This window comes from Thamnophis sirtalis, unplaced genomic scaffold, assembly GCF_051295495.1.
Source record: "Thamnophis sirtalis isolate CommonGarterSnake01/CBP01778 unplaced genomic scaffold, rThaSir2_p1.2 scaffold_1, whole genome shotgun sequence".
Classification (NCBI taxonomy): Eukaryota; Metazoa; Chordata; class Lepidosauria; order Squamata; family Natricidae; genus Thamnophis; species Thamnophis sirtalis.
This window is the reverse complement of record NW_028261381.1, coordinates 19,529,240-20,682,672: the sequence shown is the minus strand read 5'-3', so window position 1 is coordinate 20,682,672 and position 1,153,433 is coordinate 19,529,240. Positions and strand designations below refer to the sequence as shown.

The 1,153,433-nt window shown below is 38.8% G+C and overlaps 14 protein-coding genes across 30 annotated transcripts in view; 5 read left to right on the top strand and 9 right to left on the bottom strand.

The window, feature by feature from the left end:
- Positions 1 to 1,165, top strand: part of HNRNPA3 (heterogeneous nuclear ribonucleoprotein A3) — a 17,814-nt gene extending 16,649 nt beyond the window's left edge. Inside the window, exons 12-14 of one of the 2 annotated variants that reach the window (XR_001312657.2) lie at positions 242 to 303; positions 636 to 744; positions 1,000 to 1,165. The gene's annotated coding sequence lies outside the window, so the exon portion shown is untranslated. The remainder of the gene's footprint in view (positions 1 to 241; positions 304 to 635; positions 745 to 999) is intronic. The other variant, XR_001312658.2, reaches the window with a different exon arrangement.
- Positions 1,166 to 3,540: 2,375 nt separating this feature from the next.
- NFE2L2 (NFE2 like bZIP transcription factor 2) lies at positions 3,541 to 35,091 on the bottom strand. 2 transcript variants are annotated; one of them, XM_087708600.1, is made up of 5 exons: positions 34,879 to 35,091; positions 8,211 to 8,480; positions 7,980 to 8,072; positions 7,288 to 7,485; positions 3,541 to 5,550 (listed from the first exon to the last, which is right to left on the bottom strand). In XM_087708600.1, the coding sequence occupies exons 1-5, from the start codon at positions 34,897 to 34,899 to the stop codon at positions 4,366 to 4,368; spliced, it is 1,767 nt and encodes a 588-aa protein (XP_087564726.1). In that variant the 5' UTR covers positions 34,900 to 35,091; the 3' UTR covers positions 3,541 to 4,365. The 2 variants fall into 2 exon arrangements, with proteins under 2 accessions (XP_087564726.1, XP_087564733.1); XM_087708607.1 differs by lacking the exon at positions 34,879 to 35,091 and adding an exon at positions 22,118 to 22,398.
- Positions 35,092 to 84,527: 49,436 nt separating this feature from the next.
- Positions 84,528 to 144,907, top strand: AGPS (alkylglycerone phosphate synthase). The gene is made up of 20 exons (XM_087708589.1): positions 84,528 to 84,750; positions 97,479 to 97,568; positions 105,282 to 105,372; positions 106,026 to 106,146; positions 107,505 to 107,579; positions 109,737 to 109,808; positions 110,149 to 110,228; positions 114,156 to 114,236; positions 116,035 to 116,160; positions 116,576 to 116,684; positions 118,579 to 118,706; positions 120,520 to 120,571; positions 122,123 to 122,199; positions 123,791 to 123,903; positions 126,654 to 126,723; positions 128,008 to 128,069; positions 129,194 to 129,283; positions 130,091 to 130,190; positions 131,131 to 131,188; positions 140,997 to 144,907. Exons 1-20 carry the CDS (start codon positions 84,566 to 84,568, stop codon positions 141,116 to 141,118), a joined length of 1,902 nt encoding a protein of 633 aa, XP_087564715.1. The 5' UTR covers positions 84,528 to 84,565; the 3' UTR covers positions 141,119 to 144,907.
- A 52,781-nt stretch (positions 144,908 to 197,688) lies between these two features.
- On the bottom strand, positions 197,689 to 200,800 carry IFT70B (intraflagellar transport 70B). The gene has a single exon (XM_087708578.1). The coding sequence runs from the start codon at positions 200,763 to 200,765 to the stop codon at positions 198,759 to 198,761; it is 2,007 nt and encodes a 668-aa protein (XP_087564704.1). The 5' UTR covers positions 200,766 to 200,800; the 3' UTR covers positions 197,689 to 198,758.
- A 5,302-nt stretch (positions 200,801 to 206,102) lies between these two features.
- On the bottom strand, positions 206,103 to 368,702 carry PDE11A (phosphodiesterase 11A). Its single transcript, XM_087708566.1, has 20 exons — positions 367,427 to 368,702; positions 328,508 to 328,666; positions 299,810 to 299,899; positions 294,763 to 294,903; positions 291,363 to 291,427; positions 287,312 to 287,450; positions 284,758 to 284,833; positions 283,907 to 283,974; positions 277,781 to 277,873; positions 276,250 to 276,300; positions 254,845 to 254,991; positions 254,632 to 254,739; positions 239,671 to 239,780; positions 233,587 to 233,677; positions 231,789 to 231,889; positions 228,250 to 228,327; positions 224,580 to 224,643; positions 222,403 to 222,477; positions 221,596 to 221,679; positions 206,103 to 207,698 (listed from the first exon to the last, which is right to left on the bottom strand). The coding sequence occupies exons 1-20, from the start codon at positions 368,258 to 368,260 to the stop codon at positions 207,555 to 207,557; spliced, it is 2,718 nt and encodes a 905-aa protein (XP_087564692.1). The 5' UTR covers positions 368,261 to 368,702; the 3' UTR covers positions 206,103 to 207,554.
- A 10,583-nt stretch (positions 368,703 to 379,285) lies between these two features.
- Positions 379,286 to 397,610, bottom strand: LOC148049349 (cytochrome c iso-1/iso-2). Of its 2 annotated transcripts, none has more exons than XM_087708551.1 (3): positions 397,517 to 397,610; positions 384,849 to 385,023; positions 379,286 to 379,534 (listed from the first exon to the last, which is right to left on the bottom strand). In XM_087708551.1, exons 2-3 carry the CDS (start codon positions 385,015 to 385,017, stop codon positions 379,386 to 379,388), a joined length of 318 nt encoding a protein of 105 aa, XP_087564677.1. In that variant the 5' UTR covers positions 385,018 to 385,023; positions 397,517 to 397,610; the 3' UTR covers positions 379,286 to 379,385. The 2 variants fall into 2 exon arrangements, with proteins under 2 accessions (XP_087564677.1, XP_087564685.1); XM_087708559.1 differs by lacking the exon at positions 397,517 to 397,610 and adding an exon at positions 389,541 to 389,649.
- A 6,307-nt stretch (positions 397,611 to 403,917) lies between these two features.
- On the top strand, positions 403,918 to 490,853 carry OSBPL6 (oxysterol binding protein like 6). Of its 9 annotated transcripts, XM_087708501.1 has the most exons (27): positions 403,918 to 404,217; positions 406,060 to 406,137; positions 429,817 to 430,078; positions 433,184 to 433,279; positions 437,298 to 437,420; positions 439,489 to 439,542; positions 441,467 to 441,580; positions 441,681 to 441,851; positions 442,405 to 442,537; positions 444,219 to 444,322; positions 444,863 to 444,949; positions 450,062 to 450,136; positions 457,534 to 457,699; positions 459,358 to 459,488; positions 464,420 to 464,527; positions 466,925 to 467,062; positions 467,642 to 467,729; positions 471,606 to 471,859; positions 473,588 to 473,725; positions 474,026 to 474,089; positions 474,387 to 474,465; positions 475,288 to 475,432; positions 476,845 to 476,989; positions 478,916 to 479,042; positions 479,931 to 480,053; positions 483,137 to 483,241; positions 488,646 to 490,853. In XM_087708501.1, coding segments are annotated over exons 3-27 (2,871 nt in total). In that variant the 5' UTR covers positions 403,918 to 404,217; positions 406,060 to 406,137; positions 429,817 to 429,976; the 3' UTR covers positions 488,647 to 490,853. The 9 variants fall into 9 exon arrangements, with proteins under 9 accessions (XP_087564627.1, XP_087564606.1, XP_087564614.1 ...); XM_087708480.1 differs by lacking the exon at positions 488,646 to 490,853 and having other exon boundaries at positions 483,137 to 483,245; XM_087708517.1 differs by lacking the exons at positions 483,137 to 483,241; positions 488,646 to 490,853 and adding an exon at positions 480,604 to 482,813 and having other exon boundaries at positions 403,919 to 404,217.
- Positions 490,854 to 495,391: 4,538 nt separating this feature from the next.
- PRKRA (protein activator of interferon induced protein kinase EIF2AK2) lies at positions 495,392 to 514,580 on the bottom strand. Of its 2 annotated transcripts, none has more exons than XM_087708470.1 (8): positions 514,559 to 514,580; positions 510,461 to 510,630; positions 508,711 to 508,792; positions 507,631 to 507,709; positions 504,098 to 504,215; positions 500,324 to 500,421; positions 496,756 to 496,930; positions 495,392 to 495,716 (listed from the first exon to the last, which is right to left on the bottom strand). In XM_087708470.1, exons 2-8 carry the CDS (start codon positions 510,507 to 510,509, stop codon positions 495,559 to 495,561), a joined length of 759 nt encoding a protein of 252 aa, XP_087564596.1. In that variant the 5' UTR covers positions 510,510 to 510,630; positions 514,559 to 514,580; the 3' UTR covers positions 495,392 to 495,558. The 2 variants fall into 2 exon arrangements, with proteins under 2 accessions (XP_087564596.1, XP_087564592.1); XM_087708466.1 differs by lacking the exon at positions 514,559 to 514,580 and adding an exon at positions 514,353 to 514,541.
- A 3,762-nt stretch (positions 514,581 to 518,342) lies between these two features.
- PJVK (pejvakin) lies at positions 518,343 to 527,290 on the top strand. The gene is made up of 6 exons (XM_014060924.2): positions 518,343 to 519,865; positions 521,712 to 521,907; positions 522,529 to 522,670; positions 523,779 to 523,896; positions 525,634 to 525,729; positions 526,672 to 527,290. The coding sequence occupies exons 1-6, from the start codon at positions 519,640 to 519,642 to the stop codon at positions 526,971 to 526,973; spliced, it is 1,080 nt and encodes a 359-aa protein (XP_013916399.2). The 5' UTR covers positions 518,343 to 519,639; the 3' UTR covers positions 526,974 to 527,290.
- A 216-nt stretch (positions 527,291 to 527,506) lies between these two features.
- On the bottom strand, positions 527,507 to 533,879 carry FKBP7 (FKBP prolyl isomerase 7). Its single transcript, XM_087708456.1, has 4 exons — positions 533,580 to 533,879; positions 532,432 to 532,583; positions 529,704 to 529,837; positions 527,507 to 528,053 (listed from the first exon to the last, which is right to left on the bottom strand). The coding sequence occupies exons 1-4, from the start codon at positions 533,795 to 533,797 to the stop codon at positions 527,892 to 527,894; spliced, it is 666 nt and encodes a 221-aa protein (XP_087564582.1). The 5' UTR covers positions 533,798 to 533,879; the 3' UTR covers positions 527,507 to 527,891.
- An 876-nt stretch (positions 533,880 to 534,755) lies between these two features.
- Positions 534,756 to 553,914, top strand: PLEKHA3 (pleckstrin homology domain containing A3). Its single transcript, XM_087708436.1, has 8 exons — positions 534,756 to 535,225; positions 541,243 to 541,359; positions 542,067 to 542,222; positions 544,602 to 544,738; positions 547,002 to 547,166; positions 547,880 to 547,923; positions 550,569 to 550,684; positions 551,917 to 553,914. Exons 1-8 carry the CDS (start codon positions 535,186 to 535,188, stop codon positions 552,045 to 552,047), a joined length of 906 nt encoding a protein of 301 aa, XP_087564562.1. The 5' UTR covers positions 534,756 to 535,185; the 3' UTR covers positions 552,048 to 553,914.
- A 4,086-nt stretch (positions 553,915 to 558,000) lies between these two features.
- On the bottom strand, positions 558,001 to 868,344 carry TTN (titin). Its single transcript, XM_087705592.1, has 329 exons — positions 868,147 to 868,344; positions 865,756 to 865,859; positions 860,563 to 860,766; positions 858,464 to 858,751; positions 856,772 to 856,863; positions 856,435 to 856,679; positions 855,125 to 855,440; positions 854,377 to 854,520; positions 853,677 to 853,802; positions 852,996 to 853,133; positions 851,334 to 851,459; positions 849,713 to 849,862; positions 848,792 to 848,899; positions 847,444 to 847,725; positions 847,191 to 847,316; positions 845,464 to 845,748; positions 845,122 to 845,187; positions 843,767 to 844,025; positions 842,459 to 842,519; positions 842,145 to 842,354; positions 841,089 to 841,231; positions 840,000 to 840,205; positions 838,073 to 838,303; positions 836,782 to 837,026; positions 835,354 to 835,577; positions 835,077 to 835,241; positions 834,518 to 834,686; positions 831,272 to 832,962; positions 830,236 to 830,517; positions 829,280 to 829,546; positions 828,903 to 829,175; positions 827,297 to 827,560; positions 826,939 to 827,199; positions 824,316 to 824,576; positions 822,468 to 822,731; positions 821,910 to 822,170; positions 821,536 to 821,796; positions 820,883 to 821,143; positions 818,586 to 818,727; positions 817,162 to 817,327; positions 814,137 to 814,368; positions 813,097 to 813,381; positions 812,859 to 812,984; positions 811,243 to 811,431; positions 805,606 to 805,662; positions 787,353 to 791,174; positions 786,194 to 786,472; positions 784,641 to 785,204; positions 783,925 to 784,206; positions 783,540 to 783,818; positions 782,366 to 782,644; positions 781,994 to 782,272; positions 781,587 to 781,874; positions 781,201 to 781,479; positions 780,800 to 781,081; positions 780,382 to 780,660; positions 780,019 to 780,297; positions 779,652 to 779,930; positions 779,266 to 779,553; positions 778,865 to 779,143; positions 778,412 to 778,693; positions 778,037 to 778,315; positions 777,356 to 777,634; positions 776,965 to 777,243; positions 776,559 to 776,846; positions 776,046 to 776,324; positions 775,522 to 775,803; positions 774,400 to 774,678; positions 774,025 to 774,306; positions 772,531 to 772,809; positions 772,140 to 772,427; positions 771,720 to 771,998; positions 771,340 to 771,618; positions 770,963 to 771,241; positions 770,567 to 770,854; positions 770,164 to 770,451; positions 768,972 to 769,253; positions 767,616 to 767,894; positions 767,210 to 767,491; positions 766,819 to 767,097; positions 766,441 to 766,728; positions 766,024 to 766,302; positions 765,100 to 765,378; positions 764,716 to 764,994; positions 763,757 to 764,044; positions 763,322 to 763,609; positions 762,440 to 762,721; positions 761,635 to 761,913; positions 761,259 to 761,540; positions 760,888 to 761,166; positions 759,675 to 759,962; positions 759,274 to 759,552; positions 758,900 to 759,178; positions 758,528 to 758,806; positions 757,321 to 757,608; positions 756,879 to 757,166; positions 755,883 to 756,173; positions 754,163 to 754,450; positions 753,035 to 753,127; positions 752,648 to 752,930; positions 751,297 to 751,480; positions 749,470 to 749,559; positions 749,080 to 749,347; positions 748,711 to 748,971; positions 747,157 to 747,366; positions 746,969 to 747,046; positions 746,835 to 746,861; positions 745,577 to 745,624; positions 745,409 to 745,468; positions 745,237 to 745,302; positions 744,600 to 744,683; positions 743,399 to 743,761; positions 742,526 to 742,618; positions 741,377 to 741,457; positions 740,299 to 740,364; positions 738,946 to 739,026; positions 738,491 to 738,541; positions 738,053 to 738,115; positions 737,382 to 737,459; positions 737,081 to 737,161; positions 735,412 to 735,495; positions 734,949 to 735,026; positions 734,086 to 734,163; positions 733,449 to 733,526; positions 733,181 to 733,264; positions 732,758 to 732,862; positions 731,464 to 731,604; positions 730,558 to 730,623; positions 729,741 to 729,824; positions 729,393 to 729,464; positions 728,634 to 728,714; positions 728,066 to 728,146; positions 726,771 to 726,857; positions 726,446 to 726,520; positions 725,282 to 725,365; positions 724,806 to 725,129; positions 723,541 to 723,624; positions 722,636 to 722,713; positions 722,333 to 722,407; positions 721,767 to 721,823; positions 720,486 to 720,578; positions 720,084 to 720,158; positions 719,549 to 719,614; positions 718,925 to 718,990; positions 718,687 to 718,761; positions 718,425 to 718,499; positions 718,180 to 718,257; positions 717,708 to 717,782; positions 717,261 to 717,326; positions 716,998 to 717,078; positions 716,756 to 716,821; positions 716,218 to 716,340; positions 715,755 to 715,829; positions 714,773 to 714,847; positions 714,518 to 714,592; positions 714,276 to 714,341; positions 713,953 to 714,027; positions 713,677 to 713,742; positions 712,869 to 712,934; positions 712,606 to 712,671; positions 711,943 to 712,014; positions 710,738 to 711,100; positions 709,137 to 709,217; positions 708,846 to 708,929; positions 707,689 to 707,772; positions 707,482 to 707,574; positions 706,426 to 706,512; positions 705,779 to 705,871; positions 704,920 to 705,635; positions 702,171 to 703,515; positions 701,084 to 701,170; positions 700,770 to 700,844; positions 699,349 to 699,423; positions 698,803 to 698,886; positions 698,492 to 698,575; positions 697,980 to 698,063; positions 697,250 to 697,324; positions 696,924 to 696,992; positions 696,648 to 696,731; positions 696,102 to 696,266; positions 695,487 to 695,561; positions 694,946 to 695,014; positions 694,407 to 694,475; positions 693,161 to 693,259; positions 690,781 to 692,754; positions 686,793 to 686,888; positions 685,348 to 685,425; positions 683,168 to 683,263; positions 682,614 to 682,700; positions 682,185 to 682,232; positions 681,980 to 682,060; positions 680,486 to 680,539; positions 679,818 to 680,213; positions 678,312 to 678,587; positions 676,823 to 677,098; positions 676,562 to 676,701; positions 676,132 to 676,258; positions 675,724 to 675,987; positions 675,337 to 675,603; positions 674,923 to 675,186; positions 674,681 to 674,820; positions 674,416 to 674,542; positions 673,900 to 674,166; positions 673,526 to 673,792; positions 671,699 to 671,965; positions 671,376 to 671,515; positions 670,607 to 670,733; positions 669,378 to 669,520; positions 666,442 to 666,565; positions 665,758 to 666,024; positions 664,753 to 664,850; positions 663,046 to 663,214; positions 662,690 to 662,956; positions 661,833 to 662,099; positions 661,460 to 661,738; positions 660,952 to 661,360; positions 660,731 to 660,855; positions 660,362 to 660,628; positions 659,496 to 659,765; positions 658,677 to 658,979; positions 658,277 to 658,579; positions 657,783 to 657,970; positions 657,580 to 657,694; positions 656,589 to 656,873; positions 655,687 to 655,838; positions 655,436 to 655,583; positions 654,514 to 654,691; positions 654,299 to 654,420; positions 653,861 to 654,148; positions 653,476 to 653,772; positions 652,977 to 653,163; positions 650,798 to 650,913; positions 650,410 to 650,709; positions 649,403 to 649,702; positions 649,197 to 649,302; positions 647,776 to 647,972; positions 647,365 to 647,670; positions 646,992 to 647,270; positions 646,094 to 646,393; positions 645,688 to 645,990; positions 644,699 to 645,073; positions 644,303 to 644,605; positions 643,436 to 643,735; positions 643,045 to 643,341; positions 642,663 to 642,947; positions 642,288 to 642,581; positions 640,350 to 640,649; positions 639,541 to 639,849; positions 639,251 to 639,441; positions 638,402 to 638,831; positions 637,320 to 637,628; positions 636,834 to 636,982; positions 636,716 to 636,745; positions 636,436 to 636,565; positions 636,044 to 636,343; positions 635,633 to 635,950; positions 634,414 to 634,710; positions 634,021 to 634,320; positions 632,969 to 633,283; positions 632,061 to 632,209; positions 631,081 to 631,231; positions 629,740 to 630,021; positions 629,326 to 629,628; positions 628,934 to 629,236; positions 628,542 to 628,823; positions 626,535 to 626,834; positions 626,116 to 626,418; positions 625,706 to 626,014; positions 625,343 to 625,624; positions 624,298 to 624,597; positions 622,983 to 623,276; positions 619,913 to 622,873; positions 619,500 to 619,820; positions 619,120 to 619,404; positions 618,714 to 619,013; positions 617,655 to 617,957; positions 616,249 to 616,524; positions 615,838 to 616,137; positions 615,437 to 615,739; positions 614,835 to 615,134; positions 614,442 to 614,729; positions 614,059 to 614,355; positions 613,669 to 613,971; positions 613,249 to 613,554; positions 611,647 to 611,934; positions 611,209 to 611,499; positions 610,811 to 611,098; positions 609,759 to 610,349; positions 609,560 to 609,664; positions 608,925 to 609,122; positions 608,410 to 608,706; positions 607,730 to 608,317; positions 607,329 to 607,631; positions 590,120 to 607,219; positions 589,233 to 589,529; positions 588,544 to 589,131; positions 588,153 to 588,455; positions 587,731 to 588,027; positions 587,183 to 587,470; positions 586,790 to 587,089; positions 586,387 to 586,689; positions 585,279 to 585,584; positions 583,412 to 585,178; positions 583,022 to 583,318; positions 581,740 to 582,027; positions 581,319 to 581,618; positions 579,163 to 581,229; positions 578,759 to 579,061; positions 578,356 to 578,661; positions 577,960 to 578,250; positions 577,555 to 577,854; positions 577,151 to 577,456; positions 575,886 to 576,191; positions 575,505 to 575,786; positions 574,672 to 575,265; positions 574,282 to 574,569; positions 573,860 to 574,159; positions 573,071 to 573,373; positions 572,630 to 572,932; positions 571,938 to 572,522; positions 571,147 to 571,452; positions 570,751 to 571,050; positions 569,158 to 569,733; positions 568,433 to 568,738; positions 567,742 to 568,335; positions 561,089 to 567,045; positions 560,845 to 560,998; positions 559,420 to 559,701; positions 558,001 to 559,289 (listed from the first exon to the last, which is right to left on the bottom strand). Exons 2-329 carry the CDS (start codon positions 865,844 to 865,846, stop codon positions 558,997 to 558,999), a joined length of 108,369 nt encoding a protein of 36,122 aa, XP_087561718.1. The 5' UTR covers positions 865,847 to 865,859; positions 868,147 to 868,344; the 3' UTR covers positions 558,001 to 558,996.
- Positions 868,345 to 880,245: 11,901 nt separating this feature from the next.
- On the bottom strand, positions 880,246 to 1,016,165 carry CCDC141 (coiled-coil domain containing 141). 3 transcript variants are annotated; one of them, XM_087708414.1, is made up of 27 exons: positions 1,015,921 to 1,016,165; positions 1,014,494 to 1,014,616; positions 983,142 to 983,333; positions 978,292 to 978,400; positions 967,467 to 967,720; positions 957,701 to 957,820; positions 950,013 to 950,207; positions 941,840 to 942,012; positions 938,335 to 938,476; positions 934,303 to 934,422; positions 933,035 to 933,226; positions 931,606 to 931,779; positions 930,043 to 930,222; positions 928,626 to 928,751; positions 927,835 to 928,023; positions 927,056 to 927,235; positions 924,724 to 924,873; positions 915,700 to 915,840; positions 914,923 to 915,117; positions 907,941 to 908,124; positions 906,363 to 906,475; positions 904,716 to 904,847; positions 899,464 to 900,347; positions 893,664 to 893,836; positions 880,796 to 880,950; positions 880,578 to 880,707; positions 880,246 to 880,495 (listed from the first exon to the last, which is right to left on the bottom strand). In XM_087708414.1, the coding sequence occupies exons 1-27, from the start codon at positions 1,016,020 to 1,016,022 to the stop codon at positions 880,458 to 880,460; spliced, it is 4,866 nt and encodes a 1,621-aa protein (XP_087564540.1). In that variant the 5' UTR covers positions 1,016,023 to 1,016,165; the 3' UTR covers positions 880,246 to 880,457. The 3 variants fall into 3 exon arrangements, with proteins under 3 accessions (XP_087564540.1, XP_087564548.1, XP_087564554.1); XM_087708422.1 differs by having other exon boundaries at positions 957,707 to 957,820; XM_087708428.1 differs by lacking the exon at positions 957,701 to 957,820.
- Positions 1,016,166 to 1,046,690: 30,525 nt separating this feature from the next.
- Positions 1,046,691 to 1,106,027, bottom strand: SESTD1 (SEC14 and spectrin domain containing 1). Of its 3 annotated transcripts, none has more exons than XM_087708392.1 (20): positions 1,105,875 to 1,106,027; positions 1,098,790 to 1,098,867; positions 1,098,015 to 1,098,119; positions 1,087,541 to 1,087,621; positions 1,078,847 to 1,078,955; positions 1,076,454 to 1,076,544; positions 1,071,764 to 1,071,877; positions 1,067,765 to 1,067,878; positions 1,065,912 to 1,066,009; positions 1,064,475 to 1,064,530; positions 1,063,194 to 1,063,405; positions 1,059,910 to 1,060,032; positions 1,057,778 to 1,057,972; positions 1,056,657 to 1,056,771; positions 1,055,362 to 1,055,521; positions 1,052,086 to 1,052,167; positions 1,051,782 to 1,051,904; positions 1,050,595 to 1,050,786; positions 1,049,018 to 1,049,139; positions 1,046,691 to 1,047,953 (listed from the first exon to the last, which is right to left on the bottom strand). In XM_087708392.1, exons 4-20 carry the CDS (start codon positions 1,087,593 to 1,087,595, stop codon positions 1,047,824 to 1,047,826), a joined length of 2,091 nt encoding a protein of 696 aa, XP_087564518.1. In that variant the 5' UTR covers positions 1,087,596 to 1,087,621; positions 1,098,015 to 1,098,119; positions 1,098,790 to 1,098,867; positions 1,105,875 to 1,106,027; the 3' UTR covers positions 1,046,691 to 1,047,823. The 3 variants fall into 3 exon arrangements, with proteins under 3 accessions (XP_087564518.1, XP_087564525.1, XP_087564532.1); XM_087708399.1 differs by lacking the exon at positions 1,105,875 to 1,106,027 and adding an exon at positions 1,105,693 to 1,105,830; XM_087708406.1 differs by lacking the exon at positions 1,098,015 to 1,098,119.
- Between the last annotated feature and the right edge of the window lie 47,406 nt (positions 1,106,028 to 1,153,433).

The following is a 1,153,433-nucleotide window of genomic DNA, read 5'->3' as shown; positions in this document are numbered from 1 at the left end:
GTATTGTAGAGAGATAATTTCCTAGTGATTTTGGAAACACAGGTGTATGATGCCTTACAGATCGTTAAATATACCTAATTATATACATCAGGCAAATAAGAAAAAAAAGCACATAACCTTTCATACAACCTGAAAATCCTGATTTTATTACTTGTATGATTTTTCAGTTAGAAAAGTAGCCAATAATAAAGTTAGCATTGCTGGATTCTTATTGGTAATGTTTCTAATTGCCAAATTGCAGGCAAGAAAATCAGTAACATTCTCACCTGGAGTACTTGATGTGCCCTCTAAATTAATTTTCAGGTAACAAATCTTTAAAATGAGTTATTGGGGGTTTTTAAGTTTTTAAAAACTCATTCTGTAAACCTTAATTGTAATCTAATACTGAAATTCATTTGCCTTTCTCTGTTATTACATATAAAAGAGTAGAATTGTGATTCCAGATAATCTGCATTTTTTGGCTTGTCAGCATCTCAGTTTAACTCATAAATTATGAATTTATGAGCATTTATAATTTCTGTACATATCTAGAATAGCATCAAATGTACAAATTGTTATGTTATAGTAAATAGGAACTGTGGCTAATTGCAACTGAATATTAGAGAATATTTATGGATTGTGTCTTGCTATTCTAGGACTATGAGTGGCAAAGAGCACCTATGCTCCCTTTTTGTCTTATGAAAACAGGGTTGAGGCTAAAATGGGTACAGTAATCTCAACAATCCCCAGCAAGATGGAAATGGGGTGAGTGCATGTGTTTCTCTGCCTCACATTTTACTAAGAGAGTATCTGAATCTTGTATGCGCTCAGCGAAGTATTTTCCCAAACAAGATGGAGATCAACTGTGTTGGTGTTGGGCTTTAGGTACATTATGGTATTAGAACAGTGCCAGCATTAGGGATCTTGTGGCCCTCAATCAACTAATAGCAAAGTTAAGATATTCATTAGGTTACCATTCTTAATGTGCTAAATTGTTTGCTTTTATCTTCTGCTCTGCAGGATGACTAATCCTGAAGAAACAATCGTCTGTTTCCATAAATTGAAATTTTTGATTCTTCAATGGAACATGCATACAACTGATAGCTATGAGAGCAAAAATTGAAGCATGTAATAATCAAATGCTTATAATAAAACACAGTTAATCATGATAGTTGATGAATCTCAATTCTAGTACTGGACCATCATTTATTTCTGCATTAAGCAACCAAATTGCATGATTTCTTCTAAATTGTTATGACACAAATTTGAAATATTTGAAGCCACTTAGAGATGTTGGATTCACATTGCTCATTTAGTTCCACATGAAACAACTGGTTCTGTGCAAATGTTTGGCTCTAGCTTAAGGGATATTTCTCAGAGCTTAAGGACACCTGCTAGAACAATACTTCAGGGCATGCTTACATGAACAAGTACACACACAAGTAATTTCTGGCTGACATTGATTAGTAATTTGTGTTTATATATGAGTGTCCCATGAATGAACTGAGAATGAAAAATACTAAGATTTGTATCATTACTGTTTTCCAATGTTCCTGTTTAATTCTGAAGAGTAATTTTACAATGGCATATTTGCAATTTCACTGTAAAACAGTAATCAGATGCTTTGTAGGCAAGGGAACAAAAACAGTACTTTTCCTTCCCTAAGTCTAAAAAGAATTAAGCATGAGATATAAAAAGCTGAAGACCCTGAACCACATCACTGAGTTCCTTAAAACTACAGTGAAAACCCATGAGGATTATAACCATTGAAGTGCTATTTCAAATAAGGTAATCTGTTTCTTTTACCACATAAGAGTGGTATCTTGTTCAATAAACTCTTCACAAAAATACTGCTAATTTTTCTTAATGGTAGAAATATAAAGCAGTACTAGTTTTAAGATGTAAAAAAAAATTAAATCAACAAAAAAATGGGAAAACGGGAACGCTCATGAATGGGTTGATTTGAAGATACTGTATAACAATATGAGGGAGGCCTTCAATGCTGTGGATCTCATTCTAAAGCCCTGTTCGGTTCCAGTTCAGTTGCAGAAGTCTGGAGCCTAAACCAGCAACATTGAACTTCGCTATGGAGCAACTTTCATCTTGATGCCATCTCCAATGCTAAAAATCAGAGTAATGTGGTCTCTCCAGTATTGATTAGAGATGAAATCCAAGTTCAAATCTTTCAAGCACAAAACCTGTTGGATGACCAATGATACCTATCCCCTTTACACTGGACTGAATTACAGAAAAACAATGGGGTGAGATCTATTTTCAGTACATCTGGCAAAGGGATTTGAGGTGGTTGTTTTTTAACCTGATGCAATTCTAAACAGACTCTTGAAATAAGAGTTGTTTTGGCTGCAATCCTAGAAGCTGATTATTCCCACTAAACCCTTTGTGGTCCTGCCTATCTCCAACACCTGCTCATCTGAAAGGGGATGTTTCAAGTTCCCACACAAAAGGATGTACAAGGAGGAAGGGTCTAGAAACAAACTGCTTAGCTTCCCCACAATCGGCCCCTCAAAAGTCAGAATGGCTTCAATCCTTATTAATATTTGGGGGGGGGGGATTAAAATGCTTGGAAAGAAAAGGGAAAGAAATTACCAGCAGCATGGATGAAGGAAAGTCACCATCAGAAGACCTGAAAAACTCAGCTAGGGGCAGATTGTCATGGAAAGTATGTGGTCACTGAATCGACACCAACTTGATGGCACATACTAATTTAAGATACTTTTATGTAGACACATTGGGGATAAATGTTATATATTACACTAAAGTATTGTCCAATGCACTTTTCAAGAGACAACTGATCATTTCTTTAAAGGGGGGGGGGCATTCCCTGAAAACTACTTCCTCCTATTTTCTTCTGAAATATAGAATAAATGGCTGCACTATTAAACTTTAAATTGCAAACATGCTTAAAGGAATAGAACTGAATAACAACCCTATTAGTTATATAAAGTCCAACTTTGCATGAGTACTGGACTTAAATCTAATTCTGCAATTATTTGTCTAGTGCATCCAAGCTACAAAATTATGAATATGACCAAGGAGTTATTTAACAGAACAATGAAAGGGACATTGGAAGTCTCAGTCTAACCCTCTGCTCAAGCAGGAGACCCTATACCAGAGGTGTGAAACTCAAGGCCCGTGGGGGTGCTTAGATCTGGCCCACGGGGCCACCCTGGAAACAACAAAGGATTGCCCTGTGGTGACTCTGCCAGCAAAAATGGAGATTAGGAAGGCTGCGCATGGCCCTACCAGGCTCTGTTTTCAGCCATGGAGGCTCCCCGAGATCTGTTTTAGCTGGCAGAGGACTGAGGAGGCTGTTGCAGCCGAAAATGGAACCTCGAGGGATATCGAGATGGCCACACCTCTGGCCCCACACACCTTGCACTCCAAGGTCAAACAACCCTAATACAATCCTCAATCAAGTCAAGTTGGCACCTTTGCCCTATACCATATCAGACAAGTGGCTGTCTAATCTCTTCTTAAAAACCTAAAATTTAGGATGCCAAAGATCCCCCCCTCACCAATAAAGCTTGTTCAACTACCCAATCTGGCTTAAGAAACTTTTAATACATTTCAAGTCAAACATATGAAAATATAAGAGCTAGAAAAAAAGTGAGGATAATAAAAGCTTCAATTCACAAGCTGTGTTCTGCATCCAGTGAATCACTCCCCCTTTCAACCACATTCAGTCACATAGTTGTGCAGCTTTGGCTGACAAAATCATAATACTTTATGTAACAATTTACTGTATTTACATAATTTAACCACTTTAAAAGTACAAAACTCTTTTATCATCTAAACAATCTTCCAATGATCAGGTTCCTAAGGCGCCATTAATTTTAATGAATGTTAAGCATGTGCTTAATGTTCCTACTCTAAGCTATTCTTCAAAGTGCTTGTCTTTGGTTGGGTTGTGTCCTGTTGCTGCATTTTGCATATCAGTTTACACTATATTCAAGCTGCTATATTAAAGTAAATACACCTGTAAACTAAAAAAATCATTTGTATTTATAAAATGATGTACCTTAAGTCATAAAATAATTTTGTAAATATGTAGGATTAGCAGTTAAACCAAGTTTGGATGAAGCCATCTATAGAAATTATATATAAATAAGACATCTGGAAATATTTACAAAAAAACACAAAAACTACTGAAGTGGCTGTTATATAACAGGAAGAACTAGTGTATTGTGGAAGTATTACCCATGTGCATACATTTTCTCTTACGCTAATGATTTAGTGCATTCGTACATTTGACTCTAAATAAACGTGTAGTCACTTGAGAAAGGACAACGTTGGGTTACATGATACTTATCAATAGAAAATAGCAATGTAAAAATATTCATAGAAAAAAAATTGTCTCCCTAATCCTCAGAACTTAGTCTCTAGCTTCTTGCTCTTAGGCACAAGGAAAATGCTCCCATCTCTGGTTTGCTGCAGTGAGTAATCATTCGGGGAGTATGGCTTGCCATCTTCATCCCGAAGCATGCTAAAGACTTCAAGATACAGGGTGCTCATCTCCTTTTTCAGCAGCTGCAGGCTTTTGTCATTCTCCACCTTCTCTTTCAGGAGCTTCTCTTTCTCCTCCTTCAGGTAATCCAAATCATGCTCCAACTCAGTAATGTTTTCCAGTTTCCTTTTACGGCAGTTCTGAGCAGCTACTTTGTTCTTGCCTCGCCTTCGTATGTCACGAATCAGACTGAGCTGAGCCTCGTTGAACTGCTGCTTGGACATCATTTCATTGAAGTCATCCACAGGGAGGTTGATGATTTTCTCAACAGGAAAAGGGATCTTCAGAGCTTTTGCTCTCAGCTCATCTCTAGTGAGATAAGCTTCTTGTTGGTTGAAGGGCTTATCTTTCATAAATGGAGCTTCAACGTGGCCAGGATTGGCAGGCAATTCTCTTTGAGGTGTACTAGAAAGTGACAAATCAGGCTTTGAAGTGCCTTGCTCCAGAGATGGAGAGGCAGGCGCCTGCGGGTGAAATGAATGAATCTTGGCATTGCTGAGTAACACAATTCCAGGGGCGCAATCAATCTCCTCCATTTCTGAATCACTGCATCCAAAGCCTGTATCCTGACAGACCGACGATGACTCAACAGAATGAGCTGGGGAGGTTATATTGGAACTTGCATTCAGTGAAATACCAGAGTCAGAATCATTATACTCTGAGGCATTTCCTACAAGGTCCTGGTTAAAAGCTTTGCACTGAGCAAAATCCGAAAGATCAATTGGTTCACTTAAAAAGCCAGCAATGGCCTGATCCACAAAATGAGATGGCGGGGTAGCCACTCTGGGGTCCATCTTCACATCGATTAAGGAATAGAAATCCTCACAGAAATCAGTGCTACGTTGACCAGAATCTTCTGGCATCCCCATGCTGGAATAGGAATTTTCCAAAGGTTTCAGGAAGTCTTCACTGCAGTTAAGAACTTCTTTCTCCATGGCAGATAATGAATTGTAGAGGGTAAAGTTATCAGCTACTTCTGAAGTGGTATTTATGGCAAATGGGTTTGATGTTACATCGGCAAGGCTGTCATTTTGTATATTAAGACACTGTAGAAAGAAAGGTTCAAAAAAATGTTCAGCAATAAAACTTACATGACAATCTTACGTATTTCCATTTAAGAGTTGTACTGGTCTGAAACCCACACTAGCATTTTTAGTAGCATGCTTGCATGCAGCATAGCAATTAAGCTTTGGTTTAATTCAATTTAAATATAATTCACAAGATTCCTTTCCATCCATTTTAACATATCTTCCCTTCTGTCACGTGAAAACTGACAACTAGGAGAGGCCTTCTGAGCAGCAGGATCTTCCTAACTCTGTTTTATCTATTAGCAGTTTCTGAGCAGGTAAAGCAGGTGAAGCATCTCTGGAGCTAAAGAGGCAGTATTTATGGGTGCCACACACATACATGGACACTGTGGTTTTTACTGTCACCTTTTTACATACAGTACTATGAGACTAGATCAGTGTTTCTCAACCTTGACAACTTGAAGATGTCCGGACTTCAACTCTCAGAATTCCCCAGCCAGCATTCGCTGGCTGGGGAGTTCTGGGAGTTGAAGTCCGGACATCTTCAAGTTGTCAAGGTTGAGAAACACTGGACTAGATAAGCTGATGAAACAAACATCATGCAGGAAAAATAAGGAGGGGGGAGAGAGATGCAAGTAATTAGTACCCCCCCTTTCACCACTGAGAATTTCAAAAAGGAAATGTGAATACTGAGAAGGGGAGGATGAAATGCATCCGAATCGTGAAACTACAACTATCGACTCTTCAGTCATTCAACTCATATTTGAACCAGTTGCCTAACTCAACGAATTTACTTAAATGTAAGAGTTTATTCACTGTAAACTCACTGGAGAAGAACCTAATGGTGGGAAAGATTGAGGGCAAAAGAAGAAGGGGACGGCAGAGAATGAGGTAGCTGGATGGAGTCACTGAAGCAGTCAGCATGAGCTTAAATGGATTCCTGAGGATGGTGAAGGACAGGAAGGCCTGGAGGAACATTGTCCATGGGGTTGCGATGGGTCAGACATGGCTTCGCAACTAACAACAACAAGAAGAAGAGTTTACGGAAGTATATGTTCTTCCTCATAACTGGAACCAAACCATTCCCTTTGTGGGGCTGAAAAGTGATGTGACTTTTCAGTGCAAATAACTGTAGACCTAACTGATTTCTTTCTTCAAGAATGAACTTCTCTTTGAGAAATTTCTGTTTTCCCCGCACTTGGGATAAAATAATTAGTCTTTTGCTTATAAATTCTTGCTCCTACGAGGACCTAGATTGTGGGGGGCAATATGCTGACTCTGTAAACCGTTTAGAGATGGCTGTAAAAGCACTATGAAGCGGTAAAGAAGTCTAAGTGCTATTGCTATTACTATACTGTAAGTGGTATACCAAAATGAATAACCAAATAGCCTTTCAATACATTTTCAAGCAAAGTAGCTATAGGATTATAATACACGCTAGAGCTTGATTCTACTTGCAAATTGCAAATGCAATTACTGTACAGTTTACAGTACAAATTCTCTCTAGAAAATAAATGCTATTTCATTCGCATTGCAATTAAATCTCCTTGGTTGTAAATTAAGTATTTCACAGCTATTAAATCAGTGCCAAGTTACTTGGTGAAGTTTCTAACTTTTTTTCTTCCACTGAATTATCCTACGCAGAGCAATGTGGGAGAGAATTGATCGGAGAGGACAAAAATGCTAACATTGATTTTTCCTTTTACTAAAATATCTGTCCAAAATATATAGTCAAAGACTGACAGCAATTATTACCTGCAGTTCTGGAATAGACAGGAGTTCTTCCCACACTTGTTCTATATCTTGTGTGTTCTCCACTTTTGTATCTAATAACTCTGGAATCGTAGACTGAAGTACAGATGAGTCAAGCCGCTGCAAGTGGTTAGATTCAACAAAGACCTGGTTGGCAGCCATTTCCAAAGGCGCCCCTTGTTGAAATTCAGCTGGGGAAATCTAGAATATATGAAATAGATCTTTGATATACCTGTGCTTGAAACCTTAAACATTAGCATGAAAAGATGTATTTCATAAAATCTGTGGCTTATAATATTAAGAGGAATGTGGAAAATAACAAGAGGTAGGTAGGTAAGGTATAGGTATAAGTTTATTTATAGGCCGCCCTTTTCCCTGAGGGGACTCAGGGTGGCTTACAACTTATGTGGGAGGGGATACATACAATGACGTATAGAACATACATAATTAAAAAATAGAGCAACATTCATCATTCGGGTGGGGACGGATTATAATCTTTAACCCCAGGCCTGACGGGATAGCCAGATCTTGAGGGCTGTGCGGAAGGTCTGAAGGGTGGTGAGGGTACGAATCTCCACGGGGAGATCGTTCCAAAGGGTCGGAGCTACTACTGAAAAGGCTCTCCTCCGCGTAGTTGCCAGTCGACAAGAGATGCAGTTAAGTCCATAAAGATTGTCAAAGTGGTGAATATTTACCTCACGCTCGTCTGAAAATGAAAATGTTTCTGCTAAAATCTGCATGTAGTCATCGAACAGATCATCCTCATCTTGTTTGGAAATATGTACACTCTGCGTAAAAAAGACAGGAGGTTACGATTGTGTTAAATGCAGATTCATTGAAGATACCAGCAGCAACTACAGTGAAAGGAACAAGAGAGAGAGAATACAAGGTTCCAAACAAAAGGGATTATATGTTTACAGCTATACCTGTGAATAATTGTTGGATATGGCAGAATTTCCAGATTCAACAGTTTGAGCTGATTGGATAGGAATAAATTCCCCCGTTTCCTCATCCAGCTGCAACTGGGCAAGAAAGGCCTTTTCTTGCTCTTTCTGAAGTTGCTCTTGTCTCTCACTTTCAAGCTTTTTCTGCTTCTCAAGTTCATATTCTTTCTTTCTTTGGCTGAAATCAAAAACTTCACGCCTTGCTCCAAGATCTACGTCTTGTCTCCAGAGAATGTCAATCAGAGTCACATCCTATATGCAAGAGAGACAGAAAATAAAGGACATCAGGGCTGTCTGCATTTCAAACATACTATTCAAACAGAGTGGCCATTATACCTAAACGGTTGCAAATAGAACCAAAGGCCAAAGTTTATGAATTGATATTAACATCGATGTTAGTCCCATAAAAAAAAAAATCAGTAGGTATTTGATTACAAAACATGGAAATATACCAATAAGAATAGTTAAAAGAAAATGTTACTGGCACTGTAATTCTGAGCACTATTTGAAGTTAAAGTAAAATATATGTACTGTAAACACTTAGCTGAAAACAATTCTATCAATTATCTGTGAATAAACATGCAGTGGATTTGACTGCATGCCTGTAGTCTTAAATGTGTTTATTGTTTATTAGTTAATGTGAATAACACAGAATTGTCTATGTCAGGGGAGTCAAACTCAAAGCCTTTGGGCAGGATTCGGCCCGCAGGGTGCTTAGATCTAGCCCACAGGGCAACCCTAGAAACAGCAAAGGACTAGTCCACAGTGCCTCTGCCAGAGAGGGTTGCAGAAGACTGTTGCAGCCAAAAACAGAGCTCAGAAACCCATTTTTACTGCCAGAGCGCTCGGGCCACCACAGACGCCCCCGACACAAGTGACACCAAGTTGATCATCCTCACCTTGGCCACGCCCACCCCACCCCCGAGGACAAACACAACCCTGATGCAGCCCTCAATGAAATCGAGTTTTGACACCCCTGGTCTATGTCATAAATAAATATATCAGATTCCAAAAAATATTCAAAGACATGCACCACCAAGCATTAATAAGTAGTTCAACACAGAATTACATAATGTTATATATCAGGAGTCCCCAACCTCCGGTCTGTGAACTGCACCAGGCTGCAACATGCCACAAACCGAACCGCACAAACAAGCAAAGTCCCATCCGCGGAATGCAGACAGCACACAAAACCACACCCACGTAACCGGTCCCTAGTGTCCAAAAGGCTGGGTGCTGCCGTTATATATAATGTTCTAGAAACTTTTAATAAAATGGCAATGCTAGTAATCTTGCCATATTTTTCTAAATGTCAGCGATTTTTCAAGATTGCCAAAACACAGCTAATTAATAGATTCTTGATATTGCTCATTATTATTGATATTGATCGGAATTACTGTATGTCATGTCTACTAATATTCACCATGTTACATGAATAGATGACAGGTATTCTTTCATTTTTAAAAAAATTATTCAATGTTTAGAAGTCAGTTTGATTAAGTTAACTTAATCCAAGTTAGAGCCAAGGTGGCGCAGTGGTTAGAGTGTTGTACTGCAGGCCACTTCAGCTGACTGTTATCTGCAGTTCGGCGGTTCAAATCTCACCGGCTCAGGGTTGACTCAGCCTTCCATCCTTCCGAGGTGGGTAAAATGAGGACCCAGACTGTGGGGGCAATAATGCTGACTCTGTAAACCGCTTAGAGAGGGCTGAAAGCCCTATGAAGCGGTATATAAGTCTAACTGCTATTGCTATTGCTAACTCCAGTTCCTTCATTACTATTTTGTCTTAATAAAGGAATTTAGATTTAGATTTATTAACATTTGTATGCCGCCCACTCCCATTGGGATTCTGGGCAGCTCATAGACAAGACGAAAAGAAACGTATATTAAAAAATTTAAAAATAAGGATACAAGTATTAAAATTTCACACCATGCATACTGTTAGAGTAGGGCTGGATACTAATCAACAGTCCCAGGCCTGCCGGAACAGCCAGGTCTTAGTGGCTTTACGGAATTGGCCTGCTAAACATGTTGACTACTTATAGATTAAGGCAAATCTCCCTTTAAGGGTACTTCAAAAAGTTACAAAAGTAAATGATACCAGATATTGCAAGCTTAGTTATTTTATACAAAAATAATTTAGGGGAAAATCCAGGAGAAAAATTATTCTGCTAGGTGACAACAACAATATTTTATTGTTCAGCCATAAATTCATACTGTAATTTAAAATATTTGAATACAGCCTTCATTGCAAAATAACGAAAAACAAACTTAGCTCATATGTTCTTATCATCCCTTACAATTTACCTCAATAAGACATACCATACATATGCAGCTCCAATTGCACTGCTTTATTCAACAAGGAGGTTGTTTTATATGTAATATTTGTATTCCGACCACTTATAAATATATTGCTCTGAGATATGGATCCCTAAAAACTGTTTGTCTTATATAGGGTTCAACTGGGGTTGGAATCGAAGACTTCTAAGGTCCCTTCCAACTTTATTTTTCAATGTTCTGTGTTCTAAGATAATTATCTCCTTTTGGGCAATACAACTGGTACTCAGATAATACATGTAGCATATCCTCTATCTCTGGTAAACCACAAAGAGGTATAGGTGACAGTGAACTCAATTAAACCTTTCAGATTAACCACTGTATCTAACTGTTGCAATCTTGCATGGATAAGCATCCATCTAAGATACTTGGGGTTTTTGTAATTGAATATTTTTCGGTCTGAAAATTATATTTGTAGTTGGTCATCCATTTAAGCATTTCATCCTTGCTGAGAGTAGTATCTCTCTTTGAGTTTGTACGCCAGAGATTCCTTATACAATAATTTTCTTAATTTATTAGCCAGCTGCTGCTATACAAGAAGCAGGAAGCCCACAGTTCCTAATGTAATGTGTAATTTACACTATACAGGAGGATTCTAATCAGAGGTGGTATTCAGCAGGTTCTGACCAGTTCTGGAAAACTGGTAGGAGAAATTTTCCGTAGTTTGAAGAACCAGTAAATACCACCACTGACTGGCCACGCCCCCATCTCTGCCTCCCGAGTCCCAGCTGATTGGGAGGGAATGGATATTTTACAGTATCCTTCCCCTGCCACACCCACCAAGCCATACCCACCAAGCCAAGCCCACAGAACCGGTAGTAAAAAAATTTGAATTCCACCACTGATTCTAATTGAAGTTTAGTCTGTGCTGTCAACCACAATTTTGGGACTCTTTCCATTTTCTTGTACCAATAAAAGTGACCCTCCCCCAAATTTCGGTTCCACCACAAAACCGCGGACGACAAAATCGCGCTTGACGAAAGCGCGTACGTGACGTCATCACAGCGCGATGAAAACATTGCGCTGTGATCGATAAATGTAAAAATAAAGCGAAAACCTTACCCTAACCCCCCCAAACCTAACCCTAAACCTAAACCTAAACCTAACCCTTAACCTAACCCTAAATCTAACCCTAAACCTAACCCTTAACCTAATGCTAAACCTAACGCTAACCCTTAACCTAACGCTAAACGTAACCCTAACGCTCTAAACCTAACCCTAACCCTTAACCTAACCCTAAACCTAACCCTTACCTTTATATGAATCGGCTTGCTTTAATTTTATTTTTATTTCAATTTTTAATTTTTTTCGTCGCGCTGTGATGACGTCAAATGCGCGCTTTCGTCAAGCGCGCTTTTGTGGACCGCGGTTTTGACGGGTCACGCAAATTTCTTATTCATACAATCCCAAAGGCCAATTCCATTTCTCAAATTTCTAAATGTTATGCAAACATCATAATCTACGGTCTTGAAAATAAAAATGAACAAATGACCAAATACTTAATAACTGCATTTTTTGTATTTCAAAATTTAATCAAAACTGAATATCCCATACTCTAGTAATTAAATGTCTCAATGTGTTTTTTAAAAAATTAACTTTATATACTGTAAATTTATGGAATTGATGAACATCACTGATGAATTATGCAAATGCCAGAACTTCAACCTTATATTCTCACATGAAGCATTCCATAATACAAACCTACTCACTTTATCACATGTTTTCTCTAAATTAAAGGACATACATAATTAAGTTTTCTCACACATAGACATTTCTCAGTAACCAACTAAAGGGCAAAAATCTAGCGTGCACATTTCCTGCTCAGAATAGACACTGCACAGTCATGGATCGAAAGAGATATTTTTCATCAGAATTCTGGCAAACACAATTAATCTAATTCTCCTGTTCCTGTAGGCTTGCTACCTTTCCAAGTAGGAGAATAATTGCATTTTTTGAAACAACAGACAGAAATACATACTTCACACACATATGTAATCTAGTTGCACAGTCATTTTTCAAGGAAGCCACATCCATATTTTAATATTTCTCCAGATATATTATTTGTATCTCATATTATTTTTCAGCATTTTCACAATATACATCTCTTTCATTTCATCCATTTCTTTTCTGGACATTTATGGCATTTGTATCAATTCTACTTTGCATATCAATATAATTCCCATATAAAATCCCATACAAATCTCTAAAATATTCATTCTTAAGTAATTTTCATCATTTTTTATTTTAATTCCATTCATTCTGATGACTCCTGATTTTATCTACCGTACTTCATCCACTTCTCTCATATTTAAAAATTTCCATCTTAATTGCCAAGCAGTGTCTTGGCATATTTTTAGTCTTAATTATTCCTTGCTTTCTCCGACTACAATCCTTGCAATTCTATTTCTCCTATACTCATTACAAATTCCCACAACCTTTCATCATAAGAAGTGAAATCAATCATGCTTTTAAATGTATATTCATTCTTTGCTATGTCAATATATGAATAGACTTATGCTTATATCATCCAACTTTTTAAAAAAGAGACATTTTCTAAGCGGATACTGACCACTTGACATAACCTCATAATTTTCATCCATTCTTGCTCATCAAGATGTCCAATCACTTTTCCAGCTATCTGTCATTACATTCTCATCCATCTGTTCATGTTCACATAACAAAATAATTTATTTTCTGGGATCAAGCTCAATCATAATGTTGCCTTTTTTCCCCCCAGGATTATCTCTGATTTTCCATTAGCACGATTACTGGCGAACAAGATATAACTAACAATTTATATATTCCTGCTTTCATACACCCCAACAATCTAGATAATATCTATTCATACTACTCTTTTATGCCCCATACAATACTTTCATGTACATCAATCTCATAAGTTGAAATCACCTTTGAATCTTTTACCAGCATTCTTCGTCTTAGTTTCAGACATATAAAATATTTTTTTTATTTTTTTCAGGCTCTTTATTTTTTATTTTTCCTGCATGTTACAATCCTAATTATGCAATGGTCACAACATAGAGCCCTGAATATCCACTTTCTTTGCCCATCAGGACTTGGGCACTTCAATATTTCACACAATGCTTTTATAAGAAAGGGCAAGGGTTAACTAGGTTACCAGCCTTAGACCCACATGCAGAATTCCGTGATAATTATAAGGACAATGGCTGGTGTAGCACCTTTGGGTCAGTATATCAATCACTTCTATAAAGTTGTTTTCCCTTTCAAAATAATTAATGTGTCATTCTAAATATATTATTTACTACAAATATAACTTCATTAAATGATTTTAAAAACCTAAACACATTAGCTGCAAGTTGATATTAATGCTAAAATAAAGAGCAAAGTGTTCATGATAATGGTACATACACCGAGTCACGTGTCTTCCCGCCCTCCGCCAGATGATGATTTATTGCATCCTTAAAACAATTCAATGGGCTACCATGTGATTTGTTCTTCAATAAGTCTTTTATTCTGTTTTTAGTTTTTCAAGTTCTCATATTGCATCAGAGCATATAACTGCTTGGGCAAATCTAAGAAAAGGAAATATCCAAAGAAACGGCTTAAAAAAGGATTCAAAATCTATGAAACATAGTGCTTTAGCTAAGGGTGCCCTAAACAATTTTTTTTCTGTTAACTCAGGTGCACTGTAGTTATTCCAATCATCTGACCAGTACAATCACATTGTATTAATACTGACAAGAACCCCTAATTTTTCTGTTAAACAACTATAAAGTTATGTGTTGTGAACTGAATCCAGAGCCAGAAATCATCCTTACAATCTGAGTACAAGTGGCACTGGACTCACGGATAATACCTTTTCTATGATTTTACTCTTTTCCAAAAACAAGTCAACATAATATACAATACCTCAGTTTACATATTAACAATAGCTTTGTGAGGATACTTTGAAGAAAAAAACGATTGGATCTGAATTTTACTGTCTTCCAAACTATAATCTAATTTTAACCAGAAATCTATAGAGGAGGAGGAGGAGGAGGAGGAGGAGGAGGAGGAGGAGGAGGAGGAGGAGGAGGAGGAGGAGGAGGAGGAGGAGGAGGAGGAGGAGGAGGAGGATAGAAAAATGAAGCCATTTTTTATGACATCAGTGCTTTATGTATCTTGGCATTAAGCACTACATCACGTCCTTAACTTCAGGACTAAGTCTTGAATCAACAAGGATCATGTCTAGGCTTGTCCTATTGCAAACCAAAAAAAAAAAAAACCTCCTTCAATTTCTAAAGAGATTTGAATCTATTGGACAGCAATGCTGTAGGTAACAATAAGGTTTTTTTTTTAAAAAAATGTTCTCTCCTTCCCTCCTTTTTCAGAAGATTGCCTAATCTTCCACAGCACTTTTAATGGCACAGCAGGCTGCAAGGAAAAGGAAGAATTATAAGGAATGCTGCATTCTTTTTTCATTGTGAATAATCTCTACTCACAGCTAGCTAGTATTCAACTCAAATAAGATTATTGACATAATTCTTGATATAAAATGCCTTTGCTCCAGCGTGAAATAATCACTGCTTCTTCATTTCCATGGAGATTTTTAATCATCCAGGTGTATTGTGTTCCCCCCAAAATAAGACAGGGTCTTATTTTCTTTTGACCCTCCCAAAATAAGCGCTTGGCCTTATTTTTGGGGAGGTTTTATTATTTTTGAGATGCAGGAGGCAGCACCTCATGGCTGCTGTTGTGTTGCAATATTTTCGGGGTGGGTTTATTTTCAGGGGAGGGCTTATTTTAGCTCATGAGCTCAAAAGCCAGGTTGGTCTTATTATCCAGGTAGGTCTTATTTTCGGGAAAACAGGGTAGTTGTCTCAAAGCGCTTTTTCAAAGTTATTTTCCTTGTCACAACTGAAGAAGCTTCTTGGATAAGAAGTGAAAAGTCTGCTTCTTTCTCAAGGAAAAAAATCAGTCCAGTTGCCTTTTGAAAATGCACCTTTGAGATAGCAAGGAGACGCCTTCCCCAACAGGCTCAGTTGTAAACAGCTCTCTTTTTAGAAATTAAATACTGACTGGCATTTGTCATTAAATCAATTCTTACATACTTTATCTGATTCTGTTCCAAGCCACATGAATAGCTTGGTTTGAATTTATAAAAGGCAATTTTAATAAGATAAATGTAATGGTTAAACAGTTCACATTAAGTTATCATCTGGACCCCAATAGAATTATAGCAATAGCAGTAGCAGTTAGACTTATATACCACTTCATAGGGCTTTCAGCCCTCTCTAAGCGGTTTACAGAGTCAGCACATTGCCCCCACAGTCTGGGTCCTCATTTCACCCACCTCGGAAGGATGGAAGGCTGAGTTAACCTTGAGCCGGTGAAATTAGAACCGCTGAACTGCAGATAACAGTCAGCTGAAGTGGCTTGCAGTACTGCACCCTATTTGCCTTTTAGGTTTATGTATTAACATGTTACACTGAGATAGACAATTACTTGTTTTATGTGAAAGTTTTGTGGTTGTATTGAAAAGTCTGACTATAGCTTTTTACCAAACATATTTGTATTAGATAAACAACCCCACATTTAGCATTGTATAACATTGTATTGTACAACGATACTCAGTTGTATCTGTCCGCCCCATGCCAACTCAATGAAGCGGTGGACGTGATGAACCAGGGACTAGAAGCCATTAGGGACTGGATGAGGGTCAACAAACTCATGCTCAACCCAGATAAGACCGAGTGGCTGTTGTGTTTCCCTCCCGCCAATTTGGCAAGTATTCCATCTCTCAGGCTGGGGGGGTCAAACATTACACCCCTCAGACAGGGTCCGCAACTTGGGAGTCCTCCTGGACCCACAGCTGACTTTTGAACACCATTTATCAGCTGTGACCAGGGGGGCATTTGCCCAGGTTCGCCTGGTGCACCAGTTGCGCCCCTACCTGAACTGGGAGGCTCTCACAACAGTCACTCGTGCCCTTGTGACCTCTAGACTGGAATACTGCAACGTGCTCTACATGGGGCTGCCCTTGAGGAGTATTCGGCGACTTCAGCTAGTCCAGAATGCAGCCGCGCGAGCGATTGTGGGTGCACCTCGTTTCACCCACATAACACCTATCCTCCGCGAGCTGCACTGGCTACCTGTCAATCTCCGGATACGCTTCAAGGTGCTACTTGTCACTCATAAAGCCCTCCATGGTAGTGGATCTGGGTACTTGAGAGACCGCCTACTGCCAATTACCTCCACACGACCTATTAGAGCTCACCGATTGGGCCTCCTCCGGGTTCCATCTGCGGGTCAATGCCGACTGGCGACCACGTGGAGGAGGGCCTTCTCGGTGGCAGCCCCGACCCTATGGAACGATCTCCCCATGGAGATTCGTACCCTCACCACTCTCCAGACCTTCCGCACAGCCATTAGAACCTGGCTATCCCGCCAGGCCTGGGGCTAGGATTGTACCCTCCTGAATGGTATGAATGTTGTGTTTTCTTTTAATTATGTGTTGTCGTATATGTAAAAGTCTGTTTCCCCTTTCCCTTTCGGATGTGAGCCGCCCTGAGTCCCCCCAGGGAAAAGGGCGGCATACAAATAAACTTCTGAATCTGAATCTGAATCTGAATTGTGTAATAGCTATGTGAGAAATACTTCTTGCCATTACATATTTGCAACAGGCTTTAAAAATAAATTAACTATAGGTTAGGCAATCTGTACAAAATAATATGTAGTGAAATTTGTGAATGGGAAGAAAAGACTTTTCAGTGCCCTGCCATTGATCCTAACTGATACACTTACTGTCAAACGAGAAAAATTATATACATGGAGGATTAGAAATTTTTGGTATTAAATATTATGGATGTTTAGCTAAAACAGGATATGAGGACTTAATGTTAATGGAGGATTTTATAAATAAGTAAATGAAATGCCAACATGTGGTCATGAATCGAATCTTGGTATATTTAAGGATGAAGGATGTTTAAATAACTGTAGTCAAATAAAAGTGGAGGTATGATGATGTTAATATAGTAAATATTTGAGTTAAGACATTTGAATTAATATGAATTATACTTGATGATGGTGGAAGAGATGCACAAAAGCTTTTTGTAACCAGCTGATATACTTTTTTACAACATGTTTGTTGTGGTTTTTTTTTTATTGTTGTGTGTATCAAATATATAAGTATATATACAACAGAGAGATACAAAGTGTGTCTGTGGGGGGAAATACAGTTAGGATAGATTAGCAAAGGTAAGGGAATAAGAAATGATACTAAATTATGTCTGGGTTGGCGGAAATACCATCCCAAGAAAACATAAACTGAGATTTAAAATAGACACACCAACAACAATAGAAAAAGAAAGGGAGAGAGGAGGAAAGAATGAAAGGAAGACGGGGGAAAGAAGAAAGAGGTAAGGAGAGGAGGATGGAAAAGAGAGAAAGAGGAGGAGAGACGATAGAAAGGGGAAGAGGAAGAGCAGGAGTAGGAGAAAGGTACGGGAAGAAGGAAGGGGAAGGAGAGGAAGGAGGAAAGTAGAGAAGGGAGGGAGGGAGAAAGGAAAGGGAAAGGAAAGGAAGATGGAAGGGAGAGAAAAGGAAGGAGAGAGGTAGGAAGGGAAAGAGGAAGAGCAGGAGCAAAGGAGAGGTAAGGGAAGAAGGAAGGGGAAGGAGAGGAGGAAGGAAGAAAGTAGAGAAGGGAGAGAGGGTGAAAAGACAGAGGTAAGGAGAGGAGGATGGAAGGGAGAGAAAGAGGAGGAGAGAGGGTAGGAAGGGGAAGAGGAAAAACAGGAGTAGGAGAAAGGTACAGGAAGAAGGAAGGGAAAGGAGAGGAGGAAGGAAGAAAATAGAGAAGGGAGGGAGGGAGAAAAGAAAGGGAAAATAAGGTGGTGTTACAACAGGACGAAGAGATGGTAAACAAAGCAACCCAAACTGTATATTATAACCTATTAAATGAAATAATAAATGTATAAGAATGATAAATGTTAAAACACTTGTAACCAAACGACATGCTGTATGTGATGATGGGGCTGTTGGTTTTTTTTGTTTTTTTTATTTTTTCCCCCCTGTTTTTTTAATTGTTGTGTGTATGTGTTGTCTATGTAATAAAAATAAAATTAAAAAAGAGAAAAATCCTCTGAATTGTGACTCTTAAAAACTACCCAGTCAGCTTCAGAAATTAATTTTAGAAGAAAAATTAAAAGAAGGCAAGCCTACTTCTCCCAAATCTACAAAGGACATTGCAGGAATCAGGTACATCTAGTTTAATGAAAAGAAGGACTAAGGGAGACATGATAGCAGTGTTCCAATATCTCAAGAGCTGCCACAAAGAGGAGGGAGCAAAGCTATTCTCCAAAACGTCTGAATGCAGGACAAGAAGCAATGGGTAGGAACTAATCAGGGAGAGAAGCAACCTAGAACTAAGAAGAAATTTCCTGACAGTTGGAACAATTAATCAATGGAACAACTTGCCTCCAGAGGTTGTGGTTAATAGCAATAGCAACAGCAACAGCATTTAGACATATACCTCTTTATAGTGATTTTCCAGCCCTCTAAGCGGTTTTACAGAGTCAGCATATTCCTCCCAACAATCTGGGTCCTCATTTTACCCACCTCGGAAGGATGGAAGACTGAGTCAACCTTGAGCCTGGTGAGATTGATCTGCCAAACCGCAGCTAGCAGTCAGCTGAAGTAGCCTGCAATACTGCACTCTAACCATTGCGCCACCTCATCTCTAGTTAATCCAACATTGGAGGTTTTTAAGAAGAGATTGGAAAATAATTTGTTTGAAATGGTATAGTGTTTCCTCCTTGAGCAGGGGGTGGACTAGAAGACCTCTAAGGTCCCTTCCAACTCTGTCATTCTGTTAAATCTAAAAGAAACTATTATGGAACTAAGTTTGAGTTATGACTCCTCCTAGATGATAAGCAGGATAGGTTTTTACCTCACTACTGTGGAGGAAGTCAAATCTGAAAGCTATGCATGTACTATTTTTGGTCATTAGACTGGGAGCTTTTTTTTTTCTTTCTTGCTATTGTTGCCCAACACTGATACAACCTGAAACATGCGACTAGGACATCTTAAAATGACACAGGCAAAAAAACTTTAGGAAATTGGATTACAAATACTACAATCCTATCCCTACCAACAAAACAGAAATTCCTTCTGAACATAAATATATTAGGATGGTGTCAAAAGCCTTCCAGAACTGAGGTGGCACGGTGGTTGGAGTGCAATACTGCAGGCTACTTCCGTTGACTGCTAGCTGCAGTTTGGCAGTTCAAATCTCACCGGCTCAAGGTGGACTCAGCCTCCATCCTTCCAAGGTGGATAAAATGAGGACTGTGATGTTCCCGTGGTTCGTCCATGAGGCCAATGTGGAGAAAAGACAGGACACGACCTGTCTCGGGATGGAGCGACCCCGATTGGGGGTCTGGAAGCCCCTTTTATTGAGATAGGACAAAGGCAGGAGGAGCAATAGCATGTAGTTAAAAACAACCTGTAAAAGTACAATTTCTAATCTATTGCTCAGGGAAGTTCTGTCTATATATGGTCAAATCCTGGGCGTCATTGGTAGGGCACATCTCAGGATGTTATGTTATGAACTATCAGGATGTTATGGAGTTTGTTTTCTCCTGTGTGGTTCAGCGTGGCTCCACATGCCCTGGTATGAACTGGGCCATGGGTGACCGCTACGCCTACACAAGGAACTATATTACAACAGAGGACCAATATGCTGACTCTGTAAACCACTTAGAGGGGGGCTGTAAAGCACTGTGAAGCGGTATATGAGTCTAAATCCTATTGCTATAAAGGAAACTAGCTTTTGGCCAAATTTATCTCTCCTGAATTCCACGGGATCTGCTTTTCTAGTTACTCAAGGTAATCCAACTTTTCTTTTTATCATTACATCGGCTGAAAAACAGTATTTAATTTTATAGAAACCATTGAGACAGCTTCAAGTCCAAATATTATAGCTTTCAGGATTATTGTGGCAGCTGTTACATTATTATTTCTATTACTACTCAGCAGATTCAAGTCATGAAGAAAAAATTATCTTTCCTAATTTCTCAACCAATAAAGGACACTGCCAATTAAATTATCTCTGTTTAAAAACTGCATTTTACTCTGTCCATATTTTAAAAAATCATTTTGCACATAGCAGCCATTATATGTAGAAAATACATCTGCTGCCAGACAAATGATTCAAGTTACTATTTTATCATGCTTATGTATGTTTAGGAATCTAATTTACACTAAGAAAACTATCTGATTAGACTGATTTATGTATAAGAATTGTGAATGATAGTCAAAATCTTGTGACATCCATTACGTTTAAGTGCCAGATCCATAAATGCCTCGGCCAGGACAACACAAAATGAATGGTTTGGTTAGAATAGCCAGAACATCATATTCCTACGGTGTGTTATTGAAGTACACCTTAGAGCTGAATTCATGTATCCATGCATCCTTGAAAGTAGACACAAATTTGGGTACTATATGCTTCATATTCCATTTGCTTGTCAAAACGGAAGCAAAATACACCCATATTCATATGATGTAAACATATGGAAAGTCCCTTCCTTGTACACCCACACAAAATCCCTAAACCAGTAATACCTTCTTCTCTTCTGTTTATTTTTCATCCCCTCAAACTGAAATATCTATACCATTTATCTTTCATAGCACACTGCCCATGGACCTCTCGGAGCACATCTTTGGATTAAAAACAGCTACCTTCAAAGAAGCAGGTACTGCACAAATAAGCTACCTTATTCAATTATGCAAATGTATTTACAACAAAGTTCTTTTCCACCGTTTTCATTCTTTTCTTTTTAAATTGTCAATCAAGTTGTAATTTGAGGGAAGGTGGGATGCCATGTACAACTATTATGTATCTCATATATCTCCACTAGAAAAAAAATTACTTAAGTGCTACTTCGGTGTTCATTTAAGTACATGCTAAGAGAATAAACACTAATGTTTTGATAAGATCTTCAGGAGGCAAAGTAGGTGCAGTGGTGATACTGGGAGACTCAATTACATTCAGTACTGTGGGATAGCAATAGCACTTAGACTTATATACCGATGTACAGTGCTTTACAGTCCTCTCTAAGTGGTTTAGAGTCAGCATATTGCCCCCAACAATCTGGGTCCTCATTTTACCCACCTCGGAAGGATGGAAGGCTGAGTAAATCTTGAGCCTGGTGAGATTCGATCTGCCAAATTGCAGGCAGTCGGCAGGCAGCAAAAGTAGCCTGCAATACTGCACTCTAATCACTGTGCCACCGTGGCTCATATCGTTGGTGCTCTCTGAGCATGGTAGTCTTCTTGCAGATGTTTCATTACCAAACTAGTAACACCATTAGTGCATATATTCAGTATTGTCACCTTTATTAAGATCTTCATTATTTAATGCTCCAAATAGAAAAATAAATCATCTATAACCCTCCCTATGCAGCGGTGCACGGGGTATGCATCACAGTTCAAAACTACAAGCTAATTTTGGTTGGTTAAAATGTTTAACTACCCTTAATTATTTATAATTTATACAAAATATTAGATATTTAAACAAATCCATAGAGTCTTACCAACATCAGAAGCAAAAGGGCCACCAAGAATATTATTAGTGGTGGATCCAATTTAGCCCTTTCTCCATATTTATATCTAGCTTTCCATGTCCTTGTTCAGCTCTTCAAAAACCTGCAGAACTAGAATGACCAGAGACAACGGTTGGACAAAGTTATGATCTACATCTCCTGACAACTCTTATCTCTCTGTGACTACATGCAGTGACAAGTTTTACAAGGCACTTCCCCTCAATTCTTGTGGTTGTCTACTAACAAGTAGGACCTCAGGGAGGAAGCACTGGATTGCACAATCCACAGACATTCTTGGAAAAGGTTGCTACCCACACTCAACCCTGCTCAACTCTAGCTTCTCACAAGGGTTAACAGCAATCACCCACAAGGATTGGGTAACTTGCCAACGTCAGATGGTTTAATCTGGGGGAAACCCTGTTACAACTAACAAAGAAAAACCAGAGGAACTTGAGAAAGTGAACTTCCTCTTATTTAAATTAACAGGGAGAAACGATCCCAAGTCAGGCAAATCAGCTTCTCACCTCCAAAAGGCAGAAGAGATAGAGCAAAAATGTCATACTTCAACTAGCATTAAAAAAAAAATCCATTAATTTGTAATAAACTTTCTTTTCCATGAACTTTGTTTCCAACAGGCTGGGAAGCACAAATGAATGCTGTCTTGACTATTCTTTCTGGTTAAACTGATCAACTGCATACACAATATAGGCATTATTTCCAGAAATAATTAAGTCTGATTTTAATGCTCCTAACCAACATTTATATGAAATCCTTTCCCAATCAGGTACATTCTGATCACTATGTGTGCAAATGTTTGTGCACATGTGTAAAGTTATTCCAAGCTTCAAATTGTTCTAAAGGTTTTTTTTAAAACACACGTACACACCACACACACACACCCACACACACACAGAAAGAGATTCCTTTGGAATGGAATGTGGCAGTTGGGGCCAAAATAAAGTTTAACTAGGATATTAATCTATATCTACTTTTCACTTGGACTGCACTGTTCTAACCCAACCTATAAAGTTAATAATTGTCGCAACCAATTTCTGCTTAGAACTGTGCAACACTAAGGCCTTATCTGCACACTACCCAACATGAAAGCAATCCTGAATGTAACACAATCTCTCACAAAACGTCAGAAAAAAAGGCTATGCAGCTTATACCACGACAACTGAGCCCAAATTTTTTGTTGCTAAGCGAAACATTTGCTAAGTGTACTTTCTCCCATTTTATGACCTTTCTTGTTACAGTTGTTAAGTGAATCACTGCAGCTGTTAAGCTAGAAACACGGTTGTTAAGTGAATCTGGATTCCCCACTAACGTTGCTTGTCAGAAGGTTGACAAAGATGATCATGCAGTTGCGGGACACTGCAACCGTCATAAATATGAGCCAGTTGCCAAACGCCTAAATTTTGATCATGTGGGGATGATGCACTTAAATGTGAAAAGCGGTCAGAAGTCACTTTTTTCAGTGCTGTTGTAACTCCGAACGGTCACTAAATGAACTGACGTACGTCAAGGATTACGTATAAAGGAACATACAAAAACGTGTCCAAGCTTCTCTACTTTGTCATTTGGCAACCTTGCTCTTCAAGAACCAGTCTCACAAATGTATCCCCTTTCTCAACAAATGAGTGCATGTGACGGTTCACCGACAAATGCGCGCACGACAAAACCGCGGCGAGAAAGCCGTGACGTCGAAATCGCGCCGACAAAAGCGCGCCGACAAAAGTGTGCCATCAACAAACAACGCGAAAACAAGGTAATAACCCTAAACCTAACCTTAACCCTAATCGTGCTTTTGTGGGCGCGGTTTTGACGTTGTGGCTTTCTCGCCACAGTTTTGTTGGCGCGCTTTTGTCATGCGCGCATGTCAGGTCACGCATGTGACAACTTCGTCTGTTTCCTTACATCTGCATTGGTCTACATACACTTGATCCAGCCAAAGAAAACTGTCTTAATGTCTATGGATTAAAAATAATTACCTGTGAGGGGTCATTTTTTGCTTGTTTTTGCCATCCCCAGCCCCCAGGAGCACTACAAGCCTCCTAAACTCTCTGCATGCCTCGTTTTTCACAAAAAAACAGGGTATGCAGAGGGTTTGGGAGGCTTGCAGAATGCTCCTGGTGGCCAGGGTGGGCAAAAACTTTTTTTTAAAAAAATTTACCTCTTCAAAATCCTATTGCATCTAATACTCCGGTGTGTCTTATAGTCCAAAAATTATGGTAGGTTTGTTAGATCTTCTAGTCCTATTCTCACTGTCCTCTCATTCCCATCCAGGTCTAGAGCAGAGTTCCCCAACCTTTCTGGGTTAGTGGCCTGGAGTGGGGAAAGGGGGGGGGGGAAATAGGGGATGGTTTTGTGGCAGGGGCAGGCGCGTGCAGATGCATGAATACCCATGGCTCACTCAAGCGGGGGCCCAAACGCCCACACTAATGGGCTGGGAGTGCTCGCATGAGTGGGGTTGCAAGTGCCTGTGCAACAGAGTACCACATACATGTACACCAGCCAGCTACTCACACGGCCCAGTGGCCAATAGGCCACGGCCCAGTAGTGGGCCGCGGGCCGCATGTTGGGGGCAAGCATTTTTTAATGAAGTACCTCCACGTCTCCACAAGTAAAGCAGATCTCTATTTCTCATCCCCTCCAAGTAGAGACTGGCAAACAAAAAACAAAAAACGGAAGGACCAGCCCATCCAACCTCTTTCCCTTCTGTAACTACAATAGCAGCATCTCTGCTTTCTTTCCACACACTTGTTTACATGATTGGACCGCCTGACCACTCCCTAACTTTCAACACCAACTTCCCTGCCTTGGTGGGTAATTACTTGATTAGAAACCTTCTTCCTTCTGGGTAAATATTAAACCTTCTGCATTCACACATGCTACCTAGCCATGGTTTTTGACATAGCTTAACCCACCTTGGGAGCTTATGGACTAATGTGCCCTGTGAACCAAGCAAGGCAGCAGACTTAAACAAGCAAGCCATAGTCCAATGTGCAAACGGAAGACGGGAGGGAAGGTTGTATAATAGGAAATGGCCAAAGGAAAATTTTTCCACTCTCTCCTCTCCAGCGGCTTCTTCCACTCTTGCAAGCCTGTATCTGAAAGCCGGTGGTTGGAAAGCAAAGTGGGCTGCGAATCTGTGGGGTGGAAAAGCATTAAGAAGTCTCTTATACTGATGCTGCCTCATTCCAAATCACCCACTCCTCACAATGGTTGAGGGTTTACTTGCAAAAGTTTATTCCGGGGCACTTCTTTGTGTAGGTTTATAATTCAGCATTTTTTAAAATCTCCAATCTCATCCATGTTACCTTCATTTTCATCATTCCCCACAGTAGGACTAGCCCACATTGGCCTTCAAGCAGATAAATTCAAAATGCCAAGAACTGCACAGGCTCACCCATTGGAAACCACAGAAAATAAACCACACTGAATACGCAACCATTCGGTTATCTTCCTTTTGCAACAGAATGGGACATTATCTGCAATCACCGGCACTGTACAGGCAGGCAGGCCTGCTTCTTTTAAACAACTACGATTGGGACCAGCAACACAGTTATTAAGTGAAACAGTTGCCAAGTGAAACCACAAGTGCTTTTATAATCTTTCTTCAGCTTTCCTTCGATTTGCAGTTTTATGCGGAGATCATATATGCAAGGATTGGTCACAAGGTTACTTTTTGACACTGTTGAAAGTGCGAACTGTTTCCTTACGAGGTAGTCACTATATGAGGATTGCCTGTACAGTTCAAGGAAGTTGCAATTGAGACCTTTCTGATGAAAAAGAGAATCATTTTCTCCAATAATTTGACATGTGAATAAATAGGATATATATGTTCCCTGTCTTTCTTTCTTCTTTCTTTCTTTCTTTCTTTTTCTTTTTCTTTCTTTCTTTCTTTTCTTTCTTTCCTTTTCTTTCTTTCTGTTTTCCCTCCCTATTCCTTCTGTATTTTGTCTATGAATAAGAGAGCGACCATTAAGAGCAAGAGGGGTGCTCTCAATATTTTGAGAACATGAAAACGTTCTGTTTCTGCCCTCCAACAATAATTATTTTGTGATTGGACCCATTGTATCATGTTATGTTACCTAAATTTTACCCAATCATCTCTTGCTAAGTAAAAAGCAAATCTAAGTGATTGATCTTAGAAGTGATTGATAATTGAATATTTTGTGCGATGTATTTTTATATTGAAAAATATTTTAATTATACAAGTATAATCTTTATTGTCATTGTACTTAAATACAACGAAATTGGTTCAGAAACTCATTTTTTTTAAAAAAAAAACCTATTCCTTTAATTAACAAGAAAAAAATTTATTTCCTCTATTCTGTTTGATTTCTGATAACAAAAGTTGCTGTATTAGAAGCAAGCTAATATCTTCAATGCAAAAGTCAGTTCAAAATATAGGTTACAACTGCAATCTTTTATCTTGGCATACCTCTCTTCTAGAATCCGTATTTGAAAAGGCACATTCCAAAAACAAAGCTGCCTTTGGGAAAAAGAAATGATTGCACAACTCTCGATATTGTTCTGCTACTCAGAACACAAAGTTTGCACGCTAAAGAACAAAAAAGGGCCATTTTAGGGAAGCTACGACTAACAACATTTTTAAAATCCAGACTTGTGCTATTATAAAAACTTCTGTGCCATTAATTAAAGCAAACACACAAAATCAAGGGATGTATGAGTGGGAATAAATTTATAGGTCACCGGTCAAGCTGCTAATCAGGGGATGAACACGCTACAGAGAGAACTCACTTACAGACCACAATTGGGACCAGCAACTTGGTCACTAAGTGACACAATGGTGAATTTGAAATCTAAGATGCCCATGCTTACGTTCACTGGTGGGTTTCCATTTTGTTTACTACCGGTTTGTTCGTGTGCACATGCACACTCGCACAAGCGCAGAAGGTTCTGCGCATGCACAGAAGCATCCAGGCAGGTGGGTGGAGCTTCCCAACGCCGCTACCGGTTCATCCGATCCGGCCAAACTGGGAGAAACCCACCTCTGTTTGAGTTCTGTATGGTCATAACCCTATTTTTCAGCACTGTCCTTACTTCAAATGGTCACTGAATGGACAATCTGCAAGTGGGGATATTTACATTTCCTCAAGAGAGGTAGACATCCCAATCAACTTTGGAAACCTCTAGCTTTTTCTCATCTTTCTAATTTGTTATATAGCCACCCAAAATTACTTCTTGTGAGATGGGAAGCTTTATAATTTTTAAAAATAAAATAAAGCAAAATAAAACTGTTCCACAGCTTACCATTCTTATCATTAAGAAATTCCTCGTAATATTCAACTGGACTCTTCTTTCTCCTTAAATTTAATCTGTTAATCCATATTTTGCTCTTACTTTCAACAAAGAACAGATTCATCTCTTCTTGCATCTAGCAGCTTTTTAGTTAGAATATACAACCACAGCGTTGGAATGGACCTTGGATGTCTTCTATTCCAAACCCCTGCTCAGGCAGGAAACCCTACTATACATGTGAATACCCGTGTTAATTGTACACTACTCTATGCCTTATTTTATGTGAGATCCTTTGGCTATTTCCCATAGAGTTGGTTTCCAAACCACTTTCGAACCTCTCTCTTTCTTTCAAAGTGCAATGCCCTGAATCACAGTATTTCAAGAGTGATTTAACCTCAGAGTTCTTTGCAATACTTACATTCTGCAATGTGGGCACAATGCTTCTTTTACTAAAGCTCAATTTTGTAGCTGCTATAACCAACTGCTTGATCAAATTCAGCTAATTTGTAAGATCCTTCTCATACATATGACCCACTAAGCCACAATTCCGAAACTATGCATTTATCATCTTGCCTTTTTCAGAGTTAACATCTTCCATTGGCTTTTCGCCCAAAGTTCAAATTTCTGAGGTAATTTCAAATTGTGATTTTTGTCCTCTATTAGTCAATACCTAGTTTATCCTCGACGGTATTAGCTAATAACTAGTTTAGTGTAATCAGTCCATTTTATAAGCTTCATTTCTATTCCATCATCTGGATCATTTCTAAATATGTCAACTCACAATTTAATATTTTAGCTCTGGATAATGCACACCTATTTATAAAGTCTCTTTGGAGCAGTTATCCAATCAGATGAAGATTCACCAGATCAAAACATGGTTTACTCCACATTTATCCATTATAGCCACAAAGGTTATCAGGAAAAAAATCTGTCACATGTTTTACTCTGTTCAGGTTATACTACCTCCATTGCATTCCCTTTGTCTACCAAATTAGCCACTCCATCTTAAGAAGAGATTAGTCTAACAGTATTGGTGACATTTTCTCCCTTAAGTGTTCACAGACATGCTGTTTGACCATCTGTTCTAGCCCCATGCTCAGTATAGATTTTAAATAATTTGTAGTTCTGGATTCCACCCACCCCTTTCCTTTTTTGGTATTGGGATTGTGTTTACTGTTCTCCATTCTTCTGACATCTCACTAGTTCTCCAGGTCTGTTCCCACAGTTGGTGGGAAAAGCGAAACAAGGGACAATGCAAGTTGGGAGAACATTTTGCATCCCTTTTTTTCAAAGTGTAGTGCTCTACCTTAGCCATAATTTTATTTCAGGTTTGGATATTATGTTGGGCCTAAGCCCAACATAATTTTGCTGTTTGAAAATGTAATTAGTCTATTGTCAAAGGTTAATGGGCAACTTCCTCCTTCAACAAACCATGGTTGATATAATTTAGTATAATGTACTTGATAAATTCTAACCTTCTCAGTGGACATGTTCAGCCAAAACCAAACAAATCTTTTTTGATTCAGTCTAATGTGTGAACGTAGCTACTATAGTTTAAAGTCACAGTAGTAATATTCTGTTCACCCAGTACATAGTCCTGTTTTCAGGGCCAAAATTCATGCCATTTCTTTTCTGTATACAGGAAATTTTCCACAATTTTATTTACCCTACCAGCCAATGTAACACTGTGATGCAATCAAATAGTTTTACAGTCTTAAGTTCATTTCTGTCCTGCACAAAGCATCTACACTACCCTATACAAACTGGGCATAACTTATTTTTGTATGCCTTCAAGTCAATGTTGACTCCTGGCAACTGCCTAACTTCCATAAGAGTCCAAAAATGAGCATATAAACCCAAGTGTTTCAGCTTGTCTTGGCCTAGAGCAGTGATGGGCAACCTTTTTGGCGTGGTGTGTCAAAAATCGACAAAAAATCGAGCATAACTCGCGTTGTGTGTCACTTCGACAAAAACATAATTTTGCGCAATTTATAGTTTAAACTACAAAAATGTATAATTGCAATATATAATTGTATTTAATAAACCAAAAACAAATTATTTAACATACCTGCTTAGTAACTTCTTTGTTCATCAGTCGATTTCGTATGTACATAGAACATAGAACGCAAAATGATCTGCCATTTTTTTCTATAATGCCATACATCTCGCTCCATGTCTCTTGAAAGGGTCGGCCACTGCCACTACCACTCCCTTTACTTAACCTTTGTTTTTTATTTTTTGGGTGCTCCATCAGTGGGCCAGTGACAGCAGATAGAATTATAGATAGCCAATTAGGGGTTAACTAGCCTAACAAGCTAACACAACCTCCCCCTCACTTATCTCAGTTATTGTGGGCAATTACAAGTCCATGGCACCCCAATAGTTGCTGCTAATGGCGCTCACAGTTCCCGTTGGCACTCCGCTGTTCCCTGCTGTGGTGCGGTCGTAACCGACAGTCCCAGGAGTAGACTCTCTGTGCCGGCCTGACTGGAGAGAGGCGCGCACTGTTCCCGCGCTCCTCTCCTGCGGGTCCTCCCTCGCCGCGCTGATGACGTGTGTGCGCACGGCACGCACGCCTTACCAGCAGCCCCTGCGCTCAGAAAGGGGCGGCGGCGATACAGTGAGTGTGGGCTGGGGAGATCACACGTCCCGCCCCCCCTCCCCCCCGTTCCTCCAGCACAGATTCTTTCATCCTCGGCGGCCGTGCAGGAGCCGAGGATGAATCGCATGAAATCCTGTGTGTGTCACCCCAAATGGCTACGCGTGTCAGCACTGACACGCGTGTCATAGGTTCGCCATCACTGGCCTAGAGGATCAACTTCATGTGGGAATCTTCTGTTTTCTAAAATTGCCACACAAAGAAAAGCCTCTCCTTTTGTATTTGTTACTTTTCTGAATGTCGCAACAAATATCCAGAGCTTGGATAAAATAATGACTCTCAAAACTCCCAGGGCCCTATCACAAATTAATCAGGCAAGTTATTTGCCTTGTGCAGTTACAACAAGTGCAAGCTTAAGAAGATGTGTTATTTCCCACAAAGTTGATTTTTGGTGACTTCATGGACACACATCTAAGTTGGGATTGGTAGCAATGCAGAAGTGGTTTTCAGTTTTTCCAATTTCCCCATCCAACATGCAAAGTTGTGGTGTAGGTTCTAATTTCTAGCAAGAGCAAAATTTTGAGCCACAAAAGTTTGCTCAAGAGTTGCTGGTACAAAAAGGACAACCTGTAAACAGCACTGGGTACTATTCCTGAATTGAGGCAGGAGGGAACAACTACTGAGATCTTAAATTTCATTGAAAACTTTGACATGCCTCAGAAAAGGTGACCACTCTTGCTACACGTCAATCCAATATTGTAAACCATAACTATTCAGTAGCCAGGAACCATATTCACCTAAATACGTCATGGCTATTCTTTTACCCAGTTTTATCTCTGTGCATAAAATTAATACATTTAGTATTCTTGTGAAACAGCAAAGCTATGTTACAAATGTCTTATAAAATTGTAACTTATCTCTCCTTATTTACCACCATACTTGGCTTCCCATGGAACAATTGAGAGTGACAATCTTTGTACTTAGAGGTAAGTAGATAATTAACACCACCATAGAACTGAAGGTCCAAGGCCAAGTCTTAAGAGACCAAATGCACAATGGGGTGGTGAGGGAGAAACACCAAGGTAATTTATTTACAAGTCTGTGTTTCCGTGTGTTTCTATGCTGGATGGAGAATTCTGGGAGTTGAAAGTCTACAAGTCTTAAAGTTGCCAAGTTCGGGGACCCCTGCTTTAAATTGTAAATTAGTGATAGACCAAATTCTCTTTTATAGATTGTAAAAGTATAGAATAACAGAGTTGAAAGGGACTTTGGAGGTCTTCTAGTCCAACCCCCTTGCTACATGTACATCAGCCTTGTATTCAAGCTTTTTCCTATTTCATGATAATTTCACACACATGGTGTTCTGGATCCTCCAAATTAAATTCATTATAATTTAATAAAGCATAATCATTCATATGGAAACCTCCTTTAATCATGCACATACATAACTCAGGACAAAAAAAAGTCACCAGGATTTGGGCCACGAAAGGCCTTTTTTCCCCTGCTCTTTGAAGGACTTTGAAATTGCAAATTGTCTAAAGATATTTAGCCCAACCTGTGGGCTAAAATTTACTATATCATTGCTTGTTCCCATACTTGAGAATACAGAAGATAGAAAACACTACCCTATTCTTTTAAAAAGACCTCAATCTAGGGAAATAAGAATGATGTAAAAAAAAATCCTTCTGTTCTTTCCTGAGCATCGTATACCTATTTGCAGTCAGTCTGATTTTGGAAACATGGGATATATTCAGTTTTAGGCTTAATACTATAGTATTCTTTAAGCACAGGTTTAGCAGTTGCATATTCCACATTGTATGCAAACGTTTAAGAAACTTTTAAAAGAATCTCAGAATTTAAGGCAAAATATCTCAAGGCTTATGGGGAGGGTTTTTTTTAATGATGATTTCACTTATTTGTATGTTTGATGCTTGACAACTGGCATGAAATACACACAGACCCTTTAAGGGTTCAGAGGTTAGATTTGTTGTGATTTAAGGAAAGTTAATTTTTATTGGGTCACCTGTGTTTATAAAATATCTTTCCCAGGCAAGCAAGTAAGCAACACTTTCATCGCTTTGATGAGAAAGTACGTACAGGTAGTCCTCGACTTATAAAGTTCATTTAGTGACTGTTCAAAGTTACAACAGCACTGAAAAAAAGTGACTTATGACCTTTTTTCAGTTACAACCTATGTAGCATCCCCTGATCATGTGATAAAAATTCAGATGCTCAGCCAAGGTGGTGCAGTGGTTAAATGCAGCACTGCAGGCTACTGCTAGATCAGCAGGTCAGCGGTTCAAATCTCGCCGGCTCAGGGTTGACTCAGCCTTCCATCCTTCCGAGGTGGGTAAAATGAGGACCCAGATTGTTGGGGGCAATATGCTGACTCTCTGTAAACCGCTTAGAGAGGCCTGAAAGGCCTATGAAGCGGTATATAAGTCTACTGCTATATAACTAGTTCATACTTATCACTGTTGTTCCATTCCAAAGTCACACAATCACTTTTTACGACCTTATGACAATCAAAATCAATGGGGAAAACCAGTCACTTAACAAGCGAGTTACTAACTTATCAACTGCAGTGATTCACTTAACTATGGCAAGAAAGGTCATACAATGGGGAAAAACTCACTTAAATGTCTCAAAACAAAAAAAAAATGGGGTCAATTGTGGTCGTTAAGTCAAGAACGACCTATAATGCCATTTACTTCTCCAAGATTTAGTATCTGATGTTGCAGCATTTCTATGGCTGACTTCAGATTCTGTGGCTAGAAAAAAAGGGCGCAGATGACTTTTGCCAATTCCTCATCATTCTTCTTGGAAGTTTCCAAAATATTGAAAACAGCCTGCAGTGGAAAGTGGTAACATAAAGAATTTGGTGGCAACAGCAACAACAAACTTTTCTTCTGAGCTTCCTCTGATGAAGAAACTCTCATGGATCTCAATGAACGGAAGACACCGGGTGGAACCTGTGAATTTTTAAACTAAAATTTTAGAATATTTTGATTGAATTTTGAAGTATGTTTTTGCTTTTTTATAAGGCTCATCTATACTGATTTTATTTTAGATTAGTTTATCAGAAATCATTTGGATAAACCTTTACTTCTCCTTATTTCTGACATTAGTGTTCCTCTTTGGGGAGACAACAGTTACATAACAGGACTTATGTCTGAGTAAACATGCAACGGGTTATAACAATTTAAAACTTATTTTACTGGGGGGGTGGGGAAAGCAGAGAATACTTTTTATTATGTTAAAATCATGTCAGTATTTGAAATAAATGTTTTGGATGTTTGTACATATACGGCAAAGCAGCACATCTATATTTCAAGTAAATTCTGACGTGAGAAAATACAACTTTAAATCCTTTTCTAGCCTTTGGGGTCTACAGACAATATATATATCTGATTCCTGGCCCATTTCACAATGGCAAAAAAACCTTCCATGTAGTATTTACAAAATGCTTACTTTTTCTTGTTTTATGGTAATTTCATGGATAGGATCCTCCAAATTAAATTTATTATAATTTAGTACACCACAATCATTCATATGGAAAAACAAAACAAAAAAGTTACCAGAATTTGGGCCACAACAAACCTTTTTTTATTTCTTTCTTTCCTTCTTTTTTCTTTCTTTCTCTTTCCCTGTTACTCTCTCTCTCCCTCTCCCTTCCTCTCTCCCCCCTCCCTTTCTGTTCTTTGAAACACTTTGACATTGCAAATTGCCTAAAGATATTTAGCCCAAACCCTGTTTTTATCATCTTTTACCAGAAAGTTCCAGATTTTTTTTTGGGGGGGGGGGGAAACAAAAAATCCCAGAGCTGAAAGTAGGAAGAGCTCCGCTAGATCTAGGCTAAGTTCCCCCAGCACATTGTCACAAGTTGGCTATCAGAAGCAACGTTCATTATGTAACACGGAAGAGGCGTTTACAATAAGACTTTCCCCGCTGTATTAACCCAGGAGTTAGAAAGGGCCAGCGATGGAGGAGAAGGGTAGCCATCGGTAGCCCAGCCTTCCACGAGCGCGCCTACAGTCACCACACAAGGCGAGAATTGGTGTCCATCATCACAATACGGAAGACGCCGCATTTCTATAAGTTGTGTAAACACTCAAAACGAACTCTTGCTTTGCGTCAAGCTTCCTGGAACCGCAGCCAACCTTGTCCTCAACCTTCACCTCTGCAGTTCTTTGGAAGCGGGGCGAGTGGGTGTCTTGCAAGCGGCACACTACACCTTAAGCATCCCAATTGCAGGTATCGCTACAAATGAAGGACTGGAGATGGGGCAAACACGTATCAAAATAACTTCCCGTCGGGGATCCGCAGAAGCTGTGTGGGTGCTTCATCCCCTGCAGGTTTTTTAAGAAGAGACCCGACGGCCCCTTGTACTTATACACAGGGTCTCCTGCTTTGAGCAGGGGGCTGGACTAGAAGACCTCTAAGGTCCCTTCCAGCTCTATTCTATTCTACAGTCACCATCCCCCTCTACGCAGTCCCAAGCCTTTCCCACTCCTTCAACTCCCTCCCCCACCTCCCTATCTCGCCGACCAGACCGGCAGAGGCGCCGATGAGTCAGCGCGGTGCAACGTGATTGTTACATCACGAGAGGAGGGCGGGTCCTAGGCTGAAGCCAGAGAGTCCGGCGTTAGTTGCCTGAGGGCGGCCGGCGGGGGGGGGGGGGGAGAAAGAGTGGGCGGAACCTCTTCTGCTTAACGCGACCCAGTCTAGGTCCAATTTACTTCAGAGAAATACATTCTCTTCTTAAACCGTATCGCTCTCCCCCCCCAAAACAATCCCGCTCTTTGGAATGCTCCGCTGGGGGGGAATGCCCGCCTCTCCTTTGCCGCCAGACAGTCCCCTGCCCGCGGGGGAGCTGGAATCTCACCTGCGGCATCTCGACTTCCATGGGGAACCGGGCGCCGGCCACGGCAGCAGCAGCAGCGCAGCGTCTTTAAAACTCCCCGTTCCCAGACGCCTTGAGCTAGCTGCGGAGCGCGGCGATAGGAAGGCTCCGGATCGTCGGCCACCGCCCACTGAACTTCTCCGCACCCAGCCAGCCGCTTTCTCGGCCCTCCGTTCTTCCTACGTCCCAGAACTGCCGGGAAACCGCCGGCTGCCCCGCCCCGCTCCTCCCGAGCCACTGGCTGGCCTCGAGTGGGGGAAGGCAGCTTAGGAAGGAGGAGCCCCTCCTCTTTGGCGGAGCCGAGGTCGCCGGAGCTGCCTGGCGGAGAGCAGGGAAGCCCCGCCGATTCCCCCTGTCTCGCCCGCTGGAAGGTCGCTTGGGTGACAGCTAGAGCCCCTCAGGTCCTTGGGGCCAGCCTGGACACCCCCCCCTCCCGAGGAGATCGGAGAGCCGCGAGAAAGCGGCAGGACGCTGAGCTTGTCAATCAGAAAGGGAACAGAGGGTCGGACTAGACGACCTCTAAGGTTCCTTCCAACTCTCTTACTGTCTCAAGAAACGGACTGGAAAAGTGTGATGGGTGGGATTGAGACCGTCCAGACTCCAGAATGTTCAGGGATAAGTCAGCGGTTGCTTTTCCTGGTTCCTCTCCTAAACGGGCGGGGGGGGGGGGGGGGGCTCTGACCCGTTTTTTAAGCTTCCAGACAGCAGTGAAAGGCGGCAGCCAGGTCTTGCCCACATGTCTTGCTTCTCTGCTCAGGCAGATTGTCACTGCGCCGCCGCCCCCCCCCCCTGCCCCACTGAGATGAAGAAAGCCAGTTATGAAGAGAAATGAGTTTTTCTCTGATCCAACATTAAATTGGCTGCTTCACACTGAAGGGCATGGAGGCCTGAAAGATGCACCACTGCAAGGGCAAGTGAGTTGTCCACAAGAAATGGTGAAAAAAGTAAGGTTCTACATTTAGGCAAGAAAAGCAGAATGCACAGGTACAGTATATGTTGTACCAAGAAGCAATGGGTGGAAACTAATCAAGGAGAGAAGCAACTTAGAACTAAGGAGAGATTTCCTGACAGAACAATTAATCAGTGGAACAACTTGTCTCCAGAAGCTGTGAAAGCTCCAACACTGGACATTTTTAAGATGTTGGATATCCATTTGTCTGAAGTGGTATAGGGTTTCCTGCCTAAGCAGAGGGTTGGACTAGAAGACCTCCACAGTCCCTTTCAACTCTGTTATTCTATTCTAAAAGGCCACTCCAGGACCTGCTGGTGGCCTCTCCGACGGCTGATAGGACTTTGCCTGGATGAACCACTTGAGCTTCTGAAAGAGCCAGTGGATGCAGATATTTGCTTCTCAAGCAGGTGCTGGTATCTCCTCTCATATAAATTGTACCTCCCTGTTCCTTAAAGCTGAAAGAAGGTGTTTTTTTTTTAAAGCACAACCTTTTGAAATGATGAGTTTCAAAATTAAACTGAACTGAACCAATGGTGTTCAATTTCCAGCCCTTCATATGGCTCGTTCTTTTTAAAGAGTTAGATGGGGTGAATGAGAGCCAGTTTGGTGCAAGTACCAGCCTAGAAACTAGAGAATTATAGTTCCACCTTAAGTATGAAGCCTGGGACCACTCAATCACTCTCAGCCCTAGAAAGTAAGCAATGGAAACCACTTCTGAAATCTTACCAAGCAAATTGCAGGGATTGGCCAGGCAGTTACAAGGGATCCACATTAGAAGGTACCCAAAAAAGGGCCAGGGGGTGGGGATAAACCTATGCTCAAGGAGATATCAATAAATCTGTCTGGTCTTCTCATATTGTTTTAATGTGCCCAGAGTCAGTTGAAAGATGGGCAGTTATATAAATGTTATAAATAATTAACACAAATATTGTTTTAAATGCTTTTATGGTTTTTAGATTGTGCTTTTATTATTATTTATTGAATTTATATTGCTGCCTCTTCACCCATTTGACTTTATGATGGTATAAGCCAGTGGTGGGATTCAAATTTTTTTACTTCTTGTTCTGTAGGTGTGGTGTGGGTGTGGCATGGCTTGATGGGCATGGCAGGGAAAGGATGCAGTAAAATCTCCATTCCCACACCAATCCAGTGGGAGGATACTGTAGAATCTCCATTCCCTCCCCACTCCAGGGGAAGGTTACTGCAAAATCCCCATTCCCTCCCGATCAGCTGGGACTCGGGAGGCAGAGAATAGATGGGGGCAGGGCCAGTCAGAGGTGGCATTTACTAGTTCTCTGAACTATTCAAAATTTCTGCTACTGCTCCTCCAGAACTGATCAGAACCTGCTGAATACCAGCTCTGGTGTAAGCTGCCCAGAACTGCATGATAGCGAGATAAATGACATACAAATTTAATACATAGATATTCCATATTAAGACATAACCAGTCTGCACATTAACAAGTTTCCCTCAACATAGTAAACCTAAACCAAACAAGCCATTTATACAAGCTATGAGAGAGCCCCAGTCTTAGTCCATCTCATTGAGACATGAACTGGCATAATATAGCAATTCAGAATGCTAGTCTAGGATGCTGGAGACTGAAGTTCAAAACTGAGATCAGTCCTGAAGCTCAATGATTAATTCCAGCAGAGTTCTTATATTTCAACACTATAATGCACAGTTCCAGTGCTGGTGGTGAGCCGAAGAGGAAAGGGATTGGGTTAATGTACCCTATCTTCCTCGGTGGAAAGTAGGAACCAAATGTTATAAATAGATAAAATAATTTCCTGGTTTTCATAAGATCTTACCACAACTTGTAGAAACAGAAAATGTGAGGAATATTGCAGTAGGCAAACAAGCTTTGTAATCTTTATTGCCATGGCAGTGGTGTGTATAAAAGATGAATCACTTGCAGTGGGGAAAAATGGAGAACATTTGTGGGATTGTTTAATGTAATGTCAAACCATTCTGAGGCCTCCAGACTGCCTGCCAGCTACAGTATACAAATATTAGTAAATTGGTATGCAATACAAGGTGTACTAAAAGTCAGGCCCCACAGACCGTTTATTACATAAATCACATCAAATGGTCAAGTTGCTTGTCATTCTCTCCTAAACACTTCCTTACTTGTTTGGCCCATGTCTCTTGAACATTCTCAAGGATCGGAATATTTTCTCCAATGTTTACAAATTCTAATGTGATGGTATCCTTTAGGTCTAAATGTCTATGGAGACTCTTAGTCATCCAGTTCATGGTTGTCTTGAAGGTCCTTTTTCAAGAGGCAACTGGATTTTCTGGTTTTTCTTTGAAGACCTTTTGCTTCTCATCCAAGAAGCTTCTTCAGCTCTGACCGGATCGTGGGGAATGGAGGGATTTATATTCCTTGCAGAAAGCTGGTCATTTGCATTCTCTTTAGAGAGTAATTGAGGCCACTTGGAGGATTGTCTGTGTCCTCAGTGTCATCTGAGTAGTGCAAATAGGTGTGGAGCCTTCTTGGAACTGCTGAAAGGACTGTGTTGTAGAGATGTGCTTTCTGCAGGATGTTTTCTACCCTATGTCCCTTCAGTGTTGAACGCAGGTGGGGGCTCTTGGAGATGAATCTGTGGTCTCCTTTAGATCATCTGTTGACAGATTAAGCTTTCCTTTCTATAGTTGTATGTTATAAGATGTATATTATATGACAATGCTACTTAAACAGTAAACATCTTGGTATGAAATAATGTTTAGGACACTTCACAAATTAAATAGATTATAATGGGGCAAAAGACAACAATAGAAACTTAAAAGCCAATCTACTTTTTTAGGATTTAGGATTTTATTAGTATTTATAGGCCGCCCTTTTCCCTGAGGGGACTCAGGGCGGCTTACATAAAATAAGGAAGGGAGGGTACAGACAATAGACACAAACAATACATAGAGGTAAAATAGTAAGCAACATTCATTCATCATTCGGGTGGGGACAAATTATCTTTATCCCCAGGCCTGACGGGCTAGCCAGGTCTTAAGGGCTGTGCGGAAGGTCTGGACGGTGGTGAGGGTACGAATCTCCACGGGGAGATCGTTCCAAAGGGTTGGAGCTACTACTGAAAAGGCTCTCCTCCGTGTACTTGGCATTTTAGGCCACTCAGTTGGCATTATATCAAAGCTTTAGGTACGTAGCATGTTGGTGATATGTTATCACTCCCTAATCATTCACATGTTTACGTAATAATATGGCTTTATGCAGTGGTGGGATCCTGCTGGTTTAACAACCAGTTTGATGATTGCATGTGTGCACAGTTTTAAAAAAAACTTACTGTTTTCTTAAAACTGTTACTGCTGGCGAGTAACAGAGTTGAGCGTGGCAATCTGCTCTACTGCGTGAATCACCTGAGAAGATATAAGTCAGTCAAGTGCAGGGGCAGGCGGGCCCATCTGATCGTTGGAACGAACTGGTTTGCTCCCAGCTGATCATCGGAGCTACCTGTTCACACGAACCGGTAGGAACCGATAGAATCCCACCTCTGGCTTTATGTGAGAGGAAACGCTGCATTGGAATCCATGGGAACAAGGAGAAATTAGTTTGGTAACAGCAGTTGGTAGTGGGATAAATTGTGGATGGGAACACATCAGAGGTGCGTTCCTACCGGTTCGCACCGGTTCGGTAGAACCAGTTGGTCAAATCTACTGAACCGGTAAGAAGAGGTTCCACCGGTGGACCCAGAATTAAGTTCCGGAACGCCTGCCCCGGCCTTGTCGCTCACTCGCCCCCACCCTTCCGGAAGCTGCTCCATTGCTTGCTCCCCCCCGCCCATCTGCACTATCCTAGCCCCGCCCACTGCTCACTGATTGGCTACCTCACCAATCTCCCCGCCCGCCTCTTAAGAACCCTATCTAAACCCACTTACCTTTTTTCCTGTTTGGGTCTCTATTGCTGCCTGCCAACTCTGAGGAGATAAGTAAGCTGCAACTAAGCGTGGGGTGGGGGAGCTGCCACGGCCCTGCGCTATAAGCAAGTCCGGTGACCTTTTGTGGCCTTGCAAGGATCGCGGGCTCGCTTATAGAGCAGGGCCACAGAAAGCACGGAGGTGGGGATGGCGGCGGGAGCTTACACGGGGCAACTGGTGTCTTTGACAAGTTTGGGGACCTCGCAAGGCATTTGCAAGGTCCCCGGACTTTTCTAAGATGCCTGGCTGCCAGAAAGCATGGGCGTGGGGGTGGGGACAGCAGCGGAAGCTTACATGGCACAGCTGGCGTCTTTGACAAGTTCGGGGACCTTGCAAGGCCTTGGTGTTTTTTGAATCGGGGCGTGCTGCAAGAGGCAGGGAGTAAAGTCCTTTTCCGGATTGTTGGTGGTAGAGGTGCGGGCCCGTGCTAACTAAAGCAAGTCTGGGGAAGTCCTTTGCACCAGCCAGAAAAGGTCTTCACTCCCCCCCCCCTCTTGAAGCGCGCCCCGATGCGAAAATGGCAATATTGGCGCACTTGGGGCTGCTGCTGCAATGTCCAGGCAGGCTAAACCAAGCCACGTGCCTCTCCCAACTGCTTTCGCGGCTTCCTGGAGTGCCTAGAACCTTCGCACTCTTCTCCGCGCTCTCCTTGGCTCCTCGCGCCGAGTAGTATAGACATCCAGAAGCGGCAAGGGCTGGAAACCCAAGCCCCCATTAGCCCTAAAAGCCGATTCTGGACATCTATTGCCGTCGTGAGGAGCCAAGGAGAGCGCAGATAAGAGCGCGAAGGTTAGGGTTACTGGACAACGTATGTGTGGGGCGGAGGCTGGAGCAGTTCCGCTCTGAATGGAGGGAGAGGAAAAAAGTTGGGATTCTCTCTGCTGCAGTCTTTAAATGGCAAAGAGAAGCCGAACTCCACCGCCCCCATTCACAGAGGAGCTGCGGCTCCCTTCATGCCCCCCCGGCCCCCTCCCTCCTGGGCTGCCAGAATATAATAGGCTTGTATAAATCATTTGGTGGGATTTCAAAGCATTGGAAAGTTGTGGGAGTACTTTGGAACATCTGCTTCATTGACCAGATCTGGAGGAGTGCTCAGAGCCCTGTAAAATAACTTGCCTAGCTTTAGTACAAATGCTAGCACTGCATGGTACTTTGGATTCTGTTCCAAACAAAGTACTGAAGAGAATACAAGACTGTAAATATAGTACCCCACCCACAACTCTTGAAAGTAGATATGTCATGAATCCAGGAAAAAGATGCCGCTGCTTTAAAAAGTACCAAGTAGATGCTGTGGGCTTTACATTCCTACATATTCAAAAACGGTGCATAGCCCTAACCTTATTATTTAATGAATTTAAGTTGTTGCCACTGCTTTGAAGTTAAATTCAGGTGTATGGGTGCCTCTTTCTTTTCTGTGTAATTTATAACTCTTATCTTGACTGGGAATGCTGACATCATCTTGGCCACTCTCAACTGGTCACATGGCCGGCAAGCCACTCCCACCCGGTCACATGGCCGGCAAGCCACTCCCACAAAGCAGTCCACACCCACAGAGTAGGTTCCAAATTTTTTTGAAACCCACCACTGGAACACATGCATTATTTTTCTAGTCTCCTATGTTGCAGCTTTTTCAAAACCAATATTTACTTACAGTAAGAGAGACCGCCTAATGCAGACTTTTTAATTTTGTTTGCTTTTTTGATTAAATGTCCTGAAAATTTAGACTTGAGTGTACCCAGAGAGGTCTGCACATGGTGAAATATCACGTAACAATTCACCTAACTGGATTGTTGACAATAGCTTTGCAATGCTGCCAGAGGTTGGTGGAGTAACAGCACAATAAATGTGGATTGAATTGCAAACTGGTTACTATACACAATGACCATAACCAACAGCCACCTGCCCAAATAAAATCCAGATCCTCTCAAGAGGCAATATCAGCTTGCTAATGGAGATTAAATAAGCCCAGCGGCTCAGAAAGAGGAAGTATGGAGCAACGCCTTTTTGATAAACAGTTTAGGAAAAACATGGAAACTTTCAGCGTATCAAGGCCTTCTTTTGTCTGTGGATACCGTGTTTTAACCAAATATAGGCTTACTAACATTCCCTAAAGGTTAAGAATTGATCAAATCACCTATCAGGGATGGAGAATCTGTGTGTGTCCGTCCATCCGTCCGTCCGTCCCCCCCCCCCGTGTGTGTCCGTCCCCAGCATACGTCTGGGACACCTTGAGCAATTTCAATCAAATTTGGTACACAGATGACTTAATCTCTGGAAAAAAATACTGTGGAGGTAAGACACCCCTAATACCCTTCGGGGTGTGTATTCTATTAAGATACAGCCTGTTTTGCAGTACTGCCATAGTGCTTCTACTGTACAGCACAGTGGAATTGCCATGGTAATTGCTTCACAGTATTCCACAAGGGGGCTCCCTCTGGTAAGGGGGATAACATTAGAAATTACATTTGGTCCGGACATTTCCACTCCTATAAATAAATACCTGGGCAACGCCCGAGTATCGGCTAGTTACTAAATACAATTCCTACCAGTCCCAGGCAGTGTGACCCAAGCTAACAGGTGCTCAGAAATCTAGTTCAGCAATATTTGGAGGGTCATGGGGGTCCTATTATAATTAGCATAATGCTAATCACTATGCATAATCGGCACAAAGCTAATGCCCAAGAAACAATTTTGTTTGGTTTTCATTTAAGACATTTGATAACTTGCATTATCCGTTTAGTCTGTAACTGGAGGAAGTGACTGGTCTAGGATTCATTGCTCCATAGTTCTATTCTCATATAGAGGCAAGAAAAGAAACAGCTGTTTGTCTGTTGTTCAGGTAGCCTCTGGAAGCCTCCTAAGCTTATCCAACTTATTTTAATAAGCAGTTACCGTAGATCCTGGTTAGATTGGCAATGGCAACTCTCCTTTGCCTTTTACAGGGAAACTGAAGTCGAATAATTTGGAGTCTCACACTCCAGGAATTCCATATGTAGGGTGTAAGCCAGGGGTGGGTTTCTTGCCCCGTTCCAACCGGTTCGGTTGGAACGGGGCCGGTGGTGTCCTCGTGCACGTGTGCGGCGCGCGTGTGCATGTGCGCGGCACACGCATGCGTACTAGTGTCTGTGCGATGCTCCAGCTGCTCCTGGAGGATCGCGCAGGTGCTGTATGCGTCCTGCGCATGCATGGAAGTGCAGAACTCGTCAAAACCGGGTAAGGAGCGCGGGCGCGCGGGTGGGCCCTTCGCCGTTCCCGGAAGTTACTTACTTCCGGGTTCGCCGACCAACCGGTTCGCAGAGACCGCCGCAAACCGGTTGAAACCCACCCCTGGTGTAAGCCTGTTTTACCTGTTCAGTAGCTTCTCCAAACTCTGTGACAATACGTTGATTTTAGATATAGAGTTGTTTGTCTTCAGGTTATGCTATTGAATATTTAAAAACAAATCCTAGATTCAGTAGAAGGTTGGACAAACAGGAATGGCCTATATCAGGGGTGTCAATCTCAAGGCCCGCGGGCTGGATCTGGCCCATAGGTTGTTTAGTTCTGGCCCGTGGGGTCGCCCTGGAAACAGCAAAGGACCAGCCCAGGGTGCCTCTACCAGCAAAAATGGAGCTCAGGTGGGCAGTGTGCGGCCCACCCATGCTTTATTTTTGCTGGCAGAGGGTTGCAGGAAGCCAGTGCAGCTGAAAATGGAGCTTGTTGTTTCCAGCCCTCCTGAGCTACATTTTCACTGGCAGAAGGTTGCAGGAGGCTGTCACAGCTGAAAACTGACCTCAGGAGTCTGTTTTCACTGGCAGAGCGCTCCACAGCGCTGGCAGAGCCACCACAGGCGTCCCTAACACGAGTGATGTCGAGGTGGCCATGCCAACCCTGGCCCCCCGAGGTCAAACACAACCCTGGTGCAGCCCTAGATGAAACTGAGTTTGACACTCCTGGCCTAGATGAATTCGCTGCTACTAGGTGGAAATTGAGACTTCCAGGAAGCAGGATTCAAGAGCCAACCTTTTCTCCAGGACATTATAATGATTCTCCTGAAGTGTGTAGTTAACAGTTGGGTCCATAGGATCCTTATAATAATTCTTCATTTATCTATTCAGATACTAAAACCATATTTATGTTCACTCTCTTTTCTTATCAACAAGCATTTTTTGTTATCAGGTTTCCAGTAGAAACATCATCTGCCTAATTCAATATACAGTACCAGAATCTGGTCTAGATGCAGATGCACTGAGGTCCAAATAGACTTTTGCATAATGACTTCTGAGCAAGCAGTTTTCTGCTTACATGGTTGCCTTCAATACTTACCATAAGTGCCTTAATATTACTAGGAATATGCAATACTCACTGTTCCAGGGATGGGACATTCCAGAATATTCCATTTTTTCCCCACAGATTCTGCTGGTCCAGATTTTCCATGAATAAATAACTAAAAACTACCAGATCACTAATGGAGCAGCCCAGGGGTGGGTTCCAGCTGCTGCTACCGCCGGTTCGCTCAGGGATGTGCTCCGTACCCACACGCGCATTGCAACAAAAAATGCTCTGCACATGCGCAGAATGCAAAAACAAAATGGCGGCAAAAGAACTGGTTTGGGAGCGCCACAATACTATCATTTCAGCCGAACCAGTAGGAACCCACCTCTGGAGCAGCCAAATCACTACGGTTCAGAAGAAAATTGAATGATGTAGTTTTCTCCCAAATTAGAATCATGAGTAGTTCAAAGAAATATTTGACAAAGGGGGACCAATATAATCCTATGATCTATCATGTCCTCCCATATGTAGTTATCTGTTAGCATATCAATGATTCAGAGTCATGTGGATATTGTATAAAACTATAATGTATCACTCAAACTGGCCATTCCCATCATGGTTGCCCAAGGGTATTATTTTCCAGGACTCCTCCAACAATTATTCTGGCATTAGGTTTCCTTCCCTCACCCTTGACTTTAGTGCATAAAGTGATGCAAAGAGTAGCTGGTCCCACTACCAGTTTTACAAATAACTCTGAACTTATACTAATCTAGTAATATACTAATGTAGTCAGGAGAGTCAGCCTGGGGTAGTGGTGAAGGTTTCAGGCTTCAAACCAGAAGATTATAACTCCCACTGAAGGCACAAAAGTCGGAAGCGAAATTTCGTTGGCCCATTTTTCATCTTCCACAGGCTTTGGAGACTTTCCTGAAGCATGGGGAGGGCAAAAATGGCCTCCCCCTGCCCTCTGGAACGCCGAAAATCAGCTGGGCAGAGCATGCATGCGCGCTGGAGCTGACATAGGGTAACGCCTCACGTGTCCTCATGCCATAGATTCACCATCACGGAGCTATAGTGGCCTTTCTCCAGCTGCCCATCACATGCAGCCTTCACTTTGCAAGATGATGAAGCAACTGAAAAGATACCTAGATCAACCATCGTATAAAACCAAAAGTGGACCACTGATACAACTCAGGTATGAGCCTATTTGGCAATATGAATGGCAAGGCTTTAACACTCCCCCGTATCTGTACTCTCCTATTGGAGGCTCTTTCTTGGGTGGCTGAGAGATGAGGCAAAATGCCCATGGTTTCTTGTAGGTAAAATAGCTTGTATTTCTGTTGCTTTGGAATGTCTACCTGAGGTAAGTGGGACAGCATCTTTACATTATGATCTGGGAGTTTTTGAGCTTGTGGAATCTGAGAAAGCAAAAAAGGGTTTGTTACACTTTTATCCCAAGCATTCATATGGCCACCTCTTCTTTTTTTTTTTTTAGGTTTAGTATATTTTATTTTCATTTTCATACACTCACATGTATACACCATACAGTATTAAACAATAATTGCATCAATTCCTCTTGTCAACAATGCCCCAGAAAATAAAAGCCCAATATACCTCTTCCATTCTTCATACACCTCTTTCTTTCCCCACCCTCCAACTTTCTATCTTCCCTCCATCATCCCCCTCTACCCTACTTCCCCTCGCCCTCTACCACTCCTCTCTCCAGATCCGCTCCCCCCCTTCCTTTTCGCCTTCCCCCCCACCCTCTCTCCCATCCCTCTCTACCCATCTTTCTTCTTCCCTACTCCTCCTTCCCTTGGTGTATTTCCACTATATATTGATGTATTTGGCTTATCCTATTTTTTTAAAAAAAATAAAGAAAAACAGTATACATGTGAAGTCACATTGCATTGAGATCTAACACATTGTGTCTAGCCTAAGATATATCCCTCCCTCCCCACACCCTCCCCCCAAACCCCCCCACCTTCCCCCCCCCGACTTCCCAGAACCCGTACACGGTATAGATTTTTAACAAACACAGTCTAAAATCTAATGAGAAAAAAGAAATAAAGAAATTAATAACATCTCTACATTGGTCTTAGCTTCTTGCTAAGCTAACTTTAAACAATTTAAATCATTCCTGATCTTAAGCATAGGCTAACTGGAATTTCTTGGTCCCGTATTTATTTTGCATATAGTCAATCCATTTTTTCCAGTCTCGTTTATATCTCTCATTTGAGTGATCTTTAAGATATGCCAATATTTTAGCCATCTCGGCTAAATTTGTAACTTTCAATGTCCATTCTTGAGTTGTAGGCAGGTCTTCCTTCTTCCAGTATTGCGCCACCAACAGTCTTGCTGCCGTTATTAAGTGCAGGATCAAGTTAGTCTCTACCGCTGTAAAGTCAGTACTTATACCTAGCAAAAATAACTGAGGAGTAAACTTTATCCTTCTTTTGAAGATATTTTGCATAATCCACCATATTTTTATCCAAAATGCCTTAACCTTTTGGCAAGTCCACCATATATGGAAATAGGTAGCATCGAGAGAACCACATCTCCAACGTTGTTGGAGATATGGCCACCTGTTCTGACCCCCTCCTCCGTCCAGTAACGAAATTTGCTGGCTGGGGAATTCTGGGAGTTGAACTCCGGACATCTTCAAGTTGCCAAGGTTGAGAAACATTGGCCTACAATAGTGATGGCGAACCTATGACACGCGTGTCAGTGCTGACACGCGTAGCCATTTGGGGTGACACGCACAGGATTTCATGCAATTCATCCTCGGCTCCTTCACGGCCGCCGAGGATGAAAGAATCTGTGCTGGAGGAACGGGGGGGGGTGGGACGTGTGATCTCCCCCGCCCACACTCACTTACTGTATCGCCGCCGCCCCTTTCTGAGCGCAGGGGCTGCTGGTAAGGCGTGTGTGCCGTGCGCACACACGTCATCAGCGCGGCGAGGGAGGACCCGCAGGAGAGGAGCGCGGGAACAGTGCGCGCCTCTCTCCAGTCAGGCCGGCAGAGAGAGTCTACTCCTGGGACTGTCGGTTACGACCGCACCACAGCAGGGAAGTAGTTTAAACTATAAATTGCGCAAAATTATGTTTTTGTCGAAGTGACACACAACGCGAGTTATGCTCGATTTTTTGCCGATTTTTGACACACCACGCCAAAAAGGTTGCCCATCACTGGCCTACAACATGATTGTTGGGAGACCACTATTTCTACATACAATATACAATATTGTATGTTCTTTTGTGTTTCAGTATTTCTTTTTCTGCTTTTGCTTTGGACCACCAAAATCCCGGGAATTGGAACAACATATTCAAAATAAATAAATAAATACAAGTAGGCCTTTGACTTACAACAGTTCATTTATGACCATTCAAAGTTATAACAGTCCTGAAAAAAGTGACAAGACCATTTTTCACACTTAATGGTCGTCTCCCCCTGGTCACTTGATCAAAATTCAGACACTTGACAACTGACTCATATTTATGACAGTCACAGCATCCTAAGTATTCCCCTTTCGTAACTTCCAGCAAGCCAAGTCAATGAGGAAGCCAGATTCATGGTTAGTAACTCTGATTCACTTAACAACTGTGGCAAGAAAAGTTGTAAAATGGGGCAAAACTCATCTAACTAATGTTTCACTTAACAACTGAAATTTTGGGCTCAATGGTGGTCGTAAGTTGAGGTCTACCTGTACTGCTAGGGGAAGCAATTATAATTATATCCCTGCTTCATGTGCAGACTGCTGTGTGAAGCATCCTCTACCTTGAATTCACTTTGGAAATCATTTTAGAGTTGTGTGTTCCCTGATCAGAGATGGTTTTCAGCCGGTTCGGACTGGTTCAGGCGAACCGGTAGCTCAGTTGGTCCTACCACCCGCCACATCCTGTCCGTTATTTCCTGCTTTCTAGCTCATCTCAATGATGAGGCACAGCTGATTTCTCCCCCCTCACTGTTCTACTTACCGTTACTGGTTTGGAAGGTAAGCAGCTGACTTCTAAATGCTCACTTTTCAGTGCTGTGCACACACTCTCTCACCAAACAAGTAGTTAAACCAGCAGCATCCCACCACTGTCTCTGATGCTCAAATCCATTAACCCTCCAGATCAACACTTGATTGTAGCTCCCACTTGGCAGCAGAGCCCATGGACAGTGGCAATAAACATCATAGTTCAAGGACATCCACAGAGTGAGATGTTTTAAAATATATCTAATACTTGTTTTTCAAGTTGTTGAACCGCCAGAAATGTAACATTTCTTCATTTTTTCCTGCTTAGGAGAAACAGGCACAAAAAAGTTAACATTGAAAACAGAAGAAATGAATTTCCGCATTGTACTAAAGCAAAGTTAGATATTCCGGACCTACAACAAAAAAAAAATTTCAAGGGGAAAACCAGGAGGAACCAAGACTCAGAATCCACATTTTGACACTTGAAATGATGTTTAAGTAGTTTCAGTTTCTGATGTTAAAAGTATTATCCCTATCAATACTGCCATAGGCATCTTTGCACATAGCGGGGGACTGAGGAGATATCACTATGCAAACTCTGTACTATGCACTCTACATGTGCAAATACAAAAAGGCAGAGCTTGCATTGTGATGTCACAGCACACATATTGCCATTTTGCAATAGAGATTAGGAATGGGTGCCCATGCTTCTGATCTGGTTAGTGTGTGTGTGTGTGTGTGTGTGTGTGTGTGTGTGTGTGTGTGTGTGTATGTATGTATGTATGTATGTATGTATGTATGTATATAACAGACGTGCAGTCACTAGAGGCAGGGGAGGCGTGGCCTCACCATTCATGAAGAAAAGGAAAGAATTTTAAAGAATTTTTTAAAAATAATTTAAAATAATTAAAGCCAAGGTAGTTGCTACCAGATTCTAAGTCACAGTGACTTGGAACAGTGCTTAGTGTTAACTGTAGGAGGAGGCCAGAGAACTAGGGACCTCTTTTGCATAAGAAATTTTTCGCCTTTTAAGAGTTAACCAAGGGTTAAAAAGCAAAGAATTCCTTATGCAAATGAGGCACGTGTTCTCTCGCCTCCTGTAGAGGGCATTTTTAGAGGCTTTTTAGAGTTCTCTGGGAGCAACTAGCTCAGTCTCAGAGCTCTGGCCTTCCATGAGGGCAGAGTTGAAATCCTCTCTGAAACAGCTGGAAAAGGTGCGTGTGTGGGGAGGGGGGAGGAATTCAAAAAGTTTGATTGCATGCAGAACCCACATTGCCTTTTCAAACACACACACACACACAGCTGGAGTATATAAGCCCAGCTTCACTGAAAAGGCAACGTGATTCACCTGCAATCAAAGGCTCCGATGGGAAGGCAGCATGGGAAGGGGGGGGGTATGGCAGAGGAGCTGCTTTCAAGCCTTTGGAAAATATATCCAATCCAACTTCTGTGTTTGTGTTTGAGAGTGAGTGAGTGAGAGAGGGATCCAAGTTCTCTGTGTGCGTGTGTGTGTTTGAGAGAGGGGGGAGGGAGGGAGAGAGGGAAGAAGGAGGGGGAGGGAGAAGAAAAAGAATGGGAAAACCTATTTTGCAAGGGGGGGAAATGCTGTCGCTTTAAATTGGAACTGAGCATGCCTGGCTGTGGAATTCTGGGAGTTGAAGTCCACAAGTCTAAAAAGGTGCCTCACCAGCCATAAAACTCACCGCACGTCACTGGTATATACATACACCCAACAAACAAACACACATACACACACTTCTATGAATAAATGTGTATATAAATATATAACATAAATGAGTGGCATGGTGGCCTTGAGTGGAACTCTTGCCTCATAATCAGGAGGCTGTGAGTTTGATCCCAGGTACTGGCAGATATTTCTCTCTCTGGGCATAAAGAGAAAATAGCTACTGGGAGCTTTGTGTAGGCGTCAGGAAGGGCATCCAGCCATTAAAAACTCGGTTCCATTCAGTCAACCTGATACCACCCTGATGCAAGGGATTACAGGGTCATTAATATATGCATACGTACATCAGAGGTGGGTTGCTCCCAGTTCAGCCGAACCGGTGATGGAATTCAGGCCTGGGTTGCAGTACTGGCAGCGATCCTGGCATGCCATGTCCCTGAACTGGTTCCTTTGCTGCCCCGGGGGACCGCGATTTTGGTTTTTAGTGACTCCATATGTGCGGTTCACTATAAATTGTTCTGCGCATGCACGAAAAACAATTTACATTGAACAGCGCACGCTAGCTAGCGGGTTGCGGACCAGTAGTAAAAACGGCGTACATACATACACACACACACACACACACACACAAACACTATATATGTCTGCATGTATTTTGTTTGCTTTTTTCTAAGCAGGTTGACCTGAGATGAAATAAACTAATACATATTTCTTCAATAAATATTCAAATAAATTTGAATATCATTTTGAATCGATTTCATGGATTACAGAAAGCAAAATATATTCCTCTACTGAGGCAAACATGTCTAATGTTCATTTCCAAACATAAACCGGTTTACTTCACAGTATGGCTGATTGGGGTACCAGCTACTGAAAAAGGCTGTTTTTACCATTTCCACGTCTCTCCCCCCTAAATTTTCATCTTCTTGGCCCGCTTCTCTTTTACCTCTTGGGTACAAACTAAGCTCTAGCTCAGGGGAGTAAGGCCCTTAGACGGCCTCTGTGTTCAGCCAATGCCAACTGCAGCTGTTTTTCAAGATAAGAAAAAGGGGCCTATGAAGCTCCAGTCAAAGCAGGAACCAGTTGGATACAACAAACAAAATAGTCAATCCCATTTGCATAGCGAAAAAAACTTCTATTGATTAACTGAGGCCATAAATGTTTGATGTTTGAAAGTCTCTCTAAAGACCTTCTGTTTAAAATGGAGGCGGCAGTGTCTGAAGGAAACAGGAAGGGCACAGGAAACTATTCCATCCTCAAGGGGCTGTGAATTGGGACTATCACAGTGATGGCAAACGTTTTAGTGCCCAAACCGTGCGTGTGCACATGGCCAAACTTAAATGTGCGCGTGCAGAAATGCCGGTAGTGGTAATCTGTCCTGGCTCGCAGAACCACAGTGACCCAGGTTGGCTACGCCCCCAAACCGGTTCCCCGGTCTCCATTGCCATCGATGGCATCTTGTTTATTAGCTTTTCATGGTCTTCGCCATTAACAGTGAACTGCGCATGCGCAAACAATGTGTGGTCAGCGCGAGAGAGTGAAGTGAGCAGTGCACAGACAAGGTTCACCGACAAAACCGCGCTTGACTAAACCGCGCCCGACTAAACCACGTCGCTGATGTCATCAACAGGGCGACAACAGCGCGGAGACAGAAGCACGCTGTAAACCCTAAACCTAAAATTAACCCCTAAACCTAATCCTAAACCTAACCCTAAACCTAATCCTAAACCTAAACCTAAACCTAACCCTTAACCTAACCCTAAACCTAATCCTAAACCTAAACCTAAACCTAACCCTTACCTTAAGTTGAATCGGCTTGCTTTCAAAGAGCTATTTAAAGCGCCCTTCTTTCTCCACGCTAGCTGTTTTTGCCCTGTTGATGACATCAGCGACGCGGTTTAGTCGGGCACGGTTTAGTTGAGCGCGGTTTTTACGGGTCACACACGAACAAACCAGTACCGGAACCCACCCAATTCACATGTATGTGCAGGCATGCACTTGTGCAAACGTGTGAACATCTGCATGTGTGGACATGCGCTGACATGCGCACATATGCAGCAGAGGCCCGAAGAACTGCCGGCCGAGGGGAGGCAGGACATCCCGACACCAGCAGCGCAGCAAGAGGTAAAATCTTTTTCTTTCGTGAGCTTCTGTTTTGTCATTGGCAGGGAAACAGAAGCTCGGGAAAGAAACGCCACAGGGATCTGACCTGGGACGACGGCATGCGTGCCAGCAGAAAGGGCTCTGTATGCCACCTCTGATACACAGGCCATAGGCTCGCCATCACAGGACTATCAGATCTAGAATGCAAATATCTGGATGACGGCTAGATGGTCGTTAACATTTTAAGGTTTTCTGTATTTATGTCGCTATTTGGAGATGATCCAGCTAGAATCAGGTAGCCTTGCATAAATGCATCCGCTGCATTTACAACCCTGTCGGAAAAGTATCCTGAGGTTACCTGTACTTTAGCAAGATTTGAGAATCTTGTTTCCAGAGTCCCCATTTTTCGATTTCTACTAAACAGTGCCACCCAGTGGCTCATAAGGGCAATAATCCCTGAGTCTTTATCTTATAGCAATAGCAATAGTAGTTAGACTTATATACCACTTCGTAGGGCTTTCAACCCTCTCTAAGTGGTTTACAGAGTCAGCATATTGCCCCCAACAATCTGGGTCCTCATTTTACCCACCTTGGAAGGATGGAAGGTTGAGTCAACCTTGAGCCCGTGAGATTTGAACAGCCGAACTGCAGTCAGCTGAAGTAGCCTGCAGTGCTGCACTCTAACCACTGTGCCACCTCGGCTCTCTTCAATACATAACCACTCAAGAACAGAGATTACATTAATGGCTTTAAGTCTACATGGAGAGAAGCAAGCTGTGGGGAACCGCAAGGTTCCGTCTTAGGCCCATTACTCTTCAATATCTTCATAAACAACTTAGATGGGGGAATAGAAGGGGAACTTGCTAAATTTGCAGATGATGCTAAGCTGACAGGAATAGCTAACGCCCTAGAAAATAGGCTCAAGATCCAGAAGGATCTTGACAGACTTGAACACTGGGCCCTATCTACCAAAATGAAATACAATGTAGAGAAAAGTAAAGTCCTACCCGTAGGTAAGAAAAACCAAAAGTGCAGATATAAATTGAGTGAAACCAGGCTTAATAGCAGTGACTGTGAGAGGGATTTTGGAGTCTTAGTGGACAACCCGCTAAATATGAGCCAGCAATGTGCAGTGGCAGCCAAAAGAGCCAATCCTAAATTGCATTAACAGAGGGATACAATCAAGATCAAGTGAGGTAGTAATACTACTCTCTCAGTGGTGGGATTCAAATTTTTTTACTACCAGTTCTGTGGTGGGTGTGGTATGGCTTCGTGGGCATGGTTTGGTGAGCATGGCAGGGAAAGGATACTGTAAAATCTCAATTTCCTCCCCACATACAAAGAACAATGACAGGAACTGGGCATGGCTAGTCTAGCAATAGCAATAGCAATAGCAATAGCAGTTAGACTTATATACCGCTTCATAGGGCTTTCAGCCCTCTCTAAGCGGTTTACAGAGTCAGCATATTGCCCCCAACAACAATCCGGGTCCTCGTTTTACCTACCTCGGAAGGATGGAAGGCTGAGTCAACCCTGAGCCAGTGAGATTTGAACAGCTGAACTGCAGATCTGAAGTCAGCTGAAGTAGCCTGCAGTGCTGCATTTAACCACTGCGCCACCTCGGCTCTAGTGAAGAGAAGGACCAGGGGAGACATGATAACAGTGGGTAGGCATGATTGTCCTGGTTCTGCAAACCAGTAGTAAAAAAAAAAAAAAAAAAAAAAGCTTCCGAGAATCACACATGCAATCATGGGAAGCTTTTTTTTTTTTTTTTTTGCTTTTTAAAGCATTTTTTTTCCTGCCAGTTTGGGCGAATAGGCAGGAAAAAAATGAGACCTCTTGTTGATCACAATTTTGAACCCTTATCATAAGTACACATTAGGGATGCATTTATAACTTCAAACAGTCGTTAAACAGCCATTTAGGAGCTGTGGTGGTGCAGTGGTTAAAATGCTGCATTGCAGGCTAACACTGCCCACTGCCAGCAGTGCGACCCTGACTAGCTCAAGGTTGATTCAGCCTTCCATCCTTCCGAAGTGAGTAAAATGAGGACCCAGATTGTTGCGGGCAATAGGCTGGCTCTGTAAACCACTTAGAGAGGGCTTTAAAAGCACTGTGAAGTGATATATAAGTCTAAGTGCTATTGCTATTCATATCTTGAGGATTACCTGTAAAGTGGCAGATGGAGCATTGCAATGCAAGCCTTAGTCCTTCTGAATGTACATGTACATGATACGTACCAAAGGGGGCAAGGTTTGTGTTAGGAATATAGTCTAACAGTTGGGTTGGCAATATATAAATCATGTAACAATATGTTTCTTTAAATCATACTGTAAAATGTGATTGGTTGCTGTTTTCTTCAATCGGCCATAAGAGGGAGCCAGAATGACTGTTAGTTCTCTCTGTTCGTTAGATGCTGGGCTGATCTGAACTGAGTGCCGTGAGCTATTGTAAGTTTTGCAACTACTAGCAAACTTTGCGTTCTGGACTGATTATATGATACTGGACTATGTTATTTGGATTATCCCTTTACTGAGAGACGTTGATGACTGACTGACTTATCCGTGTATGACTCGGACTGTTTGATGGACTCTGATACCTCTATTTCCATGAAAGTAAAAGCCTATTTAGTGTCTCTGTATGCTGGTTTGTGTGTTCTCCAACACAACTCTCACAACGCTTCACTGAACATACTCACTCTCCCAATGGGGAGCTTACCTAACAGTTTGCATTACAATATTCCTCTTGTCATATTGCCAAGGTTTAGCCTGATACCACAGAAGCCACTAGGACTCATGAGTTAGTAATTTACTTTTCAACTGCACTGGACCAACAGATGGTTGTTATACAAATCCCATGCCAGATGCAAATGCCGTAACTATGAAGTATCAGATTAGAATTTCTCTGAGCAGATGCTCCATTCAGGACCCTTACTAACCCTGCCATCTGCAAAGCCATACTGTCTTCTTAGAAGCCTAAATCGAGAAGGATACTTTTACATTGGGTGTTACTATAAATCAGGTATAGTATCCTAATCTGAGGCTAATGTTGTGGCCTGCCAGCAGAGCTGGCAGCAGATTCAGACAGCGAGGAGGTTGGGGAGGAACATGGGCCAGTCCTGGAGTCTGAGGAAGGCTCTGATGAGGGCTTTGTGTCGGAGGCAGAGATGGGGCCAGAGCCAAATGCCAGTTATCAGCTGCCTTCAGAGTCGGACATCAGTGAGGAAAAGGAACAGCTGGGGCCTATTCCCAGTGTGCGCATGCGCAGAGTTGCCAGATGAACAGAAAAGCTAAAGAACAGGGGTCGACTTGGGAGAAAGGCCACAGGTGGACAATGAATGCCCCCTTCCAGAGGAAATAAAAGAGGAGCAAAAAGGGAGTGGAGTTTGCAGTGACTCTCCGAGGCTACTTGCCAAGTTTTGCAGATATTGGCCTGGCAGCTCTCCAAGCCAGATAAGGTCTGTGACTGTAAATCCTCCCTTGAAAGACTTTGCTGCATGTGAATGAGCAGAATTCACAGTAAATTAATAAAAGGTGTTTTCGTCGAGACAAGGAGTTGCTTCATGCTCTTGGGAAGCCTATGTCAGAACAGCTGATGGGTACATTTAGAATTTAAAAAATTCTAAATAGGTTCTTTGTGGAACATAACCAAATACAAAGTGAAATTTACCAGAATGTTCTGTGTATTCCCATCTTGTAGGACTACCAGACCTAGACTAAAAACATCAGCTAGCACTGGAAGACGGCACAGAACTTCAGTAAAGTCTAGCTTTTTGCGTGTGTGTTTGTATCCCCGAGCCTCTGCGTGGGCCCTGCACTTACCTCGCATCCAAAATGGGCTGCATGGAGACTCCTGGGAGGGGAGGGTTGGGTAGGGCCAGCCAGGGGTGGGATTTGGAGGTTCTCAGAACCAGCCATAACATTAGCTACAGGTTCTCCTGAACCCGGGCGAACCCGTAGCAGCCCACCCCTGGTATTCAGCCCATTGCCTCAATAATCTTATATTGTAAGTGTATATAAAAGAGTTTCATCGCCACACCTTTTAGGCTTATCTTTCACCTCCGGTACCAAAATAAATAAATCAAATAAATCTGTACTTCGTGGAATGGTGTGATGGTCTCCAGTCCAAAATAATTTCTAAAAATTCTGCTACACAGTAGATGAGAAATTCAAAAATCAGAATCTATCCAGATGAATTCATCCTCAAGAATGGAAACGAACCATAGAGATGCTGATCTCTGAGGGGAAATCCCTTCACATTGCATGGAATAAAGAAACTTGCTATGGGTGTTTAAAGGGAAGCAAGTTATGCTGTTCATCTATTTTCTTTGCTAAAAATAGGTCCACAGGAGGTGAATGTGGTCCAGAGGTGGGTTCCTACCAGTTCGCACCTATTCGGTAGAACTGGTTCGTCAAATCTACCGAACCGGTTAGAAGAGGTTCCACCAGAGGACCCGGAAAGCAGGCCACATCTACAGAAGAGGTTCCAAAATTTTTTGAAACCCACCACTTGTCCTTGGATATGATTATTCTACGCTATCATGCTCATATTTATAAAACTCAGTGCCTCTGTGAAAGGTAAGGATGACTACTGCGTTTGTGGTGCAATCAGAACATTGCGTGTGTTGAAGTTGTTTTAATGCAAACCAAACATGCCTTTTAAAAAACAAGTTTACATCATATTCTTATGCATGCCAGTGCTGTGTGTGAGGTAATTTAAGGTGGTTCTGACAAGTGTCATCGGCATCTTCATATCCGGTCACATGGGCGGCAAGCCACTCCCACAAAGGAGGCCACACTCACAGAGTAGGTTCAAACAATTTTTGAAACCCACCACTGATGTGGTCATAAAAAACACAAAACTATTCTGGGTGATTCACACAAATGCCTCCATTTTGTTTTATGGCTGTTCTAGGACTGAGAAACACTCAAGTGTATCACCCAAGCCAACAACTCCGCTTAATGAAGACCTGAATTTAAAACCCCGATTAACTTGCCCAAGTCCAAAATAATTAATGTCCCAATTGTTCAAATGTGCCTTTCAATTTTATCATCAAGAATCGGTTAACAGGTAGTGTGCTACAGAGCCTACTCTTCAACTGAACCCCCTATTTTTATATTAAATAGTATTAAGTATTTAAGACAAAGTATTTAAAATTAAGCAATATGAAATGATTGTATAAGCATGAACTATTAAAGATGGTGTGACAAAATGCAGTCAATACGGTATCCTAAGATAACTCCCACAAATATTTGTATAATCCTTTATATACAGGTATATACAGGTAAGGTACAGGTAATCCTTGTTTTACAACCATTCATTTAGGGAGAATTTGAAGTTACTCAAGACACTAAAAAAAGTGACCTATGACTTTTCACACAACCATTGAAGCATCCCCATGATCATGCGATCAAATTTTGTGTGCTTGGCAACTGGATCATATTTATGACAGTTGCAGTGTCCAGGGGTCATGTGATCAACTTGTACGAACGTCTGACAATCAGAGTCAATGGGGGAAGCCAGATTCACTTAACAACCATGTTACTAACTTAACAACTGCAGTGATTTCCTTAACAGCTTGGCAAGAAATGTCGTAAAATGGGGAAAAGCAACTGTCTCACTCAGCAACAGAGATTTTTGGTTCAGTTATATACATATACACTGTGTTTCCCTGAAAATAAGACCCAGTCTTATATTTTGGGGGGTTCCAAAATAAGCACTAGGGCTTATTTTTAGGGAAAGGATTTCAGGATGATCAGCCCGGTTGGGAGCCCCACCACCCCCAGCATGCACACAAAAAACTGGTTTTCTCACTAACTTTGCCTATCAGAAGGTTGAAAAAGGTGATCACTGGAACATTGCAACTGTCATAAATGGAAGTCAGTTGTCAAGTCTTTGAATGTAAATCATGTGGCCATGGGGGATGCCAAAAGTGACCCAAACTGTATTATATGCATGTGTGTAAAAATGAATATGGGGATGCTGGAACAGTCATAAGTGGGAAAAATGATCAAAAGTCACTATTTTAATATCACTGTAACTTCAAACTAAGTGAACGGTTGTAAGTTGAGGAGTGTGTGTGTGTGTGTGTGTATGTAATAACTGTGGCAAAAAGTTCAAAATGTATGCAGCCATTTTAATGTATGAATCTTGATGCTCCAGATTTCTTGTTTTTGGGTTCTTCAGAAATGTAATAATTGATGCTCCAAATGATAACAAAATAAAGTGTCATGTCCACGTCCCCCCCACACCCCAATATCTCTTGAGGTTGCAGAAAGGGATACCTTAGTTCCAGGATGGCGAACCTATGGTACGCGTGCCACAGGTGACACATGGAGCCATTTGTCAGGGCACGTGAGGCGTTGCCCTGTCAGCTGGCCAGCACGCATGCGCGCGCTGGCCAGCTGAGTTCAGCCTTTTTTAAAGCCATTTTTTGCCCTCCCCAGGCTCCAGGGGCTTTATAAGAGCCTGGGAAGGATGAAAAGAGCCCCCGCCCCCCCTAGAAGCCCTCCAGAAGCTTCAGGAGCTTCCCTGAAGCCTCCGGAGCGCAAAAACCCGCCCCTATGGGCAAACCGGAAGTTCAGTCACTTCTGGTTTGCTCGTAGGGTCTTTTTTTGCCCTCCGGAGGCTTCAGGGAAGCCTCCTGAAGGTCCCTGAAGCATCCGGAGGGCCTCGGGGGGGCTGTTTTCCCCCTCCCCAGGCTCCTATAAAGCCTCTGAAGCCTGGGGAAGGCGAAAAAAGCATCCAAAAAATAGGGGGAAGTGCCTGTCATGCGCGCATGCACACTGGGGGAGTGTCGCACATTGTATTATGGTTGCGGCACACCTGCGCACTCCCCTCTGTGCTCCCCCCACTTATGGCACGCAAGCCAAAAAAAGGTTTGCCATCACTGCCTTAGTTCTTGGAGACACAAATTTATTTTCCTCTCAATATAAAATAATTATTCACAAATGGGGAAAAGATCAAACTGCATTTTTTAAAAATTGCACTTTCTCCTGCTTGATCTTTCTGCCATGTCTGCTGATGCTTGAGGTACGGTATTCTCTCAGCAGTTAATCTTTGGACGCCATCTTACTGATGTGATTCCTGGATGCTCAGGGTTTTCTACAGGACAGTGGCTTTGATACTCCCCAAATCCCGCCCACTCTTTTTCCCACTGGTGCAGTTTCTGGGTATTGGACTTGGGATAGAAACCTCAATTAGTTGTGAGGAGTTTCCAGGTGTCGTAAAAATATCCCAATAAAAAACAAAATGAAACCACAAGAAACCACAAGAAATAAAACTTACTTTAAGATCAGCGGTTGCTTATTTCGTGAGCAGTTTGGAACATGAATAGCCAACATAGCATTACTTACATTAACAACTTATTGCAATAAGGTCCACTGACATAGCTGAATCCACCTACGATTAGCTATGACCAGTGGCCTTGAACTCTTCCCAAGACTAAGGTGACCAGATTTTCAGATTGGTAAAGAGCAAAGGTGGGTTCCTACCAGTTCGCACCTGTTCAGTAGAACCGGTTCGTCAAATCTACCGAACCGGTTAGAAGAGGTTCCACCAGTGGACCCGGAAAGCAGGCCACACCTACAGAAGAGGTTCCAAAACTTTTTGAAACCCACCACTGGTCCTTGGATATGATTATTCTACACTATCATGCTCATATTTATAAAACTCAGTGCCTCTGTGAAAGGTAAGGATGACTACTGCGTTTGTGGTGCAATCAGAACATTGCGTGTGTTGAAGTTGTTTTAACGCAAACCAAAGATGCGTTTTAAAAAACAAGTTTACATCATATTCTTATGCATACCAGTGCTGTGTGTGAGATAATTTAAGGTGGTTCTGGCAAGTGTCGTCAGCATTTTCATATCTGGTCACATGGACGGCAAGCCATTCCCATCCGGTCACATGGGTGGTGGTTTAGTGGTTTAGTGGTTTATTCGACTTGTATGCCGTTCTATTCCCAAAGGGACTCAGGGCGGCTGACAAACCAGGAGGGAAGGGAACAAATACAAAAAAGTGAAACAAAACAGAACAATGATACAAACAATTTAAAAGTCACAACAAGAACAACCAATTCAAGTAGGGGTGGAACTCAGCAACCCCAGGCCTGCTGGAACAGCCAGGTCTTAACGGCTTTACGGAAAGCCTGAAGGGTGGCGAGGGTCCGAATCTCCACGGGGAGATCGTTCCAGAGGGCCGGAGCAGCCATAGAGAAGGCCCTCCTCCGAGTGGTCGCCAGCCGGCATTGGCCGGCAGATGGAATTTGGAGAAGGCCTAATCTGTGGGATCTAATGGGTCTATGGGTCTATGGGCAGCAAGCCACTTCCACAAAGGAGGCCACACCCACAGAGTAGGTTCGAACAATTTTTGAAACCCACCACTGGTAAAGAAGGACACCTTTGACCAGGGAGGAGGGGGGCTTGATTAAAAATTTTATACGGAGCAACAAAAATTTTCATATAACGCAAAAATAGTATTGTAATTTTTTTTTATTTCAACATAACTACAATTTACACATATAAATTGTAACTGTTGCCAAAAATCAAAATTTTGATCACGTGACCATGAGGATGCTGCAACGGTCGCTAAGTGTGAAAATGGTCGCTAAGTGTGAAAAATGGTAATCAGTCACTTTTTACAATGCCATTGCAACTTTGGTCACTAAGCCCATTATACCACCTTTCTTGCCACAGTTCTTAAGTGAATAACTGCACCTGGTATTGTGTATTTTGGATAGAATCTTTTTTTAAATAGCCTAAGACAATTTAAAAAAAGAATCCACACAGAATAAATTGAAGTAAAACATTTCAAACTATTCTTTCTATGCACAATATATTTCAAAGTATTGTGCATAGAATTTTTAAACATGGTTTCACTTCAATTTATTTTGGATAGAATCTTTTTTTAAATAGTCTAAGACAATTTAAAAAAAGAATCCACACAGAATTTTAAAAAATCCTATGCACAATAAATAAAATATTATTTTAAAATACATTAAAAAAATAAAAGAAAAAACCCAGCTCACTTACCAGCAGGCTTGCACCTCCAAGTCAAGCCAGAATGATGTAGATGTTAATACAAAGAACTGAGCAAATTGAAATGGTGAAATTAGTCAGGGAAATATTTTTCAAAGAAACTTTGCCACCATTTTTTCCACGCGAGCAGCCCTCCAACCTCCGTGCCCCTCCCCTCCGGAAAATCCAGGAAGTAACACTTGCGACCTCTCTAGCCACGTATTTCCTGGAGCTCTATGGTACTAGGTCATTTTTTCTTATAAAATGAGGTAAAAGGGGCGCGGGGGCTTTCAACATGAAGCCAGAAAATCGGGACTTTTTAAAAATGCCCCGGGACCCAGGACAAATTGTTATAAAGCGTGACCGTCCTGCTGAAATCGGGACGTCTAGTCACCTTACCCAAGACATCCTTTTTATACTTTTTTGCACGCATTTCACAACTTACTTCCTTGTTCTGTCTTACTGACAGACAGTTTTCCACATACACCCGTGTACATTTGAAGCTCTTAGACACTTGTTACTTTTAGTTCCTCATTTCCCACCATCTCATTCTTCCTCCTCTCAATATATATCCATACAAGGACAAACTTTGCAGAAAAAGCAGCACAAAAGTCAGACACCAATCAGCACATTTGAAATATATCTGGTACATTTTACAATTATGTTAGTTTAAAACTTTGGTTCAATGAGGCCTGCAAGCTCATTCCTAGGCCTATTACCTGCAACTTTCCCATGGATTTTTTCTCCCCTTACACAGGTCATCACATTGGCAGCCTCTGAGTCCTCTTTTGGCCAGTTCATTATACTGAGAGGGTATTTGATTGCAAGCAGGGCATAAGTGTTGATGGTACGGATCTTGTTCTTCCCATGGAGTTGCTCTTCAAAGCCTGTCTTATCCTTTAGTGGTACTTGGATGTTGCTGTCTTCTCTCGCCCTCTCATGTGATTGTGGGATAGCCAGGTACTTGTGGTTGTTTTGTATGTCTGTATGTGGCCCACTCGTAGATCAACCCTATCAATCTTAACTACCGTATTTTCGAAGTATAAGACGTGCCGGAGTATAAGACGCACGAGACAGTTTTGAAGCAGCATTTTTTTTTAAAAAAATGGGCCTCTCTTTAAAAAAAAAGGCATGAATAGCCTTGGGGGGGGGCTTGCAGAGTGCTCCTGGGGGGGAGGGGGCCAAAAATGAGCAAAAAATGACCCATCTTTCATGAAAACAATAAAAAAAAATCACATGCATTGCCTTATGGAGGCTTATAGTGCTGCTAGGGGCTAGGGGGCAAAAACGGCCCGTTGTTTGCTCATTTCTGCCCTCCCCAGCCCCCAGAAGCTCTCTAAAAGCCTCCATAAGGGTATGCACGGCCATTTTGGTAAAGGGGGTGTGGCTTCGGGAGGCAAAAAATGCTGTATTCGATGTATAAGATGCACCCAGATTTTCAGCCTCTTTTTTGAGGAAAAAAGATGCCTCTTATACTCTGAAAAATATGGTACCTTCTACATGGACAAAAAAAGAAACAAGGGAGAGGCGAGAGAAAGGGTGGGTTAAGAGGGCAAGGGAAGGAGAGAATGTCAGAGTTTGTTGCATAAATTCAAATCCAGAAAGCACAGATAACTGATTCAGCTGGCTTCATTAACCTCTTTATATACATAAGAATAGATGAATAAATTGTACAATACCAACAGGTGGTTCTTCCAAGTAAACACAAGGCAGGAGAATTAGAGGCAAACACAAGCATAGTTAGTTTCAACAGACAAGCACAGACAGACTGCTTTCTTACTTCTCAGAACAGTAAACTGTTTAGTTTCAATTCTCTGCACAGACTCAGATCTGTTTAAGCTCCCATTGACTGATTTAGTTGCTATGCCTATTCATTGCCTGCCTTTGTTCCTATGCTTCTCCCAGTCATGAATGTTTCCACCACATCCACACACAATTCACTCTTCACTGTTTTCTTCTTTATTTATCTCTTTTTCAGGATGTCATAAACTCCATGGAACTATAATTTTCTTGGTCTTTCCCTTTGTCTTAATCCACTTACTTAATCCACTCATAGTATATATTTGTTTACCCATTCTACATATTTATTTAGCAATTCAGTCTTTATTTTAATATGTCCTTATAATCCAAGTACCTCATCATATTTCTTTGTATCTCATCACTCATTTTTGTAAACTGTAGGAAGTTAAAAGCCATCCCTCTCCTAGAAAAATGAAATATCCTGGGAAATATTGAAAAGGCAGAATATTATATTTCCCTAGATCAGAAATGGAGAAACATGTTTTAGGCAGGAAGCAGACTCACTCTTAATAGCCCCTACCTTTGTCAACGGGCCATTAAAAAGCCTGGGCCAGTCTATTCTACATAACAAATCTCCCCTTTCACTTCTAGGGTGATGGGATTAAAGCATGATAGTATTAGCCCTTTACCCATTTCACCACAGGACACCTGGCAAGAAGCAATGCTCAACCAAATGTGGGCTCACAGCTTACAGAGTTGCCCCTGCATGGTCCCATGACAGTCTGACAACCAATCAGAATACAAGATCAAGATCAAAGGCCAGATAAAACTCGGGACTTTAAGTATCTCGGCCCTTTTTCTTCTTCACACAACATCTTGAAGCATGTGATCCCTCTTTTCTGTTCAGGAGCTCAAGCCATGTGATCCTGTTTACCATTAAAACCATCTTTCAAAGCAGCCTCCATGTTTCCAGTGTCTTTTCCCCCGCACTTGAAAGTGAACCCAGAAGGACGTTTCTTCCAACAAAACACTGTTTTAGCAGAGTACATAAATCAGCCTACTTGTAGTAGTATTATGATGTAATACACAACTTACAAACTTCCATTCAATTTTCCTTGTTAAATATAATCATCTTGGTCTACATCAGAGTTGGGCATTCTATGGCCTACAGACCACATCCAGCTCTTTGACTGTACCTCTCTGGCTATAGCAGTAGAGGCGGGGTGGCAGTAGGGGTGAGGGTAGCAGAAAGAGTAAGCAGTGGAGAGAGTGTGAGTGAGGGCAGCCCTATTGGTTTGGTCCTACACAACAGTCCTAGTTTCACATGTGGCCCCTTGGGAAAATTAATTGCTCACCCCAGACTACATGTTAATTATTAGACATATACTTGTCATTGCATCATACAGTCTTTGTTCAATTCATTGCAAAGTATGCATTCAGTTTTCAGCTAACAACTCAGCATTACCATTGTACAAAGACATCTGCACATGCATATTCCCAACAACACGCCTAATATCACCAGAGGCTTTCAGGCACCTTCTTCTCCTTGTTCTTTTTAAAAAAGGAATATTTGGAATATCAAAAGCATTTCATAAGTGGAACAATTTCCTTGAAGGCATAGACACTATTCCACAGAAACTCAAACCATAAAATCTTCCTGACTTATAAACTTATAAAGCCCTTCATGGTATTGGATCTGGGTACTTGAGAGACCGCCTGCTGCCAATTACCTCCCACAGACCCATTAGATCTCACAGGGTTGGCCTCCTCCGGGTGCCATCTACCAGCCAATGCCATCTGGCTATTACCTGGGGGAGGGCCTTCTCTGTGGCAGCTCTGGCACTCTGGAATGAACTCCCCGCAGGGATTCGGACCCTCACCTCTTTCCAGGCCTTCCGAAAAGCCGTCAAAACCTGGCTTTGCCGGCAGGCCTGGGGGTGATGAGTTCCCTCCCCTCTCGACATGTATGGTTGTGCGACTGTTGCCTATTTTTATTATTTGTATTTCGTTTTTATGTTCCCCTTTTCCCCCTTTTGAATTGTTCGCTGCCCTGAGTCCTCCCAGAGAAGGGCGGCATACAAATAATAAAATTCTATTCTATTCTATTCTATTCTGATACATTTGTTGAAAAATGCATCCAACAAGCAGTGGACAATACATATCCTTGGTGCAGCTGGAATGACAGGATAATTCTGATACTAAGGTAAACATCCTATTTATTTTTACACAACATTTTATTTATTTCTTGTAGAATCCTTAATTCCTTCAGGAAACTTCAAATCCATATTTGTGAATAACATTTCATAATGGAAGCCTATTAATTTCATATATCCTTTCCTAAAATCAACCAAGGCACAATAAACTTTTTTCATGCACATCCATTTCTCAGTGACAAAAAAAAAATCTGGCTTGCACATGCCAAGCCATATGGTGTCCAGGGTGAAGCCACTGAGCACTTCCAACTTTCATTCATTGTTACATCTGGTATCTTTTAATCAAATTCTTGCAAAATACTTTCAGGCACAGTTAACAATATAAGATCCCTGTGGTTTTTGTGCTTACTCTTGTTACCTTTTATTTTATATACGTAAACAATGAGGTGGAAAAATAAAAATTACCGTCTCCCTCCTCTGCTTGGGAACTTGGCTAAGGTTTCGTTTCCTTGGCAAACAACCCTGTAACAGCATTTTTTCCAGTCCTCAGACATAGATGCAATCTTCACACACAAGTTGGACACAGGCCCATAAGCAAACCACACCCATAGTTTAACATGTATTCATTTGTATCTATTTATTCATTTGTTCTATCTGTGTGATAGGCGTGACACAAAGGCAACACAGCCAGAGAACTGGTATAAGTCCCTTTATTATCACCAACTGTAGATTTGTAGATAGATTTGTAGATAAATTTATTTATAGGCCGCCCTTTTCCCTGAGGGGACTCAGGGCAGCTTACAACGTATAGGGAAGGGAGTACACACAATGACATATAAAGACAGTACGTAATTAAAAATAGAAGCAACATTCATTCATCATTCGGGAGGGGACGGATTATAATCTTTAACCCCAGGCCTGACGGGATAGCCAGGTCTTGAGGGCTGTGCGGAAGGTCTGGAGGGTGGTGAGGGTACGAATCTCTACGGGGAGATCGTTCCAAAGGGTCGGAGCTACTACTGAAAAGGCTCTCCTCTGCTTAGTTGCCAGTCGGCACTGACTGGCGGATGGGACTCGGAGGAGGCCTAATCTGTGTACCCACAATATCCCTTTCAACTCTTCGGCTTGGAGAGAGCTCTTTCACCAACCTGCAATAGTATTTGGCTGACAATACTTCAGTCCCGATGTCATAAACAGAAAAGTTCCAACTATAAATCCAACAAGGCAAGATAAGGTAAATTAATCCAGGAGGGGGTGGGGGGTGGGGTGGCAGTAAATCAAACCAGTTGGGAGGAACTCAGATAAGCAGTGAACACAAGATAAACTCGGGGTTTGTTCCCAACAACCGCTCCTCCCATTTGCCTCTCCTTTAAACGCCATCCCCAGGTGTGCCTTGTGAAGGGAGTCGGGGGCCCTTTCCTCCCTTGTAAGCCACTCAACCCACGTTGCACTCTTCTGCGTTCTTCCCTGCGTGCCCTAGGATGAAAAGGGGGTGGGTCTTGGTTTTCATCAGAACCCCTTCTATCTTGTTCTCCCTCTCTTCTGCTCTGCCTAACCTGAATTGCCCTTCCCCAGTTTCTTCCACCGCCAATGGAACCGCTCTCTCTCTCTCTCTCTCTGTGTCAGCTGTTCGTCTTCCCCTCCGGATTCAGATTCCGACAGGGGCATGATAATCTGTTTATCTTTTTTTATCTATACTTTTCTCTATTCACTTTGTAGTAATCAGTCTCCTAGCTTGTTTGTTTCTGATCCTTAACCTATTTCATATTTCCCTTTATTTAACGCCACATATTTCCATATGTGACATTTCACAATTTCCAATCTAAATCATAAGTAAAATTGAACCTGGTTTTGTAACAATTTTAATGGCAGTGCTAAACAGATCAGTCATTAAGAGAATCAAGTGTTTGATGTGCGAATCGTGCAATCATTAAGCGAACCCAGTTTCCCCAATGGGTATCTTATGGTGGAAGTCAGAAAAAAGGAAAGCAAATCACAACCATGTAACCTCAGGGTGTTGCAACCAGTTTTAAATGCAAACCAGTTGCCAAAAGCCCCAGTTGCGATCATGTGACCATAGAGTGGCATGATAGTCTTAACCGCAGGTACAAATCATAATTATGTTTGCATCCATAAGAGATAATTTTTATAAAGGCCACGTAAGATTTCAGTTTATATGCCTGCGTATGTATTACATTGCAAAATATCAATGAGAATATGCAAAGGTTGAGACATAATGTGATGATGCAAATTGTACCAGCTTGTTCCACCTATGAAATTGTGTAAAATTGCATACTATTTAGACAGGTTGTCTAGATAATCTAATCAGATTGTCTCTTATTCCTAAAAGCTGTTTGGAACATGATCCATAGAAAAACTCCAAGTGGCGGACAAGTCCTATGAACACACCTTCACATATTCACAAAGCAGGCTTAATTTTTTTGGAATTAAATCTGAAGTACGACACAGCCCTATTACATATATAATTAAAGCATCACTTGAAAGTTATTAAGGTCAAACTATAACTATGAGATTAAGTCCTCAATGTTTTAACTAGCCTGTTGTTTCAAACATGGCAGAAGCTATATTAAACCATTTATTGTGAGGGTACTATTCATTCTTATACCTGTTATTGCAGTTATACCTGTGGTTGCTGCTTCCTGTTTTCTCACATTTCAAAAGATTCTTTTATCTGAACTTCATGCTTTTGAAGCTGAATATTTATTGATTGTTGGCATCAGCATGACTGCATTACAAGCTGTTGTGGCACAGTCAGGGTGGGTTCCGGCAGAGACTACTGCTGGTTCGATCAGTGATGTGCCACCGCGCGCGCTTGATGCACACTGTGCACACATGTGCAGTACAGCTAAAATTGCTCTGTGCATGCACAGAAGCAAAAAACAAGATGGCGGCTGCCAGTTCCAGGGACCCAGGCTGTCAAGCGACTACCAGTTTGGCCAAACCAATAGGAATCCATCACTGGGCACAGTGATTAGATTGCAGTATGTAGGCTAACTGCTGACTGCCAGGAGTTTGATCTGACCTGCTCAAGGTTGACTCAGCCTTCCATCCTTCCAAGGTCAATAAAATGAGAATCCAGATTGTTGGGAGCAATATGTTGACATTTGTAAACTGCTTAGAGAGGACTATAAAGCACTATGAAGTGGTATATAACCTGTGACACAGTTCACCCCTCACAGCAATTCTGGCCTCCATCCTCACATTCTATATGTTGGGAAAGACCAAAAATAATACCTTTTTTTCTCCTTGTCTCAAAGCAGCAAAAAGGGAAGTATTTCAACTCTTCACTCGATCGCCATGGATATTGAAATCCCTTCTGACACTTCCCTATGCTCGTTGCCATTAGTTTTTCTTTAGGAGCTAACAAAACCTACACAATTTCAGAGCCGCCTCACCTACTCTGGCAGTGCCTTCTAGTGCAGGGGTGAAGGGACAAGATTATTTTATATCTTTTATTTCTTTGCCTCTATCATGATGATGCCATTTTTCATGCCTCCACCTCTATCACACTGCAGAATCTGTGTTCTATGGGAGAACAGAATTGGGCAATTAATATGGATTTCTGGATTGACTGGTTTTCTCAGAATATAGCAAATGAAAACTGCAAAGGGGGAGGTGTAGGTGTATATGTGTATATCATCTGCCTCCTCTCAGGAGCATTAATTATCCATAATGACTTTTCAATGAACCACATACTGAAATATGCCCCTCTTGTGCCAGGAAGACACTCCACCAGTATTCCTCATCCTCAAGATAAAAGGGGGTGGTAGGACTAAGTGGCACCAGGGCAAGGAAGCTGTTAATATACCAGGAGGAACAGTTCTTAAAAGAACAGGCAAAATATCTCAGTGGCAGATGGAGGCATTAATGAGGAATTAAATGAGACATTGAAAAAAAGATCAGCTACTGTCCAAATAGCAACAAGACCCTTAATACATTGGTACCTCTATTGCAAAGTCCAAGGAAATTGTATCCCACAGTTTTTGTGAGAGTGGGAGGTGATTGCACTTCCCATTTTGAGACTGAGTACAGTAGCAGATGGCCATAAAGAAATACCACGACTGCATTGCAAAACCTCCCCCTTCAAAAAAAAAAAAAAAGGAAGAATATAGAGCCAGCCATTTTGGTGCAATTCTCCATCTCTCAGGAAAAGGAGAAGGAAGGAGGTAAAGTGGTTTTCTGAGTGTGATCCATATGGATCACACTCAGTCCTCCTCCAAAGAAGGTATCAGAAGAAGATCGTCAAGGTTTCTGGGCCAAGAACTGAAGTTGAGGAGTATTGTAAGGCTAGAAATATGCTCACTCATATGATAAAGCATTGGGCAGGTGGTGAATAAAAGAGATTGAAAAATCAACATGGGAAAAAATGTCTGCCTATTTTCAAGTAAAGTTATGACAAGTCTGTAGATGTTCTAGGCTAAGTTTTATGTTTCACTATAACCCCTGTGATGTAAGGTGTTCCTTCCAGAAGATGGCACCAATTCTGAATGGCTTCTTTGATGGCCAAAACCAGAATGTACAGGGAGAGGACATTGCTTGAAAAATCTGTCGTGCTGTCAGAGATGCGTCAAGGACATGAATGTGCACATAATTTTGAATACAAATTATGCTTACAAATCCTTTTTGTATGTAAATTTGTTGCCCTAGCAACAGTATTTGCAATAACAACAGATACTTTAAATTTTAAAAGAAGGTCTATGGATCTGACAATTTAGATATGAAGGATCAAAGGAAAATGGAGATGATTATTACAAGTATACATAAATGGCAAAAAATAAAGTAAATACTATATATTGTGATATTGCGTACTAAAGATGGGAAAGCACATGGAGATATTTTAGGTTCTGATGTGACTGACCACATCGGTCTGTGGACTGACATCCAGGCCGCAGCATGCTAGAAACCGGGCCATACAAATAAGCGAAGCGCCACCCGCGGGATGCAGGCAGGTGCAGTTGCTGGTGACACACTAAGTCAACACCAAGTTTAAAAGTCGTATCCTATATCAAGAAATATCTGCAAAGAATTACTGTAGGCAGAAATTAGCAAACTGAATTGAATTTATGGTTGGTAAGTAAAGATATGTGGGGCAGGATTCTTGCCTCATTATGATGGGATTATACTCCTCCCAAAAATCAAATATGATGGATCCATTTATTTAAGCTTGCTTTATTGCATGTCCTGGATAAACTGCTTATTATTAGCTTTAAAAAATGGACTGACTCCACCCTTAGCTTAGACAATTATCCCAATTCCAATAGCAATAGCAATCTCTTATTTAAACTGTTGCAAAATATTTCATATTTAGATTTGTGGATACTTTGTCCAATGTAATATTTTTCCTATATATGCTGACTACATTGTATACATACCAGTGGTAGGTTCCGGATCTCATTGCAATCGGTATGGTTGCAACAGAGACCGGCGTCCTCCACAAGAATACACACAGTATGCGCATGTGTCGTACCTTCCAGCGACGCCTCCGCAAGCCTCCATGGCGCTCCAGCTGCTCGGCGGAGTGTTGTGCAGGTGCTTTATGTGCCATGCACATGCACGGAAGCACCAAAGGCTTTAAAGGACAGGTAACGAGCTTGGGCGGGTGGGTGGGCCCGTACAGTTCACGCATGCGTCTTAGCACCTGCGCGATGCTCCAGCTGCTTGCAGAGACTCGCGCAGGCACTGTATGTGCCATCCAGCTGCTCGCGGAGAATCGCGCAGGCGCTGTATGTGCCATGCGCCTGCGTGGAAGCGCAGAAGCCTTCAAAGACCGGTTAGGAGCGCGGGTGGGCGGGTTACTTACTTCCGGGTTCGCTGACCAACCGGTTCGCAGGGACCGCCGCGAACTGGTTGAAACCCACCCCTGGTGTGTGTATTAAAAATATGAGTTCCAGGTGTAGTTATAGAAGAAGAGATAGACATTGCGATCAGAGCTAATTACAGTTGGGAGGCAGGTGGATGGCCAGATTGATTAGTGATGCATAAAGGCAGATATCTCTTCAATGGTAGTTTTTACACTCTGAGGATGTTAGCAGAGGCTAACAAAAGCTAAGTGGGTAATATATTTTAAGTTCCAGAGATCGCGTAAAACAGAATATTCCTATTTATGGAATATTATGAGCATTTCCACAAAATGTCTGACCTGGAGCTGACATCTATTCAAAAACTAATTATTCATCAAAAGGCTGTCTGATGATGAGATTGGTTCCACTTGTCAACTCTCAGCTGAATTCTATTAGTTATCTTATCTCTCAATTTTCTCTATAAGTAGGCAAATATTTTTATGAAATTTATTTTCAGAAAATGTTTCTCAGGTATATGTAGGATCCAGAAACAATACAGGAATCAGAGTTGAAGTTTGAAGTGGGCAATTTGTTTTACAGCCTGCTAACTTCCTTGTTTTAATTAAGACTTAATGTACAAAAAAACAAAAACACAAATCAAGAAGCCTCATGTGCACCAAAAAAAGTATTACAATATTGGAAATCCAGGCTCTGAACTGAAGTAGTATTAAGGAAGTTAAACAAATGAATAATATTTGCATAGGTTAGCTTTGATACACATATAGTTATAATTTGTTAGGGTCCCATATGAAGAGGGAATATAAATTGATTGAATACAATGTATCAAGGGAGATATGATTTTCATGTCACAATGAATTCAATTATTTCCTTTGATAACTTCAAGGGCACCATGGAAGATCCTTGAGGAGATAGTACTTTTACACTTACAAACAACACCTATGCTGAGAATGCAGAAGAACTGAAGGGCGGAGTTAAATACATAATCAGTTTAAGAGCCATTGCATTCTCACAAGAACGCCTAGTTTAATCTCTGGATAATTCTGTTCACCTCTTATCTGGGGACAATTTAGTGTTGGACTTTAATTTACCAGATTCTTGAATACCGTATTTTCGACATGTAAGATGCACCGGAGTATAAGACGCACCAAGGTTTTGAAGAGGCAAATTTTAACAAAAAGTTTTTGCACTCTGCAAACCTCCCAAAAATGGCCAATTTTTTTGCGAAAACGGGCTGTTTTTTTTTCAAAAAAAAAAAAAAAAGGCCATGAATAGCCCTTAGGAAGGTTATAGAGTGTTCCTGGAGAGGTGGGGAGGCCAAAAATGAGAAAAAAATGGCCTGTTTTTTTTTGAAAAAGCGGGGCCTTTTGTCAACAAAAGGGCATTAGGAAGCTTATAGAGTGCTCCTGGGGGTTGCGGGGGCAAAATTGAGCAAAAAAACCGGCCCATTTTTTGCTCATTTCTGCCTTCCCCAGCCTCCAGGAGCTTTCTGAAAGTCTCCTACAAGCTATGCACAGCCATTTTGGTGAAGGGGTGGGGTTTCAGAAGACAAAAAAATGCTGTATTCAGTATATAAGACACACCCAGATTTTCAGCCTCTTTTTGAGGGAAAAAGATGCATCTTATACTCTGAAAAATATGGTAAATTTATGCTGCAACCTAACCTAAATCATCTATGCAGCAACCTTCAGTTATGCTTGAGAGAAAGGGCTATTTAGCCAGCTGAGCAATTTCTATGTAATTGAGCAAGATTTTTTTTTAAATTGCTCACCTGTGCAAAACCAATTTAGCAAACTTTGTGGGGTTGCATCATTGTATGGTTCATTATTTTCGCTTGTCTTTTATGTGTCTTCTTAGTTGTAGCAATTAAGATAAGCAGCATAACACCAGTTCACAATCTAGCACTTGCTAAGGGAAGGAGAACAATTGCTAAGTACTAGAAAGAATGTTCTCATAACATACTCTTAGCAAAAGGTTACTTATTTGGATCCCCAAGGCACTGACCACAAAATATCATCATACTTTCTCCAATGCTGCCTGCTAGAACTTGTCCTCCAAAAAAGTATATTTGGCAGATATTCCACTGACAAAAATTACAACCAAGTCCATGATAAGATTTACTACAAAACCATGCCCAGATGTTATTGCTTGTACTCTCTTCCTCTTCTTAATATAATAGAAGACAATCTAAAGTTCATTGTTAACAGCATTGATAAAAATGCACTACAAGTTGTAAATTTAATTCTGCAAAGTTTTTTTTTTCTGGAAATATTGTATTGCTCAGTAGAGCTTACAAAATCTACATACTGTTCAACTGTCTGGAATCCTTACCACATATCGGACATTAGTACAATCAAGCAAGTTTAGAAGTACTTTACAAGAAAAGTCTCACATTCTTCTGTCCATAATAGAATACCTTATAGCAGTTAGACTTATATACCGCTTTCAGCCCTCTCTAAGCGGTTTACAGAGTCAGCATATTGCCCCCAACAACAATCTGGGTCCTCATTTTACCCACCTCAGAAGGATGGAAGGCTGAGTCAACCCTGAGCCGGTGAGATTTGAACAGCCGAACTGCAGTCAGCTGAAGTAGCCTGCAGTGCTGCATTTAACCACTGCGCCACCTCGGCTCTATGCTACTAGTCTGAAATTCTTGGTTTGAATAGTTTAGAACTGTGATGCTTATGGGCAGGCTTAGATATTGCATACAAAATTGTACACAGTAACACTTTACCTGTGACTTTGTTTTGAGCCTTTCAACTTCAAATCGTAAACAATTATATTGACTCTTTTCTGGCCACTGTCTGTGAGTAAAAGCTGAAAAGAAACCATCATTTGGCCCAGGCATAGGGTACGAGAAAGTGCACCGCATCACAGTGATGTGCGGTGAGGTTTATGGCTGGTGAGGCAGCAATTTTTTTAGACTTGTGAACTTCAACTCCCAGAATTTCACAGCCAGGCATGCTCAGTTCTGATTTAAAGCGACAGCATTTGTTTTTCTCCTTTGCTAAATAAGTTTCCTTCTTACTTTTTCTTTTTCTTCTCCCTTCCCCTCCTTCCTCCCTCTCTTCCTCCCTCCCCCCTCTCTCAAACACACACACATACAAAGTTGCACCAGGATTCAGAAAATTTAGGTTTTCGTCCTCAGCCCGTGTTAGCAATACCATTAGCAGCATTTTGGCTGGCAGGTATAAGTAGAAGTGGAATTTCATTCTACTGAAAACATTGTTTTTGCTTATGATTGGATAATTAAAATTTCAGAAGACCCAAAGGCATAGTAATAGAGTGTTACATAGTGCATAAACTAAAGAACTGTCTCAATATACTCCCTCCTCCCCTCTCTCAAAAACACACACACACACACACACACACACACACACACAAAGTTGCACCAGGAGGATGAAGTTTGAATTCCTCCCCCTCCCTCCGACCCACACGTACATATTCCAGATGTTTCAGAGAGGATTTCAACTCTGCTCTTGCCTGCCATCATGAAAAGAAAAAAAATGTAAAAGAAAAAAGGCAAGAGCTGAGGTCAGGCTGAGCTAGTTGCTGCCAGAGTTATAGTGGATGACTCTGCTTAGTGCTTAACTGTTTAAAAAAGCCTCTAAAAAAGTGCCCTCTACAAGAGGAGGCAAGAGAACGACGTGCCTCATCTACATCAGGAATTTTTCGGCTTTAACTTGCTTAACTCTGCTCGAGTGATCATAAAACGCCAGACTAGATGAGGCATGTCGTTCTCTCACTTTTTTAGAGGCTTTTTTAAACAATTAAGCACTAAGCAGAGCCATCCACGGTGACTCTGGCAGCAACTAGCTCAGCCTGACCTCAGCTCTTGCCTTTTTCCTTTTACATTTTTTTTTCTTTTCATGATGACAGTGGTGAGGCTCGGCCGCCCCTGCCTCCCCTGACTGCACGTCCCTGCTGCATCACCTGGCTGCCTTTTTACCTTCTTTGCTACCCTCAGCATCCACTCTTAACTACAATGCTGCCAAAATGATAAAACATGCAATGGACGCCAATGCAAAATCTCCAGCACCTGGAGATTATTTATCCCTAAGGACAATAATCATCAGAGGTGACTAACCCCCCATCCTTCCATGTCTTATGTCAGATCTTCAAAAGGCATGCATGTTCACAAAACTGGATTTGAAAACCATGTATAATTTAGCCAGAATTAAAAGGGGGCACAAATATCTTTGATTTCAGATACTGTATGCCAAATCTGAATACACAAATTTGGTTCGGTTAATTGCGGTGTGGTCTTTTCCAGATTCACGAATAAAATATTTTCTAATAGTCTGGGTAAAAACATGCTGATGTATTTAGATGTCGTATGGATATTTTCATAAAACCCATCTGTGCAAATGTGTTATAAATATCTGAGAATGATGCTGAAAACATAACCATTTTGCTAAATTGGAAAAATATGTGTTTGACTTTCCCCAATTGAATTATTAGGGGTTACAGATTATTTTTATTGAAAGAATGCAACAAATTCTGCAAAAATACATTAATACCAGAAATAGATATTCTCATACCCGATGTCTGGAAGCCAGCGGGCATAGGGTAAGGGGTATAAGCAGGGTGGTATAAGGAGAACTTGGAGCACAATATTGAATATTGTGATGGTGATGGGAAGATGAGGTGGGACACTGAGTCAGGTCACATATTGAGCCCTGTGTCATACTAGTTCCACATTCTGCCTCCTGGCACTCAACTCCGGAAATTTCCTGGTCAGGTCTTCAGAGGCCCTTGCTTTTGGCTATTGTTGCTGATAAGTCCCAAGTCAGTTGTAATAAGACTCCTCTCATCTATGATTTAACTGATGAGAGACTGATGTGGCATACATTACCAAGACCTGGCTGGTTCTGGAGGTGGGTTTTCGCCTCTCAGAAATGTATCCAGCTAGGTTTCAGGTGTGGCATGACGTGAGATTCCAGGGTAAAGATGAGGATACAATGGTCATCATTCAGGTATCTCTTACAGTTTTTAGTTGTCAGACATGAGACCCTGTTGCTAAAGTTGAGATTGCGTCCTGGTTGCGTCCGGTTCGGTTGAACCGGTAGTGGAATTCAGGACTGGGTCGCAGAACTTGCAGTGGCCCAGGCCTGCCATGCCCCCGAACCGGTTTCCTCACTGCTGCTGGGCTGCCACCATTTTGGTTTTTAGTGACTGCGTGCACACAGTTCACTGTAAATTGTTCTGCGCATGCATCTGGCGCGCACGCAAAGGCTGCGAACTAGTAGTACAACCGGCAGCAACCCACCGCTGATTCTAGGGATCAGCTGGGACTATTTCTATTGTAACAGCCTCTGTGCTGTGTAGCAATGTCCCCGCCTGAAGTTTCTTGACTCTGTCTTAGGGTTGGCAATGGAGTTCTCTATGATTACGGTCTTGAGGGATTTTAATCTGCCTTTTATGGAGTGGGATACGAGAGGGTTCAGTTCAGAGTCATCATAATAGCTATGGGTCTATCCCAGGTCATCCAGCACTCAAAACAGGACAGTGGTTGGACACCGGGTTTGGTTTTCTTGTTAGCTATGTGATCTGGAATTGGAGGGACTGTCTGTGGCCTTCCTGTCACAATCAAATCATGCCTTTATCGCTTGAGATTCTATGGAGCTGCCTCCTACCATAGGAAGGTGGCACCTAATAAATTAATCAGGAGATCTGTTCATGATCATTCATGCCCCAGTCACCATCTGGATGGACTACTGTAATGCACTCTACATGGGCTTGCCCTTGAAGGGGATTGTGGATTGGTGGCATGGGTTATTGAGACTCCTATAATAGTACACATTATATCTCTGCCTAGCGAGCTGCATTGGTTACTAATTTGCTTCTGAGTCAGAGGTGGTATTCAGCAGGTTCTGACGAACCAGTAACAGAAATTTTGATTAGTTCGGAGAACTGGCAAATACCACCTCTGTCTGGCCCCACCCCCATCTGTTCTCTGCTTCCCAAGCCCCAGCTGATCGGAAGGAAATGGAGATTTTACAGTATCCTTCCGCTGTCATGCCCACCAAGCCACTCACCAAGCCACGCCCACAGAACCGGTAGTAAAAAAAATTGAATCCCTCCACTGTTCTGGTCCAAGTCAAGCTGCTGGTTTTGACCTTCAAAGGCCTTTTGAAGGACTACCTCTTCCCAATTATATCAGCCGAGCTCATCAGCTCCACCAGAAATGATATGTTGTGGGTTCCATATGCAAGGAACATTATGGGAGCCAGGAGACAAGCCTTTTCTGCCATGGCACCCACCCTGTACAACATCATTCCCACCCTGTCTTGAAGTACTCCCATCTTTGCCAACCTTCCAGAAGTCCCACAAAAATGTAGTTGTGTCAACAGGCCTGGGGCTCTTAAGGGAATGGTGATCTGACATGGGAATCCATTGTTAATAATATTCAATGCTGTCTTCTAGCAAGTAATATTCATGTTTTTAATTGTGGAATTAATTTTAGTATTGTAAATTTGGCATTTTTATTTTGTATACCACCCAGAGTCACATTTTTTTATGAAGGGAGGACATATAAATATGATAAATAAACAGGAATGCCCTCGAAGCCTCATAAACAAATGGGGCTGCATCTGAAAGCTTCAGCTGGCGTGGAATGTGGTAGGGCAAATAGTTATGTGTGTCCTTAGAACAAAACAGATTAAACTTCTGCTCCACAAGTTGCACTGGGCTACCAGTTAGTTTCTGGGTTCAATTCAGTATTAAAACAAACACAAAGACAAAAAGCATCAAACTCCATTTTAACTCTCTGAGTGGTTTACAGAGTCAGCCTATTGCTCCCAACAATCTGTGTCCTCATTTTACCCACTTCGGAAGGATGGAAGGCTGAGTCAAACCGGAGCCTGGTGAGATTTCAACTGCCAAATTGCAGGCAGCAGAAGTAGCCTTAGGTACTGCACTCTAACCACTGCGCCACCTCGGCTCTTTATATTCAATTTATAATTACCTATCAGAGTTTCACAAGCTAAGTCAGATACCTCACATCTCATATCATATCTGTACATTGGTATTTTTTTAAATTCCTGAATGAAGAACTTTACATTTGTCTCACTGAAATGTTACTGTAGTATTTTCAGCCCCATCAAGACTGTATTGCACTTTATATCTGCATTCTACAGGTACAGGTGGAACTCGAAAATTAGACTATCGTGCAAAAGTTCATTTATTTCAGTAATGCAACTTAAAAGGTGAAACTAATATGAAAACCCCAAATCCACCATCTCAGAAAATTAGAATATTACATGAAATCAATAAAACAAGGATTGTATATAGAATAATATCAGACCTCTGAAAAGTATAAGCAACTTTTGCCAAAAGCACCAAAACCTGGTTCAATGACCATGGGATTACTGTGCTTGATTGGCCTCTCCATTCTTCCTCCATACTCTTGGGTCCTTGGTTTCCAAATGAGATGCAAAAGTTGCTCTCATCAGAAAAGAGGACTTTGAACCACTGAGCAACAGGACTTTGAACCACTGTGCCTCATTAAGACCAGGGTCAACGCAGCCGTCTACCAGGAGATTTTGGAGCACTTCATGCTTCCTTCTGCAGATGAGATTTATGGGGATGCTGACTTCATTTTCCAGCTGCCCACGCTGCCAAAAGCACCAAATCTGGGTTCAATGACTGTTGGATTACTGTGCTTGATTGGCCAGCAAACTCGCCTGACATGAACTCCATTGAGAATCTATGGGGCATTGCAAAGAGAAAGATGAGAGACATGAGACCAAACAATGCAGAAGAGCTGAAGGCCGCTATTGAAGCATCCTGGTCTTCCATAATACCTCAGCAGTGCCACAGGCTGATAGCTTCTATGCCATGCCACATTGAGGCAGAAATTGCTGCAAAAGGGGCCCAAACCAAGTACTGAGTACATATGCATTCTTATACTTTTCAGAGGTCCGATATTGTTCTATGTACAATCCTTGTTTTATTGATTCCATGTAATATTCTAATTTTCTGAGATGGTGGATTTGGGGTTTTCATGAGTTGTACGGCATAATCATCATAATTATGACAGATCATGGCTTGAACTATCTTGCTTTGCATGTAATGAGTCTATCTCATATATTAGTTTCACCTTTTAAGTTGCATTACTGAAATAAATGAACTTTTGCACGATATTCTGATTTTTCGAGTTTCACCAGAGTGACTTGCCCCATATGATTTTGTGTCATATATAAATTTCGTAAGTATTGCGTCTACCTGTTTATTCATGTCCTTAATAAAAATGTTGGAGTAAGGCTACAACTGAAGTTTGAGGCACTTCTTTGGTATCTTTTTTCATTGGATGAAAAATCACTGATGATCCTTTGTGGATACACTAGTCTACAAATTTTGGGAAATTATCGACCTCTGAGATAAAAAGAACATTGGTCCTTACCTGAACGTCTCTTCTCTGTAGTGTAGGTGGGAGGGGCTACAGCAGGCTTTGGACCTGATTGGTCCAGAGACGGAGGGATTTTTCTTTAACACCTCCTCCTTTCCCTCTTGACTCCCAGTTTCACGAGGTCGAATGGAACAGCTGATAGCATTATGTAAGGAAAACAACATTCCAATGAAGGACAACAAGAACAGAAACACAACCAAAAACATTTCGACCACCCCGCCCAAGAGCAGGAACGTAGCCCCTCCCACCTACACTACAGAGAAGAGACATTCAGGTAAGGCCCAACCTTCTTTCTCCTGTAATTCCGATGGGAGGGGCTACAGCAGGGACATACCCAAGCTAAGTCCCAGGATGGAATGATGACCCCGGGGGAGGGGGGGTCGCCACTTGTTGGAGCACCCTACAACCAAAGGCTGCATCCACTGAAGCAAAGCGGTCGAGACGATAGTGCCGAATAAAGGGAGAGGGGGAGGCCCAGGTGGCCGCCTGACAAATAACCTCCAGTGGGGCCCTAGTAGCCCAGGGAGCTGTGGTGGCTGCACTCCTGGTGGAGTGGGCGGTGATGCCCTGTGGAGGCACCTGGTGGACGGCTTGGTAAGCCTCCATGATGGCCTGCCTCACCCACCTGCCAATGGTAGCAGAGGACACCCTGGCCCCCAATGACCTATCTTGAAAGGACAGGAACAAGGCCTCTGACCGCCTAAAAGTGGATGTACGTTTGAGGTAGATGCGTAGGGCGTGGCGTACATCCAAGCGGTCCCAGAGAACCTCCCTCTCATGAGAAGGAGAGGGACAGAAGTTGGAAAGGATAACCTCCTGTGATCTATGGAAAAGGGAATTCACCTTCGGGAGAAAGGTTGGGTCAAGCCTCAGGACAACCCTGTCTTGATGAAACTGATACAAATCCTCCTTAGATGACAGAGTGCCCAACTCGGAAATGCATCTGGCTAAGGTGACAGCCACTAGAAAAATGACCTTTAGAGTTAGGAACCTGAGGTGAACCATCCTCAGAGCCTTGAAGGGAGCCCCTGTAAGAGCCCTAAGCACCAGGGGAAGGTCCCACATGGGGAACCTGCGCACCAGAGGGGGACATAGGTTCGCCGCCCCCTTCAGAAAGTGTTTAAGCAAGGGCGAGGATGCTGCCGCGGCCGCCTTAATGGCCCAGGCAGAAGCGTTGAAGTTTTTACGTAAGGTAAGCTCCGCATGCTTGTCCTCTGGTTTCAACTTATCCGCCACATCCCCAGAGACTACAGTGGAGGCATTGGCTAAAAGGCCATCCCCCGGCCTCCTTAAGCTGCTGTCGCTTTAAATAAGAGTGGCACGTGTTCCTCATGCCGCCCACACTCTTCCGATCTGCTGGGATGCTTGGCGGCGGCAGGTGGCATACCCGAGTGCAAATGGCTGTTTAACCTCTGTGGACAGCCGCTGGGCGCTGTGCTCGAGCCGCTGGGGTCTGAAAAAGCCGGGGAACGGCCTCCGCTGAGTGTGGAGGGAAATGACCTCCCTCCAGAGGCTATGGAGCTGCGAGGCAAGCTTCGGTTTCTTGGGAGACCCACCTCCCGCTCTAGCCAAGCGTCAAGCCAATGAGTCAAACTTTAGAATTTTACAGTATCCAATTCAATCCAGTCAATTCAAATTAATTTCAATTTCAATTTCAATCTAAATTGTCTAAATACTAAATCTCACTGGAGCCAAGTGATTGGACCAAAAGACTGAGGGAAACTGGGAGCCAAGAGGGAAAGGAGGAGATGTTAAAGAAAAATCCCTCAGTCTCTGGACCAATCAGGCTGTAACAAACCCTGCTGTAGACCCTCCCACTGGAACTACAGGAGAATGTGTTAAATTTACATATTTTGATTAAATGAATTAGAAAACAGGTGATACAGGTGCTGGTTGGCTAAAGTTTTCAAGATATTTCACAATAAAGATGTATGCACAGACGAGTATATTTGCCTACAATGGAGGGAGGTGATTAATGATCATGATGCCTCATAACCTTTCGATAAAGTACAGTAGAACAATGAAAATAGTACCATATGGAAGTGTATAAATTTATCTTCACTTTCAGAACAGCAAGGCAGATGACTATGAAAAACACGTGAAAAATTTGCTTAGGACCTATAAAGCACTTGGTGCAAACATGTCACTGAAAATTCACTTCTTACACACACTCACGTTTAGACTATTTCCCTTTGAACTGTGGGGCAATGAGCGATGAACATGGGGAGAGATTCCACCAGCCTATCATAGGCATGGAAAAAAGATACCAAGGGAAATGGAGTCCGTCCATGCTTGCCGATTACTGCTGGAATCTCTCCAGGGATGATCCTACTACAGTTCAGAAGAGAAAAGCCAAAAAGCACAGTTTAGATACCGAATAAAATGGAGTCGTTTAATCATGTTAGAACTTGTCAGTTTTACATGCCAAAAGCATGATAATGCTACATGAAAAGCCAATAAATGAATGGAAAGTTATGTTATTAGTATCAATAAAAAGTTATATTTATAATGATTGGTAGGGCACCATTCTCATTGCTGTATCACATTTTGCAGAAATGTTATGGAGCATAATTGTACACATCCCTTGTAATTTTGAATTATTTTGATGCAATTTTGACCTGAAGCTGTATCTTGGAAACTGGAGCCAATTAATACTCAGGACCTAATTTTCTTTTATTAGTGACCCAATTCTGATAAAATTAAGCTAGTTTCATTTCCAAGGCTTTCTCCTTTTAACTAGTGATATTTGATTACCCAGAAAGTCAGTTGAGGATGCTTCAAGATATAGGGATTTCTTGTTTTTAAGTTTTGGGGGTGTGTGTGTGTGCATGCTGTGTGGAACATTTGAGTCCTATGTGTGATGTAAAGATGATCTTATTAAATTGGGAAATATTTTTGAAAATTAATTTATTTTTAAAAAATTAAGTCCTACTTTCTATGAAATGGGTGGGCCTCGTCACTATTTTATATTCAGGTTTTGTTAGACTAATTATATTTAGTCTTCTGAGAACTAATCATTTTGTGGATTGGTCATGATTATCTCTTTCTTTCTAAATGGGCACCTTACTATGGCAACTATTTAAAGCTATTTGTATGAAATTTTCTAAAATATTCAAAATACACCCAAATTCCAAAATTAGAAGACTACATTCTCAAATACGTTTTTTAAAAATTGTCCTTAATTTAATAATCAGAGAGTATTTTCCCAAAACTATGAAAAGTGTGTGGGTGTTCTTGTTAAAGCTATGTTCTCTTGAGTAACACTTGAATATCACTCAAAAGACAAGTGTTTTGGCATCGCCCAGTTACACAATCTCTTCGGTTAATTTTTTTTAAGAAATTGGGAAGGTTACTTCCCAATTTACAACGAGGCCTGTTGTATTTTTTATTTACTTGCTTGATGATCATAGATCAGGAAAAAAAAATAAACTTCATAAATCAACATGTTTATCAAAATCTATTCTCTGTGCATCGGTTAGATTCAAAATCATCTAACAGTGGCTGTCATAAGATGAAATTTAGCAACTTTCTCAGACATTTTGCTAGACTGTAATAAAAACATACAAGACTATTGTTAGTTTATGTTTATTTTTCCTAAGGAAAATGTAAACTGATGCTGTTTCACATATTTCTTTAATTGCTATTGTTAGTCTAAAAACACCGAAGAAATACAATGCAAATTTTACTGGACCAGTTATATTTAAAAACGTAAGCAGTTGATCTGGTTTAAAAAATTAACACAGAACAGAAAGCTTTAAAAGTGTCACTGTGACATAAGACTATATTTCTCCACAGGTTGACCTATATATTTGTATATTTACATATATGTATGCTCCAAATACTTATTTTATTTGAATTTCTGAGAGGGGGGGGAAGGGTAAGAGAGAGAGATGTGTCTGCTTTTAACTTGGAAGTAACAAAGTTCATAAGGAGAGCAAGAATAAACAAGAAACATATGGAAGATCAGACCAGAGACATACAGGATCCAATTCAGATTACTTTGGGAATTACAAATATGTATTCCTATATTGCGGGGACGCGGTGGCTCAGTGGCTAAAATGCTGAGCTTGTCGATCAAAAGGTCGGCAGTTCGGCAGTTTGAATCCCTAGTGCTACATATTGAGGTGAGCTCCCGTTAATTGTCCCAGCTTCAGCCAACCTAGCAGTTCGAAAGCACGTAAAATATGAAAGTAGAAAAATAGGGACCACCTTTGTTGGGAACGTAACAGCGTTCAGTGAGCCTTTGGCATTTAGTCATGCCGGTCACATGACCATGGAGACATCTTTAGCTTTGAAACAGAGATGAGCACCGCCCCCTAGAGTCGGGAACAACTAGCACATATGTACGAGGGCAACTTTTACCTTTACCTTATTCCTATATTGCTATGTTAATATACACATTGACCACATTTTTGCGTTGAAAAATAAACATATTGATAATTCAGTAATTATAATATAATTATAGAGTAAATTTGGTTTAGTAATTAATGCTTCAGGATAGAAACCAGGAGACTTCCAGAACTATCATAGCCATGAAAGCCAGATGGGAAATTTTCGGCCCAGTCCCATTTTGTCCAACCCGTCACTTTGTTATTTATTTTTAAAAAATACATAAAAGTGAGATATAGATTGAATTAAAATGCCAAATTAACATAGACAGAACTGCAAAAGATCTGTTTTCTTGATGGATTCTGAATGAAAAATGCATGAAGAAACTGACAATAATAGTCTTATCAATGTCACTTTTGCTTTCTTGATCAGAAAACATTTATCTTTATGAGGCATTAAATTTTAAAAGTGTGCTGCTTATAAGCGTTTGGCAAGTTTCCTTGACATTCTTTGCAGTCAGGGAGCCTTCCCTAACCCACCAGAGAAGAAGAAAAAAGGGGGCCATAAAACTGAGTTTAGCAACTTGGGTAAATCCTTATGTTAGCATCAAGCCTTTTTGCAGCTCCTGGAAACAATGCAATGAGCAAACCCAATAAATTCTTCCCATGGAAATGGGTTCAAGACTTCACCCAATTTTTGTATGTCAAAAGACGATTGAAGTATCATCATTCTGGCAACTTTTGCAAAACAAACAAACAAACCCCCAACTCCCAACATTAGGCTAAAACTGGTTAATTAATTGGTGGCTGTGGGTGGTGAAAACCCAGACAGAGGAATAAGAAGACAATCAGTGCATTGTACGTATCTGAACAATTGAGTGAACAATTGTACAATTAAACACAGGGTACCATTGTTGCAAAACTCTGCTTAAACGCAGAGCTCCCACAGCTCCAGCTAAGGTGACCTGTGGACGTTTAAATCCGATATCCCAGAAGCAAAATCAAATACCCTGAGGAAGGCAAAGTTCTAAGGGACACTTAAGCCCCTTTGAAGGTTTCAAAACTCATTAAACTCGAGGCGGGAGGAGCCATTCAGAAGGCGCGAGCTCCTCTCGCCCTGCCAATAGGGATGGAGGATCCCTCTCTCGCTCTCTCTCTCTCTCTTTTGTTGCCGCGTGCTTATAAATGGACAGAGGAGAGAGAGTGAGAGACACACAGACACGCAGGCGCGGTGCACGACGGGACCCCCTATAACTGCTATTGGACGCCGCGCGCACCTTTTTAACCCCAGCGGCGCCTGACGGCGCAACACGGAAGTGAAATGGCGGCGGCAGCGCCCGGAGACGGGGGAGGTGGCGGGTCCCAGTCCGCCGCTCACCGGAGGCTGCGAATCCTTTCGGGCCATCTGCGCGGCGCTTCGGAGGCCGACCTGTCCGCTAGCCAGTGCCGAGGGCGAGCAGCCGCGACGCCACCAGGATCTCAGTCGGGCACCTTCCCCAAGAGACGGTAAGCGAGGGAAAACTGGTCGAGGGCGGCGGTTGCGGATTCTCGCCGGTGGCTGCGGGATTCCCGAGAGGCCTGCCCGCCCGTCCGCGCCCTGGCACCTTTCATTGAGCGGTGCTGGAGAGAGGAGAGCAGCGCCCTGCCCTGCCTGTCAGCTTGAAATGTGCCGCCGGTCAATTCCTCGCGTGTTAATCGCTGCCTGACATCCAAGCAGGTGATAGACGGTCCGCTTGAAATACCGTTGAAGCATTCTAAGGAAATAATAATAGTAGTAATATAAAACTCCTCTTCTTTGTGGGGCTGGAAGGCGGGCAAATGTTTATTAAGTCCCAGTGAATCCTAGCGGGCAAACCTGTTGGTGTCTGTCGAAGAGTTGATCAGTGGAGAAGGTTGATAAATTTGCTTAGCTTTTGAAAGTGCTGCCTCTTGAATTTAGTCGTAAAGTTTGTTAGTTCCCCATACTTAAGTCTTTCTTAAAGTACTTATACTTGCATACTTAATTCAGCAGTGAATATGCGGACCTAAGTTTGCGCCTCACTACAGTTCTTGATCATGGCATATTAATTTGGATGGTGTAAAGTCATGTGAATTTGGGACATTGGAGGATGAGACAGTTGTTGCACTTGAGATAGCTACATTCTACTCTCCTACTTGGTCATGAGCAAGATTTTGTTAGAAGCACAGTGGAAGTCACCTGGTTAGTACTCCTAAAATAAGTTACAACTCTAGTTTCATCATGCTTGTGGCTTGTAACTTTGTGTGTGTGATGAAGACTTCTGGGCAATTTGGACCTTGTTGTATGTAAAGTTTATATATGTATGTGTATGTATGTATATAACCTGTTTCCCTGAAAATAAGATCTCCCCAGATAATAAGCCCTCCTAGAAAATAATGCAACATAGCAGCAGCCATGAGGTGACTACGCTTACCGCCTCCTGAACCTCAAAAATAATAAAACCTCCCTGAAAATAAGGCCAAGCACTTATTTCAGGGGTCAAAAGAAATAAGACCGTGTCTTATTTTCAGGGAAATGTGTGTTTGTTTGTTTGTTTGTGTGTGTGTGTGTGTACACACAAAGAAAGATAGAATACTGCATTTTCTTTATAATGGTTTGCAATAAAGGTTAAAATGCTAGATGTGTACAATTGTAGGTATAAAACGTTATACAGTTCATAAACATTTGCTTTTATTTCTTTAACTGACTTCTGCCTGTGATAGGTTTGTATGTCTCAGTTACTTAGAACTTTTCTATGCAGGACAGCTAATCCTAGACTTAATATTTCCTTTTTAAAATGTATTGAGATTTTATGAATAATTGTAAAAAGATCTTGAAATGTTCTGAAAGGAGGACTATAAGTTAACCAGTTCAGGTTGAGCAAAATTTAGCAGGTTTATAAAGAGCAGTATAATTCTAAACCCCAGTGTTTTTATTGAATTTATAGCTCACCTTTAATTAAGGAGTTCAAAGCTCAGTCTAATAATCTTAATGTTTAGTTTTCAAATTAGTTTGCAACACACAAAAGCTTTGGATGAACAACAGACAGAATTGGAAGCATCCAAATAGTCCTTTGGATTTTCCTTATGTTTGCCTTTTGCTAACATTTGAAGAGATAGATCTCTAACTCGTTTTCTTCTTTGGCCCTGAGAAATTTGTTATATTTAGCCAGGATGGCTTAGAGTTCAGCTTGCTAAAATAAGGCTAAGGATACAGGTAGGCCTTGACTTATAACCACAATTAAGCCCAGACAACTTTTCTTGCCACACTAAGTGAATGACTGCAGTTGTTAAATTAGTCACACGGTTGTTAAGTAAATCTTGATTTTGCTTGTCAGAAGATTGCAAAATATGATCACATGACTCCAGGACCCTACAACCATCATAAATATGAACTAGTTGTCAAGCATCTGAATGTAAATCACACGACCATGGGAACTGCAATGGTCATAAGCAACTTTTCAGTGCCTTTGTAACTTTGAATGGTTACTAAATGAACTATTGTAAGTCAAGGACTACCTGTACTTTTGTGGTGAGGGGTGGTAGAGGAAACAAAGATGTCATTTTGAAATGAATGTACGTAAATAAAGGGCTGTTCTTGACAGAACATATTGGAAAAAATAATCATCTGTGGCCCTTTAGAGTTCAGCCAGTGTATGACAAAAGAATAATAAGGGAACATTTTGAAAAGGTGTGCAAAAAATGGTGCATCATAAATGACTGTATGCCCAAAATAGAATATTTATGAACCATATTCTACTATATATTCAGGAGCTTACTAATGAGCTTACCTGAAATAAAATATTCTTTGAGTCAAGTAAAACTCAGATGATTTCATGGACATGTCTGCATAGTGTTCTGGGTGCCAGCATGAGATAATTTACCATAACTTTCTGGGATGTTATTTTGCCTTCATAATCTAGTCCAGGGATGTCAAATTGAATTTCATTGAGGACCACATCAGGGTTGTGTTTGACCTCGAGGGGGGGAACCGAGGGACATGGTTATGGTGGGCACAGACAGCTTGACATTGTTTGTGTCAGGGATGCCTGTGGTGGCCCGATTGCTCTGCCAGCGAAAACGGAGCTCAGGAGGGCCACGCATGTCCCTACTCAGCTCCATTTTTCCTGGCAGAGGTACTGCGGGCTGGTTCTTTGCTGTTTCCAGGGCAGCCCTGCGGGACAGATCTAAGCACTCCATGGGCTGGATCCAGCCCACAAGCCTTGAGTTTGACACCTCTGATCTAGTGTAAATGCCCGAGATTCCATGGAGATATTCCATCCAAGTATTAAAGAGGGCCAACTTTGCTTAACTTCTGTGCCTAGATTGGTGCTGCCATTAGCTGATTTTCTTGATGTAAATTTTTAAATACCAGTGGCAAAAGAATTCCAAGTTCATTTTGAAATAGTTAACTACATTCCACCAACAAGAAATGCATATTCTACAATACTTGTCAAGTAAGTTGTCCTTATGCATATTGTCAACCCTCCCAGGTGAACCAGACAGGAAATGTGATTAGATAAACTAATTCTACTTTATGGTAAAGCTACATTAATAGACTCTTACAAATCCAGAAGAACGAACTTCCCACCACCACTTTAACTGATTGACCCAGTAGGGTGGGTCTCTTCTTGGTTTCTTTCTTTGCCAATTAAGCTACTGGGGGATCCTGCTTTTCTTGTCTGATTTTTTTTCCAAGGCAGCAACTCTTCCCTTTGTTCCACAAGGTCATCCACACATTCCATCACACATAGCAGTTAAAAGTGCAGTTTTCCTTTTTTTTTAAAATGCATACTTGTTGTGATAGAAGAGTTGCAAGCAACTATATAAATAACTTGAAAAGTTTTATTAAGTATTAGATTCATCAAAATAATTTATTATACCGTTAGTCCTCGATTTATAACCATTTGTTAAGCGGCCATTTGAAGTTACAAAGGGATTTATGCCGGTCCGCAAAATTATGCCTGTTGCAGTGCCCCCAACAGTCGCATGATCAAAATTTGGGCACTAGGCAGCCCACATGCGCTTATGACCCCAAGAGCACTTCCAACTTCTTTACTTTGCCTATCTCCCTCACATCTATGACCTTTTCACCCTCTACACTCTGTGGCCTGTGATACTCTAGCTGACATCCATCTTCTTATTCCTACTGTTGACCAAGTTTGCCTGCTCTGGCTCTTCACAAAGCAGCTACGGTTGCACAAGACTTTTCTCCCCCAGATCACATATGGTGGTTTCTTTCTGAGACCTGAGGAAGATGAATTCACAGCAGAGCCAGGGCAAGCACACCTCAGCAGCAACAAGGATCAAAAAGCTGAAGGAGACTTTCAAGAAGAAAGAAGCTGGGGTGTAGGGCAGTGAGGAAGTCTGGGCTGGGGTACCTGAGGCTTGCTGGGGGGGGGGTTGTTTTGTGCTGCACCTCTGAGGCTTCCAGAGGCAGCTACTTAACACTGCCCTGATTGATGAGCCGAGATTGGGTTTCCCTCTATAAAGGACTTCATGCTATACTGTGACTTTAGCTTCTTGCAGTTTCAGAGCTACAACATGGCAATTGGCCCCAAAGCCATATTCTGGAGCTGCTTGCTGCCCTGCAAGGCCAGACAGACAGCACTAGCAATAGCACTTAGACTTATATACTGCTTCACAATGCTTTACAGACCTCTCTTAAGAGAGTTACAGAATCAGCATATTGTCCCCAACAAACTGGGTCCTCATTTTATCCACCACGGAAGGATGGAAGGCAGAGTCAACCTTCAGCTGGCGAGGATCAGAGGAATTGAACTCTGCAATACTGCATTTAACCATTGTGCCACTCTGGCTCTTTGGTCAGATATAAGGTGGCCAAAAGGATAGAGCTGATTGGGGGTAGGGGGTGGTGGTGGAGGTAGGCTGATGGGTGGAGTTAAAAACAAGGCAGTTTCTTTCTTTAACAAGATCCCTCCCTGGGTGGGTGGGACCAAGCTTGAAATGGTCCCAAGCCTTGGATTGAAATCCCAAGCCTTGGATTGGGATGATTATTCACTTAACAGCTAACAACAGCAACAGTAACAGGAAGTGCTGAGATTGTTATCGCTAAGTGATGCAATCATATGTTATCATGCTTTATGACCACATTACTTAGTAACAGAAATTCCACTTCCAAATGTGGTTGTAAGCTGAGGACAACCTATATGTTGGGTAATACCATAATATACAAAAGGCTTTAACGATAATAGAAAATGTCACTACTGCATATCTTTCACACTCCAAGGTCTTAAAATTTTCTCAAGATCTCTAGTATCCTCACTGTTGTTTTCCCATCAGGCACAGATCTTTCCAGAGGACAAGTGGAATTCCCTAGAGCTGACCAATAGGAGAGAGAAAAAATGCAGATAGCCAGTCTCTCTCCTTGCCTTATCACATTTTTTTATGATGAGAAAAAGAAAAGTTCAATTTATGAGTGGTGAAATGGTCATTATATACCTTGGCACTTTAGCTTCTTATTCAGCAATGAACTGGCAGTGTCTCATTGATTTCTAATGCAGGAGAGGCAAGGTAAGGCAGATATTCCTGCCAAAGAGACATTAACCTACTTCTGATTCAGGAGTTAATATTGCTGAGCTATTCTTGAAATGTGTTTCCTTCTGAATGGAAATTTAATTCACTTAGGTACACAATTAAAGTAAAACCATATGATGTCATGAGGATAAATGACATAAACAACTGATGCATATAATTGAGAGAACCTTTCTAATCTTTTTGTGTACATGTTGACTCCTGACAACTGCTTAGACAAGTCCATGCAATTTACTCGGCTGCATTTTCAGAAGTGGTTTGCCATTGTCTTCTTCCTAGGATTGAGAGAATATTTCTGGCCCAAAGTTACAAATTAAAGTGGGAGTAGATCTGATGCTTTTCTGGTTTCTAACCCATTGCCTTTAACCACTTTAAAGTGTTTCTTAATCCCAAATTGGAGGAAAGGAAACAAATGAAAGTAGGTTAAAATTTGGGAAGAATGTTCAACAACAACATGAACCAAAGGTACACCTTCTAGATTGTTTTTATTTCTTATGTATTACTTATTTTATGCTGCTTCATTGCTGGAGATTCTGACAACTATATTGTTAATATTAGAAGATTAAAAACAAAACAAAAAAAAAGCAATACAACTAAAACCAATCAGTGTAATGAGCCAGTTTTTAGCACAGTGTGATCTTACTTGTCCTCTTATGCCTTTCTGATGAGCCATGCTTTTCCAGCTCTCTGAAAACATAAGGAAAAAGTAGCTTAAATAGTCACTCAGTAAATTGACCCAAAAGCGGACTATATTACTAAAAGAGCCCAGAGTCTTAAAAATGACATTCCCTCAGTAGTGAGTCTTTGAGAAAGTCCTCCCTAGTTTTTACTGGACAGGCAGTTCAACTCTGAGAAAGGTCTCAGAGATATCCAGTGTCTGAGTAGTTAGGATTTTAAAGATGAGCGCTATAAATTGCACCTGGAAAATAATTGACAGCCAGTGCATCTCTTATGGAAAATCACAGTACGCTGATAATTACAATAGGCTGCTGCACATGACACTACCTAAAGCATCACTGTGTTGAACTTTCCCTGTGTTCGTGTTTGCTTTTATTGTTCTTATTGTGATTCTATTTTTGCAGCTTCAGATATTCTTTACCTATAATGGCAACATTTGCAATCAATGTCCTGAAGGCTCTTCCTCAGGTCATCCTCAGTAGTTTGTTGAGCACTGTCGAATCTGAAGGGCTCATCATCCGACACTATATTGTTTATCATTTTATATTTTTTATCTTTGCGATAAAAACAGGAATAGTTTATTATTGCCTTCTCTAGCAAAACATGATTTGATGTCTTTGCCATTATCACTAAAATGATTGTCTGCTTTCAGTATCGAGGGGCCTATTTGCTTTAGCTACAGCTGAGATTACCTTTATGCCTGGGTGACCCTTCTGGGAATATATACTCTTGGCATATACTCCTGAACACCCCCACCCCACTATGATGAGACAGCACAGCAGGATATGTGGGAGAATCTGTATATACGGGTTAATGGTTAATCTTGATTAATGATCACTCATTCAACAACCATTCAAAGTTACGACAGCACTGAACAAACACGTAACCACCAGTGATGGTTACGACCAGTCCTCAAAGTTCCAGCCATTCCTGCACCCCTGTGGTCATGTGATTTTGATCAGGGCTCTTGAAAACGGGGCTGCGCTTATAATGGTTACATTGTCCCAAGGTACATGATCCCAATTTGTAACCATCCTTGGCAGTTTCCCAAAAGCAAATGCAATGGAGAAGCCTACAGGAAAAGTTTTAAGTTGCTTGAGTAAGTCTTGCCCATTCACACACCCTCCCTGAACTTTGTTGCATCACACTGTGTGTGCCTCACCCTCCAGTCACACTGTTCCAGGCCATTCCCACTCACTCACCATTTGTGCACCCTCATTCTCCCTTTCCCATTCAGCAGCAACTATCCCAAGCCCCCCTATGCTTGCCCTGTGCCTCCCCAACCACCCACATCCCATTGCTCTCTTTCTCATCCAGCAGCAACTATTTACTTGCCTGTCAGCCTATGGTCTGCTTGGGACTTGCAACTTCCTGCCAGCTTCCCCACTGCCTTTGGATGTTGGAAGCTGGCAGGAAGTTGCAAGGAGGAGGCTTAAAGACCCACGATCTTGGCTTAATAATGGTGGGGGGGGAATGCAAGGATTTCCATTGCTAAGCAGCATGGTCAATTGAAATTGTGCTTCGTGGCCGCATCATTTAGCGACAGAAATTCATTCTCAATTGCCATCATAACTCAAGGACTATCTGTATTTGTATTAAATGTAAAGGATATTGTTTTACCAATTGTATAGTTATTATCCTGTCAGGAATCTAGTCAAAAATAATAAAGCTATTAGTATTTATTGATTTCTTTTTATATTCAGGATTTCAAGTAAAGCGTTTGGATAGTATGAGATTTTTTTCTCTCTTCTTGAGATTAATTGCAAATGGACTCATTGCTTTGTGTGCTTTGGAAACAAAAGAAAATCATTCCTATATTCCCATTGGTCAGATTTCACATTATCCATGGCAGTATCCTTACATACCAGAAACAACACTGCACATTGTAACAAAACAACAGTAGCTTCAGAAACTGCGTAGCTAGACATTAAAATATGGGAATCAAATTTCCTAGTCAGCACTAGGGTTTGCATATTCCTTCTGTTACCCTGAGTTAATGAATATTTATTCCATGTTTATATAATAATTAGACCTGTCCTGAGATCCATTTGTTTATGCTTTACCAGCTTCAGCCCTTACAACACTGTCTTGGGTTACTGCAGGGGTTGGTACCTCTGTGTGTGTGTGTGTGTGTGTGTGTGTGTGTGTGTGTGTGTGTGTACTGCGACAGTGTTTCTTAAAATATGACTCTTGGTGGTCCACAAAAACAAAATTATTTTCCAAATATTAAAGACACTCACAAAAGTTTGAAATAGTGTCACTCTTTTCATTATTTTTTCACCAACGCACCTCTGCAGTCTGGAGTGCTTGGCCAGCTCAGAGTCAGAGGTTGCTGCCTAGCCGCCCGTCCCTCTCATCCGCTGCTCCTGCTGCTTTGAGGGGTGAGGGGGTGGTTGTCATGCTGCAGTGCTCATCTCCGTTTCCTAGCTGAGGAAGCTAGCATTGTCCAAAGACACTTACCTGGCCATGTGGCCAGCATGACTACACATCAAGACATACGAAACGCTATTACCTTCCCACCGAGGTGGCATCTATTTATCTGCTTGCACTTGCACGCTTTTGAACTGCTAGGTGAGCAGGGGCTGGGGCAAGAACAGGAGCTCACCCTGTCACGTAATACTTGAGTCTTGAACTGCCAGCCTTCCGGTTGGCAAGCCCAGCGTCTTAATCCCTAAACCACTGCATCCCTAGATGGCATATATCCCTTTATTTTACTGCTTATTAGAATTCTATTACCACCCTTCAAAAACAATACATTTAGGAATGCTAGACAGATGCAAACATAGCAGCCACTACAATGGGGCACGGTAACATGATCATAAGACTTGAATAAATTGAGTAAATTATGCTACCTTTTTAGCCTCCCACTACAGTGCTTTAGCTTGATGTTTTTCACAAAAATAAATTCCTCTGAACTAAGAAAATACTAGAGTTATCGATCTGGGCCAGAAAAACTTTCCTAGTGGACAGTGAAGCTTTGGGTAGCAAACTGAAATCTTTATTTGGATCATTAGCTTTAAAATATATACAAGGGTTTTACTTAACGTTTGGAGTGACAAGCATATTAGTTCTAAAACAAACTTAGTTAATAGTGACATGTTGTACAACTAGTAGCACAAAACTGGGCAACTTGGGAGGATGTAATTCTTGTGTGAAAGAAGTAACAGTAAGTACAATTTACATTCCTTGCCTGGGAATTTCTTTAAAATTGAAGGTCTGTCTGGAGTCCTAAACTTCTTGTTCCTATGTTGTTTTAAGTCCTGTGTTTGTTTTTGTTGATGTGTTTATGTGTTTAAAATAAAAATTAAAAAAAAAAGAAAAGAAGTAACAGTAAGTACAATTTACATTCCTTGCCTGGGAATTTCTTTAAAATTGAAGGTCTGTCTGGAGTCCTAATAGAGGAACGGCAAAGTAGCATATAGCTTAAAGTTTCTATTGAGCCAGCACCCCATGGACATAACCAGAAACTCATAGCAGTACCATTAAAATATTCCAAATGGACTGCTGACTCCAGCCTGGCTAAAATGAAAACCTTGCAAAGTTTCCAAAATTGTAATGGATGATAAATAAGAAGTTAGAGTGAACTCTTTTTGAAAAATGTTATAAGTAATGGGATATGATACCTTGGTTAAATTTGTTTAGAGGTGCATGTCCCAAGTTTGAGGGCAGTTATAGCGTTGCCAAAAGCAAATGAGCACAAACTACAAAAGAACTTTGATAGCATCAATTAGTCGACCTGGATGTTATCAGCATTTTGATGTTAACTGACTCTGTGTCAGCAAATTACTTCATCCAGTAGTTTCATGTGAATGTTAAATACTGTAGAAGTGGCAAGAGCATCAACCCTGAGTAACTCTACATTTCAGGAGATTTTGATGCTTCATCATTGTTGACTCAGTTATTGCAAGTGTTTCTATGTTGCTTTGATGAAGCAAATTTAGGTAGCTTATAAATATCGTATAGTAATAAATTGTGCTATGCATATAACATTAAAAATAATAATTACAATTATGATAGCATTAGCAGTGCTAACATACTTCCTAGGTAAATGAATCTTCCAATAGTAGAAGAGAGAAGACAACTCAGGGTTAAACTGAGTCCTTGGTGTTCTCTGAGCTTGGTTGTTTGCTTATAGATGTTTCAATGTCAAGGTAGTAATATGATCAATCTGAGTCTGGCGTCTCCCACTAGTTTACTTGCAATAATAAATTTGGTAGGGGTATATTTTCCTTCTTCGTGGTTTCTTAACATGGTTAGGGTTTTTAGGGTATTAAGGTATTTACACTCTACCTGGAGTCAACAGATCTGCACATTATCATATGTGGTAGAATATCAAATCTGTAATAGTTGCAAACTAAATTGGTTATCTTCGTATCTACAATTCATACTAAATCTACCAGTAGTCACCTTTGAACTGAATCATGACTGCTTAGCATATCACTAATAAACACCCTTTTTCATATATATGCACATCCCTTTTGAAAAACTTCATGAGTAAATTCCAGTTATTTATCATACCAAGAGGATGCAATTGTCACTCCACAAGGTTTGGTTTTAATGTATAAACCACTGTCAGGAATATTCTACAGTATTTAATGAACATTTTTTGAAAGTGAATTTTTGTTTAATAAAATCTTCTTGAGCTTGACTTTAATAACTTCATGGGCATGTCCACATTATTTTCCTGGCTACAGTGTGAAAAATAGTTTACCTTTCTTGTCTTCTGAGGCATTTCCTGATGGTTTTCCATCTAGTAACCGTACTTCACTTTTCAAAATCAGCAAAACTTGATAAGGTGCTTCTATCTAACAGAACTTTTCTGTGTATCTGTAAGGCCTAATCATCCATTCCCAGCATAATTTTATTTTGTAAAATAAGAGTAAATACTTGTACTGTATCGCACCAGATGGCAGCACCTAGTCAAAGTTGTCTGATCTTGAGAAGCAAAATCAGAGCTGACTCAAAGAGAGCACATATTACGGAACAATTATTTTTTCAGAAATTGTCATACTTGTGAAAATTATTATTTTTTGAAATTGTTTTCAAAATTGAATAATGATTTAAACTTTTCATTAACTTTAAAGCCGACATATACTTGTGAAATTGCTATGAAGAGAACTAGCTCCTGTTCAATTAATTAGGCTTGGAGGATTTTTTTTTTCAAGAGGTGCTATAACATTATACAGGTTTTTAAAAAACTGTATTTATAAATTCACAGAATAGTTCAGCAACAGGAACATTCATTTCTGGATGGTAAATTAAATATAACACATTTTAAAAATTAAATTAAAATTTCAGTGGTCAAAATATGGAGAGTGATCTAACAAACTTTTTCTTTCTGTTTGTGTTCCTCTTAGGTTATAGTCAGGAAAAGAAGTAAATATTTTCCTACTCCCCCCCCCCCACCTAAATTATTTCTCAATTTAGAATAAAGTTCAAAGGAAGGAGATGTTGGGGAGAAATCCATACTTGCTGAAAAAGCTAAATCAGAAGCTAGTGTACTACTTTGGTGGTCTTTAAACTGAAAAATTTAAGCTATAAGAACATTATTATTTCCAGATAAAGTTTCTGGTACTTCATCCAGTGAGAGATACACAGATTTTCTCAGAATTGCATGGATATTCTTTTTTTCCCCCTGTTCCATTTTGAGTCCTTTTGGCTGTCTCATTTAAGCTATTTCTTCCTGCTGTGATATATTTCATATTCACAAACCTCTGTTCGTTGATTTGTTTCTAACATTATTAGAATATACATTTGGGGCCGAGTTCTTTTTCATATGAAGCTTTAAATACTTTAAAATCCTATTTAAATTTAATGTTTTTAATTTAATTCTTAGATTTTCTTTTAATCATGTAAAACTCAAAAGTCTTCTACAAAACAATTTTGGTATTGGTAGTCTTGTTTTGTACTATATAATGTCTCTATGGACAATATTAAGGAAAACAAAATCTCGCAAGTACCTACTTAATATTTAAGTTATTATATGTTTATTTGCTTTCAATGTGAGTGTCCCAGTGTCTGTGAAAAGAAAGTGTCCCCTCCTATCAGTGTTCATGTGAACTTAAATGAGCTTTTGGCGAAATAACTGATGCCATTTTTTTATTCCATTTATTAGTGAATAATCTCTTATAAAAGACGTTTCCTGCTCTGATCCTTGCCATCTAAAATTTAAAAAATGGATGAGAAGGAAACAGCTTAACCAATTATTATGGTTAGAATCAGTGACATTGTAGGAAACGTTTTTATTAATGTGCTGAAACGGGTTTGGCAATGTTGGTTTGTTTCCTTTGCCTATGTCTGATTCCCCCATTGCTATTCCTAAGTAACAAAACTAGAATGACCTTTTGATTAAACATGGTTAAACTCTGACCCTTACCCTCAGCTACTTGAAATGATCAACTTTCTGTAAATGGTTGAAAGTATTTTAAGTAACATTGAAAAGTTTTTAGCCTTGGAGCTGTATATATTCTGTTAAGTCTGCATTCTATTCATTCCATTCATGGGGTTACTATTTTGGTCAATGCCGTGGGCTCTGAAAAAGATTTTTCAAACAGCAGCCCTGCTTCCATAGAGCAAAATGACTGGCATGTATGCATAATGGTAGTAGGTGTTGCTATTAATAGATTGCTGGAGAATGTACCTTTTAGGCTATATAGCTAAGACAATGAAGAATTTAGAGGTACTTGACAAGCTCAACAAATTTATGATTTTCAATGCTTCTCAGATCAACAGTCTATTTTATCAGATGAATATCTGTTGGCATTAAACTGTTCTAACAGAATTAGGCAGAAGGTAGATTATTTATTTTCATAGTATGGAAAACCTATTAGGTGCCTTCCCCCAGTGACATGTCTTCAGGAGTGTTGAATAACAACTCCCATTTTTGCCAGAGAACAAAATAAAGATTGGAGAGGGGGAAAAGTCTTATTGCTATTTAATTTACCAAACAAGTTGGAAATATTGAACTAACAGCACTTTTTTTTTAATCCTCATTTCTCTTTAAGGCAAGAAGTTTTTAAGTGGAATGGATGGGGATACAATGACTCAAAATTCATTTTCAATAAGAAGGGGCAAGGAGAATTCACCGGAAAAAGGTAACAGCTGTAGAGACAGTAAGATAAATAATTTCTTTTCTTTTTAGGAAAAATGACTACACTGAAGTTATGACATATTGTAAGAAATGAGTACTAGCATTGAAAGCCAAAAAATATCTCATTATTATGCATCCATGTTGTATTCTCTGTGACACGAACAACTGTCCTCTTTTCCAGTGTGAATGAGCAATAGCAATTTCTGTCATATTCTACTTTTATCAAATATTTCAGTTGCAAGCTGCCATATACATAATCACAGAAAAATTTACTAAGGCATATAGGTAATTAACTTTGAAGTAGCCTTTCTTTTGTTAGGAAGTAATTACAGTTAGAGTTTATTTACTGTTGGGATATGTTTGGGCATATACTGTTTACCTTAACACGCATTAATCTAAGCTTGTCTTAAAGTTATGTATTGAGTCCTTGGTGCTCTATGAGCTTAGTTTGCTTGCAAATGTTTAATTATCCAACTATGTAACATCATCAGTGCAGATTAATGTGGAGTTTGCTCCTGTTTATATTTCCACGGTTGAAAACTGAGTCTACAATTCAACACTGAGCGACATATATTTGCTATTAAATTCATCTAAACCAGTGGTTCTCAACCTGTGGGTCGGGACCCCTTTGGGGGTCAAATGACCCTTTCACAGGGGTCGCCTAAGACCATCAGAAAACACATATTTTCGATGGTCTTAGGAACCGAGACACCAATTTTATGGTTGGGGGTCACCACAACATGAGGAACTGTATTAAAGGGTTGCTGCATTGGGAAGGTTGAGAGCCACTGATCTAAACCATCTTTATCAAATTCTGCAGTAACAAATTTTCTAAAAGTACCAACGCAATTATGCATTCTATAAAGAAATATTTTTATTTGTATCTCCTCAATTTTATAGCTGCTCTTGTAATTGAGTGAACCAGAAATACCTTGATTATATTCTTTCTGAATTAAAATTTGAACCCTTATCCATTTGTTAACTTTGTCGTCTCCTGTTAGAAAATGGATAACAGAAGTCATTTACTCCTTTGGTTGCTCTAAAGACATAAATAATTTTTAAATGAAGACTACTTCTAACTGGTTTTGTCCCAGTATGCATCACTTTGCACAAGATACATTAGGGTAGCAAAATTAATTTTGTTTGCAAGCTCAGTGCGGAAATCTCATATTTTCCATTCCTGACTACTATCCGTCTTCAATTTCTTGAATAATTTGCCATTGGGAATCAAGTGACTTATTAATACACGAAACAATACCGATGCCAATACTAAATTCCATTACTGCTCCCCTACATTGCAAAAACTACTGTGTTCTCCATAGTGAGGGGGGAGGAGTATCCAGGATGGGTGTTGACTTTGTCCTCTCATGATTGGATGAGTCAGATAAGCTCTTTGGGTAACGCCCCCTGGCCGGCAGGACTACCCATTCTTCTGACTCATCTCCTCAAGGAAAAGTTGCACTACTCAGTAACTCCAGTAATTTACAAAGGAGTAAGGAAAATAAACTTGGATCCGGCGAATCCTGCCTCCCTTCATCGAACACAGCCTCCTCCTGCAAGGACTGGACTGCCACAAGCCCCCTGGGGCGGCACGCTGCCCTGGCCACTGAGTGAGACGGAGTCACTCAGGGAGGACAATTGCCGGGCAGGCAGGAGGAGAGGGCAATATGCTTCCTAGAAGCAGCCCTTAATGCAGAGGCTAATCAGGAGCAGAAGCGCTCCTCTGCTCCCCTCGGGTTGAGCCACGAAGCTGGCTAAAATACCCTGGAACACCTGTGCTGGCAGCCGACAAGGTGAGTGCCGGAAAGGCTTAAAAAGAGCTGCGGAAGACAGGGGAGAGAGCTGCAGCCATGGCAAGCCTGCAAAGGCAAAAGCCATTTCCATGTGCTCCAGCAAGGAGGAGCCGTTTGAATTTGGAGCCGGGGCCATCTTGAAACCACATGGTCCAAGATGGCTGCCCCCAGCAGCTCAGAGCCTCAACTCTCAGCCCTCCAGCCACAACCGGAGGCTTGTGGAGCCCTTGAAAGGTGAGAAACCATCGCAGAGGCATTAGCCAAGGGCGGGGGATGCAGCAAAGGGCCAACAGAGGCTTGTTAAGGGAGTTAGAGGCAGGCGGTGGATCCCCCCCCCCTACTTCCTAGATGAATCAAGACTGCACGAACCCCCCCCCCCCCCAACCTGAGAACTCCTCACCTCCCAGAGGAGGATTCCCTTCGGCTTGGTGCTTCAGAAATCCTGCCTAAAAGCCCGTTCTCTCCCTTTCTAACTGCATAGTAACAGGAAAAGCCCCCCCCCCACCCTTAAGGACACTCCTTTAAGGAGGAGAAAGAGACTTGGCGAGAATGCCATCAGAAAAAGGCTTCCAGCAAGAGCTGTGTTTTTTTTTGGGGGGGGGGGGTAAGTCTCCTTCACCCTTAAGAAAATTCTCCTTGAGTAGGAGAAGGAGGGGGGAGGGGCGGGAAGTCCCTGAGTAGGAGGCAAAACAAAAGCTGTTTTTTGTGGCTAAGTTCTGAGGGCGGGGCGATGGCAATTGCCTTGCAAAACCATTTGGAAAGAAGGGGGGAGGGGCCCCACGTAAGGAAGAGTATTCAGCCCCCAGGAAGAGACAGAAGAACCTCCAATCAGGTTAGAGATTACCCCCCTCCCCCAAGGCTTTCCAAGGGTGGGGGTGAATAGGCAAAGAGCAAATGCTATACAATACAATACTATGCAATACAATAGCAGAAGGGGCAGGAACCTGGTAGGTCTTCTAGCCCAACCCCTCGCCTAAGCAGAAATTCCTACACCATTTCAGACAAATGGCTATCATTACTAGTCAGCCCTGTAGCTCAATGGTTAACAGCTGACTCTGTAAACCACTTAGAGAGGGCTGAAAGACCTATGAAGCAGTATATAATTCTAACTGCTATTGCTATTACCATCCAACAGCTGCTTAAAAATCTTCCACTGTTGGGGCATTCACAACGTCCGGAGGCAGGTTCTTCCACTGATTAATTGTCTAACTGTCAGGAAATTTCTCCCCAGTTCTAAGTTGCTTCTCTCCTTATTAGATTCCACCCATTACTTCTAATTCTGCACTCAGATGCCTTGGAGGATAATCAGGTTGCCTCTTCCCTGTGGCAACCCCTGAGATATTGGAACACTACTATCACGTCTCCACTAGTCTTTCCTTTCAGTAAACTAGACCTGCCCAATTCCTGCAACCGTTCTTCATAGGCCTTAGCCTCCAGCCTGATCCCTCTGTTGCTCTTCTCTGCACTCTCCCTAGAACCCCCACATCCTTTCTACATCATGGTGACCAAATTGAATGCAGAATTCCAATCTGGCCTTTCCAAGGCCTTATAAGGTGGAATGAACACTTCACGGGAGCTTGATTCTATTCCTCTGTTTATGCAGCCAAAAACTGTGTTAGGTTTTCTGGCAGCTATTGCACACCGCTGGCTCATATTAAAGGGTGGTCCACCAGGACTCCAAGATCCCCTTCACAGTTACTACTGTGGAGCAAGGTATTCTGTACCTGTGCACTTCACCTTCGTTGCCTAAAGGTAGAACCTTACCTCTTTGAATCCCATTTCCCTAAGTAGTGCCCAATGCTCAAGGGTACCAAGATCCTTCTGTATCTTTAGCCTGTATTCTGAAGTGTTGGCTATTCCTGCCAGCTCGGGGTCACCTGCTAACCTGATGACCCCCCCCCCCCCATCAGCATTTAACAAACAGAGAGCTAACAGTCATTCTGGCTCCTTCTCATGACCGCTTGAGATAACAGCAGTTCTTAAAGAAACAGTACTACTATCATGGCATTTATTTTGCTATCCCAAATGTTAGCTTACACACCTAACACCCTCATTCAAATCACTGATGAAGATGTTGAAGAGTACTGGGCTCAACCTGAGCCTTGGGGGACTCACTGCACTCTTCCCTCCATGAAGAGGCAGTCCCATTGAGGAGTATAGGTGTGTGCACCAGTTACCAAGGCACCTGGTGTGACTAGGTCTAATCCTCAGTCTTCTACTTTATCTAGTAGCAGGTTATGGTCTACCTTATCAGGACTTGCTGAAGTACAAGTTAACTATATCAATGGCATTCCTATGGTCCACTAGGGTTGTCACCGTAATCTAAGAAGATTTGTAGATTTAGATTTATTGAACATTTATAGGCCGCCCTTTTCCCTGAAGGGACTCAGGGTGGCTTACAACAATGGGGGAAGGGAGTGCAAAACAAGACATAAAAGAAACGTGAATAAAAAATTAACTATAAAACACAACATTCATTATGGCTAGTCTAGTATGATCTGTTTTTGACAAACCCATGTTGGCTTTGGGCTCTCGAGCCGGTTTTCTCACTTTCTGAAGGGGGGGAATCACATCAGCAATTCTATAGTGGTTCTCCGGTACTCCAGGAGCTCTGATAGATATAGTTTCAGTTGTTTGGAGATCTCATCCGCCAGCTCCTTCAGATCCCTGGGGTGTAACCCGGTCCTGGGAATTGGACCTTGCCTAAGATAGACAGGCTACCATTTCTTCCCTATCTCATCTTGGGTCCCTAATCTGAATTTGGGGTGCTGTTTTTGATAGGTTGGATAGTTTATCCCTGCTGGTAAAGACAGATGCCAAGCACGAGTTAAATAGTTCGGCTCTACCCCTGCTGCCCGTCACCTTCGGGCCACTTTCTCCCAGCAAGGGACCAATTGTTTCCTTAATCTTTCTTGGTTTTATCAGGCGGGAAGATGCCCCCCCTTTTTGTATTTCATTTTATTATTATTATTGTTGTTGTGATTCTTGTTATTATTATTATTTTACCTTTGTGGCAGGCCTTATTGTGAGCCTTAGCTTCCCTCTCTTCATCGTTACACACAATCTAGTGGCCGCCCATTAAACTCCATCGGTGTTTACATTCAGAATATCTCTGCGCTAATCCTAGCCATAGAATCATAGCACCCTTATGGCCGGGGGGGAAAAAAAGGGTCAGATAGGCTGGTCCCCATGCCAGAACCCACCACAAACTCAGAATGGGATGCCCGACTATGAGAGATCGCAGAAGCACCTCAGATAGCCTATGAATTTAGACAACTTTCGCTGAGGGCAGAACATATAGCAGGGGTGGGATACATCAGAGCCGACTGGCTCAGCCGGACCAAGGGGACAGTTTGGAGCGGAAGCTGCAGCCAGCAATCTTCAAGGAAATGGCAGAGTGCTTCGGACACCCGGAGATCGACCTATCCGCCACGCCCTCAACGCTCAGCTCCTGAGGGTCATCTCCAGGTACCAGACATGGGGGGGGGGCAGAAGGGGCGGACGATCTGCGAAGCCCCTGGACCAGGGGTTGTCGGTATGCCTTTCGCCCTTACCCCTGATCCCCAGGGTCATATGGGAAACCCTTCGGGAGGGGGCAGAAGGGGTTCTCTTGGTGCCTCTCTGGCCCCGGAGACTGTGGTTGCAGAGCTCCAGTCGCCTTCAACGGAGAGGCCATGGAGATTCCCCCTGGAGGGAATATCCCTTAACCAGGGGTCGCTGGAGCACCCAGACCGTCAATGGCTCCAGCTGACCGCTTAGCTCTTGGAACGGAGCATCCTGGGGAAAGACCCTCCCCCCTCCCAGGGTGATGCAGACTCCAGACTGCCCGCACACCTTCCACAGAGCGTATATATGGCTCCATGTGGCAGGCCTCTGCCTCATGGTGTTATTCCCTGGGGCACAATCCTAGCCAGGCCTCAGTGCCTCAGATTCTGGACCTCTTCCAGGCAGGCCGGGACAGAGGGTTAGCTTCTAACACAATTAGGAGACAGGTCCCAGACTTCTCGCCAGTTGTCCTGCGTGGCAGGAACCAGAGCTCGACTCACCTTCCTGTGGTCAGACAATTCCTCAAGGGGGCTTCCAACCCCAAACCGCACGCAGCGTTCAAGTACCATTCCTGGGACTTACACAGGGTAGGGGACGCTCCAATAGGTGCTCCATCTGAGCCTTTACGAACAGCTTCCCTTAAGTTCCTGATTCTCACGGTGGCCTTTCTGGTGGCCATCCCCCCCCGCCAGGCAGATATATGAACTGCAAGCTCTCCACCGGGGAGGGTCTCTGCTTCCCCCACTAAGACAGAGTGGGGTTACGCCCTTCATCCCAAGGTGGGCTTCTGCTTCCATCAAACCCAGGAACTGATTTGCCCAACTTCTGTCCAGACGGGGGGGGAAAGAAGGGGCTCACTCTGGGCATAAGGAGGGCCCTGAGGATTATCTCAGGAGAACCAGGCCAGTCAGGAAATCCGAAGCTCTGTTTGTTTCCTTCCAATAGGGGCCTGGGTAACAGGGTGACTTCCACCACAATAGGTAGGTGGTTGCAAACCTGCGTTGCCACTGCATACCAATCACAGGGCTTTCAGACACCAATCATATCACAGCTCACTCCACGCGGAGCGCAGCCACATCCAGGGCCTGGGCCACGCAGACAGCCCTGGCCGGAATCTGCAGGGCAGCCACGTGGGCTTCCCCCTCTCCCTTTGCTAGGAACCATAAACTGGACTCCTTTACCCCGCAGGGCAAAAGCCTCCTGGACGCAGGGCCTCTTGGACGCAGGGCGTTGCAGGTGGTTCACAGGGCGGAGCCCACGCCTCAACTGGCACAAGCGGGGGACATGGGGCCTCTGGGGTCTCCCTCCCTAGGGACGTGCAGGCTTTGGTACGTCCCATCCTGGATACTCCTCCCCCCTCACTATGGAGAAAGGGCGTTGGTACTTACCTGATACGCCTCTTCTCATAGTGGGGGGAGGAGTATCCAGTCCCTCCCTGACTATGTTTGTATGACTAAGTTTTATGTTCACAGTTTTATGAAGTTATATAAATATTGATGTTGAAGACGATAAAAGCTAAGAACTGAATTAAGAGTCTGGAGTGAATGGTGCAACGAGTCGGATGGAGCTCTTCGTCAAAAGAATGGGTAGTCCTGCCGGCCAGGGGGCGTTACCCAAAGAGCTTATCTGACTCATCCAATCATGAGAGGACAAAGTCAACACCCATCCTGGATACTCCTCCCCCCACTATGAGAAGAGGCGTATCAGGTAAGTACCAACGCCCTTTTCCCCAAAAATAAGACAGGGTCTTATTTTCTTTTGACCCCTGAAATAAGCGCTTGGCCTTATTTTCAGGGAGGTCTTATTATTTTTGAGGTGCAGGAGGCAGCGAGCATGTCACCTCATGGCTGCTGCTGTATTGCAATATTTTTTTGGGGGGGGTTATTTTTTGGGGAGGGCTGATTTTATGCATGAGCTCAAAAGCTGATTTGGCTTATTATTCGGGGAGGTCTTATTTTTGGGGAAACTGCATTAATAATCTGCTTCTATGTTTTGATTTGCTGTAATTAGCATGGGGATTTGTCATACCTTGCTTAATGTGCAGTGGAATACTTTATCTGAACTTAAAAATTATGTAACTGTTATTTCTGTATTTGTCCATGACAGAATTCTGAAAAGTTTTTGAGTTGAAGTTCTTATTAAGAAATCATAGCAATATTTCTTTGCAAGGTTACTTCATGCTTAAAGTTTCAGACATTAAATTTCTTATCAGTTTGTTATGACTGATATTTTAAGATCCCCATCCTTCCCGATACTCAGACTTTTACTTCTAGAAGTTATTTGCCCACTGCTTGTGCATATCTCAATAAAGAAATTAGCACCAGGGTTTTACTAGGCTTCCCTCTGGAAGGAACTGATGAAAATGCTTTTGGATTCAGGTACCGAATAGGCGGACTGATATTCCCACTTTTGAGAGATTGGGTAGAGAAAAATCTTGGTGCAAATATGGAACATAAAACTACTCCTAAAGTAAGTGAATACATGGGCTGTGTGTGTTTTTTAATCATTAACTTGTAGTTAATTCTTTATATATCGTTCACTTAAAACATAAAACTGCTTATTTTGTCCATTGTCCTCTACCACCCTGACATAAAGATTTTTCCAGCCTTATTGCCAGGTAGTAATCTTGTCAGTGAGGATCTATAGTTGAAAATATAATCTGTTAATTCAAAATTTCTTAAGCACAGATTGTTTGCTTTAAAACTTCGTACATTGTACATTGATAGATCACTGATTTTAACTTGTTGCAGTATTTCAAGATGTCTGTCTTAGAAAAAGGTTTATTGTACTGTCTCTGGAGGCCTGTGAATAAAAGTATCACACATACGTTTCTGTTTTGTTTAGCAATAAACTTCATTTGTTCAATATTTCTATGCACTTACCTAAGGTCTGCTCCAGAGACTCCTTCAAAGGATTTGCCTGTGTGATGAGCTGATAAAATGGGGGGAAAGCAATTGATTTGCTAAAAGAGAGGTTGCTGGCTAGAGAGTCGGAATTGCTTTTCCTTTAGCATATTTGAAAATGATGCTCTTCTGAGGTGATTCATTTTTTTCTGAATAGATACACTAGAAATTATCTGTCTCTCTCTCTCTCTCTCTTTCTTTCTTTCTTTTACTTTGAAGCCGTCCTTAAATGTCAGCGATATACCTCCCTCCATTGCAAGTGAAGAATTTCTCCAGGACCTCCAAAATGCTAAAATCTCATATACACAGGAAGCGGAATCTAGATTTTTTAGAGCCCATGGTAAGCAAAATCAGCATGCCCAAAATAGTATCTTAATTGCTTGTGTTAAGTATATCTCCTTTTGGAGACTAGAGTTGAGTAGCAGAAGGAATGTGCCGCTGAATAGTCACACTATCAATCACAGCGGCCAAAGTTAAAACAAGGATAACATTACTTGCGATAACAAAAATAAAGTAGGATAAACGGTTCACCGACAAAAGCACGCCCGACCAAACCACGGTGACAAAACCACGAGTTCTAAACCGCGCCGACGAATGAGTGCTGAAGCACGCCGACAACAGCGCGCCAACAGAAGCGCGCTCTAATCCTAACTCTAACCTAAACCTAACCCTAAACCTAACCCTTACCTTAACTTAAATCGCGCTTCTGTCGGCGCGCTGTTGTCGGCGTATTGATGACGTAGTGGTTTTAGCACCACGGTTTTGTTGGCGCGCTTTTGTTGTGCGCGCATTTGTCAGGTCATGGGATAAACATTCTCCAAAACAAGTGATAAGTAATCTTGAATTATATACACAGTCTATGATACAACACGTTGGTTTACAGATGCTCAACTCATGATTCACCATGTAGACAGGTAACTAACATACAGAGTAGCCATCATCCAATATACAGTATTCAACTCCAATAACAAGCACGGAGAACATACAGGAACAACCAGGAACAAACAGTAGTAGTTCCTACTCCCTCTTATGGCCAATTAAAGCAACAGCATCCAATCGCATCTCACTTGAGCATTTAAAGTGACAGATACATTATTTCAATCATGGCATACATACATACATACATACATACATACATACATACATACATACATACATACATACATATATATATATATATATATATATATATATATATATTTGTATATTTGTATATATATATATATATACAAATAAAAAACACAAATATAACAAAGGCAACAGTAAAAATATTGGGTTTCTGTCGTGATGGACTCTTGTGATGAGCCGATTGACAGATGATGGAAGCAGTTAGCTTCCTCCCATAATTGGGGCTTACCAGGGGTTGTGACTTTAAATATATACCTTCTTCCCTGGCTTCAGCTGATAAGGAGGAGACCTGTGGCTTAATGGCTAAGACGTTTGCCTAAGATGCAATACAGCACAGGTTCGAATCCCAGTAAGGGTATGGCTAGCTGATGAGAGCTAAATAGCTTGAAATAGATCTATACTAGTCTCCCTTTATTTATTTATCAGCACAAATAAAAAACATACATACATACATACATACATATAAATAAATAAATAAATAAAACCAACCCAAGACTAAGATTACATCCCTAACAGCTTGCTTTCAACATTTGATGTTTTTGTGAGACTTATTTTTACTTTGTATTTCAGGTCATTGCCTACACGAGATTTTTTTGCTCAGGGAAGGAATGTTTAAGCGGGTTCCTGATGTAGTGGTATGGCCAGGTAAGCTATTCAGAACACCTTTCTCATTCTTGCACTTCCCTGTTCCGTTTCCTACTGAACTTATGTAACAGTGTTTTCAATTTTGGAAAAAATGGAATTGAGAACAATTTATAGAAACCTCAGAATGCAAAGTATGTATTAGAAAAGTAGTTCAGAAATGCAGCCTAGGAATCTGCCAAGAATATTGTTTATGTTGCATGTTGGTTGAACTGTTATAAAAGCACAACCTTTATTTGCATTTGACTCTTGACATTTCTTCCAAAGTAAAGGGAAGACTCAAAATTTAGAATAAACAGAGCACCAAACAATAAAAATATATAAAAGAATAAAATGTTAATTCAGTATATGCAGAGCCCCATTTTTTCTAAAAGTCAAATACAAGTCTTAAAATTACTTGCTTTTGAACATTATTTTTAGACAATTCCTATTAAACAAATCAGTTATAACATTTTCTGAAATACATAAATGTTTAGAATGAAATACATTAATGTTTAGAGAGGATTACAGTAATTCAAGATGTGCTCCTTTTATTTTCCAAGCTTCTGAGCATGGTATTTTCAGTTGTTACACAAAGCTGTCGAGATGCAGAATTGAACACATTCCATGTGATCATGAGAATGGCACGTGTTATGTCTTTCCTTCAAAGGCATGTCATTTTATGATTATCTTGGTTATTCAGGGACAATCCATTATCAGAAATAAGCAAAATTTGTAGCAACCTATATCCAAGATTTGTGATTGTTTACTAACACTGTATGAGAAAAGACAATCACCGTATATAAGTACCCGTGGCACGACAAAAGCGTGCTCGACTAAAGCGCGCCCGATTAAACCGCGTCGCTGACGTCATCAACAGGGCGACAACAGCGAGCACGGAGAAAGAAGGGCGCTTTAAATAGCGCTTTGAAAGCAAGCCGATTCAAGTTAAGGTAAGGGTTAGGGTTAGGTTAAGGGTTAGGGTTAGGGTTAGGTTAAGGGTTAGGGTTAGGTTTAGGTTTAGTGTTAGGTTAAGGGTTAGGGTTAGGGTTAGGTTTAGGGTTAGGTTAAGGGTTAGGTTTAGGATTAGGTTTAGGGGGGTTAGGTTTAGGTTTAGGGGTTAATTTTAGGTTTAGCGTTTACAGCGTGCTTTTTTCTCCGTGCTGTTGTCGCGCTGTGATGACGTCAGCTACGCGGTTTCGTCGAGCGCCCTTTAGTCGAACGCAGTTTTGTGGTGGAACCATAAGTACCATAATAATAAAATTAATCCCAGCTCCAGTTGCTAGCGCTTATATAGTAGACTATTTTATTATTATATTTTATTTGTAAAATGTATTGGCTGCCCATATTACCACATGGTAACTCTGGGAGGCTTACAATATTACAAGGAAATCACAAGAAAGTTAATTTTTCTTAGCGTTGTATGTAGAACTTAATTTGCATGATTAAAAGAACATTGCTCCTGGCATGACTAAAATAACTATACCCCATTGGAGCTAATGAAATACTCTGATTTTAAAACAGAGGTTGTATCCATGAAATCAGTCGGGTTTCCAGTACCTTGCTGACCATTGGGCAGCATGCTGCAAAGCTGCCATTCAACACATTTGATAATGTGAAAACTTCTAGTATGGAAATTATTAGTGATCACAAATTGGAATGTATTAATCAGAACTGTACTAATTGCCTCAGAAAAGAAGCATTCTGTGCAGGCCCAAGTAACTTAGATCACCATTTCAGCCTCGGGGGTGCTGTGCCTTCCCTCCCTGAAACTTGGTCTGGGTCCTAGGAGCATGGACTTTGGAGTTCAAAGTTTATGGGAAGTCTTTCCTGGAAGACTCTACTAATTTAAGATATTAAGAGTCAAGTATATTTCAAGACTCTTGGGCTTGACTGGTTTTTTGTTTGACCTTTTTTGGGAAATTTGTTGAATCTTGCAGGTCATGAATTTTTTGCACATCTTAAAATGTTTATAGTATGGGCTCAAAACTGTTTTTTAAAAGGAGGTTTCTCCCATAGTTAATGGTTAATTTGCATTAAGGATTCTTTTTAGTCTAAAAATATTGGTGACTTCATTCTTTTAATACAATTAATATTTTAATTATTAGGAAACTCTTCTAAATGTTAATTTATGTTAAAATATAATATTTTAAACTCTTACTACTCTGTTCATTTTTGTAGAATGCCATGATGATGTAGTTAAAATTGTGGAAATAGCCTGCAAGCATAATATTTGTATTATACCTTATGGTGGTAAGTAATCAAGCTATCAACATTTTTAAAAACATATGTTTTAAGGCAGGCCCCAAAGCACAATAGTATCTTAAGATGTGTCAAATAGAATTGTTTAGTTTTAATAGCAAATACTTTTGCACATTTTTTTTAAAATGGAAATTCTTATATGCATCTTTCATTTAAATCCCATAAATATTTGGGGCTATGGCTTGTTCTGCTTGTTCTCATCCTTTGCTTACATCATAATTTCATTCACATCATTCTCTATTCTGTCAGTGGATATCATAAATTAGAATCTAAGGAACTAATACTGAAATAACAAATGAAATATAAATTGATTTGTTTCTCATATCTGTAGGAGGCACAAACGTTACCAGTGCACTTGAGTGTCCTCCTGATGAAAAAAGAACAATTCTTTCACTAGACACTTCACAAATGGTATGTGTACAAAACAGTTGCATGTCGAGTATTTCACAGAATGTCATTCATATAATGTTTCACTTAGTTTAAGGTTCCCCTTAATTCACTGACTATTTTAATTCTTCTGGAATTTATGTCATCACTTGTGGGATATTTAAGTATCTGTGTAAACATTTTAATTTGCTTTTCTCATGTTTCACAAGTTATTTGATAAGAATTAGCTTTTTAAATGACATCTCCTGCACCAATAACATGATGAGTTTGTAAAATATTTTCAGTAAGTGATCAGCAGTTTCCAGCAAAAGCATTCACAATATTGGTTTTGAGAATCAGGATAACTTAGACCAGTGATGGCTAGCCTTTTTTGACTTGTGTGCCCAAAGCAGGGGGAACACAGGGGGGGTCGTGTGTGGGCATAATGCTATGCGTGCGACCAGCACTCCCCCCCCCCCACTTTTGGCATGCTTTTCTCACCCTTCCCAGGTGCCAGAGGCTTTCTAGGAGCCTGGGGAGGGCGAAAACAGCCCCGCCGGTGCCCCCCTCCAGAGGCTTCAGGAGCTTCCCTGAAGCCTCTGAAGCCCGAAAAACCGGCCATATGGGCAAACCGTAATTTTGGGAACGGACTTCCAGTTTGCTCATAGGAGCGTTTTTTCCCTCCGGAGTCTTCAGGAAAGGCTCCTGAAGCAGAGGGCAAAAAACGGCCCTATGGACAAACCAGTAGCCACTTGTAGGGTGAAAAACGGCCCTACAAGCAAACCAGAAGTCAGTTCCTGAACTTCCGGTTTGCCCGTAGGACCGTTTTTTTGCACTCTGGAGGCTTCAAGGAACCTCTGGAGGGTGAAAAACGCCTCAAAAGAAGGCCGGTCAGCTGGTCAGCGCATGCATGCACACTGGAGCTGACAGGGCAACACCTCACGTGCCCTAACAAATGGCTCCATGTGCCACCTGTGGGACGCATGCCATAGGTTTGCCATCATGGACTTAGACAATGAGTATCAATCTTGCTAATAGCATTTCATTAATTTAGCCTAAAACTTGAAATTTAAAATTATCCGTATTATATATATATTGATATAGATGTGATGAGAGACAGTTCCCTCTGGAACCCTCCTTTAGGTTTTTAATGACAACTTCATCAGTTAATTTCAGTAGTTTCTGAAATAGCAAAAAGCCTTTATTTATGGTAATAACACATGTGAAGAAACTGTTTAATACTCTGCTTGCAAGGACCACACAAGGGAACTAATTGATTGGCTATTAGGGAGAAAATTGTGATTAAAAGACCACTTTAAAAATATGGCAGTACATTTTTTGTGAGACCAGATCTATAAGTTGAGACATCATTTCTAGTTGATAGCCGTATGAAATATGGAATTAGGAGACAGCTTTATCATCTCATTTTACATATCATCCAATACATTGGATTTTGTAGAGCTTGTGATTTAAAAAAGTAAGATCCAGATTGTGGTAAATCAGCTGAATCTGATTCATGACCCCGATCATCCACATTCTTTTGTAGCAATCAATGAAAATTTAGATTTGAACTTTTGTCAGTGGTAATAAATATTAGAGCGAGCAATTAAATAGTTTTAGACCCGGTTTTATATTTCCAGGGTCACTTTGTTGCTGTTTACTTGCATTAGAGATAATACCATTTCAGCATTAGTTCACTTTAAAAATCTTTCAGGGTTCACAACTGATGCAGTAGCTAAAGACATAAAATTCAATCAAAAATTATGAATATTTTGTCAGAATTAATGTGCTGCAAGAGTGTTTTTTTAAACTGAATTGTGGTTTCATGCATTACAGAATATTAGTTTGTCACATTTTTTATTTTATTGATTTTCTATTAAATATATTACTTAGTGCTTATTAAACACAGGTTGTCTGTGTATTTACCATAATTTTTGGAGTATAAGACGCACCTTTCCCGCCCTAAAAGTGAGTGAAAATTAGGTGCGTCTTATAGATCGAATACGGGCATTTTTGGCCTCCCAAACCCTCTACATGTGGCATTTTTGCTCTCCCCGGCGCCCAGAAACACTCTGCAGGACAAAAACGGGTGCATTTTTGCCAAAATACTTTTCTTATCAGTTTTCTCTGATATTATACCTATTCAGGTTTAAAATCTACAAATTTCCCTATCATCTTTTCTTACAACCTGTGTATCCTTGCCCAAGGTTGTCACATTTCTTTTGATCAAACCCAACCTCATAGTAGTAGATTTTTACATTGAGAAGCAGGATTTTCTCACCCTTCCTGAAGTAACAAATATATTCAGATGCTGTCTAAACAGATTAGGAGAAAGAGAAGAAAACTGATTTTATCAATAGAGTTGGAATTCCATTCTTCTTTGTACTGTAAAAATCTACTGGTAGGATTGTTCTCTTCCCCCACACATCCTTGAGTTGGTAGAAAACAATATTAGCATGAAATGTGCAGTTTCTATCACTGATGCCTCTTCTTCATCATTGCCTCTGTTTGCTAAGCTGTCTGGTTTTCCTCCCAGGTTATGAGTGACAAAGCATAAATGATTTTGCATACCTTGAAGCTGTTTTGGGATAGCTGTATGAATAGGTGGAAAATATAACTTTAAGGCTGATTCTGCTAATTACTTAAGGCTTTTTTACTCACACTCACAGTGGAAAAGATGAAGATCATGTTGTAAGAGCATGGGAAAAATTCTTTCATCAAGGAATTATTGTGTAGGGATTAAGCATTAGTGGAGGAACAGTTTTAGAAACCTATATTCTATAAAAGCAGGTTAAGTCTTACCCCAGTTCAAAGTAATATTTGTAATATCACTTTAATACATGGATATCAGAGCATAACATAAGACAAGTGACAAATTTACACCAAAGAGTTTAAAATTGGCACGCGCCTACTATTTTCTTCTTGAAAATCATGTCTTGAATAAGACTGAACATATGCCCGACATCGGTCAGCAGAGCTAGCAGCAGATTCAGACAGTGAGGAGGTTGGGGAGGAACATGGGCCAGTCCTGGAGTCTGGGGAAAGCTCGGATGAGGGCTCTGTGTTGGAGGCAGAGAGGGGGCCAGAGCTGTATGCCAGCTATTAGCTGCCTTCAGAGTCAGACATCAGTGAGGCAAACAAACAACTGGAGCCTATTCCCAGTGTGCGCATGCACAGAGTTGCCAGAGGAAGGGAACAGCTAAAGAACAGGGGTTGACTTGGGAGTAAGGCCACAGTGGATGATGAATGGCCCCTCCCAGAGGAAATAAAAGAGGAGCAAAAGCAGAGTGGAGATTTCAGGAGACAATTAGTTTGCTTAATTGGCCTGTGACTCTCCGAGACTCCTTGCCAAGTTTGCAGATATCAGCCTGGCAGCTCTCTACGCCAGATAAGGTCTTGTGACTGTAAATCCTCCCTTGAAACACTTTGTTGTAGGTGAATAAGCAGAATTCACAGTAAATTAATAAAAGGGTTTTTTGTCGGGACCAGGCGTTTGCTTCATGCTCTTGGGAAGCCTAGGTTAGAACAACATAAGGAATAAAATAATTTCTGCTATTATAACTTTTTCACTATTCAGAAAGCCTTGTCTTTGGTATATTGTCACGTTAGAATTATTTCGACATCTGCGGTTAATTGAAGTAAGATGAAATTTGATTTCAACCTCATCTCATTAATTCCTTAAATTCTTAAAAGAATGTATGGATTCTGATTTCTGACTGATGTTTTTGTCCTCATATGTGCAATTTCAGCAATGCAAATAGACAAGATGCATTCATCTTCTTGTCTCTATTGATTTATAGTCTATATAGCTATGCAAAACTCTGCCTTTGGTGATGGAACATTCCATTCCTGGAATGGTGGTTTTTACACATAATTAATGCCTACTGCTGCACTAATCACTGACTTTAACTGTGCTTTGTTGAATAATTAAATGCCGGCATTATTCACAAGTCCTTTTTTTTTTTGTAATAGAACAGGATTCACTGGATAGATGAGAAAAATTTAACTGCTCATGTTGATGCTGGCATTGTTGGCCAAGACTTGGAGAAACAGGTATCATTAAATGTCTTTGAGAATGCTGGTATTTTTATAGCCCCAAATATACTGCCATATATTGGCTCATAAAGTAAATATATTTGTATAGTTATGCACATTATATCCAGCCTAATGGCAGTTGCTATGTTATTAATTTTTCTGTTTATTTTAATCTTAGCAGGTGTAGTATGTATGTTAAAAATTGGCTTTTTTTTTGTCACTGACCAGAAACAACATTGTCACTATCTTTGGGAATGTTTCTATCATCTCTCATTTAGGTCCAGAATAAGCTATCATCTTGAAGAAAATTATGTAGTCAAATAAGGAAATATGGGTATTAACTAGAATAGCTTATTAAAAGAACAAAAGGCTCTTCTTAAAATAAAATGTTTGACGCCTTTGTAATAGTAATGGATTCTGTTTTAAATAACATGTACTTTGGGAATCTGCATTCTAATTGTGAATTCATGGTACATTGAGTGGTAACTTCACCCAGACTCTCTTCAAAAGATATTAAATGTTTGAAGGGTTTTTTTTTGTTTTAACTTGTTGTAAATTATGCAATGGTAATTATGTAGATTCTTTGATTTAGAATTCTGATACCAAACAGCAGGCCTTTCCTATTTGCCAAGTAGATGAAGATGACATGTCTTTTGATCTTAATATGTACCTATATTCATACTAAGGTGGAGAGTTCCTAATAATCAGGTCCAAGGATGTTTTGGGCTTTAAAGGTGAACACCAATGCCTTAAATTTTATCACCCCTCTTTACAAAAAGATCAGGTATTTCAATATACAAGTAATCCTCATTTAGCAACCACAATTGTTAAGCAAAGTGGTCGCTAAGTGAAACCATGACCATCCTTATGATCCTATTTCAGCTTTTCTTTGTTTTAGAGACCCGCATTGATTGAAAATGCAAGAACCGGTTGCAAAGTTACTTTTTCACAATTACTGTGAATGGTCGCTAAACAAGGACTAACTGTAGGCGTATTATACTCCTAGAATTGCCTAGCTGCAATATTTTGGTCTTTTGGAGAGCTTTCAAATACTCTTCTAAGGTAATCCTGAGAAGACTATATTCCTATGGTCTAACTAGGTTGCAGTCAAGATATGAATAAGATACGGTTCAGGAAAAGCATAAAATTGCATTTCTTACCTGCCATCACCATCTGGATATCCCTAAAGAGGTGGAGTTAAGGATCCTTACCAGACTATGGATTTATTCTTCCAAGTGGAGTACAACAATCAGGACAAGTTGAATTTTCTTTCTTCTGACTGACAGTAGCACCACTCATTCAATATAATGTCATGTTCACCATCATCCAGCCATTATCAAATTTAGATAGCGTTTCTGTGTACTCATTGTTTCAGCATTGGAAGCAAGAAGAAGTTGATAGTGGTTCAAATGTACCACACCAGTATTGTATGAACACAATCCATCAGGAAAAAGTAGAATACAGGTACTCCTCAACTGACGAGTAATGTCATTAAGTGAATCTGGGTTCCCCCATTGACTGTCAGAAGCTGGCTGGGTGATCATGTGACCCGGGGAGAGTGTGACTACATGCCATTTGCCAAGCACCTGAATTTTGATCATGTGATTTTGTTCGTCAGAAGGTCACAAAACGGGATCATAACACAATTTTCAATGCTGTTGTAACTTTGAAAGGTCGCTAAATGAATGGTTGTAAATCGAGGATTACTTGTATTGTCTAGGTGAAGTAGCTTTTAAAGCATTTACAGAACTGAACTATGCAGTGGATGTTAACAACTAAATATGGTTAAAATAATGGGTTTTTTCTTTTATTTTAGCTTGGTGAAAGTGGTTACTGTACAGGCCATGAACCAGACTCAATGGAATTTAGTACTCTTGGAGGATGGGTAGCTACCCGAGCATCAGGCATGAAGAAAAATATTTATGGAAATATTGAAGATCTGGTAAACACTTTCTATAATTATTATTTTTTTCTATTTTTTATCAATAAATAATCCAACTTCTGCATTTGTATAATGTTTCTGTTACTAACAAATAGCTGATATGCAGAAAAAAATTATTAAAATATAGTTTAGTGGTTGACAAATATTGGGTTTATTTGACACATATGAAAAGAAAGCAATGTAAATACTCCTCTGCATTTTGTGGTTTGGTAGGAAAAGAATTAAGATGGCACCAAAAAATTTTTACTAGATCATATTATTTAGAGTAATACAAAGTTCTGTGGTATCAATTTCTTCCTTGTTTCTATCTACAATGGCAAAATAGGATGAAGATTAGTGTTTCCTTAGCATTTAATATAAATGCATATTTTATATATTCTCATATGTCCTATTAAGCAGACTCTATTTTATACAGGTGGTTCATATAAAAATGGTAACACCCAAAGGGGTAATCCAAAAAAGCTGTCAAGGACCACGCATGTCAACAGGACCTGATATTCATCATTTCATTTTAGGATCTGAAGGTATTTTTTTAAAAAAAATATTGCAATACTTTAATGCTTTTCACATATTTTTATAACACAATATTTAATTAATACTTCTGAGTTAAGGAAAAGGAATTTTACTAACTGTACAATCATGGGCACCTGCAAGGTTTTTCAACAAAATATAGACTGCCACAATGCACTGTTACACCACAAGCTCTTTTCTTTTTGCACATGCATGCACATATAATAGGGAACAGGTCCAGTGTCACAATAGGGCAGTGTTGCTTTGGTCTTCTGCCCACATGTCTCTTACTTCCTGCAAATGCCACTGCCTTCATCTGACTCATACAATTCTACACAAAACAGCACAGCTCTATTTTGTGAGCCTAACAACTCTCAATCTCAAACTATGAAGCCTATATCCTATATTTTGAATTCTACGTGTGGTTCCTAGGGACATTTACCTTGGTGCGTAATGGGGATTGAAAAAAACAATAACATAAAAGTGAGATGCTGACATGTTGCAAGATACCAGCTTCCACTGCTTTTACCTGAACTATCACATGAGCCCAAACAGCAGTCCAAAGCAAATTAAATGGTGGATGCATGCACTCATGTGCATCATTTGGCAAGGAACTTCTTGAATACAGGCTAGAGGTAGATAGCTTAGATCAGCTTCACCATTCCCCCCCCCTCGAGTAAATGGTGTGGGGGTTTTATTGGCTGTCATACCATGGCTAGTATATTTTGGAGAGCAACTGCTCCCCATGTGGCAGCCATTTAGTTACTTAATCATAGTGTTGGAAGAGCCACTTTAAATCTTAAATCTAACTTTGTGTTAGATATGGGAATCTAGATAAAGCATTTTAGGATTACCTGTACTGTTATACTTACTGATTTTATTTAGTACAGATAGTGATCTCACCCTGGATATTTTGCCTAATTATGGATAGTATTTTTCATAGTTCAGAAAAGCTTTTCTATACATTTCCTTATGGATAAATTCTTAACATAACGGGTTTCAGAATCAAATCCTTAATATGTTTGAAGAACCAAATAAACATATTGAGGAATAATTAGCATAAATTAATGACTAGTCAGATTTTCTTAACTCTCAACTGAAGTGACTTGAATAAATAACAGGGTTCAGGCATTGTGCAAAATCATGCTTTATTTAATCACAGTTTTAACAAATTGTATGATCGATTACACTTAGCCATAAAGTACCATTTACAAATCACAACTGCAGAGTTCACTTACTGGATTAAGCCAGAATAAAATCATGGTATAGGTATCACCACACAACCACTGTATTCATGTGGTTTCTAAAGTAGATTGGATTTTGAAACCAGCAGTAGTTTATTGGGCATCAAGATAGTTTTGTGAGCTCATTTGCATAGACCTGCAAATGTTTCTTTCCAAAATATGTCTCTCTTTTTTTTGTAGTCAGAAGTCATTTCCATTTTAAATAATTTATATTTTCAAGTAAAAACATATTTAGATGTTTTGCTTATACTAAATAGTGTGAATTATTGTCGTTTTAATGAGTGCTAGAGCAGTACTTTGTGCAGGATCCTTTCACAAATCTACTTCACAGATTGAGTTTTAGTTACATTTCAGAAGATTAAATAACAACTTTAATACTGTTTTAAAAATTTAGTCTTATAATATGCTATAGTGAATAAATACTATGCTATTTGGAAGGCTAATCCTCACAGTTTGAGAAATACTGCATTCCCTGTACGTTATCATTTGGAATTTTAAGGATGGGAAACATTTAAAGAAATGAACTACACTATTGTGTGGTTTGCATTTTTAATGGCTTTAAATAATATGTGGAATAGGATTTTGGATATTGGTATGAAATCATAAAATTCTCTATATCTTTCAGCTGCAGTAGCAAAATGATTATTTTCCTCTTTTTATAAAGGAATCCTTGGAGTGATAACAGAAGTTACAATAAAAATTCGACCAGTCCCTGAATACCAAAAGTATGGCTCTGTAGTATTTCCAAACTTTGAGAAAGGGGTGGCCTGTTTAAGAGAAGTAGCAAAACAGGTAAAGTAACCTTGTCTTCAAATTGTATTTAATTGCACTTTTTAAAAAGCTGCAGTATGAAGTACTTCCACTAGATGCCATGCTTGTGCCCTACTACACTTGCCTCTCAGGCTGAGGAACATGTTTAAAACTGCAATTCAATAACCTAAACAATTCCAAAGAGAGCTAGGTAAAATGTTTAATACATTTGAGAATTACTGAGTAAATTTTACCAAAATTGGCAGGTCTTTAATTAGTCCTGAGTATTTTAAATCCAATTTAAAATCAAATTATACTTTGGTGTGATTAAACCTAAATGTAGACTATTTTCATATAATACAAAAATGTTATTGTTTGCATGTTTGGACTAAAGTTGTGTTATTTAAAATATAAAATGTCCTCTTCTAGGAAGTGTAGTGGCATTAGTTATTTTACTATGTTTTTTTTCAAATTATTAAACTTTCTATCAATGTTAAAAAGAATTTAGAAGGTGTTTTCTTATGTAGCTGAACAACTGATTTTTCTAAAAAAAAGTTTATATTAAAAAATATTTTAATGTATTTAATTATATTTGACTGGAAGACACCCCCCCCCAAAAATCCCTTCAAACTCTGTTATTCTGATAAATCTAAGGAATTAAGATATAAGAAGGAAAGGGATAAGCAGGCAAATTTTCAGAAGTAGAAAAGGCTTTCCATTTATTTCCTTTACATTAAAATCAGTATTTTTTAATAAAAGCCTAGTTAATATAATTTTGAAATAGAGACCCAATTAACATATTAAACTGAAGAAACTTCAAATTTCAGGCAGCATTCTTATTTTAAAATCTAATAGTGGTTCTTACTTTTTTAAAGTAGTATAATCTAGAAAGGATAGGTATTTAATGATACATTGTAAAGGTGTAATCTCCCAGACTTTTGTTTACTACTTTGTATTTTATTCATTGTTTCCTATCTTCTATTTCTTTTCATTTATATTCCTTTTTGATGTCTAATTAAAAAAAGGTGAATGCCCTCTCTCTTTCCCCATTTCTTAATTTTCCCATAATATCAGATCCTATGCTATTCTTTGAAACCACAGGGACATTTTTGGAGAAGATAGAATATAGTAGATGGAACAGTCCATTGTACAAGCACACTTCTATTTGTTTTTCTATTTGTTTTTATTCTTTATCCTCTCTGCTCTTGAATGGCACTGTATTCTTCAAATGCTCAAATCTTCCATTGTCTTTTCATGATCTTTATTTTGTATTTGCTCTGGTCATTTATTGGCTATTTTTAAAGTAACTGTCATATACCTCTGATTTTACAACTGTACCTCTTTGGGTAAAAATTAACATCCAAGCATGTTTTTTCTTCCCTGCCTTCAATTGCAATTCCAGGGATCCTACCTAAAACCCGCTCAAGGGAGCCATCTAATTCTTCAGGGCAGATTGCAGAGGGAGAGCAAATTACACACAAATATACATTTTACTGTTTGACCAAGGGAAACTGGTGGCTGAATTCATCCTTCAGACTTAAGCAACAGGGTTTTTCTTTGCTATCACACTTCTGAAGTGGTTTTTGACCTGTTACAATTAACTTGTATTTATGATGTAGCATTATATTTTAGAAAGTTGAATGGCCCAATATAACAATCTATTATGGTTCAAATTTTAAAACCATTAATCTTGACTCCCTGTGTTGAGGAATTATTACGGAATGATGAAAACCCTTTGCAGAAGTTCAGTGTTGGTCAGACAGCAGTACTTATTCTCATGCCAGTTTTTTTGCCAGGCGCATTGATATAATTTGATTTGTATGTTTCACCACTATTATTTTTCCTTTCCCCATAGCGATGTGCTCCTGCTTCCATTCGCCTGATGGACAATGTACAGTTTCAGTTTGGTAGGTTTTTAACTGAATGCTTAGGAATTGTTTTGATAAAAATACTAAGTACTCTGTAACCAGATCTCCCTTAATTGTAAATAGTGAATTGGAAGCAGCATTCTGCATTATACGGTCTTTTCTTCCTATAATTATTTTGTACGCAGCAACTTTCTACTGTCTTATCCATCTGATGTTAATCATCATAGCTCATTTTTGCAGTCAATATTCAAAGAACTATCCAGGTTATCACAAAACTACAACATGAAGCATGCGCTCTTGTAACTGCAGTAGCTAGTGATATCTACCGATCTGTTTTTAGAAGTAACATTATTTTGCTTTTAAAAAATGTCAAAAATCGCATACAATGCTCTGGAGTTCTTAGGCACGTCCTAAATTGTTCTTGAGAACTCGGGTAAGCTTCCTTTGATGTTAACCTTGATAAATTGTAACCCAATATTGCCGTCAAGAAACTAAAACATGATGTGTAAGCCATTCTCAGCAACTTACTACCTTAAAGAGGAGCCATCGATACATTTGTTCTAGCATTTACTGTTTTCTCATCTCACCACTTATTGGTTAATAACTAATAAGTGGTTTCATGAAATTCAAATATTGCTAAAACATGCCAGGGCTATAATATTGATTTGTTAGTTAAATTAATCAGGTTAAAATTTCTTGAACAGCTAATTAGGACAAGTACTTGATCATGCAACCATTTAAAAAAAAAATTAAATGTGCAATCCCAACTTTAGTCACAGATCAACTTATAGGCTTTTAGAAAAGAAAATAAGTACTATTCCACTTGGAGCAGATGTCCTATGAGAAACATAACATACTTTTAAACGCTCTGTTAGCATTAGTAGTCTATTGGTAGGGTTGCAGTTGCAATATTATATTCCATATAGCACGTGCAATATTCTAATCCCTCTTTGTGTTTTGATGTATTTAGTGACAATTGGTGAGGCCTATCGTGATTATTTATGAAATTGGGAGAGTAAAAACAGGGTGATAGAAAAAATCCCCTCTCATGAGAAATGGCAAGGCAACAAACAAAAATTCTCCAAAGAGAAGTCCCCAAGTGTAGGAGCAGCAATTATGGTAAAAGTCAGTTCATTAAAAGTTTAAGGACATAATTGAACTTAGCTATATCCCTTCAGTGAATAAGCAGAGATTGCACTAAAACCTTTTGGTAAAAAAGGTAAAACACTCAGTGTTATTTGTGATAACCCCCCCCCCCAAGCCCTTAGAATGTGGAGGAGAATTAAGTTCCACATTCTTTGTGTGCTTGGGTCTTGATAAGGCTACCATACAATTATACTAGAGAATATAAATCCAGGAAGTACACCAGAATGATGTAATGTATAATTTACATATCATGAAATGTTAGATCAATAAGTAGAAGTTTATGCAAAAATGCCTTATTTCACCCTACATTTCAAAATTTCCTGGGTTTGAAGTACATACATATGCATCCAAATAATTAATGTATTGCATACATTCCCATTCTGCATATCTGCATTTTATTCATCTTTCTGTTGTCTTACAATTTTTTTTCTCTTTCTTGGCAAGGTCACGCTCTTAAACCACAGGTTGCATCTATTTTTACATCACTATTGGATGGACTGAAAAAATTTTACATCACAAAGGTATCTAATTTTAATTTTGGCAATAAAACCCCTACACATTTTAAATAGTTTTGTGTGTTTCACAGAAAGTAGTTTTAGTATGGATGGGTCCAGCAGTTCGATAGTGATCAGTGTCAGATGCATGTGTTTTGCAATCCAAAATGTGGTTATTTTGAATGGCAAAATGTTTTGGATATCTCATTCTAGTTTAAGTTACTCAAACTGTTTTGAGTATTCCATTTTAAGTGAGGTGAGATGGTTGGAACTTAACCTAAGATGTTAGGATGTTATTTTCAAAACTAATTGCCCTGCCTGGAGCAGACTAGCAGGAGGGATTTGCTACTTTGGCTTAGGCTACTTAGAAGGTTTTCTGGGGTGAAGTATGGACAAGAACAGCAAGACGTTTAAGAGCTCATGGCACCCTGAGGGAGCCATTATGGAGTAGCTACCACTGGAGGCTGATTGAAGTGTGAACTATAGAGAGAGGAAGTATTACAAGGGGCTGTTGAACTCAGGACTGAACTGGTGTTTTTCTTGATGTATGATTGGGGTCTAAATTATGATATCTTCTATAAACCCAAACTTTAGTTGGTTTTTATTTTTATAATTTGGAATGTTTTTAAACTGATTTTTTCAGATTTTATTTCTGGTGAGATATTATTGTGAGTGATACACAGAGTTCAGAAATATTTTGTAAGTTTGCATAGTAAAGTTTAGCAAAAACTTTTAAAAAGTATGTCGGTGATAATACTGTCTAATACTATTGATATACAATTATCTCAGTTCTTTAACTTATTATTAAATCCAGTCTATATGTAGAAACAAACTGTTGCATCTTCTCATTTCAAATATCAACAAAGAACACATCTTTTTAAATCATTCTTTAACAAAACCTTCAGTAGGATCAGAAAGTATATATTGAAACCTAACAAGTCTATCAGTTTTTTTATAAAATAAAAAATAAAGCATTCTATATTGTCTTCTAAATTGTTTACAGTATAAACAGTCACAGTGCTACATTTACAGTGTAGCATTATATTGCCAGAAATATAGAATTCCATCATTCAAATATAGTATTAAATCTTGGTTAGAGCAATATATTGTCTTCCTCTGTAGAAAAAGTTACTCTCTGCATTAAGAACAATTTTATAACTTGTAAAAAACATATTATTAGTCTTGTAGATAATCCAATATTAAACATACCATAACTCCCTTCTCCCAAGTATTTGGATCTTTACCACTGAAACCCAAAATGGGGGAAGAAGGTAAGTTATAACATGAGACAGTGATTGATCCCTCTTGTTCTGCATTTCTGTGCTGAAAGAAATGAAACATTTGTTGTCCCTCTGTTGTCCCTCTTGTTATTTCTGGATTTTGCTTGAAGAAATATGATATTTGTTGGTATTTTGTAGTTGAATTTTAGTTTAATTGGGCCTTAAAAGCTTCAAAAACTGAATTTTCAACTTCATCCTTTAAAAAAACTCATGTCATGCTTCTTACTTTTGAAATTGATCTTATCAAAAGTAATATGAAAATGAATTTAGTGACAACAATAACTGAGCTCTTGGTGTGCATGTTACAATAATATAATGCAGCTATTTTCTTTCCACAGTTCAAAGGATTTGATCCCAATGTATTATGTGTTGCTACGTTGGTCTTTGAGGGTAACAGAGAGAATGTCCTCCAGCACGAAAAGCAAGTTTATGATATTGCTGCAAAATTTGGGTACGATTTTTAAAGTTTTATTACTGCTACTTTTCATTTATTATAGCAATAGCAATAGCAATAGCAGTAGACTTATATACCGCTTCATAGGCCTTTCAGGCCTCTCTAAGCGGTTTACAGAGAGTCAGCATATTGCCCCCAACAATCTGGGTCCTCATTTTACCCACCTCGGAAGGATGGAAGGCTGAGTCAACCCTGAGCCGGTGAGATTTGAACCGCTGACCTGCTGATCTAGCAGTAGCCTGCAGTGCTGCTTTAACCACTGCGCCATTATCCTAAAACCTTTTCAAAGTAGAACTGGATGGACCTTTGGGTATCACACATTTTCAGTTATAGAAAATGGAAAAGTGAGAACTAACTAACATTGTTGTCTCTTTTTAGCTGCACTTCTACATATTCATGTTTTTATAATAAATATTACAAATATTATTGCTATTAGTTTGTCGAAGTGTGCAATTTGGCAAAGCCGTAACTGTTACAATAAAATGTAAATACTTATCTCATACAGCTGAAGTCATGTCTGTTTATAATATTTTTTTTAATATTTAAAAGCAACTTCTGATACTAAATGAGTCAATGCAGGGAAGGGGAGTAATGTTTAGAGATTAAGGTATAATAATGTTCATTATTGACTTACAGCTGGAATGAACAAGTCTGTTTTAAATAGGAAATTGTCTGTCTTTAATCAACAGAACTTGATTAATTATATAAATCCCACCTCCTGTCACCTATTGCTCTGTGCTGTTGCAAGGAAACAGAAAACATTTCACTTTTATAAGCTGAGTAATGGAAGGGTAATTTGTGTCCAGCTGGTTTGATTGATTATGGGTCTGATAATGAAACTACGGTGAAGATATTTATTCAGATTACAACAACTTTATTTTCCATTTTTAAAAAAAGCAGCATTACTACTGCTAAGCAGATCTTTTGTTAACTTCAGTTGTTTTACAGATTTTGCTAACAGCATTTTACTTTTCAACTTTATTCTATTTTTGGGATTATTCCAAAACATCCCAAAACATTCAGATTCAAAGACATACTTTTGAAGTTTAGAAAGTGTGTGTGCGCGTGTATAATTTCATAATCAATTTGCTCCGTATCCTGTACATCCCTGGTTAATTGTGCTTTGCTTTTGGCCTGAAAGCTACAAAATGAGGAATAAAATAGAGCGTCTATTAGTTGCTCTAGCTACTGATTCTGTACAGTAGCCCCATATTGGTTTTTTCTTGTACACTGTCCTTTGCACACTGTGTTCTTTGTCACAATGCCAGAGAAAAAGGGAGAAAATGCAGCCAGCTATTAAAAGATGTTGTTATACTTCCCACCAGGCAGCTGTTACTCGTGTCTGGCTATCACTTTATCAAAATGCAAACCCAGTTGGCTTTCAGGTCCTTGCTCCTTTGAAGATCCAGTAACAGCAGAAATAAGATAGCTCCATGGCATTAACCATCCCCAAGCCCATTTAAACTGCCTTTCTTGCTGCATGTAATCAAACACGTCGCTAGCAACCTACTCCCCTGACTCTCCCATAGAGCAGTGCTCATTAGCACCAACAAGTGGAGTTAAAGCAGTGTCCTTTTTAAAAGCAAACCAAAATACTCCTACTCTGAGGAATTTGACTAATGAGCATAAATCTAATGCAGAGAATTGACAGGGCTAGAAAAGTCTGCTTTATTGCATATATATCCTACCTTTCCTCTCCATACTTTAAGCCTATGGGAGAAGTGGGGATTGACATATGTTGTCCTCGCAAAAAAACCTACCCTTTAGAGCAGTGTTTCTCAACCTTGTCAACTTGAAGATGTCTGGACTTCAACTCCCAGAATTCCCCAGCCAGCGAATGCTGGCTGGGGGATTCTGGGAGTTGAAGTCCAGACATCTTCAAGTTGACAAGGTTGAGAAACACTGCTTTAGAGTATTCAGAGAGAGACCGGTTGACAGAAAGGGACAGGTCCAATATCTCTGGGGTCTGCTGCAGACTTGAATTCAGGTTTCCTGGTCCAACTTCACCACTATACTGTGTTAGCAATCTTTTAAAATGATTTTTTTCTCTAAATCCTGAGTAATATTTTTTTCCAAATAGCAAAAAGCCTTTGTCCTTTATCTTCTCAGTCTCTAAACACTGCAAAACTGCAGGGTTCCCATATCAACATATTGTAACGATGGACTTTGTGTCACTTGAAAACCTTATGTGTATATATGCATTTGCATGTATAACTTCTTATGTCAATTATTATATCTAGAACTAAATCTATATAAATTCTAGCAACTAAAGTACAGGTAGTTCTCGACTTACAACCATTCCTTTAGTGACCGTTTGAAGTGACAACAGCACTGAAAAAAGTGTCTTATGACCAGTTTTCACACTTACCATCGTTGCAACATCCCCATGGTCACATGATCAAAATTCAAGTGCTTGGCAACTGGCATGTATTTATGACAGTTGCACTGTCCCATTGGGATCACCATTTGTAAGCTTCCAACATGCAGAGTCAATGGGGGAAACTGGATTTATTAAACAACCATATGTTTCACTTAACAACTGCAGTGATTAGCTTAACAACTCTGGCAAAAAGTCATAAAATGGGGCAAAACTCATTTAATAACTGCCTTGCTTAGCAACAGAAATTTTGGGCTCAGTCGTGATCATAAGTGGAGGACTACCTGTACTATTATTATATCATCAGAATGGCTAGTTGTTGACTTTTTAGAGCTAGAAAGTATAATATTTTAATATTTTCAAATTGCAGTGGTCTTGCAGCTGGAGAAGACAATGGGCAGAGAGGCTATATGCTGACATATGTCATTGCTTATATTAGGGTAAGTTTATTCTATTTTTCGAACAATATATACCGTATTTTTCATAGTATAAGATGCACCGGAGTATAAGTGCATCTTATACTCCAAAAATATGGTAAATATATATAATTTCCCACTCTGCTTAACCTTGAAAAGATATTGAAATGAAGCAAGAAAAAAATTTGAACTGATTCGGTTCAGAAATGCACCATATTTCAGGGCTTCAGAAAGGCATATGAACATATGCTATTAAAATGTCCCATGTACATCGAATGGTGATTGAAAGTTGCTAACAACTTTAAGTGGCATTGTGACCAAGAGGCAATTACCCATCTTTTGAGGAGATCACTTTTCAGAAACCTCTAAAAAAGATGTTTTTAAAAAAATTATCAACAAGAAGTAGCTATTAGAAACCATCTGGTTCCACCTTGTGGTATTGTTAGCTATTAATTTGCTCAGGATTTTCTTGCAATTTTTATACTTTTACTATATTTATTGTATTTTTTCCCCTTGTGTTTGGTTTTAGATAGTAAATACATAGTCTTTGAACTTTGTACAATACTCATGGAAATTGAATTGTTTTGCTTCTTTTTGTCTTTGTGCTTTATAAAATTATATAGTTTTACAATGTTGCTCATAAGGTATACATCAAATCCACAATATATGTTACAGACAGATTTGATAGGACAGGAAGTTAAAAGAAAGTTTCAGATACATTTTCCATACTCCTAGACTGAGCCTAGTCATTTACCATATTTTTCGGAGTATAAGATGCACCTTTTTGCCTCAAAAAAGAGACTGAAAATCTGGGTACCTCCTATCCACTAAATACAGCATTTTTTGCCTCACCAAACCCCCTTTGCAAAAAAGGCCGTGCATAGCCTTCAGGAGGCTTCCAGAGTGCTCCTGGGGGCTTGGGAAGGCAAAAATGACCAAAAACCAGGCTGTTTTTTGCCCCAGCCCCCAGAAGCACTCTACAAGCCACACCAAAACTATTCATACCCCTTTTTTGACAAAAAATGAGGCTGTTTTTCCAAAAAATGGGGGCGTTTTTGCAAAAAATGGCGTTTTTGCGAAGTCTGCAGAGTGCAAAAACTTTTTTTTCAAAATTTGCCTCGTCCAAATCTTGGTACATCTTATACTCGGGTGCATCTTATACTCTGAAAAATACAGTAATTAGATAAATGCAGGTCTGTTGCCTTGGTAATATCTTAACTATTCTCAGTTGCATATATATATATACATAGTGAATATATGAGTCTAAGATGGCATACTAATCCAAGGTTTTTCTGATTTCTTAAATAGGACCTTGGCATGGATTATTATATAATAGGAGAATCATTCGAAACATCTGTTCCTTGGGATAGGTAAAATCAAAATGTTCTCTATTCAGTGAAAATACATATTTTTATGTCTTTTTTCTGGAAAATTTGTTAGAAAGTGGTGGTTTTAGGTTTTAATGATCTGAGTATTTTGTAGAATATAAAGATTTTTTCTGGAATAACAGAAAAAAACTATATTTCACAGTTATGTGAAACTTATTTCAATAATAATACATCAAAGATTCTTGATGAAGTAAGGAAACCTGTTCACTAGGCTCCTAACTTCCCCATCCTACAATAGAAGAACTTCTGCCATCAGGCACTTTTTGAGCCAATGAAAAATCTTGATGTTTAAAAGAAAAGGATAATCATCATCTCTCTGGTGATGTCCTAATGAGCATAAGTAAAGTTTAATATGAACTTAAGAATAAATTATAAAAATATAACACAGTACCCAAAATCTTAAAATTAGAACTGCTTAATTAAATGGCCGTATTGTTAGCATCTTCTAAAAACCATCTAAATTTAGTTCTGTAATTGTTCTTGTGATTCTGAGAGACTGTTAAGTTGGAAATGCTCATCTTCACATTTCTAATATTTGTTATGACTGTCATTTCCCAAACAAAAATGAGTTCCATTATTTCCAAAATATTATCAATTAAGGCTTTAGGTTATAGGAGACTGCTCTATAACCATTCAGACCTTTTTGATCTTGTGGCTTTCAAGTACCAAGTATATATACATTATGTATATTTGGTTATTACAATTAATGTAATCAAATTTGTAATCTTTACTTGACCAACTGGTTCTCCTTACCACATTGAGAGGAATATGTGGAGCCAATATCATTTGCCTGTGGTGGAAAAAGCCCTGATAAAGAGAACTATCCATCTAGGCCTTAAATTTAGGGAGCTTTAATCAAGTTAAAAATTGTAACATGTTTAAATATAATTCCAGTTTTTATTAAATGTTGTTTATTGATTATTTTGTGGCAATATGTACATTTAAAAACCAAGCAGAATTTGTAGGCATATTTTTACTTTTAATGATCCAGAATTAATCCTTGTATTGGGTTACAATAAACCCATTCTTATATCAGTCACAAAATGTTACCTATGAGTACTTTAAATAATTTTGATTTTTTAACTTTTGTACTATTTTATCTTTAGGGTTATAGATCTGTGCAAAAATGTAAAGGAAAGAATGACAAGAGAATGCAAAGAAAAAGGTGTTCAGTTTCCACCATTTACTACCTGTCGGTAAAGCATCTTCATATAAATTAAGTTCTAAAATGTGTAGGCCTATAGTGTGATCTTTATCACCTCTAAAATCCTTTTAAAATATTGTCGCTATCATTTTGCACCAAAGGCCTAATGCTACGCAGCCTTATTTATTTGGGTGACCAGTTTTTGTAAAATAGCTAAAGACGCCCACTTGCAACAGCTGAATCTCCTAATTGCTGCAAAGAAAATTAAATTACAACAAGCCATTATCTTGTTTAGAGTCACCACAGTTTGTCATACAAACTGTAAATCATAATTAGTCAAAACAAGTCAGGTTTCTAAGTTATAGTATGAACTTTGTTTTTCTCTGTTGATCAAACTGTAATTTCAACCATAGTTAGTTCAGCTTCAGCAGCATTGTTATTTATAATGCAATGTTTTCTAACCGTAGCCATTTTGAGATGTATGGACTTCCCAGAATATCCTGATGCTGGCTGGGGTACTTTGTTACTTTGGGGCTTTGGGCTGAAAATAAAACTTAATAATCCAAACTTAAGAGCAATGGGAATACTTGAGTTTAACTCTTGTTCTGGTTCACATAAATTTGCTATTCCTGAAGAAAACATCCCGCTGTCTTTTTTCCTTTTTCCTATAGCTTTTGCGCTCTCTCTTTTTTAACGTAGTAAAATGTTGCATTGGGAATGTAAGTCCTGCTGCTGGAAATTCTGGGAATATTTGTACAAGTACATCCCAGTATTGCCATATCGTTTATTTTTAAATTGGACTCTGTGCAAGAATACTAAGTTATTTGATCTGATATGTTTTTTCCCCCAAATAAAACAGGGTGACACAGATGTATGATGCCGGTGCATGTGTCTACTTCTATTTGGGCTTTAACTACAGAGGAATTAGTGACCCTATTCGGGTTTATGAAGAAATAGAGGTAATTCTACATAGTTAATAACTTAAATGTTTTAGATAAAGTGTATGTTTAATTGTTACCTAAACCAAAGTTAAATGGGAAACTGGCTGTTTGATAGCTTTAAGGAGATGTTTATTTTTTATGACCTTGTTGGTCATCTGTTTCATTGATTTCGAATTTCGTGGTGGTTTTCCCATCTAAGAGCCGAGGTGGCCCAGTGGTTAGGGTGCAGTACTGCAGGCCACTTTAGCTGACTGTTATCTGCAGTTCAGCAGTTCTAATCTCACCGGCTCAAGGTTGACTCAGCCTTCCATCCTTCCGAGGTGGGTGAAATGAGGACTCAGGCTGTGAGGGCAATATGCTGACTCTGTAAACCGCTTAAAGAAGGCTGAAAGCCCTATGAAGCGGTATATAAGTCTAACTGCTATTGCTATTGTTATTAAGTTCTTATCAAGTTGAACCTTCCTACGTTTTTCCTCCCAAACTCTAACCTTATTTCTAAAAAAAATTCCTAACTTCTATTTCCCCCATCATCCAATTAACACCATAATTGAGATGCTTTTCTGTTTGTTTGCGTTTTAAAAGCAATCCAGGATATTTGCAGAATTCTATCAAAGTTTTACTTATTAGCAGAATTGGATGGACTAAGAGTGAGGATGAAGATGTGCTAACATTTGCTATTTAATTGCACTTTTGATACATATTGCAACTAATATTATGTTTACATAGAACTTCAGTGTGAAAATGCTTTGAAAGGGGTTGTTTTCATTTTTATCAGGGACTGTTAAAAACATTTTGGAAACATGTCTCTCAAAAGGTAAATTGCAGGTAAAACTACTCTCCTTATTTAAGTGTAAATAGTGCAACACCCCCTTCATTTATATTTGCTGGTGACTAAATGAAACATATTATCTTCCCTGCTTGAACTACTGAATGATTTAAATTACTTTATTCCTTTTAGACAGCAGCTAGAGATGAAATCCTTGCTAATGGAGGAAGTTTGTCACATCATCATGGAGGTATTGTTACAGATCATACTTTTAGTTACTCACTTTGTAGTAGGCATGTTTGATTCATATATCTCTAAAAAGAGAAAAGATACTCCTGCAGATTATAGCCCAATTAGACTGCTTAGTATCATTAGCAAATAAAACACTCATCATCTCTCCTGGAAGCTTATAGAGTGGCTGGAACATGTGACCTAGCCAGTTTTAGAATCTGTCAGGCATGTTCAGTTAATACACAGAGAAACCTAAGAGAATTGTACACTTATCTGTCAGTGTGTAAAATGCTTTGTATTTGATACTCCTGTGGAAAGAATTAGAGTAGCGGTTTCCAACCTTTTGGGCTTGGCAGACCAATGGAAGCAGCGGGGGATAGATGGGATGGTTTCACACACCCCTCTTTCACAAATGCAGCTGCACGTACATACATGCCACTTCCACGGCCTGGTTTCAAACAGGCTGCAGCCCAGCACTGAGCCACAGACCAGGGTTGGGGACCCCTAATTAGAGGAATCTCCTGCAGATAGATATTTTTTTTTACTCACACATGGTTGTACAGTAACCTGCCAATAGTAATGAAATACATAGAACAAGACCCTAATCTGGGTGGAATCAGACATTTTATAGGCTCCCTTTGTATTAATTTTTTAATGTGAGACCATACAACTGAAACCTTCATTGATCTCCTTTTTCATCTTTGTATTTTATGTAAAATACTTTTGCCATATTCCTATATACAGATGACTTTGTAATGTTTCCTATAATCCCAGTTGGTTTGAAACAGTCTTAATGCATACATTAAAATAGCATTTTTAGTTCTCAGAAAATGTAAGATTCATTTTTTTGCTCACAGAACCAAAATGTATCGATGTCAAGTACACATGTGTAACACGTGAAATTATACAAACGTTCCAAAATAAGTTTTCCAATTTCAGACTGCATGCTATTGTGATGCTTATTATGGCCAAATAGTTTCAGAATATATAGCCACAACTATCCCAAAATTGGGCCCAATTGTCAAGAATGAAATACTGTCAATCTGGAATATTTCTGTCAAGATTGAAATAATCCATTTTGAGTTTAAAATATTTTACACAATCCTAATATCTAGTATTAGGAATATTTACAGTATATGTTGTTTTAGACATACATTGTTATATACCTTCCAAGCTGACAGAAGCTTCCTATACAGTAAGCAAACTTAGTGTGGCAACTAACTAATAAAGAAATTTTGTCACATTTGAAGAATGTCCAACTAAAACATGCCTTTTAACATAGGGATGGGAGATGATTAGTAGGAGTAAGATTAAGATAAATACAGCACAAGAGTTTAATATTTTTAGGATACTTTATATATGTCAGACACCTACATAACAGAGATTACATCCCCAAGCTTTTTTCTGTGATACATGTCTAAAATGTTACATTTATAATTTCTGGCAAAATGGCTGGTGACAATACATCAGTTTATAAACTGATCCATGTCAGTTTTCAACATTTTCAGCCCTAAATCCATTATGTGTAGGTTCTGCATGTCTTTTAAAAAGTGGAAAATATTTTCTTTCATTCTCTAAAATGTCATCTTTTGAGTTAAAACTACATTATAAAATTGGAAAAAGTGAACAGACTGAAAGATAATTGTGAGCTGTTTTATATTTTTATTAGTCTAGTCACTTTGACTTATTTGATTAAAAATATAAATCATACAAAATGCTTTCCATTCCTGTTTTGAAGAAGTCCTGTTTTTAGATAGTGTTAATCATTCTTATTACCACTTGACCTGTCTGTCTACCTACCTGCCTATCTCCAACCACAATCCAGATACTCTTGGTGGCTATCTTACACTATGAAATGGAGAATCTTTTACAAAGCACTTATTATATTTACCAAATAGGAAGACTAATTTTTCATTGAGGGTGGTCATCTTCTATGTGCTGGCAATACTATTGAAAACTGAGCAGGAGTTTCTAAAAATTAAATCAAGTGGGAACAGATATTGAGTTGAAAGCTTGAATGCTCTTGAAAATTAGACTAGCCAGCACAGCTGGGGAAAGATGGGGGAAGTCAAGATGATTTTTAATATCCATCAACAGCTATGGAGGTTCTTCATTGCAGACACTCAATTTTTGTATGAAGAGAAGAGCAAGAGGAACAAAACAGCTCAGTGCCTAAAGAATTGCTTTCCAATCTTAACCCCAACTTTTATGCGGCTGACTGGTCTAAATAGATGAACTCCTGGCATAGCAAAAGTTTATGTATACAGATCTGAAACTTAAAGCTGAATTCAGTAAGGCTGATTATCAATTAATTTTATTTCCAAATTTTCTTTCTCCGTTTATTTTTGTTTGCAAAAAGGAATTATGCATGGGTAAAGATGAAACAGATTTGTTTTACAAATACAGGAAGATTGTTTCAGAAGTTTTTTTTTCTCTCTCTCTCTCCTGATCTGAGCATTTTTTTGAAATGTGGCTTATGATAAATGCATAGAGACACCTGGACTGCAGATATGTAAAATGCTTCCATATGCACATTTTGGGGGGAAAGAAATACAGTAAGCCAGGATTGGTTTACATGAAATTTAACAACCCTGACAGACAAAGAATGAAAGCTGGGACTTTAAAGGAATTTTATGTATATACCCTTTTCTGTTTCTTATTGTTTGTTTTGGTAGCCTCATCTTAAATCCAGATTCATGAGAGAGAAACCTTGCCAAGCATAGCTATTCCAGAAAACCCTTAATTTATCTTGTAAATAGTTCTTATTTAGAGCATAGAAAAAGGAAGTGGAAGTAGCTAGCACATTGGGTGGGAGAATGATCACATAATGCTGACGTTTTTGATTATAAGGGAAAGTAAGACTTACAATTTATGTCAGGCCTGTCAAACTGGTGGCCTGAGCCACGGAAGCCATGCCCACCCCACCTCCACAAAGGCAAAAAACATCCTGATTCAGCCCGTTGATGTGATCGGGTTTTACACCCCTGAATTATGTAGTCACTAAGTGTTAAAGAAAACTGTTCTAGTGAGAAGGAAAGGAAAATGAGGAGGCTATTTCGGCTACACAAAAGATTAGTGAAAATCTAATGACAAAATAAAAACACATGAAAAAAACCAGGAAAGGAGGCCAGGTAAAAACGGAAACATTGAATGTAATGCTTCTGTCAGGCAAGTATTAGGTTAAACTGAAATGACTTCCGCAAAGGATATTAAGAATAATAAATGGGCTTAAAGTGTTTTCAGTAGAAAAGGAAAAGAAAGAATCTAATTAGTATTTGCTCAGTACAAAGGCAAAATACCAACAGATAACAAGGAAAAGACAGAGCATCTCAACTTCTATTTTTGCTTCAGTTAGTCCATCAATACAAAAAGAAGGAAAAAGTAGGAAAAGTAGAGGCATAATTAAAGATTGAAATTTCTTTTAAAAATGTGGATAGTTTGAATGACCAAAGTCTTTCCAATTACAGTAGGAAAAGTTATTTATCAGCCGTTCTTTTTCCAAGTGTTTTATTCACACAACTCCAATGTTAAAGGCAGAATTGTCAGCAACTGATGCTGCTTTCTACTCAACCATTTCTACTGTCCCTTCAACTGCCTGAGTCAAATATTGTTCTTGCACTTATGTCAATAAGACATTGCTTTAATGTCTTATTGTCTTATTGACATTAGAATGCTCTCTTTTTGCTTAGGAGATGACCACAGTGGTTTTCATAGATATTGCACTTGAAACAATATTAGTTGGATTCGTCCTCTCAGTGTTCAGAAATGGGATATTCAGCCATATTGTTTTGAAAAAAAGATGTCTTTTTGGTTTTGAAGCTGATTAATCATGTGGTCCAGCAACTTCCACCCTAATTAAAGATTCAGATTTTAATTATTACAGTTCTAATTCTTCCATCCTGTGGGTTATACTGATATTTGAATCTCTTCTACAGTATACTGTAAGGCTCACGGTTTCTGTACTAATAATTCATGCTGCATTTAATGGATTTCATTTAGAAATTTAACAGCCTGCTGTGACTGGAACTCATTTTTCATGTGTAAGATGGATTTCTATTTTCTCTAAAATCCAGAAGACTCACCATTTCTTTCATAACAATATATCTGACAGAAGTGTTTTATTCCTGTTCGCAATTCCTCAGCATTCTCCCCCTTATGTGTCATTGATCAAAGAAAGCTCCTTAATGCCAGCATGTTCCCCCAAATCACTTGGCCTATATCATTGATGGCTAACCTTTTTGTCCTCGTGTGCCAAAAGCACGCACGTGTGTGTGAAAATGCATGTGTGTGTGCCTACACCCATAATGCAATGTGCACACAACCCCCCGTGCGCCCTGCCCCATTGCAAATGCACGCACAACCCCCCCATACACACACTCCCCCTGCCCATGCCCCCCCCCCCCCCCCCCCGTGGCCCATTTTGAGCCTAGCAGGCCTCCCTGAAGCCTGGGACCAAAAATGGGAGGCGTACACGTATGTGCAGTGGAGTGAGCCGGGGCAACAGCTCCTGTGCCAGCAGAGAGACCTCCGTGTGGCATGGGTGCCATAGGTTCGCCATCATGGGCCTATATCTTTCCAGTGCTTTTTCTGGGATTCTGAGAGAATCTTTCAAACAACTTGTACCTGTTTCCATAAATTGCTGATCTGAAAAAAAATGTGCTTCTAATGGCTGCCTGTGGGTGGTGAGCTTTGAGCCCATGTCTTCCAATGCATAGAAGTAAAATTATCATCTGCCCAAGTATATCAGTAATTAACTTATCTGATTACTTGTCAAAGCTGTTGTTGCTCCTGACAGTATTTCACCATTTACTTAATGGATGCAAACTCCCTGTCTTCAACCTGGATTACAATGATATATTTTCAAGACTAGCAGCTCTTTGTTATAATGGCCAAATGAATGTTGTTTCCTGAATGCATATTTTAAAATAGTGTCTTCAATCCACCTATGTTGTTTTTTTATATCATTTTGCTCTCAAATAGAATAATTGGTTAGGAGATCTCTGTCCACCAAATCTCATCATGGTACATTCTACCAGGCATACTGCTGCTTGTCTCAGAGGCATCTGTGGTGTGGATAGACACCTCTCCTAGATCTGGGCTGTGCGTGATATCCATGCAAAGGACAATGCATGCTTTTTTCATGCAGTTCTCATTCACTAATACCGCTCATCCAGGCAAACGTACCTGAAGTTTGTAGGATGACAAAGGAGATAGATTGTCTCCCACTGCATACTTTATTTCTTGCAGTGGTTGCTGGTTCCTTTTGTTTTCCATATTCTGCTTTGTATTGCTTGGAAATTGAACAAGAAAAGCAGGAGGCATGGCCTGAACAGTTCCAACTTAACAGCTCAGTTCTAGGATATTCCACTCATTCAGGTATAAAATAAATGTGAAAACATGGGTTCCCACCTAAAAATAAACAAAATGTCCCTATGAGGATATAAGTCAAGAGTACTCAGAAGCAATGCTCTAAGTCTGCATTGGTTCTGTAACATTTCTTAGCAGATATCTCACGATTTGCTACAGACTGGATATTGGAAATCTCACCATGAATCTGAAATGTCTTCCTGGGCAGAATGGAATGAGAAGTGAGCTACTGGGACCAATGAGTTGTGGCTGCTATGTTGAATTTGGCATTCGCGGGAATGCCTGCATCAGCCTTAGAAGCAAACATTGAGAGCCAGTAGGCAGAATCAATGGAAGTGTCTGGAATTGATCTAGCGAACAATTGAGTAGGCAACCAGCTATTCTACAGATGATTTGGGCTTTCATTTCTCTTGCCCTGATCAGTTGAAAGAGATTGTAGCATCAGATCTCCACAGTACTAGGTTGCCTGTCCATGAGTTAAGCTACATGAAGCTACATTTGTTATTTAAGCAGAAATTTAGCAGCTAACAATGGCTGTAGTATTTCTGTAACTCATGTTCTATTTATGTTTATTGCCTATTCTAAAACTAAGGATATAGTTGGAGACAAGTTTAACAAAGGAATGTTGCATGCAATAGTCATAGAAGCCTTAAAACTTTGACCAAAGAATTGTGGCTTCTTCATATTTTGAGTCTGGCTCTCTGGCAGAGCATATAAATAAACTTTGAATTTTGTATTTTTCAATTTTGCAAAAAGGCATTTCTGTAGCTCTATCAAATACCATGTGTTAAATTCCCACAGTGACTTTTAATACTTATTCTGAGCTGTAATTTATGATTTGGGATTAAACTGGTAGTATCCTTGTTTATTATTATTTACTGACCTTCAGGCCTTACCATGACATTCTTACTGTTTCTTTCTGTTCCTGAATGTGGAAGGGAGAATATTGATGCAATTCCTCTTCAGAGTTCACCCTATAATTGTGATTAATAACAGTTGCTTTCACTATCCCGAAACAGACAGCCTGGTTTGTCTGCCTACCACAATCATCTTGTGATAAATGGAGCTATTTTAACTCTGGTTTTGTGTATCAAAGAAAACAGATGTAGTCTGGGACTTGAGGCTATAAGGAATATAAAGTATGTTTAACTCAATCTTCATAGTACTTACTGCTTTTATGGAAAGAAGTAGACAGTTTATACCAAAGTGTTTACTCCTATCAGTTCTTCTGGGGGAAAAAAAAAGAAAGAAAAATAAAATCTTGAGAAATTCGAATCATGAGAAATAGTTGCCCTTTGCAAATAACTTTATTGCTTTCATCTCAGTATTTATTTTGTGTATAAATATATCATTTAATGTTAGCTAAGGATAATTTGAAACGAGAAAAAATAAACATTTCCATTCCGCGGGAAAGCATTGTATTTTGAAGACAAAATTTGCTGAGAGAGTAGAAGACATTTCCAACTTCTCTTGACTTCCCTTCTATTATGCTGATCTTCCAATTGCCAGTAGCTTTGGAAATGCAGAGTAGGAATCATGAGAAGTGTAGATTTTGCATTGATGAGTCTATTCAGTATAGGTGGGCTGGTCACCATTGTCATTTGCTTGCATGTGTGTATCTGTGTATTATAGTGCAGTAGTTAACATTCATGTTAGGGCTGTCCATGTTATTTAAATTTAATAGTCCACTATAATATACCAAATGTGTAAGTATCTTGAAGAGAGACAATAGTATCTTTGAGCCTAGATAAATAAAATAACCACTTGGAATAAAAATAAGCAATTAAAACTCTGCTAGGTTCGTAAATATTTCTACAATATTCAAGATAGCTTAATCTTTTGCATTTGTGTTTGTTTCTGTTGATTAAAAATGGTTTGATTGATTCATTTAGCAGTTATCAGCTGGGCAGTATTTTTTGTGTTTATTGAAGAGATGTTCATGAATATTCACTTGCAGTTTCAAGGTCTCAAGTAAATTGTTATTCAGCTATGTCACTGAAGCAAATCCACTATAGATATTAAGAGGCTGGCTGAAGGGATGTGTAAAAGCAAGCATTTGCAGTAGCTGTGAAATTAAAGACTGCAAAATAAAATAATGTGCTTTTACGTCTTTCACTAGACCTAAAAAAGGTCTTAATTAAAATGAATTAGGTTGAATAAAAGCAGTAACTATAAACTTAAAGCAGAATAAAGATTAAAGATTCACTATAAGAGTGTTACATATATATATGCTTGTTACATATGTACATCAGTGATTGCAACTAACAAATAATTTGGATATTTAAAAAAACAGTGTTATATTTACACACTATGGAAAAGAGGCAAAGTAGGTTGTACCTTTTACTGCAAGACACCCTGCCTCATGAATTCATGTGGTCAGGTGGGGCATCTGTTATTTTATCTGAGAAATGGCTCTATATTTTCCAGGCAAAATAAAATCATCTTTTTTTTAAAACGACCCCCTTGCCTGGTTGGTTATACTTGCAAAAAAGCAACTGTGGGCCTCTAACACAGTGAAAATTGACAGTCGGGGTTTGCAACTTTATGCTACAAATGGGTTAATTTCTTTACCAAATACGTTCATAAAAGACCACCGGTGTGCGCTGCACAGCTTTTTTACTTTCCGGTTCGCTAATCAAATGTATGTTAGATTTATTATTGTAAAAGTATAAAGCATAGAAAATGTGACAAGATAGATGTGTAAATTATCATAGTGACAGAACTAATGATGCAGTCCAAGCACCTTCTGTTTTCCAGCACTCGGTGAGCAACTTCATTAAATATGCAGTGGCTGTTTGGTGGCTGTTCAGACATCAGTTCAGTCCCTGGTGGAGTCACATTATTGTGGAGGTGGGGAAAAAGACAGGCCTGCTAGCTGTTGGACATCCTGCTGGGGCTTTAATGTGCTCCAGCTTGTTGGACCAGTTGTTTTCAGTCTTTTTTTAGACAATTACATCTATATCCACAGGATACATTCACTTAAACAATATTACAGATAATGGAGTATAGTGGCTTAGACTATACATTGTCTCTTTAGCTCTGGTTGGCACATCGGTGGCTGAGAACATGCTCCTGGTCAGCCTTGTTGTTGTTGTTTTTCCAGTGAGCTTAGTGACAGGCTGATAGTTGGCAGGGGAAAGAAACAATAATACTCTGTTCATATCATTCATTATCCCTGAGGCAATTTAACCAGCTACCTCAAGCATGGGGCATCCTAGATTTAGTTGAAGAGGGTAGTGGGAGAGGGAGGCATCTAAGACAAGAAGCATCCTTTGGTTGCGACTTCCTTTTCCCCTTACATTTGTATGATGTATCACACAAATACATCAAGCTTTTGGTTTAAATTCATGCTGTATCCAACACTTGCTTCAATTTATTCAATGAAAAATTAAATGCTGTTATAATACTTGCTTAATGATAGAGCTGATTTCATTTAAAGCAACTGTAATTTTGTGGCTGTGTGTTATAAACTGTCAAGTTTATATTCATATTTATAACTTTTTAAGTTGTGGAGGGAAACCAGCTTGGGGTAGTAGTTAAAGGCACACAGCCAGTTGGGGTGACTTGGGGCCATTCAGATTTAGGAAGAAAGCAAGCCATTTTCAAAAACATTGCAAAAAGAATTACAGGGACCTGTCCAGGCAGTCAGTAGGAGTCAAGACTAGCTTAAAGCCCCCCACCCCCCCAAAAAAAGTTATGTAAAAATAGTAACAGCTAGCAATGGTCTTGAATGCAAATATAATACTAAGATGTAGGTTAAACAATGCCTAATATCTATTACTCCATCTAATGTGGGCTTTAGTATTATTTCTTATTATTGTCTTTACTGCCCATTTTATTGGTATTGTTATTGTTGTTATTGTTGTTATTATTTGCTTTGCATGTACAATAAGAGTGTCTGTACTGGAGACAAATTCCTTGTGTAGTTATTCACATTTGGTTAAATAAAGTATTTGACTGGGTTCAGAGGAAGTAACTCCTAAATATAGATACAGATAGAACTACAGCCAAAATCTGTCACCCTACTTTTGAGAAATGTGTTTTCTTGTTTATTTGATAACCTGAGTGTTTTTCATAAAATAACATTTGTCTAGTTCATTATAATCTCTGCATTGTTTGTTTGAAACAGAGCACAGAATTCTCTACTCACATGTAAATATATGCTGCTTCGGTTTAATTATATTTAATGCAAGACATCATCTTTGCCTAAACTTGATCTAAATTTCATACTTTGTACAGAGAAAAGGCAGTCTGGAATCCAGGTTTCCTTTGGGAATACATTGAACTTAATGAGCTTGATAGTCTGGTGGGCTCAATAAATCAAATAAAGCAAAACATTTCTCATTTTTGAATAAAAACATTTATCACCCAGTGTTTGTTCATTCATGGCCATAAGATTAATTGGTTCCTGCTATTATGGTGAATATTAAAGACACTTTTTGTTGTTTTTTTTCTTCCAGTGGGCAAGTTACGAAAACGCTGGCTGAAAGAATGTGTATCCGATGTTGGCTTTGGGATGCTGAAATCCATCAAACAATTTGTGGACCCCAATAACATATTTGGGAATGGAAGCCTTTTATAACCTTGTTACTCACCACACTGAAGTACCGGAAAGAATAATAGTTGACTCTCATAGCTTTTCCCAGTATCCAAAAATAGCATGGACTTAGTTTCAAAAGCTTTTCCTTCCCTGCAAATTTTATTTCTCCTTTCAATTGCAGAGTGAAGACTGTTCAGATGCAGTCAGTTCAGAGTATAGTTAGATCCATGCAATTGCTAACCTATTTGGATGGCTTTCCTGCTGTAGGTGCTGAAATGTTTGAGAGTGAACCTGATAAGTGGTTGGAGACTTCCTTGATAGAAAAGCACTTTGGGGAAGCAGATGAAAAATAGGCAATATATTTAACTGAAATACGATTTTCTATTGAACAGTTAAAGCAGAGAGAAGCAATACCAAGCTGCAATTGGAGGAAAAAAAGGTTGATATTTGGATAGGAGACAAAACATGTTTTCCTCTCTGATACTATTTTTAAAAAATTAAATGTTTTTAAATCCTCTTATCAACCTTACTGAGCCAGAAAAGTAAACCTTTCTTTCTCGATATTGGAATTCATTGTTACATAAAATGTCAAACTTCATAATCAGTCTTCATTTACTTTAGTGGGCAACTTTTCCTAAGAATAGAATAAAAATAGTGCTATTAGTTCTAATCCTCCATTTCGGGGGGGGGGGGGGATTTCAGCCTTTACAAATCAAAGCAATGTTTAAGTTGTTTACCCACAAAAACAAAATACCAAGCTTCTAAAAGTATCCAAGAGCATTTAAATTAAATATATAATGTAATATTTCACGGGATAGTTAAAGCCATGCAATGGGTCTAGAATTTTATTCTGTCAATGATAGAATAGAATCTCCTGAGCAAACATTCTTTTTGGCAGAAAAGCTGAGGGAAGGGATATTATTTTATGCTAATCCAAGAGCTGCTCCTTAGAGTAAGTTATTCTTACTAAGCATGCCTATATCAAGATCGCTTTATTGGGACTAAACTGTTTACATGTTACACCCATCCAAATCCATTATTGTGAAAGAAGGAGATTTAATCAGTTTCATTGTAAAGAAGCATATATAAACAAAAGTACTTGAAACATTTTTTAGCTTTTATTCTGCTTTGATAACAAAATTGAAGTTTAATATACAAATTTAACTATGTAGCTAAAGTCAGAAACATGAGTGTTATCTGGTCCAAGACAAAAATCAACACTTGTTCAAATCTTAAAGATTGCTATAGCAGATGGCTTAAACATACTTTTAGAATAGGCATATAGACATTATTATGCTGTAATACTGATGGCGCATTACCATGATTACAAAACAGGCAGCCATTTTCTAAATTTAATCCACAGAAATAAAATTGTATTCAATAGAGATTGGCTATTTGGATCACTCCATCTAGTTGCCCGTTGGTCTCAGTTAAGATGTGGTCAGCCAAAGAGAGGGGTGCTGAATTACTCTGTGACTCCATCTCGCTAAAGTCCCATTTCTTCAGAGTAGACTCTAATGAAGATGCAGGGGGCTATAGAGAAGGGAAGCACAAAACTGTTTGTCAGCAGATGGAATCCAAGTGGATTCCAGTTAAAGACGGCCACATATGGGCATTAATTTTTACTTCTGGGTTAGGGTAAGGTATCCCTACTATTACTGGTTTAGTTTCTTACTCGTACGGGGATACATGGAGGATTTGGATTTTGTTTTTGTAGAGTACCAAATATAAACCAAATGTGTGTTACAGGGAATAAAGTTGCCTTTTTGATAGAATTAAAGCAGAAGTTTAATTTCCTGGTTGTCTTCTCTTGTTGTGACCAAATTTATGCTATCCCCCAAATTTCTAGTCTCACTTAAGGTGCTCAATTGGTTTATTTTACTGGTGGGATTTTCTTAATCCTCTCTTTCCTTAGGTCGCACAGAATTATATATTTTGCAGATATGTTCCATATCTTTCTAGATAAAAAGGAGTGTTGAAATCATGAAGTATTATCTTGTGTCATGTGGGTACAGTCCTATCAAAGTAATTGTGAAGTCACAAAGGTGAACAGGCTTTTGGAGAAAGACACAATGCAGATAACTGTGAACAATGTAAATTGCTTTACTTATGCCTATTTTGCTAAACCTTTTTTAATTGTTAAATCGTTTGGAGTATTAGCAGGAGTTACTTGTAAAATATGCACTAGCTGAATGCTAATTTTGAAAAGTGATGTTCATTAAAAAAGAATCAGAAATACACCAAATAAAGAAGCTGTTGCTTATCTTTTCAAGGCATACCGACAGACTTGTGAAAGCGATATATTGGTATATGGCATGTTTAATTTTTCTCCACTGCTGCATTGTAATACCTTGCTGCCCTTTCATGAGAATCCAATACGCATAGAGTCAAAATCATTTAAGTTGCAATACTTTTCACCACGTATCCAAATGTACACAACCATGCAGGAGCCAAGTGGGTAAGGAAACTCAGAAACGTCTTCCCTTATGGAGCAAAACTGCTGGAGACAAACTAGAAGCCTGTGTGGTGCCCTGGCTTTTGAGGGTCTAATCATAGCATGAGCACCTCCCAGCAGGTGCTTTTACCAAATAATGAAAATGTTTTAAATAAGACAAGATGCTTAATACAACATTGTGATAACTGGTCAGGACTGCTCATGGAGAGGATGAGTAAGCCTGGAAAAGTGCCTTGCTGCTTTCAGACTGGTTCTAGCCCTCTTACGGGCTTTTTCCAGACACTCTCAGTGAGGACTATGGTAGGCCCTGTTGCAGACTGCACAGCATGACTCTTCAATAGGTTTCAAGGTAACTGAAGTCATTATGAAAATTGCAAGAGAAAAAGTCCATTTTGATAAGCCATAAGCAAGTTTTTGGGAGATTCTGCCTGAAGTACCCTTGAACATCAGTTTTACAGGATCAGCTTTATATTAGTTAAAATGTTTTTGGTGCCACCCTGGTAGAACAAGTTTTCAGTCACAGTTGCCCACTGTTCACAGTTGCTTCCAATTCATAGCAAGTAATGAGATGTAAAGAATGAGACAACTATGTCCCACACAGATGAAGGACCTTGGATCAAACTGTGATTTCCCCCATATAGTGAGGCAAATGGGGAGGCCTTTCAAAAGTAGATTGTGAAAAAGAACAGAAAATGGGCAAGAGGGAATCAACCTTTTGTGCCTGGAATGTAACTGGTTAGATCTGGTTTTCTTAAAGATGTGCAGGAGAGAGCTTGAAATTCAACATTGTAAACCGGAGTATTGGTGTTTAGATCTTTCAATGGCACATGTTTGTGCACCATTTCAGAAACATATGTTGAATTTAAGGAGAAGAATAGAGTTGTGTTGTTTTCAGTTTAGAAAACCAGTTAATTTAGGAGTCACTTTATACTAAACGTGCCTATATTAGGAACTAGATTGTTATGTTAAATGTATCTCTCTATTTGCCTTATGGTGGTGGATTTTTATGTAGCAGTAGGGTGATTAGTTTGGGTCTGGATCATGGTGTAAATGGGAGAAAAATGGAGGGGGGAGGGTTCAGCCAACCTTAATTCAGATTAAAGCCTCAAGTGGGGTTCCAATAAAAAAAGTTTAAAAGCACATCCATGGATACATTTAACATAACATTTTGGGGTTGCACATCAAATTTAAAAAGTTAATCCTCTATATTACTAGCTAACGGAAGAATTGAATTTTCTGCTAATGATGTAGAACATATTGATCACATATTGATAAGTTAATTGTACAACTACTGTTACAATGTTGACATCAGTTGCTTATTAATAAAATGGTCCTAAATGTTCTCCATAAGTTGATTAAATTAATACATTTTCAAATGGCTTGTTTTTTCTCTTTTATTGAAACATTTCAACTAAATGTCAAACAGTGATTGAAGTTATTCACATTAGAGGAGGATAGACTTAGGGACAAAGGATCAGTCTTTTAGAATATAAAACTTTGTTTTAACTAGACTCTCTATTGTTTTCCAGATAACATTTTCTGAAGGCGGACCTAATCAGTTGAGTTTACTGAATAAGCTAAGCATCAGTGTAATCTGCCTGGTTTTGGTTTAGCCTATCATGTCAGCTCAGTAGTTTATAAATAACTATTTATGGCTTAGTTGTAGAAGCCAAGTCACAGATCAGGGGTCTCCAACCTTGGCAACTTTACGACTTGAGGACTTCAGCTCCCAGAATTCTATACCATTCTGAACAAATGGCTCTCCAAACTCTTCTCAAAAGCTTCTAGTGATGGAACACCCATATTTTTATATGAAAGCTTAACATGAGAACTAGTTTATACATTTAACTAAGCCATAATGTAAATTACTTAGTTTTGGCTTAGCAGTACTATATGGACCCACTCATTGTGGTTTGAAAACCATGGTATATAGAATTCTCCAGCCAGCAGAGCTGGTATATAGCTTAGTGTGATAAACTAGCAAATTACAGCTTGTTCAGTAGAATAAAATAATAGTTGGAAAGCACTTTGGAGGTCTTCTAGCCCAACCCCCTTGCTCAGGCAGGAAACCCTATTCCCGTGATGGTGAACCTATGGCACACGTGCCACAGGTGGCACATGGAACCATTTATCAGGGCAGGCGAGGCGTTGCCCTGTCAGCTGGCCAGTGTGCATGCGCACGTTGGCCAGCTGACTTCGGCCTTCTTTTGAGGCCGTTTTTGCCCTCCATAGCCTTCAGGAAGCTTCCTGAAGGCTCCAGAGGGCAAAAACTTGCCCTTCGGACAAACCAGAAGCCACCATTCCCGAACCTCTGGTTTCCCTGTAGGTCTGTTTTTTGCCCTCTGGAGGGCATCCAGGGGAGCGGGGGGGGGGGGCTGTTTCCTCTGGAGCCTGGGGAGGGTGAAAAAAACGTGCCAAAAGTGGTGTGTGTGTGCTGGTCACGCACACATCCGCGCCAGGGTGGTGTGCACAGGGGTGTGGCACTCCCATGCATGGCCCCCCTGCGTTCCCCCCCCTTTTGGCACGGGAGCCAAAAAATGTTTGCCATCACTGCCTTATCCCATTTCAGACAAATAATTGTCCAATCTCTTCTTCAAAACTTCCAGTGTTGAATTCTGGGAGTTGGAAGTCCACAAGTTATAAAGTTGCCAAGGTTGGAGACCCCTGACTTAGATTGTTTTGTAAACTATGGGAGAGCTTGCTATATTACAGTATATCCATCCACAGCTGGATGAGGCCAGATGTCTCCCATTTCCTGGAATACTTTGGTTTCTTATCTTGGTTACAACTTTTTTACCTTTTAAGTGTTAAAGAGCAATGTCTGATCTAGGTACATTTTGCTGGATTTCAGAGAGGCTTAAAGATCCATTCATGTGGAATTTTGTTGAGTAAAAAACCTAGCAAAACTGTTCAGGCTAAGACTGGACCTTGATTCAACTTATTTTTCCACTGGTTCTTGTCTAACTCAGAATTGCCTTTCCCAAAACGTTATGGTGAAAGGAAGTACAAGCAGCTTTTGTTTAGTGACTGCCTCCGACAACAATGGTTCACAGTTACGACAGTGATGAATTTATAGTGCTTGCATTTATAACCTTAACAGCATCTCTCTCTCTGATTATAATGTTTGCCATTATAATCAGTTAGTACCTGTGCCTGATCCTTTTTTTTCTTATTTCCCCCACAAAAGGCAGAAAGATTGCCTGAGCAAGTTATCCTTTGCTGAGCTGCCTTTCCGTGCAGTGCAGCCAGTCTCTAAACAGCGCTAACAGCAAGTTAATAAACTCAAGTCTGAATTAGTTGATTACAGCCTTCCAGTATTCATACTGCTGACCCTGAAATGTCTAATCAGTTTCATGCTAAAAGCTTTGTTTGCCTCCTATGTAGCTAGCAACCTTGAGTGTGCTAGGCAAACCACTGGTGCCAGCGCATTTCTTTTGATGTATTTATTCCCTATTGCTTACTGTCCTGTAAGCCTTTCTCCAATAAATGTAAATGCAAAATTTAATTTCCTTTGTGCTAATTACCCCATTGCCAAGGTTAGCATTCCCAAGATTTTCCCTTTTGCCTGCTTCCTTATGAGTCAAGTTCCAGAAACTCCCTGCTGTTTTGGTTTACTTAGCTGTTTGTGATTAATGTCCTGACCCCAATCTAAAGTAACACTACGTACAGCCACATGATTTTCATTAAAAGTCCACTTGGTTTACCGACCAAGTTGCCAGAACCTATTGTTGCCCCCCCCTTCCCCCCGAGGTCAAACACAACCCTGATGTGGCCCTCAATGAAATCGAGTTGACACCCCTTCAATAGATTCTTGCAGCTATCTCGAAAAGAGTGGAAGTGGACAAAATCCAATGTTCCAACCGACTGTTGTAAGGTTCTCTAGATGGGGCTGTCCTTGGAGAGTGCTTGGAGCTTCAGCTGATCCAGAATGCAAGAGCATGAGCAGTGGCAGCGATGCTGATATGACTCCTTTGTTTTCATGAGCTACACTGGTTACCAGGCACAATCAAACTGCTGCTTATCCCTTATAAAGCCCTATATAGCATGGATTCCTGTTATCTGGGGGAGCCCTTCCCTCCTGTAGTTTTTGCCTGACTAATAAGGCCTGACAGAGTAGACATGCTCTGGGTCTTCTCCAGGAAGCAGTAACACCTTTTGATCATTTAACTTTTGCTGGAGAAATGGTACCACTTCATGCACAGTCTTTCACGTGGAAAATAGAGAAATTGAATTGTCTTCTAAAAACAAATTTACGGGTAATCTTCAACTCGCAACCACAACTGAGCACAAAATTTATGTTGGTAAGCGAGAAATGGGTTAAGTGAGTTTTGACCCATTTTATGACTTTTCTCGCCACGTTTGTTAAGTGAATCCCTGTAGTTATTAAATTAGTAACACGTTTGTTAAGTGAATCGCTGTAGTTGTTAAATTAGTGTTCTGACCTCCCACCCTGTGAATAAACCAGAACACAGGCTTGGCTGTTTGCCACTGTTCAATTACTGAGATAACGAATCCTTTGGCTGAAGGCCCAGGCAACTCACATTCAATAGAGTAGCTCTGCAGCAACCCAGATAGTTCAAACAAGATAGTCCAAACAAATAGACATGGCTAGAATACCCAGATAGATTTTCTTAACTACTAATTCGAACGGTTGTTTCCTGCAAATGTCCCTTCCCAACGCCTCACCTATAATCTCTCTTGGGAGGGGCCAATCAACAACCACCTGTGCTTAATCATCTTCTGTGAGTCTGCCTACGGAGTTGCTGCTTCCTTCTCAGCCCTTCTCAATCTAGCATCAAGGACAAACTGCCTTTGATCCTCCCCATTACTCCATGCCTCAGGCGCCTCCTGGTGGCCAACCAGCCTCTCTGGTCCCTGCTCTGAGTCTGAACCCTGTTCAGGGTCCTCCACATCATCCAGGGCAGACTCATATGGTTCCTCGCTATCCGAGTCCATCAGCAGCTCAACCGGATCCTGTTGGGCCACAACAAATTAGTAACACGTTTGTTAAGTGAAGCGCTGTAGTTGTTAAATTAGTAACACATTTGTTAAGTGAATCTGGCTTCCCCATTGACTTTGCTTGTCAGAAGGTCGCAACAGAGGATCACATGACTCCGGGATACTGCAACTGTCATAAATATGAATCCGTTGCCAAGCATACGAATGTAAATCACGTGTCCATGGAGATGCTGCAATGGTCATAAGTGTGAAAAATGGTTAAAGTCCCTTTTTTCAGTGCCGTTGTAACTTTGAACAGTCACTGAATGAATTTTTGTAAGTCAAGGACTACTTATGCTGTTTGTTTTTAGAATTTTTTAAAAAGTTTACTATGTATTTTTATGAAGTTTTTCTCCTTGGCTTTGATCTTGAATTTTTTGGGGTGTAAAGCAAAGATAAAAGGTTTTATCCTTATGAATCTCTTTCAGATTTGTTTCCTTTTCAAGTTGGTCCTTTATTTTTTCCAAGAGAACATGCTCACTGTACTGAGAGGACCCTTCTCAGGGGAATACTTCTGTCTCATTAACTGATTAATACAGCTCATCCTGTGAGGTCGCGGGATTAAACATTCCGTCAGCAAAACAGTCAGTGAGTCTTTTTCACCTTTTCAGATACTCGGAGCTGCTAATTTCTGAAACTTTTTTTCCAGCCTGAAGTTCGAAATATCTATTTAAGCAAAAAGATAAAGACTGATTTATATTTCTTCTGTTTATTTAGTCTCCTTGATGGAGTTGGATCCTTTCGTGATAATTCCATAACAGATGTAGAGTTCATCTTGTGTTTTTTTTTAAAAAAAGAATTGATGCCGTTGTCTTCTGATCTGTATTTCACCTTCACCTGCTTTTCTAACAGCAATCACTCTTTTTTAGATTGATTTTCTTTTGTCCTGTTTTCAGAAAATGGAAATAACCACGGGGTTTATTTCTGCTCAGTTTTTCACATCGGTTAGATCCTGTACTGGCAATAAACATGTCCATCTGGAACTTTGAACTCATCTTCTGCTTTGGTTTGAGAAGTAGGATATAGAATAAGAGAAGTAAACAAGACATTTGTTAATGCAAGTAATATGCATGCCATTGCATTGGCACCCACAAGTCTATTCTCAAGCCTTCATTTGAATTTCCGACAATGCCTCTCCATTGCCCAAAGGCATCGTTAGAAAAAGAGTGGGTGGTGTGATGTAACATGAGGGACTATCTCTTGCCGCTCACATCTACCCAACCTATCAGAGCAGGGAGGCAGGGAATGTTGTGGGTCCCATTCCTGAGTGAGATAAACCTGGTGGGACCCAGAAGAAGTGGTGGCTCCCTCTCTCTGGAACATCATTCCCCGAGAGATTGGAATGGCCCCCACTCTAATACTCTTCTGGAAGGCGCTGAAGACCTGGTTCTGCCAGCGGGCCTGGGGAACCCAGTGGGATGGAGCCCATTAAATGGCTCATGTGATCTGCTGTTGCCCGTGGTGGGGGCTGGAATGTGATTTTGTTACTTTGTACTATATTAATTTATTTGATTTTGTTTTGTTAGTTTTCATTGTTTTAAATGTGGTTTTATATTCTGTATATTTATATTCTATATTCTGCCTTGAGTTGCCACGGGAGAATAGGCAGAAATATAAATTCAATAAACAAACAAACATACTCAAAAATGCTAAATTGCCACAGTTGGCTTCTGTTAAAGTGAGCTTATTTATTGGCAGTGACCACAAGGCGATTCTTTTATGAGAATGTCCATCTTCACAATTCCAGCTCCATTCTCTGGCCAAAAGAAACCTTTTATCTCCTCCATTCATAATGGAGTTTCCAATTTTCTATACATTTCATTTCCGGAACTAGAATTCTACTGCAAGGGAGAAAAAGCCGTCTTTCACCAGCCTTATTAGACGCATCTTAATCTGGAATCAACCCTTGTTAAATATGGATCATTGTCAATGAAAGCTATACGTTGAAAATTCAACCTCCATTAGAATGCCCCATCTACTCTGCCCGATTTCTAACTCATTTCTTCACTTTCCTTTACCAGATTCTTATAAACATTTTTTTTTCCTTTGAGAACCTAATGTTGCTGATATTAATACATATTCTACAGGTGGACATCACCTGGCATCAGAAGTGGGTTGCTGCCGGTTCAGCCCAGATCGGCCGAATCAGTAGTAGTGGCGGCAGGAGGCTCCGCCCACCCACCCAGATGCTTCTGCGCATGCACAGAAGTGTCGCGTGTGTGCAGGAGCACCCAAACCAGTAGTAAGAATATTAGCAACCCACCTCTGCCTTGCATCTTCTGTAACCGTAGGACAATCGAATTTTTGTAGGAGTGTTTTCTTACTACCATCAGTGGCATCCAGAGGACCTCATTACATTTCTCAACATGAGGAAAGAAGCTGCAGGTGCTACAAGCTTCCCCCTATTTTGGCACGCATGGAGTGTTGTGATGCAGGTAGAAAATAGGCAGCTCAGTTTGCCTGGAAGCACTACAAATGAGAGCTCAGGCCAAGTGTGGAAAATATCTGGAAAAAAAGCATTTCAAGGAAAATCCACCTGAATTAACTTGCTATAAAGGAGGCTAGGAAAAACCTATTGGAGTTTCTGAGATTCTGTATTTACAGGTAGTCCTCGACTTACGACCTCAGTGAAGGCCAAAATTTTTGTGATTAAACGAAACATTTGTTAAGTGAGTTTTGCTCCTTTTTATGATCTTTCTTGCCCCAGTTGTTAAGAGAATCACTGCAGTTGTTAAGTTAGTAATACAGTTGTTAAGTGAATCTGGTTTTCCCATTGATGTAGCTTTTCAGAAGGTTGAAAAAGGTGATCATATGACCCCAGAATACTGCAACCGTCATAAATAGAAGTCAGTTGCCAGGTGTCTGAATTTGGATCGCTTGAACATGGGGATGCTGCAACAGTCGTAAGTGTGGGAAGTGGTCATAAGTCACTTTTTTCAGTGCCATTGTAACTTCAAGCGGTCACTATTGTAAGTCGAGGACTTACAATCATTAAATAAAGAGATCATAATCAAACCCATGCAGCTCAGGGGTAGGATTCTACCAGTTCGGACTGGTTCAGGTGAATTGGTAGCTCCGACGATCAGTTGGGCGCGCCCATCCGCCCCTGCTCTATCCTATCCTTTATTTCCTTTCTAGCTCATCTTTCTAGCTCCTCTCAATCCTGTGGCACAGCTGATCTCCCCCCAGCTGTTTTACTTAGTTGCTGACTTGGAAGGAGTTGAGCTTCTAAATGCTCCATTTTCAGTGCTGCGCATGCTCAGCAAATCACTTGTTAAACCGACAGCATCCCACCACTGATGCAGTTGTTGTTTCCTTGATCTTGTCAACTACACTATATTTTCTTAATTCTGCCCTTCCTGCAGTGGTGAGATACGAACAGTATGCCCCCGTACGAGTGTACAGATGCCAGGTACTATTCCGGTATGGTGCCTGTGGCCCACCTGCCCTCCCTTTCTCCTTACCTCTATTTGAGCTGATCGGGGCATTTGTGCACGTGCATGGGGTGTACGGCGCCTGCAAGACATTCCGCCGAGCAGCTGGTGAGTCACAAGCAGTGGGTACGCATGTGCATGCTATGCGCATGCATGTGGTAGACGGCCGGCCCAATTGCAGGGTACCGGTTGCAACGGGAGTCAGAACCCACCACTGCCTTCCTGGTACCATTTAAGAAAGACTTTTGAATATTGGATTATTGCTATGACTGTAGTATCAAGACCCTAAAAATCACACTTTTTAAATGCTGCATTATCACTTCAGGGTTACCAATTTCAGAGGCATTTGTTTCCACACTTCATATCACAGAGCTAATGAATTGTTATTACTCACTACTACTTAGTTGATCAACAGTAATGGGGGGTGGGGGGAATGTTAGATGAATGTAGAAAAATGCAAGTCATGCAATCCACACAGTTGGATTTAGCTGAGCATGCTAAACCTTTTGTTTCTTGGCAGAGGACTTAAGGGCTTCTTATTGATTAACAAATCTAGTGCTCTTGAAGGACACTTGTGAATGGCTTTAAAGTTTGCCAAGCTGAAGGTAAGGAAGGCCAATCGGAGTGAACTCATTGCCCTCAAAGCATCAGGCTCATTACATTAGATTACAAAAGCCCAGTCTAGCACAATACCAATGAAGAAGAAAAATAACAGCTCCCCAAAGAAACCAGCATGGCTGCATAAAGAACTCTCAGACAAATTGAAAGACAAAAAAGATAAGTATAAAAAGTGGAAAGAGGGGGACATAACTAAGGCAGAATATCAGCAAATAGCCCGAGCCTGTAAAGATGAAGTGAGGAAAGCTAAGGCTCACAATGAAGAAAGGCTTGCCACAAAAATAAAAAAAATAAAAAAAGCTTCTTCCAACATGTTAAAAACAAGAAAAAGTTAAGGAAACAATTGGTCCATTGCTGGGAGAAAGTGGCAAGAAGGTGACAAGCAACAGGGAGAAAGCAGAACTATTTAACTCATTTTTTGCATCTCTCTTTACACAAAGGGATAAAACAGTCCAACCTATCAAAACAGCACCACAAAAATCAGATTAGGAACACAAATTGAAATAGGGAAGAAAATGGTAAGTGAGCACCTGTCTACCCTAAACGAGTTCAAATCACCAGAACCGGATGGGTTCTGAAGGAACTGGCAGACGAGATCTCAGAACCACTGAACTATATCTTTCAGAGATCCCGGAGCACTGGGGAACTACCAGAGGACTGAAAAAGAGCTGATGTGGTTCCCATCTTCAAAAAAGGAAAAAAAAATAGATCCAGGAAATATAGACCTATCAGCCTGACCTCAATACCAGGAAAGATTCTGGAAAAGATAATCAAGCCACAAATTAGTGAACACCTAGAAGCAAACAAAGTAATAGCCAAGAGCCAATATAGGTTTGTCAAAAACAGATCATGCCAGACTAATCTTATTCATTCTTTCACAATGTGACAAAATTAGTGGACAGAGGAATGTCGTCAATATAGTTTACTTGGACTTCAGTAAGGCATTTGATTAGGTAGACCATAACCTACTACTAGATAAAGTAGAAGAATGTGGGTTGGACAGCATCACCACCAGATGGACTCATAACTGGATGACCAACCACACTCAACGTGTAGTCCTCAATGGAGCTGCATCTACATGGAGGGAAGTATGCAGTGGAGTACCACAAGGCACTGTTTTAGGCCCAGTACTCTTCAACATCTTCATCAATGATTTGGATGAGGGAATAAATGGGGAACTCATCAAATTTGCAAATGACACCAAGCTGGCAGGAATAGCCAACACACCAGAAGATAGGCTTAAGATACAGAAACAAACAAACTTGAACATTGGGCACTATCTAATAAAATGAAATTCAATGGTGAAAAGAGTAAGGTTCTACATTTAGGCAACAAAAATGAAATGCACAGGTACAGTATAGGTGGTACCTTGCTCAATAGTAGTGAGAGGGATCTTGGAGTCCTAGTGGACAACCATTTAAATATGAGCCAGCAGTGTGCAGCAGCTGCCAAAAAAGCCAACACAGTTCTAGGCTGCATAAACAGAGGGATAGAATCAAGATCATGTGAAGTGTTAATACCACTTTATAATGCCTTGGTAAGGCCACACTTGGAATACTGCATTCAGTTTTGGTCACCACGATGTAGAAAAGATGTGGAGACTCTAGAAAGAGTGCAGAGAAGAGCAACAAAGATGATTAGGGGACTGGAGACTAAAACATATGAAGAACGGTTGCAGGAACTGGGTATATCTAGTTTAATAGAAAGAAGGACTAGGGGAGACATGATAGCAGTGTTCCAATATCTCAGGGGTTGCCACAAAGAAGAGGGAGTCGAACTATTCTCCAAGGCACCTGAGGGTAGAACAAGAAGCAATGGGTGGAAAATAATCAAGGAGAGAAGCAACTTAGAACTGAGGAGAAATTTCCTGACAGTTAGAACAATTAATCAGTGGAATAGCTTGCCTCCAGAAGTTGTGAATGCCCCAACACTGCAAGTCTTTAAGATGTTGGATAGCCTAAGCAGGGGGTTGCACTAGAAGACCTCCAAGGTCCCTTCTAACTCTGCTATTGTATTGTAAATGGATACTGTCTGACCATGATTACACTCTGCCAGCATAGCTTACGACCCCCAAAAACCCTAAAGTCAATTCAGAAGTAGTCCAATTTTGTTTAAGGAAGCATGATTAAAGTTGGGAAAATGAATGTATTGGCAGTATGGAAGGCATCATATCGTTAGTAGCATATTAAACTGTGTAGATTGTGGACATTTATATTTGCCTATGTTTCCCCCTCCATGTTCCTTCCGGCACCATTTTAGAAACAACTGTCTCCAATTTAACTCCTAAAGCAGACTAATCATGCTGATGGAAAGTGACTGCAGCAGAACACTAAACATAGCCTGCTGAAAGACAGGGTAGGTGTGGAACAGAACTCATAACTTAGCAGACCACATAAGAACACAGTAGGTTGTTTGCCTCTGTGATAGGCCGACTATAGACTTTGAAGAATGTTTATTCTGAATTTAACCCTTTGCCAAGCTTTGATTTAGAGGAATGTGATTTCATTTTTTCACTCAGCTATGAAACAAAGAAAAGGGACACCGTGGCTTAGTGGCTAAGATGCTGAGCTTGTCGATCGAAAGGTCAGCAGTTCAGTGGTTCGAATCCCTAGTGCCGCATAATGGAGTGAGCTCCCGTTACTTGTCTCAGCTTCTGCCAACCTAACAGTTTGAAAGCACATTAAAAATGCAAGTAGAAAAATAGGAACCACCTTTGGTGGGAAGGTAACAGCGGTCCGTGCGCCTTCGGCATTTAGTCATGCCGGCCACATGACCACCGAGACGTCTTCGGGCAGTGCTGGCTCTTTGGCTTTGAATCAGAGATGAGCACCGTCCCCTTAGAGTTGGGAATGACTAGCACATACGTGCGAGGGGAACCTTTACCGTTATCTTATGAAGCAAAGAAATCAAAGTGGTTCCATCATTTAAATATCTGCTTCTTAAGTTTAGGACTAAATGGATTTGGAGAATAGTGTTTGTAAAAACACAAGAGACGAAAATAGTAGGAAGACTCAGAAGAAGACTCAGAAAAATAGGCAGAAAGAACTTTATTTTAGTCATTGGTCAAAAAAAAAAGTGCAAATAAAAGCTGTCAGAGTCCCTAGAAATTTAAATAAAAGGGGTATTCAACTGGTGGTGAATGTCCCCGTGAAACTGGCAAAATGAGAAGAACAATGGCTGTGGTTACATGTCACAAGGCAGCCTCAGAATTCCTATGGGGTTTTCCTATATTTTCCCTTCGAAAACAACTGTAGGGAGAACATTAAATTGAGCTTAGGGTACAGCTTTCCTAAATTTGGGGACTGTGATATAGGTATGAAGCTGGTTTAGACATGAATATTTGCTTATTGTTATATTGGTTATTAGGAGAAAAGCAGCAATTTTTGTTTTAGCTTCTAAATCTAAGATAATTATTATTTCTTTGCCTTAATATTGATCTAGCTTGATCTGCCCAAAACATTAAGATGGCGACACAGGAGAAATCATAGAAATTCAGTTCCTTTTGGATCGCTATTTCTCAGGAAGATTTGTAGTTGTCTGAAAATATCAAATGGCTCATCCCATTATGGTTGAGAAGATCAGAAAAATACCAGAACATCCCTTTAAAAAAAAAGACAGTTGCCAGAAACCTCCTCATTAGAGGTGAGTGAAAATATTTAAGAACAGGAGGACAGAATAACCCCAAACACCAAGCTCTGAGTGAATCAAACCAATTTAATCTACCTTTTACACACAACAAATTCCGTGAAATCCCCCCCCCCCATGGGATCCATATTCTGCTCCAGCTTCCTTCACTTAGTTCTGGCCAAATCCAGTCACTGCAGGGCTCATACTGATGACTTGCTTCCTGTGGCTCTTGACTTTGATGTACCCTTTTATCCTTTCAGCTGAGCTGTTCCTGATTCTTCACTTGATAATCATTGTCCCTTGTTAAAGATGCTGGGATAATTGACTGTATATTCATATGGCTGCCCAGAGTCCTCCTTATTCTATTTATGGTTGGACATGTATTCTTCCTAACATTTCTGACTTTTAAGTGTCAATTTTTCCTGCATGCATGTATTTATTCAATTTTTCCTGCATGCATGTATTTATTTTGCAGCTTTTATTGCCTGCCAAGCTTTAAAGGCTTTGGGTGTGTTGTAAGTGACAACTATAAACACAACAAAGAATAAAGCAAAATTGTTTTTCAAAACACATTTATAGTAAATCAAACTACACCCCCCTCCTCCAATGAATGCCAATACAATTTAGCTAAAATTGAAGACCTGGTGAAATAAAACTATATCTAAAGACTTTCTGAAAATCACGAGAGAGGATTTTACAGAGCGGTGGATCTCCAGCATCCATTAGAATTACAATACATCTCCACCCAGTCATCCTGGTTTATATTTTACATGGCCACTGTATACTATACCAGCTATGTTGCAATGCAGTTCAAACCACAATTAAAGAAACAGAAAAATAAACCGCAGGAGGCTGAAAGTTAGCTAGGACTCACACAGAAAACTGAGTAAGGCAAACTGGCTGGTTACGTTCTTACAATCAGGCCCTTTATGATAAGACTTCCTTCCTCCCTCCTTCCCTTGAAGATTTTAAAAAGAACACATATTCAGGACCACATAAGAATGTAACACAAAATACACAAAGAGAGTCTTACCCCACGTCTGGGAGAAGAAACAGGTCTACAATGTTCTATAACAAACTGTCAGTTGTGGTGCCTTCCTAATCTTGAGGAACATGCTGTTCTGGTGTTATGACAGGGAAAGCATCTAAAAGGTTGAATCATGGCAACTGGACCAACATTTTGGTCCAGTTGCCATGATTCAACCTTTTAGATACTTTTGACCTGGATGATTGAGTCTTCATTGACATTCTTCCTGGATGACATTGTTTAAGTGAAGTGATCTGAAGCTTGACTAGTCTATCAGATCTTGTAAACATGCAATTCTGTGCCTCAACAAGCAAAAATTTATTTGTATCCCCTAGTAGCACATTTGAATGAAGAGTGCCTCAATTACAAGCTTAATTATCACTAGTCAACATAGACAATGCTACAGGAGGCTGATAGTTGCCATATAAAAATATGAGGGTGGGAGGAGGATCCAACATCGCGATGATACAGACATGCGGTCTCAATGCTCCGAGACCGTTGCTGATACTTTTGCTGCTGGGTAGTCCAATCGGATCTAAACCATCCCATAGAGACAGTGAACAGGAAGAATACGTCTTGCTGATCTCAGGGACACCTCAAAGTCCCTAATCGATCCAAGAGAAGTTCTTCAAGCTGGTGACAAAAAGTCCAGCCCCATGCTGATGAAGTTGGGACGGCTCCGGAATGGAAGGGAAGCAGGAAGAGAAAGTGTGTCCATCTGGTGAGGAAACTTTACTGTTTTGGAAAAGACTGCCCCCCCCAAAAAAAGTTTTTATGTTAAATTAAATCCGAAAGCAGAAGAAAATAAGCGGCGAAATTAACCTATATTGGATTGCTTTGGTTAGTGTGTTTCTTTTCTTTGTAATTTTACTTTGTGGATTGAAGTGCTCACAACTTTTTTTAAAAAAAGAGAACCAGATCAGTTTTTCTTCTATTTTTTTTTTTTTAACCTACGGATTAAAGTCTTCTTTATTTCAACAAGGACTTTTATTACTTGCTATTAATTCTATTTAAGAACTCTGTTTCTTTTAAGTTTGAACTAACATTAGAGAGTGGGAAGCAATACTGCCACTTGGAGGCTGGAGGGTTGAGTTTTTGAAACAATGCACTTTCCCTTTTCCTTTTGCTCTCACTGACTTGTATCTCAAGGCTTGGCAACTTGTTTATAGAAAGTGATAAGAAGCAAGGGCACGAATTGTTTTTACAGGTGTACTTTGAGAGTCTTATTGGCAGTGGGAGAGAAAAAGAAACAGAACCTTCTTTTTTGAAGATCATAAATGAACTTGTGTTTAAGCTAATTTAATATAAGAAGCCTGAAAGCCAGAGTGGCAATATCTACCAGCTTGCCAAAATGGCACAATATTCAAAAGAAACAATAACTTTGCAAAAAATCTTGGCTGGAATTCAAAATTTATTAGAAATAACAGAGAGAATTGAGAAGAAGATAGAAAAAATAGAGTTTATAACAGCAAAAAATGATGGGATCAGAGTCCCAAAAACTGAAGGGGAAAATGATTATAAAGATAAGACAACTGATTACTTTATCAGTGGAGTGAATGTGGTTGAAAGTGGGAAAAGGGGAGTATGGAAAAGGGAATTAGATCGACAGGAACTATACCCCAGATTTCAAGGCATGGAAGAAGAAAAAAGAGGAAAAACGATGGATTTAAGGAGAGAGAACTTCTCAGAAGCAAGATTGACAACCAAAGATAAGCTGATTAAAATAACAGATGGAGGGCATCGCAATTACTTAAGTGATGCTACAAGCAACAATCTGCGGAGAGAAGTCCACAAAAATTTTATTAAGGAAATAAATAGAAGATCAATTCCACAAATGACAAAAGAAATAAGACTGTATTATTACTGGAAGGATACAGGTTGGTATATGAAAGTTGATAATAAAAAATTAGTTAATTTTAGTAATTAGTGATTAGTAATTTAGTAATTTCTAGAGTGCTATGTTAAATAATTGATAAGGATAATAAGGTACATACATGTGCTGGTTTGATGAGAGGAAATTTGATATAATTAGCAAAATAATTTTTGTTAATAAATAATATCTATAACAATAACAATGAAATGACAAGGGATATAGTGAACAATATGTATGTATGTATGTATGTATGTATGCATGCATGCATGCATGTATGTATGTACTGGTTTAATAAAAGGAATTGGATTATAAATTGTAAACAGCAATTTGGAAAGGAGGATTAGAAACTTTGTTATCAAACAATTAATTTTTACTTAGAACACACTATAAAGGGGCAATGTTATTAGATAATATTAGAAATAATTAATGAAATGCTACGATGTGCTTGTGTTTTTTAATTTTGGACTATTTCATGCAAAAGGATGTTAAAACAACCAGTCAAATGAGAAGCGTGGTATGTTGATAGTAAGATATATAAAGATTTTTGATTTAAAATACATAATGTGATTTGAAATATAAGCAATGACTGTGGAAGAGATGCACGAAAGTTATTTGTAACCAATCGACACACTTCTACAATATGATTAGTTATTAGTAATTTAGTAATCTTTAGAGTGATATGTTAAATAAATAATTGATAATGATAACAAGGTACACACATATGTTGGTTTAAAGAGAGGAAACCTGATATAATTAGCAAATGAATTTCTATTAATAAATAACAATTATAATAACAATGAAATGACAAGGAATATACTTAACAATATATATATATATATATATGTACTGGCTCAATAAAAGGTATTGGGATACAAATAGTAAACAGCGACTTGGAAAAGTGGATTAGAAATTTTGTTATCAATCATAATTAATTCTTACTTAGAACATGTTATAAAAGTGTAATGTTATTGGATGATATTAGAAATAATTAATGAAATGTCATTATGTGGTTGTGTTTTTCAGTTTTGGATTATTTTATGCAAAAAGATGTTAAAACAATTATAGTCAAATGAGAATTGTGGGATGTTGATAGTAAGATATATACAGATTTTTGATTTAAAACATGCAATGTGATATGAATTATAAGTAATGACTGTGGAAGAAGTGCATGAAGGTTATTTGTAACCAATCGACACACTTCTACAATATGTAACGAAAGATTATTTTATTTTATTTTTTTGTGTTGTGTTTGTCTGTTTAACCAAAAATAAAAAAAATATTTAAAAAAAAAATAGGGTGAAAAGCAGGTTCCCTCATATCTCTTGTAGGATCATCCAAAGGGAAGAAACCCTTTCATTCATTCTCCATGAAAGGTACAGTGAAAAGAGAATTTTTGAGGTCTCTGAACCAACAGATGCTTTCATGCCAACTATATACTCCTTGGAAGAGCCATTGCCAAACAATAAGTGAGATAAGCAAGATCTTCACTGAGACAATTGGAGAACGTTGACTATAATTGCTTCCCCACGTCACAGTCTGGCACCGTCTGGTTTACGAAATGCTTTAGTCCTCCAATAAACACAATCCTGCTACTTAAATCATAGGAAAATGCAGTTTGCAATGAATACTTTCCAAAATCACGAATGACAGCTGTTGCCCAGCCTTTTAAGGAAGCATCTTATTTGCTTCACATGAGATCAAACCCATCAGGATTTGCTTCATTGAACCTAGACTTTGGATGGACTATAAGTGGACCATCCAGCCAATGCAATTTCTCCTCTCTCCTCCCCTTGCTTCTCCATCCTTTTCACATAGCCCTTCACTCCCCCTGCTAGACAGCCTACATTTCTTTGCATAAATTGCTCTCGGTTTCTTATCTGAAAGAAAGTAAAGCAGTAATTTCTGGAAACGAAGACAAGCTACTTGCCCCTCCCCATTTCTTTATTTTAGTGGGTGTGTGTGTTATAAGGAAAGAAACATTTTGAGCATAGTTTATCATGCCCAATGACTCCTGAGCTATAAATCGCAAATGCAAAAGAAAAAACGGTGCTTGCATTTTAAACCTATGCTTTTAACTGCTGCACACAAAGCATCAATATTCCAAAAGTCTCTGAAAGTTTAGGGCGCCCCCCTCCTCCATTAAAAAGGCCCTTTAAATAAAGTATTAAGTTTACAGGAGTGCGTCAGCTGTTGGCAGCCCCTAGCCAATATTGGTTAGGTTCAGCAGCAAAATTCTAGAATAAAACTCTACTGGTCTTTATCTCTGTGAAGTGCTCAGATTCCTCAAACTTACAGAAAATCTGAAGATGATGATACATTGCTCCCTATCAACAGAATTATTTTCAATTTACATGGTTGCCTGAGAGGAGAACAATCTATTGCAGTGCTTCTCAACCTTGGCCCACCTGAAGATGCGTGGACTTCAAGTCCCAGAATTCCCCAGCCAGCTCTGCTGGCTGGGGGATTCTGGGACTTGAAGTCCATGCATCTTCAGGTGACCAAGGTTGAGAAACACTGATCTATTGCATGTCTTTTTCTAGCTTCTCAGTTACAAATATGAACACGCAGTGGGTGACACAGCTTCAAGCCGACAAGCCATCATGTCTGCCTTTTGATCTGAAAAGAAATTGTATCTCTAAGTGCTATGCAGAGATCCAAATTCAACAGGGAAGGGGTGTTATTCAGGGAGTTCTTGGTTGTAACTTATTTGTTTACCTATTCATTTAAACTTGGACTTCAACCTACTCTGGGCAGCTCACATCGTAAAAAAACCCCAAAACAAATATACCTATGCATATAATAATAGCAATAACCAGATGACAGAACGGATTAAAAAAAACTGAACATTTCATACCACCAGAAGGGACTCCAACAATCCTAAACAGAGCAGAGAAGAAGAGCCAAGTTTTCTAGGCCCCGAGGAAGGCCATTAAAATGACAGCCACCCCTCTCTCAGGGGCAGCTTCAATTTCAGAGGGCAGACATCATGATGTGTTGGCCGCTCCTTAAATCAAGCTCCTTAAAGATACAGTTTTGGAGAGCCTGGCCTTGCTCCATCTTACAATTTCCCCTCAGTGCAATGTAGAACAGGCCTGGTCCCTACACTACAGTAGACACGCTAGTTAATACCTCTTGATCCTTAGCTTTAATACTGAACAGGGCTGATCCGTAACAGTAGTTGCTTCTGTCGTAGGTTTGACCACAAACTTCCCTTTTCCTTTCTAATCGATGCAAAATAGATGACTGTAGGAGGACTAAACTTATAGTAGAAAGTATTTTTAATTGATCTGCTTAATCAATAGTGATATTTGTGCAAATAACACAGTTTACATAATTTGTGTCACTTGCATGATGATGCCATAGCCTCCCTCACCCAATTGCATCTCCACAGATATCCACAGTTCAGTAGGTGCTGTTTCTAGATTTAAATAATGAGATGTATTTGCCAAAATATTGTTTCCTTTTATTATGAGCAAGTACCTTTGGTTACTCAAGGACTCGGTTATACTTTTGGGGCATAACAGGCTTGAACTAAGGTAAAGAAAGAGGTATGAGAGGCATTCTAAATTTTTGATGGTGATGTTTCCTGCAGATATGAAAAGCATGCGCCTTCAATGAAAGCATAGGCATATAAGAGACGGTTTCTCAGAATTGGCTGTGATTGTCTGAGTGTAATTATTGTGCTTGGAGTCAGGTAACTACCCTCTTATTCTTGCATTATATTGCAAAAATGTTTACAAAATAAAATAATTTTTAAATTTTATGCCATACATTGATGTCTAGCCATAAAAAGTATTTAAAATATACCGTATATCTACTCATTTGTCCCCATAAAGTTACCATTTAGGGAAAAAAAAGCCTCAAAAATAGATTTTGGCCACTAGATCCATGTTGTTAAATTCCCAAAATATAAGATCTGTTGCTAAAGTTCAATTATCTCAAGTATTTGTAATCTAATTTTATTTTTCCTTACCAAATCCATTTTTGAACCTTTATTCCTAAGTGTGGCCTGTGTTGGCTTTGTATCCAGCAGCTGAGGCTAAAGCAAAATTTTGAATGACATTAAATAATTTTTAAAAAAAAAACCTTCTGCCCCCATCCAGTATTGAAAAGACATCACTGCCAAGGATTTCTTCTGCATTGCAGGCATGAATAAACCCCGTTCAATGTATTTCACACACTGCTGAAAAGCTGTTTTGCTAAATCTTCTAGTTGAAGCCAGTTGCTCAATCCCTCTGAGACAGAATGGAGGAGGGAAAGCAATCCCTCTAGAAAAACAATCGAGCAGACTTCCTGTAAATCAGAGAACAGGGCTCATCTGTGTTCGTCAGACAGTAGTATTTTATGAAAGAGTTGCCGTGTTTATTTTTTTTAAGAAACGTGCCTGTCACATTTGTCTTTATTTTGACTCCGTATTCCAGGTGCAGAGCTGATGGTGGAGGGTTTCATTAGAAGAGAAATGATTATAATGCTCTTTAAGATGCCACGAGAAGAAGCTCTTCTACACCTCCCTGACTTTGTTAATATCCAAAGAAGATCCATTGACACAAGCTGGAGTCCCACTTTTAAGTTATCTCCAGCCCAGAGGTGGATTCCAGCAGAAACTTCTGCTTCGCTCAGGGGTGTGGCACACGCATGCACGCGTGCTTGATGCGTGCAGTACATGCATTCACAGTACAACTAAAATTACTCTGCGCATGTGCAGAAGCAAAAAACAAGATGGCGGCGCCTATGGCACCGCCAGGAGAACAGGTTCAGGGGCATGACATGCCTTGATCACTGCCAGTTCCAGCGACCCATGCCACCAAGCTACTACCAGTTCGGTTGAACTGGTTCAAACCGGTAGGAACCCACCACTGCTTCAGCCGGAAACCCAAATTAAAAGAAAATTTGATAACTAGACAGATTATTTGGGTATTAAAGTTTCTTTACCATGTGGAATTGGAAAAAGGAATGATTACCCTTAAGATTAGTTGTTCTGTTTGCTTCACCTAACTAAAACAAATGAAACAGGATATTTGTACCAATACCCCCTGTGGGGAGGTAAATGAGTAATGAATGTCCTGTCTCTGTTTTGGAAGATTGTATATGAGGTCTACGTGACACAGGAAGGCCAGGTACTTTGGGATGATCGGTATGTTGGCTAAAAGTATAAAAGACTGTAAATAACTGCCCTTCGGGGACCTTTGCGCAAATAAACCTCTCCCTCCAGGGGTGGGTTTCTCGGCCCGTTCCAACTGGTTCGGTTGGAACGAGGCCGGCGGCGTCCTCGCCCATGCGCGCGGCGCATACGTGCACGCGTGCGTTGCACGCATGCGTACTAGTGTCTGTGCGATGCTCCAGCTGCTCCTGGAGGATCGCGCAGGCGCTGTATGCGTCCTGCGCATGCGTGGAAGCGCAGAATTCGGCAAAACCGGGTAAGGAGCGGGCACGGGGGCGCGGGGGCGCGCGGGCATGGGGGGGGGCTTTGCCGTTCCCGGAAGTTACCTACTTCCGGGTTCGGCGACCAACCGGATCGCGGGGACCGCCGCGAACCGGTTGAAACCCACCCCTGTCTCCCTCTGACAAAGAGCTGGTCTTGTCTCGTTTTCTGCTACAAAATGACTTCTCAAACAGAATTGGGGCTAAAGAGTCTAACAATAGGTCTATTGTCTTCCCCTGGGCCACTTAGAACCCAGCCTTTCTGGTGCTAATCACCTCAATCAGTAGCCTTTTGTCTAATTTAATTAATTAATTAATTAATTTTTCATTCTGTTAAATTGTCTCTGTGTCTTGGAGACTGTTTGGACAAGTCGCTGCAATTTTCTTGTTAAGGTTTTCCAGAAGTGGTTTGCCATTGCCTCCTTCCTAAGGGTGAGAGAAAGTGACTGGCCCAAGGTCACCCAGCAGGTTTTATGCTCAAGGTGGGACTAGAACTCACAGCTTCCTGGTTTCTAGCCCGATGTCTCAATCATTACACCAATAGCAATAGCAGTTAGACTTATATACTGCTTCATAGGGCTTTCAGCCCTCTCTAAGCAGTTTACAGAGTCAGCATATTGCCCCCAACAATCCGGGTCCTCATTTTACCAAGCTGGCTTTGATCTTATATTAATAATTTAATTTAGTTAATTTCATTTAAGGTAACAACCAGCTAAATAGATGCATGATTCCCAATGCTTACAGATGTTTGGTTTTAAAACAGGTTGTCCTTTTCTAGAACAAAAGGATGCATATTTCCAAATGCGTTTAGCATAGAGGCTTTCTTTTGTTTCTGCAGCTGTGGTTTAAATGAGTTTAAAATTTAAAAAAATACATAACCCTAAGTAGTACCTTATTTTTCAAACTTGTTACAATTTGGAACTGGCTAAGAGACCAGTTTGTGGGTTTTGCTGTTGTTGATGATGTTGTTATGTATCAGGAGCACAGCTGCAATTTAAACATGGGATGGCAGTGTGGTGCAACTAATATAAGTTGTGTCCATTCCAGCTATCTGATTAAAAGGAAACCCCATTGACTCCATGGCATAAAATTACCTGCACAAATGGCAAGAGCCCCACAAATATAATAGTTATGGAAAAAATAATAGCTACAGAGTATAAACCACACTGAGGAACTACTTCACTGGCCTCTCCTGCCATTCAATTCAATATAAAGACCATCTAAGTGTGTGTGTGTATTTGTGTTTGTGTTTGTGTTTCTTTAAATCAGTGAGTCAACATGTTGGGCATGTTCATGCAATTTTAGTGACAATATTTTTGGAAATGACTTGCTGTTGTTGCCTTGTTCCTAGGGCTGAGAGAGAGGGTTTGGTCCAAACTCACACACATCTGGCTTTGTGCCTGAGTATAATTCGGGCCTCTCTTCTAGCTCTGTGTCTTCAACCTTTACACAAAGCTATTGCTCATAAAGACACTATTCAAGCTACCTTTCCACCCCTTTGAGATATGAGAGGACAACCCTATTGAGCTCAGAGATAAAGCCTCCAATCTTAATAGATTGGAGACAGATCATTAAATATCCTGTAAAGTTGATAGGCCTTGGGGCAAAATTGTACCCCAGATCTGGGTTCCTCTTCCTTCTTGTCAAGAGAGGGATTTCTGCAGCTTGTTCCTCACTAACAATCCCCACCCAACTCCCAGCAGCAAAATTTTGAAAGTGCAAAGATCCTTTGAAGACCAAGGTGGAAAGTAAGACAGGGCTTTCTCTACTCTTACACATCTAAAAGCCAAGGAAGGGGGGGGGGCAGGTGAATCCTATTTCAATGCATCTGACAGGGCACTTGAGAGCTAGTAACAGCAAGCCCTTAAGTGCCCAAGTGGGGCACTTGAGGGCTAGTAGGGGCAGTCCCATTGTCCAAGCCTTGCTGCCCTCCCTGTCTTCCAGACGCTGCTGTCAAGACCAGCTGCTTCATGGCACCGTGGTTGCAGCAGTGGAAAAACCTCCTGTCTTTTTCACAGAAGGCGTCATTGTCTGCCTGGGCCTCACTCTGCTAGTGAAAGGAGGCATTTTCTTACCCAACGGGCAGCTGGAGTAACAGAAGAACAACTATGAGCCGAGGTGGCGCAGTGGTTAGGGTGCAGGCCACTTCAGCAGACTGTTATCTGCAGTTCAGCGGTTCTAATCTCACCGGCTCAAGGTTGACTCAGCCTTCCATCCTTCCGAGGTGGGTGAAATGAGGACCCAGACTGTGGGGGCGATATGCTGACTCTGTAAACCGCTTAGAGAGGGCTGAAAGCCCTATGAAGCGGTATATAAGTCTAACTGCTATTGCTATTGCTATTGCTAACCATAGCACAAGGGAAGCAAGCACTCCACAAACCCAGAGCTGCAAATCCTGCAACAATGATGCCCGCATATATCTGCCCGACATGTGGCAGAACATTTCATGCCTGTATAGGCCTTACCAGACACCTGCAGACACAATTGTGGACAGCCCTCAACCTGTTAGATGCCAAGGTCCTCTTCGAAGATAAGGGACAAACATCATCAGCAATGGTAATATAGCACTTAGACTTATATGCTGCCCCATAGTGCTTTATAGCTCTCACTGAGCAGTTAACAGAGTCAGCACATCGCCCCCAACAAACTGGCCCCTCATTTTACCAACCTCAGAAGGATGGAAGGCTGAGTCAACCTTAAGTCGATCAGGATCAAACTCCCAAGCGGTGGACAGAGTTCGTCTGCAGTACTGCATTCTAAGCACTGTGCCACCATGGCTTCTGGTTGCACCAAGAGTTGGCTCTCCGAGGCCATCATGTGTGGCAAACTGCAGAATCTGCCTCCTTGCAAGATGAGGAAGCCAAAGGATTTTAGTTCTGACCCCCAAGTCACTCCATCCTTCTCCAGATAGAGCGTGGTTTCTCCTTCCGGCTTACTACAGGAGACCTGACAGCAGGTTAATTATGTTGCCAAGTAAGGATCTTTTCTTCTATTAGCAGACCAGCTCTGTATTTTCTTCAAGGTTGTGTTTTATCTCCATGCTGCCTTTTTTAAAATCGCCTTTGGGGAGATCAAGGGGAGGAAATCTGCTACAGGAGCTTGCTTTAATGAGGTTGTCACGGCAAAAGAATGGGATCACCGGGCTTAACTTCAGTTGTCCATCCTCATTCAGTTGGATGGTAGTAGTCCAGTTGCAACAATCATGCCAGCATTGTATCTCCTGTCTGGAGTCAGAGGATCCTCCCTTGAACCTCCTCCACTTGATCTTCCCAATGTTGATGTAAAAAGGCAGTATGGAGATAAAACACAACCTTGAAGAAAAGACACAGCCGGTCTGCTAATAGAAGAAAAGATCCTTACTTGACAACATAATTAACCTGCTGTCAGGTCCCCTGAAGTAAGCAGGAAGAAGAAACCATGCTCTGCCTTGAGAAGGCTAGAGTGACTTGGGGTCCAGAGCTAAAATCCCTAGGCTTGCTCATCTTGCAAGGAGACGGATTCCTCCTTGCAAGATGAGGGCCAACTCTTGGTGCAATCAGGAGCCAACCAGCCAGTAGACAATACAGTGTCCCTGTATTTGCCTATGTGACACACACCCAGAACAGTGGTGGGATTCAAATATTTTTACTACTGGTTCTGTGGGCGTGGCTTGGTGGGAGTGGTTTGGTTTGGTGGGCGTAGCAGGGGAGGGATACTGTAAAATTTCCATTCCCTCCCCACTCCAGAGGAAGGACACTGCAAAATCCCAATTTCCTCCCGATCAGCTGGGACTTGGGAGGCAGAGAACAGATTGGGGTGGGGCCAGTCAGAGGTGGTATTTACCGGTTCTCCGAACTACTCAAAATTTCTGCTACTGAACTGGTCAGAACCTGCAGGATACCACCTCTGACCCAGATGAATGAGGCATGTCAGGGTGATTCAGGCACCATAGCTACTAGGCTGACAGACAGCCTCCTTTAGAGATTGATATTCCCTACTCTGAATAGTCAACTCCAAGTTTGGGTTCTTGTTTACTTCCTTTCTTCTTAGTTCCTTCAAAGAAGCTGTGGCTTTATTTCATCTCTTCTTTTTAACTCTTAAGACTTCTGGAGAGCAAGGGAGAGAGCTGAGACCTAATCCATTGCCTTGTATAGGAAGAGACATTTGAGAAACAAAAATAAATAAAGAGGGAGAAATGGAACTGATTGAAGATCTGATTTCTTCTTAGCTGCCTTCTACTTATTCTCCTTTAAAGGCAATTCAACTGAATTCATGCATGTGTCTTATAAATAAATTATCATGCATACATTCAATTCTCGAAGACCAATTCAGCAAACCAATAGTATTAATGGAGGAGGATGGTGATTAAAGCAATTATTAATACATATTTCCCCCCTTTCTTTATGAATTTTTAGGCATTTCATCAATTATCTGGTACCAACTTCAGATCTGCCACTAAGTAAATATTTGGTAGAAAACTGATAAACATTGGAACTTTCTGATTAATATTTCTTTATGATGTTTTTTGCAGTCATACATTACATTTTAACTGTATTTTTAAATATGTGATATATCGAAAATAAAAGAAAGAAAATGATACAATAAGAAACTACTACAAATTCTTTCTCGGAGAGACAAAAATACCTTTTCAAATACGTGCAACTAAATCTATATCTACCTGTTTTTATAATTTCTGTGGTGGGCTCCTGAGGCTACATTATTTTTAAAAAAAATAAAAATCAAGAAAAAAAGGTAACATAATGTTTAGGTTGGCCACCAGTGGCTTGGAATTTCTCCATGTTTTGAGAGGAAATATTTTATAGATGTTGCCACTTTCAGTTGGAGTTAACTGCGTTTTATTTTTAATTTTCAGAGTTTAGAGGGCTCATGGCAGAGTTGCATTTAAATTTTACCATGCCATTAGCCATGCAGTCCTTTAAAAGTTCTGAAGGACTTTTGGAGAAAGTGTGAGACAAAGAGGGAGGGAAGGACAGAGCACGCTATTAATCAAAACTTAATCTGCTTTCCATGTGCAGCTAATGTGGCTGGGACTTAAATTATTTCTCAAGAAATACCATGTTGCTTAGTAAAATAAATTGCCCAGTATTTACTTTTGAATTACGTTGCCATTACTGGTGCAAAGAGAAAATGCCATGAAAATTGTAGGGCTTAACTGTAATAGAAATATATTATTCAATTATTTCTCCCCAATTTAACTGCTATGGCTTCTCCAAAGGAATCTTGAAGTTGAAGTTGGTTGAACAATCCCTTTAAAAATTCTTTGCTAACATCAAAAGAACTACGGTTCTCATAGTTCTCATAGAAAAAAGGAATATGTTTTTTTACAAATCAGGTTTATGATTGTATGGTTATTCAAGTCCCACCGTTACAAGCAAAAAAGGGGTTGGGCCAGCAAAAAAAGTCACAAATGAATCTCATGGAAAGTTAGCATGATTATTATCACAATGATATATTTTAAGCTTGAGTTAGTCATCTTAAATTGAAATAATTAAGTGGGACATTGCTTAAATAAATATTTTCGTTCTCCCCACAATGGCATAGGCCCATAGAACTACATCACAAGAATAACATGGGCTTGACTTGCTCACCAGTGATGGGATTCCAAATCTTTTCCTACCAGTTCTATGAGAGAGTGCTTTGCACGCACGCTTGTGCTTTATGTGTGCGTGTGCCTAATGCGCATTTCGCTTGCGTGCACAGCACTCAAAGACCATCCTTGGTGTCAGTGCTTGTGAGCTGAGCTGTTTTTTAGCTCAGCTGAGGCGCGACAATCAACTCTGCCCCGCAAATCAGCTGAGCTAAAAAACAAGGGAATATAGGACAAGAAAGGATGGGGGTGGGAGGGCAGGACCAACGAGAGGTGGTATTTGCCGGTTTGAGTTTGAGTTTGAGTTTATTATATTTCTATGCTGCCCTATTCCCCGGAGGAGACTCAGGGCAGCTCACAACCAAGTCAGGGGGGGGGGGGTACAAATAAGAAAAAAGAACACAAACAAAACAATACTACAATTTAAAACACTCAACAACCATACCATTCGAGAGGGGGACAAAAAACCCATTAGCCCCAGGTCTGTCGGAACAGCCAGGTTTTAAGGGCTTTGAGGAAGGCCTGGAGGGTGGCGAGCATCCGAATCTTCACGGGGAACTCGTTCCAAAGGGCTGGAGCAGCCACAGAGAAGGCCCTCCTCCGAGTGGTCGCCAATCGGCATTGGCCAATAGATGGAATTCGGAGGAGGCCTAATCTGTGGGATCTAATCGGTCTATTGGAGGTAATTGGCAGTAGGCGGTCTCTCAAGTACCCAGGTCCAATACCATGAAGGGCTTTATAAGTGACGACTAGCGCCTTGAAGCGTATCCGAAGACCAATAGACAGCCAGTGCAGCTCGCGGAGGATAGGTGTAACGTGGGTTCTCTGAATTACTCAAACTTTCCACTACTGGTTCGCCTGAACCTATCTGAACCAGCTGCCACCTCTGTTTCTCACAGTGCTGTGTTCACTACCACAAAGCAGAATTTGCAAGTGCCATTTTGCATTATAGGACAGAGGCCAATACTTAAAGACGAACTGTTGAAATCTTATAAGTTACATTCAGGCCTGTAAACATTCATAAAGGAGATTGATTTCACTTGTATTACCAACGTAGGTAGTTCTGAACCTGGGAGGTCCCCCTTGCCAAACAGCCTGCTATTTAGTCATTTTAATGTTTTGAAAGTGTAGCCATGTTGTGCTGTATTTGCCATTCAAAACTACTTGAGGGTCAGCCAATCTGAATCCTGGCTGCAGAGGGATTCCATCCATCAATGTGCTAGATAGTAGAAGAAGAATAAAATCCTAACTGTTATCAGTGGGATTTTAAAATATTATCATTTAAAATAATATATCTTCATTGTTTTATTTTATTATTCCTCACTGCCAAATGATAGAAGCTTCTGGAAGGAAAAGAAAAAAGGATTTCCCCCGCTCTCAATCTGGATGCCTCCTCTCTGCTCTGCCTGTCTTTCAGTACTACCATGTTTTCCCGAAAATAAGACAGGGTCTTATTTTCTTTTGACCCCCGAATTAAGCATTTGGCCTTATTTTCAGGGAGGTCTTATTATTTTTGAGGTGCAGGAGGCAGCGAGTGTGGTTGCTGCTATGTTGCAATATTTTCGGGGAGGGCTTATTTTAGCTCATGCGCTAAAAAGCCCAATTGGGCTTATTATGGGGAGGTCTTATTTTCAGGGAAACAAGAAAAAAAATGGCTTGAACTTGCATATTCACGAACGAAAAGCAACAGCACATTCCTATAAGCCATCGTGTTTTTACAGTTTATGTTTGCCATGTTTGATTTAATTACAATCAGTTAGTCAATTTATGGCTAAGTAATCCATGAGGCAGCCCATCTACAAACTCATCAAAACTGGTCTATTCTGTGAGCAATGATCTATTAGTTTACCTTTTGCCATTGTGTCAATTTATAACCAGAGGTGGGTTGCTGCTGGTTCAGCCCTGTTCGGCCAAACCAGTAGTGGAATTCAGGCCTGGGTTGCAGAACCGGCAGCGACCCAGGTCTTCCACGCCCCCGAACCAGTTCCCTCACTGCCACTTGGCCGCCGCCATTTTGGATTTTAGTGACTGTGCATGCGCAGTTCACTGTAAATTGTTCTGCGCATGTGCACAGAACAATTTACATTGAACTGCGCACAAGTGTAAAGCGCATGCAGCGCACATTGTATGTGGGTTGCAAAATGGCAGTAACACTGGCAGCAACCCACCAACCCACCCACCCCACTTACAATGTACCCAGAATGGTTCAGAATTTTTACAACTCTTTCATGGCTTAAATTAGGCCGATAACCCCTCTTTCTGTCCAGATAAGTATGAGCTACACACCCATAGGTACAACAGAGTATCAGGGATACAAAAGGCGATAGGAGAACATAATAAGATTTATGCTCCTGAGTACAGCAAGAGAACCAACTGGCAGGAGTGGTCACTTTGTTGGCAAGGCTGTTCTTCTAACTCAAGTGGCTGCCAGAACAACATTGTCCTCATACACCTCCATCAGCTAATAAACTCTTTTCAAATAATGTTCTTTTCCTTACTACGTTCACCTCCCTTCTCTTTGGATAGTTCAGGAAAGACTCTAAAGAAGAAAACCGTGGTGCTCTGAAACAGAATTTTAATAAACCAGCCCCCCCCCAAAAAAAAGTTAACAAAGAACACTACTGGTGACACATGGCTACCATCTGGATAAATAGATTCAGTATTTCTTCTTGTACGTGCATTCCCAAATGGGAAAAGAAACATCTCTATCATTCATCACTCTTTTACCCACCTACACACATGTGCATCACAAATTGAATGCTATCATTTCTACAATAACCTTTAAAGTGTTTTCTGCTAGATTATTTTATCTTTTTTAAAAGTACATCCAGTTTGATGAGAAACGGGGAGAGGCGCAGGCGAATAGCTTTTTGCGTGTAATCTTTGGGCCAGGAACAGCTAGTCTCAGGCACAGGTATCAGAGTAAATGGCTTCCACATGTGTGCACATTCATTGTTCAGACTTTGTGAAATGTGTAACAAAGGCACCAAATTCAGTACAGCCAAACGAAAGTTAGAAACAAATTGAATCACAGCTTCTAACTGTTGTAGCTCCATCCGAACACGGCAAAGAAATGAAAGTCGGGCTCCAAACATAACAAGCCTAAAGCTCCCCACATCATCTTCTCTTCGTCCCTCCTCCATTTCATCTCATCTCATGTAGATAAGATGTAGTCAAAAAGTCAAAATGGCAGCCATGGAAGTGAGACTAAGCCTCTATTTGTTTCTTTACATGCTTTGGTCATACAATCAGGTCTACCATCTTGACTTTTTTGAGCACACCCCAAAGCAGGGGTCAGCAACCTGCGGATCTGGAGCTACCTGTGGCTTTCATCCCTCTGCTACAGCTCCCTGTGGCCAGTCGGCACCACAATTTTGAGAGGGCTTCCAGTTAGGTGGGGGGAAGCAGGGCGCTCCAGGAGGAGACTCTATGGCAAGAGGGTTTCTGGTCAGGTCCACAATTGATAACAAGTAGAGGAAAGGACAAGTAGAGGAAAAAGGATGCCACGCTAGGAGGAGACTCTATGGTGGGGAAACCGGCCTTCCGGTCAGCTCCAGAATTTGAACCGGGGGCTTCCGGTTAGGACCTTTGTGACTCTTTGGATGTTTAAGGTTGCCGACCGCTGCCCCAAACATACCTCTAATCTCATTTTAAACCAGTGTGGCAGCGAATGCCAAGAGTGCCCTTCCCCACCAGCCTGACAATGTGGAGCTTATCTCTGAAATCATCTTAGTTTTATTGATATAAATATTAATCTAACTGGTAGCTCTTGAAGGCAAGGAGCTACCAGCTGAGCCTGGAAAAATGGTGCAGTTTATCTGTGAAACCTCAGGTTGCCCAATGTAGGCAGGCAATGGGACAGTGATTTTTTTTTTAATTCCACCAGCCTACGTTAAAGTGTGGTATGGATGTTGCTTTCGATAAGTAGAAAGAAAAATGATCAACAAGTGGCATTTGTATGAGGGAGCAATGAATGGAACTTCTACTTTCTTACCTTGTAACTAAGCAAAACAGATGAAACCACAAGTCAGTACACAAAACCTAGGAGCCCAGTGGGATTGGCAGTGGAAGGATGGGGAGTCAGTAGGGGTGTGCAAAAGTGCACCAGCATGCCTAACATCCCTGTCCTACTGCCCCCATTTATTCCTATCCATTTCCTGTGTTCTTATTCATGTTTATTCTTACTCCTGTTATCTTGTACATGAGTGTCAAACTAACTAACTAACTAAATAAATAAATAAAACAATAAATACATTTGGGAAGTACTTTTCTAGCTGCCTCTGGCTGCTTTTCTCACCATGGAAGAGCTGAGCCAATTTAGCTCCAGTTCAGCCATGGATTCAGGAAAAACGGCAACATTTTCATTTTAAAAATGTTTTGATTTTCAGGTTGCCTTTTCATTCCCCCCCACCCCCGCTTCCCCACTAGCAGAAACTCCAAGGTCACCCTGTCTCCCAAATTTTGTTCTCTCCTTTCCCTGCAACTGATAAGCTAACATGGCATCAGAGGTGGGTTCCTACCAGTTTGCACCTATTCGGTAGAACCGGTTCGTCAAATCTACCGAACCGGTTAGAAGAGGTTCCACCAGTGGACCCGGAAAGCAGGCCACACCTACAGAAGAGGCTCCAAAATTTTTTGAAACCCACCACTGGTCCTTGGATATGATTATTCTACACTATCATGGTCATATTTATAAAACTCAGTGCCTCTGTGAAAGGTAAGGATGACTACTGCATTTGTGGTGCAATCAGAACATTGCGTGTGTTGAAGTTGTTTTAACGCAAACCAAAGATGCCTTTTAAAAAACAAGTTTACATCATATTCTTATGCATGCCAGTGCTGTGTGTGAGGTAATTTAAGGTGGTTCTGACAAGTGTCGTCGGCATCTTCATATCCGGTCACATGGGCGGCAAGCCACTCCCATCTGGTCACAAGGGCAGCAAGCCACTCCCACAAAGGAGACCACACCCACAGAGTAGGTTCGAACAATTTTTGAAACCCATCACTGCATGGCATCCTCCTTATATGCTGCTTTCTATAGAAAGGAAGAGGATCAACCCTCACATCTTGCAATGACTAACTTTCTTCTAGTGAAAACAAACGTAATGAAGTATTATGGTAATTGGTTCATTAAGAAATAACTGCAAGCTATAGTGAAGGTTTTAGGATCTTCATGAAACTGGTCTGCTGCATCTAGGGAGTGACATCTACAGCTAGGGCAATCACTTTTGTCAATGTTGTTGTTAATTGCGAAGTTGTGTCCGACTCATCGTGGCCTCTTGAACAACATTCCTCCAGGCCTTTCTGTCCTTTACTATCTCCCCACCGCCCCGTGATCATGTCTATTGCTTCAGTGACTCCATCCAGACACCTCATTCTCTGCCGTCACCTTCTTCTTTTGCCCTCAGTCTTTCCCAGCATTAGGCTCTTCTCCAGTGAATCCTTCCTTCTCATTAGATGGCCAAAGTATTTGAGTTTCATCTTCAGGATCTGGCCTTCTAAAGAGCAGTCAGGGTTGATCTCCTCTAGGACTGACTGGTTTGATGGCCTTGCAATCCAAGGGACTTGCAGGAGTCTTCTCCAGCACCATAGTTCAAAGGCCTCAATTCTTTGGAGCTCAGCCTTTCTTATGGTCCAACTTTCACAGCCATACGTTGCAACTGGGAAAACCATAGCCTTGACTATATGCACTTTTGTTGGCAGGGTGATGTCTCTGCTTTTTAGTATGCTGTCTAGATTTGCCAGAGCTTTCCTCTGGCAAGCAAGCATCTTTTAATTTCTTGGCTGCAGTCCCCATCTGCGGTGATCTTGGAGCCCAGGAAAATAAAATCTGTCACTACCTCCATTTCTTCCCGATCTATTTGCCAGGAATTGAGAGGACCAGATGCCATGATCTTAGTTTTCTTAATGTTGAGTTTCAAGCCAACGTTTGCACTCTCCTTCCTGAATCAAGAGACTTTTGTCAATAGGCTACTGCTTAAAAATAAAATCCTGTCATTTAAATCTACATGCAATATATCCCCCTTCTGATTCCCGAAGTTCTCATGTTCTAGAGTACCACAAACCCTAAAATAATAAATGAATTAGTGTAATCCTTCCACAAGAATAAAATAAATGCTTTCATTGAAGAAGAAATATATATACACCAGTCATTAACACATCCAATAAAACAACAAGGTCGGAAACAGCTTAATAAACAAAAACCAGTTCACTGTAGATGAAAAAAGAAATCCAATTTAAATTTAATTAAAACTTTAATGGGAAGGAAAGATGAGCTAGCTTGCTTTTGCATAATTCCTGAAATCTGTGTGTCCTTTTCATTTCATAGTTATTTTACGTCAATATTTGCTCCTAGTACCAGCCACTGAAAAAGAAGCAGAAGAAAGAAAGAAAATAATTTGCACAAAAAGAATGCTGCAGACGTTGTCAGCATTAAAAGTAGATTTGTCATTTCCAGTTTTTTACTTGACACCCAACAAAAGAAAGACATGATGCCAATTTTGGATTAGTGCAGCCCTTGCACAGAGAAGAGCCTTATGTTAAGTTCAAGAGTAAGCGGATGTAGTCCCTCATTTTGATTTGCAAACCAATGAAATGCAGGATTTCCAGTTTTGGAGCTTGAATCAGTGCAACAAGAAATGATGTGTATTGAAAAAAGGATAGCTAATTTCCATAATTTTTTATTTTTCCTCCTTATCCCAGGTGTGTTCAGGAAGAATTGCTGTGAGTGTATATGAATGTGCGTGTTTGTGTGTGTGTTCAGTACAGTGATGGGTTTCAAAAATTTTTAGAACCGCTTCTGTAGGTTGGCCTGCTTTGTGGGAGTGGCTTACTGGACATGTGACCAGGTGGGAGTAGCTTGCCAGCCATGTGACAAAGTGGGAGTTGCTTGGCAGTCATGTGACTGGATAGGCATGGCCAACTTGTAAAATGTGGTGAAACTCACTTAACAACGCTCTTGTTTAGCAACCAAAATGTTGGCTCAGAAACTCTGGCATTTGAAGCATGCAAGTCTTAAAGCTGTCAAGTTACAAGACCCTTGCACCCCTAACCCTTTAGGAAAAAAACCCCAGGGATGTTCAAACTTGACAGCTTTAAGACTCTAAGGTTTAGATAGGACTCTTAGAGGCAGGCGGGGCGATTGGTGAGCCAGCCAATCAGTGAGCAGCGGGCGGTGCAAGCGTGGTACGGACGGGTGGGGGAAGGGATCTGGAACCAGTTCTAAACGGCACAGTAGATTTGTGGAACCTATAGAAGAGGTTAGAACTAGCAGGAACCCACCCTTGGTTCAGTATCTGGGAAAGGAAGAAGGAAAGGAAAGATATTACTGTAACATAAGCAATCTGAAAATATATTGGCTTTTCACTGCCTAACTAAGGTATCGTGCAGATCCAACTATAGCTCATCATACTTTTTTGTATCCCTTGAGTTAGAATCCATGGCTGCAGTCTATCCATTTACTTGAGAGTAAGTGGCACTGAAGTCAGCAAGACTTAATTTGTGAACAGAAATTTCCCTGTTTAGAAGCAAATTTAGCCATAACAAGTTCTTAACCAGTGGGGGGGGGGGGAGAGAGAGAGAGAGAGAGAGAGAGAGAGAGAGAGAGAGAGAGAGAGAGAGTGAGAGTGAGTAATTTATTTATATGCCGCCCTTTTCCCTGGGGGGACTCAGGGCGGCTTACAACTCGAAAAGGAGGGGGAAACAAACAATTTACACATAAGACAATACATCATTAAAAGCACGACATTCATACTATTCGGGTGGGTTACAAACTTTAACCCCAGGCCTGACGGGATAGCCAGATTTTAAGGGCTGTGAGGAAGGTCTGGAGGGTGGTGAGGGTACGAATCTCCATGGGGAGATTGTTCCATAGGGTCGGAGCTGCCACTGAGAAGGCTCTCCTCCGCGTAGTTGCCAGTCGACATTGACCAGCAGATGGGACTCGGAGGATCGGTTCAGCCGAACTGGTGGTGGTTTGGTGGTCTGGGTCGCTGTAACCGGCAGTGATCCAAGCCTGCCATGCTCCCAAACCGGTTCTCCCAGTGGCGCCATAGGTGCCACCATCTTGTTTTTGGCTTTTGCGCATGTGCAGAGCAATTTTTATTGCACTGTGCATGCGCGGGCAGCATGCATCAAGCACACACAAAGGAAGCAAGTGCGTGGCACAGCCGTGAGCAAACCAGCAGTAGCGACTTCCAGAACTCACTCCTGTTCTTAACCATGTATAGTTTTTAGTCTGAAGCTTAACCACTCCCTGCTTCATCTGTGGTTGAGCAAAGAGAAGCTGAATTAATGGAAATTTTTAATAGTAATTACCATACAGTAAAGTCAAATTGTCAGGCTGTTATATCTCTTATTATTGACATTCCCTGTTTTGCGGGGAAACGTAGTGCACGTCAGGGCTAAATCTGTTCTCCCATGCATAATTTAAGTACTTGCATATTTTTCCATTCTGTCATTGCTCTCAGCAAGTTATAGACTTGGGTTGGGAGGAAACGTAATGTATAAACATCTGAAATACAGTATCCCATTCCTTCATTTACCAGGCTGCCTTTTAAAAAGAGATCTATGAACACAATTAGGTTTGGGGTTTTTGTCTTTTCAAGTCGGGAGTCGAAAAACTCTGGACCAATCCCTGCAGTTTTCTTGGCAAGGTTTTTCTGAACTGGTCTGCCCTTCTTTCCTTCCTAAGGCCAAGATAGGGTGACTGTCTCAAGGACACCCGGCTGACTTCTTGCCTAACATACTTTCAGGACTGGGATTCACAGACTCCAGCTTTCTAGCCTGGTGTCTTCATCACAAGACCAGACTGGCTCTTATATGAACATAATACAGTGTAAAAACACCAGGCTCAGTTTGTATGGCTGTATGTACTCATTTCCTCCCAAACACTGCACTTTTTCTAATGAACATAGCAAAATGTTTTCCATCTCATTTTGAATATAGTATCACTGCTTTACATTCATCTGTAGGGCTCTTACGTGAAGCAAGGGAGTCCAGTTGCTCCAGTTGCTATTGACAACACACAGAAAAGATTATTTGGAAGAGAGAGGGAGAGGGAGAGAGGGAGAGAGGGAAGGAGGGAGAGAAAGAGGGAGGGAGGGGTGGAGGGAGAGTGGTGTCTCTGTGTGTAAGCATTTATGAAAAGTCTGATTAGAATCTGTCTGTCTGTCTATCTGTCTGTCTGTCTGTCTACCTATTCCTTTCAGAGGTGGGATTCAAATCTTTTTACTACCAGTTCTGTAGACGTGGCTTGGTGGGCATGGCATTTCTTAGTGGGCATGGCAGGGAAAGGATACTATAAATCTCTATTCCCTCTCCACTTCAGGGGAAGGTTACTGCAAAATCCCCATTCCCTCCAGATCAGCTGGGACTTGGGAGGCAGAGAATAAATGGGGGTGGGGCCAGTCAGAGGTGGTATTCACCAGTTCTCCGAACTACTTAAAATTTCCACTACTGGTTCTCCAGAACTGGTCAGAACCTGCTGAATACCACCTCTGATCCCTATCCCTATCCATCTATCCATCTATCCATCTATCCATCTAGATCTATCTCTATCCATCCATCCATCTATCTATCTATCTATCTATCTATCTATCTATCTATCTATCTATCTATCAATCAATCAATCAATCTATCTATCATCTATCTATCTATCAATTGTATCTATCTACTGTATCTATCTATCATCTATCTATCTATCTATCTATCTATCTATCTATCTATCATCTTTCTTTCTTTCTTTCTTTCTTTCTTTCTTTCTTTCTTTCTTTCTTTCTTTCTTTCTTTCTTTCTTTCTAATCAGCAGACAGAATTTGGGATTACCTTCTGTTTCAGTGGATGCAAAAGAAGCAAGATGAAATGCCCAAATTCTAATAAACCTTTTGAGTTGCAAAATTTTGTAGCCATAAGGTGTGCCAATTACAAGTGGTTTCCATTAAGAAGGAGTCTGAGGTGATGAGAAGAGGTGGGGACAGGTAGACTCTAAAAGCATTATATCCTGTACTAATTTTGTTAACTAGCTGTTCAGTTCCCATTAAAGTATTAGCCATTACATATAGTTTTCCACTAAAAGAAATGGAATTAGAATCAGCAAAGTTTTATTTGTTACACAATTGTTCATTATTCTGCTGAAAATAACCTTAGCTTTAAAATTAGGAAAGACTTTTTGTAATTTTGTAATTACAGAGCTTTTCCATTGTTTTCTCTTAGGAACAAAAAGCCTACAAGCCCAAACAATGTTTTGGGAAGGGAACTGAGCTGCCAGTGTTACTAATGGTTTAGTTTGTATATTTAAATTCCACAAACTCATGTTTTAGTCAAGAGCATTTTTAAAAAACGGAACAAAGCATATTGCCACCAAGGCCACCAAGCAGACTGGGGAACTGATGTGTGTAAAAACCTCCTTTTTCTGCATCAAATGCCTTAAAATGTCTAATCTGTATTTTAAAAAGTGTGTGTTCCCAAAATGGAAATTAAATAAAAAATTGGAATATTAACAATGGTCATCTCACATGCTTCCTGTATGTATCTATAGGACTACACACTATACTGAACCCCCAAATACCCCCTTGGAAAGCATCTGGAAATTCAGAATAGCCTGTGTGAGTTGCATTGTTTTTTTTTCAAAGAATTTTTTATTTTTTATTCTCTTACAAACCATTTTAAGTATACATTCACATGATTGCTATTCTTCTTTACATTTATCATTCTTATACATTTATTATTTCATTTAATAGGTTATACCTTTGCTAGTCTACCCTACTTATGTTTTCCCCCACCTTTATATCTCACTCTTGAATATATACTTAGATATTTAATATTTTCTTTTCTGTTTTCCCCTTCTCCCCTCCCCCTTTTCCATTTAATAGTACGTCGTCTGGGTACTTTATCTTCTCCCTACTTTCTTTTCTAGTTTGCTTTCTCTAGCCAATCATAAAATTCTCTCCATGTCTTGAAGTACTCCAATTCCTCTTTATCCTTTATTTTCATTGTCAACCTATTCATCTCTGCACAATCTAATATCTTTTTATTATCTCTTCATCTGTTGGCAGCTTATTTAATTTCCAATTTTGGGCAAATACAATTCTTGCTGCTGTAGTTACATGTATAATCAAATAAGTATCCTCTTTCTTGAATTTCTCTGGGATAATACCTAGTAAAAAAATCTCTGGTCTAAATTCTATTTCTTGTTGTAACATTTTCTTTAACCATACTCTTGTTTTGGTCCAATATTTCCTTGCTTCTGCTCATGTCCACCACATATGATAGTATGAACCTATTGCTTGTTTACATTTCCAACATTTTGCTGACTTGTCTTTAAACATCTTTGCTAATTTTCCCAGTGACATGTGCCATCTTTAAAACATTGTGTATATGTTTTCTTCGTACATTGTTGACATGATTAATTTATAATTCCTTTTCCATAGTTGTTGCCACTTTTCTAGTTCAATCGTGCAGCCAAAATTCTTTGTCCAAGTTAACATTGTATCTTTAACCACTTCTTCTTCTAGCATAATTCTTAATAGGTACCTATATAGTTCCTTGATTATTCTTTCTTCCATTCCCATAAGTATCTTATCCAACTCTGAACTTCCTAAGTTGAACCCATACTCCCTTTTATCTTTTTCATATCTTGATTGAATTTGCAATTGTGAAAACCACCCTATATCAATCCCTTGTTTTTCTAATTCTTGTTTTTGTTTTAGTTCCCCCCTTTCTGTTAAGATATCTTTATATCTAATAATATTTTTCATGCTACTAATATTTGGATGTGTCAATGCTTCCATTTTTGAAAGCCATATTGGTACACTATATTGCCAAAAGTATTCACTCACAACTGAGTCTGATTATGTAGATGGGTGAGTGAATACTTTTGGCAATATAGTGTATTTCTAAATAATGTTTCCCTTTCACTCTTTCCCATACTGTTAATAATCCATTCCTTACATAATGTCTTTGAAAATAGTCATATGTCCTACTTTTATCATACCACAAAAAAGTGTGCTAACCCAGTTGTAAATCCAATGTTAATAATCTTGTATTTCTCAATAGAATCCATTCTTTCATCCAAGCTAGTCCAGCTGCTTGATAGTACAATTCCCAGTTTGGTAATCCAAATCCACCTCGAATCCTTGCATCTTGCAACATTTTTATATTAATTCTTGCTCTTTTCCCCTGCCATATACGTATGTTTCCCCACTATTTTATTAATACTTTCAAAGAATTTTTTCTCTAGTTTTATTGGTATTGTTTGGAATAGGTATAGCAATCTTGGTAATATATTCATCTTTACTACCGCTATTCTTCTCATCAATGATAATTGTAGGTTTTTCCATCTTTCCAAATCTATTTCTATTTGTTTTCTCACCTTATAATAGTTATCCTCCTTTAGTGTTACACACCTTGATGTCAATTGAATACCCAAATATTTCACCTTTTTTCACCACCTGCATGCTCAGTTTCCCCATCAACTCTCTTTTCTGTTTTTCACCAGAATTTTTGTTTTATATTTATTAATCTTCAAGCCCGCTACTTCTCCATATTCTTCTATTATTTTAACTAGTTTTGGCCCTGTTTCTATTGGATCCTCTATAATAAACACCAAATCATCTGCAAACTCCATTTTCACTGGCAGAGGGCTGCAGGAGGCTGTCCCAGTCGAAAATGAGCTCAGAAACCTGTTTTTGCTAGCAGAGCGCTCGGGCTACCAGAGGCGCCCCTCAACATGAGTGATGTCAAGCTGGCCACACTAACCTGGCCCCCCCAAGATCAAACATAACCCTGATGCGGCCCTTAATGAAATCAAGTTTGACACCCCAGCTCTAGGCAGTGTCCTTAAGTAGGCTGTGTTCTTTGTTGCTTGTATCCTTATGATTGATGTTGATATTGATTGTTTCCTGATTGCTTATTTATACCCTATGACTGTACCTTGTGATTCTTGATGAATGTATCTTGTCTTTTTATGTACACTGAGAGCATTTGCCCCAAAGACAAATTCCTTGTGTGTCCAATCACACTTGGGCAATAAAGAATTCTATTCTATTCTTTTTCTGTTGTTCTGTTTTCCTACCTAAGTTTTTCAAAGGAGAGTAAAATAATACAGGGGTGGGTTTCAACCGGTTCGTGGCGGTCCCTGCGAACCGGTTGGTCGCCGAACCCGGAAGTAAGTAACTTCCGGGAACGGCGAAGCCCCCCCCCCCCCCGCGCCCGCTCCTTACCCGGTTTTGATGAATTCTGCGCTTCCACGCATGCGCAGGACGCATACAGCGCCTGCGCGATCCTCCAGGAGCAGCTGGAGCATCGCACAGACGCTAGTACGCATGCGTGCACCACGCAAGTGCACACGCGCGCCACACGCACGTGCGAGGACGCCACACACGTGCGTGAGGACGCCGCCAGCCTCGTTCCAACCGAACCGGTTGGAACGGGGCGAGAAACCCACCCCTGAAATAATAGCACATGTTGCCTTTAAGAGGCAGAAGGACAGGCACACTAATCAACAGTATCATTGCAATTTAGAACTGAACTTCTTAATGACAGTTATGGTAGAGATGGGGAGTAAAGTGAGTTTATTAAAGAAAATATGACCTCTGGTGTAAAAAAGAAAAGCATTAAAATGCAAAGCCTTCAGCACGATGCTTTTAAATTAGACAATTCTGATTCATAAGCCATATTTTGTTTATTTAGTATTGCAATATTTATGCATTTATAATACAAGCTATACCCCTTGATTCAGGAATAAATTCTCTTGAATTCAATGGGGCTTATTCCCAGTTCCACCACAAAAGCGCGTAGGACAAAATCGCGCTCGACAAAAGCGCGCTGTGACGTCATCACAGCGCGACGAAAAAGTTCGAAAAATGTAAAAATAAAGCGAAAACCTTACCCTAAGCCCCCCAAACCTAACCCTAAACCTAACCCTAAACCTAACTCTTAACCTAACCCTAAACCTAACCCTAAACCTAACCGTTAAAGTAACGAAAAACCTAACGCTAACCCTTAACCTAACCCTAACGCTAACGCTAACGCTCTAAAGCTAACCCTAACCCTTAACCTTACCCTAACCCTAACCCTAAACCTAACCCTTACCTTTATGTGAATCGGCTTGCTTTAATTTAATTTTTATTAATTTTTATTTGAATTTTTCGATCTTTTTCGTCGCGCTGTGATGACGTCAAAGGCGCGATTTTGTCGATCGCGCTTTTGCCGTCCGCGCTTTTGACGGGTCACGCTTATTCCCAGGTCAATGGAAGAGAATAGATATTGCTTTTTTTTACATTTAAGTGTATTAAATTCACTTGACACAAATCAACATGTCCTTATCATGATTTTTGAAAAAGTCCCTGGCTACAACATTATAAACTAAGTAATAGAGAAGAAAAGGGTGGAAAAATAAAAGAGAGCATAGAGCGAATATAGTTGCAAAAAACTAACTTTCTCAGAAGACCAAAAAAGTTGGCTGTAAAATAGAGAAGATAGAGATATATTAGTTGCGTTCAAATGTCTGAAGACTCAGCTTGTGAAACATAGAGCAGGCTTGCTCTGTATATCATTAAAAGACAGAATCAGTAGATAGGTATCTCAGAGAGGCGTAGTTATCCTTAAAAATATTTCTAATAAGTAAATGATTGTGGAAGAAATTATATCAAGAGGTGGTCAAAATGTATTTAAGCAGAACTAGGAGGACCATAACTGAATTGACACAGTACTCTCTGGTTGTATTTAAGGCAATCATTGCCCGTCTCAATGTGTTGTCAGATCACCATCTTGAGTCCTATTGCCTAATCAGATGGACTCCATTCTCCATCCCTTTCTTCTATACCATGTATGCCACACGGGAAGGATCCAGCATGGTGTCTCTCTCACTGTTACTCCCATCTCCTGGGCATCCTGAATACCGGTACCTCTGATAGTCCATTTGATATACACTATATTGCCAAAAGTATTCGCTCACAACTGAGTCTGATTATGTGGATGGGTGAGCGAATACTTTTGGCAATATAGTGTACCAAAGCCTTTGATTATTCTGAACCATGCAATCACACTGTCTGCTGGTCAATCTTTTTCTCTACTGTCCTCTGATGGAGAGTCTAGTCACCCTATTATTGCTTCTGGGAGGGGGCTTCCTCAACAGACCAACAGCTCATTAGCACAAATTTGGGAGGTAGCATTTGGCACAACTGTTCTTTGGGAGATTGTGTTCTCTTGGGCACATTTTTTTTCTTGTTGATTGGTTGGGTTGAAATCAAAGTGAGTCACCAAAGGTGTCAGATATCAGGTGTCAGATATCAGATATCACCAAAGAAAAGTGCATTCTACTTTCTTCATAAAGTAGCAGGCTGAGTGATTTTGCACATATGAATTAACCATCTGAGTTTAAACTGCATAAATAGAAGTTCAACTTCAATTTTGTATTAGATTCACATCGACGTCTTTAAGAAGAATTGTCTTACAGATGACACAAGTGTTGAGAAGTAGCATATTAAGGAACTAACTTACCAAACAGGCATATTGGAAATAACATTTCTTTAAATAATACAGTAGGATAGGAAGGTAATCTTGGCTTGTACTAATAGCTATGAGCACCTGGTTAAAGGTTTGGCAAACTTTATAGACTTGGGCCCATGACAGAATCTTCTTACATAGATTCTATGAAATCTTGCAAAATGTTAACTCTCATGTTATTTGAGGAATCTTATTCCAGGATCTCACCCAGAATGCCAAACTATCCTACTGTTAGCTGAAGTACACCAAGAGTCAAGGAATCTGCACATTCATAGAAGAATCCTGTAATACGAGGTATCTAGCTTAAGAAAATCTCCATGTTTGCTTTTGAAAGCGCAATTACAACAGGAATGTTTAAATAAGAGGGCTGAAGGCATGGAACTAGTCTAAAAAGAAGATTTTAAATTTCAGTGGGAACATTCTTAACCACCCAAATGGCAATTATGACAAGATTAATCTATGCAGCAGGAGACCAAGAATTAAAACTGCCCTAACTCTTGATGAAAACCAATCCAGATTAAAGGGATATCATATTCTTTATTGGGGAACCAGTCTTTGATTGGAGAGCACATGTTCAACAGCCTACCTTGATGGACTACTACTTTTTAAATTTCATATTCTCCTAAAAGTGATTTGCTGTATTCATCAAGCTGTAAATGTGAACATTTCTAGCAGGAAGAACTTTCTCAATTGGTTAAGTGCTTGAACTTTTCAACTGCAGAAAATGAGCTGAACTCTAAGAGATGTGGCACATGTACTCTAAAGAACTGTAACTAGTAAAAAGAGTTTCTTTTTTTAAATAAATACCAGTAACTCCTTGTGACATTTACAATTGTGTCCGATTCATTTCCACAGTCCATGATTGCAGAAATGTTTAACAAATTAGCAAAGAGGCACCATTATGGGTGAGGAACTTTGCAAAGGTTTAGGATATTTACATTAGAAGCAGTAGTAGATCATCAAAGTGTAAACAGAAAACAGAAATTTGAGCCAAACACTGAATGGATGACTGGACCATGATGGCTTGAAGAAAAATGGGCATGTTGCTGATTCTTTAAATACAGTCTATGTCCAGTCAAGAAAACATTGGAGGATGCCCAACATATGCATTGTGACATTTCCAGTTGCTAAGAAAAGTAATAGAAAGATCAGGAAAGGATCTCCTTATTTATTAAATATGAAGGCTGATAAACCTGAATGGAAGGTGTATAAATATAAAAAAAACAAGAATGAAACCTGTCTCTGGTGTGATTAAAATAAGCTGCACGTTTTACAACCTCTGCAGAAAGCTGGGATTTACCTCACAAAAGGAGACAAGGAAGCTAGATGAGAAATAGAGGGAGGGATGAATTAAGTTAAGACAAGATCATCTGGGCCTGTTGTGAACAAATACAATATTCTCCTTCTCCTGTCCCAATACTTCTTGGAGATATTGCTGCATAATCTAAAAAAAAAAAATTGGGTTACAGAGATTTCAACAAAAATGCTCTCAGAGGCCTCCAGTGGGGTCACACTGTTTTTATGGTACTCTAGACCTGCTACCATTTGTCTCAGGTGAAAGCTTCCCCACCTCCTCCTATAAATGCTTCACAGGGGTGTCATAACTAGGCTGGTGAGTAGCAGATAAGAACGGAGATGATCATCAATATCCACGCAAGGAATCCCAGTGTTCAGCATTTGTGGAGTTGTGAAAAAGCTGAAGCTGTGCAACAGAGGGAGCGGGAGGTGACCCTGAAAGCCTCTTCCAACTCCATGATTAATTGCCCCAACATTCCTGACCCCCATATCATGCTGTCAAGATCACATAACCCCCATTGCTTTTGTGGTGTAAATCAGGTCAGGAACTGACCCTTGGTCCTGTAAACCACCCTGAATTAAATAGAAAAAGAAACAAAGCAGAGAGTCAACATGTTCATGCTGAGGTCGCTAACCAAGCCACATCTGAATGAGGGGGATCCTTAGTATCTGCAAGAGCTGTGTAGAAGTAACCGAAAAGTCCATCCTCACAAATGCGAGTTAATGTCAATTAATGACAAATTTGCAGTGAGTTTGCTTTAACCTTGCCATTCCTTTATTGGATATCTTTCTACTAGGTTCATTTGCTGGTTTGCAGAGCAACGAGTGAGTAAATAAAAGGAAGCCAAGGAGCTTTCTTCCCAATTTGATTACATTTTTATAGCAATCAGCCATACACACTTTATATTAGAAAAGCTAGTTTATTTATGTGTTACCTGTTTTTCCTGATGTTGACAGGCACAACATCACGTTACCACACAACATAAATGCAGTGACCACCAAAACACAGACCTGTGACCACCAAAATGTGTGGAGCCCGTTTTCACTAGCAGAGGCACTGCAGCGCAGTCCTTCGCTGTTTTCAGGGCGGCCCTGTGGGCTAGACTTAAGCACCCCACAGGCCAGCTCTGGTCCCCAAACCTTGAGTTTGACACCCTGCTCTAGGGTTCCCAGACATATTCCTAGCTGTGTATGCTCCCTTGCCAATGCTCTCTCTCCCCTTTTACACCCTCTGTCCTTTCACTATAGCTTCATCCTTACTCAGAAACAGCATTGAATTCCTCTCTTCCTTCCCTTCCTTCCTAGTCAGTGTGATTTCAGGTTGTTGAACTAGGACTGAGGAGACGAGGGGCCAATTCAATTCAATTAATTGATGACTTAGGGCCAGTCAGTTTCTCTCAACACCTGGCAAGATTACTACTGTGGTGAGGAATCAGAGGAAGGAGTTTTAAAGGTCCCTCGAGTTCTAGAACAAAATACAGCTTAATAGATTTGCCCCCCCCCTCAGAGAGCCTCTGTGGAAGGGGAGGAGGGGGAAACAGGATAGGAACTTTGATGATTTCAAGAAATGAACAGTTTCAAATTTGTTAGCCCCCTCTCTCCCTAAGTTCCAGAATCCAAAACAATGCATCATGGTTTAGACTTAACAGCATGATTCCATGCAGTCAGGCCCTGTTCAGATATTGAAGCAGACAGAAAGGCAAAGTTTTATCTTTTTCTATAACATAAACTCTGAATGATTAAGGTAGCTATGCTTACTCCCAGTGAATATGTTTACTGATATATTTGCAAGAGCCAGGCTAGATCTGAAGGATAGCAATACAAATCTCCCAGAAGTGGCTGAAGACTTTCTGAAACCAATGAAAGAAGTCACATCACATTATAAGAGTTGGAAGTAACTAGACTGGGGCTTCAACTTTGCAATCCATTTGAACTGGTGCCACTTTCAACTTTCTTAGATTTCAACTTACTTTCTTAGATTTAATGTGAAGATCTGTGCTCACAAAAGACAATTGTAACCACTAACACACATACAAATTGTTCAGTAATAACATTGGAGAGGCAGATTCTACGTGGAGTATAGATGATTCTAAAATGACCCAGGATTTCAGCTTTATAGATAATAACCTATAAATAACATAACGGAGTGAGCTCCCGTTACTTGTCCCAGCTTCTGCCAACCTAGTAGTTCGAAAGCATGTAAAAATGCAAGTAGAAAAATAGGGACCATCTTTAGTGGGAAGGTAACAGGACTCCGTGCGCCTTCGGCGTTTAGTCATGCCAGCCACATAACCACGGAGACGTCTCTGGATAGCGCTGGCTCTTTGGCTTTGAAATGGAGATGAGCACACACCCCCCCCCCCGAGTCAGGAACGACTAGCACATATGTGCAAGGGGAATCTTTACTTTTTTTACCTTAGGTAGAAACAAAATTACACATAGAACAAAATTGATAGTGACTAGAGCCCTCATAATTAGAGGTATAAGTTCGTTATATCTGCCCTCACTTATTAAGCAGACAAGCGGGGGTCTTTAGGGGCAGCCCTTTCAAGAATGAATTGCAATAGTCTAACCATGAGGTATTAAGATCTTGTCTGCTAAGGTATCCCTTTCCAAGACTGGCTATAACCAATGCACCAGTGGAAGAGGGCCAAAATTTCTTCTGGCCATGATTTCTACTTACTCCAGTGCATTCTATCCACAGGCTGAGGAGATAATGCAGTGGATTTATAAAATTAATATGCTAACAGATTCCCATTCATCATCTGGTTTCTATGGAAACACAGAATGCCGTATGATTCCTTGAAGAGGGCAGTCAGCTCTCAGACACAGCCTCTTCACAGCCCATATATTGCTTCAGCAATAGACTTGAGGTGGGGAAGGGTTATCTCCACCCATATCTAAGAGAGAGAAAGGGAGGAAGTGAAGGAAGGAGAATTCCTCCTGAATTTTTACAAAGCCAATTGCAAGAATAGCCTTTACTCATAGAATTCTCAAAATCAATATGCAGTGGCAAAGTTAACTTGCTTGCTTAGAGAAAGATCGACTACTCCACTTCTTTACTCATTTATTCATTCAATTTGCATGCGTGCCTGTCAGTGGTGGGTTCTAAATTTTTTTACTATCAGTTCTGTGGGCGTGGCTAGGTGGAAGGACATGTGACTGAGTGAGGATGGCCAACTTGACGTCTCTCACACACAGGTCCACTCAATCACATGCCCCCCACCTAGCCACAGCCACCAAACCGGAGAAAATTTCTGTTTTGCCAGCTGGAAGGCTGGGACATAAGCCTCACTTTCCCTGCCATTGTGGCTGCTTCTACCTCAGAACCGAATGGCACACACACACACACACACACACAGAGCTTGCCCTGGTGGCACTCCGTCAGTAGCAGCCAAGCGAGGAGAGCGGTAGGAGAATGAAGTGGGCACAGCAGCAGCCAGAGCTGCTGCTTCTTTGAAACAGCCGAAGACAGAAGAGGCACCTCTTTGATGGGCTCCCTGCTACCAGCCCTGGCACCAGGCCCCAACAGCTGGGCCCGGCCCCTTTCTGGCTTCAATGTTCCTGCTCCTGCCAGCAGAGGCTCCACATGGGCAATGAGGCAAAGGCATGGTAGCAGGAGAGGTTGGCCATCCCCCAGGCCGGCTCTCGGAGGAAGGAGGCAGGGATGCCGGCCCGGGGCTCGCTTCCCTTACCGCTTGCTGCAGTTGCCGCTGTCAGACGTAGTGTTGGAGCTAGGCCAATCCCAGCCACCTGGCCACCCATTCACTCACCACTTTCCTGGCCACCCGCAAAGCTGACCAGGCGGGGCCCAAGCTGTGGTCTTGGAACTGAGTGGGGGCCCTGCTTTGCACCTTGTTTGCAAAGCGATTCTCAAAGAGAACGAAGCAGACACGGAGCACGAGAGGCACTGCTTCTTCACAATAGCTGAGGCAGAAGAAAAGCCAAGGAACTTCAGGGAACCTCCCTCATGTTGCACCCCTCCCAGCCTTCAACTGCACCTCCGCACCATTTATGGGCATCTAGCTGCCCCCATCCCCATCCCGGCTGCAATGGCTGGCCGGTGGGAAGGGGAGGGTAGGCTAGCGCAAATGCTTACCTGTATGTAGGCAAGAGGAGGAAGTTCTGTGGATGCATGTGGCAAAGGCAAGGCAGGGCAAGTGTCCCAGTGGGCCCCTTGGGGGCGTGGCCAGCCAGTTGTCACTACCAGTTCGGCAACCCAGACCCATTTACCACTACCAGCTCACCTGAACCGCTGCGAACTGGGAGCAACCCACCTCTGATGCCTGCCCATCTTAAATAAGTTATTCTGGGTAATGTTTAGTATAGTTCGCATTTATTTGTGGTTAGACCTCCTATGGACTTTTTCCTGAAAAAGAAAAAAAATGAACTGATGATTTATGGATTGATGATTATAAATGGTAGAAAGAAGGAAAATTTGATGTAACCTCAGAGAAAGAAGGTAAAATGTAAGTGTAACTGCTGTTAAGAAGATTGGAAGTCATTTATTTTTTAACTTTTTCCTTCTTTTTATTTCTTTTTTTTTATTTCTTTCCCACTTTTCCCTATTTTTCTTCTCTTTAATTTAAACTGTGTTTTTACTTCCTTGAAAAACTTCAATAATAATTACATTAAAAATATCACACCACATGCTTCATTTGGCTACTGAATTAACCCACGTTGTGGCTTTGTTTGAACAATAACCTGAACCAGCAGCTAGGCAAATGGGCTTGGTTCATGTATCAAGCAAAGCTGCCAGAAATAAATTATTATTACTGCTGTTGGAGTCACAGTTTAAGAAATAACTTAAAGCCATGGCATCTGCAGGTGGGGCTGATATCAAAATAGCAGGTGAGTCTGCAATTGAAAGCCCACCCTTTTTTACACATGATAAACATGCCACATGTTAAAAGGGGCACAGAATAGATGGGGGTGGGGCCAGTCAGAGATGGTATTTATTGGTTCTACGAACTACTCAAAATTTCCACTTCCGATTCTCTAGAAATGGTCAGAACCTGCTGAACACCACCTCTGCATGTATCCCACCTTTATTATTTTTACAAGGCAGTGAACATACCCATCATAACCTTGTTCTCCTATTTTCCCCATAAGAACAATCCTTTGAGATGGGATGGGCTGAGAGAGAGTGACTGCCAAAACTCACCCATCTGGCTTTCATGGCTAAGGTGGGACTTGCATTTATAATCTCCTGATTTCTAGTCTGGTACCTTAACTATTAGACCAAACTGGGCGTCATACACGAATCCTTTCCAGTGGTGGGTTTCAAACATTTTTGGAACCTCTTCTGTAGGTGTGGCCTGCTTTCCGGGTCCACTGGTGGAACCTCTTCTAACCGGTTTGGTAGATTTGACGAACCGGTTCTACCGAACTGGTGCGAACTGGTAGGAACCCACCTCTGATCCTTTCTATATCTTTATAAAATCTATGTATTTCATAACATATGGAAGAGAGCTAGCTTGGTGCAATGATTAAGACTTTAGTCTAGAAACAGGGAGAGTGTGAGTTCTAGTCCCGCCTTAGGCACTAAGCCAGCAGGGTGAATCTGGGCCAGTCGTTCCCTTTCTCAGTTCCAGGAAACAGGCAAGGCAAGTCACTTTCAAAAAAATCTTGCCAAGAAAACTACAGGGATAAGTCCAGGTATTGCCAGGAGTCAAAATTGACTTGAAGATACACTTGCACACATTTTGTAACATGTTGTTGTTAGTTGCAAAGTCGTGCCCGACCCATCACAACCCCGTGGACAACGTTCCTCCAGGCCTTCTTGTCCTCTACCATCCTCTGGAATCCATTTAAGCTCACGCCTATTGCTTCGGTGACTCCATCTTGTAACATACAGTCCTGGTAAATACATGCCATGAATGAGAGGTCTTTGGGTGCCTTGCTGACAAGGAAATTTAAGTTCTGCCCATTTCTATGATACTTCAGTGATAGTATAATATCTAGGAAATGTCAGATCAAAAGACGGTGGCATTCTTAAAAATAGAATCTGAGGATGAGAAGGAAAAGATATTCTTTCATTTTTTTACAATGGTATTTGGATCCAATTCCAAATCTCCCTCTCTTACACCAAAGAAATGATGCTATGGATGTGCAGGAGGGTCTTCTGACCTCTGCTTTGCTATTCACATCACCTCTCCGCTGCGAGTGAGAGAATCAGATGACTTTTCAAATATTTTCTTTTAGAAGTTTTGCAAGCCATAACATGACAGATCCATCACCACAGCTCTCTTAGGATTTGCAGCGTTGACTTCCTGCTTCATCTGACCTGAAAGAAAACTGGGTTACGTGCTATCCCAACTTGGATTGATGGAGGAATAGAGTGATGGAGGCAAGCTTAAAGAGGGACAGGAATACATTTAAAAGAGAGGAAAGGAATGGAAAAGAAAACAGTACTCAAAGCCACCCCTGCCGTGTACTCAGCATGTGGTTCTGAGCCATTCCCGTGTTGGTTTTTCCTTCCATACAATGGATGATGTAGCAGCAAATATAGGGTTGAAGGAATGCTTTGATATTCAAGATCCATGGATCCCTTGTTGTGTAGCATTCAGTTTTGACTTTTGAGTAAGCCACTTATGGTCTCACACCTGCTCTTGGAAGATGCTGTAGCTAAGCAAAACCATCAAGGCAGTTTAGAAGAGATGTCCAGATAATAAAATACTATTACAGTTTGTCTTCCTCATTCAATATTCAGAAGTACAGTATGTGCCGTTTTCACATTTAGTTACCATGACTCATACCTAGCTATAGAATATTCTTTTGAATCATTTTAATCCATATCAAAATAAATTGTATATAACATGTCAAGAGAAGGAGAGGAGAGAAAAAAGATTGACCTACAATTTTCAGTCTAAGATTCCTCCAAATTTAGGATGAGAATCAAAATTACACTTTCCAACAACTGGCAGCTTTAAATATTGAAGTTACAACTGCCAAAGTATCAGACAATTGAAAGTTACTGTATAACATATGCCCGTTGCTTTGGAAATTCATTGCATGCATTCAGCAGAAAAATAGTAGTAAAAATGTGGTGATAAAGCGGAAAATCAGGAAACTGTATCAGGTAGATACAGAAACAGTATCAGGTGGCTAAGATGCTGAGCTTGTCGATCAGAAAGGTCAGCAGTTTGGCGGTTCGAATCCCTAGCACCACGTAACAGAGTGAGCTCCCATTTTACTTGTCCCAGTTTCTGCTAACCTAGCAGTTCGAAAGCATGAAAAAATGCAAGTAGAAAAATAGGGACCACCTTTGGTGGGAAGGTGACAGCATTCCATGCACCTTTGGTGTTTAGTAACTCACCATCTTCAGGCTGGGTTTTGGGCTTAAAGCATGGCTGGAGCTGTCCTCTTTCTATAAATCTTGGTGGGGGTGTGTGGAGTGCTGGCTTTGTTTCAGTAAGTGAAATGATTGGTCGTGTGGTTGTATCATGATTGGTAGATTGGTGCTGATTGGTGCTGGCTGTGTGTCCGTTGTTGTTTCATGTTGTAACGGCCTGGGTGATGGGTGGGGCTCGTTTGTTGATTAGGGATGGTTTCCAGATGTCTGGTAGGTGGGAGGTATCGTCATGTTTATTCATATTGTGGGGGTGTTTCTCTATTTCAATAGCTTCCATAATTATTCTCTTGTTGAAGTGTTCAGTTTTGGAGATTAACCTGGTTCCTTCAAAATTAATTTCATGCCCTGTAGCTTTAAGGTGCTGGAAAAGGGAGGAAGTTTTTTTCTTTTTTTCTTACTGTGTTCTTGTGTTCTGCAATGCGTGCATTTATTCTCCTGTTCGTTTGTCCTATTTATGTTGCAGGGCAGATTTTGCATGGTATTTTGTAGACTCCTTGGTTTTCTAGCTGGATTTTGTCTTTGGGGTTTCTTAAGATGTTGGCTATTTTTTGGTCAGTGTTGAAGGCTGTCTTGATATTGTGTTTGTGGAGAATTTTGCTGATTTTATCTGTGGTGCCTTTGATGTAAGGAAGGAGGGCAATGCCATCGTCCTGTTCTGTGTCTCGGTTTTTGGGGGGAGTCTCCCTTTGGATTAGGGTGGTAATTGTTTTTCTTTGGAATCCGTTGGAGATTAATACGTTTGTGAGAGTGTGTAATTCAGTTTTCAGGTGGTCTTTGTCGGCTAGGCGTTTGGTTCTGGAGATGAGGATCTTGGCTACAGAGTTGATCTGTGCAGGGTGGTGATGGGATTGTGCGTTTAAGTAGCGGTTGGTGTTTTTTTTTCCTGGTTTTTCTCTCATCTTACAGCCAGCACCAATCAGCATCAATCCGGCCACGCTTTAAGCTCAAAACCCAGCCTGAAGATGGCGAGTGAGACCTCACCGAAAGGTTGCCAAGACAATCTCAATCTTATATGGGAAAAGATCCAAATACAAGACCAGCATACCTACACCTGTGAAAATCTACGAAAACACACACACGTATGTATGTATGTATGTATGTATGTATGTATGTATGTATGTATCTATCTATCTATCTATCTATCTATCTATCTATCTATCTAGGTAGGTAGGTAGGTAGGTAGGTAGAGATATATAGATAGATATGTATTTCTTTTTAAAAAATAAACACAAGTAATACAGTACAAATACCACTGAATACAAAAAAAAGGAAAAAGGAAAATATTACAGTGCACCCCAAACCCCTGGAGACCTCCCCCCCCTGTATTTATTAGAGATATAATCTATTCCAATTGTGCCCTTACACCCTCCAAAACAACATATATTCTTGAGTAAGTTTATTCCCTTTGCCTTCCACCAACATGACCGCGGAGACGTCTTTGGACAGTGCTGGCTCTTCGGGTTTGAAATGGAGATGAGTACTGCCCCCTAGAGTCAGGAACGACTAGCACATATGTATGAGGGGAACCTTTATCTTTTAGATACTTGGAAAATCTTGGATTACATGCAGAATTCATACATACAAAATCATCTTAAAGCAATAATGTAGGTATGAATTCCATACTCTGCTTCAGTTCAACTGGTTTACAATATATACAATGAAGTATAATAATGCAATAATGTAGTTATGATAACAAACTTTATCAACTTTCATATCTATCATCTGAAGCTCATTGGCTCTTTAACCATCTATTCATGTCAATATTTATTTTTATTGCCAACTATGAATGTTCTGTAGCAATTATTAGGTTATTCAGTTAATTGGAGTTATTGTCATATACTTCCCATAGACAATACTGTAATATACTTAAGAAAATTAATTATTCAGGAAAAAATGCATGTTTGATTTAAATATTTAAAATTATTTCTCTAAAGGCACCCCTAGACATGGCTACGAAAGAGTGAATCCAATTAGGGAACAGGATTTACTTCCAGCCATGTTTTTCTCATTAGCCTGATTATAATATTTGGATCTAATAGAAATTGAACTCCAATAATATTTGGTGAATACTAGATTACCATTTCTGGACTAGGGTTGCGCTCTGTGAAGTTTCTATATACACACCATGTGCCCTTTGAATAGGTGAATGTAAAACTGCAATATAAGATTACACCATCTGTGTTTGCCATCGTTTTATAGGCTGCTCTTTAATCTATCTCTAACAATGCAGCATCCCCCAGAGGGCAAAGGTGGTTCAGAATGATGAAAGCAGCTTCACAATATTGCAGTGCAAGCCCTGACCCTTTTGTATTTATGTTGTGCCATCACAAGGGTGCCCCAAGGGGCGGAGCTTGCTGCACAGGGGCACGACACCTTTGTAGATGCTGCTTAATCAGTATCAAGATGGAGTTAAGTAACAATAGAGGTTGGAGGGAAAAATGATTCTTTCTGCAGTTTCAAAGGCGACACAAGGTCTGAAGATATCTCTCTCACAGCAGTTTCTTTTGAAGGCGTTCAATACGATGGCTCCTTGCATTAAAAACATGGACGAGAGCATCAGATACCAAAAGATAACACTGGACATGGAACTATTAAAAGATGATTTTAAAATGGGAATGCCCAGAGCCAGTGACCATCATAGCAAAATCAGCCATGGATAACATAATAAAAAAGATATATTTATTGTGCACCATATTGCTTCTCGAAATTTCAACGTTTGAACCCCCACAAATATACCCGGGATTTTTTTTTAGTGCCCACTGACTTTTACAGAAAGCACTCAGTAAATATTAAGCAAAGCTCTTTTACCTCCTTATATCATTGCCTACAACTTGCACTCTGTCCCCTATAATACGGAGTGACTTTTAAAAACCTTCAATAAAGGCCATCCTGTTTACATTGAACGATATACAATTCCCCTGGAAATTTGAAACGTATTTTATTTTCTATTGCTCTCTTCCATATAGAATAAGGTTGGATTCTAGGAGACATTTCCTGAAATTGTGCAAACATTTAATGGCCCCACAATGACTTACTCCATATGACCTCTAAGCCTTATCATTATTGGACAAATGCAGCTTGTAGGTTACAGGGTGGTTGAGGGATGTTTTAAACATACACTATGATGTGTTATCACTTAGTTTGCCTTTCTCAGTCCAGTGTGCCACTCAAATATCATATGCATGCTAGTTTGCTCAAAGGTTACTGGGATATCATTCAAAAGAGATGGAGATCAGTAAGTTAGAGGTAACCTGTTTACTGTGTCACTTGGGCCGCATTCACATACGCTACCATTCAGGTATACTAAGCCATGTTTAGCATGTTGTATGATCAGGATGATTTCCAAGCTGCTGTACAATGGTAATAATGTTCAGCTTCATCTTGAATTTGAATGATTTAAGAAAAATACGAAAACCACAGTACCAATAACTTTTATTCAGACTGGCAAAAAGATGCATAGTTGCTTTGAGTTCTTTAGAACTTTTCGTCTGGCAAAGGAAGAAAGAAGTGTTTTATGCTGACATTATATGATTGGACTTTAATCATATCTGTAATCTTAAAAAGAAGACACAGTCTGAACCCTATGAAAAATTATGTAAGCTTGACATGGTCTCTAGTAAACTCCATAACTGGAATAAGTAGTAAATATTTCTACTTCTAAAGAAAGGAATAACAACTGATGATACTTTGCCTTGAAATGTTGGGCTATCTAAAACATCTAGTGGCAAATATGGTGTTGGTAAATTTGGAAGGAAAAAGTTTGGTAGATAAATGCAGTTACTTAGTACTTTCTGAATTTGTTTTTACTTGCCCTGCACACACGATCAACTTCCACTGAACATTCCAGAGAGTACTGTGGGAAAATATATATTGCATTTGTTCCCATGGTTGCACTGGTAAAATTTAAATGTTTCTTAAAAAAACTTTTTATTGCTTTAAACTAGGACTTGAAACCCACTTATCCAAAGCTCCCATTACCATGAAAACATACATACAATAAACATTAAAATGTTCAAAAGTTTGACATCTTTCAAAGATAATTTTCTGCCCTTACCAAATTTAGCAAATTTGACTTAGATTGACAATTTCAACTTCCAAAGAATACTTATTTGAAAGGTACTTTTGGTATTCTTAAAGAGCTACTTACAAACCTGAATAAATGAAGTATTGCTGTCAAATAATTTCTTGAAAAATATAGCATGTATAAGATTATAATCCACCCCTCATAATACATTCTATTGTGCTATTTATTGGGCAGCACACTACAATTTTATAAATCTGTTTCTACTTTTGTTAAATATATCTATCATACATTTGACAAGGAAGCTCATTTAATAAAAATATTTTTTAAAGAATGAAAAGTGCTGTCCTATATTTCCAAGTTAATTCGAATTCCTGTGGAACTTTTACAAGAGAACTGTACTACATCACCACTTTTCAGTGATCTTTTGACTTGGGCCATTTTGAATATAAATGGTATGGCAGCTACTTATTCCACCCAATAACCTCATACATCAGTGCCCTCAGCTGCCTAGCTTCATAAGTAACCGTATTCTTTCCACTGTGCATCTTCTCTTCCTCAAGTGGTTGTTCTATTACTGCTGGGATAGTTCGGCCATACACTTCACAGTGCTCAAGAAACTGGATGCATTCTTGAATGACACTGTCACGCACCATGATCACATGCTTACACATATTTTCTAAGAGTGACAAGAAACATCTTTTGGCATAATACCAAGTATCCGTGCCCAACTTTTTGTTATATGGTTCTAAACTCTTAATCACTCTAGAAATGCCAAAATCAAAATTTCCTTTGGCACAGTAAAGAGTCCCAATAACTAGATTGACAATACAGAGATGGTAGATCTTTTTCTCAGGTTCATGGTAAGAAAGCTGTTCCTCTTCTTTTTCAATTTTTCTCATCAGCTCCTCTGCTTCTTCATTTTGACTAGTCATAATGTAAGAAACACATAGGTTAGCCAAAACAATGGCACTAACTTGAAGGATGTTGTCATAGTGTTTTTTCACAATGGGCTCATAAAAACCAATTGCCTCTTTGTATTTGTTCTCTTGCATGAATAGTACATGAGCTACATTCAGTTTCCATACTTCATGATCCTTGCAGAAGTCTACTGACTTATGGAACATTTTTTCCAGCATGGGATAGTTCTCCATGTCCCAATAAATCTTGGCCTGGGCCATAAAGACAGGAACATATTTCTCCAGCGTCTCATCATATTCATTCACAGCTTTCCTTAGAGCATCATCATCTCGATTTTTCCTAGACTCCTGCACCTCTTTGGTCAGTTTTCTGAGCTGCTCTGTTAGGGCTCCTGCCAGTTCATCAAGCTTATGAAAAGCCTCATCGGGGGCTGTTTGGCAGGTGATCATAGCATCCAAGTAGTTGTACAAATAAGGAGTGAGAAGTTTGTACGTCAAGTGAGCATTCTCAGCCAGCACATCTGCAGCCAGGTCATAGTACTGATACTTGCAGTACAGAAGCAGCAAATTCCCAAATGTCTCTGGCGGGCAAGGGTTCTGCTGCAGAAGGAACTGAAGTTTCTCAAAGCCTTCTGTGGCTCTCCTGTCCATGTTCATCAGAGCCTGGTTGTGCAAAGTGACCGGGTCCAGCTCCTCCTCAGACCGAGGGGGCATATCGGTGAGGGCCTCTTGAGCCGCCTGCAGGTTGCACAGCTGGTACTCAATGGCGGCTTTGAGATTGAAGGCCTCTACCAGGGCCGTCCGGTGCAAGAGCAACGTATTGCCCACGCTGCGGACGTCAAGGCCTTCCGTATTGGTGCCCACGCTCAGCTCCGGGTGCTGCTGCATGCCCCGCTCAATGATATCTGCAATGTGCTTCAGAGCAGGGGCGTATTGCTTGGCAGCGTAGCAGCACAGGGCCATGTTGTAGGACAGTTCAGGACAGTAGCCCAACACCTGCATGGCAGAGGCGAACTTGCCACAGGCTTCCTCGTGCTGCCCTTCGCGGTAGAGCAGGCAGCCCATGTTCACCTCCGCGTCGGGCAGCTCGGAAGGGTCTTCGGTTGCGCCGGGGCTGCCTTCGGTGGCGGCTGCCAGTTGCAGCTCCACCAGGGCCTTGGCGCTGGAGAGGTCGCCCTGGGCGTAGTGGGCCGCCGCCTGGAGGCGCAGGGCTCGGCTCTGGAAGGGCGCCACGTCGAGCAGCGGGACGGCGGCACGCAGGGCCTCGCCATAGAGCCCGGCCTTGTAGAGCGCCTGCGCGTGATACAGCCGGTACTCGTGGAGCTCCGGGTGCAGGATCCCCAGCTGCTCGTAGCACTCGGCCGCCGCCGCGAAATCCTGCAGCTGGTAGTAGCAGTAGCCGAGCAGCGACAGGCCGGCCCGTGACCGGCAACTTCTCTGCAACTCGCTACTCAAGATCCCCACCGCCTCTGCGAAGCGGCCGGCTCGGATCAGCCCGTAAATAGCCGCCGTAAACTCCCCGTCGGCGATAGAGGCCATGTCGGAGGCCATCCTGACCGGGCCTCGGGCAGCCTGCAAACAACGTTGCCTAGGCAACGCGCCGCCACCGGAAGCGGAAGGAGACGGAGTGCCCGCGTCCCGCCACTGCCCCCACTTGTAAAAATGACGGTGGTGATCGCCTGGGGAAAACGAGCCCTTCCGTATTTGGTTTCTCGATGCGTCGCTGCGACCCTGGAAAGAGGGAAAGAGACGGGAAAGAGATGGGGACCCCAATAGGATTGACCGGGCGGACCATATCGCCCGGGGGTCGCGCGACCCGCGTTTCCCTTGCCGCGAAGCATTGTGGGAGATGTAGTTCTCGTCTGGAACTTAGGGCGTCCGGCTCTTGCCGCACATTTCAGGTTAGGGGCGTGGCTCGGTGCCTAGAATGGCTGAGCGGGTGCTCGCAGGCTTAGATCAATTGCGTTTTCCTTTCCTCCCGGAGGTTTGAAGTCAAGTTTGCGGTTTCCGAAATCTCGAAGGAAGACGGACTGCAAAGGGAGTCAAGCTCCTGTACTTTAAATTGCTGGGTGGAGCAAAGGATTTTGGCGCTGGCGAAGTTGATGCCGCAAGGTTCCTTTGTCCATCGGATGCCGTTTTCTATACCGCTTAACATCCCCTAAAACAAAGACGTGCTTTTTTCTCCCCCTCTTTAAAACGAATAGGAGTGGTTCAAATTTAAGATTATCTTGTAAGAACAATTATCTTTCCTCTAAAGAATATGCAGTGGCATATTCAAATGTATAATTTTTTTTCATATAATTCAACTATTATAATTGATGTCTTTTTTTAATTCTGATTTAAATTAAAAATATGCTAATTCGGTTTTCAGGTTGGGTGGGATATGGAAAGAGAACCCAATCTTCTGCTATTCATTTATACAATTTATTTTGTTCGTATTTGCACAAACTAGTGTTATGATAGACTACAGATGCTTTCTTTAAAATTTGCACCATTAAACTCAAAGGAATGATCTTGAATCAAATACTACCTCTAATTTTGAAGAATTTTTGAAAGACATAATATATGACAGCTTTAATATATTCTGCCTTTATGAAAGATGGACAGAATACAAATTGATCGACAGAATAATAGTGAAGTGTTAGTGAAATCTTATAAACTTCCACAGAAATAATATACAAATATTTTGAAGGCTTTTCATTTTTACAATGTATAAATCATTAAAGCATTCATCTAGTTATGTTGATATCAACTTTTTAAAATACCACACACACTTATTTTTATCAGTTGAATATTTTTTTAGTGAACCATAACCAAGCACGTATTGCAACCTATCAGAATGTTCAATGTACACATTTCTCATTTTCTTTTTCAAGTAATAATAGATGCTTAGTAGGTTTGGCTGGCAATTTTCTTTTTATGGCCAAATAAGTATTTATGGGCTGCATTGGGGTAGTGTCGGAATATATGTCAACAATTGTTCTGGCAACTTTCTCCAGGATTTTTTATATACAATTGCAAAAATCATTTTAAATTGTAATTTTTGTCCATCTCTCTGTATTCAGAAGTCATTATGGTACATCATCAATAATAAAAGTGTTTTAAACATTAGTGCCCATGTCTAATGTAAAACACAATGCAATTCAACCTTCCCATTTGGGGTTTTCCAGATGTGACCTAGATTTCCCTCATAGTAAAATTTCACATGCATCATTTTATGGCCAACAGTTTATGGATTCTTTTGGGGAAAAAAACCCTTTAGTGCAAGTTAGGATTCAGATTTCTGAAATGGCTTTAATTTTCTCATGCTGTTGTTCTGCCTCCCATAGCAGTTTTACAGGGATCCAAAGAAAGGCCATTTCCATCAGAAAGTCTCCATTAGAAACCCTGTTTAGGAAGAAAATACCTACCTAGAAGTATTCCCCAGAACTGAACGGAAGGAGTAAGAGATTCTTTACTTTTATGAAATTAAAAGGAGCTTTGAGCTTTTAATAGTAGTTTCTGCAAGGACCACTGGACAATTTACGATCACTTCCATATCCATGAAGACCTTGTCACGGTACAGTTTGTTTAAATTCTTGAACAGGAGGAGATGCTTCTCTATGCCTAAATACGTTAATGGTCAGAAGTTGTGTTGGAATTGGGGAAAGGGAACAGAGATACTGGGGAGCATTGGAACCACAATATTAGTCAGCAAGTTTTTGAATTTTGAGCCACAATAGAAAAGATAGCACGAGAACCGGGAAATAGATGGAGGCAATTACAAATAAGTCTGTGATGGATGGTTGACATTGTTAGGGCCTCAAGTGTATGTCAGCTTGCAATGGTTCTGCATTCCCCTCACTGCCACTGCTGTTGCCATGGGCAACGATGTGTTCAAGCCAATAAAAAGCAGAGGAAACAAGGGAACACTCAACCTTGCAGGAAGCTGGAGGTTACGTGCTATAAATTATGTCACACTTCGCAGTGCATCGTATCAAAATTCAGGAAAGCTTTATGGAGCTGCCAGCAACCCCCAGTCAATCATGGTATCTGTCTTTTGCCATAAAGCACATATTACATAAATAAGTCTCGGACAAATTCCAAGTATGCCATCCCACCTTTTTATTTATTACTGAGGAAAAAGAAAAAAAAATGTAGGAGGAATAACAGAAGCAAGTTAAAAGACTACAAGTATTTATTCTAGACAATAACATAGATCTTCCTTTTCCTTAACGTGTCCTATTCCCTCTGGAAAAAGAATTAAGAAGTTCCATCATCTTGTATTTCGTTCAAGTAACATGTTCCTCTAAAATATTAAGAGTGGGGTAACATTTGCATTATAACTGACTGAAAATGTCACAGAACAGAAAAGCTTTCAATTCCCGAAGACTTCATCAAAGTGAATATAGTACTAATACCAGGGTTGGGAGAAAGCTTTTAAGACTGGATCGGGTTTACTTATAGGATCCACATGTCATTAATATGATAATGTGTTGTAGAGCTCAGATTATATTATATTTAGGGTTCATATTGTTTGTCGTGTTCCTAGAAATACAAAATGCTGCTACAATTTCAAAATAAGTGTTATAATAGATAATCTGCCTTCTGAATCTTGTGCTTAAGATATTTATGTAGGAGATGGGCAGATATCTAGAGTACCTGCTAGACAATCAGAATTAATTCCCTATAAAGGGAAAAACTACTTTTTCCATTACAATTATATTCTATTAGGTTTTTCAAGACAATCTTGCATTTATTTGAGTCAGGTAGTTCTAGGACTCAGAAACTCTAAATTTAATAAATATGTATAATACAGTTCAGCATGCATTTGCGGCATTCAAAGTGCCAAGATTACTAACATTCTGAATCTGAGAGAAGCCACTTTTTCATGATTATACCAGCTTTGCTTAACTGAAAAGTAACAAATTTATAGATGTATAACATATTTTAGAGGCAAATGATTTCATTTGCTCTGTTTATGCCAAGGAAAATTCCCTCCATTGTATATATAGTTCAGTCCACATCTGGGCTAGGCTGGTATCACAAATATTTCTTAGTATGCTACTTTAATTTCATGCATTTTATAGGTTTTTTTTAAAAAAATTAGAATCCCTCTTTATGCAGTTTCATATAGATGTACATGTATGGTATATACGTGGGTATGGTTTCCTGATAGGGTTTGGGAAAGGCATATTTTCCAAATATTTTTGTATGTGTGTTTGGAACCAAGAAATATTTGAAAACATTTCACATTGGAGATCCTTTTGCATTGTGACAGATTCTATTTTGGTGAATGCTTTTCATTTTTTAATTAAAAAGGTAAACAGTAACAGGCTTCACCCTCAAACATCTATCCTCAGTGTTTTACCTATACATTATTGTTCAATGGATCTGCACTGTAATTTATACGAGGTTAAGGAAAATATTTCCCTTAATCATTGTTTTGAGAAATAACTCCTCTAAAGCAGCCATTAGATCTCTTGCTTGTACTTTTCCTTAGCAAATTAGTGAGGGATTCACAGCATTTAAATGGTTTCCTGCCTAAATCTTGATCGGTGTAATTGCAAAAATCCCATTACAACAATATATTTAACTTTAGGCTAAAAGGCTTTATTTCTATTCACTCGAAGAAACTCAATAAAGTTTGCCAGTATTAAGAAAAACCAATGTTTTAAAATTCCCTCAGAAGCTTGACAAGCATTTAATGAACTTCCAGGAACTATGAAATGAATGGCGAGAAAGAGAACATTGGTGTAATTAAGCTGTTAGCAGTGTGATTCGAATTAAATTTTGAATTAAAAGAAAAGGCATAGATAGATAACGAGATTACCCTTCCCTAATTATACTATGTTTCCTGAGTGAGGAAATGAAAAAGAACCTTTTCAGAACCATTTCCTTCCTGTCTGTCTATGAAACGTTCAAGGTTGGAAGTCCTAAACCACAGTGAAAGAGAATATCAAGTCAAATGTTTTTCCATCCAGCTCTCGGGGACATCCGCTTCTTTTTTCTACCCTTGAGAAATGTTGGAAAGCCTTGCCACACTTTACCTGCTATGCAATGAGGTGTCCTTTAGGTGTTTGGACCACAACTCAATCAGCAAGACCATGGTGGTTGTATCTTACAATTTATAAAAGGTGTTGGGTTTCCCATCCTGTAGCAGGGCTTGGCAGAGCCAGGGGCTTGGCTACACTAACAGAAGTACCGGTAGCTGATTTCCACTGCTGAAATTGGGTAAACGATCACACCTTAGTGCCCTCGAATATGGCCCCTAAAATAGTTATGTTGGGGCACCTATTTCTGTTAAATAATAAAATGCTATTGTTGCCGTTGAGGTAAATCCGCCCCTCCCTTTCACACTTGACACAGAACCTCTCAGATGCCAAATGACATTCAGAATCTGCTGGATATTGAATGGGAAGCCTTTCAGATACAAGAAAATGATAAAAGGATCCCTCAGAGCACCCCAGCTTTCACTATCAAACTCCTACTAACCTCAGACCAAGTGATTCGAGATGGGAGTTGTGAGTCTTCTGCCTTAAAATTATTCCTGCTTTTTTTTATCTCAACCATGATTCTTTGCTGTTAAATAATTATATAAAATTCTGATTCTCTATTATGCTATTATTCATTATTGTTTCAACTGCTCTTGTTAATTGATTTAACCCAGGCCCTTTGTCTGATTCCTGTTAGCATTATATTCCCCCCCCCTTTCCCCCTTTAGAAGTCCAGTCTTTTGTGCAATCTAAATTCTGTAAGTTCTGAAAAGGAAGAGATGCAATAATATTGCTTTTACAACCACCTTCTTCTGTAAGGATTCTTCTGAGTAGCTAGAGCTCTTTTACTTCCAAATGATCTTTGGCAGGGGTTTAATAGGGTAGCAGAAATTATAGCCAGCCGTCTACCGTTTGTTCCTGCACTTTGGGAAGTACCAGCAACCCAGAGTAATCCTAACTACATGCCAATTCATATGACAAAGGCTGTCATGTTAGGCATGCAAATTGTTTGGACTCAGGTGTTCTCAGCTCACAAACCTTTTCAGTAAGTGTTGAACTGGGTTGTGGTTGGACATGTGTACAACATCCTTCCTGGGGCAAGCACAATTTATCTATAGACCACACTGGCAATGAGAATGGAATATAGATGTAATTCCACACCTCATTAGGGAATAGAAATCCAGTAAGTTGCCATGCCAGTGCTGAAATAAATTTGATGTTTCATTAACCGAAGTGAGTTCATTTCAACTGCAGACCTCTCTGTGGATATTTTATAAATCAAGGATTGCCAACATGCAAAAAAGTAATAATAATTGGAGCACATGCAATGGTGACTTAATTTCTGTTAGCAAAGACAGATTAACATGTGTAAGAAAATAGCTAGAAAAAGCAGAGGTAGTCATTGCTCTTTTCATATTATCATCTAGTGTCATATCAGAGTTAAAAATAATAATTTTCTGAAAATGTACTAGAAAGCTACGTTCATAACCTATAGTGCAAGTTCTCTACCCAAGGCAAGGTTTTATTTTTTGTTAGACAATTTTCTTGATATACCACTGATTCTCCTTTTAGATGTGCAAAGCAGCTTTAAAAATGAAATTATTACAGAATCCCAAAAGAATCATGCAGAATTTTATCTTTATATAAGCTTCTGCCTGCAGAGCAATTCAAATTGGGTTGCTAATATGAAATCAAGTAAGCCAGAGCAGATTTGTCTTTTTAAATGTAATAAAGTTCATTTCCCCTCCTTTAAATACAGCGAAAAGAGACAATTCTTAAAAGCCCTGTTGAATCCTATGAGGCTTGTTGTAAAAAACATATTTCTTCAGAATATAAAGCAGGCTTCTCTGAATAAACCAAACAGAACATAAAAGGGGTAAAAAGACAAATTTCACAAGCGCAGGAATAACCATTCATACTAATAAAAGCTGGAAAGGTGCAATCTCAAAATATTTTTACAAAAATTCTCCCTTTTTTCAGAGTCTCTTGAAGATGCTTCATTATTTTCTTTAAAATCAGCCACAGCTCACGTTTATTAATTTTACTGAACCATAAGTTCCGTTTATATGAATCCTTTCTGACCATATTTGCCAATTTTCTTAAGAGTTGCTGAAAGAAGCTGACAAGATCCAGACTTGACCAAGCTTTCCAGATTACTGCAAGAACCCAACTGTCTCCCTGTAGATTCTCCCCTCAGACCAAGCCTTGGCCTATAGGAAAAGCTAAGGCCGGGCCAGCCAGTGTGCTTTCAGTGACATTACATATGTTCTTGCCTGCCTTATATTATTAATTAAATACTGTGAGACGAGCATTCTTAGGCATTCTTTTGATTCTCTTATCCTAGGAACAGGAAACAGATGTAGACTTATTTTATGCTCTCCGGAGACATGGCTAAGTTGGATGTTGTCTGGGAAAGCAATCTTTTCTGGTGCAATTCCTCCCATTTTTTTCTGTTGGCCACCACAGAGTCCAGCATAGGCTTCAGTTTTCCATTCACTTTCACTAAGGCCTGAAGAGAAAGCACAAAAGAAGCAATTGTGTATTATTAGTTAAGATGCTGGTTCCAGTTCAGATAAAATGGAATATTTGTTTGGTTTGGTTTGCTCACAGACTCCATGAGAGAGAGAGACTCTCTTCGAGAGAGCATTTAATGGAGAGTATTGTTGCACAACATATTCTAAAACATTAAAAGAAATTTTGAAGGAGACGGGGCCATAGCTAATATGTCCTAGTAAAGATGACATAAAGAAATCATTAATAATGTCTAATCTAAACAAGCAGTCTCTTATCACATCTTGAGACTGAAGCTGTCAATAGAATACACAGTTTTTCCACTTTATTCTAACAAAAATGGCGAGATAAGTTATGTGAGAGCAATTGGCCAAAGATGGTCCAACCGTGAAGCCAATGAGATATTTGTCCAAGGACTCCCCAGCCTTGGTCTTATTCTAATCGTTGTAAAAAATGAGGATGGGCAACATGTTCTGTATTTGGCCATGGAGTAACTCTCTAGCTGGCTGGTAGGCTACAGAAGCCTAGTAACAAAATGTTACTTTAAGTGGCAAGGCTGAAGTATGTTTAGCAATTTGGGTGTTTTGTAAGGATGAGTTTGGGAGTGTGTAAACCTGACATGGCTTATATTCTCATGCCCATCCTTAGTTTTTTTTTTTTAATTCTATAACTGCACTGCCAATGTTTACACAATGTCCTGTCAAATTTCAGCCACCCAATCTCAGAATCATATGGGGCTGCAAAGAACTTGAGTCTAAGGGCTGCCCTATTATTACATGATGTGACACAAGGTCTAATTCCTCAGCATGGTTTTTTTCAAAAACTTTCCCCACTTGTCTCCAGTTATCTGTAAAGACACAAAATAATCAGTGTGTGAATATGCATGCAGAGATTAGGAAGAGAAATTTTGTGAAGTAGGTGTGCCAAGTCTTCTGGACAGGAACTTTGTAAACTGCCTCTTTGAAATATTTTGCATAGCCCTATGAAATTAAGAAACACTGGTGGGTTTTGCTTCTCTTAAAATTTTCCAATTGCAGTTATTTTTACTTTTACATTCAAAATGACCTAGCTGTATCTAAAATGCTGGAAGACTTGTATTAGCAGTTAAGCATGTGACTCCTATCAAGGAATGTGAAATAGTTTAAGAAGTTAGAAAAGATAGCCTTCCTAGTGTAAATCAGTGTTTCTCAACGTTATCAAGCATGTTAGCTGGGAAATTCTGGGAATTGAAGCCCAACAATCTTAAAGTTGCTGTGGTTGAGAAAAACTGGATGATATCCTACTAATGAAATGGCATTCTGCACACCAGCAAAACTTCCTACTGTGGGATGCCAAAATATTCTGCAACAAATTGTGAGAGAGATCACAATTTAAAGAGGAAACCAATGGGAAATCCATATTGTTTATGAAAAAATGTGGTTGTACTATAGAATTTGGCTTTTATCTAGTGAGATATTCTTTCTAAATATAACTTACTAAAGTAGTAAAGTAACTACTTTAGTAGTTTATATGCTTTTATGTGATTAATTAGCATATTAGCCTGTTTCTAGTGAAGTGTATTTGTATATCGATTATAACTGTAAGACATAATGGTTAGTTAACCCAATATCATTATTGATTTTGGCCATTAAAAGTGAATTGAAAAAAAATGGACATAGTTGATTTTAGTTATAAGTACACTATAAGAAATTAATTGTATAGAACAGTGGTAAGATAATGATGTAACATTATTAAAATACCGCCATTTTATATACACTTGAATCAGATGGCATTTGGGTTAGAAATACCTCAAAAGGGTAGATTTTATATGCAAGGCATAAAATATCCTTATTCAGAGGCTCCTTTGATATTTAAACTATTTGTGTGTTTTAATTAACCATTCTACTATACATCTTGTAGCCTTTAAAAATAATTTGGCTACTAAAGCATTAATTTCAGGTTTTCTAGATAGAAAATACACAGCCTGAGATATAATTTTTAAAATCTTTTGATTACTATATATTTTGGTGTTTTTTGTTGTTTACTAAATCATTACAATCAACTCCCTTTTATGAAACTACTGGGAAATTATCTTAAAAGCACCACATTTCTCTCCTCCCTGCAGATTCCTTTGACATTTATTAAATTACTTCTTTAGCACCTTTTCACATTTAAATCAATTTACCAATTTATTTACTGGCCCACTTAAATCTTTTGACTTTGGTACAGCTGTGACCTTGTACCCTTTAACACTTCATACCACACATATCATGGCCTGTTCTGCCAGTTATAGTGGTGTCCTTTACAAATACTTTTTCTATCCTAGTTTAGTTTTATCCTTTAAACAGTTATTTAAATAAAAACTTAAAAAGTTTTGGTCTGATTTAGTCTCCAAAATCTAATATGTAATGGACGTTACTGAAACTGTCACACCAACATTTTTTTAAGAATACAATATACCCTTGCAATTTTTCAAATTTATTCCTGCTGATCATCAGTTAGTAAGCATAAGGGAAATTATTATTAACAAGAACATTATTTCTAGCAGGCATACAAAATTTAGTGCTGCTTTGATTCTTGGACTTATGCAATATTTGTATATTATTTAGCTGTATATATGATAAAGTTTGTGCAGAAAGTATCTTACACACCTTTAACAATTTTAATTCTTCCTGTACTATATAATAATCTACAAGAACGTAGAGATCAGCAAGAACCTATAGAGGTCAATCTTGCAGAGAAAAGCATCCGGCTGTTCCACATTTTCAGGAATTTAAGGGGCAATGCTCAGAGGGATTATTTCATTGTGGTGAGATCGACTCTTTACAAGAGTCTCCCAAGTGTTAGATTAATTAGGTTAGTTGGATTTTGAAATATTCTTAACTGTACAGCCATATTCAATAGATATGTCCATATCATAGCCACTCTCTAGAAGATGTTGAAGACTAAACTCTTACCAAAAACATTTGATGTGGCACTTAACAGAATTTAACAGAATAACAGAGTTGGAAGGAACTGTTGGGAGTATACTCCTAGTGTTGGGTAGGCAATATATATCTTTATACAACAACAAATGGTCGTTGTTGCTTTAAATGAGTGGATGTACTTATCAGGTGTAATTAACTTTACTATAAGAATGAATCAAGAGAGCTCATTCTCTCTCTCTGCTTGTCCTATGCTTGATGACTTGATGACTGAAATGTGAACTGCGACTGTAAGCTATTGTTTGTTCTTTGAATTGTGTTTGGACTAATATCTACTATCTATTATCACTACTTGTGAAGCAATTATCAGTAGTAAAGCTACTTGTTTTTACTAGCAGTGTCTGAAACTCTATTTGTGTGTTTCTACTAGTAACATTCTTTCTCTTTAGCTGTACATTCCATTGCACTACTTTCTGTCTCCCAATGGAGATACCCCTAACAGGAACTTTAGCGATCTTCTAGTCCAATCCCCTCCTCAAGCAGAAGACCCTATAACATTTCAGACAAATGACTGTCCAATCTCTTCTTAAAAGCCTCCAGTGTTGGAATACCCACAACCTATGAAGACAAGCCTTTCCACTGGGTTCTTGGTTTTGTTATTCTACGATTTATAGAGAAATATATTGCTTCTGTACATTAAGTGACTATCTATACCAGTGATGGCGAACCTTTTGAGCACCGAGTGTCGAAAAGGTCACAAGGAAATGTCACGCATGTGTGCGATCATCAGGGCCACACTCCAGAAAAGCCAAACTTCTGGGTTCTGGTGCGCATGCACACCCGAGAATTAGCTGGCCAGCACGCATGTACAGGCCAGTTTATGGCACTGCCATGCGCGTGAAGGGATCACGCTCTGGAAAAGCTGAACTTCCAGGTTCTGACACGCATGCGCACCTGACAATTACCTGGTCAGTGCACATCTGCACACCGGTTTTTGACACTGCTGTGCATGCAAGGGACAGTTGATTGTCAGTTGCGCATCAGAAACTCGGAAGACAAACAGGCAAAGCCTTCCATGCTGGGTGACATGGCTTCGCATGTCACTTTGGCCACATGATTAAGCATGATTACTAATACATCAGTTTAATTGGAACTTCATGTGTGATCCTGATCTTTCACACATGACAGGCTTTAACTGAAGTATTTCCAAAGCTTTCTTTGAAGGTCACTCAAGATGCTTTAGGAGAAAATTCTAGTGGAAGAATGGAATATGCAAATTATTCATTTACTCATTAAATATTCATCTTGATTTTCCACTATAAACCATGCTCGAGGAAACTAACAACAAGCACAAAATGATTATTTAAAAGCAAATGTTGAAAGATACATAATTAAAAGAAAAAAAACAAACAGCCCTTATTTCTTGAAACCTATTTCAATAAACTGATTAAAACTCAAGTAACAAAAGCCTATTTAAATAACACACTTTTGAAATGTGGCAGAAAGAGATCAAAGACAGATGGAGCATGACCTATTCTTGCAAGGAGTTCTGTGTCATTAAATGGCTTTTACTGATGATGGGCAGGAAAGAACTCTCAAGGACCTTGAAATCTAGGCAAGCTAATATAGGAGAATGTGCTCTTGACTGATTCCCAAATCACACAGTACTTTGCAAATCACAGCTAGCATTTTGTATGGTGCCCAGAAATATATACATTTTCCAAAAAGCTGTTGTAATGGGGAATTTACATTCTCCAATAATCATTTCAATCAGTAATGTGCTGCAACATTCTGGATATATTTACATTTAAACTTTTAAATTTATGTAAGTGTACATCAAAAGAACATAAAATTTCTTAAATGCATATTTACATAAATTTAACATGGTTAGGCAGCCACATTCCTAGCCATGGTACCTTTTTCTAATGATTTTTGTGAGTCACTCTTTTGTCTAAAAAGAGGACAAAATCATTCCAGTATTCATAAATAATCTTGTATATTGAAGTCTACAATTATTTTAACAAAATGGTTTGGATTTTTTTGTGTTTACCACAGATTAATTTACCTCAGAAATAATTTAAGCAAGACACAGCTGCAGGATTTCAATTTTCATCTCCTCTGCAAGTTTTCCTGATTCATAGAGTTGAACAGCCTTTGACACGACTCCACCCATTTACTTACGATATTTGTTCCACGCAGCAATCAATATTTGCTGCCTGGCTCTTAAATAGATCTTTAGAAATCTCTTTAGTCCATATCAGTCTCTTATCCCCAGTTCTTTAGATTTATCCTCAGCTGGGAATTTGCCAGCCAGACGCAAGGTGATTCTGGCTTGCTCAACACTTACATGGAGCATGCTATCCATCATCATTTCTAGCCCTTTTCTGATGCAATGCTCTTTGCTCTTTGTCTTTCTTGAAATCCAAGTGGCTGTTAAATTATTCATTAATCTTCTCTTTCAGTTTTGCAGTGAATTTTTCCCTTCTTTGTTTTACCTACGGGTTGTGTGGCCATTTTTCTGAACACATTTTTTTAGATTTTCAGATCGTTCCCTTAAATTCTACTTTGACTCTCTCTTTACATTTCAGTCTCTCTGAGATTGCACTATATAACCGATTCTGTTTTGAAAGCAAGTTTACTGATGCAGGAACTTCTAGTTCTCCCTTTAAGTCTGTGGGAAAACTGCCTCTTTTTCACCCCATTCATTTCTTTTCGGAAATGTTATGCACGCTCCCAAGTCATGCCATTTTAACTCCTGTGTGATAATTTCTTCATCATTTATCAATTTGAAGGCTGAGTCAAATTTTATCAGGAAAGAAATTTGTGATGAGATTGAAGGGTTTGGGGATAGGAGTTGTTTTTCGCTTCCTTCTCCCCGTTTTTAAAATACATATTTAATTCACTGCAGGCTGTTCACCGCAGGCAAAGAGAAAAAAATGCCTTCTGCTGCTAACTTCTCTCTGTGCTGTACGCAGTGCCATTTAACACAGCAACAGAAAATGGGGAGCCCATTTTAGAATATTTCCCTATCTTGTATCACTGAATTGTAGCTTAGGTTGTCTAAAGGAATTTTCCCTATCTTCAGCACTGGGACAATAAGAAAGTGTTGCTAGATTCCATCCATGGTCAGGTCTCTGTTTTATGCTTATTCCCTGAAGAGGAACCCTAAAAGATAAGGAAGTATTCCCAAATATTTCAACCATCATCATAGATACCTTCTGAAGAATCAATAGAAAGGAGGAATGGACATGACTTTACATCTGGTAGGCCTAACTAGTGTGTTTGATTACACTTAGCAAAACAGTAAGGGGAACTTGGCATAGTATAATAGTTAAAATGTTGGAGTAGGAGTAGAGGGTCTACTCTCAACCATGGAAGCCCAATGGGGCCAGTTGCTCTCTGTCAGGCCAACTTGTGTCACAGAGTTGCTGTTGTGGGAACAAATAGGAACTATTACCTAAACCCATGATGGCGAACCTATGGCATGCATGCCACAGGTGGCACACAGTGCCATCTCTGTGGGCATATGAGCCGTCACCCCAGTTCACCTCCCACCAGCCAGTTGGCTTTTGGGTCTCTGCCACGCATATGCAGGGGGATGTGGGGGGAGTGCCTGCAGGGGGTGCACACACAACACACAGAGGTGGGGTGCGTGCATACACAGGAGGCATATGCAGGGAGCCATGTGCATGTGAGTGGGGTGGAGTCAATGCACAGGGAATGCCGCGCGTGCACGGGGGGTGGCACATACATTGCATTTGGGGGGTCCACACTTTGGGTACTCGGTCTGGAAAAGGTTGAGTGACCTAAGCAAAAGGGGCTGAAATATTTTTAAAGTCCAGATCCCTGATTCACTAGAATATAAGGCGGAGGAAGAGATACACAACACAATCAGAGTTGCAAGGTTCTATTATTATAGCTAATCTCAATAACATGTATTCAGGCTTCCTGTGGAATTGATTTGCTGATCTGGTTTACCTAGTGGAACTGATACTGGATTAAAACAAATCATCTGAATCAGATTAATTCTATAAGTGAACTCTCTCCATTTGATGTCTAGAAGCCCCTTCTTTCTCCAAAGAGCTATCACATAACGGGTACCATTTCAAGCTTCTTTGCCTTGAGACTGACTCTTTTCATCCCCTTCCCTTCCTCCTGGAATGTAAGTGACAAGCAAAGCTGACTACATAGGGAACACCTTGATGAATCTGGAATGTAAATAATAGAACAGAATAGAAATTCTTATCTTTGCATAGAATTGTTGAAAGAATCTACAAAAATAATCCCAGATATTAAGAAATATGGCCGTATTCCTTTCTTTAGAAAATACTAATATTTCTAGAATATATATTTCTCCAGTTGCCACTGGTAATGATAATACGTATAACTTTTATTGTGTACGTACACTCTGCAAAATAACGGGTGTGTGATTATCATATCTATGATATGGATGTTTAAAACGTCTGGTGAATGAGCAAAGGTGCGTAGAGCAGAGAGATTGCTTAAACAAGCTACTCTTCCTAAGCTGCTTTTCTCTGTAGTGCAGTGCTTCTCTAAAAATTGCAAACCATAAATTACAAACTCAGATCTGTGACCTTAATTAGTTGATCAGAATCCTCCAGTCCTCTGGCATTGCTGCTTGACACTGACAAGACCCCCAAACAGTTTCACACTGAAGTTCTTCCTTTGCCTCCTAAGCAGCTTGTGGCTTGCAGCAGTGGTGGGATTTGAATAACTTAACAACCGGCTCTCTGGCTGGGTAGGCGTGACTAGTTGGTCATGTGACTGTGCGGGTGACGTCACTCTTCACACCAGCCCTGTCTCCCAGCCACTCGCCTCAAAGGCAGAGGTAGAATTCAGCCGGTTGGAGCTAATCCCACCACTGGCTGGCCCTGCCCCCACACTAACCCGTTTTTGGGCTGTTTTTCAGGCCGTTTTCTGGCAGGGTTCTTTGGGGGGAGGTTTCGGGACATTTTGGGGTCCAAAAACATCTTGAAAACAACCCAAAAATGGCCCATAAAATGGTGCCAAAAAACAACTGGGGGCAGGCCAGCCATTGGTGAGATTTGCTGGTTCACCAAACTGCGCAGAATTTTAACTACTGGTTTGATCGAACCGGTGCGAACTGGCAACAGCCCATCTTTGGCTTGCAGCCATCAGTGTCCTAAGGAAACAAGCTGATTGTCAGTGCATTCCTTTCCATATGTATTCCGCATTATGTGCTTGTTTACTCTCTTGTAATTCTTTTCTCTCAAATGGATGTAAATATAAACATTTGTTTCCTTCCTGCTAATAATCCCAGCACTAGGGTGAACATTCCAAAGGGCAGGAGAGTGGATAAAAAGGGCTATAAGATCTGCCCTTTTACCTTGCTAGTGAGCCATGTTCCAGAAACCTTTCCTGCCATTTGGACTCACTGGGTTGTTTTGGATTGGATCCTTCAGACACTGTAAAGCAAAGGAAAGCTGAAGCTAACAACCAAGTTGTCAAAGCCAATTGCAGTCACTAAATGAGAACTACCTATACAGCTAAGGATATGTGCAGGCCAGTGGTGGGTTTCCAATTTTTATATTACCGGTTCGTTTGTTTTGTGTGTGTGCGCGCGTGACACTTCTGTGCATGCACAGAAGTGTCCGGGTGGGTGGGCGGAGCCTCCCGCTACACCACTACCGGTTTGCTCGATCTGGGCCAAAACGGGAGCAACCCACTTATGGGGCAGGCAGGTCTCAGGTTCTAGTCTGTGATGAGCAAAACAGAACACGTTTGTGGATTAGCAGCATTTTTTTCTTGAAGAGCACAGCCTTCATGGAAAGTAAGAGAAAATGTGCAGCTTGCACATTTTTTTGCTTATATCACAGAGTGAGAACGTTTCAACTCTGAAATGTTGTACTTTGCATGATAAGAAAATCAATATCATCACGACACCGTGTTATTTGATCATCCTCATTCATTTAGATAGAAATACTTTAGTTTTCAATTCTATTTAGTTTCTGTTATTTGAGGTTGGTAAGGCTATTTCTTTCTCACCTACTAAATATGGTTCAGATTTTTTTAAAAAATCCTTTAGAAATAGTTTCATGTATTAAGTCCGAACTATAGTATCTTTCGGTGGGGGAAAATAGAGTGTTTTCTATACTCTTTTGGTATTCTTTATGGGATAACAGAAAGCATTTTTCATGTTCTGCCTATGGTGACCTTTGTCGATCCACCCATGGTGATCCTGTGACTCCTTCTATTGTGACCTTGTCTGTTTCCCACCAGCAGGAGACACCACTGATATCACCACTTCCTGCAGGACATCTGTTTAAAATCTTCAAAAGGCAGCTGATATATTACAACGTAGGATCTGGCAACACAGAGCCTGTAGACACTCTACCCATTACATTGATAAAAATAACCAAAATGTTATACCTTGAGAAAACTTGTGATCTCACAAGTTACTTATTCCTTTAAAAAAAGATGTTCTTGCAACATCACTCGCTTCTCATTCCCATCTTACTTTCCAACAGTTCTTGGCCCCATAACAGTTCAGCTCCTTTCTCAAACTTTTGCTTTTCAGTAAGATTAGCTAGAGCAAGTTAGAAAACCTATTTAACCATGGGGTCATACATTATCTGTTGTTTAATGAGGATTTTGGATGATGTCAAAAAGATGCTAACTACTGGCCAAGAAAATGAACTATTGTGATCAATGCTATTTGATGAAGTCAATTACTGGGGACTTCTATTTAAGAGCTGCATGATCCAGTGTAAAATGAGAAAGATACTCTGTTCCTAGGTGATTAGGATGAAAGTGAGCCAGTTTCTTTAACCTTTGTAATCAGCATTCACAGACATTTTCAAAATATTCTTTGAGATGTTGTGAAAGGAGCATCCCATCTGGGATTCCAAGAAGGGTGCACCACTTTCAGGATCAAACTGCTGGAGGCTTGTCTACCAAGGCGAAGCGATTCCTTAAATTTCAAGCTGCTGCTGTCAGCTGTCACTGGCAAACTGCTTATCTTCTCACCCAGAGAGAAGCACAATGCTTGGCCTCTGACCTGGGTATTCTTCCATGTCAGGAGTTTGCTACCAGCACATAACAATGCAGTGGGGAAAAAAGAGGGGATTTCTCATACTTTCTTTTCTTTAAACAGAATCCTTTAATTCCTACCTCAGTGTTTCAAATCTTACCTTCAATTCTCTTGTGGACTTAGATGGGGGGAAAAAAGAGAACAGCTGCAAAGAGGTCCTGAATTAGACAACTTGCAAATCAACACAAACGCATTGGCTTGTGTTCTTTCAGATGAACTGGGAGAAAGTGATAGCAGCAACTGGCAGGTTTTATTTAACTTCCTTTCTCAATCCCATACTCATTAGTCCCATCCCCCTGGCAAAGCCCTCCCCAGTTTCTCTTGCATCCTGGTCTTTTACACATTTACCTTACCTATGGGGTTATGAGATTAAGGAAGATCCACATTCTCAAATTTGGCTTTGTATACATTAAAGATGCATAACCTCAAATGTGCGTGTGCAAATTTGAGGGCTTGGCAATTGCAATTCATACTCTGCATCTTTCTAAAAGCCAGAAAACAACAATAATTTAATGACACAAGGCTGGACATTTTTTTATAACTTGGTGGGGGCGGGGTTAGCTGGTTAGGATTGGAGATGGAAGCACTTTCTTCCCAACTTCTATTACTTTCCTTCTTTTGTAAAATATGATAAAATGAAGCAAAACAGCACTGGCTATTTGGCTATTTCTCCCTTTGGTGGTGGTGATAATTTGGTGCAGTGATCTTGGGATGCTAAGGGATATTTCTGCCGGTGGGCTGCTACCTCCTAATTGAAAATATAACTTTTCTAATTTAAATGATAATAAGTCTACAAATATTATCTGTCCCATCTACACTGGCGTTATAGGATCAAATGCCCCTGGCTACTTGAAGAGAAGTATATCCAGAGCTGCTGGTTTTGCTGCCACCCTGAATTATTAGTATCTTACAAAGTGGCCCAGCCTAACAGTGTAGGCGACTTTTAACAGATAAACATTCTAGTCCATAAAAAAAGAAAAAAAAAGTGGCAGGAAGTAGAGCATCACAGGGAGTGTTTGAGCTAAATGGTCTCTAATAGTCATGTCTGTTTTATGCAGCCCCTTCTTTGCAACTGCATGGAAAGTGGGGAAAAGAAAAAAGCTGAATTCTGTATAAGCATTAAACGCCCTGCTGCTATAATCATTAATGTTCTATGTTGTGTGTTCTAGACCATTTATTACCACTGAAAAATAAATTGGTATGGAGCGAGAGAGACTCAGAGCCTGGGGTATCTGTAGAGCATGAAGCTCCAACTTGGGTTTCTTAACCATGTGTAAATGGGATTTACAGTGTCTCCATGCATCATTGGTACAGTGGCTGTACTGGAAATTAAAAGTCAGTTTTATATTCTAGGGAGCATCTCTCCCAGTATGTGACTATGACATCAAGTTTTCTGTTTACCCCTTAGGCATTAGACGATGCCGTAATAATAAAAAAGGGGAATAATAGCTATACAGCATGAACAGAGGGGAGGGAAAGACATTTAGATGCATCTCTGCTTGCTAGTAAAATTCTGCTTGTATAAAGTTGAATCTTTAACTGTTATATCCAACCTTCTCATCCAGAAAGAATGTTCTGAGCATTCTTTATCTCCATGGATAATTCTATTCTCTCTCCTGGGCTAAAAACGCTAGTTCAAATAGCATACAACTTCTGGCTAAAGAGGCATTCTTTGTCTTACTTCATCACATTCTAATTTCTTCCACCATTTAACTTCTTATTAATTTATCAGCACCATAATATTTATATAAAATAATAACAAATGTTTATTATGAGATATTTAATAGATTGCAATTACTTAACTTGAAACAATATTTTGTAAAATTTGCTATATGGTCACTATAATTGGGTAGATTAGCCCCTCAATCTGCTGAATATCAAAATGTTATAAATATCTATTATGTTATGTCTTCATGATTCTTCTCCAACATCAAATATCTGAGATGAAATAGATTGTCCCTGAATGGGCCAGAGTTCAGTAATGTCCCTACCTATAAAACCTTCCCTGAACAAGATTCATTTGGTATCCATCATGGTCCTATCTATAGAATTTTATCAGAAGCATCAACATAATTTTTAATTATTTCCCATACTTTTTGTCTTTAATACATTTTGTTGTGTTTTGTGTCTTAGGTTTTGATTATCATCTATAAATACATATATATGGCCTAGGACCTAATTATTTGGCGGTCCCATAGTGTCTGTCATTCCTGAACAATCAGATAGAATTTTCTTGCTTTAGGTCCCATCAACTGAGCAATGTAACCTAACAAGATCCAACAAGCAGACCTTCTCTGTTATAGCTATTGCTTTCTGAAAGAAGCATTTTCCCCAGAAACTTGCTACTGCCGTCAACGAGCTGTAAAACAGAGCTTTTCCATCAAGTCTTTGGTCAGGATGATTGGTGAGCATGGTAGATGATTTCCTTCATTATTCCTCTTTATATCATGTTTTTAATTTTGTGAACCCGCTCAGGGTCGTATTTGGAATTGAGTAAGCTTAGAAATGGGATGGATGAATAAACATGCAAATAAATCAATCCAGCATCTTTACTGTAATCTCGAGTAATATGTGGTCTATTGGAAACTATTCCAAGTGCAGCTGAAGAAGTATATTAATCCTGAATTTCATTAAAACGTATTTTTTTTGAGAAAATCAGTACTGATGATGTAAAAATGTATAAACTCAATTTTAAAAGGAATTTTAAAAATTATTAGCATCCATATTAACCTGTGTTGCTATGTTTTAATTAAAATGTACAATTGAAATGCAAGTCAATTCAAAAGCTGTCTTAAAAAGCACTATAGGAAAGACTGCTCCACAGAGGACTCTGAGTTAACAATTAAGCAAGAAGTCCTCCATTATAATCTTGGCCAAAAATATGAAAGTGTCTCCTTTTGCAGGTCAATAGTTTTCTGCAGTGTCCTAAATGCTTGTTGTCTGACTAGCATATGCTCTCCAAATGTTAGAAGTACAGATCTTATTCCACTAAGATACTGTTGCGTTGCAGACTTTTGTCAATATGAATAAACTTGCCAAACCCAATGGTTGGGAGAAGTTGGTTTGGTTTTCGTGTGCCACACATATATGTAAGTTGACTGGAACCCCAACCTCCCTCTCTTGCCCTCATCCTGCCACTATTCAAAGCCCACTGGGCTGCTTCTTCAGGAAAGCAGAGAAATGTGCCATTTCTACTCCAGAAGATGAGCCTATGCCATCATTGCCAGCTTTTACCACGACGCTGTCACCCATGCAAGGCAAGAACACCACTGCATGGGTGTTTACATTTGTTGGGACTTGCAAACCAAACAGACTTTTGAACAGCCTTTCAGGATGTAACCCAACTGTAAGCATAGTGCTGTCTGTAACTCTGAAATGGAGCATTTGCTTAAAAAGGAAAATACTTTGCCTTGTTTGTGTTGTAGTGGAAGTTTTATCTTTTAGAAAAATTTTAAAGCTACTAACAACATCAACAACAAGAATTGTCTTCTTCATCACAAATAAACAAATGAGGAAAATACAAAACACTGCTATGGTTCTTGCAACTTCTGAACCAAAACCAATAGATTCAGAGCATGGACGTACAGACGAAGGAAACCCAGGGAAGAGCAGAGGAAGACAATGATTTCTTATCTGATTTGCTTTCTTTATTGACAGACTGCACTGATTTTGTCCTGATCTATATTTACTCATTTCATTGCATGGATTTCTCTACTACAAGTGCCTTTGCTGCTTTATCAAGTGTAGTTTATGCCTCCGGAGAGGAAAATGAAATGCGGAGGGTTCTGTGAGATGGAAAAAGCTGCAAAAATTGTTACATCATCTCCCTCTCCTCCTTTTCTCCCTCCCTCCCTTCTTTTGCTGAGAGGCAAAACCCCTGGGTCTTCTTTTAACTCTGCACCAGCAATATGCACAATTACCTGATAGAGAGGCATGCAGATACTATCAATCCATTCCAGCTGTAATCGAGGCAGTTCATCTTTCCTGTTCCGATCAAATATAGCCTGAGCGGAGAAGAGGAATGTGTCATGCTTTATTACTCTAGAGTATTTTACAGAAGCTGCTTCATCCAATATTTTGGATCTAGGATCAAATTGTTATAAACGGAACACTTTGAAAACCATAATCAATCTTTACACACATTTTCCTGTCTTTTGTCTAGAATGAAAAATAAACCATTCATTATTCTCTGGCCCTGTTTAGGAAACATAGAGGTTTCATTTATTTGACCGCTTTACAATTTAATTCCTTAGTATCAAACAAATGCAATGCATTGTTGGCATTTACGTTGCATAGGAAAATAGGAGAAAATAAATATGTGCAGCGTTATTTTTGCTATTCATTTCGGAGAAGTGCAATGCAATTCTTTCTGCTTCCACTCTGAAGTAATTTCCATTGTGCTCAGTTTCACACACTTCTGGGAAGTATGGTTATCTGAGTGGAGCTGCAAAAATCCCTGGGACCATCAGATGGCACAGAACAACATAAATAACAGTAAATTAATGCTGCCATCTAGTGATTGTCTAGGGTTTTGCAACCCAGATCTAATAATTATCTTTTTGGAAAGGAATCCAAAGCTTAGTTATTATACACTGATAGTGGGAAAGAATATAGGTACAATGTCAATTATATCATAGCATCATGTCACACAACAGTACATTATACAACATTATATAGCATGTTTGCTCACTCTACAGCAACAGATATTTACCAAAATATTAACTTACAGAAGGTGTGAGTTTCAGTTCAGATCTCTCCCTGTCGCCTTGTTCAAAGAACTCACTTGTTACCAGTTCAGCTACCTAAAACACATACAAAAAGATAAAATTATGGTTTATATTGCTAATTATTAATCCAGACTGAAGGCTTTATTAAGTAAAAAGATTAAGCATAATCTTATAAGTACAAATGAGTATTTGACTATTTCATGCCCTTTATGAATACTTAGGCATAATACATTTAATGGTATGTAACGTTATGTGAGAGCAGAAAAAGAGTAATAAATAATAAAAGAAATTAAAACATGAGTTTGGAAAAAAGACAACATAGCTTAATCTACTACCCAGTCAGTGGTGGGATTCAAATTTTTTTACTACTGGTTCTGTGGGCGCGGCTTGGTGGGCGTGGCAGGGGAAGGATACTGTAAAATCTCCATTCCCATCCCACTCCAGGAGAAGGATACTGCAAAATCCCCATTCCTTTCTGATCAGCTGGGACTTGGGAGGCAGAGAATAGATGGGGCGGGGCCAGTCAGAAGAGGTATTTACCGGTTCTCCAAACTACTCAGAATTTTCACTACCGGTTCTCCAGAACTGGTCAGAATCTGCTAAATACTAGCTCTGTACAGGGATGGGTTTCAATTTTTTTCACTACTGGTTCTGTGGGCGTGGCTAGGTGGGGGCATGTGACTGAGTGAACCCACCTCTGCTGTGTACCCAGTAATACCTTCACTATGTTTCTCCATACTTTTTTTTTAACCCTTACAAGACTTCCATGCTTCAAACTTGCTTCATATACCTCTTTCCCTTGTTTAAGCTCCTCTCTCACCAGTCTCATGTTTTTATTGGGTCCATATAACCCAGACTTCCTTGTTTCCCCCCTTTTCTTGATACATTCACTCATCCTACATATACTTGTTTTCTAATTCACTCTCTTAACATGACCAAGCCACTTCAATATGTTCATTTCATACATGCCATTCATTTTTTTAGTTTTCTCTTTGATACATTAAATTTCAAACCCATCCTCCTTGTTGCATCATACAACTGTGTAACATTCACTGCAAATCCTTGGGATTCTCAGCCAACACATGTTCACATTTCCGACCAACACACCTCACACATCAGCACTAGCATTCATAATACAAATGTGTTTATCCGCAAGTGCATAAACAACCAAGGGTTGGTCAATCATTTCTTCCTCCACATGCAACGTTGAATAATTTATTAAGCATCCATTTATTCTCTTGCATGTTTTATTTCCATTGTTTTACTGCCATTCAGCAACTGCAACTCTGTTTTTGCATAAAACATTCCATAATTCATACCTTTTCAATTTAGAATGTGATTTCACTAAATGAAAAAATGTATAGTCCTGTTCTCACGTGGGGATGGGAGAGGGAGACAGGCAGGGGGAGCTGGAGTGTTGCTGATGTCGGTCATAAGAGCAGGCAGTTTTCCAAGCATACGGATTTTGATCATGTGACTGTTGGAGCATTGGTTGTAAGTTTGAAACTAGGTACGTAGTTTTAAGTAGTTTTTCAAGGATCTGTTATAACTTTGACAGGACACTAAGTGACTGGTCGTAAGTCAAGGACTACCTGTAGCATCTAAATAAATGACTTTTTAAATACTGTTCCTTAAGGAGAAAAAAAAATGCTATCGCCAGGTTTAATAAAGCTATAGCAGCCATTTTGGCTACAAATGATAGGAATTCCAGATGGATGCATCAAGTTGGGTAAAAATACGCGAAGCAATCCCTCAAATAATTTTAAGTAAAGTCTTGAATGAAAAAAAAGTAAAATTTCTTCCACAAAGATTTATGGTAAGCCTTTTGCCTTCACTATTTTATGTCAGGATGGACATTAAAATGCTGTCAATTAGGTACACCTATTTTTTTAATTCACATTTTTAATAAAATGCAAATGTTCTTCCTAAATGATTATGTGATTATAGAAGTAGAGTCTCTTGAAATACTTTAATACTATTCAATGTTATCAATTAAGCAAGAAAAAAGAAAAAGACCGGGCAATAAACTGCATGTCGCAGAAGATCTGTGATATTTTGTAATGTAAGCAAAGGTATTGTAACCTAACTGCAGATTTGGCCCTTTCTGTGTCAGATTCCTGGGAAAATTGTTGGGACAGAACCGCCTCTTTCTTGTGCCGCTATTAATCATGACTTGCCTGTCTTGAAATCTCCCATGGTTTCGTTGCAGCTCCAAGGTCACAGGCTGTCATTAGCATTGATCTGAAAAACAGAAATGAACAATAAAAATGGAACAAAGCTTTGTTGGTTTTCTAAACAGATTCATCCTGAATACATGAGGGGTTTTTTTTTTAAGACGCAGACTTAACACCTTCTTCGCCAATTTAAAGCATGGCACAGTTTGGAATTTGAATAGTCACTGTTTTTATATTATTAGATAGAGAAAAGCGAATGCATTACAGATATAATCAGATAATGACTTTTCAATGCTAACTATTGAGTGTTACAAAATATGCATGTTTCACTGCAGTCTAGCTACTCATTTTGCTGTTGTACTTTGATTAATTAAGTCATAATATAGGACACTGGGTAGTTGGAATGGCATGATGTGATGAAAGGAAATTATGTCATATATTCAGCTTGGGGTAGTCTGGTTATAACTGGCCCCTGTACTAAGAAAATGATTGTGAGAGACATCCCAGACACTGTTTGAACAGTTTCTATTGTTTATGTGCAATAAATATTCAAGATTATTGTAAGGATTACTCCATCTTAATGTAATTAATACCTGGCTACAAATACGTTTTAAAAGTGTTGAGAGATAAGAATTACTTAGATAGAGAAAGCATTTATGTACAATGCACAAAGCATGTTAAACTATAAGCAAGGCCAGAAGAACAGCAAGAATATGGGGGAGTTTTTAAAAAAGGAAGTGTATTGTCCATATTCTAAAATCAGGAATGGGTGAAATTTGGAAAAATGGAAAATTATTTATACCTCATCTAAAACACAAACACTTAAAGAATAGCTCCTTTCATGAGTAGGTTTCATTCCCCCACAGATGAAAACACCTAGATACTGATGTTTATATATATTCCCAGTCTGAACATATTAACAGAGCTTCTTATGGTATAATAAAGATTGCAGTGGACTATCTTAAGTTAGCCTTCTCAAACTTCATGCCATGAAGGTGTGTCAAAATGCACCTCAGGTAGTCTGTGATTTATGACAATAGAGCCTAAAATTTCTGTTCTTAAGTAAGACATTTTAAAATGAGTTTTCCCTTATTATTTGCCTCAGTGAATCACTAAATTTGATAAGTTAGTAACCCGGTTGTTAAGTGAATCTGGCTTCCCCATTGACTTTGCTTGTCAATGACCTTGGAACACAGCAAGGGCCATAAATATGAACCAGTTTCCAAGCACCTGAATTTTGATCACATGTTCATGGGCATGCTGCAAAGGTCATAACTGTGAAAAACGGCCATAAGTCACTTTTTTCAGTGCCATTGTAACTGTTGTGGTCCGCCATCAGCCTGCAGAGCTGGCAGCAGAGTCAGACAGTGAGGAGGTTGGGGAGGAACATGCGCCAGTCCTGGAGTCTGGGGAAGGCTCGAACGAGGGCTCTGCATTGGAGGCAGAGAGGGGGCCAGGGCCATCTGGGAGTTCTGTGCTGCCTCCAGAGTTGGACATCAGCGAGGCAGAGGAACCTATGTGCATAGCTTTCCAGAAGGCAAGAACAGTTAAGATAAAAAGGGATGACTTGGGAGTAAGGCTCGTAGGTGATTGGCTCTTCCCATAGGACGTAAAGGAGGAGGAAAGGCACGTGAGCCTTTGCAGGAAGCAACTTTGTTCGTTCTGGTTAGTTTACATTCTGAAGCTCCATTTTGACTCTGTGCTCCGTATGGCCTTGTGAAGCTAATTGCCAGTTAGGTCTTTGGCAGTGTTTCAAGGAAGATAAAGGTGGGTGCTTATCAGCCTTATCCCAAAGGACTGTGGCAGACTTCTGTTGGACTCTTTACAAACTATTTGCGACTCATTACGGGCTATGAATGAACATAATTCACAGCCTTTGAAATAAAAAGAGGGTTTTGGGGACTAAGTGTGTGCTTTTTACTGTCTCAGGAAGCCTAGGTCAGAACAATAACTTTGAATGGTCACTCAATGAACTATTGTAAATCGAGGACTACCTGTACACATCATTTGCAGCCTACATAGCTTTATGCATTTTGTTCCTTCCTAGTGTTTTCCCACAAGTGCAGGGTCTCCTATTTTTTCTGGCTCAACCAAGTATTAAGCCATGGTTTGCAACAGGAATCGACCAATCGGCTTATTGCCCAAGCTTGATATCATGGCCTGAGAGCGAGTGAGTGGTCCAAAGTCATCCAGCTGGTTCATGCCTAAGGCAGGACTTTATGCTTTATGGTAGTTAAAATTCAGCTGTCTCTGGGGATAAACACATAAAGGAACACTGATTTAGAGGAGCCCTTATGACCTATGTAACAAATAAAAAACCCAGCTTTTTCTTCCAAAAGGTTGCTTTAAGAAGAGGTCATTTTCTGCAATGTCTACCTTCTCCATACCTGTGTATGGAAGACAGAATCGGAGGCATTTGGAAGGTGCATTAAAAAAGTTAAAATAGTGGTTGCAACTACATGATCGAGGCTGTCATCTCCACTTCGGGGAAAAAATTCCTTTAAAACAAAAGTCTATTTTTAAGAAAGACAATATAAATAAATGGAAAAAGAATGACAGTCAATGGTTAAATTGGAGACAATGGACAAAAGTAACTCTACATGCACGTGTGAGATAGACAGAGGGTGAAGTGACAATTAAAATCATCTGCGGGTACCTATGTGTCTTAACTAAGAATATGATCTGAATCAGCTAATGCTTTTTTGTAGGGATTGCTATGCAACTTTATTCACATATACCCTAATATTATACCTGTAAATACATTAAATTATTCAACCAGTACCTTAAATGTTTAGAGATTTCTCCTTCCAAAAGAAATGAAGCATGGGAGAATAGGTATTGTGACTGTTCAAGGAAAAGGGAAGCATGATGGACACATGCAACCTAAATTTAACAAATAAACACAAGGTGTTTTCATTGTTTTCCTTTAAAAAGACCAAACCTCAGTTGTTTTAAAAATAAGGTGCCAAATTTCTAACAATAGCTATGGCTCTTTGAAGCCACCTCGTAGGAGTTTCCTTCACACTACTAATTGCTTTAGGCTTTTGTGTATAGGTTTCTTGTGGCTTTATTTTTTGATATCTGATATACTGTTGTTCTAGCCTTGGACTAGAAATAAATACAAACATACATTTTGGATCTGAAGAATCACAGCAAATATTTAGAGGATTTCCATGCTTTGCTGAAATCAGGACATTTGGTAACCCCAGAATACAACACCTGATGATCAAAATTTCCACTGTAAATACTAGTATGGTAATGAAGGCACTTAAACTTAGGGAAGATATTTTTTTAATGTCAATTGTGGATAGACTCAAAAAGCAGCGGTCTTTGAAATTCTTAATAAAGGCATACCAAAGGTGTCCAAAACATTTAGAGTTGGAAGCAGTTTCTATTTCAGAATGGATTGGTCTGACCTTTCCGGAAATATTTTGAGCTCCAAATAATTTGAGAATGTTAAAACAACCAATTTTGAATTCAAAACAATCACTTTTGGGCTCAAGGTAAAATGTTTTCAATATGAAACATTTCAAATTAAAAATGTTTTGCACCTCTAGGATGTACGGAAATTGACTGTGCACTTCTAAAGGCACTGGGAGGAATTTGTCCCTTGTCCCTGCAGAGTGCCTCAATTCCTATGCCATGTGAACTTTACCCAAGAGAAAGATCTCACCGGAATACCTCTCGTTGATATTTAACATTCCAATTGTAGTCTCCTTTGTTGACAAGTTCAAAAAATTCAGCCCTCTTCCTGTAACCAAACATTACAACATTACAAACCAAACAGGGAAAGACATGTATTTATAATATATATATATGTATTTATTTAAAACTATCTGATAACCCGCTGTTGCCCAGCTATTTATTTATAGGGGGGAAATGTCTGGACCAAATGTAATTTCTAATGTTGGGTTTTCTCCCTTACCAGAGGGAGCCCCCTTGTGGAGTACTGTGAAGCCATTACCATGGCAATTCCACTGCGTTGTACGGTAGAAGCCATTTTATGGCAGTACAGTAGAAGCCATTTAAGGCACAACAGGCTGTATCTTAACAGAACACCCCTCCAAGGGGTGTTGGGGTGTCTTACCCCCACACTATTTTTTCCCCAGAGAGTAAGTCATCTGTGTACCAACTTTGGTTGAAATTGCTTGAGGCATTCCAGAGTTATGCTGGAACATACACACACACAAACAGCTATTTTTAGATAGATAGATAGATAGATAGATAGATAGATAGATAGATAGATAGATAGATAGATAGATAGATAGATAGATAGAAGATATTTATATAGCTGCCCTAAGTGCTTTGAGCACATATGTGCTCAAAAGCAATAATTAAATAGTAAAAACAAAACAAAAGACATCCCAGGGCCTGTAACACACCCATACATATCCAAATCAAACTTTACAATTTCATTAAGCTGCAGCCTCTATCAAACAACTTATGGGAAAAGTCAGATCAGGATTAGGCATATGAAAATTCATTCCCTCTATGCAGAAATCAGCAGGAAAAAATGTGCTAAATAATCTTTATTGTAACAAGTAAAAAGCAGCACAACCTACACAGTATATAGTTTAGATTGTTTCGGGTAGTTAAGGTGATAATTGCAGATGTCGTTTAACAGCCCATTCATTATATGCTCCAGTTATAGATTTGTAATAATTAAGGACAGAAATGATGGAAACCTATTACTTAATATTTACTGCCCTCCCACAAATAGAAATACACAATGTTTTAAATTAACTCTCTAAACTTCTGCATCTTCCATAGCTTTTGATCATCTATTATTTCAACCTTATGCCTTCCAAATTATTTAGCGCAACAGCCCCTGACCTTTTGGGCACCAGGGACTGGTTCCATGGAAAAAGATTTTTCTCTGGACTGAAGGGGATGTTGCTTTGCACGATGCCTGCATCCCACAGATGGGGTTTTGCTTCCTTGCACGGCACAGTTGCTGGCATGCCACAGACGAGTGCCAGTCCACGGACTGGGAATTGGGGAGCCTTCTCTAGCCACTAGATGGGCTAGAGAGCAACAACAGTATATACACAAATTTTGCATGAGAGGCATGTTCTGGGTTCTTTTTATTAAACAATATCTAACAACATCTAATTAATATACGACAGAGGTGGTATTCTGTTGGTTCGCCCTGGTTTGGGCGAACCAGTAGCAGTGGGAAGCTCCACTCACCCACCATCATGGATGCTCTGTGCAGGCACAGAAGGTTCTGCGCATGCACAGAAGTGCTGCCTGTGAGTGAATCAATTGCGTGGGCGCAATTGTTCCGAACCGGTAGCGAAGGTAAGTGGATTTCATGCCTGATACACGAGTCATTATATACTAGTGTAATACATAATAGAGGCAAAAAGCTTTACAAGAACAATACTTTCTTCCCTCTTAATGATGAAGCCTATTCACTGTCTCCCATGCACTTTACTTTATATAGATCATGGAGCATTTTCATGTAGCTGAAAGTTTCTAATATTATACAAATTCCCGCTGGCAGAAAAAAATATCGTTTTTCTCTCATGCAGATTCATTCAATCCCTCTGGGAATAAGTACTGCAATGACTACAATTTTCACAACTGTGCACTAACAGGCACATTTAAATCAATCTTAACTATTCAAAGGCAAATCTGCATTGCGTCAGCACTACACAAGATTGTCTTGTAGGTGGAACCTTTTTATTGCTGTTGAAAATAAGAAGCTCACTATTTAGTGTGTCTTTTGATTCCTGAAAAAGCAAAATCACATTTGAAAAATGCCTACCCGGTTGTTTTGTCTATCTTAAGGATATATAAAAATGGATAAGGCAGTTAGTCTCCATATGTGATCTTCCTACACATACATTTTATATATTGCAAAAAAGACTTAGGAATATATCCTATTTTATACTTGTGTCACCCCTTTTGTGTAAAAATTACAAGTAAACAAATGGAAAAGTTAAGGACAACATGGTAATCTCAGGAGGTGGACTCCTCTTTGTGTGCACCAAGCCCAACATTTCCATTGCTAAGCAAGACAGTTATTAAGTGAATGTTGCTCCTCTATGACTTTTCTTGCCATAGTTGTTAAGTGAATCACTGCAATTGTTAAATTAGTAATATGGTTGTTAAGTAAATCTAGCTTCCCTTTTGACTGTTTGTCAGAAAGTCACAAAAGGTGATCACATGACCCTGTGATTCTACAACTGACCTAAATACATGCCAGTTGCCAAGCGTCCAAATCTTGATCACATGACCATGGGGATGCTGCAATGGTCATAAGTGTGAAAAACAGTCATGTCACTTTTTTCAGTGTAGTTGACACATTGAACAGTCACTCAGTGAATGGTTGTAAGTCAAGGACTACCCGTACAAACAACTTGCTTTCAAATAATTGTTAATGGTCTCACTAATGCCTTATAAAATCAGATTAGAAGATAAAGCAACTTCATTATTTAATTGCCTGTTTTAATATAAAATGTTAGCCTGTGAGGTGGAGTTGGGCTGAGGGAGAGACTGACACTTTCTCTTTGGCCAGTGATGGCTAACCTTTTCCGAACCAAGTGCCCAAAACGTGTGTGCGCGAAAAGATGCGCACATCCAAACCCCCAAAATGCAATGTGCGTGCAGCCCCCTGCATGCACCCCGCACATGCCTCTCCGCACATGCCTGCGATCCCCCACGGGTCCCTCCCCAAGCATGTGCGTGGGGGCGCTGCACGCGTCCCACGTCTCGTACATGCAGATGCGCAGCAGAGACCCGAAGACCAGCTGGCTGGCAGGAGGCGCAAATGCATGCGCAGTAGAGCTGAATTGGGGTGATGGCTCGCGTGCCATTAGTGAGGGTGCTGCGTGCCACCTCTGGCACGTGTGCCATAGGTTCGCCCTCACGGTCTTAGGCAATTCCTGTAGCTGAAGGTGGACCAGAAATTGGGCCTAACTAGTCTTAGTCTAACACCTTAATCACTAAGCTACCCTGGCTCTCATATGTGGAATATGTCTGACATGTCTGGCTCAGGAATTCTGGGAGCTGAATTCCACAAGTCATAAAGGGGCCATCATTCCCCATTCCTGCTGTCGGTGTGAGAATAAATAATTAAAATGATAAGTGAATACAAACTTATAGCATTGTGTACCCAGTGCTCCAGCTGATATTTAAACACCATTGTTGAGGATTGCAACTCTTTCAGAATTTCATTTATCAAAATTAGAAGGTGCCAATACTTACTCAAAATAGAGAGTGAGGTCTGTGGCCAGTATTGACTTCTTCAGAAGCTGCATAAGATCACTGTAATCCTTGGAGGACAAATTAGCAAAGATGTTGTGACCCTATAATGAAAGAGAAAGCAAAGCTAAATAGCTCAGAATCAATAGAAGAATTTTTCCAATAAGTCGGCCTTGTGTCTCACCATTGCAACAAATCATTACAAAAATATTTCATTCAGCTGCTATATTTAAGATGTAATGCTAGTTTTTTTTTTTGCTGGACTGAAAGTATGGCTTAGTAGTAAATAAAAATATTGCCCATCTACTTTTTTCTTTTTTGCATATAAACTGATGAACAACCTATGGAAATTTCAACCTAAAGAACTTTAGCTTTTTCTTTAAAACTGAAGTTTTATGTTAGTTGTTTTGGTTTTTATTTGTACAGTGTTTTAATCTGTTGTTTGTTATCTGCCCAGAATTGCTATGGTAGGGGGTAGCTGTTTACATAAATCTAAACAGACGTATCTGCACAGTGAGATAAAATACAAATTACTATTAGGCTATCCACCCAATCCTACATATATATCTATGCTCATGAATCTCGGTTTCAGTAAAAGTTATTTTGATGTAAATATGCCAAAGATGTGACAACTTCTTTCAAGCCGAGTCCACTTTAGATGTTCTCTTGAAATGTTCTTATTTATTTTTTTGGACTCATATCGAATAGAATTATTTATTGGCCAAGTGTGATTGGACACACAAGGAATTTATCTCCGGTGCATAAGTTCTCAGCATACATACAAGCCACAAGTGATAATTCATGATTGTAATCATAAAATACAATCATCATATATCATAAGAGGCAACACTCAGTGTTAGTCATAGGATACTAAATAATCAATCAACATAAATCATAATAAGATGTGTTTTTCTCTATAAGTTCTGAAATAAATTGTAGGCAATGGCAAATTATCTGGGCCCCATCCAATAATATGCTAACAGAGTCCTATTTATGATGTGATCCTTCTCTGATTTCCCTGGAATTTTCAGTAGTATAATAAACTTTTCCCCTATCATTTCTGTCTACCCAGACACATCCAATTCATTCTAGAAAAGGAATCTATATTAATGTAAATTTGTTCTTATATTTATGATGTAACTTATGAGTTACATCAAAACCTAAATTCAAGAAACAAATTCTTCCTCCAAAATTCATTAAACATACTAATACAAAATTCTATGTATGCATTCAAGTAACAGAGCAATTTCATTGGAGGAAATCTTCCAATCTCATAAATGCAAAACTTTAACAATGTCTTTTTTTTCAACTCCAGCAGCTCAACTCATGAACTTTTTTTCAATCACAAGATGAATGCTGTTAAATAATTTAATACTAGAATTAATAGTTACTGTAATTAGGAAGAGATAATGCCAGCCTATATTTAGGGATACCAATTATTTATTTATATTTCCCCATAAGAGTGAATATATTACTAAGCTCTAATTGTAAATAAGAAATAAAAACTGTTTTAAGCACATTTATTTATTAAATTTATATGCCACCTATCTGATTCTGCAAAGCAACTCTGGGTGGCTTACTATTAAAATGTATAAAACTGTTTTTGTTTTTTGGAAATATTTTGTTTTGAGAGTAAATATTATGTAAGTCATATCGTTAAACTCGCTGCCATATATGGAATCCAGAATCTGTTTTCTATGTGCTGGCAGAGAAAATACCTTTTTAGATATGCTATAATAAAGCAGCTTTTGACTGTTATCTTTAGAAAAGAAGAGACCAGGTAACCCATGTTTTTTTGTACCTCACTCTGAAGAATCATTACAGCATGGTTGAAATGGTGATGCTCCAGAGTAGCAGATGTCCCATAGAGCTGAGCTAAAGCAGAACCAATTCTGGAAAGAAAAAACCCCCCACAACAAATGACATTCTTTCAGCAGATGCCTCCGAGACTGTCAAAATGATAAGAGAAATGCTATCCCAATCTTTCTGTTTTGTAGAACAGACCATCCATCTTTCCAAACTCACTGTTTTCCATCTATACCACCATTCCAGGATGAGAACGGGGAGGGCTAAAAGAAGGATGATAACAGGGATATGTATTCTGATTATAGTGTCAGACCTGGAAGCCATAGAGACATATAGATCTCGTCAACATATAAACACAATATGATTGGTGATTCTGAATAATCTTTTCTACACGATCTGATCTTTTTCAGTCACTGGGACATTGGTTTCTACATTGGTAATGGTTTCTGAAATGAACTAGTGAAGTGCTATATTTCTTTTTATTTTCTTTAAAATTGTTTAAATTCTGCTTGGAGAAGAAAGGGTCTAAAATGGAGCTGTCAAAGGTTTCTGACACATTTTAAAAATAGATATATGTAATTCATGACTGGAATCTGCACATTCACCATATGAGGGCTGGGAGACCTTATAGAAAGATATATTTTGATGCATTTTTGCATCAAAGGTAGTAGAACTGCCTGCCATCCACTCATCCATCCACTCACCTACCTACTTAATTTATATGCTATTCATTTCTCCAATAAGGTAGGCTACGAACTATATAATTAATAACTCATAGCCTGATTTATGTAAACCCAAATTTTATGCTTTGTATTTCTGAAAAGAAATACGTTTTAATCTTTGTGAAAACCAGGTTAATATTGTTTCCCAAGTAATCAACATATATGACAAACCTCAGGCAAGAGAAAACAAGTATTGTTAATAGCTTCCAATTCTGATAAATCAACAATTAAGCAGAAACCATGCAGCATCTGAGAAAGAGTGGATTTAAAATCAACTAACTGCTGTACGTTTTCCACTTGTTATTTTAAAAATATGAACAATTTATTATATAATTTATAACCTATATAAAAACTGGAATGGAAGCTGTAGAAGGAAAATATAATCTAGTCAAATGTTCAAGACAAGTTACATCTGGAGGTGCAAGCTTCATTTAAAAAAATGAGATATGACTAAATATACATGCATGTGCTGTTAATGCTTCAGTTTAAGTTTTATATGCTTTCAAAGCAAATCCCTGTTTAATATCTGCATAGCTGTGTAACTAACCACACGTCTACACAAACATATATTGTAGTACATTTAAAATGCTAGATTTCATTCTTCAAGGAAAGTATGAATTATAATTACAAAACTGGTAATTGTTAGAAGGTGGAATACACCAGGAGTAAACCATCACAAGAGATTAACACATATTGCTATTTCACTACACTCTAAAGTGACAGATGAGATTTGGTGTTATTGGGGTGAGTGGGGTGTATGCTTATGTATATATGCATAGTTGAAGAAATTGGTTTAAGAGATTCTGGCTTGGAATTAAAAGAATTCTCTTAGGATATTATATTGCAAAGCTACCCTACCCAGGTATTTAATCATCATGGGGCAGCTGTAATGAGAGGAAAGAGAAGAAAATTACCAAGAACGGTGTCCCCAAGAGGAAACAGCAGTGAAGTGGATTAACATCCTGTGATACTGTTTTCAATCACACTCCTCCTAATCTTTCATTATGCTGAACCCTCCCTACCCAAGTTAGGAAAGAAATGGGAAAGGTGAGGCATAAATTTACAGTCTTTGCAACCGATGTGACCACAAATCACAACATGTCAGGATAATAACAGCTGTTATCATTACACTTAACACACTATGTCACCAGGTGCCTATAACCTTTCACTTATTTCTTTAACATTACAAAAAGACCATGTTCTCCCTGCATGAACTCACAGAACTCGGAACAAGTGGCAGGTATAGACTGATGATTTACCAGTAAATAATGCTTTTTATAAAAACAAAATAATAATCTAAAAATAATCCCTCAATTAAATGGGTTGCATTTTGATTAACACCTGTTTTATGAAATATTGCTGTTTTTAAAATGTTTGAATCTTGCCAAGTCTCAAATCTCATGTAATTCTGCTGGGCACCTGGTTTCAGATTTGAACCTAAAGGCTTGCTGACTTTCTTGTCAATGTCTCAATGTGCTAGATTTTTCTATTCCTGCAAGAGAGTTCACCATTTTTAAATTTTATTTATCTGACATAAACACTATTATTCAAGACCGTACAAAAGCATCCACTGTCAGAAAAATCTCAAATGGTATAAATTCAAACAGGAACATAAAGCCGCCTCAGGAGGCATCCACTGTTAAGCCTCATAAAAACTTGCATTTTACTACTAAGTTAATGCAGCAGCCTGCCAGAGTGAACTCCGCTATACCAGTAGTTCTTCCATCTTCTACTCGCTGCCAGAATTGATCTTGAGTAAACCTAGCCCACCGCATACATTTGACATTATAGAGAAGTATTCAAACGAAATATTAGTCTTTCGATATAGGGATGGAATAAGAAATCTGTAAAATAAGTAATCTATTTTACATGTCAACAGCCAAAAGCTTATTTCTTCTAATTTCCATAAAACCTTCATTTCATATCTCGTCCTTGTTAGTGTCTATGGAGATTCTCAGTCACCCAAGTCATGGTTGTCACAAAGGTACTTTTTCAAGTTTCCATCCATTACTTCCTGCCCTGCCCTCAGGTGCTCTGAAGAATTGGTTATCTCCTTCTTTTTTTGAGACAGCCTCTCAAATATTGGAATATATAATGGGAAATATAACGGTGCGTTGCCAGAGGCAGTAACAAACTCACCCAAGTCAATCCATTACCTGATAGTTGCTTTATCCAACCATCCTTGTTGCTATTACAGTTTCATCCGTGTTGCTATTACAGTTTCATAGACAGCAATCACCTTTGCTCTACTTAAGCTTTTGTGCAGAACAGTGAAACATGAGTATAATCCCTCATATGGGCGGGATTAAGCCAAACTACAACACACACCATCACGTTATGCTGGATAACTAAAATGCTTCCCAAAATGAAGATATAATCAAGTCCCCTCATTTCACATCATCTTGAATAGTAAGATTTTTAAATATATATTTATTTTGCACTTAGTGTTGCTGGAGCTGTTATAATACAGAATTGTATTAAAGATTCATATTTCCTTAATGCCTTGTACTCTGCTAACAGTGCAGACCTAATTGGTTTTTCTGAAATCTATTGCCTAGCAACTAGACGGTTAAGTCTGTGTGTGTGTGTGTGTGTGTGTGTGTGTGTGTGTGTGTGTGTACTGGAAACAGAATTTCTCTTTTAGAGTGCTGTACGGGTAGTCCTCAAGTTACAACAATTCACTTAGTGACCATTGGCTGAAAAATTACAAGGAAAATAAGTTTAGAGAAGGTATGGCTCCAATTGCCTGAATGGGAGCAGTTACCATGCAATGAATATGTGTCCCATTTTCACTCAAAACAATAAACAATATCTATATTAGGTAAAGGTAAAGATTCCCCTCGCACATGGGTGCTAGTCGTTCCGATTGTAGGGGGCGGAGCTCATCTCAGTTTCTAAGCCAAAGAGCCAGCGCTGTCCGAAGACTTCTCTGTGGTCATGTGGCCAGCATGACTAAATGCCAAAGGGCGCATGGAACGCTATTACCTTCCCACCAAAGGTGGTTCCTATTTTTCCACTTGCATTTTTAGATTCTTTCGAACTGCTAGGTTGGCAGAAGCTGGGATAAAGTAACTCCGTTACGCGGTGCGATTCGAACCGCCGAACTGCCGACCTAAGACAAGCTCAGCGTCTTAGCCACTGAGCCACCGCATCCCATATCTATATTAGGAAACCCAACATATTGTGTCGGCATAACAAAACGCTAGGAACAAAATAACTTATGCATAAACAGAATACTTGTTTATAACAGAGGTGCAAACAAAACAAATAAAATTAAGAATCTCCTACAAAGGAAATTCAGCTTCCCAAAAGCAATGCCCATGTCCTGTTGCAAAGTACATTTTACAATGTACATTCATCTATTTGTGTGTTTTACGCTTATACTAAATCAAAGTACTTCATTTTTCTTTCCCATCTGGTGAAGAATGTTATTACCTGTCGAAAGCCTAATCCCAGAAGTAGCAGTATCTTTTATCTCAGACAAGGTCTCTCAGAATCGTAAAATTGAAATATATTCTGTATATAATCTGAAGCTGTTAAAGAAGATGATGACACTACAGAATCTGACCACAATCCTATACTCTCCCTGTAAAGACTTTGGTCCTTTGGTACCAAATCCCAGACCATTAAATGCCTATGGAGGTTCTCAGGGACAAACAGCCTTCGAATGGTTCAGGAGTATGAATGGATTTCCAGAAAAATTGCAGACTACAGGAACCATTTGCGCTTCAGTTTGACTTGCAGAGAACACAGATTCAGCCCCAAAAGCTTGCACCAATCTTTTTTTAAAATTTTTTAATTTTATCAATTTTATATATACATTCACAATTATATGATCTCATAACTGTTATTAATATGTACTTATAACAATTTTTTCCTTACAGTTGACAATCTACTTGAAATTGCTTTCTTACCATCCCATAAATCCATCTTATCTTACAACGGTCCTACTTCTTCTTCCCTCCCTCCCTCTTTCCTTCCCTCGTTTCTTCTCTCCTACTCTCCTTCCCTCCCTCCTTCCTTCCCTCCCTCCTTCCCCCTTCCCTCCCTCCTTTCTTCTCTCCTTCTCTCCTTCCCTCTTTCCTTCCCTCCTTCCTTCCTTCCCTCCTCTCTTCCCTCCCTCTCTCCTTCCTTTCCCCCTTCCTTTCCTCCTTCCTTCCCCCCTTCCTTCTCTCCTACATTCCCTCCTTTCTTCTCTCCTTCTCTCCTTCCTTCCTTCCCTCCCTCCTTTCTTCTCTCCTTCCTTCCCTCCTTGCTTCCCAATCTTCACCAATCTTCACCAGTGCAGAAAACATCCTGCAGCCAAGAAGGCTCCATACCCACTTGCACTACTCAGGTGACCCTTGGGACACAATTAAAGCTCCAAGTAGCCTCAATGACTCTGAAAGAATGCAAATGACCAGCTGCCTGCAAGGAATATAAATCCTGCCATTCTCCGCTCTCCAGTCAGAGCTGAAGAAGCTTCTTGGATGAGAAGCGAAATGTCTTCAAAGAAAAAACAAGGAAGTCCAGTTGCCTCCTGGAAAGCCACCTTGGGGGCTCAGACCATTAGTGCATTGATTGAGGGGACACGTTAATCCAGAAAAGTGGAAAGTAGATGGTCATTTGACATAGACTATTGTGAAGGAACTGTCTGTGTAGAATCTAAGTAGAACCAAAGGACAAAATTACTTTAGGTATAAGCTCTTACTTTCATGTGGGCAATAACAAATTAGGCAGAAGTCTGCAGATTCCCTTGCAAAGTCCATCTTGTTGTATTACAAGCCAATTGTCCTATAAGAAATCCTCCTATAATGTACACTATGACCACTAGCCTCTAAGGAGCATGTGGGTAGTTGGGTGAGATTGCCTATTATGAAGCTGAGTAGTGTGTGAGTAATTATAATCCAACTCATCAACCAGTCAGAGTTTAACATGTTATAAAAACCCAGGACTCTAGCAAAAAGTTGTCAATGTGTCATGCACAAATCACGAAATTCTGTGAGACTCTGCCTGTCTTCATGAAACAAGGCACCATTTATGTAAAAAGTTTATTTTGTTTTCAGTACAAATGCTTGCTGTTTCCAAAATACTTGCTACTATTTCATAGGATAATGGCCCATATTTTATGCTTTCTGTTCTGTCTTCTAGTCTATTCCAATTTAAACTAAAATGTTGCCTAATTTAATGTTACGTTAATGGATTATTCATTTGTAGCTTAGGTCATGATAAAAGAAAATAATTTGGAGGGAATTAAGTTTTCTTTTTACGAAATGGAGAGAAAGAAATGCAATTTTATTACACATATCTTGAAATCAACATTTCTAAATTCAAAAATATTAATTTTCAAAACAAGACAAATAATAGTGGAAACATACTTAGCTTGAAATGCATTGTTTGTTCCTCTGTGATCAAGATCATGGCATAAACATCCAACGATCAAAGCTAAAATTTCTATTTCTGTCAGAATCTCCTGAAATTCTGCTGTCTGAAAATAGAAAAAAAAATATTGGTAACATCAACAAATGCAGTCATTTTTAAGCTGTCGTTAGAAATCAGATAAATCAGGGGTGCCAAACTGGCGGCCCACCTGCTGGATACATCACATGCAGGCCACGCCCAGCCCAGCTCCGAGAAGAGGAAAATGTTGCAAAACGTCATGAGACGGCAATGTGACGCCGCGAGTTTGACACCCCTGAGATAAATGAATGTTGGAGGAAGGACCAAGATGTATCAGCAGTTAAGTTTGATAGTCAGGATGAGCTAGTGGTTAAACTGAGATCACCTTAAATCCTGGGATGATTTGGGTCATTCACTCTCAGCCAACCTATCTCACAACGTTGCTGCTGAAGGGAAAAAGGGAGGTAGGAATGCTGGTTACCTCCCTTAAACTCCTGAAGGAAAAGCATGAAATATACCATAGGTAGTCCTTGACTTACAACAATTCATTTAGCAACTGTTTGTGATTACAACAGCACTGTTAAAAAAAGTGTCTTGTGACCTTTTTCATACTTACAACCAAACCTTGCAGCATCCCCATGGTCACATAATCAAAATTTGGGCACATGGCAACTGGCATATATTTATAACAGTTGTACTTACTGTCCCAGGGTTATGAGATCACCATTTCCAACCATCCCATCCTGCTTGCAACAAGAAAAGATGGGAGGACGGGCTAAATTCACTTAGTGACTGAATGGTTCACTTAACCACTGCAATGATTTACTTAACAATTGTGACAAAAAGGTAATAAAATGGGGCAAAATTCTTTCAACTGCTTGAATGACTCGGCAGTGGCAATTTTGGGCTCAGTTGTGGTGGTTGAGTCAAGGACTATCAGTACATTTAGCAAATAGCTAAAGGGTTGTTCATAATTCCAATGCCCTCCATATGGAGTAAAGCAGTAACCTCTCACTTTTCACTGGATCAGCGAGAATTAACTCATAGGTGCAAAAAAGCTCAGAAGTGCACAGTTGCAGCATTGCTGAATGGTAATCTTACAAATGCCTTCGTTCTATTGATATCTTGCTATTTTGATGATTTAAAAAGGAAGCTTATTGGCCAAGCTGGACTATAACTAATTGGTTTCACCTGAGTGAATCATTGAGCAGGATGCTTTTCAGCTAGTAAGGTATCCAATAAAAACAACTGATCAGAGAGTATTTATGTTTTTGCTTTTGTTGTGAGCCGCCCAGAGTCCCTAGGGAGTCCCAAGTCTTATTAAAGTTGCAAAGTTATTAAAGTATTCCCTAAATCATCTTTCTCTGCACAGGTGCACTTCAGGTATGTGTGAATAAATCTCATCCCTCGCTGGGATGTGAACATGACAGAAAAGAGCTTTTTTTTTTTTATGTGCAGTAAGAGCTTCAGTTTGCCTTGCAAGGTGATTGTTCTCAGTTTTTCATACTTTATTATTCATTTAACACACTACACAGGTAATCCTTGACTTACAACCATTCTAATGACTGCTTGAAGTTACAACGGCACTGAAAAAGTGGATTATTGAAGTTTTTTTCAAATTTACGAGTATTGCAGACTCCCCCTGGTCACGTGATCAAAATTCAGATGTTCGGCATCTGTCTCATGTTTACGGTTGCTGTGTCATCTGATCACCTATTGAGACTTTCTGACAAGCAAAGTCTACGGGGAAGCCAAATTCACTTAACAACTGTGTTGCTAACTCAACAGCTGCAGTGATTCACTTAACAACTGTGGAAAGAAAGGTCATAAAATGAAGCAAAACCCACTTAACTGTCTCACTTACCAACAGAAATGTTGGGCTCAATTGTGGTCGAAAATCAAGGACTACCTGGACTTCTTTTCAATAGTACTGAATAATAGCCTATGCTGTGTACTAACATCACATATTCATACTATGCCATACCAATTTTTGTGGGGGCTGGGATTCCAGGAAACTAGAGATTAGAATATTAGAGTCTTGAGTATTGGAGGTGAAAAGGAGATACATTCCAATTCAAAGGCCCCTCAGTAGGAAACATACTGTACTATACAGGGAGTCCTCAACTTAAAATGGTTCATTCAAAGTTACAACAGCACTGGAGGAGGAGCCAATGTTGGGACAATATGGTTGTGTGGTCTCAATGCTCTGAGACCTCAGCCAACACTTTTGCCGCTGGATGGTCCAAACGAACTTAAACCGTCCCGAAGAGACGGTGAACAGGAAGAATACGTCTTGCTGATCTCGGGGATATCGCAAAATCCCTGAAAGAAGCAAGATAAATGCTTCAAGCCGGCGACAAAAAATCCAGTCAAGGCTGACGAAGTCAGGGCGGGTCCAAAACAGAAAGATACGGAAAGAGAAAGTGTTTGCAGCTAGTGAGGAATTTTTATTGTTTTAAAAAGGGGACTGCCTATACAAACTTAAAAATCAATTTAAATTGAAGAATAGAAGAATCAAGCGGCAGATTTAAATTTGGAATGGTTTTAGACAGTGGTTATCTTACTTTTTAAATGCTATTTTCATGGATCGAATCTATGCAACCTTTTTAAAATGGATGGATTAAGTTTTCTTCTTCTACCTTCTCTTTGTGACTAACGTTTTCCTCTTTTATTGCTGTGGATATTTTTCTAACCCATTTAAAGATTAGACCTCTTTTTCTAACTTGAAATTAAAAAAAAAAGATACAAAAAGAAACTCTTTAACAGTGTTTCTGCTCGGAGGCTGGGAGGTTTTGTTGATCGGAGCTTTGTGTATTAAAAACGGAACTTTGTTTTTTTCACGGATTGTTTTGACTTGGCACCACAAGGTTTTACTGTTTGGCTACAGAGTGATAAGAAGGGAAACACACAGATGTCCCTTTGAAGTATATTTTCAATCAGAGAAAAGTGAAAACAACATTCTTTGTGAATCTATGCTTTAATTTTATTAACCTTCCAAGCTAGAGCAGCTGTGTTTGTTAGAATGGCACGTCAAGAGAAAATAGAGGTCTTAACTTTGCAAAATATATTTTCAGAACTACAGAAATTATCAAATATAGTATAGAAAAAACTGGAAAACCTAGAGCACATAACAAGAAAATATTATGAAAAAATTGAGGAGGTTCATCAAATGCAAAACGGGGTGATTGAAACTCAAAAAACAAAAGTGGAAAATGAATATAAAGAGATTAAACCTGCTGATATCTATGATAATTGGTTTGTTCCTGAAAATGGAAAGAATGGAATACTGAAAGAGGAATTAAATGGAGAGGAAATCTATTCCAAAGGTCAAGATATAGAGGAAGATAAAATTAAAGAATCTATGGACTTAAAGAAAGAAATTCTATCAGCAAAAGCATTGATAACACTGCTGACAATCAAAGACAAGTTGAATAAGGAAACAGAAAGAGGGCATCAAGATTATATGAGAGATCTTATAAGCAAGGAGCTGCTAAGAGAAGTCCATACAAAGCTGATCAAGAAGTTGATTAGAGGATTGGTACCACAAATGGTAGAAGATATGAGTGTTTTGTTATTGGAAAGATACAGGTTGATAGATGGAAGAATATAACTTAAAACTAGTTAAACTTAGTGAAATTTAGTGATAATAGATATAGTTAAATAAATAATTGATAATGATAATAATGTATACAATGATTAGTGTTATGATAGGTAATAATTGGATATGAATATTGAATGGTACTCATGAAAGGAAGATTAGAAATCCTTTTGGATTATATACAAAGGTTAATAAAAAAGAACTAAGAGATACAGTTAAGTTTTGATTATTAGGGGGAAAATATTATGATACAGGATATAGGCAAATAAAGGAGGGATAATGATGACAACCTATATATATGTATGGGTACAACATAAGGAAACTGGATGAAAATTGCAAACAGTGATCTGGAAAGGAGGATTAGAAAACTTTATTATTAAGTATTATGGATGTTTAGCTAGAATAGGACATAAGGATTCAGTGCTATTGGAGGATTTTAGAAATATTAAATGAAATGCCAGTATGTGGTTATGTATTAAATCTGGGTATATTTTATGATGAAGGACGCTCAAACAATTATAGTCAAATAAAAATTGGAGGTATAAGAGCAATATGTATAAATATCTGCATTAAAATACTATGGCAGAAGATACAAGATTGTTTTGTTATTGGAAAGATACAGGTTGATAGATGGAAGACTTAACTTAAAGCTAGTTAAACTTAGCTGTAATTTAAGATGAAGGACGTTTAAACAATTATAGTCAAATAAAAATGGAGGTATGATAAGGGTAACATGTATAAATATCTGAGTTAAAATACTTGAGTTAATATGAATTATGCTTGATGATTGTGGAAGAGATGCACGAAAGCCTTTTGTAACCAACTGATACACTTTCTACAGTATGTAAAGAAGGAAGATTTTATATGTTGTTTGTTTTGAAAATTAAAAATAAAAAGAATTATATAAAAAAAGTTACACCAGCACTGAAAAAAGTGACTTGTGACTGTTTTTCACACTTATGACCCTTGTCACAAACCACCCTGGTCATGTGATTTCCGACATTTGGCAACTGGTTCATATTTATGACTATTGCAGTGTCCCAGAGTCATACCTTTTGCGACCTTCTGACAAGCAAAGTCAATGGCGAAGCGGGATTCCCTTAACAACCGTCTGCCTAACTTAACAACTGCAGTGATTCACTTAACACCTGTGGCAAGTAAGGTCGAATAATGGGGCAAAGCTCACTAACAGCAGAAATCTTGGGCCCAGTTGTGGTCATAAGTTGGAGACTACCTGTATTACTGAACCTATCAAACAGAGTTTAAAGTTTAAAGCTAAGAAAAAGAACTTATCCGCCATCCTTTTCTCTTTGGTGAAAAATGCATCTAAAATGTAATAAGAACATAAAAAGAGCCATGCTTGATCAGATTAAAAATCCACGCAGCCTGTCCTGTCCCCATACTGGCCCACCTGATATCCATGGGAGTTAGCAAGCAGGAGATGAACGCAATAACTTGTTTTGCCACTCATACTCCCATTGTGAAACATGAATGCGGAGAGGCATAGACTGGGTTCGCCCTTCACGTTAATCTATCTGCTTGCACTTGGGATTAAAGCAGTGCATGAACTCAATTACTATGGCCCTTAAATCACAGCTTGCATCTTAGCTCATAGAGCAAACAAGCCATTTTGCCTCAGATGCAGGAAGTAAAAAAGTAGCTATCGAGGCTAGTAACCACTGATAATCGCATTCCGTGAATCAATCTAATCACCTTTTTAGAGACCCAAATTAATGGGTGTCATTCCATTTTATGACAGTAAATTCCTCATGGTTAGTTAAATCCAGTGTAAAATACTTTTTCTTGTGTGTCCTGGTTTTCCCTTTGTTTAATTCCACTGAGTGCTGAGTTTTAGGATTGTTAAGAAGGGAGGAAAAAACTCTAGTATCCATTTTTTTCATATCATTCATATATATAATGATTATATCACACACACAAAAAAAGCCTCAAACAAATTTCCCTTAGGAAAATCATTGCAGGCCTGCAGAGTAAATGATAAAGAAAAAATCACAACAACATGATCCATGTTTTTCCCTTTTTATACTTATGTTGTATCATCCTATGCTGTACATGTACAAACAATGGAGAGTTTGCATTATAATGAAGCAATCAACAATTCTATCTTTTTGATGAAAGCAGTCGATCCTGTAAATGCTCCAGGTATTTGATCATCTAATGTCCTGTTCTGCATTTTTTCAAGTTATCCTGATGACCACGACTATACATGCTGTTTTGAGGGAGCTGCATCTCAGCACTGTACAAAGGAATTATGCTATTGACAATCCGATTCCGCTCCTAGCGATTCACCAAAATGTGGCATTTTCTTTTTTTCACAGTAGCTGTTCATCGGGTCAATGTTACATGAATAAGTGTTGCTGGCTTATCTTGCTGAATTGGCACAACACTTTAGGAAAGACTGCCATGCAAGCACAATGCAGGGCATCACTACTATATAAAGAAACATGTTCAAATCTGATCCAATCCTTCTCACTGTTACATAATTCGTGTGCAGTAAATCTTGTAATAAAATAAGCTAATATCAGTTAGGAGTGATAATTCCAAAGCTATCATTTCCAATGCAAATGCAATACGAGCACAGAAAGATTTGGTTCTTATTATTTGGTTCTAGTCTAATGAAGAGAAGGACCAAGAGTCATATGATCGTAGTCTTTTGATAACTAAGAGGCTGCCACAAAAAAGAGGGAGTCAACCTATTCTCCAAAGCATCTGAAGGGAGAACATGAAGTGACAGATGGAAACTTATCAAAGAGAGAGCTAACCTAGATCTAAGGAGAATTTTCCTCACGGTGAGAACAATTATAACAGGTTGCCTCCAGACATTGTGAGTGCTCCATCACTGGAGGCTTTTAAGAAGAGACTGGATTGTCTGAAATGATATTGGGGCTGCTACCTGAGCGGGGGTGGGCTGGAAGACATCCAAGGTCCCTTCCAACTCTGTTTTCTATGAAGCGTAAAGAATTATACTCCCCTTACTTTCAAAATCTAAGCCTGAAAAGTTTCAGTTCAGTTTCAGTTTATTAAACTTGTATGCCGCCCTATTCCCAAAGGGACTCAGGGCGGCTAACAAACCGATAGGGAAAGGGGGCAATACAAAGAAGACAAAACAAGACAACAACAGAATACAAAAAACAGATTAAAAAACTCCTCAATAACCACAACAAATTCGAGTGGAGCTGGGAACTCATCAGCCCCAGGCCTGCCGGAACAGCCAGGTCTTGACGGCTTTGCGGAAAGCCTGAAGGGTGGTGAGAGTCCGAATCTCCATGGGGAGATCGTTCCAGAGGGCCGGAGCAGCCACAGAGAAGGCCCTCCTCCGGGTGGTCGACAGTCGACACTGGCTAGCTGATGGAATCCGGAGGAGGCCTAATCTGTGGGATCTGATTGGTCGAAGGGAGGTAATTGGCAGGAGGTGGTCTCTCAAGTACCAGGTCCGATACCATGTAGGGCTTTAAAAGTAACGACTAGCTCCGGATGAAGCGCATCCGGAGTCCAATAGGCAGCCAATGCAGCTCGCGGAGGATCGGTGTAACGTGGGTGTAGTGGGGTGCACCCACAATCGCTCGCGCGGCTGCATTCTGGACAAGCTGAAATCTCTGAATGCTCTTCAAGGGCTGCCCCATGTAGAGCGCATTACAGTAGTCCAGTCTTGAGGTCACAAGGGCGTGAGTGACTGTCCTGAGAGCCTCCCGGTTCAGGTAGGGCCGCAATTGGTGCACCAGGAGAACCTGGGCAAATGTCCCCCTGGTCACAGCCAAAAAGGATTGTGTACAGCATAATGTACTGTAATAGTGGTGGAGAGAACTTCTTTTTGCTGGAGAATAAATTATCTCAATTCACTAGAGCCAGAGTCTAAATGTAATTATAAAGGTCATTCTTTATGTGAGGAAATGAATTACATTTTAACTGGTCTACTTTTATGTGTTTTGTTATTAGGACTTTAAATTTAATTATTTCTTCTATATATCAGTTGGGAAAACGAAGGAAAAAAAGTTGAAAAGATTATCTGAAGAAACAAGAGTTGATAAAAGAATGGACCTAATCTTGAGGTCGAACCTACAATCAAATTCTGTACTCACTATAGTCTCATTATAATCAATGAAAGCAGCCATGTGAGTTAAAATGATGGATGTGTAAATTGCACTACTAGGTCTATAGCTCTCAAAGGCCAAGCCATACAGGGTAACAGTATAAATCATTAAACATATAAAAAAACTGTAATGCTAGGAAGTTATTTTAAAAATTTAAAGCTTCCAAGCATGATCTACAGATAGAGTCAAAATGTTAAAAAAAAAAGAGAAAGAAAGTTTAGTTAAGTATGCTTTTGAAAATCATGTGCCTTTCTTCTCAGATTGCAAAATAACATCATGGGTCTTTTCCAAATGCCAGAAAAGTGTGATTAGTGGCAATAATTCCACTGAAAATAGGTCATAAAGATATTCTCGACTGGACCCGCAGATCTATTTAACTCTGACCAACATAAGCCACCACAGCAGTATATTACTGTCAGAACCAAGATTAATATGCCCAGGGAGCTGTGCTGCACATACCCCTTTTCCCATTATAATATGATCTGGTTACATAAACGTAGACAGTTATTGATGAAAGATATATATGGTAGCCACGAGAACACGACTATAATCAAGTGGAGGCCATTTAATTGCAAACAATTACAACCTTATTTAACAATAACCTTATTCCCAGTAGATTGTATGGCAAGTGAGTTGTTTTTCTTTAAGAAATACATCAACAAAATTATGTGCGTTTTTACAAAATGATGGCCTTTGGGGCCACCAGCCTGTCTTTTTTCTTATGTTTTATAATTCGTTATATGTTATAGTTTATTTTCCCATCTTTAATTCTGTTCAATTAAATTGCCTCTGTTCCCTTTTACTCCCTTTCTCTTAAGTTGTTTTCTCTCTTCTTCCTCAAGAAGGGCTTCCGAATTGAAAAAAACTTTGAAAAGTCTTGCCTTAGGAAAGTAGCCAGGTAATCTTTCAACTATTTGAGTAGACAGTGGGTAATCAACCTTTTCATCACTATGCCCACAAGGCTATCTGTCTTCTTTACATCTGATTTTTAAAATTAATTGTAACAACTTTAATGGGGAAAAAAATTGGTAGCTGACATGCGGCAACTCCAAATGTATTACATCCCTATCCTCAGTGGTGGGTTTCAAAAATTGTTCGAACCTATTCTGTGGGTGTGGCCTCCTTTGTGGGAGTGGCTTGCTGCCCATGTGACCGGATGGGAGTGGCTTGCCACCCATGTGACCGGATATGAAGGTACAGACGACACTTGTCAGAACCACCTTAAATTACCTCACACACAGCACTGGCATGCATAAGAATATGATGTAAACTTGTTTTTTAAAAGGCATCTTTGGTTTGCGTTAAAACAACTTCAACACACACAATGTTCTGATTGCACCACAAACACAGTAGTCTTCCTTACCTTTCACAAATGCACTGAGTTTTATAAATATGAGCATGATAGTGTACAATAATCATATACAGGAAACAAGGGTGGGTTTCAAAAATTTTTGGAACCTCTTCTGTAGGTGTGGCCTGCTTTCCGGGTCCACTGGTGGAACCTCTTCTAACCGGTTCGGTAGATTTGACGAACCGGTTCTACCGAATAGGAACCCACCTCTGCCTATCCTCTTCGATTATAAGAATGCTTATGGGCCCTGAACGGCCACTTAAACCGTACAAAAAAATAAAATGGGATGGAAATATATGCAACTACCAGAAGGAAAAAAAAAAAAAAGTTGTTGGAAGTTGATAAAGTAGGTGCGAGCATATTCCTACAGGGCTGTATTTATCCTGAGTTCTTTGCCAACTCACAAGATGGGAGGAATGTGAATGCAAAATCCTCATCATATTCTGGTTCATGATCACCAGTCCTCGCATTCACATCGCAGCATCTCTAAACCATCTTATAATTGCAATTTGGGTGCGTGGCTGCAATGCGCTGGGATCCCATGATCGCCATTTGTGACCTTCCCAGCCAACTTGTCAAAAACCAGAGTCAATTGGGAAGCTGGATTTGCTTAACAACTGCGGCAAGAAGGGTAGAAAAATTGGGCATGACTCACTTAATGACCTCATCACTTAGCAACGGAAGTTTCAGTTGTGATTATTAATTGAACTCCTTGCAACTATTTTTTCTAAACAAATTAGGAAGGAGGTGAGCAGGCATAATATGGGCCAGAAAAAAAGTGAATCAGGCAGGTTAATTATTATTATTATTATTAGTTTTTTTAAAAATCCAGATCTATCTGCTTTAGAGATATTTGCCTTAGTTGGTTACTGACTGCTTAGATTTTGGGGCGGCTTTTGGTTTCTAGTCTTTTATTTATCTTGATATATTTTGTTTTCTTTTAATTTTTGTCTGTAGACATGCTATGGGCTGCCTCCAAATTGAAATAATCAATCAATCAATCAGTGTCGCCAGGTGATGACATATATCACAGTGGAAGTCATAAAAGGCAATGTATTTGTATTACTATGAGCGAAGTTATCCATATTACAGTTCCCTGAGTGCTACTGAATGCACAAAAGCTTGAGCTGTGGGCATTTCTTTGCTACCATCTAGCGGTCCCTTGCATTTCTATAACCCATATTAGTAGCCAAAGTTTAGTTCCTGAGCTCATATACTTGGTTTAATTGTTGACTGAGTCATTGTTGATAGTGAGCTAGGAGTTGCTTATTTTTGAAAGGCCATATAACTGAAAGATAAATGTTCTGGTGTAATTCACAAACTTTAGCTAGGGAGACAATAATAGATCAGCCCTTTTTCAATAAGACTTATCTTCCTGCTAAGTAAAGTTCAAATTCCTACAGTAGCTACTGTACTTATCCTTTTTTCGAAAAAATAAAAATAAAACTAGGATCAGTTATTTCTGAAAGAAAAATCATCTGACAAACGCATAGTATCTGATTCTTTCATTCGAAGTTACTGTTCATTGCGTATGTGACTTTTATGGCCAGATCATATAACTATTCTACTTTAACCCAGCGGCATTAAACACAAGGATTTTAATGACTCTGAATTAAGGATTTAGTCCTGATGGGAAATCTTGAACAAATGAAATTATATATGATTTATCTGCAGCAGAAGAACATGTGGGAATCGTTAGTAAGTTTCCATTATAAACTGAATTTTGAATGGCTGCAGAACCTTTTTACACAGTCACCATGTTCGGTTCCGAAAGCCACAGAAATACTTTTGGGTGCCCCCTGGGACCATTCTCACTTGTCATATTCACGTATCCTAGAGTCAATCAGTAGTTCCTTCAGCTGACCAACAGGGGGACACAGAAATCAGTACGGTATCCAGTTTTTACAGCACATCTCATTCTCATCCTTAGTTCTGTCTCACAGCTTTTCTTAAGCACTTAAGAATCAACATTGGCTGATTGCTATGAGCAGGGCCTGGGATCTCTGAAATACTGAGGTAGCTGAACCTCAGCATGGAGGAAGAAGCTGAATGGAGTGGGGAAGCTACCTATCCTGAAGCCCCAGCACTGTCCATTTTAAAAAGCCTTTTTTTTGTTGCCATTACTGTACCCTTGAGCCAAGCCTAGCAAGATGTTAACAACTGAACTGCTCAGAAAGTAGCATGAAAAGATGGGCACAGTGTTGATCCGGGAAGAACTTGCTCCCAGAAGTTGTGAATGCTCCAACCCTGGAAGTTTTTAAGAAGAGATTGGACAACCATTTGCCTGAAATGATGTAGGGTTTTCTGCCTAAGCAGGGGGTTGGATTAGAAGACCTCTAAGGTTCCTTCTAACTCTGTTATTTGAAAGCCAAAGACACTTCTGTAAATGCCTCTAGTCATCCAGGTACTATTTGCTTTCTAATTAAGGATGACGTTAATGCAAAGATTGACATTTTTGATCTCTTCATGGAACTGCTCTACATTCTATCCAAATGACAAAAATAGACACAGTAAATCTGGAGCAGCATATGCAAAGAAGGCAAGAGGGATAGGAGCGAGTGAAAGTTTCCAAGTTAATCACAGATATAGCAATAGCAATAGCAGTTAGACTTATACACCGCTTCATAGAGGTTGAGCCTGGTGAGATTTGAACCGATGAACTGCAGATAGCAGTCAGCAGAAGTGGCCTGCAGTACTGCACTCTAACCACTGCGCCACCTCGGCTCTTATACTATGTTGTTGATTGCAGATGTAAAATTGTTCTGAAATCTGACACAATTAAGTGTCAGGATATTACAGTGAAGCTTAAAGCAAGATGGAAAACCAGGGAAAAAAAGGTGCCTAACTGAGGCTACCTGATGCATTCCTGTATATATCAATGAATATTATTATTTTTGTCATGAAGGCGTACAATTCTTTCTTGCATGTATCAGTGGGGACCAGAAGATAGCACTTAGAGTATACATAATATAATCTTGAAAATGAGGTTTTTTTAGTTACTTTGTCCAATCATTATGACACAACTGTTCCTTGGTTATATTATGATGTGACTGCTAGAACCATATGTCAAAGGATGCTGACAGCACTATATGTCCCAGCTGAAATTCTGAGCCAAGAAAAGAGTCAATAAAAGAAAAAAGAGAAATAAAAAGAAAATGTGAGTTCTCTAAAGGACAATATTCCTACTGCAATATTGTAACATGTGAAATGCCCTGCTATCAAGTGGACCCTATAATATACTTTATGGCTTGATGTTTTATCCAATTAAATTAAAAACATTAAAGCATCTAGAGCAGGGGTGTCAAACTCAATTTCATTGAGGGCTGCATCAGGTTTGTGTTTGACCTCAGGGGGCCAGGGTGGGTGTGGCCAGGGTGGGCGTGGTCAGGATGATATCACTTGTGTTGGATGGCACCAGTGGTGGCCCGAGTGCTCTGCCAGCGAAAATGAGATCCCAAGCTCTGTTTTTGGTTGCAACGGCCTCCTACAATCCTCTGCCAGTGAAAACGGAGCTCGGGGAGGAGGGGGCACACATGGCCCTCGTGAGCTCCATTTTTGGCTGGCAGAGGCACCATGGGCTGCTCCTTTGCTATTTCCAGGGTGACTCCGTGGGCCAGATCTAAGCACCCCCAGGCCTTGAATTTGATATCCCTGATCTAGAGGCCGTGTTCTGCAACAACCAGAAGGCAAAATTCTACATGCCGATTAGTGGGATAGAAGTCATGGGAAACAGATTGGTGTGAAGACATTCTCAATAATGGAATATCAACATTTCTGCCACTAACTGAACTATTGTAAAGAGGGTCTGAGTTGACACAGACGTTCAGTGAGGTAAGGTGGGGTGGAAAGGGATCAACTTCTATAGTATTTGAAAGGCTCTTATGCAAACACCCTCGGATCCACTGCCAAAAGCTCAAAGCTCAACCCTACTAAAATAAACAATAACAGGCTTATTTGATCCTGCCACTGATAGTTATTTTATCCAATTGAAATAAGGCTGTTTGTCAGAGAACAAAACCTATTTCCATCCTTTGCAATCACTTTAAAAAGAAGCCTAAAGGAAATCTAGCCTTTGAGCTCCATCTAGAGGAAGATGTAAATTAAATTTTATATTGGCATGACACCGATTTCAAAGTGGTACTTAAAAGTTCTATAAAACTTGGTTTTGATATTGATCCTTTAAAACAATTAAGTTTCAAAACTCTCAGGTAATTTACTTTAGTTACCCTTTTAAAAATAGTCCTTTCCTATCTTTTAAGTCTTTTAGTCATTTGCATTCAAAGTGTTTTCTCACAAAATGTTGGGCTGCAAAAGTCCACAGATCCATCCATACAAACACACACACATACACACACATGTACGTATATACGTACATACATACATACATACATACATAACATACATACACACACACACACACACACACACACACACACACACATATATATGAAAGATCTGTGGACTTTTGCAACCCAAAGTTTCATGAGAAAATAAACACACACACCACTTTCAATGCAAATGACTAAAAGACTTAAAAATAGATGAATATTTACATTAATATATTTATTAAATATTTAATATATGCACCTCAAATTATATATTTCTTTTTTTTTTACATGTGACTTGATGTACCCAAACCATCGGACTGCACCTTATGATTGAAGTTGGGAGGTAGCTGGGTAGATAAGCAAGTAGAACATAGGCAGGTTTTTGTTTGTTTAAAATCACCATCTCTATTAAGTAAACCATTCTACATGGTTTACTTATGTATAGTATTATTAAGGGGATATAAATCAGTGATGATGGACCTTTTTTGTCGCGGGTTCCAAAAGCACACGAGTGCGCACTATCCGCTCGCTTGGCTGCCCACCCACATAATTTATTCCCCCCACGGTGCCCCTTGTGCATGTGCGCATGACCCCTCCCTCTGCTGCCCCGCACATGGCTTTCTTGGAGCCTGGGGAGGGCAAAAATGGTTTTCGCTGCCCCCCGGAGGGCCTCCAGAGGCCAGAAATGGCCCTTTTCCAACTTCCGGTGGGCCCAGTAGGTCCATTTTTTTGCCCTCCCCAGGCTCCAGAAGCTTTCTAGGAGCCTGGGGACAGCGAAAAATGGCCCAACATGCACACCGGAAGTTCGGGAATGGACTTTCATATTGCCCGTTGAGCCGTTTTTCTCCCTCCAGAGGCTTCAGGAGGCTTTCCTGAAGCCTCCAGGGGGAGAAAAATGCTCAAAAATCAGCTGGCCAGCCCGTGCATGCGCACTGGAGCTGACAGGGCAAGGCCTCATGTGCCCTCAGAAACAGATCTGCATGTTGCCTGTGGCACAGTGCCGTAGGTTTGCCATCATAGATATAGATGATGTATAGAAATACATGAATTTATTTTTTAAGTTAATACAATATACAAAATACTTTAACTGGTCACCTAGATATGATACTTTACAGTTTTCTAAACCCTGAAGAGGATTTAGTGGTGGCAGAAGAACAAAAGATTATTAAAAACATTCTACCCAAAGGAGGATGTGCAAAATGCTGCAATCCACGGGTCAACAGCCCTCGGGTTGTGGACCAGCACCAGTCTGTGGTGCGGCAGAAACCAGGCTGCACAAACAAGTGAAGCCCCATCCGTACACACGAGATGTATGCAGGTGAAACCACGTGCCCTCCGGTCTGCAAAAAAAGGTTCTTTCCACAGAACTGGTCCCTGGAACCCAAAAGGTTGGGGGGCCATTGCTATAGTCAAAACACATTATTCACTTCAGCACCTGTACCTCACCCAATAATTAAATAAAAATTAATTAATTATCCATTAATATTGATCAATGTTTAGATCCTAAGCGAGAAGGGTGGGAACATGATCTCTTTTGCCACTCACATACTTACCGTTAACATGGCAAACATGAGTTGGCACACGTTGAAAGCATGCCGCCAGTTGTGATACAGAACCATTCGGTAATTTTTCCTCACTGTCAAAAGCCACCTACACAGTGTCTGAAATGGAAAAGGAAAATTGCATCAGGAACAAGTACAAGTACAAATGGCTCCTCCTTTGCCAACACAAAAGGAGCTGATTATCTCCGCGGAGCAGATGGTTACCTCATAGTCAATTCTAAATTTCTGAACTATTCCAAGCTCCATGAACATCCGGAGAGCTGCTGCTATCATGGTATCCATATCAAGGGAGAAATCATCAAAGTGGACGTTATCTATACCAAGCTCTGACACCAGAGGGATGTTTGCTGTCTGAAATTACACAGGGAGAAGGAAAAATGTATCAGGCACAATTCAGCAATGTTTCTACTCTCCTTTGTGTAACGAAACATTATCTAAATCTACATATAACTGGTATAGCAGTGTTTTTCAACCTTTTTTGTGCAAAGGCACACTTTTTTCATGAAAAAAATCACGAGGCACACCACCATTAGAAAATGTTTAAAAAATTTAACTCTGTGCCTATATTGACTATATATAAAGTGTTTTTCCCACGGCACACCTTACACTATGTCACGGCACACTAGTGTGCCGCGGCACAGTGGTTGAAAAACACTGTGGTATAGCAGCTATAATTCTCTGATGCAAATCTGGGGGAAAAACATTTGAAATAGATTTTCTGTTTATGTTGAATTGAAGCCAATAAGTACTTCAACTGCATCAAGTTCCACTCATTTAAATTGCTTAACAACTTTTTTGTTGTTGTTGCAATACTATTTCAGCGTTAATGCAAATCCTATGGGAGGAAAAATGCAAATTCATGGCCTGGGAAAGGAAACAGATGTGTGTGTGATGCAAATATATTCATTAAATAAAAACTCATGTGACATTCCTGATTTTGCTGGTTTCCAATCACTACCCACACATCAAGGAAATGTTCTGCTTTCTAGAAGATGCTTTTCATTGGCAGTGGAAGAAGGAGGCTTACACAAACCACAGCATAGGAAACAGCATTCATATTTGTCAATAAATGCCCTTGTGTGAGCAGAGGGACAATGGAAGCAGGGGAAGCAGAACGTAATAGAAATGCCATCACATTGGTCTGCCTTAATAGCAGCTGAGTTTGGAAACTGGACAATAGATTTCTTGTTTTATATTATATGTATTTATACCTGGCAAATACTCCTCTTTATGATTTATTACAGTAGTAAATAGAGATATTCAGAAATGGATGTAAGTTTCAGACGCCCATCTGAGATACTCATCTAGCAAAAATATGGTTTTCAGTTAAATCATAATCAAGAATACACTGAATTGGGTACATAGCACAATGTTATTTCTTATTCAATTATCAAAATACTCTCTCTAGTGATGTCCATTAAAGCTACTTGCTAAAAAAATGGGAGGTGCCTCCTAAATGCAATTATTCATCAATAAATAACTAATGTAAGCCTTTCCATTTTTTGAGAAAGATTGGAATAGGTATTGTGGAACCATACGGCAAGCTAATATTTTTTTTCTGCTTATATTTCATGTATCATATATAAACATACACATAAAAGTCATGGATTGAAGCTGGAAGCAGTGGTGTAGCAAATCTATATGTAAAGGCAATTCCTCAGGAAGGTGGATTAGGAAGGGCATCAGCTGAAGGTGCCTTTGGTCACCTAGGCTACAGTGTATAATCCATGGACCATCATTGATTTTTGTTAATGAATTGCATTTCTGCTTTAATTAGAAAACTATATGATGAAAAGTTCTGGTGCATTCATATAAAACTCTGGTTGCTAACATATCTAACTTTTACCATGGACAATCTGGAAAGTGGCATAAGCAACCATGATTATGGTTTTATGCCAACTGATGTTTCTAACAGAGAAAATTTAAATTGTTAGCCAAAGAAATGCAGTGAGGGCATGAAGGTAAAAAATTCAGGCGAAACTTCTACCTTATTTCTAACTAGAAAATATGTAAAGCTTGGCAAGTTCAATTTACAGGAAAAGGGGATTCAATTTTATGCTGAGAAAATAAATATTAACTTTGGAAGTAAATTAAAAGCAAGAGAAACGATACTTTATGTAGGCTGAATGCATTCTAAGCCTGATATTGAAGCCTTTGTTTTCAACCTTTACAAACACTTCCATATTTATACTACCAGAATTGTGTAGCTGAAAGAGCGTTGTGATTTTGTTTACTTGGAATAGTGGTAGCTTCTCAACCCAAGCAAAACCCCTTTGGCTTTCTCTGATTGCTGCATCAGAAAACAGCACATCTTCAGTTTCTTCACAGAAACTGGCCCCAATATCAATTCTGTTGCTGTTGACCCTTTGAGTGAAATATGCGTCTGGCTCCTGCATAATCAGTTGTCTGTTCAACAACACAATAAGAGCTATAGAAAAACAAAACATGTGATAGGGATTCTCATGAACTGAGAGACTTGAAAGAAAACTTGTTGGAAAGAAGAGATGTATGTTTCCTTGGGCTGGTGGTGAAGGCTCTTCTTAAAGGCCCAAGATCATCAGAAGCAAACTCAGTTCAAGAAGGAGGCCCACCCTTTCTATGGTAGTACATCACATTTCGATGAACTGAATCCAGTCATATGGATCCTACAAGACAACAGGGCTCTTTGAGAAGAGTTAGAACCCAGGCTACAATTTTTAATAGCTGTTGGAAGTTAAAACCCACCCCTCTCCTAGAGAAATGAAATATTTTGGGAAATATTTAAAAGGCAGAATATTTCCCCTAAAAAGAGAAGTAGAAACTCAAGAGAGGCAGAAACTCATCCACCCCCACCTTTGTGAATGAGCCATTAAGACTTTAGCTAGTCTATTCTACATAACAAAGATCCCCCTTCAGCTCCAGGGTGATGGGATTAAGGCAGGGGCCTCAGGACATGATAGTATTAGCCCTTTACCCATCTCACCACTTGGCACCTGGGAAGATTACACATCATCACCCAGCAAGTCAAGCAAGCTTGGGAGACAGCCTACAGAGTTGCCCCTGCATGGCCCCATGGGAGTCTGACAACCAATCAGAATACAAGCTCAAGTTCAAAGCCCAGAGAGGACATAAAACCCAGGGACTCTCAGCATGTCTGCCTTTTTTTCTGCTCAGGAACTCAAGCCATGTGATCCTGTTCATCATTAAACCATCTTTCCAAGCAGCCTCCATGTTTCCAGTGTCTTTTTCTGCACTTGGAACTGAACCCAGATGGGCATTTCTACCAACATAGCAAATTGCAAAATCAGTACATTAGTAAAGAAATACTGGGCAGGAAAAAAAAAAACAGTAAGTGCAACAACAACAAAAACAACAACACCCCAGTAGATGAACAATGGATAAAAGCTTTCATGCATTTTGGAGATATGGGTGCTCAAAAACATTAGCTTCTAGAACAATTTGCCATGGCACATTTCCTTAGAATGAAATGTCTCTTGTATGAATAATCTTTAGAGAATTTTAAAACCGTGGGTTTTATTGACCATCAGCTAGAATTCTATAATATAAGGCTGGAAAATAGTAACACATTCTTCACAAAATTCCTTCCATGGAAAAGATTGTACATTGTAGATAAATTTATTTATAGGCCGCCCTTTTCCCTGAGGGGACTCAGGGCGGCTTACAACGTATAGGGAGGGGAGTACACACAATGACATATGAAGACAGTACATAATTAAAAATAGAAGCAACATTCATTCATCATTCGGGAGGGGACGGATTATAATCTTTAACCCCAGGCCTGACGGGATAGCCAGATCTTGAGGGCTGTGCGGAAGGTCTGAAGGGTGGTGAGGGTACGAATCTCCACGGGGAGATCGTTCCAAAGGGTCGGAGCTACTACTGAAAAGGCTCTCCTCCGCGTAGTTGCCAGTCGACACTGACTGGCGGATGGAATTCGGAGGAGGCCTAATCTGTGTGATCTAATAGGTCGTAAGGAGGTAATTGGCAGGAGGCGGTCTCTCAAAAGGATTTGCTGGGGAATAGCAGAGAGCACGGCTTCTTTTTAATTTGGGGAGAAGGAGCTACAACATTGTAATTAAAACAAACCTTGTGACCACATCAGAATCTGAGGTTTTTCTTTCTTTTTTAATATAATCCTTATTCGGAAGTCTTAGAAAATTGACTTACAATTTCATAAATATGCAAATTTATTTGTTTGCATGTCACAGGTTATACCCTTGGAAATACAGTCACTTGTATACTTCAGAACTGCAGTTTATGCATCTCGGTTTTCTTACTATGTTTGTTGAAAAAAAGCGAGCTGTAAACATGCCCTTTGATTTCTCTCTTTTCTTTGGTATTTATATTACTAGGCAGATCAGTGATTTCAAACTTCTGGAGAAAATGTCAGGAGAAGTGTCCAGGTCTTTACAATGTCCACATTTGGAGTTAAAACAAAAGCTCCCTTGACAGATCATCCATCAACCTATTTGTATATTTCCCTGAATAAAAGTGCATGAAATCCAGAAATTATAATCCAAGCACTGCTAGCTATCTTCAGCAATGACCGGTAATGCTTGTTGAACATTTTGGGGGTGGAAAAAAGCTGTGAATATAAGTAAATCAGGCAATTTCCTGTATATGCATCTACCCCTTCTACTATTCATACAGTAAAGACTTTTCCCAGTCCTTGTTCTGTGAAAGTTGCTGAACAGTGAAAAGGTTATAAAATAAAATCAGAAGCATGAATATTCCTGATGCTGCAAATGAGAAAAGCTATAAGGCTATCTCAGCTGGAAAAATAATAACAATATATAGCAAATTGATCATAAAGATCAATGAGCAAAACAAGTCAAAGTTGGTATTTATGTTTTTTTCACTCTATATTTAAACAGAAGTCCAGTAATATAAAAAAGTAAGCACTAAATTGAAAGCGGAGAGACAACATTTTTATAAAGTAACTGTTTACTTATGACAGTAATAAAAAAATGCCAGAATTATGTAAGGCAATCGAAAGTTATTTGAATAATAGAGAAATATTATCTGTGTGCCTCTGCTGTCATTCTCTTAGCTTTGAGAAGCAGTATAAGGAGAAAACCATAGCTTTTAAATAATACAATTATAATATATATTCTATAATATTATAATAATTGAGTTATCATAAAGGATAGCTGAATATATTATTAAAATGCTTGCTTATAACCACTGTTAATCTGAATTTCCAGCTCTTAAATATTATAGATTAGCAAAATGATTGCTTGGAGTACATGGGAGGCATCATATACTGTATATCCTGAGCGCCCCTGAGTGAAATCATAGAATTTATTCCTGTTCAGAGATAACATCCAGTAATAATAATTCACAGGCAGTACTTAAGGACGTTTAAAGCCCCTAACAACATATGATTCACTCAACAACTACACTTATTAATTTAACAACTATGGCAAAAATGCAGGGGTGAAATTCAGCAGGTTCTGACCAGTTCTGAAGAACCAGTAGCGGAAATTTTGACTAGTTCGGAGAACTGGCAAATACTACCTCTGGCTGGCCCCAGAGTGGGGTGGGAATGGAGATTTTGCAGTATCCTTCCCCTGCCACGCCCACCAAGCCACGCCCACATAACCGGGAGTAAAAAAAAAAGTGCATTTCACCACTGCAAAAATGGTCATAAAATTGGAATGACTCAGTTAATTGTCTTGTTTACCAGCAGAAATTCTGGTCTCAATTGTGGTCAAAAATCGAGGACTATCTGTACAAAGTTCTATTTATATTTTGTTTTCACTTTTTGGTGTATAATCTTATTTTTATATTAAAGGTAAACGTAAAGGTTCCCCTCGCACATATGTGCTAGTCTTTCCCGACTCTAGGGGGCGGTGCTCATCTCCATTTCAAAGCCGAAGAGCCAGCGCTGTCCAAAGACATCTCCCTGGTCATGTGTAGATGACTAGACAATGAAGGCGCACGGAAGGTTGTTACCTTCCCACCAAAGGTGGTTCCTATTTTTCTACTTGCATTTTTACATGCTTTTGAACTGCTAGGTTGGCAGAAGCTGGGACAAGTAATGGGAATTCACTATGTTACGCAGCACTAGGGATTTGAACTGCCGACCTGCTGACCTTTCTAATCGACAAGCTCAGTGTCTTGGCCACTGAGTAAACAATAATGGCTGCCATTATGGAAGCAGGGGAAATATCCAGATTAAGCATACTTTTTGAAATCTTCCATAGGAAGAGTCCTTGTCCTCGTAGTGGAAAATGTCTTCCTTTTCCCTCCTTTCCTTTCTTAACCCGTTGTGTGACTCCAGTGTTGACAGTCATCAAAGACTTCAACACTACGTGGTCTGGTATTTAGCTCAGGATCAAGTGAGTCAGACAAAGAAAACTACATGTATCTGGCCTACATCAATTAATATAGTGACAGCTCTCATACAGCTTCAGATGTACAGATAATATTTATGAACTTCACAGATCCTTAGCTGCTTTTATTTTCCTTTTCCTTTTTGCATATTTAAAACATAATAGTGCATATAGCAATAGCAATAGCAGTTAGACTTATATACCGCTTCATAGGGCTTTCAGCCCTCTCTAAGCGGTTTTACAGAGTCAGCATATTGCCCCCAACAATCCGGGTCCTCATTTTACCCACCTCGGAAGGATGGAAGGCTGAGTCAACCCTGAGCCGGTGAGATTTGAACAGCCGAACTGCTGAACTGCAGTCAGCTGAAGTAGCCTGCAGTGCTGCATTTAACCACTGCGCCACCTCGGCTCATATGAACTGGGCCTCGAACCAACAAAGCCCAAGTGCACATTTTAATATCTTACCACAAGAATCTGAGATTTGAAAGGCCAGATTCTCTTTGCTGTTGAGAGAGATGGGAGACAGAAAGGGAAGCAAGAAAAAAAATATTCTAAAAGCCACAGCATTGCCTACAGGGCATTAGATGAATTCTAGCGCACCATAACCCTTTCTTCAATTTGCATTAATACTGGTGTTATATGACACACTGCTCAGCTATAATTCAAACTATATAGAGGATGCTAGATTGCAGAAGGCAAAACTGGCTCCACAATACTATATTGCAGTAATAAAGTCATTGATTATTATATACGGAGGTGATTACCTTGTTCAACTTCATTTTGTGCAGGACGTTATAAACATATATAAAAATATAATTAAACGCCATTAAAAAGCAAAGCAAAAACTGAAAATGGCAGCAACTAATTAACACACACGCAGCCGAAAAAGTGTGTGTGTGTGTGTGTGTGTGTATGTATGTGTGTGTGTGTGTGTGTGTGTGTATATATATATATATATATATATATATATATATATATATATATATATATATATATATATATATATATATATATATATATATATATATATATATATATATATATATATATATATATATATATATATATATATATATATATACACACACACACACATACACATAAGTAAGAAAGCAAAGGACCTGCCAGTAGCATAATCTCAGATAACATCATTGATTAAACCACATAATTTTCATTCCAGACAACTGTAGTTCAAACTGTACCGATACATTATTTGTAGCTCAGGGTTGAATTGCAGAATCCTTGGTGCTCTCTGAGCTTGGCTGTTTTCTTGCAGATGTTTCATTATCGAACAAGGTAATATCATCAGTGCCTTGATGATGTCACTTGGTTTGGTAATGAAACATCTGCAAAAAAAAAAAAGCAGAGGTATACTTATTCACGTGACTATGTATTATCTTTATCAAATATACATCAAAAGTTTCAACATTTTGCAGCTCAAACAAAAATAAAAACTAAATGCTATTGCTAATTAATGCATCCAAGTAATGGATGAATCAGAATGGAATGGATTTAAAAATTATTTTTTCCCCAGAAACATTCCTTTCTTTTTTGCTCAAAGGAACTCATAAGCTGTAAGCGTCTTAGTTACTACTAAATTCCAGTTTATTCTGCGGCTAAGGGCTGATAAAGAAAGCAAATCTCCATGGCTTGATTCTCTAATATTGGTCAACATATAAGTAACTATGTTGTATTTTTTCTGATTTATTTACTACTCCTAGCCAGAGGTGGTAGTTCTACCAGTTTGGACTGGATCACCCGAACCGGTAGCGGAAATTGCGAGTGACCCGACTTTATGGCATCCCATTTAGGCCATTTTTTCCGCCAAAAGCATGCGCTCACATTTGCGAACCGGGAAGGAAGGTAAGTGTATACCCCCCCCCCTTGCTCCTAGCAATATCATTTGGATGGTTAGCTGAGTTCTATATTTTATTATTTCTCTGTTAAACAATAAACACTTTCTCTTTTATAACCATATTCATACCAATTTTGTATAAATGTACAAATATCCTTCTCTGTGCACCAGATATATTAAGATATATTGTAATCATTTTCACAGGGATAATATATCATAGGGAATCACATGTACTATACTTATACAGTATTCCCCCCCGAATACTGTGCACTAAAATATTTATGTATATTTATAAGTATGTAAATATATTTACATATTTTAATAAGCATTTATATCATGTCAACCCTGAACTACAGATAGTCTCATTATGACCAAGTAAGTTCCATTACAAGCAGAACCAGTGCTACAATTTAGGTCCATCCCCCAGCTCCTCTAGACCCCCTATCTATGACACCATTGCCTCTGTTCTGGACGACACAGAGCTTTGCTGCTCAACCTACAAGCATAATTATTCAAAGCGGTATCAATAGAGGGGGGAAAAGGGAGGGGGAACATACCCCATGCACCCCACATACCCTTACCTAACAGCTGCTCCCGCAACCCTAGCCACTGTGCTACTTCTGTCATGCTAATGGCCGTCGCAAAAAGAGCGGCAGGCCCAGCGACACGCCTCACGCCTCAGTGAGGCGGGATTGTGGAGAAGGCAGGACTGCGGAGAAGTCGCTGGCTAGAGGCAGAGCCAGCGTGGTTAAATTGTAAAGAGGGCCACATGAAACTAAACACAGAGAGAACTGATGTTTGTAAAGCAGCTATGATTGGAAAGATATTTATTGAAGCAGTGTCTCTTGCGGAAGCCTCGTGGAATCCTTGCCCTGAACAGTTCTTGATGCCGTCAAAACCACTTTAGAAATCCATCTTTCGGAGACACTGGGGAAAGTTTTCCTTCTTGCCTTCTTCTGATAACATGCTCGTTATTGCTTACTTGTAGCAATACTACAAGTACGCCTTACTTTAAGGCGTATGAACTCAGACTCTATTTACAACCTAAGCCTGCTGCTTTAACTGCCATTGATTACAGTTAAGTGTTTCTGGTTGCAAAGCCGGGACAAGTGAGAGAATTAGTACCGTAGTTACTGCCTGCTCTGTCAGCACCTGTATATTGACCTACCCTGGAAGGTAGCTCATTGTTATTTTTCTTTTTCTAGTGTTTGCGTTTGACAGATCGGACTGAGGCTTGCACTTTTGAATTAGATAAACAAGTTGAGATGAGCTTGATCAATTTGGCATAATCACCTCAACCTCGGTGGAACTTTATCTGCTCAACTTGGCAATCCTCTTCCTTCGTGAAATAAAGACAGTTGCTAAGTTGCAAACTCTGGTCAACTCTAAGAGACCTGGGCTATCCTGAACCACAGAGTTGACTGCAAAAAAAAAGGGGGGGGGGATGACTTGAGCCAAGAAGAATGAGTCTTCCTGCTCACTTCAGTCAAATATGGTCCTGTGCTATAAGAGTGGCGCCAAGAGTTTTGGCAGCGTGACTATTACTATGAGATAAACCCAGAAGCATAACAGAGCACACAGCACATAGAGTCTTTATACAATTAACAGTGGTTTACATACAAACATAAATGTGGTAAATAAAATTGATGAGAGCTAAATAGCTTGAAATAGATTCTATACTAGTCTCCCTTTATTTATTTATTTATCAGCACAAATGCAACACAAAAATGGTTTTCTGCCTGGAAGGCTCCTAGGGTGCAGCTGAAAGGCAAAAGGGAAGCAGTATGATCCCTCCAATATTTGGGCATACCAGGTGCTTTGACATCTCTCTCTCTCTCTCTCTCTCTCTCTCTCTTTCTCTCTCTCTCTCTCTCTCTCACACACACACACACACAAACCTGTGGGCGTGGCTTTGTGGATGTGCCAGGGGAAGGATACTGCAAAATCCCCCATTCCCACCCTACTCTGGGGCAGCCAGTGGTGCATATGCTGGTTCTCCGAACTACTCAAAATTTCCACTGCCGGTTCTCCAGAACCTATTAGAACCTGCTGGATTTCACCCCTGACATATAGATTTGTGTGGACCTCCCATCAGAGTCTTAAAAGGGTTATACCATAGCTGCAATGAATCAGCCTCATTGCATCAGCCACGCCTAACATTGCATCAGCTTACACCTTACACCTTACAACCAAGCATCTTTGATATGACTTCTACTCTGTATTCACCATTGAATCAACAAAAACATTTCTTCAGAGCTCTCATTTTTAATGGACTGAAGCAAAACAAAATGACTGCTGCTCCTTCCAACATTAAGTCGCTGCTCATGTGAAAACATTATTCTGATCTCAATTTACATGGAAACTGAATTGTTTTGAATATTGTGCTTCTGATAATCCTGGATGTAGTCTTATTGCTCTACTTCTTAACATGGAGCAAGGGTGACACCTAGTGGCCAAACCAGCGCTTGAATTTTAAAATGTTCCAGACATCATCTAAAATAAATAATTTATTTTAAAAATCGAAGGAGCAGCGGGAAATAAAGCATTTATATTAATATCCCACCATTTAGTTTATCAAAATTACATAGTTTGAATCAATATATTAAAAATTCTATTTCCGAGTATCATTGTTAATTTAGAAAGTAGTATACAAATGTGGTATGAAAACAACTTCTGAGTAGGTACAGTGTACATGGTTTACTTTTTGAATTCAACAGAGGGACCAAAATATATTTCTGATCCATTGCACATCACATGTTGCCTGATTTCCATAATTACTTCTCCGCAAAGTGATGGGAAATTATGAAATTTCCAAATATTCTAGGCAGTGCAAAGTTGGAAAAGGCTGACATACTTTTTTTTTTTCCCAATCAAGCAAAATCCTCCAAATGAAAGCTTTATATAATGGGTTCATTTCTCTGCCAAGCAATTTCTTTATTTTAAAATTCTCCAACTGCTTAGTCCATGCCTTTTTATTTTATTTTATCTATATTAGTTTACAATTAATGGCCAGTTTTGCATCTGCTTAGTCCGTTGGTTAGTGCTTGCCTCTGTGAAACATTAATAGCAGATCTCTCTCCACTGCATTTTGAGAATATGAAAATTAGAAAGTTTCTACTCACTCAGTGTCCAATTAAAAAAAAAAAAAGTCCAAAATCCAGATTAATGTATCTGTTGCTTCACTAAAATGTTTCTGGGCAATACAAATTTAGATGACCCTGAGATGGTAACAAAGAGAAACAGAAACATCTCATTGTGAGGGCTCCTTGATGCTCTCTGAGCTTGATTGTTTTCTTGCAGATATTTCATTATCTAAACTAGGCAACATCATCAGTGCATTTCAACCCTAAAAACATTCTCCTTTATTGACATCTCAATGTTGACAACCTAGAGCTCTGATAGCAATAGCAATAGCAGTTAGACTTATATACCGCTTCATAGGGCTTTCAGCCCTCTCTAAGTGGTTTACAGAGTCAGCATATTGCCCCCAACAACAATCCGGGTCCTCATTTTACCCACCTCGGAAGGATGGAAGGCTGAGTCAACCCTGAGCCGGTGAGATTTGAACAGCCGAACTGCAGAACTGCAGTCAGCTGAAGTATCCTGCAGTGCTGCATTTAACCACTGCGCCACCTCCGGCGAACCTATGGCATGTGTGGCCAAAGTGGCACACGAATCCATGTCACCCGGCACATGCGGCCTTTCCTGATGGTCTTCTGAGTTTCTGGTGTGCATGCACGTGCAATGGTCAGCAGTCCTTTGTTTGGCAGTGCCAAAAACCAGCCAGCTGATCATCAGGCGCACATGCACACTAGAACCCGGAAGTTCGGCATTTCCAGAGCATGGCCCTGAGGAGCACGGGTGCGTGCATGACATTCCCGTGTGACCTTTTTGGCACTCAGTGCCAAAAAGGTTCGCCATCACTGACCTAGAGGTTTTGTAAATCTTTGCAGTCAAGATAAGGTATGCTTATTCATACCATACTTGAGGGAAATCTTAATCTTTCCTCTCCAAGCTCCGAACATCCATAGTCCACACTTGCATATAGCTAGAGGTTAAGTTAAAATATTTCTGTTGGTGCTAGTAAAGGTTGATCCACACATGGTAAATCTATGGTTCCCCAGTTGTTGAAGAACTACAGCTTCCAGCATCCCCAGGAACCATGGTGATTGATGAAGGATGCAGAAACTGTACTTCAATAACCTCTGGAGGGCTATTTGTTTCATGATCACATAAGCAGCATTCTACTTCCTTATCATAATATTATGGAAGGTTAGCCTGCCCTATTTGCAGTAGGCAAAGTGATATTGCTAAGGGGCAGCAGTTAGATGATGATCTGAAAGAGGCAAGCAGGGTCAAGCCTGGTTAGCACTTCTATAGGAAATAGCAACTCAAATACTTTGGCCACCAACTCAAATACTTTGGCCACCTAATGAGAAGGAAGGACTCACTGGAGAAGAGCCTAATGCTGGGGAAGACTGAGGGCAAAAGAAGAAGGGGACGACAGAGAATACGACTTCGCAACAAGAAGGAAATAGCAAATCTGGGAAGTGAAAAAGAAGAAAGAGTAGCAAATCTATTATTTATGGCTGCCAAGGAAACTATTCAAATGGGTCTGGTATCAATAGGAGCCGAGCTTCACTCAAAGCAAAAAAATATATTACAGAGTGTTAGGTGTGACAAAAGTTTCTTGTAGAAGGAAAAAATAATAATAATAAAAAAAAAATTCAAAGAAAAGTGTCTTTTAATTTGATGCTCCTTTTAAAACAGACTCTGGGCATCAAATATACAGTATCCTTGTACAAACATGAAAGGTACTCAACATCAAAGAAACATTTCTGCCGCTAAGACTAAGTGGAGCGACGGATTTCTTTGTTGACTGTACTTTACAGGGTAGACTACACGAACACTGGGTAAAATAATTGGTTAGGGATGAAGATCGACTGCTTAGCCAATAGTTTTGTTTTCTTTCCATTTGGGAAAGAAGAGGAAAGGATGAGTTGTTTTCTCCCAGCAACTAGTCTAAACAAAACCTCAATATAAACTTGAACTACATTGGAGGACATGGCATAAATGTGATTGTTTGAGTAGCTGGATTTGCAACAAAGGAAAACTCTTTCAGCTCTTGACTTCTTTTTTCAGGCAGAATAATGGCATGACATCTTGTGAATATCAAAACAATTTTGCTCTTTTCCATGGGCGTTACATGATTTGGATCTCCTGCATATAAAAAAGTACACCTGCATTAGTGGAAAGATTGCAGGGGGCAGAAAGAGTGTGAGAAATACATTTAGCATGATTGTGGCACAGTTAGATGCATGTAGGCATAAGTGTTTTATATATACGTATATTGAATGTATGCTCTTGGAACAAGATGTATTGATTAGAAGCATTGACTTGTATATATGGCATTTTAGTTAAGGATTGTCTCTATGCAAACACTGTATGAATTCATTCATCCCAATTCATTCTTTTGCTGCCTTTTCATGTAATAGAAAATACGACTCCATTTGTCCATATTGATCTTTAGACGGATTGTTTCCTTCCAGAGCAAAAATAATACCTCTATGACAGAAAAATGCACAAGCTCTTTCTTCATTCTTATCTTTTCATCACTCTCTTTTCTAATACAAATAGTAACATTCTCTGCTGACACTACACAGTTCATCATTTGATGAAGTGGTGCTTCATTATGAAGCAGCTCTACCTGTTTTCAAGACCTGAGGAAAACAGCTTTATCCAAAACCATCTCTGGCTGCTACCTTCAAGTGTGGGTAAATTTGGAAGCAGAATTTGTATCTCTCTATTTGCCGTCAGATAACCAAGAGATGTAAGAGAAAAGGAAAGTTGCATCTTATCTCCATCTACTGCTACAAGAACTCAGTGTGTGATGTGATGAAATCACACCATTTTTTCTGCCCCTATCAATAATAGGCAATAGTTCAAAGAAAAAAATAGGAAGCCCTACAGGGTCATTGAAGCAGATCTAGTATTTTAGTAGCTGTCACCCACAAAGAGAATGTGACAGAAACAAAGCAAGGCATTCTCCGTGCTTCTTGTGATGTTTAATATTGTCTCAATAATTTTTGCTAAATTAATGTTATTAATATTCTTACTATGAAATAATCATATTAGAATTTATAATATACCCATGATGGTCATATATTCTGACAGTCTAAATCAGTGGTTCCCAACTTGGGGTCCAGCCCCACAGGGGAGCAATTTGATTTCTAATGGGGGCAATTTGAACCTTGTTTAAACCAAGATAATGGCCTTTTAGGATTCTTCCCCATGAGTACAGTTCACTTTTTGAGAAAAGTAAGAATTACATGTCACCAGCGGGAGGGGGGGGGGCACCAGGATATTACAGATGCTTAGGCGGGGCAAGGCCAAAAAAAGGTTGGGAACCAATGGTCTAAATGAAAGGTGACAGAAATGCAGAATATTTTTGCCTTCTGCTATGAACAATGCAATGATCTCATCTAATTTAGGCTCTTTCCAATCATTCTAAATTTGATAAGTTTTCTGTCAACTTTTAGGTGACAGCACTATGCTTTTCTTAAGAGATGGAATAGCAATAACGGAAAATCCATTACAAATAGCTGTGCAATGTATCATAGCAAGCTAAACCTGAAGAACAAAGCTAACCGGTTTCCACAATATGATACTGAACATATACCTACAATATATATAACAGATCATTTTGAAGTGCTGAACCTCAAAGTGATTGTTAAGGATGGATGTGAAAAAAGACTTCCAAAGACCAAGAAGCAAAAAGAAAGAAAAAATCACATGTCAGAACAGTGGATATTGCCAGGAAGAGAAGGAACCTAACACCAAGACATATAAACATCTCAGAAAGGAACTTAAAAAAGAATTTCAGAGAGCTGTTAGAAGAGACTACAAGCGGTACTACAATGACATTTCTGAATACATCAAGTATGGAAACAGACATGAGAAAAACAAAGGAATTCTTCCAAAAGATTTCCAAACTCAGAAAGAGATTCCAATCATAAATTCATAGACTAAAGCAGTGTTTCTCAACCTTGGCTACTTGAAGATGTCTGGACTTCAACTCCCAGAATTCCCCAGCCAGCAAATGCTGGCTGGGGAATTCTGGGAGTTGAAGTCCAGACATCTTCAAGTGGCCAAGGTTGAGAAACACTGGACTAAAGGCTGCCAATAGACAATAACCAAAGAAGATCAATTAAAATGGAGGGAATATACTGAAATACTACAGAGGTATGAATGTTTACGATGCCTTTGAAGATATTATCTACTTTACAAGGTACCCTAGCGTTAGAAGAAGTAGAGCCGAGATGGTACAGTGATTAGGGTGCAGTACTGCAGGCCACATCAGCTGACTGTTATCTGCAGTTCAGCGGATCTAATCTCACCGGCTCAAGGTTGACTCAGCCTTCCATCCTTCCGAGGTGGGTGAAATGAGGACCCAGACTGTGGGGGCGATATGCTGACTCTGTAAACCGCTTAGAGAGGGCTGAAAGCCCTATGAAGCGGTATATAAGTCTAACTGCTATTGCTATTGCTATAAGATCGGCACTCCAGTCATTACCAAGTACGAAACTACAGAAACTGCTGGAATACACACAGTAATATGGCAAGTAACATAAGAACAATCTATAAGGGTTTTAACCAAACAATGTTAGCAAATGCAGAGAACAATAACAAATTGGAAAAGGTCAGCCTGCAGAATGGTACTAAAGAAAGGAGACAGTTTGACAGTACTGTATTCTAAAATGTATATGCTGGCAAAATAATATTTAGGCTCATCCCATAGAGACTAGAGACCTACAGGGAAAAGGAGATGTTCAAGATGGTTTCAGAAAAGGCCAGAGAAAAAGAAACATTATGGTGATTTATGCTGCATAATTGACAGAAATAAAGAATACCAAAATTAAGTCAGAATATGCTTCATTGACTATAGAAAGGCTTTTGGTTGGGTTGACTATGCGAAGCTATGGAATGTGTTTTAAAAAATGGGGAATCCAGAATAACCTCATTTTCCTTATGAGAAACTCTTACACGAGGCAGGAAATCACATTATGGGTGGAACAAGATGAAACAGACTGGCTCCAGGTCAGCAAAGAAGTAAGAGAAGACAATATCTTCTCTCCTTATTTATTCCGCTTATAAGTTGAGTATATATTAAGAAAAGCTGGACTGAAACAAAATGTACCTTTAAAACTGGACGAAGAAACATCAATAACTGGTGCAATGCTGAATGACACTACTAAGATAGCTGAACATGCAAATAATCAGCAAACTCTAATAATGAAAATCAAGGATTCCAGTAAAAAAAAAATGGGACTAAGAAGGAATATAAGAAAGACCCAACTAATGAGGTGCCATCCAACTCTACAGCAAACTGTCTGGAGGCAGGCCGAGGGGGGGGGGGATTTTAATTCACTGAATTAAATTTAGATTAACCAGGCTTAAAATTGACAATGGAGATACTGAAGTGATGGATAGCTTCTGCCTTTAAGAATGAACAATTGATAATAAAGAAATCAGTAACAAAGAAACCCGCCTTTTAGGATCGACAATCAACACTGAAGAAATCAGGAGTCAAAAATATGCTGAAGATTAGCAATGAAGATCTAGAAAAAGATATTCAGATGCTAGGTCAAGGGTCAGCAACCTGCGGCTCTGAAGCCGCATGTGGCTCTTTCATCCCTCTGCTGCAGCTCCCTGTTGCCGGTCAGCTCCACAATTGATAGGGATTTCGGTTAGGACAGTGTTGTGGCCCAGCAGGAGTCGTTGGAGCTGCCACCAGACTCCGACAGCGAGGGGCCCTATGAGTCGGCCCTGGAGGATGTGGAGGACCCTGGACAGGGTTCCGACTCCAAGCAGGGCGCAGAGAGACTGGTTGGCCACCAGGTGGCACCTGAGCCTTGGATCAGTAGGGAGGAGACAAGAGAGAGTGATCCAGAAACCAACAGTGAGTTGTTCCAGGATGCACGCCATCAAAGAGCTACTCCGTCAAGAACATCTACGTAATTACAGGAGGTAATTACACTCAGCTGATGGTCATTAGGCTCCTCTCCAGACTATTAAACAGACTGCTTGTGCCACGCCCTTCTTGCAGAAGTCAATGCTTTGACTAAAGAGAAACAAACTTGGCAGGCTGGATTGCTGCCAGAGTTTGTCTGAATTGCTGCCAAGGTTTGTCAGTCTTGCTGTCACTTGGCTTTCAACCACCGAGAGTCTGGTCTTGTTATTAAAGGACATTCTCATTAAGCGTGTCTCGGCTTTTGTTACTGGATGGAGGAGGGGGTCAGAACAGACAGGTAGAGGAAAAAAGGACTATGCTAGAAGGAGACTCTACGGTGGGGGAATCGGACTTCTGGTCAACTTCAGGTTAGGACCTTTGTGGCTCTTTGAGTGTTTAAGGTTGCCGACCCCTGTGCTAGGATGTGTCTACCTGTAACTTAAGAGTATTGGACAGGCAATGGACTCAACAAAGTGCAAGTTGGATTAGAGGAGGCAGGATAGGAGTGTTGATGCTTTTGAACTTTGATGTTAAAGAAAATTCCTGAGACTACTGTGGATAACTAAGGAAACAAAGGTATTATAGAATAATCAATTCAGAGTTCTCATTCAAGGCTAAAATAACCAGGTCAAATTATTGTGATACATTGTGCAAATCGCACCATTGTGTTACATTGAGGATGTCTTATTCAAGAGTCTCAAACTTCATAATATTGTGGCACGGTAAATATTAAATTAAACTGTGTAACATCCCCTCCCTCTTGTGCATAACAAGAGGTGTGGGTATTCACACTAAAAAGTTTAATGGGAGTTAGGAATCAGTAATATATTTATATTTGCTGAAATATTTAAAAGGCTACTTTTATTTGCATTTCTGATAGCCTGGCCATCTTTAGCTTTCGTTAATCGCCCAAATGTTTCCATTTTAAAAGACTAGAATTTAAAATAATATGTAAAATAATTGAACCCTAACATGTAATTTTTTTATAAACACATGCATATATATTTTAAAAAATAATGTTAAGATCTTTTGCTTTATTTCTACAATATAGCATGAAGGGGGATTTTTTTTTTAACTGATGCAAATCTCTGGAGCTGTACAACAAATTGCTGAAATGTACATTACATGCGGAACAACAATATCCAAAATGTTTCATCATATTTGTGTTGAATGTTATTTCAACAAATGGAAAATGACTTTTGAAGCTGTGATTAATTAAAACTCCTATTGATTATAGCTTTATTTTGTGTTTGGGCTTAGCAAAGGTCAGAAGCACCTAACCAGAAATATATTATTACATATTGAACCAAAGATGAATAAAACAAGTGGTTCGGTATTTTGTATCATAAGATTCTCCTGAGTATTATTTGCCCTACAAAAATGAATACAAACTATAAATAAAGCAAATCATCCATGAATTATTAATTTGTTACATACACATCATTCCCAGCTGCACAATTTAGATAAGCATTTTTTTTCACTTAACTGTAAATACTTAAGAAATGGAACTGTTTGCATATTTTCCTTGGAAATGGACTCGGTTGAAATTTAAGACAAAATTAACAGAATTTTAACACGGCATTTACTTTTTTTGAAATAATCTTACAAAGCTAGTCTGTATATAATAGTCAGTTTGTCTAGATCAGTGATGGCTAACCTTTTTGTCGTTGCGTGCCGAAAGTGCGCATGTGCGCAACAGCACACGTGCATGCATGCCCGCACCCATAATGCAATGTGTTCCCCGCTCCCTGCGTATGCGGGCATGACCCCCCCCTGTGCTCCCCCTGCGCATGCGTGCAATGACCCTCCCCCGCCCCATTTTGGGCCTAGTAGGCCTCCCTGCAGCCTCCTGTGACCAAAAACAGGCCACGGGGGGGGGCACAACACCACCCCACATATGCACATGCGTCTCCCACATGGGCCCTGTCCCCATACATGCATGGTAGAGACCCAAAAATCAGCTGGCCGGTGGGAAGCATGCATGCATGGGAGGTGGAGCTGGGCTGGGGCAACAGCTTGCGTGTCCACAGAGAGGGCTCTGTGTGCCACCTGTGGCACGTGTGCCATAGGTTTGCCATCACAGGTCTAGATGTTGGTCTAGTATGAGATATCACTTAAAACAGTGCTTTATGCTAGAGCCAGAATTCATGACCTAAAACATGGCCTGAATTACCACACTCTACCAAATAAAGACTGAAAGAATTCTATCTATCTGGTTTGTTGGTTATCTGAAGTACAATATCCATATTCAACAACCATAGAACCATAAACCACGTGTATCTATGGGGCAGAGAGTGGTATTGCCTCCAAGAATTGGCAACAATCCTAAACTTGTTATTTCTTGTCTTGCATATTACTTTGTGCATGGAATTTTCTTTCTGGATTTCTAGTTATTTCACTTTAAGAAAATGTGGATTTTTTTTAACGTCCTGTTTTCTGGCTTCATTATTGTCTTTCATTTCATTTCCCTTCTATCTTCTCCTAGCCAGTAAGATTCCTTCCCAACTCCATTCTCTCATTATAGAACAAGGGTCTCCAACTTTGGCAACTTTAAGACTTATGGACTTCAACGCCCAGAACTCTGTCTTAACTCAAGTCTTAAAGTTGCCAAGGTTGGAGAGTCCTGTTATGGAGTGTCACTGAGATCATGATCTTTGAAAACATTTATTTTGCATATATATTTTTACTATAGTACTTTGCACACATTTGGCACTTCCATCGATATTACAAATATGACGATTAGTCACTGTAACGGAATGGTCAATTACTGTATATACTCGAGTATAAGCCTAGTTTTTCAGCCCACTTTTTGGGCTGAAAAAAGCCGCCTCGGCTTATACTCGAGTCAGTGAAAAATTTGCCCGAAATGGAGGAGAAAAAGGGGCGGGGCCATGCCGCTGGGTGACACTCGTGAATGGCCCAGTGCCCCTGTGAGTTTCCCCTCCCTCTGTGTCAGTTTGCCGCGCAGCGCGCACCGCACCATCCCCCCTCCTCACGTTCTAATGTAATGCAGGGCTGTCTTACGATTCCCCTTCCTCCCCCTCCTGCCGCTCTGCAACGATGTCCCACCTCCTCCTTGTTATGGCAAGCAGCCACATAGCGATGTCCCACCTCCTCTGGTACAGTGATCCAATGATAGGAATCACTGTGCCGTGTGTCATAGGAGGCAGGACATCGCTCCTGCGGCTGCACAGGACATCATCATCACAGCGGGACATCAGCATCATGAGGTGAGTGAAGTATTTCATTGAATACACCGCTAGTTTACTGTTTTTCTTTGAAATAAATATTCAAAAACATTATTGGTATCTATTTTTATTTTTGAAATTTACCGGTAGCTGCTGCATTTCCCACCCTAGGCTTATACTCGAGTCAATAACTTTTCCAGTTTTTTGTGGTAAAATTAGGTGCCTCGGCTTATATTCGGGTCGGCCTATACTCGAGTATATACGGTAGATAAAATTCCTAGACCATATCAAACTAGGATGACCAAGCTATAATCCACAGGCCACTTACGATTTCCAGTTCCCAATCTGCAGCCTTCCATCAAGTTGCCCCAAATTATAGCAATACTTATGATTGTTCTCACCACAAATTGTAGCATTTATCACTAAATAAAACGTTAAAATGGAGGTACTACATCAAGAAATTCACACATTGCATGTAACCATAGTGTTTGGATGTCATTAATTTCAAAATACCGCAACCCTCAGGTCAAAGGTTTAGAGTACTCCTCGTCAATGCTATAATTTGGTTTGTTTGATTTAATTTGCTTGTGGCAGGGTGTTTATTTTTTATTACTGAACAAATGTATACCTCACCTTTCTGCTTATATAAGCACTCTAATTGCCTTACAATATCAATTCAGTCCCTATGGTTTGTAAACCATAATTTATTCATTGTATTGAATGATCTCTGCCAAAAGTGGCTTACTCAACAAATCTCAATAACTGAGCACACCATGACCAACCAGGGCTAAAGACAATATGTGATCCAGTGGTGGGTTGCCAATTTTCTTACTACCAGTTCTGACGCGCTGCCCCGCACATGCACAGAAGCATCCCGGTGGGTGGGCAGAGCCTCCCGCTGCCGCTACTACCAGTTCGCCCGATATGGGCCAAACCGGGAGCAAACCACCTCTGATGTGATCCCAGTAAAAGTGAAAAAGCAAAGAGAGAAAGTTAGATTGTGTTTATGGAGGGAGGAATGCAGAGCCAAAAACATAAAACACAGAAAATCCTGACAAGAGTAATCATTTGATCACAAACATTTCAAAAACAACTGAAGAAACAAAATAGTAACCAAAGAATTGAATCCGCAGTCAACCTTGAAAAATTAGAATTAATTTCTATTACAGATTCAAATGTATTTTTGTTATTTTTTTTGCTAAAATAAGTGAAATATGTTACCTTAAATTTGTCAAGCTCTGCCTTTGAACATGTTGCATGATAAGACAGCACCTGATCCAGAACAAATGGGGGGGGAGAAATGGTCACAGGTGAGAACCTAAAAAGTTACAATCAACTTAAACCAGGGATGTCAAACTCAAGGGTGCTTAAATCTGGCCCACAGGGTCAGTCTGGAAATAGCAAAAGACCGGCCCACAGTGCCTCTGAAAGTCAAAAGGGGGAAGGGGGGGCAGGGAGAGCACATTTTGGCTGGCAGGTGCTGCAGAAGGTTGTTCAGGTTGAAAACAGAGCATGGATCATTTTGGCTGGCAGGGTGCTGCAGGAGGTGTCCATCCTGTCCTTACCCCTGACCAGCTTGCCCACAGAGGAGAACTACAATGCTGATCTTGCCCTTGAAGAAATCCAATTTGACACCCCTGACTTAAGCCATCAACAAAGTGAATATTATAATGGTTTATTAGTACCTCTGCAATATATATTACCCCGTTTTCCCCAAAATAAGACCTCCCCAGATAATAACCCCAATCTGGCTTTTAAGCGCATGCACTAAAATAAAACCTCCCCCCAAAATAAGCCCACCCCAAAAATATTGCAACACTGCAACAGCCATGAGGTAACCACATTTGCCTCCTGCACCTCAAAAATAATAAGACCACCCCAAAAATAAGGCCAAGTGCTTATAAGACCTTGTCTTATTTTTGGAGAAACACAATATCCATGAAACTACTTACCACAGTGAACCAAATTTTAAAGAAAACTAGAATGCCCATGGTTCTACTTCTAGATCAATGCACTTTCACTACAGCTACTCATACTACAGCTACTTCAGGTTTTAGGCCTCGTTTTCAATTAATAAACAACAGAGTAATTTAAATTATTTTTGATCCTGGCAGTAGTATCAACCAGCACTGCACAGAGACATAATTGTCCTAGAAAAAGTACCCTGAAAATCTGAGGGGCTGCCGAGAGGCACCAAACGTTTTCTGTTTTTTACAAGTCTTTAAAATGTTCCCTAATAGTCTCTTTTTAGAAGTTGAATTAAATGACTTAGTGATGTATGTAAACTACTGATACCAAATTAAAAAATTAGCTAACAGTCTAAAAGAGTATTTTTAAAAACCCTAAATTGGTCTCACTTTGAAGAAATAAAACTGTTGATAAATAATGAGCTATTGATTTAGATATTTCACATGGCACAATGTATAAACCTGGGTCTTTTTTCCTTCTGTTTCTTGAGTCTTTTTCTGTAAACAAAAAGATTGTTTTCTTCACTTGTTTAATAGAGAGGAAGTCAAAGTTCAGTATACATAACTTATTTATTTTATTTTGTTTCTGTTTTCAATATTTTTTTTCCAATCTGCTCTTTCTCTTCATTTTCTGTATGCTATGTCCCTACACAGCACAGCAATTCAGTACTTGTATATGTATCGGCATTGTTGCCTTCCTACTGACCCCTTTCCAATTATATACAGCATCCTTTGAATCATAAAAAGCTTTTTAAAAAAATACCTGATTTTTCAATAATACTTACATCAAGAGCCACAGACTGCTTTGCCCAGGACTTTTTCACTTGGTCATACATTATAGTATTATTGATGCCCAAGCCACAAAATATAACAAAAGCCTAAAAAAAAAGGTATAGCTTTAATATACGTGATTTCAAAATTTAATAATACTGAATGGAATAAAGAAAGCAACGTTCTTGTTACTAGGATGCGCATGAAATAAAAAAGAAAATATTGTGTGAGCTCAGAACAAAACAGTCCCACTTGAAATGCTATTGTGTTCCAGTCCTAGGAAACATTGAAAACAATGTTCTTCCTTCTCAGAACTATACAAATACATACAGCGGCAGTTTATGCAGATATTGGCTTGTCAACTTGCATAAAGATCAGCTAGCCAAACTTTATTTTTTTTGTTGCCCCCAAAGTGTGAAAGAAATTTGAAATTTCCTATATAGGTTGCAGGGATTCTTGTCCAGGGGGAGTGCTGACTTTTCCCCTATTTATTGTGAGTTTTCTTGCAGATGCTCAGCAACTGACATCGCAATTCTTATTTTTCAGTTTCAAGATGTGGTTATCTTTCCTGGCAGCCTTGCAATAGCTGGCTTGCAAATATATGAATGAAGAAACAATATGCTCCTCCATACTGGAATGAGAAAAAGAAAGAAAGAAAGAAAGAAAGAAAGAAAGAAAGAAAGAAAGAAAGAAAGAAAGAAAGAAAGAAAGAAAGAAAGAAAGAGGGAGGGAGGGAGGGAGGGAGGGAGGGAGGGAGGGAGGGAGGGAGGGAAGGAAGGAAGGAAGGAAGGAAGGAAAGAAAGAAGGAAGGAAGGAAAGAAAGATGGAAGGAAAGAAAGATGGAAGGAAAGAAAGATGGAAGAGAGAGAGAGAGAGAGAGAGAGAGAGAAGACAAGTACCGCTGTGCAGGGAAGAAATTTTATAAGGAAAATACCAAATTGCTTTCCTACACATTGGTCCTTAAGTTTATCTTCTAAAATCTCAGCCGCTCAGAAAAAGAACAATGAGTCATGCATGTATGCTTGATTGGGGGGGGGGGGGTTAACCCCCCCTCTTTTTACTCCAAATACCAAAGGAACAAAAACTGTACACCGCAACATCTTTTTATAGCAAAATACATCATAGACTGCATCAATATTGCACAGGAACATGAACAGAGCGCAAGCCCTCAGCAAAATTCAACACTGAGCTGAAATCAACCAGTGCAGACTTTTTATATGAGTTGGGTGCCTTACAAGCTTTATAAATTATGGTTCATTGCATAGTAAGCCATAAGTTTACCATTGGATTTGATATTTTTATCCACTTACTTATTAGCCGATGACCCGGCGTTGCCCGGGTATTTATAGACATCGAAGCATTTGTGTGACAGGGAGCCTTTGAGGGGGGCCTTTCTTCCCCCTATTCCCATACCCATCATCCCTGCTCTCTCCCTTCACCCTCCCATGTGCTCCTCTTTCCCACCCTATGTACGATCCTGGCACATTGCCCCAAATCCATGAGCCGCTTCCCCAGACTTTTTATATGTATTGGGTGCCCTACAAGCTTAATAAATCATGGTTGGTTGCATAGTCAGCTGTTCTGACCCCCTCCTCCATCCAGTAACGAAAGCCGAGACAAGCTTAACTAGAATGTACTTTTAATAGCAAGAAGCCAAAATCTCGGTGGCTGAAAGCCAAGCAAACAACAGATAAGGACCTTGGCAGCAAGTCCGACAAACCTTGGCAGCAAGTCAGACAAACCTTAGCAACAATCCAGCCTGCCAAGTTAGTTACGTTCTCTTTAGTCAATGCGTTGACTTCTGCAAGAGGGGCGTGTGCACAAGCAGTCTTTTTTATAGTCTGGAGAGGAGCCTAATGACTACCAGCTGAGCGCAATTACCTCCTGTAATTGCGTAACTGTTCCTGATGCCTATTAGCTCTTCGAAGGCGTGCATCCAGGAACAACTCACTGCTGGCTTCTGGATCACTCTCCCTTGTCTCCTCCCCACTGGTCCAAGGCTCAGGTGTCACCTGATGGCCAACCAGTCTCTCTGCACCCTGCTCAGAGTCGGAACCCTGTCCAGAGTCCTCCACATCCTCCAGAGCCGACTCATAGGGCCCCTCGCTGTCGGAGTCAGGTGGCAGTTCCAACGGCTCCTGCTGGGCCACAACAGTCAGCCATATGTTTAGACTGGATTTGGTCTTTTTTATCCACATTGAGTCCTTCCCAAGGACCTAAGATAAGCAGATATTGTTGAATAATGTTAAAGGTATCATCACAGGATGTAAGCATTTCTAAATATATCTGCCTTTCTTATTATTGTTTGTTGCATGGTCAGCCAGCTGTTCAGACTAGATTTGGCATTTTGTATATTATTCTATACTGTACATGTGCAATATAAAATCATAGCTTCCAGTTCTGGTGTTGGCCTTCATAAGGAGTGGGTCTTTAACAAGATCCCAGGTTGTTACAATACAGTATATTGGCATAGTATATGTGTATAATGAAGGGACGCGGTGACTCAGTGGCTAAGGCACTGAGCTTGTCAATCAGAAAGGTCAGCAGTTCAGCGGTTCGAACCACTAGTGCTGCGTAATGGAGTGAGTTCCCGTTACTTGTCCCAGCTTCTGCCAGCCTAGCAGTTCGAAAGCATGTAAAAATGCAAGTAGAAAAATAGGAACCACCTTTGGTGGGAAGGTAACAGTGTTCTGTGAGCTTGTGGCATTTAGTCATGCTGGCCACATGACCACGGAGAGTCTTCAGACAGTGCTAGCTCTTCTGTTTTGAAACAGAGATGAGCACCGTCCAGAGGTGGGTTCTAGCCAGCGTTACTGCCAGTTCACTCGTGGGTGCACTTTGCGTGCGTGCTGGATGTGCTCTGTGAATGCATGCGCAGTTCAATAGAAATTGCTCTGCACATGCAAAGAACTCAAAAACAAGAGGGCGGCAGCGGTGATCGGGGATCCAGTTTGGAGGCATGGACCGCCTGGGTCACTGCAGGCCAGCATGCCACTAATGGTTCGGCTGAACTGGGCCAAACCCACCACTGGCACCGTCCCCTAGAGATGGGAACAACTAGCACATATGTGCGAGGGGAACCTTTACCTTTACCTATGTGTCTAACAAAGCAGTTTGGCTTATTATAATTGACAAATAGGAATTTTGTCAATTTTAAATTAACACATTTAAAAAAGTAAAATTGATTTATTTAATTTAATAGTTTAAATAATTTACATTTAATTAAATTTATTTTTTAAAATGGGAACATTATTATTATTGTTGTTGGTCACTACCTTCAGCCAGATGTTTAGATTGGATTTAGCATTTTTATCCACCTATCAAGTCGGTCCCAAGAACCTGTTGCTTGTTTGATGGGGTTAAAGGCATTGTCCCAGGATGTAAGCTGTCTCAGGATGTCAGCTGTCCCAGAAAACTCCCTTTCAAAATTGAATGACTGTGATTTTGTTAATGCTGATAATATTCAAGTAACATCTCAGATGCTTTAGGATTGCACCCAGGGGACTATTGCTACTATCTTTCCTTTCTTTTGCCACAGTTGTTCTACTCCTGTTTACAAGTCTTTGTATTTTATGATTGTTCTCAAGTTCTTTCTCTTCTATTCTGTTTTCTTCAGGTCCTTTATCCATTTTTTGTCTTTCTTATCAACAATTGATAAATCTGGGACATTATGTCACAGGTGCTTTTCTGATTGAATTCTAAAGTCTCCGAGCACTTTAGTCTCTTTGCTTTCCTTTATATGCGTTTCTACTCCATTGATTATGGATCTTTCAGAGAACCTTTAAAAACAAAGATGTAGTATATTTTTAAAGGTATCCCAAATTTAACAGAATCACAGAGTTGAAAGGGACCTTGGAGGTCTTCTAGTCCAACCCCCTGCTAAAGCAGGAAACCCTGTACCATTTCAAACAAGTGGCTGTCCAATCTCTTTTTAAAAAACCTCCAATCTTGGAGCATTCAAAACTTCTGGAGGCAAGTCATTCCACTGGTTAATTGTTCTGTCAGGAAATATCTCCTTAGTTCTAGGTTGCTTCTGTCTGCAATTAGTTTCCATCCATTGTTTCTTGTCTTGTCTTCAGATGCTTTGGAGATTAGGTTGATACCCCCCTTCTTTATAGCAGCCCCTCAAATATTGGAACACTGCTATCATGTCACCTCCTAGTTCTTCCTTTCACTAGACTAAACATACCCAATGGAAGTCACTCCATGCTCAATACTCAATTGGGTGGATAAATCAACAATGCTGCAACATAAGATTGCGGACCAAGCTTGTTGATCAAGCTAAGGTACATGGACCTTGGTTAAACCTATCCCTGCATCTTTGCTGCACTATCAGATTGATGCAAAATGCTGGAATTTTTTTCCAGCTACAGAATGGGAAAGTAGTATCTTCTGCAGAGAAACCAGGAATCAATCAGATTTATTCAACTTACTTAAGTTTCTATATCTCCAGCACACAAGAGTGTGCATAGTGCATACTACACCTGAATTTAAGAAAGCAATAGTATTAGTACTGTTTGCACTTACTCGTAGCGTCACTCTTTGGAGCATCTCTCACCTACAACAGTCAAACCCAGAATGGCTTTCTCGGTTCCTCCTGTGCTCCTAAGGGCTACTACTTCACACCAAAGCTCAGTCTCTCACATCATCCATTACAAATCCCTAGCAATGTATAGGCTCAAGCTGCAAAATTCAAAGTGAATTTTGAATTGCAGTAGGGGAAACAATTCCAATTGGAAGAAGCAAAACAAAATTCTGACTCTTCACAGACCATCCAGAAGACTGCTTTAAAAATAAAAAAGACACATTGTATTCCGTACTTGAAATAAACATTGCAAAGAGGCATGTTTTGTTCTGAGCACAATTGTTTTTCACGCTGCTGGCTCCTGTAAATCAATCTCTGGGCCACTTTTTTTTTTTGAGCACTTGAGAATAAGTTGGACATGTTAGTAAAAAGAAAATGGACCAGGAATAACAAAAAGAGTAGAATTTAAAAAAGTAACTCTTGATCAAAACTGTGAATGAACATTAGATAAATCTTAAAATGTAATTCTATAGTAAGCAGTTGAATTTGAGGTACTATAAAGACTTTTAAAGCAATATCACAAGGCACAATATTTATATTATAAAGCAGACACGAGAAAAAACAAGACTTTGCATAATTGCAAATAATGACAGAATTATTACATTGTATTTCATATGAAAACATAATCATTTTTAAACCAAAATGGTGTGTTTTCAGAATGCCAGATTCAATCTTCCACTTTAATTTTACTATTTAATTGTTTGATTATCACTCATGCAAATGCTGAAGCAGACTACAGCAGCACAGGTTCTAAAGATAACTGCCACCACTACTATACAGGTGGTCTTTGACTTACAACAGTTCATTTAGTGACCATTCAAAGTTATAACATCACTGAAGAAAGTGACTTATGACCGTTTTTCACACTTCTGCTGTAGCATCCCCATGGTCACATGATTTACATCCGGATGCTTGACAACTGACTCACATTTGCAACCTTCTGACAAGCAAAGTCAATGAGGAAACCTGATTCACTTAACAACTGTGTTACTAATTTAACAACTGCTGTGATTCACTTAACAAATGTGGCAAGAAAAGTCATAAAATGGGGTAAGACTCTCTTAAGAAAACATAAATTTTGGATTCAATTGTAGTTGAGGACTACCTGTACTGAAATCAGATAACACAAGACGAGTCTATTATTATTTTTTACTTGCAACAAACATTATAGGAATATATATATATATATATATATATATATATATATATATATATATATATATATATATATATATATATATATATATATATATATATATATATATAGAGAGAGAGAGAGAGAGAGAGAGAGAGAGAGAGAGAGAGAGAGAGAGAGAGAGAGAGAGAGAGAGAGATAGAGATAGATAGAGATAGATAGATAGATGAATAGATAGATAGATAGATAGATAGATAGATAGATAGATATAAAGATAAAGATATAGATATAGATATAGAGATAGATAGATAGATAGATAGATAGATAGATAGATAGATAGATAGATAGATAGATAGATAGATAGATATGTATAGTGCACTGAATATTGTAATTAAACTTCATCAATTTGACATGTCTTACCTCAAAGAGTCGCTGATCAGCATCATCAAAAGGTTTTCCATCAAGTCTATTCAGCACCTGAGCAACACCTTTACAAGGAATTAACAAATAGTTGATTTTATATTTTAAAGGAAGCTGTGTATTTACAATGATAAACATATACATAAATAAATTAATGAAGGAGAAATGCCACAAAACAAGAACTCAAAATTCAAAAACCACAAAGCATTATTACTTGCATTATAAATTATAAATGCTATTATACCAATAGCATCTGATACTGGATTACTAATATATTCATCAAAGCTTGAATTCAGCTAAATGAAACAATTCAAAATAGTAGCTTTTCTCCTGCCATGCTGGCTGAATTAGATTTAGCTCTGAGTGTCAGGCTTCATGTCAACTTATTGTACAAATATTCTTTGTGTATCTCATTTTCAACATAATAAATTCCATGAGACAGTAAATTATAATTAATTTGAAAGCAGAGCAATCTGTTGCTTGCCAATCTGCTTTTCTTCCTAATCCTCCTTTCACTTGCTGGATCGGTATTTGAAACTTCAGAAACAGGCTTTTATTTTTTTCAAGTAGAATTGTATTTATTTTAATTTATTACTACCATTAATAATTCATACATTAATTACTAAAACAGCCAGCAGTAAAGTTTTGCTACAGTGCTATTGTTTGTGTTCACATCTTTTATACCATTATATATGGACATGGACAATATTAATAAATCTAATTTGCAAATGTACAAAAGAACAGTTACTTATTATTATAGTACTACTGCAGTTAATTAATTGATAGTGAACTATATCGCATCAACACATTAACTCACGTTTTACATTTAAAAAATATTTTTAGTATCTTACCAATTATTTGGTGACTGTTATTCCATATAGGTACACAGAGTACAGATCTTATGTGAAAGCCAGACATCTGATCAACCTAAATTAAAAAAAACCCTTCATCAATTACCATAACATATGATTTAGTCTTAATCCAAAAATGTACAGGTAGCCCTAGACTTAGAATCACAATTGGGAATGCAACATCCATCACTAAGTGAGATAGTTACTAGAAGAGTTGCAGCTGATTTGTTCATGTTAACGAGGGTGCTGCAACAGTTGTAAGTGTGAGGATCAGTTGTCATTTTTTCAGCACCGTCATAACTTTGAACAATTGCTAAATAAATGATCGCAAGTCGAGGACTACCTGTATCATCATTCCCTCACATATTCGGGGGGGGGGGGAGAGAGTACTAATTTGAAATGATAACACAATTACATCAAAACTAGGCAAAATGATATGTATCTACGCATCTTAATTGAACACATCTCAGATGTACTGAAAAGCTTTTCTTCCTGAACTTAGTAATCTTCGCTACTTTTCATCATTTTAAGCAATGATTTATGGTATGTGGAGTCCAACATGTGATTTTTGCTGCGTTGTAAATGAAGTAGTTGGTGGACTCATTACTAACTGATATTATAAATAAGTTTCCAAAATGGTAAAGACATTTCAGAAATAAAATACATAATAATTTTACCTGCAATTCAAGTAGTGCAGGAAAGGAACAGGACCAAAATATGCTGGCAAATTGCAGTTCTTAGCTTTCTTGTATTTTAAGGAGATGTTATTTTAATAATAAAGACATTTTGTCTTCAATAATCATTTTTTCCTGAAAATTGACTTTGGAGATTAAATATTTAAAAAATCCCATCAAGAATTAATTATTGCTTTTTCTGCCTCATAACAAACAATATTTTTTCTCTAAATAAGTTGACAGCATTTTTATTAATGCACTCTTTAAGGAAATATAAAACAAAAATTAATCAGCTGCATTACATATTAATCGAAAGAGCATATGTGAAATTGTAACTCTACATTCAGTAAGAATATTATATGCTTTATTTCAGCATGCCTGTTGGCAGGAAGTATTGCCTAGGCATTAATGACACTTTTTCAACGGCTGAATTAATTACCTCCAGCAGTTTTCTCTGTAAAATGGCTCTGAGCATTTATATTTCAAATATAATTTTAAAAAATCTATTATGAAGGCTTTTAGAGATATTTCTTGACAGACTTACTATAAACAGAAGACTTTGTAAAAATGTCACCCCATGCTCAATACTCAATTGGGTGGATAAATCAACAATGCTGCAACATAAGATTGCGGACCAAGCTTGTTGATCAAGCTAAGGTACATGGACCTTGGTTAAACCTATCCCTGCATCTTTGCTGCACTATCAGACTGATGCAAAATGCTGGAATTTTTTTCCAGCTATGGAATGGGAAAGTAGTATCTTCTGCAGGGAAACCAGGAATCAATCAAATTCATCCACTTACTTAAGTTTCTATATCTCCAGCACACAAGACTGTGCATAGTGCATACTACACCTGAATTTAAGAAAGCAATTGTATTAGTACTGTTTGCACTTACTCCTAGCGTCACTCTTTGGAGCATCTCTCACCTACAACAGTCAAACCCAGAATGGCTTCCTCAGTTCCCCCTGTGCCCCTAAGGGCTACTACTTCACACCAAAGCTCAGTCTCTCACATCATCCATTACAAATCCCTAGCAATGTATAGGCTCAAGCTGCAAAATTCAAAGTGAATTTTGAATTGCAGTAGGGGAAACAATTCCAATTGGAAGAAGCGAAACAAAATTCTGACTCTTCACAGACCATCCAGAAGTCTGCTTTAAAAATAAAAAAGACACATTGTATTCCGTACTTGAAATAAACATTGCAAAGAGGCATGTTTTGTTCTGAGCACAATCACTTTTGCTCTCTTAGCTTTGAACTGCTGTAAATTGTCACCTAATTCTGCGCCAGGCTCCCACCCACAAAAACACTCAAACTAAACTATTTTAGGGCTCTTTGAATAAAGTAAAGGGATTAAGAATGCCATTAAGTGTAGGAAATATTGGTACTTGCGGCATCTACTGTCAATTGTGATCTGATATTTCCAGAAAGTACTGAAGGCTAAGAAACTGTGTAATGGAGCAAAACTTTAACAGACTGATTTGAATGAACCAGGTAATTATTTCGATACAAAGATCCAATGCTTATTCTAAAAAATGACTAAATCAAATAGAGAAAAGAAGGCGTTCAGAAGGTAAACCTGCAAAAGTATTGTGGATGGGTGGGAGGCCAAAGGGTCAAGAGGCAATAATGACCATGCAATTGAAGCCCCATCCCATGTAATATGTGTGGAAGTTCAATACATGTGCAGAAGAGATGTGGCTTCAAACATGTGGTCATAGGCACCGTCTTGACTTGACCATGAGGATATTTCTATAAAACTTGTAATTTCTTCCATGTCTGTGATCAGATCATAAAAGGTACATTATATTCAGCTATCCAAAATTTTGAGTATCAAAAGAATATGGAATGGGATATTTAGATGTCAAAAATGTCTTACTTCTGCATCAAAGCGAGGATCTTGATAAGCATCACTGTTGTTTACTGGAAGGCCAGTGGAAGCTACAAGTTCAGCAATGCTATTATTTACTAGCCAGTCTGAATAAGATGCTGATGGTTTCTCCAGATTGTCTCTGAAACTGTTAAAAAGAGCAAGGGAAGAAAGAATGTAGTCACTATTGGTTCAAGATCCACTTTAATATACAGAAACCATCATCTTGTTTCAGAGTAACCTTTAAAATTTCAAAGCAGCTTAATTGTATTTAGATAATTAAAAAAATGGGCAGATAGCTTGTATTCATTTGCTCTCGGTATTTATATCTGTACACAACTGGGGGAAATGGTTAGAGTGGCATAGAGAAATGATTTGAGTTTTCCTTTAGTTATGCCTTTTACTCTATTTTGTAGCACATTGTCTTCTTCTTCTTCTATATGTCTTATTGGCTAATCAATAAATAATAATAAATACAACAACTCAGCTCTTGGAAAGAACTCATTGCATATGAAGGCCAACACCAGCTAAAGAACCAGCAGCAATGACTTCACATTATTGTGAATAAATAATAATAACTATGGGATTTCCAAATACAGGAATTAAGGCGAATAGACGTATCCCAGGATAACGTTGCAGGATTCAATCTAGGTCGGTCACCAGGACCAAAGGTTTAGTCTTCCGAACTTTCAGACTCATGCCAGAGACCATCCTCAGGGAACGTCTCTCTAGCAGAGTGTGTATTTGGGCTATTCTGTGTGGTATTTATATGGTGCCTGTTGTGTGTGGCTTTTTACATGTTGATTGGTGTGCTGATGCTGGCTTATTAAGGCTGTTGTTTCCTTTTGTTGCCAAGGCCTTGCCTCCCAAGTACTTGATAAGCTGGTGGTAAATCAGCACTCCTGTTGACTGAGGAGGGGCCTGTTTCCCAGGATTCAATCATATCCCTTGGCTATTTTTGTGCCTGTTCATCCAACAATTGTTGCAGCTGCAAAATTGAATGTATATCCTTGTCCACTGCAATGCGAGAGAGCAGATACAATATTCTGCCTCTATAACTCATTCCCTCGAATCAGTTACATATCTCAAGAAAGCTTGAAGTAAAATTCTTAAATGTTGGTTATGTTTTAAGATTTATTTCCTCTCTCTCACACTTCTATTGCTCTTAAAAAGCCTAGTTTTCTAGAGTCCAGAGGTATCTGTTTTCTGCCTGCCACTTATTTCATCTTGGAGCTCATATTTCTTCCAGACTAGAAATAAACCTTTGAATGATTTACATGAAACATTTGTATTTGGTAAACACATCTCCCCAGCAATGTTGATTAGTCACCATCAAGGGAAGAAACTGTCCATTCCAAAAGCAATCTGTCCTTTGTCGGGTGGGGGAAGGCACTTACAATTTGTTTTTTTTTTCTGAAGAAAGGACTCAATGGAGAAGAGCCTAATACTGGGAAAGATTGAGGGCAAGAGAAGAAGGAGACGACAGAGAATGAGGTGGCTGGATGGAGTCACCGAAGCAGTGGATGTGAGCTTGGACTCCGGGATATGATAGAGGACAGGAAGGCCTGGAGGAACTTTATCCATGGAGTCGCGATGGGTCGGACATGACTTCACAACTAATAACAACAACAAATCCTTTATTTCTCTTTTTGCTATTATTTACCCTTGGCTAAATATAATGCCATCGGGGGTGTCTTTAGTCCTGACTCAAATATGTTGTATCCTGATAATTTGATTTATTGGAACCAGCTAATAAAGGTTTACTTTGCCTTATTTCCCCCTTATTCTTGACTTCTTTAAATTATTTTCTGTCTTGGTATCACCTTTTTATTTATCTCGTTGAAAAACAGTACTGATCTCATAGTTCCACAGAGGCAAGGATTGTTGTTGGAACACACATACATTTATTAGTTTATATTTCTTTCCTATTCTCATATTGTCTATTCGTTGTTTTATTACAAAATATTAATACAAAACTGACTGACGAAGGGTCTTTTTTTTCTCTTTCCCCTTGGTAAAACTAATATTCTTTTTACAATCCTTCATTTTTATTTAAATCAATTATAACTCTAGAACTTACTAAGAAAAGGAATTTGTCTCCATATTTATCATGCTGCAGTAGTGAGATCTGCAAAGATCAAGTACACTTTTACAATAGTGCAGCATATGTTGAGTTGAAAGGTAGGATGGCAGAGAGGTATAAATTTACAGGCAAGAGCAAGCCAGGACCTCATTTTCGAGCCTTGTCTGATAATGAAATTCATAGAATTTCATACAGCTGTATTTCACAACAGCAAGATTTGACTGGCAGACTAGAAGGAGTAAATCCAACTATAAACTGAGGATCTATGAAACCAAGGCCAATTTCTAGTCAGACTTGCTGGATCTGAGATGTTTTCTTTATGGAATTTGACTTTTCCTTTAAATGCCCCATCAATAAACTCAAGATCATAAACTAAATTGTATCCCTTGTTTTTCAAATAAAGAACTCAGAAATCCATACCTGAATAAAATATTAGGGAAAACAAAACCTAGTCTCAACAATAATATAAAAGATGCATTTCCAGTTTTCTCTAGGCATCTCTTCTCTCTATCCTGAATTCTTCCTCACAATCTCTAAACAAAGGAAAGAATAACTAAGAACAAAATATATTATGTTCTATATATATGTTCCATTTTATAGACCGTGTAAAAGAGGACTCCAAATTTGTCCCCCCCCCAAAAAAAAATTATTTTCATGGTTGATTGCTCTACATAACACACTCAAGGATTACTGCATATTACTAAAGAAATGTAGAAATAACATGAATGGCAAATGTTTCCTCTGCAAACTATACAAGAAAGATCACAATAACCAAAGTTAGAAGACATCAGAATCCCTAATAAATCTAGCTAGAATTCAGCTGGGATCTCTGTTGGAGAAAAAGCTAAGGAAAACATAAAGAGCCACATGGAATAAAGGGTGGCTAGGGGAGAAATTACATGGTCAAGGCAAATTTTTCATTTTCAACTAGAGGTGGGTTGCTCCCAGTTCGGCCCAGTTCAGCTGAACCCTAGAACAGTATCTATATCAAATTTATTTCTGGACTTTTATTTCTACGTAAAAGTTAGAACAAAATGTATATGCTAAAAGTTCTTGGGAATTATATAAGTCAAGCATCATATTACAACAATATCAAAAATTCCCAAGTTTCAATGAACCTCTAGATCTACATCTTTTATTTTATGCTAAACATGCCTTTATTTCTTCCCACTGCTTTCCCTGCAATATGTTCTGCACGAGATAAAGAGACCTTATATAATAACATGGCCAACTAAGTATTTTAAGTATTAAAAACCTGCCTTTATTTTTTAAAGAGGTTATTTAATTAGTACCCATCTTGTCATTAAGATACGCTATTTAAGCTGCAAGGGTGGGGTGGCGGGAGAGAAGAAACAGCCCAAAGTTTTAAACAATCATGAAAATGTTTGTATAGCTAAATAATATGTTCACTGCTAAAAATAAAATAGAAATAACCCAAAAATGCACGAAAGTTGGCTGAAAGGAAGAAGACTGTATCACTCTTCAATAATCACATCAATCAACCTATCAATACAGCAAAAGCTAAATAACGTGAATGTGGTTAATAAACTGGATGAAGTCCATATGGAATGCCCTTGGCAGAAGGAGACTTAATCAAATCTTTTAGCCTGCTAATTATGCTAAAATAACATTCCATATAATCATGTCACAGTTTTGCAACTGTTTCCCACATAACAGAGATGCAACCAATTATACCATCTGAGGAAGAATAATATTTTCTCTTCTACAACATATTGAGCTTAAGGGCATAAAAATATATAATACTTTTACAACAGTAGAACAAAAATTAAAGCAAAGTATAACAGATGGGTGTAACAAATGAAAAATTGTGCAAATAATTAATTAAATAAAAGGACCTCTTATTTGGATTTCTAGAATGAAGGTGAACTTGAAAGAGCTTTTCACAGACAGAATTTTGTCCTATAATCTAGGTTTATTCCTAAAAAGAAGATTAATTATAAAAGAATAAAATCTAACCTATTTTCTGAATCAGCAATGCACTTTGGAGACATCAATTCAAAGGACTTGGTAAATTTTACTTCCTGTCAAGATAAAACACGTGTAAATGTCATACATTGCAAATTTATTATACAACATTAGAAAAATACATAATCATGTTATAAAAATTAAATTCGTGCCCAATTTGTACCCAAAGCATAAAACATTCTTTTAATGCTATCTACATAATAAAGAATTAACTGAATCTTTATAAACTGTGAAATTATTACTAATCTGGCCTAGAAAACAGGAGACCATGAGTCTAGTCCTGGATTTGGCAAAAAAGCCAGGTGGGTGATTTTGAGTCAATCTCTCAGCAAAACCCTCCTCAGGAATATTATGTACATCTGCCACCTTGAGTTACTTATAAAGTAATAAAGGTGGGATAAAACTGTAATGAATAGAATAGAATATTCCAAAGTATGATTTCAAGATCACCAATTTATTTTTAAGTATTGTTTTTGTTACTTGAGGACCTCCAAATAATGTGAAAAGTGAAATATTTTATAGTTTGGAGTAGTGACTGAACATTTAGGGCTGCATGGGGCTGCCTTGAAGACCACATAGCAGCTTTAAACAGCTAAGGAAGCACAGTTATGGGCATGTCTCAATATGTCTATGTGACATGTCTTTGTCTTTGCAAGCTGTATTGGTTACCAGTTTGCTTCTGCATGCAATCAAAGTGCTGGTTATAACTTATAAAGCCTTAAACTGCATAGGGCCTATTTATTAGAGGGGCCACCTACTGTATGTCCCATGGTACCTGCATGGTCAATTTGAACTGACAATATTAGTGCATTTCAGGTTCTTTCAATTAAACAAGGTCATCTATCAGGACCCAAGAAACACAATTTCTCTATCACAGGGCCTGCTACCTGGAATGAAAATGTAGGATCCAATCTGGGTTGGTCACCGGACCAGAGGCTTAGTCTTCTGAGCTTTTGGACTTATGCTGGAACTCATCTTCAGGGAACTTCTCTCTCATCAGAATATGTACACCGACCCTGATTGGATCCTACAACATTATCCTGAGATACATATATTTGCCTTCATTTGTGGAATGAAATTCCCTCAGATCTGAATGTCTGCCAATTACCTCCCTGCGACCTATTCGATCGCACAGATTAGGCCTCCTCCGAGTTCCATCTGCCAGTCAGTGCCGACTGGCAACTACGCGGAGGAGAGCCTTTTCAGTAGTAGCTCCGACCCTCTGGAACGATCTCCCCGTGGAGATTCGTACCCTCACCACCCTCCAGACCTTCCGCACAGCCCTCAAGACCTGGCTATCCCGTCAGACCTGGGGATAAAGATCGTAACCTGCCCCCACCTGAATGATGAATGTTGTGTTTTATTTTTACTTGCACTGTTTTCATGTTTATTGTTTCATTGTCTTGTACCCCCCCCCTTCCCTATAAATTGTAAGCCGCCCTGAGTCCCCTCAGGGAAAAGGGCGGCCAATAAATAATAAACTCAAACTCAAACTCAAACTCAAACTCCTACCCTGTAGGCTTGCCGAAGGCCTATAAAGGCCTGGCTTTTCTCCCAGGTCTTGGGCTAGAGTGGCTGGTGTACCATTTGAAGGGTGTTAGTTACTGGTGGAATGTTTGGGGGTTTGCTGTTTTGGTCTTCTTTCTTGGTTTCTATTAAATTGTTTTTTATATTGTTTAGTGTAGTGTGGAGCCAAATATATAAATAAATTGGAGTCGGAGCCCAAATGTTAGACTATCAGTGTATCAAATTCAATATTGTTTAAACTAATCTAAAGTAGTTCTTAAGGGACCAATCAGAAAATTATTCAGATATGCTAGGAATTGTAATCTGCAATGTTATGTACATCGTGACATTGAACTATGACTACACTGACCATATTTGCTGGCAAAAAAATAAAGGACAACTCTGAAAAAGAAGCAAATCTGAAAGAGGTTCATAAGGATTAAAACAAAATTATTTATAACAAAGGAAAACTCAAGAGCAAAAAAAATAAATAGATCTAAAGGACGGCTTTCTAAAATAAAGGAGTATACTTTATAATACAGAGTGTATGGTCAGTCTAAATATGACCCTTTCCAAAAGTTCAGTAAAACAAAGGTTGTCTATTAATTTCAGTGGAATATATATTCAAAGGTCAAGAATTGAATGCTGTGATGGCGAACCTATGGTACACGTGCCACAGGTGGCACATAAAACTCTCTCTGCGAGCACCCCAGTTGTCACCCCAGCCCAGCTCCATCGCGCATGCAAGTGCGCCTCCCACTGGCCTGGTGGTCTTTGGGTGTCTTCAACACATGCACGAGGACAGAGTGCAAGCGGGGGTCACATACATGCATGGGGGACACACTTTGCATTTTGGGGCCTCATGCCTCCTCCCGCATCCTCTTTTGGCCCTGGAAAGCCTCTTGTACCAACCTCGAAGCCAAAAATGGGCGAGGGGGGCGGGGCGCAAGTGCACAGGGAAGCATGTGTATGCATGGGGGCAGGGCGCACATGGGGCACATGCATGCACAGGACATGCAGGGGCACACACATTGTATTATGTTTGTGGGTTTGCACGCTTTCAGCACGTGACGATACTAAGATTAGCCATACTGATCTAATGGATTGAATAATAAGCTACAATGTCTTCAAAAATATTTTTAAAAACATAGGTTTTAACAAATACACCACCCTATGTATGATCAGAAGCTAATTTTTTTCTCTAATTTAACACTGCAGAAGAGCTGCAAATGTTCAGTCATTCCCCTGTTGAACTTAGCATCTTCCTCGTTTTAAAGGTGAGTGGACAGAACAAAAATGATCGCTTGGTGGGTTAAGTGAAATCACCCCCCAAACCTAGACTGTATAATAGAAAATGAGCAACGCTTCATTCCATTTCTACTTCTGCTGAATTTATTTATTTATATGTTTATTTATTTGTTTATATTTCATATTTCTTAATAGCAATAGCACTTAGACTTATATACCACTTCACAGTGCTTTATAGCCCCCTCTAAGCTGTTTACAGAGTCAGAATATTGCCCCCAACAATCCGAGTCCTCATTTTATCAACCTTGGAAGGATGAAAGGCTGAGTCAACCTTGTGCCTTGTGATATTTGATCTGCCAAATTGAAGGCAGTCGGTAGTCAGCAGAAGTAGCCTGCAACATTGCATTCTAACCACCGTAAAAGAATCTACGCTCCCATTCCAGACTTTTCTCTCAGCAAAATCTGGTATTTTGAATATCCAAATTGTTCACAATTGTTCCACCTTACTAGCTAACTGTTTTCAGCTTAGTCAGCCAAAAACCTAGTACCGTACAAATTTTAAGTACATGCCCGAATAAATAAATACAAACATCATGACGCTTACATAAAATTTTCAAAATGTGAAATATCTACTTACTGGTGATTCAATGTCATCAAGAAGCAATACCAAGCAACGCTCACACTTGAGTAGATTCTGGGCTCGATGCATAATTTTTTTCACAATTTTCTCCAAGTCTGTCTGTTCTTCAAAGAGATCATTAACCACCTCCAGCAAGGCCTTCATACATGGGATGGAAATCGATCACAATTGGTTTCCAAAAGTAATGAATAAATGATTGCGTAATATTTCAAAAAAGAGCTGTAAAAAGAACCAGTTACTAACACTCTAGGATACTGGTTACTTGTAAATTAAACTTAGATGCACAGTCATTCCATAGGACATCTACATATGGAATGTTCTCAATTTAGTTTCCCTGTAAGAGACTTGAATATATTTCAACTATTTTTTAAACTATTTCTGACTAGGGAATGTCCTAGGGAATATTAGCTTTCTGTAACAACTAGCAAAAATATTTTGACATATCATAATGACCCTCAGAAAATGATAATAAAAACGATCATCTAGTCCAGTGTTTTTCAACCTTTTTTGTGCAAAGGCACACTTTTTTCATGACAAAAATCACGAGGCACACCACCATTAGAAAATGTTAAAAAAATTTAACTCTGTGCCTATATTGACTATATATAAAGTAATTCTCCCACGGCACACCTTACACTATGTCATGGCACACTAGTGTGCCGCGGCACAGTGGTTGAAAAACACTGATCTAGTCACATGTTAAGAAGCTTGATACAAACCTGTGTGACCTGGTGCTGAACATGAGATCATTATTTTTTCTTTCATGACATTTTGAAAGTAGAGGTACAAAGCGTTAATTAATCTCACAGCTACTTCGCTTCAGATTGTGGTATCTAATTTATGTGTTTCACAGGGCAAATTATAACATAACAGATTAATTCTCAGTGGCAGTCTACCAAATTTTTGAGATAAAGTAGATATTAAGTGAACTTGAAAACTATTAGTAAAGAATGAGAAAAAAAAGCCCAGAATAGCTTTTTCTGAATGTTTCAAAGTAATTATGTGGAAAAGAAAAAAGAATATTTTCTCATACGGAATTATAGCTTTGATAATTATGGTAGTGAAGCTGAATAGATTTCAGGCAAACCAATACCATGCATTTTACATGGGATTTATTTCAGTTAAGAGTGCTGTAGAAAATAAGGAGTATGCAAACATGACACAGTGTGAATACAGAACAGTGTACTGATGCCGATTTCTGCTCTTATTCATACTGCACTAATTAAGGCAGAAGTGGGCAATCACCAGCTGAAGAACAGCAGAGCGTTTTTACAGAAAGATGCTAAAAGTGCTAGGAGTGGCAGAGGAACATTTTCTTTTAAAAAAGAAAATCCTTTGGTAGTACTTTCAAGGGTAGGATTAGGCCCAGAACTGCCGACTACAATATGAAAGGGAAAAAATGGTGAACTAATACAAATGCAAGTGACTGGACAGATAGATCTACTTTTAGGATTCGTGCTCTGCACTTAATACATATGGAGGGATTGAGGGCTGCAAAAAGGGTGAGACATGTCACACAAGAGGACAGGCAAGGGAAATTTCTGGATGCTCCTTTAAAAAAAAAAAGTGATCTCATTATTATAGGACAGTGTTTCTCAACCTTGGCAACTTGAAGATGTCCGGACTTCAACTCCCAGAATTCCCCAGCCAGCGAATGCTTGAGAAACACTGTTATAGGAGATATACAATTTTCAAAATGGTATCTCCAAGGAAAATGAAAGTCTACCCTTCCTCATGTCTTCCTAGTGCATAGACAAACGTCAACATAGTGATAACTATCTGCCATGTTCATTTAGTTATGGTTTTATGGTAACACAGGACAACTTTTAGGTTGAAGAAGAAATAAATTAAACTCAAGGTATTAGGAGCGTGAACTTTTAGCAAACTAGATATTTTAAAAGTGCATTTTAATGCCTAATAGGTTTATTATCATATAAGCTCTTGTGTTTTAAAGTCCACTACTTAAGCAGGCAAAATGTTATTCTCAGTGGTCAGTTTAGGTTCAGTGGACTCTACTTCACAAAAATATATGTTAGTTGATATAGCAACATAGCTATTTTAAAAGCTGTTTCCACAGAAAACGACCTAGCTCTCTTACTCCTTTAAGGCAGTGTTTCTTAAAGTGTAACCCAGCTGTGTGTGTGTCCGCCAACACCCTCTAAGCAAAATAAAATCAAAATCAATTATTTCATATCCGATGTTAAAAAAATTAATACTATCTTAAAATCCCACCAAACAATCATGAGATATTTAATATGGTAAAAATGGCAATAGCAATAGCAGTTAGACTTATATACCGCTTCATAGGGCTTTCAGCCCTCTCTAAGCGGTTTACAGAGTCAGCATATTGCCCCCAACAACAATCCGGGTCCTCATTTTACCCACCTCGGAAGGATGGAAGGCTGAGTCAACCCTGAGCCGGTGAGATTTGAACAGCCGAACTGCAGAACTGCAGTCAGCTGAAGTAGCCTACAGTGCTGCATTTAACTACTGCGCCACCTCGGCTTGGTGCGTGACCCGTCAAAACCGCAGACGACAAAAGCGTGCTCGACGAAAGCGCGTACCTGACGTCATCAGCAGTGCGATGAAAAACATTTAAAAATAAATTAAATTAAAATTTAAATTAAATTAAAGCAAGCCGATTCACATAAAGGTAAGGGTTAGGTTTAGGGTTAGGGTTAGGTTAAGGGTTAGGGTTAGGTTTACGTTAAGCGGTAGGGTTAGGTTTAGCGTTAGGTTAAGGGTTAGCGTTAGGTTTAGCGTTAGGTTAAGGGTTAGGTTTAGGGTTAGGTTTAGGTTAAGGGTTAGGTTTAGGGTTAGGTTTGGGGGGGTTAGGGTAAGGTTTTCGCTTTAATTTTAAATTTTCCGCTCACAGCGCAATGTTTTCGTCGCGCTGTGATGACGTCACGTACGCGCTTTCATCGAGCGCGATTTTGTCGTCCGCGGTTTTGTGGTGGAACCGGCTCGGTGTAACCCATCCAAACAAGAGCTTTCTGGGGTTCTCCATAAATTTGTAAAAGTTGGAAAGGACCCTAAGAGACACCAAAACATTGCTCCAAGAAAAGGGTAATTCAAGATGTGTGTGTGTGTGTGTGTAGCTTTCCGATTCCCAGATTTGAGCATGGAGAAAGTGATAGGAAAAAACACACACGTAAAGGTTCCTTACTTGCACTGGTAATATGTAACCCCAAGGGTAACAGATACTTCTGAACTACATTCCAAGTGTTCCTTACTACTTCCTAGATTTCAGCAGTATCTAGAGTGCAAAAAGTTACACTATGTTTTTTTCCCCCAGAGTATATAGAGGCTTGCTATGGGTATTCATTTCTAAAAAGCTTTCTTTAGAATCATCTTTAAAGCCTTTTAAAGAATGGTACTCGGGCTAATATTAAAATTTCTAGGATAGAAATTACAATGAAAAATATACAAGGCCAATTTCCCCCCAATTCATAATATGATCATCATATGGTACTGTAGCAATTAGTCTTATTATTTGGATTGGATATGGGGGAAAGTACATGCTAACTTCAGAAGGGATACTAATTACCAATGTTTGCTTTGAATAACAGTAATAATTTGAGTGAGGAAGTCTCCCCAAAATGGGGGTAAAAATAATTTCTTTTCATGAAAGCTGTATAAATAAGGTCTAATAATCAAGGCTTCCTTCTTTCAGAATCTCTTGCATTCTGGTATCCTTGCACAAATTAACTTTTGCAAAGTGAAAGAAATGTGCAGAAGAAAAATGCTACCTCTCCTTTAAATTTAGGGATGATTTTTTTTTCCAGCTATATATTTATTTTTTATGTTCCCACATTATTGGAATTGTGGTATGAACTATTTTCACCAACTAATGAAAGCTCAAGTTATGTTAGTATTCCAAAAGGAAATCAGCCTTCCAAGATATAGGTACTGAGCTTCTAAAGTAAACAGAAAAAATAAGAATTGGGTTTGCACAGCGCCAGTCCTAAAGACAGGGCATATATTAGTGCAGTTGGGATAATGCGTCTTAACATTACTATTGCAATTGTTTTTTTCCTTTCCTTTCCTTTTTTTTGGGGGGGGGGGAACAAAAAATAGAGGCAAGTAGCAGTGGAGGGAAAAAAATGAAAGATTAAACTAAATGAACATGACTATGACTGAATCCACATAAATTTCATGAATGAGGCATAGCAAAGCCAATGGATGAGGAAAATTACTTTAGAAGGCGTTCCCCCCCCCCATTCTCCCTGCTTCTCACTGTGCTCCCCAATATCATCCATCTGGTAAAGAAACAAGGGAAATCAAGGCATCTGAAATGTAAAAAAAAAATAAGACCAGAAATTTTATATCTGCTACAATCAATTTCATAAGAGCAGGGGAGACATTTCTGAGCATTTCTGAGTATGTACTATATTCTCTTATGTTACGCACTGTAAATTTTGAAAAAAAAATGTTATTGTTCGTTATTTAGTTTAAGTGTTGGCACAGTACAAGTAGAAATGAATTTCTGTAAATACTAACAATTAAAACATAAGGAAGATAATACATTATTTGGGTGTAAGGAGAAGAATGAGAAAATAGGAAACAACATTCTATAGACTTCTTCATATGTATAAACAAGCAGATTACACAATTCAGTATAGCTTATTCCCAGGGAAATGTGTACAAAGATGCTAACTCATTATTGATGCAGCCAGATCTATTTTCAGGATCATGCGGCTGTAACAGAAATCTCTCTGCAGCAACCACAATCTTGAAAAATAATGTGGCTGCTTTAATAAGCTGAACAGAGTGCTACATTTGTGCTCCTGTATGATTCAAAGCAAGTTTTTCCCAACTGAATTTAAAGAACCGTACAAACCACTTGGATAAAAATATATATGGCAGTCTTAAAATATAAATACAAATTAGGAATAATGTCAATTATGTTCATTTTGCTGAAACTATAAAGTACCGTAACTGTGCAAATAGTTATGCAAATCATCACTTGTTCTTTTATCACATCATAAAATGGATAGCATATTAAATAATATTAATGATAGTTATTCATGTTATTCTGACTTACTCTGCTTCTATCATACTCCTTCCTGGAAGCAGCAAACAATTGAGCATTGGATATGGCAATACCACAGAAGGGAAGATACATTTCCATTACCTAGCACACAGAGAAAGACATTAAATGTTCTTTGTGAAATTACATGTGTATCAGCAATCTCACCTTCACAAAAGATATATCAGAATATCAGCTAGAGTCTGACATCAAAATTGCTTATACAGCTCTTTGCAGAGTAAAAATTAGAAATCCTGGATAAGAGGACATAACACCAACACCACCCTGCCCCATCTCACTGGATGAAGAATCAGGGCCACCTGTTTCTGTACCCAGTTTTGCAACCCTCACATATTTTTAAAGAGATTTTTAAAATCTTCCTCCTAAAATGCATAATCTTAGGGCTAGAACCGTGGCTGCCTCCCAGATCCTACACAATGGGAGAGGGGAGAACTTTGGCAAGAAAGCCAGTTTGTTTAATGGTTGAGATGCTGGCTAGAAACTAGGAAACAGTGAGTTCTATCCCACCTTAGACATTAAAAAATGGCTGGGTGATTTTAGCCAATCACTCTCTCAGCCAATTCACCTCAGAGGATTATTGTCGCAGGGGAAATAGGAGGAGGAAGAAATACAGGTACAATCTATTCCTTTATTGTAATAAAGCAAAAAACCCAGAATGCATACTAAAGAATTATATTCTAAAAAAAAGGAATAATACTTAATACTGGGTCCTTATTTTACCCACCTCAGAAGAATGGAAGTCTGAGTGAACCTTGAGCCAGTCAGGATTGAACTGCTGGCAATCGGCATAATTAACCTGCAATACTACACTTTAACCCATGCACCATCACGACTCTTAATAGAACTTGGCCAATTTTATCTGGGCTCAGAAACTAAGCAGTACTGGGTTTACTTAATGGTTGGACAGGAGACCTCTAGTGAATACTAATACTTTAAGCTTGACTTGAAGGAGATTTGACTCTTCTTTCCCATGAAAAGAATGGCTTCAAATTTTGTGACTGGTGAAAGAAGAATAGCTCTCTACTGTGTTGTAAAAGTTAGTTATTTGCTAGCCTTCATTTATAATGCTCAAAAAAACCTAAAAAGTAATTCAACAATAATTCTTATTTTTCATCTAAAATTTGTATCTTTTCACTTTATTTATATAAATGTCAAAAACCTAAAAAGTAATTCAACAATAATTCTTATTTTTCATCTAAAATTTGTATCTTTTCACTTTATTTATATAAATGTCACATGCAAATTGCTTAGAATCATTTCCAAATGAAATGGGAGGGAAAAACCTAATATTAGTGCTCTAGTCTTCATCTTTTAATCTGGAATATAAATTTCCACAACAAAAACTTCCAAACTGTAGTTGAATACTTGACATTTTTCATTTGTATAACTTTATTTTAGAACATGATCTGGAAAGCAAATGAAGGGGTTAAAAATGAAAATGATACATCTAGAACATCATCTTTTTATTTTAGCTGACACCACATATTTTACAGCAAATATTTTCCCCAAAGGAAAAGAATCATAAATAATATTTTTATGTTACTTTTCCCCATTCTTTCTATGATTCAAGTTTTTTAAGTTTAGTTGCCCAAATTTATCTGATGATGCCTAAAACGTGAGAGAGAGAGACAAACACAATGACATATTTGTATACTGCTTCTATTATAGTATGTGTAATATATATAGTAAATGAAACAAAAAGTTATATTTAACTCAAGATCTCAACTTGCAACACATCAACTACTAATGGGATAGATTTATTTAAATCAAAGTTTTCACTTTAGTACCGTGTTTCCCCGAAAATAAGATAGGGTCTTATTTTCTTTTGCCGCACGACATATGTCCTTGGGTTTATTATAGGGGAGGGCTTATTATTTTCTGGGGCAGGTGAGAAGCGAGGCGCGCCTTTTACCTTTCGCCCATTGAATCCCCTTGTAAAAAAAACCTCTTTAGTTCAACTTGTGAGGTTTTTTTTACAAGGGGATTCAATGGGCGAAAGGGTGAGGAACGCGACGGAACTGGAAAGGTAAGAGGTACGCCTCGCTTCTCCCCTCCCCACCTGCCACCCCTCACTAAAGGGACAGCGGGGAAGGGAACTAAGCAGGCTGCCTTTACCATTGGGGTGGGCGTTGTTTTTCTGCGCAAGAAGAAACGGGCGGCAAGGGGTGATCGCATTGCTGTCCTGCCGTTGTTTGAGTGGGAGGGAAGGGTGGAAGCACTTTGCTTTGTCTGCCGCTGTTTTTGCGGCGAGCCCTCATTTTGCCCTGCAAGCCGTACCGGTAGATAGTACAGTGGTAATGGCGGGGACCAGTTGCGCATGCGCTTATATAGTTGGGGGCGGGCTTATTTTCAGGGGAGGGCTTATTATGGCACATGCTCTGAAAAGCCTGATTGGGCTTATTAGCAGGGTATGTCTTATTTTCGAGGAAACACGGTACCAGTAGTTCAATTTTTAATCAAATAATTCTAATGGTTTGAACTGAAATTACTATAGAGTAATATCAAGAATCTAAGCAAAAACAGGTTTCTACTTTTAAAATATATTATTTCATTTATCTCCATATAGGTTTGCTGAAAATAGTTTACAATAGATATAATGTACAGAAAATGTTAATGTTTGTTAGGTAACTTCAAATAGTTTTCTTTATATGATTTCTTAAAAATAATTCAGTAAAGCATTACTGTAGTGTATGCAAGTACAGTTCAGAAGCAAATATGGGAATCTTAGAAGCATAGCTTGCTATAAGAGAAATTATGGGGATACAAAAAGTCTATTTACATATTGAAGAATAGATGTTCATTGAGAATTTGATTTATCTACAAAGATTAGTAGCGTGTAACTTTCTAAAACTATGATAAAGCCGTTAGAATTTACCATTTCAGAGACTACACACTTATATTGACAATGAAGAGAGTTTTGAATAATGGAAAAAGGCATCACTAGTTTTATAAAAGATTCACATACCGTAAAATATATCTCACATGCCGAAATACATTTTCTAAGGATTTTCTATTTGTACCAGTGACAATCGCTTATATATTGCTGGGGGCTATAATTATTGCATCCTCTTCTATTTAATCTTTGGGGGATTTAGGAATATTTTAAAAGGGGAAAAAGGAATATAAAGTCTATCCTTAAACTTATCAGTAAACAATACTACATTCAAAGAATGTAATGTCCCCTCCCTTTCAAATATTTGTCAGATCTAAGCCTGGAAGCAGAAGAAACTTGAAAGAGCAATCTGCGTTTCTTTTTTATACATTCAGCAATCGTCTTTTCTGCGGTGTTTGCTACAAAGCAAAAAAAGGGTTCAGAAGAATGCTAGCAGAAAGCCAATTTTCCTTCATAAATATGTTATCTCTATAACTAATTCATACATGGCCAAACTTGCATCTTCATGCCCGTTCTGTTATGTAATATCTTCCTAAAAATAAGTACACAGTAATACACTTCCACTAATCACCTAAAACCAGGAATCCAGAGCCTGGAAATCAATTGCAATGTGCTTAGATGTGAACATTCAACCAAATTGAATTACTCTATGGCATCTATGCCAGGTGTTACTGGCAATGTAATCAAGACCTCTGGTCAAATCAACATACAACAAACATATTTCTCTAGGGAGATAGATCCCTGTTTTGATTCTCAAGCCACCAAGATAACTGTTTAACCTGCAGTTTTGAGTTTTAAACACAAGCCCGCTCATCCTACATATAATCTTTTTTCTTAATGTCTACTTCATCAGACATCTCGGTTCATATCATCTTAGCTACCATGTTATGCTAGCTTGTGTTCTTCATTGAAATCTCTATCTTAACTCAATCTCTCCTGCCAGAGATTTTAAGGTACAGGAAGATATTGAGGAGAACCTTAGAAGACAAGAGATCACAATCCCTAAGGCAGAACCACCTAAAGCTGTGATGGCGAACCTTTGGCACGTGTGCCAGAAGTGGCACACAGAGCCCTCTCTGCTGGCATGCACGCCGTCACCCCGGGTCAGATCTCCGTATCATTTCTTTCGTGAGCTTCTGTTTCCCTACAAATGACGAAACAGAAGCTCACAAAATAAAAAGATCTCGCCGGGCTGCTGATGTTGGGATGCCCCACCTCCCACCAGACAGCTGGTCTTTGGGTCTCTGCTGCACATGTGCGCATTTTGGTGGATGCATGCATGTGCACATGCGCACATGCGCTCATTTGCTCTCGCGCACACACCTTTCAGTTTGGGCTTGCACGGGCGTGCAGTTTGGGGCATTCAGTGTCTAAAAGGTTCACCACCACTGACCTAAAGAGTAATTTTGCAAGAATGCCAGGTTTGAATCAGTATGTTTAACAAACTCTCAGTAATTCTCTAGGGACGCCTTATGTATAAATATCTGCAAGCAGTTTTCAATATTGGTTTGCACATAGGTTTGCCTCAAGGCATTTTGAAATGTTTTCCATTAGTATGGAAAGGGACCATACTCTGTTAAGGGCAAGAAGAGAAAGCTGATCAATGAATACAAGATGCGACTGGACTATCTAGTTTTTCTTTGAAGAGGTTTCCCTTCTCATCCAAGAAGCTTCTTCAGCTTCTACAACTATGACCTGGATGACTGAGAATCTCCATAGACAAATACAAGATGCCTTTTTTTAGGTATGAATGAAATGACTGGAAGAACTATGTTTCTGTTACTGAGGACAGTGTGTGGAATCAGAGAGCTCCAGGCATCAGAGGGATTTTTATAATGTGTGTGCTAATCTCATTACACGGGTGACAGAAGTGCAAATTTGGTCTATGCCAGTGAAATATATTGCATCACGGTCCAATATTGTACCTAAACTGATGCACAGCTGTACTACTTCAACATTATCTGGCGCAATTTTTATTCCCCGTGATTTTGAATCATAACCACTAAATTACTTTTAAAGTCTTTTTCTTGTAATGAATATTTTTCCAAGCTCTATTTTTAAAGCTGCTACTAACGCCACTAGAGATTGAGAACATAAGTCTTTTTTAGCTTCTTTTCATGTGCTTCTAAGTTATTGCTTCTCCAGGATTTGTATGTGGGCGTCGTTAATGTATGATAGGAAAGACTGAAAGTTTCAATCACATAAGCACTGAACAAGAAAAAAGGGAGGGCAAATAGGATTTGGCAGAGAAGGGGAGAAGGGAGGGATGGGGGAGGGGGAGAGAGAAGGAGAGAGAGAGAGAAAGGGAAAGAGAGAGAGAGAGAGAGAGAGAGAGAGAGAGAGAGAGAGAGAGAGAGAGAGAGAGAGAGAGAGAGAATTCTTTTGCTTGTAATTGATCTGAGGAATATGAAGGCATAACAATTGCTCGCCCACGAATGCACCATTTGTTTTAAAATTCCAAAGCCAAGAATCGTATACCTGTTGCAAGTATATTGATTGTTTTTCTGGAAAGACAAACTGTCCATTCCTAGCTTATCAGAGAAGCTGATAAAATAACTACCGGTAGTAGCATGGGAATGTTTCAGTGGTGGGTTCCTACCAGTTTGGCTGAACCAGTAATGGTTTGGCGGCCTGGGTAGCTGGAACCAGCAGCGACCCAGGCTTGCCACGCCCCCAAACTGGTTCTCTGGCCATAGGCGCTGCCATCTTCTTTTTTGCTTCTGCTCATGGGCAATTTTTATTGCATTGCGCATGCACACGCAATTTGTATCAAGCTCACACACGCAGCATGGCCATGAGTGAACTGGCAGTAGTGACTGCTAGAACCCACCCCTGGAATGTTTCCAACCAAACAGAAACTTGATTTAGGAGAGGTAGTCCTCAATTTACAACCACAATTGAGCCCAAAATTTCTGTTGGTAAGTGAGACATTTGTTAAGTGAATTTTGTCCCGTTTTATGATTTATTTATTTTTACCACAGGTTATCAAAAGTTGTTAAGTGATTCACTGTAGTTGTTAAGTTAGTTAACATAGTGAAGTGAATCTGGCTTCCCCATTGAATTTGCTCATCAGAAGGTAGCAAAACGAGATCACGCGATCCCGGGACATTAAAACCGTCATCTGAATTTTGATCACGTGACCATGGAGATGCGGCAAAGGTCATAAGTGTGAAAAATGGTCATAGGTCTATTTTTCAGTGCTGTTGTAACTTTGAATGGTCACTAAATGAACTATTGTAAGTCAAGGACTACCTGTGAAAGATTAGTTTTGTTTATTAGAGCTTTCCTCTCACATTTTTCTATATTCCACTAAAGTAGGCTGTCATTAGGCTTCATATATATCTCTTACAGTAGAGGTAATCCTCAACAGTTCATCTAGTGACAGTTCCAAGTTCTAACGACACTGAAAAAAGTGACTTATGACTATTTTTCACACTTACGACCATTGCAGCATCCCCATGGTCATGTGATCAAAATTCAGATACTTGGCAACTGACTTCATATTCATGATGGTTGCAGCCACCCAGAGTCATGTGATCATCTTTTGTGACCTTCTGACAAGCAAATTCAATGCGGAAGCCAGCTTCACTTAACAATCATGTTCCTAACTTAACAATTGCAGTGATTCACTTAACAGCTGTGGCAAGAAAAGTCATAAACTGAGTTCTTAACAAATAAGTCCCAGGTGGTGGTGGAATCTACTGTGTATCACATCGGTAGAATGCCCACCTCTACATTAGAAAAGGAGATTAAGAGTTAGGAAAAAAAAAACCTCTTTCTTAGAATGGAACATACTTTATTCTGAATTTAAGAACACTTCATAATCCCCTTTTAATTTAGATTAATACAGCCTGACTTTGTATTATTAGCTTTATTTATCTGAATCTATGCTATGTGTGGAAAAATGAAACTGTATGAATGGTTTCAGCTCCAAGTATCCCACACACAACATGCTGTGCTTCCTGGATCAATGAATAAAGTTTACAAATCTAGATGACAAAACTCTATGAGGGAGGGAGAGAAGCAGAGGTTTTCAAAGAGACATAACCTTGAATTTAAAATATATATGTAACTCTAAAAGCTAATTTGCCCATTTTCCAACCCAAAGGTAGATAGCTACTCATTTAAAGCCGAGGTGGCGCAGTGGTTAAATGCAGCACTGCAGGCTACTTCAGCTGACTGCAGTTCTGCAGTTCGGTTGTTCAAATCTCACTGGCTCAGGGTTGACTCAGCCTTCCATCCTTCCGAGGTAGGCAAAATGAGGACCCAGATTGTTGTTGTGGGCAATATGCTGACTCTGTAAACCGCTTAGAGAGGGCTGAAAGCCCTATGAAGTGGTATATAAGTCTAACTGCTATCCCTATTAAAACATGGATTTATATTTGTCAATTTAATTCCAAGTGACAAAAATTTCACCTATAGCTCATCTCCAGGGTCTAAAACTATACAAAAAGACTGTATTACACATGTTCCCTGCCTTTAAAAGATGACTGTACTTAAAAATAACGCAAAGGTTTTGTGTTTCTAAACATAAAACACTGGTTCATAAAAGAAGAAAAGAGTTTCAGCAGCTTGTAATGTGCAGCACTGGTCAAAGGTTGCACCCTTTATAAGCCATTCAGTAATCCTGGTCTGGTCCCTTCTTTGCTTCTTGACAACATAAAGTAAAATCTCCTTTGTTCTGAATTTCTCTCCCTGCACAGTGGCAACCTCTGAAGGGGAATAACAACAAGGAATGGGATGATAGCCCATCACAATATTCCATCTAATTAAATAAGACAGAGATATCAGAGAAGGGTGCAACAGCAGGGCATATGGCTTGCAGCAACATCTAGTAGTTTATGTAAAGCTTGACACAAAGAAAGTTGACTGCTGAATTTTGGAGCAGTGAAGCAATGCCAATGTTTCTTTATCTTTCCTCTGTTCCTTTCTAACTAAGCAGACTGGAAGTTTATTTACAATGCTTTCTAATGAGCCCATTTGCCTTTCTTCTGGGTAATTTTATGAAATGCAGAGAGAAAGAAAAAACAACAATAGAACAAATGACTGGATGAACATTCTGTGAGTACAGCACTGTGAGCAATGTTATGAGCTTACATCCTGCAAAACGTTACACGCTGTTATACAAGCGTAACAGGGTGCCAGTACTGAAGCTACCAAGTACAATGTTTATAATCTGTATTTTTAAGGCTGTCTTTCCAATTGCAATTTAAGTCAGAAATACCTACACGAATCTGTATATGCAGGCTGTTTGGAACTCAGATATTCAACGTATTATAGTCATCCCGAGACTTTTGGAATGGGCCGACATGATAAATTTAAATAATAACAAAAAATAAAAATATGTATATTCTTCACAGGCATGTTTGTTTGATGCATGCTTTGCCACAACAAAGAAAACTTGCCTTTTCATATGGCACCCATTTATTTAAATAACTTTTGATTACTTTATGAAAAAGCAGCATTTATTTATAATTATTATGCACTATAATCTGGAAGAACTTAAACTGAAATAGTTACCACTACCACCCGGAACACTAGAATCTTGGAACCTCTAGTATGCAGGCAAGTATAATCAAATCCCCAGATATAGGATAGGTGGTATCTAGATCAACAGCAATAACTGTGAGATGGATCTAGGAGTCCTAGTGGACAATCATTTAAGTATGAGCCAGCAGTGTGCTGCAGCTGCCAAAAAAGCCAATGCAGTCGGCATCAACAGAGAGATAGTATTAAGATAATGTAGTATTAGTATCACTCTATCCTGCACTAGTAAGACCACACTTGGAATACTGCATCCATTTCTGGTCACCACGGTTCAAAAAAAGATGTTGCAACTCTAGAAAGAATGCAGGGAAGAGCAACACAGATGATTAGTGGACTGGAGGTTGAAGCGTATGATGAACAGTTGTAAGAATTGAGTACATCTGAAGAGAAAGACTAGAGGGGGCATATTGGCGATCTTCCAATCTCTGAGCGGTGGGGGTCAACCTATTCTCCAAAGCACCTGGCGGGGCAAGAAGTAATGGATGAAAACTTATCAAAGAGAGATCCAAATCAGAACTAAGAAGAAATTTCCTGATAGTTAGAACTGTCTAATGGAACAGCTTGCCTCCATCCCTGGAGGTTTTAATAAGTAATTGTACAGCCATTTGTCTGGAATGGTATATGGTCTCCTGCTTGAGCAGGAGGTTGAACTAGAAGACCTCTAAGGTCTCTTCCAACTCCGTTACTCTGTAAGACATATATAATAGCTTTATCTCTGTGGTTGGAGATAAAAAAGGTGTATACCATTCAGATGTCCTGCTCTGAAAATGAGTACTGTAAAGCCAAAAAGCTATTAATACTGGTATAAATCCATTACAAAAATTCCTCATTATCTATAATATATTACCAACTGAAAATACACTAAACGCTTTTTATTGCTTTAAAAATTATATTGGTTTTACCCACATAATATTAAACAGTGTATGTGTATCACTTAGTAACTACACATATACCAGTATTTATTATACTTATTGATCATTATTTCTGTTGCATCTATAATCATTGATTACAACTAAAATTGAATGTAAGCATTTTGGAGTAAAAATGAATGATAAAATTTGCAATAGGCAGAATAATCATGACCAAGGTCGAAAAAGTTGCAAACAAAGGAATTCTGTAGAAAAATAGGATTAATGGGAACATTCAAAGAAGCTTCTGCGCTGCCAAGAAGATAACAGCAACAATGAGATCGCTCAAATATTATCTGTAAGCTAAAGAATTTATTAAAAGTTACAGAATAGCTGTGATATAAAAAGCAGCTGGATGAGTCCCACTTGTGCTAAGAAGCACCAGAGACGCTGCGCTGTCCAAGTTCTGACCTCTGAACAAATCCATCATGTCTTCAGAGATGACCTCCATATCCTTCTCCACTATATCAGACAGTATAGCCAATTATCAACGGGATCATTACTAAGTAGCATCCTTAATAAAATAAGTTGCATTGAATTTTTGGATCGTTCTCATGTTTGAATTGTTCAATATCCCATTTTTAACAATCGAAAATTGTCCCTTTACCAAACTTTACCCTTTATCCACTCTACCAAAAGGAAGGGGTAGGTTTTGCTTGCTTCTTGAGAAATATTCTGGTAATTCTTTTAGTTCAATATATTGTACTACACTTTGCAATGTCTGGGACTTTTATTTCTTTACAATTTTTGATGGACCTACACAACTGTTTCCATTATTACTGAAAATGCATGAACACATAGCCTGGGATTTTACAGTCCACTCTGATGTGAGATCTTTGATTTTTCTTCCAAAACCTAGGAAAACAGACCATTTTATGCCCAAGATCCTGAAAAGTCAATGTATCCTTATGGACAACTCTTTTGGCAGCATTATTTACACAATAATAAAGCAAATAAGTTCTTGCACTTCATCCAGAAGACAGCAACTCGTAATTAAAAAATGGCTGAAAAAAATTATTGACTCAATTACAGGTCTTTTACTTGCTATCAATAATTGGAAACCTATCAGATTTGTGAGTTCCTTTAGCAGAAAATTTGATGTCTCTGGGACTTGAACAGGAAAGTCAATTCCACATCACTGTCTTAATTCTTTAACCAAGAAATAAATGCTAGTTTCACATAAAAAGTTGTATTTCATGTTCATTCATTTGAATTTTATTCTTGATTCTATTTCTAGAGAGAAATTGTGAAAGAACATTTAATTACTTTCCTTTTGATAAAAGATTGCTGCACTTAATTACCTGTCTGTATCAAAATGCCAGGATTCAAGTCAGGTGTGGTTCTGATGTAGCCTAAATGCCAGAAGAGAGATTCAATAGAGTTGTACCCTTGTTCCTAATGTTTTTATCTTACATATTTATAACCCTTCTGTCTCTTCTATTTAATCCATTTTCTGTCTGAATGTAGAATCCTACTGCAACTGTATTCTGACAACACTGTACTTTTGTTGATGATTAGGCTAAAATGCCTCAAAAAGGCCATTTTTTCATTTTTCTCTATTCCTGAAACTAGATCTTTATAATACCAATTGCTTTTAATGATGCAAAGGCAATCTGTCATTTCTTCTTTAGTAAAAGGGGCATGCTTCCAAATTTATTACTACAATTATTTTGCAATCAGAAAAGTGCATAGTGTTCATTTCCATTGTATTTATATATGTTTTTGTTGTTTTCAAACATTAAAAAAAACTAAGCATTTACAAAAACAGAGGGCTGTGTGCAGGACTTGTTTCACACATTAATTTTCAAGGCAGTGCAATGCATGTCAAAGAAGTACACAGTTTGCCAAATGCACCAGGAAGAACCTCCCTTGGATGTGTTGAAATGCAGTATATTTTACAAAATTGATTTATTTTACTTGTTTGTGTAGGAAGAAAATCAAGTCTGGTTCCAAACCAGGAGAAAGGCACTGGAAATAAAATGGAGGCTGATTTGAAAGAAGCACCCGGTTTATTGATGAGCAGAACCAACCACAGCATGCAGTTCTGGGACAGCTGACAAATTAGCTTGATGAGTGTGAGGATTTTTATACAGTTTACAGTATTTTGTAATATTGAGGTTTGCTCTGTGTGTGCTTTCATTATTTGATTGGTGGTTGGTTAATCCTATTATGTCCTAAAGGCCCTGTCCTTCTTAATCCCATCAACTGGAGCTGAAGGTGTTTTGTTTGTGAATAGATTGGCCCAGATTTCTTAATGGGTACAATATCTTCGCCTCTAAAGACTTCAGGCATCTGCTGGAGGCTGTTGAGGCTGTTTTCTGCCTTTGTTAAGATTTTCTCAATTTCTCTGCCGGCCCCCCTGGCAACAACGATCAAACAAACCACTAGATGGGCTCTATATCACCGCAGGCCTGCTGACAAAACCAATGATTTTAGGGCCTTTCCAAAGAATACCAAGTTGGAGGTCAATGTTATAACCACGTGGATGATGTTCTGCAGGGACATTAAACTACAAGCCACACATAGCTCTGCATATATGTGTACGTTCAGCTCCTTTGCTTTATGGGCAGTCTGATGGAAACATGGCCTTTGTATGCACACACACACAAAGGATATCTTGTGGGGCTTTGCAACAGACACAGCTATTTTAACTCTCGATAGAAAACATTTGGTTCACCGATTTGTTTACATATTTTATGAAACTCCTCTTTTGAATGACTTCTGTCAAAAGAAAGATAGTGAGGAAAGAGTAAAACGATCCATTCAGAATAAAATGTGGTGATATATTCCAACCCTAAAATTTACAAAGAATTTTAAGTCTCCAGGTTGGCGTGCAAATTTTTTTACATCAACTAATGCATTATGTCTAATAAATGCTGATGAAATCGAAACAACTCACTACTACCGTGTTTCCCCGAAATTATGACATGTCCTGATAATGCCATGCTACATTTTTCTGGTGGGCAAAAATATAAGCCCTCCCCCACAAATAAGTCCCCTGGACAACCCCCCACCTCCGGGCAGGCAGAGCGCCACTCACCAACCTAGCGGTATCCCGAAGGTGCCAAGCCCGGAAACCGGGGGGGGGGGGGAAGCAAAAGTGATTGCATTGCTTAGCGCTTTTGGGATACTGCTAGGTTGGTGAGCAGCTCTGTGCCCAGCTGAAGAGGGGGGTTGCCAGATGGCTGCTCTCCTGCGAGCAGGCTCCCAAAGAGCCGGACACAGCCTCATGGGCGAATGGCTGTGTTGCGCTGTCGCGACCACACTCATAAGCAGCAACCCGACAAACCCCCTTTCCAGCCGGGCACAGCGCCATTCACTGACCTAGGGGTATCGCCAAGCTGCGTGAGCGCCTGTTCGCTCCCCTCATAATAAGACCCAGGCCATATTTTGTGTATAAAAAGAAAATAAGATCCTGTCTTATTTTCGGGGAAACACGGTACTAAAGCTGTTGAGTTTCAGATTGAATAATTAATGGAAGAAATCAGCTTAACTTTTACATGGATCTATTCTGGATATGTGTAACATTTTATTTTATTTTACTGAGAACAAGGAAAACTGGACTTTTCAATTTCATGCTGCTGAAATTAATGTGACAGTACTGTAATTTGTAGGCTTTGAGTAGTGAAAAAGTTTGAGTTATGATTGCTTTCATCCACTTGATGGCAGTATGAACAGGCTAGGCCTGTTTCCTCTTTTCAGGCTGGGATTGTCAGGGAGAACTGTAGGGCACAAAGTGCTAATAAAAACTGGACCAAAATCCTTAGATTACTGGAAATAACCAAGCTGTTAACGTGTGTAAATCCCATATATTATGTCATTATAATTACATAACTCATATTAGTTACTGTTACTGTAACACCATTACTAGTGTTTTTGAAACATAATTTTAAAAAGTTAAGTTGAAAACAATAAAACCGGGTTTAAATTTAAAAATCAAACTTCTAAAAATTATTAACAAAGATAATGTTTTATAGCTGTGATGGCAAACCTATGGCACGCGTACCAGAAATGGCACACAGAGCACAGCTTCCACCACACACCCTTACAATCTTCTACAGAGGGACCATCGAGAGCACCCTGAGCAGCTGCATCACCACCTGGCTTGGGAATTGCACCGTGTCAGATCGCAAGACCCTACAGCAGTGATGGTGAACCTATGGCACGTGTGCCACAGGAGGCACGCGGAGCCATTTGTAAGGGCATGTGAGGTGCTGCCCTGTCAGCTGGCCAGCGCCCATGCGCACACTGGCCAGCTGAGTCCACCCTTTTTTAATGCCATTTTTCGCCCTCTCCAGGCTCCAGAAGCTTTATAGGAGCCTGGGGAGGGCAAAAAGAGCCTTCCCCGCCCCTCCGGAGGCTTCATGAGCTTCCCTGAAGCCTCCGGGGCGCAAAAAACCAGCCCTAAGGACAAACTGGAAGTTAGGGAACGGACTTCCAGTTTGCTTGGAGTGTCGTTCTGACTGCTCCGGATGCTTCAGGGAAGCGTCCTGAAGGTCCCTGAAGCCTTCGGAGCACTCAAAACAACCCTCCGAGCAAACCAGAAGTGACTTCCGGTTTGCTCGGAGGTTCGTTTTGACTGCTCCAGAGGCTTTAGGGAAGGCTCCTGAAGGTCCCTGAAGCCTTCGGAGCGCTCAAAATGACCCTTTGAGCAAACCAGAAGTCACTTCCAGTTTGCTCGGAGGGTCATTTTGACTGCTCCGGAGGCTTCAGGGAAGCCTCCTGAAGGCTTCTGGGGGGGTGGGGGAGGCTGTTTTCGCCCTCCCCAGACTCCTATAAAGCCTCTAGAGCAGGGGAGGGCGAAAAAAGCATGCAAAAAATGGGGGGTCGTGCCTGTAGTGCGCAAATGTGCACTGGGGGTCACGCATTGCATTACTGGTGCAGCATGCCCACACACGACCCACCTGTGCTCCCCCCACTTATGGCATGTGAGCCAAAAAAGGTTCGCCATCGTTGCCCTACAGCGAATAGTGAGGATGGCAGAGAAGATCATCGGGGTTATTCTTCCCTCTGTCATGGACATATACACTACACGCTGCATTCGTAAAGCCAGAAACATTGTGGCTGAACACACACACCTCTCATACACGTTCTTCACTCTCATGCCATCTGGAAAAAGGTACAGAAGCATTTGGGCCCTCACAAACAGATTGTGTAACAGTTTCTTTCCACAAGCCATCAGACTCCTCAACACTCTTTTAAGTGTTTAGATTTAGAGCTATATGTAGTTCTGGGTCCTGCTGTTTTTCTTTTTATCTATGTTGTCTGATGTAGCACCTTGGTCCTCGGGAAACGTTGTTTCGCTTCACTGTATACTGTACTGTATATTGTTGAAATGACTATAAAATCTACTTGACTTGACTTGACTTTAAAAGAGCCTTGTCTTGATAGGCATTATTTTGGGTAAAGAAAATGGCTTCATATCTAAATTGGGAATGGATACAGATTTCATACAACATTATAAGAATGATGCAGTCACAGTCCAATAACTGCATTTATTAATTTTATATTTTAAAATGCACCAACTCAGCAAATGCTAATGTATCATGCCAAATAAAGCTGTAATTACTAGAAGTCAGCATGAATAGAAGAGATGTTAGATTAATCTTATCCCAGTTTTCCATTAGGTAACTACCTTGTCATATTGTGTAAGAGCTGTAAACATATCATGGTAGCAAACCATTTAATAAATAGCCAATCATTTTTTGATTAGCATACAGATATATAGCCAGATAGCATAATTAAATAGATACATAACTGATTCAAAACTCATATCTCCCAAAATGCTTGCCTCGTTAACATTTTTATTAACAGGATTCGATCCTGGGCCCGGTGTTGTCCAGTACATTTTAATAATTTTAATGAAGAGGAAGAGGGAATTCTTGATAAATTTCCAGATGGCATGAAACTGTGTGGGAGTTAACATCCTAGAAAAGATAGAAACAAGATTCGAAATGATCTTGATAGGTTGGAAAAACGAACTGATACTCACGTAACAAAATTTAACAAAGATAAATGCAAAGTTCTTCACTTAGTAAAGAGGATTCAAATTAATAGGCACAGCTTGGGGATGTATGGCTTGGCACATTTATTTATGAAAACAGTATTTATGAAAAGAAATAGTAATTGATAGCAAACTTGATATGAGTTAACAGAAAAATAATAGCAAACAAAATTTTAGGCTGCATCAACAAAAGCTAATTTCCAAAATCAAGGAAAGTGATACTTCCTTTTATTTGGGGGTCAGACCTTCCTTGAACATCATTTTTTTACATTATTGAATTTTTTTATATAGAAAACATTCAAAGTAAAATACAGGTGGTCCTTGGCGACATCTATACATTTAGGAATTGTTCAAAGTTACAGTGGCACTGAAAAAATGACCATATGACTAGTATCCAAGCTGTCACAGCGCCCCTACAATCATGTGATTGCGATCTGGACACTCAGGTGCACAGCAAACATCACCAGTCACGTGATCACCATATGCAACCTTCTCTGTCAGTTTCCCACAAGCAAAGTTAATGGGGAAGACAGCAGGGAAGATGACAAGATGGTAAGTCATTCATACCCACATTAGAAATGATATTCAGCAGGTTTTGACCAGTTCTGGAGAATTTTGAGTAATTTGGAGAACTGGTAAATACCACCTCTGACTGGCCCTGCCTCCATCTATTCTCTGCTTCCTGAGTCCCAGCTGATCAAGAGGGAATGGCGATTTTGCAGTAACCTTTCCCTGGAGTGGGGAGGAAATGGAAATTTTACAGTATCCTTCCTCTGCTATGCCCACCAAGCCATGGCCACCAAGCCAAGCCATGCCCACAGAGTAGGTAGTAAAAAAAATTGAATTCCACCACTGGCCCACATATAGTCTTTGCCAAATTTCTCAGAACCTCCCAGTCACCCCCAACTTACAGACAGCCTTTGCTGGTCCTTTCAAGCCCTCCTTGGCCTCCCACAACTTACTGCATCAGCCTGTATGCCTTGGGATTGCAGAATAAACTAGGATTGCCAGGATTGCTGTGTAACCCTTCAATGCACCTTGTATCATATGAATACAGCAAAATAGTTATTACATTTTACTGCATTTCGTTCTTAATATTAAACATGCCAATAAAATAAATATATGTTTAATTTTATCGACCATTTATATCTTTATTCCCATGAATAATTGTTGCATGGGGCCCAGTACACTGCTTTGCCCAGGGCCCATAATGCTGTTAACATGGCCCTGCTCATAACAGCAACTTTATTAGGTAAATTGGGTCAAGAGAGAATGATTGGCTCAACATTTACCCAGTAAACTTCTCTGGTTGAGTGGAGACTTGAACTTGGATGTCCCCAGTGTTAATCTAATGCCAACATATCAAACTGGCTGAAGCTTTGCTGAATCTGATTTTTGATTGCATTTCACTGTGCATGGTCTTGCACCTTGCCTTGACATAACTTCACCTCTATTCTCTTTGTTATTTATTGGCAAAGTTTGGTATATTAAGATTATGCCCAAAGTATCTCACAATGTATTAAAAGACTAATCTAGTAATAATATAACAACAATAAATATTATCATAGAACAACTGATATATCTCCCTCTATGATACAGATGGGTGGTTCCTAAAGATGATAAAAACTAAACAATAAACAAACTGAATCTAGCAGTTTATAGATCAGCATCAAAGAGAATAAAGCCTAACAGAAATTTTAAAAGCAGAACAAAAAGGACAGACTTCTGTTCCATAGGAGAAGCCATCCAATATTAGCCTACAGTTGTTTCATTCTATCTCAATTACCTAACATAAACATTAACATCATTTCCTTCCACAACTTCTGCTTGGCTCCTTCAGCCTCTTTCTCTCTATACATATCAGAGGTGTCAAATTCAAGGTCCAGGGGCCAGATACGGCCCGTGGGGTGCTTAGATCTGGCCCATGGGACTGCCAGGAAACAGCAAAGAACTGGCCCGTGGTGCCTCTATCAGTGAAAACAGAACTTGGGAGGCCCTCCCAAGCTCCATTTTCACTGGCAAAGGATTGTAGGAGGCAATTGCAGATGAAACGGAGCTTGGGAGCCCGTTTTTGCTGGAAGAGCTCTCGTGCCACCACAGGCGACCCCGACATGAGTGATGTTGAGCTGGCAACACCCATTCTGGCCACCCCCCCACCCCCCACAGTCAAATACAACCCTGATCTGGCCTTCAACGAAATCAAGTTTGACATCCCTGCTCTATATTAATCATGGACTTGGGAAGTAAGAAAATTCAAATTTCAAGTTCAGCATCTCTGTTAAAGGCCGTTATTCTGCATACCTAATCAAATTATTAAAACCTGCCTACCTGGTCCCCACTAGTCAATTAAATTGCTTCCTTCAAATTAGATATAATGCGATGGGGCATCGCTTCAAAGTTGACACGCCAACAAGGATGGTCAAGAAATGTTGTTTGTGAGGAACCTGTTTCATTCAACTTCCAACTTTTAAGCAGAATGTCTCTGCTTAAGGAGCAAAAAAGGCAGCTTCATATTGTATGTAATGCAGGCCTGAAACTGGAAAGCACAATTATATCTGTGCAATCCTTAGTGCTCTATGAGCCTGGTTATTTTCAGGCAAGACGTTTCATTATCTAACTAGGAACATTTCAGTGCATCCAGTTCATTCTCATCCATTGGCACATTTGGGTTGTTGATATCAGTTCAGTTTCTGCACACAAAAACCTGAAGTGGCAAAGCCTGCAGAGCAAATTATTCAACTGGGATAACTTATCCAATTTTGCAATTAATTTTGCTTGGCAGTAACAGTAACTGGGAAAGAAAAATGAGCCAGCCGTAGCACAAGCAGCACAATGATGAAAGTTGTAATAAGACTAGAAAGGGCAGTCTTTTGTAGCTATAACGATGAAGCAATATTTCACTGCCGAGCCACAGAATGTAGAATCTGATTATTAGAGTCAGGTGTAGAAATTGCTACTTTCTTTCTCAATGGCAATAGGTAACAAAAATGCTGCACAGATCTTTTGTGCTTAAATAATCTACAGCACACAACTAAAGGGACCAGAATCACCTTTAATAACGTTTGAAGTATCCAAAAGTACACATACAATATTATTTCTAACATTTATTGGACAATCAATTAATGTTTGATTTAATAGAACATTATCTTCCCATATATTAAAATGCCATCCAAACTGGATTACACTGATTGTGTACTATCACTTGAACATTCTGATTTTGTAGGTATATTCTGAATTTGCAGCATGTTTTTTACTCCTTTCTTCAGTATCCTTAATGTCACTTATCTGTTAGATGGGTAGCTATATAAATTGACTGAATGACTGAATAAACAAACAAACAAATGTCAGGTCTAAGCCTGATTAAATTTAATTCATTCAGTTCAAATGCTGCCCAATTCCAGACAGTGGTTGCTATACTTGTTGTAATTGATTTTTTTTAATACTGAGAACATTGACCTTCATTAATGCAGCCTTCAGCTCATTTGCATGTTCAACTATTAGAGTAGTGTCATCAGCATAGCACTGCTATTTATGTTTCTTCCTCCAATTTTAAAGCTCATCTTCTTTCAATACATTTCCCTTAATATGTATTCAGCATGTAGACTGAATAAATAAGGTAAGAATACACGGCCTTATCTTACTTTTTTTGCTAACCTGGAGCTGGTTTGTTTATCCATGTTCTATCTGCACTTGGGCCTCCTGATTTGTGTATAGGTTTTGCATGAAGGCAACAAGATGTTTTTCTAAGTACATTCCAGAGTTTGACAAGCCTGACACAAATGCCTTTCTCTAATCAATGAAACACCCACTTCTTTTGGTATTCTTTGGTTTTCTCAATTACCCAGCGTACATCAGCAACAATTTCTTATATTGGATGTAAGGATGTAAGCTGTAAGGATGGGTCATGTGCAAACTCCTTTGTGAAGTGTACGATAAATAAAGTTTACATCAGGGGTGTCTGTCTATGCACTGCCACCAGTGTGTGGCATGCCAAAAACCAGATCACACAAACAAGCAAAGCTCCATCCACAAGTAGGACGCAAAACCACATCCCCTCTGGTCCACAGAAAACTCTCTCTCTACGGAACCGGCCCCTGATGCCCAAAAGGCTGAGGGCTTTTGGCTTACATAACAACAAATATTTCAGCATTCTTCCTAGCAAGCATGTTATATTTCACTAATGTAGAAGAAAATTTGCATTGTTCTATTATTGAAGTAAGAAGGAATTAACTGCTTAATTTTTCCCAAACTTCAAAAACACTGAATAGATACGAGGCAAATAACAGAATAACTGAGTTGGAAGGGACTTTGAGGTCTTCTAGTCCAACATCCTGCTCAAGCTGGAGATCCTATATCATTCCAGGCAAGTGGCTGTCCAATCTCTTCTTAAAAGCCTCCAGTGATGGAACACGCATAACTTTGAGAGCCAAGCCATTCCACTGGTTAATTGTCCTCACTGATAGGAAATTTCTCCTTAGCTTTTGGTTGCTTCTCTCCTTGATTAGGTACCGTCCATCGATTGTTTCTTGACTTGCCTTCTGGTACTTGAGAAATAGGTTTATCCCTTTTCTCTGTGGCAGCCCCTCAAATATTGGAATACTGCTATCATATCACCCTTAGTTCTTCTTTTCACTAGACTAGACATACCCAATTCCTGCAACCATTCTTCATATGTTTTAGCCTCTAGTTCCCTAATCAACTTTGTTGCTCTTTTCTGCACACATTCCAGAGTCTCAACGTCTTTTTTATAATATGGTGATTTATAATACTGATTCAAAACAATTGACATATTTTAGGGTATATTAATATATATTTCTACTTGCTTCGATGATAAAACCAATTCAAACAGAAATAAGGTTTGAAACAGAATTGGTAATATGGTAAGGCGTTTCTATTATATTTCTATTATAAAACCTTATTCTAATTATATTTAACAATCTTCTCAATGTATCAATAGAACTGTGAGACACAGGCTGTTTCAGAGAAGTATCTTTTATAGTTGTAAACTATGCAATATATTGCTATTTTTAATTAGCATATGTGACTGTAAACAATGGCACACACTTATCTTTGATATTCCCCAAACACGTTAAAGTGTTAAAATTATTATGACTGCAGTAATAAACATAATGCCAAGAAATGGCTGCATGGGAAGAAAATATCACAGGGAGCTTAATTGGCTTTCATTTTTATGCCAAGCATGGAGTGAACTTCATAAATTGGCAAACTAGCTAGACAATAGTTTTATTCTAGTTGACTAAATTGCAGTGCAAAGCTAATGCATAAGGTCTTATTTTTTTTTCTATTTATCCATTGCAAGCATGACAGTCAAGGAGAACTGGAATAGTTTATAAAGGCCACTTTAAAAAGGTTGTTAAAATTAAAGTATCAGCAAAACAGGCCAATTATGCTAATTTGTCAACAAGAAATACACTTTACGCAATAGAAATGTAGTCTTCAAAGTTAATTGCAAATAAAGAACATTTAAGGACAATATTCTAGAATTCATCCATATATTTTTTTTGTCTTCTTAATACATGCTAGATCAGACAAAATATTACTGATTGGTACAACTAGAATTAAAATATTCTGGTTAATATAGACATATTAACGCTGCAATGGAATTCCTTAGACGTCAGTCTGAAACCATTAATGAGCCATTAAACATCCAAAATAGTATAACAGTTGCTAAATAATCTCCCAAAGATGACTCCCAGTGATAAATGTTTATTCCAATAGCAATATAAATAGTACTTAGATTTATATACCGCTTCACAATGCTTTACAGCCCTCTCTAAGCGGTTAATACAATACAATAGCAGAGTTGGAAGGGATGGTTTACAGAGTCAGCCTATTGCCCCCACCAATCTGGGTCCTTATTTTTACCGAAGGATAGAAAGCTGAGTCAACCTGGAGCCTGATGAGATTTGATCTGCCAAACTGCAGATAGCTGGTGATCAGCAGAAGTAGCCTGCAATACTGCACTCTAACCACTGCACCACCATGGCAAGAAATGCATTGTCATCATTACAACAGAAGTTTAATCTTCCTCACTCTATTTGATATGTGCTAGGATAAACCGATATCAAAACAGTATTACGTTACCTTAATCCTGCTCAGGTTCACTAAGGGACAGAGAAACCCACCACATAATTTTACAAGCAGCCATGTAACCAAGATCTCCAAACAACTACATTTTTTTAATATAGATCCCAGTTTTAAGTTTCTGTCATTTGCTTTTTTATTTTTTTAAAACACAGAGTACATATACAAATAATACAAACTCTCATTTGCTTTCTAAAAGCTTTATTTTTTTCATGTCCCCCCACTGGCTGCCAGTGATAAATTATTCTTACATAATTAGAAGCCAGTAGAATTTGTAACTATTACATTAATGTCTTATTTTGAATGCATTACTCTTCAAAATATTTGTGATGAACTGTATCCATGAGCTGTGGTGATGGAGCAGAACAAAGCTCTAGACTTTATGTGATATTATGCGAAATATATTTTACTATACATAACTATGCATAATAGCCGTGGTGGCACAGTGGTTAGAACGCAGCATTGTAGGCTAATTCTGCCCACTGCCAGGAGTTCGATACTGACTGGTTCAACACAGCCTTCCATCTTTCTAAGGTCAATAAAAAGAGGACCCAGACTGTTAGGGATAATATGCTGACATTGTAAACCGCTCAGAGTGTGCTGTAAAGCACTGTGGAACAATATATTAAATGTAAGTGTTACTGCTATTGTATTGTAGATGACTGACACAGTTGCTTTTTAGACTATTAACTTTTTGTTAAATTGAATGAATTCAAAACATTTCAGTTATCTCAAGAAGAGTATTTTAATCTGTAAGAATATGAAACAATCACTTATAAAAGAAGGGGGACAAGGGTCCGTGGCTAGCCATCAGTAAAGATGGTGCATTGAACAAATTGATCTCTTCCAGACTCTTTGATAAATTATGTTTCTGTATTTATTAGGGAGCCATTTTGGTATAGCGGCTAAGGCGTCAGGTTACAAACTGGGAGACAGTGAGTTCTAGTCCTCCCTTATGCACAAAGCCAGCTGGTCGACCTTGGCCAGTCATTCTCTCTCATCCCTCGGAAGCGAGTAATGACAAGCCGCCTCTGGAAACCTTGCCAAGAAAACAGCAGGGACTAGTCCAGGTAGTTGCCAGGAATCACTGACTCGGAGCCACATGCACACATAAAAATGAACATCTATGGCAAGATTACTAATAAAAGATGTTTAAGAAAGGTGATTCCCCAAAAGGCTGAAGTTACACCGAGTCTATCAACAAATAAGAAATGGAAGAGGAAGATATGGCTCCACATAGCAAGAGAAAATTGAGCACTGTTCAATCAATGTTTTGAGCAACTAAAACAAGAACTGAAGGTAGTATGGATTGAAGTAGCTAATACAATCCAAGAGAATATGGGAGGTACATTGGAACAAGTGAATAAACAGCTAAAAGAATCATCTACTCAAGTAAAACTTACAATGGAATTTCCTTGATATCGGAAAAGTACAAAAATATATTACAGATATTAGACTGGACTTGACTAATGTTCAAGAGACGAAGAGAAGAAAAAAATAGAGAATTAGAGAAAATACTGATTTAACTGGTTATACTGCACAACAAAGACTGCTTTCTGAACACTATCTTAAAAGATTTTTTGGCTGATAATTTAATCTATCACAAGTTAACCACAGGTGAGACCAGGGGTGGGTTTCAACCGGTTTGTGGCGGTCCCCACGAACCGGTTGGTCGGCAAACCCGGAAGTAAGTAACTTCCGGGAACGCCGAAGGGCCCAGCCGCCCGCCCGCGCTCCTTACCCGGTTTTGACGAGTTCTGCGCTTCCACGCATGCACAGGACGCATACAGCGCCTGCGCGATCCTCCAGGAGCAGCTGGAGCATCGCACAGACGCTAGTACGCATGCGTGCACTGTGCGCGTGCACGCCGCTGGCCCCATTCCAACCGAACCGGTTGGAATGGGGCGAGAAACCCACCCCTGGGTGAGACAGAACATTTCTATCAAACTGTGTGTTATTAGGGTAGGCAAAATTATATTTGGGTTCTGTAAATATATTTGAATCAGTCCAGTTAGAGATTGTACCAGTACACATTTCAGATTCAAAAAATGATATTCCATTTGGACAAATACATTTCATTTATTCATTATTGGCATTTTAATTGTATAATGTGTTATATAATTTACAACTGAAAACCCATTTCAGAATTTGGGGGGAAAGTAAAGAAAATAGTTAGCATTCGTTTTAATTGGCCTATTTTTTCAGAAGTCCCAGATGAAATATTAACACAGAGACAAAAGAATTTCAATGGAAACAATTAAGAGTTAATAGAAAAAGTTTATGGAAACACAGGTAAGCCTTGGTTAATTACTGCCCTGTTTAGTGATTATTCAAATGTATAGCAGCCTTGAAAGAGTTACTTTAGAACCAGCCCTTGAACTTTTAACCATCATAGTATGCCAACAGTCACTTGATCGCCATTTTGCCACTTTGCAGCTGGCATGCATTTATGATGGTTGCAATGTCACGACTGTCACGGGATCACCATTTGCAAGCTTCACAGCTGGCTTCTGAAAGGCAAAGTCAATAGAGAAGTCAGCATAAATCTCAAATTGCAATCACGTGATGTCTGTGGATGATTCTCTTAATGACAGGAGTGGAACTGACATGCTAAGTCTTGCCTGGCATATGGTATTTCATTTAACATCACTTAGTGACGGAGTTGCTGATCCCAACAGTGTGTTCATTAAATAAGGGCTACCTGTGTAGCCCCAAAATAAGAAAGATGGTGACTTTCTAAAATGATCTTAGAAACTCATTTTCTAAGAGCTTGAGACCCTTTGATCCAAGAAGACAGTGGATATGGCTAAAGCACAAATAAAAAGTAGATGGATCCACAAGTAAATTTTTCTCAAAATGTTTATAAAAATAGATAACACAAACAGAACGTTTTCAAAATCTGTTTTGGTTTGGGAAAAATAAACATGTAGCACTGATATTGGTATCTCTCCCAATATCTTTAATGGTATATTAAGAATTCTATAACCAAGATCAGTCAACACAACTGAAGGCTTGGAGTCAATTGGCAGAGTCAGTAGCTTCTATAATAAGAAGGCACTACACAGTTGAGATTGAATTACAAATAGGTTGCCATCTGTCTTTGCTCAAATGACTCCATCTTAATTTCTTTTTAATAGGAAGGATATAAAAGAATCATCATCTTGGTGTTAGGCTACCTTTCACAAATGATTAACCAATTATTGTTCCAACCAAAAAGAACAATGTCAATTATTGGAATATAGAATTAGATGATCCCTGCAGGAGTTTTAAACAAATCTTGTCATATTGATTTAGGAAAATGAATACAAAAAATGAAGTTATTTTCTATCAGTGTCCATACTGTACAAAAGATCTGCAGTGGAAGATAAGTATACTGTTGGCATTTAACTTCAATTAGAATAGTACAAACAGCTCATAATCATATATCAAAAAGTTGGAGAAGTTGTAATCAGAAAGGAACAACTGTGCAGTAAACTTGTGAAGTTGTTCCGAAAAAAATATTTGAATTACTCAGAATAATAACTAAACAAAAAGCAGTATGTAGCAGAATTGTGATTATCATGTGTCTTTAAGGGAGCCAATAAAAAGCAGCAGCAATAATACTCAAAAGAGGGAATTCACAGATAATTTATCATTTGATAGTTGGCACATTAAAGTATGGTCAATATTACTTCCTGGAAAAAAATCACCAATAAAATTCTATTAAATTCATATAGAGTTGACTCATATTTTATTGGTTCTAAAAAATTATATATATATAATTTTTTATATATATATACACACATACATACATACATACATACATATACACACATACATACATACATACATACATGCATACATACATACATACATACATATGTTGTATTTGTGCTGATAAATAAATAAAGGGAGACTACTATAGATCTATTTCAAGCTATTTAGCTCTCATCAGCTAGCCATACCCTTACTGGGATTCGAACCTGTGCTGTATTACATCTTAGGCAGAGTAAAAAAGAGGCAACAGTAAAATACTGGGCTTTCTGTCTGGATGGTCTCTTGTGACGAGCCGATGGACAGAGAATGGAAGCAGTTAGCTTCCTCCCAGGGGTTGTGACGCTATATATATATATGTGTGTGTGTGGTTTTTTTTTTTATTTGTGCTGATAAATAAATAAAGGGAGACTAGTATAGATCTATTTCAAGCTATTTAGCTCTCATCAGCTAGCCATACCCTTACTGGGATTTGAACCTGGGCTATATTACATCCTAGGCAAACTTCTTAGCCATTAGGCCACAGGCTCTTATCCGTTATCAGCGAAGCCAGGGTGAAAGGTATCTATTAGTGTACTAGTGTAATTCTTGTTCCTTGCCGGTTAAGAAATATGTGAAAAGTGAAAACAAAAAATTAATGAACTCCAAGGCCTGGAAATCTCAGATATAACTGATGAGGCATTTGCATATGTGTGGCAAAGATAACAATGATTTAACTTGGATGACAGAAAGGAGTTCCTAAATTTAATAAGCCAACATCAGTAAGCATTCCTACCCTTAAAATGAATGAAACCTAGTGATAACATCAGGACAAGAATAAAGGTTCATCACACCTGTGTCAGGAGGATAGCCTAAATTAATCACATAGGATATCTTTATTTAATTAATTTAATTTATACGCTGTCCATCTCAAATGTCCATGAGAAGTGACTCATGGACATTTGAGAGCCTTGTAAAAAGAACGGGGTGGGTGGTGGTGGTCACCAGTTGAAGTCCTATTATACCCTTTTGATATGGTTTATAAGGAAATAAGTCAATTTTAGCTTATAAGCTGGGGAATACACACACACACACCACACACACACCCACACCCACACACACAGAATCTTCTAAAAGATAGGAAATCTAAAACAAAATAAAAATAAGCGGAAGGGAAAAATAAAGACAAAACCCTTACATAAAAACTTAGTTTTTAAAAAATGCATTAAACCGTAACCACATTAAATAATATCAATCGATCTTTCCATTATGTTGTTAAAGAGCCAGTTCACATACAGAGAGCAAACAAATCTCCAATTTTATAACCCAGGGAAGCACTGACTTTCTGTTGTAAAAATGTGTGAAGTTTATGCTTGATAAGTCCATTAGTTTTCCACAAATTGATTAATTCTACTTTTAAGGCACAGCATTGCAGAACACATTACTATAAAGGTATCCCCACACTGCCACTGCAGCTTTTTATGCATCAGCATGATTTCCCCTGCTGGACTGGTCCTCCACAGTGATAGGAAGCCATAAAAAGAACCATACTAAAAAATTATTTATTCCCTGAAGCTCTTGAAAATACCATGATGCAATTTGAAAAAAAAATATTCTTAATGATTTCATCCACCAATATCACTGAAAGTTTGGGCAAAGAGATTATGGGTAATAATAAAGCGAGGACACCTGATTGCATTACAATCTGAGATTGTTATAATTACACTACAAATTATTGAGGCATGCTAAAAATGGAAAATCAATATCCTCTCCCTATTTTTGAGAGGCTAGCTCAGGACATAATAACATTAAGTAACTCTTCATCTGACACTGCTAAAAATTTGTCATTAAGGAGTTTCTTGTAAGACCTAAATGCATATTTTTTGCTGTTAAACTGCATATTTTTCATTTAAAATTTTTTATGATTGTAGTGCTCTTACCACAACAATAAGACCATGTCTTAAATGCTCTAAAGAGAGAATGAAACATGTGCAAAGAAATTAGTGTATCTAAATTTCACTGGATTGTTCCAAATTAAGCTTTCATTTTAAGAGGGCAAAGAAATAGCAATAGCAATAGCAGTAGACTTATATACCGCTTCATAGGGCTTTCAGCCCTCTCTAAGCGGTTTACAGAGTCAGCATATTGCCCCCAACAACAATCCAGGTCCTCATTTTACCCACCTCGGAAGGATGGAAGGCTGAGTCAACCCTGAGCCGGTGAGATTTGAACCGCTGAACTGCTGATCTAGCAGTCAGCTGAAGTAGCCTGCAGTGCTGCATTTAAGCACCGCGCCACCTCGGCTCTAAATAGAATAGTGATATCAGGAAAAGTTTCCAGTCATCATAGTTTCAGTGGGAACTGGTTATTGATATTAATTAAGATGTTCATTAAGAAATTATATTCCTATCCAAGCAAAATATACCATTAAAAACTGAAATATCTCCAGATTTACATTTTTGATTCATTGTATATGTGCATCCATTTTCATTTCTCTTTTTTTAACAACAGCATTTTCTAGATCAAGTTTTGGATATGTCCAGGACAGATAGCTGAGAACCCTTGAAGTTCACTGATTTAGATGCACCTGGGTATACCTCTAAAATTCCACTGAAAATTGCTCCTGAATTTTGAATTTAATTCTTTGAAATGTATTATAAAAAGGAATTACTTAATCTGTGGCTGCTGTTGTCACTGCTATATCCACCCAGAAAATGGTTTTCTCTTACTCTGGTTTATCATTTGGGAGGTAAAAGTTAAAAGTATGTTGGTTGTTGTCCAATTTAGGTATCTCTGGAAGAACAGCTTATCAGGTGACTGTAAATGCTGTCTTTCTTTAAATAAGCAGGATAGAAAATTAAAAAGTAAATAATGGAAAAATAAAATAAAAATAAAAATGTATATGTGAAGGCCTGTTACAGATACACTAAATTGCTAAAAGTATTCGCTCACAACTGAATCTGATTATTTGGATGGGTGAGCGAATACTTTTGGCAATACAGTGTATATGTAAAATTTTACAAAATGTGTTCAATAATGGATGACCAAATTTTACTATAATCATTCATACCTGATCTATGTGTATAAAGAATTTGTAATTGATAATAAACAGAACAATTTCAACAAATAAGTGACTTAACGGCTGGTTATTAAATAATTTAATTGTAATTTAATATTCCAATTTTAAGGTTACACAATAGGGTAGTTTACAAGGAAATAAAATTAAATAAAATTAAAATCAAGGAAAAAAGATAAGAAAACCAATCTGTAACAGTAAAAAAAACAACATAAACCCCAAAACTGAAGTGGTTAAACCAGCCATCCTACTCCAAGAATGATCAGGTTTCCAGAAAAATTCAAATTAAATAATGCAATGCTTATTAATATCTTATAGAAAAATAACACTTTACTATACATAAATAGATACATCTTTGCATACACATTTGAGAGAAGAATTACATATCTTTTTCATATTATCAAATGAAAAGGACAGAAAATCTTACTTTTTCATCATCCTCAGTAAAAGGAATACCTCCAGGAGTTTTATTTATCACTTGTGCAACTCCAATGATTTCACCCTCGCTGTTTCTTATAGGCATGCAGAGCAATGACTTGGTCTTGTAGCCTGTCAATTTGTCAATCTTGTCATTAAAGCGGTGGTCCTAACAAAATGGAGAAGGAAAATATTAAAATTAAAACTGATATTCTTTTAAAATGCTCTTCTCTACATTCAATATATTAAATCACTTTTGTCAGGAATTTCTTAAGATTCCGCACAATCTGGCATGGATTAGTCTCATGTACACATTACTGAAATATAATAATCTTCTAGGCTAGCTAGAAGATAAATAGATACCAGTAGATAGGTAGATGATAGACAGACAGACAGACAGGTTTGATGTGTACAACTTAAATCAACATACAAAAATCAATCAATCTATTTATCTTCTAGATAATTTTTGCATGTTGATTTATGCTCTATTTGCCTCTTTTTCTTGGCATGTGTAGTAGGACTTATTTTTCTGCTTTTTCATTCATTCTTGGCTATTTTAATGGACCTGAATTTAAAAGACCTTTTAAAATAATATTTTAATCAGTTTCTTTAGACTCCCCATTCCAATCTATTATCCACATATTGATATCTACGATCACTGTACAATTCTATTCCACCCACTTCTGGAAACCAATTATAATATCTAAGATATCTGACAGATATAACAATAACTGGTATTCTTTAAACACTTTAAATGAGATGAATGGTTATAAAGTTGCCATTCCATTTGTTTACTGTCATACCTTCCATCATCTTTTCATCACTTGAGAATATGAGAAGATTACAAGTACCAGTAGTGCTTAACTTACTCAGCTGCCAAGTGCATGAATTTTGGTCACATGACCACAGGTTTCCTACATCAATCTCTTCATTCAGTGCCATCATATCTTTGAATGGTTGCTGAATGAATGACCATTGGCTTACCTGAAGAGTCCTTTTCTGTGCACTGCGGGAGAGTCCAAGCAATGGGTTAAATTAGTCTGGTTACCCTAGGAGTGAGGAATCTTTTCCCTTGGCCATGTCTTCTGGTGCTCCTTAACACCAGATTTTTGACCAGTTCTGGAACCAGTGAAGGCTGAACATATAATAACACAGTAGAAAAGAGTTTGAGTTGAGTTGATGGTCCCGAATCCTTGGACACAAAGACCCAGGGCGGGTTGGACTCTCCCACAGTGCACAGAAAAGTACCCTTCAGGTAAGCCAATGGTCATTTTCTTGTGCACTGCTTGGAGAGTCCAAGCAATGGGACATACCCAAGTTACATGTCACTAGGGCGGGAAGAAGGTCTGTTCTGGGATTCAGAACAGGAAACAACTCCCTGGAGAACCCGCCTGCTGAATAAAGCCGTAGCTGAGGCAAACATGTCCAATTTATAGTTTCTGACAAAGGGCGATGGGGATGACCACATAGCCGCCTTGCAGATTTCATCTATTGTAGCCTGGGTGCCTAGGCAGCTGTGGTAGCGGCACTCCTTGTAGAATGTGCAGTTATATGTTGAGGTACTGCCTTGGACTGGTGTTCATATGCAGCTGCAATGCACGCACTCAGCCACCTGCCGATAGTGGAAGATGTGACTTTCAGTCCTATGGATCCCGGCTGGAATGACATGAAGAGGGCCTCCAATCTGCGGAAATCTGCAGTCTGTTTGATGTATCTCCACAAGACCCGTCTGACATCCAGAGTGTGCCAGACAGGTTTTCTCGGGTGTCTGGGGCGCAGGCAAAAGTTAGGTAAAATTACCTCCTGCGCTTTATGGAACCAAGTGTTAATTTTTGGGATAAAGGCAGGTTCCAGTCTGGATGAATTATGCAAAGATCCTCTCGGACGGATAAAAGCAGAGCACCCCCCACACCTGCTCCTATCTCAATTTGAAGGCAATTTGAAGGCTGTGAAGTAACGGAGTTCAGAGAGAGCAAAAAAGTAAAAGGAAAAATTGTAACAAAAGAACTAGAAGACAAAGGAATAAAAAGGAGAGTCCAAGCAAGTGGTAAATTAGAAGCTGGAGCTCAATAAAACTAGCCCAAATGGACCAGAATGAGGAAAAATCTGGCATTAAGGAGCACCAGGAGGCGTGGCCAAGGAAACAGATTCCTCAGTCCTAGGGCAACCAGACTAATTTAATCCATTGCTTGGACTCTCCAAACAGTGCACAGGAAAATGGTCATACTCTAAGGACTATGTCTAAATCACAGAGATGTTTACAAGCAGTGAGAAATTACATATCAACAGGACTGAACTGGTAAGGCAGCACCAAATAATTCCAGGGCAAAGACAACCATTTTATAAGCATAATGCAATTCCTTTTTCAACATCCTGCTAGGAATCTGTTAATTCAGGAGAAAAGAGAAAGAATTCAACCCTAAAGCTATATAATTTTTGAACCTCTATGCACTACAGTGGACAATCAACTGTTATATTTGAAGCAGGGATGAAATCCAGCAGGTTGTGGAAAACCAGGAGCGGAAATTTTGAGTAATTCGGAGAACTGGCAAATGCCACCTCTGGTTGGCCCCAGAGTGGGGTGCGAATGGAGATTTTGCAGTATCCTTCTCCTGCCACACCCACCAAGCCACACCACGCCCACCAAGCCACATCCACAGAATCGGTAGTAAATTTCACCATTGATTTGAAGTTCCATTATTGCATGCAATAACATTTCTAATCTTGTTGATTCTTGTCTGGAAGTCTTTTGCTAAGACTAGCTGAGGAGTGAATTAAGGGTTAAGTGTCTGGCAATCTGTGATTTATTCCCTAAATCTGGGTGCGACCCTTGAGAACTTGAGTTGGGATTAGGGTTTGCATTTGTTTGAGTTAAAGTATCCCTTTAAATTAATCTTTCCCTGAGGTCTAATTTTGATCTTTTGTTTACCATTTCTTCTATAGATGACTAACTCTTTCCTTAAAATCTAGCTATTACAATTCCGATTAAGGAGAGATTAAAAACAGCACTGTCAGCAAATATAGAAAAAAGCAAGAACTTCTGAATAATCACTGGTTGTCCCATTTGGGTGTGGCAGACCTACTACTAAAAAGACCCATACAATAGAAATAATGGATGTGAAATTAAAAAGAAACCAAATGGAGGAAATTATAACTGATAAACTGTTATGAGCATGACTGATGTAAAGGTAGCTAGCAAAAAAAATGGAAAAATAGGTTCCAAAGAAAATACCGTATTTTTCAGAGTATAAGACGCACCACGATTTTGAAGAGGCAAATTTTTTTAAAAAAGGTTTTTGCACTCTGCTAACCTCCCCAAAACAGCCCTTAAAAAAAAAAAAAAAAAAAGGGGCATGAATAGCCCTTAGGAGGTTTGTAGAGTGTTCCTGGGGGGGGGGGGGAACGAGCAAACAATGGCCCATTTTTCGCAAAAACAGGCCTGTTTTTTGTCAAAAAAAGGGCATTAGGAAGCTTAAAGAGTGGTCCTGGGGACTGGGGGGGAGGCAAAAATGAGCAAAAAATGGCCCATTTTTCTCATTTCTGCCCTCCCCATGCCCCAGGAGCTCTCTAAAAGCCTCCTACAAACTATGCACGGCGATTTTGGTGAAGGGGCGGGGTTTCAGGAGGCAAAAAATGCTGTATTCAGTATATAAGACACACCCAGATTTTCAGCCTCTTTTTTGAGGGAAAAAGGTGTGTCTTATACTCCGAAAAATACGGTAACTAGAGTGAATGCAATCATTTAGAATGCATTTGTTCATAATGGTGTCATTTTATAAAACAATTCTTCAAGACACATGCAGAATACAAAATAAAACAATAAAAGATAATTGACTCCAATATAAAAGGAAGTGCTAGCATTAAAGTCAATAACAAGAGAGCCAAAACAGGTCTCTAAAAATGAAAAACAACCAATTAGTATCATTAAAAATTAACAAGTTAATTAATATGGCATTTAATATGTATCTTGGTCTAGAACTGAAAGGAGCAGGTATCAGGTTGGCCTTTCTCAAAGAGCGTCTATGTTTTGTCAATTACTTAGCCCATCCCAAAGGTGCTTTTTCAAAAGGCAACTAGACTTTGTTTTTCCTTGAAGATGTTTTGCTTTTCATCCAAGAAGCTTCTTCAGTTCATGAAGTTCAATTGCCTTTTGAAATAGCACCTTTGAGACAGAAATGACATGGATGACTGAGAATCTCTACAGACATGTAATAACCACGTGATGGCAAACCTATGGCACGCGTGCCACAGGTGGCACAAAGAGCCCTCTCTGCAGGCATGCGAGACGTCGCCTCAGCTCAGCTCCACCACGCATATGCGTGCGTCTTCTGCTGGCCAGCTAGTTTTTGGGTCTTTGCTGTGCATGTGGGGGGGGAGGACACAGGGGGTCATGTGTACATGCATGGGAATGGGTATGCACGAGGGGGTGGGGCGTGCAGGGGGATGCTGCGCATGCATTGCATTATGGGTGCATGCATGCTTTCAGCGCACAGCAACAAAAAGATTAGCCAACATTATAATAGCCTATATATAATAAATTTATGTTGCGAGTTCTCAAAACTTAAACCATTCCAAAGCTAAGGATTCTAATTTGGTATCAGTAAAGAAGGCACTTAAGAACTGAACAAACTTGAATATCTGTTTTACAACAAAAATAACAATATTTATGCTTAAAAAAGCAACACGAAAACCAATCTTACCATTAAATTACCTGAAGGCATATCCTTACGTCTCAAATACTGCCAATAAAGGTAAGTTTTTTAAAATTAAGTAATGCATATTTGCACTTTCAGAAACAGAACTTGCACTCAAGTTAATTTGAGCATTCTTAATTACTATGCATTAGACTTGGGGAAGTAGCAAAATGCCACAAAGACTTACATCAGGGTTGTCAGACTCAAGACTCAGGGTCTTGATCTAGCCCATGGGCTGCTTAGATCTAGCCTGTGGGGCCACCCTGGAGACAGCAAAGGACCATTTTTGCTGGCAGGTGCTCCTGCCAGCAAAACTGGAGCTCAGGAGCCTATTTTCGTTGACAGAGTGCTTGGACCACCACAGGCACTCACGACACGAGTGACGTCGAGTGACGTCGAGCTAGCCATGCCCCCTGGCTAGCCATGCCCCCTCTCTCCCCTGAGGTTAAACACAACCCTGATGCAGCCCTCAATGAAATCGAGTTTGACACCCCTGACTTACATGGTCTTTGCAAGAACAGAAAAGTTTCAGTTCCTCTTATTGTTGCCTAAACTCATTTTCAGTGCTTTTATATAACTGGAACTGTTTGTTTGATTTTGAATTTTAAAATACAAGTTTAGAAAGAATATTTAGTAACATACTGGGTCCATAACTTAGTTAGAATAAATAGATTAAACGAACTGTCTCTCAAGAGGAAAAAAAAGAGGAATTTTCAACTTAATTAAAATAAGTGATTTCAATGGGGAGACTTAGATTTAAGACCAGCCTTAATAATCAAAGTTCATTGTGACTATCTCTCAACTCAATCTACCATAATTCAATACAAGGGTATTGTTATGGGGAATGACTGAAGAAGTGGTTTGCTATCCTGAGTTCCCAGAGGTATGGTGAGATGTTAACTGACTGACTGATGATACACACACACACACACACACACACACACACACGACTGTGTGTGCGTGTGTGTGTTCCAGCATAACTCTGAGCAATTGCCTTGAGCAATTTCAACCAAACTTGGTACACAGATGACTTACTCTTTGAAAAAAATACTGTGGGGGTAAGACAATCCTCGGGGTGGGGGAGTGTTCTGTTAAGATACAGCCTGTTGTGCCTTAAAATGACTTCTACTGTATAGCACAGTGGAGTTGCCATGGTAACGGCTTCACAGTATTCCACCAGGGGGGTCCCTCTGGTAAGGGGGAAAATCCAATATTTGGTAATTAGAAATTACATTTTGTCTGGATATTTTCCCCCTAAAAATACCCGGACAACACCGTCTTATCAGCTAGTACACAAATAAATAACAAAATTGTGCTACAGGTATCCTATATATACATGCAACATGATTTTAAGTAAATGTTATTTTCTTGTGAGACACTATGGGAAGGTTGAATTCAGATTATGTCAGAAGAGACAAGCGAGCCCAGGTATAGGAAATACATAGGAAAATGTGTTACAAAGAGATTCTATCTTAACTGACTCATTATAAATAAGGCTGGAAATTTACTATTTTCAAGATTATGTTTCTAGCCCTAACTATCAATAAGGATAACAGAAATCCCTGTGGTTTTTACTCTAATTATGTAAGGCATCACTAAAGAAGCCTGTTTTTTTCCCCAGGTTTCTGTGCAAATCTAAAAAAGAAGACATGAATGCTTGGATGCATAGCTTTTGCGTCAAGGACTTAAAGCAGCCACATCTTTTTTTCCAGGCACACAAAGAAGACTGAGGGGAAAAATGAACTGATTTAACAAATAGCAGAGAGTTGTTGTGCTCATGCAAGATCAGACTCAAGTTTTTCCCCCCAAAATAATGATCAGCTATAAAACCCAATTCTCACATAGGCACAAGCAAACAGTTTCTGTTACTGAAACAGAGCCTAGTAAAAAAACTGCTTGCATCACTTGCCCCCAAATGAACGGATTCTAGTTTGTTATACTGCATGAGTAGAAAAAAGAGGTGAAGCTTTATTTTCTACTAACTGATAACCGGGAATTATCCGGGTATTTATTTATAGGAGGAAAATGTCCGGATTTAATGTACTTTCTAATGTTGGATTTTACCCCTTACCAGAGGGAGTCCCCTTGTGGTGTACTGTGAAGCCTTTACCATGGCAACTCTACTTCGCTGTACAGTAGAAGCCATTTTACAGCAGTACAGTAGAATTTTAAGGCACAACAAGCTGCATCTTAGCAGAACACATACTTCAAGGGGTGTTAGGGATGTCTTATCCCCTCGGTATTTTTTTCCAGAGAGTAAGTCATCTGTGTACCAAGTTTGCTTTAAATTGCTCGAGGCGTTCCAGAGTTATGCTGGAACACACACACACACACAGCTATTTTTATACATATAGATAAGTAGAAGTTGTATTTGATAGACAGCAGAATTCAATGGAATTATTTCATATTGACATTACAATAAATCTTTTGTGTCCTTTGGAAATCTCGGCAGCCATTTTACTAGCTGATCAACAGAAGCCTGACAGTGGTCCTAATAACTATTTTACCTTATTATCTATACATTCCTTTATTCATGCCAGTGTTAGAACATACTATCGTCTACTGAAATATTCTGAATATAGGTAGTCATTACTTAGCAATTGACTTGCACAGTGACCATTCAGAGTTACAACAGTGGTGAAAAAAATCACTTCTTGCATTTACAACCTTCGCAGGACTTTAAAGCAAAGGGAAATAGAAGGAAGAACATAAACACAGTCACAATTTCACTTAGTGACTATTGCGCTTAACAAACAAGTTCCCGTCTCAGTTATGATTAGTAAACAAGGACTATCTGCTATGCTTAAAAAAAAACACTGAAAGATCTTTTACCAGCAAGCCTTTCAGCACGTCTACCAATCACTCTTTTGTAATTGAAGAAATCTTCTTAATAGTTCCTGTAAGAAAGAGTGCTTCTAGACAAGGCTTTTATGTGCAGATCCACTGACTCATAAATGGAATTTAATGCAATGCTCCAAATGATGTTTTCCATTTTTAATCCTCTTGTGTTTTTCCACTACTTATTTCATCCTTTTTTCCCCTTATGATTGAAATCCATTAAGGAGTACATTTTGGAATAGCTGCATATCTTATGCTTAGTAGCGTTAGCAATTCTCCATTTGGTAACATGTTTTTCTCCATTTGGAAAGAACTTGTTTTGTTTATTCTGCTGAGAGGAGGCAAAATAATCAAGCGGCAGCTGAGAAGGAATTTCTCAGCATCCAGGAGCATGATTTATCAAGCCACAAAAATTATACGAAATATTGAAAACTGTATGGTACACTACCTGCAGAGATTTCTATCTAGTATAGTGTTGTTTTTTTAAAACTAAAAGGACCATTTCCTTCAAATGGTAAAGATAAAGGTTCCCCTCATACATATGTGCTAGCCGTTCCCGACTCTAGGGGGCGGTGCTCATCTCCGTTTCAAAGCCAAAGAGCCAGCGCTGTCCAAAGACGTCTCCGTGGTCATATGGCTGGCATGACTAAACGCCAAAACCGCATGGAATGCTGTTACCTTCCCACCAAAGTGGTTCCTATTTTTCTACTTACATTTTTACATGCTTTCGAATTGCTAGGTTGGCAGAAGCTGGGACAAGTAACAGGAGCTCACTCCATTATGCGGCACTAGGGATTCGAACACTTAACTGCCGACCTTTCTGATCGACAAGCGCACCAGCATGCCTACTGTCCCTGTCCTATTGTCCCCATTGATATGTACACATTTTATGTGTTCATGGCCATGTTACACTTATTTATATCATCTATTTGTACAAATCTCATGCGATAATGTCCATGTCTATACTAATACCTGTTACCTTGTACGTGTTGACAAACAAACAAACAAACAAAATAAGCTGAGTGTTTTAGCCACCGGATTCCCCAAATGACATAGCTCTAAAGATGGTCTAAATTTCCTTTTCTCAGGACAATATTTGTAAACATACACCAAGAAAAACATGTCTGTTCCTATCAAGGGGAGGTACTGAAATGTTTATTGATATATTGACACAGATACTGTGATGCTGTCAAGGCCTAAGTTAACGGTTAAGCTGAAATTTGAGAAACCAGTGTTTTTCAACTTGTCCAACTTGAGGAGTGAGTATCGGATATGTAAGACTGGGTTTAGGATAGCCAAGAGTTTTATTTTTTGCTTCATTTCAACAGGGCCTAAGGATTCCATAACCACATCTAAAGAACGTGAATCATCCAAATTATTATCCAAATTTGACAAAGCATGCAATAATTCTGTTTGGAATTTGGTTGTATTTAATGTAACCTTATCATAGTACTTGCCTTACTGTTTAGGAACAAAATTAACTCTACAACAGCATACTTGCTAGCCATTTCAAGCGAGTCCAGTGCACTGCTTTTTCATATACTTGTCAATTTTGGGTTGCTATGGAAACATTTATAGTTTCAAAGACATATTATCACTTGGGCTATTTCTTAATCTCTCTTTTTTGCAAGAAAATTTAATTACTATATTATCAAAATTCTACAAGGTCACGAATCAGTATGGTGTTCAGCAGAGGAGAGAGATGCTGCCCATTTTGAATTGAACTTGGTGAAAACATCTATAGAACATTTGTCAAGTTTTCAATCCATGCTTTACATGAGATTGACCAGCCAAAGCAGGCATCGTAAAAACATATTTGCATATTGATCTCAGGAGCTTAACTCCGCATTGATAGCAAATCCAGTGCCAAAAATTTGCTCAAGCAGACGATGAGGATCTTTTAAAGGATGAGTAATTTTGGATTAGAAACCACAGCATAAGAGACAGTTCTACCTAACCATACAACTATTTCCTAAATTAAAGACTTTGTATTAGAGAAATATTTGAGGGGAAATCTGTTTAGTCATAGCTTGGCAGTGTAGGTTAAGATTGCACTGCATGTTCTTTGCCCAAATGAGTCAACCTTAAGGTGTTTTTATCTATTTGAAGAAGTTTATTGCTTATGTCACAGGGTGAAGCATTGAAGCTTCACCATGAGAAAACCTGAAAACAAAGTAATTTTAAAATAATTTGTACTACGTTTTCAGTATTAGCTATGAAGCCTTAAATGCAGGGGTGAAATTCAGCAGGTTCTGACAGGTTCTGGAGAACCGGTAGTGGAAATTTTGAGTAGTTTGGAGAACTGACAACTATCACCTCTGGCTGGTCCCAGTGTGGGGAAGGAATTGAGATTTTGCAGTATCCTTCCCCTGCCACGCCCACCAAGCCACACCTACAGTAAAAAACTTTTTTTTAAAAAAAATTGCTTTAGTTTTAAGAGAATAATGCTTATATTAAGTTTAATAAATAAATTAGGAACTAAAAAGTATTTTATGGAACTGTTATTTTGAAGTTAGCTAGCTACGGGTTCAATTAATTGTTCAATTAATTACTTATCTTTTGATATTGTTGGTAACTCATTCCATAAAAATTTTACAGGCCCATTACTAATGACAATAATGAATCATGCCGATTATACATGTTGATAACTTAAAAAAAAATAATTATCAACAAAATGCATAATTTTGTAGAGGAGAAAAATAGCCTCCATTAAGTAATAAATACAATATTTAAAAATACGACAAAACTATTCCAAGCACAATTATAGAGCCCTCATTTACTTTCCATGGTTTCAAAGAGATTACTACTTAGGCCTGTAACAGTCTGTCCCTTAATTTTCAAAGGATGGCAGCACTTTAATTAACTCATCTTAATTGTTTTAAATATGCCATCTCATATAGAAGAGAAACAATGCAACTTATATTCATATTTTGATTAATAATACAGTTATGAAGTCAGGATTGGTTTAGCGTATTAAAAACAACATAGAAGAAACTAATTTATCATAAAAGAAATTAAGTTAAGCAAAAGGCGTTTGAAGGATTTAAATAAAGGCCTCCTGAAAAACAAAGAAAATGCTTTCAAATGAATATGGGTTTATTATTTTTTTATTTAATTTGTATGTTTATTTCCTTCTAAATAATGTATACTACATTTACTTTTATCCTCAAACAATCCTGGGAAATATTTCATCTGATAAATGGTAAATGAGTTTGCTTAATCTGAAGTTGCTGAAGAAACAACAACTGGATGGGGTTGTCCATATGTACGTAATTTATTAGTATCCTAAAAGGTTGGGATTACATATATGCATACTATTCTTATCACTGGTATTCTATTTTGAAGTAAGAAATATTACAAAAAGCACAGAATGGAAATACTATAAGAACAAGGAAGTCAAACAAATTAGAGGAATGAGATGAAAAAGAATAAGAATTATAGCTAAATCATCACTTACTATACATCTTTATTTCTTTCTGAAGCAAACCATTCTTGTTATCATGTCTGTATCAATTCGCATATTCACTTCTGTTAATTAACTTTCCACTTCCCCATCAACTCTTTTCAACCTTAACTTTCTCAGCCTTCTCATTTCTCTCAACCATTACCTCTTTGATTATTTATAAGTAGCTATTGGCTTATGTCCATTTATTCAGTGACCGATCAAAGTTACGATGGTGCTAAAAAATTGGTCCTTGAATTTTCCACAATCATAGCGACCATGCAGAACACAATCGCGATATGTGTGCTCAGGTGCCCAGCACGTAATTACAAGTTTGCAGAAAGCTACAGTCAAATAAACACCATTTGCAACCTTCTCTGCTGGCTTCCTAAAAGCAAACTCAATAAGGAAGCTTCAATAAGCAAACTCAATAGAGAAGCTCCAGTAGGTCATTCCTGTTTTTTCTCCAGGCCACAATACACCCCTGTCCACATGCCTATTCCACTGGCCTCCCATGACCTATGGTCAGCTAATGTCAGCCATCCCCTGTCTTCCCATTAGGCCAGCACTGACCTCCCAGATCCAGCACCCCTCCTTGACCTCTCCTTACCCAGGACTCCCACCTCTTCCATCTTAATGACCCATAAATCTTGGGGTTATGATGTCAACTAAAAACTGCCCAATTGTTGTCACTAAGTGATGCTATAATGTGACATTGTGCTTTACAACTGTATTACTTAGTGGTGTCAACTCATAAAGTTGCCATGGTGAGGAAAGGGGGGGAGTGCATTCCACGCATACCTTCGGCTAGAGTTGGATCTCAGATTACTACAGCAATAGCAATAGCAATAGCAGTTAGACTTATATACCGCTTCATAGGGCTTTCAGCCCTCTCTAAGTGGTTTACAGAGTCAGCATATCGCCCCCAACAACAATCCGGGTCCTCATTTTACCCACCTCGGAAGGATGGAAGGCTGAGTCAACCCTGAGCCGGTGAGATTAGAACCGCTGAACTGTAGATAACAGTCAGCTGAAGTGGCCTGCAGTACTGCACCCTAACCACTGCACCACCTCGGCAGGATTGGGAGGGGTGCACTGCATTGGGGAGTGTGATTTATGACCCAGACTGAGGGGAGGGAAGGAACAGAGGTAAGGTTCAGCTATAATTCAAATGAGGCTTAGGTCTGACTGCAATACGGTATTGCCAAAATGGTGCTCCTAATAAATGACTGGTTTTCTTTTGAAACTTGGCTCGAGGCTCATAAATCAATTAGGACATCTTTCAGAAACCTGACAAATGATAGCAATCCTGGTCCCAATGCATTCTTTCCTATGGCCAAACTACCTCAATATGTTTCCTTCATATCACTAATTTGTTTTTTAATTCAGTGCACATTCATTTCCCATTCATTCTTGAACTTATCTCTTGTTATACTGTACAAATTCTTAAGTACCCCATTCTGACTGCACTCAATTTATTATTTTTTATCCTGACATACTCAACTTTATATAATAAAGAATGGGCAAGAACACATTCTTATATATAACACATTATTTTCTTTCAAGAAATATTCATTGTTAATAAAAGACCACATATTATTTATTATATTTCTATCAACATTTACACTGCTTAAAATTCTGATTGGTCTACTTAGACACACAGATTCATCTATTTGCTCTATTTTTTGCTGTTTATATATAATTTGCAATCATTCACTTCATTTTCCTTGTCAAGCATAATTATAGCATAAATCAATACATTAATTTCCAGATCCGTATTCTAGTTGCATCATACAATCTAATACCTGTTGTAAATCATTTTATTTTCAGTCAATAACAAAGTATTGTTTGTACACACATTCATATCTCTGCCCAATACATCGCTAACACTATCATAAGAATGGATGGACAGATTGACAGACAATTAAAGTCATTGCCCAGTCCATTAAACACATTACAAATATAAAATAATATTAATTGATTAAATTAAGCATGTTAACCCAAATGTTGCATATCTTATATACTCCATGAGAGAAATTGGTTACATTAAAGACAAACAAACAAACAAACAAACCATCTGAGCCTGAAAGTGAGTAAAACTGATCAGAATGACTAAGTAATTTGTTTAAATGTGGACTTAACCATGAGTATCATCATAAAGCAAGCAATATAGTAAAATGTGTCTAGTGGTTTTAATGGTTCCTGCTCTATCTATGCATAGTCTAGATTCAAATGAAATTCTCCAATATCTCTCTAAAATTACACACTGGAGTGTTTAGGAAGTTAGCACCCACCGCTCTCTTAGAAGAATAAAATATTGTAGGAAATATTAAAAAGCCAGAAGATGATGGATGAGAAAAGGAGAAACATGCTCCTGGAAAGCAGCCCCTCCTTTGCTAATAGCCCCAGAAAGGCTGGGCCAGCTTATCTACAACACAAAAGACCTTCGCCCTTAGGACAAAATAGGATTAGCCCTCTACCCATCTCACTACATGACACCTGAGAAGATTGCATCACCCAGCAAAATTCAACCAAGCTTGGGAGTCAAGACAACCTACAAAAAGTTACCCCTGCATGGCCCCATGGGAGTCTGACAACCAATCAGGATACATTTCTTGCCACAAGAACAGGAAGCAAATTCAAAGCCCAACAGAGGGCATAAATCTCTCTCCCTCTCTCATCCATGTGCTCTTTTTCTCAAACCATGTGGTCCTGTTCACCATTAAACCATCTTTCCAAGCAGTCTCCGTGTTTCCAGTGTCTTTCATCCCACTTGGAACTGAACCCAGATCAACATTTCTTCCAACAATTGCATAAGTATTATTTTTCTATCCATACATACATACATTAAACAACCAAGGAAACATTACATATCCTAGCCTTGTTCCCAGCTCAATGTTGAACATTCATTAAACAATGTATTTATCCTTACACATATTTTATTTACTATACATTACTCTTAACACATTCAGTAACTCAACTTCAATTCTATATTCGGGCAAAATATCCTACAATTGGAGCCTAACATACACTTTCTCTAAATTAACAAAAGTGCATTAAATTTTCTCCCATTCATATATTTCTCCATAATCTGCTGACAAGCAAACCTTTCCACCCAACATACACTTCTCAAATTTTGCTTTCTACTATGTTTGATATCCTTTAAATCAGAAGTCTGAGAACATTTTCCTAGGCACACATAATAAATTAATCTAATAATTTTTGCTTTCACTCTTGTAACTTTTCCTTTGTACATGGAAACGAGAAAAATATTCTTCTGAACACCATGCGGAAATGCAATCTCCACATAGCAGTAGTCCTCATTTAGTGGCCATAATTGGGACAGACAAATCAGTCACTAAGTGAAGTGGTCAATAAAGTGAAAAGTTCCTTGACTGTGTTTTTACATGTTTACTTCAAGTTTTCATTCTTTTACAGTATGAAAGGGGGGATATGACCTCAAACAATGAAGAAGGTTTCCAGTACTTAGCTCCAGAGGAAGCAGAAAAAAGGGGAAAAATCTCTATTTATAGCCCTTGTTGCTCCACTCCCTCATCTTTTGGAATGCTCATCCCAGTGCTGGGATAATTACCAAGCAGAGAATTGATGTCTGTATTTACATTCATTGCAGAAGAAAGTGTTAGAAGAGACCATGCAGGCACACAATGGGAAATTGACGTCAAAAAGAATGCACTCTTTGCTTGGTGTGCTAGGAGCCATACATAAGAGGAAAAAAAGAAGACTTTAGCGTAAAACTGTATTTCACCATGATCTGTGTGTTCTATGGCTTTCTGACCTATATCTAACATTACTGCTGCCATAAAAATTTCTGCACTATTTCTTCCAGCATTATCTGACTTCAGTTTCATCCCAAATAATTTAATCATTTTATTTTTAATCCCATTCAGTCGGCTGAAGACTCCTTGTTTATAACCCTTTTCATCTACTTCTAGAATATATTTTTTTTAATTCTGTTAGAATCTTTTTGCCTTTTCCCTGTTTCTTTTAATCTTAACCATTGCATTTTCAGCTTTTGATTTTTGGTAGGTATACATTTCACACAATAACTTTCTCTTAGTCTCGTTTATACCTAGAAATACAGCTTTTATATATGTATTCTTAAGTATTTACCTTACTTGAAACCGAATTCATGGCAGAATGCATTGCAATTACTACAGTTATTTTTGCTTTTTTGAGCCTGGCAATTCCAGCATATGTTGGATGATACTTCCAGATTTGGCGACCAGCATGGCGAAAGGAATTCAAGAATATTTAGTTCAACTCATTTGGAGAATATCTTGTTATAGAAAGGGCATTGGTTCTTACCTGAGACGCCTCTTTTCATAGGGTGGAGGCAGCATCCAGCATCCACTCATTGCAAGGACCGAGTTGTTAAACCACGCCCTTTTCGCTAGGCAGACCCAGCTTTTGATGAAGGAATTCCAGACCCAATGCGTCATCCGTCTCAAGCGCAATGTGGAAAAAAAATCCGGTCGTCCAAAACTGAACAATCCTGCAGTGGTGTCTAACGGAGAAGTCAGTCATACAAGTCAAGACCAAAGCACCAACATCAAAGAAATAGAAAAGATACTGGCGAACCAGTTCCTTTCAGGGAGGGGCTGGATGCTGCCTCCACCCTATGAGAAGAGGCATCTCAGGTAAGAACCAACACGCTAGTTCCAAAGCTGTACCTGTCCCAGAGAGGATTTAAGACTGGTTTGATGATGTCTGAGCCCTAACAACAGACTATAGCACCCGTGGCCAGTGGGGTGCAACCAACATGACCTCGGCCCTCTCCCCAATGATCTTCTGGATGACTCATGGCAGAAGTGGTAACAGCAGAAAGGTATATAGAATGCCAGGTGGCCAACTGCATCGCAGAGCATCCACCCCCTCCGACCGCTGTGCTGGGAACCGAGAGTCTGGTGCCCCGTTGTAAAGTGAGGTCCGCCTTCCTTTCTTCAAGTTTCAGGACATCCTCTAGAGCCCCCGGCATATGAGCTGGCGTATAGAGAGCAATCACAGGAGCATCTATAGTGGGAATAGATAGAGACTGTGCCAACTCATTATCAATGTTGAAAAACTTCTTATCTGAGGCAGAGGGACTTGGCCCAGATGTGGGAGCTGCCCACTGGCGCTGAATTAGGTCCACAAAATGTTTTGGCATTGGCACCGTTTCAGATGGAGGAGCCTGTTCTGAATACAGGGTTTCTGAGGCTGCTGTGGCCTGTCAAGAGGCCTGGATGGAAGAAGCCTTTTTATTGGCCGCCTTTTTGTAAATGCTTCTAGCGCTTTGTCTTTTTGTTTTTCATAGCGAACTGGCTTTAGAGGGCTTTTTAGATTTTTTGTCTTAACTGAGGATTTTAAAGATTTCAGATGTGGAAGGCTTGGGGGGGGGTGATTGAGGCATCGGGAACCCTTCACATAGCTGGGTGGTTTGTGCCTCCCCAGACAGCTCCAGTATGGCAGCGGGTGTCTCCAATGCAATGGCGGCGGCCATTGTGCCCAATTGACAGGAGCTTCAAAATGGCAATTTGCACCTTCTGACGGCCCAGGAGCCCACGCTGCAAGAAAATGGCTTCTTCTCAATTTCACTCAGAGTAACCCCCTTATCTGTGCTCCAATCGCTAATTAGCAGCTCCTGCTGTTTTGAGCTGTCCGGGTCGTTCCGTGGCAGCCGAAAAGGATTCAGGTGGAAATTTAGCCATCTGAGCTGCTGCGGTGTGCTGCTTGACTGTCTGACAGGAGCAGCGGAGCATGTTCCCTGTGGGGAGTCCAACAGAATTGCTTAGCCGATGCCGACAGTACAAGAAAGGAGTGCAGCGATAGTTAGAGCCGAAGCGGCAAGACAATAGGCTCGCAGGCAAAGGCAAGGAAAGTTCTAATACACGTCAGCCTTAATGATAGCCTTCGTGCCCTGAAAGGGATTAGAGGCTTAGACCCACCAAACATGTTGCCCTTGCAAGGGACTTCAGACAACGAGGGTCACTGGTAATTAGAAGTCCAAACCAGTTGAAGTTGGCAGAAAATTACTCACAATCTCAATTTTAAATATCCACAAATGTTCTGAAGACCGGAGAGAGACGATGACACAGTCGTCCTCAATGAGGGACTGAGTTGAAAGCTGGGTCTGCCTAGCAACAAGGGCGTGGTTTAACAACTTTACCAGACTCAGTCCTTGCAATGAGTGGATGAAGGTCAACCCAGCCTGGATGCTGCCTTCACCACTATGGAAAAAGCCAGGTTATGTTTCCTATCCATTTCTATCTGAATAACATATGATGAGAAACAACTCACAATACAAATTAAAGAAATGTGAATGTTGGATTGCTACAAAAATATGCAGACTTACTACACTTAAATAGAATCTCATTCACTGGAGCTTTCAAAACTCAGGACTATATAGCAAGTGGAAAAAGTCCTTACTCCTTATAATTTCTCTTGGTCTACTATTCTCTACTACTTCCAGGAACAAAATACTTCTACCTGTGCTAATGAAGATATAAAGATTGAACTAAATGACCAGCCATATACAAATCCAACATGATTTTTATTTTATTTATGTGTTAAATTTATTTGCTGTCTATGGGACTACTCTTACTGCTGCGGCTTGCAGCAGTAAAACCGGCGAAATGAAAAGAAGTGTAAACCTAACAGTAGTAAAGTAATGGAACAATAGAATAAACAATGAAAAATAAAACAATGATAGAATGATAGGAGAAGAAAATATGCTTGGGTGGGGAAGCAGGGAGCAAGAGGGGAGTCCACTGAAAAGGGCAGCTCACTCGGCTGTGCAAGACACATTAGTAAACTTATCTATTATCAAAATCTCTACCCAAGAAAGGGCAGAAAGCCACAACCTGTGAAACAATTGGGTGACATGTGAGAAAGAAAACTATTAAATTAGACGGCAGAGAAAAGTTCTATCAAAAGTTTCAAAAGAATATGCTGCTGAAAAATTAATAATATTAATTAAACCTAATTAAAACCAATAATTTGCATTTAATATAGCATTGTAAACTCTTGGGTTTTATAATAGTCTAAGTTGTGTGTCCAATGAGGTCTGTGAATGTATGAAAAGCATCCTCTTCCAGATGGTTTGACTATGTTTCCTGTAATTCCTGGCCCCTGGCTATGACGGCTAGAGGTTGATAGCAGCTGGACTCCAAAACATACAAAAGGCTTCAAGCTATTTATATTTACTCATGTGATACTAAGGTGGACAGATCAGAGTGCAACATCTCAGTTACAGTAGAACATCAAATTTCTACTTGGAAGTGTACAGTAATGCCTATATACTCTGGAAAGAAAAGAAAATCTTGAAGAATGGCAAATAGAATTTACAGTTGAAATTATCTTACAGAGGCAATAGAAACATGATAGGGATCAGCAAGGAGGACCACAAAGCTTACGACTGGTACAATTTTCTTCTGATGCAAGATGAAAACCATAAAAATGCAAACATTGACAACTGCTATCAGCTTAGCAGCATTTGCAAATTTAGTCTGATTCTAACTTATTTCCTCTTACCTCAAGGCGATTAACTGGTAGATAGATATAAACAGAATTAATTATTAATTGTGACTCATTTGGTTATTGTTTAATACATTCCTTACCTACCACTCATGCATCTCTTCACACTTTATTTAAAACTTTGCCATACCTCCATTGCATCCTCATTTATCTTACACTCCCCAACCCATGATGCATCAACTATATACCCCTTCCCTATGCACTCTGTACCCCCATCCACCTCCCCAATCCACAGTGCTCATCATGCACTCTCTGCAGACCTTTCCCGACCTTCACAGACTCTCCTCAACCAATGCTGCATTCCTAAACACCCTCCTAAAACCATGCTGCATTGCCACACATCCCACAAACCCCTGGCAGTGTGCTTCTTACACATCATCTTGCAACTTAATGCACCCTAACTCCTCATGCTGTAGTTCTTGTGCACTCCCTTGTATCCCAGCACACTGTTCCTGACCCATATTGAGATGCATTTGGACAAACAAGATCCTTCTAGATGAGGGGTGTCAAACTCAAGGCCCATGGGCCGGATCTGGCCTCTGGGGTGCTCAGAGATCTGGCCCATGGGGCCACCCTGGAAACAGTGAAAGACTGGCCTGCAGTGCCTCTACCAGCTAAAACAGAGCTCAGGAAGACCACACAAGCCCCCCCCCCTGACCTGTTTTTGCTGGCAGAGAGTTGCAGGAGGCAGTTGCAGCCGAAAATGGAGATTGGGAGCCCGTTTTAGCTAGCAGAGCACTCAGTCGCCACAGGCGCTCCCGACATGAGTGACGTCAAGCTGGCCATGTCCCCTGCCTATGCCCCCATCCCCCCCATGGTCAAACACAACCATGATGCAGCCCTCAATGAAATTGAATTTGACACCCCTGTTCTAGATTTTGTGGAAGAATGCTGCATACTTAAAAGAGATTTTAGATTTCCATGACATCTCTTTGAGAAAGAAAGACCAAGTATAGTTAAGCCATTTGTCTCTTATAGATTTTTAAAGACTCAAAACAATTAAAGACCAGTGATAATTGGCATAATAAATTATATAAACATTTTCAACTAATAACAATGCACTGAGTGGTCCATTTGAAAGACATGAGTTTTCTAAAAGTAATAAATGGTAATGTATAAATTGAGGGGTCCTTGGTGCTCTCTCAGCTTGCTGTTTTCTTGCAGACGTTTCATTACACAAACTAGATAACATGATCAATGCTAGTGTTACTAGCACTAGCACTGATGATGTTGTCTAGTTTGGGTAATGAAACATCTGCAAGAAAACAAATAAGCTCTGAGATCACTCAATTTAAGTCTGAGCTACTAATATTCTCTTTTATTGATAATGTATAAATTATATATCTTGAAAAGATTTGTATTAAAATTATTAATTTATTAGAATGTATACAAATTCTGTTAAAAATCTGTGTGGCGTTAGGTGGATGAAAAAATGGAATACTTATATATGTGAGAAATTTACCAGGACTCTGGGAAAAACAAATTCAAGACAAAAAAAATCATTTTAAGGCCAAACGTGGGAAAAGAACAATTGTTTCACTTTATGCTCTAAATTATCATAAATAAAATCTTACGGGTTTTTTTTTTCAATTTCTTCTTGAGTTTGCATGGGAAGAAGTCTGATTCTTACAAATACCAACAGAATCCTTTCTTTATATTTCAATAAATGTAGATCCTTTAAAAGGACTTTGGCCAAAATTCCCAAAATGTCTCCAATGATATTTTGCTATTCTGTCTCTCAAATGCACATTAGATGCCAATATCCTCTCAAAAAGAAATTTACTTATGATTTTCTTGCTCATACAACTTATCCAAGAATAGACTTACGTTGGCTCTCTTGCTCATTGCTCACTAACCTTATAAATGTAAAAACTACATCGTTCACTTAGCAGATCATAATCCAATAATTGTCAGTTTACACAGAGGAATCCTTTGCCTGGAAAAGGTGCAGACTTAATGGTTTATCATTACAGCAAGAAGATATTAAACTAAAACATCAACATAAACCAAAGAACTACTTCCAAGCTAGTTTAACTTTTGATGAATTCTAAGAAATCATTTATGAAAAGGTTATTATTTCCTTAGCATCAAATAAAAAGCTGTATAAAATCAGAAGGATATATAGGTGAATGAACCGAAACAATCACTGTAGAAATAAGACATAACTAGAATCCATTTTTGGATTTAGCACAAAGGATCAAAGTAATTTTTCTACCAATTGGATTTAATGGATATAAATGGCAGCTGTAAGATGAATTTTGCGAGACAGAAATACCATGAAAAAGATAACTAGATAAACTGTTAGCTTATTAACTGGGAAAAGCAGACAAAATAATATTATTATGTGAGATGATAACAGATGTTTTAACAATGGAGGAGATAAATCAATTTATTAATTATGAAATAAATATTATTCTATTATTGTACACCAAACAGACACCAAATCCAGAACCAACTGAGAAATATTTAAACACAGACAGTTCACCAAATGTACAGAAAGGAAGGAACAACAAAAGGAAATTCCTAATAAACCAATTACCAAAGTTTAGAACAGACTGAAATTGAATAAATCTCCAGGAGGACCTTATTGTTTTTCTGCAGTTAATACAAGACTTTTCAAGAAGTTTTGATTACGCTGTTAATTATTGAATTAGTTTTAACAATTCATGTACTTTCTTTTACATGACAGGAAGCTCTAAACTATTTAATTTATATTTGTATATAAGTTTGTGTGTGTATGTGTGTGTGTGTACACCAGTGGTGGGTTTCAAAAATTTTTGGAACCTCTTCTGTAGGTGTAGCCTGCTTTCTGGGTCCACTGGTGGAACCTCTTCTAACCAGTTCGGTAGATTTGACGAACTGGTTCTACCGAATAGGTGCGAACTGGTAGGAACCCACCTCTGGTGTACACATATACGTACACACACATACATATACAATACTGTGCAAAAGTTTTAGGCAGGCATGAAAAAATGCTGTAAACACGGAATGCTTTCAGAAATGCTTTCAGAAATATAAATCATGATTGTTTATTTTTGTCAATTTTCAAAATGCAAAGTGAGTGAACAAAAGCAAAATCTAAATCAAATCAATATTTGGTGTGACCAACCTTCAAAGTTTGCCTTCAAAACAGCAGCAATTCTCATAGGTACACTTGCACAAAGTCAGGGATTTTATAGGATTAGCAATAGCAATAGCAGTTCGATTTATATACCGCTTCATAGGGCTTTCAGCCCTCTCTAAGCGGTTTACAGAGTCAGCATATTGCCCCCAACAACAATCCGGGTCCTCATTTTACCCACCTCGGAAGGATGGAAGGCTGAGTCAACCTTGAGCCGGTGAGATTTGAACAGCCGAACTGCAGAACTGCAGTCAGCTGAAGTAGCCTGCAGTGTTGCATTTAACCACTGTGCCACCTCGGCCCTTCCCAGGATTATAGTCAGGTGTATGATCAACCAATTATACCAAACATATGCTAATGATCATCAATGTCACACATAGGTTGAAACCCAGTCATGAACTGAAACAGGAACAGCTGTGTAGGAGGTTTAAAACTGGGTGAGGAACAGCCAAACTCTGCTACCAAGGTGAGGTTGTGAAAAACAGTTTCATGTCATGGCAAGATGGAGCACAGCAACAAGACACAAGGTAGTTATACTGCATCAACAAGGTTCTCTCCCAGGCAAAGATTTCAAAGCAGACTGGGGTTTCAAGATATGCTGTTCAAGCTCTTTTGAAGAAGCACAAAGAAATGGGCAACGTTGAAGATTGTAGACGCAGTGGTCAGCCAAGGAAACGTAGTGCAGCAGATGAAAGACACATCAAGCTTATTACCCTTCGAAATCGGAAGATGTCCAGCAGTGCCACCAGCTCAGAACTGGCAGAAACCAGTGGGACCCACGTACACCCATCTACTGTCCGGAGAAGTCTGGCCAGAAATGGTCTTCATGGAAGAGTTGCAGCCAAAAAGCCATACCTCTGACGTGGGAACAAGGCCAAGCGACTAAAGTATGCACGAAAACATAGGAACTGGGGTGCAGAAAAATGGCAGCAGGTGCTCTGGACTGACGAGTCAAAATTTGAAATATTTGGCTGTAGCAGAAGGCAGTGTGTTCGTCGAAGGGCTGGAGAGTGGTACAATAAGGAGTGTCTGCAGGCAACAGTGAAGCATGGTGGAGGTTCCTTGAACGTTTGGGGCTGCATTTCTGCAAATGGAGTTGGAGATTTGGTCAGGATTAACGGTGTTCTCAATGCTGAGAAACACAGGCAGATATTTATCCATCATGCAATACCATCAGGGAGGCATATGATTGGCCCCAAATGTATTCTGCAGCAGGACAACAACCCCAAACATATGGCCAAAGTCATTAAGAACTATCTTCAGCGTAAAGAAGAACAAGAAATACTGGAAGTGATGGCATGGCCTCCACGGAGCCCTGATCTCAACATCATCGAGTGTGTCTGGGATTACATGAAGAGACGGAAGGATGTGAGAAAGCCTACATCCACAGAAGATCTGTGGTTAGTTCTCCAAGATGTTTGGAACAACCTACCAGCCGAGTTCCTTCAAAAACTGTTTGCAAGTGTACCTAGAAGAATTGCTGTTGTTTTGAAGGAAAAGAGTGGTCACACCAAATATTGATTTGATTTAGATTTTTCTTTTGTTTGCTCACTTTGCAATTTGAAAATTGACAGAAATAAACAATCATTATTTATATTTCTGAAAGCATTCTTTGTTTACAGCATTTTTCACACCTGCCTAAAACTTTTGCAGTACTGTATATAAATTTATATTCATTAATTTATATATATTTATATATAATTTAAATAAAAGGGAATGAACCAGAATCATATAGATTAATTTCTTTGTTAAATATGCAGTAGATTATATAGTTTATAGTTTATAGTTTATAGTTTATTGGAATTTGTAGGCCGCCCTTTTCCCTGAGGGGACTCAGGGCGGCTCACATAAACTAGGAAGGGGGGGGATACAGACAACAAAATAGAGACAAATACTAAAATGGTAAGCAACATACATTCATCATTCGGGAGGGGTCACTATCCTTATCCCCAGGCCTGGCGGGCGAGCCAGTTCTTCAGGGCTGTGCGGAAGGCTTGGACGGTGGAGAGGGTGCGGATCTCTACAGGGAGCTCGTTCCAAAGGGCCGGGGCTACTGCTGAGAAGGCCCTCCTCCTTGTAGTTGCCAGCCGACACTGGCTGGCCGATGGAATGCGGAGGAGGCCTAACCTATGAGATCTTATTGGTCGCAGGGATGTAACCGGCAGAAGGCGGTCTCTCAAGTATCCAGATCCACTGCCATGAAGGGCTTTATGGGTGATTAATAGCACCTTGAAGCGCATCCGGAGATCGACAGGTAGCCAGCGCAGCTCGCGGAGGATAGGTGTTATGCGGGTGAATCGAGGAGCACCCGCAATCACTCGCGCGGCTGCGTTCTGCACTAGCTGAAGTCGCCGGATGCTCTTCAAGGGCAGCCCCATGTAGAGCACATTGCAGTATTCCAGCCTAGAGATCACTAGGGCCCGAGTGACTGTTGTGAGAGCCTCCCGATTCAGGAAGGGTCGCAACTGGCGCACCAGGCGAACCTGGGCGAATGCCCCCCTGGTCACAGCCGTTAGGTGGTGGTCAAATGACAGCTGCGGATCCAGGAGGACTCCCAAGTTGCGAACCCTCTCTGAGGGGTATAGAATTTGACCCCCCAGCCTGAGTGATGGTATATTAGTCAAATCTTTGGGAGGAAAACACAACAGCCACTCGGTCTTTTCCGGGTTGAGCACAAGCTTGTTAACCCTCATCCAGTCCATAACGGCCTCAAGACCCCGGCTCACCACATCCACCGCTTCATTGAGTTGGCACGGGGCGGACAGATACAATTGAGTATCGTCCGCATATTGATGGTATCTGATCCCGTGCCTGCGGATGATCTCTCCCAGCGGTTTCATGTAGATGTTGAATAGTAGGGGGGATAAGACCGACCCCTGAGGCACCCCATAATTTAGGGGCCTAGGGGACGATCTCTGCCCCCCCACTAACACCGACTGCGACCTGTCCGAGAGGTAGGAGGAGAACCACCGTAACACGGTGCCTCCCACTCCCACCTCCCGCAGTCGTCGCAGAAGGATACCATGGTCGACGGTATCGAAAGCCGCTGAGAGGTCAAGGAGGACCAGGATGGAGGGATGTCCTTCATCTCTGGCTCTCCAAAGATCATCCATCAATGCGACCAAAGCGGTTTCTGTGCTGTAGCCGGGTCTGAAGCCTGACTGGAAGGGGTCTAGGTAGTTTGCTTCCTCCAAGGACCGTTGGAGCTGAAAAGGCCACCACCTTCTCGACAACCTTTCCCAGAAAGGGAAGGTTGGAGACAGGGCGATAACTATTAAGGACAGCCGGATCCAAGGATGGTTTCTTCAGGAGGGGTCTCACCACCGCCGCTAACTATAAACTATATAATAATATAAATCAAACAAATAAGAAAACAGTTGTTTTTTTCTTGATGTGGATAACGATTCTGATAATTTATATTTCTTATATAAGGACTTTCTCTTATTTTTGAAAAAATGAATTGTAATTAAAATTTTATATGTATTCAGACTATTTATAAAGAATAAATAAAATGTTAATTGTAAATGGACCTCCAGCATAAAAATGTAAAATAACAAATCAGTCTTTCTTCTTTCATTCATTTTATTGGCAATAGAACCATTGGCAAAGAAGATAAGCAGGAAAATAAAATTTCAGGAATTAAATCATCAAATCAAGTGCATAAATTATTTGCAGATGATGTACTTGCAATTATCCATGCCAAATTCTCTAGATCTGACATTGGAATAGCTACAGCAGTGTAGTTCATCATCAAGATGTCTGGTTAACAAGACTGATTATGTACCATCAAATTGGTGTTGACTCTTAACCACTGGATGGATGGATGGATGGAGGAATAGAAGTATGACTCAGTTATGACATGAAATTTACCTGAACATGAAAAACAGTATTTACAACAAGCAAATGGTTTAATGTTATTACCAAAAAGGGTGTATGCTAGAATTTAGCAAAAATAAGCATAAGTATAAGTACAAGTATAATCTTTATTGTCATTGTACTTAAATACAATGAAATTGGTTACATAAATATTTTAATGCATAAATATTTTTAATAAATAAATATTTTTCAAAAGATATGAGATTTGAAAAAAATAGGGCAGAAAAGGTTGAAAAAGTTAAAATGATCTTTGTTAGGAGGAATTGCAATAGTGAAAAAACAAATATATCGCCAAGATTTCACTTATTGCAAATCATTCCAATAAGTATTGATAATAAACTGATGGCAGAGACACATGGTATAATTAATTTTACATGATCAAGTAAAATACTGAAAGTGAAGTTTAAGATTCTACAAGATGCAAACAACAAGGTAGATTGACAATACTAAACTTCAAATTGCATTATTAAGATAGCTAAATACAGGTCACAGATTAAGTTATATTATCTTTTTGTGTTCTTTGAGACTTGATTTAAAGTATGATCGTTTATAGAGAGAGAAGAAAAAAATATTTTCCTACTGTTGATTTTGATATTAGCTTATTTGAATGATTGTCATCATAAATGTATTATTTTCTCATAAGAAATTTCAAACATAGGAATGAAGAATACTAGGGCATAACATCTTACTTACTTAAATTTCCCCCACTGCTTCTTTTAAGATACCTTCCCAAAAGGTTATGTTATTTTAAAGTCCTGGCAATATATCTAGTTAGTATTATGGAGATGTTTCAGTGAATTCTGAGAAGAGTGTGGATTAAGATTTCTAAGATTTTTCTTTTCTTTTAAGTCAATAAAAATGCTATACTTCTGCTGCATTTTGATTATATCAGTGTACAAGAAATATTTTCATTCTGAAGATGATAAAGGATTTCCCCCCCCAAAAACAAAACTCAGTTGTTAGTATGAAATGTAGCATTCAAATAAAAAAGGGAGCTGCAAACATTGCCTTTCATTTTATTCTTAAGGAAAATTTATTTCTTCAAATTATAGTATGCCTCTAAAAATGCAGAAGTGGTACATTTCCCAGTATTTGGCCTTCAAATGACTTACAACTACTATGCCAAACTGCATAAAGGCAGGGACTTTGCCATTTCACCAGTCAAAATGACAAAATCAATACACAAATGATGAGGATTGCATTTTACGTAGGCATGCATTCAGGTTTTAGTGATGCTTGCAGAAAAATGGGGCAAAAAATAAATAAATAAATCCATTGCACAGGAGCTATTATATACAGCATTAATGTGGAAATTAATACTCACATAGCATTTTCTTTACATAATGCAAAAGATATTGTGATTGCAACCAATAATCACTTAAATGTGTTTTCTCTCCTGATAGTAGCAATAGGCTACCTTATAGTATGCAAGTCTGACTACGGTACATATAAAGGTGTATTTCCCACTGATTATAAAATGTACTTCTAGAACACTAAAAAAGAGAATGAGAGAGAGACAGAAAGTCTCTTACTTTATTTTAACCAAATAATGGATCTTTTGTAACATCTCCAAAGAGAAAGGGAAGTAACCTAAATGATGAAATTAACATAACTGGGGGAGTTCCTATGAAAGAGACCAAACCTTGGTTTCTATATTAAGTATAACGAATTATTTTTTATTTTCTTCTTTCCCTCTTTCTTAAATTACCATTGTCTGGATCTTTTATTGTTACAAAATAATTTCAGGTTTGATTGCATGAAATAAAGCCGGTTTGAAATATAGTATAAGCCCAAACATGACCTTTTTCTGATTTAAGAGAGAAAATAAATGGGGTGTAAAATGCCTATACGCTTACAGTTATAACAAACCCAAATTAAAAGTCATAATAGGCATATTAACAGAAAATACATTATTACTCTAACCACTGGTGGTGAAGCCGTTAGAATGCAGTATTGCAGGCAAACTGCCCACACTTTGGAGTTCGATCCTGATCAGTTCAAGATTGACTCAGCCTTCCATTCTTCTACGGTCGGTAAAACGAGGATTCAGATTGTTGGGAGCAATATGCGGATATTTATAAACCGCTCAGAAAGTGCTGTAAAACACTATGGAGCAGTATGTAAGTCTAAGTGCTATTGCTACTGACACACCGTACCCTTAAATCTGTCTGCTATCCAGAGGAATCCCTCTGCATGTTACAAGATACCACTAAGTAAAATATAGCCTTAAGCATGAAAGGCATGATGGGCTAGTCCCTCTCTCTCTCATTTCATCTCACAGGTTTGTTGTTGTTGGGAAAATAGGAAGAGGAAGGAATATTGTGTGTGTTTGCCATCTTGAGGTTTTTTTTATAAACATTATAAAGGTAGGATATAAATTACATTATTCAAATTAAATTAAATCAGCAAGAATCCCTAACGCAAAAGCAAACTAGTCTAATCACTTGTGTGCCTTTGCATTAGGGATTCTTGCTGATTCTTTTAATGCTTTTAATCAAGCATGATCAGGCTCCAAATAGCAATAGCAAGAGCACTTAGACTTATATACCGCTTCACAGTGCTTTACAGCCCTCTCTGAGCGGTTTACAGAGTCAGCATATTTCCCCCAACAATTTTGGTCCTCATTTTACCCACCTCAGAAGGCTGGAAGGCTGAGTCACCCTTGAGCCTGGTGAGATTTGAACTGCCAAATTTCAGGCAGCTGGCAATACTGCACTCTAACCACTGCACCACCATGGTTCATAAAATGCTTATGTTCAAAATGTAGCATTTTGAACATAAGAAAAAAACTAAATGTTCAGCTAGAGCCAAAAGGCTCAGAATGAATCAGGTATTAGCCTGGCCATCCGGAGAATGATATTCCAAAATCAAGGGCCACTAAACAGAAGTATCTCCAATATCTCCACTTAACATAATTATCCTAGCCAAGGGAGACTAAGAGCCCCCTCTGTGTATATCTTAAAATAAAGTGCTTCTAAGTACTGACATCTCAAACTCTTAAAGGTCCCCAGCATCATCCATGAAGGTTGAAATCCAGGAGAAAACATACAGCTGGGTCTTGGAAGAATATTATGGATGGGAGCCTTGTTGATGCACTCTGTTTAGTTTACAATCTCCAAGCTACTTTCAACTATAACTACGAGGAAGGATTTTAGCACTTGCATCAGAAGGAAGACATGATTGTGAACTACAAGTGCAAATGCCGTTTTTAATACTTCCTTAAATAACATTTTTTAAAGTACTGCTGAGGTTGTTATATTCTGTTTGAAGAAATTTTGCAGAGGGAAACAAAGTTGGCTTTGAAGAAAATATATGGCCATCATTAGTAAAACATGAGCTTAGTTCAGGAAAACACACTTGACTTTCTTTGGAATAAGAGGAAAGGAAGGGAAAATGCTGTCAGGCTTTCATGTTTATGTGTTTATAGTCTATTTCAATAAATTGGAGAATTAATGTGTCCTGTGATACACATTTCTTGACCTGGCTTATTTTGATACTATCTAAATAGGGTATTTCTTTCATAGCCCTTTAGGATAGTCATGCTGCTTGGTGAGGAAAAGAATGTTTTATCCACAGTGGATAAACATTTACACAAGAATGTTTTTTCTGTCCCTACTTTTTAAAAGCCATTTCCTACAAATTACTGTTTTTTTCAGTTTCTTGCTGAAATTAAAACCATTCTGGTTTAGGTTCTACCTGGCACAAGTATAATTTAAAAGCAGTAGATGAAACCTAAGCTAACGCTCTGTTGAACAAAGAACATCTTTTAAATAACCTTCCCCAATCTGAAACTCTTTAGAAATATTGGATCAGTCCTCATAATTTCAATGACCAAATTGGAGAAAACGAAACGAAGTGTAAATCTGCTTTAGAATCACTGCATTTCAAAGGCTTTGTCCTTTGTTAAGATTTTACAGGTACCTACTGCCGGTGTCAAGATATAATTAGAAGAATGCAACTAAGGTGAGCTATTATGAAACATCCATGTTAGTAACAATCTTTGCAATGATTTTTTACATAGAAAAGAGGAGCTACAACAAATGATAAAAAAATAGTAACACAATATTAATTTCATGGCTGCAAATGACAAAACTAATAATAGAAAACATAATCCAGCTTTACTGTTGACTGAACAATATTGCCTTTCATAAGTATCAGCAATAAGCAGGCATCAAGGCCAAACTGAATCCACTTATGCTTACTGGCAATCAAAAGCAGCAACAGAGGTGTGTACATCCACAGACATGTGTCTGAAGAATTATGACCCAGATTTAATTAAGTCATTCAAACTCCACTTTCTAAAATTCTATGACTGGACAGGAGAAATGATATGTGGAAGAAATGGACCAATGACACAAAAACTGTTTTACATTCTTTTCCCTCCATTGTAAAGCATATTTTCTAGCAAAAAGCAGATGAGTAGGTTTATAATTACTTTAAATACAATTACTCATTATGCATGGTGTGTGGTCCAATCAATTTTATAATTCTACAGACATGCAGGGGGGCAAGGATAGTTGATGTGCAAAATATGCAAAGCCTCTCAACTATCAAACGACAACCCGGCCTTCACGTGGTGCCCCCCGTTCCCACCAATCGGGCTCTGTCGACCCTTGGGACTGGCGTCCCCTTGGGTATATCCAGCCGAAACAGCTTCCATGGATCGCCGTACCAAAAACAGTGGCGTCAAATTTCCATGGAAGTCGCCTATACCCACGATGGGTGAAGAGGCGTCAACCAACCAACAGACATGCATATTCTTACTTATACTATGTATAAAATGTCTTGGTAAACCAACAATTTAGGTTAGTAGTCCTTAAACTGGGAAGTAATTTCTCCCAGGGATATAATTTGGGCATATTGTGGAAGTAACAGGGTAATTTATGATTGCTTGTTAGTGCATCAAGAATCCATTTTGGGACTGCTGCCATCAAGAAGCTGGTGTGAAATAACAAGAATCTGGTTTTTTGTGGGCATAATTAGATAATTTGAGACCAGGAAAATATTAATTGGGTCAAACAGTTTAAGAACCACTGATTCAGCCTGGGTATAGATAGTAAGTCAAGCACCTAAAGGAGTGGTTCCCAAACTTGGCAACTTTAAGAAGAGCTAGCTGGAGAATTCTGGGAGTTGAAGTCCACAAGTCTTAAAGTTGCCAAGTTTGGGAACCACTGAACTAAAGAAACACCAAACATAGAACAAGGAGTTTTATGCAGCTTGTTATGAGATTGAGATCAGAACTGAAAAGTTTCCAAGGAGTTTTCTCTTTATTAATAATTACTTTAATGATCTGGAATCAATTTATATTTATATTGATACACAAGTGAACTTCCTTTTATCAGTTAAAGTCATAAAATATATACAGACATTCTTTTGCCATGGATATTTTGTATAGTTTATTTCACCTGTCACTAAGTAATTTCATATGCCTGCAGAAATACAATCCAAATCTAACTGAATTCAGTGCCAAACTCATCAGGATTTAAGGATGAAAAGCAGATGGTTTAAAAATGTGAAAATGTTCCCAATCCTCTCCATTTTTCTGTGTAATACTAAATATTCAACATTGATATTTATTAACCTACCAATAGAAGGGAATATACTCTTACTATTCTAAACTAAGCATCCAAAAACATATTTACATTATGAGGTATATTTAAATCTTAAGTTTAAATACCTAGGGCAGAAGGATTTGGGTTCCCACCCTCCCCGCCAATATGCCTTTGGGTATCAGCAATGCTGAAATGTTTGTTCTTCCAAAAAATTTGAACGTTATTTTCTATATCATTATCAAAGAGCCAAGGTGGCGCAGTGGTTAAATGCAGCACTGCAGGCTACTGCTAGATCAGCAGTTCAGCGGTTCAAATCTCACCGGCTCAGGGTTGACTCAGCCTTCCATCCTTCCGAGGTGGGTAAAATGAGGACCCAGATTGTTGGGGGCAATATGCTGACTCTCTGTAAACCGCTTAGAGAGGGCTGACAACCCTATGAAGCGGTATATAAGTCCACTGCTATATTCTGAACATCATTTTCTCCATATCTATCTATTATTTTGATTATATATTCACTTCATGGATAAGCAATTAGCTATGTTCAGTACTAAATGATATTTTAAAAAATAATAATTGTATTAATTTTTAATATTTTGAAATTAACAATGATTTGATTGGAAACATATGTTGCTCATTTGTGTTTGTTCAATACTAGAGTCCTTCTAAGCCTCTTCATTTTTTGTACACAATATTTCCTTTTGTTTAGATAGCCAGTTGACAAAAAATAAAGCCTTTTCTTTGATTATCTAAAAACAACATTCAGATGTGAAATGCAGGGCACACAGAAAATATTGACTTTTCCAGGAGTACATTAGATCAAATGAAAGTTACTACAATAAGCAAGGGCATCAAGAATAAAAATTCTTAATAATTAATCAAAGAGTAGAACTACATTACACAAAGGCAAAAAGGCAGCCTTTCACTGGTTCACTAGGGATTCTGTGAGAGTTTGTAAAAAAAAAACATTGCTTTTTAAACAATGTTTTTTTAAACATAATACATTGTGCAATGCTATGGTAGCTGTAGAGATGTTTCTTTATGCAGGGCTTTCTTGAGAACTGAACATTATATTTTAAGGTTTCCTCCAGGATAAAAGAGTTGAGAAAGATTGAACAAAGGTGTGTTCTGATGTAATAGTTTCTGCTCTCTTGATTTTGAATCTTTGCCTGTTCATTCTAGCTTTTTTTCTTTTGTCCTTTGTGGCACTTCATACAATATTAGACTGAGATACCATGTGCTTCACAGAGCCTTGAGCATCACATTATCTATCACTGTGATGGCAAATCCTGTCAAGAATATGAGAAATTGAGTAAGAAAAAATGTAACGCAGTGGGGGGAAAATCAGAATGACCCTCAGATGAAACATTGTGCATAACATTCTACATGGGATAGAGAAGATGAATTTAGGTTCCAGGGAGGGTTATATACAATGCTGGCTTCTATTTTAAAAAAATAAATAAATAGAAGTTCAAAGAAGACAAGGAAAAAACAAGGTAGATTTTGCCTGGAGATGGCAAAATGTTTGCCAATGCAGTTTATGCAGTAGTAGTGCTATATGGATATACCAAGGGACGCTCAAAAGTACTCAGGCTGCTGTATCATGAACTAGCCATAGATTCGAAGTTGTCCGTAAGTGCAATCTCATGTAGAGCATGTTACACTAATTCAAGCTGGGGTTCACCGAAGTGTGGATGACCATGAACAAGGCCTTCAGATTCAGGAACAGATATACTGTATTTTTCAGAGCATAAGACACACCTTTTTCCCTCAAAAAAGAGGCTGAAAATCTGGGTGCTTATTATACATCAAATATAGCATTTTTTGCCTCCTGAAGCCCTGCCAAATGGCCTTATAAAGGCTTTCAGACAGCTCTGGGGGCTGGGGAGGGCAGAAATGAGCAAAAAACGGGCTGTTTTTTGCCCCACCCCCCGGCAGCACTCTATAAGCCTTCAATAAGGCTATGCATGCAAAAAGAATTGACACAAAATGGGCCTGTTTTTGTGAAAAACAGGCTGGTTTTTTGCTCGTTTTTGCCCCCCCATCCCCCCAGGAGCACTCTACAAGTCCCCCCAAGGCTATTCATGCCTTTTTTTTAAAAACTGGGCCCATTTTTGCGACAAACAGGGCTTTTGGGAGGTTTGCAGAATGCAAAAACTTTTTTTTTTCCTTTTGGAAAGTTCTTTAACTGATTGATGAGAATTACATTGATCAAGTGCTGTGTCAGCAGAAACAAAGTCTTAGGTGCTGCAGATTGTCAGCGATTTCCTTCTCCAGCACATGGATAAATATGCCTGGAAACATCTACCTACTTACTCTCTCTCTCAAAACTATCTACTGTATTTCTCTCTCTCTCTCTCTCTCTCTCTCTCCCTCTATCTATCTACCTACCTAACCTACTCTCTCTCTCTCCCTACCTAACTACTGTATTTCTCTCTCTCTCTTTCTATTTCTCTCTCTATCCCTCTAGCTACCAACTCTCTCTCCCTCCCTACCTATCTACTGTATTTCTATTTCTTTTTTATTTCTCTCTTTCTATCCCTCTACCTACCTTACCTACCTTCTCTCTCTCCCTCGCCCTCCCTACTTATCTACTGTATTTCTCTTTTATCTTTTTCTCTTTCTCTCCCTCTCTATCCCTCTACCTACCTACATTTTTTAAAATTTGCCTCTTCAAAACCTTGGTGCGTCTTATACTCTGGTGCGTCTTATACTCTGAAAAATACGGTAATTGACACACAAGAAGGACTTGTGCAAAGGCCCTCCTAACCATGACTTTCAGCTACTCAAGCTGGGACCATTTTTGGTTAGGGAGTATGGCCACATCCAGAATTAGATGAAAAATCTGTCAAACTACTACTCATTTTCCTCAGGTTTATGACTGAGCCTATTCCTCTCTATCTAGATCCTCACAGTCTCCAGATACTGAGATGAAACACTGACAGTATCACTTGGATGACCATCATATCGATGATATCTAAACCCAAGTCACTGGATGAATTTCCCTAGTAGTTTTATGTAGATGTTCAATAGGAAAGTGTCAAATTCTATAAAATTACTATAAAGTAAGGGTTAGATCCAAAACAATATTTAAAAGAACAGTCAATAAACAAAACAAAAAATACTTCCTTTCTCTAACCACTCAGATTTCTTCAAATCTGTGATTATTTAATATTTCATTTATCCCTAAGTATATTGAGAGTAAGTGTGAGCTGGCTAGTAACAATCTATAACAGACACTGAGTGCTCAACCTGCCCACACACACATGCCCAAACTGAAAGGTGTGTGCATGTGCATGAACGCTCACAGACATCCATGGACATGCGCAGTAGAGACCCGAAGACCAACTGGCTGGTGGGAGGTTGGGCATCCCAACACTGGCAGCACAGCAAGAGGTAAGATCTTTTTCCCCATGATCTTCTGTTTTGTCTGCAGGAAATCAGAAGCTCATAAAAGAAACGCCACGGAGATCTGACCTGGGGCGATGGCGCGTGTGACAGTAGAGAGGGCTCTGCATGCCACCTCTGGCACATGTGCCATAGGTTCGCCATCATGGATCTATAAGATAAAGGGTTAATTCTTATTCTTACAGGTATCACTGGCACACAAGGAGAATATGTGCAAACACCCTCCAAACTACGACTGTCACCTATCCTTTCAGACAAAGAATTCATAGTACGTTGAAGCAGCACTATACAACTATTTTATCATTTAACTGGTTCAATTTTTTTTCTGGAAAAAAATATGTTAGAATTATCATTTTCATCTACAAATCTGTGGGTGGCTATGGCATCAAAGTGGTATTTAAAAAAACGAACTCTTTGCTGTCATTTCTAGTCATCCTGATTTTGCAGCCTGTTTATGGTAGTTCTACAGAAGTAATAGTAGGAAAAATGGGAGTTAAGATGAAAACTAAATTCATGGAATGAAACAATTTGAAAGTGTCCATTAAGACTATCATACCAACTGCCTATTTGAAATGCAGAAATTTAAAATAAAGCATCCACGAGAGAAAGCTGACTAACTCAATCTGACTATATTCAGAAAAGTGGAACCCACCACCTCTCCAGATAATTGTTTCATTTCTTGCTCTCTCCTTATTAACTGCTCCAAATGTTTGGCTATTATGCCCCCAGCATTAAAATTTTACTTTCCTGTAATTTAAATCTATTATTTTATTTCCTGTACTCTGGGGCAATAGACAATATCTTCTACGATGTCATGTCCATAGAACACCACAGAAGAAATGAGGCAAGTGATGAAATATGGATCACAGTAGAAACTCTGCACATTAAGAACCTGATAGTTACCCTATAATGTATAAGGGTGAATGAAACTTGTGGGATAATTTCACAAGGTGTTTTATTACTTTGATTTAACATTGATTAGGAACAGACGCCTATGGTAATTTCTTTTTCCACCTTTTTCTTCTCAAACCAAAATGGTTCTTAAATGGTTAAATTTCTTTTGTAAAAAATGAGACATGTTTTCATTTCCTGATCATACCTGTTCACCGGACCAGGTATACCCATCCTATACATTTGCATTAGACCTGTGATCTAAGTAAAATATTTTGGTATTTGCCTATTAAGTTGTTTTCTATCTTTTAGCTATTGTACTTAGTTGTGTCATCATAAGTGTCCCATAGTAGAAACTTAACATCACTAATAATTCAGTCCTTCGTGTTGGGCAACAACTCCCACTATTGTATCTAGAGTTCTAGTTCAATGCACTGAAAGGACAGTAAGTTGAGAGATTTTTGCAATCCAGGCACTATCTGGCTACCTGAAAGGAAGGAATACAGTAATCACAATGAAGACCTAGTGTAACATATAAGAAGTGAGTGGACAGAAACAGCCCACAAGAAAGATCCAAATTTGGCATTTCTTTTGCCATTGTAATAAAACATTGGAACCCAGCTATTTTCGGTGGAAATTTTTTGAGCACAATTCCTTTCCCTGCTGCAAGATAATTCTGTATTTTTTTATGATAAAGAAGCTCATATTTGCTTGACTTAGCAGTATTTGTCCTCTTTAGTCAAACCAAACACTTTTTAATAAACAAAATGCAACTTGCTGCATACAATAGGCATAGAAGTAAATCCACAGGTTTACTTTTAAGCAAGAAGAAAAAAGCTGTAAAACTGATCAAGCACTCAGCTTGCAGAAGAAAGCAGTTTTGATAAATTATCATACACGACCACAGTGAATCTCTGACTAAGATCTAAGTCCATAGCTCTTCATGTTAAAAGCAGGTGAATAATTGGGAGACAAATGAGTCTCGATATGGTTCCAAAACCAGAACGACACACAAAGTGTTTTATAGGGTTGGGTTCAATCAGTGACTTACTCTTTTAAATGAAAAGCCAAGACCTAACGATAAACCTTATAAAAGATGAACATATGGCAGAACAGATTTAATAAATATTGTAATTTGCCCCAGATCTTAATCACAAGTATTTTGTAATCCATCTGTTCCTTCTGTCTCTTAAAGCAGGAGCTCCTACATTCACAGTGAGACTATCAGTCAGTAAATCGATGTGTTTAAATTTCATATTACTTCCCATAATTTTATCTATTACAATTGTAAATAGAATAGGAATAACTAGCTCTATACAAGTAATGTCACAGACTAGTCAGCTTCTAACTAAGTCTAAATTTACAAGTTCAACCATGAAAGCAAATAGACCATCGAACGAATCAACCCAGAATTCTTACTTGAGAATTAAATGACTAGGTTCAAATTATTCTAGTTTTGGCACATTGTGCCAAGACCTAGCTTTCTAGAGAAAACTCTAATACTGGGAGAAAGAGAAAGAGAGAGAGAAGAGAGAGAGAGAGAGAGAGAGAGAGAGAGAGAGAGAGAGAGAGAGAGAGAGAGAGAGAGAGAGAGAGAGAGAGAGAGAGAGAGAGAGAGAGAGAAAGAAAGAAAAAGAAGAGGATTACCAGCAGCTCAGTTAAAATGGTGATGAGTACACCATTAGAAGACCTGAAAGAATAGGTTAAGGACAGATCATCATGAAGAAAGTGTAGCTTATGTGATTGCTAAGAATTGGAAACAACTTAATAGCACATAATCAATCAATCAAATATACACTATCTGCATTTATGAAAACAAACTATATTATAAACAATAAGAAGCCAAAATTGAACATGTTCTGGATGATGATTTACAGAAAAGGTAATCTACATTTATTGAAATCTTGTCTGTTCTACATAAAAAAATGTTTTCACTGATCAGAATTAATTTATTGCTAATTAATTCTAGAGGTATAGCATAATAATATCCCTTTACAAGACTGCCTTTTTTCCCTGCTAATCAGCTTCTTGTATTTAGTAGCACTGTACTATATACTAACCTGGGCACTTCCACCCAATGATGTCTTTATTAATCAGTCTCTGTGTCAATCACATAAAGGAAACTTGTTTTTTTCTACAAATGGATTTGTCTGTACAATTAAATTCTGGCAATGACTAATTTGATAAGAATTAACAGGGTCATTGAATAATGTACAAAGCAGTTTTAAAAAAACAAATACCATGATAAGTATTAGACCAGAAACTAAAAATTAGTTCTGTGCAATGTTTTGGATTGCATTTCAAAAGGGGTATGTGAATTTATCTGCACCTCTTTAAAGCAGTCAAATCTTTTCCTGGGATATGTTAGCTGCAGAGAGCAGCATGTGATCCTGGGAATAGAGATGGCTGCTTTAAAAAGTTGCAGTCAAGGGCATAGATATCTCTCTTGATGCTGTTGATCATGTTGGTGTGCATTGTGACAACAGGATATGAACTCTACCCTTTCGTATTTGCACACGATGCGGTACAGCTTAAGTTGCAATGGATGTTTTGTCTTTACTTCCTTCAGATGCCTATGGACAATGCATATTTTATAAATTATTTATGGAATGATATATAGCAATACTAAAAGTAAAACTGTCAAAACCAAAATGTTTTCACATAAATCCATGATGTTCCCTTTAAATACTATGTATCGGCCAAACTATCCCATCCCTACAGCTGGAATAAATACAAATGAATGCTGTCAGAAGGGCAAATTGAGCCTTTTATTTTTACATAATGGTTATTACATGCATGTTGTCATTTTGGCACCACTGTGGTTTGCTTTTGGATACACTGATAGGCACCTTCATGGGTCCAAAATTACTATTATCTAGAGATCCAGCTGGACTTCAACGGTGATCAGAAGTGCATTTACTTATTTGAGGGATGGCAAGGCTAATCAAGAAACTCATTAGGTTTAGCAGTCAAAGCAAGAATAAACTTCTCAATACTAATTGCTGAAGAATCAAATGGACTACTTGAGTTTTGCTTCCACCTCTAGTTGGCCATTGAGGAAAAAATATGCAGGGCTTATCTTAAGTCTTTAGTTTAATCCACGCAGGATCCTTTGGCCGTAAATTATTACACAAAATTGCTATCTATCTCTCACTCATCTGAATCCTTTAATCACACACACATACATGCACAAAGAGACCACTCACTCTTTTTCGCTACTCTGACTGCAAACACCCTTTTCTGACAACGCGTTGTATTTATACATGAAGGTACATTTAAACACAAATACGAAAACTCTTCGCCCCCCAACCCGCCACAAAACATGTGTAACAGCTCCCTAGGTAACCGGCACCAGGGGGAGACCTCCTGCATTTCTGCAAGATATTATGCTTTCATCTAAACAGATTTCTTCCCACGCTGCCGTTCTGGATAACTACAGTATGAATTTGAGCAGGATTGTGTTTTGGTGTTGTTGGGGTTTTTTTTTTAACCGTCTAAACCGGAGACCTTAGTTTTATAAAAGTTATTCTGTTAGGGTTATCGAGTCGCCAAGAGGGCTGCTGAACGCCAGCCGTACCTGGTAAACGTCGGGCATGTTGACGGTCTCGCCGTGCTCGGCCACATAACCGACGGTGCTTTTGCCCCAGAGCAGCTGCATCTCGTTGGAGTTCTCCGTGCTGTAGCAAGGAAGGACGGGGGCGCCGCCGTGCACGTCGAAGACCTTGGAGACCAAGCTCTTCTTCCCGCCGCCGCTGCCTTCCACCAGGAAAAGGGAGCCCCTCTCGGCGTCCACCATAAGGCAGACGAAGATGAGGATCTTGTAGCTGAGGGTGCTGAGGTCCAAGTCGTTGGAAATGTCCTTGACGAGCTCCAGAAAGAACTGCCGCTCGTTGTGCTGCTTCAGGTAGCGCTTGTAGTCCAAAGCGGTGGGCGGGTACTGGGGCAGGTTGACCCGGGACTCGAGCAGGGCGCTGAGCAGGTGCGCCGTCGTGGGCGGCAGGGAGCTGGCCTTCCTCAGCAGCGCCCTTCTCCTGGCGCTGCTCAGCGGCTCCTGAGCCCGGGCGTGGAGGTGCTCGTCGTAAGTCAGATTCACGTGGATCGCCTTGGAGCGCGCGAAACTTTTCCGCAGCTCTTTCTGGGAGCCTCGGTGTTGCAGCAGCCCGCCAGCCGTCGGCTCCGGGCCGGGAGAAGCTGTGGACGAGGGGCTGTTCCGCGGCGAGAGGCCATTGTGGTGGTGGCGGCTGCTGGGCTGCTTTGCCGCCCCGCCGTCGCCGAAGTCAGGCGCTCCAGCGGGAGCTTCTTTACTACTAAGGAGGGCGGTTCTCCTCTTCAGCCACTTCTCCACCAGCTCCGGGTGTCTGTCTAAGAAACATTCCACCGCGGCGGAGTCCAAGCCGGCGGGGTTTGCCATGATCCCGGGTAGCCTCGCCTTCCCCTGCCTGGAGGAACTTTAGACGCTACTTATGCCTCATGCCGCAGCCTCCGTTGATCAGAAAAAGCGGTGGGAAGTCTAAGCCACTAATTCCACGTCCCGAGGAAAGCACCCGAGGTGCTTACAACCAGGCATGGAGCCCTCCTCGCACGGTACATCCGAAGCCGTCCGGGACGCACCGCCGAATGGAGAAACTCAGCGTTGAGCTCTGCGCCTTGCTGGGCAATGCTCTGCTTTTTCGCCCCATTTCCTGTTCATTTGGCTAGCGAGCTGCCTCTTCCCTGCTCCCTGCAAGCTGGTCTCTTTCTTTCTCGATTTTACTTCGGCTTGTCCATATTCCACCCAAGCGCAAGCGCTCGCATATACGCACAGACTCCGTTTGCTTCCCGCGTCCGGGTGTTTCTTGCGGACTTTCTTGCTGTCCCTCCGCTCCCAATTACCCAAGCGGAGCTGCCGCGGATTCTCCGGGGACGGCCGTCAAAAGCCTTCCTTGCTCAACTATACCGCTCCTGCCGGCGACGGCGGCTGCGTAACCCGGCCAGAACAGAGCATTGAAGAAACGAGGGCGGGGAGGGGAGGGCGCACGGGCCGAGCGAGGGAGGGAGGGGAAGAGATACAAAGCAGAAGCCGGCGGCGAAAGAGGCAGCGCCTTCTCTTCTGCCTGGAGGCGGTATTTTTTTGTGCTGGAATTCGTGCAGCAGAATGAATGAAGGCGTCAAAAGGGGAGGGGCGGACATCGATCGCTGTCCTCCCCCCCCCCCCCCCCCGCGGTCTTCTCATAAAGCCGAAACAGGGATTTCACCAGCGCGGTACATACAGCACTGGCTAATGGCTTGCGAAACAGCTCTCGGCGTATTCCAAGTCTTCCATGAAGATGATGGAGCTCGGCGGTAGATGCCGCTGGGCAGAAGATGGAGTGGGGGTGGGGGGAGGACTACAAGAGACGAAATGTTTTGAACGCTAGTGAAAGAATATGGGGTAGAGATGCGTGTGCGCGCGTATGCGATTTGGCGCGACGCGTTTATGTTTTGAGGTTGCGAGTTGTTTTGTCGGGGCGTAAGTTTGTTAGGGGGGGAGTGAAAGCCGAGGCATTTCAAAAAGCCTCAGTCAGACCTTTTAAAGCTCCTGACACACTCGTTTTAAATACCCCGTTTTCCGGAAAATAAGACCTCCCGCATAATAAGCCCAACCAGACTTTTGAGCACCTGTGCTAAAATAAGTCCTCTTTGGAAAATATGCCCTCCCGGAAAATATTGCAACACAGCAGCAGCCATGAGGTGACCACACTCACCTCCTCCTACACCTCAGAAATAATAAGACCTCCCCGAAAATAAGGCCAAGTGCTTATTTCGGGGGGGGGGGGTGTGTCAAAAGAAAATAAGAGCCTGCCTTATTTTCAGGGAAACACAGTACAATTATGAAGACTTTGGCCTTCCTGTTTTTAATGGGATGGTCCCAAATAGGACAATTCTTTCCCCCCCTCCGCCCTCTTACATTTCCATTAATATTTAAAATTCTCTTTTTGTAGGATGTTTTAAGGAAAGCAGCTTTGGCAAGCTGTGAGTTAACAGCTGTAGTTTGTTGATGTCTCCTTACTTTCCTATAACCCTGTGTGACTCCATCCTTCAGTGCAGGCATTACATCCATAAGAAATGGATCCTTCTACAGCAGGAACCCTATGTAGGACAGCTCAAAAATAACCCCACTAAATGAAAATGGGGTTCCATTCAAGAAGGCAGGCATGGGCCTCCTGATTCTGATTTGTATGATTTATTATTATTATTATTGCTTGTTGGAATGAATGTCTCCTGCACAAAATGACTTGCTGATAAATATCGCTGCCTCTTTTTCTCTTAAAAGAGAAGGTGGCAAGATCTCGGAGGCAGTGTCTTTCTCTTCAGTTTTCACAAAAACCTAAGGATAATGACAAAAACCCAGAGTCAGGGACAGCTGGCTGGCTTGTACAACCGGGTGCTCCCCCAAATGGCTAAGCACATGGTTGCCTTTCCACAGAAATGTGCAAGTGGCTAAGGTCTGCTGGAGGAACTGCAAACATGCAGTTTCCGTGCCTCCTCCTGCAGCAAGACAAAAATCTGGGCAGCCTCCATTGAGATGGACTGACGTGGAGCTTATTCTTATCCACACGTGGAGGAGCACATTTCATAGCTAAATTGAAGTTATGGATCTCAGCATGTGAGGATGCAAGGACATGAATGAAAGCCGTTTCAAATATTCATGAATGAGATGTCAGGCCTTCACCAAGGGCGCCCAGTACACAGCAAGCCTTCAGTTGAAATATCTTAAGAACTCAACAGGCTTGGAAGGGAAAGAAAATAAGCCTGAAGCTCGCCGGGAAATGTTTTTGTGCTAAAGCTCAATCCAAGGAACCGGTTGTTATATTAAGCAAATAGTATGTGTGTGCAGAGTTCCTTTCTCAGAATTTTCACCAATGATTGCAGAATTAGATTCCACACTTCGCCAAAGAAATAGGTTCACAAAGCATATTGAGCTCCAGATTTTTAAAATGATAAACTTGAGGACGGATCCAAAAAAGAGTTGAAGAGATCAAAGACCAACATATGGAACTTGATGAAGCGGAGATGATCCTTAATGGAGGAGCAGCATACTAACTTGGTCAGTAACAGTAACTGAAATGAACAAAAGAATGGTCACTTCGAAAACTGTGACCTAAATATATGTCCCAGATTATATAGCTGAATCAAGCAAAATAGATGCAAGAAAGTAGCACAAAATAAACACCGGCTTCTCAGCGCTGCAATATTTGCGATTTCACTGCAATTAGATTTCACTTATATTGCTAAGAATCATTTCCATTTTGCTTGCTTGGCTACCTCACTTGATGATGGGTTTGGAAAGATGATGGGCTTCCAAAGAAACCCTCTCCAATTGTTCGCTTTTCCTGGGGAAGTAGCATAGCAGGAGCTGCAAAGCTTCCAGAAGGTTGTTGGCACAACCAGGGGTTCCTTTTTAAGCATGCTCCAAGTGGAAAGAAATTCCAAACAGGCCCTGCTGGTAAATTTTGTATGCCACAACGTGCCAAGAGCCCCTTTGCAAGAATAGGCCAATTTCATCTGATCAGGTTTCTATTCTCTCTGTTCTCAATCACTCTCACACAATTTCCCTCCAGGGCAGTGGATGAAAAAGCTTAATGGATTTTATATGCCCTAGATCGCGATGGTGAATCTCTTTTGGCTCACGTGCCATAAGCAGGGAGAGCACAGGGGGGGTCATGCATGGGCATGCCACACCCATAATGCAATGCGTGACCCCTCCAACGTGCATGTGCGCATGGCAGGCGCCACTCCTTATTTTTCACATTCTTTTTTTGCCTTTTCCAGGCTCCAGGGGCTTTAAAGGAGTTTGGGGAGAGCGAAAACAGCCTCCCCCACCCACCCTGGAGGCCCTCTAGAGGCTTCAGGAGCTTCCCTGAAGCCCCCGGAGCACAAAAAACCCCAATCCTATGGGCAAACTGGAAGTTTGGGAATGGGTTTCCAGTTTGCTCATAGGCCCGGTTTAAGCCCTCTGGAGCCTTCAGGGGCCTTCCGGAGACTTCCCTGAAGGCTCTGGAGAACTAAAAACAGCCCTACGAGTAAACCAGAATTAACTCCGGTTTGTCTGTTGGGTCATTTTTCGTCCTCTGGAGCCTTCAGGGAAGCTTCCGGGGTTCCACCACAAAACCGCGTTCGACTAAAGGGCGCTCGATGAAACCGCGTAGCTGACGTCATCACAGCACGACAACAGCGCGGAGAAAAAAGCACGCTGTAAACGCTAAACCTAAAATTAACCCCTAAACCTAAACCTAACCCCCCCTAAACCTAACCCTAACCCTAACCCTTAACCTAACGCTAAACCTAATCCTAACCCTTAACCTAACCCTAAACCTAACCCTAACCCTTAACCTAACCCTAAACCTAATCCTAACCCTAAACCTAACCCTAAACCTTACCCTAAACCTAACCCTAACCCTAACCCTTACCTTAACTGGAATCGGCTTGCTTTCAAAGTGCTATTTAAAGCGCCCTTCTTTCTCCGCGCTCGCTGTTGTCGCCCTGTTGATGACATCAGCGACGCGGTTTAATCGGGCGCGCTTTAGTCGAGTGCGATTTTGTCGTGCCACGAGCTTCCGGAAGGCCCCTGAAGGCTCCAGAGGGCTTAAACCGGCCCTACAATCAAACCGGAAGTCAGTTCCTAAATTTCTGGTTTGCCCTTAGGGCCAGGTTTTTGTGCTCCAGAGGCTTCAGGGAAGCTCCTGAAGCCTCGGGGGGGGGGGGGCAGGGGAGGCTGTTTTCACCCTCCCCAGGCTCCTATAAAGCCTCTGGAGCCTGGGGAGGGCAAAAAATGGTTTTAAAAAAGGCTGAACTCAGCTGGCCAGCGCATGCATGCGCTGGCCAGCTGACAGGGCAACGCCTCACGTCCCCTGACAAATGACTCCGCATGCCACCTGTCGCACGCGTGCCATAGGTTTGCCATCCCGGCCCTAGATGGTTTTAGAATAAGGCAGAAAGCAGTTATGCACAGCTAAAGGTGCCTTAGTTATGTGTTGGGGCTCAGCTAAAGAGAAGGTCCTGAGGATACAGCAGAAAAAAAAGATAGCCAAGACATGTTTGTGATGGAAATGATGAAAGGCAATTTATTGATAATATGCTCAGGAAAACCAAAGTTACTGTTGCTCCTGCTGGGTCCTTTTAAGAATCTGAGGCACCCAGAAACAGATTTATTTTGGAATTAGGATGTGATTGTCTCTTATCCTCAAAGCAGGTTAGTTGCATAAGCCATTATGTGAACCGCTTAGCTAAAGTTTGGATTATAGTAAATATTTTCCAGCTTTCCCTCGCTTAATGCTTTGTTGACATCTTGGACTTTTAATTTAGTCATTCTCTCTGATTATGGTAGTAGAATTCTAGATGCTTGTTGGACAGTTGATTTCAAGAACATCTAGTTACTGAATGTGGTTTTACCAAAGGTGGGGGGAGAATCCCACTAAGTTCAATCCCGCTTTTCCCTTTACAGTATATTTGGGAATTAAAGAAATGACCTGCAATGCATGATCTTTGGAAGTCTTTTATGATCTCTTGTCTCAAAATCCATTTATCATAATGTTTTTGCCTCCCTCTTTGCTGCAAAACATGTTTGTATGGCTACAGCAGGAATCTATGCTTTATCATAGAAAGGCTATTGTGCAGACCAGAAATAGGCATGCTTAAATTAGTTGATTTAAATTGACTTAGATGTGACTAATTCAATATAGAACTGGCAGGCTCATAATCTATCTTACAAATGCACATTAGGAAAAAGAAACACTGATCTTCATCCATGCTCCAAATATTTGGAATTAGAAAAGAATTGGACAAACAGGAGAGTCGCTTGTTCCATTAATTTCACCAAAAAAACCCCACCTCTGAATAAAACATAAACAGTTGAAACATACAGATTCTCTGCATGTAAAGCCAATTTGTAGGTGTTATTGGGTGACCTGTAAAGTGCCTTGTATTGGCTCTTCCTTCTGCAATCCTTTCTCAGACTTCAGAAATAAGATGGTCTGTCATATATATCTTGGTGAAACACCCACTGTACACTTCCACAAATGTAACACTTTTGGTTGGAGATAGTGATGTGAACTCATGTCTCTCCTCTTCTGATTATTTTCTCCTTAAACTACATTTAATCCTCTACTGCCTGTACAATATTTCATCAATCTGGTAAATTAAGGATGTTTATATTGTAATATTTCACCAAAGCTGATTTCTTTGCTCTTATTATGTCAACTAAAGCCAAGAAATTTTCTATTGCAGCTCCAGCTGTGTCATCCCATCTGTTCTTTCAAAAGCAGGAGAAGATCTTCCAGACAATTTATAATTTTATGTTGCAGGAAATCCTGAGTCTGTCTCTTTTCTTCAAACAACAACTACAGAGACTAATAACACCCTTAAGTAGATCCAAGACAAAGTCTCTTACCAACAAATGAAAGCCCGGGAGAAAACAATATGAGATAATCAATATTGTGAAAAATTGCATTAACTTCCCGGCGTCTCAGTTATACACAACAGAGAAAAGTTTTGTGATTGGCATTAAGAATGTTCCTAATCAAATTTGCTTGATGGAATTAATGGAGAATTTTTCTTCTTTTATCTGATGATTTCTTAATTGAAATGGGATAATGGTTTTAAAGCACACTTTTCCAACACACAGTATGCCATATTTAGAATTGCATACACGCATGGTGGGCTGCTGCATGGTCGCGCAGGTTTGGGCGAACCCTTAACTGTGATTGCTGGGCCTGCCCACCCACCCTTGTGCTATGCTTTCCATATATAAATAACTTTCTGGCTCATTCTCCCCCACCCCCCCGGCCCATGTTGCTCAGCTGAGTTCCATGCTGCCCCTGCTATACACACCAGAGCTGCCTGAGTTGATTAGCGAAGTTTGAAGCTCCATTTCAGTCCCAAAGGGGCACGTGTAAGCACTCACAACCAGTGAACCCATTGTGAACGTAAGTGCAACCCACCTCTGTATACACAGATCTCTTCATTTTCTTAAGCTCTCAGACCAAACAGATATATGGATATTAGATTATTTTATATACTCAAATTTGTATAGCCGCCCATCTCACTGAAGTAACCCTGGGCTGGTCACAGCAATTAAAAAAACAAGCCATTAATTTCTTTATCTCTTTTTTCTCAATAGATTTTAGACTGTGTTAGTTAAAAATCCATACCGTGTACGGGTTCTGGGAAGTCGGGGGGGGGAAGGAGGAGGGGGGTTGGGGGGTGGAGGGAGGGAGGGGCACACACACAAAAAAATTGTACTTCAACGTCTTAATGATTGACAAATGACGAAATATTTGTGTGGTTTTTTTTAAAGAAATAAAATAAATATTTGTCAAAAAACAACAACAAGCAAATGTAAAAAGGTTAAAATAAATGGATTCCTCGGTTAATGACCATTCACTCAGTGACTGTTTGAAGTTACGACAGCCCTGAACAAACAGGACAAGTAGTCCTCGAACAGTTCCTTTAGTGACTGTTCAGTTATAACAGCACTGAAAAAAGTGGCCTATGACTGTTTTTCACATGACCATTGTAGTATCCTTATGGTCTCATGACAAAAACTCAGATGCTTGGCAAGTGGTTCATATTTATGACAGCTGCAGTGTCCTGGGGTCATATAATCCCCTTTTGCGACCTTCCGATTAGTAAAGTCAATGGGGAATCCAGATTCAGTTAACAACCACGTTACTGACTTAACAAATGCAATGATTCACTTAACAACTGTAGCAAGAAATGGGGCAAACTCAATTAGCAAATGTTCCACTTAGCAACATAAGTTTGGGGCTCAGTTGTGCTCAGTGGTGGGTTTCAAAAATTGTTCGAACCTACTGTGTGGGTGTGGCCTCCTTTGTGGGAGTGGCTTGCTGCCCATGTGACCGGATGGGAGTGGCTTGCCGCCCATGTGACCGGATACGAAGATGCTGACGACACTTGTCAGAACCACCTTAAATTACCTCACACACAGCACTGGCATGCATAAGAATATGATTTAAACTTGTTTCTTAAAAGGCATCTTTGGTTTGCGTTAAAACAACTTCACACGCAATGTTCTGATTGCACCACAAACGCAGTAGTCATCCTTACCTTTCACAGAGGCACTGAGTTTTATAAATATGAGCATAATAGTGTAGAATAATCATATCCAAGGAAAAGTGGTGGGGTTCAAAATTTTTGGGAACCTCTTCTGTAGGTGTGGCCTGCTTTCCGGGTCCACTGGTGGAACCTCTTCTAACCGGTTCGGTAGATTTGACGAACTGGTTCTACTGAATAGGTGCGAACTGGTAGGAGCCCACCTCTGGTTGTACGTACGTACACACACACACACACAATTAAATATCACACAATTTAGGGAAGTAAATATGACTCCTTCAGTTAAATATTCACTGGATATATTGAAGGTTTTGAATTCTCAGGGACTTACTTTTAAAGCAGGTATTAAAGGAATTTAAATTTGGACCCGATTTTCTTAACATGGTTAATTCTACATTAACAGACACACAGTTGAGGTTCAGCAATTATGACTGTAATTTTGAAAGGAATTAAATGAGGAGGTACCTATCACCTCTTTATTTAATTTGGCTTTAGAAGTCTTAACAATTGCATGGAAGGCTAATAATCAAATTCAAGAGATTAAATTTGGGAATTGGTATTTACTAATCTTATTTGCAGGTGACATGGTATTTACATTGTTGAATCCTAGCTCTTCAGCCAAACATATTAAGAAGAAACCTTGGCTTCCACAGGTATTAGGCTGCTCGCTGAATTTTCAAAAAAAAATTTTTTTTATATACTTCCATACTCCCCTTGCAACTCAGAGAGTGGTATCTAATGCTTTAAGAATCCTACATTAATTGCATTCAAATTCTTAAAAATACCCATGGATCAACATTACTAAGAATATTTAAAAAGTGTTTTGTAATAATTTTACATTTACATTTAAAGTGCCCAGGATGGTAAGATGGGCAGCAAACTAACATAAGTTGCCCAAAGTGGCAAGATGGGCAGCAAACAAATTTAATAAACAAAAATAAATTTTAATGCAGCCTGGGGAAAAAAGGAAAAATCAGATCAATCATTTGAAACTTTAAATTGGATAGCAACTTTTGGTTCTTTCAAGTCCTAATTTCTTATTTCAATCCCATCCATTAGAATTCCCAGATAAAACATTACATAACTATATTAAAAAGCTTGGAAGCTTGTTTTATTTCTAAGAATCAATAGACAGATTTTATATTGACCACAAAAACAAAGAGGCAGGGAGGTTCCAAATTTTAAAAGCTATTACCAAGCAGCACAAATCATGTGATTCCATTTACATTAGAAGGCTGCCTAAGCATTGAATCACTGCCTGACATCTTTAAAATGATACATGGTACTTTTTCAGCCTAAGCTAAATAAAATTTAATAATGCCTTTACCAAGGCAATTTTTCAAATGGGCATTATTTTACATTGATAGGTAGCATTTCCCCTCTAGCATCCCAACATTTATGTTTTTGAGGGAAATATCAATATGGATAAAAAACGTTAGGATTCGGCAACTTATCTATTAATTCAGAAAATATAAGATTTGGCATTTTCAAAAGGAATACTGTAATATCTAAGATCTATATGCTACTATTACAAATCCAAATGGGGATACTCACTTGAAAGTGTTTAGAATATTGATTTAAACAATGTGATGGACCAAAATGACAATTTTTATGGAAATCAGGCTTTGTCTTTCTGTCAAGAGTTGCAACTGAAGAAGTTACACAGGTAGCTTTTAACCCCTCCTTAATTAGCATGTACCCTACAGAATCAGTCTTCAAATGTTGGAGGGACTATATGCAAAAGGGACTTATTTACAATATCTAGCAAACATGCAATGTTAGTAATCTTCTGCTACAGAATTTTTAATGAAATTGGTTCAGATTTTTTGGTTACATAAGTATTATTATAAAACAAAGGGTCTCTAGACCCTTTGCATCTGTTAATATGATCCAATGCTTCATTTAAAAATAAGGACTGATTGTTTACTTATAGCAGCAAAATGTATTATTCAAGCAGTGACATGCGGTGAGGTTTATGGCTGGTGTGGCAGCAATTTTTTTAGACTTGTGGACTTCAACTCCCAGAATTCCACAGCCAGGCATGCTCAGTTCCGATTTAAAGCGACAGCATTTTTCTCCTTTGCTAAATAAGTTTCCTTCTTTCTTTTTCTTCTCCCTTCCCCTCCTTCCTCCCTCCTCTCTCTCTCTCTCTCTCACACACACACACACACACACACAAAGTTGCACCAGTATTCAGAAAATTTAGGTTTTCCTCCTCAGCCCATGTTAGCAATACCACTAGCAGCATTTTGGCTGGCAGGTGTAAGTAGAAGTGGAAATTCATTCCTCTGAAAACATTGTTTTTGCTTATGATTGGATAATTAAAATTTCAGAAGACCCAAAGGCATAGTATTAGAGTGTTACATAGTGCATAAACTAAAGAACTGTCTCAATATGCTCCCTCCCCCCTCTCTCAAACACACACACACACAAAGTTGCACCAGGACGATGAAGTTTGAATTCCTCCCCCTCCCTCCGACCCACACGTACCTTTTCCAGCTGTTTCAGAAAGGATTTCAACTCTGCTCTTGCCTCCCATCATGAAAAGAAAAGAAAAACTAAAAGGAAAAAGGCAAGAGCTGAGGTCAGGCTGAGCTAGTTGCTGCCAGAGTCACCATGGACGACTCTGCTTAGTGCTTAACTGTTTAAAAAAGCCTCTAAAAAGCACCCTCTACAGGAGGAGGCAAGAGAACGACATGCCTCATCTACATCAGGATTTTTTCCGGCTTTTAACCCTTGCTTAACTCTGCTCGAGTGATCATAAAACACCAGACTAGATGAGGCATGTAGTTCTCCTGCCGCCTCCTGTAGAGGGCACTTTTTAAGAGGCTTTTTTAAACAATTAAGCACTAAGCAGAGTCATCCATGGTGACTCTGGCAGCAACTAGCTCAGCCTGACCTCAGCTCTCGCCTTCTTCCTTTTACATTTTTTTTTTCTTTTCATGATGACAGTGGTGAGGCTCTGCCTCCCCTGACTGCACGTCCCTGTATTCAAGCCTGAACATTTTTGGAGAACTTCAACAACTGTTTTAAGAATTAAAAAAGCTTAATGATTAAACATTAAGAGAAAGTAATAGATATCTCCCTGACCTTTTTTTTTTTCTTTTCTCTGTTCTATTAATTAAATAACACACAATCACTCCAAAAAAATTAACTTCTGTAGAGATTTATCTAAGCCAAGTTGTCTATCATTAATAAACTAATTCCTTTATTTTTTTATCTTAAACTGAAAAATTTATAATAGGAACAACTATGCATACTATAAGTAAATAAAAGGAACAACTGATTATTACCAGGATATGGGTGTGTAAAAAGAAAAGACACTATTTTCCCTTAATTTGTAAAGAAATATTTTTATTTTCTTTAAGACAATAATTAATAAACCCCTGCCAGAACAATAATAAAACACCAGACAGAATATTTTGGTATTCAGAAACTACAATGTTTCATGAAGAAGTTGCCTTTTTCAAATATGCAATGAGATCTGCTCTTTCATTTTTATTTTTAATGCCAGCAAAGATCATTTTTGTTCCAGGAATATATTTCTTTGGCTCCTCTAAATATTCCATCAGTGTATCTTCATTCCAGACAATACCTGAAAAATATACATAATTATGCAATATCTATTACATATTCTATTAATATTGTAATAATAACCAACCAGTTACAGGTTTTAAGTCAAAGTATCTGCAAAAAAATTAATTTAATTTCCAAAGCTAAAAAAAGATTGTCAAGCAAATTCCAGTTTTGATTATTGTAAGATCTCATGTAACATTCAGTACATATCTACTCTGTTTAGCTTTTGAAGCACATTTTAATTATCAACTAGTTAATGTTGACTCCCGAACTGGTCAATATTTTAGTTGTATTATTTAAGTAAACACTTCAGCATCTAAATCTAGGTTTCTGACTTTGATATCAAAACCATATGGCATTACCTTTCTAAGATAATCAAATGATTATATATATATTATTACACAATTAATATTCCACAATATAATAATCAGGATTAAATAGTAATAGTTAACAAAATATAACTAGAGTAAATTGTCAAGACCGACAACCAAATAAATTTCATTTATTTTGTGTCAAACTTTTCACTTTTCTCACTAAATTGGATCATATTTGTTTTAAAAGACAACGCACAAAATATAATTTTTTCCTAATTGTCACCCTTCAATTATATTGGGGCTACAATTTACAGATTTCCCAGGTGATGTTCTACTAAAATATTGATTAGGGACTCAAATTACTATTTTTTTTAACCAGAGTTGGATTGTAATAGATTTATTAATTATTTTTGTAATTTATTCTTACAAAATTTGGTGTCATTGCAAAATTGATGATACTATATGTGACAGAAGTGAAGATTTATCTGGTGCCCGCCTTCATAGTTTGCCTGGGATAATGCTATAAACCTAAAAAAAATTATTTTCTAATTTTTTCAGGGAATTTTTCTGTTATATTTTGTCAAACGTGCTATTTTGAGAATTTGGAACAAATATAAAACAAGGTTTTTCACAAAGGTGCCTCTTTATGTTTCCCCACAGGAAGCTTTTTTAAGAAAAGAAACAGTGATGAGGCCAAACGAGTAAATATTATGGTAAAATATATTTTAACTTGGGTGACCCTACTCTCAAATCTAAGGAGCAGCTAGAATCAGTAGGTCATGTCTGCCATTGGTTTACATATTTACAATTGAAAGAAAGATTTAAATTAGACAAAAAGAATTATCGGTTTAACATTGTTAAAAATGAATTGGAAACTCTATTGTGTGATTATGATGAACAAATTGCTAAAGTCTATAAAATGTTATTGAATTTAAATCTGAAAACTGAACAACTAAAACATTGTGTGTTTTAGTAGGCAAGGAACTTTAGATATAAGGTAATTCTTGAACAATGGGAGAATACGTGGAATAAAAGTTTAAAATTTACATTAAACCTAAAAGAAATTTTATGTAAGATAATGTATCATTGGTATTTAACTCCAGATAAGTCAAGAATGTATAAAGGTATTTCAAATGAATGTTGGAAATGTAAGGGTAGATGTGTGATAAAGCAAAGAAATATTGGAGTCGGATTCATATCTTAATACAGAAATTTCTTTAAGTGATTTAAAAAATCCGCAGAGACTTTTCTTTTGGGTTTAAGAAAAAAGACCTGGAAAAAAAATCCAGAACTTTGACGTTATATATGTTGACAGCAGCAAAACTACTTTGTGCACAGAAATGGAAGGTCACCTCGATCCCCACTATGGATGAATGGCTGCAAAAATGGATGAACTTTGCAAAGGTGGCTAAATTGACTGTCTTGATCAAAGAAAAAAATGCAAATACTTTTATTTCTACTTGGAAACTGCTTCTGGACTTTGTGCTTGAGGCGGAAGAAAATGAAACTTTGATTTTGCGTTTTACCAATTAGATAGATTTGTTGTTATAGAAATGACTAGTTTATACTATTATGCAAAAGTAAAAACTTGAGGGTTGATGTTTAATGCCTTATTCTACTGCACCAAAGGGAATTGGAAGTCAATGCCTTTTTTTTTCTCCCCCCCCCCCTCTTGCTTTCTCCCACTCTTTTCTTCCCTTTTCCCTTTCTAATATCCCTACTATTTACTTTTGTATTTTCTTTGTATGCTATGTTATAAACTAATAAAATCATTTAAATTGAAAAAAATCATGTTAAAGTATATAAAAATAATGTTTCTAACTGAACAAGGGATTTTTAAAAAAATAAGAAATATTTTACTAATGAATAAATATTAAAAGATGGGCAGCTAAATAAATCCTAAGGAGTAAAGTATTCTGCAGTCTAGCAGCAGCCACCTTTTCCTTCCTTCCTCCCCTTCTCTTCCCCTCCCTCCAACTAACTGTTTCAGCTACTGAAGGAATATAAAGATTATTTTTAATAACAGGGAATAGAAAGCTACTGCCAGAGGAAATGTCTCCTCAATCATCTCTGTACACCATTGTTTCTAATATTCAAGTGATTGTTAAAGCATTGTTTGACCTGCATGATATTATTTCTTTTTATAAGGCAAAATTACAAATATCCAATAGCCTGAGCCAGAAGGGTCAAAGGTAAGAAATGTTGGAATCTGGGGTTTGCAATATCTGGAAAGACATAGCTTTTTCACTGCTATTGTATTACTTCCTCCCCTGAATATATGGGATATATATTTAATGCTGTATTCAATATTATACAACTAGAACTCCCCCATGCAACAGAGTTTCCCTTAGATGCCACTTCACTGCAATCCTGCATATGCCCCCAAATACTAGTATATTTTATAATGTGCTCATAAATAAATAGAGTAGAGACATACATAGAATAAATTGAGATAATTAAGTATGACAGTCTATAATATGATATAAAATGAAGGAAAAGCATATTGCGCTTGTCGATACCATTCTGTCAGAAGCAGATAAAGCTGGATACAATCCAACCCTTTTTAAATCAAATCTATATTAACTTCCCCTCTTATCCATATTTAGACTTATTTAATTTGAATTTATGTTCAAGTAAATGTTTCAAGTAAATATGCCCTTGGAATTAGAACTCAAATATAAAAAAAATATGAAGGAGTGCTTCCTGCTCAGCAAAACATGTGAATAATCTTGTGCAATTCAAGTAAGTTTCTCTGGACAAGCAAACTTAAGTGGGAGCAATTAACAATATCTGCCTTCTTCAACAGCTGAAAGTAAGTAGATGAAAAAAGAAAAAGAAAAGCCAACTGCCATGGGCTGTGCCCAATGTAAAGATGTGTCAGTACAAAACTAAAATAGATAGATACTGATGTATAAAGAATCTAGTCACCCTCTGTCAGAATAAACTAAATAACCAGAAATGACAGCAGCGGAATTTCAGCACTGATTTAGCTGTCACAATGCAAGCCATTACAGCACAAAAAGAAAAAAGTATTGTAGTTAGGAGAGATCAAAAACCCAGTTCAAATTCCTGTTCAGTCATTAAAGTAATTAGCTGGGTTTCCTGTAGGGATATGGTATATGAAAATAAACCATTTACCTGAGAAATTTCATGGAATACACACACACACACTCCATGAAAATGCTCAAGGTAATGATGCGTATATTAATATATACTGTATATATTGTGAATAATGATATAGTTCTATATTGTTGTACAATAGTAGAACAAGACACTGCACTGTAAAACAATTGTAATAGATTTTATTTTCATTACAATCCAACGTTTTTATTTTATTTATATAATCTATATATTTATTTATTATTATTATTTATTAATTAGACTTATATACCGCTTCATAGGGCTTTCAGCCCTCTCTAAGCAGTTTACAGATTTTTAGCAAATTGAGTCAGCAAATTGCCCGCACAGTCTGGGTCCTCATTTCACCCACCTCGGAAGGATGGAAGGCTGAGTCAACCTTGAGCTGGTGAGATTTGAACCGCTGAACTGCAGATAACAGTCAGCTGAAGTGTCCTGCAGTACTGCACCCTAACCACTGCACCACCTCGGCTCCTCATGTATGCTGCCTCCATCCAAGACTCAAGGCAGTACACAGCATAATAAAAATAATAATAGTCCAAAATATTCAGTATGTAAAATGTCATATCTTTGTAACATTATGAAATATACCAACAGTAACATTAACATTAATGATCAGACGGCTAATGAATTGCTATTCTTAAATTGCAGACTTTTCATTCCTTTAAAATACTTTTAGGACTGCTTATCTCATTTAATGATTCTAAGAGGCTCACAAAATCCATAAAACCAAAAACAGATCCCAGGCACCAGACAGTCTCCCTGGTCAATCTCATCCTAGCCTAATGCATGAGGGAAGAGCCACGTTTTGGTAGATTCTGTACCCAAAGCTCCAGGATAAGGAAAAACAGCCAGCCTAAATATTAAAAAGGGAAGGAACAATTCTAACTTCAGGTAGGGAGCAAGTTGTTCCAAGGGATCATATCCTGGGGGGAAGGGGGTGGTGTAATATTGAGGAATAGGTACCTACACCTTGCTTTCTTGACCACTCCATATTAAATGAGGATTCTGCAAATGGCCCCAAATATAAGATAGTCCATAAAATTATAAAGGGCTTTATGACCAGCTACATTTTGTACCACTCTGAATAGTCCTCAAAGGCAGCTTCATATAAAGAGGACCCAGTATCTAGTCTCTGAATATAGAAAGCTTAAAAATCAAGCACCATGACTGAAACATAGCAGGCCTCTTTACGTTTAGTGAACATTTCCTCCCTGATGGCTCCAGAATTGCAGTTTAATATGACTAATATTTTCCCATTGTAACATTTGCAATAAATAAAACTCTGCACTGACATAGGCGCCTTGCCAGCTCAAACTACCCCTAGTATAACTACAAATTGTCAAGCTCCACCGTTGGATCTTTACTACACTGAAAGCAAGGCACAATTCTGACACAAATTCTTGTAGCATTGGCCTAAGTAGATGCATAGCACACCAAAAATAGAATGAACTATTAATGTAATAATATGTCAAACATCAAACATAAATCATAGATACTCCCTAAAGAAACAGAGTATGCACCTCCACAGAAATGAAGAATCTATAACTCTCTGATACTGGTGACTAACAACTCCAGCATCTCTTACTATTGACATGCTAACCAAGGATGTTTGAATATAGTTTGCCAAAATTAAAAGCGCAGCGAAATCTCCATCTACCATTATATACAGTGTATTAGAAAGTTGTTTTTGGAAGATATCCAACAACTCTATTTTAGAATGGGAAGTAATCAATAATTGACATTTTTATTTCCCTGACTCTGCAGCCAATTAATTTAGAGGTAGTATTTTAAAATAACTTAATATTGACCCAACTGTTTTATAAAGCAATTTTCATCAAATTGCTCCCACCATTATGCCTATTTACCTATATAATTTACCTTTATTCTTGTTTGCGTCTGTATAAGAAAATCCTGCAGATTGTCCTGTTTTCCGACCAAAGAGTCCCCACAGATTAGGGCCTGTCTTGTGCTTTCCACCTTTTTCAACCGTGTGGCATTGTAAACATTTCTGAACAAAGATCTTTTTACCCTTTTCAAAATCACCCATGGTAATCTGTGGAGGGAAATGTACAGCAATGAAACTCTGACAGGTTCTGCCATGAAAATCTGACATGTATCTATTCCCCCAAACCTACATTTATGGTTCACTGTTTCCCTCAAAATAAGACCTCTCTGGATAATAAGCCCAATCAGGCTTTTCAGCGCATGTGCTAAAATAAGCCCTCCCCCAAAAATAAGCACTCCCCAAATATATTGCAACACAGCAGAAGCAATGAGGTGAACTTGCTCACCGTCTCCTGCACCTCAAAAATAATAAGACCTCCCCGAAAATAAGGCCAAGCATTTCGGGGGTCAAAAGAAAATAGGACCCTGTCTTATTTTTGGGGAAAGACGGTATAAACCACAAGAAAACAACTTCTAATATGTTACAACAAATTTCTAAAATCAGTGTGTAAAATTAAAATCAAGCAGTTGGATCCTAATCAGGTTATTCAAAAGAAAAATTCATGAGATTTATTTCCAAATAAAATGTACATTGGGTAAATTATTCCATGTAGGCTGGAGTTTTAATAATACTTTTCAAAGACACAGACTCCCTGTACAGGTAGTCTTTGATTTAACTCCATAATAGAGGCTATTATTACAGTCAGAAATTATGCTGGTCATTAAATGAGTAATCATGTGACCAACCTAATTTTATGGTATTATTGCAGCAATTATTAAGCAAATCACCATGGTTGTTAGGCAATTCTATAGCTGTCTGAAATTTTCAGTTTTTGCAGAAACCGATTTCCAGCATAAAACATTGTAAATCAATCACATGACTATGGGATGCTGGAAATGAGAGTAAAAGTGGGCTTGTTGCAGAGTGCCCAAAATGCAGTCATGTGGTTGAGAGGGATGAAACAGTTGTCAGAACTTTGAATCCAGGTTTTAAGTACCTTATTTTGGGTCTGTTATAACTTTGAATGTTGTTAAGCGGCCGTTTATATGTCAAGGCCTGTAGACCAGTTTTTTCAACCTTTTTTGTGCAAAGGCACACTTTTTTCATGAAAAAAATCACGAGGCACACCACCATTAGAAAATGTTAAAAAAATTTAACTCTGTGCCTATACTGACTATATATAAAGTAATTTTCCCACGGCACACCTTACACTATGTCACGGCACACTAGTGTGCCGCGGCACAGTGGTTGAAAAACACTGCTGTAGACAATAGCACTTGATTCTGAATATATATATATAGGAACATGCCCTACTGTCAGATTGCTGATATAACTATTTCAGAATTTTTAAAACCAACAAGGTGCTATTTCTCAAGGTTTCAGAATAGTTTTTTCTTAAAAATCTCCAAATACTAGTTTTTCCCCCATATGTGAACCATTATTTAGTTATACAGTAGTTTTAAATTACTCATCATTCTTGCAGCTGCCAAAGCAATGCAGTGTATGATAATACGTTATTATTGTTGCATTAATTGCACATTGCTTCTCTTCTTGGAAAAAAACCCCCAAGCTGAAAATCCTAAACACAAGATGATAAAAATCATTGGCACGTTTTTATACCCTAATAGCTTATGCAGAAGCATTTTTACTTGGTATCCAGAGCTTGATTATGTAGAAAAATCCTGGGGGACTTCCTCAGGATACATAGTCCATAATAGTGGTACAGTGAGATACCACTATAAAGAAAGATTCTTTGAGGAAAGTTTACATTTGAAATACAAATAGTCCTCAACCTACGACCACAATTAAGCCCAAGGTTTCTGTTGCTAAGCGAGACAGTTAAGTGAATTTTGGCCCCCATTTTATGACGTTTCCTGACACAGCTGTTAAATGAATCACTGCAGATCCCTCCGGAGCACCATACTGCAACAGTATCTGGTGCTTGGGGCAGGCTCCGGTACAACCGTACTGGGGCATACTGCCTGCAACCTACCACTGATATAAATCCATAATACAATTCAAGGGCTTTTTTTTTCAATTATAATTTCATAGTCTGAATAGAGGAAGAACTATTTAGAGGTTTTCCTATTCCTATATTTACATGTTTTAAATTTACACCTATTCTCCGGGAAAAAAATTTTGCACTTAAGTTTCTGGATTAATTTTCAGTTAAGTTTCTGCTACATGGTTTTAACTACAAACAAAAGTGTTTAGGATTGAGCCTATTATATATGCAAGGATTCAAGTCATAGGTCTTGATTCAGAATGGAAAGTAATGGATAAAAATACAAACACAATGGTGAGCTACTGTACTTCTGAATCATGCCAAGAAAGCTATATGGTTATGTCCATGAAGTTAACAAGAGTCAAGCTAGACTTCAAATTTACCTCAGAAAACAAAGATATTGCCCCAACACAGGCAATACAAAAGAACTGAAACTTGTAGGAAGGAAATGGTAGTTAAAACCATGAGAAAATAGATTTCAAGAAGCATCTTACCCACATTAAATATATCTTTAAATACATGCAACACATGGATGATTTCTAGGGAACTTGATGGACTTTATGGGGAAAAGAAATTGCAAAATGATTGTGCTTACTTCAGAAAACATGATAGGTACTGGGGTTAAGAAGAATATATTAAAAGTCTGAGGCAAATATCATAGCCAGAGAAAATGTGCCTTGACCAAAACAACCTTATTGCTAAATCCAAGCCCTATTCATCTAATCTTTTAACAAAACATGATAATCCATCTGTAAAGCCATTCTCTATTTTAGAGGACAGAAAAGTGACTAGTGTAGCATATTTTAAAAAAAAGTTTGAGGAAATGGGGCTATAAAATTATAGAACAATTTAAAGACTGTTTTGGGCAAATTGGGAAAGGATTTTGAAGAACTCTTTAAATGGCTGTCCCATTATGAAGAATAACTTGGTTAAGCCCTATCTTCCTTTCAAAATTCTGTAACAGTGGGTTCTTAGAAAACTTTCACATAGTTCCTTTCCATAGTCTCCTGAACAAATGTCCTAAAGTTATAATTAAGGAATGGTCCTCTTTTAATTTTGTAATTGGTTTCATAGAAAAATATCTAGATAGTTTTCACAAGTGAAAAGTTGTGCTCGGACTAGCTATTCAATATTTAGTTGTGAGAAAAAAATAGAAGAAAATAATTAGAAAAGTTAAAAAATAAAGCTTCCACTATTTTATTACCTTCACATTTGGCATTTTCACCATACTTAAGACTCTAGGGCACAGTTAACATCATGATAATTTTTTAAAAGATAATATAAAGCTGTAAGGATTGAGAAATAATCAATAATAATAATCAATATAAGGGACAACTTGAAAAAGTATATTTGAAGCATTTTAACAGAGGAAAAAAAAAGAAAGAGGGTACATGTCAGAAACTTGTTAACTTTCTATAGAAAAAGCTTGGGTTAAAATAATGTATGGTATACTCTGCGTAGGTCCTCCTTTATATACACCACCACAAACCTTATCACTCCATAAAAATAATTTGTCATTTCATAATGCACACAGAGGAATCTATTGAAAAATGCACAGGATACACAGAGACTTGGTTTTTCCCTTAGATGGAAGTAAGTTTCAATAAATTATGATTACTAGCAAAATACAACAGCATACATAAAACTACAGAACATTTAATATAAAATAGATGTATAGGTAATCCTCAACTTATGACGACAATAAAGCCCAGAATTTATGTTGCTAAGTGAGAAATTGTTAAGCGAGTTTTGTCCTGTTTTACGATTTTTCTCGCCACATTTATTAAGCAAATCACTACAATTGTTAGTCACACTAATTGTTAACTGAATCTGGCTTCCCCATTGACTTTGCTCGTCAGAGGATAAGAAAATATGATCACATGACTCCAGGACACTACAACTGTCATAAAGATGAACCAGTTGTCAAGTATAAGTATAATCTTTATTGTCATTGCACTTAAATACAACAAAATTGGTACAGTACAGTATCTGCATGTAAAATCATAGGGTTTTCCCCACTAACTACTTGCACAGGGATTATTCTTTATACTATTTATGTTGTTTGTATTTTTTGTCATGGATTGCACCAGTGAGGCTAAAACCAATTTCGTTGTATACAAGATCTACAATGACAATAAAGGCTATACTATACCTGACCATGAGGGATGGTGTAATGTTCACATAAGTGTGAAAAATGCTCATGAGTCCCTTTTTTCACTGCTGTTGTAACTTGGAACTGTTGTCACTAAATGAACTAAGTCATTCGTTACACAATTGTGTGACTATCTGAGGAATTAGTTTCACCTGAAGTGAAAAACCTCTACATATTATTCAAAATTAAGGTGCATTGGTGTATTCATATGTGATGATGATTTGGGCTTCATAAACTAAGGGTGCAAAACTAAAAAAAAATGTATTGGAACACCTTTCAGTTCAATTAAAAATAAACGAAAGGGAACAAACGGTCCCTTCTGTCTGTGCGGCTGTGTCATCGGTCACCGTCCGCGGAGGGAGAAAGAGGCAGCACCCCCCCCCTTCGATAATAACGAAATACTGAGAGCGAAGCACTTCGCAATAGCAGTAAAATATAGGCAGGAAACCCTCTCTCCGTCCTGCCTACCTCTTTTAAGTCAAAGCCGGATCAAGTCACTTTCTACGCTAGCTTGGCTTTTCCTCCTGGCTCGAGGCCGAACCCTCCCGCCAAATCGCGTCAAACCGAACGGGCCGAGATCACACTTTCCGCACGCATTTCGAGCCGCCCAGGGAGAGCAAGCCAATTACGTCACAGTAGCATCGACCAATCGGAAGCAAGCGTGCCGCGGCTTGTCCACTGCCGATTGGGCCGTTTTAGCTCACAGAACGATCTATCGGTTGCAAGAACCGCTGAGGTGTCTTGGGAAGTGGGGTGTGTGTGTGTGTGCGCTTTCCATTGTCGGTGGAGTATCGCCGTTGTCAGCTTTTTCCTCAGCTTCTTTTTCCTATCTTTTTTCCCCTCACGCATTAGCCTCATATGGGACAGCAGGTCTACTGAAGATAGATGATAGATAGATAGATAGATAGATAGATAGATAGATAGATAGATAGATAGATAGATAGATAGATAGATAGATAGATAGATAGATAGATAGATAGATAGATAGATAGATAGATGATAGATAGATAGATTTGATTTATTTGATTTGATTTATTAGACATTTATAGGCCGCCCTTTTCCCTGAGGGGACTCAGGGCGGCTTACAATCAAAAAAGGAAGGGGAGTGTAGGACAATACAAAAAGAAATGTGCACAAAAGTAAATTAGACAGTAAAACTCAACATTCACTCAGCATTCGGGAGGGGCAAAAATAAGATTATCCCCAGATAAATAAATAAATAGATAGATAGATAGATAGATAGATAGATAGATAGATAGATAGATAGATAGGATTAGATTAGATAGATAGATAGATAGATAGATAGATAGGATTAGATAGATAGATAGATAGATAGATAGATAGATGATAGATAGATAGATAGATAGATAGATAGATAGATAGATAGATAGATAGATAGATAGATAGATAAAAGAAAGAGAGAGAGAGAAAATCTTTATTGGCCAAGTGTGATTGGACACCCAAGGAATTTGTCTTTGTTGACTATTCTCAGTGTACATAATGGCCAATAAACAAAACAACAATGGTAAATATTCTATCCTTTCTGTCACAAAAGTGTTCAAACCTGGAGAATATGTTTGCGTTCAAGTACAAAAGATTTTCCCTTGCAAAAGGATCGTTTGCTTTTTCCCACAACAGCTGCAACAGTGGTCCGAGCCCCCCCCCCCCCAAATAAACCTGGAAATCCCAGGAAACTAATAAATCCGTGTTGTGATTGACTGCATCGCAGACAAGAGTGTAGAATCGCGCGAAGGAGCCTGGTTTAATTTTCCCCATCCGTGCAGGGCTGCAAAAATTACTGGGCTGCAAAAATTGGTCTGACCACTAACTGGCGGCAGAGAAACACGGAAGCTCGTCGTGCGGATTTTCAGAGACCAGGTGTTCGGATTGTAGAGAGCCCGAAATAAATGATGCTAGTAAATCTGTATGATCTTGGTAAGATGGCGATGCTGTTGACGGCGGTTGCTATCCAGAACCGGTGAAACCGGAGGATGAACCACGTTCCCTCGGAGCTTTTTGAAAACCCCCTTCCCGTCCTACAGTTGCCTTTCGCGCATTGGAGAGAGAATGACTCCGAAATGAAACATCCAGGAACCTTCTCTCCTTTCCGGGAACTCCGTAACTCTGGAGACCGTTTATCGTCGCACTCATCGTCTGAATCCGCAACTTTGCCGGCAAGGCTGTGTACAGCGAATGGAAGCCGAAAGATGCGGTGCTTGTAAAGTGACGAACCTCCCGACACTGATGTAACAATATTGTGACTCTGAGCAAGAGGATGCTGCATTCTTTGATTGCTAATAGTGGAAATACGCACCTACTTCTGAATTGTTGGGACCTATATAGGATGAAGAACGATGGAACGCATGTGTTTAAAGACCAGTAACTGCACGAATTGAGGCGACCACTAGATGGCAGTAGGGAGATGCAGGAAACCCTAACTATGCATTTTGCATCTTGATGGGTCACATTTTTTAAATCCGTGTAGTCTTTTTACCAGAACCAGCAATGGTACTGACTCTATCCCATACATATATTACTTTCTTTCTGTCATTATTAGGGGAAGGGGGAGGGAGGGAGGAATGGAGGGAGGGAGGAAGGAAGGAAGGAAGGAAGGAAGGAGAAAGAGAGAAGGAAGGAAGGAAAGAAAGAAAGAAAGAAAGACTGACTGACTTCTGTCAAAAGAAACTAAAGGAACCCAGAGAGCCACTGCAAAGTTGCAGAGAAGTTGAGAGGAAAGTCACAAGACTTCTCTTTTCTTGCTCCTCAGAGCAGCATCACTACAAGAAGAATTTTTATTTAATTCATTCCCAGCAATTCTAAACAAAATTGCTTGAGGACTTTTCACTTTTAATATACCAATATATATATATATATATATATATATATATATATATATATATATATATATATATATATATATATATATATATATATATATATATATATATATATATATATATATATATATATATATATATATATATATATATATATATATATATATATATGACAAGCTTTCCTTAGTTGGGAACTCTAGTCATTTAGAAGTATCTATGGAAGGGAAAGGATTGCAGATTACTTACCTTCCAATGATTAAAAGCATTAACTGTTTGCAAAGCTGGAGAAAATCTAGTCTAGAGTTGCATTATCAATAATCCTGAGCCTCTTTCTTACAGAACAGTTGATCTATGTGGTCAATTGACTAGAATGAGCAAACAATTCTTTTATGCTATTATTCATGCTTCTGTTTGTACCTGTCAACTGGACAGCTAAAAGGACAGTTGCATATTGTGTGATAAAGATTAATAAAACAAGGAATATGGAGAAATTCTTGAGTAAAATGCATTACGAAAGAAACATCTGTTCTTGTGACTGGCTAAGCTGTCAAAGTCTAACAATACACCTCAATCCCCACATGAAATGGTTACTGAAGATCAGAGTCATGATACTACAGGCTTTTAGAGTGGAATGGGATATAATATTTTTACCAGATTTATGTTATAGATAGTCAATGCCTGTACAGAGAAAAAAGCCATGAGACAAAGTTCATTAGCAAATATATTTTACTTTCTTAGTGAAGACTTAATAACATTTATACCGTAAGTAAAAAATAAATAAAAACAAGGAAATAATGTACAATATAGCAATTGGCAAATACTACATGTTAATTTCTAAATTATAATTCTTGGATTTTAATGTACTGGTAAATCCACTACAATATATACTTAACTTTTAGAACCAATTGAGAAGCTTCCAAATTGATTTTTCAGGCATGCCCCATGGCTTCCATATCCTAAACATCTGTGATGGCGAACTTATGGCATGCATGCCACAGGTGGCACACAGAGCCCTCTCTGCAGGCAGGCTAGCCATGACCGTAGCTCCATGCGTGCACACATGCCTCCCGCCAGCCAGATGGTCTTCGGGTTTCTGCCGTGCATGCACGGAGGGCAGGGCGCATGCGGATGATGCATGCACACGTGTAGGGGCAGGATGCATGCACGGGGAGCACCCACATTGCATTTTGGGGCCTTGCAGGACGCCCCCATGCCCCATTTTGGCTACCAGGTTGGTGCAGAAGGCCTTCCAGGCTTAAAACAGGGCAAGAGGAGGGCATGTGAGCCTTCCCGTGCCCCATTTTGGGCCTGGAAAGCTTCCTGGACCAACCCGGGAGCGGGGGAGCATGGGGGGGTCACGCAAGCATGCGTGTGGGGATCGCATACATGGGGGTAAAGCACATGCAGGGAGGGTCATGTGTGCATGCACAGGGCAGGGGTCTGCAGGGGGGTTGCTCACACATTGCATCATGGGTGCAGGCACATAGGTGCAGTGTCATGCATGTGCATGCTTTTGGCACACGACGACAAAAAGGTTACCCTTCACTGCTATATATGCTACGTGATTGGCTGTAGCATTCCAGCCTCGGTTTCAGGGATGATGAAGTATCCAGCAGACAACTTCAGCTATCTCCTTGTCCACCTGCCTCTCAGTCCTATGTCATAATTACTGGCGGACAAAAAAAAACATACATTCCAGTAAGCACCAACCCAATACAGAAACGACATCATCAAGAGAACCCTTGATGACCTAATCAAGAAAGGGCAAATCAAAAAAGAATAATGGTAACAGATGAAAAGCAGCAGACTCATTTTCCCCCACTTCTATAAATGCTTAAAAATACACAACCCAAACATACCTCTTCATCCAATTGTATCATAATTAGGGAACCCAATGTGCCAAATTACTTATAAAAAAGCTTGGATAGCTCATAGATGAGAACAAATATTCTATCGACACCCCACAACAATGTCTCTAGAAATTCTAAGACCTAAAAGTAGAAGGTGAAATTATGGTTTCATTCAATGTTATAGCACTCTTATGCCTATAAATTTAGAACTAGCAAAAGAGTTCAAGATGGCAGTACGAAAGAACACATTTGACCTAGCAAAACACTAAGATCACAATATCCAGAATTAATGGACCTCATCATCCTCTGACTCACTACCTACAATCAGTTTTATGGACAAATATACCAACAAATCAGAGGAAAACCCATGGGAACGTTGCTCTTCAGAATCATAGCATAGACCACAATGCAGTGTCTAGAAATTTTAGCATTCCCACACATACAATGAAAAGTGTGGATCCCTTGTGTAGTGTGTGTGTTTGCTAGCCTCATTTAGTAAAAGGAGGGGAAAAAAATCCCAATCTCTTTGCATATTTATGCCTGTGTTTGACCTGGGCCAGGGCATCCTCTCCAGCAGGCAACACCCAGATAAGCAGGGATTAACAACAGACAAACAATCAAGCAAAAGCAATACCCTTATCAAGGAATTCTCAATGAGAAAAACCACATGCCCACCAACATTGGCAGAGCAAACTGTATATAGAAACCACCCTCCCTAGCATTAACTTTTCTTGGTTGGGTAATGAAATGTCTGCAAATAATCAACCAAGCACAGAAGGTACCACATACTCCACAATTCAATCCTGAGCGACATATATTCTCTCTTTTTGGAAGCAGTTAAATAAATTATGAAACAAGCAAACTTGCTAAATCTTTCTACTTTGCAAAGTATGAGATAATGCCAATTATCGACACTTCTTGGGGGGGGGGGGTGTCCATTAAAACAATGTTTCCTTCAAATGAGAAACTTAGCTTCTTTGAATGAATCAGTCTAAGTAGTTCCATTAACGTTTTCACCGGATACATTCATCTCAGGGGGTGGCCAGCTGAAATGCATCTTTATTGCAATGACAAGTTGTAGGCAATGGATACTATACATAAAAAACCTGATTCCCAAAGAGGTTTGTGTGTGCGTATGCATATGTGTGTAGATTTTTCTAATCACATCTGATTCTACAGAACTAGAAGATGGCACTATAAAATTCATTTCATTTCTATCAACTCCCCCCCCCCTTTGACAGGCTATAAAGTTCCCAGCCTTATTTATTTCATAATGGGGAGGATACTACATAAAAGCAGCTTCCTGAGGGATATGGAATAGCAGCATTAATTAGCTGCACTGAGACAGAAAGGCAAGGCTAGTATAGATCCAGAGATCTTCTGAGAAGAGATTTATGACCTCCCACCTTTCACTCTTCTTTCAGCCCTGCCACTGTAGAAGATTTCATTTCTCGCTGGTGAGAATATTGAATGCTAGGCAGATAGCATGGTCAGCCACTACACTTCTTAATAAAATCTAATTTATAGTAAACTCTTGGCCTTTTTTTGTCCTTGTAAGTGGACTTTCAAATGTATTTAAATGAACTGTAATCCACAAATGATGGTGTATTAATATTAGTGTGAGCTTTCAAATAGACATGGTTAGATCTCAACATCAAATCGTTGAAAAACAACAGAGAAGTATACATAAAACAAGTGAAGATGGTTCCATAGGTAACCTGACACTGTGTCTTGTAGGGCTTTATAGATCATAAACACCACCTTGAATCTGATCCAGAAGTAAGCTGATCACCCAATGCAGCTCATACATTGTTACACACACTATTCTCCGGATGCTCAAAATTGCCTATGTGGCTGCATTTTGTAACAGCTGAAGCTTTTGGATACTTTTTAGGAGTAGCCTCATGTAGATTGCATTGCAATTTATATAAATCAGCAAAGATATTATGACAGATGCCCCAAGGGCTATTGTAGTACCTTCCCACTAAACGAGGCAGATAAATACCTTGGTTGAACATTGAGCATCTCTTCCTAACCCTATTTGCTCTTCTAACTGGACATTGTCCTGCTGCATCCATTTGATTAAACTCCCATGGAGTTGTCTAGAAAGCCACTAATTATACTAAGAAAGTTAATTGAATAGTGAATATTAGTCAGATTTACCTTGTTTCTTCTTTTATATATTAGCATTGTAATAGATCTAATCCAGTCATTTGAAAGCATATATAATCTGTAAGGGAATTTTAAAGTGATTCAATGTTTTTTGGGGGGGAATTATATCCCCTTGGAAATCTTATCTTCTAATGAATTTTTTTGTCTCCTTCCTAGATATTGTTAGAGGACTTGAAAAATGCATATATTTTACTTGGGCTTTCAAATTTTTTGTCAGGGGAGGAAAAGAATAATAGGCAAGGTATTCTTTTTCAATGAATCCAAAACTCTTCTCTGAAAAATATTTCAGGAAATCTATGCAATTATCCCAGAATTAATACAAAACTTTAAAACTATATTAATTTTAAGAGTGAATTTTCTACAGGTAATTTTCTGAAGTAATCTGTTTTCACTAATGATTCATTCTTGTCAGTAACAGATTGAAAAGGTAGTTTCCTCCTTTATGCTAATAATGAGAAACCCCACCCAAAAACCTTAAAATATAGTATTTGTTACCTATTCAAAATAATTGCCTGCTCTTGATCTAAGTTATGAACCATTGAGCAAAAATATGAGTTATTGGTAATATATGTTGTAAATACAAGGGTATAGTAGGGTATAGTAAAGTAAGGGACATAAGATTCCCTTTTCTTAAAAAAATGTCTATGGCTTCTTCAAGTGTAAACTTAGAGCAATACATTTGGATAGGTAACACATTTCAAATTTTAGTAACATTTTCAAAAGCAGATATTAGAGAGTCTATATAGTAGTCATTGATTGAGTCCACTCCTACTTTGACCCAAGGACAGTGCAAAGTACCTCAGAGCAAGGAGTTAATTCCTGTGTGGAAAAGATCATTCTTGGATATCTGGAGAATACCTTTTAGTCACAGTAATGTTTTAATATTGGCAAATTAAATACATCCCCTCTAACATTTTATCAAATAAGGAGAGCAAAGATGTATGGGGTAATTTGAAGATTGTTAAGCAATGTTTTAAACAGTATTCATGTCTGCTCACAATATCTGCTGCATTCCCAATCAATTTGTTGATTATTTCAATATATTAATTTCACCCTTGCATGGCACTATAATTTTGAGTCTGCCTGCTTGCTTGTCTATTGTTTTTCTCTTTCTGATTCTTTATGGCGGGGTGGTTCCTATATTGTCTGGACAAATATTCCTTGAATCAGCTTACATTATAGTATTGCCCTCTCCTTTCTTAGGCCTGGCTATCTTCCAAAGTCTTTTCTGTTCTATTCTGCTCATTCATTCAAACAAACTTACCTAATCATTTTCAGTTTCTTTGAGTACAGATTAATTCAACCAATCATTATTAACAGCTTTACCAAACATAATAAACCCAACACAAACATCTATATTGTACTATTGATTGCCTCCCTTATTAAGTTGCAAATATGTTATTGTTTTAAAAAATGGCTTTATATTTTTAGGATTTTAAAAGATTCCAGAGGTAGCCTTAGATGCCTTTTGAATTTGCTTTGCAGTATGCTGCTTCGTACAGTATTGTTTTCTGTTCCGTTTCCTTTCATTCTTGCTTGAAAGTGTACCTTGAATAAGTTATGAATTACGATACAGTATCTTCACCTTAAACTCTTCTCATCTTTTCCACAGCTACATTGCACAATGAGCTCTCAGTTTCTTGCTGTATCTTCTATAACTGTGTCATCTAATGAACCTAATGGAGATTAAAGTTTATCTTGAATAATAATGGCACCGTGTTTACATTTGTGTGATCTTTTGCAATTATGTCAAAATGATTGGTTCATTTGGACAAGACTGGTGGTGACTGTCATATGGAGTCAACTAATCTCCACAACACTGTCAAATTATCTACTAAGACTGTATTACTATTCTTCTCTTCCTTCCCAGTACCTATCTCTTTCCACTTATGACTATAACCATGTTGCTTGTATCCGTGACCCGTCAAAACCGCGCTCGACTAAGCCGCGCCCGATTAGCCTTGAAAGCAAGCCGATTCAACTTAAGGTAAGGGTTAGCTTTAGGGTTAGGGTTAGGTTAAGGGTTAGGGTTAGGGTTAGGGTTAGGTTAAGGGTTAGGATTAGGTTAAGGGTTAGGTTTAGGGTTAGGTTTAGGGGGGTTAGGTTTAGGTTTAGGGGTTAATTTTAGGTTTAGGGTTTACAGCGTGCTTCTGTCTCCGCGCTGTTGTCGCCCTGTTGATGACGTCAGCGATGCGGTTTAGTCGGGCGCGGTTTAGTCGAGCGCGGTTTTGTGGTGGAACCGCTTGTATCTTTAAATTTTATATTGTTTTGTTATTGTTTTGTTTGTTTCCTGGTATAATTTGATTGCTTATTAGTAACTATGACTATCACTGTGTTATATCTTATGATTCTTGATGTATGTATTCTGTTTTATTTTTCTTTATATATACTGAGAGCATTTGCACCAAAGACAAATTCCTTGTGTGTCCAATTGCACTTGGCCAATAAAGAAGTCAATTCAATTCCATTCCATTCCAATCCATTCCAAAGAAAGCAACCTTTGCCATGCTCAATTTTTAGAATGGAAAGACTACATATCTTATTCTTGTGTTTGATCTGCATCTGTTCATTCTCTATAGTATTAATGACCCATGTTACATTTAACTGCTTTGGTTCTCAAATTAATCATTAAAAAAAATGAGTTATCATATAAATGGCATTCAGGGCATTCTGTTTAGGGTCTCTCTCTCTCTCTCTCTCTTTTTTTTTTACTTTGCCAGGCAACATCCTATATTTTCACAGACAGTTTACAGAATTAGGCATCATCTAATAGTTGTGTTCCAAATTTAGCCAATGATATTTGATGTCTAAATACTATTGCCAGTTTAACTCTGGTGTATAATGAGAAAATAATAATTGTAGGAGAACTTAAATGCAAATTTCTAAGGAAAAACAAACTAAGTATTGTGTCGGGATTAAACAGGATTTGCTTTTAACTACCTATTATCTGGAAAATGACTCCATCTGCATCTTCAAACATCTAGGTGAGAGGATGACAGAACACAAATCCGTGAAAATACTAAATTTCCTCACAGGATATCATCACAAATGTGGAATGAGTCAGATCAATACCCACTGACAACCATGTATATATATGCAGAAGACTTCAATGCATAGTTTGGAGTGCTTTAGTTGGTGCCGCATTATTTTTTCCCATCTCCGTTGAATTAACTATATGCTGAATGGCATGACTCACATATTAATTTTAAAATTTCCTCCTCCTCCTCCTCTTCCTCCTCCTCCTCCTCCTCCGTATTTGCTTTCTATTCTTTTAGTTTTGTGTGTGGCAAGATACTAAGCCAGTAGTGCAAGAAATTGCCATGTAAATAATTCCTTGGTTAGTATAAGTATTTCTGGAGTGAAAGTAGTATTATCCTTGCTATTGCAACAGAAAATCCCATAGGTACAGTTTATGGCCCACAGAGGAGAAGCAATGAGCTAGGCTCCATCTGTTCTGGCAAGCCTGTTGTGGAATCATCCCTGGTCTGTGGACTCTTATCTTCCAAGGTTCTTTCAGCTGTGATTAAGAGAAATACCAAACATTTTATCTGCACAGCTTATTTTGGTGGTAATGGTGGTAGAGAGGGGATAATTAATCTCATATAAGACTCAATGCTGGACTATTTTTCCCAATGTATATTATCAATTGTGGGCTTCAAAAATTGCAGCAACGGGTTCTCTGCCCCATTGCAGGATGGGCACAACAGTTGGGAGGAGGTGTTTTTCACCTTCCCCAGGCTCCGTAGGCTTTTTTTGAGCCTCCGGGAGGGCGAAAACTGCTTTCCCTGGGCTCCGGAAGCCCTCTGGAGGCCAGAAACAGGCCCATTTCTGGACTTCTGGAACCTCCAGTAGGCCCATTTCCCCCCCTTCCTGAGTCTCTGTGCAGGCCCTGCACTTACCTGGCATGATGAAAGGGCCACGTAGAGACTCCTGGGAGGTGTGGATGGGGTGGGCATGGCCAGCTAGGAGCAGCATTTGGGGGTTCACTGAACTGGACAGAATCTTAGCTAGAGGATCATGCAAACCACCAGCAGCCACTCCTGATTAGTGAATAACACAACAATAGAGTTGGAAGTGACCTTGGAAGTTTTCTAGTCCAACCCTCTGCTTAAGCAGGAAACCCTATACTTTTTCATACAAAAGGTTGTCCAATCTCTTCTTTAAAACCTCCAGTGTTGAAGCACCCACAATCTCTGGAGGCAAACCATTCCCCTGTTTAAATGTTCTATCAGGAAATTTCTCCTTAGTTCTAGGTTGGTTCTCTCCTTAACTAGCATTCATCCATTGCTTCTTGTCCTAGTGCTTTCTTCTGAATACAATATATGAGCTACAGCTGACAACTAAAAAAGATCTTCCTTGACAAATGCCACTGAATAAAATTACTTTTACCATGTACAGGAGTTATATTTAGTGTGTGACCATTCTGTACAGAAAACAATCTATAACTGTTAGTGGAAACAGTCTGATCAAAAATGTCATCAGTTTTTTCAACAATCCTGGAACAGCTCTTAAACAAATTTTCTGAATTTCGTTAGTAAGTTTTGTTCAACTTTTGGATAACTGCTTTTTCTGGTTTCAAAAACACAACTGTCAGGGATGTGAATCAAGAAATTGATTGGACAATTTCCTTGTTTCTCCATTGTTAAATATAAAATAATTCTCAATGAAGTAAACCTGCAACACTAGAAATGTTGGAAAAACATTTTTGCATTCATGGGAATGATTGGTGGCAAGATTGGCTGGCAGACGAAAGGCTGACAAGGAACCCACCAATCAGTGTCCTATGGTATTTTACATTTAATTGGAGTAGCAGCAGAGGTGGTTCCTAATAGGGAGTAACTCATGCCTCTGAACTGGTTCTATTGGCAGCGCCTATCTTGTTTTTTGCTTCTGTGCATGCACAGAAGCAATTTTTTTCACGTGTCCCTGAGTGAACCAGCAGTCAAAGTATCCAGAACTCACCCCTGAGTAGCAGCACTGACCAGTCTCATTCTCAAGGCATAGAAAAGTAGTGCGCTTTATATTGATATATTTTCCTCCTATCTCAATGATGAAAAGAAAACGCACCACAGTTGCTGGTGGATGAGCCCACAGAATGTGTTCAGAATTGTTCCATAAAATTTTATTCCCAAATACTGAAATATCGAAAATTCCACCATTTGGTAGATTCTTCCAGAATCGCTGAAAGAGTTTCTGATCAGTGTGTTTGCACTGTAAGAATCTTATAGTGAAGATTACTGTTTTTATAGCTGTCAAGTAGAGCTGAAGGTCATTCCTCAACATTAAGAATATGTTTGATATAGCAAGCGGACTATTTCCTGGCAAGCTATCCTTTTATTAAATGACTGTTTCTCCTTTCTCTTGTGGATGGATAACTTGCTTGAGTCATCTGGCCTTTTACAAAAGATAAAGACACTATTCATCATTTCTGCTCTCTTCTTCTGCCCTCTAATTCTACACAATGTGGGATAGTATATTATTTGGACTGAGTTGCAAGATGTTCTTACAGAATAGAGTTGATTATTTCTGAAATTTATTACTTTTCTATAAAGTTAGGAAAGCAACTGCTTTCCAAATCTGCTGGATTCAATACCTAGAATTCTCACCCTATCTGGGCCAAACCATGGGTTTTCAAACTGTTTCAGACCATGGAACCTGTTAAACAGGAAAAATCCCAGAACTCCTGATCAAGAGGCAGTGATGGACAACAATGGCATTCAAATTAACTTTTTGTTATCTAAGTCTCCTATGGCAACCTATAAAATTCATTGCCTTGCACTGGGCAAAACAAAGGTGGGATATAAATCTAATAAATAATTCTTGTGGAATCCTTGGAAAAACTCCTGATCCCAACAAGAATCCATTTGGTGGTTTTGAGATCGTGAAAGGCACTGGTATCATATATGGACCATAGTATGCTATTGAGGACACGAGAAATCAAAATTATTTCAAGAGTGCTATGGGTTGCTTCCAAGTCTCTAGCTATTTGAGTCTTGCTTCCTTGTACCCTCCATCACCTTAGAGGTAATAAAATAATTATGATTATGTATATTGCTCAGAGGTGATATTCAGCCGGTTTGCACCAGTTTGCGCGAAACGGTAGTAGAAATTTGGCCTGGGTCACTGAACTGGTAGCGATTGCTGGCTGGCCACGCCCCTGAACTGATCGTGCAGTCACTGCTTGCTTGCCCTGTCTGCCCGCTGCTCGTTCTGCCTGCCCACTCGCTTGAAGCTCACTTGCTCACCTCACCCGCCTACTCACCCCGCATGCCCTCTTGCTTGCCCTGCCCACCCGCCAAAAACTACTGCAGATCAGCTTGCTTTCTAGAGTATGGACCAGCCACTGTGGGAGGAAGGTAAGCAGCCTGAATAAAGAGTGGTGTGTATGTGTGGGGGGTGGGAAGCGGTGCTAGGGCCGGGGCTGTTGAAGGAGGGGAAATGGGACGACACGTGCAACTGGCAAAGGGAGGGTGGGGAGGCATGCAGGAGGAGGCCTTTGACAGATTAGGCCAGGCCTGGGCAGAAAATAGGTAGAAATTCAAAATAAATTCCTATCTTTTTCTGTGAATGTGGCTTGGTGGTGGGGGGTCATGTGACTGAGTGGGCATGGGTGTGACATCAAGTTGGCCATGCCCACTCAGTCACATGACCCCCCTAGCCACGCCCACAGAACTGGATGTCTGTCAGAAGTCAATCATTTCTTGTCCATACAAGATTTGAGTTATTTCTATCAATGTCATCTTGCACAAGAGTATCTGATAACGTTTGTGCAATAGCAGAAAGTGGTAACTTATGGCCAGTCTCGGTATTTACTTCTTTGTCACAGTTTCCATCGTTCAATCTAATGTTCAATCTACTCTAGTAACTGGATTAAACAACTTTTATTGTGCAAATCCAATACGCTGAACTGGCATCTAGGAGATCTAGGTTCAGGTTTACAGAAGCTCACAATATCCCTTCAGACTGGTTGATTTCTTCAGTCCAGCCTACAAGAGAGTTTAAAGTTTCCAGTAGCCTTCCTATGACCTCCTAGTTGGGGTCTGTGACAATTCGTCACAGTCAACTCGCCACGACCAAGTCACCATGGCTAACTGGTCACAGCCATGTTGCCATGGCAACTCACTGCAGGACCTGCCATGGCTATCTTGACACAGGACAACTCGCTCTGGAACAAGAATTACCCTAATATCGAAGAAATGGTGGCATAGAATCATTAAAGGATGCAAAAGGAGGGATAGAAAGAAAAGTAAATGGCAAACATTAAAATAATTTCATTTATTTTAAATAACTAAATAGAATTGTTAAATTGTCCCGCAGTGAGTTGACTTGGCAAGTTGGCCATGACAAGTTCTTCCATTCCATCCTAGTTGTGGTTTTGTATGTGTGTGTCTTTAGAAATCATATCACCTATTACATTTCACATTTTTTCTATTAGAACCGGAGGTATTAAATTATTTTATCCTCCTCATATGCAAATACTTAAAACGAATAACAGTGTTACTCATTCAGTTTTACTTCAGATCACCTGTACACATTCCTCTACCTGATTTTTCCGCTGCTCTGCAACACAGGCTGTATATATATATATATATACCTCTATTACCCAACTCAATGTAGGTACGAGTAGCTGGTCTGATGCGCAAGTGCACCCAAACACCGTATTCTAAAGCCAGCGGGATTATTTCTATGATTGGTTGGAGTCGGGAAATGAAAACACGGGTCATTTCTCCTAAGGACGTCGCACTGTTTGGTAAAGAGCCGCTACTCCGGTATCCTTTTAACGAGAGCTAGGAAGCTCGGCGTCCTTTCCTGGCATTTCTGAGCACACCCACGCGCGTCGCCATCCCTCTGCCAAGACCCGCTGAAAAGAAGGAGGGGGAAAGGGGCCTCGCTCGCTTGCTCCCGCTCGACTAAGGGAGGGAGGATGACTTAGCATTGAATCCGACTCCGGCAGGCAGGCAGGCAGGCGGGCGGGCTTTACGCTTCCAGGTCTTGTCACAGCCCGGCCGGCCTTCACCGAGGAAGACGGGTGGGCGGGAGCGCCCGCGAGGCGTTGAGGGAGGGCGAGACTGCACAGCCACAGAAGGGAGGGGGAGAAAAGGGCCCAGGAGCCGCCGAGCGTCGCCGCCTTTTCCCGGGCTTCGCGAAAAGAAAGCGGGCGACGCCACCACCACCGCCGCCGCCGCCTTCCCTTCCGAGCAGCCCGCCGTCACTTTCCTCCCTCCGTACACCTCCCGCGTGCGCATTTTCTTCCTGCGGCGCGCCCCGAGCTCACTTAAAACTCAGGTGGGTTTTCTCTCCCTTGCCGCCGTCGCTCTCTTTTCCAGGGGCTTTGCGCGGGGAGTACCGGGCAGGGTGAGTGGATGTGGGGACGGTCGGCGAGACTCCTTTGCCTTGGTTTATCTAACCCTGCTCAGGGGAGGGGAAGGTGGGTTTAGGATTGAAACCACCAAGGGGAGGATGCCGCGGCTCGCCCCACATCCAGTCCCCCCTGTCAGAGGGGCTGCAGCAGCTGGAGGGAGGACGCCTTGGCTGCGGATAACGGGAGCGTCGTATCGCCGCAAAGCAGCACCGAGCCGGGTCTAGAGGCCGTTTGCAGACTTTGTGACAATGGCCGTGTGCGGACGAGGCGGCGGGGGGGGGGGGGACAGAGGAGAACTGCGCACAGGCCGGCGAGCCGGACAACTGCGGGGCTCCGGTTCCCGTTGGGTTAGGCAGAGTAGCCGCTGTAAAGGTTGGCTCCTGTCCACACCCATCAGAGTCAGGAGGGTCTGCATTCTTGGGCGCACGCTGCTGACTGCGGGGGAAAGGGTGGTTTGTGCGGGTACGTGGGTCTTGGAGCCCGCGGGAAAGTGCGGGTTTGTAGTTCCCTTCTCCTACAGGACTTGCATGCTCCTGGGTGCCAATAGAAAATAACGCTGCATTTTAAAACATAGTCTACTTTTTAAAAAAACAACAACAACCGGATAATATGTGTCCTTAATTCTCTCATGCTGCAAATGGATAAATAATACGGGGGGGGGAAGAGTTTTATTTTATTTTTCACCCTCCCCTGGTTTTGTAGGCAGGGCTCAGTCCCCTGCATAGCTGGAGCTGCTCTGCATTAACGATGTCATCAGAGAAGCTGGGCCTGCCTGGGAAGGGTACTTTTCCTTGCATAATGAGGAGGGGAAAAAAGCTGCATGCTTCAAGAGCTGTGCTATGATAAACCTATAAATGAAGCTTAAAAACTTGGAACTGACATCAGGGCACGATGTTATATAACTCAGTGGTGATGAAATGAAATGGAATGAAAGGGCTTGGAAAGATCTTTTTGTGTTATATTGGGGGGGGGGAATCAGGAGGTTTTCCCATCACATACAGTATCATTTTGAAATGTGTGGCAAATGAATTGTTCCTGTGTGTTGGAGAATAGGAATCCCAAGTTTTGATAACAGCAGACATACTTTCTTAGATTTCAATTAATGAGAGAAATTTATTTTACTTTTCATTTGCTCAAACTTGTGGAAAATATTAATATTTCATATGGCTTAAAAATGTTTTACCAGTGCTACTGGTAAGATGCTGTAGGGTAATATTAAATATGTCTATCAGGTTATAGTAATATGGTAAGGTAAGAAGAATATCTGTGTTGTACTTTTCACAGTAAAACACATTTCCAAGGTCGACAACAACCTGCAGCCGCAGCTTTCATTTAGCAATCTGTCATCTGTAAGATAAGGTGCCTGAGCCACCTTGGAAGATTATATTTACAGTGGTTCCTGAATGGAGTCTGAAAATAATTGAAATACTTTATATCTTACTTGCCACATATTTAAAAAAATACTGGCAGTAAGTTAAAGGTGCTAAAACTGCTAAATTCATTGACTATTAAAAACTACAGTAGCAGAACTTTAGTGAAAATCTACTATGTAAATTACAAGACTGATAAAGGCTGTTATTCTCTAAGTGGTTAGCAACAGGATGCCACTAGCTAAAAGATAAAGCAGTTCTTAGTAGCAGGTTTCTCTTCTGCTTGGTTTGAAATAGTTGTGTAACATACGTACATAGGCTATATATTTGCTCATATTTCCAAAAGAAGCTGATTTCAATGTTGTTTCACTAAGTGATAATTTCCTTGACTTTCAGAAACTGAATTGGAACAGGGAAGGGAGCAGATTAAAATGAAGTTGCTGAATAATTTTATTTCAGGATAAATTGACGCAAGTAAGAAATTTAAATGTACATTGTGGTTCTGTGCAGGAAAAAATATATCAAACTATGTGCTGAGTAGGAGAATGGAAATGAAAATACTGCTACCACAGCTGCTCTGTATCCATTCATCTATAACATTTTTAGGTTGTTGTAGCATGACTCTCTTCCATAATAGAGCAAATGCTCCAATCTACTTCAGGAGTTTAGAAGAAAGATGCACACTGTATGATCCTGCCCACAGAGTTTTAATGCTGTCATTGCAGGGAAGCAAAAATGTTGCTGCCTAATTGCATTTTAATGGTCTTTGTGATGGAATGACTTTTTAAAAGTTATAAATATATTTGTTTGATTAAAATGTTTTGCTTCTGAGCATTATTTCCAATGTTAGTTGTTAATATTTGTTCAAATGTATATTTATAATAACTAATGTGTTTAAATTATATGGTGGTGTAAGAATTATAATTTAAAATAAATAGATTAGATCTTTTCTAAACCAGTTGAAAGTGTATTAACCCACTTGCAGAATGAATGCAGAAGTTAACATTTAATTTTGTATGAATGCTTTTAGAATGTGTTACTAGAATGAGAATGTGATTAAAAGACATTAAAAACATAACTCATTAAACAAATTAAAACAAAAAGAAAAATACCAAACTGAAGGTAAAATCAATTCAAGTTGTTGGAATAACATTTTATATTATTGTTTGCATTTAAGAGATACATGTGCAATTTCTTATACTTGAACTGAAATCAACACACACACACATACACACAAACACACTCACTCACACACTATTAGAGTTGTGAGTTTCTTAATGGAAAAGCCAAAATGTGACTGAATGTACATATTTTTTAATTTGATTTGATTTGTGTTCTACTTTTCCTTTTAGGCGTGCCAGTTTGGTACGTAATAATGGTTAAAGCTACTGGGGGGCTGTGAGGTTTAGGTACAAAGAAAACCACTTCTGAAAACCTTGGCAAGAAAATTGCATGGACTCATTCCTGCATTCACCAGGAATTAGGAGTGACATAATGGCCCATTACAACTTCCTTCAGGAGCTGAAGATCCATGTATAGTACTTCCTCTCTCCATTTTTTCTCTACAACAGTCTTTTTAGGCAGGTTGGGCTGAGAGACAAAGCAGCCCAAGTCCAGTTTGTGCACAATGCAGACAAAAAACTTTTTAAAGATTAAATGCTCTTAAAATACAACTGCATTTGATTTATAATGCATTTGATTTCTAGCTTTAATGTTGCAGTAAAATTTTGGAAGCTTTTTCTGCCCAATATTTTATTATGTTCAGAACTCTGAGACTAACTGAATTTAGATTAGATTATTTTTTTAAAATCATAAACTAGTTTACATAGAAGGTTAGAGAACACATGATATCCTTCTACTTTAATTAATGCAATTTATTGCTTTTCATGAAAATAACATCAGAATTGTTTAATATTGAGAAGAATGCAATAAAAACGACTGTAAAGTAATGAAGGGTACAGAATAATTAGGAACAAAATAATTAAGTCAGGTAAAAGAAAAAGGGTGAATGTATAACACTAGAGAAATAGTTCTTTCCTGGTCCCTCTCCATCTTGCTTCCGCTGATTAGAACATAATCATGCCTAAAGATTTGCAATTCCTATCCCATGTGCCACTGCTTCCGGTGCCTGGTTGTGAACCTGTACAATTGTGTTATTCATTGCTTTGCATACTGATGACCTCAAATTCATCCCTGGCATCTCTGGGTTGAGCTAGAAAACTGTCTGAATGCCAGTTCTGGTCAATGTCAAGTAGACTGAGGCAGCAAGCATCTTATGTTCCTATAGTAGAATCATGATCTGTGGCATTGCAGGTATGAGGGATGAGCAATGAGGCTTTGACTCTGTAGACTTCCCAAGAGCTACTTAGTAGAGCATATAATGGAAAGAATATTTCAGAAGTGAAGCTTATGGATTCCCGAGTTTTAAAGAAACAGATCAAAAGCACACTTTTTATGCATACCTGTAAATTAACTGTAGTTCGTTGTTCATGACAAATGGACAACACTTGTATGTTGTATGTAAGAAGAAATGGGTGGAGAATTTTGCGGTGAATGGGTTATTCTGTTATGGTAACCTATCTACATATTAACAGCTACATAAGCTTTAATGTAGGAAACAGGCCAGTCACCCACAAGTGTTTGGGTTTCTTCAAAGTGCAGAAACAGATACTGATCCCCAACGCTAACGGGAAAATGACTCCATACAGCAGGTTCTAAAATAATTATTACAGTTAATTTGGGGTAGATAATGAACTGTCTTCCTCAAAATTAACCCTTAAATGTCTTCCTCATTGGCTATGAAAATTGTGAAGGATGCTTCTTTTCTTCAAGAAGAAAAGGGTAAAGAAGCTTTGCAGAAAATTCTAATTAAAATAAGAATGTATAATTTCCCATGAGTAAAAATATTATAGAGTGGTAAGTGATGAAGCAAAAGTTCTTTAAGCATTCTCAGCCAGTTTCAATATACAAGCTTACATAGCAAACCAACATCGCTTATTACACTATCCCTGTTGCTTACAGATATGCTTTGATGGGAGGTCCTCATTTATTATTTCCACAGTTTTAAACTGGAGATAGGAAACCCTTGCATATAATCTGTTGATATATGACACAATAAACACAGTTTGTGCTGGACACAAAAATTAGTCACAAGGTCATCTGACTAGTCTTAATCTGTTTTAATATCAGGATTTCATTTGTGGCAAGAGATTCTGAGGGAGATCTGTCTATGTACCCACAACATGAATATCTTCTCTGGGAATCTTTTAGAATCTATTGAAGAAGTAGAAGGATGGTCTGAGTCAGAACTATGGCTATAGGCATTTCAGCTGGGGTGAAGTGCTCCAGTTCCTGGAGATGACAGATGGAATAACTTGTGCTGTGGTGGGCTTTCAGGAGTCCCATTGGTAGCATGTTTCTGGTCTGTGCGAGATAAAAAGCAGACATTTTGAGTCTCTCATTTCTGCTTCCATATAAAGAGGTTGGATTTCTGATATGTATTAAAAACCTGCCAGCATTAATTGAAGACATAGACTTTGAGGGCCTAAAATCTCACCGGCTCAAGGTTGACTCAGCCTTCCATCCTTCCGAGGTGGGTAAAATGAGGACCCGGATTGTTGTTGGGGGCAATATGCTGACTCTGTAAACCGCTTAGAGAGGGCTGAAAGCCCTATGAAGCGGTATATAAGTCTAACTGCTATTGCTATTGCTAAAGTGGGAAATTATAAATTTATTATTATTTCATTGGATAGAATAATATAATTGATCAAATATTAACTAAGTACTAATGTATGAATAATTTTGAAATTAAAATGATTTTATTTAGGAATTGAAGATTATTTCCCTCCAAACTTCATTGTTAGATATAGTTCATTTTTAAAAAGTGTCTACTGGACTGAAATCTTACATGATAATTAGATCCTTCTTTCACTAATGAGTAGATATCTTTTCTTTATTTGCGTATTAGAATACATATAGCTTTATGAAGCTAGTACACATTGCCTCCCCAGATTTTCTGGAGTAAAATGTCATATTAGTTGCACATGGTAGGACAAAGTAAAGAGATTTACTGTTGAGTTTTCACTTCTGTACCATCAGTTGTTAACCGTGTTGAACGTTTTTCATGAACCTTTTTTCACTGCCTCTTGCATGTGATAAATTTTTGACAGACATTTGCTAGATAGATAATGTTGTCATGTAATGTCAGACAATCCCTCAGGAAACATTTTATCTCCAACTAAAATGCAGAAGAGTAGAAAGAGGCAATGGCTTCCAAGGTCCAGTAACTTCTATTACCAGGCTAAAAGCAAGTATATAGTAACTATATAGAGTCAGTTTGGTCTAGTGGATAAGGCATCAGGCTAGAAATTGGGAGACTGTGGGTTCTAGTCCCTTCTTGGACATGGAAGCGAGCTGGGTGACTTTGTGCCAATCGCTCACTCTCAGCCTCACTCATAGGGTTATAGTTGTGGGGAGGAGGAGGAAGAAATATTACGTATGTTCACCATCTTGAATTGTTTATAAAAATAATAAAGGTGAGATATAAATGAAATCAATTATTACTCATTTATATCCCTGAGATATTTGGGTACTTTATGTGTCCTTGCTGAAAGCCCTGCAGATATGAACTTTAATTATTCTGTAAATGTAATTTCAGGTTTTTTCAGACTGGATAAGACAGAATATATGGCCCCCTTTCCCTTCCCTGATATATTTTCTCTGCCCTATAACATATCAGCAGTATGTCAGACTAATCTCTCGTGTTCAACTATTCCCACTGCAATCTATGTGGCCAGAAGAAAACAGTCAAACTAATTTTTTGGAGTACAAAGTACGCCATCTAATTTATGCTAATAAATAAAAGTTGTACTATGTTTTAATTTTAGGGGTACATGATTGAAAGGGAGGGGAGCTAGTTTTGTTGAGACAATTAATCCTGCTTTAATGCGAGAATTGTTTTGCTTTGCAAATCACCAGGAGGTATTAGAATGTTGTATTCTGCTATTAAAATAAAAATACATGTGGATTAGAAACTTTTGTGAGGGATTGGGCTAAGGATTTTATTTAGAAGCAAGCATGGTACATAATAAAATCTCTATAATATATTCTCCCAGTGTTAAGGAATAATGTTTAGAGTTCTTCACAGACCACTTTGGTTTTCACTGTTGAATTCAATCTAGCCTCATGTGCAGACTTCATAATTACATAATACCTTAATGTATTTTCCTTTCACGTATTGAAATATTATACTCTATACGCAGTGAGAATATTTGAGTTCTCTTGCTTGAGTCTGCATTAAATTCTACAGCTTGCAAAACATATTCACTTGAAAATAAGTGTATTTAAGCTGTTAAATCTTAAACGCTTGGGTGTATCCTACTATTTGTAACAGCAAATCTTTTCTAGATAGGAAAAAAAAGGGTGTTCCCCTATGGCAGATGGAAGAGGTCACGTTTACACTAAAAGGCTTATATGGATTTTTTGTTCCCTGTTCACATAATGCATTGAACTGCTGGTATTTTAAGTGTTGATAGAAACCTGATCTAACGAAGCATAATTTATTTTTGATTCTGTGGCACTTTGGCAGCTTAACATGTGTTTGTGGTCACACAGTAGTGTCATATTTTCAGCTTTATCAGGAATTTTCAGGTGTTTGAAAACTGCCTTTTTCCAAAGGCACTTTACCAAGTATTTTTCATGGGGGGGGGGAATCTACCCTGGGGGACGTAATTCCTAAACTACTTATTTTTGCCCGTACCGTTCATAGCTGTAGGCAGGAGGTTTTTTCCTTTTAGCACAATGAAACCTTGATTTAATAGACCTTGTTACAATAAACATTTCATGTGACAGAGATTTCTGCAGTGATTTACATCATTTGTGTAATGATGTCATTTATATAATTTACATAATGATTTCATTACACAAATTATATAACTTGTCATGATGTGGTACTTTGAGAGATACTGGTGAATAATGAACCCCCTCCATCTGATCAGTCTGTTAAATGAGTTTCACGGTATTTTCACAGTACTGTGTACAGAAATATCAATTCAGATGACAGGGTGGTCCGATGGGAAGGGAACAGATTTTGTACAGCAGTAAATACTGGAGAAGAAAAAGAGGGTACCAACTTCAGATACAGAAGTACAATTTTCCGGGTGCAAAGAGGATTTCTTTTTGTTCACTATATTTCAAATATTGTGAATGAATCCAAAATTCTAGTTGATGAGTGCTTATAATTATTTAATATTCACTGCTTTAGCTTGTAGAGGCAAGTAAAGAGTTTGGAAATATTTTTATTATTTTTGGGAGGTGTGAAACCAGTACTCCTGATTTGCTTCTCTTAAGAGAGGAATATTAAATTAAGAATAAAACACTTGTGAGGAATGGTATAAATCATTGTGTGATTCCTATGTCACAGTATCATGCTAATAAAATGCAAAATATTAATTTACAGTGGCACATTGTTTCTCATTTTTCAATATTTAAAGCTTAACCTCAAGACTATGTACATATGGACCAATTTCTCAGAAGATGAAAAAAGGCTGAATATTTGTATCTTGTGAACTTTGGTGAAATCAAAAGTGTTCTCTTTATCTCCCAGAGGCTGAAAGAAAATGGAAGGGCAAGCCTTAAGAACAAAAAATGCTTTTTCTATAACTCAAGTCCAGCAGACAAATGCGTTTCCTATTTACCCTCCTCATCACATGTAAAAAGAGTGGCAGGGAAGTTGATCATGCAGACCTACCTCTTGATACCCTCTCTCCCTCCTTGAAGTTGTTCCTGTCCAATGGACACTTGGTTGATGCCAAGGGAAGCTTCAGAGGCTGCAGTGGTATTCCCCAATACTATGTAACCTACCCCTAATACAACATAATGAGTAAAGTTGGTCAAGTCCTTTCTACCATTACTTGCATAATTTCTTATGCTAGCTCTTGCTTACATGTCATCTTTTTTCACGTTGCATTCTAGCAATGTAAAATATATTTTCTAAATTTTGGAATGGTTCTTTTAGGTTTTAAGCTAGTTTGGCTGAACAGAACCATACAGAATCCAGTTTGATAGCTGGCATCTAGTACTGCAATTGCATTATTTTAGACTCCAAAATTAATAGTCCTGTAGAGGATGCCTACTTTATCCAACATTTCTAATATTCACTCATTTCAAATCATGAACATCTGATTTCGTGCACTTAGGGATGTGCTTGTTCTGAGTGGAGCCCTGAACATCTGTCTTAAAAGTGCCATTGTTTATTTCAAAGGAAAATGCAGATAAAAGGAGATAAGTTCTTGGTTAGGTCGACCATATCTCTCAGATGCAAGAACAGGGTCATTAAACATGGCAGTATTGCTTCCTGTCTTGTCCTTTTTGTGCTTAGACTGAAATACAATCTTTCTCTGTGGTACAAAAAGAAATACTCTCTTAACTCACCTTGACTTTCCTTAGCATGTGACCAAATTGTCAGCACTATAATGGTCACATCTGGTGAGCCTTCATACATCCAGATGATGGTGTTCAAAATGTGAATCTTGCACCCATCTTTATGTATTTTTCAATCTGAATGAGTTAAACATATCAACAGTTTTTTCTTTATGTACTTCACGGAACTTTAAGTAGTTGATTTACAACTCCTCCTGGAGGCAAAAAACAATTCTGTGAATAATTGATCAGAAATAATTTAATTGATCCTGCATGCTTGGATGGTACCTGTGCTATTGCTATTGTGTGTTACCTCGTGGATGCTATAAAATACCTTGGAAGCTAATTTTCCTGGTTGATTCTGTCAGAACACATATTCATAGGGATTGATACAAATTTCGTTTGTACCTTTGCTGTGTCCAAATCTAGTATAACAGTCACTTCATTTAGTATAGCCACTTTTCTCTTGCCTCTGCCACAGCTGTTTCTTTTTATGCTTAAGTAGAAGAAGCCTCATATCTAGACTCTTAGGAGCAATCCTAGTGCATGTGTATGGCTGTATTTTGTATTTCAGTATTCTCTAAGGCAGTGTTTTTCAACTTTGACAGTTTTAAGATGTGTGGACTTCATTTCTCAAAATTCTCCAGCTAGCCATGCTCATTAAAGGATTCTGGGATTTGAAGTCCACACATCTTAAAGTTACCAAAGTTGAGTAACACTGAGAATATTGAAATACAAGATAGGCCCGCACACATTTTCTGTGATTGCTCTTAAGAGATTAGATAAGAGGCTTCTTCTATTTAAGCATAAAAACGATAAGCTTAAAAAGGGGATATTCACTAAGAATGACCGTATGAGTGAGATGGACAGTATATAATTTGACAAACAAACAAAATACTAAAAGTTGCCAGGGTTAAGTGGATCTGCATGGTTTTATTTGATCACCAAGAATACCATAGTATCATCATGTTTTCTTCTTTATTTCAACAACTCATTTCTGCAACAAAAATAAATTTTTAGGAGCAAAATGTCTTATATATATTAGTCTGAAACCCAGTTCCAATTGCAAGTAATCTAAACTCAGCACATTTGAAATTTTGTTTAAAAAATCCAATTAGAAATAAAAAAAATCTCTGAATAGCTTTATGGAGTCTTTGAAATGCAGAATCAGTCTTTAGGGTCATGTTAGGTTTTTCTCTGTTAAAGAGTATTTGGATTCTTTGGTGCAAAATTCCACCTTCTGTCCTCTTTTAATTCTATTGGCTATTCTAATATTTACATTCATTTTCTGATTTTAAAAAAACCACTGGTATTTTAAATAAGTGGTTGACTTATGTTAATGAAGATGTAAATATACATCTAGCTAAAAGATGTTGGATTTGGCAAGATCTCCTATGCAGTTAGAGCAATCAATTTAGACATCACAACTACATTAGATACGATTCCCCACAGAATTATTCTATTTGTAGCAAATAAGGATTTTGTGCTACGATGGAAATCTTAAAGAGTGGTTGCTTGGCATGTTGTAATAATAACCTGTGCTTAAGCATCACAATTGCCAGAATGACCTTCATCAAGCTTAGAATGGAAATCTTGTTTGCCCAGGATCCCAGAATAAATAGGAATGGTTGCTGGAGCAACATAGTATTCTCAATTAAGTGTCAAAGGTACAACCAACTAAAATAGCAAACATCTTCAGAAATCACACGTTTTATCTTCACTTATGTCAGAATTGTTTACACTGCTTTTGATTTAATTGTTAAAAGTTCTCTGGAGGACTGGCAAACGTAGCAAACAAGAAAGGAAAGAGAAAAATTACTTGAAAATAAGTCTCAGTGAAATTAATAATATCTGACTGTAAGAAATTATCCATTGAACTTTCAGTTAAAAATATTTAACTACATTTAGTGGGAGAATTGATGAGTAGAAGAGATTGGAACTAAATATAACTTGATACATTTTTGTCCCTTGATTAAAATGAATGCTTGTTATGGTGCAGTGTTTTTCAGATATTATGCTGTGGTTTTAGGAAGCTCAATAAATTGGCCCAGCAGCCTTCCAATATTATATTTATACTCCTTTTTGTCTCAGCTTGTCATCTTGTTTTCCTGACACTCCATTGGGTACATATTTTAGTTCTTCCTCTTTCTTCCGTTCTTGAAACAGGCAGTAAGTGACACTTGCAATCTTTTTAAAATAAATAAAAATGTATAAATGTAATGCACTGAATGTGGACCTATCAAGAGTATGAGATTGCTCTAATAGCCTAGGGAGGTGACACATGGAGCCATATCTGTCTGCACACGAGCCATCAGCTGATTTTTGGCCTTCTGGAGGGCATTGAGGAGTTCGAACTTCCGGTAGGTCTATTGGGCCTGTTTTTCATCCTCCCCAGGCTCAAGAGGCTTTCCTGAAGCCCGGGGAGGGCAAAAATGGCCTCCCCCCCCGGAGGCCCTCCAGAAGCCGGAAATGGAACTTCCAAACTTCCAGTAGGCTCGTTGGGCCCATTTTTTGCTCTCCCCAGGCTTTCCTGGAATCTGAGGAGGGCGAAAACTCCCCCCCCCCGGCCCTCCTGAAGGAAATACCAAGCTTAGCTTGGAGGCAAGCAATACAGCACGCGTGGGGGAGCATGGAAGGGGTTGTGCACGCATGTGCATGTGGGGGAAAACTTTGCATTATGGGTGCCGGCACGCACATGCGCTATTGTGCGTGTGCCCCTGCATTTTTGGCACCCAACAACAAAAAGATTAGCCATCACTAGGCTAAATAGTTCCTGTATATAATGCTCAATTTAAAAGATCATACTTACAATTCTAGGAAGATGTGCTAAGTACTAATTTGCATCTCAGTTAATGTGGCAAGAGAAAAAAATTACCATTTTTGGAATTGAAGCAGCCTCACGTCCAGGATTACATATATTTGGGATATGCTAGGGTAAATAAAGAATAATTTCATTTCATTTCATTTTATTGCACTTATATGCCGCCCTATTCTTGGAGGGACTCAGGGCGGCTCACAACCAAAGGTAGGGGATACAGACAAGGGAAAAACAACAAACAAGCAACTACAGAAAGAATTTAAAAACAATCAACAGCCACACAATTCGAGCGGGTACGGGAACTCGTCAGCCCCAGGCCTGTCGGAACAGCCAGGTTTTAAGGGCTTTGCGGAAATCACTTTTTTCTTGCATTTGCTTAAAACTATATCTCTATATGTCTGCCATCCTTTTATGTTAAACCAATTGTGTGATTTCCCAGAATGAGTTGCAGATTCTTTGTAATTCATAAGACTGCAATCATCCTTGTAATATGTAGCAAGAAATCAGTCAATGCAGATCACATTGGCTCTGAAAGCCATTACAAAAGCATTCTCATTGTTTTGAGTGCTAGAAAGGCTTTTTCTTGTCAAGAAAATCAAGAGTTTTTGCTTCTGAACCGTTTGTAAGACCCAGTGATGTACAGGCAGTGCAATTTTTGTTAGATAGCCAGCAACATGAATTAAAATTATATCTTTACAATTATAGAGTTGAAAAACCTACACACATTTGACTGTGTTGGTTGCTTTAAGTTCCTTCAGAATAAATATAAAGAGTTGACAATTATCTCTTTGCTATCGTATTTAGTTTTCATAGAACAATAGCAGCATTTCAGTAGCATGTTGGACAGAGTTGCAAAAGGCAATAAGATTACATCAAAAAAAGAATTAAAGGAGGAAAATTGAATTAAATTATTCCAATTACATTACTCTTCAAGGTACTGTATTGTAACACAAGTGCACAATAAACAAAAAAAGAAGGCTCGTCCATGTAATCTACAATTCAATTATTAATATTTTTTTTGGGGGGGGAAAGGATTTTAAAACATGCAAACTGGTCTATGCAGTTCACAATTCTAAAAGGCCACTGAAGGTATTCCTAGTGTTAATATGCCTGTTCAAAGATAAAGAATTTGTGTACATGATTATTTCTTTTGTTCCAGGTTTAAACTAACTTAAGGAATATATGAGCAAAATAAAAGAGGAATTTCTCTGATACATATTTTTTCACTTGTGATTATGATATCGGAGGCAGTTGGCCAAAACTGAAGACATTTGGTGGACAATTGAATCTGGGGAGCCCTAGGAAAATGTTTTATCTGCAGTTTGTCCAATAGCTGAAATTTCCCAAGGCAACTTTGCAGATTTCTAGTTATATAACGGCGGATGTGATGAACCGGGGTCTCGAGGCCGTTATGGACTGGATGAGGGCTAACAAGCTTGTACTCAACCCGGAGAAGACCGAGTGGCTGTTGTGTTTCCCTCCCAATAATTCGATCAGTGTTCCATCGCTCAGGCTGGGGGGTCAAATTTTATACCCCTCAGAGAGGGTTCGCAACTTGGGAGTCCTCCTGGACCCACAGCTGACTTTCGACCACCATCTGACGGCTGTGACCAGGGGGGCATTTGCCTAGGTTCGCCTGGTACGCCAGTTGCGACCCTACCTGAACCAGGAGGCCCTCACAACAGTCACTCGGGCCCTTGTGACCTCTAGGCTGGAATACTGCAATGTGCTCTACATGGGGCTGCCCTTGAAGAGCATCCGGCGACTTCAGCTAGTCCAGAACGCGGCCGCGCGAGTGATAGTGGGTGCACCTCGGTTCGCCCACATAACACCTATCCTCCGCGAGCTGCGCTGGCTACCTGTTGATCTCCGGGTGCGCTTCAAGGTGCTACTTGTCACTCATAAAGCCCTCCATGGTAGTGGATCTGTGTACTTGAGAGACCGCCTCCTGCCAATTACCTCGTTGCGACCAATTAGATCGCATAGATTAGGCCTCCTCCGAGTTCCATCTGTCAGTCAGTGTCGACTGGCAACCACACGGAGGAGAGCCTTCTCAGTAGCAGCTCCGACCCTTTGGAACGATCTCCCCGTGGAGATTCGTACCCTCACCACCGTCCAGACCTTCCGCACAGCCCTTAAGACCTGGCTAGCCCATCAGGCCTGGGGATAAAGACAATCTGTCCCCACCCGAATGATGAATGAATGTTGTGTACTATTTTACTTTTATGTATTGTTCTGCGTTTATTGTCTTGTACCCTCCCTTCCTTATTTTATGTAAGCCACCCTGAGTCCCCTCAGGGAAAAGGGCGACCTATAAATATTAATAAAATCAAAATCAAAAATATAAAATGGGCCTTTAATTTTAGATTTGTTTAGAAATAGTGCAAAATATCCCAGAATTTTAAATCCATTGATGTAGCCATTTTTAACCTAGTGTGCAAATTTCATTCTTGTTGGGCAGAAGAACTTTTAAGTGAGTGATAGAAATACATGCTCATTATGCAAAATGCCCTAGGACTGAATTGAATGGATTGGGAAGGGGTGGGAATCTTCTGCCTAAAATGATGGTGAACATTATTCTGCCCATCAGAATAAACAATGGCTAATCCTTTCAACTCGGAAGCGCCTTGGTGCTTCTGTGACTGGATGCTTGATAGTCAAGCATTTGTTCAATGCAAAGCATGCTAGCTTTTAGTGGTGTATTTATCACTGTGGGAACAGAGTGCAAGATTCACTTTAAGCAGTGAAGCAAACAGATAAAATCTAGATAAGTATGCTTTATCTCACATCATCCTCATTGGCCCTAGCTGATTCATATGGATATATTATAAGCTAAAATGTAGAAAGGTGTTTTAATGGCTAAGCATAAATACTCTATTTATGAGCCTCTTTATGAAACTCTTAAGGCTGCAGTAGTCTATAAAGTTGACAGTCTCACTGAAGTTAATGCCCGAGTTTACTTGTGCTGATCAGTCATGTTTTCTTTCCTGTCTACCTTTAGTATTAAGTTATAATTCGTTGCTAATACTTAAGAGGAACATGGGTTGATTGTGTAATGCTTACTGTAATGAATTAAGCTGGTGGTTCAGGAGCTAATATTTTTACCACGAGAGAAAACTGCTATGTCTACATAGATTAGGTATCTCTTGGGCCAGCAAAGTCCCCAGACTTAGAAAGGTAGAATGAAAAGATCTAGCTTTTACATCCTGGAGCATAGACCCACAGCTTTGATTTTTGCAGTAGAGAGATCCCATTCATATATTGCAGTGATGGCTAACCTTTTTGCCATCATGTGCCAAAAGCCGGTGGAGTGCGGGGGGGGGGATTGTGCGCGCATCCATAATTCTATGCTCCTGCCCCCGCGTATGCGCGCATGACCCCTCTGCACTCCCCCCACCTTTGGCATGCAATGGCACAGTGTACCTGTTTTCTCCCTCCCTAGGCTTCAGAGCCTTTCTAGGAGCCTGGGGAGGACGAAAACGGCCTTCATCACTCCCCTGGAGGCCCACCAGCGGCTGAAAACAGCCTGTTTTCTGACTTCTGGTACATGCAAAAGGCCCTAAAATCTGCTGGCCAGCACACACATGCACGCCAGAGCTGAGCTTGCATGCCCACTGATATGGCTCTGCTTACCACCTGTGGCACGCGTGCCATAGTTTCACCATCACGGATATATTGCTTCATAATTTTTCTAGACCTGTCTGTCTCAGGTCAGTGATTCTGGATAAGAGAGTATTTTTCAACCTTGGCAATGTTAAGATATGTGGACTTCAACTCCCAGGATTCCCCAGCCAGCTATTCAGGCTGGGGAATTCTGGGAGTTGAAGTCCACATATTTAAAAGTTGCCAAGGTTGAGAAACACTGGTCTAGAGAGTAAAGATTTGCTGCTGTGCATGTGGAAAACCTAATTGCTTATATGATTGTTATGCTGTAGCTGATCCAGTCCAACAGCATCTAGTTGAAAACATGCTCTTTCCCCATCAGCAGAAAGAAAACTGTTCTAACAGCAGAGCAATCAGCTCCTGACAGGATGATTTTGGAAAACTGCAAGAGAAAGAAGACCAACTTGTATGTAACATTAATTGATTACAAGAAGGTACTTGATTCCCTGATACATGATTGGATAACCAACTGCCTAGAAATAACGAGACAGTAGAAACATCAGAAGCTTTGTGCAAAGATTGGTGGCACAATGGAAGTCACAGTTGCTGGTCAATGGTGATAGAATGGAAGAGGTTAATATTGAGAGGAATTTTCTAAGGAAACTTGCTACTGTTCATCATTGCACTGATTCCTCTCTTAACAGTTCTGAATAACTCAGGCATGGCTATGAAACATTTAAAAAAAAAATCTACCAGGCTATTCCACTTTCTTTATATGGAGGACCTGAAGCTATATGAAAAACAACATCTGAAATAGAATCGCTGTTCAACACTGTCCATATAAGCAGCCATATATTGTAATGGTGCTTGGATTGGAAAAATGTGCCACCCTCACCATCAACAGATGAAAAATAGTGAAAACTGACGGAATCAAGATGTCCTATGGAAACAACATCAAGAATCTGGATAAAGATGATCACTATAAATACCTGGGCATCCTTCAAGCTGACAACATCAAGCATACTGAAGTCAAGAAAAGGGTTAGAAATGAATACATCAAGAGAGTGAAGAAGATCTTAAAGTCCAAACTCTATTTGGAGAAATATAATTAAGGCAATCAATCACAATCATTGGATACACAGCTGGAATAGTGGACTGGATTAAAGCAGAATTAAAGTCCTGGATAAAAAGACCAGAAAAATAATGACAGTGAATCATACCCGTCATCCATGCAGTGACATAGACAGATTACTTAGCAAGGAAAATGGGTTGGCATGGAATATTGCAGGTACATCAGATGGTTGAACAAGAAAAAGGGCATTGGAAGGCTATCTCAAGGATAGTGTATAAGATGCACTGAAGCTAGTATATCAAGGAAGGCCTACTGAGTACTGGGAGACCAAACTGACCTATAAAAAGCACCAAATGAAGAACAAAAAGGAGGCATGGGAAGCCAAAGCATTACATGGCCAGTACATTAAATAAAAAAACAGCAGGGAAACCAGAGAATAAGAAAACTGGGCAGTGGCTAAGAGCAGAAAAGTTGAAAAAAGAGGCAGAGGAGCTAATTCTGGCTGCACAAGACCAAGCCTTAAGAACAAACGTATACAAAGCCAGTATTGAAAAGACAGCAACAGATAATAAATGTAGTCACTGCAAAGAAGTTGAAGAAACTGGACCATCTGGTTCCCTACTGCCGAAAGATTGCACAGACGGACTACAAACAACAGCATGACAAACTAGCAACAATGGTGCATTGAAAGATCTTTAAGAAATACTATTTGCCTGCAAGGAAGAACTCATGGGTCAATAATAGAATAATAGAAAATGTAGAAGCTGAAATGCTCTAGGATTTTAGTATTCAAATAGACCAGCACCTGCCATAACACCCGAAACAATTGTCAGTGAGAAAAGACAAAAAAGTATGGACGTGGCAATACCTGGAGATGGCAGAATAGAAGAGAAGGAAATGGAGAAGATAATAAAACGCAAAGACCTGCAAATAAGAGATAGAATGATTCTGGCAAAAAAAAAGAAGCAAAGATAGTACCAATAGTAATAAGCCCCTTGGATGCAATCCCAAAACAACTGGAGCATCACTTGAACACCATCAACATTGATAAATTCACCATCAATCAATTGCAAAAGGCAGCTTTACTGGGAACATCTTATAATCTTTGGCAATACCTAACACCAACAAATTTCCACATCTGCCTATCCCAGGTCCTTGTGAAGGACTCAATAGGTGGACAAAAATGCCAAATCCAGTCTGAACATCTAGTTGACTGTGTGACAAACAATAGTAATTTTCTTTCTTTATTCCCTCTTCCAGTTCGCTTAGTTTTGCTATGGTCCATTTAATCTTTTCAATTAAGTGATTTGGGTTCATATCTCTATTCCAAAATATGATTGCAGATGTTGCATTATGAGTTATCATTAGACTTCAGAATAACATATGCAGAGATTTTTTTTCTTGCTGTTTCTATTACTGTAATGGAAAGAGCCAGGATCTTTTAGCCATGTTTTGGATGCTTTGTCATTCTGTATGCAAACCAAGTGCATTCGTGAGTCACAGCCTCCTTGCAGATAGAGTAAAAGGACTGGAAACAAACCAATATCTTACACAATTTTTTCCTTATTTTGACTCATTCTTGCCTACCTCACTGACAAGAATAACGTGTTGCAGTTTTGAAAATGTTAGTTCCTTTGGAGAAGCATTCATTAAGGAGTTCTTGATTCAAAGTTTTATACTGATACTATTTGATCCATAGAATTATAGTTTGTTATTTGAAAACCTTATTGTCACAGTAATATTTCTGGTGGTTTGTATTTTAATACTGTATTTGAATTCATGTTTGGAGATTCTGCTTACATGATACAGCTAACACAGTATACTATTTACCACTGGGGCACTTACTGGAATTTATTTATTTTACATTAAAAATTCTATCTAGAATGCTAGAATGATTTCTACACTTAGTTGCAAACATTAGAATAGGACAGGACACATATTCCTTTGCCACAATTTGGATTTACTTTTTAAAAAGATGTGTGGTGTTGCCTACATCACTAAATGTAGTGGGCCATTTAACTCCTCATGCTGAATTCTGAGTTATTTTTCCTAAGATTGGAATAAATATTCATTATAATATTATTAAATATTGATAATGTGAAATAGGCCGTCCAGTTCACCATTATAGTTGCTATAAAAGGCAGTTTGTGGCAAGCTAAATGTGTACTCTAAAGGTCAAAAGATGCGCAGAACAAAAGCTGCCAAAAGTTCAGTCACATTCTGAATGAAGTCATACCTGCAAGATTAGGTTGCAGAGCACAAAGCAAGGATTCAAAGGGTTAAAAGCAGGTGACTGTGTCAGGAAAAAATAATTACTAGATTATAGATCATCTAGAAAAGGTAGGACAAAGTTATTATCATCATTATTTACAGGTAGTCCTCATTTAATGGTAGGGACCAGCAACTAACTCAGCCATTAAATGAAGTAATCTTGAGGTGAAATCACAAGCTTGCTTATGTTATTATTACTTCAGCTTTCCTTTGCTTTACAGACCTGATTAAGTTGTAAATGTAAGGAATGTTCATAGGAATTTTTCATCAGTTTTGTAACTGAGAATGGTTGCTAAAGAAGGCAGTTGCTAAATGAGCATTACCTGTATTTTATTGAATTTAGAAGCTACCCAACTCTAAATGATTCTAGGCATCTAACATTTTAAAAAGTAAAGAAGTGTAAGATAAAGAACATACTTGTCTGGAAAAAACCCTGAGCTACTGAGCAGAGATGATTGAAGCCTCATAAATTCAAACTGATCAATAGATCAAGAGTGAAAAGAGAAGGAGACCATTCCATTATTTTATTATTATTATTCCTTCTGTCCCTTGGGAAGAGTGGAACATCTTATGTTCAAAGCCAAGAAATCAAGGATCCAGTTCCCATGGATCTGGAATTGGAGATCTAGGATATATAGAGCAATATAAGAATTGGTGGAAGCTTGATGTAATTTATTTTATTTTATTAAAAATATTTTAAACTCTGGGTTTTTTGTTACCCAATTATTCTGCTTTATCTCTGTATGTATATTTCTGGCTTAGACAGCAGCTGTGGAGACAAAAACTGAACACTTCTGTTGCTCTTTTTTCTCTTGCTCTTTGATTTTCAACTCTTGTTCATGTCCTTAACCTTGATATACATAATAAAGATGCGCATTTCTTACTGATTCAGGCCACTTATTCTGAACTGATTATAATGTCATATGGTCTCTCTGCTCCCATTAAGCTACAAAAAGGAATGTGGAGGCAGGAGGTTTGTCACTTTCCACCTCCTGATCAAATCTGTGCAGAGAGAAAGGCTTTCTTGAGAATAAAGTAGATAGTAGCATTCATCGAGTAGGCTGTCCTGAGGAATTGTTGAGAGCATGTAGGTCTTTCATGGGAATCTCTTATGGGAATCAGGTATGTCCCACTGCATTACATCTGCATGGCTGTGTCTTAACATTAGTTATCACTAGACGCACCATTCCTTGGCTGCAAAGTCAGAAAGGGTTAACTAGTTTTCTGCACAGGTAGCCCTTGAGTTGCGATAGCAATTGGGACCAGAATTTATGTCACTAAGCAATGCAGTTGCAAAGTGGGATGTCATGTGACCACATCGCTTAGTGACTCCTCATTGCTGTCATTAACCAAATTCCGCCAGTTGTTAGCCAAGGACTCGCCCCAATCCTAGCCATCTGAGGCTTGATCCCTCCCAGCCCCAAGCTTTGGTTCGTCCCAGTTAGGACACTGCCTCCCCTTCAACTTCTTCCAATGACTTATTCCCCCCCCCCTCCCAATCTCTGCCTTCTGAGAACCTTGGGGTGAAGCTGCAGCTGCCCCGAGAATCCCCAGCATGGTCCAGCAACATGGCACAAAGTTGTAGCTCCCTGCGAAGCTGCCCCATCCCAATCCCAGCTGCAGTCACCATCACTACCCTGCACTCCAAGAACACTGCCACCACACCTGACTTTTGCCATCTACTTCTTCCTTCTGCTGATAACACATGCCTGACCTGGGCCTTCATGAAACAGTTGCTGATCGTGTGGGGTCACCTTCCCCTGTTCTTGTGAGGAAACTGCCACATGTGATCTGGGGAAGGATGAAACTTGTGTGGCCAGCAGCTGTTTTGTGAAGGGCCTGGGTTGAGTATGCTTGGTCAGCAGTGGGGGCAAGAAGATGACAAAGGTCAGTTAGGGTGGCAGGGTCTGTGAAGTGCAGGGGGTCAGAAGGGCATAGATGGGGGAGAAATTGCCTGGTGGGAGTTGGAAGTGTAGGGGGGCTACCAACTGCTCAAATTTTGATCACATGACTATGGGGATGCTACAACCGGTTTAGGTTGGGGGATCATTTGTAAGTCCATTTAGGACTATTGTAACTTTGAATGGTCACTGAATGAATGGTTGTTAGATGAGAACTACCTGTATTTTTTTTAGTTGTTACACACACACACACACACACACACACACACACACACACACACACACACCACACCCCTACCTGTTATTGTGTTCAGATTACTCCTGAAATAAATTAGGGTCATTTCTATAAGCTTATAATGAACTTGGATGGCACTATTATTAAATATGTCAACTATTTAATTTTTATGGAAGTGCAGAGTCCCATCTCCCTTCCTATTTATAAATTCATATGAAAATTCACCTGCAAAATAGCTTTTCCATGCCTGTGTCCTAGAGCTGGTGCAGACAGTTTGTAGAAAATCAGAAATCAGAATGATGAAATAAAATCTTACCTTGCTATACAACATGCAGTGCTCTTCGTTCTGCTGTCCATTTGGGTTTTCTCCTGTACTCATTCATTATATGTTTGTTTTAGAGAGCTAGATGGTCCAGTATTGTATTCAAGTCTAGAATTGGGTTTACCTTCACTGCTGAAAAAATAGTAGACACTGACATACACACGCACACATGCACACACTCCCTCACTATTTCATTTCTATTGTACAGTGTTTCTATTGTGGGGGGTAAAATGGAGCTCATGTGGGATATAAATCAAATCAATCAACCTGCATCTTTTCTGCATATTTTCGTAGGCTGTATAAGGTTTGTAATCTCTGCATCTTGAATTGCACTGACAATTATATCATAATCATCTTCTAGGAGAAATCCAATTAGAAATACAAAACAGATCTGGATTTCTTAAAAGGGTAAGACTCAGAGTGTATCCATTTCTATTGGTGAATTAGCTGTCGTAATTATCATAGAAATTGTCCTTTTAGATTTTATAGTGCTGTAATTACAACTGTTTCATCTCTAGGCCCTTCCTATGATACTTAATATGGTATTTTCTTAACACTTTGAGATAGTGTTAAAGCAGTCAAAGGTTTTTCCTTCAAAAATATTTGTGTGTACCCACTAGAGTTTTCTCTGGCACAAATCTGGAAGAGAGCGAGAAACTGTTGGCATGCTGTTAAAAAGCTTACATTAGGAAAGGAATGTTTTGCACTGAAAAGATATGTGGTGTATAATTAAAGCATCATCTCTGTTTGAAAACTTAAATTATGATGGATGCCACAGAGTTCCAGAAAGCTAGTGTCAGACAAGGCATACCACACCATACAATACAGACAACTTATGATTAAAAAATATATATTTAAAGACCTGCTTGATCTGTAAAAGTAAAGGTCCCCTCGGACATATGTTCCTGACTCTAAAGGGCAGTGCTCATCTCTGTTTCAAAGCCGAAGCGCCAGCGCTGTCAGAAGACGTCTCTCTGGTCATGTGGCCGGCATTTCTAAACGCCAAAGGCACATGTAGCTTTGTTACCTTCCCACCAAAGGTGGTTCCTATTTTTCTACTTGCATTTTTTTAAGTGCTTTCAATCTGCTAGGTTGGCAGAAGCTGGGACAAGTAGTGGGAGCTCACTCTGTTACACAGCACTAGTGATTCAAAACGCCGAACTGCCAACCTTTCTGATCGACAAGCCCAGCGTCTTGGCCACTGAGCCTTGTTTTCTCTGTGGTTGATGCTAAAATAAATAGGCATTCTGAAGGTGACATTTAATGAGGTAGCTTTTATGTGTTTATCCAAGCAAGCAGCAATCTAGAATAGGAACCGTCTATCTAATCGTTGGGTAGCCCCATACTAACAAATAATACATATAGTCCTTGACTTGCCATAGTTCATTTAGTGACAATTCATAGTTACAATGGCACTGAAAAAAGTGACTTATGACCATTTTTCAAACTTACAATCATTGCAGCATTCCCATAGTCAAGTGATGAAAATTCAGATACTTGGCAACTGACTCATTTATGATTAATATATAATCAATATAATATATAATCAATTAATATAATAAACTCTGTTAGATGTTTGGGATGTTCAGCCCTGTTTTTTTTCTTTTTCGTAGCACTATGCCAACACCCACCTGGCTCGGTAACCAGACCGGGCATTCTTTGTCAGCAGTGGGGGCAAGAATACAATAAAGGTCGGCTTAGGCAGCAGAACAGGTGCGATGTAGAGCTAAAAGGGCATAGATGGAGAAGAGAGATAGGCTGGAGGAAGTTGAAGCGCCCCTCTGGTCGTAAATTTGGGGACCCTGCCAAGCACTCAAATTTTGATCATGAGACTGTGGATGATACTACAACAAGTGTAACAACGTTACTATAACTTTGGATGGTCCCTGAACATATAGTCATAAATTGAGATCTATCAAGTCTTAAGTCCCCTCTTCCACTAGTTCCTGTTTTGGTTAAAAAAAATTGCATGACACTGAATTTTGTTTTCCCAACGGCTTAAAAAACATTGCTGAAAATAAATCAGTGTTTGGGTAAACCGATTTTGGTTCTGTTGATTTTTCCACAACTATGAACCAAATTAAACCTCTAGGTACTCACTGCTAAATTTAGCACTGTATTCTCAAAATATTCCATTTACTCTCATTTATAAAGTGAAACTAATGCAGGGTAGTTTGGGAATTAACACTGGAATATGTGAAAGAGTTAACTTAGTATTAAAAATACATCTGAAAGTGGCCTTGAAAAGTACAAATAGAATTGTTCTTGTAGCCCTTTGGGGTATGCTGTGCTGTTTGTTACAACTGAAGCCATAACCTCTGATGACTAATACTTGACTCAGCCATCATTTTTTTAAAAAACTGATTCTGTTTATAAAAATAAAATCCACTGAAGGACACTAGTTTTAAAGGATAATAAAATTTATAGGCTAATGATGTTTCAGTTTAATCTGCCACGTTAGATGTTCATCAGTCATTTTAATGTTGATTCAGTCATGATTGTGATAATAAGGAAGAACTGCTTCCAGTAATTGGAATCACTTTAATATACTATTAAACTCAACAATACAACACCTGCAGGTTTCAGTGCTCCATGATGACATTCACATGTAATGTCAAAAACTGTTCATAAGCCTATGACTTTCATATTCTGTCTTCTTTTACCCCTTATTTTGTCTTTTACAACTGACAATCCAATCATGGTTCAAATCTTCGTGACAGCAAAGTTTCATGAAGAATTTGTTTCATATAATATTTAAATCTTGTTTTTATTATTATTATTATTCTTTTGCATCCTATTACTATTTTTAATCGGCTTTGAAGAGTGTAACTCTGGAAATGGTTTCAAATAACCCTACTTGTTTGTTTATTTATTTGACATATCAGGCTACAAAGGATAGCCTTATGTCTATCCTTTCCAGACTGAAAATACAGGTTATTCCAAAGTTATAATTGTGAATAAAGTGGGGAAGGGGGCAAAGCTTAGTTGTAAGATGAGCTATAGAAGAAATATGATTCCAGATAGTTTGGAATCTTTTTTTAAATTTTGATGCCTAGAGCTTTAACTTAGGATAACTCTGAAAAAAAAAAGGAATACAGTTATTGATAGAAAGCTGGGCAAAACGTTTTTGTGTTTCTTCTTAAGAGGTATGCTAATATTGACAGTAATTTTAAACTCTGTATAACAGACAAATATATGACTTAGTCAGAGACAGTTTGTGGTATATGAACTAAGAACATAAATATGTCAGAACAGTTAACTGTTCTTCATTTTGCATCTGATTTGCAGCAATTAACAGCATGATGCCTATATTTATTTTACTATATATTCTTCATATATATTTTTAGAATATATATTTTTCATTTGTTTATGGGTTTTTTGTGTATAAAATACTTCCAGAATATTAACTATCTCTTTTGGGAGTTGAGGTGACTTAAAACTGATATCAGCTAAAATATCTCTGTTCATTTCTTTAATAGCAATTTGTGAAGTCGCTAACTCTATTTTCTTCTTTTATACATCACTTTGAAATTATGAGATAACAGGAGGAGGTGAAAATAAAGCAAATCATGGTTGAATTAGTTGAAACTGCAGAATGCTTTGATCTTTCTCAAATTAGTACAAATACTATTTCACTTTTTTTTAGGGAAGTGTGGATCAAAGACATTTGTACATGTGTCTGTTTTAAACAAGGAAACTAATATAAGAAAAAAAGTAGTTATGCTTAGTATTTCCCTGATAGATAAATAGTATACCATTTAAAGATGAAAGTGGTCCATAGCATACATATTTTGTTACTGGGAATCACTTTGGTCTAGTGGTTAAGGCATCACCAGGCTAAAATGTGGGAGACCGTGAGTTCAAGCCTTTCCTTAGGCATGAAAGCCATTTAGGTGATTTTGGGCCCGTCCACCTCACAGGCTTGTTATTGTGTGGAAAATTGGAGGAGGAAGGCATCTTGGATGATAACAAAAATAAAGGCGAAACATATGCCTATACATATACCTCTCATAGGCAGTTATGTCTATTTTTTTCAAAGATATTGAGAACATGCTGCAAATGCTATTTGTTGGTAACACTGAATGTTCATTTGTGGAGAAAATAAATATGCTCTGATTACTGTAACTATTTGGCTTCTAACCTGTTCTATGAATGACACTTGTTATACATTTACAATATATGTGTTTCCAAAGAAATAAAGCTGAAATGGGATAGAGCAGAGAAAACAGATTTTAACAATTCATTTGCAAGATACTATGATGTGTCACTTGGGAAATCATCGGAATAGAGTAATCAATATCATTTGAGAAGGAATTCTGCTGTTGAAAAAAGTAGTAATTATTCTGAAGACTAGAAACTGCCATTTATTTACTGAGATTAAATGTTTTTCATAGGGCTGATAGATGGAACCTAAGAGATCTGCTTTTGTTTGACATCTTAATTCACGCTAATTCATGCTAATTCACGAATACAGAGCATACCATCACTTTCTCTTTTCCTTTCTCCTTCAAGATCTGGTTTGGATGCCTTTTATATTAATTTGAGCTGCCTATGTAAAGAATAGACTCCGGGAGACATGCTGAAAATCACTTGGCTTCCTCTTTCCATGGAAAACTGAATGGAATGTGGTGTTAGAACTGTGAAAAGAGGCCCGTAGAATTTAGCTGCAGTGATGAGTTCTGAAGAGAAAGGTATTTCTCCTGCTCACAGAACCTCCACACCGTCACATAAAGCTGACTCCTCTTCATCATATTCCCAATGGGACACTAGGCAGGTAAGTGAAAGAGTGTTCTTTTAATTATGAATGTAGAAATCCTGCAAGTTAGTTGGGGCGTTCTTTATTTACTTCACCTTTTAAAGAAAAAAGTGAGTTAGTGGATAAAATTATGTTTCAGTAAAGATAGCTGTAATTAATAATGGCAAAATCCTTTGTGAGTTCTCTAGTTCTTTGTTTTCTTGTACCATTTTATCTTATATTATTCTAGTGTATCCACTCGTATTGGATTATTATACAGTATGCCTAATCCCTTCTACTGCTATCTTGAGACCTTATCCCTGAAGCTTCAGTCTCTCTGATTCTTCCACCTACCCTGTTGAAACATTTTCAGTTCTATTGTTAGTTTATTTTTTTTTATTCCACCTCTGACAATATTTTCAACCCTCCTTCAGATACTCTGCTGCCATTCCTTGATTCCTTATGATCAAACAGTACTGGTAGCGTGAATCCTTTTCTTTTTCTTTTTTGCAATACTGGTGGGTAATGGCTAGCAGTGTATCAAAGTGAAATATTCGTCCTGTAATGCTTGACATTTTACTTCCCAAGAATGCCTCTCCCAAGACTTCCCACAAGGGACCCATTGTTATTCCTGACAGAGCTGCCTTGAGAGCTGTTAGCTTATCTATAAGGAAGAGATCATAAATAGTTATATCATTCTTTGCAGAATATATCTTTGTGACTTGAGCCAGAATTTACAGAGATAATTTGGAATTGGGCATTAATTGTTAATTCCAAATCAAAACATATGTTTTAGATGAAAGATAAATATATTCTATATGCAATATTAATGTTTAAAATAATTATAAACATGTGATCTAAGGCATAACTAATTATTCTTTTGCCCAGTCTTGAAATAATGTCATTACTCACACACACACACAAAAACCAGTTTCTGTTTTTACGGAAGAACAGTGGCAATTCCAAATGAGATCCATGATTCACAAACAAGCAATTACAAATTGTTTTATTATCCCCAGGTTATGTTAAAATTAGTCCCTGTTAATTACCTCCAATTTAAGAAAGGAATGCATTAGAAAGATGCAGAATTGATAGTATTGTATTCCAGTAATCATTCATCATGTGTTAATTAGTCTTTTATTTCTTGAACTTAATTTGGTCATTTTAAATTCTGTCATTAGATAATTTCTGTCTCCCACAAAACATTAGTCACATTTGCTATTCAGTTGTTTTCATGATGCATCTATTTTGCTCTTGATGTTGTCTCTCTATTATTCTTACTAAATGGCTGAGGTAGTTGGAATAAAATGTAAATCACTTAGCTACATTAAAATAATATATAATATAATATAAAAGCATTATTAAAACCCAATAAGAAAAGATGGATCTTTAAGGCTGGCCCTAAGTGATTAAAGCTTTAAAGTACTGATAACCAGTGCTTATTTCTCTCCAAAAATCCGAGTAAAAAGTTCAACTGCTTAGGAAAAGGTATTTAAATTTTCTTTTATTAGCCCTAGACTCCATTCTGGTTGCTGCATTTTGACTCTGTAATTCCTAAACTATGTATAAAGTAGAGCAGAACATTTCATGCCCATATAGGCCTTACCCGCCTCCTGTGGACACATTGTGGACAGCCCACAACCTGTTAGATGTCAAGGGCCTCTTCGAACATGATGGACGAACATCATAAAGTAGAGCACATTACTGTAATCTGATTTGAAAGTTATGAACTGGTAGAATGTTTTGATGTCATTTGTTCTCATTGTACTATACAGCTAGTGAAAGTGTTCTTGGCCATAGTTTCATCTTATACTATCCAGATGAGACAAGCAAATCCAAGATTAGGGAGAAGGAGAGGGAGAGCACTATTGTCTTAAAGCAAGAGTCCAAAGAATAGATTTATATATCGTAGCATATTGTCAAATATCCTTGGATCAAGAATAAGCCAGTTGGACTGTGCTCAATGCTGCAATTCAATAGGCAGAAGCTGATTAACCAGTGTAATTCTAGAGTTGTACAGGTGGAAGAGATCAAATAATCAATTGAGCCCAATTTATTCTCAGTACAAAAATCCAAATTAAACTGCCCCCAATAGACTGCTGCCAATCTTCCCCTAGATAACCACCAACTTTCTGTAAATTTCTTTTGACAAATTGTGTATTTGTGTAATTGTTTCCTCAAGAGGTTTTAACTGAGCATGATTTCCTTATGCAAATATCAAGCACCCAATGAATATTCTTTCAATATTCTGCTTATATAAATTATGTTTTGATAAGGAACAAGTGAGTCACCTTAAAAGAGCACACTTTCAAAAGAACATTGCAAGACAGATATTCAAGTCTTTGTACTTTCAAATAGATATATCAAGAATAAATTTATTCTGCTTTATAGTACTGTGCTTAACAGATTTAATTTGACTCAACTCAAGGCAGGATCAAACTCGTGTTTATCTTCCAAGCATAGAGAGAGACAGAGTTTAACATACTTTTACCTAATTAATTTTCACATTGTTATAGTGTATACAGTGAATGGACTCAGAATTTCATCACGTTTTTTCCAAAATTATCCATCTGTCAAGTTTAATGGATCTGCTCTGCTATGGGTGGCATATGCCATCATAATTAGGGTTATCCCTAATCCCACATCTGGGAGAAAAAAATCCAGATAACTACTAGATGTGGGAAAGAATCAGATTTTTCTGTACATCTTGGCTGCCCTGTTTGTGCTGGTCTGAATTTCTGCAGCTCAATTATAATATTCCTGCACATGAATCCATTCTTGCCTCACACATGTTCACTTTATATCAGAAGAGTATGTACATAATCTCCTGTTGTACTTCAGGCAAGACAGCTGTGGACATAAGACATTTTATATTAACTCAATATAATTTTGGAAATTTTAGGGAAAAAAACCTAATTATACTATCTTAAGTTGGCAGGAAAAGACTGTTGAATGTTAAGATGCTGACTGAAATAACATTCAGTACTAAAATTTGAAAATACTTTGTATATTTTGTTTATTAGAATAAATGTTCATTAGAATAGAATGTTTTTGTTTCCATTCCCTCAAAGCTTCTTACTTATAAATGACAACTAAGTATTTTCAATGACAAACATTTACTCCAGTCTTTTCTTTGTGTTTTAGAGTGGCCATGTGTTAGAGCGAAATGCTTCTGTTGGAAGCGCAGACTTGATTATTGGGAAACAGTTGGTAGAGAATGAGCCAATCGCTATATCTAAAGTAAGTAAAGTCTTGATTCCTGCATAAGTAGATGGTTGCAGAACACCCCCAATTTAATAATTGGGGGTGTTCAATAAGGCTATGCAAATCATTTGATTGCAGCAATGCTATAAGCCAAGTGCCATTCCTCAAAGTACTGAAGCACTGAAGTGCTTGCATTAAAGTCTGCTTTGAGGGCTTTTCTAGGTAATCTTCATTTCTACAAAAATAGTGATCCTAGGATTAATGATAAACAAGAAGGATTCAGATTATGCTTAAAGAATACAGGTATTTTTAAACAAATATTAAAAGAACTTGAAAGTGTATTTTCTGGATTGCATTTCATGCATATAAACAGTTTATATTTATAAACTATATTTTGGAGGAAAATTCAATTAAAGGAATTTTATTTGAAATGGATCTTGCATGTTCCTTCTGTGGCCAGTTTTAATTATACCAATTCACTCTAAGGAACCTAATACAGTTTAATACAATAGCAGAGTTGGAAGGGACCTTGGAGGTCTTCTAGTCCAACCCCCTGCCTAGGCAGGAAACCCTATACCGTTTCAGACAAATGGCTAACCAACATCTTCTTAAAGACTTTCAGTGTTGGGGCATTCACAACCTCTGGAGGCAAGCTGTTCCACTGATTAATTGTTCTAACTGTCAGGAAATTTTAGTGACTGTTCAAAGTTACAATGGCTTTGAAAAAAATGATTATGTAATCAAAATTTGGACTCTTGGGCAACTGGGACATATTTATGATGGTTGTAGTGTCCTGGGATCATGTCATCACCTTTTGTAACCTTCTGACAAGCAAAGTCAATAGAAAAGGCAGATTTAGCAATAGCAATAGCAATAGCAGTAGACTTATATACCGCTTCATAGGGCTTTCAGCCCTCTCTAAGCGGTTTACAGAGAGTCAGCATATTGCCCCCAACAATCTGGGTCCTCACAGTTAAGATTCACTTAACTGTGTTATTAATGTAACAATTGTAGTGATTCACTGTGTAATTGTTGCAAGAAATGTCATCAAATGGGGCAAAACTCACCTAACTGCCTTGCTTAACAAATGAAATTTTGGGCCCAGTTCTGGTCATAATTCGAGGACTACTTGTATCCTTTTCATCTTCCCCATCTTGAATCATCATTGCTGGGTTTCATAACTATAGAGGTCTAACAGAGGTTGCTGAAAGTGTGAATCTTTGAAGAAAACTAGAAAGATAAAATATCCTACAGCTTCTTGAAACATGTGTTTCTCATCTGCATTACGAGGAAGAAAAATTGGATTAAGAAACAGCTTTTTAAAATCAAAAGTTATTCTAGTTAATTGAAAAAAATGTCTGTAAGTGCTGCATATAATGAAAACACAATACATCTGCTTTCATAAATTCTGGCACTAGAAAAAAAAATGAATGATTACTATCAATGCATTTTCTTCCTGGCAAAAGAACAAAGGCAAATTATATGAAACTAAGCAAACTACAAGAAACATACAGGTCGCTCTTGAATTACAGTGGTAATTGGTGCCTGATTGTTAAAAAGGTCATTAAGCATGGTATCATGTGACCATATTCCTTAGTGACGACAATCATGACAGTCCCTGTTGCTATCATTAACATAATTCAATCATTAAGTGAGAACCCTGATTGGAACCATTTCTAGCTTCATCCTTTCCAGCTCAAATCTTTGGTGAGTTAATTGCTTCAGTTGCTTGGAAGTTACAGTGGCACTGACTTATGACTGTTTTTCACGCTTACGACCTTGCAGCATCCCCATGGTCATGTGATCAAAATTACGACATGTGGCAACTGACTCATATTTATAACAATTGCAGTGCCCTGAGTTCCAGGGACATACAGTCAGGGGAGGCAGAGCCTCACTACTGTTGTCATGAAAAGAAAAAAAATGTAAAAGGAAAAAGGCTGAGCTAGTTGCTGCCAGAGTCACAGTGGCTGACTCTGCTTAGTGCTTAACTGTTTAAAAAAGCCTCTTAAAAACGCCCTCTACAGGAGAAGGCAAGAGAACCACGTGCCTCATCAAGTCTGACTTTATGATCACTCGAGCAGAGTTAAGCAAGGGTTAAAAGCCAAAAAATTCCTGATGTAGATGAGGCACGTCGTTCTCTTGCCTCCTCCTGTAGAGGACATTTTTAAAGAGGCTTTTTTAAACAGTTAAGCACTAAGCAGAGTCATCCATGGCGACTGGCAGCAACTAGCCCAGCCTGACCTCAGCAGCTCTTGCCTTTTTCCTTTTACATTTTTACATTTTCATGATGGCAGGCAAGAGCAGAGTTGAAATCCTCTGTGAAACAGCTGGAAAAGAAAAGGTAAGTGTATGTGTTGGTCGGAGGGAGGGGGAGGAATTCAAACTTAATCCTCCTGGTGCAACTTTGTGTGTGTGTGTGTGTCTGTGTGTGTCTCTGTGTGTGTGTTAGAGATGAGTGAAGAGAGGGCAGGGGGTAGGAGATGCAGGGAGGGCAGCCTGCCAGCTCAGGCGGGTGAAAGAGACTTTCTTTTGTCCGCCTCTGTGTCTGCGGTAGCCCGCCAGCAGACGCAGGTCTTTCGCCCGCCTCTGCTGGCGGGCTGCTGCTTTCTTTTGCGTCCTGTGCCTGCAGCAGCCTGCCAGCACAGGCCAGCGAAAGTCACTTCGCCCGCCTGTATCTGTGGCAGCCTGCCAGCAGAGGTGGGTCTTTCACCTGCCTCTGCTGGCGGGCTGCCGCAGACACAGAGGCGGGCAAAAGAAAGCAGCAGCCCGCCAGCACAGGCCGGAGAAAGTCACTTTCTTTTGCCCGCCTCTGTGTTTGCGGCACCCTACCGTCTAAAGCGCTTTCTTTCGCCCGCCTGTCAGAGCTAAGGCGGGCGAAAGAAAGAAAGCGCTTTAGACAGTGGGGTGTCGGGGGAGATGACACCCCACTGTCTAAAGCGCTTTCTTTCGCCCGCCTTAGCTCTGACAGGCGAGCGAAAGAAAGAAAGCACTTTAGACAGTGGGGTGTCGAGGGAGAGAACTGCCTCACCAGCCATAAACCTCACCGCACGTCACTGCTGAGTTCACAAGATCAAAGTCAATGGGAAAGCAGATTCACTTAACAATTGTGTTACTAATTTAATAACTGCAATGATTCACTTAACAAATGTAGCAAGAAAGGTTGTAAAATGGGGCAAAATGCACTTAATAAATGCCTCACTTAACAACAAACATTTTGTGCTCAATTGTGGTTGTGAGTTGACGACTACCTGCATGAGATTTTGAGAATACTTTTGTACATAAATACTGCAAGGTATATAATGAAAAACCTTTTACGGAAGACTGAATTCAGCATAACACGATCCTTTAATGTATCCCTGTACTATATAAGTAATTCATAGAAGTGTTGTTTACAAGTCTCCGTTCTATTATAAAAATTTAAAGGATTGAACACGATGAGTAACATGATTTTTATAGTTATTGCTAGGCAGAATGCTACAAAACAGCTCTTGTCATTTGTTTCTAATCAAAGAATATGGTTATAATTTAAAATATTGTTCCTAGAATTATTATGCCTTGATATACCCAGTAGTTATGCTAGGTACATCATTTGCAAATGGATAACATCTTTGCTTGCTACAACTTTACATAAGTACATACAAACCAGATTTCTTCCAAACATTTTTTGGAAAAGAACTAAGCCCAAATTAAGGTTAATTAAGGCCCAAATTAAATAGCCTTAGAATTAAGGCTATTTTAGCCACGATTAATTATGAATGGAATGAGATGCTGCCAAAACTGGTACCTCCTAGGGATATATAGTTTAACCTTAGAATTCCCTCAGTCATTTCTTTAGCATATACTTCTGGAATGTTCTTGTTCTCAGTGTGGTTTATGTAATATCCAGTTTCTTATTTATTTGCTAACTAAAGGCAGTCTTCTTGAATTCAGTGGGACAGAATTTATGTAAATGTACACTGGGTTGCCAAAACAGCTTGAATAATAGGCACCACAATACTGAAATTTTGATCTGTTTGGTTCTGTTCCATCCTCTTCTCCCCACTTTCCTCAGGAGCCAGACAGCTGGGAAATTATAGAAGGCTTGAAAATTGGCCAGACTAATGTCCAGAAACCAGACAAACATGAAGGATTCATGCTGAAGAAAAGGAAATGGCCTTTAAAAGGCTGGCACAAGGTAAAATATGGGTAAAGCATGCTAAGTGCTGTTATTTTCAATTATTACACAAAATTCATCATGAACTGTAGCAAATTGAACTCTTGTAAGAAACTAACTAGTAATCATTGAATCATGCCTACATGACCTTGAATTTGATGGTAGAATCTAAAGGAGGCTTTCACTGACTTCTTTCTTTGTTTTGCACTCATGTAATATGTTGAATTCTATCAGCATTCAAGGGAACATGATTAAACCTTCCTCAGTTCCTCGTAGGTCTAGAAACAATCAGTTATCATGTGATTATATGCCCTTTGCAGAAATTTAACTGCGTCAGCATATATACGTACTACTCAGTTATAGACATACACACAGACAGAGGAAAAGCGAGAGATAAAATGAACTGAAATATAAATTGTACTCATTATGAAGATCTATGTGATTCAGAGGGAAATATATTTCTGGTATGGAATAGAAAATGCCAAATTCAGTGGTTAAATTGACAATTTTGATTGGAGAAAAAAAAACCAGTATCTACATTTAGTGTAGACTTGCAGACTTATGATTTATGGTTTGCATGATTAGAAAGGATAGATAGACTATAGAAAGAAGAGAGTAATGGTTTAATCTTAGAGAGAGAGGTTAAAATATAATTGTGAGAAAACAATTGGAGGTCACTTCTTTATATCTTAATGTTTTGATTTTCTACTTTCCTTTTTTTTCTTTACCTTCTTACTTTTTTTTGTATTTTTAGTGTTTTCTTTTATCTCTTTTTTTCTTTATTTGTTGTTCCCTTTGTATTAGTTTTTAACTATTCTTAAAGCTTAATAATGTCTGTCTGCCTCATTGAATGTTGGTTTGATTATTGTAAAAAGGAATTGTTCAGACTCTATCACAATCAGTTATCGAATGAAGTGATAATACAGAAATCCTAGAGTATGATGTATGAAAATGGCTAAACTGTAGGTGTTTAAGAAAGTAAGAGTTTCTCTGAGATTGGAGAAGCATTTGACAGGAATGGTTCTTATAAAAAGTGTATCATTTTTGACTTATGAGGCCTTTGTGTCTTTTAATTCTGATCCTGATGCAAAGACTTGCAGAAAAGGGTTCTGCCAAGTAAAGTTGCTTAAGATCCTAGCCTTCAGAAACCCAATTCTAGTCAAAACTTTCAGACACAGTAATTCAGTAGGGTTATTGAAATTGCCCCATGCATGCCTTGATTCAATTCTGTCAAATAAAACAGAGACACTTTCAGAAATTCAGACAGGCCCCTTATTGGTACAAGCCGCAGAATCTTGCTGCTTCTGTCGGAACGATGAAAGCAGAAGCAGTATTGCATCTGAAGCACTGCTCTTTTTTTTTTTTTTTGAGATACCCTTGTTACATCACATTGCACATAGGCAGACGCAGGGTTTGCATCAAATGCTGCAGTGCTGCTTGTGTCAGTCTGATTCTGTCATGGTCTATTGGAATGACCTTGGGAAGCAAGAGAAAGAGCCGCAGACTGGATAACTATCACGCCAAAGTATCTCAGTCCAGAGAAGGAAAAAGAGTGTAGGAAGCATCTCAGAAGGCACCCTCCCTAGTTTTCTAGAAGGAAAACGATGTGGGAAGTGCTTTCAGGCTTGCAAGATTTTATTTCTATAACCTTACAGTAAAGGTAGCGTTAGCATTGTTTTGTGCTTCTTGTCTAGACTAGTTTGAAGGGCGATAGATCCTTCCTTTCTCTGCTCTGGGGACATCAGGGCTCCTTATTCAAGAGGAGTACATACAGTAGGTCCTGTTCTTACCCATACTGAAACTACTTTGTTTCTGTATGAACCTCTGAGATATTTATTAAAAAAAGTGATGGATTGTATTGCCATATACCATAGCTCAATTCACGAATCAACTTTAATGATTTATCTTTAGGATTGATTGATTGACCATGTTCCATCAAGCTGATGTAGACCAATCAGATAACTAGGAAAATATGTCCCTGTCTTGGCCCTTCATTTCTTGTAATGATGTTTATTGCTGCATGCAGTGTGCTTATGTCTTTATATAGTCTCCATTGCATTGTGATCTCCTACATATATTTTTTCTGCAGCGCTTTTTTGTTCTGGACAATGGAATGTTGAAATATTCAAAGTCACCAATTGATGTAAGTAACCCTGGGGCCTTTAAAAAAATGAGTGTTACATATTATTTGGATTCTTAGTTCCAGTAGTGATGCAGATATTCCTATACTGCAGAGAAAAGGTATAGTCCTGGCTCTTAAAGTATTAAGATTTAAAACTGAAAGCATACCAACTTCTTGCCTTAATACTACGTGTTCTGCTTTTTGCAATATTATTTGATTGATATTATCAGTGTACCTATTATGCAGCACCTGTGTCTTTGTAGGTCAAATGCCTTGGAAACTCTCTATGTGCCATTTGCTGCTCAATGGACTACAAAATACATCAAAACCTCAATTTCACAGAACAATAGAGGGGAAGGGATAATTGTTAGATCTGAGTGTCCATTAAATGGCAAAGGGGATACATAAAACTGTAAATGAATTTTCTCCATTGCTTTCATGAACCAATTTTTAATGAATATTGGTAAATCAAGTGTTTACCATACTAATAAGTAGTGGTTAGAGATTTTAAATTGTAACTTTGTTTTATTTTAATGATAAGGTAATTGTAGGCCATAATAAAGCAATTATTTTTTACCATAATAATATAAGCCAGTAATTATATAAACATTGAAAAAATTCTAGCCCATAAAAACATTAAAATAATAAATAATTATTGCTGAAACTTCATAATCTAGCAATTTAAATAAACAGCAATATAAAACAAGGCCTACAATATTGTAGATGAATTTAGTTTTTGTTGCATTTTTAGAACTTCATAGATTATATGTAGTATATATATACAGTAACATACTATATATAGTATGTTAGAATTAAGTACATTTTGTTACTTATTTTATAAAACAAGAGTTTCAGCACAAAATGCTCATAAAACACATGTGATCTTAGTTATAATTAATTTTCCTTTTGTATATAATCATGGGAAGGGAAAATTGGTTCAGAACATGTTGATATTTTGTTCAGAGGAAGAGTTAACTATTTAGATAACATTATTTTCAGTTATTTCTGAAATAAGTGTATAATAAATGATAAATAGAAGTTTATTTATGTAGCTTGTGCCTTCGGGCCTATTTTGGAATTTATACAGGTACAAATTTTCATGAGGACAGAAACTCACTATTATTATTTATTAGTATAAATTGATCTTTACAGATATAGTATTTGTATAGAGCCGAGGTGGCGCAGTGGTTAGGGTGCAGGCCACTTCAGCTGACTGTTATCTGTAGTTCAGCGGTTCTAATCTCACTGGCTCAAGGTTGACTCAGCCTTCCATCCTTCCAAGGTGGGTGAAATGAGGACCCAGACTGTGGAGGCGATATGCTGACTCTGTAAACCGCTTAGAGAGGGCTGAAAGCCCTATGAAGCGGTATATAAGTCTAACTGCTATTGCTATTGCTATAGTATTTACATATGAATGATGTATCTTGCCAGAGTTATATTAGCCATTTTTATCATCATAGCTTTTACTATTACATAGGTGAGCCAGTGTTAATCTGTATTTATTTATTTAGCAATGAAAGTAGCTGTCATAGAAATGTCACTTAAATTAGATGTGTAATTTTTGCCTGTACGCAAATGTAGATTATCTCAATTGTAATTGCAGGTTTGTTTTTCATTCTCATATTTAAACATCTGTCATTTGGTTGGTTTTGTTCTTAAAATAGTTTTATACATAATTATTCCACATCTTTTATTTACTCGGCCTGTGAAATGTTGATATGTATGTGTGGGAAAAAAAGCAGTGCGCTTCTTACATAATTATCCTGTCCTGATAAGCAGCGTGTGATAATGTCTTCCCAACATTTTCTAATTTTTTGCTATTTTATGTACCCTTGCATTATATTCCAGAAAGCTATTCATCCGTCTGTCCATTCTAAAGAGTGATAACTTACAAATTTTGCCTTTTATTTCTTAATGTGCATATGTTTACTCTTTTTTTTTTCAGACTCAGAAAGGGAAGGTTCATGGCAGCATAGATGTGGGATTATCAGTTATGTCAATTAAAAAGAAAGCACGTAGGATAGATCTTGATACCGAGGAGCATATCTATCATTTAAAAGTAAGGAGTATTTCTACTATTTTGTATTTTCAAGTTTTGCTGTAAAAGGAAGATCAAATACTATTACTGGATTCCTCACTCACACTGATCTTTTAATTAGGTAAAATCCCAGGATTCATTTGATGCTTGGGTGTCCAAGTTGCGCCATCATAGATTATATCGTCAGAATGAGATTGTGCGATCGCCACGGGATGCCAGTTTCCATATATTCCCTTCAACTTCCACCACTGAATCTTCACCAGCTACTAATGCCACAGTCCTGGAAACTAAGGTATAATCTTTTTTGGTCAGGAAGAATACCTTCCTTCAGTTCATACATAGTTGTTTTGTAATATACAGCATTACTATTCACTCATTTTTCTCCATTGTGGATGCAAATGAAAATGGATGCCATTATATATGAGTAACACTAACATCAAAAAGAACACACTCAACAAAGAAATCTACTCTGTACAGGTAGTCCTCGACTTACAACAGTTCACTTAGTGATCATTTCCCATGGTCATGAGATTTACATTCCGATGCTTGACAACTGACTCACATTTTTGACGGTTGCAGTGTCTCGGGTTCATGTGATCACCTTTTGCAAGCTTCTGACAAAGTCAATGGGAAAACCAGATTCACTTAACAACACGCATTACTAATTTGACAACTGTAGTGACTCACTTAACAAAAGTTGTAAAGTGGGGCAAAACAAACCTACGCATACATGCTTTAAGTTTCAAGGAAGAGAACAACAATTATCACTATATTTTTATCACAGGCAGTTTTTCTCCCAGAATTCTCACAGGTATATGCATATATGTGGCTATATCTTTCTTTAGGTTTCACAGAATAATTTCCCCTGGCAACCGACTATCCCTTGCAGTAGCAGTCTACCTGAAACATGTACTACTGGCCAAAGTAAAGTAGTTGCTTGGCTGCAAGAATCGGAAGAGATGGACAAGTGTGCAGAAGGTCAGCACCTCCTTCCTTTAATCTTCACTACTATTGATAGAGCTACATGCAGAACATAGCTTGAAGCTATGGAAATGTACTTATTGTATGTTATTTCTTGTGTGTCCAATGATACTTGGCCAATAAAGAATTCTATTCTACTCTACTCTTATGTAGCAAAAAATATAGGAAATCTCCCTCAGCTGTATTTAAAATGAAGCCCCCTCTTTTTAATTACCGTATATACTCGAGTACAGGCCGACCCGAATATAAGCCGAGGCACCTAATTTTACCACAAAAAACTGGAAAAGTTATTGACTCGAGTATAAGCCTAGGGTGGGAAATGCAGCAGCTACCGGTAAATTTCAAAAATAAAAATAGATACCAATAATGTTTTTGAATATTTATTTCAAAGAAAAACAGTAAACTAGCTCTGTAAGTGGAAAAGAGGGTCAATAAAAACAATATGGTATCAACAATAACTTTAAAAGTACAAAAACCTTAGCTCATTCAGCAACCAAGCTAAAACACGTGCAGCTGCGGGAGCAATGTCCCGCCTCCTATGACACACGGCACAGTGATTCCTATCATTGGATCACTATACCAGAGGAGGTGGGACATCGCTATGTGGCTGCTTGCCATAACAAGGAGGAGGTGGGACATAGTTGCAGAGCGGCAGGAGGGGGAGGAAGGGGAATCGTAAGACAGTCCTGCATTACATTAGAACGTGAGGAGGGGGGATGGTGCGGTGCGCGCTGCGCGGCAAACTGACACAGAGGGAGGGGAAACTCACAGGGGCGCCGGGCCATTCACGAGCGTCACCCAGCGGCATGGCCCCGCCCCTTTTTCTCCTCCATTTCGGGCAAATTTTTCACTGACTCGAGTATAAGCCGAGGCGGCTTTTTTCAGCCCAAAAAGTGGGCTGAAAAACTCGGCTTATACTTGAGTATATACGGTATATGCCATTTTCCCAAGAATCATCAACATTCAGATTTTCAGGACTAATCAAAAGTCTTTTCTAATGTTTCTATATTTTATATTTAAAAGTTCTCAACTTCAACTTAACAAGTATTTCCTTTGTAATATATATCTCTGTAATACAGAGCTGAAAATTCTGTCATTTCTATTATAGATAATAATAACGTATTGTATACTTTCTACTTCAATGTATCCTTTAAAAGTTTTTAAATAGTTCTCATTTAACTCAGAAATAATAATTGTAGGGATTAAAGATAACCTAAAATGAATTTTAGAATGTTCCTATTATTTGCCTTGAAATACAGTTTAAGAAGATAGAAGAATCAAAGAATAAAAACCTTCACAAAACTCTTTGAGTGTTTCCAGGGAGTTTTTTTTTCAATGGGTCTTCCCACTAGCACATAAATTGTTCTGTTCTGCATATGGAATAATTTGCCATCATGATATCCCCCAATCTGTGAAGTTAATTCTGAGAAGGTTTGGGGATATGCAGGAAGAAATTTTAACAGCTGCGTGGAATAGAGAAGGGAGCCCAAAATATATTAGCATAATATGAACTTTATGGATTTTTACTGTGTGATTATCTTGTTTCCTTTATGGAATGTTAATGGAGAATGGGGCTTTCAGATGTCATCATTTCAGTAAGTTTCTTGTGTTCCTCTAGCAAATAAAATCTTAATCAAAGTAAGTTTTTGTTGTCCTAAATCTGTTTTTTTTTTGTCAGATCTTGCACATTGTCAATCAAATCTTGTAAAACTCAGTAAAATTCTTCAGAACTTAGAAATACTTCAGAGAACTCAGTCAGCACCTAGTTTCACAGATATGCAGGTAAATAAAATTGTTTTAAAAATTATTAAAAAAATTATCGCTTATACTATCTATTTTGCATTTGAAATATTCTCTATGAACATTCGCTGCTAACAGCCATATCATTGCCAGTATATGAACTTCTAGGGTGACACAAGGTGATGCAGAATTATTCATTATTACAGTCAGGTTCTTTAATGAGCATTAATTGAAATAATTTTTAAGCCTAAATTTGTTCTAAATTTAATGTTCAGTTGCCCTTTTGTTCTTTGTTATTCGTGTTAAGAACTGTTCTGAGAAATGGAATGATCCTAGTTAGCAAATTTTGGAAAGAATAGTTTATCGTAAATGGTTGAAGAATTGTCCTGCAATTTTTATTTTTGGAACTGTCTTTAATGACATGTTTGCTTTATCTGTACCATAATGTATAGATTAGCACTTTGCTTATGTTTGGCAGTCAACTAATGCTCAGTGTTTGTTACTAACTTTTGCAGTATTGTCCATGTCAGCTTTGTCAGCTTTAACCCAACGCTTTACTACTTTAATTATTTTATAACATAGGCTAACAGTGTAGATAAGAAAGACAAGCGTGTCACCAGAAGATGGAGAACAAAAAGTGTGAGCAAAGATGCTAAAATACAGCTTCAGGTACTGAGTTCACTGTTTTAACTATGGTTTGGTTAAGTATTTGTTAAAAATGATAAAACATAAAACTTAACTTGAATTTGAATTACTGGATATTTAATTGTTGATAGCTTTTTAAAAATTGAAAATTAAGGTCTGCTGTTCAAATTATTTTTGGAATTATTTGTCCTTTCTTAGAACTGCCAGACCGCATTGCAGAAATCCAGAGGACCACTGGAAAGTAGCAGATAACTATAAAAATTTATCTAGTGCAGGGATGTCAAACTTGTGTCGTCGTCACATGACGTATCGTGACTTTTTCCCCTTCGCTAAACTGGGAGTGGACATGACCAGCACGTGACGAATCTGGGCCACAGGCCATAACTTTGGCACCCCTGATCTAGTGGTTCTTTGGATTTTACAGCCTTGATCTGGTAGCCGTATCATTTCTCCTCTATGAAAAGGAAGGAAGAAAGAAAGACAGACAGGAAGGAAGGAAGGAAGGAAAAAAAGAAAGAAAGACCTAAATAGATTGTGCAGAAGCTATATGATTCTTTGTTATCAAGACACTATAAGTTACATGTTGAATATATGTGTCTATTTTGTGTGTGAATATATTTTGGGAAATCACATTTACTCGCCATACTTACGGAGCAGTTACACACAGCAGCAGTGTGCAAGGTTTATGTACTCAAAAGAGATACTGTATCAGAAAACATCCTTGTATAGATGCCCAAAGTTTTGTTTTCCTAGATGCCTTAATATAGGGGGAGGGAAATCAACAAGTAGTGAAAAGACCATTATATTTGTGTGTGTGTATATGTGTGTGTGTGTGTGTGTGTGTGTGTGTGTGTGTGTGTGTGTGATGGGATATGTGTAGAGTCTTCAAATGAACAATTTCAAAGGTAATAGTTCAGCAACTATATGAACATGAGGTTTTTGAGGATACCAGTAGGTCCACTGCTCATCGAAGCACCACAAAATCATGTCTTGGATGCTGGATTTCATGAAATGAAAACAGCATTAAGTCTATTGAAAAATGTTAAAATGGCTGGAATGAATGGAATTAGAGCCAAGATATCCAAAATTAGAGATAATGTAATTCAATGACTACATTCACTATTTCCCATTATTTGGCAGTCAGAGGAAGTTTCTATTGCATGGAAATGAACGATTAAAATAGCTATTTTGGAAAATGGCAATAGTTGCAAATGCAAAGGCCACTGAGACTTAGGATTTTTACAAGACCTTGGGAAGATCTTCATGAGAATCATTGACTGACTTTCCAGAAACAGTGGGAATAGACAACTGGAGATCAAACCAAAGATTATTACTTTATGAGTTTATGAAAATATAAACCATAATTTATATTTCATAAATGCATAAGCCATAGTGCAGAAAGAACATGGTGAAACAGACTGTCTCAAGATTGGCAAAGAAATAAGTCAAGACTATGCACTTTCCCCTTATTTATTCAATTTGTATTCTGACTATATAGTAAGGATGACTGAATTGAAGTATGTCATAATTTTAAAATTGGAGGAAAAACATCAATAACATGTTGTTGATACTACCCTGATAGCAATATGGCAATATGGAATCTATTATTTATGGAAGAATTTACTCTAACAACTTTATAAACCTTTCTTTCATGAGTGAAGTGGGATATCTTCACCTTTTTAAAAAAATGACATTATTTTCATGAAAAGACTATTGCAAGCTTGAAAATAAGTGGTTTCTGCTTAGAGAAATAATATAGGTATAATGACAATTGTGTCAGGCATGCCTCCTTCCATATCCAAGAAAGAAAAACCTCAACTCCATTTAAATAGAGATAAGGTACTATTACTAGATATTAATTGAAAGTAGCGAAAAGGAAAGCAAGATCTGAGTCAAAAAAGCGCGAACATGTACATATCAAACGTTTACCCAACACCCTCCCCCCCCAATTCCCCAACCCAATGTCCAGTCTGCAACTTCCTAAGGTGTCATGTGGGGTGCATCTTCAAAAAACCTCATCAAGTTGGTATGCGAGACGGTTGGCCTTGACCAAGTCCAAACACAGGCCACCAGCATGCGCAGAAGATGGTGAGAACAAAACACCCTTCTTTATAACTCCTCCAGCACCAGTAATTCCCCCTCCCAAATATATCAAGCCCCCCCCCCCTCCCCATTTCTATGGCAGCCGGTGGCAAGCAAGGAAAGTAGAGGCTGACAAATTGCTTGCTTATAAGTGTACAGGACAAATTGATTTTTTTTCTTCCTGGAAAAAAAAAGGAATCATGACTTCCACTGTATTCTTTCTGAAGTTAGAATTAGGAGAGAACATGTTGTTAACTGAGCCATACCATTGGAGCGTTGCAATGAAAGATTCTGTTCAAAATATGTGCCTTCAAGCTGGAATTAGTTTTGGCCTCTAGCTTGGAGACAACCTACTATGTCTTTCCCCAAAATCAATTGGAAAAAGCTACCTTCTAACATCTGACTATTTGCAAGGCAGTGTTAATTGCTGTACAGTTAATCAGATAAGAAGGGAAACTAAGATTGCATATAAAATATTTCATTTTCTACTTGAATTATGTTTCGGTAATAAGTAAAAAATGCATTGAACAAGAGGGTTTTTAAAAAACATATGGAGGATGTAACACTTTCGTCAAACAATCTTTGTGTTTGTGGTATGCTTTCCATGAAGTGTTTATATAGCAGTGGCTTTGTTATACAGTATATCTCAGTTAATGTCTTGTGTAAGGAATACTAAATTTAGATTGTTTTACTTCTCATAATTTTGATGTTGTTCCTCTCTTGATGCAGTCTAGGACTGCATTGGCTTTTTTGACAGCTGTAGCACACTGCTGGAACATACTTGCATAATGGTCTGCTAGGACACCAGTCCCAGATCCTTCTCAACAGTTACTACTATTGGGCCAGATACTGGTGGTGATGTCGTGGTTAGAATGCAGTATTGCAGGCTGACTGCCGCTGCCAGCAGTTTGGCAGTTCAATTCTCACCAAGTCATCCTTCTGAGGTCGGTAAAATGAGGACCCAGATTGTTAGGGGCAATATGCTAATTCTGTAGACTCCTTAGAGAGGGCTGTAAATTCTAAGTGCTATTGCTGTTGCTATTGCCTATTGTGCAGCTGTGTATTTGGTTTTTCTTGCCTGAGTGCAGGACCTCAGTGATGGAGCTATTTTTTTTCATACCAGAAATTTCAAAGGGATTTTTCTAAAATTATTCCATGCTTTCAAAAATTCTGTTGCTTTGTGACCTCTTTATCTTAATTTTCCCACACAGAAGATATAATTCAGAGGCCTATAGGATTTGCACATTTCGAAATTAATGTAATGTTTTTAAAATTACATGGAAAGATTTTAGAATAACAGTCAACAATCTGAAGGATTGTTTTTCTATCAAGTCACCAACATTAAACAACAAACAAAGAAATTAATATTGCAGCATTCTAAAACATAGCTTTATATTTTTATGTACATTGATATTTTAGTGATATATATGGGATTAATGAGGATTGGTCTGAAAGCCTGGATCCAAATTTTAATTTCACTGTTTCTATTTCTAATGTAGAGGGAAGCTCTGTATAAATAGGGCAGAGTATCCTCCCCTTAGTGTGACTAAGGGATCCCATGTCAAACTATAGATCACATCGTGACTGCCTGTAAGATGAGGACATAAACCAGCCCAGTATCTGGTTTTTTAAAATATAAACGATGTTGCACTTCAATGGTTACATTACCCAGATATTGGTTTTTGAACATAGATCTTTTTAACATTTATATTTTATTGAGTTGTGCTAATCTAGATGAAATGTTGATATATACTGCTAGCCTGTGTATGATAAGCCATGTGCTAAAAAATAAATACATTTGTAATATATTAATTTTGCAAGACTGTTCTGATTTAATAATAATAATTTATTGACAGGGTGCGTTTGCTTAGTGGTTAAAGACTCTGAGCTGGTCAGCTAGAAAAGCTTACGGCCAAGGCTTAAGACGACTGTTCTGATTTAATAATAATAATAATTTATTGACAGGGTGCGTTTGCTTAGTGGTTAAAGACTCTGAGCTGGTCAGCTAGAAAAGCTTACAGCCAAGGCTTAAGACGAAGCGTGTGCTCAGTGAACCGGTTGCCAAACCAGTAGAATCGTAGCACTGAATTTTACAGTGAATCTTAGATGGAATATTGAAAGATGGTCATCACTCCTTTGATAGATGAAACACAGAGATAGTTATTTAATGTTTGGGGTTATTTGGGGATGGGGGATGCAGAATAGTTTTGAAAGGAAATGAACAGACAGATTAATAATGCAAAAATCTACAGGAGGTTGATTGTAGAAAATAGCCAGTTTAGAAAAAACTTAAAATATGAGCTTACTTTGTCTAGCTAACTTGCAGGAAGTCTGCAGAGAGGTCAAAAAGTCTTGATGGCTGCCACAATCATACACTCAAAAGTCCTTACGATACAATTCAGTTTCTGAATTGCATGGTACTGGCCGCTATCTTAGCATTTTTGACCCCTTTCTTGTAGCCATCCTGCTAAACCTGTAAAGCATAAAGCAACATTCCAGGTGATTGTATTAGAAATACAAAGTAAATCATCTGAATGTCACATTCTTACGTTTTTGTTGTCTTTTCATCCCATACCTGTTTTTTAAATTATTTTCATGATAAATGGTTAGACATACAACAAATCATGGTTGACCACAGTCAGATGGTACTGAGAAAGCTGCATAACAAATATTTTGAATTTCTATTGCATATGACAAAACAAAGCATGCTCTTCTCTACCAAAATATTCTTTACTACTATGATAAACTCTGATGATTCCTCATAGAGTGGCAATATTGAATTATAGCTAGATTTGATTATTTGTTTACCTACTTCCTTAATTGGCCAGACAACAAGCAATGCAATTTCATTTAGTTTAATTATCTTACTTGAAGAAGAATATAATTTTCCGTTCTTCAAACATACAGTAGACGTAGGAGTTATGGAATTTGGCATTTTTAGGAAGAAAACTCCATTAAAAATCAACCTTTCCTTTGATCATCTGTCTCCTTCTTGCCTTCCATCATTCTTCTTCCTTCTTTTTGCTTCCCTGTTCTTTTCATGTTACCTGTCAGGAAGGGACTTCTCTGAAGGGCCAGTTCGGTACTGCACGGCGCCGGCAGAGACTAGCAGCAGCAGTGGCTACAACAGTGAGTGGACGCCTCAGTCACGGCACCTCCAGTTTTAAAGATGAGAAATTGTATACCTGGAACATGCACTTATCATATGGAGAGCTTGGAGCCCTTCAGAGGCTGGTCCCCTTGGGGAAGTTTAGAGGGCAAGGTTGGAAAACTAGAGCTGTCACATAAGGGGGGATGGTGGCGGAATGCAAACATTCATATTTATATACAACTACAAATGGGTTCATAAAGCTCTGATTTATAAGAATTTACAGAAGTGTTTTTAAGCACCCTACTAGCCAAACTTCATGGAGTTTAGATCCGGTTGACTTTGGAGAGAGAAAGTGCTGTTCTAGCAAAAAGCCTTCAGTTTGACTGGACCGTAAATTGTATCCTTTATATAGCCATTTCTCACATAAGTGGTTGTATTTCTCTTTTCTGAGTTTAATTCTTTTTATGTTTTAAAATGAGCAACACCATTTTAGCCATGGTGTTGCTCATTATGAGCAGTATGTAAAGCATTACATACATTACATTGTCAGGAATTGTTGCTATTACCGTGGCTATTATATTGGTGAAAAGGAGTCTGGCTCCTTCCCTCTCATTCACTTCTCCCATGACAGAAATTAAGTCTTTTTATGCATGGCCACCTATGGGAGGGATGCGTCCTGATTTTTTTAGTTGGGGACCCACCTAAAATGCCTTTGAATGGCATTTTAGGAAGCACCCTCCAACACAGGGGTCAAACTGTGAGCCGAGGTGGCGCAATGGTTAGAGTGCAGTATTGCAGCCACTTCAGCTGACTGCTAAGCTGCAGTTCGGCGGTTCAAATCTCACCGGCTCAAGGTTGACTCAGCCTTCCATCCTTCCGAGGTGGGTGAAATGAGGACCTAGACTGTGGGGGCGATATGCTGACTCTGTAAACCGCTTAGAGAGGGCTGAAAGCCCTATGAAGCGGTATATAAGTCTAACTGCTATTGCTATTGCTAAACTGACCAATGGCTGGAGTGAAGGAAAGAAAAATATTGGTTTAAATTAAATGTAGGCTAAATTAAATATAATGAATATGCTCCATCCTCATGCATTTAGTATTTTTCTGTGACATCTGCAAAAGTTGTAATTAGGGGCAACAAGTGCAGGGACTGTTCCCCAGATTTTGGAGGGGCCCCCTAGGTTTTGTGGCCACAGACTATGTGTTCCTTTTCTGTTAGTAAATTCTGTGAGCTAAACAGAAAGAAAGGCTTAAAAAATACCAAATCACCACATGCGTTTCCCTCTCCAGAAGAGTGGCAAAGTTAAGTTGTGGGAAAATATAGAGGTTTCATACCTGAAAAGCGAGTCAAACATAGAATTTTATTCAAATTGGAAACATTTATAAATAATGATTTTATATATAGACAGGTAACACGTTCAGAATTTGGGTTTCTCTTAACTTGAAGCTTTAATACATTTGTTTCTGCTTGAATTGTTCAGTGACGATAGAAGTTTAAGACTTGATGAAAATGTTCATTCTAACATGACATGTTGGCCATTTCAATTAATTATTGATTTGATCCTTGTAATAGTGTGAAAATTATACTTGATATTTGATATGAAGCATTCATTTACCTTGAGATTTTAATTTAATTTTATGTAGCTTGTAATTTTTTTTTCCTTTTAAAAATTATTCTGCTTCCTCCTGGCTAGTTATTTTAAATACCACCAAAACAACAATCAAAAGGGAAATACATAGCCAGGCAATTGAGTTCCATAAACATTAATTAAATTTATATAGTAAGTAAAACTAGAAAACTACACACATACAAACATACACACAAATATATATTTAAAATGTGGATGCTCACTGAGAAAGGGTTTTAGTTATGATCTTGCTCAATCCACTTTCCCCCTGAAGAGATAAAATATGTTTGTGTGTGTATGTGTATCCAAAATGTATTTGTTTGTTTGTTTTCTCTTTTTTATATATAAATAATGCCCCCTCCCAAAAAATCTGAATGACCTAAAGAAGTGGAGTGATAATAAAACTATCAAATGCCTATATATGTTGTATTTACACACACACAAACAAACAAACACACACACACACAAACACACACACCAGTCTCATTGTCAAGTGAACTCAGTGAAATCTGAGTAGCATTAGTTCAGAATCTCATACTGATTCTTTTAATAGAAAAAAATATTTATGTACTAGCCCCATTAATGATTTCCTTCATGTTATGTTCTACTACATTACATTATTAGCTAAGTTTCATATCTGCTCCATTATCAAAAAAATCATATTACTACCTACTGTTAATATTTTATTATTTTTCTTTTTAAAGAACGAAGACATCTAATTGAAGGCAAACCAATCAATTAATCAATGAAATAAAGTTGGGTTAATATGAATAAGGGAAGTAAAAGAGTGCACACATAATTCAATAATTTAAAGTGAAGATATTTAATTGTTTACATTTGACTCCCAAAAAAATGAGAATGCCTGAGACTTTTATAATGAGAGTTTTTGATATTTAAAGTAACAAGTGACTGTGTCCTAATGCTAATGCTAATTAGCATATTAATATATAAAATACATTTATTTCATTATGAGCACTATAATACAGAATATTAGATAATTGAAACAATTCAGTAGAATATTACAAATGACAAAAGCAATGTATGTTTACCAAAAGACATAGTGATTTAAAATAGCAATCAATATTAATAAAATTAAAAATCAGATAATGAAGTAAGTTACTGCAGTGATTAGATTTGATGCCAATAAAAATTTAAAAGTGTTCCTCCCTCCTTAACTTTCCAAATGTAGGACATTTTAAATTTAACACATTTAAGGAAGTCATTATTGAGGAACTATCTGTTGATTGTATATGTCACTAGACTTTTTGTTCAGGCAGGCTTATTTGGTAGGAAATTAACTTTGATACAACCAAATCCTTCTCAACATAAAAAATAAGAATTGGAATTGTGCTTACAGCTGGACCGACCAACTATATCAGAAATTGTAGGTAGTCCTAGACTTATAACTATTTGTTTAGTGACTGTTAACAGTGGCACTGAGAAAAGTGACATAACTATTTTTCACACTTATGACTGCTGCACATCCTCATGGTCATTTGATCAAAATTTGGACCCTTGGCAACTGGCATGTATTTATGACAGTTGCAGAGTCCTGGGATCATGTTATCACCATTTGCAATCTTCCGACGAGCAAAACCAATGAGGAAGCTAGATTTGCTTAACATCCATGTTATTAACTTAAGGTCGTAAAATGGGGCACAGTTCACTTAAAAGCAGTCTTGTTTAGCAACAGAAATTTGGGGCTAATTGTGGAGGGAGTAAGTTGAGGAACACCTACTATGTTTCTCAGGAAATAAAACCGAGTCTTCTTTTCTTTTCTTTTTTCTTGTTCTCTGATCCTTGGGTAATATACGGTAGTTATTTTCTTGATTTCAAATTTCCAAGATTAAGAAAATATTAAATATTAAAAATGATAGCAGTTGTTTCTTTGATGGGGGAAGTGCTGCAGCTCTTTAAATCCTAGCTTTTCGAAAGAGCGTACACAAAATAAATATTTGGTCTATGGAGTATAAATAAATCTCCCCAGAAGTTTCCAGAGAATGAATTAACTTCATGTGAACTTCTTCTGTCCTTGTCTTCTATCATCGTCAAAGGAAGCCATTATTGCAAGAGATGCTTTCCCCATGTTTGAGAAGTGTTTTTAAAGCCTCTTGAAGGCAAGGTGTGTTGCTCTAGCCCTCAGTCTTATAAGGTTTTTTTCTGCTCCCCATAGTTTAGTCAAACTATGATTCATATTTATACAAGTGAATTTTCAACACTTTCCTGCTTCCATTTTGAAGAGAAGATCCTAGTTCTGTGATGGCAAACATATGGCTCACATGCCAGAGGGAGCACGCCAGAGCCCTCTCTGTGGGCACGTGTGCCATTGCCAGTTGCTCTTCTGGTTTCCAGCACGCATGCTAATCTTCGCATGTTCCTGGTGGCCGTGTACGCATGCGCACTGGCCAGCTAGTCTTTGGTGGTCCAGGGTTCTGGCACACAGATCAACTGGCTGGTGCGCGCGCCGAAAAACAAGACCTGGTGGCCAGTGTGGACATGCACACCTGCCAGCTGGTCTCCAGTGCTCACGCGCATACATGCCCGCGCGCGCACGTTCCAATTTGGGTGCTTGGTGCCATCACTGTCCTAGTTTATTTCTCCCCTGGAAAGATTTACAGTTCAGTGCTAATACCTCAGGACGGTATCTAGATTTCTTTGTCAGTGTAATTATACATTCCTCTTCTATATTCTCTCCAAGGGAAAAGATTGGGAAAGTGTTGTTGCAGTAGTATATGTTTAGTTGAATATAATCCATTATGTGCATGTGATAATAACATTGCAAATTCCTCTTCTTTTTTCAGTTTCAGCTGGACTGGGGCTTAAATATTGGAACTTAGTTGATTTAAATGGAATTCCAGATGATAGCTTAAATGGAACTTAACCTTTCAGTTAGAATAACTAGAGGAAAGAAATGCAACAGAATTATAGTTCAGTTAAAAAAGAATTTCAGTCCAGGTTTGAAAACTTGGTAACAATTTAATTTTAGGCCAGTTTCAAATAGTATGGAAAATGAAATAATCTTATTGAAGTATGGAGTGATGTGACTTTTTATGTTGCTGTTGTTCAGATTATTTCAAAAGACTGCAATTTATTTATTTATTTATTTTTTTGGTGATTGGCAGGGCAAGCTTTGAAAGCTCTTAGGAAGGAGCAGTTAGGATGTCTTGTGAAGGAATGAAGGCATCCACACATTAAAGTTTTTGCAGTTCTTAAAACAGCTGCACCCTTTTTCAAGCTTATAGAAAAAAAATACTTAAATGGGGTACCTTAAATGATCAGCAGAGAGACGCTGCACTTATGTGAGATCAAAACCCCATTGGTATCATGTTCAAAGTGTGCACAGCTGTATTCCATAATATTTTTCCTAGTATTGGTCCTTAAATTACATGAGCAATTTGAATTGGAGTAAATTTTAAAATAAAATTAATTACATATCTAACTTTACTTACGTTGTGCACGTCGATACTATGGAATAGCTTTTATGTTATTGTAGTGTGTTTATTTTTATGAGCATGTCAGACTGCGTACATATTTAGGATAGGTTTTATAGATATATCTCAAAATTGAACATATGCGTTGTATTAAAATTATACACATTCAATGTACATTTAATATATGTACAGCAAACATATTTTAGAAAATAATAAAAAGTGAGATGGCATACGACACTGGGCCTTTTGAGATATTCAATGAATCTTAATTCTAAGCATTATGTGGGATAGTTTGAGGTCATGCCCTCCAGATAATTGTTGAAAATCATCATGCTTAAAGTTGTCGAGAATTGAATTCAAGAACATTTTATTAGCATGGGGGAAAGCTAGTATAAATAAAAATACTACAATATATTTTCAAATTTTTCTGATTTAGACACCAAAACAGTGTAGCTAAATAGTATGAGATTTGGAGATATATTCCTTCAATATTAATCTTAACTCTTCTTTGGGAAAATTTCTTTTTTTAATTTACTGAGCTGTTTAAATATGTACTGAAAGCATTAACTGAATTATAATATACATCTAAAATGCCACCATTCAGTTATCTGCTTTTTCAGAATAATTCCGGCAGGTATTGATTAAAATCTATTATTTTATTCCTTCCCCTCCAATATATGATTTGTTGCACTTTGCTGTCTTTGGAAGACTCTTGCATTTGTACATTATAAGTGTTAGCTCTGTGTGTGTACTGAAAACTGTATCTATTTCTTGCGTAGCATAAGTATTTTTCAATTAATGTTCAAAAAGCATCAGCATTGATTTGAAAGAAAGGAGTCTAACTTTGGCACTTGCTGCAAAATAAACAAAAGTGTGGACCGCTTCCAGGTGAGGATTTTTGATGGAATTCCATGAATTGCTTACTCACATTTTGTAGGAAGTTCGCACACTATAATCACTTGCATAAATGCTGCTTGTCCATATTTTTTATGAGTTGTGGTTCTGAAACGTGGAGCACTCTATTATGTGAATCTCACAATCTAGTACATGTTCAGTGTGATGTTGTAAAAGGGTGCTGTTTTTATCACGTCTTTGTTTTTTAAACATTAAGTAATCTAAAAGCATGTTTTATGTTTTAAGATAATGCTATTACTGTTAATACTATTGTAATATTAATACTATTAAGATAATAGAAAAATACTGCTTAAATACAGTCCATATACAGTCCTACAATATGTCCAAAACTAAAAAATGAATTTCCAAACAGGACTAGCACCATAATGCTATTTTTAAAAAATAACTTGATATAGTTTTCAATCACTTGCTAAAATGGTAGGAATTGTTAAAGGAACATTTTCATGGTAATAGTGCATGTGTATGGAGATAAAAAGAACATTATTTCAGTTAATGAAGAACGAAAATGAGTGATAAAAATAGCAACCACTAAGATAGGCTAATTCGCCCAATACATTACCGTATTTTCTGGCGTATAATGTGATTGGGCGTATAAGATGACTCCCTACTTTCAGGCGCCCTTGAGCTGGCTGAAGCCCTCTGCGCTGCCGGGCTTCTATAGTTTGAGCTCAGCACCTTCCTCCTCCAGACCGCCAGTCAGACCTTACTAAGCCATCCCAGCGCTCATCCCTCCACGTGCTCAGGCGAGGAGTGCTGAGGTTATCGATTGAAAGGCCGGCGTCTGTGCTGGTGGTGGCGCGGCTTTTTGCTCGGCAGCATTGCTTTTTCTTTTGTTTTGGTTTTTTGGTATGGCCTTTCTTATACCCGTCATATAAGACAATTTCCGATTTTTGGAATATTTTTTTGGGTTAAAAAGTCATCTTATACGCTGGAAAATACGGTAATACTCCAGCCAAAAACTGTGCATCTTTTAGAGATGGAGAGATACTACTACTGGTAATTGTGTTTATATGGTTTGAACTTCATAAGTTATACAAAAAGAAAATCATTCTAACCTGATACTTTGCAAAGTAAATTCCAGTTCAGTTAATAGATGAGCAGAGTTCTGTTAGAAACCAGAAAGGACCCTCTAATGCAGTGGTTCTCAACCTTCCCATTGCCGCGACAGTTCCACATGTTGTGGTGACCCCCAACCATAAAATTGGTGTCTCGGTTCCTAAGACCATCGAAAATATATGTTTTCTGATGGTCTTAGCCGACCCCTGTGAAAGGGTCATTCGACCCCCCAAAGGGGTCCCGACCCACAGGTTGAGAATCACTGCTCTAACGGGAAGGCAATTAAAATAAACTTTCTAAATATTTATAATAATAAAGCCTAAAATAATGTAAGATGTAGGTGTTATAAGGTTTTTCTGGTCTTTCATGGAGTCAGTGTGGTGTATCTTTTGATTTTCAATTCAGGTTCCTTTTAGTACTACAATGTCTCCTGTTCGACTGCATTCATCTAATCCTAACCTTTGTGCAGACATCGAATTTCAGACCCCACCCACTCATGTATCGGATCCTTTGGAAAGCTCCACAGATTACATAAAACTCCAGGAAGAGTTTTGCCTCATGGCTCAGAAAGGTGAGTACGCCCGTATCCCACGTGGCGCTGCTGCTGGTTTGGCCATTTCATCTGTGAAGATGTAAACAGGTGGAATCAGATGTCTAAGAGACTTTTTCTTCCTGAATTGGTTTCAAAGAATCCTTACAGCTAACACTTGTAGATACACTTGTAGACAGCTATACCATAAAGGTTGTGTTATCACTTGTGTTTTTCATCAGATCAGCAGCTAGTTTTCTTGAAACTTCTCAAGTCTGTGGCAGTGCTTTCAGCAGTATTAATCTAAACGTTAAAAAGAAGCCTTTGTTCTATTGAGACTGTCATTGTAGTAAAAGTCAAAAGCAAAATAATCTATCATTAAGAGCTGCGAGAGAGAGAGCACAGTGTGCTGAAACATTTTTAAGAGCAGAATATAAAATCACTATTTCATGCTGTGTATGTTGGAGATACTGTCAACCCTTTACAGTTTTGGGAACATAGTTGTGAAAGTATTCTAAAGAGGTATTTTGTATACCAGTAGTCCTTGAGTTACGACTACAATTGAGCCCAACCTTTATGTTGCTAAGTGAAATATTTGTTAATGGAGCTTCGCCCCATTTTATGACTTTTCTTGCAACAGTTGTTAAGTGAATCTTTGCAGTTGTTAAGTGAATCTGGCTTCCCCATTGACTTTGCTTTTCAGAAGGTCACATAAACAGATCACATGACCCTGCAACCATTATAAATATAAACCAGTTGCCAGGTGTCCAAATTTTGTTCACATGACCCTGGGGATGCTAAATAGTTGAAAGTGTGAAAAATGGTCAATCACTTTTTTCAGCGCCATTGTAACTTTGAATGATCACGAAATGAACTGTTGTAAGTCAAGGAGTACCTGTACAGCATTTTCCAAGGACTACCTGTATAGTGCACAGTGCTTTTCTGCAATGCATAATGTAGAATAGAATAGAGTAATGGAGTTGGAAGGGACCTTGGACGTCTTCTAGTCCAATCCACTGCTTTGGCAGGAAACCCTACACCAATTCAGACAAATGGTAATTCCGACATTTTAAAAACATCCAGTGTTAGAGCAACCACAACTTCTGGAGGCAAGTTGTTCCACTGATTAATTGTTCTAACCAGGAGTGCGTTCCAGCAGCCGCTGCTGCCAGTTCGCTTGTGATTGTGCAGCGTGCATGCATGTGCTTGATGCGTACTGCACGTGCATGCGCAGTACTATAAAAATGCTTCTGCGCATGCACAGAAGCCAAAAACAACATGGCAGCGCCTACGATGCCACAGGGAAAAACAGTTTGCGGGCGTGGCAGGCCTGGGTCGCTGCCTGTTCCAGAGACCTAGGCTGCCAAACCACTACCGGTTCGGCCAAACCAATCCGAACCGGTAGGAACCAACCACTGGTTCTAACAGTCAGGAAATTTCTCCTTAGTTCTAAGTTGTTTCTCTCCTTGATTAGTTTCCACTCATTGCTTCTGGTCCTACTGTCAGGTACTTTGGAGAATAGTTTGACTCCCTCTTCTTTGTGGCAACCCCTGAGGTATTGGAACACTGCTATCATGTCTCCCCTAGTCCTTCTTTTCATTAACTGTTTAGATTTAATATTATATTATTATGTTTACATTTAATAATTGCATACAAAAACAATACAGTGTTTTTCAAAGACATTCTTGTTTCTTCTTCAGTACATTCTCTTTTGAAGTCTGCGTTTAACAGTATAGCAATAGAAAAGGAAAAGCTGAAACAGATGGTAACAGAACATGATTTTGCAGGACACAACACACAGATGCTACGTCTCCGACAATCACTTTCTCAGGTAAGGTTATAGGAAAATAAATGTTGACTTTGGAAATAGCTATAATTTGTGTGTGTGTGGTTGGGGGGTTTCTAATAACACATGATACGTAGCAATTTTCTAATAGATAATATAATACAAAGTAATATGAGAAATAATTTCCATATATATTTTTATGCTTCCATGTTACATAATAAAAAATGAATGCCTGTGATTTCTTTTTCTTCCTAGTGTTTTCAATCTAGTGTATAAGATAAATCAATTTAATATTGCTTCTGCTGGAAAACATACTGATATTAACATTATACTTTATACTGATTTTTAATTTTGTTTTTCTGCTCCCTAGAGTTCCATCTCAAGCATTTCTTTTACCTCCTTTTTTCTTACATGTGTATAAGTTGTAAAGGGGGCTATGGATAAGTGTTAATGTGATAGACTATTTCCTATGTATCCCTTAAATCTATTAGGCTGGGAGGGTGTGGTGCTAAATAAACTAATATGACACAATATGTCCAAGAATTTCCAATTATTTTTATGTAGAAAAACAAGAAACCTCTCTCCCCCCCCCCCCAAATTATATCCTAAGGTTTACAACAATTTCCAATTTTCAGTGGGTATCTGACATTTTAGTTGCGTAACAAGAGAGGGTCTTGAGCTTCAGTTTTAATGTTTTAAATGTTGGCTTTAATGTTGCCTACCCCTGCCTTGATTAATCTGATATCTGCCTATTTAGATATCAGCTGAAATGGATATCTTTATGGAGAGCAGCAATTTTTGAATGATTGCCTAACATGACCTTGTTTCCTTTTGTAATTTAGATCATAATATATCACACTATTCTATGTATTGCTGTTTCATTCCACTTAACTTTGAATGAAGTAAAACGTAGTTTTTTTAAAAAGACCAATATTAAAAAACAATAATGTCATTAATTTCTTTATTTCTTTTTTCTCAATAGATTTTAGACTGTGTTAGTTAAAAATCCATACCATGTACGGGTTGTGGGAAGTCGGGGGGGGGGGAAGGAGGAGGGGGTTGGGGGGGTGGAGGGAGGGAGGGGCACACAAAAAAAAATTGTACTTCAATGCCTTAATGATTGACAAATGATGAAATATTTGTGTTTTTTTTAAAGAAATAAAATAAATATTTGAGAGTAAAATAGTGAAAAAAAGAAGAAAAAAACAATGACCAAAATAAGAACTTACAAACTGCTATAGTATGGACAATTAATCAGCATTAAACCACAGTAATAATAGAAGCAATGAAAGTTGTTAAGTATTCACAAAAATGTGTTTATCTGCCTGGGAGAGTAAGAGACCTGGTCTTGGGACTATTCTGAAGGTATCTGCCAAGCATTTTTTGAGAAGGTTATTTCAGAGATAATAGGCAAAAAAGAAGTGAGAGTATTTCAGAGATAAGGTACCATTGAAGAATCCTCAAATACTTAGGTGTAGACTTCTTATCTTCCCTCCTTTCGATTAGTCTGTTTAAATAAAATCTGCACTTGCAATAAAGTAATGTAGTGTAATGTAATAAATACAGTTCAATATAAATATAAATTGCATGGAAGTAAGGCATATACAATCCCATTAATATCTCCTCAGTTTTGCCTTAGCATCTATATAGCTATCTATATAAGTTCACAATTAAGTTAATATTAGGTTGGTTAATGTCTATAGTTTTTGTTTCATCTTTGTTTTACTGTTATTATTTTCTACTTGATGTCATGCTTTAATTTCTAAAACATTTCCAAATAGGGCTTTTGTTGTGCAATCGTCTTGCCTTATTCATTTTTTTTCATGAGGTGATTAGATAATACAGGTTCGGGTTATAACCTCTTCTCTTTTGTTACTCTTTTTCCTTCCCAAGGAGGAGGAAATTATTTACAATGTTTATTTATTGATTAGTACTTATAGGATATCTTGAAACCGAGTATTCTAGAATATTTCCTTTCCTAGTACAACAATTTCTATAGGGAGGAAAATAGGCAAAGAAGAAGTGAGGAAGAAAAAAAAAGCCTCTCATGAAATAATCCATATCTAGTAGAATGTTATTCTTTTGCCTCTGGCCACAGTATCATCTAAGTGACCCAATTAGCATTTTTATTGTCATGTAATTATTTTATTATGGTTTAAAGATAAAATCATGGTAACATGGCATACAATTTCGCTTCCAGTCTGGCTTCTTATGGTTCTCTGATCATTTAGTTTTCATTTCTTATTATGAGTTTCTTTCCGTAGAAGAACATTAACATTTCTAAAAATAGAAAAGAATCAGGGTTAGCAAATGAAATCATATTTTTCTTTACTAATCTTTTCCTCTCTTTCTTTGATCACCAAAATGTTTGCCAAAATGTCCATGGTCCTGCTTGGCTTTCCCATCATTGCGATGTGTTTCGGTGAATCATATTCTGCTGCTGAATAGAATTCAGCTTCATAAATTGTCTAGCTTACTTAACTAAATATTAAACAGTTAATATTAAAATGTGTGTTTTCTAATTTATAACAAACAAGACAGATAAGGGGATGAGTTTATTGATTTTTTTTCTGTCCCATTATATAAAAGCTAATGATTATTTGGAGAGTATTTTCAATGTGTTACAAATGTATATCAAAAGTATGAGATAATATTAGTATGACAACCAATATGGTGTTGTGGTTAAGGCACCAAGCTAGAATTGGGGTGACTGAATTCTAGTCCTGCCTCAGGCACAGAGCCAACTGGATGAACTTTATCCAATCCCTTATTCTCATCTCTAGAAACACAGCAATGGCAAACCATTCCTAAATCTTCCCAAGAAAATTACAAGTCCTTGTTCAGGCAGTTGCCAAGAGTCAAGTTTGACTTGATTGACTTGAGAGGGGAGGGGAGGGGAGAGAGCGAGATTGATTATATCAGTGATAAGTATTGATATACTGAAGTTACAAACAGCAGTCATTATTATAAATATTATTTCTATTAAAGGCATGTTTTACTTAAGCAAGTATTCAGATCACTTTCCATTGGAAACTATGCATGCATGCATGGATGCTTGCTTGCTTGTTTATTGAACTCGTATGAGCTGCTTTTCTCACATTGAGAACCTAGGTGACTTACAACTAATAAAAATAGAGCGAGCCTTCCCTGCAGGGTCTGACCAATCAGCTCTCAATCTCCAGGCTAAACCCCCACCCTGGTCCAATGTTTGGAGGTCTTCAGGGCCTTCCAGACAGGTAAAATGGTCAAATCTCAGTCGGGAGGCTATTCCAAAGAGCTAGGGCAGCTATAGAGAAGGGATGCCTCCAATATCCCATCAGATGACAGAATTTAGTGGAAAGGATTTTGAATTAGTTTTTCTTTCGTAAACTAATGAAACTAGTAAGTCAGTATCTGCATTATAAGATGTGCAGGCCAATTCGGTGTAAGTCTAATTCTGGGTAAGATGTTTGTATTGGGTTTCAGTCTTTATAGCCAAATATAATGAGATGTAAAACAGTTTCAGACATTATTTCTAAACTGGTATGTCTCCTTACACATTTGGTTGGACCACTAAGAGTCGGTAGGCTCCATAGCAGTGGTGGGTTGCAGACGGTATGCCCTGGTACGGGCGTACTGGAGCCTGCCCAGAGCACCAGGTACTGTTCCGGGTACGGTACTCCGGAGGGCCCACCCTTACCTGTCCTTTAAAGCTTTCGGCGCTTCCATGCACGAGCAAGGCGCATACAGCGCCTATGCGGCGCTCCGCCAAGCACCTGGAGCATCATGGAGGCTTGGGGTGGCATTGCTGGGAGATATGCATGCGCATGTTGTACACATGTGTGCACACGTCCATGTGGGCGATGCCGGGCCTGTTCCAACCGTACCGGTTTGAATGGGATCCAGAACCCACCACTGCTCCATAGCCTCTTCTCTATAGGCTGTTTTTCTAATAATGGCCTACTCCTTTACTCACAGAGGAAACAGATGCAGAAATCTGATGATTTTTTGTGTGTAAATCTAGTAAATCTTCTGAATAAGCAAATATTCCACAGGGAAAGATTTGAGAACCATTTTTACCACCCTTCCTTCCAAGCTGTGCTTTATTTAAAAGGTGCACATGGATCTTCGATATTTTATCCTGGTCTCAGACTTATCTAAAATGTGACGGGCTATGGATTTCTAGCAGGGAATTTTTTAACAGATTAACAGAGTTGGAAAGGACCTTGGAGGTCATTTAGTCCACTATCCCCCACCCAAGCATGAGACCCTACATCATTTATGACAGATGGCAGTCCAGTCTCTTCTTGAAAGCTTCCAAGAATGAAGCTTCCACAACTTCTGAAGGCAAGCTGTTCCATGAGTTGTAGAAGTATTGTGGAAGTAAACCTGTCTCTCAATCCTCATTCCTCCTAAATCCTCTAGAATCTCCTGGACAGAGATTATCTTTTTTTAAAAAAAATCTGCAAATTGCCAAATGAATTACAGAGCCATTCTCATCCCTGACACTCTCCAATGGTCAGCCGAGAGAAGGATGCACCTATGCTAAGGATAATCCAAAGAACAACGAAGTCCTTTGTGAAATGTCCATCTAGCCTTTGTATTCAGTTTTAGGGTCATTTTTCAAGCTTTTCTAAAGGGACTTGATTTTGACAATGTTTTTAAAAATCAAAGTTGAGTTCCCCAGGTCAAATCAGGTGAGGCAATGGAAAGGCCAGAGGGCAGTCCCTCCATAACACTAATAATAAAATCTTGGGGGGAAATATCATGATACGGTAGTTGCAATTAATGCATAATAAATAAAGGAATCTTTGCGGAGTAGCATTTATAATCAGCAAAGAGATGTTAATTTTGAAAATGAATCCTACCCAATACTTTATATACTGACACTATAGTTTGGCCAAGATATAGGATATGAAGATAACTTGGCTCTATTTTTTTTTTTTTTTACTATTCTTGTGCAATTAAAATTAAATATTCAATTTTATTATTTTAAGGCTCTCAACCAGAATGCTGAACTATGGAGTCGTTTGAACAGAATACACTCAGAGTCTGTTCTTTGTGATCAGGTTGTCAGTGTAAATATTATCCCTAGTCCTGATGAGGTAAGACTTTGGCATTGCTCTAATGGACTTACCACTGTTAAATTCTGCTAATAACCATTAATGATTAAATGATTATGGTTGGCAAAGTTGGCAAGCAGTGGGATAAACTCAGATAATAATTTTCTAATTGCAGTCATGATAGTAATAGGCTATAATTAGTGAAAATTCCCTTTGGAAAAAATCCATATTTTAAATTGCTGAGTAGAATGTTTGACAACCTTATTCAATCAGTATTTGAACATGCAACTGAAATGTAAATACATAAGAGCCATGCCACTTTATATGAAATATCTATATAGTACAATAGCCTGTTCCCAAGTTACTGTGGGAACCCTATGAATATAAATTATAACTAAGCTATAGGCTTATCCTGGAGAATGTTTATGCATGTGGTTGTTAAGAGTTAACATCAACTAAATGACATCTAATTAGTTGATCAGCTATTGATTTTAGATTGGCTAATTCTATATATTTAAATAATGTGTGAAGACAGACTTTCATTTGTTTGTCCCTAAATCTGCTTCCAAGTTTCTGTCCTATGAGAGAGAAATATTATATATTTTCTATCTACTTTCATTGTATCATGCATAATTTATTCATACCCACTACTTTTCCCAAATTTCCCAAAACTAAAAATCTTAATATATTTATTTCTGGTTCCCATTATGATGCCACAATATTTCTGGTTCATTATTGCCAGTTCAGTGTATTCAGTGGACATCAGAGTGTTGTGAACTTCTTTTTTTTTTTTTTTTGCATTGATGGATATTTTATATTTAACATTTCTTGAACCACATTTGCCATTTTATAGTCTTTTTCCCAGTTTAAGAAATGGATTTAGAGCTCTTCTCTGCCATATTTTTGGCCACCCTGGTCAGTCGATACGGTCAATTACCTTATTTGACTAGTCCAACTCCAGATATTTAAAAATGATTTTAAAATGTGTTTAAAAAAACATTAGTCGTTATCAGTATAGAGTAAGCTCACTACTCCATCCATCCAAGCAGAATTGTCTGCTTCCTTTCTGTTTCTGATCATTTGGCATTATCAATCTTATGCTTTGGATTTTAAAAGATGGAAGATAAACCAATTAGCATTGCAACAATACCTGTTCAGTTGATGATCTTTCTTTTCTGTTTTCCTTTTGAGCCGGAGACCTTCCAGGTTATAAAATGTAAAACTTCACTTAGTTTTAAGAGATACATGAGAAGATAATGCTTAGGGGTTTCACCAAGGTCTCTATATCATTATATATTTTCCTTTCAAATTCCTTTTCTTGAAAGTTATGGTGTCTCTCTTCCTCTCTCACTTGAATTTTATGCCATGTTTTAATTACTTTACCATGCACTTTGTTGGTTAACCCTTCAATTCAAACCAAAGTTTTTCTTGCATCTTTCATTCGAAACTACTTCTATTGCATGGTTAGAATTCTTCCAGAGTATGAATCGAGGCAAATGCATTTAGGCACTTGCTAAAGTTGCTACGCCCCTTTTGAAACAGAATTTCCTGTATCTGACAGCATATACAACTTCTCATTTTCTCAGATAGCAGAAATTGCTTTTCCTATATTCTCAGGCTTTCCCAGCCTGTAGCAGTAGCCTTTTTAATGATGTGGGTTGAGCGTTAAATAGAGAAGTGTTATTTTAATGGAATATCCTTTGCAATGGGAAGTAATGAAATAAAAGAGATCCATGCTGCAAGCCTGACTTGCAGAGCATATCTCTTTCCAAGGGAAACCTTAATATTACCTATTGAGAAGATATTGTGGTATATATATGACCTATCCTAAAAAAGGGAAGACTTGAAATACAGTAAATAGAGTTTAAGCACTGCTTTTCCTAATAGCACACTTAAGAACAGGGTGGTAAAAAGACTATAATCAAAACTGGAGACCTGAAGAATTAGAAGTTATTAGCATACGTAACTTACTGAGAATTGAACATAATCATTGGTTACAAAATGTTGAATGACAGTGGGCAAGATAAGAAATTATCTCTTTGAGGGAATGGCTGGCTGCGTATGAATTGATTGTAGCCAGCCTGTATTTTGTGACAACACTCATCAATACATGTGGAACTGCAGTGTAAACGTACTAAGAATGGTACTAATCCCGAGGAAAGTAATGCATCTCTTTTCCAAGCACCAGAAAGTTTGGAGTGCATCTTGAAAATATGACTCCTTTTCAACTAAACTCTCAATTTGCTAGATACAGGGCAGGTTTACAGGACCATCTCTGCTTTATTTTGTCTCTCAGTATGCGGGGAAGAAATGTGAAAAAAGAAGCAGTGCATCTATCCAGCATGTCTTGGGGCGATTTTTGTTTTGTCATATCTTGCATAGCTATTAGGCTCTCACTATACAGTATGCAGAATTCATCTATATGCTTTTCTTTTATAGACAGGTGAACAGATCCATGTCAATCTCCCACTTTCCCAACAAGTTTCTAATGAGAGCAGGCTCTCCATGTCTGAATCCGTCTCTGAATTTTTTGATGCCCAAGAAGTGCTTCTATCTGCAAGCTCATCAGAAAACGAGGTTAGGAAGAACAATCTTTACTCAGCAGCGTAATCTATATTTATAACACCTTTATGTAACGTGAGATTGAAGTACTGGATGCTTCATTTTAATTAGAAATATGGGCACGGCATAGCCTGTCTATGTTCACATCTAATAACTGCTTTGTTGATGTTTTTCATAAACATATATGTCTCAGCCAATGATTCATGTATGAAGGCTATCATATCGGTTAAGTTATAGCAAATGTTTTTAAGGTAATATACTGTACATATTATTTGAACACTCTGAAATACTAAATAAAATAAGGGCTACCATATCTGACCTGTACAACTATAACTATAAGATGGCAGCAAAATGCTATAATTTTCCAAATCTCTCTGCTGCTTTTTCTTTTAGCGGTTGTTGCATTGTTTTTTTGCCAGTGGGGGATTCACCACAGATATGTGTACCTATCGATGTTTTATTGAATGGGCAGAATGCTTGCAGGCAAACAGGATGGATCTAAAAAAGCAAAAGATTATAAGGAATTTGAATTTATGACAATAGCATTTATTTCTTCAGTATAATAATAGTAATAATCAGTGTTTTCTTCATTAGGCTTCTGATGATGAATCTTATATAAGTGATGTGAGCGACAACATATCTGAGGACAACACTAGTGTTGGAGACAATATTTCTCGGCAAAGTATGCGGTTTCTTGACTTTTAGAAAATGAAATTTATATAATTTATAAAGAGGCAAACAAGGAGTCTTCACTCTGAGAGCTACTTTCAAATTGTTTCTAATTTACTTTATTAGTTGCAGAAAATTACTTTTCTTTCTTTTTTAATTCTATGAGTTTTTACATATGCTTCCTGTTAATTCTTTTTTCTGCCTTTATTCTTTCCTCTTTGCCATCTCAAGATACTTTCAACCTCTCTTCCTATTAATCCTCTTTCTTTTGGTCACTTCAGGATATTGTATTGTTTTGTATGTATAATTCTCATCCTTGTTCTCTCAGTTACTCTATTTCTATTTTCCAATTGACATATCTTTCAGCATATTCATCGCTAATTTTTCCCATCTCATTGGTCTTTCTGCATCCCATTGTGCCTAACCCAAATCTCATTATAAATCATATTTCTAAATTTTCTAAGTTGCTAATCCTCCCTCCCTTCTACTTACAAGTAGTGGTATTTAAAAGTTTTAGATTTAAGTTATTTTGAAGTAAAATGCTATTTCTAGTTATTTTGGAAAAAATATATCAAGAAATATTGGAAAAACATATTCCAATATTTGAATAAACTTTTTGTTTATTCATTTAAGTTCAGCTAAGAAATATATATTGCAAATTCTATATTTTGGGCATGAGCAAATTCTTCACTCATGCAGTAATGCTTGCTGTGTTGATTAAATTTAAATATGTAATTTATTTAAATAATTGCAACATTTACTAATTGAGTGTGTGGCACGATGGCTCAGCAATTAAGATGCTTGTTGACTGGAACGCTGACAGCTTGCGTTCAAGACCAGGGCATTGTATGACGGGGAGGGGGGGGGCACCTACCTTTGTCTCACTTAGCAGTTCAAAAGTATGCAAATGAGAGTAGGTACCAAAAGTATGCAAATGAGAGTAGGTACCACTTCAATGGGGAGGAAACAGGCTTTACAACGTCATGCTGGCCACATGGCTGAGGCAACGTCTCTAGACAGTGCTGACTTGCAGTCTTGAAATAGAGATGAGCGCCGCCCCTCTATACTCAATGAGTAATGGAGTAAAATCCACAGGGACTCTCTTCCTTTTCTTTTCCCGTGACTAATTGAATGTACATAAAGTTCTTTTTAAGTTTTGTTACAAATGGAACTATAAACCATAGAATTCCAAGAACCCAGGATCTCTTAATTGTTGTTTTTTATAGCAATTTTATTAAAGATTACAATTTACTACAATAAAAACTAATACAAACTAAAAAAAAGGAAAGACTAAAAAGAAAAAAATAGAAAGTGCAGAAAAGAAAAAGAAGAATAATTAAAGAAGAATAAATAAGAATGCAGTAAAAAAACAACTTTCCCCTTCTTTACAATTATAAATAATTTTAATCACTCATCATCTTTTAAAACACAACAAATCATCTCTTCTTCCCATATTCCATTGGTTATTTATAAATAAATCCATAAAATCTCATTGTTTCAGCACTACCAGCAAATTTTTTTCATTATATAAAAAACATCATTATATATGTGTGTGTGTGTGTGTGTATTCTTTAATATATCTTTAATATATCTATAATGTTTTTCAATATTTATATGTAGAAGATATAAGTGTATATCTAAGCATATATATATTTAATATTTTTGCATTTTACTTTTTTATTGTTATTTTTTTCTTAGTTTGTATTAACTTTTTATCTTTGTGTTTTTAAACTTTAATAAAAAATGTTTAAAAATTCAAAGTTTTAATTATCCTTTTACTGTTTATTTCAGAAAGGATTTTTAAGTCGTCAATGTTATATTTAAGACTCTATTTTGCTAAGGATTGAGGGAAATTTACCTGGTGCTGTAAAATGTCAATCCAAATGTTCCTAATAGATGAAAGGCAGTTAACAATTTAACAATTTCCTAAAGTGATTAAAAAAGGAAGTATGCAAATCCAGTGTCCTTTTGAAAATACCAACCACCGTGAATAAGAACCGCTCTCTTCCAGATTGACAGTTGGAAACCACTGTCTTGAGGTGGTCTCATGAGGAGAAACTGTCTGGGGCACACATAGGCAATCTCAAGTCCTCTCCTTGTCTGGAGAGAAATTATGAAAAGTTGGTCTATTCACCAGCTCTTCATTCTGGTGAACCCTTCATCAGCTCTTCATTTTGTAGAACTGTCTTCAGTTCAGCCATTATTCCCTGGAAATCCAAGGTGTCTTAATTTTGTCACACTGAAAATAATAAAGTTGAAGACCGAAGAAATGAGTAACATGATAATAAAACAGAATTCTATCCTTTGAGACCTAGTCGAGCAGGCCTGACCTGTAGGTAAAAATTCAGCAATAGACAAGCTCACAAGTAAAATACTAAATCATTCTTCCTTTTGATGAAAGTGACAGTGCCCATTAGTGGCTGAAATGTACTTTGTATTTACATTTGAGAGCTGTACTTTGTCTATAAGAAGTTTAATACTCTGCTATTTGGGAGGGAGGAATTTAATTATCATTTGGGGGAAATAAACAATAGCAATATGTGAAAAACTTCTCTTATTGCATTCATTATTTGAAAAGATATAATTTTTTTAAGGTATTACCAAAACATTTTTATTTTTCCAATTATTTTACAGAAAATGGGCCTGGGGGAAAAAAATAAACCATCTTCTCTCCTCTTTTTTCATTTTTTTTCTGCAACTCATCTGTCAGCGAGTAGTTAATTGAATTATATGGAAAAGTGCAGCAACATTAACAAAAATCCTTTTAAAAGATTGCCTTCTTTTAAAAATAATTAAAAGGGAAGGAAAGTCTGTTTTGAAAATAAATTAATGGGAATAGAAAAGCAAAAGTGGGAATTAGTGCGTAGATATAATTTTGTAATTCCATCTGTCGAGGAAGCTATGGAGGGAAAAAAACTAAGTTGGTAGAAAGGCAAGAAATGAAAGATTAAGCAAATATGTACCGCTGCGACTTATATTGCTGTTTGAATATTTCAAGGTAAGCAGCTTATTCCATCTTGTTTCTGTAACAGTTTGTTATATACACATGAGAAAGCAAAGGAAAATCTAGGTAAAGCCATGGTAAGGCATTGTGTGGTTTTATAAAGAAAATAATGACACCTGGATGCCTTGTAAAATTCTGTGCACAATAAAAGCTACATTTGGGATCATTCTTAATCAGGTTTCTTTTAAATTGGTTTTAAAGGTCTTTTTTATGTTTTTGCCAGGCACTCAGGATTTAGTCAGGTGTAGTGATAGTCTCAGATACAAGGGAGGACTATGGCCTCAATTGTTGTAACAGGTTTAAAACAATGGTACTTAACCGCACAATGTATTTTGTGAATCCACGACGGTTCACTTTAAAAAAGCAAAGAAATTGTGTCCCAAAATAAGGATATTCCCTACTGTAGGCTACAAGTTTGCTTGTAGACTAATATAAGACAGTAAGATAAAATGTAAGATAATTAAAATTCAAAGTACAGATAGTCCTACCACAGTTGCATTCTATGACTTGCTTGTGAAGCAAAGCAGTTATGAAATTAAAATAGCGGGACTACAGGCATGCTTATGATTTTACTTCAGTTTTCCTTTGCTTCAGCTTTTCTCTTTCGCTTTTAGTATGGGTTAAATCAGCGAGTTAAAATTAACAGATTCTATTAAAGTCATAAATGTGAGAACTGGATGTTAAGATGATTTTTTTTTAGCACTCTTGTAACTTTGAAAAGTCACTAAATGAATCAGTAACTGTGAAAACTACCTACAGTTGTATGTCATATACATGCATACACACATGCCGCACACACACAAACATACACCGACTATATGTATATATGTGTATATCAGCACATTGTATAGGTTTCATGATCATTCTGTTCTATTTCTCTTTTAGTAATGAATGATGAGCTAACAGGAGGTGCTTTCAGAAATGGACGAAGGACATGTCTTCCAACACCCTCCCCTGATACTAGTAATATTAATCTGTGGAACATTTTGAGAAATAATATTGGGAAGGACCTTTCCAAAGTATCAATGCCTGTTGAGCTCAATGAGCCTTTGAATACTTTGCAACACCTTTGCGAGGAACTGGAATATAGTGAACTTTTGGACAAAGCCGCTGAAACCGATGATCCCTATGAACGTATGGTAATGGGCCTGATTATGGAACATGTCATGGTGTTCCATAATGTGTTCCTTCTCTCTTAGACCTCTGGTATTTTGCATTCTCTAAAAGGAGTGATGCTGGCACAATGAGAGCCTCTAGTTTATACAAAAATACCATTTGCTTGCCTATAATAATGTATTTTGTAACATACTTAACAGTGGCTAAGATGCTGAGCTTGTTGATCAGAAAGGTTGATGGTTCGAATCCCTAGTGCCACGTAACAGAGTGAGCTCCCGCTACTTCTCCGACCTTCTGCCAAACTAGCAGTTCGAAAGCATGTAAAAATGCAAGTAGAAAAACAGGAACCACCTTTGGTGGGAAGGTAACAAAGCTCCGTGCGCCTTCGATGTTTAGTCATGCTGCCCACATGACCATGGAGACATTTTTGGACAGCGCTGGCTCTTTGGCTTTGAAATGGAGATGCGCACCACCCCCTAGAATCACGAACAACTAGCACATATGTGCGAGGGGAACTTTTACCTTTTTTAACATACTTAAAAATTCCAAGATAACCTGCCCTTCTCTTTTCTGTGTGAAAAACATAAAATATGTTCTGACAGAAAGAGGGTACTGGGAATTTTTATATTGCAGTCTTGCCTGAGTACCTACCATTACATTGCATTCTCTGAGAATGGCAGCTATATAAATAAGATATATAAATAAAAATATGATTATAGTTTGCATAGGAAAAAGTCCTGGCGAACTGTTTCCATTATATTTATTATTTATATACATGAATAATGCTCCATTTTCTGTGTCTGGGGAATGTACCCAAATTATTGTGAGTTGAATCTCTATAAAGATTTTTAACTGATGTATCTTCAAAGGTAAAGAAATATTCTTTTCTTTTTTTTAATTACACCTCTGGGGTTTTTTTTCCTATTGCAAAACTGCCTTTTCAAAAATAGTTGTAGATTTTTGTTGGCAACGTTTTTTTATAGAAGCAATCAAATACCAATGTGGGAGAAATTCACTTAGGAAGGGGTAGGTTCCTGATCTGGAAATACAAGAAAGGGTGTGTTACTGCAGGATATTCCTCCCATATGCACAACATGTATGAATGAAACATTTACTACAGTCAACAACTACATTTTTCTCCCTGAAATGATCTGTAGTTCTTTCTGTGATCTGTTCAGTTAGATCAGACCCTCGGATGTAAACAGTCTAGTAAGGATCCAGTTTGGAACATTTATTTGGAGCTTCTAAGTTCCCAGGCAACTGAGAAGGGAACTTGAAATTGGGAAATTGTTTTCTTCTCAAAGCAATAAAATAGTTCATACTGTGATCCTGCGTGGAAGGAATAAAAAGCATTGCTTGCATAAAACCTGAAATTAAAATGTCCAACTCTCTCCCTTCTGGTTTGCTTCATCTTCTGCACCTCATAATAAGCTGATTCCCCACAACAAATAAATATGGCCACTGTATTTTCTTCAGATACAGATTCTCACCTTGACATTTCCTCTTTTGGTTTTCCACATAACTTTGTGTCTTTGTAAGTGCAATATTACATTATATATTACATTATACATAAATAGATATACAATGTAGATTCAGTGTCCGCCCCGTCTTCCTCTTAAGTCTTCAAAATATAACATTCTTATATTTTTATTTCCTGCATTTAAAAGCATGTCAAATAATAAGAGTATTAAGCCAGTCTCTTTCAGAATTGTTTTCTTAAATATTGTGTTGTTTTTTGTTGTTCTAATTAGGTCCTTATTGCTGCCTTTGCAACTTCAGGATATGCTTCCACTTATTACAGAGCAGGAAGCAAGCCTTTTAACCCTCTACTTGGTGAGACTTATGAGTGTATCAGGGAAGACAAGGGATTTCGATTTTTCTCAGAGCAGGTATGATCTGCTGTAATCAAGGTAGTTAAATATTATCCATATGACTTTAATTTTGGGGAGGAAGGAGAGTTGTTTAAAACATTTCATCTTGATTTATGAAGTGCTGTCGAGACGATCCCTAGATTTGTTTTAAAACAATATTTGTTTTTGCAATATTAGCTAACATTCAACATGGCAGAATTCAGCTTTGTATTAATTGTTCTTTGCATAGTTGCGTAGATTGTTTTTCAAAGGGTGATGAACATAATAATCTTGTGTAGATTTTGTTGTCCAATTACTTCTATATAATTTTTTTTTCAGGTTAGCCATCACCCACCCATTTCTGCCTGTCACTGTGAATCAAAGAATTTTGTGTTTTGGCAAGGTATATATTTGAGTTACAAGTGGATGAATCAAATTTCAATTAAAAAAGAAAATTAAATGTTATACAATTCCCTTGTTGAAATGTAGTTAAACAGTTACAATACTAGCAAAGGGCAATTGTTATTTATTTATTTTTTTATTATATATTTTCCATTGAGAAATTAGAAATCAACAGTTTTCTGCCTCTGGATTAGCTATTGTTCTGTTTAGAACAAGATGTATTAGCTTACATGATATGTGTATAAATGAATAAATGTGTATTGCATTTTGCTTCTTTATAAAAATTTCTTCTATTTAGATATTAGATGGAAAAACAAATTCTGGGGGAAATCGATGGAAATATTGCCAATTGGAACTCTAAATGTGATACTTCCTAAGTAAGTGCTTTTAGTCTATGTTCCTTTTTTACTACTAGTTGATAACCCAGCGTTGCCCGGGTATTTATTTATCAGCGGAAAATGTAATTTCTAATGTTGGTGCCCCCTTGTGACATACTGTGAAGCCGTTACCATGGCAACTCCACTGCACAGTACAGTAGAAGCCATTTTACGCAGTACAGTAGAAGCCATTAGGCACAATAGGCTATATCTTAACAGAACACACACCCTGAGGGCTGTTAGGGGTGTCTTACCCCCACAGTATTTTTTCCCAGAGAGTAAATCATCTGTGTATCAGGTTTGGTTGAAATTGCTCAAGATGTTCCAGAGTGGTGCTGGAACAGACAGACAGACAGACAGACAGACAGACAGACAGACAGACAGACAGACAGACAGACAGACACACACACACACACACACACACACACACACACACACACAGAGCCATTTTTATATTTATATAGATTAAATAGCAAGTTATTGTATAACATGACAAAACCTGAAAATGTGCAGAACGGAGTAGGATAAATTTTTAGGTAGCGGTAAGAAAGTTGGGGAACCTGAAGAGCCAGATCCCAGTGTCCTAGCAATAACAATTAATACTGAAATTCTGGTTGAGCTAGGGTGAAAATGGTCATTTGCTTGAATGGATGGTGTTTTGATCCTTACAAATCATTGGCTGGCTTACCTGGAGAACAGTAAAAAATTTTAGACTTCCCTCTTTGTGAGTTGTTTTTAATACTGGAAATGTAGTGAGATTTATTTGCACATGGCTTTAGAAAAGGTAATTCTGAAACATATTACCCTTCCCTTTCTTTCTAGATACGGTGATTGCTATGTTTGGAACAAAGTCACTACTTGCATACACAACATCCTGAGTGGAAGGAGATGGATAGAGCATTATGGAGAAGTAACCATTAGAAATACAAAAAGCAGCGTCTGTATTTGTAAGGTCACATTTATCAAGGTAGTTTTACTGTGATCATAATCATGAAGAGTGAAGGAACAATGGTCTGTTCACAGGAGCGTTAGGAAATGCACCAGTAGCACACTTGCTTCGATAGGCTTCTTTTTCAGTGGGGAAAATAATTAATAGTCCTTCCAATTAGCTGCCAGAGAGCATATAAATTTAGTGGCAACATTCTTATATATTCTTATTGGGTACCACAATTAATGCAATCAGTGCCTTTATGCATGTCCATTGATGCAAATCTATAAATACCTTGTAGAGCTCTATGGTTGACAGTAATTCTTATGATTCTTAACGAATGTATCTTGCCTTTTTACGTACACTGAGAACATATGCACCAAAGACAAATTCCTTGTGTGTCCAATCACACTTGGCCAATAAAGAATTCTATTCTATTCTATTCTATTCTATTCTATTCTATTCTATTCTATTCTATTCTATGATGTATAATAGAACTTTCAGCATGTAAAATCACATTATTCCAAGCGTGGGTTGCTGCCGGTTTTACTACCGGTTTTCAATCGGCACACTGTGCGCGCTTGCACTGTTCAATGTAAATTGTTCTTTGATTGATCAGACAGCTGAAGAGAGGCAGCCAGAAAGCAGTTTTGAATTTCCCTCCAATTTGGTCAGAAGAAAAAATTCAATTAAAAAAGCCAATTCAAAGGGAAAGAATTTGTAAAAAAATCGCCAATTAAAATTATAAGGTTAAAATTTGGAGGAGAGATCAATTCCCACAGCTAGTGCTGGTTGGACTGAGTCTGAACTGGGGAGGAGCCACAAGGGCCCGATGACATTGTAAGTGTAGACTCAGTCCAATTGGTTACTGGATGGACCAAACCCAGTCTGGCTGCTGTCTCCACAGGAGAACTTTATATTACAATCCCCCTTTAAATTAGAAGCCTACCATAACTCAGAGTACTCATGTACATAGCGTGTTGGGTCATAAAAAATATTACATTTTTTTCTCATGGGGCTGCATATGAAAAATTAGAGCAGTTATTGAGTGCTCTTAGTAATGGGGGTTGTCTTCTTGCTGTTGATTGAAGCAGTGGTGGGTTGCACGCGGTACGCCCTGGTACAGGCGTACCAGAGCCTGCCCAGAGCACTGGATACTGTTCCGGCCCACCCGCCTGAGCTCCTTACCTGTCTTTTAAGGCTTCTACGCTTCTGCATATGGCACGTACAGCGCCTGCATGATGCTCCGCTGAACAGCTGGAGCGTTGCGGAGGCGGTAAGATGCATGCACGCACTGCGCACATCCATGTGGCCACCGCCGGGCCCGTTTCAACTGTACCGGTTGGAATGGGATTCGGAACCCACCACTGGATTGAAGGCAGAGATATGCTTGATGTTAGATGATTTGTTTTCCATTTAATAAAACCAAACTATTTGGTTAACGTTTTTAGGTGAATTACTGGAATTCTAATGTCAATGAAGTTCAAGGTGTTGTCATGGATCAAGAAGGAAAAGTGGTGCATCGCCTTTTTGGAAAATGGCATGAAGGATTATATTGTGGAATTGCACCTTCAGCAAAATGTATATGGAGGCCCGGTAATACATGGCATTTATGTAATTTTAAATATAATTAAACAAGTAATAAAGAAAGGAGTAGAATTTGTACTATAGATGTAGGGATTTTATCTCAGTATACTAGATACGATAGCTTGGAACATGAATTGTAGGTTAGAAACTGTAAGTGTAAGTCATTGCTGTCCTTTAATAACTCTATCTTTCCATGATGAAATCTAAATCAAACTCCATAATATGTTCTAAGACCAAGCAGGAATAATGCAAAAATGCTATAAGTTGTTAAATGGCACGTTTGAATGAAGAGAGATGTAATATGTTGAGCATGGTGGCAAATGTTTAATGCCACTGTTGCCATTAAAATGAATGCATTTTTCAGTATTATACACATTTTTGATACTCATCAAGCTAAACAGAAAAAAAGCAGTAGTTCCTTTGAAAAAGGAAAGAATCACTTACTCAATTGGATTTATTGGTTAGGACAAAATTACAATCAGTTTTTCCCCATATTGGAATGATAAATTTTGTGAAATTGAATGTTAAAAAAATGAAGAACATTGGAAGAAAAAGTAGAAATAATATAGTGGGTTTCATGCAGTATTTCTATTGATGGAAAAAATGGGATTCTTTGATTAAGGATACAAGTTGTACCTCCTGAACTAAATCTTGTGTTTTTCTAACTTTCCAAAATTAGTAGCTACAGGGAGGTAAAGTTTTTCTAACTTTCCAAAATTGGTATCTATGAGGCAGCTCCTAGTTCTCCTATAATTTATATGATGGTTTTGTGATTTAACAAAAGTGATATGAGAACTGTTTGAGAATTTGAATTATCGGCTGCCAGGTTGTTGGAGGCAACAGAAGGCCACACCAAAGGATATTTAGAACTTCCTTTCTCTAAAATTAGCTCATCCTGTATGCTCATCCCAAGCCAGGATCCTGAGAGTTCCCAAATATTGATTTATTAAATTGATATGCTGTCCATCTCACTTAGACTCATATATTAAGTAAGAGAACAGGGACTCGAAGAAGTGTTTTTCACCAGATTGCATTGTTGGGATCTTTTCAGAAAACTGCCAAAGCCGACAATTTTCCTAAGGCCTTTAAACTGTCCTTGCTTCATAATGTTACATTCTGGTTTTATCTACTTGTACACTGCCTATGATTCAGCCTGATTCAGTAATATAAAAATATAAGTTAAATAAAAAATAAAATAACAGAGTTGGGAGGGAACTTGGAGGTCCTCCAGTCCAATCCCCTAACCAGGAGGAGACCGTATAACATTTCAGGCAAATAGTTGTCCAGTCTCTTCTTAAAAACCTCCAATGTTGGAGCACCCACAATTTTTGGAGGCAAGCCATTCCTCTGGTTAATTGTTCTCACTGTCAGGAAATTTCTCCTTAGTTCTATGTTGGTTCTCTCCTTGATTAGTTTCTACCCATTGCTTCTTGGGTTTCCATCCATTGCTTTTTGTGCATAAAGCATAATATGAATGCCCATGCTGTGCCTCAGTGATGTAGAAAGCCAACATTCAGTATTGTCTGTAAGAGCACTGAAGCCTTAAGTATCCACCTTCTCTGGAATCCTTCGGGATGATTTTTCTTCCTAAAGGAATTTCTTTCCCCTTGCACAGAGAAGCATGAAGTGATTGTGTCAGACCATTTCATGCCTCTTGGGGTAAGAGGGATTTTGTGGGAGAGCACATGGGGGTCCTAGCCAAGCAGAGCATATCTTGACAACAACATGAGCAATACACCATCTCCCATATCATCTCAATAATATGTAGAATAATGTCTGCACATAAAACCATTTGTTTAAAGAGTTTTGAGAATTGGCAGGGCTGCATATCGAGTTTTTAATGAAGATCAAGGTACAAACATTTTCTTTTATCATCTAGATCAAGTGTTTATTCACAGTGGTTAATCACTACCTTTATTTTAATTTTTAATATAGGTTCCATGCCAACAAATTATGAGCATTACTATGGTTTCACAAGGTTTGCTGTTGAGCTGAATGAGTTAGATCCTGCATTGAAGGACCTTCTTCCAAAAACAGATGCTCGATTCAGGCCAGATCAAAGGCAAGAAGTACACTTTAAAAAATGGCAACGGCTGCTTTTGATTGAATATTATAAGGGACATTAATGTTAAAAAATTCATCTGAATCATTGCTGCTCAGTGAAAGCTTGCTCCAGACAATTTGAGAAGTATTTAAACTATTTTAATATGTGAACTTGTAAAAGTGCAGCAGACAGGGTTCGCCTTCCTATTTACTTCCCCATCTCACCTCATAAATACTTTTTGTAATATACTATCTGCACTAATATACAACTGCATATTGCAGAAACAAGGGAGGCGGACTGTTTGTCCAAAATAATAGAATTTAATCATATATATTTATGCTGATTCATTCAAAATATATTTAGTTGAATGATAGTGCTATCAGTTTTATCTAACCTGCATAATATAGAACATGATTTAGGTCAGGGTTCCAAATAACACCCCCAACGAAAGAAGACTCTGAGGCTTGAGTTTCCTCAAAGTTCCATTTTATTAGAGTTGCCATATTGGGCACATCTAGGAAAACCCGAATCTGAAAGTTTCCAGGATTTCCCCACCCAAATTAAAATTCAAGTCCGTGCCCAGCACCCACATATACGTCACATAATCCAATCAGGCACCATCCAAAACTGGAGATGCCTTCCAGTCACCTGGGAGGTCACAGGTCAGGGGCAAGGTGACCTTGACTCTGAGAACAAAATGTTGTGATGGCTACATATCACCCACACTCTGTATAATTGCCCCTCCCATTTTCCCACAGTAGAAAATGTGGCAGGTCTGAAGGCCCAATGTAAAAGATGACTTCCAGGTCTGACGGGTGCTTCTTGAACTTTGAGATTTCTGAATTTTGTAGTTACGTTTTTTAAAGGTTGGTATATATCTACTGAAAGACTAATTCTTAACTATAGGCATTTGGAAGATGGACATTTAGAAGCAGCAGCAGCCGAAAAACAAAGAATTGAAGAACTCCAGAGATGCCGGAGACGTTATTTAGAGGAAAACAATATGGAACATATACCTAAATTTTTTAAGTAAGTACTCACTCTCTCTGTGTGATTTTTGTACAAACAGACTGGGGTTGGTATATATATAATGGTGTAACGATATTAACAAAAATAATAATAATGTTTTTAGCATTAGAAATTGTCTTACATTATGTAACATCTGCATGTTCCTTATTGTACAATTAAATTATTTTCAGAAATGTGTCAAAACATAGGTTGGTTGTAGCATAGAGTCTTATTCCTCAGATAAATTTGAATCAAAGATGATGATTTTTGTGAATCTTGACTTAGATAATGAGAAATCAGTTTTATTTGTAATATGTAGTTATTATTATTTTTGAAATTCAGAGATCTAACATTAATGTTTGATCTTCAGATTGGTGTTTTATGCATGCGCTATCTTTCATAAAATTTCCCCTAGCTAGATAAAGAGAATTGTCCAAGAAATTAAGTGTATGTGCAGTTCCTCTCTTTTATGTAACCTTGTAAACTTAGAAAAACAAAAATCTGCCAAATACCTAAGAGTAAAATTCAATCTCTTTTCTCCTTCTCTGCCAAATAATTATTTTATTTATAGTCTAATCCCTCTTCGGATGGAGTAATTCCTTCTGTGTATACAACAATATGAAGTGGTGTTCCCAGACTGAAGCAGGTATAAAAGACAAAATTTGTAAATTAGAGGAAGCAGATTAAAGAATTATGCATTTCCAGATAGAGCTGAAGTCTTATAATGAGAGTTGATTCCAAGACTCTCTTAAAGCCTATTTCTTCTTTGCCTATATATATGCCTGTTATTATAGGCATATAATAATATAATGTTTGTATTTCCTCTTGAAGAGCAGCAGAGCAGCAACTCATCATGGGTTCAATAACAAAGAGGATCATTTTTATATTCTTTAAATCAGGAAATCAGTTGTTCTTGGCTGGATGGCATTTGTTAACAAATCAGGGTTGGTTAGAAGAGTGCTAATTCCTATTATCATCAAATGGAGAAATAGAGAAATTGGCTGAAGAAACTGAATTAGTTGAGTGTAAGATTCTCCCCACCTTCCTGTGAGGCTCTGAGTTAGGGGTGGGATTCAGCTTGTTCGGACCTGTTCGGGCGAACCAAATTCTAATTTTACATCTGGTTCATCGAACTGGTAGTTGGAAGGACTGGCTGGCCCCTCCCAGGAGTCTCCAGGCGGCCTGTTCATCATGCCAGGTAAGTGCAGGGCCCACGCGGAGGCTCTGGGAGGGTGAAAAATGGGCCTCCCATAAGTCCAGAAACAGGCCTGTTTCCGCCCTCTGGAGGGCTTCTGAAGGCCAGAGGGGGCGTTTTTGCCCTCGCAGAGGCTCAAGAAACGCCTCTGGAGCCTGGGGTTGGCAAATACCCTCCCCCCGCCGTGGTGCAGGATGCCGAGTAGGCTATGCCCACGCGGCAACTGAGCAGAGAAACAGTTGCTAAAATGTTTCAATCCCACCCCTGCTCTGAGATTATAAAACTGAGATTATAAAACATCTGAAATTGAATAAAGCTCCAGTATATGAGTTCATTTTAGTGGAAGACATTCAAAACAGTTTAGATTGGTGGGTACCCATTTTGGCTTTCCTAGTCACCTTACATTGATAAATATGCTAAGGTCTCTGATGATTGGGGCCTACCTTTGGTGACTTCAATCTACAAAAAAAAAAAAAAGAGGTTATTGGCCCATTAGCCAATCAGTAAATTATATGCTAGCACTTGTAACAACAAGCTCCTGGATTGGATTGTAACTGAGAATATATTGGCTGATGAGCAGACAGGCTTCGGAGAAAGCCACTCATTAACTCTCTTACAGACACATTGAATAGCCCATCTCTTGATCTGTCAAAATTGGGAAATAGACACATTTCTTTTATATGCAGATGCTGCTGCACTGTTTACTTAGACATAGATTGTCTAAGGGCCACTGATGATGTTACCTAGTTTGGATAATGAAACAACTGCAAGAAAACAAGAACTCAGACACAGATTGTCCTGAAATAGGCATGTTATATACTTGGTGGGCACTTTTAAGAAGAACAGCTAGAAATTAATTACTCCAAAATCAAGGTCATGGTTTTTGCTAAGGCACACATGTCTGGCAGCTAAATAAAGGTCTTAAATATCTGGGGATTATTTTCCATGCTACAGGCAACCATCAATTTCACACCAATTATGTTATCCTAAATACACAGAAATCTGCTTTGACTTTATACTTTTTTTATTTCTCAAAAGTATCTCCGTATCTATCAGCAGTGATTAAAATCTCTTCAGTTCACATCCAAGCTCAGCAACTTTTTGGAGTTTAGTTGGGCCCTTAAAGGGCATTCCTTTGTCTTGAAAGATTTCAAACCAAGTTTTTGATTCTTTTTCAAGTAGCTCATTGTATGCCAAAATGTGTGCTTCACAGTAAAGCCGACCTACTTAAAATGATTGTACATTAACTGATCTCAAACAATGGGCCATTGATTTAGAGTTGTAGGGTGATTTATCAGTTCTATCTAGAAACAGCTTCTTGAGCCACTCCACATATCTTCTTCAATCAGCCAAATACCTTACTTGCATAATGATTCCCAAATTTAAATTCATCCCTGGCTAAATTTAGTGCCCGCACAATAGCGATTACTGAAGGGACATGCTGAAATATCCCTTTTGAACAGAGATGTGCCTACATGGTGGAGAAATAATTGAAATGCTGGAGCATGATACCCAGACACACACCAAGAATTATTATCTCCATTCTTTACTAAATATCCTATTCATTCTGACTTGTTTTATCTTGTTATTATTAGGTCAATGTGATTTGACATCTTTGACCACAGCTAAGTATCATTCTACAGTTTGTACAGTACACCATAATATCTCTTCTAATCCTTCTTAGATATTTTAAAACAATTATTTCTTTCTTTTTTAATCCTAATTAATTGTGATTTTCTTCTTTTATTTGCTGGTTGTTTATTTATGATTAAATAAAATGTATTATTTTATTGCAATTTCATTTTTCAGAAGATTTCCTCAACAAGTAAATAAAAATTGAAGTGTGTTTCTATTCTCTTAAAGAATATTTTTGAATTTATTTTAACCAATAACTCTTTTAATTTTGCAGAAAAGTTATTGAAGGCAATCAGAGAGAAGCATGGGTTTCTAATGACACCTATTGGGAACTCCGAAAGGATCCTGGCTTTAGTAAAGTAGAAACACTCGAACTCTGGTAAACTGAGAATGTAGATCTAGCAGCATATAACTCTTTTAAAATAGAAAAAAACAAACAAAGAAAGAAACCACTATGCACAACATGTTTCTTATAGCTGATGGTGATTTGTGGGTCTGCAGGAAACCTTCCTTTGCTTTTACATTCAATTTATAATAGACTTCCAAAAGTGCATTAGCCCAGACTTTGAACATTTCTGTGATCATAAAATTGAAAAGAAGGGAGGAAAATGCCCACAGCCCCTTTATTTATTGAGATACTGGAAGTGCAGCATAAAAGAAGCATGTACTGATTTGGCCAAAGATGCTTTGTAGAGTATCTGGTGCTTTAAATAGACACAAAGAGTTCAACAATAAAACAAATCTTGTTATAACTAAGTTCTAGAATGTCTACACATGTAGTTATTGAATCTTGATTCACATTAGAACACTTGTTCATTTCAAGAATCAGTTTTTTGTTTTTTTCATGTGTTGTGCTTGGACTGGCTATATAAAAAACAACATAATGCTTTTCTAGAAGCTCTCCCCATTCATATGCCATTTTTCATGCCTTAAAAACAATGTCAAGTTGTACGTTGTTATTTTAAAATATGTATTTATTTGTCATTTCTCAAGGGCAGATTTTTAAAAACCACCGGGATTTTGGTTCGTATTTTAAATAAGGGATAAAATGTATTATTTATGGAAAATGAACTGTAATTGTAAAGTAAAAGGATGATCTAGGAATGTTTTATCTTTGCAGGTTGTGGTTCTATATAGGCAGGTTAAAAGGAAACTGACTAATTTTGTAATGATCTTGAGAAATTAATCTAAGTTCATATTCTCAATGCCTAATGCTGTGATAAATATACCCTCTCTTTTCATGACTTCTCATACTTCCTTCTTTTCATAATTCTTTTTAGAATTAAAATTCCCTAAAACTGTGCATGAATGCTAAGCACATCCTTTAAATTAGAAAAGCATCCTGCAGGGATATAATGATCCTGATAACCTATGTATTCATGCTTTCTTATGTACATTATATATTTTTGTTCTCACCTCTTTGGAAATTGTTGGGAGAAGTAATGTGATACATGCACTACTTTCTCAGTTGAATCTTGCTAATATCATTTTTATGCAAAATTATATTTTATTGCTTTTTCATAAAGCAATTATATTTTTGGATGAAAAAATGACCTAAATGGCTATTATGTAGCACATTGTGATGTATATGTGGAAAGAGCCTGGATGATGTTGCCCTCAAAATTAAGTCTAGTTGGTTACCATGCTTTGCTAAAATCAATATATAAGGTAAAAATCTTAATGCTTTTTAATAGAAACTTGTCTATCATTTATGTCCAGTGATTTAATTTATTAATACCTTGGACACTGGCAATAGAAAAGATTTTCTTGTATATAATTCAAAAATAACATTTCTGTATATTCATGGCACATAACTGTATTTTACTGAGTGTATTTTATTGCTTTTCTGTAAAGGCACAGAGGTGGCTATGATTTCCCGAAAGCAAACTAACTGTATTTGATTATGCATTCTATGTATTACTCATCTGATTTTCCCCATGTCCATTTCTGCTCAATAAGCACACCTGTATAAGGGACAGCCTGTTTAAAAATAGGGCCTTAACTTCCTGAAGTTACTTCCAGTGGGGATGCACCATATTAGCTAGACATTTATTATCTGGCTGTGATTTTGCTCTAAATATCAGTTGTAACTTGGGAGCACTTGTATTTGACCAAGGCTTAAAATATGCACGGTACTCTTGTACGAGCCTCTGAAGTACAGAAGGAGAATGTTTTGTTTGCTGATATGTACATTTCATTCAAATTGAAGAAGGATTAGAATGCACAGGATAACATATGCACGGACTCTTACATGGGCCTTATACAATAGGAGTTGTCAGCATGCCACTGTCACATTGGGGATTTTGTTAACGTAGTAATCCTTATAAGGTATAGTTTAGTCCATCTTGGTAAAAATAGGAAGAAAAAATGCCTTACCATTCCGTCTTTTACATTCAGTCTTCAGTAACCTCCAGGAATTTGTTACTGTCTCTTCAAAGCCAGAATTATTAATTAAAAAGTTTTAAATATTAACAAATATTATGATTTAGTAAAATGTTGAGAACAGGTGCTTACCAGGGTCAATTATAAATCAAGCTAACTTTGTCCTAACATGCTTCTCCCCAAATAACATACTAAAGTTTATTAGTTTTAAGCTTGACTAGCATGTTATTTGAAGGCAGGCCATTTGGTTAGTTTATAACATATTTATTTATTTATTTATTATTTACTTCTATCCCACCTTTATTATTTTTACAAATAACTCAAGGCAGTGAAAATATCCCACATACCTTCCTCCTCCTATTCTTCCCCACAAGCAACCCTGTGACTGACTGACCTGAAAGTAATTGGCTGAAGGTCACCCAGCTGGCTTTATGGCTAAGGCGGGACTAGAACTTGCAGTCTCCTGCTTTCTAGCTTGGTGCCTTAACCCACCGGATCAAAATGCGTCTCTATATTGTACACACCTAGATAATCAGTCCATTTAGCTAACCACCTGTTCTATGAACCCAGCCATTAAACTGGCTAAACTTCAAATGCTTACTTGTATTTGTGCAACAAGTTTGATTTAAATAGCAATAGCAATAGCAGTTAGACTTATATACCGCTTCATAGGGTTTTCAGCCCTCTCTAAGCGGTTTACAGAGTCAGCATATTGCCCCCAACAACAATCCGGGTCCTTATTTTACCCACCTCGGAAGAATGGAAGGCTGAGTCAACCCTGAGCCGGTGAGATTTGAACAGCCGAACTGCAGAACTGCAGTCAGCTGAAGTAGCCTACAGTGCCGCATTTAACCACTGCGCCACCTTGGCTCCAATCTATGGGACTACAGCCATTCTCCTTTGGGGCAATTGTAATTCGTCTATATGTCCAAGACATTTCCTTTCAGGTGAATGCAAAATGTGAAAAAAGAATAAGAATTAGTAAGCAAAGCACGAGACATAAGATTAGGAGCATATATGAAGATACCTACATTTACACCCATAAAATTCACTATAACTCTGTACTTTTCTATCCTTGCAAACCATTCTTGCTTCAAACACACTGATACTTCACTTCAGAGGTTGCCTTTGGTTCTAAATCTTCTAACTTATAAGTTCTTGAGGGTTTCATTAGCTCATTCAACCACTTCATTATCCACTTCATCTGAATCCATTTACTTTTCCTTCATATGTTTGTTTTATAGTTCGCTCTTCATTCGTTCTCTAGAAATCACTGCCTAGCAGTCCTAATTCATTCTGCAGATATTTAACAGTTACGGTATTTGTTTCCATCCTAATTGCCCTGCATTTTCTTTCCTGCGCTTATTTAAACAGCTTCTTGCTGTCTATGACTGCATTTTTGCAACTTTTATTTTACATGTACGTTATATATTTTCCTCGTCATGATTCTCTTGCCTGTGCATTGCTCATTCACAGACTTTTGACTTCATTCATTTTTAATACTATAGTACTTTCCTTTAGTATATGTCCACAAGCTTCAGTGGCATTTGTAAAATATTTTTTCTAATTGTTTTAAGTTAGCTTACACATTCTTTTTTCCTCAAGTCTACTCTCTTTTTGGATTATTGAGATATTTATTTGTTTTCACTTTTATCTGTACATTTTGTCTACCTGTAATTATTCTAGTTTTTTTCATTTCTTCCATGTCTGTTTTTTTTCTTAAGATCTACTTGTTGCACTACTGTTAATGATTTGGCATTTAACTTCTGAACTTTATATCACTTTATATCACCTTCAATAATTCAGTTTTTCATTTTTTTAAAATCAAGTGAACACTACTTTAATGTGTGAAGAATAAGAGCTCACCAGTTATGCTTTTTATTCATTTTCCATTTGGCCTACTCATTTTTTCTGTACTCTTTTCTTCTTTTGTTCACTGATACCTTTTAACAGTATTCTCCTCTCCCTCAGATTGAATTTTTCAGAATATTGCACATTTTATCTCAAAACTCATTCCTGATGCAATTCTCTCCAGGTTATGCATTCCTATATTCATATGAATCAACAAACTAGATAGCATCAATATCTAATTAACATTGTAGCTCTTTCCTTCATAATTAAACATTTTCACTTCCATACATGTCTTTATCAATTCCATTCTCTAAGATCAAACTACAGTATTTTTCTCACTATAAGTTGCACCGGACAAATCCCTCTCTCCCTTCCGTAATATTTGCTCTATAAGACCTTTCAGAGACATAAAACAATTATTTTATTTGTTAATTAATGCTCTTTATCATTTGCTCTCTTTCATATGCCATAATAAACACTAATTGGGTTCATAGCAATAGCAATTAGACTTATATATTGCTTCACAGTGCTTTACAAATCTCTCTTAAGTAGTTTACAGAGTCAGCATATTGCCCCCAACAATTTGGGTCCTCATTTTATTGACCTTGGAAGGATGGAAGGCTGAGTTAACCTTGAGCGAGTGAGAATCAAACTGCCAACCTGCTGATAATCAGCAGAGGAGTAGCCTGCAGTACTGCATTCTAATAATTGTGTCCCCAATACTCATCTCTACTGCCCATGATGGATTTGGTCAAGCAAAGATTTCACACTACATTTTTAGTAAGATAGCTAAAATGTAAATTAGGTTACCAGTTTTAGATGTGAAATATTCCCTGCTAATGATGAAAGCAAGGCTAGGAAGTTTGGGCCCATTTTGACCCAGAGATACCACAAATGCAACAAAACCCAGGTTTATTCCAAGCATATTCATATTATTCTGTGCAAGACAAAACTCTAATCTAGAGACTGCCTTGTAAATCTTGCAAATTGTCTTGCAAGATTGCTTTAGCGGTTCTCTTATTTTTCAACGCAGGACACTGAGATATAAGAGTAAACCACTTTGGGGGGAAAGAAACCTGCCCAGATCTCTAGTTTGAATTATTTTCTTAAAAATCAGGGTATTCTTGAAATCATTTCACTGTAGCATTTATTTTAAGATATGCTTTCATAAGGTTCTAAATTAAATCTGAAGCAAGTATATCATATTTAGATATAATTGACAGTATAGTCCTACCATAAATTCATGCTAACAGCATGAGCATACTTGCTACACTAGTTGATTCATTCATCACACATCTGCAGACATTTCATTTTATTTCATCTAAACCTATAAAATATGATAGTTGGGGGTAATAGGTAAATTTTTCAGGAAAAAAAAACTTAAAAAGAAATACTTCCCAAAAGAAAAAAAAACCCTGCTACCTGGAGTTCATTTAAATCAGATAAAATATGCATTTAAAAATGAAAATTATAGAATTAAGAAGATGAATGTGAATTTCTGCAAAGGATTGAACTCATGTGATGGAAATTTTTCTTTATTAAATTTCCAGATTGAAAAATGGAGCTCTTCTCTAACCTGACCTTCTCTTTCAAACAAGCTTCAGGAAAATCTCAAGAACATCTAATTTATGTGATATGCTTCCAATTTAAAATACTCCTTATTCATTGGAAGTTTCTTCATCAAACTATGTCACAATCAAGTGCCCATTCTGACTTATCTTATACGCTTTGCTTTTTGCAAGCCTTCTTTCCTCTCAATCTCCCCTCTTGGCCATCCCAATCAGTGATTCCTCTGAAAGTATCCATGTTATAATGGCAAATTTGGGAAATTCTGTAGATTGGGAACAGATAAGAACAAGGCTTTTTAGAGTCCAGAAGCAGACCGAGAGGCCAGTTGTATAACAGGAATCGGTCCCCTCCCTATCTCTGCTATGCACTGCTGAGTCTTAGCATGCAGTCTCGGCATTGGCTGAATGTAGACTTGGGCACATTGGCTCAAAACATACTTGAATAATTATCACAGAACTATCATTATTAACTATTGTTACTTCTCTGCTTTTCTCTCTTTAGAAATAAGAGTTCCAAAATGGGAGTTCAGTAGGGGGGGAAAGTCAGGATTTGGACAGACACTTACGTGAAGTCTTTGATCAAATCAAATGAAGTTTTGCAGGCTTCCCAAGTATTTCACAGCTCATAAATAATTATTGTGGTTGCCCAAAAGAACTTTGGTTCTGGGCTAATGCTACATATAATTAGAGTGAACAATAACCACATTCTATCTACCAAGTCGACCCTATTAGATTTCAGTAAAATTTCCTCTCAGCCATCCCTGTGTTTCTGAGAATGGAATGGTGCCAATTTTGCAACCGGGAATTCTGTAATATGTAATAATTTTAATGCAATGTATTATGAGTGTTTTCCTATTTATTTCAACAGAACGTGACTTGTGTACATGCCCAGGATTGTTAAGTTTTCATCCAAATTAACAAAAAAATTGCTCCCCTATAAAATAATATATATTGTAAAGTTCTTTTTGTGACTTACCTTATTTGTCAGGATTTTTAAAAGACAATATTGAGCTACATATATTTTTTGAAATTATATGAATTCAAATAAGAAGCAGTATTCTGAAACAATTTATCAATTGCTTTTCTTCCCTTAAAGATAAAAAGCCTAATCCAGTAGATTATCAGTCTCCCTTAAATTGTCTCTAGCTAGAACCATCCAAGCTGCATAATGTTGGTGCAAGAGAAGAATATTCTGGTCTAGCACATCTAGAGTGAAATAGGACAACCCCGCCATAGCCAACTTGTAGCCAATTTGCCGCGGGACAACTCATCACGGCCAACTCGCCACAGGACAGCTCACTGTGGGACAATTTAGCTATTCAATTATTTGAAATAAATAAAAAAGTTATTTTTTGTCATTGACATTTCATTCTGTGCCTCCTTTTTCATTCTTTAATGATTCCATTCCACCATTTCTTTGCTATTAGTGTAACTCTCCTCCTGCAATGAGTTAGCTGTGATGAGTTATTCTACAGCAAGTTGGCCGTGGCGAATTGTAATAAGACTCCAGTTGGAACCAGCAGCAGTAAATCTCAATTAGAAATGTTGCAAACCTTGAAAGCAGTGGAATTAGATCTTAATTACACCACCCTAGTGTCATAAAACCATGGCTTTGCTCTGTTGTCTTGTGTAGCCTAATTTAAAGTGATTGACATTAGGAAGAATGCTTAGGGACTGAAGTATCAACAACCCCACTATTCATTTTCAGAAGTATTTCCTAAGACAAAATATACTTTTTGCCACTTCCTTCTTTGACTCACTATGATATACTATCAACTAATCAGAAGTGTGCCTCTTCAGAAGTCATGCAGAGGAATGTACCATTTGTATGAAAACTGGCCTCCATAAACACACAGCACTTTTAAGGCACTTTGATGTTTCGGAAATATTTTTTTTAAGTGTTGCAATTTGACTGCAATCTTACATTGTCAAGATCGCAGTGATTCCAAACTTCTGCCATGAACCCTGAGTGAACAGAGATTTGAATCTTATTTTGAGCAACCCAAACTCAATATTGTCTTTATCCCACTACCCAATGTTAAAGCTAAATATGAAGATTGAACATTGTGATACTTGCACAGGATCATTTTGCAAAACTCTGCGGTCTTTATCCTCAGCCTTGAATATGAAAACTCATGTATACCTTTATAAAAAATGCCATTGAATAAAAAGACCATTGTTTCTAATAGACCAGCCTGCTTGCTAATTCCTCAGAAATACTTGGGAATTACTGAATATAATGTTTTGGTTCTAGACGTGTTCCACACAAAAGTTGTACCTCTTCAGAGCCCAATAATGTAATGTAAGAATGGAAGCCACAAGAACAATATTTTGTACATTCTTACAGCATTGTAGGTTTTAAAAAAATAGAGGATTACCATTAGTTTTTAACTGCACAAAAGACAGCGTATATATTAGTATAGTATCAAAAAAATCACCATGTTTCTTTCTGCTATTGTAAAATCTATATTTATATTAAATGTGTTTGGGAACATACAGTAATCAGTTCTTTGGAAGCTGGGGACAAACTTTGAAATATATAAATGTATGCTGAAGCATGTGGATAACCAGTGATTTATAGATCAGTGATTTTCACACAAGGCAAATTAAGTTTCTTGGCTGGCTTTAACTTGATCAAAGGAAATAACACAGCTGGGATTTTAGAACCTATGTTTATTTAACCTAGGATGCTGCAAAGAATTCAACCAGGCGGTTGATTAAAAATATGGCTAATGGGGCTAAGCATGGTCCAAGCTCCTTACCTGTCCTTTAGCCTTTGGTGGTTACGGGCACGCGCATGGCGCATATGGCACCTGTGTGACACTCCGCTGAGCAGCTGGAGCATTGCAGAGGCATCACAGGCAGGTATGACGCATGCGTGCACTGTACGCATGTGTGCATGTGTCCATGTGGGTGACGCTGGGTCCATTCCAACCGTACCGGTATGGAATGGGATTCGGAACCCACCACTGACTTTATAGCAATAGCAATAGCAGTTAGACTTATATACCGCTTCATAGGGCTTTCAGCCCTCTCTAAGCGGTTTACAGAGTCAGCATATTGCCCCCACAGTCTGGGTCCTCATTTTACCCACCTCGGAAGGATGGAAGGCTGAGTCAACCCTGAGCCGGTGAGATTTGAACAGCCGAACTGCTGAACTGCAGTCAGCTGAAGTAGCCTGCAGTGCTGCATTTAACCACTGCGCCACCTCGGCTCCTATTATGGGCACCTATTTCTTTCACACTAGAAAATATTCATTTATGTTCAATATGGTTGATATGGCACATATTTGTGACTTACAAACTCAATGAGACATACTACTGTATTATGCTGACATTGATTGTATTGAATTCTACCAATTAATACTTTGAAAATCCCAACAAATAAAAAAAAATACAGTTGCTTATAGGCTGCATTCATATCTAGTATTAAACAAGGCACATTTAATGTAAATTATGGTTCTACTTGAATTATTGATTGAACATATTTAGGAAATAGAGTATTTTTCTCAAACATTAAAAACAACTTATATCATTTAAAATGATTTATTAAAGACTGATACATCTAATGAAAAAAGAACAGTAATAACAAATTTTATCATTTCTGTGAAATTAATCTTCAAACACAAGTTTTAAAAGGCCACAATTGAGAAGAAATTTAAACACAAAAAAGTAAATATATAATGGCTATTATGTACAATTATAATAGTCATTTCTTTGAAGCTTTAGATATTAGAAAAACAAGTTTTTGAGGTCCCAGCTGTAAGTATTTTCATGAAGACACTAAAATTCAGCCTTTGCTACAAAAGTTGGAGTGTTTTGTAGTTCATGAGACATGAAGTCTTAAAAGAAATGCCAGCCTACATAAGTAACTCCAAGGGAGTTAAGTCTGCAGAGATCAGAAGCCGTGCTCCTGGCTACTGAAATATGCAATTATTTTTTTAAAAGTCGGCAATTTTTCATTACATCCAGTAGAATATATCTTTAAGTCATAATTCACAATTGCTCTTTTCTCAGTGTAACATGATTGTAATCTAGTGTGCTGCTCTAACTGTATAATAGGAGGCATGTCCATTCTCCATCACTGCAAACCTTTAAAATCACTTTTATTATTTCAATGGACACATTTAAAGCTCAATTGACATCCAAGACAATAATACAGTGGGATGTATTATTTAGGATGTTAAACCTGTACTGGAGACTTGAATTCAGGTCCACTCTTAGTCATAGAAATTGATTGTGTGGTTTAGGCTAGTGTACATTATCCCAAGTATTTGCTGTAAGGCAAAACTGCCATTACGCATATAATGCATATAATGAAGTGTACGAGTGAATAGATGAATGATGCTCAACATGATAGTTTGGTAAATATTATCACTGCTGGGCAATTTTTACAAGCTAGTGATTTATATTTGGCATTTTGGAGGGATCTTAAGGTTTTTTGGTATGGATGTTTTTCATCCTGGCAGTTCCTGAGGAGTTGAGGAATAGAGATGTGATTGTAGAACAAGTGTTTGTGCATCAAACAGAATGGAAAAGCAGAGAATTGGGAAATCTGGTGAAACTTAATAGTGTGGAACATCAACTGACAGGTACAAAAGAAAGCAAAGTGTAGAAAGTGGAAGGCAGACCATGTGAATTGAGGGAAGGGCTGGAAGAGGGAATGCTGGAAATGGAAAGACACTATCAATGTGAAAAATTGGACGTCTTAATTCCAGTTGATGCACATTATTATTACCTCCTTTGTCATTATAACACATTACAACTTATCTGCTGCCATGTTTGGAATGTTTATTTAATTTGTATGCCGCCCCACTCCTGAGGGACTCGAGGCGGCTAACAACCAAAGGTGGGAAGGGGGTACAAATAAGACAAAAGACAAACAGATTAAAAAACAACAACAGTCACAACATTTCAAGTGGGGCTGGAAATCCATCAGCCCCAGGCCTGCTGGAACAACCAGGTCTTCGTGGCTTTGCGGAAAGCCTGGAGGGTGGTGAGGGTCCGGATCTCCACGGGGAGATCGTTCCAGAGGGCCGGAGCAGCCACAGAGAAGGCCCTCCCCCGGGGGTTTGCCAGGCGGCACTGGCTGGCAGATGGAATTCGGAGGAGGCCTAATCTGTGGGATCTAATCGGTCTTAGGGAGGTAATTGGCAGGAGGCGGTCTCTCAAGTACCGCCATGCAGACAGAACTGCATGTAGAATCAGATGGGAATCTTAATAACTTCAGTAAGGGGCTTATTTGGCACTACTGCTCCACAGCTCCAGTGAAAGATATCAGCTGCTTGAAGAAACTGCAGCCTGGGAAGAGAAAAGCTACAACTCTTTATGTCAATCCTTCAAGGTAGGCCAGTTCAGGAAAGCCACAAGAAATACTAAAATGGTTGCTGTAGTAGACTGTACTGGGATAACAAAAAGTTGGAAGTCTGACAGTGTTTCCTTTTCCCTCCTTTATACCAAAGACTGTCAAGTCATCAGTCTCTTTGTCACACTTTATTTTTCTGGATTGACCTCACTTTCTACTAATGGTCATATTTTCCCCTCCAAGGTCATTGATGTGCTAATCTATAGTCTTTCTCGGACTATGACCTGTCATAATAGCAGTGAAGGGCTTGCCTGTGACTACTTAATGGTTCCGCGAGTTCATCATATACAAACCAAAGGATAGGGAAGTTTCCCTTCCCCTGATTGTATGGGAGTGTATTTTCTGGAGTCACATTGGAGGAGTGCTGGATGTTTGAATTTGGCTGTACAGGTGGTGGTTTGGCATAATAGAAAGTCCACTGACTGAAGTCACAGCAGGCCAGTTGGTGTCCCCATCTGCCTGTTATGGGGCACTGGGGAATGATAATGGATGCAGGCCTTGGTTGGTGATTTGTCTTCTAATGGAGTCTGCAGGATCACAACAACACTACTTCAGGCAAACCCTGGGATGTTTTGTTTCACTGGGCTTGGAAGGACTGAATTATTGCATGCCGGGTTGTTTTATGGATATGGATGTCAATCTGTTTTTTTAAAGAAATGAGTTGATTTATTCAGAGTTGGTTTTCAAGTTTAAACTACTATGAAGTTATGGTTTATGTTTTTTTGTGGTTTCACTGTGAAATAGCTAGTCATTTTGACAAGGCAAAATATTACCTTCCCTGAAAATAAGACCTCCCGGTTAATAAGCTAATCACATGCGCTAAAACAAGCCCCCCCCCCAACCCATCACCGAAAATATTGCAACACAGCAGTAGCCATGAGGTGACCAAGCATGGTCACATGCTTGCCGCCTCCTGCACCTCAAAAATAAGACCTCCCTAAAAATAAGGCCAAGTGCTTATTTTGGGGGGGTCAAAACAAAATAAGACCCTGTCTTATTTTCAGGAAAACACGGCAACGCTTCAAAAAATAAATAAGGGAGAAAAATGAGCTGGATTTCCTGGTCCCAATGCATGGCAATGCATGGCATTCTTAAGGAACAAACTCCTTCCCTCAACACACATTGCACTCTTCTGCAGGTTTGCCTCAAGCCAGCCTTTCCTATCCCTGTACAAAACGATATTTGAGAAAGAAGGCAACGGATTTGAGGCTGCTTTTGGGGAACAGCTGCTTGCAGACTAATCACTATTTTGGTACTGAGGATTGCGATTCATCAAACGCTGCAGAGCTGCGTGTCTCATCCCCTGCTGACAGCTTTTGGTTTTCCTGATTCTAGCTTTCCAAAATAAATAAACAAAAACATAATAAGTTTAAGTTACATTTTCTTTATAATATACAATTATGAATGCAGACATTGTGATGTGACTTTAAAAAAAAGAGTCAATGATTTGGAAATCATTCAATTTTAAAACAGAGACATTATATATTTATATATATACACACGCATCTTCATTCTTTTTCCCATTTCAAGGTTATTTCCTCCCAGCCATGATTTTTAAATACTGTAACGCATTGTGGGCCGAATCATTGTGGGCGTTGCTCCAGGAGATTCCAGTCCCATGGCAAACTATGGTTGGATGGGTTGAAAGTTCTACGAGGCTCTGGAATTGTCCATTCACACTCAACTCCTCTGAAATTACAGACACAAATGGTGATAAGTAGAAAATAATTATCTTTTATCAAACAAAACATGGGCAAATCCGCCTTCCGAAATGTTCTGAACAGATCACCAAGTCATCAGAGATGTTGTCTTAATTCTGAAGATGGATTAGAGGTGGGTTCCTACCAGTTCGCACCTATTCGGTAGAACCGGTTCGTCAAATCTACCGAACCGGTTAGAAGAGGTTCCACCAGTGGACCCAGAAAGCAGGCCACACCTACAGAAGAGGTTCCAAAATGTTTTGAAACCCACAACTGGTCCTTGGATATGATCATTCTACACTATCATGCTCATATTTATAAAACTCAGTGCCTCTGTGAAAGGTAAGGATGACTACTGCGTTTGTGGTGCAATCAGAACATTGCGTGTGTTGAAGTTGTTTTAACGCAAACCAAAGATGCCTTTTAAAAAACAAGTTTACATCATATTCTTATGCATACCAGTGCTGTGTGTGAGGTAATTTAAGGTGGTTCTGACAAGTATCGTCAGCATCTTCATATCTGGTCACATGGGTGGCAAGCCACTCCCATCCGGTCACATGGGCAGCAAGCCACTCCCACAAAGGAGGCCACACCCACAGAGTAGGTTCGAACAATTTTTGAAACCCACCACTGAGATGGATGTAGATACTATTCTTTTTGTGAGGACGGAGTTCATTCTCAGAGCTTGTGGATTGGGTTTCCAAATCATTTCTTTTTATTCTGTGCTAGCAATGACAGACTCAATTATTATCTATACTCCTTTCTTATGATGACCCTCTTAAACATTACATTAACTAATGTAATATTCTTCAAACTAGCTACAGAACAATATCTGAGCCTTAAAAAACAAAGCCAAAATATAGAAACCGATTCTCTCCTTGCGGCATACTTGAACAAGTGTTCAGACCAAACTTTAAAAATTAATTTCCGAGTACACAACATCTGAAACTGCTTTTTCTGCCCTAGCAGTGCTGGAAGAAGAAATATAAAGGGAAGGAATGCATGCTACATAGTTCACCAAGTCTTACCTATGTTCAAATATTTTATTTTAAAACCTTGCTCCTCTGCTATTTCTCCAAGGAGCTGAATATAGTCTGTATTGGGAATACTGAGGGAGCTTATCTTCAACAGAGTAATTTTTTCGCCAGAAGAGTTCCTTAAGCTATCCCAGGTGCATCCCAAAGTATGCATTTGTTCTTTTCCCTGAAACAAATGAAGAGGGTTTAGATTTTGCTGCACATTTTAATATTGCTTTGTATTTAGTCATGTAATCAATATTTTTTTTAAAAAAATCCTGAGATGAGAACCTATGATGCAATACTTTGTGTTTTAATTAGAAAACATGGAAGTGCAATGGCAGGACCTGTCTGTAACTCTTCAAAGCAGCCAAATTATGTTCTAGTATCATTAAGATAATAAGGGAAAGTTTTCACTGTATGTGATCCTGGAGGCAGACATGCGGCTTTAATGAGTGGTGGAAGGTGCTGCTGTATTCATATTCCTGGTAGTGCTCCTTCTGAACTGAATTCAAAACACTGCACAATTCTAAGAAGATGCCAATTCAAACAGTTCTTACAGTTTTCTCATGGTACTATGAGGCTACTCATCAGTTCCAGCTGATGGCAGATTGAGGGAAAGAGAATGTCTATTTCAGGGCAAAGAAAGTTAGTTGTAGCAGCAACACCAGAGGAATCACCTAGCCAGTTTGGTGATTAAGTAAAAACTCTTTGATAGGTTTGGTGGATTTTCCTAAAAACTGCACAGATATTTCAAAGGTTGTGTTTTAGGAACTTGCCTTTAAATAAAAATTAAACGAAATACCAAGGCTGCTTTATTTAGAGAACAGAATTTAGGCAATACTATTATTGAATATGGCAATTATAATTTTCATTCATGTGCCAATCCTTTTATTGTGTCCATGTTGAGGCCAAGAAGAGAAATGCATGACTTGCAGTCTCCAGAGATTTCTGAATACTGTTAGTCATTTAAATTGAAATAATTTATGAACAGAGATTAATTTACCTATAGTACAGTGGTTCCCAAACTTGGCAACTTTAAGACTTGTGGACTTCAACTCCCAGAATTCTCCAGCCAGCAGAGCTGGAGAATTCTGGGAGACAAGTCTTAAAGTTGCCAAGTTTGGGAACCACTGTACTATAGGTAAATTAATTTCCAATTGATCATTTATCCTGGTTGCAGACGCTTATCTTTCAGTAACAGGGACCCTGGCAGGCCACTTAAAAGATGCTAAGACTGGGAAAGATTGTACATGGATTCTGTAGTAATGATAGGTTAGAAGTTCCTTGCAAATGAACCAGTTCACACTGGATTTACATTAAAGTGTAATCATGCTTATCCCCATTAGGACAGTTAATAGCCTTTTTTCATGGTCTGTTTCCTGAATGAGACAGTTTGGCTAATGGGTGAATATTCTGCTGTTTGGCAGTTCTAATCCTGAGATACACGAATAAAGTGAAAATAGGATACAAATCTAATAAAATAGTCTAACTTTTAAGAAAAATGCCTACGTGCTTTTAAAGAGGTTTTCACTTTAATGTGCGGTTACACCCTCGATTTAAACTTTTTTACTCTGCCTCTCCTGGGATAATGAGTGGTGGAAGGTGCTACTGTATTCATATTCCTGGTAGTGCCCCTTCTGAACTGAATTCAAAACACTGCATAATTCTAAGAAGGGGCCCAATCCAAACAGTGGTAGTATGGGGCTACTCATCAGTTCCATCTGATGGCAGATTGAGGGAAACTAGAAAGAGAATATTGAAAGTAAAACATCTTACATTTTCAGAAACACAATAAAGAACAGGACAAAGTATAAATCAAGTTGTGTTTTAATTAGCATTTCCAACCGACTGGGTGGTAGTGATGAAGACCTATTGTAAAGATAGCAGCCATTTTTTCTAGCACCTGAAGAGAAAACACTGCTTTCTCCAGTGCTTCCAGAAGATAGCCAAATGCAAGAGAGGACCAGCATTCTTGAACCTCCGATCGTGTGCAGAAGAACTGCAGATTATCAAACTTTCTGTGGCATTCAAAATAATACACACTGTAATTTATAGCAAATAGAAATGCAGTTCACCATGGATACCAAATGAATGTGAGGTTTATTAGAATATTTATATTAAAAAAACTCATCTCTGTTGAGAAGATGAAAAGGAGCTGCAAGTGTAATTAGTATTCATTTATTTAGTGTATGTCAATGTTATATTAGCCAGGAGACTTCAATGCTAATAGAGAGTAGTCACTTGGCTGCCTAAGTAATTATTGGAGGGATATAAAGACTTTGTTGACTGCATCTATTCACCCATATAAAAAAGATATTGGATAGCGAAGCCAAACCAAGAAAGCGGCTGCCAGAGAGTAGAAAAAGACCCACAAGTGTTTACAATGAAGGTCCAATGACTATAACTCCGAAGACTTGATTGTATCCCTCAAATCCTCTCCAAACATTGTCACCAAATTGTCATTGTAACAAACATAACAAAACTATTCAATGTATGGGGAAACTGCTATATTACTTGTGTTCGATTAGTTTTTAATCTGATGCATTTTCCTGCCCATACCTTTTTTTATGTCCTAGCACTGCGTACGACTGGTAGTTCAGCCCTCAACCTGCCAACCGAGGGCCAGGAAGAAAGCTTTATCTGAATAGAACTGTACCTCTTGATTTACAAACAATCCTAGCTTTTGGAGGGAACTGCGGGGTTCAACGCAATGCTTGCTTACTCACAAGTAAATTAAACAATGGAAAAGTGAAGAGATCCCAACAGATGAAAATGTGATTAGAAAAATATTAGAATGAGCAGAAATGGATAGGCGAAAACAATTAAGGAAAAGAAAGAAACTGAATACTTTTTGATCTGGGACTTATTTTATCAATGGCTAGCTGACAAAAACAGGAGTTAGAAACAGGGAAAAATAAGCAAAGGATCAATGATAGAAGGGAGGTATGTTAAAATGGTTAAGTAAACAACATTATTATTATTATTCAGACTGGGTTTGGCATTTTTGTCTACATATTGAGTCCTTACCAAGGACCTAGGATAGGCAAATCTGGATGTTTGACAGTATTACAGATATTGTCACAGGATGGAAGCTGTTCCAAGGAAAACTGCCTTCTGCAATTGACTGGCGAATTTTTCAATGCCTATGGTGTTCTTCTATTATTATTATTATTATTATTATTATTATTATTATTATTATTATTATTATTAACTTTTATTCATTAAACAGAAACTCAGTCAACTGAACATTTAAAAATGTATCACAAATATCATTGAGTGGCTCGGATGGTTGATATGGATTGCTGGCAGCATTATTATTATCATCATCATCATAATCATTATAATCAATACTAGCGTAATAAACACTGCTGAAAAAAAAACTTGGGGGAAAAATAAATACATTTTAAAGATACCAGGAGAAGTTATTCCCAAACTACTTCGTATAAAAATGTCATCCTTTACATATTAGGAACAGAGAAATGGGGACAGAAGATTATTATTATTAGGAATGAAGAAAACATTAATAAAGTTCAGTGGTGAAGCAGGTACTTCCCATTAAATTTAATGAATTACTTACTAAAGAAATTGTGATATTATCCTGATAAAAATTGTGGAATTTTTCAAGTAATTTCTCAGCAGCATGTCGCTTTGCTAATTTTTTAGATGTTCCCATACCTAGATAATGAACAAAAGGTAAAATTATTGAAATAGACAAAAGAACTATTTTGGATTACATTACACAATTACATTCCAGAGTCAGATAGGATTACATGTACATGGGGCCTGTACATCCCTTTCTGTAGCCACAAATTTGAAATTCTCTTTGCATGTATTTTGTTCTGCACTTATTAACCCTAGCAATAGGCATCAATCACGAATTCTTGTCCCCTCATATCCTTTCCAGCTACTGTCAGTACTGATTCATCAAATCATAGTATGGATGAGAATGCAGAATAGTATGGAAGTATGTAAGGAAGAGAGAGATGCTTGCTGGCTTTGTTTGAACTTGGTTGAGGCTTCATTTGATCCTGCCTTATCATAGCAGGCTGACCATTTGGTTGCAATTTGAAGGTAAACTCTCTACAGGAAAAGGAGCAGCAAGTGCAACTGATAAAATATAAAGACTTAGTTGATGGCATCCACTCAACCATATAAAAAAAAGTTGCAAGGATAACCTGTTTTCCTAAACTCTACACAGATGAATTGCACCAGTACATAGATAAAACATATCAAATCCTAATTTCTACTCTGTTTTATGGACTTGGAAACAGAGACCAACTGAAAAGCAGAACAATCATATGCTGCACAATATAAAACAAATAGCAAGGCAAATTAATGACAGAATGCTAAGCTGCTGTGGATAACCTCTCACCAAAATGGTGATAAGCTCCAGTATCTGTTTGAGAGCAATGGTGATCAAGCAGAACTTTTCTATATTCCTGATAATTTCTGGTGGGATATTTAGAAATAATACTTAGGTATTTTGCCTATCTGATTAGATTACAGGGAGAAGGAGGTGCATAAGCATTGTGCACTAAGTACAGAAAACGGGACAGGGAAATAAGACATGCACTGCATAAGACCTCCCTGGATAATAAGCCTAACTGGGCTTTTAAACGCATGTCCAAAAATATTGCAACACAGCAGCAGCCATGAGGTCACCACATTCGCTGCCACCTGCACCTTAAAAATAATAAGACCTCCCCAAAAATGAGGTCAAGCACTTATTTCGGGAGTCAAAAGAAAATAAGACCCTGTCTTTTTGGGGGGAAACACGATAACATACCGTATATACTCGAGTATAGGCCGACCCGAATATAAGCCGAGGCACCTAATTTTACCACAAAAAACTGGAAAAGTTATTGACTCGAGTATAAGCCTAGGGTGGGAAATGCAGCAGCTACTGATAAATTTCAAAAATAAAAATAGATACCAATAATGCCATTGCCCATTGAATAACATATACAGCCTGCCTGTGCCCATTAAATATACAGTAGCCATTGTAAAAATTTGCTCTGCATAACAAATTATTATCACACAATACCGGTGTATTCAATGAAATACTTCACTCACCTCATGATGCTGATGTCCCGCTGTGATGCTGATGTCCCGCCTCCTATGACACACGGCACAGTGATTCCTATCATTGGATCACTGTACCAGAGGAGGTGGGACATCGCTATGTGGCTGCTTGCCATAACAAGGAGGAGGTGGGACATCGTTGCAGAGCGGCAGGAGGGGGAGGAAGGGGAATCGTAAGATAGCCCTGCATTACATTAGAACGTGAGGAGGGGGGATGGTGCGGTGCACGCTGCGCGGCAAACTGACACAGAGGGAGGGGAAACTCAGGGGCGCTGGGCCATTCACGAGCGTCACCCAGCGGCATGGCCCCGCCCCTTTTTCTCCCATTTCGGGCAAATTTTTCACTGACTCGAGTATAAGCCGAGGCGGCTTTTTTCAGCTCAAAAAGTGGGCTGAAAAACTAGGCTTATACTTGAGTATATACAGTAAATAAAAGATCTCTAAGAGTGTTATGAAATCTTCCCTCCATCAACATGCTATAATTTTAAATTACTTTTTTCAAGCAGCCACACCTTTCAAAATATGAGAGAGAAAATAATCCAGTTTACAACGTTTAGAGGGTAACATATCAGTGTTTTGATGTTCTATTGTACTGAAATGCGACCAATGTAATTGAACAAGTGCCCTAGTTTTATTTATTAGACCAATTAAATTTTTCCTAGGTAAGAGGAGAGAAGGAAACTTACTTCTAATTTCTTAACTCAGTGGCATTTCATATAATAGGAAACGTGCCTGCAATCTCTCCCTCAACCCCTCCCTCTTCTTCCAGCTTCAAAACATACAATTGACCAAGGGACAAAAACACAGTAGAACTAATTCTATAGATGAGATACCGTGTTTCCCCGAAAATACGACAGGGTCTTATATTATTTTGACCCACGAAATATGGCCTTGGGCTTATTAAAGGGGAGGGCTTATTGTTTTTGGGTTGCCGGGCGGCTGCTCCCTTGCGACCGGGCTCCTGAAGAGCCAGGCACAACCTCAGGGTCGAATGGCTGTGCTGTGCTGTCGCAGCAGCAGCAACACGACAACCATGAGGTGACCACACTTGCGAGCAGCCGCCTGGCAACCCCCTTTTCCAGCCGGGCACAGCGCCGCTGACCAATCTAGCGGTACCCAGAAGGCACCAAGGCAACATGAGCACCTGTTCGCCGTGTACTAGCCGTGTACGAGCAGCTGTTAGTACTCTACACAGTACTAACTCTCTCAGAGCGGCATCTGTCCATTCTTTGAAAGCCGAAAAAAAACCCAAGCGACAGGCGGTGCCCTGGCTCTGCAGGTACTGTAGAGTTAGGCAAGGGCATCGTGAGCCTGCGAGTTGCGCGAGTGGGGAGCAGAAAAGCCGCTCACGCAACCCCCCCTCTCCAGCCATGCAGAGTCCCCTTCACTCACCTAGGGGCATTCTGAAGGCGCCGAGCCGCGGGAGGTGGAGTGCGGCGAACAGGCGCTTGTGTTGCTTGGTGCCTTCTAGGTACCGCTAGATTGGTCAGTGGCACTGTGCCCGGCTGGAAAGGGGGTTGCGGGGCAGCTGCTCACAAACCTGGTCACCTTATGACTGCTGTGTTGCTGCTGCGACAGCACAACACAGCCATTCAACTCTGAGGCTGTGCCCAGCTCTTCGGGAGCCCACTCACAAGAGAGCAGCTGCCCAGCAACCCCCCTTCAGCTGGGCACAGCACAGCTGACTGACCTAGCGGTACCCCGAAAGCACCAAGCAACGCGAGTGCCTTTACCCCCCACCTCGTTCCCGCAGCTTGGTGCCTTCGGGATACCGCTAAGTCAACAAGCAGTGCTTTGCCTGGCCGGACGGGGGGATTGTCCAGGGTGCTTATTTTCGGGGGTGGGCTTATATTTTTGCCCACGCGAAAAATGTGGCAAAGCTTTAGTTTCAGGACAGATCTTATTTTCAGGGAAACACAGTACAAGGGTTTTTATTTTATTTTATCTATTCATGAATGATAATGAATTAGGATATTCCGCAAGAATATAGACAAGGGACCTTACTCTTTCCAGTGTACAGGCATTGTTATGCATAAAAACTTCCTGGTAAGCCTAAAAATAATAATCATTATTTCTTCCTGCCTGTATATACAGCTATGTGTCCAGAAGTACATTTAATTCAAAACCTTTATAACCAGGCTTCCAAGTGAAATATCTGACAAGGCCATTTATCAAACAAAATTATATAAATACGAGAAAGTATGAAACAATAGAAACAATCAATTCTTCATCGTTTTTAATAAAGTCATTTTGACAAAGAATGATGTACCTGTTTCTACAAATGTCTCAATTCTGCAAGTCATTGCAAACTCTCTCTTATGAGGTGGCCCAGTCTCCTGGGCCAGTGAATATTCAGGTAATCTCCAACCCTTCTTCATAGCCAGTTCCTTGAAGGGGGAAAAAGCACAAAGAAAATGTTTCAGATCCAGCTTTAAAAAAAATCCCTGCACTTCAGAGGTTTCCTCTCGAGCACAGGAAACAAGGCACATTATTACAGTAAATCCTCTGTTGAACAGACCTCAGTTTAACTGACTTTGAACATAATTGTTAAAATAGGCGAGTTCTCAGTTATTTGGGGAAGCAGTTTACACCAGGGGTCTCCAACCCCCAATCCGTGGACCGGCACCAGGCCACGGCATGCCAGAAATGTGTCGCACAAATAAACACAGCCCCATCTATGGGATGCAGGCAGCACACGAAACTATGTGCCCTCCAGTCTGCGGAAAAACGCTCCACGGAATCGGTCCCTGTTTCCCAAAAGGTTGTAGGCTGCTGGTCTAGAAAGTGGGCACAATTTTTCCTAAGACTTAAACATGAAGCATGCACAGAAGCATGTCTGGGTTCCAGGTGAGAGCAGAAAGGTGCTAAGAAAATTTGGTGTGATTTGCACAGGTTTTATGTGAATTCATGGAAGAGGGAGGGAGACAATATATTGGGAAGATTGGGCAGGACTGAACTGAGAAAAGGGGGCTGGAAGAGCCGAGGTGGCACAGTGGTTAGGGTGCAGTACTGCAGGCCACTTCAGCTGACTGTTATCTGCAGTTCAGCGGTTCAAATCTCACCAACTCAAGGTTGACTCAACCTTCCATCCTTCCGAGGTGGGTAAAATGAGAACCCGGATTGTTGTTGGGGGCAATATGCTGACTCTGTAAACTGCTTAGAGAGGGCTGAAAGCCCTATGAAGCGGTATATAAGTCTAACTGCTATTGCTACTGCTATTGGAAAGATTTGGTGGGCAAGTGATGGTCTTCCCAAAAGAGGGAAGAACAAAAGGTGCTAGATCAACTAGGCAGGCTGGTAGTTATATGCTGCAGCAGTGGCAGCCGTGGCCATTTCTCCTGCCCTGGCTCTTGCCCAAATCAACGCTTCTTTAGTAACAAAGCAATTGGCGTCAAAAGGTTCCTTCAATAGTTCCTAAGGCCGAGGATGAGACCGCTTAGGGTACATCCTAAACTTTCACAAGATCTTGTGGTTCTGTGAGAGAGTAAGGGCAAAAAATGCCCACTCAAATATAGCCAATTTTCTATCACTGGTGATAGATCAGGAACTCCAAGTATTTTTATTTATTTATTATTAAGAGTTTGCATGGCCTAAGAGGGATATCTTCATAAGAGCCTGTATTCAACTTGCAAAAAGTGAGAGAGAGAGAAAAAGAGGGGCATCTGTATTTAACAAACTCCTTCGCTTTACACAGCCTGTTAAATCAAAATTTCAAATGCAGTGTGCCTGGCTCCCAAATGCATCTAAAATCTGGGATAAAATGGTCTTTATCAATACTGCCGTTACAAAGGAAACAGGAGGATGGGGTAGGCACACAAGCTATTTGTAAGCTTTCCATCAACACTGTTAATGTGAATTAAATAAACATATGGAGGACTTTTACACATAAATCAATCTTGGACAATCTTGGAGAAAAGCAAAGTTTTACAACTAGATGGGAAAAAGGCACAAATACAGATTAGGCGAAATCTGGCTCAAAAACAGTAACTGTGAGAGGGACCTTGGAGTCCTACTGAATGATCACTTAAACATGAGCCAGCAGTGTGCGGCAGCATCCAAAAAAGCTTATATATATATATATATATATATATATATATATATATATATATATATATATATATATATATATATATATATATATATATATATATATATATATATATATATATATATATATATATATATATATATATATATATATATATATATATATATATATATAGTTTGTTTGTGTGTGTTTTATTTGTGCTGATAAATAAATAAAGGGAGACTAGTATAGATCTATTTCAAGCTATTTAGCTCTCATCAGCTAGCCATACCCTTGCTGGGATTCAAACCTGTGCTGTATTGCATCTTAGGCAAACGTCTTAGCCATTAAGCCACAGGTCTCCTCCTTATCAGCTTATATATATATAAACAGAGGCATAGAATCAAAATCACATGACGTATTACTTCCTCTTTAAAAATCCTTAATAAGACCACACCTGGAATACTGCATCCAATTTTGGTCACCACATTACAAAGAAGATATTGAGAATTTGGAAAAAGTGCAGGGAAGAGCAACTAAGATGATTAAATGCCTGGGGACTAAAACATGAAGAATGGTTGCAAGAATTATGTATGGTGAGCCAAGAAAAAAGGACTAGGGTGACATGAGAGCAGTATTCCAATATTTGAAGGACTGCCACAAAAAAAAAGGGGTCAACTTATTTTACAAAGCACCAGAAGGCAGGACAAGAAACAATGGATAGAAATTAATCAAGGAGTGAAGCAACCTGGAAATAAGGAGAAATTTCCTAAGTGAGGACAATTAACCAGTGGAACAGCTTGCCTTGAGAAGTTGTAGGTGTTTCATCACTGGAGGTTTTTAAAGAAAATATTGGACAACCATCTAGTTGAAATAGTATAGGGTCTCCTGCTTGAGCAGGGGGTAGACTAGAAGACCTCCAAGGTACCTTCCAGCTCCATTCTGATGTTTCTACAGAAGACCCATTGACAAAGAAAAGGTCTTTATATCATCCTTTAAAGAGAAAGCTTTTTTGTTTCCGTTTTTGGTAGAAAAGCTTTGTCTAATGAATGGTAGTCCTCAACTTACAACCATTTGCTTAGTAACCATTCAAAGTTACAATGGCACTGAAATAATATGCCTGCCAACTGATCCTTGCACTTATGACCATCACAACATCCCCGTGAAAATCATCAAAATTGGGTAGTTGGCAACCGGAATAGAACAGAATAGAATAAAAAATTGTGTCACTTTAGATGTACACTAATAGGCATACATTAAAATGAAATGTATTTATGATGGTTGCAGCATGCCAAGGTCATTTACAACCTTCCCAGCTGGTTTCTGACAAGCAAAATCCATGGGGGAAATCAATTTTAACAACTAAAGTGATTTGCTTAATGACTACAATGATTCATTTAACAACCATGGCAAAAAACATTGTCAAATTTGGTGTGACTCACTTAACAACCATCTTTACTGGTCCCAATTGGGGTCGTAAACCAAGGACTACCTACATCAGTAGTTTCATTTTCCCCCCTCTTTGCCTCTTTTGTTATCACCAACTTCTCTTTATGATTGCTTTCTTTTCCTGAGGGTGATGTGAACAGTCTCTTTCCTCATTCACACAACCTGTTCCTCACTACCTGCGTTAGTCTGCCATCAGCAAAAAAAAAAAAGGGGGGGGGGTTGTAAACCTGATTTTTAACCATAAATTCAAGATTCCTTGAACTTCTTAAAAGCAAAGATACAATTACGAAACATAACAAATTAGCGTTAAGGTCATCATAACTCACTTGCAACGATCCAATTGGATTGGTCTGATTCTGTGCTTGATTGAGGGGTTCAGGGATTATATGGTCTGGCATAGAAATACTAAAATGAACATAGTAAACTTAAAATGGACACTTTAGAAATTATTTCTGGTACTATTATACACATATTATAATGCCGAATGCACTGGATTTTTCACAGGATTTGTTATACCATTCCCCCCTATTTTTTCATAATATGATAAGTAGATCTGAAGTAAGCAATGTTGGAGTCATAAGTCTATTTTCTTTAATATTACCTTTAACTTTCTGATGCCTTTTTCTTTCTCCTTCATTCTCTGATATCTTCTTCTAAGCATATTTGATAAAGTATAATAAAGTATAATCTACTGGGCTCAGACAACACTAATTAGGAAAATAAATTTCACAGTAATTATGTAATTCCCACCTATTCATACCTAACCACATTTTCATGAAAATTCATCAACTTTTCAAAAGATAAAGAGTCGTAAATATGATTAAAAAAAAATTCTGACAAGATCTAAAATGCCAGAAAAGATTTCAGTGGATCATCTCACTCCCAACAGAAATAGGTGAGAGATGCTATTACATAATATTTTTTCTTCCAATATTTTTTTCAAAATAAATGACACTGCCCAGCCTCCCCTATTCAGCAATATCTAGTACTATTTATAAAAATGTGAGAACATCCTGATAAACTTCCTCTATCACATATGAAGATCAGGGACCCAGTGAGCAGGATAGAGAGGGTGAAACAGGGACCCCAGAGGCAATTCCCACTTTTAACAGAGCCGAGGTGGCGCAGTGGTTAAATGCAGCACTGCAGGCTACTTCAGCTGACTGCAGTTCTGCAGTTCGGCTGTTCAAATCTCACCGGCTCAGGGTTGACTCAGCCTTCCATCCTTCCGAGGTGGGTAAAATGAGGACCCGGATTGTTGTTGGGGGCGATATGCTAACTCTGTAAACCGCTTAGAGAGGGCTGAAAGCCCTATGAAGCGGTATATAAGTCTAACTGCTATTGCTAACTCAGGTGAACTGGCTAATTCAACAAGTTAGCCTCACAATGCTCAACATCAAACTCACCAGACATTTGGACTGCTTTTCAAAATATTCAGTGCAGCTTCGGCAGCTCTGTGTTTTGCAATCTTTTTGCTGGAACCCTGTCCTGAAGCAATAGAAACATTAAGATATTTCTCTGTTCAAAGCAGAGTAACAATAAAGATCTCAACATCTGAATTTCAAACAATAATTTGCTGTTAGTATTTTGTCTGGGAAGGAAAAATAGAGAGGCTTATAGTCAAGTAATCATCATGCACTGAATTACATTCATTTTTCAAAATATTAAAATGTAAATTCACTATCCTGATCACCCAGAGACATGGTCAATTTGATTTTTCCAGGGGAACAAAATAGCCAATTACATTTGACAGTATATAACAAGGTTCAGAAAAAACCCACAGAGAATTTGTATCTATACAGTGTTTTATCAGCGTTAAGGTGACATCAAAAGTGATTAAGCTAGGAAGGACAAGAGGATATCAGGACAAACCTTGGCCCTTTGGGCTCTGCAAGTGAATTAAAGGGGACAGAATGGAAAGAGGAAAGCAATGAGAAATGTTTGAACTAAGAATAGAAGGAAATAAATGCAGGGGGAGGGAAGAATGCCCCTCTATTGCACAGCATTAGCTGCTGCCTAGAAGATAGTGGTGATGAGATAAACCTTCAATAAAGTCAGGATTCATCCTTTAAACGGTAACCTTGGCAACTTGAAGATGTATGGGGTTCAATTCCCAGAATTCCCTAGCCAGCCATGGAGTTGAAGTCCACTTGTCTTCAAATTGCCAAAGTCCGAGAAATGCTGCTCTAAATCGAACTCATTAAATTTTAAAATGACTGCCTTTCACACAGATTTTTTTTGGGGGGGGCATAGCCTTGGAAAGATAGCCATGGTGTGAGATACGTTCTTTGCTCCATACTGACATATTTTCTCTAAGTCCAATTCCTATCTCCAACGTTATCTCCAAATGTAAACATTTACTGTCTACCCTGGTTTTTTCCCATATAAATGTTATCTGCTTCCTTAAGAACAAAGAGAATGGTAACCTTATTTCCCCCCCCCCAACAAAAATGATACAATATAAACACTGTATAAACATTGAAGCATTTTAACCGCCACCCATTTTGAAACCCTAATCCTGAACCATTCTCTTTGCTTTCATAGCTGCACAACATGTGGCTCTTTAAATTTTGCTAAAGCACAACTTTTACTAATTCCAGCCAGCAAGGGCAATTCTGTTAGAATATTCATGACTGGGTGATATATGGGAACAAGATCAGCCAATGAATGGACATAGCAACTAAATCAGCCAGTGGGAGCTTAAATAGATCTGAGCCTGTGCAGAGAATTGAAACAGAAACTTAAAAAGAAAGTAGTCTGCTGCTCTGAGAAGTAAAATTAGCAGTCTGTCTGGGCTTGTCTGCTGAAACTAACTGCTTGTGTTTGCCTGAAACTCTCCTGCCTTGTGTTTACTTGGAAGAACCACCTGATGGTATTGTACATTTATTCATATATTCTTATGTATATAAAGAAGCTAATGAATCCTGCTGCATCAGTTATCTGTGTGTGCTTCTAGATTTAATTTTTGCAACAAACTCTGACAAATTCCATGGATGAAATTCAGTAACATCTATTATTTCGGACTCACTGGGAGCCACAAGTTATGTGGAGGGCAATATACTAAACAGAAGAAACACTTCATTCTTTTTCAAATAAACAAATATTACATGCAATGAATTAAAGAAAGGCATTTTAATACATTACATGTTCACAAACCTGTTGCAACGATGTCACCTATGGTGACTTTATAGGTGAAAATGGGCATGTGTACTTCTCCCTCAGCTTTTTCAAATTCATATTCAGGATTAAGGTGAGCTTTTGTGCCATATTCAAGCAACAGCTGAATCGGTGTTTTGTTTGGTTTGGCTGCAATAATTTCCTCCAAGCTGTTCAACAAATGATTTATGAATATGTAAGAAAATGTGTAAGAAATTACTAATTTTTCTTTTGAAAATACCTTGCTCTATTTTTCATTCATGATATTTAGTGATTAGAACCCAGAAAATATAAATATGCTTCTGTGATAACACTTTATTCATACAAATGTGTACATTGGAAAAATAGGAAGGAATGTCATCTTATTAGCCATTTAGCTTAGTAAATATCAGCTGCATTTGGAGAAAAGAAAGTGCAAATTAGCTGTAATGTACAAAGACAATTTATCACATTTTTTAACCACCCATTCTTCTTCAGAGACCTGCAATATGGAAGGCACATATTTGTATCTATACTATATAATAGATGACCCTCTGTTATCAACACTTGAAATAGATCCATCAGAAATAGAAACCATATTTCCTAGACATATTTTTTAAAAAATTGAATTTGCTTTGAATTCTATTAATTTTTAATTTTAAACAACTTTTTAATACACAGACACACCAGCTGTGCTTAATCATGGATTAAATTCTGTGCATGGTTATTTAAAAGTAAATTTCAAATCCAGTGGTGGGACTTCTCTAGTAAGTTGCACAAAGCAATTCCACAGGCACAGGGAAAGGACCAAACTTTTTTCTCTAAGAAACAGCCACCATTTTCCTTCAACCGAGGTGAGCCGAGGTGGCGCAGTGGTTAAATGCAACACTGCAGGCTACTTCAGCTGACTGCAGTTCAGCAGTTTGGCTGTTCAAATCCCACTAGGCTCAAGGTTGACTCAGCCTTCCATCCTTCCGAGGTGGGTAAAATGAGGACCCGGATTGTTGTTGGGGGCAATATGCTGACTCTGTAAACCGCTTAGAGAGGGCTGAAAGCCCTATGAAGCGGTATATAAGTCTAACTATTGCAACCATTGTTTAGCTATTTTTCCCTTTTTATTTTTTTAAAAAAAACAAACATATTAAATTGTTCCTAATGGTTGTAAGTAAAGTATGACAGGGTACACTTTCGTTTTCACAACAACTTTGTTTTTTAACAATTAGTTTATGAACAAATCTTTTAAAGCATTTTTTTATGATTTACTTATAAACAAAATGGCAGTTTCATGGGTCTCAACCTTGCATCTGTTCAGCTGAAGCACTTATGCTTGTATATGAAAAGATGCTCTGATATCTTAAAAACATTTGGATAATTCAGGAGGAAAATGCATTCAGCCATGGAAGAATACTGTGCATGGAAGCTGCGTGTCTCTTGCATGAAGATACCCATTAGCTATTCCCCAGAGAATAAAAAGAAAGTTTCACATGCAAAAAGGATTGCCTATTCACCCTCAACTGAAATTTGCAGATGATACAACAGTCATTGGTTTCATTTCAGGCAGTGATTAATCTGCGTATAGATGGGATAGTTGAACAACTGGCCCTCTGTTGCAGCTAGAACAATCTGGTGCTTAACATGCTTAAAACTGTAGAGATGAGAGTGGATTTTAGGAGCCCTTCTATTCTACCACCTCTTACTGTATCAGGCAGGTAGTACAATATCAGCAGTAGCATCCTTCAAGTTTTTGTATCCCAGAATGTGTCCATTCCAAATCTCTCCAATTTGAAATGGACACTTAACATTAGAACCGTCATTTAAAAAAAAGGTACAACAAAGAATGTTCTTCCTGCATCAACTCAGGAAGTTCAGGCTGTCCCAGGAGCTATTAATACAGTTCTACAGAGGAATTATTGAGTCTGTCATTTTTATTTCTGTAACTGTCTAATTTGGTATAGCAACCAAACAGGACAGGTACAGATCAGGGGTGGGTTTCTCGCCCCGTTCCAATCGGTTCGGTTGGAACGGGCCGGCGGCATCCTTGTGCACACGCATGGCGCACGCATGCGTACTAGCGTCTGTGCGATGCTCCACAGATGCTCCTGGAGGATCACGCAGGCGCTGTATGCGTCCTGCGCATGTGTGGAAGCGCAGAACTCGTCAAAACCGGGTAAGGAGCGTGGGCGGGTCGGCCCTTCGCCGTTCCCGGAAGTTACTTACTTCCGGGTTTGCCGACCAACTGGTTCGCAGGGACTGCCGGGAACCGGTTGAAACCCACCCCTGGTACAGATTCTAGCAGATAGTTAGGACTGCAGAAAAAACAACTACAACCAGCCTGCTTTCCATAGAAGACCTGTATATGGTTCAGGTCAGAAGGAGGGCTGTGTATCTACAGCCCCCTCACATTCTGAACACAAACTCCTCCCCTTGGGAGGCAGCTGCAGGGCATTGGATGCAAATACAACTAGACACAGGGACAATTCTCCCATACTGTCATTATCTATATACACTATATTGCCAAAAGTATTCACTCACAACTGCTTCTGATTATGTGGATGGGTGCACGAATCCCTTTGGCAATATAGTGTATGTATCTATGTAGCCACGTTCTATGGCTGTATTATTAGTATCCTTCTTTATTATTCCCTCATTGACACTATTATGATTCTTACTACTCTGTTGCTTTACATGTTAGGCAAGAGCTCCTGCACCAGAGACAAATTCTTTGTGTGTCTAATCACACTTGGCCAAATATTCTATTTTCTTCCACTTTCTCTTCTCTCTTTTTTCTATTCTTTCTTCTCTTCTTTCTCCTCCTGACCCATTCTATTCTATTGACACACACACACACCCCCAGGACCAAATTTAACAAAAGTATTTCAGCTGAATTCATTACTCTTTCAGCCAGCTTAACACTATCGAGGTAACCTTAGTTAATTCTGAAAAACTAGACAAGATTAAGGTTTAGTTGGTCCCTCAGACCGGAAGCCACCAGAAAATTTCAAGGGCCTAAACGCGACTTGGAAAGCAAAACAAAGGGTCAAGAGCAAGTCATTTCCGTCCTGTTTCCACGAAAACCAGTGTGGGAGGTCTGCATGAAGTCACAAATCGGACTCTTAAGAAGAGCTGCTCAACGCCTAAGCAAGGGCTCTGCAAGCTTTCAAGGAAGGATCCTCCCTCCCCCACCAACTTTGCTTAGGGCCAAAGAAGAGACTGGGCAGCCACTTGTCTGAAATGGTATAGGATCTCCTGCTTGAGCAGGGGGCTGGACTAGACGACCTCCAAGGTCCCTTCCAATTCTATTCTGAGTCGATTCAATTCAAACCGGGGACCTTCGCAAGGCAGCCCTCCTTTTCTGCCTCCAAATTGCGCCGGATTTTAATTTTCTTCATTTCTAGTCTGCCTATTTTGAAGTCGGGTCCCCATCCTCCCGGGGGAGGGGAGATATAGTAGTTTTTTGTGTTTCCCTTTCCCTTGGGTTTGTGCGCCGCCCTGAATCCCGCCGGGAATAGGGCGGCATATAAATAAAACGAAACCTAAACCTAGTAATAGCACTTAGATACTTACATACCGCTTCACACCCATCTCTAAGCCGTTTCCAGAGTCAGCCTATTGCCCCCCCCCCCCCCCAAACAATCTGGGTCCTCGTTTTACCGACCTCGGAAGGATACGTCTATTCCGGGAGTCCGCGTCACGTCAATGCAAGCAAGCAGCTTGGCATCTGTGGCTCCGGGCCCGGGAAATGTGCCAGCCGTAAAAGGGCGACCCCCCTTCCCTACTCACCCACCCTAAGAAGCTCCAGGGTGCACGTAACCCCTTCCCCCCCGCCTCGCGGCGCAGATTCCCGGGCGTGTTTTTTTATTTTCTCACGCTCTGCTTATGGCGGCGCTCCCACCCGCCCCGCGCCCCGCCTGACCTGGCGAGATTCGGCTTTGCTCTCGGGGAATTCCGCTGCCCGGACAATTCCTCCGGCGTCAAGGGCGCGCATGGAAGAGACGCCGCCACGCTACCCGCAGTCAGCGCCTCCATCTCTCTTTCCCCCCCCTCACTACTACCACCACCACAACCACAACTGGCCGGATTCGCCTTCCTTTTTGCCCGGCCCCGCTTAATGGGACCCACGTGGTTCCGGTGAGTCACATAAGGAGGAGCCCGAAGCAAAGCGGGCTTTTCGTTCAAGGCTCTCTCGGCTCTCTTTGACCTCGGTTTGATTGACACCTTCCAAGCTGCGGGTTTAATAGGCCGCCTTTGTCAAAGTCGCTTTCTCTCTTGGCCTGGATGGGGCAGGATTTTGACCGCGTTCGCCGCGGTTTCGGAAGACGTCTCGTTGGGCCTCGGCCTCCGAAAAAAGCAGCGGTTGCGTTGCAGTACCGCCATGCACCTGGTTATTCCGCTGTCATGGCTGACGCCGAGTTGCCCGTTCGAAGAAAAAAAAAAGACGACTCATGGTAACGCTTGTCAAGTGAAAAATGAAGGCGTTGGTTTTGTTTCCCCTTCGAAATCACGAGGGAGCGAAAACACCGTTTCCCATGAAAACGTCAGTGCGATCCAGTTTTCCCCCATTGCGAATTTTTTTTAAAAAATGAATTGTTTCATTTTTTGATACTGTAACTCGTTAATATTGAAAGTTGGATGCCATGCTTAACTCCAGCCATACTGGAGAAAGCCTGTATAACAATAGCAATAGCAATAGCAGACTTATATACCACTTCATAGGGCTTTCAGCCCTCTCTAAGCGATTTACAGAGTCAGCATATTGCCCCCAACAATCCGGGTCCTCATTTTACCCACCTCGGAAGGATGGAAGGCTGAGTCAACCTTGAGCCGGTGAGATTTGAACAGCCGAACTGCAGTCAGCTGAAGTAGCCTGAAGTGCTGCACTCTAACCACTGCACCACCTCGGCTCTTACAACAACTCTGCTGTAAGTTATGTTGAGGATGAGAGGAATAGAATAGAGTAGAATAGAATAGAATTCTTTATTGGCCAAGTGTGATTGGAAACACAAGAAATGTGTCTTTGGTGTGTAGGAAATTAGCACCCAGCCCTTTCCTAGAAAAATGAAATATCCTGGGAAATATTGAAAAGGCAGTACATATTTCCATGGATCAGAAATTCCATGGATCAGAAAGTCCTGTTTTTAGACAGGAAACAGACTCATTCTTAATAGCCCCCCACTTTTTTTTGTCAATGAGCCTTTAAAGCAGTGGTAGTCAACCTGGTCCCTACCACCCACTAGTGGGCGTTCCAGCTTTCATGGTGGGCGGTAGGGGTTTTGTCCAAAACTGAAGCACTTTCCTTTTTTTAAATTTAATTGACACTTAAAAAAAATGTCATAACATTATTTAAAAACATTTTCATTAGGTTTTCATAAAATCACCATTACTGTGGAACCGGTGGGCGGTTAGAAAATTTTACTACTAACAGAGCAGTGGTGGGTTTCAAAAATTTTTTGAACCTACTCTGTGGGTGTGGCCTCCTTTGTGGGAGTGGCTTGCCGCCCATGTGACCGGATATGAAGATGCCGATGACACTTGTCAGAACCACCTTAAATTACCTCACATACAGCACTGGCATGCATAAGAATATGATGTAAACTTGTTTTTTAAAAGGCATCTTTGGTTTGCGTTAAAACAACTTCAATACACGCAATGTTCTGATTGCACGACAAATGCAGTAGTCATCCTTACCTTTCACAGAGGCACTGAGTTTTATAAATATGAGCCTGATAGTGTAGAATAATCATATCCAAGGAGCAGTGGTGGGTTTCAAAAAATTTTGGAACCTCTTCTGTAGGTGTGACCTGCTTTCCGGATCCACTGGTGGAACCTCTTCTAACCGGTTCGGTAGATTTGACGAACTGGTTCTACCGAATAGGTGCGAACTGCTAGGAACCCACCTCTGTTACAGAGATACAAAAGTGGGCGATAGGTATAAAAAGCTCGACTACCCCTGCTTTAAAGCTTAGCTAGTCTACTTTACATAATAAAGAAAGGATTATCCTTCCAGAGAAACTCACCACATGTCATCTGGAAACTCAAACTTGGCCCCATGGGAGTCTGATAGCCAATCAAAATACATTTCTTACACAGGAACAGGAAACAGAGGTGGGGCCGAACAGGGGCTTGCTGGGATTTTTTTTTTAAAAAAAACCAGCAAGCCCCTTCCTCTTGCTCCCTCTTCTTCTTCACCCAACATTGAAGCATGTGATCACTTTTTCTGTTCAGGACTCATCATTTTCTGTTCAGGCCATGTGGTCCTGTCCACCATTAAACCATCTTTCCAAGCAGCCTCCATGTCTCCAGTGTCTTTTTCCCCACTTGGAGCCGAACCCAGATGGACATTTATTCCAACAGGTGCATATGCTCTTGAGTGTACATAAAAAGGCAAGACACATTTGTCAAGAATCACAAGGTACAGAACTTAATGATAGTCATAGGGTACAAATAAGCAATCAGAAAACAATCAATATCAATATAAATCGTAAGGATACAAGCAACAAAGTTACAGTCCTGCAGTCATAAGTGGGAGGAGATGGGGGATAGGAACGATGAGAAGACTAATAGTAATACTCATGCAGCCTTAGTGAATGGTTTGACAGTGGTGAGGGAATTATTTGTTTAGCAGAGTGATGGCGTTTGGGAAAAACTTATTGCAGAGGTGTTGTATTATTCAGTATGGTAGTCCTCGACTTACAACAATTCATTTAATGACCGGTTATAACTGTATTGAAAAAAGTGACTTATAGTGATGTTCACACTTAGAACTGTTGCAGCCAGCCCCATGGTCACATGATCAAAAGTCAGACTTTTGGCAACTATTTATGACAGTTGAAGTGTTCTGCGATCCTTTGATCACCTTTTGTGTCGTAACAAAGTCAAAGGAGAAATCAGGTTCATTTAACAACCGTGTTACTAACATAATAACTGCAGTGGTTCACTTATAACAACTGTGGCAAGAAAAGTTGTAAAATGGGCAAAATTCCCTTAACGGTATCTCTTAGCAACAGAAACTTAGTGCTCCATTGTGATTGTAAGTCAAGGGCTACCTGCATTTAGTCTAAATAGTGGTTTACAATGTCTTACAATATGGTTCATCATTAATATCATAAAGGTGGTTTGGATCCCCTGTCAAAAAATATGAATATAACTTACTATCTGGGATGGAGCAAAAGGGAATAAGTAACTTTAAAAGTAATTTTAAAGTCCGTCTGTGTCTCTGTTGTCTGTCTGTCTGTCTGTCTATCTATCATCTATCTCAACTACAGTGGATACAAAATGTCTCCTGTTAAAATCCCAGGTTTTTTGGGGGGAAAATCAGACCGAGATAAATCACTTCAGACTTTTTTTCCACTTTTAATATAACCTATAAATTATGCAATTCAAAATAAAAAAACAATAGCTTTTAGGAAGAAAAAAATAAAAAAAATAAAACGAAAACTCTCATGTCTAACCTTTCTCTTGTTATCTTTTTCTTTCGCTATTTTTCTTATTTTCCCCATTTTTTATAATCTAAATATATATACATTTGTACATTTGTTTATCAATGTAACACAATTCTTACAAAGGATAAGATTAATTTTATTAATTATTAATATTAATAAAGCTATTGGGGAAAATGGGCTAATTTACAGAATGTGTTCAAAATCTGGACCGGTAAGTTTGAAATTTGAAAAAAATACTTCAACGCAGCCATGCCACCCTACTGATTCTCAGAGGTTCACTTGATCTGTTCCATTCTAGTCCTAGGGAGGGAGGGAGGAAGGTTTCTGACAGTAATTCCCACAAACAAACTCAATGGGGAAGCCAAGAAAAAGTGGGAACTTTCTTCTCCCATTGACTTTTTTTTTTTTGCCCACCTTGGGTCATTCTGTTTATTTTTTTTAGGTAAGCAGATACCTCTAAAACAATGACCCAATGGGTCATGGCTTGTCTAGTTTCAAAATAGAAAAATAGATAAACAGATAGAGATACGTAAATAGATAGGTTTCTGTATAGTCAAGCTATATTTCATTATTTAAATGTTGAATAACGACATGGAAACTGTCTCTGGCAATTCTCAGTCATCCGTCTTCAAAGAAAAACAAGAAAATCCAGTTGCCTCTTGACAAAGCACCTTTGGGACAACCATGATCTGGATGACTGAGAGTCCACAGACTTTTAGCTATGCATTTTGGGATGAACACTCTTGTGCAGGAATATGAATGGATTTCCAGAAAAATTGCAAACCACAGGAACCATTTGCACTTCAGTTTGAGATGCAGACAACACAGGTTCATCCCCAACAACCTGTGCCTGTCTTCAACAGTGAAGGGACACAGGGCAGCAAACATCCTGCAGCCAAGAAGGCTCCACTCACATTTGCACTACTCAGATTATCCTGAGGACACAGATAAACCTCAAAGTGGCCTCAACTACTCAACAAAAGAACAAAAACCAGCAGCCTTTTGCAAGGAATATAAATCCTTCCATTCCCCACCATCCAGTCAGAGTGAAAGAAACTTCTTGAATGAGAAGCAAAATGTCTTCAAAGCAAAACAAGAACGTCCAGTTGCCTCCTGGAATATCACCTTTGGGACAACATGGAAAAATAAAGCAAAATATAATTTTGGTCATTTCTGTGTGTCTGTTATATTTAAATCTGAAAGAAAGATTGAAGAATGGATGGGAAAAAATGTGTGGGGTACAGACAGAAAATGCCCAGAGTTCTATAAAAATTCTAATCATGAGATGCCTCAGTTGAACAGTGATATACAGGGATCTCAAAATTATGCACATTAAAACTGAAAATCCCTGCCAAAGCAAATTTGGGTTGAATTAGTGTCATGGTAGAAAAGAACACAGAGATTAGAGGGAAAAATCCCATTCATGATATATGTAGAGTAACAATCGTTTTAAAAATTAAATGCAGTTAAAAATAGCAGATATTTTTATGTTGTGTGAAAGTGGCATGGAAGCAAGAATGGTATTACAAAAGAGTGTTGTTCTAACTGTGTCCTATCAGTTTACTTTGTTAATTTATTATTAATTATTTTGACTCTACCTGGACAATGAAAAGGAGTTTGAAAAGGAAAAGGATGATTAGAATAATGCTTCCCTTTCAGTTAGATATAATCAATTTTAGGACAAAATTGAGTTTTTCCCACTGTACCGATTAACTTTTTAATATGGCTCTATGGTTTGGCAATTGCAAGAGTTTATTTTAAATGTCTATGTATAATATGTTTGCTGCTGCTACTAAAAGTTTTGTGAAGCAGGTTGGTGATGGAGATCGATTAGTTCCTGTCCGTAGCCTCAGTGAAGCTGATAAATATCAACCTCTCAGTCTTGTTATCAAAAAGAAAAACTGCTTTCTTTCTAAAAGATCAAAATGTACATCAACACCATTCAGCCTTAAGGACATTCTTCAAGGAGAGAAAGAAATTTCTTCAGGTAAGTCCTATAAAGTCCTTCAAAGTGTATAATAGAATAGAATAGAATAGAATTCTTTATTGGCCAAGTATAATTGAACACACAAGGAATTTGTCTTTTGTTCATATGCTCTCAGAGTACATAAGAGAATAAAATACATTCATCAAGAATAAAAAGATACAACACTTAGTGATAATCAAGCTTACTAATAAGCTGTCAAATCATACTAGCAAACAATAAAAACAATATAAACTGAAAGATACAAGCAACATGGTTATAGTCATAAGTGGGAAGAGATAGATGCTAGGAAGGAAGAAAAGAAGAATAGTAATATAGTCTTAGTAAATTATTTGACAATGTGGTCTAAATCGGTACATAATTTGCTCAATAACAATAACAAAATAGAAAGTAAAGCAGTCTTGCGGGAAAGGCAAAGCTGTTATTAAGGGGGAGAAAAAGAATTCAAATATCTTGATATTAAGATTATTAAAAGGGGTGTTTTTTTTGCTAGTGCATTCATTACAGGATTGGAAAGCTGAGGAATACATTTTAAGAATTTGCTTTATGTTATTAAAGCATTTATTCATTTTGTGTGACCTGTTCTCTGTAATGGGATAAATATATAATACCTGATTGCAATGTGAACTCTAGTATGTTTGTTTAGACATATTGCCTAACTGAATTCGATAGGATTTACTTTGTAACAGATATCCTTAATACTGCGCCATTAATATTTAATTATACACGTTCGTACATTTTATTATAACTCCAATGAAATGTGACATTTCTTTTCTTACATAACTTAATTTGGCTGTATTATAGTGCTATTTCCATGTCACACCATTTCTTCCTTTTATGTTACTGTAGCTGCCTAAGCTTTTCAAAGTTTTAAATTGGTTTTAAAATAAATGATAGGGAAATGCTTTTAGTGTGCCAGAAATGCATTTTTCATATCTTTGTAAAGAAGGAAGCTAATAGAAGAGAGCACACTTCATGGTCTCCTACAGCGACATCCTGCTGATAACATTTATTATAGAAGCGGAAGGTATTCGGAGCACAGCTAATGTGAAGCAAGCAGAGAGTCCTAGGATGCAGAGTGTTAAAGGGCCACATCTTCTCAAAGGCTCAATATGGCTACTTCAAGGCTCACCCATAGCTGTCATAACAGAAATGTTAGCAGTGCATGTATTTGCATGATCAGACATCAGGCCTGTGACCTTTCAGGCAATGGATTTGGAAAAGGGTTCACAAGATATCTGTCTAGGTAGTTTAGCCCAAGCCCAATATACAGACAAAACCTAAGGTTGACCTCAGATCAGACATACTCACAACAATCTTGTAGAGTATGTTTAGTAATTCATAGGGCACACCTGAAATTAGTTATGCCACTGCAGTTAAAGCTAAAAGGAAGTATATCTTGGTCGAGTCTGGATGGAATCCAAAATCTTTTATCTCTCTACTCATTTTGTGATTTGTGTACAAACATTTTAACTTGTCATATCACGAAATCTTATTTGATTCTATAGAGAAGGAATGTTGTTGCGTGCAATTTGGGCTGATAACAGTGAAAAACCTTTGTGTCGTAAGAAATGACATAATATTTTGCACACCGTTGCTAATTATATACTCTGAAAAGAAAATGAATGAGATAAATATATTGGAACCTTCAGTGTGTGTGTGTGTGTGTGTGTGTGTGTAAGTAATCTATTTCAGAAAAAAAAACCAAGAAAACCCTTTCTAGGATAATATAATCTGGAGTTTATCTGAAGATTCCAAGATTGGTTTTATTTGTTCACCAAGTCTATCATATCTTAATATAGATAAATATTATGTTTTAAAGACAACAATACACCATCTTTCTCCTTAGGTATTTCATCATACCAATTACTAAATTATGAAGACAAATCTGATGTAGCCCTTAGCGGCAAGCAAGGAAATCACATCATGAACTCTTCTGGGGTCAGTACTGCAGGGTCAGATTCCCTTGCAGTGAAGGCTTCTTTCGGTATTGTAACTAAGCATGAAGTTGAGGTACCAACATTGCTCAGAGAATTAACTAATAGGTTGGTATGATAATTTTTTTAAATACCTTGATGGATTTGCTTATTTTATGCCTACACTCTACTAGGGCTGGGTTTCAAAACTTTCAGCAACAAGTTCTCTGCCTGGTTACTTGGCAGGCATGGCCATGATGGGTGTGGCCTAGTTGGCTTCCTGCACCATGGCGGAAGGGGGGCATTTTTGCCTTCCCCAGGCTCTGGAGGCTTTCCTCGAGCCTCTGGGAAGTCAAAAACTGCCTCCCCTGGGTTCTGGCGGCCCTCCGGAGGCTGGAAATGGGCTTGTTTCTGGCCTTCTGGAACTTCTAGGAGGCCTGTTTTTCCCCTCCCCAAGTCTCTGTATGGGCCCTGCATTTACCTTGCCTCCAAAACGGGCTGTGTGGAGACTCCTGGGAGGGTGGGATGGGCGGGGCCAGCCAGGAGTGGGATTTGGAGATTCTCCAAACCAGCCATAACATTAGCTACAGGTTCTTCTGAACCCATGCAAACCCATAGCAGCTCACCCCTGCACTCTACGCATGAGTTTTGAGAATTATGAATATTACCCAAATCCAATAAGTGAGACTTGAGACATCATAAAAGGAACAATGCAATGCAACTCTGATAATTATTTCTCTGTTATTTTAGAAAAGTGGATTTTGAACACTGCCTTGTTCGTCAGTCACGAGAGAGTAGTAGAACGGTTCTCTGCGTGGTAATGGAAAGTATTAGAACCACTCGACAGTGTTCTCTCTCTGTCCATGCTGGTATGAGAGGTGACACAATGAGAGTAAGTGAGCATGCATATCAAAATCAATTGCATATATTGAATACTTTGCCTCTGGCTTTAAATAGGCGTCCACAAGGAGAATCAAAAATAATCAAGATGATGATCCCAATCATGTGATTTAAGTCCCACCCCTTTTTTACATATGTGGCGCATGTTGCAGGCAGGTGAAAATAGTCAGAGCTTTGATCACATGGTTGGGCCCAGCATCTTCACTTTTTTTGACATCTACCCAAAGGCATCCCTGCTTCAAGTATGCATCATTCCGTATTGATTTATTACAAAGACATCTTCCACACATGTTAATAATCATTTAAATAAGATTTACAGGAAAAAACTCCAGCCAAATAAACCCTTAATTTAATGGCTCTTGTAGAAGAAAGAAGGAATGCTGAAATGTTGCCTTTTACCCAAAAGTGTATAGTTGATCTCTAGTCAATCTATATTAGGGGTGGGGAATTATGGCCCTTTTGTGGCCTTCGCAGAATTTCTGAGTCAGCCATGATGGCTCAGGAATTCCAGGAGTTGAAGTTTACAAGTCATAAAGGGGTCATCTATGATCTATATAGACAAAAAAAATGTCTTGCTTACCTGTTAATCCATTTAGGTCAAAGATCTGCAGTCTCTGAAATCCATGAAAAATTATCCAGTTAAATGAATCATTGAAATTCATTTATATGCTTCGAAGAAGGGAGATTTTGATGCATGTATGGGATTTCCTTGCCTTCACGAACAGTCTTTGTCACTTCTCTTTCTGACCTATTCCGTAAGCAAGTGCTTCTTTGAGTTGTGCCCATGAATGTGCCAGAAATTTGCAATTGAAATTGAGCCCAGGGATGACTAGGGTTCAATCTGAGTACAAACAGCAGATTAGATTTATCTGATTTGTGCTTCAGACATTTTAATCATGCTCTATTCATTAGCTTATTTGTCATTTGTTCTTGGATAATAAGAAATTTAGGTAATAATAAGGATGATTCTATTTCCCTTGAAAAAAAAGTTTTACTGAAAATATACTTTGCTTTCTAGAACTTACATTGCAGTATATTATTCAGATGCTATTATTTTGAGAGAAATATTAATGCAGCATGTATTTTTCTTTTCCAATTAGTTTCATATTATCGATGAACATAATTACAAAGGGTGTGACAAAGCAATTGTCTTTCCTGCACATACAACAATTGCATATAGCATATTTGAGCTTTACATTCGCCTGACTGGTAATTTTGGTAAGTAATATTTGGTCTGCACTCTTGATCGTAAGTATGATCTAGATTATTCTTTTTCAGAGACTAAAGTTGAATATTCTGTTTTACACCCATTCTTCATCTCACAATGTAAATATAAGACACACTCTGATAATCTTTTTTTGAATGGTCCCTTAGCTGCAATATAGACACGCAGAATCATTTTTCAATAATTTCAATCAGAGGCAAACTAAGTTTCTTATTTTTATGAAATAAGAAATGGACTTTTATATAAAAAGGATGCATAGGTGAGGGAAAGTAAACCTTTCTATTCCTTCTGTTCATCTTATCATTGCTTGTTCCTCTTCCTTTGTATTTTTTCCCCAGTTTAACTGGAATTTGTCATAGCAAGAAAGCTGTTTGAGAAACAGCAATAGAGAATAAATTGCAAAACAGGAGAGCTAGTAACATTGTTTCATTCTTTTAAAAAATGCCAGTTTCATTTTATTAGAAGCATGATAGACTGTAACAATGTCTAGTAATAAAACTAAATAAATGCTACTGTCCTGAACAGTTTTGAGTCCAGGTTCAGTAACCCATTCATGTCATATTCAGATGAAAACTCCATGTTTGCTATTTATCTGTTGCAGCCCAGTCCAATAGTTACCTAACAGTTACTTAACTAATGCGGTATTAAGTAGTGCTCTGATATATCAGACTGAGGATTGCACTACTAACAGAATCTGTAGTCTGGCTGAAAAACATCACACGTCTCCAGTTACTACCATCTATCAGCAATGAGGGATTGGATTCGTTGTTCCTTCTGCATATTCTGCTCCCTTTCCAAGCTACTATAAAAAGCAGATAAGCGCAGTGTGGGTGGGATGAACAAGGGAGATTACATTGCAGCCACTACTTAGTTAATGCTGGCAGGTAGCAATAGGAAATCATGTTATCAAGCAGGAATGTTCAAATCTACATTTTTTTTTTACTCTTGCATCTGGTTTCCTCTGGGATTTTTTATCTATTGTTTTTAGCATAGTATTAGAAAGCTAAAAAGATACATTTTTATTTTCCTTGTAGGCTACTCAGACAAATTCAAGTACTGAGTAGTCTAAAAGGAAAAAAAATACATGGCGTCACACACAGAAAAACAATTTCCTGTACATTGGGAAGGGGGAGAAATCTGCACGCTAGAGTCAATTGTACTGTCTCCATTTCTCTCTTTTAATTCTAAAATAATAATTTAAAAAAATGATTGCCATTGTTTTATCATCAGTATACATGTTTTTTATTCCAGCAGCTTTGTCTGGAACCTAGGGAGAGAACTGTTGCATTGCTTAGAACATTATTTGTTCACAGTGGTAACTTGAACATGTGTAGACATGTGGGTTTCTCAGCCAGTATGCTGGTTGAGGAATTCTGGGAATTAAAGTCCATACAAGCTGCCAAAATTGAGAAATACTGGTTTAAAATGAAAAGATCAAACAGGGTGAAAAGAAAGGATGGTATACAATATCTGTACTGTATTCAAAAGAATGTAGATTTTTATTCATTATCATGTAAGTTTAAACCCCTTGGTTTAGTAAAGAAATTTGCTTCCAAGTTCAAATGTCCATTGCTGAATAACCCTTCCTCTAGATATTGTATCATTTCCTAATAATTCAATACTTTTACCTTAGTGTAATATCATGGTTATAAAACAAATGAAATGTCTTCATTCTCATTAATTTTTGCTGCATTTGAGTAACACTATTTCAAATACTTTTTTTCTACCAGAACTTTGTGTTACTCCAGAATCAAAAGGAGGATTTGAAAAAGAACCATCAAGATCATTTTCACTAACTAAATTAAGGAAAAACCTGTTTCATCGAAGTATGATAATTATATGATAAGTATAATATTTATTTACATTTCTTTGATTAATTTAAAGATGTTATTATCACCCTTAAATAACAGTGAGAATAGTTTTTTTTAAAAAAATCAGAACAATAACAGGAAGACTGTTATGGGACCAATTAAAATAATTGATTTCAAAAAAAGCATATATTTTAATTAACATAATTGATTTTACTTCATGTTAAATCCTATATTAGGGAGACACCTTTCAATGTTCAGCAACAAAATGTTAAAGCTAGGTATATTATGGTATTTAAAGTCTAATGTACTGTAATCCAGATATTCCCAAATCCCAGCAATCAGTTCTCTGATCTAGATTAAAAGGATATAATCATTGAAGAAATTTTACATATACTCAATCCTTGACCTAATGAGGAAGGATAAAATGTATAAAATCGCTAGTTAAAATATCGGGCAGAGTGCAGTTAACTGCTTTGAAGACATGGAGGTTCAATATGATACAACTCTTCTCTTCATATTTCTCATTCTGTAAAGGGGTGGCAAGTTTAATTTGTTACTGTATATCTATAGGAATTGTAGTTTATGTTAAATATTAATAGAACAGAATGAACCCTCCTTCACTCTCTGCTGATGCACAAATTCTAAGAATTCCTAGTAACTAAAATTAATGTTTAAGTGACACCTATGTATATTTTTGTTCCCATGTATGTGTTCATATGAGAGAAAAAAGAAAGTAAAAATTACTGAGTACGTTTCAGTGAATGTCATAATGGCATCCTATTAAGCAGCTATAATTATTCTATTAATAGCAAACGTGGAATAATACTATGACAAATTACATGATTAATGCAGTTTCTAACTTGAAGTGTGTTTTTAACTATTTTACTGTGTGACCCATATAATGTGCCACTTGAATTTAGTAATCTTTTTTCTTTGTGTATGTCTACTTTCTTACAGATAAAAGGGTGATGGATATCATTGTCCACTCAGATAATTATTTAGATGACCTTTTTGCAGATTATTATGAAAAAACAGGAAGCATAACTGACATTTCAACAAACTATTTCCGAGAAGGAGCCCATGTACGAGTGAATTTGCTTAATAACCACATTCCTAAAGGTCGTTGTTCTTTATGTGGTATGGGGAGTTCCAAAAGGGAAACAGTTTATGGTTGCCTTGAATGTTCTTTTAATGGACAAAAGTTTGTACGACTTCATGCTGTGCCTTGTTTTGATATCTGGCACAAAAGAATGAAGTAGATTTCTGATAAATGTTTAAGGGCTGGCTCCAAAGTTAATTGTACTTTGTTCCCTGTAAAACCAATGGAACTAACTAAGTCACAGCTATCTTTTCATCTTGATTTCAGTGGAATTTAAATGCAACTAACTTATTCTGGGTCCAATTCTGTATCTGAACTAGGTTTGATTGTGCCATCAAGCTCTGTGAATTTTGACTGTAAAAGACATGTAAAAGACAGAACCACCAACCTATTATTTGCATCTATGTTTTAAAAAGAGTTTTCTAGTTATAAAAATAAATATCAGTTGGAATAATTTAATAAAACTGCTTTCCAAAATTTGTTTTCTTGGATTTCCTTTGATCTACATTATGAAGATATGTACACTCTTGAGTTAAAATTTTAGATTTTTGTAAAATCTAAAAATGTCACAGCAGATGCTTAGACTTGGAAATATTTGACATTGAGGAATGTTAGCCCCAAATATTTACATCCTAGAAATTCTTGCATACTTCATGAGTCTTCTCTTTAATTGAGGAAGCATACCAATTATACCCCGTTTTCAGATTTTATTTTTGCTGCAGTTTATAGGACCATAATCAAAACCAATTTTGATCTCAGTACAAAAGTATAAAAATTACCACAGTGAATGTACATAAACTGGTAGGTAACACAAAAAATACTTTTCCCTGTGGATATATTGCAGCGAAACTAATGGAGTTGCTTCATTATACCTTTGTGCAGGATGTGTATTTGATTCACCAAATCCAAGCCACACCTTTAAATTCCTTTGAATACATCTACCAAGACTTGTTTTAGGAAGAGGAGTGAGTACAGCCAAGTCATCCAGTTGTGATAGCTGCGGAACTCCATGGCCCATGAAAACTGCAAGATCACCAAAGTCCATAAAGCAACAAGTAGACATTTGAATAATACATTTTTATAGTTCATCATGCTGGTAGACATTGTATTCTTTGGCAGATATGAAGCCATCACCATCATGGTCATTCTTTTTAAATATATCTACCAAAATATCATTTTGAACAGAAGAATCCCGTTTTTCGCCATCTCTTTCAAATTCTTTCTTCAAATAATGATTTATCTAAAGGAATTAAAAACAACAATAATTTCAACTGGCTCTTATATTTACAATTGCTTTTGTATTTTTATTCAATTGTAAGCCACCCAGAGTTGCTTTAAATAGCAAGATGGTCAGCATATAAATAAGCCTCTTGTATATGAGCCCCAATACGCTGACAATCAACTACTGAAAATCAAAATACTACATAAAAGTCAAGTATTATAACATTCTAAAATATATGAAGTTTCCCTCTATGGTCACAAAACAGACTGTAACTTACAAAACAAAATTTTTACTTGCTGACTTCACACTTGCACCTTTAATCCTCTAGAAAATATTTTTAGGAAACACAAGCAGGGCTAGAGCAAGAGATTGATTCTGGTAGCATCTATTCTTCCAGAGGGATTCATTTTGCTGGCAGCCATCATTAGTACAAACCACCAGCAATTTACAATCAAGGAGGGTGATTTTTCCAAACGGCTTGTTTTGCATGAGGGATAAATCCAAGAAATGTCACAGTTAAAGAGGAAGCGAAACAGAATCTTCTACTAGGAAAGCAAAAAGAGTCTCAGGTAAATTAACTCATCTGAGAGAGGGATTCAATGGTCTGATTGCATTTTCTGGCAAAGTTGAACAAGACGGGGACAGAAAGAGAGTTGCTTGTGTTCTACCATAAATGCAACTAGGTAGGTAGCCCTTGAATTATTACTGGAATTGGGACTGGATAAGTCATTATGGTCATTGAGACGTTCATGTAACCGGATCCGATTTTACAACAGTTTGCAGAGGTCATTAAGTGAATCCATAGTCATCAAGAAAATGCCTCAGTTGTAAGTACGAACCCATTCTTCTGAATGGTATATTTGACCGAAATCTGCAAAAAGTGTGGCAATCAGGAGATTGTGGGACTATGTAACAAGTTGTAAAAGTTAGCTGATATTTGTTCAAGTGACTGCAAAAGAGAGGATGGCATGTTTTACTATATTTAGTAGTGCTTTATGGATCATAAAGCATCTATTCTGGCCATTGTTAATTTTGGATGGTCATTAGGTGACCAGTCATAAATCAGAGATTTACCTGTATACTCATTGTTCCTATGCTCACTATCTGCCCACATTGTCTTTCTGCTAGGAGTGTTGTAGGTCTCATCTGAAAGGGACACTGTTGGGGAGCACAATTCAAGAAACAAACAGCTTACTTCTCTGTTCCCCAAAGAATGGCTAATGTCAGAGAGTATTGGAGATGAACCTGAGTCTCAGATGGGGGGTTTAAGACAGAGATGGACAATATATGATGCTTGATAAATTGTTGAACTCTGATTTGATCAACTCTAGTCATCATGACCAATAATGGTTAGGAACTGGTATCCAGAGTAACAACGTCCACCCAGCCTTTAAAGCAAGACTAAATTCAAGCAACCTTGGGAGGATTGATAAGAATTAGCATTTTCTACTCTATTTATTAGAACAGACATCAAAAGTGAATAAACTAATTGAACTAGTGATCATCCAGGCATCCCTTTCTAAGAAAACGAGAAAAAAAATTAAATTAGAAAAAAGTAATTATAAAAAGAGAATGGTTCATACATTCATTCCACAATACTTCATAAATTGATTCTGTAAAACAAATGAAATGCTTTAATGAAGTGACTTAGAACATTATTCTTCATACCTCTTCCTTTGAAAGCTTTTTGTCACTATCCAGGTCTATTTGAGAAAATGTTTCAACACTCCGTGGCCCTTTACTTACTGCATACAATTCAATTTCGAAGATCAGTGTTGCATTGGGTGGGATCTTTGCTGGTTCTAAGAATGTAACAAGAAAGTTATAGGAAATGCACATTCTGATCTCTGATCATTTTAACCAAAGCCACCATATGTCTACAGCTTTTTAGCAATATGGTACGAGAAGTGCTTTGTGGAACCATTTAGTTGGGAGTCAATCCTCCATCATAAAAGACAACGTAAATGAACAGGGCCCATTGTATTCTTTATCCTGAAGCCTTTTGCTGTGCCAATGGAAGTTAATAAATGGCAGGATTAGATACTTGGTGGTGGCTCTCACTGCTTTGACCATGACATGAGGTTTGCGTCTGCGCCAAATAGCACTGGCAGATCAGAAACTAACTTCATCTTTCTGTTGTTATTAATATATGGACTTTTAGGAATATGGGAGAGAGGCTTCAGCAAGAAAACATTAACATTTCAAGAAACACAAAAGGACCTCAGAAAAGGAAGATAGACATCAAAACGGGATATGTAATATTTAGCAGGTTCTCAGAAATAACACTGAAGACAGGTGCTATTATTGGAGGAGTGAGTTTCCAGAATTAGTCTGGAAAAGTGATTCACAAGCCATGCACATGCAATTAGTCAGTAGAGGAAGGAGCTAGTCCTCTTCTTCGTAGGGGGAACTCATTTAAAGCGACTAAATTCAAAATGGCTTCCTTTTCTAGAGCTAGGATACACTTTTGTTGAAGCAGGCGTTGCTTATGCAACTGAGTAAGAGTTGGGTCACAGGGATTAGAGTTGACATTCCTTAATCCGAGAATTTATTGCGGAGCCTCTATATGTTGCTCTGAAAACCAAAAATTAAAATACGTTTCTTCATCACAAACAATTTTGAAGTAAAAAGTCATATGAAGAATTCACTGTGAATAAACAGGCACAGACTAACATAATTCCCTATATGTATAAATGTAGATTGGCAAAAATGCCATGTGTGTTTAGAAACAGCCACTTCTTGTGACAATCTCACTAAAAACTGAATGCATAAATGCTTAAATTGTGAGTGCCATTTGGGTCTGTCACAGCTATACTGCTACCCATTGAGCACTGTACAAATCCAAACCTTACCCTCAATACATCAAGTTGGCCAATTATGAAAAAAGAACACCAACATTTAATAAAGCAACAAGTACTTGAGGTACTTGAATCGAACCTTTAGAGGGTTATGCATATGTGCTCTCCTATATACTAGTTGACGGTAGGGAGGATAATTTCACAAAACTGGGGGATTTCAAAGATCATTATCTTGTCGTTTTTTAAACCACATGCAGCAGCCATATAAACTACTTATATTTCCCCTTCTTTCCAATTGAAGATTTAGTAGCAAAGCCTAATAAAAGAATTCAGTCACTAGCAAGTCCAAGAGCAATACATACCACAGGAGTACCCTGGAAAGAAGCAAAAAGCCACATGCATTCTTGACATTCTTAACTAGGTCATCTTTGCCCAGCATGCACAAGGATGCTTGGATAGAGAACAAGCAGGTTGTAGGATGGGGAAAAATAGTTTCTTCATTTGCTGCCTGAAAAAAGAATCAGCATTAGTCTCCAACAGTGCTCATGTGATCTTATATAATATCTCTTGATGGATCACGATGAAGTGACATGGCAATGGAAATCAAGTTATTACTGCCTTTAAGAGAGTCTGAATCTCAGGGGCCTCCCCCCTCTGGTTTCATTAAATTTAGAAGAAAATGAGTCCTAAGGACAAATATCTTCCTTTCTTTCTCCCCTTGCTGTATTTTAGGCTGCCAGGTCCTTTGGCTCATTCTGTGTAAATATATTGCATTCTGGGGCTTGTACATTTTACATCTTGCAACCAATAACAATATTACTAAATAATACATATGACAACATTATGTATGTATGTATGTGTGTATGTGTATATACACACACACACACACATGCACACACACACACATATGTATATATGTGTATATGTATGTATGTATATACACACACACAAACACACACACACACACACACACACATACATGTTGCATTTGTGCTGATAAATAAATAAAGGTAGACTTTGAGAAAATTTGGGCATACCAGGGGTTGTGACACAAAATACATATATATATACATACATACATACATACATACATACATACATACATATATATACACACACACAAACACATACACACACATATATATATATACACACACATACATACATACACACACACACACACAGGTCTTGTTGTATTCAGGTATTTTCCCATGTAAGATTGAGATTGTCTTGGCAACGTTTTGGTCTCACTCGCCATCCTCAGGCTGGTGTTACACGACAACACACACATATATGTACGTACGTACATACATACATATATACATACGTACATACATATATGTACATATATATGTATATAACATATGACAATGGAAAGAACCTGAGGAAGCAGCAATTCCTCAGTGTCACTATCACTCCATATTTGCTGATGGATAAATAACATTTACATAAGAAATTGCTGATGAAAAAAAGAAGAAAGGTTGTTTTACTGGTACATAAAAGTGATATGCTCTGGCATCTCAATAATCCACTTTAGTATGGATGCCCAATTGTGCAATTAAAAAAACTGAAGATATTCATATTTAGTCCTATTTTACCATAGCCTTGTTCTCCATAGCCAAGTGAAGGAGGAATGATCACTTTTCGTTTCTCTCCAGGACACATATTCATCATTGCAATATCTAAGCCTTTAATGACTTGGCCAACACCAAGGACAAACCATTTTGGATGGCCATCATTTTGTGTGCGACTGCAAAGAAAAGAAACGGTATACTTTAAGGAATTAGCTCATCATATTAGCATAACATCAGCATTTATACTTTTTGTATGTAAGCCCAAAGAATGCAAAAGGTTTTCCTGTTTCACTTATATACTCATAATTCTGTTAGTATTCACACTTAATGTAACCTTGGTCCGGCTATGACTACAGATAGGGCCTTAATTATTAAAACAAAACTTAAATCTCCGTTAATGGCAAAGATCCTTGGTACTATTGAGGTCACATGAAGAGTTGTCCAGACAATAAGATACCTTAGGAAGGGTCCACCAGTAACTTCACAAGCCTGCTGAAAGTGCATCAAAAGCAGAAGGCAGTTGTTAGGGAGCTATCTAGTATCACTGAATCAACGCATTAAATCAAGAGAGTTGGCAGCAGGGACATTTGTACCCGAATACAATCTTTTGGTGTATATAGTATACAACTCAATCAAGTTTGTAGTGCTCCTTGGGCTTGTACATTTGTTTACAGATGTTTCTAATAGGTAATATAGCAATAGCACTTAAGACTTATATACTGTTTTACGGTGCTTTGAAGCCCTCTCTACGCGGTTTACAGAGTCAGCATATTGCCCCCAACAATCTGGCTCCTAATTTTACCCATCTCAGAAGGATGGATGGCTGAGTCAACCTTGATAATTAATATAATTAATTCATAATTAATATATTTAGGGGAGATTGTTAGGCAATATAAAATATATGCATACAGAGCAATACAGATTTTTATCAAAGTATGCTGACAACATCTTCATCTTCCATTGATCATTTGAGGCTGCAGTACTTGGGGCATAAACCCTTGGAAAGCAGCTGAAGTAAATATTACTACAACTGCCTTCGAGTACATCTATAAAGTTGAGTAACCAAACTGTGAATAATCAAACTGTGACACTGCCAGAAGATCAGCCAAAGCCGGCGGCATTTTATCTAAAGTGAGCTGAGTTCAAAAGCGAATGCACGGCCACAAACTTACCTGCAGTAAAACTTGGTCTTATTACTGCCTAGGAAACCGTCGTAATGCGCATTGAGTAGATCACCCTTTTTGCTCTTGGGCTCGCAGACCTCGGGGACGTGCAAGATTTCTATCTGGACATCTTCTGCAGGGGGACTCACTGCCTTCTGCTCGTAGGACGGAAGGAGGAAGAGAGCAAACGCCAGCAGGAGAAAGCAGAGTCCCGCGCGGAAAGCCATCGTTGCAAAATTGGTCCTCTGGCTGCAAAATTGGTCCTCTGGCTGCGTGGCACTATAGCAGCATTGTTCGACGTCACGGGAGCCGAGTGGGGCGTGGCCGAAGATGCTCCGTCTACGCAAAGTCGCTTCGCTGTTTTGCCCTGTTCCGGCAGATGCGTAAAAGGCGTAGTAGGTGTGCCTCGCGCCTGTTTCTTTGCCCCCCGCCCCTCTTTCCACCCCTTCCCCTTTTTCTAGGCTAGAGAAAGCGTGCGGTCGTTGGGACTTTTTACGGCGTTCACTTTGCATTTCTTGCTACGTTTTCTCGTTCGTTTAAAGCGAGGGAGGGCGGTTATTAGACATAGGTAGGAGGAGCAGGGTTGGAGTCTCTCGCTGCCTCGTGGGTGCGATTTCTTTTCCCGCAGACGCGGTGAAAGGGGAAGCACCGATCATATTTTTGGAGAATTGTCTCTTAGCCTTCTCTCTCCCCCCCCCAAATATTTTATTGAATAGCTTCATTTATACCAAGCTGAGCAGGCACGTTTTATTGCCAAATTATGCAATAAAAATAATAGATGTTCATATTTAGTCATTTTACCATCGCACTGTTCTCCATAGGCAAGGGAAGGAAGAACAATCACTTTTCGTTTCCCGCCAGGACACAGGTCCCAAAAGTGCTTTTTCAAGAGGTAACTGAGCTTTCTGTTTTTTTCTTGGATGACGTTTCGCTTCTCATCCAAGAAGCTGCTTCGGAGCTAAGGAAGCTTCTTGGATGAGGAGCGGAACCGTCTTGGATGAGAAGCTTTTTGGTGTTGTACGGAGTTTCCCATCCTCGCTCCTGGAGAGGAAGAACTGGAAATGGAAGGCGGCGATATTCTTCGGAGTTCCGCAACGATGCGAGCATGCGCGTTGGGTCTATTCCCCCCCCCCGCTCTACGGGCAACCTCTTCTCCCTGTATCCAGGAAGTAAATGAGACGTCAGGGCCGATGGCCCCAAACGCCCGGGAAAGGGAGAGGGGAAGGCGAAGGCAAACAAGCCAACGGACCGACCGACCGAAGAGGCAGACGAGCCGAGCCCCGGGGAAGAGACGTCGTTCATTGTTTTGTTTCCTCAGAGACGGGCAATGAGTGACTTCAAACCCGCTTGGGTAGCCGCGTCTCTCACAGCAGCCAAAGGCGGCGGCGGCGGAGGAGGAGGAGGCGGCGGCTGCCTTTCGAGCTAAGCCTCTCTCAACCCTCCATGCCCATCGCGGATTCCGCCTCCTCCCGCTGCTGCTCTGCTGTCACCGACGCCGCCGGTGCCTTGGAAGGCTGCGGGGCGCCAGGAGGGCTGGCCTTGCCGCCGCCGCCGCTCTCGAAGGAGGAGGCGGGCGAGCAGGATGGTGCGCCAGGGGCGGCGGCTCTTCTGAACGATGGAAGGCGTCCTGTACAAGTGGACGAATTACCTCACAGGTAAAATATATCTGCTACGGAGGTTCTTCAAGTCATCCAGCTCAGGGTTGTCCCGAAGGTGCTCTTTTTTTTTCTTTTCCTTCTTCCAACTACGGTATTTTCCTTGGAAGACGTTTCGCTTCTCCTCCCAAGAAGCTTCTTCGGCTTCTTCTTGAGCTGAAGAAGCTTCTTGGGAGGAGAATAGAATTCTTTGTTCTTTATTGGCCAGTTTTGTCTTTGGTGCAAGTGCTCTCAGTGGGCATAAGCCGAATAAAATACATTCATCAAGAATAAAAAGACACAACACTTGGTGATAGTCAAGGTTCCTAATAAGCTATCAACCCTACTAGGAAACAAATAGAAACAATATAAGTCATCACTTATGACTGCTTGTAAAGATACAAGCAGTCATAAGTGAGGAGAGGTATGTATTAGGAAGGGAGAGAAGAAGAATAGTAATAGTCTTAGTAAATTATTTGACAGTGTTGTGGGAATTAGCTGTTTAGCAGAGTGATGGCATTGGGGAAAAAAACTGTCCTTGTGTCTAATTCAGTGTTTCTCAACCTTGGCGACTTTAAGTCCTGTGGACTTCAACTCCCAGAATCCCCCAGCCAGAAGCTGGGGATTCTGGGAGTTGAAATCCACAGGACTTAAAGTCGCCAAGGTTGAGAAACACTGGTAGTTGTTCTGGTGCGCAGTGGCCTAGAGCAGTGTTTTTCAACCACTGTGCCGCGGCACACTAGTGTGCCGTGACATAGTGTAAGGTGTGCCGTGGGAAAAACACTTTATATATAGTCAATATAGGCACAGAGTTAAATTTTTTTAACATTTTCTAATGGTGGTGTGCCTCGTGATTTTTTTCATGAAAAAAGTGTGCCTTTGCACAAAAAAGGTTGAAAAACACTGGCCTAGAGCGTCGTTTTGAGGGTAGAAGCGAAACGTCTTCAAATGAAGCCCAGTTAGTTGCCTCTTGAGGCGGGGGGCCGGAGAGCATCTTCGGGACTACCTCACAGGTGGGTTACGCTGCGTGCCTAACCCTCGGGCGCAGGAGGGAAGGAGGAAGGAATGCGCACGCGGGCGTCCGTCAGTCGCGCGTGGGGTCGCACTGCCCTGTCCGTTGGCCCCGCGGCCTCAGCTGCTCGTCCTTTGAAGACGCCGAGGAGGAATAAAGGCGCGGTCTCCCTCCCCCCCCACTACCGAGCGAAGCAGGCGTGGGGGGGGGAAGAAAAGGGAGGGCAGCTGCCTCTGGATGAGGGAAAGAAGCAATGCGTTGCTTGGTCAAAGCCTTGTAGGAAGAGGCCGAGAGGGGAGGCTGGCTGAGGAGAGGACAGGGAGATGGAAGGCACAGCCCGGAGGTGGCCCTTGTAGTATTTCAGATTGCTGGACTCCCAACTACCATCAGTCTCAGCCCATGCAGGTAATCTTCAGCTTAGGACCACAACCTGCTCCAAAATTTATGTTGTTGAGTGAGAAATTTGTTTTCTCCCATTTTACAACTTTTTACAACTCCCAGGTACCGGTAGTTAATATTCTGGAAGTATTTTACAAAAACAAAAATACCCCCCTCTAAACAAATGAATGAATATGTGTGTGTGTGTGTATGTGTGTGTATGTATATGTATACATACATATATACATATATACGTATGTATGTATGTATGTATGTATGAACCCAAAACCTAGCCTGAAGATGGCGAGTGAGACCTCGCTGAAACGTTGCCAAGACAATCTCAATCTTACATAGGAAAAGACCCGAATACAACAAGACCAGCATATCTACACCCATGAAAATCTACAAAAACACACACACACACACACACACACACACAAAGAATACATAGTAAAATAAATACAGGCATCACATATTGCAGTTAAATGCTGCAAATTTGATGCAAAAGAAAGAACAGTTAACTGTTTCGACATATTTATGTTCTTAGTTCATAAACCACAAGCTAACTGTCTCTGACTAAGTCATACATTAGTCTCAATTACATGTACAGGTAGTCCTCAACATACAACCACAATTGAGTCCAAAATAAATGTTCTTAAGAGAGAAATTTGTTAAGTGAATTTGTCCTATTTGATGACATTTTTTGCCATATTTGTTAAGTGAATTGCTGCAATTGTTAAATTAGTAACCTGGTTGTTAAGTGAATCTGGCTTCCCCATTGACTTTGCTTGTCAGAAGGTCGCAAAATGATTCCTGAACACTGCCACCATCATAAATATGAGTCAGTTGTCAAGTATCTGAATGTTAAGCACGTGACCACTGGGATACTGCAAGGGTCGTAAGTGTGAAAAATGGTCAAAAGTTACTATTTTCAATGCTGCTGTAACTTCGAACAGTCACTAAATGAACTACTGTAAGTCAAAGCTCTCTGTAGTTAGGAATGATGGAGAAGTCCATTACTGGGCTTAAACTCTTGTAAATCAGAGCATAAAGTCACTGGCTTAAAGCAGGCTTCAGCATTTCAACAGTTTAGGGGCTGAGTACAGACTTACAACAGTTCATTTAGTGACTATTCAAAGTTGCAACAGCAGTGAAAAAAATGACTTATGACCAGTTTTCATACTTACGACCATTGCAGCACCTTCGTAGTCACGTGATCAAAATTCAGACGCTTGGCAACTGACTCTTATTTATGAAGGTTGCAGTGCCTTTTGAGACTTTCTGACAAGCAAAGTCAATGGGGAAACCAGATTCACTTAACAATTGTGTTACTAACTTAAGAACTGCAGTGATTCACTTTACAACTGCTAAGTGGAGCAAAACTCATTTAACAAATGTTTCACTTAGCAACGGAAACTTTGGGCTCAGTTGTGGTTGTTAATTGTGGACTACCTGTAGAAGAAATATTTTAAGCTTTCTACCCTGAATCTTTATTTCAGAAGTAAATCTATTTCATTTTACTCTCTTGTTTTACTGGCTCCCTAGATGATAGTGGTTAGGTCTTTCAGGATGGAAAAATGACCAAAAGGGTATTTAAGATTGTCCTGTAATTGATCTCATCATTATTAGGTGTATCAGTGAGGAGGATCCACTTCAGGAAAGTTTGTGCGTTTTAAGATGAGTCATTTTCATGGTACTTCATGCATTTCAAGCTTTTGTTTGCTTCATCCCATAATTTGAATTATCCTCAGGATGTATCTTTTAAGAATCTTAAGATTTATATTAGAAATATAATATTACTTTTTATTAGACATGATAGTTTCTTGAAATAGTTTGGAATTTGGGGCATTTGATTAGGCATCTATTTATTGTAGAATTTAGTTATACAATTATAGACCACCTGATTCCCCACAACTCTGGGAGACTTGTAATTAAAAACCGGAAAAACCTCCAGATTTGAATCTTTAGAACTTTGTTGTTGTTTACTATTTGAAATAAATACTTCACTCTGCTTCTTGTCAATACTGTAATCTATAAAAGAATAGAATTAGACTGTGGAATTAAAGACATGCCCACACACATTCTGGAAGAGATCAAACTGTTTCCATGATTTTATTAAGAAAACTACATAATTTACTCCATGAAGTCATTAAAGTTGGATTTGAAAAAAAACTCAATATTTTTTTTTCTTTTATGGAGTCAGCTGTGGGCAAAGGATACCATGCTCTTTAGGGTTTAGCAAAGCCTTATTTGCATCCAGAACCAGACAGCTTTGCTGATTGGTGCAATGACAGCCATAAATTGCTTGATCAGGGCTTTAGCTTGATAACTCTGCCACTGCCTTTGGTTGATACTGTTGTCCCTTTTTTGTTCTGCTCTGTGTAAGTCAATATATGGAAATTGTTAAATTGGGCTTGATAGCACATGGATACTAGTTAGGTATTTATATCGCTCAAATGTTTACCTTTGCTTTCTTATGATTCCTTCAGTCCCTTAAATGATAACCAGAACAGATGTGGCAGGGGCAGAAATAATTGCAGGGAATCAAAGGGTCTTTGCTTTAGCTTCTAGTAAGCCCCAATTGTAAAATCTTCTCCAAGGACAGCTTGGTTCTATACCTGTAGTGTAATATATCGAATGCATGGGGTTCTTTTTAAACGATTAGGTATTTCAAATATTACTTTGTAATTTGGTACAGTAAAGGATGTATGTGTTTCTGTATTTAAAATGATCCCTTTATTGTATTTCTAGGTTGAGCATCAATTATATTGTATCTGTTTTTTAGAATGTTTCACATTAATTTTTAATTGTGCTTTCAGTACATATTTAAATGGGACATGTTCGCACAATACACACACACACACACACACACACACACACATATATACTGTATTCCATCCATCCATAAATGAGGAAAATGATAGTAATATTTATGGATAATTAACTCTCTTTATTGAAAATTTGGTAGACATTTACAGTTAGTCTAAGAGTAGGACTAGAAAGGGGCCATGAGCCTCTCGATTTGAAACCTAGGCTCTTTTTCCTGGGCCAGATTATGTCTGACAATGGGCTTTCATATGCAAGAGTCCTAGTCTTGTCCACTGAGATCATGCGGCCTTGCAGGAAGTATCTGAAGAAGCAATCCAGAATTCATCCTGAAAGGTATTCCATGCCTTGCTTAGGATAATCTCCAGCATTTGTCCACTGAACAAATGGAATGTAAGTAAAGCTGCACATTCTAAAATGTCAGTACCTTTTAAGATGATCTCTTTAAAAGCAACTGCTTTGATCTGATTTGCTTCAGTTGGAAGGGATTAAAAGGTGATAGGTGGATTGTGGTGACTGTCACAATCTAAGCTCTGTCTCTTTTGTATATGTATGCAGCATTGACACATAACCAAAGAGTTAACCTGTGACATCATCTTGTAGATTTTAACCTCCCCCCCCAACACACATGTACTCTGTATATTTTGCTAGTTAAAAAGATTATTTTTCAAAGGTTTTCTTAACTCTGTTTTATTAAGTGGAAAGCCCAGGCTGGACAAATTTAAATTTACCCAGAGCCTGGAAGATATGGATCTAATGGAAAGAAACTGGCTACATGACTCCAGCAAGACAAAGTTGCTACACAATTTGGAGGTCTTTCTACACTAGAGACTCCTGCTCAAAGAGTAGATGGCAGTCATATCCAGAGGGGCCTTTGCACAGCTGCACAATTGTAGAACTGGGAGATCTTGCTCAGAGTCAATGATGCCCAAGTCACTTCCCATTTGGATTATTATTATAATGCACCCTACATAGGGCTGCCCTGTAAAGCCACCTGTAAGATTCAGTTCAATCCAGAATGCAGCAATGTGTGCAGTTCTGGACACCCCACACTGTTGCACCAGCTCTACAGGCTTCTTTCAAGATTCTGGTTATAATTTTTAAAGCCTATCTGGCATGGAACCAGTTATCAGTTATCTTCCTCTCCCAGAGGACATCTAGCCACCCCACTATATTGGAATAGGTGGGATTTACTGTACCCCCCCCTACCTTTTTCACCCGGTGGGTTCTAGAAAGCAAACCTGTCTTGTAGATGTGCCTAAATTATGGATCTGCTTCCCCTCTGAAGTGGAGGGCACCAAACATCCTCACCTTCCCAAAGGCTGTTAAGATGAGCCCTGTATTGGTGGTTTAATGGGATTGTTATGGTGCTTGATGGTATCAAAGGGTTTTGCATTTTTTTGTAGCTTGTTATCAGTCTCTTTGTTGTTTGGAAAAAGAAATCTATAATTAGTTTATTTGTTATTAGCCATCTACAGTTAGTTTATATAATATGGCAGCTGCATCAATCTTTTAAAACATCAGATGCATAAATTTAATATGTCCATCTATGCCAGAAGAGTGAATTACAGAAGTGAAATTTATCAGCAATTTAAAGTTCTTTAGATGGGCTATTTAGGTCTTTCTACCTGTCTAATGAATATCAATTTTCAAAATGTAGATTAGTCTATGTTATTAAAATGGCATCATTTATGCCCAAAAATGTGAATGAACATGAATTTTGCTTTCAGCTGTAAATTCTATATGAAGGATGGTATTACAGTGTATATGAAATTATATTTGTAGCAAAACAGATGAACACTGTTTTCTGCTATTTTCTTAGGTTGGAAGCCTCGCTGGTTTGTTCTGGATAACGGGATATTGTCCTACTACGATTCACAGGAAGATGTTTGTAAAGGCAGCAAAGGAAGTATAAAGATGGCTGTTTGTGAAATCAAAGGTAAGATTAGCAGTGAGGCATTGGCCTTTTGTTTTAGTCTCTACTGTTAGGCTTGGTTCTAAATTGCTTACTTATAGGAACACACAATATGGAGCCATAACAACTTTGGGGAGAAGAAGAATCCTAAGAAATGACAGGAGCTCAATTCTGGAATTAAACTTAGTTTTCAAAACTGAACATGTCCTTGAGACATCGTTTTTCCTTAGTTTAAAAGGATATTTGCCTCTGTTCCTGATTCCATAGCTCACCTGCCTTTGGTGGCAATATTTAATAAAACACAAAGAACATCTAAGCAGATGTAGTCTACCTTTGAACACAAACCCTTGAATCTGAAGAATGAAATATATGTTAATATCACAGAAGGACAAAAAAACCCAGCACTAATTACACAAGTATGGCATATCTTTCTGTTATCCTTCTGCAATGCCATGCATGGGGGGGGGGAGGGGCTTTTGCAAGTGAATTGGTGCTGGTCAGCATTGCTTTCTCAATCCTTTATCTAAAGTAACACATTTTATATTAAAACAAATTTAAAAATCTTTTATTATATTGATTAAATTGTACATCCTCCAGAGCCTCTCTGCATGGGTGATGGGCAGTTAAATTTGATATATGAATACATAAATTTTATTTAGCTAACACTTTTCTTATTCTAGGTGATTTAAGAAAATGTATAAGCTTATTTTATGTTTTCTCTTTTTCCTAAGTTCATCCTATAGATAGCACCAGAATGGAGCTAATAATTCCAGGAGAACAGCATTTCTACATGAAAGCTGTTAATGCTGCTGAGCGACAAAGGTGGCTAGTAGCCCTTGGGAGCTCCAAAGCTTGCCTGACTGATGCCAAAACTAAAAAAGAAAAAGGTGCATATGTTTTCTAAAATATTATGGAATTCTTAAAAGCTACTTTCTTCAAAACTATCAAAAGTACATGTAATTTTATTTCTTTTTATTTCATGGTTAGAAAGCATGATTCATTTCATTTCATTTTCATTTCATTTCATTTCATTTACTTTATTTGTATGCCGCCCTTTTCCCTGAGGGGACTCAGGGCGGCTCACAATTCAGGGGGAGGGAAGGACAAACAAGTTACAAACATGAAGACAATACATCATTAAAAAAGCACAACAGTCATACTATTCCAGTGGGGTTGGAGTCTTTAGCCCCAGGCCTGTCGGGACAGCCAGGATTTAAGGGCTACCCGGAAGGTCTGGAGGGTGGTGAGGGTACGAATCTCCACGGGGAGTTCGTTCCAGAGGGTCGGAGCAGCCACCGAGAAGGCTCTCCTCCGGGTAGTTGCCAGTCGACATTGGCCGGCTGATGGAATTCGGAGGAGGCCTAATCTATGGGATCTTTCCTTCATGTTGAACAGTAGGGGAGCTTTTGTACCTTTGCTTAACAAAATAACAGAGTTGGAAGGGACCTTCTAGTCCAATCCTCTGCTCAAGCAGGAAAGCCTAAACCATTTGAGACAAATGACTGTCCAATCTCTTCTTCAAAGCCTCCAGTGATGGAACACCCATAACTTTGAGAGGCAAGCCATTCCACTGGTTAATTGTTCTCACTGTTAGAAGATTTCTTCTTGGTTCTAGATTGCTTTTGTCTTTGATTAGTTTCCATCAATTGCTTATTGTCCTGCCTTCAAATGTTCTGGAGAATAGGTTGACCCCCTGTTCTTTGGGGAAGCCCCTCAATATTGGAACACATCATGACACTCCTGGTCCTTCTTTTCACTAGACTAGCCATATCCAATTCCTGCAAACATTCTTCATGTGTTTTAGCCTCCAGCCTCCTAATCATCTTTGTTTGAAACTTCTAGGCACTTTTATAGTCTTCAGGCACTCAAAATTAAGACATTTCTTGTGGAAGGTTCACAGTACAATAGATCTGATTCAAAAAGAAGTACGAAGACATATAGAGAAGAGGAAAACAAGCATTAGCCAAGTAAAAAGGGGCAAGGCTGGTTTATTATATTATTCTGACACAGAGTGGCCCTTGCTCTTTTCACCTAGAAGTAAAGGGTAGCTTGCTTTTTAGTTCTGCAGAATTTGGGAACTGGTGCAGAATGTTCTGCTTCCCCCACTCCTGCCATTGATGCATGCCTCCATTGTTAATGTGATGCTGTCCTGCATACACAGAAATGCTTGCAAATAGGGCTCCCCCAGGCAGTATGCAGTTGGGGACTCTACAGGGTTCCTTCTATTAGGTAGAAATCCTCCACCATAGATTACTTCACAAGAGGGGTGAATGTGTGGTTGGGGTGCACACTGTCATTGGGACTTTTTCTCAGTTATATGTATTGAAATCTGTTCATTTTGTTGAGTTGATTTTGTTGAGATGATTTTACTTCAAAGTAACAGCCACTGCTTTTGTGGAACCTGTTTCAGGGCACACATAATTCTATTGCCTTTAACAACGATGAATACACAGATAGTCCTCAACTTATGACCATAATTGAACCCAAAATTTCTGTTGCTAAGAATGATATTTGTTAAGTGAATTTTGCCCCACTGTGTGACCTTTTTGCTGCTGTTAAGTGAATCACTTGTTAAATTAGTAACACAATTGTTTAATGAATCTGGCTTCCCCAATGACTGCTTGTCAGAAGATCATAAAAGGGGATCACATGTCCTGGGACATTGCGATCATCTGAGTGAGTACCCAAGTGCCTGAATTTTGATCACATGACCATGGGGATGCCGTGATTGTCATAAGTGTGAAAAACGGTCATGTCATCTTTTTCAGTGCGACTGTAACTTCAAAAAGTCACTAAATGAACTAATGTAAGTGAGGACTACCTGTACTATATAATAGATTAGAATATGTTAGTCAGGTGAAGAAAAATTGGATAATAATTCTTGGAATCCTTCCCTTCAGAGAACCTAGATACTTAAGAAAACTGAAGATTTCGGAGTGATTCTGCAGTTAGACATACTGTAGAAGAAGGCAAAATTGAGCCTTGAATACTAATACATTTTATGGAACCAACATAGCCATCAGTCACTTTTGCGGGGTGAATCAAAACAGTTATTTAGGAAGTTCTGCACACTTAGTAGGCCCATTTGAAAAAAATATATTTATGAATTTCAAAATAGAGGCAAAATTGGAAGCTGGCAAAAAGACCAGAAGTTTAACAAGTTGCAGTCAATTTGAATGAGATTAAACATGAATATTGATTTTTATTTTTGCTGAGGGCACTTATAACCATGATTAGTAAGTTTCTGGTTTTTTATATTCTTCCAGAAATAAGTGAAACCAACGAATCTCTAAAAACCAAAATGTCTGAACTGCGTCTCTATTGTGACCTCTTGATGCAGCAGGTCCATACAATACAAGAATATGTACATCATGATGGGAATCATTCCTCACCAAGTATTGAGGTAATATTTAATTGTTTGAAGGAGTTTTTAATTCACCCATTTTAAGTTCTTGGATTATAAGGATGTGCAATAGTATCATGGTGGATTTATAGCTTTATCTGAGAGTACCTTAACAGTCCATCACTGCCATACTACCAGTAATAATTGAATCTCACATATATACAAAATATTTCAGATTATATTTTTAAATGTTTATTGTTCCCTAGCAAAATATCCCCTACAAGAAAGTGTCTACAAAAATGAAGACACTTGAAGCATGTAACAAAACTGTTGCAATGTTTTCATGTTTAGGATTCCAGATTTTATCACATTCTATTCCTCTCCCTTTTCTCCATGTCTCACAGTTTTTCGTTTGTTTGTTTCTGTCCTTGGAATGGAAAGAATTGACATTTTATTTCCATTTGCTGTTGTTCTGCAGCTGTTTTGTGAAAAAAGTGGGTCTCCCAATGGGCTTGTGGGAATAACTGTGTGTGTGTGTGTGAGTGTGTGTGTGTGTGTGTGTGTGTGTGCGTTTGTATATGGGTGCATTGTTTTAATTTACTTCCTTCTGCACCTTATAAAGGTAGGTTACTAAATTAAGAGCTCCACATCTAACATCTCCAAGTTATTTAACAGATAGCAAATAGGAAAAGCCTCTTAACAAGTTAATCTTGTTGAAAATTGCGTTTATTTTACCCAGAAAACTAAAGGAATTCTATACCATATATGTGTATCTTGTTTCATTGCTTTTAAAATGGAGTTAAATTTATATTAACCATCTGAGAAACATTTTTAGAAGTCATTAAACCAAGATAATTTTAAAAAATCAGTAAATAATTGCAAAACTCATGGGTTAACATATCGAAATTATTACTGAATAATATGTAGTCTTATCTACCCAATTTATAGTTTAATTAGACATCTTAAACATTTGTATTAAAATAATAAGATTGGGATAGATGCATCTAGATTATCTATGAAATACAATGCAACTTCTGGAGGCAATACTATTTTCTATTTTATTTCAATTATCACATTATCAACAGTATTTTCAGAATTTCTGTTGACAAAATTAGAATGTTGGAAGGCTAATTATTTAAACATATTTATGTAATTTATGTTGAGATTTTGCGTTGTAGATTAAAAAAAGAAAATACACTATTAGAATATATTCTAGTTGCTCAATAAATGTACCCACTTAACCATACCATACTTAAGATATGAATATCCAGACTTTTGTGGAGTCCATTTTCTTCAGATCAATATACTCCTCCTACCTTATAAAACCTTTCTCAGCATCTAAAGAAATAACTATGTGCTTCTGCCTGTTTTGAAATAAAGCCATCAGTTAGCAATCCAATATCATCAGAATCTTGGCAGCCCCATAATATAAATCCACTTTCAGTTGAAAGTAAAATGAAAGGAAGTAAAAAGTACAGACCCCAGACCCAACTTAGAATACATCTTTAAAAGATAGTGATTTTAGAATCTTCACATTTTATAAAAATCACAAATAATAGATAAATTGTTATGTTGTTTCATTTGTGAAATGTAAAAGGCAGTAGCTCTTCTAGCCTCTTTTTGCATAGTTGCCTGCTAAGTTAAAATCCATTTCCAAACCATGAAAGCCATTACATTTGTATTTAACAAATTGAGAGATCTTTGTTCTCAGGAGATGGAGGTTAACAATTCTTTGATTTTAAGATTAATTTTGTTGTGATAATACCACCCTGAATGCCTTTACAATCTTTTATATCAAAGCAGGGGGGGGGGGGAAATGCCATCCCTGCTGCAATGGAAAAGAGAAATAAAATCTGCCATCTCTGATTCAGGGGATGCATTTCGGGTTCACTTGCAAGAAACATAAACATTGACTCATAGAGTTAATGTTAGAGGCCATTTAGTTCATTAGCTCCAGCTTCTTGCACTTTTCATGTACTCCTGTATCCATAATGCATATGTTGGCTTGGGCTTCTCCAGTTTGCCAACATCTGAAAAGCTGCCTGCTCTCTCTCTTTTTAAATATTTCATAACCTTTTATCATGTCATAAACAAAGCATCAGAACAAAAATGTCTGAGGTGGTATAGTGGTACAGTCAACATTTGCACCCCACCCAGCCGTTAATAAAATGTTTAGTGTTCATCAATGTAAGTTAAGTCCCTACAAACCAGCAATTGCAATTTTTGGTTTGCAATTAAATTACAGTTAAATTGGTGAAAAGTTTTGCTAGGAAACACTTTGCTCTGAGAGTTTTCAATACCTGCTCTTTCCTTTTGTTTTCAGAATATGAATGAAGCTTCCTCCTTGCTCAGTGCCACCTGTGACACATTTATCACTACACTTGAAGAATGTGTGAAAATAGCAAATGCCAAATTTAAGCCAGAGATGTTTCCACTGCCTCATCCTGATCCTTTAGTTTCTCCTGTGTCTCCTTCACCAGTACAAATGGTTGGATATTCTTTAATGTCAAACATTCCTGAAGATTTGGGGAACTTTGGGAGGGAGCAGTATGGGATAAGCTAGCATGTGGTTCCTCAAGGTTGGCCTTGTTCATGTCACCAGGCTAGGCCTCTGCCCAATGTTATGAAAGCCTCAAACCTTCTCAGGAAGACGTGCCTATTATTAAATGCCTTGTTTTAGAAACATGTACTTCTGATAACAAACTTGCATGTTGAGGAATATATTACCTCATACTTTTACTGTCCAATAAACTCCATATTTGTCTATGAGCAAAAAATCAAGATAACCTATGGAGTTTAATGGAAATAGAGGACCTCCATTGCTGACTATTCCCAGCCCTAAACTATTCTATTCCCTTCCAAGCACTCATGGTTTCTTCTGCAAACCTGGTAACCTCTGAAGCACAGAGTTTAGACCTAGCCTATTAATCCTCATTTACTTAAACATAGTGCTTCTAGGTCTCTTTACCATTGGAAAACTAAATACTAAAACCAACAATAGAAACAATAATGTATTTTTAAAAAATTATGTTAAAAATGCCATGTCCTTTATGTTCATATCATATATGCTTCTCCCTGTACATTCTGAAAAAATATTCTAAATACATATTTTAAAATAATATTTCATTAGAAATAGACTAAAAAACAATTATTATTTTAAAAATTATAATAACCTGCTTTATTACTTATATTATTTTTTAGATGAAACGTTCTGTTAGCCATCCTGGAACCTGTACCCTTGAGAGGTAAGTATGAAGTTGTGATTAAATATTATTCCAAAATCAAACAAATTAGAACCATAATGTTAAAGTTCACTTATCACATTGTGAGATATTGTCCGATCCCAAATAAACAGGAATACTCCATGGTGTGGCAATTGAAATTCACAGCCTGTTGCCCCATATAATCTCACATTAATTTTGGAAAAATGCAGTTCTAGTGAGTTTCTCTTACATGATATAATTGAAAATTAATTCGATTAGAATTGAATTCACTATGACAGTTATGTTTTGTACTGGCAGTCCTCATTTAGTGACTGTTCACAGTTATGACCTTGTAAGTCAGGGCACTCAAAAGTGATATATCACATGACTGACTGGTGTACTACAGCAATCCCAGCACTCTGATTGTGGTTGTTAACAAAGAATTGCAGGCTGATAAATGAATACCCACCCCAATCCAATCCATTCTGGGCTTGGTCCCTCCCAGCCCCAAGCTTCAATAAGTTACGGGACTGCCTCCAACTCACCCCATCCACCTACCTCTCCCCTATCTCTGCCCTTTGGCCACCCTACATCCAGAACTGTCCAGTCTGCCCTAGCAAGTGTCAGCAACTAAGTTTGTTTGTTTAGCTGCCTTCTCTCCCAATTCGCTACACCAAGCTTTTGCCTTTTTGTGCCCAGCTGCTGCAGCTCAAGCATCTCACTGCCTTTGATGTTTCCTTCTCAGACTCAGCTTCTTCAAGAAATGTTTCCTACAGGTGATTCCATGAGTGCTGTCTTTATAAATCTGTGCTGCCTGCTGGTGCTTGCTAGGCTTCATGGGTGCTGCATCTTGGCACCATGCTGCTAGGATGGGCCAGGAAGCCATGTAAGAAGCTGGGAAAGCTGGAGCGCCCTGGGTAGCAGAGTGGCCTTAGGTCCAAAAAAGAAACAGCAAAAGGCAGCAAGGTGCTTCTGCTTTAGCAGCCGGGCCCAAAAAGTGGAGGGTTGATATGAGGAATTGACAAGGCAGCTGAGTGAATTAAGGCTTGCTGAGTGGGTGAAGCTTCCCAGATGAAGACACAGTGCAGGGTGGCCAAAAAGTGTGTGTATGTAGCTAGGCAGATGGGGAAATTAAAGTGCCCCTGCAGTTGTAAATGTGGGCAGTTGCCAAATATCTGAATTTTGATAATGGAAGTTTGGGGTGCTGCACTGTCCATAACTTTGAGCATGGGTCATAAGTCTGTTTTTCATTTCCTTTACCTCGAATTGAATGCTATAGAAAACACTAGCTGTTAATTTTTGTTATTTTGAGAAAAACTATTAAATTTCAACAAAGATAAAATACAAAGAAACAGAAAAATAGAAATTAGAAGAAAAACTCAGAAAAAGAGCAAAAATAGAATTTTCAGAGAAAAGGGGAAAAAATGAAAATAATTTCTAACTTTCTTTGGTACAGATACAAATATAATTGACCTCTTAATCAACAATAATACATAGCATTTCTATAATTAGTTCTAATAAATTCCAAAATTAAGGTTCCATTTTTTTAAGTTTCAAGCAAAAAAATCCAAAAGTGGTTTTCAGGTAGAAACAAAGCTGGACAAGCTCATTTTTTTCCCATCAAAGTAGTCAGTTTTACCATCTCAGCCAATCATGTACTATATCACTTTTGAGTGCCCTGACTCACAAGGTCATAACTCTGAACAGTCACTAAATAAGGACTGCCTGTACAAAACATAACTGTCATAGTGAATTCCAAATAGTAATGAATTAATTTTCAATTATATCATGTAAGAGAAACTCACCAGAAACACATGTTTCCAAAATTAATGTGAGATTATATGGGGCAACAGGCTGTGAATTTCAATTGGCAGACTATGGAGTATTCCCGTTTATTTGGGATCGGACAATATCTCACAATGTGATAAGTGAACCTTAACATTATGGTCCTAATTTGTTTGATTTTGGAATGATATCTTTCAAATTACAATTCAATGTAAATTTCAGTCCTTTGCAGAACATGGTCTCCTACTCATCAAAGATTATTTTGCCCATCTAATCATGCAGTCTTTAACCTATTCATCTATATTCATTTTAAGATCTTAAAATAACATGTTCATTACTGGTAAACAAATCCAATTTAAATTCAGTTTTCTCATTTGTAAAAATCACAATTCTTATCCATTTAAACCTTTCTGTCAATTGAGCATGAGCAACTATTGACGAGTGCGACTTTGTGGTTCCAGTTGTTTTCTTGATTTTAATTTAGGTCCTCCTTCAAAAATTTAATACATCAACATAGGTCAACCAAGTTTGTGTAACTATCATTTCTTTTCTAAAAAATGCTTCTCAGGTGACACCTGTAGAGGAATCTGGCAGTCAATCTTGTTTTATAACTTTTAGAAACATGCTTAATGAAGTGTTTATTAAAATCTATATTAGCATTAACTTCATCATACCATAAATAGCCATGCCAACCTAATCTTCAAAATGATATTTGGGAATTTGGTGTTTAACTCCTTAGCAGATTATTTTTTGTTTAACCTGAAGTGATTCTTCATCTTTTCATCTTTTGTAGTTTACTTTTTTGGCAACACATGTTAGGGATTTACAAACAAGCTTAATGAACCCAAGAGAACTATGTGTCTTAAAAACATGTCATAACTTGTGCAATATTTTAATTTTAGGAGCAGTCGCTTTGGAAAAGAACCAAATGTGTCTTCCCATCAGCTTTCCCACCGGTGGAGAAGAACAGTCTCAGATACAGAACCTTCCATAGATGTTCCCTTTGAAGATACAGACAGTAAGACATATCACCTTACGGATGTTGTCATTACTTTGTACTCATTTTTTGTATAACGTAGCCTGTGTTTTTGCTAGAATAACAGTGAATATCAAAATAAATTACAGCAACTGTCTTGCACCATGTTTATTCAACTAAGATGGATTCAAGAGTTTGTTAAAGATAGAGAACAGGCACAATGCCGTAAGCAGTGAAAAAGTGTGCAACAAATACCGAAGTGGCGATTCAGAGAGATATTTTTCCTAACTTCTTTATTGATGCTTAGTGGCACTTTTCCTATGTGCCATTATGTAGATGTATCTTAAGTTAAAATTAAACTCGGTGGTGTTTCTTGTTGTGTGAAGGAGAAGATCAGAATGAAGAATTGGTCAGTGTGAGGTCTCAAGTCTCTTTTTTATAGGTTCTCATCTCTGTCTGACTACAGTGACTGAAAATCCATAGCACTGTATTTCCCATTTGGAGGTGAGAGAGTTTTAAAAAATAAATAAATCATCCCCCCACCCCAGACCGAAAAAAAAAAGAAGAAAAGAAAATCCTGGTCTTACTCTTTCATGTGACATGATCCTGCCACTATAACTACTGCTTCTCCTCAGTTGTGCATCCCTGGCTTTCAAAGGCAGTCCATTCCCGTGGTCAGTGTTCTGAATTGCACATAGGATTCCCAACACAGGAGGCTGGGTGCTAGTTGAGCTTTTAATGGGATCTTATACCTGAGCAGCTTCCAAACACTAGCTTTCTTCAGAAGGTATCTGATTCTGAAATGTGATTTATACGTAGCACTTAAATCTTGGGATGACTTCTTGGTATGGTATAAAATATAAGGCAGTGGGAAGGTTGGTATACCAAAGCTATTGCTGGCCTAGATAGCAATAGAAGAAAATACTTGCAGCTCAGGGTGGAACAATGGAGTCCTTGGTACTCTCTGACTTTGGTTGTTTGCCTGCAGACATCACCCAGTTAGGTAACATTTAGGGAGTAGGGTACACTGACAGGGCAAACCATTGTATATAAACAGAGAGCAAACCACACTCTCTTTGAACAATGAAGATGTTACCTAGTTGGTTAATGAAATGTCTAGATGTCTGTGCCCACCAGGGAAGAGTAGAGTTGAGGCTGTATTTGGAACATCTTTGCTTAAGCTCACAGCCCTGTGATTCAGATAGGATAGTGTCTCCTTGTATAAAGTAGGCAAAGAAGGACAAATTGATTGAACTGTGCTTTTCATGTTGCAGGACTAGCAACATTCAATTCTAGAGGAGCCCTTAATGAAGATTTGGCACTGCCAGCTGTTCCTGATGCAAAGCTGTTGCTGTCTCAGAAACCCAGAGTGCCCGAAGAGACTCTTTCTGAGCCAATCTCCTGAGGCAAGAGGTGACTCCCACTGCCTCTGAATAATGCTATGCAAAAGCTGCTGTAATTCTGCTCTCATCGTGCGGGAGTAGTAGTTCCCTATGTGAAGGTTTTCTCTGCACTTTATAGAATAATGTAAAAACTATATTTGAAGTGTATTTTATCTTTATATAGTTGACTTGCAAAAGTATTTTCCTAAAAAGAAAATTTCAGTTTGGGTATTTTTTAATAGATAGCTGGATGCATCTTTGTAAATACTGCTCTTCTTTTTACTGGGTGTGATAGTCAGGCCAACCTTGAGAAACAGGTTTCAGATCTAGAGTAGGGAAAACCTGTGCCCTAGACTGATCCACTGAATTTAATCCCTGAGTTGCTTTACCAGAAATGCATTCCCCTGAGTACAGTCTCTTTCCCACCAACATCAGTGACAGTCCATCATATTGTAATGGCACCTTTATTTCAGGAGAGATTTGTGGTGGAGTTTGTTAAAAGACTGAAGTGATTCCTCATAAGTAATCTCTTATCCACTACTGTATCTTTTTTATCAAAGGTACAGCCGAGATTTTTAAAGTATATCTGAAATTCCATTGAACAAGCTAGAATGTCAGTGAATCGGAGGGAATATTTCAGCTACAATTAAACACTTCAAAGTCATACCAATGCTATCAAGTGAAATGGATATGTAGCACAGTCGGTGAGATTTTATAGTGCTTAATTTGAGTTAGACCTTACCTGATTAATTAAATCCCAGCCTGATAGCTGAAAGCTTCTGCTTTTTTTCCTTTGACTTGCACCCAAAAATATAGCCAATCAGAAATATGTCATGGATGTGCAGTATTTTTTTAAGCACGCATATGTGATTATGAGGCATTATGTTATACACTGGTTAAAGATATTTTAACATTTTAAAAAGATATGTATTCCTTTTTGCACCATAAAATGCCTATTTAATGTTAGTGTGATGAAAAGATAAGAAAATAGGCTTAATTCTTGTTGAGATTTTCCTCACTAAATATGCCTTGTGACAGTGTTTGCTTGTTTGTTTTTCAAGTTAATTGGGCAGAATCCATCCAGTGTTGGGAGCTTATAACCTCAAGTAAAGGCATATTTTTATCTTGTGTTAAACAATGCTTCTTTTGTCTGGACTGACCCCCCCCCCCCGCGCCTCCCCCCCCTTTTTTTAGTCCCAGGCAAAACTAATCTTCAGAGTGTCTTTTCACCAAAGTTTTTTTTATTTCATGCTCCTTTATAAAGTCTGCTCTTCAGCTGTTGTAATGTATTTGTGTTTGCAGCAGAACATGTATGTTAATGATCCTTTATACCAAAGGGAGGGTGGCTTTCACCATGGTGGGCCCTAGTCACAGAAAAGCAGAAAAATATAGCAAGATCTTCTCTTCTATTCACTCCCTGCCACTTGCCTCTGTCGGTGCTGGGAGGCCAAATTCTAACTAAAGCATGTAGCAGTCATCTATGGCAGGGGTTCCTAATTTTGTCAACTTTAAGATTTGTGAACTTCAATTCCTGGAATTCCTTAGCCAACTGAGGTGAAGTCCACAAGTCTTAAAGTTGCAAAGGTTGGAGCCCCCTGATCTATGGTACATCATGGGCCCGAGAAAGCTCTGGCGATGCCACTCTGTTTATGCCAGAGCAAAGAGGAAATATGGGACTTGAAGTTCAGCAGTGTTTGCACAGACATGTCTGAGGGGTTGTGTCCAAAGTTGTTAAGTGTTTTGAAATGTGTATTTTTGTTTTTTATTCACTTTGGAATAGGTTTAGTTAATAACGTATTGACCGTGGAGCACTTTAAAAAGAAATAAAAATGGCTTTTTTTAAAAAAAAAAAAGTGATGTAAGTGTTCAATAAATGCAATTTTTACACAAGCATTCTTTATTTATTTATATTTGCATAAATTTTGACCAACTATCATTAGATTGCAAGGATCCAAGCAGCTTTTCGCAACTTGGTGCTCCTTAGATGCATTCGATTGATGCTTATATGGTGCTCCAGGCAGCATAGCTAATGGACACCTCGCCCAGGTGGATTGAGGAGCACTGTGGGTGTGACTTTGACTGCAATTTGCTAGCTCTCCAAGTCTACACTCAAAACAGCAGGTACAACTCCCATCCCTAGCCAGGGCACCTAAAAGCTACACTGGGGGCAGGGGACTGATGGCAAGAGCACCCCCAAGAGAACTTGTCAATGTTGAGTTGGGATACAAATCACTGGTGCTTCTATGATTAAACCCCTCGGGGTCTGGACTCAAGAAATCCAAAGCACATGCTTGAGAGACCAAAATGCCCTTATTGCAAGTCTCATTGTTGTAAGCCTTTGGGTATTTTCATGCACTAGGAAGTCATAGAGGATGTTAAGATTGTGGACAAAATGGACATTTAGTGACAGGAGCACACAATCCTCACCACATCAGCAACTGGGATGGGGATTTGTCAGAAATGACGCCCACCAAAGTAAGTTTCAACTGTGAGCTTGAAGGATGCAAGGTCTCCTGTAAGCGTCAGGAGATTTTGAGCTAGTTTTAAAATAATTACTCCATTCTGAGGTACTAATACTAACACAAACATGATACTCCCCACCCCTCTTTTTCCCCCCAAACCATAGAAAACCAAGAATTTCCCCCCTAAATAATCCCAGAGATGTACTGAGCAACAGAAGTGGAGCACAAATGTAGAATCATTCAGGGGAATTGCAGGAATTGGGTCTGGCTAATTGGCGAAAGGAAGGACTAGGGGGTGACATGATAGCAGCAGTCCAGTATTTGAGGGGCTGCCATAAAGGAGAGGGGATTCAACTTATTTTCCAAAGCACCAGAAGGCAAGACAAGAAACAATGGATGGAGACTAATTGCGGAGAGAAGCAACTTGGAATTAAGGAGAAACCTCCTAAGAGTGAGGACTATTAAGTGGAACACCTTGCCTTCAAAAATCGTGAGTGCGCCCTCATTGGAGGTTTTTAAGAAAAGGATGGACAGCAACCTTTCTGAAATTGTATAGGGTCTCCTGCTTGAGCAAGGGGTTGGAATAGAAGACCTCCAAGGTCCCTTCCAGATCTATTTTGATTGATTGAAGGTTAGAGAATGATAAAGGCTTTTTTCTTGTGTTCTTTTAAATGCTTATGCTTTTACCACCCTCACCTCCAACTACAAAAGAAAACCTCTCTCTAATGCAAATATGCAGACTCTATAGCTGTAACAAGTTGCAGGGTGGCAGAAACACGAATGACACCCTGAACAATAGCAATAGCAATAGCAGTTAGACTTATATACCGCTTCATAGGGCTTTCAGCCCTCTCTAAGCGGTTTACAGAGTCAGCACATTGCCCCCACAGTCTGGGTCCTCATTTCACCCACCTCGGAAGGATGGAAGGCTGAGTCAACCTTGAGCCGGTGAGATTTGAACAGCCGAACTGCAGAACTGCAGTCAGCTGAAGTAGCCTGCAGTGCTGCATTTAACCACTGCGCCACCATGGAATACATGTTAGTATCACATTGCTGTGGCAACATTTTAATGACAGATATCAGATTTTTTGTGTGTGTTTTAGTGCCACTTCCTTCCTTTTACAAAACAGCACAATCAAAGGCGTCTGTGCTCCAACCTCCATAGTTCTTTGGACTGCGTCTCTGCGGATTGTACGGTGTGTATTAGTGCTTTGAGTCATGCCATCAGAAAAATGATTTATTGATCTTGTAATGTCAGCCACTCATTTGCCAATCACCAACGGAGTGATAAACCCCTCAGAACTCTGCATGCCATAATCTATTGTCTTCTAACGTCATCGTGATGTGAGAGTATTGATAAAGGTTCACTTTGTTTTATTTGATTTGCTATTATTATCCCTCCACAATTCAAGAACTGAGTAATGCCAATAATTTGCCGGGGGGGGGGGGGGGGGCGTGTTATAGCAATTGCACTCCATTAAGTGATGTTGTTCCTTCTGCAAACTACAGAATGACTCTGAGGGAACAGAGCAATTATTATAATGTATAAACTTGTAGAGCTATATAGGCCTGTTCCAAAGGCTGACATTACAATAGCAAGGATATTCCTATCTTCTATAAGTCTAGAACTAGAATATATCACTTGCTCTCATATTCTATTATTCTGACGATGCCATGGAAGTGAATATACTTTTTTTATTACCCAATACATCCTTCAAAAACTCAAAAATCACATTTGCTGTAAGAAAACTTAAAACTTTCAATGGAATTAAGCTCTTGTTCACCATCTCATAACCGAAGGCACTTATTCTTTCTTAACAATGTTATTGTTTGATGTTTTATATAGTATTTCGGTTTTCACTGTAAATAAAAAACCATAAACTATGGACTTGCTAACTCTTGCAAGATTAAGACAGTTATAGAATAGGAAAGTTATTATATGGATGGGAGCAGTACTTAACAAAAAATACATAAAATTTCCCTATCTTCTGTCGTTGGCCAGTTAAGGAGCCCATGAATAGTCCAGAATATGGATGGCCATTGTGTTCTTCTGGCAGCTTTTCTTTTTCTTTGGACTTTTTAATGCTGTCCAGAGTCATATTTCTTTATGATCCTCCATCCAGGGACTAACCAGATCTGTCCTGTGTAGTTTTTTTCTGAGGAAGAATGCATGTTTCTGCCTCCTATGGATGGTTTAAATTAAATCAAGTTCTTCAGTTTGGCCTGATTATAGCCACAGTGTGCTGCTCAACCTGTCAGTCAAAAATCAGCTAAGGCTTTCAACCAAACAAGACGGTCTGCCTGTGCTTTATAGGATGGCATCATTGTCAAATTGGTAATCACTGTGGTGGGATGATAGTTGACAAAGCCTAAAGCCTTTGGCATCAAAGCTGACAAAACGCTTTGATGGTTTTTCTAAATTGTTACTCTGAATCAATTTCCCCCATCCGGCATCCCTCTTGCCTCTATTTCATTTTATAATAATTGCTGAAATACTTGAACAAATTGGCATCAAAAACGGCTCAGGAGCTGCACACGGAAACATGGGCAGATTTATAATCGTTTTTGCACTTAACACCATGCTGCACTGGATCTTGTTTGCACTACTCTAGAGACTGCTGATCCTCTCCGTCAGAGAATGGAAGAATGGAGATGATAAGCTCAAATGCCTGTACTTGTTTTTGTTTCCAAAAGGTGTAGCTGTGTTATTTTTTTCCCTTTTGGTTCTGCTGTTGTCTTAAATTTTTCCATTCTTAAGACCTGAGCATTTATTTAAAGTTCAACTTTGATGAGTAGGAATGGTAATGAACTCATCAGGCCTTCTCTGTAACAGAGTTGCCTTTCTCTATTTCAGGGGTGTCAAACTCGTGGCCCGCAACCTGGATGCGTTACACGCTGGCCACACCCATCCGATTTAGCAATGGGGAAAAAAGTCGTGTTACATCACGTGACAACAACATGACGACATGAGTTTGACACCCCCTCCTGCTCTATTTGGAAAAAATATCATCCCCAGATTTTGGTGGTAAACCACATGCGAAATTTCCATTTTTGAACAAAAAACAAACAGTACATGTAAAGAAAAAAAAAGACCGACTTTCCCGCTGCTTCCTTGCCTGGTGAAAAATGCAAGGCAGGATTCCCCCATATTTAACAACGGTGTGATGAACAAAATTCCCTTTTCTCACTTTCCCACTTTTTGCTTCCATGCCATTGCATTTTATTTAATTTCTCCTTTTATTAATCGGGGATGCTTACTGTGCACCAGGAATAAAATATGTAGGCTTTAAAGAGTTCATTTTGTGTAGGTGTAAGAGTAAATATTTACCTGGGAGAAACTCTGTGGTCTGACAACAATCCAAAATCCTGTAGTCGAATTTCTCAATGTTAAGGAACTGAAGGACCATTTGTAGTTTCTGGGTCATGGATTACCCACCAACCCCCAAGCAGAGGCTGAAAGTAGGAATGCAAGTAGAAGAAAGAGGAAGAAAAAAAGACTAGGATACAGAGGTGGTAATGTGCAGGTGGCATGCTTTATTTAAATATCTCAAGGAGGTTCAGTAAAATAGCTAAGAGCTCACTAATAGTTTACTACTTATGAAACTAAACTAAATTTATGTGCAGGGCAAAATGTGATGTTATAGCAACAGTTTACATTTTCTTTAAACTGTGGTTCAAAACTTAGTTGCCCCGACTTGACATTATCTACCTAAATACTAACACTATTACATAATCACTGCATCCATGGAACCCCCAAGAGTTGGCACTGCTTCTGGCCATGAGTTCCTAAACAGCTTTGTTCAATAACGGGATAGCCAGGTGATGTTACTTTTTTTGTAAAGCTGTTCAGGCAGTCATTGTGCCAGAAACAATGCATAGAGAGGCGATGAACAAAATGCTGGCCGCTGACATTTTGTTCCATCTATGGTAAATCAGTCATGAGCAAAAGAAAGTTTGACTTTGATCAGACTCAACATAAGCTATTAGAGTGGGGCTTACAGGAGGGTAATTGCAAACCTCACCAATGGCTTATGTTTCTGATTGCAAATAAATTCATGCACGTAACGAAACGTGCACAGCATCATCTCTTAGGTGTCAGGAAAGGAGTCTTCAACAGGGAGCCTCTCTACCTGTTGAGGCAATCTTAGACATCAACTTTTGTTGAGGCACCAATATTAGTTCAATGTTGAGCAGGGTATTCGTCCCGTCAGGAACTTTCTCCTACCAACGGTTCCAAAAGTTACATTTTCAAAGGTCATAAAATAAATGGTACAAAACTCCATAACCGTTATCGTCGGCTATATACAGTATGTACATGTCAAATGGGGAAAAAAAACATTTTAAAGTCACATAATGATGACTATAAATCATAGTGTAATTTCTAGGACCTTGTTCTCGTTCAGGAAGGTATAAAAATACTATTTTAAAAACTATATATTTACAAATCGGTTATTTCAGTCCGTATGAGTCACTTGGCAGAAGTCAAGTGCAAAGAAAATAATGGTGCTTTCTACATTGATCGAATGTTAATGTTCACAGTGGCAGAGTCGATGCCAAAGTCATTTTCCAAATTGAGCGTGTAAAGGCCCTCATCGTTCTTCTGAACATCCATTATGATAAACGTGGTTAAATCTTCACAGGTTTCAATGTGGAATCTGCCCCCCTGGCTAGAAATATTTTGCCCTCTGTGGGACCAGGTTATTTCAGGAGTAGGTTCTCCGGAGAAAGCACAGGAGATGGTCAGTACCTTTCCTTCCTCAATGGAGATATCACTTGGAAGCGCTTCGATTTTGGGAGGTACCCCTTTGCAAAACAAGAAAAAAAAAAGTTGAAAATTAATTCTCAGTGGAGGTTATGACTTCATTGGGACAGGAAGTATTCTAAAGGAAGTAGCGGGGATTTCTCTAACTCTACGTAGAATTGTATTGCTCACCTCTCATACCAGATTTAAGCAAGCTACCAGTTGAACTCTCCATTTGGGTCAGACTAGATTTCCCCATTATACTGCTGGAGCTCATCTCTACAAAGGATTCTTGCATGGAAGACATGCTTTTGGCAGACATGCTTGCAAATTTCATTTCAGTCATACTGCTACTGCTGAACGAAGCTTCTTCTTTAGAAGCGGACATTTGAAATGACTCTGAAGAGAAACGCTCCTGCATGCTCGCTTCACCACTTCTCAACACTACCTCTTTTGGAGATTCTTCAATTAGAGCTGTGGAGCATAGCAAACATACATGGGGGGGAAAAAAACAACCAATGACACCACATTAGCTGGTAAAGACGCACATTCTCTATTGACTTTATGAAAAGAGAAACAGGAGTGGCTTGCAATTTGAGGAAAACTGAATCTGGTTTTTGACACAAGGTTCCAATAATGGATAATAATGCAAGAATACGGTAAGGTAAAGGTTCCCCTCGCACATATATGCTAGTCATTTGGACTCTAGGGGGCGGTGCTCATCTCCGTTTCAAAGCTGAAGAGCCACAGCTGTCTGAAGACGTCTCCATGGTCATGTGGCTGGCATGACTAAATGCCGAAGGCGCACGGAATGCTGTTACCTTCCCACCAAATGTGGTCCCTGATTTTCTACGTGCATTTTTACATGCTTTCAAATTGCTAGGTTGGCAGAAGCTGGGACAAGTAACGGGAGCTCACCCCGTTATGCAGAGCTAGGGATTCGAACCGCCAAACTGTTGACCTTTCTGATCAACAAGCTCAGCGTCTTAGCCACTGAGCCTCCACGTCCCAATGCAAGAATACTCTATCTTAAATAAGTTATTATTACAATGATCAGGGAAATATAAATGACTTAAAATTACTCATTAAAAGTACTAAAGAATTGTGGGGGGGAGGAAATACTTAGAAGTGTGCTTTGTTTTCCTCATTTATATTCATTGAAAGCACCATTAAAAAAACACCATAGCTTTCCTTAAATACAAGCCTGTATACAAAGAGATAGCAAACACAAAGTAACCCAATGATTCCTCGGATATGTACAGCCTTATATTTTATCTGAAAACTTCAATACATTTTAAAATCCTGAAGGCTGTGCACCATTTGGAATTTAATATTCTTGAGAGGTTTTTAATTAATTATCACCAGAACCAAGGGGTTAATAGCCAAGATACGTTAGGATATTTGAAAGCTTTATGACAAGACTGAGCTGGCATAATTTTTTTCTTAAATATTTATTATACTCTTATTGAAATATAACAACATCCTCATTCATATTGCACTTTTGATTCAGCACATAAAGTGGTACTTCATTAAAGAATTCACAAAATCAGCTGCTTCTCTTATATCATCTAAGTCCTAGTACCATTAAAGGAAAACTGGAAGACAAAATAAACTTACAAAGGACGGTCAAGGATGCTGTTGCAGAGCATTGCCCGTGAAAGTTTTTTGCTTTGACTGTGTATTTTCCACTATCGCTCAATGCAGCATTTTGGATTGTAAGCGAATAAATATTCTTGAAACGATTTACTTGGATGTTGGAGGAGAGAGCAATCTGGTAACAGGAAGAAAGGTATAATTAAGGTCATGTTTAATCCAAGCATGCAAATATATATTTTTTAATTGCTAACAAATAATTACTTACTGGTTGATTATCTTTAAACCAATGAATCTCAGGAGAAGGCTCTCCAGTGACTTCACAGGTAAGTAGCACATTCTGTCCTTCATTAACATTTTGAGATTTTGGTTGAGTGATGAAGGTTGGGGCATTTGAAAGATCTTTGGAAACATTCATTTCAAAGTGACATTTTATGAAACCATCTTCTGTCTTTCCTTCACAGGTAAGTATTCCTTCATCTTTCTGAGTAGCCTTGCTAATGGTCAACGTATGATCACTCCCAGATACACCGTATCTATAATCTTCAGAGTTAGCTAACTCTACTCCATTTAGCAGCCATTTTACATCAGAAGCGTTGGGAACATTGGCTTTGACAACTGTTCTTTCACCTTCAGACACTGACATTTTGGTGGTAGTGGCTTTAACTTCTGGATAAGGTTTCTTAATATCTTCAGGTATTAGAGACTTCTTAACAATTTCCTCTTGGACTAATGCCTTTTCCTGAGAAGTCACAGTAGCTTTCTTTTGGGTAGATAATTCAAGGACTTCTTCTTCTTCTTTCTGAACCAGCTTTTGCGTTTTGGCTAAGCTTGATATCTGAGAAATCGTATTTTTGAATGCTTGTCCAGTAAACTGGAAGCTAGTTTTAGAAGAGGCACCTTCTCCAATAATCTCACATGTATATTCCCCCTGGTCAGAGTCCTGGAGGTTATGGATGTTAAGTTCATAAGTTCCATCGGCTGCGTAATGAAGTTTGAAACGATCGTCTTCTTTTAATTTCTTGCCATCTTTATACCAGGATACTTCTCGAACACTTAACACACTGCTCTCAACGGAACAGAACAGTTTTACTTTATCACCCGAAACGCCAACCTTCAGTGGTTGCGTTATCTTGGGAGCCATAACAACTGGCAAGTCTACTTTTTCAGCTGGTGCGGTTTTCTCGGTGACTGTTGGTTTTGCTTTGGAGGGGGCAGGAGATGGTTCAGGAGACTTTACTCGCTTTGGAGATTTTACTCTGTCTGGAGATTTCACATGCCGCTCAGGGGACTTTACCCTTGGAGGTGACGTAACAGCTTTTTCTGGAACCCTTTTTTGTTGAACAGTTAAACTAAAGTGAGCCTCCTGCCTTCCTTCAGAATTTTCAACCACAACAGTATAGCTGCCTTCATCTGAGATCTGGACAGAGGAAATTTCAAATGTAGACTTATATTCAGTGCGTGTCACTTGATAACGCCCAGAAGAAACAAGAACTTGTCCTCCACGCAGCCATGTCACCGTTGGTGTTGGTTCACCATCAGTGTCACATGAAAATCTTGCAGTCTCTCCTTCTGAAACTGTGATTGAGCGGGGTTTTGTTAATATTGTAGCAGGTAGAGTGGTTTTAAATTTCCGGTGCACAGCTTTTTCTTCTATTGATTTTTCCTCTGATGCACTGATTTTCTTTTCAGCTGAAGCATGATGTTCATAGGATGATAATGACTCCCTTGTTGCTGTCAGTTCCGACTTGACTTCTCTTACAGAAGAGCTTGCTTCTGTTTCAGAAATTTTCTTAAATGAAGAGATTGCATATGAATCAGTTCTTGTAAGATCAGGAATAACAGTTCTAGGAACTTCCTCATCTCTGCGCTGGGAACTATAGGTAGTATAGTCTCCTCCTGTAACATCTAATGTTGCATAGTCCGAACATTCTCCTCTATAGTTTGTAGCCACAACACGGTATGTGCCACTGTCATCAATATGGCAATCAAGTATCTCTAAGGTCAATACACCACTGGTGTTAGTGGAATGTATTTTATGGCTCTCATGGATTTCAATACCGTTATGATACCATCTCACCTCAGCAGTTGGCTTGGACTGAACATTCAGAATAAATCTGGTGTTGGTGCCACATGGGACACGATGTGAGCGCATTCGGAGAGTGATGCGTGGAGCATGATCTAAAGTGAAAGGTTCTTGAGTCAGAACTTCATGTTTCCTTTCCATTGTTTTTTGAGTTTTCAAAGCAGCTTTCATAGACTCATACCTGGAAAATATATCAAATCTTGCTGTCCTTTCAAATCTAGAGAGAGAGCGCTCACTGGATACTGGACTTGGTGAACGTGGGCGAGTTCTTTCTGGCGTGGGAGATCTTCTCTCAGGTTCTTCCACAGGATGCGAATGAGGCCGAATTAATTCTGACACAGGTCGCATCAGCTCAATATAAGTTGGAGAAAGAGAACGTCTTCTTCTGAGTAATCTTGAAGGAGGTGAATATTCCCGATGAACGTGTCTCACCATTTCTATTTCCTCTTCTTCCTCTTTTGATGTGATTTCAGTTATTTCTTTTTCTCTCCTTCTTCTCATACGTCTCTTTTCTTCTTGTGACATATATTCCAGTTCACTCTTGTATTCAGAGATCCGCTGCCTGGTAGTAACTGGCCGCAAGAGTTCTTCATCTTCTTTCTCAGCCATTATTCTCTCCTTTTGTTTAGATTGCCGGTAAGCTGCTCTGTCGTGACGTTGTCGAAGCTGTGCATAAGTTGCAGTCGTGTCTTCTTTCGTGGGTATATGGTATGTGGCATATCTCAACTCTCTTCCCCTAGATACTTCTGCAGCTCTCTGCGCATCTGCTGCAGAGTAATGAAGAGAGGACAATTCAAAGCGTGGAGGGCTTCTGCTTGGAGGTGAAGCAGAAAAGCCTAACTCCAATTCTTCTTCAAGTAGCAGTCTTTCTTCTTCAGTCCTCTTCATGGCCAAGTAATCATCGACAGGCAGAAGTATTTCTTCATCAGAGAGATCACCAAGGGATCGCCTTCTTGGCCGGTAATAAAAGTCATAATCAGGAGAGGGTGTGCGACGACGTGCTGGCCTCACTATTTCAAGATCGTCTTGCGACAATTTAGGTATGCGCCACTTAGGTTTATATTGATCCGAAATGCGTGGCAGTGGCATCACGTAGAATTGTTCCCATCTGGAAAGACGAATGCGCTTGGGTCGCTTCTGAACGATTCTGTCAAGTTTTCCCGGCATTTCATACTGGTCTCTCAGCTTCTTGTACCACTTCATGTCTGACATGGGCACAAATTGTTTGATGTTCTGATCTTCTTCGAGAGTAGTGGTCACATGCCTGCGGGGCTCTGGGATCTGGTAAGGCATTCGGAGTCTCTTTTCCTCTTTAATTTCTTCCTTCCTCAGCTCAAATTCACCTTTGACAGTTTTTGTGCTTACAGCTGGTTTATACAGGAGAGCAGCTTCTCTCAGAGCTTCCTGGGCTACTTGTGTCAGTGCAACAGTTTCTGTTCTGGAAAGAATTTCTGCCATCCTCACGGTCTTGTCAATTCTTCTCTGTACGACTTTTTGCTTCTCTTCTTCAGTCGTATATTCCCGCTTGGCATATCTCAAGCGTTCTACCTTCAAGTAAGCCTGGCAGCTTGCAGAACCAGCATTGTTTGTAGCGGTAACTCTATAATAGCCACTGTCTTCGGGCAATGTATCCCTTATATGTAAAGCATAATAATCTAATCCTTCATGTACAACTTCAATATTGGGAGTAGCCGAGAGAGGCTGACCATCTTTTTCCCACTTTAGTGTTGGTTTTGGTATGCCAGAGACTCTGATCTCAAAGCAGACATGCTGGCCTTCTTGACAGTCAGCATTTGCCAACAGCCTTTTGAACATGGGTCGCAGAGTGGCGTCTTCGGCAGGAGCATGATGAACAACAGTTAGTCTAGCTTTGCAGCTATCCTCGCCGTATTTGTTACGTGCCAGCACGGTATATTCAGCATCGTCATCCTCATTAAGATTGTGGATTAGAAGTTGATAAAGACCTTTATCGGTTTCAAAGGTATACTTCCTATCATCGTCTCCTGGTTTGATTTTCTGACCTGATTTGAACCAGGTTACACGAGGTTCTGGGTGAACTGTTATAGTTACTCCAAACCGGATATTTTCACCAACATAGGCAGTTCGGTTATATAGAGGCAAGGTAAATTCTGGGGGCTTCTCCAAAAGTCGCATGGTATCTACTCGGCGCTTCACTCTCTTGACAGTTCGGCATCTGTAATAGTCAGAAACTTCTCTGACACCTTTAACAAATAGTTCTGCATAGGAACTGTCTTCTCCATAGTCATTTACAACTTTGCATCTATAGGTACCATCATCTGCTTTTGCAATATCTTTGATGTACATTGTAGCTATGCCTTCGTGATAGGTGATTTCATATTTTTCATTGTTTTCCAGTTGCTTTACTCCAAAATACCAGTTCACCTGTGTGGCTGAGTCATAGTTTTCAATTTTGCAGACATATTTGACATGTCCGCCTTCTTCCCCAACAGCATGCATTATTTGACCAGAAAGTGGGCCAATATCAATTGATGCTACTTTAACTTTAGCAATAGTAACTCCCCTCTGAGATCTGACAGCACCTCCCCATGAAATACGGGCAGTTGATATAACAGTAGTCCATTCCTTCTTCACCAGAGTTTGGTAGTAACGCCTGTGTCTTAACGTTTTGATTACTTTAGTGCTGGTTTTCTCGGTTCTCTGCTTCAACCATGAATGGTTAAGAGCTTCTGTAGCAGTCATACGAGATTTTCTTTCTTTTATTAGTAGGCGGTCAATAAAGTCCAAGGCCTCAATACTTATATCTTTGAAGGCTTCATCATCAAAATTGTATTCGGCACTGATGATGTTTTCAACTGTCTGCTGGTTTGTTTCAGCAAGGAAAGGATTCAAGCCACTTAGAAGTATATACACTAGAGTTCCAAGGGACCACATATCTGTGGCTGTGCTAACCAAATCATGCTGATGGACTTCAGGGCCATAATATTCAGGAGAAGTAAACTGAAGCCTAAAATTATCACCGGGTTTCAGTTGTCTTGCCTGGCCAAATTCAATCAGTTTAATTGTAGAGCTTCTTCTTGTGAAATAAATAATGTTTTCAGGCCTGATATCAAAGTTTCCGATGCTGTGACTGTGTAAGAATTCCAGGGCTTCACATACTTGGCGTACATAGCTTACAATTTCTCTTTCATTAAGTTCAAAACCAGGCATGCTCAATCTTTCAAAGATGTCAACTCCAGAGATGAATTCAGAGATCATGATCAACTCTTCTAAGCTTTCGAATGATTCATGAAGATACAGAATATTTCTGTGTCTAGCAATGTTTAGGATAGAAATTTCTTTCTTTACTAGCACTTGATCGGCACCTTTAACTTTGACAAACTTAGCCAGGTAAGTCTTTTTGGAAGCAATCTCAACGCACCGGTGAACAATTCCAAACTGCCCACGGCTGAGTTCTTCAGCAATCATGTATCTATCGTAAAGTTCCTTTGTAGAAGAATGAGTTGCCTTGACTGTGGTGACTTCTCTGGCCTCGTCAACTTCTTCATCATAATTAAGTACTTTTGTCTTATCTTCTTTGGTTATAATAGAGTCTGTTGGTTCAGAAGGCTGACTCTGCCCAAACTTATTTTCTGCTAGCACGCGGAAGACATAGCTTGTCTTACCAAACAGATTTACTACCGTGTATCGTGTATCACGAGCTTGGCCGACACGGATCCACCTTTCGGCTGTTGTAGCCCGTTTCTCAACGGTATAATGTGTGATTCTGCTTCCACCATCATTGGCTGGAGCGTTCCATGTTAAGTTGACAGAATCCCTTGAAACCTCGCTTGCTTTCAATCCTCTTGGTGCATCGGGTACATCGGCTACATCTAATTCAACTGTTTTCTGATCAATGCCAAATCTGTTCCTAGCACAGACAATGTAGAAGCCGGCATCTTTTCTGTCCACACCATTAGGGAAAACAAGAGATGTGAAGGATCTCGTAACAATAACTTGGTAATGTCCATTTGTGTCAATGAGATCTTGCCCCTTTTGCCAAGTGATCACCGGATCAGGCTTGCCGCTGAATGGAATTTTGATGCTAATAACTTCACCACGGAGTGCATGAACAGCACCCATACCTTCCAGATTTTTAGGTAGGTGGATCTTAGCAGGAACTATTAAAAAAAAAACACAAGAAAAATTAAATTAGCAAACTGAATACCGTAAGCAAATTTAATTTTGTTTTTAACAGAGGAAAACTGATTCTCAGGGGTTTAGGCACTTTTGCAGCTTAAAAATTTGAAATTTACTTTGTGCCATAAATTCTTTCCATTGCCAAATAATTGAAGAGTATAGTTCATATCATAATATTTGGAGATTATCCACACAAAGCTTTCAGCAATTTTGGTAGAGCTTCTTATTAGATACAGACATCAAAGTGATTTATCTAATAGCATGATAGAAAGTTCATTGAAATATTTCACAAACTCAATGCTAAAATTATGAATGCCAATTTGGACATAAGTGAATTTTTATATGTTAGAAGCAGTTGTGAGATATTTGTTCCTTGAAAAGGATGGTACAGCATGTAGTAATTGTTTTAAAAATGTGTTCCATATAGTTTTTTTTAAAATTATAAAGTTCATTTTTCAAACTATTGAATATTAGTCTATAAAGCCTGCTATTTAGATGAGACTCCATGCAATGGTATCATGTCTGAAGGCTAATCTAAACCTGTGTTAGTGCTGAAATTATTGGACAAAGATCATAAATATAGGAATCAAATTGAAATAGGATTTTTGTCAATTAGCTTGCATTTCAAATTTTAACAAAAAATGATTGCAGCTAAAAAAAACCCACAGATAATTTACCTTCAACATCTAAGGATGCACTTCCAGAAATAGATCCCCCTTGGTTGGTTGCTCTCACTTGGTATACGGTAGCATCGTCGTCTGTTACATTTGTAATCACCAGTTGATGATATCCTCCCTTAAATTCTTGTATCTTCACCTTTTCACCATCTGGCATAATCTCCTTGCCCTGCCTGAACCATTTTACAATAGGTTTAGGGTGACCGGTGATTTTGCAAACAAATGTGGCATGACCTCTAAATTTCACGTTCAGATTTCTGACTTCTTCTTTGAAATGTGGTGCCTGAATTGGTATATCAGATTTGGGAGTGATCGGTTGTGAAATTTCACTCCATTCACTCTCGCCACCTAGATTTTCACATTTGACACGGAATTCATATTCCAGACCTTCAATAAGGCCTGTGACAGAATAGACAGTCTCACGAATTTCTTCTGTGGTTACAGCAATCCATTTGTTCTGCTTCTTTTCCCGCTTTTCAAGGTAGTAATTTCTAATCTTTGAGCCTCCATCACTTGCAGGCGGCCTCCAAGATACAACACAGGAATCTTTTGTAATAGCAGATACATTTAGCTGCACTGGATGTCCTGGTTTTTCTGTAAAATAAAACATTTCCAGGATATGACGTCGATTTGCTTAGTAGATGGTTATAAATTTAACAGTGGATGATGCTTTACTTTTACGTGTACTTACCAAAAGCTGTCTTGATAATAACAACTGAGGAAACCTCTAATGCTTCACTGATGCCAAATACATTCTGAGCAGAGACACGGAAATAATACCCTGCGTTTTCAATGAGATTTACAATCCTACACGTTGTGCCAGAGATACTTGATGACACCAATTGCCACTCAGCACCTTCTTTTGCTTCTCTTTTCTCTACAACGTAATTTGTGATGAAGGCACCCCCGTCATCTTCAGGTGTCTTCCAGCTGATGACCGCAGAGTTCTTCAGCAGAGCTTCCACCACAATTGGTCCTGCTGGTTTATCTGGTTTATCTGCAGGAAAGAAGATGGGGCATCAAGCCATACTTGAAAAACATGGTTGATTAACTTCCAGTGGGGGAAAAGAAAGATTAGATTTAGATTTAGATAAATTTATTTATAGGCCGCCCTTTTCCCTGAGGGGACTCAGGGCGGCTTACAACGTATAGGGGAGGGAGTACACACAATGACATATAAAACAATACGTAATTAAAAAATAGAAGCAACATTCATCATTCGGGAGGGGACGGATTATAATCTTTAACCCCGGTCCTGATGGGATAGCCAGATCTTGAGGGCTGTGCGGAAGGTCTGGAGGGTGGTGAGGGTACGAATCTCCATGGGGAGATCGTTCCAAAGGGTCGGAGCTAATACTGAAAAGGCTCTCCTCCGCGTAGTCGCCAGTCGACACTGAAAGCAAAGGTAGCACTTACCTTGTATTTCCACATTGAGTACAGTATCAACACTTCCGAAAATGTTACTGAGTTGAACTTTGTACTTTCCGGCATGCGTTTTGTGCTGTACATTTTTGATGGAAAGGTGGGTATAATGCTCCGTGTTCTCAATTGTAATGGTTTCAGTGTTCTTTAAAAGTTTCTTGTCATGGAACCAAGTAATAGCAGGCACTGGACGACCAATGTAGACAACATGGAGGCGAAGAGTAGAACCTACACCTGCGCGGTATTTCTCTTTCAAGGGGTAACCAGAATGGAATTGTGGAGGAGCGTGCAATAAGAGCTTGCCGCTGGTTTCAATTTCTCCAACATCATTGGTAGCCTTACAGGTGTAAAGTCCTTCATCTTCTTGCTCTTCTGTCAGCACCGTCAGTGTATGGGTGCGCCCATCAGACGACATCTTATATTTTCGGCTCTGTATTAGTTCTTTGCCAAAACGATACCATTTAATGTCAGGAAGAGGTCTCCCAATAATCTGGCATGATAGCTGACCTGCCTCCCCTAGGTTTGTAGTGACATCCTTTATTTCTTGTCTTACACCAGGTGCTTCTCCGGCTGCATTTATACAAGGGGAAAGAAAAAAAAAATCCTGAATGTTCCCTATTTTTTAAAATATATTTTATTTCAGTGTGCCCCATCTTTTCAACCAAAATATCATAGCATTAACCATAATTTCCCACCCTAAACATTAAAATCATATTTAATTTCATTAATATCACATAGTGTATGTGAAGTTTATTTATCATATACTGTGTCGTGGTGGCACAGTGGTTAGAATGAGATACTGCAGGCTACTTCTTCTGATTGACGGCTGCCTGCAGTGTGGCAGTTCAATTCTCACTGGCTCAAGGTTGACTCTGCCTCCCATCCTTCTGCGATCAGTAGAATGGGTACCGAGATTGCTACAGGCAATATGCTGACTCTGTGAACTGCTTAGAGAGGGCTGTAAAGCATTGTGAAGCGGTATATAAGTCTAAGTGCTGTTGCTATATTGTGATCCATTCAGCAGAAGAAATATACAGGTGGTCCTCAACATCTAACAGTTCATTTAGTGACTGTTCAAAGTTACAATGGTACTGAAAAAAGTGACTTATTACCATTTTTCAGACTTACTACTGTTTCAACATCTCCCATAGTCATGTGATCAAAATTCAACTGGTTGCTTGTCAACTGGTTCATATGTATGCAGTGTCCCAGGGTCATATGATCCCCTTTTGTGACCTTCTGACAAACAAAGCCAATGGGGAAGCCAGATTCACTTAACAATTGTGTTACTGACTTAACAACTGCAGTGATCCACTTAACAATCGTGGCAAGAAAGGCCGTAAAATTGGGCAAAACTCATTTAATAACTGTCTTGCTTAGCAACTGAAATTTTTGACTCAATTGTGGTCATAAGTCAAGGACTACCTGTATTAAATTTCTCAGCCTTTATGTTAGAACTGTCAAGTTGCTTCTAAACGATATAATCAAATCAACCAACATTACTGATCAATCGAATTCTCCTCTTTATTTTAGTATCTTCTAATAACATTGCAAATTATACCGTAAAACATAATGAATATATCTTACATGTCAGTCTTGTCTTCACTGTCATTGCTGTTCTACGTGGCCTGCTGATTCCGGTTTCATTTTCCGCAAAAACTCTGAATTCATATTCTGTAGCTTCCAACAAGCCTCCCACTGTAAACTGCCTGTCTTTGATACGCTCTTTATTGCATTTTTTCCATGCGGTCTCTCCATATTGGCGATATTCAACCCAGTATCCAATGATGTCTTTACCACCATCGCATTCAGGGCGCTCCCATTCTAGAGTAATACTATCTTTAAATACAGAAGTGATCTCAATTTCTCCAGGCTGGCTTGGTTTATCTGAAAAATGAGGGGAAATGAAAAAGAAATGAAGATTTGTCTTCTTCCAAATTTTTACCTGAATGCCCTCTGATAATTGATTTTATATTTACATACCAAATGGATCCTTGCACACAACTGGTTCAGAAGCAGGGCTTGGTTCACTTTCACCAATATCATTTTGGGCGATAATACGGAACTGATATTCAGCATCTGGAACCAGTCCTGTGACTGTAAACATTGTAGCCGTGACGTGGGTCTTGTTGTGCCTAACCCATTTGTCAGTAGATGTTTCTCTACGTTCAATATAATAGCCAGTGACACGAGAGCCACCGTCATCTCTAGGTCTGGACCAAGATAAGTAAATAGAACTTTTTGTGACATCAAGTATTTCTGGTGGATAACTTGGAGGCTCTGGTGGATCTGTTAAGAAGAACACAACGATTACTATATATCTTCCCCCAGGAACACTGAGTTTAAATCTCTATTCAGTTGTGATATTTTAGAAATGACTCTAGGCAAGTCATTATCTTTCATCCTAACCTAACCACTGAGCATGGTGGCGCAGTGGTTAGAATGCAGTATTGTAGGCTAATTCTGCTAAGTACCAGAGGTTCAATCCTCATCAGACTCAAGGTTGACTCAGCCTTCCCCTCCTTCTGAGGTCGGTAAAATGAGGATCCAGATTGTTGGGGGGGGGCAATAAGCTGACTCTGTAAACCACTTAGGGCCATAAAGCATTATGAAGCGGTATATAAGTCTAAGTGCTATTACTAGTGCTATCTCACATTTTTCCCTTGTGGACATATCAGAAGACATAGCTTTTGCAAAAAAAAAAAGAATATTTTTTTCCCAGTAATGACACAACAACAACAACTAACACCACCAGAACTGAGATGTGTACTTACTCAAAGGTGTTTTTGGCACCACTGGCTCTTCAGATTTCAGGGATCTGCTGACACCAAACTGGTTTTCAGCATAAACACGGAAGTGGTATTCCACATTTTCTTTGAGTCCTTTCACCACCATGGATGTGCCTTTTACTCTGGAACCCACTGTGTACCAGGCAGTCTTTGGTACTTCACGCCTTTCAACAATATATCCCAATATATCAGCACCACCGTCATCAGTGGGAGACTTCCAGCTGACTCTAACGGAGCGCCCTTGTATGTCGTCATATTCAAGTGGCCCTTCTGGTGGATTTGGAATGCCAATGACTCTGACTTTGATGTAGACTACTTTCTTGCCACATTTGTTCTCAAGTGTTAAATCGTAAGTACCAGAATCTTCCCTTTCTGCATCTTTGATCACCAATTCAGTGTCTGTTTCAGAAGTGGCAATCATCGCTCTCTGGAGGATGTCGTGTCCTTCCTTCGTCCATTTGCAAATTGGAATAGGTTTACCTTTAATTGGCACTGTGAGCTTAATTACTCCACCTTGCCTTACAAATAGACCTTCCAGGTATTTTTCATCCAGTACATAATCAGGATATTCTGGGACAAGGGAAAAAACATCTCGTGTCAGATGCAAAATAGTTAAACAGTGTTGTTAAGATTTAAACATTGGGTTCCATTAAGGAGAAACAGCTGGATTTTCTTACCAAGCATTTCTGTTACTTTGGCTGTTCCTGGTACTTCTGCGGGTTCTCCAGGACCTCCAGCATTACAAGCTATGATACGGAATCTATACTCGGCCCCTTGTGGAAGATGGGTTAGAGTGTATTCACGAATTTTGGTGGGTGTGGTGTTACATTTTGTCCATTCAAATTGGTCAACTTTTTGCATTTCAATTAAATAGCCAGTGACTTTAGATCCACCTTCATCTTCAGGTGGACTCCAAGCCAAGGAAATTGATGTTCTTGTAGTATCTGTAACCCTTGGATTTTGAGGTTTGCCGGGAGGAGCTGGAATACATAATGAGAACAGACACAGCTCTAGTTAAGAGGACTGCACATTTAACACTGTTTCTCAAAAAGACAGTTCAATCTATTAGCGTCTACTATTTCTTAAGTATTTCCTAGCAAATGTAGTACATTATTTACCAATTGGATCCATAGCAATCGTAGGCTTTGATGCTCGGCTTGGTTTGCCAGTGCCCCTAGCATTGATAGCTGTGATGCGGTGTTCATACTCCAGGCCTTCAATTAACCCTGTTGACCGATAACGTGTCATAGTGACAGCAATTTTGTTTACACGGACCCAGCGTTCTGATCTAACTTCCTTGCGTTCCACAATGTAACCAGAGATCTGTGAACCACCATCCTCTTCGGGTGGATACCAAGTAAGTGTCATTCCATCACGGCAGACATCAAACACTTCTGGAGTACCAGGAGGACCTGGGATGCCTAGATGGATAAAGAAGAAAAATATTGAGAACATGACTCTATTTAAAGTCATATTATGTTCCCTCTATTCAAGCATAGTTTTATATATGTATCCCTATTATCTATTTATCATCTCTAGGTATCTCCATCTCCCTCTCCCTCTCCATCTCCATCCATCCATCCCTATCTATCATATCTATCTATCTATCTATCTATCTATCTATCTATCTATCTATCTATCTATCTATCTATCATCTATCTATCATCCATCCATCCATCCATCCATCCATCCATCCATCCATCCATCCATCTATCTATCTATCTATCTATCTATCTATCTATCTATCTATCTATCTATCTATCTATCTATCATCTATCTTAACTACTTTGTGACTAGTTCAATGTAACTGATTATTTAAACAAAAGAAGAACAGAAGGTATGTAACACTGGTCTTAAAATATTTCTTCATACTTCTTTTTAGTTTGTAATGCAAAATATTAACTTACTTATTCTGCTCCTGCATTCTATAATCTCAGATTGCAAGTAGGATCCAATTCCAAAGCGGTTTGTAGCAGCCACACGGAATACATATTCAGCTCCTTCAATCAGTTTAGAAAATTTAAATGTTGTCCGAGTTACTGATTCAGATACTGGTAACCATCCTGGACGGTGGGCATCACGTAGTTCTACCACGTATCCACTTAATGTTGCACCACCATCCATCTCAGGTGGTTCCCAGGAAATAGTTACAAAAGTTGAATCAATGTCAACTACTTTAATAGGTCCAGTGGGTGGTCCTGGTTTATCTGTGAAAAAGTAAAAAAGCATAAAGGATTCAAAAATAGTGTGGTTTGCTTAGCGGGGAGGGTGGGAATGATAAAAAAAGGGGGCAGGGATATATTTTAAACCAACCAACCAAAAATCTTACCAAGAATAATAACTTTGATTGTTTCAAGAACAGTTCCTGTCGTATTCTTCAGTTCAAGTGTATATGTTCCAGTATCTCGTATTGTTGTTTCGCGTATGGTTAATTTAGTGAGTTTAGCAACTGTTTCGATTTTGACACGCTCTGATTCTTTTAGTTTAGAGCCAGCAAAGAACCAAGAAACAGCAGGAGGTGGACGTCCAGAAATTGGAATGGCCAGTTCTATAGGTTTTCCAGTTGGCACATGAATAGTCTTTTGAGGAATTCCAGCAAGATCAATTGCGGGTAGAACTAAAAAAAAAAAAGAGAGTTTAAAAAAGGGATATGGTTAATCAAGTCAAACCACGAATCATTGTTTTGAACAAACTTTCGCTTTTCAACCAGGGCTTTTACCTTTTTGTTCTTGGACGGTGACGCCTGTGACTATTTCTCTTGGTTCCGAGACACCTTTCTGGTTTTGGGCTCTGACTCTAAACAGGTACTGTTCTCCTTCATTTAATGAAATGATTGTATGCTCAAAGACTGTAGGTTTCAGGGTTACAACTTTCATCCACCGCTCTGTTCCAACTCGACTGGCCTCAATGACATAGCCAGTTAATCTGCTGCCACCATCATGCTGTGGTTTTTCCCAGGCAAGTGATACGGTAGATTTGGTAATGTCGACCACCTCCAGTTTCTGTGGCACACTTGGGACTTCAGATATAAGCACTGTATCCAATGTCTCACATGGTTCACCTATTCCATAGATGTTTTCTGGCAGAACTCGGAAATAGTATAGAGCGCCTTCCATGAGTCCAGAAATTCTGTAAATGGTTTTGTTGCATTTGGTGGTGACTGTTTTGTAAGCTCTCATGGCAGCCTCACGTTTCTCAATGATGTAGTTATTGACTGGTGCTCCACCATCAATGGCAGGAACATCCCAAGTAATAGTTACAGATTCTTTTGTGACTTCTTTTACTCTCACAGCCCCTGGAGGGCCAGGAGTATCTATGGGGGAGCGAAAGAAAATATTAATGATTTATTATACTGTGTTGTCCAATACAATTCTTTTCTTTATTGACAAAACAGTACATCTAGACCGTCCCGGGCATAATCTTCCTTATAACGTTTTCTCTTTTTGCAGTTTGCCTGGCTCTCTGTTACTTGATTGTGGTGCAGCTCCAAATATCTTTTAAACTGAAACAAACAAGGTGACTGTAAAAAGAAATTAAAAGGGGTTAACTTACCATAGACTTTTACAAGCACGGTTGCTGATTTCTTTCCTGATTGATTCTCAGCCTCAATGACGTATTTCCCAGCGTCGTACCGGTTAACTTTGTCCACAACCAAGAGTGTATAGCTGTCGGTGGTGTCAATGATAGCCCGACTTGCTAGGTCAACACCTGCTTTACTCCACATAATTATTGGCGCTGGTCTGCCAGACACTGAGACCATTAGACGTAAAGAGCCGCCAGCTCGGACAGTAACGGTCTTCTTTAGGTCATCAGTAAGCTCAAGAGCGGGTATTTCTGTCAATGGGAGGAGAAATAAAAGATAAGCTTCCATTTGAATATTCTAAACAGATGTTTAAATAGAAATCTATGAATGCTTTATCAATGTCACATTACCTAGCCTTTCCACAGGTTCTATTTCGGCTGGCGACTCGCTGTATTCACTTATTCCGTTTATGTTGGTGGCAGCCACTCTAAAGCGGTATTTCTGGCTTGGTCTAAGACCAGTCACAGTGAATTCAGGGTTCCTTATGGTGGCTGTGGTATGGACTCTGTACCATTGGTCAGTGCCTTCTTCTTTCATTTCAAGAATATAGCCCAATATATCAACTCCACCGTCATATGTGGGCTTTGTCCATGCTAAGCTTATGCTGGTCCTAGTAGTATCTACAACTCTTGGAGGTGAAGGAGGTGCGGGAGTATCTTTGGAAAAAAGAACAAATGGTTATTGTTATTATTTTCCTTGAAGGCTTCCATTCTTTCATGTATACATTTAATTTTGATTGCAAAAAGCTTGATAATGACATAATTATCCATCTTCCTATTTCTGAACAAGTATGCTATAGAATAGATGGACATCTCACAGGGAAAACTGTTTAGAAATTCAGACCATTTGTATTACTCCATATGAGTAGTTCCTTTTTATTCTCTCTTTAAAGGTAAATCAACTCAAATCGGAACATACAAATTCTACAACATAACAACCTATGTAAGACTTTGAGAAAGACTTCCTCAGTTGTTTTGCAAATAATTAAATAAATTCAATGTTTTTAAAGGCCTAATATGTTTCAATTCACTTTGACCTCTGACCTAAAAGATAATATAAGTCTTCAGAAAACAAAACGCTAGAGTTATTCATTTACCTGATCTAGGGAAACGTTCTCTGATGGAAATATACATGGTGATGAATTAGATCATAAGTGCAATATAATCTATTGACACCCCTGTCCCTAAAAGGAATTACCTGTCACAATTGTACAGAACCAGCTGGACTTGTGATCTTTAATGCTCAAACTCAAATCTTTTGGTTTTAATTTTTGTTTTTGTTAAACAAGTACTGTTTGCTGGTTTAAATGGAGCACTATTTCTGACAGAACATCGACTATTGATAATTATTTCAATCTAATCAATCCGGATGCCCATCTATGCCAACTAAAAGAGAATTGAGTTTTATAATATTTCACTGAATTAAGTGCAAAAGCGTAAGTGACCCTGAGAACTTTGTTACAAGATATCAGATAAAGGTCATAAATAATAAACAAACAAGCAATTCACCTGAGATTCCGAATTATTTAAAAAAACCTATTGACTATTTGACTAGGAAATCATTTATATCACTCGATTTGGAATTAACTATAAAGATATAAATTTGGGGAACTTACATGATGGTTCTTTGCACAAAATATATTGAGAAGCTTCGCTAGGCTCACTGTTTCCAGCAGCATTTACTGCTGTAATACGGAACTGATATTCGCTGCCTTCCATGAGACTGGTGACTTTCAACCTGGTGTCATAAATGGTGTAGTCTCTGTTTACTCGTGTCCACCGTAGACTTCTCTTTTCTCGTTTATCGACCAGATAGGTGCTTATTTCACTACCGCCATCAGATTCTGGTTTCAACCACTGAATAATGATGTGCTCTTTGCCAGCACCCACTGATTCTGGCATCCCAGGAGGTGATGGAATAGCTGAAATGATTTTTTTCAAAAAAAGAAGAAAAAAAATTAGATAGCCCTTACACATCTATCCAGAATAATTTTTTTAACCGAACCAAGGAGGCACTTACTAAATGAATTTCTAGCAATCATTGTTTCTGATTCAAGTGGAACTCCGGGCCCATACTTATTGACAGCTCTTACACGGAATACGTATTCATTATTCTTGATAAGTCTCGTCGCTACACACGAATGTGTTGCACATTCCGCATTAACAAACACCCAGTTCAGCCTGCTAGTTTCACGTCTCTCTACAATGTAGTGAGTAATTTCTGCTCCTCCATCTTCTTGAGGAGCATTCCAAGCCAAGGTACATTTCTCCTCTGTCACTCTGCTGATGGTGATCTTGCCAGCACATGGACCAGGAGAATCTGTAGACCAAAGCAAAAACAAACCCCAATAATGCAATGATATAACATTGGCTTGAAAAGAAAGATTTTGTTCTCTCAGAAAATTATGAACCGTGAAATACTCACCCAGTACTTTGACCAAAACAGAAACTTGTTTGGTTCCGCTAGCATTTTTAACAGTTAATGTGTATTTTCCAGTATCGCTTCTGTCACAGAACTTGATGATTGCAACAGCATGCTTGCTGGTATATTGCAAAGAGATCTTCTCACATAAATCCAACTCCTTGTCGCCTTTAGACCAAAACACTTTGGGTTCCGGCTTTCCACCAATCGATGCCTCAAGGACAAGATCAGAACCAGCCCTAACAGTTACAACATCTACTTGTAATTTGGCATCCAGCTCAGCTTTTGGTGGTGCTGTGAAAAAAACAAAACCAAGACGAATAAAGTCTCAACATAAATTTCTTTTAAAGGTGACATTTTTAACATAATTTAAATATCTGTTAAGAAAAAAAGTCTTACAATATTCATCTTTGCAGGTGACGGCACCTGTGGTTTCAGAACCTTTGCTAATCACACCAGCAGAATTCTTGGCTAAGACACGGAATTCATATTCCTCTCCTTCACTGAGGGCTGTTACCGTAAAGAAGTTTTCTGAAACAATGGTGTAATTGCATTTCAACCAGCGTCCATCTCCAGTCGCATGGTAGGGCTTGCGTTCTACAATATAGCCAACAATTTTGCTTCCACCGTCATAAAGAGGAGCAGTCCAGCTCAATGAAACTGAAGACCGGGTGACATCTGTCACTTCTGGTCTACCTGGTGGATCTGAAAAAGAACATTATAGTGGCGGTGTCATTTTTTTTTAAAAAAAAGATTCTTTTAAATAAAAATAGGAATTATCCCTTTTCTGTGTAATGCTTACCAACTGGATTTTGGGCCACTACTGGCCTAGAAGCTTCACTGGCTTTGCTCACTCCAGCAGCATTTAATGCGTATGTTCTGAACTGGTACTCCAGGCCTTCTACAAGTCCGGTGATTTTGTAGTCACATTCAAAGCATGGAATTTTGTTTTCCTTTACCCAAAGGATTGTATTGCGCTCTTTCTTTTCAATCCAGTATCCCACAACTTTGCTGCCACCATCATGATATGGCTCCTCCCATCTGATGGACATGGCATTGGCCGACACAAAATAGACCTCGGGTCTTGTGGGAGGACTTGGAGGGACTAATAAAAGAAAGAGGGGGAGAAATTGTAAATACTTGGATTCTTTTTCAAGCAAAACTGGAACAAATATATGCACATTCGTTAGGATAACGATTCCTTACCAAATGGATGCTCAGCCACAATTGGAACTGATTCAACAGGCTTGCTGACACCAAATCGGTTTTCAGAACTGACCCGGAAAGTATATTCCATATATTTAGTGAGATGGGTAACTTTGATCTGTGTACGCTTGACGCTGGAGTTGACAAGCTGCCATGCTGTTGTGCCAGATTCGCGTTTTTCAACAATGTAGTTGGTAATATCAGTGCCACCGTCATCTTCAGGTTCCTTCCAGGACAAGACGCAGGATTCTGCTGTCACTGATGATATTTCTATGGGGCGTGTAACTGGACCTGGCCTTCCAATAACTATAACTGTGACAGTGAATGTCTTCACACCAGCCGTATTCTCAAGAGTCAAATAATATTTGCCAGAGTCGCCTCTCATGCTGTCCTTAACAATCATTGTAGTTCTATCTTTGGTTGTCTTGATAGTCACTCTATCAGTTTCCTTGAGTCTCATTTCCTCAAGTTTCCAAGTTACTTTTGGAATAGGACGTCCACTAATTGGTATATCAATAGTGAAGGAGCTTCCAGCTTTGCAAGTTATAAGTTGCTTAGTTATTCCACTAAGATCTGCTGTTGGTTCAATCTGTGGCTCTTTAATAATGACAGAGGAGAAAGCTTCTCTTGGCTGACTGTAACCAGCATCATTCTTTGCTCTGACCCTAAATTCATATTCGTTGTTCTCAGTAAGACCTTCTACTGTAAAAGTGAGCTGCTTCGTTTGACCTGCTTCACGCCAAACTTCAGTTCCTTTCTGTTTCATCTCTAGTAGATAGCTAGTGATACGGCTGCCACCGTCATGATCAGGTTTAAGCCAAGCAAGTACCACAGATGACCTAGTGGTATCAACAATATCTAATCTCTTAGGTGGAGCAGGTTCTTCAGTGGCCACCACTGGTTCTGCTAATTCACATGGCTCACCTACTCCATATTCATTTACTGCTGCGACACGGTAAAAATAGGGCACTCCTTCTGCAAGATCAGTGACTTTAGTTATTTGGCGGGTACATTTTTCATTAACAACCTGCCAGCTACGGCGGCTTGCTTCTCGCTTCTCCACAACATAATGATGGATACGTGCACCTCCATCCAGAATTGGAGCATCCCACATTAAAGTGATGGAGCCTCTAGTCACATCCTTAAATGTAATAGGACCTGGTGGCCCGGGGGTATCTAGCACTTTCACTGTGAAAGCAATAGACTTGCTACCACTGTTGTTTTCTACAGTAAACACATATTTTCCAGCATCTGTTCTGTTGCAATTCTCTACCATTAATGTACTGAATGAATCTGTTGTGTGAATGTTAGCACGTAAGTTGAGATCGGAGTCCGCTTTGGACCATGTAGCAATAGGAACAGGTCTGCCCTTGAAGGCAATAAAGAGACGGATATTTGTCCCTGCTCGGACTATGTGAGTCTGCTTGAAGTTAGCATCAATATCAAGTTCAGGGGAAGAAAGCCTATCCACAGTTTGTATTGAAGCAGCAACTTCACAGCTTTCTCCTTTGCCTGCGGTATTCACAGCACTGACTCGGAATTTATAATGCTCATTTGGTTCTAAGTCAGTCACAGTATACTTGGTTGCGATCAAAGTCTCAGCATTGACTTTATGCCAATCTCCCAAATCAGCTTTGCACATTTCAATGATGTAGCCAATGATTTCCAAGCCGCCGTCAAAAACTGGCGTGGTCCATTCTAAGGTGACACTCGTCTTTGATGTATCTATCACCTTGACCACAGTCGGAGGACCTGGTGGGTGAACTGGCTCTCTGCATTTAATCAGCCTTGACACACCACTAGGCGGCCCCACACCAGCCTTGTTTTCTGCCATAACCTGGAACTCATATTCATTGCCCTGAGTTAGCCCTGTGACTCTGTATCTTGTCTCGGAAATGGGTCTCTTGCTACATACTTTGACCCAGAGAATGCTTCTCTTTTCTCTTCTCTCCAAGATATATTGATCTATGTCACTTCCACCATCTGATTTTGGCCTTGTCCATGTGAGAGTGATGCTGTTCCCTGTTACATTGCTAGGTTCTGGAGTCCCGGGTGCATCAGGAACAGCTGTAGAATGAAAACAGAAAATTAGAGAAGGCTTTGGAGAAGGCTAACTAACATACACACTGGATTTTTTCTATTGATAGTGAACTTACTGTAATGTGCTTGTGCTACAAAAGGGTCAGATTCCAGAGGCCTGCCGACCCCAAACTTGTTAGCTGCAGAGATTCGGAATTGGTACTCATTGCCTTTTATTAATCTAAGTGCTGTATAGCTGCAGGCTTCACAGTGGTCTTCAATTAGTGCCCAGGATACTCTGCTGGTTTCACGTTTTTCAATTACATAATGAGTAATGGCTGAACAGCCGTCATTAGCTGGAGGTTCCCACCACAGTGTTGCCTTCTCTTCAGAAATATTGGTGAAGCGTATTGGGCCTCCTATTTTCCCTGGAGTATCTGTAACACAAACATGCAGTTGTTTAAGTGGTGCTGCATTTAGTAGAGAATGAAGAAAATTGATCAAAAAAGGTTACTCCGTTCGAGGCAAATAAGTTTAGTTGAAAGAATGCCAAATTACCTTGGACTCTTATGGTTATGTTTTCTTGTCTGGTGCCTGATGCATTCTTGGCTTCCACCCTATATATTCCACGGTGGTCCCGAGAAGCATCTCTAACAAATATGGAACTATGGCCAATAGCGGTGGTTATTTCAACGCCCAATCGCTTGTCAATCTCTTCTCCGTCTTTAAACCAGGTCACTTGAGGAACTGGCCGGCCTGTGATAAGGGCTTTAAGTCTGATGCTTTCACCTGCTTTGACTGTAAGACCTTCAAAATGCTCAGCACCAAATTCAATAGTGGGTGCGACTAGAAAAGAAAAAGAAATAAAGTAACCTTTGCAATGTGTCTTCACAGAATATCACAATATATCTTCCCCAGAATAAGAACAGTTTTAACTACATTAATCAATTCCTTTCTATGAACTTGAAACACATTATAGGTAATCCTTGATTTACAAGTGCAATTGTCCCCAAAATTTGTGTTGTTAAGCAAGACAGTTGTTAACAGTTTTGCCCCATTTTACAACCTTCCTTGCCACCTTGCCACCAACCTAAACAGTCTCCAGTTGTTAAGTGAATCACTGCAGTTCTTAAGTGAGTTACATGGTTGTTAAGTGGATCTGGCTTCCCCATTGACTTTGCTTATCAGAAGGTCACAAAAGGAGATCACATAATCCAAGGACACTAGAACTGTCATAAATACATGTCAGTTGCCAAGTGTCTGAATTTTGATCACATGACCATGGGGATGCTGCAATGGTCATAAGTGTGAAAGCTATTATTTTTTTCAGTGCTGTTATAACTTCGAATGGTCACTAAAGGCATGGTTGTAAGTTGAGGACTACCCATAATAAAAATGCATAGCATGGGGCAACTATTTTGCAGAGTTAGACCCAAATGTTTCATACTGATTCATTCTGACTGAGAAAATCTAACATGCTCACAAACTTTTAAAAAGATTTGAGTACCATATAATGGAATAAGTATAACCACTCATGCAGTGGTGGGATCCAAATTTTCTTTACTACCGGTTCTGAGGGCGTGGCTTTGTGGGTGTGGCTTTGGCTTTGTGGGCGTGGCAAGGAAAGGATACTGTAAAATCTCCATTCCCTCCCGATCAGCTGGGACTCGAGAGGCAGAGAATAGATGGGGGCGGAGCCAGCCAGAGATGGCATTTACCGGTTCTCCAGAACTACTCAAAAATCCCGTTACCGGTTCTCCAGTACTGGTCAGAACCTGCTGAATACCATCTCTGCACTTATGATAACTACTACTACTTATTGCCACTAAGTAAGACTTACTAGCATCATCTCGGGTCATGATATAGCCCGAAGACTGAGAAGGAGGGCTGATAGTCCCAACAGCATTTCTCGCGAGGATTCGGAATTCATATCGGTCTCCTGGGCTAAGTCCTGTAACTGTATATTCGCATTCACTGACATCGGTAAAATTGCATCTGACCCAACGGTCTTCAGGTCCTTGCCGTTTCTCAACACTGTAACCTGCAATCTTGCTGCCTCCATCACGCATGGGTGCAGTCCATTTGAGAGTAATTGTCTCTCTTGTCACATCAATATAATCTGGGGTGCCAGGTGGATCTGAATGAAAATAAAATGCATTCACAGTCATCAGCAAAACAATTCCCGGCAGGCTAGGAACATAGGCATTTGATACGGTATCCAATCACTTACCAACTGGGGAAACAGCCAGATGGAGTTTGCTTGGATCACTAGCAGGGCTTATTCCAGCAGAGTTTTCTGCGTATACGCGGAACTGGTAGTCCAAGCCATCCATTAGACCAGTGATTCTGTATTCTCTACTAGATATTGATGAAATATTTACTTTCTGCCACAGGATGCTATTTCTTTCTTTCTTCTCCACATGGTACCCGGTGATTTCTGCCCCTCCATCGTAAAGGGGAGCATCCCAAGATATGGTCATTCCGTCAGCTGTTATATTGTAAACCACGGGCTTTCCTGGTGAACCTGGTGGCTTGAACTGGTGTTTAGCTATGACCTCTACCGAGTTAAGTGGTGGGCTTACTCCGTATCTATTTTCTGCACGGATTCTGAACTGATATTCTGCATCTTTCACGAGGTTTGGAACTTTGAAGGTTGTCCTTGCTACACTGGAGCAGACCATCTTCCAGTTGGTTTGTGAAGTTTCACGCTTCTCCACACTATAGCCTGTAATTTCTCCCCCTCCATCATCTTCAGGGGGGTTCCACGAAAGAACCATACTGTCTGCTTTGATTTCATCTAGCTTGATTGGTCCTTTGGGCTTAGAAGGCGGGCCAAGGGTGATAACTGTGAAGGGGAATGACTTTCTGTGGACAACATTATCAAGAATTAAGGCGTATTTGCCGCCATTTTCCTTCTTCACATTCTTAATGCTTAATGTTATTTTGTTTTCCGTTTTCTTGAAGCGAACCAGTTCACTTTCCTTAAGAGGCATGTTGTCTTTTAGCCAGCTCATGCTGGGTATGGGCTTTCCCTTATATGGCAACTCAAGATGGACATTGTAACCTATTTTCACTTTTACCACTCCTCCAGGTATATCAGAAAGATCTGCTTCAGGGGTTATTACGTAATCTTTCACTGTAATTGGCCCAATTGTAACACCATCGCTTCTTCCTTTTTCATTCTTAGCTGACACTCTGAAATCCATAACTGAAAGCTCCTTCAGTTTTTCCACTTCGAATTCACATGCCTTGCTTATGCCGGCATATGACCATTCCGTTTCATCCTTTAATCTTTTTTCAATAACATACTCGGATATGATACTACCACCATCAAACTCAGGTTTGGTCCACTGTAAGGTGACAGAGGTCTTGGATGAATCTTTCATGGTTAAATCCCTCACAGGTCCAGGTACTTCTGCGGCTTTCACTGGCTCCAAAGTTTCACACGGTTCACCTAATCCATTTTCGTTTTCGGCGAGAACGCGGAAGAAATAGGGGATCTTCTCTGACAAGTCATTTATCTTAAAGGATGTATTAGAGCACTTTGCTGTAACAGAAGACCAAGCTCTCTTTGTGGCATCTCTTTTTTCAATGACATAATTTGTAACTTCAGAGCCACCATTTATGAGCGGCGGCTCCCATACCAAAGTCACGGTTCCACGAGAAACATTTTTGAGGTGCAATCTCTGGCATGCAGAGGGAGTGTCAAGCACTTTGACATTCACAAAAGAGGTCTTGGCTTTTCCAACTCCGTTTTCAATCGTAAGGGTGTATTTTCCTGTGTCGTTGCGGGTGACTTGAGGAATGCTAAGAAGAGTAGACGATTCTGTGCTCTGGATGGTGTATCGTTCATCAACGCTAAGATTTTTGTCGCTCTTTCTCCATACGACGGTTGGAGGTGGCCTTCCCCTGAATGGGATCATTATCTGCACGTCTTGGCCTGCTTTAGCCACAATGGAGGTCTTGAGAGCCACATCCAAGTCAATTTCTGGCTCCTCTGCAGAAAACAACAACATCAAATTGTTAACACTGAGGAAAACCCAAAAATACAACCCCAAAATGGGAAAGAATAAAGGAAAAAGATTAAAATTTCGTACCAAGAATGTCTTTAGCTTGTACAGGTTCTGTCATTTCAATAGGTTCACCTTGTCCAGCATAATTTATAGCAGCTACACGGAAGTAGTAACTGAGTCCTGGCTGAAGATGAGAAATTACATATTCTGTGGTTCTCACTTCTCCTCTTGCACTCACTACAGACCATTCTTCTTCATCACCTTCTCTCTTTTCTATAGCATAGCTGGTAATTGCACTTCCTCCATCATAAACTGGCTTAGTCCAGCTAAGGGTAATAGATGTCTTTGTAGTATCCACAACCTTTAGCTTAACAGGGGCCCCAGGCTTTTCTATAAAACAAATAAAAATATAACATGAAACTTCAAAATATTAGCTATTTAACAGGTGAAACAGCAAAACATGAGTGAGGCCTGCCTCCACTTTTTGCCCTTTCAGAAGGGCATTAAAACTGGCTCTGCCAATTGGCTTGGGGTCCTGATGAGTAAATACCGACAGACCTAACCTTGTTAATTTTAAATTTTCAATACTTATGATTTTACTCAGGGGTGGACTTTAAAAATTTCAGCAATGGATTCTCTGTTCGGTTGCTGGGTGGTGGTGGCCATGGCGGTCGTGGCCTAGTTGGTCTTCTGCACCACAGTGGAGGGGGGCATTTTCACTTCCCAGGCTCCGGAGACTTTCCTTGAGCCTCTGGGAGGGTGAAAACTTCCTCCCCTGGGCTCTGGAGGCCTTCCGCAAGACCCGTTTTCCCCCTCCCTGAGCTTCTGTGTGGGTCCTACATTTACCTCGTATCCAAAATGGGCCACATGGAGATGCCTGGGAGAGGCGTGATGTGGTGGCAGGGGCATGGTGTGGTGGGTGGGGCTGGGTAGAAGTGGGATTTGGAGGTTCTCCTAACCTGCCATAATGTTAGCTACAGGTTTTCCGGAACACGGGTGAACCCGTAGCCCACCCTTGATTTTACTTATAAACTGTCCAGGATTTTCAATTTATACCATGAAATGGATGGCACATACATTAAATAAAGAAACCAATAAAACTATGTCCTTGTTTTCTATCATGCCATTTCAAGAACTTTTATTTTTTGTTCCTTTTAAAACTTTGCTGCTATTCGCATGCCCAGATTCTTACCAATAGGATCTGCAGCTTTGAAAAAGTCAGATGCTTCAGAGAAGGGGCCTTGACCAGCTGCATTCACAGCAGAGACTCTGAACTGGTATTCACTGTTTTCGGTTAGTCCTGTCACTTTCTGTCTGGTGTCCCGAATTGTTTCTTTAACGACTCTGAACCAGCCTAAGCTTTTCTTATCACGCTTTTCAAGATAATATCCACTTATTTCACTACCACCATCCACAGTAGGCCTTGTCCAGGTTACAGCCATTGACTGTTTGGTTATCATGTTGATCTCTGGCACACCAGGTTGTCCAGGAGTAACTGTATTTTTATTGAGAGAGAGAGAAAAAAATCACATTAGACCAACATAATCAACATTCTTAAAGATGTTCCAGAATACATTTGTTAACGTCTATCTTACCAAATCTGTTTTTAGCTACAACGCTTTCAGATTCCAGTGGATCGCCAACACCAAACTTGTTTACCGCTCGTATACGGAAAACATATTCATTTCCTTTTATGACTTTCGTGGTAGTGACATTGCATTCTTCTTGTTTCTCTGAGATCATAGACCATACCACTCGGCTTGTTTCCCGTTTCTCAACAACGTAGTGTGTCACTTTGGCTCCTCCATCATCAGCTGGCGGTTCCCACTGAAGAGAAATCTTTTCAGCTGTAACTGTTTTAAAGTGAACAGGCCCACTTGGAGGTCCTGGCTTATCTGTTGAGCAAATGATATCGATTAATATACAAGAATAACCATGGCTAGAGGAATTTAATAGAGCAATGAAGTGTAACACTTTTGAAAGCATACCAAGTATTTGTACTTTAATGGTAGCAGATGCTGAACCCATGGCATTCTTTAATTTCAGTTCATAGCTTCCACTATTGAGACGCGTTGCATCCTTGATCAGTATAGAAGCAAATTCAGTGGTATTTTCAATAGATATCTGGGCACTTGTTTGTACATCTTTGCCATTTCTAAACCATTCTATTGACGGTATGGGTTTTCCTGAAATCCCAAGTTTGAGCTTAACTGAGGTGCCAGCTTTGTATTTGACCACTTCTGTATATTCTGGTGGTACATCTATTTCAGGTGCACCTTAATGAAAGATAAATGGAATAAGAAGGTATTAAGACACTTTGCATTCTAAAAGGCTCACAGAAGAGCAGCTAAGTAAGAAGAAATATGCCCTTTAATTAAAATTCTGCACCATCCGATACCCAAAAGAAAATTAAATATAGGTCTACGCGATACTGTCATATTAAGAATTCTAGAATGCATATTTCTGCCAGTGATGATAACTCAAATCCTATAAATAAAAACAAGATAGTTTTTGGGGGGGTTAATACATTTCTTACCATATGTGTCCACGCAAGTGACAGGTCCTAAAACATCTGATGGGTTACTAATTGAACCTGCAGCATTCTTAGCAAATACACGGAATTCATATTGAGAGCTTTGAGTCAATCCTGATACAGTAAACAGGGTCTCTATGACATTGGTAAAGCTGGCCTTTGCCCATCTTCCATTTGGAAAATCGCGTTTCTCCACAATGTACCCAGTGATTTTGCTGCCACCATCAAAAGCGGGTTGTGTCCAAGAAAGGCTGACAAACGTCTTGGAAATATCTGTGACTCGAACGTTTCTTGGTGGTTCTGCAATTTGGAAAACAATTGCATTTGTCATTAACATTTGTATAAGTACTCAATACTAACTGACCAAGAATGGTTTGCACTAAAGTCAACATTAGAAATGCGATGCTGTATTACTGAATACATACCACATGCATCAATTGCAAGAACTGCATCAGATGGGTGACTTGGTTTTCCGATGCCTGCTGCATTTTCAGCGTAAACTCTGAATTCGTAAATTAGTCCAGCAGTAATGGTAGAGGCCTTGAAGTGAGTTGTGCGTATAATCATTTTATTCACTTTCTTCCATAAAATACTGTTTCTGTCCTTCATTTCCAGGTGGTAACCAATGACCGCACTGCCTCCATTAGAAACAGGCTCATGCCATCCAACAACGATGCTTTCTCGGGTAACATTAGTGATCCATGGTGTTGAAGGTGGCCCAGGTGTAGCTGAATAAACAGGAGAGGCAAGTTAGCAAAGTATATGTCTATGTCTGAAAAATTCATAGAACCAGAACCAAAAACCAGAGGTACTTACTATAAGGCAGTTTTATAACTACACACGCTGAATCGAGATGATCACTAATGCCGAAGCGATTCTCTGCTTTGATACGGAACTGATACTCTTCTCCGGTGGTTAACTTCATGACCTTAATCATATTTCTAGCAACTGTTGCAGACACCTCAGTCCAAACAGCAGTGCTTGTTTCTCTTCTTAGCACAATGTAGTTTGTGACTTGGCTTCCGCCATCGTAATGTGGAGGCTCCCACATCAGGGCAACGCCTTCTTCAGTGACGTCACTTATCACAACAGGACCGACTGGGGGACCTGGTCTATCCAGGACAACAATTTTGATGAAGGATTTTGTTGTGCCACTGGAGTTTGCAGCTGTGATGTCATATTTACCAGCATCGGTAGCCACGCTTTCCTTAAGGTTAATAATTACACACTCTGCGGTGGTTTCTGTATTAAACCTCATGGTCGGCCTGAGCGGAATGCCATCTCTGGATAAAGACACCTTTGGCAAGGGTTTTCCCGAAATTGGAATCTCGACCTTTAGATTTGAACCAGCTCTCACATAAACTGTATGGTTCGGGAAACCTTTCATATCCACTTCAGGCGATTCTGAAAAATGCAATAGTAGCACATTAAAAATATCAAAAATGCCAATGATTCTATTTTCAGTTATATTCAGACAACTTTATTCTTAGTAATGGAATACATACCTATTTTTTCTTTAACTGTGACAGGAAGAAGAAGCTCTCTAGGATCACTGAGACCAGCCTCGTTTTCAGCAAATACTCTGAAGAAATAATCCATGTTCTCTTTGAGACCTTGGACAATGTGATGGGTCGTCTTGACTACAGCACACTTGACCCATTTCTGCTGTCCTTTCTCTAGGGCTTCAACAAGGTAGCCAACAATTCTGCTTCCGCCATCATGCTCGGGTTTTAGCCATACAAGGGATACACTGTCTTTGGTAATGCTCGATACTCCCAGTTTTTCAGGTGGGCTTGGTTTTTCTAAAGAATAGGAAGATAAATTGAGAACAAAAATGCGCCAGATGCAAACATATTATTTGTAAGGTACTCTGCAAATAAATATCTTGCATGGATAAGCTCTATAGTTGAGTTCCTTACATATATTGGAACTCGACTTATCAGCAAATCCTTAAGACAAACACCTTTCATTGTGGCTTTACATCATTTTATATTGCTACTTTGCATTAAATTTATATTGTTAATTAAGAGCCAAGGTGGCGCAGTGGTTAAATGCAGCACTGCAGGCTACTGCTAGATCAGCAGGTCAGCGGTTCAAATCTCACCGGCTCAGGGTTGACTCAGCCTTCCATCCTTCCGAGGTGGGTAAAATGAGGACCCAGATTGTTGGGGGCAATATGCTGACTCTCTGTAAACCGCTTAGAGAGGCCTGAAAGGCCTATGAAGCGGTATATAAGTCTACTGCTATTGCTATTGCTATTGCTATTGCTATTGTTAATATAAGCATTGCGAAGATATAAAAACTCAAGCATGGATATAAGTCCTGCTAAAATTTACTTCAATAAATCATAAGTGAAGCACATAAAATTTTTTTTTTTAAAAATATTACTCACCCGTTATTTTAACTCCATCTTTGGTTTCGATGGGAACACCAACACCAAACTCGTTTTCTCCAGAGACTCTGAAGTAATACATTCCGCCTTCTTGTAGATTGGCAACTTTGTAGGAAAGACGATGGCAATTGTTGGTTACAGTGACCCAGGCTTTCTTGCTTGCTTCTCGTTTTTCAATGTGGTAATTCTTCACAGGAGCCCCTCCATCATTCTCTGGAGCTTCCCAAGATAACACAGCAGATTCTTTTGTTACATCTTTTACAATGATATTAGATGGAGGTCCTGGTGAATCAAGGACTTTAACAATTAATGTCAAACTAGCTGTGTTTACAATGTTTTGTAAAGTCAGAGTATACTTTCCAGAATCATTTCGTGTTGCCTTCTCCACAGTCAGCGAGGTGCGGTTATCTGAGGAGTCAATATTTGCTCGTGTGCGGAGATCCGTATCTGGCTTACTCCATAGCACGTTAGGGATAGGTTTTCCTCTGAAAGGCACAGTCATTGTAAATGATTCACCTGCTTTCACAACTAATGTCTTTCTCATTTCATTATCAATATCAAAAACAGGTTCTTCTTCTCTTTCCTTTGCTACTTGAGGTTCTGAGGCATCACTTGGATCACTAGCGCCAATTTTGTTCACAGATCTTACTCTGAAAACATATTCTGCTCCCGCTGTAAGACCCATTACAGTATATTCTGTTCCTCTTAAGCTTTGAATAGCAGTTGACCAATCAGTTTCACTAGTTAGCTTGTATTCAACGGTGTATCCAATAATAGGACCTCCCCCATCAAACAATGGTTTTGTCCATCCAATTGTTATATGAGATCTTGTATGGTCCATTATCTTAGGCCGAGATGGTGGTGATGGTTGGAAAACTGGATCTTCTGCTTTTATTAGTGGTGAAGGATCACTAGGAAGACTAAGGCCTGCGGCATTTTCTGCATATACTCTATATTCATATTCACATCCTTCCCGAAGGCCTGAAGATTTTATTCTGAGATCATAAACTGGCTTTTTATGTATACGTATCCACCGTAAACTGTTTTTCTCACGCCTCTCAATCACATAACCAGAAATTTCATTTCCTCCATCACTGTCAGGTCTTGCCCAGCAAAGAGTCATGGATTCCTTTGTCACATTGGTAACCTCTAAAGATTTAGGAGGTGTTGGAACGGTGAAAGGATCCAGGGCCTTGACAGCCTCACTTTCTAAGGGCTCACCAACACCGTATTTATTTACACCCATCACTCTGAAAATATATTCATTTCCTCTAAGTAGTTTCGCCACTTTGCAGGAAGTTGTTGGGAGTTCTGCTTCACAAAGAGTCCATGCAAGCCTACTGGTCTCACGTTTTTCCACAATGTAATAGTCAATCTCTGCCCCTCCATTTTCTTGAGGTGGTCCCCATGACAGATAACATTTCTCAGCAGTCAGGCCTTTGATTTGTAGTGGGGCTGCTGGTGGACCTGGCCTGTCAAGTACTTTGCAGTTAACTGCTAACGATCTTGTTCCAGCAACATTTTGTAATGTCAACACATACTGCCCCGAATCCCGTCGAATGCAATCTTTAACAGTGATCGCTGTAGCATGATCTGTGGAGACTATTTCGACTCTTGCCTTTTCTTCAATGTCTTTGCCATCCTTTGTCCATGAAACTATTGGCAAGGGTCGTCCTGCAATGTCAGAATTGATTTTTAAAATCTCTCCAGCTTTAATAACAATTTCTCTGAATTTGGCATCCATCATAATTCTTGGAGCTTCTATGTCATCCTTTACAGTAACTGGCCCAGTGGAGTCAGAGGGTTCACTAAATTGGTCAGCAGCATTCCTGGCAATAACACGGAATTCGTAGCGCTGGTCTTCAGTAAGCCCGGTCACATCAAAGTAAGTTTCCTGTACATTGGTGAAACTGCACTTCAGCCAACGACCATCTGGAAGCTCTTTCCGCTCAACAATGTAGCCTGTAATCTTAGCACCGCCATCATATACTGGCTTGGTCCATGATAGTGAGACACATGTCCTTGTAATATTGGTCACTTCGGGTTGGCCAGGTGGATCACATGGATCCCTTGCTGCCACTGGTTCACATGATTTGCTACATTTGCCAATTCCTACAATGTTTTCAGCGTACACACGATATTCATACATCAGGCCTTCGTCAAGACCTGTGACCTTCATCTGAGTATCACTTATAAGGATTTTATTAACTTTAGTCCAAAGGATGCTGCTTCGTTCTTTACGTTCAAGATGATAACCAAGGACTCTGCTACCTCCGTCATTAACTGGTTCCTGCCAACTTACAACCATGAAGGTTTTGGTTGCATGTACAACCCGAGGAGTACCAGGTGGACCAGGTAGGTTAAATGGATACTCTGCCACAACAGGGGCAGTTTCAACATAAGTGCTCTTGCCATAGCGATTTTCTGCGGAAACACGGAATTGATATTCTGATCCAGTGGTTAAGCGAATTATTTTAATTGAAGTTCGTGCAACTGCTGCAGATACTATGCTCCATGTTGTTGTTGTAGTTTCTCTTTTCTCTACAATGTAATTATTAATTTGACAGCCACCATCATATTCAGGGGGTTCCCAAGATATGGATATATTATCCACACTGACATTATCAATACGCAATGAGGTTGGAGGTCCTGGTCTATCAAGAACAATTACATGGATTAAAGCTGTTGTAGAGCCAGCGCTGCTTGAAACATTTAATTCATATTTTCCTACATCTTCTCTAGAAGCTTCTTTGATGACTAGCGATGTGGATGTTTTTGAAGTGTGGACATTCACTCTCGTTGTCTCTCTTAAAGGCATGCCATCCTTTTTCCAGCTGGCAGATGGTACTGGCCTTCCTCTAATGGGTACATCAATCTTAAGATCTTCGCCAGCTTTAACACTGAATGTATTGAAAAGGAGCTCAACAGAAGGCTGGATTTCAATGTCTTTTGCAACCACTGGAACTCCAAGTTGTCTTGGATCACTCTTCCCCTTTTCATTTATAGCACAGACACGGAAAGTATATTCTTCTCCCATACTTAATCCAGATATCGTTGCGTCTAATGTTTTAACTTGGGTACAGGTGCTCCATTTTTCACTCCCTTTAGTTTGCATTTCTACTACATAGCCAGTTATTTTACTGCCACCATCACTCTCTGGTTTCTCCCATTTAATAGTGGCACTGTGACGAGTAACATCAACAAGAGTTACCTTTCCAGGTGGATAGGGTGGTTCAGAAACCTTAACTGGCTCAGATGTTTCTGCTGGCAAACCAATTCCATATTCATTTGCAGCTAAGACCCGGAAGTAGTAGCTGCATCCTTCCTGTAGCTGTTCGATTCTAAAGACATTTTTGTTGCAATTACTTGTGATAGTGGCATACGCTTTTCTGGTTGTTTCACGTTTTTCAATTATATAGTTTGTTATTTTAGCTCCACCATCAATAAGAGGAGGCTCCCAAGCTAATGTCACTAAATCTTTCTTTACTTCTCTGACGGTCAGATTTACAGGTGCACTTGGTGTATCAAGTACTCTCACATTAACAAATGCTGATTTCTTGCCACTGTTGTTTTCCAAAGTCAGGTTATATTTTCCACTGTCAAATCTATTTACATTGTCAATTACTAACATTGTATAAGAACTGGTTACTTCAATCTGAGCTCTGTCACTCATGGTGCCTTCTGCTTTTTCCCATTTCACTTCTGGCTCTGGCCTTCCTTTAATTGTGACAAACAAACGTAATGTGCCACTAGCACGCACTGTGACAACTTTTCTGAGATCTGCGTCAAGTTCTATTTCAGGAGGTTCCATTTTTTCAGCCGCAACAACACTACCAGGGATAGTGGCTGGTTCCCCAACTCCTTCAGAATTCATAGCACAGATGCGGAAGTTATACTCGCTATTTTCTTTAAGTTTTGTTACTGTGAATTGTCTTCCTTGTAAACCTGATGGGGATGTACAAGTTGTCCATTCATCAGCAGTAGCTTCCTTAAATTCTACAATATATCCTTTGACAGGAGCACCACCATCATAAGTAGGTTTGCCCCATGCAAGGGACACAGATGATCTGGAGGTATCTGTTACCTTTGGATTGTTTGGTGGGCCTGGTGGATATATTGCCTCACAAGCACGGTAGAAAATTGATGGTTCACTGGGCTCACCAACACCAGCAGCGTTTTCGGCAGAAGCTCTAAATTCATAGAAATGACCATCCGTCAGTCCAGTTACTCTCAATCTTAAGTCTGTCAGTCTAGTTTTATTGCACTTGGTCCACCTAATGCCATCTTTGTCTCGCTTTTCTAGTATGTAACCTTCAATTTCAGCTCCGCCATTGTCAGTTGGGCGGCACCAAGTTACAATCATAGAATCTTTCGTGATTGAAGAAGCTTCGGGTGTTGAAGGAGGACCTGGAGGCTTATATGGATTGCATGCCAACACAGGTTCGGATTCTAGAGGGTCACCAATTCCATATTTATTAACAGCCATTACACGGAAAATGTATTCATTGCCTGTAAGAAGTTTGGTTACTTTGTGATTCAGAGCTTGAACATCAGATGATACTTGTGTCCATGAAAGCCGGCTTGTCTCTCTCTTTTCTATAATGTAATGCGAAATGCTGGCACCTCCATCTTGTAAAGGTGGTCCCCATGCAAGGTAACATTTTTCTGCTGTCACACCTGTAACTTTCAAAGGTCCTTCTGGGGGTCCAGGTCTGTCAAGCACTTTTACAGTGATTGGTATTGATTTTGTGCCACCAACATTAGTCAGTGTAAGTGTGTAATGGCCTCCATCTAATCTGACACAATCTTTGACCGTGAGAGTTGTTCTTTCAATTGTAGACTTAATTTCCATTCTCGCAGTTGCTTCTTCAAATTCTTTCCCATCTTTTGACCACTTAACATCAGGAATAGGTTTTCCGTGGATGTCAGCCTCAAGAGCAAATGTTTCTCCTGCACGAACAACAATGAGATCTTTGTACTTAGGATCCATTGAAGCTCTCGGTGCTTCTATTGCGTCTCTAGCAATAATTGGCCCTGTGCTTTCAGAGGGCTCACTTAAGCTGCCAGCTGCATTCCTTGCAATTACTCTGAATTCATATCTTTGGTCTTCTACAAGGCCACTTACTGTAAACTCAGTTTCTATTACATTTGTAAAACTGGCCTTCATCCAACGGCCATCAGGTAGTTCTTTCTTTTCCACAGTGTATCCAGTTATTCTGCTACCACCGTCATATTCAGGTTTTTTCCATTTTAGTGTCACATAATTTCTAGTGATAACAATGGCATCTGGACGGCCTGGTGGGTCACAAGCATCCCGAGCAACATACAGTTCAGAACATTTGCTAACCTTGCCTACTCCAACAATGTTTTCAGCGGAAACTCTGAATTCGTATTCAAGACCTTCTTCAAGACCTTCTGTTTTATATTTTGTGTCGTGGATGAGGGTCTTATTTAGCTTTGTCCAAAGAATGCTGTTTTTATCTTTACGTTCTAGATGATATCCAAGAACTTTGCTTCCTCCATCGTTAACTGGTTCATGCCACTGTACAATCATGAGGTCTTTGGTGGCTGTAGTGACAAAGGGGGTACCTGGTGGCCCTGGTACTTTGTATGGATATTGTACAAGAACTGGCTTAGAATCTAACGCAGCGCTCTTTCCGTATCGATTTTCAGCACTAATTCTAAATTGGTATTCAGATCCTGTTTTAAGTTTGGTTACTTTAATAGTTGTCCTTGCGACCATTGCGGATACCATTTGCCAAACAGTGGTTGTAGTGTCACGTTTCTCGACAATGTAGTTAGATATCTGACAGCCACCTGTATATGCTGGTGGTTCCCATGAGAGGACTACAAAGTTTGAACTAACTTCATCAAAACGGACAGGACCTTGGGGCGGGCCAGGCTTTTCTAGCACAATGATACTAAGATGCTCTGTTGCTGTGCCTGCGGTGTTGGTTGCTGTGACAGTATATTTTCCAAAATCATCCTTGTTGCTTTCTTTAATAAGCAATGTAGTTGAAGTTGCTGTATCTTCAACATGTAATCTGGTTGTCTGTTTCAGAGGCTGGCCATCTTTCTCCCAAGTAATAGTAGGCTTTGGTCGAGCTATAAAGGGAATTTCTACTTTAAGATCTTCTCCAGCTTGTACAGTATACGTATTGAACATCAATTTGAAACTGGGCTGAATTGTCTGATCTTTGGCAATCACAGGAACTGCCAGTGGCTTAGGATCACTTTTGCCTTTTTCATTGTATGCCATGACACGGAAGTGATATTCCTGTCCAGAAATTAAACCAGATACAACGACATTGCAGACTTTGGTTTCGGTAACAACAGCCCATTTATCAGATCCTTTTGACTGCATTTCAACAATGTAGCCCAAAATCCTGCTGCCACCATCGTGTTCAGGCTTCTCCCACATAAATGATGCACTTCTCTGTGTCACATCAGTGAGTGTCACTTTTCCAGGGGATAGAGGTGGCTCGGCTGCTTTTGAAGCATCAGCAGTTTCCGCTGGACTACCAATTCCAAATTCATTTTCAGCCATAACTCTGAAATAATAAATGCTTCCTTCTGTAAGGTTTTCAACTCTAAAGCTTGTTTTGCTGCACTTGGCACTCACATTTGCATATGCTTTTCTGGTTGACTCACGTTTATCGATGACATAGTTCTTTATCTTTGCTCCACCATCATTAGCTGGAGGTTCCCATGTCAATACAGCACAGTCTTTTCTTATTTCTTTGACAACTAAGTTTTGTGGTGGTCCTGGTGTGTCCAGTACTTTAACTGTAACAAAGGCAGACTTTGAACCACTGCTATTCTCTAGTTTAAGTATATACTTCCCAGCATCATTTCTATCACAATAATCAATTGATAGCTGCGTGTAATTTAGTCCTTTTTCAATTTGAACTTTATCTGTAAATTCCCCTTCTTCCCGAGACCATGTGATTTCAGGGGTGGGGCGTCCTTTAAATGGTATATTGATCCTGACAGAGCTACCAGCTCTGACGACAATTCCCTTCCTTAATTCTGAGTCTATATCAAGTTCAGGAGCTTCAAGTTTATCTTCTGGTTTAATTGTACCAGGGATTGCTGCAGGCTCACCTACTCCAATTTTGTTGAGAGCACACACCCTTAGCTTGTATTCTTGATGTTCTATGAGTTTTTTGATCTCGAAACGATTCACTCTCAGACCAGTCTGTGGAGTAACCATTGCCCATTCTTCTTCATCAGCTTTGCAGATTTCTACAATATATCCCAGGATTTCACATCCACCATCATAAATAGGTTTACCCCACGCAGCTGTGATTGAATTCTTGGTTGTATCAACAACATGGGCATTAGTGGGTGGACCAGGCTTGAACGTAGGGTCACATGCTTTCCAGTATGGAGTAACTTGACTTGGCTCACCAATTCCAGCTATATTTTCAGCAGATACTCTAAATTCATATTCATGATCTTCATTTAGTCCTGTGACTCTTAATCGTAAATCTGTAATTCGACGTTTATTACATTTCACCCATCTAATACCAGTTCTATCTCTTTTTTCTACAATGTAGCCAATGATTTCACTGCCACCATCACTAGCTGGACGATGCCAGGAGACTGTCATAGAATCCTTTGTAACATTGGTAACTTCAAGGTTTATTGGTGGACCAGGAGCAACAAATGGGCTTTTCATAAGTACGGGTGCAGATTCCAAAGGCTCGCCAACTCCATATTTATTAACTGCCATTATGCGGAATATATACTCGTTGCCTTCCAGAAGTTTTGTTACCTTTAGCATTGTGGCTACAGCATCAGATGCAACAACTGTCCAAGCAAGACGGCTAGTTTCTCTCTTCTCAATGATGTAGTGGGAAATATCACTGCCACCATCATGGATTGGTGGGGCCCATGCCAAGGAACACTTTTCAGAAGTAACGCCAGAAATCTGAATACTCTCTGGAGGCCCTGGCCTATCTAGTACTTTTACTGTTATAGGTACTGATTTTGTTCCTGCAACATTGGTTGCCTGCAAAATAAACTGCCCACCATCAACACGTATAGCATCTTTCACAGTAATCAGAGCTTTGAAGTCTGTATTCCTTATTTCATACCGAGCAGTATCTTCAAGGACTTTATCTCCTTTCAGCCACATACTAGTAGGAATTGGCTTTCCATGTATGTCAGCTTCAAGTTTGAAAGTTTCACCGGCATTTACAACAATAGCATCTTTGTATTTTGGATCCATGGAAATTCTTGGAAGTTCAACTTCATCTTTTGCTGTGATAGGTCCTGTGCTGTCAGAAGGTTTGCTTACTGCTCCAGCAGCATTCCTTGCGATTACTCTAAATTCATATCGTTGGTCTTCAGTAAGACCTGTCACAGTAAACTGAGTTTCAGTGATATTGGTAAAGCTTGCTTTCATCCAACGACCATCAGGTAAGTCTCGTTTTTCTACTACATAGCCTGTTATTTTGCTGCCACCATCATATTCTGGCTTTGTCCACTGCAGAGTGATGGCACTTCTTGTGACAACAATAGCTTCAGGACAACCTGGTGGGTCACAGGCATCGCGTGCTACATAGCATTCTGAAACTTTGCTTGCTTTGCCTACGCCAACAATATTTTCTGCAGAAACTCTAAATTCATATTCAATGTTTTCTTCAAGATTAGATGTTTTATAATGTGTATCTTGAATAATAGTTTTGTTTACTTTTGTCCACAGAATGCTGTTTCTTTCCTTTCGTTCAAGATGATAACCTAGAATTCTACTTCCACCGTCATTAATGGGTTCGTGCCATTGCACAATCATAGAGTCTTTTGTAGCTATTGTCACAAATGGTGTTCCAGGGGGGCCTGGTTCTTTGTAAGGATATTGAGCAATCACCGGTTCAGATTCCAGGGCAAAGCTCTGTCCATATCTATTTTCTGCAAATATTCTAAATTGATATTCTGAGCCTGTTTTCAGCTTAGTCACCTTCAGAGTAGTTCTTGCAACAGTAGCTGAAACTACTTCCCATGAAGTTGTGGTTGTATCTCTCTTATGAACAATATAATTAGTAACCTGGCAACCACCTGTATATACTGGGGGATTCCATGATATTGTGACACTTTCAGCACTAATATCTTCAAATTTAACTGGGCCTTTAGGAGGATCTGGTTTATCGAGTGTTATAATTTCAATGGATGCAGATTTTTGTCCAACCACATTAGCAACTGCAATTTCATAACTTCCATTGTCCTCTTTATTTGTTTCTTTAATATTTAGAACTGTAAGATTAGGTGAGTCAATTACATTTACTCTGGTTGTCTGTTTCAATGTAATGCCATCTTTAGTCCAAGAAACAGTAGGCTTAGGTCGACCAAATATTGGTACTTCGATCTTTAGATCATGTCCTACTTGTATACTGTAACTGTGGAATGCTGGTCTGACATCTGGTCCAATAACAAGATCTTTAGCGGTTACTGGTACTGCAAGTGATCGTGGATCACTCCTGCCCTTTTCATTTACAGCCATCACTCTGAAGAGATAATCTTCTCCTTGGGTTAGGTTAGTAATAACGGCTTCAAGAACTTTAACACGTGTGCACTCTGACCATTTATCACTACCCTTCACTTGCATTTCTACAATGTACTGTAAGATTTTACTTCCACCGTCATGTTCAGGCTTTGCCCAGCTCAACGAAACGCTGTTTCTCGTAACATCAACCACGGTTATTTTTCCTGGAGGTTGAGGAACTTCAGCCACCTTAATTGGATCACTTGTTTCAGCAGGCAGGCCAATTCCATATTCATTCTCTCCAGAAACTCTGAAATAATAATAACAACCCTCTTGGAGCGGTTCGATTTTCCAGGATGTTTTATGGCAGTTTGTTACAACAGCTGCATAGGATTTTCTTGTGGCTTCACGCTTTTCAATAATATAATTTTTAACTTTAGCTCCACCATCTATCACTGGAGGCTCCCATGAAATTGTAACAGAGTCTTTGGTAATTTCCTTGATTTTCAGATTAACAGGAGGACCTGGAGTATCCAAGACTCTTACACTGACAAAGGCAGATTTTGTTCCACTACTATTTTCTAAAGTAAGAGTGTACTTTCCAGAGTCAAATCTATTCACATTATCGAGAACAAGTGAGGTGAAGCTGCTGGTACTGTCAATAATAGCTGCTTCTCTGATATCCCCATCTACTTTACTCCATTTTACTTCAGGTGTTGGGCGGCCTCTGATAGGAACAAAGAGTCTTAATGAGCAACCAGCTCTTACATTGATCACTTTTCTCAATTCTAAGTCAAGGTCAAGATCTGGAGCTTCCAATTTTTCTTCAACAAGGATGATTCCAGGAACATCAGCATGCTCTCCTACTCCTGCTTTATTAACAGCACAAATTCGGAATTTGTACTCATGTTTTTCCAACAATTTTTCTACTTCCATATTTGTTTTCTTAATTCCAGTGGGTGGTGTACAAATAGACCACTCACCAACACTTACATCACATGCTTCAACAATGTATCCTTGAATTTCAGAGCCACCGTCATAGATTGGTTTGCCCCAAGATAGGAAAACGGAAGATCTTGTAACATCTATCGCTTTGGGATTATTGGGTGGACCTGGTTTATATATAGGGTCACAAGCTTTATAGTAGATAGAAGGTGGACTGGGCTCACTGAGACCAGCTGCATTTTCAGCAGAGACTCTATATTCATAGTCATGATTTTCCAGAAGTCCTGTGACTCGATATCGAAGTTCACTGACCAAACGCTTGTTGCATCTTGTCCACCGAATGCCTTCTCTGTCACGTTTTTCTAGCACATAACCCAAAATTTCACTGCCTCCATCAGAAACTGGTCTATCCCATACAACAATCATAGAATCCTTGGTAACAGCTGAAACCTCTGGAGCCTTTGGTGGAAGTGGTACCACAAAGGGATTTTTTGCAATTACAGACTCAGATTCAAGAGGTTCGCCAACCCCATATTTATTGACAGCCATGATACGGAAAATATATTCATTGCCTTCCAAGAGTTTAGTAACTTTGCAACTAAGAGTTTGCACATTGGCATCAACCAAAGTCCAAACTAAGCGACTTGTTTCTCTTCTTTCAACAACATAATGTGAAATGTCACTGCCTCCATCCTGCAGTGGGGGTTTCCATGATAGCATGCATTTTTCAGCAGTTGTCCCTGTTATAACAACAGGCCCTTCAGGGGGGCCAGGTCTGTCAAGGACTTTGACATGAACAGAAGCAGTTTTTTCGCCTGCAACATTCTTCACCAACAATATATAATGTCCACTGTCAACACGAACAGCTTCCTTCACGCTTAGGCTTGTGGCAAAGTCCGTACTTTTTATATCCAAACGTGCTGTGTTTGTTAGTTCCTTGTCACCTTTCAGCCACTGAATAGAAGGCAGGGGTTTGCCATAAACATCAGCGTCAATCTTAAATGATTCAGTAGCATGCACTGTAAGTGTTTCTTTGAACTTGGGATCCATACTTATACGAGGTGGTTCTACTTCATCTCTCACTGTGATAGCCCCAGAACTTTCAGAGGGCTCACTGAATACACCTGCTGCATTACGTGCAATCACACGGAACTCATACCTTTGATTCTCAACCAGGCCAGTTACTGCAAATTGAGTCTCAATGACGTTAGTAAAACTTGCTTTCATCCAGCGGCCTTCAGGTAATTCTTTCTTTTCAACAATGTAGCCTGTGATCTTGCTTCCACCATCATACGCTGGTTTCTTCCATTGAAGAGTAACAGAATTTCTTGTGACAATTATGGGTTCTGGGCGGCCGGGTGGATCACAAGGATCATGAGCTGTGTAACATTCTGAACATTTGCTTGCCTTTCCAATGCCAACAATATTTTCTGCATAAACTCTGAATTCATATTCAAGTCCCTCTTCCAGTCCAGTTGTTTTAAATTTAGTGTCAGGAATTGCCATTTTGTTCAACTTAACCCATAAGATGCTGTTTCTTTCTTTGCGCTCCAAATGATAGCCAATGATTCGGCTGCCACCATCACTGACTGGCTCATTCCAATGTACTATCATAGTATCTCTGGAGACTTCTGGTACATATGGAGTTCCAGGTGGGCCAGGTAGTTTGTATGGATATTGGGCAACCACAGGCTCTGATGTGAGATACGTACTCTTTCCATATCTGTTTTCAGCAGCAATTCTGAATTGATATTCGGTTCCGGTCTTTAATCTACCCACTTTTAGAGTTGTTCGTGCAACAGTTGCCGAAACAATCTGCCAAACAGTAGTAGATGTATCACGTTTTTCTACAATGTAATTGTTGATGGAACTGCCACCATCATATTTGGGTGGCTCCCAAGAAATGGTTATACTATCTGCAGTTATTTCATCCATCTTCACTGGTCCAGTGGGTGGCCCTGGCTTATCGAGGACAATAATACTAAGAATTTCGGTTGCTTCTCCTGCAGTATTTGTAAGTTTTACCAAATATTGTCCAACATCTTCTTTACATGCTTCCTTTATTGTTAGCACTGTGTTGTTGTCTGTATTTTCTTCATTTACTCTAGTAGTTTGCCTTAGTGGCACATTATCCTTAAGCCATGTTACAGTTGGTTTGGGTCGACCAACAAAAGGAACATCAACCTTTAAGTCTTCACCTGCTAGTACACTGAATGTGGTAAACAAGAGTTTGAATGCTGGAGGTATCACAAGATCTTTTGCAATGACAGGTACACTGAGTTGCCGAGGATCACTGATTCCTTTTTCATTTTGTGCTGAAACACGGAAGGAATATTCTTCTCCTTGGATCAATCCTTTTATAGTAGCTTCAGTAACTTTAACAGTGGCACAAGTGGCCCACCTGTCACTGCCTTTGCTTTGCATTTCTACAATGTAGCCCAAAATTCTGCTTCCTCCATCATGCTCAGGTTTTTCCCAACTCAAAGACACACTGTTCCTTGTCACATCTAACAAAGTTATTTTTCCTGGAGGTAGAGGCCTCTCAGACACTTTAACCGATTCTGATGTTTCAACAGGAAGACCTATTCCATATTCATTTTCAGCTAGAACTCTGAAGTAATAGCTGCAACCTTCTTGTAGCATGTCCACTTTCCAGGTGGTCTTGTGGCAATTGGCCATAACAGTAGAGTATGCCTTTCTTGTTGCTTCACGTTTTTCAACAATATAATTCTTTATTTTAGAGCCACCATCTATGAGGGGAGGTTCCCAGGTGAGCGTGACAGATGACATGGTGATCTCTTTTATTTTCAGATTCTGTGGGGCACCAGGTGTATCAAGGACTCTTACAATTACAAATGCTGATTTGCTACCTGAATTGTTTTCTATAGTCAATATATATTTGCCACTGTCAAATCTATTCACATTTCCCACCGTCAGTAAAGTGTAAGAACTTGTGGATTCAATTGTGGCTTTGTCTAAAGATTCTCCATGTTCTCGTGACCATTTTACTTCAGGTGCTGGTCTTCCTTTAATCGGAACAAAAAGTCTCAAAGTACAACAAGCCCGAAGAGTCACAATTTTACGCAGCTCTGCATCCAGTTCAATCTCAGGGGGAAGCATTCGTTCTTCAGCTTTTGGTGTCCCTGGGACAAGAGCAGGCTCACCAATGCCTTCAGAATTCATGGCAAAAATTCTGATTTTATACTCCTGGTTTTCTTTTAGATTAGTGATGGTATATGATGTGGCTTTTAAACCTGCTGGTGGTGTTACAATTTTCCATTCATCTTCATCAGGTAATGCTGTTTCAACCATGTATCCAGTAATTTCTGAGCCACCATCATATAAGGGTTTATTCCAAGCAATTGTAATTGATGACTTGCTTGTATCTAAGACACGGGGATTACCAGGTGGACCAGGTTTGAAAAGAGTGTCACAAGCTTTGTAGAATGGGCTACTAGGACTTGGCTCACTTACACCAGCAGCATTTTCAGCCTTTATTCGATATTCATACTCATGGCCTTCTGTGAGTCCAGAAACTTTGTAACGCAAATCTGTCACAACCCGCTTATTACATTTCACCCAGCGTAATCCAGCTCTGTCACGACGTTCTACAATGTAATTGGTTATAGGACTTCCTCCATCTGAATCGGGATGTCCCCAGCAAACAATCATAGAATCTTTGGTAATAGCTGTAACTTCAGGTGTCTTGGGAGGATCGGGTACTACGTAAGGATTCACTGCTAGGACAGGCTCTGATTCTAGAGCTTCACCAACTCCATACTTATTAACAGCCATTACTCGGAACACATATTCATTGCCTTTCAATAGCTTTGTGACCTTCAGTTTTGTTACAGGAACTTCTGTGGCTACAGACGTCCACGCCAATCTACTTGTTTCACGTTTTTCAACAACATAGTGATCAATACTGGCACCTCCATCATCTAAAGGTGGGAGCCATGACAGGACACATTTGTCTATGGTAACATCAGACACCAACAAAGGTGCCTGTGGGGGACCAGGCCTGTCTAGAACTTTGACGTTGAAAATGTGCTTCGCAAAGCCCCCTGGGTTGGATGCTGTAAGTGTATATGCACCACCATCCCGTCTTGTGGAGTCCTTATTGGTAAGAACTGTAGAGAAATCTGCTATTTTAATTTCCAATTTTGCTGTATCCTCAAGTTCCTTGTCTTGTTTTGTCCATGTTAGAGTTGGCGGAGGTCGACCTGCAACATCTGCTTCAAGTTTGAAAATTTCACCTGCTTTTACTACTAGAGTGTCTTTGTATTTAGCATCAACCATTATCCTTGGCGCCTCGATTTCATCTCTGCATGTTATTGCATCAGATGGCTCAGAAGGCTGGCTAACGGCGCCGGCAGCATTTCTAGCGATGACACGGAATTCATAAGCAGCATCTTCAGTAAGCCCACTCACAGTGAATTCGGTTTCTAATATATTGCTAAAGTTTGCTTTTAGCCATCGGCCATTTGGAAGATCTCGTTTTTCAACTGTGTAGCCAGTTATCTTAAAGCCTCCATTATATTCGGGTTTTCTCCACTTTAGCGCTACTGCATGTCTTGTGATGTTTAGAGGAATTGGCTTTCCAGGAGGATCAATAGGATCGAGAGCAAGGGTTGGCTCAGATGGCTTGCTTGGTTTACTTTTACCTGCCAGGTTTTCTGCAATGACTCTGAATTCATATGCAATGCCATCCATCAGCCCACTTGATTTGAAGGTGTTGCCCGATATTAAGGCTTTGCTGACAGTCTGCCAAAGAATGCTATTCCGCTCTTTTCTTTCAATGTGATATCCCAGAATTGGACTTCCACCGTCTGTAAGGGGTTCGTGCCAGCTAATGCTGATTGAATCTTTTGTGACTGCAATGACTTGAGGAGTGCCTGGAGGTCCAGGAACTTTAAAAGGATAGCTAGCAATTACATTCTCTGAACTGATAGCCGGACCTGAGCCGTACCTGTTCTGAGCTTTAACACGGAATTGGTACTCAGTTCCAGTAGTCAGGTGAGCTGCTTTGTAGGTGGTACGTATAACAGTGGTTGCTAACTCAGCCCAGGAGGTACTGTCAGTTTTGCGCATTTCTACAACATAGTTGCTAATTGGAACCCCTCCATCATTTAGTGGAGGCTCCCATGAAAAGGTGACAAAATCAGATGAAACTTCTTCAAATTTAATTGGTCCAGTGGGTGGTCCAGGAACATCATGCACGTGAACAGTTAGAACATCACTAACTTCACCGACAATGTTTTTAGCAGAGACTGGATATCTGCCACTGTCATTTCTGGTGCATTCATTAATGTTCAAAATGGTTGCAGTGGCCGTATTTTCATAGTTGATCCTTTGTGTTTGCTTGAGCAATTGATCTTCCTTTTTCCAGGTAATCGTTGGTCTGGGGCGACCAAGAACAGGAATCTCAACTTTGATATTGTCACCAGCTCTGGCGATTATGGTTTTCTGATAGATACCACGCAAATCAAACTCAGGAAGCATCATTTGTTCTTTAACAACAATTGGCCTGCTTTCTCTTGGATCACTTCTGCCAGCACTGTTAACTGCCATAACTTGGAAAGTATATTCTTCACTTTCAGTTAGATTCTTTACCACACATTCTAATGTTTTCACTGTAGTAATGTGTGTCCACTGAGTTGAACCCCTTTTCTGGGCTTCAATTACGTAGCCAGTAATTTTGCTACCACCGTCATGTTCTGGTTTTGGCCAAGCAAGGCTGACTGAGTTCCTTGTGATATCCATAATATTAAGGCTGTCTGGAGGAGATGGCGCTTCTGTTGCTCTTACAGGTTCAGGAGTTTCAGCAGGTTCACCGATTCCAAATTCATTTTCAGCAAATACTCTGAAGTAATATTCACAGCCTTCAGCCAAACCAGGAATCCTAAGGGAACATTTGGTGCATTTGGTTGTGATAGTTGAATACGACTTCCGTGTTGATTCCCGTTTTTCTACTATATAATTTGTTATACGTGAACCTCCATCAATTAGAGGCATGTCCCAATGGAGAGTAATGCTATCTTTAGATATGTCTCGGGCCTTCAGATTTATTGGTGGCCCTGGTGTATCCAAAACTTTTACATTTACAAAGCCAGTCTTTTTGCCAGCAGCATTTTCAAGGGTCATCAGATATTTTCCTGCATCGTATCTATTACATTCTGTGATAATGAGGAGAGTGAATGAATCCGTATTTTCAATATTGGCCCGTGCTTTAAGTGGGATGTCATCTTTGGTCCATGTGATTTCAGGAGTCGGGCGTCCTTTAATCGGAACAAATACCCTAATGCTCAATCCGGCTCTGACCACAAGAGTTTTTCTCAGTTCAGCATCTAATTCAAAATCAGGAGCCGCTTCACGTTCTCTGATTTCAACATTTGGAATTAATGCTGGTTCGCCCACGCCAACAGCATTGATAGCGCTTATTCTGAAATTGTATTTGGCTCCTGTGTGGAGATTAGCAACCACAAATTGTGTGATTCTTAGAGCGGTTCCTGTGGTATCTTTCACCCACGTTTCTTCTCCTTCTTTTTGGTGCTCCACAATGTAGCCAATAATGTCAAGTCCACCATCATAATGAGGTTTCCCCCATGCTAAGCTAGCGCTTGTTTTTGTTGTATCAGTTACTCGTGGATTTGATGGAGGTCCTGGTGGATCTATAATAATGAAAAAGAAGAAGCTTAGATTAGAATCCCTTTATAGGCAATCGTGCTATTAATGCAAGGAGGATGGAAGAATTTCTCAAAGTACAAGAATTATACTAACATGCAGCATCTTTTGTTAGCACTGGTTGAGAAATATCACTTGGTGGTCCAATTCCTGCTCTGTTTTCTGCGCTGACACGGAATTCATATTCATTTCCTTCTAGTAGTCCAGTTACTTTGCATCTAAGATCTGACACCGGTTTCTTTGAAACTCTAATCCATCTCACACCTTTCTTTTCTCTTCTTTCCAGATGGTAACCTGTTATCTCGCTGCCACCATCATCTATTGGCCTCTTCCAGCTCACTGTCACAGCATTTTTGGTTACATTTGATATTTCTGGTTTTCCAGGAGGACCAGGAGGGCCTAGGGAAAGAAAGAAAAAGATGTTGAAAAAAATATGAACATTTTTTATACAGATTGCAGTAAATTTATTATATAACTTATTGGTCACTTTTGCTTACCAAATCTGTCCACCATTTTAACTGGCTCTGACTGAGATGGTTCTCCTTTTCCATACTGGTTCACAGCTGAGACACGGAATAGGTATTCATTTCCTTGAATAAGTTTAGAAACAACGTGTCTACAAGACTGGATGTCTTCAGCAACCTGAGTCCATAGCAACCGGCTAGTTTCTCTCTTTTCAAGCACATAAGACTTGATTGGGGATCCACCATCTTCTGTAGGAGGTGTCCACGTGAGAGTAGCTTTTTCAGCAGAGACATTACTGACTTCAATTGGTCCAGGGGGACCTGGTACATCTAAGACTTTCACATGCACATGTTCTTGTTTAGTGCCAAAAGGATTAGTTGCCGTGATTGTATATTCACCGGAATCTTTTCTAGCAGCATACTTGAGAGTAAGGGCAGAAGAAGTTGGCGTTGATTCAATATGAACAGTCTCCGAAGGTTTAAAGTCTTTTCCTGCTTTTGACCAGACTGAAGTTGGAAGTGGTTTGCCTCGAATACTTATAGCAGACATTGCAATGGTGTCTCCTGCTTTCACAGTTAGGCCATCCTTGATAGTTGGATCAATAACAATAGTTGGTGCCTCTGTAACAAAAAAAAGTTCAGGAAATGAGGATGAGAACATTTTAAAATTAATTGAATAAGATGTGATATCAATGTATATATGGAAAACATACCATACTCATCCTTGCATGTAATGGCTCCTGTAGATTCAGATGGTGGGCTAATGGCTCCAGCAGTATTCTTTGCTCTAATTCTGAAGTCATATTTTGAGCCTTCATAAAGATCAGTTACTGTAAATGCACATTCAGGAACATTGACATGATTTGCTTTCATCCAGGTTTTGGAAGGTAGGTCACGCTTCTCCACTATGTAGCCAATTAATTTGTGTCCGCCATCATATTTGGGTTCTGTCCAGACCAAAGTTACTGAGTTTCGAGTTACACTGATAGCTTCAGGTTTCCCAGGAGGATCTGAAAATAATAGCAACAGAATACAGGAGTAGCAACATGGATATTACCATTTCTAATTAGAGAAAGAGATAGATAGATAGATAGATAGATAGATAGATAGATAGATAGATAGATAGATGATAGACAGAGAGATGATAGACAGAGAGATGATAGACAGAGAGATGATAGACAGATAAGAAGGGGGCAGAGAGAGAAAGATATGAAAAAAAATAACTTACCAATTGGATCAAGAGCCACAATTGGTTCAGATGGTAGACTTGGTTTCCCAACCCCAGCTAGATTTATTGCCATTACTCTGAATTCATATTCTAAGCCTTCAGTTAGTCCTGTCACTCTAAAGTCTTTCATTCTTAGAGGAGTCTTGTTTGCTCGCTTCCACAAAATGCTGTTTCTTTCTTTGAATTCGAGGTGGTAGCCTACCAAGAAACAAACGGACATTGCTTATTATTGTAATAGTATAAGTACCAATGAACTGATAAAAATCAGTATTTTTCTTATAGCATCCTTTACATTTCTAATCTTTAGGCAGTTTAGCCATTTGCATCTAAAATTCTGGATAAACTTTCTTAATTTTCCTCTGAAATACCTGTCTTATTGCCATAAATTACCTGGCAAGTTGTTACTTGCAAGTTGTATTCATTTATTTACATGCATTTAAAATGATGCAGAATCTGATTAAATAATATTTCATTCTAAATATAAGAACTATTGTTATCCATTGCCAGCATTTTCTTTTTTTCAGTTACCTAGTGTGCTCAAAACTATGAAGAGGGAAAAGGTGAGTTAATTAAAATGTGTCTCAGGGACTAAACTTTGGGGAAAGTTTAGGTAAAATGTATCTCAAAAGGTATACCTGTTATTGGTGAGCCACCTGTCTTCTTAGGGTCTGTCCATGTCAGAGATGCAGAATCATGCCTAACCTCAACAATTTTGGGTGGTGGTGGAGCATCAGGAACATCTAGAAAATGTGAAAAATTAGACTCAATCACACAAAGATGCAGTGGAAGTGCCACCTTGCCTATAAATGACTACAGAGCAACTTCATTACTTACCAAATGGATGCCTTGCAACTATAGATTCAGATATTAGACCTTCACCTACACCGTATTTATTTTCAGCACTGATTCTGAAGGAATATTCAGAGCCTTCATGAAGTCTTGTAACTCTGTAGGTGGTTTTCTGCACAGCCGAAGCACAGGTCACCCATTTATTGTTCACATTGTCTCTCTTTTCGAGGATGTAGTTCGTGATTTCCGACCCGCCATCATCTTTGGGAGGACCCCATTTTAATGTCATAGCATCGGCTGTCACTTCTTCAAATTTCACAGGGCCGGTTGGAATTCCAGGTTTACCAACCACTTTGACAGAAATCATGCCTTCTTTAGTACCGGCAACATTCTTCAGTGTAATTGTATATTTTCCAGCATCATCTTTATGGCAGTCACGAACAAGGAGGGTAGTGTTAACTGCGGTTGCTTCAAAGGCCACTCTTCCCGTCTGGGTTAGAGGAAGGTCTTCTCCTTTCCTCCATGTCACGGTTGGTACTGGCTTCCCTTTAATTGGGATTTTCAGACGGAAAGAGCTTCCTTCTCTAGCCAAATAGCACAAGCCTGGGAGGTCTCTTAAATCAAGATCAGGTGCCACTATAAACCAAAGAAAGCAAATAATTACAAGTTCAGTTCAGACAATAGAATAGCTTCCCTTCCTTTTTGCTTTATTTGTTTATTTTAACAATCCTTCAATCCCTTGCATCGGGGTGGAGTCAGGGTGATTAAATGAAGCTAAGCGTTTACTGGCCAGATGCCCTTCCTGATGCCTATTTGTAGCTTGCAGTATATATTTTCTCTTTGTGCCTAGAGAGAGAAATATCTGCAGCTACCTAGGATCGAACTCATAGCCTCCTGATTATGATGCGAGAGCTCCACGTCTAGGCCACCACACCGCTCCCTATTGCTCTTCAATAAATAAGTGAAAAGGAGGAATTCTCTATAGTTTTGTTACTTTTGCTGTAAAACATATTGGCATGAAAGGTCCTTTCTTTACTAAACACAAGCTCACAAGCACCATATGTATGATAAACGAATGGCTGTAGGTATCTACTCACCAATATCATCTCTTGCCAGCACGGTAATTTCATTTGGTGTCCCGTACCCAGCTTCATTCTGTGCTCTCACTCTGAAAAGGTATTCTTTTCCTTCTTTCAAGTCTTTTGCTGAATAGTGAAGATTCATAGATCTCATAACTTCTTGCCACTGGTTTTCACCAGTCAGGAGCTCAACAATATATGCATTAATACGACTTCCGCCATCACTTATAGGCTTTTTCCAATTTAAATTACAGGATGACTTTGTGACTTGTGGAGCTTTTAAGTCCACAACAGGTCCAGGTGTTTCTGATTGAAACAAGAAATATATGTATATATTTAAAAAGGCTCTAAATAAAATTGGAAACTTTAAGAGACAAGAGATCTTTAATAATTGAGGAAGAGAAGAATGATCTTACCTGAAGCTTTGACAGCATCACGAGTTTCGCAGGGGTCACCTATGCCATATTCATTTTCAGCAAAAACTCTAAAGAAATAGGATTTGCCTTCTTCTAAGTTAGAAATCCTAAAACTAGTCTTTGGACATTCGGTAGCCACCGTAGACCACGATTTTCTTTCTGCATCACGTTTTTCAACCACGTAGTTCTTCACTGGGCTGCCACCATCTATTAGAGGAGGCTCCCACGAGATGTAAGCAGAATCTTTAGATGCTTCTTTTACAATCAGATTAATAGGGGGACCAGGAGTATCTGCATTAAAACAAGCGGACAACAACAACAATTATTGACCAAAATATACAATACTTTTGCATATAAAGTCAGAAGAATTTGTGACTTAGAAACTATTGGGTTTTGAAAAGATACATGTGTTTAGACAGATAAACAGTTGGCACTCACCAAGCACTTTGACTACAATGGTATATGACTTTTTGCCACAGCTGTTCTCTAAATGCAAGACATATTTCCCAGCATCGTATTTATTGACATTTTCACAACGCAGGAAAGTATCAAAATCAGTTGTTTTGATGTCCATTCCTGCCCGGTCTCTTATGTTGGCATCCACTTTAGTCCAGAAAATCTTTGGAGGTGGTCGTCCTCTTACTGGCACATAAATCCTCATTGTGACTCCAGCACGTAATACTAGAACTTTCCTCAATTCAGCATCAAGTTCTCCTTCAGGTGGAACTGCATTTCAAAATAGAAGATTACAAAAAATATCAACCGTTTGAACGAAGACTGGAAAATATAAAATGAATGAGGTAAGACGGATTAAAAATAGCAAAATGATGGTTAGGAAGTACAAAGAGAAAAGTCTTCTCAAAGGTCTTTCAAACTTCCCTTCAAAGTTTCAAACAGCATGCTATTTAACCAAAGCAGAGAGAAGCTTCTCGCAATATGGCAAGTGGTTAAACTGCAATATTGCAGGCTGACTCTGCCCATAGCCAGGAGTTCAATCCTGACTGGCTCAAGCTTGACTCAGCCTTCCATCCTTCTGAGGTCAGTAAAATGTGGACCCAGATTGTTTGGGGCAATATGCTGACATTTGTAAACTGTTGAGACACTGCTGTAAAGCACCATGAAGCAGTGTATGTCTAAGTGCTATTGCTATTTTATATTCTATTTCTTACTTCCTTCCGTATAGAATCTTGAATTAAGCATACCTCTCATCACTCCAGGCTTCCAATCAAATTGGGATATACCAGTGGTTCGCAATGTGGGGTCCACATTCCATGGGGGGGGGATTTGATCTTTAATGCAGGCAATTTGAACCTTGTTTAAACCAAGTTAACGACATTTTAGCCTTCCTCCGCGTTAGTAGAGTTCACTTCTTGAGTAATGTAAGCATTATATGTCACAGGGGGGGCATCAGGATTTTTAAAATGCTTAGGCCAAAAAAAGGTTGGGACCCACTGGGATATACACATGCTACAGTGTTGCTGTCTAGGTATTTTCCATGATGAATACTATGTTTTATACTAAAAAATATTTTGTCATTCTTTAATCCCACCTTCATTATTTTTAAAAATAACTCGGGGTGGCAAACATAGCTAATACTTCTTCCTCTTTCTATTTTCCCCACAATAGCAATCCTTGAGGTGAGTTTAGGTGAGAGAGATTGACCCAAGATCATCCAGCTGGCTTTCATACCTAAAGTGGGACCTTTAGTCTCCTGGTTTTTAGCTTAACGTTTTAACAACTAGTCCAAGCTGCTTCTTGGAACTCTTCTGTGTATCATTCAGAAAGGGGGAAAAAGTTTCCTTAAAGTAGAAGGGCGAACAATGTTTTCAGTAAGCAAAAATACCGATATTATTATGGTTGGCATGAAAAGTAGAAAGTTTTCCGTTTAACAATATTTTTAGGAACAGAGAGGCGTGGATTGTTTCATCATTGTTGGGAACTGAAAGACAAGGGTTTCTATAACAGTTCACATGAATTCACCGGTTGAGCCTCTCGTCCTGGATTAAAATGATCAATTCAGTTTTTTTTCAAAGTACTCACTTAGAATATCCTTGGCAAGGTGCTTATCGGGTACATCGCTTGGGTCACTGTAGCCAATCTTATTGACCGCATAAATGCGGAACTGATATTCTGTGTTCTCTGTAAGTCCGGTTACTACATAACGTGTATCAGGCAAATTCTTTGGCAAATTGCATCGGACCCAGTTGTCTGTGTCAACTCGTTTCACTTCAACAAGGTAGCCAATAATGGGGCTTCCACCATCATATGCTGGTTTGCCCCAAGACAGGCTGATAGAGCTACGTGTAGTATCCACAACTTTTGGGAATGCTGGGGGCCCAGGAGGATCTGGGAATAAAAACAAAAGCACAGTTGTAAATATGGCAGAAACATCTGGACCTAGCAATAAAAAATAATAATGCGTGGGCACGTGCGTGCACATGTGTGCACCTGTCAACTTACACTGAGGATCACGAGCATATGCTGCCTTAGATGCTCCACTTGGTTTGCCTGGTCCAGCTTTATTGAAGGCAATTACTCTATATTCGTATTCTGTTCCTTCTTGGAGTCCAGTAGCCTTTATTGTTCTTTCAATGACTGGCTTTCTATTCACTTTTGTCCAGTTAAGAGCTTTTGTTTCACGTTTCTCAACAATATATCCAGTTATAAGGGAGCCACCATCATCAGCAGGCGGTTTCCAGCTGACAGTCATGAAGTCCTTTGTTATGTTACTAATTATTGGTGGATCACAAGGCCCGGGTACATCTAAAAATAAATTGAAGTGCACTTAAGCAATTGTTAAGCTATAACTCTGTAACAATCGGACTGGAGGAGTTACTAAGATGTGCTTACCATATGGGTTTTTAGCCACTGCATTGTCAGTTAAGATCGGATCGCCTACTCCGTATTTGTTCTCAGCAGAAATGCGGAATTGGTACTCGTGTCCTTCAATCAGCTTCTCAACACTGCAGCTCGTGATTGGGACATTTGCAGTGACTTGAGCCCAGTTGGGTCTACTCGTTTCACGTTTGTCAACAATGTAATTTGTAATGTCTGACCCTCCATCTTCAAGAGGAGGTTCCCAAGAGAGCATGGCTCGATCTGCATACATATTTGTAATCTTCACTGAAGCTGGAGGACCAGGTTTGTCTGGAAAACACAATTGTTTGACAGTGAAATTCTAGTTCCATCACATTTTAACAGGATAGCCCAGTTCTCATTCATCTTTAACTTACCCAACACTTTAAGCTTTATTGTTGCCGACTTGGAACCACTTGCATTCTCAGCAGTAATAGTATAATCTCCTGTCTGCTTTCTTATGACGCTGAAGAGGTCCACAGTAGACAGGTTTCTCTTGGTGGTGATCTTAATTCCTTCCACTGGTTTTAGAAGCTCCCCTTCTTTCTTCCAAGTAATAGTTGGCATAGGTTTGCCATAGACATTTGCTTCCAGGCAAACATTGGTTCCAGCCTTTGCTACAAGTAAGGCTTTCATACCTACCCCAAGCTCTATCTTTGGTGGTACTGAAAAGTTAAAAGAAAGAAAGAAAGAAAGAAAGAAAGAGCGGTGAAGACTACTCTGTGAGGAGTATGAAGCTTAGCTTTTATATTAGCTAATAAATCCCTTACCATTTTCTGCCTGAACAGTGATTGGATCGGAAGGTTCAGAAGGTGCACTAATGTTTACTGCTGTTTTTGCTATTGCTCTGAATTGGTACTGAGCATTTTCCTCCAAATCAGTTGCAGTATACTCTTCTTGAGGGATTTGATGGGGAATAGAATTGCACCGGACCCATTTAGCACTTGGCAGCTTACAGGCTTCAACATAGTATCCAATTATCTTGCTACCGCCATCATGTTTTGGTCTTGCCCAGATAAGAGACACAGTACTCTTTGTCACATCGATAACTTCAGGTTTACCAGGTGGATCTAAAATAACAGAAGAGATATAGTCTAGCTTCCATGTAACTTGCTTATTTTAGCCTCCATTTAACACTACATTGTTTTAACAAGTTTATAAAACCTAGAGAACAAAGACAAAACAAGCTGTGGGCATGATCTAAAAAACATAAAATCTATTGAGTAGAACAAATATTCTTGACTCTCCTTTTGAAACTTTTGAGGTATTGAATATATTTAATATTATAAATGTTTGGAACAAGACTCAGCATGAATACTAACAACTTATATTAGTACACTCTAGCGAAATATATACAAAATGTTTAACTTACCAATTGGTGTTCTTGCAGTCACGTAATCTGTTGGTTTGCTAGGCTTGCTTGCACCTGCTTTGTTCAGAGCGTAGATTCTAAATGTGTATTCTAGCCCTTCAATTAGGTTTGCACATGGATACTCTGTGGACCGCACAAGGGTATCATTGGCCTTGACCCACAGCAAACTGTTTCTTTCTTTACGTTCAATTAGATAGCCAGTTATTGGACTGCCTCCATCACTGTCTGGCTTATCCCATGCTACAAAAATGCAATCCTTGTTTACTTTGGTAACATGTGCATTTTTGGGTTCACTGGGAACATCTGTAGTAAAACAGAAGGTAGATTTTTAAAAATAATGCTAACAGTATTGCAGAAATATCCCGATGGGGACAACAGTATAAATGGACAGTCAGACATACCAAATGGAAACTTTGCAACCATCTTATCAGATTGAAGTGGCTCAGAGATGCCAAATCGGTTTTCAGCCCGAACACGGAACATATATTCCTGACCAGGGGTCAGTTTTCCAAGTCTGCAGTTTGTTTTCGTGACAGAAGCTACTGCAGTTATCCAATCACCACGACTGACATCACACTTCTCAACCACATAGTTAGTGATGTTACTACCACCATCTTCAAGTGGGATGTGCCATGACAAACTACAGGCGTCAGCATCTATATCAGAAATTTCAAATGGTGGCTGAGGTGGTCCAGGGATATCTATAGAAAGATACAAAAATATAGATACAAATTAGTATACATTTTGAGAAACACATTAACAGGTAATCGTGTAAGAACTTCTCAAGCTTGGGAGAAGAAAATCAAGCATACCCATGACGACGACTTTGATTTTCTGAGTAGCTACTCCAGAGCTGTTTTCTGCTGTGAGGCTGTAATAATCACTATCTTTCCTAGTTACATCTTTAATAATAAGAACCGAAGTGCTCTCTGCTTTATGCACTGCCAGGCGACTAGAAGTAAGCACATCTTGGTCTGCTTTCATCCATTTACAAGTTGGTTGAGGTTTCCCGTAAACATGTGCCTCAATTCTGAGTTTCTGTCCAGCTTTTAGACTGATATGATCTGGCATCAGGATTTTAGGTGGCACTGCAATTAAAATTCAACAAAGGAGAACTGTCATTCGAGGCAAATAAAATGAATGAACAACTCAGTTACTTTATATTTCGCATGTGTAATTCTGAAATAAATCTTCAACCGATGTCAGCAAAAAGCTCTTTTTTAAACTAAATCTCACGCTCCTGCTAATTTTCATGATCTGGATAAGAGGAGTGACCTATGTTGGGTGCATGGAGGATGAACAGGCTTCAGCTCAACCATAGCAAGATGAAGTGACTTCAGGTTTTAGAGCTTCCTGCATTGGATGATTTTCCGTCTTTGAATCTGCGTGGGGTAATACTACTCTAGACAAAACCAACATACAACTTGGGTATTCTTCTGGATTCATGGTTCCTGTTCAAAGATCAGGTGGCAGTCAAGGCAGGGAGGCAGCAACTGTACCTTTTCATGGATCAAGAGGCACTGCACACAGTCACTCATGTTTTGGTCACCTCTGAACAGAGTATAGCAATGAGCTCTATGTAGGACTGTTCTTGAAGAACATCTGGAAGTTTCAGTTGATCCAAAATAGAACTGTGCGTGCAAACCTCATTATGCTGTTGCTACACCTTTGCTCTGCAAGCTTGGACTAGCTTTTGGGTGCAATTCAAGGTGCTGATTATTACTTATAAAGCCCTGCATGATATGCGGTCAGGGTGATTAAAGGAATGCTGTACTTTCATTATCTTTACCTCTTATTAAGTCAGGCAAGAGGGCTATGCTCCAGGTGTCATCGATCAGAGGCTATCATCTAGTATCGTGGTCCCCAACCTTTTGGGGATTGGGGATCCCTGATATAGTGGAACCCAGTGAAACATGCCTTTTCTGTATCTGTACCTGTCCTGTAGAATATCATATCACCGGAGGTTAGGTTGGCCCCAATAATTTGGAAAGCCTTAAAGATTTGGCTATTTTCCCAGCTTTGTGTCTCAGGAGAGCAATTGAGCCCACAATCCTCGTGCAGGGGTTTCTTTGCCAGCTGTTTGTATGTTTTTAATTGATTGTGCTAAATATTTTTATACGGTTTTTTTAAAAATCATAGTTGCGTTAGTAAGCTTGTTGCCCTATAAATTGATTTCAATAAAATATATCAATAAAAATATTTGACCATAATTACTTACTGAGTTGTTCTTTGACTTCGAACATGCCGTCTGTTTCTTTTGGTAAACTTACACCAACAGCATTTCTGGCAGCCACTCTAAATTTATATTTCTTCCCTTCTTTTAGGCCAGCGACAACAATGTGAAGATCTTTTACAACAGAGTACTGGGTCCAGTGATCACCAGCTTGCCCTTCTTGTTGATATGAAATAATGTAGCCATCAATTTTGGAGCCACCATCACGCAGAGGTGGCAGCCATCCCAATGTAGCACTGTTCTTGGTAATTTCAGTCACTTCAAGTTTCCTTGGAGGATCAGGCGGGCCTTAAAAATAAAACAGGGAAGAATAAAAAGGAAAATATAAACATTCTAAGCAGCAGTTGTTTGAATTAAATAGTTTCTAAAACATTGCAACTTCTTATGGCTAATTACCATATTCTTTAAACTTTTTAACAATTTAATCCAGTTCAATTTTCTACTGAATAAGTAAATTGCAAGAAAGTGATTTTAAAACTCTGTAGTAATGTATATTTGGACTGTTCTGTTGAGTCCTGGGCTTCTACTCTACATTCTTACCTTTGAAGGGCTACTGGATAGTATATACATTATGTAAGCAATCCAGTATTTTTAAATTTTTAATGCGTGAAATTCATCATGATGATTCTAATAATCATAGTAATATAGACTTCTAAATATTGTTAATGTATGTTTTCACTTAATGTACTACTTATATATCCTGTTTTTCTCAAAATAAGACATCCCCAAAATAAGACATCCCCAGATAATAAGCCCAATGAGCTCATGCGCTAAAATAAGTCATCCCCCCCAAAATAAGCCCTCCCCGAAAACATTGCAACACAGCAGCAGGCAGGAGGTGACCATGCTCGCTGCTTCCTGCACCTCAAAAATAATAAGACCTCCCTGAAAATAAGGCCAAGCACTTACTTTGGGGTTCAAAAGAAAATAAGACCCTGTCTTATTTTTGTGGAAACACGGTATTGTGCTCAAATACTTATTATTTTAGTGGACATGTCAGTATTGTAATTTGTTGGGGAGAAAGCTACATTAATAAATACTTACTTAGTGGATCTGTTGCCCTGATTGGCTTTGGTGTATCCGTTGGAACGCCTGGGCCATATTCATTGACTGCAGTTACTCTGAAGAAGTATTCAGTATCAGGCACAAGGTTAGCAACTTTGAAACTAGTCTTCTTTATATCTGAAATAAGAGTTCCCCAGCTTTTTCTCTCAGCCTCACGCTTTTCCACAATGTAGTGTGTGACAGGACTACCGCCGTCATTCTCAGGTGGTGTCCATGAAAGCTGGCATGTTGTTTTAGTGACATCAGAGACCTTGAAGTCTGCAACAGGTCCAGGAGTATCTATGAAGAAAACAAAGGGTATAGGTACAGCATTAACCAAACTTCAGCAGTTTGTTAAACCAAACAAGGCAGCAGATTACTATTCCTGATTATCCCTGGTACTTACCAAGAACACGGACGTTGACAAACACTGCTTTTTCTCCAGCAGGGTTAACAACGGTCAAAGAGTATTTGCCGGAGTCATCTCGAGTTGAATTAGGAATGACACAGAAGGCCATTGTGTCAACCAAGTCAACCTGGCCCTTTCTGATCACATTATCAATTCCAACTCTCCTCCAGGTGACTTTAGGTGCTGGTCGTCCTCTAACAATAGCAAAGAGTCTGATGGGGCATCCAGCTCTGACTACGAGTAATTTCCTCAGGCTAGCATCCAAATCTATCTCCGGGGCTTCTGAAAAGTAAAAGTAAAAGAGTGTTGTTTGTGAAAGTACCCAGCAAAGTAGAAAATCAGTAACACATAATGTAATGGTTGATTGGGAAAATTACCAAGTATTTCTTTTGGAGAAACAGCTTCCTTCAAATCAGCTGGAGGACCAATGCCAACCTGATTTTGGGCAGAAACACGGAACTCATATAGTTCTTTCTCATCCAGACTCGTCACAGTAAATTCGGTATGAATGACTTGCGCTGCAACATTGCATTTTTTCCATCCTTCATTGGGACCAGCTTTTTCAGTTTTTGGCCTCATTTCCACCACATAACCAATAATTGGAGCACCACCATCATAGAGTGGCTTTCCCCAGCCAAGTGTAATAGACGTCTTTGTGCTATCAACAACCTTAAGATTGATGGGAGGACCAGGTGGTTCTGTAAAATATATCAAAATACAATAATAAGCAATTCAGTGAGTTAAACAGAATATTCAAATGTTAATTCAATGTTACATGAAAGATCATTACCTATTGGGTCTTTTGCTACTGCTGGCCTTGATGGGAAACTTGGTTCACCAATTCCAATTTCATTTTCTGCCTTCACACGGAATTGGTATTCATATCCAGGAATAAGATCTGTAACTTTCTTGCGTCTTTCTGGAATTGCAGTTTTGGTAACAGGAACCCATCTCAGTGTCCTCTTCTCCCTTTTCTCTAGAATATACCCTGTAATTGACTTTCCACCATCATATTCTGGCGGATTCCAAACTACAGTCATCTCATCTTTGCTGACTCTTGTGACCTCTGGAGGATCGGGACGGCCAGGTCTATCATATTTTGTTTTGGCTATAATTGGCTTAGTCTCTGTTGGTGGACCAGTGCCCATTTTGTTTTCTGCACGAACCCTAAAGATATATTCATTCCCTTCTATAAGATGTGATACTTGCACAGAATCCATTATCACTGAAGAGGAATATGTGGTCCAAATCATACGCTTGCTTTCACATTTCTCTATGATATAGTTCTGTATTTCACAACCACCATCATCTTCGGGTGGATCCCAGCTGACTTTACATCTGTCAGTTGAAATATCAGAGACTTTGAGATTTCTTACTGGTCCTGGTTTGTCCAAAACATTTACAGTAGCATACGCTACAAAGCTACCAGCAGGGTTAGTGGCTGTTATAACATATTTACCACCATCAGTACGCCTCGATTTTGCAAGAAGCAACTTAGATGAATTAGAAGTTGTTTCAATTTTGACCCTGGGAGATTTGGATAAATCTTCAGTATCCTTTGACCAAGAAACTTCTGGCTGTGGCTTGCCTTTAAGATCTGCTTCAATTTTAATGGGTTCACCAGCTTTCACAGTAAGTACGCCCGTCAATTTCAAATTAAGTACTGGCTTTTGTATTTCTTCTTTAACAACAACTTCACTTGTTTTTACCCAATCGCTTTCTCCTCCTTCATTCTTAGTTTGAACTCTGAACTGATAAATTTTATTTTCAACACATTTGTCAACCATATACTGTGTTTCCTTAATGCTGCCTTTGTGTACTCTTTCCCATTCATCTGAATCCTTCAGTTTTCGCTCAACGTGGTAAGATAAATTGGGACTACCACCATCGTAGTCTGGCCTTCTCCATTTCAGATGCACAAATGTTTTTCCTGTTTCTGCAATATGAAGATTTTCAGGCTCACCTGGCCTATCAATTGGATTAATGGCAAGGATTGGAGTCTTGGTCTCGACAACTGGGCCTGGACCTACTTTATTTTCTGCACAAACACGGAAGAAATACTCATGATTTTCTATGAGATGTGCTTTTACCATCCTCTTAGTAAGATCAGAGGAGACTATCGACCAACCTTTCTGATTTGGTTGGCGATATTCTACTATATAATTTGTAATTTCAGAGCCACCATTATCTTCTGGATTCTCAAAAGAGATCATACAGGAATCCTTAGTGACATAGCTTACTTTCAGGTTCCTACAAGGTCCAGGTCTGTCAAGTACATTAACAATGGCTGATGCTTGGGCATGTCCACTGCTGTTTTTAGCTGCAATAATGTACTTGCCGTGGTCTGCTCTTGTAGATGCTTTGATTTGTAGCTCTATGCGTGGAAGTTCTTGAATTATGTCAGTGCGCTTATCTTTTGTCAGTATTTTGCCTTCTTTCGACCATGTTATGTCAGGCTCTGGTCTACCTTTCACTCTGCCTAGGATCTTTATTGTTTGGCCTACTCTAACTGTAATGACATCACGGCAGGTCACATCCAGTTCTAGCTCTGGAGGAGTCAGAATGTCTCTAGCAAGAACTGTTTCAGGCAATTCTCTAGGTTCTCCCTCTCCAACAATATTTGCGGCTTTGATACGGAATCTATATTCATTTCCTTCAATGAGCCCAGGTACTGTAAAGGCACATGGTCTAATAAGATCATCTTTATTAATTCTATTCCATTGAGTTGTTCCACTTTTCTGGCATTCAACGACATATCCCAGTATAGGGCTACCACCATCTTTGAGTGGTTTTGTCCATACCAGTTCAGCTGTTTCTCTGGTCTTATCTTTGAGCTTCGGATTAATTGGAGGCCCAGGAGGTGAAAGAGGACGTGTTGCTTTTATTGGGTCTGAAACTGGAGATGGTTTGCTTAGGCCAACACTATTCTCTGCAAAAACACGGAATTCATATGTGTTGCCCTCATAAAGGCCTGTAGCTCTGAACTTCAGATCAAGTACTGGTGATTTATTTACTCGTATCCACTTGCCAGAAATTTCACGTCGTTCAAGAATATATCCAGTTATTGGACTTCCTCCATCAGACTTCGGGATAGTCCAATTTACCGTTGCAGCATTTTCAGTAATATCATGAACTGTTGGTTTACCAGGAGGAGATGGTGGATCAAACATAGCCTTAGCAACTGTTGGTTGAGAATCAAGAGGTGGACCAATGCCTATCTTGTTCTCTGCACGAACTCGGAAGATGTATTCAGCACCCTTCTGTAGACGTGGAATTTTAAGTCTTGTTTGATTAAGGGATGAGCAGACCATTCCCCAGGTTTCTTTCTTTGACTCTCGCTTTTCAACAATGTAATTAGTTATAGGACTTCCACCATCATCTTTAGGATGCCGCCAAGCAATAACCATGTGATCTGCAGCGACTTCTACAATATCAATCGGGCCAGTAGGAGGACCAGGAACATCCAAGACGGTTAAATGAACAGCTACAGTTTTGCTTCCAGCTAGATTGGATACTGTGAGTAAATATTCTCCAGTATCTTTTCTTGTACAACTTTTAATAGTAAGAACTGTTGAATAGTTGTCAGTATCAATTTTGTAATTGCCTTCTGATTTGATTTCAGTATCATCAGTGACCCACTTTGCAGTGGGAATGGGTACTCCTCTCATGATCGCAGGGAATCTTACTGTGCTGCCAGCCTTGACAACAAGCCCTTCTATTAATTTCACATCTAGCTCAACAAATGGAGGCACTGAAATAAAATAAATAAATAAATAAATGTTACCATATGGTTTATATTATTAATTAAAATAGGCAATAATTACTAATAGATGTATGACATCCATAAAAGTAGAAATTACCTATCTTTTCTTGGCACTCAATGGGTACAGTTGTGTCTGGAAGACTAAGACCCACAATATTTTGGGCTTTCACACGGAATTTGTAAATCTTTCCTTGTTGCAAGCCTGTAACAACACATTCTGGCATTGGGACCGTCTTGAATTTCGTCCAGTCCTCTGTTCCTTCTTCTTGGTATTCCACCAAAAATCCAGTTATTTCAGCACCACCATCGCGATCAGGCCAATTCCAAGCAAGAGATATCTCTGTCTTGTCAATATCTACATGATGTAAATTCTTCGGTGGTCCAGGTGGATCTTATAACATAAGAAGAGAGTAAAATCATATTTCTGCTTTTAAACATATAAAAACATGCATGTAACTTTTGTTAAACATGAAAATTGATAGGTCATCCGTAAATCTATTACATTCTACATTGGTCAGATTATATTTCAAGTGCCATGTCCAGTTCATGACATAAGTCTTTAAGAAAGTGCTGGAGAAACTGGAATAGATGGAAAGAAAGGCAAAATAAATACATAAATAAACAAATAAAGCTTTATGAGGAGGTTTTTATGGAATTAAAAATAAGCTTTATGAGGTTAAATTAAAAAAATTGGGCATGTTTGTCATTAAGAAGTTTGTCTGAGGAGAAATGGGATTATCAAATAGCAAAAGTGGGTGATTTAGAACAGGGATGTTAATCTCATATCGTCACCGTGATGTCATGTGATGTATCAGGACTTTCCCCCCTTCATCAAACCAGGTGTGGGCATGGCGAGCATGTGATGCATCTGGCCCACAGGCTGGAAGTTTGACAGCCCTGACTTAGGAGAAGGTCAAATCCTGTTCTCTATCACAGTGTTTTTCAACCTTGGCAACTTGAAGATGTCTGGACTTCAACTCCCAGAATTCCCCAGCCAGCATTCGCTGGCTGGGGAATTCTGGGAGTTGAAGTCCAGACATCTTCAAGTTGCCAAGGTTGAAAAACACTGCTCTATCATATCAGAATGTAGGATATAGATCAAGGCTCTTAAATTGCGGGAAGTTATATTTTGGCTGAATGTTGGAAAAACCTCTGATGATATGAGATGTTTGGCTGGAGCCAATTATTTAGGAATGTAGTGAGCTCTCTTTTTTACCGGATGTGTTATACCAGAGTATGGATGGTCATGTGCTTTTATCTGGATTCCTGCAAGAGGATTAGACTCAGTGAGTCCAGCTACTCCATAGGTCTGTGCTAATATGAAGATGTGTATTACATACTATGGTTTAATATTATTGCATAACCAGCATTTTTAATGAACAAAATAATAATAGTAACTGAAATAGGCTTACGAAGTGGATCCATAGCTTTAATTGGCTTGTGAGTTTCAACAAAAGGTCCTCGTCCATACTGATTCTCAGCAGCAACACGGAAGAGATACTGAGTGCCTTCCATAAGGTATTTAGCCAGCATACTGTGTTTCTTAGAAGAGGAGGATACTGTTAACCACTGAGCAGCAGCAACATCCTTCCTTTCCACAACATAGTTGGTAATGACGGAGCCACCATTGTCCTCAGGTTCCTTCCAAGTTAGGTAACAAGAATCTTTTCTAACTTCACTCACTTGAAAGTCCCTAGGAGGCCCAGGTTTATCTGGAAAAAATATATTAATAAGCAACAATGATTCATTGAAATTCATTTGATAGATTTAATAATACCTGTCATTACTCCTTTAAATAAAAAAAGGCGACCTAGGCTCATGATGGCGAATCTATGGCACGTGTGCCACAGATGACATGCAACGACCTCTCTGTGGGCACGCAAGTCATTGCCCCAGTTCAGCTCCACTGCACATGCACATCTACCTCCCACCGGCCAACTGGTCACCGGGTCTCTGCTGTGCATGTGCGGGGGCATGGGCCGTGTGTAGGGTTATGCATGTGCTTGTGTTGTGGGCACACACACATGCATGGGATGCATGTGGGTGGGCCACATACATGCATGAGGGGCAGGGCTTGTGCGGGAGGCCATGCATGCATATGTGTGGGGATGAGGCATATGCAGAGGGCTGCATGTGGATGCACGGAGTCAGGACGCATGTGTGGTGCCACACATGCATTCATGGGGTGGGCACATACATGGGAGAGTGCATGCTCATTGCATTTTGGGGGTTTGGGTGCGTGCACGCACTTTGGGCACTCGGTCCATAAAAGGTTAGGCATCACTGACCTAGGCTAACAGAGGTAACTGAATAGCCCTGTGAACTTTTCATCCCCAAATTTGCAAAGGGATATGAAAATGAGATGGAAAGAGTCAATATTCTTTGCTCTTTCACTACTTGCTCCTGCTCCTTATCTTATTTACCAGTGACAATTGAAAATCATATCAACACAATTACCTAGCACAACGACTTTTACTGAAACGGTCTTTGATCCAAGAGGATTCTCCACCGTCAGGGAGTAAATTCCTCCATCTTCATGGGCAGCGTTACGTATCTCCAGTTTGCTACCAACACCTGTAACTTCAATATCTGCTTTTGTAGAGACTTCCTTATCTTCTTTCTTCCAAGTCACTTTTGGGAATGGAATTCCTTTAATTACAGCACTGAGTCTCAGCGTAGTACCAGCTTTAATATGCTGTTCCCGTGCCATGTTAGCATCCAAGATTAACTCTGGAGGCTCTGAAAAAGGAGTTTTTACGTTCAGAAAGCATCCATGTCATGTATTCATTTAAAATGAATAAAATTTAACGTTCTGCTTACCAAGTCTGTCCTTGACTTCCACTGGATCACGGACATAGGCTGGCTCTGATTCACCTGCTGCGTTAACTGCCAGGACTCTGAATTTATATTTAGTACCTTCGGTGAGGCCAGTGACACTATATTTTGTATCAGGGCAAGAATCAGCCGTAAAATTGGCTTTCTTCCATTCCTCATCTCCAACCTTTTGGTATTCAACAAGGTAGCCTATAATCTTCCCTCCTCCATCGTGACGTGGTGGTTGCCAGGACAAATCCACTGAACTTTTAGTTTTATCCACCGCTTCTGGATTAATCGGAGGACTTGGCTTAACTGTTTAAAAAAAGAAAGCAAACAGCAGTCATGAGAAGAGAAAATATTTGTCTGAAAATGCTTTCTGAGAAGAGCAGGTAAGAAAGTGTTTTAAAACATACCAATTTGATCTTTAGCAAAGATTGGTTTTGATGGGGGGCTTGGGTCACCAATACCAATTTCATTTTCTGCTGCAACCCTGAATTCATATTCACAGCCTTCAAGGAGATCAGGTACCCTAAACTGGGTATCTGGATAAATAGGTTCTTGTGTAACTTTCGTCCATCGATTAGACATGGTTTCCTTCTTTTCAAGGATATACTTGGTTATTGGTTTTCCTCCGTCACGTGGTCTGTTCCAGGTAACTAATGCAGAATCTTTGGTGACATTCTTAACAATTGGCTGCTCTGGTGCATCAGGAACACCTGAAAAAAAAACATATTACTTTTTAAACCCATTTATAGAACAATAGGTATAAGAACTATGACGCAAGACTGTGGCAGGTAAGTAATTAAAATAGATTAGAAAATAGGTGACGTACTAAAACGATCCTTGGCCTTCATTTCATCAGATATCAGTGGATCGCTTATGCCATACAGATTTTCAGCATAAATTCGGACAACATAGTCTCTTCCTTCCAGTAATTTAGGAACTTTGCATGTTGTTTTGACACTTGCTGATGTAACTGGCATCCAAAGATCTCTGTTAGCATCTCTCTTCTCAATAATATAATTTGTAATTGGACTGCCACCATCATCCAAGGAAGGTTTCCAGGAAATAACAAAGTGGTCTTTATGTACTTCATCAAAAATGACAGGGCCCACTGGAGGTGAAGGACGGTCTGATAAAAAGGATACAAATATAAATGCAAACACATACAAACAATTCAGATAAAAATGCACAGATTTGACAACGCTCAAAGAAGGTATAAAGTGTGAATTTCTAACGTGTGATAACTGATAAAGCTAAATATATTGTCGATTTGCTTTCTGTTAGCAAATGAAACGTGTAATTCTTTTCTCAATTTACCAAACCTGATTTATTCTTAACAGGGTATATATCAGCGGCATTTTGCTACTTTAACAAAAGCAGAGTCAATTACTTGGGAACTAGAGCTGAGATATGTAACCTCATGGATTTATCAGATAGAATATTTAGGATAAAGTAAATTCTGCATTGCTTAAGTCTTGCTTGCAGAATCTAGAGGGCAGCCATTGGGGAATGGTGCACTAAAAAATAACTGATAAAGAGGCATGAACAAGGAATTAATTTCTAAAATATAAGTACTTTCTGATCTGTATATTCTAGATGTAAAACCTATTTCAAAATCTGTTTTCTCCTGCTCATTTAGGAATCCTCTTGCTTACTCCTCTGCCAGGCAGTGGACTACATTTCTACTCCAAAGACCATATGGCCTTATTGCAAAACACTGGAATGACTTTTTGTTGAAATAAGGTGATTCTATTTCTCTGTACAATCTCGGTATAATCAACGCCTTCAATCTTCCCAATCCAGGAAAAAAAATAATCAGAAATAGGGTTCTTTTCACAAGAATCTTTTTCTTACATATTTGAATTTTAGTCTATAAATTAGTGTATAAGTTAATTATCAGATAACTAAGAAGTATTAGACCAACTGTCCCATCCTGTTAATGTAATTCGTCTTGGTTTCTAAAGTGGCCACTATACCATTTGGAATGAGCATCCTCTTACATACTGCTTTTAATTTTCTGCAGCTCACTGTTAATTATATGAAAAAGACCCACAATTTTCCAAGTCTAATTTGGTTAAAATTCATCAGGACAACATTGGTAGACTAGCATATTACCTTGTTCTGTACTCTGCCGCATCCTCTGTCATGCCCACACATCCTTTGAGTTCAGGCACTGTTCGTTCGTTCATTCATTCATTCATTCATTCATTCATTCATTCATTCATTCATTCATTCATTCATTCATCATATTTATATAGCTGCCTATCTCACCAAAATGGGACTCTTTTTTAATATGAAAAGAAGCAATTGGCAGAGGCACATTATGGCCAATCTTTCGACTTTCAAATCAACTGGAATTTATATTTCCAATCTATGCTATAATTCAAAGAACACATTAACAATGTCAACTCGTGAAGCTTTCTGACCTGCTCCTGAGTTGCCATAGGCAGGGGGATGGGGAATCAAGCCTCGCGGCTGCATTGAGGAATTTGCACCTCAGTCAAAACAAAACACATCCTAGTCAAGGCCATCTCCCCAGAAACCAGTAACAGCCGGAGGGAATGACTTCTATGATCCACAAATTGGGGAATGTGACTGATGACACACATTGGGGGGGGGAGGAACAGGTCAGAGGCAAGGCGCGAATTGAGTGAAGTCAGAGCTGGCTTCACTTGGTCCATGCCTAATAAACAACTGGATTTTTCTTGAAACTTTGCTTGAGGCTCCTGCTTTCATTAGGGCAAACAATTCATATGCTTTTTTAATTATACTCAATCAACTCTCACACAGATCTTCCAAGCAAATATTGTAAACAGAGTCCTAGAACAAGACTTACCAACAACAGTAACTTGACAGAATCCTTTTCTTGATCCTGAACTGTTTTCTACAACAACACTATATTTGCCTGAATCTTCACGGACGGATTTTAATACACCCAAGCAAATTGTAGCCGGAGTAGTCTTGATCACAGTTCGTTTGTCTTCTTTCACCGTGATGTCATCTTTGTACCAAGTAATCTTTGGTGTTGGCTTGCCTGAATATCGGCCAGTCAGACTGAATGCTTCTCCTATGCGGACTGTCAGTTTTTCTCGGATATCAAGCTCAAGCTGAGGAGGAGCTAAAAATATTGTTTAAGAAAAAGAAAAGAAAAATGAGCATTTAAAAAGTAATAATAATGGAAATCAACCAGTGCATGCTAGTGGGGTAGCTTCCAGAGACCAAACTTACCAATTTCATCTTTGCAAGTGATGGGTTTTGTGCAAAATGAAGGTTTGCCTTGTCCCACAATATTGCAAGCGCTCACACGATACTCATAAGTGTCACCTTCTTTCAATCCTTCCACAGTATATTTCCGATCAAGCATTTTCTCTTTTGTAACTCTAGTAAATTTATCCTTTCCAATGAGTCGGCTTTCCAAAACATACATGGTTATATCAGAGCCACCATTATACTTGGGTGGGTTCCAAGTCAGTGTAACAGAATCCTTAGTGACTGCTTTTACTTCAAGATCCTCAGGCCTCTCAGGCACGGCTAGAAATAAACAAATACAGCAGATTAAACACATATTCCTAAGACTATTTTTATTGCAATCTTTGCTGATAAAAGATTAAGATACATACTGATCGGGTCTCTGATTAGGAGCTCCTTTGTCGTCTCTACAAAGGGGCCCATGCCAATGATATTCTCCGGTGCAACGCGGAAGAAGTAGGATTTGCCCTCAATCAATCCCTGCACGGTGGCATTTTGTCTAGTGACAGTGTAAGTCACTGGTGTCCAAGCTCTGTGATCTGCTTCCCGCTTTTCAACAACATAGTTGGTAATAGCTGAACCTCCGTCGTCTTCTGGAGAAAACCATGTAAGTTTGCAAGAATCGTTGGTTAGGTTTTCCGTAAGGAATGGAACTCCAACGGGGCCAGGTATGTCTGTTAAAGGAAACAAGAAAAAGAAAAATGTAATCAGGATGAACATTTGCCACCAAGAACTAAGATCCACAAGAACAGTGAGATAAAGACATTCAGCTTTTTGAAGCATACCTAGCACATCAACGATAATAGTCTTCTTTCTTTCTCCACCTGCATTTTTAGCAAGGAGCGTGTAGATACCCTGTTGACTTCTTTTGCAGTTCTTTATGACCATAGAAGAACTGATAGCAGTTTCCTCAATTTTAGCTTCCTCTGGCAGAGGTTTTTCATCCCTGCTCCAAGTAATAGTTGGAGGTGGCTTTCCTGAGACATAAGCTATAATGCGGATGACCCCACCAGCATGAACAACAATTCTATCTTTTACGTGGGCATCCAGATGGAGATCAGGAGGAACTGTAGAAAAAAAGAATGCATTTTATATATGCCATGCCTTTCGAAAAGGAAACTGGAGTAGATAGGAAAGAAAAGTATAAGCAGATACAAAAATCCTGTAACAATGCCTAATTTCCTCTCCTTTTCAACAAACAAAACTAATTCTGGAGACTGTCTAAATATGTGTATAGGACACATTATATATGTGTGCATGTATGCATAGCTCTCTGGGTGTATTTGCATGTGCACACATGATGTCATAAGAAGTATCACTCTAAACAAGGGCATAGCCGAAAGACACTTAAATGATTGAATAATGATTAATTGTAATAATTAATTGCTCCCTCTCTCTGGAACATCATTTCCGCAGATATTAGAATGGCCCTTTAATACTCTTCTGGAAGGTGCTAAAGACTTGGTTCTGCCAGCAGGCCTGGGGAACATAGAATGGGATGGAGCCCATTAAATGGCTCATGTGATGTGGTGTCGCCAGGGTGGGGGGTTATTTTATTATATTATTTTATTATATGATTCTCCCTTTTATTAGTTTTATTGTTTTTATACAAGGTTTTTATATTCTTGTAAGCCGCCTTGAGTCGCCATGTGCAAGTAGGCGGCAATATAAATTTCCTAAATAAATAAAATTCCCTCACAAACCACCCTCATACACTAAAATACACTAGCCCTTAAAACATACAACTTTCTTCCAGCAATAATTCAAGGAAGACTGGGGTGGAGGAGAAACTGGATATCGGGAAAGAGCCACCTGTGGCGAGACTCGAAGGTAAGAAAAGGGTCTCTCTGTGTCTGTGTGGGTGGGTGGGAAACAGAATGGCAATTGTGGAATGATGTAATTAGGTATAAAAAGACTAAGTTCAAAAGGAAATTTATCAGGAAAACAGGCCCTCCCCAAGCAGTGGATAATTTTCACCTAATATTTCAAGGCATTTACCATTTTCAGCAATGTAGCCACTCCTCTATTCACTCACAATCCCAATTCATTAAGCTATTGTTTAAGTTAAATGATAGATTTTCAATATTTTACCCTTTTAAGAAAAAAAAAATTTCCCCAAGAAATACCTATTCTGTCCTTTATTTCAATAACTTCAGTAACATCTCCAGGTTCTCCAATGCCAGCAGCATTGATGGCTCTGACTCTAAATCGGTAGAAGCCTCCTTCTTTTAATCCTGCCACAACAAACTTGGTTCCTCTTATTTCTTTATCTTTTGCCTGAAAATGAAAAATAACATAAGGTCACCTATGACATTTCCTGCAGGGCAGAACAACTAGAACAGAATATGGGCGGCTCTAATATTGCATGCACATTTCTTTATAGAGCAATTGACTGTAAAGTTGCAAATCAGGAAAAATTCATTAATAATGAATAAAAGATGAAAGAACCATCTTTATCTCCAAGGCACATGATGTGTGGGTAATCTTTCTCAATTAAATTCTGAGATAAATTGTATACAGTCATAGTTTCTCCACAAGTGTTCCTAATTCACAAAGAAAGCTAAGTGTGTATGTGCTATTGCATTAAACGCATATGCCATTTTAAAAAAATACAGTCTTATTCTAGACAACAAGATGAATTGCATGTAAAATATGATTTAAGAGTGATGCTAGTCACAGCTAGTAATTCTAAAATTAGAGATTTATTTTTCTAACTTCGAGCACTTCCTCGGATAATTGGTTTGATTAATATTTCGGTACAGAAACAGCCTGTAATGCAGCTGATGTAACATAGGGGGTTTGTCTGTGTACAGAAAGCATTGTCTTCCTCTTTTCTATTTCTTTTCAGGTTAACTGGCCTTGTCTGATACAAATGCCTTTCACCTTTTCTCTTTGTTGCTCTTGCTTCATAGGTTACCCATCTTTCTGTAAAAGCTTCCCAAGGAGACCCAAAGCAGTGATCCTGCTGTTATGAGGTCAGACTGATGAAGCAGAGACATCTTGGAGGATAGAGGTCAGTGCTCATCATTACTTCCTGAATATGCCCAATTAACAAGCCCTTCCTTAAGGTGTCAGAAATACATTTTCATGGTGTCTTATTACTTACCTTTTCCCATTCTTCCTTCCCTTCCTCTTTGAATTCAACAAGGTAACCAGTAACTTTAGAGCCACCGTCTTTTAATGGTGGAGCCCACTCAAGATCAACTGATGATTTTGTCCAGTCAGTGACCTTTGGAATTGGAGGGCCAGGTGGAGCTGAAAAAAACAAGAAAATTTATTTATAATAAGCATCTACTGCCAGCTGTTTGATAAGGCCTCCCTTCTGCAACCCAACAAGACAGACACAGACTTCAGAGGATAATTAGAACTGCAGAAAATACAGTTACTACCAACATGCCTTTCATTGAGGACCTGTACACTGCATGAGTCAAAAAGAGGGCTGTGAAAATATTTACAGACCCCTCACATCCTGGACATAAACTGTTTCAACTCCTACCCTCAAAACGATGCTATAGAGCACTGCACACCAAGACAGCTAGACACAAGGACAGTTTTTTCCCAAATGCCATCACTGCTATACAAATAATTCCCTCATTACTGTCAAACCATTCACTAAGGCTTCATTACTATTACTATTAGTCTTCTCATCATTCCTATCATCCATCTCCTCCCACTTATGACTATATGACTTTAACTTTGTTGCTTGTATCCTTACGATTTATATTGATAGTTTCCTAGTATGATTCGATTGCTTATTTGTACTCTATAACTATCATTAAGTATTGTACCTTATGATTTGTGACAAAGGTATCTTTTCTTTTCTTTTATGTACACGGAGAGCATATGCACCAAAGACAAATTCCTTGCGTGTGCAATCACACTTGGCCAATAAAGAATTCTATTCTATTCTATTCTATTCTATTCTATTCTATTCTATTCTATTCTATTCTATTCTATTCTATTCTATTCTTTCCCTCTTTTCGTACAAAACAAAAAACAATTGAAGCAATTTACCAATTGGATCCCTTGCAGTGACTGGATCAGAAGGCATGCTTGGTGGACCGACACCAGCAGCATTGATAGCATATACACGGAACTGATAATCTGAACCTTCAATGAGGCCAGGTACTTTGTAAGAAACACCAAGGGTCATAGGCTTAATAGGATCACGGTTAACTCTTGTCCATCTCTTTCCAGTGGTTTCTTTGCGTTCCAGCCAGTAACCTGTCACAGGAGAGCCTCCATCATATTCTGGCTCCTCCCAGTTGACAGTCATGGAGTCATGTGTGACGCTGCTTACTGTCGGTTTGTCACAAATTCCAGGAACAGCTAGGGGGAAAAAAAGATACACATTGTAAAATAAAGTACTACTGCTCATTTTTTGCAAAATATTTTGCAGCTTTTACTTGGAACTGTGCGAAATAAGAGGGACTGGGATATCTAGCTGTAACTCACATCTCTCAAATTCTCCTACTTACTGAACCATTATCAGCAATTGGGAAAGCACAATTTTTAAAACCGGCTTTTTCAAACTAGAGGAGTCAATATAATTATTGCATTCTCTGCTAACCACTATCATTTCACATGTGATGATGGTTCAACAGATCCCAAGAGCAGCATGGCTGGTTCCTAATGTTGGGGCAAATTGGATTTTCTTTGTTCCAACACTGTACTTAATGATGCATAATAAAGTGATCAGACTCTAATTCGTAAATTTTAATTAAGTTTTTACTGATAAAAATTAAAGAGGTTATCCAGAACAGAATATGTACAATAAATTAAAATATACAATTTTACCTATAATAAAATATGTACAATAAATGAAGTAAAATTATACAATTCAAAATTGAGAGATGATATAAAATTAAGGTGAATTTTAGGAAACTATAAAAGTTATGTAAAGAAAAATATTTTTGAAGACTTTAATAATCATTATAAATACATTTGAAATAAGTCTTGGTTTGTAGTGTTTTGATACAACACTGTGATGATTGCAGTGATTAAATCTGATTCCTCTTCAGTTATGTTTTCTAGATAAATCTATTTGAAACAAAATCTGAACTTACTGAAAAGATTCCTTGCTGTTTCAGGTTCACTATCAAGAGGTTCTCCAATGCCATATTTATTCTGTGCCATAATGCGGAAGATGTATTGATGACCTTCAACCAGCTTGGGAACTGTGAAAATGCATTCCTTAGGTTCTTTGGTAACGTTGATCCATGTCCTTCTATTTGCTTCCCTTTTTTCAATGACATAGTTTGTTATTTTAGAGCCACCATCGTCTTTTGGAGGTAGCCAAGACAATGTCATCTGATCAGCTGAAATAGATTCAAATTTAATGGGTCCTTCTGGGGGTCCAGGGCGACCTGAAAAATATATTTGATAAAGTGAAGCAAATTGTAAAATTAAGTAATAAACTGTAAATTAGATTGTCAAAACTAAAAGTGATTATTATTTACCTAGAACATTTAGTCTCATCTCCTTTGCAGCTGTTCCAAAATTATTGACAGCAGTTATGGTGTACAAGCCTGTATCCTTTCTGCGAGACTGTTGTATCACCAACGTGCAAGAGTCTTCACCCACAGCTTTATTGACGTGTTGATCATATAGCACTGGTAGTTTGTCATCTGGTGTCTTTGGATGAGCTTTGGCCCAAGTCAATGAAGGGAAAGGCACACCCTTCACTTTAGCTACAATGTTAATATCTGTTCCTTCTTCTGCCTCCATAAACTCATTGAGTTCAATTGATGGAGGACCTACAAACAAAGCCAAGAAAAAATATTCTATCAATACAAAGGACATGGAGGTAAAAGTATTTTTACTTGAATTTTGAAGCAAAAAACTTCTGATTGTTTCTCAATACTTTATTTTCTAACAAGTAGCCAAATATAATAGTAACAGTCGCGAACCCAGTTAATTTTCTTATATACATTTTGTTACACCCATTAATCATTTGTTACATCTTTGTCATTGGAGCCATTAGAACAATTGAAACAATGCCCATAGTTGGTTTTTATTTTTTGGGATGGGGGGAGAGAGTATTTTATATTTTCTTTAGATTCACTGCCATTTCTTTTTATATGCTATGTAATTTTTTTGTATCATAGTTCACTTCATTAATATTAAGTTTTGAAATATCTTTAAATTTTTGTGATTTTGACATTCATACTATGAGTACTTGGTCATTTTTAGTGTTCTATATACTTTATATAACAGCATACAAATTACATAGATTTATATAGCACTGCATTCATAGTTGATTTTGTAATCCTAATTATATTTCTAAATTTAATAGTATTGGTAGTATATCTTTATATTTGTGCTAGCACCTCAGATTTTGGTTATTTTTGCAATAAGTAGATTAACCCACTGGCACAATGGGATAGCTTTAATTTTAGCTTTGAGTAGAGCCATGGTGGTGCAGTGGTTAGAATACAGTATTGTAGGCTAATTCTACCACCTGCCAGAAGTTTGATTCCCACCAACTCAGGTTGAATCAGTCTTTCATCCTTCCGAGCTTGTAAAATAAGAACTCAGATTGTTGGGGGGTAATACGCTAACTTTGTAAACCGCGTAGAGAGGGCTATAAAGTACTGTGAAGTGGTATATAAGTCTAAGTGCTATTGCTATAAATTTTATTGATCAATGGCTGAAATAAACAATGGTGATGATACTTACATGTCTGATCTTTGATAACAATAGGTCCAACTGTAGCTGATGGTCTGCTAGGACCTGCTTCGTTTACTGCTTTCACTCTGAATTCATATTCATCACCTTCATTAAGGTCCTCAACTGTAAACTTTGTTTCTTCCACATCACGTTTATTGCATTGGCGCCAGGCTTCCTTGCCTTGACCTGTCCGATCCCAACGAAGGCACTCAATATTGTAATGTGTCACAGGAGCACCACCATCGTTCTTTGGAGGTTTCCAAGTCAAGCTGGCAGAGTTCTTAGTGACAACACCAATCTTAAGTTTGATCGGCGGATCCGGAGGTTCTTAAAAAAAAAAGAAACAAGTAGAACAGAGTAAGCACTGGTAAACATTACATTATGCTAATAAAAGCAAGTTTTTCCTTTTATTTAACTCACGGATGGGATCTCTTGCTGTGGTTCTCTGAATTGTATCTGCTGGTGGGCCAACACCAAAGCGGTTTTCTGCACGTACACGGAAGAAATATTGTTGTCCAGCTATGAGATCAGGTATAACTAATGATGTTCCGGCACAGTTTGCATTCACTTTGGTCCAGGCTTTCCCTTCAACAGTTCTCTTCTCTATAATATAATTTCTGATTCTGTCTCCACCATCATTGTCTGGCATTTTCCATGAAAGTTTACAGTTGCACCTTGTTATATCACTTACTTTCAGGTCTTTAGGTGGCCCAGGAACATCTATCAATGAGAAAACGCCAGGTAATTATTAAACTTTATTTTAATCCACAGTACTGGAGAATCAGTGCAAAATGAAGATTCAATAAACTTACCAAGAACATTCACCCTCACATTTACAGTTTTCTGTCCTGCTTTATTTTTGGCTGTAATGCTATATTTTCCAGAATGACCTCTGTTACACTCAGGAATAGTAATTACTGAAGTGGTATCAGTTGATTCCACCTATGTAGACAAAATCAAAATGAACTCACAGATTATTTTAAAAAAATAAAGCAGTTAACTCTTATAATAGTGAATATAATGATATATAAATTTATTTAAATTGAAATAAAAATTAAAAGTAGTAAATTCAAATATAACATTATTTCTTACCGCAGAATCTTCAGGTATATTATGTCCATCCTTTAAATAAAAGAGAAAACAGTAAATCTAAAGATATTTAAATAAATGTAGTTAAAATTTAGAAAGTGTTATTTTCTTTCTTTCTGACCTTTGCTGCCTTCTTTGCATCTCCTTCAAATTCCCAAGTTACTTTGGGAACTGGGCGTCCTTTAATAATTGCTGGGATTTTGATTGTCGAGCCAGTACGACAAGAAAGCAAATCTTGTGCTTTCACATCAATAAATATTTCTGGCTCTTCTACAAGATATAAATCACATAATTGAAAATCTATTTATAATCATCTGAGTTATGCATTTTTATCACGGAAAATATACATGTATAAAAGAGCTAGGCCTCCCATTTTAATGTTCTAGGGCTGCTTGGAAAAATATAAAATATAATACCTTGGAACATTAATAGTAGATAGACCTCTTTGGAGAAGGAATCACAGAAATTCTAGACACCATTCACCTCTCCTTAATTCACAATAGTATGTTGGACAGCTATTCTGGAATCTCCATTCACACATTATTTGATCGTTCATACTCTTTGACTTTATTTCACATTGTAACACAAAATATTCCAGAATACTTACCTAGAATTTCTTTGCATGGTATTTCTGAAGTAGCAAGACTTGGCTCTGATTCTCCTGCAGCATTGACAGCTTTTACTCTAAATCTGTACTTTCTTAGCTCTTTCAGGTTGGGAACAGTACATTCACAGGTTGGGAACAGCTTGTCTGGCTCATTTACACTCTTCCAATCTGAAGTACCTTCTTCTTGCATTTCAACAATATAACCTTTAATAGGACTGCCGCCATCTTTTTGTGGAGGTTTCCACGCGAGGGATATGGTTGACTTAGTTCTATCTTTGACATCTGGGCAGGATGGTGCACCAGGAGGAACTATTGGGTAAATGTAAAATGTTCTGAATGAGAATTAGATTGTTCATTGCTTTGTTTCCCTTCATTGTTTTAAGGGAGAAAAAAAATCATATGTATTTTACTTGGCTGAGGTAAAAAAAACCCTCCCCCAACTTTAAATGTTAAGAATGTAAGCTATATATGGGTAGTCCTTGAGTTACGATCACAATAGAGCCCAAATTGCTAAGTGAAACGTTTGTTAAGTGAGTTTGCCCCATTTTATAACTTTTCTTGCCACATTTGTTAAGTGTATCATTGCATTTGTTAAGTGGGTCACATGGCCGTTAAGTGAATCTGACTTCCCCCATTGACTGTGCTTGTCAGAAGGTCACAAAAGAGGAATCATATGATCCCGGGACACGGCAACCATCATAAATATGAGACATTGACAAGTTTCTGAATTTTGATTACGTGACCATGGGGATGCTGCAATGGTTGTAAGTGTGAAAAACGGCCATAAGTTACTTTTTTCAGTGCTGTTGTAATTTTGAACAGTCACTAAACAAACTATTGTTGTAAATCGAGGACTACCTGCATTTTTCTAATAAAACAAGCAATTAAGGTGATTTGCTATAAATTATGAAGATATGTTCTTATGACAATGAGAGGAAACTCACAATATATTACCCCCTCATACTTCATATGCTAAAATCTTAGGCTTGCTATTAGACAGGTACAGGGTGAATGAAACTGAATGTCAGACGATGTCTTTTGAAATCATGTAACACTTAATACTCTCTGCACTGTATACTCACAGATTGGATCTGCAGCTTCAAAAAGATCTGATGGTTCACTGGGGGGACCAATTCCAGCAATGTTAATAGCCATCGCCCTGAACTGATATTTTACTCCTTCAATCAAACGCAAGACATTGAAATCCAATCCTTTCACCGATGGTTTTGTTACAGGTGCTCTGTTGACACGAGACCAATAGACACCTCCTTCTTCTTTCTTCTCTAGCCAATAGCCGGTAATCGGTGCTCCGCCATTATCCAAAGGAGGTGTCCATGTTACAAGCATGGATGATCTAGTATGATCTATGACTTTTGGTTTTCCAGGTGGCCCAGGAAGTCCATAAGGATCCTTGATGACCACTTTCTCTGAAAGACATTCATCACTTGTTCCATACCGGTTTACAGCCCTAACTCTAAACTGATATTGACCATCGGTTATCAGTTTGTAGACCTGAAAAATGTAACAAAAAGCACAAAATAGCATGTGTCATTAATTGGAAAATAAAACATTTATGTTATTTCCACAAATTTCAAGACAGCGTATTAAGAGTCGTTAGACAAGAATTGGTCATGCCAGGTACTTTTGTTTAACAATATTCAGAATAGTTTTAAAAAAATCAGTCTGAAAAATAGTTTGGATATGTTTTACATCAATAATTTGAAAGTATTTTGTAATGATAAAATCAAGCACTACATATTATTTGTAAGTAGCAGTTCTAACATATGGTAGCTTATTCCAAGCTGATGTTGCACTAAAAGATCTCTTAGCCCTGAATTTAATCAAAATACAATAAAAAGTTCTTTTAATGCTTGTCTTTATTTGCACTCAGTATCTTAAAACCATGCATTTTTCTTCAAAATCAAATTTACCCCAAATCGTCTGTCTACCACAGTGCTGGATACTTCCTCCCAATCTACTTTCTTCTTGCTTGCATCTCGCTTCTCAATAATGTAGTGGGTAATTTCACTGCCACCATTATCAAGTGGAGCATCCCAGGTTAAATAACAAGATTCAGCCTTAATTTCAGAAACAGCGAGATTTCTTGGTGGTGAAGGACGATCTAGATGAAGCCAATTTTAACACCATATTATATCAGAACAAAGGGGAGACATTGTTAATCTCTTTCAGATGAGCTGAAAGCAGCTCATCAGATACTTACCAAATACTTCAAGGTGAACGTTGCGGAATGCAGAGCCCAAACGATTGGAAGCTGTAACTGTGTAAGTGCCTTTATCATTTCTAACTACTTTAGGCATACTGAGTTCAGTTTTGGCCTCTGTTCTAGATAGTTCCTTTTTGGTGATCTTAAGGGCATCAGATGTTTTCTCAATGGGAACCTCATTTTTGGACCATTCAATCTTTGGCATTGGAAGACCCGTCACATCAGCAGGCACGTTCACTGGTTGCCCTGCCATGACTTTGATAGTATCTCCCCTAACGGTCAGGCGCAATGTCACTGTTGGAGGTTCTGAAAAGGAAATCCCCACAATCAATAACAATGCAGTTCTTTAAAATATACTAGCTGGCGTTGCTCAGGTATTTATTTATCCTAATCCTGATTTCTAATATTGGATTTCCTCTCTTACCAGAGAGAGCCCCCTTGTGGGGGGGGGGTACTGTGGAGTTACCATGGCAACTCCACTGTGCTGTACAGTAGAAGCCATTTTACGTCAGCATGGTAAAAGCCATTTTAAGGCACAACAGGCGGTATCTTAACAGAATACACACTCTAAGGGGTGTTAGGGGTGTTTTACCCCCACAGTATTTGTTTCTAGAGAGTAAGTTATCTGTGTACCAACTTTGGTTGACGTTGCTCGAGGTATTCCAGAGTTATGCTCTGGAGTTATACACACACACACACAGCCATTTTTAATATATAGATTAAAGATTAATAATTAATAACAGAACCCATGTTCATGTTATTATTATCCCAATTAAAGTTGAGGTATAATTATTAAAGCACTTCACCTTCATCATCTTGTATGACAACATTGAGAGGCAGTGAAGGTTCACTTTCTCCAATTTCATTGACTGCCTTGACTCGGAATTCATACATATGCAGATCGGCAAGATTATCCACAAGAAGAGAGGTCGCTCGGCAAGGTGTTTTGTTGACTCTTTCAAATTCATTTGAGTCATGTCTTCTCTTGTCCACAAGATAGCCAATGATAGGGCTGCCGCCATCATTACGAGGGGGCTTCCAGTCAAGGGTTATTGATGATTTTGTTCTCTCGGTATACATGAATCTCTCAGGGGCAGTTGGAGGGCCTATTGTGAGAAGTTATAGTGATAGGTTTAATTCACAATCTTAAACATGAGTCAGCAGTGTGGAGCAGCTGCCAAAAAAGCTAATACAACCCTTGGTTGTATAAAGGCATATAATCAAAATCATGTGAAGTATTAGTACTGCTTTATAACGCCTTATGACAAGAAACAGTGGACAAACAATCAAGGAGAGAAGCAACGTGGAATTAAGGAGAAACTTCTAATAGTGAGAATAATTAACCAGTGGAACAGCTTGCCATCAAAAGTTATGGGTGCTTTATCACTGGAGGTTTTTAAAAAGAGACTGGACAGTCACTTGTCTGAAATGGTATTGGGCCTCCTGCTTGAGCAGCAGGTTGGACTAGAAGACCTTGAAGGGTCCCTTCCAGCTCACTTCTGATTGACTGAACTTGCACTGGAAGAAAGTTTTTTAAATCACATCTATGATTATGTAGTAGTATGACTTACAATGAAGGCATGAAAAATTTAACTAATGAATTCATTTGGTATTATATTCCTATTTTCAGAGAATTAGACACATATATTATTCTGCCCATGTTAATGTACTTTTGAAGATTTATCTGCCCCACCACTCAGTTATAACTCAAAAAAAACACTTTGATAAAAGAAGGCATTGACAGAATCAGCTAAGGGACAGGTTTTATATTACAATTACGATGTTATGATTAAGGATAGGTCATTGTGCATTCACCAAATCTTGGAAAGAGTATAAAAGTGTATCATGTATCTACAAGGAACATAATTAACATTTCTGTCTGTTTTCATGATAATTTGAATTTGAAAATATTGATATTTCTAGTTTCCTCTTGGTCTCAAGCATTTTGATATCCCAATAGATATTTTACCTATGTTTTATGTGAGTTCCAAATTTATTCCCCAGGCTATTAGGATAAATTAATTTGTGACCTACTGTATTTCTTTAGTTTGGTTCTTAATCATAAATAATCTAAATTAGAAATAAGTGGAGTTCAGCCTTGCTGAATTTATTTTGCATTTCAAGAAAAACCTCAAGATCCACCAAACAGGGACAACTGCAAAAAGCATACAACAAAGACCAGGGGTAGGATGTTTGGGAGGCAAATATGCTTTCACTATCAGAACTAGACTGAACTCACAATATTTTTACACAAAATATATTGTGATTATTATTTAACTGGAAACCATGAGTGATCTATTCTGAGTCGCCCAGAGAACAGCCTGGAGATCTGTTTCTGCCCAATCCTGCTTGCAATATGTTTATGAACTGAAGGACATATAAAAGATAGATAGGCTGTTTGGATTTATTTAGATTTATATTTATTTATGTTGGCAGTAGTTCCTTCCTGGACCATTTAAATCACTAGGAAAATATTCTGTCTCGCCCAAAAGCAACCAATATACATGTATCATTAGACTGTAGGTATTAGTAATGCTAACAGCTCTTTTGACAGGACTATGGTATCCTTCCAAGAAATGCCTATGCCGTAGCTATAACTTTGAAAAAATAATAATCCGGTGACTTTTTTCAACAGGAAAAATCTTGATATTATAAATGGATATAAATATTTCACAGTTGAAATTAAGAGTCAAAGTATCCCCCAAACACCCTCATGGGTCATATTAACAAACAAAAAAAAATACCTTTGGGATCAACAGCAAGTAGTGGTCCAAGTTCAACTGGTGGACCACAGCCAAACTTGTTCTTGGCGAATACCCGGAATTTATATTCTTGCCCTTCTACAAGACCAGTAATGTCACATTTTGATCTATCGGTATCCACAGCAAGTCTCCAAGTATGCATTTTGGCGTCTTTCCTCTCTACGATGAAGCCTATAATCTCACTTCCTCCATCGTCTTTGGGATCATCCCAGTTAAGGAGACACATTTTTCTGTTCACCACCACAGGATGCAGATCAGTTACTGGCCCAGGAACGTCTGAAAGAAGAAGATACAAAATATAATAACAAAGCCACAAACACTTCCTCAAATCATTTCATAAAATCCAGCATTTCTTACCAAATATTTCTACTCTGGTTGCAGCTGATTTGGAGCCACTCTCATTAGTCGCAGTAATCACATATCTTCCGTGGTCTTCCCTGAGTGCATTTTTGATACTTAATACTGATGAAGTGCCAATGTTCTCAATCACCACTCGGTCCATGTCAATTTTCCCATCCTCTAAAGTCCACACAATTGTAGGATGAGGACGCCCAGTAACAGTAGCTGGCAGTCTAAGGGTTTGACCTGCCAGTATCTGAACACCTTGTTTGACAGAAACATCTAGTTCCACAGTGGGAGGTTCTATAGTCAGAAAAAAAAGAAAAGAGCATTGAGTATTTCCTAATGACAGTAATTATTTTCACACAAGGATGTATTTCAAAGTAAATAAAGACAATACCGTTCGGTTCTGCAACAGTTACAGGTTCTGTTTCTCCAGGAGGCCCTTCCCCAGCAATATTAAGAGCAGTCACACGAAGTTTGTAATCAGCACCTTCTCTGATTCCTTTAACTAGGTAGCTTAGAACCTTCACAGGTTTCTCTGTGCAACGGGACCATTCATTTGTACCCAGAAATAGCTTATAAACATGGTAACCAGTGATGTCTCCACCTCCATTGTATAGTGGAGCATCCCATGCTAGATCAATAGATGTTGAACTTGTGTCAAGGATTCTTGGAACAGGTGGGCCAGGTGGTACTAAAGAAAATAAATACATAAATCAAATTAGCAGCTAGTAATTTAAAGCTACCTTACTTTAACTAGTGATAACTGTATTTATTAAAGAACTTACATATTGGATCTTGTGCAATCTTAGGATCTGATGGGGGGCTAAATTTTCCAGGACCAGCTGCATTTTCAGCACAAACTCTGAAAATGTACGTTAATCCTTCCAACAATCCTTCAACTCTTGTTTCCAGAGCATTTACACGATCTTTATTCACCCGAGCCCAATGGGTGCCATTGATTTCACGTTTTTCAATCCAGTATCCCAGAATGGGGCTTCCGTTGTCTTTAGGCTCATTCCATTTAACCAACATACTACTGCTGCTAGGTTCCTCTACTAAAGGTTTATCAGGTGCATCAGGAGGACCTATACACAAGGAAATAAGCGGATTTTTAATGCCAGAACATACATATTTGAAATTTCATGCAAGAATTTTTAATTGACAGATGGAGTATTTACATTATTTATAAGATGCTCAATACAGTCCTACAGAAATTCATCAAAGGCTCAGCCTGGTGATCTTTTATTTGGAATGTCATTTGCTAAATGCAGTGGAGTTTTACCAGTGGTTACCATGAAATAAAAGTGTCCATGATTTCCACACTATTTATTTTGAAATAAATCTCTCAATTCTCCACTAATATGGGGTGTTTCTCATTTAAGAGAAAATGGCTTATGATATCCTATTAATCTGTTCATATATTGAGGGTCACAAAGCTCATCTCTGATTAACGAAACATAATTCCACTAAACAGTTCTTTTGTAGACCCCAGTCAGGCATAAAAAAAAAAGAGACTTCCACAACAATACACAAAACCGAAGAGGAAGCTGACCTCTGAACCAAAGTTTTAATATTAACATCTAACAGATGTGGCCACATGCATTGTCTTGGAGGGGAATGATGAATTGTTTCTTATAAGGGTTAAGGCTTACCGAATGGATCTTTAGCTACCACAGGTTTTGAAACAGCAGGCGGTCCAGGCCCTACTCTGTTCTCTGCTTTCACACGGAAGACGTATTCTTTTCCTTCAATCAATTTAACCACATTATACTTGCAGTGCCTAAGTGTGGAGGTGACTGTAACCCAGCCAGTTTCAGTTTTGGCGCTGTCTTTCTTTTCCAAGACATAATTCATGATTTCGCTACCACCGTCATCAAGAGGGGGCTCCCATTTGCAAGTGATGGAATTTTTTCTCACTTCTTCAAAAATAAAGTTGACCGGAGGTCCAGGAACATCTATTTTTAAAGCAAAAATAATGATGAACTCTTGCATGTATCATAACATGTCTTTTGAACAAGAAGTGAAATCAATGGTGTACAGGGACGTACCTAAAACATTGACTTCACATGAAGCTTTAGCTACGCCATGGTCATTTTCGACTCGGATAGTGAATGTGCCATGGTCTGCTCTGAGTGAGTCTCGAACAACCAGGGAAGACTCTCCTTTTTTACTGTTGTCAATGCTTAGCCGCTCACTTATGGATAAATGGAAAGGCTCGTCATCTTCAGCTTCACCTTTCTTCTTCCTGGAAAACTTGATGACTCTCTTCTTAATTTCTTCGGGTCTGATAACTTCATCATTCCATAACCAAGCAATTTCTGGGTAAGGAGAACCTGAAATCCGTGCATCTAGTGGAATATCAGAACCTTGCTTCACTTCAAGGCCGGCCTGTAAATTAGCACTAAGGGAGACCTTTGGAGCCTCTGTAATAATAATAAAAAAATATCCAACATTAATTTATGAGTGACAATTATAGGTAGTCCTTGACTTACAACAGTTCATTTAGTGACTGTTTGAAGTTACAGTAGCACTCAAAAAAGTGACTTATTAAAAGTGTGAGGTTTTTTCACCCTTACAACCATGGCAGCATCCCCATAGTCACATGATTCAACATTTGGACGCATGGCAACCGACTCATATTTGTGACGGTTACAATGTCCTGGGGCCGCCTTCCGTAACCTTCTGACAAGCAAAATAAATGGGGAAGCCAGATTCACTTAATAACCATGTTACTAATTTAACAACTGCAGTGATTCATTTAAAACGTGTTGTGGCCCGTCAGTGGAGCTGGCAGCAGATTCGGAAAGTGAGGAGGTTGGGGAGGAACATGGGCCAGTCCTGGAGGCTGGGGAAGGCTCTGATGAGGGCTCTGTGTTGGAGGCAGAGATGGGGCCAGAGCAGTATGCCAGTTATCAGCTGCACAGAGTTGCAATTTGGAGCTCAATTGTAGTCGTAAGCCAAGGCCTACCTGTATAGCATAACATATTTTTATGTATTAACAATGAATAAGAAGGCAAAAAAAATGTGTAGAACGTACCAATAGGATCCACTGCTTTGATTAAAGGAGTAATATTAGACGGTTCACTGACTCCTGCAGCATTCTCAGCACGGGCTCGGAATTGATATTCTTTGCCTTCTTCAAGATCTTTTACGGTGTAAGTCAAAAGAGGCACCAAATAATCATTGCATCTCTCCCATTTATCACCGCCTTTTACCAGTTTTTCCAAAACATAACCCATGATTTTTGTTCCTCCATCGTACAACGGTGGCTTCCATGTCAGTGTTACTGACTTTGATGTCGGATTATGAGTCTCAAGATCAATAGGTGGATCTGGTCGTTCTGTGTATCGAAAATGTAAAATTAAATAAATAAGCAGAAGGTATGGGGAAAAAAATCCTTACATTTTCATTCTAAGCATTTATTCATTAATACATAGACTTACGCTTTGGATCTTCCGCAATCACTGGATTTCTCAATTCGAGGTATTCACCTCCTCCAATTTTATTGACAGCTTTAACACGGAAATAGTATTCAGCATTTGGAATAAGATCCTTTACATTCCATGCCAATTTGTTTTCACCAGACATCACCGGTATGTATGTTCTCCTCCCAGCTTCTCTTCTTTCCAACACATAGTGCAATATGGGAGTATTTCCATCAAATTCTGGCGGTTCCCAGGTAACTTTGCATGAGCTTTTCGTCACGTCACTTGCCTTAATATATTTGCATGGTCCAGGCAGACCTAGAAGAAAAAAAGGCACATGTGGTATTAAGTTTGAAAAGTATGCAACAAAAATTCAAAGAATATGAAGAATACCCATACTTGTGAAAAATCATCAGCCTACCTTAGAATAAAAGACAATTAGGCCTTTTATTTGACCTCCATCATTTCTATTATATCCATTACATTAAAATTGGCTTATAAGTTCCTTCTCATCTTTCTCATCTTCTCATCTTTCGTACTATCTTCTCCTATTGGTATCTTATGCTTTTCCACTTGTTGCTTGTATCTTATGATTAATTATTGTAACTATTATTTATGATTTATGACCTATCACTTTGTTGTTTGTATGAACACTGAGAGCTTATGCACCAGAGACAAATTCCTTGTGTGTCCAATCACGCTTGGCCAATAAAGAATACCACCACCACCACCACCTCCTCCTCCTCCTCCTCCTCCTCCTCCTCCTCCTCCTCCTCCTCCTCCTCCTCCTCCTCTGTCCTGTCCTACCCTACCCTACCCTACCCTACCCTACTCTTAAAACATTGCTCCTTGTATTGGCTCAGCATTATGAACTAAATGCAAATGTCTATTAATGGAAAGGGAAAAAAACATTTACCTATTACTTTGACATTAACTGTGCCAGTAGTTGAACCCAATTTATTCTCCAAGGTAATGGTGTAAACGCCGGCATCTGCATGGACAGCATTTGTGATTTCCAGCAAGGCAGAGGTGTAGTCGCTCTTCATTGTGGTTCTGTCACCTGCTTTAAGCTCCTTCCCACTTTTATGCCATGAAATGGTTGGGGAAGGAACAGCTCTGAAGGGTACGGGAATACTTAACTTTTGACCTTCAACCACAATAATATCCGTAGTTTTTATATCAACGGTTGGATTACCTATTTAAAGATAGAGAAGAATAATCTCGGTGTTACAGAGCAGTTTTGTTGTGGCTGTAAGTTTTCTGATTGCTTTGGAAATAAATATACTTACAATCTGGATCTTTGGCCACAACGTTTTCTGAAATATCTGAAGGCTCACTAGGTCCAATAGCATTGACAGCTCTGACTCTGAGAACATATTCTTTGTCAGGTACAATGCCTTCTTCAGCTTTGTATTTCAAGTCTTTGATCGGTCGAGAATTTATTCTCATCCATTTTTCAGTTCCTGCTTCACAGAGTTCAATATTGTATCCAATGATAGGACTTCCCCCATTTTTCTCCGGTGGTTTCCAAGCAATGGAAATGTGTTTTCTGCCCGCATCCGTAACATGCAAATCCAGAGGTGGTGAAGGAGGACCTGGACGAATGGAAGGAGACATATTATTCATAACACATTTACTAAACATAAAACTGTTTGACTTAACTTAATCTTTTCTACATTATGATTTTTATCCTAATTTACTTGTGGGATCTTCAATAGCCAGGATGTCCGTTGGTTCACTGGGATGACCACAGCCAGCCTCATTTTCAGCACGAACTTGGAACTGCACCTCTGTGCCCTCAATGACATCAGTTACCCTGAAATTGCAGTCCGGTCCAGCCGTCTTGCCAGCTTTCACCCAGCGTGTGCCAAGCTTCTCTTTCTTTTCAATAACGTATCTGTATCAAGGGGAATAATACGGAATTGTGCAATGAAATCAATTTGAGACCGTGAATTAAAAACAAAATTGATGTTTATCTACATTGATTATATGTTGCATCCCTGGTATAATGCATATACTATTCCATGCAAATAATAAACCTCAGAACCATTTAAAGGATGGGATCAGTTTCCTGCTGTGTTCTTTCCAGATGTATAATTTCAGAATCAGAATAGAGCTGGAGGAGAGTACGGAGGTCCTCTTATCCAGCCCACTGCCCAAGCAGGAGATCCTATACCATTTCAGATAAGTGACTGTCCAGTCTCTTCTTAAAAATCATCAGTAATGAAGTACCCACAACTTCTGACAGTAAATTGTTCCACTGGTTAATTGTCCTCACTGTTAGGAAGTTTCTCCTAATTTCATGTTGCTTCTCTCCTTAATTAATTTCCATCCATTGTTTCTTGCCCTGCCCTCTGGTGCATTGGAAAATAAGTTGACCACCTTCTTCTTGTGGCAACCTTTCAAATATTGAAATACTGCTATCATCCTCTCTCCCGCCCCAAGTTAGAAATGTTGACTCCCCAAAGAGGTTGGGCCAAGATGACATAGGGGGGCTCCCCATCCCTTTGTTTTGGGGAACAAATTCAGACCAGTTATTTGAATAGCCTATTTTTCAGCACTTGAAAATAAGTACCATATAGAAAAAGGATCCAGGAAGTTGTTAGGAAGGGAACAGTTACACACTGCTCTCCATCTTCATTGTTTCCTTTCCAAACTGCAATTATCAGCAAGTCCTTGACTTGTTGGAGTGCTGTAGCACTGGAGCACTAAAAAGAATTGTTCTGCCAATGATTCTATCACCTTATCTAGCAAATTAATAGTGTTCTTACCAAACTTATTTTCTAAGCACCTTGTTTGTGATTCAATTCCTATGTTATCCTACTTACAAATTACTCCATTTACATAACTTTTAAAGTTTACTTTTGCATCCAGATAACCAACCTGATCCCTTGGAAAATGGGTGTCTCTATTGATTACTCAACATATTTTATCTATTTTTCCATTCTTCACCTAAATTTCCTACTGGTTTCTGGAAAATGGGTGCTCTGAATATACAAACTTTATTAATTCCTCTCTAATTGTGTATCTTTAAATGCGTTTTTTAACATTAGCATTTTACACACAGAAAATGTAATCTCTACACAAATATTATCCTAGATGTCTTTATTAATAATATTACCGTTGGATTGGCCTGCCACCGTCATTCTTAGGTGGTTCCCATTTTAAGTCAACGTGTCTCTTTGTCACCTCAACTGGTGTAAGGGCATATGGTGCTCCAGGGGTAGCTAAAATAAATAAAATAAAATAAAATTAGAGAAACTGGTACTTTGGAAACAGGAAATAGCTTGTTGCATGAAATTTTGAACATAAACCCCGAAAACTTACTGAAAGTGTCTTTAGCTAGAACCGAGTCCTCAATTTCACAGTAATCGCTCTGCCCCACTGCATTTTCAGCAGCCACGCGGAATACGTAGAGAGAACCTTCGGTCAGAGGGGTCACAGTATATTTGGTGTCCTTTACTGTGGTATCTACAGTCTGCCAGCCTTTCCGACGCACATCCCTCTTTTCCACAATGTAGTTTGTAATAGGAGAACCCCCGTCTTTTTCTGGCACGGTCCATTTAAGGTCTGCAGTGTTTTTAGTGATATTAATGACCTCGAGCCATCGTGGTGGTGAAGGGGGATCTATGAAGACATTAACAAAACAGTTTTATTTTGTAAGAAAAGCAATAAGGAATCTATCAAGCAGTGGGTTAAAGGCAAACCGTATGTCTTTATTCACTTCTCCTGAGGTCTTTATAAATCACATTACTGTTATATTGGTCTACCACCATCATTCTTCATGGTTTTTTAATGTAACTTTATTGGAGAAGTTTTTAACAAGATAAAAACAATATTAATATTAGAAAAGAAACAGAAGAAGAAAGAAGAAAAAAGAAGATTAAAAAAGAAGAAAGAAGAAAAAAGAAGATCAAAAAAGAAAAAAAAGTTTATAAAGGAATGGCTTCTAATATTTTTGAAAGTAGTTATGAATGCATTTATATTTTATCCTCTTTCCAGGATAAAGGCAAACAGGTTTTTAAAGTTTTCAAGCTCTTTTCAGCCCTGTTAAGTTCCCTAGAAGAACTAGGCGGGAGGCGTCTGAGGTAAGTTAACTCAACCAACTTTTATTCACAGGCATTCGCAAACAAGAACAGTAGACTGGCACCCCCTCCCTGTCTGACAGCTATTTATACGGAGCTACAGGGAAACCAATAGCCACGCATTTGACAGCCCAGCAACTGCAGGTCGTGCCTGATTGGCTCCGACGCGCCTGGCTGTTGCCGAGCTGTCATTCGTAAGTCCGAGGACTTAACAAGCCCCAAGCTAGATTCTCAGCAAAAGTTACTTACTTAGCCTTTCCTTGCACAATACAGGATCGCTGGGTTCACTTGGTTCGCTTTCCCCAGCTTTGTTCACAGCTCTCACTCGGAAAGAATATTCTTGTTTCTCCATAAGTCCTTTGAGGAAATGTTCTGTCATGGGAACACCTTCAGCCACTCTCACCCATTCATCTGTGCCAGTCTTTAGCAGCTCCACCACGTAGGATTCAATTTTGGCACCCCCATCATGTTCTGGTTTTGTCCACTGTAGGAAACATGACGTCTTGGCAACATCCTTCACCGTTGGTTTCCCAGGAGGCCACGGAGGATCTGGAAATAAGATTTGAACATTTAGATCTGGCGGGCTAACTTTAAATCAAGAGTTTAAATGATATTATTCATCTAAGTTAATTTTTACCAATGGGATCCTTCACTAAGATTGGCTCTGTGGGTTTGCTTGGTTTTCCTGGCCCAGCAAGATTCTCTGCCAACACCCGGAACTTGTACTTCTTATGGTTTGTAAGACCCTTTACCCTAGTAATCATAAGAAAAATGCATTTCAATGTTTATTTGTTGAAAAGGTTTTTATTTTCCATTTTTTCATTTTCATACACTCACATATATACTGTGCATAGCCGGAGCCTTATAACATTAAACAATAATCGCAGCAATTCCTCTTGTCAAGAATACCCCTCAAAATAGAAACCCAATATACCTCTTCCACTCTCCGTACACCTCTTTCTTCCATCCCCCTCCAACTTTCTATCTTCCCTCCATCATCCCCCTCTACCCTACTTCCCCTCCCCCTCTACCACTCCTCTCTCCCGATCCACTCCCTCCCTTCCTCCTCACCCTCCCTCCCATCCTCTCTCCCACCTTCTCTACCCATCTCTCTTCTATCCCACTCCTCCTCCCCTTGGTGTATTTCCACTATATGTCAATGTATTTAACTGATCCTATTTTTACAGAGGAATTAAAGAAAAACAGTATACATGTGAGGTTGCATTACATTGAAATCTAACACATCGTATCTAACCTAGTATATATCATTTCAATGTTCAATGTTCAATGTTCAATTCGGCAGTAAATATTATTAAACATATATACAATGTTGCTCTATATCCTTCCACTGGTGTAATTTTTTAAAAAAACCCATTAATGAGAAGTTCTTGGTGCTCTCTGAGCTTGATTGTTTGCAGACTTTTCACTACAAACACAATCATGCTTAGAGAGCACCAAGGACTCCACAGACCAATCCTGAGCTATATCTATCCCCTTTTATTGAAACATTAATACATATACATCTCCCATATAAATAGTATAAGGAGATTTCTTGGGGCAGAATGCTTACGTAAAGCTTTCTCATGCCAACATGTTGTGCCATCGCTGAAGCACAATACAAAACATGTCATCGGATAATGCGCATGAACATTTTTGGATATTGCTTAATATTTTAAGGAAGCAGTTTCTCATTGCAAGGAACATTATGCAATATTGTCTTGTTACATATTTATAAACTGAGAAGTGCTCTTAATTGTGTCCGTGTGCTTGCATGTGTCTCTGTGAAATGCAATTGTTTCTGTCCAATGACATAACAACATTTTCTTCACTTCACTTGGAAGACTGGTCAAGGGCAGATATTAGTGGTTATAAAAGGAAAAATGATGGGAAAATAGATGTTTCTGCATTGGCTATTAGTCTGTATTTTAAGCGGGACATTCACTTTTTTTTTTTAAAGAAAAAAGCTTGCTGTATATATGTTCCAGCACATCTGTGAGCTAATGTACAAGATCTACAGTGCTGGGATTCAAATAATTTAACAACCGGTTCTCTGCCCTAATGATTTCTTCCAACAACCAATTCACCAAACTGCTTAAAAAGTTAACAACCGGTTCTCCCAAACTGGTGCAAACTGGCTAAATCCCACCAGTGAAGATCTACATGTATTATTTTAGAAAGGAGTAGATACAACACATAGATCTAAATGATTTAAACACTTCACATTACTAGAAAGCCAAAATGTTTGTGAGGTTCCATTATCAACACAAATGTCCTGAAACTGCTTCAGTGATAGACAATCATTAATTGCTACCGTGATGGTGAACCTTTTTGGCACTGAGTGGCCAAACTGGAATGTGTGTGCATGCACATGCCAGAGCATCGTGTACAAGTCAGCTGGTCTTCGTGTGTGCCGTAATGCCAGAAACCCAAAGACCAGCTGGCCAGCGCACATCTGTATGCCGGAAACCAGAAAAGCGACTGGCGATGGCATGCATGCCCACAGAGAGGGCTCTGCATGCCACCTCTAGCCATAGGTTCGCCATCATGGCCCTATTATCATAATATTATTACTCTGTTATTGCAGTTGTGGATCCTACATTGCAAAGAAGATAACAATGGAGAGGATTTATCATATAGGTTGACACCAGCTTATGAGGATTCAAATAATGGAAAGCAAGACGATTATTTGGAGGTAATGAATCCTATCATTCAGAATAATATATCAAGTGTATGTATTTGTTTCCATTTGAAAGCATTATTTCTTTTCTGAGGGAATATAATATAAAATATATTCTGAAAGAATAGAATGATCTTACTTGAATGTCGTATCTTTAACTGGTATTTTATTGCATCGAATCCATTTATTTTGATCAGGGTCAAACCGTTCAACCCAGTATCCAGTGATAGGACTGCCACCATCTTCATCTGGTTCAGTCCAAGTTAATGTTACAGAATCTTTAGTGATCTCAATAGGCTTTACACCTGTTGGAGGACCTGGTGTATCTGAACCAAGAAACACAAAGTCAGAATTAGCGGTCATGTACTTGTAATTTCAATGCAGATGGCTGTTGCTACTGGCTACTGCTCTACCAAGAAAACTGCTTATATTAATTGCCTGCAATGCATTGCCACCTTCGGCAAAAAAATTAGCCCCATATTATCAGCAAGATCAAAAATGATGGGTAGGTGAGACAGTTCTCACAAAATGATTCACTGGTTGGAGTGGCTCCCCTCCCCCCGAAATGGCATGCAGCAGTTTCTATATGACCATCGTACAGAGATAGGTGTACCTGCCTTTCAGCTGAGCAAACTTACCAAATGGATATTTAGCAATCATAGGACTGGACAGTGCTGGTTCTCCAACTCCATACATGTTCTCTGCACTGACCCTGAAGATGTATTCTTTAAGTGGTGTGAGGTTTGTCACTTTGAATTTGGTTTCCTTGATGGTGGATGATAATTTGTGCCATATTTCACTGTCTGCAGCTCTTTGCTCCAGAACATAGTTTGTGATTTTGGATCCGCCGTCATCGCGAGGAGGATTCCAGGTCAAAAGGCAGGACACGTTTGTTATTTCCGACACATCAAAAGCCGCTGGTGGACCAGGCTTATCTGTGGAGACATAACAAGTAGTTTGAGCTTCCTCTTCAGCTATGAAATTAGGACGTTGCCGAGAATTAACTCACAGAAGTAGCGTTACCTAGAACATTAACTTCAACAGTGGCTGTTGCCCGTCCGCTGGTATTTACAGCTTCAATAATATAGGTGCCGCTATCGCTCCTTTTGCTGTCTGTTATTATTACTGTGGAATGGTTGGGTTTGGCTTCAATGGAGATCCTTTTGTCAGGTCTCAAGATATTTTCTGCTTTTGTCCAGGTAATTCGAGGTTCAGGCTTCCCAGTTACTGTTGCAGGGAGTTCTATTTTAGTTCCAGCTTTGACAGTGATTCCAGCCAGTAATTTCACATCCAAGAAAATCTCTGGAACCTCTGAATTACAGAGAATAAAAAAACAGCATGAATGAAACATGTTACCCATCTAACGGTTCATTTCATATGGTTGCACACCTTCCCCCTCCCCCCAATATTTTTAAGAATAAAAAGTATATGTTGCTATAATATAACTCGGTAACTAATTACCCATTGCATCCACTGCCTGGATTTCATCTGTGGGATGGCTTGGTTTACTGGCTCCTTGCCTGTTCAGAGCCTTGACCCGATAAGCATACCATTCCCCTTCCTTAAGTGGGGCCACCTTCATTCTGTTAATCAGAATACCATTTCAGTTAATAGGATCATTAAGTGCCATAAGAATCATTTGTAAAAAAAAAATTCTCCCTACTGCTGCGACTTACTTGGTCTCAATTAAGGGTTCACCGCAAGGTTCCCATTTGTCGGTGCCACGCTGGCACTTTTCAACTATGTAGCCTTTGATACGCGAGCCACCATCGTATTTAGGTGGATCCCACATCAGGAAAATGGACTTAGATGTTGGATCTCGCCACTTGACATTCTCTGGTGGATCAGGAACCGCTGTAAAAGGGAAAATGTGTTGTCTTATCATTGTGGGTGAAATGTGAATGGAAAGAAAGCTTCACTTCCACTATGTGGTATCTGGATTTTTAGTGACCTTCCTTGCCACTTTTCCCATAATACTTTTTCCACAGTTATTGTTCTGGTAAGTCCTGCAGTCTAACAAACAGCTTTTCCAAGTATGCAGATGGTTGTATTAGTTAGGAGGAAATTAAAAAGCCTGCGGTGCCATCCAGAAAGTCTGCATTTGGTTTTCTCTTTCAATGGGGTTTGTCAACTCACAACATTTAGCCTGAGTAATCACAAGTAGTCCTTGACTTACAACAGCTCACTTAGTGACCATTCAAAGTTATAACGGCACTGAAAAAAGGGACTGTTTTTCAGACTTGTGACCGCTGTAGCATCCCCAGGGTCACGTGATTTTCAGATGCTTGACAACTGGCCCACATTTTGATTGGTTGCAATGTCCCGGGGTCACGTGACCCCCTTTTTTGCGACCTTCTTTGCTAGTCAACGGGGAAGCCAGATTCCCTTAACCGCCGTGTTACTAATTTAACAACTGCAGTGATTCACTTAACAAATGTGGTAAAAAAAGTTGTAAAACGGGGCAAAAACTCACTTAGCAAATTTCTCACTTAGTAGCTTAAATTCTGAGCTCAGTTATGATCAAAAGTTGAGGACTACCTGTATACAGAACAGGCAAAAATCCAAAATTATTTAGGACAGCTAATAAATAAAACTCACTAGCAGGTGCCGTCATGTTAACTGGCTCATCAATGTAAGCAGGCTCTCCTGGTCCACATTTGTTGCACGCTGAAACTCTGAACAAGTATTCTTTTCCTTGGGCAAGATCTGGGACAGTAAATTCTTGGTCAAGAACCTTGTCGATCACCTGCAAAAACAAGACAGTCTCTTTCGTATCGTAGCCCAGAATATTTCCAAATTAAAAAGCTGGCTTTATTAAAAAAGATATTTTTTTTCTGTTTAAAACATACTTTAATCCACGTTTTGCGGCTCACTTCACGCTTCTCAATAAGGTAGCCAGTCAATGGGCTTCCTCCATCATTTTCAGGAGGTTCCCATGTTAGTTGTACTGTGCTCCTAGTTATTTCTCCAACTGTTAGTTCTCTTGGTGCACTTGGGCGAGCTGAAAATAAATGCAAATTAGATTATAAACCTATTACACAGCTGTACATTTATTTATGTATTTACCAATACTTATATACCACTCTAATCACTAGTGACTGAGTAGCTTCCATGTCAAATATAGCAATTAGATTTAAAACCAAATACAACACAACACAATAACCTACAATGTGACACAGGAATTACATTTCCACAGGAACTAAAATTCATCTCACTCCCAAATATCACCTGGAAGAGCCAAGGTTTAATGGTATTTCAAAATCACAGCAGGGATTTATTTGATGATGTTTGAAATGAAATATTTTGGTGACGGGGCTTAACAGAAACAGGCTTTAGGCCTAATTCTTCATGCTTTTTTTTTTTAAAGCATACAGTATATCATCCTATACCTATAAAATTAAAATTACCTTCAAATATTTGCAGTAGTGCTTAATCCTGAGTATGTGCATATAAATTGATACCTTGAATATTTATTTAATGAACAGCATTTTTATATTTTGGAATTTCATTGTGAAAAAGAAAGTAGAAATTAATGTAATTGAATGTTATATATATATATATATATATATATATATATATATATATATATATATATATATATATATATATATATATATATATATATATATATATATATATGAAGGTGCTGATTGTTATGTATTTGGTCATTTAATATTGTCAGATTGTTCATTTAGTTTATAATAATTTATAATACAAATACATTTACTTAGCATTAAAACTGAATGCTTACCAATGACATTAACATCGATTTCTCCTGATACAGATGATACAGGATTGACTAATTTCAAAGTATAAATGCCTTTATCTGGCCGTTCGCTTGGTGTAATAGTCAATTTTGCAAAGGCAATATTGGTCTCAATTTTCACCCGATTGCCATCTTCTAAAACCTTGCCACCCACTGACCATGTGGCGGTGGGAACTGGGTAGCCAGTGATGGGGACACGGATTTTGACTGGCTCTGGAACAATAACTTCAAGTCCATCTTTAAAGCCGCTTAAGTCCATTGTAGGTCCAACTGAAAAACAAACACAATTTGTGACAATTAATCTGGGGCAATTTTTATGATGGGTTTAATTTTTATTCATGGTAGAAAAGGTAGTTGTCATAATTGGAAGTACTATTTTAAGCTGACTCTCTGTTGTAAGACTCCCCACTCCCATCTGATATAATTGGAGTGAAAAAACCTGATAGTAAGACCAATTCTGTTTAAAGAACAATTTTATAGAAGAATAGAGGTGCTATTTGTATGTGCTTAACAAGCAGCATTGAAATAGTAGCTTTCATAACCAAGGATATCATCCCTTTGGATCAATCTTAATTACATCTCAGAACTATATGGAAATGTTTATCATGTCCTCCATTTCCACACAGTGATGACACCTGCACAAAACATTTTATAAGATCTTTTGCTCATGGCAAAGTCTACTTCGGGATCTACATTGTGAAAATGTGAAGTAGTTGCAAAGTTTTGGCTACAGCAAGGCCTCCCAAAGCCTTGCTTTGCCAGCTGTCATCAGCATACCCCCAAAGCCTTAAAATACCCTGACTGAACCTCTGAATGGCTGCAGTAGATTTGCTTACAACAGATGATCTGCACATAGCTATTGTTTTTTCATAAGGATGCTTTAATCGCAAGAACTAGAGGACTGATTTTACTAATAAGCATATATAACATTTACTTTGAATTGCTGACATGTCAGAGATAAATAAGATCTACTTACCATGTGGATCATCTGCGGTTAGTGGTCCAATAGCCTCAGCTGGATCTGATACACCAGCAGCATTTTCTGCAGAGACTCTATAATAATACTTAGCTAGAGGTGTCAATCCAGTCACCTGCCAAGACAAGGGCACTTTTTGTAAATGACATCAGCTGAAAGCAATCCAATGCTTTATGAGCTTCAGAAAAAAAGTTACAACTTACAGTATAAGAAAGCTTAGGTGCAAGTTTTACATTGCAACGAATCCAGTCATCCGTTCCTTCTTCACGCCGCTCTATAATGTAGCCCAAAATTGGACTTCCTCCATCTTTTAGTGGAGGCTCCCATTTCAGTTTCACAGATGACTTAGTTTGCTCAGAATGATCCAGGTTAATGGGAGGACTGGGTCTTTCTGCAAGACAGTAATTTGGAAGGTTTAAATATTGTTCCTTTCAAGAAGGATGCACAAAATACGAAAAAATAAAAATATTGAATCTTTCTCCATGAACATGGAAAATACTTGAAAGAAATTGGACATCTGTTTTGAATGTGATACTTCTATTCTCTCCTTTAGTCACAGCTAATGATTTCTTAAATCATGAACACAGATCATAAACACGGATTCTCCTCAAATCTTTCCTATGCTTATATTTACAAATAAATAAAATTATGACTGAGAGATAATGAGAAACTGCTCTCTTATTGTCAGCATACTAACCAATTGGATCAGTTATCTTCACTGCATGTGTGGATGCACTGGGTTTGCCAACTCCAATTTGGTTTTGTGCTCTGACCCTGAAAAAGTATTCTTTGTTCTCCACCACGTCAGTCAACGTGGCAGATAATTCATGGGCTGGCGTAGTCATGGCTGGCTCCCACTTAATTGATCCTCTGTCACGCAGCTCAATCACATAGCCTGTAATTGGAGAGCCTCCATCATATTCTGGTGGCTCCCAGGTAAGAGTTGCGCTGGACCTGTTCACATCAGCAACCTGTACATTGAGAGGTGGACCTGGCACTTCTGCAAAGTGGGAAGAAAATTGCAAACATACGTTATTTCTACTCTAAAGTATTGAAACAGCATTAATCTTCTCAAGTATCTGGAACTATTTTCTTACCAAATCTGCTCTTTGCTTCAACGGGTTTATCTGTTACCACAGGTTCACCAGTGCCAACTCTGTTTTTTGCACTCACACGGAAGAGGTACTCCACGCCACCTTTTTGAAGGCCAGTTACTGTGTATTCACAACTATCAGCACGATCAGTTGCCAAAATCCAGGTCTTGCGTTTGATGTCACGCCTTTCCACCACATAACCTGTAATCTTACTACCACCATCGCTTTCTGGTTCTTCCCATGCAAGGCTGACTTCACCATCAAATGTTTCTGTGACTTCCAAATTCCTCACCGGGCCAGGGACATCTTAGAGGAAAAGAAAGCAAGATGCATTTAACGGAATGGCAAATCTTGAGTTTGACAATAAGTTTTATAGCTGAATGAGTTGCATGACTATTTATTTCTTTTAATTCTACTTTTAGTCATAAAATCAAATCTCTTTATTATGAACTTTAATCAGCCTTTGCTTTTAACTATTATAGAGAGCCGAGGTGGCGGAGTGGTTAGGGTGCAGTACTGCAGCCACTTCAGCTGACTGCTAGTTCTGCAGCTCGGCGGTTCAAATCTCACCGGCTCAGGGTTGACTCAGCCTTCCATCCTTCCGAGGTGGGTAAAATGAGAACCCAGATTGTGGGGGCAATATGCCGACTCTGTAAACCACTTAGAGAGGGCTGAAAGCCCTATGAAGCGGTATATAAGTCTAACTGCTATTGCTATTGCTATATTCATTGTTTCTGTATTAAAAATATAGGTACCATTGTTCAACTACTATTATCAGAAAAAACTTACTAAAAGTAACGTTTTTGGAAGTTAAGAACTTACTGATTACTTGAACATTAATGCGACCTTCGGCTTTTCCATGTTTATTTTTCAGTATGACTTTGTAACTTCCCTTGTGCGATGGCTTGGCTGCAGGGATTCTGAAAGAGGTACTATCAGCTGTTGTATCAACAGTCTGAGTGGGTAATGCTTCATCTTCTTTAAGCCACTCAGCCTCTGCTCGTGGATAGGCATCATATGGAACAACCATGGTTAATGGCTGGCCAACATCTACCACAAGATCTTGGTCACCTGTCTTTATTCTTGGAGCAGCTAAGGGAAATAATAAAGAGGAATTAGCATTTGAAAATAAGTTACAGAAACGATGCATTCAACTGAGTTTGATGAAGAAAAGCAAAGTGAACCTTGAACTCTTAAAATAATTCATTGTGTTCGGTCAGCCAAATTGTAACTGCCAGTTTTGTGGCATTGGGTGCCTCTTAAACTACAAAACAATGGCACCTTGTTATCACCTTTATAATTCACAGAGAGTTTATCTAAGGTGGATAAAGTTTTCTGATTGACCGCATGTAGAGATTTCAGTGCATAAAAACTAAATTTATATATTGTATATAAAATCTCAAAAAGTAATGTAAGATTTTCACACAGTGGTGTTCAAGCTAATTGATAGAGCCTCCGTATAGAACAAATAAGTGCTAGATATTAAAGAACTAGCAGCGAGGTATGAAATTGAGACATAATAGAATTGAATAGCCGTACACACAAGAAAGATGTGTGAACTTTTTATGTGAGTTTTTTATTCCCACTGAAACTAAGAATTCCGGAATTAACATTCAGAAAGAGAATTGAAAGGTTTTTGATACATCTATAAATGTTCTTTTTTGCTATGATCAGTTTGAAAGACTTACCTGCTAGTTCTAACTTAGCTCGAGCTTCTTTATCTTTGGCAATAAATCTATATTCTCCTTGATCACGAGGCCTTATTTCACAGACCTGCAGCCTGTGGATCTTTCCTTCACTCATCATTTGATGTTTGTCACCTTGGACTATAATCATGTTGTTTCTCAGCCATTTGACCTCCACTTTATCTTTATTCAGTTCAGCAGAAAAGATGACATCCGTACCAGGAGCTTCATAAGCATCTTGTGGTGGGCGGATGATCTCAACAGGAATTTCTGATAGAAATATCCATAAATATGTGTTTTATCATTCCGTCTTTTAATTAAAAAAAAGTACTGAGACTTGGGAAGGAACATAAGTCAAAGCCGCAAACGTACCTTCAACGAAGAGTCTTGCTCTGGATTTCCTGTCATCCACTCCACAGGAATATTCACATTCATCTTCTAGTCTGCAGTCTTTTATAATTAATCTGTGTAGATTTCCATCCTTTTCAAATTGATACCTTTAGATGAGGTGGGGGGAAAAAACCCAGGATTATGTGTTCTGCCGAGAAACAAGAACAGAAACAGCAACAACACGTGGCTGAACTAGCACTTACTTTTTGCCTTCTTTTATTTCGCGCCCATTTCTGTACCACTTCACAGCTGCTTTCTCCTTGGAAAGCTGGCAACTAAAGACAGCATCGTCAAATTCAGTAACTGTTTGGTCCTGCAAATGTTCGATGAAATCGGCAGGTGCTTCTGTGATAATAAGCTCCGCCACGGATTTATCTTGGCCAGCAGTGACGGTGTATTCCCCTTCATCTATAAACCCACAATCTTTAATAATAAGGGAATGCTTGTATCTGTCCACTTTGTATAAAATGCGGCGGTCAAAAGTGACTTCTTCACCATTCTTTGTCCATGGAAGTTTTACATTGAGACGGTTAACTTTGCACCAGAATGTGACAGATTTCTTCTCCATGGTTTCAATGTCTTGAAGAGGTTCCACAATTCTGAGATCCTCCTCTGTGGTGAGAGATTAATTAAACGCAATTATTTTAAGATTCTTTTCTAAAGTTGGGTAGGACTGATATCTTGGATCATTTGCTAGTGTAAAGCACTTACCAAGTACAGTTAAATTGGCGGATGACTTGACATGTTCTCCTCGCTGATTTGTTAGCGTTACTGTATACACTGCCTGATCATTCTGATGAGCATCTCTGATCCTTAGAGAATACAGTAAATCCTTATGGACCATGATGTATTTTGCACTGTCATATATCGGTTCGTTATTTTTGTACCATTTAGCTTTGGCACCTTCTGTATTAACTTCACAGTTGAAGACAAGCTCTTCTCCTTCTCTAACTGTTTGGTCTTTCAGCGGAATAACAATCCTGAGTTTTTCTGTAAATGGAATTAATGTGTCATTTGTAGGCTGCATACTGAACCATACAATAATAGCGTGCATAGTAGTCATGCAGGGAAAAAAGAAACTTACCAATCACTTTCAACATCGCTTTTGCTTTGACATCTCCAAGCATGACAATATAACGGCCCTCATCTTCCAAGACAGATTCTTTGATGACCAAGACTCTCTTTTTGCCATCAGAAAATATATCGTATCTGTCGTCTGCTTCAAGAATAGTATCGCCTCTGAGCCACTGCACACCAACGTTGTCTTTAGACACGGAGCAGGAAAATTCTGCCTTTTGTCCTTCAATAACTTCAAGGTTTTGAGGCTTAGTTATAAACTCTGCTGAAAGCTCTGTAAAAGACATTACAAGTTATGATTTAGCTGTTAGTGGAAAGAACACAGATGACTGAAAAGTAATTGTTTTATTCAGCAGATACTACAATGCTATGAGTTCCCTGCCTTTTTGATAGCCACATTTGGAAATTTGAAATCAGGTTGATGGTTTATACTCTCACAAACTGTTTGTTGGCTTTCTAATCTAAAGCACTAATTTACAAGGAGGATTCACTCTATTATCTAAGTTTGCTTCCCCTTCCGCCTCTTGGCATCTCTGCCCACCTCCCAAATACCAGTTGAATGCAGCCACCAAACTTTTTTTTAAAAAATTACTATTTTCTAAGAAGCTTATGGGCCCAAGAGAACTTCTTGGAATTAAAAAATGATGCCAAATGTTCCCAGTCCTTTTGCAAAATGCCAACTTTCCATTTTTAAATTAGAAAGATGTTCCTGGATGCCATTCTGGGAACTGTAGCCTAACACAACCAGAGATTGCTTTGGAATAGACTTGGAACTGTTTATGCTTAAGCAGCAAATAAGCCCAGTATTTCACTGCCTACTTAACCACTCTCTGGTTCTGAAAAATATCAAAGCAAGTGTCTCACCATTGACTTTGAGTTTGCCTGTCGTCTGAGCGTTTGGAAGCTTGCAACTGTAGGCTCCTGCATCATCCAGGGAAGCATTGTGAATGATCAAAATTCTCTTTTTGCCGTCAACTTTTTGTTCAACTCTGCCACCCTCTGGCAACTCCTGGTCGCCTTTGAACCACGTTACTTCTGCACCAGGTTTGGAGACTTCACAAATAAATTTGATGGTGTCTGCTTCATTAACTTCCACATTGGGTAGGTTTTTAGTAAAGAAAGCTTCCTCCTCTGCATAAAGGAATCATAGTTTTATTTCATGACAACTGCAATTTGCATAAAATAAAATAAAAAAAAGGGGGGAGGGAATTCAGTTTTACCTATCACTGTAAGCATGCCCGAAGTTCTGGCTGCTTTTGCTTCACAAGCATATTCTGCTTCGTCATCAAGTAAACATTTATTGATGACAAGTATTCTCTGGGCACCTTTTGCGATGATGTCATACTTCTTGCCTTTTTTAATTTCAATTCCATCCCTAAACCACTGTGCCTGCATTAACATTATTGACAAAATATGAAATTGTGTTAAAGACAATAATAGGTATTAGAGTTTAAGCTTTCAAAATGTTAGTAAAGAATTGAAATCTCTACTTTTGAAGTTGATAGTTTGAACTGAACATCTCAAGCTTACTTCGTAGGTCTGGTTATCTAGCTAGGATAGTTTTGGTTTTTTTCTGGCTATTGTGCCGCTTTATAAAAACTGCTCATATAAAAGGGTGCTGTGCCCAGAATTTCAACTCCTGAATGAGCAAGTGGAAGAATACATCCCCAGAACTTCATCTCTAAAACAACCCGGCCACATAATCAGTCAAAATTTGTGTAGTAGAAAATTCTCACAAATGCAGCTGATTGGGAATCTGGTGGCCGTTTTGATAGGATGACATGTGAATGGCTTTTACTATTGTGATGGGATTATTGGTTTGGAAACAGAGAACATGTAAAATGTTTGTGTGTGTGTGTGTATGTGTGTGTGTGTGTATATGAATGAAAGCAGTTAGCTTCCTCCCATAATTGGGGCATACCAGGGGTTGTGACTTTAAATATATACCTTTCTCCCTGGCTCAGCTGATAACGGATCAGAGCCTGTGGCTTAGTGGTTAACACATCTGCCTAATATGTAATATAGCCCAGGTTCAAATCCCAGTAAGGGTATGGCTAGCTGATGAGAGCTAAATAGCTTGAAATAGATCTATACTAGTCTCCCTTTATTTATTTATCAGCACAAATACTACACACACACAGACACATATATATATACATACACCCACACATGCATACATACATACACACACACACAGACACTTTTTTTTGTAGATTTTTCATTGGTGTAGGTATGCTGGTCTTGTCATATTCGGGTCTTTTCCTGTGTAAGATTATCCTATACAGGTTGCTTACATGGGAAAAGACCCAAATACAACAAGACACACACACACACACACACACACACACACACACACACATACATACACATACATACATACACACATGTATGCATATATGTATGTGTGTGTATGTATGTATGTATGTATGTGTATGTATATCAGTTGTGTATGTATATCAGTTTTGCCATCAGTTGACAGCCCATTATCCTTATGTGGTATTTTCTACATGAAGTAAGATTTCCACTAATAAAGATATATAAATATTTTATTCCTTAACTGAATCCAGCATATAAACAGAGTACATTTTTATACATATTTCATTTGCATATTTTAAAAATGGTAACTATTATTTTACATCAATAATAGTTAAAAAAATTAAATATGTAAATGATATATATATGTTAGAGAATAAAAGATATCTTTTTTATTAGGGAGGAGAATGAAAGGGAAAAGGCAATTATAGGAATGTGATGGATAATGACTGCCTACAGTCAAAGCCTAGTGAACAATGTTTTGTTTGTGTACATAGTGTAAGCATAATGGCTAGAATCTAACTCTTTGTTGGGAACAGGTTGAATTCTGATGTGTTTTTCTAAATAAAATGTATTCAAAAGTTCAGGTATTAGAGTTACTAAATGTCACACACCTTAACAGATGGCCGGGAAATTTCACATTCAAAGCGAGCTGCTTCCTTTTCCTTAACTTCAAGATCAGTTAGAGGTTTAAGGAACTCAACACGAAGGGCTGGAAGAGAAAATGTGCATATTTCAATTAAGTGCATATAAAAATGAATGTTTAAACTAGTTTTTAATCACTTGGTTGTTTTAAACCGTTGTGAGCTGTCCAGAGTCACATAGGTGAGATGAGTGGCAATACCAATTGAATTAAATAAATTTTTTAAAATGAAAAGATTTACTAGCAATGAAACAAAATCATCAATAGTTGAGGCACAAAATATGGAAGCAAGAACCTGGTGACCTTCTACCGCTGCACCATAGAGAGTATTTTAACTTACTGCAACTGTGTATAGCTTGTCAATTGCACAGTGGCAGATAGGACAGCGCTCCATAGGGTTAATGTCATTGCCCAGAGGATTATTGATTGCCCTCTCCCCTCTTTGGAAGAGCTTTAGAACTCCTGCTGCCTTAAGAAAGTTCAAAACATTCTTAAAGATCCATCTCATCCTGGGCTCCCCTTTTTTTTTGAACTATTACCATCTGGCAGGCAGTACAGGATAATAAAAACAAGGACAAATAGGCTGAAAAACAGCTTCTATCCCAGGGCAGTAACTATGTTGAATTCTACGGTATAGTGCAATATTAATGCAATATCGGGTTTTCAATTTCAATTATAAAGCATGTGAAGGATGTGTTTTTGTGTTTTTATTTTTAATAGTTATAATATACACTGAAGATGGCATTTAATTTCATTGTATGATGTGCAATGACAATAAACTAAACTGAGCTGAACTTTGGAGAAGCTTAGGAAAAGAAGACAAGAGGGTTATACAATGCGGCAAGATCCCAAAGGGAAAAAAAATGCTGAGGGTCCCAGAGAACCACTGTTCATTGAGTCATGAGGAATCAGAAGTGACTAAACAACACAGCTAAGCCTCTTTTAGTTGTTGTCAGGAAAGTACAAGCAGACTTACGTTCAACATTCAAGAAACAGGAAGTTTTGAAATCTTTAGCATCGCAGGTGTATGTTTTAGCATCATCCAATGTGCAGTCACGAATAATAAGTTTCCTGACTCTGCCATCGGCAATGATATCATATTTCTTTGTTTTGTGAATCTGTTGACCGTTCTTGAACCATTTGACGGGTGCATTTTCTCTGGATATTTCACACTCCAATTCTGCAGTGGCTTCCTCCTCTACAGTTTGGTCCTCAAGGGGTTTAGTAAACTCCACGGGTGGTTCTGAGGAACAAAATAAACCAGTTATTTAGATCTTGTGTATTTGGCACAGACGAGGACAGTTTAATGTAATGATTAAGGCACCTGGCTAAAAACTGGGAGACTGAGTTCTAGTTCTACCTTAGTCCAAAAGTCTATTGGGTGACCTTGGGTGAGTTACTCTTTCTTAGCCCTGCAGTGGCTAACCATTTCTGAAATCTTGCCAAGAAAATTGCAGAGACTTGACTAGATAGTCACCAGGAATCAACACACACAGACACACTTCAGAGAAGAATACAGTAGCTATCTCTTTTAAAGACTGAAATATAGACACTATTCCAGTTTGCACTTTAGGTTATAAAATAATTATTCAATTAAACACTGTTCCTTATCTAGATCAGCATCATCCAGCACCATACCCTGGTGTTCTACAAAGCTTACCTTTTACAAAAAGATTTGCTTTAGTTTTGAAATCCTGTGCAGTCAGTGTGATTTCTCCAGCATCTGTTAGCTTCACATCCCTGAGAACAAGAGTATGAACTTTCCCATCAGCACGGGGCACAACCTAAAAGAAAAGAAAACATTGGATGAAATATTTATCATGTAACTTCAATTAATATACACTTATTATTTCTGAATGGGGGTGCACAACTTTGCACAACTCAAGGCAGCACCAGCTCTTGCCTGGCACTTCAAGGACTGGATTCCAAAAGTGGTTAAACCTTTGGACCCAAATTCATTGGCAATGTTTTATTTTATATATTTTAATCATCTCTATATTGCTATATGTACTTATACAACCAGGCGCATAATACACACACACACACACACACACACACACACACACACACACTCTGAACTGTTTACTTTCCCCAACACATAATATATATGCATTGATTCTATCTCTTCTATGTTTGCTTCTGTAACAACTTTTTATATTTCATTGCAATTTATTTAATCATCAATAGTTGGCAGATATAGTAGTGTATAATGCAGACAGTGAGATTCAGCACTGAGAGAGAGAGAAAAAACCTCTTCCCCAAATTAGGAAAAAAATGAGAAACAACGCAGAAGCTCCAATTCAGAGCAGATCAGACATAGATTTGCATGTCATTTAACCTTATTGATATCTTGTTCAATCTGTATTTCTTCTAGAGCACACGCAGCTACATTAGTTTTGGGGCTATAATTCGAGAAAAGGGGTCACAGCAAATAATAGCTATTACCACTTTATCTGTTCTCCCAAAGCAAAGTAGAGTCAACTCTGATTAAAACTTGAATGAGAGACCATTAAGAGAACCCTGAGCTGTAGATTAGGCCAAAAATTTGAAAAATAAAATATCTCTGAAGAAGGCAATGGCAATGACATTGGCAAACTACACTTGTATTTTTGACAATTAAAGAAGATATTCAGGATTTGTGCTTGTAATCCATTTCAAAAAAGTATCTCAACAGATGATGCTTGGATTCTCTACAATCGGCCATTGGGGTTCTATAAGGTCAAATTCAGAAGTTCAGTCACAATGAACTTCTGAATTCAGAGTGTACAGGATCCACTTTGCACCTTTGTTTATCATCAAAATGAGATACATGCATAGCTTGTTTCTGCATAAGTAATGCCTATAGCTATAGCTAGTGCAAGACTGCACTTAAATACTATATATGTTCTTCTAGTCTCTTAAACTGACATAAGTGAATAATTTAGAAATAAAAAAACTAGCAAAATGATATTAAGAAATAATACATCAAGTCTTTTCATTGAAAAATAATTAAATGAATACTTTATGATTGTTGCTGTCATAAAGTTCTCTGATTTAATTCAATTGCTTTGTGTTATGCTATGACTTCATCGTGTTTTATTGGAATTTACAGTTTGAGTTTTGTTTTATTCTGCAGATAACTCTGGCTGTAGCAAAACTGATAAAAGAATAAGTGATCAAATAACTTTAAGATATGCCTTATTATTTTTAAAATACTTAGGAAATAGTAAACGTTGAATTATATATAGGTAGTTAATACGTTGATAGGCATTTAGTCTATCATGTGAGAACAACTTACAATTTGAAAAACCTGAAAATATTATGCCAAATTCTCAAGCTTAACTAGCCATAAAGCCTTCATTTTAACAAGGAAATTTATATTTTCTTTTGAAGGAAATTGTAATTGTAATCCTGTTATTAATAAATACTCCAATTGCCGAAATGAATGAACTACTGGTAATAAAACAAGCGTGAAATAAACATTTAACCTAATAGAACCTGGGCAGGCCATTTCTTATAATATAAAGACTGATGCTAAAGGTACTTTAAATAGTCAGCCAGCCACATTCCAAGCAATTCACATCTCAGTGGTGCTAACACACACTTAACAATGAGTTAAAAATAGAAAGTGGGAAAGGCTCAGCAAGGATCTCTTTCTAGAGTGATATCTCTGGAAGTGTGGCTGAAACGCCTGAAATAGGAATTTCCCAAACTCTTTCATTCCTTCTAAGAAAAATGAATGTTAGGTCTGGATTCAGAGGGCATGAATGATAAGGAAAAACTAATAAAATAACTGAAGAATATTTATTGCTCCTCAACATCAGCGGTGAAAACATTTATCCAGATTCTGTGACGTCAGTCATCTCCCTGGGCATTAACGTCTTTGGATTTATTTTTCAATTAATAGTTCAGAATAAGCCCTTGCAAGGAAATCCAATACACATCTAGCCAGGAGAAATCCCCACCATGTTAACTGGGAATGAGTCTCCACTAACTGTTGTCAGATTGTAGCTTCAGTTAGGACTTGGAAGCTCCCAAATTGGGGTGAAAAGATGAACAAGAAAGACAAGGAGGGAGGTTAGAAAATGGGAAAACATAAAAATAGATCGATTTTATGTAAATATAGAACCAGGTTTGCTTGAATTCCACCCCAAAGATCCATCAAAGTGAAGAAGAAAATAAGTAAATACAAAAACAGAAGGAGGGAGGAAGGAGAGGGAAAGAAGAAAGGGAAAAGGAAAGGAAGTAAGGGAGGGGTAGTGAGAGTAGGGGAGAGGGTAGGAAGGGGAAGAAGAGAGGAGGAGTGGGAGGGAGGGAGAAAAGAGAAAGGAGAGGAGGAAAGAAGAAGGTAGAGAAGGGAGGTTGGGAGGAAAGGAGACGGAAGAAGAAGTAGGGTTGTTGTAAAATAATATGGGGTGGCAGGAAAGCGCCCCCCATTATATGCTTAAATCTTTAAATAAATTGTGATAAATGTTAAAAAGTAACACATAAATGTTAATAGTACTTATGAAAATGTATATTTGGGAACGTATATATGAGAAAAAAAACTTTTTTAAAAAAGGGAAAACAACGGGAAATGTCAGGAAGACAGGATGGAGGAAAGATCAGGTACCATACCTTGTCACTGGGTTCTAATTTCTCCCCCTTCAGGAACCATTCCACTATGATTCCTTCATAGGAGAGTTCACACTCAAATGTTGCCGTTTCACCAGCCGTCACAGTAACATCTTTAAGTGGTCTCACCAGGCCAATAATACGTGCTTGAAGAAAAGAAGAAATCATCTTCAAATTGATCGCTTTCACCCTTTATTTAACTTCCATAGAGACTTTCCCCAAGACAGAGAGGGAATATAATCAAACTAATCTGATTAAATTAACTAGATCAAGGGAAGGGCTGATCTCTGGAGATTCTCTACTCACAAAGCTGGTGGCTTTTCAAAGAACAGATCAGTTAGAAAGTTACTTTGCATCTATGCCCTTGCCAAGCCCTACATGCCTCTTGCTAAGATAAGGAGCGAGCCATCCAAAATAGAAACACTTTTCTATTGGCTGCAGAAAGAAGTGGTTTCCCACTATACAGGGTTATCCTGTTAATCATCTAGCAATTTCTACAAATTGTTGGGTTATCTCTCCAATCTTAAAACCCAAATTCAAATTAGGAGAAGATACCTATTCACAACTAATTCATTTATATCCATTTATACTACATAGGAACTGATTGGAGAAGCCCTAATTAAACAAATTAATGGTTAGGTTAAAAGCTGATAAGATATAAAAAAAATGAATTAGAAATATTATACTGAATTAGCTAACTGAACATAGGTAATCCTTGATTTTGAACCCCAACTATGCCCAAAATTTCTGTTACTTAGTCATTGTTAAGTGAAATTTGCCTCACTTTACAACCTTTCATGATTGTTAAGGGAATCACTGTAGTTGGTAAGTAAGTAACATGATGGTTTAATGAATCTGGCTTCCTCATTGACTTTGCTTGTCAGAATTACATTACCCCAGGATTCTCATAACATCATAAATACATGCCAGTTGCCAAATGTCCAAATTTTGATCATGTTACCATGGGGATGCTTTAATAATTGTAAGTGTGAAAAATGGTCATAAATCACTTTTTTCATTAAATGAATGGTTCTAAATCAAGGATAACCTATACTACTATAATAGTGATGATGCTGGATTACCTCAATATGCCATGATATCTGAATCATGACTGAAGACTCCACCTCTCTACCCTTATCTGATTGATTCCCATTCATAGGATTAACAAAATACATGGGATAAATGAAGAACAAATATTTTTCCTTTTTGAAATAGATTTGTAAGGGCCTTACGTTTCACTCGAAGATGAGCACTTGATTTGACATTGGCTGCTTGGAAGTCTACGCCACCAGCCTGGTTCAAACGTACATTGTAGAGTACAACACAGTGCCTTTTGCCTTCTTCCTTAATCTCACAATCCTTCAAAAAATGTGAAATTTATTATTTGTTTTAATAATGGCAATTCCTCAAATATCTTTTTTTAAATTAAGAACTCACTTGCTTTCTTTTTATCAATATCTGTATTTAAAATCACATATAGAAACGGGGAGGGGGGGAGAAAGAGAGAGAGAAGGAGAGGGAGAGAAAGAGAGAGAGAGGGAGAGGGAGAGAAAGAGAGAGAGATTTTCTAGATCATTGGTAGTCAACCTGGTCCCTACAGCCCACTAGTGGGCGTTCCAGCTTTCATGGTGGGCGGTGGGGGTTTGCTGTAACTCTGTTTTCTAAATTTTATAAAGTTACTTCCCTACTTTATAAATCACCATTTACTGTAGAACCGGTGGGCAGTCAGAAAATTTTACTACTAACAGAGATACAAAAGTGGGCGGTAGGTATAAAAAGGTTGACTATCCCTGTTCTAGATAGTCATAATTCTGCTAAAATGGGTTGCCATGAATGAAGGGAACGTCAAGCAGAGGTTAACCATTTTGCTGCCCATAAACTCCAGAACACAATATGTTGAATCTTATTCAATATTCAAACTACATTTATGTACTACAACAAGAATCGTGATTACTCATCAGTGTGGTCCACTATATCGGATCAAAGAGAAGCATTGCTTACAGCGGACTGAGTCAAAGATTCTCCTTTCAGTTTCCAGTTTGCGTGAATATCTTCCTCAGAGATTTCAGTTTCAAAACGAGCTGTCTCTGTCTCAAATATTTCCACGCTATATAAAGGACGCACAATAGATATATCACGGTCTGAAAGAAAGAAAAAAGACACCCAATACCGTCAGTCATCATGATAAGGTGGCTGTGTTTTACAGAAGGATTGAAAAAGCAACTGTTGGTTGAAGTTTCTTGTCTTATTTTTTCAATTGCAGGATTTTTAAGGCATTTAATAACAGATTAAATTTAATACACCATGGTATTAAAAGGACTTGCCTTCTATGTTGAGTTTGGCAGATGTCTGGTCGGTGCCACAGTCACAGGTGTATTGACCAATATCTTTTTTCAGTGCCTTCTTCAGGATAAGCATTCTCTTTTTCCCATCAGCTTTAACAACCACGTTCTTTGAGGGAGTTATTTCTTGTCCATCTTTAAACCATTTTACTGGAGCATTTGCTTTGCTAATTTCGCACTGTAAGATGACCTCATCTTTTTCCACTGCAGTGTAATCTTGAAGCTTCCCAGTAAAGTAGGGATCACCCTCTGCAATTTGAAGTAAATGTATCACATTATCAGTATCATTAATATGTTCAAAAGCCACAGACGCTTACCAACGGGAGTTTAAACGTTTTCCTTGCTTTATGGGGTTCTTGCACCTTTAATGGAGGTGTTTTAAATAACAATAGCATTTAGACTTTGATATCGCTTTACAGTGCTTTTACAGCCCTCTCTAAGCAGTTTACAGAGTCAGCCTATTGCCCCCAACAATCTGGGTCCTCATTTTACCCACCTCGGAAGGATGGAAGGCTGAGTCGACCTTGAGCCGGTGAGATTTGATCTGCCAAATTGCAGTCAGCTCGCAGTCAGCAGAAATAGCCTGCAGTACTGCACTCTAACCACTGCGCCACCGAGGCTCATATGTTGCATGCTTTAAAGCTGTGGGATTTTTTGTTTCTTTTTCCAACATATTGACTAAACTTTCCAATCATAGAATGAACAGGAATAACTAATTCCCAATTATTCTGGAAGAGAAATGGCTGGGGTTCCTTTTTTTTTTTAGAAAATAAAATGTAGAAATATATATCAAGGTGCTCCACAGTTATTTTTATGTTTAATTTAAAAATCTGTATTCTTCGTCTTCATGGTACTTAAAAGGTGGTTAATAACAAACTAAGATGGCCCAACGTTAATAAAAACACAACATGCTGAAATAAATGAAGACTCTGACAAACAAAATGTCAGAACAAAATAAAAAAGATTGAGATTGTTTTATTTATATGCCGCCCTATTCCCAGCGGGACTCAAAAAAGCAGTTAAGCAGAAACATAAAAGCTATTTTGCTCAGTAAACATTAGTTTCCTAGACTCATGCCTAAAGTTTATTTTCTTACTCTTGTGTCTAAAGGACAGTAATAAAAAGAAGAACTAAAAAAATGATCTCAGCAAGTAAGAACATTGAAAAGTACCTCATCCAAGCAAGTTCCTCAGTATGCTGCACAAAGAGCAAGACACTTTTTAAGATATAAACAGGAATGGTCTCTGAGATTTGGTGTTTTGTATACAAAGATGAAAAGAGAGCTTGTCTATGGAATGTACAAGGCGCGTCTATTCTTCTGACAAAGACATGGCAATAAAGACACTGAGCAGTTAAACAGACTATCTCCTGTAGGTTTCATTAGTTGTCTTATAAAATGTCATAACAGTTTACAAATTAGAGACAAATAGCAGTTACAAATTAGAATAAAACTATTCAGCAAAATTAAAAAAAAAACCCAAAGAAATAAAATATATAAAATAAGCAACACACCAGAGCCAAATAACAGGGTGCAACAATTAGGGGTGCTAAATCTATAAAAACTTTCGGAAAGAGGAAACACTTTGATGACAAAAAGACAACAGAGAGGGAAAGACATGGGCATCTCTTTTGAAAGGGAGCTCTCCACTCGAATGTAGCCTCTTCAAAGTCTGGAGCAAGATTTTCTGAGAAGGTGCTTCATGCAAATCAGCAGTCTGCCTAGGGCTAAGCTTATATGTATATATATATATTTGGAAGAAATTATCTCTAAAAAGATCCATTAGGCAAACAAAGTCAGGTGACACGTACCAAGAACTGTAAGTTTAGCTTCACTTGATTTGTCCATAGCTTCCACTCTGATCTGAGATGTGTCATCAATAGTTAGATCTTTAAATGTGAGTGTGTGAAATTTGCCATCATCTTTCATCGAAACCACCTTGGACGTATGGAGTCGTTGGTCATTTTTATACCAGATGACAGGAATGTTGTCGTGAGAAAGCTCAACAGTGAATTCTGCACTCTCACGCTCCTTGGCTGTTACGTCTTTGAGCGGGGTAATGAATTTAAGACGAATGCCTAAACCATAAAAGCACCTCATTAAGTTAGGTTCCAAACGCATGAAGCTCTTTAAATATTTTTTTAAAAAGCAAACAGAAATCGCAGAATTGCTGTGAGAAACAAACCTTCAATGATCAGTTTAGCACTTGTTCGCTTGTCTTCGGCCTCAAACATGTATTTTGCTTCATCTTCAAAAGCTACACTCTTAATAATAAGGGCATGCCTTGTGCCTTCGGATTTGATTTCAAACTTCTCATCCCCTGGAATTTCCTGGGTTCCTTTCAACCACCGGAAAGTCTTTGGTTCCCTAGAGACCTCGCATTCAAACTTAGCTTCATCCTTTTCAAAGACTTTGACATCGCTGAGAGGAGTTATAAAGAGGAGAGGCCGCTCTGAAATTAAATGAGGTAATGAAGAGTGTTAGGAATATATATATATATATATATATATATATATATATATATATATATATATATATATATATATATATATATATATATATATATATATATATATATATATATATATATATATATATATGTTATGCAGGTTATGAATTTAATAAACCACAATAACATTGATGAAGAGTGATAAGAAAGATTTGCAAGATGGGCTTAAAGTTGATGCCTTGCAGAACCTACCTTTCACTTTCAAATTGGCAGCGCTTTTAGCATTGGCAGCCTGGAAAGACACTTCTCCAGTCATATCCAACTTGCAGTTGTGAAGAATGAGGATGTGTTTTTTGCCATCTTGAATCATTTCACACTCCTGATTGTTATTGAGGGGAAAGAAAAGAAATGTTGTCCTGATACCCAATTCTCTTTAATTTTTTTTTAAAAAAAGAATTCTTTTTAGATAAAAATGTTACACTACGGTTTGCTCTCGCTGCTGTTAAAAAGGACTTACAGGTGAAGCTGTTAAAGTTTCTCCCTTTAATTTCCAAACTGCAGGAACATCAGGCTCGGAGATTTCAATCTCAAATTGTGCTGTTTCGCCAATGAACACCTCCACACCATATAAAGGACGCTCTATGTTTATCATTCGAGCTGCAATATACAGATACGCAAAGTATTTTAAGATTCCCTGCTTGGATCAGCAAATGAAAATGGTTCAAAAGTGGATCTATGTAGAGGAGGGCAATCACTTACGCTCAACCTTGAGTTCACAATTTGTCTTGTCAGTTCCACAATCACACGCGTAATTTCCTTTATCCGCATCTGACACCTTTTTAATTTTCAATATGCGACGTTTGCCATCGGTCTTTATGGAGATTCTCTTGGAAGCTACCAATTCCTCACCATCTTTATACCACTTCACTGGCACATCTTTACTAAGTTCACATTCCAAAATAACATCGTCTTTCTCAATAGAGGTATAGTCTTGTAATTTCACCGTGAAATATGGATCCGCCTCTATAAGATATGGGTTGGACACGAAGTAGTCATTTGTTTGAAGAAGTTAGTTGTTAACAGTGAACACATAAAACCATAAACAATTAAATACATAAAGATTAAAATACACAGAGATTGTACCTGACAACACGAGACAACATAGAATATTACCTAAGACTTTTAGGTGTGCTTGAGTGTGCAAATTCTTTACTACAGCTTTGATTTCAGAGATATCATCCATTGTCACTTCACTTATTTCCAGTTTGTGAGTCTTCCCTTCTGCAGAGATACGAACCGTTCTACTGGTATGAAGTTTTTTGTCATTTTTATGCCAGGTTACAGGCATATTTTCATGAGAAAGTTCAAAATCAAAGTAAGCGGTCTCTCCTTCCTTCACTGTCTGATCTTTGAGGGGAGTGATGAATTTCAGCCTAATACCTGAAAAGAAGTAAATGGTAATGAAAGTAAATGTTATATGGTCATATCTAGCAGTAGGACTTAAATGACTGATCCTTCTTTTAGGGTTTACTTCTGAATTTTTCAAAGTAATCAACTTGCCTTCTACAAACAGTCTTGCTGTGGTCTTCTTTCCTTCAACTTCAGCCGTGTACTGTCCTTCATCATCAAACTGAGAATCATTGATAACTAGAATATGCTTCTTTCCATCTACAATTATGTCAAATTTGTCACCAATTTTGATGATGTCAGTGCCTTTGGACCATATAACATTGGCTTCTCTGGTTAGCACACATTCAAACCTTGCCTGCCGTTTCTCTGGCACGGTCACATCTTTCAGCGGTACAGCAAAATCTAGCTCAATCTCTGTGAATCAAAAAAAAAATATATCCATCAATATGCCATGTGATATCTATTTATTTATTAAATTTATTTGCCACCCATCTCGCCACAAGGTGAGTCTTACCAATACTCGAATTAACACATGAAGTATTTTAACAAAAATCTTACCTTTTACTGTTAGGATGGCTGTAGTAACTGCATTCAAAGCCTGGTAGAGAACTTCCCCGGCCTGATCTAATTTGACTTTATGTAGGGTTAAGAAGCGTTTTCCTCCTTCAGCTTTGATGTCACAAGTCTGAAAGAATTTAAATATTTATGGATTAGGATACTGATTGTTTAATTTTTTAATAAACACTTATAATGTCTTTGTGATAACAAAACCGATTACAGAATTATATGACCTTGGACCAAGGAGTATTTATTTATTATTATTTTCCATCCATAGATATACCTTTTCTTGTCTTGAGCTACTATTAGTTACTATTAACTGTAAACCTTAGCATATACACTTCTTGCTGTATCACACTATGAAGCACAATGTAGCTCACCAACTACATAGTTGTAACAAATTAATGAATTCTTAAGTACGTATCCTTACAGGGGATGGTCGAAGGATTTCTCCCTTCAACTTCCATTCCCCAGGAATGTCTTCTTCAGAAATCTCTGCATCAAAATTTGCCGTTTCTTTCTCATAAACAGTAACATCTTCAAGGGGTTTTAGCAACTGAACTTCACGTTCTGTAAAACATAATGCAATTAGTAAAACCTCTTCACAGTCTTGATAGCTTCAATCTTTATTCTTAACACGTAGGATAGAATCACTGGCAGATATGCTGCACTAATACAGTTTTACACTTACCACCCAAAGTCAGTTTTGCTGGATATCTGCGACCTTCAACTTCAACAGCATATTCTCCGACATCTTCTGGTGAGCAGTTCTTAATTTTGAGGTAGATATGAGGGCCATCTTTTATAATTTCAGTTTTGTCATTGGGTTCAAGAGGAACTTCTTCATCGCCTTTGTACCATTTAATATTTGGTGTATCTTTCACAACGTCACAAGCAAATGTCGCAGTGCCTTTTGGCTTCACATGTTGATCTCGGATGGGCTTCACCAGCCAGTCCTTTATCATTTCTGCACAAGAGTACACATAATAAATGTATTTCTCTCTTAGTATTTATGGGTATTTTAAAAATCATTTCAATTTTATCTCCTAGGTAACTGTTCACTAAACACAAAGATTAATGATAGCAATCTGTCTTCTGCTTTTCAGCTTTTCTTAAGCATTTCAAAAGATTTTCTTTTCTCTCTTGCTTCTCCTCACATTTTCACCTGCTCCCTTTGACATTTGGGCTTCTTGTTATGCAATGTAGCATAACACCTATCCTCCGCGAGCTGCGCTGGCTACCTGTTGATCTCCGGGTGCGCTTCAAGGTGCTACTTGTCACTCATAAAGCCCTCCATGGTAGTGGATCTGCGTACTTGAGAGACCGCCTCCTGCCAATTACCTCCCTGCGACCAATTAGATCGCATAGATTAGGCCTCCTCCGAGTCCCATCTGCCAGTCAGTGCCGACTGGCAACTACATGGAGGAGAGCCTTTTCAGTAGTAGCTCCGACCCTTTGGAACGATCTCCCCGTGGAGATTCGTACCCTCACCACCGTCCAGACCTTCCGCATAGCCTTTAAGACCTGGCTAGCCCGTCAGGCCTGGGGATAAAGATAATTTGTCCCCACCCGAATGATGAATGAATGTTGCTTACTATTTTACTTTTATGTATTGTTTGTGTCTATTGTCTGTACCCTCCCTTCCTTATTTTATGTAAGCCGCCCTGAGTCCCCTCAGGGAAAAGGGCGGCCTATAAATACTAATAAAATCCTAAAATCCTAAAATCCTAAAAAAAATTATATCAGAAGGGAGAAGGAGAGCTACTGTGTTTTACAGGACTTATTCAAGGACTTCAATAATTAAGTCCCCTTTGAACTTAATGGAGCTGCTTCTTATTAGAAATACGAACTATGGCATTGTTAGTTTCTTCTTTTCATCTGTCTAGTTGCTTATAACTGGGTATTGTGCAAAGTAATTATTTAATGTCAGATTCATTTGATAGACCTATCAGAGATCTGTGTCCTTGAAGGTTTATTGGGCCTACTTCTAATTCTGATGCTTCTCAACAGAATATTATTCTATATTGACCCCAGTGCAATTTCTCGCACTTAAAAGGGGAAAAAAAACCTTAGGTTAGAAAAACAAGCTATGCTTCTTTATCTCCTCTTACTTACTCAACATTTCTCTTCCTTAAGAAAAACAGACCATGTTTATTCTTAATAAATAACCTTTAACTTACCAACAACTTTAACAGTTCCTTTACACATGAGATCAGTATCTGCAACAGTTACAGTGTACTGGCCACCATCGGTGTCATCAGCATCCATGACTGTAACGGCTCGTTGGAGGCCAATGATGCCTAGAGCAAATTTCCCAGGTCGGTCTGTGATAATTTTCCCATCTTTCCTCCATACTACATCTCTCTCTTTGTTCAGTTCACAGGTTAAATAAAAGGGTTGCCCTTTGACAACAGTATATTCCTCCTCCAGGGTCTTCACAAAGCGCACTGGCAGTTCTGGTGAAGAGGAAAAAGCAGATCATTTGCATATATTCTTATTTGCATAATGTACAAAACAGGCATTTAATCAGATGTGTTTGTATTCAGAACCCCTCATATGAGAATGCATCTGTGGAGAATACATTAATTTCAGAGGTGGGTTGCTAATTTGGGCACGCTCCTGCATGCGTGTGACACTTCTGCACATGCACAGAAGCGTCTGGATGAGTGGGCGGAACCTCCCGCCACCGCTACCACCAGTTCAGTCGATTTGGGCTGAACCGGCAGTAACCCACCTCTGATTAATTTCAATTGAGATATTTTATTTACATGTATAGTATAAAGGTATATTGTCAAGGCCAAATATGTACTTACATCAAAAAAATCTAAAATGAATAGTTGGGTTGGCCCATATATGCACAGTGAAGTTAACCTGAAGATACAGAACTGGCATACTCATATTCTCCTCTTTCCTATGCAACCTTTCCTGTTACAAATAGGCCTCAACGTACAACCACAAATGGGCCCAAAAATTTCTGTTGTTATGTAAGACAGTTGTTAAGTGAGTTTTGTTCCCTTTTATGACTTTTCCTGTCACAGTTGTTAAGTGAATCACTGCATTTGGTAAGTTAGTAACACAGTTATTATTAAGGGAATCTGGCTTCCTCATTGATTTTGTCAGAAGGTTATAAAAGAGGACCACACAAGTACATGCCAGTTGCCTAGCTGCCTGAATTTTGATCATGTGACCGTGGGGATGCTACAACGTTTGTGTGAAAATGATTTGAAGTCACTTTTTCAATGTCGTTGTAACTTTGAACGCTCACTAAATGAATGGCAGTAAGTCAAGGACTACCTGTATTTGAATTAGTAATTATTGTTTAACAGGAATAGAAGTAGAAACATGCTACTTTATGGGTTCAATAAGATGCTTCATATTTACCTCACAGTAAGATTTGCCTATGCTTTCTGAGACCCACTTATCACATATGCAAGAAGATTTCTTTTGCTTTGCTTTCATGTTAGGGAATTCTGTCGGTCAAAGCTGTGCTTATTCTTAGCACTTTTATAAGAGTTTTTAAGCCACCACCTTTACATTTGCTTTTAAATATTAATAACTACAATATTGGTGGTTTTAATTCTCATTACATGTTAATTTCCATTTCTTCACTTTATTCAATATTGTCAGCTATCTTGAACATTCAACAAATGAAAAGGCAAGATATATAAGATGGCACCAAGAACTACCTTCAACAACGAGTTTAGCTGTTGATGTCTTTTCTTTGTTTCCCAGTTTTAGGACACAAGTGTACTCCCCAGCATCTGAAAGCTGAACGTCAATAATATGGAGCTTGCGGTCTTTGCCATCAGACAGGAACCTGTGCTTGGGGCTTTCCCGGATATTGAAGCCATCCTTCATCCAAGAAGTGGAAGCAGTAGATGGAGAGATGAGGCATTCAAAGATGGCTGAAGAACCAATAGACTCTGCTTCTGTCAGCACAATATCTTTAATCTCTGTCACAAACTTGAGTGGAACAGCTTTCAGTTGGTATGTGAAGGGAGGCTCTTCAGGTGGTTTTTCTCCTCCACTTCCTGGCCTTAATTTCCTCCTTTCTGCATCAAGGGGTGAAGGTGTCTTTTTGGCTGCATATCAGAGAAGTAAAAAAAACCCATAGAATTTACAATCTATTACCATGAATTCTATACTCATGTATATATGCATCTGAAGCTAGCTACTCAATTATCAGATCTGATAAAGCTCAATACAGAGAATTTTTTTTTTGCATTTAATTGGTTAAATCAGAGTGCAAAAACGGTCATTTAAATTATGTTCAACACATGGAATACTGAAATCTAGGCTCAAGATTTCTTTTTAAACATGCCAGAAAAAGATTTGAATTTTATCTCTTTCTTACCTTTAATAGGACTTCTACCCTTGGCAGCTTCATCCTTTGGTGTAATTTTGGGCTCTGGCAAAAAATACCAAGAGGATTACAAATGAAGTAATGCTTTAAATACATCCTTATTTTTTAAAAAAAACAAATATCATTTTATTTAAATTAGTACCATTATGATTATTCTGTGTGTGTCTTTACAAACTGATCTTATTTTTATGATTTGTTTCAAATAAAATGAACTATTTGGAAATTTCTGATAAATAATGAAAAAATATTTGGACAGATGGACACACATTTTTCTGGGTCCCATGGAATATTAAAAGCAGGTTTTAAAAGCAGGCAGTGAAAGGACTGCTGTTTATTGTCCACTTCTTAAAAAAAGTTTATCATGTGATGCTATTTAATTATGCATAAAAGGAGAAAAATAAAAATGAATGATACTTTGACATTAATTTAGACATTAATGTCATATACAGGCATACATTCATACATACATACATACATACCAGGGGTGGGTTTCAGGTGGTCGGCGAACCCGGAAGTAAGTAACTTCCGGGAACGCTGAAGGATCCACCCGCCCGCCCGCGTTTCTTACCCAGTTTTGACGAGTTCTGCGCTTCCACGCATGCGCAGAACGCATACAGCGCCTGCGTGATCCTCAAGGAGCAGCTGGAGCATCACACAGGCACTAGTATGCATGCGTGCACTGCGCGCATGCACGAGGACGCCGCCGGCCCCGTTCCAACCGAACCGGTTGGAACGGGGCGAGAAACCCACCCCTGATACATAGATACATACATAGATACATACATACATACATACATACATACATACATACATACATTCATTCATTGTATACTAGAATTCTCCAATATTTCTGGCTTTCTGGACCAGTGAGGGGGTGGACAGGGGATAGTTCTATGCAAATGGCCAGTAAGTGTGTGTACACAGCTCCATTTGCTTGTGCCTGCCTCTTAGTTAAATGGAGCGAGCAAATGCTCTCCCGCTGCTCGTACAAGTGAGGATGCGTATGTGCGTCAACTCACTGGCCATTCTGCGGCCTGGTTGCAAATCGCTCATGCCCTGTATTGGGCTATGGCCCACAGGTTGGGGACACCTGCTATATACCTGCCCCCCTGGATATTTCTGTTCAACATTGTTGCACTGCATACATGTAAAAAAGCATATCAGTCCTTTTTGTCCTGCCATAATATCTTCAATTCACAAAATATGCCTACAAGAAAGTTCTTGAGGAAAAAAGTTGCAACAGGAGCTACCCATATTTCCTAAACTTGCCTGTATAATGGTGTTTACCCTCATCCTTCTAGAGGAGAATATAGCCTAGCAGCTCACTATTCACAAGTACAATTTGTCCTAATTCTTCCACATATAATTTATAGCTATTGGGTTATTATTGCTGTTCTGAGCCACCCAGAAATGGGCAGCCATACAGATCATTCTGCAGAAGAGTAATGCAAATGAATGAAGTTAATAGAGAGCCAGAATTCATACCAGCTTTCTTTCCAACTACTGGAGCTGTCACAGGAGCAACTTCAGGTGCTGGTTCTACAGCTGGCTTAGGAGATTTCAGAGCTGTGGACAGAATTAAATGGCATTTTGAAAATGAAAATTTCAATTCTCACTTTATGTGCATACATTACAGTAACACTTTGATTACTATTGTAAATTGACTAACAGGTTGTTTAAAATGACTTACCTACAGCAGGCTTTGGTTCAGGAATTGTTGCTGGTTTAGGTTCTGGAACTTTAAACACAAAAACAACAAATTGATTAATGAACCATCATGCAGATAGAATACTGAAAACCTGCTAGAATGCAAAGGTCAAATAGACAGACACAAAAGCAGAAGACAATCACTTCCATTTCACTGTCATAATCTTCACCCCTGCAAACATAACTGGTTTGAGCCATGCAGAGTCAAATAAAAGCACCATAAAGGAGGAGAAGAGGAAGAAAAGAAGAAGAAATAATTGGATATGGAAGAATGAAATAGTAGTTAGAGCAGCATAAAGATTGTAGCTTTTATGATTGCTTTAAATGAAACGTTACTTCAACTTGCATACCAAGATCAGCTTGTAATTATGTTTATAGCAGCAAAGAAAAGAGCAATGCCATTTATGTATACCTTTGGGTGGTTCAATCACTGGTTTTTCTATTTCTTCTTTTTTCTTGATTGGTGGAATTTCAATTTTCTTCTTTTCAATTGCTGGCACTTTAAAAAAAAGTTTTATTTGGAAGCTGAATGTAAACATTTGGGCTCCCAATATATTATTTGTCATGAAAAACATAGAAGTAGATGGTATTATTTTTAATGAAGAAGTTTGCCAACGTTACTAAGTATGTCAAAGATGACAAAAAGATAAAAAAAAGACAAGACAGAATAAGAGTTCACAGAATATAAATCAGTCATGGCCTTTCTATTGGATTTCTTTCAAGACTCGGAAGGAATAAATGTATAGAAGGATAAGAAGAGAAACCTGTTACATTACATATTATGTCTCAAACCTTTGGGAAATGTTTGAATTCAGGATCTTTTTAGTTTTTATACTGTTTAGACATTAATAATTGAAAATGGGGTTGCTATATTGTGGTTTATGTGCTGAAAATATTCATGAAACTGGAGTCTTAAACTGAGTTTGTTAATGGATAATTTCATAGCTATCTTCTTTTTATTTGTACCTTCAGGCTTCTTAATTTTTTCAACAGGCTTCGGTTCAACTTTAGGTTTCTCTGGTTTAGGTTCTTCCTCCTCAGGCTTCTTAACAGCTTTTGTGACTTTAAAAAAGAAAGCATTTTTTTTCAAAAACATTTGGGTGAATTGCAAAACATTTTTTCTTGTAATAAACTCCCCCCTCTATTTAAAATACCTGTATTTTTCAGAGTATAAGATGCACTGGAGTATAAGATGCACCAAGATTTTGAAGAGGCAAATAAAAAAAAGGTAGGTAGATAGAGGGATAAAGAGGGAGAGAAAGAGAGAGAAATACAGTAGGTAGGGAGAGAGAGAGTAGTTAGGTAAGTAGGTAGATAAAGGGATAGATAGATAGAGAGAGAAATAGAGAGAGATAGAGAGACAGAGAAATACAGTAGGAAGGTAGGGGGGAAATAGAGTGTGTAGGTAGGTAGAGGAATAGAGAGAAATAGAAAGAGATAGATAGAAAGAGAAATACAGTAGATAGGTAGGGAGAGAGAGAGAGTAAGTAGGTTGGTAGGTAGAGGGATAGAGAGAAATAGAGAGAGAGAAATACAGTAGATAGGTAGGGAAAGAGAAAGAGTAAGTAGGTTGGTAGGTAGAGGGACAGAGAGCGAGAAAGAGAGAAATACAGTAGGGAGGGAGGGAGAGAGAGAGAATAGGTAGGTAGGTATGTAGGTAGAGGGAGAGAGAAAGAGAGAGAAATACAGAAGGTAGTTCAGGAGAGAGAATAGGTAGGTAGCTAAAGGGAGGGAGTGAGTGAGTGGAGAAGGAAATAACTGACAATCTGCAGCACCTAAGATTTTGTTTCTGCTGGCACAGCACTTGATCAATCTAATTCTCATCAATCAGTTAAAGAACTTTCCAAAAGGGGAAAAAAGTTTTTGCACTCCGCAAACCTCCCAAAAACGGCCTGTTTTTCACTAAAATGGGCATGTTTTTTTTAAAGGCATGAATAGCCTTGAGGAGGGCTTGCAGAGTGCTCCAGGGGAGGGGAGGGGCGAGCAAAAAAAAACCAGTCCATTTTTTGCAAAAATGGGCCTGTTTTTTGTCAAAAAATTGCATGCATAGCCTTATGGAGGCTTATAGAGTGCGCCTGCGGCTGGGGGGGGGGGGAACAGTACGTTTTTTGGCTCATTTCTGCCTTTCCCAGTACCCAGGAACTCTCTGAAAGCCTCCATAAGGGTATGCACGGCCATTTTAGTGAAGGGGGCGGGGCTTCAGGGGGCAAAATTGCTGTATTTGGATGCATCTTATACATTCGATGTATAAGATGCATCCAGATTTTCAGCCTCTTTTTGAAGAAAAAAGGTGCGTCTTATTCTCCGAAAAATACGGTATATAGACAAATGGAAGAAATATAAAGGGTACAATAGTGAAACCACATACTGAATTCTTTATTGCAAGGTACCCAATTGGCAGTTGGACAGTGATGACCAAGTTGATAAACTGGTCAAATGAAATGGCACGATACACCCTTTTATCGCTGATTCACATGAAGGAATTTCTTTGGAGGAAGGGTGAAATCAAATGCATTTTTTAATTAAAAACTTAAAAATTCTTCTAGGAACAAGAATGATAGTAGGTCATTTTATGCTGTAAATACTATGGAGATCAAAAGTTCTAAAAATATGGAATCTCTACCAGATGTTTAGCAGATAGAATCCTAGTGGCCCAGTGGTTAAAACACATGATTGCAGGCAAACTCTGCCCACAGCCTGGAGTTTGATTGGGGGGGTGGGGCTCAAGGTTGACTCAGCCTTCCGTCCTTTTGAAGTAGGTAAAATGAGGACCCAGTTTGTTGGGGGCAATATACTGACATTGTAAACCACCTAGAGCTGTGGTTCCCAAACTTGGCAACTTTAAGACTTGTGGACTTCAACTCCCAGAATTCTCCAGCCAGCAGAGCTGAGAGCTGGCTGGAGAATTCTGGGAGTTGAAGTCCACAAGTCTTAAAGTTGCCAAGTTTGGGAACCACTGACCTAGAGAGTGGTGTAAAGCACAATGGGGCAGGATATAAGTCTAAGTGCTACTGCAATCTAGACAGTAAGAAACATGAGAAGGTTTCATTTGAACCAGCAGGTGAGTTATCTGCTTGACACAAGTCTCTAAGAGCCCCTCAAAATATGTACCTATTTTTTTAAATAATAGAGACCAATAACTATACCTCTTTTCAGAACCACTTCTTCCTTAGGTGTAGGAGGAGGGGGCTCACGAACCGGTTTCCGTGGTTTCAATCCAGGTGCTTGAAATGATATCAAATTCAGAATAAGCGATAGTGATAATTGTCTATACCTTATATCAGTAATTGATGTATTATAAGAAATAAATACTAAAGTTCGGGAGATTAATGTGTATGTTGCTTCTGAGAAAACTTTTAGGAAAATAGTGACTTTCAGTTTCATTTCAGCCAAAGATAGGAAAGCTACCAATTTTAGGTAAATCTTCTGTTTCTAAATACGTTTCTCAGAGACTTATTATTAAAAGATCAACAATATTTGTAACAGAAGATAATTTTTGTATTTTTATGAAGGGTTTTTTTTTGTGTGTGTGCAAGCATTAGTGTTATAAGTGACAGAAGATCCCGTCAGAAATGAAAGCATGCGGAGATGAAATCTAAGTGAAATGAAGATACCACATAAAGACACGCATGGAAAGAAAAACTTGACAGCAAAGTAGAAGAATATCAAGAAAGAAAAAGCACGCATTATCTCACAGTACTGCATGGGAAGGGGAAGAACCTTTCTGAGGTATATATAGCCTGAAATGCTTATAAATGCTTATATCATGCAATTTATTATTTCCTGTCTATGTCTATTGGTGAAGACAACCGTTTCTGCTGAAATCTCAATAGCTTTTGTATATCGAGCATTCTCTTTATTTTCCAAGCTACAGTATATAATTTAGTTTGCCTTAAGAATCTCCTTAGTGAAAATATAAGTAAAGGAAAGAAAATTCTTGAGAAAGAAAACTCAGATTCTTGTTTTCAGTCAGAATATTAAGTAAAATGCAAGATGAAGATATATTGTTTCTTTTGTTATTCTTTTGTTCACTTTCATATACAGGAAATAATTATATTTGGTTTTTTAAAATCATAATTTCCGCTTTGGCCTCTAGACATATATGCTTCTAAATAAGTATTATCACTAGCATGTATGGCTATAAGACCTATTCAGCTGGATTTGGATATTGTAATACTTCCAAATTTTTAATTTCAATAATAGATTGTTAAAAATAGGTGCATGTAGCTTTCTAATTTGCTATATTACTAAAAAAAAGTCCTACAAGTGGAAAAATGTAAATCCTGGAGCAACAGTTAAATAATTAATGGACTTGAATGCATAAATTCAGCGAACAAGTTAATATTAGGTCATTTTAGTAAACCAATCATTACTAAAATAGCAGTGTTAGAATAAAAAATACGTAGAAAACGTTCAATTAAAAATGCATTAATGTATTAATGGTATGATTCTATAGTTGTTTACAGAGAAATTAGTGAGCGTAATAAGGTTTATTCATAAATAAATTGGTTATAGTATGGCAGCCAATATGCATTAGTTATAATAGTTGAGTCTTTATAAGATTAAAAACGGATTGATATTGTGCTTATACCTTTAAGCTGAACCTTTTCCTCCTTAACTTCCTCTTTTGGTGGGATAGGAACACGGGGTTTGGGTTTTAGGGGTATCTTCTTTTCTGGCTCTGGTTCTTTAAATGATACGTAGTAGATTTTAGAGCAGGCATAATTATGCTGTTCACTTCAGGTGAAAACTTCTAATGTATCACGGAAAACCCACCTACTAATACCATTAGTAAAATTTCAACATAGCAACTGCATATGCTATGCTACGCTATGCTATGCCTTAATTCAGATTAAAATACCTGATATGATGTACACCATAGCATCAATTCCAAAACAGTAGTAGCAGAATTTGAAGATTATCTCTCTAAATCCTATGAGTAATTGCTTTCATAGCCAAAAAAAATAATGTGCCACAGAAGTTAAGATGATAAGACAGATACAAACAAGAGTATATACGCACAGACATAAAAATAACATTTGTATATCACCAAATGAACATATATAATTCCTATGAGATGAAGATGAGCATGCAGATGAAAGAGGTATTACTCATTCTGCGAGTTATATACCTTCCGTTGGAATTACATCTTCTTTTTCTGGAATAGGAACAGGTTCTTCAGCTTCAAATTCCTCAATAACTTCCGCCTCTTTAAAGAATACCGATAACTAACGTAAGATCTTCATTTCAAAGACTGAATGGCAAAAAGAACTGAAACACAACATTCCTTGGACTTCAACACATTCATTCACAGAGAGACACCACAGGATACATTGATAAGGAGCCCTGGTGGCGCAGTAGTTAAAGTGCCGTATTGCAGGCAGGCTCTGCCCGCAACTTGGAGTTTGATCCTGATGGGGCTCAAGGTTCATTCAGCCTTCTGTCCTACTGAGGTTGGTAAAATGAGGACCCAGATTGTTGGGGGCAATATGCTGACATTGTAAACTTCCCAGAGAACGCTGTAAAGCACTATGGGGTGGTATACAAGCATAAATATTATTGCTGTTCACTGAAGATTTCCATATATGTAAACTGGTGGCAGAACCTAGGTGACCTTGGCTAATCTTGAAAAACTAAACATGGTTGGAACCTCCTTAGTAGTTGGGTAACAGACTACCAAGAATTCCTAGGCCAGATTGGATAGAGAACAGAATATCCTGAAAGAAGATAATGATAAACCAGGCCATGTTTAAAAAAAACAAAACTTTATGGATGTATAAAATTAGCAGCTGGGGCTCAGCTCAGCTTGAAGGAAACTTTACCTATGGTAGTGTGTTGACAGGAAATCCACTTGGACTCCAGACCTATATAACTTGCCTCTCTGCATTTGGAAATAGTTGGTTAAGTTGTGTATACAATTTAATTGGAATTAAAATGCTTAGCTTTTTCTGCATTGTAAAATAAGTTTTGGAACATGGTGTTTAATGGTTGCAAGCAATATAAACATTCATCCTATAGTGGTAGGACAGGGTTTTGGGAGCATGTAGGTCACACTTATCTGCAACTCTTTAAACCAACATGGCTTCTCTTGAGATAGCCTCACCATCCTGGGGAAAGAGGCAGTTGTTTTAAGGAGTGGCAGACAGGTTTCCATAAATGGCCCTTTGTGCTCTGATACATCTTTTTGACCTCAAATCGGAAGTGCTTTGCAACTTCTCTGTCTCTCTTTGGCTAGGACTGTTTTATAAAGAAAGCACAAGTACACCACCTGCACCACATACAAACATACATATGATACGTGTAGACATCTATATAAAGATAAAGGTAAAGCTTCCCCTCGCACATATGTGCTAGTCATTCCTGACTCTAGGGGGCGGTGCTCATCTCCATTTCAAAGCCGAAGACATCTATATACGACAGCATAAAACATCAGGACAAGCCAGGCAAAAACAAAAGTGTGGAAACAAAGTCATCAGTGAAGACATCTACCTTCCTCAGTTGGATGTTCTGGTTCTTTGGGCACAGCAATGGGCACTTTTTCTTCTTAGGCACATGGGGCACTTCTAAAGATTTTAGTATGTTTTGCTTTGGTGAATATTATGCAGGGTACTTAAAGCTTTAGGACTCAACGTAGAACAGTCAACACAACATAAAAGTTAAGACAAAGACACACAGGGATATGCTTTGGGTTTGAAGGCAAAAATGTTCTTGGACCACACAGGAGCCTGCTTTGAGCCTGTGTGTATAAGAGCCCTGGTAGCGCTGTGGTTAGAATGCAGTATTGCAGGCTGACTTTGCTCACAGCTAGGAGTTCGATCCTGAACCCCTCCTTTCTCCCCATATACTTTGAAATATCCTTTTGCGTTTGTGCAAACCAAACACACTGTCTACCTATACATACAATGTACATATATGTATAGGCACATGGCATTTATGAGGATATGTATCTTTGGCTGATGGATGTTCTGGCTCTAGGTACAGCAACAGGTACTTTTCCTTCTGGCACTGATTTCTTAGGCACTTCAAGAGATTTTAATGTGTTTTACTTGTGTGGATAATTATATTGAGGTGCTTAATTAAATTGAGGTACTTAAACTATAACTATTTTTAAACCACTGAGAGTCCTTAGTTAGATTACGGTGGTTTATAAATGTTATCTATCTATCTATCTATCTATCTATCTATCTATCTATCTATCTATCTATCATCTATCTATCTATCTATCATCTATCTATCTATCTATCTATCTATCTATCTATCTATCTATCTATCTATCTATCTATCTATCTATCTATCTGGGTTATTTTTGAGAGCATGCAGAGAGTTTTGAATGGAGGAGAGAAATTGAAAGCTCTACTTCCCAAGCAGACTGTTGCTCACATGAAAATGGATTCCATCATAATCTTTTCTCTCACTCTGATTTAGGCTCATTGTGCAACTAATGGATATTAATACAAATTACAAACTCAACAATAAACTAACACAAAGAAAATACAGTTATAACATAGTAAATGTAGCTTTTCAATAGATGAAGAAGAAAATCTGAGTTTTTCTTTTTTCTTTGGCAGACTCTCAAGGTACTATCAAGATATGAGATTCCTTTTTAATTTGAAAATAAGCATAGGACCAAATACGAAAAACAGAACAGATGAAGACTTCTGAAACACAAGACTGATGATGCCGACATATATGAACATTACACACATACACAAATATATAAGATGGATTCCACGGATTTCAGAAGAGACACTACAGAAGAGAACATTTGAAGAGATGTTACAAACAAAAGAATTATTTTGTTTAGTTACATTTATCATTAGTGACATGAACCTATAGCTGGGGGTGGCTTGAGTTTTTTTAGCTTGTACTTTCTTTTCTGGAATGGTTTTGTGAGTAATTCAGGTACTTTAAAGATATTAGTAAATGTGTTAATAAAAGAGGAATATAAATCCACAGGCACAACAGACATTAAGACTATATATCCTATGCACTTTTTATCTGAGGATAGGTTTGATTGAAATTACTTTGGAATAGCTATACATGGAATTACATATACTAAGTATTCAACTGCATGAGTGCTAATGAATCTGCTTCTCTACTTACAACCATTCTATGCATATATTTTGAATTCAAAATAATCATTTCAAATTCAAAACAAGTGAAAAAATGGCTGCTATTCCGTAAGTTCAAAATAAACCTGATACAAGTTTTAATTAAAGCAGTCTTCTTAATACACTTCAACTTCGCTATAGGAAGTTATAAGTTCAAAAGATTCACTTTTGAAAATTCTTTGCATGGTACTAATAATACACCCAGACTTAATGCAATTGATTTACTAATACCTTAACATACTTTCTATTTTTGCAAATATATGCCAATTCCTTTAAAGGACCAAAATGCCATATTGTTTTTCTTCCATTCAACCCCATTTAGACAGACAGGCAAAACATATATTTGCATACAAACTACAGTAATGTGATCTAAATAGTTTTTGATTTTCTGAAAAGAATGTTTCTATAATTGTGAATTTTTGATTTACAGAAGAGACATTTTGCTGTACAAAACATTACACCATGTACCTTTAACCGGTTCAGGTTTTTTAGGTTCTATAGTGATCTCAGGTTCTTCAGGGGCGACAGGTTCGGGCTCCTCAGGGGAAATCTCTTCTGGCATTTCAATGATATGAATTTCAGGTTCTGGCACTTCAAAAGCTTCAACAGTTTCAGGTTCTTCAAAAGCAGTGACGGCTTCTATGTCTTGGTGAACAGGCACATATTTCCGTTCTTTATATCCAATGAATGTTTTCACTTCTCGTTCTTCTTCAAGTTCCGGTGTTTCTGGTGGAAGTTGTGGCTTTTTAAATTCAGGTTCTGGCTTCTTAGAAGGTTCTACTTTCTTAGGCACAGGAGTAAGCTTGGCCTTCTTAAATGCAGGTTCTGGTTTTTTGGGCACAGCTGGTTCTGGTTTTTTGGGCACAGCTGGTTCTGGTTTTTTAGGCACAGCCACTACCTTGGGCTTTTTCGGTGTAATGGCTGGTTCTTCAGGAGGAGGAACAACTTTGGGTTTTTTAGGAACCTCAGTAGGTTTTTTAGGAACCTCAGAAGGTTCTTCAGGAACAGGAGCAACCTCAGGTTCTTCGGCGACAACAGGCTCGGGCTCCTCAGGGGAAATCTCTTCTGGCATTTCAATGATATGAATTTCAGGTTCTGGCACTTCAAAAGCTTCAACAGTTTCAGGTTCGTCGAATGCCGTGATGGCTTCTATGTCTTGGTGAACAGGGATACGTTTCCTTTCTCTGTATCCAATGAAGGTCTGTACCTCTCGTTCTTCTTCATGCTCCACAGTCTCTGGTGGAGGTTCTGGTTTCTTAAACTCAGGTTCTTTTTTCTTAGGTGGTTCTGCTTTTTTAGGTATAGGAGTAAGCACGGTCTTCTTAAAAGCAGGTTCTGGTTTTTTGGGCACAGCTGGTTCTGGTTTTTTGGGCACAGCTGGTTCTGGTTTTTTAGGCACAGCCACTACCTTGGGCTTTTTTGGTGTAATGGCTGGAGCAGGTTCTTCAGGAGGAGGAACAACTTTGGGTTTTTTAGGAACCCCAATAGGTTTTTTAGGTACTTCAGGAGGTTCTTCAGGAACAGGAGCCACCTCAGGTTCTTCAAGAACAGGAGCCACCTCAGGTTCTTCAGGAACAGCAGTGACCTCGGGTTCTTCGGGAACAAAAGCAGGTTCAGGTTCTTCATATGCAACAATATCCTCTGGTTCTTCAAGAATGTATACTTCAGGCTCTGTAACTTCAAAAGCTGAAGCCCGCTCAGGTTCTTCAAATGCAGTGATGACTTCAGCTTCATCTTTGTACACAGCTATGTGTTTCTCTTCTCTACGTGCAACGAACGTTTGTATTTCTTTTTCTTCTTTACGTTCTACAATTTCTGGTGGACGCTCTGGCTTTTTAATCTTGATTATTGGTTTCTTAGGCACTTCTACAGGTTCAGGTTTTTTAGGTATGGGAGTAACTTTGGGCTTTTTGGGCACTGCCACAACTGGTTTTTTAGGCACAGCTGGTTCAGGTTTCTTGGGCACAGCAACTGGTACAATGGCTGGTTCTTCAGGTTCGGCAACAGGTTCAGGTTCTGCAGGAGAAACAGCGGCCTCCCGTTCTTCCAAAATGTATTGTTCAGGCTCTGTTACTTCAAACACAGCCGCGTGCTCAGGTTCTTCTAATGCACCGATGGCTTCTACATCTTGGTGAACAATCACAATTTTCTCTTCTCTGTATCCAGTGAAAGTACGGATTTCTCGTTCTTCTTCATAAACTTCTTTAGCTGGTGGAAGTTCAGGTTTCTTAGGCACAGCCTTTGGTTTTTTAGGCACAGGCACAGCAGTAGGTTCGGCTTTCTTAGGCACTGCGGTAGGTTTTGGTTTCTTGGGCACAATAGCAGGTTTATGTTCTTCAAGAACAACACTGACTTCAGTTTCTTCCTCATGAACAAAGGTTTCTATTTCTTCAGTCACAGTCACAGGTTCTGGCTCTTCTATCACTGCAAAATGCTCTGGTTCTTTAGATAAAACAAGAATTACTTTTTTATTGGCAAAAATGTTTTGACATATTTTGGAAGTTTAAAAGAGGTGAGCATTCTTTAAGAACGATTAAAGATATTTGAACTCACATGACAATACAATGTAAGAGTAAGAGCAAGAGTAAGAAGAGTAAGAATAAGAGGAGGTACAAGAACAATGAAACACAATAAAAAGCATAACATAATTAGCCATTGTGCATCCCATATTAAGGTATACACAAAACACTTCTGAGGAAGATGTACACAATTAAGCATTATAACTCATTGGCTGTGTCAACAGCACTCTTTACAAATGAAACCACAGCAACAAGGCATCAACAGGACAAGAAGTTAGCCAGCTGATCAATAAACAATTATTTATAACATCATTAATTGTGAGTTGTACCTGGAACAGGTGGAGCTTCTGGTTTTTTAACTACTGGCTTTTTAAACACAGGAGTTGGCTCTTTTTCTTCAACAATCACCTTTTTGGGTACTTCAGGCACTTGAAAGATATTAATTAATTAATTTTAGTAGATTTGAAAAGACTAATGAAACATACCAGAAATGACAATGCCAAAACTTGAAGGAATATATAACGTCTATATGCTTCTACTTCCAATGTGATCTATCAAAACAGCAATGCTAATTTATTTGGACTCTCAGTTGAGAATAAAGATCAAAACTGATATTTATACATAAGAGGGCACAGTGAGCACATTATAGAAACATATTATGAAAAATATAGCCAAGAATTAATCAACTATTAAAGAATATGAAAAACATTCTTAATGATTATAAGACAAGATAAAAAGTTTTTACAAAGAAGAGTCTTTGTTTTGAATGTAGGAATGTTCTCTTCAGTCTGCTTACCTGAGGATTTCAGGCAGTCTAAGAATAGTTGTTCGATTTTTAAAATAGTATTGATTCCATTACAATATATAAAATGCCAACCAATAAGGAAGCATGCAACATGAAGATATAAAATATTATACCTGACATATTACTCAAAATTTCCATCAGTCTATTACTTCCACTATGAATCCCAAGTCTTTGCTTTCATGTAGCTTCACATACCTAACTGTGAGTCACATTTTTATAACTCCCAACGTTTAAGTTCACATATAACTGCAAACTATATAGTCATTTGTGGAAATACTTCATGATTTTGTACAACTTCTGATTTGTAAAGTTTGGGTATGTTTCCCAGCAGTGTACAAGTACTACCTATTTATGCCATAGGCCTCAAGGTAGGATTATGTATATGGCATTTTATTAAAGCAAGTAAAAGGCTGCCAAGCTTATATTTAAGGCTTTGAAATACTCCTCTATACAATGGCAAAAGATTTTCTCAATTTTTTTAAAAAAAATAAAGATTCATTCGATGCCTAACTATTCCAGTTACATCAGTGGGAGCAACTATATGTATATTTCCTGAAATATAAACCTCAAAGAGATCATGTAGACTTACTCTCAGAGAAATATGACTACAATTGTAACCTTAACAGGGCTGTGTTTGGGCTGGAACGTTCCACATAAAACATAACAGGACCATAACTCAACAAAACATAATAAATTAAATATCACTTGTTATTTAAATTTTGGAGTTTTCCATGCAGAATCATATCTTTGATTCTATTTGATTCAGATACCTTTAGTAGGAGGTTCTGGTTTCTTAGGTACTTTTTCTTCTGGGATAATTTTCTTGGGCACTTCAGGCACTTTAAAAGATAATTATTGATTTTGAATTTGCAGTGTCAAAGATAGAAAAGATTTGAAACAGTGAAACAATGGACACCAAAGACAAAACAGTGGCACTGTTGAAGACTTATAAATAATGTTTCTCTTGAACTCTTCCAGCATAAGCAATACAATCCTACTTTTTCTCTGTTTGTATACTTTGTCTTTTACACTACTATGCATCCATTCATATTCTCTTTCCAGTATATACAGTTAGAGCTATGAAATTTATCATTTGGTTCCCCTGACATCTCATTTCTATGAAGACCTGATGATCACATAAACAAGAAATGAAATGGTTCCCCCATCCCACATTGATCTGAATTTTCATAATGTCCACATATTTTCCTCTTTGTACAGCTACTCCTTATACAAATTATACAACTACTGCTGACCTTCATTGGAAGAAGAAAGAATGAATGGCATGCTTTAGAATAATGGTGGCAAATACCTTTTGTAGGTGGAGCCTCTGGTTCAGCTCGTTTCTTTTCGGGAACCACTTTCTTGGGAACTTCTGGCACTGTAAAATATAGTAGCTAGAATTAGTTTTGGAATGTTTTGTTTTGAATAAAACAAAAATCACTACTAAACATGTGTGTGTGTGTGTGTGTGTGTGTGAGAGAGAGAGAGAGAGAGAGAGAGAGGGAGGGAGGGAGGGAGGGAGGGAGGGAGAGAGAGAGAGAGAGAGAGAGAGAGAGAGAGAGAGAGAGAGAGAAAGAGAGAGAGAGAGAGAAAGAGAGAGAGAGAGAGAGAGAGGTGTGGGTTCCTACCGGTTTGGACCGGTTCGGCCAAGTAGGTAGTAACTCGGCCTGCCACACCCCTAACCCGGTTCTCACGGTGGCAACATAGGCACTGCCATCTTGTTTTTTTAGTATTGAGCATGCACGGGCAGCGCATCCCTGAGCAAACCGGCAGAAGCAGCAGTCAGAACCCACCCCTGGTGTGTGTGTGTATGTGTGTTTGTTTGTGTGTCTCATATCACTAACATATACCTTTGGGGGCTGGAGGTTCTGGCTTTTTCACAGGAACTTTTTCTTCTGGGATGATTTTCTTTGGCACTTCTGGAACTTTAAAGATAGCATGTTATTTTCCAATGAATCAATTAGTTAAATCTGGAAAAAAGCCCTATGGAAGCCTAATTAACAGGGCAGCCGTCATGCTCTAAAGCTACCATGAATCTCTAGCATCATTTTTAATTAGAGAAAAATCTTCAGGGTCTTATGGGGTTGTCCATATATTCCTAGAAAATAAAAATGCTGGAACAGGAATGGCTTTGGCACAGTGCTTTGTCTGAACAGCGTATCCAGATGAATAATTTTCCTTAATGTTCATTGGGAGTTTAAAGAGCTTCATTTTGGGGTGAGGGTGAGGGAAGAGAATGAATGAGAGTGACAAGGAACAATTTCTTCAAATTATTTTTTTAGTACATGAATGTTTACAACTCCCTTTGCCTTCTGGTATCTACTGTGTACATCAGCTAGTCTTCTAGTCCACTGAAGCCATTGTAGGAGAGTGCTCAGAGAGGAATTTAAATTTCTAAATACGTCCCTTGACCAAACATTCATGCCCTGCTCTTCCTGTATGATGGTCCAAATCCCAATATGTACCTTTGGCAGGAGGTGGTTCTGGCTTTTTGATCTCAGGCACCAGAACTTCCTCTTCATAGATCTCTTCCTCATGGACCACTTCCTCATGGACCACTTCCTCATGGATCACTTCCTCATGGATCACTTCCTCATGGACCTCTTCCTCATGGACCACTTCCTTAGGGACTTTAAAGATAAAAAGGCCTTTTACTTTGAATTTTAATAATCTGTAGGAGATGTTATTCATACAAAAATTAATTAAATACAAAATGTATAAAGACTGGCTCATGAGAGAGAACCAGGATGAGATTGAAATAATTCACAGAAGTGCGTTTTTTAATTCTTTATAAATTAGCAGTACAAAACCCCCCAAAAATACAAATAGATTGGGGAAGGGAGGACATGATGACATCATTACATAATTTCTTTCATTCGCACCATAACAAAGATGACATGGCTAGAAACAGATTCCTAGAAATACGCACATAATATTCCCACCTGCTCATTCGTTCTCAATAAATAATATAAAATATTAAAATATTGTTAACAATTATTAACAATTCATACCTTTGGCGGGTGGAGCTTCAGGTTTCTTAGGCACCTTAGCTGGTACTTTCTTTTCAGGGACAACTTTCTTTGGCACTTCAGGCACTTCAAAAGATTAATATACTTTTAGTATAAGTACTTTGAAAAATGACTTGAAGAATGCAGGTGGCAACAAAATAACTAAAATAAAGCCACCTGCCCATTTTTCGTGTTCTGATTTTTAGTCAAATATATTTTCATATTATTTTTATAACCTATTAAAATTATTGTTAATTATTCCTTTAATATAACACTTACCTTTAGCAGGTGGAGCTTCTGGTTCAACTGGTTTCTTTTCTGGAAGGACTTTCTTGGGAACCTCTGGCACTTTTGAATACAAGGGACAGAATTAATTAATGTAAAAGAAAGAAACGCAACCTCAAGAAAAAAGATCTTTTTAAAAGTTTGGACAAAAATATGAAATGGTACAGAATTCCTGATAACATATCTGCAGAATAAGAACTGAACTGCCACTGGACATTTTGAACGGGGAGATGGTCAAATAATAGGGAATCTTGGGAAAGGATGACATTAAAATATCAATGCAATCCTTGAAGATGCAAGTAATATATGCTAATCCATACCTTTGGGGGCGGGAGGTTCAGGCTTTTTCACAGCTACTTTTTCCTCTGGGATGACTTTCTTCGGCACCTCTGGAACTTCAAAGATAGTAAACAGATTGTATTCCCAGTTTTGGAAAGAAGTCTCTCACTTATTTAAATGTGAAAGGACATGAGAAAAAAGAAAACTAATACAATGCATAAATGCGATCAATCCATGATTGATCATATATGTGTTGTAATTTCCAACACTGTACATGTAGTCATCTTATGTTAATATTTGTAATAAGGGCAGAGAGTCTACATTATTCATACATGGGAGGTAATGGAAAAAGAAGCGTAATGAATGCTATGCTCGCCTTTTAAAGGGAGCACGGAATTTACTCATAGGATGCTTATTTATTTATTCAGTCAACTTCTAAAGTTGCCAGGCATCAAACATTTCAGGCAGCTTACAGAGAGTGGAGAATAGTAAAAGGGGTGGGGGTGGGGGGGGGACCCAAACTTTATAAGAAGATTGTGTGAATCAAAACAAAGCACTCTTCCTGCTGAGTAGCACGACCTTATAAATTTTGACTGAAGTGGTGCCCACAAATGTCACTTTATTGTGCTCACCAGGCTACAAGCCACTTCAGAGTTTATTTTTCCAATTAACGGTTTTAATGTAATGTAATTCATGCGGCAAAGGCATCATTTTTATCTGGAATAATATGTTGGGTTTTAGAAAATAAAAAAAATGCAGGAAGATCGGTACCTTTGGCAGGAGGTGGCTCTGGCTTTTTGATCTCAGGAACATAGACTTCCTCTTCGGAGACCACTTCCTCTGGAATCTCAGGAACTTTAAAGATAACAAGGGAATTTAAGGCTTCGAAATTTAAAGACACGGAGGAGATGTTCAGCATGCAAAAATAAGTAGAAAAATTCATAGATATGGACCCATGGGAGACACTCAGGAAGGGAATCACAAAGCTTTTTTTTCTTTTTCTTTTACAGATCAATGGTAGAAAACAGAAATGTTGGTGTCTACTGAATAGGACAGGGGAAGAAATGTGACAAATGAACTGGGTTACAGGCTGTATGCATGTATCATGTCAAAATAAAGCAAATTACTCAAATTTCTCTCATTTGCACCATGATGCAAAGCCACAAATGATGCATCATGGCTTGTGATGGATTCCTGAAAACATACATAGTAACAATGCAGGTCTACCCATTCTCCCTCAAGAAAAGCAGTATAAAATATTAACAAATATTAATAATTCATACCTTTGGCGGGTGGCGCTTCTGGTTTCTTAGGCACCTTAGCTGGTACTTTCTTTTCAGGGACAACTTTCTTTGGCACTTCAGGCACTTCAAAATATTAAAATACTTTCAGTACAAGTACGTTGGAAACAACTTGAAGAATGCAGGTATCACAAAAATAACTAAAATAATGACACCGCCCCCCCCATATACATTATTCATGTTTCTGATTTTTAAACAAATGCATTTCCATATTATTTACATGAATACATTAACCCGAAAGATGTTGTAAATATATAGTATTACTTGTCATCTTAATAATACCACAATCATACCTTTAGCAGGTGGAGCTTCTGGTTCCTTTGGCTCAGCAACTGGAACCTTTTCTTTTGGAACAGGTTTCTTTGGCACCTCAGGCACTTGAAAATATTAGTTGATGTCAATATTATGCATCCCAAGAGTTTAGAAAAGCTACTATAATGCTAAAACCCTGTCACTCAATATGAACAGTAGTTTCCAATTCAGTCATGCCTCATTTTAATAAAATGAAATTACACTCTTCTTCAAAAGCTCCAGTGTTGGAGCATCCCCAACTTCTGGAGGCAAGTCATTCCTCTGATTAATTGTTCTATTAATCTATTAATTAATATCTAACTGATTAATTGTTCTAACTGTAGGGGAACTTATTCTTAGTTCTACATGGCTTCTCTCCTTGATTAGTTTCTATCCATTGCTTCTTGTCCTGCCTTCAGGTGCTTTGGAGAATAGGTTGATCCCCTCTTCTTTGTGGCAACCTCTTAGATATTGGAATACTGCTATCATGTCACTCCTAATTCAGATCCATATTAAGTGTGTTTGCTGAATTTACAAATTGCATGTACCTTTAGCTGGTGGTGCCCCTGGTTTTTTAGGCACAGCTTTTTCTTCTGGAATGGGTTTCTTTGGTACTTCAACCACTATTAAAGGAAAGATATGAGCTGTTATTACACTTTGAGGCATCAACCTCGGCATATACACAGGGCTAGAGTTAATGGCCTACTTTCACTAACAGAAGCAGTTTTCACTGATAGAACTGGAAGCAGCTGATTCCCACTGCACTCTATAACCACCTGGAAGGTTTCCAAAGCCTACAGAGCGAATCTTGACAGTTTGCTGGGAAAGTACCCACACGTGAGCTTTGCACAGAACGTTTTAGGAATAAAAATGGAAGGATAACACACAATATAATCAAATGATGACTGTGGTGGTAAACACATACATCAGTGGTGGAATTCAAATTTTTTTACTACTGGTTCTATGGGTGTGGCTTGGTGGGTGTGATGTGGCTTGTGGGCAAGGCTTGGTGGGTGTGGCAGGGGAAGGATACTGTAAAATCTCCATCCCTGCCCCACTCCATGGGAAGTTTACTGAAAAATCCCCATTTCATCCTGATCAGCTGGGACTCAGGAGGCAGAGAATAGATGGGGGCGGGATCAGTCAGAGATGGTATTTACTGGTTCTCCCAACTACTCAAAAGTTCCGCTACCGGTTCTCCAAAACTGGTCAGAACCTGCTGAATACCAGCTCTGATATACACAATGAATGCCATGATGAAGGCTTTAGGTTTTGCTCACTTAGTTTAAGCTCTCTTTAAACAGAGGAGGCATATCAAATAAAATAAATATAAGCACGCCAAAACACACTATCCAACATATACTTTAAATGCTTCCTCCCATTTGTTCATAGTAACTGGGGAGACAAATATCTTAACTGTGATTCATCCGTTTGTTTATGTGTTTATTAAAGTAATTTCCATGAAATCTCAGCCTTATGGCTCTTGACAAAAATCTCAACAAGGAATCTTAAATTACAATCAATCAGATTCTCCCTAGGGTAAATCAACTGGGGTTGAATGTCATCTTATTCCATTGTCAGGCAGTGAATAACATGACATTTCTCCAGGCTCTCTAATATTATATAAGATAATCTCATAAATGCCTATTCAAAAGTAAATTCTTCTTCTTAGATAAATGTTGTGTTAGTCTCTTCACTTGTATGCCACATTCAGTCATATATAAGCTTAATTTATTATTGTGCCCATCCTTAGAAAAATTATATTCAAACAGTGCTATAAATCCTGAACAAACACACGTCATATCTCAAATATAAATGGTTTTGAAAGACAGGTAAAGAGGCAGAACTTTCTGTTTTTATATGCCAGTCACAGGGTTCAGAAACAATCATCTATAAAGCTTAAAGTGGCAATGCACATTTATAAAACAAATAGATACTATCCATAAGGGTTGTTTTTAATACAATGTACCTTTGGCTGGAGGTGCTTCTGGAACAGCAGCTGGTACCTTCTCTTCTGGGACTGCTTTCTTGGGAACTTCAGGCACTTGAAAGAAATAGTATTGTTTTCTGTTACATTTCAGTATGTTAAAACGTAAGTGAAAAGGAATTACAAAATGGACTTAGACACTGGTAGCTCTTAGCATTATTTTAATGCTTACTTCAAGATTTCAGATTAAAAAAAAAGAAAGTTATAGAAGTTTAAAAGTATAAAAACTGTATTTTCAAGACTGAGGGGAATACACGGCAAACTTTTCTCAGAATGACATTAAGTAGGAGATGTACCTTTAGCAGGAGACGGTGGCTCTGGTTTTTTAGGTACAGCAACTGTTACTTTCTCTTCCAGTACAACTTTCTTGGGCATCTCAGGAACTTTAAAGATATTAGTATGATTTAGTTTAAAGAATTTCAAATAGTTTTCTCACAGTATAAAGAAAAGATTTCTTGTTTAAACAGACAAAAAATGACACAAAGACAGAAGGTCAAGAATACTGGTAGTAAAATTACACGAAGATCCTTCCTTCCCATTATCATTATCATGTCCATCCCTGAGGACATCTTCAAGATTATGAAGAAATATTGCATGGTCAGGTGATAAATATGATAAATCTTTTGAGTAATTAAGAAATCGAGATACAAATTTTCAGCTGCAACTCTTTCAATCATGGGTGATCCATTTACTGAAACAAATCTGCTTTCAGTTGAGACTTTGGAGTTTGGACTTTGTTCATGACTGAACTCAACTGAAAATATAGAAGACTTCAAAATATCTGCAATATCCATGTCGTAAGATTATCTCCACTGCTCCTCAGCCCTAAAAATATTTTGCAGTTTTCTTCTATATATCTATATATCAGATATTTAAAATGTATTAGATGGTGTTAATTACATAAATGGAAAAAAAGATGCACAACAATCATTTTCAACAGGACAACAAGAAACAACAACATTTGACACTAAATTTGACATAACTTTCACATATTCACAGTTCCAAGTTATAAGACAAGGGATTTGTACAGATACAAAACATATTTTCAAAGACACATTTCTTCAATACAAAACTAGACAAACACTTATAAAGATAAGAGTGTTTTTTTGCTTTTGAAGATAACATCTACATCTTGTATATAAGATATTTAAAATATATTAGACGGTGTAAATGACATACTGGAAAAAGATACCACACCAATAATTATCAACAAGACAATAAGAGACAACAAAATTTGACACTAAGATTTGACATGACTTTCACATATGAAGGAATTTGTACAGATACAAAAAACATATTTTCAAGGAGACATATCTAGACAAAACATAAAAGCTAGACAAACATTTATTAAGAGTGTATTTTGCTTTTGAAGATATCATCTACCTTTTATTGGTGAAGGTTCTATGGTTTCAGGTTCTCTTTTTTTAGGTTTAGCAACAATCACCTTTTCTTCTAATTTTTGAGGCAATTCTTTTTCTTCTATTTCTTCTTCTTCCTCCTCTTCTTCTAACTGTGTTATTTCTGGCACCACTAAGTCTTCTGGTTTCCTGGGCTGGGAAATTGCAATCTTTTCTTCTTCCTCTACTAATGTTTTAGACACTTTAACAGTTGCCTTAGGTTTAACTATACTTTTCTTCCCTTCAGGTACCAGAAGTTCTTTTTCAAGCAAGACATAATGTTCAGATTTTGGGGGTTTGGAAATGGTTGCCTCGTCTTCCACCTCAACCACTAATGACTCAAGGGGTTCTGGTTTTCTGGGTTTGGAGATAGTTAATTTTATTCCTTCTGTTTTTTGCTCTGCTTCTTTAGGCTCCATAATTGTTTTCTTGGATTTCATGATCTGTTCCTTTTTTTCATGTTTTGGAGGTTCTACTGGTTCAAGGGTCATGTGTTCTAGTTCCTGAGGCTCTGCTATATCTATCTTTTCTTCTACTGCTTCAAGCTCTACTGCCTCAATCAGCCCAAAGGATTCTTGTTTTCTAGGTTTGGCTGCAGTTATCTTTTGTTTTAGCACATGGGGTTCCACTTTTTGGGGGATGATAATAGGCTCAGGTGGCCTAGCTTTAGCAACAGCTATCTTCTTTTCTGGCTCTGGGTGATCTACCGTTTCACGTGTAATCATAGGTTCAGTTTTGGGGAGTTTAGCATGAGTTCTCTTCCCTTCTTCTCTTTTTTGCTGCTTTACCGGTTCAACTACTGCAATAGCTTCAGTTTTGGCAGATACTAGTTTTTCTTCTTCTACTTTTAATGTTTTGGGCGTTGTAATTGGTTTTTTAGGTTTAATCATAGTTTTCTTCTTTTCAGACACTTGAGCTTCAACTTTTTCAGGTTCCAGGACAGGTTCTGGTTTGTGGAGTTTAGCAGTAGTAATTTCTTCTTCTTCTTCTTCCTCCTCCTCCTCCTCCTCCTCTTCTGTCTTGAACTCTATTGCTTCTGGCACCACTGCAGATTCTGATTTTTTGAGTCTGGCCACAATAATGTTCTGTTTAGATTCCACAGCTTTATCTACAGCAATAGTCTCTGTTTTTTTAAGTTTGGTAATTACTAATGTTTTTTCTGGTATATGTTCTGTGGTTCCAGCTATCACCACAGTTTCTGGTTTAGGAGATTTAGCAATAGTAATTTCTTCTTGTGCCTCCTCTTCCTCCTCCTCCTCCTCTTCCTTTTCCTCCTTCTTGAAATCGATTGCTGCAGGTTCTGGTTTTTTTCGTCTGGCAACCACAATTTTCTTTTTAGATTCCGTAGTTTTATCCATTGCAATAGTCTCTGGTTTTTTAGGTTTAGTAATTACTACCTTTTTCCCTTGTATGTGTTCTGTAACTTCTGGTTTGGGGGGTTTAGCAATAGTAATTCCTTTTTCTTCTTCTTCTCCTTCCTCCTCCTCCTCCTCTTTCTCCTCTTCCTTTTTGAATTCTATTGCATCTGCCACCACTGCAGATTCTGGTTTTCTCAGTTTGGCAATATCAGTCTTCTGTTTATCTATTGTAATAGTATCTGCTTTTTTAAGTTTAGTAATTACTAATGTTTTTTCTGGTATATGTTCTGTGATTTCAGGTATCTTCACAGTTTCTGGTTTGGGGGATTTAGCAATAGTAATTTCTTCTTGCTCCTCCTCCTCCTCTTCCTCCTCTTCCTCCTCCTCTTCCTCCTTCTTGAAATCGATTGCTGCAAGTTCTGGTTTTTTTTGTCTGGCAACCACAATTTTCTTTTTAGATTCCATAGTTTTATCTATTGCAATAGTCTCTGGTTTTTTAGGTTTAGTAATTACTACCTTTTTTCTTTGTATGTGTTCTGTAACTTCTGGTTTGGGGGGTTTAGCAATAGTAATTCCTTTTTCTTCTCCTTCCTCCTCCTCCTCTTCCTCTTCTTCTGTCTTGAACTCTATTGCATCTGCCACCACTGCAGATTCTGGTTTTCTCAGTTTGGCAATATCAATCTTCTGTTTATCTACTGTAATAGTATCCGCTTTTTTAAGTTTAGTAATTACTAATGTTTTTTCTGGTATATGTTCTGTGGTTCCAGCTATCGCCACAGTTTCTGGTTTGGGGAATTTAGCAATAGTAATTTCTTCTTCCTCCTCCTCCTCTTCTTCCTCCTCCTCCTCTTTCTCCTTCTTGAAATCGATTGCTGCAGGTTCTGGTTTTTTTCGTCTGGCAAGCACAATTTTCTTTTTAGATTCCACAGTTTTATCTATTGCAATAGCCTCTGGTTTTTTAGGCTGAGTAATTACTACCTTTTTCCCCTTTATGTGTTCTGTGGTTTCAGGAGTCACCATAAGTTCTGGTTTGGGGGATTTAGCAATAGTAATTTGTTTTTCTTTCTCCTTCTCCTTCTCCTCCTCCCCCTCTTCCTCTTCCTCTTCCTCCTCTTCCTTCTTGAACTCTATTGCTTCTGGCACCATTGCAGACTCTAGTTTTCTCGTTTTGGCAATCTTAATCTTCTGCTTAGATTCCACAATTTTATCTACTGGAATAGTCTCTGTCTTTTTAGCTTTAGTAATTACTACCATTTTTCCTGGTATGTGTTCTTTGATTTCAGGTATCACCTCATGTTCTTGTTTGGGGGCTTTAAAAATAACGATTTCTTTTTCTTTTTCCTCCTCCTCCTCCTCTTTTGTTTTGAATTCTATTGCATCTGGCACCACTGCAGGTTCTGCTATTTTTCGTCTGGCAACTACAATCTTCTGTTTAGATTCCACAGTTTTATCTACTGCGATAGTCTCTGGTGTTTTAGGTTTAGTGATGACTCCTGTTTTTCCTGGTATAAGTTCTGTGGTTTCAGGTGTCACCATAAGGTCTGGTTTGAGAGGTTTAGCAATTCTTTCCTTCAGTTCTTCCACTTCAACCTTGAGTATTTCAGGAACCCTAGCATGCTCTGGTTCTGTGGAAGTTCTCTTCTGTTGAGGCACCTGAGGCTCCACCATTTTCTGCTCTGTAGAAGGCTCAACTTTTTTAGATTTAGTAACTGCTATTTTCCTTTGGGGCAGCTGAGGTTCAGTTATTTCTTCTTCGAGTTCTACAATTTGGGGTTTTCTAGGCTTAGTGATGGCAGCCTTCTTCTCTGGCACGTTCTCTACTATTTCTAGCGGTTCAGTGAGTTCTTGTTTTCTAGATTTAGAAATGGTTGTCTTCTGTTCTGGTACCTGAGGCTCTGCTGGCTTGGGTTTAATAATGGATTCTGGTTTGGGAGTTTTAGCAACAATTTTTTTCTCTTCTGATATTTGAGGTTGTGCTGTTATAATTTCAGGAGTGGATTCTCCTTTTCTATATAGAGAAACCGTCTCTGGTTTTTCAACTTTTGCAACAGGCATCTTCTCCTCTGCCATCCTTTTTCTGGATACCTTGGACACTTTAAATAAAATTAATTCTTGTAAGAATTTGTAAAACACAAAATGCAAATGGCAGCATGAAACTGTGCAGATAAAATAATGGGACATTTTCAATAGTTTGGTGTTGTTGTTGGTCTATGTAGTCTTTGGAGGGATTATGTACCTTTGAAAGACAGAATCTCTTCTTTCCCAGAAATGATATCTGGAACTCTTTCTTCTTTTTCTTCTAGGAGGATTTCCTCATAGGTTTCTGCCACTTAAAAATATTAGCTTTCTTTAGACATACAACTCATACTTTGAACATTTTCGGAGAAAAAAGAAAGCAAAGGACTATGAACAAAAAGAGGTCTTGCATTCTATGTTAAGACTCAGATTTGTTCATAAGTTCTGGAGTCGGCCAGTTTTTAGATTAAATAATTTGTTCCCCTATAAAAATACTCGATCACAAGTTAGAGTCTGCTTGCAACAGACTTATTCAAATTCAGCCTTTCAATAAGTGAATTCTCTTCCATAGTTAAGAATTATATATCTCTCTTTTTCTCTCACTGTCTTTTTGATATCTCAGAGTTGTACTGAACTTTGACTGTAATAAAAAAATCAACCTTTTATATCACATTCTTTTAAAGATATGAATTTCTGCAAGAGTTTCTTTTCTAATGTAAAAAAATAAAAAACCCTGAAAATATGAACAATTTACGTCAACCAAACACAAAATTCAGAAATATATGATAATGTGCTATGATGAAAGCTTGATTAAATTGCCTTGAAATTCATTTAATTTATGATTATGTTCATGAAGACTTGATATACCTTTAGATGCTGGAAGTTCCTGTACTTTAGGAGTCCGTGCAATAGAAATTATTTTTTGAGGAATCTTCTTCTCTTGAATCTCAGGTGCTTTAAAGATATTAGTATTTTTTTAAATAAGAGGTTAATGTAAACAACAGAAAACAATTAGAACAACATACACATTTCACTGGTCCTGTATTTTTCCTTATATTGTTTTTTTTATGCAAAAATTAATGATAAAAATTGTGATTTTGATTTTAGGTCAGCCTGTTCTTTCATGTTGATGGGCTGGAATGATAGATAAATATACCATTCTGTAAATCTGCAAACCTAATTCTATTTTCCTGGGTAATTTTCATCAAATTGTTGTCTTCTAGGACTGTCCTACTACATTTTTCATCATTCCATGCCAGAATGGCTATGGAACTGATGATAATTTCATCAATTTAATTGAAAAGATGCATTTAACTTCAGACTAACATTTTAGAAGATAGATGTTTTCTCCCTAAAATGGCATTGAGGGATCTGTTATAATTTTTATTCAGTTTTCTCAAAGTAAATTGAGATCTATATAAAGAAAGAGTTATTATTATTGACCGCAGATGTTGCCGCCTATCACTGGGGGAAGCACCCAGTCTAATGGAGATATTGGAGGTACTGAATTATAGCTCGTTTGGTTATTCTATAAAATTGCACAGACTTTTAAAAATGCTTTTAAAAGAGCCGAGGTGGCGCAGTGGTTAAATGCAGCACTGCAGGCTACTTCAGCTGACTGCAGTTCTGCAGTTCGGCTGTTCAAATCTCACCGGCGCAGGGTTGGCTCAGCCTTCCATCCTTCCGAGGTGGGTAAAATGAGGACCCGGATTGTTGTTGGGGGCAATATGCTGACTCTGTAAACCGCTTAGAGAGGGCTGAAAGCCCTATGAAGCGGTATATAAGTCTAACTGCTATTGCTATTGCTATTGCTATTGCTATGAATCCATCCACCTTCCATTAAATATTTGATTCTAAAAGAGATTAATAGAGGAAAACAAAGAGTCATCCACTGTTATTCCATTTTCAGCTTGAAGATGTTACCTTGGATGAGTGGTACTTCTTCCTTAGGGACAGGTTTCTTCTTTTCTAGCACATCTTTCTTGACCACTGAAGACACATCAAAGATATTAGTTTCTTTTTGAGAAACATAAAATATTAGACAAACAGAGAAACGGGTAGGCAAGAAAAGACTGAGAAGACACTGAGAAGGGTTGATTTTTTGAGCAATTTGTATAAGAACTGATGTACCTTTAGCTGGAGGAGCTTTGTCTTTTACAGGAATGCCAGTTGGTATCTTTTCTTCTGGAAGAGCTTCCTCTTCCAGTTCATACACTAAAGATATTAGTAGAAATTTCAAAATGATGCACACAAAGAACAGATTAGAAAGGCAGCATTCAAACAACAGATAAGAAGACATGTAATCCATGATAATTAAAGCTCAAACTAAAACTCTCCAAAAGATAATTCATTAATTATTTGCATTCTGCATCAATAACAATGATAATAATAATAATAATAATAATAATAATAATAATAATAATAATAATAAAAAATCGAAATTCAACGACTATGGCACAAACCAGCAGTGATAATTCCAGTGGTAATTGGCATACTGGGTGCTATTCCAAAAGCACTGGAATTACATTTAAAACAGTTAAAAATTGACAAAATCACCATCAGTCAAATGCAAAAAGCCGCACTGCTTGGATCTGCACGCATATTACGAAAATACGTTACGACGTCCTAGGCCCCTGGGTGGGGCCCGACTAGTAACCAATGCCAAATCTGGCGAAACAACTGGCCGCTGTGATACAATTGTATAATAATTTATTAAATATATATGCTGCCTGACTACTAGTGTCTCAGGGTGGTTTACAATTGTTCAACCTTTTAAAAAACAAAGGACAAAGGGGGAAAAAACACAAAAACAGCATCAAAGAACAACGATAGAAGGGAACAAAAAAGAAGAAGAGCCATGATTTCACTTTCCTTTTCAAAATACAATGGTTAGCAGGTGAAGCAATTAATTTTGCAGCCAAAAATGAATTAATGTATTGCTGATCACATGGTGGCTGCTATCACTGCTTGGTTTGATAAGATACTTCATATTTAAATATAGGATTTCAATAAGGAATCTTTGTCACAACGTGGCAAAACAATATAAAAAACAATACAACCGAAACAAACCAACAACACAAGCAGCTATCACAAAGGAAGAAGACCAAAAATGGGGAATTCAGGGAACCTCAAATCCTCCCACTTACAATTGACATCCAACAAAGGGGCCACCAACCACCCTTACCCAAGGTCTAGACGGAAACAAAACCAGGGCAATATCACTAACACCAAACAGATGAAAATCAATATAAGATTTTAATCTTCTTTCTTGTCAATATTCAATGTACCTTTAGGTGGTAAAGGCTCTTTTCTTTTTGGAACAGGCTTAGGCACCTTCTCCTCAGGAACAGCCTTCTTGGGCACTTCAGGCACTTTAAAGATACAGATATAATTTTTAGTCATTGATTTGTATAGGATTCTGAGAAGAATGTTACTTAATAATGAGGAAAGAACAGAACCTAAGATCATACTTAGTGAGCACCCAATCCGACATAAGCAATACATACAAAGCAAAGAGAAAAGATGTCAGCAATTAAGCCAGAATTTATTTCATAATGGTAGCTGAAGAAAAAGAGTACCTTTAGGTGGTGGTGCCACTTCTTTTTTAGGAACAGCAGTTGGTACTTTTACTTTCGGGACTGGCTTCGGAACTTCAGGCACTTTAAAAAGATGGATTTATTTTTTAAATACAGATTTAGACATAGAGATTAGTCAACAATGAAGAAGAACAAATTGAGAATCTCTCATTCAGATTTTAGGGAGAAACAAAAAAAAAAAGAGACAAATTCATGGTGGGCAATCATTCCAATCACAAAATAAAAATAATTCTTAAAACAGTTGAGGTTTGGACAGGAAGGGAGGAATGGGGCTGCAGACAATTGGACACCTCTCTGGCACAGTGTTTCTCAAACTCAGGGACTTTAATATGCATGGAGTTGAAGGCCACACATTTTTAAGTTGCACTGCTCTAGCACATGTAGAGCTAGATGCCTTCTGGTCTTGAGCCAAAATTTTGGGGTTCAAATTTATATTCTGGATTTCCCCCCCTTCTATAATTTTTCCCTTCTTCAGATATTTAGCATGAATTCTCAAAACCCATGAACCAATTTTGTTGCATACATGATGTACAATGACAATAAAGGCTACACTATGAATCTCAAAGCCCATGAATACATGGTGATAGTGGTAGGAAAACCTAGTTAATTTAATACATATATTCCTCAGCATTAAACAATTAAATTAATTGGCCTAGCTTTTATCAGGAATGCTAATGAAAAAGGAAATATAAAGAATATGACCCTTTAATACCTTATTTACCTTTAATAAAGAAACATGAGAACTCAGGGTTCCAGAACAAACTATGAACCTAATTTATCTATCTTTCTCTCCTAGATACAATAATTTCGACTTATACTTCTGGAATGCTTGCGTTAGGCATCTCTGGTACTTGAGAAACATTTTAAGCAGGAGTGCTAATTATTTACAAAGACGTCAAATTACCATTTTCAGTAGGCATGGAGCTAAAATATAAAGCATTGGACCAGAAGCAAGGAATACTAGGTTTTTAGCCTGCCTTAGGTTTCAAAGCCAACTTTAGGTTACACTCTCCTCCTTAATTCAAGGAAGAAGGCAAGGGAAAAAAACTTCCAAGAACATGTTGCCAGGAAATCCACAGACTAGTGAATTTAGTCACCTGTAGCTGAGACCAACTCAAAGGTACAAAATGGGGGAGGCGGGAGGGATGGGACAAAAAAATCATGTAACTATCATTTTGTTAAAGGAAAGATTTAGGTTATGAAATTGATCCTAAATGTAATTTCTCCTAAAGTGAGCATATTGTAGTTGACTTGGGGTGAGTGAGCTGCGAGGGGATATTTATTTATTAACGTCTCTCTACTCCATTCTCCTTTATACTTATGAAAGCTCTCTGCATAATAGAATTTATTTGTACACAGTCTAGAGTCCCTCTATGAGAGAGATAAGTGGTTTCTAAATGTGATACATAAATAACTATATAACCATATTTTATCTTGAAAATTCCCAGTAACAACAGGAGAGTTGGTTTGATATACATTCTCATATGGAAACTTCTATATACAATCAATAAATGGGGGTTGGTGGATTGAAGATATGTAAAGACAGTCCAGTCAAGGAACAACAAATAAAAGAATTGATGTACCTATGGCTGGTGGAACCTCATACACTTCCTCGTATTCTTCTGTCTCCTTAACTTCTTGAACTTCTTCATAATACTCATATTCCTCTGATTCTACTGTTTCCTTATACTCTTCAGCTTCAGGTTCTTCTGGAGCTTCCTCATAATACTCAGCTTCAGGTTCTTCTGAAACTTCCTCATAATACTCAACTTCAGGTTCTTCTCGCACTTCTGCATATTCTTCTTCAGCTTCTTCTGCTGGCAAGTATTCCTCAGCCTCCTCGTATGTTTCATACTTCTCATATTCTTCATAAACATATTCTTCAGTAGTAGAGGCAGGAGGAATGACCTTTTCCTTATGAACAATCTTCTTTCTTATCACAGGCACTTTAAAGAGAATTAACTTGCCATTATTTCAAAGACTGCATAAAAACCATTCAAAACAAAGTACCCACATGTATCAAATAATTATAATACCTTATTCTAAAATAAACATGTAACCTAACTGGCATATAACATTGTTAGTCAGCAGAAATAAACTGGGAGGCATTAGGAAAGATGAACTTTTTTTTTTTGCCAAATCTTTGTGAGGAAATGCTTATGTTTTATTAGATACCAAATGCCTTTTCATGTATCAGCAAATACATTTTGATATGAATATTTTTCTCTTTTTTTTTAACTTTTATTTAACTTTACATTCTACTTTGCTTTGAGAGTTCAGATTAGGTCTCTCCTTTTTTATTCTTACATCAAGCGCCCCGCAAGATAGTGACAATCCCAAAGTCATCTAGTAAATTCTATAGTTGACTAGAAGACTGAAACTGACTACATAGTCATTGATTTACAATGAAAGAATAAGAAAGCAACGTGAGACATACAACATGCGTTCATGGGGTTTTTGTTTGCAAACATTTAACATACATATTATTGACATACTATGTATTTGACAATGCTGTATATATATCAAGTGTAATACTGTGGAATAAAATTTTAACCAGGTAAGGATTGTGCCTTTCATAGGTGGATTTAATTTTTTTTTTTAGGGGATACGTTCTTTTCAAGGAAGACTTACTTGGACATCAAGTATTTTAACTGACAATATGAACCGATATCGGATATATTTTTAACACCCTTTGGTGGGATTTTTTTTTAGTTTTTTTTCTGGAGCAACAAAAATGATAGCTCAATGACAAGGTGAATGATTCCAATATTTATATACATAGGCGTACCTTTGGCTGGAGGAACTGGCACTTTGGGGGGAGCTTCAGGCATTTTCTCTTCAGGTTTACGAACCCCAGGCACTTTAAAGATAGTACAGAGGTTTTTTTTTTTGATGATCAAAATATAAGACATCAAAAAATTCTGAATGGCTGATACTGATGCTTAATATTTAAGAATATAGGTAACAGGTAGCATCAATAAGAATATAAGAGCATAAAAACATAAGCAGTTCCCTATTAACCAGACCCATCTAGTTCAGCATGGGTTCTTATAGTGGATACCCAACTGCATAAAGAAGCGCATAGGTCTCCTAGCAATGGCCTTTGGAGGCAGCCATAGTCTCATCAGAGCTAATAGCCACTGATCCCCCCTTGACTTCTGAAACTTGATCCAACCCTTATTTAAAGCCAGCCAAATGGGTAGCCAGCATTACATTTCATGATTCCAAATTCCAACGGTGAATTACATGTATAAAAATACATTTTCTTTTGTTTGTTCGGATTCTACCAGGATTCAGTTTCATTGGGTAACCTCTGATTCTGCAATTTTGGGAAGGGAAACATAGCTTCACATAGTCCAGATCATGCATGCTGTTATACAACACAATCCTGTCCCTTTGCATTTGAATCAATATATATTTTTTCTGCAGAGTTTCAAAATACTAGATGTACCTTTGGCTGGTGGACGTGGCACTTTTTTGGGAACAGTCACTTCCTCTTCTGGAACAGGTTTGGGAACTTTAAGAATGGAAAGACAGATAATTTTTCTTCAAGATTTTGAGCTCAACTCAACGTGGACAAACATATAAGATATCCAAAAGCTATGAACTAGTGTATTGGTGTCTAATTAAGAATAGGCAATATTGGTGTCTACCACTGACAAGTAATGTCAGTGTTAATGATTTTGGTATTACTATTTTAAATGGTTGATATACCTTTGGCTGCTGGAGGTGGCACTTTCTTGGGAACAGCCACTTTCTCTTCTGGGACAGGTTTGGGAACTTTGAGAATTGAAAGATAGATATTTTTCTTAAAGATATTGAGCTTAACTCCTCAGGGACATATAAACATATAAGACATCACAAGACCTACTAACATTGGCTTCTAATCCTTTTAAGAATAAGAATCCCAAGTATTGTCAACATTAATATTTTTCATATTACTATAGTAAAAATTAGATATACTTTTGGCTGGTGAACTGGCACCTCTTTTGGAAAAGGCACTTTCTATTCCAGGACAGATTTGGGAATTTCAAGTACTTATAAGATAGCACAAAATATATTTGTGTGTGTGTGTGTGTGTGTTGGGTCAACATGGACAAACACATAAGACATCACAACACTTTCAATGACCAATATTGGTGCCTAATGCTTAAGAAGAAAGGAGAGAAGTAATGTTTTTATACTACTTTTAAAAATGGTGAATATGCCTTTGGCTAACGGAAGTGGTACTTTTTTTGGGAAAGGACACTTCCTCTTTTGGGACAGGTTAGGGAAGTTCAGGAATTGAAAGGTTAGTTTTTTTAAAAAAGATTTTGAGCTCAACTCACCATGAACAAACATATAAGTTCAGAAATGGAACGATATTTTTTTTCTTAAAGATTTTGAGCTCATCTTACCATGGACAAACATAAAATATTAGAAAACTTTGAACTACCATAGCAATATTTAACATTTAAGAATATAGATGACAAGTAATACCAATCTTGAGGTTCTTTCTTAGTATTATAAATGTTAGATGTACCTTTAGCTGGTGGAGATGGCACCTTTTTGGGAACTGGCACTTCCTCTTCTGGGACAGGTTTGGGAACTTTAAGAATTGAAAGACAGATAATTTTTCTTCAAGATTCTGAGCTCAACTCAACGTGGACAAACATATAAGACACCCAAAAACTAGGAACTAGTGTATTGATATTTACTTAAGAATAGACAGTATTGGTGTCTACCACTTAAGAATAAGGATGACAAGTAATGTTAGTGTTAATGATTTTGGTATTACTATTTTAAATGGTAGATATACCTTTGGCTGTTGGAGGTGGCACTTTCTTGGGAACAGCCACTTTCTCTTCTGGGAGAGGTTTGGGAACTTCAGGCACTTTAAAGATAGTATAGAGGACTTTTAAAAAAGATTTTGGTCTCAAGGCAACATTGACAAACACGTAAGACATCACAAGATTTTGGTTTAATAGATTTTGGACAAACATACAAGATACACAAAAACTATGAACTAGTCTATTGGTGTCTACGTAAGAATAGACTATATTGGTGTCTACCACTTAGGAATAAAGATGAGAAGTAATGTCAACATTTTTTTCATACTACTATTACACATATTAGATGTACCTTTGGCTGTTGGAGGTGGCACTTTTTTAGGAACTGGCACTTCCTCTTCTGGGACAGGTTTGGGAACTTCAGGGATTGAAAGACAGATACATTTTCTTTTAGGAGGTTGAGCTCATCCCACCATTGATAAACATATAAGGCATTATATGTTTTGGACTACCAATGCTGGTGCTAAACATTATAGATGACATGAAAATTTAATCTTAATGTTTTCCTTTTACTGTTATAAATGATAGATGTACCTTTGGCTGGTGGAGGTGGAACTTTCTTGGGAACAGCCACTTTCTCTTCTGGGACAGCTTTGGGAACTTCAGGAACTTTAAAAAGAGATGGTATTCTTATTTCAAGGTTTTGTTCTTAGCTCATCATGGCCAAATATAGAAAACAATGCAAAATGTTGAATTTTCTGTTCTTTGTGTTTAACCCTTAACTGAAGAATGTAAGTGATATATATTGTCAACATTTTTTTTTCACATGGTTACAAATTTCATCTGTACCTTTGGCTGGTGGAGGTGGCACCTTTTTGGGAACTGGCACTTTCTCTTCTGGGATAGGTTTTGGAACTTCAGGGACTTGGAAAAAAAGATTTAACGATTTTTAATAAAGATTTTGTTCTCAAGTCACCAAAGTGAAACATACAGTAGCAGACATTACAAAACGCTGAAGAACTATCAAGCCCAATATTGCATCGCATGATGAAGGAAGCAAGAATCATGTAGACATTGTGAAAGCCTTTAAGGCAAGAGTTAAAGAATTCTGGATACCACAACAGTAACCACCCGTTCTCTGTTATTAAAGAGTTTATTGAAGTGGAGTCTGACTCTTCTTTCTAGGCTTTTCATAACTCAGACTTAAGGTTGAACGTCTCCATTAGTTGTGGATGGTTTCTGTCTAAATTCCTCCTGTTTCTACTTCAGTCTCCTCAAATTCAGGTAATGTCATCCCACCCACCCCCATTTTCGAAAATTAGGTGGGAACAAACTTTAACTGGTGGAGCGGGAACATTTGAGGACCTTCTGGCACTTTTCCTTCTGGAACAAGATTGGGAATTTTAGGGACTTGAAAGGTAGATATTTTTTCTTTAAGAGATAGAGCTCAGCTTACTATAACAAATGTACAAGTTAGCACAAAACTTTGAACTAGCAAGATTTTTGTCCAATGTTTAAGGATATGGATGAGAAGTAATTCTTTTTTTTTTTTGCATACTATCATAAATATTTGAAGCATGCAATGGGTACTTCTTTGAGAATGGGCACTTTTTATCTTCCTGGATATATCTGGAAACCTTGGGCACTTTCAAGATAGGAAGATTTTTTTGAAAAAAAGATGTCGGTCTCAAGTCAACATGGATAGACAATACAAGACACAGTAAAACTTTAAGCTATTAATTTTGTTGTTTAACATTCAACTGAAGAAGATACATGACTAGCAACATCAACACAGTATTTTCTTTAATACTGGTTCAGGTTTCACATATACCTTTGGCTGGTGGAGCTGGTACTTTTTTGGGAACCGTTACTTTTTCTTCTGGGACAGGCTTGGGAACTTCAGGCACTTTAAAAAGAGATGATTCCTTTTTAAAGGTTTGATCTCAAATCAGCATGGACTAGCATACAAGCTGCTAGATATTTTTAACAGAAATTGGTATTTAATATTTATGAAGATGTATGACAGCTGACATCAACATTTTCCCCAATTGCTATAAATATTCTATGCAACGACTCAACAGATAGAGCTGGCAGTTTTTCAGGAATAGGTTTGGAAACTGAAGGGATTCGAAAGATAGATTTATTTTCTGTAAGATTTTGAGCTCAGCTCACTAGGGACAACAAACACGCAAGACTTCACAAACTTTAAACTACTGATATTGGTGACTCATTGTCAGGCATTTGAATGATAAGGAATGCCAAAATTAGTCCTTCATTATAAATATTAGATGTACCTTTGGCTGGTGGAGCTGGAACTTTTTTGGGAACTTCAAATATTTCCTCTTCCTCCACTACCTCTTCCTCCACTACCTCTTCCTCTATTACCTCTTCCTCCACTACTTTGGGAACTTCAGGGACTTGAAAAACAGTATGATTTTTTTTTAGAATGAATATTTTTTATTTATTTCAGATCAACACAAACAAATATGGAAGACCTAAAAGCTTGCAGCACTGGTGTTTGAAACTTAAAATATTAATGATACATACAGCCCACATTTGTTTTCAAGATATTTTAAGTATTAAATGAATATTTGGCAAGAGCACCTAACACTTTAAGAGGAAAGAAACATTCTCGCACATAACATGATGACAATTGCAGACAATTTAAATAAAGCATTTAAAAAAAAAAGATTTTGATAAGAACTTGGATAACATACAAAGCATCACAAAACACCACGTGCTGATATTAGTGCTTAATATTTAACAATGCTGCAGATACTGTCAATATTCAATATTTATGTTTTTTCATAGACTTATATATTTTACATGTACCTTTAGCTGGCGGAGCTGGCACCTTTTTAGCAACAGGCACTTTCTCTTCTGGAACACGTTTGGGAACTTCAGGGATTGAAAGACAATTTTTTGTCTGTAAGATTTTGAGCTCAACTCACCATGGACAAACATGACAAAACTTTGAACTACCAGTATTTATATCTTATGCTCAAGAATAAAGATGAGACATCACGTCACTATTAAAGTTCTTTCCATATTATTTTTTCAAAAGTTAGATGTACCTTTGGCTGGTGGAGCTGGTACTTTTTTAGGAATGGGCACTTCTTCTTCTTCTTCTACAACTGGTATAGGAACTTCAGGCACTTTAAAAAATATAGGATTTTCTTATTTTAAGATTTTGTTATCAATTCACTATTGACAAATGTCAACTCAAGACAACTCAAGGATATGAAGCATTAATTAGGACATTTAACCCTTAACAGAAGAATTACTATGAAATATATTGTGAATTTTGTTTTAACAGTGTTACAAATTCCACCTGTACCTTTAGCTGGAGGAGCTGGCACCTTTTTGGGAACAGGCACTTTCTCTTCTGGGACAGGTTTGGGCACTTTAAAAAAAGGAATTTTTAATTTTTAAAAATGTTTTTGGTCTCAAGTCACCAGAAGATACTATAAAATATTGAACTATTAGTTATTGTTGTCTAATTGTTAGAAATTCTCTTTATATATAGCACTACAGATCAAACAGTGTACAATCACCATGTGCTTTACTGCTTAACTATAACAGGAAACAGGAAAGTTTTCTTAGAACAAAGGGACATAAAGTATATACTATAGATCCAAACTTGTAAACACTGCCATCTGCTAGCTGAATACTGCTATAGTTGTTGTATAAAATATATATTCCAACAAAATACATTCTAACACTAATACTTAAGAATATGAGTGAACATTAGTGTTTTCCATGATGTTATAAATATTAGATATACCTTTGGCTGGTGGAGCTGGCACTTTTTTGGGAACTGGGACTTCCTCTTCTGGGACTGGTTTGGGAACTTTAGGCACTTTGAAAATAGTATGTTTTTTTAAGTATTATGTATTCAAGTCAATATGAACAAACTTAATAGAAGTTTAAACTACAAAATATGGATATAATGTACTTGACTGACAAAGATTAATGACAAATACCATCAACATTTATTTGTTTTAAGAGGTTTTAAAGACAAGATGTACACTTGACACGGCGAGTTGTTGCCTTTAAAGGCAAAATCAGATTGGTTTCTGGAATTCATTTGCAATCTTATATAGCGTAAAGATTATAAGAATTCTTAAAGATTTTTGTCTCAACATGGACAAACAAACAAGATATGACAAAATTTAAATACCGACACTCGTCTATGTCAGTGACAAGCAATGACAACACTTATAACTTTTTAGTACTGTCCCAAATTTCACAGGTACCTTTGGCTGGTGGTGGTGCTGGAACCTTTTTGGGAATAGGCACTTCCTCTTCTGGGACAGGTGTGGGAACTTCAGGCACTTTTAAAGATAGTATGGAGGATGTTTTTTTAAAAAAGATTTTCAGCATGGACAAACACATAAGACATCACAAAACTTTGAACTACCAAAATTCATGTCTAATAACATGGATGACAAGCAATATTAATGCTAACGTTTCTTCATATTACTCTTCAGATAAGACATACCTTTAGCTTTTGGAGGTGGCACTTTTTTGGGAACAGGTATTTTTTCTTCTGGGACTGGTTTGGGAACTTCAGGCACTTTGAAAAAAGATATTTTTTTTAATTGAAAGATAGATGTCTTTTCTTTAAGCTATTCAGCTCAATCCAGAAAGATATAAAGTATCAGAAAATGTTGAATTACTTTAGCAATATTGGTGTCTAACATTTAAGAATAAGGATGACAAGTAATAGTGATGTAAATGTTTTTTCGAAATATAATATGTACCTTTGGCTGGTGGAGATGGCACCTTTCTGGAAACAGGTACTTCCTCTTCCACGACAGGTTTAGGAACTTCAGGCACTTTTAAGATAATATGGAAGATTTTTATAAAGATGTTGGTCTCAACAGGTACAAACATATAAGAAATCACAGACTTTGAAGTACCAATGTCTAATAACACAGATGACAAGTAACATTAATGTTAATGTCTTTTTTTTCATATTACTGTTTTAATTGGGCATACCTTTAGTTGGTGGAGCTGGCACTTTTTTGGGAACAGGGACTTTCTCTTCTGGGACAGGTTTGGGAACTTCAGAAATTGAAAGAGATGGATTTTCTTTTAAGATTTGAGTTCAACTCACCATAGATAAGCATAAGATATCACAAAAACTTGAACTACAGTATGCAGGTAGTCCTTGAATTACGACCAGGATTGAACCCAAAATTTATGTTGCTAAGGGGAAACATTTGTGAAGTATGTTTTACCCCATTTTACAACTTTTCTGGCCACATTTGTTAAGTGAATCCCTGCGGTTGTTAAATTAGCAACATCGTTGTTGAGTGAATCTGGATTCTGCATTGAGTTTGCTGGCCAGAAGGTCACAAAAGAAGATCTCATGACCTTGGGACACTGGAACGGTCATAAATATGAACCAGTTGCCAAGCATCTGAATTTTGATCACCTGACCATGGGGATGCTGCAACATTGTAAGCGTGAAAAATGACCATAAGTCACTTTTTCAGTGCCGTTGTAACCTCGAAAAGTCACTAAATGAACTGTTGTAAATCGAGGACTACCTGTACTTAAGAATATAGATGAATATCAATCTTGGTGTTCTTTCTTACTGTTTATAAATATTAAATATACCTTTGGCTGGTGGAGCTGGCACTTTTTTGGGAACGGGCACTTCCTCTTCTGGGACAGGTTTGGGAACTTTAAGAATTGAAGGATAGATTATTTTTACTTAAAGATGTTGAGCTCAGATCACCATGGACAAACATATAAGATGTCAGAAATCTTTAAACTACGGTGGCAATATTGGTGTCTAATACGTAAGAATAAGAATGCCAATAATGTCAGAAATCTTTAAACTACGGTGGCAAATATTGGCCATATTGACATTATTAGTGTTAAAGTTTTAATATAATTATTTTAAATGCTAGATATATCTTTAACTGCTGGAGGTGACACTTTCTTGGGAACAGGCACTTCCTCTTCGGGCACTTTAAAAAGAGATGGTCTTCTTGTTTTAAGAATTACTCTGCAACTCAACATGTACAGATGTACAAGAAAACATAAAACTTAGAAACATGGGTTTTGTTTTAAACTTAATTGAGGAATATGAACAACAAGTACAGCCCATGATAATTTATTTTCACACAGGTTCAAATATTAGATGTACCTTTGGCTGGTGGAGGTGGCACCTTTTTGGGAGCAGGCACTTTCTCTTCTGGAACGGGTTTGGGAACTTCAGGAACTTAAAAAAATAGTTGGGAGAGTTTGATTTGAGGCCCCGATGGGAAGATAATGACAACAAGAATTTTTTAAGAGAGTGAAGTATGGTTGGATTAAGCCAGACATTTGCAGAAATGGTTAAGAAAAAGGACTTAGAAGTTGAGTAATTCAGGGGCACCTCTATCAGGTTAAAATGTTTGCAGATAGAAAGCACATAAGAGTATTTGCTATGTAATTCAAAAGCACAGCTAATATAATTCTATTATACTTGGTAGGAAAGAAACAGTGAAGTCCACTTAGCCCTTTCATTAGCATAACAGAAGAATAAATCATGATGCTGTCAAAGTACCTTTTGCAACAGGTGGTGGTGGTGGCTCCACTTTTTTGGGAACAGGTTCAGGAATCTTCTTTGCTGGTATAACTTTCTTAGGTACTTCTGGCACTTGAAAACATTTTTTGTTCAGATTTAGACTTAAGTCTCATTAATAGATGCAGTGAATAAAACACAGTAAGGCACAACCACTGTTTTAACGCAGTGTAAGCCAAGAACATGCAAGAAGAGCCATTAGCACCAGCTTTCTGCCAGATTCTACTCAGGGTGCTTGGAAAACTGATTCTCAAACTAAATAATAATGAAAAAAAAGCCTAGCATGATTTGGATTTATTTGGAAATAAATCCAAAATGTTCCTTAAAACATAATTAGATGTCATGTATGTACTGCATCAAAAAAACCTTTCTCAAAATAGGCCCATTTTAATTTGCAATTCTCTCTATCATTTGGGGCTTGTGTGTGTTTATTCTCTTAAGCTAATTGTTTTTAAACTTTTTTTCTTCTAAGGATCCCTTTTCACTTAAAAAAAAATGCAGAGGATCTGAAAAAAGGCTTTGTTTCTATGAGTTATATTTTTAAATATTTACTGTGTTAAAAATAAAACTGATACTTTTTCTGCTACTACCCCTCACAATTGTTTGATGGGATTTTAATATTATAGTACTTTTCAACATAGGCTGGCAAATATTTTGATTTGGTGAGCCATGAGAGAGTACTGGGGAAACTTTAAGAAACTATCCTAAATATATACATATTTTAACATACAATTTCTATTAAACTCTTTTTTTAAATGCTTCTCCCTCTCATGTTGTTTTGTATTATAAAAATATTTTCACGCTGGTGTTTTAAATATAAATTTCCGAGAATGAATTGAAATCTGCAGCTTTTGCTGCAGACTAATGGATTAGAAATCCATTCCATTGAACTCAATGGGATTTATGACTAAGTAAAAATGCATAATATCAGGTCACATAATTTATTTGGAATGTACAATGAAAAATACTGGTGTCTTTCCAACAGAAGAGAATATTTGTAGCAAAATAATAAAATAAAATGAAATGAAATAGAGACTGATATTGATTCTGGTGGTATCCAAAAAGTTTTTGATAAGGTGAAAGACGTTGATGTACATTTTGTTGGCATGTCTCCTTCAAGAAGTGTTTGTTTTTAAATTTTAAGAAACAATTTGTAAATGAATTGTCATCAACCCAAAGACCATAAAAATGACACATGTAAAGAACATGCAACAGCAATATCCAAGATAAACAAGCCCTTCTTTACAGAACAAGTTGGTATACCTTTAGCTGGCAAAGGCACCTCAGCTTCAATTTCTTCTTCCTCAAAGATCTCAGGCACTTTAAAGATATTAAGAAATTTGATGTTTGAAACATATCACAAAGAAAAAGAAGGAGGTAGAAGAGCAAAAGGCAAACCCTACTATAGGTTAGAGGATCATAATTACAAATCCACTTCGAAAGTCATATGTGACACATATTTGCAAGTTCCATGGGGTGGGGTGGGGTGTGGGCAAACAGTTGAATATCCATGTATAATTTAAGAGTGCTCTTTCAGGTAGCTTCAGGTAGAGGCAGTTCTCCACCTATTTCCGCACAGATTAATTGGCAAATCGATCTTATTCAAAGCAGAATATAATAAAAGCAAAGCAAAGTGGGAAAGTGAAAGAATCAAAACCGGAATGGTAGAACTGCAGCAGCTGAACCCAAAAGGTTTAGGGACTTACAAAATGGGACTGACAGAAATTATCAGCTGTTGTTGTAAACTGCTTGTTTTGGCTTGAACACTTTTTGCTTAATATATAGACCAAGTGAATTACTATATATGTTTGCCTCACAAGATGATATACCTTCAGCAGGAGGTTCTTCTACTCGTTTACGGACAGGAACATGCACTTTCTCTTCAGGTACCGGTTTCTTAGGCACTTTGATTGAAAAAAATACAGAAATACTTTTGAGTGTGGGGTTCCATTTTGGCAACAAAGCAGAGAATAGTCCCAAAGACACCAAAATACAGACATAAAGACCACTTGAAAAGACCAGGGACAAGCTTTCTTGGTGCATTGTGTTTAAAAGCATACACACACACAAACACAAAAGGACACAAGGATTGTTACATGAATTTGTACAGGTTAAATTCCAAAGTGATGTACCTTTAGCTGGTGGAGCTTCTTTCCTTTTGGGCACAGGAACCTTTTCCTCAGGGACAGGTTTCTTTGGCACTTCAGGCACTTTAGAGATAAGGTTTGAGATGAATATGTTATAGCATATTAAACATCACAGACAAGGACAGTTTGGTCTAGTGGGTAAAGTGCTGTCTAGAGGCCAGGAGACTTGGGAGTTCTAGTCCCTCCTTAGGCATGAAAACCAGCTGGATGACTTTGTGCCAGTCCCTCTCTCTCTCTCAGCCCAACCCACCTCACAGGTTTGTTGTTTTGGGGAACATAGGAGGAAAGTAGTATTAGGTATGTTTGCCACCTCAAATTATTTATCAAAATACAAGTATTCCTTGACTTACAACAGTTCATTTAGTGACCGTGAAGTTACAACGGCACTGAAAAAAAATGACATATGACCATTTTCACAGTTACGACCTTTGTAGTATCCCCATGATCATGTGATCAGGATTCAGACGCTTGGCAACTGGTTCATACTTATGACCATTGATGTGTCCCAAGGTCATGTGATCACCTTTTGTGACCTTCTCACAAGCAAAGTCAATGGGGAAGCCAGATTCACTTCACCACCAGGTTACTAACTTATCAACTGAAGTGATTCATTTAACAATTGTGGCAAGAAAGGTCGTTAAATGGAGCAAAACTCAATTCACATATGTCTCACTTAACCGCATAAATTTTGGGCTCAATTGTGGTCGTAAGTCAAGAACTGCCGGTAATAAAGGTGGAAAATAAATACATAAATAAAAAGGACTCAACTACGTTGGACGCTACTACAAAAAGAATAGATCTGCAATAATTCTCCACCCGCTCATCCAATGTCTTTCCTGCTCTTAAAAACTTATGAAAAGGAAAATGAAGATGAGGAAAATGCAATATACCTTTGGCTGGGGGAGCTTCCTTTTTCTTGGGAACAGGCACAGGTTTCTTTTTCTCAGGCACAGGTTTCTTAGGGGCTTCGGGAACTTTAAAGATAGAATTATATTTGAAAGTTAGGCTCAGAGGAAGACATGGGCATCCACAGTGGGGTCCAAAAGTCAAGATGTTAACTATGGCTTCACTCCTTTTTATCTGTCACAGGTATTATGCATTTAAAAGGTGTGTGGGTGGGGGGAGAGCTGGGCTTCGATCACGCTGTAATGATTATTATCTTGACTTTTTTGGTTTCCTTCTGTAAGGACCCTGGTAACATAGTGCAAATACTGGTGAAGCCATAGATTAGGTCAGATAAGTTCATTATCTCTTCTTTGATATGCTATCTTGTTACATTGCATGCCACATTGTTCAGCAGAGCCCAAACCCTTCTGAAGAGCTTTCGGGGACTGACTGTTTCTGTACAACTCCACTAACTGGCATCTGAATGACTCTGATCAGCAGAATACACACCAGCGGATTCCCCCTTTCTATCATTCTCCTTGGAATCTATCACCTCAGTTTACTTCTAAATTGTTCCGCCCCCATCAGAGTGATGGATTCAAAGCTCTTTCTGCTACTTTCTAGGGTATATGCAGGGCCCCAAAATATTCTTTGAAATAAACAAGATGACCAGGCCTTGTAGAATGTTATCTTTCCAGTAAACAAAAAACTACTTCAAAATACATTTAAAATTACACTCAAATGAAGCATGATGTTTGGGCGTGTCTTCTGGCTTTATGTTAAGGATCTGACTAGCACCCTCTATTTTGGGAGAGTCACTGAATTCATTGGGACTTCTGTAAGAAGGAAAGGTAAAGGTTTTCCTGTCAGTCATATCCAACAGGCACGGTGCTCATCTCTGTTTCTTGGCCAGATAAATATAAAATTGTTACTAATATATTTCAAGACTTTTAGACAGAGCAGGCTTGTTTAGTAGGCTCTGTTTCCAACTAGGAGAAGTTTGGATATAAGTAGAATAATTTTGGACAAATAATATAGCACCTAAAATTAAAATAGGTTAAATATGTTTGGAATATTCCCTAGTTCAAACTTTTCTATTTGCAGTTTATAATCTAAAAACCATACATGAATTTCAAAATTCAGTTAGGAAGATGAATTAATGACAAATCAATAAATAATTTGTCATAGAAATAATAATCTATAAATAAAACTAAATAAAAAATCTTAGACAAGAGCAAATTCATAAAATATACATTGCCATTGCTTTTACCTTTATGTGGAGGAGGTAGAGGGATTTCTTCCTCTTCTTCATACTCAGGAACCTCTTCATAGTGAGGTACCACTACTACCTCTTCTTCCTCATGAGTTACTTCTTCTTCGTACCGTGAGACTTCCTCCTTGTATCGCGAGACTTCCTTCTCGTATTGCGACACTTCCTCCTCATATTGTTCCTCTTCTTCATATTGTGGGATTTCTTCCTCTTCATATTGGGGAACTTCTTCCTCTTCTTCATACTCAGGAGCCTCTTCTTCATATTGAGGAACTTTCACATGGACCACTTCTTTTTTAATAACAGTCTTACGAACTTCAGGAACTTTAAAAAATATAAATTTTTGAGAGTTTTATTTACAGACACAATCAACGATGTAAGCATTCATGAAAAGAATACTCAAATAATCATAAGTGAAAGAACAACATACAACAATACACAACAGACACAAAGACACATTTATATCTTAAATATACCTTTAGCAGGAGGTTTCTTCACTTTTGAAGTAATTGATATAGGCATTTTTTCTTTTCTGATAGCTCTCTCGGGCTCTTCAGGAACTTTAAAGATATAGTACATTAACATATAAGAGCTGAAAAAGCTTTAAGAACAGCAAGACACCAACATATATTTCTGTTGCCAGACAAAATATACCCATATTTGGATAAAGATGATATTTGACTTTATTGTAGTTGCAACTCTTTTATTTACATTATTTCTTGTATAGTGCTTGCTCCTGAATTAAAAGGAGATGTGAATTTTTTAATGTTTGAGATGTTAATATAATTTTTTAAAAAGTATGCATTTTTCAAATTTCATCATCCAGAATTTTTGCCAGTTACAGCCAAAGTCTTATAGATATTTTCCACTTCTGATTTGTCACTGTATTGTCGATTAATATCAATGAATGTAAGTCAAAGATTTGTTTTGATAATAGGTAGAGATGGTTTTCTCTACAAAATTTTTCCAGAGTATCAAAGATTAATAAAAAAATAAACAAACTTTTCAGCCCATTCAGAAAACTATCTATCTATCTATCTATCTATCTATCTATCTATCTATCTATCTATCTATCTATCTATCTATCTATCTATCTATCTATCTATCATCTATCTATCCATCCTAGCTTTTTCTACAAGCTTCCTAAATGCTGCTTCATAATATTTTTCTTATTCCAAGCCATTTTACTTAGATGAAGCATTCAATATAGGAAATAGAATAACTCAAGCAGTTATCCAAGTAAAAAAATTGAAAAGAAAAAAAGCCAACATTTTTTTTAATGCTGTGCAAAATTTATCTTCTTAGATTAACCTCTTCTGTTGTATTCAAAGATTAAAAAACAAGATTATTTATTCATTACTATTAAGAATCAGAACCCTTGGTGTTTCATTTTATTACAGTATTTAATATTAAGTTTTTATTAAAACGTTATGTGGTAAATTTCACACCACAATTATGTATCTGTAACATTTCTATTGGAGATAGCAACAGACTGGGAGGGTTTGTACTCTCAGAGAAATAATATTTTTATAAATAAACAGTAAATGTTCATTTTCTTAACATATATTAAATGGCAGTGACAAATTATCATTCAGTTTCTAAGTTTCTGGCCCCTATGCTTTTCCTCATCGATATCATACCTGCATATGAAACTTCCTCCTCTGTATGAAGAGAAATAGAGACTTCCTCTGCATAACCCCAGTGCTCTTCTCTGGCTGTTATTAAAGACATAGTATTTCACTTTAGAATACCACAAGAAGTATCATTTAAAACAATAAGAATTCCAGTGAGATGGTTGAAACTATTTGAGACCTCCTTTTAGAAATTAAACAAAAAGAAAGAAAAATAAGCCTTGCCCATTCTCCTCATAGGATTTTAGAAGAAAGCTATTATTTTAAATTTGAAAATTCATAAGAAATGTCTTCTTATATATATGAATTTTTGTTTCGTATGAAGATCATATACCTTTTTCTGGTGGAGCTACTTTTCTTTTGGGAATAACCATAGATACTTTTTCTTCCGATACAAGATGCTTTGGAACTTCTGGCACTTCTGGCAGTTGAAAGAAAGTAATAAGAAAACCATGCCATGAATTTATGCTCTTCTCTATAAATTGTTGATGCTAGCAATGATAAGAATGGGATAATGGACAAAAACATCCAGACATTGACCAAATTGCTAAACAAGACAATTGACAATTCTCCTAAAAATGTCATCAGCCCGACAATATAGCATTTAACCAGATTTACATTGAACAGATACTACAAACTCCATATTACAACTATATCACTTACAGAACACAGAACATTGATTTGGTTTTAAAATTATCTTAAGACAAAGCTGTTTTTTTTACAATACTGATTTTGTAGTAGAAATAACATTTATTAATCACAATAAAACATACCAAAAGGAAAACAAATAACTCCCTTCAAAAACTTATTTCTCTAGTAAATAATTGCAAGATGTTGTTCCAGACAACACTTTTCAACAAAGGCAAGAACATAGACACAAAGAAAGCTAATGACACTTAAGAAGACTGCTAAAAGACATTATAATTTCTGTAATAACAAAAAGGAAATCCAAAATGCAACAAAGAGTTCAGTAGCCTTCTACAATTTAGTGTGTTGATTTCTATTTTTATTGGTTGCACTGGCTAGGAATTATGTAAGTGGAAACCAATATATCTGGAACAATGTTCCCCATCTTAGTTATCAAATCCATTCATTCTGTTGATTAGTACTAGCTGACATCTAATAGTAACTATTAAAGTTAATTTGTACCATTAACCAGAACATTAGTTAATCAGTTGTCTTATGCCAAGTCATATGACTTACATAATACTAAAACCTTAATATGGGGCCTTTTGTTGGGAAATATCTAATCTTATAATTTAATTATTTTTATTTTATTTGAATGACAAAATAGATCTACAAATAAATGGTCCTTTACTCTTGGATCAACAGCTTTGGAATGTGGTATCTATAATGTATAGTTTCCCCTTACAAATTAACAAATTTGATTAGTATACTTATTAAAACTACAGTCATAAAAAGTAAAACAGATATATAATACAAACTCAGAACTGAAATTTATTTATGTGCATATTAACCTAATATTCTTTGCTTGTTAAGAGCAAGCCATTTTTGCAAATGTTAGGCAAGTTGCAATGTATTTTTCTTGGAAGCAGCTAGCTCCCAATGTCTATAATTACCTGGCTGATATAAAAAAAAACTTTCCACAGAATCAGACAAGTATTATACCTTTAGGTGGTGGTGGTGCTATCTCTTTCTTAGGTTTTGGAACCCGGACTTCCTCTTCTGGGACAACTTTCTTTGGTACAACTGGCATTTAAAACATTTTTTTTTAGTTGATTTGACTTATTTATATGTGACAAGACTCGGTCAAAGTTACAAAAGTTAATAACACTGTTATTAATTACAAACATGATTAAAAATATGAAGATAACCAAGGCTGAACATCAAATAGGAAACCAAGTCTATTCAATATAATTAAAGTATCAAGACAAATACTGCCCTCTTAGGCAAGCTTACTAAGATATTTTGCTTCCCTACTTTCTTTGTATAAAAGTCCTCGTGATGATGTTCTTTGTGATGTTATATCACAAAGTGCTTTTGAAATCTCCCTAAATTTTAAAGGCTGTTTGTTGTTTTTTGTCCTAGTAGTGGTTGTTTGAAAAATGAAACCCATCGGTTCTTTGCGCTTTATTTATTAATTTCTCCTCAGCAATTTATCAACCTTGTATTGCCATCTTTTAACTGCCAGTCAAAATTAAGATGTACGTACTATAGAATTTAGAACTTGATGTACCTTTCTTTGGTGGAGCTTCTTCCTTTTTAGAGACAGATATTTTTTCTTCAGTAACCTCTTTTTTCTTGCGGATTTCTATCACTTTAAAAAATAATGAAGGTAGGTCAATTGCATGTATTTCAAGTATACATAAATACTTTAAAGTGAGGTAGTTGCCTTTAACAATCAATATTAATTTTTAAATTTTTCGAAAGGAATTAGACAAGCAGTGAAGCTGAGTCTAATGTCTTCCAACATTAGAGGGAAAAGAGTAAAGAAGGAGCCAATTACCTCCAATAGACCGATCAGATCCCACAGATTAGGCCTCCTCCGAATTCCATCCGCCGGCCAATGACGACTGGCGACCACCCGGAGGAGAGCCTTCTCTGTGGCTGCTCAGACCCTCTGGAACGAGCTCTCCGTGGAGATTCGAACCCTCACCACCCTCCAGGCCTTCCGCAAAGCCCTTAAAACCTGGCTGTTCTGACAGGCCTGGGGCTAAAGAGCTTTTGCCCCCCTTCTCGAATGGTATGGTTGTTGTGTGCTTTTAAATTGTGTATTGTTCTGTTCGTCTTTTTTATCCCTTATCTGTACCCCCTTCCCTGACTTGGATTGTGAGCCACCCTGAGTCCCCTTCGGGGAAAAGGGCGGCATATAAATGCAATAAATTCAATTCAATTCAATTCAAAATAGGGTGACAATGAAGATCCTATTCATAAAATAATATACCACAAGAGATAAACAAAACACATCCCTGATAATTCCTTTCTCTTTTGGTTTATTTACCTTTGGGTGGTGGAGGTTCTTTAACTTTAGGTGGAACTTTCTCTTCAGGAGGGACTTTCTTGGGCACTTAAAAAAAAACATTTTACAATGTTGGAGTGATTTCAACACAATACATTTTTAAGCTCAATATATTCTGAGAACTAAGGACACACACATTTCATTGAAGATATGTGAGGTTAGATTACTTAGGAACACGTAATTTTCATAATTCGTGAAAAAGAAATTAGTGTAAGTTTAAAGATCTTTCTTTCTCTCCCCACCTTTTCTTCCCACAATACATGTTAGGTTTGCTGAATAACAATCTCATTTGGCTGAATAAAAAGAAACAGTAAATATTTGTACCTCTTGCTGGAGCGGCTTCCACTTTCTTGGGAGGAGCAACTGGTTCTTTCTTTGGTGGTTCAGGTCTCTTCCGGACCTCTGGCACTTTAGAAAGAATATTTACATATAAGCAACACTTTCTAAGTACTTCCAATTGCCTCTTTAAATTATATGGAAAGAAAGGGAGGAAATCCCTGACACAAAATATAAATGAAGGGTTCAAATTAATTCATTGATACATGAATGTACTAAGCCATACTATTCCATGACATCAGCAAAAAAGTGAAGAATTATATGAAATTAATATGAGACACTGGGCATGTTCCAGTTACTAGCATCTGCATAAGAAGTAGGTCCTTCTTTCAAGACCAGCTTCTTATCCAATGGAGTAGTTCCACTATTGCTACAGACTCCTAACACCCCTGCATATTCCCACCTCTGCTTAACCTGTTCAAGAACTCTTCCAAACAGCACAGACATACTACCAGGGGAATTGGGCAAAATATTGTTTTATCCTGATGCGCCAGTTAAGTAAAACTCTGCTTAGACTACAAGTAGGAGGAAATGCTGGTTCTAAGCCAAAATTTCCAAAGATTTTCTTCTTCTTCTACTACTACTACTACTACTACTACTACTACTACTACTACTGCTACTGCTACTGCTACTGCTACTGCTACTGCTACTGCTACTGCTACTGCTACTGCTACTACTACTACTACACACACAGAGAGACAGAGAGAGAGAGAGGGAGGGCGAGGGCGAGAGCGAGGGAGAGGGAGAGGGAGAGGGAGAGATATCAATTAAGCTACCTTTATATGTTAAGAAGTTAATGAGATACCTTTAACTGGTGGCACTTTTTTGGGAACAGTAATATGTACTTCCTCCTCAGCATAGTAAGCCTCTTCTGTCAATGTAAAAGTATTGCTTAGAATGTACAATTAAATAGTTGGAATAAGAACATTTACAATTAGCAAAAGGGAAAATAAGTAAGCGTTACAAATTTGCTTCACTCACTGGACTGTATGCTATGTTTTTTTAATGCCTGCAAATGTATTCTCCAGTAGGATGTAATGCATTAACAACTCAAATAAATAAATGCCACACATATTTACATCTTGCCGAATTAAGAATCAATTATTTATAAGTCACATGCATTTATGTATACCATGTGAGGAAGTGTTCACACATTGGGCGAGTTCAGACCCTGAAATGTTAAATAAGTGTCCATATCCTAGAGTCATTGCCTAACCAAGATTAAGATTCAGAAAGGTGTTCCAGAGTGTCTTATAAGAGTGTCTTATACTGCATATACATGCATTCATGGCTTAATTCTTTACTAGGTCCCTTGCTTATAAGATTCACTAATTTGAATTTGAAGCATCAAAACTGTTCTACAAATGTATTGTTTTACATATGCATGTATTTGGATGAGGAAAGCAAGATTTAAGACAACAGTGTCTTTTAAGTAGACTTTAATAATGATTTAGTAACTGATGGGCTCCTTACATCAAAAATCCATCTGGATCAAAATAAGGAAGATGCAGATATTCTTAAATACATTGTTTTAAAGTTTTCTTTGTAATCAAACTATTCACTTGAGTGAGACAAAACATATAATAATTAGTGGATTTGACTAGTTTGATTAGTTGATGGATTTAATTTCAAGATGGCACAAATGTTGTAATGGCAGTTATGCTACTGCTGGAAATATGACAATTATTTTGCTTTTTGAATAGTAGAATACCTGTTACTTCTGAAATTTCCTCCTCTTCCACGTAAGAGACTTCTTCTTCTTCTTCCCTGTCATAAGAAATGGGGACTTCTTCTACTTCTTCCACTACTTCTTCTTCTTCCTCCTCCTCCTCTTCTTCTTCCCATTTCTCCACTGTGGAGATTTAAATGATGAGTTTAATATTATTATGGAATAGGATACTGCATTATATTCAAAGAAACCACCAATTGGATTGAGCAGATAGAAATCTACAAATCCATGTTTTAATGAAAAACATTTTTGTAAATACAAATAAATTAATATCAAATTTAATGTCAGTGCCTTGACTTGGCTTGGGAAAACTTAAGAGTTTTAGAGATAGAGATTTATTTGCCCTTCTATGACTTTTCTCCTAATTATAGGATCTCATAGTAACGGCATCATTTGATAATTATTCTCTGAAAAAAGTGGGATTGGAGTTTTTGCTTATGGCTCATAGGTATAGATCCAAAATCCAACATCCTAATAATCATTTTGATTTAGGGCAATTAGCCATAAACAAAAACTCCAATCTTGCCTTTTTCAGGAATAAATATCATGTAATGTATCTATCTATCAAGAAGAGAAGAGAAGATAATTTTTTATTGGCCATGTGATTGGACACACAAGGAATTTGTCTATCTGTCATATACATTTATGATAGAATGATACGTTGTTAATAAAATAGATAAATAAAAAAGAAAAAATAGAGTGACTATATCATCTATCTATTAGTAGAAAGTTTCTAGTCTTGTAAACATAATAAAAAAGTTAAAAACAACAACTAGTCCCATATCCAAATAAGCTCCTCCATCTTCTTAAACACTTGAGAAAGACTACGGAGAAACATTTTCACACCTTTGTAGAGCCGCATAAATTTTCTGTTAGTCTTTATATAAGCACTCAGAGAACAACAGTTTTGGATTTTCACTTTCTGCTCATGGTTTCTCCGATCCAAAGACACCCCACCAAAGCACACAGAGTACACATATAACAGAGCATACACATATTCACACAAAATGCACAGATGTGTCAGAACATTTTAATGGGGATGGGGTGGATTATGTTTAGATAAAGTCATGGAACACAACTGGAAAAATGTTACTTTCTCCAAGGACCTTGGTCACATACAAGGGTGTTCTAATGATACACAAATCCAAAACAGAAACAATCCATTTAGGTTAAAAGAAACAGAGAAAACCAGAACAAGCAGGCAGTTATTTAGTTATAAAACTTTTCCAGGAAGGTGGAAAAAATAGTTCATAGTTCCAATTATTTGTAAAGATACCTTTAGGTAAAGGAGCTTCCATTCTTTTAGAAATGGTAACAGATACTGTTTCTTCAGAAACAAAACTTTTCTCTTCTACAACAGCCCTCTTAGGCATCCCAGGCACTTTAAAAGACATTAAATGTGCACAGATTTAACTGGAATTCATACATTCCTGGCAGATGAGCGCAAATATTTTCAGTATTTATTTAAGAGTTTAAAGTGAGAAGTGAACTGAGTAGTACTTTTGAATATGAAATGTACAAATAAGAGCTAAGTAGCAGTATGAAATGAATACAAATAAAGCCCATCACCCCACCTCCCATTATCTACGCAACGACGTCTTCATGAGGTACTAGCAATATGCAAAACATGGAACACACACAATGAGAAAAGACACTCTTTGATACAACCAGGTTAATTCAACTTTGTCCCAAGATATACCTTTAGCTGGAGGGGGTTCAACTCTTTTGGGCACAGCAACGGTTACTTTTTCCTCAACAATTACTTCTGTTGGCACCTTGGGCACTTTAAAGAGATGATTGAGTCTCATTTTAGAATTTCCAACAGTAACAGAAGTGCAATTAGTGCATATAAAATACAAAATTACAATCAAGACAACAGAGCATTAACAATTGAACAGTGAGGTAAAATCCAGCTGTTTTTTCTTCTTTTTAAATTTTATTTTCTCCTAAAGAAAATAAAACTATACCTTTTGCTGGCGGGACTTCTTTTTTACGGAGTCGAGATACTTTTTCCTCAGGAACTGCTTTCTTGGGCTCCTCGGGTACTTTTAAAAGAAACACATGTAACAATATGTAGAATCTTCAAAATATAATTATGACGAACCCAAACCCTGAACAATTTTTTTAAATTTTTATTTTATTTTATCAATTTCATATATACATTCACAATTATATGATCTCATAACTGTTATTAATAATATGTATTTATAACAATTTTTTCCCTACAGTTGACAATATACTTGAAAATTGCTTTCTTACCATCCCATAGATCCATCTTATCTTACAACGGTCCTATTTCTTCTTCCCTCCCTCCCTCTTTCCTCCCCTCGTTTCTTCTCTCCTACTCTCCTTCCTTCCCTCCTTCCTTCCCTCCCTCCTTCCCCCTTCCCTCCTTCTCTCCTTCCTTCCCTCCCTCCTTCCTTCCTTCCTTCCCTCCTTTCTTCTTTCCTTCTCTCCTTCCTTCCCTCCCCAAACCCTGAACAATTGTAAACAAACTTGAGCATCGGACTCAAGTGAACTGTGGTGTGGCTGAACACCCATACAATTAAGGTAAAAATACAAAGAGATCATTAAAGCCTCTTAAATACAGGTATATTTTTTTACCTTTAGCAGGAGGAACCTCTTTTTTCTTCGGAATGGCAACTTTTTCTTCTGGAACAACTTTCTTAGGTACCTCTGGCACTTTAAAACAGATTTTAAAATGCAAAAAAATTAATATAATTTTTTAAAAAAAGTTGTGAGCTTGTCAAGTATAATACTGTGAATGGATTCCTAATTAAATCACAGCCACATGGAGAAACCTCATCTACTATGCCTTCTCTATAAGAGGCATCTCATCTCTGATACCTATAATAGTATTTAGATATATGATGAGTGCCTTCTGACATATTTAGTACACCTATCGCAGGGGTGGGTTTCAACCGGTTCGCGGCGGTCCCTACGAACCGGTTGGTCGGCGAACCCGGAAGTAAGTAACTTCCGGGAACGGCGAACGGCCCGCACGCACGCCATGGTCCTTACCCGGTTTTGACGAGTTCTGCGCTTCCACGCATGCGCAGGACGCATACAGAGCCTGCGCGATCCTCCAGGAGCAGCTGGAGTGTCACGCAGACACTAGTACGCATGCGTGCACCGGGTGCGTGCACGAGGATGCCGCCGGCCCCGTTCCAACTGAACCGGTTGGAACGGGGCGAGAAACCCACCCCTGACCTATTGGTAGTTCCAGCTTTTGGTGTCTAAGTAAAAAAAAATTGTTTATGAAGACAACTAATTAACTAACTAACTAATTAACTATATACCGTGCAAAAAACAATAAGCTACACAGTAGCACTACCAGTTGAGGGATCACACATCAGTTCTGAATATGTGCCATAGGATAAATGTCTGAACCAAAAAAATATATCAATATAATATATATATATATATATATATATATATATATATATATATTAAATTCTGCTACATACCTTTAGCAGGTGGTTCGACTTTTTTAGGAACGGGAACAGGCACTTTTTCCTCTGGTACTGGCTTTGGCACTTCAGGCACTTCAAAGATATTAAAAATAAAAGTGAGAAATCCTTGGATATGTATCAACAATTTTCAATGATTATCATTTAGCAATATCACTTAGACTTCACAAGGCCCTCTCAATTTATATATTAAAATGAAATAAAATATAACAATTATAACAAAATATAACAATTCTGAAAGAGATGCTCCCAGTTCAGCCCAACATTCAGATGGTCCTCAGTTTAAGATTCCTGATGTACACCAATAAGCAAAAACATCCATACTAGCACTAACAGCGAAATGCAGAAAATAAATAATGATGATCAACATCCACCCCACTCCCCCAAAAGCACCAAAGGAGAAAGATAAAAACATAATGGATGTTAATTCTACTAAAAAGTCTAATTTCAAATTAAATACCTTTAGCGGGTGGTGGTACTTCTTTCTTGGGGACTGCAGCAGGCTTTCTTTTTTCTGGAACAGGTTTCTTAGGCACCTCAGGAACTGTCAATGGTTAGTTTAAAAAGGAGAATGTTAGTATTTTGGCATGTTTATTAGAGGAGTGGTGGTGGTGGAAGATCTAAGAGGGTCAACAATTGCTCCAACAGGCTCAAACAAGTAGAACTGAGTTGTACAACATAAGTATGTTATTTAATCTTCTGTATTATTAGAAAATACTGTTCTGATAGGATGCGGTTCCAAACAGAACTGCATCAAATCCCATTGATTTTTGATCCTATAATGAAACTTTTTCAATAACTTCTAATACCCTTAACACATTAGGGTTTATAGCCTTGCCTCCTATATATTCTGTTGTGTTAAAAAGCAAAAGTCAGTAAATTATTCTACCCTTTACCGAAGGGTAGAATACACATACACACACAGGGGGTCCTTGACTTACAAGCACAATTGAGCCCAACCTCTCTGTTGCTAAGTGAGACAGTTATTCAGTAAATTTTGCCCCACTTTACGATCTTTCTTGCTACAATTGTTATGTGAATCACTGTAGTTTGAGCCGAGGTGGCGCAGTGGTTAGAGTGCAGTACTGCAGGCCACTTCAGCTGACTGCTATTTGCAGTTCGGCGGTTCAAATCTCACCGGCTCAAGGTTGACTCAGCCTTCCATACTTCCGAGGTGGGTAAAATGAGGACCCGGATTGTTGTTGGGGGCAATATGCTGACTCTGTAAACCGCTTAGAGAGGGCTGAAAGCCCTATGAAGCGGTATATAAGTCTAACTGCTATTGCTATTGCTAGTTGTTAAATTAGTAATGTGGTTGCTAAGTCAATCTGGCATCCCCATTGACTTTACTTATCAGAAGGTCACAAAAAATGATCACATGGCTCTCAGAGAATGCAATCATCATAAATAGGAGTCAGTTGGCAAGTGTTGTGACCATAGGGATGCTACAACAATCATAAATGTGAAAAATGGTCATAAATCACTTTTTCTAGTGCTTCTGTAATTTCAAGCAGTCACTAAATGAACTGTTCATTTAGTGTTGTAAGACTACCTGTATGCAAACATACCGTGTCTCCCTGAAAATAAGTCAGGGTCTTATTTTCTTTTGACCCCCGAAATAAGCACTTGGCCTTATTTTTGGGCATGTCTTATTATTTTTGAGGTGCAGGAGGCGGCGAGTGTGATCACTTCATGGCTGCTGCTCTGTTGCAATATTTTGGGGGGAGGGCTTATTTTTTGGGGAGGGCTTATTTTAGTGCATGCCCTCAAAAGCCTAATTGGACTTATTATCCAGGGAGGTCCTATTTTCAAGGAAACAGGGTATATACCAGTGGTGGGTTCCAGGCAGTATGCCCCAGTACGAGCATACTGGTGCCTGGCCAGAGTACTGGGTACAGTTCCTGTACAGTGCTCCGGAGGGCCCACCTGCCCGCATAAGCTCCTTACCTGTATTTGAGCTCTTCGGTGCCTCTGCGCATGTGCATTGAGCGCACAGTGCCTGTGTAACGCTCCACCGAGCAGTTCATGTAATGGAACCCACCACTGGTATATACACGCATATAAACTATGTGTGGACAGATACATTTTGTAAAGAGTAAAAGCAAGCAAGCTTTCTGCCAGTTATATACCTTTAGCTGGAGGAACCTCCACTTGTTCAGGAGGGGCAGGTTTTTTCTTTTCTGGGACTGGCTTCTTGGGCACCTCAGGCACTTTAAAAACACATAATATAGAAGTTTAGAAATGGAATAATGGAATATTGTTCAGCATTGATAGTAATGTTTTTTTTTAAAAGCACCTATTATTCCAGCAAAGAAACACTTGCAAAATATCAAATCAAATGTGCAGTTTTATTGGCAGAAAGGCTGTCTACTACAGCAAAAAGATATTAAGTTTATTGTACTGATCAATATCTCATTATTATGAATTCACCTTTAGCTGGCGGAGGTACTACTTTCTTAGGAACACCCACAGGAACCTTTTCTTCTGGTTTCTTAGGGACCCCTGGAACTAGATAGTAGTAATTTTGAGTTTAAACAGATAAAATCAAGATCTTTCTCATAGACTAAATTCAACACTAACATCATATTTGAAAAACACTGTAGAGTTGCTAATGTCTTTATAGGTGAAATATAGATGCTCAGAGACCTGGGAAAAGACCAACAAGAATATGAAATAACAAGTAGAGAGATTCAAGAATCAAGTTCTTGATAGCTTGAAAGCAAATTAGTTTTTCTTTGGCCTATGGTCAAGAAATCAGTGACAAGGAAATAAAATAACTTTTTTTTCAAATTGTCAAAATCTCAAAAAATCACCATAGCTCTCAGAATTTCACTTTTCTTCTTCAAAATCTAAAAGATTCTATGTAAGAATATCAATATTGCAGAAGGTTTAGCAATCTCAAAAGATTTCCATTTATTAAACAGTGTTATTTTTTTATTCTGCTGTGCAATAATGTACACATCACTGAGGAAAATGCATGCTGTGATGCCCATAGACATCACGTTGCCAAGCTTGGTTTTTAAGTGATTCTCAGAAGTTTTAATGATGATATCATGACCTTCTTAAAATAAAAAAATAATATTGTTTTTTTAAAAATCTACCTTTAGGTGGTGGAACTTCAGGAACTTCTACATAGACCCTTTCTTCTTCATACTCATCTGGTTCTTTAAAGGAAAATGGGAAAATTAAAAGGTTGACTTTATCCTACTTTCTACATACAATTTTAAATACCCAAAATCAATTCACATGGCTAGTTAGCAAAAGAATAAGAAAGAACTGTTCCTGCTATCTCTGTTCACCAATGGCCAATTATATTTCTGATCTTGATAACATACCCTCTGTCTTATAGCGATTCAACTACAGTGGTGAAATTTACTAGTCTAAAAATTATTTGTCATCTGTATAGAACTTGAGATATTTATAAAAGGGTATACAGAAATAACTGCACAGAACATGTTTAGAATCGTTAAGAAATTATATGAAATAATCTATTACTGCACCGGATAAAGTTAGGTTAAAATAAAATAAATCAAATTTACCTTCAGTTGGATATTCAACATAGAAGCCTTCATGCTCGTACTCTTCTGGTTCTTTAAAGAGAATCATCACATTTAAAAGATGCACTGTATTTACATTATTTTCAACACTATTGAAATGTTCCATAAGATAAAAAAGATATATTAAATAAAATCCAGAACCTACTCTAAAATATCCAGAGAGATATTTATGTATGTTCCTAAAGTTATAAAGGTTAAATGTCTTGATCATTTCAAAGGGAGCAGTTTCTCACAAATAAAAGAATAAGGCAACTTTTTTTGTGGGAAACAATTCTATGCTCTGTGCAAAGTTGCCATATTAAGAAAACATGGAATAGAGACAAATGCAATTTAATGGGCCTATTTCATTTTTTATGCAGGACAAGGTTGTAAGAGAATAATAATAATAATAATAATAATAATAATAATAATAATAATAATAATAAGTTTGTAACTACCTGAACCATATGTATATTCTTCTTCGTGATATGAAACAGTCACTTTTTCTTCTGAAAAAGACCATTCCTGTTCAGCTGGGCCTGAAATAAGAATTCAGTCAAATATATTAAATTAAACATAGGAAAATGGTTTGCGAACATATTTCTATTATATTATACACCAGGTCTCCAAATAAAAACTTGTTGTAGGTAAGATGTAAGGATAGGAAAAAAATTCCAAGACAGCATGATCTAATCTCAAATGAAGTCATTCAGAATATTCCAACATTTTGAGGTAAGACAAAGTTCAGGGAACATTTAGATTAGCCAATGTTCAGCTTAAAATGTTCTGTAGCATTTTGCATTAAATATCAGACAGCAAAAATAGTTTTGTCAGGGAACAATCAGTTTCCTGTGCAAATATTACAAGCAGAATAAAGAAAATAATTATTTCCAAAAATGGCAAAGATGAATAAGAATTTATGTATGTTTTGAGATAGACTCCCATTCCCCCCCTTCCAAACCTTACTCTAGTATCCATGAATAAATATAAAAACTGTGTCTAGCTGAACTTGATGGTCATCTACTTTTTTTGGTAACAATAAGGAAGTGATCTGCCATTACTTTCATCTATGATGTTTTTGACTCTCCCAATTTAATCCATGCCTGGAATTCCTTCTAGGTACCAACTAATCCGCCGGGCATAGATGAATGCCAAATCTCATAAAGGAGCAAAAATGTACGGAACAGAATTTCTGCTCATATAAAGTGAATAATCTTATTTTCAATCATGCACCCAATGAACAATGCACACCATCAGTTAATGGTCTATCACTTCTAGAATGCTTCTCAATGAAGATTCGCCATTTTAAGTAACAGTGGAATCTTAATTCCCATTGGAAAAAAAAATCAAAGACTCTATGGCATGAAGGAAATGGCTTTTTCAAGTTCTTTATTATCTTGGATTTTTTTTAGGAAGAGGACATGATTCATTGGCAGGATTTCCATACAGAATACTGTTGCTCTTGGGTGGAGTCTGGCTTCAACATTTATAGAGGTAGCATTATTTATTTTTAATTTTCTGTTCCTTCAACTGAATAATTTGTACTTGCATTCGCAGGGAAAGGCTAGTAGAATTTTACTGAAAAAAACTGAACTGAAAAAGAACTGATAAAAGTCAACAACACCATGAAAGGTAGGAAAAAATGGATATGATTTATAGAAATCAATGTTCATGTATGATGGTCAGAAAGGTCAGCAGTTTGGCGGTTCAAATCCCTAGTATAGGTCTTCAAGGTCCCTTCCAACTCTGTTACTGTTACATAGGTGTTTCACAAGAAAATAGAAAGAGATGGAAAAGGAGATTTTCTATACCTTTTCGTTCTATAACTTCCTCGTGAATGACCCTCTTCGCAGGTTTTTTGGATGGAACTTCTGGAGCTTTATGGATATAAAAGTATATAAAATATTACTTCCATATATGATGCATATCAAACACTTTTGATCATAATTAAGGATAAAATAATTAACCAATAAATAAATAACATTTTAAAGCAGATTTCTCAAGTCTGATTTCTGCCCCCTGGCTGAGAATTGGGTGGTGGGGAGGAGAGGTGGAGTCCAAAGACATTTATCTATGTTTTTTACATATTTATTTAAAACATTTATGTGACCACCCATCTTAAGCCACTCTGGGTGGCTCACAATAATAAATTTTAACTGCATCAGGTTTAAGAAGATTGGTTTAAATCTTAGGAAGATTTAATAAATGGAACCATATAAAATGAGAAAGGGGTAGCATATCAATGAAGGAGAATATCTGTAGCTCAGGGTTGATATGAGGGATTCTTGGTGGTCTCTGAGGACTGATGATGTTACCTAGTTAGGGTAACGAAAAGTCTGCAAGAAAACAAACAAGCTCAGAGAGCACCATGGACCCATTTGATACGCAGCAAAAATAGCAAAGAAACTGAGATGTCTTCCATCTCTTTTCTAAATCAAGTTGAACCGAACTTTTATGACTATTTTAACATCTAAGTTGTAGGGAAAAATTAAGAAGATAGTGGAGTGTAGCAGCTCTAAGCAATTAGCTCTGTATATTTTAACAATTAGCTAGATGCCATTACTTTTAAGGTTTTTTTTCCTGATCCCATAGATCATTTGTTGTTAAAAATCATGAGTATATCATAGGTTAAGACGAGGCTAGGACATATCATTAAATATTTTATCCGAAAAGATCAGTTATTAGCCATAGAAGACTTTTTAAATATGCAATTAAAGGGACATATTTTGATGCCAAGGATTTTTGCAAGTAGACCAAGGACCACACAAAATTAAAATGAGCAGCATGCACATACTGTATTCCTATATTTCCCCAACATTAAATTAAAGCAAAAGATTCATAGCACCATTCCTTGTTAAAAAACCTAATTTAATTTTTGTCCATTCCTACCTTTAACTCTTCTCAGTTGTTGTTCTTCCTCCACCTGCCAAGCCGTTTTTGTTACTTCTTCAGTTACAGGCTTCCGAGTAACTAAAGGGGGTTTAAAACACTTAGCATAAGTATGTACCTGAATATTTTAGCCTTGAGATGATCAGGTCCATCACTTGTACTATTTAAAAAAATCATACTGGATTCTAGGAAAAAAACCTCCAAAATTTCTCAGATGGACCACAGTTGAGCCCTGGATTGTCCTTTATTTGTCCCAAAGTCTACTTCCAAAGCAACTCTGGTCCCACTTTTGCCTCCATCAAGTGCATTATATCCGACTTTTTGGTACCAGAAAAGAGGAGAAGCACACATTCTAATTCACTGATTTTTTTAAAAGACATATAAATTTGGAGTTCATATATACTACATTATGTTGTTCTCATGACAGCTTTTGAACCTTGGCTTTGCCCAATTACTTCAATCAGTGATGGAGAATCTCCTGCCATTGATAATCTCTTTTCTGGATTCCTTTGAATGCTATGGTAATCCCGCCTAATTTCTGAGACCTGCTAGGGAGGTTAGAATGGAAACTTCTCCATCTCTAAAAACTGTTGATATTGCAGATTCCTTTTCTTTCCATTCCTCCCCAGTATTTCATACAGAACATTCAGAACTGAGCCTTTTTCATAACAGAACTATTGATATGCCCGTGAATGATGTTTAGAAGGAATGCCTGATTTAACAGTTTGGATTTACGGTTCGATAGGAATCCTTTTTATATGTGAGATGAAGCAGAATGTAACCTGACAGTGTGTTGTCATGTCCAATATATTAAGGATGGACAAAAAGAGACATCCGTTTTGTACATTTAGCAATAAATCTATAAATTTAATGTAAGAGTTTATGATTAGTATTCAACATGTCTTTATTATACATGACCTGAAAATACTTCCATGCATTGCATAATTGAAAGATTAAAAACACCTCCAGTGGTAGGGTTTCCTACCTTATCTTGGTACTATAAAATCTCTTGTTTTGAACTCTGGTATTTTAGAATCTTTAATCTATTTTTTAAGTCATCTATTATATAAACTAGTTAGTAAAAATGCATCTTAAAAAGCAAATTTTAAAGGAAACATGCTGCAGTGCATATCATTTTAATGACCAAACCTTTCTGTATTGTAATTTTTTTCTTTTCTTCTATCTTGGCTGAAATTTCCGGACGTTTTGGCACAGGTTCTGGCTTTTTAGGAACTTGGACCACTGTAACAGACATAAAATGTATTTCAAGAAACAACTAGAAATATTTTGGGATCTTTGACACACTTTATTAATATTCCATGCTAATTTAAAGCAATATTAATTGACTTGTTCATTTTACTTCATTCCTTGTCTAAAGATTGTAAGCAGTGGTAGGATTCAGCCAGTTCGCACCACTCCAGGAGAACTGGTTATTAACTTTCTGAGCAGTTTGGTGAACTGGCTATTGGAAGAAATCATTAGGGCAGAGAACTGGTTGTTAAATTATTTGAATCCCACCACTGGTTCTAAGGTCTCTATTCTAAGAGCAAAAAATCCATTTAAGAAAATGTTATAGAATAAAAATAGCATACATATCAAATTTCCTTATATTTCCTTCAGGTAGTGGTATATAATAATAGCAAAGTAAAATATGAGGTGAATCTTAAAAAAATAAATGTTTATATTAATATAATTAAATATTGGATATAATTTAAATATTCCATCATCATTATATCTTACCTATCACCTTATCTAAACAAATATTACTTGCATTGCTGGTCTCCTAAAGCATGTTGGCAGAATTAGCCTGATTAAACATACACACTAAATCAGTTCAGTCAATTATACAGTTACCAAAAAATAAAATATGTAACTTTTCTAATCCTACTAATATCATTGCAATCAAGCAGAAAATTCAGTAAAACAATAGAAATTTATAAATTTAATTATCTATAAAAATTATTATTTAAAAGAGAGAGAAAGGGAAAAAATGAATCTGTCTTTAAAAAAAAAGAAATATACCTTCTTCATGATAAACTGGCTTTTTCTTTAAGGTAACTTGTTTTTCTGTGTATGCCCATTCATCTTTTCCTTCCTCATAACCTTCTTCTCGTTCATAGTATTCATGTTCTTCCCCATAGTCCTCTTCCCATTCTTCCCGATAAACTGGTTTTTTCTCTTTTCTTTCTCCATATGTCCATTCCTCTTCCCCTTCATCATAACCTTCTTCTTTTTCATAGTATTCATGTTTCTCCCCATACTCCTCTTCCCATTCTTCATGTATTTCTTTGCGAACCTCATGTATTTCTTCTCTTTTCTCATAAATAGGCTCCTTCTTCTTAGTCACAGTTGTCACTTTGATCTCTTCAGTTTTCTTGACTGGAACTTTTACAAATAAAACATTGCACAAACAATTGAGATCAGTGTTCTCATACATTAATAAATGCAGCTGCTCAGAAATAATACACGGTTGCTTTTTTAAAGACATGTCTTTTGTAAAACATAGGCAAATTCTTTGGTTCAAGGCAGATATATTTATTAGAACTTGAAATTATCTACTGAATGGAAATCCTAATTCTCCCCTCCTCCTTTGGTTAAGATATTTAATATATTGGTCAAATATTTTAGCAATTTAGTCAGTAGGCACATATGTCATAAGATGCCCATCTGTCTCAGGGTAACAACACAAATGTTGTAGAAAGGAAGAATTCAACATGAATTGGATTATCAGAAGTTAAATTAAAAGAGAATTTGACAACTAGACAGATTATTTGGGTATTAAAGTTTCTTGACCATGTGGAATGGGACAAAGGATTAATTACCCTTAAGATTAGTTGTTCTGTTTGCTTCACCTAACTAAAACAAATGAAAAGGATATTGGTACCAATACCCCCTCTGGGGAGGTCATTGAGTAATGAATGTCCTGTCTCTGTTTTGGGAGATTGTGTACGAGGCCTACATGACATAGGAAGGGGGTCTACATGATACAGGAAGGCCAGGTACTTTGGGATGATCAATATGTTGGCTAAGAGTATAAAAGACTGTAAACAACTGCCCTACGGGGTTCAGATTTTGCTTGACCTATCGCTGCTGAACCTTGCGCAATAAACCTTTCCCTTTGACAAAGAGCTGGTCTTGTCTCAATTTCTGCAACAAAATGAGACTCTTTTCAATTTATTACATTATTTTGTGGGAAAACATGTGTCAACCTTTGATTTTTTACCTTTGGTTGGAATAACGTCTTCTACTTTGGGGACTGGGACTGGGACTGGAGCAGGAGGTGGAGGTTCTGGTTTCTTGACTGGTTCTGAAACATATAAAATGTACCTTGTAAGATATTTGTTTCCCTACCATCAACTGCACTTCAATGTGATTTGCTTTTGTTTTGATTAATACAAGCAACATTGAGAAGGCACTGTGTATTAATAAGCACGTATCACTTCCATTTAACAGTACACTTTACTTGTATAAAAGTAAACTCACTAAATTCAATGAATCTAACAGATATAGGATCATATTTAAAGAACAAAAGATAAAGCAAGAGAAAGATATAAATACACGTGCTTTTCAAATTCACATATAAAAATATGCAACCAAACCACTCCTATTTAAACATTGAGGAGACTCAGCTAAACTTTTAAATCAAAAGTTTATAAAGTGTTTAGCTCTTTTGTATGAGATAATATGCATATGTATCCTCTTCAGGTATTTAGCACTTGAGTCATTCACTATAACTGTGAAATATACTAAAGTCTTTAGAAAAACATGAGTGAAGGTTAAAAAGACATGCTATTTTTTCTTCATTAATATTTTGTTGTTTATAAATTCCTTTATACTTGGGAACAAACAATCTGACATACCTTTAGGAGGTGGAACTTCCTCTGGGACTTTTGGAATCACCTTTTTGATTATTTTCTTTTTAACCACTTCAAAAACAAAAGTGAAAATAATTAAGCATGTAAAGAAATCGATCAAATAGAATATTTGGAAATATCTGATGAATACAGGTTCTGAAATGCAAAGCTGCAGTACCTTTTTCTTTTTTCTTCTTCTCTTCTGGCATGGGAAGTAAGATAGGAAGAATAGGAATATCTTATATAAAAAAAGAAATATATTCATTAAGATGTTTTCATAGTGTGCCCAGTTCTTAAATATTTCTTTGCCTAAGTTAATAATGGTCTTTTTAAAAGTAAAATTTACCTTCAGTTGGAACTTCAACTGGAATTGCAACTCTAGCATCTGGGACATCTGGAAAACCAATGAACAAGTAACAAAGTAATCATATTAATCTAGTTATACGATGCATACTAATACTGCTGTAATAGTCTAAGCATCAAGCTTTTCGAATTCATGTGGTATCATCCATGCATAAAGATAACTATCAGCAGTCTGTGCAGAATGTGATATTTAGTAAAGAGTACCAAAATCTTGGGGGAGGAAGCCCTGAAAAATAGTAAGTTAGGATCACAAATGAGCCTTTGGGCCAGAAAACTGACTGGCTGGCAGAGGGAAAAATGCAAACCCAATGGGAAGGAGGAACAAAACAGTTCTCAATGCTCACTGCTAGGAGTTCGATTCTGACTGGTTCAAGGTTGACTCAGTCTTCCATCTTTCTGAGGTCAGTAAAATAAGGACCCAGATTGTTGGGGGCAATAGGCTGACTCTGTAAACATCTTAGAGGGGACTGTAAAGCACTATGAACTAATATATAAATCTAAGTTCTATTGCTATTGCTATTCTGAAAGAGAGCGCAATCCTAAGCAGTAAAACCCCACATTGCATTATTTTATTGCTGGAACTCCTAATTGCAAATGACTGTTTCCCTTGGGAAAGAGTGTTATAGGTGGTGAGCACTTTCTACTTCAGGTGGCTTTCTGTAGTGCATGGGAATCATATTATGGAACATGATTCCACCACTAAATGAGCATCGTTATAAAGTATTAGCAACAACAATACAACTACAGATAAAATGAAAGAAACATTTCAATTGGATGTGTTCCTGCATGTGCAGCTGACTATGGAAATTTTTAAATTGACAATTAAATATTTGTGCAGAATTATAAAAGAACGAGAAGCAGATTTTTCTGCATGCAACAATACATTTTTTTTAGGAACATGTGGCATTCCATGCACAGTGGATCTTCACAGCGGTTGCTTTAAATGGGGATAAAGAGGTGGCCAATAAAAAATAAAAAAGGTTTGGCTTTGATGTTTCACACTCGGCCAGAGCACACTAAGATGGCATGTGGATGAATGGTAGAATGCTATCCTAGAATGCCATGAGTTTTAAATCATTTTTATTCGGCTTATTTGGATTTTCTTGTTATTCTTTTGGCTGTTTTGTATGTATCCCAGGCTTGCGGTTTCAATATGGGCAGCTATAAAAGCCTTTTACAAGAAAGAAATGTACAAAAATAAAAAGTGACTCAAAAGGCATTCATCGTTTTCTTTTCCTTACCTGGCGGCCTTATTTCTAGTTTAATTTCTGCAAGAGAAGAAATGAAATGATTGTACTTGGAATCATTTTCACCTCAGAAATATTTATTCAGCAAGACCAGGCAAACGTGAAACCTGGAGCAATGAGGTACTGACCTTTAGTGGTGAGGTAGAGTTCAGCGGTGCTTCTTGCTTCGCCTCTTGGCTCGAGACAAGCAATAACCGAATACACTCCTAATAATAAATAAAAATGTGAATAAATAAATAAATGGTGTTATGGTACTTGTGGCGGGTTGTGCATTTTTGCAAATAGGGAAGACCAGCAAGAAAGAGAATCAAATCACCTTCATCGTCTGAGGTAACATTGTGGATGGTCATGTAATGGCATCGGCCTTCGCTTCTAAAGCTGTACTTGGGACTCTCCTTGAGTTCCACTGACCCTTTGTACCATGTGACGATTGCATTGTCAAAGGAGACTTCGCACTCAAAGGTCGCAGACTGGTGTTCGCTGACCACGATATTTTGGATGGTCTTTGTAAACTGAATTGGTTCAGCTGTAGTTTTTGAAGTAAAAGGGAGGGGGGGGGGAAGGACAATTATTCTCACGTTTCATTCGTTTTTGGTTTCCCCCCCATGATTTTTTGCCTGCGGATATATGTGTGTATGCTTATGTGTTTGTGCATGAGTAGGTATACGCATACCTGTGCATGCTTCAATTCAAACAAAGACATACAGACAGTGCTTATTGTTTTCGTGAGAATGCTGTTTGAGTTTCAAAATGGATTTGAAGTACAGGTAGCCCTCGACGTACAACCACCATTACACCTTTTACGACCCAACATTTACGTTGCTAGGTGAGACATTTGTTAATGAGTTTGGCCCCATTTTCTGACCTTTTTTGCTGCAGCTGTTAATTGAATCACTGTAGCTGTTAAGCTGGTGTTGTTTGTCATAAGATTGCAAAAGAGGATCATATGACCCGAGGACACTGCAACTGTCATAAATATGGACCAGTTGCCGAGCATCCAAATTTTAATCACATGACCACGAGGATGCTGCGATGTTTGTAAGTGTGAAAAACGGTCATAAGTCACTTTTTTCAGGAATGTTGTAACTTTGAACAGTCAATAAATGATCTGTTGTAAATCGAGGACTACCTAGAGCAGGTAGTTATTACAGTCTTTCTCATGCCCATATTAAAGGAAGCACAGGAGATAGATAAGTTGAAGTTAATTGCTGTAATCAAAGCAAAATCAGATCATAAGAGGAAACGAGTTAAAAATCCTATCATCTGGTTATAAGAATGTTGAAAAAAAAAAAAGACAAAGCATAGTTAAATTCCCTGCACTCAGGCGTTTAGTCTCTCATGAATGGACTACGGTGATGTACTCTACGTGGGGCTACCCTTGAAAAGCATTTAAAAGCTACAGAGTGCAGCAGTATGTGTAGTTTTTTTTGGGGGGGGGCACAAGAATGGCCCCTGTGTCCAGGAGGAGGGCCTTCTCTGCTGTTGTTCCTGCCCTCTGGAATATCTTGCCACTCAATGTGAGGTTGTCCCCAACCCTCCTACCTATTTGTAAAGGCCTGAAGATGTGGCTTTGCAACGCAATGGAGAGGGTTGATTGAGTAATAACAAATCCCCCCTCCCCGCCACTCCGCCCCCCCTCCCAATGTGCCTTTAGTTTTAATGTTAGCTTTTAATTTTTTGTGTTTTAGCTTTTATGTAATGGTAAGCCACCCAGAATTACGCCTATGGTAAGATGGGCAGCCAATAAATTTTACAAATAAAAATAAATATATGGCAAACAAATAAAAATAACTTTAGAAAAGAAATTATGTTATTAGGATGTGATAAAGATTTATCTTATTTTATGATCACACAAGCTCTCTTTACAAACCTTCAATTATTAGGTCGGCAGTTGTTTCTAGATCGTCAAACCTGCAGGTGTACTGCCCCTGGTCTTCTGTTCTTACATCTTTGATGATGAGCCTGTGCACTTTGTCAGAGACATCTGTGGAATATCTGCCTCCTATCTGAAGGACCTTTCCGTTTCTGTACCACTGGGATTTTGCATTTGGCACAGAGAACTGACAAACCAAAGAGCAGGTGAAGCCTTCTTTGAGGGAAGTATCACGGAGATGACGCTCAACAGCGGGTTCTGATAGCAAGTTAAAAATGTGCGTTTTAGAAAACACCAACCCAAAAGCACATCCGATAATATTCTAATATTTGATCGATCAAAACATGGCACTGATTTTGCACTTACCAATCACATGAAGCTTAGCGCTGGCAATGTGAGGACCGCAGACCACCCTATAATTTGCCTGATCTCCAAGTTGACAATTCCTGATTTTAAGAATATGACGGTCTCCTTCGATTTTGATTTCATACTTCTTGTTTGAGAGCAATCTCTCTGTGCCTTTGTACCAGGTTAGTCTGATTTCTGGATAATTTATTTTAATCTCGCATTCAAAGATGGCATCTTCTTCTGTTAACACAGTCTGATCTTCAATATCTCTGATCAAAGTAATAGGCTGAAAAATATTTTTCAATATTTTTGAATCTGTGTGGTAAGCACTAATCCTGCTATATAATAACTTTGTAAACAGGCAGAATTAATTACATAGTATTGTAATTGATAAATGGCATTAATTACCTCTGTCTGTGTAAGCCTTTGCTGAATGAATGCTACAAGTTCATCAAACTCTTGTTCTTCTCTCCTTGATCTCTCTTTTACTTCAATCTCCTGTTAAAACCAAATCCATGCATTAATATGTTCTACTTTATAAACAATAGAAGCAAGACAATGCCAAAACCTTATTAAACTAAAGGAAATATCTATATCCATTTCAGAACTAATTGCTCCAGTACATAATCACTAGCCTTTAACATATTAAAAATTGGCCACACTTGGAATACTGCATTCAGTTTTGGTTGCCACCATATCAAAAAGATGTGGAGACTCTAGAAAGAGTGCAGAGAAGAGCAACAAAGATGATTAGGGGACTGGAGACTAAAACGTATGAAGAACGGTTGCAGGAACTGGGTATGTCTAGTTTAATGAAAAGAAGGACTAGGGGAGACATGATAGCAGTGTTCCAATATCTCAGGGGTTGCCACAAAGAAGAGGGAGTCAAACTATTCTCCAAGGCACCTGAGGGTAGAACAAGAAGCAATGGGTGGAAATTGATGAAGGAGAGAAGCAACTTAGAACTGAGGAAAAACTTCCTGACAGTTAGAACAACCAATCAGTGGAACAGCTTGTCTCCAGAAGTTGTGAATGTCCCAACACTGGAAGTCTTTCAGAAGTTGTTGGATAGCCATTTGTCTGAAACGGTAGAGGGTTTCCTGCCTAGGCAGAGGGTTGGACTAGAAGACCTCCAAAGTCCCTTCCAACTCTCCTATTGTATTGTAAATGTCAATATTTTGTTCAAATATAGCACCTTACTAAGAATTCTTAAACTAATTTTTCTCTTTGCTTTTTCCTGATTGAAAGCATTAAAACTATTTATGTGTTTTAATCCTTGGGGAAAGAACACTGAACAGAAATTGCTTAGTACAGCCTTTTCAAACTTGTGCCCTTCAGATTTACTGGACTTCAGTCCCCACATTTTCAAGATAGCTGATTTGAAAAAACAGCTGTAGAGAGAATATATATTTTAGTTGTGGGTGGAGATTGTAGCCCACAAATTTAATTATAGATACTAGTTTTGATTACTAAAGTCCCTTCACAACTAACACACTTCTGAATCAGATGAACAGTACTCAAAAATCTATATAAAGATTTATATAGATATATGCCTTCTATATAGAGAAAGGTGAAACACTTCCCTCTTATTTATATGGAATCACTGCAGACTCAAAAGGGAAGAAGGGCTTTTATTAACAACTAGTGCTGATAATCCGGCGTTGCCTGGGTATTTATTTATAGGGGGGAAATGTCCAGACCAAAAGTAATTTCTAATATTGGATTATCCTTCTTACCAGAGGGAGCTCCCTTGTGGAGTACTGTGAAGCCATTATCATGGAAACTTCACTGCACTGTACAGTAGAAGCCATTTTAAAGCAGTAAAGTAGAAGCCATTTGAAGGCACAACAGGTTGTATTGTAACAGACCCCCCCCCCCACAAAGGGTGTTAGGGGAGTCAAACAGTATTTGTTTCCAGAGAGTAAGTAACCTGTGTACGAAGCTTGGTTGAAATTGCTCGAGGTGTTCCAGAGTTATGCTGGAACACACACACACACACACAACACAAACACACACACACACATGCAGACACACACACGGACACATGAAATATTATAAGAAAATGTTGGGGAGAAACTATCGCAACTGATTTTGATTCAGAATCGATAATAATGCCCATTGCAGAATATTAATTTTAAATGAATAATTTGACTGCTTAAACATTGGATGCATTTTTAAAGTAACAGAACTATGGTTTGAAATGATTCATTAATAAAGGAAAATATTGGTGTTTACCAGTCTGTGTGTTTCTTCTGCCTGGCTTTGTTTTAGCATCTCAAATGCTTGTAGGAGACCTCGGAAATCTGTGATTCCATACATGCGGGCATATTTTTCATATTCTTTAGGATCTACATTTTTTAGAAGTTCCATGATATCAATTGCCTGCTCTTCCTCACCTTCCTTCCTTTTTGTTGGAGTTCTGCAGAAATAAAGAAATTACTTATTAAGCAAATAGATACCAACATCCATTAAACTTACAGCTTGTGTAAAATGATTTATAATTTTCCCCAAGATTCTAAGCATCTTCAGCTTAATAAAGTAGGCTTCTTTGCTAAAGGAATTCCTAATGCTCACTTTGATTGCAACCTTATAGATTAACAGAGTTGTACCTACTTCTGTGTTTCATTTTACAACTCAATAAAACTTACGAAATTTTATATAGAGATGCCCAATTTACAAGTGATTCAGGGTGGCTTTACAAAGAAAGTTTGAAACATAAGAGGCAAAGATAATAATAAAAAATAACAGCCATTTCAGAAAAGGCTGAATTAAGAAAAGAAAAATTAAAACAGTGGGTTCACAAATTTCCTTGCTGGAAGAGACAAGTTTATAAAGAACATTCTAAAGAATAACAGGATTGGGGGCCATATAGATTTTTGTAGGGATATGTTTCCAAAAGCCATGCATGGCATTATAGAAACTGTTGCTGCAGGCTCCCACTATACAACATTGTTGTATTGATGGGATCTGGAATATCTGTCAGATCTAATAGTATAGGCAGACAACTGAAGAATAGTGATCCTGTAAACATCCAAGTCACAAATCTCAAAAGGCCTTATGGAAGTCCATTAGCACCTTGAATTGCATCTGGAAGCCAAATGGCAACCACTAAAATTGCAGAGTTGAGACCTTACATAGATGAACAGAAGTGCTTTCAAGAAGTGCCTTCATAGTAACTTGCACTATCATATTCTGGACCAAATGAAACTTTGAATGGTTTTCCACATAGAATACATTACTGTAGTGCAAACAAGAGGTGATTAGGGGATGAGTGACATTAAGGGCCTTATAATCCAGGAAAAGATACAACTGGTACATACAATGATATTAAGCTCCTTCTAACCACCTGTTTTCTTTATCTTTGTGAATTTAAAATGGCATATTCTATAGCACCTCTTTTGAGTATCTCTCACTCTATACTTCTCACACAACTATTTTTGACACAATAACTTCTAGTGTCAGCATTAAAGAAGGATGAAGGAATACTTTAAAATGAGCTGAATTATATTTTATTCTCCAATTTCTAACTATTAAAACAAGCTTTCTGCCTCACAGTTTAACATTGTTGGAAAATGTTAACACTTACTTCTTTAATTTTGCTCTTAGATCACCTTCAATAACTTCTTTCTTCCGTTCCTCAACCTGGAGGTTGACGACACTTTCAATTTCACCATGCTCATTAAAAGCCACACATCTATACTGCCCAGAATCAGTTTTCATTGCATCCTTGATTTCCAGCTTGGCCTCATCTCCTTTCTGCTGGATTGTAATGCGGCCTCCTTGATTGAGTTGCCTCCATTTTCCTTTCATCCATTTCACATTGGGCATCGGATCACCACCAACTTTAGCAGTAAAGGTTGCTAAGCTCTCTGTTTGAAAAAAAGACACAGAGGGAAGAAAATGTCAACTGTAGGTTGAAGGAAGAAAATAGTCAACAGATATGGGGAGGAAAATATTTAGAAGCTGGGCTCACTTTCAAATATATTGATACTTTGAGGTTCAGAGACAAAGTAAAGCCTTCCGTCAGTAGGTGCTTTCTTAGCAACTGGTGCAGCTGTGGGTTTTTCTGAAAGGCAAAGCAAAGGAAGGATGTTGGAGAACCGAAAATAACAATGTTCAAATAAAGTAATACATAGAGATCTCCCACCAAATTTGAATTCTATAATACCTAAATAATTTATTATCTATTACTGATCTAATATTGGGGTAGCCATGGCCAGTATGAGATACATCTGGCCTGTGGGTTGCAAGTTTGACACCCCTGCTCTAGAAAGAGTGCATAGAAGAGCAACAAAGATGATTACAGGATTGGAGGCTAAGAGACATAAAGAACAGTTGCTGGAATTGGGTATGTCTGGTTTGATGAAAAGAAGGACTAGGGGTGACATGATAGCAGTGTTCCAATATCTCAGGGGCAAAGAAGAGAGAGTCAAGCTATTATTTAAAGCATCTGAGGGTAGGACAAGAAGCAATGGTTGGAAACTAATCAAGGAGAGAAGTAACCTAGAACTAAGAAGAAATTCCCTGATAGTTAGAACAATTAACCAGTTGAAAAACTCCAACACTGCAAGTTTTTAAGAAGAGATTGGACAACCATTTGTCTGAAATGGTATAGGGTTTCCTGCCTGGGCAGGGGGTTGGACTAGAAGACCTCCAAGGCCCCTTCTAACTCTATTCTGTTTTGTTCTGTTCTATTCTGTTCTGTTCTGTCCTATTCTATTCCATATATTTTCTCATGCCTTTAATATTTTTCTATTTTTATGTAATTTTCTGTGTTTTGCATAATGTTGCTTATCTCAAAAGTGAGTGTCATGATAGGCATGTAAGCCAGGAAGAAGTAAAACAGCACTGACTAAAATCACTGCAAATACAGGGTATGTATTAGAACAGTTTTCTTTGATTTAATTTCACTCAAACCACTGTAAATTAAGTGTTCCTATTATTAAATGCTACTATTAAGGCACGTCATTTATTTCATGTATGCTGCAGTGCAATACATGCCTGACAAAATAATTCACCTTGGCATGTTTATGAAGTCTTGGTAGTAGTTCCTAGGGCTTTTAATTGTTGTTCTCTCTCTAAATATTCAATTTAACTGTACCTTTCACTGCCACTTTTGACTTAGAAGAATCACTTCCAGCTGCGTTTGAGGCTTTGCACACATATTCCGCAGAATCAGTTTTAGTAACTGCTTGGATCTCTAAGAGAGCTGTTCCATTTGCAAAGCTGAAGCGGCATTTGTCAGAGGATCTGAGCTCTCTCCCAGCTTTGAGCCACTGGATCTTAATGGGTTGTGATCCAACTACATGGCAAGCAAGTTGCAGGATCTTGCCTTCATCTATTGTCACTGGTTTAAGAGGTCGATCAAATACCGGAGGTTTTTTAGGTTCTGAAATGTGATAACATTACAAAAGCAAGAGGAGGAAAGTAGTTAGATTACCATTCATCTTATTTTATCCACTATCTTTTATGCTAAATGTAACATGAATATTGTCAAGATGAAGGTCATTTTAATTGTGGAAAAAAATTGTAGATGCATGAATCCTTCTAGCTGGATCATAGATGGGAGACAGTGAAATGAATTTACATTTTATTGGCATACCATCAGGGGTGGGTTCCTGCCAGTTCTAACCTCTTCTATAGAAGAGGTTCCACAAATCTACCATGCCATTTAGAACTGGTTCCAGCTCCCTCCTGCCACCCGTCCACACCACGCTTGCCCCACCTGCCAGTCACTGATTGGCTGGCTCACCAATCGCCCTGTCCACCTCTAAGAGTCCTATCTAAACCTTAAAGTCTTAAAGCTGTCAAGTTTGTACACCCCTGGGAGTTTTTTTTCTAAAGGGTTAGGGGTGCAAGGGTCTTGTAACTTGATATCTTTAAGACTTGTATGCTTCAAATGCCAGAGTTTCTGAGCCAACATTTTGGTTGCTAAGCAAGAGCATTGTTAAGTGAGTTTCACCATATTTTGCAAGTTGGCCATGCCCACCCAGTCACATGACTGCCAAGCCACTCCCACTCAGTATATATATATTTACAACCCCCGGTATGCCCAAATATGGGAGGAAGATCACTACTTCCATTCTCTGTCCTTCGGCTCGTCACAAGAGACTATCCAGACAGAAACCCAATATTTTTACTGTTGCCTTTTTGTTACATTTGTTATATTTGTGCTGATAAATAAATAAAGGGAGACTAGTATAGATCTATTTCAAGCTTCCCAAGCTTCCCAGTAAGGGTATGGCTAGCTGATGAGAGCTAAATAGCTTGAAATAGATCTATACTAGTCTCCCTTTATTTATTTATCAGCACAAATATAACATATGTATGTATGTATTATGTATGTATGTATGTATGTATGTATGTATGTATGTATCTTAACTGGACCCCTTGAAATACATTTGCCTCTATTTGTGACTAAAATTTCTAAGTTGAGAGTGAAAAATAATACAAGGATTATTTTTCACTAAAAATGTGTTGCCAAATGTGAGTATGAGTAACATTTTTTTTCAAAAAATGAAAAAAGGTCATTTTTGCAGAGCCCCATCAATCAATTATAAAATAATTTGTGCGCACCCTTCAAATAGTCTCATGACTGAACATTTTAAGAACTGAAATTGAAATAATTCAGCAGTCCAGCACAATTTTCTGTCATCTTATTGTGCTGCAACCTGGTATAAAACTATATACAGTATGTAGAATTGTTTTTTTTTGTTATCAAATACATCAGAATTAATGTTCTGATCATTTGGACCCATGGGTAAACAGTAGTAGCTCATAAAATAAATATTGTACAGTAGGCCTCTAGGAAAGGAACTAACCTTTAATAACAACAGAGGAAGTACACAGCGTGCTCCCAGCTTCATTGGATACTTTACAGGTATATAAGCCTGCATCAACTGGTCCTGCATTTTTAATGAGCAGCAGAATAGTATTGTTCTCAAAAGCTAGTTCACAGTTAGGGCTTCCATAGATTTCCTGGTTATTTTTGTACCAAGTAACCGCCAGAGGCTGGGTACCAGAAACGCGGCCCTCAAGTTTAAAGCTGTTTCCTTCCGTTTCTTCTACTGTTTCAGATAACTTCTTGGTGAACATAGGTGGATTCTGTCGCTCTGTCAGAAAGGAAGATAATAGGAAAATAAACTAGTGAGAAAGATGTATTCAGGCAAATGTTTTAAAATTCCATTGATTGTCTTGGGTTATCCTCAAAAGGGTATTTAGGTTTGCCACTTTTGTGTGTCTAATCAATCAATAATATTTATTTGGTCAGTGACTAGCAAAATTTAAAAGACAAAATGAAAAAAAAAACAGAATGAAGCAATAAATGAAATAATATGCTAACAGCTAGCAAAATAAAAATTCCTCTTTTATGTGGCTAAGGAAAAAAGTGAGATTCATACATTTAAATCAAATATACAGTAAAATATATCTTCATAAATTAAAATATTACCAAGAAAGCACAGGTTTTAATCCAACTGAATTCCAAAATATTTTTGGTAGAAACGGAAAGAACATCTTATTTCTTTGGTTTTACTTTTTTCTCTCTCATAAACTCCTCATGCATATGTTCAAAACAGAGATACTAATTCTAGAACTTCTCTATGAAGTTTTACAGTCATGGGAAGGGAATTTCTGATTTCTGTGGCTTCCAATTCTAGTTGTAGGATCATTAGCATTGTATCTCACATCATTACAAATGCCCCAGGTCTCATTAGTTTTCTGGCAGGTACCAAAAGTATGCAAATGAGAGTTCTTTAGATAGAAACCTACACACAATGGAATCTAAATTTTATCTTACTGGTGAAAATTTCCAGTACCTTTAATATTAAGTTGAGCTGTGCAAGATTCTTTTCCAACTTCATTACTAGCATGACATGAATATTTTCCAGAATCTCCTTTGTCAACTTTCAGAATTGTCAAATGAGCTATATTTTCTGTATAACTGATCTGATGCTTTCCTCCAGTTCGCAATTCACGGTTATCCTTTGACCAAGTAATCTTAATAGGGCGTGTTCCAGAAACACGACACTCAAAATCAGCACTGTCGCCAACAACGGCATCAACATGAGTAATTGGGGTGTCAAAGAAGGGTGGCATTTTCCCCTCTAAAATAGGAAGAAGTACAAGTAAATTGTTAATTCAGCACATTTAAAAATGTATATCAAATATAAACTTAAAGCAGGTTAATGAACTGAGCTAATAACTGAGACTTGACATGCCATAAAAGTATCAAAGGAGAGATGTGTATTTTTGTCAAACCTGTAAGGATGAGTTTGGCACTACAAGAAGCGGTTCCAATGGCATTGGAGGCTGTGCAAGTATATTGTCCACCAAGACTCATATCAGTTTGTGAAATCTGTAGAATGGCGACTTTATTTAAATACGATATTTGCACGTTGTAGCCATCTCTTATTTGTGCACCATCTTTATACCAGGTTACTTCCATTGGTTCAGAACCATTAATGCCACAATCCAATGTAATCGGTAAACCAACAGTTTCATGAATGTCCCTTAATTTTCGTGAAAATGAAGGAGGAAGTTTACGATCTGCAAGAAAACAAATATTGTGCAGAGTTACTGACTCTGAATGGTTTGGATTTGAATTTGAGCATTATCAAAGGAAATAGAGAGTTCCCCTTGATGTATTCCAGTTTTGGCTTGGACAGCTATTATGGGTGGATTTCTGAATTGATCAGAGGATTCAACTTGATGGACTAAATAGTTCTTTCCAACTCTAGGAGTCTAGGGTCTATCAATGTGAGATACATATAGCAATAGCAAAAGCACTTAGACCAGTGGGTCTCAACCTTCCTAATGCCGCGACCCTTTAATACAGTTCCTCATGTTGTGGTGACCTACAATCATAAAATTATTCTATGTTTTCGGTATTTTTTTTGAAAATATGGGTTTTCCAATGGTCTTAGGCAAAAGGGTCATTTGATCCCCTAAAGGGGTCCCGAGCCACAGGTTGAGAACCACTGACTTAGACTGCTTTTACATCCCTCTCTAAGCGGTTTCAGCATATTGCTCCCAACAATCTGGATCCTCTAACTATAGCATAAGACTATCTGCAGTGGTAATATATAGACTATATAAATTAATATCCTTAACAAAGGTATAATTAGACATGCTTAAACTAAACAGGATAAAAATGAAACTCTATCAACTTATCTGAAGTTTCAGTGAATTGTGGACATTGCCTTTTCTGACAACTTTAAACACGTATGATAGTAGATGACATAAAAGAAGGGAGGCTTATTTTAATGACTTTGTGAATAAAGAGATTCTCTTGAGAAGCTACAGCCAATAGATGTTAACAAAGTGTATCAACTTACTTGTATTGGATACATAAAATTTCCATTGGGAAAGAACAGCTGAAACAGACATATTTTTCCTGTCTCGTGCCTTTCAACAGATTAATAAATAGTATTTCCCAAGTTTTGAAAAGCTGGTGGTTACTACTTACCTTGAACAGATAGCAGTGCTGAAGAGGCAGCTTCCCCAACACTGTTTTCAGCCTTGCAGATATACTCCCCGCTATCATTGCTCTCCACTTGGCTGAATACTAAAGTGGCCACTTGGTTTTTATAGTGCATTTTAGAAGTACTGGTGGGTCTTAGTTTTGTGTCTCCTTTGTACCATGACACATTGATTTCTGGTGTTCCAGCAATTTGACACTGTAATGATGCAGAATCTCCAACGGTCACTTGTACAGGCTCTAGATTTTGGACAAAGTATGGTGGTTCTATAGAACAAAAGCACAGATTACAAAGTGAGTTTGTTTCCCACAAAATAATCAATAGTTCTGTTAAAATATTCTTTGATACAAGCTACATACGTAAGATTGAAGCAGCTGCCTGAGAGTTATCTTGACCTGATTCGTTTTCTATGTGGCAAGAATACAGGCCAGCATCTTCTAGTCTGCTGTTAGGGATCTCCAGTATAGCAGATGTTTCTGTAGTGGTAATACTGCATTTCTCTGAATGAGTTAAATTTATACCATTTTTCCTCCAAGACACTTTAATAGGAGGGGTACCAGTATAGGAGCATTCTAAAAGTAATTGCTTTCCTTTCTCAACATGGAAGTCATTCAGTTTTTTCACAAATTTCGCTGGTTCTGTAAAAAAAAAAAGCACAAGATGGGAAATTTAAAGTGGTTTAAAAATGATGGTTGCCATTCTGTTTAACCAAGAAGACAGAATAATTACAAACCTTTTACAAAGAGATGAGTTGTACAAGAGATTTTGCCAGCTTCATTACTGACAATGCAAGTGTAGTCTCCACTTTGGACAGAGTGAACATCAAACAGCTCCAGTTCAGCAACCGATTCTTCTTGAGATATATTGCATCTATGTCCTGGAACCAATTCAACACTTCCCCTAAACCATTTGACCTCAAGAGGGATGGTTCCTTTAATGAGACTTGTGAATGTTACATTTGCCCCAGATAAAACTTGCAAAGGTTCGGGTTTCTTCACAAAAGATGGAGGTTCTAGATATACATTAAAAAAAAAAACATTAATGCCAAATGTGCAGATTAAAGAACATAAAAAGCAAACAAGATTTTTAAACAATTATTTTCTTTTAATACATATCTTAATATCAAATTTTTACCTCTAACTATGAAATATGCTTCACATTCGTCAGTTCCAGCTTCATTGGTTGCTATACAAGTGTAATTTCCAATATCAGACTCTTGAAGAGCGTTCACTTTTAAAGAACATGTGTTATCTGTAAGAGTTGCCTGATATTTTTCTCCAGTGGTGATCTCCTCACCATCACGGAACCAAAAAACAGAGATCGGAGGGGATCCAATGACTTTGCATTCAAGTACGCTGGATGAGCCCAAGAGACCCTGTGTTTCTTTCAATGGTTTTGTGAACGAAGGTGGTATAATGCGATCTGTGAGCACAAAATAAAAATTGAATTACAATAAGCAAGGAGGGGTAAGAGGGGGCAAATGACAAAAGCAATATTCTGCCCAGGCAATGCAAGCTTCACCTTCTTTATACATGCATTTTGACGTTCTAATCAGGTATAAAAAGTGTGACACTGACAGTGTAAAGCTGCTTGCAACATTTTGAGGAAAGCAGAAGATCCTACGGACATCTCAGATGATAATAATAGGGCTATTACTCAATTCTCTGAGTAACAAATTTGTGCTTTCGTAGTTTAGTGGGGTATGTTTTTGGCATATTATATTTAAGACAGTACTGAGTGCAAACATGCTCTTTCCCTTTAAAAAAGATGTCCCCCAACTGTGTAAACAGTACTACATACCAGTGGTAAAATTCAATTTTTTTTACTATCGATTCTGCGGGCGTGGCTTGATGTGCGTGATGTGCGTGGTATGTGTGGCTTGTTGGGTGTGGCAGGGGAAGGATACTGCAAAATCTCAATTCCCACCCCACTCTGGGGCCAGCCAGAGGTGGCATTTGCTGGTTCTCCGAACTACTCAAAATTTCCACTACTGGTTCTCCTAACTACTCAAAATTTGCTCTACTGGTTCTCCGAACTACTCAAAATTTCCGCTACTGGTTCTCTGAACTACTCAAAATTCCTGCTACCACTTCTCCAAAATCTGTCAGAACTTGCTGGATTTCACCCCTGCTACATACTATTAAAAGCAAAACATAACTTGTGAATGGGTATCTAGGAATATTCATTGCTATAACTGATCCTCTGTCAGATATTCCACAATAAGTTCATTTCTAAAGTATTTAGGAATGGTACATGGACGCCTAACATCAGAAGTTAACATATGCAAAACCTGATATGAAAATGCAGAGGAAATACAGAATTGTATTCCTCATGCTAATCCACTAACCTGAAACATGTACAGAAGCTGTACAACGGCTTTGACCAACACTGTTTTTCACCTCAAATGTATATTCCCCACTATCTTGCAAACTTGCATTCAGAATCTTGAGCACAGATACTTTATTGAAGAAGGTGATTTTGTATTTCTGGTCAGAAGTGAGCTCATATCCATTCTTGAACCATCGAGTAGAAAGCTCAGGTGTTCCAGAAACAGTGCACTCTAAGGCACAAGAATCTCCTGTGGTGACTGTCATTGGTTCTGGTTTCTCTACAATAGTTGCTGGCTCTGGAATGAGATGCAAATCATTGTCACATTAGTGAGCAAGATTATGTAACACATGGCAGTATACTTTGTTTTTATGGTTTAAGTCTACTAACCAAGAACTGATAAGTTAGCAAAACATTCCTGACTTCCAGCATCATTTTTAATTTGACAGATGTATTTTCCCATGTCGGTTGGCTCTGCATGCACAACTTGAAGGATTGCCACTTTATCTGTGTATGACATCCAGAGATTGTCACTTTCGTGGATAATTTCTCCTTTGTCTTTCAACCAAAGAACAGAAATGGGCTCAGAGCCTTCAACAGTGGCTTGTAATTCTGCTGGCTCCCCAACGATTGCACTGATATCGTGAAGTTTCTTTGCAAACCTTGGGGGCTCTGAAGGCAGAAGAAGAAAATGTGTAAATGCGAAGTAAGAGGAAAAAAAGATGTGAAAAAAAAAGAGTGAGATAACAAGAAGTCATGTACAAACCTTTCAGTATCACAGAACAAATGCAAGCATCGCTCCCCACATCGTTGACGGCTTTGCAGTGATATTCACCAGTGTCTGCAGCATCAGTGTTCAGAATATGTAGGCTAGCAAAGTAATCCTCAGACAAAATCTTGTACTTCTTGCTAGTTCGGATTTCTCTTTTATCCTTATACCATGAAATTTGGAAGGGTGGTGTGCCTTGAAGCACACATTCAAGATGAACATCAACTCCTTTCAATGATTCCATTGGTTGGGGTGTCTTGCGGAAAACTGGAGGAGCTGTAAAAAACAGAGATTAAAATTTCCATTAAATGTGGAGAATGGATATTAATAAGCACCAAGGAGGTAACGTTACAGTGAGATGGGAGATTGCATGTATTTGAGATAAAATTTTCCATGCCCAGTTAAACTGATTGGCTTTGGTCTTTAATGGAAAAAAAAATAACCCTGACCATTTCCCCCCATAAATCAGGGGTGTCAAACTCAATTTCATTGAGGGCCGCAATGAAATTGCATTTGTGTTTGACCTTGGGGGGCTGGGGGGCATTGCCAGGGGGCACGGCCACCTTGACATCACTCATTGAGGCTCCATTTCATTCGCGACGGTCTTTTGCAGCCCTCTACCAGTGAAAGTGGAGCCCGGGAGGGCCGCATGTGGGCTGGTCGTTTGCTGTTAACAGGCCTGCAGGCCAGATCTAAGCACCCTGCGAGACAGTTTGACAGATCTAAGCACCCTGCGAGACAGCCTTGAGTTTGACACCCCTGCCATAAATGAATGAGAAACAAAGAAAGAATAGATCCTGACCTTTCACTTTTAGGGATGTGGTGCTGCTAGTTCTTCCAGCTGGGTTTTGAGCTTCACAAGCGTAGTCCCCACTGTCTTCAACAGTCAGATTGTGCAATTCAATGACAGCCACAGAATCAACAAAAGACATGCTGTATTTGTCACTGGGATGAATTTGAGTTTCACCTTTGTACCATGCAACATGAATTTCTGGTGATCCAGCTATCTTGCATTCATATCTAGTTGAATCATGTTCTTTCACAACTCTGGAAGAATCTAACTTCCTAATAAATCTTGGTGGCTCTGTTGAAAAAAGGGAGGAAACGTATTCACAAGGCAATGTTTAAACAACGTTATTTCCATTAAATTTGCAAAATCTCAAGTTGCCGTTGTATATCAACAGAAAAGGCCAACGTATCCCCTTTATGTTAAACTGTGCTAGACTTCTATTTCAAATGCTTCTTGCTACTTATGAAATATACATTTTAAAGCTCATTATAAGTACAATAAATGCCCAGTTTCTTTCTTGTTATTGCGGATTTTAATAGCTTAATCATACTTCTGTGGAAAATAAAGCTACCTAGAATTATGTTCACATAAAAGTAAGATACTCTATTCAGATGTTGAAGGATAACCAGCTTCTTTATCAGCTAGTATATTTTTATATTTTAAGTTTAGAAAGTCTTATAAGCAAAAATACAAAACATAAAGCACCAGCTTTCTTATGAAAATTACTACTTTCCATAAATTTACCAGCTGCTGCTTTAAAACGAGGAGCTTATCTATATTAGCATAATTCCCATTTCATATTTTTTAAAAAGGCAACAAAAATGTAGCGAGGGCATATATGTATATATGTAAGTATAATATAAGTGTTATGATTTATACTTTTTAGAAATTTACCTTTGAAGCTCAGCTGAGCGCCACAAGCATCCTTTCCAGCACTGTTGCTTGCCAAGCAGGTATAAAGTCCAGCATCACCTTTACCTACTTTAAGAACAGTCAGTGTGGCTGTGTTTTCTATCAATGTAATCTTGTAATTATCACTAGGACGGATCTCTCGGTTATCTTTTGCCCAGGTGATTTTCATGGGCATAGAACCTGTGACATGACACTTGAAAGAACCACTTTCCCCAAGAGCAACATCAACAGGCAAAGGCTTCACGTCAAAGGAAGGTGGTATCATATGTTCTGAAAGGGGCAAAAAAAGAGGGAAATTTTGTCACTTTTTCCTAAAAACAAATCATATTTCCTTGATGCATCACATCCGTGATCTAATTGTATCCTTTAATATGGCATTGCTAAACATGCCAAGTCTGCATTCAACAAATGACACACCTGAGAGCCGGAGCTTGGCACTGGAGGAAGCAGTTCCAAGAGCATTTTGAGCTGTGCAAGTGTACTGGCCAGAGTGAGCCACCTCTGTTTGTAAGATCTGAAGAGTTGCTACATTATTTAAGAAGGTTGCTTGAATGTTAGTATCGTCCCGCAAGAGCATCCCTTCCTTATACCAAGACACCTGAAGAGGTTCAGAGCCAATGATGCGGCAATCAAAAGCAACAGGAGACCCAATCATTTCTTGTACATCTTTTAGCTTCTTTGTAAACGAAGGTGGAAGTTTACGGTCTGCAAATAAAAATGGTATACTATATATGATCCTAAAACACAGTAATATTTTAGGCATATCCTATTAGAGACATAATACCCCAATATAGACATCTTCTTTCTGGAGATGGTGGAATGTAGTCTGACTTCCCAGAAGGGACCAGCAGCATTCCAGAGGACCGAGAGACAGCAAAGATAGATAGTTTGATTGGGAGAAAGAAGATTAAGATGGCCCCGCCCTAGAATTTCTCAGGAAATATCCTTAATGATGCAAGCAGTTGCTTTAGTTTGGGAAGATTTTTGCTTATAGATGAGGAACGATAAAGGAAGTTGCTTTGAAAAATCTCTCTTGTTTTTTTGGAGCCTGACACCCAATTCATATATGCAAGCATCTGCACTTGCACAGAGGCCAACAGAACATTCCAAGGAACAGGAATTCTGTGCATCTTTCCAACCAGATGACCTGCTCTGACTGATGCAATTGGTTCATGCTGAAATTGTGTAGGCATGGGCAGAGATGAAAAATTGCATAAATCTTCTAGTTATTTAACCTTGCTGCCCCTATGTGCATTCCAGGATAGCAGAGTAATGCAGCTTTTTTTCCTGTATTTGCTACATGAGTGGATATTTTTTTGTAAAAAAAAGTACATTGCACAAAAACATTTGAACCAACAGATGTAGCGAATTATCACCTTTGACAGCTAGCACGGCTGTTGAAGTAGCGAGCCCAGCGCTGTTCTCTATTTTGCAGACATATTCACCAATGTCAGCACTCTCCACCTGGCTGAAAGTAAGTGTCGCTATGTTGTTCTTGAAGTGCATTTTGTAAGCCTGAGTGGATCTAAGTTTGGTATCTCCTTTGTACCACGAGACTTTGATTTCTGGAGTTCCAGCTACTTGGCATCGTAAAGACAAAGGCTCTCCGATGATCACTTCCACCCTTTCCAATTCCTTAACAAAGTAAGGTGGCTCTGCAGCAGAAATTAACACCACAGTAAGTACCCAGGTTGTTAAGATATACCATAAAATTAATATAAGAGTATCAATATGAGTAGTTACTCAAGTCAACAACGCACCTAAGATTGATACCAAGGCATGGCATACATCCTCCCCAGCATCATTTGTAACTTCACATGTGTATTCTCCTTCATCTTGTCTGCTGCTATTCAGGATTTCCAGGATGCCTGATTTTTCTGTTGTGGTTATATTACATTTTGGAGACTGTGTGAGTTTTGAGCCATTCTTCTTCCATGTCACCAAAAGTGGAGGGGTTCCACTGAATGTGCTTTCTAGAATAATGGAGTTGCCGTGCTCCACGCTGAAATCGCTCAGTTTCTTCACAAATACAGCTGGTTCTAAGAGAGTTTGCAAGAATGGGTCACGTCAAAATCTGTCACACACATATGTGAATATGTGCACGCACATATTTAAGTATATGCCTGCTGCAATAGCTATAAAGAGTAGTTGGAATAGATTAGCGAAGGTAAGGGAATAAGAAATAATAATAATTATATTTGGGTTTGCGGAAATACCATCCCAAGAAAACATATACTGACATTTGAAAGAGACATCTATAACAGCAGAAAAAGAAAGAGAGAGAGAGGAGGAGAGAATGAGAGTAATGGGGGAAGGAAGAAAGAGGTAAGGAGAGGAGAGTGGAAGGGAGAGAAAGAGAAGGAGAGTGGGTAGGAAGGGGAAGAGGAAGAGTAGGAGTAGGAGTAGGGGAGAGGTAAGGGAAGAAGGAAGGGGAAGGAGAGGAGGAAGGAAGGAAGTAGAGAAGAAGGGCGGGAGAAAAGAAAGAGAAAATAAGGTGATGTTACAACAGGTGGAAGGGATGGTAAATGAACCAACACAAACTGTATATTATAATATATTAAATGGAATAATGAATGTATAAGAATGCAAATGTAAAGAATAACAATTATGTGAATGTATACGTAAAATGGTATGTAAGAGAATAAAAAATAAAAAAAGATACAAAGAGTAGCACTTAAACAAACCTTTCACAAAAAGATGTGTAGTACAAGAACAACTGCCAGCATCATTAGTAACAAGACAGGTGTAATCTCCAGTCTGGAGAGGTCCTACTTCGAACAATTCCAGTTCTGCAGTTGAATCTGTCAAGAGGGTGTTGCATGTTTTCCCAGGGACAAGCTCCCTGCTCCCTTTGAACCAGTTCACTTTGAATGGAGGAGTTCCTCTGATCAGGCTCCTGAATGTCACACTCTTCCCTGGTAAAACCTCCAGTGGATCCGGTGTCTTTGCAAAAGAGGGTGGTTCTAGGTTCACACAATGTTAAAAGTGTTAGTAGCTATGTCAAGTAGGTGGAATATGGATGAAATAAAGATGCCAAGAATACAAGAGAAATCTACAGAAGAAACACCCAAGAGCCAGTGGCTTGGCTTTCCTATACTGACCTTGTACTGTCAAAAAGGCACTGCATTCGTCAGACCCAGCTACGTTGGCAGCGGTACAGGTATAGGGACCTGTGTCAGAGGTATCTAGAGCATTCACTTTCAAGCTACAGACATTATCTGAAAAGCTGGTTTCATATTTATCCCCACTGAAAATCTCATCGCTTCCATAAAACCAAGCCACGGTCATAGGTAGTGATCCAGCCACTTTGCACTCCAGAACAATGGAAGAACCCAGCACACCAAAGGTTTCTTTCAATCTTCTTATGAAAGAAGGTCGGATGAGGTGTTCTGTTTGGGTAAAGTCACCAAAAGACATGTTTTAAGAGAAGGAAGACATATCTAGAAGAAAGAAGACGGCAACTGAGAAACGAGTCTAACCTGAAACATCCACGGAGGAAGTGCAGCTGCTTTTCCCCACTTCATTTTGCACTTCAAAAGTGTAAAGCCCCCGGTCATCCATGTCTGCAGAAAGGACTTTAAGTGTGGCTACTTTATTGGAAAAAGTAATCTGGTGTTTACGGCTGTTGGCCAGCTGTCTTCCATCCTTAAACCACTTGGTGATTAGCTCTGGAGTCCCACCCACGGTGCACTCCAAAGTAAAAGCACTGCCAGCTGTAGCTATCATTGGTTCAGACTTTTCTAGGATCACAGCGGGTTCTGGAGGAAGGGAAACAACCAGTTACACAATTGAGACTGGTAGAATCGCTTTCTGCCATGACAAAGAGAGTCAGGATTTATTCTGTAGGAGGGGGTAGAAGCCAATACCAACCTAGAACTTTCAAGTATCCAGCACATTCTCGCATCCCGGCATCATTTTTAATCTGGCAGATGTATTTTCCACCACTGGCAGCTTCAGCATTTGCAATCTGAAGTGTTGCAATGTTGTCTGAAAACGAAATCTGGAGGTTTTCACTCTCTCTGATTATTTCCCCTTTGTCCTTTAGCCACAAAACAGAAATGGGATGGGAACCTTCCACTACAGCTCGTAAAGCAGTGGGTTCCCCTGTGTAGGTGAAGGTGTCACTCAGTTTTTTAATGAACCGTGGCGGTTCTTTGAGAAAAGATAATGATTCATCATAAAGAGAGAGAGAAAAAGAAAAAGAAATTTGAGAGTGAATAAGAAAGAAACTCCTGAAAAGAATTTCCCCCAAACAACAATTTGAATGAAGACTAACCTTTGAACTTGACAGTACAAGCACAAGTGTCACTTCCCACCTCGTTGGCGGCTTTGCATTGATATTCTCCTGTGTCAGCAGCTTCAAGGTTGAGGATGTGAACACTGGCACTGAAGTTCTTCACTGTAACTTTGAATTTCTTGCTGCCTCTAATCTGCTTTCTGTCTTTGAACCAGGCAACTTCAAATGGTGGTGTGCCTTCAAGTTCGCACTGAAGGATAACATCAGTGCCCTTAAGGGTGTCTACAGGGCTGGGCTTCTTGCTAAAAACAGGAGGCTCTATAATGAAAGAGTTATGAGGATACATAATTGATCTTCTGGAAGAGGCTTCTTGAAAACAGAGCTGAGCATCCAGAAACAGAAGAGATATGTTACGTAAGAACTCTCCTAGCTTTCAAAAATGCTGCATATATCCCACTTCACTTTGAAGATGTTTCTAAATCCAAACCTGTAAAGTCCTGCTTGGAAACTCTGCCATCCCCTGCAAATTCTTTTTGCATGGGGAACTAAATATTCCAAATGAATATAGTTTGTAAGGTTGGGTGCATGCCCACACATATCTTTTAATATGGATTATGATGGATGACCTGACCATAGTCAGATCTCCTATTCTCAATTTCCATTCTCCGAATCTCCCATGCCCAAGAATATCTTACAGACTTCCTTCCTATCTCCATGAGATGTAATTTAAAACAAAAACAAAGGAATTTCCCCCCTCCTCTCGATCTATTATTGTTGTTAACATTTAAGTTGTTGTCTAACTATAGAATGTTGCTAAGAGGTGATAGATAAACAGAATGCAGGTTTATTAGTGGGCAGAGATAACTAAAAGGCAGCCCTCCTACTCATGTCACTCAGATGTTATATTCTCTCCCACTCTTTCATTCAGCCACCTGTTGGTCTCTGTCAATTTCTTAGGTGCTCATTAAACATATCCTGAGCACAGGATAAAGCTTTTTTTTTCCTTACAGAACCTGATCGGACCTCCTTTTATTACTCCCTGCTACTACAGTTTTGGATCTTCTGAAACTGGCAATGACAGACAAAGCTAGAGGGTCCTACTCTTGATCTAACATGAGTATTTGGTCTGGCACATCAATGCCTCCAATGCATTCTCTACCATTGGGAGATGTCCCCCAATCTCTAACGCATCCTTCTCCAATCTAGTGCCCTGCAGATTTAGTGGAGTCCAATTTCCAGAATTTATAATCAACTGGCAAAGAAATTGAAAGAACTGCAATCCAAGGCTTCTTCAGGGCACCAGTTCCGTACAAGATGAACTAAAGCTTTTAGAGCACAAAAGGATGTAGAATGAAGTACAGAGGATGCAAGACTTTGGAAATAGTAGCTTCTAACCTTTTACTGTGACTACTGTACTGCAGCTCACAGTGCCAGCAGAATTAAGAGCTTCACAGATGTAATCACCGCTGTCTTCGAGGGTGGCACTAACAATGACGAGGACTGCTGTACCGTCACTGAAGCTCATATGGTATTTTTCACTAGCATGGAGTTCTTGGTCATTCTTATACCATGCAATCTTGATTTCTGGGGAGCCAATGACTTTACAGTCAAGTTGACATGAGTCACCTTCCTTCACCATTCTTGAGGCTTCGAGCTTCTTTACATATTTAGGAGGTTCTAAGAAGTCAGATGGAAAGTAACATTTAACTACATGATGTTCTATGCTTTGAATAAGACCCATTGGTAAGTTCCACAATATTAAAGAAAAAAATAAGTTTAAATGCCAAGAGTGCAAGAGCTGAGATAGATTATCCATATTTGGCAAAGGTACTTAGACATAAGTAGAAATTTATTCGGTTTACTACTAGCTGTGATTGCACAAGTTGACTCACAGTTAGCTTAACCATAGTTTATTTAAATCAATTTTCTTTATTGGCATGACACACTAAACCTTTAACTATGTAATACAGTAAACTGAAATGTCAGTGGCTAATTTGTGGTTCTTGCAAATGCAGCTTAATAGTTTTATATTTCTATATTGAGTGCTTTATAACTATTGTTTTACTACCAGCCTGTTCATATTACCAATTTTTCACTCATTCCTATTAACTTGTCATCAGTTTGTCTACTAGTAATTATATCCAAAAATATATAATATTTTTTTTGTTTTGGAACTGAAAAATGCAGGTGTTCTTAGGCTAATGTGATAGGCTTGATGAACTGAATAGCAAGGCCAACATATACTAATACTTCTTTACCCTCCTTTCTTGCTAGTCAGAATTCAAAAGCTGAACCTTGCTGCAGTTATCCTTAAATCTCTGTAGAGAAGATGGAAGAGTAATTAGTAGCTGCCTTATAGGTCTCCAATAAGAGATTAAGATTAAGACTGAATATATATTAGAAGAGATAAAAGACAAAAAGAGATTTCAAGATACCCCGAAGAGTCTGCTTTTTTTGGAATACCATACATTCAGTTTTGATATCAAGTTGTTAGAAATAAAGACCAGTTAGAAAAAAAAACCCAAGAATTCCACTTCTGAATTTTAAAAAAAGTTTTGTTAGATCAAACCTATTAAAATTCCAATACCTTTCACATTAAGCTGAGCTGAGCAAAAGTCTTTGCCAACTTCATTGCTAGCCTGGCAGGTATACTGTCCAGAATCTCCTTTGCCTACTCTCATAATCCTAAAGTGAGCAGTATTTTCTACAAATGTAATTGCATAATTTCCTCCTGTCCGGATCTCACGGCCATCTTTTGCCCAGATAACATGTATAGGGTGGGTTCCAGTCACATGACATTCAAAGTCAACACCTTGTCCCACAGCAACATCTCTGGATTCAGGTGTGATATCAAACAAGGGAGCTTGTTTGGTTTCTGAAGATTAAAAGGAAGAAGAGATTGTTGTTGTTTCCTTTTGAGTCCATATGAAATAAGTATTGTAACATTGCTTTTGAAATCAGAAAGAATACAGGACAAAGTTGAAACAAACCTGTAACTCTGAACCTAGCATTAGAAGTAGCAGTCCCAACAGGGTTGGTAGCTGTGCAAGAGTACTGCCCAGCATGGGCCATGTCAGTTTGCAAAAGATGAAGGGTTGCCACATTATCAATGTAAGAAGTTTGCACATTGAAGTCATCTCTTAAAGGTACACCATCCTTATACCAAGTGACACTAATAGGTTCAGACCCATTTAGGCGGCAAATAAATTTAACTGGGAAGCCAATGGTTTGCTCTGTATCCTTTAATTTCCTCACAAAAGAAGGTGGACGTTTTCGTTCTGTAAAATAACAAGCATGCAATCAAGATGGGGAGGTGAAATCCTTTGTCAGAGAGTGCAAGACTGATAAATCTGCAATTTTTAGGCAATTCGGAATGAATTTATCACCTTGAACGGTCAAGAGAGCATTTGAAGAAGCAGATCCAACACTGTTTTCAGCTTTGCAAATGTATTCCCCACTGTCACTGATATCTACTTTGTTGAAGATCAACGTGGCAACGTTGTCTTTGAAATACATCTTATGCTCAGGAGTGGATCGTAATATAGTATCTCCTTTGTACCAAGATATTGTAATTTCTGGAGTTCCAGAAACTTGACATTGCAAAGTTGTATAGTCTGCAACTGATACTTCAAGAGGTCCCAGGTGTGTAATGAAAGAAGGAGGTTCTGAGAACACAAATATTCAATGTCAGCATTAAGATAATCACATCTTGGAACTACACAAAGAAATAATAAAGAGGATTTACAATGTCACAGAGACACACCTAAAGTAGATACCAATGCTTCACAAATATCTTCTCCAGCCTCATTTTCCACCATACAGGTATATTCCCCTTGGTCATCCTTTGTACTATTAAGTATTTCCAGAATGCAAGATTTTTCAGTTGTCGTAATGCTGCACTTATCAGATTGGCTTACAATGACTCCATTCTTCTTCCAGGTAACTGAAATTGGGAGGCTACCAGTGTACCTGCTCTCTAAAATTATAGATTTTCCTGGTTCCACACAGTGGTCACTCAGTTTCTTCACAAAAACAGCTGGCTCTGGAGAGCAAAAAGAACTCCGTTGTGAGACAAAATGTTGTATAAACGTTAAAAACAAATCTCAGAGTAAACAATTGCTTTTGTTTTCTAAATTTACCAACCTTTAACAAAAAGGTGTGTTGTACAAGATGCTTTGCCTGCTTCATTGCTCACAATACAAGTGTACTCCCCACTCTGTGATGGTTCCACATCGAATAACTCTAGATCTGTGTCTGAATCTTCCAAATAGACGTTACATTTATCACTCGGTACCAGTTCAGTGACTCCTCTAAACCAGTTAACTTTAAATGGTGGAGTTCCTCTGATGGTAGCTGAAAATGTAGCACTTCTGCCTGGTAAAATGTGCACAGATTCTGGTTCCTTCGCAAAAGAGGGTGGTTCTAAATTTGCATTAAAGGAAACAACAGATTAGTCGATTAGTAACTAAGTTTAACAGGAACACATCTCTCCTATTCCGGAAGAAAAATGTGTTAAGGATTAAGCATTAAACAGTTTCAAGAAAGAGCTAGTCAACTACTAACCTTGCACAGTTAAAACAGCCCTGGTCTCATTGGAGCCTGCTACGTTAGCTGCTTTGCACACGTAAGCCCCTGTGTCAGATAAGTTCAGGGAAGCGATTTGCAACGTGCAAACATTGTCAGAAAAGGTGATCTGATGTTTTGGACCGCTAGTGAGCTTCTGACCATCATGAAACCAAGCAACGGTAATTGGTAGAGATCCTGCCACTTTGCATTCAAGAGCCACATAAGAACCCAGCACACCATGACTTTCTTTTAGTTTTCTGGTAAAAGAGGGTGGAATGATCCGATCTGTTAAGAGGAACAAAGCAAAATAATGATCCACCGGGGGGGAAAAATGGATATAATTTCTGTTGTTAAAAAAAAGGTTATGGGAAGAAGCCACGCAACTGACCTAGAACATCAACCGAAGCAGTGCAGCTACTTTTGCCCACGTTGTTCTGGACCTCAAAGGTATATAAGCCACTGTCTTCACTTTCTGAATCGAGAATTTTAAGTGTAGATGTGTTTTTGTAGAAGACAATTCTGTATTTGTCACTGCTCATCAGTTCTTTTCCATCCTTAAACCAGCCTACGGAAAGCTCAGGGGTTCCACTCACTTTGCACTGTAAGGTGCAGGTGTCTCCTACGGTAATGTTCATTGGCTCAGCCTTCTCTACAATGATAGCAGGCTCTGGAAAAAAAACACAGCAAGATCCAACTGTAAATCTCTTTTGTTTCATCGGACACAGGGTTCTTATAGCTGCAGAAGCCTAAGCTCAAAAATGCTTTTTTGTTTTGCTTGTTTCCCTTTTTACTTTAGAATTATAATTTACTGTGTCTAAGTTTATTGGCTGCTCAATTCCAGTGAAATGTGGATAACTCTATGATTGGCTTTCCTGTTCTGGAAAGTATTCTAGTATTATATTTAGGAAGGGAAATGATACCTGTTAATGGAATCTGCAGAAGCATATTAAGCAGTGGTGGGTTTCACTTATTTTTACCACTGGTTTGCGCTGTGTTCGCACACTCACTTCGAGTGTGTGCATACCTTCTTCACATGTGCCTTCTGCACATGCACTTTGCTCTTGCATGCACCTCCCCCCCCGTGCATGCGCTCAGTCTGAAAACTGTGGCTAAATAGGATGGCATAGTGCTGTGGGCCGACCTGTGATCTCCGCTACCGGTTCTCGGGAATCAGTCCGAACCAGCTGAATACCACCTCTGATATTAAGGCATCTAAACATTCTAATTCAGTAATTAATATGTTCTGGATGCAGTAACATTCATTGGTACAGTTTCACTCTGTCATAATATAGATCATCCATGGTGCTTTTCTGAGCTAAAGTTAAGATGATGCCCTAGATCAGGGGTGTAAAACTCGCGGCCTGCAGGCTGGATGCGCCACGTGCTGCCTCCGCCCCCCCTGGCTTAGCAAAGGGAAAAACAGTCCCAATACATCACGCCATGATGGCACGAGTTTGACATCCTCGCCATAGGTCAAAATGATTTTTGTAACATAATTCAAATGCTAGCAAAAAGTCAGTTAAAAATACCCCAAGAAGCTCTCAGTTCTTTTCTCCTTGTGTCTTGATATGCCTAAGCTTCTAACAAAATTTACTCTGATGTAATCATAAGCCAATCTACCCCTTCCATAGCCATATCTCCTCCCTTTTCTCCATTTCCCCCCTACACTGATTACTGATTGTACAGTTTTTTTTGGGGGGGGGGGAACAGTGGCAGTTGCTTCGCCTTTTATGCACTCCATAATGTGCCTTGCACATTAATAATTATAAATAAACATAATTATGATCACAATTTTAAAATTGTCAAGGCTCTGATACGTATCTGGACTACTCAGCTTTAAAAATAGGTCTTTTTAAAGAGACAAATCTCTGTGATTACCAACCTAAGACTGTTAAAGTAGCCATACATTCACGGGTTCCAGCATCATTGCTGACTTGACAGATATACTTCCCAGCGCTTGATGGCTCTGCTTTGGCAAGTTGTAAAGTGGCAACGTTGTCCATGTAGGTTATTGCAGTGTTTTCACTTTCTCGGATGATGTCTTCCTTGTCTTTGAGCCACATAACTGAAATAGGTTGAGAGCCTTCTACTGTTGCTTGTAGTTCTACTGGTTCCCCCACCACAACAGTTAGGCTATTTATTTTGGTGACAAATTTTGGTGGTTCTGAAGAGAAAAGAGGCAATTAGCATCAAGACTCCCAGGAACAAAACACATAAAGAAGAAGGCATATATTTTATGTTAACAAGAGATGATTACCTTTCAGTTTTACAGTACAAATGCAAGTATCACTTCCCACATCATTCTTAGCTTTGCACTGATATTCACCAATGTCAGAAGTTTCAGTATTAAGAATATGGATATTTGCATGGTAGTTTTTGGATGTGACCTTGTATTTTTTACTGCTGCGGATTTGCCTCTTGTCCTTATACCATGTGATCTCAAATGGCGGAGTCCCAGAGATTTCACACTCAAGACGAACTTCGGTGCCTTTGAGCGTATCTACTGGAGATGGCTTTCTGCTAAATACGGGAGGTTCTAGAAAGAAGAGAGAAGGCGTTTTTAAAAGATATTTATGGGAACGTTAGTCTTGCAACTATTGTGTATATAAAACCAGAGCAGTGAGAAGACTGTATCTATCATGGCACATGTTTGTCAGATGTGAATTTATCAAAGTTGGCAATCAGCATACAACTGACATTGCAATGATAATGCCAAGTCAAAAAGGCAAAGATATGCAGGAGGTGGATATTTTATGAGAAAAACTCCAGACCTCCTCTGATATGCCCAAGGTTTGATGATCATCTCCATCTTTACAATCATTGCAACTAAATCTCTTAGACCAAGAATAGCCAATGATGGGCAATATATCACTTGTCTCCCTAGTCCTCTCTTTTTGTGGCTCAGTGTCCCTAAGAAAAATAGCTAAAATATGGCAGCAAAATAGCAATTCTGAGGACATAATGACTTCCTGACAGTATAAAAGCTATAAAACCAGGATATTAGGTTCCAAGAGGACTGATACATTTATTTTTTATAACCCACCCACCCCAAATATCATGCCACCTCCATTCTCCACCGCTCCCAAAAGTTGCCCTGTCTGCCTTCATTCTCTGTAAGTAGTGCAAATGCCATAACCATAAGTTAGAAAAATCTTGCTGAGTGAAAATAAGGAACCTGTTCTGACTGAAGATAAGGTTAAGGTATCCTTATATTGGGCTCCATCTAATCTCAATGGGATTCCTCCTCTCAACCTCCCAGCTTCAGGGTGTCTTAATATTTATTTGCAGATTTTGGGAACTACAGGGAGAAGGGTTTTAGTTTGACATAGACATGGACATAGACATTGAGTAAAGAGAAGGCAGAAAAGCCCTTGCTAACCTTTTACTAGAAGCTTTGTACTGCAGCTTGCCCTGCCAGCAGGATTCTGAGCTTCACATATGTAATCTCCGCTATCTTCGGTGCTAAGATGCCTCATTTCAAGAACGGCAATAGAATCTACGAATGACATTTGGACATTTTCACTAGCATGGAGCTCAGTATCGTTTCTGTACCATACCACTCTGATTTCGGGAGAACCAGTGATTTTACACTCGAGTCGCGTGGAGTCACCATGTTTCACGATGCTGGATGGGTCAAGTCTCTTGGCAAATTTTGGAGGTTCTAAGAAGAAAAAGCCAACATTGAAAGTGGATCAATAGCAAGGAAAGGGTTCCTCCCTCTATTTACCATATATAGTAAAAGAGAAAGGAAGGAAACTTATGCTATGTAGCAGCAGGGAAAAGAAAACCCCAATTGTTTTGTGTATTTTACAATGCACAACGGAATGCAATTTAAATAAAACCTTAATCAAAAGGAAGCCTAAGAGATCTATGAAAGAAGAAACACAGAAGTTGTTAGCACACCTGTTATAACCAGTGAGGTTGTACAAGAATCGCTGCCAACATCGTTGGATATTTGGCAAGAATAATTCCCACTTTTTAAGCCATCCACTGAATAAAGATTTAAGAAACCAGTTGACCCTTCAATCCCAAATACACAGTTAGGTCCAGGTGTGAGCTCTATATCTTCTTTAAACCACTTTATTTTAAAAGGCGGTGTTCCCTTTAAAAGAGCTTTAAATTCCACTGTGGAGTCAGGAACTGCTTCTTGGCTTTCTGGTTTTGCCAGGAAACTTGGTGGTTCTAAACATTTCAAGAGACAACAGAATGGATTAGGTTTTGGCACAAGAAATGTAGACCAAAAGGCATCATCACAAAAGAGAGAAAGATGAAGAAGATGGCAAGAAGTTAAATTCTAAAGCTAGAAAACATGAAACAACATTTTAAACTAGGGTAACATACTGTTATGAAATTTAAACGGGACAAGATTTGGATTTTAAACTGTGCAGAATTGAAAAAGAAGATAGAAATCCAAACCTTTCACTGCTAAGATGGCACTACATGAGTCACTTCCTGCAATATTGGTCACACTGCAAGTGTAATTTGAGGAATCGGTCAACTCTAGGTTATTGATCTCTAGCGATATGGTGTTCTCATGGCACAAACTTCTGTATTTTGCACTATCGGATATCTCTTTTCCATCCTTATACCATTTTGCTGTAATCGGAAGTGATCCAGAAACTTTGCATTCCATACAAATAGAAGATCCAAGAATTTTACTCATTTTTGATAATTTTTTGGTAAATGAGGGTGGGATTGCTTGATCTGCCCAGAGGGAGAGGATAAAGACAAATAGTTACTCATTGCTTGTGTGCGAGCTGTTCTGTGAAAATATTTAGAAAATTTAAATGACATGCTAATTGGAGTAAAGGTAAATACAGACCTAATACAGTCACAACGGCCTCACAAGTATGGCTTCCATAATCATTCTCAACTTTCAAAGTATAGACCCCACTGTCCTCCTTCACTACAGATTCCATTCTGAAACTGGCCACATTATTGTCAAGGCTCATGGTGTAAAATCTACTGGGCATAAGCTGTTTCCCATCTTTAAACCATTTGACTTGAAGTTCTGGGGTTCCCGACACGGTACATTCCAGAGTCACTGGGTCTCTTTCAGTCACTTTAACTGATTTTGCCTTTTCTATGATCTGAGCAGGTTCTGAAGTAAGAAGCAAAACAAAAATGTGTTGAAGTCTTCCTATGCACAGTAGGCAGAAGGTGAGAATTCACATTCGAAGTAGAGATACAAAAAAAAACAACCTCTTACACACCTTGTGCTAACAGTAAAGCGAAGCACTTTTCAACTCCTGCCTCATTCTTGGCCTGGCAGGTGTATCTCCCACTGTGACTAAGGTCAACCTTCTTGACCTTCAGTTTTGCAATATTTTGCTCAAATGTAATGTGGAAGTGCTCATCGTTTTCAAGGATTCTCTCATCTTTTATCCAAGATACCAATAGTGGCTGGGAACCAGCCACGACACATTGAAATGTGGCAGATTCTTTCAGAACAGCGTGGATATTTTCTATCTTCTTAATGAATGAAGGAGGCTCTGTGGTTTTGAAGACAAGCCAAGAGAAGGTTTAAAATCATGTTGAAGAGAAAATAAAAAAGAACCCCACCAAAATCTTTCATAGATGTTGCGTCTAGTGGTGAAATTCAATTTTTTTACTACTGGTTCTGTGGGTGTGGCTTGGTGGGCGTGGCAGGGGAAGGATACTGCGAAATCCCCATTCCCTCCCCACTCCTGAGGGAAGGATACTGCAAAATCCCCATTTCCATCCCACTTCTGGGGAAAGGATATTGCAAAATCTCCATTCCCACCCCCCTCTGGGGCCAGCCAGAGGTGGTATTTGCTGGTTATCCAAACTACTCAAAATTTCCCCTGCCGGTTCTCCAGAACCTGCTGAATTTCACCCCTGGTTTCCTCCTGTACTTCCACACGTAAACTAACCTTTCAGGCTGACTTTTGTGCTACATGAACAACTTCCGCCTTCATTTGATATAACACACTGGTATTCCCCAGCATCTTGGGAATCGCAGCTCATCGTTTGAAGGGCAAACACAAATTGTTTGTCAATCATGGTATATTTTTTGCTGCTTCGAATCTCAGTGTTGTTCTTTAGCCAGATTACATCAAAGGGTGGGGTGCCCGTGACTTCGCATTCTAATACAGTGTCATAACTTTTTACCACCTCCACAGGCTTCAACTCCCTTACAAATGTGGGAGGTTCTGAATTGGAAGAAGAAAAGAAAACCGTCTTAGGGGGTGAAAAAAAGAAGGGAAATTGAACAACGGAGGTGAAAGAAGCCAGAAAGGATGACTAACCTTTCACTTTCAGTTCAGTGCTACAGCTGTTGCTACCTGCATCATTACGAGCTTCGCATATATAAGTCCCACTATCCTCCACCATGGCGTTGATGATCTTAATAGTGGCAATGTTGTCCACAAGGGAGATTTCATATTTATCAGAGTCGAATAGTTCATTCCCATCAAAATACCAAGCGACGTGGATTTTCGGTGTGCCGGCTACCTGGCATTCAAAAGTAGTAGACTGCCCTTTCCTCAAAACTACTACAGGGCTAGGCTTCTGTATAAACCTGGGTGGTTCTAAAATTTGGAAGGGGAAAAAATGCATTCAGAAAGGATATACTGAAAAACAAAATTGGCATTTTTAAGAGCGAAGAAGAAGGGCACGCCGATATCTATGCATCTCTTTCTTGCATAGGATAACCCTATGCAAAATGCAATTAATAACCACAGGAGAAAGAAAATGCCGACCTTTCACAAAGAGAGTTGTTTTGCAGGTAGTTGACCCGACATCATTGCTGATTTGACAGATATAACTTCCTGAGTCAGATAGCTTGGCTGAAAAGAGCTCCAGTACACTTGAAGTGTCATCTTTATACACTGAGCGAGAGGCTCCCGAAAGGAGTTCTTTGCTGTCTTTGATCCATTTGATTTGTAAGGGAGGCGTGCCGCTCACAAGAGTTTTGAGTTGGACTCTAGCAGCGGGTATAACATCTTGTGACTGTGGTTTCTCGATGAAACTTGGGGGTTCTACAAAAAGTGAGAAGAAAAATGCCCCCCAAAGGTCATCAATGATACCGGAATGAAGAAGATTCAAAATTAAAGAAAAATGCAAAATGATTTGCCAACAAGAAAAAGCCAGTAATCCAAACCTTTAACAGTTAAATATGCACTGCACTGGTTTTGTCCTGCTTCATTTGTTGCTTCACAAGTGTAAGAGCCACTGTCTGAACCTTCCAGCTGATTGATCTCCAAGAACGCTGTGTTATCGTGGAAAGAATATTTGTGCTTTTCACTAGCACTTATCTCCTGGCCATCCTTGTACCACTGGATGCTTATTGGATGGGACCCAGATACAATACATTCAAGGTGAACGAAAGACCCTTTAATGCTATCCATTTTCTTTAGCTTTTTGGTGAATTTAGGTGGTATGATCAGATCTATCAAAGACAGACCAAGAGAAAGAAATTAGATCAAACCCTCTATGCTTGCCCTGCAGCCTCCCCCCCAATAGAAAAGAGAAATATATTGTACACACCTAAGACATTAATGCTAGCTTTACAGCTGCTGCTTCCAACATCATTTGAAACCTCAAATGTGTATTCACCACTATCCTTCTTTTCTGTAGAGACAATCTTTAACATGGAAACTGTATCAGTAACAGTGATCTTGTATTTAGGGCCAAAGGCCAGTTCCTTACCACCTCTCAACCACTTGGCACTAATGTCTTTCGTTCCTGAAAATTTACACTGCAAAGTAGCTGGGTCGCCTTCCGTGACATCAATGGAAACGGCTTTATCAATGATTGTGGCAGGTTCTGTAATACATGCAGGAATAAATGTGAGATGTAATGTTGACTAAAGATAATGTTATGTATCCTAGAACTGAGAGTAGGCGACACACACCTTTGACAGTTAGCAAAGCAGAACATCTTTGGATGCCGGCTTCATTTTTCGCCTGGCAAAAATATTTCCCATCATGCTTCACTTCAATGCCTCTGATCATGAGAGTCGCCACATTGTTCAGAAAAGTCATTTTTGTGTTGTCATCTTCAATAATGTCATCGTTGTCTTTCAGCCATGAAATCGTTATTGGCATAGAGCCTTTAACTGTTGCCTGAAACACTATGGTGCCTCCCCGGAGAGAGCTAATGTTCTCAATCCTCTTCACAAATTGTGGGGGCTCTATTGGAAGAACAGATGTGGAGTGAATACTGATACCGTCAACAATATTAGCTTAAAAAGACAGATCTTCCAAGTAGCACTAACCTTTCAGGGCCAGTTCAGAGCTACAGACACAGCTTCCTACATCATTTGTTACCCTGCACTGGTAGTCCCCAGCATCTGAAGAATCAAACTTGAACACTTGGAGGCTAAACAATGATTTCTCAGTGGTTATTCTGTGCTTCCTGCTACTCCTCACGGGCTTGTTGTCCTTTAGCCAATATACCTCCAGTGGGGCAGTACCTAAAACCTCACACTCCAGTATTACATCGGCGTCTCTTAATACTTCCCTGGGTTCAAATTCCTTGATAAAATATGGTGATTCTAAAGTATAAGACAGAAGAGAGAGAGTAGGCATGGTAAAAAAAAATTGGAATCTTTCCAAGACAAAATAGTCTTATTGAGAAAAGTTGTCAAGAAGAGTGTTTAAGATACATGTACACACAAACATACACACACACACCTTTTACTGCCACCATGCTACTGCAGGTCTCTTTCCCAGCATCATTTTTCACCTCACACATATATACACCACTGTCTTCAATGGTGACATCCAGCAGGCTGAGTACTGCTGTAGCCTCCATCAAAGTCATCTTGTACTTGTCGCTCTCCTTAATCTCTCGATCATCCTTAAACCAAGAGATTTTAAGTTCAGGGGTGCCTTTCACTTTGCAGTCCAACTGGGCATATTCTCCTTTCTTAAATAACAGTGAAGGCTCCAGCCTTTCCGAGAAAGAAGCAGGTTCTGTGAAATGAAGGAGAGCCATTGAAAGAGTTGTAGAACCACGTGAAAGTAAGAGGCAAACATTTTACGTTTCAGATATCCACCCAAATAAAAAGTAATAAGAGAGAGAGAGTGCAAACCTTTCACAAATAAGTTTGCACTGCATTCAATGGAGCCAGCCGTATTGCTGACTTTGCAGGAATAAACGCCGGAGTTGGAAGATTTTACTGCATAGAGTTCCAGGTAGCTTGAGAAGGCTTCTGTCATGATATAACAAGCTCCACCAGTGGTTAATTTAGCATCACCCTTAAACCACTGCACAGAGAATGGTGCTGTTCCTTTAAAAGTAGTCTTCAAGCGCACTGTTGATCCAGGCAACATTTCTTGAGATTCTGGCTTTGTTACGAAGCTAGGTGGTTCTATACAATGTTTGAAAGACAGATTTGAGAAAAGGTAAGTCAATAATGGGTGACAAACACTTTTTGGAAAGAAACACCAAGAATAGAAGGCAGAAAACATGGCAAACCTTTTACGGCTAAAGCACCGCTGCATTCTTTACTGCCCGCAGAGTTGGTGGCTTTGCAAGAATACACCCCTACGTCCTTGGTGTCCAGTTTCTTTATTTCCAAGGACGCTGACCCTTCTTCATACCGTATTGCGTACTTGGCACTGGGAGTGATCTCTTTGTCATGTTTAAACCAAGACACCTTTATTGGAAGCGAGCCGGACACTTTGCAATCCAAGTGGCAGGTGCCCCCAACCACACTGTCAACATTCCGCAAAGTTTTGGTAAAGAATGGAGGAAGTGTACGATCTATTTCAAGGCAAGGCAAAGAAAGAAAGCCAATGTAATACAAGAAGCATTTCACAAAAGTATTGGAATTGGTTGGAGAATTGCAGTAGCAATCTCTTAGCCTAAAAATGTCTACCAACCTATCACACTGAATGAGGTGGTACATGCACTCCGTCCAACGTCGTTAGAAACTTCAAAGGTGATTTCCCCAGTGTCATGCAATTCTGAAGTGTAGAATTTCAACTGGGCAACGTTGTTTTTAAAACTGATTCTATACTTTTTGTTGGAAACCAGAGGTTTTCCATCTTTGAGCCATTTTGTTTTTAACTCCGGGGTGCCCGCAACAGTGTACTCCAAAATTGCTGGGTCCCCAGCTGTCACCTGCACGAATTCCGCTCTGTCAACAATTGTGGCAGGTTCTAAAACAGAATTAAACAGTCATCATTACCGAGTGAACACAAACAGCTTGCCCAGATAGGGATTGTGAGATTTTGAGATGTTCCTCAACTGACCTTTAACCGCTAATTGTCCAAAACAAGTTTGACTTCCAGCATCATTCTCAGCCAGACAGGTATATTTACCACTAGCATTAATCTGGACACCTGAAATTTCCAAAGTGGCAAGGCCATTTTCAAAGGTAATTTTGACTTTGTTATCTTCTTTAATAATGTCTTTGCCCTTCATCCAAGTCACAGAAAGAGGAGCTGAGCCTTTCACAACTGCTTGCAAAAAGACGGTCTCTCCAGCAAGCGTAGTCACATCTTCAACTTTCTTAATAAAAGATGGAGGCTCTAATTTGAAATAAAGGGGGAAAATGTTTTTATTAGTTCACATTAGTTCAAGCTGTAAGTCAGGCTTTTGAAAGAAAATTGAGAGATCTTGTAATATGGCGTTTATCATACCCTTTATAACTATATGACACTAAAAGAGATTTAAAGGAAAAGGGAATGTTACAGCCTTGATGGAAAGAAATTATTACTTGCCATGTAATCTTAAATGTTTCCACCTCTGTGGAAAGGGGAGCTAAAGGAGTAGTAAATGTAGTTCCATGATAGAAATGTTTGCATTTGGCACATCTACAGTGTTCATATTATATACCAAAGACAGGAGTGGGTTGTTGTGTGCTATTCTATCCTGTTTTCTCTTTTAAGGCACATGACCTGTTCCCTACCAGGCTGTTAATCCCCAGCTTTTTTATTGGAATCCAGGGAAGAAACTGTCTGGCTGCTGCTGAAACTGGACATTTTGCGGCATTGAAACAGAATTACCTTGTTGAACCATCAAACCTCTTCCATTTCATCATGAAGGTGCTTATCTCATGTGTAACTGTGCCTGAAACCTCTAGTAACTATCTTAAATGTGAGCTACCTAAAACTGCTTTCTTCACATAAGTGAATCCTGAAATCGAAAGAAGTGTCTCTAATAATGCAAATGAGAGATCTGGACCAGGTACCCATTTGCAACCCAAAGCGATCATTTAAGTCTTTTGAAATATTGTATGGGCAAAACACTTTTACTTTGGGGATCATTTGAAGGATACTTTCTTTTGCTTATATCTGTAGGCCACAAAATGGGGAAAGAAAAGCAATAAAAGAATGGTTAAGCAAAGAAAAACTGTTTCCAAGAAAGAATATCCTTCTTGCTTATGTTAAAAGATACATGGGGCCCTCTTGATCTCTCACTAACCTTTCAGTATGTATGTTGCACTGCAAATGCATTTTCCGACTTCATTTGCTATAGAACATTCATATTCACCAACATCTGCACTATTGAATGAAGAGACCTCCAGAGAGATAAGAGACTTTTGGGATGCCAAGCGGTATTTTTTACTACTGCGAATTTGCTTCTTTTCCTTAAACCAAGAGATTTCAAATGGTCCGGTGCCAGAAACCTCACACTGAAGGATGGCATTCGTTCCACGCACTAGTTCAGCTGGCTCAAGAGTTTTGATGAAAGCAGGAGGTTCTACAAAACCATCAAAGTAGGAATAAAGAATTAGCAACTGGCAAATTAATACATGCCTAGAAAATAGTATCTCTGTACGAAAGCATCCAGGAGTAGAAGAACAAACCTTTTACAACAATCTCAGAGCTGCAGCTGTCACTGCCAGCATCATTAACAGCCTCACATGAGTAACTTCCACTGTCGTCCACTTTCATGTTGGAAATATCTAACACAGCCACGTTGTTGGCAAAGGACATCCTGGATGTGTCACTCTCTCTAATTTCTTTGTTATTTTTGAACCATGTCACCTGGATCACAGGAGACCCTTTGATTTTGCACTGAAGATGGGCTGACTCTCCTGGAGTCAACAGGTAAGAGGGCTCCACTTTTTTCACAAAGGATGGTGGGTCTACAGAAAGAATTCAGAAAGAAAGAATCCCCCCAAGATCTTAGAAGATCAACTTAATACGAAGTGTGCAACACCAATTATTTAGAAGCATACAATCAGTTTTGGATTGAATTCCAGTTCCTGCCATTATTCAAAATGTGACTTTTAAACCATGTAACCAAGATTTCTCTAGGAGGATTTTTTTTTAAATCCATGCTACTAAAATATATGCACTTCTATTTTGCACCAGCCTTGTGATTTACTCTAAGCACATTAAAGCTAAAGATTTTAAAGCATATGGTGGATATAGAAATAGTGCACCAAACTTGAAGAAGCAGACCCCCCCCTTTAAATATGTTTCCTGTCCACCTTCTCATTTTGATAGGTAAATATTACAGTATTAGTAAAGAGAGCACAAAGAGTATTAACGTTGTGTGGGCCAATCCTTTTCTTACCTTTTATTGTTACCGTTGCAGTTGTGGAGCTGCTTCCAGCTTCATTGGTGGCAGTGCAGGTATATGTGCCTGAATCTTTAATCTTGGACAGTGGGATGTCTAGAGATGCTATTTTATCTTCAAACATGATCCGGTAATCCTTGCCTGGAGGTATTTTGTGGCCATCTTTAGTCCAGGAGACAGTTACTTTGCGGTCTTCATCCACTTGGCATTCAAGGCGTATCTTTTTATTGACTGCGGACTGCACAGACTGAAGTTCCTTAATAAAATGTGGCTTATCAATAATGGTTAATTCTGCCTGGCAGACATCTGCTCCAAACTTGTTGGAGGCTTTGCAGCTGTAAACCCCTCTGTCATTGACTCTAAGATGTGCAATCTCTAAACTATGCTTGGTGTCAGATGCTATAATTTTGTAGTGTTCTGTGGAAGAGATTGTAGTGCCGTCCTTCTGCCACACGGTGTCTATCACAGGTGTGCCTGCCACAGTGCAGGGAAACCTGGCACTTTTACCGACAAAAGTTGTAAGAGATTCAGGTCTGGTTAGAAAAGTTGGAGGAAACGCTTCTGCAAAAGAGAGAGGAAGAGACTTGTTTGATTAGGCAAATACATCAGACTGTTTTCTCTCCCACAAAAGGAAAAGAGTTAAATCGTACAATATTTCCCCATGTTTTACATTGACTAAACATAGACATGAAATAAAAATCCCCAATAGCCAATATTTATAACATGATTATTATCTCTAAACACGATGTGCATTTTAAAACTTAGGATTTCATCCGGAAAGAGTAATTTTCCTGCAAAACTGGGTTGCCATGTTATTAGTTTATCAATATCCCAGAACCATCCTGTAATGAGGGTTGTATGAAATCTTACAGTAGCATTTTTTAAAGATGTAACAAGCAATTTTCTTAAAAGACTGGCACCAATACTTTAAAAGAGAGAAATATCCACATGTAACCTATCTTTTATTTATTAAAGATGACTCTTAAGATATTTATTTTGAGATGATTTCCTGCCTCAACTCTGCTGGGTTTCATAATATGCAGGTAGTGACTCAAACCAGATGCATCTACAGTATGTAGATTTTTGATCGGATGAACTACTTAAATGTATAATTCCTTCAGAAGATAAGACATTTTAGAAAGTTTTGAGAAGAATATGGTGGAAAAATGTGTCTACCCACAACCTATTCATGCTACATGCCTCTTCCCATTATGTTCTATGGAAGAGGGTAGGCATTCCAGCTGACCCCCCCCTCCCCATTCCACCAGCAGTGTTTTAGTTCATGGAGACCTATGGATATTGATGTAGGCATTGCTCGTACTTTAATTGGGATATCCCAACAAATTATTTGCTTATTTTCCTTCCATCTTAAAAACAGGTCATTAAAAAAAGCACATGATATATTGCAGCACTTTGACCGGTCAACTAGTCTACCTTCTCTCCATTCTTCAAAACTATATTTGGCAGTACATTAAACAATAGAATTGAACAATAAATAATGGCCAAATATGTGACAAGAAAGCAAATTGAAGCTCAGGCACCATCCTTACCAGTTACTTTCAATGTAGCTGTGCTGCTCACACTCCCATACTTGTTGGATGCCTTGCAGGTGTATTCACCGCAGTCCACAACTTGAGGTCTTGGGATTTGAAGAGTTGATGTGTAATTAGCTGTATAAACGGTGTACTTGTCACTATCATAGATTTCCCGTCCTGCTCTGTACCACTGAAATCGTACGTCTGGTGCCATTTCAATCTCACAAGTAAACTTAGCAAGGTGATTCACAGCAACCTCTTGGGATTCTAACCTTCTTCTCAGTATGGGTGCAACTAAAATTGAAAGCAAAGAAAAAAAGTTGTTATCACCAACATGTACATAAATAACAACAAAATGATATCATTCCAAATCTCTGTTTAATACAGTGACTGGAACAGGATGGGTGATTTCCGTCTGTGCACAATTCAAGGAAAGTGACCGTAGAAGAAAATGATGTTTAGAAATGGAAAAAAAAAAGAACTACCAGTTATTGTCCTTTAGATGTGGCAATATCCACTGAAGTGCATTGTGGAGCTTTGTAAAATACTACGTTTTCTGCTTACTACAATAAGACAAGCAAGCGAAGAATGTGATATGCAGAATTGCATCAGATAGTGTAGAAAGATAGTGTAGAAACAGAGGCAACATAAAACACGAGAAGCAAGTTGAAATAGTGAAAAAAAATTCACAACACCCAGTGGAAAATCTATATTTATTTACTGATAAGTGAGCCCCACAGTTTTCAGTGGAACCTCCACTGAGTATGTGCTTCCTTATTGTAACCGTGAAAAGAGTGAATAATTTTTCTGTACATATTGGGATGAAATTTTAAGACATGTACTCTTTTTTTAAAAAGAGTTATTACATATTATAATTATGAATTACAAATGAATTTATTACTGAAAGAAATTATAATAATTAATGTACTGTAATCATATTACCAAAAATGAAAAAATACAGTACAATAAATACTAAAGTAGGTACTAGCGTATATGAGGAACTAGAGAGTGAAAGTGCAGGCACACTAAGGAAAAAACAAAAGGGTGAATTTTGTGATTAGTTTGTGATACCCTACAGAAGTCTGTTTTGGATATCAATATAAGGACTGTGTATGTATTCTACTCAGTTAGAAAATCAGTGAAGGAAAATAATATCTCATCTTCATATTCCAACCTCTTTTTACAACTGTGAGTGTTGCTGTTGTTGTAGTTTTTCCATTTTCATTCAGAGCCTCACAGATGTACTTCCCTTGATGTACTTCCTTGAATGTTTGGTTGATTATGAGTGTGTAAGTGTCATGTTCTTGCAAACACTTGAACTCACTGCCTGAAAATATCAGATTAGTCTCAAAATACCAATTCACCACTTCAGCATTTGCTATTTTGGAAGTAAATTTCACTCTGTCACCTTCCTCAACAACAGTGTCCATCAAACTTAGGTTTATGATGGGACTTCTATTTTTTTCTTCATTAGCTTCAAATAAATGAGTCTCCTTGTCATGTTCCTCAAAATGTTCTTCTATTCTTTCTCTCACTTTTGGAGAGAAAGTTGGTTTTTCATCTGAGGAAGGCACTGGTGAACTCTTTAAATCTTTAATTTGCTCCGTAAGAGCAAGAATTTTGACTTCTTGGGCAGACACAGGTTGCTCCAGCTGTATTTTGGATTCAATACTAATTCTGGCATGTTGTGGCTCAAGGTAACCAATGAGATCCCCAACCGTTTGCTGTTGAATGGGAATATCAGTTACAATACCTAAGTGCATTTCTCTGAAAGGTAAAGAAATAACAAGCAACTTACAGCTTTTAGTTTCAGATATAACTTTGGGTTCATCTGCCATTAGAATGTGTTTTTCTTCATAAACAACAGGCTGAAATGGAGCTTGCAATTCATTTCTCATGGTAACCTTATGAGAATATATTCCATCAAGGTGAAGACTTACTTCTGCAGTATTTGAACTTTCTTTGGTAACAAGGCAGACGAACAAGGTATGTTTAGGTTCTCTGACTATTTCTACAGTTTCAAATTTAATCTTTTCTATATCATCGAAAGTGTCAAAATAAAATGCATGGTGTTCATTTACGAGAGCTGTTTTTAAGATGCATCTTACGGGCGGTTTCATATCTAGGCTGCAACACACTGGAGTTTCTTGTGCAAGTTGACTTTCTTTAGAAAGAATTTGGCTTTCCAGAGTTTGGGGCACCCCCATCACTATTCTTGATTCTTTGTGAACTGTCACATGTTGACTTTCTGGGCTTGTGAGTTGGCATAGGTGTTCTTCCTTGAAAGGCTGTTTTTCTTCTAGTATTAATGGGAGCCTGACTGACTGTCCTTCTTGGATTCGTGCTGCAAAATCTTGCTCTGTGGCTTCTAACAGATTGGCATTCTCGATAGGAACACTACATTCTTCAACACACACAGTTTCCAAAATTAGTTTGGGCTCAGGGGCTACCCCACAGTTCTTGTCTTCAACATCCTTAAATGGCTTAGTGTGACCTGCAGCTAAGACCCTCATTTCAGTGATACCTGAAGCCTGCATAACCACCTGAAAGTCATCCTTCTTCAGGGCTGCTTTCCTCTCTGTGTCCATTTGAGGAAGAATTTGCTCTTTGGGCAGTAGCCATTCTTCTGCTACAACAGTCAAACACTTACGGAGCTGAGGCTCTGATGTAGCCAAAGATTTCTCTCCAGCAATCCCATCCTGAATGGCTTCCAGTGTATCGGCAGAGATTGGACTCTGTTCCTCCCAAGTCGTGGTACACTTAATCATGGTTTCTACTTTCTGTACCGCAGCTTGACATTCAGGTTTTGGTAAAGTCAAAATGTCTTCCTTAGACAACACTTGCTCGGTATCGTTGATCTGGAGATGCAAAACAGAAACAGGCTCTTTGACAAGCTGCAGGCTAACAACTTCCTCCAGGGGAGAAATAAGCTTAGCTTTTTCACTCGTTGTGGGAAGCTGCTCTTCTGTTATTAAGCTGTGAAGTAGACTTTGGCTTTTGCTTGACACCATGTCATCTTCTGGTGGTACCTCAGTACTAAAACGCTCTTCTTTAGGAAGGGTTGCTTGTTCAGACACAACGGGCAAATGCAATGGCTTTCTACTTTCTTTCCGTACCTCTGTTAGGACTGTGCCTTCTAACTCAGGAATTGTTTTGGTGAGCTCATGGGATAGTGTCTGTTTTTCTTCTGCCATGAGATTTGCTTTCGTAAGGTTGTCATGCTTCAGGGAGCCTTTTTGCAGCTCTTCCATAGTTGCTTCAAAAGTCTTTTCTTTTGAGAATATCTCTTCAGAGACAATCAGAGAGACCTGCATTGCCTTTATTGACTCTTGGGTTGGTTGAATCTTTTCAGTTATGCCCATGTTATGAACGGTCAATGTAAGAGCTTCATTGATCTCATGTTGTTGGGTTGCTATAATGGACTGGAAACTCTGTTCTTCCTGCACTAGTACTCCCTTCTCTGACTTATGTACACGGACTGCTAAAGAGCTTTCCTTGGACAATTTTTGGATGGTCTCCGTTCTAGAAATATACCCCTCTTGCTTAGATTCTCGGGCTGAGATAGCTTCTCCAGCTTTTGGAGCTGAGAATATGAGAGATTCATCCAAGCTTATTCCATATTTCTCCTCAGAAAGAGTAGGAATTAAGGGGGATGTTTCTTCTCGACCCGACTCTGGATTTATTATTTCTGGCATCTTAATTGGCAACTGTTTTTCTTTTTCTTCATGTTTTGCTTTTTCCACAACCGGTAAACAAATATCAGAAATCTGAGGGCCTTCAGAACTGAATACCTGAAGTAGTGGTGAGCTTTGAATGGCCCCTGAGTGCTGCTCTAGAAAGCCACTGTGCTCCTTCACCTCCCTCACAGTTAATGATGTAGCAGTCACAATATTACTGGTCTTATGAGCGACATCTACAATTCCTTCAACTTTCTGAGATTCAGGCAAGGCCTCTTGTTGGGTAAGCAGAGATTCTTGCTGCAAAGTAGTTGTTGAGAAAGAAATTAAGGAATCAGCAGCACTATACAGGGAATGCTTATTCTCCATTACAATGGCATCCATTGCTTGCTGGCCATTGTGCCCTTTATCATCGGGCAATATAACTGCACTCATCTGTGCCTCACTGGCCTGCTCTCTTGCAGTTTCTTTAACTAACATAGTCAATTTTCTCTGCATGGCTTTCTGGTTTACATATGGAAGTTGATCAGGGACATCTTGGGTGATAATAAGTTCAGCACTACTTGTGGCTTCACCTAAGCTATTGCTTGCTTTACAAATGTATAATCCTCCATCTTCCCTCTCACAGTTATTCACCGTCAGAGACCCAGAGCCATCTGGATTATGGATAATGGCATAATGTACACCCGAGAAAATTTGGTCATTTCCCCTAAACCAGTGAATTATAGGAGCTGGCTCTCCAGTTATATTATATTCAAACACAGCTGGAGCACCTTGCACAAAATGAGCAGGATTTAGTTTTCTAACAAAATGCGGAGACTGAGGGCCTCCTATCATATCTGTGGAAACTGCACTAATTATCTCTGATTCTGAGCTACTTCCTTTAGGATTTACTTTCAGATAAGCACTACAAGCTGTCTCGCCATGAACATTACTAGCAATGCAAATATATTCTCCCTCATGTTCGAAGTTTGCAGAAAGAATAATGAGGCTGTAGCTTTCCTCATCAAATACAAATTTATAGTCTGCAGATGATACTATTTTAATATTATTGAAAAACCATTGTATCTGAGGTTTTGGATTGCCAGTAACAGTAACAGAAAGTTTAGCTAGGTCTCCTACACTGACTTCAACATTGGACACATGCTTGAGGAAACTTGGAATATTCCTCTTCTCCTCTTTCCTGTCTAAACTGTTGGAATGAATTGATTTTTCAGGCCCGAGTTCTCGTGTTGTATTTTTATCGTATAACTGTAGGTCACTTTTGAAACTCTTGATGCTTTCTTCCTCAGCAGACACAGTAACAGAGCTAGAAATCTCTGTATGGGAAAAAATTAATTTACATTTTACTAAACTGTTTTCCTGAAAAATTATTCCTAGTAATTATAAAACAATTGCTATGGCAATACTTCAGAAAATGTGACACAGTGATAATACTGCAAGACAACACAAACATTGATTTTTTTTAGAATATTGCATTCAATATATAGGTAAGATTCCAATTTTGTTATATCATTAACAGCCAATTATTAACTATGCCATAAATCCCAGATAACAAAGTCAATAAAGATTTAGAAGGTGAAGGGATTTATTTGTTTTCATTAACCAAATTGATTACTTATGCAGGTAGCCCTCACTTATCAACTACAACTGGGACTGTCAGTTCTGTCACTAAGTGATGCACTCATTGAGTGAAACATCCCAGGACCATGCTGGACTTAAACTACTCCTGCTGTGGTCATTAAGCAAATCACCTGCAGTTGTTAAGTGAGACACCATGTGACTGGGTCTTGCAATTTTATTGCCAACTTCTACATTGACTCTTCGTGTTGTAAGCCAATTGTGAAGTATGCAAATGATGACGACGTGATGCTGTCATAAGCACCTGCTGCCAGCAAAGCATCTGAATATCAATCTTATGACTGTGGGGACATAAGTATGAGATTTGAAAACAATTTTCACCAATGTCCCCCCTCTCCATGAATCAATCCTATGTCCTGGGAAAGTTGCTCTAAATACTTCTCCAGAACACTGTCAGGCAGCCTAGAGATACAAGAGGAAGAAGAAAGCTATTGCTGGATTAACGGCTATTTGAAGAAGAGAAAGTCCTAAATAAAGCCATATTGTAGGACGAATATTAACTAAAATATTGTTCAATTCTTTTATTGAACCTTATACTTCAACTTGTAATAATCTTTTTTCTTGCAAATGTACTTATAGATCTAAGGATACTGCAAACGTAAATAGCCTTTGAATTACTTTAGTAAGGTACACATTGTGATCAGAGGTGGGTTGCTAATTTTTTTACTACTGGTTTGGGCGCGCTCCTGCGTGTGCGAGCAATGCTTCTGTGCATGCGCAGAAGCATCCGGGCAGGTGGGTGGAGCCTCCTGCTGCCACTACTACCGGTTTGCCCAATCCAGGCCGAACCGGCAGCAACTCACCTCTGATTGTAATGTGCATTTTAAAAACCCATGATTTTCTTGCACCCGACTGAATGGATTTACTGTCCAGGAACAAGGAATATTATGTCTGCCTGCAATTTGGCAGTTCGAATCTCACCAGGCTCAAGGTTGACTCAATCTTTCATCCTTCCGAGGTGAGTAAAATGAGGACCCAGATTGTTTGGGACCGTAGGCTGACTCTGTAAACCACTTAGAGACAGCTGTGAAACGGTATTTAAGTCTAAGTGCTATTGCTATTTCATTTTTTTATTTAATTTGGAATAATTATAATTCAATAATAAGCTAACAACACAGGAAGGTTGAGAGACAGTCTGGAGTAGTAGCTAAGTGATGTATTAGAAACTGGTAGACTGTGAGTTCTAGTCCTCCCTTAGGCATGAAAGCCAGGTGAGTGACTTTGGGTCAATTACTCTTTCTCAGGCCCATCCACCTCATGGGGATCTTGTTATGAGGAAAATAAGAGGTGGGAGTATTATGCAAGCTGTCTTGAATTGTGTAAAATAAAGCATTAATAATGCTAATAATAATGTTGAAAGGGACATCCATTCAGAAAAACACCACTATTTCATTTTTGTCTAGATAAGATCACACAGATTGGGCCTCTTCCGGGTGCCATCGGCCGGTCAATGTCGGTTGGCGGCTCCCCGGGGGAGGGCCTTCTCTGTAGCTGCTCCGGCCCTATGGAACGATCTCCCCATAGAGATCCGGACCCTTACTACTCTTCCGGCCTTCCGTAAAGCTACTAAGACCTGGCTGTTCCGGCAGGCCTGGGGCTGTTGATTAGTATCCAGCCCCACTCTAAGCAGTATGCTTAGAGTAATTTTAATAATTGTATTCTTATTTTAATTTTAATAATTGTATTCTTATTTTAATTTTTATATATGTCCCTTGTCTTGTCTGTAAGCCGCCCAGAGTCCCTAGGGAGTGGGCGGCATACAAATGTCAATAAACCTAAACCTAAACCTAGATGGATTTGAGCTGAACAAGTTTTCCTTGGAAGGATAAGAGTAAATTATTCTTAAAGAGCCGTTGTGGCATAGTGGTTAGAATGCAGTATTGCAAGCTAATTCTGCTGACTGCCATCAATTCAACTATCACTGGCTCAAGGTTGACTTGGCTTTCCATCCTTCCAAGGTTGGTAAAATGAGGACCCAAATTGTTGGGGGCAATAGGCTGACTCTGTAAACTATTTAGGGAATGCTATAAAGGACTGTGGAGCAGTGTATCAGTCTAAGTGCTATTGCTATTCTATTCCCCTCCCCAATATTTAAACACCTCTTTTAGATTTCACCACAAGCATTTCTTTTTTTTAAATCAACTTGCATTTGCACCAGACTGATTAGTCTTCCTGCTTTCCCTCCTGAATCATCCACCTTTTTTCTTTAGACAGCTGATTCTAGTCATCTAGAAATAACACTGAAGTTATTGATATACTTTTTACAAAGAATTTGTAAAGTAATATTTTGAATGTGTGTCTGTGTGTGTTTGGAATTGATAGCTGCAAAGATTTGCAACATTCTACCCTTTGTTCAACTCAATAAATCATGCCTTATTTCTAGTTTGACGTCTGTGGACAAATAGATGTCCCATCTTTAAATTTAAAAGGACTGAAAAGGATTGACATTCACATACTCATCACCTGGCCTAAAACCTGAATTAAAAGGGGAAAAAAATCAAAGCATGCTCAGTGATGACAAGACCAAGTGTGCTGTGTTCTATACTTTTATTAAAACAATATATACACTGGCATTTCAAGGTAACATAGACCATGGACAAATGAAATATGTTTTAATGGCTTTACTAAAGTACCCTGTGAAGAAAGCAAAAAAGAAAACCCCAAAAAGACATTGGATTTGACACTGAAAAAGTATGTAGCTTAAATGAAAGTTTGAGGGAAAGCACCACCTTTGTTTGACCGGGTGTGTCGGCTTGATTTCACAGCAGCCATTATTTCAGCTTTGCACTGTGGTTTTCCTGGTCAGTTACCCACAAACCATAATTTTAATTTTAAACTGGGATCAGAGCAGGACATCTCAGCTATCAAGAAGGGTTTGAGTAGCAGATTTTGAAGAGTTAATTCTCTCTCCCCTTGTAAAAGGTGTTCTTCTCGGAGAAGAAATAGGCAAAGCACGAATCTATCCAGACCTTGCAGGGTAAACACACAGACTTTATGGCTGCACATTTTTATCCCTTGGGAAGATTAGGGCTATAAATGCAAGATCATATTCTGCAGCAATATCATAGGCTGAAAATCAGAAGTCAGTTTTTCCCCCCAAGAGGAATTATTTATGTTCTTTGATGTTAGACAGCAAAATACGTGCAATGTACATTTTTTGATATTCAGGGACATTGGCACTTCAACTGAATAAGGGGAATGGCAGTGAACACTAATTCCTCTGCAATTTCTGCCCAGCTCAATGTTGGATCAGGTAGATTTATTTCTCTCATACCACTTCATTTAATCTACGTGTTTTTATGTTTTATTAATTATTTAATTGTTCTGCTATCAGGTCATCATGTATATTATTTAAATGGTATTGGCATGTTGTTGTTAATATTATTAACCAATTATCATTTATATCAAGGTAATTAAGTTTCTTAAAATATCCTGTATATCTATTTGGGTAGTTCAAATTAGCAAAACAAAATCAAACCAAAGAACATTCTTATCTTAAATTTAAATCTTAATTTTAACATATATAGGTGCACAATATTAAAATACTGTAATTGAATTTTGTTTAAGCATAAATTCTAATCAATAAGATTATGTTACATATAAATGGGAAGTAGTAAAAAATTAACATTAGCATTGGCCACCTTGGTCTTTTCTTGATCTATCTCAAGCAACCTGACTTTAAAACAAACAAACACTCATACAAACATTCTATCCTTCTTCTATCCCTCCAAAAATCTACTTTTCCAAATTAGTTGGGTCCAACTTCAGTTACTTATTTATGTTCTGTGAATATCCATTTTAAAGTTAATTGTGAGTTTTGTACCTCCCATGATTGTGTGACGAGATTTTATTAATTTTTTTTGGAACATATGTCTAGTTTATACATTACATTTCATACTTAAATTTGATTAAATTGTGCTCCTCTAGCAGTTAGCTCCCAGAAGTATTTTCAGTACAGTATTTCAATCCAAAACTTCAGAAGTTGGTTTAAACATTCTGTGTTTATAACGGATGGTATTTTTAAATGTGCATAAAGTAATTTCAACTCTATTTTCGTTGAATAGTTATGAGAATTATTTTATATTTTTACTACAATGGAGCCTCCTATTCAGATTATGTACTGCCTAAAGCCAAAAGTATTGTCCCTTGACTAAGCACAAGGCATATAGAAATAAGAACACACCCATACATAAATGAGTATTTAAATGCACTACTTTGAGTATAAATTATCTTGCTACTTTTAAATATCAATGTTGGAAATAAATAATGTCAGGAATATTCATTTAATTTTTAAAGCAATTGTTTTGCCATTACTATACCTGACATACTCTTTTTCCATTTCTAGCTTATTTTCTCTGAAGTGCTAAAATGTTGTTCAAAACAGTTAACACGCTTTTTATGTTAATGCCTATACTAATTCTTGACATTTTTCTTTTTAATATAGTAAACATGCAAGTATATGCATGTAGATTTAAGAAATAAATCTCACAGCATGCAATAGAGCTTACTCCTATATGAGTGAGTACAAGATTGGATCTTAATATGCAACCATGTACACATTTAATCAAAATCAGCTATATGGATTTCAACAGAATTTATCCTCAGGGAAGTATATAAATGATTGTAGCCCAAGACTGTGAATCTATTTAATTGGGAATATGTTTTATTGAACGTATGACTTAACTACAGTATGTTATCTTGAAAACATGACTTATGTACATATGATTAGACTATAAATCCTATGCAAGCTTACTTGGGAATAAATCTCATTGCCTCCACTGATTCTGAGATTATGTTATTTTTTTGAAGTATAGAGAGGAAAGTATAATAACTATTCATGTACTGAAAAACTGAATACATGCATTTCATTACTGGCTTTTAAATTTATTTTTGGTTTAGCTATATAGAAACATTTTCTTTATAAATTATTGACCTTGCTGGGGATTTAGTCTCATTTTATCTATCTTGGATAGCTAGTTTTTCCTGGGTAAATTTAGAATAAAACTATTTTATTCACATTAAGGTGTTGATGTGGTTCATCAAGCTTTCCTCTAGATTCCAGATTCTTCTCAACTGGTAAAAGAGAAATAAATCCTGATATTTTATACAGTCTCTAGTATGACAAAACTTTGAACATAACTAGTTTGGTCTCTATTATCTTTGATCAGGGTATTTTGACTGGCATGCTAATTTTGGTTTGTATTGGAATGAGAACAATAAAAGTCTCAGTTCAGTGAAAATTTTGTCAGAAGAAAAACTGCATAAATATTCAGAACATGATCAGGGGAAAAAAACATTACCGATACAACACTGCGAGGGTGAAATTGTTGTTCTGAGTTCTTTCACAGAACTCTAGTGAAAATTTAGTGTTGATTATAGAGTACAACTTAACGTCAATCAGTCACTACTGAGAAGAGCATCAAAGATTCCAAAACCCTCTTCACAAAAATGCAAATTAGCTTTTAATGACATATTTACACGTATCTAAGATGGTACACAAAAGTAGGTGACAATGTCAATGATATAATCATGAGGTTGCATGAGCTGTTGGCAACAGTAACATTTATTTTGAGAGACATGTAACCTGTATTGCAGTGCTGAATAAAGTCTAAACACCACGTAGCCTTATGAGACTGAGAACAAATTCACTGGGACTATCTATTCCCTTTCTAAGAGTGCTTTGAAGCATCCAACATTACCTCTATGTCCAGCCTTCTAAATTAAGCCTTCTTAATTGCATTCTTGCAATTAATTAATTGCAAGAAATGCAATCTTATCTCAGGGTATTTAGCATATTTTTAACAAAGCAGTGCTGTGAGCAGTCCCTGCTTTGTTTGTTGCTACACACATGTACTCTCCTGCATCACTTTGGACTACATCTCTCATAACCAGACTGTGACAGACTTCTTGACTTTCTTCCATACAACATCTTTCTTCTATACAACATCTTTCATCACATATCAGTATCCCATTTCTGAACCAGCTGATAGCTGGTTTTGGGGAACCATCTACAATGCATTGGAAGCAGGCAGAAGTTCCAAGAAAAGAAAAACAGTCATAAATGTTTTTCATAAATTTGGGAGGTGCTTCTGTGACTTGAAACTCAAAGCTACAGCTGCCTGTGCTGTTTGCTTCAAATTTTATGTGTTCTTCTTTTGATGGCTCAGCAAACACATCAACATTAATGTTAACGCATGACTCTCCTTCCTCTTCCTGCTCCTGTTCTGTAACTGCAACTAGCCTAACAGATTTTTGGGAATCATCAGTGCTATGTTCAAACTCAAACTCCAGTTCTATTTCAGTTTGGTTGCCACTTGGGATAGTATTATCTACAAGCAAATCAATCTTTTGTGGTTGATCTTCTGGGACTTTCAACCCAACTTTTACTTCATCTTCATCACTTGCCACTGCAAGGGACTTCTGATCCACAGTCACAGATAAGAAGCACTTACACATTGCTTCTCCAACGGTATTATGTGCTTTGCACAAATACATTCCACAGTCAGAATGCACCACATTCTGAATTTTAAGACTGTGACTTCCATTCTCGCTAACAATAGCATACTTGCAAGCATCTGGAGCAAGGCACTTACTCTCTTTAAACCATTGCACTACTGGAGTAGGACAACCTGAGACTTTACAGTGAAACAATGCTACTGATTTTTCTGAAACCTCTGTATCAACAACAGGAGTGATGAAGCGTGGAGGCATTTCAGTTACTTTAAAGTCAATTTGAACATCTTTGCTTTCTTTTCCAGACAAAGCCTGGGTGTTCGCCACCAAAGATAGAGGGAGAACATCAAGAGATACAATCTGATGTTCAGATTTGAATTCAGGAACTGTGGCTATTTTTACTTGCTTCTCACATTCTTTGATGTCAGCTTCATCCAGTTCTACCTCCAGAAGTATTTCTTGTGGGGAAGGCGTTCGTGATGTTGACCCTTTTTCTATATCAAACTCTATAACATGTTGATGAGTTACAGGAGGAGGAAGAGCTAAAGCTCGTGCATCATGAGGCAACACTTCTATCTGTGTAATACTTTTAGCTTCCCCTATAATATTTACTGCATGGCACATATATTCTCCTCCATCTGTTTGCTTACTGTTATGGATTTCTAAGAAACATATATTGCCTTCTTTTTGTATTTTGACATTTTGATTCTGTTCGAGAAGTGACTTATTTTTATACCATTTCACATCAGGCTTTGGAGAACCTATGACTTCTGCAATCAAACACAATGTGGCATTCTCATAAATCTTTCTTTTGGTCAGTGGTTTAATAAATGCAGGAGGCATTTCATTCCCCTTTGGCTCTAAGGCTTCACAAGGTGTAACAAACATTTCAGACTGTAGTTCCTCAAAGGAACAGCTCCTTTGTTGCAAAAGAGATGCAGTTGCTGTTTGATAACACTCTGGGGATGTATTTTTTCTTACCACCTTTGCAGGAGAAATTGCTGAATTTAGATTTGACTCCTCAGAAGGGGTAGAATATCGTTCTTCTGAAGGGGTAGAATATCTTTCCTCTGAAGGGGTAGAATATCGTTCTTCTGAAGGTGTAGAATATCTTTCCTCTGAAGGGGTAGAGTATCTCTCCTCTGAAGGGGTAGAATATCTCTCCTTTGAAGGAGTAGAATATCGTTCAGGGGTATCAACTGGTGTATGATAAGAAGGAGAAGACGAGAGTGATTCAAACATCTCCACTGATGAAGGTGGTGTGTAGAATCTTTCACACTCTGCTACTTCATCTCCGTTCATGCTTTCAATATCAATAGACATTTCTGATTCAGGAGACAAAGGGCGTGTTAATTCTCGTTGTTGTTTATAATAATCATAAACAGTACTAAATGTGACCTCTTCAACCTCCAAAGAGGTGATAGATCCCTCTCTGGTTAAAATCTTTGATGAGCTTTCTTTCTCATCTGGAATCTTCTTTTCACTGGCAGCAAGCAAATATTTTGTAAAACAAACATCTGTCCCATCAGGAGAACTGTATATCTCTTGAGATGGGAGAACAGCTTCTTCATTTAGTTTTCTGAGGGGAGGACTGATAATTTCACTTGGGGTTTTTGAACTTTGCTCTTGTTCTTCAAGATTATGTATGGGTTTGGTCTCTTCATGTTGACTTATAACTGACTCATTTTTTAATAAAATGAGGAACTGTGATAACGAAAGTTCCTTGGCTGAAGTATCAAGTGGTTCTTGAAAGACAGAATGTTCTTCTGTTATTATTTGGGTATCCATAGGTTTCTGCTTATTGCTTTTTTCTAAAGAAATGTCTGTAGTCTCTTCAATAAAGGAATGTTCAGTGAACAATGTTTTTTCTTCTTGAGTTTTATGAACAATTTGAGATCCTTTTTCAAATGCAGCTTTTTTCATATCAGATATAAAACTATCTGTTTCTGCATCTGTCAATCTGTCAGTATCAACGTGTTCAGGGATACTGGTTTCTCTTACTTTGATGTGAAGATATTTATTATGTGTGGTGGGTTCTGAAGACTCCTTCATAAAGGCTTCACTTGACATGCTAAGTGGTACTCCCTCAGAAATATTTCTTTTGTGTTCACTAGGCTCAACAGAGATGTCAGTGTTTTCTAAGGCATTCTTCAGTATCTGAGTTATAGATAGTTCTGTTTCTACTGCCAACTCATGTTCTGTGATATTATCTTCTTTTGACTCTCCTTTATTATTCTGACAAAGTTCTTGAGGTAAAAAAATGTTTTTTCCTGACACATTTTTGTCTTCCATCTGTTTTATGAAACTCTCTGTTTCTGTCTCCACCTTCTCAAAAGCAGACTTCCGACTAAAAGGGCATGTTTCTACCTTGCCAGCCTCTTCCAACAAACATTCTGGGAAGAAAATAGCTGCATGTGCTTTTAGATCAAAAATTGGCTCTTGGGTTTGCAATTCTTTTTCTTGGGACCAGGGGTCTTTTTGCTGGCAACTGCTTTTAAGCAGGAATTGGCTGTCATCAGAAACCTCTTGAGTGAAAACCAATTCATGCCCTTGAAGTGCTTCTATTTCATCAGAAGCAGAAGATGGAAATTTAAGAGGTCTTTCCTCCTGTGACAGCTTCTCTTCCTGCTGCTGGTCAGCACCTTCGATGTTCCAAAAAGCTAATTTTAGATGAAGAGCTTCTGGGAGAGCACATTCTTGAATGTGCTCTTTTTCCATGCTCTCTTCCACAGAGAATGAATCTTTTTGAGTGGGGTGCATTATCTGAGGTTTATTGTCTGTGATATCTTCTTCATCAACTATCATTCCTTCAGAGGCAAAATAAAGTTTTCTAAAGCATACTTCTGGCTGCATTGCCTCGTTTAGCTTATTATTGTTCTCTTCATCAGGGTGCACTTGTCCTAATTTCTTATTTGTAGATGGCACTAAATGTTGATGCTCATTAAAATCTTGCTTTACAAGTTCAATTACTTTGGAAAATCCTTGATCAGAAGGCCTGATTTCTTCTAAAGCTAGCATCCTCTGAGCATTATCCATAACCTCAGCTTCTGTGCTTTCAAGATGTCTTTCATCAGTTTCTATATCTGAGTAAACAGAGACAGAACATTTTCCTTTTGCATGCATTGCTTCCTGCCGAAGATCTCTTTGGTCTTGAATAACACCTGTATGGTCTTGAATAACACCTGTATTCATTTCTATTTGCTGAATGGATTGATTGAAAACTGTTTCTCTCTCCAGAAATGATTTATGTTCTAATTTGTTTATTGCATTTTCTCTTGGTTGGCTTTCTTTGCGAAATTCTTCAAATGATTTTTTCTCAACATTTTTTATTATTTTGTCCTTATTGGAAACAATTGCTATTTCAAATTCTGAAATACCTTTGACAATATTTTCCTTCTGCTTATAAAGAACAGCTTCAGTATCATAGGAAGCTGGGTATGACTCTAATTTGTTTATAGATCCTGTCTCATTAGCAATATCTTTCTTAGTATATGCATCTTGCTTTATAGCCTGTATGGCTATTTTCTGTTTGTTTCTATCAGTTTCTTTTATTTTAGAAACAAAATATTCATCAAGGGGATGTGCATCCTCTGACTTAAGTCTGATTTGTTTGTTATCCATGTTTTCTTCATTCTGTATTTCATCAAATGAGAGAGGCAATTTATCAGAAGTTACACATAGTTTGATAGGCTCCCGAGATTCAGTTTGTTCTTGAATATTTTCTCTAATAGGAAGAATTTCCTTTAATTCAAATACAACTTTGTGTGTGGGCATTTTCCCCATTCGTTCTTTATTTTGATCTATTTTTCTTGCTGCTTCACCAGAGCTAAAGTGGGGCGAAACAGTTTTGCCAATAATTGGGCTTCTAGATGTTCTCCCTTTTCTTACTTTGAGCATTTCTTGATGATCTGTAGAAATCTTCTGTGCCTGCATCTTCTCCACCCTACTAATATTCTGGAACTCTTGGCTTACACGGTGTTGTTTATTATAAAAATTGCTCTTCATTAGTCCCACTGAGGACTCAAAATAATACTCCTGTTCTTTTGTAATCTGTTCTTGGATGTCTTTGGCTTGGCTTGGCGAAGTTTTAAAGTCAGTTTGATCTATGATATTGGAAAATACTTCTTGAGAGGGTTCTACTAAAAGATTGCAAGCAGTTTCCACTAAACCTGCACTGTTTTCAGCAATGCATTTGTAAATGCCAGCATCTGCTAAAGAAACTTTACAAATGTGTAACCTATAAATGCCATTTCCTTCTTCAAAACAAAAATTGTCATTGGATACCAAAGCCTGGTTATTTTGAAGCCATGTTATCACTACTTGAGATTCTGTGGATATTAGACATTCAAGTACAACCGAATCTCCTTCTCTACATCTAATATTTGGTTGAATTTCTTTTAAGATTTTGGGGGGATCATGAACTCCATCGAATGAAAATTTAAATTTATGCTTTAATGCTTTGGAGACTTGTTCTTCAGGAAGTTCTTCTGAGATAAATTCAGTCTGAATTATTTCTTTAAATTCTCCTTGTTCTGGAGTTGGGGTTGGGGCAGTTACTTTGATTTCCAATGGAAGAGAAAGTTGATCTGTTTTGGAAATGCAAGGTTGATGGGCATGAACTTGTGGAAGAAAGAGAGTGGCTTTACCAGGAGCACTTAAAACTTGTTCATATTTTTTCCTACTGTCAAATGCCAAACTAAGTTCTTCTTCCTCTTCTGTATAATCTGGCAATAGTTTAACTTTACATATACCAAATTGTTCCAATTCAGGTATCTCTTTTACTTTCACTTTTAGCATGCCTGAAGTTGTTGCAGTTCCGTATTGGTTAAATATCACACAAGTGATAGAACCTTCCTGCTTGCGAGTAGCAGCTGAGAATGTCAATGCAGAATGATTTTTTGTGGTGCTAATGCTGCAATCTTGGCGTAATGATAATGGTTTGTCATTGTTGTACCAAGTGACTGTGATGTATGGATGGGCTTGGTAAGCACAGTTGAAAGTACAACTCTCTCCTTCACGTACTTCCTGAGATTTAATTTCCTGGATAAAAAAAGGAGGGCACGGCTCCACATTTTGCACCGGAGGAATCTCTACTTGGACATAACGTTCCTTAATTTCAGTTAGTCCTTCTGATACATTTTCTTTGCTTTCAAAAGAACGTTCACTTACTGACTTCTCCACTTCAACACTTTTGCTCTTGCAAAGTGTTGTAGGTTCATTGATGCTAAATGTAATTGTATCAGACATCACCACTTCTGGTTTTTGTGTCTCACTGACATTATCTGTCATTAGTACATAAACCAGAGGGGTGGGGGTTTTCTTAGCAGACGTTACAGGTGTGAAATTTTTAGCATGTTCCTCTAATTGGGTATCCATTTTTGTTTCTAATGACTTTTCTTGGATGTCAGTATAACCCATCCATCCAGTTTCTGTCAGTGAAACTGGTTTTAGATCTTCTTGTTTCATTGTTCCACTAAAGATCTTTTGCTTTTGGAAGATTTTTCCTGTACTGCTTCTTTCGTCTGACTCTGGGGGAGCCTGGAAAGATGTAGAAAGGCCAAGAATTTGTTCCATTCTAACATGAAACTTTTCTGAAGTTTCTTCAAGCTTTCTATTGGAATGTCTTATGATCAGATCTTCTGGGCATGGCGTGTTCTTTTCATTGATTTGCTCAATTGTCTGAAAGACAGCCCTCTTTGTTCCTACCTGATCTACCAGGCCGACTGGAGGACTTGATGGCTTTCTCTTATTCCTAAAGCCGGTATTGTTCACATGTTGTGCTTCAATTGATGCCTTTTTCTTTTCTAACATAACTTTCTTTGCCTCACGAAGACGCTGTAGCTTCAGCCTGATCTCATTATCAAGCAAAGCCTCTTTGTCACCTCCTACCCTATCCAGATGCTTTTTTCCTATCCAATCATTGTCATACGTAAGCTCCTGTCTTAAAGACGGTGTATTTTCAAAACTAATTGTCCTTATCTTTCCTTTGGTAGGAGACAAATTGGTTAAAGCTTTCTCGGTCTCCTGTTTCTTATCAAATGGCGAACCAATGCATCTCAGGTCAACTTTAACCCTATCATCTCTCTTTTTCTGCATCATATGTTCTACATGTTCACGGGTACATTTTGACTTTCTTAGAAACTCTACATATTTGGCATTTTGTTCATTTCCTTGAATTACTAACAAAGAGGCTATGGACTCAGCAGAACCCTCACTATTAATAGCAAAAATCTTGTAGCTCCCTGAATCCTCTTCCAAAACATCCTTAACCTCTAGACTGGAATCATGCATATCCATATAGTTCTCATTTTTTATTATTTTTCGTAGACTTTGGGGGATTTGTTTGTTATTATGAAACCATGTAACTTTGGGTGATGGATAAGCACTTAGTCTGCACTGAAAAACAACTGGCTCTCCAACCAAAACTGACTGATATTTTAACTTTTGTAGGAAAGAAGGTTTCAGTTTCTCAGGACAAGAGGCCATAGCTTTGATTCTACTTGCACACTTCTGCTCAGAAAAAGATCCCAGAAGATCTTCTGAATCAGCAAAGGTTTCTTCTTCATCAACTGACTTTTCTGCTGTATATTCTGGCTCTTCACCAAAGAACAATTCTGCAAGAGAATAACATTATATTGCAGCACACTTTGCTCTTCCATCAAATAGATAGAGAAAAAAATGAATAATGAGCATGCTACAAATTCATCCCAAATACATAAAAAAATTCACTCACCATATTTGTTCGAATAAACGCAACACTTGCTCTGTTTTAATGATTCTGACTCGAAAATCGTTCATTGGTCGGTTCTTTCTTCCAACTGTGGAAAATTTCTTCAGCAACAAGTAAAAATGAATCTCAAAAGGACATGTTCTTGTGAGTGCATGTTTTACCGCCCCAAAAGCTTTTTTATGTAATGTATATGTTTTGTTTTCAAAGGGGGGGAAAAGATTCTTACCTGACTTGCAGACAATAGAATAAACGCCCTTTCTGAGCTCTTTGTGAGTTACGATGGCCAAACAACTTAAAAAGATTATTTTCAAAACTATTCAAAATTAAGTATAAGTAATTTGCTAAAATGAGAAGGCGTTTATTCGAACTAATACAGCTGCTAACCTCACAATGTAATGCAAAAGAAGAAAAGAAAGAAAAAAGGAGCAAGCAACAATAACCAACTATTCTATCTGCAAGCCAAGGTAAGAAATCTACTGTGGAGAATTAAATGCATACGACAAGAGGGCACAATGAAAATCGATCACTTTATTTTCTTGCATAAAACCACTTCATAAACAAAATGCCACCCCAATTTTACTGACAAATTAATTTAATGTTTTAAATTATGATTAGAAATTCAGTGGAATTGTAAGGGTCCTCATGCATTAGAAGGAGATATGTAAAAGGAAAGCTTTTGCAACCAGCTGCACAGCATGTACTGAAAATAAAAATGGCAGGTCTATAAAATGAAAGCTTTCAATCTACTTTAAAACTCGTACTTCTCCCTAGTGCAAAATGTCTAGAGCATATTTAGACACAAAAACCCCAAAACATGCAGCATATTTGAATGTCTCAGAATAATTTTTTTGCTCTTATAGGCTTTTTAAAGTGGTCACTGAACCTTTACGCTAAATGTAGTATAACACATTCTTTTGAAACTGTACCTTTAACTTCCATTTCAATCTGCTGCTCTATCTTCTCCTGAATAACACTTTCCAGATCTGTAATAAGGAAAGAAAGAAATACTTGGATACTATGACGGAAAAACACTTCATGATGCATTGCTATAAGAAAAAAGAAATCACACAAACATACAGACATGTGCATGCCAGGAGATGCCCAGTTAAGTCTATAAAAAGTGAAACTAAAGAGTGTTCTATTCATCCACAACCCTTATAAAAGGGTTTCTTCTTCTTTTGGGGGAAGGTGGGGTAATTCAACATGCCTTAAACATGCCTTTAATATAATGTGATGGAAAATATTCATGGATCCGTAGTTGTTTTACAGTATATATCATGTACTGAGAAGCAAGCAAGTTTCAGTGCAGGAGGAGATTGTATATGGAAGGAACATGCAGTTGCCAACCTGTCACTCTCAGATGTGTGCTGCACTCGGCTTGTCCTGCAGAATTAACTATTCTGCACTTGTATATCCCTCTCTGATTCTCATTAACTTTCAGTAATTTTAAACTGCATAGGGGACCATCATGTCTTAAAGAGCATAAGGCAGACTCCTCAACTATCAACTGATTATACAGCCAGATGACACAAGGCTTGGGAACACCTTTGATTACACAGAAAAGTGAGACATCATTTCCTTCTTTGACCAAGGTTTCTGGGGGCAGAGATTGAAGGAAGGCTGGTACGGTAGTGTTAGGTTCTGCGATGTCCTCTTCGCAGGGCACTATGTCAGGATAATAATCTTGGATCCTTTGTTTGATTGTTTGAGCTGAAGATAATGTCACACTTGAAGTTTCTGTGGAGGATTCTTCCTTGTATTCATAGGCTGCTTTAAACTGAGACTCTTTGACTGATTTTATACTTTTAGTATCTGATTCAAAGGTAATTTTTGTTACTGTCCTGGCTTGCGCTTCTTTGGCTAGGTAAGAATAAAGTTAGGATAAAATTAGAGGTTTTGTAGCACTCAAAATCTCAATGTAGAAAGATACACACGGATGTATAAAGTTATTACTATGGTGTGAAATGTTCAGCATGTTAGTGCAAAGCAATAAGATCTTTTTCCATTTACTATTCTGTTCCACAGTTAAGGGTTCTATTTATTTTAGGAAAAATATATGTCATTGTCCTTTGATTTAGTATCAATGATATTAGAGGAACTACAACAAATCCATATATTCAGAAATATATCTTTGTCTATTTCCTTGTTGCCATTCTTTGGAATTTTTTTTTTATTATAGATACGAAACGCCAGGAATAGATTCAGATTAAATTTACAAATGTTATCAAAGCTTCTTTCTCAGGGCCTAGAATGCAGCTACCAAAATGCAGAAAAAATCAATTGGAAGGAGCTAACTGAATGGATTAAAAATACAAGTTTTCTATTTTGTTTTCAGGATGGTTTCCTGTTCTTTTGAATGTACTTCCAGGTTATTTGACACCAAAAGAGGGAAAAGGAATGCTCAGCCATCAGAAGAATACAAATTATTATTATTCAGATATAATCTATCAGGAGTGGAAAATTTTCGATTGCATTATGATACTAACGTTATTGAAAAAGTATTAGGGATTTAACCAGAAAAAAAGACTTAATAGCATAATCATCTAATGTGGAACAGAAAAGGAAAGGAAAGTAATTGGCATTTGTTTTGATTATGTTTCTGGGATTCTGATTTTAAAAGAAATTCTGTATAGATATTAACAGAAAAAGTGTCCATTAAAATAAAAACTAGTTATATAAATTAAACATGCTTCAGAGTATAATTACACCTGTTTAAAGACAGTATCTGCCAAAGCGAGAAAAGCTAAATTAAAGGTCAATTTTCTGATAAATATTAATTTTAAAAACCTAACCCTTTTGCTTTACTTTCTACAGAACACATTTCAATTTCCTGGAACAGATTAGAACTTCTTTTTGGAAAATAATACAATAGTGTTGAAACTTGCTGCAAAGAGGCATGAAAGCAAGTTACGCAGATTAAATAAGCATGCACATAGTTTAGGAACCAAGGCCTAAAGATAGAGGCTAGGGGGAAAGTGGGACTGAAAATTAAGACTAAATCAGATGCTAGCGCTGAAGCCATAGGTGCTGAGGTGATGAGCCGTAATGAGGTTAAATAACACAAGGTTAAAAATCAGAATAACCACCTTCTACAGTTAGTATAGCAGTTGTCGTTACTTCTCCATAGTCGTTACGAACAGTACAGCTATATAATCCTTGGTCTAGAAGTTGGACGTTAAGAATGGTGAGAAACAGAACAGTTCCATTTTGTGACACTCTTATTCTTTTGGACTCTTGAAGCATTTCTCCATTGCAGGTCCATAAAATTACATTGAAATTCTCACATTCAAAAGCACACATAAACTGAGCAGTGTCACCACATCTCACAATGAGATCATGAAGCTTCAGAAGAATCTTCGGAGCAGTCTCTCTTTCTACTTGACTTGAGGTTGTAGCTATTTTGGCACTTTCCGATTTCTGAGTTATGATTGTAGACTGGAGCATCCCTGCTTCTTTCCCAGCTGCAACTTTCAAAGTTGAACTTCCACTGAACGCCTGCACAAGTGTTTCTTTTGAAGCCTCTTGCATTGACTGAATTTCCTTTACATAAACTTGGCTTTCCTTCTTTGCAAAAGGGAAAGCAATGTAAAGTTCTGATTTGTCCTGGACAGATTTTCTTACATCTTTCCCAGAACTTTGCCTATCTAGGGCTTGCACTGTGTAATCAAGTAACAAAACATACGATTAATACTGAATTCCCTTTAAATTGCCCAATTTAAAAACAAAATGACATATCACAGATGATGAGAACAAAACATGTCATCTTCTTTTGGTACGGCTGGCATGCCAGGTGCATTCATTAGGGCACTTTGGGTAGGAAGCATAATACATATGAAACTCCAGCCACAAATGAATGATGAATGAAAAATGAAGGGTGTTCATGCTGATAGGCTGAGCATTTGTTTCTTCTTTTCATTGCAATATTGTCCATGGCAATTTGAAGGTGGTTACGATCCCCATGAGAACAACTGTCATCTCTCATTTGGTCCCCAGGTTTTCCTTTTTAAAACCGAGTAAAGCAAACCTCAGAGAATTTGACCAACTGCCAACACCTCCCTATCTTGAAGTGTGCATCTATTTAGTTTTATAAATCAGGAGTTGACTCTGAAATATAGAGCTAGGAAGGCAAACGCTAAACAATCGGACGCTTGAAAGAAGAAGAGAGAAGAGTGCTTTATTTGGTTACTGCTAGAATTCTACCCACATTAGTGACAGTACATCTAAAGAAGTGTGAAATAAGAAAGGGGAGGGGGGTGTCATTAGTCACAATCTGGAATGTGTGATTTATGCAACAAACTGAATCCCTAGGAAGAAAAATGGGGCTTTACCTTCGGTGGTCACTGTAAGTATAGCTGTACAAGTTGCATCTCCAGCACTATTTCTGGCTTGGCAAGAATACTGCCCAGCATGTTCTGAGAAAGCATCTACTATTATCAATATGGCTGTACCGGTCGACTCATCAAAATGGAACACTACATCTTTGGATGGCAACATTAGCTGCTGGTTATGAAACCAGAGGATCTCTGGGCTTGGCCGGGCAGAAACCCTGGCTTGGAATCTGACTGTTTCCCCGCTGTATACGCTACAGCTTGAAATGGGCTGGATAAAGGCGGGCCTTTGGCCAATGGATTCCTTCTTAATGGAAACAGATGAAGAAACATGCCTTTGGGAATAGGAGGTACCTTCTTCAACCTTAAACCCTGAAAAGAAGCATGTCATCTTTTAATGGCTTACACCTAGTCAGCATTCTCTTGTTCTCCATTAGACTCCTCCTTTCCCTGCTAACAACATTTATCATTGAAACTCCAAACAAAAATTGGGATTCAGTATGGGATCCAGTTTCCAATCCGATTATTACTTTTGATAAACATTCACATCTGATTTACGAATGACTCTTTCCCCTAAATTCCTGTTAAAGATGTGGTAGAAACTTAGGTACATTACCCATAGAATTCCTATTTCATTTTTAAAAACACACTGGAATGCTAATGTACCTATTTGTGCTCAAGTGGGCATTCCTTGTCCTATTTGTCTTGCATAAATTGAATGTCATTTATATTAATAATGTCTAACTAGTCAAGGCAGCCATCAACTCAAACTCAACATTGACACATACATGACAGCAGGTCAGCATTGACCATGTGATGTATATATAATCAACACTGATCATATATAAGCACACATCACAGCAGTCCGATATTGACCATGATGTATATATAGTCAACATTGTCTATATGCACACAAACATCATGGCAGGTCAACATCGTCCATGTTGTATATAGTCAAAAATGATCTCATACACACACACACACATATCACATCACATTGTTCAACATTGACCATGATGTATATATAGTCATATTGATTATATATACCTACATACATCATGGCAGGTCAACATTGACCAAGATGTCTATATAATCAACACACACACACACACACACACACACACACACACACACACACACACACACACACACTGTGTATGTGTGTGTGTGTGTGTGTGTGTGTGTGTGTGTGTGTGTCTGTGTGTTACATCATAGGATATATCCAAAGATATCCAAAGAGGCTTGGACATGCTTTGTGGGATATCTGAACCAAATTCTTTGAACAGCTGATACTCCCATGCTCTATTTGGGAAGCCTGGCTAATGATATTTTGAGAATGATTATATAATATTATTGCATTCACATTTCCTGAAATAAATTGAGGATCCAATCTATCCACTATATTCCATTTTTCTCTATATACTGCACTGCAGTTCTTGTCAGTTTACATGGGTCAAAATACATATTTTTACTTATATGCCGATTTGGAGAGGAAATACATATTGAAATACATATGATGTGCTATGTTTGGACCAGATTTTTTAAAAGTGCAGATTAATATGGAAATGTAACAAAATTACAGATGTAAACATGCAGACCAAAAAGAAACCATTTCCTCATCCTCAAAAATTCCTTTTAAAACTCATCTTAGATCAGCTTTTGCACACTTGAGAGGGCAAAGAAGGAAAATAATCCTATTTCTTCCCTTTTCTTGCATTTACAATAGTGCACAATTCTTGGTGTGATCATTTTGTACCCAGAGAAAACATCTTTGGGCTGTTGCTTTTGCACAATGAAGTCACATAATTAAAAGTGGTCTAGTGTAAGGTATGGGGAAAAATGAAATAAAAAATGAAATAAATGAAATGAAAATAGGAAGTCAGCAGTCTTCTCTGGATTCTGCTTGCTTGCTTGCTTTCAGCTATGGAGATGGGAAAAAAATCTGCTCATAATAAAGAGGATTTTTTTAAATGCTCTTTTTGGTCCAGGCTAAATGCTAATTGGAAACAGGATGGAAGAGTGAAATGAATGGAACACTGAAACAATATGAAGTGGGCAAAGCTTATCCCTGGGAGAGAACATGGATACTCTGGACATCAGACGATGGGGATGGTTATTTGAGTTAGAAGACGTGAAGATGAAAGACAATTACATGTAGGTTTATGAATGGGTATTAATCTTTAAACACGTGCAAATTAATGCAGGGCAGGTTCTGTTGTAGACAGCGCATTGTACCTTCCAGCCTCAGAGTAGCTGTGCTTGACACCTGGCCAACAGGATTGCTGGCAACAAAGGTGTAAATCCCTTCATCCTCTGGGTAAGCTTCTGCAATCTCCAGTTGGTAAGTGTCTTCGAACTGGGTCATCCTAAAGAAGCGGGATGGCTTGATTTCTTTGTCTTTGCTATACCAAGCTATTTTGAGGTCTGTTGAAAGAAACGTGTGAAACAAATGTGAAAGAAAACATGTTTTGAGGATTTTTTTTTTCATTCTTAATGAGGAAACTAATGAAAACACTGGGATCTTGTTATATTATCCTGGTCAGAATTAAAATGGATATTAGATATGAAAACCCTATACTGAGATCTCTCCACTCTCTTATTGCCTTTGCGTTGTTTTCTTACATGTTCTTTTTCCTGTCAGTAGCTACCATTATAGGGCCCAGATTCATGGAAGCATTATTTGCAAATCTTGTTAAAATTTTACAGCAGACACAAGGCAATTTTAGTAGTACTATAGTCAGAGCATTGTGTGCTATTCCATTTCTACAACTCTCCAGATATACTGGGATAGCAACTCACACAATTGCCAGCTTATGGATTTATGGAAGACTGGTGCAGGCTAATTAATCAAAGATGCAATTATCCTCATTCTCCATTACAACTCACATTTCAGTAAGCAGGATAAATGATCAAATGAACAACTATAGGATTTATTCCCCTATTCCTCTTCCCAAAGTAATTCCTCACTTCTCTCACTTTTATGATAAGAGGCACACAACATAAATATCTCCTTTTAAAAATTTGTTAATTTTTAGGATGCAGGATTAGTTCTTTCCCTGATAATTACTTTTGAACATAAAAAGATTTGCTCCTGTTCTGACATGTGACCAACTTTTGTAACTAGGAAGGCACTGTAAGCAATCAGAGAAATTGGGTTGAGGGAAATAGTCAAGACCTATTAATATAAGTAAAGAGGGCTAAAATTCCTTATGTTCTGGGAGACAATATAATGTTTGGAAGAGACTCGGGCTGGCTTCATCATTCTCCACATTCACACACACACACACACACACACACACACACACACACAATTTGTACATGAGGACATATACCCAAATACATACCAGTACACAGTGAATGTGTGTGTGTGTGAGAGAGAGAGAGGCAGAGAGGGAGAGAATTAGCATCCAAATGTATGAAAAAAAGCGATCTTTTAAAACAATCCTACCAGTAGTCAGCCTTCAGGCTCACAATACCACTTAACACTCTTAGTTGTCAATGCACCAGTATTTTGAAGTTTGAAGCCAGGAAAACATGGTAAAATTGTGTATTGTACTTAAAAGGGCAAAATGTTTGAATTTTTCACTGATTTTATAATGTTTCACGTTACAGAAAAGTTTCAGTTAGCTGATTAAATACACACAGACAGAGAGAGTTATATCTCTATCATTTAGAGAAGGTTGATTCAACTGAGTATTTTGTCTTCAGATCAAAAGGAATATATCTGCTGAACAAAACTCTATGTTGGCGACAGGAGGGGCATCCAGCCATTAAAACACTCTGCTAGCTCCATTCACTGCAAGGGATTATCGTTAAAATGACAATGATAATGATCAAAGAGTACAACTAACCTGTCCCAGTAACTCTGCACTGAAAGAAAGTGGATTGTCCCTCAGATGTAATAGCATCACGGAGCGGTGTAATAATGGTAGGTGGGTAAATTGGTACTTCTATGTCGGGAGAAACAACTTCTGGAACTAAAGAAAAAAAAAAAAAGTGATTATTGGCTTTCCATGGAAAAGCACACATAATACAATATGGGCATTGCATTTCAGCGAAGCCTTGAGACAGAGAACTTCAAGAACTTGCCTTCCACTGAAAGAGAAGCTGAAGAGGTGGCAACGCCATAGTCATTCTTTGCTTCAATTTTGTAAATGGCAGCATCTTCAGGGAAAGTCTCAATCAGCAGCAAGGTGTACTCTTGGGCATCGTGAAGGAACTTCACTTTAAAGCCTGGAGAAAGAGGCTGCTCATCTTTGTACCAGAAGATCTTGGGCTGAGGTCTGCCTGACACAATAGCACAGAATCGGGCTGGTTTCCCAGACTCCACAGTGGCTGGTTGGAGCTCCTTTACAATCTTAGGTGGCTCAGGGGCTGAAAATCAAACAAGAAATCATCATCATCATCAGCTGATTTTTTTCTAGCATGGTTCACTCTATTTTGATATTAATCTGAATCAGGAGTGGGTTTCTCGCCCCGTTCCAACCGGTTCGGTTGGAACGGGGCTGGCGGCGTCCTCATGCACGGGCGCGGTGCACGCATGCGTACTAGCATCTGCGCGATGCTCCAGCTGCTCCTGGAGGATTGCGCAGGCGCTGTATGCGTCCTGCACATGCGTGGAAGCGCAGAACTTGTCAAAACCAGGTGAGGGTCGCGGGCGGGCGGGCACGCCCTTCGCCGTTCCCGGAAGTTACTTACTTCCGGGTTCGCCGACCATCCGGTTCGCAGGGACCGCCGCGAACTGGTTGAAACCCACCCCTGATCTGAATGAATCTCAATGCATCTGAGTTCAGCCACAAAGCTTTTAAGGCGATCTTCAGTAATATATGAACATAATAAACATGTGAATTGCACATCCACGGATTACTTGAGTTATCTGTTCTTGGCAATATACAAATCTCTTACGTACATCAGGAAAAAGACAATTCCACTGACATGAAGATTTTCAGCAGGCAGGCGGATTAAAATGTGACATGGACACTAATAATATGAGAATTTTTTCTGCTCATGTACATTTGAAATAAAAGTTTAAAAAGTAGGATAGAAAGAGAGCTAGGGTGTGTAACATTTTTACCTGGAGTACAGAGGTTAAAACAAAATATTTATATCCAAATAAACCGGCATCTTACCATTTACATAAAGAGTGATGGAACTCCTATTTTTTCCAGCTAAAAGGGTATATTCTCCAGCATCTGTATATCTAGTTTCTGTGATGACCATCTTATGGACACGTCTTTCCACCACATAATGGTATCTTTCCTCAATCTGGAAGTTGATCTCAATTCCATCCTTGTACCAGTGAGCATCAATGTCATCTTCATTGACTTCAAACTCGACTACAGCTCGCTGCCTCTCAAGAACCTGTTAGTTAAACAGAAAGATAATAGTTTTGTGAAAAGAAACCCTATAACTAGTATTTTTAGTTCTCAAATGGAAATGAAACTGATTTGCCCTTGGCATCACATAAGATAGATGTGTTACTTTTGGAGCTATGCAATCTGACAAAACAAATACTGAATTTATTTTTCAGACTATAAGACACACCCGTGTATACGATGCACCAAGATTTCGAAGAGGTAAGTAAGAAAAAAGAAGTTTTTGCCTTCCCTCAGTTCACAGCAGCACTGTGCAGACTTCAGCAGGACTGGGGCAAGGCAAAAACGAGGGCATTTTTGCCTTGCCCCAGCCCTGCTGAAGCCTGCAGAGGGCTGCTGGAGGCTGAAGGAAGGTAACACCCCCCCCCTCTGTTTTTGCAAAACAGTCCATTTTCACAAAAATGGGATGCGGGAGCGGGGCTTCGGGAAGCCAAAAATGGCTGCATTCAGTGTATAAGACACACCAACATTTCCATGCTCTTTTAGGTGAGAAAAAGGCGCATCTTATACTTTGAAAAATATGGTATATATTTCAATATTATATATTTCATTTACATTTTCCAAATTCTTTTTATAAATGGGGCCTTCATCATGCTATTTTATGCAGTATATTTCATGCACTGCAGAATATATCCTCATCTGATGATGTTGTGCACATGTTAAAAAAAAACAGATAAACTTTAGTACAAAACTAGATTTCTAAAAATAAATTTCTTGGAAAAAGGCAGTTGATAGATGAAAAGGTCACTTTGATTGAGTTGTACCAATTCAGAGTTGTGCTGTGTGAAGAATCTTATCTTATTCAATTTTAGTTCCAAAGAAATGTAAAAATGTTCTTTCCAACAAAGAAAATATTACTAGCCTAAATTAAATCTGTGTTCCTCTATACTTAAACGTGGAAAGCAAAATTCAGAGACAGAAGGCAGATCAGTCTTAACAATTCTCCCAAGTGATATACAATGGAATATGATAATTCTTTATTGAAACAATTGTGTAAAATTGTATACATGTGTATGGGAATCCTACATCTGTCATTTTACTGTTCTATTGCTTTATTTATTCTTTTACTATATTTTCCTCTTTACGCTGTATTATTAACTAACAGCAATTTTTAAAAATAAAAAAGAACCTTATACTGGCCATGTGCTAATCCAGTCAAGTGTGTGGCATCTAATTAATTTATTAATCAAGCTTAGGATTGCATTTTTAAATTTTATTTTGTGTTTTAAACTGAATTTATAATTTCTCCCAGCCAAAACAATTAGAATATATTGTATTTTTATTATTTTCAAAATCATTTGCTCCAATACTTTCTAGTGGGTCAACAAAAAGACTCAAATGGAAGAACTTGTGGCATATGGGTTGATAGGTTCAGTTCAGCAAAATGTCCATTGTTTTAATATCCTGACATAGTTTGAACTATCTTCCTGAGAATATGTGGCAATCTACCTTTTCAGGATTCTGACTAATCTGGAAAAAGATATTTGTAAGATGATTTAGAGCTGACATATTGAATGCAAGATTTTCCAGCCTTGTTTGTGCCTTCTCCTTTATGAGAGTACAATAACCATGAACTCAAGATAATAGCACAAAACTAGTTGGTCATGGTCCCCTTTCTGCAACCTTGCTTCTTGCCCTTGATTCAAAATTGTATGGAAAACCATTAATTGAAGAAGGTCTTTCTCCTTCAGACCGTCCCTTACAAATGAAATATAATCAAGACAAGTGACAGAGATGCTACAATGGTTCTGCTCTCTTATTCTCTGAATATAATAGTCATAGACTTTAGTTAAAGACACTAAAGTCCTAATACAACCTCAAAGAGTTGTATTATAATAATGAGAAAAACAATAAAATGCTCCTCTCCAGGGTCGCTTCTGGCTTGAAACAAAGGCTTTCATTAATGTTTAGGATATACATGGAATATTATTTGAAGACTAAGAAGAGAAATAGACACCTTTATGGGAAGGGGTGTGTGGTTTAATTCCACCTGGTATAATCTCACCATTTGATGAAAGTAAGTTTTCTATTTATGATATATTCTAATCCTACCAAAGTCTACCATATCTATAACTACAGAATCCTAGAAGCGGTAAGGTTCAAGCTAGCCAATTCTATTTCCCAAGCCCCCACTTTTTTCCTTCTGCCTATTTCAGCATTCCAGAATCCTTGGAAGTCACTCTTCATATGTTCTTACTGGACTATTTGTGAGGACTCCCTCCCACACTTTTACAATACTGTTTAAATACTGGTGGGTTATATCCGATATAGTTATCTTTACATATCTGTGTTCCTTTTCCAACACTTGCATGTAACATTGACACAATATCTGAAAACTAATAGGCTGCTCAAAATATACATCACCGTTCTTTAAAGATACTATAAAATAAAATATTTCCTTATTTGTTTTACTTCCTTTGTGAATGACAGCGGCTCTTATTGCTGAAGAAACAAGATATTGTTTCATTTAAAAGGCATCATGTTCAAAATATGTTAGCAGTGCTCTCTCATCTGGTTCTGCCAGTCCCTTGGCATGCATTTTCAAAATAATAAAATATGAGATTTGGGAATGAGGCTCGGGCTAAATGTTCAGCTCTGAGCATCATCTCTTGTTATACTGAAGAAATTAAACATTCTCCACAATTGCTTGAATGCAGTTTTAAATTATATGAGTATATTATTGTTGTTGGTAATCCGACTTTTTTATTGCATTGTCACATATTGTATTGTGTATTGCATGGTATCAATATTTTCTCTTATCAGACTTGAAATACCATACCTGAATGTTTTTCTGGAGGCTTCTGATGCGAACATCACGCCCTTCCACTGTCAAATTAGCATTGGACATATTTCCACCAGCCACTACTGTGTACTTCCCTGAATCAGACATCTTTGTAGATGTAATTAAAAGACGATGAACAAATCTTTCCCGCTGAACTTTTACTCTAAAGGCAAATTCAGAAAAGGGAAAAATAACTTTTAGAAAGTTGTTCCTAAAATATTTTAGAAAAGTTAGTATGGCTTCATAAACTTCTTAAGTTCATAGTCAAAAAGAGCCAAGAAATGGCAGACAATTGTTAGAGCTCTAGTTTACAGGATTATGCATATATCTAATCCTGAACAGAGACCACAAATTACAGATTGTCCATTTATTTATTTATACAATTTATATGGCCTCCCACATCACAGAAGGTGACTCTTTAATCCTTAAATTATCTGGAGCAAGTAAATATATCAGCATTTTAATTTCTTAATGCAGGGGTTTACAACTTTCACATGAGACAGCTCTTGAATGCCATCCCCCCGCCCCCCCCAGACACTCTCACTTCAGAATTTCCAAGTTAAAATCACTGGAAATTCAGCAGGAATAGAAGCAAAAAGCAATGGAAAACCAATTTGTAGGACTCAAGTATGTTTTACACAAGGTCTTTTTAAAGATCTGTAAGCAGAAGAAAAATGATCCTAATTTTTTTGCTTCAATCCTCTCTAGTGGTATCAAATATTTCCACCCTGCTCACTATGGACTTCAGTTGCCTCCTCCCACAAATTGTTAAAAAAAATCCCAATCTATTGAAGGACGATGGATAACATCTGTTGGCTCATGGAAACTCTTTTTGTCTTTCTTATCCTATGACAACTTGCTGCTTACAGCAAGGAATCATCTCAATATTCCCTACCCAAAAGATTGCAATACATCTGCTTAGGTGATAGGTAATATGGCTAGATTAAGTTAGGCAAGTAAAAGGTAGCATATTTTGTGCTAACTGAAATATTTTGGATCTGCTGGTTTTGGTTAATAATTAATTAAATAACTAATGATGATTTGCATTTTGTGATACCCATATTCAGCTGACTCAAACAGCTGGCTTACTTTTCTTAAATGCTAAAATTAGCTTGTACAGGAGATGAAGACAAAGCTGCCCTGACTTGGAAGAGAACATTAATAACCAAAAACTAGGGACGTTTCTGCATTGATCCTAAAGTTCGTGAAAGAAGAAACAGATACAGCAATCAAGAATTATGACTATTTTTTTTTCTGAGAGCTGACATGTTACAAGCTTGAAAATTAGCTGAAGAGTTAGGCAGACTGGCCAAAAAAATATAAAATCTGTATTCATGATCTTCTGCATAGTTTTCATCAGTAGTTCACAAGTTGTGTACCCACGTAAAAAAGTAGATGCAACTCTAAAGAAATTACCGTACCTATCTCCAAGCTGAAGCTCCTGTCCATCTTTCATCCACTGAACAGAAATGTCAGGTTCTGAGATTTCACATTCAAAAACAGCTCTTTTCTTCTCCACCACTTTAATATCTTTGATGTGTTTTCTAAATTCAATATGGCGGGCTAGAAAAGTTAATACAGGCTGTTATTAATAGCTAATATGAGTCAAAAAGATTAACAATTATAAATTATGTATTGTCAAATGAATCTTGCTTCTTTCTCTCCCCTTCTGTGGCCCATATCACTCAGCCATTTGTTCTGGAAAGTATATAATGCTCTAGATTCTAGAACAACAGGGTGACACCTAGAAGTTGCAGGTAAGTGAATCTGTTCTATTGGTAGATGGAGGCACCTTAAATATCACCTTATTTATGAGGTTACTACAATTTCTTTTTGTTCTGCACTGGAATCTTGTCCTATTTATTTTACTTCTTCCTTGTTTTTTCTGCATTATTAACCATAGCAATTTACCATAATTCCCAGGCAGGAGGGAGTGAACGACTCTTAATATTACGTACAATTTTAAAAGCAGATAAGAATAATTTTAATTAATTATATACATACAGAAATTTCTAGTATCTGACTTCCAGTACAGGAAACACTCTGTAATTGTGCATATTATCTGCATTTGACATTCATATCTTAACTTAATTAGCCAAGAGATGAACAAGCCTTTTTGCCTCTATCAAAGCTATTCTGCAATGTTGAACAAATCAAAATGTCTCATTAACCATTGTTTCAGCTTTTGATGATTGGATGATGGAACATAGGACACCCCCTCTCTATTATATTCCATAAGGAGGACAAAATTGAAGAGAGAGGAATTTGGAGGAGGGTGAATGGATACATTTTGGGGGAGATTCAGAGACAAAGCTTAGGAAAACTTTCAGCAGATACAAGAATATATTTGGTACTACATAATTCAAGATACAGATTACAGACATGTTGCAGTATTAAATTAACCTGTATACAACCTATTTTAAGTGATGTAAAAAAGTAATTTTTTTTAGGATTAAATATTAATAAAGTGACTGAGAGTCCTATATTTCACCCATATCTGACCTGGTCATATTATCTCAATGACATTAAAAAAAGAGGAAAAATAGATTATATCAAGATTTAGGAAGACTGATAAATCCTTGGCGATTTCCCACAGTTAATTTTGAAGAACAAAAAGATAAGAAAGACCAACCATAACTGAAGCAAAAAATATGGTTTCCCAGCTATGGAATAAGACAGAATATTCTAGAATGGGTTGGATCTGAAAGTGATGATTTTGTGGTTTGTGAAAACTATGGTGAATTTGATGCTGCTTGGTTTAGTTACAACTGCCTATGTTGGAAACAAATTTCAATCATAGCTTATCAATTGAACGAATGAATATATATATATATATATATATATATATATATATATATATATATATATATATATATATATATATATATATATATATATATATATATATATATATATATATATATATATATATATATATATATATATATATATTCATACTCATATATATATATTTGGGCATACCAGGGGTTTGACTTTAAATATATACCTTTCACCCTGGCCTGGCTGATAAGGAGTCGAGCTCTGTAGCTCAATGGTTAACACATCTGTCTAAGAGGCAATAGAGCACAGGTTCGATTCCCAGCAAGGGTATGGCTAGCTGATGAGAGCTAAATAGCTTGAAATAGATCTATACTAGTCTCCCTTTATTTATTTATCAGCACAAATATAACAAATGTAACAAAAAGGCAACAGTAAAAAATATTGGGTTTCTGTCTGGATGGTCTCTTGTGACGAGCCGAAGGACAGAGAATGGAAGTGTGATCTTCCTCCCATATTTGGGCATACCAGGGGTTGTGACTTTAAATATATATATATATATGTGTGTGTGTGTGTGTGTGTGTATGTATATATATATATATATATATATATATATATATATATATATATATATATATGTATGTATGTATGTATGTATGTATGTATGTATGTATGTATGTATGTATGTATAATTGTTGACTAATGTTAGACCACCTGTTGAGACAAATCCAATATTATAGTTTCTGAAAGCTAATCTATGCTGAATCAATGTGTTAGCTGAGGATCATGTGTAGGCCTGCCTTGATATGAATAAATGAAGCTTGAGTTTTGACTGGGTTGCTTCCTCTCTGAACAATGTATCTAAACAATACACATGTATGAAAACAATCCCTATGTAAACAAGCCAAAAAATTATAAAGTGCATAAAAAGAGGGAATACCTTCCACATATAAAGTTGCTGCTGATGCTGCTTTGCCAGCAACAAATGTGTATTCAGCAGCGTCTCCAAAATGGACATTCCTTATTGAGAGTGAATGCGTAAGTTTCTTTGTTCGGACTTGGCATCGGTCAGTGGACTTTATTTCCACCCCATTCTTCAACCATTTATATGTGATGCCTTCATAATTGACAGTGACTTCAAATGTGATTGTATCTTTCTCTTCTGCATTGATGTCTTTCAGCATAGATGTAATTAGGACAGCTGTGGAAAAGAAATAATCAGTGAAATACTGATTCAGTGTTGTTGACCTAGATTAGGATTAATGGCTAATAATAACAGATATTTAGGATCACAACAATGTACGACTGGAGGATTAAAAACCAATTGTTCGAATCCTTTCCCCAAGGAAGTGTAATTATTTAAATGCTGCATTTCATTCTTCAACTCCAACAAGATTGGAATGGCCAACAAGAAATGTAGGGACTTCCTACAGTTATACTAAGCATGGTCAACCGTCAGACCAAAGGAAAGCAGCCCATTTCTGCTCTAGATGTCCATTTTTTGCTTGCTCTAGCTTTTATTCAAGACAAAAGCCAGCTGGATGATCTTTGTTTCTATAAAATATCATTTCTTCTTTCCAGTTTCAAACTTACGTTTGACCGTTAAGGTTGCGCTGACTTTATCATTCCCACAGATGAAGGTATATTCCGCAGAATCTTCACTGCTGGTATTCACGATGTTTAGCTGGTGGAGCTTCCCTTGAACAACTATTTTAAACTTCTCACTCATTTCAATTTCTACTCCGTTTTTCAGCCACACAGAAGGTACATTGAAATGAGACACCTCACACTCAAAAGAGGCAGTTTTAGTCTCTGGAACCTCAATATTTTTCATGGTCTTTGTAATGTGTACCGCTGTGGAAGGTAATATTAAAAAGTAAAGTGAGACAAATGTCCTCCAGTGTGAAATTTGTTAATGACACTTAAAATCTATTTTAGGCTGAAGCCTTTTTAAAAAAATAACTTACTTTCCACAAAAAGCTTAGCTTTACACTCCAATTGTCCCACAACTGCTGTGTATTCTCCAGCATCAGCAGGAGATATATTCTGCAGGGTCAGTTTATGAACTTTCCTTTGAGAACTCATTCTGCATTTGTCGCTTGGCTTGAGCTCGATGTTTTTGTGGAACCATTTCACAGGCACAGCGTCGTGCGATACACTCACTTCAAAGGAAACAACAGCATTCTCCAGAGCAGTCACATCCTTTGGCTTTTTAATGATTTTAACCGCTGAAGGAAGAAATTAGCAAACATTTAGTCATGATACTTGACTTTAATTCCCAAGTAGGATATTGGCCTTAGAAAAGGGACAAGTAATAGTGACTTTTCATAGTTTAAAATGGAGACGGTTGAAAGATGCACCACCGGCTGTAATAGGCACGTGCTGTTACAATTATCTCTTTTTCTGAGACTCTCCAGGATACAGTAAGAGAATGTGAATGAATATACTTATTAAGAGCAATTGTGCTTCTGGTCCTTTGATTATTAATGCCATCAAATTTACCTCAGTCTACTTGGTTGACTTACTTTCAACATGGAGTCTTGCATTTGCTCCTATTCTTCCCAGTTTAAAACCATAAACGGATTCATCAACTACTGCACAGTTCTTCACTTTCAGTGTGTAAGTAGTTCCCTCCACCTTGATTTCATATTTGTCACTAGAATGTAGCTCGACACCATTTTTAATCCACTGGACACCTTTCACATTTGGGTGAGTAAGTTCTATTGAAAATACTGCATCTTGTGTTTCTGTCACAGTCAGGTTCCTTAGTGTCTTTTTGATCTTGACAGCTATTTAAAAAGAAGAGAGACAGGATTATAAAATGAATAGTTACATGTCTAATGCAAATCTAATATTGTACCCAGACTTTATAAAATAATATGAAAAATAAGTGAGGAGCTGGTGATTCTCAGGACAGAAATGTCAGTTGTACAAGCAATCGTACAATAGCCTGAAGAACACAAAATGGATTGAGCTTTTTGTGGGTATAAGAAGGGAACTATACACTCCTACTGATAAGGGACAAGCAGCAGCTTAATATGTCTTCATTCTAATTTATAATAAAGATTCTTATCTAATCATGTTTTGCCAACAGTCTGAAAGAATTCAGCTAAATTCAAGCCTAGCAGTCTAGTTAAACTATGCACAATTAGGAGCATAGGATGTACAGTTAAAGCCTAGCCCGGGAGAGGCTGTGAGGTAAAAAAGAAGCAACAGTTGTCTCCCACTTTCTTACAGAAACTGCTTTGCTCAGTTTTTGGTCTCCTTCCTTCTCATTCTTTCCTCCACAGGCTATTTCATCTTCAGAAGAGAATTTGGGTGGTCCTTAGGGAGGTTGGAATAGGTCTGGGATGGCGAGCCTATGGCACAAGTGCCACAGGTGGCACACAGAGCCATTTGTCAGGACACACAAGGCGTTGCCCTGTCAGCTGGCCAGCGTGCATGCGTGCACTGGCCAGCTGAGTTTAGCCTTTTTTAAAAGCATTTTTTGCTCTCCCCAGGCTCCAGAGGCTTTATAGGAGCCTGGGAAGGGCAAAAAGAGCCTCCCCCCTCCCAGAGGCCCTTCAAAAAATGGCCCTATAAGCAAACTGGAAGTTCGGGAATGGACAGTTTGCTTGTAAGGTCGGTTTAAGCCCTCCGGAGGCTTCAGGGACTTCAGGGCTTCAGGCCCTACGAGCAAACCGGAAGTGACTTTTTGTGCCCTTTGGAAGCTTCCGGGAAGCCTCCAGAAGGCCCCTGACGCCTCTGGAGGGCCTCCGGGGGTGGGAGGCAGGGAGGCTTTTTTTGCCCTCCCCAGGCTCCTATAAAGCCTCTGGAGCCTGGGGAGGCTGAAAAAAGCATGCAAAAAATGGGGGGGAGTGCCTCCCATGTGCGCATATGCATTGGGGGTTTGCGCATTGCATTATGGGTGTGGCACGCCTGCGCACAACCCCCCTGTGCTCCCCACCTTATGGCATGTGAGCCAAAAAAGGTTCGCCATAGCTGGAATAGGTTGTTATCTTTTACTACTCCCACCTCACTCCCACTCAACACTTCTTAAAATTCATTTTATATTATGCTCTTATTCTTCTTTCTATGCAGTGAGTGAAAGTTGTATCTCATTCTTCTTTGTCTAATACTGCTTTTTATCTGTTTCACAATGGAACATTTGAAAAATCCCATTCCACTTCAGGACTAAAGATGGAACTAACAATATTAGATTCTGACATTAAAAATACTGAATATGCCTATATATGTCCACTCAAAAATAAATCCACCCCACCCAGAGAGATATCTATTTAGAACCATAGTGTCAAATTCCAGAAAAAAAAATCAAGTATCAAGTAAGATAACAAATACATGTTATCTGAGATGAGGTTTCCGCGATTACTTACTTTCAACCTTCAGCTTAGCTGATGTTTTTGAAGATGCCACTTTGAAGGTATATTCCCCAACATCATCCAGTTTGCTGATTGGGATAACAAGTCTCCGTTTCAACCCATCAGATTCACTTTTGCAGCGATCTGTCATTGTAAGCGGCTTTCCATCTTTCAGCCATTGGCCTACAGATTCAGGATTGGCTACTTCACATTCAAAAATAGCTTTCTGGGACTCAGCTACTGTGAGATCAGTGAGGGGTTTTGAAATGGCACCACCTGTGAAAGAAAGAGAAAAACGTTTATCCACAGTATAGGACTTCAGTTGGACTCCACTTTCATTTCATTTTTATTTATTTATTGAATTCCTATAGCTGCCAATCTCGACTAACGACTCTGGGTGGCTCACAATTCAGAAACACATACTACAATTAAAATCTTAAAAACATTTTAAAACAATAAAAACAGTAAAAACCATTTCAACACAACAAACATTAAAACATCAAAGTTTGAGTAATACAAGCAACATATCTGTCCTGTTAAAAATGTAACCAGGGAGCCCTTGGCACATGTAGTGCACTTAACTTGGGAGCATAGCAGTGGTGGATTGCAGGCGGTACGCCCCGGTACGGGCATACCGGAGCCTGCCCAGAGCACTGGGTACCATTCCAGTACGGTGCTCCAGAGGGCCCACCCACCCGCGCTCTTTACCTGTCTTTAAACCCTTTGGCGCTTCCACACATTCGCATGGCGTGTACAGCATCTGCGTGACGCTCTGCCGAGCAGCTGGAGCATCATGGAAGCTCGGGAAGGCGTTGCTGGATGATAAGACGCATGCACGCACTGCACGCATTCATGTGGAGGACGCCGGGCCTCCAGAACCCACCACTGGAGCATAGCCAGGTCTTTAAACTTTATAGAAGGCTAACATGGTTGGGGCCATCCTAATCTCAGGAGAGAGGATGTTCCACAGAGCAGGGGCTGCTACAGGAAACACTTGTCTTCTAGAACAATGGGCTGACATTATTTGATGGGACATTATCTGCAGCATGGCCATCCTATTTAATCTAATTAGACAGGTAGAAACTCTTCAAAAAGGAGGCACCCTCCGAAGCCATGTGGTAATTCTTTTTTATGTGGTAATTCCTGTCTATAAAAGCAGTGACATTCTGTTACTATAGTTGGAGCCCAAACCTACTCTTAGATATAGCTCACTTCCCCTGATGGCTGATATGAAATGGCAAAAAAGGTTAATTTTTGGTTTTATTGCTTGAGTAGATTTTTCTAACTAGATGCTAAAATTACTTAGGTGACCTTAGATACTGTGTGGAGGTGTGTATCTTTGCTGGTTCCCTCCCCCCAGACATGGAATGCGTAGGGCTGGCTCTATTCATAAATAGGAATGGCCTTCTAAGATGTGCTCCAGAGCTCTACAACATGCTCTGTAACTGACCTGTGGAAAGGTGGTCATAAAAAAAGGAAAAGGAAATGCTAATGGAACCACATCACACTTGGCTGGATTTGCACCAGAGGTGGACAGTCAGCAGCTTCCAAAGGCCTTGGATACTGCCCTTAAAGACTTGCAAAGTCTTGCAGTGTGTACTAGATTATTAATTTTAATATTGTTAAATGGATGGTTGGGAAGTAATCCTATTGCTTATATTTCATTCTACTTAAAAATAACACTAAACTAAAGGGATCAATTTGGTTGTCATTGTTTTGGTCTTTGTGTTGCAATGTATCCTAGGCACATCACTCAAAAGAAGGGTGCAACCTTCACCTCCACAAAATTGTGCTAGTTATGATGGCCAAGAAATGATTTCCTCCACAATGTTTCCATGGGGCATGAAAACTAAGTAAAAAAGGGGAAGTGGTATATTCAAACACTGAAATTCTTAAGACACATTATAAGCCCATGATGGCGAACCTATGGCACTTTGTGGGCACGTGCGCCATTGCCAGCTGCTCTTCTGCATCGAATGCCCAAGCCAGAAAGGGTGTTTGTGCCAGAGCCCCGGAAGCTCAAAGACCAGCTGGGTGGTGTGCATGCACGCACCAGCCATCTAGTCTTTGGGTTCCCGGTGTTCAGCACATGTGAACACCAGCGGGCCAGTGCATATGTATGTGCTGGAAACCAGAGGTCTATGTGGCATGTGCATTGGCCAGCTGGTCTTTGAGTGTCTGGGGCTTTGGCATGCACATGCGCACACGTGCATTCCAGTTTGGGCACTCAGTGCCGAAAAGATTCGTCATCACCGTTATAAGCTATCATCCTGTATTACCTGCCTGCAGTTGCCCAAAGTGTACCTGGCTCTTTCAGTGCGTTTGGAAAATCCTGGAAGATTGCTTCCATTAGGAATGTTAAAGAATATATCCTGACTTTTTGTCCCCTAAATTCACCCTGAATTTTTGTAAGTTTCAACTTGGAACAATGAACTGAATTGCAAGCACCTTAACAAATGACTGGGCATGTTGCATAAGGTTGGAGGTTATATAGCGAAATTATACTGAAGATGTTACCTAGCCTGGTAATGAAATGTTTGGAAACCAACCCACAAGCTGAGAGAATGAACTTACACCCCTCATCCTACACTCGTGCTAAAGATATTCGCCAGCATTACAAACATTGCATGCAACTAACCTGCTACCACCAGTGTCCCAGAGGTCTTCTTTTCTCCAGCATAAAATGTGTATTCTCCTTCATCATCTTTCATCATGTTGATTACTGTCAGCTTATATATTGTGCCGTGTGCCTCGATCTTGTACTTGGGGCTGGCTTTGATTTCTTGGTCCTTAAAATGCCATAGGACATCAATCCCAGCATGGGACAGCTCAACTTCAAAGGTGACGTTCTGGGTTTCAGTACAGGTGATATCATGAAGACCTTTAATAATCTTAATTTCTGTTTAAAATAAACATATAAGGGGGTTAACGGTTTTGAATTCCTATTATCACATCTTTGCATGAGCAGAATGCCTGCACGTTTGAAGAATACATACTTTCAATTATGAGATTACAGCTGGTTTCCACTTTGCCAACAGCCAATTTACACTGTCCTTCATCTGATGCATATGTCCTGGTAAAGACAAGTCGTTGCTTCATGCCCTTGGAGACTGCATGTATACGGTCATCGGGCTTTATTTGTTCATCATTTATATACCATTTGGAGGAAGATACATCAGGGACAGAAATTTTGCTCTCAAGGATGGCTTTTGTGCCTTCAATAACATGGACATCTTTCAGAGGAACAATTATCTCCACACCTGCAAAACAGCATAAAATAGCCATCATAAAAGTGTTACATTTCAAGCATTCCAGATTTAAGATTCTTCCTCAGGGTCATATTAATACGTTTCCTTCCTGCTCTTTAGTTGGGAGGAAAGTATATTGATATAAACTGCCCTCACAGGCTATCTTTAGAGTGCCTCATCAGCGGGGCTGAGAGATCTATTGTTTCATGGAACAAACTCATCGATGTGTCTTCTGGAAGTAATTTGTACACTGTAATCTAGGCAATTTCCAGGTGGCATCATCTATGAAAATGGGAAATAGAAGATTGATATACCTATGCTACCCCCCCCCCCCCAGCCTGTAAAATTCTGCCTGAGGGAATGGAAGAGCAGATTGCTCTCAGTGCAATTGGATTTCTAGATCATTATTTCCTGTCCTCCCCTAAAAGTAATTTCTATCCCAAATCAGTTTCGATTTAGCCAAAAAAAAAAAAAACCCCAACCCTCTTCTTCCTCTCTCATCTCTTCTGTCTCCTACCATCACCACTGCCATTCCACATATGTTTTTGTGGGGGCAAGTGTCCACATATCATATACTTCCTTTATAATTTCTCCAGTATGCATGTTCATGAATACACATGCAAACAAGATAGCAATAGCAGTAGACTTATATACCGCTTCATAGGGCTTTCAGCCCTCTCTAAGCGGTTTACAGAGAGTCAGCATATTGCCCCCAACAATCTGGGTCCTCATTTTACCCACCTCGGAAGGATGGAAGGCTGAGTCAACCCTGAGCCGGTGAGATTTGAACCGCTGAGCTGCTGATCTAGCAGTCAGCCTGCAGTGCTGCATTTAACCACTGCGCCACCTCGGCTCCTATACACAAACACTGCCTGGAAAGTCTTTCAGTCTCCTGGAAATTCAATATTCCAGTGAGGAAAAAGTCCAGGTGTTCCTATAGCCAAAACCAACATGGAGGCCCAGTGCTCTGCAGCCAGAGGGAAGGAGGACATATCCATAACAGACTAGCTAGGGCAACTAAACCTAATCCTAAATAGATGATGTCCCTGACTATATCTTCCCCGTCTTATCCCAGAGGTTCGCTAGATTGTCTTTATGGAAAGTTTTTGCATGTGACAATTCTTGACGGAAGATCAGGTATGAGATGGAAGTGATGTCACGAGAATATATGTCTTTAAAAAATTAACAAAATACTCCATGCTGCAGCAACAATAAAATATGCCTTGACTTAGATTTCCTTTTCTTTTTTCTCATTTCCTTTGATCTCTTTTATGTAGTAGTTATTACTTCATTTTTGCATTGCCTTAATTTTGCCCTTGGAGGATATGGTTACAAGATTCCCAAGGAAACTTACTAGAGACAGAAACGTGGCCAGATGTTACAAGAAGCAGACTAGGGATGTGAAAGGAGTAGGCTCCTCTGTCTTCTTTGGTCGCATCTTCAACTAGGAGCATATGGGACTGCTTATCTATGACAATGTGGATACGATCACTTGGTTGAATTTCGGTGCCATCCTTCATCCAGACACCTTCAACGTTTTCTTGGGAGAGCTTCACTTCAAGTTGTATAATATCACCTTCACAGACCTTCTGATCTGATAGACCTTGAAGGACAGTCACGGGTCGTGCTGAGGTATATATATAAAAAAAAACACAACACAGTTATTCCTGATGAGAAACAGTGGCTATGAACTATTTGTAAGGCAGGATCAGTTTCTGTGGATGGGCTTACGTTTCATCTTTAGTTTACAGGAGGTCTTTTTCCCTTCTGCCACAAAGGTGTATTCTCCTTGGTCTTCTTTAGCAACATCTTTAACTGTAAGGATCTGACGACCCCGGCGTGAGGTTATTACGTATTTATTATTGGGTGTCAGCTCAGTGCCATTATGATACCACTTTCCTTCCACATCTTCAGGTGAGATTTCACATTCTAGTTCCCCTGAGAAGGATTCTGGAACTTCGATATCCTCCAATTCTCTTATAAATTCAACAACCGCACCTACATCCAAATATTGACATTTCAGTAAATTGCTATGAAAATTCCCCAGCTGGATTAAACATATGCTCCACTTTAAAGTGTTTTCAATAGCTAACAACAAAAGCTGGTAACTTTGGATGGTATAGCAGATATCAGAATAAAAGCATTTCCAGCAAGATTTTATTTTGTCTCAAAACCATCTTAATTTAGACATAATTTTCACTAAAATGCCTGGTTTTATAAGTGTTTATGGCTAGTTTAGGCTATACCCTGTCCCCTTAGATTTCATGTAAATAGTGCACCTCCAAAAGTAGCCACTCATCATATTTAGCATATTGAAAAAGAAATCAAAGAAAGCTTGTTTGAGAGTCATGGTGGCACAGTGGTTAGAATGCAGTGTTACAAGCTACTTCTGAGATTTGAACTGCCAAATTGCAGGCAGCCGGCAATCAGCAGAAGTAGACTGCAGTACTGTATTATAACCACTGCGCCACCATGGCTCAGTGCTTAATGTGCAGGCTCCATTAAAAGTCATATGTCAAGGACTGCCTGTATTATGCTCAATAATGACCAGCTATGAAGAGAAGCTCAGAATGACTGGTTGAAAACTCTGGATGGAGAAACTCCTTTGAACAGTGCAGTTCATATTTCATTTCTAAACAAATATATATGGGCAAAAAAGCATGAGTTAAAACAATTTCTGTCCTCACCTTCTACAATTAGTTTGGCTGTTGTTTTTACAGATTCGTCTTCCACAAGGGCACAGCTGTAATCATCTTCGTCAAACTTGTCGATCATTAGTATGGAAAGGAAGTGGCCCTTCCTGTCAGAATGTGTTCGGTATTTGTCTCCAGAAAATATCTGTATCCCATCCTTGTACCATTGCACTTTAACAAAGGGCTCAGAGGTTTCACATTCAAAGGTTGCCATCGAATCTTTCTCCTTAGCGGTGACATCTTGTAACTCCTGCATAAATACGATATGCTGCTTGGCTGCCAAAACAAGAAAAAAGATATTGAAGAGGGACGGAAGGCTTGAGCATGATGGCATGAAAGCAGTGACGTGTGGTGAGGTTTATGGCTGGTGAGGCAGTCCTCTCCCCCGACACTCCACTGACTAAAGCACTTTCTTTCCCCCGCCTGTGCTCGCGGCAGAGCTCAGGCGGGCTGCTGCGAGCACAGGCGGGCGAAAGAAAGTGCTTTAGTCAGTGGGGTGTTGCGGGAGAGGAGAGAATGCCTGAGCATTGCATTTATTAAAGAAAAAAGAAAAAAAAAGGAAATTTGAAGGAAAAGAGGGAACGTGGGGTGGGGGTGGGGGGCATCAGAAACGGAGAAACAGAGGAGGAAGAGTGAGTGCGATACTGCAGCTTTAAACAGAATGACAGAGTTGAAGCCTCTAAAAAAATGCGCCCTCTACTATGAGGGAGGAGAACTGCGTGCCTCAACTATCTCAGGATTTTTGGGGCTTTTAACCCTCGCTTAACTCTGCTCGAGCACCTAAAAATCAGACTAGATGAGGCATGCAGTTCTCCTGTCTCATAGTAGAGGGCGCTTTTTAAGAGGCTTTTTTTAAACAGGCAGTCATTCACGGTGTGGCAGCAGCTAGCTAGCCTAACCTCAGCACTCGCCTTTTCCCGTTTACATTGTTTTCCTTTTCATGGTTGACCGTGGTGAGGCTGTGCCTCCCCTGACTGCACGTCACTGCATGAAAGCCAAGATGAAACACAAACAGAGGGGATTACTTTACCTTGTACTAATAAGAAAGCATGACTGGAGGTTTCACCGGCTACGTTCATAGCTTTCACCATTATGCTGGCAGAATCCTCTGCTGTGACATCTCTTATGACCAACTCGCAAATGGTATCTTCTGGCCAGTACCAATAGATGCGGTCTGACCTCTCAATCTGCACACCATTTTTGAACCACTGGCATTCTGGATCTGGTTTGCCTACTACTCGAACACGGAAGTGGGCATCCCCTCCTTCACTTATTGTCTGGCTTTGTATACGCTCAAATATCTTGGGAGCCTCCATGCTTGGACTAAGTTGAACTTTCTCTGGCTTGATGGTTGGAATAGTGATTTTGCCTTCCGCTTCTAGGGCTTTCCTTTCCTCCTCTGTTAACTCCTTGGTCCAATGGAGAAGTTCTTCCTTTGTCTTCTTAAGCAACTCTTCGTATGATTCATCCTTCTTACGAGATTTAAGCTCCACGGCGGTCATAGCTTCAAAGTAGCCCTCCTCAGTTCTGCGCTTGAATTTACTGCGGAGTTCTTCAGATTCTTCAGATACTTTCTCATGGCTGACTTTTTCTGCCTTTTTCAGCTTCACCACTTCTTTGGTAGTTGCCTCAACTGGTTTGTCAATCTTTTGGACGTCAAACAGAAGTTTTCCAGGCTCTGTTGTTGGAGCTTCATGCCTAGGCTCGGGTGCCCGACGAAGTACTGATCTGAAATCTTCTCTCTGTTGAATTTCAATTTTCACTGAATGTTCAATTGAACCTTCAGGGTTTTCTGCAGATATTTTCACTTCACCTGTATCGTACGTTTTGCAGTCCACAATGTCCAGGTAGTAGATTCCATCATAACGAACTCTAAACCTTTTACTTTTACGAACAAGTTGTCCATTGAGGTACCAATTGACTTTTGGTAGTGGGTAACCAGTCACCCGGCAACGGAATCGTGCAATTTCACCTTCAACGACTCTTGCAGGTTCAGGAAATAAAACTATTTCTGGCTTTTGTTTCACTTTTTGATCTTCTACCACACTACTAATGCCCCCTTCATGGGCCATCCTTTCTAACTCTTCGATGCGCTGAAGACCCTTCCTGCCTTCTGGCAATTGAGTTTCTTCAACCAGGCTTTTCTCATCTTTAACAATGAGAGTTGCTGATGTATGGTCTGTACCGTATTTATTTGTAGCTCTGCATGTAATCACACCACTGTCTCTGGGATAGGAAATGTCATAGTCAAGGCTGCAATATCCAAATTCATTAATCATCCGAAGTCTGTTTGCTGCCTCTAAAGGCTTGCCGTCATGTAGCCACTCTACTCTCATGGTGGGATCACCAATGGGTGTGAGTCTACAGTCAAAATGGGCTGGCCCAAAGCGTTTGAGTCTCAAGGAAGTGAGTTTTTTCTTGAAAAATGGCTTCTGTTGCTTTTCTTTGTCATATAGGTCTCCTTCCTCCCATTGTTCTTGACCATAACGCATATGGAGAGGTTCTAATTCCGGTGCCGCAATTTCTTTTGCTCTGTATGTCCCCCTGGGAATGATTAGCCTTCTTTCTGGTTCAGGCTCAGCAAAGTCAACTTCAACATTGACTTTACATCGTGTAGTGTCACGTCCGGCTTTATTAATGGCAGTCGCAGTATACCACGCGGCATCATGTCTGATCGTGGACTCAATCTTCAAGGCAGCTTCGCCTTTTGTTCCTTCAATTCTGAAAATCAGAATGGGGAGAGTTAAGTACATGAGTTTAACACAACTTTTCAGCCAATTAAATTATTTATGAATGGTGTTTACAGCGCCCCTTCTATCTTCTAGCATTTGGGGAATGCAGAATTTAGAGAAATGTACCGTATTTTTCAGAGTATAAGATGGACCTTTTTCCCTCAAAAAAGAGGCTGAAAATCTGGGTACATCTTATACATTGAATAACCATTTTTTGCCTCTCGAAACCCCATTCCCTTCACCAAAATGGCCATGCAGAGCCTTTAGGAGGTTTTCAGAGTGCTCCTGGGGGCTGGGGAGGGCAGAAATGAGTGAGAAACAGGTAGTTCGTTGCTCAATTTTGTCGTCCCCCCCCCAGCCCCCAGGAGCATTCTGAAAGCCTCCTAAAGGCTATATGTGCCCTTTTGGGGACAAAAAATGGGCCCATTTTAATGAAAAATTGGCCACTTTTGGCAGGTCTTCAGAGTGCAAAAACTTTTCTTAAAAAATTGTCTCTTCAAACCCTTGGTGCCTCTTATACTCTTGTGTGTCTTATACTATGAAAAATACAGTAGATAGTCCTCAAATTAAAATGGCAACTGGAACCAGTATTTCTGTGACTAAATGACTAAAGCAGGACATGCAAGCATGCATTAGAGGAACTGTACAAGTTGGGTGCAGGGGTATGCGAGAGGAGCCATATGGGTCAGGTAATCCCAAAAAGTTGCCGCTTTTTCAAGAGGCAACTGGACTTTTGGGTTTTTCTTTGACGATGTTTTGCTTCTCATCCCAGAAGCTTCTTCACCTGTGATTGGAGAAGTGAAAGATCTTCAAAGAAAAACCAGAAATTTCCAGTTGCCTCTTGAAAAAGCACCTTTGGGACAACCATGACCTGGATGACTGAGCGTTTCCATAGACATTGGTCAGATAGGGTGCACAGGAGTGCCAAAGTGGCCTCTGAATCACAAATAGGAGCTGAGAGGAGCGTGTATATGTGGGAGACTCATCCCAGTGACTTGTGGTCTTTCTTGCCAGCTTTTCCTTTGACTTTCTGGGGAAGCTGGCATGGAAGATTCCATATGGCAGTGCAGGGGTATGCGAGAGGGGCATGTAGCAACTGATCATAAGTGACTTTACGGTACTCAGTTGCCCTTATGCACCCAGATCACTATGACATGACCACAGGGCTCCTGGGATTCCAAAACTCTAAAGACTGGTGATAACCACTATACATTCAGTGCTGTTGTAACCTTGAATGGTTACAATGAATGAATAGCTGTAAGTCAAGGAGTACCTGTATGCTTGCTGGGGATAAAAAGAGTTGTACTCCCAGCATATCTAAGTTGCATCAGATTGAGAAAGCTGTTCAGAACATCACTGAATTCTGAATGAATCATTTAATCAAAAAGAGGCATTGGATATTATTACTTTAGTCTTCCTGAAAAATATCCTGAGCACCCCTTAATTTTGTCACTGCTAATTTTCTGCAATGGTTTGGAGTATGCATGATGTGAGCACTGCATTGCAAGCAAAACACTTTTATCCATTCTATTTATAAAGCTTACTTTATATTGGGATATTTATGGGGTACAATGATGTCACTGTTCTTTAGCCATACAATGTCAGGATTGGGGTTTCCCCGGGCTTTCACATTCATTTCCAGTTTATCTCCTTCCTTGACACTCGTATTCTTCAGTTTTTCTACAAAAACCGGTCTTGCCAAATGTTCCCTAGCTGTGATAGACAAAGAAACAAGTTATCAGAGGAATACAGTCAGATACAAAATTATAACCAGAAACATCCCAGCCATCCCCTAAATCAGGGGTGTCAAACTCAAGGCCCCGGTGCTGGATCCTCGAAACAGCAAAGGACCAGCCCACAGTGCCTCTGCCAGTGAAAATGGAGTTCAGGAGGGCTGCATTCATTGACAGAGGGTTGCAGAAGACCTTGGGAGCCCATTTTCATAGTAGAACATTCGGGCCACCACAGGTGCCCCCAACATAAGTGATGTTGAGCTGACCATGCCCACCATAGTCATGCCCACCCTGTCCCACAACGTCAAGCACAACCCGGATGCAGCCCTCAATGAAATTGAGTTCTGCCCTAAATTAATAGAATAAATACCTTCCACTGTCAAGGTCATTGAAATGGATGATTTTCCTGCTCTGTTTTGAGCAATAACAACCCATTCCCCTGAATCAGAAGGCATTGCTGGAACAATAATCATGGACTGTGTGCCATCTTCCTTAATCACTATTTTGTGGGTATAATCATTAAGAACTTGCTGACCTGCAGACACAAATACAGGTATCGTTTCAGACTGAGCATTAACTTCCTTTTAAGCGAATCTTGGGTTTTACAGAAGATGGGTTTTACAGTGATCAATAGAAAGCTTTCATACCATTTTGAAACCAGTACGTCTCCGGCATTGGTCGGCCCACAACTTTGAGGTCAAACCTTGCCGTCTGCCCCTCCGCACATTTAAATGAAGTCGGCTTCAGCACAAATACTGGCTTGTACAACCTTTCCAGCTGTGCTTCATCTGTCTCATCCAGCCTGCGTGCAGGAGAGCGTGAAGGCGAACTGCGTGCAGGGGAACGGCTTGGGGATCGAGGAGAAAGAGATCTGAAAAGATAACGTGTTAACATGTACAGTTACACCTATTGGGCAATGTCTCATTATTCACTAGAGCCGGTTCTTTTATTCTAAACATGGTGCACAAAGTCTGATGCTATAAGGTTAGGTCTTTTTACCACTCTGTAAATATTTATGTATGCAGTAAAGGTCCCTGTGCAGCATACGATATCAATACAATTAAAACAAAGCTAGTACTATCTCTGAAAATGCCTATAGTCATGCAAAACAAAAAATATTTGCGTTAACCTTTGCCTTTTGCTTCTGCTTTTATCTAAATAAGTGTCATTCACTTGCCTAAATAAACAAGGATTAAGGAGTAGATATTATCTGTAGGCTGGATTAAATGAATGGCTACTCAAGGAAACATACATACAGACCAGAGAAATGGTGAAGGATATGAACAGGATTCAGGACAGCCCAAAGGTGCTTTTTCAAGAGGCAACTGGACTTTCTGGTGTTTCTTTGAAGGCTTCTCATCCAAGAAGCTTCTGAAGAGCTGAAGAAGCTTCTTGGATGAAAAGTGAAACGTCTTCAAAGAAACACCAGAAAGTCCAGTTGCCTCTTGAAAAAGCACCTTTGGGGCAACCAGGACCTGAATGACTGAGAATCTCCATTTAGGACAACCTTGATTAGAGGCTCATGTATCCTGCTTCAGGAAACCAAACCACCCGCCAAATCCTGTACCCCACGAGGGGATATCTCAGATGTAATAGAAAATAAAATAAAAAATTGAAATATTGTGTGATCGTAAAATCTTCCAGGGATTGACTATTTTTGTGCAACACTTTACGAGATTATGAACTCAGCCATTTTGAAAGCGGATATGTGAGGTGATTGTGCTTGAATGAATGCCTTCCTCAATATATGGCAAATCAGGAATTTTTGATCAGCAAAAGGCTTATGCTGTGTACAAATATCACCCCGCTCAGCTAACACTGGTAATTTCTAATAAAACTACCTCATAATGAAATAAAACAATTACTTGGGAAGGAGGAAGGGGAATCAACTAACTAACTTATCAGCTGCAAGGATTCACTTAACAACTATGGCAAGAAAGGTTGCAAAATGGGGCAGAACTCACTGAACAAATTTCCAATTTAACGACAGAAATTTTGGGCTCAACTGATGGTCTTAAATCGGGGACTACCTGTAGTCAAATCATAACTAAGGCAAGATTGTTCCTTATTCTTACCGATATCTTCTCATCATTTCCGGTGATGGGATATAACCTGGAGACCCAGTAGGTCCCACAGGCTCGACGTATAATTTTGCTGAGCAAATGGCATTTCCTTTGACATTGCTGGCAAAGGCCGTGTAAATGCCTTCATCTTCAGGCAAGACAACAGGAAAACGTAGACTGGCTCTGCCATCTGGCAGGATCTCCATGTAGTAATGGTCTCCATGTCTGATACGCTTGCCATCTTTGTACCATGCAATCTGCATTAAAGAAGTTACAAAGCTACATGAGAGGCGAGAATGTTGAGCAGGCTTAGGGTTAGGATTTGGGTTAGATAATTTTGAGATGGACCTTCAGTTCCATAAATTACAGAACATTGTTTACTAATGTGCATTTTTCTTGTCTGTCTGTCTGTCTGTTTCACAACAAAAGAAAATATCTGAATCTCTAAATATTAAAGCAAAAGTTCCAAATCTGAGAATTGTTTACCTAGCTAGTAATCAAAACAATCAGTTTGGAAACAGACTTCAGATATACTGTATAGGTCACTTTAAGCTGCTTGGATTCATTTGTTTGAAGTGCTTGTAATAAACCTAAATTATTATTTTTACCCAATATTAAAATCAACGTGGCAAAAGAGTCCGCTACTATACTGTAGTGCAATTTCATACTGTAATGCATTCAATCAATCTATCAGGATAGAGCTAGAAAAGACCTTGGAGGTCTTCTAGCCCAACCCCAACCCCCGGTATGGTATAGATCTTATATTAGTGATTGGCAAACCTTTTCAGCACCAAATGTGGGAAAAGGAGCGCACACACATGCACGCTCTCATCTGGGACACAACCCAGAAGAGGAGCTGCCCAGGGGGAATACACGCACTGGAAAATGCACTTCTGGTTTCCAGCAAGCGCATGTGTGGCGCCCAACTAGACTTCCGGTTACTGGTATGCATGCACATGTGACGATCAGCTGGCTGATGCACATTGGAAAGCGGAAGACCAGCTCTACCAGTTTCCGGTACTTCACAGATGAAGGCCAGTTGATCATTGTATGCACATGCACACCAGAAACCCAGAAGAGGAACCGGCGATAACATGCATGCCATGTGACATAGCTCCATGTGCCACTTCAGGCACACATGCCATAGGTTCGCCATCATGGCCCTATACCATTCCAGACATGTGGTTGTCCAGTCCCTTCTTAAAAGCCTCCAGTGGTGGAGCACCTACAACTTCCCAGATGAGGTAGAGAAGTGTACAGATAATCTATTGCTGGCTCTTCTGAAAAGCAAATGCATTCATACCTTAGGCAAAGGATAGCCAGTCATCTTGCAATGGAAGGTCACGCCACTTCCCTCAAAGATTCTGTAATTTTTTAGTCTTAATTCAAATCCTGCTTCAATGGTTTCAGATTCAGGAATGTCAACTACCATCTCTTCTCCGTCTTCTTCAAGAAGTTCTTCAAGTGTAATCTTAATAATCCGGTACTCAATCTCTTTCATAAGTCTTTCTTCAAAGGAAGAAATATGGAACTCCTGCAAAAAAATAAAAGAGGTGGGTTTATTCCAATATTTAACAAAAAAAAAAAACACCTTGTGAAGAAGACAAAGAGGAAGGAAAGAAAGAGTGAAAGTACACTGTCATGTCTAATTTTGAAAGGAAAAAAATTTTTGTGACATACTTCTGCCTCCCATGATTCTCTAGCATCCTTTCATGCTGATAAATTATTAATATTATTCTTAATAACTGACAGCAGACCTTGGCTGTCGGACAGATAATATTTCCCATGAAAAATAGATTTCTCATAGGCAGAAGGAGCTACTGCTAAAATGACAAGTAGAAGGACTTAAAATAGAAAGACAAGGGGGTAAAAGGAGAGAAGGAGGACATGTAATGGCTGGCAAAGCAAAATGGATTTAGATAAGGCTAGTTATAAAAGCTTGATGGTTTCCTAGGATGATTGGGCTAAGACATCTGAAATGGATCAGAATGTGATCTGGACTCCACAGAACTGAAGAAAAGTAGGGGGCATCTTGAGAGAAATCTACATAGTGAAGATGGCCTCTGTGGGAGAATGAAGATGAAGACAAGAGATAGAAACACCAGAACAACGGAATAACAGAGCTGGACGGGATCTTGGAGGTCTCCTAGTCCAACCCTCTCTTCAAGCAGGAGACCCTATACTATTCTAGACATGTGGTTGTCCAGTCTCTTCTTCAAAGCCTCCAGTGTTGGAGCACCCACAACTTTTGGAGCCAAGTCTTCCCACTGATTAATTGTCCTAACTATCAGGAATGTGTTTCTCTGTAAGAGAGATAGAGAGAGCCCCAGGGCTAGTTTGAGAGAAAATGCCAACCAATATGATTATCTCCGTAATTAACTCTAAATAGAAAATAGGAAGGGAATTAGACATAGAAATACTGAACATTTACTAAATCTTTCAGGTTGCATACGTATGCTGTAGGAAATAGGTAACATTAAAATGCCTGCTAATCTTTAAGCCATGATAGAGGGAAGTGGGAATATAGAGAAAAGGAAGAAGAAGAAATGTGGCATCTTTATCAATAAATAAATGCTGTCATATTGCTGGCAATTAAATTAAATTAAAGAGCCGAGGTGGCGCAGTGGTTAAATGCAGCACTGCAGGCTACTTCAGCTGACTGCAGTTCTGCAGTTCGGCTGTTCAAATCTCATCGGCTCAGGGTTGACTCAGCCTTCCATCCTTCCGAGGTGGGTAAAATGAGGACCCAGATTGTTGTTGGGGGCAATATATAAGTCTAACTGCTATTGCTAATTAAAACTAAACTTGGTTTGTTGTGACAATGATAACATCACAAGTCTTGTATGATATCCAGAGGTGGTATTCAGCCAGTTCTGACTGGTTCTGGCGAACTGATAGAGGAAATTTTGGGTATTTAGAACTGGCAAATACCACCTCTGGCTGGCTCCGCCCCCATCTATTTGTTGCCTCCCGAGTCCCAGCTGATTGGCGTCCTGGCTGATCAGCTAGGCCTTTCTCTGTTGCCCTGCACAGGAGAACAGAACTGGAAAGCAATTTAGTGGGGTAGGAAGGGAATGGGGATTTTACAGTATCCTTGCCCTGCCACGCCCACCAAGCCATGTCCACCAAGCCATGCCCACAGAACTGGTAGTAAAAAGTTTTGAATCCCACCACTGATTGATGTCGTGCCCTAAAAGCCATGAGCCGACACAAACCTGTGACCCACTTACTTGTTCCTCTGCAAATGTCCTGATTAATACAGTATCTTTTGCCATTTTCTTCCTAATCAGGGCTTGTTCTTTTTCATATTCTTTTTCATAGTCAGCATATAAAGTGGGTGGGGCAACCGCAGCTATTTTGGGTTCTTGAACATAGGCAGTTACTTCAGTTTGATACATTGTTTGTTCTTGAGATTTAAGGTAGACCTCATAAGCAGCTAAAGAAAATAAATAAATAAAAAGTAGTTAAAATAGTTAAAAATAATTGTAGCAAGAACCTTAATGCTAATTCTTAACCATTGACATACTTCCAGTTTAACACGTTTACAGCATTATATTTTAAACAGAACAATTTATATTTATAAACACCCATTGCTAAATAGAACACTTATGTGTTTACAAGTTGGAGAGATTAATTCTACCCTCTTTTTATAACTAAGTAATAATTAGAGGCTTTAATGAATATTTTAAATCTCTGGTTCCAAATAATTTATGGAGACTTAGTGTGAACTATTAATCTCTTGGCTTGTAGCTGACTACTAGAAGTGCATGTTGGAATTAATAATTGGCCAAGTATGACAGTGCTGTGCTCTTTTATTAAAAAGATAAAGAGTCATTAAATATGATCAACGCCAAATATTAAATTTAACTCTTCTTTTTTTTCCTACGCAAATCCTGCCCTTCATTAGCTTCTCTAATAAGATAATTGGCAAGTCTAAGCTAGCATGAACATACACACTGGTTCCTTCCTGTGAACAGCGTAGCTATTGACCTCTCCACAACATGGTTTGTATATAGTTAGAAGTGTTATACAAACAAAAGGCAGATATCACTTTCAGCTGCACAAAAAGGACAGCCTGATCCTTTGACCAGAAGTATTCAGATGATACCTTTAGTTATAAGCAAGTACTTTAGTAATCATGTAAGCATGTACATGCATAGTGATGTTTCAGTTCACATTTTATCACTGGCATCCTTGTGGCAGCTGTCGATATATCTGGCTGCACAGAATATGGCTGTATAAATAAGGGCAGTATTTACCAAATCAATTTTCCCTCGTGGTTCTTTAAAATCCATTTTTACCACTTCTTATTCACTTACCTTCTTCTAATAAGGAAGCTGATGCAGAAACTTCCCCATGTTTGTTTCGAGCAACAATAGTATATTCTCCGGCGTCATCAGCAAAAGTCATAGAAATTTCAAGTCTGCATTCCCCAGTTTCTTTTTTATGAATAATTTTGTACCTTTAGGAAAACAACAAACAATCCTTCTAAAAATGAAGAATTACAAAGGCAACACTTTCAAGTCTATTGTTTCCAAACTGCTGCTCCAGTTAACCCTTATTACATTGTAACAGCTAAGGTGAAACACACATCAACGTGAGTGATGTTGAGTTGGCCATGCCCACCTAGTCACATGATTACCAAGCCCCACCTACCCATCTGGTCATTAGGGCAGAGAACTGGTTGTTAAATTATTTGAATCCCACCACTGCCTCTGAATGGTTCAGCCAGATTTGGCAAAGTCTGACTTTCACATGAGGCAGAGATTCAATGGGCTTAACAGCACCTCCAAAATTGAAATGCTTTACAAGATCAATTCCTGTTCACACGTTACCTCCCAAAGGAATTCCTTTAAGAGAGAACACCCTTCTGGCCTAGACTATTTTTCCAAACTCCATATATATACACAGTATATCTTGGAAGTAATATGGCCAGTGCACTTTGGGCCACAGAGATTAAAGTTACATCATTATGCAATGTGAGAAAGACGTTTATCTTCCAATTTCAGGTCCAATCTCCTGATAATCAAATAATTAGGAACTATACCATTGGGGCAGCATTACATACCATGTTTTCCTGAAAATAAGACCTCCCCAGACAATAAGCCCAATTGGGCTGTTGAACGCATGCGCTAAAATAAGCCCTCCCCTGAAAATAAACCTCCCCAAAAATATTGCAACACAGCAGCAGCCAGGAGGTGACTACGCTTGCTGCCTCCTGCACCTTAAAAATAATAAGACCTTCCCCAAAATAAGGCCATGTGGGTTATTTCAGGGCTCAAAAGAAAATAAGACCCTGTCTTATTTTTGGGGAAACATGGTAGTAATTAATCTGTTTTATGCATGGAGTTCTTTACTATAAAATGTTAATGTACCTGTAGCCTGTAGTGATTGGAAGCCCAGCTTTCTTCCAGTAAACATGTGGCTTTGGGTTGCCCCCAACCTGGCACTCAAAAATGACACTTCCACCTTCAATTAACTTTTGTACAACAGGTTGTATGATAAAGAATGGAACTGCAGCGTCTCCAGGTACTTCTTCTTCTGCAGCAATTTCTGCCATTATTACATCTTTGGACTCCACATAGCTAGATGTATTATAAGAAAAAGTGAAAAAAAAGGAGTGGAAGTGAATGCTGTTACATTAGCTATCATTACAAAACCAAATCTGCACAATGATTTTAACAAGTACCGTTTTTCTTCGATGACCTCTTTTGCAGAAACAGCTTCTTTGGTCTCAAACTCCTCTGAGACTATTTCAAAACAAAAGAATAACAAAACTGGCATTAAGATACTTTCCAAAATGGATCACTAGCAGAGATACCCTACAAAATGCCACTGAGAAGGGCCACAAATTAAATTATATAATGATGATGTAGGGATTCACTTTGGGATATTATCCTCCTAGGAATAATTTTGGAAAAGAACAGTTTTCAAACTGACCAAGTACAAGAAATTTCTAATCTAGATTATACAATTTAGATCAAATCGTAACTTTGGATCCTGGATATTTACATATTTATAATCAGAACATGCCACTTTCCTAATTTTGATTCAACAGGAAATCATATTTTCCAAAATAAAAGTCTTTCTTGTCTTGTGCAAACCACATTGTGCATATAATCTGAATTAGGAAAGCATTAGTCCCTGAATCTATAATGCGTAATGTATTTTCCCTCATCAGCTACATTTTTCACTGCATTGCAACTCTTGCAATCATCTTGTGAAAAGTTTCATGTTCAGTTGGCTAACTAGTTTTGTATTGATCTCAGTCAAAGCAATGGATGATGACTGAATCAAATCACAACTTCTTTAAAATAGTTTAATGAAATCAGTTTTTTTTAAAAAAAAAAATTCAGCTGCTGCTTTTGCCTGATTTGATAGTTTGTCTGTGGATTGGATTTATAGGATGAATGAGTTTGTCCTTGCAACATGGTGCAATTGCTTTGTACAGTAATGAAAGAAATGTCTTTTTAAGCATGACCTATTTGAGATATTGAGAAGGATTTAGATCACATTTATTGGGTGAGTTGCATGTTTCAGTCAAGAAGAGGAGTTTACTTTGAAGGGAATAAAACATGAGCAAAATGTCTAGTTTTTTTTTTCCTTTGGGCATAAAGGCTGCCATCATCCCTAGAATGTCAGGGTGAAAAATATTTTTTCTATCCGCCCGGTGATAAAAACATCCTGAGTTTCATGACTGAGGAAGATTTAAAGTCTCTGGTCCAAAACTCTGAACTGCCACCCCAAAATGCTTTTGGATTGATGGGTATGATAAAAATTATTACATGTGTACATAAAGATACAGAAGAGTGGAATTGTGACTGCTTTATTCATAGTCTTTAACAATTCAGTGAACCCAATGAGTGGGGAAGATGACCTGTTTGTTTCTACCCATTCAACCACTTATGTAAGATTCCTTGATATTATACCTATATAATAGTATATTCAACAGACTGCCCACCCAAAACGTGTGGCCTCTGTTTCTCTCCATACTTGCCTTGTACAAGGAGGTAGCATGAAGTGCTAACGCTTCCTGCCTCATTGGAAGCTGTGCAAGTAAATTTCCCACTGTCTTCTGCAAAAGCTTCTCGGATCAAAAGGCGAGCAACTCCTGACTCAAAGGTAATTTGAAAATCAATGGAACTCTCAATGTGGTAGTCCTCTCTGTACCAAGCAACAGTGGGAGCAGGATAGGCAGAGATGCGGCACTCCAGGGTGACGGACTCTCCCTCCATAACAGTCACATTTTTCAGCATCTAGATAGAAAGCAAGAAATAATCTTGTAGTTACCTAAACAAGTTACCAGAAGTTTGGATTGCCCCACTTCATTTTATAGAACCAGGTAGGTTCATCTCAGAGGTGAGTTCCAGATCTCGTTCCAACCGTACTGGTTGGAATGGGCCCGGCGGCGTTCACATGGATGTGCGCAGTGCACGTATGCATCTTAGTGCCTCTATCTTAGCGCTTCCTTGAGCCTGCACGATGCTCCAGCTGCTCAGCGGAGCATCATGCAGGTGCTGTATGTGCCATATGCGTGCGTGAAAGGGCCGAAGACTTAAAAGACCGGTAAGAAGCTCAGGCAGGCAGGCGGGCCCTCTGGCGCACTGTACCGGAACGTTATCTGGTGCTCCGGGCAGGCTCCGGTACGCCCGTACCGGGGCGTACCACCTACAACCCACCACTGGTTCATCTTTACAAAGTACAGGTTTATAAAGCCTTAGTAAGACTACACTTAGAATATTGTATCCAGTTTTGGTCACCATATTATAAAAAGGATGTAGAGCAGGGGTGAAATTCAGCAGGTTCTGGTAGGTTCTGGAGAACCGATAGCGGAAATTTTGAGTAGTTCGGAGAACCAGCAAATACCACTTCTGGCTGGCCCCACCCCCATCTATTTTCTGCCTCCCAAGTCCCAGGTGATTGAGAGGGAATGGGGATTTTGCAGTAACCTTCCCCTGCCATGCCCACCAAGCCACAGCCACCAAGCCACGCTCACAGAATCGGTAGCAATTTTTAAAAACTTTTTGATCCTACTGGTCACTTGCTTGAATTAGCCACCAGTATCCTATGCAAAGTTTCCACTATTCATTTTCACCCACGGAATAGATTCATGCATACATGAATCTCTGCTCCCTCAATTGAACTGAATGGTGAAATTCCTTCATGCAGTTTTATTCCAGGCTGCAATGTATGTAAGAATCGGTTTCAATATCTTCTCTACTTTCATTTTCTATACACTAGATGGCAGTAGAACTGCACCATAGTTTTATGATATATATTTTTTTTAAAGTTACTCAAAAGATCACTGCGGAGTAAATCAGCCTACCTATCAGCAGAACATTGATTACTTACTGAGACTATAGACGGGGGTGTAGCGGGAACTTCTGTAGGTTTTGGAACTCTAGCAGCTTCGATCACCTAGGGAGATTTCACACAAAGTTAATTGGTGTCACACAGCATTTTGTTCAGCAAGCAGCATGCGTGAGAACAGAAACAAGCCAATGGCCATCTTGTTTGGGTCTTTTCTATTGCTTGCTCTGTCTCCAGAGACAGAAAACAATGTCACCCCAGATGGTATACAAAGATCAGCAAGAAGAGAGGGAAACCTTTAAAAGGGGGGGAAGGCTGGTGGGGGAAAAAAAAAAGGAAAGATAAAGAATGCATGCGAAGACTGGAAGGTGCTTAATGACCAACCTTGGGTTCAGCCTCTGGCATTAGTTCAACGTGTTCACGTTCCTGCACCAGTCCACCTGTCACACTCACACCTATTTCTCTTTTTATCTCAACGCCATAAAGCCTCTGATGGGTTTCAGCAGGCGTCTCTACGAAAGGGAACTGTGGAGAGATGACTTTTTCTGGCATCACTCTGGGTTCAGGAGACTTTGCAATTGGACGTTTCACAGGTTTGGTGATCTTCGGAACAGAAGTTGTTGCTAACTCTTTTTCCAAAGTAGCTATAGCAGATCCTGCTATGGAAACCTAATAATCCCAAGAGTAAAGGAAAAAAAAAGAAAAAAAGAGTTACCACCGCTAGCTACACACACACACACACACACACACACACACACACACACACACACACCTACACCTTTATGTATATATAAATACATGTAACATGTAAATGTTATGGTAAAATACGGCTTCTTTCTTGCGGCTGGTATTTGGTTCTAACCTTTCGGAAACCGCACATTATTTTTCTCTCATCGATTGGCTGTGTTTTTACAAGAAGCAATTAAGCAATACTCCCATTGGGTTTTTGAAATGAGAAATTATATTTTAATCGTTCAGTGTTGTTTACATTCATATGTTTGATGATATTATTCACATCGCCAATCGAAGTTCCTAATCTGTTATGAAGCCACAATTGGTCTCATAAAAGTCATACACCTCTATCTTTGTCCAGTAGATATAATGATAAAACTTGTCTGCAATATTTAGAACAATAGATTTTATTCACTAGAACACTATTATGCAACTAGGATTTACATGTTGCATTATGTATAACAGACGGAATATACTTGTATTTTCATGTATTTTGTCTTTCTTTGCGAGAAAAAAAGAAAGACTACAGTATCTGAGATAATATGAAGCCAACCACCATAACATTATTTACATGTATTTTTTTTTTAAAGTCATCCTCTGTACAATGATGAAATAACACAACTCTGTATTGGAAAAATGGATCGGATTAGATGGAATGGTTAGATGTTGAGACCTGTAAAGGAGGCAATTAAAATGTCAAATGGAAAAATGAGAGGGGTGAAAAATAAACGGTAAAGCAAAACCCATGTAGTTTTGGGATTATAAATATACAACATGTTAATTCCTATACAGATTTAGTATATTCAACACGACCAGCTGAAAGACAGAACAAACACTATCACTCTATGAATTATTTGATTAATTTAGGAAGTAAGAATTTGCAAATAATGCTTTACCCTTTCCAGAAAGAAACGAGTATGCCAGGCATTTTAGATCCCTTTCTCTACCTTTTCCCTTGTTTTCCAGACAGGATATTTTGAAACATGCTTGGATCATATAACCAGAGCATGCAATATCATTCGTTTTATTGATGTACCAATACAATTATAGTGGAAGGATAACAGAAGGTCATTTTCCTTCTCTTACACTCCCCCAACTCTACTGTGGAGGACCATCTGGATGCTTTAAAGGAGATTTAGAGGGGCTGCTCAGAAAACTGTTCTACCAATGGACGGCATTCGATTGGTGAACAAGCCCATTAACTTCCCTTCTATAATAAATAATAGCACGCCCCCCCTGTACTGTTTCAGTTTTAGAAATTTTCTCCTCCCTCTTTCACTTAGCCTCGTTCTATTCTGGTTTACATAGAAAAAGGAATTGGGTTAACTATTTCAGTAGAGATCTCCCTTTGCCTGACATACTCTTCCTTCTCTTCTTACCTCATAAGTATGATCAGGTTTAGGAACGGTAATTTTGGATACTGTAAAATGAGGGCTTGCTGTACGGGGACGCATGTGTTCCACATGGATTGATTTTTCAAGTGATGTTTCTGCAGTCCTTTTAATCTACATTAACCAATAAAATGGGCATTGAGAAGGTTGTGCTACTTGCCAAATAGGACAAAAAAAAAAAAGAAAAGAAAGAAGCTTGACAGCCATTGGAAATGGCTGCAGGGTTAAAACTGAGCCTAACCTGTGTTGATACGTCCATTTCCATTACTTCAGCAGCTGCAACATGTATTTTAGGAGGGATTCGAACCTCCTCAGTTTTCACCTCTTTGGTGACAACATGTGGTTCTGGTGGTGCCTCAACAACATGTCTTGTTAAAGCATGCTCTTTGTAGCCATACTCCAGAACTGCCTGTTCAGAATAAGCTTCTTCGGCATAATCTGGTTCCCTGGGTTCTCTAATGCGTGCTTGGTCAACTGCATGAACAACTGTGGCTACAGCTTCAGCCTTTTTGCCAACATCAATCTAAAGGCAACATTTGCAAAACACTGATACATTCATGACAGAACAGCTAGCATAGAGCACATAACATTCAAAAACATTACATTTCCAGCCTTGTACTAGCCAACTATTTTTCTTATTTTATATGCACATACATTGCCAATTACAATTATATACGACATTTAATATCTCCATATTTTCTGCAATCTCTGTTCATTGAGGTAATATATATCATTCTTTAACAATGTTAAAGAAATGAATACTATACTGAATGCAGACAGTCTATGTTTACATTTAATATAGAAAGTACAAACTATTCAACCATGTTAACAGGGAAGGGAAGGGAAGGGAGGGGAAGCGAGGAGACAAGAGGAGAGGAGAGGAAAGGAAGGGAAGGGAAAGAGAAAGGGAAAGGAAAGGAATGGAAAGGAAAGGAAAGGAAGGGAAGAGAAGGGAAAGGGAAGGAAAGGAGACGAGCATTTTCAGATAACCATATTATATAAATATAATAGCATGGTTGATGAAGACTTACAGACACAAGCTTGTCAGAAATACACAAATAATTTTGCAACACATATTTCAGAAAGTTCTTTATCTATTTATAACAGATACACTTAATTTCAAATGTGTCAAAATCATGTATTTGAATGTTTATTTTTTTATGGTACTAATTGATATTTCTGTCCTAAATAAATCTATTTAAAAATATACCCCTCATGGAATTTAAAGAGACTGAATTTCAAGAAGGGGTGTTCAGATTCAATCATATTCTGTTACCTGAAGTAAAACAAAGAAAAGAAGCACCATTTTCTCAATATTCTAATTGCACAACTGTAGGAACTGTAATTAATTTCTGAGATGCATATAAATTGTTCGAGAAGAACAATGCCATATGGTACTACTATTTCTTTTGTTTTTATTGCTGCATATGTTATTTTGTTTTTGGCTTGTAAATAGCCCAGATTTTTGACTTTAAGATGGGTGGCTACACAAAGGTTTAAATAAATAAATATTGGCACTGAGTCAAAAGTTTGCATCGTTTTGAATAATTTGCATTAGTAAACGTCTTGTTTCGGTGAATGCTATTCACCTGTTCTCTTTTGACAGCAACTTCTTCTCTGGTTCTTGATATTATATCTTGTTTCTTGTGTTCAATGACTTTCGGAACTATGGCAATTTTTTCAGTCTCCTGTCTTACCTGATTGTATTATAGCAAGAACATAAGTTTTAGGTTACATAATGTCTCAAAACAAACAATAGTGACAGCAAAATTTAAGAAAAAAAGATATGCTCTATTTATGGATAGAGAAAAGTTAATAGATTAAATGCTTTAGGTTCTGTCCTTGCAGAACACTCTTATTCCTGAAGCAGATAAATATTGACGCTTGGCTATTAACCGATAGTTGCATGTTAAAAAAACTGCAAGTTTAGCATATGAAGTTTTAAAGCCCCAAACACCATAACAGGGAAGCTGTGAATATATTAGGTAAAGGTAAAGGTTCCCCCTGCACATGCATGCTAGTCATTTCCGGCTCTAGGGGCCGGTGTTTATCTTCATTTCTAAGCCAAAAAGCCAGCGCTGTCCGAAGATGTCTCCATGGTCATGTGCCCGGCATGACTAAACGCCAAAGGCGCATGGAATACTGTTACCTTCCCACCAAAGTGGTCCCTATTTTTCTACTTGCATTTTTTATGTGCTTTCGAACTGTTAGGTTGGCAGAAGCTGGGAGAAGTAACAGCTCAGTCTGTTACTCAGTGCTAGGGATTCGAACCGCTGAACTGCCAACCTTCTGAGCAACAAGCTCAGCATCTTAGCCACTGAGCCACCACGTCCCATTGTGAATATATTATGGCACACCATATGAAAAGAATGGCAATTTCCCATTTCTCTTAATGAATGCAACCAGGATAAGGTATGGAAGAGTTAGTAGATTTATTGAAGAATTATGAGCATGTCAGTGTGAGAATGGGATATGAGAATGACCATCACATTAACAATGGTTCTATTCACCTTTTCTTGGATAAAGTGGGCTTGTGCTTCTTGTTTGGTAGCAACTCTCTCTGTAGTTTTTACTACTGGTGCAGGTACTTTGGGTTTGTCAGCTGTAATTACTACCTTAGGTACAGAAGGTTTCACAGGCTTCACAACTTCTTTCCTTGTCTGATGTTTACAGTAAAGACAGAGGTGTGATTATATATGTTGTGTTGCAAAAGTGTTCATTGGGACAGCAGCAAAAAGCAGACAGGAAGCAGTAAAGCGCATGAAATTACAAAGAGGCAAAAATAAGAATGAAATTCTATCCAGATTCTAAAACCACTGATAATGCGGTCTTTATACAGCTCCATATTAATCGACATGGCTTTATTATATTTAATGGAGGTGACTTAATTGACTTAAAATGCAGAAGGGGCAAGCAGATAATTTATGAATGAAATGGAAGTAAACCACAGATTCTTTTCAGTGAAAAAGCTACCCTTCTCTTTTATTTTTGAAATTTAACAAGAACATAAGAACAATCTTAGAAAACCAGGGATGGCAGAGAATGTTTTTTTTGGGGGGGGGGATTTTTAAATAAAGAGATTTTGTTCATATTTTCTGGATCAATATACAGATTGGAACATAGCTTATCTTCTCAACCTAGTTTACAAGGCATATATATATGAAAAAAATATTAAAATAATATATTATGGAATATTATCTATTAAACACATCTCTGGGATAAATTGACTTGAAATTTCAGAATGAAGTTTCCCGAAAGCAATTTATGTTGAATTGATATCAGAATTACATTGATTTGAGACAGACTAGATTCACACAAGAACATGATGTTTTACATTAATTGTTGATTTAAATCCATGTGGAACAAGTTATGGAAGAAAATAGTATTTTTTTGTAAAACAAACCAAATTTAGTTCCTAAACCTTTTAAAAAATATTTGTAAAGCTAACATTAACGTATATATATATATATATATATATATATATATATATATATATATATATATATATATATATATATATATATATATATATATATATATATATATATATATATATATATATATATATATATATATATATATATATATATATATATATATATATTATTAATTATGTCCTTTTGAAACTTCTTCTCGTTGACCCCATTGGAAAAAGATCCAGAGAGAGGAATGAATCCAGTGGGATATTTTAAAAATGAGCAAAAATAGTTACTGAATTTCAGTGGATAATTTGAATACTGAAATCCCCCCCCCTCTTCTCCTTGATATATGCAATAACAATCAGACTGAAAATCACCAATAAGCATTGAAAACCACGAGTATCTTAATAAAGAAAGATACAATCCATAAAATTTCTAGATGGAAGGCACTGGATTATTTCACATTTTTCCTTAAACCTTTTAACTTTGAAGGATTCCTTTGAGGTGGCTATGTAAGTTTTTGGAATGAATCAATGGAATGTTAATTAGGATTAAATTGATGCTTTGTTTTAACTAAATGAAGAGAACTTTTATAAAAGGGAGCAAAGTTGCTACTGCAAGTCCCAAGAAAATGAAAGAAAATAAAAAGAAATGTGAAAATAAAGTTTGCAACTGAGCAGAAAGAAAATTGTGCAAAATGGATAATATTCACCTTTTCATGAGTGATGTGCATTTCTTCCCTTCTGGTCGATATTTCTTCTCTAGCTCTTGAAATCTGTTCTTGTTGCTTAAGTAATTCAGGAGCAATTATTACCTTGGGCACAGGAACTTTTCTTATCTAATCATGTGACAGCAAAGAAAGGATTCCAGTTATCAGATTGTCTTCCCAACTTCTCTAAAAATTAATATTATTTTCAATAACAGAGTTAACTTTAAACAGCACATGGGCATTGTTCTGCAGACAGCTAGGTATTACAATAAATAAGTCTACTGAACTCCATCCTGGATTGCGATCCCATTGAGAATTGCAATTCTAGAATTGGAATATTTATATTTATTTATATTTATTTAATTTCATCTTGTTTCATTTCATTCATTCAGGATAATTTTTAACAATGTTCAACCTGCCGTATTAAATTGGTTTGCATCTAGAGCCATAATGGGTGGCTTGACTAAGCAAACAACATCACAAACTTCATGCTTTGTAGATAAGTATTTGTATCGTTGTTATCATGGAATGTAGTCCATTTTCCTAGGAGGGCAGGAGGGCATTCCAGAAGAACAAGAGACAATTCAGTTCAGATAGTTTTTATGATAGAAAGTGGGTGAAGACAGCTCCTCCCTAATAGTTCCAGTGTATAAACTGATGGCAAATAAAATGAACAGAAATCTCATTTTTGATTAGCAAAAATACCCTGAAAATATTGTTTCCATGTGTCCTTATGTCATTTCAAAGCTCCAGAAACCTGTCCAAAACTTTTTTTTGTATCCCATACTCTTGGCAGCTGACATGCAATATTTTAAGGCATGCTGCACATGCTGAATGTCAAAACTGTGGTGGGGAAATATTTACCCCATGATTTTATTTTATTTGTTGGAAAAGAAAGTGTTTCTTCAGAAGTGTCCCAAAATTGCTGAATATTTCCTTTTCTTTCTCAGTAGGCCCATGTAGACTTCTAAGTTTGTTATTTAAATAAATGATGTCAAAGCATTTACCACCAGAGAAATAAAATTTGGGCTGCATTTTCTTGAACAATTTAGACTTAGACTAAATAGACTTAACACAATTTAAACTAAACGTTTAGATTTATATACCACTTCATTGTGTTTTATAGCCCCCTCTAAGCGGTTTACCCCACCATATTGCACCCAACACAATTAGATTTGTTTGAACAAAGCAAAATCCCAGGAGTTACTAAGTTGTTGCTTCATGGTTTGTGTACAATTTTTGGAATATCCCACAATTTCAAAAGCATTTTTTCCATTCAAAAAATTGTTTAAGAAAACTAGGGTACTATTGTTTCTTTCACCTAGTTCTAGAATTTTTGGGTTCTAAGATCAAAACTTTTCTTTACTAAGTTGGCCAATGTAATTAGTCATATTTAATGTAGATACCTGATTTAGCGAGACTGTCAGAAATGACTAAATATATTGGGGATAAACCGGTATGGAAAATGTCAAGCTAGAGGAATGTCAAGTCAAGTCAAATCTTTATTACAATCATAGACAGTACAAAGTTAGAGATATCATTTCTAAAGAGGAATTTTTTAATGCATAAGAAACAAAGCAGAAATTGATGCTTATTTAATAGTGCTAATACATTTTATAACTAAAAAAGAGGAAGGGGTCCCCCCCCCACACAACTGATATTTACCTTTTCATGAGTAATGTGAATTTCTTCCTTTCTTGTAGGAATTTCTTCTCTAGCTCTTGAAATCAGTTCTTGTTCTTTAATTGTGTCAGCAGCAATTATTACCCTGGGTACAGGAACTTTCACTGCTTCTTTTCTTATCTAATTTTATGGTAGAGAAAAAAGAGTATTAATGACTGAATCTAAACAAACAATGACAACAACAATATTTCTCAAAATGCATTGTACATGAGGTGAACATAATCAGCACAAGGGCAAGGTCTGGTGTAGGATTCAAATAAATAAGCTTCAGCAACATAAGAGAGCCAGTTTGGTCTAGTGGTTAAGGCACTAGGCTAGAAAGTGGGAGACTGTGAGTTCTAGTCCCTTCTTGGGCATGGACACTGGTGAGGTATCTTTGGGCTAGTCACTGTCACTCAGGATCTCTCCCAACCCACCTCACAGCATTGTTGTTACGGGGGGAAACAGGAGGAGGAAGGTGCGTTGGATAAGTTTGCCATCTTGAGATATTTGTAAAATAATAAATATGGGACACAAATAAATAAATAACATATCATGGCTATTCAGCATGTCGACTTCTCATAGCACTTGTTATGAGGAGAGGAGAGGGGCGAATTCCCTCCTATTCACTGATAGTATACTGTGGAAATGAAGCTTGCTGATGAAACTAAATTGGCTATTCACCTTTTCCTCAGTAATCTGTATTTGTTCTTGTTTTGTGGTAACTGCTTCTCTGTGTCTCAATATCATTTCTTGCTCTCTGGTTTTTTCAGTAGTAGCGGTAATTACTATGCCAGCTTCTTTTTTAACCTATATTTTAATGAAAAGAAAAAAAGAAAGCTATAACATTTAATTTCATCAACCGTCCTGTAAAAAAAGTATACAAAATATAAAAGCAACTGAAGATAAATATATTTGGGGATAAAAGTTAGTTTAAGCTCAGAAAGGTGGAAAAAATAAATGAACTTTCAGGAAAAAAAACTGACAAATGGATTAATGAAAGGAATGGAATGGAATAACAGAGTTGGAAGGGACCTTGGAGATCTTCTAGTCCAACCCCCTGCTCAGGCAGGAAATCCTACACCACTTCAGACAAATGGTTGTACAATCTCTTCTTTAAAACCTCCAGTGTTGGAGCCTTCTCAACTTCTGAATTAATATGAATTAATATGTTTTTCATCAAGGTTATTTCATTGGTTCAAAGCCTATTTTTAAATTGCTAACCAATTCTTAACATTAACACTGGTGGATTTGGTATCATTATAACATGCTTGCTTGCAGTATTGGCCAATGAATTGTTCATTTTCTGCAAATGCCTGCATTGGCAGTATTCATGGAAAACAAGGGGAGAGTGTTATTTATTGTCACTTTGGTTTATATCTACCTGCTCCTGGACATGCGGAATGTGTACTGCGGTTGTGGCTGTCCTTTTAGCCATCTGCTCTACAGCACTTGGAAGTGGTTCTCTCACTCTGGCCATGTCAACAGCTGCAACAACGGTAGCAACAGCTGCTGTTTTGTCCATGTCCTGCGAGATCCAAATGAATGGCATGAAAAGACAGCTCATTGGAATACAACATGAGCAATAGGTGCAAACACAAGCATCTGCTTTGCCAGATTGTCCTGTGACAAAATTATAGCACAACACTGTCCAAATTAGGGGTCGGCATATTGCAGCCCAGGGGCCAAATACTAGCCCGGTGTCTGTTTTTTTTAATATGGCTTCTGAGCTAAGAATGGATAGGCAGGTAGCAGATTGCTAGGGCCGAACTTCAGCCAAGATCTTAGAGCGAGGGTAATGGAGCAAGGGAAAGGGTCATGGTGTACTGGACAATGGCAGTAGCCTATTAGCAGCCTCTTTGTTGGTGGGCCAGCACCATATAAAGGCTGCCGTGTTTCTTGGCCTGCACATCTGCCAGACAGACTCTTGGAGGCAGTGGAGGGGAAGGATCTGGCCATTTATTTTTTAAAAAAAATGTTTGCCAAACCCTGGCCTAAATAACCGGGCATGCAAAATAACAACAACAGAGGCCCTAATTTCTCCTAAGCAGACCGATTCTGTGTCAAAATCACATTGCTTTGAGAAAAACCCTCTACTCCTTGCACAGTATTTTTCTTTGGCAAGGTCTCACCTCTGTAGCGGCGGCAGCACCAATTGCCAATGTGGCTTCTGCCGCAGCAGCTCCGCTGATAGCAACCTGTTCATGCACTCCGTATCTCCCTTCCCATCTTTCTTCAGTCCTCATCTGGGTGGTGCTCGTAGTTACTCTGGTGTCTTTCATTCTGGTTTCTGAAGTGGCTACGTAGCCTTCCTGTTTCCAAGGAGGAAGCACTTCAGCCCCCATTGCTGCTGCGGCCTGTGTTTTCCGGACCAAGAGTGGTGATCTCACAGGCCTGATGGGCGACGTAGAGACTGAGAGCCTTGTAACTCCAGCAGGAGACACCGATCTGTTAACAACAACAACAACAAAGAATTGATATTGATGCTAGGGGAAGAACAGCTCACCAAAGTGATTGTGGGAAGGTGGAAAAACTAGGCCACCGGTAACCCTTCAGAATACCCAATTCCATCAAAAGTTCTTTTCTTTTCTTTTTCCTTTTTTCCCTTTTGGGGGTGGAACAGCTATATTTTAATTATCCCCAAAGATGGCATTAGCCCCTCTCTTCCTTGCAGGAGATGACAGATACCAATTTCTTTTTTCAAGGAAAGCATGATTTCAACAGGTTTTTCCCTCAACCAGATAAGGAGCTGAAAATACGACCAGAGCAACCAGAGATAAAGAGAACAACTGCATCCACAGAATGTTGGAAATCTCAAACAACCAGTGAAGAAGGCATAGGTGTATTGTACATCAATTTCTTCTCAGAACAAAACTGTCTGCCACATTGGTTTAGTTGGCACCACAAACAGGCAGCCAGGCTTTTCTGTTTCTTTTGAACTCAAGTGATTAGGCCTGGAGCCCAATTTTTCCACTATCATATCAAATTTTAAGGCTTTTCTGTACTTGCTTCGGCTGTTATTTCCACTGGATTCATGTTCAGATTTGAGGTCATTATTTCCCTCAGGGTCATCACAAGGTGGCATCTTTATTTCTTTAGTAATGGGAACTTCAGATGGAAATTGACAGCTGTTTATTCTCAGTTTGAAGTGGGAAACATATGAAATTTATGAAACTTCTTTCCAATGGATATTCAGTTACGTAACTGTAGATAACTCACAGGAATGTATAATAGCAGTGTTGGCTGCAAATATTTTGCTGCACTGCTTAAAGATCAATGTTTGCCTTGGGAAAGGCACAGTGAGATTCTCCAGATGTTCTTGAATTTTAATTCTCATCAGCTCCCGCAACTATAATTAATAACAATGAGGAATTCTGAGAACCGCAGGGCCACCCTTTACTTTTTCCTGACCTGGGCCAAATTTTACATGTGAGTGGTTTACCTGACTGGAGATGGTGTTGGACCTCTCACATGTCGTACAGGAGATGGGGACTGTCTGATTGGGGATGGTGATTGCTGGCGTGCCATCTGTACTTTGGCTGCAATGATTGGCGGAGTCGGTGATTTAGAAGGCGGGTGAGGAAGCATCCGTGGGGCTGCCTTGTGGGGCAGCTGCTGCCCAGTGGCACTTTCTATAATCATCTCAGCAGTTGCAAGTGTTCTGGCATCAAAGTGAGCTTCAATCTTCTGCAAAGTAAAGATCAAGAATACTCATGAAAATCCAGTTAAAACGCCCAGCCTTTGAAGTGGTTGGTAACACCATTTGACAAATTACCAACCTTTTCAGTTCGGGTTTGTCGTGTTGTTTGTGTAATCTGAGCAGTCGAAACAATCGTCTTTGTCTTTTTAGCGGGAACGGCTTCTTCATCGCCTTAGAGAAAAGAGAGTCATTAGAATTGGTTCTGGGAGGAGAGGAGAGGAGAGAAGTATATTTGTGGTTCCAGTTATTTATGGGTTCATGTATAGAATTGCCAAGAGAGCTGTGCAGATTTAGCCACAAATTTCCCAGCAGCTTTGCTCAACTTGAAAGAGACGTTACCCATTTATAGAAAAACACCATAAGGAAAATAATAAATAAATAACTGAATAAATTAACTCTCTCAGGCACAGATTAATAAAGAGAGCAATTCATTTCAAATTAGCCTCTTCATACTATACTAAGAATATAATGCAGAACAGTCAAGTCTAAGTCTATTTAGAAGAAAAAACACCACTGCAATTTAATGGGGACAATGCCTAGATAAGGGACCCTAAGCAAAACTTTCGGAAGGTATTTCCTTATGAAATATAAGGTATAAAACCAAGTAACCAATGGATGGCCAAACAGTCATCATCTTTTGGTCCTTCATACTTAACAGAGTGAACATTCAAAAGGGTACAATAAGCATGGCCATAAAAATATCCCTTTTTCATCAGGTTTTCTGGGCACAGGAAAGCTTTGTAAAGTTAGATATTCTTGTAATATGTTTTGGATTTTAGCCAGGTAACCACCTAATGATTTTAGACTTAGGAGCAGGTAGAGATGTGGGACACTGATGCATTTGTGTATTTCTTTTCTACTTCAGTCCTTCCCACTGGGATATCTAAATGCATAATGAGGGCTGGAATGACGACTAGGAAAACACAACTTCCCAAGTATTTGGGATCATTGAACATCACATTAAGCCATTGCATTAGCCATGGCTTGTTGCATAAACCACCATAACCAAGTTCTGTCATAATTGCAGATTAACAGAGTTGGAAGGGACCTTGTAGGTCATCTAGTCCAACCCCCCAAGCAGGATTTCTAACAAATGGCAGTCCAATGTGAATTCACAAATCAAGGTTCATTAATCCCAATAGCTGAATTCACACTTTATGTCAGAAATGATTTCGCCTTAAATAAATAAAACAAAAATGACATTATTACTTAGTGTGATGTGTAAATCTAACCTATATAGATTTAGGCCCATGTATTTTTTTTTTCTTTTACTGTGTGCACGTCAATACAGTACTGTGAGGCCTGGATTTTTGCTCCTTCACAGGCCTGCAACTGCAGTATATGCTTAAACAAATTGCTCTGAAACTACGACATCCAGCACGAGAAACCCTGGAGTGAAAAATTCAGCTGTTGATTTACTGGATTTTAGATTAATACAATGTAAAACAATTACAAATATAAACACTGTGCCTCACGCTAGCAATAAGTTAGCCTACTTGTTTTTCTTGTATTAACAGGGGAGGAAAAGAAGCGAACATTTGTTGCTGTTGCTTCGGAAAACAATCTTATCTTTTGTCACGCTGAAGTATTTATGATCAGCTGGTGTCCAGGGTGAAATTTTACAGCCACATTAAAATCACCTGAGAGAAATGGAATTGATGGATTTGTTGACAGAAGAGCAATCATTGTGAAGTTTGCTGCCTTGATGATGGAATAAAGTTTTGAAAAGAGACAAACATTCTTGGTTGACTATCTAAAGACTAGTCCTTACCTTGAATGAGCAGTTCGGCTGTTGAAGTAGCTCGTCCCACGCTATTAGTGGCATTTACTGAATAGGTTCCGGAGTCTTCTGGGTAAGCTTCTGCAATTATTAAACTGTAGAGGTCTCCTTCATGTAAAATTTGAAAATCGGGGGAGCTTTGAATTTCTGCTCCATCCCGATAGAACTTCACCACAGGTGTAGGGATTCCAGTCACTCTCACGTCAAGTCGAACTTGACTTCCTTGTCGAGTAGTCATGCTCTGTAGTCGTTGTGAAAAGTTGGGTGGCGCTGTTTCAGCTGGGAGGAGGAGGCGGAAAAGGAGGAGGTTGTATAAGCAAGAACAAACATAAGGAATATCATAGATCTCCTTCCTACTAAAGTTCTTGTGTCTGTAAGATTTAACTGGGCTAAATGGTGCATCATAGGACAAAACCTTTTGAACCAAGATACCTCAGATAGGCTGACAAACAGATAGGCCTGGGATCCATGACTACCATAGTACTGGAATTTGGCAAGTTTTATAAAATGTTTTATGATATAAAAAAATCATTTTTAGACATAATACAAAATGTCTTAAACATTTCTTGTGGTCAATTACTGATGTTTGACTGTGTTATACAGTTAAACATGGGCTACTTGCAAGGCAGATAGATTTCTGATATCTCGCTGATTTTTTTAAAGAACTTTTCAAGTTCATTAGAAACTTTGCTTCTGTTGAAGGTAAGGAATCTGGTAAGGAAATATCCTTGAAACAATGACCCAAGTGTTGCAAACTCTGCCTCTGCAAATTGACAGAGGATTTCAATTGGCAGAGAGGCTGAATCCAAAACTCTCTGGAGCCAATTACCTCCCAAAGACCCATTAGATCACACAGGGCCGGCCTCCTCCGGGTTCCATCTACCAGCCAATGCCACCTGGCTACGACCCGGGGGAGGGCCTTCTCTGTTGCAGCTCCGGCCCTTTGGAACGAACTCCCTGCGGAGATTCGGACCCTCACCTCTCTCCCTGCTTTCCGAAAAGCCGTTAAAACCTGGCTGTGTCGTCAGGCCTGGGGTTGATGAGCTCCCTTCCCCTCTCGACAGGTGTGGTTGTTGGTCATTTTAATATGTGTATTTTGTACTTGTATGTTTCCCCTTCCCGTTTAAGTTGTTCGCTGCCCTGAGTCCCTTTTAGGGAATAGGGCGGCATATAAATAAAATAAAACTTAAACTTAAACATATGTAAGTTGCCTTGAGAGACCGCCTGCTGCCAATTACCTCCCACAGACCCATTAGATCTCACAGGGTTGGCCTCCTCCGGGTTCCGTCTACCAGCCAATGCCATCTGGCTATTACCCGGAGGAGGGCCTTCTCTGTGGCAGCTCCGGCCCTCTGGAATGAACTCCCCGCAGGGATTCGGACCCTCACCTCTCTCCAGGCCTTCCGAAAAGCCGTCAAAACCTGGCTTTGCTGGCAGGCCTGGGGGTGATGAGTTTCCTCCCCACTCGACATGTATGGTTGTGCAGCTGTTGCTTATTTTTATTATTTGTATTTCATTTTTTATGTTCCCCTTTTTTCCCTTTTGAATTGTTTGCCGCCCTGAGTCCTCCCAGAGAAGGGCGGCATATAAATAATAAAATTCCATTCCATTCCATTCCTATAATTCTGAAAATATGGGGCAGAATTTAAAAAAGGCACACAGAGGTAAGGTTTTCTAAACGTTAAAGCGACACTTTTATTGAAATAGCAAGAGGTAGCCAGAGGCAAGATCTGGGTTGTTGGACCCTACGAAATAAAATAAAATAAACATAAACATAAACATAAAGCAGAATGTGGACATATAAGTTTGATTGTTTATAGAAATACATATAAGGCAGTCTTCATATTTACCATTTATTTACTGGCATTATTTGCAATTAAATGCTAATATTGAGTGGTATGGTAGATTTTTAAAAACCTAATAAGTAACCATATTTGCTAAGTCACAAAATTGAAGGGGAGAACCTTGTTTAATGTGATCTCTTAATACATTTTATCAATTTAATCTCCATCTTTGTAGAGACTATTCACCAGTTTTAAGATGAAAGATTGAAAGTGCCAACTGCAACTGGTTCCATAGCTACAACCTACCAGTGACAAGTAGTTCTGCAGTACTTGTGGCTTGTCCAGATCCATTGGTGGCTTGTAGGGTATATCTTCCACCGATATCTGCGGTCACGGCGGGGATCACAAGTTTAGCGCGGCCATCGCTAAATGTGATCTGCGCACCGGGCAGAGTTGCAGTAGAAATAACCTGGCCATCCCGATACCAGCTCACCTCAGGAACTGGGAAACCTTGAGAAGGAGAGTAAGTAAAAGTAAATACTCATAAAGTCCAATTGGCATCAGTCCTAAAATACCACCAGTTTTTCCTAGTGTATATGTTATAGTTGCTAAAGTATTCTATTCTATTCTATTCTATTCTATTCTATTCTATTCTATTCTATTCTATTCTATTCTATTCTATTCTATTCTATTCTACACTACTCTACTCTACTCATTCCATTCCATTCCACTCCACTTCAGTCTACTCTACTCATCCCATCCCATCCCATCTCATCCCATTCTATTCTATTCTATTCTATTCTATTCTATTCTATTCTTGTGTAATATTCAGATCTGCTTTCTTCAGGATATAGTTTGCTGCTCCTTCCTCTGAATATCTGATAAAAAGAAGTATTTATATTCTTAGATGGTATTACTGGAGAAAGAATATATTTTAAATGCCCGATGCTTGTGAAGGAAAGATATGTAGGCAGAATGATAAAAGATATACTTTTTGTGATTTAGGAGGTCAGATTTCAAGAGATAAAAATGTTCATAGAGTTTTGGTGCATTATAATAACCAAGCGCTGAATCATTGTCAAATCTGTCCAACATAATGAGTAACTTGGGGGAACAAGAGATTTATAACCTTGTGTAATATGAGTTGGAGTTGCCATAAGATTGCAATGGTTGAAAGGTTGGGTTGAAAAGCAAAGCAAGAGAAACTCAGTTCTACTTCACACATCATGCTGAACTGTACTTGGTTTGCTTTTGGTAATGATATGTGACCCTACTGACTATGTTTTAGAATTATGAACAAATGCAATCACAGTTTCAGAAATTGAACCTCTCGCTGTAATGTAAGGCAAGTATTACCACCAGAGGTAGGTTCCTACCGGTTCGCACCAGTTCGGTAGAAGCGGTTCGTCAAATCTACCGAACCGGTTAGAAGAGGTTCCACCAGTGGACCCAGAAAGCAGGTCACACCTACAAAAGAGGTTCCAAAATTTTTTGAAACCCAACACTGATTACCACAGTTGTCTACTAAGATCACTGTTCGATGAAGCCCAGGGAATGTGGTAGAGGGATTTTACTTTGAGAGATACAAGGAAGAGTATGGTTGGATGAAAAATCTGAACCATGATTACTCCATTCTAGCAATAGAGTGCTTAAGAGTCTAAGAGTGCTATGGCAATAGCAATTAGCATAATAGCAAAGTAGAGTGCTAGAATCTAAGCATTTAAGTCTACACAACTTAAAGATGCCAAGGTTGAGGAACACTGATCTCAAGGTTGTTTAAGATGGGGAAATGAACCAAATAGAGAAAGAAACAACTTATTTTTTTTCCTGTCAGATTGCTCACTTATATTCTCAGTTCCATACTTCCATATTCAATTATTTCCCTTGCTAACTTTTTCTTCTCTCAGAATGGCAATAAAGACTTGTCAAAAAACAGCAGTCAGTGGAGAGAGACACTACTTGGAAACCATGATTTCCATATGAATGGGGAGGATTGACACATATTTGATGCAAAGTTCTATGGAATTTATCAATGTTTTATTTAAAAAAGGAAGAAATAAAACAAAATATTATGTTTAGACAATTTAAAGAAAGGACAGAGGGCTGCCTTATATTTTGTCTAAATCTAATGATAGAAACAGATTATATTTTCCTATGAAATCTTCTGGGTAGCGGGATATCAGTATTAATTTATGGTCCTCTTTCTATTAGGTAAATATTGTCACTTTCTAGCAGTACACAATTTAACAATAGTATGGACTAATTTCAGTGGCATGTTCTAGAAAGTTTTAGGGTCAATATCATATATTTGTATGTTTAAAAAGTGCTTTTCAATAATCTACTCCCAAAATGCTGTAACGACATGAAAAGAAAACTTACATAAAAAGTACAATTGGAGCATATAACATTAAGATATTTTAAGCCACAACATTTCGGTCAATTAAAACTTTCAGGCACCCACCCCAATAACGTCAAATAGTCATGACCATAACAGATAGAGGACCCATACAGATGTACAAAATGTACATCTGACCATAACAGATAGAGGACCCATACAGATGTACAAAATGTACATGTATTTGAGTACAAAACTACTCAAATAATATAGAAAAGCAGAAGGATCTGGTTTAAACTTCACAAGTGCATACATGAAGAGTGTCTATGTCCATGTGTATGTGTGTGCACCTCATGTATTCCGTCCACTTAATTGTTGTTGAACCTTCAGTTGTTCTGAATTATGGTTGTGGACATTATTCAATTGGGAAAAATGTATCTGCACACAAAGGCGACTTAGACATATGCCAAATTGCAGAAAGGCTTGGCATGTTGAAGTACATACAAGGCCTATCTCAAGAATCTGAGAAGCCTAGGACACATGTTTATTTGTCCCCTATTAAGTACGGTAGCCATTTTCCTACTTAATTCCCACAACGTCCTTTATTTTTTTTTCCTGACGGAGAGAAATCAAAGGAGAAACATCAAAAGTAGGGAAGTAAATCCCATTCACTGAAATAACTCTTGGGATTTTAAGTGATCATCATATTTTGAATATGAAAGCTTTGATTGGCAAATATTGATTCCAATTATCATTTCAAATTCTGAACTAACCTTTGGATAAAACCTGGGCAATTGATTCTTTTTATAATATATACTGTATATCTATATATCTTTTGAAGTTAGTGATAGGCTAAATTTGCTTCTGCAACTGCAGCATGTGGAGCATGGCTAATGAGTATTACCCTTTCTCTGATATCTTATAATTTCCAGCTCAGAATAAATAATTGAAGTTAATATGATTCAGAGAACAAAGCCAAACAGCTGGGATTTCAAAGTAAGGTCTATACCAGAGACCTTTTTAGAGGAAGCGAGCCCTGCCTTGATTCTTCATTACTTAAATTCTGCTCGTTGTTCATTGTATCATTACAGCAGCCAAGTTAATATGCATATTGTTTTTCCTTGGTGAAAATAGATATATTGTCAGCATATAATCCAAATATGCATATGATATAATGTTGGTGGATGTTCTGAATCAAGGAATACACTATTTTTATATTGTATTCAATTTCTATAATATGGTTCTTAACGTAGAAATATGTGGGCTGCTATGAAGCACAGTATGATCTCATTGGCCTGGAAATAATTGCTCCACATCTAAAATACATCTTGCTACCAGTGGCATCACAATCAAAGTTTTTTTTAAGCACACACAAAATTGGTGCACATATGAAAGAGATAGGACTTTTAGGCGACAATAACTATAGTTTGTTGCTACCATTCTGATATAAGCTGGAAAACATTATATACTGCATATAGATAAGTGGTGGGTTCCGGATCCTGTTCCAACTGGTACGGTTGGAATGGGCCCGGCGGCATCCACATGGACGTGCGCAGCGTGCACATGCGTCGTACTGCCCAGCGATGCCTCTGTGAGCCTCCGAAATGCTCCAGCTGCTCAGTGGAGTGTCACACAGGCACTGTATGTGTTGTGTGTGTGCTCGTGGAAGTGCCGAAGACTTTAAAGACAGGTAAGGAGCACGAGCAGGCAAGTGGGCCCTCCAGAGCACTGTATCAGAACAGTACCCAGTGCTCCGGGCAGGCTCCGGTATGCCCATACCGGGACATACCACCTGTAACCCACCACTGATATAGATTCAAGTCTTGAGCCATTTCAAAAGTTAATGCTAGCTTACAATTTAAGAGTCAGGAAATGAACTCCTAATGGTTCATGATCATTATTGCTGTGATCCACAAGCTCACCCTGAGATACCATTGTTTCCACTTGGCATCCATCAGGGCTCCCATGTTTGGGTTGTAAATATTTAGAGGACCGCTAGCTGGGAAAATAATCTGCATGACCATGCTTCCACCTATTGGCCATTTGGAATTTGTGGTCTGGCTATGCTAATTTTAGTCTTAGAAAATAAAACCTGTGACCCAGGGATGGGTTCCTGCCAGTTCCAACCTCTTCTATAGAAGAGGTTCCACAAATCTACAGTGCCGTTTAGAACCGGTTCCAGCTCCCTACCCCCGCCCGTCTGCACATCATCAAGATGAAGAGCGAGAGGAGGAATTCTGGGAGTTGAAGTCCACAAGTCTTAAAGCTGTCAAGTTTGAACACCCCTGGTTTTTTTTTTCTAAACGGTTAGGGGTGCAAGGGCCTTGTAACTTGACAGCTTTAAGACTTGCATGCTTCAGATTCCAGAGTTTCTGAGCGAACGTTTTGGTTGCTAAGCAAGAGCGTTGTTAAATGAGTTTCACCAAATTTTACAAGTTGGCTACGTCCACCCAGTCACATGACTGCCAAGCCACTCCCACTCGGTCACATGGCCGGCAAGCCACTCCCACCTGGTCACATGGCTGGCAAGCCACTCCCACAAAGCAGGCAACATCTACAGAAGAGGTTCTAAAAAAATTTGAAACCCACCACTGCTGTGACCGTAGCCCAATGATTTATTTGCAAAATACAAAGGGGGGAATATGAGGTGAATGTTAAGTGGGGAGTAGGGAATAACGGCAACAATTTAACTTCTGGTAAATTGATGTTTTGAGCATGGCCATGCCCAAGGTAAATGCCATTTTCTTGGTGTGTCCATAATATACTGTACTGTCAAAGTGCAAAATGCATTCATTGACTCCATACTCCCTGACCTACCCTTATGTACTGATGATTTCCCAGTCTTCAAATTTATACAGAAGCAATAATTGATCTCTTCCCCCAATGATATCTTCTTTTACCTCTCTAATATACAACTGATGAAGCTTCCAGGATAGGAAGTGAAATGTTTTTCCTCAAAAAATCAGTCCAGTTGCCATAGTTGCCTGATACAACTACGATCTGAATAACTGAGAATCTTTATAGACATTTGTTTAATAGAGTCCTACCCCTACATCTGTCTGTCAGTTTTTCTAAAGCCCCAGAAAAGCTGCCCTCATAACCATTTTTGAAGATCTCAGCCGCAGGAAGGAAAACAATAACCATAAAAATACATGGACACTCACCACTAATATGAGCCTCAAAGGTTGCGGCACTACCCTCCAGTGCCACAACACTTTGTAACGGCTGCGTAAATGTTGGTGCTTTGCTTGTCATTTTTGCTGGCACTCTGGAATTAAAGATAGACATAAAAATAGAGGGTGAGAAAACAATTTGTGGAAAGCAACAGGCATAAAAAGCAACATAAATAGGTGGTGTTGTAGAGGGATTGTTCTACTTAGATTAGATCTGTGGCTCTTGAATGGGTCACTTTTGTTAATGCGCCATTTACAGAAATTTAACCCATTAAATTGTTTTTCTATACTGCCCATCTACTGATTAATACAGACGTAACAAATTGTCAATAGTTCAAACAAGCGACAGAACAGAAAAACTGTGTCAATAAAGAGGTTACTTTTTAATGTTGAATTTGCCATATCTTTATATATAAACACTTCTTGTTTTGTTTGTTTGTTTTGTTTTATTTATTTATTTCTTAATCCCCTCTCAACTGGAATTGGACAACAAAACCCCCCAAATGGTTTGAAAATTGGAATTTATTTTATTTTCCTACTAAATAAAAGCATAATAGAATGATTTTTTTCTTAAAATAAATTATTTGAAAAGTTTCCCTTTACTGTGGAAAAATGGTTTTGGTAAGAGGCCATTACAGAGGAAGGGAAAGGAAAAAAAGGGAAAGGAAAGGACAGGAAAAAAGATAAGAGAAAAAAGAAAAGAAAGTAGAAAAGAAGAAAAGGAGAAAAGAAAAGAAGAAAAGAAAAAAGAAAGAAGAAAAGAAGAAAAGAAGAAAAGAAAGAAGAAAAGAAAGAAGAAAAGAAGAAAAGAAGAAAAGAAGAAAAGAAGAAAAGAAGAAAAGAAGAAAAGAAGAAAAGAAGAAAAGAAGAAAAGAAGAAAAGAAGAAAAGAAGAAAAGAAGAAAAGAAGAAAAGAAGAATGCAAAAGTATAAGCAGGGCAGTTGAATCTAGGAGAGAGGGAGAGAAGGCCAAGTTTGAAATGTGAGCTTGGCTATAAGATAACAACTGACATTGATGGTTTGAACAACTGCAGGAAAGTACAAAATCAGTAAAACTATACTTTGTCCAGTATAATATTTGTTGCTAACACAATGTCCCCACTCTCTTGTAAACCACAAAAAGATATCTATATATATCCAAACAAGAATAACTAATTTTATTGCAAAATGTTTCTTAATATGGATGCCCATCAGTGTCAAATCAATTTATTCTGTTATATTAACTGAGTACTAAATGTTAACTTGATATTTATTATGATTTATAATATAGGATTCTACAGAGTCAAAGGGGGTTATGACAGCCAAAAATAGAATTCCAGTAATGTCAATGATTTATGTGAGGCCTATTTTTCTTGGCCACCTTAAAAAAATTGCTATGGTTTTAAGTTTGGAATAATCATAGCGTAAGATGAATATATAGATAGATTGTGGGTAGGGAGGGAGGGAGGGAGGGAGAGGGAGAGAGAGGGGGGGGGAGAGGGAGAGAGAGCATGGCAATATATTGCCTTATTAAAGCATAATATACTAAATGAAGCCATTCTTCTATTTAAGGTTATTGGCTCCAGATTTTGTAGTGAAATTTTTACAGCAATATATTTCAGTTAAGTTAGCCCAATCTATGCATATTATGTACTTCACCCAAAATTAATCAGCCATATATCCCAGCTAAAAAAAAAATTAAACCACACACCATCCCTTCCAAATTGTTGGATGAATTCACTATTTGTGGGTATTTCAGGCCTCTTCCCCTCCCCCCCCCGCAACTTCCACAAAAAGATGAGGAAAACATCCTATTATTCAATTGTGATCTTATACGGCTTTTGTATTACTAGCATTTCAAAGGTATGCCTCTGAAATGTCATAGTCCCAAAATAACCATCCCAGGTTTGAGTGACAGGAGGCAAGTGGTCCAGAGCTGCGATGTAATGGATATGGCAGCAGCTGATTCCCTTAAAAAGTCATCGGTGCCTAGCCTCGGCTATGTGGCTTTATCAGAGCTATTCTGGGAACGTCTAGGTTTATCTGCAAGTAACATAACCTTCAACACTCTTTTGGAAGGATTAAAAGTTAACCCAACGTTTGAAATAACTCTGTAAGCGCATTTTAAGAAATGATCACCACCAGCTGCAAAGTCCTAAGAGTTCACAAACAACAGGCATCATTTCATTCATGGGAAAAGTGCATTCCCCCAAAATAAATCTACAAAGAGCTACAGACTTTTACTCCATCTTCCACCACCACCACCCCCATCCCACCCCAGCCTGCCCCATCCCACCCCACTGCATGCCACCCTGCAAATAGGGCTGTATCTAAAACAATTAAAGTGCCCCAGAGCTTTCTTGACTAAGAGAGATCACTCAATTCTTGCAAGCATGCTACTAACCTGATTTCACAAGAGTGCCTAAGTGAAGCGGGCTAAGCCCAAACGGATGTTTCTGGAGCGACGTCCTTATCCAGAGGATGATGTTAAACAATCCCAACATGAGAATGGTTGAGCCTCTAGCCCTTAAAAACAAAACTACACGGTCGAGACGGTGTAGTTTTGTTTTCTTTGCAATCCCTACACCCGAGGCGAGGCTGGGAATGCACGACTGCTCAAAGGGGCAAAGATGGTGGTTTAGCTTTTTATACTCCTGATCTGCTGACAGGTCTGCCTGTGTCATTTCAGCATCACTTCCCATTGGCTTTCGGAAAGGAAAGCCTTGGGAGAAGAGGGGGTGGGGTGGGGCAGGGTCCACTTGGAGCAATAGGACCACCTGTTCGTCTGATTGACACATCTAATTTTGGCCATGCTGAAGAGGGAGCAACCGGCCTGTTCAGCAACTCTAGTTGGGACGGGAGACAACCATTGTACCAGGTGGTCCTAAGCAATTCAGGCCTTGAGTATAATCCTTCACTCGAATAAAAGAATAGGGGAATGTAGATAGAGAGGTCAACCCCTAACCCAGAAAAATCCATCCGTAATCACCATACAGTCAACTCTGTTACTGCCACTCAAACAGTCGCAGGGTGGGAAAGAAACTGCTATCAAATGCCATTGCCCAATACTCTCGTTCATGCCATCTGGCCTCTGTTATTGTGGCTGGATATACGGTTTCATCCAAGTGAGGTCCTTGTGCTTGTTTAATGGCCACTATATCGTAGCAATGACTTGACAAAACTGTAGTCTAAATCTGAACAGATGATTTTGTATTTGTTGAATAATCTGAAGTGACACTCATAACCTCAGGCCGAGCTTAACCTAAACATTTTAACTCATTATGGTACTGGCTGAGGAAAAGGAACAGGCTATATAACCAGATCCCTCCTTCAAATAGTATCAAAGCAAAGGCAAAGATATGAATTTGAAACCCGTGGAAGAGCATGGAAAAAGACCTATTCAACTCACTCTTCTCGTTGCTGAATAAAACCCACCAGCCTAGCATCAGAAGTGGCAAAAATGGGAAGCGCCCCCCCCCCTGGATCCAGTGCAGTTGGTCCTCACTCTTGCAAAAATTATTGAGCAAAGACATTTCAGTGGTTTCATAATGCCACTGCATCTAGAAATCTTATATTCTCATTTCTTACATTTAAACACCTTCAATTTGATTAACAGAGGGATACAATCAAGATTAAGGGAGATATTAATGCCACACTATAATGCCTTACTAAGACCAGAGGGGGTATTCAGCAGGTTCTGACCAGTTCTGGAGAACTGGTAGTGGAAATTTTGAGTAGTTCAGAGAACCATTAAATACCATCTCTGATTGGCCCTGCCCTCATCTATTTTCTGCCTCCTGAGTCCCAGCTGATTGGGAGGAATGGGGATTTTGCAGTAACCTTCCCCTGCCACGCCCATCCAGCCACGCCCACCAAGCCACACCCACACAATTGGTAGTAAAATTTTTGAATCCCACCACTGCCACCAAGCCACACCCACCAAGCCACATCACACCCACCAAGCCACGCCCATCCAGCCAGGCCCACCAAGCCACACCCACACAATTGGTAGTAAAAATTTTGAATCCCACCACTGCCACCAAGCCACACCCACCAAGCTACGCCCACCCAGCCACGCCCACCAAGCCACACCCACACAATTGGTAGTAAAAATTTTGAATCCCACTACTGCCACCAAGCCACACCCACCAAACCCCATCACACCCACCAAGCCACGCCCACAGAACTGGTAGTAAAAAAAATTGAATCCCGCTACTGACTAAGACCACACCTAGAGTACTGCATCCAGTTTTGGTCACCACACTGTAAAAAAGATGTTGAGACTCTAGAAAGAATGCAGAGAAGAGCAACCAAGATGATTAGAGGAGTGGAGGCTAAAACATACGATGAATGGTTGCAGGTACTGGGCATGGCTAGTCTAGTGAAGTGAAGGACCAGGGGAGACATGATAGCAGTCTTCCAATATTTGAGGGGTTGCCACAGAGTGGAGGGAGTGGAATGGATGAAAACTGAACAAGGAGAGATTCAACCTGGAAATCAGGATAAATTTTCTAACAGTGAGAGCAGTCAACCAACGGAGCAGCTTGCCTTCAGAAGTTTTTTCTTAAAGGAAGGCCCAAAGCTAATAACTGTTGCTCCAAAAAGTATGCGTTTGGACACTAAACCTCTTTCTCAGGTTGGGCCATAAGTGCATGCAGGAAGGAAGATGGCCAGGCTTTATTTCCACGCTTCTATTGTTTGCATAGATTTGCCTGCACTGAGATAGATAGATAGATAGATAGATAGATAGATAGATAGATAGATAGATAGATAGATAGATAGATAGATAGATAGATAGATAGATAGATGATAGATAGATAGATAGATAGATAGATAGATAGATAGATAGATAGATAGATAGAATATAGGTATAGATAGAGATAGAAATAGAGATAGATATAGATAGATAAATAGATAAATAGATAAATAGATAAGTAGATAAGTAGATAAGTAGATAAGTAGATATGTAGATGTAGATGTAGATAGATAGATATAGATATAGATATAGATATAGATATAGATATAGATATAGATATAGATATAGATATAGATATAGATATAGATATAGATATAGATATAGATATAGATATAGATATAGATATAGATATAGATATAGATATAGATATACATTTACACTTGGTATAATATAGTCCAAATTCTTAATATATGTAGTCCTCAACTTATGGCCACAATTGAGCCCCAAATTTTTCTTGCTAAGGGAGACATTTATTAAGTTAATTTTGCCCCATTTTACACCCTTTCTTGCCATGTTTTTTGTGAATTGTTGCAGTTGTTAAAAGAGTAAGATTGTTGTTAAGTGAATCTGGCTTCCCCATTGACTTTGCTTGTCAGAAGTTAACAAAAGGTGATCACATGACCCCGGGGACGCTGTAGCTGTCATAAATGTAAGTCAATTCCAATGGAAGGTTTCAATTTTTTTTAGAACCTCTTCTGTAGGTGTGGTCTGCTTTGTGGGAGTGGCTTGACAGCCATGTGACTAGGTGGGCATGGCCAACTTGTAAAATGTGGTGAAACTCACTTAACAACACTCTTGCTTAGCAAACAAAATGTTGGCTCAGGTACTCTGGCATTTGAAGCATGCAAGTCTTAAAGCTGTCAAGTTACAAGACCCTTGCACCTCTAACCCTTTAGAAAAAAAAAACCAGGGGTGTTCAAACTTGACAGCTTTAAGACTTGTGGACTTCAACTCCCAGAATTCCTTCTCTCGCTCTTTGTCTTGATGATGTACGGACGGGCGGGGGGAGGGAACTGGAACCGGTTCTAAACGGCACTGCAGATTTGTGGAATCTCTTCTATGGAAGAAGCTAGAACTGGCAGGAACCCACCCCTGGTCAGTTCCCAAGCATCTTAATTTTAATCACGTGACTTTACGTCACGTAAAGGGGACGCTGCAACGGTCATAAATGTGAAAAATGACCATGTCCCTTTTTTCAGTGCCTTTGTAGCTTTGAATGGTCACTAAACAAACTGTTGTAGGTCAATGACTACCTGTATTATTTCAACACAATATATCTACCTATGGTGGGGAGGACTGTGCGCAGGTGTGCATGCTCAGCCTTCTTCCCAAGGTTTGCTGATAGGCAACTTCAAGACCTTTAACTTACCCAATGAATGCCATTACCTTTAGAGTAGATTTGGCTGCAGAAGGACATCTTCTATAGTTTCTCAGCAACAGAAATCAGCTTCTCCTTCCTTCCTTCCTTCCTTCCTTCCTTCCTTCCTTCCTTCCTTCCTTCCTTCCTTCCTTCCTTCCTTCCTCATACAAATTCATTATTGCTATATTTTTATTTTGTATCCATTTGCTACTGCTCTGACAGCTGCAGTAGCCATACTGGAGCCTGCTCCTCATTTATTTCATCTCTCCCTTAATGCCTCTAACCAAAGCTGGCCTTATGTTCACCCATAGAGATTTAGTTTACGTCCAAATTTCCTAATGTGCCTCCAAAAATGTATAGTATCATTATATTTGATAATAAGATTTGCTCCTGAATTTCAGATTGCTAAATTGCTGTCAAAAGCTGATGGGTCAGTTACTTGTCAAATAATCTACAGATATATTAAAGGATTAATCTTTCAAACAATGGGATTCTTCCCCCCCAACCCCCCAATTGTCCAAAAATGTATCCCACACCAGAGAACAATTTAGCTGTCTTGAGTGCCATATTGCTAGAAAGATGGGGTATAAATGAAAAACAAACAGTTTTAAATGTGTACTATTTTTAACCTTGTAAAAGTGGGAACTCTTCATTTATATTTGTTTTCTAATTTGCTTTCTAATGCTTTTTTTGTTTTGTTTTGTCCCTGTCCATGTAACAATGAACATTTTAAAGAATGTAGTCCTTGACCACTCATGAAAGATTGCAGTTATCATTTCGGTTGTCACCATTATTGTCTTTCTTCTACCCATGTCAGGGATGGGCTGCTATGGGTTCACCCAGGTTCAGGAGAACATGTAGCTAACATTACAGCTGGTTTGGAGAACCTTCAAATCTCACCTCTGGCTGGCCCCAACCACCCCTCCTCTCCCAGGAGTCTCCACGCGGCCCATTTGGGCCTGCATGGAGGCTCAGGGAGGGGGAAACGGGCCTCCCAGAAGCTCTGAAAGGCCAGGAATACCTCCCCCCCCCATGGTGCTGGAGGCTGATAAGGCCATGTCCATGCCCATTAAGCAACTGGGCAGAGAACCTGTTGCTGAAACATTTGAAGCCCACCCCTGATCCACGTTCATGATTATTTTATTAGGGAACAGCTTTGGGGCCACATCCAAGGCTCGGTGGGATGGATATATAAAGCTAGGAGCCTCAGATTTTCCCTTCTTCATCTACATCTTCTTGTTCTTCCTGAGTAGCACAGTATTACTTTTCACTTTGACATACAACCACAATTGAGCCCAAAATTTCTGTTGCTAAGTGAGACGCTTTTTGTGAATTTTGCCTCATTTTATGACTTTTTTTTAACCACAATTGTTAAATGAATCACTGCAGCTATTTCGTTACGGACACAGTTGTTAAGTGAATCTGGCTTCCCCATTGGCTTTCCTTGTCAGAAGGCCACAAAAGGTGACCATCATAAATATGACCCCGGGCGCGGCAACGATCATAATTATGAGTTAGTTGCCAAGCGCCAGAATTTTGATCACATGACCATGGGGATACTTGAATGGTTGTAAGTGCAAAAAATGGTCATAAGTCACTCTTTTCAATGTCATTATAACTTTGAATGATCACTTTGAAGGAACTGCTGTAAGGCTAGGACTACCTGTATCTGTCTCCTAAATCCTGTTTGCCTCTTCATTTATCTACATAGTAAATAATGAATGGCCTGAGAGTTCAGTCCAGCCCATGGGAATTTTCCGCCAGTTCGAGGAAGTTTACTCAGTTTTGCATAATTAATGCTGACTGTGCTGCACAATCCAACAGAGAAGCAACTAATAATGAAGAACTGAAGAGCAGAAAATCCTTTGTTGTTTGTTTTTTGTCTTTTTAAAGGTAAAAGTAAAGGTCCCCCTTGCACATATGTGCTAGTTGTTCCCGATCTAGGAAGCACTGCTCATCTCCGTTTCAAAGCCGAAGAGCCAGCGCTGTCCGAAGACGTCTCCGTGGTCATGTGGCTGGCATGACTAAATGCCGAAGGTGCACAGAGTGCTGTTACCTTCCCACCAAAGATGGTGCCTATTTTTTCTACTTGCATTTTTACATGCTTTGTTGGCAGAAGCTGGGATAAGTAATGGGAGCTCATTCCATTACGCAGTGCTGGGATTTGAACCGCTGGACTGCCGATCTTTCTGATCGACAAGCTCAACATCTTAGCCACCATGTCCCCTTGATCCACCACATCCCCTTGAGCTTTTCACACCAACCCTATCTCACTAGCCATCCTCATTTTTCCTTGGTCCTGTATTAGCAGTCACCAACCAGGCCCAATTTTGCAACAGCTTTATGCCATGCCAGCTTGGAAATATGGCAGCTACTATAATTAGCTGCTGACCAAGCATCAGACTGTGGAGTATGGGTGACAACTGTCAATGACGCAGGACATATAGAAATGCAGGGGTGTTCAGGGTCAGCTGTAGCACATTTCTGGAACTGGGTGAATGAAGAAGAGTCAAAAGTGTATTTTCCACAGTAAAATGACTTTATAATTAATAGGTAAGGACAGTCAGATATTTTCTGATGGGGCCCTCAGGCCTTCAGCGTCTATAAGATCTCCACTGTTTTGACAGCAATGGATATTCGAGACTCAAATGAGGATAAAGTGGTATTTGTTACCATTCCTGTTTTGTTTGTTTTTTAACCATTGTAAAGCCATTTTCCTTCAGCTACAAAGAAATTAATATATTTTAGATGAGCTCCAGCTATTGGGCTGAATTTTCATGGTGATTGTGGTGATAAATTGGGAAGATTTTGGTCTGCGCAGGTTTTTAGTCTCAGGGTGTCTTTATGACACATTAAGATCACTTTCTTTTCCCAAAAGTGAAGATCCACCACTGAAGAAACGATTATCAGCTTATGACCACAACTGAGTCCCAAATTCTGTTGTTAAGCGAAACATTTGTTAAGTGAATTTTGCCCCATTTTAGGAACTTACTTACCACAGATGTTAAGTGAATCACTGTGGTTGTTAAGTTAGAAAAAAGCTTTTGTTAAGAGGCTTTGCTTGTCAGAAGGTCACAAAAGGAGATCACATGATCTCAGGATACTGTGGCCATCATAAATACGAACCATTTGCCAAACATCTGAATTTGGATCATGTGACCATGCTGAATTTGGATCATGGGAATGCTGCATTAGTCATGTGAAAAACTGTCATAATTCATTTTTTACAGCGCCATTTTAATTTTGAACAGACACTAAATGAACTCTTGTAAGTCAAGGACCTGCTGTATTGTATCACCTTAGGGGGAATAAAACAAAGGCATCTGAGGTGGGATATTCTTCATTATTAGAGAGCATCTCTTTGATACTGTATATCTATCTATCTATCTATCTATCTATCTATCTATCTATCTATCATCTATCTATCTATCTATCTATCTATCTATCTATCTATCTAATAAACAAACAAACAAACAGCTCTGTGTGTGTATGTTCCAGCATAACTCTGGAACGCCTCGAACAATTTCAACCAAACTTGGTACACAGATGACTTACTCTCTGGAAACAAATACTGTGGGGATAAGACACCCCTAACACCCCTCAGGGTGTGTGTTCTGTTAAGATACAGCCTGTTGTGCCTTAAAATGGCTTCTATTGTACTGCTGTAAAATGGCTTCTACTGTGCAGTGCAGTGGAGTTGCCATGGTACTCCACAAGGGGGGTCCCTCTAGTAAGGGGGAAAATCCAACATTAGAAATTATGTTTGATCCGGACATTTCCCCCCTATAAATAAATATCTGGCAATGCCAGGTTATTGGCTAGTATCCTATAAAACCTGAAAAATCAGCTTGGGGCCATAGCATTATAGCTTGAAAAATTAGGTTCCAGTTGTATCTGCTATCCAAACAAAAGGATATGGTAAGAATAAATACTAATATTAGGTTATTACATACTGATCATTAGGTTTGGAGAAAAAAAATGATAATCCATTCAGAGCTTAAAAACAATACTAGTTTAACATTCCAAACTTTTAAGATACAAATAGTACTGTATGTTCTATGGATTAGTCTTCCTAACAAGAGAGAAAGATAGCTTTTTCAATTGACTGCATGTCCTTTCAAATTATATTTGATTTCTTTGTGAATCAGTTTTACTAATCTATGATTTTTTCTCATTATAAAAACCTGTACTTTTATGTTTTGAAGCTCACACTAAATTGAGGAAGTAATGTCAGACCTCAAAGCTACCGCTTCCATGTATATACCACAGTTCTTGATGCTGTGCAATATAAATGAAGAGAAAAATCAAACTCACAGCAAGCAAAATAACTGTTTATTGACAAATTACATTTTATCTTACTTCTCATTGTATAGTTACATATTATGAAAATATGAGGTTTCCTTTTATGTCTTGCTTTAAGGAGGTAAAGGATAAAAAGATTACAAAGTAATCATACAACACATTATTTCGCTTTGTTACAGATATACTAAATTATCCATGTTAAGTTTCTACAGAAAATACTAAACAGACAAACCTAAAACGAAGTAAAAAACCTTTTGCAGTTCATTTCACCTTTGAAAATCAGTCATGACTGAGAAGCAAAACTCTCTCTAGTACAAATTTTCTGGATTTATCACATTCATACAACTTTAAACTCTGCAGGTGTTTACCCCATCACAAGCTGGGAAACAACTGTTTCATCATGAAGTTGGATTAAGTTGCATTCCTCCACAGTATAATATTCACTCATTGATTTGGTGTCACCTTATGGGAGAAAGTCTTCATTAGACACCCGTAGCTACACCCATGTAGTTAACTTGGTGAGTGAGACATTTTTCTCTCCTTCACTGTACTTCCAAAACTTTAAATTGTGAATCCAACTTTAAAACTAGAGGATTGCAGCCAAATCTGTAACTGTAGGAGATCCTTGTTCTATATCTTTTAGACTATAATAGATAATTATATTAAAAAAAATATTGATGTTAAGCACAAGAGTATCCATTTAATTCATGTTGGCAACATGATGCAAAACTCTTTGGAAGACCAATTATAGTACAATATAATATATTATATTACATACTGTATAATTATTATATAGTATACAATAATTTATGCTAGACTTTTCTAAGGTTCTTTTTTTGCTCCAGTAACTCAGGCTATATCTTCTAATTTCTCCTCTTGATGTATCTCTGGGAAAATTAAAGTGTAGCTCTCATTTTCTACAGTCAGAAAAAGGAAGCTCAATTTTCTAATGTACAGATCACCAATAGACGCTACCATCAGGACTTAACACATTTCCAGGCTCATAACCAATCCTTCACAGAATCTGTTTTTGAATAACAGGGCTGAGGTTTGAGAAAGCATGAAGTCATTTTTAAAAATATCACCACTGGGCAATTCAGATTGTCCCCATCCTCGTGGACTGAACAGGAAGTTTTCAGGGCAGATGGTGAGGCTCACGGGCAGGTTTAAATCTTGACAATTGCATTTTTAGAAACTGAATGCTGATGATCCCTTTTGGTACGTAGGGGGTATTGAAACCATGTTCATACATCCATGCACAAGATATGCACGGTACATGCCACACTAGCTCATTTTTGCTATTACATGGATATGAAAATATCACTAATCCCCACCCACCTCACTTCCAATTGCTGGGAGTCATTTGAAAGTCATCTGATTCCCACCAGACTGGTACCAAAAGTAGTGACTGTTGGTATCTGTCAAGAATCATACTTCCCTACTGATTTCTACTTGGTGGCTTTTTGTTCGGCTACACTCCCCAGACTTGTGCAGCATGCAATGGCTGGACAATACAGAGAAATCTCAATAAAAAGTGTCAATTGGGGGGGTGGGAGGAACAAAAGCATACAGTAGAAAATATGGGACTAACTGTTAGAAACTTCAGGGGTAAATCTATATCTAATAAATTACTCTCAACAGTGGGTTCCAGTGGTGGGTTTCAAAATTTTTTTGAAACTACTCTGTGGGTGTGGCCTCCTTTGTGGGAGTGGCTTGCCGGTCATGTGACCTGGTGGGAGTGGCTTGCCGGCCATGTGTTTTCTCTCTCTCTCTCTCTCTCTCTCTCTCTCTCTTCTTTTTTTCTTTCTTCCTTTCTTCCTTTCTTTCTCTTTCTCTCTCTCTGTGTGTCTGTTTGTGTGTGTGTGTGTGTGTGTGTGTGTGTATGTGAATGGTCGGTTTCAAAAATTTTTGGAACATCTTCTGTAGTTGTGGCCTGCTTTCCGGGTCCACTGGTGGAACCTCTTCTAACCGATTCGATAGATTTGACGAACCAGTTCTACCGAACTGGTGAGAACTGGTAGGAACCCACCTCTGGTGGATTCACATGACAAAATAACATCCAGCAAATGCTATTTATACAAAAGTCAAAAATTCTTTATTACTGGTCAGTGATCCCGACTAAATAAAGCTTATTGAATAAAACCTACAAAACAGTAGAAGATTGTAAATGATAAAACTCACACAACAGAAGCAGGTGGGCATTGGAAGAAAGCAATATGTCCTTCTTCTCCTCAGTGCTTTATTTGAACTATGCAAAAATGAAAGGGTGGGAGTGGAGAACTTTGTGCTAGTGTCACCATCTTCCTTTCAGAAGCACGCAGATGGTTTCACTCCCGCTTTCCCCACTGCCTCTTTTAACCTCTGAAAATCTGCGCTGGGGAAATCGTCCTTCTCCTCTACTTTTTTGGATTTTGTCTTTTCCATGAGCAGAAAGATCTATTTTCTTCACAGAGTCTGGTCTGACTACAGACATATTTAAGGATAAAATATTTCAACACGTGAAACTTGATCTGGAACATGAGATGTCACAGAGCAAGTATGATTTGTTTCTTCATGACAAAACAGAGGGCTGTAAGCCACTCGCTGCAAACAGTTTTGAAGGGCAATCTTTTTTAAAAAATAAAGAAGTACAATAAAATCCCATAAAGTCCCATATCTTGCCACATTTAAAGTTGTGAGACCTTTGTTTGCCAGAAGGTTCCACAGCTTCTTACACATTACCAAGTTGTGGCCCGCCAGTAGGCGGCCAAGCTGGCAGCAGAGTCAGACAGTGAGGAGGTTGGGGAGGAAAATGGGCCAGTCCTGGGGGCTGAAGCAAGTTCAGACAAGAACTCTGTGCTGGAGGCAGAGGGGGATCTAGATAGCAATGAGGCAGAGGAACAGCTGGAGACTGTTCCCAGTGTGCCCATGAGGAGAACTGTCAGAAGACACGAACAACTAAGAAATCAGGGTAGACTTGGGAGTAAACCAGTGGTGGGATTCAGCCAGTTCGCACCTATTCGGGAGAACCGGTTGTTAACTTTCTAAGCAGCTCGGAGAACCAGTTGTTGGAAGAAATCTCATTTTGTTTTTTTCCACTTCACAGGGCTAATCCTGTAAGGAAGGCAGGAAGGAAACATTCTTGTGTTGTTTCTAACCTAATCTTTATTGCCCTGCTTACAGAAACTGCCTCTCCGGTAACCGTTAACCCTTAGTACATTGTAACAGCTAAGGTGAAGTGCCCATCGACGTGAGTGATGTTGAGTTGGCCACGCCCACCCAGTCACATGACCACTGAGCCCCACCTACCCAGCTGGTCATTAGGGCAGAGAACCGGTTGTTAAATTATTTGAATCCCACCACTGGAGTAAACACACACCTTGGAGGTGATTGGCCCCTTCCAGAGGAAACAAAAAAGGAACGAATGGGGAGTGGGCTTTTGCAAAAAACAATTTGTTCTTTCGGTTGTTTCAAGAGTGGAAAGTTCTGTTTATGACTATAAGAGACTCTGTGCGAAGTGCACTTGGGAACTAGTTATCTGGCAGCTCTCCAAGCAAGATAAGGTTTGTGTTGGTAAATATTCCTCTGAAAGTCTGTTTGCCAATCCTTCCTGACTGTGAATGAAGGGAATTCACAGTCATGTAAATAAAAGAGGTTTTGTCAGGACCAAGACTCTGCTTCATGCTTTTTAAGGAAGCCTAGGTCAGAACAAGTATGTCTCCAGTGAATGGACTGACTACAGATTGACTTTTAAAGATCAACAATTCTTATTCATCAGAAATTCTGTTCAGTAAGTGGCATTAGCGCATCCCCCATTATTGTCCCCTCCTCATTCCTGTGATAATTACCTCAAAAAGTCATTGCCCATCACTGTGTTATGTACAATGTGCATGATCACGTGGAGAATTTCCTTACCAGGTATAATCTTTACTTCATAAATTGCAATCACTTAAAGGGTTCCTCTGCTTTCAGTATTGCCTCTTTGGGAGAGGCAGTGTGGTGAGTTTGAAAACCTGAGTCTGCTTGTGGCCCTTTGCCTCATGGTTAATGTCTGAAGGTTAGCTGCTTTGTTGATGAAAAAAAAACACACAATATGAAAAGAAGACAACCGTCAGAAAGCTTTATAAAGAAAACACTCGAGGGGCTGTTCCTGTGCTTCCGAAAGCAGAAAGAGCTTAAACTGAAGTTACCTTTTGGAATGTTTTTTTTTTTTGCTTTGATTTGACCTCTCAAGCAATGTCAATCTTGACCTCGTACTGGTGAGGGTGTGGCAGTCCTCATTGTTTTCTTCAGCAAATGGCCTTTCTCTTGATTTGATTTAGTCTTGCATTGAGGATATGTCACTTTTATTTTTCTCTGAAACGAAATGGAAGTGTCAGATAGCACGGGGAACAAGGTCTTCCTCATTTATTATACTAATATGGTTAACTTCAGTTACCTATTACTCTGATAAAAGCTGAGCAGTGTGCCTCCCCTAATTCATTAGTGGCAAGACACATATATTTTCCAGTATCGGCAACAACGGCGTTTCTTTTTACAAGGTAGTAGATGTCCCCTAATTTCTCAATCTGAAAAAAAAAAAAGAAATATGAAAAGAGATTAGCGCTGAAATGAAAGGCATAAGCCACTGTTCCCAAAGGAAACGTTTAAACATACACTTATTTCCCTTGCTGCCATTCTGATGCCATCTTTTGTCCAAATGACATTTGGCCTTGGCTCTCCGTGTATTGTACAGTGTAGATCTAAATCATCACCTTCTTGCAGAATCAGGTGTCCAAATTTGTTTATGAAGTTGGGTTGTTTTCCTTGTACTGACAAAGGAAGAGAGACACAAAGAAAGCAAATACATTGCACCTAAAATAATGACATTCAGCTAAGGAAATTAAGCTAGACACCACAGAGAAGCGATTGATAGGAAACTGAGTCACATGCAACAAATGTGGTGTTAAACTGGATTGCAAGGTGAGTATGACCATGCAACAGAATGGGACTGTTAAAACTGAGGGTACACCAATTAAAAAAAAAGTTTCTAAGTTACAGAAAGTAATCGTTCCATTCTATTCTGCATTGGCCAAACCTTATTTCGAGTGCTGTATAAAGTTCTGGAAAGTATTAGTGCAACTGGAGAACAGTAACAAAAATGATCAAAGAGTTGGAAAGTGAGGCCACGTTCCGAGGCTGAAACAGATCCCTGAGCACAGAAGACTAAGCTGTAAATCCCACTGCCGATTTCTCACCCTGCATTTAGATCTATTTCAGTCATAAGGCCTGCGTGAGGCAAGATGGGGAATCTACTGCTGTTTCTAAGCAGCAATGAGAAGAAATGTGTTTTATGGGAAGAGATTTGCAAGAGACGCTTGATTACCAAGCTTGGATTTGCTGAGAAATCTCCCCTCCCTGATTGACCAAGAAAGATACTTTCTGACTGAGCACTGGATCTCTGCAGGTGCTTCAGTTACAGTGTAGAGATCCCCACACTGCTCTGAGCACTTTAAGCCCCCAAGCATGACGTTTACATTTCAAATGTAAACTTAGAGTTGTGTACTTTAAAAAAAAGGATTATGTGGAAAGACTCTGAAATATTTACAATAAAGGAATGGTTAGTGAAAATGAGCAAATTTGCAAAGATGGGAACTTGTTTGATTATGGCTAAGACAATAAGTACATTTGCTAGTAACCCTTTATAGATCTTTTGCTGAAAACAGGGGGGAATATGAATGTGTGATTTAGGAGTTTGCTGATTAGCAAAAGATAGAATATGGAGGGAAGGGAGCATAACGTAACTTTAGACAAAAAAATAAATAAAATGCATTTATAACTGCTGTAAAGAAGATTGGAAGCTGCTCCTCTCTATATTTTTTCTGGTTTTTCTATTTTTTCCCTTCATTTCTTTCCAATTTACTTATTATTTCCTTTTACTTTTCTTTCTTTCTTTCCTTCCTTTCTTTTTTTCTTTAAATTTTGATGCTTTTACTTTGCAAAAACAAACCCATTTAATAAAAATTAGTTTAAAAAAAGATGATTGTTTGTAAGGGCACTAGAACTAGGGGGAAAACTGAGAAGATGAATCACGTTGAGCCTTAAGAAGAAATGAAGAAATCCAGGGGGTGGGGGGTGGGATACTATGACCCTTAAGTCCTGAAGGGGGAGAAGGGACTCTGTCTAAAAGATCAAGACTTCATTTCAAGTGCAAGAGGATAGGACATGAAATAAAAACAAACAAAATAAAATAAGCTGTTTGCTAGCAAATACATCTTGATCAAATGCTATGGAAAACCTTAATTATAGGACCCAAATTGAAAGCAATTATTGATGCATTTGAGCAGAGGCTGAATCCTGGTGAGGATGCTTTAATTTGGGTTCATGCAATAAACAGAGAGATTAGCCTAAATGATGCTACATCTTTGGAGTCTTTCATAAGCTGCAGCAAAGATTTTAGAAGAAATAGAACAGTATGGGATCTGTGTAGGTATAGTATTCATATCAACAATTCATCTGAAAAGCTATGTTCACATGCTAGCGGTGCTTTTAAAGCCCCAGTCACTTTCTGAGGTTGTTTTGTAGATGAACTAAACCTTACAAAACTACAGAGCATAAAGTACTTGATCCCACTGGGGCAACTCAGGTTGTAATTCTGTCTTACACAGCAAAGCTGACAGGGACTCTAGGCCAGCGTTTTCAAACTTGGCAATTAAGATCTGTAGATTTCAACTCTTTGAATGCTAGCTGGGTATTTCTGGGAGTTAAGATCCACATATCTTAAAAATCGCCAGGTTTGAAAAACACTGATTTAAAATTATATTTATCTGTAAACCTGCATAAAAATCTTCCCACAAGAAAATGTTCCTGTTTGCCTTGTGGCACAAATTATTGGAAGCAAATTTTGACTCTCCATGCCTGTGCTGCAAAAATCCAGATGAGAGTTAGAGAGTTGCAAAGGCAAGCATAAAGCTTTTTCCATCAACTAGCCATCATTTGAAATAGGTATAGAAAACTCTTACCATCTGGATTTTTGCTATGGGAGTTCTAAATAAACAAATAACAGAGTTAGTGCACAGGTCTTTGGTGTTGTATTATAGTGCTGCAATTATACAGAATTGTGTTAAAAATAGAGAAAAAAGGAGGCTGGTATACAATGCTTAACAAGTTACTTTTTTTTAAACTTTAGCAATCCCACTTACACAAAAATAAATCAGGTGTGGTTAAGCAATATGGCACGGATCATTGCTCCTTAAGGATAAAGCCATTTTTAGTCTTGGATTAAGTGATTATATAAAGAGTTGAGGAAATGTAATTCTCCTGACAGATTCCCCCACAAATAGATACTTTATGAGCAAAAGGGGAGGGAGACAACTACTATTAGTTCAATTCCCTGCTAATTTGAAGAAGAAGAAGAAAAAAAGAACTTTAACCAAATTAAGACTTCTTATCTCCTTCCTGAGGCACCATATCATTATCAACAGTGGTACCGGAGAGAATCAAGAGCCTTTGATTTGTTGATTTATGGCACTCAGTTTTTCTGTTTTGTTTAGTTCCTTAGTTGTGCATTTATGCTGTACTGGAGGGGAATACTTTGATAACCGAAGATATCAAATAATCAAGGGCAAAGAGACTCAGATGGGTTGTAGGAATTGCAGAGAGATTAAGAGCAAAGATTTGCAAGAAACTTGAAACCATGGAATTGAGAGAGGAAAGCTTCTTACATTCTCTAAAAGAAAATGAGTGGCATACAGGACTTCCCATCTCTCTGTTATAAATGCAAAAATATTGTTCAAATGAGATTTTCCCCAGCATAGGCTTCTTCTTTAGATGGAGGTTTACAGGGGGGAAACAATTTCTTTATAATACTTTATTTTTCTTTTTAGTTGGCAGATTTGAAATTGCATAGAAACAGACCCTCTTCTTAGTAAAAGTCTAACAGAAATTATTATAAAATAGGCACTTTGTCATGGAAACAATACAACTGAAGCAGCTCCATAGTTTACACATCTGTGTAGAGTGAGATATTTTCTTATGATTTCTATTTCAGACTCTATTTACCCATGAGGGCTTTTCACTTAAGATTTGCAGTAAAGTCTGTTCACATAAAATCACAAAGAATCTTGTTAGGCATATGTTAATCCTGGTATAAATATAACATATGTTGGCATAATCTGTAGAAGTAATCCTATATTCTTCTAAACACTTCTGAGAATACCATGGAGAGCGGGAAAAAAACAAGCAGATGGATCATCAAATAAATCATCCCAGAGTTTTCGCTTGAGGCACAAATACTCAACATTCACAGAATATCAGAGTTGGAAGGGACTTTGGAGGTCTTCTACTCTAATAACCCATTCAAGCAGGAGATCCTATAACATTTCAGACAAGTGGTTGTCCAAGCTCTTTAAAACCCTCCAGTGACAGAGGACTCACAAGTTCTGAAGGCAAACCATTCCAATGCTTAATTGTTCTAACTGCCAGGAAATTTCTCCTTAGTTCTAGATTGCTTCTCTCCTTGATTAGTTTCCATCCATTGTTTTTGTCCTGTCTTTTGGAGAATAGGTTGACTCCTTTATGGCAACCCTTGAGATATTGGAACACTGCTATCATGTCACCCTAGTCCTTCTTTTCATTCAACGTACCTAATTCCTGCAACAGTTCTTCATATGTTTTAGCCTCCCGTCCCCTAATCATCTTTGTTGCTCTTCTCTGCACTCTTTCTAGAACCTCAACATCCTTTTTATATTGTGGCAACCAGAACTGGATATAATATTCCAACTGTGGTATTGCTGTCTCAAATTATTGTACAGACACATTATGAAAGGACCTAGTTGTCAGGAAAAGGCTCTAATGCTAGAAAAGGGGGAATAAAATGGAGGAAAAGGATGATCAGAAACAAGGCAAACTTAGTTACAGTGCAATGAGTGCACCTTTGGAAGACATGAAAGAATAAGTTAGGGATAGATCATCATAGAGAAAATATGAGTAATTCTGTGTCTGAGATGGGTAGCCTCTAAATTTGATATTAAATAAATATTTATGTGCTCACTAAGAGTCGACACTAACCTTATATTAGTACGTAATCCTGGCCTATACAGAGACAGGTTGAGCCTTCTTTTACTTTAAGTAAAAATATTGCAAAATGATTTATATTTGTTTTAAAAAATTGGCATGATAAATATTTCAAGGTATGGCAGAACTGTCATCAATTGACTGTAGGAAGATCAATCAGCCTGGACTTAAGGGACCCATTTTTCTTTCATTCCTCCATTACTTGGAAATTAAGATTGAGGTCTATTTCCTCTATAAGGTCTCTCTTCTCATTATTTTATATTATTTCTAATTCCTGAAGTTATTGCATATGTGTTAGCTTTGTTGAAGAAGATACAAAATATCAGATTGTGATTTATTTCGATCCATTTTCCTTCTGGGAGATTCCAAAACCCCAAAATGAATGTTATTAAATGTAGAGTTGCTTTCTCATCATCTTCAATTTATCTACCCTTGAAACATTGAGTAACTAATATTTTTACAAGTACAATGTATGAAAGATTAACCAACTAATTTTGAGATTTATATAGCATGGTTTAAGATTAAAAATCATTTACCTTCCCAAGAGGGAAGCTATAAACAAAGCGTTCTCAAAATTATGCAGAAAGATAACTTTCTGGCTTGGCTTTGGAGAAAAATGAACACTGCTCAGTTTGACAGTTCTTTTTTCCAACTTGGAAATTTTGCTGATTACTGGAAACTAGCTTTGTTTTCTAAAAAGAAATTGCACATATTTGTTGAGTAGGCACTTACCTGAAGAAAAACGTACATTAGGCACTGGGGAAACCAGGCAAAACCATGAATTTTCTGCCTTTTCTTTCCCTGGTACAAGATTGCCCTTGTTTGGCAACAAGAATAGTCTTATATAGACCAATCAGAAAACATCACAGCAGTTGACTAGATTGAAAATAAGGGGGTGATATGTAGCTCAAGAAGTGTAAATCTTTTTTTTTACTCCCAACTCCATTTCAATGATGAGTTTGCCTTCCCTTCCCAGTTGAGTTTGCCTTGCTCCATCTTTATGCTAAGTACTTTACTCTAATTTTCATTCAATTAGGTTTGCGAAGTTGCTTACATAAAACCCGTATGAACAAGAAGGAATTAAATAAGAAATAAATCAATATAGCCAAGAATGCAGCCATAAAATGCAATATTTTGCAACCAAAGGGACAATGAGGATGAAAACATGAAAAAGAGGCTTGCTCCAGCTGCTGCAATCCTCTCCCAGACCACTGTTAAAAGGGTAGAAAATGTATCCTTTTCAGGAGGAGGAGTCAAATGGTGACAACGCTAATAGCTTATCCTATTTTCCATTCAGCCATCTTAGTCACATTTCATGGGATTGAGAAATAAAGGCACAATACTATCCAGACAGAAACAGGGTTTCTGTTTCAAAAAAATTACAACTGAATTTTCAAACAAATTAAATTGTTTAAACAAATTAAAATGTGGTTCCAAATTACCTGGATTCGTATGTACAATCTTTTCTTTCCATTTACCTATGTATTATTCAGTATGTTTAACAGAGGACAAATGATAACCAACCTTTTAAAAATATATTTTGGAGCGCCCAATGAACCAAAAAAACACTTTTGTGTTACATTAGTCTATGGTTAAATAATAAAAAAGAACTGTAGTGTTCCTGGAATGATTGAGATTTTAAAATACAGAGTACTCTAATTCTGTGTAAAACATTATTTATATGTAATCCAACGTTATTTTTCTAATCTTTAAATTTTGTTGATAATTTTCTTGATTTAGCTTGTATAAAAATCTTTTCCAATGCTTACTACAGTTCCACAGAGTCCTAAAACTTCCTAATGAAGCAAAGAATACAATAATCTCCATTTAGATGCCTTAGGTAATTTACATTCCCTTTAAAAAGTATTTTAAAGTCATAAAATATGTCAGTAATAACCAAATTAATGATGACAATCCAATTTTGAAATTGTGCTCTACAAATTAAAGTTTTACCTACCACTTTTTAAAGGATTTGTTCCAGATAATCAATTTTTCAAGAGAATTCAAACAAGAATTTTAGTTTCTGGTCCAATAATACCCCAATATGTCTAATCACCTTAAGTGCTGAAATATCACCAAATTCCTCCTGTTGTTGTTACTGAAATTAACAAATACAGTCAATGATACAGAAGACAATCTGGAAAACTGAAATCACCGTTATTATATAAAAGCTAAAACTTTAAGAGATAAATCTTTTTATTTTACTGTTCCATACAAAAGTTATCATTAACATGCCAACCTATTTGCAAAGCCCAATTAAAATAGGCAAAACTCTCAAAATTTATATCAGTCTTGAAGCCATGTTTATTTTCATTCACATTTATCTTTATCCACAGACTCTTAAGCATTTTGATCCATCATTTCAGGTTCTCTTTTTTTCTCTACCACTTGAGATATTTGCTTCTACCAAGCAGCATATTTCCCCAGGAATAATTATCCCACACATTCAGTAAAAACAGACAGTAAACAAATCCTCTTTTACATAGTTCTTTGGATAATGGGCAGGTTTTTAGATTTATTCTAACATATTGTATATTCAGAATTGCTTACCAAATTGCTATACCATTCTCCATAGTAGGTAAAGTTCTTTAAATAATTGTTAAAAGGATTAAAATACTACCTGCAGTTAGTATTCAGTTCCTATACCTGGAACCACCAAATGGTCACCTGGCAATCTAACTAAATATGCAAAGGTTCCAACATCAAAGTTTAAAGGAGACAAGAGGCATCATTTCTGAGTACCATATCTCATCTTAACTGTAAGGAAAATAGTCCCATTAGGTAGGTAGGTAGGATGAGAATAATAACATTTTATTTCCAATAAATACAATTCACTAGAATTTTTTAGACCAAAATTTTGGGCAAGTAGTTCCAAGTCAGAACATATTTTGTAGGCATTTGGAAATGCTGGGTTTGAATCTGGATTCTCTTCCATACAAAACAAGACTAGTGTCTAGCAGTTGAAACATTGGGTAAAATATCCTGTCTTGTGAAAATTCATGGAATGACTTTGATTCAGTCACTCCGTCTCATTGCAACATACCTCCCAGGATAGGTAAATTCCAAGTTTTTGGGGAAAAAAATGAAGAAAGAAATACTACCCTATTTCCCTGAAAATAAGACCTCCCCAGATAATAAGCCCAATTGGGCTTTTGAGCGCATGCGCAAAATAAGGCCTCCCCTGAAAATAAGCCCTCCCCAAAAGATATTGCAACATAGCAGCAGCCATGAGGTGATCCCGCTCACTGCCTCCTGCACCTCAAAAATAATAAAACCTCCCCAAAAATAAAGCCAAGCACTTATTTCAGGGGTCAAAAGAAAATAAGAGAAACACGGAGAAACACGGTATGTACATAAATTTAAGCTCCTGCGTACACAAATTCATAGAATATAAAGCTAACAAAATTGTAACAAAATTAACAAGTGGCCTTTTCTATTGGCTATGTTCAGAATTTCATGTTCTGGCTGGGTTTAGGTTTGCTTGGAAACTGGATTAAAATTCAGCAGATAAAGTTTTTCTTAGCATAGAAATTCATCAGCTACATTTACAGATAACATTATAATTTCTTGAACAAATGCTTGTAGCCAGGTCTACACATATCAAATAACCATAACTGATAGATCTATACATCAAACAAACTGGAAACAGGCAAATAACGTTACAGCTTAGTGTGATGTGTGCACCAAGGGCATGTTTTGGCCTTTGTAATTTTTTAATATATTTTAATAGAGAAAGGAAAAGGGACACAATTGGGAATGAAGGTAGGATACCACATCCAGGCTACAAAACCCTGCTCAGTGACCATTTCCTAATATTTCAGATGAATACTGTCTAGTATTCATCCAAAATATTGCATCTCAGATTTAGTAGTCTAATAAAAACAGAGTTTTTTTTAAAGACTGATTTTACAACTGAACAAGTATAGCTTTCCCAATTAAAAAAAAAGGAAAAGGAAAGATGGAGAAGAAAATTCTTCATACAAGAGCAAAGGAGATTGATTTGAATCTCATTACTTACATATATGAATTTAGCAATGGAAAAACTATTTTGAAAAGAGCAGAGCCTTGTTTCTAGGACTGAATGCAAATATTAACATCATGATTTACTTCTTCTGTTAATTTCATGAATATAGAGAGACTGGGACCTAAGGGACCTGAATAAATAAATAAAAATCCCAAAGAAATTTGTCCTATTGATATATTACATAAAAAGTGATATAGAGTTTTGTTACATGCAGTGCAATGGAAACAGCCTGCAACTTGCCATTGACTTAATCTACACAAGCATGCATTTTTAATTTCTATTTTTTTTGGTTTTCCATCTATTTCAATTTTATTGCACCTACATGATTCTAAGCAGCTGACACATTCGAACAACAAAAGCAAACGTTTATAAATAAAATTAAAAATGATTAAAACCAGTAAACGGCTGGTCAGAATTCATTCATGAAGTCTTATATATCACTGACTTCAGGGTTAGTCTGTCCATCATTTGCCATTTTTTTTCAAGCACTGGGAAAGATGTTCCTCACTGATCTGCCTTCATGTTAGGAGCCCAACAAGTTTAGTCTTCCTGCTTTCAAATAAAAGATTGGATTAACTTCAGTGACCATTAAGCAGGAATATTAACACCTTCCTGCACCGAAGCATTCTTTTCTCTTTAGGATTTCAGAAGGCTGTAACGTCCTCGAAGTTATGCTGAAGATACAGGAATGTGCCTTCTAGGAGGCACCTCTTACTGGCTGAAGAGTGACAGCCGCTTGGTGGGAGAACGCAGCCCCACCATTGATCTGCCTGTCTGACAGCTGCTATATAAAGAACTGTCAGACGGAGAGTTCCCTGTTGCCAGTTACTGAGTTGTTTCACTTGTTAGCTGTTACCTGTTAGCTCAAACAAAGGTTGTTGTTACTTCACAACCTGCCTGGTCTCCATTCTTACCCGCCTGGTTCTCAGAATAAAGCAAAGGAAGCTCCCATTCAGCTCCCATCAGAGAGAGACATCAGGTTGGAGAAAAAGTGGCCAATGGGTCTCCAGCCCACAAACCTGCCTTGTTTTAAAAACTAGTGTGTCAGTTGATAAAATAAATTCCACAAAGTTGCCAAGATGGAAAGCAAAACAGAAGCAAGATCTCTAAAAGATCTCCATCCAAACCACGAGAAGGGGAAAAAAAAACAAATGTAGAATTACATCATCCAACTCTTGCATTTTTCCTAAATGGGCAATTTACTCACCTAAAACATCAATATTTTTTTAAAAATGGCCTTCAATCAAACCAAGCTCCCTTTTGCTCTTTGTATCTATTTTCTATTCTCATTTGGTTCAACTTGGTACTATTTTAGTTTGCCACAATGGGGCATCTGGATCCCATAAAACAATCTTCCCCTCCAAAGCATTCAACTACAGCCATCTTTAAAAGGACAGGCAGAAATACAGTTAATACAGAACAGAGATATGGTCTCACTGTTTTTATGTGAAAATGAACAGCAACGGGTGTTTCAAAACTTAGTTTTGTTTCAAGATGTGCGCTTAATCAGACAAAAAAATCTAAACACTTACTAACTCTCTTGGTTTGTTTGTTTCTTTATTTATTTGTTTGATAAGCCACAAATATGTAGGCAAAAAAGTACTAGCCATCCCCCAGAGAAAGCTTTTACTATGAATAACTGAACTAAATCATTATATAATGTTATCACCAGTGCATGCCAACCATCTAGGATACCTCAAGGGTCACTGAAAGCAACATAATTTCTTGGCTTGAAACTTCAGCTTCATATGTTATTGTTAAGCTTGTCCTTCTTTCATTCCATAATGTACCTCAAAAAGACATGTTGGTGGGAACTCCAAGATCCATTCATTGAACACATAGGTTTGCAACAGCCATTTAATATTACCGAAAAGGTAGTAATAGATTCCAATCTCTTACACGTGGGCTCACTTAAGCCTTTGTTTTAAAATGGCATGTGATGATAGCATTAGATCAGTGTTCTGACCTAGGTTTCCCGAGAAAGCATAAATCATAATCTTAGTCCCAAAACTCCTCTTTTATTTATACAGCTGTGAATTATGGTCATTCACAGCCTGTAATGACCAGTATATGAAGAGTCTGACAGATGTCTGCTTGAGGTGCCACAGTCTTTCAGGGTAATGTTATTAAGCACCCACCTTTATTTCCCTTGAAACGCTGCCAGAGACCTAATTGCCAATTGGTTTTGCAAGGCCAAACATAGCACAGAGTCAAATAGGACTTCTCAGAGCTTGAACCGACTAGATGAACTAATTGCTTCCTGCAAAGGCTCACCTCTGTTTGCTCCTCTTTAATGTCTTATGGGAGGGGCCAATCATCTCCAAGCCTTACTCCCAAGTTGCCCCTTTTTTAAAATTGTTCTTGCCTTCTGGCAGCTCTACTCATGCACACACTGGGAACAGGTTCACACTGTTCTTCTGCCTCACTTAGACTCAGGAGGCTCCAGAGGCAGTACATAACTACCAGATAGCCCTGCCCCTCTCTCTGCCTCTGATGTAGAGCCCTCATCCGAGCCTTTCCCAGACCCCAATATTGACTCCCGAACCTCCTCACTATCCTACTCTACTGCCAGCTCCGCAGGCCACCAGCAGACCATAACACAGTGTCTCAAAGATTGGAAAAACACAAGTCCTGCAAATTAAGACATTACTGAAAGAAAGTATCTATAGCTGTTGTTCAGAGACATTCAAATGCACTTTATGTCCTGTCATAAGTGATTAATTTGTCCCCTTAACTTCATAAAACCTGAGCATATTAATTTTATCTCAGTCTGGGAGTTTAGTAATCCTTTATGGTGAGTAAACCTTAGTTCTCTTTTTAGGATAGGAACTATTAATAGAGTAGAAAAAGCAAAATGGGCCTCTTTTTTTAAATTCAATGCGCAATTCTGGGTTTTTGTAACCAGTCCCAAAAGAAGCATTTCATTGGACATAAACCTTCATACATTCATTTTTCATGAACAGACTGCATTTAAAGAAAATGTTACACATGACCTGGAAAATATTTTCTATTCCTTGAGCTAGCCTAACTTTCCTCTCTGGATCAGCCAGTTTTCACTTCACAACCCAGAAAAAGTTGAACTTTTACAAGACTACTGAATAACTAATCTGATGAACTAAAACTGTAAAATATTTACTTTTACAGCACTATAGAAAATCTGATGGAAGCCTTCTTTATAGCATCATATCCTCACCATTTACAGTATATAGTCTTCTACTGCGTACTGCAAGATTTCTTTCCATTTTGCAAATTTGTTCCAAAAGATTTCTGTACCTTTTTTCTTACCCATATTTCATAGAACAATTGTTATAGAAAAGTCAATTTCTAATTAAATATACATTGTTGTCAACCATGCTTTAAATGACAGAACTGCAATATACGTGTATTTTTTTAATAATGGCAAGAATTCATTATGAATACTGTCATTTGAATAAAGTGAGAATTTATAAGACAAATCACTCCTTAAAGACCACTGTTTTTTTTTCTTCCCTTTGTCAAAACTCACAATAAGTTGAAGAATCAAATTTGTTACATCCATTGGAGTGGAAAAAATACAATGCTACTTCTTTTATCACATTTAAAAAATAAAAACTAGTTTAGACTCTAATACTATTTTTACTGTTGTTAATTTTTCATTATTTTAACAATTTAAAATTATTTCTATTATTTGCCTTGTGCCTATTACATGTTTTTTTAAACTTTTCACTCATTTGAAACAAATACTTCTCATTTTTCTCACCCTAAATTGTTTGAAGTTTCTGAATTCTTAAAACAATAAGTGTTGTGATTGCAATCCTAAATGGAACTAAGTTGAATTAAGCATAGGTAGACTAAATGTTCACATATAGGTTTGTACTTTTAGTGGCTCTAAGCTACTATTCCTTCAGCTTTAATAGTGACCTTCTATAGAAATGGTGCTCGTGTGTGTGTGTGTATAATGTACAAAAAGATTCTCTTTCTCTCTCTATTGCTTTTTCACAAAATAGCATCAAAACAATATATTTGTAAGCTGTATATAGAATGAAGCAAGCATATTGTGTTACACAGGTCAATCATAGTCCAGTGACATATTTTCTCATAATCTTTAGAGGTATATTTATAGTCATACAATCATCTTCATTATCTAATAAAGAACATTCCTCCCCCATGCGTACATATTTCTTTGCATTATACCACTGTACTGTAGACTAAACGACAACTTCCTTTAGTATGCCTGGAACAGGAATATCAAAAGCACTACATTCAGCGTGACCGATAAGCAAGAGTGTCAAAGGTGAAGTGAGGTGCCTCAAAATATGGCTGCTTGCTGTTGACTCCTTTGGTGAGTGTTAAAGTTCAGTGAAGTCAGTTGGCTGTGCTAAGTGAACAACCAGTGGGCGAGTGATGCAATCAAGTAGAAAGCACAAAGGGTTATCCAGTCTACTCGTTTTATAGATGGCCAGTTACCTTTCACACGGAGGACAGCACTGGAGGACACTGTGCCGCTAGAATTTTTAGCCCGAACCACATACAGTCCAGCATCTGAATCATACACCTTCTCAATGAACAATGTATATTGTGTGTCCCGGTGTAAGAGCTTTATGTGCTCATCTCCCATCACTCTCTGGCCCTTCTTGTACCTGGAGTAGAGAGTCAGGTTTCAAATCAGGTTAATATGAATGTTGGATGAAGCAATGATAATCTGCGATGTCAGGCAAAGTCTTATGGAATATGAAAGTAGGTTAAGAGTAGAAACCATTGATAATCGTAGCTTCCCACCACATCATATTGAAAAGAAAGAAGATTTGTGGTTAAAGAAATACAAGAAAAGTGTTAGGAGCAGGAAACAAATAAAATAATGCCCTAAAAACTGAAATATTCTTTAGAAATAGATCTTCATGTAGCCTTTATTTGACTACAGTAGAACTAGGCCAGAGGTTGAAATACTGTGTTTGGAAAAATATTCATACCAAAAGTTTTCTTGGTTTTCTCCTGTAAATATATCCCATGAAATTAACTGCTATCATTGTTGATTTATTGTTGCAAGTGAGGACCAAATGGATCTTAAATTCATACAATTTTCAATAAAGGCAACAAAAAAAAACCCCTGCTAGAAATTTTTATTTAAGTTTGTACCTATTAGTAAAACGGAGCAATGTCCACATGGGTTGTCTCATGGCTGTTTTGAAGGAAAAGAGCGTAGCAATAACAATAGCACTTAGGCTTATATACCACTTCACACTACTTTACAGCCCTCTCTAAGCAGTTTACAGAGTCAGCCTGTTGCCCCCAACAATCTGGGTCCTCTTTTTACCCACATCGGAAGGATGGAAGGCTGAGTCAACCCTGAGCCGCTCAGTATCAAACTCCTGGAGTAAGCAGTGAGTTAGCCTGCAGTACTGCATTCTAACCACTGTGTCACCATGGCTCTTATTTCTTAGGTTAGCAAATACTAGAATAAGTGGGAGGACAATACTGCTAGCTCACCTCCTCCAGGACATACTGTCTAAGAACTCTGGTGCACACTGTAGGCAATCCCAAAGCACTTGGGTAACTTTGGCACTTGCTATGGAGAATACAAAAGCTTTCAGTATCGAAGCTCTTGGCCAGCACTGGAAAAAAAGACTGAAAGGATCTTCTCCTGGGCACTATCATGCCCAAGGGTTTAGGCAGTGGTGGGGTTCAAATTTTTTTACTACTGGTTCTGTGGGTGTGAATTTGTGAGTGGGGTGGGGCTTTGCGGGCATGGCAGGGGAAGGACACTGCAAAATCCCAATTCCCTCCCCACCCCACTAACCTGCTTTCCAGCTCCATTCCCCTGTTTAGGGTAACAAAAGAAGATCATCTAGGAGGCTGGGAAGCAGCGAGGATGGGGTCAGTCTATTTGCCGGTTCTCCAAACTACTCAAAATTTCCACCACCGGATCCCCAGAACCTGTCAGAACTGGCTGAATACCACCTCTGGCTTTAGGGTCACACAAACAGCATTCTCATGGTGAATTAGGTGACATCTTCATTTTAGTTAAGCAAATCAGAAAACCCAAATTGTTTCACTGTAATGAATTTTGGTCCCTTAGCACAGTCCTGCTCTATATGTATGTCTCGTTCCACTACTGATGACGGAATCAATAAAACCACAGACAAATTCTTTGATTTTTGACCCTCATTTGGCCTTTGCAAGTAGTATCTTATGGAGCATAATAAGCAGATTTTTGAACTGTAGAGCCAGTTATATCGCAAAGGTCTATCTGCTAGTTTTCTTACTGTTAACAAGTATCATTTTAACTAATTTCCTAAAATGCACATAGAAAATGCCACTTGGCACCAAAGTTGAAAAGTACCAGATGAATAGCCATAGAATGGAATAGGGATAGTAGCAAATAAAGAGAGAGAGGGAAGGAGGGGAGGGAGAGGGAGGGAGGGAGACTACCAACTCTTCTTATCATTAGAACATTTTACAGTCAAGAAATGGGCAACCAAGCATGTAATCAAATACAAATGCTTGTTTTATTTTTCTCCATTAAAACAATATTATTATTTTCTACAGGGAAAGATTGATTACTGCCAAATGTTTGCCATCAATACAGTAGAAGAAAATTCCCTTGTATTGCTAAAGTCAGGATATAATTTGATTGGTTGTCTGCCTGTCTATCATCATCTATCTATCTACCTATGAACCACAGTGGCACAGTGGTTAGAATGCAGTACTGTAGACTACTTCTGCTGACTAGCAGCTGCTTGCAATTTGGCAGTTCAAATCTCACCAGGCTCAAGGCTGACTCAGCCTTCTAACCTTCCGAGGTGGGTAAAATGGGGACCCAAATTGTTAGGGGAAATATGCTGACTCTGTAAACTGCTTAGAGAGGGCTGTAAAGTATTATAAAATGGTATATAAGTCAGTGGTGGGTTTCAAAAAATTTTGGAAGCTCTTCTGTAGATGTGGCCTGCTCTCTGGGTCCATGGTGGAACCTCTTCTAACCTGTTCAGTAGATTTGACGAACCGGTTCTACCGAACTGGTGCGAACTGGTAGGAACCCACCTCTGATATAAGTCTATGTGCTATTGTTATATCTATCTATCTATCTATCTATCTATCTATCTATCTATCTATCTATCTATCTATCATCTACCTACCTACCTACCTACCTACCTACCTACCTACCTACCTACCTATCTATCTATCTATCTATCTATCTATCTATCTATCTATCTATCTATCTATCTATCATCTCTCTCCCTCCCTCCCTCTCTCCCTCTCTCTCTTCCTATACCTACAGAGGCAATATAAGATTACTGTCCAACCTTTACAATTTCCTAGCTGATTCTTTTCATTCCAAGCATCAAGAAGTGGGGCAAAAAAGATGAAAATCTGGTATCCACTACCTTTTGTCAGTCTAAGGCTAGTCATTCCTTTATGACCCGGCTCCTACTAGTTTTCTACATAATAGTTTACTGGTATTTATTAATGCCCTTTAAATACAAGATTGCTTTCATTTTGTTATTGTTAAAAAGAAAAGAAAAAAATTCCTTCAATGATCACCAATATTAGAACATAACAAATTTTTACTGAGACATTTCTTTTTTTTTTTTATTAAGAAGGTTTCTTTATAAATTGTTTTTATAATACTCGGTTTACTTCAGAGATTGTTTAATTGTAAAAAGTTAATTTTCTTAAGAAGTTGGACAAGCTGTAATAGCATTTTGTGTCAAATGAAATATTTAGGTTGGGAGCATTAATGATCCAAAGAGAAAGTGATAAGGTATTTTAAAAGGAAAGAATGAAAGAATGAAAGAATTGGATTAGTGATTCAGGCAAGCTGTAATGACAGTTTTTTTTTAAAAAAATCTTTTAATTGTTAGCAAATTTTATCAAATGTGTTAGTTGCTTTCAGATTTGTTATAGATACTCATGAAGAAAATGTTTTTCTCTTTCAAATTCTGCTTTCTTTCTGATTTAGCACATATAGGATAGAATATGATGATTGAAAAAAAAATCAAAAATTATAGCAAAAAAGAGGCAACTCTGGAAAGGTGAAGGAAAATAACCACCCATATGAGATGAATTTAGAATCAATCTGGAACTTATTGACTTCTCTTCACTTCCACTCTACCATGAATTTACTAAGTTCTACATTAGGCTTAATCCATAAAGATCTGTCACTTTCTCTTCATTCTTGAATTTCTTGGCTAGAGATATCCTATAATCTAGCCCAGTGTTTCTCAACCTTGGTGACTTTTAAGTTCTGTGGACTTCAACTCCCAGAATCCCCCAGCCAGCTATGCTTAGCTGGCTGGGGGATTCTGGGAGTTGAAGTCCACAGAACTTAAAAGTCGTCAAGGTTGAGAAACACTGATCTAGCCATTGTACGATTTGACGTTGGGTTGGAAATTAGAAAAGCTGCACCCCAACAAGGGTGAGCAAGCCTACCAGACCCTTTCAAACTGTGTGTCATATCTTTGTAGCTTACCCTTCAAAAGAAAGATCAGAAACATTAAACTAGTGTCAGAGTGGTGTAGAAGTCAACATACAGGTTTTGGAGTGAGAAGACACAGGTTCTATTCCACCTTCAGCCAGGGCAGTTTTCCCCGTGCAACTTTGGACCAGTCACTTTTTCTCCTGCCAATCTCTTTTATAAGGTGGCTACTGTGGCGAAAAATAGGCTCTGAACAAAATACGAGGCAAAAATCTGATAAAAGTGAGGCCCAGAATAGAATGTAAAATGGGTTAGATTTCTGCAGCTCTTGCCAGCATTATAAAACTCCCTGACAGATCATCAGTTTTTATTTTGTTAAATTATATCCCAACTATTTACAATAGTAAGAAAAAACCCCTTTGAAACTCTGCTCATGTGGAATTATTTGAGTTACCAGCTTTATCATTTGAGCACCATGGAAGAGGTGATGATTGGAGGTTCAACTGATTTTATTGCTTGACTCATTAGTTTTCTAAACTTAATTTGCAACATGGGCCTTTTTTTTCTGCTCTAAACTCTTCCTTTTTAAAATCAAAGCTTGATTGGGATTCTTTTCATTCCCTAGGACTCCTTATATAAATTCTTAACCTTTCTGGATTTAGAGTTATAGCCAGAAATAGCAGTAAATATGAATGTGCTGTAATTACACACAAAAGATAAATGCAATTTAATTACTGTTTGCCAACTCTGGGATTTAGCATCAACTTTTCTGTGCGCTAGAGACCAGCTTTATTTAGTGTATATATTCTCCCGTAAATACTCCCAGGAAAGCTTCTTTTCATTATCCTTCAATATTATAAACCTTGTTTTACTCTCTTGTTAGTTGGCCAATTATACCCTCTTGGTTCTCCCACCTTTCTTTGGAAAGGAGCTGCAGAAACGAAAGGACTTTTGGACTACCATTTTCAAAGCAAATAGATAAAATCCTGATGCCTATTGTCTCTTAATTATGAGTGGTATAAGGTAAAGGTTCCCCTCACACATATGTGCTAGTCGTTCCCAACTCTAGGGGGCAGTGCTCATCTCCGTTTCAAAGCCAAAGAGCCAGCACTGTTCTAAGACGTCTCTGTGGTCATGTGGCCGGCATGACTCAATGCCGAAGGCACACAGAACCATCCCACCAAAGCAGTCCCTATTTTTCTACTTGCATTATTTATGTTCTTTCGAACTGCTAGGTTGGCAGAAGCTAGAAAAAGTAATGGGAGCTCACTCCTTTACAAAGCACTAGGGATTCAAACCACTGAACTGCTGACTGTTCTGATCGACAAGCTTGGCATGTTAGCCACTGAGCCACCACATCCCTAATGCTACCAAAGTATAATGTGAATCTTATTCTCTGGCAAATTTCACAAGCTAGGAGCTTACATCTATGGACTTACAGGTCCAGTTTGAATATGGATCAGTGGCTAGATATGAGGTAAACTGAATCCAACACAGAGAATAGCATTTCTACTTGGTTTCTGTAGCTACAATAAAGCTAATCTTCAAATGCAGAGGAATTTCTAAGAATTCAATTCTTATTAAAGGAGTTGTAATGTTTAATAGCTGGAATGTTCTATTGCTAAATAGAAAGGTTTTAACTTCACTCATCTTCATATACTATTTAATACATATAGACTGAATGTGCATGAATTAATCTGAACCTGACAGTAAGTGCTAATATTGTGTAAACACTGTGGGAATGGAATTACGTGGAAATGTGATGTGAATGCTAGCGAGACTATCTGATTTTCAGATTTGTGTTTGCTGGATTAGCCTAATTATATTTAAGTTTTTTCATTGTAAGCTACCCACCAGGTCAATGCAGGTTCTGGGAATCCTGTTACTTCTACTTCCAAAGTCACCGGAGCACCTTCCATGACAGTTACATTAGACAGAAGCTTGGAGAAGTGAGGTGCCTGTCCAGAGACGCTGACCTTGCTGTTCTTTTCAGATATGTTTTTAGCCTCTTCTCCGGTAGCCATCTCCCTCTGACAGTTTCTCGTGGAGTCTGATTGAAAGAGACCTGAAAACGCATTGGATGAAGCATGCAGCCTAGCCTGGTTTTTAGTAGAGTTATTTCCATCATGCAATTTGCTCTGGGCTTCCCTCATGCTTCTGGGAAGCTCACGGCATTGCAAATGGGTCTCGTGCACTTCACTCCTCATGCAGTAGAAAGCCTTTGTCTTGAACGTAGAGGAAACGGGAGAAGTTGCGGGCATTTCTGGAGAACTATGAGCAAATAGAGATTCCATCTTGCCCTTGGAATGGTTGCTTAGGGTGGGAGAAGAAAAACTTCCTAGCTGCTCTGATATGCACTCCTTCCTGTGGCCAGGCACATCAGCAGAAGCAATAAAGGTTAAGGGATCAGAATCATCTTCCATTGTTTTACTGCCAGCACTTATTGGCATTTGCACAGTGTAAGAACTGACATGCACACTACGGGAGCTACTGCTATGTGGTTCTTCTAGTTCTGTTTCCGAATGCAGAAGGTTGGATTCTGGGGTCTCAGAAAGTGGAGGTAATGAGATATCATCAGGAGATATACACTCATATTCCTCTCCAGAGAGTGCATCTTCTGCCAGGAGCTCAGTGTGAAAGCCTTCCTCCTTGGCAGCAAAAGATAGCTCTGTGTCCTGTGAAATAGAATCCTCAACAGCTGGGCAGATAATTGATGTCTCAGCCAAGTTCTTCTCTTCCTTAAAAGCAAAAAAAGGATGGGGAGGGAAGGGAAGAGAATGGAGGGGAAAGGAAGGGAAAGGAAAGAAGGGAAAGGGAGGGAAGGGAGGGGAAAGGAAGGGAAAGGAAAGGAAGGGAGGGGAAAGGAAGGGAAGGGAAGGAAAAGGGAGAGAAGAGAATGGAGGAGAAAGCAAAAAGGGAAGGGAAATGAAAGAAAGGGAAGGGAAGGGAAGGAAAAGGAAAGGAAGGGAAAGGAAAGGAAAAGAAGGAAAGGAAGGGAAGAGAAGAGAATGGAGGGGAAAGGAAGAGAAGGAAAAGGAAAGGAAGGGAAAGGAAAGGAAAAGAAGGAAAGGAAGGGAAGAGAAGAGAATGGAGGGGAAAGGAAGAGAAGGAAAAGGAAAGGAAGGGAAAGGAAAGGAAAAGAAGGAAAGGAAAGGGAGAGAAGAGAATGGAGGAGAAAGGAGAAAGGGAAAGGAAAGGGAAGAAAGGGAAGGGAAGGGAAGAGAAGGAAAAGGAAGGGAAAGGAAAGGAAAGGAAAGGAAGAGAAGAGAATGAGGGTGGAAGGAAGGGAAGGGAAAGGGAGAGAAGAGAATGGAAGAGAAAGGAAAAAGGAAGGGAAAGGAAACAAAGGGAAGGGAAAGGAAAGGAAAGGAAGAGAAGAGAAGAGAAGACAATGGAGGAGAAAGAAGGAAAGGGAAATGAAGGGAGGCGAAGGGAAGGGAAGGGGAAGGGAAGGGAAAGAGAGTGAAGAGAAAGGGAGGAGAAAGGGAAGAGAAGATGCAAAAAAGACTTTAAATAATGTCTATAAAACCTATTTTACCTAATCTTTTTTCACATATTTCTTTCATATATTAAATTTTAAAGATGTAACTAGTCGTCTGTCAGAAGGCCCATTTAGTCCAATTTAAAATAATCTTTTTAAAGAAGAGTAGATATAATTCTGAGCAAACGTAGAAATTACTGAGTTTTTTCTATTTTTTGGAAATACATATTGCAATTGTAGCAATGTTTTCTATGTTTGCATCCCTGAAAAAAAAATATTATGCCTTTTAATTTATTAAACTAATTATTTAAATGTCAGACTGCAGATTACTTTTACTAAATGCAATGAAGAAAGAAAGGTACTACTGAAATAACATCTAATGTTTCTATTTGCACTAGGATAACATAAATGTTATACTGAGAAGGGAAATATTCTGTTTCTCCCATAACTTTGTGTCCCCCCAGTGATCTGCGTTTATAACAGATTCTGAAAAGATAGTTATTGAGATGGCCACTAGCTTGAATGTTATTATCATGAAGGATAATTTTATAGCTAGCTATTTGCCTTAATAATGAATGGGACATCTGTATTTGTGGTATATTATGGAGCTCCATTTCTACAGACATTCAGGATAGAAAAAATGTTTAATTTCTCAATGCACCTGCTTGGCTAGCGTAGGACATAGGAGGCTAACCCAAATACATATTTTAAAAATCAAGAGTAAAGAGTAAAGGTCTTTTACTCCCATGTTTGATATTTGTTGCTCCCAGGAAGTTATGCAAATCCAATTATTCATCAATAATTCAAAATTGTTGGTTTCCTTTCCTTTAAAACACATTAAACCTTTAGCTGAGGAATTTTCCTGTTTAAACTATGATTTCCCCTACTAGAAATCATTCAGAGATCTGTCAAGCGATCTTAATATACTTTCTGCTCACCTCTGTTCTAAAAGCAGAGGCAAGAAATAAAACTTTCTTAGAGTTTGTTAGTGAGAGGCAGTGGCAATGCCTAAACATTACATGTTCAAGAATTTCTGCCCCACTCCAGAAAAAATCCACTTCAGTAACTGAGTACATGAAAAAGGGGGTATATTGTCCAAATCCTAGGCTTTCACAGGATAATTTTTAAAAACCTGTTTGTGTGTATAAAAAAATTGCTAAAAGATTATTTTCTAAATAAGTAGAATACCTTTATATACTGCCAAATTAAGTTTCGCTTTATACTAGCTTTTATGGGAAAACCCTTTTATATTTGCTGTCCTTCCTTAAACCGTTCATAACGCAAAACCTTTTCTCGAATTTTCTTGAGGGCCTTATATTGGATGGGTGTATTGTTCTTTTTCTTTTTTAAAAAAATATGTTTTTATTATTTACATAGAAGTATTTTGAACACAATGTGGTTGTCCTGACATTTCACTTGCCATAAAAACCAAAGTGAAAATAAATAACATCTATGCTACTTTAACAGTGCTAATGTTGTACAATTATTTATATAGGTTGGTCAATAATAAGTACTGCTCTTTTTCAACAGCATTGAAGATAAGAATATTTTTGCTATCAAAGATTATAGTATGAACTTTGATGGATGTCACTTGATTTAATTGGATATGTGGATTATAGTTTGTGAGATGACTATACTTCCTGTTCCTGTACCAATTGTGAGAATAGCTCTCCCTCCCTCCCTCCCTCCCTCCCTCCCCCCCTCTCTCCCCCCTTTTTTGGAACCATTGTCCAGCAACTGCATAGTCCTTTTTTTCAGATCAACTGTTGATGTATTGATTGCAACAGAAATTGACTGACTGGCTTGTCACCAGAACCTGAAGTTTTGGGTTGAAAGAGAATGCTGGCACAAAGTCAACCAGCCAACTTTCATGGCTAAGGAGGAACTATAGGCCACATATCTTGGTTTCTAGCCTGGTGCCTTAACCACCAGAAAAAAAATGGTTCTCTAAATGTTATCTCTCTTTGTCTTTCCCTATAATTGTCTTTTGCTGATCTCAGAGCCTTTCCTCTGCCATTCTACCCAGGCATGGAATGCTTGCTCTCAGATAGATTGTAGGTAACTATCTATTAAATATTGCTTATTCATCTCATATATTTCTTCCCATAAACTCTTATTTCTGTTAATGTTAGAAAACTGTTTCACTAATAGGAATAGGAATATTGTTTATTGGCCAAGTGTAATTGGACACACAAGGAATTCGTCTCCAATGCATAAGCTCTCAGTGTACATACAAACAGCAAAATTTGTAATCATAGATCATAAATCATTAGATACCATCCTTGATCTGATTAGATTCCCGCTCTTAGGAGCACTTATACACCAACGCAAATCACACTGCCTCCAACAGACTTAACTCGGGACTTGGAATTGCAAATAACCCTGATATATCTATGTGTCAGGGTACCTTATCTGCCGAGGGGGGCATGCAATTTTAAGGCAGGGAATGCCACCTCACAAATGATAATGTACTCCTCCCTTATGTTGTCAGGGAGTTATTTCATTTGCTCTGACTCCCACCTCCTGGAATTCCCTCATACTGGCCTGACTCTGTTATTTTATGTAGAAAAGACCAAAAGCAAAATTTCAGCATTAATGCTGAAATCTGTCACCATGACAAACTTTTTCATTTTTTGAAGATTTGAGAAGAGGTGCATTTACTAGGTAGATGTCTGAAAAGGCTGGTCAAAGGAGGTAGTTGCTGGCCAGCATGTAATGACTCTTTAGCTGTTTGATTATTCACTGGCCAGAAAGGGCAAGAAATGATTGTCTCCCTGTGAGTTGTATGAATGCCCAGATCCAAATGTATAGGACAGCACCAGTCAACTCTGAATTCCCAGGACTGAGAGACAAAAGTATTGTTTGTCCAGAAGTGACCATTTCCATCTTTTCTTATATATTTCCTTTTACCCTATCCTACTTGTGCTGCTGTAATGTCCATAAGAAAAAAATTGGCTACAGAAGTATAGTACCATCTTGTACCAATTATCTGGACATACCTTTAACAATCTTTGGACCATTATGTTATTATCCACTTTTAATGTCAATATTTTTTAATTATATTTTAATGTTAGTATTTTTGATATAGTGTGGAAACTAATATGTATTGCTGTTCTTTGACCGTAATAATTACCTATCCTACTTTCCAGCATTATATACACAAATATAATACTCCTCAGACAAATCTATCCTTCATGAATCATGAAATGGTACATGTAATAAATATATTACTCTTTAATTAGTCTTTATGGTTCCACAAGACTCTGTTGGATTTCCTGAAAAAGATTAACCTGACTTTATCCCCCCTCTGGAAAGCAACACCATCTATCTTTCTTAACGTTACCTTTTCCACGCTGAATGAAATAACAGTGCTTTCCATCTTAGTTATAAATGGGCTTTCAGATAATGTTAAAAAGCCTTCTCAAAAGCACACATGTTTATGACATGAATGGATTCATTTTAACTGTAAGAAAGTAAATAATTCAGTGTGGGAGGGCTTTCCCTAATTATATATTTTCCAAGCAAGGTTTTTCTTTTAAGAATTTTCATGCTTGAATTAATTCCCTAATACCAGCCCTTAGTTTGAGTTACACAACATTTACTTGGGGGGGAAAAAAGTACAAACCTGTTTCTTCAGCTCATATATTCTTTCTTTTACATCCTCTTTATCTATCTTCTCTTTTTGACTGTCTTGTTCTGTTCTTAGCTCATCATCACATTTATTAGAATTTGGTGATTTCCCCTTTAATGAATCTTCCTGTGAAACAAAGCCAAAAGTAGAAACAAAATAAAAACAATTTTCCACAGCAGGGGATGTGATGTTTTATCAACACAAGCAAGAAAATGCAAGCTTTTGCAGCAGGAGATCTGGGATTCAGATTCACGTAAAGCAACACAATATAATCTTTGTATTTGTTCATGGCACATTTGTCATGTTTACAGTTATATCAAGCTGGGTCCTTCTAGGTAGCTCATATCACTAAAAAGCCCCATAGAAATAGGAAACAGCAAAATGTCCCAAAGGTGCTTTTTCTTTTATTTTTCAATTCCTTTTTTTTAAAATATAATTTTTATTAAACATTATTACCTTTAAAAACAGAAAGAAAAATACAACAACATAAGAAAAGACAAAACATACATAACAATATAAAGTAAACATACAGCCTTTTGTATCGGCATTCATTAGTTATACATTTTTTAAAGCGTAAAACATACAGATACAAATACAATTTTAAACATACAAACCCCCCCCTCGCGGTGGCAGTCATTCACAGCCCAACTTTTTTCTTTCCTTCCTCATTGTTAGGTCTCTAAGCCACATCTTCTCATTGCAAAGTTCAGGGATCTATTACAATACCCATGTTCACTTTTAACTTTCCCCATTTTAAGGTGCTTTTTCAAGAGGTTGAAAAAGAGCTCATCCAAGAGCTTCAAGAGTTGAAGCTTCTTGGATGAGAAGTGAAACGTCTTCAAAGAAAAAACAGGAAGCCCAGTGGCCTCTTGAAAAAGCACCTTTGGGACAACCATGACCTGGATGACTGAGAATCTCCATATACCAAACAGCAAAACATGAAAGAAATCCTGTAATCCAGAATTTGATAAAACAGCAGTAGACTTTATGCAGTATGCTGTTTTAAAAGAAGGGTTGCTACTGAAGGAGTGAGACAGGGCACTTCCATGGATTATGTTAATCTGCCCACAAGCCATTGGGACATACTGGAAGGCCTTAGAGAAACAGGTGTCAAACTCCCCACGTCATGTTGCCATCAAAGATGTTTTCCCCCTTTGTGGAGCTGGGGTAGGCATTGCCTGCACATGACATATCCGGCCCACAGGCCGCCAGTTTGACACCCCTGCCTTAGAGAGGTGTCAAAGCAGTTTTCCCTGAAATTGGTGCCAAATCTTATTCAGACATGCCCTACCCCAAGTAAAGACAGACACCATAATGGCTCAGCATTTGAATATCATTTTTAAACTCATTTCTGGCTTATCGACTCTTCAGATTAGAATCCAATATATGCATAGAATCCTGTGTCACGTGTTTAGAAATCCACTGAGACCAAAGGATCCTCAGCTATTGTCTTGGAAGTACCCCCTGGAAGGACCTTTCTGCATACCCTGAATATTTACGTCTTTATTATTCAGTAGCTGGCTCACTTACTCACTACCCTCAAATCTATGTCCTGCATCTCCACAGCATATTTTAATGGCATAAATAGTTAATAGATTCTGCTGTAAAATTGATTTTTTTTCTATAGGAAGAAAACATTACCCCAAGCTTGTCTTCAAGTTCTGTCAAGGAGCTACACAGTTCACCGATAGAGTCAAGAACGTCTTTGTGTTTTGCTGTTATTTTTTCAACGTGCTTCTTTCCTTCTTCATTACCTGCAGTTTACAGAAAGGAATGATAGGACATCTGCATTATCCACAACAATGTGAATGAAAAGCTGAAACTTGACTGGATCCCAGAAAATCTAGACCTATCTTCCAGGCCCTGGAACCAGGGGTGAAATTCAGCAAGTTCTGACAGGTTCTGAAGAACCGGTAGTGGAAAATTTGAGTAGTTTGGAGAACTGGCAAATACCACCTCTGGCTGGCCCCGGAGTAGGGTGGGAGTGGAGATTTTGCAGTATCCTTCCCCTGGAGTAGGGTGGGAATGTAGATTTTGCAATATCCTTCCCCTGGAGTAGGGTGGGAATGTAGATTTTGCAATATCCTTCCCCTGGAGTAGGGTGGGAATGCAGATTTTGCAGTACCCTTCCCCTAGGAGTGGGGAGGAAATGGAGATTTTACAATATCCTTCACTTCCATACCCATCAAGCCAGACCCACAGAACCCGTAATAAGAAAATTTGAATTTCACCGCTGCCTAGAACCCTTTTTGCATGATTACTTAGAAATAAGTCCCAGTAGTAGGTTCAGTGAAGCTTTCTTCCAGATAATTAAGGTATTATGAAACAGGAGCTACTTTTTAAATAAACTTATTTATTAAATTTATATACTGCCTTTTGTATGGAACTCAAAGTAGGGTGTAGGGTACTTCCTCTTCCAACTTTTCCAATAATCTTGCAAGGCAGATTTGGCTGAGAGAGGAGATTGGTCCAAAGTTACCATGAGCTTCTATGAACATGAAGTAGCTTCTAGTCCAACAGTTTAATCACTATAACATTTTGGCTTAATGTTAAAAGTTTAAAAAAATTGACATTTATCATTCCAATTTTCAGTCTCAGTGATAAATATACATAGTCCCTTTGTTGCAAGTATTGATGATATAAATTTACTGAAAATTACAGTTGTGGTCTTATCTCTCAATGCTAGTGATTGTATGAAAGTGTCAAAAAGCCGGGACGCAAGTACATAGACTGGGGGGAAAAGTCATACATTTAATTTAACTTTCCTTAGTAGAAATTATTAGGACCTCTGTGTCACTACTGGTTTTACACTCCCTAACCTTAAAGACTATCACTTTTGCTGACTTCAAATGCGGAGAAGGAGAGCAGAAAATTATAGCCCTACCTGTAGCCTGCAATCTCCTGCAGTAACAAAAATGTCTCATCTTTTTCCACACAAAAACAGAAAGAGGGAGGGAAGGAGCTCATTGACTAGCTGAAATGTCATTATCCTGCATATTCCCTTATTTTGGGCTGCTTTATTCTGGAGCTGTTTTCAGAAGTATCAGTGTCAAAAACCAGATTGCAGATTTTGAAATCTATGTCTGATATTTTTATGGCTCTGCACTTTAGTATTATTCTTTATATTTTTTTTAACAAACTAATATTCATCCATCTTGGAATAACAGCGACTCAATATTCAAAGTGTACTCATCAGATTTTTAAGTTTCGAGTTTTTACCGTATAAATCTTTAGCAAGGTGAGTTAGTTGCTGGATTCTTTCCTCTTGCTGGGGGATCACAGGATCAATAAACTTCTTGAATTGCTTGTAGAGTATTTCTACTGCTTCCCTTGTTTTGCACTCTGTTGAGTATCTACTAACCCTAAGTACTGTTGCATTTGCCTCTTCACACCAAAATTGACACTATGTAAGAGAAGGGAATTAAACATCCAATATATCAAATAGTGGCATTTTCCCACCAATAAAATCATTCTGTGAAATATTGCTTCATGAAGAAAAAATATCAATATAAGAATCAACAAATTGATGGCACAAAATCCAATCAGTCTATCAGTCTGTCAGTCAAAACATTGTGCAACCAAGTACATTAAAACTTCATTTTCTTATTGCTGTAGGACAACTTTCACCCATCTCAGACTCTACCCAATATGTTGGACTACTACTTTAAGACTGTTATACAGAACGTTTTGTCTAAATCTTGACAATCTTATATTAATTTCATGAGTGCAACCCTCCACCCTTCCTTCCAGATATTGTATATTGAAAGAGAAAAGAAGTGGCTGTTTTAATAATTGTCAGCATTCTAAGTTGCAGGACATTCATAAAATATGTACAAGATTGTCAACATTTGTATCAACTATTCACTATAGGTGAGAATATTTTCAAATGCTGAGCAGGAAGTGGTCAGTCAGACAATTTTGTTTTTCATAAAATATTTTATTCAATTTTCACATTCCATTTGCAATCATTTATATACAGGGTATTTACTATATAAAAAAAAAGAAAAAAAAGAAAAACAAAGAAAAAGGGAATAAAACGAACAAGTAAAGAGAAAACACAACTCATCATTCACAACCCCACCCTTGCATCCTCCATACACCCCATCTACCCCCTCCAACTTTCCTTTCTCCCTCTAACACTCCCCTCCTACTTCCCTTTCCCCTCAATCCTTCCTTCTCCCCTTACTCCCCGGACACCCTCCTTACCTTCCCCTTACTCCTTCCTTACTCCTCCCTCTTCTTTCCCTCTACCTCCCTCCTTGGTGTATGCCTTTATTCGAGTGTTGTTTGATCTGATAAAAGTAAAATGAACCAAGGAAAAAAAAATAATAATAATGATTAAAAAAAAGAACCACCGTATATAAATACATTCTTGTTCTTATTAAAACTATGTTAACACCCCCCCACCCCACCCCCCACAATCCCCATCCCTAATCCTCCCGACTTCCCAGGGCCCACACCTGGCACTACCTTCTGTCTAAAATATCTTGTATACATATGAATTAAAAAATAAAAGTATATATCAAAAGAAAAGAAAAGCAGAAAAAGGAAAAAAAAAAAAGGAAAAAAAGAAAAGAGAAAAGAAAAAAAAGAAAAAAAAAGAAACCACTCTTGTATTGATCTCAGCCCCCCATCTTTATCTATGCTTAAATAGTATAAATCATTCTATCTATATTTTATTCTCGTCTCTTACTTCTTTGCTATTTACCCCAACCTTCTGTAGACTCTCCCGTTCCCTTCCTAAACCTCATGATCCCTTCCAATAAAATTTAAGCAGCGTGGTTCATGCCATATATTCAAATATAACTTTACAGACAAGTAATCAAACTTTCCCTTCTAGTAAAATTTAAACAACGTAAATAATCTTTCTTTACCCCTTTTTCAAACAGTAATTCAAAATAATAAATAACTTAGTTCATTCCACATTCATTTTACCTTCATCCCTCACTTGTCTGATATTTACCACTATCAAATTTATACTAGCATTTGTTTAAAATATAACTCAGAGTGAATTGTAGCATGAATCATTTCACATATTCCAATAATACTTTCAGCAAGAGTCAGTTAACCTTCTATTTTGAGGTAGTCCCTTCTAACAGAGTTTAAACAACATAAGTCATTCTGCATTCTTTTTACAGTTATCTTCCCAGGCGGCTTCCTGTTCTAATAAGCTTTAAACAACGTAGATTTTGCCCTCTTCCCTTGCTTGTCTGATATTTACCACAAATAACGTAGTTCATTCCACATGCATTTTACCCTCATCTCTTGCTTGTCTGATATTTACCACTATCAAATTTATACTAGCGTTTATTTAAAAAGTAACTCAGAACTATTACAACCAACTTTCCCTTCAAATAAAAGTTAAGTAGCATGGATCATATTCAAATAATACTTTCAGCAAGAGTCAGTTAACCTTCTATTTTAAAATAGTCCCATCTAACAAAGTTTAAACAACATAAATCGTTCCGCATTCTTTTAACCACTATCAAATTTATGCTAACGTTACTTTAGAATCTAGCTCAAAGTAGTTTCACCCAGCTTTCCCTTCTGATAAAAATTAGTCCACTTTTTCTACCGGAGAGAGGTCTCAAACCCCCATTCAGTCCTCAACTTTAGGAAGTCTTTTGAAGTATCTAAATTCTCGATCTGCGTTCTTCTGCTTCTCTGAGGGAGGAGGGGCTGCCCCCTCCATCTTGCAGCCGCATGACCAGCCGTTTGCTTTCTCCTTCCGCTTGTCTCTCCTCTCTTCCAAGCGCGTCAGGAAGACCCGCCTTCAGAATCCTACAATAGAAATCTTGAGCCTCCGAAACAGAGTTAAGACGAAATCTTTGATTCTCAAATGTAACTGTAATACCGGCAGGGGCCTCCCATCTGTATCGAATCTGTTGACTCCTAAGCTCCTTAGTTAAAAAGGTGTAATTCCTTCTTGCCTTCAACATCTGAAAAGGAATATCTTTGAAAACAATCAGGTCCTGGCCTTCAACTCGAAAACCGTTATTATGAAACTTTTGCACAATCGCATTTCTAGCTTCTTTTGTGGAAAAATGTATAATTATGTCCCTCGGGAGTTGTCGCTGTTCCGCTATCAATGAGTTCTGGCGATAGATTTTCCGAATCTGCCAATCAAAGTTAAGTCCCGGGCTTCCCAGCGCATGGCTGAAGGCTTCAGCAAAGGTCTGTTTCAAATCCTCTTGCTCCTTTTCACGGAATCCTCTGACTCTAATTGCAGATGCCTTCCTGTTAAAATTTAACATCATAAGCTGATCTTCGTTATTTCTAATTTTTTCTTGTAAAATTTGAATATTGGTAGTCAAATTAAAATTAGCCTTCTCCAGACTTTCCAATTTGTTCTCTATTTCAGCAGAGTAATCTGAGAGGGCAGACACGGCTGCAAACGTATTCGCCTTCATTTGATTAACTTTAGATTTTAAATCATCATAAAGTTGCAATACAAATTCCTGAATTTCTTGTTTAAAGGCATTAAACATTTTAAAGAGATATTCCTGTGTTAAAACTTCTCCAGTAGAGGGCGTAGGAGACAAAGGCTGTGTTTCCAGAAAAGATTCTTTAAATTCCTTAGATACATTTGTAGCAAGACGCTTCTTTGATCTGGGTGCCATAATAAATAAACAAGTAAGCAGCGCTTCACTCCCCTCTATTTCCAAAGAAAAAGAGTTTATTTTGTTAAGGAGCAGTCTGCAGGAAGATAAACCCGGCTAAGTACATCCAGTAATCATCCACGGAGAGAAATCGCCATTTTGAAGTCTATTTAAACAAAGAAGTCTTTAAGACGAATGGAGCTGGTATTTAAGATAGTAATAAAAGCATAAATCTCACAGGGGTGGTACCCTCCCGTATCAATTCTAGCTTGAAAAAACTTTGTTTTGTCCTGGGGGGGGCTAGCCTGTCTGGGGCTGCCAAAAAAAAAAAGGCAGCTGAGAAGAACTGGCCGGAGATAAAAGCTCCGCTTCGGCTGGATCTAATCTCTTCCACAGCCCAAAAAAAAAAGGCTGTGGCTTACGAATAGACCCTAGTCTACGGAGCTATCCTCCCTGCCCCTTTCTTAGCCAAAAAGGGGTGCTATCTATGATCTTATTTAGATATACAGACCAGGTCTCTGAGGAGCTCGGTGGAGCCCTCCTCGGCAACAGGCCACGCCCCCAGGAAGTCCATCAGTCAGACAATTTTGCACTGGGAATGGTACCAATTTATTACTAAAATATGAGTCAGATAGAATTGCTTGAGATGTTCTTTCAGAAGTATAGTTATAGAATGTAAAAAAAATCAATTATTTCCTAAAATAAAAGGTATTATGCCTAAGCGTAATCAATCCACCAATCTATCTATCATTTTAGTAATCCGAATAAGCAGTTAAGGCGCACTTTCAAAAGAAAGGTTTTGAGAAGCTTTCTAAAACCAGGTGCAAAGGTAGCAATTATCTCCAGAGGCATTGCATTTCATATAGCTGAAGCTGCAAGAATGGCCCATGATCTGGCGCAGAGTCTATTTAACACCCTCTCTTAATAACCTTGCAGGAAAGTCAGGCTCATTTGTGATAAAACTGTTCTTAAGGTAATGAATTTCCACACCACGTCACAAACAAAGTAAAAGCAGATATACCATTGCTGAGCATGAACTTCAGATTGGGACTCTGTTATGCAAGGCTAGCAGTTTAATCAATTTTTCAGCAGATTTCCTTCACTTGTAAATATTGATGGAGAGAGAGAGGGAGAGAGAGAGGGAGGATAGATAGATAAGATAGATAGATAGATAGATAGATAGATAGATAGATAGATAGATAGATAGATGATAGATGATAGATGATAGATAGATAGATAGATGATAGATAGATAGATAGATAGATAGATAGATAGATAGATAGATAGATAGATAGATAGATAGATATACTGTGTATGATAGTGTGAGTATGCTTGTGCGTGTGTGTGTGTATCAATGGTGGGATTCAAATAATTTAACAACCGGTTCTCTGCCCTAATGATTTCTTCTAACAACCAGTTCACCAAACTGCTCAGAAACTTAAGAACCGGTTCTCCAGAAGTAGTGCGAACTGGCTGAATCCCACTACTGGTGTGTATGTTCCATTAAAGTGTATTATTATCATTATTATATATACACAGGGTAAAGTCACAGCTGCTAGTTCTTTAGCTGGTGTCGGCCTTCAAACTCATTGAGTTCTTAACAATCTAAATCTCATAATGTGTTGCCAATATATATGCAAATCCAAGAAGAATTGTGTCGTGTGATCAACAGATGAAAATATTGTCAATACATAGATTTTTGAAATGTTGTTCAAGATTTTTTGGTCTGCCACCCAGTGTGTTGATAACCACTGAGAAGACCATGACCAGTTTATGTCATAATCTTTCAACTTCATTTTTTAGACATTGATTCTTTGTGATTTTGTCCAATTCTTTGTCTAATGTAAGAATTTAACAATTTAAGATAATATTATGTTAATATTATTTTATAATATAATAATAACAACATAACAATATAATACAATATAGATGATTATCATCATTAATATTTCAATTACTCTTATTCTGGATCAGCATATTAGTCCTTAATTTCATACCTTATATTCCTTTTGTTTTTTGTGAGATGGGTGACTATATACATTGTTTAAATAAATAAATAAAGAATAGCGTAATTATAATAGTTGATTTCATTTAGTTGCTTTTACTGCTACTACTGCTGTTCTAAATCTAAGGTATAGTATTGCATTACAACCCAATCCAGCAAAGGAGATCTGCTGGCTTTCTTGTTCCAAAACAGAGTTCCATCAATTAATGAATCCTGACTCATCAGGACTGGCACTGAGCCTTGGACCACTTCATCTCCTGAAGCTGTTCCCTCAGCAAAATTGAATCGGTTGGGCCAATTCTAGTGGGAGAAGTCCTGAAGGTAACTCAAGGTAATTTCGTGCCAAGCAAATATCAGCACTTGGCTCTTTTGGGTTTTTAATACTATGTCAGCCAGCCAGAATTGCTATTTGCAGATTGGCTGGCCCTTTAAATTGTGTAAATAAATAAGGTTCGTGGAACAGTTCATACAAATTGCGTGATATGTCAATTACATCTGGATCAGGAAGAGATTTGGCCAGTAATGGTATCCTCTTATCTTCACTACCGGTTCGGAAGCGGGAGCTACTGTGCATGCGCAGTAGGTCCTTGATGACATCTGGGTGGGTGAGTGGAGCTTCGTGCCACCGCCACTATTGGTTTGCCCAAACTGGTGCGAACCAGCAGAATACCACCTCTGGATTTGACCATGAGAAAAGGATGATGGTCATACTTTCCATTTCAAAGTGAAAGCAATGTCTAACACATATCCACCTATATCCGTCAAGTCCAAGATTTATTGAGACAATCCCAGAGTTGCCATAGAAGTCCTGAACTCCTGGTCCAATTAAACCCAACAGCACTCCTATGCACTCCTATGCCTCGAACTAATATGTAGGCATTCAAATCCCACTACTGTGATGACACTGACTCTGGTCACTGATAAACTCTCATGGTAAAAGTGTTACCTAGTCCATGAGGCTAAATCTACCTGCGTAGATTTTACACTGGGTAGATTTCTAATGGCACCACTACTCAGTCAGGTTTTAGTAATACATACCAGATGTACCTTTTGTCCACAGGCCTATTGTAACTATATTGCAGAGCTAACTGGCATTTCTCAGCAATACCTGAATGCCAAATGCTCTGATAACCCAACTATCAGTTCACTGGGATAGGGTTACCAAGTTGCACAACCAACTACTGTATGTATGTTGGCAGTTTTCATTATCTATATTATTCAGTCAGAAATACATTCTAATAGTCTTCCTCATTTGCATTCTAATAGCATTTTTTTTGTGCCCAAATATACATTTTAAGTAAAGGAAGATGGAATGGGAACTTGTGGGTTTCGTTTTTCTTTGCCTGCAATTACTTCACTATTATAAACTAGTTCAGGAAAACATATATAGTAAACAGGCTAGTCTGCATATTTAAGTAAAGTAAGAAGAACCTAGTCTTTAAACAATGCATAACTATATTCATTTAAGCATCTTTTTGCAAATTAAATCCATGAGCTGATAGATGACAGCCATATTGAATCTACATTTGTTTCCTAAATCTCAGAACTGGCACTTTATCCTAGCTAAAGGACATTTGATTTTTTTTTTTTGTTATACCTCTTCCATCATTTCTTGCAAATGTTCCATCAGTTCCAAATTTTTCTTGTAATCTTCCATAATCTTCCCAAATCCAGTCAGCTGTTTCTCTAATTCATTGACTGACGCAGAAATAAATTCGGCTTTGTCACTTGGTTGAGTTGATAGAGAATCTAAAACTTTCTTCTTTAGAGTCTCTAACTTGTTTCTCAGTACCTGTTCCAAAGAGCATAAGAACAATTTAAGATCCATGTTATTAAATGTTCATGCTTAAGATCCATGTTTATGCTATGTATAATATAATATTAGCAAGATTAGCAAGATTACTGGAGAGCAAAGGAAAATAAAAGAAACTGCACCATTTCAGTGTGCAGTTTGTAACAGTCTACGGAATCCCATTTTTTATAATACCGAGTGAAGACAAAGTCCAGGCATTGTTGCATTGCATCCTCAATCATTTTGGCAGATGAGATCTTACATGTGTTTGGTAGATTTTTTGCAGGCATTTTAATGTTTGTTCATGTGAAAATATGTTTATGTTTATTTAGAAATTACAATAATGATGCTGTATTATGAAAAAGAAAAGCAGACTGAGAAAGTAGAGTTGGTTTCTAGCTTTAAAACGCACAAGCACAACATATCCTAAGTCAATTATTAAAAGAAAATGATGTGACCTTTGGTGTTCTATTACATCAGCTGCAAATGGAAGAAACGTTTGATAGATTGCTCCAGACATCTGTGTGCATTCAGAATAAACCTAATGCATGCATTCTGTGCCTTAACTGCTATAAATATTACCTGATATTTTTCAGAAAAAGCATCAATTTGCTGAATTTGAATTCTTAGAGTCTTCAGATTTCGTGCTTTTTCCGTTTTCTTGCTGTAGTTGAATTTCATATTGTTGAATTTCTTTCTGAGATCTTTAAAGGATTCTCTGAGCTGAAGAAAAAAATAAATAACTTCATTTTAAAACGCAATTTTGACAGTAATAGATACACACAGACATACCTTTGCAGAGATAAATGCTGCTTAAGTCAGTGGTTGAGACTGAATTCTAAACCATTTACTGCATGGATTTCTGGTATTTTGTAATGTGTGGCAATCACCTATGTGTGTACTGTAGGTATATTATGTAAATCCTAATTCGTTAAATGTGATGCAATATTTGCAAGTTAATTACTGTGATAAAAATACTGAGATAAATGATATGGAAATATATAATGCAAATTGACACTCTTATGAAAACTGCCCTTTGGGACTGTATGATTGTTTTTGGTTAAATTACACACGTACTGCTTGATAAAGGGGAGTGTGGGTAAAATTCATAAACAGACACTTAAAAATGAAAATTGTACAGTATGATCATGTGACTTCTCCATACACCTGCTGGTAGTATGGATGCAATGAAGTTTCCCTTGTGAAGTTGTTATATTTGCCAGAGGGTTCTGTTATATTTGAAGTTATATATTTGCCAGAGGGTTCTGCTATGAAAGCGGCCTACAATTCTCCTTGAATGCCATCAGAACAATAGTTTGTACAGAGGTATTTTCTAATTGGTCAGCCTTACCATCACTCCAGTTGCTGGCACCACAATTTAAACGAAGAATTGCTTTAGCTGTTCTGAAACTTTGCCTGAGTGGTAATAGATATTTTAGTTTTCTGTAAGGCTGCCCACATGGGACTGAAAGCTAAGAGATGAATACAGAGATGTTCTAGCCAATTGGAGCTCATCTATTTCCAGCAAGAAGTGTCTCTTGCCATGTCTATTTTGTTCCGAAACATAAATGCCATCCCTTTTTCTCCCCAAAGAGAAAACTGTGACTTTCTCACCTACGCACTATATTGGCATACTCTCCCACATGACAGTTCTCTGTTAGGATCTCTTCACAGAGTCCTGCCATCCTCTGCTACACGGAGGAGACATTGGGGAAGTTAAGCATTGTTGGTAATACAAATCCAGTTCAATAGAATAGAATAGAATAGAATAGAATAGAATAGAATAGGTTTTTTGGCCAAGTGTGATTGGACACACAAGGAATTTGCCTTTGGTGCATAAGCTCTCAGTGTACATAAGGAGAATAAAATACATTCATCAAAAATTTCACATCTGCTTTTGGCCATGTCGTTATTTGGAAACACGAGTTCTCTATTTGTACAAAACTTCATGTCTGCCATAGGAACAAGGAAGGACTAAACACAATAAGCATCCAGTGATTACCAGAAATGGATCAAATCACTCCATAAGATTTACACCCCATCTGCAAACAGCCTCTGGAATGTATCTTCTCTATATCATTCTCCTTCCATCTTAAAGAGAGCCTTAAAATATAAACATGTCCCCCCTTCTGGCTTTTTTATTTTTTAGCCAAGCAATTTCAACTCTAGTTTCTGAACTGTAACAAGGGGTTAGTTGTCATTTAGTAACCTGTGTGATTAAGCTGCAGGCTGTCCAGTGTAATAGCAATATGAGTTTCATAAGAGGGTATTTGGAATGAAATTAATTGCTTTTTGAACATTGGCCCGTTGCAGCAAAATTATGCTGCTCTATATTGTCTCAAAAACAATGTATTACAAAGTTGTATTTCATTGGTTTATAGCAAGGATTTTCATTTCTATTATTATGAAAAAGTAAAAAGTTCAGCATAGATCTTAATGCCTTAGTCAACTGCACCAGTGGAGTCAGAAGTCAATGCCTTTCCCCCCTTTTTTCTTTTTTTCTTTCTTTCCCCCACTATTCACTTTCCCCTTTCCTTCCCTAATTTTCCTATTTGCTTTTATATTCTTTTTGCATGTTATATTATAAACCAATAAAACTATAAAAGGAAAAAAATAAAGCAAGAGTTCTCAACCTTTTCTTCACCCTCTTTAAATACCTTTTGTGGCCATGGAACCAATGGTGAAATTCAATTTTTTTACTACCGGTTCTGTGGGTGTGACTTGGTGGGCATGGCAGGGGAAGGATACTGCAAAATCCCCATTCCCTCCCCACTCCTGAGGAAAGGATATTGCAAAATCTCCATTGCCACCCTGCTCTGGGGCCACCCAGAGGTGATATTTGCCGGTTCTCCAAACTACTCAAAATTTCAGCTACCGGTTCTCCATAACCTGTTGAATTTCACTCCAGCACAGACCCCAAGACAACTCAAAATTTAAATCATAACATTTCTTCAAGCCTTTGTGGACCCCCTGTAATGACATCATGGCCCTCCAGGGGACTGCGGATCACAGGTTGAGAACCCCAAATTTAAAGGAAGAAACTAAATTCATGGTTTCATTTTCTACAATATATGCAAAAATAGAAAGCCACCTTTTTTAAGGATTTTAAAGGGACATCTTTAAATTATTATCATTGTTATGAGATTGATTTGCATATATTAAGGCTTTCCTAAGCTGACATTTATTTTTGCTGCTGGCAGAACTGAGAAAGAGTCTGGGCTAGTGATGATTGGGGAGGTAAGTATTTGTGCTACTAAAATAGCAAACAGCAGTGACATCATAACACTTTGTGAAAAGGTTACAGCTAATAGAGGGTATTAGCAAACAAAAAACAGAAACAAAAGTGAATATGGATAGTGTGCTCCAGATAAAAGGGTAGAGGAAGAAAGAACATGCTAAACAAGAATAAAATAAATAAATAAAAACCCGACAACATTGCAGATGTGTCCTGAAGCAAGAGCCAAGAGGACAGGACTGAGGCATGCTGTTCACCCAATCCCCATTTTAGGCCAGAGAGAATTATGGGCACCAGACAGCAACACAATAGCAGCTGTCAGATTTTCCAAATTCACCTCCCCATAACAGAGAAGCAAACTCGTATATGTATGTTCTCTGCAGTCTTTCTATATCCTTGCTTAACATTGTCTGCCTGAGAGGGAAAAACGGGCTTGGATGTTTCATTTCTGGATTTTGGTATAGCACTTACTGGATGAAAAGGTTCTTCTGTTATATTCCCCATATATGGGGCTCTTCATATTCTAATAACTATTCTGCAACTTTGGAATTACAAATTTATGTCCAACTTGCAACCGTAAGTCTGTTCAGTCAACATTCAAATAATTTATTTTCTCATAGAAGATCATTGTTCAAATATTCTTGAGCGGTTTGCTATAGCATTATATTTTTATGTAATTTCTTCTTTCCTTTTCCTATATATACTGTATCATTTTACTATATATACTGTGTTCCCATCTGTGATCTTATAAATATAAATCATATGAAATGGTAGGAAGTACTTAAATTGTACCAGATTTGATATTTCTATCTTAGTTTTCTTGTAAATATTGCAGTTATTATTATGAGTATAATACTCATAGTAAAAGAAAAATAGAATTCCAGATTTATTAACTGCTTAATGGGTATATGAACAATTTAACTTTTGGAAGACTGCAACAATTGGTTTTCTCCATTAACTTTAGGGAATATAAGTGATAATTGTAGATAAAATTGACTGATTGCCTGGAAAAGCATTCTTAATAAATGCTTGATGTATGTTCTTTCTACTTTGTTCCAGAATAAAGATTCTTTACAAGGGGTACATATGTGAGACTTGTTTGAGCCATTCATTTTCAAGTGTAAAATGTCTTTTACTTTAAAGGTTCTCGATTTATGTGAGAATATATAATAACCACAATCCATTTATCATCAGCTGAACTACTGTAGATGCAAGTTTCTCTTATAGACACCAGAACCAGTCAGAAATTCATTTTCCATTTGGCAAATATATTTTTTTTCTATTTAAAATGTGAAATCATGATTCTTTGGTTGAGGACAGGAAATCCTTATATGGAACCACAAATCAGCAAAGGGGAAAAATCCTTTTAACAGGTTGTCACTGTTCTTATTAAAGATTTTAAAGTTCTTTTTTTGTTTTGATAGAAAGTGCATAAAATAGAAATTTATTGTTTCAGAAAGGAAGGTCTTACTTTTCTCCTTCTAAATGCAAAACAGTGGCAAATGTCAATCCACAGCATTGGACTTCTTACATTATGCCTTAATACTGATTAGACAAAATTGGTTTACATTAGGAGTGCTATAGATCAAACTACTAACAAATCCATATGTCATGGTTGGATGATAGGTAGGTAGGTAGGTAGGTAGGTAGGTAGGTAGGTAGGTAGGTAGGTAGGTAGATAGGTAGATAGATAGATAGATAGATAGATAGATAGATAGATAGATAGATAGATAGATAGATAGATAGATAGATAGATCAATCCATCTAAACTTCAAAGATGAAAGAAATGCACAAGCATATTAGGAGAAGGAGAATTCCAAAGCTCATGATGGAGAAAATCTATGTTGTCCCTAGGACTCAAAAACATAATCATCAATCAATCCGATTCAAGGTAGGTAAAAAATCTTCACATGCCTCTAATACTGCTGTCTTGCTTTAAGAATGAGGATTGAAAGAGGCACCAACTGAATTCAGTAGGATATTTCTGAGAAAGTCACTAATATTAAGTATAATAACACCACAGTGTTTGTGAAACTATAGCAGCTTCATCAGTACATTTGATTCACTGAGGAAAAACACATGAAGATGTGACAGTACAAGACAGCAGGCAACTGGGTGTTTGAATTGACTACAAAGTATTCCACATATTATTAAAAGGTTATTTTAATTAGCCTTAGAAACCCATTGTTTCTTACCTATGGCAAACCTGATTTTTAAGGTGAAGGAACAACACAAGGAATAATGTAATGCAATTATTGCAATTTGTTACACAAGAAGAAAATAACCATGAACAGTTCTTGAGGGCTCTGTTTTAATAAACCGTTTTTCTCGTTTCACAAGAAAACGGATGGTACTACTCTTTTTTTCCCCAAAATGAAGGCTTTCAAGGAATCCCTTTAATGTAACTTTTTTCACATGTGTGTAAGTTGATTGTTGGAAGACATGCACTGAAACATCACAAATGCAGTATGTAATTTAAAAACACTTATGCTCAAATATATTTGCACACAGTGCTGTGGCACTTCTGGAATGGAAGAAGGAGTCGGGGTGGGGTGGGGTGACAGAGAAAAGTATTGGTTCAAAGTGTTATTTTAAAATGCTGTCATGGCAAGTTCTGAACAAGACTACATTGCAGTGATTGGGATGCAGAATTGATGCAAGTTGGATGCCAGGCAGAAATGTAAACTTTGATTTATGATTGCATGCTATCATATATCCAGAATGGCATTAAAATGTCCTACAAGCCTGAAATTGGTTTTGAAATATGGGCCTAATCTCTGCTGAAGTAAGCATGGAGATGCAAAATGACAGGGGTATTTTGCTTAGATTCTTGTACTTAAAAACTCTATTAATAATGCATTGTCCTGTTTAAGTTGTTTATATAGTTTATATAATTCAATTAGGGGCACAGTATTTTAGAACAGGGAACTTCTCTAGTGCAAGTCAATATAATATTATAACATTCAGATTACAATTATATTATTTCGACAAGCAGAGGCTGTCTAGCTTCTGCTTAAAAATCTCCACTGAAGAAGACCATTTCTTTTCCTGAGGCAGACTGTTCTTCTTTTCTTAGTTTTCATTACACAGAGACTAAACATTAATAAATTTATCTTCCAATAAAAAAGAACATGTGGAGTTCAGTGTTTTAAACTGTGGAGTTCTTGGTGCTCTCTGAGTTTGATGTTTTATTTGCTGGCATTTAATTATCCAACTAGGTACCCCGTGTTTTCCTGAAAATAAGACAGGGTCTTATTTTCTTTTGACACCCAAAATAAGCACTTGGCCTTATTTTTGGGGAGGTCTTATTATTTTTGAGATGCAGGAGATGGTGAGCGTGGTCACCTCATGGCTGCTGCTGTGTTACAATATTTTCAAGGAGGGCTTATTTTGGGGGGGAGGCTTATTTTAGCGCATGTGCTCAAAAGCCCGATTGGGCTTATTATCCGGGGAGGTCTTATTTTCAGGGAAGCAGGGCAACATTGTCAGTTCAAGTGAGTATGGGCTTTGCTTTATGTTTATACAGTATACAGTAGCTTGCTTTGTGCATTTTGGTGGAGGTATAATTTTTTCCTTGATAGGATAATAATTTTTCTTATCATTACACCAAAATTGGATTATTTTATTATCTTCCTTTTAAAAACATAGAATAAGTCTAATTCATTTCAGTCCAGTTTCATTTGTTTTAAAATGGAAAAATCCATTCAGCCCTCACTACCCATTGTCAACTCAGTTTAAAAAACAAATTTAAGGGTTGTTTTGGATATGTGAACCATTTACAAAAGTTAGGTTGGTTGATGTGTTTCGGACAAAAAATTAGTTTTAAAATCTAGTATAATCAGTACACTCCAACCTTTAAATGCTGGGCCACCTACAAATATGTATCTCTGCCCACTCACTCACAAGGAAGTAATAAATTACCTCATCTGCCACACAGTGTGTTACTCCAAGGAATACATTGACCTTGGAGGACCTAGTCAATCACTGCTTTCACTGGGCAAAAATGAAGGGGGAAATTGGTTTGTTTATCTGAGTACTACTTTGAAGATAATATGTTGCATATTTCCCCATTTAAAACATATTTTCCATTTGAAAACAGATGAAACTGAACTGAACTAATCAGCAGATTTGCTCTGTGCTTCTAAAATAATCTGTGTCTTTAAAATAATCCAATCAAATTGAATACTATTACATAATTATCAGATAAATGTTGATGAACTGCCTTCAGCAAACTATCCAAATATAATTTTAAATGATATTAAGCTAACTTAAATGGACTTCTATTTAGTTTATGCTTAGCATAGGGCCTTCTAGCCTTTAAAAGCATTACATTACTATCATGCCAACATAATGTCACTGCTTTTCATGCTGTACTTGCTATTTATGCAATAGGAAAGCACTATCTAAATCTCATCAAATGTCAGTTTATTTTTAATTGTACACTTCACCGGAGCTAAACTGCAATCCATAAATAAATTTCTTTCTATAGTAATTACACAAGTTTGTTGGCTTTTCTGTACTGTACAGGATTAAATATCAAAGCTATGAAATAAAGTGTGATTACCAAAAATGCTTTCAAACTGTACATTGAGTGAAGTTACTAGTTGGAGACTCTTTTGGAATTTGGGGGAACTTGTGCTAAGGTGACATTTGCTAATCAAAACAATACATTCCAAATGAGCCCAGCTCACAGAGCACGCCCAAGCAATCATGTTCATCAAGGAAAGTGGCATTAAGAGGAAAATGAATGATAAAAATCCTTGCTTTTTTGTCTTACTGAGTACAAATCACCAGGCTAAGTACAAAAAGGCTGATCAACAAGATGTAATCACTAGAGTATCAACAAGGATGCCAGTGGAGGACACAATTAAGACAGTTTGAAGATACATAAATGTGTCTGCATAGACTTAAGATTGATTTTCTTTTCTCTTAAAAGTAAAGAGCTTTGCTCATCATATGGTGATTCACAAGCACATTTGAAACACTGTATATAGAATATCCAGACAATCAGAAACAAATTCCTTACATCAATGTGACTTTACATGGGTATTTTTTGGATAATAGCTCACCATGAATCACGGGGAAACATTTTTAAAATCAAGGGAACATTTTGAAGTATTTTATGATACTCCATTGGGTTTTTCTAATAGGAAAGAAAACGAGAGTGCCCAAACCACTTTTATGGGTTTCAGCCACCATATATTAAGAATTTTAAAATCCTTCAATAATTCTTAAGATTAAGAATTCACCATATTAAGAAATGACAAGCCATTTAAATATGCTGGGGGAGCTGTCTATGCATTTAACTCTATTTGTCAGGAAGTAATAGCTATATTTATGTTGCACAAAGGAGCTGAGGGATGTCAGATGAGTTTCCATCAATCATCATTTTAATCCTATTGTCACTGACTCAAATAAGAACAAGACACCGGAATGTATTATTTCAAATTTATGGGTGGGGTGTGGATCGTGATTTTGAGTGCTTCTGAACATAACTACTATGAAAGACATAAATTAAAGAAAATGTTTATTTTAGAATACCCCGACTGGTGGAGTACAAAACTGCACTAGCAACAGTCAATTTGCACAATAAGAATTTTAATTCCATTCCTTCCTCTGACATGCATTCCAGACAGGGGTGGGTCGCCGGCGGCGTCCTCGTGCATGTGCGCAGTTCACGCATGAGTCTTAGTGCCTGCGCGATGCTCCAGCTGCTCGCGGAGACTCGCACAGGCACTGTATGTGCCATCCAGCTGCTCATGGAGAATCGCGCAGGCGCTGTATGTGCCATGCGCCTGCGTGGAAGCGCAGAAGCCTTCAAAGACCAGTAAGGAGCGCGGGCGGGCAGTGGGCCCTTCGCCGTTCCCAGAAGTTACATACTTCCGGGTTCGCCGACCAACCAGTTCGCGGGGACCGCCGCGAACTGGTTGAAACCCACCCCTGATTCCAGACCTCACATGGACTTCAGGTCACAGGAAGGGAAAAAATTGCTCCTGCTTGTGATGAATTCAGTTTTTGAGAAGGCACATTTAGTTTGCACTGTTGTGCTTTAATTAGATGCAGAGGACATTTTAAACATGAGTGAAGAAAAACAACTGTCGCAATCCAATCTACAGTCTATATAGCTAATCTATTTTACATACAAAGATTGACTCAAGTGAAGCTGTGCATTCTGCTTTTCAATCTCCAGTAATTCAGTTGCTAGCAAAGGCTTCAATTAGAGAGGCACCAATATCTCTACAACGGTTTGTGAATTAGTGTTTCCTTAAAAAGCTTAAACAAAATGGAATGCAAGGACATTAGTGAAGAGTAAAACAAGAAGACAAAGGACACAACAGTTGCGGTTATTTAATGACTTCTTTTCACCACACCTCATGTATCTCGTCCCTTGTCATGCAGAAATGGAGGACATGCGACAGCTCTTCCTCATACTTTTCAGCTTTGGAGTCCCATTTAATGCTGTCAGACTCCATGGTATCCAGTTGTTGCTGTAAGTTCTTTACAGAAATATTAAAGGAATTCTGAAACGAAATATATAAATTATGCAGAAACAACAAGCCATTGTCTATAAACAGTGACAGTAATAATGAAAAATATTGTGTGGTGAAAAGTATTGTTTTTCAAGAGCATGGTACTCTAATTCTAATATTTCCAAGATATGGAAATATAAATTTGAGTTCTATACCTGTCAACATAGGATATACAAGATATAAAGCTTGGGTTAAACCACAGGGAAAAAATCTACTTATTTCACAGAATGTGCTGTTTCTTGTAATGTAAATGAACAGAGGTTCTATCGCTGAGCTGAATTAGTGGTTAAGGCGCATTCAGATAAATGACTCTGAAACTCTTTTCAATCAAGTTGATTTATTTTATCTATTCATCTTTTACAGGGTAAGAAACTACTTTTGGGGGACAATCTCCCCAAAACTGGAAGAAAAGAATAAGCACAATCAATGCAGAAGCAGCAGTAATCAAAAGGAAAACATAAAATAAGCCAACAACAGATCAATAAAATACAACATAAGCCGTCACCAGTCAAGCTCAAAAAGCAAATAAATCCAATTAATTATATAAAGTTGGGAAGAATGATCTGCTTTTTGTCAGAATATCTCTGGTGAGAACAATGGCAAATACTATGTTCCTATTGTGAAAGCATCTACCTCCATTGTCAAAATGAAGATATTTAATCAAAAGTTTTAAGGAGGGGACGACAATAGATGGGGCAAAGTAGGAAGTCCATGAGATATTTTGAGACAATGTTTCTGCATCAGCACTGCCCATAGTACTGCAGTGTTTCCCTTACCTTAATTTATTTCAACACCCTTAAGTAGTGTACTAGGCAAGTTACTACTTTATTTCTATGAAGCTGAACTATCAATCCTTCCATGGATCTACAGAGGAATATCGGAACAACATCAAAAAATAATAATCATTTTTCCTACTGCTTTCATTATTGTAGCAATAACTTTATTGTTCTTATAAGGAGAAAAAAAGGGGGGATTAACGGGGTCTGTATTGATGTCAAAGGAGATAATGTGGAAAGGGAGAATGAAGTTGTACATATTGGCAAATGTTTGGGAAAGCAAAGTCATGGTGACTAGTGAGAAAGGAACAGCCCTAACAGGAAATGACATTCACTGGTCCATATTGGAGCCAGGAAGTAAGGTTTGCCTTTCCTGCAAGAGATGGTGGGAACTGTTAGATCGGCGGAAGGAAAAAGCAGAGGCGTCTGAGGTAACCTTAACTAACTCTTTATTACAGGCAAGAACGAATACAGATGGTAGACCGGCACCTCTCCTCCGTCTGACAGCTTTTTATATGGAGCTGTCAGACGGATGAGCCAATAGCCTCGCGTATGACAGCCCAGCAACTCGCAGGCGCGCCTGATTGGCTAAGGCGCGCCTGGCTGCCGCCGAGCTGTCATTCGTAAGTCCGAGGACTTACGAGGCAATAACAGGAACCATCAATCGGGTCTAGCAATGACTGTAGTAGAGGCTGGTTATCAGACCATTCTCAATCTGGATTGCATACTGACAACCCACTGCAATTCAGACCGGGATTTCTGAAGTTGGCTTGGAATATCAGGAGGGACAAGCCCTTTAAGTTGTAGTGTGGAATTGCCCTAAAAGATATTGCAATTGATGGACTAAGCTAAAACTGGTCAAAGATACTTCACATTACAAAAGAAAGCTTTGCCTTTAACCTTTACTCAAAACTATGTACACTCTGCTTAAGGAGGGGAGGGGGATACAAATCTACCCAGAACTAATAAAAGACTGATAGGTATCACCTCAACTTGTGAAGCCCTTTATCAATACTAATGTCTTCTTCACTAAGCTGAGTTCTAATTAACAGCATTCACTATAGCCAGTTATCATTTGTGTCAAATAAAGTTACATACAGTTAAGTGATACATAAAGAAGACAATAATACTAGTAGTCACTCAATAAACTCCCACAATGTAGGAAAAAAATTGTGATGGCAAAAGGTTCAGTTGTACTTCTGGCACTGTTGCAAATTCATAGTCCATGACTGATGTAAGAAAGAAAGTAGCTTGTCCTGGATAATTGCTCCCTTTCCCCCCATTTTGGATTTGCTCTGATATTTTTACTTACAGCATGTATTACTGTGGAGAGTATATCCCCTCCAAGTGAAAGTGCTGATTTCCCCCATTCTAGACTTGCTCTAGTATTTACTTACAGAATGTTTTACGGTTGAGAGTATATCCATTCCAAGCGAAAGTGCCAGTTTATACAGGTGCCTGATATGCACATGCTTCTCCTGAGCATTAGTCAGGTGGATCTTAGCATGGGAAGTGTCACTTTGCACATCTTTCATTTGTAGGAACTCCAGTCCTCCTGATTTTATGAGACTTTCAAGCTGGGAAAATTATAGATATATTTCATTAACATCTAGCCTTTCATCTTTTAGTTTTACTTTCGTAGAACATTCAGGTTGTTGAAAACAGTTTTGACTCTAAATCCAGAATTTGGCCACCCAAATACTTTAGCATAGTTATTGCCTAACAACTGCTTCTTTTAAAATGGTATTTATAGCCCAGTAAAAGAAAATACACGTGGATGAATGCAGTGGTGGGATTCAAATAATTTAACAACCAGTTCTCTGCCCTAATAACCAGCTAGGTAGTCAGGGCTCGGTGGTCATGTGGCTGGGTGGGTGTGGCCAACTCAATGTCACGTCGATGGGCGCTTCGCCTTAGCTGTTACAATGTAAAAAGGGTTAACCGGAGAAGCAGTTTCTGTAAACAGGGCAATAAAGTTTAGGCTAGAAACAACCCCAGAATATTTCCTTCCTGCCTTCCCTACAGGATTAGCCCTGTAAAGTGGAAAAAAACAAAAATGAGATTTCTTCCAACAACAGGTTCTCCCAAATAGGTGCAAACTGGCTGAATCCCATTACTGGGTGAATGGGACAGTGAAATCAAGGGGTTCATGAAAATTAAAAACAACCACACTTACCTCCTCTCTGACTTTGTGGAATTTGACTGTCTTGTTGAAAACTTCATCATATTTTGCCATCATTTCCTTTATCTCCTTATGGAGATGAATGAGCTCACTTATTTTCTCAGATTTTTCCACGTCAGGAGCTCCTTTCAAGCCCAGCTGCTCTGATAATTTTAATGTGTATTCCACCTCAGCATTGAGTTGCTAATGAATTAGGTACAATAAAAATATTAAAACCTCAAAGGAAAACACATTTACATTTAAGCCAAGCAAATCTCTGTTCATTTTGTTAGAACTGTTACTTTCCCCTTGTTCTGAAAAAGTGAACGCACTAATTCCACTCTGAATGTCTTCCTAAATTTTGCTGCGCATCCTGCCAAATATGGTTTTAAATATATGGCTTTCCATTCAGTATGGCATGTTTGAATTACCTTAGGACAGCGATGGCTAATCTTTTTTGGTCAAAGTGCCCAAAGCGTGCATGCGTGTGCAAGTACACCCATACCCAAACCTCCAAAATGCAATGCACGACATCCTCTGTACATGCCCTACCCCTCCCGCATGCGCAGCAGAGACCCGAAGACCAGCTGACCGGCACATGAGGCACCTGTGCATGTGCAGCAGAGCTGAACTGGGGCAACAGCTCACGTGCCATCAGAGAGGGCGCTGTGTGCCACCTTTGGCACATGTGCCATAGGTCCACCATCACGGCTTTAGGATTTTTAAAAATGTAAAAGGCATATTTCTCACTATCTACAGAAACAAATAGAACACAATTTTTCAACATTCTCAGCTGACGTTCTTACCTGAAACTGTGGCTTAATTTCATTAAACTTATTTTGTAATTCCATAAGTACCGAAAGATTACTTCCAAGATCAAGTGCCAGAGTAGATCTGAGTCCCTCTTGAAGAACGACTAAGCGTTGTGTTGTCTGTAATGCACCAGAAAACAATTTGTAAATGCATATTTCAGAATTTGTTATATTTTAAATAAGAAGAGTCCAGTTTTAAGGGGAAAAAAAGGAATGTTAAGCTTGCATATTGTATAGTAAAAATGTTATAAAGTATGCTAGATTAATGCCTAGTCATATATCTTTTATATTTTATTTTTGAGGACTAGAGCGGACCAGAAGATATGAATTATTGTCAATAAATAATCCATATCTTCTTTAAACATAAAGTTTCAGCTAAATGCTACTAGCCAAATCCAAAATGGAACTGAAATTAGCATCAAGAGCTAAAGGAGAAAAATATGTTGTTTTAATCTTTCTCAGCTCCTGAATCTACTTTTCATCTAACAATACTGTGTTTCCTGACATTTTAAAAACCCTTTTACTGAACTATCCTACAAAAACGTAGGCTAGAATAAGATTTGTTAACTCAAGAGAACTCGTTTGCCAAGCTATTTTAAATACACCAACAAATAAAATGTAAGGAATCAAACTTTGCTGCAAAATTCCAGAGAAATTTAGAAATTATAGGAGAAATGATTGAGTATTAGATGCCATCAACAATGCCTTTTATTTTTTGATATAAAGATATATGCAAGGCAGAGGTGGGTCACTCCCAGTTTGGCCCAGTTCAGCCGAACCGATAGTGGAATTCAGGCCTGGGTAGCAGAACCGGCAGTGATCCAGGCCTGCCCTGCCCCCAAACTGGTTCCCTCCCTGCTACTGGGCTGCCGTCATTTTGAATTTAAGTGACTGCAAGTGCACAGTTCACTGTAAATTGTTCTGCGCATGCGCATTGCACATGGGTTGCGAACTAGTAGTAAAACCAGCAGCAACCCACCCCTGATGCAAGGTTGTCTGAACTGTGCTATCAAAATGCATTCTGACACACATAACAAAGAGCAGAGCTTTGATTATGTGGTTGACTCTTTGACCCCTTGTGATCACCTCTTGGTGTTTGGGACATTCTTTGTACTTTGATTATCACACTGCATGTTTTCTTTGCATGTACCCTCCAGGAAGGATTTCGTGCTGGCATTTCATGTTTCCCTAAAATTGCTAGAGGAAATTCTTCATTTTGAAAAATGCACTATTGTTAGCAAAAATGTCTAGACAGTTCAGCTATTATGCTTTCAAATCTCTTGAATATAGTGCAGGAGAACCAATTTCTTAAGACATGGTGTTATGATCTGCCAAAAACAAAATTAAAACAAGTGGCAATTCCATTTTACCAAACAGAGGTAGGAATAAATATTATGTAGATTTTACTTACATTTTTAAATTGCTCATTGAATTTTCCACATTGTTGCTTGATTGATTGCACTTGATTCATGCTAAGTTTCCATCTTGCCCAAAGCTCGGTTAATTCTTCTTTTTCTTTGTTCAGAATATCAAGGGTACGTTCCGTTACTTGAACAACATTTTCCACATTCATTATTAGATTGTTATTCACCTGTTCCAGACAGAATTTATAATTTTTTTTTCTGACAGGGACAGAAAGCAAACTATTTTTGGCATCTTTATGGTGGCATCAAGAAGGGGCAAAGATTTCTCTCAGTCCCACCTCATGCAATTCTATACATTTTCCTAGAAGTGCTGCACCAATTGTTCGAACCTACTCTGTGGGTGTGGCCTCCTTTGTGGGAGTGACTTGCCATCCATGTGACCGGATGGGAGTGGCTTGCCGCCCATGTGACTGGATATGAAGATGCTGACGACACTTGTCAGAACCACCTTAAATTACCTCACACACAGCACTGGCATGCATAAGAATATGATGTAAACTTGTTTTTTAAAAGGCATCTTTGGTTTGCGTTAAAACAATTTCAACACACGCAATGTTCTGATTGCACCACAAACGCAGTAGTCATCCTTACCTTTCACAGAGCTTTATAAATATGAGCATGATAGTGTAGAATAATCATATCCAAGGACCAGTGGTGGGTTTCAAAATTTTTTGGAACCTCTTCTGTAGGTGTGGCCTGCTTTCCGGGTCCACTGGTGGAACCTCTTCTAACCAGTTGGGTAGATTTGACAAACCGGTTCTACCGAATAGGTGCGAACTGGTAGGAACCCACCTCTGTGCTGCACCAGAGGGATGGCACGGCAGCGGAATTGCTCTGAAGGCAGCTGGACTGTGGTGTCCCTTTTAAGGTACTTGGACGTGGGGTGGGACCATAAAGGGCAGGCTGCAGGAGCTGCCTTTTCTGCTGGTTCTGAGGGCATGGCTTGGTTGGACCATGCAGCTGAGAGGACGTGGCCAATTTGATGTCACTCACACAACAAGGTGCCGCCTCATTTTGCCATGAGTGATGTCAGGTTGGCCACGCCCACTCAGTCACATGACCCCACCAAGCCACACCCAGAACTGGTAGTAAAAAAAATGAATCCCACCACTGACTAAATGTATGTAATATGCATCATGCATCTGACTCCCTTTTTCTCTTTACTGAAAAGGAATTACACCATTTTTAAAAACCACCATGCAGAAATAATGAGGCTTTAATACTTCCTCTCAGGTCCCTTGGTTCTTAAAATCAGCACATTATTTGGGAATAAAAGAAAAAAAAGTCCAAACCTTCCATTGGTGCCCATCCAAATGTTAAACAGGATGCTTGAGAGAAGATTTGACTCATGGAACTATGTATATCATGATCGCAATCTAGATGGGGTTGCTATGTATTTCTATATATACCCTAAACGACTTGCTTAGCTTTACCTTAGAAGGTATATCTAATTAAACTCACTGTGGCTTTCCCCAAACATACAGGATTAGTTCAGAAAGAATGTGGGGAAATAAACATTGCTATCTATAAATCATCAGAAATTGCCTCACCATCTTTACTAAATTTAAAAAGTCTTGACCCATATCTTGAGTGGAAAGAATCTTCTTCAAAACCAAATGCCACTGGGCATCAGCTGATTGCAGCAAGGCCTCATGTTTAGCTTCAATGTCTTCTGCGGGCTCGCTTATATAGAATTCTTTCAGCTTTTGGGCATCATTTCCAACCTAAAAGGATAGACATGAATCAAACCAACTATTCTCTTCTGAACATTTATGATGGACATTCTCTAGGCTATTGAAGTGCACCTACAGAATCCTTGAAGTTCTTCCCTGCAGTAAATAAGACTTCAAAAAAGCTAAGGCAAGAACTTAGTAAAAAATTTTTAAAAAAATGTTTTGTTAAATATATTGCAAATAAAATGGGAAAACCTGAAAGGATACCTTACTAAATTTATTCTGTTTCTTTAAGAGGTTTTAGATGGTCTCTTACTCTTGATAAATACAAGCACTTCACCATTTGCTCTGGCACTGTGAAAACCCAGGGAATGAAAACCTGCAATCGCCTGCTGTAGTTTTATCACTTTCAGCATCCTAAACTATTGTCCGTATTGTCTGGTTGTAATGAGCACTGAAATCCAGCAACATCTAAAAAGTCACAAGTTCCTTTCCTGTAAGGAGGTGTTAGCAAAGGCACACTTTCAGTGACTTTTGCTGAGTGAGTAATGCGCTGGATGATGTTTCCAAATAATTATGAGATAATTATTTGGGACCATAGTTTGACACTGAATGCTCTTACATAATGTTGCCCTTTCTGAAAAGGGAATTAGGAGGAAGTTATATGCTTGATCAGTGGCCTCCAACCTTTCTGTCTCAGTAGATCAGTGGAAGTGACAGCGGTGGCAGTCGGGGAGAGACGGGATGGTTTTCCATGCATGCGTGCATTGCTTTCACAAATGAAGCTTCACACAGACACTCACCCATCACTTCCACAGCTTGGTTCCAAATGGCCAGCAGATCAGGGATTGGGGACCTCTGTGCTACATCACTTGAGCAATTTCACCTTTATTTTAAATTGCCCTTTATCTTTAGTTCAATATTTAATCTAATTCTATCTAATGAAGAGGAACTAAAATATGCTACAACATTCTTCCAACATATATTTTTATCCATTAATGGGCTTCCACAAGCTTTATAGGAGACCACTTTCTCCCATGCCAGTGAGCACTGCAACAGCCACTACAAAAAATAATGATCAATTCAGTGCTTCAGCCAGCAAACTGCAAGTCATTTCTTTATGTCAAACTAACATGGAAGAATCTACAGTTTTCTCACTCAGTCTTTGCTATCAAGTTTGGCACATATCAATATCAAGCGGGGAAGGGTGCAACATTATTCTGAACATTATTCCATTATATTTAAAGATGCCACCAAATGATATCTTTCCTATCATAATTTTTTTCCACAAAATATGTTTAAGTACCTCATCTGATGACTTTAAGAAGGCTACATATGGCTTCAAGATTTTGAGTTTTAAGGAAAGATTTCTGTTCAATGTTGTCAGTTCTTCATTTAAAAGCTTAGTTTTGTTTGAAAACACTGCTATTTCAGTGGTTTCTAACTCTCCCATTTCCTTACAAATTCTTACAGCCAATTCTACTTCATTGGCCATCTCCTGCAAAGTATAACAGAGAAAAATAAGTGCACTAACATTTTGAAAATTAAACAACTTCCTCATTTATTAGTTATCAAACACAAATGAGTATTACATTATATTATTGAAGGTTCGTCGGTATGTCCCACTATGGTTTCCACACTGAAGCCAAAATTATCCTTTCCTCCCCTCAAAAAAAATTCTCAGGCTTCAGCTGATGAATTCAACTCAATGATTCAGTTGTGGCAAGAATTATGCAAAAATAATGCTTATCTTTAATAATTAAATGTTAATTTATGGATCATGGGGGTTCAGAAAATGTGCCACTGCCTGCCATGGGTTCACACAAAGAAAGTGAGATCAAAGCCGGTTGCACCAGAAAAAGTGAGAAGCAAAGTTTGGCATGATTTTTTTTTTATCTTGCTCCAACTTTGCCATGCAAGATTGATCAATTAAAAAAAAAAGAAAGAAATTGTGACCTTCTGATAAGGTATTTATTGAGCACTTTGCCAACAGATTGAAAAGCCCACAAAGCCCTTTTATGATCCTATAAAAAGGTTGGAAGATCTTTTAGAATCATTAGTATATGAAGGCTCTATGAAGGACTGTTTCCAGGAGTGTCCATGAAGACAAAGGTAGGAGTAAAAAAGAGGTCAAGATGATGGCCATGAGCATATAATTGAAGCCCTATTTCTCATCCATTTATTGCATGTGTAACATACCTAAAAATGGGGAGAGCTTCAATCATGTGGTTATGGCCTTGACTCCTCCCATTCCTTCTACAAACATCATTGACACTTGCTGATATGCACAGAAAATATTTCCATGCTGAATAGTAGGATTTTCTTTAGTTTTATATGTATACACATATAATGTATAGCAAAACTTAGAGAAATGCATTAAAATGTGTTTTTTTTTAAAGCAAAGTGTGCTTAATCTTATTTTATGGTGTAATAAGTTTAAAACCAACCTAAATAAAAGCGCAGTGGTAGTACTGAAATAACAGCTTTTGAAAAATTGTAAGAAAATCCCATAGTATGAACATATGATTTCATCATTGAAAACGATGACATTAAAACAAATGCATCAGACCTGACCTTGGTTTGATTCGCCAGCTCTAAATATTTTTTCAGGACTTCTTCTGATTCAGGAGCAGAAGATCCAGGATTTACTGCAGCCGAGAGTACTGGACCAATGTTTTGAATCTTTCTTGATGCCTTTATATTTAAACAGATATTAATAACAGCTGAAAACCACGTGGAAGTATTTCAACAGTAGGGAATTGTAAAGTGAGACAGCTTACAAGAACACAATTCCCTTAATATCTTTTAAAACAATATAGTCTTATGAGTGTGGTATCTTATTCCTTAAGTTTTCCTTATTAGTATTCTGATTATAATATTTGCTATATTATTAGTTAAGGGGAAGCAATTTATACAATTATGAAGGTGAGTACCCTGTTTCCTCGAAAATAATATCTCCCGGGATAATAAGCACAATTGGGCTTTTGAGCGCATGTGCTAAAATAAGCCCGCCCCCCCCCAAATAAGCCCTCCCTGAAAATATTGCAACATAGCAGCAGCCATGAGGTGACCACGCTTGCTGCCTTCTGCACCTCAAAAATAATAAGACTTCTCCAAAAATAAAGCCAAGTGCTTATTTCAGGGTCAAAAGAAAGTAAGACCCTGTCTTATTTTCGGGAAACACTGTAATATTCTAGAATGGCTCATCTTTTTGGAAAGCTGCCTTCTTTTTTTATATAAAATTCATTTAAAATTCTGTAGTATGATTTCAGATATGATACATACATACATACATACATACATACATACATACATACATACATACATACACATATACACACATACACACATACACATACATAAACACAAATTATATATATAATTTATAATTTTATATACAAACACACACACACACATGTATGTATGTATGTATGTATGTATGTTTTCGTAGATTTTCACAGGTACAGGTGTGCAGGTCTTGGCATATTCGGGTCTTTTTCCATGTAAGATTGAAAGTATCTTGGCAATGTTTTGACGAGGTCCCACTTGGCATCTTCAGGCTGGTGCCTTTGGCTTCATGCTTGTGTAAGCAAAGTGTGATCGGAGTTGCCGTCTTTCTATAAATATACAGATCCATCCCATAGACGAAATGCAACCACCATCCAGAAGCCAAACCACGGCGGCATCACCAAGTGCTTCACCCCCTCCAACCCCCACACAAAGCAAACTGACACATGCCATGAACAAATGGCCAGACCACAAACTTGGAGCCAAACCAAAGCCCGGGATGTTACATCACAGCCATCTGCTTAGGACATTACATCACAGAACTCAGGAGGTTACAATGCAAAGGCTCAGGATGTTACAATGCAGCCAACCTCTCAGGATGTTGCAGCACAGGACTAAGGATAAGACTACAGCTAGTACCTCAGCCATACAGGATGTTATGAAACAGCCGACTAATCTGTATACATCAACTCCATCAACTAATCAAGATGTAACAACACAGCCAATCAACCCGCTTACAGCAACAAAGCTAGCACTCCACACACCCCCACCAATATTTACAGAAAGACGGCAGCTCCGATCACGCTTTGCTCGCACAAGCACAAAGTGTATTGAGTGTGAGCAAGTAAATTGCATATTCCTCTTCCAATTTATAGAATGCAATTAACTGTAAACTGGTTTGCAAAGCAGTCTCCAGATTACAAATTCCATACAGTAATGTGAGCATGATTGTGGCAAAATTGCATCCAGTTGCATTTGTGGCATATTGGCAATTGGCAGGGAATGCTGAATGAGCTGTTGTAAGACTGAAACTGGTAATCTAATCTATAAATATGGATCAATTTGGTCACAACTATATTGTATTTTTTATTATTTTTATACATATTTCACATTTTCGAACTACCCATTCCCCTCAAAGATGGGGATGTATGGAAGACTGTGATATATAGTATAAGAAGAACTAACAAATGGAATAACAGGAAGTAAAGTAGTTACATCTGTAGCGCTAAGGAAAATAAATAAGGATGTATCATATTAAAATGAAAATGTTTTGATCTTGTGGAGTGGTATTGACGAATGCATGCAGAAAAGAAATGTTACATATGAATGAAACAGATTCAAGTAAAGGTCAGAAAGTATTAATTTCTGTCATCTAGATTGTTGTGAATGCACATGAATGTATGAACATTAGTGATAGTTGGATAGTATGCTCTAGTGAATAGTGATAATTGAAATATCCTTTATGAGTTAATTCAGGAAAAATACTATAATATTTTAAATTAATGCAGTCAACAACAAAAAATCTACTAGATGACATGAATTGATAAGACAAGAGAGCAAAGAAAAGGTGAGTGGAACATTTAGAAAACCAAGGATAAATGAGAATGGTACGGTTTGACAGGTATGTGCCTAACAGTATCCATTTTAAATACATAGTCTAGATATGTAGATAAATCTGCTTGCACAAATACATGGCAAATGAATTAATATAAATCTGAAAGCATGATTGAACATTTATGATGAAAGATAAAGAGAATGTGAACTGAGGACAAAAGTAAGTGATCAGCATGAACAAAGTACAAGAAGGGTAGGTCATGTAGAATGAATGAGGATACAGTTGCAAAACAAACAATGTGAAGGTCAAGGGGAAATGGAAAAAAAGCTAGAAAATCATGACTGGATGGAATTCACAAGTTACGGAAAATGAGCGATGGGCGTAAAGAACCAAAGGCAAGGTAGCAACAGTATTCGGATGTTGCATAAAGTGTAAGGAAGGGTAGAAAATATGGAAATATATAAATAACTGCATTAGCATAGTCTAATTTGACTTATGTCTCTTTTTCTTAAACCAGGCCATTTTTAAAAACTTAATCGTTCTTAATCCTTTTCTATTGCTTATTTCAAAAACGTGTGCTAACAAGTGCTAGAGTTTATTTGAGCCTCACATTTTAATTTGTGAGGTTAATTAAAGAAAACTTCAAGGCAAGGCCATTAATTTTCCCAAGGGGAGACATGAGAAACTGGGATTGTTGTGGATGGCTGAACCAATGTTACCTGATTTGATGTCCTCAAACTCTGTCACCTCAACTCCTCAGGTTGCTCCAGCCAAGAAACCAGCAGTGCACAGGCACAAAAAGGCGTTTCTCTCCTTGCCCTCTCATGGTTGCCAATTGACCGAAGGAGCACATGGTGACTGTGCAGAGCTGCATCTCACTCGGCTTCCTCTCCTGCACCCTGTGGCACATTTATTTACATTTGATTTCTAATTTCCAATTGACCTCACACGGGCCACACCGGGACAGCCAAAGATCCAGATGTGGTCCGGGGGGCATAAAATACCCAGATCTGCTTAGCTCTAGACTGTGTGGTCTTAGTGCTATCAATTAACTAAAACACCTGCCTACTATATGCTCTGGGAGTAGTTTTTAAGCCATTCTATTTGAGATCATTGGTCAAGAAAATCAAAATACAATGTCTTTGTCCTCTGTTGGTGATGGCTTGCAGCCAGTGACAGAGCTCATTCTGATATGTTTAACTTAAGACTGTTTTTAATGACTCTACTAATATCAGGTTCTTTGGTGCTTAAAGTATCATTGACAAATTTTATTTCTCTGACAAAAGCAGTATTACACCAGTCATGAATAGAGATGATGAAGAGTAGCTTTCTTATCATCCTACCAGGTATGGGGAAAAAATAAAACCATTGCATGTTGAGGGAGGGAAAACTTTCTTCCTTTAACCCTGTCCAATTCTCTTCCCTCCCTTTTGAAGTACAGCTGCTCTTTTTGAAATTTGCCAATACTGAAAAGAAGAATCAGCCCTGAAGAGGTGAGGAAGGGTAAATTTGACTTGTCCAACCTCGGGAGATGAAATCATGCAAATTTATTCTTTTTTACTGGTAATTCAAGGCAGTGAACATATCCAACCCACTTTCCTATACTGCTGTAAACCTTTCCGTGTATGCTTGTGAGAAAAAGAATTAAAATTACGTATGTGTAGGTTTATTGAGAACTTGGAATAAGTTTATACACATCTTTGAATACATCATTTTAGTAATTTGTAATATATTATTGCTATACATATATCATGGAGATATACCTTCTTTAAGTAATCTTCTAAGGAAGTGGCTAGGTGTTCCTTGTTTGAGGTAAATTCTCCATGATCAGGAAGCTGTTTGATCAATTGATCTACTTTTTTCTCAATGTAGTCCATTCTTTCCTGAATCCCAATCATCCAAGAACTGGAAAAGTAATTAAAATCATGGTTAATGCTGGCTGGTAAGTAAAAGTGTTATGCTATCTATGTATTCTAATGCTTTATATCAGTGGTTCCCAAACTTGGCAACTTTAAGACTTGTGGACTTCAACTCCCAGAATTCTCCAGCTAGCTCTTCTGGCTGGAGAACTCTGGGAGTTGAAGTCCACAAGTCTTAAAGTTGCCAAGTTTGGGAACCACTGCTTTATATCATAATTATTTGCTCTATAGTTGCTCTATTTTCAAAAAGCCCAGTAATAATGAAATCAAGAGAGCTTAAGATATACCGTTTTATTCCAGTTCTTATTTCCCATCTTTACCACAGGTGGACCTCAAGTTATATCTGTAATGGACCCCAGAATTCATCAGACCTGATTTTTCAGCAATTTTTTGGGCAGTGGTTCTTGTGCAAACATAACCTAAATATGGTGGTCATGAAGTAAATCCGTTTTACCCAAAGGGCATTTTTTAAAACAATGGAAATCTGAATTAAATACCAGAAACTGGCAAAACAAAAAATCAAAAATTGTTGTCACATGACCCCGGGATGTTGCAAATGGCTGTAGCAGAGGTGGTATTCAGCCAGTTCTGACAGGTTCTGGAGAAACAGTAATGGAAATTGTGAGTAGTTTGGAGAACTGGAAAATAGGCTGGCCCCACCCTCACTGCCTCCCAGCCGATCTTCTTTTGTTGCCCTGAACAGGAGAACAGAGCTGGAAAGCAGGTTGAGGGGGGGGAGGAATGGGGATTTTGCAGTATCCTTCCCCTGCCACGCCCACCAAGCCATGCCATATCCACCAAGCCACACCCACAGAACCAGTAGTAAAAGAATGTGAATCCCACCATTGGGCTGTAGAGTTCAGCTTGTTGCCAAGTGCCCAAAATGGTGACATGTAATCAGGTGGGTACAGTCATGTAACTTTAAAATCAGGTTGTTTTGAGGGCTCCATTATAACTTTGAACAGTCCCTATTGACCACTTATAACTCAAGGACTACCTACATACATTAGCATTGCCTAACACTCTGAGAACATTAAGTATCGTATTTTAATATAGAACACCATTTAGATGCTTTTATCAAAATTAGATGCTAAGTTAAAATGCAATTTTAAAAAAATACATAACTGCTTCTATTCCAGATCCAAATTTTAGCTGTAAAGAGTTTACTTTTCTTTCTTTTTTTTACAGACAATTCACAATGAATATTCTCCCTGTGAGTTTTAAGACTAGCACATATTCTAAAAAGGTTGTTTTAAACAAAAATTAGTACACAGTCATGTGGCAAAGAACCAACAAACCTGCTAAATGTTTGAGCTCCAGGGTGCTGATTTATAATAACGCAAAGACGGGAGATAGTTCTCTTCAAACTGCTTATCACATACAATTAGGATAAGAAAATTGCGCTTAAGGAACAAATTGTTGCCTTCAGTTAATTTATAACAGAAATTTTCTCTGGCAAAGCATTGTGAAATTAAATAGCAACACAAACTCCATTAAAATATTAATAGTGACCATGAAAATCATTTGAGTGCCTAAAAAGAATTGCATTCTCAGTTGGAATTTTATTAGCTCTGAAAGCCCCCGTTCAATGTCCTTCCTCCCCCCCCCCCCCGCAGCCCCCTCAATGATGATTGGTGGAAATATTCTGGTAATGGGCAGAATTTTCTTTCCTTAATACAGAACAGAATAACCATAAGTACCTTAACTAAATGTCATTGAAAACCAGCTGTTCCTTTATTTCCATTGTACCAATGTAGGACTTAATAGAATTTTTATTTAAAACAATCCTATTTTCTATCAGGACAATTTCCATTTACTATAATGATACTGGGAGATGAACAAGATCAAAGTTTTCCTTCTTAGTCCACTGGAGTTCTCTTTCTTCTAAGCTTATGTGGGCAAGCAGAAATGGGCTTGCAGGTTAGCCATAGGTGTCCACATATAGATGTCACTGCTTTTGCTTATATCGTGTTTGCTTGTTTGTTTGTTTATTCTTATTTATAGCAGCATCCCTGTTATATAACAATTTACAGCCATTTATGCTGGCTCACATATTGCTTGTCATAACAATGTTTATAACACAGAAATGAAGGTACTACTTCTACTGATCATAACAAGGCTTGGAGTCATCACCATTACTTGCCCTGGCTTGAGAAAATCTAGAAAAGAAATCAGCTGGATGGCCTTTGAGAGACGCCCAACAAAAGTCTGTAGAATCACTTGGAATAGCAATAGCAATAGCAGTAGACTTATATACCGCTTCATAGGGCTTTCAGCCCTCTCTAAGCGATTTACAGAGAGTCAGCATATTGCCCCCAACAATCTGGGTCCTCATTTTACCCACCTCGGAAGGATGGAAGGCTGAGTCAACCCTGAGCCGGTGGGATTTGAACCGCTGAACTGCTGATCTAGCAGTAGCCTGCAGTGCTGCATTTAACCACTGCGCCACCTTGGCTCTTACTAGGAATAGTAAGTAGCATTTAAATAGCATTTAACCACTGCGCCACCTTGGCTCTTACTAGGAATCCTAGTATCATAAATGGATTTTTTTGGTAAAGGGGGGGGGCTGTGCCAAGGGAGGCTCATTCAATTCCATTGTATACATGTGGTGGTTCGACAATAAAGGTTTGATTTGATTTGATTTGGATGAGGGCAATTACATACTAGAAAAAAAGTAAAGAGTCTAGAGCAGTGATGGAGAACCTTTTTTGCCTTGGGTGCTGAAAGTGTGCGTACCGACACCCGTAATACAATGCCCCCCAAAGACCCTATCATGCATGTGTGACCCTCCCCTGCACCCATCTACCCCCTGCACATGCGCGCAAGACCCCTGTTTTGGTACTAGCAGGCCTCCCTGAAGCCTCCTGGGACCAAAAATGGGGTGCAGGGGGCGCATCTCCCCACCCCTGTGCATGCATATGCGAGAACCCCCCACCCCATGCATACACATGCATCTCTCAGCAGAGACTAAAAAATCAGCTGGCCGGTGGGACGCGTGGGCGCATGCGTAAAGGAGCTAATCTGGGCGACAGCTCGCGTGCCTGAAAAGATGGCTCCATATGTGACACGTGTGCTATAGGTTTGCCATCATGGGTCTAGAGGCAACTCTAGGCACTCTGAATGAAGTGAGAAGCCCCAACCTAAGCAAGAAGACTACACCCAAATTGAACTGTTTCCATAAAAATGACCCTATTTATGAACTTAGAAGCCCAGATTTGAATTTCTGTATTTTAAGACTTCATTTCAACACTATTTAACCATTGGAAGAAACATAATTTCCCAATAGGGATTCTCACACCTATACATTTAATAATGTATGTGCAGCTCTCCAGTTACATATTATACTTACCTGTGAGCATCTTGTTTGCTAAGTAAAGCTTGTCCCTTCTGAATAGCATTGTCTGATCCATTTTTAATTTCTTTTTGTAGTTCCTCATGTTTTATTGCCGAAATGGGCAAGCTGAAAACTTTAGATTCAAAAAGCTTAAGGGAAGCCTCTACATTTTCAAGTATATCATATGCCTGTCAAATTAAAAAAAAAAAAAAAGTTTGAAAAGGTTACAAGAAGCATGGTGATTGCCAACTACCATGATTAAGACAATTGTTTGAAAAACTTTCAAACAATTGTTTTGAAACTTTTGAAAGACCATTTTTCCTCTCTATGACATTACAGAAAGAGTATATAGTGCATGCTTATTTGGTTACATCCTTATTTGGTTAACATCGTAGAATGGAATGGAATGGAATGGAATGGAATAGAATAGAACAGAACAGAACAGAACAGAACAGAACAGAATAGAATAGAATAGAATAGAGAGTGGTCATAATAAGTATAATCTTTATTGTCATTGTACTTAAATACAATGAAATCAGTGCCTACTGATGCCCTATGCTGTTGTGGAACCTAACCCTAACCCCCACCCACCAGAGAATGAAATATTTTGGGGAATATTAAAAGAAGCAGAATATTATATTTCCCGAAAGGAGAAATGGAAAAAAATCTTAACAAAGACAGAAAGCAGCCCCAGTTTTCCTGTCATAGGAAAACAGCCTCAAGGAGAAGAAACTGGTCGTTAGGAATGGAGATTTTGTATCCATTCAGAAAGACTGGGCCAATCTATTCATAAACAAAATGCCTTCAGACACAAGTTCCCACAGAAGGCTGGAGCTCATGGGATTAAGAATTTACATTCCCCCATCCAAATTCTAAGGACAGGACATGATCTTTAGGACATAATAGGATTTATCCACCACTATTAGAATAGCACAGGGATGCAGTGGCTCAGTGGCTAAGACACTGAGCTTGTTGATCAGAAAGGTTGGCATTTTGGCAGTTCGAATCCCTAGCGCCACGTAACGGAGTGAGCTCCCGTTACTTATCCCAGCTTCCACCAACCTAGCAGTTCAAAAGTATGTAAAAATGCAAGCAGAAAAATAGGGACCACTTTGGTGGGAAGGTAACAGCATTCTGTACGCCATCAGCATTTAGTTATGCCAGCCAAATGACCACGGAGACATCTTCAGACAGTGCTGGCACTTCGGCTTTGAAACAGAGATAAACACCCTAGAGTCGGGAATGACTAGCACATACGTGTGAGGGGAACCTTTATCTTTATTAGAATAGCTCACTACATTGCACAACCCCCTGGAGCATCTCAATCAACAAACCCCAGAACCCTATAAAAATCCATCTACTCACTCAGCTATTTTGTCAGTCACCCCAGAAACATGCTGCTGTCAGCATGTTCCAGAAGTTTCTGGAAATAGACCGAGACCTTCTTTCCTTGTAGCCAGACTCTATTTTATTTCCAGTGACCTTCTCCCAGCTTGGAACCAGACTGCATTTTTCTTCCTACATTGTGTTGATTCCAAACTTCATAACTACTTGAACGAAAACAATCCATACTATTGGATTTGCTCCAATACTTTTCCTACTCAAAACTAAAACACCCATCACACATTGCCAGGTGATCAAGAGATGGATAGAGCCAAGGTGGCGCAGTGGTTAAATGCAGCACTGCAAGCTACTGCTAGATCAGCAGTTCAGCGGTTCAAATCCCACCGGCTCAGGGTTGACTCAGCCTTCCATCCTTCCGAGGTGGGTAAAATGAGGACCCAGATTGTTGGGGGCAATATGCTGACTCTCTGTAAACCGCTTAGAGAGGCCTATGAAACGGTATATAAGTCTACTGCTATTGCTATTGCTATAGATGTTAAGAATTCTTTATTATTGCCAATCTGAATATTTTCTGTTCCATATTATACCGATAAGAGATATACTGGGATTTTTGGAAATGCTATGATCTTGAAGTAGAAACAGTCGATCTGTCATATGAACAGAAAGCTCACTGCTGAGATCAAAATTTTCTAGGTCAATTATGAAAATAATATACTTATAGCTAGTTTTAAGATCTTTTTAGCAATTGTCAATTTTTCTATCACTATTTCAGAGTAATGGAGAATAATCACCTAATTAAGGGATGCTCAGAATTAAATTCAGAATATCTGGAAATTCTAGCACTAGCCTCCCTCAATAAGAGGTAATATTTTCAGTCTTACTCAAAATAACCTCTTCTTTGAGTGAAGTGGAAGAGACAATTATAATGAATAAATTTTCATTCCTATTGTTAATTGAATGCATTGGTTGTTAACATAAAGGAACAAAAACTGAATTGGATAATTTAAATTAGTTATCTCAGAGCATTGTAAAGAAAAAGACCTGAAGATTAATTAATTTTCCAAAATCACAGCAGGAATTATTCATTATCTGTATCTGCTAATGTAATTCAAAACAAAACAAAATATGAACTCTTTCTCATAATTAAGCTACTCAAATTCTAGCCATACAATGAGATTGCTTTGATAATCAATGTTTTTTAACACGTGGCAAAATAATAAACAGTGTGTATGTATATCTGTGTGTGTGTGTGTGTATAAAGACTCCTCTATGTGTGTGTCAGAGGTGGGTTGCTGCCGGTTCAACTTGGATCACCCGAACCGTAGTAAAAAAATTGGCAACTCACCTCTTGTCTGTGTGTATGTATATATGTATGTATTTGTATATCTATATCTATGTATGTATGTGTGTGTGTATGTGTATGTATGTGTGTATGTGTGTATATATGTATGTGTGTATATGTATATGTGTGTGTGTGTGTGTATGTATGTATGTATGTATGTGTGTGTGTGTGTGTGTATATATATATATATATATATGCACGCATGCACGCATGCATGTATGCACGCAGGAAGAGGAAGGACAAGAGAGACGTATGGAAGAAGACCAAATATGGGAGAGTTATCTCTAAGATTCTTATGTAATGGAGTTTGTGATGTCTGTAAGCCAGACTTCCTCAACCTTTCCAGCTTTGTGGACCAGCGGGAGAGGGGAGAGAAGGGAAGATTTTTGCATGCGCAGCAGGCAAGTGAATGACCCCTGGTAGTGGGTCATGGCCCAGGGATTGGGGAACCCCTGCTGTAAACGATTTTAATGTTCATCTGCGGAGACATTCATTTAAATGGTTAACACCTCACCATCTAGTTCTCCACATACTTCAGCCACATAAAACTGCCTAGAGTACATGAGAATTAAGGTAGATAAATTGCATGGACACAATAAATAAAAACAGCATTTTGCCGCCTTACAACAACATCTCCTTTGGGTATTGTAAACTTATAATTAAGTTATTCAAAACATTTTTGGAAAAAATGTGCCTCATTATTTTTGCCTTTTCATTATTTGTTTACGATCAAATTCTTTGCTGGAAAAGTATGTTTATTGGGCCGTTGATTTATTTATGCTAGAATCTGAGGCACTCTTGTTAAAAGAACTCCATGTTGCTTTGCTCAAAAGATTTTGATATACAGTATTACACAATCCAAGAAATGGCTTCAATCAACCATTTAAACATGTTGTTTCTGAATTTCCTATACATACAGTAGTCCTCTTAGACTGTTATACCTGAATCTAAAGTGCCAAATTATTTAGTTCATGAGATAACCCAAGATGTGCTAGAAAACAGATCCTGCATGACAGATTTTAATAGCCAAATATCGATTCAGACATGGAGTGCTTTATCGAGAATTGTCCTGCTTAAATGCAAAGTCAACCTTAAAATGATAATCAGCCACTATTTCCTACCATCTCCTCCTTGGACAAACTCAGCACAGATATTGTTGACTCCATAGAACAAGCAAAGTCATTATTACTCTTTGATTATGAACCACAGTGGTGCAGTGGTTAGAGTGCAGTATTGCAGGCTACTTCTGTTGACTGGCGGCTGCCTGCAATTTGGCAGTTCAAATCTCACCAGGTTCAAGGTTGACTCAGCCTTCCATCCTTCTGAGATGGGTAAAATGAGGATCCAAATTGTTGGAGGAAATATGCTGACTCTGTAAACCGCTTACAGAGGGCTGTAAAGCACTATAAAGCGGTATATAAGTCTAAGTGCTATTGCTATTCTTACCCTGAGGCAGCTTTGTTTGACACTTATTTCCACACAGTATATTTTTGCTCATTTTGTATCTCCTTATGAAGCAGTTATGGATCATGAACAAGATTTGGGGTCGCCTGACTTTAACATTTGTCCTATGTGACATTAAGCATAGCTGTGCTTCCAAAGAGCAAGAGAAATTTCAGGTCACAAAGTGTAAAGGGAGGGGGAACTGGAAAAAGGAATTTGCTAAGGTTTTAACTGCATATCATCCCACCCCACAAGGGCTTCAAGGCAGACACCTGTTAAGTTGCTTCTTTCTCGGCACATTTATACCAACCATCTTGGTCTGTCTCAAGTGAAAGTGGATGATTCAGCTGTTGCAGGACATCATCAAAAATAGTGGGTCCAAAAGAAACATTAAGCTGATGCCACATGTTTAGTTAAATGATGGTTTGAAAGTAAGGACTTGGTACTCATTGCTAACAATTTGGCTGGTGATAAACGTGAGCCAATATATAAAAAGCATATGTGACCTTATTATCTTCTGCGGCATTTCTGAGTCTTTATTTGAATTATGGTAGCGTTGTAATTAAAATGTCAAGCATCTTAGAAAGGTTCCATCTCAGCTGAACCGCAGCGATGTGGCAATCCCTTCTACTTCAGACTTCACAACTGCTGCATCTCACAATACAGAGACTCCTTTCACCAGAGAATGCTGGAGCGGAGACAGCAGCTTAGTGGGAAAGCTGGAAGCTCTGAAGTGACCTTCACACAAGGGATGACAGCTAGACATGGCAGATTTATTAGAACACCTTCTAGAATTCATGAAGTAGTTTTGATTGAGCAATGTCTCCCCTTCCCTCTCTCTCTCTCTCTCTCTGTGTGTGAGAGAGAGAGAGAGAGAAAGATTTGTGAGTCAATTTTTCTTTGATATTGAAATATTTTCAAACATTAGAAGAATGGTTTATCACTGTTTCTATTTACAAAGGGAACAATGTAATGACTTGTAGTAAACAGAAATTGGAAGGACTTGGGAGAAAAGCCTGAAAGAATATGTGTTATGTATTGTATATAGTCAGTTGACGTTCTCATTCTGGTCCTCTGTTGGAGCGGGAAAATTACCTCTCCTGATCGGTTGTTCGGCTGATCAGTTTCCTATAAAAGGAGCTGTGTCAGCCAGGGAATTTCAGTTGCCTCACAGGCAGTATTAAATAAAGAGCTGTTAGAAATCACTCTGGCCTTGCCCTCATTCATCGCCCAGAACTTAACAGTATGTGAATGCTATGACTAAAACTGTTATGTAATAAATAGTTTTAAATTACAACTTAGTCTAGAATCCCTAAGAACGAACGTAGCACCTCCCATAGCTATGCTATCCACTACTTTAAGCTTTCTTCTTTTCAGTTTAGGGTAACATAGTTAAACTTTGGACTTTGAAATGATATTTAACTACAACTTTCAACATACATCACTTATTGGCCTTGTTGGCTGCGCCGGAGCCAGCGTCAGGACTTCCACTTCTGATTTAGGGAATATCTTATGTCATAAAACTAATATAGTCATTAAGATTTTCAAAAAGAATCCAGTTCCCATTGTCTTCTTTGTTTACAATGAACCAGCAGATGGAGCCTAGTGGAACTAAAATTCCCAAGCAAATCCCCATTATTACAAATTCTTACTGGTAAGTGGAAGATGAGACCCTTCCATCTCTTTGATCCTTTGGGTTTCTGGAAAGGGCATATTAAACATGAGCTGCTTTTGTGGCTTGACATCTTAATCATCAGTTAGCTCCATAATCCATCTGCATATTGCCATGCCTTTTCTTCAACCACTCCTTCTAACATTGGAGCATCAAAACCTGGACTTACAGCACCAGCTATATGGCATCAGAAGTTCTTATAAGCGAAATCGTTTTTCTTTCTTGGAATTGTTCTTGAATCTATTCCATCTCTTTTTGTCCTTACCATCTGGAAAGTACAGCTGCCACAACCAAAAGAGGCTACCATAAATACCTCCTGTATATCCCTAATACATTGACATTTTTAAGGGATTAATTATAAACTTTTAGAGCACCAATCATAGCTGAGTAGCACAGAACAAACAAACAAAAAACTAATTTGGGCTCTTCACCACATAATCTTTGAAAAGATCTAATGGTTTTGGAACATTTTATAATTCTAATGAGGTTCTCAGAACATGTTTTTTTAAATATAAAAAACAATTTTAAGGAATGGCTAACTACCTATTCTGATGCTAAAAATATAAATTATCCACAGTAAAGTAATGAGAGAGTACTTCCCTCTATTTCTTTCACATTTTATATATTTATATATATGTTTTATATATTTTACAAGAAAATATAAAGAAAAATAGCATTGAGTAACTCTCTCTCTGAAATGGAAGCAGAATATAAACATTAAAAATAACTACAGCATTAACACTGAGATTCACATAGAACAGGGCTGTCAAACTCCTGGCCCACAGGCCGGGTGCGTCCCACGCTGGCCACACCCACACTTGGTTTAGCGAAGGGGGGGGAAGTCCTGATACGTCACGTGACGCCACCATGATGACGTGCGTTTGACACTCCTGACATAGAAAATCAAATCTTGTAGACACAGCTATATAACTCTGTTGAAAAAAAGCCTTCTTACTTATACAGTTCCCTACTCCATTTCAATTTCTAGATTATTTTGGTGAAGATAAAAAAACTACATAATTTATCAAAGTGGAGAAAATACTCTAAAAGTACAGCTTTAGATGTAAACATTTAATCTTGAAATTCACCAGAAATAATTTTCTACCCTTTTGAAATTTTAGGCCACTGACAAACTTTCTCTTTTTAGAGCCTTGTGTAGGAGGTGCATGCCTAAAATAAGAGCTTTGAGTGGTATGATTTTTCTTGAGCCCCAGAAATGGACCAGCCACATTTTTTTTTTCATTTTGTCAAAATTATTTTAGGTAGATAAGAAGACATTTTATTTCTACCAGGAGTCCAGGATCCTTACTATAAAACATCTAAACTAGAGCTCTATCAGTAGCTCACCATTCTGCCTACCCTACATGTTCTGTTTCCATGAATGCACTTCGTGCTTGCTTACATAAAATCTTGCATGGTATACTTTCCATTTCACACAGACCCAACACATCTAACCATGTTTGTGTAGAAATAATAAGAGTTTGGAATTACCTATCGTTAATTGTTTTCATCTGACTTACCACTATTTTTTGTGAGGTACATCATGTTTTACAAAGCTCCCTGGGGTCATCATTCATGGCTTCTTCCAAGTGGTTTGGAAGATGGCAACTTCAATTATCAACCAATTACCAACCAAGTCCAATGCCCCTCTCCTGGTTTTCCCAATATGATTGCCAGCAAAGCAACAGTATTCCTTGCTTTGTCTCTCTCTGCATATCTCTATCATTTAAAGTTGACCATACTTGTGTACTTCCACCCCGTCACCTTTACTGAGCTGAATAATGTTGGTTGAACAGTGATGGAACTCCACTTACTTAGTAAGCTATTTCACTGTACTGGTGGTCTAGAGAGCTTTGGGATAGTCTGGTTTTTTCCTAGGTGATAACTCTATCAGACCATCTCCTTGAATAAACCCACCTTCTGCACTCCCAGCTGAGAATCCACTTTCAGTTTTCTTAGTAATCCCCAGGGGGAAATGTACACAAACAGGAATTTAAAAATGGGAATTGGAATCAGGTGCTACTGTTATTTTTTTTGCAGTCTCTGAGAAAGCAGGAGAGAGCACTCATCAGGAGAAAGTGCACTGACTGATTCAAGATATTTTGGGTATTCCAGAGGTTGATTTCAAACTGTTTTTAAAGGAACTGTGTGTATAAACCATAGCAATGTGGAAGGGCTCTATAACCTCCTTAATAAAATTGAGGAGGACACCAAAAGAAGCATTGCTGCCAGAAAGTGAGACAAAATCTTCAGGTTGGTTTGCAGATGCTGCCCTCCCCACTTCATCTGTTTATCAATAGAGCTACAAATCTAAGGGAGAGTAAGCCTTTTTTGGGGGGGGGGGCTTTACAGTGGGTTTCTGTCAGGAATTTTAAGTTTTGACTAACCTTCCTTGCTGCATTGAAGAAGTCATTGGCTTCTTGCAACAATGCTTTCCGTTCTTCAAAACAGCGATTTACTTCTTGTTCCAGTAAGTTCATTTTTTTATTCGAAAGCTTCAGATGCTCTTTTTCTGCATACTCCTCTGAAAGCAGAATTCTGAGTGCTTCTGATTTTAATCCTTGCATAGCAGAATTCCATTCCTGAGAAGAGAAGTGTGACTCAGTTAATTATCTGCCAATGGTGATTTAGATTCAAGTTACTCGATTCACAGCAAAGTAATCATAGATAAGAATAATATCCGCACATCCCATCCGTCAAAAGATAACATAAATAGTCGCAAGAAAATACACAGAAATCACTTGAAAAGAATAAAACTGAAATATTTAAGGTGATAATAATCTAACAACAATAAATATTCCTTCCATATGTAATGGTTGTCAGGGAAAGGGGTAGTTTGATATCTCAGGACAATGAATTTCAAAACTGAGAAGTCTTTATTCACTCTGGAAAAATCTCTCTGCCAATGCTAAATTATTTATTAACAATCTACTTTATATTGCTGTCTTTGCACTATTTGTAAAAGCAAAGCAGCTTGCCCCCTCCTCCACTCCCCCCTTAGTAATACATGTATTACTTCTGCATAGAAATTGTTATTTCTGATTTCCCCTTGTGTCCCGCAGCGATGCTTCAGTGTGACAGGCGTGTGTGTGTGTTCCTGGGAAGGATGAGGAGTGAAGATGAAACAAGTATATTGAATATTTTACATTAGAGATGTCAACATTAAAGATTCCTTAGAAGATATTCCATACTTATAATTGGAAGATGTATAAGATAGCACTGAACTCATTACCAGGAACCAATGGAATGTTCATAATAGTGTAATAAGCAAAGCTGGCCAAAAGATTGGAAGAGATCAATCTACATTCCAATCCCCAAAAAGGGAGACTAAACAGAGTGTGCAAACTACTGTGTAATATCTTTAACTTCACATGCTAGAAAAAAATAGAGAAGACCCTTAGGTGAGTAGCAGACAAAAGACAAGGACTACCTGAACAAAGTCAGATGGATTCAAGTACAGCGTTGATGGGTTGAAAGATTTGAAGAACCAAAGAAGGGACAAATTGTCATAGAGAAAATTTACATATTTGATTGTTAAGAGTCAATGCCTACTTGATGATACATAATCAATAATAAATTACATTTCATCTGCATACTTAAAAAATGAGAACGCTATTTGTTTCTCTTAGAAATTCAAAAGTCATTGAATTTTAGAATACTACAATTCTTTAAATGATCTGTACTTAAGGTCAATAAGAAAATGTAATGTTATATTTGGTTTCTCAAAGCTACCACATTTAGTGGAGAAGACACTATAACTACATATCTGAAATGCCTGAATTACTGTATCAGTTGTGCTACTGGCTTATAGCACAGGTATACAATCAGCATTCCTGAAACACTTGCATGTTGTCTTCAGGTCCTTGCTAAGAAGGCTACTGAATTGTAATTCTTAAGGTGACAAAAGAGAGAAATAATTGAGCATATACTTAATTTGTATGCACTGATCTGATTTACATTCAGTCGTGTTTTTTGCTCTGACCCCTCCCCCTTTTTTGGCTTGGAATATTTTTTGAGTTGGTTTTTTGTATGCCAAAGATTAAGATGACTTTTGATTTCAAAACAGGCATTCATCTCTTGCTTTTGTTAATATATTGCTTGGGAACAGGCAAACATTTACACATGATGTGGTCAGTGGTGGGTTCCTACTGGTTCGGATCAGTTTAGCCAAACCGGTAGTGGTTTGTCAGCCTGGGTCACTGGAACTGGCAGCAACCCGAACTGGTTCTCTGGGTGGCCCCGTAGACACCACCATCTTGTTTTTTAGTTCTGCGTATGCACATAACAATTTTAATTGTACTGCGCATGCACGCACAACGCACATCAAGCACATGCCCAAAGCATACACACGAGCGAACCAGCAGTAGTGCCTGCCGGAACCCACCCCTGGATGTGATGTATGAAGTATTTCCCATAGTCTGGCCTTGTTTTATAGAATAGAGTACATAAGTAAACTATGTAATGCTGTAAATAAGTTGAAGAACTAATGCTGAAAGTTACAGCAATTATTCTCCACAGGAATGGGACATATGTTAGGCATTTAATGCCCTATGCCTTTATAATAATTATATCATCATCATCATCATCATCATCATCATCATCATCATCATCTAGTAATGCTTCTTTTCTATATAACAGTAGGACTGAAATAAAAAGAAATTAATAGAAGTCCTTGAAAACAACTCATGTAAAAGTCCTGATTTAAGAATAGTTTGGGATTCAAGTAAAGTTTTCATTAGAAATCGTTTTATCCAACAATACTGAACTTAAAAAGAAGACTCAAGAGAAAAATTCATGCTATTTTGGATGAGATAAAAAGAAAAGAGGAAGAATTAAAGAAATTGCCAGAAAAGATAAGCATTTCACATCAAATCAAACTTTTACAGCAACAGCTATCTATGTGAACAATAAGAGAACTAGAAATAAAGGTGAACTATTCTAAACAAAAGAATTTTAAATCTGCCAACAAACCAGGGAAATGGTTAGCATATCAATTAAGAAGAGACAGGGAAAAAGAAAATGATTCTGAAACTTTAAGGTGGAAATACTATATAAATAGACAAAGTTTTTGTGTATTACTCTAACTTGTATAAAGGACATGATATTTTCTTGGAAAAAATAGACAATCCTTAAAAAATTTTTTTACAGAGAATGAAAGCTAGATTATGAATGAACTTAATAACAATTAGAGAAACATCTGAGGCTATAAAAAGCAACGAGGAAAAGTACCAGGACTAGTTTAAGTATAATTTATTTATTTAGATTTCTATTAAGGTGTGCTTTTGTGTACGTGTGTACACACATACACACAAAATTTTTACCCTAGTGGGTGAATATGCAAAAAAAGCTTTAAAAATGGTTGAAACACATACATTAATTCAGAAATTTTTAAATCAGAAAAATTTCTTCAGGGGTTGACTGATAAAAAGCTGGAAAACTCATGGATGTTTGCTTTGTACTGGCTTAACAGGAGCAAAAATCCCCTTAGTAAAATCTGAAGATCTACTGAGTTATCAGCAAATTAACCCCTTTTTTTTCTTTTCTGATATTTACTTCCTAGCTTGTTTTGTATGGATGAAAAAATGTATTGCACCAATATTTCTGACATGTGTGACTGATGGGCAAATGTTAAAGCAGAATATCCTTAAATGATGCCCACGAGTGCATTCTTAGTTCTATTACTTATGGTCTACGTATTCTTCAGCTTTTGTTCAATTTGAAATATGACTGATAGCAATTATTAGTTGCCAACCAGGATCTGTGAACTCACTGTGAACAAGACTCTAATGTAATAGACCCATGATGGCCAAATGTGGCAGGCAGAGCCTTCTCTGTGGGCCAGCCTGCTGTTGCCAGCTGCTTTTCTGCTTTTCCAGCATGCGTGCTGGCCAGGTGGTCTTTGACCGTGCCAGAGCAGCAGAAATCCGAAGACCAGGTGGCAGGTGCGCATGTGTGTGGCGGAAACCCAACTATCAGGTGGCCGGTGTGCATACTGGTCTTTGGGTTTCCAGTGCTTTGGTGCACACAAAAACTAACTGGCCAGCACACATGTGCATGCCGTAAACCAAAAGATGAGGTGGCTGGCGAGCGCATACGCACCAGCCACCTGGTCTTCGGGTTTCTGGTGCTCTGCCACGCGCATGCGTTCTGGCACTTGGTATCGAAAAGATTCGCCATCTCTCTAATAGACTCTCCTAATGGTGAATTAAGTTACAGAAAACCCCATTTTGTAAACAAAATGCGGAGTCCGGTTCTTAAAGTACTATTCATGTGCTAATTAAAATTTTACTTGTGGAAAATGCTTGCTTAGAAAAGCTGAAATCACTAACTGAAAAGAGTTTTAAATAGAAATAACTTTTATAAATTGGTCTCAATAGTTAGTTCCTCAGTGCCAACCTAGCAGATAAATTTCAATTAAAATTGGTTTTTTTTTTAATAATACCAGCTCTCTGCTTTTTTTAATCTTCAGAATAGTTAAGAGTTTAACCTTTGGATCAGAATAATAATAATACCGGACAAAGATTGAAAGTTTAAGGGTAAAAATATAACCCACAACATCTACCAAGGACAGAATATCTGTTTCATAAAACCCTCACTCTTTAGAATCTCTTCAGATAGCATTCCATTCACTTACAAGCCACATTTATTATTTAATAGTATGTGTCTTTTAACAAACAATAACACGGGATCACTGTACTTTTAAAATAAAAGCTGATTTGCTCCTATCAATTACATTAAGTCATTCTTTCCATTATAGAAATTTTGGAGTCACCCCTAATTTCTTAACCCCAATCTGAAATATGAATTAGTGAGTATTCATGTGTGCACTGAATACTGATTGGGACTAATAAGGCCCTTTTCACTGATTTGAAACCCACATGGCCAATATTATATTTTATATATTTATTTTTAAAATGTAACAAATGCCTTTCCACACAACCAAAAACTCCAAAATACTCAAGGCAAACGTGACTGAGATACTAATGAAAATGACACATTAAGTCTACCAAATTATGGGAAAGTTTTATACAAATTGTGGGTGTGCTTATCATAATTTTCTACCTATCCTAAATCCAAAGAGCATACTAAACTATGAAGACAACAGTTTAAAAGCATTACTGCTAGTGCTTGTTCATTCTTATTCAGGTGTTAGGTAGCCATTACAGGCAGTTCTCAGTTGACCACAATTGGGATCAGAATTTCCATGGCTAAGCAAGGCAGTTGTTAAGTAAGTCATGCCCAATTTTATGTCCTTTTTTTTGCCATGGTAGTTATGTGAATCACTGTGGTCGTTCAGTGAATCACTGCAATTGTTCAATGAATCACGTGGTTATTAAGCAAATCCAATTTTACCTATTGGCTATTGACAGATGGCTGGGAAGGTTGCAAATGGTGATGGCATGATTCTGGAACTACGCAACTGTTGCAAATACATACCAATTGTCAAGTGCCCAAATTTTGATCACATGACTATGGAGATGCTGTGACGGTCCTAAGTGCAAGGACCAATTTTAAGTCATTTTTTTTTTCAATCCCCTTGTAATGGCTGCTAAATGAATCATTTTAAGTTGACTGTTAAACCTCTTTAAACCAGTCCCCCTAGTTAAACCTTTTCCCCTAGATTAGTGATGTCAAACTCGTGGAATCATGTGGCCACGTGACATAGCATGACTTTTTCCCCCTTTGCTAAATCGGGTGGGCATGGCCAGTGTGTGATGCATCCGGCCTGCAGACCATGAGTTTAACACCCTTGTCCTAGATATTTATGTATACTATGTCCACCTCAATTACTCTCCCCAATGAAAAGTTGGTATCATTTTGAAGGAAGCCTATCCATCCCTGTCCCCATACATATTGTCTCCTTTGGAGTAAGACTAATTATAAGTCGGCCAACCCATACATCAGCTTCTGAAGACATTGCTTGTTTTAGAGGGCCTTTCATGGAATCAGTACTCTGTTCTTAAATACAGGGATCATGTAATATGTGACTTGTCCTTCAGATAAATTCTTTCTTAGTCCCAAAGATACTTTTTCCTGGCCAACTGCTGAGAAAAAGTTCTGAACTGTAAGATGAGTTGTGGAATATATCTTACTTATAACAAAGAATTCATCGTCATTTGGTTTGGTCTAAAGTGGCCATAAATGCTATGTTTTGAAAGCTAAGAGGTATTTGTAGCAAGAAAATGAAGTTACATGTTTTCACCAAAACCAAATAAAAATCTGCTATTGCTGTCTTTTCAATTTCTTTGAATAATTCCAAAAACATTTAACCTTACATATAACCTTTCGTGATTCTCCACAGAACAGTTCACGCTATTTCACATTATGTCTTCAGAGAAAGTAACCTTTTAAATTACTGCTTTCGGTGTTCCATTCTCAACTCTTGATAGATCCAAGATTGAACTTGCAGTTTTTTTTAAAAAAGGTAAGAAAAGGTAAGGTGAAAATAGAGAAGAAATGATGCTTTACTAAAAAAATAAAAACATTTGGACCATTTGTTCTTAAGAAGTTGTTGGGCTTTCAAAAATCATGCACTTGTTAAAAATAAAAACAAATGTTCCTTTGAAAATCTAGTTGCAAAAAGGAGTTGTTAAGTAGAAATTAAATTGGAAAGATTAACTTTCTCCTTTTAATGGAAGGCAACTTGCTAGCTCTTCTATAGAAGATTTTACTAGAAGTACTAGGCAGATAGTTTTTAGCTGATTTTTTCCCACAGTGAAATTTAATAACATACATTCTGCCATGAAATATGCATGTCATTCTGTTAATGATGGAGCAAACTGAGAAATATATGTGCAATTCATTTTGTAAAATAAGTTAAAACGAAAGAACCAATTTTATCAACAGTAACCTCAAAAATTATACCTCCAAAGCTGGTTCATAACTAGATTAGAAAAAGAGCTGCAACAAACACAAGATGGAATATTGGCGTAAATCTTTAAACAAATAAATAAAAGGGTGATTGCTGAAAAAGAAGGAAGATCGTGAAATTGCATCTTTCAGTGCTTTTGTTTCCATAGCCAACTTCAGCACCAGCTGGAAGACAGGTTAGCATAGATGGTACAGATGACCCTCTGCATCATCTATTTCCAATTTACAGGTTTCGCCCTAAGCAACAGCAAATGTAGGAGAGAAGAAAGAACCAGGTTGGGAATGCAATAGGCAACAGATTCAAGCTGTGCACTTTTTCACATCAGAGCCATGATCTCTCAGCTGTTTGTGAGAGACAGGCACAGTATCTGTATTTGGGCCACTAAGGGATGAATTATTGTTCTCTTTGATTTTTCATCAATTCGCCTACATAAAAATACATACATTAACATTGCAGGCATTTTATGAGTCCTTATGCACAGGTTACAGCAGGTGTGTCAAACTCCTGTCTTCACGGCATCGTCACATGCCGTGACTTTTTTCTCCTTCGCTAAACCAGGTGTGGCCGTGGCCACTGCATGATGCATCCGGCCCGTGGGCTATGAGTTTGACAGCCCTGGGTTGCAACATTAGACTAATAGAGTTTCTATTTAGCCATGGAATTTATTGGATGATTTACACTATTTGCTATTCCTTAACTTATATAGATAAAATGGTGGTGAGGGAAGAAAAATGCTTATGTTCCTTTAAGTTGGAGAACATGCATGTATATGTGTGTTGTGGGTGAGGTGACTTTTCAGTCTTTGGATTGCCTGAAATCCCCAACTGTTTTTTTATGAACCGATTTCACTGGTTTCTAAATATATATTTTTATGGAATGCTATTTTTATTGTTGACATTTACTTTACCTTCAAGCATGCTACACATTTTGCTAGAAAGAACAAAGCAATTTCAGACTGAGCTGAGAAGGATGCTTCCTTACAAGTGATAAGAAACGCTTCATCTTGAAATAGGAAAACAACAATAATTTTTTAAAAAGATAATGGTAATCCGATTATGTAACCTTAGATAAATATTTTTAAAAAATCAAAATCAATTAAGTTAAAACTACAATCTTCAAAAAAAATAAAACAAAAAAGTCAATAGAATACTCCAAAAGGGATTGGAAAACTAGAATGTGACCACTTCAGATAAAGAGTCTTACTTTAACCTTATATTCCATTTCCTTGTGTTCCTGAAGCAATGCTTCATTTTCCTTTAAAGATGACCCCAAGTTTTGCTTATTAATGTAATCTTTTATGTTCTTCTTGTACCAAGAGGTTATCTGAAATCAGAAACAATCTTTTAAGTGAATAATGTACACAAAGAGCTTGATGGAAGCTGGGTCAATAGGGATAGAATCTGTTCTGCTGACATAGGCTATTCTCTTGTGGGCTGGCAGATGTATGTTTTACTCACTGTGTTAAGCCAAAAGATCATTTCTTAGATTGTGTTATATTAAGTCAGACAACTGCGGCTTGTTCCATAACCCATGGTTATGTAAATCAGAAGTTAGCATGATGTGTAAATCCAGCCACACTTTTCTTTTCTGTGGCAAATATATTCTCAATCATTATGTAACAATTTCTAGAAGGGTTTGATAATGAACACATCGTGTTAAGTTCCCATTTACAATAATTAGGCACCTGTAGTTTTACTCACCTTGAGTCCCTGGAGAACAGCCATAATAGAACTCGGCATTATACTCTACCTAATGTAAAATGTGTGGTGGTCTATTATATTTTAAGAATGGTATTTTTTCAAATATTTTTTTAAAATTATAATTAAGATTATAAAATTAAGATTATAATAATAATCTTGGGTCTCACGATGGGTACTCTTTATCATATTCTTTCAATTGCTCAGAGAACGGCAAAGAGGTAGAATTCCAGTCATGTTCAGACACACTAAATGGAGATTGGGTGGGGGTGGTATCAAGGAAGTTAGACTGATTAAACCAGTATTAGGACAACGGGAGGCAAGCTGTTCTATGGACATTGCAAGATTGTGCTTATTCCCCGAAGGGTCAGAGGTTGCAGTGAATGTGATGCTTTGACTATCCTAACAAAAGAAAACACTGCTATTTAGCAAAAAACTTTTCCACTAACTACCGAAACCGGTTTTATGCTATTAAACCATATGCACCAATATCATACTTCTAAGATTAAAATACTATTAAAATATTGCATTTAAGATAATAAAGCAATAAGAAAAACTTGCATTAGAATATTGATCTATTCTTGATATTGCTTATTCATCCTTTGCCATTTTCAGATGTGTTGGACTACAATTCCCATTATCATTGCAACATGGACATTTGTAAGCGGGTGACAGTAGTAGGAAGTAAGTCCTATTTAATTTGATTAGGCTTAATTTTGAGTAAATATATAAATACACATTTTTATTTTCATTTTGCTTCACTGCAATGTTTCCTTTAGATTCAGCCAGAGCCCCTTTTAGACAGTTTTATCTATGCATGATAGGAAGGAGCAGATTCACATTACATGATTACCCAAATTGCCAATGAAGATTAAGACAACATAAATTCTAGACATTATAATCAGAGCTGGGTTTCACATAATTTTACCACCGATTTGCCATGCACCGAAAATGGGTGTGAGAGAGCAGCTTATCTGTGTGCACTTTGCTTGCACGCATGGCTTGCTTAGAAAATATTTGTTAAATACAATACCATAGTGCCGGGGTGGGTGGGCATCAACCAGCAGGTCACCACTACCGGTTCACCCAAAACTGTCCAAACCGGCTGAATACCACCACTGATTATAATGTTTGGTGCAAAGATTTGCTGCCCCACAATTCCACTTCCAGAAATTGACTGTACTCAATTGTACTGGAGACCACAAGGAACAACATAGTATCTCATGCACATTACACAGCTCAGTTCAAAGGCAAACCGACCCATCAATCACACCAGCCTCTTCTCTACACTGCACGTCCTTCCCCAGCAGCTGTTGCCTCATGCCACTATAATGTAAAAAGTGTTAGGACTGTGTCAAGATGGCAGCCAAAATGGTGTGATTGAAGCAATGCACATAAAACAGGCAGGACTTCAATCAGATTGCTGTGTCTGCCATCTTGATTTCTTTGACTACATCCTGCAGGTGGCTCTGATGAGGACTGAGGAGTAACAGGTGAAAATGTCTCAGCCATGAAATTTACAAGATATTTTCAGGCCAGTCACCTTTCTCATCCTGACTAGAGAGTGATTGGGAGGAAAACCTGAAGGAACACAAGTAATCACAATACTACTAACTTAAGATCTGGGAAGGTAGCCATGATAGAATTGGGCTAAGTAAATAAGGCCTATCATTTCTGGGCTGTAAAGCTTGGATGACCATTAGATAGCTACAGAAAATCAGCTCTTTGTTCCCAAGTTTGCAACCCAACTAAACTATGCCTCAAGGAATTAAACGATGGCATCACGTAATAACTACAAGTAATTGTGAAAATAGATCCTCTATTCCTATAGCTGTATTCACTGGAGCTTTAATGAACATGTAGAAGCCAATTCTGCACAATCCTTCATTAATAACACAACAACCCTAATATGGAAATAAAATGAATAATGTACATGATACAGTGCAGGATATATTTTTTTTACTTTAACTCCATATTGAACAATTTAAGCATAGAACACAATTCAACATTTAATTATTCACCCCAAACCAAGAAAACTACCCAAAAGTGTCTCTAAATCACTAGAAATCTATCTTCTTTGCCTTTTAAAACTCCATTAATTTTAGTGAGATTTCATTGTGCCTAATTACACTGGGAGCCAGTTTGGTGCTATGGTTAAGGCATCGGGTCAGAAAGCTGGAGACTGTGAGTTCCAGTCCTGCCTTAAACACAAAATCAGCTGGGTGACTGGCCACTTTCTCTCAGCTCTAGGAAAGAGGCAATGGAAAATCACCTCTAAAAAATCTTGCTAAGAAAACTGCAGGCAGTTTGTCTAGGCAGTTTGAGAATCAGACCAAATTCAATAGAAGGGGAAAAAAATTACACTAGACAGACTCCAACTTCTGTCTTGTTGATTCAATTAGAAATAATTTTGCTAAGAATATTCTGAACGTAAGCAAGAGTGTTTCCAATAAACTGTTCAACTACAAACTCAGCAAATTATAGGTGTTCAGAGTAGCACGGGATTTTTAAAAAAATTAAAGAAATTTAAATTTTCATTTGGTGTCACACCACAAAATGACTTTTTGAGTGCTTCGAATTTATTCATTTTGTTTATCATTCCACATTTAACTCCTGATTTCATTTTTAAATTAAAAAATCTGAACAAGTGGATATATAACCACACATTTCCTCCCGACAAACTTGGGATCTGAACTGAAGTGAAGTATGATACAGGGGCTCAATTGAGCCACAGTGGAAAATCATTATAACTGTGAGTTTGGCTTTGTGATTGATTTCCTTTCTTTTTGAAGGAGAAAGTTTTGGCATTTTCCCTTTCACTTCAGAATACAGTGACCATGTTTTCTTGGGGAAAAAAATAAAGGACAAATCTAAATAAGGGGGCAAATCTGAAAGAGGTTCGTAAGAATTTTAAAGAATTGTTTATAACTTTGCTTTACAAAGAAAAATTGGCAAGAAAATAGATTTTAAAAATTCTAAAGAACAGCTTTTTGAAATAAAAACTCTCCATTATAAAGGATATGGGGTCACTATATTTTACAGCAAATTTAGTTTTTTTTTATTTACACATTTAATTGATCTGTTGGACCATCTCATGACCCTAGGCAGTTCACAATAATAAAATTTTTGTGATATGGCTAAAATGAATTTTGAATCACAATTAACTGAAATGGCCTGGAGAATAATTCACTTTTAGGGAGCTTCTTAACAGGTATTACAATTTGAACCAATGTTATATGCATGGAGAGGCTTTGAATGAGGATGAGGGCCATAATGGAGGAACTGTGTTTCCAACTCTGTCTCCTCCCCCCCTCAACTTTCAGATAATGGGGCATCACCAACAATTTGTCCTGATAAAGAATCCTCAGACTGGTTGAATTTGGTTAGAGGAGTCTGTCTTGAATTTATATGATACCAAGCCATATAGGATTTCATAAGTTAAAACCATCATTTTGAATTGTATCCAGGAATCTCCTGGCAGTTAAAATCAGGATCCAAAACCATAAGCCACAGTTTAGGATTTCAGTTGAGGGGAAGCCTGGTTTGTTGCTAAATAACAACAGGAATTATTGCAGTCTTCCTCTTGGACACAAATTTCAGCGAAATGGGGGAAAGTGGCATATGAATCTGAAGCAGGTTGCAGCACATCCCTACCCCACAAATCATGCTTTAGAGGAAGACTATAATATTGACAGTATATTTCTTGCAGATTTTGTTTTGGTTTACTTTAGTTTAAGAAATCTGTGTGAGAAACAGCCCCTAGGTTTAGGTGAGGAATACCAACCTTTTGAAATAAGAGGTTACATCTGACATTTTTTAGCAAGTGATAGGTGGTCGAAGAAAACAGCTCTTCTAAGAAGTGTTTGCTCATTCACAGAGTGGCTACCCCAGCGAGTATAGTCAAACACAAAATATCAATTATCAAAAGATAAATGTATAAGATTGCTCTGTGTCACAATCTCTAGGCAACCAAGATGTTCAGTATCAAGCCATAGCCTACTATCAGGAGACTCAATCTCTCACTTTCCATCAGCTCTGCAATTGTCCCTTGCTCCTATAACTAACAGTAGAGAAAGTGAAAAGGAAGAAGACTTTATTTTCCCATGGGTGTTTTTAATAGATTGATAATATGCTGCAAAACTGCCTGAATGAAAGTTGGTTCTCAGAAACTGGCAATAAAGAGAAACATATGAAACAACACTAAGATTTTATGCAAAGGAACAAAAGTATGGACAGCCATATCTATCTAAAGCAGAACAATGGATAATACAGAATTTATAAATCAATATATTTTTAGCTTTTAACTTAAGTCTGAATGAACGAATTGGTAGTGCTCACTCACATTTATCTTTTTATAATTTTCAATACTACAGTAGTGTTTACAAGGAATCCAGGACCTTTTTTTAGAAATAAGGATGATTCCAAAGGCAATTTTCTTTTGTATCTTTGCTTAATATTAAAGTAATATTTTAATACCCTTTTTTGAGAGGGGGGCAGGGGGGGAGAAAGCATCATGGGCCTCAGAAGAATTTCTCTAAATGTCTATGGAAATTCTCAGTCATCCAGGTTATGGTTGCCCCAAAGATGCTTTTTAAGAGGCAACTGGACTTTCTGGTTTTTCCTTGAAGTTATTTCGCTTCTCATCCAAGAAGTTTCTTCAGCTTATGAGGAAGCTTCTTGGATGCAAAGTGAAATGTCTTCAAAGGAAAACTAGGAAGTCCGGTTGCCTCTTGAAAAAGCACCTTCGGGGCAAGAGTTTAGGCGCACATTGGTGCTTGTGGTTGCTGCACTAAAGTCCCAGTGAAAAAGTGTGCAGATAAAGGAGGAAAACCTGCACATTTGAACCAACTATGAACCAGTTCTTCATCTTATTCCAGAACAAAAATAAAAACAGTAAAATAAAAGCGAATAAAAATTAGTTTTATTTACAAGAGTTTACAGTATCACAGATTTTTGGTAGTTTAAGAAGGAAAAGGCTACATTGATGCTGGTACAGTTTACTTAGACCTATTGCATTAATGGGATGTAGTGGCTCAATGGCTAAGACACTGAGCTTGTCGATCAGAAAGGTCGGCAGTTCAGTGGTTCGAATTCCTAGCCCCGCCTAATGGAGTGAGTTCCCGTTACTTGTCCCAGCTTAGCAGTTCGAACGCACGTAAAAAATGCAAGTAGAAAAATAAGGACTGTTTTGGTGGGAAGGTAACAGTGCTCCATGTCTCTTTGGCATTTAGTCATGCCGGCCACATGACCACAGAGACATCTTCGGACAGCCTTCGGTTTAGAAACGGAGATGAGCACTGCCCTTAGAGCTGGAAACAACCAGCACACATGTGTGGGGGAACCTTCACCTTTACTATTAATGGGATGGGAATAAGATAAAGGAATCATCATGAGGACATATCACAAAAAGAAATTGCCATTGCATCCAACCACATTCATGCTGTGGTTGGATGCAAGGGAAAAAGGGGAAAGGGACCAAGTTTATTAAGTCTGAATTTTTGCCTATTAGAAATTTGACTGATATCAACCTTTCCCAATTAAAGCCTTATTGCCTGTTAGAATTCTGATCAATGCACAGATCAGAACTAATAAACACAAGCACAGTGTCCCCCTTCTATATATCAATTTTCACATGTAATGGCTGCAGCAGAAATAGTACGAGAAAATATTAAAACATAGGACTATATTAAATATAACCAGAAATCCATCTAAACTGCAATGCAATCTTATTTCTCTTTTCCTATTCATAATATCTGACAATAATTATGCTTTTCTACTAGTAGAAAAGAGCTCCACTATATGGAATCGCCTACTGTAACAGAACAAGGGCAAACCTGCTATCTTCATCTTCATTTAGAAATGCAAGATATGAATAAACCATCCCGAGATCCTGGAATAACCGATTGGTTTGTACACTCGGTAGGAGTATGTTTGGAAGACATTAAGAAAAATACATTAATAATGGATATGCTTCCTAAGATAATTATGGGCAGAATAACTCTCTCTGCCTTTTGGTTTCCATTAATGCAGGGGCATTGTTGAGCATATTTGACTGAGATGAGCATTCAGCAATTATGTAACTGCTCAGAATACTGCACAACAGTAAATTAAGAAAATTATATTGTTCTTCAACTTTCATGCCTAAAAATTTGTTCCCGGTCAGCTATGAGCTATTGAAACAAAATAAACCGAGGTTTTTTATTACTGCTGCTAAAATGTGATGCTAAAAATGAGAGAAATATTTGACTACAAATTGAGTAGCCCTATGCAGGGAGACACCTGGATGTGTCAGAGCTAAATCTATGCACCTATTCAGGTTACCTGCAGTTCCCAGTCCAATGTTTTTGTTAGAGTACATAGTGCTTTCTAATTGCCAAGGTCTGAAAGGGAGGATTGGAACCCTATTCCACTTAACTCACCTATACGCTTCTCTATGACTGGAAATCCTGGATAATATTAGTTATTATCACACCTATGCATGAGATCCTGCCAAATAGTTTGTCATAAACAAGGATTAGGAGTTGATTAACTCAAGAAACATCATTTAAAAAGCAGTTAGAGGAGGTCTCTTCAAAAAATCATTTGCAAAGGACAAGTACGGATCTATCCAAATTACAAAGATGGATTCACACAATAAGATGGATTTTACCCACTTCATCGATCACTCTCTCTTCTTTTGAGATGGGCAAAAAATAATTGGGAAGGAGGCAAAAATCTCATTCCTAAATGACCTTGTGTTAGATACTATAAAAACAACAGGGTTAAAAAGCAAGACTTTTCACCGTATCTATTTCCCAAATTATTTGGATAAAATCATTTTTTTTTAAAAAAAAATGGGAGTCAGTCTTGGGAAATGAAAGCAGTACAGTCTAAGGCTGACTTTTCTTAGGAGACAAAACAATTAAGTTTGTGTCTTACTGAGCCTTAAGGTACTGGACTGGAGGCTAAAACATATGAAGAACGGTTGTAGGAACGGGGTCTGTCTAGTTTAAAGAAAAGAAGGACTAGGGGTGACATGATAGCAGTGTTCCAATATCTCAGGGGTTGCCACAAAGAAGAGGGAGTCAAACTATTCTCCAAGGCACCTGAGGGCAGTACAAGAAGCAATGGGTGGAAACTAATCAAAGACAGAAGCAATTTAGAACTGAGGAGAAATTTCCTGACAGTTAGAACTATTAATCAGTGGAACAACTTGCCTCCAGAAGTTGTGAATCCTCCAACACTGGAAGTATTTAAGAAGATGCTGGATAGCCATTTGTCTGAAGTGATGTAGGGTTTCCTGCCTAAGCAGGGGGTTGGACTAGAAGACCTCCAAGATCCCTTCCAACTCTGTTATTCTATTCTATTCTATTCTATTCTAGGTAATTTGTGATCCAGTCATGACTTAACGTAGAGACGACTGCAACATCATGATTTGTAATTTACCTCCTTTATATTAATTCAAAATGAGGATTTGTTCTCAGCTATCAGTTTATAGCCAAAGGCACTGAAGATGATGCTTCTGAAGGAACATAGGATTTGTCATTGTGGATACAGATCAATCTAGTCATGAAACTGGTAAATCTAGTCCTCCCACAGGCAATTATGAGCATCTGATGAATGCTTCAAAGTTTGCTAGCAAGCCTAAGCATATTCATAAGACTTTACTTGGGGGATTTTATATCCAAATTCAAAAAGCAATTTGTAATGTATAATATAGCCAGAGTGCATTACAAAACAGGTAATACGGCATTCTCTGGGGACCTTTTGGGAAACTCTTGAGAGGCATCCACAACAAACTATTGCTGTCATTTGCATATTTAATTTATTTGCCCAGTCTGTTTCAAAGGACATAAAACACTTTCTGTATCTCTTATGTTAAGATGATTTCTGCATAATATTTTATGGCTTTTCAGTTTAAATTAACATCCCTTTCTCTACTATGAACTGCTCTCTCTCTTGGGAGGTTGGTCATGCTTTTCCACGGAGTTAAAGGAAGTGTCACAGAAAGTTTAACACCTTCACATGTTTATCTTGTTCAAGCCATATAGAATTTAAAAAGCTATTTCAGCCCAAGGGGAGGGAAAGAGGCATCAGTTGCTCATTTCTCTGTTGCAGAATGATTCAGAAAAGTCCTGCTGCTTCAAACAGAAAACCCATCTAATCCAGCGTCCTGTTTCCCAAAGAAGCCAACCCCCCAAAATCTTACAAATGGGAATGAAAGCGGTAGCCCAACAACTGAAATACAGAGGCAGGTTGTCTTTCCAACCTGGAGCTGATACTTGTCCCTCTTATTAATTGCCTACACTTTTGAAGTTGACGTATCAGTCCATACAATGACCACAAAGTCTGAAATTGCCCAATACACCTCAGTTGCTGACTGACCATTCATTCAGCTATGGACAATGCTGGCCAAAGACTCACAACCAGTCCTTAAAGTTGTGGTTGCTGCAGCATCTCCATGGTCACGAGGAGACCACGATTTGGGTGCTTGGCAACTGGCATGCATTTCATAAGGTCCTGCAATCATGTGGCTGCCATTTGCAACGTTCATAGTTGGCATCCAATAAGCAAAGTCATAGGGAAGCCAGTGGGAAGTCGCTAGTCGCAGTGACATGACATTGCACTTAAGCATTCACAGTGGTTTATTTAATGACTGCAGCCAAAACTGACAAAACACTGTCATAGGACATGATTTGTCACTTTATGATAACATGGCACACTTTACAGTTCCAACTGCAGTCCTTAAGTGAGGACTACATGTATGTTAAAATCTGGTTGGCTAATTGATGACTCGGTGCAATCACAAGCACTGTCAACAGTAACCTCCATTAATTTGCCCAATTTTTTTTGTATATATTTAACTCATAATGAAAACTGGGGGGGGGGGGGGAGATTGTGGATGGGATGTCGTCTGTATCAGACATACTATAGTTTCCTTCTATATTAACTTAAAAAGGGGAAATAATCCTTACACTGGAATTAATTCTCGTTATTATTATTTTGTTATAATTTCAATTCTCACTTCCTTTAACTAAGGATTAAATAAGGACTCTATGATTTGTATTATTAATATGGACTCACTAATTAAATTTTTGTGCCTACTTTGTCAGGGTTCTTTACAGTCTGCTGCAATGCGATAGATTTCCCCTTTCCCCTTCTAAGACAATTTTGCAAATGATTTGTTAGCCAGGAATATTGAGAATTGTAGTCCAACAGATCTAGCAGATAAAAATGCGGGGAAACAGTTAATTCCAGAATAATGTAACACAAAACAACTTTCCAGACTGTACCTGGTTCTCCTGGCAATGCCACTGACAGATTTGCAAAACCTGTTCCAATCCTTCACCTTGCAGCTTCAAGTATTTGTCCAGCTGTCTCCTCCTGTCTTGCAAGACTTCAAGGAGAATGTCTATTTTCAAACAACTATTGTGGGCCCCCTGAATGAATTTTGGATTTATGTTTGGCCCATCAGATTTGAATTCCTGTATGAATTCGGTTAGGTCATGGCTTTTGTTTAAGAGTCTCAATGATTTTTCCAGAAGCTCTGCAAAGACAGTATGAAAAATAACACGTTAATTTGCGGGTGGACACATCCACCCGTTTAGCATTGGAGAAAATATACATATATTGATGTACATTTGTTGTATCATAAGAGAAAAACAGTAGAAACTCTGTACTTCAGTGTCTGGCTTAAGTAAATATGATTTTGCTGTGCCACGTTTAATTCCCTTGGGCTCTTAGCAGTCATACTTACAGCATGAAAATGCCAAGAGGAACAGCTCTTTGGAGTAATGGAATGCAAAGAGACTTGCATATTATATCCAGCAGAGGGCACTGCTATCATTCAGATTAATTTTAACAGCAGCTGTTCAGATATTGACATATAAGGCCAATAAATACATATAATGTTCAGGACTGACAGGCTGACAGTTCCTAAAGCCCAAAATAAAAAAAAGCATGCCATTTGCATATTACATCAATTGTGCTTAAACATGTATTTGCACATTCTCTCTGTGATCCTTGATCTTTTTAAAAACAAAACAAAACCACAGTACAGGCAGGCAGTTCTAAGCACCATTGCTGAAATCACATTCTTATAAAAGCTGGTGTAAGGGCAGAGTTCAAACTCTGAATGCAATATTTCATCTCCCTTTGGCAACACAATTGGATCAAGTACTTCGCATGTTTGTTACCATACAAACACTCTTGTCAAGTGTCATTCCTTGGGATATTGACATGATGATTTTAACAGCAGCTAGTGAAAAATCTCCATGGTGTGGTAGATAGGAGACACAAGGCACTTTCCAAAAGATTAAAACCGTTTCATCATGTAAACATCATGAGAAAAATCACAGGCCAATTTCTTCTAAAAGGCACCTGTAATTTCTGAGGATCAGCTGCCTAGGATCCGAAATATAATTTAAATCAAATGTCAAAGAATGTTGCATGCATTATTTAACAAAGATGTTATGTCACACAAGGGGCCCTTTGCAAAATGTAAAGGTGGCAGTGGTACTTAGTCATTTATATTGCATAAAGCTGGGTCTCAAGCTGCATTTTAGCAAATACATTTCAATGCATGATAAAGAAAACTAAATATAACAAGGCAAGGCTCTACCCTGTCTAGAGATCAGATCTTAGGATCCCAAAAATAAACAAGCACAAGATTTACCAATAAAGGAGAATATTTATAGCTCAGGGTTAAAATGAGGGATCCTTGGTGCTCTCTGAGCTTGTTTTCTAGCAGACATTTCATTACCTAACTAGGTAATGAGGTACCTGGGTACTTAACAGTGCAAACACGTGATTTATTTCATTTTTCCCCTTACTAAGTGGCCTTTGCAATACTTAGAACTCCGCATGCTTACTGAATTCAATTTCACCAAGGAGTCCGGATGTAAAGGCCTCACCCAGCACTTTGTAGATAATTTGGACTTTATAGAGAGGAAAAGTCTCCTGGTTTGACCCTATTTACCCCTCCTCTCAGGCTGTAGTAATTAATAAGGGTGTGTGCATGTGCACAAGTGCAAGTGTGCCTGTGTCTTCAAGTCAGTCTTAATTGCTACTTCAAAGGGAGTCCCTGCAGTTTTCTTGACAAGATTTCAGAAGTGGTTCACCCTTGCATGGTAGTTTTTTGATCTCTAGCCTCCTGCCTTTAACCAAACTAGCTCTCGGTCAATTACTAATCTATACTCTGTATATATGTATGTATGTATGTATGTATGTATGTATGTATGTATGTATGTGTGTATATATATATGTGTGTGTGTGTGTGTGTGTGTTTGTGTGTGTGTATATATATGTGTGTTTTTTTATTTGTGCTGATAAATTATATATATATATATAGTCACAACCCCTGGTATGCCCAAATATGGGAGGAAGATCACTACTTCCATTCTCTGTCCTTATCAGTAGTGATCTTCCTCCCATATTTGGGCATACCAGGGTTTGTGACTTTAAATATATACCTTTCACCCTGGCTTGGCTGATAAGGAGTCGAGCTCTGTAGCTCAGTGGTTAACACATCTGCCTATGAGGCAATACAGCACAGGTTCGATTTCCAGTAAGGGTATAGCTAGCTGATGAGAGCTAAATAGATTGAAATAGATCTATACTAGTCTCCCTTTATTTATTTATCAGCACAAATATAACACACACACACACACACACACACACACACACACACACACACACACACACACACACACACACACATATATATATATATATATATATATATATATATATATATATATATATATATATATATATACACACACACACACACACCAAATACCACTCACACATCACAAAATCTCCAGAGCCATAAAGCGTACAAACTTGAAATTTAGCACGTACGTTCCTCTTGGCTTCTAGGTACTTGCTAAGAAAGGATTTTTCGAAATGACATCAGATCATTAGTATTTCTTAATTAACACACTCTGATGCTAAGGAGTTCTACTTCCCCTCCCCACCTGAAAATAACTCTGTTCCAACTGCCAGTTGCCTCACATTCTGTTCAAACATTCTAGGTTCTAGGATGCATACGTTCCACTCCTTCACTAAGGAGTGGTCTGGGGCTCCTTGCAGTACTATGGAACTGCAGTATGCAGTATGGAACTGCTTCTGGATTCAAGGCGACGGAAGCAATATTCCCTTATGTGTTTCAATCACCAACCACCACTGAGTGAACTCTGTTCCAACTGCCAGTTGCCTCACATTCTGTTACCTCAGTTCAAACTGGCAGACGTTCCACTCCTTCACTCAGGAGCGGTCTGGGGCTCCTTACAGAACTAAACATTAATACCTCACCAGAATGTCTATGCCTTCCACCTATGGAACTGCTTCCTGACTCAAGGCAGTGGGAGCAATATTCCCTTATGTGTTTCAATCACCGATCACCAGTAAGCCAACGGCTTGTCAACTGAATTTCTCCTGCATAGCATAGCCCGATCACATAGTTTTGTCATGAAGCACAGGTATCCAGCTAGTTCCCAAATAAAGCAAAGATATGGAAAGGCTGGTTCACCTGTCTCACTAAACCAGCAGTGGTCCACATCTCAGGAGCTGGAAGTCACAACTTCACCTCCTAGCCTTTTGAAATGATGGAAACCAATCAAGGAGAGAAACAACCTAGAATTAAGGAAGAATTCCTTAACAGTGGGAACAATTAACCAGTGGAACAGTTGCCTTCAGAACTTGTGCGGGCTCCATCCCTGGAGGCTTTTAAGAAGAGACTGCACTGCCACTTGTCTGGAATGGTGTTAGGTCTCCTGCTTGCAGAGGGTTGGACTAGAAGACCTCCAAGGTCCCTTCCAACTCTCTTATTCTGTTATTCTGAAATGCTTAGTATCTCTGAACATTGGGGGGAAAGGGGCGCTTCTTTAAATTCTTATTTTCTTAATTGTTTCAAGGGGACAAGTGCTTATCTAGATATCATTGGAAAGGGAGAATGGAAACATTGTTTTTACCAGTGGTGGGATTCAACCAGTTCACTCCACTTCGGGAGAACCGGTTGTTAACTTTCTGAGCAGTTTGGTGAATTGGCTGTTGGAAGAAATCATTAGGGCAGAGAACCAGTGGTTTAAGTTATTTGAATCCCACCACTGGCTTTTACCCTTTTTGCTTGTTTCTAGTTTATTCCAAGTTTGAAAAGTGGGAATAAGAGATGGAGTTTTAATATTTATTTATTTTTGACCTTTTAAAATTCTTTAATGGAATCTGTTCATTATTTTTTTTAAAAAAGGTTTACAAAAATTGTTCAGAAAGAAATAATGTATAATACATCCCCCCCCCCCAAAAGATGCACGCATACATAGGACAGAAGGCATTAAGATAAATTTGGTATAATGAAGGTGATCCAAAAATAGTTGGAGAAATGCTGACTTGGAGTGTCTTAATTCTTTTGTAGAATTATAGAAAACTTGAACTTCCTTTTTATGTACAGGTCATCTAGTTATTGAAGCTCAGTTCTTTCAGTACATAAATGTTTTGAATCCCTATCTTTAAAACTGTCTCCAATTGCCTGAGTTCACACAAGCTTAGTCTCAAACTATCCAACTGCATTTTAGCCACACTGCACAATCTCAGCTTTTAATTTTAGAAGACAAGAGTATAAAGCGATTATATTTAGGAAAAAGTGGAAAAAGAATGAGAACAGCCAAGAGCAAATTGGTAGATAAATGAAGGGAGGGAAAGCAGAAGAACCAAGTTGTTGCAAAACCAAATTGCTTCCCATCATCTTTGCTGCCTTTTACAAAAGTTGCTAGGAGGATGGGACCGATGAATTCAGTGCAACCAAAGTAGACAGGCTTAATTTGCACATCTAATTTAAAGCCTGAAGGATGGGGTTAAGAATGAAATTACTATCAACCAAGCACTCATAAATAAATTAAGCAGAGCAAAAAAGGTTACTTCAAGAGAGTGTTACTAATACATGGGCTTCATTAAAAAACCAAGGTGTTCTTTTCATTTTACCTATTGATAAAATTGGAACTGACTGTCACACCGGGTAAAATATAAAAAAGACCATTTTAATTACATATATGACTATGTGCTTTTTTTATTTCTTATCTCTTTTGAAGGACAAAAACGATGAATAAATTGTATGAGCTACCCATCCTTGACCCTTTGGGTAAAAAAAGAAAACAAAACTATGTGCTACAAGATTATTTACAAGAGAGCCGAGGTGGCGCAGTGGTTAGGGTGCAGTACTGAAGGCCACTTCAGCTGACTGTTATCTGCAGTTCAGCGGTTCTAATCTCAAGGTTCAAGGTTAACGCAGCCTTCCATCCTTCCGAGGTGGGTGAAATGAGGACCCAGACTGTGGGGGCGAAATGCTGACTCTGTAAACCGCTTAGAGAGGGCTGAAAGCCCTATGAAGCGGTATATAAGTCTAACTGCTATTGCTATTGCTATTGCTATTTTTCTTAGGGCAAACAATGTCCTTATATTATTTTTAGGGATGAACCTCAGTTTTTGCAATGGCAGTCAATCACTAGCAAATCTTCCAGTCTTAAATTGCTCTACAATGAGCTCTTTACACCAATGAAGATTGAATTGACACTACCAAATTCAGATTAATGTTTCCATTGTTCTAGCTTTTGATCAAAATTACCTATGATACAAGCCATTTAAGTCAGAACCTGTTTAATTTCAAGCCCCCCCCCCAAAAAAGGGGGTAGAATTTTAAGAAAACTGTTTTGTATCAGGCAATCAGCAGTAATTTAAAACTATTTTTTATGTAATAATCTTTGGGATTTGAGCACCTCACCGGAGGAGTTCAGCTTCCCTCGGCGCACAGAAGGGAATTGCTCTGGTGGACTGCAGGAATGGAGCTTGGTGGGATTCAGCCAGTTTGCACCACTTCCGGTGAACCGGTTGTTAACTTTCTGAGCAGTTTGGTGAACTGGTTGTTGGAAGAAATCATTAGGGCAGAGAACCGGTGGTTAAGTTATTTGAATCCCACCACTGAGCCTGGCTCTTCAGGATTGGAGTCCCATTTCTGCATCGATTCATTTGGCGGTTGGAAGCAGCTTGCAACCTTCCCTGCCAGAGAAGGAATCTAGCAGAGAAAATTGCACATGGCGATCATATATGATCGCGGACTGCTTGGTTACTAGTCATAAGTGTGAATAAGTAGCCAAGCTCCCATATTGGGATCAGGTGATCATGAGGTGTGTGACATTTTACAATGGCCTGAGGTGGTTCTTGCTTTAAGGCACCCTTTCCAAAGCTGACTGTAACTTTGAAACAATCAGTTGTTCAACAACCTATAATTTATATGGTTCCCCCCCCCACCTCCTGTTTTATCCTTGTAGTAACTTAATAGGTATTTAAGAAGAAATCCTGCTGAACTTATCCAGGGAGCAACAAAATCGGTGGGTGGTGGTGTTTGAAACTGGGTCGCCTCATGCTACTTAAATCTTCTATCAACAAAGCCCAAATATATTCAATACTCCCAGTGTATTTAGCAGCAATCTTATACGGGTAGTTCTCGGGTTACAACAGTTCATTTAGTGACTGTTCAAAGTTACAACGGAACTGGAAGAAAGTGACATGATCATTTTTCACAATTATAACCTTTGCAGCATCCCCATGGTCATGTGAACAAAATTCAGATGCTTGGCAGCTGGGTTATATTTTATGAAGGTTGCAGAGGTCCCCTTTTGCGACCTTCTGACAAGCAAAGTCAATGACAAGTTAAGTCAGATTCACTTAACAGCCGGGTAACTAATTGATCAACTACAGTGATTCAGTTAACAACTGTGGCAAGGAAGGTCATAAAATGGGGCAAGACTCACTTAACAAATGTCTCACTTAACAACATAAATGTTGGGTTCAGTTTTGGTCGTACGTCAAGGACTACCTGTACACAAATCATTTAGGGCAGCAGTCAGCAACCTTAAACACTCAAAGAGCCACAAATATCCTAACCGGAAGCCCCCCTGTTCAATGCTGGAGCTGACCGGAAGTTCGGTTTCCCCACCATAGAGTCTCCTCCTAGCGTGGCATCCATTTTTCCTCTACCTGTCCTAAATGAAATCCCTATGAATTGTGGAGCTGACCGGAAAACCCGCCTCTTGCCATAGAGTCTCCTCCTGGCGTGCCCTGCTTCTCCACCCCCACACCAACCGGAAGCTCCTCTCAAAATTGTGGTGCCAACTGGCGACAGGGAGCCGCAGGAGAGGGATGAAAGAACCACATGCAACCAGAGTCACAGGTGGCTGACCCTTGATTTAGAGATAATCACCAAGGAAAGCTTTTAGGATGGTTTATGTAAAGCCTTCTTTTGGGTTCTAAAGGTTCATAGTCATGCCATAGCCATCCTTGTTTGGACTGCATCTAGCATATGGTGTGAATTCAGCCATTTGTTCCGAACTGTGGTTTATAGCTTGACATCTCAAGTAAACCTAGTTCATCAGGCTTTATTCAAACAGAACAATGGAGTTGTGTGATGCTCAGTGTCACTTGATTACAAGGACAGTGGAGCAAAGGGCTACATAGAAAATAAAACATTTCTGAATTCCCTAGGCTTTGAATCTCAACTGTGCTCAACATTACACTTTAGCTGCATATGTTCCTACTGAAAGCAAAAAAATAATAATGGTCAAATGTGTTTTGTAAGCTGTCTCTGTATTATATTAACTTGATTTCTGGTTACATTTGTACAATAAAACTAGCCCTTTGAATATTTGTTCATTTCATTTCTCTCTGCTATTTCAATAATAGCGAGAGCCAAGAGCCTTTACAAAACAGATCCTTTCTCATAACAGGCAGGCCATAATAAAAATCATTGTATCTGGCATAAACGCCTTGATGCAACATAAATGGATTTGTGACTGCTGCATATTTCTCTCCAAGATGCCAGTGGATTGCCTGCAGCTCCCTAGCAGCCATCTCATCCAACTTCCCAGCACAGATGGACAACAACACTCAGAAGGCAAAACTATACATTGTGGAATTGCTTTGTGCCAGAAACAGATCGTGCTTATCAACATCCCAATACCATTAGTAAGATGAGGAAGATGACTTTGCAATATCACAGGCAGCATCCTTCGGGTGGCAAATCCAAGAACTGGATCCCACAATTCCTTGAGCAGGGCTCTCAATCCTTCTAAGCAGACCGAGGAAATAATACGCTCCTTAACTATTCTTCTTCCTGCAATTCTGAGTGGAATGGGCCCACGTTTCCTGATTTCAAGTGAGAACCACAGGTTTAGGTCCTATAAGCCGTACTACCCCAAAATTTCTTGACTAACGATTTCAGCCTAGTCAACCCTTCCTTGCTCATTTCTATATCTTGGCATTTCTGTTTGGTCTCCATAATGATGCCAACTGCCTTTCTCTGTAAAATGTATATCCCGAGGGTGTCCCATTAAACTAGGCTCTCATCTTGGATGAAAAATACATCAACATGTGGGTATCATTTGTTTCCAAATGCAACCATTATATTATTATGTAATGCCACCATTTTGTGGGAAATTCAAGGCAGTTTAAGAGCACTCTCATCATTTTATCTCCAAAGCAATCTAATGACAAAAGTACAGAGAAGAGCAACCAAGAGGACTGGAGGCTAAAACATATGATGAACGATTTCAAGTATCAGCATGGCTAGTCTAGTGAAGAGAAGGACCAGGGGAGACATGATAGCAGTCTTCCAGTATTTGAGGGACTGCCACAGAGAGGAGGAGGTCAAGCTATTTTCCAAAGTACCTGAAGGCCAGATGAGGAATAATGGATGGAAGCTGATCAAGGAGAGATTCAACCAGTGGTGGGATTCAGCCAGTTCGCACCTATTCGGGAGAACCGGTTGTTAACTTTCTAAGCAGTTCAGAGAACCAATTGTTGGAAGAAATCTGTAAAGTGGAATTTTTTTCCATTTTACAGGGCTAATCCTGTAAGGAAAGCAGGAAGGAAACAGTCTGGTGTTGTTTCTAGCCTAATCTTTATTGCCCTGCTTGCAGAAACTGCCTCTCCGGTTAACCCTTATTACATTGTAAGAGCTAAGGCGCTGCACCCATTGACGTGAGTGACGTTGAGTTGGCCATGCTCACCCGGTCACATGACCACTGAGCCACGCCCACCCAGCTAGTCATTAGGACAGAGAACCAGTTGTTAAATTATTTGAATCCCACCACTGGATTCAACCTAGAAATAAGGAGAAATAAGGCCAAACCAATAGCGAAATTCAGGCCTGGGTCGCAGAACCAGCAGCGACCCATGCCTGCCACACTCCCAAACTGGTTCTCTTACCACTGCTAGGCCGCTGCCATTTTGGGTTTTAGTGACAGCGCATGTGCAGTTCAGTGTAAATTGTTCTGTGCATGCACAAACAATTTACATTGAAAAGCGCACTCACATGCATGCACGTGCATGCTTTGCACATGGGTTATGAACTGGTAGTAAAACTGGCAGCAACCCACCACTGGAACAGATGTATTGCATAGGAGGGTCTCTACAGAGTAAGTGCATTGCTTAGTAAATGTGCTAATGAAGAAAATCATTACATACAAAATTAAAAATCGAAAGGATCAGCTTTTTTTTAAAAAAAAAAAACAGTTATGATTGGCTATCTGAACAAAGTATAATAAGTCCAGGATTTGAGGGCCGCATTGAACTTGCCAAGAGGAAAGCCATTTGTTCAAAATGTTTAGGCATGCATGCCTGAGTTTCATTTCATGTGCTTTTCAATGTAAAGCTCCTTCTGCCTGAAGCTTCATGAAGAAAGTGTATATAAAATAAAACAAGATCTTCTGTTGCCATTGCTTCAGAGAAAGAGAGAGTTAATGGACTGCTAAAATCTTTTCCAGATTTTGGATGTGCCAGGTGCATTGATTCAAATCCACAAATCTGATACATAACGGCACAGTAGAGCCAAATCCAATTGAATCACTAGATGCACCAAGAGGTTATCTCCGGTTCAGCATTACAGCAATCAATGGGGGGCTCAGAGAACTGGACAGAACAATATGTAAATTGAATCATGTCCAGTTTTAGGATTTTTCTTTGCTGCAAATTTTCTTTGCCAACTGTATGCATCCTTGAGCTGGCAAATGTGTGTGTGTGTGTGTGTGTGTGTTTTATTTGTGCTGATAAATAAATAAAGGGAGACTAGTATAGATCTATTTCAAGCTATTTAGCTCTCATCAGCTAGCCATACCCTTACTGGGATTCGAACCTGTGCTGTATTGCATCTTAGGCAAACGTCTTAATTGGGGCTTACCAGGCGTTGTGACACTAAATAAACAAACAAACACACACACACACACACACATATAGATATAGATATAGATATAGATATAGATAGATATAGATATAGATATAGATAGAGATAGAGATAGAGATAGAGATAGAGATAGAGATAGAGATAGAGATAGAGATAGAGATAGAGATAGAGATAGAGATAGAGATAGAGATAGAGATAGAGATAGAGATAGAGATAGAGATAGAGATAGAGATAGAGATAGAGATAGATATAGATATAGATATAGATATAGATATAGATATAGATATAGATATAGATACTAGCCTGAAATGTACTGACCCATTCCTGATCCCTACCCTGCATCTTTTGATCCTAATCATGGCCAATCATCTGGCTGCTCTCCAAACCCAACACATTTCCTCTATGGGGATACTGCCCCTGGGTGGAGTTAAAATAATTGATAACAGATATAGGTGACTCAAGCCATCTCACTTTTGGCCTTGGAGACACAACTGGGGAAACGAATGTTGCCAGGATATGTTTATGGTGTGAGTAGCTGACGTAGGAGTTACCTTTAGTCAATAGTTGAAACAGAACTCTTAAAATCAGTGACATTTATGACAGCGTAAGTGGTTCTCCTTTATGTTATTCTCACAACAGTCCTTGATGCAGGCTAAACTGAAAGACGGAGGCCGTGCATGGAATTTAAATCCAGCTCTCCCTAGAGCAAATCTATAGAGTTAGGGAAAGGCACGCATTGTGAGACCTGTGTTATTTTTAAAAACATGCGATATTTCAACCGTGACCAAGAACATTAACTTCAGAAGAAGTTGTAATCAACTTTTATTCAGAAAGGCCTTACTCAAAATCTTCCTTGCAAAAGGAGATGCTCCCACCCTCTTCAATACCTTTTGTATGATGTTTGTGCTGATGCAAGAGTTCTTTCAGAGATTCGGGGTTTTCAAACTCTTGAGAATACTGCAGAAAATCTTCAACTTGGTCAATTTTGCCAGCAAACTGTAGAGATACGGAAAACACACTCTTCAAAGAACTGCATGTATCATTGAAAAGAATCTAATAAGCTTCTCGACTGCTTTGCACATTATTAATATAATTGTTCGGTACTTCTAAAGCTGTCTTCCTCGACCTTGTACCTTTTAGATGAGGTAGATTACAATTTCAACAGTTCCCAGCCAGCAGCACTGAAAATAATTGCTGTTTCCAACACTTGTATGAAATAGGGTCCTCTTCAAAGAAAGGTAAACAAGGAGCTGTTATCTGCTTGATTGTTGCCCTTATCCTCTGGTTTTTGCTAGCTTAACAAGTTGTAAACAATGACTGAAATCTGAAATGCTGAGCATTGTGTTGACTTGGTAGAGCAAAGAACATCAGCCAAAACAGTTCTCTGGCAGGCAACGTAATTGTTCCAGCTTTTTAAAAAATCCCACAGAGGTGTTGCTCTGTATTTCCTCTCCTGCACATAGCTGCCACTAACTGAATACAGCCTTGAGGAAACAGATGATTGCACCAAACAGAAATCCCCCTTTCCCCAATCCTCACATTCTTCCCTAAAGTGGAATGCTTTGAAATCAATTGAATCTAAAATCTACCAAACCCTCATACCCTGTAGCAAAATATGCATCTCAATAAAACAAAACAAAAAATACTCTCAGCCGCCTCAAAAGGGCCCTAGAAAAGACTAATTTATCTTCCTTCTCAAAGACCTCATTGCAAGTATATCTTCTAAGGGGAACGGCTCATGAAATAATGGCCACTACTGAAAAGGTATAATTCTTAGCCTTTTTTTGGTTCCAAAATGGAACTTTGGGAGATTCACTGAAAGAAAAAAAAGGACACTATATTTGAAAACACAAGCTTGCCTAGAGTGGCCAATTTTCCTGCCATTCATGCACCCTGCCTTTGTTTTTTGAAGGGAAATACTATTAGCTATATGTAAATTGGGAATACATTGTGGTGGCCTATTGACCGCCGGCCCCTCCAGCAGCCGAATCAGAGGAGGAGGAGGTGTGGGAGTCAAGGTTAGCATCAAGGCAATCTGAGAGCTCAGAGAGGAAAGAGGGAGTGGAGTTGGGAGGGAGGGAGGGAGGGGGAGAGAGAGAGAGCCTGGGCCATCCATCAGTCCTGAAATGGAGAGTCAACAGCCCCCAGGTCTGGAGATGGCTGAGGAGGAAGAGGAGGAACAGCTGGGTCCAGTGCCTGACGCATGGATGCACAGGAGGCAGAGGAGAGAAGAACAGTGGAAATCTTTGGGCTGATCCTTGGGAAGGAAGAGCCTCAGCTGCTAGGGAAGCCCCACCCTTAGCTCTGAAAGGCATGAATAGATGTGGCATACAACTATTCATCTTCCGTCCGAAGGAGACGTGTTAGCCTGCGGTGAGAGAGAAACTTTTTGCTGGGGTTGCCAGCGCTCCTAATAAAGGAATCGTTGAGTTAACTTCAGAAGTTTGCCATGTTTGGGGAGATGGGTCAGAAGATACACATATATCTAGGTCTAGAGCACAGGTGTCAAACTCGATCGCGCCACAGTCTGGATCGTGACGTATCGTGACATTTTTTTGCCTTTGCGGAACCAGGATGGCTGTGGCCTGCACATGGCATATCCAGCCCGCAGGGCGCTAGTTTGACAGGATAGAGTTAACCTCTGCAGTTGTTAAGATGTGATTCATTTTAATTTTTAGCTGTAATTTAATTAGTTGAACAGTGTTACCAGAGGCAGGCTCTTCAAAACCAGATGATGACTAGATGGCAGGAAAGATCTAGCGATTTTTGCTTCAGCCTAAATTTTTGAAACCTGGGTCAAGTAGTTTAACATGTTATGGTTTACCATATTGGCCCAGTGGGAGTTTAGCCATCGATCCAAAACAGTGCATCTGCAATGAGTGTTCGTGCACGCTAGTAGTATATTGCTTTTATTTTAGGTTTATTTCATTTTATTTGGTTTCTAAACTCGCTACATATTTCAAGCAAGCTAATAGCTTTGCCTTCTCTCCCCTAAATAACATTGCTGTTCATAAGAGAGAAAACCCCTGATCAGGATATTGGTACTTCAGATGAAATTAAGAAAGATCGTGAAAAATGATGCCTTTTGCTCAGTCTGCTTTTTCTCAAACATTCTGTCTGTTTTTGTTTTTATTTTTTTTAATGATAGAAAATAAATCCATTATCCTCCAGCGTTTGGGATTTAACTTCTGACTTTCATTAAAGAATATCCTGGAGATGAGGCTTGTGTTTTATCATAATAAAACAAAGATTACATATAATCATATTCTGTCAATTAAAGCAAAGCTTTTCAGCAAGAGGCTTCCAGGATTTTCCATTTGAAAGGGACACGTGCTATTTCCCATTTGCCCTTTGCTTAGATATTTCAAGAACAATAAGGCTGGATCCTTGGTTCCATTTTTTTTACTACTTCAAGGAATTTGATAGTGTGTATAACCATCTGCCTATCCGTCTCTGCATGTGTTTCCATCCTGCTGAGAGAAATTCCCTTAGTTCAGAACTGCAACAGCAGTTGCTATACATCTCCCCTTGGGGCCCCGGTATGACTTATGCTTTGATAATTTCCATAACCAAGAAAGGGAGGGTAGCCCTACTTCTCAAATGTTGGGATCAAGAGAGTGGTGCCTCATTGAAGAACAGGTGACTTCCTCAGGAGCAGTGGTGGGATGCAACCAATTTAATAACTGGTTTGGTGAGCACACGCATGTGCTCTATACACACATATGCACCTAACGTGTGGTTTGCCACGTTCAAAAACCACCTATTCTAAGCTTCAAAACTTACCTTCTATGTCAGTGCCGGTGAGTAAAACAGCTGACGCATGGCAATTTGCTGTGCCACGCAAATCAGCTGAGCTAAAAAAACAGGGAAATACAGGACAGGAAAGGGCGGGGGCAGTTGGGCGGGGCCAAATTCTCACTGGAACTACCGGTTTGCCCGAACCGGTCCAAACCACCTGAATCCCACCCCTGCTCAGGAGTAGTGGGCCCTACCATCCAAATGAGTTATGGGGGACTCCTTCAGCACTGAATAAAAGAACTGATAGATCAGAAAGTAGTAATTAAAAGAGAAAAATGGTACTCCAAGGCCAATATATAGAGACAGGCCATTGTTGTTGTTGTTGTTGTTGTTGTTTTGCTAAAAAGAACACAGAGAGAGAGATGTAATTTGCAGGTAGTCCTCGATCTACAACAGTTCATTTAGTGACCATTCAAAGTCACGATGGCACTGAAAAAAAAGTGACTTATCAATGTTTTTCACTCCCACGACCATTGCAGCGTCCCCATGGTCACGTGATCCAAATTCACACTCCTGGCAACTGACTCGTGTTCATGATAATTGCAGTGTCCCGAGGTCATGTGATTACCTGCTGAGACTTCCTGACCAGCAAAGTCAAGGGAAAAGGCAGATTCACTTAACAGCCGTGAGACTCACTTACCAACTGCAGTGATTCACTTAACAATTCTGGCAAGGAAAGTTGTAAAATGGAGCAAGGTTCACTGAACAAATGCCTTGCAACAATTGAGCTCAATTGAGGTCGTAAGTCGAGGATTACCTATGCAGGATGCAAGGAGTATATGGCAAGAGTTTTATCCATTCAGTTGCTTCAGTGGCGGGTTTCAAAAAATTTTGGAACCTCTTCTGTAGGTGTGGCCTGCTTTCCGGGTCCACTGGTGGAACCTCTTCTAACCGGTTTGGTAGATTTGATGAACCAGTTCTACCGAACTGGTACGAATTGGTAGGAACCCACCTCTGAGTTGCTTGTCTCCTTTTCTTTTGTTGTCCCACCCAAGGCCGGGTTTCTGGTTGTATGCTTTCAGAGGATACTCTGAAAGTAATTATTCGGTAGGATAAGACATGGAACAATGATTCTGCATTTCACGAAGACACTTATTCTCCAGTTAAGAAGACAAACAGCAATGCCACTGGACAAATAGCTACTAAAGGAGATGATACGTTCCCTTTTCCTGGGATGTTAAGGCAGTAATCAACATCACCTTCTTGACTTTTTTGACTGGCCATGGATGGCCTTAATTTGGATTTCTGTGGATTTGGAGTGGGTGGATCCAGAGGGGGGCTTCAAAAATTTTAGCAAGGGGTTCTTTGCCCAGTTTCTGGGTGGGTGTGGCCATGGTGGCCATGGCCTAGTTAGCCTCCTGCATCATGGTCGGCTTTCCTCGAGCCTCTGGGACGGCAAAAATGGCCTCCCCAGACTCCGAAGGCCCTCTGGAGGCTGGAAATGGGCCTGTTTCAGCCCTTCCCGAATTTCTGGTAGGCCCATTTTTTTGCCCTCCCCGAGCCTCCGCGTGCACCCTGCATTTACCTACATCCAAAACGGGCTGCGTGGAGACTCCTGGGAAGGGTGGGGTTGGTGGGGCCAGACAGGAGTGGTATTTGGGTGGTTCTCCGAACTGCACAGGATCTTAGCTACAGGTTCTCCCAAACCGCTGGGAACTCCCAGCAGCCAACCCCTCAAAAGTCGCTACCAGCTCTATTATTTTATTTCCTAAGATTCCACTGCCGTAATACATTTCCCTACCCCATTTTTTTTGCTCTACTTTTGGTTCTGACCATTCCTATGGAAACAGAAAAACAGCTGCAATTATCTCTCCCCCCCCCCCCCCGCCACCCTGTTCTACAGTAAGAAAAAGCCATCAAGCAGAAAGGGATACTTGAAATGCAACAATGATTTGTTTTCTTTGAAGATGAAAAGCATTTCCCCTTCCTGTAGACTGACCTCCAGAGCATTTTCAAAGAAATCCAAGCTCAGTTTTAACAGCGTCCTCCGCTTCTCCAGAACAATCGTCAGGGAGTCCCAGGCATCTCCCAGGGTCTCTGCCATGGCTTCGTACACCTGCTCTTCATCTTGATGTTCTGCGGCTGTCTTGTCGGCTTCCCGTAAGAGATCCCAAACTTGGCCTTCTAAGGGCTACAGATAAAAGGGAAAAAATGGATCAGAAATCAGAACGAAAGTCTCCCGGCAGTATGGACAAAACTCCTTTAGATTTGCTCTGTTCTTTGACTGGAAAAAAAATTCCCCAAAAATTCAGGACAATCCACCTCTCCCTTTTACCCAGAGACAGGGCCACTTCGGGAGGTTACAGCATCCCTGCCTTTCTGCCCATCGCAAGAACACCCCTGAATGCTGACTCCTCTGCTGACTTCCTTCTTGGCTGGACCAGATGCTGGACACCCTCTGGAAAAGCATCTAAACCTCCTTCCGCATACTCGGGAGGTCTTATTGAGGGAAGCCACACGGGCTGCAAATGAGAGGGTGACTGTGGTGGCAGCTAGAGCAGGGGCGTCAAACACAAGGCCCACAGGCCTGATCTGCCCCACAATGTGGTCAGATCCGGCCCACGGAACTGTCCTGGAAAATGTAAGGGGCCAGCCTGCATCACTTCGGCCCAGTCTACTAATGCAAAGCAGAAACATCGGGCCAGCATGGCTTCAGCCTGGTCTACCCAGTGCGAAGAGGAAACATGCCAGCAGTTGGGGGAGTAGCGTCAAGCTGGCCACTCCCACCAGTTGGCCACACCCACCCAGTTGGCCTCACGTACCTGGCCCTCTGAGATCAACCATAGCCCTGATGTGGCCCTCAAAAGAAAATAACTGCGCTCTGATTTGCTGTGGCCAAGAGTGGTGGAACCGGATTATAATCCAACTGATCTGCCAGACTGTGCCTTTATCCACACTGCCCACACTTTTCTAGTGATGGGGACACTGCCCAGTGTTCCTACCACTAGAATGAGCAGGTATTTGTTTCTGGACAACATTGTCAACTAGGACTCCTCACTCACTTCCATTTGTTTCCATGTTCCACTTCAAAATATACTTTCCCCTTAGTATCACCTTGTAGTTCTGTTTGGGCTACAGTGTTTCTGTTAGTTGTGTGCTAACCACCTCCATTGAGAGCCAGTGTGGTATAGTGGTGAAGGTCCTTGACTAGAAACTGGGAGACCATCTTGGGCACAAAACCAAGGATGGATGACCTTGGGCCAGTCCTTCTCTCTCAGCCCTGGGAAGAAGGAAATGTCAAGCCACTTCTGAAATCCATGCCAAGATAAATGCAGAAACTGATCGAGGCTGTCCTAGGAGTCAACATATATTTTGTAAGCTGCCTTGAGTCGCTATGTGTGAGTAGGCGGCAATATAAATTTTCTAAATAAATAAATAAACTAACTAACCAACCAAGTAACAAATAAATAAATTACTTAAAGGCACCAAGAACTAAACAAAGTAAAACCTCAACCGCACAGCACTTGGTTGGCTATTTGGAGTTAACTCCCACCTTCAGCCTAATTGTTGCATCACCACAGTCTGTCTCTACATCTCTCTCTCTCTCTCTCTCTCTCTCTCTCTCTCTCTCTCTCTCTCTCTCTCTCTCTCTCTCTCTCTCTATCTCTCTCTCTCTATCTCTCTCTCTCTATCTCTATCTCTATCTCTATCTCTATCTCTATCTCTATCTCTATCTCTATCTATCTCTATCATCTCTCTCTCTCTCTCTCTCTCTCTCTCTCTCTCTCTCTCTCTCTCTCTATCTATCTATCTATCTATCTATCACTCTCTCTCTCTATCTCTACCTCTACCTCTACCTCTACCTCTACCTCTACCTACCTACCAGGGGTGGGTTCCTGCCTCTTCTATAGGTTCCACAAATCTACAGTGCTGTTTAGAACCGGTTCCAGCTCCCTCCCCCCGCCCATCCGCATATCATCAAGATGAAGAGCGAGAGGAGGAATTCTGGGAGTTGAAGTCCACAAGTCTTAAAGCTGCCAAGTTTGAACACCCCTGGGTTTTTTTTCTAAAGGGTTAGGGGCACAAGAGTCTTGTAACTTGACAGCTTTAAGACTTGCGTGCTTCAAATGCCAGAGTTTCTGAGCCAAAATTTTGGTTGCTAAGCAAGAGCGTTGTTAAGTGAGTTTCACCACATTTTACAAGTTGGCCCAGTCACATGGCTGGCAAGCCACTCCCACCCAGTCACATGGCTGGCAAGCCACTCCCACAAAGCAGGCCACACCTACAGAAGAGGTTCTGAAAAAATTTGAAACCCACCACACCTACCTACCTACCTACCTACCTATCTATCTATCTATCTATCTCTATATGTATCTATCTTTATCAGTTTATCTATCTATCATATCTATCAGAGAGAGAGAGAGAGAGAGAGAGAGAGAGAGAGAGAGAGAGAGAGAGAGAGAGAGAGAGAGAGAGAGAGAGAGAGAGAGATTGGTAATAGTACTATATTGTTAGGGTGAATATTGACTATTTGCAAAAAATGTTGCAATAAAAAGTCAAAATATTCATTTTGATCTTAATGAATATTAAGCAGTCTTTTTATCTTAAACTGAGACTGGTTCAATGTATTTTCCCCTTTATTTGACACCACAGAATGTTTAAAAAGTATTGCCTGTGAAAGTTATTATGTTGTAAGTTTAAAATGATGGAGAGGATATCTTGATATATAATATGAGCTTGGCCCACTTTTATCTCATTTTGTTTGGTTGTTAATATGAATCTGGGAAAAGGAATTACTGTAGGCTTAAAGATATGCATATAATTCTGAATTATATAACCCCAATTCAGAATTTATTAATATATAAAAGAGCATGAGTTTGCCTAGCATGAAGAATTACCATTCTTTTATAATGGAAAGGCAGCATCCTGCATTTTAAGTCTTGGATAAATGACATGTTTGCTCTGCTTTATGAATTTGCTTTTTATTGACGTGATAGAAAAACTGATCAACATGATTCCACGTAGTCAAGTTTTCACGCCGTGCTTAAAACCTGAGTGGTTTTTATATCTATTATAACATTTGTTTCTTTTTTATTATTTTTGTGGCTTTTTAATTTCTTTCTGTATATTAAAGGATTTTTTTTAAAAACAATATTCAGTGGTTCATAGGAGTGGCGCTATGGACTAGAGGTGGAGCTCTTGCCTCAGAATCAGAAGGCTGTGAGTTCGATCCTAGTTAGCAGCAGAGATTTCTCTTTTTTGGGTGCAGTGAATAATTGTCTGCTGTGAACTCTGTGTAGGCCTCAGGAAGGGCAACCAGCCTTCTGAGGCAACTGAGCTCCATTCATCTGCCTGGACTCCATTCCAATGCAAGGGATTACAGAGTCGTTAAAAGAAAAAAATATTCAGTGGGTTTTATAAACCTAGGTAATTAGATTAACCATGTTTTAGTTCATTGTGGTATTGTGTGTTTAAACATACTCAGATTAATCTCATAATTTCAAAGAGTACAGGTACCTGCTTGTCCTATAAGCTTAGCAACTGGGTTATCCAAAGGCGTTATGGAGCAAGGTGAAATGTATTCATTGTTGAATTAGAAATACAGATAAGATACAGGAAGTCCTTGAGCCCTTGAGCCAAGCAATTATGGGCATAAGCCTTCATGGCCATAAAGTGGGTCACCAAGCAATCACTTGTTTCTCAGCAGACACTGAGTGACTACCATGGTTGTTAAGTAAAAATTGCAGTTGTTGCATGGTTGTCTAGCAAACCTGTTCTGACCCCCCTCGTCCCACACCAACACACTCTGAGCCAAAGATAAATTACGGCATTTAATTAACAGAACGACAGGTCCTTGGCAGCAAACCGGCACAGACAAGCTTGGGCAACAATCCAGCACAGATAAGCCATGGCAGCAATCCAGCCTGCCAAGCTCACAATAATGTTCTCCAACATTAGTTCCTGCGTTGAGTTCTACAAAAGGGCCGTGTGCACAAGCAGTCCTTTTATAGTCTGGAGAGGAGCCTAATGACCACCAACTGAGTGCAATTACCTCCTGTACTTGTGCAACTGTTCCTGACGCCTATTAGCTCTTCGGTGCCGGGCATCCAGGAACAACTCACTGCTGATACTCCCTTGTCTCCTCCCCACTGGTCCAAAACTCAGGTGCTTCCTGGTGGCCAACCAGCCTCTCTGCACCCTGCTCGGAGTCAGAACCCTGTCCAGGGTCCTCCAAATCCTCCAGAGCTGACTCATAGGGCCCCTTGCTGTCGGAGTTTGGTGGCAGCTCCAACGGCTCCTGCTGGGCCACAACACAAACCTATTGTTCTTTGGGCCAGTTTTTGCCAGAAACCAGAATTAAGCAGAAATTTCTGGCAAACCCATCATATGCTGTGGTCATGTCAGAGGTGGGTTCCTACCAGTTCGCACCTATTCGGTAGAACCGGTTCGTCAAATCTACCGAACTGGTTAGAAGAGGTTCCACCAGTGGACCCAGAAAGCAGGTCACATCTACAGAAGAGGTTCCAAAATTTTTTGAAACCCACCACTGGTCCTTGGATATGATTATTCTACACTATCATGCTCATATTTATAAAACTCAGTGCCTCTGTGAAAGATAAGGATGACTACTGCATTTGTGGTGCAATCAGAGCATTGCGTGTGTTGAAGTTGTTTTAACGCAAACCAAAGATGCCATTTAAAAAACAAGTTTACATCATATTCTAATGCATGCCAGTGCTGTGTGTGAGGTAATTTAAGGTGGTTCTGACAAGTGTCGTCGGCATCTTCATATCCGGTCACATGGGTGGCAAGCTACTCCCATCCGGTCACATGGGTGGCAAGCTACTCCCACAAAGGAGGCCACACCCACAGAGTAGGTTTGAACAATTTTTGAAACCCACCACTGGGTCATGTGCCCATGGGACACTGCAAACAGCTGTAAATAGAGGCCTGTTGCTAAGCACCCAAAGCACAGTCACAGGACCAGGGAGGGGGCCAACATTGGAATTTCGAAATCTAGTTGTGAGCTTCGGGTGGCTCCATCATAATTTCAAATGGTCACTAAGTCATAAGTGAAGGTGTATAGGTTTGTCTATGCCTCAAGGCAAGTCATTCTGTTTTGGTTCTTTTGCTACTTTCACCGCAAGGCCTAACAAGTATTGCCCTTTCTCTTTGTTTCAAAATCTTCAGAGTATCTTCGGCACACCTTCTAAACTTGAATTATTTTTTTCCCATTTTCATCACAGCTCTTTATCATGACAATGGATGAATGCTGTGCCCGTTTGTGCTTTTACTTTGGCTGCTATCTGGAAGAATGCATAATGAGAGCAGGAATCCATAATAGACAAATTAAAATCTAGGATAACTCATTCTCCTGATACAGACTACAATAAGAACTGAAGATAGGAAAAGATGAAATTCTCCTGATAAAGACCCAGCTGAGAAGAGGAAAATAATAGAACACTTATATATTGTGGCTTTGAAGTCAGAATTGTAATATCCAGATTCTCCCAAGCCACTATATCTTCTGCCAGTAATAGTTGCATCTGAATTGGCTGATAATCTCCCTGTTCTAAAAGAAATGCGATGAGAAATACTTTTCAGAAATAATGAACTATTGTTTCTTAATTAAAAAAGAGAGATTAATACTGGTAGTTGTCGCTGAAGGAAAAAATAAATGAAGATGGAGTTACTAAAGATGAATTATTATTTGAAATAAGAACTCTGCGCAATACAGACCAAGAGAGAGACAGAAAGTGAAAAAGAAAGCCATCACGAAGATTTCCTGTGAACCAGTGGTGAAATTCAGCCGGTTCTATCTGGTTCGGGCAAACCGGTAGCAGCGGTGGCGGGAGTCTCCGCCCACCCACCCGGACATCATCACATCCCATTTTTGATGTTCTGAGCATGTGCAGAAGGTCCTGCGCATGCGTGGAAGGTGCCACATGTGAGCGCTCACATTTGCGAACTGGTAAGTTGATTTCACCCCTGCTCTGAACATAGTAGATGGAGAAACAAAATGCATGTTTTTAATCAGAGGACATTGGTGCATAGCCTATGTATAACTGTGGCTACCAACTCCCCATTTCACTGCTGCGGAAGGGGAGAGGATGGATAAAGAGAGAACATGAAAAACATGTGAATGGAGTTTAAAGACAAAAAAAAAGAGTTTTGCTTTGCATGTCTTCGCTTTGACACACACGTTTTCCTCTTTGCCTTAGAAATTTGGCTTAAAATATCTTTCACAAGGTTCATGAAATTCTCAGCCAACCTTCATTTTAGAATCCTGACTGTTTATGCCAAAAACAGAAACTTTGTGAAAAACACAAGGAATTAATTCAGCCTCTTCTGGGGGTCCTTTGGATCACACAGAACCTGTGAACAGCAGCCTTGCCTAATTTTAGTGATCATGTCCTCAAAGGAGGTCGAACAGGTGAGATAGATCAAAACCCCACCACTCTGGTATCTCTGCCATGTGTGTGCGCGTGCGTGTGTGTGTGTGCGCACAAGCACGCGCACACCATACAATTGAGGGAAGGTTTTGATTGTGATATCTCAACTACCATTTATCTCTTTTGAGTTACCTTCAAAAGATCTTTTGGAATGTGCAGATCCAACGGGCATGATAGGAATAGTACCTTTAAGGCATGGCAGATGGGGGCTACATTTTGGCTCCTTCTGAAGTATTTTTGGAAAGTCAGATCCAAAGTGCTTCAGAACTTGATTGATTATGGTACTTAGGGATAAAGCTGAGAAGATTGACTGAAGTACAATGCACATATTGTGTAAGCCTTAGTAAAACCCCTATTTTTCCTACCAGCTGTGATCTTATGAAGCAGGAGGATTGGTCAAGAATCATGAAAGGCACACTAGATAATTTCATTCTTCCGAGTCAGCTATTATGTCTGCCGACCTCACTTCTTCTTAATGGTAGCAGTAAGTAATGGATACGCTTGCTTAAGTATCTTCCCTGCTGGAAGAGTAAATAGTTTAATGTTTCTAAAAATATTTTCCATGTTGAAGGTAGGGAGTACTAGGTGAAAGGTGTGAATGCTTATAGCAACTTTTAAAAAGTTATACAGTATGATGAAATTAAAATACACAGAACAATCCTTGCACACTCCAACCTTAATGCTGCTTGGCCTGATGGAGTTTATTTTCATAAAATGTACGCTGGATGGCCACCTTAATTCAGCTCACAGAACAAATGTCAAAAGCACACTATACACACACACAAGGTAATAGACTGAATATTAATTTGCTTATTTGTATTTTCCTCCTAAGAGTAAACTCGAAGTGTGTGGGTGAATAAAGGTAGTTTTTCAGTTTCTCACTTTCATGGCCATACCCATGATGTATGACCCATGATTAATTTTTAACATGAATTGTCAATAATGTTTTACTATTCAATTGTGTCAGTATTCATATTGTTATTGTAGTTATTGTCAACTCTTTGGTCCAATTCTTTATTTTAAAAAAATCTAACCAGGCAAAGGACTACTACCAATTCTTACAGTTGGGAAATTCAGATTTTTATTATGCACATCCAAAATTGGTGTTATAGTTTTTATATTTTGCCTGATCAGAAGACTTACTCAATTTTCTTGGTTATTGGTGTAAAAGGAACATCCCCCTCATTGTTCCCATCTTCATCTCTTTATATAGGAAGGATAACTTTCATCCTAACCTTTCTTAACCAGTTTCAGCTAGTGGTTAAGACACCAGGGTAGAAAACAAGGGATTGTGAATTCTAGTCCATGAAAGCCAACTTGGTGACTTAGGGTTAGTCATTCTTTCTCAACCCAAGACACCTCATAGCATTGTTGTTGGGGGGGCGGGGATACAGAGGAAGGAGTATGAGATATGTTTACCACAGTGGTGGGTTCCAATAATTTTTAGAACCTCTTCTGTAGGTGTAGCCTGTTTTGTGGGAGTGGCTTGCCAACCATGTGACTGAGTGGGAGTGGCTTGGCAGTCATGTGACTGGGGGGGCATGGCCAACTTGTAAAATGTGGTGAAACTCACTTAACAACGCTCTTGTTTAGCAACCAAAATGTTGGCTCAGAAACTCTGGCATTTGAAGCATGCAAGTCTTAAAGCTGTCAAGTTACAAGACTCTTGCACCCTAACCCTTTAGAGAAAAATAACCCAGGAGTGTTCAAACTTGACAGCTTTAAGACTTGTGGACTTCAACGCCCAGAATTCCTCCTCTCGCTCTTCATCTTGATGATGTGTGGACGGGCAGTGGGAGGGAGCGGGAACCAGTTCTAAACAGCACTGTAGATTTGTGGAACTGCTTCTATAGAAGAGGTTAGAACTGGCAGGAACCCACCCCTGTTTTGCCACCTTAAAAGTAATACGAAGGTAAGTGTCCAAATGGGGTTTAAAACAAAATCAAGATGGTGGTTGTGATGCAATCCACATTTTTATACATGCATCAAGATACTGTTCACATAAAAAGGGACAAGCCTTCACTTTTGTCACCATTTTTGACCCAACCAATGGATAGTGCTACATTTAGACATGCAGGAGAGGGGCAAGCAATGAAGCATGTGTTACACTCAAAACTTACAACTTACATACTTTCATCACATGCCTGAACAGAAATGTATAAAAGCAGAGTTTGCTTCATGATGCATTAATTTCATGCAATGAAATTATTTTGCTGTAGGGGGGATCTGTCTCTAAGGTAACTCGCCACGGCCAACTTGCTGCAGCCAACTCACCGTGGCCAACCCTTCCCCTGGACAACTCGCCATGGGCAACTAGCCCTGGGCCAGCTCGTCACAGGACAAGAGTTACACTAATATCAAAGAAATAGTGGGATAGATTCATTAAAGAAAGGATGCCAAAGGAGGGACAAAATGAAATGTGAATGACAAAAGTTAAAATAATTTTTTAATTGCGTTAAATATTTAAATTGAATGGTTGCATTGACCATCAGCGAGTTTCCTGCTGCAAGTTGGCCATGGTAAGTTGACCATGGGGAGTTGACTGTGGTGAATTGGCTATGGCAATTTGCACCATTCCTTGCTGTGGGTGCAGAGGTGTATTCAGCTGGTTCTCTCCGGTTTGGGCGAACTGGTAGCAGTGGCTGCAGGAGGCTCCACCCACCCACCCACTCCGAGGTAATGTGTGAGCACTGCGCATACGCAGATGTGGCATGTGCATTCACATTTGCAAACCAGTAGGGAAGGTAAGTGAATCCCACCACTGTGTGGGTGCCTCAGTTGCTGTTTGCTTCCCAGTGAGCAGTGAAAGTTGAAATAAAGTCCAAATATGTTGTAATGCCAAGCATGGCTTCTAGATGTAGAGTAGGGGATTTCAGAAGTCCTTCATCTCAGGCAGCAGCAGAAAGTTGTAGGCCACCTCTGTATTTGGCTGCAGAATTCTGAGACTTCAACTGTGCTAGACTTCTCCTTGACTGTGTCAGTTGTAGGAATTTCTTGTGGTATAATTAAACATTTGGTTTATCTGTTCTAAAAAGACGTTTCAGCTACCAATTCCACATTGGCAGTATTTATTATATAATACTGGTAACAACATTATTTAAGCTCAAAAAGTGGTTTTCGTTCAGATGCTGCTAATTATGCTACTAAATTTGTTTTTATGCATTTGGTATGCTGAATCTGAGTGAGCAATTTATTTTTTAATTGCAAGCTATTTGCCAATAGGTAAATGGGCGCATTTGGCCATTATGTGCTTCTCTTGTTAGGCAGAACAGCCTATGAATTCAATAAATATATTTCAAGTCAGCCAATTTGTTTCCAGTGCCAGCTGTTCCTCTTACCATTCATTGCATTTTGTGCACAGAGTAAAGTCAGAAAGTGACATTTATGTGTGTTTAAAAAAGGCCTAGGTATCGATTTGCTGAAAGTATCTCAGTCACTCTTAGCTTATTCACTAGAGGATTTCCAAGGCCATCCCAGAGAAAGAATAACATTAAGAAAGGCATTCATTACCCTCAATATAAGGCCGACTCTAAACATACTCGGGATTAATACAAATGGAATAGATGGTGTAAATACTGTTAAAAGCAATTGGGTTGATTTTTTTCCAGAAATAACTCTGTGCATTTGATTGTGCATGCATATGAAAGTGACTATAATATAATATAACCAATATTGTTGTATTAACCAATTTCATTGTATTTCTTTTGTACAATGACAATAAGGCTACACTAATAATTTCTTAGATTAGCCATTCTGTCCTCAAGGGTTCTTTCCATCCAAGAAAATGCCTGTTAGATGTAAATAGAAGTAAGTTCTTGAAGAGCAGGTTGGAGAGCCTTTGTACAACTTTGTTTTATGCTCGAGTTGTGGCCTTTTTTGAATCAGGAGTTCCTGTGTTCAGTCACTCAAGCCCTACTCATGTCCCTATTGCAATGTGCTCTACCCGGAGCTACCCCTGAAGAACATTCGGAAACTATGGTTGGTGCAGAGTGCAGCAGTGGGCGCAGTTCTTAGGCCCCCTAGAGTGGCCCATGTTACACCACCAGTTTCTGGTCTACTTCTGGGTGCAATTCAAGGTGTTGATCACCACCTTTAAAGCCCTGCATGGCATGGATCCAGTCTACTTGAGGAACTGTCTCATCCCAATGGGACTCTCCCACCCTACCCATGCCAGTTTAGGAGCAGGGGTGGGATTTAGCCGGTTCGGGTGAACCGGTAGCTCTGACGATCAACTGGGAAGCAAACCGGTTCACTCCACTGATCAGGTTGGCCTGCCCACCTGCCCCTGTGCTTTATTTACCTATATCCCCTCAGCTGATTCACGCAGCAAAGCTGATTGCCACGCCTCAGCTGTGTTACTCCCCAGAAGTAATGTGGAAGGTAAGTTTTGTTAAAACTGCAATAGCACGTGGTCACCGAACCGGTTGTTAAACTGGCAGGATGTCACCAACTGCAGAGGAGGCATACTGCAGATCCCTTCAACCAATAAATTTTGTTTGGAGGGATCCAGGAGAAGAACCTGCTCTGCCATGGCTCCTGCCATCTGGAACATATTAGTCCCTGAGGTGAGATTGGCTTCCAACCTCCTGATGTTTCAAAAGAACCTTAAGACCTGGCTCTGCCAGATGGCTTGGATTTCACCCAATTGGTAAATTTCATACTGGCAGTGGTTGGCTAATTAAAACTTAATCTCCCACACACAAACACAGACACACAATGTGTCCGGTTCCCTCCTTTGCCATCTTACATTAATGACTTTATCTGTTAATGTTTTTATCTGCTGTGTTTTTTACAATCAATTTTAAAGTTTTTATGTTGTAGGCCACACAGAGTCATTGAAGATGAGATGGGTGGCCATTAAATTTCCTGAATAAATAAATAAAAAGAAATCTCTGTGTATTAAAATATTAAAATATCTATGAAATATTTCTCTATTTTGAAAAGAGCTGCTACAAAAAAGCAACATAATGGGAGTTATCACAGAGGAAGGGCGGGAAAGAGAGAGGTAAACTCTCCATCCAACTTCACACAAGCCAATTTTTCCTCACACAACTAGATCTGCCATCAGTGCATTACTCCAGTCACCCACCAAATTCTACTTTTGAAGTGTTCCCTTAACTTCAGAGAGATTTGGACAGAAAAAGGACTATAAGGTAAAGGGGAAATCTGTAATTTCTGTGTCATTGGACATCAGAGATGGTGGTTGGAAACCAGTTTAAGCTAAAGGAACAAAAATATAACTTTAAAAAAACTTTTAAAAGTAGGGATAAATATATAGAGGGTGTTAATCAAGTAATCTACCTTATGACATATAGTGACTTCAATTCCTGTAGTCAAAATTCTGATGATCCCAGTAATTGCATGGTTTTGTCAGCCAATGGCAGGGCAGAAAACACAACATGACTAAAACAACATCTACAGAGTGGAAAACAATTGTGCAAATGGTGCTTCCATCCTGGCACTAAAAACAGCCCTAGTCAGCCACTATGCACCTATGAAGTGCCTCTGTTTTCCTTCTGCTTTCCTAACACAAGACCGACACCTTTGAACACTTTCCATTAAGTTTTCCACATACCCAATACTGGAAAACATTGCTCATGTCTAGCATAATGTGCCAGCAATCGCTGGTCCTGTCAGCACTGCAATTGCTTAAAATATCTTTACAGTACACAAGGGCATCAAGGGTCACATAGCTGAGTGATAACATAAGATCCAACCCAAGGTCATTTAAAAGGTATCAGGGAGTTATCCACATTTACTCTCTGAATTTACAAGCCATTCTCTAATAGCCTGTACCACAATATTTTAATTTACAATTCATTATCCTATTTGAAAAAGCCATTATCCAGGGTATACCAGCTGTTTTGCACAATTATGTGTCATGAGCTTTATCTATTGTCCAGTGTAGAGTTAGGAGAGCATAAGCCTTGTAATTTCAGCCAAGTTCTAATTTAAGAAATATTATATATGACACAAAGGGAGGACTCAAGGCATCCCATTGGGTGGAGGAGACATTTAATACAACTTTCGGTCTATTTACCCTCTTAGCTTCTTGGACTAAAATTTACACTGAGCTGTGAAATGGTGGGGCGGGGGAGGAAGTGAATGTGTGCTTATAACTGTGTGCTGTATAGATAACTCATCATTAGTTGGTTTAGATCAATAGCTTTTAAGCTGTTTAGGGAATAGGGGCCACAACGATTTTTTGCTGGAATTTTCTTTTTCAGAATTGAAAGCATGTAAAAATGCAAGTAGAAAAATAGGGACCACTTTTGGTGGGAAGGTAACAGCATTCAATGTGGCTTCGTGTTTAGTCGTGCCAGCCACATGAACACAGAAATGTCTTTGGACAGCATTGGCTCTTCGGCTTTGAAACGGAGATGAGCACCGCCCCCTAGAGTCAGGAATGACTAGCACATACACTATATTGCCAAAAGTATTCGCTCACCCATCCAAATAATCAGAATTAGGTGTTCCAATCACTTCCATGGCCACAGGTGTATAAAATCAAGTACCTAGGCATGCAGACTGTTTTTACAAACATTTGTGGAAGAATGGGTCGCTCTCAGGAGCTCAGTGAATTCCAGCGTGGAACTGTGATAGGATGCCACCTGGGCAACAAATCCAGTCGTGAAATTTCCTCGCTCCTAAATATTCCACAATCAACTGACAGCTGTATTATAAAAACATGGAAGTGTTTGGGAACGACAGCAACTCAGCCACAAAGTGGTAGGCCATGTAAACCTGTCCAATATCAGTGTGTGACCTCACAAATGCGCTTCTGGAAGAATGGTCAAAAATTCCCACAAACACACTCCTGAACCTTGTGGACAGCCTTCCCAGAAGAGCTGAAGCTGTTATAGCTGCAAAGGGTGGACCGACGTCATATTGAACCCTATGGATTAGGAATGGGATGTCACTTACAGTAAGTTCAAATGCAAGTAAAGGCAGGTGAGCGAATACTTTTGGCAATATAGTGCATGTCTAAGGTGAACCTTTACCTTGACCTTTTACCTTACTGGTTCAAGAGTACACAGTGCAACAAAGCATTAATTCTCCATGCTTATTGCATCCACAGATTTCCATTTGATAAGGGTCACCTGGATCTTTCTGGGAAAAGATGGACAGGATAAAATGCTTGCAGGCATGCTAAATGAGTTGCAGGATTCTTGGCAGATGAAGCTCTTCATATCCGTTCTGGGTTGGACATCAGTTGCACACTGTTGAGGATGATGAGTAAGGTGGCATCTTGTGCTATTATGATACTCTTCAACTTAGGGAATGCCAAAACTTGGATAAGATTCTTTATAGTTTGAACTCTGCTATCTGTGTATTAAACTCAAATCCTCTGGTTACTTCAGTTAACTAGGTAGGATAAGAATGGCTGGGTCCAGGAGGGAATGCTTCTTCTTCTTTGAGAGAGGACAGTACTACAGAAATGTCCTTTTTGTTTTTTTAAAAAAACCCTCCCAAACCCCAATATTTTTAATGACTTTTAGGTTTAGGTTTAGGTTTATTAGATTTATATGCCGCCCTTCTCCCAAGGACTCAGGGTGGCGTACAACATTAAAAGAAACACATAATACAAAAGTTTTAAAAAATTAAATAGAATATCCCAAACCCAATTAAAATTGACAATGACATTTTTTAAAAAAAATGAATTAAAATTAACAGTGATCAATAATTTGTTTTGTTTTGTTCAGGCCAGACTGGCTTGCTGGAAAAGTCAACTTTTTAGGGCACGTCGGAAGGACCAGAGGTCGGGGATTATACGAAGTTCCGGGGGCAGCTCATTCCAGAGGGAAGGCGCTCCCACAGAGAAGGCTCTCCCCCTGGGGGTCTCTAGCCGACACTGTCTGGCTGACGGCACCCTGAGGAGGCCAACTCTGTGGGATCGCACTGGACGATGGGAGGCTACTGGTGGTGGTAGGTGGTCTCGCAGGTACCCTGGGCCTAAGCCATGGAGCACTTTAAAGGTCATAATTAGTACCTTGAATCGCACCTGGAAGACAACCGGCAACCAGTGCAGGCCGCCTAAAAGGGGTGTAACAAGGGAGCACCTGGGTGACCCCATGATAACCCGCGCAGCCGCATTCTGGACCAGTTGAAGCTTCCAGGTGCTCTTCAAGGGCAGCCCCATGTAGAGAGCGTTACAGTAGTCCAGGCGAGAAAGGACGAGGGCATGAGTGACTGTGCACAGAGCATCCCGATCCAGGAAGGGGCGCAACTGACGTACCAGGCAAACCTTTTTGTTGTGGATCTTTTTAGGAAAGGATGTGGAGAAGGGGAGTGGGGAATAGTTATATAGCCTGGAGGAAAACGATTCCTCTGAATTGTTATAAGTTGAAATTCAGCCAGTTATAGAACTGAATCTGTTTAAAACTGAGCCGATAGAAGAAACGTGGTACCGTTGAGGTAAGTAGAACAGCTTTATTCCAACAGAACAGCTAACAGACAACTATTTACAGATTCAGCACCTTGCCCTGCTTGACAGCTACAGTATTTATACGCGAGCTGTCAAGCAGGGCGACCAATAAGAAAGGTGAAAACTGCCTGCGCTCTTCCAGCCGCGCCTTAGCCAATCAGGTGCAGCTCAGCAGGAGCTGGCTGTTAATCGTAAGTCGAGGACTTGCAGTCGGTTGTAAGTCGAGGACTTACACTAATATTTAACAGAAACTGCATTGGTAGATGGCTTTTATTGGATCCTGAACAGGGGGAACATGCTCCTCTTGGTTCTGTTAGATCTTTTAGTGGCTTTCAGAAACATTGATCACTGTATTCTTTTGAACACTTACAACCTTTGGAAGCCCAGGACATGGTTCTATAGTAGGTTTTTTGCACCTAAGTGGTTCCAGACAGGGGGAGAAAATAAGTGCAGGGAAGTTCTAGTATGGGGATGCAGTGCTGTCTCCGTGAAATATAATGTATACGTGAAGCGCCTAGAACTGTGATGGTGAACCTATGGCACGCATGTCACAAGTGGCACCTGGAGCCCCCTCTGTGGGCACGCAAGCTATCGCCCAGTTCAGATCCACTGTGCATGCATGTGTGCCTCCCACAGGCCAGCTGATTATCAGATCTATGCCGTACTTACGGAAGACATGCATGCATGCACGGGGAGCAGGGTGAGCACAGGGGGTGCCCATTTGTGGACCCAGGAGGCTTCAGAGATGCCTGCTAGGTCCAAAATGAGGTGGGGGGTCTCACATACATGCCCAGGGGTCATGTGCATACATGGGGGTCACGCACTCATCTGCAGGGGGCGGGGTGCATTGCATTATGGGTGTGGGCACATGTACCCATGTTTTCGGCATGCGAGAACAAAAAAGTTAGCCATCACTGGCCTAGAAAATGTCATTTTTTTGGTTCAGGGTGATATCTTGCCACCGCAGCCTGTGTCAGTGATGTTATGGAAGGTTAAAACTAGAGGAATCTAGATGGGGCCAAACAAACACAGCTTAAACCCAACAAAGAAAAGTTGCTAATAGTCTATAAGCATCAAATAACATCAACCTTGGCAGATACTGTGGAAGAGGTAGCTTGTGGTTGGTTCCACCTGGATCCTTAGCTCCTGCTGAGGCAAAAACCATGGCCAGACAGCCTTCACCAAATCCCAGCTACTGCTCCAATTAAGACTCTACCAAGACTGAGAAGCCCCAACTAGAAAGCCTTACAACTGGCAATGGAGATATTGAAGTGATGGATAGACAGCGGTGGAGCTGTCTTTCGGGATCAACCATAAAAGAGCGAACTGGCCAATGGCAGCATAGTCCCAGCACTTGGTAGAGAAGCCATGAAAGCTTTGATTCTAACCTTCAGTGGTACAAGTTTGAGTTCTGGAGGAACTGCTAGATGAGGCATGAGGGGAGATTGGAGACAGAAATGGGAGCGACTTGTTGCTTGGAAACTCCTTAAAATAATAATAATGGAATGTTTAAGACTGCAGTTGCCTATCCTTGCTATGCACTGACATCCCTTCTATATTTAAATGTAGATTTTTTAAAAAGAAAATCTAAAGAAGCACTACACAATGTAAAAAGCATATTTTGTCGTGTACTTTGGCTCTGTGAAACAGAGTTTAGAAAACATTGGTGACTTAAATAGATCAGCAAAAAATTGTCTTTATGTATCCTGGAGTTTATACAAGCACTTTACTATGGAAACAGTCGTGACCTTTTGTCTTTGTTTGAAATCACCTGTTTCAATCTCTGAGCTGCAAAAACCAGTTTGCCTTTTCAATTCTTGCAGCCCATGAAAATGAAATAGTAGAAAATAAAATCAACAAATACAGTTTCTTTCCGAAAACTAAGCAGCTAGATATTATCTTGTTTTCTGACAGTTGAATCTTGCCCCAAAACAAAATATCCTGGTGGGAAAAGTAATTAAAACTAATTCTTAGTGCAAAAGAAAGAAGCACTTTTTAGTGAAATAAATCCCCTTATAGAAATACCATTAGTATTTTTGTTAAACCTTGATGGGGTTTTATTTGGTTTTAGTTTAATGTAATCTTTTCTTTCTTCTCTTTCCTTGACATTCAGAGTTCTCAGATAGCCATATAAAACTGGATAAATAAATAAAAATTATATGCCAGCAATCCAAATGCAGCTCAGCTTATAACCATTCGGTTAATGACCCTTCGAGGTTACAAAGGCACTAAAAATATGGCTTATGGCCGTTTTTCACACTTACGACCAGTGCACCATCCTGATGGTCACTAAATCAAAATTCAGATGCTTGGCAACTGGTTCATATTTGTGATGGTTGCAGTGTCCTGGAGTCATGTGATCACCTTCTGACCAGCAAAGTCAATGGGGAAGAAGCCAGATTCACTTAAGAACCCTCTGCCTAACTTAACAGCTGCAATGATTCACTTAGCAACTGTGGCAAGAAGGATCACAAATTGGGTCAGAAGCCACTTAACAACTGTCCTGCATAGCAATGGAAATGTTGGGCTCAATTGTGCTCGTAAGTCAAGGACTATCTGTAATCACATATTCTGGCTCAATGTACATTGCCAGTAGACAGTGTTCTTCATCTCTGGATGTCTCACATTGTGTAGGTGCCAACCAGTGGTGGGTTTCAAAAAATTTTAGAACCTCTTCTGTAGGTGTGGCCTGCTTTGTGGGAGTGGCTTGCTGGCCATGTGAGCGGGTAGGAGTGGCTTGCTGGCCATGTGACTGGGTGAGAGTGGTTTTCCAGCCATGTGACCGAGTGGGAGTGGCTTGCCAGCCATGTGACTGGGTGGATGTGGCCAACTTGTAAAATGTGGTGAAACTCACTTAACAACGCTCTTGCTTAGCAACCAAAATGTTGGCTCAGAAACTCTGGCATTTGAAGCACACAAGTCTTAAAGCTGTCAAGTTACAAGACCCTTGGACCCCTAACCCTTTAGAAAAACAAACCCCAGGAGTGTTCAAACTTGACAGCTTTAAGACTTGTGGACTTCAACTCCCATAATTCCTTCTCTCGCTCTTCATCTTGATGATGTGTGGACGGGCGGGGGGAGGGAGCTGGAGCCGGTTCTAAACGACACTGTAGATTTGTAGAACCTCTTATATAGAAGAGGCTAGAACTGGCAGGAACCCACCCCTGGTGCCAACCAGGGGTGGGTTTCAACCGGTTCATGGCAGTCCCCTCGAACCAGTTGGTCGGCAAACCCGGAAGTAAGTAACGTCCGGGAACGGCGAAGGGCCCACCCACCCGCCCGCGTTCCTTACCCGGTTTTGATGAGTTCTGCGCTTCCACGCATGCGCAGGACACATACAGCGCCTGCGCGATCCTCCAGGAGCAGCTGGAGCATCACACAGACGCTAGTACGCATGCGTGCGCTACATGCGTGCACGAGGACGCCGCCGGCCCCGTTCCAACTGAACTGGTTGGAATGGGGCGAGAAACCCATCCCTGATGCCAACTAATGCCATTCAAATGATTATTCCAGGAAGCATAGTTATTTGTTTGTGATGGGTAAGGGTTACTGCATACCATACCCTTATAGTATGAAAAAAAAATGAAATAATTCTAAATAAGTATCCTCTATAACAGTGATGGCAAACCTTTTCAGCATCCCATGCCGGAGCACCAGAAAACTAAAGACCCGCTGGCTGGTCTTTGGGTTTCCAGCATGAGTTCTGGCCAGCTGGTCTTTGTGGGCCCAGAACACCAGAAATCCGAAGAGCACCTGGCTGGCTGCCTGTTTTTTGGCCTTTTTCAAGCCCATTTTCAGGTCATTTCTTGGGCTGTTTTCAGGCCGTTTTTCAGGTTAGGGTTAGGAAAATGGCCTGAAAACAGCCCAAGAAATGGCCCGAAAAACATCCTGGAAATGGCCCCACACCTGTTTTTTGGGGGCGTTTTCAGGCACTCTAGCGCCTGCGAAGACCAGCTGGCCAGCATGCACTTGCACACCGGAAATGAGAAGAGCCGCCTGAGACAGTGACCGTGCCCACAGAGGGCTCTGCGTGTCACCTCTGGTAGCCGTGCCATAGGTTTGCCATCAGGGCTCTATAAACAATACAGACCCAAACAACTAGCACCTTTTCCATAATTCTTATAAATGAATAATTGATTCAGTACTCTTAAATTATTGCTTAAAATTATAATCTCTGATTTCAGACATGCAAAGCAATTTTATGATACTAAAAAGGATAGAGACAATAAGAATCTTGGCTATGTATAAAAATTCATTTAATTATGTGGGCATTTATATTAATGGTATAAATTAATTTTAACTAAATCAATGATGACTGAAAGTTAAAAAATCCATGAAATAACTGCTACATCTCTCTATTAAACTTTGCTCCCTGTACATGTTGCCTTCATAAATTTTTGAAAGTGTTTAGGTACACTTCCAATGCAAATTGACTTGACCATAACCTTTTGTACAAGTGTGAAATCGCAGCTTAGTTCTGTACTATTTTATATTTTTCTCATATGCCATGGTCCGGATGATGTAGCATTTATTTTAAAAAACCCTAATCTAAATCTGTTTGAAATGGAGTTATGATTAATTACATGGATTAGAAACAAAGCTGCACCATTCTTTAGGTTGTTGAACCGTAAGGAATTGTAAATAGTTTGTAATAGCACCTAACTATACTTTGTGGAAAATAGGCTAACTTGGTCCCATTTTAATTCCACTGAAATCAGGACTATATTTATTGCATTAATTTCAGTGAGCCTAAAGCTCACTGCCAACTAAATCCAGGTCCTATATTTAGGACCAGAATATATAATAGCTGTGATTCACTCTTTCACTCTCCAGCCCATTTACATGGTAATGATTACTAGCTGGGACAACTTTAAGGGGGATTAAACTAGCTCATGCAGGACACTGCCACTAATGAATGCAAGCTGTGATAGCGATATATTACTTTCAGTATTGGCAGCTGTAAGACTTCCCAACCTAATTTATTCCATGAGATGATAATTAGAAGGACCACAAATTGCACCTTGATAGTGGAGTTCCCACTAGAATGGGGTTTTCTTAAAAAAAAAAGTCAAGATGACACATGCAGCTACTCAATAAAAACTCCATCCCTTTGAACATCAACACACATACAAGAGGAGTAGAGCTTTTGCCATGTGGTTATTATGTCTGCCAGCTTGAGGTTTCTTTTTTAAAATCCCTTCTCCCCTATTATCGATGCTTCTGAGAATACTCAGCTAAACTATATGAGTTTGTTGGTTGGATCCTGCAGGTTGATGGATCTCTTTATATTTGTATGTGCTATAAATCTACTGGTGAAGTTTAATGCAAAAATTATCCAGGAAAATCAGAACACGTCCATGCTTTAAGGAAGGCGGGTAATAAAATCACACCACCTGTTTTAACACAATGGAATTTCTCTTTCTGTAACATCAAATAAAAAACACTTTTTGGATAGTTGTGACATACTTTGACCGTGATTCTTGAAATAGAATGGAAATGGAGAAAATAAGCAATTTCTATTAAACCTTTTAGCTCTGACAGTTACATAGGGTCTGTTACAATTCAAACCATTTCTGAACTTAGGATACACATGTCCAAAATCTGTAATGTTTTAAATAAGCAATTTTTAGGCCTTTTAGTTCAGTACCTAATTCAGCCTTATCAGTCTCAAGTGGTCCTTGGAAAATCCAGCAGTCCTTTAAATAACTACCCCATTCCTTTCATGACTGCAAAAATTGCATTAAAAAACAAACTGGCAGGTAGAATTGGTAGCTGGGATACTGAATTTCATATGGCCAATCCTGATGAATTCAGTTTCTTTTGTTAAAGGATTAAAGAGCCATGGTGACACAGTGGTTAGAATGCAGCATTGCAGGCTACTTCTGATGACTGCCCACTGCCAGCAGTTCAGCAGTTCAAATCTCACCAGGCTCAAGGTTGACTCAGCCTTTCCTCCTTCTAAGGTGGGCAAAATGAGGACCCAGATTGTTGGGGGCAATAGGCTGACTCTGTAAACCTCTTAGAGAGGGCTGTAAAGTACTGGGAAAGTCTAAGTGCTATTGCCATTGCTTTTAAAAACAAATACTCTAGGGTTAAAGGAAGAAAATTAAATGGGAGACAGCAAGAAATGTTTCAACTGGTATTCTCCTCTTTCCTTTGTATCTTATTTGTTCAAGAATCCACCGACGAATTCCTTAACAATTTTTCTCCTTGCATCCGATAAAACCGCATTGATTTCAACCCTGTAACAGAATCCAGCAACTTAAAAACCAGCTGCTGAGGGGGATGAAATTTGGAATAAAGAAGCATTTTATAAAAATGGCTATGTGTCCCTTACACCCCTTCTGCTTTCACATTGTCTTTTCCCTTAGCCTAGCAATGCTTCTAGGTACCCAACTTCTAGCCCTTCCAGATGGCAGCTCATGCTATTATCCAAGCGTATGTTGTCCCAAAAGAACACACAACTGAATAGCAGTGCATTTTTGTATTGTTCATGACTGACCTAGCATTCCTATCATTGCACTCTGACCACTTCTGTGGCTAGAGAAAACAATGTTTAGATATTTCCTGACTAAGTTTCAACTTCAATTGTTTCAACTCCTACCCTCAAAATGACACTATAGAGCACTGCACACCAGAACAAGTAGACACAAGGACAGTTTTCCCCTGAACGCCGTCACTCTGCTGAACAAATAATTCCCTCAACACTGTCAAACTATTTACTAAGTCTGCATTACCATTACTATTAGTCTTCTCATCATTCCTATCACCCATCTCCTCCCACTTATGACTGCATGACTGTAACTTTGTTGCTTGTATCCTTATGATTTATATCGATTGTTTCCTAGTACGGTTTGATTGCTTATTTGTACCTTATGACTATCATCAAGTGTTGTACTTTATGATTTGTGACTAATGTATATTGTCTTTTTATGTTCACTGGGAGCTTATGCACCAAAGACAAATTCCTTGTGTGTCCAATCACGCTTGGCCAATAAAGAATTCTATTCTATTCTAAGCCAATTGACTGCCTTTAATATTCTTCAAGCTGATTATCCATTCAACTGTTTTGATTGTCCTTCTGCAGATGTTTTCCCCATTTCTTTCTGGCAAAAAAAGAGAAAGCCCTTCCCCTTGCTCAGATATATGAGGTGGGAAAGAGAATTAGCAAGTGGTTTGCTGCCTCTCTTGCTCCACAGGCACCTATTTATCTTCTATAGCAGTGGTGGGTTTCAAAAGTTTTTCGAACCTACTCTGTGGGTGTGGCCTCCTTTGTGGGAGTGGTTTGCCAGCCATGTGACCTGGTGGGAGTGGCTTGCCAGCCATGTGTTTTCTTTCCCTCCCTCCCTCCCTCCCTCTCTCTCTCTCTCTCTCTCCTTCTTTTTGTCTCTCTGTCCCTTTTTCTTTTTTCTTTCATCTCTCTCTCACTTTTTCTTTCTTCTTTCTTTCTTTCTTTCTTTCTTTCTTTCTTCCTTCCTTCCTTCCTTTCTTTCTCTTTCACTTTCCCTCTCTGTGTGAGTGTGTGTGTGTGTGTGTGTGTGTCAGTGGTGGGCTTCAAACATTTTTGGAACCTCTTCTGTAGGTATGGCCTGCTTTCCGGCTCCACTGTTGGAACCTCTTCTAATCGGTTCGGTAGATTTGACGAACCGGTTCTACCGAACTGGTGCGAACCGGTAGGAACCCACCTCTGTTCTATAGGCAGAAAACTAACACTTGAAAGCTTGCCGGATTACTAAATGTGTACTAAAATGGGAGGGGAAGGAGGTTAAAACACATGAATGAGCTACTTGAGAAAAAGACCTTCCTGGATGTGATATCTCAAAGTGACCTCCTTCTAGGAAGGGGAGAATACTGAAAGTATCAAGAAATTAGAATTATACTGCATGGAAAAAAAAATAGGAATTGCTGTGGCAGGGGAGAGAAATAAAAGAAAAATGAACAGATATCTGCAGGACATTGTTGACTTTATCCAAATGTATAGTCAATGTGTAAATGGCTCATTTTGTGTGGTGCAGCGAAACCATTATCCATTTTTAACTTAGTGCCACCTCTCATTTTTCAGATGGAAATCTTCCTTTGCCTTTTCTGGATACATCTTAGATTCAATCTGGGGTGTTTTTCCCCCTCACACACTTGCTTTACCACTGAGCCATGAACTTTCTGCATTATATTTACATACTTGGGCAAGGTAGCTACAATTTTATCCTGATGAGGCTCTTTGAACCACTTACTTGAGATGCTTTTCCACATGAATATAATACAGTGGAATAGTATTTTTTTTTAAAGTAACAGATACATTTAACAGGATTGAGGCAAAGAAACTATTGCTTAGGCAGTAGTCTGAATAAATGGAAGTTGTAAATGTTACTTCTTGCTTTTACTGAGTCTAATGTAGTATGTTTTTTTTTCCCAGGCTGATACATCTCTTTGAGCTGTGATAAGTAAGACTTACAAAATTGATTGCATGAGTCGCAGTATCCAATTATATTTAATGTTCAGCAGATTGAAGCAGCCTTTCTTATACTGAATCACTCTTTTTACCATTCTTTATTTACTATTCTCCTTTCTGCCAAAATTCCCACTGCGGCAAAGGGCCACTGCTTATCTCTTATTTTGCTTCTCCTTCTCCCCTGCTACCAGTACTTGCTAATTTGCTCTCTTGAGGGGCAAAGCAATAATAAGAGGCAGTAGTGTGGACCAAGGGAAAGAGCTAATAAAAGACCATAGAGGCAGAAACAAGAATTGCTCCCACTGAGAGCAATTTGTTGAAGCCCTTTCCCTATGGAAGTTGATAGTAAGCAAAATGGAAGATGTGCGTTAAGCATAAGAAGTGTGTGTGTATGTGTGTGTGTGTTCGTACTGAGGTGTTACAGACCTGAAGTATTGGTAATCAAGTGAAATATGAACAAAAGCAAGAGTTCATAAAGGCTTAAAAGATAAAAAGACTTAGAAATGCCTTTCCAGCCGGATGTTTTTGTGGGGAAAAAATGTTCATAATGCTTTACCTTAATGTTTGGTTTTCTAATTGGAATAGTTCTTTATCCCTCACAGGACACAAAGCCCTTCTCACAGGTTCCAGGATTAACAGAGTATATAGCATAATCTATATTCTGCTGCTATGGATTCGCCCGCGTTCAGAAGAACCCGTAGCTAACATTATGGCCGGTTTGGAGAACTTCCAAATCTTAACCCTAGTTGGCCCCTCCCCTCCCGCCACTTCCCTCCCAGGAGTCTCCACACAGGCCTGTGCGGAGGCTCAGGGAGGGGGAGAAAACATGCCTCCTGGAAGTTCTGGAAGGCTGGAAACAGGCCCGTTTCCAGCCTCCGGAGGGCCTCCGGAGCCCGGGGAGGCAGTTTTTGCTCTCCCAGAGTCTCGAGGAAAGCCTCAAAAGCCTGGGGAATGTGCAAATGCCCCTCCCCCATGCAGAAGGCCAGTAGGCCACGCCCATCCAGCAACCAGGCAGAGAACCCGTTGCTGAAGTTTTTGAAGCCAATCCCTGATCTAATGTGTTAAAACACAATATTCCTCTCAATGATAATGATGTATTTAGTTATATTTGATGGATAACCAGTGATCTTATTTTTAATTGTAAAAACTGATGCACAAAAGTTTGTAACCAAACAACATGCTTGACGAAATTGAGGAAAGTTTTTAGTATGTGTTGTTTTGTTTTTGTTTTAAAAATAAAAAAAAAATTTAAACCCACAATATTCCTCCTCTTGAAGACAAACATTTGACAGATTGTTGATAAGCTTTATTTTCTCCTTGCCAGCCAAGAATCCAACAATGATCCAAGAACCCAACAATTCACAGCACCAGGTTACATATATTCTTCATTATTACAACAAAACATGAATCTTTTCTCCCAAACTAGATACTCTCCTAATTTATTCCTTTATTTGGGTTGGAGCAAATAAAATAATAAACAGCTCTCTGGATGAATTTCAAGGACTGTTGACAAACGTATCACAAATGCCTGCTTTTTTTCAGAAAGAAAACTAATTCTGCAGAGCAGAGCTTATGCATACATTCCAAGGTCCCTACTCTAGTCCATTGTGACCTTTACTATGACACAAAACAGGACCTTGACAACCAGTCAAGAATGCGTAGATACATTCCCTAAATGTTCTAGCTCACTTTCAGAGTTTAATCCACTCACAGAACACCAAGCATAACAATTTGTTTCACAGAATATTTCACAACAAGCCAAATCTTAACATTAAAAAGTGTAGATTCTTCATTGAATATTCATGCAGTTCATGCAATTTTCCCAACAAAGATATATCTCTTACTAGCTAGAAAGGTCTAGAGTCACAATTTGGATTGAAAATCTGGTTTTAAGTCATTGCAGTTGTATGTCAAGTCACTCATATAACTGGACCCATTTTTTTACATTTGTCATAATGGTGATTAAATGAATCACCATAGTTCTTAAGCAAATCACATGGTTGTTAAACAAATGGTACAGCCATTCTCCCAAATTGGCATATATATATATATATATTTTGCCAGAAACCAAGGACAGACAGGAAAACAAATGAATTACAGAACAGATTCAACCAGATTTCCCATTCAAAACTCTTAAGTAACCCTGATCCTTATATTTTTGACACTATTTATACGGAAAGCCAGTTTCCTTAAGAACTCCCTAAGTAAAAGGTAGACATTCAACAAATCAATGAAAAATCAATGAATTTCAGGGAATAAAACAACAATTCCTAACATCCAATGGGACATAGGCATGCATAAAACAGCTTTGTACAAAACACTTTCCCTTAATTGAATCACATTTTCAATTATGTTAAATTTTGTTTAGGAACAATTACCAACAGATCTTATAGTAATGTATAATAGCAAGGTTATAATTGCAATGTATATGTTATAATATTTCATTAGAGTTTCATTAGATGCCTGCAGCTGGTGGAGCAACCTAAGTGGGTAAAACAATCTTCCTGGTTTTATAGAAAAAACTAAGTTCAAGAGTACAGCCAGGTTACAAAGTGCATTCCCATTAGATCAACCATCACAAGTTCCTAAATTAATTGGATTTCTATATTTTCCAAACTGAGATTCCGATAATTTACTCTCCTAGCATCTCTTTAAAATCTTCTACTGTTTCATGTAGCTCTGCTGAAAAGCAGAAATAAATCTGAGCATTAACAAAACACTAATAACCCCACAATTCAAATTCTTTAGATTTTCTCCTGGTCCCAGCAATTATTCATCTAATCTCCTTAAACCTAAGTCTGAAAAAGCTGCTAGCTATTATTATCTCATCATCCTTATATTTTTTTCACCATTTTATCTTCAGCTCCACTTTTTGTCATCAATATGAATTCCTGTGGAATTCATATTCAAAGAAAAAATATTTTGACCCAAGGAGATAAACATTATGGTAGAAAGGACTCCATTACTAGAAAATAAAATCTATGCCTAAAAATAGGAAGTAAACAACCTGAGGAATGGGCCTCTGTCCTTTGAAAATGTTAACCAACTAAAGTAGTCTAACAAGCGCATTAAATTAAAATGCTCTCAGCCATTCCAGGCCTAGTTCTGTGGAGGTGAAGTGAATAATTGTATATTGAAGAGTGTAAGGCAAGCAAATTAGCCAGGTTTAAAACAGCGGGGCTTAGAGCAGCCGGAAGTCTTTTTACTTAAGTCTTTTCTAATTTGTCACCCTACAGACATGTTGAGGACTACAAGTCCCAAGAACTCCCAGCCAATATGGCTCCAGGTTTACGGAATACTTTCTTTACAATTTCTCTGCTGTTCACTATTGGCAAGCTGATTGATGTTGACTCCATTCCAGGTGTTACATTTGCAAGGTGCAAATGGATATTTTAAAGATACAGATCAGAGGCAGAAAGATTTTAAGAAGTGAAAGAGATTCTTCCAAAGACCACTGACCTGGACACTGACCCTGACCTGGACATGGACCTGAACCCGGTTCTGGTTCCGGTTCCAGTTCCAGTTCCAGTTCCAGTTAGGATAAGGATTAGGGTACATGTTAGGGTTAAGGTTAGGGTTAGGATCCGGGTCAGGGTCAGGGTCCGTGTCTGGATCCGGGATTGGGGTTGGGATTGGGGTCGGTGTCCGGGACTGGATCCGGGTCCAGGTCAGGGTCCAGGTCAGTGTCAGGGTCCGGGTTCGGGGTCAGGTTAGGGTTCAGGTTCATGTTAGGGTTAGGATCAGGGTTCGGTTCCGGTTCTGGGTCGAGTGTCGGGGTCCGGGTTCGGGTGTGGTTTCGGGTTATGGTTAGAGTGCAGGTTTGGGTTAAAGAGCTCTTCCATGGCCCCTTCTCATTTCCAGATTTCAGATGTAGCATCGAGAGATCCTACATGTTATAACACTCTATAAAAATATTAGAGATAATAAAGATTTGTTTTATTTATAAATAAACTTTCAACTTTTATTGTTGAAGCATTGGAATGTACTTAGAATGCTGGGTTAGAAATTGGAGGTGACCATGTTCAAATTTACTCTCTGCCACAGTCTCTCATCTGATGACTGTGGCACAGGTGCTTTCTTACTGCTTACCTCATAGAGTTGTTGTGAGAAAAAATGGAGAAGTGAGCATCACCATGGATTTCTCGAGGAAACATATGGTGTGTTGCTACCAAGTGAAAATAATTATATAAATAACATAGTTCCCTAACTCCTGTCTGAATTTTGCCTCCTGGGTCAATTCTGTCTAATTCTGCTTTTCTTGATTGCTTCCCAATGTGATTTCAATGCATAATTTTCTAGGAAATTTATTTCTTACTAATGTGGAAGTAGGTTCATTATGAGGAATGCATTGCTTTAGAACCTCCATGGAGGAATTTTCTGCTTCTGGGAAGGTTTTTCTTCCTCCCTGTGATGTTTAGAAATGAACGGCTTCCTTAACTACTTCTTTAATAGGTCATTCACCTCAGTTTACAAGATCCAAGTTCTGTCCAAGATCTTTCAGCACACAACATCATCATGTTCTGCTTTTATTACGGAAAGGAAGCTGCTGTCATTATTTGTACTGAATGCATGGCACGAAGTGGAGGCTGCCAGCTGCAGATTGCTACCATATGTGCTAAAATTCAGAGTATATTGTTTGAGGCACCTATGTGCAGTATTTAAATAGTTTGCATTAAAATCTCTAATGTTATCCCATTACACACAAGGACCTGGGCATTATGAGCATGATGGTGAATGGCACCTCCAGGAGCCAGAGAATGTCTTTTCTTCAGAACCATTAATAACTTTTCCCTTGCCATAAGCTTTCTGCCAATGGCAACATGCTCCAAATGTTTGAACTGAAGTAGCGACTAGTTGCTCTGCATCTCTTCCTGAAGTATAGCTTTGTTCTTTGCATCCAAGACTGACATCTCTCCCTTCCCCCCATTCCTCCCGCAGGGACATTTGAGAGTGTGAGTCAAAAACCAAGGTCACTCGTGCTTTGGGCATTACCTAGTTGGATCACTGCAACATGTTCTACCTAGAGCTGCCCTGCAAAACCACCTACAAGCTCCAATTGTTTCAGAATGTAGCAGGACATGTAGTGATGGTTGCCCCTATGTTTACCCATGCTATACCTCTATTGCGCAGTTTACATTGGCTCCCACTTTCCTTCCAGATGCAATTCAAGATGCTAGTTTAAAACCTATTTGTGACACAGGGCCAGGTTATCTGCAGGAGCACCTCTCCCTAAAGATACCTATCTGCACTACCTAGTCCCTTCCTGACTTAAACATTGTCATCTTATGGGATCTAGGGTGTCCACCTTTTCAATGGCAGCCTGCCCTATGGAACACCCTTCCCCCTGAGGTTCAGCAAGCCGCTACCCCTCTAGTCTTCCAAAAAGCATTTAAGAACTAACTTTCCTCTCAAGTGCTGGTGTAGCAATAGTAACAATAGCAGTTAGACTTATATACCGCTTCATAGGGCTTTCAGCCCTCTCTAAGCGGTTTACAGAGTCAGCATATTTTCCCCAACAATCCGGGTCCTCATTTTACCCACCTTGGAAGGATGGAAGGCTGAGTCAACCCTGAGCCGGTGAGATTTGAACCGCTGAACTGCTGAACTAGCAGTCAGCTGAAGTGGCCTGCAGTACTGCACTCTACCCACTGCGCCACCTCGGCTCTTCCGTGTAGAGTGAAATTGATGGGAGTTTATGATTTGTGGGCTTAATTGATATATGTATTAATTGTACAATGATGCTCATTTAACTGTTGGTTGGAAGCCACCCAGAGTTCAGTATCAGATGAGTGGCTATATAAATGTTTAAACAAACAAACAAACAAACAAACAAACAAATAAACAAGCCAATATTGTGGCTAAACCCATGCATCCAAAGTCATGTCCCCCTGTTTTTGAAAGCAACACATAAAAGGAGGTGGTTTTGATTGTGGTGTTACAATGATGGTATCCATCTCAGTTACCCTTACCCTCTTGTCTCTTTTTTAAAAAGACAATAACAAAAAATGAGTAGTAACAATGGGATGCCTTTTCATGATAACAAAGTCTCCCACCTGAGAGGTCACATTCCTCTGCCAATGTAGAGCTGTTTCTGAACTGGATGTGCCCAAAAGTTTTAGCTAACATGGTTAACACATGTAGTCCTTGATTTACAACAGTTCATTTATTGATCATTCAAAGCTATAATGGCACTGAAAAAAGTGACTTATGAACATTTTTCACACTTATAATGGTTGCAACATCCCCATGGAGATGTGATTTACATCTGGATGCTTGACAACTGGTTCATATTTATGATAGATGCAGTGCCCCAGGGTCATGTGATCACTTTTTGTGACATTCTGCCTAGCAAAGTATTACACATTCTATTTATATATTTATATATATTTATATATATTTATATATATATTTATATATATATATATATATATATATATATATATATATATATATATATGTGTGTGTGTGTGTGTGTGTGTGTGTGTGTGTGTGTGTGTGTGTGTGTGTGTGTGTGTGTGTTTTTATTTGTGCTGATAAATAAATAAAGGGAGACTAGTATAGATCTATTTCAAGCTATTTAGCTCTCATCAGCTAGCGATACCCTTACTGGGATTTGAACCTGGGCTATATTGCACACTAGGCATACTAGGCAGAGATCTTAGCCATTAGGCAACAGGCTCTTATCCGCTTATCCGTTATATATATATAGCACCACAGAGCAAACAAAGAGTACAGTCACCATGTGCTTTACTACTCAACTATATAATTATAACAGGAAACCGGAAACTTAGAACAAAAGAGCATAGAGTATATACCATAGATCCAAACTTGTAAACACTGTCATCTACTGGCTAAATACTACTGTAGTTGTTGCATAAAATACATTCCAACAATGAATTCCAACACAAAGTCAATGGGAAAGCCATTATTAGTAACAATAATGTTACTAATTTAACAACTTCAGTGATTCACTTAACAAATGTGGGATGAAAAGTCACAAAATGGAGCAAAACTCACTTAACAAATTTCTCACTTAGCAACATAAATTTTGGGCTCAACTGTGGTCATAAATTGAGGATTACCTATACTTCAGTATGACTTATAAGTCATAGTCCTGATAAGCAGCTCTCTACTTCAGTTAGACCAATTGGGCCACCAGATATCAGTTGCAAAAATTTCAGAAGACTGTGAACTACTGCCATTTAGTTAATAATTAAATTAATAAATTATTTATTAATTTAGCATTCCATCTGGGATTTTGCATTTGTTATTGGTAAGTATGATAAAGAGGATTATAAAATGGAAGATAAACTTATTTTAATTCCATTCTGTGTTCTGGTGTCCATTGAAACATTACACCAACATTTGTACATACTGATGTACGGTCCTGGGAGCTGAAACAAAAATAGCAGGGAATAAGAGTACCATATCATCTTTCTTTCAGGGACTTAAAGCTATACTTTGCCAATCTAGGGAGTGAATGCGACTGTTGATTTGTTCTTATTTGTTGTCCTTTCCTGATCCTTTTCCGTTATATTAGACTTGTCAACTTATTGCCTACCACTTGTGTTAGACTATAACTACCGTAATCCTCAGCTAGCCAGGCCAATAGAGTTGGTTGGAAATTATAGTCCGACACATCTGGAGGGCACTTAAGGTCGATGCTTATAGCTGACTCTGCCACCTGGTGTTAGCCATTCATAAAACTTGAAAATTGATGTTGCCATCAGAAACAAGTATTTGTCAATGGTTGTCTGTGGATGCTGATTGTGTATAGTTGTCAACTCCTATCTGTGAAGCAAGGGTTTAGGAGAAGTTTGATACTGACAAGGTCTGAAGAACTGTTCAGAAAAGATAATTTGCTGCTTGATTTTTTTTTAAAGGCTTATTTTAATAATATGGAGGAGCTCCTCATGTCTAATATTGTGATATTGCACACAATTCTGCTGAATGGTCAATTTCAACCCTCAAATCACAATCAAAACCATAAATTACAGCATTTCAGGTTGTATTGTTTCTCTTACCTTAAGCTTAGACAGTAGAAGTTCATGATCATATAATAATTTTTTGGTCTCTTCTTCATTGCTGCCAATTTCCAATAAATTTGGAAGTGATTCAACTAACTGCAGCTGTACCCATTTGCCACACTAAAACAGAAATATAAGCAAATATTTTTCTAAGCAGAATACAGTACACCATATTTTTGTACAGTAATTGGTTCGGACAGTAATAAGCTAAAATCAGCTTAAAGGATATAAAGCAGGAGGGTACTGGATGTATTGAGTGAAGAGGAATTGTCTTGGGAGGTATATAAAATTATATAATATAGTTAATGTATATTATATATATATGTATATTTTATATATATATATATATATATATATATATATATATATATATATATATATATATATATATATATATATATATATATATATATATATATATATATATATATATATATATATATATATAATGTTAAATGTTTACCATCTTGTAAGGCATCTCATTAATAGCTCTCCAGGGCGGCATGCACTCTGTGAGTTGTGGGCTAGAACACCTGACATAAAGGATTATGAGCTGGATCTAAATGAAGTTATGCTTAGAGTAGAAGTATTTAAATAAATAGAACTAAGGCTACTAAATTGCATGTTTATTTTAATAGGTCTAATGTGAACTTCACTATTTTGGATCAGCCTGGACTTTCCTTTGCAAGCCATAACAATAATTTACTTTTCTGTATAAATATTTATTTATATTAAAGATGTTTGCATGTCACCACAATCAAAACCAAGTCTCAGTGGCTCACATACAAATATAATAGCACGTAAACTTTAGCATACATAAGTTTCAACAGAGGAGATATGCAAGGAATGCGTAGACTAAAATGAGATGGTGAAATAATTCTCATTAAGGTTTTAAATAAGCCTTTTTACTTCATAAAATGCAAATAGATATTTGCACCATGTGAGCGCTAATGATTTCCCTATACAGTAACATGATAATGATTCCTTTAGTTAATCAGCTTAGGTTAATGCACTTTTATAAACCGAATATAATCCTTAACAATATGGAAAACAAAGTTATAAATTCTCAGTGAAAGCAATCACAATCAGAGAAAAACTACATGCCAACCAAGATGTCCCTGCACACTTTTGCTGTGCTGTTTATTTAATTTTAGTCAATATGTCTTTAAAGAAAGCAAATTATTTATCTGGGATGATGCTTGATTGATTTTTAAATTCACTCATCAGAAAGCAAATTATTTCTCTTGAACGATGCTTGATTGATTTTTAAACTCTTTCACTCATCAGAAACTTGCAGTACATTATGCCGCTCCTTGGGGTTTTCCCTTCGGCAGCTCAGCATTTAACTTTTATACGTGTACATTTGAGCAGAGTACAGAGTACCAACCTAGCCCAGAGGTAGAATTAGGCTCTGTTCTGCTTACCTTAAGAAGGGCGATGACAATTCTGCAATCCCCAGCCTCAACCAGGACTGAACTAACAGTTGTTGTGGAAAGTGGCTCCTCGGGACTATTGTTGCTGGTCATGGTGTTGCCGTAGAACTGGGCTTCCTGCAAAAAAGGTTCCCCTCTGGCAGCTGGGGAAAGCTGCTGGTCATTGCAAAAAGGCAGCAAATGGGGTTACTTGGCTCCCTTCCGTCAAAGAGCTCAGCTAACACTGATTGCTCTGCCAAAAGGAAAGAACAGGAGGTTAAAAATAGACACCCCCCATTGAATTTATCTTTCAAGGCAGGGAGGGAGAGAGGGACGTGACACTCCTCTATTTTTGTAGTTTTTAACTGCTATCCATTTTTGCCCCCTATAAACATGGATCTTAGGTCTCAAAACATAAGGCTTTCTCTGTTTGCTAATAGGAAAAGGCTACATACAGGGAGTGGGGGCGGGGGGGGAGAGAGAGAATAAAAATGAATGTTTCCTCAAGTTTCTGTTTATCCGTGAAACGCTGTTTACAGGATGCTTTGAACTGAGCTAACAGAAGACCGTTTTAGAACAGCTAAAAGACAAGATCCATACTTGCTTCCAAAGTAAGACTTCATTTTCAAACTTTGCCTCATGATCCCCCGTTATAAAAATATTCTACCATTCACAAAAAGAACAAGAATAGCATAGAGGCCTTCACAATTGAAGACTCTTCAAGGCAAGGAATTACTATTTGGTGATATGTAGAACAACTTGCCTCCAGAAGTTGTGAAGTTTTTAAGAAGGGACTGGACAACCATTTGTCTGAAATGGTATAGAGTTTCCTGCCTGAGCAGGGGGTTGGATTAAGATTAAGTTTAAGATTAAGATTTAGTTTATTTGTATGCCGCCCTTCTCCGGGAGGGACTCAGGGCGGCGAACAACTCAAAAGGGGAAAAAGGGGATACAAACACAATACACGTAATTAAAATACACAAGAGTCATACAGCCATACAAGTTGAGAGGGAAGGGGAACTCATCAACCCCAGGCCTGCTGGCACAGCCAGGTTTTGACGGCTTTCACGAAGGCCTGGAGAGAGGTGAGGGTCCGAATTAGAAGATCTCCAAGGTTCCTTCCAACTCTGTTATTCTGTTCGGTTCTATTGTACGACAGCCACAATGAAAGAATTAAGCAACACACATTTGTTGTCATTTTTAGGGCTGTTTTATCTGGAACTCGGTTAAAAGTTGGAGAAGATATCAGTTCCATTATGCTCTGGAATAATCAGTGGTTAATTTTTGGGTGTTTTTATATCTCTAATTACTTTGAGACATATGAAGAGGAGGAGAAGTCATTATATTATTATTATTGTTGTTGTTGTTGTTATGATGATAATGATGATGATGATGATGATGATGATGATGATGATGATGATGATGATGATGATGTGGTTAATCTTTGGTGAGATTCACAGCCTTTGGGGCTGGTTGGTAGCTCAACAACTTGAATCCTAACCAAGGACCTAGGAACTATTAAGGTAACGTCGGAGGATATAAGCTGTTCCAAGTAGGGTGTTTATTATTATTATTATTGTAGTTGTTGGCTCCTTTTGTTTTTTAGAACATCATAAACAGACAATCAATTTAATCGTCTTTAAATATACCTTAAAGTTGCTTTCCCAGTAGATGCAGACTGAAGTTTTCTTGTGTTCCCCACCTGAAAAAAATAGTGCTTACATTTCATCAGTTTTAAAAAAGAGTGGATTTTACGAATGAAGGCTAATCGAATTTGGGTCGGTCACTGGGACCTGAGATTTACTCTTCCGAGCTTTTAGACTCATGCTGGAATCCTCTTCAGGGAATTTCCCTTTATTGAAATTACGTGCCTTGGACTGTTCTGTGAGTCTTGTTTATGTGGTGCCTTGGCTGATTGGTGTTGATTTTTGAGTGGATTTTTGTTTCAGAACTTTCCTTCATTATAAGAAAAACATCCCACAATAACTTTATTGGATGCCTCTCTATTGATACGCTTCAAAACAAACTGATGCAACTCATATAGAATGAAATTCATTTATTCCATGCTGGGGAAATCAGAGACAGATTTTCATCAGGCTGCTAAAATCGATATATGTCCAGTCTATTACTAGAAACATAGAATGTGCCACAGGCAGCCCGCAGAATGAGAGAGCAGCTGCTTGATTCCCTGCACTAGGACAGCTGAGCAAATGAGACTAGTGTTTAGGCCACAGTCAATTATCAGAAATGACATTTTTAGACAGTATGTTAAAATATGCCATACGTAGGTTACTCCAAAGCAATCTATAGAGGAGGGAGAGAGGGAAGGAGGGAGAATGAATAAGGACATGACTGACAAGGAAATCTTTGCACACACACATATGCACACACACACACACACACACACACATATATATACTTAAAGTCACAACCCCTGGTATGCCCAAATATAACATACATACATACATACATACATACATACATACATACATACATACATATATATATATATATATATATACACACACACACACACACACACACACACACACACACACACACACACACACAGGGCGGGGCATAACCTTTTCCTAGGGGGTCACAGCAACACTTGTAATAACAACACAAATAATTCATACACCATTCGAAAGCCCATCAAAAACTGAGTTTATTGACACGATTTAATAGTCAGTATGACCACCATTAGCCCTTCGAACAGCATTCAAACGAGGTGGATAAGAACACAACAAATCTTCAAACAGTTCCGTTCGATTTTCCAGATTTTCCAGAGGGCGGGGCATAACCTTTTCCTAGGGGGTCACAGCAAGATCGACAGCAGTTTACAACTTCCGCGACACCTCATTTTAAAACCCATAAAAAACTGAATTGAATGAGCTATTAAATGTTAAATTTGTTTCGGTTGAAACTTTGAGAATGAATTTGGAAACTGTGTTGAAAAATCTGGAAAATCGAACGGAACTGTTTGAAGATTTGTTGTGTTCTTATCCACCTCATTTGAATGCTGTTCGAAGGGCTAATGGTGGTCATACTGACTATTAAATCGTGTCAATAAACTCAGTTTTTGATGGGCTTTCGAATGGTGTATGAATTATTTGTGTTGTTATTACAAGTGTTGCTGTGACCCCCTAGGAAAAGGTTATGCCCCGCCCTGTGTATGTATGTATGTATGTATGTATGTATGTATGTATGTATATGTATGTATATATATACACACACACACATACATACATACATACATACACACACGTGTGTGTGTGGTAATTGAGGTTTGATACTGGTTGGCAACGCATGAAGCACAGATTGTTGTCGCTAGATAAATTACCATATTGTACATGTTTCTCGACAAAGAAAAAAAATTGCAATAGTGATGGAAATGACCCAGGTTTTGTTCACATATGCACATCCATCAGTTGAGTACTAAACACTCATATTCATCACATAAGGGTCATAATCCTCTAATTTACAGGCCATCATAGGTGTCATACCCCAGAAGTGTCTTTTCACAGTCCTTCATTTTATTGCAAAAGCAAGTCTTCTCATTGTAGCTGCCAACATCAATCAAGTCAGAGAAAGCAGAGGAGGGGAGGGAGTTACACACCTGCAACGTTGTATGCATCAACTGGAATCCGCTTCACTACATGCAAAGCAAAACCAAATGGTTGATTTGTGGTTCTATGTTGATAAGATTTGGGGTGGGGGGGTGTTGCAACCATTTAGGAGGGGACCTATTTCTTTGAGCCGGCCTTAGCTTTTATAGACTCTGCTTTTGCATCATGCATTTGCTTGAGGTCCCATCAATCAAGCAATGTCATCTAGCAAGACCCAGGAGGTGGGCCTTCTCTGTTACAACACCTGCATTATCCTCTGGAAATTCATAAGCCTCTACCCTTTACCTGTCTTAAAGCAAGCCTCAAAAGCCTGACTCGTTCTCCAGACTTTGGACTAAGATGTTTGGCAAGCCCCTTTAAGTTGTAGGTGATGTCATGAGAGGAACTTTTAATCTTCTCTCTTGTCTGGGCGACTACATATTTCTTTCTATAAAATGTTTTTTTTTCTTGCTTTTTATCTTCTGAAGCTACTCAGAATGAGTTTGGAGTTGTGCAGCCTGGACATTTGATAAATAATAAATAAATAAGCCACAACATTTGATGTGCATATCTATATTTTTAAACTTGGAAGTCGGATGATCTGGGTGAGTTTCAAAGCACGAATTTATCTTTGCTGGAATGAATGCAGTGGTTTTCTGTTTAGAAAGACGTTTGCAGGCGTCTACTAATCTTCCATTTCTTTCTCTCTACTCACAGCCTTGCATTTCTTCATTGTTGGGATAGAGAGTGGATTCCTGAATAAGATCTGTGTTATATATGTGTGTGTGGGGCAGTGAGTGGTGGTGGGTAACTAACTCAAAAACATGCAGGAAGGCTTTTGTAAATGTTTTTATTTCATTTGTTTAGTTATCCACAATATTTAGAAATTGCTCCATGCAACTGAGACAAAGCAAAAATAAAGCAGTCAAACCACCACTAACTAGAGTAATACAATGAAAAAATAATAAGACACCCTCAGCTGTCCAAGGCCAAAATCACTCTGTATAAGATGTTCTTAACAGGTTTGTGAAATGTAAGGAGAAGTGTATTTGTATGTGGCTGTGAGTGTGGGTGTGGATATGCCAGCTTATTCCATGGTGTAGGGGCTACTACTAAAAAGACCTCCCATAAGGCGCATGAACCTCTTGCAGGGGAAGCTGGCAGAACCTCCATAAGCTTTTTTTTTCTAGGTGTTCAGACTGAAGGAACAAAGTCAATCTGGGCCAGGCATTTCCAGAGGTTTCCTGGTGTTTTGCTATATGTGATCTGGCTTGGGATAACTTTTATTTCAATCCAGGACTTGGGACTTGGGTAACTTTGAAATGGCTTATCTTGGATAGGTTCTGCCCACCTAATATGTGAAAATGGAGGTCTTCTATATATTCAGGTGATGTGACGTGGTGGCTCAGTGGCTAAGACGCTGAGCTTGTCAATCAGAGAGGTCGGCAGTTTGATGGTTCGAATCCCTAGCGCCGCGTAATGGAGTGAGCTTCTGCCAACCTAGCAGTTCGAAAGCATGTAAAAAATGCAAGTAGAAAAAAATAGGAACCACCTTTCATTCCATGCGTCTTCATCATTTAGTCATGCTGGCCACATGACCATAGAGAGGTCTTCGGACAGCGCTGGCTCTTCGGCTTTGAAACCGAGATGAGCACTGCCCCCTAGAGATGGGAACGACTAGCACATATGTGCAAGGAGAACCTTTAGCTTTACTTTTATGTATTTGGATTAGAACTGTACTTATTAGGATTTATGGCAGAAGAACTAAGTAAAAAGCACAGTTTCTTATTGTTTGTGATCACCACAGAGAATTTAGTATATGGGCGCAAATTGGAAAGTAAAGGAGCTCAAATGTTGAAGATTGGGTAATTAAAACTATGGGCTTGGTAGAGATGGCAACTCTACAGAGGCTTTTATTAATGTCTGAAGTCTGTCTATGGATTATATTACAAAGTAGAGAAAAACAGCTTGATGATTCAGTGGTTTATAGATTATTTAGGAGAAAATAATGGAAAATGTAAGTAGTGATTACATGTAACATGTTTAACCAGCCACAACAATATGTCATGCTCCCTGGAGATCCTGGAATCTGCAGTAAATAAATGTAAACAAGAGTACATTTTTAAAACATAACGACGAAGGCATGCATTTTTAATAGAATAAAATAAGAAATGGTTAATGGATCTGTGGGGGAAATGAGGGTGGAAGTTGTTGGTTTTTTTAAAGCTTGATGTTTAATTTTATGTTTATAGACTTCTGTCTTTGTATATGTTTGCATGTGATGTCTACTGTCTACTTTATGTGTACAAATTTGATAAAAGCTGAACTACTTCTGTTAAAACCTGTAAGTGGATGAGACAGGACTCAGGCTTCAGTGAAAAACAACAGCTCTTTATTATACAACTATTTATAAATCCAGCACCAGCCTGTCTGACAGCTAGCCCTTTTATAGGGAGCTGTCAGATGGCTTGGCCAATCAGCTTTGAGTATTCTTCCAACAGAATGGAAGACCTTGGTGGAGCCTATTACTTGGCTGTCAGTATTTAACAACTTCCATTGGGGTACTTGGGGGGGGGGCATGCACAGGCCTGTCGTGTGGGGACTCCCTCCTATGGAATTGCCCACAGCAGAGGCAAGAGTGGCTCCTATTCTCATGGCCTTTTGAAGATCATTAAATTAGGTATCTGTTGATTGCTCAGAGTCTGACAGACTGACCTAGTACAGAAATCTTGTAAATGAACGAAATACAGAAACATGGATAAGGGATAAGGGAGAGAATATTAAAAAGTTTACCTTTATCAAGACTTTTAATGGATAGATCAAAAAAAAAGATCATATGCTCATTCTTCTTTTTCTAGAAAACGTTTGTTGGAAGAAATATCCATCTGGTTCAGTTCCAAGCCGAGAGAAAGGCCTTGGAGACAAAAAGGAGGCTGGAGGCTGATTGGAAAGAGGTCCATTTATTGATTAACAGAACCACATGTTTGTAGTTCTGATATAGCTGACCACGTGGATTTGATAGTGGGGGGTATTTATACCTTCTCTTGGGCTTTGCACTTGAACTTCCTGTTGTTGTGCAAGAACATGTATTCTATTGACTGTTGTCAGACTCCCATGGTGCCATGTACAAATCCAAGGAGTTTCTCTGAGCTACGTTTGGTTGAAGTTTGAACTGCTGGGCATGGTGCAACTGAGATGATGCCATGAAAGGGCTTTGGACAATTCCTATTGTGCTGAGGGCTAATCCTACTTTTGTTGGATCTTGGGTGAGGGCATTTGCTTATGAATAGAGCTAACTCTCTCTTTATTTCTTAAGTGCTGACATCTGCCGAGGGCTATTAAGAAAGGTGGGAGCTTCTTTCCAAGACCATGTTTCTCCATGTTTCATCCAGAGAAATATAATATTCTGCCTTTTAAATATTTCTCAAAATATTTCATTCTTTTAGGAGAGTGGTGGGTGCTAACTCTCTACACTTTACAAAGAACAAAGACCTATTTTATGAATTGAGACTGGAGAAACAGAGAGGTTAAAAATGGAGTAAGCCAACGATGCACCTTTTTCCCTCAAAAAAGAGGCTGAAAATCTGGGTGCATCTTATAAACTGAATACAACATTTTTGCTTCCCGAAACTCCGCCCCTTCACCAAAATGGCCATGCTAGCTTGTAGGAGGCTTTCAGAGAGCTCCTGGGGGCTGGGGAGGGCAGAAATGAGAAAAAACAGGCTGGTTTTTGCTTAATTTCCCCCCCCAGCCCCCAGAAACACTCTATAAGCCTCCTAAAGGTTATCCGTGCCTCTTTTTTTGGCAAAAACCAGGCCTGTTTTCACGAAAAATTGCCCCAGGAGCAATCTACAAGCCTTTTAAGGGCTATTCATGCCCTTTAAAAAAAAATACAGACCCATTTTCGCAACAAAAAAAACAGGCCGTTTTGGGGAGGTTTGCAGAGTGTAAAACCTTTTTATTAAATTTGCCTCTTTGAAACTTTGGTGTGTCTTATATTCTGGTGTGTCTTATACTCTGAAAAATACAGTAGTTAGCAGAATGTTTAAAAAAAGAAAGAAAAGTGAAAAATCTGATTAGTGTAAAATATTAAGAAGTCCTAATTAGTACCAACTCCATAGTTAAGGGAACTTGCGACTGATGTTGAAGAACCAAAGATGGAAGAGAATTTTGTTTTCTTGGGCTCAAGCACAGGAATAAATTTACAGCATGCTGAACAAATAAAGAAGAGATTAATCCTTGGAAAAACTGCTATAATTGAAGAGTAGTACTATAATAATAGCAACATATGGCTGTAAAAGATAGATATTGAGGAACAAGATGGAAAGTTCTAAATTATGCATTTGAGACTTATGTACAACACACCACAAACAAAATGAATACATCATTTCTGGATCAAAAGAAGACTGGGTGCTTTTTCGAAATTGTTATCACATACTTTAGGTCCATGAAATGCGTGGATAATAGACAAACAACTACATTTAGCAAGATTGAGAGAAGTAGAATGGACTGATAAAGATAAATAAATGAGATGAAGATCACTAGAATGCCTTTCGATAAGTTAAAGATTATCTCTGGGGTCAAACTAATGTGGTGGACATTTGTTCATACATTCACTCTATGGCATCTAACCAACTAATAAATAACAATAAATTAAGCTTTCTGAGAATCTAAGGAATGTGAAAACAGAAATACCCCCCCCAAAAAAATAATAATTGAGTATGCCAATGATTGGTTCTGGATCCCGTCGCAACTGGTACACTGTGATGACAGGGCTGGGCATACACTTTGGGCATGCGCACTGCGCGTGCATGCACACACGACCGCCCTGTGATGCCCCAGCTTGCTCGGCAAGGTCACGCAGGCGATGTGCGCTGTGCATGTGTGTGAAATTAGCCTGTTTCCCACAAAAAGAGGTAAGGAACATGGGCGGGCAGGTGGGCCCACCGAAACACCATTCTGGTAGGGTGGCCACTGCTCCCAGCTGCCACCAGTACCCCCTTACTGGGCTGTACCTCCCAGAACCCACCACCGGAGTATGCCTATAAACGGATATGAGCCTAAGAGAGTCTGAACAGCTGAGGTCGGAAACCTTGTGGTTCTTTAGATGTGGCTGCATTATATTTCTTACAAGCCCCATCCAACATGGTCAATGGTGAAAAATGTGGGAACGGCTTAGAGGAGTCAACACTTTAATTGGTCAATAAATAACCATGAAGGGGTTTCAAAGAAAGAAAAGTTAATATTTCTGCTACAGAAATATGTAAGTGATGAACCAAGTCCAAAACACAGCACTTGACTAGTCTGACAAAAAGAACCAGCCCAGAGGATAAGTGTTTTGCTGGCATCTTGAGGAGGTTCTTTCATTAAGATAAACAACCCACAGAATGAGAGATATACAGGGGAAACAGTGGCTCTCCCAAATCTTTAAAGGTAAAGGTTTCCCTGTCCAGTTATGTCTGACTCTGGGGCCTGGTGCTCATCTCCATTTCTTAGCCAAGAGAGCCAGTGTTGTCCGAAGACATTTTCAGTGGTCATGTGGTCCAATGGTGGGATTAATTTTTTTTTACTACCAGTTCTGTGTGCGTAGCTTGGTGGGCATGGCGTGGCTTGATGGGTGTGGCAGGGGAAGGATCCTGTAAAATATCCATTCCCACCCCACTCCAGGGAACAGTTACTGCAAAATCCCCATTCCCTCCCAATCAGCTGGGACTCGGGAGGCAGAGAATAGATGAGGGCGGGGCCAGTCAGAGTTGTATTTACCAATTCTCTGAACTACTCAAACTTTCCGCTACCGTTTCTCCAGAATTGGTCAGAACCTGCTGAATACCACCTTTGATGTGGCCTAGATGAGTATATGCCAAAGGCTCATAGAACACTGTTACCCAAATGTTTAGAAATGTTCACAAATGTAGGTGAAAATACGTTTCCCAGAATAATGTTGCAGAATCCAATCTGGGTTGGTCACCGGGACCAGGCGTTTTTTTCTTCTGAGCTTTCATACCCTTGCTGGAGCCCATCTTCAGGGAACTTCTCTCTAGCAGTTGAAATTGCTAGTGTAGCCAGTTTTTTAAAAATGAATGAACGGATGAAATTTTAATTGTGTGGCTCCATCCTGCAATACCATTATTGCATTGTTAGTGTTCAATCATTAATGTGCCATTCTGGATGTGAAAAGTAAACCAGCATTGATTCCCTCAGAATTTCCCCTACCAGATGATAAAATGAAATGGACTGTCTGATCGATCCCTAAACTCTCTAGAAATGTGCCATTGGATTCCCCAAGAATCTGACCCCTTAATGGGAAATAAGTAATTTCTTCCCACACTTCATTAATTGCAAATTTAGAGCACTAGAATGTGTTCCATGTAGTTTACTAACTGCCAAAATAATTAAATAGATAAGTATTAGCACAGTAAAGCATATTATTTGGAGCAGCCTGATCCTGCTAATTTTGTTTTCTAGTTCCAACATAAGATTGTTTTTCTGTTTAACAGTAAAACATTATTTAATAATACCATTTTTGATTATTATTACTATTAGATTTCTTTACCACCCATTTTGTTTTGAGACAACCATGAAAAAATGTTTTAAAATAGTCACCATGGAGTTGGTTCTGGTTGAGTTATGAAATGACATACAGGTTATAAAGATGGTGATGATGGTGATGAGGATTCATTGCACAGTCAACCAGATGTTCAGATTGGATTTGATATTTTTTTTGTCTATCTATCGTCCTTTCCAAGAACCTGGGTACTTAGATCTGGATGTTTGATGGTGCCATAGGTGTTATGTGGCAGGTGCCTGTCTATTTGAATTACAAAGACCCAGAGAATTTAGCTTCTTCATTTTCTATGACTTTCTCTATTTTACGGTCTCACCAGTTCTTGCTTGCAGGCAAATATTTCATGTAGATTTCTAATACGCTGTTGTTGCTACTTTGTATTGATTGATTCTTCTTCTTCTTCTTCTTCTTCTTCTTCTTCTTCTTCTTCTTCTTCTTCTTCTTCTTCTTTGTCTCCTCCTCCTCCTCCTCCTCCTCCTCCTCCTCCTCCTCCTCCTCCTCCTCCTCCTCCTCCTCCTCCTCCTCCTCCTCCTCCTCCTCCTCCTCCTCTTCTTCTTCTTCTTCTTCTTCTTCTTCTTCTTCTTCTTCTTCTTCTTCTTCTTCTTCTTCCCAGAAGTCCAAAAACAGGTCTGTTTCCAGCTTCTAGAGCACCTCCGGAGCCCGGGGGAGGTCGTTTTTGCTCTCCCAGAGGCTCTACAAAAGCCTCTGGACCTGGGGAGGGCGAAAAACGGGCCTACTGGAAGTCCAGAAAAGTGTCCATTTCTGGCCTCTGGAGGGCGTCTGGAGCCCGGGAAGGCCGTTTCGCCCTCCCTGAGGCTCAAGGAAAGCCTCTGGAGCCTGGAGAGGGTGAAAATGCCCCCCCCCCCCGGCTGTAGTGCAGGAAGCTGACTAGGTCACACCCCCATGGCCACGCCCACCCAGCAACCAGACAGAGAGCTAGTTGCTAAAAATTTTCAATCCTACCCCTGTGTTGTTGTTAGTAGTAGCAGCAGCAGCAATAGTAGTAGTAATTATGTAATAATAACAACAATAACTTTGTAACAAACACTACGCACTTGGTTGAGGGGAGGGAGGAAAGTGGCAGCATTAAGAACAACTCCTTCAAAGAAGCCAGCCTTCACAGAAAAATAAGCCAGAGCTCCTAGAAAATGGGATAGGAAAATTACTGAAGGGCACGGGAGACATTTGACAGTTACTGGATCATTATTATTATTTTTTTAAGAAAAGCTAAAAGAAATGTCAGTATCTGACTCTCTGTGGGCATTATTAGGCTCCACTCTTTGCATTTTCAGGTTGTCAATATGGCTGTAGTCTCGTCCCATGACAATCACATAACAACAGATCATTCCTGCAGATCTGCATTGCACAAATCAGCGATAAAGCTACTCCAAAGCCAGGCTTAAGTTCCAGGATGGGCAGCTGAAAGGCTGTCACTTGGACACTATGATCCTTTCTCTCAAGGATAGAAAGGGTGGCTTGTAAGTCCAAATACTCCTGAGCATCTCAAAAAGAGGTTAATGAACAATTTGTCATGCTCCACTCCCAGCTTATGACCCCCCCAGGCTAAAGGAAAAGATAACAGTTTTGATGCTCTCCTTGAAACAGATGGGCGGATGAATGCGGGGGGGGGGGGAGGCAACCATGAGGGATCTCTAAGGTCAAGATGACTGTTGCAGTTGTGTGATCAAATCCTCTCTCATTTTATAGACATGTCAACCTGCTCCTTTAGGGAAAATTTAGAGCCCTATAGGCATTATATGACATTTGGAAGGGAAGTTAAAAATATACTTGAAATTCTTCCCACAGTTCTGAAAAGCTACTTATTATGAGGGCTATCATTGCAACCCAGTTAATTAAAGTGGTAGGTTTTTCTCTTAACAAGGCACTTAGCTTAATCCCTCAAGATAGATCCAAACTTCCAATTTATATATCCAGATCTCAAAGAAGCAGTGCTAATTGGTAAAAAGAGAAGAAACTTGATTTTGATCCAGGAATGTTATATGTACAATCATCGATTGTGTCAGACAATAGGCTCCATCAGGAGGGGGAAATGATATATAATTACCAACTCAGCAAAAGAAATTTCCCACAAATGATTTATAGATTTTGTGTCTCCTTTGCACATATTGGACGACAAGACATTGTGGATATACCGCAACTGAGCTACTTTTTTATACAAAGGGAGGGGGGACTGTTGTTTTGACAGCAAATTCTATTATTATGATTGTTCATCGTTGCTACTGGCTTTATCGGTAATTAACTTTTAAGTCAAAGCTTAGAAAGGACTTTGGTAAGTAGATATCCAGAACTTTGAAGTGGCTGGTTTTAATGTAGCTATCTTTAATCCTTGGAATCAGGCTCTAATTAAATATGAGCAAAATAAAACTATGAAACTATACTATGGTATTATTCCATACTGTGTTTCCCCAAAAATAAGACAGGGTCTCATTTTCTTTTGACTCGTGAAATAAGTGCTTGGCCTTATTTTTGGGAAGGTCTTATTGTGTTGTTTTTTTGAGGTGCAGGAGGCAGTGAGTGACCTCATGGCTGCTGTGTTGCAATATTTTTGGGGAGGGCTTATTTTGGGGGGAGGGCTTATTTTAGCAGATTTGCTCAAAAGCCCGATTGGGCTTGTTATCCAGGGAGGTCTTATTTCCAGGGAAACAGGCAGTGGTGAAATTCAGCAGGTTTTGACAGGTTCTGGAGAACCGGTAGCGGAAATTTTGAGTAGTTCAGAGAACCGGCAAATACCATCTCTGGCTGGTCCCAAAGTGGGGTGGGAAAGGAGATTTTGCAACATTCTTCCCCTGCCACACCCACCAAGCCATGCCCACTGAATTGGTAGTAAAAAAATTGGAATTTCACCACTGGAAACAGGGTAGTAATAGAAATAGTAAATCATATATCTTGCATATTTTGACTTTGTTTCTTTGGCTATGCTACAGTAAGTAATTATGTAAGTTATATTTTATTTATATTTCCAGAACAGAATAACCTAGTGCAGCGATGGCGAACCTTTTTTGGCTCACGTGTCATAAGTGGGAGGAGCACAGGGGGATGTGCAGGCATGCCACATCCATAATGCAATGCGCAACACCACCAGTGCGCATGGGCTCACTACAGGTGCTCCCCTCCCATTTTTTGCATACTTTATTCATCCTCCCCAGGCTCCAGAGGCTTTATAGGAGCCTGGGGAGGTTGAAAACAGCCTTCCCTGCCCCCCCGGAGCTTCAGGGACCTTCAGGAAGCTTCCCTGAAGCATCCAGAGCACTCAAAACAACCCTCTGAGCAAAGTGGTGGAGGAGGCTTCAGGAGGCTTCCCTGAAGCCTTTGGAGCAGTCAAAACGACCCTCCAAGCAAACTGGAAGTCCGTTCCTGAACTTCCGGTTTGCCCGTAGGGCTGGTTTTTTGCGCTCTGGAGGGCCTCCAGGGGGAGGCTCTTTTCGCCCTCCTCAAGCTCCTCTAAAGCCTCTGGAGCCTGGGGAGGGCAAAAAATGGCTTTAAAAAAGGGTGAACTCAGCTGGCCAGTGCACGCATGTGCACTGACCAGCTGATAGGGCAATGCCTCACGTGCCCTGACAAATGGCTCCGTGTACCAACTGTGGCACGCGTGCCATAGGTTCACCATCCCAGACCTAGTGAAATAAATAATTTTCAGTGTGGCTAGGCGTTCAGAGACTAAGCAAAATGTTAAGCATACTGAGCAAAAAAGCAATGATAAAAAGTTTCATTAATAGATGTAACATTCTATTTCTAATATTCAAGGGAAAGATAAAGTCTCCTACAGCAATTTTAATAACATACATATATACATAAACACTCACACCCACACAAATACCCACACACAAATACATATATTCTCTCATAGAGCTGCCAAATTCAATCTTAAAAGATTTTTTTATATTTACAGATAACTGATCTTAGTACATTGTTCAGGGCTAGAAGAACTGAGTGGTCAATCTTTTTTTTTTTTAATGAAAGCTGATTCCACATTGCTCAACACAGCTTACTGGAAGTTTGTGGCAAAGGAATATTGAATTATTTCTTAGCTTTCAATATATTTCTCCATCACTCCTATCTTGCTAACACTTGCCAGGTTTATCCCAGCATCCAAGCTGTGGCGCAGGAGTTCAGAAATCTTCAAAGCAATGACCAATCGCAGCATTTTTCTGTCCAGCCAGTGTAACAAAGAAGAGTTAGAAACTAGATTCTGTTGACTGCCAAGAAAAGCAGATAGTAAATATTAATCTTGTATTAGACTTGCTACTAGAAAGCTTGAATAAGGAATACATCTCTCTTCTACTCACATGCCAATACACTTAGTCCTTGACTTACAATCATTTGTTTAATGGCCATTTAAAGTTAAAATAGCACTGGGGGAAAAAGGTTTTTCACCCTAACATCCATTGCAACATCCACATGGCCATGTGATCAAAATTTGGATGCTTGTCAAACTGACTCATATTTATGACAATTGCAGCATCCCGGGGTCATGTGATCATGTTTTGCCACCTTGCCAACCAGCTTCTGAGAAGGAAAGTCAATGGGGAAGCCAGATTACATTTAACAGCCAAGTTACTGACTTAACAGTAGTGCAGTGATTCCCTTAAGGCCTGCGGCAAAAAAGGTCGTAAATTGGGGCAAAATTCACTGACCAACTGTCTTCCTTAGCAACAGAAATGCTGGGCTCAATTGTGATCCTACAGGGCTACCTGTAGATACATACTCCTAAAAACTATCTCCAAAGGCTAATTTCAGGAATGGACTCCAGAAATTAATACAAGGCACCAAACCAATGATGGTGAACCTTTTGGTTCAAACATTTGGAAAATTTGACACAATGTGACTCTGCTGACTTGTCATACTCCCCACCAAACAAAAAGGAACAATTTTCTATCTCTTTTCCACCTCCCCCATGTAGGCTACCCTGAACAGCGGGACTCAGAAGCAATGTGGAGGCTGGACCAGAAGAAGTGGGCCTTGACTTCAAATCTACTTGTCCCACTGCTGCCCCTTGTAAAGGCCACCTTGTGCACTGTTCCCAAGAGGTGCGAGAGTTGGGGAATAATCCAACTGCATCACAAGTCAACACTCCTCAGAATCTGCAATACTCCACTTACCTTCAGGCGATGTTTTCTTTCTGTTAATACGTCCTCATGGACTAACTGAGTCACACAAGGTGTTATGCCTCCCACCTAGAGTTTGTGTATGTATCAGGGGTGGGTTCATGCCAGTTCTAACCTCTTCTATAGAAGAGGTTCCACAAATCTACAGTGCCGTTTAGAACCGGTCCCAGCTCCCTCCCCACACCTGTCCACACATCATCAAGATGAAGAGCGAGAGGAGGAATTCTGGGAGTTGAAGTCTTAAAGTTGTCAAGTTTGAACACCCCTGGGGGTTTTTTTTCTAAAGGGTTAGGGGTACAAGGGTCTTGTAACTTGACAGCTTTAAGACTTGCATGCTTCAAATGCCAGAGTTTCTGAGCCAACATTTCGTTTGCTAAGCAAGAGCGTTGCTAAGTGAGTTTCACCACATGTTACAAGTTGGCCATGCCCACCCAGTCACATGGCTGGCAAGCCATTCCCATCCGGTCACATGGCTGGCAAGCCACTCCCACAAAACAGGCCACACCTACAGAAAAGGTTCTAAAAAATTTGAAAACCCACCACTGGTATGTATATACTGTTATTGTTATCTAACATGTGTTGATCTCCATTGAGTGGCCAAAGACCTTTCCTTGTTTAGAAAGTTGGTTTTAATAGTGTTTTGACACTACAGAGTGCCCATCCTCCCGTCCATTGTCCTAGGAAGGAGAGAGAAAAATGTAGGTGCAGTCTAGGACTCCATTTTCTAACATTCTGAGGAAGCAGAAGCACCTGGAAGAATCCAGTCTCATCCATGGCGCATGTTCAGAGAAGGACAAAATCCATCTCCCATATATATATATATAGCATCGCTGGTGAGACTTCGATTTTACCTGTATTTGCTAATTGTTATGTTCAGCACTGTTTATTTTGTATTCAGGTTCTTACTGTATGTGTTTCTATTTTCCCCCTGTTTCACCACCTCCTGTTCCTTTAATAAAGCGTCAAGATCTGTGTACACAGTCTGGTTTGTTGAGGGATAGATGGGTTTAGCTGTACAGAATAACATGAAGTGAGGACAGGATGTAAGGCCTTTATTTTTAAAACAACTTCAGAGAATGCTCTTCTACAACCTTTGCAGCCATGAAAGCTGCACAAAGGCACACCCCATTCTCACGTAATTCCCAGAGGCTCTAGAGACCATACAAGACCACAGGCCATCCTCACATGGTTTCAGCTGTCTCTAGAAATCATGGCCCATTCTCACATGGTTTTCAGAATCTCCAGAGGTCATGCAAGAGCACACCCCATTCTTACACAGTCTCTGCAGCCTCAAAAAAAAAAATCACCCAAGAATGGGACATGCATGCTTCCAAAAATAGTTACTCGTGCCCTTGTGACCTCTAGACTGGAGTACTGCAACGTGCTCTACATGGGGCTGCCCTTGAGGAGTATTCGGCGACTTCAGCTTGTCCAGAATGCAGCCGCGCGAGCGATCGTGGGTGCGCCTCGGTTCACCCACGTAACACCTATCCTCCGCAAGCTGCACTGGCTGCCTGTTGATCTCCGGGTACGCTTCAAGGTGCTAGTCATCACCTACAAAGCCCTTCATGGTATTGGATCTGGGTACTTGAGAGACCGCCTACTGCCAATTAACTCCACTAGACCAATTAGATCCCACAGACTAGGCCTCCTCCGAATTCCATCGGCCGGCCAATGTCGACTGGCGACTACCCAGAGGAGGGCCTTCTCTGTGGCTGCTCTGACCCTCTGGAACGATCTCCCCGTGGAGATTCTTACCCTCACCACCCTCCAGGCCTTCCGCATAGCCCTTAAAACCTGGCTGTTCCGACAGGCCTGGGGCTAAAGACTCGCTGCCCTACTTCGAATGGTATGACTGTTGTGTTTTTTAACTATGTATGGTTTTTATGTTTTTGTAACTTTGTTTGTTTTTCCCCTCCCTTGAGTTGTGAGCCACCCTGAGTCCCTTTCAGGGAAAAGGGCGGCATACAAATAAATGAAAATGAAAATGAAATGAAATGAGTTGTCAAATATTGGTGAACGCTGGTGTAAAAGCTGGTCTGTCACCCAAAACATCACCGCATATCAGTTTTGACACGTGTCATGGGTTTGACATCACTGCACTAAACCATTTTCATCAGATTAAGGAAGCTTTAGGACCCATTGCACAGTTGGTGCAATATCACTTGCTAAATAAATGTAAGGCAAATGCTTAAGGAGACCGTTGAAGGCTTGGAAGTTGCCTGGTGAACTGATGCCAGGGTATAAAATGCAGGTGGCAAAGTCATTTTGAAGATGCATTACACCAGCTGTCCTTCTAGTAGGAAAATTAGGAGAGGTAGAATCCAATACATCTGGAACAAACTGGACTGGGAAGGCTGCCCGACACTGAGTCAAATGATTTGTTTATCTAGAGCAGGGATTAGCAAAGTGATGCCAGCAGCCACCAAGGAACTGAACAATTACCTTAAAGTTTCATTTTAAAAATCAAAAAGCCGATGATGCCTGATGAAATTTCAGTGATCGCACATGATATCGCAGGAATTAAATTGCTAATATATTCTGGTAATACGGTAGCAGTGGTGAGATCCTGCCGGTTTAACAACCGGTTCGGAGATCGCGTGTTTCACGCGTGCGTGTGCAGTTTTACCAAAACTTACCTTCCACGTTACTTCTTGGGGAGTAACACAGCTGAGGTGTGGCCATGCTAATCAACTGAGAGGATATAGGTAAGTAAAGCGCAAGGGCGGGCGGGCCAACCCGATCATCGGAGCAAACCATTGGAGCAAACTGGTTCGCTCTCAGCTGATTGTGGGAGCTACCATTTCGCCCGAACCGGCTGAATCCCACTCCTGTGTGGTAGGCAATGATGTATAATTATGGTCAACTGGTTTTAATGTCTTTTTTTTTGTATGTCACTGGTTGAGAATGGTCTTCCCCAAATGTGTTGAACTCCCATAATTAAAAGCTCATAGAGTGTGAGAAAAATACTACAATAGAAGTCAGAAAGAGTGGAGGGAGTGGGGGAGACTTTGAGATCCATCTTTCTTTACCATTCTTTGGTGGATGTCTCTTTAAAAAGATCTAAGATTTAATGTTTACTATTTCCAATAAATGAAATGAATTTCATGGTTTATACCTCCTCAAGCAATTAACATCTTTTCCTTTCTAACAGACGTTCTACTATTTATGTTTTTTCTGATATTCATTTGGAAATAATGTAGGATATTACTTAATATTCCATGGCTTCACATTAGCCTAAGGACTTTAGCTCTGTGAGTTATGCAATGCGGTTTTCTCTCCCTCAGTTAAAGCTGTATGAAATACCCAAATAAACCAAGTGTTCCAAAGAAAACTTAAACTTCTCCATTAAAAGCTAGCTGGCAAAATATACATTTGCAGAGTCTCTGGCTAGGTTTCGAAGCCTGTCTCTGTATTATTATAATTTGATTATTATTACATGGAACATTAGGTACACATTAAATTTTGCCACTTCATGCTTTTCTTAACAATGTGCACCAATAAGCTGTACAAATTTTCCATCTTCTATTACCGTAATTATTCCAAATTAATCAGACTGGTTAAATCATTCCTTTTTATCTTAAGGCACACAAATTACTCCGAGCAATGCTTTTTATTTCTTCTTGTTATTGCAGGTTCTGACACTTTATTCTTTTAAAAAATCAAATTGATCCTTGTGCAATCAGCTGTAGCTTTCCTTTTCGCCAACTTGACTTGCGGGGAGTCAAAGCAAAGAAATCTACAAAATGCTACTCTGCCTGTTAAAGGCTGCCTTCTACTCAGTCTCCCCCCTCCCCCTCCCCTCCCCATGCCTGTCTGTGGAAATATAGGTTTCACTCAAATACTTTGGATTTTTGCCTTAAGAGTGGGCGTTGCACATTTTTACTCGTGAGCCTTTCCTGTCTTGAATTCCACAACTGTTCTCCATATTGAGAATTTACATCCTTGAAATATTAGTTTTTGTATTTCACCACTCGAGGCTACATATTAACTTCTGAGTCAGGCCAGAACTATTTTGTTTCTTTTCTCAAACATTTGCCATTTGCTAAATAATAATAATAATAATAATCTCAAACATTAAACCACTCAAGCTTGTTAATGATCCTGGCGGCTCTTATTTGAGATCAGGCTAGCATTTTCCTTTTGATGATTCTCACAGCAGAGGCGGCACTCAGCCAACCTTGAGTGATTTCAAAAAAGCCAAAGAGGATAGGACAGAAACTAGACCTTGGATGGAAGATAATCAGGAAATCCAGATAGGGAGACCAGACATGGAAGTCAAAACAAGACAAGGGAAACCATTTGCATATTGTTGCCAAGAAAATAACATGAACCACTAGGATGTGAGCACAACTCAAAGGAGACTTTATCTTGATTAACTATGGGTAAGCAATTGCCCCAACCTCAGCCAATGGAACAGGGTGAGAAACAGTGGTGGGTTCCTGCTGGCATTACTACTGTTTCGGGGAGCTTCATGCGCATGCTCAATTGAACGAAAAATACTGAGAAAAAAAGGAAAACAGCTGAGGAGCGGCAATTCAAGCTGGTGCCCCAGATCAGCTGGGCTTCAGAAGGTGAAATAAAGGTATGAATGATCCAGGGGCAGGTGGGTGGGCCCATTTTTAAGGGAACTTTCAAGGGAACAGAGAACCGGTTCACGCTCTGATTGAAGGCAGCACTACTGGTTCAAGAGAACCAGTCTGAACCAGTAGGAACCCATCACTGGTGAGAAGCCCATTATATCTTTTCAGGCTGGAAGACTTGGTAGATAGAAGCTAAGTTCATTTATACTCTTTGGCATTACCATATATCACTTTTGCTCTGATTCTGTTGGCCATTGCTACCTAACACATCTTCTGCATCGGCGAAACAACAAATACCCGTCTCCTCCTTTTTATTTATAGAGTTAGACCAGCAATAGATCATTTAATGTCAGATTATTCCATATTGTCCTTGAAACCATCGATTTATACCTTAGAAACTCTCCAAGGATCATTACCAAACTGTAATTTTTAAAGTGAGAGAAAAGGAAAATAATTCAATCCGCAGAGAGTAATTGTAATGATTTTGCACCTTTAAACTTAACTTTGAACTTTATTGAAAATGAAATCTCATTAATTATCTCAAATCCATCTATTTGGGGAAATGAGCCCATGGGCAAGCCACTCCAAGGCCAACTGGGGGCCATGTTCCCCATAAGTTGCAGCCATCGATCTTGAAGTATCTTTTTCATTTAGCCTATTTCTCCTGTTAAGCTGTTCTAAAAGGAAAAAAAAAAAGTTGAATGCACTGACAAATTCCCAACTTGCTTCTCTATCTCTGCCAGAATGACATATTTGGCTACCTCCTGTCTCCATCTCACCTTCATCATCACTGAATGGTCAACATCCTGACGAGGCATGCAACAGCCACATCTTTTGAACCCATGGGCTCATGGCCAATTACTGAGGAGACCTGCTTGGGCAGTACTAGTCTCACTCCATGCTACATGGAGGGAAATAACTTAAGAATATGGTTATCCAAGGTAGTGCAAATGTGCTGAAGCCCATGGAGGTTGGAGAGCTAAAGTTTTGTTCTGTGTGATCACTGGAAGAGCCAAGGTGGCGCAGTGGTTAAATGCAGCACTGCAGGCTATTTCAGCTGACTGCAGTTCTGCAGTTCGGCTGTTCAAATCTCACCGGCTCAGGGTTGACTCAGCCTTCCATCCTTCCGAGGTGGGTAAAATGAGGACCCGGATTGTTGTTGGGGGCAATATGCTGACTCTGTAAACTGCTTAGAGAGGGCTGAAAGCCCTATGAAGCGGTATATAAGTCTAACTGCTATTGCTATTGCTACTGGAGCCCTGGGGGCAAATAGACAAGATGATGGACATAGCTACACAATGCAAGCTTTCCCCTTTTGAATTTACATGGAACAACACACACACAGAAAGGGCAGGGCTTGCATTGCAATGCCACATCTGACCTCTTACCTGTCTTGATTGCCTCTACCTTGCAACTACTGCTGGTTCTTTTTGACTTTGGATTATTTATAAAGCTAAACCCACTGGGGCTGTATCTGACTCACCTTCTTGCTCAGCAGAGGCATGTCCCTGCACCTATAGAACAACTCACTGGATTTGATCCACAGCATGGAAATACACCAAGATCATCTTCTTTTAATGACTCCATAATCCCTAGTGGGGTGACGTCTAGGCAACTGAATGGAGCTGAGTCTTACTGGCTGGATGCCCTTACTGTCACCAATGCGGAGTTTTTTTCAGCAGATATATATACTCAATGTCCCCAGAAATATCTGCCTCTACCTAGGATCAAACTACAGCCTCCTAATTGTGAGGTGAGAGCTCTACCTCTAGGCCACCATACCATTTTGAAATACACCAAGACACTGACCAATGGTGGGATTCAGCCAGTTCGCACCTATTCGGGAGAACCAGTTAACTTTCTAAGCAGTTTGGAGAACTAATTGTTGGAAGAAATCTCATTTTGTCTTTTTCCACTTTGCAGTGCTAATCCTGTAAGGAAGGCAGGAAGGAAACATTCTAGTGTTGTTTCTAGTCTAATCTTTATTGCCCTGCTTACAGAAACTGCCTCTCTGCTTAATAATTGTAACAGCTAAGGCAAAGTGGTCATCGGCGTGAGTGACGTTGAGTTGGCCATACCCACACAGTCACATGACCACCGAGCCCTGCCCACCCGCTTGGTCATTAGGGCAGAAAACCAATTGTTAAATTATTTGAATCCCACCACTGACGCTAACCGATATACTGATTCCACGGGTAACACTGAGTTCAGAGTAATCGTTAAGGCAGAAACTCTGTAAAGCATCCCCATCAGCAATACTGATCTGAGACAACCTCAGTTTCCATCACTTAACTGCTCCTAAAGTTCTGCAGAAGACAACTATGCACTGATCTAATTTTTTCCCCCTCCCTTAAAATAGAGAGCAGCACCAATGCATGAAATAGATCATCAATTGCTTAGAGCTGCTTGGAGGCATTCTTGGTATTGTTGACTCAGCTGTTCTTGCTACTAGAGACTGAAGAAGGGCCTAATTGCCATTTTCAAATTCATGTGGGATTACTCCCTCCTCTAAATTTTCTGGTTTGTACCTCTCCAGAGGCACTGCCGGCCAGAAGATCTCATGGAGTTCGGTTTTTCCATTCAAAGATCTCAACTGATCAAAGGGAGGTTAAAAAAAAAACCTGGAACCCCCTCCAACTGCAATTTCTCTTCTTAAAGAAGTATGTCTCCCATTTTTTTACACATTGCCCAATAGACCAAGAAAAGAGATTTAATACTGCATAGCGATTTATTTTCTGGGTGGGCTCCAGATAAGAGAAGTCATTAAATAGTATTTGAAATACGCATGCCTAATAGACTGCCCAGTTCTGCCAGGAGAGGGAAGTGGAACAGCTGCAATTTTGGCATACTTGGGAAGTCAATCAGGATACTGGGACTATGTTGTCACCGATCTACTATTTGGAACAGTTTCTCAAAAAGAGAGAATGTGGAACCAACGAGTAACCACCCATCCACCGACCATAAAAGAGCAAAACAAACACATGTTTCAAACCTTGAATGTGATTATGATTACTTTTAAAAAGAGGCATGGAACAGGGAATACAAATGAAGCAGCACACAGCACAAAAAAATGATAGAAATCTTGTTTTCTTCTAGGATACTAGAAGTTTCCTGATCTCCTTCTTTCTATTAACAAAGCCTGCAAGATAGAGGATTAAAGTAATAATTTGTAGGCTTTTAACAGTTTCCACTATGTTCGATCATTATAATTATTTTCCAGATCTTTTTACAATTATCTGTACTGGTGATATCTATTAAAAAATTCTATTAGGTAAGCTCCCCGTTGAGAGAGAGAGTATATTCAGAGAAGCGTTGTGAGATTTGTGTTGGAGAACACACAAACCAGCATAAAGAGACAATGCAGTTTAAATAGGCTTTTACTTTCATGGAAATAGAGGTATCAGAGTCCATCAAACAGTCCAAATCATACACGGATAAGACAGTCAGTCATCAATGTCTTTCAGTTAAGGGATAATCCAAATAACATAGTCCATAAACATACAAACAGTCCGGTACACAAAGTTTGCTAGCAGGTGCAAAACTTACAATAGCTCACGGCATTTTCTAACAGCCAGCTTCCAAAACACTCAGATCAGATCAGCCCAGCATCTAACAAACAGAGAGCTAACAGTCATTCTGGCTCCCTCTTATGGCCGATTGAGGAAAACAGCAACCAATCACATTTTACAGTATGATTTAAGGAAACAGGTATAGCATTGTTATATGATTTATATATTGCCAACCCAACTGTTAGATTATATTCCTAACAAATTCCTTTTGTTTGACATACATCAAAATAGATCTAAGACTGCAATACTGCCCCATCTAGCAGGGTATAGACAATTGAAAACTATAATTAGGATTATAGAGATATAGTTCAGATATAGAGATAGTGGAGAAGTTAATCTTTCAAACAGGGTTGTTGTGAAAAGACGTGATTTATAGGTAACAGCTCAATACTCCCAATTTGAGTTCCCTGGAGAATAGGTGGGAGTACCAATTGTATTTTTTTAAAAAAAAATCTGAATCAATGTTCTTGGGACTAAGCTATACTTTTTGCAGAATATGCAGTCAGAATATATCTTGCGATAACAGAAGATAACTCAAGAGTTTCTTACCAGTGCGTGTGTCCAAAACTGACATAAAACAACAACACTAGCATAGCCAAAAATAGGGAAAGGGGATATTAAGAGTCCTTGCTTTTATTTTTATACATTGCTTATTTTAACTTGTGTTTCCAGAGAAGCTGTTGGTTTCTACTTCAAGATGCTAAGCCCAGTGAGCTCATGGTATTTTTGATGATTGGTTTAGAACAAGTGTTGTGGTCTTTTAGATGGGGACTAGACAACCCGTGACCAACTGGGTCATCCTTTCGGAGATATTTCCTTACCTAAACAGAGAAACAGACTGTTCATGGGGAACATTTGTTTTTAGAATCAAAGGAGAAAACATCCTTTTATTAAAGATGTGTAGTGAGACAAATGAAGATGCTTTTGGTTTAAAAAAGGATGCTTTTGCAGATCAATAAACATTTTAAAGAATACTCTTTAACATTTTCACTTGTTCCTTGGGTGAAAATGACATATAGCTGCTAATCATGCTGGGATATCACTTCTCCAGATAAATCAACACATTCTCATTGGTTTGCCCTTTTGTTTTCTTTATATTGACAACAAAGCATGACTGTATTGGGAATTATGCCCACTGATGAAGGATGTCTTCTCTCTGATGAATAAAATTTAATTCTTAGAATCATGACAATGTCATATTTTATAACACACCAATGATTATCTTTGCTACAAAGGCTTTGGGTATCTCTTATTACATGTACCATTTTCTCAACATGCCGAAATTTTGTTGCAATACAGACCATGGATCATGTGCTTCAATACCAATTTATGCCGTTCTAGATCTTAATTTGGGTCTAGTATTTTGACTGGCACAAATGTATCATAATCCTGTGGTCTTGGCTTGGATGCTTCATCAGACCACAACAGACAGTGCACATGAGACAGATTCCACTTTTTGGTATTCCATATTTAGCATGTAAACAATACGCTTATGAAAAAGACCAGGTGTTACAGTGAAGAACTTTGTCTTCAAATGGAATATTGTTGTAATTAAATCTGCACAATCATTTGACTGTTTATTTAAAAAAAAAGATGCTGTCATACTGAGCTTAATTCTTGGAATCTGTATATACATCATGGCATCCTGACATTGTTCCATCATATATCTTGGTCCACCAACAAATGTTCCAAGTGAAATCTGCACCCACCCTTTTGGTCTTCCAAAAGGGCTTGAAGACAGGATACTGACAATTGGCCTGGGGCCCCAATTATCAAGGTGGCCAATGGATTAGATAATATTCCACCTCCTCCCCGTGCTATGAGTTGAAGTTCTCTTACCTCCTCCATCTTTTCTTGTCTTCTCATTCTGTAACTTCTGGAGATGTGCACCCTTTCATCCTCCATTTCTTCATCTCTCCTCCTGGTCACATCTCGACATTTGATGTTGTCTCTTGATCATGACATACCCCCCCCCTCTTTCTACATCAGGGGTGTCAAATGCACATAATCATGGAGGTGTCATGTGACGTATTGGGACTTCCCCCCCCCTTCACTAAACCGGGTGTGGGCATGGCTGGGAGTTTGACAGCCCTGTTCTACGTGGCATAATTATGTTGACAATATAGATATTTTTATCACAATGTTTCTATGTTGTTGTTCTCACCTCAGAACAGTTTAGAAACCTGTTGGGTTGTGTTGCAGAAAACTGTCAGAGACAGTTTAAAAATAGGATCACATGACTTCCAGGGGGGCTAGGGCAGAACTGGTCTACACTCGATTTCAGAGCAGGAAGCCCTTTAAAAATGAAACAGGATGGGCAAGGATTAAAGTATAGGGACTAATCTATTTGACTGATAACAGAGAGATCTAGTTTCTACTCCATCTACGGACACAGCAGTTCATTTGGTGACTTTCTGTCCAATCTATCTGTTGTGAAGGAACATGACAGATTAAATTCAACATCTGTTTGAAAAAAATAAAAGGACTTTGTAAGTCCTCAAGAAGAGTGTCGTAGAGTACTATTTATATACTACTAAAACTAAGTGGAGTCACTGGGGAAGAGCCTCATGGTGGGAAAGATTGAGAGCAAAAGAAGGGGACGACAGAGAATGAGGCGGCTGGATGGGGTCACTGAAGCAGTAGGCATGGGCTTAAATGGATTCCAGAGTGGGTAGAGAACAGGAAGGCCTGGGGGAACATTGTCCATGGGGTCGCAATGGGTCAGACACAACTTTGCAACTAACAACAAAACTAAGCAGTATAGTTATTTATATGCTACTTATAAGAGGGTGGAGTATTATCCGTGTACCTGTATGTTGAGTTTCTGGATAAAGGTTTAGGTTTTCGTTTTATTTATATGCCGCCCTATTCCCAGCGGGACTCAGGGCGGCTCACAAACCCAAGGGGGGAAGGGAAATACAAAAACTACAAATACAAGCATTTAAAAATAACCAACAGACACACAAATCGAGAGGGGAAGGGAACTCATCAACCCCAGGCCTGCCGACACAGCCAGGTTTTAATGGCTTTTCAGAAGGCCTGGAGAGAGGTGAGGGTCCGGATCTCTGCGGGGAGTTCGTTCCAAAGGGCCGGAGCTGCCACAGAGAAGCCCCCCCCCCGGGTAGTAGCCAGATGGCATTGGCTGGTAGACGGAACCCGGAGGAGGCCAACCCTGTGTGATCTAATGGGTCTTTGGGAGGTAATTGGCAGCAGGCGGTCTCTCAAGTACTCAGGTCCAATACCATGAAGGGCTTTATAAGTGACGACTAAAGATGGCATTTAGTGGCACGCGAATGTTTGTTTGCCGGAGAAGGGGTACATAAAACAATAAAAATATTATACATCGTAAAGTTGTTGCTTCTTTAAGAGCCACATGATAAGTCAGCTCCTTGCTGACTGAAGGAGTGAAGGATTGTGAATCTGGCTGGGAACGAGTCACGGAACATTGAAAATAAAAATCACATGACCTCAGTAGCAGCCCTGAAGCAGCTATAACCTCCCCAAACTTAATTCCCTCCCAGAGAGAGATTCAAATTTTGGATGCATTCTATACATTAGAGTTTAATCTGTCATATTCCTATTTGCATAGTGTTGGTGCATATTTGCCTTACGGGTACTTAAGACACCAGTTCTGCAGACCATAGATGACACAATATTTTCCCTACCAAACTTTTGATATGAACAGTAAAAGAATATGTATTGCTGACAAAGATTAACAGGGTGTGTTAAATCTTTAGATAATTTCCCAATAACATATTCAATGAGGGAAACTTATTAGGTTACCAGATCTAAACTGCAATAAATAAGGACCGCCACTAGAGGCCCATCTCCCCCTTTCTCTCTCTTGCTAGCTTGCTGCCATCTAATGAATAATGGTATTTTTGGAGCCCACCAATTATGCTCATCATCTCCCTCTGGGGAAGAACTGGCAACCAATGTTTCCAATCCCCTGGAATTGAGATTTCGAAGCTTAAATTTAAAATAATAAAAAAAGTGAAGTTGTGATACCTAAGTCACGAGCACAGTAATGATAAAAATAGGCCAATTTACTTAATAGGGAACTGATGGCTAAGAAATAAAACCTAAATGCAGCCTTTTGGATAAAATTGCTGTGCAGTGGTCAGACTAAAATATAAATTATTTCCATCTCATGCTCTCGTTTTCTTCAGGTCACTTCATCTCTGCAGGGCAAATTTAGTAGAAACGTGTCCATCTAAATTGCCTACCCCAGGATGTCCCACAAAACCTAAGCAATAAAAAGGGGGGGAAAAAACATGCCTGCAGCCATTGGAAATTGTGTGTGTGTGTGTGTGTGTGTGTGTGTGTGTGTGTGTGTGTAAGGAAACTGGAGCATATGACATCATGCAAATGCCATGGATTACATGCTCAAGTCAGTCATTGGAACATAAATACTTAATGGTAGTATTTGAATCAGGATATCCTTCTAGACGTAATTTGATATAATGGGTGTTGTGGGGGGGCATTGCTATCTGTGGCCTCTCCTTTGGGAGAGATTTGCCTAGAACTTACATGTAGAAGAGTTTCTGATCAGGAATATTCTATGTTTTGGAAACAGTTATTTCCTGTATTTGATTTACCGTTTGATTAACCAATACTTGATTTACCATTCCTTTGATTTACCACTGTTTGAAGTTGCAATGGCCCTGAAAACTGTGACTTGGAAACAGTTCTTGCGCATACATAACCATTGCAGTGTCTTCCTGGTCACACGGTCTAAATTTGGACACTTGGCAACTGACATGTACTTAAGACAGTTGCAGTGTTCCGTGATCGTGTTATTGTCATTTGTGACCCTCCCAGACAGTTTCTGATGAGCAAATTCAATGGGGGAAGCCAGGTTCACTTAATGGCTGTGCAATTCATTTGTTAGTTGCGGCGATTTACTTAGCAACCATGTCAAAAAAAGGATACAGGCAGTCCTCAACTTACAAGAGTTCATTTAGTGACCGTTCAAAGTTACAACAGCACTGAGAAAAGTGACATGACTGTTTTTCAGGGTTACCACCTTTGCAGCGCCCCCAGTCATGTGATCAAAATTCAGATGCTTGGCAACTGGGTCATGTGATCACTTTTTGCAACCACCTGACAAGCAAGGTCAATGGGGGAAGCCAGATTCACTTAACAACCAAGTTACTAACTTGCAGTGATTCACTTCACAACAGTGGCAAGAAATGTCATGAAGTGGGGCAAAACCCACTTAACCAATTCTCACTTGACAACATAAATTTTGGGCTCAATTGTGATTCTAAATGGAGGGCCACCTGTAATAGAATTGGGCATGACTTACTTAACCACCTTGCTTAGCAACAGAAATTCTGGTCCTAAAAGTGACCATACCCGTACTGAGAATCTTAGCGTCTGGGGGCTTCCTTTTCTGTATTCCTGCAGTGTTTTTCTTTTCTTGCTATGAAGGCATTGGAATGCCTGACGAGGAAAAGGCAAGATGGTTGCTGCCGATCAGAGGTGGGTTCCTACCAGTTTGCACCTATTCGGTAGAACCGGTTCATCAAATCTACCGAACCGGTTAGAAGAGGTTCCACCAGTGGACCCGGAAAGCAGGCCACACCTACAGAAGAGGTTCCAAAAATTTTTGAAACCCACCACTGGTCCTTGGATATGATTATTCTACACTATCATGCTCATATTTATAAAACTCAGTGCCTCTGTGAAAGGTAAGGATGACTACTGCGTTTGTGGTACAATCAGAACATTGCGTGTGTTGAAGTTGTTTTAGCGCAAACCAAAGATGCCATTTAAAAAACAAGTTTTCATCATATTCTTATGCATGCCAGTGCTGTGTGTGAGGTAATTTAAGGTGGTTCTGACAAGTGTCATCGGCATCTTCATATCTGGTCACATGGGCGGCAAGCCACTCCCATCCAGTCACATGGGTGGCAAGCCACTCCCACAAAGGAGGCCACACCCACAGAGTAGGTTCGAACAATTTTTGAAACCCACCACTGCTGCCGATGCTAGAAACCTTCTCAGCATTGCTGGTTGGGAAGAGAAGCAGGCTAAGGGGAGGAGATGTGCCTGAGAAATTATGCCAAACAAGAGTTGTGGTGTTATGACCTAGGCTCATCGCTTCCTTTATTTTCTTTCGGAAGTGGAAAGATGCTTATATGAATTTTTGTAGCAATACAAATGAAATCTGGCTCTCTGAATCAGTGTGTAGCCCACAATAACTGCAAAAAAAATAGATGATTCAAATGTTTCTTTTCCATGCTTATTCTTGCCCCAAGTAAAACAAAAGAAGGAAAGGTGATGAACTGTTTCTAGTGGGGATTTTAAGAGCAGGTACAAGTTACAACAGTAGCGAAAGATGATCTGACTTCACAATAGCCCCATGGCCATGTGATCAAAATTAGGGTGTTTGACAATTGATTGCAGCATCCTGGGCTGTGACTTTCTCAGGGGGCTTCTGACAACAAAATCAAGGGGGAAGCTGGATTCACTGAGTAACCACATGGTTGGCTTAATGATCACAGCAAAAATAGTCATAAAATCACTCACTTAAAGACCATACTGCTTAGTGACCAAAGTGCTGGTCCCAACTGTGGTGTTAAGTCCAGGGCTGCGTGTAAAGGATTAAAATAAGTCTCCTCTCTTCTCCACGAAAGGAAACCAGGAGGGCTTCTCACGTAGAAGTGTTTCATCCATCAGGCCGTGTATTTTACTTTTCAAGAAGCCATTTACCGTATTTTTCAGAATATAAGACTCACCGGAGTATAAGACGCAGCGAGGTTTTGAAGAGTAAATTTTTTTAAAAAAAGTTTTTGTACTCTGAAAACCTCCCCAAAACGGCCAGTTTTTCACAAAAACGAGCCCCTTTTTTTTAAAAAAAAAGGGGGGGCATGAATAGCTCTTAGACAGCTTGTAGAGTGCTCCCGGGGAGTGGGGAGCAAAAATGAGCAAAAAAACGCCCCGTTTTTTGCAAAAATGAGCCCTTTTTTTCCTCCGAAAAAGGGCATGGATAGCCTTTAGGAAGCTTATAGATTGCTGCTGGGGGGGGGGGTCGCTCATTTCTGCCCTCCCCAGCCCCCAGGAGCTCTCTGAAAGCCTTCTAAAAGCTATGCATGGCCATTTTGGAGGAATAGTTTCAGGAAGCAAAAAATGCTGTATTCAGTGTATAAGACGCACCCAGATTTTCATCCTCTTTTTTGAGGGAAAAGAGTACGTCTTATACTCCGAAAAATAAGGTAACTCCCTTACCTACACAGCAAGGAGCTGCATTACATATCCCAAACAGGCCTTCCAAAGATACACTGTCATTTCATAACATGTTTTAAAAAATAAACATATGCTCATAGTTCATAAATATATAAAGGTTTTTATTTGGCTTTTGCAGATTGGAGGAATGAATACATAATTTATGCCCTATATTTGATCATTTTATTACAATACCTAGCATTTATCAGCTCTGGAAATTGCATCATCAGCTGTTACTTGAATTTGCTCAGTCATAAAGATGTAACTAGTGGAACATATATGTCCAATATCAATACTTGTAGAAAAAAAGAGAAAAAAAAGGTACGTTAAAAGAGAAACCTATCAATTTCTCTTATGTCTTCAATTTGCACCTACAAATTCCCTCTCGCCAGACTTTGATTCTTACTCTTGTAAAATGTAAGTCCTTTTCCTTCCCATCTACAAACAAACGTCAAAAAGAAAAATGAACTTAATTCGCCGTTAACTGTCAACAGCTGCTTTCATATCATTTTTCTTCCTTGCTTACATGATGATGCTTATTCCCTCTTCTTTCAATTATTAAGAAACTTTCACTCAAGATCCAAAATGGACGTACTCTCTTTTACAATTTCCTGCAATAAAGTAGGAAATGCAAGTTTCCATAAAAGTTACTGGATTTTTAAAAGGTGGACTTTATTAAGCACAAAACATTTCTTAATACATTATCCATACAAATTGGGGGGGAAAAATCCAATATAATGAATTTCCAGGATTTGATGGCACGTATCCGCACAATAAAAAGGACCATTTAAAAAAAAATACAAATCAAAATTATAGGTCTATACAACAGATAGTTCACCTACAGCCTAAAATACTACATCATTTGGAGAATAAACAGAATTATTTTTTGTGGAACTTGCACTTATTAGCACCATTGTAAAACTTGCATCAGTTGCCTAGAGGAAGCAGCACCTGATAGGTTGGGATAAAGCTTCAAAGCAAGCATTCAGTGCAACGTCTTCTGTTCCTTTTCATTATAGTTGAAGTCTGGATGTTCATAGCATGTTAAATTATGGCTTTGTAGAAATGCATGGTTAAGATGTAGAATAAGATTCGCTTCAAGAAGGATGAAGAGTTTTTTTTTTATGCTTAATAATAGCTATGAAATGCATTTTCATGTACTATGGCAGGCATAGAATGCAGATGTCATGCGGAGTTACAAATAGGCATCTTATGAATTGGCAGGGAGAGGCTATTAGGTCTCTGTGGTACAGCCATCTGGTTGTGTCAGTTGTTGTTTTCTCAGACAAACCAACTTTATCTTCTCTCGGATGTGTTCGGCTGAAGAAGCCATGTCACTCGGGCTCCCAAAAAACTGCTCAGTGCTAAAAAAAAGACAAAGAAAAAAAAACCCAAACCCAATTCTTTACATGTAAGAAAGTAATAAGAGAGTTTTTGCTATGTTCACAGATTTATTTTCTCACTTTACAGCTTTCAGGATAATAAATGTTATTATAATATCCTATCACAGAAACTGTTACTCTACCAGAAATAATTTTCCAGTAGTTTCAGGATAATACAGAATAATAGAATACATGAAATTTCAGAAGAGTTTCCTAACCTTAGGGATATTTATGTGTGAAATAATTTGATACCAGACTTCACAACTCTATTAAAAATACAAATAGCTTTTTTTTACACTTGTAATATGAAGCTATCTTATTAGTATTTACTTTCATTTCAAATAAACAAGGTTATCATCTTTCGTATGGACGAACTTATCTTACATGTTTCAATGACATAACATATACATAATACATAGTAAGATGATTAAATTTTAATAAATTATTAAATTGTATGTCTTGGTTTTAATATTCTCCAGCACCTCAATATATGACATCTGACTTAAAAGTGCAATCGTAAACCAAGAATTAATTTAGCTGTTAGGATTAGGGAAAGTTTAGGTGACCTTATTCTATCCATGGAGCACAGAAAGTCAAGCACTATTTTGGGTACATACACTCCCCGAGGAGTGTACCAGGGACTATTGTGAAGCATCTATAAGGCAGGAAGCTTTTGTCAAAATAATAAAAGCAGCATTGCACTCTTTGTTACACAGGCATGCAATATCACAAGGCATATACAAAGGAGGGGGAGCATTTGCATTGTGATGGCATACAATGGCTTCCATCGTTTACCTTCCCTTTTACTCCCCTTACTGATGTCTCTGGAACACCACAGATCTTCTAAAGGACTTCATCCCTTCACCACCCACTTCCTCTCCCAATCACCTGGTTCTGGCCAAGTGCAAACCAATGCGGAACCGGAACTGCTGCTACTCAGTTTTAATTTTTCTGTTCTGTTGCCTTATCCGCTTTTTAATACTTATTATTATGCATAACGAAATATTTTGCATTGCACAGTGAGCAATGCAAGGCCTACTACTTACCCATCAGGATAAACCACTGGAACTGTTAATCTATCCAGAAGGGATTTTCCAACAGCTTCAATCTCATCAAATTGCTCCTGATCATATATAGATTCAGATTCATCTGGACATTCTTGCAAAACCTGTAATAAAATAACATTGGGGTGGGGGGTGGAAACAGTTCAATTGTAAGTTGCAATAAAAAGAAACAATACTCATGCATTCTTGTAATGTTTTCTGTATTCTTAGACCAACAGATGGATTACTAACTCAGCTGAAGTCCTGGAAAAGTTCTAGCACATTGCCTATGAGATCTTATTCATAGTTTTGTCTGCTGATGGAGTCACAGATTTAAAAAAATTAACTAATACATGAAGTCAAAACACAGCTATTTTAAGGGAACTGTATGGAATTGCTAATGAAGTCTGTGCATGCTGTACACAGGGCATTGGCTTCAACAAAGAATGCAAAACCTACTTCATACGTGAAACCCATTTCCTTTTTGTCAAGGAAAAATGGGAGAAAACTTTCAGTTGTGAGAGTGATGTAACTAGTGTGTAATGCTAGGAAAAAATAAAAGGTAAAAGAGGAGTAAGGTGGATAGACTTCAATTACAACAGCAGTGAATGCACTGTTGAAACCTACAAGATGTTGAGGATAGATCATCCTGTAGAAAATCTATGTGGTTGCTAAGAGTCCACTTTACAGCATTTAATCAATCAAGAGAATAATTTAGTATTATGATCTATTATCTCAATAGGCTAACCATAGCTTGTCCAGATTAAAAAGCGGTCCTTGTTAACAACCACTGATTCAATGACTATTCAGTTAAAATAACACTGAAGGAGAGGAACTTATAATAGGTCCTTATAGTTGCAGTTCCCTTGTGGCCATGTGATAATTTGGGGGCTTGGCAACTGGTTCACATTATGTTGCGGTGTCCTTTGATCAGGAGCCATTCACTGCCGGCTTCCAACAAGCAAAGTCAATGGGGAAACAGGCAGGTTTCCAATGTCAACAGGATACTGTGATAGCAGGGATCCACTTAATGATCACAACTGAGACTGCTGTAACTACCATCGTAAGTCAGCATGGTCCCACAATGTTGTGCTTTATGACTGTCACTTAGTGACAATGTTGCTGGTCCCAACTACGACTGTTGAGAACTATCTGTATTAAGGATGAAAATTCCAATTAAGCATGTGGATTCATCTTAAATGAATCGGCTATCCTGACTGGCTCAAGATTGGCTCAGCCTTTCATCCTTCCGAGGTGGGTAAAATGTGGACCCAGATTGTTGGGGGCAACTGACTCTGTAAACCGCTTAAAGAGGGCTGTAAAGCACCGTGAAGAGGTATATAAGTCTAAGTGGTATTGCTATTGCTAAATGTTGGTTTTAATCATATTGAAGTGAAATGCAAGTTCTTCTGAAATCCATGGCTCTCTCTGAGACTGCCAACAGTTCCACAATGAAAAAAAATGTGTTAATGCTAATTAACACCATGAATTTAACATTCCGATCAAACTTTATTAAATATAAATGAACACATAAAAAGCATACTACATCAAAGTTACTGGAATCAACTGCAGAAACTCACTTTTTCCGCATTTGAGTGGAAAGCAGCAGCCATCTCTAGCCTTGTTACTCTTTCTTCTGAAGTGATTGTGAATTGTTTCCATACACGGTTCAGCTTTGGAAGTGTTTCTCCTGACGATCTAGAAGTGCATCTCAGAGACTGACACAAAACCACAGTAGCCTGTAGTAATTGCCGACCATAATCATAGGTACTCTAGAAAAGTAAACATTAAGGTGGACATTTTCAGTGCAGATTTAAGTGTAACACAGTAACATGTGAATGATAAGACACTATAGCTTTTCTTGGGTCTGTGAGAAACAAGTTTGATTTTCCATGCCATTTTCATTTGCAGGACCATCCAAATAGGGAAGAAGGATATAGCAGCAAAAGGAAAGTGAACTTTCCTAGCTGAATTGCTCTCAGTTAAGAGACTGCAAGTGTACAGAGTCACATTTGATTTTATTTGGCAGCTGTGGAAATTCTAAAAGGGTCTGGTATGTTATTGAATCATCCTCTACACATCTGCCATGCCATCCACATTTCACCTGAACATCAAGCCTCATTACCACACCATTAACATTTCTTCTTTCTAATGCCTAGTAATCCCTACCAAATGATGCTTGCCTATTAATCTAAATACTAAAAATGTTAAATCCTTGCTAACTAGTTAAGAGAAATGACTTGAGAAATAAAACTGTGGCCCCAAGTAGAGTTTGTATCCATTTCATATTCATGGAAGATGAATGGATGAATGAATTCAAGCATTTCATAATAGCCGAAGAGCATTTTGACATGTACAAATTAATAAATGGTTGGTAGATTGATAACAGACACCCCCACACACGCACTCATCTTACTCCCTCCCTCCACATCTTTTAGTTAGGGTTGAGAATTGTATTTTTATAGTAATTGTATTTTATTTGCATTATATTTGGGTTTTGTATAGTTTTATCCTTTTTAACATTATAAGCACTCTAGTTCCCCTGTGGTAAGATGGGAGAGGAGGTAATGAATTTAATAAATAAAATAAATAATAAATTAACCTTAAATAAGATTTCAATTGGCCAATACTCTTATCACATCTAACTATGATTGACAGCAATAATATTAATTAGTATACTACTCAGCAAATAACCAAAACAACCATTTTAAATACAGATAGAAAACCTTAATAGCAAACTAACTTGCAACAAAAAATGCATACATACCTGAGCTACATCAACAAATTTCCTATGTTTTTCCAACAAAATTTTGGTTTCTTGGGCATCATCTCCCAAACGGGTATGAGTCTTCAGCAGCGCATCTAATAATTCATTTAACCATTCTATTGCCTACAGAAATGAGCAGATTGAGATTGTAAAATAAAAGGGGAGACATAGAATACATTTGTCAAATTTGTATAAAAAATACAGCTACCCAAAACTACCGAAACGTTTTATCAGTTCCCAAAGTTCACTTAATCTGTCTGACAGCTTTCTTTTAGGCAACAGCTGCCTACACCATCAGTCTCACCTGAGCAGCATCCTCTTCACACTTAAATAGCTGAACCATCTGAAGCATCTTTAATCGTCTCACATCTACCATGTCCTCACATCTGTGAAAGGCAGAACATAAAACTGTATCAGAAAGGTCAACTCGGATTATAAAAAAAATTATACATGAGCAATTCTTATTTTTAAATGTAGCAATGGAATTTGGGGAAATGTCTAAACATGACATTTTACAAGAGTAAGAATAACACTTTAAGAATACCCAAAATCTGATAAATCTTACAAATTTAATTAATTTAATTAATTTAATTTAATTATTTAATTTAATTAACTTTAATTTACCCACATTGATAGGCCCAGAGGAAAGTTCAGCAACCATATACACCTTTGAAGCTGCTTATGATATAAATATACCATGGAAGTTCTATTCTTAAATTTTATACCAGTGGCTTTATTGAACAGCATTATGGCTTATAGCAATAGCAATAGACTTATATACCGCTTCATAGGGCTTTCAGCCCTCTCTAAGCGGTTTACAGAGAGTCAGCATATTGCCCCCAACAATCTGGGTCCTCATTTTACCCACCTCGGAAGGATGGAAGGCTGAGTCAACCCTGAGCCGGTGGGATTTGAACCGCTGAACTGCTGATCTAGCAGTAGCTTGCAGTGCTGCATTTAACCACTGCATTTAACCACTGCGCCACCTTGGCTCTTATGGCTGTACAATGCTACATTATTGCTACAATTACATACAGTGCTAAATTATGCCTTAACATTATGTGAACAAGTTTGGGACCATACTTTCCTTCCTTAGAAAATAACAGTGGGATTGGAATATTTTGTTCCCGGCTCTCAACCAAATTTTCTCAAAACTAAGTTAGTTAAAAAAAAAAAAGACAGAATCATATTATAGCAGCACAGTAAACTAAGTTCAGATGTTAATAAACCATTTCATCAAGATAAATTAGAAAAGTAATAAGAAAAAAGGTACAACTGTGCATATCCTCTGAAAGGGGTATTCTACCCAAATGCATAACAAGCACTTCCCTATGAATAATGAAAGCAGTCATTTATAGCAGTGTTTCTCAACCTTGGCAACTTGAAGATGTCCGGACTTCAACTCCCAGAATTCCCCAGCCAGCATTCGCTGGCTGGGGAATTCTGGGAGTTGAAGTCCAGACATCTTCAAGTTGCCAAGGTTGAGAAACACTGATTTATAGCACCGTTGTTTAACTAGCTGCTCATGGCCAACTACATATGTGCTGCTTCATGTCTGTCTGTCTGTCTGTCTCTCATCTTACCTAATGGTTGCTCATGACCTCTTCTGCTTGCTTGTTTTACCTCCAAGCAGTTTTCTCAAACTTGGTACCTCGTGCCATATCCAAGCACAGTCTAGGACAGGTAAGAACTGGGATGAAAACCTTTGGGGATTGTAGTCTACTGGAAGATGAGCCCAGTGCCTTAGGAAAAGGAGTGTCCTATGAAGGGACGACGTTCTTTCAAAGCAAGTATATTCCAAACCTTGAGCAGAAAAGAAGGCATGGAAAAGCCACTTATACAGGCCTTTCTTAAAGAATAGCTAAAAGCAGCTGACTCCCAATGGATAGCAGCAAATTATGTCTTCATTGCCAAGCAAGTACAATGGGAGATTTAAAAAAATAATAATACAAAAATGTTAACCTAACATCAAACCCAACTAAGGAGAAATTTCCTAATGGTGAGAGCAATCAACCAATGGAATAGCTTGCCTTCAGAAGTTGTCACTACTTCATCACCAGCCTTTCAAAGAAAATGGACAACAGTTTATCTGAAATGGTATAGGCTCTCCTGCTCAAGCAGAGGGTTGGGACTAGAAGTTCTCTGAGGTCTCTTCCAACACTATTATTCTATGGTCTGTGTTCTTGTTTGTTGTTATCATGGTTGTAGTTTTTAAAGCTGTACCTGAGTTCAAAACTGTGTTTTTATTTTTAAGTGTGACGCCTTATTCAATAAACTTTGCTAACTTTCCTTTAAAATGTTGTATATCAGGAGGATTTTGTATTTTCTTTAAATACACATTGCAGCAGCTGCTAAATTATCAGGAAAATTAAAATAATTTCTGTAGCAAATGTAAACTCATACATAATTCCTCATCAAAATTTAGAAAATGGAACAATATGTAATGGAACATTAAACATTTCCAAATGATACCAAAGCCATTAGTTACCAATTAATCTTAAAAGCAGTTTTTCCGCAATATTTAAAGAAACTACTGAATTATAACTTGCATTAACATTATTAAGAGAAGTAAAAGTAAGTGCTGCACAATACTGAAATAACAAACATATCTGAATTTATGAAACTGTATAGGAAAACATTGGAAGCAAGCTAATTATAGAACCAGTTTTTATAATTAACTGATTTTGTTGAATGTCAAGTTTAAACAAAAATCTTACTGATAAATTTTGGGATTCATACAGTGCAGAAGAAAAAATACACAGGGTACAAAGCTATACACCAGTCGTGGCATTCAATTTTTTTTTACTACTGGTTCTAGTAGGGGAAGGATACTGTAAAATCTCCATTCCCTCCCCACTCCAAAATCCCCATTTCCTCCCAATCAGATGGGACTCGAGAGGTAGAGAATAGATGGAGGTGGGGCCAGTCAGAGGTGGTATTTACTAATTTTTTGAACTACTCAAAATTTCCGCTACCGGTTCTCCAGAACGGGTCAGAACCTGAATACCACCTCTGCTATGCACACTTAGGTTTGCATTTTGATTATTTTTCATATTTTGTTTGTTGTTGTTGTTTATTATATTTATATGCCGCCCTTTTCCCCCGAAGGGGACTCAGGGCGGCTCACAACTCAAACCAGGGAAGGGGGATACAGACAAAAAATTAAAAAATGACACATAACAATGCATAATTTAAAACACACAACAGTCATACCATTCGAGACGGGGGCAACAGCTCTTTAGCCCCAGGCCTGTCGGAACAGCCAGGTTTTAAGGGCTTTGCGGAAGGCCTGGAGGGTGGTGAGGGTTCGAATCTCCACGGGGAGTTCGTTCCAGAGGGTCGGAGCAGTCACAGAGAAGGCTCTCCTCCGGGTAGTCGCCAGTCGACACTGGCCGGCGGATGGAATTCGGAGGAGGCCTAATCTGTAGGATCTAATCGGTCTAGTGGAGGTAATTGGCATTTTGGCATATTTTCATTTGTTTGAAAAATAAGGTGCCATTTAAAAAGAAGTTAACAGTGGTTTTAAAGTGAAGTCATTAGGAAAGAGAAATTGTTAGGAGTCCAACATCACCAAGAATACCTTTGCTTCCTGAGCTGCATGTCTTCCATTACTCCCTGGATGTGATCAACATTCTCTTTGTTTTCCCCTGTTACATCTTTTCCATAAGCCCACGAAGCTTGGTTAGACATCTGATCAAGAAGACCTTGACCTTTTTCACGCAATCCTTGGAGGCCCAGGTCTATAGGGACAATGGACAAAATTTTATTTCGTATACAATGCAAGATGAACTGTTCTCTTAAATCATGAGTACCCAATTCTGTTTCTGTCCACGTGCAAGTTAGATGCTGCTGTCTTACTGTCACTTTCCCACTTAACCGACTGAATTCTAAAAGGTACATTCTGTAAACACATCCTTTAAGGGTTGACAGTTAACTATGTATCAACTGCTAAGAAGAGTGGTTAATTCTTCAGCAGTAGACACATACAGGTGTTTTTTTAGAACACAAATTGATTTATGTCAGGCTTGATAGCGTTTACTGTAAGTGAGGCACTGCTCCCGCTGAAAATCCAGATTCAATTTTTGGTACAATCAAATAAAAAGAAACAGCGAGGTTGAGATTGCTGCCCAAGATCTAGGAGAGATACTACCAGCCAGAGAAAGAATTGGTGGGCACAAATGGCCAATGTCCTGATTCACCTTAATGCAATTTTGTCTTTATTATGGTCCCTCCCCACATATTTATGTTAAATGAGAGATTGTCTTCCCATTTATTCTGTTTGCCCTTAATCGGTTTGTTGTTTATTCTACCCAACACCCTTTCAGTAACAATTATTAAAACAACAGATGTGGCTTAAAATTAAACTCTTTTAAATACATAGTTAAGAGGTTCATTTGGAGACTACTGCTGTTGGGAGATCAGTAGCTCAAATCTATTCCTTATGACTCTGTGAGTTATACGCCATCATGATCTGTTAGTTCTGTAACAGATGATCCAGCAATTAAACTAGGGATTAAATTAGGCTAATGAAGTGGCCTTGCCCTTGTCAGCCATGCATAGGTTTTGGAAGGCTGCATGTATGGATTTCCATAGGAGCTGGAAGGCACAGATTTCTAGTTCCTATTGAACTCTATTCACAAAACATGAATATGACGGTCAATGCATATTACTGAATATCACTCCACAGTGAGGTATTTTTAAAGCTCCCTTTATGAGCCAGCCAAGAGAATCTGTACCCACAGCCTGTTCCAGTTTTCCATTCAATGTGGTTGTTAGACTTATAGGAGAAAGTAGGCAATTTAATCCAAAACTTATTCTGCAAATTAAAGACATTCACAGTAGCACAGTTGGCCATTTAATCTTGTTTTTCCTTACCAACACTTTTTAATTTCTCTTCAAGTAGCTTTAAAGTTTGCTGAATTGACGCTCCATCTGCTGGGGCTACATCAACACACAGCATCCCGAGTAATCCATCTAGTTGCTGAGACAACTGAAAAGATCCAACGCCAAAGTCAGCAAGTTATTTGTATGATTTTAAGTCTTCCTCCTTAAAGAGATTTGCTGCGTGAATGTCAGACAGAACTGTGGCTAGCTCAATTACGAAAGAGACAGAGCTAGGAGGACACCGGGCTGGTCAAAGAAGATGGTCTGAACAATAGAGCTTAACAACGGTGTCTGTGCAAGCAGCTGCAAAGGAAAGCTCTGGTTTCCATCCCTTTCAGCTGCTGCCACTTCATCCAACCCAAAGTGCCCAGGAAGAATCTAAATAACGTTCAGAAAGGTTAAATATTTCACTTAGGTTTAAACAACAAAGTCCACACTGATGGCATTTCAATGCCCCTTATGGGTTTTTTTTTCCTCACTGATTTCATTTGCATATGGAGTAGGATTGTGAGTCACCATACACCAGTAACTAAATTGTCAAAATTCACCCCCCCAGAATGGCCTCTGAAACACTGCCTGCCAAGGAGGATCAGGGCCCCTCCAAATCAATTTTCTAAAAGCAGGTGGTAACTCTTAATTTCTTCACATTCTCTGCAATTTTCTCAAGAACCATATGCCAAAAAGAATCCAAACGAAAGGGCAAATAATAACTGAGTTTATGTCATTGGCTGGGCTCGGAGCTCATGTCTAGAAAAATCCAACTGATATTATTATAGCAGAGATTTATGTAATTTGTTCATCTGCTCCAGATTTGCTTGTCTAGTTTCTTGGTGAAAGAATTATAACAAACATGGAAAGGGAATTCCTGTCTAGTCAATGTGTGCATAATATAGAGAAATGGACACTCTTTTTTTTTAACTGCCTCCATTAATTAACAGCAGACTTCCAAATGAGCTCTGATACTTCCTTGTTCTCATTTATTTTAAGACTTTTTCCATGCTCATTGGAACTACTTGAGCAAAATTATTCCTAAATATAACCGGCTTATCTACTGACCTTCTGCAAATGGCATTTTCATGAAGCAAAACGTACAAAATGCATATTTTACTTACATCTTGAGCAACACCATGAAATTCAAGGGCTGCTTGGAGCAGATTCTGCCTAAACTCCAACTGGCTGGCCTGCCGATAACAAACATCGCTCAACTGCTGTTGCAACGCTTTTAGTTCTACAAGATCTTCTTCATCCCCAGCATTCAGTAAAGATGCAATCTGTTGATTCAGTTCCACGTACACCGCAAACCACTCCTGCAAAATCAACCATCAAGGTATTATCACCATTACTGATCATTTTGCCATATTGTTTTTAAAAGCACAGGTACAACTGCTATTCAGCAAACCTCAGCTTACTGAAATATTGAGCAAGATTATGCATATCTCTATTTAATAATGTTATGTTAAAAAAACTAATGGTATGCAAATCTGCTGAAACTCAACATTATGTCCACCTTTCATTTTCTTTTCAGCATAATAAAATGATTCTATTATTTAGTCAATTTCAGAAGCTGGAAGCAATTTTCAAGAACATTTTTTCTCAATGGGTTTTTTTCAAATCGTTCTTTATCTTATACATATAAAAAACTCTTTCATTTTCCCCAACTGTAATATCCTATACTTCAATTTGCCCAAATTTGTTTTTTTTAAATAACAACATTGATAAATCATGTGTGTGTGTGTGTGTGTGTGTGTGTGTGTGTGTGTTTTATTTGTGTATTAACAAAGGCAACAGTAAAAATATTGGGTTTCTGTCATGATGGACTCTTGTGACGAGCCAATTGACAGAGAATGGAAGCAGTTAGCTTCCTCCCATAATTGGGGCATACCAGGGGTATATATGCATTTATTTAATACTCCACAAAATGCATTTGACTGTTCATCTATTTGTTCCCTTGATCATACCGTTCTTCCCTTTCTATACCTCTCCTTTTAATTATCCTAGATTTATTAAATAATTTCCTAGGCTTTCTTTACTCTCCCCCCCCCCCCATCCTCTAGTTTCATGATGGCAAACCTATGGCATGCACGGGGACTGGGGCACATGTACGAGACTGCACGTGCATTGCATTTTGGGCATTTGTGCACGCATGCACATGTATGCTTGAGCTCTGGGCACTCGGTCCAGAAAAGGTTAGCCATCACTGCTCTAGTTACATAGGAAGTGTGTTCCATTCTTAAAAGCACAGGAGACGCTCCAAAGTAATGCAAAGCACCTGCAATATTTGACATGAACCTACATACTAGTAAAAATGCAAATGTGCAGGGACAGAGGGGCAAGGAAAGGCAAGTGGCTAAACAGAAACACTGGGACATATAACAAAGAGTGGGAGAAAAGCACTGACAAATAGGGACAGAGGCAGAGTGGACTAGAGAAGGTGGTAGGCAGAGAAACAGATGCAATAGAGTGGGGCTGCCGATCTGCCGGCCCCCAGGCCAGATTCGTCACGCACTGGCCATGCTCACGCCTGGTTTAGTGAAGGGGGGGGGGGAAATCCCAATATATCACATGACACCACTGTGACAACGTGAGTTTGACACCCCTGCTACAGAGGAATGGACAGAGAGAACCATTTCCTCACTGCTGGCTTATAAGTTCATCCAGAAAATTGTTGAAGCTATATAAATCTGTTATTTTAGCACAACGATCACTGGTTGATTATAGAATGTGCTACCCGTTGATTATAGAATGTGCTATCCATTGGGGAAAGGGCAAATAGGTGAACAGAATTGGCTTGTCATTCCTATTCAAATAGATGAAGCAGGCAGCTCAATTGTATTGAATGGAAGGAATCTTCCTGTTCCCTAGTCATCTGGAAAGAATGGGAAACCAGTACAAATAATTCACTGGGAGGAATAATTATTCTTTGTCCAAAACCAGCAGGAATAAATGAAACTTCCCCCACCCCTAGAGGTCCAAGAGATTAGAGGGTCCTTGGTAGACAATGATTTATTTTCAGTCTCAGAGGCACAGTCATTCCTTTTTCCAACTATAGCATACTATTATGACACTAGAACTAATCATTTACATGATCAGTAGCTTGTTCTAGAAGAAAATGTGCCCTGTTTGCCAATACATAAATCACTGTCTAAAATTCACTAGAAAAGAAGGCCACTCGAAATATTGCATACAATAAATGACATATAAAAAATCATTACATGGTAACTTCCTTGGGAAAATGAAAACTCACGCTGTGTTGACTTTCAATCTCTTCATGTTTCTGTTGCAAAGCTTGTGAAGCCCTAATTGAATCACCGATTCCCCACTGGGTTCTAAGCTGTTCCGAACCCGGCCCTTCAAGCCAGTTCACTACCTATTTAAATCAAAAAGCAGCATGTTCGTCATCACATATGATTTAAAACCAATACAGGGCAGGTGGATTTTAAAGGCTTTCTATTATTTAAAGCAACCTTTCCTAATACAGTGCACAGCATATACATAAATACCAACCTTATTTCCAGAAGGAAAATAAGGACTAGAGAGGTCAGGATTGGTACAAAATCAAGGGACTAAACAACCTGACCCCATTTTTTAAATGCATGCTTTCTTTGTGAACCTTAATAACATCACAGTCTCATGTCAGAAACAGCACAAAGGAAAGGAGGCACACTTCTCATTTTCAACTTATACTTACTTATATTGACAGCTAATATGCAATGCCTTTTTGTTAGGTAAATTGTTCTAATTTGTGGAATTATGTTATCAAGATAAATTTCCTTTAAAAAACACCTTAGCATAGATTACTTTATATACTATAACAAAGTGGCATTAGAACAGCATTTGTCAAAAATTATGTAGAAATCTAGGAACATATTTACACTGCCGTGGTACTTAAATATTTTTGACTCCTTGGTTTAACTGGGTTCTCTTTATTATCTAATTCTAGGATGTTTGGAGAGATGATCACATTTCAGGTCATATTTATGCAGAAATACTGAAAATTCAAAGTGTACAAAATGAACTGTACATGGATAATAGAGATCCTTCCAGTCCACATCATCTATTGTGTGGTAGTAGCCAAAGAAGGTCATGACTATTTAAGGCTAGCAAATGGAAAATAAAGCTTTCAGACACTTCCTTCCGGGCCACTTCCATGCTTATTTATCTCCCTTCCTAGCCCTTTTATTACTTCCAAGAGTTTTATAGTCCAAGATAATACACAGTGGTTATATGAATCTGACAGTGTTAAGCATTATTCCATTATCCCATGTATACTAACCTGTAAAACATCAATTTCTGCATTACTTATATCAAAATCAATATGGATGTGTATTATCATATAATACTGTCAACACACAGAATCCATTTGAAGGACAGTCCATTCAATTGTATTTGGGTGCACAGAAATTACTTATGAATGGCATGTGCATATTAACATATGAATGTCTTGGAAGCTTTTGCAACTTTTAGTCAGTTATTTATATTGGGAACTGAATATGAGGATCACTATTCAATAAGCCAGCTTCAGAAATCATACTTTGCAGACAATTTAAATCTGCTAACCAAATTCTTGTTATAATAGAAAGTAACTAAAAATGGTATTGACACTAAAAATGTGTCAATACCATTTTATAGTCCATTTACTACACAGTGGTTGGAATGTGATAATTATGTTTTTAAATGAGGGACAAATGCAGTCACCATTCACTTGCAAGTGCATACCAGTTTTTTAAAATCAAAAATAGAAGATAACTGTCAGTCACAAGTATCTGGGGAAAAAACTAGACAAATACCATAGTATATATTTAGTCTTATTTGTACTATCTCTCAATATGGCTAACTCATACAAGAAGAAAGAATATATCACAGCACCCGCTACACACAGCCCTTGGGTGGCATCCATTTCTAACCAAAGTTATGAAGTGTTTATGGAGATTCTCAGCCATCCAGGTCATGGTTGTCCTGAAGGTGCCTTTTCAAGAGGCAACTGGACTTTCTGGTTTTTCTTTAAAAAAAGAAATACTTTTTGGCTGTTAGCCAAAAAGGCTTTGTCTAACAGTAGCCATTTTATTTGAAAAGCATCTATGGTAGCTTTTACAGTTGTATCATAATGAGGTTACATTCAAGAATACATTAGGCCAGGGGGAAAGCAGCTGACCTCGCGGGGAAGTGGTGCGGACAAGCGGCAACTCCGCGAAGTCCCACAGATTTCTTCAAGCCCGGAGGCTCTACGAGGCCGAAAATCACTCTGTAAGAGTGATGAAGGTAGAGGGGATGCTTATGTTCCTTATCCAAGAAGAGCTGAAGAAGCTTCTTGGATGAGAAGCAAAATATCTTCAAGGAAAAACAAGAAAGTCCAGTTGTCTCTTGAAAAACCACCTTTGGGACAAAGTTACTGAACAAGGGAGACTTATGAATGGGGATGTCACTGCAGCATTCCCACAGCCACTTGATTTCTGATATTCCCTGCCAGCTTTCCAGAAGCAAAGAATAACTGGGAAGTGGCATGGTCACATCATGCTGTTTTACGACCATATCACTTAGCAACGACAATTCTGGTTCAAACTGCTGTTGTAAGCCGAGGACTGCCTGTATTTTATATTACAATAAATCTGCATTTGCCAGCTTTCATTCCCCTGTCTTCTGGTTTTTCCTTTTTCATCACTAAAATAAGGTGATAAAATTGGCTGAAGGCTTGAAAATGTATTCCCTTGGTCATTTATTTTATTAAGGTGTGTATGTGTGTGTAAATCTTTAGCAGATGATTTCTAAATTAGTAACTAAAAAAGAGAGGAGAATGCAAGACTTTACTATCAGTCTAAGTATAATTAATTTCCTATGTAATTCAGTAATACAGAGCAAAGAAATGACGTTGTAATTAGAATGATGAAAAATGAGATTGATGCTCCTGTAAATAAATCTATTTAAATGCATAATAAATAAACTAACTTCACTAACTAGACTGCATTGTTCTCAATCAACCCACCTTTGTTTTGAGTTTTTTAGTCAACTCAAGGCAGTGAACATGCATATAACATTTGCCTATTTTCCACAAACCACTCTCTTAAGTCTCCTACGATAGTTTCTACCCCAGCACCTTAGCCACTCTACCAAACTGACTCTATAATATCAATTTCCAGAGCACCACTTGATCTTTCATGACCTTTCAATGCACAAATTCTTTCAAGTTTATCTTATTATTACTCTGGTGAGGAACAGACTTGCGTTAAAAGGGCAAATTTGGATTCCAATCATTAGATATACAAATTTTATGGTAATGCAATACCGTGATTCAAATTTAAAAGGCAAATGTGATTTGGGTATGCACCTGATACTTGTCAGGAATACCTGAAATCAAGCATACCTTTTGTAGGTATATGTCCGTTGCAAATGGAAGCTGCATTTATCCAAGAAAAATTGTAGCAGTTTTGAGGTGCCCCCACCAACTGACACAGCGTATTAAAAAACTTGTTAACTCTCCATCTAATCATTTTACTAATATGGGCAATAGAGGCAAGTGAGTATACCACTTACCTGCATTACTTTCTGTTGAATTTCTTCCAACTGAGTTCGTTTGCTCCTTTGCCTGCATACTTCCTGATACCGTGTATACTGTTCTCTGAGAGAATCCAATAACTTCATAACCTGGGGCTGAGCAAGCAGTTCATCATCCATAGGAGACCAGGAGACTCCTCCATCTGAACCATTAAAACGGTGTTGCTGCAATTCCGATAAGAGCTCATGACCTTAATAGAATATATACATATAAATATTTTAAGTATGCAAATGATCTAATGTCTCAGGCAAAAACTGAGCTAAACTTTAATGGGAAACACTTTTTGCCAGAAACATAAAGGCTTCTAATTTCAGTTTTTATGCAAATTTTCTGAGGTTAAAACCACAGCATGATATAAGATTGTGGAGTGAGGATAGCAATATCATTTCATCTGCATCTCTCTCCCCCCACCTCTTGCAATATGCTGGAATGTATAATTGAAATGACATTCAAAACAGAGTACCATTTAATTAGGCAGGCTAAACCTATACAAACACTTACTCCACCTGAAATAGACTGAATCCCATCTTATTTTAATTCATTGCTTAGTCCAAGACCTAATCTATCAGCTGTCTCAATTGACATAGATGTAAAGGACTGATGATGATGATCGGTGTCACTTATCTGCAACTTTCAGTAACTCTCCCAAAACTGAAGAACATGGGAGAATCAAACTGAGTACAACAGCAAGAAGGCAGAGAACAAATACCCCAACGACAGTTTTAGGATACAAATAATTCCCTAGGGCAAACTAATCACTAGCTGACACTGTGGAAACACTAAAATGGTGATGCAATAAGGTAAAATTGCTTCTCTCTCCCTCTCTAAGTTGTGCCACTGTCTTTCTGAACTGTTTTCAGAAAACCAGGCATGGAGAAATGCCGACTAAACCACTTACAGAATTTGGGGGGAAATACAATAGCTGGGCTGGCATGAATTTTCTGCTTTTGGCTACCATATCTTTAAAGGAATTTCAATTTGTAATTGCTTGCTGTTTTACACACATAAATTCAACAATTTCAGCAGAAAGAGAGACTAGTACTTTATTTCTCTACTGCTGCTCTTCCCAGAAATTAGAAGGAAGCAGAATAGTTGCATATAGAAATTCTGTATTTAAAGAGAAAAGGAAAACTTTCATAAATGCATTATTTTATAGTAATTAACTGTAACTGATTAACTGTATGGACTTTAGTTAAGTGGCTGCTTCAGTTTATGTTCGTGCTACTTTTAAAAAATGGTGCCATATTGGACTGATATACCTGTCTGCAGAACGGTCTCAGGATCAACAGATGGTAGAAAATTAGTATCTAAAGACCTTGAAAGAGAAAAATAATTTATTGTGAATGAAAACAGAAGTTTTAAGACTTAAAAGCAATAAAAATTATGCAAATTTCTATTTTTTTCCCGATTGTGAATACTGAAGTCATGTTACACCTGTCAATGTACAAGGAAATTTTCAAAATCTCAGGAATGTTTAACATTTTTTAAATTGTTTTGGTTATTTTTCAAAGGAAATAAGTGAACAGACATTAAGAACTTAGAAAGAAGTGTGGGCAGCTGGAACATAAAGTCAGCATCTCCATAAATCTTGTCTGCAGAAGGAAGCATGAAGTGCTCCAAAATCTCCTGGTAGACGGCTGCCTTGACCCTGGTCTTAATGAAGCACAGTGGTCCAAAGTCCTGTTGCTCAGTGGTCCAAAGTCCTCTTTTCTGATGAGAGCAACTTTTGCATCTCATTTGGAAACCAAGGACCCAGAGTATGGAGGAAGAATGGAGAAGCCAATCTAGCACAGTAATCCCATGGTCACTGAACCACTTTTTGGTGCTATTGGCAATGCTCTCATCAGAAAAGAGGACTTTGGACCACTGAGCAACAGCACTTTGGACTACTGTCCAATAAGACCAGGGTCAATGCAGCCGTCTACCAGGAGATTTTGGAGCACTTCATGCTTCCTTCCGCCTACAAGATTTATGGGGATGCTGACTTCATTTGCCAGCTGCCCACACTGCCAAAAGCACCAAAACCTGGTTCAATGACTGTGGGATTACTGTGCTTGATTGGCCAGCAAACTCGTCTGATCTGAACCCATAGAGAATCTATGGGGCATTGCCAAGAGAAAGATGAGAGACATGAAACCGAACAATGCAGAAGAGCTGAAGGCCACTATTGAAGCATCCTGGTCTTCCATAACACCTCAGCAGTGCCACAGGCTGATAGCTTCCATGCCACGCCGCATTGAGGCAATAATTGCTGTAAAAGGGGCCCCAACCAAGTACTGAGTACATATGCATGGTTATATTTTTCAGAGGTCTTGTTTTATGTACAATCATTGTTTTATTGATTGCATGCAATATTCTAATTTTCTGAGATGGTGGATTTGGGGTTTTCATGAGCTGTACCCCATAATCATTACAATTATGACAAATCACGGAACTATCTTGCTTTGCATGTAATGAGTCTTATCTCATATATTAGTTTCACCTTTTAAGTTGCATTTCTGAAATAAATGAACTTTTGCACGATATTCTAATTTTTCGAGTTTCACCTGTGTAGAGAGTTACAAGAATATTTCTATGATCAAGCTAGAATCAAAAAGAAGGACCACAACAATAGCTTAGAAACACCACACTTTTGATAATTAAGATTCTCCTGTAAGTACCTAAGGAACAATTAATAACAGCAAGGAAAGTATTACCTCTCTTTCTCCTGTTGGTTTCCCTTATCACTTCCACTGTTGATTAATGCAAGCTCATCAAGTAAGGATGTAGACTCTTTTGTAAACTTCTCAAATGCCTACATAAAATAGTGAGTTAGCATTTCAGAGACTGAATTTTAAAATGTCTGAGCACTGCACTATAGTTTTTTTTTATCGTTCCATTATGAACAAATCTAAAGATGGTGGTTGGTCTTTACGTTTTGCATTAATAGCAACTGCCATATCACAGAAATGTGTTATTGTTACATCCGCTGATTCAGAAAGTCCTCACTTAATGACTGTTGGCTTAATGACCATTTGAAGTTATGATATATAAGACTTCAAAAATATACTTATGTCCCTTCCTCTAAATTACAACTCCTGCCTCTCTCCCTGTGGTCATGTGATCACACTATAGGTGCTTGGTAACTGGCTCACATGTACAAGTTGCCGCATCCTGTAGTCATGTGACCATAATTTGTGAGATTATTTTTTTTGCTATTTTCCAGCAGAAAATAACAAAAAAAATTCACTTAAAGACCACATAATTAGCTTCATGACTGTGATGACTTGCTTTACAAGTTGTAAAAGCAACTCCTGTCACGTGGTGCCTGGATTCACAACCACAAGAACATACAATTGTCCTTGAAATTCCATGTCCCATTGTGATCACAAATTTAGGATTACCTCTGTAATTTCCTGACAACACCCAGGGCTTTGGTTAAATGCTCAGTCCTCATAACCATTTAAAGCAGAACTAGACTAAGGATATCATCAAGCTAAACAGGACTTTAGGTTATAATTGGTTGCTGGACACAAGCTTTTAAAAATCCAAGTTGCAAACTAATCATTATGTTTTGATAGCTGCTGCAATGCTGTTGAGAAGCCATTCTAAGAAACTTCATTCAACATTAATCATTATGTTGTTGTTTTTTCACTCTCAAGGGTAATGATGAGTATCAAGGATGTGTGTGCACTGATGTATGTCAATGGAATGGAATGTAAAATAAAACATACTTGTCATAATGGCAGTATCAAGAATTTTTCAGCAGAGAATTTTTATGTGTGTTGAAATAACCAATTAAGAAAATATTTAAATAACAAGTAAGGATAATGTTAATATTACACTATTGCCAATCAATATTTGACTTAAGAATCTTAATCTTTATTTTCATGAAATTCAGCATGAATTACAATCACATTGGCCAACTGCCATTACTGAATAACTGCACATGTTTTTTTTTAAAAAATCATGTTCAATCATGTCCAATTCTTGGAGATTGCTGGACAATTCCCTGCAATTGTTCTGGCAAGTTTCCCCCCAAAAAATGGTTTGCCATTGCCTCCTTCCTAGGACTGAGAGAGCGGCAACTAGCTCAAGGTCAACCAGTTGGCTTTGTGCCCAAGACAGGACTAGAACTGACAGTCTACTGATTTCTAGCCTGACGTCTTAACTATTATACCAAATTGGCTCTCATACACCTGTCTTATCTGTATTTTATTTAATTTTGCTTATTATGTTTCACATTTAGATTTGGAACACGGCAAAAAACTAACTATCCTTAAACATAAAGTTTTATCAGGAAGTATTCACAACCATTACAATCTATATAGCCAATGGAGGTTTTTTAAAAATCTGTAATCCTGGCTGTATCTTAAAAAATGTGTACAACGAAAGGACAACCAATGATAGCATCTCCAAATCCTGAATTGTCAACTAACCTTGGTAATAATATGTGTGGATTTTTTTTAACCTCCAGGGAGCCCCAAACCCAGTTGTATCTAGATGCAACCAGTTTATATTTCTTGATCAATTATATTGAAGGAAAAAAAACATTTGCCAAGAAACTAACCAGTCTTTTGTTCAACCAATCCATATGATCATAGGTAAGACTTCCTCCAAAATCTTCTGTTAGTTGAGATGGTTCTATGTATCGAGTAAGCTTGTTGGCAGATACCAAAATAACCTATATGAGTCATTAAATGGGAAATTAACAACTCAGAAGTTTGTGTTAGAAAATAAAATACTATATTATGCTTCAACTGAAAACCATCCATTTCTTTATAGTAAGATTGAAGTATAACAGTTTTTTTAGCTATTACACTTTAATAAAGGCATATTTTAAAATGCACCAATGAATTAATGTTTTAAAGAAAAGTCTTAATATCTCATCACTTGGAACAAATATTAAAATTTTTGTCCCAATTCATATAACTCAAGTTTTTACTTCTATTACACTTAGGTAAGTTAATACAATTCTATATTTTACTTCTATTATACTATTAGTACCTTGTATCAAATTATTTGGAGTAAACTGTATATACAATCAAATGAATCATGATGAACTTCATACCCCCCTCCAAAAGTAATGAAAGTTGTTGAAAAGAGGCTTTCTTCCACACTACTGTTATCATGACAGAAATTCTAAGCCACAAAGATGGAACAACTATTTTTAGTCTTAATGAAACTAGATTATTACCACCATATGAAGGTAATCTGCAAATCAGATTGCTCACTAGGGACCACAATCACATCCTATGTCGACTAAAACAAAAAGCATGGCTGTTTCAGTTGCTACAGTGCTAGATAGTATAAAAAGACATTATAAGATTGCAAATTCAATTAACTGAATTTCTTCTCCACAATTTTTAAACGTTTATGTCTTTTTATCTCCCTGATTCAATCCCCAGGCATTCAAATTGTCATCCTTTCAAATTAACACTTTAAAACACAAACAACATAAATGAATTTTCCACTAAATTCCAATGTTCACAGACGGATCATCTGTAAAAATGGTGACAAAGTAAAACACTTAAGAAACCTGACATATGTTTTTCATTTTTAAATTATTTTTTAAAAATTAATAGTTCCTTCTTTTCTAGCTAACTTTTACTGGTACCTTTAAATAATGGAGTAAAATATTCTAACCCTAGCCCTAACACAGCGTGTAAATGCTAACATATCCTTTTAAGTATTTATCTACTATTTTCTGAATCTGTAAAAGACCATTTCCAAACAAGGAACTCAAACTGATTTGCCAAACAAACTGATCACTCCCCACATGTGTGATTGTGGAAGCGCAACCTATTTTTCCATTCACAAAGGAATTTTTGTAAAGAAGAAATCCCCTAAAAAGTGAGTAGCCTTTCAGAAGTTTCTAGATTTTGGAACACTTAATTACTAGGTTCTGCTTGGCTGAGACATCTCAGTTCACCAACTTTGAACCGCAGAAATGTCTATAAAATCCTGGTAACTTTAACAGTGAGAAGAGTCCACTCCAGCTCTGTTCCTTTTGAAATGTGAAACTGGAACTTTTGGGCAATAAAAAGTCGCACTGTCTGGAAGTGTCATGTAAAAATTATGGGTTGTCAACTGGGAGTTCTGTTCTCCCATAACAGCTACATGCCAGAAGAAAGGGAAATTGTACGGCAATGTACAATATATTGGAGCCTTCATCAACCAAATCCACCTGATGTGACATACAATTCCAGGAAAGCTTCTATTAATAAAGCACCACCTATGACAGTTAAAAACAATTGTCTTGCACTAGCAAAGCCACACTCATCACTGGCTTTCACCCCGAAATACTATTATATTTCAGGATTTGACTCAATCAATGGATAGATGATAGGTAGGTATCCTGGTTTTTCCCTTCCTTGTTCCAAACAAAATATTAATTTATTATAGTTTATGATGTTATTTAACATTTTCAGGACTTTACCCCAATCTTTGAAACTTATGCTAATATGTAATTGAGACTTTTGTTGTTGAAATTGTTTTTCAAAGGAATAATTTAAAATCAGATCTGTTTTTTTAAAAAATGGCAAATAAAAAACATGTACACAACTTTGAACCAAAAACTACAGGGGGGGGGAGCCGCTAAATTCAAAGAGTTAATGAAAACCTTGTTTTCCTTGTGAATTACAGAGCACCAAGAATATTAAGATGAAAAAATTCCCATGCAATGTCTCTTCCTTCAAATTTAACTACTTCAAGACAAGATTTTTGAATGTATAACTTAATCTGAGCCACAGCAAGCCATTTTTACACAGTACATCTATGTAGTTTTATTACATTCTGTTTTATATTTACTCATTTTTAAAAATGAACTCATAAATCAAGACATGCGAGAATAATTTGCTGCATGATATCTGAATCATTATGTAAATACCTCAGAGTTCCCAACAAAAAGTATCTTTGTTAAGACAGTATAAAAAATAAGTATCTTCCAAAGCTTGCAACTCAAATTTTGTTATTTAAAAAATGTTGCTACATGTTTATTTATAGAAGTATGGTTTCCATATTGTATTAAAATAAGTAAAAGTGGAAAAAAATCCCTAGGGTTCCTTTCAATACCATCAAGCATTATTTCATCTCCAGCAATATATTTTTGAAAATTCAAAAATAGATGGATGGTTAAAATGAGTAAGGATATGTAAAGAGTCTGCCGGGGGAGGGGGGGCGGCTTACCAGTTATAGCTAACATAGCTATGTCCTAATATGCCAAAAATGGTAGCAGCTTTGAGTTGGGATGGGGATGAGGAAAGAGCTGCCAGCACTTAAAAGCCTTGCTAGTTTAAACATACTATTTTTCCAACCTTAATAGTACACACACAAACACACAGACACACACAGCGTTCTCAAATTTTCTGTATTACTGTCAACTGACAACAGTGTAATGAAGTTACTAAAATCAACATGCCTGAATTTCACTGCAATCATTTTGCTTTTACGTTCATAACTGAGTTTTAGTTATAACAAATTACCCTCATGGCTGCCATCACCTTCTTAATTAAATGCCTCTATACGGAATGAAATTAAATACATTTTTATAATGCAATCACTGATAGAAAATCAGTCCTTTGAGTAAAATAATAAAAACCGTCCAAATTTCTGAAAATGATAGAATATGAATATTATCTCAGGATCATTAGTGCCTTAGTAGTTTTTCTCTAGGCCTTTTACTAATTTGTTTGGAAAGAAAATAATGCCGTGACAGAGAAAGGGCATGAATCAATCCTACGGGGAGAATTTTTAATGGGGATACATTTCAAACTATGGAAGCTTGCCAGAAGGAAAACAAGGGCCCAGATGGTACTGGATGGCCCTCAACAGAACAAATTCAAAGATGTATTCTGAAGTGTGATTGTGCCTTATTTTTCTCTGCTCCAGAGAGAACTTTCACCAAGTAGTAGAGTAGATAGAGACCAAACGCTTGTTGCCTTTGGTGCCTTTAAAAGATGGAGATTTAGAGAGGCAGACGGGACTTATTTTAAGTCAGCCCAGTCGGGACTGGGCAAACTCATGGCTAGATCAGGTTTATAAGTCATCGAATTCCCGCCAACTCTCCTGTATCCTTTACTAAATGCAGAAAGAGCATCTTAACATATAGAAGAGTTGGAGATGAGCAAAGCCGGATAAGCATGTCTTATATTGGAGGAAATATTAATGTACCTACCAGGAACAGTTAAAATGAAGGAAAAATTAATCTTAGAATGATCTGGTTACACAAGGCATTATTAGTAAGGGAAACTAGTAATTAAGTTAATGGCAAAAATATTTCAAGGGACTGATTTCAAATGGAAATCACTTACAGCTATGACTAAGAAAATTCAAATGCAAGAAGCCAACATTTCTGTAGAAACAAGGGATCAGAGCAATGCTAATTATTCAATAATACATCATAATATGGTAAAGTTAGTGTTATGAAACATTTATACTGTAATATCCAAGGAATCATTTAATAACTCTTTCCAGATTTTCATTCATTAGGAACTGTATCTTTATTCTAAATCCATGCAATGATAGCTTAAGTGCAATAGTTAAGCCAGAAAAAAATAAATATACATACCTCAAAGCCAAGTCTATCTTTCTCTTTCCAAAAGCAAAAATGTGTAACCTTTTTATCCCAGAATTCATCTGGTTTTACTACACAAACAAGGGATACTTCAGCTGGAACAACATTCTAAAATAATAATAAAAATACACAATTAAATTTCTTACTAAATGCAAAAACATAATGGCCTTACACCACCTCCTTATATAGCACAAAATGTTTGTAAAAAGTAATGTATGGACTGGCACAATGAAGACAATAAGTACCATAGACACCATCTTAAAGAAAAAAACATTAATGTTACAATCATCCTCAAAACAACTTAAAACTATCTTGAGAGATATATTAATACTGCAATCCTAAGAACTCAGAAGAAACAGAACCATTTCTATTCATCAATAAGAAATCATACCTCACAACTGTTTCCTCTTCCTATGAAGTTATTTCTAAGTTTTGTCTCTAACAGAACATATGCGTAACATTAAATATGCAGATAGCAGGAACAATCACTTATTATTTAATGATTATGACAGCATACATCCTCCAAGTTTTTTTTAAAAGAAAGAAGCATTGTATCTTGACAGTTAATAAAAATGGTCTGGGATCAAAATGTCAAACTTCATTAAGCCAACATCTGTTAAAGATTTTCATAACGCCAAAAGAAGTCATTTGAATGAAGTTGAATAAAGAATAAAAAATAGGGTTAATAAAATTCTGCCAGAACTTCACCTTCTGCCTACTTCTTCCTAGAGTTCTTTTTCTCCCATGGGGCTGCTTTTATTTTTACTTCTGTTTAAGATCCAGCCTTTTTAAAAAGTATGACAAACATAATACCCATATTATGAAAAAGTGCAAAAGATATCTAAAAATTGAGTCATGAAATGGACCATCTTACAAAAACAATACAGGTGAAACTCGAAAAATTAGATTATCGTGCAAAAGTTCATTTATTTCAGTAATGCAACTTAAAAGGTGAAACTAATATATGAGATAGACTCATTACATGCAAAGCAAGATAGTTCAAGCTGTGATTTCTCATAATTATGATGATTATGGCTTACAGCTCATGAAAACCCCAAATCCACAATCTCAGAAAATTAGAATATTGTGAAAAGGTGCAATAGTCTAGGCTCAAAGTGTCCCACTCTAATCAGCTAAATAAGCCATAACACCTGCAAAGGGTTCCAGAGCCTTTAAATGGTCTCTCAGTCTGGTTCAGTAGGAATCACAATCATGGGAAAGACTGCTGACCTGACAGTTGTGCAGAAAACCATTATTGACATCCTTCATAAGGAGGGAAAGCTTCAAAAGGTAATTGCAAAAGAAGTTGGATGTTCCCAAAGTGCTGCATCAAAGCACATTAATAGAAAGTTATGTGGAAGGGAAAAGTGTGGAAGAAAAAGGTGCACAAGCAGCAGGGATCACCACAGCCTGGAGAGGATTGTCAGGAAAAGGCCATTCAAAAGTGTTGGGGACTTTCACAAGGAGTGGGCTGAGGCTGGAGTCAGTGCATCAAGAGCCACCACACACAGACGGATCCTGGACATGGGCTTCAAATGTCGTATTCCTCTTGACAAGCCGCTCCTGAACAACAAACGCCAAAAGCGCCTTACCTGATCTAAAGAAAAACAGACTTGGTCTGTTGCTCAGTGGTCCAAAGTCCTCTTTTCTGATGAGAGCAATTTTTGCATCTCATTTGGAAACCGAGGACCCAGAGAATGGAGGAAGAATGGAGAGGCACACACTGCAAGATGCTTGAAGTCCAGTGTGAAGTTTCCACAGTCTGTGTTGATTTGGGGAGCCATGTCACCTGCTGGTGTTGGTCCACTGTGCTTCATTAAGTCCAGGGTCAATGCAGCCATCTACCAGGAGATTTTGGAGCACTTCGTGCTTCCTTCTGTAGACGAGCTAACTTCATTTTCCAGCAGGACTTGGCACCTGCCCACACTGCCAAAAGCACCACAACCTGGTTCAATGACTATGGGATTACTGTGCTTGATTGGCCAGCAAACTCGCCTGACCTGAACCCCATAGAGAATCTCTGGGGCATTGCCAAGAGAAAGATGAGAGACATGAGACCGAACAATGCAGAAGAGCTGAAGGCCACTATTGAAGCATCCTGGTCTTCCATAACACCTCAGCAGTGCCATAGGCTGATAGCTTCCATGCCATGCCGCATTGAGGCAGTAATTGCTGCAAAAGGGGCCCAAACCAAGTACTGAGTACATATGCATGCTTATTCTTTTCAGAGGTCCGATATTGTTCTATGTACAATCCTTCTTTTATTGATTGCATGTAATATTCTAATTTTCTGAGATGGTGGATTTGGGGTTTTCATGAGCTGTAAGCCATAATCATCACAATTATGACAAATCATGGCTTGAACTATCTTGCTTTGCATGTAATGAGTCTTATCTCATATATTAGTTTCATCTTTTAAGTTGCGTTACTGAAATAAATGAACTTTTGCACAATATTCTAATTTTTTGAGTTTCATCTGTAGATTAAAAACATAAAAGAATATTGTGGCATTTGGTGAGAATTATGGAGATATTGAAAAATCCTACATAAACTACAGGATATTCTTTGCAGGCCGGAATGTAAAATGAGACATAGTGGGGATCCATGAAAGTGGTGCATATTATAGAGGTCAGTTAAATGCTAAACTCTCAAATGTTATAAATATGACATTGACAATGTCTTATTACTCTTTCTGGGAAAACCTCATGAGTTTGTGCTTAATATTTAAACCTGTCGCATTGAATGGTGGGAACTTAAACATGAAGCCCTTTGAATGCCCACATGCTGTCCACATGCTTTCTATTTTGGAATAGCAGTTTGACAGTTACTCTTGCTGCAGGGGTGGGTTCTGGCAGTCACTACTGCCAATTCACTTGTGGCCACGCTTAGCACATGTGCGCTTGATGCATGCTATGCCTGCATGGGCAGTATTGTTCTGCGCATGCACAGAAGCAAAAAACCAAGATGGTGGCGCCTATGAAGAACTAGTTCGGGATTGCGGCAGGCCTGGGTCGCTGCCGATTCCAGCGATCCAGGCTGCCAAACCACTACCAGTTCAGCTGAACTGGTCCAAACCAGTAGGAACCCACCACTGTCATCTATCTCTATAGGATGTAGCCTTTTCTTGGGAACTAGATTAATCTCACAAAAAATTGATAAATTCAAACTTTATTAAGGAAAAATAATAAAAACATGAAATGTCAAATCCCTTAACTTGAAATATTAAAATGCATGCATGCAATGTGTGTAGAAGAATGTATAATGTAGAAGAAGAACTATAGATATTGTATATTATGGAAAAACAGCAGTTTGGTTAAAATGGGGGGAACACACAAGTTAACAAGGATCTACAAATCTTTCAGAATCTCTAAAATGATATTGTAAAAATATTATTTGCAGCATTTCAAATACTATTTTGCATTAAAAAGGATTGAAGAAATAAAATACCTTAATTTATAAGTTGAAGCAAAGATAAAACAAAGTTTCTGTCCCTATCTTGGACAGAAATACATAGGAGATAAAAAAAATTGAATCAGAAACTCAACATTAAATCAAGAAAAATTCATGGCCAGCACTTTCTATTTCTACAGAAATTGCATTACTAAAGGAGAAGCTCTTCTGCTTTAATTATAGGAACGTCCTAGGTCCTTAGAAATTTCAAATTTGAATAAGATGTTGTAGGAAACAATGCATCCAGTCACAGTTAACACTTTTTCTTGGGTTTTGCCCACTTTTAAATGGGCCATTTTTTCATCTACAGAGAGTCCTCAACTTAAGCCCAGAATTATGGTCATAAAGTCAAGCACATCATTGTGTGACCGACCTGATTTTATGATATTTTTCATGATGATCACTGACTGAACACAACAGTTGTAAAATGCATGGGGAAATTTTGAAGCAAATGCAGTGATTATTAAACAAACATATTGTTCATGGAGACCAAAAATAAACACCAGTTTCTAGCCAAATAAATAAATAAATAGTAAATTGCAGTTATATGATTACAGGATGCTTTTTTTTAAAACCCTGTAATCCCTTTCATTGAGGTGGAGTTGGGGCAACTGAATGGAGCTGAGCATTTACTGGCCGGATGCCCTTCCTGATGCCTATGTGGTTTGCAGAAGATATTTTCTGTTTTCCGCTGATAGAGAAACAATGGTTGCTGCCTAGGATTGAAGTCTCAGCGTCTCAAGTGTGAGGTGAGTGTGTTCATCTCTAGGCCACCGCACACTGATTACAGGATGCTACAAAAGGCCACAAATTTGGGTCAGTGGCTGAGCAATCAAAAAAGTATATTTGGGGGGGGGGAGGTGTCATAACACTGAACAGTCACTAAAGCATCCAATCATTAAGTGAGGACCACCTATATTTCCTGCAGAAAGCAGCTGGGGTATCTGATTCTCTGCATATGTTATGAAGATTCGGATGCAGACTGCATGTTCAAGACTGCAACCTGCAGCCTAGAATACAATCTGCATTTACAACACAGATATAAAGGCAAACTATGTTTAAAGCAATTGAGAATATATAAATATACTGAAAGTTTCAACCCATGATTCATTGAAAGTAATGTAATGCATCAGTCTGCTTATTTTATTAAAAGAAAGCCAAACCACCTTATCAGATGTTGAAGAACTTCAGAAAACTAAATTCTTTGCTAAGATTCATATAAAGTAATTCTTACCTGCAGCATTAACACCACGGTCTTTACAACATTCCATTGAGATTTTCTACCATCCACTATAACAGTAAATCCTCTGGCTTTACACTTTTCACTATAAAAAATAAAAATATATACTGGCATATGTGTATAATGTCTTGTATTATCTCATATATTTAAGCTACGGCTTTAAAAATGTTTGATATACTCCACCTTGCTTATTACTTTCCTATGTCAAAACTACATTTTTCTGGTGTCTATGTTTTTTAATGTGTTTTCACAAAAAATAGTATAAGAATTTTCAAAGAGAAAAGTCAATTGATCCAAAATTTGAATTTTTCACCTGCTTTGTCTTTCCTTTTATTAATTCTAATGAAGAACAAAAGTTAGAGTATCCCCAGTTTTATTAAACTGGATTCCACCACAATACCGCGAAGCCCTTATCCGCGGAGACATAAGCGCGAACCCTAATCTGCGCCGTCCGAATCGCTAAAGCAAATGTGACCTTACCGCGCTGACATAAGGGCGGAGGGCAAATCCGCACCTTCCGAAGCACTCAGCACCCTAAACCTAACCCTAAACCTAACCCTAAACCTAACCCTAACCCCTAAACCTAATCCTAACCTTAATTTAAATCGGCTTTCTGCCGCTGCGCTGTTTTAAAGCGCTCTTCTGTCGCCGCGCTGTTGTCGCAGCGGTGATGACGCGTGGTGATGACGTCGCGGCTTTAGCGATGCGGTTTTATCACCGCTATTTTGACGAGCGCAGTTTTGTCGTGCCACGATTAAACTGTACTGTCTTAAGACAGAACTGGCTGATGAACAGCCAACTACGGAAGTACTATCTCATTAATGGGCTGAGAGTAGATCAAGGCAACTTTACAGAAGCAGAGCAGAAAAAAACAATGTTGCTGGACCACATGCCCTTAAGACAGAACTGGCTGATGAACAGCCAACTACGGAAGTACTATCTCATTAATGGGCTGAGAGTGGATCAAGGCAACTTTACAGAAGCAGAGCAGAAAAAAACAATGTTGCCGGACCACATGCCCTACTTAAATGCAAGCTGGAAGATGTCATTTGTGTACGTAGAAGTTGGCTGCTATACGTGTGCCAACTACTTAAACATAAAACTGTCTACACAGTATAAGTGTATATGTGTCAATCTGTAAGAGGGAATAAACACACAATTCCTACTTCACATTTCGTTCCCATACTATTTTAAATCTTATCCTGACACTGTTTTGAAAAAATAATTAAATATCAACAAAATTAAAACATAACTGAACATTATCGCTTAGTTGCTGGCAAATGGGTAACAGTAACTTTACTTGCAAAGTAGTTTTAGATCTCCTAAACTTCATAGCATAGTTTCAGCACAATTGATGAGAAAATGAGATTTCTTTGTGTTTCTTTCAACATATGTAAAATTAGCTATATATATAAAATCATGCCTATATTGACTAGCATTGTTTCTACCTTTAGCAAGAATGGTACATGTATCACAGACTCAACAGAAGTTGAAAAGCTAGTCTACTCTTTTCTTTTCTAATATAAAAAATGTTACATGAAAGCTTAAAGTCATAATGGACAGTGGACATCAGTATCTATGAAGACATTGAATAATGCATGCAAGAGAAATAAAAATAATGTATTATGTATTTGTGAATCTAAAAAGAATGGGATATAAATGATGTGAATGAAGGTGATCTGATCTTATGGACAGGATTAGATAAATATATGGAAGCTAAGGCATAGTTTTAATTAAAAAGTCTGAGTTTAGTCATCTATACTGTTGAGGCTGTATATCAAAGCAGGACTTCATACACTGGTGACACATATATGTAAGGTTGCGATAAATGGTCACGATGAAAGAACTGGGCTGGAGCTTTGAGAAAAATTGTGAAACAATCTGAATGAATGCAATCTAGAGGAAGATGTTACTCTATTGGGTATGTTAATGAATGAATGGGAATGAGATAAGGAAACAGAAAATACATTAATTTAACTTTTGAATTTAAAATATGTAACGACTGCACAATTTAGTTAAAAGTATGACTGGCATCCGCCTAGAAAAAGTTGTTTGTTTCAAATAAACCATTTAAATTCAAGTCTATTCAGAGGTGTGTGTGTGTGTGTGTGTGTGTGTGTGTGTGTGTGTGTGTGTGTGTGTGTGTTAAAGGGAATGAATATAAATCTTAAAAACATTACTAGTTTGATAGTTTATAAGATAAGAACAAACAAGTGAAGGACACAAAGATGGTGAGAGGTTCTGAATGTGAGACAGACAGTGTCAGCCATACATCTTGGGGAAAAATTGGCATGTAAGAAAAGAAAATTAAGTGAGAATATCCAAGACTGATAGAATGACTGCTGAAGGTAACATCACGTCACAAAATAAAGTCTTTAAAAAATCACCTAGGAATACTTAGCAGATAGTCCAAGGTGACACTCAATTCATCCATATTTGTTTGTTCAAGGCATAATGGAATTGTCAGAATGAGGCCACTTCTTCTGTCTTTCCCACCTAAAAAATATAGACAGAATGGTTAAAAAAACAATCAATAGTAATTCACTATTGCCTAATATATTTGGAACTCAATGTATATTTTCAAAACTGAATGGTAATATTGAAGCACTGCACTGAAATTGTGTCCTTTGGCTATTAACTATAATTAATATAATTGATTTCCATTCAAGGGACCTGAGTTTCATTTCTCTCTTTAACCTCTGCATCATCCATAAAGGTTACATTATCCAGAGCACATTTGGGAGACACTGGAGCTTTATAAGGAGAAAGAACTGACTGTAGCTAAGAACACTACTGAAGCCGACCTAATATAATACTAATAAATTACAAAAGATCAGACATGTTATGTGTCTGCATGTATCAAAACCACCTCATGTGTCAAATTATGCTCTATTTAAATTGATGTTATAATAAGAAACATGGTTTGACTGACTAAAAGATTAATCATCTATGTTCTACATAAGTAATAAGTAGAAATTATAAAGAATCTCTAACTCCCGGTGACTAGCTATCAGCACATGATTTAGAAGTCCAATGCTGAAACAGAAACAAATGTTGTTTGCATTTAAGACGTCTGTGTCTGACAGAAAGCAAAAAGCTTTGGGCCTCAAGAGAAAGTGGAAAGATTAAAACAAAAATAAAGTGATGGGTGGGGCAATGAAAAGAAAGAGATACAGCTTTTTCTGCTTAGGGAGTTTTGGCAGGTCAAACTCAGGGAGTTCCACAATCCCTTTGTCCTGAAAGCTGCAAAGTCCCTTGGATTGCCAGAGTTCCCTGAAGATTTAAAATCTTCCTTGGAATACGCCGTGTTCTCGTTAATGCAATAATCAGCATGCAGTAATGAGCAAAGTACAGATGAAAGTCTAAACAAACACAGCACACAATATCAGTGTGTTCTACAACAACTATGCTGCAATTGCAACAAAGAGTCTTGTAATATCTTAATTATGAATACATTTATCATTGCATAAACTTTTGCGGCCCTACATTTGACTTTATGAAGTGAACTATATAGCCCATTAAATTTTATATCCCAATAAATTTGTTCAGTTAAAGAAAGCAGATCTCTGTAGTTAGGAGTAAAAACAAAAAGCTCATCCATGATTGGATACATCATAAATCGGCAAGAGAATCAAATTATAGCTCCTACATACAGCTTCAGGATTGTGAGATGAGAATGAGTCGTTCTTTTCAAATATGTTTCGGCATAATTTATCCAATCTAATGACTTCTTCACAGGATTTTAAAGGACATGCTGAAACAGGTGTAAGTATATAGAATTTTTTAAAGCTCATAAAGGAGATTTTGTGAATTTCAAAGAAAATAGATATAAACCCAAACATCTGAAACTCTACAATGTATTTCTACCATTATGACTTTCCTCATAGTTCTGATTTCATTAATATGGTTCACTAAGTGACTAATAATAATTATTGCACAGAAGAAAAAATCACTCCATGCATATCAGAATTTAGAATTTATTAGAATAACAGAGTTGTAAGGGACCTTGGAGGTCTTCTAGTCCAACCCCCTACACCACTTCAGACAAATTGTTATCCAAAATCTTCTTAAAAACTTCCAGTGTTGGAGCACTCACAACTTCCAAAACTTCCAGTGTTGGAGCACTTACAACTTTTTCCACTGATTAATTGTTCTAACTGCCAGGAAATTTCTCCCTAGTTCTAAGTTGCTTCTCTCCTTGATTAGTTGCCACCCATTGCTTCTTGTCCTACCCTCAGGTGCCTTGGAAAATAGCTTGACTCCCTCTTCTTTGTGGCAGCCCACAAAACTCATATCCTTTGTAGGCATCCATCTAGAAAAAATCTATTTGAGGGATCTAATAAAAAATCACTTATATACCCTCAGTTCCATTATATAAATTCTAACATTTAATAAAGGTGAACTCTTCTGCTTACAACATGTTAATCTTCCATGAGCACAGGGTTTTCAAACTCAAAATATCATAAGTGTCACATAAAGACATTAATCCAAAGGCTGCAACATTAAAGCTCTTTTGCATGTTGATACAAAAGTATCTTGTATGAGTTGAAAATAAAGAATATCACATTATGCCTTTAAACATAAATTTACTTTTTTTAATTCTGAAAAAGACACAAGACAAAGCCTTTTCACACAGGTACTTTGTCAAGATAATAACTGGGATGACCTAATCAAGAATCCCATCCTTGAACCAAGAGCTGTTCCAATCGTCATTTCCCCCCCCTTTTCTCTACTTAAGGAACAGATCTTTTCTTTCCTTGTGTCTTCCCTTTTCCTCCTCTCTCCTTGTCTAGAAAATAATCTTGCACTGGGACAACCAGAACTTGGCCTCAGATGAATTCTTCTCCTATCCATTAGGGAAGCCAACCTCATTTCCCTGTAGAACGGACCAGGATTGCTTCAGAAGTATCACTTACCCACTCTGAAATTCAAGAGCAAATACAGTTCCTGGAAAGTGATGCTGCTTAAGAGTAACAGACTAAATTCAGCCCAGCCAACCAAATCTTACAGCTGTTGGGAAATCTATTAGGTCAGGCTGGGATGAGTTGAAAGGCTACTGCCACTGAGTGCTTCCTATGATCCAGTCTAGATCTCTTTGTGGTATTCAATACCCTGACTTTCCTGGAAAAAATCCTTGACTATAAAATATTGCTGTGGAAGGGAGCCACAGTGGCTCCCGCGGTAAGAGGCTGGGCCTGCACACCACTCAGGTTGGCGGCTCAATTCCCATGAGTGAATAAACCATGTAGGGGCAAGGAGCCTCCCCTAATTGCCTACCAGCATTCAGGCACCCCACGCGTAAAAGATAACACCACCCCCCAAAATTCCTTTCATAGAGGCAGCCAGTCATCCCAGTGATCCCCTGGCTAGCACGTGCCATACGCTAAAAATAATAATAATAATAATAATAATTGCTGTGTTGGTAGAAAATTATTTGGAGTGCTGCATATATGTAATAAAGCTTTGAGACCCATAACAAAGAAAATTTAAATTCAGTCGCTATCATCATAATTTAACGACCCCATAATCCCTTGCGGGGTGGAGTATGGGCAACTGAATGGAGCTAGCAGAGTGTATTAATGGCCAGATGCCCTTCCTGTCGCCAGTGCAGAGTTTTGTTCAGCAGATACATTCTCATTGTGCCCAGAGAGAGAAACATCTGCCTCTACTTAGGATCGAACTCACAGCTAATTTGTAATTTATACAAGCTAGTATCAATTATTTATTGTGAACAAATAGATGGGAACAATTTCACATAGAAATAGTAACACAAGTAGTCCTTGTCACTCAACCATTCATTTAATGACCATTCAAGGTTATGATGGCACTGAAAAAGAAGGGATTTGCAACCAGTCTTTGCACTTATAACTGTCACAAGGTCCCTCTAGTCATGTGATCAAAATTTGGGCACTTGGCTACCAGCAGGTATGTATGACAGTTGGAACATCCCAGAATTGTGTAATCGCCATATGTGACTTTCCCAGCCAACTCCTCCCCCCCCAAAAAAATCATTGGGGGCGCATGGATTCATTTAACTGAATTTGCTTAACAGCTGTGGCAAAAAGATTGTAAAAAGTGGGCACAAATAACTTTGTTCCTTGGCAATGGAAATTCTGGTCCCAATTGTGATTGTAAGTTGAAGACTACCTATATTGATTTCTTTATAATTTTCCTTCACCAGGTGAAAAATTTTTTACTACCCAAGTGAGAAAGAAATAAACATTTATTTTTTTGTATTATATTAATTGTCCCAAAACTTCAACAAAGCATACCTAGCTAATCTAAATTCAACTGCTTAAGTTTCTACATCTTTATATCTGAAACTGCAAAGAACTTGCAGGCCTCACCATCCTGAAAATCCTCATCAAGCAGAGAACCAACCTAGAATTAAGGAGAAATTTCCTGACAGAACAATTAATCAATAAAAGGACTTGCCTCTCAAAGTTGTGGTTACTGCATCACTGAAGGCTTTTAAGAAGGAACTGAACAACCATTTGCCATAAATGGTGTAGGGTTTCCTGCTTGAGCAGAGGGTTGGACTAGAAGACCTTAAGGGCCCTTCAACTCTCTTATTTTGCCTTACCTCTTCTTCTCTCATGAAATAGGAATTCAGCCAATTCCAAACTGCAGGTGGAGGAAGATGAAATGACTCAGCTTTGCTCAAAAGAATACTTATCCTGTAATTTGAAATCACTAAGCACATTTAAGGAAATGGTACTTTCCTTCCTTTTATTGTATTTCTTTCAAATAGGGCTGGTTTCCATTTGTTCAATAATGGAACAATTCACTGTCACTTTAAGGTTTTCTTGCTATTGTTGTTTATACAAGAGTTTAAAAATTAAAAAAGGATTGCAAAAGAAAAAAGTAGCCCATTCTGCGGAAGGGGAGACAGCCCTTTTTAGCACTGATTGTCCTATAAGCAAGATGACCAAAAAAATGTGAAAAAGGTAAAAACATGGTTCTAAAAAAGGAAGGAAAAAATAATAATGAATGCTTGATGCAAATAACAAATCATTGATTACCCTTCCTTTCAATGGAGATGTTATACACTTCACAGGAAAGCTTTTCTGGGCATATGGCAATAGCTAATTGAAGGGCATCTGACGCCTTCTAAATTCCTGTTCCCATTGCAGTCTACATAAACATCTAAAAAGCTGTTTCTCGGGGGCAGGAGGGTCTCTGGAACATATGGATAGGCTGCAGAAGACTGCAGCAGAAAGAGAGCTTTACAAAGATTGCACACCATGGCATGCATAAAGAAAAGAAATGTCGGTTAAGGTACAAAGAAAGCCAAACAACATGTGATATATTCCAAATAAATGCCAGCTCTCATAATCGCCATACCCACAGCATTGCTTTCTATTTTCTATTCACAGCATTGCTTTCTGTTTTGAACTGCACTTCAAAATATGTGTGGTATAATATGTTGGACAGGAACAATGATAAATTCGTCAAAATAGTAGAATCTGAAAGCATAATTTAAACGTGAAAGGTTTCAAAGTAGGAAAATATGGTGGGCAATCATCTTCCATCAGTGAAGATAACTGCCCATAGCAGGAATGAAGAAGAGGAAGATGATGAATTAACCAGAATCAGCTCAACCTACTAGATCATTTAGGGAGAAACTCATTATCCCACATTTAAGAGGATGGAAGAGAATTGAAGCCAAACACCATTGCTTTTTCTGTGCTCTGGAATAAGTTTTCTGGTAGAAATCAAGCTAGCCCCCAGCATATTTGTTTTCAGGAAGATGTTAAACGTGTACCATAGGTTATCACAAATTCCTAATTTCTTGCACCCAGAAGACTTAAGAGTAAAGGTTACAGTGTTACACTAATTATATAAAGAATCTTGTTCAAAGACAGTTGGAACATGTATATATACATTAGTGCAAGACCTCCACTGGGAAATAATTACTTTATAGCTGATAAGGATGTAAGGTAACAAAGAAAGGGACAGAATATCCTTATTAGCATAAAAACATCAGATACGTTCCTTAAAAGACAATATAGTAGCTTTGATATACAAGTTTTGCCAAGGCTCTAATTGCAAATCTAACATGCTATATTATACTCTTCTGCAGGAACCGAGGAAAAAAAGAATCCTCAAAGTTCTGCTTTCTTTTGAGATGTGAACTTTATAATCAATTAGTCACTAACAGGCACAGAATTATTCAATAATTAGAAAAAAACCATTCTCAAAATCCTTAAAAGATGTTACCTAAGAAATCCATCAAGTCACCCAAACTCAAACATTGATTTTGTTACTGATTCACAAACTAATTCAGCATGAACTCTTTATTCCAATCCCTCCTCAGTTCCCCCCCCCCCCGTTTTGTCTTTTATGGCTGTTACTTTATTAATATTTTAACCTTGCCCACCCCCCTTTTTTCTTTATTGTATTTCATATAAGCTGCTAAGAGATGTTGGATGGAAGGAGGGAATATAAAGACAATCCATTGGCCAACAACCAATGTATTGCTACTCAAATTATGTATAATGAGTATATAAGTTCTTCCTTATTTATTTCTGAATTGCCCATTTAGGGACATATCTGCTTAGACCGATACGTACATGTGTGGCTGTATCAATGATTCAAAATCTATTTCTGACATACATAAATATCACTCCATAAATATCAACTTTTGCAAATTTTAGATCACCAATTTTTGCATGGAAACTGGCTCTGCACAAGCACAAAAAACTAACAACCTTTTCCTACATATATGAATGGCAGATTTTAAAGAATGCACAGAATGGTAGCCACCTTTTCACACGTGTGCAAACAGCCTGCTATCATGTTATACGGAGTTATGTAGCTTGTTTACCCAGAGACTGTTTGCATTATATATGTTTACAAGGCTTTAGTTTAAAGCACATTTTGCCCAAGAAAACAGAAGAACAGGTGAAATGAAGGTATGTATAATTAAGAACACCACGATGTAAAATTATTTTCTTGAATAATTCCTTGCCCTTCACTGCTGATATTATGGGAAGTGTCGTAATTTGTTTCTATTTGACCATTCTAATTATAGCTTTTCCACATAATATAAAATCTAGTCTTCCAGTAAAAAGAGCTGGGGAAAATTAAAGAAAGACAGATGCATACATAGAGACAAAATTCTGACTTAAGAAATCTTCAAAATGATTTTCAGAGACCAAAGCAATATGCTTCCTGTTTCTAAAAATAAAATAATTAAGAACCTCTATACCAATTCTAAACATTTCCTTTGGTTCCAAGTTCCTTTGCAATAAGTAAAATTTATCTCTTAAGTATATTTAGCTAGAGATGATGCTTAAAATTTTAAGCAGTTACTTAGCAAGGGTATTTTTATTTGCCATTTCACTGAGGATGGACATTGTTACACTTTAATACCATCAATGCCCTAAATGAAAGATAGGAAGCCAACCATTACACCATGTTCTCTGCTTGAGGTGGCTGGGTGGAATTCACACAGTTGAGAGACACAGTCGAGGTAAAACATGTAATGTGCATCTGATATTTTAATAATCATCAAGCAAGCAAGTATATTACAACTATTTATGATCTATTAGGCTTCTATACATTCAAGACCATTTTGTGTTATTTTACATTTATGCTAGCAACTTGTAACTCAAGAAAGTTCTCCTTTTGGCATCTCCCAAATAAATTCTTATCTGCCAATTATATTGTTAAAAAGAACTACAGGTAGTCCTCAACTTACAACAGGTTGTTTAGTGGCTGTTCAAATATACAATGGCACTGAAAAAAGTGAATTATGACCATTCTTCACACTTATGAGTGTTGCAGCATCCCCATGGTCATAAGTTCAACATTCAGACACTTGGCAACTGACTCATATTTATGACCTTTGCAGTATCCTGGGATCATGTGTTCTCCTTTTATGACCTTCTAACAAACAAAGTCATTGGGGAAGCCAGATTCACTTAACAACCATGCTACTAACTTAACAACTGCAGTGATTCACTTAAAACTGTGGCAAGAAATGGGGCAAAACTCACTCAACAAATTTGTCACTTAGCAACATAAATTTTGGACTCGGTTGTGGTCATAAGTCTAGGACTACCTGTATTTATGTAGTACAAGTAGGCTTTTAAGTAAAAAATAACAAAATAAACCTTAATGTCTTAAAGTTTGTAACTTTTCCATTCAGGCATCTATAATCAGCAAAAATTGAGGCAACACAAATATAAAGAGCTGTTACTACTTAAACCATTTTTAAGCAGTGCTGATTTAGTCATGAACTAATCAAATTATTACTTATATGGTTAAACCTCAAGGATTGGCGTTATTACAATATAATAAATAGTAATTATGGTTCTCATTTTATAGGGTTCCCAGGAAGGAAAAAGTGTGGGCGCTCAGTCGAAATTATAGGAGTAAACAATACCTCTTTTATCAAATAAAACCTGCTTAACAGGAATAATTTTTCTGTACAATATGTCAGAGGGTGATGTAGGCATCCAGCCAACACTCCAACATTATTATTTTTTAAAATAAAGCTAATCTAGTATTTAACACTACTTGTAGCATTTAAAATTAAAACATCCAAATACATCCTAAGAGAAAATAGCTTAGTAGCTTAATCTGAAAGAGCTCTCAGCCTGATCAACATCTCAATCAACTATTTCGAATTCGCTATATTTTAAACATAACTATGCATGTCAGTTATTTGAACTCCTATTAATATAATATTTTTAATTAAAAATAAACATAGCATATAGAGAATTTTAATACACCAAAATCAAAATATAATTTCATCTTTTATCTACAGAAAGGACATGAACAGGACAGAGATTGAAGGTAATATAAAATACATAACATTGGAACAATGTTTCTCCACCTAGGCAACTTGAAGATGTCTGGACTTCAACTCCCAGAATTCCCCAGCTAGCATTCGCTGGCTGGGGAATTCTGGGAGTTGAAGTCCAGACATCTTCAAGTTGCCAAGGTTGAGAAACACTGCATTAGAAAAATTTCTAACGAATATTGAGACTACACATCAGAAAACAATAAAAGCAAAAAAGTGTTTTAAAACAGTTTTTCTTATAATACATAAAAATGAAAGAATAAAACTGTACCTGAGAGGAAAGCTAATTTTTTCTTCAGAATAGACAGTATTACAGTAGCATCCATCCTATCTTCTCTTAACTTTCAGAGATCTGAAAATGCAACAACAATATTGGAAACCGCAGCCAAAGAAAATAAATTATTACCAGTATATGTAATTATGCTAAACTTGTCCACGTAGAAGGCTTATTATACCTATGTGCTCTTGTTACAACTGAAGAATGTTTCATAATATTAAACCCATTAATAGAGGTCACATTCTACTTTTCTTTCCTAAAGTTCCTCGGGAACTGTAAAATATCTTTTTACACTTTAATTCATTTTAATACTTGTCTTTTTGTATTCAACTGTACATGTCATCCTTTCTACTTTTTCCTGAATTGCCAGTTCTAATTTTCTACTATAAAATTTTCAGTTACTGAATTTTTGCAAATAATCCACAAGCACAGTAAAAAAAAAAATGTCAACATTATCAGACATTTCAATATCATTCTTAAACACTACATAGCTCAGAATTTTAATTTTTTTAAAAAATAAGAATCTTTCCAAACTTTCAAAAATCCAATAGTTGATCCAGGCACGGAAATGAAACAAATGCCTCTGTAATGAAATACTGTAAAGAATTGGAGAAAAGGAGAAAACAATAAAATTGTTTATTATAACTTTGGAAGTATTGTTGAATAAAATACGGGGCTTGGATGGTTTAAAAGGGATCAAGATTAGGCAGCAAGAATATAGAGTCCGCGCTTTTGCGGATGATTTGGTTATAATATTGGAACAACCGCAGGAATCCAGTATGGTTTTAATGAATATGATTAATCAATATGGTCAAGTGTCGGGCTTTAAAATAAACTTAGGAAAAACCAAAATATTAGCTATAAATATGAATATTAAACAAAAGGAAGAATTAGGAGTGATGCTAGGATGTGAGGTAGTTAAAAAAGTCAAATATCTTGGAGTTAACATTTTAACTTCAAATGGGAAATTATATAAGCATAATTATGAACCACTTTGGCATAGCATACAGACAGAGATGAAAAAATGGGAGAAATTGCACCTATCTTTGCTGGGTAGGATAGCGGCAGTGAAAATGAACATTCTACCAAAATTTTTATTTCTCTTCCAAATGTTACCTATACTAAAAAAAGATGCGAACCTTTTAGAATGGCAGAAGGGTATTAACAAATTTGTGTGGGCAGGAAAGAAGCCGAGGGTAAAGATGAAAATAATGCAAGATGCACGTGAGAGAGGAGGATTGAAACTACCTAATTTAAAACTATATTATGATGCAGTGGCATTATCTGTAATTAGTGATTGGATTCACTTAACCAATGATAGAATATTGAACATTGAGGGACACGATCTGCTATTTGGTTGGCATGCTTACCTGTTATTCAACAAAAAATTGGATAAGAACTTTAAAAGTCATATTTTAAGAAATGCTTTATTGCGGGTCTGGAAGAAATACCAACATAAATTAAATGACAAGATACCCATGTGGGCAATTCCTAGACACGCAATTGAAAATATGAATACAGCACAAAAACAGGATAGAATTACTTACAGACAGCTTCTTACCTCGGAAGGGGGGGTATTACAATTAAAATCTCTAGAGGTATTAAAAGAGGAGAAGGTAGTTCAAACATGGTTCCAGTATGGGCAATTACAGGCTAGGTGGAAAATAGATCAAAAGATTGGTTTTATTCAAGTTGAGGATAATCTGTTTAAACAAATAAGAGATCAAAGCTTAATGCATATAAAGAGGATATATAATGTATTAATACAGATGGATTCGGAAACAGAATTAGTTAAAGATTGTATGATAAAATGGGCTCAAAATATTGAGGAACCAATAATGTTGGATACATGGGAAAGAATCTGGGTAAGAAATGTGAAATTTACACAAGCTCAAAATCTGAGAGAAAATTTTTACAAGATGTTCTATAGATGGCATTTAGATCCTAAAAAGTTGGCTTCTATGTATCCGAATGTACAGCCTAAATGTTGGAGGTGTGGTTCTCTCGATGCTACATATTATCATATATGGTGGACCTGCCAAAAGGTTAAGGCATTTTGGATAAAAATATGGTGGGTCATGCAAAATGTTTTTAAAAGAAGGATAAAGTTTAGTCCTCAGTTATTTTTACTAGGTATATGTACTGACTTTACAGTGGTAGAGACCAATTTGACTTTGCACCTGATAACTGCAGCAAGACTGTTGGTGGCGCAATATTGGAAGAAGGAAGACTTGCCTACAATCCAAGAATGGACATTGAAAGTAACAAACTTAGCTGAAATGGCTAAAATATCGGCATATCTCAAAGATCATTCAAATGAGAGATATAAACGAGACTGGAAAAAATGGATTGACTATATACAAAATAAATACGGGACTAAGAAATTCCAGTTAGCCTATGCTTAAGATCAGAAATGATTTAAACTGTTAAAAGTTAGTTCAGTAAGAAGAAGCTAAGGTCAATCTAGAATGTCATTAATTTCTTTATTTCTTTTTTCTCAATAGATTTTAGACTGTGTTAGTTAAAAATCCATACCGGGTACGGGTTCTGGGAAGTCGGGGGGGGGGAAGGAGGAGGGGGGGTGGGGGGGTGGAGGGAGGGAGGGGTACACACACAAAATTGTACTTCAATGTTTTAATGATTGACAAATGACATATTTGTGTTTTTTTTTAAAGAAAAATAAAAAAGTTCTGTTTAAAAAAAAAAAAAAAGAATTGGAGAAAAGGCCATCACTAATGACAACATACAATTGCAGTTAAGAGAAAGTTAGGAGAAAGTGGGGAGAAAAGAAAGGTCCTAGGATAACGAGGATGATGGAAAAATCATTACATGTATCGTGCTTCCCCAAAAATACGACCGGTCCTGAAACTAAAGCCTTGCCACATATTTCAGGTGGGCAAAAATAATAGCCCCCCCCCCCCCCCCCCCCGCAAATAAGACCCCTGGACAATCCCCTCTTTCTGGCCAGGCAGAACACTGCTCGCAGATCTAGCGGTATCCCGAAGGCGCCAAGCCATGGGAATGAGGTGGGGGGCAAAGGCGCTCATGTTGCTTGGTGCTTTTGGGGTATCGCTAGGTCAGTCAGTGGTGCTGTGCGCAGCTGAAGAGGGAAGGTTGCCGGGTAGCTGCTCTCTTGCAAGCGGGCTCCCGAAGAGCCAGGCACAGCCTCAGGGTCGAATGGCTGTGTTGCGCTGTCACAGCAGCAACACAGCAGCCATGAGGTGACCACACTCGCGAGCAGCCACCCGGCAATCCCCCTTTCCAGCCGGGCACAGCACTGCTGACCCACCTAGCAGTACCTGGAAGGCATCGAGCAATGCGACCACCTGTTCTCTGCCCTCCACCTCCCACGGCTCAGCACCTTCGGAATGCCCCTAGGTGAGTTAATGGGGCTCTGCGTGGCTGGAGAGGGGGGTTGCGCGAGCGGCTCTTCCGCTCCCCGCTCACGCGACTCGCAGGCTCACAATGCCCTTGGCTAACTCTACATACCTGCAGAGCCAGGGCATCTGGCGCCACCCGCCGCTTAGGGTTTTTTTTGTGGCTTTCAAAGCACAGAGGACGGATGCCGCTCTGGGAGTAAGCTCTATGGTTGTGCGCTGCAGAGTTTACAATCATAGAGCGTACTCCCAGAGCGGCATCCATCCTCCGTTGTGGCTTCCAAAGCACGGAGGTAGGATACTGCTCTGTGAGTATGCTCTATGGTTGTATGCTACCATAGAGCATACTTCCAGAGCGGCATCCGTCCTCTGTGCTTTGAAAGCTGCAAAAAAAAAAAAAACATGCAGTGGGCAGCGCCAGTAGCGGAGATGACCTGGCTCTGCAGGTACTGTAGAGTTAGCCAAGGGCATTGTGAGTCTGCGAATTGTGCGAGCAGGAAGTGGAGAAGCCGCTCGCGCAACCCTCCTTGGTGCCTTCTGGGTACCGCTAGGTTGGTTAGCGGCGCTGTGCCCAGCTGGAAAGGGGGGTTGCTGGGCAGTTGCTTGTGAGCATGGCCACCTCATGGCTGCTGTGTTGCTGCTGCGACAGCGCAACACAGCCATTTGACCCTGAGGCTGTGCCCAGCTCTTCGGGAGCCCGGTCGCAAGGGAGCAGCAACCCGGCAACCCAAAAAACAATAAGCCCTCCCCTTTAATAAGCCCAAGGCCATATTTCGTGGGTCAAAAAAATATGACCCTGTCGTATTTTCGGGGAAACACAGCACTATTTTATATTGCTTTACTATTTTTATAATTAAACATTTTCATAAAAGAATTCAAGCGAATGAATATAGCTTATATATTCCTTCTTCAACCTATTTTTCCAACAACATTCTCATTGCTTAGGACTTTAGAATCCATTTCTCTTTTAGAGAATTAAAATAGGAAAAGCAGGCATTTCTGCCCAAGGAATAAAAGAATACCCTTCTTCCAGTTCATAAGCAATTACATTTTTTCTTTGAATGTCTGGTTATGTGTGCTTAGCAGAACAGGTACTAAGGCCTTTCAAAGAGAATTACAAGTTTTTCATTAGGATACAATGCACTTTTCATAAGGCACAAATACACTGATAAAACATGAAGGCTAAAAGGTGCTATGACTAGTAGAACAAACTTTCAACATTCTTGACAACTATTCGTATCCATGAAACAAATATTGAAATTCAATAGAGAATGCCTCCCATATAATTATAAAAGTAACAACTGAAGAATTAAAGTTAAAGAAGCCTGGCTGAGTAACATCTGTTTGAGCATTATCTTTTTTTCTGTATTAGAAAAGCAATTTTATCAAACACTGGCACATTTCCTTAATCTACCCCATGTAAAGGAAATGCATTATTGTATCACATCTATTTTATCTTTACAATATAAACTATTCTAGAAAATACATTCAATTATTTTGATTGCCAGAAGCTTTTCAGAAATACATTTCCTATATTCAAAAACTGAGATTCCTCAGGCCATTTTAATTTTACAAATCCACCTAGTTTTCAACTGCAGCTTATTTATTATTTGTACAAAAAACAGAACTTGTTTTTATACACACATTTCTAATCAAAATTCATGTTACAACTTCACCATTAACATGATAAAATCTTCCCAAGTTCTGAATCAAAAATGTTGAATGACTTTTTTTTATGCGGTAGTTTTAACGGTACATCATAAACAGATCGTTGCAGTCTTTAAAAAAGATCAAATAAATGTACTTTTTTATTTTAAGATAACTGGACACTAGCATCTCAATTCAAATACAGCATTAGCCCTATTTTTCCTTGAAAGCATTAAGAGATATATAAAAAGTAGAGAAAGTATGCCTAAATCTACTTTAAAAATGAATTAATTAGACTTTTCTTTTCCTAAGGAAACAGGCCATACTCTTTTTCCAGGTGAAACTGGCAAGCTATCATTATTGTATGACTTAATTAACAATATTGCAGAAATGTATCATTAATACATTATGCTTATAAATATCAGATGTTACACCCCAGAATTATTTTTTTAAAAACGTTTCCATTAGATTTGAAATAATTACTTAGGTGGAAATGAGTATTGCAAAAACAACTATTATATGCATGTATCCTAGAACCAAATGCCTCTGAATTCAATGATACTTTTGTAGGTTGACACAAATGTAATGATATATATGTATGTCTGTATGTCTGTCTGTATGTCTGTATGTATTTCCAAAGAAGTTCATTATTAATGTATGTATTTCCAAAAAAGTTCATTATTAAAAAATATATTTAAAGACTGGATGCAGTTCTACTGCATCCACTTCATTTGCTGATTTTAAAATATATTCATTTATCATCTATGAAAATGAATTTATACATTTATCATTTATATGTTTCTCATCTGGCATTCTAAATGAAGTGTATCAATAAAAGAAGCACTATTTTCCTAAAATTTGATTCACATAATGATAATTTTAAGCCCTATGCTTTCAAAAACCACAGATATTTACGTTGAAGTAAATGTTGCCAAACATAGACAAAGAAATAAATAATTCTCTTAAGACTCCTTCTTTATGCTTTTTTTACTCCAGAAATATGAAAACCTAAACTAAACATTACTTCCATCAGTGCACCATTTTCAGGATAAAGTCCTGACAAATTTTTTTTTTGAAATGCACACTGATTTAGCTTTATACTGAACAGTTTAATTCACAGTCCTATAGTCATCATAAAAAGGGGGGGGGGAGACATAAAGGATTGCCACCAAAGTCATATAAAATGATAATTTGGGACAAGGGCATTTCAGCAGGCAGTCTGTTGTGACACAGATGAGTATCCACATAATATACTACAACCATAATTTTGGTGTAATAATCCTCTCATGAAAGTTATGTGCATCAATCTGCTTAAAGGATTGATTCAAATTGTTAACTCAGTTGTACCATTTTAAGGACAAAGACATAGCATTAAAAAAAAGGTCAAGGTTACAACCTATATTTCTGGCTTCCAGCCAGGTGTATTATTTCCACCCACATCTTCCTTCAGACCTTTTTGCTATAAGCCCTGTTTCTCTGCACTTATTCATATAAACACTTGATAATACAAAAGAAAATTACGGAGTGAGAAGAGCACAGTAGCTCAAAAATTATCAGTTTTATATTATTTATGAAATTATTAGTTAATGCTATAATGTAAGTGGGTGGAAGAACAATCATGTCAGAAGCCTCTTTGAAGTAAATGTACTAAATATACTTGGTTTTATAAGTTTAAGTACACTACATATAACTGAATTTTATGAGTCAGCTCCCGGCAAAACCAGCTGTTTTACATTTCTCTTCGCCACTAATTCATGAAAATGGATTTTCAAGTTATTTTCCAACTTCAGGATACTCTTTATCTACAACCTATTATTAACTTATTTCCAAGGAATGAAGAGCAATATCTTAATCTTACAACAAGTCCATGAATTGATTCAGGCTTGCATAATGATAGTATTCAAACATCATACTAAACAGTGTTTCTCAACCTTGGCAACTTGAAGATGTCCGGACTTCAACTCCCAGAATTCCCCAGCCAGCATTCGCTGGCTGGGGCATTCTGGGAGTTGAAGTCCGGACATCTTCAAATTGCCAAAGTTGAGAAACACTGTACTAAAACATATTATTAGTTCACTAGATTCAACTACTTAAATCCAACCAGTAGAGAATGCAAATCATCGCTTATTGTTTAGCACAAGATTGCCCAGAGGAACGAATACCATTTTATCTTATGAGAGATTGTATATAGGTAACCTTTGTTCAACAGCTACAATTTGAACCAGCAATTTCATCACTAAGCAACAGTTGTTAAGCAAGACATCACATGACTGGAATGGATTTATTACCACACTTTTGCCACAGTGTGGATCAAGTCAAGCAGTCATAAAGCAAGCCATCACATGATTGTGATATAGTTTTACTTCCACGTTCTCCACTGACTTTGCTTTCTAGAATCTAGCTGTGAAGCACGCAAAGGATAACTATGTGGCTGGGAGGTGCTGTAAGTCATAGGTTCCTGCTTGATGTAAGGCACACAAACCACAATCATGTGATTGTAGGTATGCTGTGATGGTTAAAAATGTAAGAACCAGTTGTAAGGTTACTTTTTCAGTGCTGCTGTAACTTTGAATGTCTGCTAAACAGATCAGTTGTTATGTAAGGATTACCTGTACAACCAGGGTACTGTTTTTGTGACAAGGTGCTAGCGGCCTGCACGTTGAATCGGGCTGTCAAGATGAGCTGTGTATTCTTCTGATGTACCAGTCACCCTGCAGCCCAATTTGATCGCTCTTCACACTGCTTAATCTGGCTGTCAAGTTGATAAATCCCTCAGGCTTTATAGCAATTTCAGTTATTTCAAGCTCCGTGCCTGTTCTGGTCCCAAGGTTGCTGAGGTCTGGTTGACCAGGCTAAAACCGAACCCAAGCAAGATGGAAGTACAGTTTCTTCATTGCAGCTTTCTACCAGTTTGTGTTGTCTTCTGATGGGAGAAAAGCTAGAGCCGAGGTGGCGCAGCGGTTAGGGTGCAGTACTGCAGGCCACTTTAGCTGACTGTGATCTGCAGCTCAGCGGTTCAAATCTCACCGGCTCAAGGTCGACTCAGCTTTCCATCCTTCTGAGGTGGGTGAAATGAGGACCCGGACTGTGGGGGCAAGTTGCTGACTCAATTTGCTAAAAATTTGTAAACCGCTTAGAGAGGGCTGAAAGCCCTATGAAGCGGTATATAAGTCTAATAAATAATAGATGGGCAGGTAGAGGCTACAACCAGACTGGGCTTTGACAAGTTTTTGTAGGACACAAGTAGGGTCCTTTCTGGAGTAACGGGATCATGATTCAGTAACCCATACTTTAACTACCATTCTGACTGCTCACTCCACCTGGAAAAAAACATCTGGTTCAACATCTATCTTGCAAGCTTTGCATTGTTGCCAGTAGGTTTCTGGGTGCAGTTCAAAGTATTAGTTTTGAGGAATGAAGTCTTACATAACTTGGTATCCAACTGTTTTTCCATCATGGCACCTACATCATGGGGCAGACTCCCAATAGAGATCAGCCTGCCCCCTTCACTGATGGCGTCAGGTTAGCTTTTAAAGACCGGGATGTTTCCAGCAACCTTTTACAGAATGATTGTCATTATTACTACTTTCTGTGATGAGGTATTATCACTATTACCATTATTGTATTATTTTTTTGTTATTTTATGATATTCTAAATGTTTTTAATTTGTAAACTTGTGGTGAAGATTTGGCAGCATGCATATGTCATACATAAATAAATAAAACAAAGTTAGCTACACCTATGTGTGAATCACCCTTTAAGAGGATTTAAAGATAGATATCTGGGTTTCTCTTCAGCAGAGAGAGGCGGACACGGGAAGTTTCTGGTTCAGCCAGGAATGGAGCAAGAGAAGCAGGCCCAAGGCACTGGCTGCAGTCTTCCAATGGCTAGAGGCTGGGAGACGCCCTGCTTTCAAGGCTGCCACCTTTTGGGTACCCAATGCAGTTACAGTATAGAATTACAAATCTAAGTGAAGTGCTAGGTGGGGAGGAGTCAGAGAAGAAAAATACAGTCAATCAGAATAAAGCTGGAAGGGATCTTGGAAGTCTTCTAATCCAACCCCCTGCTGAAGCAGGAGACCCTATACAACTTCAGACAAGTGGCTATCCAGTCTCTTCTTTAAAATCTCCAGTGATGAAGCATCTACAACTTCTGAAGGAATGACATTCCATTGGTTAATTGTTCTCACTGTTGGGAAGGTTCTCCTTAATTGCAGGTTGCTTTTCTCCTTGATTAGTTTCCATCCATTGTTTGTTTTGCTTTCTGGTGCTTTGGAAAATAAGTTGACTCCCTCTTCTTTGTGGAAACCCTTCAAATACTGGAACACTGCAATCATGTCACCCTCTAGTCCTTTATTTCCTCTAGACTAGCCAAACTCAAATCATACAACCATTGTTCTAGTTGTTCTTCTCGACACTTTTTCCAGTCTCAACATTTTTTTGTAATGTGGTGACCAAAACAGGATGCAGTATTCCAAATGTGGTCTTACTAAGGCTTTATAAAGTGGTACTAATCCTTCATGTGATTTTAATTCTATGCCTGTTTATATAACCAAGGATTGTATTAGCTTTTTTGATTGCCACCACACACTGCTAACTCATATCAAGTGATCATATCATTTTTCATCATATTTAAATGATACAGCTGAAGGAAAAGGAGATACGATAAACAAACAAAAGAAGAAACTGAATTATTTTGTAACTGAAGTGTTCAAGAGAAATTTCATTGATTTACTATATTTTTCAGAGTATAAGACGCACCCCAAAGTGGGTGGAAATGCGTGTGTGTCTTATACAGTGAATATTGGGGGGGGGGGGTGTGGCACCAATCAATTGTTCTCGAATAGGCTGCGGCAGCACCGAAAAAGCCAAGGCGGCGAGTAGGCAGCAGCGGCGAATGGGCTGAAGCAAACGGACCATATGAATACCAGATGGATGCTGGGAGACAAAGGCAGATTATTTTTCTTCTTCTTTTCCTCCCCAAAAGCTAGGTGCATCTTATAGTCCAGAGCATCCTATACTCCGAAAAATACAGTATTTAAACAGAAACACCTATTTTCTATAATACTTCTTTATATAATAGAATTGTCAATTTAAATTCTAAATGTTCGTAATCTATTAATTCCCAGTAAATGACACAATACGACAATCCAAAATACTATACTAGGAAAAAATATGAAACAATCTAAATATGAAAATATGAAATTATGAGGGTAATGGCAGCCACATTTTAAAGTAGCTCTGATATAATATTACATCATTTTTGACCAAACAAAAGATTTAGTCATAGCTTGACCAGAAACCACTTTGTCAGGTTTCACTGCCAATAACAAGTTTTATATAGTATCACTATCTAACCATATCCAAAAGATTCTCTAATTCAGCCATCATCTCTCCCCGCCCAATTACTCTGAGCAATTACTCATCTGTTTAACTGCATCATACCTTCATGTCTTTTTATCTTAATCAATGCAATTTCTCTCTCTCTAATTTTGTCAGAAAATCTTTCAACCTTCAGTTTTTCTGAATCGTAGCTGTTCATCTTCTCACCTAAAAGCAGAAGACAATATCCCATATTTATTTTATGCCTATAGGACTTCAACCCCCCCAAAATCTCAATACTATCTTCATAAAAATTCAAAAAAAACCTTCAGTCCAATTTTTCAAAGCCTGTTATTAAATCATTTAATTGAGTTTCATTCATTTGATTTTACTAGTTTGTTGCATCAAGAATACTTTTCATATTGATCAGTTTTCCAAGTAAACTGAAAATAACAAACACAATTTATATGCTTCTAAAATCTACACTCAGGAACTAACTTATGAGCTTATTTTAGGCAGACCGTAGACCTAAGTCTTTAAAAAGACTAAAAATCTGGCCAACGGTTCTGTTCCTGCAGGCCCCAACATGAACTCCTGCCTTCACTGTACTTGCCCCACTGCATGCAACAGGCAATATTAGAGCTGTTATATTAATTATATTGTTTACATTATTAGTTATAAAAGCACAATATCAGATTCAGTTTTCCAAGATTATAATGAACATAGAGGAACTGACCTTTGTAAACATGCTTACATTTTTGCTATTAATTATATGGTCTGTAAATAACACCTAGGTCAACAGACTTGTCTATATAAAATAAAACATTTTGGCAATTGGCAAAAATAAATTACATATATATGCCCGTTAAATATTTAGAAATTGAATGAGCCTACTTACTGTGTTTGTGGCAATTTCCAAAGACATCAGGAATCTGGTAACAAAACAGGCTTGAGGTCTGACTCAACTTTTCAAGTCCTGCGAATATAAATTAGAAATTGAAATTTTCTATTGGGAGTTTATCATAGATTCTTTAGAAAGACATTTACTTCATTCAGACAATTCAAAATGAAATAATGAAAATAGGAATATGTTCCACAATACACTGACTGATACATTAGTACAGGTAGCCCTTGATTTGTAAAGGTAAAGGTTCCCCTCGCACATATGTGTTAGTTGTTCCCGACTCTAAGGGACGGTGCTCATCTCCGTTTCAAAGCCAAAGAGCCAGCACTGTCCGTGGTCATGTAGCCAGCATGACTAAACGCACAGAATGCTGTTACCTTCCCACCAAAGGTGGGCCCTATTTTTCTGCTTCCATTTTACGTGCTTTCGAACTGCTAGGTTGGCAAAAGCTGCAAGTAACAGGAGCTCACTCTGTTATGTGGTGCTAGGGATTCAAACTGCCAAACTACTGACATTTCTGATTGACAAGCTCAATGTGTTAGTCACTGAGCCACGTTTTTTGTAGCCTTAACAAATGTACACTTAAAAAAAAAAAACTATTTACAACCCTTTGTTACAACTGCCCTATCATATTTCACAGCCACATGACTGTATTACAGGCACTTGGCAACCAGATTTTATTTACAACCAGTTGTATATAACCCGCAGTCACATAACCACGATGTGTGATTTGTTTTGCTATTTTCCAGCAGAAAAAGCCCACTGGATATGCTGCATTTGCTCAATGACCAAGTGATCCTCTTACAATGCAGTGACTCACTTTATGATTACCCTTAAAAAATGATTGTAATCGTAAAATCACGTCGTCACGTGGTGCCTCAATTTAAAACCACAATGACTTTGCTTCATTGTGGTTGTAAGTTAAAGATTATCTGTACACTATTACATTTAATAGTGGAAAAGCAAAGAGAACTAGATATCACAAACTGAATTTATTCTGCTGGAGGTACAAAACTTTGAATTAGAGGAGGAGGAAGAATGAAAATCAGTAGAGAAATCTGACAATTTATTTTAAGATTACATTTATTCAATAGGTTGCTCATTTACCCTAAGTCAACGATTGCGAACCTTTTTTTGGCTCGCATGCCATAAGGGGGGAGCGCAGCGGGTCGGGCACGGGCATGCCACACCCATAATGCAATGTGCGACACCCCCCCCAATGCACATGCGCGCATGAGAGACGTTCCCATTTTTTGCATGCTTTTTTCACCCTCCTGAGGCTCCAGAGGCTTTATAGGAGCCTGGGGAGGGTGAAAACAGCCTCCCCCACCCCCGGAGGCCTCTGGAGGCTTCAGGGACCTTCAGGCCATAGAAACTCTGAAAGTTCTGAAACTCCCGGTTTCCCCATAGGGCCAGTTTTTTGTGCTCCAGAGGATCTTTCCACTCTCCCCAGGCTCCTATAAAGCCTCTGGAGCCTGGCGAGGGCAAAAAAATGGCTTTAAAAAAGGCTGAGCTCAGCTGGCCAGTGTGCGCATGCATGCCCTGACAAATGGCTCCATGTGCCACCTGTGGCACGCGTGGCATAGGTTCGCCATCCCGGCCCTAGGTCATAAGACAAATGGCCTTAAAAGTGGACATTTAAAGCAGGATTCCCCCATCTTTTGGAGTTAGTATACAAAAAAAATCTGAAAACATGATAAGGCATTCATAACAAATGGTTACTATTATGGGCAATTTTAATATTAAAAAACCCACTCATTTGGGTCAGCCTCAACTGGTACAGCTGAATCCCACCATTTTCTCAAATCAGAAATAGTCCCCTCCTAACTCATTACTGCATGTTGTTTTCTGTGCAAATAGACATAATACACTGCTTCATAGTGCTCTCTAATCAGTAAGTAATCTTTATTACGGTCAAAGACCAGCAATACACATTAGTTTTTACAATATGTTAAAAAGTACTGACATTAAGATATAATTAAAAATAACATGTATGTTATTTTCTACTTTTAACGTCAACCTGTTCTAACCTGTTCCAAACTATGTCCTTCTATGTCCAGGAATATTGGCTTGGTCTTTTAGCAGAAACTAAAAATTTTGATTTAACAAAGTTAAGGACCAGCTTGTTTTGCCTGCAATAGCCGAGTGTTGCCCTAATTGCTCTCTTCAGACCTACAGGTGTTTGTGAAATGATAGCGGCATCATCAGCATATAAGAGAATTGGCACTTTGCGTTGTGCTAGGTTAGGAGGATGGAAATCAGGGTTCTGTAGGAGATCAATCAGGGGATTAATATAGAACTTAAAGAGGGAGGGGGACAGGATGCAACCCTGCCGTACCCCTTTTTGTACCCTTACTGAGCCAGTTAAACTCCCTTGGGGATTGCACCTCACTTTCAAGGTGGAATTGGCATACAATTTTTGTATGAGGAAGAGGAGGTGTTTATCGATCGTGGTGCATTTTAATTTTTCCCAGAGAGTGATCCTGGATATTGAATCAAAGGCCTGCTTAAAATCAAGAAAGGCCACAAAAAGAGAGGATTTTTTTTTATATGTGTATTTTTGTACTAAATGGTGGAGTACCAAGATATGATCCACTGTAGATCCTCCTTCTCTAAAACCAGCTTGTTCGTCTTTGTTCGTCTATAAAATAAAACCTGGAGGCACTACTGCAAACACTCTCCAGCTGCACCGGCTGCAGCTCCGCCCCCCTCCTCTAATCAGTTTAATATTGCATATTGTCCCTAATAATCTGGATCCTCATTTTACGTCTCAGAAGGATGGAAGGCTGAGTCAACCTTGAGCAGGTAAGAATCAAACTGCTGGCAGTCAGCAGAATTAGGCTACAATACTGCATTCTAACCACTGTACCATCACAGCTCATAATTCAAAATAAAACTCAGAAGATTGATTTGAAGAATATTTTTCTCCAGCATACATTGGCTTTCCTTTTTGAAATTAAAAGAATATTTAAAATAAAAATTAGAACCAGAGACTTTTTTTTTTCATATGAAATACTGCCATCCACAGGGGTCATGTAACAGATTTAAGCTTTTAAACAAGTCCCTGTAATATATCATTACTTCTGGGGTTTTCAGAGACTGGCCAACACATTTCAAGATTGGCTCTGAAGCCGTAGATATAACCAGACTTACCCTAAACCAATATGGATGGATATGGCCTATTCTGATATGGTCATGATTCTGACTGGACATTGATGATCTAATTACAAGACTCACTGTATTTGTGGACAGATCTGAATCCCTCTTCCCCCTCCCTCCATTTCAATGCAAGACATATTACTGGATATTGATGAAATGTTTTTTTTAAATTTCTCTCCCACTTAGTGTGGCTACTGTGGTGATGCCATTTGCAATATGGATAAGCTCTATAATAGTAAACCAGGATTAAACTTTGCAGAGGATTTTAACTCAGAACAGAGTAGGCTAGAGTTGTAACATTACTGAAAATGTTGGAAGGAGAGGTCCAGGAAAAAATGGAAAAAGATGCAATATTTCTTTTTACATCAACTTTACTGGATTTCATCATTTTTTTTTCTTTAAAAAATCATTTCTTTTCACATCTCCAGGTTAGACTTCTCTAATCTATTTTGAGCAAAAATAATTGTCCTAATCGGTCCTAAATTGCACTGGATTTGAACTTTTGCTCTTAATTAAAGCATAGTTCTTATAGGTTTCAATTATTGTTACCACATCCAAGCAACTATTTCTGTAAGTCATGTTCAGACACAATAAATGACTTTGCAGTAATGATGTTCACCTGATAGTTTTTCAATGCTACATGCAGAACATGGATTTTAATGGGGACTTGTACCCCAATCTTAAGGATAACCCAGTGTGTTTTACACAGAAGTAGCACTTGTACTGGTTAACAGCTAAGCCTGCATCTGTTGCAGTGTTGCAAATAGAACAATCTCAAAATAGAATATGGATGTTTTAATCAGGAACAATATTCAGTAGCCAGTTCTATGGGACTCAGTATGTAACTGAATTGTTTTCAGACTATAAGCTTCTAAAGCAGTGGTTCTCAACTTTCCCAATGCCATGACCCTTTAATACAGTTCCACATGTGGTGGTGACCCCCAACCATCAAATTGGTGTCTCGGTTCCTAAGACCATCGAAAATGTGTTTTCCGATGGTCTTAGGCGACCCCTGTGAAAGGGTCATTCGACCCCCAAAGGGGTCCCGAACCACAGGTTGAGAACCGCTGTTCTAAAGGAAGAAAAGGGGAGCATTAATACCAGTGGTGGCTTTTGAAATAAGTTATACTGTGCCAGGAAGACTTCATTATGCAGGAAACTTCTTTTTTTGATAAAGTATCAACTCCAAACATAGTTCAAGCTGAGGGCCTCCACAGATATTAAACACAATAATAGAGTCTGTCTCTTAAACACACCAAATTCCCATATGATTCCCCCATGCACCCCAAGACTGATTTGTTTTATGGTATGTACCATAGCATCACCAAATTCAGGCTCTTATTCTTTAGGTACAGAAAGAATGGATATAAATATTTTATGTAAAATTAACGATCTCATTATAGTATTTTTATAGAAGCAACCAATGCCAAATACAGAAGTCAGAAGTCAAGGATAAATCAACTAGCTATGGAGTAAATGTCATCAACCGAGATTATAGATCTTTCTACTTTTTCTAAATATTCTATTCCATACCCAAGGCCTAAATTGTACACTAAAATGCAGGTTATAGTAATTTATTATATAAAAAAACCTCTCAAAACTAAATTTGATGTATTTCATTCTTTATTCCACCCTTAATCTTGTAGTTCCAAGAGGTATGCCAGGACAATCCACTGAGTTAGGTTGCATCAACGTAAAAAATAAAAGTTCTACGATTTTAGAAAAAATGGAGGAATGCAAATTGTTGAATAATTCTTGCCCAGAAATACTGTTGTTTTTTTAATGGTTCTGTAATAAAATTCCAAATTCTCCTATTTCTATACTTGGGCAACTACTACTACAGTCTTCTGCCAGTTGCAAATGTGTCCTTGTTCATTCTCCTCCCCTTTCTATAAATCAGTAAAGAAGAAACACATATATTTGATTGTTATTACTTGAGAAAAGCCTTTCTACCCATTTCATTTTTTAAAAATCAACAACTTCAACCTCTAATATCAGTCTGCAAAATTAAAAAAGAGGAATGATCTTCACCAGAGTAACAGACTTTGATGTTATTCTGCTTTTTGACAGAAATATTTTTATTAAGTAATTTTCTCCATGAAGCACTGCTCCTACACATCAGAAGGTCACAATCTACAGAAAATTTTCATCAGATTGTAACCAAGTGTTACCGTGCAAATCAGATACTAAGGCCTAATGCCACAGAGGGGAGAGAAATTCATAAGTTTTCAAGATTTCCTGCACTGTTTCAAACATATACACTTAATACCAATGAATCCACAGCTATTATTTGATACAAGATGATGGGTATGGAGACCGGAAAGAAATTTAAATTAATAAAAAAAAGATGCCACTGAAATCATCCGTTTTAAATTATAATCCCTCTTCCTGACAGTGGATCAATAAAAAAAGATTATGCCCAATTCAAAATGGAAAAATACATTTAGCTCAAAAAAATAAGATCACCATGGTGATGAAAGAACATGGCAAGTATCCCTAGGAATTATCTATCTCCATTTTTTATCAAAGGGCAGGAAAGGGAGAAAGAAATCAGTGCTGTTGTAATACTACAAACAGTAATACTTACAACAAAAGGGTATCTACACTGTCACAATTTCTTTATGTGCAAATAACTGTGATCAATGATTTGCAGTAAAGACACTGAAAAAATGTTACCTGGTTTAATTATTTGCTATGGAAAGGTTCCAGACTTTTTTTAAAAAGTAAACTCCTCCTACTTTCTATTTCCCAAACAATGGTTTGGAAAAGCTTTTCAGAAAATCTTTAGATTATGGAGATTCTGTCAGCTGGCCATCTTTCTCTAGGTAGAGGCAACATTATATCAAACAATGGACCAACCCAAGACTGTGGAATCCATAATTTTGGCCATACCTTAGCTACCATATATTTGAAATGGCAAGGTGACAATGTTACTACAGTGATTCTAAAAGGTCAGGATGAAGTGTTGAAGTGTGCAGTCATCTCCAAGATGCAGGCTTTTTATCACTCAAAGAAAAAAAAATCAACAGTTTTCTTCCTTCTCAGAGTCATAAGCTCTTTGTTCCAGTTTTTTTTTTTAAAAAATGCTTAAAGTCTATGAAACATTATTGTGGAAATAACACAGAAAGTGGCCAAAACTACGGAAATGATATTGCTTTGGAATAGAAAGATGCCCAGAGAGAGAGAGATTGAGATTGGTGCCTTCAACCACTTATACTCTCTTTGCTCAGGGCTGGGATTGCAAAATGTCAACAACACAAAGGGAAAAGGGAGAAGGAACAGAAGAAAGCGGCAGCACTGACTCTTCCCTACCAGCGGCTGTGTGCGTGTACGTTACTCCACGTTATAAAGCTGTATAAAACCCCATCCAATAGGCAAATAAGGAAATAACCTGTTGCTCTGGCCTTTAATGCAATTCTTGCATTAAGGCAGAGCCCTCCTCCCGCCCCCAAAAGACGGGGCTCAAGCCACGTTGAAGGAAAGAGCCTCCGCCACAATTTTTTCTTTTAAAAAAACCCATGCAGTGGCAGAAACGTCAGTTGTAGGAAAGGGGAAGAATGGCTGGAGGGGGGAGGGATTTTATGAATTACCCCCCCCCCTCTCTCTCTCTCACACACACACACACACACACAGAGACACATTCTCCCTCTCTCCCACGCACAGAGAGATTCAGGTAAAGATGCGTCGGCAGCCTGTTCCCCTCATTCCCAGGAGACTCCCACCCAGCACGGTTTTTACCTCCGCAGCCTCAGGAGGGAGCAGCCAGCCAGCCCCGACGAAGCCACCCAAAGCGGCGGGAAACAAAGCCCGCTCAGGCCGCAAGGCCGGGCCTGCTCTGCTCTTGCTTCTCTCTCTCTCTCTCTCCCTCTCCGTTTGCTGCAGTTCCCGGGAAGCGCCTGGCCGAGCAAAGCACAACTCACCTGGGCCGAGCGCGGCCGTTTTGCGCTTGCCAGCCCAGCGAGGGGGCCGGCCCGCGGCGCCGTTTTGCTGGAGCGGGAAAGGCGGGACCAAAGCCCGGCCGCGAGCGAGGGAGCGCGCGGCGAGGAGCGACGCCGGGCTGCTTCCTCCGCCGCCGCCTTCGCTACCCAGCAGACAAAAGCGAGGGCCGGCCGGCAGGGGCTGCTTTCGCCGCGGCTGTCAGTCCTGGCGAAGGCCGCGCGTTGCTTAGCCGCCTAGCCCTTCTGGAGAGCGCGGCGCGTTTGCGGGAAGGAAGCCCACCCTGGGTCAGAGAAGGCGACGGCATGCATCCCTCCCTGACACTAACACGCGCAACGTGTGCACATTCCCTCTCTCTCTCTAGGCTTGCAGCTGCAGCTGCTCTCAGGCAGGGTCAGCCCAGAGCCTGCAATGACAAGCCCCACCCTGAAGTTGGAACAATGCACCAGCCTTGCGCGGCTCCCTCTTCCTCGGGCTCGTCGTCCCCAGGAGAAAAAGGGATCGCGCACGTGTGCAACGGCCACGGGGGCTTGGCCCTTGCTCTGGTTCGGGCGAAAGGGACTAAGTGCTTTTCCTTGACTTTTAGTTTCGCCACGGCGGCGAGAGAGATTAAGCCCCGAAGGCTCCCAAGACAACAGAGGCCGAGTTAAGAAAGCGCGTTTTAAAAACGATTTTTTTGGGAGGGGGGGCGAAATCGTACCGCGCACCTCTCATTTGACTTAAGCGTATCAGTTCTGTGCTATCGCGGTTCGGGTGCTGTCCTCCCCCTCCCTTCTCCTTTCATTGTCGCCCTTCCTCCCTTAACCAATTCAATCTAAAGCTGGATTGCCCGCTGTGGTCTCTCCCCCTCCCTTCACACACACACACACCCGCCAATCTACCGTAGCATCCTGGTCTGAAGTGGGTTGGGAAATCAGAAAAGGTGGGTTCTTATGAATTAGGCTTTTTCCAAAGCACGTCTCCCTTGTGAAGCGTAGGATTGCTGGGGTTTTTTTTCTATTCTCTTTTCCCCCCTTTCTTTTTCTCCCTGCTTGATCAAGAATTCCGCCCGCTGCTTGTGACCTCGTCTCGGGCTAATGAAGACCCTGCGTTAACACGGATTTCGGAATTGTTGTCTTTGTTCTTTCTGATTCCTAAATCAGAAAAAAAAGGGGGGGGGAAACGTGATTACAATAAAAAATCACTGCATTTTATGTTGCCAGATCAATATTTCTAGAACAAGATTACCTGCTAATACTAATCCCTATCTTTGCATGTTGGAAAGTAGCCGTTGCCCTTAGAGAATGTGTCATTTCATTTACTGAGTGGGGCAAGGGACAATTTCCACAGCATTGGGGCTGCAAAGGTTCTGGCAGTTTTCTTTCTTGAGCAGCTGAAATATTTGAAACCACAACAATTTAGTCAATCAATGACAAGCTTCACTGCCAGCAACTACAACACAGAGTTTCCTTTTTTCAGCTTCTTCTTATAGAAGACTGTTCTCATTTATTGGAAGAAAAATTAGTTTATAGCAGAAAAAAATAATTTGATGAAATTAATTAAGTTAAGGATGCTATATATCTTGGTGAAATGCACAAATATGGATAAAGAAGATGCAATTTTTTCCAGATTGAGGGCTGCTTGTGATTTTTGTAATGAAGAAAAATACAAAGAAAGTGTTTACCTTTATGTTAAATAAGATAATCTCTAAAGAGATTATTGCTGAAATACCCATTCAAAAAATGACTTGAAACTAAATAGAAAGCATGTATTCCAAGTTAACTGATTTAGGCTCCAATGGTTACTTCGTTTGTCACAGGATAAAATGGGGTTGGAGAAGATACATATAACACTATTCTGAGGAGAAAAGACTAGGTGTCCTTACAAAGGGTAAACTCAAATTCATTTAAAGTTAAAGTTTATTTCACTTGTATGCCGCCCCATTCCCGAGGGACTCAGGGCGGCGAACAAACCAAAATGAGAGGGGGGGGGGGAATACAAACAACAAACGAGACAAAAACAAGTTAAAAAGATAAACAACAGTCACAACAATTTAAGATACATGCATGAGATAGAGTAGATAGGAGTTTAACAATGTTGTCCTAATCTCAGCTTCATGGAGCAAAATATAGATCATGAACACTTCAATATACTGGAGATCACTTTTAAAAGTCAAAACCATTTGGGATCTAGGTATTTAGAGGATGCTTTTCTCTCATAAGTCATCCTGGAAGATCCTAGAAGTGTGTGATGGGAAAGGCAGATAAATACCTCCTCTAAACTGTTTTTGATCCCTTCCCCTTTGACAACAATGGCTCTGTGGTAACCCTAATGGAAAAGGCTCCGGGTTATGTTTTTACATGTTAGAATATTATTCATGGTTGCAGCTGTTACTTATTTAAATAGTTGCTAGATTTCTTATCCTGAGGCTGCTCCAGGAAGAACTGTATTAAAGAATGCAATTCTGTTAAGGTGTGGTCTGGGTCAAGGGTCCTTTGCTTTTCCTCATTCAGTGTTTCTTTATATTGGGTGAAGTACGCATAGAGGCAGTTAGGAAGAAATGTTTTCTTCCAAATCCTTGTTCCTTCAGAAGAAAAAACGTCCAGGTGTCCTGCTTAGTTGACCAATAATTTCAGAGCAAGGTAAAAGTAGATCCTGCCAAAAACATGCTGCAACGGAAACATATCTAACAATAATTGCACGCCTAGCAAACTCTTGGAAGATGAGGAAGTGTGTATATAAAAACATGCACAGATATCTGAGCATTGGTCTTTTTTGTCAGGGGACAAGATGTCAAAGATATAAACCGGTGTGGCAACAGAACTGAACAGAATGATAAAGTGGGAAATATGGTAAAAACCAAATTGACAATTGTTCATCCCTACCTCAGAGGCACTATTGTAATATAAAAAGAAAGCCTGATGTTTTCCAGACGTTATGAATTAAAAACCCCAGTAGCCCTAAGTGTCTAGCCAATTGTCAGGCTTGGAGTTCAGAAAAATCTGTAGGATACTATTTTTTTTCTCTTTCTGCAGCAATCAGCAGTGCAAGCTCTCTATATTGCTGAAGTCTTGAGAAAACCACATACATTCAGGACATTAATAAGAATGAAACTTATGAGAATAATGGGTAAATCATCTCTGCTGTGGAGAATTGCTCTGTGGATTAACTTCTAAGGGTGATTATATTAAACCACCATTTAATCACTTTAAGGATATTCAATAAGACCTTCTTCTGTTTTAAAGATTTTTCCAGAAGTTAGATTGGAGTTTACAGTAACATCAGGGCAATAAAATCAAAGCCATCCTAAAATATTTTCATAAAAAGCAAAACAAGTATTCACCTCTCTGCCTCCTTGGGGTGGGGTGAATTTTAAGATTTAAATAATTATTGTGAAGGTGATGAAGTGGGATGTAATTAGTAAATTTTATTCTTTATATTAAAAGGCTAGGCTCTGAATTATGTTTTACCCTTATAGAATCTGAATTAAATATCACATAATGCTTGTTTAGTTTACATGTTTAGACATTTGTCCTCCCAGGGGGCACCCATGTAATTCATGAATATTTTTAATGAGTAAACATGAATTAAATTGTGCAATCATATTACACACACACACACACACACACACACACACAAATCTAGACTGTCGTTCATTTTGGTGCCACTCAGATATATTGAGACAGCAACATTGAGATAATGGCATATTTTGAAATGGCAATTTCCTGACTTCCTACAAGCATGAGAAATACTGTTTATAATTTTGCTCTGTAGCTTTCGCAGAACTATGGCATAAAATAACAATACAATCACAATTTAATCAGAACTATTTCGTTGCTTTCAAGGAGACCTACAGGAAATAATAAATAAGATCAGACTCAAAAAAGAATCCTCCAGTAAATTAATTTTGAGTAGGTGTATGCAGACAGATAGATAGATGATTCTATCTATCTATCTATCTGTCTGTCTATCTGTCTATCTATCTATCTATCTATCTATCTATCATCGAGAGATATCAATATTTTTCTTTGCTGACCACATTGCAAACTGGGGTCACAGTGCAGTATGTTTGGCTTGAGCTTGAACTCAGCTACTACAGTTTGTAGATCATAATTTATGACTAAATATGCTGAGGACCTAATCATTATGGGTTATTCAATGAGCTATTAAATGATTAAAGTAAGTTGTGGGTTAGTGCAGAAGTATGCAACCTAAGGCTCCGAGCCTGTGAAGTATATGATGAGACACATATGATTAGCATGTAAATGAGTTAAAATTTATGATGGCCCTTGCATTTTGATGATTTAGTGCTGATTATTTGAACTCATTGAAATAGAGTTTCAAATGGATATGGTACTGAGTCTGATGTGATCACTTCGGTTGACGATGGAAAGATTGTCATCTACTAATTTTTTCAGGTCTGTTAGTAGCTTTTGATAATGGCGGTATCCTTCTGGACCATCTGTAGGCCTGGGTTTTGTTGAAGTACAATGGTTCTGATCTTTCCCATCAGTCCCATAAATAATGTGCTCTATGATTACCATTCAGCATTGAAGCCATTAACCTATTTTGTCCCACCTTATTCTATCTTCTCTCTCTTGTTCAATAGCTATACAAAGGCAAGGATTTTTCAGAGCTTTGGTGTGAATTGCTACCAGTTTGCTGACAAAAACCAGCTCTGCCACTTTTACAGCCAACTTCAAGGACGCAGTCAGCACCATTAATCATTGTGTAAGTTCAGTAGTGGACTGTATAAAAGAGAATTAGTTAGTTAACATTCATTCTGGATAAAATGACAGGACAGGAGTAATAGTGGATCCCCAGTTCTTTCTAGATTCACAGTGAGGAATGTGGTAAGAAATATATTTACACAATATTAATATAATGAGATTGTCAGATTTGACAACAATCCATGCCCTGGTTAAATCCTGTCTTTATTATTGGTCTTACTGCGGCCTTAGTAAGACCACACTTGGAATTCTGCATCTAGTTCTGATCACCGCAATATAAAAAGGATATTGAGGCTCTGGAAAGAGTGCAGAGAAGAGCAACAAAAATGATTAGGGAATTGGAGGCTAAAACGTATGAAGAATGGTTGCAGGAATTGAGTATGTCTACTGTAGTTTAATGAAAAGAAGGACTAGGGTGACATGATAACACTGTTGCAACATTTGAAGGATTCCTACAAAGATGAGAGGGTCAAACTATTTTCCAAAGCACCAAAAGGCAAGGCAAGAAACAATGGTTGGAAATTAACCAAAGAGAGAAGCAACCTAAGAAATGAGAAGAAATTTCCTAATAGGGAGAGCAATCCGCCAATAGAATAGCTTCCCTTCAGAAGTTGTGGGTCCTCCATCACTGGAGGCTTTCAAAAAGAGACTGAAAAACCATTTGTCTGAAGTGGTATAAGGACTCCTGCTCAAGCAGGGGGTTGGACTAGAAGACCTCGGAGGTCCTTTCCAATCCTATTATTCTATGTTCTATTGCACCACATGGGAGCTCCCATTGAAAAGTTATCTGGAAGCTGAAATTGGTGCAAAATTTGGCATCAGGCTTGCCAACTATTATAAGATGCAAGGATCATAGGATGTCTACACTGCCAGAGCTCCATTTTGCGCTATTTGCTATCCAAGCATATATTAAGATATTAATTTTAAACATTTAAGCAGCTTAAAGGACCTGACTATCAGGGGAACGGCTTTCTTCTTACAAAGTATGTGAGCATTACGATCTGCAGGAGAAGGGCTTCTGAAGATATTCCTGGTGTCAAGCTAATTTATCTGGCCTAGAGAAAGAGCTGTGTAATGCACTATTAGCCTTTAGAAGAATAAATCACTTTGCATATCTTTCAGCAGGCAATTTGTTGCTTTTTAAAAAAAAGATCTTAATGTGTTTTTAAAATGTCTTTTTTATTTTTGCATTTCTGTATAAACTCTCATGAATAACAGAACTAAATAGTAAACAGAATTCTCGGTCACCAATATAGTCAAAACGCTTTAAAAAATATAATGCTACACCCGCTACATTTGGAGAGAAAGGCACAGGCGTTCCGTTAAAACTGTCTGAAATATTCGCCTATAAGTTCAGATTGGACTACTGCAGGGGTGAAATGCTACCGGTTCACACAAACCGGTAGGGAAGATTGTCATTGGTTCCACGGACCGGTAGTAAAAAAAAAAAGCTTCTGATGATCTCTTGGCTGACAGCTGATCTGCATGGTTGTCAGAAGCTTCCCCCGCCCCACTGCTTTTTAAAGCATTTTTCCTGCTTTTTAAAGCATTTTTCCGGCTTTTTAAAGCATTTTTCCGGCTTTTTAAAGCATTTTTTCTCTGCCAATTCAGGCAAATATGCAGGAAACATATGCTTTAAAAAGCAGGGGAGGGTGTGGGCAGGAAAGAAGCCGAGGGTAAAGATGAAAATAATGCAAGATGCACGTGAAAGAGGAGGATTGAAATTACCTAACTTAAAATTATACTATGACGCAGTGGCATTATCTGCAATTAGTGATTGGATTCATCTAACTAATGACAGAATTTTGAATATCGAGGGATATGATTTGTTATATGGTTGGCATGCTTACCTGTTATTTAACAAAAAAACGGATAAGAAATTTAAAATCACATCTTAAGAAATGCTTTATTGCGGGTTTGGAAAAAATATCAACATAAACTAAATGATAAAGTGCCCATGTGGGCAATTCCTAGACATGCAATTGAAAATATGAATGTAGAACAAAAACACGATAGAACCACCTATAGACAACTTCTTATCTCAGAAAGAGGGGTGATGGAACTAAAATCTTTAGAGGTACTTAAAGAAGAGAAGGTAGTTCAAACGTGGTTTCAGTATGGTCAACTACAAGCTAGGTGGAAAACAGATCAAAAAACTGGCTTTGTAAAAGTTGAGGATAATTTGTTTAAACAAATAAGAGATCAAAGCTCAATGCATATAAAGAGGATATATAATGTATTAGTACAGATGGATTCTGAAACGGAACTGATTAAGGATTGTATGATAAAATGGGCTCAGAATGTCGAGGAACCAATAATGCTTGAAACATGGGAAAGAATCTGGGTAAGAAATGTGAAATTTACACAAGCACAAAACTTGAGAGAAAATTTTTATAAGATGTTTTATAGATGGCACCTAGATCCTAAAAAGCTTGCCTCTATGTATCCAAATGTTCAACCTAAATGTTGGAGATGTGGTTCTTGTGATGCTACATATTTTCATATAGTGGACATGTCGTAATGTTAAGGCATTTTGGATAAAAATATGGTGGATCCTGCAAAACATCTTTAAAAGAAGGATAAAATTTACCCCCCAGCTGTTTTTACTGGGTATATGTATTGATTTTACAGTAGCAGAGACTAATTTGATCCTGTATTTAATAACGGCAGCAAGACTCTTGGTGGCGCAGTATTGGAAGAAGAAAGATTTACCCACAATTCAAGAATGGACTTTGAAAGTTATGAACTTAGCCGAAATGGCCAAAATCTCAGCATATCTCAAAGAACATTCAAACGAGAGATACAAAAGAGACTGGAAAAAGTGGATTGATTACATAAAAAGTAAATATGGGACTAAGAAACTCCAGATAGCTTATGCTTAGTATCAGTAATAATTTAAATTGTTTAAAATTTGGGTAACAGTAAGAAGCTGAGTTCAATGTAGAGATATTTCAGACTGTGATTGTTCAAAAATTATACCACGTATGGTCTTTGGGAAGTCGGGGGGAGGGGAGGTGGGGATTTAGGGGGAGGGGGGAGGGGGGAAATACAATATGTGTTAAATTCCATGATTGTATTTGTATACTGTGGCTTTTCAATGTTAGTGCGAAAATAGTACAAACCGAATATACTGGAAGGTAATAGATACCGAAGGAAAGAGTCGAGTGAAAGAAGAAGGAGGGTGGAGAGGGTGAGAGAGAGGAGGAGGAGAAGGGAGGGAGGGAATGGAGAGGGAGTGATAGGGTTAAGGTTAGAAAGAAGGGGAGGGGAAGTAGGCGTAGAGGGGTGTGTGAGAAGGAAGAATGAAAGTTGGAGGGGGTTGAAAGAGGGTGTATGGTGGGCCAAGGTGGTATACTGGGTTTGTATTGTAGAGGGCATTTTCTATATAAGTGAGGGCCGTGTTTATTATTCAATGTTATATGCCCTGATCAAGCACAGTGAATATGTGATTGTATAGAATGAAAACATAATAAAATATATTTAAAAAAAAAAAAAAAAGCAGGGGAGGGTGGAAGCTTTCGACGATCGTGTGTCTCTCAGCTGTGATCAGAAGCTTTTTTTTCACTTTTTAAAGAATTTTTTACTACCTATTCACCCGAACTGGTAGTAAAAAATGCTTTAAAAAATGAAAAAAAGGTTCCCACAATCACACGGCACAGCTGAACCTTTTTTTCACTTCATAAAGTGATTTTTTTTTTACTACCATTCGGGCGAGTTGGTAGTAAAAAATGCTTTAACATTTTTTTAAAGTTGGCCATGCCCACCCAGTCACATGACCCCACCACCAAGCCACACCCACCAAGCCAAGCCCAGAGAACCAGTGGCAAAAAATTTTTACATTTCACCACTGGACTACTGGATAAAGAAAAAGATTGAGGAGGGATCCTTATTTTTGTATTAATATTTTTAAAATCCTATTTCTTTGGCAAATGTTCCATTTCTTCCATTGATGAAATTTGCCACATCAGCTATGGAATCCTGTCCTGTCTGTATAAAGGTAGAATTATACACTCCATTTTACCATTTTCTGCTGTGAAACAAAAGAAACCCCCATTTGAGAGACACTTCAGAGAATGATTTGATTCATTATCCTTCCGGGAAGACTACGTTGTGAAATATACAAGTTGTTTCTTTTATTAGACCTACGGCAGAATATCCACAACGACCCCTTTTTTTTCTATTTCAATTTGACCTTAATTGTTGATACTTATTTTTCATATTTACCATGGGCTACATTTCCTTTTCTCAGCATTTTGCCTATAAGGCTGCAAGTTGTAGTGTTACATTATCAGCATTTTAAATAGCTTTGATTCAGGGCAGAGAAAGTATGGAAGAATGTCCACAAGGCTTCAATGGTGAGCATATTGGCAATGATGTAAATCGACAAAATGGATATACATTCGAGCAGACATGATTAGGATAATATCATAGAACAAATTCATACGATGATGAAATAGCAAGGTATTTGGTAATATCGATATTTGTAGCTCAGAATTGAAATTACTAAAATTAGATAACATCATCAATTGCTGATGATGGCACTGATGATGTTACCTAGTTTGGGTAATGAGACATCTGCAAGAAAACAACCAAGTTCAGAGAGCACCAAGGACCCCATATTTCAACAAATATTCTCCTTTATCAGTAATACCGAAATCACTCTAAGGGCAGAAATGTACACCCAATTCAGATTTCATCTCAGGTTCAATTCATCTTTCCTTTATATACAACAATGGCTGGGAATAAAATGACTTCATAATACCAGGCAGAACAGAAGAAGCTTACACCTTTTAGTAAAATTTGTTAGTTTGAAAAGGTATTGCCAGAGCCCCTACAGCAGTAATGGCGAAACTTTTCCACACTCAGGTACCAAAAGTGTGTTCGCGCTTGCATATCCACCCCACAATTTAATCCCCCCATGCCGTGCCTCCTGCACATACACGCGTGACCCTCCCCCACTGCCCCATGCATGTGTACACAGCTTTCTTGGAGCCTGGGGAGGGCAAAAATGGCCTCTGCCCCTCCCGGAGGCCCTCTGGAAGCTGGAAAAGGCCCGTTTTCCAACATCCAGGGGCCTGTTAGGTCCATTTTTCACCCTCCCCAGACTACAGAAGCTTTCTAGGAGCTTGGGGAGGGCAATATGGCCACCCCCGCTCCCTGGAGGCTCTCCAGAGGCTAGAAATAGCAATAGCAATAGCAGTTAGACTTATATACCGCTTAATAGGGCTTTCAGCCCTCTCTAAGCGGTTTACAGAGTCAGCATATTGCCCCCACAGTCTGCGTCCTCATTTTACCCACCTTGGAAGGATGGAAGGCTGAGTCAACCCTGAGCCGGTGAGATTTGAACCGCCGAACTGCAGCTAACAGTCAGCTGAAGTGGCTGCAGTACTGCACTCTAACCACTGAGCCACCTCAGCTCTTCAAATGGCCCACTTTCCAACTTCTGGTGGGCCCGGTAGGTCCGTTTTTCACCCTCCCCAGGCTCCAGAGGTTTTCTAGGAGCCTGGGAGGGCGAAAAATGGCCCAACGTGCAAATCAGAAGTTCAGGAATGGACTTCCGGGTTGCCCGTTGTGCCATTTTTCTCCCTCCAGAGGGCGAAAAACAGCCCAATGCGCAAGTCCATTCCCGAACTTCTGGTTTGCGTGTTGGGCCATTTTTCGCCCTCCAGAGGCTTCCCTGAAGCATTTGGGGGGCAAAAAATGGCCAAAAATCAAGCTGACAGGGCAACGCCTCGCGTGCCCTCAGAAATGGCTCCATTTGCCACCTGTGGCACATGTGCCATAGGTTCGCCATCACAGCCATATAGTATCCTTGACTCCTACAGCATCTAGGCTGAGAGAGTTATCTGACCTACAGTTATCTCGTGTATTAATAAGAGAAATAGCTTTCAGCCTATGGAGACCAGATTCAAGATTGCTGTTAAATAAGGAAGCTCTCTATTGGGTATTTTGCTGTTGTATTTGCACTTTTAATTCAAACTACCTGATCAAATTAGTATCAGGATAAAATTGGAAGACTGAGTATGATCTATGAGCTGCGATTTAGTCTGATGAGTAAATCTAACAAACGGTATTCTTGGATCACAGGAGATAATTACACAAGTTACCGCAAACTACATTAGCTCATAGAAAGCAGTGTGCTGTATTATACGCTACCATTGAGGCATTTATCCATGAAGGGCCAAGATTAATGGACCATGGAAAGAAAACAAATACTAAATCAAGCAGACCGAAAATCTGTGGCCAACCAATCCTATACCCAGAGCTGGAATGTGGAATACATAACATACATGTAAATGTTAGACTCTGGAAGTGGCTGGTTGCCCTTGCCTAGGGAAGGAAGTTCAAATGAATTAGCTCTGGTTAATATTTAGAGGGAAGATTTCCAGAAAATCCTAAGGTTTTAGATTTTACTGGAACATAAAAACAAAAGCATCCAAAGTGAATGCAACTGGGGATTGTTTTTCAGTAGTTTCCAAGAACCCTACATGAATGTATCTGTGAAGTCACCAGGAGTCAAACTATTCAAAGAAGAGCTGTTAATTATAAGTATAGATAACCTTTGTTGTCATTTAGTTTTCTGTGGGCACTCTGGCACACATTAAAAATGAAATTCTGTTGCCTGCTCTCAAAAGTGTACACCTATATAACACACACATAGATATGCTATATACATAGATATGCTATATATATATGCTATGTATCAAAGGTGGGTTGCTCCCCATTTGGCCCGGATCAGGTGAACCGGTAGTAGCAGTGGTGGGAGGCTCCCCCACCTGCCTGGATGCCTCTGCATTTGCGCAGAAGCGTCATGCGTGCATGGGACCACACCTGAACCGGTAGTAATAAAATTTGCAACCCACCATTGATATGTATATACATTTATATGTATGTATGTATGTATGTATGTATGTATGTATGTATGTATGTATGTATGTATGTATGTATATATAAAGTCCTGGCTCAGCTGATAACGGATCAGAGCCTGTGGCTTAGTGGTTAACACATCTGCCTAATATGTAATACAGCCCAGGTTCGAATCCCAGTAAGGGTATGGCTAGCTGATGAGAGCTAAATAGATAGATTGAAATAGATCTATACTAGTCTCCCTTTATTTATTTATCAGCACAAATACTACATACATACATACATACATACATACATACATACATACATACATACATACATACATGGATAATTGCAGGAGTAAATTACTTGTGTCATTCCAAGTGCTGATCTACTACAACAGTGATGGTGAACATTTTTCGCCTGGGGTGCCAAAAGCGCATACACACAGTACTGCCATGCGCACTTGCATGCCCACCCCCATAATATAATGTCCCCCAAGCCATAGCCCATGTACATGCATGCATGCACGCATGCACGCATGACACATACACGCACATGCTGCCCTGTACATGGCTTTCTTGGAGCCTGGGGAGGGTGAAACCGCCCTCCCCTGCCCTCCCAAAAGCCCTCTGGAGGCCGGAAACGGCCCCTTTTCTGCCTTCCATTGGGTCCGGTAGGTCCATTTTTCACCCTCCCCAGGCTCCAGAGGCTTTCTAGGACCCTGGGGAGAGTGAAAATGCCCCCCCCCCCGAGGCCAGAAATGGCCCATTTTCAGATTTCGGTGGACCAGGTAGGTCTGTTTTTTGCCCTCCCCAGGCTCCGGAGGCTTTCTAGGAGCCTGGGGAGGGCGAAAAATGGCCCAACACACAAACCGGAAGTTTGGGGATGGACTTCTGGGTTGCCCGTTGGGCCGTTTTTCGCCCTCCAGAGGCTTCAGGAGACTTCCCTGAAGTCTCTGGAGGGCGAAAAATAGCCCAACGCCCAAACCGGAAGTCCATCCCCAAACTTCCAGTTTGTGTGTTGGGCGGTTTTTCTCCCTCCAGAGGTTTCAGGGAAGCCTACAGAGGGCGAAAAATGGCCAAAAATAAAGCCCAAAAATCAGCTGGCCTGCGCAAGCATGCACTCTGGCACTGACAGGACAACGCCTCGCGTGCCCTCAGAAATGGCTTCACGTGCCACCTATGGCACGCGTGCCATAGGTTTGCCATCATGGTACTACAACATATCTGGTCGGGAAGAATAGGAAGTATTGTATATTTCAGTAAAACTTCAGTAAGTATTGCTAGAAAAGTTAACTCACTCTTAATCGAAATCCTGATACCTCAGTAAGACTTTATAGTGGATATAAAGGACACAGCGTTGTTTCAATGCCAACAAATTCCCCTCTCCCCAAAACATAAGAGGATTATGGACCCATTAATGGTAACGTATATTCAGCTTCCCCTTTATTGGAAGAAAAATGCTCAAAGTATTTTAGAAGGATAGATAATTCAATAGCATATATTTTAAAATGGGTTTTATTCAATTACATTGATCTACCAGATGAACAGATTTAGCCGCTGGATCAAATTTTCCTTCCTTTCTGAAAGTACCAAATCTGTACTCCAAATATGTGCTGAAGGAAAGAAATAAAACTGCATCTATTTGATGTTGTTTGTCACCCATGTGAAACAAACCTCAAGTAAATTTACAAATCAACAAAATCAAAAGTTACCACAGAGATAGCCTCAGCTTCCTATTGCTTTAGTGTAGTCACTCCTCCTAAAAAGAGATACCACTTATATACCACTTCATAGTGCTTTACAACCCTCTCTAAACGATTTCAAATGTCAGCATATTGTCCCCCACAATCCGGGTCTTCATTTTACCGACCACGGAAGCATGAAAGACTGAGTCAACCTTGAGCCGATCAGATACAGCATTCTTCACATTCAAATTCCCACCCCCATTTCAAATTAGGCCTCTGAAATAAACATGGAAAGAAATGGCATTTTTCCCCCTTTCTTGCTGGTGCCATTCAAGAGTTCTGGGTTAGTAGCAACTGCAAAACATTGCAGTGTTTCATATTATGAATCCTCATATCCTGAATGGTTAGTCTTTCTAGAGAAAATTCGCTACCACCAGTGGTGGGTTCCGGATCCCATTCCAACCGGTATGGTTGGAACGGGCCCGGCGTCGTCCACATGGACGTGTACAGCACGCGCTTGCGTCTTACAGCTTCCATGAGCCTCCGTAACACTCCAGCTGCTCAGCAGAGCGTTGGACAGGTGCTGTACGTGCTGTGCGTGGAGGCACCGAAGACTTAAAAAAACAGGAAGGAGCTTGGGCGGGTGGGTAGGCCCTCCGGAGCACCATACCGGTACAGTATCCGGTGCTCCGGGCAGGCTCCGGTACGCCCACACTGGGGTGTACCGCCTGCAACCCACCACTGATTACCACTCTCACTTCACTCCAGAAACTCTACGTATTGCTACATGTTTGGATGGAATCTCCACCCACCCTTCAATACTACTACCAATATTGCTGATGTTTCTTCTCTATTACATGAATTTTTCATTAAATTGAATGAAACTCAGATGAATGCTATCTATGACCTTAATTTCCTTCCTTTGTGAACTTCCAACATATTTTTCTATATATCAATCAGCATACTTGTCTATCGCTACACACTGATTGTAAAGATGATGAAAAATCTGGATTGCTTTTGGTGGTGTTGTGACAAAACTCATCACTTTCTGAGACAAACTTTTTTTTAATTTTTTTTAAGGAAAGAACAAGATAATCCAACGAGGGCTTGGCATTCTATGGAATTGTGTGTTCACAGATCGTAGCCGTCTAGTTCCTCAATTTAGATTATATTTCATTTTTCTGAAGCACAAAAATAACAGACAAAGTTTGGAAACTTTTTAAGAAACTCCAAATCCATAATTAAACCAGCCAAAGGTTTTCAAAAAATAATTAATTGAAAAGTGCTAAGGAATTCTTCATTAGGCAAGACCGTTTTAAAAAGAGGAAGGAGGGAAGCATAGATCCTTATATCGAAAACTTTTCTGCATCAAGCCACTATTTTAGATGAAATATGGAATGTCAAACAGCGTGAAAATTGAGATTTTTTTTAAAGAACTGTACAGATGTGCTGTTAAATTGCACCAAGGACTCTTTCGAAGCTTGCTGTGAAGAAGAAACAAGCAGAAAACTGTTTCTTGTTTTTTGGGGAATCTTAAGACTGAGCTATTAAAATCTAACCTGCTGTGTGATGCAGATATTTTGTGATGGATGGAAAGCTTTAGAGCTAGGTTGTCTTTATATTAATATAGCTGAAGATAATTTAAATCTTGTATTAGGCATAGTATTTTAATTAATAATTCAGCATTATTTGAGCAATTATTATTATTGAGTGGTGCTCATCCTTCAGATGTGATATCCCCTACAGCTGCTTTTGATTACACTTCAGATATTTCAAACAATGGTCCTATGATACTAGCTATCCTAGATGGGACTAGAATCCAAAATGTCCGAGGATATCAGATTTGTGTTTAGGAGATTATGATGGTTAAGGTTCCAAGAACTACATTTTTAATTAATTTATTGGGAAGAAGGATAAGAAGAATTGTAAAATAGCTTAAACCATTTTTATATTAACCATTAAGTTTGTAGGTTTGTAAAAAAAAAAGTCTGGTTTGGGTACTATTATTTTAATTATTGTGAGCAGCCCAGTTTCATTGAGGTGAGTTAGGCAGCTAAACAAATTGAATGAATGAGTGAATGAAATCTCATTCATTCATTCATTCATTCATTCATTCATTCATTCATTCATACTAGTAGTGAACTTCCAGAATGATTGGTGATATTCAACCTTTTGCTTGATTGTATCAAATTTAAACCATAATGTTGGGTTATTTTTTTTTTAGCTTCTTACATGTGATTGGGGTCTAAAAACCATGGCTTGATGTACCTGCTATCTATGCCCCATTGAATAATCTATAACTAAGCAAATCCAAACTTCACTTTCCTTGTAGATCCAACAGAACCAATTAGACTTAAGTGAATTATAACTATACACTGGCAAATATAGAGCTAAACTGGGAGAACTGTCTTCACCAAACCACATGTACATAAGATTCGGAAAGACAGAGGAAAAAAAAACCAAGATTATTTATAGATAGGATGTAATACATGTTAGAAAAAATGATGGCTTTATATACGATAAAGTACGATAGGCAAATCTGGGAAAAATATAAATAAGGATAAATAAGAGCTATGGAACATATTTATTTGCTAACTTTTCAGCAATTTTTGTTATCTTACATTAAAGAAGCCATGAATAAACTGAAAATTCATTCTAAGTTTAGACCGGCTAGAACTGAAATAGCTAACAGATGGGAAACTGTGGTTATTTGAAGAGATTAGTGGCTTCAGGGAGAGTGGAACATTTTGCAATGGGAATAATGCAATAAGTAGATTTAGAGTAGAAAGTGAAACAGAAATGAAATGAAATGCAATGAAGTAGCTTTGTTATTAATAGCTTTTTCACAGAAATCTCAGATGTAGTTAGAATATTTTTTACACTTTAATCCCAAACTGGATTCATCCACTCAGAGTATATACATTGGGCTAAATGCAACTCATTCTTTAAGCTTTGAAGCAACTAATGAAATGCAGGAACAGCACTTCATAGTTTATGGCATATAACTGATTAAAATAAACTAAATTTAGCACAATTATAAAATTACCTAATTGTTTAAAGAGATATATTTTCAGAGCATATAAGATGTGCCATGCCCATGTTGCTTTTCTTGTTAAATGATATGAGACATGTATTATACTCATTGGTCTGGTTAACTGTGCTACGTCAAATTTACTTAATTATGGCTGAATGTCAGAATTGGCTCATACGACAGTCTAAATTAACACCCAGTCTCAGTGCTTGGCATGATGTAAGAACTTGGCTTTGACACCACCATACCATTTACTAGGCTGGATGGCAATTTTAAAGTATTTTAAGAAATAAAAACCAGAAGTAGAAATGACTAACACAGGAATTAGACCTTGACTTTTGTTTAAAGATTTGCAAGGACATGTTCTGTTATCTCTAAAATGTGGCTGGCCTCTAATGTTGCAGGAGGAGAAGTAAGGCTGCAGGAATTCCCCTTATTTACCTCTTCCTGGGTTGGTGGGGGTAGTATTATTTTTTTTCTCTTGTGATTTTTCTATTATTTAAGCTTTTATTTTAGATTGTAGGATTTCAGGACTCAGCATTCCAAGGTGCGGCAAATTTCATCCCATTGGCAATCTACGCTTTCCATTCTTCTTTCACTGATCCTGCTTTAGAAGTTTTCATTCTGCTCCCAAGTCAGTGGTGAAATTCAGCCGGTTCTATCCGGTTCAGGTGAACCGGTTGCATTTGTGGCCGGAGGCTCCGTCCACCCACCCAGAGGTCATCACGTCCTGTTTTTGATGCTCTGCGCATGTGTGGAAGGTTCTGTGCATACGCGGAGGTGGCGCATGTGCTCTCATTTGCGAACCGGTAGTAAAGGTAAGTCGATTTCACCCCTGTCCCAAGTGTGTACACACATCCCTAATAATGTGAATGATAGCACAATCGGAAGCCTGGGGTTTTTCTAGCAACGATTGGCCACTTAAGATTGTCTTCTTTCTGATTCCTCGACAATGTTGTCCATGTACATTTTGCTTTGGTTTGCAGGGCAGATGGGACACATGGTATCCACAGAGACATCTGCCTGCATAATGACTGACTGGGATTGTAGAAAGTGTGGCCCTGAGCTCTTATTAAATTGGGGTTTGGAGAAGGCCAAGGAATTAATTAGGCAACAGATTGGAGATACAGAGCAATAAAATATAGAGCTGAACCATATTACAAAATATGAGGGAAATACAGAGGATCGCACCTGCGAAATATTTTTTTTTTTTTTGTTATTTCCTCCCATTATAGATGGACCTTTTCCAAGCCTGGCTTTCATACTCTTCTGTCAGCCATCTAGAAGGGCAGATTTCGGGGGGAGGGGGGGGTTGGGACGACAGTATTACCACATATATGTAGATCAGGCACGATTGAATCCTGTAGCATGGCTTTTTGGTTTTTGTCTCTTTTTAGTCTGATTTGAGAGGATAGCTCTTCTAGCCATTATTAAAGAATTTTCCTGGTTTCCCTGACAAATGTTATACAGATGTTTAAAATTCTAAATTTTATAAATAAATAAATAAATAAATAAAATCAGTAATTTTGCTAATATATGAAAACTGAGGAAGTTTTTTAAATGTTTGGGGATTTATTAAGTCAAATCACAAGTCAATAGCCATAATGAAAGGAATTTTGTTTAATGTGGGTACCTATAAATGTTAGGTGCTGTTTTGAATAGTTGCTAGATCTATGTTCCTTAAACCTACCAAACCTCATCATTACAGACACCAACAGAACCCCGTCCTTCCCCCATTCTCATTGAGGGTGTGATGGCCCGGGGCAAGGCACAGAGGCAACACAGTCAGCTGTTAGTTCAAACTCCTCTTTATTGCTCCAAGTTTCCCCCAAGCACTCCCACGTTTAAGTCCTGGAGCAAAAGGCTCACACACAGACACCTCCAGCAGCCTCTGGCTGTGAGTAGTCCAGCAAAACACTCTTAGCACAATGGCTTTAGGGAAAGAAGTCCAATGAGGCAAGAGAACAAGACAATGAGTTCCACGAAGCAAAGGAACAAGTCAATGAGAAACAAGAAGTCCAGCAAACTCCAGACATCGGCAAAGATACAGAAAACTCCACGAATTCAGGACTTGTTCCCGAGAAGGGCCCCTCCCTACAGTGTCTCCCTAAGTCTCAGTCCCCAAGTGTGATTTGTGAAAAGGGCATGGTGCTCTCCTCCTAACTCATTGGGTTGGCCTGTGCTGTTCTTGCCTCCTCTCCATTCTCTATGCTTGGGGATCTGGAGGGAGGCGTTCTTGCTCGTCACCTGAGCTTTGTCGCTCCTCATCTCCACTGCCTGCCCGCTCTCCCCCCCCTCTCTCAGTCATCCTGCCCCCGTTCCTCCCTGCTGGCAAGCCATCCCAAGCCCAAGGGACCCCGGGCTGCCTCCTGAGCCTCCGTCAGTCGTAGCTCCTGCTCATCTTCCTCCGCGGACTCAGAGGTGGTATTCAGCCGGTTCAGATTGGTTTGCCCGAACTGGTAGTAGAAATCGTGGGTGGGCTCACCCCCGCCCCACTGGTTCTAATGCCATCCTATTTTCAAGCCAAAGCGCATGCGCAGAAGGCTGAGTGTGTGTGTGGACAGGGTGCACGCGGTCACATTTGCAAACCAATAGGAAAAGTAAGTGAATACTAGCCCTGGATGGGGCCATGAAAGAGAGCAAATAACTCTTTGAAGTAAAGGAAATCCTTGATTCACACCTCCATAGGGGCAAACCCCAATACTCAGTCCTCTGGAAACATTTCCCTTCTGCTGAGCATATGCAAACACCGAAGCTATTGCATTAAGACCACTACCCCCACTGAATAACTCTCATTAATACCCTCTTTCTCTGTTCTCCAGGTCCAGCCCTTTCTTTCCAAGGGAGGGGGCAGACTGTCAGAACTGCTACCTCACACCTGCTCTGTGCAATCACTCGGTACCAGTCTGCCATGAACTCTGGAGGAGATGGGAGCTAGACGGGAGGAGGGAAGGCATCACTGTTCACTGTATCTCCTGAGACACGGTTTCAAGGTTGGGCAGCAAAGAATGGAATGCAACTGCCTACCAACTCAAATTCAAACTCAGCACGGCCATTCCGAAAACATCTTCTTTGAAACTGATTGGGTGATGGGGGCCAGGAATGGGAAGTCCCTATGAGGGGGAAAGTTACACTTGGGGATTTGGGCGCGCACATTTCAGTTCCGGCTTTGCTTTACTGCAGTACACTTGATTTCTAATCAAGCTGTACCTTTTGCAACCAAAGGAGCCAAGGATCATTTTTACTTCAGCATTCAAGTGGAGGCAGGGCTAAAATGATTCCTCAAATTCATTTTTCCTTCCTCAAATATGTGATGGCCCAGGAGATTGATTTATCTTGGGAAAGAGAGACAGGTTTTGCCAGGTATGTTATTCTGGCTATTTTTGAACACTGGTCTACAGCAGTGTTCTTTTGGAGGAGCATTAGCCCTGATAGAACAATATGGCAGAAGTTAAGGCATAGGGTGAAGCAGAAGGGATCTTCTGATGTGCCAAGAGAACTCCATCCTATTTTACTTTGGACTCCTCTCCACTCCACTGACTTGTCAACTGGGCTGTTTCAGAGGCAGCTGTAGTTCTCTTTCAGAATAGCAATAGACGCATGTTTAGAAACAGCTTGAGTGACAGGTCACCAGCTCAAAGAACCTCTTCAGGGTGGCCTGTCACTCATACAATTTGCAAGGTGAGGAAAGTTTCTGTTCCAGGTGTTACCCCAAACTACTCTACCACAAATTAAAGGCAGCGATGGGAGATTCTGCCAGGGGATGTTGGATAGAAGGGAATGCAAATGGAGGAAATGCTGTCCTTAATTTTCCTCTGTTAAAACTGTAAAGACAGCACCAATCGTTTGCCTTGTCACAGAAGCAGAAGAGGGGTTGGCTAGCACAACAGCACAGTTTATAGTGGAAGATTTTTCCTTCAGATCAGAGCTTGGAGTAATACAGATTCATAGGAGCATGAGGAAAAGGGCTCCAATGCCAAGAGTCACTATCCCCATTTATATATTAAGCAATGGAGTTATTTTTCTTCTTTTTAAAAAAAAACAATTCCAGCCAAAACGTTTTGTGAAAGTTTCCTTCAAAAAGACAGATTTCTAAAATAAATGTGTGTGTACGTATCCCAAACAATACGGTTGCGTCTCCACTCACAAACAAAAGCAGATTAGATAGGAAAAAGCTAACCAACCACCAACCGTGTCCATGTAAGCCACCTTGACGTGCCATGTGCAAGTAGGTGGCAATATAAATTAACAAACAAACAAACAAATAAATAAACAAACAAGTCAGCCAGCCAGCCAGCCAATCATGGAGAAATGACGTGTGTGACGCAGCCATGGTTTTTCCCCGAACTATAATTGTTAACTCCCACTAAAAACCATTCTGGAGATGATGTTCTCCCAATAAATGTGTTCATGGGAGGGATACACTTATAGAGATGTGTCCATATATGTTGCCTATAGGCACATGCAGATATCTATAAATGTCACCCCGCATTAACCACTGGGTAACTTATTTTAAAAAGAAGGGGGAGAGGGAGAGTCAGAACAAAAACAAATCAAATATTAATTGAAATAACGGCCACCAATTAAAATCAATGACCTGTAAAATAAGGGAACTCTGTGAAATGAATTGATCTCTTATCTACACATCAAAACAAGAGCCATTATATTTCAGACAAATTACTCTTATGCACAGAGAAAGAGATCTAGGCTCAGTGAGCAGAAACCATTCCAAGTGACCAGTTAGTTTCATGATTTTTACTCCTAGCTCAACTGAGAGCCAAGGTGATTAGAGTGCAGCACTGCAGGCTACTTCAGCTGACTGCAGTTCTGCAGTTCGGCTGTTCAAATCTCACCGGCTCAAGGTTGACTCAGCCTTCCATCCTTCCGAGGTGGGTAAAATGAGGACCTGGATTGTTGGGGGCAATATGCTGACTCTGTAAACCGCTTAGAGAGGGCTGAAAGCCCTATGAAGCGGTATATAAGTCTAACTGCTATTGAGTAGCTGCTGCGTTGCTTGGCCCTTGGTTTTCCCCTTACACTCTGGGGTGGCAATGGGAAAAGCCATCCCAGGGGGGCGGTGAGCTTTCTGTTGGCCTCCTTTTGTTATAGGGGAGGATTTCCACTGCAAAAGTGACTTCCATGACCAGGGTATGTGTGAATGCCTTCAAGTCAGTGGTGGGTTCCTACCGGTTCGGACCAGTTCAGCTGAACAGGAACCAGCAGCGACCCAGGCCTGCTACACCCCCAAACCAATTCTCCGGGTGGCGCCATATGCACCACCATCTTGTTTTTTGCTTCTGCGCATGCACAGAGCAATTTTTATTGAACTGGGCATGCGTGCACAGCACGCATCAAGCGTGCATGCACAGTGCGCTCATGAGCAAACCAGCAGTAGTACCTGCCAGAACCCACCCCTGCTTCAAGTCATTGTTGACTCCTGGTAACTTCCTGGAAAAATACCTGCAGTTTTCTGGGCAAAGTTTTTCAGAAGTGGATTTCCATTATCTGCTTCTTAGGGCTAAGAGAAAATGACTGGACCAAGTTCACCCAGCTGGCTTTGTGCCTAAGAAAGAACTAGAACTTCCTGACTCCCATTTCCAAACGAAAGTCTTACTCAGTACAGCAAACTAACTCTCAATAAAAAGGGATGGGGACTAAATTGCTTCTCCCCTTCCTCTCATCCATTTCTTTTTATTGTTGTATTTATACTTCCTACCTACCCATTTGCTCCACCTTTTCTTTGTCATCCTCTGTTTCAGGAGTGTCCAGAAGATGTCAAAAAAAGTCAAGATTGTGGCCACAGGAGTGCAAATCAAACCTCCATCCATTTTTGATTGGCAGTGCATGGGAGATGTACCCTGAAAATTGAAGCTTTGATCACATGATCATGACTGCCATCTTGACTTTTTAGACCATATCCTACGGATTCCCTGCCTGTTCTTTGATATTTTGAAGAAAGATGACCCCTTCAGTTTAAAGGTCATTATTTGGAGGGGGGAAAACCCCTCTTAACTTCCTTTGGAGAAAAATAATATATTATCCATATTGGACTGTACATTTGAAAATTATGAAGTTAAAAAATCTAGAAAGGGCAAACTAATAATGCATTATTACCAAGTAAACAAATTCTGCTTATCGGTAGCAGAATGGGACTGTATGCAATTATTTTTCCTAGCAGTTGTTTATTTATGAACGACATTTTAAAGGTTCTATTAATAACTTTTCAAAGATAATAAAAATTGCATGTCGGTGCTTGCCAGGAAAGTTTCCATCTGCAATGCTGAGGAAAAAATGATTGCCTAACACTTTTTTTCATACATAGGGAGGTTTGACTTTATTGAATCACAGCGATCCTGTTAATTAGCTCTTCCAAAAACATTAACTCACATTAATGACTTTCAGTTGTTTAAATAACCAATAATGTGAAAAGGCTGTTTGCACATATGGCAAAAAGAGAGACATTAGCAATCTGCAGCACCAGACATTAGGATCTCTGCAACAAAGAGAGCGCCATTTCCCTAGTTTTGAAGAAATAATATCCATTATTCCTTTCTTCATGCTACACTATGTACAGTATAAGCCATAATGGCATTGGTTTAGTTTGGAATCTCCATTCTGTGGCGATGAACGGTAGCGGCAATCAGTGTTGTTGGCAGTGGCGGTGATCCCCGCTGCCTGGAACCGGTTGAAAGCGGGGCATGCGGAAGTCGAAAATGGGCTGCACAGAGGCCAAAAATAGGGCGTGCAGAGGTGGCAATCGGCAGCGGTGACAGTGGCAATGGGTGATGGCTATCCCCACAACCTGGAACAGCTGATCAGTGGTATTCCGGGAGGCTGATCCAACCGCCAATCAGTTGTTCATGCTAAATCAGACCATGCTGAAGCTGACCAGGCTGGTTGCTCTTTGCTGCAAGGAGGCAAATTGCTGGGAGGCAAAGGCAGATTTTTTTTCTTGTTTTCCTTCCCAAAAGTGGAGTACCCCAAGGCTCTGTTTTAGTCCCAGTACTCTTCAACATCTTCATCAAAGATCTGGATGAGGGGATAAATGGGGAACTCATCAAATTTGCAGATGTGACCAAGATGGCAGGAATAGCCATCTTGACGAACTCCAGAAGATAGGCTTAAGATACAGAACTATCTTGACAGATTTGAAACATTTGGCGCTATCTAACAAAATGAAATTCAATGGTGAAAAAGGTAAGGTTCTACATTTCGGCAAGAAAAACAAAATGCACAGGTACCTTGCTCAATAGTAGTAACTGTGAGAGGGATCTTGAAATCCTAGTAGACAACAATTTAAATATGAGCTAGCAGTGTGCAGCAGCTGCCAAAAAAGCCAACACAGTTCTAGGCTGCATAAACAGAGGGATAGAATCAAGATCACGTGAAGTGTTAATACCACTTTATAATGCCTTGGTAAGGCCACGCATGGAATACTGCATTCAGTTTTGGTCGCCACGATGTAAAAAAGATGTGGAGACTCTAGAAAGAGTGTAGAGAAGAGCAACAAAGATGATTAGGAGACTGGAGACTAAAACATGAGAAACGGTTGCAGGAACTGGGAATGTCTAGTTTAATGAAAATAGCAATAGCAATAGCAGTAGACTTATATACCGCTTCATAGGGCTTTCAGCCCTCTCTAAGCGGTTTACAGAGAGTCAGCATATTGCCCCCAACAATCTGGGTCCTCATTTTACCCACCTCGGAAGGATGGAAGGCTGAGTCAACCCTGAGCCGGTGAGATTTGAACCGCTGAACTGCTGATCTAGCAGTAGCCTGCAGTGCTGCATTTAACCACTGCGCCACCTCGGCTCTAAGGACTAAGGGAGACATGATAGCAGTCTTCCAATATCTCAGGGGTTGCCACAAAGAAGAAGGAGTCAAACTATTCTCCAAGGCACCTGAGGGTAGAACAAGAAGCAATGGGTGGAAACTAATCAAGGAGAAAAGCAACTTAGAACTGAGGAGAAATTTCCTGACAGTTAGAACAATTAATCAGTGGAACAGAAGTTGCCTCCAGAAGTTGTGAATGCCCCAACACTGCAAGTCTTTAAGAAGATGTTGGATAGCCATTTGTCTGAAATGGTATAGGGTTTCCTGCCTAGGCAGGGGGTTGGACTAGAAGACCTCCAAGGTCCCTTCCAACTCTGCTATTGTATTGTATTGTATTGTATTGTATTGTATTGTATTGTATTGTATTGTATTGTATTGTATTGTATTGTATTGTATTGTATTGTATTGTATTGTAAAAGCTTATGGTCTGGAGCATCTTAAAGTGCAAAAAATATGGTAACTTATAGATGAAGCTACTGTGGTTTTAAATCACGGTCTGCTAATCCAGGCAATATTAATTCAATCTGAACTGAACAAACCATAACTCAGCCCAAATGGGAAACCACCAACCCAATTATTAGCTGCCTTGAAAGGAATTTGAAAAATTGGCCGCTGAGGAGCCGTTTGGGCTAAAGTCACTAGACTTTAGGTAGAGATTGGGGAAAAAATTCTTAAATTTTTACTTAGATGTATACATCTAGGCATTTTAACTTAATATATAACCTGAAACAGCAATTATTCAAAGCCCCGCATTTATGGATTATGCAATGCAGTTTTCCAATTTTTATTTCAGTTGGTGTCACTGTTCCCTCTAAGGTGCGCGCGTGCGCGGCCGCGCACATGGCAAGAAACCCCCGCGCAGAGGTTTCTAACTGCCGCGCAGAGGTTTCTTTCAAAGCAAACGTGGGGAAGTCCTTTGCGGATGGCTAAAACTGGCCGCCCGCAAAGGACCTTCCCAAACTTGTTTCAGCGGCAGCTCTCAGCCTGGGCGGCAGCGTCACGCAGGCTGTGGAAGGAGGGGGAGGAGGAGGGAACCAAAGAGAGGCTTTAACCGAGTCTGCGCCCCCCAGCCAGGACCGTCCTTGCACCTCAAGCCGCGTTTCTTCCTGCAAAGCCCTTCTGGCGTCAAGCGGAACTCTCGGGTTGCCCGAAGGGCTTTGCAGGAAGAAACGTGGCTTGAGGCGCAAGGACGGTCCTGGCTGTGGGGCGCAGACCCGGTAAAAGCCTCTCTTTGGTTCCCTTCTCCTCCTCCTCCTCCTCCTCCTTTCTGGAGCCCCTTCCTCAAAGATTTGGTACCAAAGCAATGGCGGTGAGGTCGTGAGGAAGTTGTGTCTTTTGGATTTTGCACTGTTGTCTTTTCAATGGTTCTCAGACTGGTTGAACCTTTAGCAGCTGGGGTGATATTCTTTACTGTTAAGGTTACAATTGGATGTGTTGGACGAATCTTAAAAGATGAAACTTTTATTAAAACGTTTGACTTAACTAAAAACGTCTTCCTTTTTCTTCTTCTTCTTAAATATGATTTATTTATTTATTTTTACTTCAGAAGTTTGATGACCATTGTACAAACTAATCCAACCTAAATGTAGAGGAGGAGGAGAAGGGGGGGATTTAAAAAGAGCAGAGGAAAAAGAAAAGAAAGCATGAAGAAAACATAAAGAAAGGGGTGGGAGGGAGGGAAGGAAGGAAGGCAGTTTATGTTGAAACAGAAAATATTATATAAGGAAGAAAATGGAAATAACTTAGGAAGGAAGGAAGGAAGGAAGGAAGGAAGGAAGGAAGGAAGGAAGGAAGGAAGGAAGGAAGGAAGGAAGGAAGGAATTGCACTTAATATTGAAGGAAAAGAGAATGAAGGAAAAAGTATTGGAAGGATTGAAAGAAGGAAGGAGGAACAAAGACTGTTGAAACAGAAAAGATAATATAAGGAAGAAAATGGAAAGACGTATAGGAAGGAAGGAAGGAAAAAAGGAAGACAATGTTGAAATGGAAAAGAATATAAGGAAGAAAATGGAAAAAAGTATAGGAAGAAATGTACTTAATATTGAAACAGACAAGGGAATGAAGGAAAAAATATTGGAAGGATTGAAAGAAGGAAGGAAGAATGGAAGGAACAAAGACAATGTTGAAATGGAAAAGAATATAAGGAAAAAAATGGAAAAATGTTAGGAAGGAAGAATTACACTTAATATTGAAACAATTGAATATAATGAAGGAAAAGGAAACAGGAATAAGGGAGGGACGGAGGACTTCAGCTCCCAGAATTTCCCTGGCTGAAGAATTCTGGGAACTGAAGTCCACCCCTCGTAAAGTGACCAAGGCTGGGAAAAGAATCCGCACTAGGGACAATGCAAGCTATGCTTCACCCCGTCAGTCCATCTTAGCGTGCAAGAAAGACATCAGACAACGCCATAGTTGCTATGGTAGCATTTGGCTATGCGCAGCGATGCTCTCCTGATCTTTATGGGTGGGAGGGGGCAGTTGAGCTGTGATGCTAATCCCCTCGTGGGAACACAGAGGGTGGGAGAAGAGAACCAAAGAACTTCAAACTCCAAGGTTCTGGAGTGGAGAATAAGGGGATCAACTTTGTCTAAATGATATTGACATATAAAGAACGGTTGTAGGAACTGGGTATGTCCAGTTTGATGAAAAGAAGGACTAGGGGATACATGATAGCAGTCTTCCAATATCTCAGGGGTTGCTCCAAAGAAGAGGGAGTCAAACTATTCTCTAAGGCACCTGAAGGCTGGACAAGAAACAATGGATGGAAACTAATCAAGGAGAGAAGCAACCTAGAACTAAGGATAAATTTCCTGAGAACAATTAACCAATGGACCAACTTGCCTCCAGAAGTTGGGAATGCTCCAACACTGGAAGTTTTAAAGAAGATTTTGGATAACCGTTTGTCTTAAGTAGTGTAGGGTTTCCTGCCTAGGCAGGGGGTTGGACTAGAAGACCTCCAAGGTCCCTTCTGTCATTTATTCTACGATTAGGGGACTGGAGGCTAAAACATATGAAGAATGGTTGCAAGAACTGGGTATAATGAAAAGAAGGAATTGGGGAGACATGATAGCAGTCTTCCAATATCTCAGGGGTTGCCACAAAAAAAGAGGGAGTCAAGCTATTCTCCAAAGCACCTGAGGGCAGGACAAGAAGCAATGGGTGGAAACTAATCAAGGAGAGAAGAAACTTAGAACTAAGGAGAAAATTCCTAACAGTTAAAACAATTAACGGAACAGCTTGCCTCCAGAAGTTGTGAATGCCCCAACACTGGAAGTCTTTAAGAAGGTGTGGGATAGCCATTTGTCTTAAGTGGTGTAGGGTTTCCTGCCTAAGCAGGGAGTTGGACTAGAAGACCTCCAAGGTCCCTTCCAATTCTATTTCTATTGTATTCTCTATATTCTATTCTTTCTCTATTCTATTCTAATCTCTTCTGAACTAAATATTTATCTAGAACTCAAATAAATAGCTGCTTTTTGGTTTTATTTTTTTTTAATATTTATCAGTCTCTCTTTTATTCCATACTTCTGGTTGAAAGACTATTCTATGTCATGCTAAACAAATGCATATTCTAGTGGCGGTGGGGGCTCGTTGGCATCTTCAGCAGCAGCCCTGCCTCCTGTGAAAAAAACGAAGATGGAGCAGATCCACGCAGATGACGTTGCTGCAACATGACTGGAGGAGGAATTCTGGGAGTTGAAGTCCACAAGGCTTAAAGCTGTCAGGTTTGAAGACCCCTGGTTTTTTTTTCCTAAAGGGTTAGGGGTGCGAGAGTCTTGTAACTTGACAGCTTTAAGACTTGCACGCTTCAATGCCAGAGTTTCTGAGCCAACATTTTGGTTGCTAAGCAGGACCGTTGTTAAGTGATACTGATATTATATAACACTTTTAATTAAGCGGGTACCTTGAATAAACATAACTTTGAGTTTCAAATAATACTGATTTCGTTGTTGTCTTAGGTGACACATGTGAAAAAAATTCAGGTGCTCAGGCATGAAAATGTGCCACTCAAACACTATACTTTTCCGCTCACACTGAAAAAAAATTAGAGGGAACATTGGTTGGTGTAAGAAAAATCTGTAGAAAACTGCATATATTCTTAAAGCTAATGTCTATCTTTGCATTAATAGGAAGGGTATATGCAAAATCTGTGTTCATTAGGCAGCATTGCAAGTTAAAAACTCTTATTTTGATGTACTATGCATCAAAAGACTTTCCAATTGTGGCTTTTTAAGTGCTCAGCCAAACATGGCATATTCACAACAATGAGAAATCAAGAGGAATGAAATTGGATGTACTTGTTCATTGCTAATTTTGAGTACCTTCTTAGGAAAAAAAGAATTGCCACTTCAGATTCTCCCTGAAGACTAAATATTATAAGATGTCAACAACAATGACAGTGAATTATAACAAAACACTTTTTCTTTATGAAACGTGTTTTACTCTTTTTCACTGAGCAAAGAGTAAGGAGTTTGTTTTCTTATTTTAAAAAATATATAACACATCAGAAAGCATTTATTCATTCCCCTCCCCATTATTCGGATTATTCAGATCTACCAAAGCATCTTACTAGACCAGTGTTTCTCAACCTTGGCAACTTGAAGATGTCCGGACTTCAACTCCCAGAATTCCCCAGCCAGCAAATTCTGGGAGTGGAAGTCCGGACATCTTCAAGTTGCCAAGGTTGAGAAACACTGTACTAGACTGTTCCAATGAGTTCTCCAGATGATGCACTCCTTTGGAGTGCCATTGAGTTCCATGAGTTGTGCATGGAACATCGACACCATCAATGGAAGCCACATGGAATTGGTTCACCGACAAAACCGTGCTCGACTAAACCACGCCCGACTAAACTGCACCCGACTAAACCGCGTCGCTGACGTCATCAACAGGGCGACAACAGCGCGGAGACAGAAGCACGCTGTAAACCCTAAACCTAAAATTAACCCCTAAACCTAAACCTAGCCCCCCTAAACCTAATCCTAAACCTAACCCTAAACCTAACCCTTAACCTAACCCTAAACCTAACCCTAAACCTAACCCTAAACCTAACCCTTGCCTTAAGTTGAATTGGCTTGCTTTCAAAGCGCTATTTAAAGAGCCCTTCTTTCTCCGCGCTGGCTGTTGTCGCCCTGTTGATGACGTCAGAGACGCGGTTTAATCGGGTGTGGTTTAGTCGAGCGCGGTTTTGATGGGTCACGCATGGAATTATGGGGAAGAAACATCTTAAGACTTGATTGGATGTCATCTGTCTTTTCAATAATGTATGAATATGGCAAAACAAACTGGGACTTCTGGGAAGGAAGCATCTGTCATCTATCAAAAAACGTTTTCCTGGCTGCTGCTGGAATCTCTGGAGCTGTACTGTTCAAAACACTGAACTGGAGATCTCTCAGAGAGAGAATTGTGGTCAAAGTTGTTCTTGATAACACCAATCAGTGGTTTTTTTTCTTTCAAACTTGGCACCTACAATTTTCCTGCTGCCCACGGAACTCTTGAGAGTTGAAATCCGCAAGTGTTAAAGTTGCCAAGTTTGAAAAAATGCTGACCAAAATCAATGAACAGTTTAAAAAAAAAAATAACCACAGGAAGTTTCTATAATAAACCTAGTTCAGCAAAAGTGCACCCAGGTAGTTTTGAGTGCAAACTATTTACTTTGTGGTCATAATCCAAGAGAAATAGCTTGCTTCTCAGTCAAGTGTTTCTTGCACTTCAGTGTAAATCAGTCTTATGCATCACACTTGTAATTATTCTATGGGTTTTTTTTTACAATTATCTTGATGAAACATTAAAGATGATCCCTGAACCACGAGGAAGGGAGGGGCTTTAAAATAATTTGCAACTGGATGCTTGATAACAATGTCTGCTATTTTTAAAATATTTGGTATATTTGTCAGAATGCTTTATCTCAAGGCCAGAAAATAGTCTGTTAGGATTTTCTGCCTCTGTAGTTATTACCTTTGTTTAAAAAAAACATCAGGACAGAAAACCTGTTGTGTTTTTTAAGGCACTGCCTGAGGATTAACCACCAATCTAAATATTTCTGGAAGGCACCATGTTGGGGAAGACAGGACTAAATGAAGTGCAATGTTCCCTTCAAGGCTTGAATCTGTGTGAGACATTTTCCTAAACAAGTTTGTATTTCTTTGAACAAAATTACTCTGGCCTCAGAAGATTTAAACACTATATGATTGATAAATAAGATAGGCAGAACATAAGCCATAGTCTTCAAACACTGACACCTGCGTTCAAGCATTAAAGTTAATTCTATCTCATGCTGATACACTCTTATAGTTTGGAATGCTACAGGTTTACTACATTTTGCATCTCTATTAAACTCCCATGTGTCAACATAGCCACTTTTGGAAGGGCAAGACATTATTTATTTATTCAACTTGCACAAGTATCAATTCAACTAGGTTCTCAAAAAGACTCATAATCACTGAGAATTAATTTGTAATGGCTAATCTACCGATTCTTAGATTAAAAAGTGCACTTTGTCATTTCGGCTATTCTCTTCCTTCTTTCTCTCTTTCTCACAAAGACACCTCCACACATACAAATTGTCTGTATGACAGGTCTTGTCCTAATAAAGTAAGTTTGGCCCTGTGTGCGAAAAGAATGAGCTTGTCTAAACAATGAGTTATACAAAACATGGGTCGTTGTCATCGTTCCCCCCTCCCTCCCCTTTGCTTTTTTATGGCAAGAAAGAGTAATGATTTCACTTGTGGCTGAGGAGAAGACAAGCAGCCATTTTAATATAGTCTTTTGTTCTTCCCTTTTTTTTGAGATGAAAATATCTTCCCCGCACAAAAATCTCAAGTACCATTGCAAAGTAATTCAATTGACAGTTCTCCAGAATGGAACAGTGCTTTAGAAAATTTGCGGCATAATCGCAACGCATACAAGGCAGCCATTCAGACGTGTCCCGGAAATCAGCTCTCCATTTCATTGTGTTCTTTCTGTGGTGAAACCGAATGAAGCTGGGCTCACAAATTCATTTATGAGGGGCTTTGATTGATTTTTGTGTGTGTGTGTGCGCGCGCGGGCGCTGTACAAATCCAGTCACAGGGATTTGGAAATGCCGGTTTATTATTTGGCATATTAAATAAAGTCAGTCAGTAGTACCAGAGGTGCTTTTTCAGAAGGCAACTGGACTTCCTTTGTCTTCCCTTGAAGACATTTCGCGTCTCATCCAAGAAGCTTCTTCACTTCCATTTTCAAAGAAAAACAAAACAAGTCCAGTTGCCTTCTTGAAAAAGCACTTTTGAGACAACTATGAGCTGGATGACTGAGAATCTTCATAGACATCAGTCAATTGTACTTTCAATGGATTGTGGTCAAACAAACCTTAATTTGATGTACATCTGGAAAGTTATTAAGGATTCTGTAGCGTCTGTAGTGGGAGCAAATGCAAAAGCAGCATCAAGCCGTGGGAATGCAGGACTTTTCCTTTCTGGGGAAGAGGATGTCCCAGGCATACCTCAAAGCATGATGCTTTTATATCTGGTTGAAAGAAGTAGGACCCTGCAGATCCCTCCTACATCATCTCTTTCTAAAAAGCATTTAGGATGGTATTTATTCATTTAAATGATTTATATGACGGTCCATTTTGTGAAATACAATGGAGGTTGGCTAACAACAGTAATTGCTGAGCCTGCTTCCTTCTGGACTCTCTTATTCCTATTTTAGGACTTCAATTACTGTAACGCGCTCTACATGGGGCTGCCGTTGAAAAGTGTTCGAAGACTTCAGAATGCAGCCGCACGAGCGATTGTGGGTGCACCCAGGTACACCCACGTTACACCTATCCTCCGCGAGCTGCACTGCCTACCCATTGGTCTCCGGACACGCTTCAAGGTGCTAGTCGTTACTTATAAAGCCCTGCATGGCATCGGACCTGGGTACCTGAGAGACCGCCTCCTGCCAATTACCTCCCAAAGACCAATTCGATCTCACAGGCTTGGCCTTCTCCGGGTTCCATCGGCCAGCCAATGTCGGCTGGCAACCCCCCGGGGGAGAGCCTTCTCTGTTGCTGCGCCGGCCCTCTGGAATGAGCTCCCCGTGGAGATCCGGACCCTTACTACCCTCCCGGCCTTCCGTAAAGCTACCAAGTCCTAGCTGTTCCGACAGGCTGGGGGCTGTTGAAATATCCAGCCCCGCCTCAATTGTGAATGTTGTGCATTTTTAAATTCTTTGTATTGTCTTATTTATTTCCCTTTCCCTGTTTATTGTGAGCCGCCCGGAGTCCTTCGGGAGTGGGCAGCATGCAAAACTAATAAACAAACAAACAAACTATCCTAGAATTTCAAGTCAGCAAAATCAACAGGTTGGAGAAGACTGAAATCATTCTTTTGCCTGCAAAGATTAAGGTATTGCCTGAATTTAAGACTTTTGCCCAGGGATCGCAATCCCTACGAAAGGACATTCAGGCTCTTTGTCTTTTACTCCTCTCACTAGCAAACACAACCATCCAGCTGCCCTGCCATTGCCCCCAACATCTTGGTGACCACTGTCACCAAGCACTGTGATCTGGATCTTCAAGGAAAGTTTCCTTCCTCGTATTTCCCCATTCAAAGACCTACAGTACCATCTTCTCCAAAGTTCCCTCTGAAAGGTTAAGGGATCCTCTGAAATGATCTTAGTAAGTCCTGATTCATTTTAATGGTGCTCTGTTGGAAAAGCTGCAAGTAACTGGATTTATGCATTGCGCAATGCCCCAGGTTTAACTACATTATGGTTTGAGTCAACTAAGAACCATAGTTGCCTGTTCCTGTGTAAGAAATGTATTCTGATTGGTTGTCAGACTCCCATGGGGCCATGCAGAGGCAAGTCTCTAGGCTGTGTTTTGAATCCAGGGTTGGTTGAGTTCTCAGATGCCATGTGGTGAGTTGGGTAAAGTTCCTTAATCCCATCTCCCTACAGCTGAAGTGGAGAAGTCTTTATTATGTAAAGTGGACTAGCTTGGCCTTCTTAATGGCCCATTGATAAAGTGGGGATGGGCAGGAAGCTACAGGCAGCTATTCTGTCTTTTAAAAACATGTTTCTTTCTTTTCACATCCAGAGAAATATTCTGCCTTTTCAATATTTCCTAGGATATTTCATTTTTCTGGGAGAGGGCTGGATGATAACTTCCCACAGGGTAAAACAGACTGTTTGAAACCTGTCCCTGGTAAGATGTTACCAGGGACAGGTAAGAGGTAAGAGGTTAACACAGCATGTAAAAGCATCTACTGAATAATTGCAGTTTCCTCCATAATTGATGGATAAATAGACAATGACCAACCATGATGTACAAACCTAGAATACGACATTATATTCCTGCAGCCGTCAGTCCAAAGACAATGATTGCATCATTTGCTTCTGAAAGGATTTTTCCTCAGATTTAAACTTGAAGAAAGAAGCAATGGGGGATTTTTTTTTTAAAAAAAGGCTTTTAATGGAAGTTGGCAGCATTTTGACTCCAGCAAAATGCGGTGTGAGGCAAGGTGGCTTCACCATATATAGTCTCCTGGCAGCGCCCAAAGTGATCACAGGGCTGTATCTTGCTTTTGGCAATTTGTTGGGCCATTTCCATTGCTGGGGCTCTATCTTAAAGATTGAAGATGCTGGGGCCGCCTCTTAAAGAGTTAGGATGGAAGAGCGAATCCCAACTCATACAAATTTGGTTTAACAAGCTACCCCTGCTGCAAATGCTTTTTCCATGCAACTATTCAAAACACAGAAACCCTGCCCTATATTATGTGCTTGGCCACTTTGTACCTGATCTGGTCCAACCGCATGAAGAGAAATTGCAGGAATTACTGGAAACAGCACATTGATGATTGCAAAGAAATGTCCTCGATTTGCACACCATTTACTAGTCCAAGAATAAATGGTTCCTTTGCAGTCCGGTCCTGCCTGCAGCTGATGTATTGTTCTGCCAAACAACTTCGCTGTTTGCTACAGCCAGGGTCTATACATTGCCAACAATTAGAGTTCTGAAATTGCTGAGTCACTGATTAATTTTTTCCCCCATCTGATAGAATTGTTTTTGCATTCCATAGCAATGTAAGAATGTCAGCAACTATGTGTACAAAGTGCAAGACCTATTGATAATTAAATCAAGATTCAAATTCTGGTGTTTCAGTCTCACGCCCGTGTCATGTCACAAACTAAAATTGTGGGTAGGAGGAAGAGCTGGTATTCAGCAGGTTCTGACCAGTTCCGGAGAACCGGTAGCAGAAATTTTGAGTAGTTCAGAGAACCGGTAAATACCACCTCTGACTGGCCCTGCCCCCTATCTTATCTCTGCCTCCAGATTCCCAGATCGGGAGGAAATGGTGATTTGGTAGTAACCTTCCCCTGGAGTGGGGAGGGAAGGGAGATTTTACAGTATCCTTTCCCTGCCATGCCCACCAAGCCACGCCCACCAAACCACACCCAAAGAACCACTAGTGAAAAAAAATTTGAATCCCACCATTGGTGGGAGGGCTGATTTTTCCCTGTCTCTTGTTCTTTTAAGAAATGTCTCTATTTGCATGAGCATCTGAGAACCTCCTTCCAATCGTCCCTTTTCTTACTTCTGGATACCGTGAGCAAGAACAGTGTCTCTTTCTCCTGCCCACAGGATGGGACTGGCTAGAAATCCCTTTTTTGAGAGCAGGAGGGACTGTTCCCCCATGTCTCGTTTCGATAATCCACAAATCTCCTATCCGTTTGTTTCCTTGTGACCATCTGGAAACTGGCTTTCACACAGGCGGATATAAAGAGTCGTTTAAAAAAAGAAAAATCTCAGGGCTTTACACAGTTTGAATTTGTTTAAGAAAATGTGCTTCAGACCTCCTGTGAATGTGATTGACACTTTAAGAAAAGAGCCAAGGTGGCGCAGTGGTTAAAATGCAGCACTGCAGGCTACTGCTAGATCAGCAGGTCAGCGGTTCAAATCTCACCGGCTCAGGGTTGACTCAGCCTTCCATCCTTCCGAGGTGGGTAAAATGAGGACCCAGATTGTTGGGGGCAATATGCTGACTCTCTGTAAACCGCTTAGAGAGGCCTGAAAGGCCTATGAAGCGGTATATAAGTCTACTGCTATTGCTAAGCAGTTGCAGCATAGATGCTTGGGGAAAACAATAATCACTTTAATGAGCAGGAGAGGTGTTGCGATCACACAAGACCTGAAGCACTCTTCTTCTAATCAATATTGAACTGTGCACAGCACTATTATAGTTACAATACATAATACATACATACATACATACATACATACATACATACATACATACATACATACATACGCACCAGGGGTGGGTTCCAGCAGTTGCTACTGCTGGTACACCCGTGGATCCTTTGTGCACACGCAATAAGGAGGTTGGAGCAATAAAAATTGTTCTGCGCATGCGCAGAAGCAAAAAACAAGATAGCAGAGCCTAAGGTTCTGCCTGGAGAACTGGTTCAGGGGCATGGCAGGCCTGGGTCACTGCTGGTTCCAGCGACCCAGGCTGCCAAACCACTACCGATTCAGCCAAATCGGTAGGAACCCATCACTGACATACATACATCACAGGCTATATTACAATTCCAGCTAGGCTCCAGCAAAATAAGTGTGTTAATCTACTGCAGCCCATACACTCAAATGTCTTGGGACACTTGAAAGACAAATATATTTATCTTAGTGTTAGCTTTCCTGGAGTGCATTAAAAGCCATTGCATCGCAGGAAGCAGAGTCGTCCTCCCCAGAATTAAAGCCAAGCCTGACTGAATTTGGCTCGCAAGACTAGTGAGTGGGCCTAGGATACATGAGAGAAGTCTTCCAGTAGTTGAGGGGCTGCCACAACGCAGAGGGGGTCAACTTATTTTCCAAAGCAAGATGAGAAACAATGGATGGAAACTAATCAAGGAGAGAAGCAACCTGGAATTAAGAAGAAACTTCTTAATAGGGAGAACAATTAACCAGTGGAACAGCTTGCCTCCAGAAATTGTGGGTGCTCCATCACCAGAGGTGGCATTCAGCTGGTTCTGTCCAGTTCTGGAGAATCGGAAGCAGAAATTTTGAGTAGTTCAGAGAACCGGTAAATACCACCTCTGACTGGCCCCGCCCCTATCTATTCTCTCCCTCCCGAGTCCCAGCTGATTGGGAGGAAATGGGGATTTTGCAGTAACTGTCCCCTGGAGTGGGGAGGGAATGGAGATTTTATAGTATCATTCCCCTGCCCCCAAGCCACGCCCACCAAGTCACACCCACCAAGCCAAGCCATGCCTCCTAAGCCACGCCCACAGAATCAGAAGTTCTGTGGGCATGGCTTGAATCCCCCCACTGTCCATCACTGGAGGTTTTTCAGAAGAGATTGAATAGTCTTTTGTCTGAAATGGTATAGGGTCTTCTGCTGGTTCCACCACAAAACCGCGCTCGACTAAACTGCGCTCGACTAAACCGCGTAGCTGACGTCATCAACAGGGTGACAACAGTGCGGAGACAGAAGCACGCTGTAAACGCTAAACCTAAAATTAACCCCTAAACCTAAACCTAACCCCCCTAAACCTAATCCTAAACCTAACCCTAACCCTTAACCTAACCCTAAACCTAACCCTAAACCAACCTAACCCTAAACCTAACCCTAACCCTTAACCTAACCCTAACCCTAAACCTAACCCTTACCTTAAGTTGAATCAGCTTGCTTTCAAAGCGCTATTTAAAGCGCCCTTCTTTCTCCGCGCTGGCTGTTGTCGCCCTGTTGATGACGTCAGCGACGTGGTTTAATCGGTCGCGGCTTAGTCGGGCGCGGTTTTGACGGGTCACACTTCTGCTAGATCAGAGGGTTGGATTAGAAGCCCTCCAAGGTCCCACCCAGTTCTATTCTGATTGATTGATGTAGTATAGACATGATATGGTATTTTGGGAAAGATGGCATTCCATAAATTAAAAACAAAAGCAATAGAAGAACCGTCTGCTTGAGATGAGTGGCCATTTAGGTCAAGTCAAACAAATAAACCAGCAGACACAAGTGGAGTAGACCAGACCCCGTCTGCAACAATGGGCTGACAATTAACAATATTTCTACCGGATTGGCCTGACATAATTTGTCATAAAGGATTGCTTCTTATTCCGGGAAATGACAACTCCAAAGAAGATAATAACTATCTTTTATATTTAACACGCCAATCACGGCAGGCATCCCTTCTTTCAGAAAAATCATTTGAGAGCATCCGCTCCAAGCTGCTGATCTTGAAAAAGACAGCTTCGCACTTCATTGTCTGCTACATCAGTGTTGGCTGCCATCCATAATAAGATTGCAACTCTTATTGAAGAGACGGGAGTAAAAAGTGAGCCGGATTCTTCTTCAGGAAAGTGGGGTTGGCTCTGATCATAAGAGAAAGGGAGGTGGAGGTGGGATGGATAGTTCACGGCACACCAAAGCTGAGAGAGGTTGTGTTCTCAGCAGAATGTCCAATGCTTTGATATTTTCTTTGATGAAAGAGAATTGCTTGAGAAATCCTTTCAAAGGAGAAAAACATTAAGGAAAAAAAATTATGTGGGTTGGAAGGTGGTGTTCTTGTACTTTCAAGGTGGCCAAGTGTGTGTGTGTGTGTGTGTGTGTGTGTGTGTGTTTCTGTGTGTGTGTGTCTCTGTGTGTGTGTGTGCGCGCGCGCGCATGCGCGCGCACTTGCCTTTTATTGTACATGCGCCTCTCCAGTGATCTGTACTCTCTCTGGCTTGTTACCCTACTGTTAAATCACAAGGCAGGTGGGGATATGAAGAGGGAACTCTTTCCCTTGGGTGAGGCCTCCAAGGGATGGGAAAGTATCAACTAGGACACACAAAACGTCATCCTTGAACCCTCTCTGCTGTTTCTAACACAAAAGTAAGTTCCCACACATCAGTGAGAGATGTGCTTGCCCCCACAGTATAAGATACAAAAGGCAAGAAGTATAAGATTTAAAAAAAACCAGAAGTCTCTTGTGGAAAGGCAGCAAAGTATGATTTTGGAATGGGAGGGTGGGGTTGCCTTTGAGTCAGTGTTGACTCCGGAAACTGAAAAACGTTGCCCAGAAAACTTCAGGAACATTGCCAGGCAGTTATACAATAGCAGAGTTGGAAGGGACCTTGGAGATCTTCTAGTCCAACCCACTGCCTAGGCAGGAAACCCTATACCGTTTCAGACAAATGGCTATCCAACATCTTCTTAAAGACTTCCAGTGTTGGGGCACTCGCCTCTAGAAGATGTTGGATAGCCATTTGTCTGAAATGGTATAGGGTTTCCTGCCTAGGCAAGGGGTTGGACTAGAAGACCTCCATGGTCCCTTCCAACTCTGCTATTGTATAACTGCCTGGCAATGTTCCTGAAATTTTCTGGGCAACGTGGTTTGCCATTGCCTGCTTCCTGGGGCAAGAGGGAGGGAGGGAGGGAGGGAGGGAGGGAGGGAGAGAGAGAGAGAGAGAGAGAGAGAGAGAGAGGGAGGGAGGAAGAGGGAGAGGGACTGGCTCATCTGGATTTGTGCCTAAGGCAGGACTGGAACTGATGGACCCAGTTGCTACCTTGATGCCTTAATAGAAATCCATTTTTGCCAGGACCACAGATGTGCAATGGAGTTAAAGATCACGAGCTGTCTTGATAGCGCTAAAGTTGCCCTAATTCTAGGGTGGGCTGCTCCGGGTTCAGGTGATCCTCTAGCAAAGATTCTGTACAGTTCGGCGAACCCCCAAATCTCACTCATAGCTGGCCCCCGCCCACCCCACCCCTCTCAGGAATCTCCATGTGGCCCATTTTGGATGCCAGGTAAGTGTAGGGCCCACACAGAGGCTTGGGAAGGGTGAAAAACAAGCCTTCCAGAGAGCCTCTGGAGCTCCGGGGGAGCCCGTTTTCATCCTCCCGGAAGCTCAACAAAAGCAAGGGTGAAAAATGGCCTTCTGGAAGTACTGCAAGGCTGGAAACGGGCCCATTTCTGGCCTCCAGAGAGCTTTTGGTGCCTGGGGAGCGTGAAAATGCCCCCCCCTCGCCATAGTGCAGGAGTCTGACTAGGCCACAGCCACAATGGCCATGCCCACCCAGCAATCCAGCAGAGAACCCATTGCTAAAATTTTTGAAGCTCACCCCTGCCTGTTTCTTTTCTAACCCAGAGGCTGCGGTTCTGCCATTCTCTACCATGATATCCTGCTGATCAGGATCTTCCAAAGAGATAACACAAAGGCCATTAGAGGACTTCTTGGATGGCTGCATAGCATGGGCTCAGATTTATGACCTGCATGTTAAAGAGCTCATTATCAATGCCCTACGCATCCATTTTTTCCCACAGAGTGCTAATGTTAAACTTTAAAGAACAGATCTTATATTCTTGAACGATTAATTTTGTTAAATCAAATTTTGACCTTTTCAAGCTTATGCAGGCAAAGGATTACATTGTGAGCACTCAAAGACAAAATTCACCATGAACTGATATTGTTGCAAGGTTCATCTCCTCTAATTCAAATGAAACCCTTATTTTTAAAAGTATAATTTTCTCTCTCCTGGAAGACAGAAATAACAGCAAATTAAATATGAACCCAGCATAAAAACGGAGCTCTTTAAGATACTATTTACTATAGAAAAGACTGGTTGGAACACAATTCCAATGTTAGCATTATTTTGCCTGTGCCAAATGAAATATGCTAACTGAGCAGTGATGCAGGATTACATTTCAGCATTGAATCTGACAATCCACAACACAGTTGGATACCCCTTGTGCAGGGGTGGGTTCTAGCAGAGACTACTCCCGGTTTGCTCCGTGGCACGCCGCAGGTGCATGCACATTACAGCTAAAATTGCTCTGCGCATGCACAGAAGCAAAGAACAAGATGGCAGCACCTATGGCGCCCCTGGGAGAACTGGTTCGGGGGGTGTAGCAGGCCTGGATCGCTGCCAGTTCCAGCAGCCCAGTCCACCAAGCTACTACCGGTTCGGCTGAACTGAGCCGAATCGGTAGGAACCCACCACTGCCCTTGTGGGTAAAATGTGTAGAATGAATGCATTCATCTACTTGGAAAATGTATGTGGCTCCCTCACCTTACACAAAATTGGATGGCTAATAACCTTCTAATGTAAGAAACCCTCCAGTCAACATGTAGCAAGAAAACAGTTAAAGTAGCTATGACACAATTCAGGCAGTCCCCAAGTTAAGAATGTGCAACTTAATGGCAACCCCCAGATACAAACCAGCTGCCTATTACTAAAAATGGTGGATGAAATTCTTCTTCCTTGAGCTGATGAAGTGTGGAAGCAGCACATTGTTTTCAGGAACCCTTAAAGTCCCACGTTTGTAATATACAGCCTGCTTTCTGCAGTTTTCAGCGGTTCCCGAAAGCATTGCGCAGCTTCAGTACTTTATCGGCTTGAGAAAGGTTCATACCATCCACCATTTTAGTAATAGGCAGTCCAGGAACTAAAGCAAGTTCCAACTGACATACAAATTTGGGTTAAAGACAGAGTTAGAGAACAGAACTCATTCTTAACTCGGGGACTAACCAAGTTACTGCATATTCCCACTCTTTCGGCCTTCAGAAAATCCACTAAAATCTGGCTGTTCTGCAGGCTGGGGCTGTTGACCCCAAAATACGGTCCAGCCCCATCTAGAACTGAGTGCATGGTGTGTTGTTTTTTAAATCTATCCTTTCTTTTCTTTATATTTTTATTTTTATTTTATTTTGTATTGTAAGCCGCCCGGAGTCCTACGGGATTGGGTGGCATATAAATGTTATTAAATTCAAATTCAAATATCAACTCACAGCAAAGACAGGCATGTGTTTAGTGTCTCGGTCCAACACCTGGTGGGAAACCAGGTCTTCACAGCCTTCTGGAAGGCCAGGAGTGTCAAGACCATTAGTGGGCAACATGGTTGTTGTCTGCCTTCAGGGATATATTTGATCAAAACTCAATCTCAAGCCTGTAGGGAAACAGGACAATCAACGGGATTTTGTTTCCAGAGACAGAGTCCATGGCAATAGCTCTTTTCTTTCCTCATATGAAAGATGGGACGCGGTGCCTCAGTGGCTAAGACACTGAGCTTGTCGATCAGAAAAGACAGCAATTCAGCGGTTCAAATCCCTAATGCCACGTAACAGAGTGAGCTCCTGTTACTTGTCCCAGCTGCTGTCAACCTAGCAGTTCAAAAGCATGTAAAAATACAAGTAGAAAAATAGGAACCACTTTTGGTGGGAAGGTAACAGCGTTCCGTGCAGCTTTGGCATTTAGTCATGCTGGCCACATGATCACGGAGATGTCTTTGGACAGCGCTGTCTCTTCAGCTTTGAAACAGAGATGAGCACCTCCCCCTAGAGTCAGGAACGACTAGCACATATGGGCGCAGGAAACCTTTACCTTACAAAAGATGAACAAATCAATGGCTGAATTTTGAAGGCTTGCAATGAAGAACTCCCTTTCCCCATATATGAGAAGCCTAGGGCATACTATATTGCTCTAGTTCTTGTCTTCTCCGTAGCCTCTAGCATCAGCCATTTTAGGCAGTGCCAAAACCTGCTCAGTTGAAGAGCTAATGCTATTTAAAAATCTCCCAAGTAGGACTGTCATCTTTTTCGAACAGGATTCCTGATTTTAAACATCTTCCACTGCAAGGAAAATGTTAACAGGTGTGGTAGATTTCCCATGCTAGGGAAGAAGCATGTGTCTTCACGTGTCTATCTACCATGCAGCTCTCAAGGGCACAGGAGAATTTTCACAAGGAGAATGGTGAATCTAACAAGCATATCAATAGGGTGTCATGTTTTAATTGAGAGATACACCATGAAAAGTCAGGTGGGGGTGGTTGTGTGCAGCGATGCAATGAAAACAGTTCCAAAGTCTAAGCCGGATAATGTTGTCAGAGCAAACAATGGCATTATAGCACCCGGTGGATTCACTCTGAAATTATTTTTAGCATACATATACCTTTATTTAAAAATAAAGTGAGGGCAACAATAACATTGAACGTATATGCCTAATTTCAGTACTCCTGCTATAGTTACTTAGCAACTGGGTATGTTTTTTATAGAAAAACAACAGCTACCAAATTGGGCCGAATATTAGATAAAAAAAGAAACAATCTTTCAGGGGGGAAAAAAACCACTACCTGATTTCCTTCTCCTGACAGTTGTGAACTACAGAGTAGTATTGGTAAGTAATTGTGAATAACAAACTGGTGGAAATAAGTAATCAAAGTAGTAGGACAGTATGAACAAAGCTTGCTGACTTGATGGGAACACTACCTATCTAGATAATACAAGACAAAAAGAAACATAACATATTTTTTTTCCGGGTGCTTCCATTTGCAGTGCTTGTGGAAGAGGGCCGTGGATCTCTTTGTGAGCCCTCATAGAAAAAAGCAAAGGAATCCTAGACATCCAACGAAAAATCCTAAAGGCTATATGAATTAAAAGATAAAATCAAGTGAAGCCCACAAACTTGGGAAAGAGCCTTAAGAAAAGATATGGGTTTGAAAGGAATCCTCTTTTTGTTTCTCAAATAAACTGGGCAGCTGACTGTCCTCTGTTGCTATAATTCCTTAGGGATGACTGAGGACTCATATTTATTTTCAAAATCAAATGCAAACACACTACATCCTAAAAAGGTGAATTCTATGAATGTCTGGCCAGCAGATGAGATCCCTTATTAAAGCTAAGATTTCCATGAACAGGCATAACAATAAAACAATCATAAAAGCAACAAGAGAGCAACTTTGAACCAATATTTTGTTCAAATCAATACTTTCTGGGCTCTATAATCTCCCAGGATATGGAATTACCTCCTATTGGTATCTTTGACTATCACTTTGTTGATTGTATCTTATCAATTATGATTGCATTCAATGATTTCTGATTTATCATTTTGTTGTTTATATGTACGCTGAGAGCTTACATACCGGAGACAAAATTCCTTGTGTGTCCAATCATACTTGGCCAATAATTCTATTCCATTCCATTCCACCAGCTCTTTGTTGGTATCAGTGCAGAACCATAACCAACAGATGGTCAACTGGGCAGGAAGAAAGAATGCTGGATTCCTGTCTACCACATCCAGCAAATCATGGGTGGTCTCCCAAGTAACACACACATACTTGGAGCCAATACGGTGTCAGGTAATTCATTCATGCCACTGCCCATAGTCCCTCTGTGGGGGGAGATGGATGGTTTCAAAATTTGATTGATTGACAGATAAATAAATATAAAGGTCTTGCCCAGTGGTGTGTTGCTCATCCTGTTCCAACCAGTGTGGTTGGAACGGGTCCGGAGGTGTCCTCGTGCATGCGCGCAGTTCACACATGCGTCTTAGTGCCTGCGTGATGCTCCAGCTGCTCGTAGAGAATTGTGCAGGCACTGTATGTGCCATGTGCCTGTGTGGAAGCACAGAAGCCTTCAAAGGTACCGGTAAGGAGCGTGGGTGGGCGGGTGGGCCCTTCGGCGTTCCCGGAAGTTACTTACTTCCGGGTTCACCGACCAACCGGTTCGCGCGGACTGCCCACCCCTGGTCTTGCCCTAGGAACCACAAATGTGTTCCCCATTTGCAAGTGCTACATGGAATCTAGCAAAAGATGATGCACATTGTAGGTCTTAGAGCCAGCCGAGCACCTCCCTTAAGTTGAGTCCTACCATAAGCTAGCTTTGTTTTGTTTGCATTGACTCTGTTTGATACTGAGGGGGAAGGAACAGAAGACAGCAACAGATGGTCCTAGTATTTATTACCAATGACCTCATCATCTACCACAACGGCTGAGCTCATTGGCACTGTGCCACACTGTGCTTTGGTCTCCTCTCTCCTCTGGCCCCAACACTGGAAATGCAGCTGTTTGCATTTCCTGCCCTCCTTGGCCCTTCTCCGTCCTTGACTGATTGTGAATGACCAACAGACTGCAGTTCCTCCCCTCTTTAGGATTTAAAGATATTCCTGCTCTCATGAAGCCACAGTTCACTTGGAAAGCTTGAAAGTTCAAAGCTGAGCAACAAAGCTAAGGTCAAACAAGAAACTAGAAGGAAAGTTTATTTCTAATTGTCAAGTTAGGCCTGCATTATCTCATGGGTACAAGAAATCCTTGAAAGTAAAGTAGTGTAAACTCCAACAACAGAAAGAGGGAATGGAGAGAGGAGTAGAAGGAAAGATAGGAAGGAGAGGAGAAAGGAGAGGAAAAGGAGAGAGGGAAAAGCAGAGGAAGAAGTGGAGGGAATGCAAGAGTAGGACAGAGGAGAGGAAAGGGAAGAAGAGGGGAAGAGGAGAGGAGAGGAAGGGGAAGGAGAGAAGGGAGAGGAGAGGAGGAAGGAAGGAAGGAGAAAAGAAAGGAGGGAAGGAAGGAGGGAAGGAAGGAAGGAGAGAAGGAGAGAAGAAAGGAGGGAAAGGTAGGAGGAAGTGAAGGAGGGAAGGAAGGAGGGAGGGAAGCAAGGAGGGAAGGAAGGAGGGAAGGAAGGAGAGAAGGGGAGAAGAAAGGAGGGAAGGAAGGAGGAAATGAGGGAGAGAAAAAAGGAGGGAAGGAAGGAGGAAAGGAAGGAGGAAAGGAAGGAGAGAGAGACGAAAGGAGGGAAGGAAGAAGGAAGGAGGGAAGGAGAGAAGGAGAGAAGGAGAGAAGAAAGGAGGGAAGGAAGGGGGAAGGAAGGAGGCAAGGAAGGAGGGAAGGAAGGAGAGAAGGAGAGAAGAAAAGAAGGAAGGAAGGAGGGAAGGAAGGAAGAAGAAGTAGGATTGTTGTAAAATAAGATGGGTGTAGGGGATGGTAAGAAAGCAATCTCAATTATATCGTCAATTGTAGGGGAGAAAAACTGTTATAAATACATATTATTAACAACAGTTATGAGATTATATAATTGTGAATGTATATATGAGAAATAAAAAAATTAAATAAAAAAAAAGTAGTGTAAACTCTGCAAACTGTATAAAAGTAGCCTATCAGGGAGCAATGCAAGTAAGCAATAAAATGTAAAAGTAGGAGGAGAATAGTGTGAGTAGCAAATTATTGTTTTTACGTAAAGCGGAAACAGAAGGGAGAGAGAAATTTGTCTTTGTAGGAAATGCACACACACATCTTTCTTTAACTCAATAAAATGCTGATAGCTTGGCAATCATGTCCGCTTTTCTGGCACTTTAACCCATTATCATAATATTGCGATGCCAATTTTCCAAAGTAATCATCCCTAAAGTAAATTCCATCTCTGGGCAAGCTTCTGTTTGCTAGGTCTGCTTTCTTCTCCTTTGGTGTTTTTATCTTTGGAAGGCTGAAATTCCTTATTTGTTCATGAGTGATACGATTATATCGCCTAAATCTGATATTTCTGAAGAGACTACCGGACATCGTATAAATGAAAAGTAGTAGAAATAACATGATGTTCCCTTGGAATCTCAGGAAGTTAAAAAAAAATGTAATGATGGTAATTTCTAGACTCAGGCCTGCAAGTACACACAAATAGGAGCATGCAATATATGTATAAACAGGCGGGACTATGATTACACAATTGTGGCTGCCATCCTGATGTTTTTATAATATATGGTGGAAGAAGCGAGAAGAAGTAAGAGATAGGAGATAAGGATGCGAGTCCTCTAAGTGAAAGCTGAATGGATTATATAAATCATCTGAACTGAAGCATGAGGAGACTAATCCTTGAGAATTACTGTGGTGCACTCAGCAATTAATCTGTGGATTTAGCTCTGGCATTCAGGCTTACTACCATGGCCAAATTTAATTAGTATACGTGCATTTGCATGCGTGTAGTTTGCAACAATCAATTTACGGGAAGCAGATGAACAGGCTAATTCAGGTCCAGGTGTTCAAGGAGGCCCCATGATTGCAAATAATCATCATCATCATCATCATCATCAACATCATCATCATCATCCTCATCATCCTTTGTCTTGTGTAACTATGTGGTTTCAGTCTTTTTGTATTTCTTCCATTTTGTGATGCTAAGGTTGAGTATCCAATGATGGGATGCACGAATCTTAAAACAATTTGGGGGAAAATCTGATCACGGCACCAGATGAACATGGGAGGCATGGCCCAAAGCAAATTATTGTAAAAACAACCCAGTGGTAGTGAATGTAAACTCATCTAAGTTCCTGTTACAACAGTGTAGTATTATGGAAACAGTAATCTTCAGTCAGCCTAGGCCTCAAACCAAGAACTGCACAAATTAAATGACCAGATGAATTCCACATTCAGTTTATTACTTACTGACAAGCTCTAGGATAACTATGAGTTCCTAGTGTTTAAAGTCATGGTCATTCATTTTGATTAACTGTGTCGTTTAGACTGCAGGCTTTGCTATTTATTGATACCTACTTAAATGTAGTCCCTTTGTAATGAGGTGTTTATTTGGAGGCCCAAATCAAATAGCACTGACCATTCCACAGTGCGTAATTACTGACCACGAGGGGGAAGGAAGGAAGAAGAGGATAATATTTAAAGATATGTTCTTTGCTCTCTGTCTGTCGCTCTGCCTGTTCCTTACTTATCAGACCGCTAATCTGGTCTCTGCCTTCTGCCTTCTTTCTATCACACATGGACAGAGCATGTGGCTTTTGACATTTTTTTCTGTTAAGATATATTTAACTAGGTGTTAGGCTTTGCCTGTCCTTCTAATATAATCTCTCCTGACCTGTAAATTAATCTCCTATGTATTGTAGCTATGAAACCTGCTTCACTAATCATTATTCATTGGCGTGTTAGAAACACACTCTCTCGTGTACACACACACACACACACACACACACACCACTTCAACGTCAACCTATGACAGCCTTTGTGGTTCAATTATGGAAGCTGTACTGGTTTCCTGGAGAGATGCAGATTTGTTGAGTTTAAACTGGCTGAGGGAGAACTAATATCATTTACATTGGTTAAGGAGAAGAGAAAGCAGCCACTTTCAACCCCATTGATGTACTAAGATGCTTTAATAATTCAAAACTCTTAATTGTAACATGATGACACTACGATATGAAATGACTTTTGCTATAAATGCTAGGAGAGCTCTCCATTAATAATTTTTAGGATATGTATGGGGAGAAAACAGTTAAGATTCATAATTTCATCCTTGATAGGATTCACAGCAAAACACAGTGAGCAGTTGTCAAGCCATAATTTCCGTATAGAAAGAATTCTCCCATTTGGGGGGGGGGGAGTGACTTATTACTTCTCAGTTGTATTTTGGCTGGCCTGGAGATTCAGAAGCAACTAGAAGTAGTAAAAAGCAGCGACATCACCCTGCCAACAAAAGTGTGTATAGTCAAGGCTATGGTTTTCCCAGTTGCAATGTATGGCTGTGAAGGTTGGACCATAAGAAAGGCTGAGCGCCAAAGAATTGAAGCCTTTGAACTACGGAGAAGATTCCTGCGAGTCCCTTGGACTGCAAGGCGATCAAATCGGTCAGTCCTAGAGGTGATCAACCCTGACTGCTCTTTAGAAGGCCAGATCCTGGAGATGAAACTCAAATACTTCAGCCACCTAATGAGAAGGA

Excerpts from the sequence above, each read along its gene's own strand:
- PRKRA (XM_087708466.1), bottom strand. The coding sequence starts at position 514,465 with ATGGAGGCGCTGACTGCGGGTAGCGTGGCGGCGTCTCTTCCATGCGCG. Across the intron at positions 508,793-510,460 it reads AGGTGACATCGTTGCAACAG|GACAGGGTTCCAGCAAAAAG; the intron begins GTTTGTGAACAT and ends CTATTGCTTCAG. Across the intron at positions 495,717-496,755 it reads AATAAAATATTTGAACATAG|AGGAGTTGAGTGTGAATGGA; the intron begins GTAAGACTTGGT and ends CTGTAATTTCAG.
- CCDC141 (XM_087708414.1), bottom strand. The coding sequence starts at position 1,016,022 with ATGACCAGCAACAATAGTCCCGAGGAGCCACTTTCCACAACAACTGTT. Across the intron at positions 942,013-950,012 it reads TCTTCAATGCAGCAAGGAAG|GCATATGATATACTTGAAAA; the intron begins GTTAGTCAAAAC and ends TTAATTTGACAG. Across the intron at positions 924,874-927,055 it reads TCTCAACCGTAAAACATTCT|AATTCCTTTAATATTTCTGT; the intron begins GTAAGTAAATAC and ends ATTTCGTTTCAG.
- SESTD1 (XM_087708392.1), bottom strand. The coding sequence starts at position 1,087,595 with ATGGATGCTACTGTAATACTGTCTATTCTGAAGAAAAAATTAGCTTTC. Across the intron at positions 1,064,531-1,065,911 it reads AACCAACAGGAGAAAGAGAG|GTCTTTAGATACTAATTTTC; the intron begins GTAATACTTTCC and ends TTCTCTTTCAAG. Across the intron at positions 1,049,140-1,050,594 it reads TCCACTCAAATGCGGAAAAA|GTTTTGCAAGAATGTCCAGA; the intron begins GTGAGTTTCTGC and ends ATTTTATTACAG.
- PLEKHA3 (XM_087708436.1), top strand. The coding sequence starts at position 535,186 with ATGGAAGGCGTCCTGTACAAGTGGACGAATTACCTCACAG. Across the intron at positions 544,739-547,001 it reads ATTCCTCACCAAGTATTGAG|AATATGAATGAAGCTTCCTC; the intron begins GTAATATTTAAT and ends TTTTGTTTTCAG. Across the intron at positions 550,685-551,916 it reads TCCCTTTGAAGATACAGACA|GACTAGCAACATTCAATTCT; the intron begins GTAAGACATATC and ends TTCATGTTGCAG.
- FKBP7 (XM_087708456.1), bottom strand. The coding sequence starts at position 533,797 with ATGGCTTTCCGCGCGGGACTCTGCTTTCTCCTGCTGGCGTTTGCTCTC. Across the intron at positions 529,838-532,431 it reads CTATGGAGAACAAGGCTATG|AACCAGCAAAGATCCCACCC; the intron begins GTAAAATAGGAC and ends TTACATTCTTAG. Across the intron at positions 528,054-529,703 it reads AAAAGCTTTCAAAGGAAGAG|ATAAATCATTATTTGAAGAA; the intron begins GTATGAAGAATA and ends TAATTCCTTTAG.
- PDE11A (XM_087708566.1), bottom strand. The coding sequence starts at position 368,260 with ATGGCAAACCCCGCCGGCTTGGACTCCGCCGCGGTGGAATGTTTCTTA. Across the intron at positions 299,900-328,507 it reads TTACTGAGGATGATGAAAAA|GTAATGGAAATGTATCTTCC; the intron begins GTAAGATTTTCT and ends TCTGTGTGCTAG. Across the intron at positions 222,478-224,579 it reads CATGGGAGATTTCAAGACAG|GTAGCTGAACTGGTAACAAG; the intron begins GCAAGTCATGAT and ends TATGTGTTTTAG.
- TTN (XM_087705592.1), bottom strand. The coding sequence starts at position 865,846 with ATGACAAGCAAAGCACCAACATTTACGCAGCCGTTACAAAGTGTTGTG. Across the intron at positions 728,715-729,392 it reads TCCACCACCCAAAGGTAAAT|TGATAGAAATCCGCAAGAAA; the intron begins AAACCAAAAGAG and ends TATTTTTTAAAG. Across the intron at positions 666,566-669,377 it reads AATTAGAACCCAGTGACAAG|GTTGTGCCCCGTGCTGATGG; the intron begins GTATGGTACCTG and ends CTTTTCTTTTAG.
- AGPS (XM_087708589.1), top strand. The coding sequence starts at position 84,566 with ATGGCGGCGGCAGCGCCCGGAGACGGGGGAGGTGGCGGGTCCCAGTCC. Across the intron at positions 118,707-120,519 it reads TAAGAGAAGTAGCAAAACAG|CGATGTGCTCCTGCTTCCAT; the intron begins GTAAAGTAACCT and ends CTTTCCCCATAG. Across the intron at positions 126,724-128,007 it reads ATGTCATTGCTTATATTAGG|GACCTTGGCATGGATTATTA; the intron begins GTAAGTTTATTC and ends TTTCTTAAATAG.
- NFE2L2 (XM_087708600.1), bottom strand. The coding sequence starts at position 34,899 with ATGGAAGTCGAGATGCCGCAG. Across the intron at positions 7,486-7,979 it reads CATTTTCAGACGAGCGTGAG|ATTTCCCCAGCTGAATTTCA; the intron begins GTAAATATTCAC and ends CATATATTCTAG. Across the intron at positions 5,551-7,287 it reads TGTCTATTCCAGAACTGCAG|TGTCTTAATATACAAAATGA; the intron begins GTAATAATTGCT and ends TTCTTTCTACAG.
- IFT70B (XM_087708578.1), bottom strand. The coding sequence starts at position 200,765 with ATGGCCTCCGACATGGCCTCTATCGCCGACGGGGAGTTTACGGCGGCT.
- PJVK (XM_014060924.2), top strand. The coding sequence starts at position 519,640 with ATGTCTATGTATAATATGTTTGCTGCTGCTACTAAAAGTTTTGTGAAG. Across the intron at positions 521,908-522,528 it reads CTCAGAGAATTAACTAATAG|AAAAGTGGATTTTGAACACT; the intron begins GTTGGTATGATA and ends CTGTTATTTTAG. Across the intron at positions 525,730-526,671 it reads GAAAAACCTGTTTCATCGAA|ATAAAAGGGTGATGGATATC; the intron begins GTATGATAATTA and ends ACTTTCTTACAG.
- OSBPL6 (XM_087708488.1), top strand. The coding sequence starts at position 429,977 with ATGAGTTCTGAAGAGAAAGGTATTTCTCCTGCTCACAGAACCTCCACA. Across the intron at positions 444,323-444,862 it reads CTAGTTTCACAGATATGCAG|GCTAACAGTGTAGATAAGAA; the intron begins GTAAATAAAATT and ends TTTATAACATAG. Across the intron at positions 471,860-473,587 it reads ATGATCCCTATGAACGTATG|GTCCTTATTGCTGCCTTTGC; the intron begins GTAATGGGCCTG and ends TGTTCTAATTAG.
- LOC148049349 (XM_087708551.1), bottom strand. The coding sequence starts at position 385,017 with ATGGGTGATTTTGAAAAGGGTAAAAAGATCTTTGTTCAGAAATGTTTA. Across the intron at positions 379,535-384,848 it reads AGACGCAAACAAGAATAAAG|GTATTGTCTGGAATGAAGAT; the intron begins GTAAATTATATA and ends TATATTTTTCAG.